The sequence below is a fragment of the Lissotriton vulgaris genome, chromosome 5, assembly GCF_964263255.1.
Source record: "Lissotriton vulgaris chromosome 5, aLisVul1.2, whole genome shotgun sequence".
NCBI lineage: Eukaryota > Metazoa > Chordata > Amphibia > Caudata > Salamandridae > Lissotriton > Lissotriton vulgaris.
Genome location: NC_141693.1, coordinates 1094360722 through 1095514154, shown reverse-complemented (window position 1 = coordinate 1095514154; position 1153433 = coordinate 1094360722). Strand labels below are relative to the sequence as shown.

The 1153433-nt window shown below is 45.5% G+C and overlaps 2 protein-coding genes across 2 annotated transcripts; one reads left to right on the top strand and one right to left on the bottom strand.

The window, feature by feature from the left end:
• Positions 1-401830: 401830 nt before the first annotated feature.
• Positions 401831-936508, top strand: XPNPEP1 (X-prolyl aminopeptidase 1). Its single transcript, XM_086922757.1, has 21 exons — positions 401831-401991; positions 508640-508741; positions 518504-518628; positions 564636-564699; positions 584669-584773; positions 634132-634224; positions 638685-638828; positions 679745-679840; positions 690688-690769; positions 691842-692052; positions 730813-730902; positions 748923-748973; positions 761952-762010; positions 807348-807425; positions 808353-808424; positions 830627-830687; positions 860391-860460; positions 877807-877980; positions 925234-925310; positions 932410-932508; positions 936009-936508. Exons 3-21 carry the CDS (start codon positions 518512-518514, stop codon positions 936135-936137), a joined length of 1872 nt encoding a protein of 623 aa, XP_086778883.1. The 5' UTR covers positions 401831-401991; positions 508640-508741; positions 518504-518511; the 3' UTR covers positions 936138-936508.
• Positions 936509-959202: 22694 nt separating this feature from the next.
• On the bottom strand, positions 959203-1093099 carry LOC147712045 (uncharacterized). The gene is made up of 3 exons (XM_086920284.1): positions 1092927-1093099; positions 1062188-1062284; positions 959203-959814 (listed from the first exon to the last, which is right to left on the bottom strand). Exons 1-3 carry the CDS (start codon positions 1093024-1093026, stop codon positions 959475-959477), a joined length of 537 nt encoding a protein of 178 aa, XP_086776410.1. The 5' UTR covers positions 1093027-1093099; the 3' UTR covers positions 959203-959474.
• Between the last annotated feature and the right edge of the window lie 60334 nt (positions 1093100-1153433).

Genomic DNA, 1153433 nt, shown 5'->3' with positions numbered 1-1153433 from the left:
AATGTGTTCAATAAGATCACCCTTAGAGGATCAAGCAAAAAGTGCACCTGGACATCAAAGAAGTCGTGCCAAAGCGAGGTCAACGTGGACCCGAAAGTAAAACATAAAGGTTGATGATTACGCGATAAAAAGTGATCACAAAAAATGAATGGTGATGCAGTTAAAAAGCTAAAGGTGGCTTGGTGTCGTAAACACAGATCATGCCATATGTCAAAAACTACAGAAAAGTCAAATAGCGTGGTACAGCTGTGTGTCGCAGGATGCAATCCAGAAATATGCCAATGCAAACATGAAAGTTAAAATGAGTGTGCTTGAGAAAGCTAAGAATAAATCACCGTGTGTCCAAGTCGGGTGCGTGTCAAACTGAAAAGAGAAAGGTCTCCAGAAACTGTGAAGATCTGTGATAGATGCATGCGATCGTGAAAACACTTGCGCATGCCATACGCTCAGTCTTAATAAACATGCTGAGGTAAGGGTGAGCACGGGTAACAGAGATAAAAAGGAAAGTTGGCCACGTGCGTGGGATAAACTTACTAGGATGGTGAAAACCTTCCAGCGCATCTGTAGCAAGGAGTTTTACCTACGCGCGGCATCTGGAGTGTTTAAATGGGTAAACCAAAAAAAACTGAAAAAGCACCAAAAGATGGTTGGTACAGTCTCAGAAAGGTGGGGGCCATTTTGTGACTGATATGAAACTTACAGATGTATGAAAAATGATAACAATATGCAGGTTCGGACCTGAAAACTATCCCCAGTGTATATGATTGCGAGATGCAACAAAAGAGTGAAAACTGAAGATTGAAAGGAAAATGGTGGAAATAAGACGTGTTGAAAACAGAAAATAAACAAGGGAAAAACGAGTCTAATCTAACAGAGGACAGAAGAGCAGAAAAAAACGCGGCAGCGAAATGAAATTAAATAAACGCGGACGCGAAATGAAATTAAAAGCGACCGGGAAATGCAAGCGGCCTGTGAAGCAGGGGGCGGGGGAGCGGATCCCTTTGAAGAGAAGCTCACGGCCTCGCGGCCGTGAAAGTGAAAGCATGGATGTAATTAGGGGGGAGGAGAAGTGAGGCCGAGCGCGCACTGCGCACGCTGGGGAAGCAACAGATGCCTGTGGGAGGGAGGCTGATGGCTTTGATGTGGACGCGCTTTCCGCTCGAGTAATCCGCACGAACTGTCCAAAATCCCTGATGGTTTAAGACCTTGGTCTGCCCACAATACTCTCGTCTATCTATTCCTTGTGGAATATAATAGTCGAGACCTAAAAAACAAGGGGGTTGGTCCAGCCCAGCCTCGCACAGTCTTGGACGGGCTCAGACGGGCCCGCCCTTGGCCCGGGCTTCACCCGGAGCTGCCCACGCACGTCCCGCAGGGAGGGAGTGCTATTGGGATTTTATGGGCCCTCCTGCGCTGCGGTGATGCGATCAGCGAGCGTCACCCAGCGCCTGCTTGGAATTGTAGTCTGCTGGCCGTTTCCCTCACGGCGTGGCCCGGTGTCAAGTGTCCTACTCGGCCGTTCCCCTCATGGCTGTCATTGGACACTACAGTAGATATAGCCAAGCTAGCTTACACTGCATGACTGTTTAAAGAATGTGAAGTATCAGAACACTTCGTTGTTGCGCTGGCGGCGGGTCGAGAGACACAGCGTCTAACTATGGGCATTGAAGAAGCAACTTTTTCAATACATTAAGTGTCACATATCAAAGTGAACACCAGTGATCTGAATTTGAAGGACGTCACACATTTTGAGGATTTTAAGTGTCCAGAGCAACTGTGGATTTTCTGCTTAAAGTGTGTGTTATACTGGGTCCTATTTGTGATAACTACTACTGGTACGGAGGAGAGATCATTTATCTGCGTAGAGCCCTGAGGAAGCCCCATTGGGGCGAAACGCGTTGGCTGTATTGTGGCTGTTTTGTTCGATCATCTTACGCCATGAATGATTCAAGGATTCATTAAAAAGATCATATTTCGCATCATTGAAGAAACTGGATACTGTTACCTATTGTGCATTTAAGCATTTTTGTAAAATGTATGTTGCCTCTCTGTGTGCTTTTTGAATATCTTATTTTTAATTGTTCTGCATGCGTTATATTCACTTGTGAAATTCTATTAAGGATTTCAGGTTGGTTGCCTGGCTATGGGATACAACCACTATGGTTGTGCTCTGTGTGTGCATGTTCCGGTGCTATTGAGAGAAAACTCTGCATCTTAATATGGAAAAAAGTGACATACCAGCAGCGCAAGGGGCTTGTAAATAAGTCCCTCAGAGACCAATCTTCACATCCCCAGTGTTTCTGCCTCTAAATGAATACAAAATAACAAAATAATACGGTGTGCTGGCTGAGAGGCCTGCCACGCGGGTCCTCAGACGCCTTTCCTGGCAGCATCTTTACCCAGCTTGCCTGTGCTCCACTTTGAGCGCCAAAGAAGAAGAAATGATTCGGAAATGAAACACAGTTGAATGGCCTGTTGATTAGGACAGAACGTGAGACACAAAATAAATGACGCATCCAATTCTTCTCCAAATAATGTCGACTTTCCCCAGCGGGATCGTTTATAATTTGTTCACTGCAGTCTTCCGCCCATAAAACCGAATACCGGCTGGGAGGCCTGTCTGTGTCCTAGTAATTCTACTGGGCTAATGCCAAGCCCAGGGCTCCAATTACAAGCTGGACACGACGTGCAGAAGACGAGCTAGCGAGATACAACCGTCCTGCCAAATTCTTCCATTCATCGGCCTGTCAGAACCGCTTTTGGGAAACTTCTGGTCAGGAGGTCGCAGTAGAAGACCGTGACTCTGAGTGGACTATAACATGCTCAGTGTGACCCTGGACACAGACACACTACACTGTCTAGCCATACGGGTTCTCAATGCAGCCGTCCGTACGAAATTCGCTCGTAGCTGTAGCAGCCAAATCAATGCTGTATCGACTTTGTGAAGCCCTCGAGCACGCGGCGCACCACGCGCTGTAACCCAAGAGACTCCACATTAAAAGTCATAATGAGTTTTTCCTTTGTACGGGCATTTTATTTGCAGCCCAGCGCATTCTTCTGTTAGAATAGAGCACATCTGAAATTCTGAATATTGTTTGGAGAAAGTATTTGATAATAACGTCCATCAACGAATGCATTTGTTTGTTTGTTTTGGGTCCAGATCCGAGCAGGCCTGGGGCAGTCCAAGATGGAGGCTTCCCACGGCCGCCCGACTGCGCTTAAGGGAATATGAATGATTGGATGACGCTTGGGCCGAGCTGCAATGCTTTATTAAGGTATGAATTACCAAATTAAAAGCTTAATGGATATTTAAACATTCGTTTCGTTGCTCAAATCTGTAAGTAAATGAACAAGCATTTATAATGTAATGGTTTCGCCTTTGGAAAAAGTTAGAGCTATTGGCATTGTAAATGACAAATCTGTAGAATAGGGGAGGGGCTCAAGGTGCAAAGAGCTTCACTTTGCACCTCTGCAGATGCACTGGGGTCTCCTGGGCGGGTGGGGCTTTTTAGGTGTCTTTTTTTTATTTAAATAAAACGGTATAAAAAGGAAGTAGCGCTCAAAGGACAGTTAAAGTTTGTGCATTAGCCAGTCCTGCCAGTGTATATTTCTCGTGTGCTCGGATTCTGCCACCTGGAATTTCACCTGCTGCGGCCGGTCCTGAGAGCACCTGCTGACAGCCTGGAGACCACCCTCACTGATGCCAGCTCTGCTGGCAGCCTGGAGGCCTTCCTCACCGGTGCCAGCTCTGCTAGCAGCCTGTAGACCACCCTTGCCGATGCCAGTCCGGAGAGAAGCTACCCTGCCACCCGCATGGCTATTATTTACAATGATGCCAGAGCAAAGGCCTCCTTCATTGCTACTGGAAACTGCTGCAGCCTGAGACCACTTCACTGCTGCCAGCACCTTCGGTGCTGCTAGTCTGGAAACCGCTGCACTGCTGCCAGCCTGACGACATTGCTGCCAGTCTTAAATCACCTGCGCTGCTGCCAGTCTGAGAACGCTGCACTGCTGCCAGCCTGACGACATTGCTGCCAGTCTTAAATCACCTGCAGGGTTGTTGACCTGTGTGCCACATTCAACGCTGACAGCCGGAGATCACACCTGCACCGCTGCCACGCCGAGTTAATCTCCAGTGCTCTGTGGTAGAGAACACTTTTACACCTGCCAGCCGGAGATCACCTGCTGTGCTGCCACTTTGGAGATCCCTCCCCTATCTGCACGGCCGAGACCGCCTGAACTGCTGCCAGTCTTAGATCACCCGCAGGGCTGCCAGGCTGAGGTCACCTGCACTGCTTCCATTTTACAGAACACCATCATCCCTGCCAGCCTGAGATCTTGCCTAGCTGAGATCACCCACCCGTGGTGCTGCCAGGCTGAGATCACCTGCATAGATACATGCCAGGCTGAGAACAGCCGCATACATGCAGCGCTGAGATCTTGCCAGGCTGAGATCAGCCATCTTGGGTTGCCTGGCCTTTTAATCCTGCCCACTGGGCTTCCGGCCTTCTAACCTGTCCCTTTCAACATGCCGAGCTTAGGTAACCCGACAGACCTCTAACCGTGCCCGTTTAGGCCTTTCGTGAACTTTCGATCCGTAGAGAAAGAAAGTGCAGTTTAGCGGGCTCCACCACCCCCACCATCACCCATGGCAGCTGCAGCACTCCCCAATGAGAGCATCTGGATTTCTAAACTCGAGCACGCGGAACACCTACCCCAGCAACATGCCCAGAAGAACGCTGTGCGAGTATCAATGTACTGTCTGTGTGGCCCCGAAGAAAAAGGATTGAGCTTCTTTTTAAAGTGCATAAATATAGTACATGAAGAGCTGTTTTAAATAGGGGTGGGAGGATGTATCCCTGCATATTTCAAGGTGGGGCAACATAAGTGCCCATTTTGGCATACCTGCCTGTGCTTTGACAATGAGGTGAAAGCTTAAGATTAAAGACTGTGCTAGTGGGTTGAGGAAGGTAGTCATGGGGCTACTAGTCTCGGATTGCTGTCTGAACCTACCGATTTTGTTTGCTGCTAGCGCCATGAGACCTCACGGTGAGTTGCGCTCTATACAAGAACGTTTGACATCATGACATTAATGTGTCTTATATATTTACTTCACCGGATGTGCATCTTTTTGTCTTGGTTGTAAAATGGTTATCCTGTTCTCAAAGTATCAATTAAGTTTCATTGTGGAAGGGCCACTGATGCCTATCTTCCACATGGTGGAATGGGATATTTCTATGTCTTTGTTCATTGGTCCACCTTAGTCTCCACGCTAATTGGTCAGCCTCCCCTTCACAGGCAGTGTAGATAAAAGTGTCTCACGGTCACCCATCCAAGCATCCGATCTTATTGGTCGGCTCAATGTCGCCTTGCTCATTGGTTCATTCCTGATAGACTGTTGGTCCAATCGGACTGGATGGTCACACGGGCCTAAAGGTGAAACCCGTTCGGTTTCTAAGTACGCCCTGTATCAAATATACAGGCCTGCTGTCCTTCCTGCACGAGCTGCTCCCATGTGTCCAATGTTTCATGAAACGCTCTCCCGCCACCAGGGCTGGCTAGCGCTAGCAGTCAACAGCCTAGTAGCCCCAGGGTGTAACTAGGTGTCTCCCAAGGCGCTAACCTAATCTTCAGACATTTGTAATTTACGCATAGTGCACATAGAGTCAGTTCTATTTTGGGAAATATATTGGCCCGGATTGTCGATGCTGATACTTATGTCCTCAAATGCTTTAAAAATACAATTTAAAATATGTGCTTGAATATTTAAGTGCTTTTTTGGAATATATTACACACAACGCTACCTTACCAAGTGCCCGTCTTTTGTAATCAATGGAGCGCACCGAGGCCCGGGCAGTTTGTGAATCACTTGCATGCGAGCAGCGCTGCAGGCTGTAAGAGGCGTCGGCTTTCAATAGCAAAGGATCCATCAGGCATGGGCGAACTGGCTCCATGCCTGGGAAGTCAACATAAGAAGGGGCGCATGGAGCTCGCTGCATGCAGGTCCCGCGGCGGTCTCCCTCCGTCCTGGCTCCAAAGTAACATTCAGTAGAAATGGAGCTAGGTGCAACCATACCCACATAATTAATAAATCCTCTTAGTAGTGATTTCACACCTGTGGCCTAATCACAGAGCAAACCTTTTAATGTACTCTTTGAACTGGTCCAGTTCGTTGGACCAACGCATACACACATACACCCATAGGCACCAATCACCATACCATTCGTGACTCACACCTATATGGACATGAGTCTTCACGCCAAAGGCGTAAAACACTAGACACACACACTGAGAAGCTAAGTACACTATGTACAGGCATCTGGGACTCCTATTCTATTAGAGAGTAGTATTTGTACAAATATAAAAAAGATGTACTTTGGAACCTTTCACATGGTGTGCATAGAACTATTTTGTTACTAAGGCTCAATTTGCTCACATTAGGAATTATCAGGGGATCCTGGGAAGGACTATCAAAGGAGGAGAGGTTTTGTGACCTCTGTAGGAATTGGGTTCAAGATTTAGATCACATGATTTCTGTATGTCCTCATCTTCATTTATTGAGGCACCAATTGCTAAGACCAATGTTTTAAAAGTACAATGTAACTACGATAGTGGAGGCTCAGAATTGTTTAAACATACCCCCATCAGAAATAGTTTGAGCAAAAATGTTCACATCTCTTACACAATTTTTGAATATTTTCTAGACTTGTTTGAATCTTCGTAAATGATTATAGTAAATGCCCTCGCTCATGAATTTGAGGAATTTAGTATTTAAGATTTCAAACACTTTTGCACAGCATAAAATAGATTTATTGTATTAATTCTCTGTTTATAATGATGGATGTAATGAGCAAATTAGAAGTACTCTGTTCGTGTTGTATTTTAAAGCATTGTGCATTCGTTTTTGGAGTCAAGCTATAAAGGCTGAAGAAGGCTGATAGCCAGAAACCAGTCCTTGGATGCTTGATTCCGGTCTAGGAAAGACATGGCTTGGTAGTTCGGGCTGGACTGTTCCCATGAGGCACAGGGTCAAGGCTGATTTGCATATAGCCAGTGTCTGACCTAGGGTGGTGTGGAGTGCAAGAAAACGATGGATTTAGGCCCAGATCTTTGTACTGGGGTGAATGTAAGACATTGTTCTGCATTCTGTCCATCAACTGTGTTTTTTGCGTATTTTGTAAGCCAGCTTAGTATTGGGCTGTAATGTAAATTAATTGCTTGCATATTTGCACTTTTTCTGTGTGAAGGGCTTCTTGTACTTACAGCCTAATGTACTGTATATTGTATATATTGTTTTAAAAAAACCTTTTATTGAATTTTGTGTAGACCTCTTCAAGTCTAAAATCATAATAAATAAATCTTGAATCTTGACTCCTATTCTACCTTTCTGACCCCAAAGACACCATGTTGCATAACATACTCCTCTTCAATCACTGCTTCCATGACTGCATCTAGCCACTCATGGAAACACCCAGGTCTTTGCCTAAACAATGATCACTATATGCTTTCACAGCCAGTTTAAGCTCTCAATTATGGAAACAAATCTAGGCTCACTATGCAACCCGCATAGCTGTCAACGTTTCAGGACAAACATGCAGGTGATATTTGCACAGCTCTGCAAGAGACATTAGTGGGTTGGAAAATTATTGGGGGATGGCGCTGGAGTGAAAGGTTTGGTATGTTTTTCAATTTTAAAGCACAATCAGTGGTGAAAATTGTATATGTTAGAAGACCACTTTACAAGGAGGTCTGGCCCAGGAATTGTTTTATAAATTCTTTATCATTCTAAAGAACGTTGACCAGCATCTTGACCAGAATCGTGTCTCTCAAGATAAACATCTAATTGCTGAGGGAAATGTCATTTTCATAGCTCTTAAGATTCTCAAGTCTCTTTGTAACTAGCTGCTCGCATTCGTGTTTTTTCTTTGTATTCTGAGACTTCTAGTTTTGTTTATTATTCTATAAACTCAGGACTAGGAGTCCCACGGTGCACAGAAGAAGCGTGGACTGGTGCACCTATCAACACTAGTCACGTAAGTACCTGGAAATTTTAGCCTTTACACAAAAATAACCCACATGCTGTATAAATAGCAACCACATGGTGATTAGCAACTTTACATAGATCATATATCTATTTATAATTCACAAAAGGAAGGGTAAGAGGAAGTTTCTCGCATTTGAGAAATTTTAAGCTATTGGCATTGTAAATGACAATGCCTTTTTATTTATCTGTTTTTAAAATCAACGCATAAATAAAAGCTTTTTTTTATTATTTCACCTTAATCCGGATTTTATTGTTTAGAGCTCGCATTTGCAAGAGATTAAGCTATTGATATTGTAAATGACAATGCCTTTTATTTATCTACAACACATAAATAAAAGACATTGTCATTTACAATACCAATAGCTCAAACTTTCGTAAATGCGAGACCTACTGCATTGCAAATGGTTGCTACTAAAAGTCATTAAGTGGTTTCTAAGAATTATATCTTTTGCTTTTTTGATTATTAAATTTCCCAATAAACGAATTTTAAAATAACACAAAATTCTACGATAGCTCTCAATTATTAGCAGGCTCAGAGTGCGTGTGATGTCACTTCCTGTATTGTCATCATTGGTCAAAGGCTATGTGCCATCACTTCCTCAGAGGTCCTCGTGATTTAATTGAAATGATGCTACTTGCAGCAGCATTTCCTGCCTGGCTAATGACCTGGACAAACAAACCGGTCTCAGAAAGTGATGGCGACTATTGAAAAATAAGCCAAAGTGTATCCTATGCGTCCTGCTGTCCTCGGGCTGCACTAATTACTCAGCTCAAAAGACCTAGTGTGCAAAATTTCACTCCCTTTCACGTTTTCCTTACTCCTGAGCAATTCAACAAGCAGTTTAGCTCATACATTTTTTTTAATGGATGGCTCTGGACCTGATAAACAACACGATGCAACAATTTGTTCCCGAGGCTTGGAGCATAGCGCCGATTCAATAGTGCCAGTTTTGTGAATTCGGGGCCCACCTGCGCAAACCCAGGCCCAGCTTTAGGGAGGATGGTGAAGGTTTGAAAAAGGTGTGCACGCGTGGGTCCGTCTAGCATCGACCCTTTCCAGAGGCCCCTGGAGCGTGGCTGCACCACTGGTACAACCAACTAGTCGTGGGGGACATTTTAATTACACCAACGAATTGCACAAGCCCCCCTTATTTCTAATTGCATAACATTCATGAAAGTACTGAAAAATAAACATTACACGGTTTGCTAGTTTTTTTTTATGTGAGCTCTGTGAGAACTCAAGCAATATACCAGTGTTCGCACATAAAATGTGTTGATTAGAGACATTCGTTACGCAAACCAATCTTGCCAGGGCCTCACGAGACTTTCTAGTTTTAATGCGCGGTGAATGCTCAGTTAAAAAAAAAAAGTGTTGCAATGTACTGGCAAATGACTTTTCGCTACAAAAGCTTCATTTTGCTGAAAAACAATTGCAATTTCACCCAGCCTACATCCAAACTGGATTGCTCCTAATGAAGTCTGTGGCTATCACCCGTTTAGTAGGTGGAAAGCCACTGAAGGTTTGAGCCACAAGCTACTCCGCCTGCTAGCCACACTCTACCATCATGAGCGAAGACTTAAAAACAAATAAGAAAACTTTGGTTTTAACCAGTGTCCGGGGCAGCTGTCACTACAGTCCTGTGTGCTCCAAAGCCAGGCCTCACCTTGGGGGCTTTCTATCCCTCTGTCCTCCTCGTGGTCTGCCCTCATAGGCAGGCTCCCTTACCAGACCGTTGGTCCCACGCAGGCCGTGTTGGTGCTCTCTATCTCCTGCAGGATCCGTTCGTGCTCGGTGATGGTCTCCAGGTTCTCGCTCTCCGCCGCGGCAAGGGCAATTTTCAACTGAAGGAGGGCAAAAATTGGCCGACATCACAGAAGAACACAACAAGCTGAAGAACTGAGTCGACATTGCGGGGCGCACTCCGGAAGTCAGGCAGCCTTCGTTTGGATGTGGGCGGGACCTTCCAAAGAAACAGGAAGGAACCGCAGGGGAGGAGGTCCGGAACCCTGCAGGCTCCATGCTGAAGTCCCGGCCCCATCAGAGGGATCGGGCGAAGAGCAGACTGCATGCACCAGAGGCAACACGGGGCTCCCGAGTGGTGAGGAGAGCCCCGCGGCATGTCAAGAGACGGGCAAGGAACCTGAACAACGAGCCGGTCAGTGAGAGCTAGGACATCCTGAGTTCAGCGCGCGTGCGCATAGAAAACAAAAGTGAAATTACAGGAGGCTTGCGAGGACGGAAGGGGGACAAGAGATGTGCACGGGCACGTTCACATTTCCAGTCCGTCTTGCGCGTGCCCATCTCCTGTCTTCATCGGAGGCAAGTCAGTAAAAATAGATCTCGCTGGCGGCAGCACTTTTGCGCTGCGGTCGCCAGGCGAGACTTAAAAACAGTAGGCTAAATGTAAGCAGTAGAAGGAACCTCAAAAAGTCTGGAGTAACCCCAAGGCTGACTAGCTGTACCGGGCATTGGGCGTTTCCCTGACAGACTGGAAGGATGGGGGCAGTTTTGTGTACTTGGGGCCAGTTTTGCAGCAGTGTTGCTATATTTCCCTCTGGGGGAAATAAATGGTCAGCATCAAGGACTAGCTTGCCTTTTCAGGATATCCTGTGTTAATCACCTAACTTTTTGGTATATGAGGAATATATGTATTGTAAATCATGGCACGATAAATTGTGGTGTGATTAGAGGATGAATGATTAACAAACGTTGTCTTGTTAATATATCAATACAGATTTTGCTTTTGGACATGCCTATAATGTCTTTTTTGCACAATGATAGCGTGACTCAATGAAAGAGAGTCTTAACTGCACTCTGATGTTGTATATGCAGACTTTCCATTTGGACATAAAACACTCATGTGTAAAAATGCCTAAGGGGTTTATTACGAGTCTGGCAGTCCATTAATCGCTAGACTCATGGGGGCGTGGCGGTGGCAGTCTTCTAACTGCCCTCTTAGGATCAAGACAATCGGTCCACCCTGGGACCACCACAACCGCCAGGGATTACAGATCCCTGGCAGTGGTGCAGCAGTCTTGAGGCCGCCAAGCATATTACAAGTTTCCTCACTGCTACAATTTTCATGGTTGGTGCTACCGCCATGAAAAATGTAGTAGTGAGGAACCAAAGGGGGCCCTACAGGGACCTCACGTCATGTTGATGCTCACAGGGGGGCACAACATGTGCCCCCCTGTGTGCATGCTCCCCAGTACCTGCACGGCATAGATTGCAGGGGCCCATGCCATGAAGGTGCTACCTTTGACATTCCAATTACGGTGCCTATTTCATAGGCAATCCCCTGGGAACACAAAAGTACCACACAGCAGATCAGGAGAAAACTGTGCGGGAGTAGGGTAGTCCTGCTCCTGCACTGCCAAACTCAGAATATGACCCTAATCATAAGTGGTTGTATAGCTTGGGGCCCTGTCATCATTTACTATGCTTTAAAAGCTAAAACAAACGAATTTATAATAAAAAGTTCACCTTTTTTGTAATTTATTCTCAAATTGTCTTGGAGGGAGAACCCCCGTACGGGGGCTGGTCTGACAAAATTTGCCAGGGATTATTTTTCTCCCAGTCCGGCCCTGTGTAGGCCACATTCAGGACGTGGAACCTCTACCCACCAAAGGAGGCATCAATGGATTCCCTCCTCGCCTTAACAAGCATCATATCTGTTTGAATGGGCTCCGAGCGATTGGAGCACTTAAAGAGATTTGATCTCAGCAAGGAGACTTTAAAGAAGAATGTAAATGGGATCCAGCTAATTATTAGAATTAAAAAAAAATACTTGAGGGGCAACCACACTGGCGTATTACATCCCACTAAGGTTAAAAACGGCAGAAAAAGGATGTTTCACCACACATTGGATGTATGGCTTGATATATTTCCCGGACATCCCTTTTCTTCTATTTTACACCTTTCCAGGGACAAGGACACAACACTGGTGGACTACGGGACGAGTGAAGTAGGCAGTGGATGGGAAGGGTATTGGGAGGGAAAAAAGGCAATTCTAATTACTAAAATCAAAACACTAAGACCATACTGTTTTCATCAAAATAAAGGTACAACTTGAAAAATGGAAGACACGCTTTGTAAAAACAAAAAAACAAAAAGCCTGTTACTAATGTTATTTTTTCTCATTGTCATTTCTGTAACACATTTATCGAATATGAGGTTTTTGTGGGGCATTCAGAGTCTTATAACATCCTTTGTGTACAGTTCTTTTTTGTGTTCAAAATATTTTTTATTACATTTTCAGAAAAGATGACATAAATAGACAACACAAAAAATTGTTAAGAAGAGCAATAATACCAATACAGTTGATGAATACAAATCAATATCAAAATCCAATAAGAAATAAAGTTCAATAATCAATGATCGATAAATAGGGGAAAAGAAAAATAGGAGAAGGGTAGGTAGGAGAAGGGTAGGGAGGAGAAGGGGGAGAGGAAGGGTACATACAATATCATCTCATATATAAATAAGAGTTACTGATAACATATAGATAATACAAAATTACGATGTCAAACAGAATAAGAAATAGAAAAAATACATTCATGTTAACAAATATGTATCTATAGGTAACCAAAAGGATTGATAAGAAAGAGAGTTATGATTAATCCCATGTAGGGATAATTGTGCACTTCTTCTTGTAAAAATGTTCCAAGACCACCAAGCATGAACAGACAGAGACGAGGCTTCTTTCCAATAAAAAGTGATTGATTTTAAAGCAGCTGAAATCAAGAAATTAAACAATCTCTCTTCTGAGTCACTGAGGTGATGCACAAGAGCAACAGATTTACAAATTAATAGCTTATATGAAAGGACATCTTAAATAGGTAATATCTTTTGCATCACATCCCAAACCTCAGACCAAAATTTTGAGATTAAGAAACAATCAAATAGCATATTTTGTAAGGATCCAGGATGTAATTTGCAGTGCTAACAAATATCCAACTGTATTAATTTAGCATGGAATAGTCGTAATGGGGTCCATAAGGCATTGAAGAGAATATAGGCATTTGTCTGGTAGAGAGACACAGGTAACCAACCAGAAATACTCTGAAGCCAAATGAGTTTCCAAGAGTCAATAGATAAAGAAAGGGGAAGTTCATTATTCCAAAATATGGAGATTATATTAAGAATGGTACCTATTGAAGTAGCTAATCTTGTATATAAAATAGAGACTACATTGGAAGATGCGGATGCAGCTTGAATATAAATTATCAAATCTGTTGTAGTAGTAGATGGGATACCCTGCGGGAATGAATCTAAAATTGAATTACATAAAGACTCATATTTAATAAAATCATTATTAGTTAACTGAAACTTTGATTTTAAAATGTCAAAAGGAATAAAGGCATTATCACAAAATAAATCTTTAAGACAAAAAATACCAGCCTTAATCCAGGAATTCCGACAATTCATATTTCTATTCAATTTTATAACAGAGCTATGCCATAATGATAAATCTGCAGTAGTATTTATAGGACTCATTAAATAATCGTTTTGAAGATTTGATAATAACCGAATGGTGTATAACTGTTGACTTATGAGACATAGTAAGCAAGGTGGGTAATGGAAACGGATTAACAAGAGCTTTCTCTATATTAAACCAAATAGGGGGCTTAACTATGGAAGAAGAATTAAACCATAGAGAACTTTGTTTCAATATGAATGCTTTATGATAGAAAAGAAAGTCAGGAAGGCCAAAACCTGCATTGCATTTGGGTATTTTTAATTTATTATAACAAATTCGAGGTGATTTATTATTCCAGAGAAATTTGGATAACATTTTATCAACATCTTTATAAAATTTTAATGGAAACTGAGTAGGGATCATAGCAAGGGAATGAAAGATTTTAGGAGCAATGTTCATTTTAACGGATTCGATTCTTCCCCACCAAGTTAGATGAAGTGAGGACCATTTAGATGTTTCATTTTTAATATAATCAAGAATAAAATTGAAATTCAATGTTAATGTAGCTTGGTTAGAGGACGAGAACAAAATACCAAGATGTTTTAATTTATTTTTTTGCCAAATAATATCGGCCATAGGTAACATATCAGGGGTACAAAAACCATTTAAGGGGAAAAATTCTGTTTTATTGATATTAAGTTTGTAACCTGAGACTGTGGAATATTTGTTAATAATTTCTAATAAGGATGGGATTGAGGAAATAGGATCACTTATAAATAACAATACATCATCAGCATAAGCTAAGGTTTTGATAGTAACGTGTTTTTATCGTTATACCTTTATTATCATCATATTTTCTTATATGGTTAAGAAAAGGTTCAATTCCCAGCAGAAATAAAAGAGGGGAAAGGGGAAAGGGGAAAGGGGACAGCCTTGCTGTGTTCCTCTAAAAAGGGAAAATTTAGGAGAAATTTGGCCATTGATAAATAACCGGGCAGTAGGAGAAGAATACAAGGCAGAAATCGTACGAACAAACAAGGGACCAAAATTAAATGATAATAAAGTCTGGAATAAAAATTGCCAATGGATTTTATCAAAGGCTGTTTCTGCATCTAAAGTCATAATTCCAGAGGGAGCACGTAAATTAAGGCTCTGTTTAATTACATGCAGTAAGGTTCTAGTATTGTTAGCAGAATATCTGTTCTTCATAAATCCTGATTGATCTGGGTGGATAATACAATGAAGTATAGGGGCTAATCTAGATGCAAGAATTTTAGTATAAAGTTTACAGTACTAATTAATTAATGATATAGGGTGATAATTGGATACAAGGGTAGGATCTTTATCTCTTTATCAGGCTTGGCAAGTATAACAATTAAAGCATCAGTAAATGATCCTGAGATAGACCTAGAAGAACCAAAAAAGTAAAAAGTTGAAATAAATATGGCAAAAGATAAGACTGGAATTCTTTATAAAATTCAGCTGGAATACCATCGGGGCCTGGGGACTTAGAGCCAGATGTAGGTAACCAAATACCGGTCAGTAATGGCCGAAAATACCGAATTTCGGCCGTTACCGACCGGTATTTGGTCTTTGAGATGTAGGGGGCCCAAATTTTTAACGATTCGGTAAAATATATATAAGAAGTTGGTTAAACTCAAGTATTTGAATCATGAGTATCCATGGAATGGTGCAATAGCTGATCTAAGAAGTGGCATAAATCATCAGGACGCTGAAAAGTTTTTGAAAAATTGTCTATCCAGATGCGCATGGTAGAAGGTCAAAAATACCGTACTTAAACCCAAGACTTCTCAATTGGGGACGCATAGCAGAAAATTCCTTGCGAATAGTCACAGTCTCTTTAGCAAAATCCTGGAAGGAATCTTTCTCGCAGCTTTGCGTATCAAAACAAGGTGGTGGTGACGCAGAACTATATAATTTGACGAGGTTTAGAAAGCTTAGGATTGCGATGTGAGGGAATCCTATGGGCCTTGTCAATCTCAAATTTTTCCGGAACTTTTATTTGTAAAAGGCCTGGAATCAAGTTTTCTAAATACAGTCTGCAGTTATCACCTTCAACCTTTTCCTGCAAATTGAAAATGCGCAAATTGTATTGCCTATTACGATTTTCCATGTCTAGAAATTGTTTAGACATAGGTTTTATTTTGGTAACAAGAGGGTGAACAGAGTTAAGCTTAGCCTTATTATCTTGTATCTTAATGGCATTATCAGAGATTTTCATTGATAAACTTGCCATATCTTTGCAAACATTTTTGATTTCTGACGCAATAGAGTCTATATTACTGCGAAGAGCTTGAATTTCTTCTAAAATCAGAGCTAATGAAGGTTCTGATGATTCAACCGCCTTAGATTTAATTGGAGGTGGTGAAGTTTGCTGCCTTCTTTTAGAAGGTATAGAATTTTTATTTTCCATTGTATTAAAACATTGAAAGTCAAAAAAATCCAGTGAGAAAATGAGTATTATATGTAGAAATATAAGGCCGCAATAAAAATTCCTCAGTAAAGCAGGTGCAGCAGCTAAAATGGGCTATGGGTGTGGCTAGGCCCAAGCCAGGCCCTTTCTTGAAGGATTGCTCCGCCCCCCTGACTGACTGACCTGGCTGATCTTGAGAGCAGAGCTGGCAGCAGGAGCAGGAACGAGGAAAAAAGCTGTTTTCTGGCACAGAAGTCGTCAAAAGGCACCCATTTCAAAAGGTAGGACCTTTAAAACATGAATAAGAACATTTGCACCGCTTTTTTGACAGGATTTCGGCGTAAAAATGCCAAAAATCGGGTGTGTCGCGCCGGAGCTTCTTAGGCAGCGGCCATTTTGTATCGCGCACTCGCGCGTCTCCTTTGTGTACAGTTCTGACATCTCTCATCGACCACTATGATGCTTATCAGGTCCCATTGTGTTAGGTCAGTAGATAAAAGTCAGTAGCACAAACTTATTAAATCTTAGATTTATTTTCATCTATACTAGTTAATTTTGGCATCTGGTGCACAATTATGGCAGCATTTATTTTACAGTTTCTTAGAAATTAGAAGTTGTACACAGATTACCAGAGGCAGCTGCCGCAAAATCAGAACTGAGGTATATTTCAGATTAAGTATCAGTGAACTACTAGCCATACCACAGAAGACAGTGCAGGTACTCAGCCTCAAAGTGTGCCAGCAGAGCTTTAAGTTACTGTGCTTTTCTTAGAACACCAAGGAGCATATTTTCAAAAACATGTTGGATCACGGTGCTTCGCCAAATTTGGCAACGCTGTGCTCCAATTTTTTTAAAATGCATTGATGAGCTGTATCCACAAGAATAATGCGTGTGTTAACCTGTGTTTAACCTAGTGCTGGTGCAAAAAAAGCTGCCTGGCGCCAGCGCAGACACCCTGCCACCATGTTGAAAGGGGACGATTGTTTATGTGCAGGAAGGAACACCTTACTGCACATAAACAATCAATGATGGCAATGTACTCTTTCTATGTGTGCTGCAGAATGCAGAATAGAAGGGGCAAAAAACGAGGAAAATGAGTATCTCCATGCTAAGACCAGGTATTCCTTGGTGTTCGTTTTTGCCATTGCCTCAGCCCTGTAAATCGTGGGCAGCGTCAAAAAGCAACGGGTGTTGCAGTGGAACACCCACTGCAACACCCATTACACGCCCCCTTGCCACTGAGGACTGTGGCGGAAAGGGGCATATTTACAAGGTAGTGTTAAGCCACGTTATGTGGCTTAGCTCACCTTGTAAATATGGGAAATGACGCTACGCCACCAGAGCGTCAAAAACATTGATGCTCCAGTGGTGAATGGGGCTTGTAAATATTCCCCAAAGGTTTGTGGACATTAGCAGATCATGTGTTTCTTGTTCTATCAGAAGAAGTGAAGAGGAAGCTGCAGGTCTATTTTGAGGTGTCTTGTCAGAACGTAATGTTGGCCAACAGTGGGACAACGAAGCCGCCATGGGCAATGATGTGAGGCATAGCCAAAACTGGACTTTGATCCCACTGCTGCAATATGTGGTCCCTTCAAGAGAGGAATGTCATATGTACTTCCTTTATATTACAATTGATAGTGTAGTTACTGCTGTTTCATAGCACTATAAATAACAAGTATGGTATAACCTAATTTAATAATATAAATGTATATTATACAAAAGTATTAAAGCCTTCTCATTATTCTAAACAATGCTATTAGTTAGTCTTACCACATTCCTCTCTCTATCTATTCATGCCAATCCAATTTGCTTTGTACTCCATCAGAATCCTTCACAGTACTCAGCTACATGCTCGGCTCCTACTTGACATTAACTGGGAGCATTCTCAATTTTTCAAGACACATGATAAGCACCCTTCAGCCCCATCTAAGAGTGAATGAGGTGGAAGAGTGTCACTAAGGGGTTCACAATAAAGCTGTGCCTTATTCAGATTTGTATCTGGGACACAGAAACAGTAGAGATGTCTATAGGTCAAACCTCTTCTGCTGGCTTCAGATTGCACCGCTCCCTTCAATAATCACCAGCCAGCAGAGTGACTGGGATTGTACTGAAGCAGGGGAAGGGCTCGACTGCTGCTGGAATCTCCTCAGAATAATGTGACCTCTGCTCCTCTCTCTGACAAGCCGTGCCACGAATCACACACAGTAACTGGAAGTACAGTTGTCCGCCCCAGACTTTAGTATCATAACTCTTTGAGCATTGCATTCCTTTGCCCATCATTGAGTTACATTGGGAGAAGATAAATGCTTCCTTATGGATTACACTGATAGCATGCCATATGCAGGTAAAAACCTGCTTTTGCGGGTGTTAAACCCAGAATGTGAATGACACCCATAAATTGTATGTGACTTGACTGGACTACATTCGCTCATGGATCCTCAGTCTAGAGCAGCATACCAACTCCAGGCCATATCTTCAAATATCACATGTGGAAATGTAAATAGGCCTTCCATCAGCAGGTTCAGCCCAAAGGGACTCTTAACATCCTCCAACCTATCCAGATGAATCACGCCAAAGTCCCATCCTATTTCACCAAAATTCCACTCTGTCCTGTCAACTACCAGATTGGTGGGATGGCATTTGTGGGACAAAAAAAGGGGACAGACAGACGTATATTAAAACATTTTCTGAAAGAAAAGAATGCTTTGCATTTACTTTTAAAATGTTCTTTTGTTTTTGGGTTGGGGCTCAATGAATCAGGCACCAGAACAAAGATTTTGTTTTCTGCCTCTCGCGTTGACCCTAACCGAGTCCTGATCAAGGGTCAGATCTGTGGTCTTGACAATTTAAATATGTCCAGCTAACAATAGGAAAACGGAGACACTCAAGTTAGACAGTGCTGGTCTGTGGGCGTGGGGGATAATATAGAAGGTACGTCATTGCTCACAGCTACGACAACAGTGGATGAGGCAATGGTGAATCCTAGTAGCTACCTACAGGAGTTTGGCTTACATAGCCAGGTGCTGTCGGGTTTCATTTTGATGGTGGGGAGGGTGGGGCGCAAGGGAGGGGGGTCAGAGACACGGTGGGGGAGGGGGGAGCACGGGGGCAGGGAGAGTCAGAGGGGGGCTCGCCGCTATTGATAGAGGAATCGGAGGAGGAGGTGGGGGAAGGTGAGGGGGGGTGCGGGTGGTTTGGATTGGGGGTCTTCAGCAGATGAGGACATGGTGGCTCCCAGTAGGACGGGTTCGCCGCGGGGCGCGGGGAGGGGCGTGGGACAGAGAGGGGGGGCGAGGGGTGGCGGCGGGGGGCGGAGCGGGGTGGTGGGGTTGCCATGGGGGTCAGGGGTGGACGGAGGATGGGGGAGGGGGAGGGGGGCGGCGGAGGAGACTTCGGGTTCGGGGGCGACGGGGGGTCGCGGAGGGGGGACAAGGGGATTTGGGGATTGTTGGGGGTCAGGGGGGGGGCGGGTGGGAGGGACGGGGGGAGGCGGGGGGCTGGGGGTGGGGGGAGGGGGGTTGGGGGGGCTTCCAGCGCGGCGAGGAGGACATTCGGCGGCAGGGGGGAGAGGTGGGGCAGGTGGGTGGGGTGGCGACGGAGTTGGTTTTGCCCCGGCATGCTGGACTTCCCCGTTTTTCTCTTGGCAGGAGCAGTTGGTAAGGGGCTCGGGTGAGCAGCATGCGGCTCCAACCCACCGAGAGGATGGGCCGGCTCTGCCTAGTACGGGCGGTCGCGCTCCACCGAGGGACCATGTGCGTGCGGACAGCGGATGGCAGGGTCATAGGTCTCCAACGCCCCCCTCCCGATGGGTCGCTCAGGCCGCCGGGGGACCGGGATGGAGCTGCAATCTGGCAGGCAATCCTGATTACCAAACTGGGGACAGGAGAATGGAGAGTGTGGATTTAGGGGCGTTGATGGCAGCGTGTAGGGACAAGGCAGGTCTGAACAGGATGTCAGCAGGAGGGGTCATGGGGGGCGGTGATGGAGAGATGGAGTCGGAAGAAGAAGGGGAACTTCGGGAGGGCGGGGGGGAAATCTGTAATGTTGTTGGCAGTGTTTTGCAGGTATGCCCCCGGCAAACGGTGCCGCGAGTGACGGCCCCCCCAGCAGACCTGGTTAGGCGGCGGGATCCGGTGAGGACGCAAGCCTTGACGCCAGGTAAGACCAGTACGGGGTCGGGGAGTGGCTTGGGCGGGCCTCATGGAGGCCAGGCATGTGGGGGTGCGGATGGCGGATGCCAGAGGTCAGTGGGGACGGATGCCGGCGGCGGAGACGAAGTGCGATTGGTGAAGGGCGGATACGTAGCGGATGCGGGGGTGGGTACGGAGGCGGCAGGGGGTGCAGCGTCGGGGAGTACGGCGACGGCGGAAGCGGCGAAGGCCGGCGGGTCGGTGGCATCCAGCGCCGGGGCGAAGGAGAGCTGTGAGGTGCCGGTCAAGAAGGTGCTGTACATGGGAGTGGCGAAGCCACTGGGGGCACATTTGTCGCTGGCCACCAAGGAAAAGATATGGAAGGGGGAGTATGTGGAGATCTTGAGGTTGCTTCACAGGGAGTTGATGGCCAAAGAAGGGTCCAAGGAGGAAGAGCAGGAATTAGCTAGGCGTCCGAAGGTGCCTGTTACTATTGAGAATTGGTCGGCAGCTTTCCTGATCTATGCCAGTGTGTACTGTGAGAAGTACCCGGACAGGGCGGTCGCGCTGTTCAAGTACATGGACGTGGTGCGGCGGGCACAGGTGACTTACGGAGGTAATGCTTGGTCGCATTACGATGAGGAGTTTCGGGCGCGCATGGCGTCGGATCCGGAGGCAAAGTGGGGGGAGTTGGATTCCGACCTCTACCAACAGATGATGAGTGGGGCAAAATTTGGCCGCACCATTTTCACGGCCAGTGGGTTGCCACTGGCGCCGCCCCCCTTTTCGGCCCGCCCCACCCGTGGAGGGGTGGGGGCGGGGGAGCTGGAAGTAGTCAGAGTGTCGGGACCTGCTGGGATTTCAACAGGGGTTCCTGTCTCCGGCAGGTGTGCCGTTTTCGGCACGAGTGCTCCGCATGTGGGAGACGACACCCGGAGGCGCGATGCTGGGGGCCTGGGGGAGGCCCAGCACAGGCCCAGTACCCGGCTCCCGGGCCCAGCAGGGGGAGGGGAGGAGGTAGGGGGGGTGAGTACCCTGGGAAAAGGCTTGTACACCGGTTAGGCCGGATCGACAGAGCCGTTGTTGGAGGCGTATCCACGGGCGGACGATGTGGCTGTGCTGCGTCGGGGCTTCAGGGAGGGTTTCCGGTTGGGGTACGAGGGTCCGCGGATCGCTCGGTGGGCGGAGAACCTGAAGTCCGTGAACGCGCACAAAGGTATCGTCCGGGAGAAGCTCTTTAAGGAAGTAATGGAGGGGAGGATGGTGGGGCCTTTTGAAGAGGTGCCGTTGCCAGATTTGATCATCTCACCCATTGGAGTGGTCCCGAAGAAAGAGCAGGGCCAATTCCGGCTGATTCAGCATCTCTTGTGGCCGGAGGGCGCGTCGGTGAACGACTTTATCTCGGCGGAGTTGGCGTCCGTGTCGTACTCGTCCGTGGACGTCGCGAGGAGGTTGGTGACGACGGCGGGTCCAGGGGCGCTCATGGCAAAATGCGATGTAAAATCGGCTTTTAGGTTGCTGCCGGTTCACCCAGCGGATCATCAGTTGCTGGGGATTCAGCTTGATGGGCTCATTTTTGTGGATAGAGCGCTTCCTATGGGGTGTTCCGTGTCGTGTGCCTTGTTTGAACGATTCAGCTCCTTTTTGCAGTGGGCTTTTTCCTGGTGCACAGGCTCTGAGGCGATAACGCATTACCTGGACGACTTCTTCCTGGTGGGTCGGCCCGGTTCGACGGACTGCCAGCAGAGTCTGGACAGTTTTATGGGCCTGATGGGTCACCTGGGGGTTCCATTGGCGCCAGAGAAGACCCAGCACGGTGCTGTCGTTCCTCGGGATAGAGCTCGACTCGGCGCCCATGGAAGCACGCCTGCCGGAGGAAAAGCGGGCGGTTATGGTGGACTTGGTGAAGAACATGTTGGCCAGGCGGAAGGTGTTGGTGAGCGAGGTGCAGGTGTTGCTGGGACATTTGAACTTCGCTTGCCGCGTGGTGCGCGCGGGGCGGACTTTCTGTCGGCGGCTGGGTTTGGCGTTGTCCGGTCTGACACTGCCTCATCATCATGTGGGGCTATCGGCGGGCTCGAGGGAGGATCTGAGCATGTGGTTGGCGTTTTTGGAGCGTTTCAATGGCGTGCCCATGGCACCCCCAGCAGACTGGGAGTGGGACGTGACGATGTTGTCAGATGCGGCGGGAGTCGGAGGCTTTGGACTCTACTGGACGGGCAGATGGTGCGCGGAGCAATGGCCGGAGCAGTGGCAGGCAGGGGGTAGGAGAATTGCGTTCTTGGAGCTGTTCCCGTTGGTGGTGGCTGTGACAGGGTGGGCGCAGGAGTTGGCGCACAGGCGGGTGTTGTTCAAGGTGGACAATATGTCAGTGGTGCAGGTGGTGAACCGGCAGTCCGCGAGGGAACCACAGGTGCTGAAGCTGATGCGCGTTTTCGTCTTGAGGTGTTTGGAACACGATATCTTGTTCCAGGCTCAGCATGTGCCGGGAGTGGACAATGACATTGCGGATGCTTTGTCTCGTTCTCAGTGGCAGAGGTTCCATGGGATAGCCACGGAGGCGGCGGCCGACAAGACGGAGGTGCCGAAGGAGCTGTGGTTGGTGGGAGAGCGCGGGTCATTCAGTTGGTGAAGTCGTCCCTGGCAGCGTCCACGTGGAAGAGTTACGAGCAGGCCTGGCTGGAGTTTCTGCGCTTTGGAGAGGTAAGGCAGCGGGGCAAGTGGCGTCGGGAGGAGCAGGTGGTGCGTTTCATGCTGGGGTTAATGGACAAAGGTTTGGCGAGAGTGACCATCGCGGGTAAATTGGCAGGAGTGGCTTTCATGGGCAAGCTGTGGTGGGGGTATGCCCCCTCGGCGGGAGAATTGGGGGGGGCGACTACTGGAGGGTTGGGAGAGGGAGAGAGGGGCTCGGGCGCGGAAGAGGCGGCCGATTACGGAGGTGCGGTTTTCCACATTGATGTCATGGTTGTATTTCGGAGCCTTTCGGGTGTCGGAGTTGGTGGGTTTGAAGGGAGGTACGGGGTTGACGTGGGGGGAGGTGGAGGTCGGAGGCCGGGAGGTTGCGGTGCGGCTTCGGCGGTCCAAGACTGATCAGCAGGGGAAAGGGTACTTGGGTGTTGTTGGGTCCTGGGGGAACGGAGGCGGTATGTCCGGCAGTTTGGGGGAGACGGCTGGCAGAAGGAGGGGTACAGGATGGTTCGGAGGTTTTTGGCAGAAGAGGAGGGGGACGTGTGACAGCGGCGCAGTTGTTGTGGGTCCTGCGGCACTCCCTGCGGTCTATGGGTGAGGACCCGGAGGAGTTCGGAACGCATTCATTTCGCATCGGTGCGGCGACGGAGGCAGCGCGGAAGGGCTGGGGAAGGAGGAGATCAAACGGCTGGGGCGCTGGAAATCAGACTGCTATAAGTCGTATGTTAGGTTGCGAGGGGTAGTGGTGGATTAGAATGGAAGTTTGGGCTCGCTGCTTACATATGTCTCTTTGCAGGTGCGGTGGCGCGGCCTACGGCGGCAGCAGTGTCCATATATGTGGTGGGCCATTCGTTTGTAAAAAGAGCGGAGAGGGCCGAGTGGGAAAAATGCAGGAACCTCAATCTGGAGCTGGATGAGCATTTGTTTAGGTGTCATTGGAGGGTCAAAGGGGGCATGTGTTGGCACGAGTTGGTGCCGGTTTTGAACAATGTTGTGCAGGGGGGGGTCTGCCCGGATGTGGTGGTCATTCACCAGGGGGAAAAGGACTTGGTGCAGTGCAAGGGGCTGGCACTGGTGAAACAAATGAGGAGGGATTTGCTGGAGATCAAGAGGCAGTGGGCAGGGTGTTATGTCATCTGGTCAGAATTCATACCCAGGAGGTGTTGGAGGGGAGCGGAGAGACCAGGTGCTATAGATAGGACTAGGAGGAAGATTAACAGGGAGATGCGGGCATTTTGTGACAAGGAAGGCGTGGGGAGGATGGAGCACCCGGAACTGAAGTATGGGGCGGTCTATTTTTTCATGGAGGATGGAGTACATTTGTCGAGATATGGGATGGAGCTATATATCGTACAACTGAAGGAGGCGTTAGACCGGGCAATAGGGGTGCGCAGGTATCCAAAGGTGCAGGGGTCCTAGGGGGGGTCGAAAGCCGTATGGGGCTTTCGAGTGGCGCTTTTTCCTAGTTAAACGGGGGGGTAGGATAGGAGGAAGGAGTTTTACTGGCTGAGGAGAGGGAGTGTACATATGGCTGATGTTGAAACAGTGAGACATGGTTTGGGTAATTGATAATGATGTTTATGTTGTTGGCGGGGAACTGTTTAGGGGAGGGGGTGGGGGGTTTTGGTCAGGTACATGTAAAATTAGTTAGGCCTAGTTTTGTACGGCAAAGGCCAAGGTTGGGGTATGTTTTCACAATGCACCTGTTTCCCAATAAAGCGGCCTTTATCACACCTACATCTGTGTCCGGTCGGTTCTTCCCCTCCCCGTCTCCCAATGGGCCCCAATGGGGCTTTGCGGGGGGTGGCCGACCGGAGGGAGGCTCTCCCCCCCGGGGAATTTTGGGGCCCCGGGAGTAAGGGAGGGGGGAAGAAATAGGACAGGACACAGGAAGGGACCTGGGCTTGGTTGGGCTAGTCAGTATGGTTTGGGCTCCTTTTGGGCTGGGGAGAATAAAACCGGCCATTTTGGGTCACTGTGCACCATTTCGTGGGACAGTGACCCAGCAGCCGGGGGGCATAGTTGGAGCGTTGTCCCACCCACCCTCCCTTAGGGCAGGTTTTCGGGGGGAGGAGGGGGAGTTGGCCCAGGGGTTGATGCCTTTCGGGATGCTCAGGGGATGTTGTGAAGCAGGTGCTTTCTGGGTTAGGATGTTTCGGGTAGTGTTGTCGCTGGGGGCAGGTGCTGGAAAGTTTATATCGGATGGCGCTTTTTCCTAGTTAAACGGGGGGTAGGATAGGAGGAAGGATAGGAGGGAGGAGTTTTACTGGCTGAGGAGAGGGAGTGTACATATGGCTGATGTTGAAACAGTGAGACAAGGTTTGGGTAATTGATAATGATGTTTATGTTGTTGGCGGGGAACTGTTTAGGGGAGGGGGTGGGGGGTTTTGGTCAGGTACATGTATAATTAGTTAGGCCTAGTTTTGTACGGCAAAGGCCAAGGTTGGGGTATGTTTTCAGGATGCACCTGTTTCCCAGTAAAGCGGCCTTTATCACACCTACATCTGTGTCCGGTCGGTTCTTCCCCTCCCCGTCTCCCGATGGGCCCCAATGCAGTAGCAAAGACTTCTCTGCGTGTCACCTGGCCCGGACTGGCTCAGTAGGGCACTGGGCATTTTCCCAGTGGACTGGCAGGTTGGCGCTGTGGAGGCCAGTGCTCTTGCTGGGTACTGGCAGGCCACGTTGCCTACCTGCAGCACCTAAAAAGTAAACATTGCACAACAATTGGCTTTATAGCAAACCATTTGTTTTTGCATTTAGTTGGTTCCGGTCTCCTGCAAGGTTGCCACAAACAGTCTTCACCTTAAGGGTTTCATGGGTGGGGAGTTGAGAGGTTCCTTGGCTCAGGGAGTCTAGGACATTTATGACAAAGACTATTCAAATGTGATCTTTCGGTGCATTTCAGTTTAGTATACTAAATTATATCATTATTTTTGAGTGGACGTTCTTAGAAGTCACAGGTTCTAACCATGAACTTAGAAACATTTGTGCCCCCACCACCACTTCCCTTATGATGATGCTATTAGTGAACCAAGAGGAAAGTCAGTACTCTCGCCTGCCCCTATATGTGGCTTAGAGTATTACTATAGATGGATTAATATAGTTGTAAGCTTGTGTGCAGACCACAGCCGAACTGATGCATGTCAGGGTGCTATCATATGATGATGAAGGAAAAGGAAATATTGTGAAGAACTATTTGTCTAGGTTCACATAATGTGGTCAAGCGGAAGCCATGATTGACACAAGGTTTCATGGTTTCATGTTCTGCAATACATGTTTATCACATTCTCTCTCCATTATTAGATCAAAGCTTAATGCTTTATGTTTAATTCTTTGATGTGCTAAATCAGTGCAATCTGTGTTATGTACTTCAAGGTTATGCATGTTTCATACGCATTGGTGATAGGAGTTATCCATTCCTGAATTAATTCATCCATGCACACTTCGCCCACTTATTCATTCATTGAGCCATACAGCCCTGTCTCCAATCCTCAACCATTCATGCACATATTGGACAAGGTTTTGAAATGCAAAATGTGTTGTAACACCATACTTGCTATTTAAAAAAAACAAATTGTGGCTGGACAACGCCCCCCACAAATTCCCCTTACATTGGCCAGGCTCTCTCACTAGTTACATGCATTACGGGGGCTGGTTTGACAAAGATTGCCAGAGCTGCTTTTAGTTCTCAGTTATACACAGTTTGATTTGTATTTGATCTGTCCACTGCAGTTCTTTTGGGTGTTGGTTTTGCAGGATTAATAACAGTACAGCACCCCAAGCTTCAGTTTTATAATTCACATTTTTGTTTCCATTGCAGGTGTGGACAATACCTCATTATTCAGCATAGAAGGGTTTTGTTGTCATTAGATAGCAAGTTATGGGAAGATGAAGTTGCATGGAGAAACGCGGTAATGAGCAAAGAGTCGAGTTCTCAATGAGCAGAAAAAGAATGACCAGGGTCGAATGTAGTTGCAACTTATCTTTTTTTTTTTTTTTTAAATATATTTTATTTTAAATTTCAAAAAGCACACATTTCAAAAGAATACAGAATTTTCCTCCTACATTTGTTCGTCTCACAATATAACCGGAAATTTTAAATCAAAACAATATAAACTCCCGAAAGGGAGGCCAAAACATCAAAATATCATATTATAACATTTTGAAAAACACAATCATAAGTCATCAACAAAATGGATCATCCTATTCCTGTTCTCCATTTCTCCAAAGGTCCCCATATTTTAATACCTCAAGCTCTCCCTATCCTACCCTTCCTTGCATATATATATATTTCTCTAAATTATGTATAGCAATAAGATTTGATAGCCATATTTGCATGGTTGGGGGATTCTTATCTAACCATACTCTGGCTAACATTAATCTAAAGACAGCAGCTGTCATAAACACAAACATTGCATCACCTGGATCCATTTGCACGTTTCCTGCGTCAACTCCCAACATAATTAAGCTTACTGTAAGGGTTATCTTTATCTTTAATGAGTTGACTAAAAATTGTTCAATATCCTTAATTAGTGTATATAATTGAGGACATGTGGCAAACATATGGACAATATCTGCCTCAGTAGAGTTGCATCTAGGGCAGGTAATACCCTCGGTACCCCCCCATTTCGCAATCCTGGCTGGAGTGTGATACAGCGAGAATAATGTTTTGTAGTGTTGGGATTGCAAGGGGGCAGAGCATAGCATGGACCGGCCTAATTCCAGTGATTCGTTAAATGATTCAGGGGTAGCCTCTATCCTATCCCCCCATTTAGCCCTATGCTTATCCAGATCATCTGGTCTATTTTTCGCCAGTGCAGCATATATTAGCCTAATGGAGTATTCCTCCCCCGTAGTTATCCCTTCCATCAGTTCATTTGGATGAAAGCCCAATGGCCCCCCTTGTTTATTTCTAAGAAAACTCCTAATCTGAAGGTATTTAAAGAAGTCCCTTCTGTTTATAGTATATATTTTAACCAAATCCTCAAATTGTACAATCCCCTCTGAATTTATTAGATCCCCAATTTGATGTATCCCTTTATCCTCCCAGTCCGCCATTACTGAATCAGCAAAAATTTCTTCAGGGAAGGATTTATTTTTATAAACTTTGGTATACCTATTAAATCTACCCATACCTGTCTTTTTCAAAAAGGTGCTCCAGATTTTAAGTGCCGCCCTGAGAGTCTTATATGTCTGCCTTCTAAGATAGCCCAGATCCGTAAAGTACAGGAAACAATTTACAGTATTTTGTCCTAGTACCACTGTATAAGCTTCGATTGACATATTAATGGTCTTTGAAGACCCCGCACCTCCTCCTATTATTCCCTGCATGTACTGGAGAGCAGCAGCCAAGTAGTATGCTCTAAAATCTGGTGCACCCCAGCCCCCTCTATCCCTTGGCAAAGTGATGAATTTATAAGCCCTACGAGTTTTTCCTCGTGCCCAGATAAATCTGTTAGCTACACTCTCCAGCCTGTTGAACCATTTGTTCTCAAAAATTAAGGGTATTGACCTGAATAAATACAAAAGTTTAGGCAGGACCATCATTTTCAACACATTCGTACATCCGACCAGAGAAAGGTGTAGATTATTTATCCTTTCCAGGTCATTTTTAACCTTCGCTAACAATGGTTCCATATTGCTAGCGACTAACTCCTCCAACTTTGCAGATATATCAATCCCTAGTTATATTGCACTATTGACCACCCTGCTATCCGAACTTGTTGCAAACCTATTCACGATAATCTGGGTTTTAGTTTTATTTAGACTATATCCTGAGATCATCCCAAAGTCATGCGCTTCTGCTTCTACTCCCAACATGGCTATATCCGGATTTGGAGTCAATATAGCCACGTTGTCAGCGTAGGCGAGAGTTTTCACAGTGCAACCATTTAGTAACATAGGCTGAATATCACGGTTTCCCTCTAGTTTGCGTAATAATGGCTCTATATACAAGGCAAACAACAGTGGAGAAGACGGGCAGCCCTGGCGAGTCCCCCTTTGTATATGCACTAGATCCGAGTGCCCTCCATTTACTCTAATTTTTACTACCGGATCTCTATATAAGGCTTGTATAGCTCGTATGTATCCTGGACCAATACCACACCACTTCATAACTTCCCATAGATATTCCCAGGCGACCCTATCAAAAGCCTTCTCGGCGTCTAAAAAGAGTGCTGAAATAGGGTCGCCTGAGACTTCTGCCGCGTCGATCATAGTGATCAATGTCCTAATATGCTGTGTAGTACCCTTCCCGGGTATGAAACCATGCTGCGATGGGCTCACCAAGTGTTCAATACAGCCTGCTAATCTCTTTGCCAACATCTTAGAATATACCTTGCTATCTGAATTCATCAATGTAATAGGTCTGTAAGATCCAGGAAGAGTTGCGGGCTTCCCTTTTTTAGCAATAACAATTATATCTGCCCCTCGCCATGAATCCGGTGACTGCCCCCCTTGTTGTACATATAACATAACCTCAAACATATAAATCAACAAACAATCACGAAATACTTTATAAAACTCAACCGGGATTTGATCAGGTCCGGTTGCCTTTCCTGATGGTAAACTATTAAGTGCATCGATAAATTCCTCCAGACCTAGGGTAGTCTCTAACATTTCTCCTTCTTCTTTTGTGACAGAAGATGGGCAAATATCTCTAAGATAGTTCCTAACTTCCACTATTCCCTCTGTGTCTTCCTGTGTATACAATTTTTCATAAAAACCTCTAAAGACATCTCTAATCTTATCTGAGCCTGTGACAGTGACACCCATTGGATCCAATATCTCTTTTATCTCTACAGCTGCCCTCTGTTGTCTAACTTTAACCTCAAGGATGTGGCCCAATTTCTCACTGCAATCATAGGACTCTTCTTTCTTAGCCAGGTATTTTTCAGCAAGCTTTTTCGAGAAACTTTCTACTGCGTCTGCCTTCAATGCTACTAGTGTTAATAATATATTTTCCAAACTAGATTTGGATTTTACTGCAGCAGCTAGTTTTCCTTCTTTGATAATCAACTTTTGACGAATAGCTTCAGTCTTTAACCTCTCTTTCTTGCGTCTAGTCAGCACATAGCTCAGTGTTTCTCCTCTAAAACCTGCTTTAAAACAATCCCAAGTTTGCCCTACAGAGGCGGTTCCATGATTAATCTCCCAGAAGGACCTAATCCACCCTTCTATGTGCTTCCTGTACTCGACGTCTTGAAGAAGACTCCTCTCAAAAGTCCATGTAGATCTCTTACTCTGTACTTGTGGGACCTTAACTGTCAATATTAATGGACTATGATCAGAAATAACCCTTGGTTGCTTTTCAATCTGTGTCTCAAACACCAAAGACCTTGAGACTAAAAAATAATCTAATCTCACCAACACCTGATGAGGTGCCGAAAAAAAGTACTACCATCTACCAGTGGATGTTGCATTATCCAGGGGTCTGGCAAAAGATTATTTGTAACCATATTGGCAATAGCCCTATTTACTTTTCTCTTTCTACCATTATACACCACTCCTGTATTCATAAATGAACTTGTAGGGGCATGCATATTAAAATCGCCGCAACATATTACTGGTTCGGGCCACTGTGCTAGTTCTATATCTAAAAATTGCCATATCTCCGAATCATCCTCAGTGGAACCATATATAGTTGCTAATGTTACATTGAGCCCTTTAACGCTTAATTCCGCCATAGCCCATCTCCCCCAGTGGTCCTCTTTCTTTCTTTTAACTATCACATCTCTTCTTCTCCCCAGGATAGCAACTCCTCTTGTCCTAGATCCTTGCCTGCTGGCTGCAAGTACATCAAAGCCCAGTTGATTCATTAAGTAAATCTGCTTTTCCTCTATATGCGTTTCTTGTAAGCATACTAAATCCACTTGTAAAGTTCTTATATAAGCTGCTACATTCGCCCTTTTCCTTGGATCATTCAGACCACATACATTTATAGAGACTATCTTACATGACATTGTGTTTTGTAAAAAAAGGCATTTCTTCCTATCCCAGCTGTTTCCATAATCCTCCTTCCCCCCCTTCCAAACTTTCTCCTTCCTTCTCTGCTCAAAAATATAGACAACAAACAAAATATATGATCAATGTGTGCTAACTGACATATCCAAACTATACATTTCAACTGTTTTTTGGCTTCCCCCTCCCCTCTCCCCCCCTCCCCTGTCTTTCCCTCCCTACCCCCTCCCTACAGGCAAATAGGTCAGCAATGACCTATGTGTGGACGCTTCCTGGTTGTGTTAGTCGCACCCCTCTCCCATCATCTCCAGTGTGCCCCCCCTTTCTACGGCATAGTACCTTTTTCCTTAATGACCCTCTTTTTTCGCCCTTTCCAGTTCCTGAATAAACTCCTGTGCTTTCACTTCCGACATAAACATCCTGACCTTGCCCTTTGTGACCACTTTCAACCTGGCTGGGAATAGCAGATACGCCTCTGATCCTAAAGCCTGAAACTCCGAGATCAGCTTCCTGAGCCTCCACCTCCTTTCAACTGTCACATGACAGAAGTCGGGTCTAGTAAAAAATGTTACACCCTCCACAGTTCTTTTACTGTCTGGTCTGGCTTTCTGGATAAGTTCCTCTCGGAGTAGAAAGTTTCCAACGTACACTAATATTGCTCTGGGGAGTGGTGCTTTAGAACCTCCTTCAGCTCCGTATGACTTTCGCTGGACAAAGGGGAACCTATGCGCCCTCTGTACCTCTGCCTCCCACTGCCACTGGGACTCAGGGAAAGCACCCCTTAGTAGTTTGACCACAAAAACCCTAGGATCTTGCCCTTCAAACCCTTCCGCCACTCCCAAAATGCGAACATTATTGCGTCGTTGGCGATTTTCGAAATCCTCCATCTTCCAGAGGAAATCATCCGCCTTCTTTTCCTGTTGTGTTTTAAATTCGCTAAAGCTGCGAAAGTCATCCTCCATCTTGCCTGTTCTCTCCTCCACCTCGGCCACTCTCCCTGCCAGACCTTCATATAGTTTGTTTGTCTTCCTAAGCGTCGTTTGGATCTTCTTAAAGTCCTGTCTTGTTTTACGACTTGTAGATCTCGCTTCGGTTTGTATTTGTTTCAGCATGCTAAATACTCTTCCTAATGCATCATCTTGATTTGGGCCTGTTTCTGGCTCTTCTTGGTACGTCTGCGATGTCGCCGAATAATCCCAGTCCAGTTTCCTCTCAGCACCCCTTATGGGCGATCTTTCGTGCCTACGGCGCCTTGTCTGTTTCTTTTTTAATGTAGACTCCTTATCTATATCAGTTTCAGAAGAGGTAGAGACCGTCCATGAATCATCCTCCTCTTCATCTTCATCCTCCTCCTTCTCCGCCTCTTCTTCCTCCTCTACATCTGATGTCTCTCCCTCCTGTTGAACAGAGTCGGAATCCTCATCTACTGAAAAGTAGCGCTCCCCATCCAATGGGCAAACATCTTCCTTCTCTCTGGGGTGGCCGGGTGCTGATTTTTCTGCCACCAAGCTTACCGAGCTTCCCCATGTGGGGTTAGGAGATTTAGCCATTAGTTCTGCTTCCACCTGCATGATTGCCTGCAACATATCAGCATTCTCTTGCCCTCTCAGCCCTCTTGGCACTCTTTGCTCCCCCTTACCGCTTTCCTTGCCCACGGTAATCCTTTCTTCAAACAACCCCCTCTGAGGCATCTCATTCGCTCCTTACTTTTCGGCGCCCATCACAGCCCTCTGTCCCGCATTCCCATCTGCTACCTCCTGCTTGCATCTGCTGGCGTCTTGCTCGAGGTTCGCAGAGAGCGGAGAAGTCAGCGCGACCGGTTGCTTGGTAACTGCTGCCTCGGCGTCTGTCACGTTCCCAGCTCCCGTTGCTGCCGCTGCGTCCTCGAGGACGCTCTGTTGACTAACTTCAGGTTCAGGTTCTGGTTCTGTAACGCCGGGGGCTCCTGGACTCCTGCTGGTAATTCCGCCGTCTGAGTTGCCTGGGCGGATGAACGATTCAGGTAGGGTGGGCTGCCTAAGAGGGGTCCCTTTACTTTTATTTTTAAGAATCGCTGGCTTTTCTGTTGCTTTGATGCGCTCTTTCGCCATGACACACTCCTCTCTGCCCAGCGGTTTTCCTTTTAGATCTGTTTTCTTTTTGATAAGAGGCTCAGTCACCTTCTTTATAGCGCCTGGATTCTTTGCCGGTAGCTGCGGTTTCAGCATGGCGGGTGTCTCCGGAACAGCAGTGATTGAATTACTCGTCTCACTACTGTCTTTAACTTTCTTCTTGTCGGCCTTTGCAGGCCTTGGCGGCATTTTCGTGCGGAGTGAAACGCTCCAATCTTTGATCCCTAAAGCTGTTATATTCACCGCTTGCTTAAGCAGGCTACCTGAAAAAACTCTCAGTTTCCTCGTCAGTTTCCTTGTCAGCCTGCCAAGTTCGGCCGCCACCCAGTCTCCAAGGTCTCCAAGGTGATTAGTAGTTGTCTGCGCCGTTGTTAGTGAGATACGCTTCCCAGCATCGCATCCTATTCTCATGCGAGCAAAGTCAAGAGCAAAGTCGAAAACCATCCGGGGGGGACCAGCGCTATCATTCTAGCACTCAGCTACCTCATGCTAGTATGTCCAGATAGGAGAGAGGTTTGGTGCGACTGTTCACCACAACCCACCCGCGGCCATCTTGCCTCTGCCGTCATGTAGATGTATCTCTTGTCCCTCACTAACTTACAGCAGATAACATCAATTGTATTCAGGGTAGACACTCTCACATGACTTTTGCTAGTACTTTTTCATGATTTCAGCACAACTGGATACTTGCACCACCTTTCCCACATTGATAAGATGTAGTTGCAACTTATCAATGTGGGAAAGGTGGTGCAAGTATCCAGTTGTGCTGAAATCATGAAAAAGTACTATCAAAAGTCATGTGAGAGTGTCTACCCTGAATACAATTGATGTTATCTGCTGTAAGTTAGTGAGGGACAAGAGATACATCTTAGGACTTCACAGGGAGCAGATCTATGCATCTGCTTGTGTGGCTTTATGCTACGTGACCCATGGTTGGAGTGCCTTTTACTGAAGACTCTGACAGCTGACACCTTTCCAATTTCACCTTTATTCCATGTTTCTTAGTTTAGGGTTGTCCCTTTAAGGCAGTGTAGGGAGAAATAGCTTGCTCATGTTTACCTTGGAGAATCATTTGATGCAGTTTAATACTCAATTATTTTTTGTGATTATTTGCAACATCATTATAGAGTTAGTTGTCTGCTTTGTGTTATATAGGGTGAATCTCTTTAGGAGATTTGGACTCGTGTTTGTTCATTATTTCTATATGATCATGTTGTGACTGGTCTATATTGATTTGTTTCTAAATTTATAATTAAATCCTACTAATCTTAGATTTAGTTATCAAGTGGATTATTGTGTGACCAAGTTGGTTTCACTGTATTGAAATTCGATTTACTCCCTCTTACCTCTCAAGCTCCTACCAAGACCATCTGATTGAAGGTAAATGTTTGAGTGGGCCCAAGCTCTCACAGTTGGTAGCAGAGTAGGATGGTTAGCTCTAGAAGTAGAGGGACATGAAATCTAGCCTAGAACAGTCTAGACCCTGACTCCAGTGGCCCCAATGTAGAATCCAGGATTGAGACGTGGAGAATAAATGGAGTTTCAATGACAGGCGTTGAAACGGCGGCTGCAGAGGAGTGAATATTAGTAGGGTTCCGTGTATGGGAATTATGCTTAGCTTGCGGTGCAATATTGATTGTGTGATGTTTGTCGGAGATGTTGTGGATGTGATGTTAAGTTGCTGAAGTTGAAGTTGTAATCGGCTCAACGTGACCTAAGATCCCGGGATATATAATAAAGGTTCAGAATACACTCTGTTGTAATTGTCTACTAATGTTTTGTGAGGTTTGTCGCAAGGCGTCTTCAACATCCCAATTGAGATAGGGAACTTTTGTGGGCAAGATAGAGTTGTTTTAGTGTGTTGGACCTTTTTGGCAGACAGAAAGCTCTACTGATTTAAGTGATTCCCCACTGGTCAAGGTTTTATGTGTGAATGCGTGTTCTTTTGGTGATTGAATTCTATTGATTCTTTTAGTGGAGCAGACAATTGTTATTTGTTGTTGTTTTTGTATAATCAAGAGTGAGCGAGAGAGATAAAGTGTGGGGGAAATTGTGAAGGAGTGTGAATTTCTGCCAGGAGTGAGAGTAATGTCACAGTGTGCTGCCCTGGTATAGGTTGGTTGGAGTAACGCCGCACTGTGATTGGTTGTGTATGCCATCTGGAGTTGCATTGTTATTGTTGGGTGCATTATTACAGAATTTGAAATGTATTGATTCTGGAATTGATTTTATTTGTTGAAGGTGCACAATTTTGTAAATGAGATGTTTTAAAGCAATAAGGGGCATGATACGAGGAGATGTAGATGGACCTACTAGAGTTGGTGAGGAAGCGCCACCGGATGGTACACCAGCTCAGTATATGGTGACAATTGTAGTGCTCCATACTATTATCTGGCTTAAGAATTGGCACAAGCTCACAGAGCAAGAGGGTGCATTAATGTTTCCATGCTATGATATGTTTAATTTGAGAATTGACCATTTGAGAGCAATATTGTTTGCAGTGAAACCATTACCTAGACCCACACAGTTTGAAGTGCTAATGAATGGGAACACGCAGCACATGTAAAACAAAGAGACAAATATCAAGGGAGGATGAAGAAAGTGGTACCTGCATACGTAGATGCTAGATGGGATGAACAGCAAAAGCAATGGGGACTAGACATGATTGAGGGAGCAAAATGATATCCTGCCTTAACAAGAGAGGGAAATCATGCTGAGAGAAGGAGAAAGGAAAAGAAAAAGGAGGGAGAGGGACAAGAGGACAGTGACAGTGATGCAAGTAACAGCCTTTTGGATGGACTGTTACCCGAACGTCCACCCCCATATAATCAAAACACACTTTGGAGGTGGGGGAATTATTACTGGTAGTTCAAGAAGTGCTTCAGCACCGGTTGCTTCTAGTCCTGGTGTTGTCGGGGTAATATCAATATGCACAACACAAAATATAGCAGGAGGAAATATGGGAGCATGTGCCCCAGGCTCTACAGGCAATTGTAACTCCAATTTGGCTTCAAAACTTTGGGATGCTCGTACAGTACCGGTTACTATTGGTCCAATAGCTCCTATGTACAATTCAAGTCCTGCTGGGAACGAAAGTCAGAGAGCGCCCGCTTATACAAAAGCAAAGATATCAGAAAGAGGAGCAGATAGCCAGAGAATGCAATTTGTATCATTTGTTCCCATGAATACAAGCTCACAGTGTGCATCGAGTGTAGATCCTTCTGCAGCACAGAATGGGTTCAGAACTATAAGGTCTTTTCTTAGATTAGAAGGTATGGATATATCTATATGGGAAACTCTCGCTAATGTACGTAATAGTAGACCCCAAGACAGCACTACTCAAAAAAGGACTTCTAAGAGCCAACATCTATTTGATGTCCAAGATTTAGAGCAATGGTTGAAAGAGCATAATAATAATAATTCAAATGAAAATCAGAGTGCAGAGGTGAGCCTTTGGACTATAAAATCAGTTGTAAAGGTAGATTAGATAGATGTGGTTAAATTGAAAACAGAGTTGAATGAAATGCTAAGTGGGAGTTTGGAGCTTAATCAAATAGATACCTACCTACAGAATGGAATGTTATTCATGAGTAAATATGTCATTAGGAGAGTGAGACAGGCTCATGAGAAATTATCTGAATTGGCTCAGAGATATGATGTTGATATAGGCTGAACAAAGGCTTTGCACAAAAATCATAGACTTCAATTTATGGATCAGGAAATAGAGAATCTGAGATTACCAGGATTTAAGGGCCAATCCGAGAATTAATTTGAAACATTCGGAAGCAAACACATCTCCTTCGATCGCACCACAGCTCTCCACTGGACGGACCACAGTTGTGTTCACTTCAGCTACAAAACCACCCTGACCCACAACCGCCCACAACCTATTCCTCGAAGAAACTGGAACAAAATCACCTCCGAACAACTCCTCACATCACTCAACCAAAACCCTCCCACCCTCTCATCGGACCCAAACCAAGCGGCCACCAATCTCAAGCAATGGATCACCCACAATGCTGACGAATTAGCTCCCCTGAAAAAGCACCAAATCAAATCAGCCAGCAAAAAGGCTCCCTGGTTCAATGATGACCTTAAAATATCCAAGAAACTATGCCGCACCCTGGAGAATACATGGAGAACAAACCCAGCCACCGACAACATGTCCACCCTCAAGGCAGCCACCCGTAAACACCACCAACTGATTCGATCCGCCAAGAAATCAGCATTCAAGGATCGTCTCGAAAACAACACCCATAACAGCAAGGAACTCTTCAATATCGTTAAAGAATTCACCAACCCCACCGCAGCATCCAACGACATCACTCCCTCCCAAGACCTCTGTGACGCGCTATCCTCCTTCTACAACAAAATTGCCGACATCCACAACAGCTTCAAGAACTCTCCCAGCGATCAACCCGCCCCACCTCCTCCAGATCCTACTCCTCCTACTAACAACCTCAATGCCTGGAACCCAATCACCACTGAAGACACCATTCGCCTCATGAACTCAATCCACTCTGGCTCGCCTACCGACCCCTGCCCCCACCACATCTTCAACAAAGCTGACTCCATCATCGCACCCCAACTCCGCGATGTCATCAACTGCTCTTTCAACTCTGCCACCTTTCCAGAAAGCTGGAAACACGCCGAACTCAGCGCCCTTCTGAAAAAACCCACAGCGGACCCATCAGAACTGAAAAACTACCGACCCATATCCCTCCTCCCATGCCCGGCCAAAGTCATCGAGAAAGCCGCCAACAACCAGCTCGCAGCCTTCCTTGAATCAAACAACTCCCTTGATCCATCTCAATCCGGGTTTCGAGCCAAACACAGCACCGAAACAGCCCTCATTGCAGCGACCAACGACATCCGATCACTCCTGGACAACGGTGAAACAGTGGCCCTCATCCTACTCGACCTTTCCGCCGCTTTCGACACAGTCTGCCACAGCACCCTTATACAACGCCTCAGCAACATCGGCATACAAGGAAAAGCCTTGGACTGGATCACCTCATTCCTCGCTGGGAGAACTCAAAGAGTCCGACTTCCCCCATTCTACTCAGAGGCCACCGAAGTCATCTGCGGCGTACCATAATGGATCCTCACTCACTCCCACCCTCTTCAACGTCTACATGAGTCCTCTCGCCTCCATCGCGCGTCAACACAACCTCAACATCATCTCTTACGCCGATGACACCCAGCTAATCCTTTCCCTCACCAAAGACCCCAACACAGCCAAAACCAATCTTCACGAAGGCATGAAAGAAGTAGCCGAATGGATGAAACAGAGCCGCCTAAAACTCAACTCAGACAAAACAGAGGTGCTCATCCTAGGATCCTCCCCCTCAGCTTGGGACGACTCTTGGTGGCCTTCCGCTCTAGGCTCAGCACCCACAGACCACGCACGCAACCTGGGCTTCATCCTGGACTCCTCTCTCTCGATGTCCAGACAAGTCAACGCTGTCTCGTCCTCCTGCTTCAACGTCCTTTGCATTCTCAAAAAGACCTTCCGCTGGATCCCCCTCGAGACAAGAAAGACTGTCACCCATGCTCTAGTCACGAGTCGACTGGACTATGGTAACACACTTTACGCCGGAATCACAACAAAATTACAGAAAAAACTCCAGCGCATCCAAAACGCGTCAGCGAGACTCATATTAGACCTCCTGCGCCAAGATCACATCTCCGGACATCTAAAAGACCTCGATTGGCTCCCCGTCAACAAAATAATTACTTTCCGCCTTCTCACCCACGCACACAAGGCCCTCTACAATCTAGGACCCGAATGCCTCAACACTCGACTGTCCTTCTACAAACCCACCCGCCAACTAAGATCGTCCAATCAAGCCCTCGCCGCAGTCCCACGCATCCGGAAATCCACCATGGGTGGCAGATCCTTCTCCTTCCTGGCTGCCAAGACCTGGAACTCACTCCCCACTCACCTCCGCCTTACTCAGAACCACATCTCCTTCAGAAAAGAACTGAAAACCTGGTTATTCGACAAATAATGAACCCCTTCCCCAAGCGCCTTGAGACCCTCTGGGTGAGCAGTGCGCTATACAAATGCCCGAACTTGAACTTGAACTTGGAGTACATTGGACATATGGGCAGAAAGAATGCCAAAAAGAAAGAATTCCAAAAGAGCAATGGGAGAATCTCCTCCTTTGGGGGAAACAGGAATGGGTGTCAAGGTTCTCCTCTTGCGGGAAGTACCAAGCAGAGGTTATGTGCTTGTACCTTGGAGTAGAGGCAACCTTCTGGTATTTACCAATGATTTCCCGAGGTTGAGAGAGAAGCCTGTAGAGTCGTACAAACAGGTTGATCAATTTGTGAAAATCTTGAAGGTGTTGCGGATCAATCTGAATACTTTATTCGAGATTGTAGTCCCCAGAGATTTATGGTCACCATGTAAAATGACTACAGAATGTCCCAAAGGGGAGCCTGAGAGAGATCCAGTGACACATGGTCTGTCACCAATAGTGATGAAGAAATATGAGCAGGTGATTACTTTGGTGAAAGCTAAAGTGCCACAGCAGGATATTGATTGGATAAAGATAGATAGGGTGACTTGAGAACCTAAGGCGATGATTCATGCGATTTACGAAAGGATGTTGTAGGCTTTCAAACAGTATAGTGTGATGAATACCCTAGATTCAATGGATTTGGGTCAGTTTGTGTCCCAATTTGTGACTGGGCTGAGACCTAAAATTAGCATGATACAATAACATTTGATTTGTTGACAGAATAAGTCAGTTAATGAAATTCTGCGATACGCTAAATATTGTTGTAATGAGATTGAGATGAAGCACAAGACATTAAAGGAAAAGTTGATGGTAGTGCAGATTAAGGCTGCTCAAAGGGGTCAGGGACAGCCTTATGTAGGGGATACTGCCCCTATGCAGGGAGTCTACCAGTCTGGGACTCTTATGCAACAAGGTGGAAAATGTCAGGGGCAAGGAAGGGTAAGAGGTATTCTTATAGATTCCAAGACTGGAGTTGATGTTGCCACAAGAAGTCAATCCCATGTCATTATTATAAAAAGTTGGGGTTATTGAAAGCACGAATGTCGATTTACTCCAGCAAATCAACAACAAAATAAAGAGTTTAATCAACCCGAGGGTAATTTTTTGCCACCCCAGAATGTGCCCAGATTGATATTTCAAAATGTATCTTGTTTCCAATGTCGGGTTGACGGCCTGATCCAAGTGTGGTTCCACGGGAGCGGAGATGCTGTTCCCAAAAGTTCAAGCCAACAGCACCTGGAGGAATATTTGGTAACTCACTCACAAGCAACTGTTCACTAAAAGTATGGGGAATAAATCATAGCGTGACCACCACTCTTCCCCAGAGGTAGACACTGGAAACGCTGTAGTAAGAAAAACGGATATGCAGAGGGCTGCAACAAAATACAAACTAATCTTACTAGTGATTATCAATAAACAAAATAACGTAGCATAGAGCATTGCAGGTCAAGTTCAGTTGTACACAGCCCACTTACTCAGAGGAACATCCCAGAAAATCTTAGAAGAAATAGTAGGCAGTAGTTGACGTCACTGGCCTGCCTAATGAAATGATTCTCTGTTGCTTGTTCTAAAAAATTGGGACCTTAAGGATTGACACTCGCATCCATTCACTCATACAAGGTTTGCTGGAGAATTATGGGTGGTGGAGTATAAGCCAAATGAGAGTGAAGGGGGATGAGCAGGGGTCTTTAGGTGAGCTTATGGGGTAAGGAGGGAACTTGGCTTGATGAACTGGGGAAACTGAAGAAAGTACCCTTAAATGCCGCGTGCTGGCCGGCTCAGGGAATGGGAATGAGTGGAGCAACAACGCGAGTGAGTGCAGGAGATAATCCCCCAAAGCGTAGTGATTGAAATTGAGCGGAGCAGCCACGCATACGCTACAAACAAAAATGTAGAACTTAGGTTGCAGAGTCTTAAACACAGCGTGCTGACCGGTTTAGAGATACTGGAGGAGCGGTGCAGCAAACACACGTGCAAGCGGACTCCAAGAACCAGGTAAAAAAGGCTGGGGGTGTCGTGTGCTGGCCGGCTTCGAGTCAACGGGAGCGGAGCAGCAACGCGAACCAAAGTGGGAGGGATATGCGCAAAAAGAATGAAGGTGCGATGCGCTGACCGGCTCCGAGGCAAGCGGAGCGGAGCTGCGACGTGCACGCCAGAAAGTTTGTACCTCAATCAGAAGGGAGACAAAGATGTCAGCAGGAGTCTGGGACCAAAGTCGGCTGATCCCAGCAACGTGAGGCGGGACAGGGAGATAAACAATACGCAGGATACTCACCAACCAGGAACTGAGACTAGGACGGAACAAGGGAGCGTGGTCTCGTTTCAGGAACAGTAAGCCAAGCAACGGCTTACAGAGGAGACGGCCTCTTACGTGAGTTAGGGGCGGTCTCAAAAGTACCCAAGTCAGTGGACTCACAAAACCTTGACCATGCCTTAATGTCCTACCTGTTTTAGTACTCTGGCGGCATTGCGCATAAACTGAGTCCTAACACCCAAGGGCCTATGATGCAAGTATCACAACGCCTGACTCCCTAGCAAGCTGTAAATAGTGCCTGATTTAATCAGAACGAAGACATGAATTGGAATCAGACTATGTCCCATCATAATGGCCCACACCAACAGTTCCCCATATCTGACGCTTCAAATGGGTTCTCTCAGATCAGTCCTTATGACGTGCCTGAGGTGAGAGGAAGACTGTACACTTGGTGCAGTCTTAGAAGTAGACCAGAGTGGACCCTATATTGATGCTGATGTAGATGTCCACAACATCACTTTCTTGATTGACACTGGTGCTACCCGCTTTACTGTGACAACAGCAGAGGTCCCAAACCTACCCATCTTGGAAAAACAGCCAAGTTGTAGGAGTTGTAAATAAAAGATTGTCAAACCCCCTTACTGAAGAAGTGTCTGTGAAGATAGGGACATTTGAAGAAAATCATCAATTTGTGGTGTGTGATTCAGTCCTGTGTGCCTGTTAGGACATGATTTGCTGTGGAAGTTAAATTGCAGCATCTATTGACATTGCCTTCAAACTGGCATACCAGAATTTGTGCATTTCATTGTTCTCCATGGTGACAGTAGAAGACTTACTTTTTTATCACAGAGATACATTGACAGACCTAGATTTGGATTTTTCTGGAAAGGACATCGGACTCATCCGAGTGTGGTAAATATTTAATTACCGTCCTAATTTCTATGCAGGTAAGTACTTATAAAAAAATAACTCAATCGGAAAGAAAGACGCAGAGTCCGTGGTGTTAGAGTTCTTAGGGGTTTTATTCCTTAAAAGGAATGGTTCTTGAACCGGATATCGGGTTCCTGACACCACTGGGGTTCAGGAAGGGATAGAGCATACTTTATTGACAATACATAACTTTTATACTTAAAGCACATAATGTTAACCAATACAGAAGGCGTAACAGCTGAGAGAAATGAGATAAGAGCACACACGTGTTAGCAATACGTAATCAGAAGGCGTGAACTAGGCGTGAACACAGAGGTGTGTGCTAGAAACGTCACAAAAAGGTGTCACAAGTGGGTGTGTACATAGCAGAAATCTTGCAATGTCAGCAGAAATCTGAGGTCTGGATGCGCGCGCAGCTGCATGACGTGTGATTGACGTGGAGCTGGAGGGTGCAGGGGACTTGACATTTACACTAGAGGAAAGAGACAGAAGTCTGGCATGTCAGATCAACTCGTTCCTATATCATATCTGATATCTGATGTTTGGGAACCATATTATCTAGAAGGAAAGGTCTCTTGGGCAGAGGCTGTCCTATACTGACTATGAATGCGTGCATATGTGCCTACGTGTCTGTGGGTAAAGCGAGGGGGCCATGGGCCTACCATGGTAACGGGAGCTATGAATTACCTGCATGGAGACAGAAAGGCCGGGCCCTTTGCTCTGCAGCTGAGGGGTTGTTTATCTATTCTGCTGGACTGGAATGTGTTTTCGGGAAGCTGAGCTTGGCTATGCTGATAACGTGAAGGTAAAATACTGTCTTTGGCAGGCAAGCAGGCCGAGCCAGGCCCCGCTCGCCTCGCAGGAAGTAGGACAGAGTTCACGGGGGGGCATCCCACGTTGCAGTTTCAGGAGACAGAGATGACTTTGAAAAGAGGCTCGATGACAGAAAACAGGGCCTAGCTCGCACAGAGCCAGGAATACGTGAAAGTGCACCATACAAAGACGGTGGCAAGGCATACTTAGGAACGGAATATCCGACCCATTCAGGGTGGATCTGAAAGAGGACATGTTAACGTTGAACGCAAATGTATTTGCGTTTTCATAGCTGGCACAGGAGGGAAGTTACATGCACTTTAAGCTCGTACATGGAGACGAAGGGGTACACGTTAGGGAACATTTCTTGACCATAAAATTTATATTTCCTCATTCCCTCCTTGTTCCCTACGGACCCTTCATGATATATCAATCTTCATTAATCCATTTATCTGTGTAGTGAGCATCATTTGCTCATCCTTTCTCAAACGGGTTTTTGTACGTTGACTTGAGTGAGGAGTGCAGGATGTGGCGCACAAGCCGCAAATCGCTGGCCCACATTGTAAACATAGACAGCAACTGAATACTATAAGTAGTATTGTTCCAAGGAGTGACAGTATTTTCCATCCCCAAGCTGATATAGTAGTCCAGAGCCAACCGGACCAAGTCCAAGTGCCTGGATTCTGATGTATCTGACTAGCTATCTTATGGAGACGTGTAATAGCCTTATATACGGACGGAGCATTATCTGGAATGTAAACACAGCAAGCTGACCCGAGGACCTTACAGGCTCCTCCTCGATCGGCTAATATGACGTCAATAACAAGACGATTTTGAAGAACGACAAGTCTCATAGCAGACTGTTCCTCAGTCAAGTTACCTAGGGCGGAAGTAGTCTCTTTCACTACTGCTTCGAGAGTTCTGGTCAAGTGACGGATAGACTTACTATTAAAGATAGCTCCTAAATAGGGAAAGAAACCTTTATTGAAATCTGTGTACTGTTCCCATGCTGTCTCAGTATAGTCGACAATTGGGAGATCTCTTTTGGGTCTGTGAACTAGGCGGGAATTTCTATGATAATCAGGTGGAGCTAGGAAAACAGGTGGCAGTAAGAATCCAATGTAACAGGTCCCATCCCAATCTAGAGGCAAACGTATGTATGCTGTCTGACCACAAATAAAATAGGAATGACGTGTAGCTTTGAATGTGGACTTGCCCTTATCACTAAATTCGACCACAGTAGTACATTTACTATGACCCAGGTGTACGGAACCATTCTTTCTGACACATAATTCACCTTTGACTGGTAGTACTGACATAGTGGGCAAGTCGGGCTCGGTTTCGGATTCGACATTCAGAATCATGAGGTTAAGTGTAAAATTTCCTAATCCATATACTTCATTTTCTAGATCAGTCCCTGTCCTTTTGGGAAGTCCCTCTTTGTCAGGATAACATATTCTATGCAAAACTGTGTTCAGGTTTCCCCATACCCAGTTACCCTGATAAACTACGGAATTTGAATCTAAGGAATTAATCAAACTAAACCAGGCGCCACATGAACCATTGTGTGTGAACGGGTACGGGAAGAGGAGCAGAACTCCCCTGTATTTCTGGTAGGGAGGGAGTCGGCCACATATCCAACAATTAGTAGCGTTGCTGGTCTGATGAGAGTGATGTAACATACTAATGAATGTATTGTTGCGCAGCGCAAGTCGGTAAGACAACTCGTGAGGGGGTAACTCACTAAAAGAATGCTCGGCAGTGTTATTAGAAGAAGAATGTGTACGTGTAGCAATAGGAAAATAGATATGCAAAATTACACTTGTGACAATAACCGTGAGACTTAAAGAAAACATAATCCATAAGGTAACAATACAGTAACTTTTGAGAGTTTTGCAATATCGTTGCTTCTTGATCTGTTTCTCTCTATCTCTCTCTCTATTGGGGTCTAGGGGATACATGTCAGAAACTATTTAACCGATTCACCTAGGGGAGGACTTAAACAATTAAACTGTCTGACTTGCTAGACCGCAACTTTAATTTATACTCCTCTTGCGGAGTTTTCTCTACCATGGGAAGTTTAGAGTCACTAGAATCTGGGCAGTCCTTTGAGGGGGTGGAAGAGTCAGTCTCTGGCAACAGTTCATTACATTTTTTAATATGACTCGTATGAATCCACCCCTTACGGCCCTCAACCTTGATTGCAGTCCTCGTGGTCAGAAGGACGAGCTTCGGCTCCTGCCAACGGGGCTCCAGCGGACTCCTCCTATCGAAATTGCGTATCAGGACAGTATCTCCGGGACGGACATCGTGTGGCTTCACATCAGTGTTGTCGGGAAAGGCTGCGGCAACCTGTGAACGACATGATTGGAGTGCAGACATCAAGGAGGCAAGGTAATCTGTCAGCATATTACAGTCAACATCGGTTGTTTTCTTAGGCATGGGCGTCCCCCACATATTTGGTGGCCGGCCAAAGACCACCTCATACGGGGATAGTCCTGATCTCGAATGTGGGACCATTCTCATATAGAATAGTGCAACTGGCAGGGCGACTATCCAGTCGACCCCTTTCTCTTTACATATTTTAGCAAGACGTGTTTTCAGTGTCTGATTGTGCCTCTCTACAAGGCCAGCTGCCTCAGGATGTCGGACGCAATGGAATTTCCACTGATATCCTAGCAGGAGTGAAACCTGCTTCATGAGCTCGGATGAGAATGGCTGTCCGTTATCTGAGTACACGATACGAGGCAAGCCGTACCGTGGGAAGAATTCTCGAACCAGCTGCTTGGCAGTGGTCGGGGCAGTGTAATCTGGGACTGGATATGCTTCGGTCCAACGGGAAAGTGCACAAACAACTACGAGGACGTACTTGAATCCTCGACAACGTTCCATCTGGATATAATCCATCTGGAGGACTTCAAAAGGGTGATCGGGAGGATGAAATCCACCTTGCTCTACAGGGAAGCTTTTACCTGGATTGAACTGACAACAGATCATGCAAGTACGCACTTTCTGTTTTGCTGCTGCTCGTAAATGTTTGTTGAACCAGAGATTCTGTAAACTGTCTAACATAGCTTTTTCTCCCAGATGTGCTGGACTATGTGCTGTATTAATTATGACTCGAACCATAGAGTCGGGGAGAAACCATGTAGATTTTCCCTTCGTCATCCATCCCTGATCTGTTTGGATCCCTCCTAGTTCAGTCCATTTCTTGATTTCATCTGGAGTAGCATGTGTCTGAATATCGATTACATCTAGTGTGGGATCCCTAACTGTCATACAATGTGTCGGTACTATTGTCTTTGTCACATCAGTTGTCTGGGTGTGAGTCAATGCTGTATGTTTTGCTGTTTGGTCTGCCAGGTCGTTACCCTGGGAAATAGAGTCTGTAACTTTAGTATGTGCTTTACACTTCATGATGGATATGCCTGAAGGCAGATGTATTGCTTCTAGCAGTGCTTGAATGAGGGGACCGTGTTGGATCTTGGCACCGTGAGAGGTCAAGAAACCTCGTTCTTGCCATAACACTCCGAAGTCGTGTACAACTCCGAAGGCATAACGTGAATCTGTGTATATGTTAACATTCCTGTTCTTGGCTAGTATACAGGCTCGGGTCAGAGCGATAAGCTCTGCTGCTTGAGCGGACAGTGTATCAATACGGTGTGTTTCTTTGACTTCAGTTTCAGTGGTCACTGCATATGCGGCCACTAATTCTCCTGTGCTTGTTCTCATACATGAACCATCCACGTAAAGTGTCATGTCTGGATTAGTCAGTGCAACATCTGTTAAGTCTCGTCGGGGCTTTGTTACTGCATTAATGATCTCTATACAATCATGCGGGGCTGAATCTGTCATAATCGAGGGTAACAATGTGGCAGGATTTAGAATGTTACAGCGTCTGATTTCTATGTGTGGCTGGAATAGCGTCAATTCATAACCTGTCAGTCGTGCTATAGTCAGGTGTTGTGTCTGTGTTCGATTTAGCAGGACTTCTACAGAATGTGGAACTTGTACTGTCAATGGATGTCCTAATACTATTGAGTCGCTTTGTCTGATTGCTAGGGCTGTCGCTGCAACTGATTTTAAGCACGCAGGCAGAGCCTGGGCCACTGGATCTAATGTACTTGAAAAAAAAGCGCAAGGCTTATGCGAAACTGCTTGATCTTGTGTGAGGACAGACAACGCTGTACCATCACGTTCTGTAACAAAAAGTGTAAAAGGTTTGCTGTAACATGGTGTCGCTAAAATTGGTGCTTGACATAAAGCTTTCTTTAATTCCTCAAAAGCCTGTGTATGTTCCTGAGTCCAAGGGAGGGCAGTCGAAGTCGCTGCCTCCTGTGTTGTCAACTGTATCAGTGGTTTAGCTAGAAATGCATACTGAGGAATCCATTGTCTGCAGTACGAGGTGAGGCCTATGAAGGCCCGCACTTCCTTTTGTGTCTTGGGTTGTGATAACTGTGCAATTAACTGAACTCGATCAGGTGTGAGCTGTCTTCCCCACTTGGACAGCAAGTGCCCAAGGTACACCACTTGCTGAACACAGAATTGCAGCTTCGAAGGAGACACCTTGTGTCCCTTGTCAGCCAGAAAATGTAAAACTGTCAGTGATGCTTGTTCACATTCGGGTTCACTTCGTGCGGTGATCAGCAGATCATCGACGTACTGTCGTAAGGCAGTGTTAACTGGCATTTGGATACAGTCAAGTTGTCTTTTCAGTGCTTGGCTATAGATGCTGGGGCTTTCTGTGAATCCTTGAGGTGCGCGTGAAAATTTGAAGCTTCGGCCATTTAAACTGAATCCGAAGAGATATTGGCTCTCTGGATCAATGGGTACACTGAAGAAGGCGTTCTTGAGGTCAATCACAGTAAAGAACGTCGCTTCTGAATCAATAGCAGTCAATAAGGATGAGATGTCGGGAACCACAGGATACTGTGGTACAATGCATTTATTCAGTTCTCGTAAATCAATCACCAGCCGATATACTGGCGGTGCATTGGGATCAGTACGTTTAAGAATCGGAATGATAGGGGAATTACAGATATTGGAGTCGGTTTCTACGACCACTCCTTGGGCAATGAGCTCTTCAATGATTTCCAGTAAAGCCACTACAGCATCGGGCGGTAACTTGTATTGTCTGATTCGGGGTAAAACAACTCCTGGTTTGAGTGTAACACGGTATGGTGTGATGTGCATACAACCTACATCGGTTGGGCCTTGTGCCCACAGGTGTTTAGGTACATTTTTCAATCTGACATCAAACTCTCGTAATACATAGTGACCCTTAAAGTCACGTAGGAAAAGTCTAACTCCCTCCGGAGAACAACATATCACTGCTCCTAGAGCCTTCAGCATCTTGATGCCTAGCAAGTTTTCTGGACATGATTTCGTGAGTAACAGGTCTGTAACACGTGATAATGGACCTACTGCTAGGGGAACAGGTTTCGATACTTCATTTACAATAGGCTGTCCGGAAAAACCAAGGGAAACATTTTGTGAGCCTGAGAGGGGTGCCCCTGGAACTTCGTCATGACTGATCGTTGTGCGACTTGCCCCTGTGTCAATTAAAAACTTTCTGTCTTTTCCTAATACTTGACTATGTACATAAGGACCTTCTTGATCTACAGGAATCTCAATAAGAGGCAAGCCAACCTCCCTCTCTAGGCTGTTTCATGTGTATCGCTGATAATCGGGATAATCAGATTGAGCATACTGGTACATCTGCTGTGAAACTTGCTGCGTCGCGGCAATAGGCTGTGGCTGTGATACCGCTACGGTCTGTACTGTATGTGGTGGAGCATGCATAGGCTGTATATTCTGTGAAGTCTGTTGCTGGACCTGGTCTTGTCTAGGCTGACGTGGTCTTTCTTTAGTTTTACCTGTTGATATATTGTGTTTCAGGACTGGACATTCGTTTACGTAGTGACCTGGTTGTTTGCAATAGTTGCATGTCCCTTTAACAGGAGCTGCTGAATTACTTGTCTGGGTCACACCCTTTTTCTGACCGTCGGCTGGAACCGACTGGGCCACTAACATTTTCATTTTCGTGTCTTTCATACGTCTCTGTTCGTGATCTTGTTCTTCTCTAATTCTGTTCTGGTGATATTGTAACATTTGTAACATCTGGGATGGCGTATTTGCTTGCCATGTACTTTCAACTTTATATACACGGTTCTTAACTTGTGTCAGGGAATTCTCGACTAATTTTGTTACAAAAAGGTGCGGGTATGACTCGCTACCTGGTTTCAGGCCACTATTAATAATGAAACATTTCTCAAATCTTGAATAGAAGTCACTAGTATCTTCATCGTGTTTCTGTTTACAGGCTGAGATTGCGTCCCAGTCTTCCTTTTTAGTTGTCAGTAATCTTGGCAAAACCTGTACTATTAAACCTGGTAATGCTTTAGCTTTGTCCCCAAGGCCTAGCCCTGGAGTACGACCTTTTTCCTCGTCCTCAATTTCAGTCCAAATAATCTTTTTATCTCCCACCTCCCATTCTTTTTCCTTGAGTTTCTCGTAAATGCCTGTGGGCAGCAGCACTTTTAACAATTTCATAATATCCGTATACGTGTAATCTCCCATGAGTAACATGTCTTTAATTTCTCGGTGAAAACCTGCAGGGTCTTTATCGTGACAGGGTACTAGTTTCTTCATTTCTAACAATTCCAACTTTGTTAAAGGTGTGTACACAAACACACGTCTTAGGGTATTATCGTCATTCATAACTGGGTGTACTTCTCGTAAAGGATTCTGCCTGTCAAAATGAAACATTTTTCTTTCTGGGGGCGGAGCTGAAACATATTGTGGGCCTAAGAAAGCGTTATATCTGTGCCGTTGTTCTAGAATTATTTGAAATAACTTGGTACTTAGGCCTCTCCATCTATTCATAAGTAGTGCTTCTAATGTATCAGGTAAGGGACCTGGATCAGAATGTTGATGTCTGTATAACGTGATGAGATGCTGAATCATGTACATACCAGCTAACTTCTGCTCGTCTGGGGAAAGGTTCAAAAATGTCTGTGCTACTGTATCATCATTATATGTGCTAGGATTGTCAGCCCATAGTACTGCTGACCGGGCTAGTTCTTGTTCATCCATAGAATTGAGTACATGGTACCCCATTCGTTCTTGAAGAATTTTATCGGTAACCTGAAACAGATATTCAGGAGAACTCGTTTTTGATACGCCAGAGAGAAAAACTCTCTTGCTTTCTGGACGAATGCCTTTCTTAAGGTAATTTCCCTTTCCCACATACGCTATCATTTCTTTAGCCGTGTCAGATTCCTCTGGTTCGTCCTCCTCGGAGGAGTCATTCCTGTCGCTATCTCCTTCCTTTTCTTGTTCCTTTCTTTCATGCATTTCTATTACTGCTTTTCTGATTCTTTTATACATACTTGCTATACAACTCTGTTTATCATGGTTTCCATCGGCTATATTCTGACCCCACTTGTTTAGTGCGTCCATCTCGTCCTTGTCTACTCCAGGCCTGTCTCGTTCTCTTATTAAACAATTTATGAAGAAACGTAATATACAACCTTGAGTGTCAGCTTTCTGGTGAGCCAGGGCCTCTTTAATACTGTCAGGATCTTCCCCAGTCTGGATAAAATGATATATTCTATCTAGGTGTTCAATCATTCCTGGAAATAACACTAAGTAATCTGTAACTTTTCGTAAGCGTAGAGATGCTAGCAACATTCTATCGTCTTTACCGGGTACTGGATCGTATCTGCAAATTGAAAGGGGTTCTTTAAGCATGTTGTAACTTGGTGTTCGGGGTGTGCGTTGCTTTATTACGTCCCTAAGGTTTAATCTGCGTGTTTGTGGCGGGGTCTGGTAACCTCCTGTCGCACCTCCCGAAGCGGAGGCTTGAGCATGGCTTGTCTGTGGAGTCTGTGTGTGTAACTGAACTTGTCTTCTACCAAGATCAGGCCCAAACGGATTCAGTGAATTAATCTTGGGTGTGGGAAGTGGTGGAGGAGCAGGTGGAGCAGGATGTCGAACAGGGGAACTTTGTTGCGGTACTGGCTGGGCATTGTCTGGGAGTGGGTTGCCACCTCCGTCACCGTCAGTAGGCGGTACGTGGGCACGTGGATTGGTGTAAGCGGGAGCTACATCGTCTAGATAGGAGGCAAGGAATATGTCTTTGGTGGTCCTGTGACTTACTTTAGTCGGAACCAATGGTGGCGGCAGATCTTTCGGTATTTCTGGAGTGGCCTTAGGCAAACCCTCGGCCACTAAATACATGCCATTGGCAAGAGTGTTTCGCATGCGGTCTACTTGTTCTGCTTTTACGCGGATACCTTCAGTAACTAATTCGTTTTCTCGGACCTCATCTGACTCTTCTCTATGTTTTTCTGCTTTTCGGAATGCTTTTTCGGCACGTTTATGCGATTCTTTACGCCACAATTCGATGGCATCTTTCTGGGATTGTCTGGCTTTCTTTTTCCATAGCGCTTCCTCTACTCTCATGATGCACTCGGCATCCCATGTCCCTGTAACAGGCCACCTGTGTCTCTCTTCTAGGTGCTTGGTATAATCAGCCCATAAATCTAGGTACAGTATGGCATCTAGGCCATGCTTGTGGTACATAAAATTTCCAGGAGTGTCCCTAGGCGGGACAGGAATTTCTTCCTCTAGTATCCCTTTCCTAGTTCCTATCTGTCTTAATTTATTGAAAAACGGCATCTTGTTACTTGGTACTGGACACTCGATACTTGTTACTTACTCTGAACACAGCTAGTTATACAAAAACACAGTAATGTACATCAAACAGTCACTCATACCACAACATTAATCACATGAAACATTTTGAACACATATGGACTACCCTTGAACTCCAGAAAACGAGAAAAAAAATCGAAATCTTGAATACTTTATATACTGCTAAACAGTACAGATACACTGCCAAGAACAGTGCAAGAACTTGAATGCCTGATGTACTGCTAAACAGTACAGATACACTGTCTAAAACAGCGCAGACCGTGTTTGTGTACCCAAACCCGTCTTTACCGGATACATAATAATGCACCCGTCTAGATGCGTCCCCAGCAACGGTACTCACCGGGAAGCACGGAAACAGAAGGCCTCGGAAAACTCGACTGGACTGGACCGGACTGGACTCGACTCGACTCGATACGTGAATACTTCGGAACTGGTGGGCCTCTTGACACCTCGGACCTTGCTTCTTTCGGCTAGGCTCTGGTCGGGATCCTCCGCACTCCTCACCGCCTCGTCTGGGTGCTGATCGCAGTCTCCGTCACCTCCGTAGGCCTGAGGGAGATACAGGAAATCCTGCGGGTACGCGTAGTTGTCCGTCTTGACTATGGCAGGGGGCAAAGGTTGCAACGCACCAACCGGCGCGTGGGGTGGGGGAGGGGTCCCTATTCGGGCGCCAGATTAATGTGGTAAATATTTAATTACCGTCCTAATTTCTATGCAGGTAAGTACTTATAAAAAAATAACTCAATCGGAAAGAAAGACGCAGAGTCCGTGGTGTTAGAGTTCTTAGGGGTTTTATTCCTTAAAAGGAATGGTTCTTGAACCGGATATCGGGTTCCTGACACCACTGGGGTTCAGGAAGGGATAGAGCATACTTTATTGACAATACATAACTTTTATACTTAAAGCACATAATGTTAACCAATACAGAAGGCGTAACAGCTGAGAGAAATGAGATAAGAGCACACACGTGTTAGCAATACGTAATCAGAAGGCGTGAACTAGGCGTGAACACAGAGGTGTGTGCTAGAAACGTCACAAAAAGGTGTCACAAGTGGGTGTGTACATAGCAGAAATCTTGCAATGTCAGCAGAAATCTGAGGTCTGGATGCGCGCGCAGCTGCATGACGTGTGATTGACGTGGAGCTGGAGGGTGCAGGGGACTTGACATTTACACTAGAGGAAAGAGACAGAAGTCTGGCATGTCAGATCAACTCGTTCCTATATCATATCTGATATCTGATGTTTGGGAACCATATTATCTAGAAGGAAAGGTCTCTTGGGCAGAGGCTGTCCTATACTGACTATGAATGCGTGCATATGTGCCTACGTGTCTGTGGGTAAAGCGAGGGGGCCATGGGCCTACCATGGTAACGGGAGCTATGAATTACTTGCATGGAGACAGAAAGGCCGGGCCCTTTGCTCTGCAGCTGAGGGGTTGTTTATCTATTCTGCTGGACTGGAATGTGTTTTCGGGAAGCTGAGCTTGGCTATGCTGATAACGTGAAGGTAAAATACTGTCTTTGGCAGGCAAGCAGGCCGAGCCAGGCCCCGCTCGCCTCGCAGGGAGTAGGACAGAGTTCACGGGGGGGGCATCCCACGTTGCAGTTTCAGGAGACAGAGATGACTTTGAAAAGAGGCTCGATGACAGAAAACAGGGCCTAGCTCGCACAGAGCCAGGAATACGTGAAAGTGCACCATACAAAGACGGTGAAAAGGCATACTTAGGAACGGAATATCCGACCCATTCAGGGTGGATCTGAAAGAGGACATGTTAACGTTGAACGCAAATGTATTTGCGTTTTCATAGCTGGCACAGGAGGGAAGTTACATGCACTTTAAGCTCATACATGGAGACGGTGGGGTACACGTTAGGGAACATTTCTTGACCATAAAATTTATATTTCCTCACGAGGTGTTGAGCCAGTCTATATCCAAGTTAAGCAAAATGCTGAATACCCGGAAACACCACAGTATAACCTGACATCTGAGACAGTTGCTAGAATTATACCTGTGATTGTTATGTTAATTTATTTTATTTTATTACACACTCAAATCACCCCCGAAGGGATATCTCGGCGCAAGACCAGGGCAGTACGGACAGGCTGCAAGTGAAACCTAAAATAGGTGGGTCTTAATCACCTTCCTAAAAAGGGAATGTTATGTTATGTTAAAAAGTTTTCTAAAGTGGACAGCTGCCCCAGCAAAGGGGCGTCCCTGTGCTATCGGATCTACCTACACAAAAAACAGCCAGGCACGGCACTGACAATCCTAGCTATAATCTATACTAACGCAAAACGGAAGGTTTTAATAGCTTTCCGAAATGCAAGCAAGTTCTCCATACCGCGGAAGGATATCGGTAGAGAATTCCATAGCTTGGCAGCCAGATGGTGAAATGAATGCCCGCCAGCCCTGCTACGTTTGAACCGCGGGACAGTCACCAATTGCTGACCCAATGAATGCAACTGTCGGGGAGGGACATACGGGATCAAAAGGTCACACAGAAGCGCTGGGTTACTTGTTTTTACAATCCTAAAAGATAGACAAAGGGCTTTAAACTGGATCCGTTTATAAATCGGAAGCCAGTGCAGCCCTTGAATTGTAGCCTAAGCCGGACAGTGGCGAGGTAGACCTACCAAAATTCTGGCTGCAGAATTTTGAACTTGTTGCAGCCGCCTTATCTCTGCTTTATTGGCCCCTAAAAGCAGAGAACTGGCATAATCTAAGCGAGTCAAAATGGTGGACTGCACAATTAGCTGACGTACTACCGGATCAACGAATTTCAGAAGGGGTTTAAGACCTCTCAATAATCCTATGCAGGTGGCAGCAACTCTCTTGGTATGGGTCTGGAAACTCAGCGTGTCATCCATCCAGACCCCAAGGTTCTTTACAACTGCCTTAGGCGTAGGCATAGGACCAAGGGGCGCTGGCCACCAGTTAAGCATGAGCGAATTTTGCGGATCTCGCGTTCGCGAATTTTGCGGATTTGCGGATTCGCAATCCGCAAAATCCGCGAATTCCCGCGAATTTGCGGATTTTTTTTTTTGTGTTCGCCCGTGTTTCTGCCAGTTCGCGAGGGTTTTGTACACTTTCGCAAATTGCGAACTTACCTGTCGGGTCGCAAGTTTCGCGAACTTGTTGTTTCTACGTGTCCAGCCTGTTTGGGACACTCTTCTTCATCACTGCCACTCTCTGTCACCACTGCCACTCTCTGACTACTCATGCCACCCTCTGGCCCACCCATGCCACCCTCTGTTTCATCACCACACCCTCTGGTTGTCCAGTGTACATTATTTTCGGCAAAGCAAAGCACACCTTCCCTGCCTCAAGTGACCTGAATTAATTTGGGGCTGATTAATGTGTCACAGAATATTTTTTTAGCTGGCACCTGCTTCCTTAGTGCGCCCTGATTAGTGATCTTTTGCACTTGCTAAGTGCTTTCATTGTTGCAAAATTAGTTACAACACCTGCCCTGCCCCAACTGACAATAATGAATTAGGGGCTGATTAATGGATTTTAACTTCCAGCCTGGCTCCTGCTTGTCTCCCTTAGCTGTAATTCAGGACCTTTGTGGCATATGTGTAACTATTCTGAGGTTCAGAGCAGGGTCACATAATAGTTTCAACTGGCAACTGAACTCTGGAGGGGCCCCTCAGGAAGCACTACAGGAAATGGCTACTAATGATGAGCCTGAACTTTTGAACCTGGTAAGTAGTTACTTTCAGCTTTGCTAAGATCGTATTTCTGCAATTTTGCACTTATTCGCGGGTTGCGAACTCACGCGAACTCACGCGAACAGTGCGAGCAGTGCGAGCAAAATCCGCTGCTTGCGGATTTGCGGATTTTGCGGGAGATTCGCAAATCTCGCGGATTGCGGATTTCCCGAAAATCCGCAAAATCCGCGAGCGGAACGGATTTTCCGCCCATGCCTACCACCAGTGTTCATTCCACAAGGCGGCCTTCTTTCCCACCAGCAAAACTTCAGTTTTGCTGGCGTTAAGTTGCAAGTGATTTTCTGTCATCCTCAGCTAAGGTGATAACAAGCTGGGTGTCGTCTGTGTAAGACACCAACGTAAGGTCCCAACTTTTCGTGAGAGCAGCCAGAGGCTGAACATAAAGGTTGAACAGCGCCGGGCTCAGAGCTGAGCCTTGTGGTACCCCCTTGCCAATAGAGTGGGATTGAGAAAGGAACGGCGGGGCCGACACACGGAAAGATCTCTCTGCTAATAAGGACCTAAACCAATCCGGGGCAGTGCCAATAACCCCTGCTGCCTCCAAACAATGGAGAAGGATACGATGTGAGACTGTGTCAAAGGCAGCGCTCAGATCTAACAAAATGAGCGCTGCACTTTGACCGGCGTCCAAGACGTTCCGAAGATGTTCTGCGGTGGCAAGCAGGGCCGTTTCCGTGCTATGGCCCGGCCGAAACCCGTTCTGTGACGGATCCAGAATGTTATAGGTACTCAAGAAATGTGGTAGGGTTTTATTAACGTGGGCTTCAGCAATCTTGGCCGCCCAAGGAAGAAGTGAGATAGGTCTGAAATTCTCAGGTTTTGAGGCATCTAACGTAGGCTTCTTAATAATAGGAGACACATAGGCCTCTTTCCAAGCGACAGAGACTATTGCCGTAGCGAAGGACCGATTCAATATATGGCATAGCGTCTGCCGAAGCAGCGAGAATGACTCCAACCTCGCGAACTGGATCAGCAACTGCGCAGACGACCTCGCCCCTCTGAAGACCCCGCCTAGCAGACCCGGTAGCAAGAAAGCCCCATGGTTCACCGACGAACTCAAGAGCTCCAAGAAGAACTGCCGAGCCCTCGAGAGAACCTGGCGCAGAGACCCAACACCGGACAACATGACTGCCCTCAAGCTCGCCACCCGCAAACACCACCAACTCATCCACGCCACCAAGAAAACCGCATTCAAGGAACGACTGGACAACAACGCACACAACAGCAAGGAACTCTTCAACATCGTCAAAGAGCTCTCCAACCCCAACGCCGGAAACAACAACATCACCCCTTCGCAAGACCTCTGCAACTCCCTGGCCTCCTACTTCCACAACAAGATCGCGGACATACACACCAGCTTCAGCACACAAACCGACGCACGCCACGACCGAACCACCGCCCCCCACCACCCTCCGCGCCTGGACCCCGATCAGCACCGAAGACACCGTCCGCACGATGAACTCCATCCACTCCGGATCTCCTACCGACCCCTGCCCTCCCCACGTCTTCAACAAGGCCGACGCTGTCATCGCACCCCACCTGCGGGACATCATCAACACCTCCTTCGACACCGCTACCTTCCCGGAGAGCTGGAAGCACGCCGAACTCAGCGCTCTACTAAAGAAGCCTTCAGCCGACCTCACCGACCTCAAGAACTACCGCCCCATCTCGCTGCTCCCGTTTCCTGCAAAAGTCATCGAGAAGACCTTCAACAAGCAGCTGGCCGCCTTCCTTGGGACAAACGGATCCCTCGACCTCTCGCAGTCTGGCTTCCGGGCCAACCACAGCACCGAGACCGCCCTGATCGCAGCCACCGATGACATCAGATCCCTGCTCGACAACGGAGAAACAGCGGCCCTCATCCTCCTAGACCTCTCCGCGGCCTTCGACACTGTCTGCCACCGTACACTAGTGCAGCGACTCAGCAACGTCGGAATCCAGGAGAAGGCACTGGAGTGGATCATCTCCTTCCTCGCCGGAAGGACAGAGAGAGTCCGTCTCCCCCCGTTCAGATCTGAAGCCAACGAAGTCATCTGCGGCGTTCATCAAGGCTCCTCGCTCAGTCCAACCCTCTTCAACGTCTACATGAGCCCCCTCGCAGACATCACACGCCAGCACAACCTCAACAACATCTCCTACGCCAACGACACCCAGCTGATTCTCTCCCTCACCAATGACCCCGCCACGGCCAGAGCCAACCTTCACGAAGGGATGAAAGAGGTAGCCGAATGGATGAAGAACAGCCGCCTGAAACTGAACTCGGACAAGACCGAAGTCCTCATTCTGGGACCCTCACCCTCCGCCTGGGACGACTCCTGGTGGCCCCCTGCCCTAGGCAGCGCACCCAAACCGACAGATCACGCACACAACCTGGGCTTCATCCTGGACTCCTCCCTCTCCATGACCAGACAAGTCAACGCCGTCTCCTCGTCGTGCTTCAACATCCTGCGCATGCTACGTAAGATCTTCCGGTGGATCCCCACCGAGACCAGGAAGACGGTCACCCAGGCCCTCGTCACCAGCCGTCTGGACTACGGCAACTCTCTCTACGCCGGAACCACCGCCAAACTCCAGAAGAGACTCCAGCGGATCCAGAACGCCTCAGCACAACTCATCCTGGACATCCCCCGTCACAGCCACATCTCCGGACACCTGAGAGACCTGCACTGGCTCCCGGTCAACAAGAGAATCACCTTCCGACTCCTCACCCACGCACACAAAGCCACAACCAAGGCCCAGGATACCTCAACAGCCGCCTCAACTTCTACGCTCCCAAACGCCAGCTTCGATTGACCGGCCACGCCCTCGCCGCCGTCCCCCGCATCCGAAGAGCCACCACAGGGGGACGGTCCTTCTCCTACCTCGCCGCCAAGACATGGAACTCCCTCCCGACCCACCTCCACCTGACCCAGGACCACCTCGCCTTCAGGAAGCAACTCAAGTCCTGGCTGTTCGAGCAGTAGCGGGCCCCCCTCCCCTAGCGCCTTGAGACCCTCTGGGTGAGTAGTGCGCTATATAAATGCTTTGATTGATTGATTGATTGACTCCAAAAATTGGGGTGGCCTGAGTGGGTCAGAAGGGGAGCCAGATTTGATTCTGCCCCCCAATCTATTGAGTTCCATCTCCGAAATCTCTGGTATAACTGATAACGTAGGGCAAGATTCCTCCCTCACAGGCGTATGAATGGTATAGGGGGCCACGTGTGGAAAGGATTGGTAAATCTTTTGCACTTTTTCCACGAAAAAAGTCGCAAGTTCTTCACAATTTTGTGCGGAAGTAACACACGATCAGGCCACTCTGTTGCTCCTGAGCTCTTTAAAGATTTTAAAAATACATGTGGTCGAATTGGGACTCTCCTTGATCTCCTTCGCATAGAAAGCCGCGCGTGAAGCACAAATAGCTTTATGATAAAGCTTGACTTTAGACATATAGATTATTTTCTCTCCATCAAGGTATTCCCTTCTCCAGACACGTTCCGCTTTCTTACAAGCTTTCCTGAGCGTTCTCATAGAATCATTGTTACAGGGGCTCGAGCTGGACGTACGCCCCTTGGTCCATTTTGCAGGAATCAAGGAGTCTAGGCCCTTTAGTATCCGGTCGCATAACTCGGTATACGCCTCCTCACGGTGTGTCCTCTCTCCTAAAGGATTAGCCATGAGGTAAGCATGGAAATCTTATGCCATGGGCGTCTCAGGGCCCTCTTATCAGTGTCAAGTCTAGAAGCATCTGGGATGGATAACCCTATTTCGATCAAGAAATGGTCAGTCCATCCCATGGGCTTCGGTACAGCAATGGTCAGGGCTGAAATATTAGAGAATACCGGATCTAATATATGACCAGCTATGTGTGTAGCCTCCGACACTAGTTGCTCCATCTGCAGCGCACCAAAGTCTACTAACAGGGTACCAATGACACTATCCTGCAACATGTCAAAATGGAGGTTAAGGTCCCCCAGAATTGTAAAGTTGGCGGAACCCACTACCAATTCACATGACGTATCCAACAATGCCTCTATGAACTTAGCAGCCGGTCCTGGTGGACGTTAAATATACAGTCCAGAGAGAGTGAAATGCGCACTTATGTCCACCCTAAATAGGGCGCATTCACAGTCTCTTATATTCTCCTTAGTAAAGGAACAAGAATACTGAAATTTATAGATTATCGCAATGCCCCCTCCCCTAGAGGCACTGTTTACTGTGCTGATCGAATATCCCACAGGAAGGGTAAGGTTTGGCTTAGCTATCATGTCGTCCTTAAGCCAAGTTTCGCATAGAAAGAGAAGATCCGGGAGCTCCTCAGAGATAAAATCATGAATTTCCATATGGTGCTTGACCAGAGACCTCACGTTAAGTTGATATATTTTAAGCTGTTCTAGGTGGGTTCTGTCCCCTGCTACACGGACCAGCTCAGGGGTGGGTGTGTTAAAATTGCACGTAAGGCATTTCAAGGAAGTTTCCCCCATATGTGAAGTGACCTTGCCACATTTCCCCGTACCTGGATTTAAAGATAAGAGAGTGTCTCGCCCATAGCCACGGAGGTCACCTGGTTTTTGTCCAGCGTTTCTGGCGAGAGGTGACGTCCTGGCGCGGACGGGCGCAGACGGGCTAGCCTTTGGTGCGCGGCACGCCCGCTACGCCCGCCCGCTGCGCTGACGGATGATAAGAGACATTTAAGGGGTGGGAAGGGGGTGGGAGTGTGGAACAACTAGTCCGCCACCCTGCACTCCTCCCCAAATGTCGGCTTCCCCCTGCCTCAGTCTCGCGGATCTGCAGCCTGCTCTGGCTTCTTAAACCTAAGGACTTTGAGCAAGGGTTTATCGAGGGATCTAAGAAGTCTCAGAGTAGTGTAGGGCAGAAGCCTGGATGCTAGGTAAGAAGGCCCTTGACCATGGAGAGCCCAGTGAGTTAGACAGCATATTTTAAAAATGATTCTCTTTCTCAGCGGAAGCCAGTGTAGAGACTGCAGAAGTGGGGCTGTGGCCGAACCTGGGGGAGGTTACATACAAGACGAGCGATGGTGTTCTGAGCAACCTGAAGTTTAGAGAGTGAATTCTCCTTAATGAGGGCCAAGAGTGAGTTTCCGTAATCAAGACAACTAATTACCAAGGCTTGAACAAAGGTTTTCCTTGAAGAGAGTGGTAAGAGAGGGAACAACTCTTTTCAACAGACGTAAAATATGAAAATAAGAACCAATGCTGGTCGATGTGTGTTCTTTCATGAAGAGGGATTGGCCCAAGCAGACTCAGAGGTGCTTTACCACCCATTTGGGTACAAGGCCAGGGCCCAGCTCAGCTGGCCACCAGCCAGGGGCCCAAAGAAGTTGGGCTTGTACAATTAAAATGATTTCTGATTTTGTAGGGTTGAGCTGCAGTCGGTTTTCCAACATCCAGGTATCTATGATTTCATGCTGGAGGAGAATAACGTTTTGGATTTGGTCAGATGAGTTCCATTCGAGAAAAGGAGCTGCGTGTCATCAGCATATGAGATAATTTCAAACCCAAAAACTAGTATAGCAGGGAGGGGGATTGAGGCAATAATTGAACAAGGCATTTTGAATGAGATCTTGTGGAGTTCATGTAACTCACCCATTATGGGCTTTCAGAACCAAGTGGTAAGTACTGCATAGTATAGGATCTTCGTAAAATTAACAACATAGTGATTCCTTGCTGTCCCGTGGTACCGAATCCATCTGTGATATTTTTCAAATTCCATGTGAGGCGGAAAGGTTCACTGTCATTATTCTTTGCTAGACCCTTTTCTCTGTTCCCCTCCATGAGGAATGCCAATTCTTATTCGCTTACTGACTGGGGAATCGTGTTTTGACATCATGTTTTGACATGGTGCAAGAGTATACGGAGAGCCCTTTCATCTTTAACCAGATCTTGAAATAAAATCTGGAGTCTCTGTTTATGCCTTGTAATTCTGTCCTAGTCCAGTATATTGATGACCTTTTGGTTACATCGAATACTCGAGAAGTGTGTAAAACTGACACAATTACCCTGCTGACTCATTTGGCTGAGAACAAACATAAAGTGTCCCCAAGTAGGTTACAGTACTGTATGACCTCTGCTTAGGACATCACAGTGTGAAAGGTGCAAGAAAGGTGTCACAAGAAAGAATCTCGGCGATCATGCATATGGATCTGCCTCGCACGCAAAAGGAAGTCATTATGTTTCTGAGAATGGTGGGCTACTGTCGCCAGTGGATATCCAACTTTTGCCTAGTGGCCAAAGCCCTGCAGAGGTTGCCCTGGGACAATGATCGTTTGAATGTATTTCTGGAGCTAAGAGAAAGCTTTTGTCACACTCCTGCATTAGGAAATGCCAGATTACAACAAAGTGTTTTCACTCTTCTGTAGTGAAAGAGAAGGTTGTGCTCTCTCAGTATTGACTCAGAATCATGGGAGTGCCCATAGACTAGTTGCATACGGCTCAGCCACTCTGGATCCAGAAGCATCATTGTTGCCCTGATGTCTCAAATCCATTGCTGAAACATGTGTCAGCATAGAGAGGTGTGAAAGCATTGTAATAGGTCACCCTTTGACTGTCTATGTACCCCATTCAGTTTCACTATTGTTGACTCGAACTCGTACTCAGCACTTAACCAATAGTGGGCTTATAAGGTATGAGCAGACTAGTTTGGCTGGTGAGAACGTCACCTTGAAAAGATATTCAGTTCTGAACCAGCTACTTTGCTTCCTTTACCTGATTATGATGCGGATGAGATCGAAGGAGAGTATAACTGTCTCGATGTCACTGAACTATGCACCAATCGCCTTCCCGACATTACTGACGAGCCATTGTATGAATCTGATTACACCATGTTTGTGGATGGCTTTTGTCTCAGGGACTATGAGGGAAACCTAAGTGCTACTTATGGTGTCTGTACTTCTGTGGGAGTGGTGGCATCTACCTGGCTTCAAGAGTATTCTCTGCGCAGGTGGCGGAACTATTTGATCTTACCAGATCATGTGGCATTTCGGAACAACTGAAAGTAACAACTTTTGCCGTTAGTGAGTGTGGGTTTTTGTATTGTTCACAATTTTGGACAGTAAAGGTCTTAAATGGGATTTATGATCTCATTAGGTTGCCCTATCCACAATGGAGAAAATGTGAGAAAACTGTTGGAAGCCCTACAAAAGCCACCCTAAGTTGCTGACATTAAATGTTCTGTCCATTGTAAAGGAAACAATTTGGTGACAATTGGAAACCGCTGTACAGGCCAAGTTGCACGTTATTGTGCATGAAATGTTTGCACTTTCAATAGTGAATATACAAATGAGGGAGCTGATGAAACCAATTTCAACCTTTTGATAATAATTGCTGATACATGGGAAGAAGTAAAGAGATTATAAGAGGAAGTTACTGAGGAGGAACAGCAAGGTTGAATGGCAGGATGTGTAAAACAAAGGTGAAGATATTTTCGTTTCAGAGAGATGGAAGACCAGTACTGCCTAATAGGTTGTTGCCATCGATTATTTGGTATTATCGTGGGTCGATGCATGTAGAATGAGATGTCTTGGTGAGGTTGTTTAGGCAGACTTGGTTTAACCCAAAGTTTTGAGTGATGACTGAGACATTGTGTTACAAATGTGTGATTTGCCAGCAAATGAATGTGGGAAAGTGAACTACTGTTACACTAGGTTACTAAGGGAGATCTGGAAGTCCTTTCAACAAAATGCAGCTGGATTTTGTTGAAATGTCGGTATGCAATTGATGGAGGTACATTCTAGTAGTGGTGTGCATTTTTTCTAGTTGGGTGGAAGCCTTCCGGACTAGGAGATATAACAGCCTCACTGTAGCTAAGCTGTTATTGAGAGAACTCATTCTGAGATTTGGATTTCCAACCTCATTAGAATCAGACAAAGGAACTCATTTTAATAATGAGGTTCTGAGAATGCTATGTGCAGCGATGCAGGTGGAGCAGAGATTACATAGAAGTTATCAAACAGAAGCTTCAGGTATTGTGAAACAGGTCCAACAGCACTCTGAAATCCAGGTTGGCTAAAGTGTGTGCTTCAACATCACTAAAATGGCTGATGCTTTGCCCCTTGTGCTCTGGAGTCTTTGCAGTGCCCCAGATCGAAGGACGGGATTTTTGCCCCATGAGATAACCTTGGGAAGAGCTATGCAGTTGCCTGCTGTGCATACAAATATGCTTGTGAACATCATAGACAATTTGGTGCATGATTACTGTAAAGGATTGGCTGACATGGCTTGTTCTGTGTCTCAATAGGTTGAAGTGGCGACAGTAGAGCCACAACAGGAGCAGTGCCATGACCTTAGTCAGGGTGACTGGGACATGGTAAATAAACATGTAAGAAAGAACTGCCTTGAGCCACATTGATGTGGCCTGTGCGAAGTCATTTTGTTCACTACAACTGCTGTGAAGTGCGGTGGTCTTCCTAATTGGGTGCAAACTTCCCACACTCGTAGAGTCCTGTGTCCCCTTGAAAAATTAACAGCACCTCTCCCAGAAGATATGCCAGCAATGGCCAAAATGCCACGGCAAGGGGTCAGCCAATCTGTAGGGGACCAGGTAGAGTCTGAAATCTAAGCCGAGAGGATGCCAGGGATGTTACTTTCCTAAATACACCCCATAGATAGGATTTTTTAACCCTGTCAGGAAAGGCCCATGAAAAATAGAGTATGGAGGGTGCCCTCTTTGTATCCTATTATTGCCTCTGCAAGTGGATCCCTAGTGCATTTTCAGAAATTATTTTAAAAAATATATTTTTTGCGCTCCAACCCTGTATGTTGGCCTGCAGCAGGGCCCTATGACGACGCATGCCTCTAACTAGTGGGTGAGGACAGTATTACCAAACCCATAGGGTTTACCACTCTCAGACTTCGATACAGATAATATAATATGCATCGCACGGATGCTTCCCCTTCTTTGTTTTTGTTTATGTAAAGTCTGAGACAGCACTAGAACAATGTAAGGAAGGGGGTCTCGATGAATCTGAATCTGAACTAGAAGTAGCTGATGCTGTGGTGGTGAACGAATCAGATTCTGACCCCATTTAAGGAATTAGCGCAGTGGGATGACCATTAGTGGTAGATGAAAGCTGGCGAAAGAGTAAAGAAAGGAGAAAGTTTAAGTTATCCTCTGAAAGAATTCTTGCACCCATAGCCAAGGCATCTGGTGAATCAGAACTGAGTAGAAATGAAGGTGAAGGATCAAATCTCAGAAGGAGTAAAAGAACAAGGGTGCCTTGTCAGAGAAACTCTTCTCCTGACTGGACTTATCCTGCTACTGATGACAATGAGAGCGACTTCTGGGTATTCTGGAAAAATTGTAGAGATTCAACTGAGACTTTTAGGACTTCATTTGAACTGTCTCTTTACATTTGCACTTCCTTACCCGACAAGACTGAGAGCCTTATTATGAGTTTGGCGGTCCTCCTGCGGCGCTGCCACCACACCGTCCACAGGTGATGCTCCAAAGCTGCTGAGTCTAACATGCAGCCCACCACTGTGAAAGTGATTGCAGCATGTTCACCACCGTGGTGGTGGACAGGCAACTCAGAATATGCTAGGCGGTGCCGCAGTGGCACTGCCAGCAAATTCCTGCTCCTGACTGCTATGCAACTGATGTGGGATCCTGGATCCCCAACAGACACAGCAGTCCTGTGGCAGTCCAACCGCCACACTCGTAATACTGCAGGTGGGCCTGCAGTTTGGCAGTGGTTGGATCGCCACACATGTATGGAGGTCCTATGGCCCGCCATACTCGTAATAAGGCCCTTCATGCTTTGGGAACTTTTGTGCTGAATGAGAATGAATTTACCTATCTAAATCCAGAAGAGTCTCCTGTTCTTGTTGATGGATTGAGAATAATGATTTTGGAGATGCTTATTAATGAACTTGGTCACCATATTATTAGAGATGATGAACTAACTTTATTGAGATGTCCAAAAGAAGAATACCTAGGTCCGAGTGGAAGAAGAATAAAATTAGGGTTGACATTTGGAAGAACCTAGAGTGGGACAGGAAAGCCTCACAAAGATTGTTCATATTTTGTAAATAAAGTGGAGTACAAATAAAGACTGTTTTGTTGTTGGCACAGGCAGAGACCGACAGAGAAGTTTCTGTGCTGCTATTTTCCTACCCTCCTGGTCTGAGTCTAAATAGAATGGAAACAAATAATGCTAGTTGTAGGCACATAATAGATACAATATTAATATTAGCAGTGTTAGGCTTGAGAATGCTGATTGTAGGATTAAATTTGGGTTCAACTAATGCCAAAGAAGAGAAACATACATCTGAGCAGAGACCACCACACAAAATAGATGGAGGTTTATACTCATTAGAAGGGCAGACTTTACATGCTGATTTATCTTGAGGAGATTACATATCAAATGCTTTTACTAACTATCTTTTATGAATATGTTAACACAGTGAAAGCAAGGGATTTCTATGTTTGCATGCAATTACCTGCTTCAGTAGCTGAGGGTATCACATACCATCACATTCCATTGACATATCGCATTACATGTAACTTACTGTTGACTGTTTGAGGTCATTTTTAGTATTATTATTATAATTATGATTATTTTTTTTAGAAGTCCTGCTATTCAAACATTTAAATCAACAGTCATATGCTCAGGTTGCTGAAACCGTTAGTAGATATGTTTCCTCGAATAAAATGTTAGATACTGCTTATACACATGGGTATAATTTGACCTGTGTTCTTACTGATATTGAAAGGAAATTCTTAGATCAAGTAGAAGATAGATGTAGAGAAGTAAAAACTAATGTAGCTGGAGCATTGACATTCATTTAGCAACACCAAGGAAAATTGTGCATACATAATGATGAGAAAGAATACATTACTGTTCCTGTAGGGGAAAGTGAGTGTGGTCATACCTTTGAGGTTCAAGGATCGTGGAAATTGTTCTTGGATGGAACTGACCCTGTGATTCCTGGAATTTATTTTATTTGTGCAAGAATGCTTATTTTAAGCTGCCGAACAAATAGTATGGAACATGTTACGTAAAAGTAGTGTTTCCAAACATTTATCATGTGGAAAACTTTGATCATCCTGTTTGCGAGGAGAAATGTAGGTCCAAAAAAGGTGCCAGTGCTGAAGAGATTGTGAGAGATATTTTTGGCTCAATAATTCCAAATGTAGCGGTGATATTGAATGACATTAAGATTTGAAAATGTTCCACAGCAGTTGATAAACTGTCTACTAATACAGCTGGAGCTTGATTGCTTGTAAATACTGAGATGGTTGCTATTAGGGCTATGGTATTGCAGAACCGTCTTGTGTTATACATTCTGCTCACAAAGACAGGCGGAGTCTGTCCAATGTTGACGGTTCAACAGTGTTGTACTTACATCTCATTTCCGTGGCAGGGAGGACGGCGGCAGCACTGGCACATAAGAGGAGAAACAAAGGGTTATGCCTCTCCTCCTTTCCCCGAAGGAGCGACAATTATCACCTTTATAGGTTATAGGCAAAGTCTGCGCGTATAAGACATGTCAGAGCCTGAGCGATTGAGCTCACTGACGAAGAGGGGTAAGTGAATCTGTGAGCAACCTGAAAGTATGCATATCTCACACCAGTCCTGAAGAAGGTCCCCTGATCGGTAAGTGCAAGCTAGGGCCGAAACATGTCGACCTACCACAACCAAATACCAGGTGCTGTGGATCACTAACACATCCACCAAAGCACCACTTACAATTTCAATATTACCCCTTTCCTGTCCAATAAAAGACTAGAAACAGGAACTGAGGTAATTTTAAACCCACTCACCTTTTTTTGACACTACTTACCTTTCATTCACAACTGTCCTGAAACCAGATGGTCTTCTTTCAGGTGGAGAAATGTAGATCACTTGGAGAACTGAAAACTCAGTTTATAAAGACCCAGTGATGATGCTATTCACCGAACTGGAATACAGGAGAACCAACATATACTGCACCCTGGTTAAACGTGAATGAGGGTCTCCAGAAAAGTAATCAAAAGACCCTGGAATATTAAGACAAGTAATTCATTCTCCTCTGATTATGACTGTACTTACATCTTAGACAAAAGTAAGGACTTACAGAAGTACATAAAGAATATTACTGATATACATAATGAGTTGAGTGGATTGGCAACAGAAGGTGTTTGCGATTCAGTAGGACATGGATTTAGTACTATAGGTGGTGGTATGCAGATTTTGTAAGTAGTGTAGTTGGTTCCATTGAGACTACTGTTGATTATTGCCGTTTGTGTAGACCAGCAATTTTCCCACCGCCACCTTCGGGATCCAGGAATTTGGTGGTGGACGCGGTCATGTGGAGGACTGGGGGCAGTCCGACCGTCAAACTTGTAATCGGGGGGTCAGACCGCCAAGGTTGCGGCAGTTGGACCGCACTGTGGGTATGCAGTGTTGAGACCGACATACTCGTAATAAGGCCCTAAGAGTGAAGGAAGCAGTTACTGCACTGTGTGAGGGTACGAAGGGTTTAGACATCAAAGTGTCTAAGTAACAATTCTGTTGATTCAGCGCTGGGCCAACCCTCTTACCGTTCTTATTCATTGAACCTTTTTCGTTGACTGAGAGGTAAAGGGAGTCACCATTCCATTGATCAATTTAATTAACACTGCAACTCATTTGACTACACAATAAGGACCAGGAAGCAGTGACTATCGTTAAGAAGGTTTATTTCAAGTTGGCAGCCAGGTTAAGGTAAACAAATCTCAATACCATGTTGTGCAGATACAAAATAACACCTGGATAACCCAACCTCGTAAAGAAGTTCAGACATACCAGCATAAGGCAGACAAGAAGTTCAGTCACAGAAATACAAAAGATCAATACAGAATTTGATGCTCAGAGAAAGAGTTTCTGACTCTCTCTTCTATACTTGAGTGCAGTTTAAAATCATCTAAATTAAAGACCAAACAAAGGAGGATGGTTTTAAACGTAAAAGGATCTAAAAAATAGAAAAGTACAGGAAGGTAGCAGCATTTCAGAAGCTCAGTCAAGAGTCTTTTAGGGAAAGGGAAAGGAGTGCCAGCCTAAGCCACCCTAAGAAAGAGTCCAAGGGGATAATAATAGAGGTCTAAATATCTCAAAGTCCAAAGTAAAGAGGCATATCCTCACACAGTGTAAAAAACAATTATTACCACGAAAGTCTCCAAGGCAACACCCCTTTTCCCAGGCAGGCTTAGCGTGGCCGCGCATGCACGACCATGACGTTTTATAATGCGCTGTCAGGACTTCCGCCCCAACTACTAGGTACACGGAGATAGGAGCGAGTCTGGGGGTAAGGTTTACCAGCTTTATTACTTCGTTTTGACTTTGGGTGCTCTGGCTGGCTCATTAACCAAATTAACACAGTCTTTAGGAGTTCAGTTGTACAGTCACTGAGGTATTCATTAAACAAACGAAAAGGAAAGTCAATGATAAAGTATACGTGTGCTCTGGCCAAGGTCTGGATTCTTGATCCCTTCTTCGGGTGTAGCTGGGCTTTACTGAGATGATGTGGACCGGCCTCCAGAATCCAGAAGGGGGAAGAAAGGAAAGAAACAAACACAAGCGTAAGGGTCTCTGGCTTTGCTCAATAAATGCAGGGAAGGGGATGTCTGCACCTTATACCAGTCCCTAACGGTGTAGTGCCTAAGTGGGGAAGTAATAGTGCTAGCAACGCAGTGAGGTGTTCAGGCGGCCTTTCCACCACCCTTTAAACCAACCCCCAGTCTTCCCGTCACTTGCCTGTGGCCACGGTCCCAGGTGACCATGGTATCGTGAGATCCCGCCGCCTCTGGTTCCGTCAGGGGGTCTGTCTCGCTCGCGTTCTCTGGGGTTCTTTCGTCGTCTTCGGTTTGGTCCCTCTGTCTCGGGGTGTCCTCCGTGTTCTCCTCGCTCTTGTCGGCGTCCTCTCCTTTGTCTCTCCTCCTCGGGGCGTCTTCGCGGATCTCCTCTCGTCCGTCCGTCTCCCGCTCCGACTCTTCCCTCTGTGGTTCTGTGGACACGCCCATTTGTATCCACAAAGCGGATGTATCGTGGTCTGAGTTGACGACTGGTACGCCGACCTGACTTCCGGTTGGGTCCAACCCCGCGGCTATCTTGGGTTGGGTCGAGGATCCCTCACATGCGCCTGAGCCAGTGCCAAATTACTTCCGCCAGAGTTGCTGCAGAGGGAGAAGTCTACATGTAAGGTGAGGTTAAAACTGGGCTATCTGCCACATTTCTTGATGTTGTTGTTTACTGTTGTTTTTTGCTCCTGAATACCGTGACCTGCCACCTCAAGTATGAGATACTCGGCAGTGGTACTTCAATCCGGTATGATTCTTAAATTAGTTTGACTCCTACTACAGTTTATTCATGAACTGACAGTATTCTCCTCGATATCCTAGGAGGTGTAGGTGTTTTTACTGTCCTTAAGCTGTCTCTTGATTTGGATACCATGACCTGCCGCCTCCAATATTAGATACTCAGCAGATATACCTCAGTCTGTTGCAACTCAACTTAACTCCTGCCACGGTCCATGTTTTGACCCTCTAGAACTCTCCCAGAGTTCTCATGAGGTTCACATTGACTAGATGCGTTACCGCAGAGCTTCCCTTTGGCTCGAATCATCTATTTTTATACTTATTTTTCTTTCATTCATCAATTTCATGAGAATTTGACATAACACGTTCAGCTGAACATTGTGCTTCTAGTTTTTCAGAATGTGTGTTTGCTTTCACTTTTGAATTGTGTTTGTTGAGCTCCAATAGAGAGCTCTACATGTGGAGAGACTGTAGACGGTAGAGTCGGACCATACATACTGCCTTTAGGTAAGGCTTTTATGTATATCCTTTGGGAATATTTACACACTTTGGTTGTGGTGGAGGTGTACATCGGTGTTCAACATTGATGCATATGTTTGATATGTGCCTTTTTACTATTTTCTTGTAGGGCCATCTGACCCACTCAACCACCCGTTGCCATTGAGCACTGTTGGTTAACAGTATAGGCCTGAGTATATTTGCAATTTCATATTGATATTATATTTGGAACACATTTTATGTAGAAGAGTGGCTGAATATTCTGATCCTGAAGAATGCCTGGAACATCCTAGTCACACATGCCAGAAACATGTTGACCTTACACAGGGTGAACATTCATAACCCTGTTTCACTATGCTTTTAATCGCTATCCCTTAGAATAAAATTGTTTGTCCCTTTCAAGATAGTTTTAATACATTATTTTCTTTTGCACTATGCCCCTTACTCCACCCCGGAGGTATTATCACATAGACCTGCTACCACAAAACACTCCTGCTCCTTTCCTGTTGGAAAGCCGTAGCCCACACTGGGTACCTTGGGGTCTCAGTGTGTGGAGGGACCCAATGAAGAAGCATGTCACCCTTAGGTAAGTGAGGGTTCTCGTCCAAACACTTGTAGTGCCCCACTGATTGCCCTTATTTCTTCCCTTTTCATTTCCTATTGTGCTACGCTACTCAATACACTGTGTGAGCTTAAAAAACACCCCTCTTTACACATCATCTGTGGCTCCATTGTTCCTTTCCATTCTCACGTTGTGAGCTGCAACATTCACTAAATATACCAGCCCAAACCTGGGAACAATATTGTTCTTAATTACATGTGAGCCCTTGCAACAATAATAGATGGAGAATTTCAGTTGAGGCTCCGGCTTTCCATGTTCCTTGTCATGGTCTTCTTCTCAGGCTCTCTCTCTATCACTAGTACAGTGTTACTTCCAGTTACATCTATGCTCAAACTAACAAACCATGAGAATGTGCCTGCAAGGAAATGACATGCAAGCAGAAAATGGAAAACAGCATTTCATGCAGAATAAAATATGGCCTAGTTATGACAAGTTAACGTTTTAAATCAATGGTGAACATTTGATATATGTTTGCATATTCAACCACAAATGAATACATCTGTCAGTACAGTAGATTCATTGTAAAATGTCATAAAGGTAAATAACCTTTGAGCATATGTTTCTAAATGTGACTAGGAACTACATTATGAACGCAAATATGAAGTATTAGTGCACGCATTGCATAAATCCTTTTTGTTTCTAAGGTAAATACATTTTAATAGTGTGAGGAATGTTTTACTCCATCACCTAAACAATAAATGTAATTTAATAGAGTTAAGACACTATGTATATATGAGTCTCTCACTAACCCTACAATGAATGCACTTTAATAGTGATGTCAAGGGCAACACTTCACATTAATATCGTTAGGAGACACAAAGTACATGTGCTAAGTGCACATATGTATTGTGTATTTACCACAAATAAGGATGGAGCCAAAATTACGCTGCTTCACAGTCTAAGGCAAGCCCCACACAAATTGAAAGAAAAAGTGATTGGTATAGTAAATAAATATGAATACAACAGGAAAACTATGCCATTAGTCAAAAATCAGGGAACACACTGCCTTCTCTAACCCAGGAAAATGAAGTGGTATAGAGGGTATTAATATTCAGAATTCTTAAATGATTATGATCGCATAAAAGAGCTGGGAATAACTAAGCACCTTCCACCATTCTATGGATCCTTTTATGTGGGAGGTAAGATGGCAATCAACAATATGCGTTATCATTTCTTTCTATTTAATTCAAATTCAAAGCTAACAAAAGAAAATAACGCTGAACTGGAAGGCAGAATACTCCTTGGAGGGATTAACTGTTATCAAATGTTAACAATGATATGAGGCAAGCGGCCTCTACTGCCAGATTACCCAGCGAACTGAAGTCTATGAATAAAGTACTGGCGAAACTCCATGAGGTCTACCTGACAGTAGAAAGGAAAACAGAGGCACTCTCAGAGCTTGACAAAGAATACTATTTTTAGTCTTTGTTCTTTATAAAGCCCCATGTTGTAGTAGTAGGTTCTTTATTAGAATGCATATTAGAACACGTGACGTTCTGAAGTTGTGTTCTAATATTCAACTACAAGTTAGGATGCTTGTACAATGAGAAGTTAGCTGATCTAACTTTGGATTGTTTATATTCAATGCTATTAGTCTTACTGTGTTATGCTTTAATGTAAGTTCCATGTTCTATGTGGTGTTCAAGGGCTGTTACCTTGCTACGCTCTAAGTGAATGAATACTTCCATAAAGTGCTTAATAAGCTTTACACTGTAGTGTAATTTTACTACACATGTTCTGTATTTGCACCTGGAATAGAATGTTGAGATTGCTCAGCCAATCAGGACGCATGGGTTTATTATTGTTGCCTGGTTTCTTTCTAGGTTTAGTATCAGAGACAAGAACAGAACAAAATGTTTTTAATTTTAATTTTTGTTTATGTTTGGTGAACTTAGAGTGCAGGTGATAATAGACCTGTTGCCCACATTCTGTCAGGCATTAGCAGTTATTAATTGCCCTTCTTTTCAACATGGCTCCTCATCTTAGGGTCATCAGGGTTACTGTTGCTTGGTTTCATTCTGTTTTGGCATCAGTGAGATTAAGCAGACAAATAAAGTTCATTTTAATTTTTGTCTATGTTTGTAATATTAGGGGGCAGTTGATAATAGACCTATTGCCCACATTCTATCAGGCCTTAGTGGTTGTTAATTGCCCTTCTTTTCACATGGCTCCGCATTTTAGGGTCGTAATTCCAGGACAATGACTTAACAATTGACAATGCCTTGAACAGTTGGAAATAATGCTTAATTAAACATGATTCAATGATATATGCCAGGGTTTCAGCCAAATGGCTGAATAAATTGTAAAATTAAACATTTTACATAGGGATCTACAGGGGGTTATGTCACGTGTACAAACAGGTAAACATACCGATGGTACATTTTTATAGCTATATATTTATAATGTGGCTGCATGGTCTACTAAATGAATGCATTAACTTGAAAGATTTGCTTTCTGCTCTACAACACGTTGAAAAGGCTCATTGGCCAATTCTACTGCAGTAAGAAGATATGTCTTCCATACATAACAGCATTATCTTTATTGAAACCAATACAGCCTTGGGTGTTCACAATTCCCCTTTATTTGGTTTGTGGCTAATAACATAAGGGTCAAACATGCCAATTGAAGCCCAGAGATTCATATGCCCTGCCATTAACATGTCATAATATGATTGTCAGGAGACAGGTCAATTACACATCAAACTTTTAGAATTAGGGGCACACAAAAACAGCCGAAAGCTCAAGTTGTTCAGCGACCACCACCCAAACAATACCAATAGAATGCTTGAATACTTATTGTTATGGGGCATTTCTTTTTGCACATTTATCTAGATGTTGTTTGGCTTGCAGCAACATTTCCCATGGAACTGCATGGATAACTAGCCATTGTGGAAAAGATGTGATAAGGGTAAGATGATATTTAGTGAACAAGATGATAATGTTAGAAAAAACATAATCACATAGTGCTGGAAATTGTAGCTTTAATAGCCTGATATTTGCAATAAAAAAATACCCACCTCCCCCCTCACAACAGGCAGTCTCGCTACAATAGGAAAGTCAACGCATTGTTCACTGGCATTTCTGAGTTAGATTGGGTAAAATCTGATCATTTTCTCCTCATTCACTTCTCCTGCCTTGACCCAACCTTTCCTCTTTAGATGCCTACTCTTCTACGGAAGTCAGTGGCATTCAGCTCTGCGGATGAGAAAATGTAGGGGGCAGGAGACAACAGAGAGAATGAGGTGTGGAGAAGTCGAAAGAGGTGAGCGATAGCCAAATGGAGAGAGGGACAGAGAGGTGAGGTAAAGAAAGATGAGGTTGACAGAGGATGAAGTAGGAGTAGCCAAGATACAGATAGGTGAAATGTGGTATAACTTGCTCTTTAAGTTCTTTGTTTTCTGTTAAGAATATTAACCACATCAGCTGCAGAACGTGTAAGCCGCAGTGAGTGGGTGTCAGTTGCGGTGTCTGCTTCTGATGTGGACTGTCCGGTGGGTGTACAATAAAGTTCATCTTAAAACTAATCGTGGAATCTCCGTTTTATTAAAATAGAAACAGAGCTGTGAGCGGCACAGAGGAATGAAATAGAAAGACATAGAAGATAGAAGGTGGCACAGAGATAGAAAGAAATTGAGAGGGATAGAGGTAAAGAGAGGGAGTGTGGAAGAAGAGGTGAGGTGAAAGAAGGAGAGAGATATGCGAAAGAAAGGCAGGTGAGACAGAGACAGTCGTAGAAGACGATAGAGAGAGATGGCAGACATAGTCAGAGAGAAGGGTAGAAGAGACGTGAGGAATAGAGAAGGGGGAATTTAGTGATTAGTGAGGTAGAGAAAGATAGATGAAGCAGAAAAGGGTGAGGTAGAGAGGGTAGAAGTACAAAGAGAAGCAGGGTAGATAGAGGGAGGCAATACTAAGTCAGAGGGAGGTAGGCATATGTAGAGTTATAGAGTGGTGATGGAGCAAGGTGTCGTACGTAAAGAAACTTGCTTGGATGCAATCCTCTCAAATAACGTGTAATAATGTAACCAACATGTTTGTAATTACTAATAATTTGCATTACACCTTTTACATTGATATTCGAGAGAAGCATGCCTATGTGTTATACTAATAAGTAACCGGAGTGTCTAAAGATGGCTGCCAAAAACTCGGGAATCTTCTGCGCATGAGTTTACTGCGTCTACGTAGCATGACGTCCTTTGCTTTGGAGGGAAATCTTTGCAGCTGCGCAGTAGCTATTAAGAAGACAAAATGTGCATGCATTGTATATGGTCTAATGTGAAATGCGGGTGGGAATATAGCTTGGGAAAGTAAATTTAAAAGGCGGTAATATTGAACAAAGAACTGAAAGAAAACCAATACATTAGTATGGTGTGATGACCTCCCCCCATCCCATTGTCCAATCAGAAGTAGGGGTTTTCACAAATATTGAAACATTGGGGGTGGTACATACACATAGAATAGTATAACTAAGGTAGGCAAAGTCAGTTAGATGTCAGACTTGTCACCGACCCATCATTTGAAGTAGACGACGGCGGATGCCACAGAAGTCAGAGACGCTGTTTGAGCACTCTGATAGAAAAATCGGGAGAGAAGAGACAGAGAGAGAGAAGAGTCGGAGAAAGTTCTGAAGAAGACAAACCTGTCCATCTAGAAGGGGGAACATCGAGGAGAGCAGTACCAGAGAGGGGTGCGACGCTCGCGTTACACTTAGAAGAGGTCACCTATCCTGTCCTGAACCTATCCTGATCTGTCGGCTCCTGACTACTCTGGAGTCCCCTTTCCAGCTCCTTGGCCAGGGGCTGGTCCTCACACCATTCTAGGTAAATATAATTCTGTGTAGTATGTCCTTGTACCATTCTCTGTTTCCTCCCTTTCCAGGTACCAACGTCATGAGATTTAACTAAGTCTTGGTGTTTTACTTTGATCGTTTCCTTTAAGAAATCGGTGTATGATATGTATCGGTATCTGACTCACAAAATGATTTTACTAGATAAAACTTTAAAAATCTCTCGAGTCTGTGGTCATTTAAATATATAAAGGTAAATGTCATTTCTACCTATTCTGCTGACAACCTGATCTATTGACCAGAGGAAACCAAGAACTAAGGTGATAAAGGTGGGTAAGAATTGGTGTAATGGTAAATTCATCACGAAGGAAAATATAGAATCCTGATTTCCAGCGGTGATTATTGGCTTATTTGTGAATGTTTATGGGCCCAGGTGAGTATGGTAAATTAGGAGTAACCCAAACTGGTAATCCCACTTCATCAGTGGTAAGAAGGGCAGGGAGAGATGATAAAATGAAAGTTGATGTAGAAAGAAAAGTAATGAGTGTTGAGGCAGGGACGCATAGACTGAGAGAGACAGCCTCAGAGACAGAGGTAGAGAGAGGAAGAGGTGCTGAGATACATACATAGTGTGGCTCGCTGGTTAGAGGAGGCAGACCTGGAAGCAGAGGTCAGCCCGGGATCAGGGTTCAAATCCTGGCTTGGCGGGGTCTTGAGTCCTAATATGTCCATGAACTTGACAATTCTCGCTCCGGTGCCTACTCGATTCATGGGTTCACACTCTGCAACTCTGGGCAATAGCTTGCTTAATCTCCACAATGGCCCCTCGCGGTGGGATGCCTGGCTTTCACCTTGCGGATACCCTGCCGGGGTTATCTCACAGGGGAATACCAGGACGGGTTCCCTAAGCAAGCGCTTAGAAACCAGTGATGATTTGCGCTACATAAATTCATTTACATTTACATATAATTGAGATAGATGGTGTCTCATTTACAACATTTTGATGCACGACAGTGCAGCAAGCCATCCTGATGTGCTTCTGTGCGTCAAAGGAAAAGGGCATGAATGCGCCCTATCTACAAGATACGGCGCATCCTGTCCTTTTCCCGTGCACTTGTGCATAATGGACTGCCTTGCACCAACGCAGGCACCTTGCGCCATGGTGCAAGGGATGTCTGCGCTGTAGGGGTGATTATTTTTGTGCAGGAAGGCACACCCTCCTGCACAAAAACAATCATGAGAGGTGTTTTCCTCTTTCTATGTGCGCTGCTGAATGCAGCACACATCAAAAAAGGAAAAAAACTAAGAGAAATAAAGGAATTTCTCCTCGTTGTGCCTCCCTTACACCTCCTCTGAGGAGTCGCAGGAATCCGATGCATTCCCAGGTTTACAAAACCTTGTAAATCTGAGAATGCGTCAGGTTCCATGGACACTGCATGGGAACCCCCACAGCAACACCCATGGCGACACTTCTTTCATGCAGAGTAATACGTAAAAGGGGCCCATAGTTACAAGGCCATGAAAAGCAATGCAGGGTGGCTTTACGTGGCCTTGTAAATATGGGCAGGCGCACAGTGCCACTGATGCGTCAAAAAAAGTGGCGCTTTGGTGGCACAATGGGCTTGTAAATAAGCCCCAAAGTCTTCTTACTGACCCAACCACTTTATGAGGGGGATTTCAGGAATAGGAGGCTGCTGGGAAAGAACCCATTTTGCCCCAGTCTTAAAACCTCTCTCAGTTCCTCGGGCTAGGCGAGGGCTCTCGTCCTTAGTGGCAGGTGTGCTGGTCTGGCCAGTGCCTAAACCATAAGAGAACAAATGCAAAGGTAGAAGGAATAGTATAGTATTTGTGTGGAAAGACGTCACAGGTGGCAGTGGCGCGACTGCGAGACAGCTTAATAACTACCACAGAGACAGGGACAAAAACCGAGCCTGCAGCATGTAATTGCCAAGTGCCGCGAGGGAGTGGTGCAACTTTATCCTAACAATTCGTGTTCTTTGGTTATGGATTAGCAGTACTGGCGCGAGGTTCTCACACGAGCCGTCAGGTGTGAACATTACCTCTGAGGTGGCCGTGGTTGCTTGCCTGTCTATTTGCATCCCTGCTGCTCTGTGGTTCCCGCCGCCTCTCCTGTTTGTTAACGCTGAAAGTGACGGGTATGGAAATAGCTCCGTCTTCGCGGAGAGATAGATCTCATTATGCAGTGGTTGAGTGTGTGGGCGAGCCCTGGAAACCCCGAGCTCTTCATGTTTGCTTTATGATGCCGACGGGTTTCTGAGCTCTCTGAACTGCGCTTCGAAGGTTAATTAAGAGCCCCGAGTGCGGATTACACGCAGCTGTTTCGGGAACAGCGTTTGATGTAATGTTGCCAAATAACAAGAGGGTTTGTAGTGAGTGCACTCAAAAGTGAGTGCTGTTGTACATCGAAATAAATCATTTCTCGGAGCCAGTCTCCCTGGTGGTGGGAACTCCAGGACACCAATAACAAATGATGTCAGCTGCAGGGGTTTAAGTGGGATGGAAAAACTGGGGGGTCTCTCAAAGGGGCGTGGCCGATGTCATTCGGGCGTGGCTTAAAACACATAAAGTAAAAATCTGTGGTGAGCATGGTGTGCTGTCCGATTAGTAAACTGCTTCTTCTGTTATTGCATCCAGATATATAATACAACAAGTAACATTACACCTACAACAAGAAAGGACTATTGGCTTTGTCAATGGTTGTTAGATGCTTAAGATAAATAAGCAACAACTGTGGCTTCGTTGAATAGAATATTAAAAATGCTTCAGTTCTGAAATGAGACTGTGAAAGACCTATAACGAGACGGCACATCAAATGCATTGAATGTGGGTACTGCTGCAGAGCTTTTTTTTTTTTACCCTGAGGGTGAGATCAAAAATGGAGAGCCCGATAGGGACCCGTCTCAGCCACTGCTTTTAAGAACTGCCGGTGCTGAGCGCTGGCAGGACCCAGCACACTTAAAGCCCTGGTCAGCTGGATCCAGTTGGTGGCACGTAGGTTTCTGTGCCTGAGTGCCTCAGGCCCCGGACTCCCCCGTCGTGTCTTCTGCTCTCTCTATGCTCACAGGAAGCAGAAGCAAGCAGCCTCCATCTCCTCCCCTAAGCCAATCACAACCCTGCAATGGCAGCGTTGTGATTGGCTAGGATGCCATCTGTACAGGCGTCTATGGGAAGGCAGTTTTCTCCATGCAGCCTACATGGAGAAAACAGAGAGTGCTCATGACTGGTTTGTTCGGCCCTGTGGCCGACCAAACAGTCAGTGTCCATAACATTGGGCTAGCCACTCCTACCGACCCGCCTTCCCCCAACCAGGCATACCCTTCTGCTTTCTCGTAGTGGAAGAAGCAGAAATGTATAATGGTATTTATACTATTTTAAGTTTCTGGTTCTCGCACTGCGAGAAAGCAGTGAGACAATGCTCCGACACCCATGTGGAGGAGCCGCCCCTACAGTGTAGCCGCTCTCCAGATACGGGGTCTGGAAACACCGATCCACAATTCACTCAGTAAAATAACCTGCCGTCTAATGGAGTCTGCAGAGACTAAACTGGGCCTCCACAAGAAACCCACTCATAACGAAAAAGGGAATGAAACCCAGACTATGAGACTGCCCTACCTCCCCACATGCCCCCATAAAGCGATTTGCAGTCCAACCCCGCCATCCCTCCACCGCTTACATGCTGAGAGCAGAACTAGTAAGAACCTCTGATTTTTGTTCCAGTAATTCTCAACAAATCTCTTGTGATTTTCACCGTTCGTTGATCGTTGAGTTTTCATATTGTCATAGCCACTATGCACTTTATCAAGGCAAACAAACTGTGTAGGAAATTATATTTACACTTTTTTCCTATTATCATATGAACATAGTCTCTGTAATGTGCCTTAAGTATTGATATTTGCACTTCGGAACAAATACGCGCTTTTTTGAACAACCTACATTCAGACTATCAGCTAGATTCATCAAAGTCCCGTTTTGCGAGTCTGTAATAGCGATTATTAAGGAATCGCTATTACAGACTCGCAAAACGGGAATCATGTACAAATCGCAATTTATTTTGCGATTCCTACAGCTTCCTTATTTGTGATTATCAATTAGCTAATCACGAATAAGGAATAACTCCCCATTCATTCCTATAGGCCTAAAGGCCCATAGGAATGAATGGGAAGACATATCAATGTGCGAATCGCTATTAGCGATTCGCATTTTGAGTTTGCGATTTCAAGGGTGCAGGGGTGTCCAAAGGACACCCAGTTGCACCCCTGAAATGAAATTGGACGCTGGTGTTACGCACACACATGTCCCAAGGACATGTGTGTGTGTAACATAGAACTTAGAAAAATGCACTTAAGTGCATTTTTCTAAGTTTCCGCTATTTACCACGAGGTTTGACTTCGCAGTAAATAGCGGCCCAAAATAGCGAATTCGCATTTTTTAAATGTTTCATGAATTGCAATTAAGGAATCTCAAATAGAGATTCCTTAAATGCAATTCCTCGCAAAAATGCGAATTCTATAATAGCGATTTTTGCATTTGGGATGATGAATCCCAAATGCAAAAATTGCGCTCGCAAAGGGCCAGATTCTCAGAATCTGGCCCTTTGTGAGCCGATTTTTCTTTGATGAATCTAGCTGTATGTTGTTTATCTGAACATTACACTTCATTATGATGAATTTTGCCTCACAACAGAGAGAGGAACACATCATGATGCCAGAAAATTGGCATAGAACAACCAAAATCCTTCAGATTGTAAATGAAAAATTGTTATTACCCAGTGATGGGGTAATCCTCAGAGGGAAAAGTATTGACACAGGAAAAAACTCTTTCCCTAAGCTCCTACAAATGACGGACATTTCAGGTGTAGGGTGGAAGTATCTGGAAGCATGTGAATTTAGGTCATTTGACTCCATAAGCTACCTTCTGGTCGTCATGTATGAATATTCTCATTTTCTACTGGTCATCCTACAGCAGCAAATGTTATTGCTACCTGCATGAGACTTAGGGCCTGGACCACCAGACTCGTGGTGGCAGTCCAGCCACCGCCGCACCGCCCTGGGACCGTCAACTTCACAAGGCAACCACCATTCCCTGGAGGTGGCGCGGCAGTCCAGAGTCCGCAACATGCTTGAAGGGATTGCTGTTGTCCCACTGAGCATATTATGAGTTTCATCTCGGCCAGGGTTTTCATAGCGGCTCCACCACCATTAAGACCTTGGCGGAGAGGAAACAAAGGGGGCCCTGCACGGCCCACTGTGCCTCCACCACATGTGAATGCACACAGGGGCATAATGTGTGCCCCCCTTTCTGCATGCACATAGATAGGTTCCTGCATGGCTTGGACTTTTGAGTCCACACCGTGTAGGAACCTTGATGTGCGGTCCCATTGTGGTGCCTTTTTTCAGAGGCAATGCTGCCTTTCAAAGAGGCACCACTGTGGAACTGGCACTCTGGCGGATGGGTGGCGCTGACTTCTGGTAGAGCGGTGGCACTGCGGTTTGCATCGCCGCACCACCACTCTGCCAAAAGTCATAAACTGTCCCTAAATATATGCAGTTTTGGGGATTCTGAATATTCTAGGGATAAGAATGGTCATTCTATAGCTGTCACACTTAACATACTTATCCGTCACTTTCAGACAGTTCCTCTTGGCAGTTCTCTAAAATAATCAAGAAAATCCCCACACAACTGTGTTACCACAGTGACAGTACACAATGGTACTGTGACAATACAGCAGGTTACCAGTTACTTCACGGTCTACTTCTCAACCTGTAGCGCTCTGACGAACTGAATTGTGTTTACCGAAACACAGTAGTCTCAGGAAACTGGGACCTCTTTTAGGATTCACCTAATCCTAAAACAGGCCCTTGGTAACTCTTTTAATCTCTGAGATTGAGAGACATTATGGGGTTATCTGTGTCCAGGAATTCTCAAGGTTACTTGCATGAAGGCTGCTGTCCTGACCTCCACCCCTTTGCTCAACTGAAGGGAGTGACGCACAGGTCACGTTCTCATGAGGAGCAGCGTCCTGGCGTGCATTTCCCTGGGACCGGCTTTGGGAATGAAAAAAAACCAAGGTCATTAACAGCTGGCGCTATGTAATAGTGTGTGGCAGTGTGGACAAAGTAGAAACATTAATGAGGGCAGTCTTGCACAATTTTGTGATCGGATGGATTTATATGAAAATGAGCACGGAGAAAAAAAAATAGTAAAAGGAGACAAGATATATTAGCCATTGACCTGCGTAAATCACTTCTCTATTCAGTTAAATTCGAATTAAACCTGGCTAAATGACCAATGACACCGATACTAAGTAATCACAACGTTTAACTAGGGGCCAGGCAAAGACATGGTCCTGTATATCAGGGTGACGAACAAAGCACTCTTCCACAGCGACCTTCCGGGTCACCTGTAGATAATTGTGGGTGGAAAACTATGGACAAGGTTTATGTGTTTACAATACAAAATCTATGATCCTAATAGTCACAAGTCCGGGAAAAGCTTCTCAAAACAGGATGCAGCCTGACTTTAGTTTCCAATGCCGTGCAGAATCATGTGGAAAAAAAGCTGGTTCTAAACTGCATATTTCACGTCAAAATACAAGTATGGAAATGCTCAAACTACAAAAATATGGCCCCTGAAACAGGACCCTGTGCCACGGATGTCTGTTGTACAGTGACACCTAAAGGAATAATGGATAACTGCACATGGCTGACATAAACTACACTGGTTTGATTGTGTCAGTAGAAATACCTTTTTTCCTACAATGATATTATAAAACCTTAACAACAGGCCATGATTTCACTGCTCTACACTCACATTTAGGCCAGTGGTAACCAGTGCGTGCAGGTACTCTGCGCCACAGTACCTGCTCGTTTCTGAGAAGTGTCGGTACTCTACAATTAAAAGTATAGCATTTCTCTTGAGAAGTGCCGGTACTTTCCCCCTCTCAAAATGAACAAGCATTTACAATGCAAATTGGTTTCGCATTTTTGAGAGTTAGAGGTGTTGGCGTTGTAAATGAGAATGTCTTTTATCCAAGTGTTTTGGATTGGAGTGGATGTATGTGGAGTGGAGTGGAATTACGTGGCGTGGAATTGTTCGTTTGGGAATTGTATGTGGTGGAATTGTGTGCTATGGATTTGTGTAGTGGAATTATGTGGCATGGTGTGTAATTGAAAATTGTGGATAGTAATTATGTGGTCTTAAATGTACTTGAATTATGTGGAGTTGGATTGTGTGTTACAGTGTAATTATGTGAAATGGCATTTGTGTGGTGGAGTGGTATGTTGTGGAGTTTAATTATGTGGTGTCTTCAATTATGTGGCATGATGTTGAATTCTGTGGTGTGGTTTGGAATTCTGTGGTGTGGTTTGGATGTATGTAGTTGTGTTGTTGAGTTACAATATGTGGTTTGTTGTCAAATTATGTGGTTTGGAATGAAAATGTGTAGAGTAAACTGTGTGGTGTGGAAGTGTGTGGCGTTGAGTGACATTTGTGTTAATACATTTTACGGAGGCTTGAACAATGCACATTTACAGGGGATATTCTTCCAGTAGGAAACATGTTGGCCTTAGTCTCAAACCAATAAGAAGAGAGTTTGAACTCCTCAGCCAGCAGCCAAGCACAGTGCCAGATGGTGCTAATGGATGGGAGGGAAAGGAATTAATAAAAACAGATGTGGCAAGTAAGGGTCTAGTTGGAAAAGGCCTTCCCCAATGCTATCCTACTGGGGTAAAAAGGGGAAGTGGTGAAAGATGGACATGTTTTGTCCTAGTTTGGGAGGCCTTAGAGCTTGTGCTTTTTGCCATAGCAGTATTTTCAAATCCTGGTCGGTATTATAAATGTACGCTTCCCCTAGTTTCTTAGCAGCTTTGGGTGCAACGAAGGGCACATGACTGTGTGCAAACCTAGGCTGCTTAGCATACAAAAAGTTAAAACTGGGGAAACTTCATCAAAAAGAAAGTAGGCTCATTTATTTTTACATGGAAGTTTAACCACATCCGTGCGGCACAGATTCTTCCCCGGTGCTGGACATTCCAGAACAGGGTGCGGTCGTGACGGAACCATTCCGTCATCAGCACAGCTCAACCGTGACTGATGACAGAATGGTTCCGTCACCAGCATCGAAGGGGTGAAACCCTTCTGACATGCCAAATTTAACAAATACATTTGTTTTTCTTATACCTTCAAATTTTAAATTATGCAGACCTTCCATGTTCTTTCCAAACTAATTTCCGTACATTTATCAAAATATAATTGATTGCTTCAGATAATTTATTGCAGACAAACCAGTAGTAGTTTGCGATAAGGTATATTAATTACAGAAAGTCTTTTTAAAACCATCTGCTCGTTTGACCTCTATATACAGATATGCCACTTTCGGTTTATGCTGTAATCATTGAAGGGAAGCATAGTAATTCTTGTTCAAAAGGAGAGAACGAAATACATATCCAATTGCCCTGGGAAGATCCTGCTAAAAATTAGCTTGCTTGAGTTAATTCACCTGTTATGGAAAGCAGGAAGAATGTTCCCGAAAATGGTCTGGAAAGAAAACACTTTTGTTACAAAAAAGCGGTAACTTTGTAATTAGGCTTTATTGTCCAACTTGGAAGCGTATTAGTAAACAAAAAACATCTTATGTCGTGTGAATGTGTGCTTTACAAATTCACGTTATGTTAGTTTCTTTCTTTTGAGGTTAACAAGGCATTGGTTCACCTGTGTGCTTGGCACGGTGCTTTGAGATACCAGATAGCCATCAACCCGAGATGGGATATAAAAGGCAATTCGCCCTCTAGGTCTCTCGTGTGGCTCAGGTCTGTTTTGTGAGCCAAGGGTCCTTCTTCCGGACAGCAGATACTTGAAGTGCTGCTGGGGCCTCGTGCCAGGTCCCAAGTGACAACGCCAACTGTGTAACTCCCAGCTGGGTTAGGCTTTGCTGGGAGCTGTCTTTGCGGAAGAATGAAGCGGTGCTTCTTAGGTAGAGGGTGTGTCTCATAGAACCATAATCTTATTTGCAGTACCTCCTGAACGCTAATCTCTGGCCATGTCCTGTGATCCTCTGAATGCCAATGCGTGTTTCATATTTGCTGGAATCAGAAGCTTGTCTGTCACTGTATTTCCAATGACATTACACTGTGAAAGGCATTTCCAAAACCTGCTGCCTGAGTGGGAAGAGTTCTGAACTGGCATTTGGCAATGCTTGTTTATTCGCATATTGTAACTGTGTCCTGCACGCAGTGGTTGAGCTAATACGTTCCTTTTGTTTCTTTCTTTTGAATTGATTTATCAGCATGAGTTTTAACAGTGATCACATTGGCCATATATAGCGCATAACTCAAATTAAAACGTTTCTGGGCGCTTAAGATAGTCACTAACCAAATGACTGGCGTCCATTTCATTGCCTTTTGGGCAGTGATGTGTAGATTCTGTGCATGCTGGATTTGAGCGTGTGACCTGTGCGGTGAGAGTGTTTGCATAAATAGTTTCACACTCGCTCTTCTCAGCCCACAGTGAACAGAAGGTTATCATGTACTTTACTGCTTTTGAGTAAACGGAAACAAATGAAGCCTACTGTTCCCTGAATGCGTCGACTGGTTAACTAAATTCCGAGGACTGGAAGCCCTGTGTCCCGCCGACGTTGTCTGTTTCCGTAGTAACACTTTGAGCAGTAGGCTGTATTTCGGAGAACTAATATTGCATATCTCCTACACGCAGCAAAGAAGGCATAACTGAGCGTACCATTTGCGAATCTATGTAAGTCAGTAAGTTCATATTTTAAAGAAATATTTAACAAAACCAGGACTCACATGCATCTTGTTCCGGCAGCCACACAACTCGTTCTGGTGTTGTGGGCTGCTAATCAGCAGCTGTAGGGGAGGAGGGAAGGGGGCAAGTTTGAGCCTGGCACAGCGGCTCATTACTAAAGTTGGAAGAGGCTTTTGCCGGTGAAGACGTAGGAGGAGCATCAAATGAGCAGCCTGTTTTTGGTGGCTGGAGGGGGAGCAGATGAAGCTGCAAATATAATTAAAGCAAATCACTTGTAATATCGGCGCTGCGCTGATGTAAATTTAAGCATTTAAAAAAAGGTTGGCGAGCAATTGTGAAAAAAGCGCAGCACCCGCAAATAAATTTAAAGCGCAGCGCTTTGAAGCTGCAAATAAAATTAAAGCGCTAATAAAACCAGCGCCACATTGTCTTAAATCGAAGCATTTTTAGGTCAAACATCGCTGGAAGGGAGGCATATGGCGGCTGTGTGCATGAAAGCAAGCACTAGGCCACCAAAAACCTTTAGCAGCACTTTGAAAACCCGGATACTAAATGTCTTCCGGTAGCGCATGCACTGGCTCAGCGAGACCTAAAAAGTGCTGGTACTCATTACCGGACAGTACCGGCTCATTTAAAGCACTGTACTGGTAACATTCAAGAAGGGGGAGCTGCTGTGAAGAAAACATTAGAATTTAACATGTAGAAAACAATTAAAAATAAAGACATTGGCTGTGCACGTAGCAGTACTACCAGGCTAATGACGTGGTTGAAAATGAACGTTTAGGGCTATTTGCCGCAACTGACTTTTACGCCCAGCACCGGCCTTCATGTTTATGTCATGTCATTGTTTCATGTGTATTTGTTAAAAAAAAGAAAACAGGATGCAAAAGGTTACATCTGTGCCGTAAGGTGATATCACATTTAAAAGGCCACTTGGCTACAAAAGCCCTCATTACCAGTTGGCAGGAGTGTAGTGCGAAGATCATGAGGAGCCAGCATACCCAGACCAAAATCCAGCTATTTTGAGTTTTCAATCTTTAATGAGGAATAACTGCAGGGACGGGAATACCATGTCCTTTACCGTTCATTTTTGCGCATTCCAGGGAATGAAGAGTTGCCATTGTCCACATGCTCTGTGCAGGCAGAGGTGTCAGAGGGAGGGCTGCCAGAAGTGGGTAGCTCAGGTGCGGTCCAGGGATTGAGAGCAGATTGAGAGCAGACCTCTCTCTGCCTGGCTGTGGAAGGGAGCATTTTCTGCTCACTTTTTGCTGTTGTATGGCTCCAGGGCTCTGCTGCTGCCCACAGCCCCTGAAGAAGTAAAGTGAGCTGCAGAAAGGGATCACGTTTGCAGCCCGATAATTCTAGGTAGTTTTCTTACGTAAAATAATTGTAGCATTTTTTTCTCACGTTGTTTTTTTTGCTGTACTGTGGCAAACTGGAATGTGACCTTTGCACTGTAGTAATAAATGAGTGAAAGTGCGTTTATTTGTTTTATTATTATTTGGTCTTAATAACACGTTATTGGCCACATCTGTTTTTACTGTAATGGCATAAAAGTAATCGTGTGAATGTTTTATGGTCATAGCATTACTTTTTACATATGGAGCAAACATCCGACCATTCCAAAAACACTTGGAGGTGACCGTGTGATGTTGCTGATAATTACCGTGTGTGTGTATGGATTCGCAATGATTGTGCCACGGAAAGATGCTACATACATGCGCTTTAGTTTAATTAAATGTTGAGAGCAATGAATCTGTGGCAACCGCCTCCATTTTGACCTCTTATACATAATTGGCTGTCTGAAGGATGGGGCCAAAATTGGCTTATGTGAGCAGATGGACATTAGCATTGGTAAGAAAACTTGAAGATACTTTTACTTCATATGGAAAAATGATTCAAACTTTGCACTGAAAAGCTATGAAAAAACATACTACGACGTGCGTCCCGAGATGCTTTGCTTTTGCGCTTAATAGTTGGAGAAAGTGGGACGCTTTCACAATACAGTCATAGCTATGGAGTTAATATTCTAGCGCTGATGCATGTCATCGTGTCTTTGTGCCTGTCTCGTCCACCTGTGGTCTGTCTCATGAATCTGTTTGTAATTTCTGTTGCTCTCTGTGTCTGATTATTTCTCTGTTTCAGTCATTTTCTCTTTACCGGGTGGGTTGGTTTTCACACTTGATTCCGGCAGTGTAAAATGTCATTAGCTTTGGCTTTGTGTGACAACTGAGAGCATAAAAAAGACCCCACCGGCCACTTCCAACAAACAACCACACCTTCTCCTTCACTCTCTTTCTCTTTTTGAAGGTGGGAAATGTATGTGTTTACCCCACAGATTTGGAAATTTCTTGTGGTATTACCCACGAGAAAATTTGGTTCCACAGGGTAATTTTCCTTTCGATGCGGTTTGACTACGAATTGTGCATTACTTTGTTTGGATTTACTGCACGGTCACTGTAATTTCATACGCAAATTTACCGTTTAGTAAATCCACCTCTGACCAGTGCAACTCGTAATTAGTGCCTAAGTGGCAAATTTGGATAGAGGAGACTGCATCAATAGAAAGAAGGAAGTGGACGAGCTGGGGGTGTTTTAGAAATCAAAGATGGAGGATGCAAGATCCAATGTAACTAAGGATTTGCAACAACAGTGTACGATAAAATATCTTGTAGAAAGAGGTAAATAGTTCAATTAAAGATGCATTTCATAGACATTATGTAAAAGGTGAAGGGAGAACGACTCAGCTGAGAATTATTGGTCACTTTGAGAGGAAGAGGAAATACGTGTACGGATGCTCATGATGCAAGGTGTCTAGAGAACACTAAACATTGAAAGTAATTAAATAAGGAGGCACTTTATCACTGTGGAGAGAGGGAAGATAGTCTCTGCACCACTGAAAAGAAAGGTGTCCTTAGCTGCACAAAGGAGTTGATATAGCATACTGAGAAGAAGGAGAAGTTTGACCAAGTTTCTAATGAGTGTGTTAAAGTTGTTATGCATTTATAAAAACTGTGCAATATTAACTACGGGCAAGAGTGGATTCTCATTTGATTTTACATAAGTACACGTATTTGATGGAATTGCCTTTGAAACACATTTATTAAGACATGTTAAAGTGCCTTTTCCATGGTTTTGGCGAACTAGGACTTAGTTGACCTTGACACAATCTTGTTCATAATGCATGTCTCCCCCCTGCATATTCACTCTCTGTTATTTCTGCAGCACACAGTCAAGCAGAGTTATGGTTGTTTATTTCCACTGATGTTTTTGCTGTTCTCAAAGAAAACCTTTCCAACATGAGTTCAGTAATGCTGCAATTCCTCAAGGCTTGGTTGATTGGTTAATAACTTTATTTGATCTTAATTGAGAAAGTCATAAAAGTATACAGCTCATACATTTTTCAAAGTATATAAAAAAGATACATCATACATCACAAGCAGTATAATTACAACATCACAAAGATGTACGAACAAAGAACCATTTAAAATAGTAATACTATTCATTGAATTATTCAGACTAACTTATCAGTAGCTCATAAAGTGCACAGTGCTTAAAGTGCTAACAATGACTTTGTAAACAATACCATTAAATTGATAAAAATACATTGCAATGGCGAATATATGACTTATAAATAAATTTGGATACTTATCAAATTATACTCCTCCCAATCAATTATTATAAAATGCTAATTAATGCTTTTTTAAGCAGTCTAATGACTCACTAACCTCCTTGTTGATAGAGCCGAACATAAATACGATGCCACACAGTAGTTGACCTATGGATTAGGGAGCATTTGGAGGAAAAACAGGGCAGGACGGCACTGGCTAAAATTATATTTTAGTAGTAAAAGACAAATATACTTTTTCCGAATACATGAATAAAAGTGACAAAAAAATAACAAATGTAAGTTATATTGTATAGATACAGTGTCACAGGGACAAACTGGAAGTTTGTCTTCTGAGTAGGTCCCTGATGGATAACCTAACATAGAGGGGATAAAATGTAATCTAAACCTCAGCAATATAATTCTATGTCGGGGATTTGTTACAGATGTCAAGTATGAATTAATTTCTCTTAAAATACACGGTAGGGTTAAGTATAGTACCACTGTAGGTTTAGCACAATTTAAATTCTTTCTTTCCTTTTCTCTAAATTCTTTAGAATGTGCTTTAATTACACCTTTGGGTGTACACCTGCAGGCAGATGGATCTAAAGACAGTGTCTCTGAACCCAACTTCAACAGTGTGGTTTAAACGTACAACAACCAGGGGACTCGGTTTACCTTATCAAGCAGTATACAATCTTGGATGATACCTTGGGTAAGTCCTATGGTATCCCTCATCCAAATTGAATGCCAAAGCAAAACTGGGAATAAAAAAGTTATATCAAATATAAAAGGTACTTGTAATTCCTGATACATAATATAATTAGAGTACCCTTTGGGGATAGCAAATAACTTTTTAAAAAACATATCTTCCTTTTTTGTAGTGTTTCAGTATTAGCTACACCCCATATGCCTGCGCCATATGTAGCAGAAGCTACAGCTCTGGCGCCATAGATTTTTTAAATTGGTTCTACCGGTTTAGTGCCCAATTTTCTTTGTAAAAGATCAAATGGCCATGGTATTTTTTTCTAAGGCATTCCATCTGTTCGCCACCATGTCTTTCCATCTCCCTTCACTATTAAAAAGTACCCCCAGATATACATTTTTTTTAGTTATTTCAACTTTTCGTGAGGCAATGTATAAAGCTGGTAATTTTCTGGCTGCTTCCCCACTACTAGAACAAATGTTTTAGTTTTGTTTACTTGTAAGTCTAGACCCGCCATATAAGATAAGATACGTGTTAGACCTGGGATTTCTGGTTGGCTAAGGTTTGCACCTAAGCCAGGCAGAAACCACCACTCCAGTCAGAATAGGGGAGTTACCGTCCTAAAATAACCCCTGCTCACCCCCTTGGTAGCTTGGCACGAGCAGTCAGGCTTATCTCAGAGGCAGCGTGTAAAGTATTTGCACATAACCAACAGTAATTCAGTGTATGCACTACAAACGGACACCACAGGAGTTTAGAAATATATACAATATTTTTGTATACTCAAACAAGACCAATTACGATAAATATTCACAGTACAGTACTTTAAAAATAGTTGGGTTGCAAAATTACTTTAAATTGCAATGTTACCTTGAAAACACAGTTCGTACGAGTTGGTAGCTCGGTCCGAGCCTACCGCGATGCTGAAAACAACAGAGTCTCAAAGTTCTAGCTGATGGCGTCGGTACGGGCCAGCAACAGCGGGACAGACTCGTTAACAGTACCTTTCTTAGTGTGACTCACATGGCGGTGCAAGTCACTTTGGCATCCGTCGTGGTTGCAATACAACGTGGCAGTGGTGAACGGTGCAGGGTCCCTTGATGCGGTGCGAGTAGCGGCTCGGTGACGATCGTCCAGACAGCTATGGTGAGACCAACGGCGGGCGGTGTAGGGTGAGACGGTGCTCGATGGGGTGCTGGCAAGTTGAGATGCAGGTGACAGAGCCGGTTGTGGAGTTTGGCGCGGATATGGTGCAAAGTGGAAGTTGTGCGTGGTGCGGTGTCCCTTGATGCGGTGCGAGCAGCGGCTCGGTGACAATTGTCCAGACGGTGTCGGTGAGACCAAGGCGGGCGGTGCAGGGCGAGACAGTGCTCGATGCAGTGCTGGCCAGTTGCAATGCAGTGACACAGTCGGTTGGCGGGAATTGGCGCTGGCCGAGCCGGAGAGCTGTACGTGACCAGGCGGTCACAGGTGTCGAGCCAGCAGTGACCGTGTCGGTGAGCCCAGGCCAGTGAAGTGAAGCGAGGTGATGCAGGATGCGGGGCCCCTCGATGCGGTGCGAGCAACGGCTCAGTGGCGATCGTCTAGGATGGCGTCGGTGAGATCGAGGCAGACGGTACAGGGCGAGATGGTGCTTCTTTGCGGTGCCTTCAGGACACAAGGTCAGTGTCGGAGTCGGATGACAGAGTCGGTCGAGGTTCCCTTTCCTCTGTGGCAACTGAAACATTGGTTCCAGAGGCGGTACCCAGAGGGTGGGGAAGTCTTTGCAGTCCCTGAGAGTTCTTAACAGGAGGCCCGCTCGTTTTCAGGCCCTTGGAGATACTCAGCACAAGTAGAGAAAGTTCAGCCCAGTCCTTTTACTGCCCAATGCAGAAGCAGCAGCTGCAGGCCAACCCAACAAAGCAAAAACACAGCAAAGGGGCAGTACTCCTCCTGGCAACTCTTCCAGCTCTTCTTGGCAGGTTCCTTGATTCCAGCGGGATCTAAAGTCTTGGGGTTTGGGTCCCAATATTTATACCAGCAAATCCTTTGCCCTCTGAAGGCAGAGGGGCCTGTACCTAGTGTGAACCAGTTCGGGGTGCATTCTGCCAGGGTGCACCTTCTTTCTTTGTCAGTGTGGGCCAGGGTCCTCAGACACACCACAGGAGTTGGAGCCAGCATTGTGGAAGGTGATCTCAGCCCTTTACAGACCTGGGCGCTACTCCTCCCATCCATCTACGTGTAGATGTGCCTATTCAGCCTGGCTGAATCACCCTGTCTCCCCCCAGCCCTGTCACTTTTACTAAATTGATTGTATTTTTTATGTATTGTGGTGTCTTGTCTCGGAACACATTTCCTTATGAGATTGAGGTTTCATATCATCCCAACTCAACCACTCGTGGGAGCATTGTTGAGGTGTAATTTAGGGGTGTAAGAATTCTGGGGTTCCCCACTCCCACAAAAGAGTGATCAAGAGGATGATGAATGCATACTAGATTCAAAAGAAAGTCGAGTTTTATACATCCTTTCTGGTGAAAAAGACAGTCAAAAGACAGAGCAGTGTGACAAATTTGAGAACATATGTCAGTCTATATACACTTCAAGATGAGAGGAATTCAGAGAGATCAAGTTAGATTCAAAGGATGCTTATTTCACTGTTGCATTTGCTCAGGAGAGCCAGGTATATACAATTCAGGTTAAAAAGACTGCGGTGTCAGCGTGTAAGTATGCCTTTTGGCCTGTCTTCAAAAGTGTGGTGTTTTAAGAAGTTCCTTCATCCCATGGTGGTTTATTTGAGAGACAGGGGAATCGGTTTAATTGTTCATTTGGGTGATATTCTAAAAAGTGTCAGAGTACAAAAATGAGCTAGAGGAAAACTTACAGTTGTTAAAGAGGATATTAGTTAATTATTTTTTGTACAGTCATTTATGGTTCCAGGAAGGGATTTAGAAGGTGATATTTTTAAGATAAAAAAGACTTTCAATGTTGAGAAAGGATATGCTAAATTTAAAAGCATTGATGAGAGTTATTGCTTTTTTTGTTTTAGCTTTTAGTTCCAGGCATTTAAGTTTTTAAAGACATAAGCATTGAGTATCGGCAGGAGAGATACAAAATTAGATTGTAAGTAGAGGCAAAAAATGAGTGAGTTGGTGGTAGGAGAATATGGATGCTTGAAACATGTTGGCAATTTTTGGTACATGTTGAATTTTATTTTGGAATCAGATACAAGTTACCAAGAATGGGAGTTGTGTGGAATACCAAGAGAGAGGGGGGAAATGGATAGCAGAGAGTGCTCAGCAAATAATTGATTTTGAAATGAAAACGTGTTTCTTTCCATTGAGACGTTTTCTATGATGTATAAAGAGGTGGATGGCTCTTTACATATGAAAAGTATGTCAGCAGTACAATATAGAAACTAATTGTAGGAAACAGATCAGAAAGGATTAAAGAAGGAAATATGTATTATTGTTTGGGGGAAAATGTATCTCAGAGCAGAGTATCTATCTGTCTATACAATTTGGTGGTGGAATAGGATTGACGATTTTTGACTGAATATAGAAATTTGATGTTGAACAAGTACTATTTCAGGAACAATCAGGAAAATTGGAGTGAATTAGAGATTAATCTTCTTGCACCAAGATTAACAGTTCAATTATAGATGTATTACAGGTTGAAATTGGACCAAGAGGCTCCTAAAGGGGATGGGAGGAGTAGGGAATCTGTTGGTAGATATTGGGATGCTGAACCTACCTATTTGGAGGATATCAGGAGATGCAGACAGTATCATTGCCTTTCAGAAGAAGCTAATACTTTGTTTGGAAGTCATGGCGGAGAAAGGAAGCAAGATGGCGGACTGAACACGCCACAGTGAGGACGCTTCTACGGGACCTCCCGACCTTCATGCTTGTTGTGCTGAACTGCACGGAGCTGGGAGAATAGAGTAGAGATTTACGCTGACGAACAGACGAGCAGATCGGGGTGACTGACGACGAGCTGCAACTTTGATTACCTCTATAGAGACGCGGTAGACCCATCGAAGATTGAAGACTCCCTAATCGCTTACCTGCTGTGCTTGATTGACGGAGGGAGAGGAGAACGCCGAACGATCATTACACGGAGCTGAGCCAGCGGCCGTGGAAACCTCGAGGCGGCAGCAGCTGCAGCTGCGAGAGAGAGGCGGGGGAAGGCGGAGTGAGCAGAGTGAGCGAGAGCGAGAGCAACTCGGCAAGTGAAGCTACGGTACAGCTGAGCCTCGGCAGAGCGGCAGAGCGACAGAACGGAGCGGAGCGGAGTGGAGGGGGGAAAAAGCGCCAGGTAGGAGCAAAAAGCCAGCAGTCTCCTAGTTAAGAGATCGGGCAGCAGAGAGGGGTTAAACAAAAGCCCCGCTGTGGCGAGGACCAGGAGCAAGAAGAGGCAGGAGAACGGTGCAGTGATGGCCCCTAAAAACGCACCCAAAAACCCCCCTCGCCTGAATAAATCACAGAAGGAGATTAACGAAAGTAAAGAGACCCTGGCGTCAGAGGCGGTGGTTAAGCATATAACAACAGTGCCAGTGCCAGTAGCAGCAACAGCAACAGCAACACCATTAACACCAAAAGCTGTTACCAAACCTGCCACTACCCTGAACACTCTCTCCACCAGCATGCAAGGTAGACAAGCTTGCAAACAAGTAGTAATCGGTCCATCAGTATTACTGGCCACAGGGGGCAAAGATACTGCATTATCTGTTGGAAAGAATGTAACTGCTACTGCTAGCAATAAGGGACTAGCTAATACTCTGGCTTCTTCTCCTACTTGCCCCATGGTTAATAAACAATCAGACACTGGAACTACTACCACTAATGACGCGCCTATTGTGCTAGATGACACTAATACAGCTCCTGTTAATGCTCCTGTTAATGCATGCCAGTTTGAGGCAGATACGGTGCAGCGCCCTGCTGAAAATTATCAAGGTCTTGAGGGAGCAAATAAGGGGGCACAGACCTCAGGATCTGATACGGGGAGCGCAAGGCTGATCATCGATGAAGTATCTAATGAGGTACCTAATCAACCTGACTCACCGGCCAACTCAGTTAGTGATACTGAGATTACCAATCACATAAACACAAACATAGTAAGTGCCTCTAATGAAACTACAACCGACTTCTCAGCAGCAGAATCCAACGAGGATGAGTATGAGGACTTAGGGGCTGGAGAGAGTCCCGAGGGTGAAGAGACTGAAGAGACTGAAGATGACGCCGTGATAATGATCAACGGTAAAAATACTGGTCTTCTAAAAAGGAAAGGGAAAGCTAAGACTAAGGTTAAGAAGGGCAGAGGCTTGAACCCTAACATTATGACATCGACATTGACATCTGCCATCGCCCGGGAAAAACTTTTGAAAGATCAGAGCCCACTGCGTAAGTGGATACAGGCAAAAGGAGGAGTAAAAACTATAGCCAAGCGCCTCTCTGGCAATAATAGCATAAATAACTTCAAGACTACAACCGACCGGTAAAAATATATCTCCAGATTCTCTGCAAGTAACCTATCAGAAAGTAGTAGGTAATTGCTCTAGTTCCACTACCATATTGGGTGAAAATGCCGACTCCTCATCTTCTCTACACGTTTGCAGCGAGCCTATTCAGGTTCCTATTACTGCATTAGATCCAGCACCGATTTCAACTTCTCCCCAACAACAACCACCTCAAGCTCCTATGGACTCCCCCATGGGAACTTCATTGGAATTAATTTTGAAAACACGATTAGAACATCGCCAAGAAGTTCAGCATAGCTTTTCCCAATTAAGAGAAGATAACTGTAAAATGCAGAGTTGTTTGCAGGAGGTTAGAGGTAAACTGCACAACGTTACTGAGGAGATTGTTGAAATCCAGCAGAGGGTTGTTACTGTTGAAGAAACTCTTGCTACTACTGTTATATCATCAGATTGCCAGGAAAGAGATATTTTGACACTTAAGAATAAGGTTGAGGATTTGGAAAATCGCCAAAGATGCCAGAATTTGCGCTTTTTTGGAATACCTGAGGGGTCTGAAGGGGCAGACGCCCGAGCATATATGGTTAAATTTCTGCATAAAGCCTTCCAAGATCTTTCCGATTGGGACTGGGACTCCCAAATACAAAGAGCTCACAGACTACCTATGTTTACGAAGAAAAAAGATGGCCGATTTCCTAGACCCATATTGATTTATCTGGGAAACTTTTTATTAAGACAGGCAATATCCATCAAAGCCAGGCCCAATACACCGGTGACGGTGGATGATATCACATTTTTCACGAAGTCTGATCTTAGTAAAACTACAATGGATAAACGATGGGAGCTACGAAAGTTGATAGACCCTTTTAAATCTAAGGGGGCAGTGGTCTATCTCCAGGAGCCCGCCAGGCTTAAAGTTATAAAAGCAGGCCACACCCACATATTTGATGACTTTAAAGAGGCTGAGCAATTTCTTGCTTCCTTGGTTCAATGATCATTAGCCTCCAAAAAGGGGAAAAAAACATTGATATCAGACAGATTATAGAGGGTTGGCTCTACTTTTCCTTTTTTTCTTTTTCTTTCAGGGGGCTTCTTCATACTTTACTATTTTTCTCTACTCTACTCTTTTTCTACTCTTTGAATAGGGTAATAAGATACTCACGTATGATTTAATACGAAGGGAGGGGGGTTCTTGTGGAGCTCCCACTGTCTGGCTGCCCATTCAACGGCAGCAGAAGATAGGGGTAGTCTTCCGGGTAGGTACAGGGTGTGGGGGGGGGACGCAGGCTGAGGCTAGGGGGAGTTTGGGGGAGGGGTGGGGGGGACTTAGGGGAAACTGAAAAAGGTGACACAAGCAGACATAATATGAGGTACAAATTTATAATTTCAGAAGTGTTTTTCTTCCTTGAAGCAGTTGTTCAAGATATATATGAATTAAGATATGTGTCAAGTTAGCTGCCTTGCTTGGAACGTTTCAGGGCTTAATAATAAAATCAAAAGACAACTTGTCTTTGAAGAACTAAAAATGTACAACCCTCACTTTGCACTATTAAATGAAACACATATTCGATATCAGGATAGGAAAATGCTGGAGCGGGGGGGTATGAGCTCATAATTTGTACACCATTGAATGCCCCTATCCGAGGGGTGGCTATACTCAAGAGAAAGCTATTTAAGGTTGAAGTTAATAGGGTTGCATCGGACAAAGCAGGAAGATGGGTAATTGCTCAAGTTACGCTGTCTAATCTCAAATACACCCTCTGTGCAGTGTATAGGTCTAATCATGATGATGCAGCAATTTTTGACCAATTAAATATTGAGCTACTAGGTTGGGAAGGGGAGTTATTACTTATGGGGGATTTTAATTGTGTTATTAATTACGCCAAAGACACGACCAAGGGCATTTCTTCACAAAGAATGCGTAAGACTAGGGCATCTATTCTAGAACTAGCCCGCATACATAAAATGAAAGATGTTTGGAGGCACCTACACCCTATGCTTGCAGGATACACTTACCACTCAATACCACATAAAATGTACTTGCGCATAGATATGGCTTGGGCAACGACCCATATTTTGGAGGGCTGTAAGATGGAGATCTGCCCAAAGGTAACATCTGATCACAACCCTATAGTGGTAATCTTCAAGATTGTACCTAAAAAGACAGAACCTAGGTTGTTCTCCTTTCCCAGACATCTGATGTCTAATGCTGTGTTTATTTCTCTTTTGAAAGAACACATAACATTTTTTTTAGAGTACAATATTGATACGGCTAAAGTTACCTCAGTTTGGGACTGTTGTAAAGCTAGCATCAGGGGTTTTGCCCAACAGTTTATTTTCCAACAGAATGCCAATCGTAAGGAAGAGATCCGCTGTATTACATTAAGGATAAGAGGGCTAGAAGAACATTTGGCTGAAATTACCAGAAAAGAAAGTGCGGGGGCTTCACTTAACCTAAATAAAGCTAAATTAGAGCTTAAGCTGATTACGTTACGCTGCAACACCAAGAAATATTTAAGAGATAAAGTTACGACCAAACTACATAAATATAAATTCTCGCAATACGAGAGCGGCGATAGAATAGGTAAAATTCTCGCATATAAAATTGCTGACGATAGATCTACTTCTTTAATTAAGAGCATAGAAGGCGCAAATGGTATTAATCATACTAGTCCAGAGCAGATATTGCAACAATTTGTAGAATATTATACTAAATTATATACCCCAGAGGGCGTCCCCCCTATGTTGATGGTGGAAAATTACATTAGAAACAATTGGCGGCTAGAGAAGGATATAGTAGATATGGAAGAACTGGAAGAAGATTTTACTAAGGAAGAACTAAAATCCGCTATCTTCTCTCTTCCCTCTGGGAAGGCTGCGGGGGATGACACATTGCCGATTGAAATTTATAAAATATGTTGCGAGGAATTACTTCCAATATTCTGCTCAGTTATTAATCATATAAGTACAACTGATAGGGCCCCGACCTCTTGGAATACTGCAAAAATTATTTTTTTTCTAAAAAAAAAACAAACCACCTACGGAATGCGGGTCTTACCGCCCAATCTCTTTGATTAATGCCGATGCCAAAGTATTCGCTAAACTAATCGCCACAAGACTTTCCCCCCTTATGCCTAAGTTGGTCAGCGAACATCAGCATGGCTTTGTAGTAGGCAGAGATACTACTCAACACGTAAACACTGCTATTACTCTGTTTGACATAGCAGCCACTAATCCCTCCCCACTCGGAATGATACTACTCGACGCTGAAAAAGCTTTCGACCGAGTGGGGTGGGATTATCTCTGGGTAATTCTTAAAGAAATTGGGTTCAAAACTAAATTTTTAACGAAAATCCAAGCATTTTATGACTGCCCTAATGCTGTAATTGGGTATGATTGTTTACTTTCTTCTAAATTTTCAATTTTGAGAGGGACCAGGCAGGGATGCCCGCTCTCTCCTCTATTATTTGCTCTTGCCATGGAACCTTTTATTAATGCTATACAAGAGCAGGTATTGATAAAACCATTCACATCTGGGATAAGATCGCTTAAAATTACTGCTTATGCGGATGATTTGGCAGTTTATACAACTGACGTGATGGAAGCTATGGCAGGAATCATCAAAGAAGCAGATACATTTGGTGAAGTATCAGGATATAAATTAAATCTAGACAAGACCCAAATTATAGCCAATTATAAATCTCAGATACCAGTAACGGGAATATGTCACGCCGCCACCTATCTAGGTATCAAGATAACATCTAACATCAAGGATATAATGGCATTGAACTATGATGTGCTACTTAAAGACACTCAGGCTCTTCTAAAAAAATGGCATAAGGTGCCTTTAAATCTCATAGGGCGAATTAACCTTATCAAAATAAATATTCTGCCAAAATTTTTATACTTATTCAGATGCATTCCTTTGAAGATAAATAAAATATTTTTTAGGAAACTCGACTGCATATTGGGCAGTTTTATATGGGGCTTTAAAAAGAATCGCAGAGCACTTTCCTCCCTGAAATTACCTTTCATTAAAGGAGGGCTTGACTTTCCGGATTTCAGAATGTACTACTTTGCATCGTTTTTGGGACGGTTACAGAGCTTGTTTAATTCTAATAATCCATATTTTTTCCACCAATTTATGTTAGGATCAGATTCCTTACAATTTTTGGCCAGAAATAATGACCCGAATTATTTTAAAAGAGTTAAGTTCAAGACTGCAAAAGATATAATCAGCATATGGAAGATGGTATTGACTCAGAATGAAGCAACATTCTATCATTCTCTTTTAACTCTTTGGAATAATCCGGGATTACCAAGTATTTTTAGTGATTCAGGATGTAAAATATGGGCAAAGCGAGGTATAGTAAGATTGAGAGACCTATATGGGTCAGCAGGTTTCTTGGACTTTGATACACTGAGGCTATTATATAAATTACCTGCAAATGCTTACTTTAAATATATACAAATACGAGACTTCCTTGTAGGGAAATTAAACCTTAAAGAGATTGTTGACTCAGACTTATGGTTGTGCATGTATAAAGGAGTAGGGAACAAGAAAAACATCATTAGTCAAGGATACAAATGCTTTATCGAAGGCAAGATAGATGATTGCCCCAAATTAGCACAGAAATGGACTCTAAGGTTTACGACCGATATCTGTTCAAATGATATTTCTTCTTTTTTAAACAAAATCGATATATTAGTCCACTCTTCAAGCTTAAAACTCCAAGCATATAAAACGATATGTCAACTTTACTATACTCCTTTACAAATAAGCAAATGGGCCCCCAACAACGATTTTAACGATCGTACCAAATGCCCAAAGTTTCATACTCAGGCTACTGATTTAGAACATATGCTGGTTCTCTGCCCTGTTCTTACTCCATTCTGGGACGGCATAGAAAATATTCTGAGATCAAAACAACTAATCGAGGTACCATTATCATCAGACATGATCCTTATAGGCTTACAACTTAATTCTTTTCCATTTCAAGACTTAATTTTTATTCTATTAGCATGTGCAAGGCTGGTCATAGCTCGAGCATGGATAGAGGAGCAATCACGTCATGTAAACGAATGGTGGTGCTTGGTGACAGAGATATATCATATGGAACTACTGTTAGCTAGGAAAAGAGGTGCTAAAGCACTGGCTAAAATAGATAGAATTTGGGGTTGTTTGTTTCCTACTTGTGAATTGAACTAATGTGAAATTGAGCCCTGTTTCTTTTCTTTTTACTATTCTGCAAACTCATTTACCTATTTTATTTTATTTTTTGCTTTCTTCTTTTACTGTTTCTTGTAATATTTACGCAGATTTTGGAATTTATGTTAAACGAAATAGTTTGTATGTGCTTAAAATGCTTGTGTCACCTTTAAATAAAAATGTTAAAAAAAAAAAAGGAAGTCATGGCCTCCAGAAACAAGGAGTAACTACACAGGACCATTCAATGTTTTAATACATTGGTGCATATAAAGGAGTGTGAATCTCTTGGAACCATCCGAAATATTGGTGGTACATTTTTGGATAGAATTATTTGAAAAAGGGTTAAGTTACAAAACAGTGAACTGATCATATCAGCAATAGAAGCAGATCATTCTATCAGTGAGAAAAAGTCAACTGATAGGAAATCTTTAAAGTGCAGATTTATGAACAGAACGAAATTATGTGACTACCCAAAGCAAGGTAAATTATCTATTTGGCATTTAGGCGGGATATTTCACTTATTTGAGGAGTGGACAGTTATTGCATTTTTAAGTTTAAGACAGCTGCATTGGACTTCGGGATCGTTATTATGTTTAATGTCTTTCAACGGGGTATCATGTATTTGTGCTGAGTACCACAGAATTTTAGTCTAGATCGTGTGCTCTTTGAAGTATACAGGAGAATTAAATCAGTGACTTAGACAATATGTTGTTCTCGGAGTACTATGTGTTATATGATACAATGGAGATGCACTGAAGATTATGAGAAGAGGATGCTGAGGTTCTTTCCAAATCAAGAGTCTCAGTTGTTGATTTATGTGAGTCCTGGCAGAGGGGTGTTATCAAGAACAAGAATAACTAGGTGGATGAGAGTAGTAATTCAGGAATCAGGAGTGGATTAAAGTGTTTTCAAAGTTCTAGGGGCAGGCCTATTAGCTGTTTATTTCAATAGGAAAAATGGAGACCATTTTGAGAGCAGCCGCTGGCAGAAACATTTGCAAAGTTTTACAAAAGACCAGAGGAGCATGCTGCAGGTATTTCATTGATGGTATTTGAACATGCATAATGCTAGCATTCGGTCTTGCCATAAAATGATGGTTCTTCACATTTAGTGACAGGAGAATTTAGATTATATCACAGACATAGAGGCTAGTATTATCCTACCCTCATTTCTGTACTGGTTATTAAAGTTAAATATGTTAAAAAAGTTTTAGAGGAAACAAGTGAAATCAAGGAAGATTTGGTTTGAATTATTGGTTTATTGTTCTCTTATGTATGCAGAAGGACAGTAGGTGCTAATTCAGAATGAAGACAAAGAAGGAGCTGTGAAATATATTAGGGGAGCATCCTGGGTGTCCGCGGGGGGGGGCAAGGAGAGGCGCTTACCCCCCCCCCCCCCCCGGAGCGACCCTCCTTGACCCCCCTGCGAACTCCCATGAAAACCGTGACTTCAAGACGGGGTTCTCACTCTCTTTCCTCTTCCTTTCTTTTATTTGCTTCCCTTTGAAATGGATCCAAAAAAGAAAGACGCTTTTGCTGGAAATGTCATATTTTTCTGACATTTTAATTCCAAAGTGCAGCATTGGGAATAAAAGGCTAAAAATATGAAAAATAGATAAATAACGAAATAAAGTAAGACAGAGTGGTAGCAAACTGGCCAATCTGATTTTATTCACACTGAAACACATTAGCGCCACTTTTACAGAGTTTGCCAGTGAAGCGCTATTTTTGTTTTCTTGTCTTTGTTTTCCCTGGACTTGGAACTAGTGCACCAATCCTGGAGGTACTGCAATGTGTGGATTGGAAATCAAAATGTGTACTGCGGCTCTGCGTCCAGGGATGTGGTCTTTTTACCATACTTCTTACCTTTTGTAAGGGTATTAGCAATGGATATTGAAATGGGTCCATTCAGGGCCCTGTAGTCGTGTCCTTAACTTTTCAGGCAAAAGCACTCACTGATTTCTGAATAGTGAGTGTAAAACCATTAAGGTAACCATGTTGTTCCTGCTTACATTTCCCATGGTTTGCTAAATTTTGCATTCCCTATAAGTGTTTGCTTTTTCCAGGATGTTGTAACTTTTTTTTTTGTAGGCCGCATATTGCTCTTGTCTAGTGCGTAATTTAAATTGAGCCGCATCCAGGTGTTTATAGCGGGCAACAATTGGGTTGTAGTTGAAGACAGTGGGAGTTTTTCTCAGTGGGGCAGTACGGTGTCCAGTGGGGGAGAGGATGTGGCACTATGGTCAGAGCTGCTGAATTGGGAACTGGGAACCCGGTTCAGCCTTAATAATCAGTCCACCAGACCTGCTCCTGCGAGAGCACAATCACATGCTAGACTTTAGAAGGCTTCGCAACACCTTAGAAGTCCTGGTGTCTTTGCACCAGCAGGTGGACCCTAGCATGACAAGTGTAGGTTAACCTTCAAGGCTTGTCCACCACTGTCCATACTGAAGTTCACCTCCAGTCTTGTGAGCAGGCCTATGAAGCAGCACGCCCTAGAACAACAGTCACTGAGGTCACAGGACCCTTGAGAAGGGCCAGCTCTAGGGCGGTGCAACCAGTGTGACCGCACCGGGTGCTTACTTTAGGTGGAGGCATCATATTTGCAAGTATATTATGGTTTTAAAAATTGCTGCTGCCTCCTTCCAGGCCTCCAGCAATTTTCCGCAACAATAAAAATGTCATGATGACTCTGGTGATTAATGTTCTTCCTAGAGAGAGATCAGAATTTTGTCTAGTGGAAGTTTTGACTCATGGAAAGGTAGCTCAGAGGGTTAATGTACCGGCTGCAAAGAACATGCGCCATGCAGATCACAAAGTGCACATAATGTAAATAGGTCAGTGGGCTACTGCTTTTGTAAGAGAGATACTTTCGGTACTTGCAGTTTATGAGTTAAAATCCTAACTTAGAACAGTGAGCTATTAACTGTCATCTAAGAGCTGCATACAAACTGCAAGGTAAAAATTACGACCTTGCCCCTAAGGCAGCTCCCCGGTCCTCGGCGGCACGGCAATCTGCACCGTGGTTTACGGAGGCGCTTCGTGTGGCTCGTAGCCAATGCAAGGTGGCCGAGAGGGCCTGGCGCCATCTATATGATGGGGAGGCTAAACTCGCCTATAAGGCGGTGGTGAAGGCCTACCATCGGGACATCCTGGGAGCCAAGAGGGACTATTTGGCTAGGAGGATTGAGGCATCTGCGAACTCCTGTAAGGAGATCTTCACTATCGTGAAGGAGTTTACGACCCCCAGCTCACACCTGCCCCCACCAGCTTCTTCGGATGCGTGGGCGTGTGATCTTGCCGGTTTTTTCACCAATAAGATCAAGGCGATCCAGGCCACCTTTGTGGAGGGACCGGAGGATGGAAGTGGCGTCATCGGGGCAGGTTGCGGACTGCCGCGTACACCTGCGGCGGTGTTGTCTGATTTCCCTGCTGTTTCCAGCGAGGTGTCCAGGTCGCTGCTGGCCAATCTCAAATCGGGTTCGCCACTTGACCCCTGCCCCGCCAAATTTTTGGCGGGGATGGCGACGGTGGTGAATCCACTGGTCAATCCCATCCTCAATGCCTCCTTGAGGGAGGGAAGGGTCCCCAGCTCTTGGAAAAGAGCGATGGTGATCCCCCTCCTAAAAAAGCCGGGGCTCGACGTTGAGGCGTTGGCCAATTATAGGCCAATCTCGCTTCTTCCGGCCCTAGCGAAGATCACGGAAAAACACGTCCATGGTGTCCTGTCGAGCTTTCTGGAAGCTAACAATCTGCTCCATACATCCCAATCCGGCTTCCGTCCTAATTTTAGTACGGAAACGGCTTTGGTGGAGGTCACCGAGATCATCAGGGAGACCTTGGATGTCGGCGGCAGGGCCATGTTGGTCATGTTAGACCTATCGGCGGCTTTCGACACCGTACCCCACAAGGCGCTTTTACTTAGGCTCTATGACATCGGCCTTAGGGGGACGGTGCTCAGGTGGTTCACATCTTTCCTTGAAGGCCGCCGCCAGACGGTCTGGGTTTCCCAGAGTTCTGCTGAGATGCCGCCATTGGGAGTCGGGGTTCCACAAGGTTCTGTGTTGAGCCCCACGTTGTTTAACATCTTCTTGTCCCCTTTGGCGGCCTTGGTGGAGGCATACGGGGCCCAGATCGTCTCCTACGCCGACGATACGCAACTCCTCTTCACCTGCGGGAAAAATCAAGAGTTTGACGGAGAGAGAATTCGGGACTGTCTTGCATTGGTCTTCAACTGGTTCCAGAAGAACAGTTTGAAGGCCAATTCAAGCAAATCTGAGGTTCTATTCTTTGGTTGCGTTGTCGATCCGGAGTGGCAGCAATGGTGGCCGTCCGACATGAGCCCTCCTGCACAGTACTCCGTGGTGGCCAAAAATCTGGGTGTCAAGCTTGACAACCAGCTGTCCCTGAGAACACATATTCTTGGTCTGGCTGGCACCTGTTACGGAATTTTGAAAATGCTCTGTAAATTTCTGCCCTTGCTGTCTGAGGAGCACAGGCGGATTACTGTGCAGGCTCTTGTAGGCTCAAGGTTAGATTACGCCAATGCCCTCTTTATTGGCCTCCCTGACTACCTGGTTCAGCGCCTACAGGTGGTACAGAACTCTGCTGCCCGGGCTATTTTTGGCCTGCGCAGACGAGCCCGAGCCTCCGGGCTGCTACAGGCGCTACACTGGCTGCCTATCCGGAAGCGGATTCAGTTCAAATCCCTTACTCTGATGCACAAAGCCCTGTTTGGATCAGGGGCTGGATATCTGCGGCGGAGACTGGCTTTCTATCGACCAGCCCGCTCTTTGCGTTCGGAATCCCTCTATAAAGCGGTGGTCCCGCGGGTAAGGAAGGCTCGCGTGGGTGGGCGTTCTTTTAGCTGCAGAGCTCCCCAGCTGTGGAATTCGCTTCCTCTTTCGCTTCGCAGCACTGTTAACTTGCTCCAGTTCAGGAAGAGCCTGAAGACCTGGCTTTTTAATCTTTAGTCTGTCTTTACTGGGTACTGTTCTTACTGTTTCTCTGTTTCTTTCTCATTTCCGTTGTGTTGTGTTATTTTTACTTGAGTTGCAGGTGGAAAGCGCCGGGACACTCCTTTGGAGTAGCCGTGCGCTATATAAAAGTCACATAACATAAACATAAACATAACATAACATAAATTAGAGCGTTATGTTCCACTCCCCCCCTAGCCCCCCCACCCCAGTCTTTGATTATCCTAATGTCCGAAAAAGTGTTCTTTTGGACAGAAATCAATTCTGATTATTAAGGAGAACCCCCAACCATGGTATTACGTTTTAAATTCCGGGTATTGTGTTTCTTCAGACCAATCACTATAAAACTATACGGGCTAAAAGTATGGTTGTCATGTGACTCCTACACCTTATAGTCCTTAGTCTTATGTAACATTTTCTATACAGTGATTTACACACATATTGATTGTCTCTGTGTAATGTGTGTGATGTAAAGTGCTCTGACACCCTACAATGGTATGAGTGGCGCTGTAAACCAAATTAAATGCTTCTGAGAGAGAGTAGTTATGGAAACTTGGGGGGCACAGTTAAAGAGTGGTAGTGAGGCAATCCATGGAAGAGGTGGTCATTGGAGAAGTGTGGCTCAGGGGTTAGAGGCGGCAGACCCGGAAGCTGAGATCGGCCCTGGACCAGGGATCAATTCCCCGCCTCGGCGGGTCTTGGGCTCAAAAATTCCATGGACTCGATAATTCTCGCTCCGGTGCCTTCTCGACTCACGGATTCACATTCTGCGACTCTGGGCAATAGCTTGCTTAATCTCCACAACGGCCCCTCGCGGCGGGATGCTTGGCTTTCACCTTGTGGATACCCTGCGGGGGTTATCTCACAGGGGAATACCAGGACGGGTTCCCTAAGCAGGCGCCGGGAAACCCACTGCGGGTAGCTGTGCGCTATACAAGCTCAAATAGATTTACATTTACATTTACATTGGGGGCACTAACAAACATTAATGCACAGGACACCACCAGTGATATGGCTTCCCCTGCCCTTGAGGCCAGTCTGCCTCACCCATAGGTAACTCCATTGGCCTTGTTTCAGCAGTAGTAGCTGCAACTCACCAGGGATTGGCAATGCAGGACTTGCACGCACACCAAACTAAGTTTGCAAACTTACAGTCACCCGGCTTCATTCACAAGCACTTTTAACATGTGTTGCCTGCTGTGGGGCCACTGGAATTAATTATGCAGCAAAGGATGACAACATTATGCCGTAGTGTTGACTAAATTATGCATTAAAAAAAAGGCTGCAGCGTAATGCAGTATATTTTCAGATATTTTTTTTATTTTGACGTGTGTACACATGATAACAGTCTCTGGACAGATTTTGCATTATTAGTACCAGTGTAACATACAAACGCAGCAGTGAGAAAGGTGACCAGTCAACCTTTACAATAGGCCATCCATCCACTCCACAGCAACACAAGTCACATTTTATATTAACTTTTGATATGTTTGAGTTATCATGAATTCTAGCACCAAGAAGCCAATATTGGTAAATATGTGTGCTACAAATAATCCCTAACATACACTGTGCATACAGTATATTCAATCTGGTGCTTTAATCATACGCTGTTTTAAAGTATTCTGATAAAAATCGAATCGTGCTGAAGACAGCCTTGATTGGTGTTGGATCGAGGACCCGGAAGCCTGCACACCTAGCAGACAGAGATAAAGCACCTTGTCAGAAAGTTTAGCGTTTTCCCTACAGGTGGTGTTTGTTGGCCTGTGGCAGGGTCAGTCACATGTCCTGGATTTCTGGCATTTAATTGAGTTTATCCCAGTTCTGCGCCCCAGTGTTTCTTGTGCCCCACCTGGCACAAATCATGTCGGAGCATGGAGACGATGTTATCATTTTGCCCCCCCCCCCCCCCTCCCCCCTGGAAAAATGTCTGCGGACGCCCATGGGGAGCATAGAAGATGGAGCACAAATGACGGACAATAATTTAAGTCTCAGAGCATTCAAAAAGGGTCAGTATTGGACAGCAGGGTTGGTTGCTTTGCACAGAAGAAGGATGATAATTCAATGGTTGCTGCGATGTTATATTTTGTTCTTTAAATTTCTGTGCAGTGGAATAGCAATAGAGTGTTATGCCTAATGCTAGCCTCCGTGAATGTAATAAAGTCTAGATGCTCCTATCACTAAACCTTGGAAAATCATAATTTTTGCCAGTAGAGGTAGAATGTAGAAGGGTGTAAAGGGAAATATCTTTGAATGAATGATGACAGGGATGGGGATGATGTTGAAAGCGGTGTGGGACCAGTATTCACTAGTGTCAGGGCTGAGTGGCATTGCAGGAAGTGAGGGGGGACGAATAATGACAATAAAACACAAATAAAAAATACCTTACCTGCTGCATTGCCACTCTTCTGCTCCTCAACAGCACAGGCTCCCAGAATCCTCTGCGGCCAATCCTGACGCTGTTCTCATGCTGCTACTGGCAGCATGAGAGCAGTGTCAGGCTTGGCCTGAGTCCCCTCAATTGGCTCTTCTACAGAGACTGTGAGGCTGTGCCTGATGTCTGCAAACTGACAACGCAGCTGGGGTTAGAGATAGCTTCCGTGTGCATGTCGGTTGGGCCGCCGTCAGATGGCCGCTCAAACCCACATGCGCACTGACAACAGTGCCCACCACTCCCCCTCCATGACTGCCTCTGCGATGGACCCGCTCCCAAGAGTCACCTGGCAGAGAAAAATAAAATAGCAATAACCCTGGTTTATTCACATTTTTTTGCAGCTGCTGGAACATTACAGTTGATTTTAAGGTAAAGGCACAGAGTTTACTATTAGAGTGAGAGGGAGGAGGTGGCAGTGGGTGCTACAGAGTGATCTGATGAAAGTTCTTTGAACTGTGTGGCTTGTAATTATACAAGATTAGTTTTAAGTTGTTGAGGGACATGAAGGGGATGGTGGCCAGCATGAGGTCAACGTTTACAAAGAAGAAATCTAGAGTGCAGGGTGGGTGAGAGGATAAATTACGATCATATTGAATTTTAAGGATACATCTCTATTAGTGCCAGTGTGTTAAAAGGAGAATGCCTGGAAATTAAAGATTTGTCAGTGAGGACACTACTGCCACTACCGTGGCATGCATATCTCTGGGCATGTGGTAAATGAGGACTGGCTTGTGAAGATATCAGTGTCACATTTTGGTAACAACTGGCCCTACAAATACATCAGCAAAGCAGATGTAAGTCTTTAGTCACACATTGGGCTGTCATCATATTTTACAACGACGTTATGCTCAGACGCAGTCCTAAATAACACCAAATGTACACAGATATGCTATAGCTGGCATCAAGTCTGAGTTCTTCATTATGACACACAAACAACGTGTGTCAAGTATCGATGATGAAATCATTTACATTGCCATCACTCCATGACAGAGAGGAAGTGTACTGCTATTTGTTTATTAACCAACCCACCAGTGGAAAGGCAACTTGCTCTGCAGTATCTATGAAACACGTCAAAGCATTGTTTTGACTTGCTAGTACCCCAGCAGATGACAGGATAACATGACACATGATTAACCAGAAACATAAATACTTGTGCTATTAGGAGGTACTGGCTGGGGGCAGGCTTGGTGTGGGAGGAGGAAATGATAGATCACTCCTGTTGAGCTACTAGGAATGAAAGTTCCACGATCTGCAGTAGGCCATAAAAGAGCCATCCTTGATGTATATCCAACCCCTGTCCATGACAATGTAGACTTTTATTGCAGTAAATGTCATGTGATACTCTACTTTAATTTCCCGTACGTGCTGTTTGATGATCTATGTTCAACTAAAAAGAGTTTTAACAAAAAAGAAATATAAATACTTTAGTGACTAATATTCTATTGTCATTTATAATTTGTATGCAATTTATGATAAGCAAACATCAACTGTAAAACATACTTTTTCATATACCATGGTCTTCATAATATGTAAGATATTGTAAATATACTAATCTACATTTAACATAATATAATACTTAATAACATTAAAAATATTGGAAAAAGCACAATCTGAAATGACATTTGAGGAATAATAGCAAGGATTCTAATAGATGATATATCCATAGGGAATACCAGCAAACAACATTTTCTTTGGTCAATTGCCAACAGGCAAAGCTGTTTTCAATGAGTTCTCGCCTGAGGTCAGTGACTTCCTCCTCATCAATGTCAACTTGCTGGCACATGTCAACAACATCTCCCTGGGATTGTCACTGGTAATCATGATGAGGAAGGAAAGGAATATCTTTTCAGGGCAATGGTGTGAAGCATACAACATATTTATAGAAATTGGCTTTGATATTGTTCAGTGTAGCATTATCCATTGGAAATTGGGTGTAGTCATTCAAACGTCAGAGCGTAATATCCATCACTTGGTTGAGGACAGCCAAAAAGTTGCATGAGACATCCCAGTGGAATCGCTAACTGCATACTGGCAAGAGCCAGTCACACAGAAATGTAACACTGTCATTATCGTTATAGTAGGTGGGACTGCAGTCTAAATTCTGATGGCCAGCAAAGGTTCAGATTGAAAGTGTTGCTCTAAAGCCTCAATGGGGTTATTGTTCAACCTATTCTTCTTCACGATGTGTCTTTCCAGCACGGTTTTTAGATTCAGATGTAGATTGTACCCACATTCTTTACTTTGACATATCCTTCTCGATCTTGCCAGTGGTAGTTGTTGAACATATCTGCAACAAAAAAGTGCAATAGGTGAATGCTATAGGTTCACAAACATTTATTGGACATATTTAAGAAATAATATAGTGAGGGCATTTCTAAATAACGACACATAGAAAATGGCAAGAAAGTGAATAATAAGTTAGTTATATACTTCGAACATTTTTAAAATATGTAAACATATATTTTAATTCATTTTCTCAAAACTTATCCAAAATTAAAAAAAGGTTTTTATTTACATGGCACATATTTGAAATGTATCAGTAGCATACATAATTTTCCAAAATATTATAATGCAAAGAACGTTAAATGTATATTTGATTTTTTTTCTCTATCATTTTTTTAAAAATCCGTCAAGACTGACATTGATTACACGTCGGACAGTGTATATCTATTGTTTGTAATGGAGATGTTGTAGGTGTTATTGATGGAAGCAATATTGAGGAGGTCCAATGTTTCCATCAGTAGCATTCTACTTGTCCACCATGTTGTCAGGGATACACTATGCTAACAATGTTGGATTTTGATAGTGGGCCAAACATGGCAGATGCTTGACATATCTGTCATGGATAATGTACTATAAAACTCAGCCTTTATCTACCTTTTCTGGCACCCATAGTCCCATATTGGTTATAATGGATGATAAGTGACAAGATTTGTTGTCTGTTGTGTAAGCATCCATTGACAGAAATTCCATCACGTTGGTATATATGTCTTTTTAGGGCCATTGGATCAGTTGGCACCTAACCACTGATCCTAAGGTATTAAATGTCACATCCACAATATATAAATTGTGGATGTGACATTTGTGTGGTCGACCAGGGCAACAGCAATCTGAGGGACAAATTGAATAACATACATGCTGTCGCAAAGCATGCCATTTTTTGCTTTAAATGCCTTATAATATCATAACAGATTTAGGATATGCCACTTTTTGAGCCAAGGGTGGCTCTGGCTGTGGACGTCACCTTTCCAATAAACAAGCGTATGGGGTACATTCATTTTATCAAATTACAGTGCACTTGACTCTAAAAATGACACCGATAATGTTATTTGTTGAGGATAGGGTACTCCCTAAGATTTGGAGTGAAGTGCCTGGTACATGAAACACAAAGGTCCTGATTTACTGTTTGTCAAAAGCTATACTCCATCACAATGCGACATAAAGCCCACACACATATTTACAAGTCTAATACTATGTAAAGCAACTTGTGATAAGGTGGATGTTCTACACGTCATGTTGTCATGGAGTCAGCAGTCGAAGTGCACTAAAAAGTATTGGAACTGTAATGCTGCATGCAGTATGGGCGGACTTATCAGTGAGTGTTAGGGCGGGATCAATGGTTTGGCTAAAATACCCAAATATTCTGTCCGTTTTTTTGGTCTTTCACCTTAAGGTCGCTACATATAAAATAATGCGCAGCTCAAATGAGAAATAATTTTTAAAAAGTTATGTTAATCAGTGGGAAATGCGCTATAGTACATTATGAAACCTCTATTAGTTAATGCACTGCTGAGGTTTGAATGTAACCAGAGAGCCACACAATTAAACCTTTGTTGGTGCAGTGGAGAATAGCGGCTTATGTATTTTAAGTGCTATAAGGTCCCAGCTTGTGACAGAAAGCCCTGTGAATATGTAAGTCATTTTAACATTGTAATATACACAGTATAAGAAAGACTACAAAATGCACAAAAAGGTTTAAGATAAAATAGTGCGTCTAACATATAGAATTTAGTAATACATAGACTGTACGTAATGCAATTTTATTTACATAACTCTCCCTTAAAAGTAAACACTTCACAGCTCAGCTGGTAACTCCCTTGCACTACCATTCCAAAAGAATGAATCTTTGTCAACACAAAGCCAGTACTGACTCCAAGTCACTGTTTACATTTGCAGATTAACCAGCTGCACACATTTGCATTTCTTTCAGGCAAACAGGCACCATGACAAGAAGGCTGGATTTGTATTTAGTTGTCTGTCTGCCTTTGGTTTCACAGCTCAGGAAACTCCCTCAATGACACTTTATTTGAAGCTCTTAAACTATTGGAATTACCCGTCCTGAGATGGGAATCTTTTCACAAAAAGTAAGGGAACGTTTTGTAATAAATTAAGAAATTATGGGCACGTCGTTCCCCTCCGATCCTGCCCACTTTGACCTCTGCACGTTGTAACTTGTCCAAAAATTAATAAATCAGCCCCCAAGTTTAGTCCTTAATGGCATCACAAAACACAGAGTTCTGGCCAAAGTAAAACATACATATAGATCTAACAACAAGGCTAAAACACAACAATGGTCATGTTGTTTGATATACTACTCCCACACATTGTAGCAGACATCCTGACCTCCTTATTACAACTTACATATTATATCATGATGACCTATAATGTGAGCAGCATATCCGTCTCATTTGTGACACACTAACATGGCAAACAAACTCACAATCAGGCCCAATGTATATTAAATAATATTCTGATTATATATGCATAACCTTTTCTTTTTTTAATTTGTGAAGTTTTCCATAACACGATTAATTATTTGTTCGTTTTCTTATCTCCGTCTGTGTAGGTTGGCAAAACATCTGGTAGACTATTGCTAGAGAAGTGCGTCAACAGGGGTCTTCAGGAGGCATCAATCCCCTCACTGCAAAATGACTCGCCATACTACAAAACACCACACGACGTGTGTTATGATACCCACATGTAATGGTATGTTGTTTGTCCTTTTTTATTGCTGTGCCTACCGCTGAGCCATGATTTGCCACATGTGGTCGTTATGTTTGTTTATGAAATTACAATCTTCAGGTCTTCAAGTTCCACAGCATCCACTGCAGGACGGGGAGCCGATATAGTGTGTGAGGCGGTTACTGACACCCATGAAGTAGTGCATTCTGGCTGTTGCATACCCGGACCTGGATGAGTAGCCGAAGGCAGTAGAGAATCAACAAGGAGAAAAGGCTATTTATATGAAAAATATGTATGTTGCTCTTAACCCTACTTTTCATTTTTCAGGTTGCAATATTATATCACAAACTTCACAGATATGCTAATGTTCTTATTAGCAGTGCCATAGAGTATAATAGACTTTGAGCCTGATTTAAATTTGAAGGATAGCTACTGCGTGACAAACGTGACCAATCTAACACATTATATTAAGTTAAGTTAGGTTTAGTGCCATTGATAGTTAAAATAGTGCATTTAAAATAATGTTAATAGTGGTGCTTACCTTCTTTTTTGTTGTGCATTGAGTTGCTGTTGCAGGATGAAGTTCCAGCACTTGGAGTAGCAGTGACATGTTGATAGAGTAGGTTTTGTGGTATGCTCTTTTTTCTCAAAAACAGCAATGGAGGATGAGCCGCCATATTTCTGTGGGCAGAAATTATACTCTGAATGCAGTAGACAGAGTGGTGACTTTTTGACACTCTCTCCATCCTGTGTAGGATGTAAAGCCGGTAATAAAGTAAGGAAAATGTGGTGGAGGCTGTTGATGGTCGAAACCCATCAAACTGCTGTCCTCTAAATAGCATGGACAGACTTCCATGGCAGCATAGGGGTAAACATTTGGATTTTGACAGCCTACTAGCACGTGACAAACTCTGAATCAGACCTTAAGTTTTTTCCAAAGGTTTATGGTACTGGAGGACAAACATAACGCTTTAGCACATATACACGTGAGTATACATCAATTATTGTGTCCTTGCACGTTTGTACTAAAGCATGGGCTTGATGCTTAAAGTCAGGAATCGAAGGGTTGGCTAGAAAATCACTTTTTGCCATTAGTGTTTCCTGCTAATTATTTTTCTGGATTTTTTTCCCATAATGTGCTGATGCGTTGCGGTCTCTATAAATAATTTCAACATCCTCATCAGGACAGAAACCAAGAACCTTGTAGGACCGGGCATTTTTTGACATGGTTTTCCCTGAGTTTTTGCCTTCTGACCTGTTTTGATTGTCTGCTGAACTTCGCTTTTGCTGACTTTATGACGTAATCCACTTTTCCCTGCTGACCAGTGCTTAAGTGCCTGTTCCATGTGTCTAAAATGTAATGGCTTTTGGTTTCTCCATGATTGACATATCTGATTTACTGATAAGCCCCTAGTACAGTAGGGCTGCGCCTGTCCCCACACACAAGAGTTGCATACTCACTGTAGTGTGTCTAGAACCAGGGCAGGATCTTGTGCACTACCAAGTGCTTTCTTTGAAGTCTCCCTACTTGAAAGGCTAAATGGGTATAAGTATGTGACCTCTGACACCATATACGCAGAACACTTCTAGAACTGAGGACATTCTATCAGGAAGAAGAGCTGTTGTGCTGCCAGGAGGGACTGCCTCTTTGCTGCTTGCTTTTCTGTGTTGGCCTGCTGCTTCATACCTGGAAGTGAGAAGACTGGACCTGACTCACTACATCCTTCATCTCTAAAGGTTCTCCAAGGGCTTGTTGGGATTGCCTCCTGTTTTTGAAGTATCAGGGATATCAAAGCCTTCACCTGCATCTTGCTACCAACACCTGGTCTCTACTGCTGTGAGCCCTTCTCTGCCTAGTGGTGCCAAATCCATTCCTGGGCCCATGGAAGTGAGTGAGTGGTTGGTGCTGCAACTCCAGAAACCAATGCATCAACACCAAAGCATTGTTTAGAACCAGTGCATTCCCTACGATATCGACACATGGCTGCTGCCTGCAACAAAGCCATGGACCCTGCCTGCCAAGTGCGCATCGCAACAACCTTGACTTATAACGCAGCCCGACTTTGCCGACGCAGCACCTCCGAATACCAGCTGCTGCATGAGTTTTGGACACCGCATTGCCAACGTCTGCGACGCACCGTCTCCGACTCTTAAGTATTCCCAGCATTGTGCGGCTTTGCACCAAAGCATCTCCTACAGCCTAGTGGTTTGAAATTGAAACTTCGGAACCGACGTATGGCACACTTGACATCGACGCATTCATGACGTTGCCCGTCTTCGAAACAAAAGCATTGCCTTTGATAGCGACGCATTCCCTCTGCTTTTCAATACATTGTCTCGAGCACAGATGCATTCAAGGTTCTGACAGCAGGTCTACATGACTCCTGTATCCGTCCAGTGCGACATCACGGTTGGACTGAACATTTGGATTTGCCCCGGTTAAGCACAACCAGATAGCCCTAGTTGGAACTATTGATTTATAAGCACTGCATTTTGATTTAATCTTGTAAAATTCATATCTTGACTTGTGTATGCTGTATTTTTATCGTTTTTGTCTTGTTTTACTCAGTTAAACATTGGGTATTTTTCTAAACTGGTGTGAAGTACTTTCGTGGTGTTTTCAATGTATTACAGCGTGTGTGTGCCCAAATACTTTACACATTGCCTGTTTAGTTTAGCCTGTTGGTTCTTTGCCAAGCTACCAGAGAGTGAGCACAGGTAAACTTTTAGTGAGCGCTACACATACTCTGACTAGAATTATGACTCCTGCTTGGACAGGGTGCATACCTCTGCCAACCAGAAACCCAATTTCTAGCCAACCTTTATTGAGACTATTTGAAGCAAACTATCCAATGTGCACAACACAGCAATATGTACCAATCATTATCACATATAAAATCATGTTTTCTAAGAATTCCATCAATAAATATGCATCCTTATGTCCAAATGTTTTAAACGAAATAAGTGCATTCAGTCGTAGCTGACATGTAGACAGGCCACTTCTGCCACAATATTTACCACTTCTTGAAGTAATTTGCATTCTATAACAATGAATAAGACTGATATCTAGGATAGCCCACCTGCATTTTTCATTTCAAAATAGTACTTCGTTCTTTGCATTGCACTCCTCAGATAAACCAATATCTTTTATTGTACATGATAAAGGAAATAGTTGTATATGTATATTTTTGTCCCAAAATACATGAACATATTACTCAAACATTGTGTTATAATAATACCATGTACCTAATGTGGATGGCACACAATACGTTTGACCCTCAATTACTAAGTACACCATAGGATGACCACTTGCAATGATAATTGCGCATTTACTTAAATTGTCCTCATTGTTCTGCAAGTGAAACCATAGTAAACATCATACCTAAGAAAAAATGATAACATCAAAACTAGGAAAAAATCCCATCCCTTAAGATAAGAATGATCAAAACGTGACGGTTTCCAAAGCGTGAAATAAACTGGAAAGATGTATGAGAGCATTTATAAGGACCACAAATCGCAGTTCTTAATGTTGGGAGTATTCAACTTCTCCAAAGAAAGGAGGGGCATTTGCCTTAACATAGTTTTGAGATCTGAGCATATCTTGGCAAGTACTCAGTCAGGACATGTGGAGTGGCAAAACAACCCATTGTTTGGGGGCCTTGTAATGCAACTCGGTGTCTTGTGCAGTCTGTTTTGACCGGCCCACCCGCCAGAGGAATATCAATCCACAGAGCCAAGCTCCAGCAGAAACCACTGTCTTGGATAGCTCGCAGCAAAAAGATTACAAAGATTGGATGCCACCATGGTTATATTACATGTGACCAGCTAAACTATTGAGTAGCAGACTATGTAACATATTTCCATAATGTCAACACATTGAAAGAACATGAACCAGTGTGTTGTGGAAGCAAATGCTAACGCGCGACTATATTCAATTGTGGAGCTAAATACATATAGCTGTAATGGCAGAAAACTCCAATGGGAGGGAAGCTAATTCATGTGATGATGAACGGCGGCCATATTACTAGGCGTCTCTGCCCATGCACACGTTGATGCATGGCTGGTAATCCTTCATTGTACCCCCACGATCTTTGATAACCACCTCATTTAGGAGATCAGAGTGTCAAGTTCAAGAAATATGGCAAGCTGGTTATGGCACTTACGAGTCACTGCCAGGTGGGTATTCAATCTTTGTTGTACATTTACGGTTAACCTGTCATGATTTTTTTAACGTAAACACATACTGAAGTGGAAAGCCCCGTACTTTATGTGTCTGAGATTCCTGTTAGAACTGAGCAACAACAATGAAGTCAGCTGATTGCATAAGGGAGTGAAACGAGAGGTAAAAACAGGAAAGTGATTTGTGGAAATGAAAAATGTCAGTTGGAAGATGGTAGGAAAAGAGGTTACAATGAACGTACCCGCCTTTTGTAAAGCCCGCAAGACTGGGTGACTATGATTGGCGGAGGTGCCGCTCGCTAGAGGTGTTTGCTGTTGCCGGAGTCCTGACCCTTGCTACAGGCGTAGCACCTTTGGATCCCTGATTGCCCTGTGGACTTTAACGGAGAGACTAATCCCGTGGCCGCAGAGGAGGTGAGAGGCGCGGCGCACGGGACTGCGAGGACCAGCATTCCTCTAAACACCTACAGCTGGTTCCTCTTCCCGGCCGAGCCACGCCCCCTCCCAGTGCCACGCCCCCTGCAATCTGTACTTTACCTCTCGCGGCCCCCGCTTCGCGGGAGCCGCTCGCTAGAGGTGTTTGCTGTTGCCGGAGTCCTGACCCTTGCTACAGGCGTAGCACCTTTGGATCCCTGTTTGCCCTGTGGACTTTAACGGAGAGACTAATCCCGTGGCCGCAAAGGAGGTGAGAGGCGCGGCGCACGGGACTGCGAGGACCAGCATTCCTCTAAACACCTACAGCTGGTTCCTCTTCCCGGCCGAGCCGCGCCCCCTCCCAGTGCCACGCCCCCTGCAATCTGTACTTTACCTCTCGAGGCCCCCGCTTCGCGGGAGCCGCTTGCTAGAGGTGTTTGCTGTTGCCGGAGTCCTGACCCTTGCTACAGGCGTAGCACCTTTGGATCCCTGATTGCCCTGTGGACTTTAACGGAGAGACTAATCCCGTGGCCGCAGAGGAGGTGAGAGGCGCGGCGCACGGGACTGCGAGGACCAGCATTCCTCTAAACACCTACAGCTGGTTCCTCTTCCCGGCCGAGCCGCGCCCCCTCCCAGTGCCACGCCCCCTGCAATCTGTACTTTACCTCTCGCGGCCCCCGCTTCGCGGGAGCCGCTCGCTAGAGGTGTTTGCTGTTGCCGGAGTCCTGACCCTTGCTACAGGCGTAGCACCTTTGGATCCCTGATTGCCCTGTGGACTTTAACGGAGAGACTAATCCCGTGGCCGCAGAGGAGGTGAGAGGCGCGTCGCACGGGACTGCGAGGACCAGCATTCCTCTAAACACCTACAGCTGGTTCCTCTTCCCGGCCGAGCCGCGCCCCCTCCCAGTGCCACGCCTCCCTCACTAACTTAAGCAGGAACAACGACGCGCATCGCGGGACGCGCGCGGGTCGAGGCCCGGGGCGAAGACCGGGCAAAGAGCGGGCCCTCTGTTGCCCTCAGAGGCCAGAAGAGGCCGGGCTGGGCCAGAATCCCTGTTCGAATATCGGTCCGTCTAAGACTATTGGAGTAAGTTCACGGGGGTGTAATTGTATTGGCTACTATGTCTATTGAAATCCTAACTCCGGAACTTGTTGGATCTGATAAGCCAGTGAGCCTGATCAATGGGAAATTAGACAATTATTTTAAGAAAACTGTTACGGACACTCCCAGTACTCCTACCCTGGCGGAACGTCGGGCTGAGCGTCGACGCTCGGTGGAAAGCCTGAAAAATAGACCATTAACTGATTCACCTGTTCTGATCATCTCTACTCCGGAGGGGACTTTAACTGAGAATGCTTGTTCTTTTTCCCAGGATAGCGTTCCATTAACATTTAGAGAGTGTGCGCCTACGAATGACACTGGTCCCCAGGATACTGTGAATGCCCCCATTAACCCTAATAATCCCAGCGTAACTAAGGCCACAATCATAACCGAGGCACTGATAACCCCTACCCCTAGGCAAAGTAGACCCGTAAGGAATAGGGCAAAAAAAGTTACGCCTACTAAAATTTATGGCCCACCACCTAATAAAAAAAGGCGAAAAAGGGCCGACTTATCAAAGCGGAAAATCAATCATGCTGATTTTGGGATTAAAGCCAATGCTAACACAGGGGGAGAGCGGGTACTAGCATTGGATCAGGGAACCTTGGCTACACCACTTATATATACAAGCTCTACGTCTAAAGTAGTGGAGGCCAGCTCTATATCTGATAATTCTTCCGCTGTTGTGACACCACAAGAATCCCCAAACCATGTCTTAATCGATAGTATAGAGTCCATAATAAGGACTTACACTCTTGCTATCGTAGAAAGACTTAACAAAATGGATGATAGGCTTGGGAAGATAGAGCGTGATATGGGTAGCAAGCTAGTAACCACTAAGGTACTATCTAAACCTGTTTTACAAACTACCATTATACCAACCCCAGCTATAACCCCTACATCTGCCCCCGCTCAGACTAAGGATATGTCACAAACATCACATACCCCCAGAGAAATTATACCGCAAGCTACTTCAGTATTGTCAAAAAGTAAACTCACATTGCCCCCTGTTGTAACTGCTAGTGGGCCGACGAAGAGCATAGGACAAGCCACTGGAGACCAGAAGAGGGATAGGGGGAGTGGGAGGCCTACACGGGGTAACTATAACAAGGGCCCCCTTCCAGAACTTCCACCGGAAGCAGTGCCTTTCGTGGTGGTTCTTACCGGCTAGATCCATACTCGTGGCACATCGAGGACAGCAATCACGCGCATCAGATGGCCCAGCGTATAGCATCGACGACCGGAGCCGAGAAGTAGCTAAACATTAGAGCCGGATATACGATGTTTTGCAGAGGAATCTTACGATCTGCATTATGTCCAAAATTACCTGTATCTTGAGCACAGACCCAAGCAATAGAATAACATAAAGATACCCTGAATCAAGACCGGCTATACCTATGAGGCAATTTTTTCGGCGAAATCTACAGTCACTCTGAAGGGAATATCGACTACTCCCTTAGAACCTAGTTGGAATACAGGAAGCTCTCGATGCTACACTGCACACGAGATTGACAGACAGAGAAAAACAACGCAAAATAAGCATTAGACAAGAACTGGGTCAACGCGGTCCCCGCATAGAAGTGAAAAAATAGATCCAATAGAAGCCTTGCTGCTCCTACAATTAAGCCACGTTTACTATAGTAAAGAACAAAGCAGATTTCCTGAGGAAGGCGAACGGCCGAAAGGCGTTGAAGGAATTAATTCTGCGTTTACATTAATTTTCAAATAGTGATTATGTGGTTTTTAAAAAAAACGGTTATTTATGTGAAAATTTCTTAATGTTTTGAATATGACAATGTCTTTGGTAACAAAAAAAAGTAAAAAAGTATATATATGAACAAAAGCAAAATAAGATAAAAAAGAAGCCAAAAAACGGAAACTAAAAATAATCTAAAGAACAAATAATAAATGACATCAATCGTAAATCTATGGGTGAAGAATGATTTTTTATAAATTGCATGTCTAAGTTACTCTCAGATTACCAGTACACTTAACCCGGTGTGCACATTCCCTTTTCCAAAAAACATTTTACCTTGCCAGGGTTCATCCTATTAGGCAGGGGCCCCATTTTTTCCAAAAAAGGTTCTTACCGGGGTGCCAGAGTTAGAGGCGAACAAACGCGAAGGTTTTGCCCAATTGAAAAACAAAATTATGCATTGGTTGAGCATGTTTAGACCCATTGCAAATAACATCAATGGCGAAATCGTCCATGTTCGTCGCCTCCCCTGGTTGGGGGAAAGACCCAAGGACATCGAGGGCGACGTAGTGGTTTAAAATTTCAGAGACCAGAATGCTGTTCATTTTATTCTTAACTGGTCCTATGATCATGATAGTAACCTTATCACTCCTCGCCCTCTCACATACTTCTATCCACGTTCAGTGGTGTTCCCGCCCCACCATCAATTCACGCCAGCCCCTCCACCACCTTTACCCAGGCAAATGTATCCAAACCCATACTGTCCACCCGGGTACAATAATGGATTTGAATGAATGAATGAATGAAAGTGAATTTATAACAGCGCGATTGCTGCCCTGAGGCATCCAAGCGCTAAAAAAAGGAACCAGTGAAGGATAAAGAGGTTGAGAACCAGAAAAAGAGGGAAAAAGCTGAATTAAATTAAACGGAATTGAATAGGCGTGTTTTTAATTGTTTACGAAAGGAAACGAGATCAGGATTGGATCTCAGGTGAGACGGGAGGGAGTTCCAGATCTTGGCGGCGTTGAAGGCGTACGTCCTTCCGCCAGATCTAGACCTTTTGACTCTGGGGACTGCTGCCATGAAGGCCTGACTAGAGCGCAGATTTCTACCTGGGTGATACTGGCTTACTAGATCACGGGTGATTGGAGGACCCGAATCCCAGAAAGCCTGGTGGGCAATACACATTGCTTTAAAAAAGACTCTCTTACGCACTGGGAGCCAGTGAAGATTGGTCAGAGCCGCCTTTACTGACAATCTACGAGGAATCTGCAGCAGAGTACGCGCGGCACAGTTTTGTACCAGCTGTAGTCTCTTTAAGGTGTACTCTGGTGCACCCAGATATAGGACGTTGTTGGAGTCCAGCCGTGATTGTATCAGGCCCTGTATGGCTATCTGCTTTGCCTCCATTGGGAGCAAAGGAAGAACTTTCTTCAGTGTCCTGAGTATTCCAAAACAGGTGGCTGAAAGCTTTGTGGCCTGGGTGTTGAGTGAAAGACTCCTGTCCAGCCATACCCCTAGGCTTTTGATGTTATCCTTCGGGGCCGGGGGGGGACCTAGACAGGGGGGCCACAATGAGTTGAAAAATGTGGGGTCGGCAGGGCCCAGGAGCATGAGCTCCGTTTTGTCACCATTAAGTTTTAATGGTGACTGAGTCATCCAGGTCTTCACCTCCTCCAGACATCCGGTAAGTCCCCCTGATCGTGATTGAAGAGCCTCATGCGCTAATGAGACCACCAGCTGGGTATCGTCCGCATAGGATATGATCTTGACTCCATACGGACGAACTACCTCAGCCAGTGGCCTCATATAGACGTTAAAAAGCGCAGGGCTTAATGAGGAGCCCTGCGGGACTCCGCACTTCAGGGGAATGCTAGAAGACACTGTCTGTCCATCAAACACTTGGAATGACCTGTTGCTCAAAAAAGATTTTAACCAGAGCCACGCCTTGTCCACAATGCCGACATCCGCTAGACGGTTCAGTAAGGTGGCATGACTGACCGTGTCGAATGCCGCACTGAGATCAAGGAGGATCACTGTCACTGATCCTCCCTGATCAAGGATTTTCCTGGACTCCTCGATGACCATTAGGAGGGCGGATTCTGTTCCATGCTTAGGCCTGAACCCTGTCTGGGTGGTGTCTAGCAGCTGGTTATTCTCAAGGAAGCTGACCAGCTGGAGATTGACATACCTCTCCACGATCTTACTCACCCAGGGAAGCAGGGAAATCGGACGATAGTTCCCAAAGTCCAATGGTTCCAGATTGGGCTTTTTTATCAGCGCTCGGACCATCGCCCGTTTCCAAGCAGAAGGGACAATGCCCGAGGCAATGGAGGCATTTAGCAGGTTCCTAATGATCGGTAGGACAGTCTGAAAGACCAGCATCATGGCTTCAGGGGGTGCCGGATCAGATGGAGATCCGGATTTTACTTTCCGAGCCATGGACTCCAATACTTCGAGATTCATGCAAGGAAAGTGACTGAGCAGAGGTGGAGGGGCTGGAGCGGAGTCTAAGGTCTTGATTTTATCCTGAATTAGCGGAGGGGTGGGAGTGAGAGTGCAGGGAAAGGAGGCATATATTTTATTTACTTTTGCAGAAAGAAAATTCAGCCAAGTCATTGCACTGGGAAACAGACTTTTCCTTCAAAACAATTGGAGACGGGAGTTTTGTAAGTTTTTGCAAGGTTTGAAAAATTTCTCTAGGTTTGGATTTTGCAGCTAAGATCTTGTCAGAGAAGTACACTGCTTGGGCGGCTTTTAGTTCCCTTTTATATGCTTTTATCTCCTCTCGATATCGAGTCTTTTCCTCCATGGAATAGTCTAAGCGCCATTTTCTTTCAATTTGCCGGCATTGGCGCTTTTTGTTCCTAAGTGCCTCCGAAAACCACGGTGCTGTTTTATGGAGGCGTTTTACCGTTGATTTCTTGAGGGGGAGGATGGATTCGAGAGAGTGCAGGATCCAGTTTTCATAGGCCTGGTTAGCCAAACATGGATCCTCGTTGTTAGGGGGAAGTTCTTTCATAAGTAAGTTTTTCCATTCCTCTGTAGGTATCCGTGCCCAGGATCTGGCAAGTCTTATCGATGGTTTTACCGGACTGGATTTCTGAGTAGACCAAGTAAAGGGCACCAAAAAGTGGTCAGTCCACGGGAGGGGGAGCGGAAACCCAACCACAAGGTCCTCGCAGTTACTGAACACTGGGTCTAACAGGTGACCCTTCACATGGGTCGATGCTTTTACTCGTTGGCTAAGTTGCAACGCAGCCAGGTCATCGGTTAACGTGATAGCCAGAGAATCCAGCGGTGAATCAAAATGAAAATTGAGGTCACCTAGCACGGTATAGTTGGCGGAAGTGCTAACGTGTGGCGCCATAATTACTGATAAGAGATTGTGAAATTGTTTAGGGGGACCAGGTGGGCGGTATATCAATGTGCCCGAAAAGCAATGGTTAGGGGAGAACTCCAGCGAGAAAGCAAGGCTCTCACAGTCTGGGATAGTTTCAGGGATGAGTCTGCAGTGATATTGTTCTTTGAATATAATTGCTAACCCTCCACCTCTACCCTCCGAACGATCTTGTCGGATGATTTGAAAGCCCGAGGGGAGGGAGGTTACAACAGCCGGGTCAGAGTCGGGTGTCAGCCATGTTTCAGATAGAAATACTGCGTCCGGCGAACGATCTTCTAGTAGAAACGAAATTTCCACCTTATGTTTTGGCAGAGATCTGCAGTTTAGTGAAAACATACGGTATTCCTGCTTCGGTGATTTGGTCTGCCACCGGGTAAAAGGGGCGTTGCAAAGTGGACAAACGGTTGGAAGGGACGTTACCTCGTAGCGATGCAGCTCACAGACCGTACCTGAGGACCTCATGCCATGGAGGACCTCTGCAGTGTAGGCTATGGGGTGTTTAGCATAGGATGTAGGGGAGGTGGCCCCTGGCCCGGACTCGGCGCGGACGAGCGCAGACGAGCTTGCCTTATGCGCGCCTTTTGTGCGCAATCGTCGCGCCCGCTGCGCTCGTCCGCTGCGCTTCCTGTATGAACACATGATTTATAGCTGGCAGGGGGGATGAGATATGGGCGTGGCCTGGCCGGGTGGGCAGGGAAACCAAAACAAACCCTCGCCAGAGGTAGCTTTTAACTCAGCTGTCAGAGGACTCGTGAAAGCGCGAGGTGCTCAGGGCAGGTGAGTGCAAGTTTTAAAAAGACAAAACAATTCCAATTTCCATTAATTGGTCATCATCCTGCAAGAATAGCCGACCCATACGGGTGGAATATTGTGGCTCCAAGATATAATTCCTCCTCCCACAGGAGAATGGACCATCTCAAGCCTTTCACGCCTCTAAAGACCACCAATAGGTTTGACCTATTTAGTGGCCTGGAGGATTGTGATTGAAGTCAGCTGGCCACGGGGGAGGTGGGTGAGGGAACACGTGGAGATGATAGGGGGGAAGTGGACAGAGGTATGGTGGAGAGAGGTTCTATTATGGATAATTTGTTTACTGGATATAATGCTGCCCGTACTACCAGCTGCAATGAAGATAGTATTGGGCACTCTCAATGTAACCCGGACCCTTTTACCCCGGCAGATGTCATTATAACCCCTATGGTCTCACCAACGAGTGGTATTATCCCCCGGTTATCTGATGACCCCCGGATCAGGGACGTATCCCCTTCCTACACGGGCCCTCCATCCAACGAGGCCGCAAGACCAACAGTGGGAGGGTATAAGCTGGGGAGTTGGAATATTGCCGGATGGAATAATAAGGCGGACCGTTTAGGGTGGCTAGAATTCTTAACCCAATTCGATATCTTATGTCTCCAGGAGACCTGGGCGACTGAAGATGTCCACCTTGATGGTTACGTTGCTTATAATTGTCCAGCCCAGCCCTCAAATATGGGTAGAGCTAGTGGAGGGTTGGTGATACTGCTGTCTGTTAGGCTGCCGGTGCGAGTGAAAACCCATCTGACTGTTGGCCTGCACTCGCAGTTGTTATGGTTGCAACATAGGGATGGGAGAAATGTCCTAGTAATAAATCATTATAACAATGTTTTTAACCATTCAAATACTGTTATAGTTGATGAACTTGATGTGGAGGTTGATAAGTTGTGTGGTCAAAATAGGGTGTCTTTTGAAATCCTGTGGGGAGGTGACTTTAACATCCATATGTGTCCCTTTGCCGGCATGAGGGTGTGTGGTTATGGTGGGGAGGATGGGGAAGATCAGGCCCATTTCTTACATTCGACCTATGGCGATTCTCTCAACACCCTCATGCTTAAACTGGATCTATGTATTATGTTACCTGGCGAAGACAAAGAGGGTAACCCGGTACCTACCTTTATAGGTAGGAACTGTGCGACGGTTATTGATTACCTCATCGTCTCCACCAGTATTACTACTCTGTGTACCACCCCCAAAATAGTAGACATAGCCCTTAGTGACCACAACTGCCTAACAATGTACCTATCCTTGTGGGGGGATAAGATAAAGGCGTCACACGGTACAGTGTCAGACGTAATTCCACACAGACCAAACGGCCCCAGAATCAAATGGGGTAGGCACAATGAGGAACGCTTATTAAGTACCATAGTGTCAGCCTGTTTAGTTGAGGTAGAGTGCTGTCTTGAACCTGATATAGGTAGTGCTGACATATTAGTTAGCTTTGAAACTATCAATACAAATATTGCAAAAATTTTAACTGGTACAAAACCTAAGGGCACCAGGGCCACCTGTGGGTGGTTCAATAAGGAATGTACCAAATCCTTACAAAAATTAAAAGCTGCTCTCAACTGTAAACCCAGGGATAGGGAAGCAGTCAGGGCCCTGAGGAGGAACTATATAACTCACCTGAAGGCTAGAAAACAGGAACTAAGGGAAGAAGCCTGGGACAACCTGACTAAGGCCGCGGATCTTAGGGATACTAAGTTATTCTGGTCCACGGTCAATAGTCCCTTTCTTCAGAAGGATGATTTCCCGGTACTGTCTGCCCAGGTGAGCGAGGAACAGTGGGTGGCTCATTTTTCTAGCATTTTCAACCCCGATGGATTAGATGTAGGGAGTGATAAGGATGCTGTGGGTGACACCCCCTACCCCTTAATATTACAGTCACCGAGGTGGACGTAGCCATTCGGTGTAGTAAGGGGGGGAAGGCACCGGGCCCCGATGGGGTACCCGTGGACCTTTATAAAGCTGATGTATCCCTTTGGAGCCCACTGCTGACCAAGGTGTTTAATGCCGCAGCAACGACTTCGGCCCCACAGGTTTGGGGGGAGTCCATCATTATCCCTATCTACAAAAAAGGAGCGAGAGGAGAGGCAAAAAACTATCGCCCCATCTCACTCCTTACCGCCTCCCTCAAAATCATGAGTAGGGTGTTATTGAGTCGTTTGGAGGACTGGGTTGAAGAAAATGGTGTCCTTGCGGACTCCCAGTTTGGATTCCGTAAGGGGTTAGGCACAATAGAACAGTGCATAAACCTGGACCTTATCATAGGCAAATATACACGCGCTAAGCAATGTTCACTGTTCCTTTGCTTTGCGGACCTCTCCAGTGCCTTTGACTTGGTCGACCATGGTCTTCTGTGGACAACTCTACTGGATATGGGCGCCCCACGGGAAATCATTTACTTTCTGGCACAACGGTATAGGAAGTTATCGGCAAAGATACGGTATGGGCAACAGGGTGAGTGTTTGGCTAATATCCCTGTAGGCTCTGGTATCAGGCAGGGATGTGTCCTTGCCCCTCTCCTTTTCTCCCTTTTTATCAACGCCATTGAGTCCGAACTACGTGCTGTCAGTGCTGATGCACCGACTGCTGACGGCATACCCATTCCGGTATTGCTTTATGCCGACGACACGGTCCTACTCTCCAGAACCCCTGTCGGGCTTCAGAAACTCATGGATAAATTTGTGGATTTTATCAATGGGAGAAAATTAAAAATTAACAATTCAAAAACTTTTATTATGGCCTGTGGTAAGAAAGTAAAAAATGTAAGACCTTTTACAGTTAGGGATCAAATAATACAAGTGGTTGACAAATTTTGCTACTTAGGTATCACTTTTAATAGTGGGGGCATATGGGCGTCCGAAGTGACTAATGTAAGAGCTAAAATGGGCAAGTGTGCCTTTGGCATTTTTAAGTTTGCATCCAAGCTAGGCTCCAGGCGGATATCCGACATGTTGTATTTATATTGCTATAAATGTGTTGCGTTGGCCCTCTATGGTTCAGGGGTATGGGGCCACTGTAATCATAATATGCTCCAGGTGGAGGAAAATAAATTTGTTAAAAAGCTTCTTTGCTTACCACCCTCTGCCTCAACCAAGCTGATCCACCTCGAGGTTGGTCTGGAACATCTTTCTGATTTGATAAGTCTTAGACCACTTTTAGTATGGAGATCTATTTGGGTCAAGGAGCAGACAGGGTTTACAAAGAAGATCATCCTAGATTGTCTCCACATGGACAAATGTTCCCGTATCCCCTGGCTCAATTACATTATTTGTGTATTTAAGGATGTCTTCAAATTGCATATTTGTGATAACCCACTTGGTGTTATAGACATCCCTGAGAAAGAACTTAAATATGTTTTTATGAGGGCTAGTATTCTAAAGCGTAATGCTGTTACTTCTCTGTACCCTACACATGTTTTTTATGATAAGTATAATATGTTGGGACCGGGTTTTGCAGGATACCTTAAAATGGTTATCATTCGTTCTCACCAATATGTATTGACAAGACTGAGGATGGGGACCGTCCATTTGCTTGTTGCGTGTCCGCATATTAAGACTCACACTATTGCCCCTTGCCCATGCGATGGGACATCAAAGCAAAGCTCGGAGCATTTTTTATTGATTTGCCCATTTTATCTTCATCTCCGTAAAACCTATTTGAAACCACTTTTTATAAAATATAATGTATCCACTATTGAATCTGCTATGAGGCTTTTATTTGGACTTGGATTCGCAGAACATTTGTGTTTTTACCGCTGTTTTTATTCTAAAGTCGGTGCACCTGAGGAAAAATATGTCCTTTGTTACATGAGTATTTATAAATTAGCCGCATTTTATATGTATTTTATTGTATCATGTATGTATGTACTTTTATGATTATTGTTAACCAATGATCGAATAAAGTTTTTGAATTGAATTGAATTGATTGGCGGAAAAAGCCCTATGGGTAGTGGGTGAGATAAACATGTTTCGATGGGCTACTTTATGATTGGCTGGATTAGGCTTAATTCAATACAGTGTTTAATTGGCTGTGTCTGAACATTGACTACATGTTGCCATCTGGTGGCAAGGAGTTCTGAAAGTGAACATATAAAGTATTCCAAAGGTGATGGGACCAACATTTGTCTGTAGAAGCAACTCAAGTATATGACTGCAGACAACAGGTTGATTGATGCAAAAGCCTGTTACTGCGTAGGTAGCAACTGCGCAAAAAGTACCACGATGCAATTATATACCCATTATCTTCACATGTTTGGGTAAGTATTAGTATGGCACAAAGTAAGCCATGGAGCAATGGAGAGCTATACAGCCAAAGGTGTCAGAAGATGATTTAAAATCAGCAAAATCAAGCAGGGAGAAGAAAGTTAGGGTTTCTTCTGGACAGTGAGGGTTATTATGTATGTTATATTATACTTCTTAGAGGTGAGATACTAGGAGCTCTCAAAGAGCTGCAACTTCAATTCTTTTATAAACTGAAGAATTAGAGGAGAGGGTTCCTCCAATATATATCAGTGAGGCAAAAGTGTTCAGATGCACCTAATTCCATTAATGTGTCACTCACTATTCTAGGGTTCTCCTAATAAAATGAGGTTCAGGGTGTAGTCCTGCCAGGGGTTCTGCTCTGATATGCCAGGGTTCATCTCAGTCTGCTGGTCGTTTAGTGGTGACTATTGGATTCTGAAATACCAATGCTTACTTATTGTGCCAGTGTGACTGCCCACTGTGACAGGCACTGTTGTGGGTACCTGGCTATTATTCTGGGTATTAAGACAGATTAAGTTTATTTATTTCAGGCCCAGTCTTCAGAAAACAGATATCCACCATCTAAAGACACTGCATGATGCCTTTGTCCACGTAACCCCAGCCTGTAAATGTCAGATTCCACACTGCCCCCGTGTGTACAAGTGCAGTTACTTCATATGCAGTGCCACAGAATGTTGTGCAACATTGTCATTCCAATGTCTTCTAATATCCTCTCCATGTCAGTAATCAACATGGCGCACACCTCACCGGGCTCTTTTATCAAAGTTCTATGTAAACAGCTGGTCTCAGTAGGCTTCCTTAAAGCACACTAGTTCGCCATCTTTCCTCTTTCAGTGGAAGAGGTCAACTGGAGATCAGAAACTCAGGGTGGAAAGGGCTGGAATGTGCAGATTATTCCAAGTAGAGACAGATACTGTTGTGAGAAGGACTCATTTTCCACAGCACCACAGTAAGCCATAGCAGGCTTGTAGCAAGAGCTGGTAGGTGAGCAAGCTTAGTACATCACATTTTGAGCGCATGCAGAGTAGGGCCCACCAACGGATGTATGTTGTTACAAAGCATGCTTTTTCCACGCATGCCTTTACAACGCAGGTTTTACAACGCAAGTCGCTGGATAGTGAATAGTTTAATTTACTATTCCAACTCCAGTCCCCGTGGATAGTAGGGAAGGTTTTGGCTAGTAAATTAAACTATTCCCTATCCTACAGCGCCCTCCGCAAGTTGTTGTAACGACTTGCGTTGTAATTCCTGCGTTGTAAAGGTACTGCGTGGAAAATTTTTCGTTGTAAAGGATGTTTCCCCCCACCAACATTTCAGAGTGGTACCAGTCTAAAAAAGCTAACCTTACTACAGGATCTCACTTTCGGGAATTGAGTGAGGTCAAGAGAATCCTACTCTCATTACCTCACCTGTGCACTACCATGAAAGCCACAAGCTACTAGTCGGATCATGTGTGGGGCTCATGGCGGGTATGACGCTGCCTGTGTTAATGGGCAGCCTCCGCTCTACAGAGAAGATTCAGAGCGGAACTAGTGTAGGCCTGACACTGTTTCTCTTTAACCATGGAAATAGTTAAGTGTACTGTTTCTAACTAACACTTTTAATTCTGACAGTAAGCATGTTCATAAACACGCTCAGTTCCTGCAACTAGGGGACCTGACTCCCCTTTTTCTTGCCACCGCCTTACTTGCTTCTCCCGCGCTCCTACTCTTCTTGTAACAAATCTTTGATGTAGAATATGTTTGGCAATAAGTACTATACAAGTACTATACAATCTTGGCATAACACTGAACCTGGACCCTGACTGATTGCTGTCAATACAGCAAAACACTATAGACGTGAAAGCTCCACAATCTTGCTTAATCAACATGATAGACATTTGCAAAGAGCAGTAATCAAAAACAGAACAGATGGCTATCTACCCCACTTCAAATCTCTGGTGGCTGGCACACCTTACCTAAAGCAATGGAACACACCATGGTACTGCTGAATACCACATAACTGGGTGCATTTGTAACAGCACTATACAACGCACTGTGTACCCCTCATCGCATATTCTAATCTGTACTATAAGCAACCTATTGCTTCAAGCAACTTGCAGCTCTACAGACCACACAGTATGCGATTCTGTGGGCGCAGCTTTTATTGCATAATTATGTATTACCCGCATTTCCCATGGTGTGCCTCATCCGCTGAGTTTGCACACCCGAATTTAACGGATGCAGGTGTACCAGGCCAGACTTATGTGTGCACTTTCGCCTCTCAGGAAAACACACATGCAGGTCGGCTGACATCTTCCATCATTGGGAATGGCCCCAGGTCGGGAGTCCACATGAAGTAACGGATCCAGTGATTCCGGGTTCACATGTTTCCATTTTGGCGCCTAATACTTGTAATACCAGATAATGAGGTGGAAGTAAAAACTGGAATTGTTAATTCCGCCACCGATCATTTCCAGACCTGAATTCCAGACAATTCTTGATACGGCCCAGTCTATTCCATATTCTGCTTTACGAATCAACATGCGGCGTTCAACTTTGGCACAGTAGCTGATTGCAGAGGAGGCATTCACGAAACATTGGCTGTTGCAGATGCGGCCACAAAGCTTAACATGTATCATGCCTTCGCTGTGTGCCTCTCTTTCATAAGCTTTATTGAGATTTCGAAATTTTAGGTCTCGTAGCGTTAACCGCACGAAAGCGCGGTCTCGCCAGAGACCTATTGTTAGCGACGCAGCTTTCCAGGAGACAGGACCTGGCCACGCGCATGGCGATAGGAGCGGGCCACGCGCGCGCGAATGCGCTCGCTGTGGCCATCTCCTGTCTCCTAGGAAGCTCCAACACACACGCATGCGCACACACAGAGACACACACACGAGCGCCCATGCACGCAAGCACACATACATACAGAGACACACACCCCCCGTCGCACACATACACACACGCACGCACACACACACGAGTGCACCGAGCCCCCCCGCCATCGCACACATACACACACTCGCGCACACACACACGAGTGCACCGAGCCCCCCCGCCGTCGCACACATACACACACGCGCCCACACACACACGAGTGCACCAAGACCCCCTCCTACCTCCTACAACTAAGGCCCACTTACTGCCACTCCAGACTTCAGCCGCCACCGCGGGGCTCCCCCTCGGGCATGGGAGCCCTGCATCACCACTGCTCGTCTCCTGGCTAGCCACTCCGTGGCGCGAGCTTCCAGCACGAAACGGAAGCCCCGCCCGACGGTAGTTTTCGTCACGCGCACGTCTTCGTTTTTTTTTCGTCTTGTTTAAGTGATGGTAGGAGTGAAAGTATCTGCACTGTTGCAGCTTTGCTTCCCTGACATTCTTTATGTTTTATATTTATTTTATTGGATTTTTTTTGTATAGAGAAAACAGTTCTGGCAACAAACATTAGCACATTCTCATTGATGTACTTCTGATTTTTTGACAAGTTGTGCATTGATTGAGATAGTCTTGACATGCGGGAAATATGTAGTGTAACTGAATACCAACTGTTCCTCAAATCCCCTCTCCCACAGTCTCCCCAACTCTCCAACCCCCTTAATTCGCTCAAACCTTAACATAAGTGATGGTGCTGCACATCCATTGTCCCGGGGAGGAGGCCGGGCCCCGGGGGTCTCAACGGCCGCCCACACCAGGGGCCCTCCAGTCTATATAAGGGGGGGGCAATGTCTCCAAGCCAGCACTCGGGGGCCACAGAGTGTGAAGCCGGGCTCATTTAAAAACTATCAGCTGTCTTATGGACACAAGGGCCCCACCCACCTCATCCTACCCCACAACCCCATCCTACCCAAGCTATGTTGTAGTGCACAAGGGCTATCTGTGTATTGTGAAGTCGACAGAACAACAGCTGTCAATAAATCAAGACATGGGTCCTGCTCGCTGATGGGACAAGGGAACAGGTGAAGAACGGGACGTGCGCTGAGCGGGTAATGCTGATAAAATGCTTGAAGAATCGGGGGCCTAGCAAAGACCGAGCAGGGCTGTGGCGGAAGGGAGAAGAAGTGTCAATTCCCGCAATATTAGCTGAGCAGCAAAGGCACAAGGGGCCTCTGAGGATGGGGGGACTGCTGGGGGGTCCTTGGTTTGCTGGCATGGGACGGTGGGGTCGAACAGGGGCTGGAAGTGGTTTGTGTTCGGGGCGGTATAGGTGCAAGGGGAGGTGGGAGGCATGCAAGGAATGCAGGGTCTGGCGGCGCTAGCTGAGGGCTGGATGTCTCTTGGCTCACTCGGGCAAAAGGACATCGCGTAGCTGACAATGGAGCAGATCCACTTCCGACTTTGCCCTGATGCAGGCGGGGACGGGGGCTAGCAATTAAGGGTAACAAAGGTTTCAGTAAAATAAGTATGGGATGATGTGGCGTCGGGCGGGACAGTGGCGCGCGTCAGAAGGGGGGCAGAGGTGCCACGGTGCTCAACGCAACATAAATAGCAGCGGAGGGGAGGCGGGGGCAATAAAAAGGAGATCAGGTGCAAAGGATGGGTTGGGCGGGCACACGGGAAGACTTTGGGTGCAGGGAGGGGTGCACGGGTAGTGTTGGCTGGTTGCAGAGGGTTGTGGGCTCAGCTGAGGGTTTGGATGCAGGGATGGGCCGGCAGCACAGGGTGTGGCTTTGCGGGACAGTGGAGGCGTGTCTTCCACGGGGCGGATGGGTGGCGCTCGGGGCACCTGAAGGAACCGGCTGCAGCACGCATGGTGGAGTGGCAAAGGAATAATGGGGGGGAGCAAGGACACGAAGTGGGTGGAGGGTACTGCTGGCCTGGTGGTGGCAGTTGTCAATTCGGGGTAGGCATGCTGGGCACGGGAAAAAGACGGGCTGGAGATGGGTGGAGAGGTGCGCAGCCTGCGGCAGTGGACAGGAAGTTTGTATAGAAGGCTTCTTGATATGTCCAGGCAAGATCGCACACTTATTTCTTTTTTTTTAAAGCTTTGACTAGTGCCAAAAACCCCGCTGGTAGTGGTCTCCAGAAGGCACCACGCTCCCAAAGTGAAATCCGTATCCCAATACGAGCATACAAGAGGATTTGATCCCAGCCCCGTGCCCCTAATCCCCCAGACCAACAAATCTGTAGCAGAATACACAAATATAGTCTGCCTATCCTCATTCAGGAATTAATGTATGCTAATCCTGAGCCAAGAGTACTTGTGTGAGAGGTACACTGTAGCCGTCAAGAGCGCTCAGGGGCACCACTCTGGGGCACCACCACATCACTTAGGGACACCACCACATCACTCCGGGACACCACCACTCATCACTCGGGGACTGTTGGAATATAAAATTATATAAACATGATTGTCCCACTATGTACCATATAACCCCATATACGTATTCATGATTGTGAATAAAACAATATTTTATGATAGCCTAATGATAGGTTATAAAGGTTCCTTTTGTCCTATTAATGTAGTTAGGACTACTTTTTTTTATCTCCTTTCCTTTATCATAAAATCTCAAGACGTTACATGGTATAACGTAGGATACGAAAACAGGTTAAGTTGCTTAGTCTGCTTCTCTTCCCATTCAAACATGGCTCAGGGAAACCCAAGGTCACACTTGCTCTTCTCGTAGGATGCATACATTATAGCAAGGTCCATTTCTGTACTCCACGAGTCCAAGATAGACAAGAAGGGCACCTCATTGACCTACCCTCGGAATAGCTTTTAGCTTAGCCATTGACAAATGAGTAAGAACCTTAAATGGGTATTCCTGTAGACTAAAGGACGACTTGTGTACTTCCTTTTTGGGTGTTAACCAGAATGTGTAAAACGTATATATACTTTGTATTATTTATGTGTATTTCGTTAGTCTCCTCTGCGCACCTCCATGGGTCGTGTAGACCGAGGCACCCCTGTCAGGGCTTGTATTTTGATTCAATAAACGATTTGACCTTCTCCATTGCCGACTGCCTTGTTATTCCTTGATCATAGATATATTGATATATATATATATCCTAGGACTATTGGTAAGTATAGTCCGGCCTTAAGAAATTTAGATCCTTCAGGACACCACCACTCATCACTCGGGGACACCACCACTCATCACTCGGGGACACCACCACATCACTCGGGGACACCACCACATCACTTGGGGACACCACCACATCACTCAGGGCCACCACCACATCACTCAGGGCCACCACCGCATCACTCAGGGGCACCACCACATCACTCAGGGGCACCACCACATCACTCAGGGGACCACCACATCACTCGGGGACACCACCACATCACTCGGGGACACCACCACATCACTCGGGGACACCACCGCATCACTAGGGGACACCAACGCATTACTCGGGGACACCATCGCATTATTCGGGGACACCACCGCATTACTCGGGGACACCACCGCATTACTCAGGAACACCACCACATCAGTTGGGGACACCACCACATCACTCGGGGACACCCCCACATCACTCGGGGACACCACCACATAAGTCTGGGACACCACAAATAAAACAATTACAGTTAATTGCGTTTGTGCCTGGGTGTTAATGGATTTTATTGTCTATAGCCTGGCAGCCCCATTCCTAGAAGGAGATGGTGAATGGTCTTTTCTTTTTGCACGTTATTTATGGTCTGGTGGACGTGGTACAGGTAGGCTTTTTTAAATTTATTTATTAGTGTTCACTTTTATATGGCACAAACTTTACCCGCAGGTATCAGAGTGCTTTAAATCAGCATGCTTATAACAAGCAAGACTAGCAATCTATATGGCTGCCAACATTGCTTAGAATAAGCAACAGCTAACCATTCACAAACAATGTTTATATACCAATTGCAAATTAAAGAAAAAAATGAATGCAAAGCATTGTCATTTACAATGCCAGTAACTCAAACTTTAATGCTGCGAGACCTATTGCATTGCAAATGCTTGTTTTAATTGAAGTTGCAGGTACCATAATATTTTTTTAGTCTCTTTAGATTTTATTTTGATGAAAGGTTGCCTGAAGTTACCGTCTTGCTGCAATCTGGTTATCGAGTTTAATATTGCATTACTTCTGCAATTCCATTGAGTTTGTTGAAAGGATGTTAGTGGGTGTGTATTATACTCACACATAACACGTTAAATAACCCAGGTGTTAGTGGGCTCTCTCTTCTATGCATACCTCTCCAATCACCCTTGTTTGGAGGGTGTCACCCTCCCTGGATCATCTTCACCCTCCATATGAGACAAATGGCTCCCATAATGCGAATTCCCCCCCCCCAGCCTTCCTCGCCCTCCCAAACATATGTTGTCCACATTGATAACAGTAGAATCGCCCCCAATGCTATTAAATCACACCCTCCTTGGGGGCTCAAAAGGTTTAGAGAAATTGAGTTATTTAAGCCTGGCGTCCAACCTGCCACTACCGGAGCCCGCCATCAACTCTGAGATGAGCCCCGGTGCCAGGCCGGCCACCCCGTGAGAGAACCATGGCAGCAGTGGAGCAACAGGGGGCCGCCACGCACTCCGAAATGACTCCCTGCTCTGGCCTGGCCGGCCACGGGTGCCCAGTGCTCTTCCTTCTGCTGCTCTTGGGGCTCCTTGGCGGGGGCTCCGCTCTCATCCGCTATGCCGTGCCTGAGGAGGCGCAGAAGCTTTCCCGAGTGGGGAACCTGGTGGCAGACCTGGGCCTGGAGCTCTGGGGGCTGGTACAGCGCCAGCTGCGGGTGGTGCCCGCCAGAGGGGGCCGGCGCTACCTGGAGGTGGACCTGGAAAGCGGTACGCTGTATGTGAACAAGAGGATGGACCGGGAGCGGCCGTGCCCTGCCTGCTCACCCTTGAGGTGGTGGCCGAGAACCCCCTGGAGCTGTACAGCGCTGTGGTGGCGGTGCAGGACATCAACGACAACGACCCCGCCTTCCTGGCTGGGGACATGCTGCTGGACATCAGCAAGTCCGTGGCCCCCGGGGAGCGCTTCCCGCTCGAGAGCGCACAGGACCCTGATGTGGGGGTCAACTCCGTGCAGACCTACAGGCTGAGCCCCAACGGGTACTTCACCCTCAGCGTCCATACGGGAGGAGAGGGCACCAAGTAGCCAAGTAACTGAGAGTGGCCTGTCCCGCCAAGGACTCTCCTGGACTTCTTTACTTTTTCGTTTGTCCTGGCCGCCATTTTGCTGCACTCTCGGCCGCTTTTCTCTGGACCCTGACCCACCCATTCCCTCGTCCTTTAACCCTCTTCCCTCGTTTCCCCCTTGACGATCCTCAAATGTTTCTTCCCTTTTCTGATTTGCCTTTTTCCCCATACCCGTACATCCCTCCCACCCTCCCTAGGTGCTGTGACTGCATCCCCCCTCCGACCCCACTTAATGGAACTCTGCTTTTCTGTGTATAGAGATAACTCTAATCACTAGTATATGCAGTAGGCCTTTGTACTCTCTACCATTCCTATGTGACTCTTAGACTATATTCATTTGTAGCCCTACCCTATGTATATAGAGATAACTCTAATCACTAGTCTCTTCTTTGTGTGACTTTACATCTTGTACATTTGCAATTTTTTCTGTTTGTATCTTTTATGTAACGCATGTAATCCTTAGTCCTTATGTTTTGCAACTGGTTCCTATGTAAAGCGTTCTGACACCTTCGAGTAAAGTTTGCGCTATATAAAAATAGCATGAAATAAAAAAAATTAAAAATAAAAGAAATACACACTTCCATCAAAGACCCCCTAGGCACCGTTTTATCCTAGGTACCGCTCCTATCTCTGCTTTTTGCTGCAAACTGAAGCTAACAAAAGTTATTGTCCTTCCCCAGTAACATTTTCCTTTCGAATCTGGTCTTCCTGGCCTATGCATGAGCTCTCGTCTTTTTGTAAAGCGCCGCTGTGAAGTAAAATGGCCCCCGCTGGCATACATTGTGGGTGGAATCCGTTTGGTTGGCCCGGGTATTATGCTTGGTCACCATGGCAACGAGATTTACAGGCACTGAACCAATCTTGAAGTTGTCAGCTCCTAACACACATCCAGACTCAACTCACATCAATGGTCAGCTCATGGGGTTGTCACGACAACCACCAACCGGGCTCTTAGCAATTTTAATAACTTTTATTGCATGTTTATTCAAGTCTGTAAGCAACTTTAAATGCCATTTTTAATCAAATGAAAAATAAAGAAAACGTGAGGATGAAATAATAAATAAAGGGGGTTTGAAAGCAGAAAGGAGGGTCAGGATTGTACCAAGTATGAAAGTGGAGCAGCACACAGCGAGGGCTCTGCTGTCTGACTCATGCACCACCTGGACCCCGCGAGCCTCCCTTCAAAGGCCTGCACGTGCAGTCAGCTTTGCAACTGACTTCAAGCTTTCAACAGTCTGAAAGCGAGTCAACGAAATTGAAAAAGTATGTTTGGAATATGTTGTGGTTCTCGTAACAGAATAACGCCGACTTCAAATGTAATGATGCAGCTTTTATTGTGGTGATACCTAGCGTCATGGAGAGACAGCTGAATAGGCAAAGCCCTTCCTACTCTGTCTCTTCACTTTCACTTCCAAGAAAAAGTGAAGGGTATTTCAGATGTGTGTGAACGGTGCTAGAAGATGGATCAGTAACTGATGCTGAGATGTAGGCCAGTCCTAGACCAACAGACCAACCCCATGGCTGCTTAGAACCTCCTCAGGAACAATACAGGGTCGGTACCAAGTGCAGAGATATTGCAAAAAGCCCCCCTGCTACACAGGGACCTCTAAGTGAAGTGTGTCTCTTTGTCTTTCACCTGTTCTGTGCTCCCATGTATATCTGCTGCTGGTGCATTGGTGACTAAAAGTCAGTGGGCCCCATTTATGAAAAGTGACGCATCGCTGCGTGAAAACAGCGATGCGTCACTTTTCACTGCGCCCTCCTTGCGACACCAATGATGCGTCATATTTACAGTATGACGCATCATGGCGCAAGGAGTTACAGATACGTCAGTATTTCTGACGTATCTGTATGGCGCAAAAGTGACGCATTGCTGGAGTGTGTCACAAAAGTGACGCAACTCCAGCAATGTGTCCTTTCACATGGGGCAAGCCCCGTGTGAAAGGGCTTGTGTCAGTCTTACGCCTGCTGTGAGGCAGGCGTAAGAAATTGAGGCATTTGTGTCCTAGAAGTGGCGCAGTGAAATCTTATAGATTTCACTGCGTCACTTCTATGACCCTTTCTTGCGACAGAACACCCCCTCTGAATACATTATACCTGGCGTAGGTATAATGTAGCGCAGGGGTTTACAAAGTGACGCATCTACTTAGATGCGTCACTTTGTAAATATGGTGCAACAAGGCACATTTTTTACGCTGCTGGTGAGTCAGAAAAAGTGACGCACTGGCGGCGTAAAAGTGATGCACTGCCTCATAAATGAGGCCCAGTGTATTTCACCCAAGGCGGGCTAATAAAGGTCAAGACAGCCTGTCCATTACCCTCCCTCCGCCACTGCCTGCGCCAGGCCAGCGCTGCTTGAAGCAGAATTGCTCTAGAAGCTGGTAGCAAGTCTGCTCCAGTGGTGTAAGGAAACTTCGGAGAGCCCTTGCAAGGAATGGTGAGGGGGCCCTCGTAATACCCATACGCCTGGGCCCCGAGCTGACAAGCTGAGGGGGACCCCCTAAATGTATGGAAGACTGCCACCCGGCCGCAGAGGCTGCAGGGGTGTCCGTTACACCCCTGGTCTGCGCCCATTCTCGTACAGGCATGTGCTAATGAGCTCTGTGTCCAAATCCACATCTAGATATCAAGTTATGAAATTACAAATGCTTGGAACCTGGATCTGAGACCTCAAACTGATTCGTGGTGCACTGAGGGCTTTCAATAACCACAAGGACCGTCTTAAACAAATGCACCTCCATGTACCATTTATACATACCTGTCAACTTACCTTGATTTGGAGGGTGTCACCCTGCTTGAACCCATCTTCACCCTCCAGAAAAGCGTAATGCCTCCCATCCACATCAGTGGGATTGACGTCCTGAAACTTTGCCTCACCCGCCATCAAAATTGTTCAACTTCAGTGATTTTATTGAGATCATCCTCCAAAAAGCACCCTTCATGGATGATCAAAAGTTTGAGATGTACGGTTTATATAAAATGGGGTATTTGCTACATAATTGGAACTAAAAATGTTAAGGGCTACTCTAGGGAGGCTGGTCAGTCGATGGCTGCTATTTGTTCAGTCATTAGTCTACCCGCAGAAAATTCCTGCTATCTGGGGAGGAACGCCAGATGGAGGTGAAAGATTCGATTTGATGTTTACTCTCATATGGCACTCGACTACCCTGAGGCGTCTTGGCGCTGCTGCCCTGCCACTGAAAAAAGGAGAGGTAATACAGACGAGGTTAAGTGACGCTTCCCTATCGATTAAAGAACCACGTCTTAATTAGTTTCTGAAATGCAAGAAGATCGGAGCATTTTCTAATGTTGACTGAGAGGACTTTCCACAACTTGGCGGTCCTCAAAATGAATCTCCTGCCTCCCCAAGTTGCTCGCCTAATCCTTGGAAGTGTTAGTAGCATTGCGTCTGGAAATCTGTGCGTCTTGCGAGGGGTATACCGGACAAATTTTGAATGAAAATAATAAGGTCCAATATTATGCAGTGCTTTAAATGCAATGCAAAGAGCCTTAAAATCCAAGTGTCTTGCTACTGGAAGCCAATGTAGTTTAATCAAGGCCTGTGACACTGATTGATACTTTGAGATTCCTGTTAGAAGTTGAGCAGACGCATTCTGCAGCATTTGATGTTTTGAAGGGATTTTTTCCGAATGCCAATGAAAAGGGCATTACCATAATCTATTTTAGCTAGAACTAAAGTGGAAACCACTATTTTTGAAGATCTTGAGGAAAATAGGGGCAGATTTTTCTATTTTCTAATTAAAAACACAGCTAGAACAAGAGCATTAACTTGAACTTCAAAGTAAAGTTTGTCATCAAAGATGATTCCTAAATTCCATCCTTTGCGTACTTGTATAGGTAAAGATCCTATGTACATCAACTAGGTGACCAAAAGGATTTATCTTTTCCAAAAAGAAGAACCTCTGTTTATCCTTCATTAAACTTTAGGCAATTTTCTCTCATTCATTGTTCTATCTGAGACATACAGTGTAGTGTAGTTCCCATATCCCTGATAGGCTCTGTGCATTGGAATAATATACACTATAGTTTTGACATAGGACTGAGGTCAGTATGTCTCTATCGAGTACATTAAACTTAATTACTTGTGTGTGCCAGCTAACTCAGAGGTCACTAGAAACTTTCTGGAATTAACAAGAATGGATTAGTTTCTGAAAACTGCATAAACATTAAAACTTTGTTTCCCTTAGAGTCGGAACAATATCTTCAGAGTCGTGGAAACAATTGATAACTGTTTCACTCAGTCAATCGTGAATGCTTCGTTTCTACAGAGTTGTTGCACAGAAATAGGGAGACAGTGTTTCAATAAAAAGGGTTTATTGAACAGTCTTCTTTCTCATGCAAGAGATATGAACTGCTACAATCGTAAGACAGAATGCGAAGTATAATGCGTACAGCGTTAACAGTAATATAAAATAATACTGTAATAGCATGGTATATAGCTATGACATATATAAAAATACATACATAAATAACACAGGCTAAAATACTCAACTGGTGTTTCTAAAATAATCCTACCCCAGTGTACCTAACCTAAGTCTAGTATGAGGGAAAAAAGTAGGTGCTGTTTTAGCTATAGTTTAGTTTAGTTTAGTTGTGCCAAGAGTTGGCAAAGTTTTCTCTAGGTTCTGATCAGCTCCATACCTTAGAATGAGAGAGGTTGGTATCTCTTTCCCGGGACTCGCTCTCCAACACCCCGCAAGGGGAGACTTAAACACTGGAGCTGGATTTTCGGCGAGGAGGATGACAGCGTCTGGTCAGTGCGTCAGTTGGGGAGTTGACTTCCTTCAGGACTTGCTGTGGCTAGCCGTGTCGTGCAAGGAGGTAGCCGAACAGCACGTGCCTTGCCATAGCAAGTGAAGGTATATTTATACCTTGAAGGTGTTTAGGAATGCCAGTAATGACGTAAAAGTTGGGCATAAGAACGTCATGAATGAACCCCTAAGGAATAAATGTTCATGCATAATAAATGAGTTCTTGGAGAAATCAATATTCAAGCAAGGGGAAGTCCTAAAGGCTTAAGAGTCTGGTTTTCCAGGTACTCGTTGTGACGTAGATGAACGAATGTAAGTAGCCATGCCTGTGTTTTTGGGTAGCATGGACTATGCCTAAATAAGGGCTGGATTTCTATGCCTAAATAAGGGTAATGTAAATTGTACCTATATAAGGGCATGAATCAGGAAATTCATACGGAATCTAAATCGATACACAACAGGAGTTAAGGGCTTAGCATATTGCTGTGATCTGAGTCTGCTCCTGTGATGGAGTGTGGGCACATTGGGCTCTGTGACTCTTCTCTTGGTCTCCTCACTTTTGGGCAAACCAGAGAGGCTGAGGCGTTTGGTGAGTGACGCGCCGTGTCAAGACACTGTCAACACCAGTTCCCAGGGGAGATCAACACATGCGGTGAGCGAGGGAGCTCAGCTCGCCTGTGACCTTGTTGCTACTAGTCATGACCAGAAAGCCACCACCTTGGCATCCCCTGGTCTTGAGTAGGTCAATTAGGGATAGGAGTAGATAGTGTCCAATTGCACAGTCTATAAGACATGGCATGATCATCAACCTACCCAAAATTATATCCATGTCTGCCACTGAAAGTAGTGTGCTCCCCAGATCAGCATCTTTCCCTGTTGCAAAGTTCAAGGTTTATAGTACATCTTAATCCCATTCTTGCTCTCCAAGGGGCTGCACTTCACAGGGTTCCTAACCATCTGCTATGTAAAATGTTGCTGTACAAGGCATTGACACTGTAGGTATGCATGCAGTTGTGGGATGGTAGGGTCAATGTTTTGTCCTTATTCTTGGGGTCTACTTTGGCCTCTCACACAGTTTGCAGCAAATTCAATTGGTTTCAGGGTACAGAAAAAGAACATGTATTTAATATGCTCCTATGCTGAATGAGTATTGTTTACGCTACTATAGTATAGTGCGAGCACCAGGCTGTTTCTTTTCCTGTCGGTTATTTGCCAGTGTGGTCCAATCCTATTGATAGCACCAGAATCTCTTAATAAACATGACACTCAGGACCCCATTAACACAATACACATTTCTGCGGAGGATCTTCACATCATACTCCTTCAGCTTAGTAGAACTCTCATGATGGCCTCACTCCCCCCACAAGACTCGTGTAGGAATTCAACCATTTTCATGTCCAAGCTCATCCAGATCCTGCCCACCATCTGCTACAGAAATCTAATTTCACATACTATTATGAGGGCTAAACTTACATTGGTAAGTCAAGATTAAGTAGATCATGTCCAAGAACTGGATCAGGCAAGGAGACTACCCAAACCTCCCAGCTCAAACCACCTACTCTTCCCCAGGATGGCAACCCTAACTTCCCTTCTACAACCGAACCCCCATAACTTTCCAGAACTCACCAATGTCGGTCCTACTGGGGAGTAACTCTGTGGACTGGTAATCTCTTTTTTTGCGGGTATTAACACTCTTATTTATCACATACTCTGAGCCATGGGTAAATGTGAGAAAGAGTAGGCTGGTGCGAGTCAAGGGTGGGAGGACAGTCGGGAGAGTTTGAGAGGGGAGGAAAGGACATTGCTTGGCATACTTACCCTGTGTCCTCAAAGGAGGTCAGGTGGTAGCCTGGAACGGGCCAGTTTGCATAAAATGTGGTGCATTGTTCCCACAACCTGTAAATCTGGATGCAGGAACAAGAGCACCCCCCTGATTCAACAGAACGAAAGTCTACTAAGGAATTCACCTCTACTCAAGTGGAAAACGGGGCTTAGGTGTGTCCTCATAAACATTTTGAGGAGTTAATTTTTTAATAAAAATATTTTTTGTTTTTTAAAGCATAAGTACAACCACAAGAGAAAGTACAATGACATGACATCACACCACCCATACCCAAGCTCTCCGGCAGGGAAAATGGATCCACCAACTACACAGGGTTGCGCCCCCAGACAGAATTGATAGACCATAGCAGTCCCCCCTTTCGCCCCATATCATAGTGAATTTGCGGGGGCAACCCCATGTGATATAAATCAGTTCTTCCTGCTTGGCACACCAGTCCATGCCAGCTCTCCATTCCGAAAGCGTTGGAGGATGTTGACATTTCTACGTGCGCCATTTCTATGTCCATTTTTATCAACTATTGTGGCGATGCCCATAAACATTCGGTCCCCTCGGACTCTCCCAACCCCACCCAGGAGACCCAATAGAGCAGTGGTGTTCAAACTTTATGATGTCGAGACCCCCTTGTCAAACCTTTTTAGACGTAAGGACCCCTCTGACAAAATTTTCTAGAAAATGGTTCTCCTCATCATCAGCATCTATCGTTAACCATAAATGCCCCTGTTAGACCTGGCATCCTTTGGCAGGTTTCCCGTGTTTTTTTCCTTTCTGACCTTCTTATGAAATACGGAGCATTCCAGTCCTTTTCCCTTCAGAAGTTGCTGCCTAGCACCAATGTAGCTTGGTTAAGCCAAGCACAATAGCCAAGGGTTGCTACTCCTCCTGTTTTCTGTGGCACTGTGCTGACTTGGGGATGGTGGTTCCAAACCCCTAAGGGAAAGAGGTGGCCTGTGGTCGCGTGGTCATGTAGAGCACGTCTGCAGACTCCTCAGAGGGAAGCCTAGCTTTGGCCTGGGTGACTGAGGGTGTAAGTGGTGCAGATGGAAGGGACCCTTGACTTGGGAATGAAGGGCCAGCCTATGGACGACTGGAACATGCAGAGCACATCTAAATGCCCCTCAGAGGGCAGCCTGGCATCGGGTGTGTGATTGAAGGTGGAAGTGGGACAGATGGAAGAGACCTTTGACTTGGGAATGAAGGGCCTATCAATGTCTGGTACATGCAGAGCATGGTTACAGACTCGTCAGAGCATATCTAGACACTCCTTGGAGGGCAGCCTGGCATGGGGCATGGGCTGTTGATGGTGGCAGTAGGGGGTAGGTGGTACTGTCACTGGAAGGGAAGGGACCCTTGACTTGTAATTGCATTGATGTAGTGCTTACTACCCTGACAAGGCGTCAAGGTGCTTTTGGGTGAGTACACGCTATTCTGGGACCAAAAAAGGATTAGTGGTGAATTAGTATAGGGAAATACTAAATTAATTTGAGCTGTGGGCGTGTGAGTCTGTTAGTTGGATTGAAAAGGATAGTGGAGGAATAGAAGAGGGAAGGGTCTAAAAAGTGTGTCTAGGAGGGATACATGAGGGAAGGTTGTAGAAAGGCTTGTATTTATGGAATTATGAGTATAGCAGAACTTAAAAATAAGCTCAGCACAACAGTACCAGGAGAGCTTGAAATACATTAGTTTTATTTTGTTGAAAGACACAGGCATGCTCCTAACAACTTTTACCCATGTAACTCATCTTGCAAATGTGCTAGCCTTAACTGGTCATATTTTGCCTCTACAAACTCCTGCAGCAAGAGCAAATTTTCTGCAAATAAGCGTAATTTCCCTAAATAGTACATGGCATCCTGTAATGGAGCGCAGGATTCGCAGTTGTCATTTAAAAATGGGACGCCCAAAAACAAACACAATAGAACGTCCAAAAAAGATTGGCAGCCACCTTTGGAAAGGATTAATATTACAATTTGAGAAAATGTTACCCTTCTAACAGTTACTTACAAACTGCTAATTTATCTCACACAAACCAGTACATCAACAGATTAAATAGAACAATGACAAGCAAAAGATTGGAACCACCGTAGTCAACCTTAAATTGTGGCAAAATTACAATTACTGTCTGGTCTGTACACGATTGAAGTGGCCATGCACTCTCACAAATGAGAAACGCAAATACTGTCCTGGGAAACACAAATTTTTAAAATTCCAAAACAGAAAGATGTATTTCCACGCCGATAAGTCATACGCAGGAAAGAGATAAACCACTTTCACTGGAAAAATTGTTATTTTGACCAAAGCCTTGCTTGCTCCTTACTAAAATCACGGAACACAACTCTCCCTCTTCTGCTCCAAAATCTCCCACCTAAATGTGTACCCATCCATCCTTAAGTCCCACAGCTTCATCTATAGTCGACCTACAGGTCTCAGCTAAAATGACTCGTAAAGTTACTAATACATTTTAGTGCTCGCTTTAGGTCTGTCCATATCAACCAATTCAAACTCAGTTGTATTGTCGACCTTCGAAGGATGAAAGAGTGAGTTGTAACAGCTCACAGTGGAATCTTGTCACATACAGACCTGTTTTCCTGTACTGGCTAAACCTGCGACCTGCTCACCCCCAATATACACATCAGATGTCAAGAGCAAGATCAGGCTGCCTCGATCTTAGAGGATGCAGTTCCAACTATACTCTGTTTTACACATTTACAGGGATGTTTGTGCCGTCTTTGAATACATGTTTTGTGTGCAGAAGAGAAGCTTTCTTGTATGCCATGCTTTGGATTGTTGGTGTGATGCTTCCTTTACACTTGCAGATTAACTGATAAGGCGCATTTGCCTTTCATTCAGGCAAGCAGCTGATAACGATCTCAATTAGTGATCCCAGCTGTCTTTTTGCAGGGACAAGTAAAGCTGGGGAATCTGCGACCCCCTTCCTAGAACTCCACGACCCCCCTGGGGGTCGGGCCCCACAGTTTGAAGACGTCTGCAATAGAGCCACCTTGGGTGTCAGCTCAATCAATCTATCTAGCACTCAGAATACAATTTGAGCTATACGCTTCCAATAGCATGCCACAGAAGAACACTGCCTTACCATGTCAAAAAAAGAAGAGTTTGGAAGTGAGCAGCAAAAGCAGTGAGGTTCAGAGAGAATGCCTGTGTGCCAGAGCAAGTGCAGCGTAAAGGTAAGTTGTGTTCAATTAACACAGTTGTATCAGTCACAGGCGCTTTGGAATAGCAATAACGCGGGAGGCCATGCAGGCCTCATGCCAATCAGTATCCTTCAGAAAAACAGAAAAAACATAACTTGATGCGGCGGAATTGATCAAAAATCATAAATTCTTCAAAAATGAAGGAAACCTTAATTAATCCCTCAAGTGAAAAACATTCTCTTCTATTTTTAGAAAGGCACTCACAATGGTCCGTGATCTGGATGTTTTGTCACTGTGTAAATATTTGTCAAAAAAACATAAAATATCTACATATACATGCACTAAAGTGGTACAAAAAATATTATATACATATACATTTAACAAACAAAAACAGTCATATAATATCTTCTGTCACACAAACAGAATCCTAATTGCCCTATTTTCTACGAACAAAACTATTTTTTGCCAACTATGGTTCGCAACCCATATGAAAAAGATAACCCTTGTGGCAACACCTATTGGGAGAATAATGAGTCTCAACCCCTTTCTATATTAGACGGTGCTGTCATTTTTCCTTTGCTAAAGAATCCCATTTATAAGGGCTTCTCTTGTCTATCTGGTCATCCTTCAGGCTGTCCATCCACTGCTCCCACTTGTGTTGAAGCGTCTCGAGAGCCTCTGGAGCATTACAGACCATTGAGCGGTAAATCTGAGAAATGCCACCACAGCACATGCGTCCCACGAGCAATTTCACCTCTAGCGGGCTGAACTCAGGTAGATCAATGAACTCTGAGCGTTGCATTGTGAGCACATGTCAAAGTTGTAAATATTCATGGAATGGGGAATGGAAGAGATTAAAGGCCGCCTGTAGATCCTAAAATGAGTGCATGTGCGACCCGCTCCAATCATCTCCTAATATTGTAACCCCAATCAAGCCCCAGACTCGGAAGCCCTCCAGTTGCGCCAGTGGCCTCTCCAGAGGGGTGTCTGTTGGATTAGCCTTTTGTCCTAGTCCGGGAACATATTGGCCACCTGCCAAACAAGAAAGACCGCCTCAGTGACTTCTACAGTGTGGGAGGGGATGGGCCGGCTGTAAAGGCTGTGTATTACGGTATCAAGACCGAAATGGGGCAGTTCAGCAGGGTGCGCCGGTCACTCCAGCCCTCAGTCAACCAGTCATTGATAACAAGAAGCTGGGATGACCAGTGGTACAAATTAATGTCTGTGGCCTTAGCCCCCCATCGTAAACTGACCTACGACACTTATTGAAGGCTGTACCAAGGAGTCGACCCTTCCAAAGAAAGGAGCGGAGGAGAGCAGCGACCTCATTGAACCAGCGGTTAGGGATGTGGAACAGGACATTTTGTAACACATACAGAAAGCCCAGGGGTATCATCATTTTGACGAGCACTACACATCCCAAAGTGTTTAGGGGGGGTTTATTCCAGGTAACTAAGGGGGCTTTAGTAGAAGTCAGTGGAGGATTGAGAAATGGGCTACGGTGAGTTCTGGCACTTTAGCAATGTGAACTCCTTGATATTTAAAGCTAACACAATGGATCAGGATGTCCAACTGCCATGAAAGTGTGACATGGTCACTACACATTGGTACGAGGAGTGATTTATGTCATTTTGTAAGGAGGCCAGAGACCTCTTCAAGCACTCCAAGGATGTCTGGTACCATTGTGCCGGATCCTTGGGTGTTCACAATAAAAAGGAGAACATTGTCTGCATACAACACTTTCCTATCCAACAATATATAATCCTGGCCAAAGGCTCTATGGCCAGAGCAAAGAGGATTGGGGAAGAGGGTACCACTACATAGTGCTGCGCCTAATCGAAAAGGTGCAAAACAGCACTCTAATAATGAGGGCTTGCGCTGAGGGCGGCTGATAGAGGAGCCTAACATACTTACGGGAAAAAGTAGGACCAAAACTCATACGGTGGAGGACTAGGTCTAAATAGGTCCAGTCAACTTAGTCAATGGCCTTTTTCGAAATCTATAGGCCGGAGCGCTGTGAAGTCAGGTATTTTTTGAACGTGCGCAAGTGGGATGTGAACGCGTCTGTTACAGTGCTGAGTACTACGGTGGGGCATAAAACCGAACTGATTTGGATGTACCAGGGAACCCGGAACCCATTGGAGCCTGGTGGCCAATGCCTTAGCAAAGATTTTTATATCAAAGTTAACCAGAGATATGGGACAATATGATGCACAGCAATCCGAAGGGAGTCCTGTCTTAGGGAGGATCACTATGGTGGATAAGTTCAGGTCGGCTGGGAAGGAGCCGACCCATGCTACTTCAATATAGAGATTAATCAGATGGGGAACGAGGATGTCTTGGAATTTAAAATAGTATTCAAGGAGGAACTCATCTGGGTCAAGGGTTTTCCTGGGATTCAGCGCATGGACTGCCGCCTGTATCTCTTCTTCAATGAGAGGGGATTCCAGCTCCTCTTGCTGAGATCCAGCGAGATGAGGAAGAGGAACATCATCTAGGAATGGATTAGCCAGTTTCTAAGCAGGCTGTGGTTGATGAGCATAGAGCCATTTGTAAAAGTCTGCTAAAGCTATCGGCTATCGTAACTGGAGTATGTCAAGGGTGACCCCAGGGTCCGTAATGGAAGGATCAATTTGTAGCTTGCACCTACCTCTAGTAGCAAGCTAATAGAGGAGCGTACTGCTCTTATCGACATGCTCATACATGCGGTGGATAGATTCTCTCCAACACTGTTGAACTTCATTGAAAGCCAGTTACCATAGGAATATCCAGTTGAACTGTCGAGGATTTGAACGTGTTAATGGCAGTTTTAATTTGCAGGAGCAATATGCAGGATTTAAGCTCTGAGATGTGGCGAAATTTGACCTGCTCTGATCCAGTATTGATCTCAAAGTAAGAGCGAAGTTCTCTTTCTATATGCTTCACAAACCAGTCATAAGCAAGAGAACAGGCATTTAAGCACCAGAAGTGTTGTATATAATGGCACAGGGGTCACTATTGTGTAGTTAATTTGCCACAAAACATTTAATTGTCAAATCCAGCACTTATATCACATTAGAGTAGTCCTTTAGAAAATGGGGAATTAAATAATCAAGTGTGAAAGGAGTTCTCCTAAATAGATTTCCAATGACGTGATACCACCCTATTTGCTTATATCCAGGGTAAACAGGAGTGCTGATTAGTGTTCATCAAAATTATATGCCATAGTTAATTTTTTTCATTTACAACTTCTATTGCATATATATGTTCACTATGATTAGATGGTGGCATGCATTCTTTTCTTTCTTTCTTTTTCTTTTTCTTCTTTTTTGTGGGTAGGTTTCCAATATTTTCTTTTCCCTTTCTTGCTTTTTGTGGCATAACTTTACCAAAACCAAATCTATTGCTAGCAGGGAAGTGAAACGTGTGAAAGGCAGTTATTGGTGCTATTTAAGCACACTAGTCCTCTGAAGCAGTCTTACCATTGAGTCTGAAGCCCCTTCAGAAATAGACCGTCATTCTAAAGGTTGACAAAGATCAGTGAGGGGGGGATTTGGACAAAAAAGTGCTCCAAAAAGAAGCGATGCTGATCCTGAAATTTAATACAGTCACTAAAGGCCTGAATGAAATGTCTGAATTACACAAATTTCAATAAGGTTTCGGGCCAAGACGCTATAGACACAATCTGCACTTTAAAACAACACTGAGTCCAATTTTGCCACCACCACTTGCATACCTTAAATGCAAGGGACCAACGCTTTATCTGAAAATATAAGGAATGTGCCATAACAAAAGAACCCGAGAATCACACCAGCCTTTGCTAACCCATTTATGAGTTCGTCCAACATGCGGCGATATGATCAAATCCACAACTGTGATAATCTGTAATTCAAACTTTCAAACATCATTTTTATGTGCCCACCATTCTTTTTTTAAAAAAACAATGTGCAATGAAGGCAGTTACGTGCTGTGGAGTTCCCCTCATGGCCCGTAATGCAAACGTTCTAGCATCTGACACAATCATATTTTTCCGAAACGCGTGCAACGGGGTGATTTATTTATAATTAGGATAATTCCCAGTTCAAACTTACAAGCATCAATTCCATTCAACCTTCGCCAAGTTATGAAATCAACTTCCAATGGAGGCTATTAAGTACCATGAAGTTTGTCTCACGGCCTTACATACACACGTTCTAGTGTCTCCAGCCTCGTTAGGACTACGTTTCCCAGACACGTGACCAATGCGGAAATAGATTTCAAATACCCTACTCGCTAGAACGCAAACACACACGGAGCGTGTCTAGCGTATTTCAATACAGAGGACCGGCTGCGGCTTATCGAAGGTACGTGCAGACCGCACCGAGACCCGGCCAGTTATATTTTGGTGCAAACGTCCTCCACTCCGCGGCACACAATTGATTAACAGGCCCCTTAACCTTCCTTCCACAGGCCCGCATCTCAACTGACCTGAGTACCGCCGAACCCTTTCTCCATAGAGAACTGACGACCAATTCATACAAGTAAGCAAAACCGCTGGCCAAGCTAATAAATGTTATATCCTGGCAAACCCCTCATGGTGGCTCATGCAATCTTCCTTTTACCCACAGATTATTTACCACGGCTCCAAGCGTTGTGCATGTGAGTAAGAAATGTGGTTGTTTCACTGAATACTCGCAGTGGAGTAATGCAATTTTGGATAGTAGGTTGATATATTGTTCCATTGACTTTGTTTTACAGTTGGCCAACGCCCGGGTGGCTTTTCCGAGCGTCATATCGCACACCAGGTAGGAAGCGTAAATGCGCTGAGGCGGTTAGAACCACCACACAGACCCAATCCCATTATTTGACCCAGCCCTCATTTTTTCTTTTCACAGCTATGAGGTCCTGATGAGAACCCCCCGAACCATTTAGGGTTCGAAACGCGTAGACCATTCTACCACACCATAAGACCACCAAATTCAAAACTAGTTTCGGTGGAAATTAAAAAAATACGTTGATTTGTTTTCCCAAAACGGTTGTCTATGGTGTTATATATTTTTCCCTCATTTGTATTCCAAGAATTAATTTGTGACATTATAATTGTATATATTGTTGTGAGTGTGTGCTGTGCATGAGAGAATGAATGTGGATTGTTGACCAACTTGGTATGTTAGTATGTGTTTTTATGAATTCTTTCACAAATTGTTTTGCTAGTAATGTCGAATTTAAGAATATGTCATTTTTATGAATAGTTGTCCCTGTTTTGTTTGTGTTTGCAATTGTGTTGAACATTTGGTAAATTTTGAACCAACTGATTCTTTTCAAATAATTGACTTATAAATAAAATAGATTTAATCTGTGAACTACGTCACTGTCCCACACTCAGTTTAATTCTTAGCGCGCAGGCAATCTCATTTAAAGAGAGATCTCAGTACTGGCTTTCTGGTTGTTTAGTTGCATTCAAGAGGCTTGGCCTTACTGTGGGAAGCCCACACCCAGTGTTGTGTTTTCACTAGTCTCCCCCTAGGCAGTATTGGCTCTGTATGTGTTCTTTCAGTGCAAAAATAGGTAGTCTGTGGATAGCCTGTAAGAGGTCCAGCAACATAGATTACTTTCTTGTACTTCATCATTAAGCCACACAGAGAGCAAATAAAAACATATATTATAATCCTAAAGAACAATATATAGACCCAACTTTTGAAGCAAGAGATCGTGCCAGAGAAAGGTACTAAATCGAAACTTAAGCTTTTGAAAGTTGAACCTCCTTCACCAGATTCACCCATTAAAGGAAAATACGATATAAACAGCATTATTGACATGGTCCTAAAAAACTGGCTAAGGTTCACAACTTAGCAAAGTCGACAAAATTCAATACAGATATGATGCAAAAAGAAATGACAGCCATAAGATCAGATATCAACTTCATCAACAAAAAAATAACTGAGGCTGAAATCCGGATTAGAGACAGTTGAGGATATGTCTGTGAAGACCAACAAGGACCTTAAAGTACTTCACTCAACAATAAAATTCCTACACAGGGACATTTCAGACCTGGAAGATAGGAACCGTAGAGGCAACCTGCATATATTTGGCATCTCTGAAGGTTCAGAAGAATCATCAGACTCTTGTATCTCCTTTTTTAGAAAACTGGATAAAGCAAATCACTGACCTGTCCTTTAACAAAGAATTTGAACTGGAACGCGAACACCGCGTCCTGTCGTTTAAACCTACAATCAAACATATTGCAAGGCAGAATGTGTGCAGGCCCCTGAACTACCAAAACACAGAACTGATCTTAAATTATGTATGCAAAAATAATCACATGCTCTGGATCAGCAAGGAAAATCTTTATTTCACAAGAATACTTGAAGATGACAATTGACACCAGAAAAGGCTTCCTGGTCCTCTGCCCTAGACTTAAAACATTAATCTTCAATATTCTTTTTCAGGCCCAGCAAAGTTCAAAGTTTTTGCGGAAGGAAAACATAATATTTTTGTTGACCACAAAGAGATCTCATCCTTTATAGATGGAAGGGAGGAGCAAGGAATGGAAACTCAACATACCAAATAGAACAAGAGGAAATTCTGAGCTCAGTTAATCATCCGGTAGATTTACTCCTAGCTCCCATTCACCTGTATCTGCATCCTGTTTTACTTTAGCTATACGCAGAAAAGTTGTCTCTACGGATACATACAATTTAACCACTCTACTTCCTAACAGAGATTTATCATGAACTAATATTACCATAATGTTATAATGTTTGCCCAAACTTACACTCGCCATACTCTACCATGTTTCTACTGTATTCATATTGCACTTTTTGAATACCTATCAAGCATTGATTATCTAGTCTCTTGAAATTATTCTGATTGCCTTAAAAGTTAAATGTTACTTGACTATGTTCTAACCTTATTTTGTTCTCTTTGAATAGTTACCTAACACACTTTACAAAATAGTTTATATGGGGTCACATACATCTCCATAAAGTCATTTACATAGTGCCTTTCTACTGCTCATGCATTGTGCATAATAATATGCTTCTTTTCCCAATCTCAAAGTACTCTGACCTCCCTGTTATATACTCTCCTATTGGCTCACATAGGCGCTGTATAGGGCTCATGTATGTATGTGTCTGTCACAGAGCGCGTGATACACGGGCTGAAATTGACCACTTACATGACTGGTGGTGCGTTCCTCACAGGCGACTGGTCCTGTTGTGTACCGTTTTAGGCTTCAAGTTAATTTTCCCAATTCATGCCCTTATATAGGTACAATTCACATTGCCCTAATATAGTCAAAGAAAACAAGCCCTTATTTAGAAATAGCCCATGCAGTCCAAATACAGGCATGGCTACTTCCACCCGTATGAAACGTCACAACGATTTCTAGGAAAATTGGCTTAAGCAGTTAGGGAACTTCCCCTTGCTTGAATATTGATTTGTCCAAGAAATCATGTACTTTGCAAAGAACTGCTATTCCCTAGGGGTTCTTTCCTGATGTTATCATGCCCGACTTTACGTCAAACCTGGCACCCTTAAGGTATAAATATGCCTTCACTTGCCCTAGCAAAGGATGAAGGTTTGGAGCAGTTCGACTATCTACTTGCCCGACGCAGCTCGCTACAACAAGTGCCGAAGGAAGCCGACCCTCCAGCTGATGCACTGATCGAGAAGCTGTCCTTTCTCTCGCTAAGAATCCAGCTCCAGTGTTTCCAAGCTCCCCTTGTCGGGTGTTGGGAAATCGAGTCCCGTGACAGAGATACCAGACCTCCTTCATTCTAACTAAGGTATGGAGCTGATTAGAACCAAAGAGAAATCGTGGATAGATTATTGGCAAAGAAAACTAAAGCTATGCTACACAATACTTACTTCCTCCCGCGTACTAGACTTAGGTTAGGTACATTGGGGTAGGCGTATTTTAGAAGCACCAGTTGAGTATTTTAGTCATTGTTATTTATGTATGTATTTTATGGCTGAGAAACGATACAATGCTTTTACAGTATTATTTTATAATATTGTTCTTGCTGTTCGCATTATACTTTGCAATCTGCATTACAATTGCAGCAGTTCATTTCTTTGGCATGAGAAAGAAGACTGTTCAATAAACCTCCTTTATTGAAAACGCCCATCTCTCTATTTCTCTGTAACTCTGTAGAAACGAAGCATGCACGATTGGCTATGTGAAATACTTATCTATTGTTTCCATGATTCTAGAGATATATTTCTTATTCTTGGGAAACAAAGTTGTCATGTTTATGCGGTTGTCAGAAACTAATACCTTCTTGTGTATTCAAGAAAGTTTCTAGTGACCTCTGAGTTAGCTGGCACACTCACTATTAGGTTTAATCTATTCGATAGAGACCTAGTCGACTTCAGTCGTACGTCTAATTTATAGGATATATTATTCCATTGCGCCGAGCCTATTGGGAATATAGGAACAACACTACATGGCGCCCAACGTTTGGTAAACTCATTTAACGCTAGATACTAAAGTAACTCAGTTGTGCTTTTCTCAGATACCCCTTTTTCCCGTAAATACTCCAATAGACATCTGGAGTGGGTAAAAGGATACAATATCCGCCATAAGTGAGTAGGACGAAATTCCAATGTATTAGTTTTTGGTTTTGTTCAACGTTGAAGGATACAGTGTTCCAAAATATCGTGCACCTTATCTTTGTTTCCTTGAAACTTGCTTTGCAACTTTCATTAAACAATGTTGAATAACGGCAACAACAACGCAACTGGTGGAGCTGCAGCAGCTACAGCCCAACCAGGTTTAGACGTTACAGGCTTTAATGAAGACGGCACGGATTCTATAATCATCCCGGAAAATTTAAGGAAAGCCATCACTATAAAGCTTATAACAAATGGCCTATCATCAATAGGTGGTAGGGTAATTTTTATGATAGAGGCACATGAATATCGGCAGATAGAGGTATTCTATTCATGGATTATCTCACCTGAAGCAAATCAAGTAACACATGTGTTTCACTTCTACAAGGAATAGGAACCTCCAACGGAATACACTCCCTTCGAGGATGTTGAAATTCCACTAACATACCAAGAGCATGCCCTCTGGTTTAAAGGTGCCCTACAACATCGAAATAACATTACCAGGCTCAGTCCACTAGGTAGACCAGGAGCAACATGGCCGATATTAGCCAGCTATACACTACATCCTGCCATTAAAGAAATGACAGGTGCAGAACTATTAGTTGAACTGAAGCAACAAATTAAAATCCATAGACAATTGGTTCAATATGTCATGAGGACTTTAACAGTCCAACCTCCTATAAGGATTCCACAACACTCCCCTTACCAGGGGAACACAAATAAAATTACACCACAGACTATACAATCAGTGATTGGTAAATTACCCTCAAAACGGGAACAAATTCCATTCTGGATAGCTCAAAAAATTACTCAAATAGAGGCAGTATTTCCTGATACTACCCCTCATGAGAAACCCAGAATTCTAACAGTCTGTTTACCAATGGGGATCGCACCACACCTGGAGGACTGCGATACTTGGGGTACAGTCTTTGCTGCAATCTACAGAAAAACACAAGGTGTTCCTGACGTCCTGAAACAGATTCAAAATGAATATGGGACATAGCCTGCTTTAAATCTAGGTATGAAATTACTGAAGGATTTCAAACAGGTCTCAACAATAATATTAGCTAATATTAAAGGTGAAGCAGTATCTGTGGCGATCCGCCAAAAGTTACGAGAATTTGATGTAACTGAGCAACCATATGAACTTGCCAGAATAATTGAAAAACCCTATGAAAACTAGGTAGAGATAGTTTGGGTGGGAAACCAGTTAAACCCCAACTTACTGAAAGTCCTGAAAAGGTCCTTATTAAAAACACTCTTATTTTTCCAAAAAAGAAGTGGGAGAACACTAAGCAAGCTCCTGAAGAGAAGCGTTCTCAATCCCTAGGTATGTCTCCTCAAAAGGAGCCCTCTGAAAAGAGGTATAACCTTAGGAATAGGGATAATTTGAGAAAACCTGATAGATATCAAGATACTTATACACATTCTTCCCGTACCTCACAGAAATCGGAAAGAAGAGGACGGTCAGAACAAAAAGAAGAACGCGTGAAATCCGAAGAGTATCAACACGTTCCAAAAAATAGGAAAACCCAATTTTCCAAAAAGAAGGTAGCAGGTCTTAAAATCAGACATGCCGAGGATCTTGAGGACACAACTCAAGAATGGGGAGTGGGCTCAGACAATGCTGGACAGTGCAGCAGAAGTCACCATAGCTCGCAAGATCTTGAAGGATCATCTGGAGACAGTGGACTTGAATGATTACATCCAAGTTGAAACTGCTGATACCATGGTTAGTGTACCCCATAAGTTATATGAAGTAACACTCCGGATGGAGGGGGATATAACTAGAAAAATAAGAGCACTCTTTTGGGAGAAGCTCTCTAAGGGTTATGACATTCTTCTAACTAAAAAAGACTGGCCACCTGAATTTGTCCGGGAGTGCTCACATGGCGAAGACATCATTATGCTAGCCTTCTCCAATAACATTCCAATTCATTTAAAGTATACATATGCCAGGAAATGGGCAGTTGCCCAAGCTCCAGCATTATAAAAAAATCATGTAGGATGGGATGAGGATTTTCCTCACCATAAAATCCAGCTAAGAAATCAACCAACCGCACAAAGGCAGTACCCAGTTAAGCAAGAAGCTAAAAAACAGGTCAGGGAGATCTTAGATCAACTTGAATACCAAGGGGTGATTGAAACATGCACCTCGTCAATGAACTATCCTTTGTTTCCTGTCTCCAAACCAGACAATACATATCGTCTAGTTTTGGATTACTGACATTTAAACTCTTGTTGCAAAACCTTTGCAGTACAAAATGCACACAGTGCGCCACTGATGAATAACATTGTGCGTAAAAAATATAAAACAACATTAGCTGTTTCTAACGGTTTCTTCTGTCAAAACATTGCACCAGGAAGTAGATATTTGCCCGCTTTCTCAATCATGGGGACCCAGGGTCAATTCTGTAGTCTCCCCCAGGGATTCAAGAATAGTCCAGGGTTATTTTCAGCCAGAGTAACAGAGTTACTGCAAACGTATGATGATGAGGCATTATCTTATGTTGATGACATCTATCTAACAGACAATGATTTGGATAGGCACTTGAACAGGGTGAACACCATCATACTTGGCTTAGCCTCTAAAGGGTATAAATTCAAATTCAAGAAATCAAGAATTGCCCACCTCAACATCCTGTTTTTAGGATATGTGTTATCAAGTGAAGGCAAAAGCCTGGCAGCCAACTTTTTAGAAAAGTGTGCACTGCTCCAACCTCCAAAAACGCTGAAAAACCTACAGTAAATTGTAGGTGCCCGATGTAGGTCACCAAATACCGGTCGGTAACGGGCGAATTCGGCCGTTACCGACCGGTATTTGGTGATAGAGATGTAGGGGCCCTAATTTTACAAAATCGGTAAATTTACCGAATCGGTAAATTTACCGATTCTGTCAAATACCGTATCAGTTTTTTTACCGATTCTGTAAATCCCAGATGTAGGTAGCACTGTTTACAATGCTACAGGCCTTCAGAATTCGGTATTTTATCACCCAATACAATTGAGTGGTAAAATACCGAATTCAGGTGTACATGCACATCTGTGCATGTACACCTGTGCCATGTGACACACAGACATGCCCTTAGGGCATGTATGTGTGCCACATGGCACACAAGCCTGGAATTGGGGTGCTACAGGGTGTCAAAGTGACACCCCGTTCACCCTTGCAGGATTCGGTATTTACCGATTCAGTAAATACCGAATCGGTATTTCCCATTGATTCCTATGGGCTTCAAGTCCCATAGGAATCAATAGGAAATACCGATTCGGTATTTACCGAATCGGTAAATACCGAATCTTACAGATTCGGTAATTCTAAAATAAGAATTACCTACATCTGCCCCCTTCCTATTTACCTACTCTTAAATACCGAATCGGTATGATTCGGTATTTAAGAGTAGGTAAATTGGAATTACCTACATCGGGCCCTAGGTTTCCTGAATTTCGGAAGAACTTACATTCTAAATTATGCAGAAAGGGTTAAACTTCTCTACAAATTAATTAAACCTGATTTCAAAACAGTTAATTGGACTCAAACACACAGAAAGTGTGCGTTCAGTGCAAACAGACATGTTAGCAATAAAACATTTACAAACACGCGTAAATATGAGCAATTTAGTAATCCGAATCATCCCAGGAAGATGCGGATTCACGTACTTAACCTTTAATGAAGGAGAAAAAGTACCAATAGCTCATAAATCACACTTGTACACACAAGCTGAAATGAAATTCATCTCAACAGAGAAAATTCTGACAGCGGTTCAAACTGCAGTAGCAAAAGAGAGAGCCCTCGCACAAGATAGACGCATAATGGTCGTTACTCCTGTATCTGCCTTAAAGGCAGTGACAAAAGCAAGCATTCCAAATGCAAAGGCATTACATCAGAGATGGATACAATGGGTTAACTCTCTTGCTGCAACAGAGGTTGATTACGTTTTTGACCCTTATTTGAAAACACAAGAATTTCTACAATATGAACAAGAATGTCCTCTACCCACTGAGATTCTGCCTCTGGAACAGTACGATTGTATAATTTATACAGATGGATCAGCACAGCCCGCAATTGGGGGTAAACAAGCTTATAGTGCTGTGTGCGCGATTGTTAAAGGTCGCTGGCGCAATAGTAAATTCCAACCTATGGTCACAAAAACACAATCTCTCTGAGATTGTACAGCTCAGCGAGCTGAACTACAAACATTCAAGATGGCGCTTGAAAATACTGATCACGAATTCCCCACACTCATAGTGTGCGATTCCTAATATTGCGTTCAATCTTATAATGAATACTTGCAGAATTAGATTCAAAACGGTTTCAAAGATGCAAAAGGTGGCACAAGCAAGCATAAATTGCTTTGAGAACAAGTAGTTCAGTTACGACGAGAACTACAAAAGACTCACGTGATACATACACTGAGTCATCAGCGTGATGGCATTCATGTTGCAGGGAAGTCATTGGCTGATGAAGCCGCAAAGGCAGCTGTGCAAACGGCTTCCATAGCTACAATTACTCGTTCAAAACGAAAATAGAAGGCGAAATAATTTTAGCTGTCAATGCTTCAAGCAAAGCCAGTGGTAAAACATTACCAAAAGGCTTTCCACTCAAATACTCATAAATAACTGATGCAAATAATGTTCCATTTGGTCGAATCCCTGGAGTGGGGGATAGAGTAATTTCAAACATGGAACAGGACTAATCTTAGCAGCACACGAAGGGCTCGCCTCTGCACACGCAGGTGTTTCACCTACAGTATCATTATTAAAACAGAGATACTGGTGGCCGCGCATGAGGAAACAAACCAGAAACTATGTTTTCAAATGTGAAATCTGCCAGAAGATGAAAGTCTCTACAGTGAAACGTCCTGCGCAGACGCCCCTATTAATTTCAGAAAAACCATTAGCTTGTATTTACCTGGACCACTGCGGTCCCTTACAGAGGGATGGTAACTACAAATATTTCATGGTCGCAGTGGATTCCTACTCAAAATTCATTTGGATGTGGCCTCAGCGCTCGGCTGACTCTCAAACTGTTACAAAAGATTTGCGAGTTTTTATCGGCACATACGCAATCGGCACGCTACATTCTGACCAGGGTCCGGCGTTTAGCTCTCGAGTTTACAAGGAGGCCATGGCCAGTTTGGGAGTTGCATTGCTGTATCCTAGTCCATTCCATCCTGAGGGAAATTCGGTTGTGGAGAGAGAAAAACGGGACATAAAGCAATCTATAACAGCTAGGGTATTAGGCGTGGGTGACGGGTGGGTCAAACTTCTAATAAGTGTCCAACGTAGTCTTAAAAATCTGCCACGAAGTTCTCTGGGTGGAATCACTTCATATGAAGTTCTTTTTGGAACTAGAATGATTGTCCAGGGCCTTGATTGTCACACTTCAGTGGTAGAACAAAAACCCTTTGATATCAAAGACCGTTTGGCTGTTTTGCAGGACATAAATGAAACAAGGAGAAGTCAAAGCAACACATTGCAGAAGGCAACGACCACTGAAAGAGAACCACCCGTCCCAGCAAGGCCTGCCTGGATTCCAAAGATTAGGGATCTAGTCAGAGAAAAGATCGCGGACAAGAAGGAATTTGGGCCTTCTTGCAGACAACCAGTACCTGTATTAGCAATCCACGGATCAAGAACAGTGTTACTGCCGCCCCTTGCTGGAAGAAAGGAGAACAGGTTTGTGCCCATGGACCTGGTAAAACCACATCATGTGGCTGATCATAAGTAGTAGGCCAAGTGGAATCTAAAGATGTAGCAGATGACCAAATCTGGCTACTATCCAAGAGGTTCAAACTGAGAGACTTATCACCTTTGAGGAAACTACAGTGCGAAAAGAAGGACTATGCAACAAAGCAATGGAATTTGTACCTCTTGAGACCCAAATAACAGTTCTTCAAGAAACACCTGTCTACAATGAAATAGCATCTGACTATACAAACATGACAAGTGATCAAGTAGTTCCAGCGATTTCACCAAATCCTGATGCAATCCCTACAATTGACAGAACTGCCTCTGGCTATTTCATCAACTTTGATACGTTTTCCGAGGATCCAAGCGAACCTGAAACGACGCCAACAAAAAGAACTTTCAAAGAACAAGCTACAGAACTTTTTCACCAACTGGAAAAGACTTATCTGGTTTCACCGTGGATTGAAATCTGGATTGTGTTGGGTGAACTTTTTCTTCTACTTTGGTTGACCCTTGTACTAACTTTGGGAATGCTGATAAATGGAAGATACAGTAGAAAGGACACAGTAAGTAAGAACATCAACTTACTCCTCAAAACACACAAATCATCCCATTGTGAACAGAGAGACTTGTCAACAGTGAACATCACAGCCCTTCCTATACCTGGTGGTATACCTTGGGACAGAACTGATTATGACATCTTTAGTCCTGCAGAGCTGTTGAAAATTCTACATCAATTCAAGGTTTCCTTGAGTGACTTTGTTTCATCTAGTACCTTTTCTGATGATTGGGACTTTGAGACTGTTAATAGTATGATGTCAGACTTAGAAATGCCTGCAAAATTTATAAATTATGAATACTTAGAAGGTTCATCAGATTATGAACAAATGTATTGTTATAATCATTATGGTCATCATTTCTTGCATAAATCAGAAAATCCTAGAAATGTACTGAAATATAATCAATGGGAACATTGTCCAACGCCACCAAAGGGTAGCTCAAAAACATTTTATGGCAAATTTCCATACTTTTCAGATTTTAATGTTTCAAATCCAGAATGATTTTACTTTAAAAATGTGAATAAGACAGGAATGAAAAATATGTTAACAAATACAAAGCACATTTATTCTGTGGTCTTTTATGCTCAGCTGTCTACATTAGGCTTTGACTTTTGGAAAGACAACATTGAGACAAAAACTGTCTTGGGCACTAAAGACTGGCAGGTGCAGGGATTAGAAGCTGTATTCAGAGCCTGCATCATCCCAGAGCAAATAATGTTTTTAAATTACACTGTCCAACAAACATACTGTCTTGGGCTAGCCGGGATTAAGGAGTTAAACAATCCATCAAAACCTACACCTATAACTGATAGCAAAAACACTTCATAGGGGGTGGTGGACGTAAAAACAATTTTACTACAAAACAGAACACATCCTGATTGGAAACAATGGTTTATCTGGCCCACAGACACAAACAACTGTCAAAATAGATTCCTGAATAAGACACAAGGGTTCACATTCACCAGGCCAGATCCAAGATATGTCCAGAGACAACATCCAGGGATAGTAACGACATACAGTGTAGGGAAACTGTGCCTTGAGTGGCTACAAAAATCCACACTAAAAGAAGTAAAACAACACTAATCTTTACTTAAAGATGGTATTGATTTAAGGGACTTCTTAAAAGGACCTGCAAAACCGCATCATAAACGTTTTATATACGCTGGTATATATGTCATTTATACTGAAGCTTGGAAAGCAACGCAAGCAGAGAATACAAGAAATTGATCTTATTAATTTAGAGAAATCTCTCTCTGTAGTTGGCAATGGGTTAACAACTCTGTCATCCAGATTTTATTCTTTGGACAGCATATTGTCATCTGCCATTGACATAATAGAGCAGGACTTGGTCCTGTTACAACATGGGCAGTCACAAATACGTTCTATAATGCTTTTAGGCTGGACATTACAAAACCTTTGTTCTGGCTCTGTGCCATGGCGTCTAATCAACACCACGCCATTGTTTTCTGAATTTAACCTTACATATAAACAAATCACTTTGGCACAAAAAGGAGCAGACTATACGGTGCTGAGCATTGAAAAACTGGAAAGATTACCATTAACTGCTTCTGAGAAACCAGCAACAGCATGGATAATACACAGAACAATTACTCTGCCTGTCACAATTTTCCATTTTCAATATTGTTTGGAACATATACCAGCAGGCATGTATGAAAGGTTGGGTAAAGAATACATCAAGTCAACCTGGGATTTACCATATACACAAAGTTGTTGGAGTGGGGGAAAAGAAGTATTTCTTAGTGGTACAAACTGTAAAATCTCACTAAGCGGTATACTTTTATGTCAGGGTATTAACTTACACGGGGCCTGCAATGGTTCTTCGACCAACTTATCCTGCCACCTGCAAGGTTCTCCAGCTGCAGTGATAGATCTAATTTTTAGACAGCTTTCTGATAGAAGCTATGTTATGTTGAATGATCACAGCTGCTGTGGCATGTTGCCAGGAATAGCCTATCTCATAACTGTGTCAGCCAGGGTCACTTGTTGTATGCAAGTATTGTTTCCTAAAACCAAAACAGATGGGGAGTCGCCGTTATGGCCTTCAATGAACATCTCTTCTATTCGAATTGATAATTTAAGCAGAATGAAAGCCATTCTTTTACAAAAACTGTGCCACTAACCTCATCCAAAGAGATGTATGAACTGCAAGTTGCAAGGACTTTTGCAGAGATAAATGCCCTTTTATCAACAAACTGCCCTATACATATCTGTATTTGAAGCAGTCCTCGGCATTTTTCCAAATTTCGTGCACTCTGTGTTCGGCGGCCTGCCTTTCATTTTGGGACTCATAGCAGGAATACTATTTTTGTTCCTCCTGCTCCGATATGGCAAGTCAAGTCACCATCGACACCCAGATTACCTTAGAGAACACTCTCCAGGCAATGAAGTGTTGTGAGCGCATGATACAGATTCTGGGCTTGGCTCGTTTGAGAGATCTGAATACCACATGGTTTCTATCATTCCGACCAATCTGGCAAGATTGCATCTTACCTGTTCTAAGATGCCTGCTATGTGGAGAAGAATGCATGCTAGACATCTGTCTGACACTCCCATCAGTCCTGACAACGGATGTCGATACTTTGCTTGGGCCTATCACAGCTCATGAACTGTGTTGTCCCCAGCGGCTACCAATCCTGATGATGGCATTTGTTGAGATCTCACAGACGCAACATGCTGACGGTGAGATAAGTGGAGCAACATGCACACAGGTACCATCTACTTTGAACATTGCTGATGCAACTAACGCTGACGGCGATGCTTCACATCTATGTGCAATTGATCTGCTTAACGAGGTAGTCCAACTTTCACCTACGATAGTAGACAAATTCTTTACCAGCCTAGTAGATTTTATGTTTTCTCCTAACAACGACACTGACTTTTGAAGTTAGCACACAGTGTTCTGAGGGACTCTTGAATTCGACCTTCGTTTTTCAAAACAAGATTCTAACTTTGGAACTCTATTTTTTCTATGATCAGACTTTTGTTTTTCCAAATTCATTTTTTGGCACAAAGTAATCTGCTTAAAGTAGAACTATTCTTAGAGAGCTAGAATTCTTTGAAAACTTCCAAGAGATAATATTTGACCTTGTCCAAACTGAAACTATTTATATACTCTGCCATGGAATGGTCTCGACTTTTTCTTCTGTATTTAAGAGCCATTTTATAAATGTATTTTCATAATTCATTCGGATAGCATTTTCAAATGTCATCTAGATGTTTTGAATGAAACATTGCTTTTAAATGCTTTTCAAATATGTACAGCACAAATGCTCTTTTCATGTACGAACCAGTACCAATGCATTTTTATGTATTTTGGGGTGGGTTTTTCGCACATCATGTTTTAGATATGTTTAATGTGTTTAGAACTTAGTAATGTCGTACATAATAAAGTGGAGTAGGTGTTGTGTACCATTTTAGGCTTCGAGTGAATTTTCCCGATTCATGCCCTTATATAGGTACAATTCACATTGCCCTAATATAGGCATAGAAATCAAGCCCTTATTTATACATAGCCCATGCAGTCCAAATACAGGCATGGCTACTTCCACCCGTACGAAACGTCACAACGATTTCTAGGAAAATCGGATTAAGCAGTTAGGGAACCTTGCTTGAATATTGACGTGTCCAAGAAATCATGTACTGTGCAAAGAACTGCTATTCCCTAGGGGTTCTTTCCTGACGTTATCATGCCTGACTTTATGTCAAACCTGGCACCTTCAAGGTAGGTATAAATATCCCTTCACTTGCCCTAGCAAGAGACGGTGGTTTGAGCAGTTCGACTATCTACTTGCCCGACACAGCTTGCTACAGCAAGTGCAGAGGAAGCCGACCCTTCAGCTGACGCACTGATCGAGAAGCTATCCTTTCTCTCGCTGAGAATCCAGCTCCAGTGTTTCCAAGATACCAGACCTCCTTCATTCTAACTAAGGTATGGAGCTGATTAGAACCTAAGAGAAATCTTGGATAGATTCTTGGCAAAGAAAACTAAACCTATGCTAGACAATACTTTCTACCTCCCACGTACTAGACTTAGGTTAGGTACATTGGGGTAGGCGTATTTTAGAAGCACCAGTTGAGTATTTTAGTCATTGTTATTTATGTATGTATTTTATGGCTTAGAAACCATACAATGCTTTTACAGTATTATTTTATAATATTGTTCTTACTGTACGCATTATACTTTGCAGCCGGCATTACAATTGTAGCAGGTCATTTCTTTGGCATGAGAAAGAAGACTGTTCAATAAACCTCTTTTATTGAAAACGCCAGTCTCTCTATTTCTCTGCAACTCTGTAGAAACGAAGCATGCACGATTGACTGAGTGAAATACTTATCTATTGTTTCCACGACTCTAGAGATATATTTCTTATTCTTGGGAAACAAAGTTGTCATGTTTATGCGGTTGTCAGAAACTAATCCCTTCTTGTGTATTCGAGAAAGTTTCTAGTGACCTCTGAGTTAGCTGGCACACTCAATATTAAGTTTAATCTATTCGATAGAGACCTAGTCGACCTCGGTCCTATGTCAAATCTATAGGATATATTATTCCAATGCACAGACCCTATTGGGAATATAGGAACTACACTACAGTCCGCCTGAGTGGACTGTGTCTCAGGTTTCTGGGACGGAGCTACATCCCTCCTTTTTCCCGCATGGCTCCTTTCAACTGGGAGTGCTTCTCGGATGACTCCGCCCCTGTATCCCTCGTCATGACAGATGGCCCTATGAAACAGGAGAACAACCCCATGTCAAGAGAAGGCGGTAAAGAAGAACCCGGTTGGAGTAGAGTATCCAAGGGCGTGGAAGCAGAAACTGACCGAGAGGTGACGGAGGCACCGGAAGAAAAACGTCCACTACTGACTCCAAAGACAAGGGAAGTAATTCCAAACAATACAGAGGTGCCAGGAGGCTAACAACACTACGCGGTGCCTCACCACATTCCTGGAGGAGTGTGGCTGACTCAGATACGTGCGAGGCTCTCAGGGTGGGCCGGGAAGGGGGAGAATGTCAGCGCTAGCGGGCAAACTCAATCAACCCCTGTGGCATCAACTACCCTCCCTTCACCAACACACATCCCTAGCCACTGGACCCCATCACCTGGTGACCTCCTTTTCCCTTGAGGAGAGAACTTCCAAGACCTATTACTCACAAATTGACCCTCCTCTCTTTACCAAGGACAAGAAAACCCTGAGGCCCTTGAGAAGAGAACGGGACGAAGACCCTGACCAGAAGGCAAACCGAAGCCTTTGCTAAGAAGTATTAACCAGACGGTGTCCTGGCAGTTCATTAACCTGTATTGGAAAACAAAAAAGACGCTGTAACCCCCTCAAGTGACTGGTTCGGTCCTTTGCAATGCTCACAGTGTCATACAACAACATCTCGGTTGGCCCTTTTCTTGCCTCCTCCATTTTCGATGTTTGGGTTTGGGTAAGGAATGGGTGGGACAGGGGTTCAGGGATGGGTTTATTAAGTTGGATTTTCTCTTATCTTAGATTTTCAATTTTCTACGTCCTTTTCTTTTCCTTCTCTATATCCCTTAGCAGTGAAGGCCAAATAACATGGTTTTGCTTTTCAATACTATCCCAGCAGGTCGCTTTTGCATTAAATCGTATATTTAGATATTGGGTGCATTCACAGTCGTCAGATCCAGTGATTTATACCACTCGGTCCCGATGACACATTTCTTACTCAGTACAAAACATGCCCTCCAGATACCCTCTCACTCATATAGCCAGGTTAGAAAAGATCAACAAAACTCTTTTTTGTTATATCAAAGCCCTCTCTTGTTGACAACGTAAAGGTGTTGTCGCTGAATGTGAAGGGGCTAAACCACCCCGTTAAATGTCAGAAATCTGCGGACTACTTATTCAAATCCAAAGCTGACATATATATTTTACAAGAAACCAAAATAGGCTCCAAAGAGGCACCTACCTTCAATATCAATTGGAGTAGTGAGGTAATATACTTGCCTGCAGTACACGAAAGAAATGGAGTGGTAACTCTGATTTCCAAAAAATCAGACCTGAAGATAGACTCTCATCCTGTAGACATAGAAGGTAGATGGATTATTACAAAACTTTGCAAAAATGAAAACTACAATCATGTTGTCAACATATACCATCTAAACACAGGTGACTCCACCTTCTGGAACTCCCTCTCTGACAAATTGAGTCAAATTCCAGGTGAAATTCTAGATTAACCTTATAGGTGGCAACTTTAACGAAGAAATTACACTTTTTTCTCTACCCCACATAATTATTTTTCCAGAATAGATTATCTCCTCATTTCTGGCTTATAACCCCACCTCATTGATCAAACTGATATACTTCCAAGACTGATTTTAGATCACTCCTGTATAACTAAGTCACCTATGGGAACAAACCCCAAACAAATTGGTAAATATGGCGTTTTAATGAAGACATTATCAAGAATGAAGATAACAGGAAAACCATAGAAAAAGCCATAATAAATTACATCAATGACAATAAATCACCTGAAAATTCACTAACCTACATTTTGGGACGCACTTAAAGCAACCTTGAGAGGCACTCTAATAAGCTTGAAATCAAAATTAAACACAAATCAAATACTAAAATCACAGATTTAGAACAAGAAATAAAAAAGATTCAGACACTTCACTTATCGAACCAAGTCAGCTCCACCTTCAACTTATTTACAAACAAAAATATGAATATTATAAAATAGTGAAAAGGCAGATGTTTGGATCAATCGATTCAAGCGTTTGAAACTCTGTGAAGCAAACAAAGCAGGTAAAATTACTGCATCATACTTAAAACATGAACAGAACCAAAAAGGTATTATCATGCTTAAAGATACAGCACACAGCATTCAAACAAATCCAGCAAAAACTGTAGACTTATTCAAAGAATTCTATGAATCCTTATACACAAATGACTCGCACACCTCTCTTGAGGACTGTAAAACATACCTGGATAAAATAGAACTTGCACAAATAAATGAGGACAATAGAACATCCCTGAACTCTCCATTCAGCAAAGATGAAATAATCATGGCTATTAAATCCCTGAAACTGAATAAAGCCCTGCGCCCAGATCACTTCACTGCCAATTTTTAGAAAACTTTCACCAACACACTCTCTCCCACTCTTGTAAATCTATCTAATCATTTTGCAGACTCTGGATTCATCTCTGACACCACAGGCAAAGCCATAATAACAGTTCTCCCAAAAGAAGGTAAAGATCCATTATTAGCAAAAAAATATAGAGCAATTTATCTGATTAATGTTGATGGTAAAATCTACACTAAAATACTAGCCAAAAGACTTGACCCTTACTTACCCCACTTAATAGGCTGCTCACCGGTCGGCTTCATGAAAAACTGCAGGTCCAGTGACAATACTTGCCTTCTATGCCATGCACTGGAAGAGCCAAAGCATCCAACTTAAAAAACAGTAGCAATAACTTTAGACACAGAGAAGGACTTCAATAAAGTTTCATGGATATTCCTTACAGAATCACACAAAAAATGTAATCCAGGAGATGGTTTTATTTAAATGATAATGGCACTATACAGAAACCCACTTGCAAGAGTGAGAGCAGAGAGGTTCATCTCAACTTCGTTCAGGCTTGAAAAAGGTAGGAAACAAGGGTGCCTACTTCCATTTTCATCTTTGCACTCGAACCCCTACTTCTAAACATCCAATCCAATGCCCACATATCTGGTTTAAACTTCAATAACACTATTGAAAAACTTTCAGCATATGCAGATGGCATTTTAATTGTCACTGAGAATGTTAGCTCATCTATAAAATCACTCATATATACAATTGACAACTATGCCTCCATATCAGGCAATAAACTGAAAAAAGATAAATAGGAAATCAAAGGCCTTAATGCATTAAGCTCCCAGGATCTCCTGGGAGATTCAGGTTTAGATTGGCAGCCTCACCACTTGAAATAATTTGCCATAGAATTCCGCTCAGATACGATAGCTACTGTTCAACAAAATGAAAAACGTTCACTAAAGAAAGTAACAAACCTATTAGATAGTTGGAATCCAAAATAAATCACCTGGTGGGGGTGGATAGAGACAATTAATATGATGGTAGCCCTTGTAGCCAACTACTTATTCAGAATGCTCCCCCTCACATTATCAGATGATTTCCATCAAACAATCTACAAGCTTATATCTAAATTTATTTGGCAAAACAAACAACCTATCAATCTAGGTAGCATTAATTTAGCTAACTTTAGAAATTATCAAACTGCCTTCCTGACCAAACAGGTGTTCCTCTGGTTTTCCTCACCAGGGGATTATACTCCCACCTGGCTTTCGGTTGAAAGATAAATCTTGGAGGAGTTAGACCCTATTATGCTATTAACTACCAATATCAATAATTCACAACCTACTAAAAGCATATTAAAAAATACTAAATATGCTAAGTTACAGACAGACATCCTTTTAGACATCCAGATAAAACATTCCACTTGACCTCAATTTGGAAGAATCCAAAATGTAAAATAAGTGGCTCTCCTCTATGCCAGAAATCTTGGACCACTAAAGGCATTCATTTGAAAAAATAACTTGCCACACAGACCTCACCGCTTACTTCAAATAACCTCCAGTACTAACACAAACTGGAAAATATTGAATTTTATGATTTTCTCAAACTCAAAACCTGTATTTCCAAAGCAAAAACGAAACCTCTGGGATTCAATGTTAACTTCTCTTATAAACTGTTTCAATAATTTTGGAATTCACAAAGGAGCCAAGAGAGAAATAAGGGTACCTACGGGATAGCCCTCCACTAACAGACGCCAATATCAAAAAATCCCTGTACCCTGGATATTAGCACTCATCTAATAGGCATTCAATTACTATTGTCTGGAAAAAACTATACTATTTAGATCCAGTCTTGCACCCTCTCTATATGTAGTTGGGTATATTCTATCTCTGCCTAGCTGTCCAAATCAAACCATTGTTTGTAGCTAAAAAGGGAGATTCTGAAAGGAATTCAACTCGACACATCCCCAGATGTCTGCTCAACTGAGACAGTACATCCACCCACACTTAAAAATAAATAGAGTGAAAAATGTGTAGTGAAAAAGAATGACACCTCACGGGGGAACAACCCTCGGGGCACTTGGCAGATGTTACCAGTTTACAGCCCCTATTTCATCATCGGTTGCCATTCCTTTTCAAAGTAATATGAAGGAAAAGAGTGTCCAAAACAAAACCATAAGCGTTGTGAAAAAGGACAGGTGCAAAAAAAGGGGCTCAAGGAATCGCTCCCTGATGTGACATCGAAAGTGATTAAAATCAGCAGACACACCAATAGTACACCTTTATTAATAGATCTGGTGTGTACTGATGAAATAAAAAGGCTGGTAGCACAACGTCGCATACCAATACCTGTAGCCAACAATTTTACTGCCTTATGCACTTTATGGCAGATTCATCAGGGCTCACCACTCAGTCACTGCACCAGTGTTGGACATCATCATTATGGGAACTGTCGAGTTGAAAACACAGCCTTATTTAACCCCTTCGCTGCGGGGCTAATTTCCCCACAGCGCGGGGGAGGGGGGGCGCGCACTGCGCCGCTGTGCTCATGACGAGCCCAGGCTCGTCATGCAGCACGGTGCTCGTGTGCTGGTAACGAGACTGGGCTCGTCATGACCATGCCCGCGCAATGGAACGCTCAGCACAGCGGGGAAATTAGCCCCGCGTGTGAGCGTTCCACGGCTCATGACGAGCCCAGGCTCGTCACCAGCACACGAGCACCGTGCTGCATGACGAGCCTGGGCTCGTCATCAGCACAGAAGGGGTTAAAACCACCTGAGGACTACACTCCTAGCACTCATCATATGCTTGCATACTAATCGTATAGAAAAAGACCAATTACCCTTGTACAGCAACGTCCTCTCGTACCAGCTGGCAAGGGATAGCTCTCTACCCTACTGTCGATCGTCGCATCAATCTAGAAGTAATAAACACGTTGTCACACATGTTGAGCGTTAATATACTGCAAACGCATTCACAGGACAACCCCTGTTGCTGCGTTGGTACTATTCATTGTAAAATAAACCATGTCTCTTTTACATGCTGGCTCATATTGCGTTATTCAGGAACCATGTTGATTGCCAGCCTAACAATAGTGAATGGACCAAACGCATGCCACACATTGCTCCCAGCAGCTTATGGTCTCATGCTGTAGCCTGTCTTTTACCCCTGTACCCAAAGGATGCACTCATCAGGGTTCCGACACGCAGCCGTTGTTGTTATTGATGCCGAGTTTAAAACGCGTGTCAGCCTCAGCACACCAAACACAAATCACGGAGCACACTATCATTCTTCATGCCCCCAACACCTCTCCATACGGGTACTGAACCAGGACCTTGAATCATCCCAGGAACGCTGAGGCTCCTGTCTGTCCGCTTTTTAAACAAACCAAGTTTCCCGGAACCAGGCTGCTCCCGGTCACGTGGTGGAGACATCATGTGACCATGGAGATTACTGCGGGCGCCATCTTTGAACGGAGTCAAAAACGTCCAAATCACTACACATTTTTCACTCTATTTATTTTTAAGTGTGGGTGGATGTACTGTCTCAGTTGAGCAGACATCTGGGGATGTGTCGAGTTGAATTCCTTTCGGAATCTCCCTTTTTAGCTACAAACAATGGTTTGATTTGAACAGCTAGGCAGAGATAGGATATACCCAACTACATATAGAGAGGGTGCAAGACTGGATCTAAATAATATATTGTTTTCCAGAAAATAGTAACTGGATGCCTATTAGATGAATGCTAATGTCCAGGGTACAGGGATTTTTTGATATTGACGTCAATAATTTTGGAAACCAGGTATCAAATATTATAAACTATTAGATCTAAAAACTACACATCTTAATTGTAAGATAATGAAGAAATGGGACAGAAATACCCCAATTTTGATTAAAGACTGGCATCTGATATGGAAATTGGAAGTCTCTCACCAAATCACTCCTGTTTTGTCTGAGACAAAAATGTTGGCACTTACACAGAACATATTGGACTCCAGTCTACATAAAATTGACTCTAAAAGATGATCCGATATGCTGGAACTGCAAAGAAGAAACCGGCGATCTAGCACATTTTTTATTATTTTGCCATGCAATTTCCCTTTTTCAAATTTATCTCAACTCTATTTAGCTTCCAGCCCAAGAGAGAATTCTCTTTCCTTATTAATGGATTCCTAGATCACCTATAGGATCTACTGATGATCATCCCCCATTAGATCTTCTCCTAACTGTGGCTTGTAAATCTGTGATTAGTAACTGGAAACATACCCCCATCAGCGCATGTAGAAAATGCTGAAAGCTTATTTGCCAATACAAACCTCACAAAATGATCCCAACTCTATAAACACTACAAGACTACACTATTTTAATCCTGCTCCTACCTACATTCACTCTAGCGACCTTTTCCAACCCCAACCATAAAATCATATATCCTACACACTCACTCCATTCTCTTCTCACTTCTCTTCACTATCTCCCATCCTCTCAAACTTGTTTTAGGAATGTAGATTGTATTATGCATTTCAACACTGTGATACAACTTTGATAGACAAATTGCTTCCTAGATCTTTCAACTTTTATGGATACTTGTTTCCTGGTTCTTTGCTTCACCACAAAATACTTGATGTACAACTGTTTTTTCTAATATAATGATAATCCTTCCTACTCTTACCTCTTATGTTTTTATTTTGTATATACATTTCTGCGATATCTCTTTGGGTTTCAACTTCCATGTAAAACCAATAAAAAAAATTGAGAAAAAAGTGGTTATAGTTCTTTACAGACTAGTACGCCTGATTCATAACCTTTGTTGTTTGATTTTTCTTTGTTTAGTCTTACTGGATCTTAAGGGAGTTGGCCTCTTTATGTAATGTGCCACAGTAATAGATCTGTGAACCCAACAGGATCAATATACCATGAGGTCCAGGCATATTTTTCTACCCAGGACTGGGGCAGGAAAAATAATCAATGGCCACCATGTGCAGGGAGAAAACTCCCTGCTTGTTAGGGCCAATGACTATTTATTCTGCAGAAAGAACACCCCCCCCCCCCTTATGTGGGTTGTTTCTGCAGAACAAAACAAATGCAGAGGGGTCCAACTAAACATTGCGGCCTGCCCGGTATTACATTTTTGACAAAAGTTCTCCCACCTGGTCGGCTGAGACCTCTAAATTAGATGGCACCAACCAAACATAATGTAAAGCCCTACCTGACAAAAATCGTACAAATTATTAATAAGCTTACTCTGAAAAGGTGAAAGGCTAAACTTGTTTACCTTCTCTTTCTCACCCTAACTTTCAATCTTCTCAGAGGCCACCCACAATGTAATGAAAATAGGATCAATGTGCTATGGTTTTAACAATGAACAATGCAGTAGGATCAACCCTCGGAACAAGAAAAGTATATGTGTAGGCACTTTGGGCTAGATGTAGGTAATTCTATTTTACCACTTCTAAAATACCGAATTTTACCGATTCGGTATTTAAGAAGTGGTAAAATAGAAGGGGGCACATGTAGGTATTTCAGAATCGGTAAATACCGTATCTGTAAGATTCAGTATTTACCGATTCGGTAAATACAGAATCGGTATCCCCCATTGATTCCTATGGGGCTTGAAGCCCATAGGAATCAATGGTGAATACCGAATCGGTATTTACCGATTCAGTAATTACTGATTCCTGCAAGGGTGCAGGGGTGTCACTTTGACACCCTCTAGCACCCCAAATACAGGCATGTGTGCCATGTGGCACACATACATGCCCTAAGGGCATGTCTGTCTGTCACATGGCATAGGTGTGCATGCACACATGTGCATGCACACCTGGATTCGGTATTTTACCACCCAATTGGATTGGGTGGTAAAATACCGAATCTGAAAGGCCTGCGGCACTCAAAGTTTCGGTAAAATACAGATTCTGTAAAGCATGCTCCTACATTAGAAAACCCTAATACCGGTCGGAAATGGCCGAAATCGGCCGTTTCCGACCGGTATTAGGGCTCCTACATCGGGCCCTTTGTGCCATACTGCAGTACCATGTAATATCTGCTCATGCTTGGCCTAAAGCGTCACTTTGCCCAAACTAAAAAGAGAGCTGGCAGAAGAGGTTCATCACATTTAATATATTTCCCTCAGGGATTTGAAGGAGCTCACAATAACGCACAGCTGATCCAGTGTGCAGCTCAAAGCTATCATTCTGTGCTTGCTGGGGATACAGGTGCTGATGTAATGACTTTAACCAATGCTTATTACTGTGGAAGGGTACTTGATTTCTAATGATTTATTTATTTAGCTGTTGAGGAAAGTTTGAGTGTACGATGGCCTTCATAGGTGATAATGGGTCCATAAAAATGTTTCATTAATAATTACATTTGAGCCAGTAGTGGTTTGTTGCTGATGGGTATGAATTAATCGCCCATGCACTAATGAGTTGAGTAGCTGATCTTAGGAAGGCACATTAGAATGCAGGTTTTATGCTTCGGTGAAGGATACCACGTTACATCATGTGTGCGATATCTGTGCAAGTTTACTAGGCTCAATAAAGGTATCTGCAATATTAAACACACCTTCTAAAACAAGGATTTATTTACTGAATTCAAATATATTTCAATTTTGAATGACAGGTCACATTGCCTCTTAATATCCCAATTAGTTAGTTAAGTATTTAGTGGACTAATTGTTTTCTATGACTGAAAATATAGTTTGGTTACATTATTACCAAACCGTGGTAAATACTAGAATGATGTCCTATTCTGTCAGTCTGGGTGTTCACATAACACACTAGGTAGGTTTTTAGCGTCCCATGTCAGGCCCTCAAGCTTCCTTAAAAAGTCACCTGTGTCTTGTACATAGGTTTAATCCATCACCGTTCTTTAGCCCACTCTGCCACCCCAGTTCAGACATGGCTATATGCAAATCAGTCTGACCCTGTGCCTCATGGGAACAGTCCAGCCCGAACGACCAAGCCATGTCTTCCCTGGACCGGAAACAAGCTTCCGAGGACCGGTTTCTGGCATTCCAGCCGTCTTCAGCCCGGTCCTCGGAAGCTTGTTTCCGGTCCAGGGAAGACATGGCTTGGCAGTTCGGGCTGGACTGTTCCCATGAGGCACAGGGTCAGACTGATTTGCATATAGCCATGTCTGAACTGGGGTGGCAGAGTGGGCTAAAGAACGGTGATGGATTAAACCCAGATCTTTTGACTGGGTGTGAGTTTTTGATTGATTCAGATGCTCCGTCCATCACCACCCCCTTTTGTACCGCTTTTGGCCGCCCAAGTGTGGCAGGGTATGCTCAGACGTGAGTCCCTTGCTCACTTTGCCACTGGATTCAAGCAAGCCGGGCTGAAGACGGCTGGAATGCCAGAAATCGGTCCTCGGAAGCTTGTTTCCGGTCCAGGGAAGACATGGCTTGGCAGTTCGGGCTGGACTGTTCCCATGAGGCACAGGGTCAGACTGATTTGCATATAGCCATGTGTGAACTGGGGTGGCAGAGTGGGCTAAAGAACGGTGATGGATTAAACCCAGATCTTTTGACTGGGTGTGAGTGTTTGATTGATTCAGATGCTCCGTACATCACCACCCCCTTTTGTACCGCTTTTGGCCGCCCAAGTGTGGCAGGGTATGCTCAGACGTGAGTCCCTTGCTCACTTTGCCACTGGATTCAAGCATGCCGGGCTGAAGACGGCTGGAATGCCAGAAACCGGTCCTCGGAAGCTTGTTTCCGGTCCAGGGAAGACATGGCTTGGCAGTTCGGGTTGGACTTGTCAGGATTCCCCCGGCCGCTGGTAAATCACTGACTGCTATGCGAATCTGTAAGGGTTTGAAAACTACGTTTCCCATGAGCCTTCGCGCGGCGCGCTAGGATGACGCTGTGCGACCGGAAAGGATATCATGGCGTTTTCCCTAGGAAGCGCTGCTGATTATTCCTGCTTGGCGAGTAGAGTTTCTGCTTGTGTTTCCTGAGATCTAGCTGGCGTTTTGTGGAGGTGGGCTGCGGTAAGCTTGTTATCGCTATACCGGATTTGTGGAGTATTTTGGTGGGGCTTAGGAAGCGCCCACAACGAGAACAAGTTACCGGTGTTCTCTGTACCTGGTTCATGGATTACTGAGGTGGGGCTTAGGAAGCGCCCGCATCGAGAACGGTTACCGGTGTTTCTGCACCTGGATTATGGATTACTGTGGTGGGGCTTAGGAAGCGCCCAAATCGAGAGCGGAGAACGCAGTATCAGGTTTCCCTAATATCGAGTGGTTTGCTTGTGTTTAAGTGCAATTCCTGTGGAGCCTGGTGTTCGATTAACTGCTCCAGATCTACCTACGGGGAGCGTGTTGCTCCTGTCATTGCAGGACACCTAGGCTTAGGTGCCGCTTGTTCATTCGATGAAAGTTACTTTACTGTTTGCGCTTGCAGAGAAGAATCTGTATAGACGCTGTGTTTTGCTTTAAGCTGGGCTTATTATTTGTCACTACTTTTATACCAGGAACTTACTTGGTGAACAAACAATCTAGGGGATGTATGCATCATATTGGGGTTGACTCTTTAGCTTCCTGCGCTACCCCTTTAACCTTCTACTCATACATTTCCTCGGAGGGGGGAATCCTTAACAGCTATTAGGAAGATACCGAAAAGGAGTGTTATTGACTGAGTTTTTGTCCTGGGCATTCTGGTTATCTTCATTCCCAATTCTGGGTAGGTGTACTACATCTTCTCTGTCCATAATTAGGTCACAGAAAAGGAGTGAAACTGGGGTTTTCTTATGCTATCTTGTTGTTGTGTTTTATAGTAGGAAAACCAGGGGATTTAGAAGAAGCCCTTTATATCACTCCTTCATTCCTGCACACCTGTAGGATATTGCAGGTGAGGTATACGTGTAGTGTATTGGGTAGCAAGTTTCCAAGCTGAGGGTTATCATTCCACTCATCCCTTGCTTTCTGTAACTACAGGTTTTCGGTTCCAGTTGCCCAGCTGTTCCCCTCCGGACCTACATTTTCCCCCGCTTGATCTCCTTAATAGTCTGTGATCTTGACAGCCAGACTTGGGATGATCTAGAGGTGGGCCCCTTTATAGCATCGATCCAATCCTGAGGAGCAACCACGAAAGACCTGACAGAATAATCGGCCCAAGAGTTCTGCTCCTCCCGGTTGGATTGATCCAAGGGATGGCCACCTTAGATGAGGTACTGGCCGCACTAGGCTTAGTGCAGGTGGAATTAGCCGCCTCCCGCCAGGAAACTGCTGCGTTGCAGGCACGGATGGATGCCTTAAAACGGAACCCTTTTGATGCAGGGAACCCTGCCCCTCCGCCTGCCTCAGTAGTGGTAGAGATGCCCTCCCCTGTTCCCTTAGCTCCCCCTGAAAGATTTCTGGGAGATAGAAAAAAGGTGCAGGTATTCATGACCCAGGTGATGTTACACTTCACCTGTAAGCCCAAGTGTTTTCTTACTAATCAATCCAGGGTTTCTTTTCTGATTTCCTATTTGGGTGGTGAGGCAGCTCAGTGGGTGGTCCCTATAGTCAAGAATAACGATGCGATCCTTTATGATTGGGATCTGTTTCGTACCGAATTTGAAAAGACGTTTGATAGGAGAGCAGAAACCTTTTCCGCTGATAAGGAGTTGCTTGTCCTTAAACAAGGCAATTCCGATTTAGTTACATATCTGAACCATTTTAGGAGATTAATTGCGGAAACTGATTGGCCTGAGGCCAAACAGATGGTTCTGTTCTACCAAGGACTCACAGACAACTTAAAGGATGTCATAGCCCAAGTTGAACCCCAGCCAACCACGTGTGCTGCCTTTATTGATCTGGCCTTGCGTTTGGACCACAGGTTAAGAGAGAGAAAAGGAGAGCTTGGAAGAAAAGACAGACTACTGTTGTTAGGGGACAAACCAACCAGTGGGGATAAGTCTGAGGGAAAAACGGAACCCATGGAAATTGGAGTAGTACGAGCGTCCCTCACATCGAGTGAAAGAGAACATCGCCGCAAATTCGGGCTCTGTCTTTACTGTGGGAAAAAAGGACACTTCCTGCGTGAATGTCCAGTGAAGCCGAAGGGAGGACGCTATCGTACAGGACAAGGAGCGGTATCCACAGTTGACAAGGGATCGGAAAACTCCACCGCTTGAGTTCAAAGGAAGGGAGGAACTCGAGCGCACACTTCATCCCTTCGGTAACAGAGGAGGACTTAGTGGGAAACCAGCTGTTCTTTTTGGACATAGAATTATGGATCGACCAAAACCCCAAGAATATCCGAGCCATGGTAGACTCAGGAGCGACAGGTTGCTTTATGGATTTGGCAGAAGCCCGGAAATTGGGGGTAACTCCTGTCGCTAAAGCCGTCCCTGAAGAAGTGTTTGCTGTAGACGGTCATGTGTTGGAATCCGGTCCTATCACCCAACATACACCGGAGTACGAGTTGTGGTATGGGGGTTACCACATGGAACATCTTTCATTCAACCTCATTCAGGCCCCTACCTATGGAGTGATATTGGGACTCCCTTGGCTGAAAAAAACATGAACCCTCCATTAAATGGAGCAGACTTTGGAATTCTCCTCCCCTTATTGCCAAAACCACTGCATTAGAGAGAATCTTCGACCCTCTAGGGTGCTGGCTGTTACCCACATGGTCTCTACAGCCGCTGAAAAGGAGGTGGTATTACCTAGTTGTTACCAGGAATAGGGGGAGGTTTTCAGTAAGGTGAAAGCAGAAGTGCTCCCTCCTCATAGGGAATACGACTGCTGTATCGACCTAACACCGGGGTCTGTTATTCCATGTGGCCGAATATATGCTTTGTCTCAACCCGAAACAAAACATCTCCGGGAATACTTGGATAATCTCCTTCCTTTGGGATTCATTAGGCCTTTTAGGTCTCCAGCAGCTTCCCCGCTTTTCTTCATTCCAAAGGCTAATGGGGAATTACGCTGCTGTATTGACTATAGGGCATTAAATGCCATAACCACAAAGAATCAGTACCCACTCCCATTGATACCGGTATTATTGGAGCAAGTGAGATCGGCCAAGATCTATACGAAACTGGACCTAAGAGGAGCATACCATTTGGTGCGGATGCGATCCGCCGATGAATGGAAAACCGCATTTAAGACGAGGTATGGGCTCTTTGAGTATCTGGTGATGCCCTTTGGGCTCTGCAACGCCCCTGCCTCCTTCCAATTCTTCCTCAATGAGGTGCTGAGAGACTTCCTAGATATCTTCGTAGTAGTCTATATAGACGATATCTTGATATATTCCAATGATGAACAAGAACATCAACAACATGTGTGTCAGGTGCTTGAGGCCTTAAAGCAAAACCAACTGTATTGCAAGCTCACAAAATGTGAGTTTCACGTTACTACTGTTGAATTCTTAGGAGTCATGCTCACACCATCAGGGCAAATAATGGCAGAAAGGAAGGTACGTGCCATTGTGGAGTGGCCTAGACCCAACAGTGTTAAAGACATCCAAAAACTCCTTGGGTTTGCAAACTTCTATCAGAGGTTCATCTCGCACTTTTCGGACATGGTAACCCCGCTCACAAAATTGACCCGGAAAAACACCCCCTTTGTGTGGGGCGTCGACGAACAAACTGCCTTTGATCGATTGAAAACCGCTTTCACGTCGGCACCGATTTTAATCCATGCTGATCCGAAACTCCCCTTCGTGGTAGAGGCTGACGCGTCAGAACTAGCAGTGGGGGCCGTTCTCTCGCAAAGGAGTGAGAGTACTGGTCATCTCCATCCCATCGCGTTCATGTCTCGCAAGCTAAACACTGCAGAACGCAACTATACAATTGCTGAGAAGGAACTGTTAGCAATCAAAGACGCCTTCACTGAATGGAGGCATTGGCTGATGGGCGCCTCTCAACAAATCACGGTATACACCGACCACCGAAACTTGCAGTTTATGCGAGCAGCTCGCCATCTCACCCCCAGACAACTTAGATGGATGCTTTTCTTTTCTGAATTTCATTTCGTGGTTACCTTTCGTCCGGGATGTGACAACCGGAAAGCGGATGCTCTCACACGCCAGGAAAGTCACCCAGCATTGATGGCATCACCTGAGACCAGCATCATTGAACCCCAAAAAGTGGTAGGAGTGATACACACAGAGGAGTTTCTCCACAAGGTTAAGAGAGGTGTTCAAACCTTCGCTTGGAAAACATGGATCCGTCTACATCCAGAATGGAGAGTCCGTCAGGGGTCGCCAAGAAAAGGGTCTCAGTGGCTTCTCCCCACACTAGCCTTGAGACAACAAGCCTTCAAATGGTGTCACGATCTACCATGTGCTGGACACACTGGAGGGAAGAAAACCTTGGAGAAACTGCTTCGCACCTATTGGTGGCCAACCATCCGGCCGGATGTGTTTGCTTGGGTTCAACGATGTGACATCTGTTCACAAGCTAAGAGCGATCATCGACCTGCACAATGGCTATTGCAAACCATGCCCACTCCTGTGAGTCCTTGGGAGAGCTTTTCGGTAGATTTCGTGGTGGGTCTCCCTAAAGACCACGGGATGACAGCTATAGTGGTAGTGGTGGATTACTTAACCAAGATGGGTCACTTTATAGCCTGTAAAGGGGTTCCCACAGCTAGCCAGCTCGCCCATTTCCAACTCCTTCATGTAATCAGGTTGCATGGACTTCCCAAGGTTATAGTTTCAGACAGGGGAGCACAATTCACCGCAAAATTTTGGAAGGTCTGGTGTGACCGGTTAGGCATCGCCTCTTCCTTGTCCACCAGCTTTCATCCCCAAACGGATGGGCAGACCGAAAGGTTAAACCAGACCCTCAAACAATACCTAAGGTGTTTTGTAGATACCACTACTGAGGCATGGGTGGACTGGTTGTGGTCGGCTGAGGTAGACTATAACGATGCAGTCCATTCCTCTACTTTATACACCCCATTCTTCTGTACTTATGGGTTTCATCCCAGATTTGCCCCCTTGAGTGTGCTAGTCGCTGAAACTCAGATTCCGCAGTTACAGTCCAGATTAGTGCAGTTGCGGAAAACAGTACTGCAAGCTAGAAGGAATCTTGAGAAAGCGAAGCGGAAGTACAAGACTCAGGCTGATAAACACCGTAGGAGCTGCCCTGTGTACAAGAAAGGGGATTGGGTGTGGTTATCCACTCGAAATATCAGTTTCCGACGGTATAGTGTCTTCAACCCTAGGTTTATAGGCCCTTACCAAGTGATTCGCCATGTCAACCCTGTGGCGGTGAAGTTGAGACTTCCATCGCATTTCCGGATACACCCAGTGTTCCATGTCTCGCTGCTCAAGCCTGCTTGGGGTCCTTGTTCTAAGGCCCCTGCGCCTGTGAGTGTACAGCAGGAGGTGGAGTACGAGGTACGGTGCATTTTGGACGCTCGTAGAGTGAGAGGTAAACTCCAGTACTTGGTATCTTGGAAGGGTTATGGCCCTGAGGAGGACTCTTGGGAGCCTGTTGGCGCTATACATGCTCCCAGACTGGTGCGGAGGTTCCATTTGTCTCATCCTGGTAAACCTGGTGGCAGTCAGTGAATGTTGTGAGAGGGGGTGTACTGTCAGGATTCCCCTGGCCGCTGGTAAATCACTGACTGCTATGCGAATCTGTAAGGGTTTGAAAACTACGTTTCCCATGAGCCTTCGCGCGGCGCGCTAGGATGACGCTGTGCGACCGGAAAGGATATCATGGCGTTTTCCCTAGGAAGCGCTGCCGATTATTCCTGCTTGGCGAGTAGAGTTTCTGCTTGTGTTTCCTGAGATCTAGCTGGCGTTTTGTGGAGGTGGGCTGCGGTAAGCTTGTTATCGCTATACCGGATTTGTGGAGTATTTTGGTGGGGCTTAGGAAGCGCCCACAACGAGAACGAGTTACCGGTGTTCTCTGTACCTGGTTCATGGATTACTGAGGTGGGGCTTAGGAAGCGCCCGCATCGAGAACGGTTACCGGTGTTTCTGCACCTGGATTATGGATTACTGTGGTGGGGCTTAGGAAGCGCCCAAATCGAGAGCGGAGAACGCAGTATCAGGTTTCCCTAACATCGAGTGGTTTGCTTGTGTTTAAGTGCAATTCCTGTGGAGCCTGGTGTTCGATTAACTGCTCCAGATCTACCTACGGGGAGCGTGTTGCTCCTGTCATTGCAGGACACCTAGGCTTAGGTTCCGCTTGTTCATTCGATGAAAGTTACTTTACTGTTTGCGCTTGCAGAGAAGAATCTGTATAGACGCTGTGTTTTGCTTTACGCTGGGCTTATTATTTGTCACTACTTTTATACCAGGAACTTACTTGGTGAACAAACAATCTAGGGGATGTATGCATCATATTGGGGTTGACTCTTTAGCTTCCTGCGCTACCCCTTTAACCTTCTACCCATACATTTCCTCGGAGGGGGGAATCCTTAACAGCTATTAGGAAGATACCGAAAAGGAGTGTTATTGACTGAGTTTTTGTCCTGGGCATTCTGGTTATCTTCATTCCCAATTCTGGGTAGGTGTACTACATCTTCTCTGTCCATAATTAGGTCACAGAAAAGGAGTGATACTGGGGTTTTCTTATGCTTTCTTGTTGTTGTGTTTTATAGTAGGAAAACCAGGAGATTTAGAAGAAGCCCTTTATATCACTCCTTCATTCCTGCACACCTGTAGGATATTGCAGGTGAGGTATACGTGTAGTGTATTGGGTAGCAAGTTTCCAAGCTGAGGGTTATCATTCCACTCATCCCTTGCTTTCTGTATCTACAGGTTTTCGGTTCCAGTTGCCCAGCTGTTCCCCTCCGGACCTACATTTTCCCCCGCTTGATCTCCTAATAGTCTGTGATCTTGACAGCCAGACTTGGGATGATCTAGAGGTGGGCCCCTTTATAGCATCGATCCAATCCTGAGGAGCAACCACGAAAGACCTGACAGGACTGTTCCCATGAGGTACAGGGTCAGACTGATTTGCATATAGCCATGTCTGAACTGTGGTGGCAGAGTGGGCTAAAGAACGGTGATGGATTAAACCCAGATCCTTTGACTGGGTGTGAGTTTTTGATTGATTCAGATGCTCCGTCCATCACCACCCCCTTTTGTACCGCTTTTCGCCGCCAAGTGTGGCAGGGTATGCTCAGACGTGAGTCCCTTGCTCACTTTGCCACTGGATTCAAGCAAGCCGGGCTGAAGACGGCTGGAATGCCAGAAACCGGTCCTCGGAAGCTTGTTTCCGGTCCAGGGAAGACATGGCTTGGCAGTTCGGGCTGGACTGTTCCCATGAGGCACAGGGTCAGACTGATTTGCATATAGCCATGTCTGAACTGGGGTGGCAGAGTGGGCTAAAGAACGGTGATGGATTAAACCCAGATCTTTTGACTGGGTGTGAGTGTTTGATTGATTCAGATGCTCCGTCCATCACCACCCCCTTTTGTACATAGGATGGCAAGGCCTTGACATGTTCCTGTAGAAAAGTGTCAATATACACAATATTATTCTCCAAAAGTCCATTGCGCGCATAGATGATGGGTCTGCCAGGTGGTTTTTCAGCATTTTTATGGACTTTGGGGATAAGGTAGAAAACGGAAGTTACTGGGTTCTCATTCTTAAAAAATTGAGTTCATCTTGACTCAATAACCCCAAGCTTCTCCAAGCCATCAGTTGTGAATAGAATTCCGTTTGTGCTTTTTTAACGGTGACCACATCACAGCGTTTGTAGCAGTGAGGATCATTCAACTGGTTGTAGGCTTCCTCCAAGTACAGTGATCGAGGCCACAATACTACGTTTCCCCATTTGTCTGATTGGAGGATTATGATGTTATCATCGGCCTGTAGCTTTTTGACAAGTTGGAAATAGCAGCTATTTTGTGCTGTGTCTTTACGCTATTCTCGTAGGGTAGTTGCGTAGAGTTTTTTGATTCCCGAGATGGAAAGTTCATCGAAAATGTCAATGTTACCGTGCAACATTAGAGGGGTGAAGGTGGATTTGGGTTTGAATTTGGTATTTCCAGGAATGTTTAAGACCAGATGTTCTTCCGATGTGCCAGAGTTTGCAATCTCATTGTGAAGCTGTTGTAGATCTTGCAGCAGATCTAAATCATTAGCACACAGTCCTTGTGGCATGTCTGTGGTTGGTACCGAGTTAGGCTTAGGATGGATCTTGTTGCACAGGAAAAATTTCTGTATCTTGAATTTACGTGTTTACTTAAAAAGATCAATCCTGGTCTTTGCATAATTAATGTTACTGGCTGGGCTGTAGGTTAAACCAAGCGAAAGGATTCGTAATTCAGCTTGGCTTAAAGCAGTGTTGGTAAGATTGAGAACAGATGGGTCAGAACTAGTTAAATCTTCGTCACAGTGGGAAAGATTTATTTTTTGTTGTTCCATCTTCTGTTGGTGTTGTTTCTTCTTTTGGGTTTGCCATTTGAGGCCAGCTTGTCGGCGCTTTGTACGCTTTTGGTTGTTTCTTTTGCGCTGTTCAAGTTTGGCCTTCTGGGACGCAGGGTTTCTCACCGGTCCTGGCGCAAGCAGTCCACCTCTTACGCCAGGGAATATTTGGTGTATATATATATAAAGTGTCCCTGTGGCCTACGCTACGTAGGTAGTACGAGGCCACAGGTGTACAAGCGTATACTCCAGCACCTAAGAGCCATTACCAACGGCGACACCGCGTACCCGGTAGCTAGGCACTTTGGCTTAGTACACAACAAAAAGGCCTCTGAAAAGCGCTATTTTGTAATAGACACTGTTCCCCCTCAGAGAAGGGGTGGCGACTGTGATCTATTACTGCGCAGGTTAGAAACACGACATATTATCCTACTAGACACAAAGAGTCCTAATGGATTAAATGCGGGAGAAGACTGCCACACTTATCTTTGAAAATTCCAATTTATAACAGTGCGGAACAAACCTGAAGGAACATAGTAGCTGCCTCAACCAAATATCACATTTTAAACTTACACTGATTTTCATATTATCACAGGGTTGCACGTAACAGCTCAGGAGCCAAATGTCAGTCAACCATTAGTCACCTAGAGGTTGAGTGGGCACATAAGTACATCTCATTAAGGGATTTATCCCTATGACATACGGTTACTTCATGTGTGAAGAATTCTAAACTATATGGGGAGCCCTATATGAATCATTAAATGGAATGATAACATAATTTCTTATGGTTGCATTTATGATGAACTTAGGATACAAGCATATTTGCATTTGTATGTACACATGTATATAACTTTTTATATATTTATATATTTATATATTTATACAAGCAATGCCTGGTGTTTACATTATGTATAGAGAGCTCCTCCCCGATGCACTTTAGTTCATCATATTGCGCAGCGTTGAAATAAGTTTTTAATTTTACTTGTTGCTGCTAGTGATGTAAATAGATGAATTTTAAAAGAGTATATATTTATATGTATTTATTTATTTATTTATAAACTCAGTGCACAATATGATCTGAACAAATATCGTAGTATATCCATATATCTTCAACTGAGTAACCATTGTGTTATAATCATGCCCACTGATGACAAAACTGTAATTATGCATTGATGCAGTTACTTTTCGTGACAGTATACTTTCTATATCTATGCAATTGGTAACTGGCCATTGGCTCTGAGCCCTTTAAATTGAGCACGCCTGCCTTGTATCGTTGTCATGTGATCAAGGTGCTGTTTGCACCGAAACGCGTCATGGCGGTATGGTGATGAGTAATTAAAAACCACTACTCACTACATCGGGTTTGCCTCGTCTGTTTTGCTGCTGCATGCTGCTGCTGGACGTTTCTATGCCGAATATATATATATATATATATTACCTACTGGCGGTCGCCAGTAGGTATATATAGTTAGGATTTTTTTCCTATGGGATTTCTGAAAATTCTATGTCAAATAACTTTGGCGTTTGTGGACGGAATTGGCTGAAATTTTCAGAAAAATGGCACATTTTGTTTCTGAGCAGTACCTGACGCGTAACGGAACTTTGCGAAGTGAAGCTGATTGGCTCTCAAGAGTCTGTCAACATTCTAAACAGTCGGAACGGCCGCCATCTTGTCTCTTGGTAGGATCGAGAGACAAGAGGTGGAGAAAAACGAAGGGGGCAATTAATGAAAGGGGGCAAGGTAGACCCCTCCTGACCCCCTAGGAATGATGTGGGGCCTATTTAAGGGTCACGTGGGGCAAAAAAAATAAATAAAAAAAAAATCGATTTTTCGCGGTAGAAGCGCTACCCGGTAGGCGAACCGGGTAGCTCACCGGTAGCGTAACGGGAGTTCGCCATTTTGTGTTTCGGTCGAATTTAATCACAAGATGGAGGAAAAACAATGTGGGAAATGGGTATAAGGGGGCACGGGAGACGTATCCTGACCCCCTAGGTTTTCTAAGGGTGGCTGAGTAGGCTCATATATGTCGAAAAAAGAAAAACATTTTTGAATTTTTCGCGCGGTTAGCTCCGGGACGCGAACCGGGTAGCGAACCGGGAAGCGAACATAAGTGAAAATTAGTAAAAAAAGGTATATTCGAAATTTTTAAAGTGTAATTATAGTTAAGGTAGCTCTGAAAAGAGCTTTTGGGTTCTGTGTAAGTTCTAGGTACTTATAAGTAGGTACCAATACACAGTCTTAAATTTTGCATGAAAACTCTGTTTCCCTCATCTGAGAAGTGCACACCATCTTCTCTGTAGATATCTTGCATGTAGTAACGCAAGTTATTGTTGTAGATGGAGCCCATTCCATGGTCTCTCATGTAAGCTGAAACAGACTTATTTACATGCTTCCTCGCTTTCTCAATTTGTGGACAAAATTGATTGAAAACAGAAAGTTAGGGTGCATGGATGTGCTCTTTGAAAGATGTAATTTTAATGGTTAAGAAAAAATGATTTTAAGAAACATTGCAGTGGATTAGCAGGTGTACTGAGAGTTCAGAGTTCATTTGAAACATTGTTGTGTGAACTTGTAAACATGAGAAGTGTATCAGGAGGTAGTTGCTATGGAAAAAGGGCAGAAAGGGCAGAAGGGGAAGGATTTTGATTTGAAAAAAGTGAGGGAAGAGTTTTGATTGGGTGACATGAGAGATATGTGTGATGAAATTCAGCATTTCTGTGCCTTTGTTGGTTGCAGCCTCTGGAGTGCATACCCTTTGCTCTGCTAAAGACAAATTGGTGTGCGTCTGAGACTGTTTTGAAATTCAAAAAGCATTTGCTAAGGTGAGAAAAGATTCCTTCAATTTAGAAAGAGACTAGTATAGTTTATGGAGAAAATAAGGAAGCCAGCTGTCCATTTAAAATGTTGTTTTGTGTCAAGTGTTTGCATTATGTTTTCTAAAAAGATTTTGCTTCTTTGACAAATTATAATTATAGATAATGTGAAGTATTAGTACTGACAGGGTGTGCTTGTACATAGGAGCTGTGCTGTGTTTTCAAATTATGACCAGAAAATCGTTTTTTTTTTTTAAAGAAATGCTTTTTACATTTATGAGAAGGACAAAATGGTGTCTGCTTCTTTAAATAAATATTTCACTTCCCACCATGAATATGGGAGAATAATTTGCTTGTTTGTTGGTTTAAAAACTCGTTTCTTGAAGTCATTTAGGTTTCACAATATGTTCTGCAAGAGTTACATAGTCAACATGGGGGTATATTTACAAGGCTTATGAGCCACATTCACATCATTTTCCCCACTTTAAAAGTGACTTTAAAGGTGGTGCAAGGTCCTTGTAAATATACCCTCATGAGTGCTTGGCAAATTTAAGTCATTTTCCCCTGGTGCATGTGCCTTGTAAATACGCCCCTATGTGTGCTAGACAATTTTAAGTCACTTCTCCCATGAATCCGGGAGACTAATTTGCTTACATGATGTGTTTAAAAATCATGCTAAGGTGAGAAAAGATTCCTTAAATTTAGAAAGAGACTAGTATGCTTTTTGGAGAAAATAAGGAAGCCAGCTGTGCATTTAAAATGTTGTTTTGTGTCAAGTGTTTGCATTATGTTTTCTAAAAAGATTTTGCTTCTTTGACAAATTATAATTATAGATAATGTGAAGTATTAGTACTGACAAGGTGTGCTTGTACATAGGAGCTGTGCTGTGGTTTCAAATTATGACCAGAAAATAGTTTTTAAGGAAAAGGAATGCTTTTTAAATTTATGAGAATTTATTTACTTGCGATGTGACTCCTGCAATGCGTCGCTTTTGCGGAACAGATGCATGACGCATCTGTGCCGTTTTTGCCCCATGGTGCTCCACATTGTAAATGTTAAAAGTGATGCCTAAGTGGTGCAAGGGCCTTGTAAATACACCCCCATGTGTGCTTGGCCATTTTAAGTCACTTCCCCCTGGTGCAAGGGCCTTCTAAATACGCCATCATGTGTGCTTGGCAATTTTAAGTCACTTCTCACTGGTGCAAGGTCCTTGTAAATACGCCGTCATGTGTGCTTGACCATTTCAAGTCACTTCCCCCTGGTGCAAGGGCCTTGTAAATACGCCCCCATGTGTGCTTGGCCATTTCAAGTCACTTCCCCCTGGTTCAAGGGCCTTGTAAATACTCCCCCATGTGTGCTTGGCCATTTCAAGTCACTTCCCCCTGGTTCAAGGGCTTTGTAAATACGCCCTCATGTGTGCTTGGCAATTTTAAGTCACTTCCCCCTGGTGCAAGGGCCTTGTAGGATGCGCATTGCGCTGATCTAGCGTAACGCACATGCGGGAGTGATCGCGTCTGTAGTACGCGCATGCGCAGTGCATTCGCTCACTCGATCAGGGCGGAATGCACAACACTTGTTCCTCGTTTACTTATCTATTAACCAATTAGAGAGACTACATAAGCGTCCCTCCCTCCCCCTGCCGTCACCTCCCAGATTGCTCGCAGTCTGGCCTGGAGCACCGACGGACAGGTAGGGAGGAGGGGGGTACTCTGCTAACCTTGCTAGTACTAAGTTTAGGGACAACTCAACCCTGCTTTTTCCAATTTAACCCCTGGCATGTTCAGGGTCACTAGTGGGGAACTGATTTACTATAATACACCCCCATGTGGGTGCTTGTGTGACCACATGGGGTAGGCTTACCTCCTTTGTGTTGAACCACAATACACCACAAGGTTAGATTAACAACTACTTCCCTCCACTGCGCACCAACCTGGCAGTTGCTTTTTAACTGAGTATTCATCAAAATCTGTATCACTTCCCCTGCATCTTGATGCCATTAGGAGCTGAGTGTTTTTTAGTCATGATCATAGTTTTTAATGGTAATCTTGATGTGAAGAATATAGACAGGGCAGTATCTACATGTAACTTTCCTGTCTTACTTTGCATATTTCCAGAGCGGGGCTTCCTCCTCCGAGCAATCAGCCGGGTGAGGTGAGGTCTTTCTCCCACACAAAGCTGGGTAAGTGTAAACCTTATATAAAATCACTAAGTCTTATCTAATATTGAACCACGATTTGGGTGCTACCGAGGGAGGGCATAATAGTATGTCATGACGAAATGATTGATTGCTTACGCTGCAAGGTGTAGAAATCCCATTCTAAGTTTGACCCCTTTTTGTTTGTATCTTCTAGGAAAGAAGAGGTAGCTCTTACCTACACACACGTACACTACGTGTCTGGTAGGGTGGCAACTGCCACAGACTTTCCTTTATCTATTCTTTGATTACACGTTTGTGCACCAACAGTGTTTTTTCCTGCAGTAGCCGCTTTTTAAATCAAGGTCCTGAAGAAAGCCGGGTCACTTGACCATTACGGCTGAAACATGTCGACCACATTAGCTCTAGCCAGGAGATAGTCAGTATAGTTCTTGTACTATCAGGCTGTTTTAATTATGACACTTGGACAATCCTGAATAAACATATTTTTTGCCAAGTAGCCATTTTTAATTTCTTTCACACACTTTAGCACTGCACTTCACTTGAGTCCACTTGGTTTGAACATCTACCTTGATGAGATGGCACAGGAGCATGGGGACAGGTACCCAGCAGGGCCTAGCAGCTCAGGGCTGTGGGCCTAGACCTAGTTCTCCTTGAGCTCCATATGACGATTCTCCGCCAGTAAGGGTGGGCCGATGGACTCTTTCCTCTACCCAGGTGATGGGCAAACTTCCTTTCCTGTAGTGGGTCTCTACACTGTAGCAGCATCTAGCATTTCTTTTCCCTCATTATTGACTGACCATCTCCATTTAGTTGTTGATACCTTGTAAATATGCCTTCATGTGTGCTTGGCAATTTTATTTCAATAACAATAACATCAACAATGTCTGTTGTGGAACAATCTCTAGATGTGGAACAATCTCTAGTTGAGGAACAATCTCTAGATGAGGAACAATCTCTAGATGTGGAATAATCTCTACATAAGGAACAATCTCTAGATGTTGAATTAAAATTATATAAAAGTTTTCAAAAACACCCTGTGTGAAGTGTCTTTAATATAACTGTGAAATAGAGTCTCGAAATTAGTTGAGATTAACATATAACAGAGCACAGGTCATATGTAGAAGCATTCCATTCCATTGCTACTATTTGAGAGTTTAAAATGTGTCTATGTTGTTAAATTACTGAAGGTAGAATTGACAACTAGTGTGTTAATTGTTTGCCTACTGTTATTGGTTTACTGTTTGGTAATAGTGGTTAATAACGATTTTTAAAAAAAATGTCCACAGATTCAACTGAAGATCTTTTGAAAAATTCAAAAATGCCCTCAAGGCAGAGGAGAAAAAAAGAAGCAAAGCGACTTACACTCCACCTTGGTAAAGATTTGCAGCAGTCCTCTACTATAAAATCGTTTCAAGTCGCCAAAAAAGCTCTGGGTAAGAAAATGAAATCATTTTTAAAAAGAATTTGTAGACCAAAAAATACCACTACAGAACATGTTTTAGTGCAGAAGAAGAGAGACAATTTAAAGGAAAAGGAAAGGCTCATCAAAAAAGTTTCTGCTAGAGCAGGAGATAACTCTGTGCATGGCAGTCGAAGGGAAAATCAGTTCAGGGACATTCGTAGACGAATGTTCCGCAACAGGATAATTGTCAATTTGTTAAAAAATACTAAAAAAGGTCAACAGAAAGTGGCATTTTATAAGAAAAAGAAAAATGTAGAGAAAATTATTGATCAGGCTTTCGAAATTAAGCGAAAGTTATTTATTTTGGTAATCAATAGAATTAGGAAACTAAACAAGGTAATTTATGATTTCAAATCAAATAGTAGATGGAAGAGATTAGTTAATCATAGTAATTTTTGTGAAGTTTTCTCAGGAGAATGGATGCATAGTTCAAGTTGTGAGGCATTTTTCAGAGGAGAGTTACTTCCAGGACAATGATTTGGTGCATGCAGTTGACACCAGTGGTCGTGCATATGAGGTGAAAGACGGTTGTCCGGTTGAAAAAGAAAAACTTGTGTCTGCAGATGCAGAAGAGGTGTTAGGTGATGAGGTTTTAGGAAGACGTCCTAAGGGTCCAGTGTTCACCTGGAAGTGTAGTAGTGTTTGCAGTGTGCGACAGGATTCCATCAATTTGCTTTGTGATTTTGTTCGTACATTTAATAAGAAAAGTTTAAAACAGAAAATGAAGTTGTTGCAAGAATTAGATCCTTGCAGAGTGAGAGAAGTAACAGGTTTGCATGGTCATTCACTGGCTTGTCTTTCCAGAAGAGTATGCCAGAGTGTTTTTCATCATTTCAGGATGCTAGCAGTGCATCATAATAAAGTGAGGAAATTAGTGAGAATGTTGTATTATGCTAAGAGTCCAGCAATTATGCTTAAACAATTAAGCAGTGCTCTTTTGCATGGTTCCGAACTACATGTGAAGAATATTTGTGAAGAAATTGAGTTCTGTTACTTTGCTAGTAAAGAGAACAATGTTGAAATTGACCCAGTAGAAGAAGGTAATGTGGAAGAGAGTGTACAGATTTCTAATATAGATAAGTTTCACAAGGAAATTTCCATCTTTCAGGTGAAATCAAGTGAGAGGCCTAATTTCACTTGTGTGTGTTGTCGACGGACTTATTATAAGAATCAGACTAAGTTAGTGGATTTATATGCAAAAAGTGAAATGGAAAACAATAGTGAATGGAAGGATTTTGCCACATACTTGATGGTAGACAATTGTTTTGATTTGGGATCGGACCAAAGTATGTGTACTTATTGTTTTAACAAATTAAACCAAAACCGGATGCCTGCTAGAGCGGTTCATAATAATCTGGAATTGGTTGACATTCCTTCTGAATTGAAGGATTTAAATACTTATGAATCTATTTTGATTCAAAGTGTGCATTCCTTTCAGGCTATTGTACGAATGGAGCCAAAGACAGGGAAATTGCCTCCATCAGATTTACAGAGAGGATTAAAGGGAAGAGTTGTTTATTTGCCTTTAGATTCGAAGAAAAACATTAATACAATTGGAGTAGAGAAAGTGGAAGAGGAACCTCTGGTTATCCTAGTTAATGGGGTTCCGACAAAGCGTAAGAAAATCTGGCAAGATTTAGTGGATGTTAGGAAAGTCAAAAAGGCAACATTGTATTTGATAAAAAAAACAATGAGTACTACAAGAATGTATGTGTTGCAGAAGAGGAAGTAAGTGAAGAAGAGGACAGCGATTTGTGTGCTGGACAAATTGAGAAAGTAGAAGCCTCTAAAAATGAAGAAATATATGAACATTATAGTGTTCATCCTTTGCATTCCAATGAAGTCATGGGGAATGCTATTGAGTTGTTTCAAATGAAACAAGCCAAAGGGAGTTCCATTAGTGTTTGGGAGGAAAGTTTGGAAGCTCTGTGTTTTCCACAGTTATTTCCGACAGGTCGAGGAGGACGATATGATGAGCGACCTGATCAAATTCCTGCTTCTGAATACCGGACTTTACGATTGTATGCAGAAGATCCTAGGTTTCGTCAATGCATTCCCTATTTGTTTCATCTACTGTTTGAAAGTGATCTGTCTGGACTGTCTTATGCAGTGAACCACATCCTGAAAAGTGGTGTACAACTGCGAAATATCTCGGCAAGGGACTTTATGGATAAAGTTAATGTGCAAGACAGTATTTTGGATTCTCACCTGATTAATCTCATGGCATGTCAGTGTGGTACTAATGAGTATTGGTACCGTCGTCATGGTGACTTAAAATGTATGCTGAGGAACTTAGGAACTCCCACATGGTTCCTCACTCTCAGCTGTGCTGAGTATGGCTGGGAAGACTTACTTGAATTTCTACGAGAGGCAAATGGAAATATTGAAAATATGGAATTCAAGACACCCGGAGAACTGTGCTGTTTGGATCCAGTGAATGTATGCAGGTACTTCAATCATAGATTTGAAGCTATGATGTCTTTCATCACGAACAAGAAAAATCCACCTCTTGGAGAGGTGTTGGATTTCTTCTGGAGAAAGGAGTATCAAGCAAGAGGTGCTCCTCATATACATATGCTGCTATGGATCAAAGATGCACCCAAATTTGGAACAGTACGGATGTCTTAGTGATGAGTTTCATAGAACAGTATTCTACATGTGCTGTTCCAAAGACAAAGGAAGACAAAAGTCTAAGAGAACAAGTTTTACGGTTTCAAAGCCATCGTTGTGGAAAGTACTGTCGTCGTAAATTCAGAAACAAGAACAAGTACTACACCAAATGTCGTTTTGGATTTCCACGATCGGTGATATCTAAAGGAAGAGTGAACAATTTGATGTCTTTGCTGCGACATAATGTGACGAGGAAATCACCCAAAAATACATACAATTTGAAAAGAAACGAAGAGTCCAAGTACATCAACGACTACAACCCAGTGATTTTGTCCATGTGGAATGCTAACATGGATATACAGTTTGTGACTGACAACTGTATGGCTGTGGCTCGGTATGTGACGTCTTACATCACAAAAAAAGAAAAGACAGAACTGAAGGATATGTGGGAGGACATTTCCCATGAAAAGAGCCTCAGTAAGAAGTTGTACAGTTTCAGTCTGAAGATGTTGTTGCATCGAGAAATTGGAGCTTACGAATGTTCTGACCGGTTATCTTCAGCAAGTCCCTATGCCAAATCTAGGAGTATCATTTGGGTGAGTCTTGGTCTTGCTGCAACGCGTAATCAAGTTCTGAAACCTGTAGGGGAAATTGAGTATTTGGCGGAGAAGGAGCCAAGCAGTACAGATATTTTGAAGACCAACATGTTGGATACATATTATCCAAATAGAAGCAGTCACCTGGAGAATGTTTGTCTGTATGAGGTTCTACAAAATTACATTTTCAAGAGGAACATCAAAGAAGATATTGATAAAGGAGTGTATGCTGTAATTGGAAGTGAGGGATGTCTGGTCAAGCAAAGAAAATGTCAATTTGTAAATCATCGAAAATTGAATTGCGAATCTCCAGAAAGAAAAGAGTTTTTCTATTTAGCTCTTTTGCAACTTTTCAAGCCTTGGCGTGCAGAAGAGGAACTGCTTGGAGATTTCCTCTGTTACGAAGACTCTTTTAATGCAGCCAAGGAGTCCATAGAATGTCCTGTTTTTCCACAATATCTTGAAATTTTGAATGCAGAAATCGAGCAGGAAGCAACAATTGCAGCCGAGATTGCTAGAGACAGTTCTCAGGACAGTCAGAGTTCTGTTTAATTGAGTCAGGATCCACTAGGAGGGCCAGTTATCGAAAATGAAGCTGCCACTGCCATGATTGAAGTGGAAAGAGCCATGGCACATGCTCAGGAGGATGCGGTTAACTTAGAAGATTTGGAAAGACAACTCAGCGTTGAGCAGAGGAAAATATATGACGAAGTTACCAACCAAATTGATCATGGATTAAGTCATGAGAAGAAAGAGTGCTCATGTACGTCGTTGAAGCCTGTCCAACTGTCCGTGAGTGGAGAAGCAGGAACTGGAAAAAGTTTCCTCATTAAAGCAATTTCATGTTATCTGCAGAAAAGGACTGAGTCATCGCTGTCTTGTGTTGTCACCGCTCCAACTGGACTGGCAGCACATAACATTAAAGGTATTACTTTGCATCGGCTACTGATGCTGCCAGTGGAGCATGATAACAAATTACAATACCACAAGTTATCTGGAGATGCTTGTTGGGAAGTATCTAGAGTCCTGAAGAAGATGAAACTTCTTATCATTGACGAAGTAAGCATGGTTTCCAATGTCATGCTTGCCTTTGTACATTTGAGAATGCAGGAAGTTCTTAAAACAGAGTATGATGTGTTATTTGGTGGCAAACACATCATTGTTTTCGGTGATCTTCTGCAGCTGACACCAGTGAAAGGACAACCAGTGTTTAAACTGCTTACGCATGAAGATACCAGGAAGTGCCTAGGGAGCATTGGCAACGTTAACATATGGTTAAACTTCAATTATGCTGAGCTGTGTGAAAATATGCGTCAGGCGAAGGATGAAGATTACAAGAATATTCTACAAGATGTTAGAATCGGGAAAGTGACCGAGCTTGGGAAAGAAGCTTTACATGCACGATTACTGTCAAATTTGTATCCAGAAGAAGACGTTCTGCCAGAGAATATTTTTCAGAAAATTACTGAGAAGAAATCTGGAATATGTTTGATGCCAACTCTTGCAGAATGTTCCATCTTCAACAACAAAATGTTTAATTTAGAAAACCAAGAGATTGTGAAACTGGAAGCTATTAACAGAATAGAGCATATGGGAGCAACAATTATTTTGTCTGAGAATTTGAAATCTAAATTGGATTCATTAGAGAAGACTATATCTAAAACTGCTGGTTTTGAAAAGACTCTGAATGTGTGCTTAAATTGCCATATCATTTTGAGAAGGAATTTACATGTTGAAAGAGGTCTGGTAAATGGATCAATGGGTAATGCTGTTGATTTAGAGAAATATAGAGATGGAATTGAATTTTTAAAAATTAAATTTGATGGCATTGAGGAAGTACAGCTAATTGGTCGTTGCACAGCTAGGTTTTTGCTTGTAAAAGACTTATATGTTCGCCGTAAGCAATTTCCTGTTTGCTTGGCATATGCGGTGACAATCCATAAATCACAAGGTTTAAGTGTAGCCAGTGCTTTGGTGAATATTGGCAGTTCTGTGTTCAAAGAGGGTATGGCTTATGTAGCATTGTTACGAGTCAGAACTTTATCGGGATTGTACTTGATTGAGTGTGATGTCACAAACATTTGTGCGGATATAGATTGTGTTAAGGAATACAATAGGTTAAGAAGAGAGTATGCGCCACATTTGCCTCAATATCCTTTGTTTGAGAAACGTGTGGTAGGCCCGGAAACGAAGAAATGTCACCAATAGTAGGGAGGTTGTAGCAAAAAGACCAAAAGTCGATGAACCCAAAATTGTAAGCAGAAAGAGAATGAATTCTGTTGAAGATGTTGTTGGTTTTCAATTTGAAAATAGTTCTGGTGTCAACTGCTATGCTAATGTAGTGGTTACTGTTGTCTTTTCTCTAGAAACTTTAAAAGAACAGATTGTGATCAATTCGGATCAAAGTTTTTGCTGTTTGTTGAATTCTGTGTTTAGGAAATATAGCGCTGATAGAACAAGAGTAGAAAGTGTGTCTGAAATTCGAAATCTGTTAGACAAATGTTCAGGTCAAACACAATTCTCTCAAAATATTCAGCAAGATTGTCAGGAGTTTTTAATGTATATGCTTAATGTAATGCAAGATGAAGGTGTAGATGTAGATCATCTGTTTGGCCTTTCTTATCAATGGCAGCATGACTGCGAGAATTGTAGGGTATCATGTACTACTAGTGTAGACTCAGAAAGATTTATATATTTAACTTTGCCAGACAGTAAATCAGTATCCTTTAATAAGCTAGTAAAAGGAGCTGATCAAAACATGGAGTGTAGCCAATGTAAGTCTGCAATGCTGTTCACATTATTAATACAAATATATGGCCAGTATGTCATTTTAATGTTCCAACGATGTAGGCCTGATGGAACAAAATTGACAACTTTAATTAAAGATTTTGTGGCTTCTCAGTTGTCAATATCAGGAAGGACTTTTCTAACTGCAGCAATTATATATCATGAGGGTCCTTCAACAACATCAGGACATTACACAACTTATTTGAAGTCTGGAAATGGCTGGTCATTCTGCAATGATTCTGTTTTAACTTTCAAAAAAAGATTGCCTTTTCACCTTAAAAATTCTTACCTGGTGTTCTTACAACCAACATTTTAGGGAAGGAATGTCGGGATTTGCTCTGAGGAATTTCAAGAGGTTCTAATGGCTCCTACACTATATAGCCTTGTGGATAAGTGTAGTAGAGAGCGAAAACTGTTTGTTTTAATAAGCTAATTCAAGCAGCAGATCAAAACAAGGAGTAGAGGTAATGTAAGTCTGCAATGCTGTCCACATTATTTATAGAAACTTATGGGTGAAATGTCATTTTACAATTCCAACTATATAAACCAGATGAAAATAAGTTGTCAAGTCTAATTAAAAATGTTTTGGCTACACAGTCGTCGATTTCAGGAAGAAAATTTGTAACTGCAGCTATTATATGACATGATGGTCCTTTGACAACATCAGGATATTACACAGCTTATTTGAAATGTAAAAAAAGCTGGTCTTTCGGCAATGATTACCATTTGACTATGAAGCAATGTTGCCTTTTGACTTGTTTTCATAAGTGAGAATTTAGGGTAGGTAACTGGGCTATAATGATTCTAGGTGTTGATATAATTTAGTGTGCTGTTTTAAATTGCTTTGTATGTCTGTATGTCACATTTTTGTTAAAACGATGGAGCTTTTCTTTCAGAAAGTGGCGGGCAGAAAATAATAACAGCACAACAGAGTATAAGCTGTTCATAGGACAACCTTTGACGTCATGGAAAGTAAGTTACTTTTGAGGAGTTCTGATTTCTGATTGGTTATATTATATGTTTTTTTTTAAACACAATCATTTTGATTGTGTTTTTTTCCCCGCTGTTATATGATGAATACCTTCAACTCACTGTTTTTAGTGAAATTTGATATATTCTGAGAACAGCAAAAATAAACCATTTAATATGTATAATTAATTTTGTACTTTGAATTGTGATTTTTAATATGTATTCATCTTGTCTCATGCTCACTCATCTTTTACTACCTTCTATCAATTTTTAAATTTTTGTTCTTTCTTTCACAGATTGAAAGTATAAAAATAACAAGTGACTAAGTTAACGACAATTATAAGGTAAGTGTTTAGTACTCTTTCCGTTACATCTCTATCACATTTAACTTTTATTAGTTCCACTGCTTCATTTCTTTAACCCTCAGTTTCCTGTCTTTGCTACTTCCCTCATTCCTTTTCTCTCTGTTTCCTTCCCTTATACTCACTCTTCCTTTTTTTTAATTTATTTTTTTGTTTCGCTTCTTGTTCGCGTACCGGTGCGCGAACCGGGAAGCGAATCAAAGAAAAAGAGGTTGCCAGAGTGCTAAACATTCTAGCAATTTTTTATAAATGGGAGGTAGTTCTGAAAAGAACTTTTTTTATTGGTTTTGTTGTTTTAAATTTTTTTTTATTTTTATGAACATTTTTTTACTTTTTTTGTATTTTAAGAACGGTTTCATATTTTTTTGGGGTTTTTTGGGGGGAGGAAACGAAAATCAGTCATTATAAAGGGCTCAACAGGAGCAACAAAAAAAAAGATAATTTACTTTCTGGGCCGTTTTGTACATTTATGATTTTCATAAGCTGTGTTGATGAGAGTTATACTTTTCTCCCCATAGGAAATTAATTTGCCGCAAAAAATACAGGTATGCTTCATGTCCCCGAAGTTCATCTGTATGTTTGGGACCATCTCCCTCGCCTCTGGTCCCGTCACTGCCTGTTCAGCTGATGTACTGGCCACAGGAGGGGGGTTTTCCTGTAGGTCACGTACCTGTGCAGCACTGTAATTAATAGGGTGCCACCTCTCCATGTGGCGATGCATGGTGTAATTCCCATAGCTGTACTTTTTATCTGTTCCTCGGGATAGTTCTTTGTCACAGATCAAACATGTGACATAACGGGCATTTACTTTTTTTTGTCCCCGGGGATACGTGAAGAATTGCCAGATGTAATTTACTTTCACATGGGACCTCCTTGGTACTTCCGGCAAAAACAGCCTGCTCACTTGCTCCTCTTCCTCTTCTTCCTCTTCTTCCTCCTCTTGATTAAGGAGGACCTTAGGAGGTGGTCCATCCTTTTTTGGTGGTGGTGGTGGTGGTGGAGTGGCTCCAGCAGCTGCATCTACAACACTTGCCATTTTTCAAAATTTTGAAAGTAGGTCTTTCTCTCATAAAAATGAAAGTCAGAGTGAGGAAAAAAGGGGTTTTCATCATTTGTGAAAAAAAATGTAATAAACCAATGAAAAGTGTTATTTTCAGGTCACATGACCTAGCCTTACATCATTAGGAAACCAAAAGTAAAATGAACCAATGAAAAGTTTTATGAACAAGTCACATGACCTGTTATGCTTACGTTACGCGTCCCGCTACGCACCCGGAGCGCTTCCGGGGTGCTGCGCTTCGCGCCTCGGTTCGCGCTCCGGAGCACTTCCGGGTGCGCTAACGCGGCGCGTCATAAAACGCATTACGCGGCAACGCGATACGTCGCGTTTACGTGACACGTCACAATGTTGTTTTCTTGCGCAGCAGTTGCGCTAATGGAACGTTTCCCAGTTCGCGGACCGGGTCGTGGCACCAAATTGAGCTAACGGGAAGCTACCCGGTGCGCGAACCGGTAGCGAAACAAAAAAAAATTATAAAAAAAAAGATATATAGAAAAAAATTATATTAAAAACATATAAAATATATTTTTTCCCTTAAAATAAGAATACATTTTACAGCTTTTGATATTTGCTATTAAAAAACCATTGAAATTCACTGAAAAAACCATAGGTTATAGACCATATATAGTTAGGAATTAGCATTTACAAAACCTTGAAAATTCACTGAAAAAACCATAGGTTATAGACCATATATAGTTAGGGATTAGCATTTACAAAACCTTATTTTACTCACACAAAACCATTGAAATTCGCATATATAGTTAGTTGCACTAACTATATATCGCGCACCCGCAATCCACTGCTGATGATGTCACATATTACATCATTCATGACATGGTCAGTGACATCACTGATGACATCACTGATGACATCATCCAGTGACTGTATGTTTCTGTAAAGTTAAAATATGTCTTATATATTGAGGAATGAGTGGATGTATAAGTGTCTGGATGAAGGATTTAGTAGGTGCATGACTGACTGTATGAGAGAGTGATTAAATGTGTCTCACTGAGTGCATGGGTTAGTGACTAAACTGTCTTAATTTGTGCATCATTAAATCTGTTGTTCTGAAAACTGCTGCATGTGTTGATCAGTAGCTATATGAGTAACTATATGGGTTATTGATTGGTTGCCCAAGTATTTGTATGGGAGAGTGAGTGTGTGTGTGTGGGTGTCTGGGAGGTGTGTGACTCTGTGCATAGATGTGTGAACAGTTGATTCACTAGATGTATGGGTTCAAAACTGCATGTGGAAACAGCTGTATGGGTGGTTGACTGTGTGCATGAGTGTATTGGTGAGTGAATGGATATCTCAGTGCTACATGTCAAAGTAAGTACATATGTAAAACACAGTACATGTGAGAGTTGACATATATAAATTACTGTGTATAAGAGCTAGTGAATGTGTGAGTGGCTGCATGGATCATTGAAAACTTGTATCAGTGATTGTATAAGAGAGTAAATATGTGTTAGAATATGTTTGAATAAGTAAGGTGTGTATAACTGTATAGTTGAGGAAATGGAGGTGTGATTGATTCTTTGCATGACTGACTAGGTGTATGAGTAACTCCATGGATGAGTGACAATCTGTGAGTGTCTGTTTACACTGAGTGTATCTAAGGTTATATTAGAGTCTGAAGAGGTTCATCGTATTATCACATGAATGATGTCATCAGTGATGTTGTCAGTGATGTCATTTGAGTTGTCATCAGTGATGTCATCAGTGATGTCACTGACCATGTCATGAATGATGTAATATGTGACATCATCAGCAGTGGATTGCGGGTGAGCGATATATAGTTAGTGCAACTAACTATATATGCGAATTTCAATGGTTTAGAGTAAAATAAGGTTTTGTAAATGCTAATCCCTAACTATACATGGTCTATAACCTATGGTTTTTTCAGTGAATATATATTACCTACTGGCGATAGCCAGTAGGTATATATAGTTAGGATTTTTTCTCTATGGAACTTTTGAAAATTCTATGCCTAATAACTTTGGCGTTTGTGGACGGAATTGGCTGAAATTTTCAGGAAAATGGCACATTTTGTTTCTGAGCAGCTCCTGGAAATTTGGGGGGGGTTCGTCAAGGGGGGGCCGAGAAAAAAGGGGGGTCCCAAAATGCGTTTTTCCCATGTTAATTTCCATAGGGCGGTTGGACTCACTTTTAGCCCGAACGGCTGAATGGATTTCCACGAAACTTGGCAAAATTGTAGGGACTGTTAGCCCGATGTGCCTTTGCTAGGTCTCAATATATGTGCTTCAGTGGATTTTGAGAAATTAACGTTTAAAACAAGATATATATCTGTAACAGCGCTCCGGGCAGCGCTCCGGTTCGCGTACTTTTCGCGTATCGTAACTTTGCGAAGCGAAGCTGATTGGCTCTCCGGTGTCTGTCAACATTCTAAACAGTCCGGTTCGGCCGCCATCTTGTCTCTCGGTAGGATCGAGAGACAAGAGGAGGCCAAAACAAAGGGGGAAATGAAGGAAAGAGGGCAAGGTAGACCCCTTCTGACCCCCTAGGATTGATGAGGGGATATTATAGAGCCACGCTGGGCCCAAAAAAAAAAAAAAAAAAATTCAGATTTTTTCGCCGTAGAGACGCGTCTTGGTACGCGAACCGGGCAGCTAACCGGGCAGCTAACCGGGAAGCTAACCGGCAGTGTAACGGGAGTCTGAGGAGAAGCTGATTGGCTGTTATCATTGTAAACAGTCTGGAGCGGCCGCCATCTTGTCTCTCTGTGGGATCGAGAGACAAGAGGTGGAAAAAAAAAGGTGTAAATGAATGAAAGGGGTAAGGCAAACCCCTCCTGAACCCCTAGGATTGATGAGGGGGCTATTAAAGTTCCCTGGGGGGTGAAAAAAAAATTGCGATTTTTCGCGGTAAAGGTGCTTCCTGGTACGTTAACCGGGCAGCTAACCGGCAGCGTAACGGGAGTCCGACATATTGTGTTTTTTGAACATTTGTGATATGTGCACGTGTGGATTTTGTCTAATTAAGGTTAAAAAAATATATATATATCTTTAAGCGTGTTCTGGCGCGCTTACGTTTTGGGTTTGGTTTGCGCTGCAGAGACAATACGTCACGGTTATGCGATGCATCATTAGGCGTCTCACGGGCTACGTGATACGTCACTTAATAAAGAATATATTTTACAGCTATAGATATTAGCTTTTAAAAAACCAATGAAATTCACAGAAAAAAACATAGGTTATAGACCATATATAATTAGGAATTTGCATTTACAAAACCTTGAAAATTCACTGAAAAAACCATAGGTTATAGACCATATATAGTTAGGGATTAGCATTTAAAAAACCTTATTTTATTTGCACAAAACCATTGAAATTCCATATATAGTTAGTTGCACTAACTATATATCGCGGACCCGCAATCCACTGCTAATGATGTCACATATTACATCATTCATGACATGGTCAGTGACATCACTGGTGACATCACTGATGACATCTCAAATGACATCACTGATGACATCACTGATGACATCTCAAATGACATCACTGATGACATCACTGACATCTCATTTGACATTACTGATGACATCACTGATGATATCATTTATGTGATAATACATCTTCAGACTCTAATATAACCTTAGATACACTCAGTGTAAACAGGCACTCACAGACTGTCACACATCCATGGAGTTACCCACACACCTAGTCAGTCATGCAAAGAATCAATCACACCTCCATTTCCTCAACTATACAGTTATACACACCTTACTTATTCAAACATATACTAACACATATTTACTCTCTTATACAATCCTTGATACAAGTTCACAATGATTCATACAGCCACTCTCACATTCACTGGCTCTTATGTTCAGTTATTTATATATGTCAACTCTCACATGGAGTGTGTTTTACATATGTACTTACTTTGATATGTAGCACTGAGATATCCATTCACTCACCAATACACTCATGCACACAGTCAACTGTCCATACAGCTGTTTCCACATGCACTTTTGAATCCATACATCTAGTGAATCAACTGCTCACACATCTATGCACAGAGTCATACACCTCCCAGCCACCCACACACATACTCAGTCTCCCATACAAATACTTGGGCAACCATTCAATAACCCATATAGTTACTGATATAGCTACTGATTTAAACATGCAGCAGTTTACAGAAGAACATAAATAATGATTGCCAAATTAAGACACTTTAATCACTAACCCATGCACTCAGTGAGACACATTTAATCACTCACTCATACAGTCAGTCATGCACCTACTAAATCCTTCATCCAGACACTTATACATCCACTCATTCTTCAATATGTAAGACATATTTTAACTTTACAGAAACATACAGTCACTGGGTGTTGTCATCAGTGATGTCATCAGTGATGTCATTTGAGATGTCATCAGTGATGTCATCAGTGATGTCACTGACCATGTCATGAATGATGTAATATGTGACATCATTAGCAGTGGATTGCGGGTCCGCGATATATAGTTAGTGCAACTAACTATATATGGAATTTCAATGGTTTTGTGCAAATAAAATAAGGTTTTTTAAATGCTAATCCCTAACTATATATGGTCTATAACCTATGGTTTTTTCAGTGAATTTTCAAGGTTTTGTAAATGCAAATTCCTAACTATATATGGTCTATAACCTATGGTTTTTTCTGTGAATATATATATATATATATATATATATATATATATATATATATATATATATATATATATATATATATATATATATATATATATATATATATATATATATATATATATATATATATATATATATATATATATATATATATATATATATATATATATATATTTCTTTTACACAGTGGTGGTCACCACTGTGTAGTTATACATGAATCAAAGTTACCAATTTAAGATGACAAGAGTGTTTTTTTATTTTCTCATAACATTGGTGCCGTTTAATAAATCTTCACAAAACTTTCCCAAAATAGTTTATCCACTGCAGTTCCTTCCTGGAAAGTTACGCAGTAATCCATCCGGTGGCCAAGAAAAAGGATGGTCCCAAAACACATTTTTCCCCATGTATTCCCATAGGAAAAATGCATGGGGAACAGGGTTACATAATGCAATGGAATTCCCCTTACTCCCTACTATGAGTACTTGTCAGAAAGACCTAGATTAATGAACAGGAGAGGAGAGCCGAGCGCTGCCAGGGGAGAAAGAGCGCAAACCACTCAATAGCCATCGTGGCATACTGGGGACGCGTAACTATAGTCCCTCAAAAATCTGGGGAACGATGATGAATGACCACCATGAATGGTATTTCTCTCTGGAGGGTTTGTGCAAGCCATGCGTTGCCCTCCCCTTTTCGTCTACCGAACCCCTCCTCTTCTGCACAAACTACTTTGTCAGACACTGGGAGTACCACACTGCCTCAGGGTTACCCTCTGCTCTGCGTTTTTTTATTGCGAAAGGCTAGTCAGAAGCTCTGTCTCATGAACAATAAGTGAGTCAAGCTGCAACTTGGTGGGGTTTAGTGTTTTCTTTATTCAGTGTGCATCAGTTTATACTTTACTGCTGGCACATTACTGAATGAGAGGGTAGGGGCGGGGAGGAGGAACTTCGAGGGAGGGAGAAGAATTCATCCACACCAGTAGAAATACTAGATGACTTCTTGTTAGAAATGACAGCTCAAACGCAATAGATTTCATTACTAGTTATCCCTGATAAGTGCTGTCAGCCACTCATGACAGCCCTACGAGGGTAGTCAATATGTTTGTTTTATAAAATGCTACATACACAGGTTAAAAAAAACAAGATTACAGAGAAAACGGCTGAACAGAATGACACCAAATTCTCATAAAGCTTGACCTTTACTCAAAAAGCGTGCTTTTGTGATTTGGTGAAAATCTGTTCAGTGTTGTTTGAGAAATTAAAGTTAAAAATGTATAGTTAATTTGACAGTTGATCCCACTTGACACTTGCGGGAGTCCTGCGGGACCACAAATTAAAACATTGAGTAATCAGATTGGTCACAAGTGCTTTTTCCCCCGTTGGCCATCTGAATGGCTGGCCACAAAATGAAAAAGAAAATGTTGTAGTTGCTACTAGAGGACATGGGGACTAGGTCCCCACTTCATGAAAATATTGAAAAATAAAATAGCACAGGGCAGGGCAGGGCAGGGTAGGGTAGGGGTACGCTGACCTCTTGTCGCTTATGTTATGAAGGGACCCCAGTGCCCCATAAAAATATAGAAGGGTAGGGGTCTGTGGCTGGATGGCTGAAGGCCATGTGCGGTGGGGGGTTGGCTGCCTGCAGGAGGTTGGACGCAGGGCCTGGCTGCTTAGGTTTGCAAAAGAATCCATTTAGTTCATGATGATCTAATTTCAAGGTGTTTGTTATATGTCATTTGTAAAAAGAGTGAACTATTTTTCTGATTCTTTTCAGTCTTTCTTCGGTTTTTCTGGAGTGTGTCTATATATGAATGAATTCCAGATGGCTTCTAATCATGAGCAAGTCTCCATGGGGGAGTCTAAGCATGTTGTTCCACTTTTGTGCCAAGAAAACCTTTCTTTATTGCACTGAAGCCTGAGTAAGTTTGTTCCAGGGAATCGACTCTGAAGATAACTGAATGTGGGGTATCTGACCCACACTAGACGTGCAATACCCTTCCAGGTCTGGGACAAGTTATGGATTGGAAGGATTGCAGATTTTTGCATGGTACCAGAGTTGCACCCGTCGTCCAACTTTTTGCACTACAGGAAGAGTGTCTGAATGCTCTTTCTGCATTTGCACACCATTCTGAGATGTATGCAAAGTACGGAAGTAACGGAGAACAATAACTAAACAAGCATTGGAAATTCAATAGGTCTCGCATTAGAAAAGTTGGAGCTATTGGTTTTGTAAATGACAAATATTTTATTTATTTGTTGGTTTTTAAAATAGCTAAATTGATAGCTTTGTCATTTACAACGCCAATAGTTATAACTTTTGCGAATGTGACACCTATAGCATTTGGAATGCAACATGTTTTGTATTTACGTGACTTATATGGCAGCTCTCGTCGTTATGCTTCATCTCTAGAGAGCAGGAGAGTGCAGCAGGGGAGAGAAGCACAGCAATGCAATATGTCTCGTATTAGGAAAGTTTAAGCTATTGGTATTGTAAAGGACACATTTTTTATGTATGTGCTTGTTTTTAAAATAGCGAAATAATAGCTTTGTTATTTACAATGCCAATCGTTTTATCTTTCGCAAATGTGACACCTATTGTAACACAATATGTGTTGTGAGGGTGAGTGAGGGTGAGGTGTTGAGGGTGAGGGGTTGAGGGTGAGGCGTTGAGGGTGAGTGAGGGTGAGTGAGGGTGAGTGAGGGTGAGGGGTGAGGGGTTAAGGGTGAGTGAGGGTGAGGGGGTGAGGGGTTGAGGGTGAGTGAGGGTGAGGGTGAGGGGTTGAGGGTGAGTGAGGGTGAGGTGTTGAGGGTGAGTGAGGGTGAGGGTGAGTGAGGGTGAGGTGTTGAGGGTGAGTGAGGGTGAGGGTGAGGCGTTGAGGGTGAGTGAGGGTGAGTGAGAGTGAGGGGTTGAGGGTGAGTGAGGGTGAGGGTGAGTGAGGGTGAGGCTGAGGTGTTGAGGGTGAGTGAGGGTGAGTGAGGGGTTGAGGATGAAGGGTTGAGGGTGTGAGGGTGAGGGTGAGGGGTTGAGGGTGAGTGAGGGTGAGGGGTTGAGGGTGAGTGAGGGTGAGGCATTGAGGGTGAGTGAGGGTGAGGGTGAGTGTGGGTGAGGGTGAGTGAGGGTGAGGGTGAGTGAGGGTGAGGGGTTGAGGGTGAGGGGTTGAGGGGTTGAGGGTGAGTGAGGGTGAGGTGTTGAGGGTGAGTGAGGGTGAGGTGTTGAGTGAGGGTGAGGGTGAGTGAGGGTGAGGGGTTGAGGGTGAGTGAGGGTGAGGGTAGGTGAGGGGTTGAGGGTGAGTGAGGGTGAGGGTGAGTGAGGGTGATGCTGAGGGGTTGAGGGTGAGTGAGGGTGAGTGAGAGTGAGGGTGAGTGAGGTGTTGAGGGTGAAGGGTTGAGGGTGAGTGAGGGTGAAGGGTTGAGGGTGAGTGAGGGTGAGGGTGAGGGGTTGAGGGTGAGGCGTTGAGGGTGAGGGTGAGTGTGGGTGAGGGTGAGTGAGGGTGAGGGTGAGGGTGAGTGAGGGTGAGTGAGGGTGAGGGTGAGTGAGGGTGAGTGAGGGTGAGGGTGAGTGAGGGTGAGTGAGGGTGAGTGAGGGTGAGGGGTTGAGGGTGAGTGAGGGTGAGGGGTTGAGGGTGAGTGAGGGTGAGGGTTTGAGGGTGAGTGAGGGTGAGGGTGAGTGAGGGTGAGGGTGAGGGGTTGAGGGTGGGTGAGGGTTATTGAGGGTGAGGGGGTGAGGGTGAGGGTGAGTGAGGGTGAGGGTGAGTGAGGGTGGGCGAGGGTGAGGGTGTGAGGCTTATTGAGAATGTGTGTGGGTGTGTGAGGATGTGTGAGAGTGTGTGAGGGCGGGTGTGTGTGAGGGTGGGGGTGTGTGAGGGTGGGGGCATGTGAGGGTGTGTGGTTGAGGTCATGAGGGTGAGTGAGGGTGTGTGAGGGTGTGAGGGTGAGTGAGGATGTGTGAGGTTGAGGGTGTGAAGGTGTGTGAGTGAGGGTGGTGGTGGGTGAGGGTGTGTGAGTGTGAGGGTGTGTGAGGGTGTGTGTGTGAGGGTTAGTGAGGGTTAGTGAGGGTGAGTGTGTTGTACGGGTGGGGGGGTGAGGGTGGGTGTGAGTGAGGGTGTGTGAGGGTGAGGGTGTGTGAGGGTGTTTGTGTGTTGTGTATTTGTGTGATTGTGGTGTGTGTGCTTGTGTGACTGTCCCATAATTATATTAAAGTATTTAAGTTATTGCGTTCTAGTTGTTATTTTGAATCCCGTACTATTTTGATTGACGTCCGTGTCAGCCAATGAGATTTCAAAATCCTCTCACGTTGCGTAACAATTTACTCGCGTCTAATTGGAAATCCCCATATTGTTGAAAGCGGGTCCCGTGTAAGGAGTGTTGGCTTCGTTGTCTGTTCCGTGCATCGTTCGACAGGTAAGTTGTTATTTGTTGTTTGTTTTGTGTGTGTATAGTGTTATGAATTATTCGATTTGTTGTTTCCTATTAGTTTTATTGGCATAGTAGTGTCTTTGTTTTGCAACGAAGGATGTTTATTTCGAATTGTCGGCTCTTTATGTATGTAATGCATTGTATCCTATTGTTCAGATCTAATTTTTAAAATGGTTGCTTTTGGTCAGTAGTTGTGTTAATAATTAGAGCAGTTTTTTTTTGTGTGTAATTGTGTAGTATGTTGTATATCTGCGTGAATAATTTATATTGTTTTATCTCTACGTTCTGTTATTTCAGTTATTATTTATTTATTTATTTATAACTTTATTTCGGCCGTTTTGGCCATAAAAGTCACATACATACATACAAAATCAACCATTAATATAACAGTATTTAAAAAAGTGTTGTACGGGCACGAAGTAGTTTTTACAATTCATTTTTACATGGAAAATCACGCATTATATTTCATTTCAAAAGATTTTTAAAAGTTATATTAAAAAATGTCACAAATGCAAGGGTTTAAGAAAACATATACACTTTCCAACTCAAAGACAATGACCTTGTTTTTTTCGGATTATGTAAACAGAGTATAGAAATTTACTTATACTAAATACAATAAACTGGGTTGAATTGCTTTTCATGATTCTAAAAGCTATTGGACAGGACCTAGTCCCCAGAAGGTTACACATTGGTTTCAACCATTTCTTTCTCGGTTTCGTATATGCACTACAAACAAAGAGCATGTGAACCTCATTCTCGGAACAGTCAATGGAGCACATAGGGCAGCACTTGGTTTTAACAGTCAAGGCTCCCAGTCTTTTTTGTGCCCATCTTTCAGTATTGTAATTCAGCATAAGTGTCCCGTACCTGAACTTTAGAAAAAGGGTTTTTGCAATGGGTGGCTCGATCTCGTCCAGGAATGGTTCGAAACAGAGCTCGTCCTTAAATAATAAAAAAGCCTGGACTGCTGAACCAGCACTAACTCCATCCACTAGCTCCCCGCTTATGTGGGTCCAGAAGGCTCGCTTGACAACTAGTTTGGAAAATGTAGGCATTTTGTCTGGAGTCTCCCACATTGAATATAGGCCCAAGATTGTAAGCCATTTTTTAATGTGCACTAGCCAATTGATGGAGTTAAAGGAATCAAGCATCATCAGTTCTTGCAGGCCATTTCTATAATCTATCAGCTCAGGGGTAGTCCAAAGCCTAACCCAGAATAATAATGGCCTTAAGATAGCTAGATGATCTGTTCTCCTAAAGTTTAAGTCAAGTTGGAGTGGTAAAAGGGGTGTACTAATAGGGACCCTCACAGAGGCCCGCATGAATTTATTGTCCATAATTTGGAAGCTATTCTTTGCCCATGGGCCCCATATCTCTGCTCCATATAGTACAGCAGACTGTATTTTAAATTTAAAAAGTTCTAAAACCGGGGTTACACTTTTGCTTGTACTAGAATTCATTTTGCATAAAATTGGTTTGACATTTTGGGCATATGTTATCTTGCTTTTCTCGATTTGGGGTTTCCAGCTTTGCTTGGAATCTAGTACTACACCCAAATATGAAAAGTTATCCACAGTATCTAGTTTTTGGCTGTTCAGGGTCAAAAAACCTTTGTCTGGCATACTGGGATTTAAGGACATGCATTTTGTTTTGTTTGCATTGATTTCCAAGCCCTTTGTCTGGCAGTAGCAGCTGAAGGAGTTAAGGAGTGCCTGGAGGCCCTTTTTTGTTTGGGATATGAGTATAGTATCGTCTGCAAAGAGCAACGCAGGCACCCTTACACCATTGAGCTGCGGTGAATCATTAACACAAGCATTTAAATAATCAGGGACATCATTAATAAACAGGGAGAATAGGGTAGGGGCCAGGACACATCCCTGGCGAACCCCACGTTCAATGGGAATGTTGCGAGTCAACTCGCCATTAGGGCCCCACCTGATGTTTGCGAAATTATCAGCATGCAGCTCAACTATTTGGGCTAGGAGGCATCCCGGCAACCCAATTTCTTGCAAGGTTTTCCAAAGTAGACTGCGTGGGACTAAATCGAATGCAGCCCTCAGGTCAACGAAGGCTACATACAGATGACCTTTTTTCAGCTGAACATATTTCCAAATCAAACAGCAAAATCGAAAAATTTGGTCTGTTGTGCTGGTCTTACTCCGGAAACCAGCTTGGAATTTGGAGATTATATTCGTAGCTTCAAGCCAATCGTTGATTCTGAATAGGAGGTGTTTGGCGTATAGTTTTTGGAGTGTGTCCATCAGACTAATTGGTCTGTAATTGGAGGGTGTCATTCTATCCCCCTTTTTAAATATTAGCACAACCTCCGCTGCCCGCCAGCTGTCTGGAAAGTTACAATTTGATGATAGGGCGTTAAACAGACGGTTCAAATAGGGGGCCCAGACATCAACTTCGTGTTTGTAGAGATCCCCCGGTATTCTGTCCGGACCAGGGGCTTTAGAATTTTTAAGTTCGTTGATCGCCCTTACCGTCTCTTCCAATGTGAAGTTAAGGGGTTCAGTAGGGGGAAGGGACCTTAAACTCCATTGGCTGTCACTATCGTATTGTTTGTAGAGGTTTGTAAAGTGAGTTACCCAGGTCATCTCATCCAGGAATACATCTTTCACGGCTCTCCCAGCATGCCCCCCATTGGCCACCAGTCTCCAGAAGCCAACATTGTCATTGGTTTTTGCAGCAAATAGCATTTCGGCCCAAATTGATTCCTCCCAGAGTTTTTTGGATGTTTCTAATATACATTTATATTCCACCCTTGCAGATTTTACTTCTTCTTTAGACTTGTTTTTAATGGCAAGCAATAGGTTTGTTTTGGCAGTTCTACACGAGTGATCATACCATAACTTTCCGTGGTTGGCCATTCTATGGTTTTGCTGCTTCTTTCTCGGCATTTTTGATAAGAGCATTTTTAGTTCAGAAAAGAAAACTCTGTGTAGATCAATAAAATGTTCAAAGTGTTCCGGTAGGAAGGCATAGTCAGCTATATGTGCAAATGTCTGTTCAAAAAGAGAGTAAACCAATGCTAAGGCATTACCATCCGCCAAAACACGTGGCCATCTTACTGCACGTCTGTTGTTGTTTATGTGGACGTCCTCACATAAGCTGACTTGGGTGGAATCAGTTGTAGTTAAAGTGGTGTCACTAACCATGTTCTTGTTGATGTAAAGTTCCAAGGGGTAGTGATCACTTTCCCCCCTACTTACTACTTTCAGATCTATCATAAAGTGCCAGATGCTAAGAGAAACAAGTACAAAATCTAAATTGCTTTTGGCTTTAGAGAAGGTTGGTTGTTTTTGCAGGTCCGATGGGAGTCGGCCATTGCCTGCTCTAAGGCCGTGGTCTGCGGAAAGTCTTAGTAGTTGGCTGGCCAATGTCGAATATTTAACAAATTTGGTGGTTTCAAGCTGGGGGATGTTATATGCTGAGTCCTCATCTTCGAACACTTCAGAAATGCCCAGAACAGGTTCAAAATTACAATTTAAGTCTCCTCCCAAGATGACCGGGATATCTCCAATTACATTTTTCAACAGGAGCTCCAGGGCCTCAAGTGTTATTGACACCTTGGAGTGACTGGACGGTCTGTTGTAGACATTGACGATGAACCATTCATTGCCACACGGTGGAGTGACCCTTAAGGCTAAAATATCTGGAGAACCTGTATCCACAATTTCAACCTGCATGGCCAAGGTGATTTTTAGCCAGATTAATAGACCCCCTGATGGTCTTCCTCTGTCAGACTGAGCTGCCTTAATGCCATAGGTTTTGTATCCTACCCGATGAGGAACTTCTATGGCCCAAGTTTCTTGTAGTAGACAAATGTCACAGGTGTCAATGTAATTTGCCCACTCAGGATCTTTTAGGTTCTTATGAACTCCTGCGATGTTCCACGATAGGATAAGTAAGCAAGGATCAGTACTCTGGTTGACAGGGGGGGGATTGACTACACACTGATTGGGCCGGTTGTCTACTTGCAGATTTATTATGTCTTTCTCTGCAACCTTTACTTTTCCTCTAGTTGCAGTAATTACTCTCCCATCCCGACCACCCTCAGCTGTGCGACAGTGTACATTTCCAGCCTTGTTAAGTAATTCCGTTTTCTGTGGAACTGGTTTAGTCCTGTGCGACATATTCCTATTAGACAGGTCATTATCAAGCAAGTATACGACATTTTTAGGTTTGAGATAGCCTTTAACCAATCTACAGAAGGCATCATATAATTCATAAACGAAGTCAGGCATATTTCTATTAGACAGGTCATCATCAAGCAAGTATACGACATTTTTACATTTGGGATAGCCTTTACCCAATCTACAGAAGGCATCATATAGTTCATAAATGCAGTAAGGCACAGTGGCAAGTCAATCCACAGCATCTAGGCAGCTAAATCTATTGAAGGTAGGAATGCCAGACCACATATTATAATCACCATGTCTGGCTATATTTGGAGCACCAGACCACATATTATAATCACCATGTCCAGCCAAGTTAGGAGCACTGCCATAATACTGGTTGATAGGGTTCCAATTGGGGCCGTGATGGATGGGTCTTGGTGGAGGGTAGAAAAATGATAAGGGTCTGGCTTCAATAGGGGGATTCACACCGTACGATTTCCAATTGCAGATTTGTTCAGCACTCTGGGGTTCTTCAAAGGATATGACAATACAATCACCCGTGATTGATTTTACAGTTGGCCCTACCCATGGTACCCTCCTAACCATAAGGATCTTACTTTTCATCTGGTTGGGAATGGGTTTATATATATTTTTTTTTTTATTTATTTTTTTTTATTTTTTTTATTTGCATCAAAGGGTCACATAAACAATAATAAACAATTCATTTTTCCAACATAAGAAAACAGAAGCAGAAATTAAAAGATAGCAATATTCCATAATTACCTTTAGATAAATATAAAAATAAACATAGCATTACTTGTACAGTGCAAAGCATACAATAAAGGATCAAAAAACTTGTATTTTTGAAAGACACCTACTAAGACATAAATAGGCCCCATATTCTGTCAATTTTTCGCCTGGCCTGCACTCCTCTTAAATCTGCAATAGCGGCTTCCATACTATAAGTTTCAGTTACTAACCTCCACCATTCTAGAACTGTTGGTGGGTTCTTTTCAATCCAAGCTCTAGCAACAATTAACCTTCCACAAGTAATTAGAACATTCAGCAGATCTTTAAACCTATCCCCCCCACTGATGCCTACGCAAACATCTGTATTTGAGAGTAAAAAAGGTTGCTCCAGTCTCTCAGTAATAACCTTAGTTATTCCTTCCCAATATTCCTTAAGGTGAGGGCAAGTAAGGAACATGTGAACAATATCAGCCCCCCTCAAATCACATTTAGGGCATTTCGTTTTATCTGAGTAAGTATTATTCGTTGACCATTTAAGTATCCTGTCAGGCGTGTAATATAGTTGACATATTGTTTTAAACATCTGCAGTTTTAAGCTGGAGGATAGCACTGTTGTGTTTAGGCTTATAAATGTTTTAACAATCAAATCTGTAGGGATATTTATGGCCAGTTTCCTATTCCATTTCTCGGTTAAAATGGTAGTATCACTGGTCTTGAGATCAGAAAAGAGCTTGTAGCCCAAACTTATGATAGATTTATCATCATCCCTATAAATGCAGTCCCATATCTCAGATTCTGGGATTGTGATAAGTTCTATTGTTTTCACCAGATAATCTCTGATCTGATAATACTTAAACCTAGCTATTTCTGGTAGGTTGAAGCATAGTTTCATTTTATCAAAAGCCATAAAACCAAGATTGTCATATAAATCCCCCAGAAATCTAATACCAGAGTTTAAAAACACTTGACAAGCTACATCATGAAAAATACTAGGAAATCCGGGGTTGCCCCAAACAGGTGTTTGGCAATGAAAAAGAGAGGTATTGCATTTAGCCATAATAGATCGCCAAATGCTCATAGTATCCTTAATGGTCTTGAATTTTACCCTTTTGAAATAATTGGGGTCGTTCATCCTATACACAAACATATTGACATCTAGTCCTAGTAAAAACTTGTGAAAATATGTGCATTTATCCAAAACAGCTAAGCTGCGGATCCGAGTCATAAATGCTGACCAATAGTATAATTTGAAGTCCGGAAGTAACAATCCTCCTTGACTAAAGGGAAGTTTAAGTAGTGATAGAGCACGCCGGGCCTTTTTGTACCCCCATATAAAGCTGCCAATTATACCTTCTAACCTGGAAAAGAAGGAGTTATTGACCCGCAGAGGGATTGTGCGAAACAGATACAGGAATTTAGGCAAAATTTTCATTTTTACTAAATTTATTCGACCAATGATGTTGATAGGGAGTTTATGCCATTTCTTAAGTTGCATAGCAGTTTCTTTTAATAAGGGCTCATAATTCAATCCTATTATGGAATCAATATCCGCACAAATTTTGACACCTAAGTAGGTGGCTATATTGCTAATTCCAAGGACAGGGGTAGTAGCTTGATAGTTCATGACGATTTGGGTTTTGGTGGTATTGAGTATGTAGCCAGAAACTGAGCCATAAATGCCAGCTTCTTTTAGTATACCCTCCATAGTCTTAGCGACGTCTGGGGTAAAAACAGCTATGTCGTCAGCATATACCGTGATATCTAATTTCTCTAATCCATTAAAAAGAGGGCAAATTAAAGTTTGATGTTGTAGAGCAATTAAAAAGGGCTCTATTGCAAGAGCAAAAAGTAATGGTGATAAAGGGCACCCTTGCCTTGTCCCTCTTTTAATAGGAAACAGAGAGGAGCATTTTCCCATATATGAAACCTTATCCATTGGATTATCATATAGAGATTGGATCCATCGTAATTGTTTTACTTTAATCCCGAATGCTTGTAGTGTGGCCCACAAAAAACCCCACCCCACCCGGTCAAATGCCTTTTCAGCGTCTAGTAAAATCATACCGAGTGGGGTGTGTTTAATCCGCGCCGCATCAAAGGCTGAAATAGCCATATTAATGTGTGCTGTGGTGTCCCGTTTAGGGATGAATCCATGTTGTTGGGGAGAGACAAGTTGGGACATATATGGAGCTAATCTAGTAGCCAGTATTTTAGCGAAGATTTTGGCATCACTGTTAATAAGGGAAATAGGCCTATAAGATCCCCTCTCTTGTGGTGCTTTACCTTTTTTCAAAAAGAAAATAATTTGGGTCAGATTCCACGATCTGGGTGCTTGTTGCCCATTACCAATAGCGCTGATCACATCAGCAAATAGTGGTAATAGTTCTTCAGTGCAATATTTATACATTTCCAAGGGGATAAGATCTTCCCCGACCGCTTTACCCATTGCCAGAGATTTAATTGCACCCCTCACTTCTAAAGGCGTGATCTCGGCCTCTAATTGAGCCGATTGGTCTGAATCTAAGTGCTTAACTTTATTAACATCAATATAATCCTTAATACATTCATCTAAAATAACATCTTCCGGTGTATAAAGAGTTTGATAAAAGGAGGCAAACTGTTGTAAAATTGATTTTGGATCAGAAAATAATTGATTATTGTCCCCTTTAATTTCTTTAACCATGTTAATGGAGCGATCTTCCGCCACTTTGTAAGCCAGCAATTTCCCAATTTTATCTCCACTTTCATACTGTTCCATATGATACTTTCTAAGTTTATTAATACTTTTATCCCTCAGAAGGTTTTTAATTGCTGCTTTAAGTTCGATTAATCTGAGGTTCAGATCTTCTATGTTTGAAGCATTGTTACATATGGCCTCAGATATCTGGAGTTCGATATCCCTTATTTCATTTAACCTTTGCTGATTAATATTTCGAAGTTCTTTATTTTGTCGCCATATGTATTGTTGGGTAAATCCCCGTACACTAGCTTTACATGCATCCCAGACTATCCATGGTAAGCTTGAATGTCTATTGATGTCAATGAATTCCTTTATATGCTCCCTAAGCTGATTTATAAACATAGTGTCAGAAAATAAATAGCGTGGAAAGGAGAAGGCTCGAGTGGTATTTTCCTCCGTTATAAGTGTAAATGTTATAGAGATCGGATTATGATCAGATGTCACCCTTGGATATATGTCCATTGAACATTTACATTTATCAAGAATCAAACCTGATGCCCAAATCATATCAATACGTGAGCACACCTTATGAGCCGCAGAATAAAAAGTATATCCACCTGTATCAGGATATAAAGATCTCCATACATCTTTTAGAAGATGAATTGCTGCCAAATCCAAAATTGCCGCCCTAGTTTTCCTCATCCTTTGAAAAGCATTTTTTCTTGTAATATCCAATTTATAATTCATTATACAATTGAAATCTCCTAGCACAATTATCTCACCCCTCCATCCCAATAATTCCATATTAATTTGGTCAAAGATTAAAGGTTCATCTTGATTAGAAGCATAAACTCCACATATTGCAAGTTTGAAATTTTCTAGCTTTATCTGCGCTATCGCCCATCTCCCCGCTTTATCGGTTAAAGTCTTAATTATTTCACATTTCAGCCCTTTATGCTTTAAAATTGCTACCCCCCTAATAGAAGCATTGAATTCCGTGCTAACTATAAGATCAAATCCTAGTTGTTTAATAAATGTTTTGTCTTTATAGGCGATATGTGTCTCAGTTAGGACTACTATTTGTGGACTATACATCCTGAGTTCCTCATAGACAAGCCGGCGTTTAATTTTGTTGTTTAATCCTGAAACATTCCAGGTTAAGCACTTTATTAAATGCATCCTAAATTATATATTTCCTTCCCTATGTAGCCTATGTAACCAAAAAAAATAACCACAATCAGTGTCTTGTAAAGTTTCTTAATTTTTTCTTTGTCATTTTTGTGCCCTTTGATGCAGTTTTTGCCCCCAACCATAACTACCCTTAACCCACCCCATATTCTGATATTACCTCCCCCCACCCCGTGTTTACCTGTGGATCCCCCCTTCCTGTTGACTGCCGTTCACTTGGCAGTAGGTGGGTGGAAAGGACGCTAATCGGGTCCAGGTATTATAGTTAATCCGTGCAATACAGTCCACCATATATTTCTCACTGACTCTCTTTTAGTTATTTCAATGTCATATAAGCATTAAATTCATGCCCTGCAAAACATTTATATATATAATGAAAAGCTAGAAGAAAGAGAAAAATTACATCAGTTTTTACTTCACATTAGTCTTAAATTCAATCAATCCAATCATCATTTCCCAGTTTTCCAGGAGGTAATTGCTTTTTCAACCTCAACTGCATCAAAGAAAAAATATGAGTGACCATTTTTGATCACTTTAAGCTTTGCAGGCTCTTGCAGATAAGCTTGAAATCCAAGTTCTTTAATCGGATCTATGAACTGTTTTAGCTTCCACCTTTTCTCCAATGATATCTTACTTAAATCCGATCTCACAAAAAAGGTGACTGACTCAATAGTGACTGGGGTATTAGGCCGTGCTTTCAAAGAGATGGCCTGTCGAAGCAGAAAATTGCCAATGTAAATCAAAATAGGTCTTGGAAATTTCCCGCTCTTATCTCTCTGGAATAAGGGTAAACGATGCGCCCGTTGGATCTGTGAATCCCAGTCCCAGTCAGAGAGGTCTGGAAAAGCCTTCTGAAACAGATGGGTAATGTATGCCCTTGGATCTGCCCCCTCCGCTCCTTCCGGAATACCAAAAACACGGAGATTCTGCCTTCTATTCCTATTTTCCAAATCCTCCAGTTTGGCCTGCATCTGGGTTATTTGTGAATCATGCCTATTCAGCTCTGCTTCAGAGTTTTGCGATCTCTCCTCCGTAGTGGTCACTCTTTGCTGCAGTTCTTCTATGTCCTGTGACACAGCTCCCAATTTACATGCCATCTCCTGTAAAGAGATTTGAGTTCTACTGTTATCATCTCTCATTTGCTGGTAATGAATTTTAGCCTCTTGTTTCTGTTCGTTTAAGAGGTGTAAGATTGTCTGAAAAGAAGCAGTCACTTCGCCCTGCGGTATCCATTCAGTAGCCCCGGAAGATGAGGCTGAAGCGTTGTCACCCATGCACCCAGCTGGAGTAGGTTCACCTAGCAGGGTCCTAGCAACCTCAGGAGTAGTAGCTTTCGGCGTATCACACATGTCACCACTTAGGCTATCACTATTGCTGATATTATTGCAATCCATTAACCCAGAGGCAGAAGTTGAAGCAATATTATCTTCAGTGGGTTTCAGGGTGGATACAAAAGACTGAGGCTGTGATTGAACCATGGTATTAACTTCAGTGCCAGCTCCAGTGCTGGCTTCCTTTGATTTCTTTGTAAGAGTAGACTGAATAGGGCTGGATGGAGCATCACCTTTTGTTTTATCGGTGGATACAATGCCTACATCATTGGGGCTGTTGCCAGATAGACGTAAAGCCATGGTTTTCACTCCACCTTTAGCCTGCACCCACTGTCTGATAGGGCTATTTTCAGCGATAGCCTTCAAGACATTTGACTTTGATTTGCCCGCCATTTTAGCCAGTTTATTCTTACTTTTCCCCTTGGGTTTTTTGGATACTATTTTGTTTTTGTCTTTCGTCAAACATGAATGTGTGCTACTCCACTGCTCGTTGACATCCACATATTCCTCATCTGTTTCACTTATGTCAGCGATAACATCATTCTCGATTCCTTCTGTTTCAGTAACCTCCCCAGTGCAGCTTTTATCGAGAGAAAGACTAGTAGTAACATTAGTAGTAGCTGTGGGAGTTATAACGTAAATGTCAGTGCAGTCAGTGCAGTCAGAAGACTGGAGTGCTTCAGGGTCGCTACGAAGGGCAAAAATACTGCTAATATATTCAGTAGAGGTAGCGGTAGTACTAGCGTTGGGATTTAAATCAGTACTATTTTCCATCACCATAATGTCTGTGCTCCGTATCCCAATATTGCCCTGTGCTGCAGGAGCTGTGATATCAACAGTAACTGTAATAGTATCATTTTGACAAGGCTTCACGGGGTCCTTTAAGTTATTCTGCTCTCTTTCCGCCCCATCTACAGCATTGCCTCCCTTCTGACCCTTATCCGTTTCATTACCTTGTGCCTTTTCACCATTGTTATCCGCTGCCACTGCCGCCGCTTCTGCCGTTGCTGTGCCTGTGCCTGTGCCTGCTACGTTCTGTATCACCTGCCCAGCGCTCTGAGCCAAGCTTTGCGCCGTGTCCGCGATGTTCTTCTTGCTTGCAAGGATCTCGTTTATAGCAGTCACTGACAAAGAAACTGCCGCTGCTCCTGCTCTCCCGCTCGCTGTAGTATTGCGCGTTGTCCGTGTGGGAGGTTTCGGCGCCATCCTGCTGACGCTCGCTCTCTCTGGTTGGGCTGCTGCCGGTGCTGTGGTGGAACGCAGACCTGGCCAGCGGATCGCTGCTGAGGCTGAAGTCGAACCCAGCCTAATCCACGCTAACAGGCTTCCCCAGCCTCGCCGAGACCTTGCAGTTACTTGCTGCTGCTGCTGCGGTAACTCGTTTCCTTTAGCAGGCTTTTTGGCAGCAGTGGTGAAAAATAGCTTTTGAAAGCAGTTCCGGACTTGCCGCAATTTCCACATCACTCGCTGCTCGCTGCTTGCTGTTCACGATATTGCCGAAGCCCTCAAGGTAGGATTCCTCCGTGCTCCGTGCTCTATGCTGCACGCTGTAATTTACAATTCATCGCTGTATACGCTGCATACTGTGTCGGGATGTAGCGCTCAATGCGCAATTGCCGCTTCAGACCTGGACCCGACTTCAGCGCTTCCACTCCTGGCGGTGTCAATCCGCCATCTTCAGGGTTTATATTTATTTAGCCAAAAAATCACTTTATTTTTTAGCGATTGAAAATTTTCTTCATATTGACTATCCAGTTCTGGCACCCCTGTGAGAACAGCTACAAATGTACTAGCGTCTGGTGGCAGATCTATGTACCCTCCTCTAAAATTATTGCGAGTGTGGTTAAACTGGTAGTTTGGCTTATGGGAGGCATTTGCAAAGGTTTTGTCAGGCATGGATTGGATGCCTGCAGAATTAATATAGGGGTAAGCAGGGGGGTTGGGTTGAGGTTTATTTGGGGCTAATGCGCTCTGATTGGAAGAGTTGGAAGAAGAAGGAATTTGTGATAGGGGAATATTAGTATGGGCCTGGTTTTTCTGCATGGGTTTGCTAGTAGTATTTACAGCTGTAGAAGTTGAGGGGGTTGGATTCAATTGGGTTTTGGTGCTAGTTGATTGAATAGTGTTTGTGTTATTTGCTACCCCCACCTTTTTTTGCTGCGCATCCAATGGACTAATATGTGAGATTTTTGATGTGACCGGGACGGGGACTGGAACTTGCTGGATGACTCTAGGCACTTCAGTACAGTTGAGACTTATGCTTGAAAGAGTAATAACACTTTTCTCAACCTCGAGAAGCTGGTTCTCAATTCCAGTTAACCTAATTTCCAGTGGTTTGAGTAACCTCTTAAGCGTCTCCCATACTATTTTTAAAAATTCTTCTCTTCCACCGTCTTGTTCTAGCATATCACAGGAAACTCTTTGCCCCTCACTACCTAAATGATCGGACATAGCAATGGAAGTTTGTTCATCTATGCTGTTGTTAGTATTGTCTGCATTTACTAGTGCTACATCGTGTACAGAGATCTCGGATGTTACAATAGAAGTGTTTAAAGTACCACCCTTGATGTTGTGACTAAGTGCTACTTTTGCTTTTTTCCTAGCGAAAGCGGTTAGGTGTTTGCGCTTTCTTTTGTGCTTTGATGGTACTTTGATGGGTGATTTGTTTTTGAGGGACTCTGCTTCAACTGTCAACCTACAGGTGGATGGTGGGCTTATGTTAGGTATCATCTCTTCTGGTGACTTACAGGGCGCCCCATCTGGAAGGACCTCAACACTCTCCTTTGAGAGTGTCAACTGTGATGGGCTTCCTGACTCGGCCCTAGCTGAAGGCCCATTTGGTTCGTGGAAAGTAGGAGGAATTGATTCCTCTACTATTGTGTGCACCTCGGCTAGGGCTATGATTGGTTTTGGACCAGAAATGCGTTCAGGAGTTTTAGAGGAAGCAATGCTGCCTAGGGAAGATTTTTTCCTAAGCGCAAGTTCGGTTGAAAGCCTCCTAGCACATTCAAGTTCGGTTGATACTCTGTGCTGGAGTTTAGTTATTTCATTATCAATGGAGAGGCTGGTCCTGGTGATAAAGTCATCTAGGGTGCCTGTCGCTTTTTTAGAGATCTTAGTTGCCTTGCTCCGAGTTTCACGAGATGACATTGTGGGGAAGGGATATTACAATAAATATGTAAAATAAAAACAAAACCAAGTATACTAGCTGCAGAGACTCAAAAGGATAAAACCAAGAGAGGTGGCCCGGTCCGGTCTTAAACGGTCTCTAACGGCCTAGAACGGCCCTGTCTTTGCCCAGTCTTAGCACGGGCTGCGTCCCGCGCTGCGGGAGTAGGCTGGTGTTATGAGGCCTCAGGAGGGCGGGGGGCGGGCCAGCAGGGAGAGCGGACCGGAAGCTCTCCGTCGGTCTAGCAGGGACTTCTGGGAATTGAAGTCCCTGCACGCTCGCAGCCCCACTGCAGCCACACGCCCGGTGCCGCTTACCTCCTTACCGCCTCAACGCTCCTCACAACCAGCAACAGGTGACTTTCCCTCCTCAGGCAGGCGAAGGGGCACCCGCGAAGCGGGTGCGCCGAGAGGTGGACTGGTGCCGAGTAGAGAAGAAGGTGAGCCGCTCTGTCTCGCTGATGGCGCTGAATTCCTCCGTTTGGCGTAAAAAACAATTGACAAGGGTGTCCCACTCACTTAGGCTGCAAACTGGTGTTATGAGGCCTCAGGAGGGCGGGGGGCGGGCCAGCAGGGAGAGCGGACCGGAAGCTCTCCGTCGGTCTAGCAGGGACTTCTGGGAATTGAAGTCCCTGCACGCTCGCAGCCCCACTGCAGCCACACGCCCGGTGCCGCTTACCTCCTTACCGCCTCAACGCTCCTCACAACCAGCAACTGGTGACTTTCCCTCCTCAGGCAGGCGAAGGGGCACCCGCGAAGCGGGTGCGCCGAGAGGTGGACTGGTGCCGAGTAGAGAAGAAGGTGAGCCGCTCTGTCTCGCTGATGGCGCTGAATTCCTCCGTTTGGCGTAAAAAACAATTGACAAGGGTGTCCCACTCACTTAGGCTGCAAACTGGTGTTATGAGGCCTCAGGAGGGCGGGGGGCGGGCCAGCAGGGAGAGCGGACCGGAAGCTCTCCGTCGGTCTAGCAGGGACTTCTGGGAATTGAAGTCCCTGCACGCTCGCAGCCCCACTGCAGCCACACGCCCGGTGCCGCTTACCTCCTTACCGCCTCAACGCTCCTCACAACCAGCAACAGGTGACTTTCCCTCCTCAGGCAGGCGAAGGGGCACCCGCGAAGCGGGTGCGCCGAGAGGTGGACTGGTGCCGACTAGAGAAGAAGGTGAGCCGCTCTGTCTCGCTGATGGCGCTGAATTCCTCCGTTTGGCGTAAAAAACAATTGACAAGGGTGTCCCACTCACTTAGGCTGCAAACTGGTGTTATGAGGCCTCAGGAGGGCGGGGGGCGGGCCAGCAGGGAGAGCGGACCGGAAGCTCTCCATCGGTCTAGCAGGGACTTCTGGGAATTGAAGTCCCTGCACGCTCGCAGCCCCACTGCAGCCACACGCCCGGTGCCGCTTACCTCCTTACCGCCTCAACGCTCCTCACAACCAGCAACAGGTGACTTTCCCTCCTCAGGCAGGCGAAGGGGCACCCGCGAAGCGGGTGCGCCGAGAGGTGGACTGGTGCCGAGTAGAGAAGAAGGTGAGCCGCTCTGTCTCGCTGATGGCGCTGAATTCCTCCGTTTGGCGTAAAAAACAATTGACAGTTATTATTAAATGTATGTTTGTATAGCTTTTTATTTTGATGTGTATTTAAATTTCGTGCTGTGGTTTGTGATACTTCCTCTTCTTTAATATTTAATGCAATGTCTCCGCTTTGTGTTACGATGTATTTTTAAAGCAATATTGTCTTGTTATATATGCTTTCTCCATGTTGCTATCAGAATTTTGACTTATGTCCACATTACTGTAGAGTAGGGAATTTTTTTTTTTTTATATTGGATGTAATTTCCTGTGAATAAATGCTCCTGTTATATGCGTACGGCTTTTTGTGTAACTCTTGACAATTGTGTTTAATCCGTCCCATTCCCCGGGTGAATAATGCTTATTTATTCTCCCAATAAAAAGTAGGCTGTTTCACATTTGTGTTTGTACATCCTCGTCCTCGCTTCCTGCCAGATATTTCTTCATTGTTTTGTTGGTGTTATCTTGTCCGAATAATTTTTGTTTTGTGGTGTAATATTGTACAAATGTTTTTTGCTTTTTGGCCTGAAGCCTGATCAACATCCTTGCATGCTGTAGCTCACTTTTGGGAAGTATATTTTGTGTGTAACGTATCTGATGCACTAATCCGTAGACCCCCTTTTTTTTCTGTCCTAAAAGTTGTTTATGTCTATGAAAATGGCATAACATTCATGAATGATGCAGAGTGGGTGAATGATGCAGAGTGGGTGAATGATGCAGAGTGGGTGACTGAAGCAGAGTGGGTGACTGAAGCTGAGTTTGTTCAATTAGGCATTAGAAATGTTAATTACTTTACTGTGTTAAGGTTTTATATTTTAATGGATGCATTTCTTTAACTTATTAAAATAAAAATTTGATAAGTAAACACACTTGAGCTTCACATTGTTTCGAAATTTACCCCCATGTATTTTCAAAATCTGAACTAATGATGTCGACACATGGTATTCATCCATCTCCAAGCTGCCCTCTGAATTAAATACATTTCAAGAACAAGAAAATAATTGACACGTCATCAACCCTAAATTAAACACTTGTATAGTTTCGCTACCAACTATAAAGCTCTTAATATGTTTAGAACAGATAGGGACACACATTGCTATATTTTTTATTCTTTGGTTTGGGCCTGGCATAATGATGGGTTGTTTGACTTTGGAAAGATAACATGTCGGAGGACGTCTCCACACAAAGAGTATAGTGCAGGCACACAATATAGACCCCATCAGATTTGGAACCACATGGCTTACTGCTTAAATCAAGGTCAATCATTGATCTGCTGTTGGTTGTTGGGTTGTGAGTGAGCCTATTAAAGACCATATTTTGCAGGTGCTTGAAGGAAGAAGAGGTTGTTGTTGGAGGCGGTGAAAGGGTAAACACATGTTGTTTTAGTACGAGTATAATAGTTTGATGAAGCAGAGGGAGCTGAAAGCCACCAGCATCCAATCCGAACCTGTCCATACAGCCTTCCACTTATCCTTCCATTCAGCTCTATCTTGCTGAATACCTACCGTACCACCTGCGTGTCTGTCTGTCTGTCTATCTATCTATCTATCTATCTATCTATCTATCTATCTATCTATCTATCTATCTATCTATCTATCTATCTATCTATCTATCTATTTGTATATATTTATTTATCTGTCTGTCCATCCTATGTGAAGTGGCTCATCGAATTATAGCTGGCATGTTTACTCTATTGCAACAGATTGAAACCTAACATCTTTAAATGCTGATTTAACACGTCAGCTGCACTTGCTGCTTAATCATCCTTGGCAGCGTTTCATTGCCTCTGAAATACCCATTCAGCTGACATCATTGCTTAATTGCTGTATAAAGACATTATCTGACATCAACGTACTGTTCCGGGACTGGATTTTCGAGTGATGAATTACTAAATTAATAGCTGTGTTCCTACTTCAAGTGAAGCTACAATGCTCAGCGATTATCCACACATGTAGTGTCAATGTTCATCAATATACATGGAGAAAATTATATTAGCAGGGAAATTGACTTTTAGAAAATGCAATAAGTCTCGCAATAGAAGAGTTTGACATTTTTCGTTTTGCAAATGGATGAGTGGCGTTGCGTGGATGAGTGGCGTTGCGTGGATGAGTGGCGTTGTGTGGATGAGTGGCGTTGCGTGGATGAGTGGCGTTGCGTGGATGAGTGGCGTTGCGTGGATGAGTGGCATGTGTGAGTGGCGTTGCGTGTGTGAGTGGTGTTGCGTGTGTGAGTGGCGTTGCATGTGTGAGTGGCGTTGCGTGTGTGAGTGGCGTTGCGTGTGCGAATGGCGTTGCATGTGTGAGTGGCGTTGCGTGTGTGAGTTGCGTTGCGTGTGTGAGTGGCGTTGCGTGTGTGAGTGGCGTTGCGTGGATGAGTGGGGTTGGAATGCAATAGGTCTCGCATTAGAAAAGTTGTAGTTATTGGTCTTGTAAAAGACATATTTTATTTATTTTTTCGTTGTTAAAATTGCTAAATTGATGGCTTTGTCATTTACAATGCCAATAGTTATAACTTTTGCGAATGTGACACCTATAGCATGTGGAATGCAACATGTTTTGTATGTACGTGACTTATATGGCAGCTCTGGTCGTTATGCTACATCTCTAGAGAGCAGGAGAGTGCAGCAGGGGAGAGAAGCACAGCAATGCAATATGTCTCGCATTAGGAAAGTTTGAGCTATTGGTATTGTAAAGGACACATTTTTTATGTATGTGCTTGTTTTTAAAATTGCGAATTAATAGCTTTGTTATTTACAATGCCAATAGTTTTATCTTTCGCAAATGTGACACCTATTGTAACACAATATGTGTTGTGAGGATGAGGGGTTGAGGGTGAGGGGTTGAGGGTGAGGGGTTGAGGGTGAGGCGTTGAGGGTGAGGGGTTGAGGGTGAGTGAGGGTGAGTGAGGGTGAGGTGTTGAGGGTGAGGGGTTGAGGGTGAGTGAGGGTGAGGTGTTGAGGGTGAGTGAGGGTGAGGTGTTGAGGGTGAGTGAGGGTGAGGGTGAGTGAGGGTGAGGCTGAGGGGTTGAGGGTGAGTGAGGGTGAGTGAGGGGTTGAGGGTGAAGGGTTGAGGGTGAGTGAGGGTGAGGGTGAGGGGTTGAGTGTGAGTGAGGGTGAGGGTGAGGGGTTGAGGGTGAGTGAGGGTGAGGCATTGAGGGTGAGTGAGGGTGAGGGTGAGTGTGGGTGAGGGTGAGTGAGGGTGAGTGAGGGTGAGGGTGAGTGAGGGTGAGTGAGGGTGAGGGTGAGTGAGGGTGAGTGAGGGTGAGTGAGTGTGAGTGAGGGTGAGTGAGGTTGAGGGTGAGTGAGGGTGAGGGGTTGAGGGTGAGTGTGGGTGAGGGTGGGTGAGGGTGAGTGAGGGTGAGGGTGAGTGAGGGTGAGTGAGGGTGAGGGTGAGCGAGGGTGAGTGAGGGTGAGGGTGAGGGTGAGTGAGTGTGAGTGAGGGTGAGGCGTTGAGGGTGAGTGAGGGTGAGGGGTTGAGGGTGAGTGAGGGTGAGGCGTTGAGGGTGAGTGAAGGTGAGTGAGGGTGAGGGTGAGGGTGATTGAGGGTGAGGGGTTGAGGGTGAGTGAGGGTGAGTGAAGCTGAGGGTGTGTGACGGTGTGTGAGGGTGTGTGCGGGTGGGTGAGGGGGTGTGAGGGTGAGGGTATGTGACGGTGAGTGAGGGTGTGTGAGGGTGAGTGAGGGTGTGTGAGGGTGAGTGAGGGTGTGTGAGGGTGAGTGAGGGTGTGTGAGGGTGAGTGAGGGTGTGTGAGGGGGTGAGGGTGTGGGTTAGGGGGTGTGAGGGTGAGGGTGTGAGGGTGACTGAGGGTGTGTGAGGGTGAGGGGGGTGAGGGTGTGTGAGGGTGAGGGTGAGTGAGGGTGTGTGAGGGTGAGGGTGTGGGACGGTGTGTGAGGGTGGAATGCAATAGGTCTCGCATTAGAAAAGTTGGAGCTATTTGGTCTTGTAAATGACAAATATTTTATTTATTTGTTATTTTTTAAAATAGCTAAATTGATATCTTTGTCATTTACAATGCCAATAGTTATAACTTTCGCGAATGTGACACCTATAGCATTTGGAATGCAACATGTTTTGTATTTACGTGACTTAGATGGCAGCTCTGGTCGTTAGGCCACATCTCTAGAGAGCAGGAGAGTGCAGCAGGGGAGAGAAGCACAGCAAGGGGTGTCGGAGGATAGGGGGGGCAGCTGGGGTTCTTGGTGCTGGCTTCACTGGCCCGGGACCGTGGGGGTCGGTCCTAGGCTAGCTTGTGGGTTGGTGATGGGCGGAGTAGGGGCAAGGGGTCTTGTGCTGCACGCAGGCAAGGACATCGCGGGGTGGCAAGTAATTGTGAAAGTTACAGTTTAAAGGGAAGGACGAGGCGGATATTACATGTGTAGCAACATCATATTGTTGGAGGTCACTGGTTGGTGAAGAGGCACGCAAGGTATACTGGAGGGATTAGGCATATATTTGTGAGTACCGAGCTGGTGGGGGGTCCCAGCAGAGGCGACCAGTAAATGGAGCGATTAAGGCATAGAATGTTATTAAGAGCGGTCCCAGTGAAATGTACGGGTGGTTGGGCTCGTTGTGATAGCAGGGTGCAAAAGAGAAACTGTGGTAGAAGGAAAGGGCGCCAAAGGGATTGGGGGGATGGGGCACCAACGCAGGCAGCCACAGAAGACCCGGCGTAAGGGGTAAGTGGTAGGAAAAAGGGGTCGGCAGAGTAAAGGAATTGGTAAGACAAGGAGAATAGGGAGGGCGCATCAGCTGCGGGGTGCGAAGGTTAGGGGCTCTGCTGGGAGGGAGGGGGGGCTCCGGGAGGGACGAAGGGGTGGGGGGGCAGGACAGGCAGCGATACGGAAGGAATGGAGGAAGCTCGGGCATAGAGGGGTCCAGCGGGCATAGAGGGGCCCAGCGAGGCTACCAAAGAGCAGAGGCATGCATGGCATACACAGGCCAGCAGAGAGTGACTGACGAGAGCACAAGCAGTGGGCCGGAAAGTGAAGGGTGCGGGGCGTCGGAGAACCTCGAGGAGGGAAGGCAGATAAGGGGAGGGGGGAGGAGAAATGCGACACGGCGGGCAGGGGAGGGGGCGAGGGGGGAGGAGAAATGCGACGTGCGTGTGAGGGAAATGGCTGATGACATGGGGGAGTGCGCTGAAACTTTCGAGAGGATCGAGTGCTCAGGCAGTTGTGTAGCATGGGAGGGGGCGAGGGGGGAGGAGAAATGCTACGTGCGTGTGAGGGAAATGGCTGATGACATGGGGGAGTGCGCTGAAACTTTCGAGAGGATCGAGTGCTCAGGCAGTTGTGAGCAAAAAGTACGGGAAGACGGAGGGCATTTCTGTGGGGAGGGGGGAGGAGAAATGCGACACGGCGGACAGGGGAGGGGGCGGAGCGGGGAGAGGGAACAGAGGAGGGAAGCCAGATAAGGGGAGGGGGGAGGAGAAATGCGACACGGCGGGCAGGGGAGGGGGCGGAGCGGGGGCCTGGAGTGCGAGGGGTTTTAACATATGGCTGGGGAGTTGCAAAGACCGTAAGACGGCGGGCAGGGGAGGGGGCGGAGCGGGGAGAGGGGAGAGGTGCGACACGGCAGGCAGGGGAGGAGAGTAGGAGGAGGAGGGGGGAGGAGAGTAGGGGAGGCACGGCCTAGCGGCCGTGCAATCAAGAAGTGAGGGGGCGGAGCTGGGGGAGGCAGTGAGAGAGAGAGTAGGCAAGGCAGGCGGCTGGGGGCATGTGCACGCGCTTTTAAGCTCAATGCGCATGCGTATTGAGCTTAAATTTCTCGTGCACTGCAAGGAATCGCCACGATTCCTTGAAAGTTGGTTAAAGAGTGGATAAGCCCCCATAGTCTCGCAAGCTCGATGCGCATGCGCATCGACAGGCGAGACCTAAAAAGGAGGTGCCTACCTATGTTGGCACAACAAGATGGAGCAAAGAACTGAACTGGAAGCATTCCTGTGTCGCTACTTGATCTACTATATAAGCAAAAGAGATACGAAATAAGACTGAGAAAAAACAGAGCCAGGAGGGGCAAAGGAAAATGGGAAAAGTGGTACCCATAAGGAGGAGAGTCCTCGACAAAACATATGCAGCATGGTAAACGCGGACCTGCCCGAATGAGCTCAGGAGTGGACACAGTGGGAAACAGTTGAAAGTGGTCAGGGTTGAGTGGCAATTGGAAGACCAGGAGAGTCCTTGAGAGGTGGGCGTCTCCCCTGGCACAGCATTTAAACCGAAAAGGATTGCCCATCCTGAAGGACTGGGTTATTTAGAACCCAGCGGTGCCAGGGCACAACACCTGAAACCTTCGTGGGTAACCTGCTCCGGCGTACGAATCACAGAGACACGGGACACTTCCTTCGGCGTCAAAGATTCAAGGTTTATTTGCTGCAGGGAAACACAGAAATCACTGAAGTACAACAAGTGTAGTTCAAAGTGTCTGCTTCAAATTGGTTCTGCGGATCGCTCCTTTTATACATGATTTTCCCATAGAGTTACATTGAACACAAAAGTTTATGACCCGGTTCCCACAATTATCCCCCAGAGGGGTCGCTTTGGTCACTTTGATACACACAAGGCCCGGAACATAAGTGCGGAAACATTTGGCGGTTCCCAACTGTAAAAACCCATCTTCCCAATATTAGTACATTCCAATCGGCAATAAAACAGATCAAAATAGGAACAAGGACAGGTGTAGAGGAAGACGGAGACAGTGGGGAGATCGGAAAGGGTGTAAAAAAGGGGAGGTATCGAGAGACACGAGATACAGGCATCAGAGGGACGTGCCTAATGAGATGCACGGCTGAGACAATAAACCGGCACGGCGAGATGAGCCTCGAGCGGGGCCATCTGCCTTACAGTATCATCCCCCTCATCATAAAGGCACTTACAAAGGACATGTGTCTTCCGCAAATATCTTGGGAGTCCCAGGGTCGCGAAGCGGACAGCGTCCGTTCGCTGGCTACTTGAGGGCAAGAGACAAAATGGATGCCGTATCTAAGATGGAACCCGTGGGTACAGATAGAAATACCCACGTAACAAACGAACGGTTTAGGTTAGCGCAGCGAAACTGCGTACACCCACTAAACTCGTCATTTGCGGTTCATAGATACCAGACTCGACCATATTCGTGCGAGTCGAAAACACCACTTACAATTGTCACGGAACCTCAGACGCTCCTTTTGCCCTCATGTAGGCAAGCACTAGTCGGAATCATACTCGATATTCATCAGACCATCTAGATGTTGCTGTAGCATAGCTCTGTCCAACCGAGTCCCCTTGGTAACAGGCGGCTGTCTCATACACGTTGTAGCACAGAGGCCACATAAGGCAGGACTGCACTGCACACAAAGGCAACACGTGAACAGGAACGCCACAACGACTCCGATGATCATCAGAATCTTCCAACCCCAAGTCGACATCAGGCCCCAAAACCACCCAAGTAACGTCCAATCCCCTATATCCACGTGTATGGATTCGGAGATCTTATGCAACTTTGAGATGGCTTGATAAACGGTCGGAGCATTATCAGGAATGAAAATACAGCAGCTCGAATGGATCACCTTACATACCCCACCACGATCTGCTAAGATCACGTCTAAAACCATACGGTTTTGTAACGTCATAAGTCTATCCGCCTGAAGTTCTGTGGTGATATTACCAAGGGCACTGGCAGTAATGTTAGCTGTCGATTCCACCACTCGAGTCAACTGTCTCAGGTTCCTACTATTAACCATAGGTCCCCAAAACGGGAGGAAACCCTTGAAAAAGTCTCCTGCCTCTTGACCGGCAGTGTCCTCTTCGCTAATTACGCCTCTCACAACTCTAGTCTTGTGATAATCTGCATCTACAGTAAACGTCGGAGGCAACAAATTTGCGATAAAACATGAGCCCATAAAGTCAGAGGGCAACCATGCATACGCACGATCATGGCAGATAAAGTATGTACCCTTGGCAGCCAGAAACACAGGGGACGAGACCATCGGCAGAATGTAATTTTCAGTGCAAGCACTCTCTCCAAGTCGGGCTTTCGATCTTCGGCCACGACCTATGAGACAAAAATTACCAATGTGGGGTACGACCCATATCGGAGGTGAGCTTTTGAGCTGTTTTTCACTAGTGAACACGCTATACTCGCCTCTACTCAGGACCCTGTAGGCTTGTACCTCTTCTTCAGGAATAAGCGAGGGATCATAGATATCACTATCTAAATCCTCTATTGCTATAGACAAAGGTTTTTGATACGAGGTAGGACCAGAGTAGGGGGAGCGTGGTTCTCGAATGGGGTGGAAACCTAGTGCGCTTCGAAACATTGTTTGAAATGCTCGAGCAGACCCTTGGGAACTATACGGCAACACCAGATATGGGATTCCCTTATCCGTAGTATGTGGCATCAACCCACACACCCAACAATTAGTAGTGTTAACCACTAACTGATGCTGATGGAGGAGCTGAATAAAGGAATTGTTGCGGAATTCTGCACGTCTAGCCTGCTCGTGTTCAGGTAAGATATGAAAAGAATGAGGAGAAGCAGTGGAGGTAAGTTTAGGGTCAGGGGTAGGAGTAGGTGTAACAGAAGGTAAGAAGTAAGACATTGTGTAATACACCCCACCCGCCATTAATGCAGAAACAGTCAAAAACAATACGAATATTTGAAACATAAAACATTTGGTACGACTAAGTTGCTGCAGCTTGAATCTTTGAGCTTGAGCTTCTTCCAAATCCATCAACTTCGAAAATGCCATTCCCTACGACCGTCCGCAACGTTTCTTGACGCACTTCGTTCTGTGTAGCAGTAGTCAATCCCTAGGAGTTCCCAGGAACCGACGGTCTTTAACCTAGCGTCAAGACCTGCTAACCAGAAGGAAGTACGCGCGCGGCCCTACGGCCTTTATTTCACAAATATATATATATATATGCGAAAACAATGTTTCTCAGCTGTGGAAGCAAAAGGTGTAAGGAACGAAACTGAATGAATATATACAAAAATAATCACAATAATACGAACGTTCAAACTGATCACGGAAAGCGGGATAACGCAGTTGTCAATGAATCAAAGCAGGATCTTTTATTAGTCTTTAGTGCTAGATCGCAAAAAGTATCGGGTTTTCCCAGGACGTGTCTGTTCGTCAAACAAAGGATCCTTTGAAGAGGCAACGTCCTGCTGATCAGTTGAGTGTTCTGGTCTTGAGTCTTTTGATGACAAATGTTCAACAGTGGCTTTCTGCTGCACTGAGGATTCCCCGACAGGTTGTGCGTCGCTAAAAGGTACAAACGCCGGCAATCCTTCGGTTTCAGTTGATGCAATGCCCCTCCTCACCCACGGGTCTGCCGGCAAAGGGATAGGGACTTTTTTGGTGTGGGTGGCGTGCACCCAGTTTTTCCGTCCCTCAAGACGAACAGCAGTCCTCGTGGCAAGGAGAACCTGGTAGGGTCCAGTGAACCTCGGATCCAAATTGTTCTTGCGCGAAAAGTTGCGCGTCACCACCCAATCTCCGGGCTGGAGCTGGTGGCCTGGACCCTCCGTCTGCGTCGGCAGTGCGTCGTGAACCTGTTGGTGAATTAACCTCAGTTTAGCAGTCAAGTCATGAAGATAATCGATCAACATTGGATACTCAAGATCACAGAACATACCTGGCCTAGGAACCCCCCAAACATTCGCAGGACGACCGAACACTATTTCATAGGGACTAAGCCCTACTCGGGAGTGTACAGTCGCCCTAGTTGACAGTAATGCTAAGGGTAAAGCGTCAGGCCACGAAAGACCAGTCGTAGCCTGAATCTTTGCTAGTTTCAGTTTAAGGGTGCCGTTATACCCTTCAACCAAACCAGCTGACTGGGGATGATTGGCACTATGGAATTTCTGATTAATTCCAAGGCCCTTACACACACTCTTCATCACGCTCCCCACAAACTCACTTCCGTTATCTGACCACACGACTCTAGGCATTCCGTACCGAGGAAAGTATTCCTTCAGTAGGATTTTCGCAGTAGACAAAGCAGTATTGTCTTTGAGAGGATAGGCCTCGATCCATCGGGAGAATGCGCAAACCACAACTAAAACGTATTTCAGGTTATTGCATCGCTCCATATGGATGAAGTCCAATTGAATCACCTCAAAGGGACATGAAGGGGGAGCAAAACTGCCAGGAGGAGTTTGGGTTCCCTTGCCAGGATTGTACAACATGCACACCATACAGTTCTTGACCAAACGTTCAGCACATTTCGTGATACCATCATTCTTCCACACAGGGGACAACAACTTACAAACACCTTTCGCGCTAATATGTGCTAACCCATGTGCCATTGTCACAACGGCCAGCACATACGCATCAGGCAACAACCATCTTTTCTGATCCGACAAATCAATCCAACAACCATTCGCATCCAACTTTCCCGTACTTTCTTTCCACTTCGTCTTTTCAGTCTCGGTGGCCTCTTTCTGAATTTCTTTCACACTCTCAATAGTGTCTTCGCACATACTCGACTCTATAGGCCACCTAATCGAACTCGTCACATACATTCGAGTGCTAAGGTTCCGGGCAGTCTCCTTAGCAATCTCATCCGCAAACGCATTACCACGACCAACATCATCCGTCACCTTACGATGCGCACTACATTTAACAATCGCTACCTGCTTAGGCAACGTAAGTGCATCCAAAAGATCATTCACAAGCTGGCCATGCTGAATCTTCGTACCATGCGATGTCAGAAAACCTCTCTCTCTCCACAACCGTCCAAAGCTATGGGCGACGCCAAAAGCATATTGGCTGTCGGTAAACACATTCACACGTTTTCCTTTTGCTAACACACACACTCTAGTGAGAGCGATCAGCTCTGCAGCTTGGGCAGAATTCTGATTCAATCTTGCAGTCTCAACAACAATATTCAACGTTACAACAGCATAAGCAGTAGTCACATCGCCATTTGGCAACTTGAAACATGAACCATCCACATACAGCGTTCCATCTGGGTCTTCCAATGGGGTGTTTTTAAGGTCCACTCGACCTTTTGTTTCCTCCTCTGTCCTCAAATAACAATCGTGTTCTGTTATTTCATCTGACTCTGAGCTAATCGGTAACAAAGTTGCCGGGTTCAGGACATTACAACGTTTTATTGGAATGTGGCTTGCCAACAGCGTCAACTCGTACCCAGACAACCTCGCACTCGTCAAGTGCTGAGTTTTCGTACGATTCAAAAGAGTGTCGACTGCATGCGGAACCATCACCGTAAGCATATTATCCATGACCAATCCTGCTGATTGTCGGATGGAGACCGCAGCTGCCGCTGTTGCTCTCAAGCAACTCGGCAATGCTCTAGCTACTGGGTCCAAGGTCGAGGAAAAATATGCACATGGACGTTGCTTACCACCAAAAGGTTGCGTTAAGACACTCTTCTCTCTCGTGAACATATAATGTAAACGGCTTGCTATAGTCAGGAGTACCTAACACAGGAGCCGAACACAATGAATCACGTAATTCAGAGAAACTTTTCTGACATTCCTCCGTCCATGGTAAAGGAGTCGAAACATCCTTGCACGTAAGAGCCACTAATGGTTTCGCTAGCAATGAAAAGTTAGGAATCCATTGCCTGCAGTACGACGTGATACCTAGAAAGGCACGCACATCTCTTTGGGTTTTTGGCACAGCCATTCGTGCAATTGCTGCAATTCTCTCTGGGGTCAACCGCCTTCCCTCCTTTGACAATAAGTGACCCAGATAGGTTACTTCTTGACAACAATATTGGAGTTTAGAAGGTGACACCTTGTGATTTAACTCGCAGAGATGTTGCAGCAACGACACCGTAGCAATTTTGCAAACGTCCTGAGTATCTGCAGCCACCAATAGGTCATCGACGTATTGGATTAAGGCCGCACCAGCCGGCAATGTAAATGCATCCAGCTGACCCTTCAAGGCTTGACTGTAAATCGATGGACTTTCACAGTAGCCCTGAGGAGCGCGTTTAAACCGGAAGCTACGTCCACCGAGAGAGAAACCAAAAAGGTCCCTGCTCTCCTCTGCAATCGGGATGCTGAAGAACGCATTCTTCAAGTCAATCACCGAAAACCACGATGCAGAAGCTGGAATCAGAGTCAGTAGCGCCGTGATGTCAGGCACAACGGGGAACTGAGGAATCACAATTTTATTTACTTCCCGCAAATCGATAACAAAACGATAAACAGGTGGCTTCGAAGGATCAGTACGTTTAAGAATGGGCAGTACAGGGCTGTTGCACACGTTTCCCCGAGTCTCTTCAATAACGTCTTTCTCGATCAAATCATAGATGATCGCTAACAATGCTCGTTCACCATCAAGAGAGATCCGATACTGGGGAATACGTGGCAATCGCACATTAGATTTCAACTGAACAACATAAGGGGAGATGTCAAGCAGGCCCACATCATTGGGACCCGTTGCCCACAAAGACACAGGAAAAGAACTCAATTCCGGTGGAAGCTTATCGAGAGACAAGTACATAGGAGAGACAACCCTCTCTCCTAACGTAAGCTTTACACCCGCAGGAGAACAATACAGAGCTGCATGCAAACGTTTAAGCAAATCCAGGCCCAAAAGATTTTCACCACAACCAGTAGTCAAAATCAACGGAGCCTTTAGCTCACGAAGCCCAATTGTAAGGGGCAAAGGGCGCGAAACTGGATTGCTAACGGGGGCGCCAGAGAATCCAACGGAAACATTTGTTAAGCCAGACAAAGGTGCGCCAGGGAGTTTCGAATGCTTAATGGAACTTTTCGCTGCACCAGTGTCCAACAGAAAAGGCTCAACGACGCCCGATGTAGCAACTGCGACGTAAGGCCCTCTCTGATCAACCGGAACTGATACCACTCCCTCTCCTTGTCTTTGGCTGTCCTAGTAATTACTGTCGTCAGTTCCCTGATCGACGTAATAATCGTCTACATTGTACTGCGCAGATCGCCCTTGCGATGACCCACGTTGATCAAAACAGTTGTTAGAATTAGATGAATTATCAGAACGATCATTCTGAGCACCACGACCTCTACCACGTGATGCCTGCTGTGAACCACCCCGACCTCCTCTAGAAGAATTACCACTATTACGATCGTTCAGAACAGGGCAATTGAATTTGATATGACCCTCCTGTCTACAATAGGCACATTGATTGTACCCTAACGACGATCTTTGGAAAGAGGAGTCATTACGGGATTGTGATCGGTTCGATTGCGACTGCGATGTATTTTGTTGCGAAGTATTCTGATTCGAACGTGGAGGATATGCTTGCTGAAGCAACACTTTAGTTTTAAGCTCTTTCGTCTTTTTATCAGTGCGGTCGTTCTCTTCTTTCTCTCTGTTCTCATAATATTGTGCCGTGGCCAATATCTGAGCTGAAGTAGAAACGGCCCACGCACTCTCTGAATTCTTTAATTTATTGCTCAAATCGGGCAATAAGTTGGAAACAAATTTATCCACGAACAACCTTTGACCACCCTCAGTGCTCATATCCTGACCACTATGATCAATGAATGCCTCCTCAAACCTCGTAAAGAAGTCGGAGACACTCTCGTCCTTCTTCTGTTTACAAGCTGATAATTTGTCCCAATTTACCCTCATAGCTGGCATAAGAGTTTTCATTAACGTTATTATTCTTTGAGGGAGAGCAGCAATCAACTGGTCGGGTTTAGCACCACCAGTTTGTAACCCATCAGCCGCTATAATGGCCGCCCAATCACCACCTAATTCATTCAGATGATTTTCCTGACAAATCTTAGCCCATACCGGTTGCGGTACAACATTGCCAAATAACATATCAATATCGGCAAGATTCATTATCGTAGCGTCTACGAGCTGCGATAATTCCTTGTAGTACCCTGCAGGATTTTTACGAGGGTCAGGCAGAGATTGCTTCACCTGTAACACTTCTGAGCGTTTCCATGGGAGATGTATCCACACTCTCTGGAAATGCGCCAATGTCGGAGGGTTAGCATTGGGATCAGCTGGCATCCATACCGGTGGAACTTCGCGCATAGGAAATTGACCAGATTCATCTGGCAGTCTTTCAACATCCTCAACAAACAAGGCTTGGGGTATAGGAGTGGGACGAAAAGATAGCAACCGCTCAACAGCACGTCGAACGTTGGTATCCACTATCAGTCCAGTTGAAAACTGAAGCTGTAGATCAGACAAAGCGGTCAGCACCTCGTCAGGTGCGTCGGCCGATATCTGATCGCGAAGGACCTTACACATTTCTTCGAACACAAATCTCTGGGTTGGTATATTGAATTGACAAAATGTGTCGAGTACGACACGTGGCGGATTCCGAAGAGGATGCATCATCCAACCCATCGCCATATTATATAGCGAAGCGCGTTCTCTGTTACCAGGAAGCTGACTACGTCTCTGAGGACCATCCGAACCAGCGGACCCAAAAACAGGTCCGAGCGAATGAAAGAAGCTAGCCGCAAGAGGAGAATTACGACTACGAGTAGAGGGAGAAGTATAGGACACAGGACTAACAAGTGAAGGAGTAGAAACAGAAGCAACAACAGGAGTTAATAGAGCAGGTGCAGTAGCGGGAGCAGGAGTATGTGGAAGCGGAGGAGCAGTAGGGATAGCGACAGGCAAAGGAGCAGGAACAGTCGGAAGAACGGGTGCAGGTTGAGGAACAGGCAAAGGAAGAATAGGTGCAGAAACAGGTACAGGGGGAAGCACAGGAGCTGTGGTACCCTGTACATACGGAGGTGGCGACTTCATAAGATAGGACATTAAAGGATCCTCAACTGGTTCTTCCTTCTTATCCGACTCCGTAGGCAAAGCAGGATAGCATTTATCTATGGACATACGCTGTAGCCTATCAAACACTTCCTTTTCCTTAACCTCCTTATCACGCTGAAACTGCTCTGCTTTCTTTACAATGGTAGCAACATTATCTCGCTGATTTCGTTTAGTCTGTCTGATTTCTTTCTGTTTGGCTTCTTTACGCCACAACCGAAAGGCATCAAACATGGCTGGCCTTGACTTTTTCGCAAATAATTTAGCCTCTAGGTTATCTAAAATCGGGGTTTCAAAGCTACCGTGAGGTGGCCAACTAAGGACACCGTCTTTCTTCGTATAGCGGATCCAGTAATCATTAAAAGTAATCGGGCCTAGCCCATGTTTACTGTATAATTCATAAGTCGGAGTTCCAACCGGAGGTATCGGACACGAGTCCTCCAGTCGGGAATCCACACCACAAGGTCTGAAACAACTAAACAAAGTACTGCGACTAGGCATCTTGCACACTAGCCGAGTTTCACAAACTTCAAGGGTTACGGGATTTACCAAGTCCCAGCAAAAAGCAAAAACCCTCGGTTTTTGGCGGCTGCAGTCGTCAAACAATACAACAAAGGACCAAGAACTACAAATGCAATGGAACCATGCAACCACTAAGCAACCACAACCAAGAACTCTGGGAGCGACCCACAAATACTTAACTCAAAGATCGATGGCGTCACCAGGAAGGCCCGTCAATCGTCTCGCTCTACCAAGGTCTACGCCAGGCGCCAAAACAGGTCTACAGTCAGGGCAGCGGTCCGTCGCAGCCGTCCGGAGGCGGGAATCTTCGCGGGAAAAGTCTTCGGGCCACTTATTTCGACAACAGGATCGATGAAGCGGAGTGCACCTTCCCTCGGAGATTTCACACGAAGTTCCTCACGATCGTCGGGCTTGGACCGGTACCACTGATGCAGCCCCACGTTGGGCGCCAACTGAAGGACTGGGTTATTTAGAACCCAGCGGTGCCAGGGCACAACACCTGAAACCTTCGTGGGTAACCTGCTCCGGCGTACGAATCACAGAGACACGGGACACTTCCTTGGACGTCAAAGATTCAAGGTTTATTTGCTGCAGGGAAACACAGAAATCACGGAAGTACAACAAGTGTAGTTCAAAGTGTCTGCTTCAAATTGGTTCTGCGGATCGCTCCTTTTATACATGATTTTCCCATAGAGTTACATTGAACACAAAAGTTTATGACCCGGTTCCCACAATTATCCCCCAGAGGGGTCGCTTTGGTCACTTTGATACACACAAGGCCCGGAACATAAGTGCGGAAACATTTGGCGGTTCCCAACTGTAAAAACCCATCTTCCCAACATTAGTACATTCCAATCGGCAATAAAACAGATCAAAATAGGAACAAGGACAGGTGTAGAGGAAGACGGAGACAGTGGGGAGATCGGAAAGGGTGTAAAAAAGGGGAGGTATCGAGAGACACGAGATACAGGCATCAGAGGGACGTGCCTAATGAGATGCACGGCTGAGACAATAAACCGGCACGGCGAGATGAGCCTCGAGCGGGGCCATCTGCCTTACAGTATCATCCCCCTCATCATAAAGGCACTTACAAAGGACATGTGTCTTCCGCAAATATCTTGGGAGTCCCAGGGTCGCGAAGCGGACAGCGTCCGTTCGCTGGCTACTTGAGGGCAAGAGACAAAATGGATGCCGTATCTAAGATGGAACCCGTGGGTACAGATAGAAATACCCACGTAACAAACGAACGGTTTAGGTTAGCGCAGCGAAACTGCGTACACCCACTAAACTCGTCATTTGCGGTTCATAGATACCAGACTCGACCATATTCGTGCGAGTCGAAAACACCACTTACAATTGTCACGGAACCTCAATCCAAATAAGAAGCGAATAAAAGAAAGAGAAAAAAAGAAATGAAGAAAAAAGGTGAGATACATTACATATGTTCTCCACACTTTTCTGTATGTTAAAGATAATCAGTGTATATATGAACTGAATGAGACAACAGAGGACACGCACAATTTGAATATAATAATGATTAAGAGCTAATGAATAAATGCGAATTGATGGGCTGGGGACAGACAGCAATTGAAGTTCTGCTGGTTACCAGGGAAACAGGTGCAAGTAATAAGAAAGGATCTTGGCAACATTTCAGCGGAGAAAAGAGTCTGAAGGACCGCAGATACGTCTGTTTTGTTTGATAATTTAAGTATGAAAGAACATGATGATGTCGGATATTGAAAAGAAGGAGGCCACCCCAAAAAATCTTTACATTGAAAATTGAGCCAATTAGAAAAGTTACAAAAACGTGAACTAAGCAAATTGTGGGATTCCACAACATTGCAAAAATATCTGGAAGTTGATAGAATCCTAAAAGGACTACATATATATATATATATATATATACGCAGTGTCTACCAAGACTCAGCCAAATGCACAAGTGACACAAGAATCGTCAACAAATTCAAACAAATGTTCAAAAGGGATGCTCAGAATTCTCATAAAGAGCACTTGGAAGGGGGGGGCATACTTAGATGGTGGCCACATAGGAAGCTTTCTAAATGAGCTCCGTGCTAGGCCCAAACAATATTCTGCCATAATCTGAGCCATCCCCCTCGCCATTGAGCCCGCTTGTAGAGGGATGATCGGAGCCCCTGTCACCATGCTATGGGGCCCCTAAATGAAGTATGGAACCATCCTGTGGAACGCTCCTGCTTTCCCTGCGGTGTGCGATGCAAGGAGTGACCAAGAAGGACACACTCACGCCAACACTGAGGACACCTAGGGTGCTGTGTCCCTACGGAACTGATGCGGATGGTAGCCCTCCAGGTATTTCCAGGGGTGTTTTAGGATGTGCGTCCCGCGGAAGCACCCTGTGATTGCCTGTGGCCCCTGGGCGCCCCCCTTATCTGCTCTTGCAGGGTGTGGTCCCCGCGGTGAGTTGGGCCTCTTAAAAACTAGTGCTTCACATCTGCTCCACGTGCACTGCCTGCAAACCAGTGACACCAGATTAATCCCACCAGCAGCTCTTTGCAGGAACACTTGGGCACGTGGCCCGGAATGCAGATTTATTAGTGCTCCCCCCTAACCCCCCCCCCACGTTCAGGCGAGCTGCATGCACATATGGGGACTGCACTGTGAATTCACACACCAGGGGGATGCGCCATCTCACATCTGAAAGGAGCCATTGGTGCGGCGACCTGCATTTACCCAAGGGCTGGACCTTACATGTACAACATTGCCTGTACACTGAGCCTTGCTGCTGGCTGCGGCGGCCTGCTCTGCTGCATGCTGCCTAATACAGTGGCACATGTTGACTGTTGACCTCTGAAGGGCACACCTTCTAGATCCTTGGCATATGTACGGCAAGTTGGGCCCTCTTTAGGTCTCGACCTACAGCATTGCTTTAGCAATGCATGTTTGTGTCGAGATTATAGTAAGCGGCCCGAAAAGTCTGCCTAGCTGCGGATTGCGTACAGTTCATGTGATCCAGGCGCGTGCACATCAAACACCACAAGCCTCGGCATCAGACTTCAAAGGGATCCGCTCCCCCGCCCCGCTTCAGACTTCAAAGGAATGCGCTCCCCGTCCCCGCCACAGCAATGGCGAAAGCTTGTTCTCCTTACCATGCACCCACGATTGTCCCTGTGCGCCTCTCAAAACTGCCCCTCCACCTCTCCCACCACAGAGCGCTTCTCAAGAGAGGAGGCCTTAAAAGTGTAACTCAGGAGAAAACTGTACTAACAAAGGCAGTGCAACGTGGTATTCTTCGGATTGTGTATCAAATACACCGCAGCAATAACTTAAGGCACATGTATCCATGAGTTCCCAACAAACTCGGTAGTACTTACTCACAAGAGTTTTTCTCATATACCCTAAAGACCCAGTAGACAGTGTACACTGACACTGTGACGAACAAAACAAACTCCATCGCAGAACTCCTGCTTTGCTTTTCACGTATACCAAAATTTGTCTACATAGACACAGTGCCGAACTAGACTCACTCCAGGGCAGAACTCCTGCTTTGCTTCACACGTATACCAAAATCACACTGTACTGCGACACATTGCCGAACAAAACACACTCCACCGCATAACTCCTGCTTTGCTTCACACGTATACCAAAATCACCTTCAGTACTGCAAGGGACGAGACGTGACCCATCTTTAGGTGAACTGTACCTCACACACGCCAGCACCTACTGAGAAGAACTAGTACTCTGTGCTAGCCCATACCACCTGCACCATTTTAAGAAGCAACCTCATCAGACAGTTTTGCAATTCTGGAACCACCTCATATGACACTGAACTCGCAACAGTAGCTCATATAGAGCTTTGAAGAGACCGTGTTCGAGGCAGTTACTTAACTAGCCAAGCAACACCTCGAAATACATTGTCCAGATGTACTTGTGACAGTGCATCACACATACTCCCATAAGCACCTCAGGAGGGGACAACTTAATCACAAATGTCACTCTGGAATCCTTGCTTCGCACGTGCCCCATTACCACTTCTGAGGACACTGCTTTGCACATACCAGCTTTCCCACCTCAGGAAACAATCTCAGTGCACATGCAACTCATAAAGCACTGTCTAACACGTACCCCTACCACTACCTCTGACTCTACCACTCTACCACCCTCACTCTACCACCCTCACTCTACCACTCTACTGCCCTCACTCTACCATTGTACTGCCCTCACTCTACTGCCCTCACTCTACCACTCTACTGCCCCCACTCTACCGCCCTCACTCTACCACTCTACCACTCTCCCGCCCTCACTCTACCGCCCTCACTCTACCACTCTACTGCACTCACTCTACCGCCCTCACTCTACCACTCTACCGCCCTCACTCTACCACTCTACCGCCTTCACTCTATCACCCTCACTATACCATTCTACTGCCCGCACTCTACCACTCCGCCGCCCTCACTCTACCACTCTACCGCCCTCACTCTACCACTCTACCGCCCTCACTCTACCACTCTACCACCCTCACTCTACCACTCTACCACCCTCACTCTACTGCCCTCACTCTACCACTCTATCGTCCTCACTCTACCGCTCTCACTCTACCACACTACCGCCCTCACTCTACCACTCTACCACCCTCACTCTACCACCCTCACTCTACCAGTCTACCGCCATCACTCTACCACTCTACCGCCCTCACTTTACCACTCTACTGCCCTCACTCTACTACCCTCAGTTTACCACTCTACTGCCCTCACTCTACTACTCTACCACCCTCACTTTACCACTCTACCACCCTCACTCTACTGCCCTCACTCTACCACTCTATCGTCCTCACTCTACCGCTCTCACTCTACCACTCTACCGCCCTCACTCTACCACCCTCACTCTACCACCCTCACTCTACCTCCATCACTCTACCACTCTACCGCCCTCTCTTTACCACTCTACTGCCCTCACTCTACCACTCTACTGCCCTCACTGTACCACTCTACTGCCCTCACACTACCCCCTCACTCTACCACTCTACCACCCTCACTCTACCACCCTCACTCTACCACTCTACCGCCCTCACTCTACCGCTGTCACTCTACCACTCTACCGCCCTCACTCTACCACTCTACCGCCCTCACTCTACCACCCTCACTCCACCACTCTACCACTCTACCGCCCTCTTTCTACCACTCTACCGCCCTCAGTCTACTGCCCTCACTCTACCACTCTACCGCCCTCACTCTACTGCCCTCACTCTACCAATCTACCGCCCTCACTCTACCACCCTCACTCTACCGCCCTCACTCTATCACTCTAACACCCTCACTCTACCACTCTAACTCCCTCACTCTACCACTCTACCGCCCTCACTCTACCACCCTCACTCTACCACTCTACCTCCCTCATGCTACCACTCTACCACCCTCACTCTACCACTCTACCGCCCTCACTCTACCACCCTCACTCTACCACTCTACCGCCCTCACTCTACCGCCCTCACTCTACCACTCTACCGACCTCACTCTACTACCCTCACTCTACTACCCTCACTCTACCACTCTACTGCCCTCACTCTACCGCCCTCACTCTACCACTCTACCGCCCACACTCTACCACCCTCACTCTACCACCCTCACTCTACCAGTCTACCGCCCTCACTCTACCACTCTACCACCCTTACTCTACCACCCTTACTCTACCACTCTACCGCTCTCACTCTACCGCCCTCACTCTACCACTCTACTGACCTCACTATACCGCCCTCACTCTACCACTCTACTGTCCCCACTCTACCGCCCTCACTCTACAGCTCTCACTCTACCACTCTACCACCCTCACTCTACCACTCTACCGCCCTCACTCTACCACTCTACCGCCCTCACTCCCTCACTCTATCTCCCTCACTCTACCACTCTACCGCCCTCACTCTACCGCCCTCACTCTACCACTCTACCACCCTCACTATACTGCCCTCACTCTACCACTCTACTGCCCTCACTCTACCGCCCTCACTCTACCACTCTACCACCCTCACTCTACCGCCCTCATGCCCTCACTCTACCACCCTCACTCTACCACTCTACCGCCCTCACTCTACCACTCTACCGCCCTCACACCCTCACTCTACTGCCCTCACTCTACCGCCCTCACGCCCTCACTCTACTGCCCTCACTCTACCACTCTACCACCCTCACTCTACTGCCCTCACTATACCGCCCTCACTCTACCACTCTACCGCCCTCACTCTACCGCCCTCACTCTACCACTCTACCGCCCTCACTCTACCTCTCTACTGCCCTCACTCTTTCTCTAACTCCCTGTTCTCTTCTCCTATGCTGATCTGCTGTTCTCTTCCACCTGCCTCCTTTTTAACTCCCTGTTCTCTTCTCCTGTGCTGATCTGCTGCTCTCTTCCACCCCACCTCCTTCTTTAACTACCTGTTCCCTTCTCCTGTGCTGAACTGCTGCTCTCTTCCACCCGCCTCCTTCTTTAACTCCATGTTCTCTTCTGCTGTGCTGTTATGCTGCTCTCTTCCACCCACATCCTTCTCCAACTCCCTGTTCTCATTTCTTCTCCTGAGCTGATCTGCTGCTCTCTTTCACCCGCCTTCTTCTCTAGCTCCCTGTTCTCTTCTCTTCTCCTGTGCTGATCTGCTGCTCTCTTCAACCCGCATCCTTCTTTAACTCCCTGTTCTATTTTGCTGTGCTGTTATTCTGCTCTCTTCCACGCACCTCCTTCTCCAACTCCCTGTTCTCTTCTCTTCTCCTGTGCTGAACTGCTGTTCTCTTCCACCGCCTCCTTCTTTAACTCCCTGTTATCTTCTCCTGTGCTGATCTGCTGCTCTCGTCCACCCCAACTCCTTCTTTAACTCCCTGTTCTCTTCTCCTGTGCTGATCTGCTGTTCTCTTTCACACTGCCTCCTTCTCTAACTCCCTGTTCTCTTCTCCTGTGCTAATATGTTGTTCTTTCCACCCCCTTCCTTCCTTAACTCCCTGTTCTCTTCACCTGTGCTGACCTGCTGCTCTCTTCCACCCCACCTCCTTCTTTAACTCTGTTATTTTTCTCCTGTGCTGATCTGCTGTTCCCTTCCACCACCTCCTTCTCTAACTCCCTGTTCTCTTCTCCAATGCTGATCTGCTGTTCTCTTCCTCCGGCCTCATTCTCTACTTCCCTCTTCTCTTCTCTTGTGATGATCTTTCTGATATCTTCCATCCGCCTCCTTCTCTATCTCCCTGTTCTCTTCTCTTCTCCTGTGCTGATCTGCTGTTCTCTTTCACCCCGCCTCCTTCTCTAACTCCCTTTTCTCTTCTCCTGTGCTGATCTGCTGTTCTCTTCCATCCCACCTCCTTCTTTAACTCCATGTTCTCTTCACCTGTGCTGATATGCTGCTCTCTTCTATCCCGCCTCCTTCTTGAACTCTGTTCTTTTCTCCTGTGCTGATCTGCTGTTCTCTTCCACCAGCCTCCTTCTTTAACTCCCTGTTCTCTTCTCCTGTGCTGATCTGCTGCTCTCTTCCACCCCACCTCCTTCTTTAACTCCCTGTTCTCTTCTCTTCTGTGCTGATCTGCTACTCTCTTCCACCCGCCTCCTTCTTTAACTCCCTGTCCTGTTCTCCCATGCTTATCTGCTGCTCTCTTCTACCCGCACCCTTCTCTAACTCCCTGTTCTCTTCACCTGTGCTGGTCTGCTCTTCTCTTCCACCCGCCTCATTCTCTAGCTCCTTGTTGCCTTCTCGTGTGATGATCTTTTTGCTCTCTTCCATCCGTCTCCTTCTCTAACTCCCTTTTCTCTTCTCCGGTGCTGATCTGCTGTTCTCTTTCACCCGCCTCCTTCTCTAAATTCCTGTTCTCTTCTCCTGTATTGATCTGCTGTTATTTTCCACAACCTCCTTCTGTATCTCCTGCTTCTCTTCTCCTGTGCCGATCTGCTGTTCTCTTCCACCCGCCTCCTTCTTTAACTCCCTGTTCTCTTCTCCTGTGCTGATCTGCTGCTCTCATCCACCTACCTCCTTCTTTAACTCCATGTTCTCTTCTCTCCTGCTGATCTGCTATTCTCTTCCACCCCACATCCTTCTCTACCTCCCTGTTCTCTTCTACTGTGCTGTTCTGCTGCTCTCTTCCCCCCACCTCCTTCTTTAACTCCCTGTTCGCTTCTGCTGCGCTAATCTGCTGCTCTCTTCCACCGCACCTCCTTTCTCTTCTCCTGTGCTGATCTGCTGCTCTCTTCCACCCGCCTCCTTCTCTAACTCCCTGTTCTCTTCTCTTCTCCTGTGCTGATCTGTTGCTCTCTTCCACCCCACCTCCTTCTTTAACTCCCTGTTCTCTTCTGCTGTGCTGATCTGTTCCTCTCTTCCACCCACCTCCTTCTCTAACTCCCTGTTCTCTTCTCTTGTGCTGATCTGCTGCTCTCTTCCACCTCACTTCCTTCTCTAACTCTCTGTTCTCTTCTCTTCTCCTGTGCTGATCTGTTGCTCTCTTCCACCCCACCTCCTTCTTTAACTCCCTGTTCTCTTCTGCTGTGCTGATCTGTTCCTCTCTTACACCCACCTCCTTCTCTAACTCCCTGTTCTCTTCTCTTCTCTCATGCTGATCTGCTGTTCTCTTCCACCCTGCCTCATCTAATTCCCTGTTCTCTTCTCTTCTCCTGTGCTGATCTGCTGCTCTCTTCCACCCACCTCCTTCTTTAACTACCTGTTCTCTTTTGCTGTGCTGATCTGCTGCTCTCTTCCACCACCTCGTTCTGTAACTCCCTGTTCTCTTCTCCTGTGCTAATCTGCTGTTCTCTTCCACCCGCCTCTTTCTCTAACTCCTTGTTCCCTTCTCCTGTGCCGATCTGCTGTTCTCTTCACCCGCCTCCTTCTTTAACTCCGTTCTCTTCTCCTGTGCTGATCTGCTGCTCTCTTCCACCCGCCTCCTTTTTTTTTAACTCCCTGTTCTCTTTTGCTGTGCTGATCTGCTGCTCTCTTCCACCCACCTCCTTCTCTAATTCCCTGTTTTCCTCTCTTCTCCCATACTGATCTGCTGCTCTCTGCCACCCGCCTCTTTCTCTAACTCCCTGTTCTCTTCTCCTGTGCCGATCTGCTGTTCTCTTCCACCTGCCTCCTTCTTTAACTCCCTGTTCTCTTCTCCTGTGCTGATCTGCTGCTCTCTTCCACCCCACCTCCTTCTTTAACTCCCTGTTCTTTTCTCCCATGCTGATCTGCTGCTGTCTTCCACCCAACCTCCTTCTTTAACTCCCTGTTCTTTTCTCCCATGCTGATCTGCTGTTCTCTTCCACCCGCTTCCTTCTTTAACTCCCTTTTCTCTTCTCTTCTCTAGTGCTGATCTGCTGCTCTCTTCCACCTGCCTCCTTCTTTACTCTCTGTTCTGTTCTCCCATGCTGATCTACTGCTCTCTTCCACCCGTCCCCTTCTCCAACTCCCTGTTCTCTTCTCCCGTGCTGATCCGCTGTTCCCTTCCACCGCCTCCTTCTCTAACTCCCTGTTCTCTTCCTGTGCTGATCTGCTGCTCTCTTCTACCTGCATCCTTTAACTCCCTGTTCTCTTCTGCTGTGCTGATCTGCTGCTCTCTTCCACATACATCCTTCTCTAACTGCACACACACACATACATACAACCACACACACACACACACATACAACCACACACACACACAACCACACAAACACACACAACCACACCACACACAATCTCACACACAACCACACACACAACCACACACACACACATAATCACACCCAACCACACACACAACCACACACACAACCCCACACACAAACACACACATCAACACACACACATACACAAAACCACACACACAATCACACACAACCACACACACAACCACACACACAACCACACACAACCACACATACAACCACACACACAACCACACACACAACCACACACACAACCACACACACAACCACACACACATACACACAACCACACACACAACCACACACAACCACACACACAACCACACACACAACCACATATACAACCACACACAAAACCACACACACAACCACACACACAACCACTCACAACCACACACACAACACACACACCCACAAACAACCACAACCACACACACAACCACACACAACCACACACCCAACCACAAACACAACCACACACCCAACCACACACACAACCACACCCAACCACACACACAACCACAACCACACACACAACCACACACACACACACACAACCATACACACACACAACCACACACAACCACACATGCACCCACACCCAACCACACACCCAACCACACCCAACCAAACACACAACCACACACAACCACACACACATACAGCCACACACAACCACACACAAACACACACATCACCACACACACATACACAAAACCACACACACAACCACACACAAAACCACACACACAACCAGACACACAACTACGCATACAACCACGCACAAAAACACACACACAACCACACACACATACACACAACCACACACACAACCACACACACAACCACACACACAACCACACATACAACCACACACAAAACCACACACACAACCACACACACAACCACTCACACACACAACACACACACAACCACACACACACACAAACAACCACAACCACACACACAAACACAACCACAACCACACACCCAACCACACACAGAACCACAACCACACACACAGCCACACATACAAACACATACACACACACACAACCACACCCAACCACACACGCAACCACACCCAACCACACACACAACCACACACAACCACACACACTTACAACTACACACAACCAAACACACACAACCACACACACACAACCACACACACACAACCACACACACACAAAACTACACACACACAACCACACACACACACAACCACACACATCTATCTATCGCCCTCACTCTATCTATCTGTCACTCTCACTCTATCTATCTATCTATTGCCCTCACTCAATCTATCTATCGCCCTCACTCTATCTATCTTTCGCCCTCTCTCTAGCTATCTATCGCCCTCACTCTATCTATCTTTCGCACCACCATAGTATCTCGCAGGGGCACCACAGCATCACTCAGGGGCACCACAACATCACTATGCGCTACCACTGCATCACTGAACGCCACAGCATCACTCGTCGCCACCACAACATCATTCAGCACCACCCCAGTATCAATCTGTGCAACCATTCAATAACAACTGGTTCAAATATGTTCTCTCAATGTTTCAAGCTTTATTACAAATGTCACAAAAAGATGTTAATATTTCACTTCTGTTCTTGGATTTTCGTCCCAATAAAATACACTGAAAATAATCTTCACAAAAGTTATTTACAAAAGTTTAAGCTATTGCCATTATAAATTACAATAACTGTTATTTAAGTATTAATTATTTAAGAAAATTAAAAGCCATTGTTATTTGTAATATCAATACATCTAAGTCACGTAAATACAAAACATGTTGCATTACAAATGCTATAGGTGTCACATTTGCAAAAGTTAAAAGTATTGGCATTGTAAATGACAAAGCTATTAATTTAGCTATTTTCAAAACCAACACATAAATAAAAAAAATGATTTAATTAGTGCTGGAGGTGCTCTCTCCGGTGGTGGCCTTGTTGACAATAAGAAATTGGATCTGTGTTGCCGGGCTATGTGGGTGCCCTCATCTCACTGTATGCTGTGCCATCCTATGCTGTGACACTTCGCCGAACCACTGCATGGGCGTCCGGCTGTACCCTTCTTCCTATTCATACCATTGACGGTAACATTACCCAGGACGCACCGCCTCAGTGAAGACACAGAAGAGCCAGGCGGAGAGACCCAAGAGCCTAATTGTGCACGACTGCCCCCACCAGGTCCAACCAAGGACCCAAAATATCAGCCCTGCCTCCTTGCTGCTCACCACACATGACAGGAAGACTGTGGTGTCATAGCGGCCCTGGCCTGCACACAACTAACGCAACCTGACAACTACCTACCGCCTTCTATATAACATGATGGGGGAAACCAGGATTGCTAAGAATCTAACTCCCAATCCCAGCATCTTAGTTCCACCCCAGCCTCCGCTGACCAAACCTTGAGGGCCCTGCACCATCTAGAATCTAACCTGGACAAGCACTCAACACAGTTCAAGAAAGTTCTCCATGCCATTCTGGATACTAAAACATCACTCTGGTGAAAATCGATGCTGTCTCCCTGGATGTGAACTTGTTGAGAACAGATCATAGCAAACTGGTGGATTAAGTGAATGAAAGGGAATGTGCATTGACCTCAATGGGCCCTACTGTGAAAGACCTACAGGCCAAGATGCTTACCATTCAAGAAGAAATTATCTCCTTGCATCGCCATGCAGAAGATGCCCAGGGGCGCTCACAGCGCAACAACATTTGCTTCCTGGACTTTCTGGAACGGGCCATGCATCCAAGCGCTGAACTCTTCCTGGAGGATTGGCTGATGAGCACCATGCTGGAAAACAAGGACCACAAGCAGTTATCAGTGGAGCGGGTGCCCAGTGTCCCAAGCTGCCCACCCTCGCCCAGAGCCCCGTCTCACCCACTCATTGTCTGTTTTCCTAACTATCGGGACCAAGACCTGATCTTGCAGCATTTTCACACAAAGGGGCTGTGGAGCTTGGAGAACACAGTCATCTCAGCATCCCCGGGTTTCACGATTGAGGTAGAACATCTCCAGGGTTCCTAGCTTAAGGTGACACTTGCTGTTGTCCACAAGGCTTAAACGATTAGATGGCCAATCCTCCTACATCTTCTCATCACCTGAGTATGTGTGGACCTGGCTCCATGCAAAAGGCCTAGCAGGCACAGCAGAGACTGATCGCATGGATGGTGTTACCCGGCAACCCAAAAGCAGAAGGCAAAGAGTGACTCGAACAAGACCTACCAAGGACCAGACAGCCGAGGAATAGGCCTGTGTGGTGGAGGTGGCTACCTTGCACAGCTAAAACCCTTTCACAGCCCTGTGATCCGAGCTGGTCTTGGATTCTGGCTCAGACACTGGTGCATCCACGCCCTCTGTCACGAGTGCCACGGGTGACCCCAATTTACACCATGTTTGGCCAACGACCTAATATGATTTTAGCCTTACGGGTGGGCCCCTCACCCCATGTGGAGATGTGCGCTCTGACCCTCCTACAGTGTGGGAGCTCCTGCTGGCATTGACGGGCTGGCAGCAGGGACTTTGCAACAGGCCCGGAAAACAGACACCAGTTCTAGCTGCCGCCTCACGCCCCACACATGCTCCAATGAGGACTTGTTTGCATGCTTTTTGTTAATGTTTTTGTTTCTATTCCACAGTTGGGGACTTTTGGAGAGGGACAAATGTGACCACTATCCTGGGGGGATGCAGTATTACATCTCACTGCTGTTCAGATGTGACTTATGGTTTTATTGGAGTTTGCTGAAGGGTCTGCTATTCACTCTCCCTGGCTCTGGATGGCCTCTGTAACATTGGGGCAACACAAGCATGGGGCGGGAAGGGTTGCCACATCCTCCCCCACATATACTACTAACAACTTACAAGATTGGGCCCACAACTGATATTCACAAACCCGTAAACCACATCCTTATATGGAATGTGCGTGGCATAGCCACCACGCTCAACGCTACTGCGCCTATGCATACCTTAAACATCGACACATGCACATTGCCATGCTACATGAAACAATCTTAAACCAGTGGAGCTACAAAAGATCCGTAAAAAATAGAGAGGGCAAGTATATGGCACATCCATGTCCGCTTATACAAGGATCTCACCAGGATCGCCCCTGGGGTCCTATTTGCTCTGAATGCACATAGAGTGAATGAAGGTCGACGCTATGTGATTCCGGAGGCCAACTTGATGGAGCGTCCTTCACACTGGTGTCACTATATGTCCCCAACACTAATCAGTTGGGTTTCGTAGACACGTTCACTCCTGTGCTTTTTTGGGACCTTGTACACCCGGGACTTTGAGGAGGTGACTTCCATTTCATACCGGATGTTGATCTTGACCGTTCCTTCCCTCCTGGGCACCCGATCCACCGGGAATACTTGGTTTATTCCCAGTGTCATGATATGCACACCAGGACCGACCTTTTGCTTTCCACAGAACAACTGGGCCCTCTGATAACCCATGCAGAGTACTTGGTGCATACCCTCTCAGACCACTGACTGTTACTGGTCATCCTCAGGTGGGACAGACAATGCCCCACCATACCCACATGGCGATTGCAAACAGAGGAGCTCTCTGACCTCCCATTCCATGAGGAGCAGGAACAGTGCATCACACAATACTTTGAACTTAACAAGGGTACTGCCTCGTCTCGGGCCTTAGAGTGGGATGCACACAAAGTTGTCGCACGTGGCCACTGCTTGGCATCAACTTGGGGAATACGACGTCGCTTGGTGCGCGAACTAACTGCCATCGAGTATGAGCTACGACCCCTGGAGGTGAGAGTAGCCAATTGCACTGCAACGGCTGAGCAACGCCAGCAGATGTGCAAGCAGCGAGCCAAAGCTGAAGCTCTCCTGTGTAAACATGACTACAAACGCTGCACAGCCCTGCTACATGTTGAGGGAGATCGATCGAGGAAGCTACTGGCATGGCTCAGGAAGGAGGATTCGCAAAATGCTCTGATTGGAGCGCTCCACCTGAATGATGACACAATAATCACCTCTCAACCAGCCATCAATGTTACCTTTCATGAATGGGAAACATCCTTTACAACAAAACTTTTACAACGCAGTGCTATTACAACGCAGGTTTTTCAACGAAAACCATTACAACGCATTGCGCTGGGGGGCACTCTAGGATAGGGAATAGATTTAATTTACTATCCAACACCTTCCCTAGTGTCCACGGGGACTGGAGTTGGAATAGTAAATTAAACTATTCACTATCCAGCACCCCAAAGCGCTATGCGTTGTAAAGGTTTGCGTTGTAAAACTGGCATTGTAACAGCATGCGTGGTAAAAGCATGCGTTGTAACGTCATACATCCTTCATGAATATTACCAGAGTTGTATGCAGCTCCAGATCCCTCAGCTCTGGAGAGCACACAGCTTTTTCTGCATCCTATCAATGGTCAGGTTGGACCTGTTGCAAGGGGCTGAATTGGAAGAGCTCCTGCAACTGGAAGAAATACGAGTCACTATCTTGCATATCATCCGCAACAAAACCCCGGGCACCAACTGGCTACCAGATGAATATAATGCAACCTTTCTCACTCAAACCACTCAACACCTGCTGAACATGTTCACTGAGCTAAAAGCGCTCTTTGGCGGGTAGCAATCTACTCCAGGACCCAAAAAGGATTAGTGGTGATTTGGTATAGGGAAATTTGAAATTAGTTTGAGCGTGGACATGTTAGTCTGTTATTTGGATTGAAAAAGGGTAGTGAAGAGATTGAAGAGGTAAGGGTTTGCATTTATATAGTGCTTGCTACCTCTGATGAGGTATCAGAGCGCATTTCAGCAAGCAGCACGCTGCTCCGGAACCCAAATCGGATTAGTGGGGAATTAGTATAGGGAAATATCAAATTCATTTGAGTTGTGGTAATATTAGTTTGTTATTTGGGTTGAATAGAATAGTGGAGGGATAGAAGAGAGAAGAATTTAGACATCTGTATTTATTTATTTATTTGTTTGGAGCTCATAGCAGTAGGAGGAGGTTTGGGATGAGTAAAGGGAAGGTGGCGAGGGAGAGTCAGAGGGAAGGGTTTAGAAAGGCTTGTTCTGGAGATCTGAATAGTAAAAGAGGTGTGAGATGATGCAAGGAGGGGTAGAGGAGGGAAAAGCCTAGAAAGGGTTATTTTGGGGATTGTAGTAGTAGAATAGGGTTTGGAATGAGTGAGAGGGTGGAGGTAGAGGATATATTGAAAGAGGTATAGGGTGAGAAATAGGTGAGAGTCTAGAAAGGGTTAGTTTGGGGGTCATAGTAGGAGAATGGGGTTTGGGATGAGCGAGAGAGTGGAGGTAGAGGATATATTGAGACAGGTATACGGTGAGAAATAGGGTAGTGCATTGAATGTGGTCAATTAGAAGCAAAGTAATAAATATAAAGATACATATGTCCATGGAAGGTATATATGTATAGGAAGATAACATATGTAGATTTAAAATGTATCTAGTAAACTCAGACTTTCAAGTGTTGCTGTATTTAAAGTCAATATTATTTGTTTTTTAATAATTTCAGTTTCTATATTGACGCAATTGTAGATGTTATGATATGATAAATGATTTATTTATTTATGCAGTCACCTATATACATGTTAAACATAGGATAATATAACCATAAGTTATAAGTATATTTATTAAGCAGAACTAACAAATATCTATATATTTAAAAACAAATTTATTATACATGTTTATACAAAGCAATACAAATATGTAGGTACGTATTGAAAGATGCTAAAAAGGCACACACACTATAATGCACATTTTTTAAACAATATGGCCAGCAATTTAATATTTTTCATGAATGCTCCTCATTTTTATTATAGCATTTGCCCAAATCAACCCCTACCCTTCTTTGGCCTACGCCAACATCCAATAAATTAAACAGGGTTTTCCTATTGCTTATTATAAGCAAAGTTTGGGCCTTGGGTCTGTCCTTTTCAATCATTGGCTTTCTTCTTCAACCAGCCTCTTTCAGCCATTGGCTTCATACTCAATCACATATTGGCTCGGTCCACTGGAGCATTAACCCTAATGCTCTTTGGGTGTATTATTTTGCCTTCCCATGAGTGTTTGAATTGAACTGCTTCAGGGCCTAATTTACAACTATACCCCCAATGTGTGCACTCCTGCTGGCTAGCTCTCATGTTTCTAGCTCTAAAAATGCATTAGCACATTAGACCTATTGGGTTTGCCATTGCTTTTTTTGTTTGAGCCCTACATCCCCTTTTTGCTGCTGCGGCTATTTTGGTTCAACTGGTAGGGCTACTTGAAACTAGTAAATTGACCTTGACAACATGGTGTAGATCCTACATAAGTTGAACTGAATGATAGAAAGTTTATGGCCAAACTGGAATTAGGCACAACTGAGCAATCTCAAAGGCAATGAGCATTGTTAGATTTTGGCTAGGAAAAATACTTTGTACAAAGTGGTCAATGCGCTTACACTGTTTATAAAACAGTGACACATTTTGAAAACTCTGAAATGTATTGCCGGAAAATACTATTTATTTTTTAATCATGGGATCAGTCATCCATAAGCTTTCATTTTTATGAATGTCAAATTCAGCGATTTTCTCCAAGAAGGATTCAAATGTGATGCAAAATATGGGGAACAAATTTGAGAACTGCTTCCCACCCGCTCAGGTGCTGGATGAACGAGACAGCATGTGTGCCAATGAACTGTGGGTCACTTAGCGCCGACCCCACCCATTCGATGAACGTGTTGGACGACCTGCTACTGTATCACATGATCCAGGAAGTTGAGTCAATTCTACAACTTGGGCATTGTGTGCAAGGAAATTTTAGTTCCAGACGATATGCTCTGAAAGTAAATGTTAAAACAACAGTTGATGGACAGAATGCAGAACAATGTCATACATTCACCCCAGTACAGAGATCTGGGCCTAAATCCATCGTTTTTTGCACTCCACACCACAAAGTAAATGTTATCATAGAATTTACCCGTTTTTGAACAGTTAATTTGCATGTTTCTGCTGAGGAGCAGGCTGATTGTGTCAGACTTCATATGTTAAGTATCACATTCCTGAATCCTGAGACTTCGTTTTAAGCTGACTATTACAAAGTGAAAGCAAATTGAGTGTGTAAATAGTGGGTGGGAGGTACTTTGCAGAATTTCGCTGAGTTTTTATGAAAGGACACGGAATTCCGTGGAGTAATACTCACCGATTTCCGCCCACCCCTAGCAGGCAGACGCCAACACTCTTAGGCTATTCCGCATGAGGGAGGACTACAAACAAGTGGTGAATTATGTGAAACCTTCTTGCTTCATGTTAAAGCCAAAAATGATAAGTCCCCCCGTGAGCCACGGCACCACACTACCTGCCTAAACTCACACTCATGCGATCACTGACTTACCTTTTGCCCAATGAGGTGCTGTTGCACCCTATCTCCTGCATGCAAACCATCTATCAACACACACGGCAAGATAAGGCTTCCACAGGAACCAGGCCTTCTGCCCCAAGCACACATCATCGTTACCAACTTGGTGCAACTCCCCTGGTGCTGACCACTCAGGCACAGCGCCCTATCACATTTCCACTCTATGCAGACTCCACAGTTGGCATAGTTTTAAATATCACGCTGATTTACAATACTGTTGTGTGACGACGGCTGCAATGCCATATTAAGCTGCTGTCCTACATGATTTGCTGGGATACACTGTTATGCTTATAATTATACCTGTTGCTGTTACCATACCATGTTTACAAAATCCAATGAAACACATACAAAAAATACACTTGGAAAGAACTTGAGACAACAGTAAGAGCAAACCTTCAAAACAGAGCTGACTAAGCAAATGCGCAGGAACAGGAAGCAATGTAAGTATAGAAACAGAAAATGGTACAACAACTGGACAAATTTTTGGCTGAAATAAAGATAGACAAGCAACAAAGGTTTGCTAGGGACAAGAGTAATTATGACAACGTTGAATACTGACATTTGTTAAATGTTTTGATACAATCAGAGATTCGATAAGAAAAGATGAAGTTATGAAACTACAAGACAGGGGTGTATCTGACTCAAGTTCAGAAATAAGTTCTGATACGGATATGGAGAATTCTATCGAAAATAGCTCAAGTACTGCAAATAGAGCTAGGAATTTTTAGAGATATGAGGTAGGATGGTTAACAGAATGAAAGACAATCGAGGCGAGCAAGGGAGGGAAAAGACAAAGAATGAGAAGGAAAAACAGGAAGAGGAAAAAGAGGAAGAAAAACACGGATGTGATAACATTTGTGAATTTATCAGATAGAGAATTGACTAACCAGGAAGAGCAAGTATTACGTTTAGGCTTATCGTTCTGCCCAAGTAGCAATTTCAATTATGCACAGTTTAAGATTGACCTTTTCCAGTTTGTTTGTTAACTGAAATTAATGAGAATACATGTACATAAACTGACTCATGACAATGCAGCATTCTGAAAAACAACTGAAAAAGACACATGGATAGTAAATGTTGTGGAAGGATTATGTGATATGCACATTCTAAATGTAATGAGCAAAATGGTGGATATGTATGATTTGTCTGAGGAAGAGGAATGAGATTGGTGAATTAAATTCTTAATGAGATACATTTTAGGACAAATGCCCCAGCCATAATGAATTTAAACCACAATTGTTCCCAGTCCCAAGCTTGGTGAGTGACAATTTGGAAATGTTCCATAAAATGGAAAATTTTAAACAATTAAGATGTCAACATTTCCAAAGGTGGAAAAAAATAGCGAATCCCCAAATAAGTGCCTAGAGAATCTGAATTTCATTAAAGACATGGAGGCTGTCATTATGTATAAATTATTTTAATGCTACTCCACGCAGCACTTTAAAGAACATTACATCATAAACATTGATAATCCAGAAGAGAACTTTCCCCAAATATAAATAGTCCATGCACAGAATCATCTTCCTCTTTAAAATGCAAAACATGTTCTTTCCTCACTCTGGCTGAACGTGCCTTTAAAATTGTCAACTTCTTACTTCCTTTTAAAATCTGACATGCACCATCCATTGACTTATTGAGTATTTCTGAAAAAACAAGGATTTTCTGTTAGAGGATCAATCCACGAGTAGGATAACCAAAGTAGAACATATAAGGTAAGCTGTATAAATGTACACAATTGTTTTTAATGTCATATCAAAATGTAATATTCCCATAAACCAGGGAAGGTTGGGAAGGATAATGCTAGCCTCTGTGTCTTTAATAAACTTTAGATACTCTACGCACTTTATTTGTAGAATTTGTTACAAGACCAGAGGCTATCATTTTGCATGTTGGTAGCCTTCTAATACTACATCTGATGTGTTCAATTGGTTTACAATAATGTTTATCAAAGATTGAAGCATTCAACCAATCAGCCACTCTCATAATATCTTCCAGTCTCCCACCTTTCCAAAAGGCTTGCCTAGCAATTTCACCTCTTATTGAATGTGCATGAAATATCTGCAAATCAACACGTGCTTGACGCACCCATCTTGCAAAAGGGGCTTTAGTTACTGCTGTAAATGGTTTCACAAAGGATATAATAAATTGACTTACTCCGTCAGGGCGAAACTCATCCATTCGATAATCATATTGTCTCATACAATCCTCTACACAGTTTTTCTTACAGGCCTCAAATATTGGGTAGAAATAGTGTCTGACATAGTTTTAGTTCTCTTTGTAATATCAAATGTTACTCCAAAGGAGTCATAAACCCTGGTACATACCTCCAATGCTTTGACCTCAGAAACTCTATGACAAGAAATTAGGCAAAACAATGAGGCTAGCTTCATAGTTAATCTTTTCAAATCTGAATATCTATTGCCTGCCTATGAAGAAAACAAAGACAAAACCAAATTTATGCCCCATAACACCTCATATCTTGGTTTAGCAGGTCTCCGTAATCTGATGCTCTTAAGAACTCTACAAACCAAAACATTTTTACGTACACTCCCACCATTAACATGACAGTGACCTACTAAGACTGCTGATCTGTAGCAGTTAATGGTTCTACAAATACTACGGCCCTTATCAAACTGTTCCACCAGAAAGTTACCTACCTCCATGGGATCCAAGCTCCTTTCCATGCACCAATGTACCCAAAATGTCCAAATTCCTCCAGGTACCCGGAGCCCAATATTCCTCGAGTAGTTTCTCTGCCTTTCCCAAAAGACCTGCCATGTCTGAAGATATCTGGATACTTTCCAGGCATGAAAGAAGTATCAAAATCCCTGTCTTAACTAGAGCATGTTCTTATACAACTATGTCACTCAACAGACCCTCCATAGCAGGAAGATAAAATTGACTTTTGCATGTGAGTTCTGAAAGCATTGGAAACCACGTGTGTGACACACAAATTGGAGTCACCATCACAGGAGAACTTTTCTCTCGTCTCACTTTCTGCAAGACCATTTGAATCCGAATGGATAGAATGCATCTACATCTAGAGCCTCTGCAACCAGTATCTAACTGTAATACTTTTTCAGTTGAAATCTCAGCCTGCTCGCAAAAAAGCCTACCTTCAAAGGATCCCAAAACTGATATAATTTCTTGAAACACTCCTGATTCAATTTCAAATTGCTGTAATCTCTTAAAAATCTTGAACTCCAATCCGCAGCTACATTCACCTTGCCAGGCAAAAACTGAAACTGATTTTGAGTTCTAAACAAAACAACCAAAGCTCTTTGGCTAAATCCGATAGACCAAGGACCTTGTGCCTCCAAATCAATTTGAATAGGCCACTGTAGAAACATTGTCCATTTTCAACAATACTGCTCTGCCTTGTAAACAACATCTGAAACTTATGAGGGCATAAAGACCTGCTGTCAACTCCAAATAATTTATATATTCTAATCTCTCTGTTTGACCACAATCCACCAGTCTCCTGTACACACAAGCATGTACCCTAGACAGTTAGACTCGCATCCAATTCCAAAATGAAATCTGGGGAGCAGCCAAAAATTCCTTTCCCATTCCAGGCCTCTAAATTCTCTAACCACCAAACCAATTTCATCTTCGCCTCCTGGTCTAGGTTCATCTTGTCTCCATACCATAGCATGTCCAGAGGGCTCTCGCCTTTACTCTTTGTGATGCACGATAGTGTAATGAACCAGGAACAATCACCTGAATTGAAAAGGATAATAGACCTAGTAGTCTTGCAAGCTCCCTTAAGGTGAAATACTCCCTTTTGAGTTCATAGCAAATGTATTTCCTCATCTTTTTGACCTTCTTTATTGACAATGGTAAAACCAGACTGATCGTGTCTGTCATGAAGCATAAAAAAATCCAGAGTGCGTGATGGGCTCAAAACAGAATTCTCCATGTTCACAATAAAACCTAGGCTCTCCAGTAGTGGTTTTCTCATATCCAAATCTTTCAGGATTTGAGTCTGACAATGGGACTTTACCAAACTGTTGTCTAGATTTTATGATCATACGAATACCCCTCTCTCTCGGTTCAGCTAATGTGCAAACATTTTCCAAAGGTGAAAAAGAATAAGACCTACTAATCATATGAAAACAATTAAACGAGGACCAGGAACTAGTGGTAAAACCATCGGATGAAAGTGGAAATGTAGTGGTGTGGTCTAGAAGAGAATATGTAAATGAAGTAATGTCCAATTGAACAATCAAGATTGCTATTGCAAAGTTAACAAAGGGTAACATAAAGAGATTGGTGTTGAGAATTATAGAGATGGTAAATTCATGGAGAGATGCGAAGAGAACGACATGATAATGACAGCAATTATGAATTCCCGCCAGGTTTAAAACTTTTATCATGGAATATTGCAGGAGCAAAGCAAGAACTTCAGCATAACGCGGCACCAGACGACTGGGAACATTTTGATTTAATCGCCCTTCAAGAAACCTGGCTGATCACACCAGTACAGGTAGCAGGCTACACCTTGCATCATGTAGAGGAAACAAGATATCAACGATATGGTAGGCCAAAGGGTGGCCTAGCCATTTACATATCTACTGCAATAAATAGTGCATTGGTGCAGTTGCCAGCAACAACATCTGACAAGCAGCTGATCAGCATTGGGTTGGGGCAGTGCAGTGTAGTAAGTACCATAATTCTTATAAATGGTAGACAGTCAAAATATCGAGTTGTTAATGTCGATGTACCATATTATCGAGTCCAAAATATCGATGGTAAGAAATATCGGAAACCAAAATATCGTAGTAGAAAATATCGATTTATGTGTGTGTCAAAAATATCGAAGACATTAATGTCGAAATCAGTAATATCGATGCCGAAAATATCGAATGTCAAAAATATCGATATGTAAAAGTGATGTTTTAAAGTATGTTAAGTAATGATATAGTTAAATGTTGTTTATATATAATGTAATTTTTACATATAATTTTATAATTATTAGTTAGAAGTGTAGGAGCGGGATGTAGAGTTTATAGGGGATAAGGGTGGGTAGTGTATTAAAAAAGTGTATTGTAAATATGTAATAATAAATTTCGCATTTTAAAAAAAATTTAAATTTGCGAAATTTAATTCAAATTATTTAAAATTTCGAATTTTAATATAAATTTATTGAGTATTGTTAAATTATTTGTACTTTGCTTTTGGATATATATTAATTAATTGTGTAAATATATCTAAATTTTTTAATTTTTACTAAATAATTGTATTTTAATGTTAGGAGCGGGATGTAGAGTTTATAGGGGATAAGGGTGGGTAGTGTTTTAAAAAAGTATATCGAAATTGTACACTTTAAAATTTCGAATTTCCTTTAAATTTCAAAATTTCGAAAAATTTTAACAATATTTGTAGTTGTCGACATTTTATCGAAATTAAGGGAGTATATTAAACATTATGATTAATTTTTCTGTATGTAGAAAAAAGTTTAAAAAATAATAAAATATTACATTATATTTTTTTAATATTTGTACTATAAATTTAGGAGCGGGATGTAGAGTTTATAGGGGATAAGGGTGGGTAGTTTTTTAAAAATATAAAGGGTAATTATATAAAAATAAATTTCGCCATTTCAGATAAATTTGCGAAATTTCTAAAATTAAAAATATTTGGAATCATGCGAAATGCTATCGATTGTTATCGAATATAGTACTTATTATTTTAGTTTGCTGTCGTGTATATACTAAAATAGATTTGAAATTATAATAATTTTAGATATTTTCTTAAAATATTTGTCTAATTATTTTATGAGTGGGATGTATAGTTTCAAGGGGATAAGGGTGGGTAGTGTATAAACAAAGTATACTCTAATCATAGAATGAAAAATTTTGTCTTTTATTTAAAATTTCTTTCTCTTAGAAATTTTATAAACATTTGCTTTAAATACGAAATTATGAACACTATTATGTTTGTGTTCTAAATTGAGGTATTTTGTGTATGTAGTAAAAAGTATAAAAATATATAAGTTAGTAGATATTTTAAAAATAAATGTATCATATTTTTTGGAGTGGGATGTCGAATTTATAGTGGATCAGGGTGGGTAGTTTTTTCAAAGGTACTTTTTGTGCTTTTAGGGTCTTTTTTTGTGTATGTGCGAAGGGGTATTTTAAGTGTTCAGGGTCAGTTTTTAGTTTGTGGGTGAAGGAGTTTTGTAAGGTTTAAGGCTCAGTTTTTAGTTTGTGGGTAAAGGGGTATTTTTAGGTTTCAGGGTCAGTGTTTAGTTTGTGGTTGAAGGTGTTTAGTAAGGTTTCAGGGTCAGTTTTTAGTTTGTGGGTAAAGGTGTTTTGTAAGCTTTCAGGGTCAGTTTTTAGTTTGTGGGTAAAGGGGTATTTTTATGTTTCTGGGTCAGTTTTTAGTTTGTGGGTAAAGGGGTATTTTTAGGTTTCAGGGTCAGTTTTTAGTTTGTGGGTAAAGGGGTATTTTTATGTTTCTGGGTCAGTTTTCAGTTTGTGGGTAAAGGGGTATTTTTAGGTTTCAGGGTCAGTTTTTAGTTTGTGGGTGAAGGAGTTTTGTAAGGTTTCTGGGTCAGTTTTTAGTTTGTGGGTAAAGGTGTTTTGTAAGGTTTCAGGGTCAGTTTTTAGTTTGTGGGTAAAGGGGTTTTGTGAGGTTTCAGAGTCAGTTTTCAGTTTGTGGGTAAACGGGTATTTTTAGGTTTCTGGGTCAGTTTTTAGTTTGTGGGTAAAGGGGTATTTTTAAGTTTCTGGGTCAGTTTTTAGTTTGTGGGAAAAAGGGGTATTTTTAGGTTTCATGGTCAGTGTTTAGTTTGTGGGTGAAGGTGTTTAGTAAGGTTTCAGGGTCAGTTTTTAGTTTGTGGGTAAAGGTGTTTTGTAAGCTTTCAGGGTCAGTTTTTAGTTTGTGGGTAAAGGGGTATTTTTATGTTTCTGGGTCAGTTTTTAGTTTGTGGGTAAAGGGGTATTTTTAGGTTTCAGGGTCAGTTTTTAGTTTGTGGGTAAAGGGGTATTTTTGTGTTTCTGGGTCAGTTTTCAGTTTGTGGGTAAAGGGGTATTTTTAGGTTTCAGGGTCAGTTTTTAGTTTGTGGGTGAAGGAGTTTTGTAAGGTTTCTGGGTCAGTTTTTAGTTTGTGGGTAAAGGTGTTTTGTAAGGTTTCAGGGTCAGTTTTTAGTTTGTGGGTAAAGGGGTTTTGTGAGGTTTCAGAGTCAGTTTTCAGTTTGTGGGTAAACGGGTATTTTTAGGTTTCTGGGTCAGTTTTTAGTTTGTGGGTAAAGGGGTATTTTTAAGTTTCTGGGTCAGTTTTTAGTTTGTGGGTAAAGGGGTATTTTTAGGTTTCAGGGTCAGTTTTTAGTTTGTGGGTGAAGGAGTTTTGTAAGGTTTCTGGGTCAGTTTTTAGTTTGTGGGTAAAGGTGTTTTGTAAGGTTTCTGGGTCAGTTTTTAGTTTGTGGGTAAAGGGGTTTTGTGAGGTTTCAGAGTCAGTTTTCAGTTTGTGGGTAAAGGGGTATTTTTAGGTTTCAGGGTCAGTTTTTAGTTTGTGGGTGAAGGGGTTTTGTAAGGTTTCTGGGTCAGTTTTTGGTTTGTGGGTAAAGGTGTTTTGTAAGGTTTCAGGGTCAGTTTTTAGTTTGTGGGTAAAGGGGTTTTGTGAGGTTTCAGAGTCAGTTTTCAGTTTGTGGGTAAAGGGGTATTTTTAGGTTTCTGGGTCAGTTTTTAGTTTGTGGGTGAAGGGGTATTTTTAGAGTTCAGGGTCAGTTTTTAGTTTGTGGGTCAAGGGGTATTTTTAGGTTTCAGGGTCAGTTTTTAGTTATAGGTGTTCAGGGAAAACATAAATTAAGATTCTATTTAAATTAAATGTAATTATATTACATTATTTATTTTTTTACATTTGATTTACTATAATAATTTATTATTATTTAATGTCCTGCAGTTACTTAAATTAATTGTTATTTGGAGTTGGAAGAGTAAATTTAATATGTTCTGTGTCCTGCACTTACTCTAATTAAATGGTGAATGCTGTTCTAATAGTAAATCAATCACGGTTTTTGAGAAGCAATTACCTAAAGTAAATGGTTATTGGAGTCGGAATATTAAAAAATGTAATTATGTGTCTTTCAAATATTGATATTATATGTATATGGGTGTATGATTAATAATTGTTATAACTTCAGTGTATAGTATGTTATTTCTTTATATGTGGTATATAGAAATAGATAGAACATTACAGTTATAATACATTTGCTAAAATACATAATAATGATTTTGTCATACGTAATACAAAATAATGACACCAGTTTTCTTTTTTGTATATTTTTTTATTCAACACTTGAAATATACGATCACATATACATTTTATCAAGCTATGTTTGGTATACATATAAACAAAAAAGGAGGATAATGTTCTTTGAAGAATCACATTTTTGAGTAATTTTCTTGACAAGTAAATTTAATTTGTAGAGAAAAAATTGTTAGTTCACATAATGCAATGTATGATATTATACATACATAATACAATTATTGTTTCTTAATAAAACATCAGACATGTGTAATGAAAAACATAAGTCACAATTTTTTTATACATATTGTGATATACTGATGATGATATTAACATATGAACACTTTCAAATGTTTAATAAAAGATAAATATCCTAATGAGAACATGTACATCATCATTAATGAATCTTTTAACATTACAATATTCTTATGTATGATTATTATTATTAAGAAATACGTTTTAATAATAACAATTTTCACATATTAGTCATATTGTAAACAATTAAATCTGATAAACAAATACAATATTACATATTTAGTTATATAATAATTTTAATAAATATTACATTAAATATTTATATATTTTCATACTTAATGTAATAAATATTAAAATTATGTAATATATAATTAATATACAGCCAAAAAGATTTTATATTTACAATATACTATACAATTTTTTTAAGAGTACACATAATTTCGAGCTATATATATAACAATAATGGACATTTATAGTAGTACTTTTCACAGTTACATATAATTTGGCTCGTTTATTTTGTAACCACTTTGTCTTTTTGCGTTATTTTGGTAAAGGGAAAGTCGCGGTTGGAAGCAGGTTCACTTTTGAGTAGGTACGATTCTACTTTTATATTTTTAAAGTAATGTAAATTACTAATAAAGGTTATATTTTGTTAATTTGGGGTTGGTAATTAAAGTATGACTATTTACATATAATGGAGTGGAATTAATACGTATTTTCGTTCACGACTTTTTGAGCCATTTAAAAAAATTGGAGTTAATGAGTATGTGGTATAATTTTATTAAAATAAAAATTAATAGGATTTATATATTATGGGATACTCGTTAGTGTTATGTCGGTGTGATTGTTTAGCTGTTTTTTTTTCTCGTATTTTGAAACAGCTATTTCCGTTTCCGAATTTTTTTTTGGGGGGAAAGGAAGTGTGTTTCAGTTGTTAGAACGGAGATGATTTACATTCTTCCTTTATATTTTCAGTTCTGTGAAATATTTTTCACACTTTAAGATAACAGTCGTTATTTTAAATGGCATTTAAATAGTCGTTTAATTTGGATGATGGAGAGTTTTAGCAGAGTTAAACAAACATAAATAATGATTTGTTGGATTAAGTCTGTGATTTACACATTGTATTGTCGGTAAAGGATTATCTTTATGATGTTTTATTTAAAGGTAAGTTATAAATTTATGTTATTTTATTTGGATGGAAGCAGTTTTTAAAAACAAATATTGTGATATAATAATATATTTATTTAGTCTTTTTTGAATAGTGTTAAAATATAAATTAGACTAAATAAATATTTTTATATTATATTAAAATATGTGTTTTATTAGATTAAGGATATTGTTTAATCTCTATTAATTAATTTAGTTATTGCAATTAGTTCAATGTTTTGGCTATCATTTTTAAATATTCCAGTCCTCTTGTTGTAGGATATAGTTGGACTTGCTGTTGAAGATATAAATACATTTGAGCAGTTTGTCTAGAGAGTTTTGGTTTCAGTTGTATGACAGATTGCTGCATACGTAGTTCCTGAAAGCTTTGCTCTTTTTGTATAGCTGTGACTAGCTTGTGTAATGTGGGTGTTGTACGTCCAGTAGAAGAGAGGAAGGCATTGTGCCAACCTTCAACAGCATTGTTCGTTTTTGCCTCTTGGTTGAGTGTTGGTAGATAGACATTCCACCAGGGAATTGCAAATTTTGGCTGGCGTCTGTTGCCTGACCTGTGTAGTCTTCCTACCCAGTTGTCCTCAAAGTAATCTAAAAGTGGGGCGAGTCTTTGCTCATTTTGGGTGTAGAAATGGCTTTCAAGTAACAAATTGTAATGTTCGGCAACATCAGTTACTGGTACATATGCCAGAGCAATGAGATGTTTGATTTGGCATGCAAAAGTTATATTTGTTGCATACTCAACACTAAGGGCAGATTTTTGTAAATGTCTCCTTGAATGGATGTGTGTGGGTAAGTTTTCAAAATTGAATTAATCATAGCTTGCTCGAAGTCTATGATGATTTTCATTGGGAAGTAATCAGAAGTTTGTTCCTTTATTTTTTGTAAGATTTCAGAGTAAGTTGTGGCTTGTTTGTTTGGTAATAAGCAATATATGAAGGGGATACAGGTATTATGATATTGCCCATGAATTGTGTATAACTGGTAGAAAGGTTTTGGGCATATAGAAAAAGTTCCATCCATCATCCAAGTAGTACTTTCAGTTAATTTTTTTATATTGTTATTAGTTGCAAACATTATAATTCTTTTATCCTTGCTATGATTATCATAAAAAATAAATGGCTCGTCATTATGAGTAATTACAAGCTCTGGTGGAATTATGACTTCTTCAAAAGTTTTAGGAGTTGGTATATTGGGTCTACTTGCTTTTTTTGTTCTTGCTATTGTTCTTTTAATGGAAGCAATAGATGGTAGCTGACTTCTTGCTTCTTTGGGAACTTTAGGTAGTAATTCTTTAAGAATTACGTTGGTAGGTAGTTCTGATCTGGTACTTAATTCCTTGATATTCTCAAGAGTGGATCTCACTTTTATTTCTGAGATGTTTGGTGGGTGATTATGTTCAGTGGTATTTATAACACTAGTTTCCCTTGTTGTAGCACGGCCATAGCATTTATTGGAGTAATATTTTGTACACTTCCAATTCACTTTAAGGTCTTTTTGTTTCTCCTGAGTATAAATGTAGCCCATATAGCATAACAAAAATGTGCCTTTCTGAGATGTAATAAATTTTGCATCATCAGTCATTCTTGAGTTCTGGTATCTAGAAAAGTTAATATACAAATATTAATATAATCAGAAATGTATAAAAGATTTTAAATAAAGCTAGTATTCTTCTAGTAATTTACTTACCAGCAGTAATGTTCTATTTATCGAAAGTAGATGCTTGTTCAGTTTGATGTTGTTCTTCTATTGGCACGGTCTGTACAGAAATAATTAAGTATGTTATAGGAAAAGTTACTATTTGTTTTTTGGTAACATTTGTTTTACTTTATAACGTCTCTAAAAATAGTTTAGTTTCTTTTGATTTAAACAGAGAAATTTCCAAGATTATACTAACAGATTGATAAAAAGAGTCATTTTTATTTGTAGCACATTCTATAGAGTTTATGAAGACTACTTATTTTTTATTTATCAACTTACCAAGATAATTATAGTAGTAGCAGAATGTTTGTTCTTTGATGTGAATTATCTCTTTTCTGTATCTTTGAGTTCTGTTTAAAGAGAAAGTTGATGACAATTACTAATGCGTTTATATGGTATATAAATAATATACATTTGTTCTAAAGCATTGTTACTTATTTGCAAAAAAGAACAGGGGATGATACATGTATTATGAGTTAAAGCACAAAAAAACATATTTAAGAACAGGAAGATTATAGTAACAGATGCATAAAAAGAGTCACTTTTATTTCTAGTACATTATATAGAGTTTATAAAGACTAGTTATGTTTTATTTATTAACTTACCAAGAGAATTATAGTAGTATCAGAATGTTTGTTCTTTGATGTGAATTTTCTGATTTCTGTACTTTTGAGTTCTGTTTAGAGAGAAAGTTGATGAAAATTACTAATGCGTTTATATGTTATATAAAGAATGCACATTTGTGATTAAGCATTGTTACTTATTTGCTAAAAAGAACCGAGGATGACAAATGTATTATGAGTAAAAGCACAGAAAAACATATTTAAGAACAGGAAGAAAACATTTTTTAAACAGCATTGTAACGTTTTTTCCTCAAAACATTCTGGCTTCACACTATGTATTAAGATTTACAGGCTAAGAAACACAGTATAGAGTTTTAAATTAGGCCAATAATTGGCAAATAACGTTAAGTAAATGTTAAACATATGTAGATACCTTTTTTAAATGTAAAGTGTCCTGTATCTTGAAGTTGAAGTATAACTTTATTTGTTTGTAGAGTCTGTTTAAAGGTAAAGTACATAAAGAAATAACAAATTAGTTTACACATTTTGGTCTATAAGTAATAGCAAAATAACATTAGAATTTAGTAACAGAGCTATATGATTACTTACTTGTAGTTTCTGGACGAATTTTCTTGCAGAGAAGACTAGAGATGGTGCTCCCAAAATTGGCAGTATGTGGTCACGAAGAATATTTCCTGCAACTTGTATGGCTGTTTGTGATTGGTTTATATAGTCTATGTGTAATTAAGTTTGCTATCTGATTGGTCAGATATGTAAAGACTAGTTACTATTGGTTAGTTTGAATTTTTTTTAAGTTAAATATTTAAGATATATCTTCTTAAATAGTTTATGTTGAAGAATTGAAATGATATATTTATGTTAAAAAATACTTATTAAATAAATAAAGATTATGTAAAATGAGTACTAAGTATTAAATAAGTATGTTTACAACGAGTTTATATAAAAATTTCGTTAGTTGGCGAAAATAAATTTTTGTACACTAATGTTACTTAATAATTTGAAAATACATTAGTGAAATCATTTGAAATGTGTGTATTACGTAGATAATAGATTTATTGGTGTTATATCTAAAAAAAGGAGTATTATTTAGCTATCGATATTTTGATATGTACGAAATTAGTGCTATCGAAATTTTAGTAATCGATATTATTGTAGTGTGTTATATGTAGTATTGAGTGTCGATATTATTGTATTCGAAAATAATGCTAACGATATTTCTGTAGACGATATTTTTGTGCATCGATATAGTTTGCTCGATATTATTGTAGTTTACATGTTAAGTATAGGGTGTCGATATTAGTGCTATCGATATTAGAGACTCGATGTTATAGTAGGTCGATTTTTTAGACATCGAAATTCTGTCAGTGATTCCTTATAAATATGTATGCACACCCAAGCAATAAGAGGAAAACGGAACTATTTAGCAAATTAGTTAGGGTAATAACTGAAATAAAGTTCAAGAAACCTACGTGGGAAATAATCATTACAGGTGATTTTAACTCTAACTTAATATTTACTCCATATACAGATGGTCATTTAGATGCGGAAAATGAAATCTGGGCTGTGAAAACACAAGCTGCAACATACCTTAGGGAATCGATCAGCAAAGGCAGAATCTAGTGACAAACTTAGAACACCTTGGTATGAGAGTAATTAATGGAAGAACTCAGAGTGATACTCCTCCAAACTTTACATATAATGGGGTGAAGGCATGGTCCACTATAGACTTTACGATACTTACCCATCCACTGCTCGCATTAGTAAAGGACTTTTCCATTAAAATACTGTTAAAAGTGATCATTCAAATCAGCGACTCAAATTATTAATTTCCCCACCAAGGCTTATGGAAGCCTTGCCGTCAGTTGGAGAAATATCAACAATTAACCTGAAGCACATACGATGGACGGCCAATACCCTCCCTGATATAGTTGTCAAAGCAAAGGAGCTGGTAATATCACACAATCCCAGGTAAGGGTCTCTGGTAGCACACTGGGAAGCTTTTCAAAGAAATTTATTAAAAGTTGCTCCTACAAGAAATTGTGGCAAGAAAGCGCGGCAGATGTCTCTTACATGTATGGGGAATTAAGCTTGGAACACAAGGAAAGAATTGAGAGCATTGGAAAAAAATCTACAGAGGCAAAAACTGTCTCTAACAGTACCTGGCAAAAAATAAAATCTCTTAAAAAACAGTATAAATAGGAAAACTGGGAGAACAGAAAGATACAAACAGACAATTTCTGTTCCAAGCTGCTTTTTAATGCAAAACAGTCAAATACAAAAGCATTATGGGAACAGGTTAATTGTCTCACGAGACCTAAAAAAATACTTAATGCTCCATGCCTCTCAGAGCAGGTTTGGATGCAACATTTAATAAGCAGAGAAAAGAAGCTGCAAACATCATCAAACATCTGCCAACAAAGGATGACTACGCAATCTTAGAGCTAATGCCAAGGGACACTATCCAATCAATTTTACATAGTCAAACTGCGCAGATTAAATCACCTTATATTGCTGGTAAGAAATCGGGAATATTCTATGATGTAAAAGCAACAGCAAACAGTATGATTGAAAACTCCATTTCGCAATTTACAAAAGATGACGTTCTTAAAACAATGAGGTTGGGTAGAATGGACGATGCTCCAGGTCCTAATGGCATCCCACAGGCAATTTTCAAATTGGACCCAGGTTTCTTGGCTACGCCTTTGATGCATTTATACAATGAGGTGAGCAGCTCTGGTATTTTACCTGAAAGCTGGAGGGGCACCATAATCAACCCTGTACATTAAGGAGGCAACTTGGAAGATCCAGCAAATTATAGATTGATTTCGCTAATGGAATGAGAAGCTAAATATTATGCCTCTCTAATTCTCGGTGATTTGGTACATTGGTCTGAAACAAATAACATAATCCCCAAAAATAAGTCTGGATTTCGTAAGAGTTTGGGCACAATTACAAACATTCTAGTGCTAGGCTTAATGGCAGATAAGATCATTCAACAGCGGAAAAGCATACATGGATGCTTTGTAGACTTCAAAGCTGCATTTGATAGTGTAGATAGAGGTATATTATGGAACAAATTGAGGCAGTGGGGGCTTCCAACGCACATCCTCCGAGCCGTAATGCAGTTGTACCCAAACACCTGGATGTAAGTTAAATTAGCAGATGGCTCTAGACTTACGAGGAAAATACAAGCAGAAAATGGCCTGAAACAAGGCTGCGTTTTAGCCCCTCACCTGTTTAATTTATTTATGACCGATCTTTCCCCCAAGCTGGATCAGGCGAATTTACATCCGCCACGCCTAGGCCACCTGCAACTAACGCATCTATCCTATGCGGATGTTATAGTTTTGTTAAGTCAAACAAAAGTAGAGCTTCAAAGAGGGATTGACATATTGAGCAATTTCGTAAAGGATAACTTACTAGAAATAAACATAGCGAAAACTAAGGTAATGACAATGAATCACCACTTGCAGGCACAACAACAATTCAAACTAGGCATATTGAACTTGGAGGGAGTCACAAATTATAAATACCTAGGCCTAATATTGACAGCAGATCTAACTTTAAAACACATAATGATGGTTCAATCAAGAAAGGAAATGGACTGATATATACTTTTTGCTCACGAGCAAAGAGTTTAAGCGTTCCACAGTTCAAACCATTATTGGCTGTTGCTAAAGCGAAGCTCTTGCCGACTTTAGCCTATGCTACTGAAGTTCAACATGGCAAGGAAGTAGCAGTTCTTGAGAGATTGCACATTAAGGCATATACAGCCAGATTCATCAAACTAAAATCGGCTCGCAAAGGGCCAGATTCTGAGAATCTGGCCCTTTGCGAGCTCTATTTTTGCATTTGGGATTCATCATCCCAAATGCAAAAATCGCAAATCTAGAAATCGCTAAATTGAGATTCATTGCATTTAAGGAATCTCAATTTGAGATTCCTTAAATGCAATTCATGAACCATTTTTAAATTGCGAGTTCGCAATCTGGGGCCGCTATTTACCGCGAAGTCTAACTACGTGGTGAATAGCAAAAACTTTTAAAAATGCACTAAAGAGGGGCGTGGCCAAGATGGCGGGCTGAGCGGTCGCACTCGCTGTGAGCTCCGCGGACCCGAGCCCTTAACCTACTAATTTAGCACTGGTCTTCCCCCCGGGACCCTGCATTTACCGAGATATAGCCGCTGGAGGTTGGTGTGGAGGCTGTGAAGGCCGAAATCGCCAGAATTGGAGGTTGAACGGTCCCGGAGTCCTTGCCGGGAACGGAGAAGGCCTTTGGCCCGGAGCGGAGGCGGAGCCGGGGCCTGGTTTGGGAGACCGCCCGCCTTGGTGACTGCTGAGGTGCCGCCACTGCTTCTCGTCGGGCTTCGACTTTCAACACGGCACCCTACCCTGAGGCGAACCCCGAGTAGCTGAGCGGCTTGGTGTCCGGAGGCGGGGCATCGACTGAAGGAGCCGCGGGGCTGGACATTGCGTGAGGCCATGGCTTTGGCCTATGCCCCCGGACGGCGACGGCGCCAGGAGGTGCGAGGCACTGCACTAGCCCGATAGCCCGTCAGAGGGACCCTCTGGGTCCGGGACTGCGTTCTCGGATCTGAAAGTATCGTGAAGGGGGTCGAGAGACTTTGTACTGCGGCCTAGGAGAAGCACGCACGTGGTGCTGAGACTGCGGCCTACCTCTCCGGAAGCCCCGAAGGCGCACTTGTGGAGGTTTTCAGCGGAGATTGGATACCGATACCCTCCCCGGAGGTGTCCCCTTGATCGACGCCGATTTATCGCCTTCGAGAGGCTGGAGAGGAGGGCGTTTGGTGTGTACTGCCCGGTACTGACTGGTAGCGAAGCGGTGGTACGTTGGAAATTAACGCGGCCCCCCGCGCTGTGGTGCCTGAGAAGAATTTGCCAGACAGAATCGAAGGGGGCCATCCGAGGAGTGGTCGGGGCTTTTGCCGGTGGCGTCGGCGGTGGAGGAGGAGGGAACAGGGCCGGGCTGGACGAGCCTGGAGACTCGGTGGGACGCCGGTCCCCGAGTTGAACGGATCGTGGGCCGCCCCATTGCTTGACGAACGAGACTAGCTGGCGGTGTGGACAGAGACCCCCGTGGCTATTGGAAGTGGGGCACACAGCGGTGGTGGCCTGGCCGGAGAATCGACTAGCGGCTTTGTCGAGGGCCCGCCGATCGTTCCGGAAGGCGCCCTAGTAGTCTCAATGGCGAACAACAAGGGGTCCAAGAAGGGGGATCGCACCCTGCCGGACATGTTGGGCAGGAATGCTGCGAGACAGGATAGGGGGCAGCCATCTCTGAGTCTTCCGGGTGGCTCCCAGGGAGCGACTGGAGGGGAGCCCCCGGTCACGAGATCCTTCCTTGAGTCCCTCTTCGGCACGCTGCGGGACGACTTCCAAACCCTCAAGCAGGAGGTGGCGGGTGAGGTCCGGGAGATACGACGAGAGGTGGATGGCCTTGGAGAGAGAGTGGCAACGGTGGAGGGCGCTGGCCGTGCCCGGGACGAGGAGATTACGCAGTTGCAGCAAGAGGTTATAAGGCTCTGGGACCAGAACCTTGATCTTCAGTCACATACCTAGGACCTTGAAAACCGTTCCAGGAGAAACAGCATCCGAGTCCGTGGAGTTCCGTCCCGAGAGGAGGGGGAGGATGTGGCTGCATACCTGTGGGACCTATTCAGAGAGGTGCTGGGGGAATCGGCTGATTTCCCTATTCGTATCGATAGGGCGCACAGAGTGGGCCTACAGCGTCGGGCATCGGCGCCTCCTCCGGACATCTTGGCCTTCCTTCCGGACTATCCCCTGAAAGAGCGAATACTCCGCGAGGCTCGGAAAAGGTCGTCCTTGGTCTTTAGGGGTCACCGTGTGGCACTCTACCAGGATCTCGCAGCATCCACCTTGCAGAAACGCAAGGCCTTTAAAATTGCGACTGATTTTCTTCGGGAGCATGGCACTCAATACTCCTGGGGGCACCCTTTCCGCCTTATTTTCCGGTGGAACGGGACTCTACACCAGCTACGATCCCTTCAGGATACATGCGGAGTGCTGGGTATCACTGCTACGGACGACGGAACATTCACACCTAGCCAGCGCCGTATCACCAGGGATGGCTGGCGGACGATCCCTGGCCGGCGGTCCTCGGCCCCCTCAACGAGACCGAGCTCACCTACTGCAGCTGCGGACCTGGATGATGCACCGCGAGCTGTGGCCACCGATGCAGCGACAAATGAAGTTGCGCTGACTGCTTGAATGAACTCCGGGGGGAGATTGACATCGCCATGACTGTAACGCAGGTTTGGGGGTTCGGGGGGCGGGGGGAAGGGGTAGTGCGTGGTGGCTGGACGTCCACTTTTTTGACTTTCCACAGGCTTGTCCACTGAGGACCGGACTTGGACAATGGTTTCTGATGGGTTGTTGGGGGATCTGGAGGGTGGGGTCGGGGTTGTTGGGACAGTCCCAGTTGCGGGTGGGGACTGGGGTCAGTTTGGAAGTTGGGAGGGGGGGTCACAGTTCTTGAGGGGACCGGAAGGGGGGGAGAGGCAGGCGAGGGGGAGGGATCCGGGTGTTGGCTGGGGTGGGGGAGGGTCATCCAGTGCACAATGGGGTTCCTTGTTATTCAGACAATGCACGTGCTTCTTGGTTTGCTTAGAATTGACTGCCGCAATCAAAGTTTTGACTTTCTATTTGATTTGCTGGAGAGAAGGGGGGGGGGGGGCGGGGTGGGTGGTCCAGTGATTGTTGTGGCCTATGGCTATCCGGACATTGGTTGGGCCTCTGGTTCTGATTGATCACTTCTGCTACACACATGCTAGTGCTCTACTCCCTATTGTGTCACCTATATCACTCGGCAGCATACATGCCCTTGTTACCCTGGTAATGTGGGGCCCCATAGCTTTCTGCTACACCCCTTTGAATGCCTCCTGACACTTGCAAGGTAGTGACTCTGAATGTCCGGGGGCTGAATAATCCAGTCAAGAGACGGGCTGTGCTCTCACTTCTAGAGAATACCCAGGCAGACATTTGTCTTCTCCAGGAGATGCACCTACTACCGCAAGACACGCACAGACTCCGTTCTCATAAGTTCCCCTTGCAGTTTTTCTCCTCTTGTACTACTAAAACGGCTGGGGTGGCAATACAAGTAGCCAGACACTTTAGGGGCAGGGCCGGCCCTAGGCATGTGCAAAGTGTGCACCTGCACAGGGCCGCCAAACCCCAGGGGCCGCCACGACGACGGACGAGGATCGGAAGGATCTGATAATCGTGGCAGTGGCGGCCCCTGGCAGGATTTGGCGGCCTCCAGCTCCGCCCCCGGCTAAGAAGGGCAGCGTTGTGTTCAATCTCTTGTTGTTACACTTTCACTTTGCCCAGGCAGCCAGCCAGCAGTTTGGGTCCCAGGGCCGTCAATCTTCCCTACTACCAATGACCGTATGACGTGACGGCCCTGGGACAGCCCCCGCGCGCTGTGCGCAGTGCGGAACTGCACACCTTCTGACGCATCACGGAGGGTCATGCTCCCGCCAGGGAGAGTGCGTGAGCGGTGGTGCCACTGACTGTGCGTTGTCACGTCATCCACGTGTCTGTGACAGTGACTGTGAGAATAAAGAACATGAGTTAGGCCCCCAAGAGCGGGGCAAAGGAGTGGTGCCAGTTATGTAACCAGGGGTGGACCCTCTTCGCGCCGGCAGTAAGCTTGAGCCATAATTCTGTATATCATTGACTCCTGTGTCATCCCTGCTGACCGGGCAGACTCGGCCGCTCATGTGTCGGTTGAAAGACAGCCGTCAGGAGCAGTCAGTGTCTTCATGGAGGCTGGTATGGAGGAAGCAGCTGCAGGCAAGGGTGAAGAAAGCGCAATGTCCGGTAGGATCTTTCCGTGTCACATGGCCGGTTCCGGGATGTTGATTTTACAACAAGTTCCTATTTTATCCCCCTCAGTCGCGCAGGACCAGGAGGGAGAAGCAACAAACAACTTCTTCAGGGAATCAGACACCAGGCACATGCAGCCAATACTCTTTTAGCAAACGTGGGAGGCATTGTGACGTCGTGGCAATGGACTAAAGTGGAAGGGTGACGTCACAGCTTAGCTCTAGTTTCGGATCATTCAAAATGACAGAGCAAAGCTAGGGCATTAGTCCACTGTGACGAGGCGGTAAACTTTTGAGGGTTAAAAGAAAAGTAACAATGTCACTTGTTTCACTCTGCCTTTCAGTGGCTCAGGCCAGGGGAAGGAAAGATGAGAGAGGAAGCATAGGCGCAGTGAACGGTAAAAGCACACGATACATGAATTGACAAACCCCATCTGAAACAGTCGAAACATGCCAAATAAAATCACCCTTACAGCACCCCTGTCATTATGCGCATTCATCACTGATATTACTATTACTAACGGCTGAAGGAAAAAACACACCTAATGCTGACTGCTCCGTGAAGCACAGCGCTCTCTTTTACACCCTTGGACTGAGTCATGCACCTCATCACCTCTTACACGTGCAAGATCCCGGAAACTGACCCTCCATTCATTAATGGCTCAACAGCCTGCACCAAGCGTCACAGGGATACTCCATTCTGACATGCTCAGTAATGTCCACCCTCACTTATCTCCTTCCAACTTGTTAGCACAGTCCCTTCCAAAATGGCTGCAGGTCCAGGCGTCCCTAGGTAAAGGTCACCTGAGGTCAGAAGAGCCTTTACATCTTCCAAATCCTGCTCTGGTTGGATTCATGAAATACCTCTGCACTGATTCCATTCAGAGAATCCCACCTTTGTAAAATGATTGCAAACCTTGTGCTGCCCCTCTAACTAATGCGGAGGGACCCCCTCTCAGGGATGTACGGCAGGCCTCTGGAGCACAATTACGCGGCCACCAACGATCATCAGAGAACACCTGTCCCGTGTCCGACTCCGAGTCTCCGGATTGCCAGGTAACTCAGTTTCATTGTTGAACATTAAAAGAAGGCGACTTCAGGCAGGATAGAATTGGTGCTCTGCAAGGTATACGTTTAGAAACAGTGCTTTTTGCTCAGTATTTCATTATTCAAATTTTTCCCAAAAGTGTTCCTTTAAAGACGCATTAGTAGTAATTGCTTTTATACACTGTTATTAGTTTAATTACTCGTGTAGATAATTCATCTAGCATTCAGACAGTGGATGTGAAGCTCTTACATTCAGGGATTGGAAAATTCAAAACCTGCCTTCAGTCATCTTTTAAGGACTTGTGTAACCTGCACACATGTCACTTTTTCCTCCTGTAATGCACCGTGTGCAACCTCATGTATTTTGTTTGCTCACCATTGTCACTTTTGCCAATTGTAACTTAACGTTTGCTTTTGTAATTTGTTCACTTGTAATTTTCTCCTCATGTTTCATTACTGTTCCTAGCAGCGCGCGTGCCATCATTTTCGCTTTTTTTCCAAACAGGAAGGTTTTTTTTCAAGGGCCAACAGCAATTACAAGAATGATTTGAGCGGAAAGCTAGGGCTTATGGCAAGTGTAACAATTTGTGTGAATTATATGAGTGCACAAACCCTAGATTGCTTAAAAACAACAAGAACATGGCGCCTGGTTAGAACACCGCTGCTGGCATAGTTCCTTCGCCAAAACACATAACATTTCAGAGCCAACTGGATTAGGTCCTTTTTTGGGGGGGGAGGCAGAGCAGATTTTTTGTAAGGACGAAAGGCTTCCTATCTTGGATCTCACTGGACGTGCTCCTTCTTGTTTTTGAAGCCCGCTGGGGTATTGGTACAGTGCCTCTCACCAGTCTAGGAGCAGCCGCAGGTACTGGTCATTCATCTAACAACTTTTCTGGACGTATTATTAAAACACCTTCCTGAGCACCGCCCCGTCCGGACCCCCTCTTCCGGGGCCCCCACCTACGCTCCCTGCACAGGGCCACCATGAGCCTAGAGCCGGCCCTGTTAGGGGAGAGGTCCTCCACAAGTTCACTGAACAAAAGGGCAGGCTCCTAGCATATCGGTTCAAGATAGGGGGCCTCCTGTTTACGATTGGATCCCTATATAGCCCAAATGAACGGCAGGACCGTTTCTTGCAGACCGCAATTGAGGATATCACTTCTTCCCAGGACCGTCATATTATACTTGGTGGTGATTTCAATATGGTCTTTAACTCTGCAATGGATAGATCGGCGCAACGCTCCCCGCAGGTAGGGGAATTCTCCGTGGACCGTAGGGCTCAGCTGGCGGAGGTTGACCTCCTTGATCTGTGGCGACACATGCACCCCACAGACAGGGACTACTCGTATTATTCCCATGCGCACAAGACGTACGCGAGATTGGACCATCTTTTGGTTACCTCCCCGGTGCAGGCGCTAACCTCGGGGTCGGAGATGGGTGTGATCTCCCTCTCGGACCACGCCCCAGTTGAGGCTACGTTATGTTTGCCACCGGCTGTTTCTCGGCCCAGAACATGGCGTCTACGTGACACGCTGTTACATAGGAAGGAAGTGGTGGCCCGTATTGAAGAGGCGATCCGGGACTATCAATCCCATAATGACAACGCCGACACTAGCCGGGCCACGCAATGGGCAGCGCTAAAGGCGGTGATTCGCGGGGAATTCTTGGCAATTTCCGCGGCTGACAACAAAGAACGGAAGGCCAAGAGAGATGAACTCACAGGTCGAGTTAAAGAACTTGAGCAGATTCATCGTAGGACTGGGGCTCCCCGGATTTGGAGGCAGCTTAAGGAAGCGAGGAAGCTTCTGGCAGCCTTAGATCTCGATCGGGCGGAGTATGCGGCACTCCGGCTGCGTCACACCTTCTATACTGGAGGAGACCGCTGTGGTAAATTGCTGGCACCCAAGCTCCGGGTGACACGTCAGAACCAACTAGTTAAGGAAATTTCTGATCAGGCTGGGAACGTGGAGACGGAGGACGCTAGGATCGCGGCCGTTTTCCGCAATTTTTACAAGGGCCTCTACACTGGAGAACCCCCGGACGAGGTAGCTACGGCTGCCTATTTGGATTCGGTTACGTTGCCGTCCCTGGATCCTTTGCAGGCGGAGTATTTGGATAGAGACATCCGGATAGAGGAGGTGATCTCTGCTATTGCCAGACTTAAACACGGCAAGGCGCCCGGCCCGGATGGCTTCACGGCCCTCTATTATAAGACTTTTTGCACGTCTCTAGCCCCCATGCTCACGCATCTCTTTAATTCCTTTGCTGCTTCCGGAGCTATAACACCTGATCTACTTCGGGCCTCTGTAACGGTTATCCCTAAGCCTGGGAAGGATCCGAAACACTGCGGACCGATTTCTCTCTTAAATATTGATTTGAAGCTGTACACTGGGATTTTAGCCGCACGCCTAGCTCTTCACTTACCCGGCCTCATCGACCCTGACCAGGTGGGTTTTGTCCCTGGGAGACAGACAGTGGACAATACGAAACGGATTGTCCACCTTTCAGAGAAGGCTTCCCGGATTCCGGGAGAACGAATGATGCTGGCGGTAGACGCCGAGAAGGCTTTTGACCGAGTCCACTGGCCCTTTCTAGAGCGTGTTTTAATGAAAGCGGGGATAGGGGATAAGTTCCGATCCATGATTCTTAACTGTTACAAGCAACCATCTGCGGTAGTCCGGGTTAACGGGTTTACATCTGCGACCTTTGACATCGAACGCGGTACCCGGCAGGGCTGCCCGCTCTCGCCCTTACTCTTTGCTCTTTATATGGAGCCGTTCGCTCAACAGGTGCGCGCTAACCCTGCGGTGACCGGAATCCGAATGGGGGGTTTCACGCACGCTATCTGCCTCTATGCAGATAATGTCATCCTGTCCATTGATGACCCCCGGACGGCCCTTCCGGCGTGCATAGAGGAACTGGACTCCTTTGGCATGGTAGCGGGGTTTAAAATGAATATGGGAAAGTCAGTGGCTTTAGACATCTCCCTCAAGCCGGCTACCAGGGCCTATCTGCAACACAGGTTTCCCATGCTTTGGTCTTCGGGCGCGGTGCCTTACCTGGGAATTCAGATCGCTCCCACTTTGCCGGCCATGGTGTCGGCCAATTATCAAGCCCTGGGAGCAAAACTTAGGGAGGAACTGGGGCGATGGAATCGCGGGACACTCTCTTGGTTGGGCAGGATAGCTGCTGTCAAAATGACGATTTTGCCACAAGTACTTTATCTTTTCCGGGCCTTGCCGCTCCAGCCGCCGGTTGGGTGGATACCGCAACTACAAGCAGATGTTTCACGCTTTGTTTGGCAGGGTAAGAAGCCTAGAATGCGTAGAACCCTCTCGCTGCTGGCCCCCGAAGCGGGCGGCTTGGGGATACCTGATTTCCGCAAACACTTCCAGGCTGCGCAGCTCCGTTATCTAGTGGAATGGAGTAGATGGGAGTCCGATAAACATTGGCTCTTCCAGGACCAAGCGGTGGCGGGGAGACCTTTGCAGGAGATTCCTTTCCTGCGTCGTCCCCATAGGCCCAAAAACCTCTACGCCTCCTTTATTACGAGGGTCCCCCTGCGGGTATGGGACGCTACTAACCTTCCACACGGCCTCACCACGTTCCCGTCCCCGCTCACACCGCTAGTGGACAATCCAGATTTCACACCGGGATTGGAGAAAGGGGCGTTCACGCATTGGAGGCTGGCGGGGTGTAGAGCCCTGTGCCATTTATATAGCCCTGAAGGGGTAGTCCCCTTCTCCCAACTCCGTCAGGAATTTTCGCTACCGGAGAGCAACCAACATCGCTACATGCAGGCTCGCCACTGGGCCCTCCAGCCGCAAGTGAGGGAGTCAGCCGATAGGCTTCTTCTTCCCTACGAAAAGTGGCTCTTGTCGCGCACCTCGGATGCCAAATTGATCACAGATCTCTACAAGCTTCTGCAACCGCCTGCAACACATAGTTACCACCCCGGGAGGGAGCGCTGGGAGAGGGAGTTGGGGAGGACACTGAGCCCTAAGGAATGGGAGCACATCTCTTATAGGGCAAGGCACTCCTCATACCACATGGGGCTCACTGATACTCTGACCAAGGTCTCCACCTACTGGTATTACATGCCTGAACGAGTTCACAAATTTGATCATAGCAAGGAGGACACATGTTGGCGGGGGTGCGGGCACCGGGGGACACTCACGCACATTCTATGGGACTGCCCGTTGTTGGAGCCTTACTGGAAGGAAGTGTTGGACGCTATTGATACACACTTCAACATTGAATTACCACGCTTTCCTGCTTACACCTTGCTAGGGCTGCCTAACGGATTGATGTACCCCCTTAGATCCCGTAGGGGCAGACAGATAGCGATAGCTCTGGGCTCTGCAGTCCAAAACATCCTAATACACTGGCACACTGCTACGATTCCCTCCACCACCGGTTGGCTCCATAGGCTGTGGCATGTGTTGGGGATGGAGAGAATGTCCCTCACGGTGTCAGGGGATGTGGAACAGTTCAGGGAGCTCTGGCAGCCATTTCACTTCCTATTGCTTACGGAATTTAGAGAACTCACTTGCCCTAGGTATCTCCGCCTTCTGCGGCTTCCGGGCCCGGTGGGGCCTGCCCAGTGATTTGTTACTGATCTTGGCTGCAGGTCCAGGCGTCCCTAGGTAAAGGTCACCTGAGGTCAGAAGAGCCTTTACATCTTCCAAATCCTGCTCTGGTTGGATTCATGAAATACCTCTGCACTGATTCCATTCAGAGAATCCCACCTTTGTAAAATGATTGCGAACCTTGTGCTGCCCCTCTAACTAATGCGGAGGGACCCCCTCTCAGGGATGTACGGCAGGCCTCTGGAGCACAATTACGCGGCCACCAACGATCATCAGAGAACACCTGTCCCGTGTCCGACTCCGAGTCTCCGGATTGCCAGGTAACTCAGTTTCATTGTTGAACATTAAAAGAAGGCGACTTCAGGCAGGATAGAATTGGTGCTCTGCAAGGTATACGTTTAGAAACAGTGCTTTTTGCTCAGTATTTCATTATTCAAATTTTTCCCAAAAGTGTTCCTTTAAAGACGCATTAGTAGTAATTGCTTTTATACACTGTTATTAGTTTAATTACTCGTGTAGATAATTCATCTAGCATTCAGACAGTGGATGTGAAGCTCTTACATTCAGGGATTGGAAAATTCAAAACCTGCCTTCAGTCATCTTTTAAGGACTTGTGTAACCTGCACACATGTCACTTTTTCCTCCTGTAATGCACCGTGTGCAACCTCATGTATTTTGTTTGCTCACCATTGTCACTTTTGCCAATTGTAACTTAACGTTTGCTTTTGTAATTTGTTCACTTGTAATTTTCTCCTCATGTTTCATTACTGTTCCTAGCAGCGCGCGTGCCATCATTTTCGCTTTTTTTTCCAAACAGGAAGGTTTTTTTTCAAGGGCCAACAGCAATTACAAGAATGATTTGAGCGGAAAGCTAGGGCTTATGGCAAGTGTAACAATGTGTGTGAATTATATGAGTGCACAAACCCTAGATTGCTTAAAAACAACAAGAACATGGCGCCTGGTTAGAACACCGCTGCTGGCATAGTTCCTTCGCCAAAACACATAATATTTCAGAGCCAACTGGATTAGGTCCTTTTTTGGGGGGGGAGGCAGAGCAGATTTTTTGTAAGGACGAAAGGCTTCCTATCTTGGATCTCACTGGACGTGCTCCTTCTTGTTTTTGAAGCCCGCTGGGGTATTGGTACAGTGCCTCTCACCAGTCTAGGAGCAGCCGCAGGTACTGGTCATTCATCTAACAACTTTTCTGGACGTATTATTAAAACACCTTCCTGAGCACCGCCCCGTCCGGACCCCCTCTTCCGGGGCCCCCACCTACGCTCCCTGCACAGGGCCACCATGAGCCTAGAGCCGGCCCTGTTAGGGGAGAGGTCCTCCACAAGTTCACTGAACAAAAGGGCAGGCTCCTAGCATATCGGTTCAAGATAGGGGGCCTCCTGTTTACGATTGGATCCCTATATAGCCCAAATGAACAGCAGGACCGTTTCTTGCAGACCGCAATTGAGGATATCACTTCTTCCCAGGACCGTCATATTATACTTGGTGGTGATTTCAATATGGTCTTTAACTCTGCAATGGATAGATCGGCGCAACGCTCCCCGCAGGTAGGGGAATTCTCCGTGGACCGTAGGGCTCAGCTGGCGGAGGTTGACCTCCTTGATCTGTGGCGACACATGCACCCCACAGACAGGGACTACTCGTATTATTCCCATGCGCACAAGACGTACGCGAGATTGGACCATCTTTTGGTTACCTCCCCGGTGCAGGCGCTAACCTCGGGGTCGGAGATGGGTGTGATCTCCCTCTCGGACCACGCCCCAGTTGAGGCTACGTTATGTTTGCCACCGGCTGTTTCTCGGCCCAGAACATGGCGTCTACGTGACACGCTGTTACATAGGAAGGAAGTGGTGGCCCGTATTGAAGAGGCGATCCGGGACTATCAATCCCATAATGACAACGCCGACACTAGCCGGGCCACGCAATGGGCAGCGCTAAAGGCGGTGATTCGCGGGGAATTCTTGGCAATTTCCGCGGCTGACAACAAAGAACGGAAGGCCAAGAGAGATGAACTCACAGGTCGAGTTAAAGAACTTGAGCAGATTCATCGTAGGACTGGGGCTCCCCGGATTTGGAGGCAGCTTAAGGAAGCGAGGAAGCTTCTGGCAGCCTTAGATCTCGATCGGGCGGAGTATGCGGCACTCCGGCTGCGTCACACCTTCTATACTGGAGGAGACCGCTGTGGTAAATTGCTGGCACCCAAGCTCCGGGTGACACGTCAGAACCAACTAGTTAAGGAAATTTCTGATCAGGCTGGGAACGTGGAGACGGAGGACGCTAGGATCGCGGCCGTTTTCCGCAATTTTTACAAGGGCCTCTACACTGGAGAACCCCCGGACGAGGTAGCTACGGCTGCCTATTTGGATTCGGTTACGTTGCCGTCCCTGGATCCTTTGCAGGCGGAGTATTTGGATAGAGACATCCGGATAGAGGAGGTGATCTCTGCTATTGCCAGACTTAAACACAGCAAGGCGCCCGGCCCGGATGGCTTCACGGCCCTCTATTATAAGACTTTTTGCACGTCTCTAGCCCCCATGCTCACGCATCTCTTTAATTCCTTTGCTGCTTCCGGAGCTATAACACCTGATCTACTTCGGGCCTCTGTAACGGTTATCCCTAAGCCTGGGAAGGATCCGAAACACTGCGGACCGATTTCTCTCTTAAATATTGATTTGAAGCTGTACACTGGGATTTTAGCCGCACGCCTAGCTCTTCACTTACCCGGCCTCATCGACCCTGACCAGGTGGGTTTTGTCCCTTGGAGACAGACAGTGGACAATACGAAACGGATTGTCCACCTTTCAGAGAAGGCTTCCCGGATTCCGGGAGAACGAATGATGCTGGCGGTAGACGCCGAGAAGGCTTTTGACCGAGTCCACTGGCCCTTTCTAGAGCGTGTTTTAATGAAAGCGGGGATAGGGGATAAGTTCCGATCCATGATTCTTAACTGTTACAAGCAACCATCTGCGGTAGTCCGGGTTAACGGGTTTACATCTGCGACCTTTGACATCGAACGCGGTACCCGGCAGGGCTGCCCGCTCTCGCCCTTACTCTTTGCTCTTTATATGGAGCCGTTCGCTCAACAGGTGCGCGCTAACCCTGCGGTGACCGGAATCCGAATGGGGGGTTTCACGCACGCTATCTGCCTCTATGCAGATAATGTCATCCTGTCCATTGATGACCCCCGGACGGCCCTTCCGGCGTGCATAGAGGAACTGGACTCCTTTGGCATGGTAGCGGGGTTTAAAATGAATATGGGAAAGTCAGTGGCTTTAGACATCTCCCTCAAGCCGGCTACCAGGGCCTATCTGCAACACAGGTTTCCCATGCTTTGGTCTTCGGGCGCGGTGCCTTACCTGGGAATTCAGATCGCTCCCACTTTGCCGGCCATGGTGTCGGCCAATTATCAAGCCCTGGGAGCAAAACTTAGGGAGGAACTGGGGCGATGGAATCGCGGGACACTCTCTTGGTTGGGCAGGATAGCTGCTGTCAAAATGACGATTTTGCCACAAGTACTTTATCTTTTCCGGGCCTTGCCGCTCCAGCCGCCGGTTGGGTGGATACCGCAACTACAAGCAGATGTTTCACGCTTTGTTTGGCAGGGTAAGAAGCCTAGAATGCGTAGAACCCTCTCGCTGCTGGCCCCCGAAGCGGGCGGCTTGGGGATACCTGATTTCCGCAAACACTTCCAGGCTGCGCAGCTCCGTTATCTAGTGGAATGGAGTAGATGGGAGTCCGATAAACATTGGCTCTTCCAGGACCAAGCGGTGGCGGGGAGACCTTTGCAGGAGATTCCTTTCCTGCGTCGTCCCCATAGGCCCAAAAACCTCTACGCCTCCTTTATTACGAGGGTCCCCCTGCGGGTATGGGACGCTACTAACCTTCCACACGGCCTCACCACGTTCCCGTCCCCGCTCACACCGCTAGTGGACAATCCAGATTTCACACCGGGATTGGAGAAAGGGGCGTTCACGCATTGGAGGCTGGCGGGGTGTAGAGCCCTGTGCCATTTATATAGCCCTGAAGGGGTAGTCCCCTTCTCCCAACTCCGTCAGGAATTTTCGCTACCGGAGAGCAACCAACATCGCTACATGCAGGCTCACCACTGGGCCCTCCAGCCGCAAGTGAGGGAGTCAGCCGATAGGCTTCTTCTTCCCTACGAAAAGTGGCTCTTGTCGCGCACCTCGGATGCCAAATTGATCACAGATCTCTACAAGCTTCTGCAACCGCCTGCAACACATAGTTACCACCCCGGGAGGGAGCGCTGGGAGAGGGAGTTGGGGAGGACACTGAGCCCTAAGGAATGGGAGCACATCTCTTATAGGGCAAGGCACTCCTCATACCACATGGGGCTCACTGATACTCTGACCAAGGTCTCCACCTACTGGTATTACATGCCTGAACGAGTTCACAAATTTGATCATAGCAAGGAGGACACATGTTGGCGGGGGTGCGGGCACCGGGGGACACTCACGCACATTCTATGGGACTGCCCGTTGTTGGAGCCTTACTGGAAGGAAGTGTTGGACGCTATTGATACACACTTCAACATTGAATTACCACGCTTTCCTGCTTACACCTTGCTAGGGCTGCCTAACGGATTGATGTACCCCCTTAGATCCCGTAGGGGCAGACAGATAGCGATAGCTCTGGGCTCTGCAGTCCAAAACATCCTAATACACTGGCACACTGCTACGATTCCCTCCACCACCGGTTGGCTCCATAGGCTGTGGCATGTGTTGGGGATGGAGAGAATGTCCCTCACGGTGTCAGGGGATGTGGAACAGTTCAGGGAGCTCTGGCAGCCATTTCACTTCCTATTGCTTACGGAATTTAGAGAACTCACTTGCCCTAGGTATCTCCGCCTTCTGCGGCTTCCGGGCCCGGTGGGGCCTGCCCAGTGATTTGTTACTGATCTTTTTCTCCAAATGAGGCATAGCTGCTGTTTTTTTTTTCTTCTGGTTAGGGACTGTGCACTGGACGGGGGGTGGGGATGGGGGGGAAGGGGGGTTGGGGGAAGGGAGTTGGGTAGTTGGGGTTCGGGGAGGGGTTGTGCAAGGAAAGTCATTTCATGCTGTGACGAACCATGATGTATAATTCTGTGGGGGCGTAACCCGTCAAGATACCTTGGCTGAGAGCGCACCTGAGCTTTGTGGGTTGTCCCCGGCTTGTCGTATTGCTGCTTACTGATATGTCTTGTCCCAACATGTTATGCCGAATAAAATACTTTAAACCTAAAAATGCACTAAAGTGCATTTTTCAAAGTTTCATGTTGCGCACACACATGCCCTAAGGGCATGTGTGTGCGCAACATATGTGCACACATCAATTTCAGGGGTGCAACAGGGTGTCCTTTGGACACCACTGCACCCTTGAAACTGTAATCTCAATTAGCGAATAGGCCCATAGGAATGAATGGGGAGATAACTTAATTGCGACTCACAATTTGCGAGTCCCAATTAAGGAATTATTAGAAATTGCTATTTTTTAAGTGATTTCTTGATGAAAAGCATTTTGCTATTTCTTAATAGCGAATCGGTATTTTTCGCTATTGAGGAATCACAAAATTTGTTCTTGATGAATCTGGGGGATAGAACAGTATTTGCTTTACCGAGAAATTCCTCTCCTGCGCAGATTCGCCTAGAGTTTGGTTTACTGCAGCAACGTCTAGCAAGAATGTATGCGACAATAAAATGTTGGTATAAAATCCGGTCAAGCTGCCAGAATTCACTTAATAGCGCAATTTGGGAAGCTCAAGAGAATAATTAACGATCAGCTTATCACAAATATTTACAGTTATCAATAAAGTTAAAAGGGTGTCAGAATTATGGAACTTGAATTTACCATTCACAACATTTCGACGACTAATAAATAAAGCAGCAAAAAGACACTCATTAACGGAGGACAAAATTATATTCAGCAAGCGCTCTCATGCCTGGATGGCACTGCAAACCTATACAATTTTACAACCAGCGGCCTATTTGAACATAACATATTCCATACATCTAAAAAGGAAATTGTTAGCAATACGTGTTGGAGCACTACCAACTAATGCTGATCAACCCCTCTGGAAATATAGTGGTCCGCCGTCATGTACATTATGTGGTGCTCCGAAGCAGGACTTTGTTCACCTGATCTGTATATGTCCTGCTTTAAAACTAAATCGCCTTTTATTGTTAAAAAATCCTTTTAAATATAGGGGCATAGGCACCTGCAGATCTGCTATATTAAAGTGCCTTGATCCATATGACCCGCAACTTAACTGTAGATTGGTGAACTTTTTACCCAGTATTGTAAATGGTATTTTACTAAAGAGATGAAACTTTTGATACATGGTTCAATTATTGTTTTATCCAATTGGAACTAGTTTATGCAGCGGACAACCAGTAAGTGTAATACGTATATACACTGGTGCTAATACAGTCTTGATATGATGTCATCAAAAGCTGTAAACTTTATTAATGGCAATCAATGGTTTTAATATGTACAGTATATGTTCCTCTGCAGACTGTTTAATTTTATTGGAATTTTTATGGTTTTAATTAACTTAAACAATAAAGATTCATTCATTCATTCTAGTTTCTGTTCATGGAGAGATGCATGTATACTAGAAAATGCTAAATATTTGACTTTTAAAAACTGATTGTCCAAAAATAGCCACAATGTATCTACTTCCAAATATCCATTAAAAAAACAAAAAAGCTACCAGGAAGGCCAATAGTTTCAGAGATTGGTAGCATTGTTGTGAAAACTTTCCTGGTGTGCCGCTTCTTAATTTCCTACCATCTGGTTGTGAATGAGAAATTCGTAGATATCCAAGTGGCTGCTGCTGCCACTGGCTGGCACCAACGTCGTAGGAAGTGAAACTGCTTTTGTAGCGATTAGGAAATTTAAAATAAATAAATAAATATATATATATATATATATATATATATATATATATATATATATATATATATATATATATATATATATATATATATATATATATATATATATATATATATATATATATATATATATATATATATACTCACTATTTTTTGTTCACGTTTGAGTCAAGAGCTGGTCTTCTAGGTGGCGCTGACAAAGGTTTCATCTCGTGAAGAAAAGGCCGTCTATCTCCAGAGGCAGGTATGGACGCAAGATTGAAACTAGAGTCTGACACTGCTCAAGGAAACAACCAGCAAGAAGAAAAAACTGGAAATCAGCATAAAAACCTTCGGGCTGGTCTAACAGGTAAAAAAGTAGTAGAAGAAGACTGGAAACAGCGGAGAGCCATGGAAACCAGCAGCGCACAATGCAAGCTAAGCAACTGGACACTCGATGGACCTGTTATATATAGTGGAGAAACAGGAAGTTACCTAATTTAAGAAAAGTGTCGGCCATCTTCGACTGGAAAACAATACAGTTACAGAAATTTCTACAATAAAAATAAAACATGAACAGGTTTACTATATGTGCAGTTATCTACCTACATATGGCGATTGTAGCAGTGAATGTATTAGTGCCTGGGACATTGCATGAGTACAAGTGTGCTTACAAATTCACCATGCACTCTCCTCGCAGCACTCTAATCATCCAGTTAGTACCCGTGTACTAATGCAATGGCCCAGGCACTAACTCATGCAGTGCTACAATCCCACGAGCACCACCCATGCACTCCAGCAATCCCCCTGTCACTCCCTGTGCACTCTTCATGCAATGGCCTAGGCACTAAAAGATTCACTGCTACAATCCTCAGAGCAGTACCTATGCACTCCAACATTCCCATTGTCACTCCATGAGCACTCTTCTAATCACCCTGTCAGAGCCGTATACCTATCTAATCACTGTGCCAATACTCAAGCACTTATAATTGCAGTCTCCTTGCAGCACTCTAATCATCCAGTCACTACGCATGTACTCATGCAATGGCCTAGGCTTTAACTCATGGCAAATACAGAGGAGGTCATGCTAATCACAGGGGTACCTCAACGCATAGTGTTCCCTAGTGTATGTAGGGGTTTTCACCATGTACTCTTCTTACTGAACAGTAATCATCCAGTCACTACCCATGTACTGATGCAATGGCCCAGACACTAACACATGCACTGCTACAATCCCCAGAGCACTTCCCATGCAGATCTCTAACCACCTACACACTACATATTCACTCCTCCAATTACCCAGGTAGTACCCATGCATTTCAGAAATCCGTCTGTCACTACCCATGCACTCCTCCAATCACCCAGCCAGCACTATGTACTTATCTAATCACTCTGCCAAAACCCAAGCAGTTATAAAATCACCATGCACTGTCCTTGCAGCACTCTAATCATCCAGTCACTACCCATGTACTCATGCAATGACTCAGTCACTAACACATGCACTGCTGCAGTCCCTTGAAGACCACCTGTGCAGAAAAGTAATCTCCCTGGTACTACCTATGCAGTCCTCCAATCACCCAGCCAGTCCTATGTCCTTATCCAATCACTGCGCCAAAACCCAAGCACTTATAAATTCACCATGCACTCTCCTCGCAATACTCTAATCATCCAGTCACTACCCATGTAGTCATGCAATGATCCAGGCACTAACACATGCACTGCAACAGTCCCTGTGTCCTACCCATGCAGTCCTCTAACCACCTGCACACATATTATTCGCTCCTTCAATTCCCCTGGTAGTACCCATGCAGTACAGCAATCACCCTGTCACTCCCTGTGCACTCCTCCAGTCACTCAGACACGACTATGTACTAATCCAAACACTCTGCCAATACCCAAGCACATATAAATTCACTCAGGCACTCTTCTCCTTGCAGTATTGTAATGTTTCAGTCAGTAACTATGTACTCATGCAATGATCCATGCACTAACTGATCACTGCTACAATCCCCTATGCACTACCCATACAGTCCTCTAACCACTTACACACTTCTTATTTGCTCCTTCAATTCCACAGGTAGTGCCCATGATGTCCCGCAATCACACTGTCACTCCCTGTGCACTCCTCCAGTCACCCAAATTTAATTTAATTTAATTGCGTGTTTATATAGCGCTAGGAATCGACTCCCGGAGGAGGGTCTCCACGCTTCGACCGCTGGGGATCCCGTCCTGGCTCACCCTGAGAGATGGTCCCTAATGGGTATCTCTAAGGTGCGACCAAGCATCCCCGGTGGTCTGGGGGGCCGTTGTGAAGATGAGGCAAGCTAATGCCCAGAGTTGCCGTGTGTGGTCCCTGACTGGAGTAGGCACCGAGGCGAGAATTATCGAGCCCGCTGACCATGGTCCACGACCCTGCCGCGTCGGGAATCGAACCCTGGTCCCGGGCCGTCCTCTGCTTACGGGTCTGCCACCTCTAACCAGTGAGCCAGCCACTACCATGTACTAATCCAAACACCTATAACCCCTATAGTGGTCAAAGACTGACATGATAATTGCTTGAGTTCATCTGTGGTCCTCAGGGTATTGTAGCACTACATATGTTAGTGCCTGGGTCATTCTATAAGTACATGGTTAGTAACTGGATGATTAGAGTACTGAAAAGAGAGTACATGGTGCATTTAGTGCTAGGGCAGTGGTTCCCAAACTTTTGACTCCTGAGGACCCCCATTGAGTCACCGCTCGAAGCCGGGGACCCCCAAGCAATTTGTATGAGCTACATTTCAAAATTAAAACAGTAATTTGAAAAAAATACAAACGTGTGCACACAAAACAAATACTCAAAGTACTAAGGATTTTGGGGCCAGATGTACGACCATTTCATTTAGCGCCTCGCAATTGGCGACACATTGCAAGTGGCAAATTGCGAGTCGCTAAATGAAGTGTACAACAGTGTGTTTAACACTGTTTGGGATTCCCAATGGGGTCGCAAATAGTGAGGTTCATTAATATTAATGAGCCTCTCGCAATTTGCGAGCCCATTGGGAATGCCAGCCCTCCCAGGGATGGTGGCCTGCTGGGCTCTGCAGGCCACCATGTCTCGGACTGCTTTTAAATAAATCAGTTTAAAAAAAAAATGCAGCCTGTTTACCATGCATTTAAAAAAAAAAAAAAAATGAAACGTTTTCGTTTCATTTTCTAAGGGCGGACAAAGGTCCCTGGGACCACTGCCTGCCCTTAAAAAATAATTTTGCATGCATTTGCAAAGGGGAAGGGGTCCCCTGGGGACCCCTTCCCATTTGCGAATGCATTACCATCTGCTTGAAGTAGGTGGTAATTGCGACTGTTTTGCAACCGCAAAACATTTGTACATGGTTTTGAGACTCCCTATTTGGAAGGGAATGCCCCTTCCAAATAGCAAGTTGCAAAACCTATTTAGCGAGTCCCAAACAAATTGTGACTCGCGAAATAGGCTATGTACATGGCTCAATAGGTTTTTGCATGCATAAACGGGTTCGCGAACCCGTTCGCGCATTTAAAAACAGATCGTACATCTGGCCCTTAGTATTTTATTTTGAAGTAATAGCCCCTCTGTCACATGTATTTTATTTGTTTGATAGCATCTCCCATACCATTGTAGGATGTCAGAGCACTTTACATCACACACATATAGAGACATTGAATCATACATGTAAATCAGTGTGTATATAAAATGTTTAAAGAGTGCTCGGTCTGGAAAAGCACAAACTCAGGATTCTGAACATAACACAGTGGCTAGCACTGACTTTAAATTTAAAAAGGTATTTCCACCCAAATAAATCTTTTTAGCAGCATCAGGATAATGAATAACTGGGTAAAAATATAAGTTACTAACTGGTACCATGCAGTTTGCAAGCAGCTCTTTGATGACAGTTTATAGGTCCCTCTGCTAGATTACAATTGCCACTTATGAATTGCACAGTATCCAAAGAATTGCTGTGACAAATGCATGATACACGTTCTTTGCAGTAAGCACATTAACCCTCTGTGCTACATTAGTTCAATCAAAGCTGCAACTGAACAAAACTCTCCTCAGCTCCAGCAGGTACATTAATCACTGGCATTCTCTTGACACGTTTGTTTTTGCTGGAAAGCCATTATACAAGAAACGTTTCTGTGCTTTTAAAACTGTTGCCTGCGGACCCCCTGGGAATGTGTCACGGACCCCTGGGGGTCCGCGGACCACAGTTTGGGAAACACTGTGCTAGGCTATTGGAGCAGTGATTGGATAAATACACCTTGCTGACAAGGTGATTGGAAGAGTGTTCACGGAGTGACAGGGGGAATGCTGGATTGCATAGGTACTGCTCTGGTGATTGTAGCAGTGAATGTATTAGTGTAAGGGTGTAAGGGTGAACATGTTGACTATATAAGGGTTTCCCACTAAAGGAACTACTCTTAGATACATGCGAAGTGTGTGTTTTTAATACACGGACGAGAACTCAACATAGAAAAGGGGCACGTGTGCTGTTTCCTTAGTTCTCAGCAGTGTCTAACTTTCGACAAAACTTTATTAGTATTATCAGGTCAAATGTCCAACTACGAACATATTGATGTGAATAACCTACCTTGGTTAAAATTATAATCCTTTATTTGGAGGAACTCTATTTTCTTATTTACAAATAAATTGTTATATATACGGTGGCCGATGTCATGAAGAAGAGAGCCATGGTTAAAAATAGATATATACGATGTTCCACTAGCGTCAGACACTAACTCATGCAGTGCTAAAATCTCCAGAGCACTACACATGTAGTCCAGCAATCCTATTGTCACTCCCTGTGCACTCTTTCAATCACTATGCCAGCACCATATACTTATCTAATCACTCTGCCAAAACCCCAGCACTTATAATTCACCGTGCAGTCTCCTTGCAGCACTCTAACCATCCAGTCACTACGCATGTACTCATGCAATGGCCCAGGCTTTAACTCATGGCAAAAACAGAGGAGGTCATGCTAATCACAGGGGTACCTCAACGCATAGTGTTCCCTAGTGTATGTAGGGGTTTTCATTGTATTCTAAGTGTCTTTTAGCATAGCACTGGCTCTAGACCTGGTTAGTCAGAGTCAGTTACCCCCAATACCCGTGAGCAAAATGTTGGGGGCACAGAAGGACTTTCTGCGCCTCTGTTGGTTCTTCCTGCACATCTCTTGCTTCTTCTCGCACTTTTCTTCGTCTTTCTGGACTTCTGTTGCCTCTTTCTGCATTTGTCTTGCTTCTTTCTACGCTTTTCTTCCTCTTTCTTCACATGTCCTACCTTTGTAGGCATAGTTAGAAATTAGCATTTAAAAAAAACCTTTGAAATTCACTGAAAAAACCATAGGTTTCAGAGACGTTATAGTTAGAAATTAGCATTTAAAAAACCTTAGAATTTCACTGAAAGAACTACAGGTTTCAGGGACATTATAGTTAGTTGGACTTTTCATTCGTACAAAACCAGAGGAATTCAGCCGTTATAATTAGTTCAGCTAACTATAACTCGCGCCCCCACAATGCACTGCTGATGATGTCACATATTACATCATTCATGACATGGTCAGTGACATCAATGATGTAAATGTAAATGTAAATGTACATGTATTTATATAGCGCAAATCGCCCACATCGCAGGCATCTATGCGCTTGCTTAGGGAACCCGTCCTGGTATTCCCCTGTGAGATACCCCAGCAGGGTATCCACAAGGTGAAAGCCAGGCATCCCGCCGCGAGGGGCCGTTGTGGAGATTAAGCAAGCTATTGCCCAGAGTCGCAGAGTGTGAACCCGTGAGTCGATTAGGCACCGGAGCGAGAATTATCGAGTCAGTGGAATTATTGAGCCCAACCCCCGTCGGGGCAGGGAATTGAACCCTGGTCCAGGGCCGATCTCAGCTTCCGGGTCTGCCGCCTCTAACCCCTGAGCCACACTTCTCCTCTGCTAATCACAGGGGTACCTCAAAGCATTGTGTTCCCTAGTGTATGTAGGGGTTTTCATTGTATTCTAAGTGTCTTTTAGCATAGCACTGGCTCTAGACCTGGTTAGTCAGAGTCAGTTACCCCCAATACCCGTCAGCAAAATGTTGGGGGCACAGAAGGACTTTCTGCGCTGATGACATCATCCATGTGATAATCTGATGCACCTCCTCATACCCTAATAAAACCTTTAATACACCCACTCTAAAATACAGACTACTATTTTTGAAACCATAGACACACCAATACCAGTTAGTGCATACCCACTCACAAATTTCTAGGTCTATACACACATCCACTCATTCACCCATACAGTCACTCATACATTCAGTCAACCATCAATACAGCATTATCATATGCACTCACATATCTACACAGACACTCACACACCGCCACTCATCCATAGAGTTACTCACACACCTAGTCACTCATGCAATCAATCACATTCCCATTTACTCACCTATATAGGTATACCCCCACCATCTCACTTGTTAAAACATATACAAACACATACTTACACTCTTATACAATAACTAATACAAGCACACACTGATCCATACAGCCACTCTCACAATCTCTCACTCTCACATATAGTCATTTATACACTCAAACACTCATATATACTGCCTTTCACATATGCAGTTATTCACACATGTACCACTGAGGCATCCATTCACTCACCAAGACACCCATACACACACTCACCCACCCATACAGCCCTTCAAGGATGTATTCTTGAACCCATATACCCAGTGAATCATCCACTCACATATCTATGTACAGAGTGACACCCCACCCACCCACACATACACTCAGGCACCCATACAGATACTCAGACAACCAATCAATAACCCATATAGATCCTCATTTAGCTACTCACCAACCCATGCAACCGCTTACATACCAACTGACAAACAAAACTGTGTGAATGTCTGTATCAGTCATTAACCCATGCATTCAGTAAGACACATTCAATCACTCAATTATACAGTCAGTCACGCACCTATTAAATCATCCATCAATTCACTTATACACCCACTTATTCTTCAATACACCTTGGCATATATATAAAACATATTTAAACTTTATAGAAACACTCAGTCACTGGGTGATTTCATCAGTGATGTCATTTGAGATGTCATCAGTGATGTCACTGACCATGTCATGAATGATGTAATATGTGACGTCATCAGCAGTGCATTGAGGGCGCGAGTTATAGTTAGCTGAAATAACTATAACAGCCTAATTTCTCTGGATTTGTACGAGTGAAATGTCCAACTAACTATAACGTCCCTGAAACCTGTGGTTTTTACAGTACAAAAAAAATATATATACATAGTCACCACGTTCAGCAATGAGGAGCACAAGATTAGAACTATCATGAAGAAAAATTGGCCCATAATCTTAACAGATATAGTTATTGGGTCAAAACTGCCTAGTTCCCCTCCAATCACTTTCAGAAGGGCTAAAAGTATGGGATCACTTTTAGATAAATCCAGTCCTGAAGTGAGTCTGAACTCTATGTGGTTACCGCCTGCATGTGGTTTTTACAAATGCTCCACATGCAGAGCTTGTAAATTTGGAGAAAATAAAACACATTATCAAACTCCATTTAGCTCTCAGGAAATTGCTATAGCTGGTAACTTCAACTGCAGGACTGATCATGCCGTGTATGTCTTGACATGCACCTGTGGCTTGAATTACATTGGAAGTACCAAGCTACAGGTGCATGTCAGGATTTTGCAGCATCTCAGAGCTATTTTGAATAACGATCAAGCATATCCAGTAGCACGCCATTTCAAGAGATTTCACGACAACAATTTGCCATGTTTAACTATGTGGTAGGGGCCATTACAAAATCACGAAGAGGTGGAAACAGAGAACGAAAACTATGGCAACTTGAAACCACCATGATTTTGGAGTTTGATAGTAAATGGCCCAACGGGTTGAATAATTCAGAGGATATGTATAATTTCTTATGAACACCATTTCCCCGTTTTTAATTCCATAGCAATTTCATACTAGGGTGCCCAATATTTTATATTGTCGTGATCTCTATTCTCTCTGTTAATTCAGGTATTTTTGCATTTTTGTATTTATGTGTAGTTGTATATCCATGCACATCTGTATTTTTGTACTTTTGTAAATTTTGTTTTTTTTATATTCTATTTATTAGCAACTTTGCACTCAGCATTTTTGCACATGGATCAGAATATGAAAATAATTTCGTGCTGTATACGCATTGTATGGTTCGTCTAAGAGATTTACTGGTATTTTCCAGTTAGGATATTTTGAAAGGCTCTCGTTCTAACTGCTGTGTTACTATTAGCTTTTCCTCTATGTATCCAGTAAAGTAGTGGAATATGAGTAATTTTCGAAAACATAGAGAATTAACTATTTCCTATGTTTTCTCCACTATTTTTCACTGCCTCTCTTTTTCCATTTTTTAGAGTTCTTTGCACTTTTTTAACTGTGATGATGATACTGTGTTATTTAAATGATTTTTAAAATTTAGTCAGATGTCATATCTGATGCTAATGTTATCTATAGACATATATGACATTCATAGCTCTCTATAGCACTTTTTGCACAATACTTCTTCCTATTTTGCACTTTTTTGCACAGTTTTGCACAATGACCATTCCTTGCTGCTAGCCTAAATAAGACATTTTATATCATATTCCCACAAGTAGTTTGCTATCAAGTTTCACTATCCATGATTTGTTATGACATTAATTGATTGTCTTTGATATAATGATACATGTAAATGTAAATGTACATGTATTTATATAGCGCAAATCGCCCACATCGCAGGCATCTATGCGCTTGCTTAGGGAACCCGTCCTGGTATTCCCCTGTGAGATACCCCGGCAGGGTATCCACAAGGTGAAAGCCAGGCATCCCACCGCGAGGGGCCGTTGTGGAGATTAAGCAAGCTATTGCCCGGAGTCGCAGATTGTGAACCCGTGAGTAGAGTAGGCACCGGAGTGAGAATTATCGAGTCTGTGGAATTATTGAGCCCAAGACCCGCCAAAGCGGGGAATTGAACCCTGGTCCAGGGCCGATCTCAGCTTCCGAGTCTGCCACCTCTAACCCCTGAGCCACACTTCTCCACTGTATTTATATGTATAGTGATTTTTAGGATTAATCCTTTGATTTAATGAAATTGTTCATTGTATTTATACAGTTATATAGTTTTATAATTTGCATTCATGCTTTTAAATGTTTGCTAATACTGCTGAAATCGTTTTTTATATCGGACTGCTTCAGCATGTTATATCACTTTGGCTTGATAGTGGTATTTATTCTGTGTCTAGTGATCATGTGATCGGCACTGAGATGTTGTGTGTGGGGTGGTACCTCTTTAAATACTCCAACTTGGCATTTGGTCAATGTTCTCCGCCTGTGAACAAGGGCTTTCGAGCCCGAAACGCGTCTTTGCTGAAATTAAAAAATAAAGAATCTTCACTTACCTGATCCTGTGATCTGTCTTCCTGCTTCGCCGTTCTACGGGATCGGAGGTTGCTGTTGAGCTGTCCCGTATATATATATATATATATATATATATATATATATATATATATATATATATATATATATATATATATATATATATATATATATTAGAGAGATTTGCATATGGCCATGTCTGAACTGGGGTGGCAGAGTGGGCTAAAGAATGGTGATGGATTAAACCCAGATCTGTTGACTGGGTGTGAGTGTTTGATTGGTTCAGATGCTCCGTCCATCCCCACCCCCTTTTGTACCGCTTTTTTCGCCATAAGTTGGCAGGGTATGCTCAGACGTGAGTCCTTTGCTCACTTTGCCACTGGATTCAAGCAAGCCTGTCTGAAGACAGCTGTAATGCCAGAATCCGGTCCTAGGAAGCTTAGCTTGTTTCCGGTCCTGGGAAGGCATGGTTTGGCAGTTTGGGATGGACTGTTCCCATGAGGCACAGAGTCAGACTGATTTGCATATGGCCCTGTCTGAACTGGGTTTGCATAGTGGGGTAAAGAACGGTAATGGATTAAACCCAGATCTGTTGCCTGGGTGTGAGTGTTTGATTGGTTCAGATGCTCTGTCCATCACCACCCCCTTTTGTACCGACCATGAGACAGGTCAGTCGTCGGAAACCCACGTCACACTCGACACTAAGACTCTAGATCTACCACCTTCCCACCCCCTAACGCCCCCCATTTACAGTGAGTCTGATAGTACCATCCCATAGCCACTGCCACCCTGCCCGCTAACATCTCCTTCCTATAGGGATTTCTAAACAACGCACTCCAGAGCGGTCAAACTAACTCAGAGTATCCACACCTCCATACTAGATCTTATGAACATCTTTCACCTCGCTGAACTCTCCCTCGCCAACATCAAAACCGAGTGGAACTCCACCCCCTCACACCACAGGGTTACCCATGCACCTTCTACCACTACCCTTGAGACACCTTCGCCCTCGCAAACACACCCCTAGTCCGCTTGACCTCACTGAAGAGGAAATCCTTGCCATCCTCAGCAGCTACAAACCGGACCCAACCACCCTTTGCCCGCTAGACATGAGAGCCGAACATGCTATCCTCACAGTCTCTATCAACACCATAAGATCGGCTACTTTCCGCAACAGAAGTGTGGTAAAGAGTAACCTTGCGCCTGTACACTTATCCACCCTGACTCCCGACACTCCTGCAGATTCCTCTCTGTCTGGCCTTTTAATTAACTGCTGATCGGCATTTAAGCACTCCGTTGACATTGCTGCACTCATCCTCAACAAAAACTTTGACTTAGCTATTCTAACAGAATCATGGCTCAACGATTCCTCATCTCCTTGCCTGGACCTCTTAGTCCCTCCCGGCTATAACATCTCCAGGCTGGACTGACAATCTAGCAAGAAAGGAGGGGGCATCGCCTGCATCTACCGCTCTAACCTCAGCGTCACAGAACGTCTGGCTGATTCCTCCGACTCTTGCGAATACCTCTCACTCTCCATTTGTAACAACTCTACCCTATTGTGCAACCTACACATCCCCCTGGCATGAACGACTCCTTCACTGATGACTTCATGGAACTTATTACTGCTAAGTTCTCCTCCAATTCCAAAGATATCTTCCTGGGTGATTTCAACCTGCATTGGAATGACCACAAGGACCCTCCTGTCAACGCCATCAAAGACCTCCTGTCCGATCAAGCCTTGGCCCAAGCCTGCTCTCTCCCAACACACTCAAAAGGGGCCATCCTTGACTGGATCATTTCCAAGGAATCAACAGTCAAGCTTATCTCCATAGACCTGTGCGACTGGTCTGACCACCACGCCATCGCATTCCTGCTTCCTGGCACCCACAAGATAAAGGCCCCTCAACCAGTGATTCCCAAACGCTGGATTAGAGATACTAGAAACCTGGACAACAATGAACTGGAGGCTCGCTGCAAATCTGATCCCCCCTCACATTGCTCAGCGGTCAATGACCTCAATAACCACTACTCCGCAACTATCTCGAACATTATGGATGACCTAGCCCCACTAAAGCTAAAAATAACCCAAACTAAAGATAGGAACCCCTGGTTCACTGGACCGCTCAACAATGAGAGGAGATGCCTCCAGCAATCCGAAAGAATCTGGAGACAGGACCCCTCCGCCGCTCATCTAAAACTTCTCTGTGAGGCCAGAAATGCCTATAACAAGAACGTCCTGAACTCAAAGAAATAATTTTTCAGATCCGAACTTGAGAGCGCCAAGAACGGACCTCGTATGCTCGTCAAACACCAATCCAATAAACTGATCAAATATCGAAAGAAGCTCCCAAGGCTTTAATATCATCTGAGGAATTCTCCTCCTTCTTCGCGGACAAAGTCGCAGCCTTAGAAGATGAACTTAGTGCCGCCACACACTCGCTATCCCTTCCTGGCCTGCCGCCTCCTCCTCCTGCGATGCCCCCACAATCTTTACCAAAAAATCAAGCACTCTGGACTGACTTCAACCTCTATGACGAAGACTCCGTTTCTAAAATCTTATCGTCCCTAAACCCGAATAACCATTTCAACGACCCGCTCTCCTCCAACTGCCTAGCGGCTGTCACCCAATCCATTATTCTTAGCTGGACCGCAATAATTAACGCTTCGCTCTAGCAGGGTTCCATTCCTGATTCCCTGAAAGTCGGCAAAGTCCTCCCCATTTTGAAAAAACCATTGCTGGATCCAGCCACCCCCGAAAATTTCAGACCTATCTCCAACATCCCCCCTCCTAGCCAAAGTGTTGGAGAAGTGTGTACAACAGCAACTAACAGCTAGATTCATGAAGCACAATTGCGATCGCAATTGCTGCGAATTAGCAATTGCAATCGCAATTTCAATGAAAGGAATTCATGACAGTGAAAACACAAAATTTGCGAATTCGCAAATCATAATTTGCGAGTTTGCAAATAAAATCGCAGAATCCTGGAACAAGCCCATTAGCGAATCGGAAATAGCGAGAAACCATGGAGTCTGCGAAATTATTTGCGAACTCGCAAAATAATCGCAATCGCCATTCATGAAATACCGCAGATTGCGAAAAACCCAAAAATCGCTATTTGCGACGCGCAATTTAAGGAGAACCTAAACCAGGTGGTAACCAGTAAGGAAAAAAAAATATTTTGAACAAAACTTTAGCAAACTACCAACAGGTGCAGGCCTGACCAAACACGCTTAAGGACATGCAGCTGGTGCCTGAAGACTCTCACCATGCCAGGACTCTACATGGTGGTCAGGCGGCGAAGGCTACAGCGAGCAGCATGGAACAGACGTCGGATCCAGGAGCGGATATTCTGTCAGCGGGTCACCCTTCTGGGCCAAACCAGGGAGCAAATTTACGCCAAGTACCGCCTAAATGGGGCAATGATCATCAAGCTGATCCGGGACCTAGACCCCCTCATGCAGCACCCAACAAGGAGGACCAATGCCGTTCCAACCCATGTGCAGGTATTGTGCAGCCTGCACCTACTGGCCTCCGGAAGCTTCCAGGGGATAGTCGCTGTTGCAGGGGGGATATCCCAGCCCACCATGTCCCGCTGCCTAAGGAGTTTCCTGGAGGCCATGCTGACCCGCCTACACCACTACATCTCATTCCCCACCAGCCAACAGGACTTGAATGAGACCAAGCTGCAATTTTACAATGTAGCACAATTCCCACATATAATAGGATGCATTGACTGTACCCACATCCACATCTGCCCACCAGCACAAACGGAATACATGTATCGCAACCGCAAGTCCTACCACTCCCTCAATATCCAGATGGTGTGCAATGCAAAGACAATCATCACGGACATAGTGGCACAGTACCCGGGGAGCACACATGACTCCTTCATATTCCGGCACAGTGGCATTCACACACGACTGGCCAGGGGAGACTTTAGTGAAGGACACCTACTGGGTGGGTACACATGCCTCACAATATTACACTGTGAAAATGTAGCTGCGCAGCACAGGCACTCACCCTCTGCTCCTATCATTCAGGTGACAGCGGCTACGCTCTCCGTGAGTACCTCCTCACACCATACCTCAACCCTGCTACACCACAGCAACGGCGTTACAATGCAGCACACATACGCACAAGAAATTGCATTGAGCGGACATTCGGCCTCCTGAAGAGCAGATTCCGCATACTGCACAAGACTGGTGGGGCCATCAAATACGAGCCAGAGGTCTGCTGCCGCATCGTGGCTGTGTGTGCAATCCTCCACAACATTGCTACCAAGCGCAGAATACCTGTAGACATCTCTGGCAGTGAGTCGGAAGGGGACAACCGACCACATGCACATGTGCGTCACGCACGTGGGGAGAATCCTGCAGAAGGACACAGGCGCCGCAACCAAATCTGCATGAACTATTTCTAGTGCACCCACTCCCCACACCCATTACTCAACTCATGCATGACAACATTAATAATGACATGAGTCCGATTAAGTTAGTCAGAATTTTTGTAATTGTTACAGCACAATAAAATGGGCATTCTGATAACTGGTACATGAATGACATATTGCGTCATATGTCTGTTTGTCAGGAGGGCATGCTTATAGCGGCAGCATGTACCCTCATGCTAATGTTCTACTGTTCAGTGCCGCCTCCGGGTAGTTGCTCCCAACTTCCTTTCAACGTCCTCCTCCTGAATCGGCCGTGAGGCAGCTGAGGGCCTGCTGCTGCGGCGGGGTGCTACCACCGTGGAATGGACTGGCTGCTATGGCTGGATGCAGCCTCACTGGTGTCGTCACCCCCCCCCGCCTGACCATGGCCGGTAGCCTGCATGCCCTGCACTGATGTTGACACCAGCTCCAGAGCTCACGCGACGTCCTGGCAGCACTGGACCATTTGGACCTGCATGGCCAAGGAGCGTCGCGAGAGCTGGGAGGTTGCGTTCCCAATGATGTAATTAGACCGCGTGTACGCTGACAGGCGGGTCAGCAGTTCGCGGTGTCTTCGGCGGTTGAGATTCTGCTGGCTAACCATGGCCTGTGTGTTGGCCTCCAAAGCAGCTGTCATCCGATCCATGCGGTCAGACATGTGTGCCATATTACGGGCGGTCTTATTCATTTGGAGGTGGATGGCGGCAAGAAGACGGGCCTGCGTTTAATGAACATGTAGCATTCTGCGCTCAATGGAGAGCCCACCTGGACGAACGTTTTGGTCCCTGCCAGCGCGGGTATTGTTGTTGCGCTGCTCCCTCACCAGTCCGCTTGTCTGGCTCCTCACAGCCGCAGGGCGGCGGGTTGGTTGGCGAACTGCTGCTGGTGTTGCAGGCCCCACTAGTGGTTGTCTGACGCGCAGTGGTACTGCAGTGCCTGTTGACACAGGGGTGGCACTGGCCACAGGTGCAGGTGGGGGGGATGACCGCTGGTGCAGCAGCTTGCCCTGATGGTCCGGGCTGTGGGGTTAGATTTGTGTCTCCCTCTGTGTCCTCCGTGATGTCCTCGATTACCAGGGCATTGCTGTCTGTGCTGGGGACATCAGCGCCACCTGTGATGTTAAGTGGACGTTGATTAGTGACATGTTTCTTACACATTTGGGCTTCCTACATGCATGCAGACTACCATTCCCTGACTCGCTGCTGGATTGACTCTCACTGAACATGTCTGGCTTAATGGGGCAGGATGGTAATTGTGGTCAGACTACATGTCCCACAATGCAATATCACTTTAGTGGTGTGCTTTGGCTGCATGACTGGGGTTTGATATGGGATGCTCTGGAGACATGGACATTGTTAGGGGACAGGGGGTCGCAGTCGCATGCCACTTACCTGGTGTGTCTTGGGTGAGTCGGGAGGAGTCCAGCTGGATCACACCCAAGCATGCCTGCGGATTTATGTTGCCCTCCACTCGGTCCTCCAGTGGTGTATTCGGTGGGACAGTGGGCTCCCCTCCACCTGTCACCACACGCTCCCCCAGCCTCTCCGCAATCTTCTCCTTTGAGCGCCCTCTGAGGTCATACCAGCGTTTTTTTAGCTCGTCCACGGAGCGCTGGGTCACCCCCACAGAGTTTACTTTAGCGCGGATGCGCAACCATAGCCGCCTCTTATCGGCCTCGGGCACCCTTCTGGAGTCTTTACCGAAGAGCCGATTGTAGTCCTTGCTGACTCCTTCAATTAAAAATTCTAGCTCTTGCTCTGAAAATTTTATTTTTCTCTTTCTCCCACTGGCAGATCCAGCTGCAGCTTCCTCTGACATGCTTGCCACTGGGATGTCTCCTAGTTTACTCCTGTAGGCACACTGGAGGGGACCTCTGATACTGCTGCTTCCAGTTCAAGCTCTCACTGCTGAATGAGGGTGGAACCTGCCTACTTCCTGGTTGTGATGTCATCACTGTGCTCAGGATGCGCTTACCCGTTTTTGCGATCTCACAGTTAGCGAGATCGCAATTTGCAATATCAGTAATTGCGAGATCGCAATTTCCACACGGGTATCGGCCGAATCTGCGATTTTTTAGCGATTTTGGGAAACTCGCAATCGGCGATTGCGGCCGATTGGGATTCGCTTTTTTTCTCGCAATATTTCTTGAATGCCATTCTGCGATTTCTAAATTGCGATTCGCTTTTTCTCGCAATTTAGAAATCGCAGATTTTGACATTGATGAATCTGGCCGTTAGTCACCACCTCAACAATTTCCACCTTCTTGATGATTTCCAATCTGGTTTCCGACCTGGGCACAGCACTGAAACGACCATGCTCCCCATCGTTGACGATGCCCTCCAAGCCCTGGGCCAATGTAAAACATGCCTTTTAATTCTCCTATATCTATCCTCGGCCTTCGACATGATCAACCACAAAAAACTAATCGAACGCCTCAAACTGAGGATGGGTTTGGATGACTATATTCTAGAATGGTTTAAATCCTTCCTCCAAAACCAATAGCAGCGATTCTTAATTAACGGCAAACTATCTGCTCCCTCTCTGGTCAATGTCGGAGTCCCTCAAGGATCAACCCTGTCCCCTACCCTCTTCAACCTTTATCTTGACCCACTTACCAAAGTACTACGCACAGCAAATATCTCCTACCATATGTATGCTGAAGACACTCAGCTCTACATCAAAGCCTCCTCTCTTGAGGATATTCTCTCCCTGAACGAGGCCCTGAAATCAACCGTCCACTGGCTCACCTCCAATCAACTTAAACTTAACGCCAAGAAGACAGAATTTCTCCTAATTTCCCCTCCAAAAACGAATCCTGAGATGCAGTGATGGGTCAAGGCTATCACAGCCTTAGATTGCCCACCGACCATTGTGAACTCAGCAAAATCTTTGGGAATAACCCTTGACTGCAATTTGAACATGCGAGACCACATCAACTCGATGGCCAAATCAGCCAGATTCCACCTGAGCTCCCTCTGGAAACTGAAACCCTTCCTTGACACTACCGACCTAAAAAGCGCAGTCCAAGCACTAGTAATCTCTAGACTGGAATTCGGCTGTTCCCGTCTCTCAGGCTTACCAAAGATCTCCCTAGCACCTCTAAAAGCCTGCCTTAATGGGGCCGCCAGACTTCTTACAAGCTCAAAAAAATTTGACCATATCTCTCCACACCTGAAAGCTTTGAACTGGCTCCCGCTCGAGGCCAGAATTCAACTCAAACTGGCTTGCATCACACACAAAGCTTTATACTCTAACTCCCCTGCCTACCTTGCACAGAAACTTGTGGTATCCGGCCGAAGCAGAAACTCCCGTTTCGCCAGAGACCTTTTACTCCAACATGCACGGTTCCAGAAGAAAAAAAACGTATAACCGGGCTTTCTCTGAATCCGCTCCAAGAATATGGAACTCTCTCCCACCCGCCATCAGAAGAATCCCTTCTCTAGCACGCTTCAAAAAAGAGGCCAAAACCTTCCTTATAGGTAAATTCCTCTCCTAAATGCTGCCTCCTGCCGATTCACAGACCTTGACCAATGCACAGTCCGTGACCAAATACGGCCTAGCGCCTCCCTTCGGAATACCGACCTACCTCTTCAAGAAATCTGGGGCCTTATCTGGCGTTAATTATATGTAAACAGTTTCATATGTGTCAGCTAAACTATTGTGATTCCTTGCCTATTGTACACTGCCATGTTCCCCTGTAAAGCGCTCTGATACCCTACGGGTCAAGTTCATACTCTATAAAACAATAAAATAAATAAATAAATAAAAATAAATTGAAGTAATTTGAACAAGCCGCTAAACTGTTTTCCATGATAGATAGCTGTTTAAATGAGAATGTGTCCCTCTTTGGGCAACAGAGGTACAGAAAATTATGAGAAACTTCAATGGGCACTGGCTTCCCCCTAAGCTAAGCAAACTTGTTCATGGGCTGGTGGGAGAGGCAGGTGCTTATAGAAGATCACTATCAGAATTCTTTACATGAGTTGCCATAGTTGTTACATTATAAAGATTATAAATTTATGGACAGGACAAGAACAGGAATTTACAGATTTCCTCCAGATGCTTAATGACAATGTGGTTAAAATAAAGATGACAAGGGAATATAGCCAGTTCCATGTATTTTTTCTAGACTTAAAAGTGGAGGTCAAAAATGGTTGAATTCAATTCTTGTCATATGCCAAATCCATGGCTAAAAACAACATTCTACAAGCTAAGAGTTTCCATCCATCTCACATAAAATATAATATACCTTGTGCTTGGATGGGTAGATAAAAATAAACTGTAGCACATTAATAAGATCAGATAATACTAAGACTGATCTGTTAACAAGATTCAGGGCAAGAGGATACCCAGCCAAGATTTTGAAAATAGCACAATTAAAAACTAAGAATTTAAAGGGAGAGGACCTGATCTAGTCATTGATCAAACAGTACAGTTCAGAGACACCATATAGTACCCAAACAGTTAGATTTATCACATCATCCTCATGTCAGTCTGAAAGGATACGTAAAATGCTGGTCAAACATTGGGTACATTACAGGATCACATAGTTTTAGGTACACATTTAGGGCCTACCTCTTCGAGACCTTATTGAAAACCTAAAACTATAAAGGATCTGAATGAAAGTATTCATTTTCAGGGATTTAAGAAGAAAGAAGGAAGGGGAGGTTGTTTTCTTGTACACATTGTAAGACCTGCAAGTACAGCAATAGAGTAATCAAATATGAAGTACTACACACAACAAGGAAAAGCTACATTATCAAGACAATCAATTGTAAATCAGACCATGTTGTGTACATTCTAACCTGCCCATGTAAGAGAAGACATGTAGGGAGCACCACATTTTCTGTGAAGAATAGGATCCTGGAACATTTTAGGCCTACAAAAAATAAGGACCCAAAATACACAGTAGCAAATCTTTACGAGATGCATCGCAATTCTGATTGGAGAACGGCAAAGTATTTTTGTGTATACAGGATCGCTGCAAGCAAAAGAGAGGGAAACACAAAGTACCCCTACGCAAACTTGAATCTATGTATATTATGGACCGAGAATCATGTGAAACAGATGGCTTGAACATGGGATACGCATGTACGCTTGTCAGACTAATTAAAATAATTCAAAGTTATTCATGGGTGTGTGATAGGATAGATGACTTCCCTTTGGACAGTGACTAGTTAAGTTCATCTTGCAGCAAAGTATATTTTGGATAGGGATGATAGAGAGGGCACCAGAATTTTACAAGACAGTTTTGTACAGTTTAAGAAGAAAAAAATGCTTTCAGGTTTGAGTATGATTGATTATCCTCCCCCCCTCGCCCCACCACACACTCTCGTGGGAAGAACATAGCATCGAATTAATGATTCTGTCTATCTAAGAAGAACAATAGAAGAAACTACAATTCATTTATAAGAACAATGTACCAACTTCGTCCTCAGTTACGATGACATAAAAATAGTGGTGTCAACTATGATCCAAACAATAAAGGCCACTGGGAGAGAGAACTAAAAGATAAGGAATGGGAACTGTCCCAGAAAAACTTGAATACATTATGTCTAACTAAAGGAATTCTTATATGTACTCAATTGAAAGCATTGATAAAAGTTGACAGAATTTGATCTGGAGAAGAGGAAAAATCCACAGGAGTGTGATAATAATATGGATGTTTGCAAAAAAGAGAGGAGCTTGAAATTCGGATCTAATTGTTGGACTGAAATTATTGGAACTAAAGACACTGAATAACCACTGAAAGAAGTGATTCAAATGGCGAAACAGTAAATTGACACGAGTAAATTGACAATATAATGATACAAGACTGATCCTGGAATTATGAAGAGGAGAACACGTTGCAACTTGGAGAGAAACTTGAGAGAAGGAACTTCATAACACGCGACCAAATAGCCAACCTGTTGTCTTAACGGGATTTGCAAAGTTGGGGTAGCAGAATTAATTTAGTTTATGACGATCAAATTTAAAGGTGTTTGTTATATGTTATTTGTAAAACGAGGCTTAGGGTGGGGCCTGGTAGAAAACAGGAGAAAGTTGTAGGGAGGGTGTCAGGAGACAGGGCAGGTTTTGGGTTGATGGGGGAATGTTCCAAGCTCATGCCTTACAGGGAAATCAGACAGGGACCTACAAGACAGGGGCAGGGATGGGCTGTGCTTGCAGCTCGTTTTTCATACGATTGTTAAAGGCTGATTTTTTTGCTGGTAAATTCGGGTCCAGGAACACTAGGTCAGTGGAATCGGGCAGAGCGGTATCCAATCTGAGTGAGAATTCCTTTCAGTGTGACTCGTATCACGCCATTACGTGGCCTGATTTCTTGGTAAAAGTCATCATACAGTGTTAACTGCATGACGTTTGCTAGTAAAGCAAAACACTTACAAAGCTAACAGGCGTTTTCACAGTACAGGCAAGAAAGTTGTTCTTTGCATGCACAGGTCTCTCGACCACATATGATTATTTTGGCAATCAATCGCGTTGGATTTTTTGGAGAGAGTTGAGTGCTGTCTTTTGGCTCTCTAAGTAATTTGACGTTAAAAAGTTATGAGCTTTAGTTTGAGAGCAGATTTAAGAATTGTTTGCTTATGAAACGATTGCGTCACTTTCCTTAAAGCAAGCTATGCATTAAAACCAGTGTTTTTGGTTTTCTTTTCAGAGCGTGGTGAATGACAAATGTTCATTTCTGAAAGGATGGCTGAATAAGCTTGTTGCGTAACTGGAGTGGGAATTCATCCAAATTTACTCGACTTTGGCACTGTAAATATGAATTCTGTTTCGCATTGAAACTGTTATTTTAGTGTTTTATCTTCTTTTAGGCTGTGGTAATCTCCTTTGAATCAATGTGGAGATACTGTGCGATTTTCGCAGTAAAGTCAAAACCATCCCCCATCGCTGTTTCTGCCTGGCTAGGTCTTTAATTTTTGAACTTCAGACAGAGCCCTCAACTTCCCACTCAACTCCCTAGATCCAAGGACAAATGTCTTTGGTTGTTCTCAGATTTAAGCGCTCTAACTCTTTACCTCGAAGTTAGGAAACACGGCGCCATTTCCTATTAATATGTGGGTAATTGAGAACCACTTTGTATTTTGGAAAGCTATGAACGCTTCTTTTCTGCTAACCCGACTCTGGCCTGCGAACCTCCCCTGCCACCTTTGTGCCAAGATACTTGTGGGTAACAGTACAACCTTATAAATAGAGATGGGCAAGCCTGAGACTTCATAGAAAGAGCCGAGATGGGGGTCCGGCTTGGCACTAAGAGCCAAAACACGAGCCAGGCTGGCATAAAAATAATCATATCAATACTCTCACTTTCTCTCCCACTCCCTCGATCTCACAATCTGCCTCGTCCTTCTTGTTTTCCACTTTTCTTTTTTCGCTCTTTCGTTCTTTCCCTCTCTCCATTTCTCTGGCACTCTCTTTATTTCTGTCTGCACTATTGTAGTGTCTTGTGTATTATAGAGCGTGGGACCCCTGTGGTCCCTTTCGGACTCCGTTATCTCCTGACGTAAGCGATTGGGTGTGCTTAGTGAAATTCATGATGCATTATGCTTCAGATAACAATTACACTTCAGAGAAAAAAATGTGTAATACCGAGCTCTGTGTGTGCCGTGATTCATTTGCATGCTTCGGTGCTGGGGATGATGCTACAACTGGCGACAAGTTACAGGATACTTAAACTCTGCTACCTGAAGAGTCGAGAGTGTTTACCCAGAGAGTTTGCCAAGGTACAGCAAACTGCTGGTGCGTGCCACGTGTGCCTCAGTCAAAGTGAAGAATCAATGGTGGGTGTATAAGGAGTCAAACAGCAACTCCAGCCGGTACAAGACCTGTGAAGAAAGGGAAGGCCCCACGGAAAGCTTCACTTATTGTCAGTCAGAAAGTTGCTAGTACAACTGTGATAAGAAGAGCGGCGACAACCTAAAACAGAGTTGTCATTCATACAGTGCGAAAACTTTGACCAAGTACAGAAAGTGCAATAAAAGGCAACAGCCAGGTGCAAGGGAACGTGGTGAGGGGAAGCGGAAAAAAGCAAAGAATCACTAAAGGCAGTGAAACCCAGGTACAATGCAGAAAGTTGAGAGCAGTGAAGAACTAGAGTGAGAGACAAAACCATTACTCACCGTCAAGGAAGAAGATATTGCCTTACCACCTCCGGTTGGACAGAACGGTCTGAACACTAGTCAGCGGACTGATGCCCACAGCTGTGACACCGGGTCAGAAGACGCTGAAGGTCAAGTGCATTCTGAACATAATCTGGGCAGCAGCTGCAGAAGACAGCACAAAGTATGATGTCGCTGTTTTCTTAAAATCACCGTCTTCATTAAATATTGCCAAAAAGCAGAGTCTTGCGCCACAATGGACTGCTTGGATCAAAACTTTTGATGATTTCATTGATGCACTAGAAAAAATAAAAGACAAAAAGATAAAATATCTTAAGAACATAGAAGGAGAAGGAGTGAAAGAAGTGATAAAGAAGAAGATACCACAGGTGGACAGAGTATTTTATCAGGATGTCAAGGTGGCCTTGAAAATCAAGTTCTATCCGATGCCGAGCGTTGACTATGAGAGGTATATTTTCAATCAGGAGAGACAGAGAGATGGTTAAACGATGGATGAATTTGTTGAAAGACTTGAAATGCTTATCAAACACTGTAAATTGAACAATTTCAATGATGAAGAAGCCATTCATCACAGAGTCATACATGATCGCCTTTCCGATTCCTTCCGAGGCCAAATGCTGAGGGAAATGCTCCGTCTGGAGCCTGTGCTCTTGGCGACCAGAGCAGAAAAATGAGCGACTAACAAACCGCTGACAAGGCGGCCGGAGGGGTCCAAAGTGAATTGGCATTAATGTGAAGAGCAAGAAAAAGCACAAGGCAGAAGGCTACAAAGTTATGTCTCTAAAGAAAAAAAAGTTGTGTTATCAATGTAGATTTTCCTTTCCGCATGAAGATAAATGTCCTGTCATGGGACAGATATATAAAGGCTGCAGGAAATAGAACCATTTTGTAACAGTTTGCAAGGTGAGAAAGAAAGTGAGTGTGTCACGTCAGGAAGACAAAATGGCTGCCAGTGCTTCATGCCGTAAAGCAAAATGGCTGCCAGAAAATTCCAAAAGCATTCCAGTCGCACCTACCACAGTAAAAGGCAACATCAGTTGAGACAAGTGGAAACTGAAAGAGGCCGAATGTCATCTAATTCTTTGCCGAGAGGTCCTTAGACTTCACTGTCAAGCAACAGTGAAGAAGATGGGTGTGCAATGTCAATGCTCACTACTGAAAGACATGCACATGTAGGTTTGGCTTCTTGCAAAGGAGAATGCAAGTCCGATAAGTAACAACAAGTGAACTCACGAAATTCATTCGTACATTGTCCCAAAAATAAAACTGAAGGTTAATGGTTGCTATATACCATTTGTCATAGAAAGGTGCATCAATAAATATGACAGTCAAAAAGTACCATGAACTGTCTCCAGTGCCCCATCTTAAACCACAGAAAACCACAGTATTTACGTGAGAAGCCTCAAAGCCATTAAGACGTCAAGGGTCATTCATGGCAACCAAGAAACACAAAAAGATGAATGTACAAGCCCCAATTCATGTCCATCAGGGTAATTCATCAAATGTATGCTTGCTCACCTTCAGCACTGCTGATGGCATGGGGCTAATTCCTGTGAATTATGATGTGAATGCTCATAATGACATAGTGAATCAGTTTCCGTTATTTGATTCATGGATTAGGAGAACTTAAGAAAATGAAAGTGCAGTCCCACACTAATGAGGACATCCATCCTGTTGCTCATTGACATAGTTGAATTGCATTCCATCTCTAAGAGACTGTTGACAAAGAAATTGAGATATTGCTAAAACATTATATCAATTACCGCTCAACTGGTACAACGCCATGGGTGTTGCCGATAGCGGATGTACCTATAAAGGACAGTGGAGCATCTGTACGAATCTGTGTTGACATGTATCAAGCAAACAAGGCTATCGAAAGGAAACAACACCCAGGTCCATGCATTGCTGATAGGATTACACGGCTGAATGGTGCAAAAGTCTTCTCACGCCTTGATCTAAACAAAAGATATCATCAGCTTGAACTGGAAGAAAATTGCAGGTACCTTACTACTTTTTCAACTCGTGTTGGTTTGTCCAGATACAAAAGATTGAGTATCTTCAGCTGCTAAACATTTCCAAGATGTAATTTGTCATATTATACAGCCTGTCCTGCAAGCTTTAATTGCAGTGATGATATACTAGTATTTGGGGCCACATAAAAGGAATATGATAGTACCTTTACACAAGTGTGCCATCTACTGGCTGATGCAGACCTTATGTTGAATGCTGAAAAGTGTGAATTTCACAAAACAAAACTAAAATTTGGGCACATTTTCTCAGAAGGAGGAATGACTACAGATCCAGCAAAGGTTCAGGCTTTGTCATCCACCTCCCCTCCACAAGGTATAACAATGCTTCGTTATTTTCTTGGTATGGCCAGCTACTGTTCTAGGTACATCCGTGGCTTTGTCACTGTGGGTGCCTCATTGAGAGAGTTAACAAAATGGGATGTTTCATTTCAGTGGTGGCAGGAATGTGAACATAGTTTCAAAATGATTAAGCATGCAAATGAAAATGCTACTGAAAGGGCCCACTTTGATATGAAGTTGCATACAGAGATTGTTGTGGATGCCAGCACCAGTGGGTGCAATTCTTGCTCAACATAGTGGATATGCACATGCATGAAGGTGTGTTGTGGCTTATGCTAGCCAAAGTTTGTCACAGACTGAATAAGCTTACTCGCAACCTGAAAGAGAGAGCCTAGCTATTTTGTGGGCTTGTGAACACTTTCATGTGTTACTGTATGGAAACCCTTTTACACTTTTTACTGATTATCAAGCACTGCTCACTATTTTTGGTAATCCAAACACCAAAATGCCCCCTGGCATTGAGAGGTGTTGACTGCGACTGCAGAAGTATGAATACACCAAGATCAAAACCCTGCAGACTACTTTTCTCAAGTGCCCTAACAGTGTCAAGGCATCCCATCTAAAGTGGCTAAGGTCTACGTTAACCCAGATCCAGCACTCCTGCAGCTGTGTCAGTGGAGCAAATAAGTGCTGCTACCAATGCACATAGGCTCATCCTCAAAGACATACATCAGTCCTGGAGAACACATACTCTGCCCCTTGATAATGACAATGAATAATAAAAATGTGCGTGACGAACTGTCAGTTTCCCATGAAGGATTATCTTGCCCTCCATTCAATGGTCGGGAATTCAAAGACGTTCTTATTCATTTGAATATAAAGCTTTAGAAAAGCACACCTCTATGGCCACAGGCTAATGGTGTCTTATGAGCACTCTTAACAAGGCTGTTCAGAGTGCTTCACCAGAGGGACTTGAGCTCAAGTCAATTCTTCATTCTACTCTTCATGCCTACAGATCTAACACTCATTCTCCAACCAATGAAAGCCCAGACACCCTGATATTTGGGATAGCCATGGGTACCAAGATGCTCCACTGGACCACGGAAGGAGCAATTGATGTGACAAAAATTCGACTCACTGATTCTTATCTCAAGTCCAGAATGAAGACTTATGCTGACAAGCGTAAATGTGCTTGGGGATTGTATTCTGGTCAGACAAAGGCGAAAATACTAATTTAATGCAACATTTGATGCCGATCTACTGGAAATTGTGACTAGTAAGGGACATATGGTGACAACTCACCATCCTGGAAAGTCAATTATTAGGGTTTCCTCACATTTCAAGCATTTGTCTCAGAGTTTCTTGGCTTCAGACACCCAGAGTGAGACTTTGCCATCAGAGGGCCAGGGGAGCCCTAGGACTGCCTCAGTGGCTAGCTCACCACCTGCTGTGGTTTTCTCACGTGTCTCATACTCATACCACAAGATCTGAAAGAGTGATTCAAGCACCTCAACGACTCATTGAAGAACTATAATGTGTATATGTGTTTAATTGTATTTGTATTTAACAAAGGGGGAAATGTAGTTTCTTGTGTATTATAGAGCACGGGACCCCTATGGCCCCTATTGGACTTCGTAGTCTAGTGAAGTAAGTAATCAATTGTGGTTATTAAAATTCATGACGCATTATGCTTCAGTTAATGGTTACATAATAAAGACGTGTAATACCGAGCTACGTGTGCGCTTTATTTATGCACATGCTACCGGGTTGGGAGGACCCAACTCTCTCGTCCTGCTCTCCCTATAACACTTTCTCTTCTATCCTATCTCATTTTCTTTCACTCTCACTGCCATGCTCCACTAGCTCTGTTTCTCTCAGTTTCACTTAGTTTACCTCTCTCTCATACAAACTTGGTTATCAACCTCCATGCACATAGGGTCAGATATGTTCGGCTTTTTTTAACGTTAGCAGAATCGGCCCATTTGCTAAAGCAAAAAAGCATTTTGGCATGTATGAAACCCAAACTGTAATTCAGTAACTAGCTACCAAATTGAAATTTAGGTTTGCGACCAAATTTCCAATTCGGTATTTGGAAGAGGCGTCCCTCCTAAATACTGAATTGGAATGGTATATATTAATGTTTTCCAACCACATTTTTCGTGCAAAACATTAATACATTACCGGCTGCAAACGTAGTGGTAACCCATTCCATATGGAAAGATCCCTTTGTGAATGAAAAAGAAATGTTTGTTTAAGAGGAGGCAGTAACACACGTCTTTTTAAACAAACAAAAAAAACAACTTGTTTTTAATTCATCCCCTTTTCTTTTATGACTAAATTCCTTTTTTGTTATAAAATGCATAATTTTGCACCATTTGTTTTCACATTTTCATGACGGGGACAATACTCATTAGCTGTCATGGAAAAGGTTGATCTCGCTCAATTTGCTCCATTATGTATTTTTTTTTTTAAATGTTATTGGTACGTAAACAATAATTTGTACATACAGAGAGCAATTATAGTGTGTCATAATTTCCATTTTAGATCGAAGTCCTATGTGTTATATGACTTGCTGCAATCTTACCTAACAGTAAAACATGCTACAGCATAGTGTCCATCCTACAGAGCTTGGTATGTCTGTCAGGCCCCCGAAATTGTTTCACCTTTCTTAGAGCACCCTCTACTCTTGTATGTCATTTGTTCCTCTTGCCAGCACCAATCTAGATCTATTTCCCACTCCTCCACAGTCGGAGTAGCAATCTCCCCCCACTTCCTTGCCACATTTCATTTTGCCACTACTGCAGCCAATGCCAACCATTTTCTTACATGTTTCAGCCAATCATCATTCCTGGCGGTTATCAGAAGGAACCACTTTGGTTCTAGCGGGAATTCCATGCCCACCACTTCTGTCAGTACCTCGACTATTTTCTGCCAGTACACCTGCAGGACTGGGCATTCCCAGAGTAAGTGATAGAAGTACCCCTCAGACTCACATCCTACATGACACAGCGTAGATTCGCTACGTCCCATTCGGTGGAACACTGACCTAGGGTAATATACTCTATGCAGCACTTTAGGCTGTATAAGTCGGAACCTTGCCCGTATTGCCACTTCTCTCAGGTCTTGGAGCACCTCTACCCATTCCTTGTCATCCAAAGAGCCCACATCCCGTTCCCAGGCCATCCAGAGAGTACTGAGAGAGCGCAATTTGAATAAAAAGTATATCTGTACCATATTCACAAGCACATAACGAAAACGTAGAATCTATAACGTGAAGTTAACACTTGTAGCGTAAAGTTAGCCGATGTAACCAATGTAATAGAAGATGTATTTGTATTCACTTTAGAATATGCTTTAGAAAGGCCCGTATACATAGTGGGCTAATATAGAAATGTGTAGTAATGCTTAAGAATAGAAGAATGTGCAAAACTGAATATACGTGTGTAATTATTGAACGGAGAAAGAAGATGAAATGTAAAGTAAAGAAATGTGTAGACGATGTAAGCACGAGAATATAAACGTTGTATTCTATGTAAAATGTATTCGCGTATAATCAAAGGATTTGCTAAATTCGATTATATATAAATGTGTGTTAAAGGTTATACTGTGTAGAAGAGTTGTAGGAATGTTAGAAAGGTTTGGTCATGTGTGATTTTAACCTAGCTGACCAAGAGTTCGCAGGAGTGTAGTCCGCTGTATGTAATTTAGTGGGCTCACAGGAGTCGTGGATAGCCTTGATCTGTACGTGCGAGACTAGAGTCAAAGGTCTTGCTAGATTTAAGGTGACAATGCTGGACGAAGTTTATGGCCTAAGTGAGATAAGAGACGTTTGGAATTTGGGTCTTGTTTTGAAATGACCGTTCACAGGACCAAACGAGGTTACGAATACAGTCGTAAAGAATGAAATTCTGTTGAGGTGATAGACTTTACTCCGCAAGTGTCAAAAGGAATGTCAATGAAGTCACCAGCAAGAAGACGAAGATGGTGCCTAAGAAGAAAGGTCAACTTAACGGACGACGCGAAGAGATGAAGTTATGGAAAGAGTCAGAAATGACATCATGTGAATGTGTACGTGGTGGGCGTCAAGGGGCGTTCCACCCATACTGTGATTGTGTATTTAGGGACAGCACCCCGGGGAGAAGATAGCGCAGATTACGAGAGCAGATGGCCTGAAAGAACAGAGCGCAAGAGAGCAGTAGGCCGAGGACCCTTAGAGAGCGGAGGGGTAGGCAGAGAGGGTACTGCTTCTCGACATAAGTTACCATTAGAGGCTAAGAGAGTTTGAACTTCTTTGGAAGTCAAACTGCTGACACCTTTTTTAGGTAAGGAATTTGCGAAGTAGGAATGTCACCTAGCCTAGAGTAGGGACAGATTTAACTTGTTTATTCTTTTTGTAGATGACGCAACGGAACCACTTTGTGTCTATGCTTTTTAATCTGCTGATTTTGGAATTGACTTTAATTGTATTCTTTTGTAGGCTGAGATTCTTTAGGGAATTTATGTTCCTTCTAGTTCCTGTATACTTGTTGAATCTTATCCTGAGAGGATTGTATATGCAACTTATTCTGATTTTATATTAAACTCTTAAAACTTCATCAGTCGTAAGTGGTTCTTCAGAGTTGCGTCAGTTTATGGGGTTGACTTAACCTATGCGGGGTTTGTCTTTTACTCAATGACAGAAAATAATCGATCCAAATAGATGAATGAGATAGGTATCTAAGTGATCAGAAAAGGTATCAAAATCTCATTCCCCGCAGTTGGTAGCAGAGAAAGATGGTTTTCTTCTTGAGGAAGACAACCTAGGTCAGGTCTAGATTACTTATAACAACAAAGAGTGTACAGGAGTCGCCGCTCAATGTTTATACTCTAGACCCATCAACCAGTGACTATACGAAGTAGACTGTGTGTACTCAGGTGTAAGAAACATTAAACTACTCATATATACGGCATGCAGCATGGGTAGGAATTTTCCCATCAGTTGCCGTTCTGTACCACCATTTTTACATCATGTGGGTTCTCCTTACCCAGGAGTTAGTATACAAGTTCAGTCACACTTTAACAGGTGTGAGTGTTGGGGAGACCAATGTAAAAAAGTTTGTGTGATGGTTTCGAAATATGGTGTTTTTCTAAGTAAAAAGTTATACACCTGAGGGAAAGCAGTGCAGTGAGTGTATAGTGATAAGTGAGTAAAATTGGGTGATACTGAGTAGAAAAGTGGTTTATTAGTATCTCTCAGACCCCAAGATTAAAAACAAGTGAAAGGTAGATTTGACAGAATATCTACCAGCAGGAGGTCAACATGTTTCTGCATACCATCGGAAGAGTTTCCTTATGCATTCGTCAGGACCTAGATGGTGCTACTGCTTACAAATTATTAAGTGAAATTAAAAAGGGAAAATTTCACCTGAGAATCTCCACCACAGTCTACAAAAGTCACATAGGAGACAAAGAAAAGAGAAAAACATTACAAATATTAAAGAATGCACTCAATACATCGTGCTATTCTAGTGGTCACGTATTAACATTTAGACAGACGTGATAACACTCACCCAAAACTTGTGGGGATGGCGCCTCACCTCACCTGGCAGCAGCTCAGGTAGAATGGGAGCACCGCTCTGTTTAGCAAAACATAATCACAGGGACACTCAACCAATTCCGTTAAAAACAAGGCAAAAGAACTATCATACGTGTCTCCGATAGCGTGAGAGACAGCTTGTGTGTTTTCAAAATGTCATCGGTATCGTACCGGAGTAGTTATATAAGTATGGACTTCTACCACTGTTAGGCTAGGTGCTCGTAGCGCACAGGGTTATCTAAACAGAGCGGTGCTCCCATTCTACCTGAGCTGCTGCCAGGTGAGGTGAGGCGCCATCCCCACAAGTTTTGGGTGAGTGTTATCACGTCTGTCTAAATGTTAATACGTGACCACTAGAATAGCACGATGTATTGAGTGCATTCTTTAATATTTGTAATGTTTTTCTCTTTTCTTTGTCTCCTATGTGACTTTTGTAGACTGTGGTGGAGATTCTCAGGTGAAATTTTCCCTTTTTAATTTCACTTAATAATTTGTAAGCAGTAGCACCATCTAGGTCCTGACGAATGCATAAGGAAACTCTTCCGATGGTATGCAGAAACATGTTGACCTCCTGCTGGTAGATATTCTGTCAAATCTACCTTTCACTTGTTTTTAATCTTGGGGTCTGAGAGATACTAATAAACCACTTTTCTACTCAGTATCACCCAATTTTACTCACTTATCACTATACACTCACTGCACTGCTTTCCCTCAGGTGTATAACTTTTTACTTAGAAAAACACCATATTTCGAAACCATCACACAAACTTTTTTACATTGGTCTCCCCAACACTCACACCTGTTAAAGTGTGACTGAACTTGTATACTAACTCCTGGGTAAGGAGAACCCACATGATGTAAAAATGGTGGTACAGAACGGCAACTGATGGGAAAATTCCTACCCATGCTGCATGCCGTATATATGAGTAGTTTAATGTTTCTTACACCTGAGTACACACAGTCTACTTCGTATAGTCACTGGTTGATGGGTCTAGAGTATAAACATTGAGCGGCGACTCCTGTACACTCTTTGTTGTTATAAGTTGTATAAGGGCATGTGTTCAGTCCTGAGTCGTTAAACCTGCCCTTATACCCTCCATTAGATAGTGTGTTTTGTGATTGAGTACAGCTCCGGCTGTGGGTCTTCCTAAAAAAACAGGCTTACATAGACCTGTGATTTAGCTCTGTTTTGACTCGTACTTCAGTCACTGGACGCTCCCTTTTTTGCGAGAAACTTGGCAGATCCACTAAGTGCTAAATATGGCATCAAACAGCGGTTTGGCGTTTGAAGAGGCAGAAATTCAGAATATCTTGGATGACAACCCTAGTCTATTGGGGAACACCCCGCCTGTAACTAATAACCCAGATGAGGGATGGAACAAGATATTGATTTTAAAAAAATCTCACTCCAGAACTTTAGTACACGGAACCATCATGGCTCAGTACTTGCATGGGAATTGTGCACCCTCAGGACTAATTGTGACCAACACACCGAGATTATTCTTGGATGATAAGGAATTCTTAAAGGATTGGTCACTAATCGCCTGGCGGTGCACAAGGGACTGGCTAGTCCTTATTATAAAAACAGCCAAACGTGTAGCTGATAAAATCCTAGTTGAAATTCAACTCCTGGAAGGTAAAATCAAAACCACTCTAAAGAACCCTGCGTACAAAACGGGGCAGGATGATGTCAACAAAAAGAATACCGAATTTAAAGAATCGATTCTCTTTACAAAAATGGAGAAATTTAAAAAAGACCTGGCTAAGTTCTCCAGCGAGAAGGTGTATCCGTATACCAGCGATTCATATGTAGCACCTACATTCAATCAGACTGGAGGTCGAAGGGGTTCTAGTTATGCGACCTCAAGTTCAGATGACAACTCCAGTGACTCGGACACATCACAACGAGGAAATGGACGACCATACAAAGGACGTGACAATAGAAGAGGCAACAGAGGCAACTTTAACAATTTTGGTCCTAATCAGTTCCAACCATTTTGGCAACCGGGCCCATGGATGTATGGGCCCAACTTCCCACAGATGGGACCCCCTTTCTTCCCTCCACAAATGCAGCAACCCCAAGGACAGGCGCCTTTTTTAGGGTATGGCCAGAGGACCAACAGAGGGAGAAGGAGACAGGGACAAGGATCCCAGGTGCGATGGACGACCCCGTTGCAGCAACCAACTATGGACCTGAGGAATGGGAAGAAGATCCCGCAGGACAGAGCGGGAACGAGCACAACCCCAGATCAACCAGCCTCGTAATCAACCTTAGTTCCTACAACCTGTCCGAAGATGAGGAACAACTCCTGAACCGTGGACTAGGTTTTGTGGCAACCAATCAAGGGGACCAATTCAACACTCAAATAGAGATCTCTAAACTGTTCCGAAAGGTCCGACTCCACTACCTCTTTGCCAAACAAAATCCTGGAGAGAAATCAGACTTGGTCGTCAATACTGGTCTGAAGAAACCATCGACCTTTAATCCGACAACAATTGGATTACCGAGTAGAGTTCAAACCTTCGAAGAAGCTGTGGAAACAGACATTGAACGTCTTTTCAAAACGCAGAAACCAAAGTCCTTTGTTAACATACCAAACAAAGAGAAACTAGCGCTACAGTCACTATCATCTAATGAATCGATCATTATAAAGCCTGCAGATAAGGGTGGTGGTATTGTGATCCTCGACAAGGAAACGTACAGACAGGAGTGTCTCAGGCAACTAAACGATCGCAAGTCTTATCTACCTCTGAAAGATGATCCCACTGAAAGGCTCAAAACCAAGATCAGCCATTTGGTGGAAGAAGCAACATCTCAAGGTTGGATTACCCCACAAGAGGGCCAATTTCTCTGTACTTCTCACCCGTCAATCCCCTACTTCTACTGCCTGCCTAAAGTGCACAAGCAGAAGAGACCACCACCAGGGAGGCCAATCATCTCTGGAATAGGATCAGTTTTAGAGCCGCTCTCTACATTTGTGGATCACTTCCTCAATCCTATTGTGAAAGAGATGCCGACCTATCTCAAGGACACAAAGGACATGTTACGCTTACTTCCAGACGTAGACTTTGACAGCTCCTTGGATCTACTTGTGTCCTTTGACGTAGAGTCTTTGTATACGTCAATTCCCCAAACAGAGACCTTGGAAGTGGTAGGCAATATCCTTCAGGAGAGGGACCTACAGACAACTACTCCAGTTTCTTTCATCATGGAACTAGCAGAAATGGCAATGAAAGACAATTACTTTAAATTTGAGGACACCATCTACCTCCAGACCTCTGGTACTAGCATGGGCAGTGTTTTTGCGCCTAGTCTGGCGAACCTCTATGTTCATGTACTAGAGGAAACTAAAATACTGCACCAAGATAACCCATACTATGTATCGCTTCGCTTGTGGAAGCGATACATAGATGACGTCTTTGTTATATGGAGAGGATCTGAGGCCAGTCTGTTGGAGTTCCACAATTGGCTTAACAACTGTAATGAATTTCTTAATTTCACCTTAGAGTTCAGTAGAAAGGAACTGCCTTTCTTAGATCTCTTGATAGTTGCCACAGAAGAGGGATTAAAAACGGAACTGTACAGGAAACCTATGGCACGCAACGCTCTTTTAAGCTATGAGAGTTGCCACCCTCGGGCTCTCAGAGATAACTTGCCCTTTGGGCAATTCCTGAGACTCAGGAGAAACTGTTCAACAAAAGAGTCATTTGAAAAACACTCTGAAACCCTCTCGGAATATCTACGAGAAAAGAAATACCCGGCTAAGATCATCCGACAGTCAAAGAAAAGGGCTGCTAACAACAACAGGGATGCCCTATTGGAAACTATTCCGAAAGAAAGATCCAACAGAATGACCTTTGTGAACACTTTTCACACAAGATCCAATGATGTGCGAAAAATAATAACAAAACATTGGTCCATTTTGAATTCCAGTGGAGAAACTTTACCACCACCACTTTTTGCCTTTAAAAGAGGACCTAACACAAAAGACCACCTAGTTCACACTCGTCCCAAAACAAAACAATCCAGACAAGTGGGAGCACTTTGGGACCTACCGCCGGTACAAGGACATCACCCGTGTGGCAGTTGTTCGGCGTGTCCACAAACTACCAAATCCACCAGTGTGGATATCGGAACTTTGCGCCCATGGCAACAGCGAAAGTTCACGAACTGCAACAGCGAGAATACAATTTACATGATCACTTGCCCGTGTGGAAAGAGATACGTGGGAATGACAACCCGTAAGACCAAAATACGGATTGGCGAGCATAAGAGCACAGTTCGCTGTCGGAAGCAAGCAACTCGCTTGACAGCCCACTTTCTTGAAAAAGGCCACGGTCCCAGTGAGTTCAAGTGGACTATACTCGAACAGCCGACAATACCCGAACATTGCCCTGATGTCGGTAAATTTCTGTTCAAAATAGAGCAGAAGTGGGTGTACAAATTAAACAGTGACAAGGATGGTCTGAACGAACCCATACCATGGATGTCACTATGAAACAATTGAGCCATTATCCACCTTTTCCAATTTTCTTTGTCACCAAAACTACGACTCCCAGAATGCACCACACAGGTTTCAGTCATATACCCGCCCTTTTCTCTTGTTCGGTGCCTCCCCAGAACAGCCCAGAGGGACGCTTGGAGACACCGACGGAGAGGTAAGAGTGTGGTTACGTAATCTGGTTAGATAACCCTGTGCGCTACGAGCACCTAGCCTAACAGTGGTAGAAGTCCATACTTATATAACTACTCCGGTACGATACCGATGACATTTTGAAAACACACAAGCTGTCTCTCACGCTATCGGAGACACGTATGATAGTTCTTTTGCCTTGTTTTTAACGGAATTGGTTGAGTGTCCCTGTGATTATGTTTTGCTAAACAGAGCGGTGCTCCCATTCTACCTGAGCTGCTGCCAGGTGAGGTGAGGCGCCATCCCCACAAGTTTTGGGTGAGTGTTATCACGTCTGTCTAAATGTTAATACGTGACCACTAGAATAGCACGATGTATTGAGTGCATTCTTTAATATTTGTAATGTTTTTCTCTTTTCTTTGTCTCCTATGTGACTTTTGTAGACTGTGGTGGAGATTCTCAGGTGAAATTTTCCCTTTTTAATTTCACTTAATAATTTGTAAGCAGTAGCACCATCTAGGTCCTGACGAATGCATAAGGAAACTCTTCCGATGGTATGCAGAAACATGTTGACCTCCTGCTGGTAGATATTCTGTCAAATCTACCTTTCACTTGTTTTTAATCTTGGGGTCTGAGAGATACTAATAAACCACTTTTCTACTCAGTATCACCCAATTTTACTCACTTATCACTATACACTCACTGCACTGCTTTCCCTCAGGTGTATAACTTTTTACTTAGAAAAACACCATATTTCGAAACCATCACACAAACTTTTTTACATTGGTCTCCCCAACACTCACACCTGTTAAAGTGTGACTGAACTTGTATACTAACTCCTGGGTAAGGAGAACCCACATGATGTAAAAATGGTGGTACAGAACGGCAACTGATGGGAAAATTCCTACCCATGCTGCATGCCGTATATATGAGTAGTTTAATGTTTCTTACACCTGAGTACACACAGTCTACTTCGTATAGTCACTGGTTGATGGGTCTAGAGTATAAACATTGAGCGGCGACTCCTGTACACTCTTTGTTGTTATAAGTTGTATAAGGGCATGTGTTCAGTCCTGAGTCGTTAAACCTGCCCTTAGACCCTCCATTAGATAGTGTGTTTCAGGTCTAGATTACCCCAAGGTCCCTAGTCATCGACGACCAGAAGAAGAATCCCTGCCGAAGAAGGTGCTGACGGTGCGTTGAGAGAAAAGCAGCAGAGTCGGTCGAGAGTGAGTATAAGGGTCATGCGTTGCCAGATTGCGGTGTTTTGTGTTGTACTTGTGTTGTAATGTCAAGCGGAGTTGAATGCCTGTAGTGTGATTGAGGGAAGGTTGTGAGCGCGCGCAACCAGATAAAATCTTAAGTTCAAGGAGAGCTTAAGTGGTTCGGGTGTATCGAACACCCAGAGTAATTGTCTACCATTGTAAAGGGGGTCATGAGGTACCATTGATCGCCCGAAGGACCGATGATAGGGGGAGCGTAAGAGTGAGTGTATGAGTAACGGACGCTGGTCGTACGTTTACTGTGTGTAAGTAACCTATCAGTTAAGGCGAGCGTCTGAACGTGAGAGGGAAGACGTCTCGTCAGTTGAGGTGACAATTACAGTTAGACTGTGGACGTACAGTCAGAGAAAAGTGATCACTTGGACGGAAGTAGTCATTTTTCGGCGTATGAATGAAAACGCATGCAAGACCGTGAGACGAGTTGAGAAAGAAGGGGAACTGCTGCAGAGGGGACGAGTGACGTCAGCGTAGAGCCGCGCTGAGATTGGTCGGTCAGTGTAGAACCGCGCTGGGATAGGCCGATTAGCGAGAGCCGCGTAGGGATTGGTTGGTTTGTCATCGGGACGTAAACAAGGAAGAGAACTAAAGAAAATCGTAGATTATCGAAGATGAAGTGTTTTAAGCGTTTAAGGGCAATCTTTAGGAGAGATAGAGGAAACTTGTATGCAGGAGAAGAAGCTCCACCAGAAGGCACACCAGCTTATCACATGGCAGTGAATGTAGGGTTACACTCGATACTATGGATCTCTGAGTGGAATAAGCTAACAGAAGGGAATAAGGAACTGACGTTTCCGAGATACGGGACGTTTAAGCTAGAAGTATTGAACCAACTGAAAGCGGTAATGCTAGCAACGAGACCTCTACCGAGGCCAACACAGTTCGAAGCACTTAGTGCATGGTTTAGAACGGCACACGAAAAGAGCTTGAATAGACGCCAAGAAAGAGTGAGACGATCGGTAAAAGCAGTGCAGGACTGTTCATTGCTTTCTTTCCTCCTTCCCTCCGCTCACTGAGGAGGCATTCCTTGCAACACTCCCCAAAATAAAATCTGGTTCCCCGGCGGATACCTGCCCTGCCTATATCCTCCAACAAATCTACTCGGTCTGCCCCAAACCACCTTTATCCCTTCTTAACAGCTCGCTGGCTCAGGGTGTAGTAATTCCAGCCTTGAAATCTGCCACCGTAGTCCCTATTCTTAAGAAGCCTGGGCTGGACCCTTCTATCCCAGCCAACTACCGCCCCATTTCCCTCCTGCCCTATCTGGGCAAGGTACTAGAGCGACACGTTACATCAGTCCTCAGTGCCCATGTGGAAGCAAATGGTGGCCTTGCGTCCAGCCAGGCGGGCTTTCGGCCTAGGCACTCCACCGAGTCCGTCGTGGTGTCGGTCCTGAACCATCTCAGGGAGGGCATGGACCATGACAACAACCAGGCCTTGGTGCTCCTCGACCTCTCCGCCGCCTTCGACACGGTTGACCATACCATCCTACTGTCCCGTGTCGGAGCGGCGGGGGTCGAGGGCCCAGCCCTGGTGTGGTTAGCGTCCTTCCTGAGGGACCGTACCCAGGCGGTTCGGCTGGGGGATTTCTCGGCCACTCAACTCCAACTCACTAGTGGTGTCCCTCAGGGCTCTTCTCTTTCTCCCCTCCTATTCAATCTCTATATCTATCCTTTGATTTTTGCCCTTCAACAGCTGGAGGTCACTGTGTTTAACTACGCAGATGACCTCCAGCTTATCTTCAACCTTTCCTCTTCTCCTCATTCTATCTCTAACTTTCAGTCTATTATGATTTTTATCAGGGACTGGATGAACCACAATCATCTGAAGTTGAATCCTGATAAAACAGAGTTGGTCCTTACAGGTGGTTCATCCAGTCCCTGGAACTCCCTCTTCTGGCCCTCCTCTTTGGGACCCCCTCCCACACCCTCTTCCTCAGTTAAAACCCTGGGTATCAAACTCAATAACCATCTCAACCTCCACTCACAAATCAGTTATGTTGTATCTTCTTGCTTTCTTGTTCTCCGCACCATCCGCTCTGTCTCCCGTTTCTTTTCTCCTTCTGCCCTCAGGTTAATCATGTCCGCCCTGGTTGTTTCCCAGCTGGACTACGCCAATGCCCTCTACAACGGCATCCAAGGCTTACAGTCTCCAGAAGCTCCAGCTGGTTCAAAACCAGGCGGCCAGATTGATCCACGGACTTTCTCGTTTCCATCATTCCACCCCCCTGCTGAAAGCACTGCACTGGCTGCCTGTAAAGGAGCGAACCTTATTTAAGACTGGCTGCATGGTCTTCCAGGCACGCCAAGGGACTGCTCCGGCCTTCATTTCTTCTTTACTCAAAGAATACACCCCTGTTCGCGAGTTGCGGTCATCTACCCAATCACTCCTACAAGTCCCCAGATACAGACGTAAGAAATGGGGTGGATCCAATTTTTCTGTTTTGGCACCCTCCTTTTGGAACTCCCTTCCTGACCATTTACGTTCGGCTACTCACTACCCTGCCTTCCGAAAAGAGCTCAAGACTTTTCTTTTTACCCAAGCTTTCCCAATGTAATTCCTTCCCCTCCCTGTCATCTCTAGTCTTGTTTGTGTCACTGCTAAAGTTTGCCTCCATAGCGCCAAGAAACCGCATGGTGAACGTTGCGCTCAACAAATACTTTTTAAATTAAATTAAATTAAATTTAAATTAAATTAAATTAAATTAAATTAAATTAAATTAAATGGGATGATGAAGCTAAAAAATGGAGGGTGCAGAAGATAGAAGCAGACAAACTGTTCACAATGCTAGAGACTACGGGAGAAAAGAAACCTCTAGAAGAAGATGAGGATAGCGAGCCGGATGAGGATCTGATAGAGAGGCTACTATTAGATAGACCACCTCCGTACAACAGAGAAGCCGAAAGTCCCGAACTACAGCAAGGGGACGGAGCTAGATGGGGGGAATATAAACCGCTCCCAGTAACAGAGTGGGATCCCAAGAAAGGTGAGGAAGTACCTCAAGCTAGTCCCGTACAGAGAGTAGTAGGAAGATTTGTGGTCCAGAAGGTGCCAGAAACGGAGCATGCAAGGTCGTATCAATTGCCAGATGCTCTACAAGTACCTGTTACCATAGGTCCTATAGTGTCAATCTACAACCCAGAGGGAGTCCAGCAGGAGGAACAGGCACGATGGGACAGGGAAAGGGCAGAGATGGAGAGTAGGAATAATACGATCAATTCCCAAAGGCAGTTGCTAGGACCAAGGAGTCGGAGTACCCCATTGGATTCAGCAACGGGTCCCTGGATAGAACAGGGGGGTCAAAGAGGACAGATGGATCTGAGGGGACCGAAACCGAAAACCTTTAAGGAATTAAGGGAGTATTTGAAAGAATGGGATGCTGCCGAAGAGACTCAGAATAAAAAGTTAGAAACAGAAGCAGAATGGAGAGATCAGGATAACAGGATCCTCTCTCACTGCGGAGCTGGCGAAAGCAGCCCAGAGTGGGAGAGAGGGAGTCAAGGAAGCAAGGGAGATACTTGCCATACCATCAGCGTCAGTAGACCAATGTGCGGTGACAGGAGCACAGGGTGTGGGGGAGTGCCTCGCGTCATCCTTAGTGAGGGAGAACGAAAGACGCAGGAGTACCGAGATAGTTTCAGGTGCACTCACCATGCCCCGGGCGAAAATGTGCGACATTGGAGTCATGAGAATATAGAGAGTCGCGAAAGGTCTCGCCATACATCCAGTGATCACGGACGGGATCGCGGGAACATGGAGGATCGTGAAGGACCCTTCCATTTATTAAGTGACACCAGACATCAAGGGAGTTGCAGTGATGTAGAACAGAACGGAGGATCCTATCTCGCATCTAGAGCGACCGAGCCGAAAAGACAGAACGTAGTGATGGGGAATAGAACATTGTTCCACCATACCCCAAGGGAGGATGGAAAAGCTTGGGATCTAGAGAGGTGGGAACAAAGAGAAACAAGAAGGACGCCTCATAACTCACCTGCACCGAGACGTAGGGCTCGTAGTGGGGGTGAGAGGGATGTAAACGAACAACCTAGGACTGAGGTACTGAGAGCTGAGATAAAAGCAAAACGGCTTGATGTAATGAGTTTGAAATCAGACTTGGAGGACATAATAGACGGCACTTTGCCAATGGAAAGAATAGAGCTGTATGAACCGGATGAAATACTGTATATGTCTAAGGATGTTACTCGGAAAGCGAGGTCAGTTCATGAAAATTTGTCTAATTTGGCAAACAGGTATATGATAGACCTATCACGAACTAAAGCGTTACAGGGTAACCATAGGCTACACTGCACGGATCAAGATCTAGATGAGCGTAGGACGATTGGGCTGAAAGTACACATAAAGGAACTGATCTCGAGTATCAGAGTATGGAGGGATTTGGATAAATGGGAGGAAAGATGGTCTAAGAGGGGATCTGTCAGAAGGAGTACACTTACGAGGTCCCCGGATGGAGAGCTAATGCGAATGGAAGCTTTCCCTTTGCGAGAAATCGCGAACGGAAGCTACGTGCATGTGCCCTGGAGTAGGGGGGATTTAGCGGCATTTACCAATTCCTTTCCAAAGCTCAGGGAGAACCCCGTCGAGTGGTATAAGCAGGTAGAGAGGTTTGTGAAGATCTTTAAGGTGCTGTGGATCGATTTGAACACTCTGTTCGATATCTTAGTACCCGGAGATTTGTGGACGGCATGCAAGCTTAGTATCGAACGGCCCACTTGTGAACCCGATAGGGATGTTCGGACGAATGGTCCATCAGAGAGAGTCATGGAAAAGTACGAAAGGGTAATAGCATGGCTAAAAGAGAAAGTGCCGGTGCAGGACATAGACTGGGTTAAGATAGATCGAACAACTCAGGAACCTAAAGAGACCGTTCACGAGTTCTATGAGAGATTGCTGAAAGCATTCAAACAGTACAGTGGGTTAGACGTAATGGACCCCAAAGACATAGGACAGTTTGTGTCGAAGTTTGTCCTAGGATTGAGGTCAGACATAAGCTTAATGATACAACAGCATTTGATTTGTTGGCAAAACAAACCTTTAGATGAGATTCTGAGGTATGCAAGGTACTGTAGCGATGAAATAGATTCAAAAGCAAAGAAACTTAAGGAAAAGCTGATGTTGGTGCAGATGCAATCAGCTGGAAAGGGTGGACAGCGGCAACAGAGAACAGGAACCCCAGGAAAGAAACAGAATAATCAAAGCAGAGATGAGGAAGAAAGACCGAGACCGAGGGTAGATATCGCAACACTGAAAAAGACAACGAGGTGCCATCAGTGTAACGAGGTGGGACAATGGAGACGCGAGTGTCCTTATAATGTCGAGACGGGGGAATTAGAACAGGAGGAGGATGAGGTTCAAACCAGCATGGTAAAGGGAACAGCAGTCCCGAAGGGAAAGTTTATCAAAGGGGGGACTCAGACTCCTCGAGCACCGTTCCCTCAACCGCCTCGCATTACAAATGGAGGAAAAACCTATAGACAGATGCCACTGTTCGTAGGAGGAGAAGAATGCTACTACGTTGATCCTCTTACAGGGCAACGAGTGAATAGGGAAGAAGACTGTACTTTAGGAGCAGCCCTGGAGGTAGACCAGAGAGGACCATACGTAGAGGCTGAAGTGGCTGGATGTCCTACGACCTTTTTGGTAGATACGGGGGCAACTCGATCCACTTTGAGATCGGCGGTAGTCCCAGGTTTGCCAATGTCAGGAGAGACGATTCAGGTGGTAGGAGTCGCAAACAGGAGAATGACGAATCCTCTGACTGAACCAGTGTCAGTGAAGATAGGAAACTACAGTGACGAACATCAGTTTGTGATTTGTGATTCTAGCCCTGTGTGTTTGCTAGGACGAGATCTGTTGTGTAAACTGAATTGCACCATATATTGCACACCTGAAGGAGTAGAAGTGCAGACTAACGATGATGATGCCGATTTTAAGGTTGTAAACTCGCAGGAATGCGTGGAACTATATCCTACCCTAACAGTGGAGGAGCTTCCACAGGACTTGAAGGAGACAGTGTCAGCTGAGGTGTGGGATTTTACTGGAGAAGAAATAGGACTGATCAAAGGGGTAGAACCGGTAAAGATCATGGTAAAACCCAATGCTGAGTATCCAAGAACACCACAATATAAGTTGACACCGGAGACAATTGCAGGAATAAAGCCTGTGATCGAATCCATGATTAAACAGGGAATACTGAAGGAGATTGTGGGAAGTCCATGTAACTCCCCGATTATGGGTTTGCAGAAGCCTAGTGGGAAATACAGAATAGTGCAGGATCTTCGGAAGATTAATAATATTGTTGTTTCATGTTGTCCAGTGGTACCGAATCCATCAGTGATATTGTTTCAGATACCGTTCCAAGCTGAATGGTTCACAGTGATAGACTTGTGCCAGGCTTTCTTTTCGATTCCTTTAGATGAGGAGAGCCAGTATCTTTTCGCTTTTAAGCTGGAAAATCGCGTTTTAACATGGTGTCGTATTCCCCAGGGGTATACAGAAAGCCCATCGATTTTTAACCAGCTGCTGAAGAAGAATCTTGAAAGTCTAGTACTGCCCAAGAACTCGGTTCTAGTCCAGTACATAGACGACCTCCTAGTGGCGTCAGAAACTGAGGAAGCTTGCAAGGTAGACACCATTACCTTACTAAATCACTTGGCCGAGAACGGGCACAAGGTGTCTCCAAGTAAATTACAGTACTGTCTGACCGAAGTGCAATACTTGGGCCACAGGATTGAAAAGGGAAAACGGAAGGTGTCTCCAGACAGAATAGAGGCGATCATGAAAATGAACGCGCCTAAAACTCAAAGAGAAGTCAGGATGTTTCTAGGCATGGTTGGTTATTGTCGGCAGTGGATAGCCAACTTTTCACTGAAGGCAAAACCGTTACTACAACTGACGCACAAAGGAGTAAGTGATCCGGTACCATGGGACAAGGATTGTTTGATGGCATTTTTGCAGCTGAGGGAGGACTTGTGTCGTGCCCCGGCTTTGGGAATGCCTGATTACGAAAAACCATTTTTGCTTTACTGCTGCGAAAGAGAAGGTTGCGCTTTAGCAGTTTTGGCCCAGATACACGGCAATGCGCGTAGGCCAGTTGCTTATTTTTCAGCTACATTAGACCCAGTAGCCGCAGCGTTGCCCGGATGTCTCAAATCCGTAGCTGCAACGGGTGTCAGCATTGAAAGATGTGAAAATGTGGTGATGGGACATCAGTTAGTGGTGTACGTCCCGCATTCTGTGGAATTGTTAATGACCAGGACTAAGACTCAGCATCTGACGAATAGTAGGCTCACACGCTACGAGCAAGTCATATTGGCTGCTGAGAATGTGACCCTAAAGAGATGCTCTGTCTTGAATCCTGCTACTTTGATGCCACTTCCAAATGAGATTGATGATGAAATTTGTACAGATCATGACTGCCTTGATGTGACTGAACTATGCACCAAACCGAGACCAGATATCGTAGATGAACCATTGACTGATCCCGATGAAATATTCTTTGTTGATGGTTCATGCGTAAGAGACGATATCGGTCAGCTGAGAGCAGCATATGCAGTTTGTACAATTACCAGAGTTGTGGAAGCCGCTTGCCTGGAAGGAGTACATTCCGCTCAGGTAGCTGAAATTATTGCTTTGACCCGCGCATGTTTAGCAGGTAACAAAATTCGAGTCACCATATACACCGATAGCCAGTATGGTTTCGGGATAGTTCACGATTATGGGCAGTTATGGTCTCAAAGAGGTTACATGACCTCCTCGGGTTCTCCTATTAGGAATGGAGAATTCGTGAGATTATTGTTAGACGCATTACAAGGTCCAACAGCCATAGCGGTTGTCAAATGTGCTGCGCACACAAAGAATGTAGATTTTGTGTCGCAAGGTAACCGTTATGCCGACGAAGTTGCACGTTATTGTGCAGAACAAGGTTATTCTCACACCAATGTAGAAGTGGGGGGAATACAGGAAAGAACTGAATTGAGTATGTTGTTAGACACAGTAGATACGTGGGACGAGCTGAAGTGTGTTCAGGAAAATGCACCAGATGATGAGAAAAAGGGCTGGGAGACAGCTGGATGTACTAAAAGTGAAATGAATTTTTGGATTTCTGCAGATGGGAGAGCAGTTTTACCAAACGAACTTGTTAGTCCAATGGCAAGGAAATTGCATGGATCAGCACACATAGGTAGAGACGCCATGGTGAGAGTATTCAGACAAACGTGGTTTAATCCGAAGTTTAGAGTAGCGGCAGAAGCAGTATGTCAGCGTTGTGCGATCTGTCAGCAACTAAACGTAGGAAAGAGAACACCAGTTACTTTGAGTCACATAGGGAGGTCTGGGGGGCCTTTCAATAGAATGCAGCTGGATTTTATTGAAATGCCCAAGTGCAATCGACTCAGATACGTTTTAGTGATTGTCTGTATATTTTCTAGATGGGTTGAGGCTTACCCGACACGTAGGTGCGATACACTTACAGTAGCAAAATTGTTGCTTAGAGAGTTGATACCGAGGTTCGGGGTGCCATCATCTTTGGAATCGGACAGAGGAACTCATTTTAACAGCGAAATAGTGAAGATGCTATGTTCAGCCTTGAGTATTGATCAAAAGCTCCATTGCAGTTATCGACCAGAAGCTTCAGGGATCGTAGAGCAAATCAACAGTACGATAAAATCCAGACTTGCTAAAGTTTGTTCATCGACATCCCTGAGTTGGCCTGATGCACTTCCATTGGTTCTTATGAGCATACGTAGCACACCAGATAGAAGAACAGGTCTCTCTCCACACGAGGTGCTAATGGGAAGAGCTATGAGATTGCCATCGGTTCCGACTGCAGCGTTGTTGAACATCACAGACGATTTGATCTTGGACTATTGCAAGGGACTATCTGATGCCATTCATTCTGTGTCCCTCCAGGTCCAGGCTGCAGAGGTTCCATCAGCACAAGACTTGTGCCATGACCTGTGTCCGGGGGACTGGGTCCTGGTGAAGAAGCATGTCAGGAAGAACTGTCTAGACGTGCGCTGGAGAGGACCGTTCCAAGTCATACTAGTTACGAACACTGCAGTAAAGTGTGGAGGCTTGCCCAACTGGATACACGCCTCACACACCCGAAGAGTGCCAACACCTCTGGAAGAAACAGCTCCTCTCTCGGATGAGAATCCAGCGGAAAGCGGAGAAGTCACAGAGGGGGAAAGCCAAGCTGTAGAGGTGATCGAAGAGGCTGAGCCTGTGTCGGAGCAGGCTACTGACGATCAGGACACCAGTGAGACCGAAGTCGTCTCAGAAGAAGAGAGTACCTGGGAGTTCGAGTCAGATAACGAACAAGCTGTAAGCGATCAAGAGACAAGTCCAAGAACAGGGAGCAGGAGGACAAGGAGTGACGAAGCTAGTTGGCCGGAGAGAAGGAGAAGGCCAAGCTTAAAAGCAAATCAAGAGAGAACCCTTGTCCCGATCTCTGAAGAGTCGGATCAAGAAGAAGAAACTACGGATTCAGGCTCTGAGAGTCCGAGAAGATCAAGAAGGGTACGTGTGCCCTGCAGAAGGTACGCCACCCCAGAGTGGACTTATCTAGCAGATGTCTTGGGGACAGAAATCTGGGAGAGTGAAAGAAGTGAAAGTGATCAATCTCGATTCATTTGTGGCAGTGGAGATATGGATGTTGACGCCTGGAATCGAGACTGAAGGGTTACTGACTTTCACACTTCCCATACCCCCTTACCTGAGTCAGATCAAAGATCTAGTGCTAAATCGATTAGAGTTTCCGACTTTTGGTCATCAAATACCAGAACAAGAAGAAAAAGTCATTCGTTTAGAACTATTGGAACATGTTATTAGAGCTGCAGGTGCGAGAATAATTGTAGATGCATAAAGACTTTTGTGTTTAAGCTATAAAGAAGAAGATAACCTAGAGCCGAGTGGAAAGAAGAATAAAATTAGGGATTACATTTAGAGGACGGAGAAGGGTTAGGGTTGTCTATTGCTGAAGAGAAAAAGACATTGTTGTGAAAAGAGACTTTTGTTGATTAAGAGCACTTTACAGACTGAAAAAGCAAATAAATTAAACAAAGACTGAAAAAGAAAACTTTTCCTCGAAAAAGAAGGAGCTACGCTGTTTGATAACATGGAGAATGGCAACCCAAACCGAAAAGCTAAATGCATAATAGGTACACTAATAGCAGTAGTAATTTTTCTTATTATTACCGTAGTTACCACATCGTACATGGTAGGACATGCAAGAGAAAAAGAGACAACAGATGTAAAGCCTGTAACGACTTTGAAACCTGCTCTTGTTGGGAAGAAGGAGGAGAGCAATGTCATCTGTGAAAAGACGTTATTGGCAGATGAAGCTCGTAGGTTACATGTAGACGAGTCACAGGGAAATTTTAGGTCAAACGCATATGCCGAGCTATTGTATGAGTATATTGATGCCATGGAGGCCAAGGATTGTTATGTATGCATGCAATTGCCGGCTTCCGTAGATGAAGGCATCAGATATCATCATCTCCCACTGACTTATGGGATAACATGTAGTTTACTGCTCAGTATATTCTATGGTAGAGAAGGGTTCGAGTACTACTTTTCAAATTATGATTCGGTACTGCCTGAAGTCCCGAATTATAAATAAATGAATAAGTGGGACTATTACAAAAAGGAAGATAGACTAACCAAATTCTTTCTTCCTTGGGATACACTAGATACTTCATATGCACGCAGAAATAATCTGACTTGCAAAGTGTCAGAGGTAGAGAAAAAGTTCATAGGACAAGTAGATGACCGGTACAGAAGGCAGAAGATTCTGAAAATGTCAGGACAGTGGAAAACAGACTGGACCGAAGAAGAAAAAGCACACAAGAAGAAGGGTAGCAATGGTCCAATAGCTTTGGATAGAACGCAGAAAGGAAAGTTATGTTTAACTCGAAGCAAGACATATTATGAGAGTGTATTTGTAGGTGAAGTAAATTGCGAACATGCTTTTAGGTTAGAGTACTATACGAAAGATTTTATGAAAGGGATGCAAGCGATTCCTAATGTATATTTTGTATGTGGAAGAAATGCCTATGTAAAACTGCCTGACAATTGGTATGGTTCGTGTTACTTGGCAATTGTCTTCCCCAAAATATATCATGCAAAGGATTTAGCGATCATAGAAGGAAAGGCTTCGACAAGAACGAAAAGGGAAATAGGAGATGCTGAAGTAGTTGGAGACATATTTGGAGCAATGTTTCCTATGTTAGGTTTAATACTTAACGATGTTAAGATCAGGAGACTAGCTACAGTTGTAGATAGATTATCTGCAAGTACTGCAAGGTCATTGATGCTAGTAGAAGGAGAGATGCAGTCGATTAGAGCAATGGTTCTTCAGAACCGTCTTGCTTTATATGTACTGCTAGCAAAAGAGGGCGGAGTCTGCAAGGCTTTGAAGGTCCAAGAATGTTGTACTTACATTCCAGATAATTCAAAACCACTTGAGAAAGTCATACAAAACATTACACAGATACATCAAGAAATCGAAGATTTAACAAAAGTAAATGTTTGGGAGAAAGTAGGTCATGGAGTAGGAAAGGTTGGAAGTTGGTTTGCCAATCTTGGTAAAAGCGTTATATGGTACATATTAAAACCTGTTTTAATAATATTGATTTGCATAATCACATTGTTAGGGTTAGTGAAATTGTACAAATGGTATAGGTCGAACCGGTTACAAAGGTCCATGAGAGAGCAAGAAAGGAGATTAGCTGCTCTACAAGATCAACAGTACAAAAGTTTAAGAGCTCTCGAAACGATAAAAAGAGGGAATATTGTAACTAGTTCTGTGTAGGGTGTTATTCAAATTGCAATTTAGTGATGACCCCTAAAGGTCATCAAAGGGGGGAACTGAGAGAGCGCAATTTGAATAAAAAGTATATCTGTACCATATTCACAAGCACATAACGAAAACGTAGAATCTATAACGTGAAGTTATCACTTGTAGCGTAAAGTTAGCCGATGTAACCAATGTAATAGAAGATGAATTTGTATTCACTTTAGAATATGCTTTAGAAAGGCCCGTATACATAGTGGGCTAATATAGAAATGTGTAGTAATGCTTAAGAATAGAAGAATGTGCAAAACTGAATATACGTGTGTAATTATTGAACGGAGAAAGAAGATGAAATGTAAAGTAAAGAAATGTGTAGACTATGTAAGCACGAGAATATAAACGTTGTATTCTATGTAAAATGTATTCGCGTATAATCAAAGGATTTGCTAAATTCGATTATATATAAATGTGTGTTAAAGGTTATACTGTGTAGAAGAGTTGTAGGAATGTTAGAAAGGTTTGGTCATGTGTGATTTTAACCTAGCTGACCAAGAGTTCGCAGGAGTGTAGTCCGCTGTATGTAATTTAGTGGGCTCACAGGAGTCGTGGATAGCCTTGATCTGTACGTGCGAGACAAGAGTCAAAGGTCTTGCTAGATTTAAGGTGACAATGCTGGACGAAGTTTATGGCCTAAGTGAGATAAGAGACGTTTGGAATTTGGGTCTTGTTTTGAAATGACCATTCACAGGACCAAACGAGGTTACGAATACAGTCGTAAAGAATGAAATTCTGTTGAGGTGATAGACTATACTCCGCAAGTGTCAAAAGGAATGTCAATGAAGTCACCAGCAAGAAGACGAAGATGGTGCCTAAGAAGAAAGGTCAACTTAACGGACGACGCAAAGAGATGAAGTTATGGAAAGAGTCAGAAATGACATCATGTGAATGTGTACGTGGTGGGCGTCAAGGGGCGTTCCACCCATACTGTGATTGTGTATTTAGGGACAGCACCCCGGGGAGAAGATAGCGCAGATTTTGAATCATGTAATCAACTGCGTATTCCCTCCTTGAGAAGCAGGCTGTGGAAAGTTCCATTTTTCATAGGTTAGGCCTTGCTTTGCTAATGAATACACTGTTCTTATTAAAGCATACCTTTCCCATAGATAGAGGCTTTCTCCCACTAGTCTAACGGTAGGCATGGACAGAACGACCTTGGCATAGAGAAAATGTGTGCCCGGCATCAGAGTCGAAACTCATCCTACTGTACTTCTTTGTTTTAGCTGCACCTGCTAGTAAAATTCAATCATGGGCGGGGCTTCCTTGGTTCAGACGTGTACATAATGTACCTCTATGTTTGCTGATGCCAGTCCCTCTGCAGCAATCCTAGGAGGCTGGTTAGACTGATCTCTGCTTGAGTGTACCTGAATAAATATACTTGGTTTGCATTCTCTACTGTCTGACCAACACTTCATTTGTATGAAAGGCTGAGAGGTAGTCGCGAGTGATCCGGGTGGCCCTAATAGGGGCACTTCCTTCACCAGCCTGTCAACCCTGTATGCTGGATCTGTCCTATCATCAAACATCCAGCCATTTACGTTCACTAGCTAGGCTGCCCAATAGTAACCACGAATGCCAGGTACCGCTAGGCCTTCATCATAGACCCCATGTTGGAGTTTACTCAGAGCTATACGTGGGGCCACCCCACACCACAGCAACGCCCAGAGTTATGAGTTCACTTATTGGAAAAAGGAGAAGGCCATCTAATATGGTGTGCTTTGCAATACATATAACAGACGCAAGAGAGCCATCATTTTGAACATAGCTTCCCAGCCCATCAACGTCAGGGGTAGCGAGCGTCAATGTTTTGCATCTGCTATAAGTCTATCCAGCTGAAGGCCCACGTTCTGTCGATGAAACTCTTGGGGATCCTGAGTTATGTGGATCCCGAGGTACTTAAAATGTTACTTTTGTTTGGGAAATACACATCTGGATGTCAGAGTGGGGCCTTCCCCAACTAGGGGATATAGCAGTGATTTATACTAATTGATTCTGTATCCCGAATATTCCCCATATAGGCGGAAAATCTGTAAGATGCGGTCAACTGAGTGCCTCCGCTTTCTCACGTATAGCAGAATATCTTCTGCGTAGAGCGATAATCGGTCTTCCCACTCTTCCCCTATCGGTATTCCCCAAATCAAAGGGTCCTATCTTACCCATGCCGCAAGTGGTTCAAGGGCTAGTGCGAACAAAATTGGAGACAATGGGCACCCCTGTCTAGTACCTCTCCGTAGGATGAACACACTGGATACAGTGGGGTTAACTCGTAACCTTGCTAATGGCTGTTCATATAGGAGCTTAACCCATCCGATAAATTTGGGACCCATGCAGAACCATTCTAAGACTACGAAGAGGTAGCTCCATTCCAGGCTATCGAATGCCATGCTAGCATCAAGGGACAGAAGGGCTGATTGCTCGTTTGGGCATTGCTCCATTATGTGGAGTATTCCAAACAACTTTAGAAGATTTAACCCTATGGGGCATAAACCCAGATTGGTCTGGGTGGATAAGGGCAGTAATCACTTTCCTTAAGGACTTGGACAGGAGCTTGGCGAGCACTTTCACCTCGTAGTTGAGTAGTGAGATTGGTCTATAAGACCCGCACTCGGTGGGCGGTTTACCCGGTCTTGGGATTACCGTTATCACCGCTGTCCTTTGGTCCGGCGCTAATATGCCCACCTGCTTTGGCTGGCTGAACATATTCAGCAGGTGTTCCATTGTTTCATTCAGCATGGACATTTCTCCTGGTAGGCCATTTGGTCCTGCTGCTTTATACGATTGCAGGTCACACGATGCTGATATTATTTCCTCAACCGTCAGGTCTCCCTCTAACAACTCCCTGTCCTCCTTAGTGAGTTGCGCAGTAAGATGTTCCGCAGGAGGTCTCCACAGTCCTCCTCTGTGTGTTCTGAGTGAGACGTATAGATCCCTCATAGTATTTGGAGAACTCCTCAGCTATTCCCGCCCCGGTTTCATACTTGCTCCTTTCGTATCTTGCAGTCCTGGAACTCAGCTTCCTTTCATGTGTCTCTAATCCAACCTGGCCAGCAGCCTATTGGCCTTATTCCCCTATGTCATAGAGTCTATGATGTGTGGCCCGTGCCTGTGCACTGGCACTGCCTTCCGATAAATCCCTGAGTTCTTTATGTCGTACCCATAGACTATGCCTATCTTTGACTGCTTGGAGATCGGTTCCTAGTGCACCGGCCTCCAAACGTAATATTTATTTTTCAAGGGCAAGTCTTTCAAGGTGTTATTCTTTCTTGATGGTGCCTATTCTTGCATGTGCTTGACCTCTGAGGACCATTTTGAATGCTTCCCAGAGGGTCACTGTGAATTCAACTGTTCCTATGGTGCCCTTGAAGTATTGCTCTGCCCCTCCTGCATGTATTCTGTCTTCGTTCTTAAGGTACCATGGGTCTACCTTCTGTGACAGTGTGTGATCTCTCATTGATCCTGCTAACTTTACTTTCACTGGGGAGTGGTCTGATATCCCTTGGGCCAGATGCGTGGCATTCCTAAATTCCTCAATTCCAGGTCCTTGTGTAATAAGATAGTCAAGCCTCAAGAGGCTTCCGGTCGCTGCCAACAAGTGTGTGAATTGCTTTGTGTTTGGGTGTTGGTATCTCCAGATGTCACCCAGGCCCATCTCCTCGAAGAATCCCTTCAATGCCCTCCCTGTCGCGCAGTGCCTGTCCCCGTGGGGCCCCCGCCGGCCACATCCAGTTCAGTGGACACTATATCATTCATCTCACCTCCCAGGACCAGCCTACCTTCTGATAGCTGCAGCAATAGTGAATCCAGTGTACCAAGCATGGCGGTCTGGAGACCTGGAGGGGAATACACTGAACATAGATTGAGTCTCTTCCCTGCCCATATGTCGCTCACAAACATGTATCTCTCGAGGGCATCCGTCCATACACCACTTTGGATAAAGGAAAATGCACACCTGGTCAGAATTCCTACTTCTCTGGAACCGGAGGTGTACCCTGCATGAGCCATCAGAGTGTATCCGTATATATCTAGTGGCTTGCAATAATTACCTCTAAGATGCGTCTCCTGCTAGAGAACCATGTCCGGGCCATGCCGCTTAATAAATTGCAACATTGTCGAACTTTTTAATTTGCCATTGAGGCTGGTAACATTCCAGGACCATATTGTCGCTGAGGGCTGAGTCTGTCTATGGGCAGCCATCTATGTATGTGTTCACTGTCAGTGCCCCTTCCCCTTGTCGGCACTCTTTTCATTTGCAGACTTAAGCTCGCTCCCTATATGTAGATCTATGGTATCGTACTTAACTACAAGTTCCCCCCCAAATCCCCCTGCCCCACCCGGATACCTTGCTTTTAATGTTATGGAAACCCCAACTCTCCAACCCCCAGAGCACCTGTCGCCCCTGAACTTGCATAATAGTTCTAACTAATAGATTGGGAGTGCTCGACCCAGCAGGACCCACGGTCAATGAGCTCTGCTCTACTCCCTTCTGTCCAAGACCATTCCCGGCTGGTAGCCTCTGTAAGTCTCAGTATAATGAGCTCTACTGGGTATCCCGGTCAGGCTGGTCCCAAAGACTTGTTACTTCTGTGTGTGTCTCTGGACTGCCCTCAGGAACAGAGTCAAATTGTTTCAGTCTTACCTCTGCCCCAGTCTCACCATTCACTATTCTTGTGCCACCTCTACACTGGGTGGGCTAGCGGATCGTGAGGGTGGGGTACGCCGGCCTCGGCCTGCTCCTTTCTCATCACCTTCTTTAGTGGTTCCGCTTGTCCGGTTGGAGTATTTGCTTTGTCCGCTGCCAACTGTGTGCCATCCTACTAGCCACTCTCGGGCTTCCTCTGGAGTAGTGAAGTGCCAGGTCTTCACCTCAGCTATCACCCACAGTTGATCCGGGAAGAGCATCATGTATTTTAGACCTCTGGGTCGTAGTTCCTGTTTCACCGGTTCAAAGCTTCTTCGCTGGCACTGTCCTGGAAAAGTGAAATCCAGAAAGAATCTAATCACTGTATTTTCATATGGTAAATCCCCTTTCACTCTGGCAGCCTGTAATATTGCATCTCTGTCTCGATGATTAAATATTCTGGTGATAATTGTTCATGGTGGGGCTCCATGTCTAGGGGGTGGTATCTGTGCCCTATGCGCCCTTTCAATAGAAAAGAACTTCGATAGGCTTGGGGGCTGCAACTTGTTGACCACAAGATCTTCTAGGAGCAGATCGATGCTTGGGCCCTCCCCACCTTTGGGCACCCCAACCACCCATATGTTGTTCCTTCACGCTCTCCCTTCTAGGTCCTCCAGCCGCGCAGCCATCTGTGTTGTCTGTTGTGTTAGGGTATGTACCTGTTGTTCAAGGCGCTTCATCTTTGACTGGAGCTGGGTAATGTAGTTATCGGCTGTAGACACTATTTGAGGTAATTTGGAGAGGTCCACCCTGATCAGGGTGACTTCTATGGACACTGAGTCTATCTTTGGTTCCAGGGTTCCCTTGACATCACGAATCGCCACCATTACCGTGGCCAGGGAAGGCTCTTCCGTCCCACTTTCCTTTTCTGAATTTGTTGCGGGCCTTGTGACTGCGTAGTAATCCATTTTGTTGGATTGGACTGGGCTTGCACCCCAGGTCTTCCCCATCTTCCCCTTATCCTCTGCTAGGATTTTGCCATAGCGCTTCGGTTTGGGGGGAGGCTCTCCTCATTTGCTCACTCCCTGATAGTGTTTTTTTTTTGCCCCTTCAGGGTGTTTCCTTACTGTGGTGTTGGTTATCTTTGCCCACAGGAAACCACGCCTAAACTTGTTCATGTTGATTATGAGGAGCTTTTGACCCTATGGATTTGGCCAAGGAACTATCCTTAACCCGGACATATGTCCAAAGATCTTCCTGTGGATCCTGTATATGTATGCGGCCTATGCATTGCGAATCCCAGTTGGGGATGTATGCCTTTACCCCGAGGTGTAAATTTGGAAATCCCCTTCAGAGCTGGGCCCACGTCTCCGTCCAATGTGAGCCACCACAGTTCCACTGTGGCTTCTCCTGCCTTCAGATTCAATTTTTGGATGTGTGTGAAATGGCTCCCGGTGCCTCAGCCCTCCTCCTCTGTTCTGTGTCTCAGCAGTCTTTGTTAATTAATGTTATGGTCCCTTGCAGCAGTCGTCTCACCCGAACACTCTGCCGGCCTTTTCACCTCTAGGTTTGCAAGCCATTGACACAGCAGCGCAGTCCACTTCCCCGGCGATGGGTCTTTGCCGGGGAAAGCTTTTGGGGTGGATCAGCGTAAAAGTGGCCCACACCGCCTCAAACCTCCGGATAGGCCGCAAGCCTTGCGGGGAGAGAAGGACCCTGGGCAATGATCCGGCACTCAGGCCTCGCTCCGCCACCTCTGGCTGGGCCTGGCGGATCCCAAGCGGCCCTTCCGCCCCAGGGCCTGGCTTTCAGGATGCAGGTTGATGAGTCACCCGGTACCGCTCCCTGCCAGCCCTGTGGGGTCCCTCACTCTCGGCTCGAGCAGCAGGCGTCAACGCTGCTTCCTGTCTAGTTGGTGTGTTAGGTGGCAGGCTCGGCCTTTCCACTCACCACACACTGAACTTCAGCCTCTGCCCACCTCGGCCACGGCTCGTTCTATGTCCCGGGATGAATCACCGGCCACACGGTCCCGGCGCTCCTACTGGAAGTCGAAGAAGCGCCAGCTCACTTTCCTTGGCCACCGCCCAAGGCAGAGACGGTCCGTGTGCCTTGATATCCCGGATTTGGGGGACAGTCGGGTCGCCAATTGCGGCGTTTGGAGGATGCCCTTCACCTGATGCTGGTCCCCGGTGAAAATGTTAACTTTGGAGGCAGGATAATTAAGGATTTTGGAGCTTGGACTGGTGCTCTGCTACTCTGCAGCCATCTTGGTCTGAGATCAGGCCATGCTCCAATTTGCTCAATTATTAAGTGCCATACAAAGTGGGGGGTATTCTATTTTCCTGGCTACTCATTTGCTGACATTTGCCAGTGCTGTCAATGGCAGTTGGTGGTGAAAGCTGTAGTAGCATCCTACAGCCTTGGTACATATCTTTTTCTTTATATCAAATTAAGCACTTCTCTGACTTGCCTACCTCTATTTATAAATTGGAGGCCTGCACCTATGCTCGTTTGAGATTTAAGCCTTCCATCCTACATCACTAGAAACCAAAATAATTGCCAGAAAATGTAGAATGATGGTAAATGATTTCGCTTATGCCCTAGTCTTATGCCTGTGACTCCTCTATATGCTAGAAAATCCACAGACACAGATATATGGAAAAAATTCTATGTGATGGCTTTCATTTCCACAGTCCTCTAAAAATGTTGGGTGTTCCTACACTTTTCCAAACTTTCAACACCACTTACGAGAAGGCCGTGGAGGCGCTTGTTTTGAAGCACCTTGATGCTCAGGGATGGCTTTGTGCGTGTTTGTGGAGAACCACAATGTAACAACAACAACAACAAAAAGATACACACTTACATATGCCACTACTAAGGTGCTCCCAAACCCATTTCCTCACCCATCAGCACACTTACAATTGCAAAACTATCCAACGCACTTGTGGGATTTTCAGTAATAAGAAATATCCGCATATGTGAAAATGAGCATAAAATGGTGAAAATTTTCTGTATTTTACAGACTGCGTTGGCAGTTTTTCCTTCCAGAAGTTATCCTTTGAAAATATTTTGTGACTCTGGCCCTTTGTGAGTACATTACACAAACTGTTAATGAGCTCCAGTCAGTGACAATAATGTCTCAAATTGTCTCAAAAAGTGCAATTCTCAAAGGTTTGTATTGAGACACCACATTTCAGGAGCTCAACAAACCCCCTGCAGCTACTATTTTGCAACAGAACCCATCATTCAGGTTCTGCCCAATTTGGCCTATACCTAACATCTGTATATCTGTGAAGTAACTTAAATAAGTGTATCTAAAGAGCCCTTCATCACATTTTGCAGGGTGTGCTTTTGTGTTATGCCACTGCCAATCTCTGTGTAGAATGTGGAAGTGGAACTGTGCCCTGGAATATTTTTGCTGAATTTTGGGCTAGGATTTGGAAATGGTGTTGCTAACTTGGCACAACTGTACACCTTATTCTCCTGCTTTACTTGCGGGTAAGGTAATCAAGCACAGAAAATAGACCCTTCTCTCTCTAAGCTTCTGTGCCCAACAGTAAAACGTGTTCATTGAACGGAACTATTATGGCGTCAGTATGCCTTGGCCCCATCCAATTAAAGGGCTCAATAATGCCTCAACCCAAGTAGCCTATTTATTTATTTATTTATTTATTGACATTTATTGAGCTCGGCGAATACCCGTAGGCGTCTCGGCGCTGACTTGAGGGATGGATCAGTGTTAAGAAGACCTTACAAAAGTAAAACTATTGGTCAAATAACCAGGTCTTAAGTTGTTTGCGAAATATGAAGAGGGAAGGGCTAGTCCTAATGTGAGGAGGGAGGGTGTTCCAGAGTTTGGGGCGGCAACCAGAAAGCGCCTGTCACCCCAAGTGACTGTTCTAGTACGAGGCACTGTTAGGTGATTGTGATGGGAGGAGCGAAGAGAACGGGTTGGGATGTAGTGATTAAGATTGTGTTTAAGGAAGTGGGGGCCTTGGTTATTGAGAATACACAATGATTTAAATTTGATACGGCTGCTTATCGGAAGCCAGTGAAGGTCCCTGGTAGTGTTTGAAACTGATGCAAACTTGGGGAGTCCCGCCAGCATCCGGGCGGCAGCATTTTGAATTGACTGCATCTTGTTAGTCACCCGGGATTGTGCATTTAGAAATAGAGCATTACAATAGTCCAGTGCGGACAGGACTAGTGAGCTGACCAGAGTTCTCCCAGCAGTGTCAGGTAGGTAAGGTAGTATTTTCCTGATCATTCTAAGTTTCATATGAGCAGTTGCAGCTGTCTTGTTGGCGTGTGCCATAAAATTTAGACCTGCATCAAAGATGATGCCCAGATTTCTGACTTTAAGAGCTGGGCTGGGAGGAGTTCCAATTGATGTTGGCCACCATACTGGTGACCAGCTCGGAGAAAGGTGACCGAATATGACCACTTCAGTTTTATCTGAATTAAGTTTGAGACAATTCGTGGCCATCCAGTCACCTATGGCCACCATTCCCCTGGTGAATAACTTGGCCACTTCTTCCCCATCCCCTTTGATGGCCAGTACCAATTGGGTGTCGTCGGCGTAGGAGGTCAGGCTCATCCCAAAAGCTTTGATGACACTAGCAAGGTCCGACACATAGATGTTGAAGAGTGTCGGACTTAGGGACGAGCCTTGGGGGACCCCACACGGCAAGGACACCTTAGAAGATTGGTATGGTCCAAGGGATACCGCCTGAGTTCTGTTAGCCAAAAATGATACCAGTAGGTCCAGCGCTGTTTCATGGACCCCTAATCGTTGGACACTGTCGGCCAAGATCTTGTGGTCGACCGTGTCGAAGGCCGCAGAGAGATCCAGCAGGACCAAGACTGCTGTCCCCCCCTGATCTCGTATGGCTCGGATATCGTCTGCCGCTTTTAGGAGGGCGGTCTCCGTGCCATGACATTTGCGAAAACCGAACTGAGTGTTGTCAAGCAACTGGTGCCGCTCAACAAACTCCGACAATTGTTGGTTCATACCTTTTTCTATGACCTTGGCCAGGAAGGGGAGACTAGCTATCGGCCGATAGTTTTTTAGTTCATCTTTGTTGAGATTGAATTTTTTTAGTAGGGGTTTAACCAACGTGTGTTTCAAGGAGTCAGGGAAAATGCCCGATCTGAACACAGCGTTACAGACCTGTGTAATGACCGGAATCAGCGTGTCCATAACTGGTGTAAGCACTTTAAGCGGACAAGGATCCAGTGCTGACCCTGTTTTAATCCTTGAGATGAGGCTCTGCATCTGGTCCATAGTAATGTCAGCGAAGCGTGTAATTATATTGTCACGCGGCGTAAGAGGAAGGGGATGAGGATCGATATTGGTGTTTAGGGAGAAAGCCTGGAAGATATCATTGACTTTCGTGAAGAAAATATCGGATAGGGCATCGCAAAGATGTTGTGAAGGAGGGGGTGTGAGATCCTGCGTAGCACCTGACAGACGCTTAGTTATATCAAATAGCTCCTTACATGAGTTTTTTGCCTTGTCTATTTGTTCGGCATAGTAAGCTTTTTTTGCCACTGCAATCATGTGTTTGTACCGAGTGAGTGACTCTTTATATAGTATTTTACTCTCAGGGTCATAGTGCTTTCGCCAGAGTCTTTCTCTTTGTTTGTTAGTTTGTTTCTGCTTTTTGAGTTCGTCAGAGAACCAGGGTGCGCTAGGGGAAGCTCGATTCTGGGAAACAGATTTTAGTGGCACTAACTCCTGTGTGGCCTGACTAAGCCAGTTATGAAACTGATCTGTGGCGACATTGGGATCATCGGACAACAGAGGCGGAGTTCTTACCAGGAGAGTATTAAGTGTCTCCGGGTTTACGTCTTTCCATGCCCTCACCTGTTTGGGGGCATGGTTAACCGCTCGCGTCTTGGGGGTATCGGGAATGGCTAACTTGCTTGATATGACATGGTGGTCGGTCCATGGCATAGGAAGGAGAGCTAAGATGTGTAATGTCTCCCAATTGGTAAATATGCCGTCAAGGGTGTGACCGGCCTCGTGGGTGGGGGCGGAAATAAGTTGTGCAACCCTAAGGTTTCCATGTCCGATAAGAGACTAGCTGTATCGGCGTCGCTGGCCTTTTCGAGGTGGAAATTGAAATCCCCTAGCACCATGCAATGATCATCAAGTGCTATGGATTCCAAAATTGACCCCAAGCTGGATAAGAAGGGGGCGCGTGCTCCTGGCGGGCGATATATCAGTACACCTTTGAGGTTAAAAAGGGGAGTAAGTTGAATACTGAACATTATCGCTTCACAGGTAGTAGAAGGTATAGATGTGGTCCTAATAGGGAGATTATCTCTAGCGATAATAGCAACCCCGCCTCCTCTCTGGCCTATTCTGTCCTGCCTATATATCGTGAAACCCCTGGGGACAGCTATGACTAAGTCAGGGTCTGATGCGCCGTCCAACCAGGTTTCAGTTATGAACAGCAGATCTAGGTGGAAGTCTAGTATAAGATCTGCGATTTCTTGCCTGTGTCTGCACATAGATCGCGCATTAATAAGTGCTAAGATGAAGGTGGCATTAGGAGAGGACGGATAGGTGGGAGCCTTAATCCCGGTGTTCGCAATATTCATAGAAAAGGTACAGTGTGAGCAATAGAGGGAATAAGGAACATTGGAGTAGGTACCTGGATCATGTCTGTGACAACATTTACTGCTAGGTGGCCGTAGTGCCGTAAGAAATGCCGGCGTGTAAGTCAGTCTAGATGTAGAGGCGGGGGGACTAGCACTCAGCACGGGCCAAGCGCGGACGGGCGCAGACGGGCTGGACTTAGGCGCGACTTTGGCGCGCTACCGGCGCGCCCGCTGCGCCAGCCCGCTGCGCCGTCTGGTGATAATGCACATTTATAGGCAGTGTAGGAGGTGGAGGAGGGTAGGAGGCAGCCAGCGACTTGAGCGCTGACCTGCCTACCTCCAAGATGGCGGCCATCAATCGCCCCAGCACCTAAATCGGCTATCTAGCGAGGACGTCGATTATCGGGTCAAGGTAGGCGTTATGAGCGCTACGGAGAAATGTGGATCACCTGTACAACAAAAAGTCAATTAAAATGAGCAAGTAACAAATTTTTAAAATCACGAGTAAACTGTGCTACAATTGCCTAGCGTCGAACGAAGATGGCCGCATAAGCTCTCGGCTCCATCGACCTCCGCCTGTTGCTTAAATATCCTGTCGATAATCCTGTTTTCACGCCCCATCCCCGCGCGGCTTAACTGTTGCTGATACCGGCGGTGTGTTCCCGGAAACTTTCCTACCCGGATTGGCGGAGCTGAGTCGTGCGGAAGTTCCTGGCCTGACACCGTCAGTGAGCCGGGACCTCGAGTGCTGGCCCTGCCAGGCTACAGCGTAACAACAGCGGCTGGGGGACCCAGACGCGGTCCGGACGATTGATGTGGAGAGTAACCTGTCCCTGAATTGGTGGATTACCCACGGTTCTAAACGTACTACCGAGGTGCATTAATACTAAAAGCGGCTGCGAGGTGGGGGGCCCCCTTCCCGGCGACTGCCCGACCGCCGGGTCGGAGCCCCCGCTCGTGAGGCCCCATCGTTGCTCTACGTTGCACCTCCTGTCCCCACCCGCCCTACTCGAACTTCGGTCCCCGAGTGCATCGTGTTCCGCGAAGGGCACGCAGATGTTTGGAGCTGCCCAAATGGAGGTGGTGCGGGATGGAGACGAGCTGTCTTTGAGAACCGTGATGGCCGCCATTAGGGACCTGCACTCCTGTATGGTTTCTCTGTTCCACGAGACAATGGCGTATACCATCGTAACAGACCGATCGTGTGCGGACCCTGGCCTGTCTGGTCCCCCTGAATTGGCTGCTTATCCTGAGCTACTCCCGGAACTAAGCGATCTAGACCCATCCTGTGTCGTAGCCTCGATGCCATCACCCGGATCGCTGGGTGAGGCCGGCCCTATTGTTTTGGAGCATCGCCCACCATCTTTGAAGTGTCCGTCGATGGTTGTGTTCGCATTCCTGTCCTCAACTGGAACTATTGATTTCAAGACCCGACGGTTCCGCCCAGTACTTTTCGATCGTGTGAGCTGTGGCTTGTTGGGGAACTTGGAAGGTTCGAACCTTTGTTTGACGGTGGCGAGTGTCATGGCGGCTGCTGGTTGTGGAGGACTGAGGGGTCTGGCCAGACTCGCTACACAGATTCGTGGGCTGGCTGGGACTTTGCACTGTCCGGGAGATGTGCTGGTGCAGGTTACGGAACTTTGTGTGCACGTTCGCAGGGGTCAAGGGTGAGGCTGTGGATTGTTTTGGACTTCTGGGGGGTGTGAAGGACTGGGGATCCGCCATTTTTTTGTTATCGGGTGGTGAGGCGGAGTCAGGCGTCCTCCCTGGGTACTGTCGTATTTAGAATTGTTTGTGTTTCGGCTGGATAAATCTCCGGGGCTGTACGTTGCAGGCGGGGGGTAGTGGGGCCGAGAGCATGTGTGTTTTCCCTCCTCCTCCACTTTTTTCTTCTTCTTTATTTTTTTCTTCTTATTATTATTCCCTTTTCTTCTATATTTCGGGTTTTGGAAGCTGGGCGATAGGCACGCTGCTAGGGGGGTAGGCCGTAGCCATCTGCAGGGGTGCAGGGTGGGGGTTGGGGAGTGGGGTATTATTGTTTTTCCGTTTTTCTGTTACTATGGCCCTTTTCTCTTCTTTTAGTTTAAAATGGACTATCTTTCCTTTCTCTCATTCCGGGTTCTGGGTTCTGGGCGACAGGTTATTGTTTGGAATTTCAATGTTGTGCTACGACTCATGCTGTTAAGCCTATCCTGTCACTGGAAGCATTGGGCGGGCGTTAGCTGGGTGTATTTTGTGCCAGAAGGCCCCCACAACTGATTGCTTGTTAATTGTTGTCATTTCTGAGGATGGTATTGCTACTTTGCCCGCCCATTGGGCAAACGTGATTTAGTCCCGGTCGTTGGCTCCCTACCATTTTCTGTTTCTATTTCTTCCCTTCTCCTTTTATTATACTGAAATTCACTGATTCGTTACGGTAATTATCCTGTATTATTTTTAAAAATTAAACCTCTCTTATCCGGTGTTATTATCCTGTGGGTGCCATACCTGTTTTGAGTTTCTAGTCTGCTGGCGTGCCTCCGGGATGTTCGGCTAAACAGCTGTGTGCACTCCTTCTGTCAAAGGTTTTCCAAAAATAAAAAAAAATAAAAATAATGCCTCAACCCTTTTGTTAAACAATCCTTTGGATGCAGCCAAACCAACTACTTTAACTGCCATGTTACGAAGGGAACAGCTGGGCTCCCACTTTGCCTTTTGTAACTTGATTACTTCCATGTATGATGATTCATCAAAAAGCCTGGGGAAGTGGCAGAGACATCACACACCCTTTGACCTTAATGCCATCAGGGGAAGTGACTTCATATGACATTTGAACGTGAATCTTCCCTGGACCATAACCCTGATGACATCATAAATAAATAAATAAACATCATATAACAAAACAACACAGGCCAATGCTTATTTTGTATACCACCTATATTAGGGGCTGCCATGCTCTTTGAAAGCGGATGATGCATTATACTTGCCCTAAATTGTAGCAAGCGAACAAGAGAAACAAATGAGCTACACCTCTTCCTGGGGAGTCAAATAGTGCATCTTAGCACAAATCTCACATACATTTTTGAAAAAGCTGTAGGCATTAAATATTGAAACCCTTTCACGGTGTGCCATGAAAGTGAGATCAAATATTCTCCAGGAATTTACCACAGTTTTTCAAAATGTGCTACAGCAGCTCCATATGTTAAATATTAACTTATTTGTGCCAGGGCAGCATTAGTCATGCATGTCTCCCATATGCCATTGCTGCCCTCTTAGGCCAAAAATGACAGGTCATTTGCTGGTCCCTGAATTTTCTCATTAGTGCTGTGGGTGTGCCATGGTTAACCCTTAAGCCAAAAAAATGGCACTAATATGTCAGGGGGTACATTTTGTAATGGTTGTCCCCCTCCCATATGCCTCAGTAGTCCTCCCTTGTGCCAGGAATTACCTCGAATGTGCTACAATCCAGCCCTGTGCTACATGTTTTACTAAGAAATTTCTTCAAGTATGTCAGCAAGAATTACCTTCAGTTTTTTAGCCTTTTACTGTGCATGTCCTGTATGCCAAATATTAATAATATGCCATTACTAATATTTTACCATGTGCCCATATGCCAAGAATTACTTTGAGTATGCTAGTGCAAGTGTTTTTTCCTGTCAGCTGTCATGCTATGAATTGCCTCAAGTGTACCAGCACACGTTTTTTCCAAGGGTGAATCTATAAGCGAGGGATTACCTTCAATGTGCATGGGTCAATGGCTGACTCACAAACATAACACCACATTCCCAATCGTTCTCACATACATTCACTTACACACACTCATTCTCAGTCACAAACACTCTCATTCATTATCACTCACAGAACTCATTCATTCTCAGTAACTGTAATACCCCGACTCTTACTCTTCAGTCACACATTGTCACTCAGTCACTCTCATTCTTACTCTGACACACTCATACTTTCTCACTCACACTCACTCATACTCCCGCATTTGGACTCACGTATTCAAATGCACTCATACTCTCACATACTGTCTCGCTCATTTATTCTCACTGATTCACTCATTCTCACTCACTGCAAACTTACTCACACTCACTTACACACAATCACACTCATTCATTCTCACTCACCCACTCTCACTTACTCGCAGTCGCTTTTACTCTGACTAGCTCATTCCCACTCACTCACACACTTACTGACACAGTCTCTCTCTCTAACCATCACTGACTTTCACTCACTCACACACTTGCTCACATACACACACATTCTCTCGTACAAGCGCACATACAATATACATTTAAAATGTTATTTACTTACTGCAGCTGCCTGTGAACGTCCAGTTCCAGCTCCTCATTCTCCAATTTTTATTACACAAATAATAATTGAGTATTATTAACTATTAGTATAAAGAAATGGGCCTAAAGCAAGGATGGAAGAGTCATTTCGTGGGGAGTTGCTCATGTGTCCTTGGCACTGGTTTTGCCACCTCTCAGGCTACAAGTCGCAAAGGCCGTGCAAGGGATCTCAAAGGGCAAACCAGGGGTTACAGCTGCAACCCATAAGTGACGTCCATTTGTTTACTGGCAGCCCAGATGCAATCCTTAATTGTCCCACTTTTTTGCTCCCAGACCTACACTCTTTCTCGCAGAATCCACCAGGCCTTCTTACGATCCCTCTTTAATATTTATGATGTTCCTCTTTCATCACGTATCTAGTCTGCTGGTTCACCATTCCTATGTCAATGACATTTAGAGCTTCCACGTTTTGGATTATGATCAGACTTTTATTTTAATCGCTGAAAGAGTAGTGACTGGGAGTAATGAATTAGGATTAGGGATGGGGTGCACTAACGCCGTATGGAACAGCACATCGTTTCACAGGACACAGTCTGCAGGGATGAGTACCACTGGAAGAAAGGGGATTTCTGTAACACACATAGGCAAATCTGCAAGTTAGTAAAATAGCTGGAAATAATACAGAGCAGAATCATGGAATCGTGCTTGGCCTACTGGTCAGTTTTCTGTACCAAGCTGCTTGCAAGTTAGGGAATGCTCACATTCCATTGCATGGGTCCAACTTTGCACCCACCCAATGGCTATAAATAAGGAGCAAACACTTGCAGCCCCTTCTGTAATACCAATACTCACAGGACAGAAACATTTCCACAAACGGCTTCTGTGCTCCTGGGACACTTTTTATAACACAACCTCAGTTGCTTTAATTTCTTCCCTAACCACTTGGGTGTTCACCTTTATCAATTTAGGTTTTGTGATAAGTTAGGCTTTCCATTGGCTGTGGCACTCACAGGCCCACATGTGCAATTGGTAGCTAGCTCCTGTTTATTATGAAACGATCTGGGTAAGGATGCCCAGATTTTGCGGCGCTCTGATAGTGCAGTACCCTGACACACTGCACATACAACATTCACTCTGAAAAGATCTGGGTAAAGCTGCCCAGATTCTTCGTCATGCTCCTAATGTAGTGCCCTAACAAGGGACACATACAACATTCACTATAGATTTTTGTTTTCGGTAGCATAGGTAAGGGTGCAGTACCTTATGTGCCAGATAGAGGTCCCTTTACATATCCACAGGGCCATCTAGTAACAGACTGTGGTACTGCACCCATTTCTTGCTTCGTGGATTTTATTTTATTACTTATGCTACTGCTGGGCTACTTTAAAACTAACCAACATTATAATTTGCAATGTCAATAGCTCAAACTTTCAGTAACGTGAGACCTATTGCACTGCAAATGCTTGTTATAAATTCGAATCTAATAAACATTATTATTTGCAACACCAGTAGCTCAAACTTCCAGTGATCCTAAGTTGTTTTACTTAATAAAATACAGGCATCTTTTACTAAAGAATGGTATATATCAACGTTAAAAAAGGTAAATACCCTATCACATATCTCTCGCTCCAAGTGGTTAGGAGTGCACGGGTCCTCTTGAGAGTCAGCACTGAGTAGGGTGACCAGATTTTGAAATCAAAACACCAGGACAGAAATAGAAGGACTAAATCAACTACCAGTAGCCAGTTTATTTACTCAGCATGTTTTTTTTTTAAATTTTGTATCGAGCTCTCAAAAAGACTACATTAGAATAAGCAGAATACAGTAAGTGGATATATAAATTAGAGAAACTTGGGATGCTATTCCCAGTATAAATAGTAAATACGAAATGTCACTGCAACATAAACATTTACAGGGATTTAGAGAGCTGACTGAATTGAAAGTCATAAATTGAAATGATGACAAAACCGAGTCCCGAGCAGAGCACTGGAAAGGCAGACCATCAGCACAGTGAAGGGTAAGCTTGTGACTCGGCTCCACCATTACAGGAAGAGCAGATGCCAAAAAAACAAGTAGTCCCAAAAGAAACACATGAACAACTACAGAGTAAGGAATGATGACAAAACCGAGTCTCGAGCAGAGCACTGGAAAGGCAGACCATCAGCGCAGTGAAGAGTAAGCTTGTGACTCGGCTCCACCATTACAGGAAGAGCAGCTGCCAAAAAAACAAGTAGTCCCAAAAGAAACACATGAACAACTACAGAGTAAGGAAACTGTAGCTAGCCGGTGCTCCCTAACTATAAAATAAAAGGAAGTGAAGTATCGGGAGCACCACCAATAAGGAGCAAGGAAATGCAAGTGATGCAGGAGTGAACCAATTTAAGCAGAAGGCAGGACTACACTCTGTAAACAGCGACTACAGCAGATCTTGCCTTCAGCGCATGAGAGCTGCCTAGGCCGACCTAAAAATAGAGTGAATTTAAATGAATTTCTAGAGATCTTAAACATCAGAATCTACAGGAGGGTTCCGGAGATACAGATTTTAGATGTTTTTATCTCTTTAAAATGCAACCGCAAACTAGCATTGGTCAACAAAAAGTTGGTAAACTTTTGAAAAGTTTTAAAGAGTTAGTGCAAGAACTCCAGCCTGGGTTGGGTGACCAAATCCGATAGGGAAAAGGTTTAGCGACCCAGAGAAGACACTTTGGACAATTACCTGGACACTAGACCATTTTTAAGGCAAGTTCCATGCTTTACAGGACAACCACCATAGACATCAATGGAGGATACAAAATGCTCAAAGGATACTCTGGTTAAGGTGCTGTAGACGCGGGGGTGTCTTTGCGGTGGTCTCTCGGTCTAGGGGTGATGAGGAGCAAGTTTGGTCACAGAGATCAAGGTCCCTCGAAGTAATCTATGTTGTAGTCGCGGGCCAGCCGATGCTGGGCTACTGGTCTCCATACATCGCAGCTGCCACAAAATCCTTATGTTGTGGCTGGTATCGCCACTTGCATACAATGAATCTGAATAGCACTCCCGGTTCCGGCAGTCAGAGGAGCAACTTTTCAATCTCAAATTTGTCAGTTTGGGCTTCTTCAGCTCTTGTGTTGCTGGAAGTTGTTGCAGGGGGTCAGCCAACTGATCCTTAGAGTCACTGCTGTAGGTTGGGGCTGGAAATCAACTCTTCGCTGAGCCAGGAGTCACAGGAACAATCCGAACTTTGCTCGCCCACAGTGCAGCAGGTGCAGTACTTTCAGCCTTGCTCTGTGCAGTTTCAAGGGCAGCCTGGCAGCCCTTCAGTCTTCTCTACAATTCCAGCATGATCTGAGGGGCAGGGGGACAGGGATGCCGCATTTATCCCAGGAAAGAGCACCAAGGGGACCACACAGTCACTAGCCAATAGACTAATGGGTCACCTCCTTCCTAGTGACGTGCTTCCTGCCATGTGTGGCATCTGGATATCCCAGTGTTCCCCATTCTTGCCCATTTCAAAATGGCACGATCCTTCCTTGGTCGTAAGGAAAGAGTTAGCCCACCCTTGAGGTGTGGTTACCAGTGGGCTACATACTGATGGGAAAACCGGTTTGGGGACCTGTTTTCGCTCTCTGGCTCCTATTTGTCTGCATGAACAAAAGGCATCCTGCAGGGGCGTTGTTCCTGTCAGCCATTCAAAAACTGTTTCCCCATTAAAGCTTCTAATATGGGCTAACACCCCCGAGTGGCCATCAAGGAGGAGGTCACACCTTGCTCTGTGGCAACTGCCCTTCTTCATGGGCCTGAGAGTCGTTCAGACACCTCCTCAGACAGGCAGAAAGCTGACTCTGTGCCAGGGCCTTTGAGAGGCTACTGGACTAGCTGAAGTGAAGTGCACAGTGGCAACCGCCTAAAAGTTCTTTAACTTTAATAGTGACATTAAATTCAACCTGAGCATCAGGTCGGCTTTAAGTCCACGGTTAATTTGAAACCTTATGTGACCCATTTAGGTAGTCTCATTCAGAGGTTTTCCAGGCTGGGGGCAAATGGGGCTACTAACCTTTCCACAGCAAAACTATAATTTGGAATTGTTGCTGTTAAGACATATGAAAAATGTATGTCCTACTTAATAATATATATCTCCCTGCCATTGGGCTCCATAGGTCTTCCTTAGGGAAGACTTACATATATCATTAATGGAAGTGAGAGTTTTGCCATTAGCTGTAATGGCAAAGTGGAACTAGCAGAATACGCACTGCCCTTTTAGTCTGCAGTGGCAGGCTAGGATCCATTTTATCCTTTGTCATACTCAGGGTGGCACTAACAGTGCTGCAGCCTTGGATGCACACACTGCTAGGTACCATATAGAAGGACTTACAGTTAAGTCAGTACTTGCCAATTGGTTATATCCAACTCAACAAATCTTGTGTATCGGGTTAGAACACTGTCACTGAGGTCTGGTTAGCAGGCTTATGTGCATTCTCAGAATCAAAAAAACAGCAGCATCAGTTCAAAATGTGGGGGAGAACCAGCAAAAAGAGCCATTTTCTTACAATGTTTACACAATAAAAAGCCTAAACGCAGAAGGGCAAGTGCTACCGAATATTGCATAGCAAGATAATCTAATTATCTCCATCCACCTCACCCTTTTCTCCGTGTGAAAGCTTTTAAAGAAATCCGTTAGAGCGCTTGTCACACTTTGAAACAATTAAAAGATAAAGGAAAATAAACTAAGATTTAGCCAAAAAACGAGGCTGGCTTGCGTGAATACTAAACCGTATCTGCAATCAAGCCCTGAAGCATCAGTTTGATTTGTAATTAGCATGGTATTCTCTGGCCTCACATGCACTTGAACCACACAGAATACAAAAACCTCAGCAGTGGAAGGATACATGCTCTACAATTGAAACACTGCACGACGAAAATGCTCCTTGCATGGGACAAATTCAAGAATAGGGAGGAAATCTATGCAATCAGATATAGGGAAGCCAGTGAGACGAGGAAGTGATCCAACTGCAAGTAAGGGGCTGATTTAAAGCTGAAAATGCGTTTAACAAACTGTGACAAATGCATACATTGGTAACAGACTGTTAAACCTCTCTGTATGTGAGAACTAATCAAGTATTGGCAAATGCAATTGGTCTCGCCTTTGGGATCTATTGGCTTTGCCGATGGTCTTTAGCTATGATGTTCAACAATTCTGATGCTGTGCAGCATGACCATAGAATTCAAGGAAAAAAGAACTTTTGAAGCAGCAGTTTATGTACAACATCTCTGATGCTGTGCAGCATGACCATAGAATTCAAGGAAAAAAGAACTTTTGAAGCAGCAGTTTATGTACAACATCTCTGATGCTGTGCAGCATGACCATAGAATTCAAGGAAAAAAGAACTTTTGAAGCAGCAGTTTATGTACAACATCTCTGATGCTGTGCAGCATGACCATAGAATTCAAGGAAAAAAGAACTTTTGAAGCAGCAGTTTATGTACAACATCTCTGATGCTGTGCAGCATGACCATAGAATTCAAAGAAAAAAGAACTTTTGAAGCAGCAGTTTTTTAAAAACTATTTTTAGTTACCAACGTGTATGGGACTGGAAACTAAAAAGAAAAAAACTTGTGAAAGTGTTTTTTAGCAGGTGGAAGGAAAGAACATGGAGGAACGGGGGGGGGGGGGTCAAAGCTACGGAGGACAATACGGTGAATGCGTGAAGCACACAGAGTGGAAGCAACACAAGCGTGTCAGGTGGAAGAAAAGAGGGGCGTAGGTGGGGAAAGCAACACCGAAGGCAATGTTCGGGAAGCAAATAAGTGACAGAGCAATGTGATGCCATCAGGGAAAATCACACGGGAAAGAAAGCAACTCTAAGGAGAAAACACACGAGGGACAGAGAAGGACATGGAGCACAGCGAAGTGAAGGAGAGAAGTACATGACAGAGACAATTGGAAAACGCACGCACTCCATTATGAAGGTCTTAAACAAGGAAAAAAACAGCGCTTCAAAAGCGGATAGTGGAAGGAAACAAGTAATGTGTCAATGCTACAGGGGGTTGGTACAAATGCATGAAGAAGGAAGAAAGTCCACATTATCTGGCGTATAAGGAAGCAAGCGAATGAGAGGGACAATAAAGACAAACAATGGCAAACAACGTGCGGGTTATAAGCTCACTGAAAGCTAACACAGGCTCAAAATAAAGAGCACATGCGCTGTCTAGTAGGCTTCGTCCTAAAAAGAGACGCACAACTGAAGCAGAAAACGAAATGTTTGAAGATGGCTCAGCACTGCCATCTGCAGGCTGAAATGAAATTAACATCAGCTGAAGCTAATTTAAATCATGCAATATGTTTTCTGGGAGCAGATTACTCCCCGAAATGTATTACCTTGAGCTTGATTCCTAATTCATGGCCCTTATATAAGCACATGGAACCCTCGTTAAACCTTACAGGGTCATGTGCTGCCATATTCCCACAGGATAATGTATGCCGCTGTGCCTGCAGCAACTGGAGCATCATTTGTATGCCGTGTTCTCATAGACCTAGGCAGGACAGCAAACTTCCATATATCCTGCGTAGGTGCCAAACTATAGTGTACAATCTCTGACATGACTGGAAGTGATGCCAAAGAATGTAATGTCATCGGAAAATATATGGCACTGAAGAAACAACTGGACAGATTGAAAAGGAGCTTTAAAGCCTTAAGGTAATATATAATTGTTCCTTCAACGCCAGTGTGCAAAAACATGACACCTTGAAGCTCTACGCTGCTTTCATTAATTCCCTTGGCTACAAAAAATATATTAGTTATTTGCAGTGAGCATTTCCTATAATAGACTTCTCACAGTTGGACATGTACACTACCCACGAATAGTGAAGTGAGAGAGGCATCTCCAATGCTGGGCAATCCTGCAAAAAACCGTATCGGTTGTCCACTGTAATTTTGAATGAGTAGGTGGGCCTAGTAATATTTGTTTTTAGCAACTTTTAAAGAAAATGCTAGATGGAAGCATTTCCATATACTTAGAATGATAACAGGCACAAATAACCAACAAATACAGAAAGGGAAAGCTAAAAAGGAATATTGTATTGAAATAGTTGTAATGAATGGGTTAAATCACTGAGGAAAAGCCGCCCGTTTGCAACCTCTCTAAATTGTTTTGAAACGTCTATGATTCAGTTTAAATAATCTGTCTGGTCCTGGTTTAAAGAAAGAATATTTTTAGCATTTGACTATTCCTTTGGAGTGCACAAAAGGCCATGCATAAATGAGCGTCATTGCCTGGCTGTAGTAAAATACTTTTCCCAATAACATGTTTATCTGCTCTTATGAGGTAGCCAAAACCACGCATTGTTGCAAGTAGTAGTCCTGGCAGTATATCTGAAATCATGTTGTATTTTGGTACAAGTAGTTGTGCTTTTGCCACATTAAGAATAGGCTCAAAACTCTAAGCATGCAAAATGCTACTGGCTTAAACACTAAGTTACGTACTTTCAGTAATGTAAGTACCTTTATCTTCTGATGAATACTTCTACCTCTAGATTTCTCATCTTTTAAATAAATTCCCCAAGCAACACCCAACTAGGTGATGGTTTTGAAAGGCTGAATAAACTAAAAAGTCACGAATAACTGAGTTTCCGAAAATACCTTCAGAAGAAGATAATCAAGCTACGGCTCAGAATTGGAATCCTGATGCGAGGGAGAGCGCCTTGGAGACCTACCGTTTGAGAAACAGAATTGTAACATCAATTCTTATGCTTTCTTAAGGGTGAATCTGATGACACTGGAGACTCTGGCAACTCTGTTTTGTCTTGACTTTTGCTTAGCTCAACAATCCTCTCGAGGCCGGGCCATGAACAGTTAAGCTTCTCTACAAGGCCTTGGACAGCATGCTTCTGCATGATTCACATGAATTTGTATCATGGTCCAACTGAAAAGCACCAGAGGCAGATATCATGTGGGACCGTGTTAGACACTTGTCCATCACAGTTCCTGTAGAGTTTAAAGACAGAATGTATGAACATTTAAATTTTGCTCAGTAAGACAAAATCGTCGTCTGGATTCAGTGAAGACAGCACATCTCCAGACTCATGTCAATGGTATGGAAAACAGGTAACTGATGTTACGACGGTTGGGCACTTTATGGCTCCAGGGACGTCAGAGTGGCATAGTTTCAAGTGCCCTCTACTGGCATGGAGAGTGTTAGACCTGATATCCTTGGTGTGTCACTGGATTCAAGCTAGCCGTGCTGATGAGGGGTGATGCCCCAAAACCGGTCCTAGGAAGCTTGTTTCCGGTCCAAAGAGGCATTGTTCAGCATTCCGTCCATCAATTGTTCCTTTTGCTTTTCTCACCCTAAATGGGAAGGGTATGCCAGATGTGGGTCCCGTGCTCACTGTGCCACTGGATTCAAGCTAGCCTGCCTGATGAGGGTAATGCCTTGAAACCGGTCCTAGGATGCTTGTTTCCGGTGCAGAGAGGACCTGGCTTGGCAGTTCGGGCTGGACTGTTCCCATGAGGGTCAAGACTGAGTTGCATATGACTGCGCCCAAACTGCGGTGGCATGGTGAGCAAAAGAACCATGGGGATTAAACCTAGATCTTTGTGAGTAGGGGTGGGTGAATATTTGTATTGTTCAGCATTCCATACATCAATTGTTCCTTTTACTTTTAGAAGGTTGGCATTTTCTTGTCTTAATCATTTGTGCCTTCTGCCAAAGTCCTAGATCACATGACTGAATAGAGCTGCTGTTGGGGTTTGTGTATTCCTTTCAGACAGTGACATAGAGGGGTCGTAGGTGCGGACAGGATGACTTGAGAGGAGCTGTAACCAGTTCCACTTCACACACACACACACTCACACACACCCATATCCCCAAACAACAGTATGGAACCTTGACAAGGGAATGGGAAGAACTTTCCAGAATAAGATGTGGGGTAGGACAGGGAGTCCCCCATACACAAAGACTTGCACCACGCATAAATATTAGACCTCCAGAGCCACAAATCAGAACACTCCTGGAACTGTGGAAGGTACAGAAGGGCTGACCTGCTGGTTGAAGACTGACTTGCTGTCTGAAAAAGAAGAGTGGACCTGCACACCTTTATCCCTTGCTAATTCAGAGTGACTCTAAGGGCCAGTTGTCTGACCTCTTGTGCTAGCTACAGGAATATAAGTAGCTCAATAGGTCTACCTGCAACTGCCCAGCTGACCTGTTACAACTGGACCTACCTGAGCCTTGTTGACCTCTGCTGGAGTGAGTCCTTGATCCCTAAGATGTGCCTCCCCAGGTCCTAGACCCTTAGAATGTGATTCTTCTCAAGAAAAGATGAACATTCTGACGTTTGAGCTCCTCGCGACTGCTAACGGGACAGTTCGCACCAAGACTCTTCCAAATACAATGACCGGCAATGCACAGCTCAGGGAAAACCAGCTCTTTGTACTACAGCAAATGTGAGAACCGTACTCCGTGCTACAACGACAGCCCATGGTCACTGCCAACATGGAGCGACAGCAACGACTGTCTGCGAGCCCAAAGGTCTCTTCGAGCTACAGCCCACGGCACCCAGCCTGCTGATTTTGCTATAGCAAGGACCATCTGCAACGCCCTACCCACTCCTCACGGCCTGCTCCACCACGAACAGAACTCTTACGGATGGACTTTGAAGGTAACTTTTCAGCGGGATGAACCTAGTCCCTGTATCAAAGCCGCCTACTCGTCTAGAGAGCTCATCATTTCATCTTTAACTGTATTATGTGCTGCCTCATGCCAATGACTAATAGGTATCAATTGATGCCATTTCCCTGCAGTACCAGCTGATCTTTCCCTGCTACTTCAATAACAAAATGTACTGACCATGTTCTGCTTTCACAAAGACATCATGCACAGCAGACTTACTGGAGCATCAAAGCATGCTGTATAACCTGCTTTACGCAGTTACTTGGCATGAGCTGCTACATGTCCCACAACCTAAAAGCAGCTATATCTTTTGGCCCTTTCATGCAGTTTAAGTGCCCCATATCTGCTAGTTTGCAATTTGGTTAATGTCATGTATGACACCTTTAGCCAGCCTTAGGTTTTGTGCCAGCAGCACAGAACCGATTTTTGTAGTTAAAAAGGAAGGACGTTGCTTTTCCACATTTATTGCAAGTTTGCAACACGAGTCACCCTCTGTCAATCTAGGAGTCTTTTTTTTTATATTTCTTTTTATTAACACAAGGCACTTCAATAAGTGTACAGTACAGATATTAAACTTTCCCACATATCACTACAACATATCAATAATGTTCCGAAAAATATAAAAAGAGAGGAGGGGGGGGGGGCACAATATTTTACATTCAAGGGTCACGGAGACGCAAGTACAACTGGAGGTGGATCAACTGGAGGCACACAGATCTCCCCCCTGTATCGATTCCACGAATCCCAAAAAGTCATCCATTTCCGGGGTCGGCCCCAGGCAAGATATACGGTTTTCTCCCGGAACATACACCAGTCCATACTTTCCTTCCAGTCCTCAAGTGTGGGCGGTTGTTTGGCTCCCCACTGCTGTGCTATATTTCGTTTTGTTATCATTGCCCCCAGAGTAGCCCACCTAGTCTGCGCCGTGTTCAGGTCTGTAGGTTCCCAAATATTAAGGAGGCATCTCCTCGCCTCCGGCGACACCGTGACCCCCAGTACCTCTCGCATAACATCATGTATCGAACTCCAATAATCCACCATATAGTGACACTCCCAGAGGATATGAAGAAATGTTCCCACCTACCCACACCCTCGCCTACACATACCCTCGTCAGATAACCCCATCCGGACCAAGCGTGGACCTGTGCCATATACCCTATGTAATATTTTCAACTGGACTAGCCGCAATCGAGCTGGGATTGCAACCTCCTTCGGGGAGGACACAGCCGACTGCCAGTCCTCTTCGTCTAGTTCAATACCGTCCCTCATCCATTTATCTCTTAGGTCAGACAGGAGATCTGCTCTATGATTGATCAACTTCTTATAAATGAGGGAAATAGTTTTCTCCGGCAAATGCCCGTCCAATATTCTGTCCTCCAATGGCGAGGCCTCAGGTATGTCCTCCTCCACAGGTACCGCCGAGCACAGCGCATGTCTGACCTGCGCAGAGCGGAAGTACTCCGCCCCATTTAACTCAAACTCGGCCTGTAATTCAGCGAATGTTTTGATCCTGTCCTTGACCCAGATATCACCGATCTTAGCAATCCCTATCAAATCCCACTTATCGAAACCTTTCGTGTTCCAAAGCTTGCCAAGTTTCTCCGAGTCAAACAGCAGAGTGGCAAACGTAAGGCGGCCTCTCTAGCCCAAAGAATTAGTGGCGTCATGCCATATCCTGACTGCTACACTAGTGGGTTCTGTCAAACTTCTCCCTGCTGACTTGGCATATAGAGCTCTATTGTAGTTACCACCTGGGAGTAACCATCTATCCATTGCGTATCCAGGGTCTAAACCAGACCCATACATACCTTGGTTTATGGCCGCCAATTGAGAGACCCAATAATATCTCTTGATTGTCTGGGAGGGCAATACCACCGTAATACCATGTAAACGTCAATTTAGCCAGAGCGATTCGTGATCTGCCTTCCCATAATAATCTACGTTGCACCCCTTCCACCTCTCGGAAATAACTGGCTGGGACTATATCTAATGTGTTCTGGAGGGCGTAAAGAAAGCGAGGTAGGGACATCATCTTAAAGAGTGCTGCCCTTCCCAACAGGGAAAGAGGCAGCTTCCTCCAGCTGTCCACGTCGCTCATCAATCTGACCAATGGGGGAAGCAGGTTCCTATCGTATCGAAGTTTAGGATCCAGTAAAAAAAAAATACCCAAATACTTAAATCCATCAGTAGCGACTTGAATCGGGCAATTACGTGGGGGAATCGGGGTGTTGCCACTTAGAACATATAAATAGGACTTCCCCCAATTTATAGTGATGCCCGAATTCCGACCGTACGAGGTCAGAACATCAAAGACGACATTTAAGGACTTTCTGGGTGATGCTAAATAGAGTAAAATGTCATCCCCATACAGAGAAATCCGGTCCTCCATCTGGGGGGACCACCGAATTCCCCGAATGGAAGGCTCCCAGCGGATCCAGGCTGCCAAAAGTTCGAGTGCCAGCGAGAACAAAAGGGGGAGAAAGAGGACATCCCTGTTGGGTGCCCCTTCCCAGACCAAACGCTGCAGAAACTCGGTAATTAACTACCACTTGTGCAAGAGGTTCAGTATATAACAGTTTTACCCAACTGATAAACTCCGGTCCAAATCCAAACTTAGTCAAGACCGCTTTCAAATAAGGCTATTCTATCATATCAAAGGCCATCGTCGCGTCCAGTGACGCTATTATAGCTTTTTCCCCCAGGGTATGAGCCCTGGCTAACACTCCGTGCAACCTACAAAGGTTCAAAGCCGTATTCCTATGGGGAATAAAACCAGACTGATCAGGATGTATCAGTCTACTAATAACCTTGACAAGTCGATTTGACAATAATTTAGCAAGAATCTTGGGTTCCGCGTTTAATAACGAAATAGGCCTATACGAGGCACACTCAGTTTTTGGTTTACCGTCCTTGTGGATAACCACTATAGATGCCACTCTCTGATCATACGGTAACATCCCCTGCTCTCGTGCTGCTACAAATATATCTCTGAGATAGGGAGCAATCCTATCGGGTCTAAGCTTATATAACTCAATCGGGAGTCCGTTAGGTCCCAGCGCCTTAACTGAGTGTAAGGGGCGCACTGCCAGAGCCACCTCATCGGCAGTGAGGGCACTGACAATAAAATCGCTGTATTCTTTAGTCAGGCCGGGTAGTTGGATATCCGCAACAACAAGTGCGAGTCCTCCTCTGGCCGCCCCGCAACCGAGGTGTACACTGTACGAAAATAGTCCGCAAAAGCGTCCGCTATACCCCGGGGGTCTGTGATTCTCGCTCCCTCTGCCGTCTCCAGTTCAGGAACCACCCGTTTCGCCCTGTCTTTTTTATCCAGCCAGGCAATAAGCTTCCCAGCCTTATCTCCGATATCATACAGCCGGCCCTGCTGCTCTCTACTTAAGGCCTTGGCGCTATCAGTGACTAACGCTTTATACTCTAGTTGCTTTAGATGCAGGACATGCAGTTTGGCCCGGGATACCTCCTGCTCCAAGTCCGCCTCAATCTTACTAATTTCAGATTCTATGTTCACCACTTCTGCATTCCGATCTGTCTTCTACCCTGCGATTAGCGACAAGGCCTGGCCTCTTATTATCACCTTAAAGGCCTACCACAGTGAAAGTGGAGACGATACTGATCCCTCATTTTCCTGAAAATAATGTTCTAATGCCTTCAGCAAGTCCCTACGGACCTTAGGATTGCGTATGTACCATGGATTAATGGGAGCCATACTGCTGCCCGAGTCCAGCCTGATGTCAAACCGGAGTCAGAGTGGCGAATTATCCGATATGCCTCTAGCCAGGTGCACAGCCTCGGTGCCGCCGTATGCCTGAGCTGCCGGCACTAAACAGTGATCTATACGGGAAAGACTACCATGCGCGCCAGAGTGGAAAGTGAACTGTCGCTGGCCCGGATGAAGCAATCTCCAACTATCGATCAAACCGAACGCTTCCATGAACTCGGGAAGCCATCTTTTCACCCGCCCCGTATCTCTGGGGGGATGCCTGTCCATAGTACCCGACACCACAGCATTAAAATCACCTCCCAAAATCAAGAGACCCCTCAGGAAATCCAGAAGGGTTTTCCCCAAATCTACAAATGTGGTTGCCTGCATACCTGGGGGAACGTATACCAACATCATGGATAGGATATGCCCCTCCCAACGGCCCGATATTCCTACATATCTGCCCCTGTCATCCACAGTAACCAAATCAATCACCATCGGGAGCGTTTTCTTAATCAGAATCCCCACCCCCCTGGACCCAGAAGTGAAACCTGCATGCGCAATCAATCGGAACCCCATTCTATGCATTGCCCTGCATGAGTTACCGACTAAATGCGTCTCCTGAAGCAGGTCCACATCCAGGGCGTGACGTCTAAGAAACTGAAGAACCACACCACGCTTAATTTTGTCTCCCAACCCATTAACATTCCAGCTTAACACCTTCAACCCCCTACCCCCCATCATAAAACATGAAATGGGTCAGTCTCCTCTCCAGTGCCTGTACCCTAAACATGCTACAATCCTGATTAAAGCCTTGAAATGTTATACGTGCAACAAACAATACCAAAAGAAAACAAAAAAGACCACCCCAAAACAAACCCCCTTCACCACCCCCCACCCTGCACCCCTGCTCACGGTATCCATCCGCCCCCAACTCGCAGTGTGGCTGTCGCCCCATAACCTATCTACTAAACTATCGAAGAGTAACTCTGAGGAGGAGTACGGCCCCCATTTACCCACTCAGCCCCAGCAATACTATCAGGACCATCTAAGCAATGCAGACAATCAGCTAATTTCCACAGTTACCAGCCCGCATCCTGCCCCAACCCAGCCCGACCACACCTGCAGCAATAGAAGTTTTTATTCTTTTTCTTGGGTGACCTCGTCTTCATCACCGCTCCGTCGCTGTCGCTCATCCCGAGGATAAACCGTATCCAACCAGTCCGCCGCCACCTCGGGAATGTCAAAGAAAAAAGCTCTCCCTGCCTGCTCAACTCTCAACTTTGCAGGATACAGCATGGCATACTTTAGTCCTTTGTCCCGGAGTCTCCTCTTGATGCCCATGCAGGTCTGCCGCTGTTTCTGAACTGCTTGTGTAAAGTCCGGGAAAAAACTGATAGCAGAGTTTTCATACTGACGAGGACCTCCATTCCTGGATGCTTGCAGGATAGCGTCTCTGTCCCTAAAATTAAGCACCCACGCAATCAACGGCCGGGGTGGGGCCCCAGGACGCGGTCTCCCACCCGGAACTCTGTGCGCTCTTTCCACCGTATAGAAATTCCCAAGGCCTCGGGGCTTCAAGTGGTTGAGAATGATGTCTTCAACAAAAAGGTCGGCGGCCTGCCCTTCAGCCTTTTCAGGCACACCAATAATACGCACGTTGTATCTACGGGCCCTCCCTTCGTATTCATCCAACTTGTGGCCCGCGAAATCACTAGCGGTTTTGAGATCACGAACTTCTTGCTGCAACAAGGCCACATCCTCCGTGAGACTAGTCGTTTTAATGTCCAGGGATTTCACCTTTTCGCTGGTTTTAGTGAGGCCTGCATGGATTGAGTTAACCTCTATCGCCACCGTGTCCAGTTTATGATCCAGGGACTCCATCTTCTTACCCACGGAGGTTTGCACCCCCTCAATCGCCGCCATCACATCCTTCAGCGTGGAATCACCTGTGGTAGTCAACGTCTCCACACCTACATCCTGGGACTTCCCGGTGCCAGATGGCGATCCCCTAGGTTGCGTGTAGCGGTCCAGCTTGTTGGTTTGGGTATACTTGGGTCCCCGGGGCGCCTTCGATTGTTGCTTTTCGGTCTCGGGCTTCGTCGCCATTTTGTCAACCGTGTAAATCAGTCCGAGCCTCCGCAGCGCTCCCACCACGGAAGACGCAATCCAGGAACGAAGCGCAATATAGGCACACCCTCGAGACCAATGCAACGAGGCAATCCGTGCCTGACTTAACAACTCGGAGCGGCAACGGTCATTCAGGCCCCATCGATCCCCACTCCTGCGGGCAGTCTATCATGCATCAAGTTCAATTTAATGCATGATGCCATCAGGTCTTTGCTAGCGCTCGCACCACCAACCTTCCTCCAAGGTCAGTCACGTACTCAATCGCTGCTCCCCTCCAGGGTGCGTCGCAGCAGTCAAGACAGGCACCTCCGAGCTTCAGGCGCCCAATAAACTAGCCACCTTAATGACTGTCCGCGAGGAGGGGAGGGTCAAAATGCCTTGTCCAGCAGGGGAAGCAGCACAGCAGCAGCTCCCAGCCCTATAGAAGAGGCAAATAATGACACGGGTCGGTTGCTACAGAGTCCTCCTGGCCCCAGCACTCTAAGGGCAAAGCCTGCCTGGGCCTCGGCGAGCCCAGCCCCCCAGCTGCTGTCCGAGAACAAGCACTGGAGAAGGAAGGGGGGGGGCCAGGCCCAACCGATGCGCGCTATTGCGCTAGCCCAACCACGGCTCCGCACCCTGCAAATAGTCCCGGGAAGGGGGGGGGGCGTCGGGAGTGCGGCAGAAACGTATATGGGACCGAGCTGGTGACTTCCGGTTTCGGTCCCGCTATTGATCAATTGCAGCCGGGGCTCAGCTCTCACTCGAGTCCCCGGGGCTTACAAACGTCTAGGCCGCAATCTTCCGAGGCCTCTTTCTCCCGCACCACACAGCCGATCGGAGCGCCGATCAAAGCGGTCAGCACCGCTTCATTGCCCGCATCGATGCCTGTAGCCAGAACACAGGATAGGCAACAGGATAGTCCCCGGGGCGCCGGGGGTCTCGGGAGTCTAGGACTCACGCGGCCATCACGGTCATGATCGTAGCTCCTCCTCCCAATCTAGGAGTCTTGAGGCAACTCCAACCCCAATCTGCTCCTCATCTCATTTAACCAGCAGGCTGGGAAAATAAATGTTTGCTGACTAAGACAGTAGACTAACAGGAGCTTGCATTGCTCTTCACACTTACCAAGAATGCTCCTTTGTTCATGTGCCTCGCCTCTCATTTAAGATACACCATGAGGGACATGAGTAGGGTCAAATAACCAGAAGATTCCTGGCTGGCTGACTGCCCCTGTACCGAAGAGTCAATTTTTAAGTTTCTATACATAAACACAGACATTATGTGGAGCAAGACCACTGACTCATTGTCAGTGAAATTGCTCTCCCACCCTCGCAGCTCCACCATTAAGTGAGGTGCCCCTGCACTCTTGAGTGTTAGTGATCGAGGCCCTCCACCACCCGAAGGTTTCCCTGCGCCTCATCCCTGGTGGTCCAGTGGACCTCTGTCTCCTTTCTCTCACTCTGCTCCTTCACTCGTTTTTCTACCCTTTCTATCTTTCCCCCTTCTGCACCTTTCTGCATCTCTGCTCTTTTGTGCCTTATTTCTGCCCATTTTCCCTTTCTCTCCCTCTGCTCCTTCACTCGTTTTCACTCGTTTTTCTACCCTTTCTATCTTTCACCTTTCTGCACCTCTGCTCTTTTTCTCTTATTTCTGCCCATTTTTCCTTTCTCTCCCTCTGCTCCTTCACTCGTTTTTCTACCCTTTCCATGTTTCACCTTTCTGCATCTCTCCTCTTTTGTGCCTTATTTCTGCTTATTTTCCCTTTTTTCTTTATCCCTTCTTTCCTCCCTTTACCTTTCCCCGTCGCTGCTGCCCCCGCGGCCCCTCCCCCCCCAGAGCGACCGGCCCAATCCAGCTCCTCTACCCGCTCCCGTTTCCCAGCTGTCCAGCCCTCCCTGACCCCTACTTAATGGTGGCTACTGCGCGGCCGCGCAGCGGCCACGGGCTGCGGGCGCGCCGCTGGTGCACCGAAGGCGCGTCAAAGGCAAGCACGTCTGCGCCCGTCCGCGACCAGCACCAGGAACCCTGGACCTCCGCCCCGCCAACCCTACGACCCAGCAGCACTCCACGCACTCAACCCAGGCTGCAACAACAACTGCAAGTTAGCATCACCAGGCGACACCCATGGACCCTTCAGCTGTCACCGCTGCCGGCACACCTGCAGCACCGCAAAGAACACGGATCCAGCACAACCCACACACAAGAACACAACCGAACCGAAGACCCTGCAATGCATCCTCCTCAACGTCCGATCCCTCCACAAACACGCCACAGAAATCTGGGACCTCCTCGACAGCACCACCCCGGACGTAGCATTCTTCACCGAAACCTAGACCAACGCTACCTCAGGACCGGACATCGCCATCGCCATCCCCCAAGGATACAAGATCTACAGGAAGGACCGCCCCACCCACCCAGGAGGAGGAATCGCCATCGTCCACAAATCCAGCCTCCGCCTGAGTACACTCCCTGACGAGTTCACAGAACTAATGGAACACCTTCACTTCAAGATACTGGCCAGCCCCACTGCCGCCCTCCGAGGAACCCTCATCTACCGACCCCCTGGACCCCGCGGACCCTTCGCCAACTCCATCACAGACATTATTTCCCCGCAGGCCATCGCATCCACCAACTACACCCTGCTGGGAGACCTCAACTTCCACCTCGACAATCAACTGGACCCCAACACCACATGCCTCCTGGACAACCTCCACAACATTGGACTCTGCCAGATCGTGACCGAGCCCACGCACTCAGCAGGACACACCCTTGACCCCCTCTTCACTACAGGAAACTCCATCACCTTCAGCCACACCACCGAACTCCCATGGACCGACCATCGTTGCGTCCACTTCACCTTCAGAACACCCACCATCCACAGACACCAGCACCTGCTTCCACAAAGAAACTGGACCAAAATCACCGACGACCAGCTCATCTCCTCACTCAACAACTCCACCCCAACCATCGCGGAAAACGACGACCCTAACACCGCAGCCCGAACCCTGCATAGATGGATCTCGGACAGCACCAACACCATAGCCCCCCTCAAGAAAAACAACAATACCCGTGCCAAGAAAGCCAGATGGTTTACCACCGAACTTCGAGAGTCCAGGCGCACATGCCGCCGCCTCGAAAAGGCCTGGAGAAACACCAAATCCACAGAAGCCCACAACAACTTCAGAGCACCCACCAACGCTCACCATCAACTCATCAGAGAAACGAGGAAAAAAGCGATTGAAGACAGAATCTCCACCCACGCATACAACAGCAAGGAACTCTTCAGCATCATCAAGGAGTTCGCCCAACCCACCAGCGAGTCTACCGACATCCCTCCCTCACAAGACCTCTGTGCCAAACTCAGCACCTTTTTCCACCACAAAATCAAGAGCATCTACGACAACTTCGACAAAGACAACCAACACACTGAACCCTCACCAACCACCCCGACACCCGGAAACCAGCGATTGATGACTGGACAGCCCTCACCACCAAAGACACACTGAAGACAATGAAGTCAATCCACTCAGGGGCCCCCACGGACCATTGCCCCCACCACATCTTCAACAGAGCCGCTGACACCATCGCACCCATGCTCTGCCACACCATCAACCGCTCCCTGGCGACCGCCTCGTTCCCCGACGACTGGAAACACGCCGAGGTCAACCCCCTCCTGAAGAAACCCTCAGCGGACCCCACCGACCTCAAACACTACAGACCCATCTTCCTGCTCCCTTTCCCAGCGAAAGTCATCGAGAAAGCCATCAACAGCCAACTCGCCACATTATTGAAGAACACAACATCCTCGACTCCTCCCAATCTGGCTTCAGAAAAAACCACAGTACGGAAACCGCCCTCCTCGCCGCAACAGACGACATCCGCACCCTACTGGACAAAGGAGAAACAGTAGCCTAATCCTCCTAGACCTATCAGCGGCGTTCGACACAGTCTCCCACCGCACCCTAATACGCAGACTCTATGACGCAGGAATCCAGGACAAGGCCCTCGACTGGATCTGCTCCTTCCTCTCCGGCAGGACGCAACGGGTCAGACTCCCCCCTTTCTTCTCAGACCCCACACCTACCACCTGCGGAGTCCCCCAGGGCTCCTCCCTCAGCCCGACGCTCTTCAACGTCTACATGGCTCCACTTGCCCCCATCGTCAGAACCTACGGACTCAACGTCGTGTCATACGCAGACTACACCCAGCTCATCCTCTCCCTATCCAACGAGCCCAACACCGCTAGACGCAACTTTTGAGAAGGCATGGAAGCCGTCGCCAAATGGATGAAAAACAGCTGCCTACAACTAAACACCAACAAAACAGAAGTACTCATCATGGGCCCAAACCCAGATGCCTGGAGTGACACCTGGTGGCCCACCGCCCTCGGAAACCCGCCAACCCCCACAGACCACGCACGCAACCTGGGAATCATCCTGGACTCCGAGCTCAAAATGGACCACCAGATCAACTCTGTCTCATCTTCCTGCTTCCACACCCTCTGCCTCCTTCGTAAGACCTTCAAATGGATCCCCCTCGAACACCGAAAGACAGTCACTCACGCCCTGGTCACCAGCGACTCGACTACGGCAACGCACTCTACGCCGGAATAAACAAAAACCTCATCCGCAAGCTACAGAACATCCAGAACGCCGCCGCAAGACTGGTCCTCAACCTGACAAAACACTGCCACATCTCCCAGCACCTGCGCACACTGCACTGGCTCCCCGTCGAGGCGAGAATCACCTTTAAGATGCTCATCCACGCACACAAGGCCCTCCACGGCACCGGACCAGCATACCTGAACAGCCGGCTCAAATTCCACGCACCCCAAAAGGCCCTACGATCAGCCCAGCTCTCCTTCGCCGAGGTCCCCTGCACCAGAAAGACCAGATCGGGAAGCCGCTCCTTCTCCTTCCTCGCGGCCAAAGCATGGAACGCCCTTCCGCTCCACCTCAGACAGATAACATCGCTCCCCATCTTCGCAAGAAACCTCAAAACCTGGCTCTTTGACAGACTCCCTCCTTGATGGACTGGAACCTGCACCCCCCCCACAACCCCCCCCCCCACCCCTAGCGCCTTGAGACCCTTACGGGTGAGTAGTTGCGCTTTAACAAACTCCTGATTGATTGATTGATTGATTAATAAATATCCATAAAAATGGAAAACAGAGAGCCTTAACTATAAAATATACATCTCAGTGTAGTTGTGTCAAATGTGATAGTTAGTCCTGGCCTTGTAGCCAACAGCATGTTGCATTAGGAGTCTTGTGCTTTCACTTAATAATTGAGACAATCAATTAAAAAAGCAGCTCCCAACAATGATTAGACAGCTGTACTAATATGTTATCCTTGAAATGGGGCTCCTCGTCAGTCAAGGGTATTTGGTCTAATACTGGCTCTGCATTCTGGTTTTGCAGGGAAGCTTTAATAGTAACCTATTTTATGTCACCCAGACGACTAGAATGTCCCACTCTCGCAATGTCTGTCTGAAGAACATTCCCTCTGACTTCTGAGATTTACCATATCTGCAGAAAGAGTCAAATGCAGCTGATATCAGATGCCGCTACATCTATGAAGAGGCTAATTGAGTTTAGAGCTCAGCTCCCTGCAAACAGGCTATTGGCTCATAAGTATACAACATGGGTCTCAAATCTGACAGTGGCAGAAGTCGCTGCAGTCTAGAGATTTAAACCTCTGTTATTGGTCCAACAGGTTAAGGGGCAGGGCATGGGCTTATCAGCAAGATCCATAGTCTGCAATCCTATCTTTCAGGTGAGCTACAATCAGATTTTCTTTACAAATCGTGGACTGTGATAGTAGCCAGTCAAGTGCAACACGTCTGGGTCAGACCTAAGCATTTCAGGGAGTGCCCTTGCATTAAAGCACTGAAAGGTTGGTTGTCAAACTTGACAGCTTTTGTGTGGTTCCCCTGACTTTTTGCCTCTACCTCCTGTATTTTTGATGCTGTACTTGATTTCGTTTTTGCTGCCTTAGGTGCTTTCGGCACTTTGCTACTGCTGATCAGTGTCAAAGTGCAAGGGCCCCCTGTGAAAATTGTTATTACAATTGGTTCTCCCAGATTGGCATATTTGATTTACTGGTAAGTCCCTTGCAAAGTGCACAGAGTGTGCCAGGGACTGTAAATCAAATGCTACTAGTGGGCCTGCAGCACTAATTGTGCCACCCACATGAGTAGCCCTGAAAAGGTATCTCAGACCTGCCAATGCAGTGTCTGTGAGCAGTTTTAAACTGCCAGGTCAACATGGCAAGTGGGTGCCCTAACCTTCCCTTTTCTTCCATGTAAGGCACCCCTATGGTAGGCTAAAGGTACCCCAATTGGCACAGTGCAGTGTGTGTGAAAGGTAGGACTTGTCCCGGCAGCGTGTAACATGTCCTGATACTGAAATACTGGCAATTTCATTTTCTTCTTTAACCATTCTATGTGCCTCTGACTGTTTGTGGATTGACTGTCTGGTTTTGGAGTAACAGGGGCTGGGGATGTGCATTCACTGTAGACAGCCGCTGGGGGGTTGAGGTGTGCCTGACCCTTCCTGGATGACGACTCAGAGCTGAGCTGAATAGACCTTGGCTTCATTTAGAGTAGTGAGAGGAGTTTTCCTTTCACCTGAATAGGGCCTGTACCCCTTGCACAATGCTATCTCCACCCCCTGTGGTCATACTGCACCAGTGAGGACAGAACTTGTTTGGACTGGGCTCAGAGACCATTGCACAAAAATAAAATGAGGCATAAGTAGTACTTAAACCCCACAATTTTAGATCACTTCTGGATTCAGGAGGTACCTTTGCCAAGGAGAAGAGCTGAAGAGCTGTGACGAGGAGTACTGCCCCTTTGCTGTGTGCTGTGTGGGTTGGCCTGCAGTTGGTGTTTCTGCCAAGGAAAGGACAAAGACTGGAACTTTGCTGTGAATCTGTTTGAAGGAGAATTTCCAAGGGCCTGTGTGTGCTGGGCTCCTGTTCTGAAGTCTCAAGGACACAAAGACTTTACCCTGGGCTCCACTGAACTCTGCTGCTGAGAGCTCTGACCTGCCAGGAGGTGCATATTCCAGTTCTTGGCCTCTGGAGGTTGTTCCTGCTGTTGGGAGCTAGACGAAACCTGAAGAACTGAGAAAATTGATGCATCGCCCTTCTTGCGGCTGTTTTCCCGACACAGCACCGCCATGTGAGAAGGATCTCCACGCATTGCTGCGCCGCTGCAGAGACGACGCAGCGCCTGTCGTGGCTGCCAGTGCCAGAACCGACGCATCGTGGGATCCTAGCCGAAGAAACCAGCACAGCGCCGCTTGCGGCACCGATAGCCAATTCATACCCGATTTCCACGCATTACACCTGAGTGACAAGTTTTCCGGGCGCATCACCCGCAGAGCAGAACCGTCTTGGAGTCGTACATCACTTCCCCCGACAGTCCAGATTCGACAAATCACTTCTCCTCTGTGCAGCAGAACTGTTGCATTGCCTCCCCAAGGACTCAGGAAGTGATGCATCTCTTTGTTTCTCAACGCATCCCTTCTCTGCGGCTGTTTGGCCTTGTGAATATTGACGCATCTAAATGTACTTTGTAGAATCACGCATCCATAGTTTTCTATGGACCAAGTTGCTTGAAACCTTTTTAAAGTCATACTCTTATTACATGTATGTTGTATTTTTGTCATTTTGGTCTTGTTGAGTTTAGCTGAAGATACTTTATTCTCCTAAACTGGTGTGGTGACCATTTATGGTATTATCACTGTATTACTGTGTTTTGAGTACAAATGCTTTACACATTGCCTTTGGGATGAGCCTATCTACTCGTGCCAAGCTACCCAGGGGGTGAGCAGGGGTTTCAAAGTGAGTATCACCCTTACCTTGACTAGAAGCAAGTGTCACTATTTGGACAAAGGTACCTACCTCTGCCAGAGACTACCATTTCTAACAATGGTCAAGCCAATTGGAGCACCTCTTGCCTTTTGGACTTGTAGATGAACTCTAAGGGTGCAGGTATGAAAACAAATGCTAGCACCACTAAACAGGATTGGGGAAGGTGACAGGAGAATGGTATAGCAAGCCCAGTACGTAGTTGCCAAGCATCTGTGTGTTTTGTGACCAACAACTTTTTCCAACCAACAACTTTGTCCAGCACTCGCTGATTAACTACTGCCCAAGGGCAAACTGGTCATTAAATTTACCAACTGAACACTCATTCAACTGGCTGTATTAAACGTTTTTAAAGCTGGTTGTGCATTATTACATCTACTGTACTGCAGCTTTGCCCTACTCTAACCCCTGTAAATAAATGCGATCAGAGTCAAAACTACACAGTTTATGAAGACACTTTGGAGGACTGCAAAAGGAATACACTTCCAAAGCCAGTTGAGGTATACAGATCCATGCTTGTCTTTACCATTATACGATAAATAAGGGGCATAAAACTCCCAAAACGCCACAAGATATTGTGGAACAAATGCAGCCTGGCTAGGAATGTTACATATGCAATGTGTCCGGTCTGCACCTTTGATGTACATATCATAATGTAATATGTGAATATATAAGAGTTTGTTTTACTATTCTGATACAGGCTGGAATTTCCCTTTGCTGTATGTCCCTGGTGGCTCAGATGTCAATTCACTAGTTATTTATACAGGAGTTCCCTACGACCTCTGGTGGTGGTTATCTCACTTTTCCTGTGATGCCCATCTCTCATGAATCAGATGTCAATTACTTGGAAACTGGCACAGGGGTCCAAGCTGTCTTTGGCAGTATTTTTTAGGCTCCCATTTGCTGTCATTTATGAATATTAAAGCTGAAAAGTAATGTTAGGACAGCAATGTCCCCTGCATTATGTATGTGTGTGCTCCCCTGCCGTGAGCGAAATTGGTATCCTGCCTTTTTGGTAGCCAGCAAACATGCACATATAATGTGTATGCTGAGGACTATGCCGGTGCTTCATACAGCCAAGGTCCAGAATACGTTTTGTGACATGGAGTGGCACACCAATTGTGTCTTCCTTTACAACATGAGTTCTTGGCATAACGCAGTGGTGGCAGCCTGTAGGTTTGTTACTGCTGATGTGCCGTTGTGAATAAGGGCATGGGGCTAACCACGTGCATAGGCCTGTACCTTGGTGGAATAATGACGTGACACAGACACAGGGAAGCTCTAGTTGGACAGGAAGTCACGAGCGACCTCCAACCATTTATTTATAGCCTTCAGGCCACGCCTGGCCTGAAGGTGCAACAATGTGTGCAAGTGGTTCCGGGGCTCAGCCGAGACCCTCGGACCACTAGAACGCTACATCCCTTCCCAAATTAGTTCTTGTTTCTTCGAGTTCAAATGTTGCTCATGAGTCATACTCAAAGTCTGCCAGCTTCTGGCTGGGCCGGGGGTTTGGCCTCAGATGGTACATGTTCCTTCCTCTCGCTGGGACTATTGGCGGTGGGGATTGCGCTGGTGGTGTAGCAACTACTGGGGTCTTCTCTCTTTCATGTTGTGTTGCTTGCTCATGAACTTCACTTTGGTCAGTGGGCATGATGTCCATGTAATTTTCGAGGCTTCCTTCATCTGCTGTTGATTTTGCAGGGATCCGCTTGAACCAGGATATGTTGCGGGTTACTTCCTCTCCATTTCTCTGGACGGTGATTGCAGTTCCTTTTGTGGTTTTGACGACCCAAGGGTCAGGTTCATATGGTGTTCTGAACTTGCCTCCCGGCCATCGGGTTCTTAACAACACTGTGTCACCTGGTGCTAGTGTCCGACTATGCGTTCTCCTCTTTTTGTTTGCTCTGTCATTGTTCACTCTTCTCCTCCTTTGGGTTTCTTCAGGTTTGTATTGCTCTGTTGTCCATCCTTCAGCCATCGGGAGGCTGTCTCGGTGGTTTCCTGCAAACATCAATGACCACGGTGTCCTTTGTGTTGTGCTGTGTGGTGTGCTTCTGTATTCGCCGAGGAAATGTTGCAGCGCCTTTTCTGGGTCACTCTCCTCTATTCCGGCTATTCTCAGCACCTTGTTAATTGTCCGCATAAATCTCTCGGCCTCACCATTCGCTTGGGGCCACTGCGGCGTTATGCGATGATGTTGGATTCCTAGGTTCTTCAAGAATTCATGGAACTCGCTTCCCTGAAACGGGGGCCCATTGTCCGTTTTGAGTATCTGGGGGCGTCCAAACATGGCAAATACTTTGTCTAATATGGGCTGGACGTTCTTGAAGCTGGTGGAGTCTGCTAACTCCACAATCGGACACTTGAAAAAGAGTCAATGAGCACGACTGTTGTACGCCCATCGGGGAAACTCCCAAAGTCCATGCTGACCCATGACCAGGGTGCTGGGGCATGTTCCTCAGTGATGATGGGTGCAGGAGTTTCATGGTTGCTGGTGAGTTGGCATGCTCGGCAGTTCTTTACTAAATTGTCAATGCTGGCGTCCATTTCTGGGAACCACACTTTTTCCCTCATTCGACCCTTCATCCGTCGTATACCTTGGTGTCCCGCGTGTGCCAGCGTGGTGGCGTGTTCTTGCAGACTTAGGGGTATTAGTATGCGGCGTCCTCTGAGGACTAGTCCATTTTCCGCCATGCTGAGCTCGTTGTGGATTTTCCAGATGTGTCCCAATCTAGTGCGATCGATTTCTGGCCAGTCATGGTTGTCTCTCAAAAATCCTTGCCACGTCCCAGACTGGATGGTATTTGTCACCTTCTGTAGCACTTTGTCTTGGCGGTAGTGTTCCAGTATCGAGGGGATTGACATGGCTTGGGGGCACGCACCTTGTGCTAAGAGGTTGATTTCCTCTTCAAACAGCGTCTCTTCTTCTCTTGATTCCATGGTTTCTGCTGCTGGATGACGGGATAGGAAATCTGCTGGGTTTTTTTCTCCTGGTCGGTAGACAAGGTCCATGTGGTACTGTTGTACCTGAATTGCCCACCTTTTGATTCTGGGAGGTGGATGCGGTGCGGTTCCTCTGAAAAGAGGTATCAGCGGCTGATGATCGGTGACCAGTCTGAAATGGCATCCGGCCACATATAGATGGAAGTGGTTGCAGGCCCACTTTACTGCCAGCGCCTCCCTCTCGATTTGTGAATAGCGAGCTTCGGTGGCCGTTAGTGCCTTGCTGGCAAATGCTAATGGTGTCCATACCCCTGGCTCTGCTTCTTGAGTGAGTAAGGCCCCAAGCCCTACTGGGCTGGCATCGACTAGGATCTCGGTTTTTCTGGCTGTATCAAAGTACGCAAGAGTCGTTGTATCCAACAGTGCTGTGTTGATTTTTGCAAAGGCTTGCTCCTCTTCGGAGCCCCATTTCCACAGTGCATCTTTCTTGGTTAAGGCACGGAGTGGCTCAGCGATCGTTGCGAGACCGGGAATGAACCGTGCACAGTATTGCGCCATCCCGAGGAAGCTCCTCACCTCTGACGCTGTCAATGGGGCTGGTGCGTGTTTGATGGCGTGTGACTTGCGTGGATCTACTTTCACTCCTTGGTTGTCAAAGATGTACCCAAAGAATTCTACAGTCTTTTGGAAGAATTTGCATTTCTCCCGGTGCAGTGTGACGCCGTGTTCTGAAAGCCATTTCAGTGTTGCACGTAGCCTCTGGTGGTGTTCCTCACTGGTTTTTGAGTGGATGAGGATGTCATCGCTGACATTTAGTACGCCTTGTAATCCGGATAGCACCTCCTTGATCGTGTTTTGAAAGATTTCGGCAGCTGACGAGATGCCAAAATTCAAACGTTTATACCTTCGCAGCCCAAGGTGCGTGGAGAATGTCGTTATGTATCTGCTCTGCCAACCGGAGTTGGTGATATCCGGCGTTAAGGTCGAGCTTAGAGAACCACTGGGCTCCGTTGAGGTCTGCTAAAATGTCATCTACTGTCTGTGTGAGGTGCCCTTCACGCTTGATGGCTTTATTGGGCATGCGCATGTCTATGCAGATGCGTATTTTTCCGGGTTGGCGGGGCTTTTCAGCAATCACCATCGGTGAGACCCTCGGGGTGGGGCCAGTGACTTTCTCAATCACATCTTGTTGTTCCAGCTTTTCTAGCTCGTCCTCTACTGCTGCTCTGAGGTGGAATGGTATTCTCCTGTGCAAGAGAGCGATGGGTTGTACTGTCTTATCGATGTGTAGTTTTATTGGCGGCCTCTTGATCATGCCTAAGCCTTGGAATAGGTTTGGGAACTGCAGTAGTAACTCGTCAACTTGAGTGCTCTTCACCGCGTTGGCGAACGCGATGAGCTGGAGGTCTTCTGCCGTGTGGCTGCCGACGAGGAGGTCTGCTTCTCTGTCCACCACATGGAATGTCGTGGTGACTTTGTGTTCTTCCGCCTTCACTTGGACCACCATTTTGCCTCGCAGCGGAAGCGGCTCTTTCCCGCCATATGTGAATATGCGGACTTTCGATGGAGTCAGTCTGGGCTTTGGGTGTAGATTCTTGTAATGCTGGATCCCCATGACATTAACTGTTGCGCCAGTGTCAATTACTCCAACAGCTGGGGAGCCGTCTATGAGGATGTTGCACTTGGGCTGTGGTCTTCGCCGCCTCTTTAGGTCGCTCGTGAATGAGACGAAGTAGCATTCGTCATCTTCATCTTCGGATGAGTCATCAAGTCTGTCGTACCGTCGGTATTGTGGCCTCATGTCTCGCGGCGATTGTCTCTCTTCTATTTCTAGTTGTCTGACTGCCCCAGCCAGAGACTTCTTGCTGGACGGCCCTCGTCCTCTGGCTCTTCCTCGGCACACGCTAGAGAAGTGATTCGGGATCCCGCAGTTTGAGCAGGTCTTCCCACGTGCTGGACAGCTTTCTGCGTCATGTGCTTCTCGTCCACAGTATCCACACGTTGTTTTTCTCGGCGTTCGGGCTGGCCATCGGCCTCTTCCGCCCTTCGAGGACGTTCTGATCGCGTCGACTCTTTCTGTCTTGATTGTCACTCCAGGGTTTGTGCTGGTGTTGAGTGCTGCCTCCATTGCCGATGATCGTACATCGGACAGTTCGTGAGATCTTGCCAGTAGTAGGATTTCTTCTAGCGTGATTTTGGGTTGTCGGAGGATCAGCGTCCTCAGTGGCTTGTTTCGGCATCCTTGAATCAGTTGGGCGGTGACTTCCTTGTTCTGATCGTCCTCGGTGCACGTGCTGACGAGCTCCCGAAGGCGAGCGTGGAATGCATCCATGGTCTCGCCTTCTCGTTGTCGAGACTGTCGAAACTTGAACCTTTCATAATGTGGGTTTAGTTGAGGATCGAAATGCGCGTTCAGAGCTTGGACTGCTGAGTCGTAGTCATCTGATTCCCCTGTGTCCGGGAGGTGCTTGAACACCTTGTATATCTCCTCACCCCCAAAGTGAATTAGCAGGGAGCGTTTCACTTCGTTGTCCTTCTCCCTTGTGGCTATGAAGTAGTTGTTTAATCTCCCCAGCCATGTAGCCCACCTGGGTGCGGCAGTTGAGGGGTCCGCTAGTCCACTGAAAGGTGGCAGCGCTTGTACCTGAGCGTGTTGCGCATGTTGCAGGGGTGGAGGCTGTGCTGTGTTGTTCTGTGGTTGCACAGCATTGTTGCCTGGTGCTGCGGCCTGCTGCGGCGCTGCATTGTTGTCTGGTACGTTGGACATTTGTTTGGCGGCGTATAGTGCTGCACGCTGTGTTGGGGTATCCTTTGTTTGGTTCGTTTTTGAGTTTCGCCAATGCTTGTTTGCTTGCTTGTGTTTTTTTTTTCTTCTTGCGTGACGGCGCTTGGTTTTGCCAATGCTTGTTTTTTTTCTTCTAGTTTCCTTTGTCTGCTGCTTTGGCCTGTCGGGTGTGCGCGACCTTCTCTCGCTTATCGGCGGCTCTGCCGATGTTTCCACTGTCTGCTGGGCCTGCGCGAGACTTCACACGCGGTCTCTGCGTGCTCCCGGCTCTTCGCGGTGCCGGCTCGCGTGTGCGCATGCGCGGGGCTCCGCGGCGGCCTCCGCAGCGCTCCTAGGCCTCGCGCTTGCTTGCTCTTTCCTCCCGGTGCCTGATGCAGCTCTGGCCCCTCGCCGCTTACCGGGTTTGGAGCGCCTGGTCGCCTGTGGCTCTGGACGGGGACAAGTTCGTCGTCGTCGTCGTCCTGGGGGAGGAGCCGCGCTCGGCTCGCTGCTCCGCTCTCGATTCTGCAGCAGGCATTTCAGGTAGGGACAGGGCTATCCCACCCTCGTCGCCAGTGTAGGTTTGTTACTGCTGATGTGCCGTTGTGAATAAGGGCATGGGGCTAACCACGTGCATAGGCCTGTACCTTGGTGGAATAATGACGTGACACAGACACAGGGAAGCTCTAGTTGGACAGGAAGTCACGAGCGACCTCCAACCATTTATTTATAGCCTTCAGGCCACGCCTGGCCTGAAGGTGCAACAATGTGTGCAAGTGGTTCCGGGGCTCAGCCGAGACCCTCGGACCACTAGAACGCTACACAGCCTACTGATTTTTCCTGCACTAAAAGTAAGGAGCAGACTTTTATTTCTGTTTTAGGTGGGAGTGTGCCCTACCAGCTGCACTCACTACATTGTGAAAATGCAGACAGTGAAGCGAGGGAGGGTGGAGACAGGGTTACCCATAGAAATTGCAGGATGTCCGTTTTGTCAGGGCTTCCTGATTAGTCCTTCCTGAGCACTGCTATTTGGAAGGTGGTAGGGTAGATAGAGCGAGACAGCAGATTCTGTTAAAGGTGAGGGAGTTTCTAGGCAAGCCCCGCCCTTTTGTCTCTTCCGGATTGCTACTTCAGGAAGGCTGCAATCTATATACACCTTTGTATACTAGTGCTTTGAGCCAGCAAAATCACGACATGCTTTAAGAGCCTACACAATGCACAAAAGCTGTATTTGCATTACAGCCACGACAATTGGAAAGGAACCATTCCAAACTGATTCCAGGACCTTACTCAGTAGATCAACAACACCTGTACAGAATAGAAGTATGAAAGTGGAATTCAGACCACCCCATTTGGCTCCTGTTCTAAGGAAATTTACTGCTAAAGTACTCTAAGAGCTGCTGAGGTTCCAGTTCCAAGCAACTTCACTGATCAAGTACTCTGAGAGCTGTTGTGAGATCAAGACTGTTGTCTGTATGACCGAACGTTTCTCAAAGGTGAAGAGACATCCCTTGAAGTCTGCACAACTTGCTGGAAAATGTGTGGGTTCGCCTTCCGCATAGAAACATTCCTGCTTAAAGAGGAAAGGAAAGTGTCTGGTTCTGCAGGAGCAGACTTTCCAGGAGAAGCCAAGCTATATTCCTTGTGTGTGGAGCACACAGACGTTACTTACGTTGGGAGTGTGACAGGTGCTGGCCAATATGCGAGTAGCCACCAGGTCTGCCTTTGCAGTTAATGTGGCAAACTACATGAAGAAAATTGCAAACTAGACTAGTTGCGTGCTGTTCGGCATGACAGCAATAGATCCAGAGGGACTTGTGCTACCACCGTCCAACTGTGGCATGCCCTTTAAAGACCGCTGTTGCCAACCATATCACGGAGCATGAACCAAAAGCCCAGCAGCCGTAAATGTAGAAAGCATTTACCCTCTGACAAGGCAAACTGCACTGTTTGTCCAAGTAACACGAAAAAGTGAGGCTGCTGTTTGTGATCACATGCTGCTCCTCGGCGTGGCCCGAGCAAACTCAACATGGGCACCATCTTGCCCTGCACCACGCTGCATACCCTTGGAACAGGTAACATAGGGCCTTACGTTTTGAGATTGCATATTGAACTGTAAAGATAAGCCTGCCATTGAAGAGATCAGGTTGTTATCATTAACTCTTTTTGCTCAAGATCAAACGAACTGACCCCTAATAAGGGTCTCGCTTAAGTGAGATTGCACCTGGGTCAGCTCTTTCTTGTGACCTGTTGTGCCCACTAGATAATACAGAATTGTAGAACGTGAAATGACATAAGACACTAGAGGTTATCATGACTTTGCATGCAGAACAAAAAACATCTTTTATCGCAATGAAGCAAGGCAAACAGCCACATCGTAGACCTTTAACATTGCTACAAACAAGTGTATAAAAAAGATAGAATATGTCTAACACCTTTGGATCCCATAAACAGATGGAAGGAAAATTTGACTTGCTAATAATGCTAATTTAATTTTCGGAGGTCCCGAGGAAGTGACTAGAAAAAGATTAAGAAGTCGTGAGACGTTTTGGCCTAAGTTAGAGAGTCTTCTTGTATTCAGACAAATAAACATTGAATTCTTCAATTTGAATACAAATGTTTAAACCTATATGGAATATAATTATCCAGATATTATCATTTGAAAGATTGAAATTCTTTGGCAATGCTCATATCATTCGGAATTAAACGATCTCAAAGTTTTTTCCTTTCAGAAGATATTGGCGGCTCCATTGGAACAGGGATGAGGACTTTAGAAGTAGTGTGACATGTAGCTACAACTGTAGGCAGGAACATTCCGTACTGTACCCCAATTAGCATATGTCACATGTTTTGCTGTGACAATATACTTCTCGTTTTAAAAAGACAAGCACTGGGATAGACAGTAAATAATGTTGTGTATTGTTAGACTTCTGAGTCTTTTGCCTCCCTTACCACATTATCCCCAAACCCATCGCTCACCCCCCATTCTCCAGAAATGCCTTTGACAGCTCACCCTCGCTACCCACAGGGTCAAGCAGAGAAAAAGTGTACCTGCTCGAATTTGTAAAGTCTTATACCCTAAACAGGGTGACACTTAAAACTTTGTTTTATTAAGCTGCAGTATAAATCTGCTAAAATATAACATTGTCTACAAAACACCTGTATACAAGTTAGAATGAGCTACAAAAGTCAACAGGACAGTTCTAATACAAATTTAAGAAAAGAAAAACGTTGCAAGAACCGTTGCATACACAATTTAGAAGCACTGTGCTGTTTCCCCAAATTTCTATACTATCATGTGACACAACATAGGCTATTTTCTAAAAATGTATTTCGATACATGGTATCATTTGGAGTGCCACACGTGAGGCTTTCAGATCACCTACATAAACGAACGGAAGACATGGAATGTCACAAATAAGCAATCTCAAGACTTTTCACCTATAATGACGCGGTCATTTAAATAAAAATGTGTTGATCTACAGGAGTGGCACTTGGTATGGCTGAGATAGCCCTATCCGCGGCCCATAGGAAATAGGCAACACTAATACTAAATATGGTATGTGTGCCTTTGAGAACTACCTACCCCTGATGCCTGGTGCAGTGCTGGGGGACACCAAGGAAGGTTGTCCCGCCTGGGGCACGTTGACTACAGCCTGGCTTGCTCCCCCTTATGTAGCACAAATGTAGAGACCGGACAAGCGGCTTGGGCCCTTGGATGTTGTTTGGACTTCCCTTTGAACGAACTAACCAGCCAAGACCATACTGTTATGTTATATTATATCCTTATGTTATGTCTATATTATTTGCGCTCACTTCCTGTCAATACTGGCAGATTATCTCTACACTCAGTTTTAATTGCACATTTTTTGTAAACACCATTATAACGTTTTCCTTTTGTCTTTTGCTCATGTATATGTTTTGTATCTTATATGTAATCCATGTATCCTGAATTCCTTATGTAATGTAACTGCTTCTATTGTAAAGCGTTCTGACATCTTCGGGTAAAGTACGTGCTGTATAAAAATGCATAAATAAATATCCTACATGATCCAGGCACTGCAGTATTACCTCACTGCGCGTACAACTGTGCATATGATTGCAGCAGCTGCTAGCCTGGCCCAGGGCTACCTAGAGTGCCGGACGCTTACTAGTTCAGAGTTATGGTTTTCAGTCCGAGGCCTGATCATGCCGAGTAACAGGCAGGGGTTGAGTGCCTCACTGTCCCGAGTGCTCTTCTCGGAACTTAGGGGCACATGCATCAACCTATTTAGGAAGTGCAAACAGTGCGAATCGGTAAATTCGGCCGTTTGCGCTTCCTAAATACGTTTTTGGGATGCATGAAACAATTTTTCAAAATTTGCTTTTTTTTTTGCATTTCCTTTTTTTTTTTATTTCAGTAATTTTTTATTGAAAATAAAGAGCATATTTACATGGTACAGGGTGAATCACATGAGGGAAAGGAAAGGAAAAAAGATAGGGAACAAGAAAAGGCGCACCTGGGGGGGCGGGGGGGGGCAAGCATTGTCTAGATTGGCTTATATTAGTTTGGCTCTTGACAGTCCATTCTCCAGTTTGCTTCATCTTCTTCTCGTCCGGCTTGCACATTTCCAGTTTTCCCCCGTGCCCCCTTGCAACCTGTCTGATTATCTTTTCGCACCCCTGGTGGTGTGAGGAGAGAGAAAAACAAAAGAAGAGAGGTGTAGGAGTATAGAGAGGCGAGAGAGAGACAGATAGGCGCCTTGTGTTGTATAGTAGGATGCGTGTGTAGTTTATGCAGTATTGTCTGGTCTGGGCGTTTAGGGTGGCTTATGAGAGGACAGGTAGTTGTCTAGTGACAGCCATATCTCGCTCTTTTTCCCTGAGTTCGGTTGGCTGTTGGTTGTTATGGTGTCGGCTCCTCTTAGGAAAATGACCCAGTTGAACCAAGCTTTAAAGGTGGCTTTTGCTGTGTCCTTCCAGTTGTCCAACACCGTTTTGACCGCCGCTGTGAGCAGGAGGTCAATCAGGTCTGTGTCATTTTCGGATGTTATGGATAGGTCGGTGTATCCCAGAATTAGGTGGTGAAAGTCCATTGATAGTGTGGCTCCTGTTACGTCATTGATTAGAGTGTTTATGGAGTTCCAGAACTTCTTTGTTTTGGCACAGTGGAAGAGGAGGTGTGCCAGGTCTCCCTTCTGCTTGTTGCAGTTCCAGCAGGAGTCGGTCTCTCTGATACCCATGGTGGCTAGACATGCTGGGGTCTAGTAGGCCCTGTGTACTAGTCAGAATTTTGTCTGATCTAGAGTCGTTGTCACCTTCCTCCTTGATGTGGAGGACCATAAATTTGCCCTTTCCTTCTCGCTTAGCTCTCTCCCTGCCGCTGCTTCCCATTGGCTTAAAGTTCTGTTATTTAGTTTGGTGGTTTTGGGGCTCATGGCTCTGTATATGTGCGCTATCTGGTGCCCTGTTATGTTCAGGCTGTTAGCGTATTGTGTTATTGATGGGGTGAGCATGTTTATGTTGGCTTTGGCTATAAGGAAGTTATAGAGCTCTATGGTGTCAAAATTGTACTGTTCTCTGAGTGTGTCAAAAGCAGTTCGAGTCCCTTTCTCCTGTAGCTGGCTCACCGTTGTTATGCCATGCCGGTACCAAGTGTGCATATCCAGTGATTTATCTCTATACTTAATTCTAGGGTTGTGCCAGAGCGACTCTAGCTGAGTTTGTCTGACGCTAGTGTCTAGTAATTTGTCTAATTTTAGTAGGGCCAGTCGTGTGTTCCTAAGGATTGCGTTCTGTTTGATCGCGGGGTGTTTCGTCGCTGTGAGTAGTGCCACGGGTTCCATTCCCCCTAGTAGTCTCCGCTCTAAGGAGAGCTAGGCCGGGGTGTAATCGCTCTTTGGTGATATCCAGTGCATACCCTGTGCTGCCATGCAGGCTGTTTGAAAGGTTCTAAAGTTTGTTATGTTCAGACCTCCTAGTGCCTTGGGGAGTCTGAGTTTCTGAAGGCTGATTCTAGGTTTCTTCCCTCTCCATAGAAATGTGTTCAGTAGTTTGTCCAGTTTTTTGTGAAATTCAGGTGTGTTGGTTAGTGGTAGCATGTTGAGCATGTAATTGACCAAAGGGGTGACCATCATTTTGATGGTCTCAACCCTTCCCCACCATGTAGTGAATCTTGGTGACCATCCCTCTAGTTTCTCCTTTATTTTGTGTAAGGTTGCTTGTTCATTCTGGTCTAATGTGGTCCGCAAGTCTCTCTCGAAAAGGAGGCCTAGGTACTTAATGGCTTTCTTTTGCCAAGTTAGACCTGAGGACCCCAGTACAGTCTTGTTGGTGTGGATGTTCAGTGGTTTACATTCAGATTTCTCTCTATTAAGTTTGTATCCTGACACCTGCGCAAACTGATCTATGGTGTCCATTAGTGCTTTAATAGATCAATCAGGGTCCTCTGTTACAATGAGGACATCGTCCGCATACGCTGCTAACTTGAAAGATTCTCCCTCTATAGGTATGCCTCTGATGTCTGGGTTTGAACGTATCATGCTGAGTAAGGGTTCGATAGCTAGTAGGAAGAGGCCCGGAGATAGCGGGCATCCCTGCCTCGTCCCTCTTTTGAGGTCTAGTAGATCTGATGTGCCTCCATTCACTACCACTCGGGCTTTGGGTTCATTGTACAGTACCATTACCATCTTCCTATAGTGTTGGCCTAGTCCGAATTTTTGCATACATTGGTCTAAGTAAGGCCATGACACTCTGTCAAATGCTTTTTCTGCATCAAGGGCGATCATGACCGCCGCGTTGTTGCTTTTGGTCGCGTGGTTGATTACGTGGCATAGCAATCTTTTATTGTCTTGGGACATCCTGTTCTTCAGGTATCCCACCTGCGCGCAGTGTATGAGGGATGGAAGGTATGTGTTGAGCCTGGTAGCGAGGATCTTGGCGTATATTTTGCAGTCAACATTGATAAGTGAGATGGGTCTGTAGTTTTTCGGATGTTGTGCATCTTTGCCTTCCTTTGGGATCACTATAATGTTGGCTTCGGCCATCGACGGCGTCATGCGGCCTTTATGTATACAGCTCGCGAAAACTGATGTCATCGCTGGCCTGGGTGTTGTGATGTAGTGTTTGTAGAACTTGGCTGTGAACCCGTCTGGCCCTGGGGCTTTTTTATCCTTCAGGCTTTTGACCGCTCTCTCTATCTCTTCTCCGGTTATTTCTGAGTCCAGTGTTTCCCTCTGTGTTTCTGTCAGTTTTGGAGTTGTGATGTTCCCCAGTAGCTCATTCCCCCCATCGGCACTTAGCGTTTCGTCTTTTTTGTAAAGCTGTGCGTAAAAGTCTCTGAAAGTGTCTAGTATTCCTTTGTTCGATATGTGTGATTTGTTCGTGCTGTCCCTGACTGCTGCTATTGTGTGCTGTCTCTGCTTGCCTTTGAGGTACGCCGCAAGTGCTTTACCTGCTCTGTTAGCCGAGCACAAGTTTATTGCTCTATATTTGTTAATCCAGGTTCCTGCTCTTTCACTAAGGATCTTGTTTAATTCGTACTTTTTCTTTGTTAGGGTTGTGAGGGTGTTCCTGTCCTCTAGGTTGGCTATGTGACCTGCTTCTAGTTTTTTGATTTCGCTCTCTAGGTCAGTTATCTTTTTGTTTCTTTCTTTGTTCTGTCTTCCCTTGATACTGATTATGGTCCCTCCTACAGTGGCTTTCAGTGCGTCCCATAATGTCCCTCTTTCTATGTCTGCGGTGTCATTGTTTGCGAGGTAGTCCTTAAGGGCTAGTTCTATTTCAGCACTGCTGCTAGTGTTTTTAAGAAGGTCATCGTCAAACCTCCATCTCCGTGTTGGGTGCTCGTTGTGTCTGCCCGTTAGAGGTAGGCAGATGTGAGAGTGGTCTGAGATCGCTCTTGGGCCTATCTCCGTGTGCTCTATGAGGTGTGTGTGAGTGTCTGAAATGAGTATATAGTCGATCCTGCTGTAGGAGTTGTGTGGGTTTGAGTAAAAGGTATATTCCCTCTCATCTGGGTTTTGTAGCCTCCATGGGTCTGCTAGCTTGAGTTTTGAGCAGAGGTTCCGTAGCGGGTTGCCCCTCTGTGTATTTTGGCTCTGTCTTTGTGGGTGCCTGTCTATGGCTGGGTCCAGTACTTGGTTCATAACTCCAGCTACTATTTGTAGCTCCCCTAAAGGTAGTGCTTCTAGTTCCTTGCCTGTCTGTTCCCAGAATGTCTTATCCTCCGTGTTGGGTCCATAGATGTTTGCCACATGTATAGGTTCCTCCCCCCTGAGCAGGCTAGTGATTAGTAATCTCCCCTCTTTGTCTTTCTTTGTTTTGGCCGGTGTTACTTTTGACTTTTTACTAAGTATTGTAATGACCCCGTTTTTTTTGTTCTTTGCTGGTGACCCTATTACGTGACCTATCCATCTTGCCTTTAGGCGGTCTATGTCCTCCTCACCTAGCCTAGTCTCCTGCAGGACATAAATATCACTTTTTAGTTTGGACAGATGTTCTAGGACTTTCCTCCTTTTAACTGGGTGGTTAAGGGCCTTCACATTCATTGATACTACTCTGATGTCCGTCTTGAGATTGTGGCTCGTGTTGTGTGTCATTTTCCGTTCTTGCCTGGCTGGCTTCCTGTTGGGCTCCTACTTATCTTAGTTCTGTGTTTTGGTTCCCTGTCTGCTCTCTCTAAGAAAAGAATAAGGGTGTAGAAAGATATGAAAAGAAAAGAAAATGGTATCAGCCCATGTGTGTGTACCCCGCACCCCCTCCCCCCTCCTCGCCCCCTCCCCTCCCTCCCCCCTCCCCCCCTTACTTGCATAGCGGGTGTGCGACAACAAAGTTCCTTTGCTCCGCAGCTCCCTGAGGTAGATTGGTTGCTGATTCCGTAGTCCTTCATCGTTCTGTTATTTAGTTCTGTTCATTCTCGCTGGGACGGCGTTCTACGCTGCCAGAGGTAGTGTCATTTAGAGTTCCTTCATTCGAGCTCTGAGGTAGCTATGAGGTAGATGTCGGTATAATGTTCCTTGACTTGGTCTCTTGAGATTAATGTTGGCGTCATAAGGTTGATCATGGTACTTGGTCTTGAGGTAGTTCCTTGCACTTGCTTCTATCTGGGGGGCTCAGTCCGATTTTTCTTCCTCGCCCGGTGATGCACTTCTTTTCGGGGCACTTTGGCTTTGGCCGCTCGCCTCCATCTCTTCGGTCGGTGGTCCTGTCATGTAGCGTCTGAGTTCTTCGGGATCCTCGAAAGTAACAGATCTCCAGTTGTCTGTGACTTTAAATCGGGCCGGACCAGTGAAGGAGTAGGTGAGGTTCCTTTTCCGCAGCGCTTCTCTCATGGCTAAGAAGCCTTTCCTGGCTTCTACCGCGGCTTTCGAGTAGTCTTGTGTGAGCACGATCTTGTTGCTCGCCCAGGTGAGGTTTTGGTTTTTTCTTGCAAAGGCGAAGATCAGGTCTGTGTGCTCCGCTCTTAGTGGGGAACAGATTATTGCTCTTGGAGGCCTCCCCGTGGCTGGTTTTCCTGCTGGTACTCTGTATGCCTTGTTGACTTCAAACTGCCTCTCAAAGTTCAGGCCAGTGAGTTTAGGGAGCATGTCTTCGAGCATTGCTGCGCAGGATTTCTCCTTTTCCTCCAGGCCTTCCGGGACTCCTAGGATTCTGATGTTGCCCCTTCTTGCTCTGTCGTCCTGCTCCGCCAGCTGTTTCTGTATTGTCTTGGCTATCTTTGCGTGTCCCTCCGTGGCCTTGATGTTCTTATTAGTTGCGTCTTCAACCTCACTCATCCTGCTCTCTAATTTCTCCAGTCTGGTATTTGTGTTGTGCTGGTCCGCTCGGATCGCCGCTAGCTCTAGTTGCATGTTATCTATCGTCTTTTTGGTTTCTCTCGCCACATCCTTAACTTCGTTAATTCTTTTCAACACTGTTTCTAGTGTTGCAGTCTCTGTTTTGAGCTTCCCCGGGGAATCCATGTTGTCTTTCCTTGGCTTCTTTAGGTCGTTTGTGCTCTTTCCCTCGGCCATCTTCCTTAGATGTGATCTGCTCCTGCTGCTGAAGGGACCTGTTGTCCTCGCACTAGCTCGTTGTGTGGCTTGTACTAGATCTGTTGCTTGCACTGCGCAATTATAGCGGAAGCGGCTCGGAACTTTGATCTGCCTGGTCTTTGTTTTTGTTCTTGCCCCCTCCAGCACTTGCTTTGTCTCGTTCGCCTCTGGTGGGGGGGTTATGTTTGACCCACTTCTGGTCTTGTCACTGCGCTGGCAGTGTGGCAGTGTAGTAGCGCGTCTGCCGGTCTTCGTCTGCCCTCTGACGCTAATTTTGGTTGGGAATAGCACCACCACACTCTCTGTCCCCTCTGCGTGTGCGTGTTTGTTGCTAATTGTGGGTCTCAGAGCCTGTGCCGTTCCCCTCCCTTGTTTGTCTGGTATACACCCTTTTAGGTCTCTCTTCCTTGACCGAGCCTCTTGCTGGCAGTGGACGCGGTGTTAACACTGCACATCAGATGTCCAGAGAGCCTGTCTCCTTTACCCCCGAGCTCGCTGACAAACGCTGCTGCTGCATGCTGTTGTTGCAACCTGTACTGCTCCTGTAATGTTCGGGCAAGCGGTGTTTGGACTCCCTCCTCTGTTTTGGCACTCCGAGTTGGAGCGTGTGAGGCATGCGCGCGCTTCTCGCCTACCTTCGGGGAGGGCAGGGCACTCTTGTCCGCTTCTAGCTCGCTCGCTTGCTTGGCAATGGCAAATGTCTGGATCGCGTGCCTCGTATGCCTAGGCAGGGGGCAGGCTGACCTGTCTGATCGTATCTCGCCTGCTGTATTCCTTCTTCAAGCCTGACTCCGCACCGTCGTTTCCGCTTCCTGCTCACCCGGTCATTCAGGTCATTTCCGCTTCCTCTCTCTTCGGCTGTGTGCTTCCGGTTCAGCTTTGTTCCTTCTCCTTCGGCCTTGTAAGGGCTGCCTCAGTCCGGTACTTCCGGTTTCAGTTTTGACCGAGTTCCGCAGTCCTTGTTGACCGAGTTTTCCTCCGGTGGGTAGTTGCGGTGTGTTCCTTGTAAATGGCTTCCCCAGCTCCCGCTTCTGTCTTCCAGCTTCCTTTCAGCTATTTTCCTCCGTTTCCTCACTCCGATTGAGCACCGGTACGTTGCAGCTTCTTCAGACCGCCCGTTATACCTCTCGCTCTGCTTGCGCTCTGCTTGTGCTCCGCTTGAGCTTCGTTTGAGCGCTTGACTCCAGGCTTGACTCGACCTCGGCTCGGCTTCTCCTCTCTCAGCACCGCCCTTTCGCCATCTTGCTTCTCATCCCTCTGTGGCTCCGAAAGTTAGTTTTGGCTATTTGGGCTTTTTGGGCTTATTCCGAGACTGCCGGCTCCTATCACCTTGTGGCCCTGCTCTTCGTGTTTCGTTGGCTCCTTTTTCAAGGTTAAAACCCTGTGTTTGGCTTCCTATAATCGCTTTAGTTTCCTCAGGGATCGCGGAGCCTTGGACCTAGACGACCATCTTCTTTGTCGTCCAAGCCACGCCCCCCTCATTTTTTCCTAAAAATGAGAATGCATTTAAGGAATCGCATTTGTGTGATTCCTTAAATGCAATGCATCCATTTTTTTAAAAATTCGATTTTTGAAATAGGAAGCACAAATTAACACGAGGTTGACCCTCGTGTTAATTTGCGAAATTGTTTCAAAAAGCACAAAAATGCATTTTAAAAAGTGTCATGTTACAGACACACATGTCCTTAGGACATGCGTGTGTGTGAAACATGCACTTTAAAATACATTTCAGGGGTGGAGGGGGGGGGGGGTCCTTTGGACCCCCCTCTGCACACTTGCAATGCATCAACAAATTGCGATTTCCTAAAAAAAGAAATGCAAAACGGCATTGATTCCTATGGGCCTCTAGGCCCATAGGAATCAAAGTAATGCCATTCCTTAATTGCGATTCGCAATTAAGGAATCGCAAATTCCGAAATTTAAGAAATCCCCAAAAATGTTAGGATTTCTTGATGCATAGGATTTTGCAATTCCTAAATAGCGATTCCTTAATTTTCGCTATTTAGGAAATGCAAAATCCTACAATGATGCATGTGCCCCCATGCTACATTAGTAAGGGACTGCTGTGGGACCCAGATGGGATAGGACGCAGACGGCAGGAGCCCCCATCGGGGCTCCCGCATCCGGTCCCCTCCGGAACAAAATAGCCATTCCTGCTGCCAGTCGGGCCCCTGGAGTTGATCACCATCACCTTGTGACTACCCTGTTTGGTGGAGGGGCGAAGTTAGGGCCTGTTTCTGCTTTGCTATGAGGCCCATCTTTGGCTCTGCCGCAAGTAGAAGACAAGATGGTGGCTACTGGGCTGACTCCCGGTGTAGCTGACACCCGGACTCTAAACCAAAGGAAGCTGTCGGGGCCTCGCCGGTTGGGGTGAGAAACATTCCCCCCTGCCCAGGGTCGGGCAATAGTCGGTCAAAGCGGGCGGGCTCTTCCGACTAGCATCCGCGCTGCGGCCTACTGAGCCTCGCATCTCCCTGGTGAGATTTTGAGAGTTGTGACCTGCGGGGAACGTGTCCTTAATGTAAGGAGGGGACAGATCCTGTCACCTACTGCCATTGTGGAGCCCCGGGGGATATTAATTGGAGCCTGCAAGGGGTGATCAGCAGCGCGGCCTCAATCGCGAGGCGCCGCAATATGGGCTGTGGCCCCGGCTCGCAGCAATGCTGCTTGGAGGAGGCCGGGCCCTCCCTTCGCTCGACCAAACGTGTAGCACACGAACAGAGGACCGAGGGAGACGAAGGGGCAGGGTCGACCTGCTGCCCCGACGCAGCTGCTTTGAGACTGACAGCCATTTTGTTGTGCTAGGGCCCAGCTGGTAAGCCGCCATCCCAACAAGCCTGGAGGATATCTGGACATCATCAGCTTGGGATCTCTCCAGGCCCAAGATCACAGCCCTTGAGTGTATCAACACCCTAAAGGCCTGACTGAATGAGTACTGGAAGAACCCCAGCAATAGCGAGAAGGTCATGCTGTCTAAATATATAATATATATTTTCCCAATCCAAATTGCTTCAACTTTTCTTAAAATGTAACCCTGAGTGAATTTGCAACTTGTATATATGTAACTCTAACCACTAGTATCTGTAATAGACTTATGTACTTACTATCATTCATATGTGAATTTAGAGTTTGCTTGTATCTTTTCCTTGAGTGAATTTGAAACGTGAATACACCCACAACAGACAGCTTGCCGCCTTCCTCAAGACGAACGGATCCCTCGACCCCTCGCAGTCTAGGTTCCAGGCCAACCACAGCACCGAGACCGCCCTCATCGCAGCCACCGATGACATCAGAACCCTGATCGACAACGGGGAAGCAGCGGCCCTCATCCTCCTGGTCCTCTCTGCGGCGTTCGACACTGTCTGCCACCGCACCCTAGTGAAGCGCCTCAGCAACATCAGAATCCGAGAGAAAGCACTGGAGTGGATCATCTCGTTCCTCGCCGGAAGAACCCACAGAGTCCGCCTCCCTCCGTTCAGATCCGAGGCCACCAAAGTCATCTGCGGCGTACCACAAGGATCTTCACTCAGTCCAACCCTCTTCAACGTCTACATGAGCCCCCTCGCAGCCATCGCACGCCAACACAACCTCAACATCATTTCCTACGCCGACGACACCCAGCTGATCCTCTCCCTCACCAACGACCTCACCACCGCCAGAGCCAACCTACACGAAGGGATGAAAGACGTCGCCGACTGGATGAGGAACAGCCACCTTAAACTGAACACAGACAAGACGGAAGTCCTCATCCTGGGATCATCACCCTCCGCCTGGGACGACTCCTGGTGGCCCACGGCCCTGGGCACAACTCCCAAACCAACGGACCACGCACGCAACCTGGGCTTCATCCTGGACTCCTCCCTGTCGATGACCAGACAAGTCAACGCCGTCTCATCTTCATGCTTCAACACCCTGCGCATGCTCCGCAAGATCTTCAGATGGATCCCCACTGAAACCAGGAAGGCCGTCACCCAGGCACTCGTCACAAGCCGTCTGGACTACGGGAACACCCTCTACGCCAGAACCACAGCCAAACTTCAAAAAAGACTCCAACGCATCCAGAACGCCTCCGCACGACTCATCCTGAACATCCCCAGACACAGCCACATCACCGGACACCTGAGAGACCTACACTGGCTCCCCGTCAGCAAGAGAATCACGTTCAGACTCCTCACCCACGCACACAAGGCTCTCCACGACTTGGGCGCCAAGTACCTCAACGACCGCATGACCTTCTACACGCCCACCCGCCAGCTACGATCGACCAGCCACGCCCTCGCCACCGTACCACGCATCCGCAGAGCCACCGCCGGAGGAAGATCCTTCTCCTACCTGGCAGCCAAGACTTGGAACTCCCTCCCCACCCACCTTTGGCGAACCCAAGACCATCTCTCCTTCAGGAAGCTTCTCAAGACCTGGCTGTTCGAGCAGTGATATACCCCCTCCCCCAGCGCCTTGAGACCCTCCCGGGTGAGTAGCGCGCTTTACAAATGCCGTGATTGATTGATTGATATATGTAACTCTAACCACTACTATCTGTAGTAGACTTGTGTACTTACTACCATTCTTATGTTAATTTAGAGTTTATCTTTTTGCAGGCGTACAACGCCAATAGGGCTAAAAGGGCTTCAGCGTCCCCCTCCCCACCCCGTTGTGTGTCTCAGCCCGGGCTGCTGCAGCTCGAGCTGCTGTGGAATCGGGTGGGCGTTGTGCCTGGCACAACCGAGATTTTTACAGGTCTTTAAAGACGATTTACATACCTTTGTAAACTGGTTACAGAGGCTTTGTTTTTTTTTAATGGCTCCAGTACCCCCTGGGCCCCCACTCTGCCTAATCCTTACATTTGTATTTTACATTTACTACTGTAGTGTGAGAACGCATTTCATGAAAAGGAATATAAAGTAGGGTTGCCAAAAGAAAAATACCAGCTATGTGTTGTTTAAAGAGCCTGCAAAGACCTTGTCTTGACACTGAATGGTGTTATAAATAAAAAATATGTATTCATTTGTAATGTGACTTTTCTGTCTTTTTTCCCTTTAATTATCAGTAATGGATCATTCAGGCAGCCCTAGAACACAGTGCTTTCTATTTATATTTGCTGCTTGAAGTATGCACAGAGTAGTGCAGCAAATATGGCTCTAGGTGACTTCTTATTTTTGTACCGTCTGGGACATCAAAATAATGAGCTGGTAACCCTAATCATAAGACTGAAGTTTGTTGCAGGATCAGCACACTATTGATTTCCTCCACCCTCAATCTCTGATTAGTGCCAAAATAGCAATAGTTTAACTTGTATAGGAAACCCTATGCCACTGTCAATAACATGCTGAGTTAGTTCAAGTGTCTACGAATGAATCTGCATTTAGACAACCCACTCCTCATTCTCGCCCTTCACTTTCACGCTCACCCTGCACTCACAGCGATCACAATGCACTCACACTGATCTTCATGCACTCACACCATTCACCGCTCACCCTACACTCACAATGCACCTGCGCTGTTCACCCTGCAGTCACATGGCACACTACTCACCCTGCACTCATGTGACACTTCACTCACCTGTCCCCCTTACTGCTCAATCTGCAATATCACTCAAACAAGCCAATCATTAACCATACATTCATTCGTCCCACTCTGCACTTACATCCGCACCCAAATTTTCTATGGTCACCTCCCTCACCCTGCAGTCACTCCTCTTACCCTACTCTCACACTGTCACATCGCTCACGGGGCACTCCTGCTAGCCACACAGTGCAGAGGGGTTAATGTGCCTGCTACAAAGAATGTGTACAATGCAGATCACAGAACTGACGGCATCATTTATGTGTTTTCGTCATAGGGCAGTAGCGGCAAAAAAACGTGTGGTGTATGTGCGCTTTATAAATATTTTAATAGCGCCAAGAAACCGCGTGGTGTATGTGCGCTTTATAAATATTTTAATTTCAATTTCAAGGGCAGGAATGCGCTTTATCTATGAGATACGCAGGCACCTTTTTACCATGGTGCCGGTATTGAGGGAATGATTATTTTTGTGCAGGAAGAAAAACCTTCCTGCACAAAAACCATAACAAGAGGCTTTTTCTATGTGTCTTGCATTCTGCTGCACACACAGAAAAAGAAAAAACAAGGAGAAATAAAAATATTTCTCGTCGTGGTTCCTTCGGCGCTGCCTCAGATTAACCGTTTCTCGTATACCTAAAGTAGTGTCAAAAAACCATGGATGTTGCTGGGAACGTCCCCAGCAACAGTAATGGAAAGCGTCCTTAACGGAGAAAACTGCATTAATTCTAAAGGGAACCATATTTATGAGGCAGCATTAAGCCAAAATAAGTGGTTAAGTGCTGCCTCGTAAATATGGCGCATGCTCCTGCGCCACAACCGTCACAAAAAGTGACATTGTGACAGCACAAGGGGCCTCATAAATGAGCTCGAGTGCGAGTAAACTATCATAAGCGCTAATAAAAAAAATGAAATGTTTGTCAGAAAGAGATGAGGGCATTGTTGGTGAGTGGTAGAGAGGGAATTTATGGAGGAGTTGGATATGGGGGAGGGCGGCACAAAAAAAAGACTGTTGCACCCTGGCGACCAGTGCTAGGGCCAGGCGCGCAACACCCATTGGGCTCACCGGGCTTCAGCCCCCCCCGTCGCCTCCTCTGCCCGGGCTAAGATTACACGCACTGAAATGGTGCAAGATAGCATCCGATCGGAGAATCATTTTTTTAAAGCTTTCTGAGAGGCCCAGCAGCCCGAGCCAGCCAGCCTCTGCTTCAGTGAGTGACCTCCTGCCCCCACCTCTTGTTTTCCTTTACTGGCGCCGCGAGGTGAAATCCTTGCCTGAAGGCAGGGATTTCACCTAAGCACTTGATCGCTTGTGAGCATGGGGTGTGAAGTGCACAGCAGGGGGAAAGGGCTGGCCAGTTAAGGTGATGCTTTTCCTTTGTAAAGGAATTTCTGCTGGCGTCATAGCCCATGGGGTGCTGTCTGTGCACTTGTATAGATGTGTATTTCATACAAGTGCGCAGACAGCAACCCCTGGGCTATGACGCCAGCAGGAATTAATTTACAAAGGAAAAGCTTCACCTGCACTGGCCATCCCTTTCCCCCTGTTGTCAGGCAGCAGTTTTTTGTGTAAGTTCCAGTAACTTTAATGCATTTTTCAGCACAGCATTACATACTGCCTACATATCTAGGGGCCATATGTATCAAGCCATTTAGCATTCGCAAAGGCCGAAATTCTGCGAATTTCGGCCTTTGCGAATGCTAAATACCTAAATGGTATGTATCAAACATTTTTGCATCAAAATAAGGAATCGCAAAAATTGCTATTCCTTATTTTGCGATTGCACTTAAGGAATCGCAAATTTTGTGATTCCTTAAATGCAATGTATCAGAGAAAAAAAAAGAAAAAATGCCATTAAGGAATCGCAAATTGCCACCAACTTCCAGTTGGTGGTAAGTTGCGAATTCTTTTAATAATGCTTTTTTCAAACAAACCAAAGGTGCCATATGACGCCCATACATGCCCTTAGGGCATGTATGTGCGCCATATGCCCCCAAATGTCTTTTTCAGGGGTGCAGCAGGGTGTTCTTGAGACACCCCTGCACCCTTGAAAAAATTCCTAATTTGCGATTAGCTAATTGCTAATCGCAAATTGCCCCTTCATTCCTATGGGCCTCCTGGCCCATAGAAATTAATGGGTAATTTGCAATTAGCAATTTGCTAATCGCAAATTAGGAATGGTAAGGAATCGCTATATAAAAGCGATTTTGTTCATACATACCATTTTGCATTTCCAAAATAGCGATTCCTTAAAATTCGCTATTTTGGAAATGCAAATTGGTTTGATGATACATATGGCCCAAATTGAGAATGTCTTCCCATTCATTCCTATAGGCCTCTAGGCCCATAGGAATGAATGGAGAGGGTTTCCGTAATTGTGAATCGCACTTTGCGATTCACAATTATGGAATATGTAGGATTCACAATTTTTTTTGCAAATCCTACATACATCTCGTTTTGCCATTCTCAAATAGCGATTCTCTAAAATTTGCTATTTGAGAATAGCAAAACCAAACTTTCATACATATGCCCCTTGGTTACTGTGAATGTTGTTCTTGACTTACATACATAGAAACGTCAAAGAGGACAGTCCCCTCCAAATATGCAAATGTAGTGTAAGTTTGTAGTGTTCATTTTTTTTTGGGGTGCTAGTGGGTAATTTTAGAGTTCAGGGTGGGTGTGGGTTTTAGGGTGCCAGGGAGTAATTTTATGGTTCAGGGTGGGTTACGGGTGGGTTACGGATGGGCGTGCCAGGGGGTAATTTTAGGGTTCTGAGCGGGTATGTGTTTTGGTGTGCCAGGGGTAATTTTAGGGTTCAGGGCAGGTGTGAGTTTTGGGGTGTCAGGGGGCAATTTTAGGGTTCAGGGTGGGTATGGGTTATGGGGTGCCAGGGGGGAATTTATGGTTCAGGGTGGGTATGGGTTATGGGGTGCCGGGGGGAATTTATGGTTCAGCATGGGTATGGGTTTTGGGGTGCCAGGGGTAATTTTAGGGTTTAGGGCAGGTGTGGGTTTTGGGATGTCAGGGGGCTATTTTAGGGTTCAGGGTGGGTATGGGGTGCCAGGGGACATTTTAGGGTTCAGCGTGGGTATGTGTTTTGGTGTGCAAGGGGTAATTTTAGGGTTCAGGGCAGGTGTGGGTTTTGGGATGTCAGGGGGCTATTTTAGGGTTTAGGGTGGGTATGGGGTGCCAGGGGACATTTTAGGGTTCAGCGTGGGTATGTGTTTTGGTGTGCCAGGGGTAATTTTAGGGTTCAGGGCAGGTGTGGGTTTTGGGGTGTCAGGGGGAAATTTATGGTTCAGGGTGGGTATAGGTTATGGGGTGCCGGGGGGAATTTATGGTTCAGCATGGGTATGGGTTTTGGGGTGCCAGGGGTAATTTTAAGGTTTAGGGCAGGTGTGGGTTTTGGGATGTCAGGGGGCTATTTTAGGGTTCAGGGTGGGTATGGGGTGCCAGGGGACATTTTAGGGTTCAGCGTGGGTATGTGTTTTGGTGTGAAAGGGGTAATTTTAGGGTCCAGGGCAGGTGTGGGTTTTGGGGTGTCAGGGGGCAATTTTAGGGTTCAGGGTGGGTATAGGTTATGGGGTGCCAGCGGGGAATTTATGGTTCAGGGTGGGTATGGGGTGCCAGGGGACATTTTAGGGTTCAGCGTGGGTATGTGTTTTGGTGTGCCAGGGGTAATTTTAGGGTTCATGGGTATGGGGTTTGGGGTGCCAGGGGTAATTGTAAGGTTCAGGGTGGGTGTGGGTTTTGAGGTGCATTGGGATTAATTTTAGGGTTCAGCGTGGGTATGTGTTTTATAGTGCCAGGGGTAATTTTAGGGTTTAGGGCAGGTGTGGGTTTGGGATGTCAGGGGGCTATTTTAGGGTTCATGGTGGGTATGGGTTATGGGGTGCTAGATGGGAATTTATGGTTCAGCATGGGTATGGGTTTTGGGGTGCCTGGGGTAATTTTAAGGTTCAGGGTGGGTTTGGATTTTGGGGGGCAAGGGGGAATTTATGGTTCAGCATGGGTATGGTTTCTGGGGTGCCAGGGGTAATTTAAGGTTCAGGGCGGGTATGGGTTTTGGGGCTCCAGGGGGGTGATTTTAGAGTTCAGGGTGGTATTGGGTTTTGGGGTGCCAGGGGGTAATTTTAGGGTGTGGGGTGGGTATGGGTTTTGGGGTGCCGGGGAGGGATAATTTTAGGGATAGGATGGGTATGGGTTTTGGGGTGCCAGGGGTAATTACAGATTTCAGGGCGGGTATGGGTTTTAGGGTGTGAAGGGGTTAATTTTAGGGTTCAGCGTGGGTATGTGTTTTGGTGTGCCAGGGGTAATTTTAAGATTCAGGGTGAGTATGGGTTTTGGGGGGCAATGCATCAAACTAACAAAAATGTGTGCTTTAATTGGTGTCCAGTTTCAAATGTAGAATTCACCACATTTTTTTCTCAGCTTGACCTGAGCATTAACCGATCCTGATTATCTGCCATTTTAGCTCCGCCCCATTGATTTACATTAACCACGCCCCTTCCTCTGCCATGTTAGCCCCCCCCCCCGAAATTAAGACCTAGTTGCGCCCCTGGCTAGGGCCAACCCTTGCTGGGAGTGTTAGCCCCACCGAAGTTGGAGTCTAGTCTAGTTGCGCCGCCATCTGTTTGTATCATTTTTGTAGTTCATGTACTCTGAAGCGCATAGGTAATGTAACTGGTTGTATTGTAAAACGCTCTGACACTTTTGGGCAAAAGTTCGCGCTATATTAAAGTGCATAAATAAATATTACCGATATCGTCCTGGCCGGAACCGCAAAAACGATGGCCAGGCCACGGTAGCCGTAAACCCACGCGCGTGCTATATGACCCTGTTGACCGTGGTCCGACTACGGCTCAATCTCAAAACCAGAAATCAGCCCTGTTCCGCACTGTCTGTCAACTAGTCAACCACATCCCACCCAGAACTGTCAGTGGCAGAAGCGGGATATGCTCGAGCTGCCATTCGCCGTGTTAGGTTGATGACCTGTTCTCCTAAAGCAGGCGCACAGGAAGACCAGCAAACTTCAAACTACTTTACACCAGCCGATTTGCATAATCTGACAGTGTTTACACAATGCAGAGACACGTGCAGATTCCACAGCCAATAAGCACCTCGAAGTTCAGTATAGCGCACTGTGATTGGCTGATGTGCCAACGATGCTATAATCGTATGTGCCTTTACACGTTACAAAAGCCTCCTACTAGATAACGTTTCACAGAATATGTGCAGCTTTATGATTGGTTATGTTGCGACCCGGAAGCTCCGTGATTTGGGGCAGATGCGGTCCAAAAAAAGATCAATAACGGACAACGGATATTGGCTGAGTTTACTGGTTGTCCGTGTAAAATACCCGGCAGGTGGTCACCTTAGTAACAAGTAGGTGACAACCCCAATTTTAATGTGTGTCCCTAATGTATGTTGTATATCTGGGCGTGTGCGCGTGTCCCCCTGCAATTTGAGACTATATGAATCACTGGTGCAACCAATGGGACATTTATTTTTCACCCTTTTGATGATTTTTTGTTATTTGGATTAGAACGAGTACTTTTTTTTGCCGCAGCCCTTATCACAGACGCACTTGTGTTGGAGAACAAAAACGGAGCGACAGAGTATAAAAACATTGTTAAGGTTAAAACTAAGTTACTAATTAATTGTAGATCGTTTAACGTATAGAATGTTTAACAATTAAAATAGAGCAGGTTAATTTTGCAGTGCTTTTACAACTTGCGGGATAGAAAATGACTGATTAAGCTTAAGGGAAGTCAAATCTTGCACATTGTGGTGGAACCGATGCATAGTATTCGCCTCACATCTCTGAAAACGTTCATGCATACGCCCTACATAGATATTGCTTTCTCACCTTGCAATCAGAAAATTGCGCAGTGGCTGGTTGTCCCAAGGATGCAGGCTCTCCTCTTGGGAAACGAGGGAGTATAAACTTTATGATCAAATTAGTGGAATAATTTAATATGCATAGCTTATTTTTGATAGAATGCATGTTGATGAGGAGTCTTGTGATTCCTTTTGACACAAGATCTGTCGTGAGGCGTCCTTCTAACCATTTGAGCATTTAGGCGCTTGCTTATATTCCTTACAGTTGTCTCCATTTATTAACCAGTCTCGTCAACGAAGCCCTACTGAGCATATCAATGTAATGAATCCTTACTATTTCCCATTTAATATCAGGTCACATATTTGTTAATGCAGGTAAACTCTCCTGTGTTACAATCAAAATTAGGTTACCCTTGAAACAATATTTTTCTAAGGGTCCTAAGTTGATATTGTGATCACCCCACTGGGTGTTTATCCGAAAACACTTTGGTCTTGTGTCTCCACTTATAAGTATGCACACAGGCTCCGAAAGGTATGTCATCCATCTTGGTATGCTCCGTGTCAGCATGCTGAAACTGCGCAGTTGTGTCATGATGACTGATGGCCATTTTTATGGTCTTGCTTGATAGCGCAGCCGTGGCCAGACAACTATGTGAGAACCTGGAGAGGGACATTTGGTCCGTCCACATGTTGGGCACCATGAGTACATGTTTTAATTGGGCAGTTGTATGCCTCCACAAAAAAAGTCCCTGCCTCCATGTACCTGATCAATTTGTTCATTTATCCAGCTGCCTTAGATTGAACTTTCAGGTACACACAGATGCCATTGAAATGCTATTAGAGTGTTCTAGATGACTAGATAATTTATGTTGTTTTTCTCCAGGAGCTGCACAGATGGGAGGAGGGCAGTCATTAACCTGCAAGGATTAGTATGTGTGGCGCAACTGTCACCTGTCCATTTAGACTCCACCAATATTATTCTATTTGCTTCCACACAAATGCACATCTATTCCCATGCTATTTACTTGTAATGCTTCACATTACATGTGGTTTTTAGGTCTCGCCTGTCGATGCGCATGCGCATCGAGCAAGCGAGACTATGGGGGCTTATCCACTCTTTATCCACTGCAAGGAATCGTGGCGATTCCTTGCAGTGCCCGTGACTTTTAAGCTCAATGCGCATGCGCATTGAGCTTAAAAGCGCGTGAACATCCGTCTTGTTTTACCCGCTCCGCCCCCTCCCCTTCCCGCCGTGTCGCATTTCTCCTCCCCCCTCCCCTCTTTTCCCTCCGTCTTGTTTGTTTATTTTACCCGCTCCGCCCCCTCCCCTTCCCGCCCCGCCGTGTCGCATTTCTCCTCCCCCTCCCCTCTCTTCCCTCCGTCTTGTTTGTTTATTTTACCCGCTCCGCCCCCTCCCCTGCCCGCCGTGTCGCATTTTTTTTTAAATCCCCACTTCCCCCCCTACCCCCCATCAATGCCAACACTGACGCCGTGCTCTGCTGCTTGTTTTTTTCTTCCTCACTTCTAGCTGCTGCAATTCCAGTCCAGCAGCCTGGGCGACGGAGGGAGGATTTGCAAGCAGAGCTGCTCCCATTTGCAATCAATTTCCGTAGAATTTGCCAATGATTTAAATGCTTACTTTTTTCCGCATTTTTGTTAGCACAGAGCTGTGGCATTATCGAACCGGCGTCGATCTCTTTCTGCTTACTGAATTTGCCAATGATTTAAATGCTTATTTTTTCCGCATTTTTGTTAGCACAGAGCTGTGGCATTATCGAACCGGCGTCGATCTCTTTCTGCTTACTCAACAAGGCGCACTGTTGACAAACACTGATGAGCCAACTGGTTTAACGAGGATAGCGATGTTGGCCACCCCTCACCCTCACTCTCACTCACCCTCAACCCCTCACCCTCACTCACCCTCAACCCCTCACCCTCACTCACCCTCACCCTCGACCCCTCCCCCTCAACACCTCACCCTCACCCTCACTCACCCTCACTCACCCTCAACCCCTCACCCTCACTCACCCTCAACCCCTCACCCTCAACCCCTCACCCTCAACCCCTCACCCTCGCTCACCCTCAACCCCTCACCCTCAACCCCTCACCCTCACCCTCACTCACCCTCACCCACCCTCAACCCCTCACCCTCACTCACCCTCAACCCCTCACCCTCACTCACCCTCACCCTCACTCACCCTCAACACCTCACCCTCACTCACCCTCAACCCCTCACCCTCAACCCCTCACTCACCCTCACTCACCCTCACCCTCACTCACCCTCAACCCCTCACCCTCACTCACCCTCAATCCCTCACCCTCACTCACCCTCAACCCCTCACTCACCCTCAACCCCTCACCCTCACTCACCCTCAACCCCTCACCCTCACTCACCCTCAACCCCTCTCCCTCACTCACCCTCAACCCCTCACCCTCCCTCACCCCCTCACCCTCAACCCCTCACCCTCACTCTCACCCTCACTCACCCTCAACCCCTCACCCTCACTCACCATCAACCCCTCACCCTCACTCACCCTCAACCCCTCACCCTCAACCCCTCACCCTCAACCCCTCACCCTCACTCACCCTCACTCACCCTCACTCACCCTCAACCCCCCACCCTCACTCACCCTCACTCACCCTCACCCACCCTCAACCCCTCACCCTCACCCTCACTCACCCTCAACCCCTCACTCTCACTCATCCTCACTCACCCTCAACCCATCACCCACCCTCACCCTCACCCACCCTCAACCCCTCACCCTCACTCACCCTCAACCCCTCACCCTCACTCACCCTCAACCCCTCACCCTCACCCACCCTCACTCACCCTCAACCCCTCACCCTCACTCACACTCACTCACCCTCACCCACCCTCAACCCCTCACCCTCAATCCCTCACCCTCACTCACCCTCACCCTCACTCACCCTCAACCCCTCACCCTCACCCTCACTCACCCTCACCCTCACTCACCCTCAACCCCTCACCCTCACCCACCCTCAACCTCATTCACCCTCAACCCCTCACCATCACTCACCATCACTCACCCTCACTCACCCTCACTCACCCTCACTCACCCTCACTCACCCTCACTCACCCTCACTCACCCTTACTCACCCTCACCCACCCTCACCCACCCTCACTCACCCTCAACCCCTCACTCACCCTCACCCTCATCACCCTCACCCTCACCCTCACTCACCCTCACCCTCACTCAGCACAGCATCTTAAACTAAATATATTTAATAAACTTTAAGCTATTGGCAATATAAAATAAAATCCATTTTATTTACGTATTAATTTTTTTTTAAAGCCATTGATTTTTTTTATTTCAATACATATAAGTCACATATAAGTCCTGTTAATACAAAACATGTTGCTTTACAAATGCTAGAGGTGTCACATTTACAAAAATTATAACTATTGGCTTTGTAAAGAAGAAAGCTATTAATTTCGCTATTTAGAAAAAACAACACATAAATAAAAAACAAAAAAATAAATAACACCTATAGCTCAAACTTTACTACTGCGAGACCTATTGCATTTCCAATGCTTGTTTTATTTTCAATTATGTAAACACAGCAATAGTATGTAATTATTTTTTTTTAGTTCTTAAGTGAAAAACTTTAATATTGATGTTACAGTAATTTATTCTGCTTTGTACGAGACAAGCATCACAAATGATGCAAACAGATTGCTCCTGATTTTTTTTCATCCTATAGAGTTTCTGTAATATGACCCTCTTAGTTCACCATTGTCTGGGGTCAGGTTTCAATAGTTCAACTAGTACTTTTTTATTTGCATTAAGTTGCGAGCAGTTTTGTTTTGTCCATGAGTGCGAAGCAATCCACCCAAGTAAATCCCATGCAAGTAGGAAGTGGCTCTAAGAAGGCGTGCTAAGGGGCAGATTTATGAGGCCCTTGCGCCACGTTTACGCCGCTGTTGCGTCACGCAAGGCGGCGTAGACGTGGCGCATCCCTACGAACAATTTACAACGTGAAGCATCTAGGCAGATGCGTCACGTTGTAAAGCCCTGCGCCGCTTGTGGGCGTTCCGGCGCAGGGTGGGCGATCCGGGGCAGGTGCGCCTCGCAAAAGTGGCTGAGTGAAATCTATGAGATTTCACTCAGTCACTTTTAAGCCAATGCTGTGTCAAAAGCCTGCGCCTGCTTGAAGCAGGCGTAGGTCTTCACGCAGCATTGTTAAAATGGGGCACCCCCGAGCCTTGCTGGAGCTGCGACGCAACTCCAGCAATGCGCCACATTTCTGGCACAGATGCGTCACGCATCTGTGCCGTTTTTGCACCATGGTGTGCCGCATTATAAATGCGGCGCCCCATGGCTGGCGGAGCTGTGGCGCACTGTGGCGCATGTTAACTGGCGCATCCCTGGGGATGCGCCAGTTAACATAAATCTGCATCTTAGTCTTTAAAATTGGCGAACACACACCTCTATTATATGTGCATTACAAGCTGAAATCAGACCCATTCCGGCCTGAGAAATTTCACTGGTTTGACAATCTTGCTTTTGAACTAGACTGGAAACTACCATGGCCCCAACAAAGACAGAAAGCAGCATGTTTGCTAAGCCAAAACATGGATGCTGCCCTTGGGTGCAAGGGAAAGATCAACTGCAACATGAAAACACATTGCCCAGGTTTATAATACGAACACAGTTGTAGCATTAGCAACATCTCTCTATGGAGCAAATTTCTGGGGATTTGATAGTATGTCTGACATACATGACATTAAGAATCACTTTCAAAGAGTCTTTCGTGACTGAGCCCAAGAAAACTACACATTTATTAAGTTTTGAGATGAGCTTGAACTTTACATAGGACAAGTTTTACTCTGCAGGTTTTATTGTTTTTTTTATTTTTGGTTTGGCTCCATGAGCTCCCTTGCACCTTTTGTCTGTGAAGGCTGCAGCAACTTGGTTTCTCCAGAGTCCAAGGCCTGAACCTGGCTGGAAAATACTCACAAGCTATATCCACTGTCTGTCAAAGTTTTCTTTGGTATAGTCCACAAATCATCTTCAATTTCCATTCCCGCTTATAGTGATGGACCAGTGTTTAGCATGCTGTGGGTGAACTGATGAGAATCCAGGAAACAATTGACACTTAACATTTCGCCACAATTCAAACACTTCTCCAATCCTAATGGAGGGAACATAATATGCTTTTTTCATTGCGTGTGAAGGGGCTAGTAGCAGCTGGTTAAGCTACGTTTATTCGCCAAACAGAAGCTAGACAGAAGCTAAACTCTGTCGGTCAAAGTCTTCCTGTTACTAGACTACACAAAAAGCAGGGTAACACAAAAGAGAGATGTGGAGCTTAGGTGCTGTGGCAAGTTTTTTTTAAAGCTAGGCAGTGCATCATCAAATCCTAAAACTCAGACATAACATGATTGTACTTATAAGAGGTGAAATGTCAGCTTTTTTCTAAGATAATGACAGACTTAATGAACTAAAAGCACGTACACTCTACTGAAGTGACTCATTGGGTTGTTTTTAGTTGTGGTGTTATCTAAGACCTTTTGATCTTACTAAACATCTGAGTTACGGCATTACACTATTTCACAAGAGGCACGGCCACCCACAAAGTAGTTGCCTCTATGTGGGAGGCTACTATTGCAACGTGTGCTTTTATTTCTAAAAAAACTTTTTTGTTTTTAGGGAAAGCTTCAGGTGAAGCTTCAGGTGCTGCAAAATGCAGCTGCCAGACTCCTTTCTGATACTATTGAATTTTGTTCTGTGAAGTCAGTAATCCAGGAACTTCATTGGTTACCGGTTAGAAACAGGATCAAGTTCAAATCCTTTTTTTTTATTTTTAGTTTTTATTGAAATTTATGGCAGCAGCAAAAGAAGAGCCAACAATGTTGCAGAAAAGTAAAATACATGAATGAGAGACAAAGCAAAAAAATGAACATCCAATCTGATTACTAAATATCTTAACAGTTCCAATATTGGCATTAATTTCCTATCCAGTTAGCGATTGGTCACCATAAACATATCCCAAAATTTTCTTTCTAATGCCCTTCTTTTTATATAGTGCACTTTCAAAATGATACATAGACAAGAGCTTAGTTTGCCACATAATAAAGTTAGTTGGTTCCTCATCAAGCCAGCAAGAGGTAATACATGAACGATATGCGGACATGCAAATAAAGATAAATCCTTCCTCTGCATCAGTGCCTTGATTATCCATGTTCTCTTGACAGCCCAAAAAACCCAGTGGTGCTGTTAATTTAATTAAAATGCATAAACTTTCAGAAAGAAAGCGCTCTACATCGGCAATAAATTGACCCAATTTCGGGCACAGAAAGAACATGTGGGCTGCATCCGCTGCATGATAACTACATCGATTACAGTTTGTCCCCCACCCTGGGCTCCATTTGGCCAATTTCCCTGGTGTATAATATAACTCAAAAACTGACATAAAATGCTGGCTTATCAAGGGCCCGTACAACAAAACTTTACCAGCAATTGCAATGCTTCTCTTCAAGTTAACATATTGAACATTCAGTTTACTCTGCCATTTAGCAGCTCTAGCCTCTAAATCATCTTCTACATTTTCCAAAAGTAACTGATATAAGGGCCCTATTTTGTGCCGATGTTTAATCGCTTCAAAAAGCGTAATTTTCCCCAAAACAATCATAGATTTTGATAATTTCTGGGCACCAAAACTTTGTATCTGAGATACTTAAAAAAAATCAGAGCGAGGTATATGATATGCATTCATTAGATATTCACATGTTACAAAGTCATTCCCCTGGAATAAGTCCCCAACCTTATTTATCCCTAAGTTAGACCACCTGAACATCACACCATCATGAAATGATTCTGGAAGAAGAGAGCAGTTCTGCAAGGGAATGTATATATTTAAGTTAGCACCTAGCCGGAATCTCTTTTTTATAGTTCTCCATATAACATAAGCTGTATCGATGAGTCTTAAATTTAGTTTTTTTTATAATAGCTAGGCTCGATGATCCGATTTAAACACTGTTTAGCCTCAGCGCCCAAAAGCATTTCATAGATGGATGGCATCAGGAAGTCCTCCGTGGAGTCTTCTAGCAATATTAAAACACCCATGTGCTGCAATATCGCCATCCAATGATAAAACTGAAAATTTGGGATACCCCATCCCCCTCTCTCTCGAGGCAGCACACATCTTTTTAATGCTCTCCTGATCCGATGGTATCCTCAGAGAAATCTAGAGCAGATTCTCTCTATACGAACAAAATACCCAGAAGGTATCAGAAAAGGAATAGCACGAAATATATACAAAAACTTTGGGAAAATAAGCATTTTTATTACGTTACTACGCCCTAAAAGTGAAAGCTTCAAATTGTTTATTCTTTCTAATATTTTGTTAAAAGATGCTATAACAGGGTCCAGATTAATAGGGATGATTTCTTCAGTATTAGCTGTAATTTTTATTCCAAATAGGTGGCCTCCTTTTCTAGCTTTATATTGTCTGGACGGCATGCTACTGAATGAATAAGCTGTGTTTTGTCGACATTCTGTTTGCATTCGGATAGTCGTCCGAATTCCTCCGCAGATTCCACAATGATAGGTAATGCCGTATTAATCTCAGCTGTCACTACTGCGATATCATCTGCATAAGCGCAGACTTTAAAATCCCAGTTATTTAACTGCACAGGTTTAATTGCAGAGTTTCTCTCTAGATTTCTGATAAATGGGTCAATATAGAGTGCGAACAGCAAGGGCGAGCAGGGACAACCCTGTCTCGTTCCCTTTGCTATCCGCACTACCCCAGACGTCGTCCCAGAGACACGGATAGCAGCGGTCGGCTGAGAGTACAACGTCTGTATTGCTTTAACAAATTCCATAGGGATCCCCTTTTTCCCTAAAACAGACCACAAGAAGGCCCATGTGACCCTGTCGAACGCTTTTTCGGCGTCCAACAGGGCCATACCAACCGGAGAGCAAGTCCCCTGTGACCAATCTAGCAGAGATATTATCTGTCTAATATGATCTGTGGTGCCTCTTCCCTGTATAAATCCGTGTTGTCTTATAGAGACGAGCCCCGGCATCAAATCGTTTAACCGATTGGCAATAAGCTTCAAATAAATGTTGCTGTCCCAATTCAGTAGTGAAATGGGCCAAACATCCACTAGTTCCTTTTTTAGCTTGTTTCTAAATATTCTATAGAACTCCAGCGGGATGTTATCTGGCCCCATAGCCTTACCCTGAGCCAACCCTAAAATTGCAATCTCAATTTCTCCCCAGTCTGGGGGTGCCAGTAGAATCGATCGCTGAGCTTCAGATAAAGTTACCGGCATCACATCCTTTAGATATTCACCCGGCTCAGTCGAATCCACCTCCTCACTATAGAGTTGTTGATAAAACTCTTGAAAGGCGGTTAATACCCCCTCTTTAGTCTCCTGCATAACCCCCTGCAGATCTTTGATTTTAGGGATATTATTGTACGCCTGTTTCTCTCTTGCCCTTTTTGCAAGCATTCTAACTGTTTTTTCCCCAAACTCATATGCCACTTCCTTATGTTGAATGTAATTGGCGGCAATTTGATCAGCAATATTAGTGTAAACATTAGCTTTTTTGATAGAGAGATCTTTTTGAGCCAGGTTGCATACTTCTACCTCTGCTCCTTGCCTTAAAACCTCTGCCAACTTCTCCTTCGCCCTCAGAACCTGGTCAAAGTCTTGACGTTGTTTAAGGAGAAGCTGTTTGCGCTTAAAGACAGAGAAACTTAAAGTCTCTCCTCGGACCACGGATTTAAACGCATCCCAAACTAACTCCTGGGTTGCCGTATCCTTGTTAATATCAAAAAATTCCTCAATTGTTTTGGACATAAACTGACAATACTGCTCATCCAATAACAATTTCCGCTCAAAATACCATCTTGGAAGTTCTATTTTGCCATCCATATCAAAAGCCAATTCTAATACAATAGGGTTGTGATCAGAAGCCAATTTAGGGTGGATTTGGATTTTAGCTTTGGTTAAAAAAGCGGATGTAGTAAAGAAGTAGTCCAGTCGCACAAATTTTGAGTGGGGGGCTGAAAAGAATGTAAATCCCAAATCATTCGGACTCTTTACCTGCCTGTAACGACCGGATTTTCGGACCAGATGGAATCAGCTCCTAGGAGCCCCTCTAACCCAGTCGGAACGTAATCACCTCCCTCCTTAGAACGTATTTACAATGGGTATAGATATATGTATGTACATCTCGTACCTAAGGATGGGGAAAATAGCAATAAACATGCATAGGTTTTCTACAATATCCTATTCATACCAACTAGTCTCACGGCCACTTAGGCCCAGACTAATCTACCCTGGGGCAGGTCTGATTATGTATCCTTACACACTGATCTCCCTCAGTGCTCACTCGACACGCAATCCGGCGTGTCTACACACGGGGCTGCAGTCCCAGTGCTCTCTCTCTCTTATCCGGTCCACAATCCGGCGGACCTACACACCGTGTCCGCCCGGTGCTCTCACTCACTTACAACATGATCCACAATCCGGCGGATCTACACACCGTGTCCCCCCCGGTGCTCTCATTAACGCCGCGTACCAACGACGATCACTTTCCTATGAGCACCTGTGGAAGAAATCTCTCATTGTCTACTCGGGATGATACTACGGTAATAGAAGTTAGTACGGCTTTCCAAATTGAAATATGTACCTTCTGCTCTTGGCATCAAACGTTCCCTCTCTCCCTCATTGCTCAGTCACTTCTTACCTGATCGGGATTCACATCCGTTCATGCAAACAATGTCTGACTAGAAGACCAGGTTATCCTGATTGAACAAGAATATAAGGCACATGTCGGTTCACTAAGAACTGGGGTATTTTATTACAATGATTATAAACACAATACTATACGATAGCATATATTCTGCAAAGAAAAGTGAAAGGTTAGAATGTGCACACTATAGGGGAAAGGGCGGATGTCACCTTATTAACGTGAAGTCGGGGTTCGGCAGTCATCTAGGTTCCCTTCTCGTCTGTGTCTTGGCTCGTCTCGGAATCACACCTTAGCAGTCACGAGTACACGTCTGCACCGCTATGCTCGGTCTCCTCTGCTTCCCTCCAAGTCACTGGAACCTCTCTCGTTATTAGCTGCTGTCTCTCTCTGTCTCTGATCGCTCTGCGCTACTTCTCCTTCTCCTTCAGTCTTTCTCAGAGAGTCTCAGTTTCATAATCTTTCTTAGACTTCAAAATGGCGACTGTCTGCCTGGAAATAATTAATGGCATAGATGCTAACGGCTAGCTGCCGCCTACGGACTGACTGACTCACTGCCTAACACTTTCGCTAATATGGAAGCCTGTCCCTTCATGGAAAGTTACGGCCAGTAACCTGCCGCCCACCAAATTCTTGTACCTCCCCGTACCAAGGACACTTTCCCAGCCGGCCGGCCTGAAGTTGTGTCTTCGGAGTGGAGAAAAATACAGTCTTTCGATAAGGGCCAGCCTGAGCCGGTTCTCTCCAAGCGAACAACACTTCGAAACTAAAACATTACACTTGACCTAGAAAGCCTCTCAAGCTGCCGGGCAGAAAGCAAGATGGAGTCTCTCCCGTTTGAGGCCTACAAGGCCCGAAATAAGCATAACTCCATAGAAGGTATACTAACACTCTTGCAAAAGGACGGATCATCACTAATACTAATGAATCTATCCCCTAACTTAAGTTTATAAGCCCTGATCTAAAGAAAAGGGTACGAAAATGCACTACTGTGCCTTATGGATAAGTCCTGTTTATAGTTCTAATCCCTGTACTAGAAGGGTAATAGGCTGGAGTCATCTTCCATCATTCTCCCTCCAAAGAGGGCCGAAAAAGTCGGTCAGAACACTGCCATACATCATAAAGGCCGTGATCCATAAGCAATCTTCGTAGGGACGTGTATACCAACTTCTTTCTCCCTATATATACTGGATTGGATCTGATATCCAAGCCTGCCCCAATATTAATATTGCAGTCCCCACCCATTAACACTGGAGTAGTTCATTGTGCCAATTCTAAATTAAGGAAGTTGAAGACTTCCGCGTCGTCCAAGTTTGGCCCATAAACATTGCAAAGTGTGAACCGTTGCTGCCCCAGCTTGAATTCAGCAATTACCCAGCGGCCCAACTTATCTGCAGCAGTCTTTACACAATCCAGCAGTCCCCTTTTTTTAGTATCGCCACCCCTCTTTTAACTCCAGTTTGCTTAGAGCAAACTACCAGCTCCATTCCGATATTCTTTAAATATTCTCTATTGGCCCAGGCGATATGGGTTTCCTGCAGGCAAAGTATATCTATACCCAGTATCTGAACAATCTTAGCTAAAATTTGACGTTTCCTGGGATCATTTAGGCCACAAATATTTAATGTACAGATCTTGATCTTCCTATCCATTATTGTTATTACATAGAACCAGTTCCTTGCAGAAATAACCAGTTTTAGTTACCTTACAGCTTTTACAACTTTGTCAATTTTTTATAGTGCTTATCTCGTTTCTTCGCCTCAACATGTGTTATACACTTAAAACACAAATATAAGTTACCAGCTGCTGCCGTTTTCGCCCCCCCACCACCAAAAGCCCGTACCCCACCCATGCCCCCCTCTTTCCTTCTACCTCCCCCCTCCCCCCCAACCCATCCTTCCCAACATATGAGGCCCAGGGACCATCAGTCCCTGCAGTGATAGGGTACCGTGTCCCCCTCTCCTCTATCCCCTAAGACCTAAACCTTGTTTTAAGAAAAACCTGAAAAAAAGATGAAACTGCCAAATCCAAGAAACATATACCACAACCCTGATCTAGGCTTACTAAACCCCTTTTCTTTCGGCATTATTCCAGACTGTTACCCACCCCCTACAAAGTTTCCAGAAATTCTTTAGCCTGGATTTCTGACAAAAAGAACCTAGTTTGGCCTTTCACCATAACTTTAAGTTTTGCCGGATTCTGCAAATACACCACATCCCCTTTCTTTTGAAAATCCAGTATAAGTTGCCGGGGATGCCATCTCTTAGAGACTGTGGCCTGACAGAAATCCGGTCTAACGAAAAAGTTGCAACCCTTGGCTGTTTCTTTCCTATCTGGTATTGCCAAATCATAAATGTCTTCACGGGCTAAGAAGTTATTGAAGCAGACTAATATCGCCCTAGGAAGGCTCTCTTCTCCTTGACGGGACTTTCTAACATTAAACGGAAACCTATGTGCACTTTGAATTACCCGAGTCCAATCCCAGGTTGTCAACTCCGGGAAGGCTTCTTTCAAAAGTTCGGCGATGAACTTACGGACATTTGAGCCTTCCAGACCCTCAGGGACCCCAAGTAAGCGCAAATTATTCCTTCGGGAATGGTGTTCAAGTTCAGATAGTTTATAACTCAGTCATCGCGATAGGCCTTGATACCTTCCAGGTCCTCTTTCTGTACAGCAGCATAGTCCTCGAGAGCAGATATTCGGGCCTCTGCTTCCGTAACTCTATCTGCAGTTTCAGCTCCTAATTTTATCGCCCGCCGCAATGCGTTTTTTACCTTGCTGCAGGTAACTTGTACATGAACAATTTCGGCTTTACTCTCGGCTCTGTGGCCCATCATAGTTTTGTATAAAGTTACCAGAGTAATTTCCTGTGGGGGTAGTGTTTCTGGTAGACTTGAGATCTCCTTCTCCCCAGCTCGAGCCTTACTTAGACCTTGCGTTTCCTTGGCAGTCTCGTTTATATCTGTACTGGATATTTGGGGGCAATCTAATATGAGCTGCTGCAACCCTTTTTTCTTTGTTTTCTTCTTTATAGTGGTGACGCTGCAATTAGGCGACGTTTTACTATCTCCTAACGCCTCGTCCAGGCTGCTGCCTTCACTATCGGCATCCACCCAGTCCTTGCTCAAATGTGAGTCCTCATCCGCTGATTCTTCCGATAGTGAGTAAACATTTTCACCAGATTCTGGCGCAGACAAAGCCTCTTGTGATCCCACCTCATGAGCCAATAAGTTAGACTGGATCGATAAGGTATCGTCTTTTTCCATAGCTCCATCTCCATCTCCCTGAGTGCAACTTTCAAGGCTAGTTCGCTCCACTTGTCCCACTTGAGGCGGCTCTGCGTTTGGATCTATAGCGGGCATTACAGGCATTACAGGCGTTGCCGGGACATCTATAGTTTCCATTACTGCTTCTTCCAAATGGACCAGGGAGCCTTAAATTAAAACAACAGTTGCTGCCCCTTTTTCTGATGGCTCAGCCAAGGATTCAACATTGCGGGCATTCTGCCTCTCAAACATGGCTGGCAGGGTCAAACTCTGGGTGCCTTGCTTCAGAGAGCGTAAACCCACGGCGCCCTTCCCCTTGCTTTCACTGTTCTTTTTCCGAGGCCCCTGAGTGCTAGTAGAAGTGTTATTTAAATCAGTAACAGTCGTGCCGTCATTATTAGCACCCCCGTTTACTTTACCACCCGTTCTTTCAGTATTTCCCCCCGTACCTGGCTCCTTGTTTTTTTCACTGCGGGTGATAACTTTCACGGTCTCATTCACCATCCCCGTGCCTTTAACCGGCATTTTTTTTTCGTGGCGCCTCCTCGGCCGCAAATTACCCTGCTTCGGTATCCACTCAGCAGGAGAAGGGGGAATCTCCAAAGTGGCGTTCTGCGCTGGAGCGTTATCAGTTCACCCAGCATCCGTGAATAAATCCAGGTAAGGCTGCTTTCTTCTCCGAAAATCCTGCAACAACTGGCGCTTTTTTTTTCCACCCAGGAGGAGCACTTTCAGCTGACTGACCACCGAACCGGGCTCCGAGTTCAGCCCGCCTCTCTGAACCGCCCCCAGCCGCCTGTACTGCAGCCGGAGCTTTTCCGAGCCCTCAGGTCGCCGCTCGGCGTTCTCCTTTCCAGCAAGGCTCCAACCAATTGGGCTTTCCAATCTAGCAACCCAGGTTAGTCTCTTATTTCTTCAAAATTCCTTCTTCTGTACGCACACTTCACTTCCGCTTCAGCTAGGACCAAAACACATAGCTCCAGCGTAGGTCCGGGGTCGGGAGAGAGGAGCTGAGCTGCCTACACAGCCCACGCCACGGACGCCATCTTGCACCTCATCAAGTTCAAATCCTTGTGTATTGCATACCAGGCTCTTCGCAACACTGACCCTGTTCATTTCAGACAGAAGTTCACGTGGTAAGTACCTAATAGAACCCTTTGGTCTTCAGGTGCAAGAACCTTGGTTGTCCCCAGTTTTAAAAAAGCTAACTGCGGTGGAAGAAGCTTCGTCATTGCACAGCCAAGGCATGGAATGAGTAACCCCCCTTCATTCATGTTGCCCCTAGCCTGCTTGCATTCAGGAAGGATTTGAAAACGTTGCTTTTTAGCAACTAGTCCCTTTTGGCAATGTTTCTGTCTTTTGGAGCTAGGGCCTGTAACGACCGGATTTTAGGACCAGATAAAATCAGCTCACCAAGACACCACCAATCCAGCCGTAACGTAACCACCTTCCTCCTCAGGACCTACTTACCAAGGCACCTGGGTACCTACCCGAGGATGGGGAATTAGCAATATACAAGCTCATATCATCAAAAACACCACTAAATCTATAGGATTACTAGAAATACTCACTGATTACTAAGGAATTCCATACTCTATACTACACTCATACCTTATAGTCTTGCGGTAACCTAGGCCCAGACTATGCTACCCTCCTACTCATAGTGAAGGGGGCAGTTCTGATTACTTACCATTACACACTGACCACAATCAGTGCTCACACAAGCCACAATCCTGTGGGTATACACATTGATCACAATCAATGCTCTCACTCTCTCACACAAGCCACAATCCTGTGGGTATACACACTGACCACAATTAGTGTTCTCACTAATGCCTCTCTCTCTAGCAGCAATCTCACTACAAACCGTGTACTTCCGGTGCTCTCACAAGTCACAATCCTGTGGGTATACACATTGATCGTAATCAATGCTCTCACTAATGCCACTCTCTCTAGCGGCAATCTCTGTCCTATGAATACCTTTAACTCTCTCTCTCTGTTGGGAAGTTTCTCTATATATCTAATATCTACTGGGGATGTAATATTATAGGTTATGTGATAGATAGACAGTTCAATCCTCTCACACAAGAATGGCCAAATTACAATATGCAAAGGTTATTCTCTAATTCAAGTGCCCCCTGCTCCGTTGCTCAGTTACCATTTACCCGGACGGGAGACGCATCCGTCCACATAACAGCATCTGACTAGAAGAAAGGTTAACTTTATTATAAGAAAACAACAGTTACACAATGGTTCACTAAGGACTGGGGTCCCTTTATTAAAAATAGCAAATTATAACATCACAATAACTAGCAATCTAGACATAGCCTGAAAAGTAAAGGGAAATAGACACATCCAAGGAATAAAACTTTATTACTAACACATCCACATATAGCTGACAGGAACTGTAGATAGCGAAAAAGGGAAATGGATTATAACAGACTGCACACCGCTGAAAGAAAAAGGATTAATCAGTGCAACAATACAGCAGGGAATCTAGCCTAGGAAATAAAAGGAAAGTGAATGATTAAGTGTAAAGCAAACTAGTTAAAAAATACCTCACCCTATAAGAAAGGAATGTTTCTCTCTCTCTGGTGGAATCAGGGCTCTCTCTCTCCCTCTGTCACCACAGCTTCACTTCACTGGCTCAACTGCTCCAACTGGCAGCTCCAACTCTTCCATCTGATTGGCAACTGCTTCAATACATTCTGACAAACTGGCAGCTCCAGCTGACCGTTCCAACTCCATTCCAAGATTCATCTGACTGCTCTCTCTCCAGCTCCAAAAATCATCTGACTGCTCTCTCCAGCTCCAGCAACCAACTGAACTCTACCATTCCAAAAATCAACTGAACACTCTGCCTTTCTGCACTTCGCTAATATGGAATGCTCTCCCCTAGTGGAAAGTTCCAGCCAGTAGCCTCCTCCCACCAAATCCATGTACCAGGCTCCCTGCTCCAGACGCTCTCACAGTGATCAGCTGCTTGTTTCGTCTGGAGACTTGAGCCCCAGGGACACTTCTTGAAGATTCAGCTCCGGCCGGTTCTCTCTAGTTTGCAAAGAGCGAACAACACCTCATAACTAAAACATCACACTTGACCTACATGCATCTCAGTCTGCAGAGGCAGAAAGCAAAATGGAGTCTCTCTGGTTCTGGGCCTTGTAGGCCCGAAAAGGATGAAATAGACACTTAGCTCTATAATATAGAGTCAGAACTACAGGATCCACCCTCTACTATAGGTAGAATGATGAAAGGGCACATAATTATGTCAAAGCCAATCGGCAATAGATGGATTAGAGTCAGGAATATGGGATCTATCATCATATAAAGCAGCTATCCTCTAGTTTATGCTTCTAGGTCTGAAAAGAGGCCTGAAAAGGACCAAAACAAGCTAAGAATAGGGATCTAGGATGGTAGCAAGCTTAAAGTCACCATCACTCAGAAATAGAACCAAAAACCCGGTCACTACAGAGCCACAACACCCCAGGGTAACCATGCACTTTATAAAAACACTTCACATTAACATCAACCCTCACCCAGCCTTTGTGCCTTTTCATCCACCCAGGTTCCAGTCTAGAATTGGGCTTCCTACTATTTACCAACATGAAGGGAGTCATACCTGTAGACTGGTGAGGCGTTAATCGATAAGCCTCTATTCGCCTCCACACTTCCTCTATCTAGCTCAACCCATTAGTTGTTGCCAGCTGAATGCCTTATTTGAGTGTTTTGTTACATTATTCTACTACCCTATTGGTTTCTGGGTGATATAGGGTGATAAGTCTGTGTGTTATTCCATAACATTGCTTAAATTCCTTCATTTCACGGGAGCAAAACTGAAAACGATTGTCAGTTTAAAGTGTATTGGATAGTCTCTCTCATTAGAAGACCCCTCCCAGGAAAGTTTGTAACTGAGGTCAAGTTGATGTCGGAGACAAATTCGATTTTTGGCCATCTTGAATACAAGTTGACTAAAACTAGACTGTGTGGGAAATTTCTGTCTCCCGTCAGGGACTCAATGATATCCATTGCTACATCTGTCCAAGGATCTTCAGGTAGGGTTTGACAATGCATGGTTGGAGTGTGCATTTTTGCTACCTTATCATTGGTCGAGCAGGCTATGCAATTCCTTCTCTCTCTTTCCACTAGTACATCCACCTCAGGCCACCAAAAGTCTAACCTCAATGTCTGCTTGGTTTTGGTCAGCCCCAGATGGACTTCATGTGCTATGTCAATCCGTTTTTGCCTTTAGTGTTTCAGGACTTATCAGTTGTGTGCCTCTGAAGAGGCATCCATCTACTTTTGGTAATTTGTCTCTGATCATCCGCAATAGTCTAAGCCACTCTTCATCCGTTTCTACCTCATCTCAACCCTGGATTAACAAATCTCATACTTTACTTAGAATGGGATCAGCTTTTAACTCCCCCCCCCCCAATTTCCCTTCACCACCATCCCTTTGGTGATCACACACACATTGTTTTGTGTGCAATTCTATATCCTCACTTTGGTTGTCACCTTTTTTCTCTTCCTTTTCCGTGTCATCAACAAATCTGCTGCAAAGTTACGTGTACCAAAGATATATTCTATGTCAAATGTGTATTCTTATAGATTAATGACCCATCTTTTAATTCTTCTGGAAATTGCCTCCAGCCCTTTTTTTGTAAACGCCTCCTTGAGTGACTTGTGGGCTGTCCTTAACTTGAACACAGTTCTCCATATAAAGTTCCTACATTTGTTTAGTGCCTAATACACTGACAATGCTTCTTTTTCTATTACAGAATAGTTAACCTCAAATTGTGTAAGTGCTCTTGAGGCAAAAGCAATGGTTTCCTCACTTTTTCCACTTTCTTGTATAAGTATAGCCTCTAGCGCTTTTGAACTGGCATCTGTTGTAATGATACATTTTTTTCCCTAGAACAAAAGCTTTCAAATCTGGTGCAGTGGTCAGATAATTCTTAACATCTTTAAATTCTCTCTCTCAATGCCCATTACCACACTCAAAGGTCACCCTAATTTTCAACAATTTGCACATATGGCATGTTCAGCTTGAAGGACTGGGTTTTTCTAAGACCCAGCGGTGCCAGGGATAACACCTGAAACCTTCGTGGGTTACCTGTTCCGGCGTACAAATTACAGAGACACGGGACACTTCCTTCGGCGTCAAAGATTCGAGGTTTATTTACTGCAGGGAACACAGAAGTCACAAGAAGTACATAGCATGTTTGTTCAGGGAGACTGCTTCGAATTGTATCTGTGGATCGCTCCTTTTATACAGTTTTTCGTCATAAGATAACATGGCAAACAAAAGGTTACAACCCGGTTCCCACAGTAAATTTCATAGGGGGTCGCTTTCATGTATTCAGGGCCCGGGACATAATTACAGTAGCATTGCCGGTTCCCAACTGTAAAAGTACATCTTCCCACCATTAGTGCATTCCGTTCGGCTGTAAATGAATCAAGGAAGAGTCAGAAACAGGTGCAGAGGAAGACGAGGATAGCGAACAGATTGAAAAGAGTGTAAGGGGGGTGGTATCAGTAAACACGATTGCAGGGATCAAAGGAGACGTGCCTAATGAATGCACAACTGAGACAATAGACCGGCACGGCAAGATGAGCCTCGAGCGGGGCCATCTGCCTTACAGTGTCATCCCCCTCGTCATAAAGACACCCTCAAAGGAACACGTGTCTTCCGCACGAGTTTAGGAATCCCAGGGTCACGAAGCGGACAGTGTCCGTTCGCTGGCTACTTGAGGGCAAGAAACAAAATGGATGCCGTATCTAAAATGAAACCCGTGGGTTCAGATAAAGAAACCCACGAAACAGACGAACGGTTTAGGTTAGCACAGCGAAACCGCGTACACCCACTAAACTCGTCATTTGCGGTTCATAGATACCAGACTCGACCATATTTGAGCGAGTCGAAAACACCACTTACAATTGTCACGGAACCTCAGACGCTCCTTTTGCCCTTATGTAGGCAAGCACTAGTCGTAATCGGAATCGATCTCTATATTCATTAGACCATCCAGATGTTGCTGCAACATTTTTCTATCCATCAGTGCTTCCTTGGTAACAGGTGGCCGTCTTATGCACGTCGTTGCACATAGGCCACATAAGGCAGGACCACACTGCACACAAAGACAACACGTGAACAGAAATGCTACAACAACCCCAATGATCATCAGAATTTTCCAACCCCAAGTCGACATCAGGCCCCAAAACCACCCTAGTAGCGTCCAATACCCTACGTCCACGTGTATGGACTCGGAGATCTTATGCAACTTCGAGATGGCTTGATAGACAGTTGGAGCGTTGTCAGGAATGAAAATGTAGCAACTCGAATGGATCACCTTACATACTCCATATGATTTTGTAACGTCATAAGCCTGTCAGCCTGAAGCTCTGCTGTAATGTTGCCAAGGGCGCTCGCAGTGATATTAGCGGTCGATTCCACCACTCGAGTCAACTGTCTCAGGTTCCTACTATTGATCATAGGCCCCCAAAACGGCAAGAAACCCTTAAAGAAGTCTCCTGCTTCTTGACCGGCAGTGTCCTCTTCGCTAATCACGCCTCTCACAACTCTGGTCTTGTGATAATCCGACCCAACAGTAAAGGTCGGCGGCAACAAATTCGCAATATAACATGTGCCTGTGAAGTCACGAGGCAACCATGTATATGCGCGGTCATAGCAAACAAAGTAAGTACCCTTGGCAGTCAGAAGAACAGGGGAAGAGAGCATCGGTAAAACATACGTTTCGGTACAGGCACTCCTCCCGAGCTGAGCTCGCGGGCTTCGGCCAAGGCCTTTCAGACAGAAATTACCGAGATGGGGTACGATCCAGATCGGAGACGAGCTTTTAAGCTGCCGATCACCCACTGACATGCTGTACTCAGCCTCACTCAGATCTCTGTATGCTTGCACCTCTTCCTCTGGGATAAGCGATGCGTCGAAGATATCCCTATCTAAATCGGCAATCGCTCTTGCCAAAGGCTTGTGGTACGGGCCAGGACCATGATCTGCAGTGCGTGGCTCTCGATGGGGGTAAGAATCTAGTGCGCTACGAAACATTGTTTGGAATGCTCGAGCTGAACCCTGGGAACTGTAAGGAAGGACCAAGCACGGAATTCCCCTATCGGTGGTATGTGGCATTAACCCACACACCCAACAGTTGGTAGTGTTCATCACCAACTGATGTTGATGAAGGAGCTGAACGAAGGAATTGTTCATGAATTCCGCACGTCTAACCTGCTCGTGTGGGGGTAAGATGTGAAAAGAATGAGGAGAAACAGTGGAAGTAGGTTTTGGTTCAGAGCAAGGGGTAGGTGAAGCAGAAGGCAATAGTGATTGTATCACATAGTACACTCCACCCACCAATAATGAGGAAACAGTTAGTAACAGTAGGAACACCTGAAACATAAAGCATTTGGTACGTACAATCCTATGCAGTTCGGATCTTTGCGCTTGAGTCTTCTCCACTTCCGACAACTTTGAGAATGCCATCCTCTAAAACCGCCCGCAACGTTCTTGACGCACTTCGTTCTGTGTAGCAATAGTCAATCCCCAGGAGTTCCTAGGAATCGACGGTCTCCAACCTAGTGTCAGGACCTACTAAACAGAAGGAAGTACCCGCACGGCCCTACGGTCCACCCGGATGTAAGGTTCTTTTAATTAAACAATATATACAAAATCTCCTAGCTCTGGAAAAAAACACACATATGTGGAAAAGAACTCAGAATACAAACAGAAACCACGATTATTCAAAATGTTCAAGATGATAATGGGGGTAACGTGGATTTCAAAAGGAAAAAGCAAAAATCATTTATTTGTCTCTGGTATTGGAATGAAGAAAATATCTGCTTCTTCCAGGACGAGTCTGCTCTTCAAACAATTAATCGGATGATGGAACAGAGTCCTGTCGGTCAGACGATAGTTCAGATCTTGAATTCTCCAATGACAAAGGTTCAACAGAGTTATCTGGCTGCACTGAAGAATCTCCCACAGGCTGAGCGTCACTGAACGGCACAAAGTTCGGCAAAGCTTCGGTTTCAGATGCGGCGATGCCAGTCCTCACCCACGAGTCCGCTGGTAAAGGTATTGGTACCTTTTTGGTGTGGGTGGCGTGCACCCAATGCTTGCGGCCCTCCAAACGAACAGCAGTTCTCGTGGCGAGGAGCACTTGGAAGGGTCCAATAAACCTCGGCTCGAGGTTTTGCTTTCGGCCAAAATTCCTGGTAACCACCCAGTCTCTGGGTTGGAGCTGGTGGCCTGGACCCTCCGTCTGCGCCGGCAGTGCTTCAAAGACCTGTTGATGAATTAACCTCAGTTTAGCAGTCAGATCATGAAGGTAATCAATTAGCATTGGATATTCAAGATTTGTGAATGCACTGGGTCTAGGAACCCCCCAAATATTTGCAGGACGGCCGAACACAATCTCATATGGGCTGAGCCCTACTCGAGAGTGTACAGTCGCCCTAGTTGACAGAAGAGCCAGAGGCAAAGCATCGGGCCACGACAGACCAGTCGTAGCCTGAATCTTTGCGAGTTTTAGTTTTAGAGTACCGTTGTACCCCTCAACCAAACCTGCTGACTGAGGATGATTGGCGCTGTGGAATTTTTGTCTAATTCCAAGGCCCTTACACACACTCTTCATCACACTCCCCACAAACTCACTTCCGTTATCAGACCATACAATCCGTGGCATTCCATACCGAGGAAAGTATTCCTTCAGTAGGACTTTCGCTGTGGACAGGGCAGTATTGTCTTTGAGAGGGTAAGCTTTGATCCATCGGGAGAATGCGCAAACCAGAACTAAAACGTATTTTAGGTTATTACATCGCTCCATATGGATGAAGTCCAACTGAATTACCTCAAAGGGACATGTAGGAGGAGCAAAATGGCCAGGGGGTGTAGGAGTGCCCTTGCCAGGATTGTACATCATACATATCATGCAATTCTTAACCAATCTCTCAGCACACTTAGCGATACCATCATTCTTCCATACGGGGGACAACAACTTGCAAATACCTTTCGCGCTAATATGTGACAAACCGTGTGCCATGGTCACAACAGCTAGCACATATGCATCCGGCAACATCCACCTTTGATTCTCCGACAAATCAATCCAACAGCCATTCGCATCCAACTTTCCTGTACTCTCCTTCCACTTGGTCTTTTCAGTTTCGGTGGCCTCATTCTGAATCGCTTTCACACTTGCAATAGTGTCCTCACACATACCAGTTTCTGCAGGCCACCTTACCGAACTCGTCACATACATTCTAGTTGTAAGATTTGGAACCCGTGGGTTCAGATAAAGAAACCCACGAAACAGACGAACGGTTTAGGTTAGCACAGCGAAAACGCGTACACCCACTAAACTCGTCATTTGCGGTTCATAGATACCAGACTCGACCATATTCGAGCGAGTCGAAAACACCACTTACAATTGTCACGGAACCTCAAGCTGGCAACGTTGCTGATGAGTGTACTATAACATTATATCATTCCTTAAAAGGATCCTAGCTAGTCATACATTTATCTTTCCTTACAGTAAGACCACACTATTTGAATCTGTCCATACCTTGTCTAAGTCTTTCATTACGTTGTGCCAGAGAGTTCACAAATATCAGTACATTGTCCTGATAACAGAACACCCCTGGGATTCCAGACAGTATGTTAGACATGGCTTTCGGAAAGATCGTCGCTGCCACCGTTACCAAACCGAACGGCATGCGCTTAAAGTTGTATGCCCCCATGGGCATGACGAAAGCAGTGAGCTCTTGAGTCTGGTGAAGGTGATGTGGTAACAGGCTTATGTATTATCTAATGTTGAACAGTTTTTCTCCAACTACAGTTATGACCATCTCTGTTATGTTTGGCAAAGGGAACTTGTTAACAGCTACCTCTTTGTTGCGGACCCTAAGGTCAACACACAGGCAAATCTTGCCAGGTGCTTTCTACCCACTATAATGGGTGCCAACTATTCTGTTGCTTCCACAGGTTCTATTACATTCAGCTTGCACAATTTTTCTAACTTCTCTGTGTGTGTTCGGTATGCTTAAGGGAAGACTACATACTTTAGCTGACACCAGAACTGCTTTCTCTTTCAATTTTATCTTGTGCACATATTGCTTGAGGCACCCTAACTTTTCTGTGACTCTTTCTGCATATTCTTTCTCAAAATCAGATCTTCTACATCCTTATTAACATTCTGGATTCAGATAAATTCCTATGTCTTTTTGTGCTGTTCATCCTAAAATGTTCTTGTTTACATGAAACAAACTTTGCATACTGTATATCTGCTTTTGTACTTGATCTTTCCTAAAAAGTATCCTATCATTTTTAGGTCGAGTTTTCAAGACCTCTTGTATATACTTTAGCATATACTTATTATATACTTATATGTGTATGTATTTTGTGGGCTCTGGAGATCACCCCTAGGACTTGTCTGCTTCGGCTTAGGGACTTTTGTTCTGTTCAGCTGCCTCTATTTAACTGTCTTGATAGAAAACGACCAGCAGAGGTCAGTAATATACCAGAATTGTATTCTGCAGAGACTCTCTTTTTTCTTATGGCAACTGCCTCTATTTAACTTTCTTGATAGAAAACAACCAGCAGATGTCAATAAAATACTAGAATCACTTTAGCATTCTCTAGATTCCAGTTCATAGAAATTGTCTTCCACGAGCACCCGTAGACAATAATATTTTTTTCAAATCTTGGATTTTAAGTGATATGACCATCGAAGGTCCTGATTTTATATTAAAAACAGAGCTTTGGACTATACTATTTCACGCTGAAAGGCAACATTTCTCTCCATGTGTACCCATACCTGGCGTGTCGCGCAGTTTGCTTACTTTCCCTCCATGTTAAAGAACAGTAGATATTTTAGCACCCAGGCTAATGTGCTGCATAGCTAAATACATATACAGTCCCAAAGGTGAGACCGATTTGCATTGCAAATGCCTGTTATAGATTGGTCACCATACCCTCCCGGGTGTTTATCCTTTTGTGTAGCTGCATCTGGTTCTTGAACAGTCTATTAAATACCTCCTCTGAGATTGTTATTCTAGAGCATGAATCAAACATGACCTCAACCTTAAGGACTTCTCTTCTTACCACATCTTTGAGGTTACTAGACCCTCCATCAGTAATCTAAAGTACAATTTCTTAGCACATGTCAGATGCTCCTTGTTTCTCTTGTTTCTTACTACCAGAGCTACTTCTGCAGCATGCCATAACATTCCTTTCCACCCACACTTATTACATACAGCTTTCCTTGCTGGGCATTCCTGTTTGCCACATGGACAACCCTCCAACATCTGTTGCATTTCACTTTGGAGGCACCAACACTCCTCCTGCCCTTTGCCATAGGAATGGCATTAACTTGTTGTACTCATTTTTCTCATCTCCATCCATTTGTACATTTTCTTTACAATTTGTCTCTTGCTTAATTTCTTTCACATATCTCATCATGTGCTCTACTGGGTTTTGCCACAATCCACACAGCCCCCAAGGAAGGATCATCTTTTTGCCGAAGTTTGTCCTGTCTCTTTTTAATTTTTCAATTCAACAGACATGAGACTGCCAATTTACACAACTTGGACACAAATTCTTCTACTCTTTTTCTTTCCTTTTGTGAGCGCTACCCAAATTGATAAAGCTCCATGGTGTACTGACCCTAGGAAGGATATGATAACCTAATTTGTTAATGTTTTTTCATATTTATTTAACCCCCTGGATTTATTAACACTCAGATCAGGTAGATGCTCTAAGATTTCTTATCCCTCTGCTCCTAAATAATGTTGCAATTGTACAATCTTCCTCTCTAGACCCAAATTGGGACCACAAACAATGGAATGAATGTGAAAGACTTTTTTAAATTTGTTCTACTTCATTGGTCGTTCACCAGGGGACGTTAAAAAGAGTGGGGGAGGAGTGACACTGCATACTTATTTCTTATTTCTGATCTCACATACTCCTTTATAATTTCTGATGTTGCATAAAATATCCCCATTTACTTTCACCAACCCCTCTACCGTCACAACAAAGTAGGGGTTAAGGTCTTGCAGTATATGGAAAAGCACAATTTATTCAGACACTGAGTTACTGTTCTCTTTTTATCGCTGCCAACACCAGTGTGGTGTCCTCAACTGCCTTCAGGAGGGGCTGGCTCTGTTTATACTGGAGAGGGCTGTGAAGCCTGGAATCAATGAGTGGAGTGCTCCTTGCAGGCTTACAACAAAATGTTGCAACCACCAGGCAGTAGATGGTCTACCACAGAAAGACTTCCCACGATTCCTCGCAGACATCAATCACACTCGCATCAGTTTGCAGCCGCTTGTGTGACTGATTCTCATGTTCGCTGAAGCGGGCAGGGAAACGGATCAAAATATTGCTCATGCCTGGAGTGAGCAGCATGAGTAGCTGCTTCTTCTGGGTGGGTGAAATGCCAGATTCAGCTGCATGTGGGGAGCCGGCTGGGGCCACGGGGCCTTGGGGCTGTATAACACGTATATAGTGGGTGCCCTGGATGAGCACCAGGGCCCTACCTTTCATAAATGTGGGCCCCAGGGGATGGGGTTCCGGGGGCCGATAGCTGCTCGGGAGGGGGCGGGGGTAGCGCAACTACCCCTCTTAAAAAATATAAACAAAATATAAACGAACAAAATACACGGCCATGGGGGATAGGGTCCCCTGGGCCTTTTTAAGGTTTGGGGAGGGGGACATGCGGCCACCTCTACTTAATAAAATACACATCCCTCGGGGATGGGGTTCCCAAGGCCTTATTCAGGCTCGGAGTGGGGGGGCACATGGCCGTCCTCTCCTCAATTTGAAGAAATGGCCTTGGTGGATGGGGTATCCAGGTTCTAACAAGGTGCGGGAGGGGGCGCTCAACCTCCCCCCCCCCCCCGCCCCCCCTTATTGAAATGAGTGCCCTACAGAATGGGGTCACCAGGGCCTAATAAGTCTTTGGGGGAAGGGGGGAGCCACGTGGCCATTCTCCCCTTTTAAAAAAATGGTGCTGGAGTCACCAGGATATAATGGGCTTGATTACAGCCGTGGCATGGCGGGGATTGGCTGTACATGTGGTAATAAAATATTAATTTATGTAAAAAAAAAACTACAAAAAATGAAAAAAAGCAAGGGTTAAAGTAAGGTTATCGTTGGGTGTGAGAAGATCTGTTTTGAATTATGCCAAAACCTTAGAAATTCGCTGAAAAAACCAAGGGAGAAATAATGTTCTAGCTCAAAACATTAATATTGCACTGCCAAATTTACCTATTAAAAAAAGAAACACTTTTATTTAGCAGTTATAGTTTAATTTGTGCCCCCGCCATGCACTTCTTATAACCTCACATATTACATCACTCATTTATGATGCTTTACATAGTGGCTGGTAGCTACCATATATTACCTTTTTACCTAATTTTGTACCACCTGTGTCCAGTTGATGGGTATAAGTGTTTACAGAACGCATGTGTCCCCAATGCATCATAGGTGTGTAGAGATATTGAACACGTTATAAAGGTTGCATTGAAGAGTAACCCTGTGTGCAGGTGACAGTTGACAACTTGTTTCCAGCATGTTCCACATGTTTTTAGGCTCTGCAGAAAACGTTTGCAACAGGGTAAATATTCTACATACAACATACTAAGTATTGTAAGCAGCCTTGGATTATTAGACAGAATCTTCTCAGCATGAAAATTTCAACGTAACTTTGAAGACTGTGCACCAGGTATTAAGCTATGTACACATGCTTGTTTTTCTTTAGAAGATGGGCTATCTGTAATGTTATCACCAATGCGTGAAAACTGCAGGTAGCATAATCTTTAGAACCTTAAAATGTTTCTTATTTTATGCAAATAGTGTCTTTTTGCCAAGTGTAGCATAGAGTGTGCACTGTTCTTAATAGATACTTTTTAGGTTGCAGTCTACCAGACAGTGCAGCTGCCTGGTTTGCTAAAGACCTCTTGGGGACATTCAGAAAGTTGACCTAGAAATGCATTCTGTACCTTGATTGCCATTGGCTTTGTAGTTTGTAACTCACGTTTTCTTGCTTTCCATTTGCTGGCTTTATTTGTTTTCGACTGTTCAGCTTGAGTTTGTACCTTCTCTTGCCCAAACCTTATTTACAATATCCTTCCAAGTGTTACCTTTCTGGAAACAGGCCTGTAAATCTTGTTCTTATCTCGTAACATTTGCTATGCATTCAAAGACTGAGGTCGAATGTCGGGCACTGTCTTCTGAGCTTGCGCGTTCACTTTTATTTCTCTGACTTCAAAGGGAGAGTATTTGGGTGACTGTGGGTAGTAAAAAAGTATTTTTTCCAAGGACATGACAACATTTAAATGAACTGCATAAATATTTCAGAATATATTGGAATTAGGAACAAAAATGAATCAAATTTTCTGGTATTTCTGAAGTGTTTGGAAACAAATACTTTAATATGATCAAAACAAATCATCCCACTATGTGATGCAATATCCACACATTTTCATATATGTGCTGTATAGTTTTATTAGTAAAACTGTACTGTGCAAATGTAAGGTTCATTTCAGTTGGGAATGTGTTGTCTGTAATGGCAGTGTCCTACCACACCATGAATACTCTACGCCACTCCACTCTACTCCACACCACTGCACTCTACTCTGCACCACTCCACGCCCTTCCATTTTGCACCACTGCACTCTACGCCTCTCTACTCTACTCTGTACTACTCTATGCCAATACTTTCTTTGCCAGCCTACTCAACACCACTGCTCTCTTTGCCACTTTACTGTACACCACACCAATCTACTCTGCACAGTTCCACTCTACACCACTGTACTCTACGCCACTGTGCAACACTGCACTGTATGCCATTACACGCTAAGCCAATGCACTTTACTCTGTAACACTCAACTCTATGCCCCTGCACTCTGTCAATCCACTGTACGCCACTCTAATCTACTCTGCACTCTATACCACTGCAAACTACACCTATTTTACTCTACGCTGTTACACTCTATGCCACTCTACCCTGCGCCACTCTACACCACTCTTCTCTGTAACTCTCAACTCGATGCCACTGCACTCTACACCACTCTACTCTTAACCACTGCACTCTACGCCAATGCACTTTACTTTGTGACACTCAACTCTGTGCCACTGCACTCTACGCCACTTTACTCTACACAATTCCACTGTTTGGTATTTCTATTATTATAGGTTGAACAGTCCATTGCTTTTTTATGCATCTGCTGGTTGTGTTTACTTACAAAAGAAAGAATATAGAATTTTCTGTAGTTCAAATGCTGCTGATATATCTGAACACCGATTGGTTCAGTTGCTTCTGGACTTTATGGCTTTATGTACATGAATGAGGTGCACTTAATAAAGAACCTGCTTGGATGAACTTCAACTTGAATTTATCTTTATTACACTGGAGGTGTGCGGAAGTGGCAATCATCACAACATTTCTGTCATCAACCTGTTTCTGAAGAATTTCGGAATCTGGATTTTATACTAGAAAAAAGAAAAGGAACTGGAATTTCTCGTATTTCTACTTCAAGGTTTATTTTTCTACTACGAAGAATTCGAACATTTGTTATTGTTCATACTCTTCGTTCATGGCCTCCTATATGTTCAAACACAGTTAACTGATTTTCTGCACTTAGGGCCTGATTACAAGTTTGACAGACTGGTTACTGCATCGCAAATGTGACTGACATCCCAACCGCCGTTTTGCGAGTTCAATTATATTCCATTGATTATAATGGAACTCGTATTACGGCGGCCGGGGCATCAGTCACGGTTGTGATGGAGTAACCCGTCTGCCAAACTGGTTATCAGGCCCTTAATGGAGTACATATCATGGAACTACTTCTACATATTTGGGTGACAATGGGCCCGATTCACAGAACTAACTTAAAACAAAATCCTAAACTTACTACCATTTTGGTATTCACAGAAGGCACTTACTCATTTTGGTATTCACAGAAGGCACTTACTCATTGATGAGTAAGTGCCTTCTGTGAATACCAAAATGAGTAACTTCCTCATTTTGAGTAACTTACTCATTTTGGTATTCAAAGAAGGCACTTACACATTGATGAGAAAGGGCCTTCTGTGAATAACAAAATGGTAGTAAGTTTAGGATTTTGTCTTAAGTTAGTTCTGTGAATCGGCCCAATTTTTCCTGGATTTATTTATTGATCTCTACCTTCTAAGTTTGCTGTATGGTGAAATCAAATTAATGCTGCATTTTTTAAATACTTCTAGCTTAAACTTCAAGTTCCAGTCTTGGGTTTTTTCCAGCACCACTCTGCTCGAGCCTCACCAACCTGAACTTATCTGCGGCATACCATCAGATTAGGCTCCATCCTTACTCAAAGGATTATACCACCTTAATAATAAGCATTATGGAACTTATCATTTTGTACGAATGCCCTTCGGATTAGTGTGTGCTGCAGCAGTTTTCCAGCATATAATGTACCCTTTATTTGGCAGGATGGTGGGTGTCAAGTGTTTTCAGAACTATATTTTAATTTATGGCGACACAAAGGAGGTGCATAGTATAAGTGTTAAAGATGTGTTGGAGATATTAAGAGACAATGGTCTCTCACTCAAACTAGCTAAATGCTACTTTAGGAAGGAAGAGATTGAGTAACTTGGTCACAGGGCGAATGCTGACAGTCTTTCCCCCCAAAAAAGATCTGATTGAAAATGTACTCCGTCTGCACAGTCCAGAATAAAAAGAGGATCTGTTGACATTTTTAGGGATGGTAGAATTTCATGCTAAGTTCCTACCTAACCTGGCTTTCCAAACACTCAATATGAGGAAGATACTGAAAAGTGTAGTTAACTTTGAGTGGGACGAGATTGTCTAAGGGAAATTTCACCCATCATGGAAGAATTAGCCAGCACTGATGTTCTGAGGTGTTTTACTCTGTCTGAGAACTGTGTCATCATGACTGATGCTAGCATGAAAGAGCTTGGTATAGTGTTACTGCAAAGGCGTAGCGAGGAACATGAACTTAAACCAATTGCCTATATTTTCAGGGCATTGCGAGGTGCAGAGGAAAAGTACTCTACGATAGAGAGGGATTTGTTAAGCATTTACTGATTGGTCAAGAAGTTTAAGAATTTTGTGTGGGGGAATGGAATTTGTAGTCTACACTGACCACAAACCATTGGTGAGGTTCTTTCCAAGAAAGGTTTGGAAATTATATCAATGAGGATTTGCAAATGGGTTGTAGGGCTTCAAGGGTATAATTATAGTGTACATTATGTTCCAGGACCGCAAAACAAAGTTGCTGATTGTCTTTAGAGGTTTAGTACAGTGATTGAAAAAGCGAGCCAGGTGGAAGATGAGAGTGTGAAGGTTTGTAGTATTACAGGAGGGTGTGTATCACAGGAAGCTTGGATCAGGGCTATTGCCAGTGATGCAGTTCTTCGACAAGTCGAGGAAACTCTCTGTAAAGGTTGCATCAATGAAATGAAGAATGATCACATGTTAGGAGGTTTCTAGAAAGTAAAAGAGGAGTTGTCAATTGATGATGGGGTGTTCTTAAGAGGTTTAGGACATGTTGTTCCTACGGACGTAGGAGAGAGAATTGTGACTTTAGGGCATGATGGACATCAAGGGATGAGCAAAACAAAGGCAAGAATTTGTCTCAATTATTGGTGGCCCGGAATAGATCTTATGATTAAGAGGATGTTCAGGGAATGTCCTTACTGTTGTTCCCTTGATAAGATCGATCGGTAAGGAACCCTCTATGTGCTATAGTGATTGTCTGTTAAAACCTTGGAATGTAGTTACAGTAGACCTAGTGGAACCATTGCACTTTAGAGGAGGAACTAACTATTTGCTAGTTCTGAATGATCAGTTCTTTCAGTTGGCCGAGAAAAGAATTGTTGGTAGCATTGAAACTGGGCCTGTTCATGAATGAGATTTGCAGTCGTGAAGGTTTACCCAATTGCATTTTGACTGAGAATGGGCCCTAGATTGTTTTTGCTGAGATGGATAGATACCTATGTGGAAGAGGGATCAATCGCAGGAGATGCTTGTGCTACCATCCTGAAGGGAATTGTACTGTGGAGAAATGTAATAGGAGCGTCAAGGAATGCATTCAGTTAGAGAGGAGTGCTAGAAGGAAGTGGACGGAAGGACTGTAAATGCTTTTACAAGCTCATAGATTCTCCCCACGTACTAGTACGGGAGAAGTTCCTATCGAGGTATTTAGAAGAAAGAAAGCAAATACCTTATTGTCTCCTTGATGGCTGCGGTGGGGTAAGGATGCGTGTATCATGGGCATCAAAAAAAGGTGAAAGTGAAAAGGAGAGGAACAGTATGTGTAAATTGCAAATTGTGCTATAATATCCACAAAGGTGTGAAGAGTTTTGATATATTTGTGGGTTGATAAAGTTCTGATAAAAAAGCTGTGCTGTCAAAAGATAGCCCCGAGTTTATAGGCTGTGAAATGGTGGAGAAGATGAGTAATATTCTTTTGTTTCTGTTCATGTTTGTATTTAATGATCACTATTTGTAGTCTATGAAAAGGGGGAAGGGGTGCAGGATTTCTATTATTATAGGTTTAACTTTTGAATGCTTCTTTAAACATTTTCTGATTGAGTTTACTTACAAAAGAAAGAATGTGGTGTAGTTCCAATGATGCTAATCTGTACTAATACCTATGGGTCAGTTGCCTCTGGACTTGATGGTTGTATGTACATGGATGTGGTGCTCTTCATAAAGAACCTACTTGGACGAACTTCAACTTTGATTTATCTTTATTACACACGCTACACAAGTGTACTCTACACAACTGCAGTCTACTCTACAACACTGTACTCTTCACCACTGTAGTTTATGCCACTGCACTCTACGGCACTATACTCTACGCTGCACCACTTTGTGCCAATTTACTCTGTCATTCGACTCTGCACTCTACACCACTGCACTCATTCTATGCCACTCAACTCTAGTCTGCGCCACTTCGCTCTGCACCACTGCCCACTACACTCTACGGCACTATGCTCTACGCTACACCACTCTATGGCACTTTACTCTGCCACTCGACTCTGCACTCTACGCCACTGCACTCTATGGCTTTCAACTCTAGTCTGCGCCACTGCTCTCTGCGCCACTGCTCTCTGCGCCACGGCTCTCTGCGCCATTGCCCTTTACACTCTGCACCACTCTAATCTAAGTCACTGCACTCTATGATGCTGTATTGTATGCTACTGAATTCAGTGCCACTGCACTCCTTGCCAAAGCACTCTATGGCACTATTCTCTGCAACACTCTACTCCAGTGTATGTCACTCTACGCCACTCCACACTCTGCCACTGCAGTACACAACGCTCTCTGCCACCCCACTCTACTCCACTCTTCGCCATTCCATGCCACTTTGTTCTACACCACTAACTTTTAGCCACACGGAACAGCAACCACACTGGTGTACAACATAGCTCATAGACATTGGCAGAGCCAATAGCTCTTGCCTAGGGGAGAGATTTTGGCTTTGCCAATGCTTGTTAATTCTCTGTTGTGTATTTCACATGAGAGTTTCACTATCTGCAAACCATGTGGTACAGGGTAAACTCTCTCCATAGTGTGAGTGCTGTTTGCAGTACCAACTTCTCTTCTCATATCAACTTAATTTCTCAATATAGGTTTGGTGACTGTTAGGGGTCTGATACAGACAAAAGCTGTCCGTATTACGAAATTCATTTTGAAACAGACGTTCAGTTTTTTAGGAACTTGGCTTTCTCTGAACAGTTGTATATAGATTGAACACTATATGCAATGAGGGTTTCCCATATATCTGTGGTTGATTGTTTTATTTTTTAAATTCTTTTTTATTAATTAAAAAAAACGAAACATAACAGTGGACAATAAGGTGCTACAGTGCATTTGTGCATTTACCATCATCAATTTGTCGCTGCCTTCGAACGTTTCCATTAGCCACATACCGTTAACTCTACATTGTGACTGCTAAACTTCAAGGAGTTCTGCATTCCTGCAGAGGGGGGATCAGTAAATGGTACACACACCATTCCTCTCTTTTTATTCCACTCCCTCCAAATCTTGGTCCATATTTTTGGGCATCCTCTCCCTTCGTATATCCCCTTTCCGTCTGCATACACCAGTCCATATCGGCCTTCTAGTCCCGGAGCCTCGGTACAGACTTGGAAGTATCAGAAAGTTTCCCTCGTATTTAGGTCATAGTCTTGTTGAAGGTCACTGAACGGGACCATTGTGCCTCCCGCCCACATATCTCTGACCGTCGAAAGCCCAATGAGGTAATCTTGATAAAATCCAGGACTGTGTGCCAGGAGCCCTAAGCGATCAGACTCGAAAAGGGGGTGGCCAGGATAATCTTGTTTTTCCAACCCAAGGCGGATGTTGCCGCGTGCCATATTGTAACCGTGGTTGCAGTTGGAGAATACATGGGGACATTTTTCCGTCCTCCATATAATGCCCATTGATAAGACCCATTGATAAGACCCTGCTTTCACATTGTTCCTATCCATTTTGTAAGCGGGTACGGTTACTGGCCAGTGTACCCTTTGGTTTGTGACAGCTAACTAGGATGCCCAGTAGTAACTTTTAAGTGCAGAAAGAGCAATTCCACCATTGTACCAGCCTTTCGTGAGCTTAGCCAATGAGATCCGGGGGATCCCATTGTTCCAGAGAATGGTCCTGACTACTGACTCTAAAGCTTGAAAAACATTTTTGTGGACAGGGAAGGGTGTATTTTGTAGGAGGTAATCGAATTGAAGCAGAGACATCATTTTGTATAATGCTGCTCTGCCCAGTAACGTGAGTTGCAAAGACTTCTAGTGCTGTATTTCGTTCCGTAAGCGACGGAGCGGAGGGGCCAAATAGTTATCATAAAATGTCACTGGATCCGTTGTGACACAGATCCCCAGGTAGCGAAAGCCTTCAGTTACAACTCTAGCTCCACAGTGTAGGGGCAACCTAGGATTCCTCCCAAAAAGTATGTAGGTAAGATAGTTATCCCAATTTACAGTTTAGTCAGATTTTTTTTGAAAGGGTGAATATGTGAAGTATTCTGTGAATATCAAAATACGGTATCTTCAAATAAAATAAAATATCTGCAGCTCACTTTCTTGGCTGGGGTTATCAATTATTCTTCAATTTCATATTCTGATTCAAACTCAAGGCCCTTTATCGAGCCTTTTTGTTGTAACTACTGTTGCAGGAATTCTGCTCCTACACAGAACTGTGCATAAAGACTTAGGACCTCAAGAATTACGGTGTACCAAAACCCACCTTAGTACCCAAACCCCCTACCAGACTAGCAATCAGTGACTCATTAGTTCTTCGTCCTATAGCAAGAACACCAATGACTAGTCAACCCAGAACATGCAACTTAGATTACCTCAAGTAAGATAGATAAAAAGAGCACTCTTTCGTTATAGTCTTACACCAGTCCAAAACCAGGAGTAAATAAAAACACGTGCAAGTTTGAAATGTTTATTTCTAACGCCCTAATCTCGTGCGCAGTACCTTAGATAATACTACCAAACATATTATCAGAAACAAAGTTGTCAGCATTGTTACTATTCCATAAAATACAAAGTGAGAAAGCATCTTATATTGCTAACGGGAAACCGGTTTAAAATATACCTACATTTCACCCTCCCTACCTACCAGGTTAGTTTTTAACTACAGAAGGTCTCATAGGATTACATGGACGGTCCCATAACTCTGGTACTCAGCAGTAGTGGATCACATTGAGTTCTGCACAAACGGTCAGGATACCAATGTTCTACAAGTGTGTCTAATTATGCCTCCACAATACATTATTAAACGTGCCAGTATCAGACGTGGCCACACCTGCATATGTGTTGTATGTCGAACGTGCGAGGATCATTCCGAATATCAGACACAGTATCCAAGATAACCTTGATGTTCCATGCTCCCACTATACACACTAAACAAGGGAGGCAGTCTAGAAATGTAGCATAACAAATTATTCTCATGTTAAACAAAATACTTTGCCTTCTCTAAACAATATCAAAATTGCGTGTTGTGTGCAAAGCAGAGCAGGAAAGCAAAAATTGCATTTAAGCTTCTAATGAACCCATGCTAACTTAACACAGTGTGATTGCATGGCTCAGCCCACGACACCCTCCCTCGATAGAACCACGTGATATAAACGTGGACAAACTAGGAACGCAAAGTCCAAGCCTGAAAAGCAGAGTCGAGTTCAAATTTGCATAAAAAATGATTCGCTGTTTGATAGAAAACAGTAAATAATAAAGAATAGTTAGAAAAATCAAAAAGTCTTCATCCAACAGCGTATAAGCACAGTATGTAGCAACAGCCTCCAAGAGGAAGTCCTTGTTCTCATCTGAAAACATTTCAGCCATCCAATTCAATAGCGGGAATGAACATACATGTTCCTCAACGACCAGAGCCTTTATCACCATCGGAGGAAAACTCTGGTCATCTTCAATGTAAATGCGTGCTAAGAAGTCATGCACTGCTGCAAAAACATTCCAACGTCCCATTATTCCATGTATTGCTGCTAAAGCCATAATCCCGCCGCCAGAACAGAGCAAGTCCTGAACCACTAAGGGGCTCATCAGCTGGTCATAATCTGCGTTGGGAGACACCGTAATGCAGAGACACAAATCCAGGGCCCAGTTGAAATCGCAGCTCAGGCAATGGAAGACCGGTTGAACGCATGTAAAAAAGGAGAATCAAAACGATAATCCATAAGCTGCACTCAATGTAGCCAGAGGCAGCGCTCCGTAATAACTAAGCATTCAGTTGCGGAGCAGCAACAGCCGAGAAATATTGTCGTGTGCTGGAGGATTTGCATCTATATTTAAGTAAACAAATTAATAAAAGCACACCGGCAACTACTGCGACTATTAAGAGGAATCCACCAAAGATGCTGGAAAAAATCGAATGAAAAAATGCAGAAAAAACACCAAATATAGTTTCAAAAGAACTCACAAGACCACTGCTTCTAACTTTAAAAAAGTAAGGTAACCCCAAAGTCAAGGACGCATTAAAGATACTCTGAATTAACCTCCCAAAATACAAAGGCACGTCTATATTTAATAAATCATACACTTCTGTGCGGGTGTTTACTACATGAAGGGCAAATGTTTCTATAGCAGATGTAAGAGCGACCTCTTTATGAGACAATAGCTCCCTTATACGGCTCACTTGGTTGACTCTTCTTTCAAGGTCAGAATCAACGGTCAGATTGAAACATCCAGCTTCCCATGCAGAGGAGTAAACACAACTTTTTTTTTAGCAAGCCACACACTCAGTTACCGTAATCATGTAACCGATGCCTGGTAACAATACACAACAATCTGCATTATTTCAAATTAAATAACTCTCGTTTCCAGTAAACTGAACGATGGTATGATAGCAGGTATCGCAGTGCCTTTCAAAACTCACAACAAATTAGGCGCATCTTGATTAAAAGAGCCATGCATGTGTCTACAAATTAAGGAGTAATGTGATGCTATTGTGCAATCCTCGCCATTCACATAGACTTCTTTTCCCTCCCTCAGACACCTATATGTAAATGATAATAACCAAGCTTAATGGAGATAAGCGCTGCCTAAACATCCATATCTGCCTATAGCATAGTATTACATGCAAACCTCAAACTTAAACAGGCTAAAAAGTAATGTTATGATACCGTGGATAAGCCACACAGCTGAATCGGATCTCCAATGAGTGACCACTTCTAACCATTCTCATAGCGCGCCCTGTGCTCTAATTTGACAGTGAGAGAGTGATTGCACCATAGTTTGTACTCCTAATTATTCTCAGCATACCCTACGAATACTCTTTCACGTTACGCGGCGCATCAAAACCTCTGTGTGACGTCATGCACAGCGCCCCATACGCAAAGACGCAAATGTTTTTAATTGTTTAAAAACATATATTTATGTATTTATTGAACATACTAACCGAACACATCATCTAGGATAATTATGAAAACATTTTTTTTAAAGTTCAAATCATCCTACATTACTTTTAAAAGCAATTAAACCAATCACGGTGAAAAGTCATGCGTACTCGCATCCTAAGAACACCGTAATAACAGCGCAACAGTACGCAAAGCCATGTGACTTTAATAGAAGAAATTTCATTGGTTCATAACACTTCCTATTACAACTGGTGAAACTTCCGCCCCATTTAAAAAATTCTACTTTGACTTTCTAAAAAGAAACATCTCTTCTGAGAATCTTGTCAAATAGAACGAAGTTTACCATATTAACAGCAATGGACTCATCTTCCAGCCATTCTTCAGAAGAATATTTCATTCCTAAAGAAACTCCAAAGAAGAGGAAAGAAGATCTATTTTGGTAGTTTTTTACTTTTCCAGAAGGGCAAAAAAGGTTAATGCTCCAAAAGTAACCTGTAAAATTTTCCAAACTCTTTCAAGGGGTGATCCATCTCAAAAATACTCCTTTAGCATAGCAAATATGGAGCGACACGTAAAGAACTCATACCCCAAGCTCGAGCTGCAACACAGAGGTTGAAGGACAACCCACCTGCTACTGCACCAAGCACATCAACTGCTGCACCAGCATTTTCAGCATACAGTCCAAGCACACACATTCATCCTGATTGTGCTCAAGTTAAAATTCTATACATTTATTGCAATAAACTTTTGTGTTATGGGAAACAGTCTATTGAACTGATAAAACCTAGGAAGCAGGAGCATCACTGTCCTCGACATTACTTTTTTTCCCTTCTTTTCTTCCTGTTGGACACTTCCAAGCCCCCCATTATAGAAAAAAATAGCCCCTGGGATTTGCCCCCCCCCCGGGAGCTAATTAGGAATAAAACGAACTTCTAGTTTTTTTTTCCACCGCGTACGAGTACAATACGCGTACAACAGGTTTTTTTTAATTTAAAAATGTGCGCCTAAACATCCATGTGAGACCCCCTGAGCAGGCCTAGAGGGTCACCATGTTTCTTCCCTAACCCCTTTCCTTATTTTTCAACTTTGTTTTACTGTTTTCTTGTGACTCAGTGCTACCGAGGCTCAAGATGGCTGCCTACACTTCCTGGTTTGGAGTGTTGACAGACCGTTGACATCCAATCAGCATGCAGCTCATAATTGTACGGATTTCCGTACGCGTGCTGTACTTCGTCCCTAGTTTTCGCTATGATTGTACTTTTGATTTTCTCAGGCACTACTGAACGGATTTACACCATTTAACAAAAAGCACAATCTGCGAACCGAACTCTACCTCTCTGCCAAATTTGGTTTAATTCAGTTGAGCCGCTTGGGCTGTAGCCATGGCTAAAGGTCCCTATGGAAAATTGCATGGGGAAAACACCTTTTGGGACCCCCCTTTTTTCTCGGCCCCCACTTGACGAATCACCCCCAAACTTTCAGGGAAGGAGCGGAGCAGGCCATTTCCTTGGAGAAATTCGCGAAGATTCGTCCACCGGCGCCAAAGTTATTCCAAATAGAATGTTGTGGATTTCCTATGGAAACTAGGTCCTAACTATACCTACCTACTGGCGACCACCAGTAGGTAATATATAGCCATCCTACTGGCAGGTGCCAGTAGATAGTTATAGTTGGAACCTAGTTTCCATAGGAAAAGCATTTTTTGATTTGATAATAACTTTGACGTCGTTTGACGAATCTTCCTTCAATTCTCCCCCCAAAAAGTCTATCCAGGTCAGCTCCTATCCTGAAAGCTTGGGGATGATTCGTCAAGCGGGGGCTGAGAAAAAAGGGGGGTCCCAAAAGTCGTTTTCTCCATAGGAAATTTTGCGACGAGCTACAGCTCGAACTGCTGAACGGAATTACCCCAAATTTGGCTGGAAGGTAGAGCTTGGTTCAGGAAGCGACCTTTTTTTTTTTTTAAATGGTGTAAATCTGATCAGTAGGTTTTGAGCAATTCAAAAAACAAGAGTGAAAAAATTATTTTCCCATAGGAAACTTTGTGCAAGGCTACAGCCGGAACTACTGAACGGAATTACTCAAAATTTGGCTGAAAGGTAGTGCTTGGGTCAGAAAGCGAGCTTTTTAAGAAAGGTGTAAATCCGTTCAGTAGTTGCTGTGAAATTAGAAAAATAAAAGTTTTGATATCTGGGCGGAGCCTAAGTCCTGTGCGTAAGCTTCACTGTTATTACTCCAAACCAGGAAGTGTTGGCAGCCATCTTGTGGGTCGGTAGAAGCGAGTCACCTGAAAACAGAGAAACCAAGGTATAAAACAAGAGAAGGGGGCAGGGTAGAAACAGCCTGAACCCTAGGCCTGCTCAGGGGGTCCCAGAAGGACCACAGGGTAAAAAAAGCATTAAAAAAAAAAATTGGCGCAGGGGTCGCGGGTTCCCGCGTTTTATTTTAATGAGGCCCCTGGGTGGGCTAGGTCTCGGGGGTATTTGTTAAAAAAATAATAGCGGGGGCTCGGTGGGGCCCCCACAGTCCCGTGGCTTCAGTTATGTTGGGAGGGGGGTTCAGTAGGCTGTGGAAATAGGTCCTGGGTGCGTTTGTTAAAGAAATAATAGCGGGGGCTTGCTGGGGCTGCCGTAGTCCCGGGGCTTCAGTTATGTTGGTAGGAGGGTTCAGTAGGCTGTGGAAGTAGGTCCCGGGGGTATTTGTTAAAAAAAATAATAGCGTGGACTCGCTGGGGCTGCTGCAGTCCCAGGGCTTCACTCCTGTTGGGAGGGGGGTGCAGTAGGCTGTGGAAATTATATCGGGAAAACAACAATGCGCCGTACTATGGCATTTCTTTAATAAAATTTTTATTTATTATGCAGTGTTCACTTTTGTTACGGATAGAGTCCGTTTCTTACATTAATATGTGGGAGGGCGTGTTCTGTATGTGTGCGCGAAACAAAATTACCGTTTAATTGGCTGAGGTGTTCCAACAACTAGCTGAATGTACATTAAGTGTGAACCATCGAAAGTAGAAGAGTTTTCTGCCATTCACTTCTCCGCAGAGTAGCAAGGGCATCTAATTGGCTCCCATGTTGTAAGGAGGACCTTTCTGAGCTTAATGTTGATTGGTTGCGAACTATTGAAAGTAGAAGTGTTGCTAGGTATTCCCTTCTCCGCGGAGTAGGAGGGATATCTGATTGGCTGACGTGCTCTAAGGAGGAGCTTCCACAGCTTAATGTTTATTGGTTGCGAACTATTGAAAGTAGAAGTGTTGGCAGACATTCACTTCCGCTTGGCGGAGTAGGAGGGACTTCTGATTGGCTGACGTGTTCCAAGGAGGATTTTCCCAAGCTTAATGTTGATTGGCTGTAAACCATTGAAAGTAGAAGTGTTGTCAGCAATTTCTTCCCTCTCCGCGGAGTATTAGGGACATTTCATTGGGTAACATGTTCCAAGCGGGACCTTCCGAAGCTTAATGTTCGTTGGCCTGGAAGCATTAAAGTAGAAGTGTTGGCAGCCATTCCCTCCTCCTCTGCAGAACAACATGGACATTTTATTGGCTAAAGTGTTCCGAGCACAAGTTTGCTCCTTATTGGGTGGGAACGGTTCACTGTTGTCAGTCATTTTGTGACGCACTTCCAAAGGAGTACGGGAAACAAAGTAGTAGAGGGGAGGGTAGGAACACTTTTAACTCTGTTCAGTGGTCACAAGGTGGTGGACTGGGATTGTGAAGGTAAAAGTTGTTTTTTATATGTTTTAAGGGCCATTTATATAATTGCAGTGGGGTGTACAAATCACGGCGGAAAAATGACAGCGTCTTGCAGTGTTTTTTATCAAGTTTGCGGGTGGGATACTTCCCTGGAGCACTATTTACTTATAATGTGGTGTTTACTTTTCTGACTGGGAGGTGTGATTGCGTAGCAAAAATTTCAGTCTAGGTTTGGGACAGTTTTTATTCAGCAATAACAAATAAACTTCTTCGGAAACGGACGCTGTATATATCAAAGGGGTGACAAATCAAAATGGAATTAATAAAATATCAGTTAAGCATTGTGACACCCTTCTTTTTCTGCTATAGTTTGTAAAAGTGTTGCCTCATATTCTTGATAAAATAAGAGGGCATCAGTTAGAATAGAAGTGCTACAACAAACACTCCACACTACATTATCTTAGGACATGGAACAAGTAAAAAACAGTTAAACACAAATTACTTCATATTAGATAGAAATGTATGCATTATCTTTTTTCAAATTTGTATTTTGTAGAATTCTGTAACATTCTGTCATAGTGCTTAGAGGTCGCACACTGTTCCGCAAACAAAAACATAGTACTATTACCAGGGGCGGTGCATCCATTAGGGCGCTTGGGCATTGCCCCACATTTGAATTGAGGCATGAGTCGAGTTACAAGCGTGCATGCGTACCTTTGCTGCCGTCACAGTCTCTAAGTCTCACTCACTCCCCGGGTCAGTTGGCTCAGAAGGGGGCGTGGCTGGGTAGCCGCAGCAGGAGTTCAGTGCAACTGCAAGTGCACTGATGAATGAATCAGGTGGTGGTCAGCGGAGCACAGCAAGAGTGCACATGTTCTGTTTAGGGCTTTAAGAATTTTACACCAGCCCGAACCTGCGCACTAGGCTGCTCAATAGAAGACCATGGGTTGTTCCATGCCGGTCTTCTAATGAGCAGCCTAGTGCGCATGTTCGGGCTGGCCGCAAAAATTCGCAGGCCCAAAACCGAATATGCGCACTACTACTCAAGCCAATCCTGGCGCTGCTGTTGGAGCAGCGTCTGGATTGGCTGAGACTAGCGTGACATCGGAGTGAACCTGCAGCATCGGCCGTGCGGGCACCATCGGGGACCCCTGGTCTGATTGCAGGGTAAGGTTTTTTTTTTTTTTTTTTCATTCCCCCCACCCCTCCCGTGAGCATGTCGGCCAAGGCTGCATGATACCACTACTGAGTGATTCTCGCTTGTATGTTAGTCTCCCTACATGAGTAACTGGACTCTGTGACCTGGCTCAGGTTTTGTGGGAAAAGGTGACTCTTTCTGTATAGTTGTCCTTCAAGGGCTGAATTAGTGAATATCTCCCAAAAGCCGACTCGTAAAGTATTCTATTCACAGGCTCAGTCTCCCTGGCAAATTAATGTAATTCGAATTTTTCTAGGAACGGGAATGAAACAGTGTGCTTCAACTTCAAACTGGGTAAGGGCAGAAAACAAAACAAATATCAACTAAATTAATACAAAGGAGCCATGCACTAGAAAAAAAAGCATTTGTGCTGTTCAGGATACAGCCACGGTAAATGTATGGAAAGCAGAACGCGTCAACGCGCTATTTATATGTTGTTAATGTGACTGAACGAAGCAATGCCAGTAGAAGCCATGTGTGGTTATCGAAGAGCTGTAATCAATGGTCTTGACAACGAAGCGACTCCCAGACTGGCCGTCAGCTGGCCAGTAGCGCTGACATGTTAAGTCCCAGCCTCGCTGCAGCATCTCAGGCTTTCTGCCCCGCCTTTATTTCAAAACGTATGTGAGGATAGCGGCAGCTTCGGTTCAGAGGGTGCTGCTGCCTCTGGAGTATTTTTGACACTTTTGGGACAGGGGATGCTGGGGGCGCCTTGTAATGCCACAAACCTCTGGGTACTGCAATGTATTCAAATGCTTACATTCTTCCTCGTTTTCTTTACCTCTTTGTTCTTGCACTTCTCCTCTTACTAAATGGTTACCATTTTCTTTACATTGTGGATTGTTTTTTTTGTGCTTTGTATTTGTGCCTTCCCTTCAGTCTTTGGCTCCCTGTGACTCTGTTCCTCTCCCCAGTTCTTGTGTGCTGCTCTGCTGTGTCTCCTTCCCCTGCCTCGTCTACCATGAGTACCTTCCAGTTTTCGTTTCTTTTTTCAGCTCCCAAGCTACGCAGTGACCTTCCCCTCCGATATTTACTCCTTTTTGGTGATTTTTAATGAAAATGGTGAAGGGGCATTTTGTTTTGTGGAGAAGTGTAGCTCAAGTAGTTGGAGCGGCAGACCCTGATGCAGATGTCTGGCCCGGACCAGGGTTCAATTCCCCGCCTCAGCGGGTCTTGGGCTCAAATTTACCCGGACCTGACAATTCTCGCCTCGGTGCCTATTCCAATCATGGAGTCCCACTCTGCAACACTGGGCAATAGCTTGCTTAATCTCCACGACGGCCCCTCGCAGCGGGATGCCTGGCTTTCACCTTGGGGATGCTCAGTAATGGGTTATCTAACGGGAATACCAGGACGGGTTCCCAAAGCAAGCGCTTAGAAACCGGTCGGTGATACAGCGCTATATAAATGAAACTACATTTACATTTACATTTACATCACACGCTAGTGTCACCTGTTTTAATTTCCAATGGAGTGTGTCTTTGTAGGGTTCACCAACGTAAAGCACTTTCATGTACTACATTTAACCTAAACACACAATATTAACTATATTATAGTGGGTGTGTTTACAGTAACAACACGCAACAAAGATGAAGGAAGCGTATTGGCCCGCTTCCCTCCATGTCCTCATGCTAAGTTTGTCTTCTTTGCTTGTGGTCACCCTCGATCACTAGATCACCGCGATGGATCATAGATCATGATACATTGATATACCAGTATGTATATGTAGTGTGCCGGTCACCCTAAGCAGTATTTGGCACTGCAATAAAAGCTGTTCTTGCTACCCTAATCAATGGTAATGATTTTACTGGCCTAAGCATGATGAAGGGCTTAGTAGACTTGTTAGAATTCCGATCTGTAACCATGTCAAACACAGATCCTTACTAGCAGTGGCGGTGCGTCCAGTGGGGCATAATATCGTCCAAATCAATCGGCGCTAAGATCACAGGTTTAATCCTGACAGGGCTGTTCAGACACAGTCCTTCTAAGGTCAAAAATGAGCAGAACTGACTTTGGTACTGTAATCAAAACTTTTATATTTCGTCAGTTTGTGTTCTGTAAAGGTGCACTAATCACTCCTTATTAGAGCATATTTTGCTGTTTAAGGTGTGTTGGACTGGCTGACTGACAAAACGGCATGGATTCTATAATATTATCACGGTAAAGGTCTTTGATATGCGCACAGTGCAACTGGAACTGAAAACCCCTTAGGTTGTTCGGGCTCGCTCGCTCCCTACGGTGCAGTATGCCAATCATTTTACGCCCACCACTTTCAAATGTTACCAGCCGCCCCTATTACAATATACAGTACTGGTCCTATATATTCTATAGGGAGAACGTGAATAGGAACCGCAACTGAGAACAATAGACATTACAAGATAACATTCAGAAATGTAGGGTTTATCAAATATTTAAAGTAACAAAGTATGTATGAAAGCAAAATTTTTTTATACTGCAATTTCGTAAAATATGCTCGCTGATAAAATAACTGATCAAGTACGTTCTAATGTTTCGTAAGCTGTATTACAGATGGCGCTGACAAATCTCCAATTCCTCTTCTGTAACAATAGGACAGTCTATTACAGTATAACAAATAACACCATGGTTACACAAAAAAGAAAAGGAAAATAAACAGAACAGAAGATTCATAACGAAGTACTTTCGAGCTGTAATTATTTTCGGAGCTTCTATTCTCCAGGACGTCAAAGTTTGATCTTTGTGGCGACGGAACATAAACTCCTCTGAGATCATTTTGACTGTTAAAATTATAATATACATATTCACAGTATATGATCAAAAGGGGGCAACAGACTAAAAACCAGAAGCTGGTAACGTTAGATATATATCTTTACTCTTTGTGCTGACGGGTCATGAACTCCACTGAGATCACCATGACTGTTCATATTATAATATACATATTAACAGTATATGATCCCTAGGGGAAAACAGACTAAGAACTGGAAGGTGGTGACGTTGATTGTAAATGTTTAGGGTTTGCGCCGACGGGTCACTAACACTTCTGAGGTCAAGTACAGTGCCAATATTATAATATACAAAGTCACGGTATATGAGCTCAAAGGAGCCAGAGAAGGAGCAAAGCTTTCTGTAATCAGTCTGTTTCTGAAAACAAGCTGATGACGTCACAGAAAAAAAAGTCAAAAACATGTAATAACACTTTTTTCTACATAAAAGTATTTAAATAATGACAAATAGGTACGTATTATAAATATCTACTATGCCATAATCAAACCACTTACAACTCCGGAATATGTTTTGTTGTCGCAAAACAAGAATCTGATGCTAGAAAAGAGAACCTGCATCACAGATTGGGCACGGAGAACTAACCCCCGAAAACTAAACTAACCGCACAACATGTGTGGTTTTAATAGTTTTTGGTTGTTGAGTAGTTTATGGATGGAAGATGCGGCTCCGTCTATTTAGATGTCACGTTTTACAGTTTACGCATGCTCATGCTTTAACTGTTTAACTTGTGCACGTGTTGGCAAAAGTTACAAACTGTGAAGCTGTAAAGGTTTCGATCTCCATCATAACACGTATAAGATGCTTAATATCTACATACGTTGGAGGGTTTAAAAAGTGTTACCCTGTAAACTGTGTCATTTGCATTCTCATGATTAAAAACCTCTAAATAGAAGACATCAAAAAATATGGTTTACAATAGAAGAAAACTACCCTCGGTAAGGTGTACGGACGCTCGGGGCGTTGGGAAGATTAAGAAAGGTGTTACAGTGAGGTAGTGGTGGGCTAAGATGCTGCTGGAGTCGGGAATCGAACTGTGAATGCTGTTGTTCGAAGTCTGGTATTATAGGTGCTGCGTCATACTTTTACCACACTTATATGTTAATTACTGCTAATTATGTTGAAAACATTGTTAAATTATAAGTAGGGCTCCTTGTTTTCCATTTTTACAGATAAATACAGACCGAAAAGTATTTAATTTTCTTTCTGTTTTTATTTTAAAATGTGGATAAAAACGGAAATTGGGTTATTTTTTTGACAATTCTAAATGCTGTCAATGATGAGTACCAGGTTAATAGGTCTGTCGTTCTAAAAGTAAAAGGGTAAAAACAATAAAAGCCTTTTACTAAAGAGCCTTAAAGAGCAATATATATGCTCGTATAAGAAAACATGCACATTTTAATATCAAGGTTGTGTATAGATTATCATCTAAGAGTGTTTATATGACTGAAAACGGCCAGTCCTTCAGCCATGAGTGCATATTTATCAGACCAAGAAATGCGGAAATATACACATTTCAGATAATTTTTTTCACAAAACCCAAAATATATATGGGTAAATACAGATACAATTATTTAAAGAAAATATGGATGAATACAGATGGAAATGCCCAAAAAATAAATACCATAAAAGCAGGAGCCATAACTATAAGTTATAAAAGACTACTGTTAATTTTGTTTTCACTATAAAAAGTATACGCGTGTTTCTTAAAATTTACTTAAAAACATAATAGGTTATAGGGATATTGTAGTTCGAAATTAGCATTTAAAAAAACCTTAGAAATTCACTGAAAAATACTAAAGGTTCCGGGGGCATTATAGTTAGATGGAAATTTCACTCGTAGAAAACCATAGAAATTCCACCGTTATAGTTAGTTCAGCTAACTATTACTCGCGCCCCCGCAATGCACTGCTCATGACGTCACATATTACATCATTCATGGCATGACCAGTGACATCACTCATGACATCTCAAATGACATCACTGATGACATCATCCACGTGATAATCTGATGTACCTCCTCACACCCTAATAATATAACCTTTAAAACACCCATTCTAAAATACAGACTACCGTTTTTAAAACCAGACGCACCAATACCAGTTACACACAGCCAGTGCTCAGGCAAAATCAAGAGAAGAAGAAGCTGGAACTATATCCAGTGATCAATATACGTCCAATAGTGAGGATGATTCTGAACTGAGAAGTGCGCCAACAACATCAACCGATACGACGCCATCGCCGGGGGAAGAGATGGAAATTTTAGCCGCTCAAAGAATGACAGCTTTGAGACCCATGACCCGCTCGCAAACACACGGAAGTGGGCAAACTATAAACGCAAACAAAGGCGGAATGCAGCAAAACACAGGCAAACAACCAAATCAACCCCGAAGGAAAAAGAATTACTGGAAAAGGAAACAAAACGAACAATAATCAACTTGTCAAAATTGAAACTAACACAAAAAGAGGAGAACACCTTGAGTCTGGGCCTATCATATTGTCCTCCAAATAACTTTGACTACCCCAACACCCGGATGGATTTATATAAAGGAGTGAGAAAGTTAAAGTTAAAAAAGTTATATGCCATGAAAAAATCTTCACATGAAACAGAGGAAAGCCATCAACCCATTACACAGCCTCAAGAAGTAGACATGGAACAAGAATTGGAGGATTTATGGAATGAAGTGAGCAGGCAAGAAAGTTCAGCACAACAAGGAACAATGACACCACTCAGTAAAGGAGCAGGTTTAACAAAATTTAAACCTAGATCAAAATACTGCCCAATAATGCTACATGACGCCATAGACACGTTCCATGATGTTGTATCACAAAAAATAAAAAAATTAAACAAAAAAATAGGCACCAGTACTGTCATGCAAAAACATCGGAATCAAGACCACAGATACTTCCAATTAATGAAAAAACTCTCCACAAATAAAGAGGTGATAATTCGCAACAGCGACAAAGGAGGAAATATAGTTTTATGGCCTCATGAGGAATACATGAAAGAGGCTATGCATCAGTTGAACGATAGACAATGTTATTCCAGAACTGATGTTGGCAAACTAAAGGATATGTACCAAACGTACTATAAAAAGTTATCGAGCTGGCGAAATAAAAATCTCATCAGTGATAATGAATATAAATATCTTAAAAATGATAACCCTACAGTGCCAACAATATACTTCATACCAAAAGTACATAAGGACTGCAACAAACCACCAGGTCGTCCGATCATCAGTGCAAAAAACAGCTTACTGGAAAATACATCAGTCTACGTGGATTATTTCCTCCAAGAATATGTCAAATCACTAAAGTCTTATGTAAGGGACACCAGTGACTTTTTAAATAAGATAAAGGACTTCCAATGGAATGGCGAATACATCATGATGGCAATAGATGTAACATCATTATACACCAGCATAAAGCACGAAGATGGGGTGCAAGCAGTAGAACACTACCTGAACAATAGGGCCCCCATATTTCACCAACACAATGAAATGCTGGTAGCTATGATTAGATTTGGTTTACATAACAATATTTTTATGTTTAATCATCTATTGTACTGCCAAACACAAGGAGTAGCCATGGGGGCCAGTTTTTCTCCAAGTTACTCATGCCTACACATGGGGAAATGGGAGGAACTGGTCCTGGGAGGAGAATATGCTGAAACCTTAAAGACAAAAGTGAAAATATGGCTAAGGTTTATAGATGATTTATTTGTAATCTGGCATGGAACAAAGGGGGAAGCAGAAATCTTTTTGGCAGAAATCAACAACAATCAACTAAATTTAAAATTCACGGCTGAGATCAGTGAAACAAGGGTGAGTTTCCTTGATACAGAAGTGTTTGTAATGAACAATACCTTGCAAACCAAACTGCATAGGAAGAGAACGGCAGGGAACTCCCTACTGCATGCCTCGAGTTCACATCCCCATCACTTAGTGAATAGCATTCCTTACGGGGAAATGTTAAGGATCAAGAGGATATGTAGCACCCAGGAAGAATTAAAGCTAGCCCAGCAAGAAAGCAAGGAGAGATTCCTAGTCAGGGGTTACTCCAACAAGACTATAAACCTTGCCATAGCGAAAACAAACCTAATGGAGAGGGAGACACTATTGGCTGGTAAAACTGTAAAAAATCCAGATCATATAACTGAAAGGTCTCAAGCTAGCCAAGGTGACCCTGAAGTGAATAATTTTCGTTTAGTTGTCGGATACAGCAGACAACACAAAACTATTCAAAAAATTATTCAAGACTCATGGCCCACTGTCTTAAGTGACCCAGTACTAGGACCCCTGCTACCGCAGAGGGTGTCCATTACTTTTAGCAGAGGCCCATCAATGAGAGACGCACTAGTGGTGTCTGATCCGGAGATAATAGGTAAACCCGACTGGTATCAGAACCTGAAGGGTTTCAAACGATGTCCAACCTGCAAAGCATGCACACATGGCGTAAATACAAAAACTTACCTAAGCCCCTTCAGAACAAAACCATATGCAATCAACAAAATGCTTAACTGCAAAAGCGAGTACATAGTATACGTATTGACCTGCCCATGTGGGTTGAACTACGTGGGGTCCAGCAAATTACAGGCTCATGTTCGTATATTGCAACATTTACGAGCCATAACTAATATGGATAACACGTACCCAGTTGCTAGGCATTTTAAAAAGCATCATGCATCGAATAATAAAGGGCTGAAATTTTATCTTATTGATGCGATAGCTCCCAACAGAAGGGGTGGGGATCGTGAAAATAAGTTACGCAAGCTGGAAACACGGTACATTCTTCTATTGGATTCAAAACACCCCAATGGATTGAATCTTACCGAAGATATGTACACGTGCTTAACCTAGAAAACCCATGTGAACAAAACAAATATGTGTATGTTCCACAGAAAAGAGGAAAAGATAAAGTTTTCGACAATCTGTTCTAAATAAGACCAAAGATGAATATATTAATGCATATGAAATATCCCCGATCACCACTTTTATTAGTATGTTGTAAATAGAATGTACATAGATGAATTTGATAGATTGCTGTAAATATTTTATAATTATTTTGTGAAATGTTTTTTAGCATGAAAGTTAAGGGGCCATCGCACTAAATTGTCAGAATTGGAACATGAGGACATACACATAAATGATAGAACAACAAATATGCAGGATAACATGTCAGTCTAAACATAAGAGCTGATAGAATGTGACAATAACATTAAGGGAACACTTATACTGGTAACGTTACACAATATACAAACACAAATTTGAAATGGTGCATGAAACAGCCACCGGAAAGTGAATAAATTTAAGAGAAGCAAAAAACGAAAACAAGATAGAAATCTTTTTTAACCAGGTGGAAACACCGAGAACACATAGCACTCAAATAATGTAAAATTCACACAAAAAACTATTTTTTCAATAGCCATTGAGAAATCTTGTATATGTGATATGAGAATATTAATGATACAATGGGGCAATGGACTTATGTATTTTACATGTATTCAACTCAGTCCTACAAATAGTATTTTACCATTTGATAAAATTTAACTTATAACTAATAGCTAAACAAAAATGTATTTTACCTATATGAAGTTAAATAAGTTACTGACCCACATTGTACAAAACGTATTTTACGATGACTGTATCAGAAAAGAACAAGTTTCTTCTATGTCTATGAATTTTGTAAATCACGTGATATTTGAATCACAACAGCACTGTCACTTTAAAAAGCCTTCGCGCTCAAATGCAAATGTCGAGTGAACAAGCGGCGTTCGCGCCGCGAAACGCGTCTCAGGCATCTGGCTGCAATAAATATTTGAAGCACCGAAAAGCAACTGGGTCCGTGTCCTGTTTTGATCCAGCGTGGAGCAAGCGTGGGTTCTGAATACAGGATTTGTGATATATATATATATATATATATAAATCATAATCTCCCGCTCCGCATTGCACCGTAGTTCGTGTCACTCTCAGATGGGTGCTTTTGCCGTGGTGGTGCCCCGCGTAATATCGACGCTCCAGACTCAAAAACCTTCTTTGTAAAGCACTCGCGGGGAAAGTTTCATGCTGTTTTGTTTATTGCCACAACAAACGCGTTTCGGAAATTCCTTCTTCAGTGTCTACTACCGGCACTGAGAGGAGCCATTTAAATTTCATTTCAGCATCATTTCATAGACCTAGAAAGGAAGTGACTTCTATCACAATCACACACACAGGTAATCCATGACCCCAATGCTAACTGTAGCCCAAACACTTAATTTAGTGTACATTTAATTAATAAGTTCATCTTAATTTAATACCTATGATCATTTCCCTAATTTGTTTGTTATAATTTAACGTAGCCAAACAGCAATCTTGACTGTATCTGTTAATCATTTTATATAGAATACAATTTTCATTGAATAATTTGCCATAGCCCTAAACATTTATAATTGTAAAATATATTACAATAAATATTTAGCCGTAACTCAATATTATTTAATCCATAATCCTTAATTGTAGTATACTTCCTCTTAATTAGGGTAAATTCTTTTGTACTTGGCTTTAACAAAGCTGGAGTTTCTTCGTAGTAGTCACATCGATGTACTGCCTTTGATGCAGTGGGATGTATCATGCCTGTTAGCTGTTGCATGTTATATACTTTCAAACAAAATGGATTGTAGAAGTGCAATTGTGAACTGAACCTACATTTATGGATTCTTGGGACTACTTACAGGAGATCTGAAGGCTTGAAGGGATGAATAAGGTTTACCCTGTTCTAAGGACATTCCTCAAACCTGTTCCACAATGGCATCTTAAAAACTGATTGGTTACTCCATGCTTCCCCAACTCTCACCCCCACCCATCTAGTCCTAATATCTCACATAACTAATAGAAAGTAATAGACACAGATATAAGCATTCCTATTAAGGAGGTCTATCCCTATGTCTGCAATTTCTTTACCCGAAGTTAGGATCCCAAGATAATTCACTTAATTTTGTTGAACCATTCAACCCCACTACTCCTTTACCTCTCCTCTTTCTAAAGAGGCACATTTATTTATTTTTATGTATTTATTTATTTAGTGTTTTCTATAGCGCGAACATGACCCTGCGTAGGTTATCAGAGTGCTTTCCAGTTGCATTTCCACAAACAAAACCTTATAAGCTACGAAGTCATCAGTTATTTAACCATGACTAGATCAAAACATTAAGCTTAAAGAAAAACATATACAGGCCCACACCGGGTTAATGAATGACTAGAGGAAGCAAGAAAACAGTCATCAGAAGTTTGTAGACAATCGCTATACTGTATAAAATTAAGGGAGATATTACCTCATATAAAACGATTTTGCTTCCTTTTTTAATGCCGCGATGGATGGGATTCTTCTAATGTTAGGGGGGAGAGCATTCCAGATTCTCGGAGCTGCCCCGGAGAACACTCGGTCATGAGTTCTTTTCTTACAAAAACGAGCCGGTTTCAGTAGTAGGTCTGTGTGGCTCCTGGAAACCCGGCACCCTCCTGATAGCGTGAGTTTATGGGGCTAGGTTACCTGGTGTTTTGTAGTGTATCGCTTTGTTAGTGATGCATGCCAACCTGAATTTAATTCTTGCTTCGAAGGGCAACCAGTTGAGTGCTTTCAAATGAAGGGAGATATGGTCTAATTTTTGGGATCCAAATATTATTCTTGTGGCAGCATTAAGACACGCTTTCAATGGAGCTGTTGAGATCTTGGGGAGCCCGGCCAGTTGTGCAACCATACTCTATCCTTGATATGACCAGTGCCCGAATTGCTGTTTTGAGATGTTTTATTTTAGAATGGTTTTAGTTTTCTCAGGTAGCCTAAATAGAAACGGGCATTTTTTTGCCATTGTGTTGATATGTGCGAACATGTTCAGATTTTTGTCTTGAGTAATTCCCAGAGATTTAGTAGAGTCAACAATATTCGGAGTACACTATAGAGCTGTGATTAGGTTGGTCCATTCTACTATATTTGATTTGCTTTTCTGTGGCGTAATCAGCAGGAATTCGGTTTTCTGAGGGTTTAACTTCAGGTGATTGATGGTTAGCCATTGGAGAGTTCTCGATAGTGCCTAGTTCATGATCTTTATCTCTTCTATCGATGTGACTTTGATTTACAGCTGTGTGTCATATGTGGAAAGAAATCTTTTCTTTTTGTAATATATCCGTGAGTGGTTCAACATATGCATTAAATAACGCCGGAGATAGTGTTGACCCTTGAGGAGCTCCGATTGTATTTCTGGTTGGGCCTGACAGAGCTTAGTTGACAATTGCTGTTTCTGTACTATGGTTTGGTCTGAATCCTGATTGGAAATCATTTAACATATTGAATTCCGAAATATGAAGACTCAATTGTTGTTGGACACATTTTTCCAGTACTTTGGCTAGCATGGTAATGTTTGTTACTTCTCTGAAGTTGTTGGGATCAGAGGGGTTCTCTGTTGTTATTTTTAAGAGTGGAATGACTTGATCAGTTTTTAGGCAGGCCGATATTTGGCCTTGTGTCAATGAAGTATTTATGACCTTTGTCCATGACTGGGGTAGCAGGTGGATTATAGAAGACCAACACTTTGCAGGTAAAGGATTATTCTAGTGATTGTTAGGTTTAGTGGTCAACATGATCTTTGCAATGTCTAGTTCACTGACCGGCTTAAATCCTGACCATCGAGCATTGTTTTTTTGTTTTTTCTAATTGTAGTTGAAACTGTTGATCATCTAAAGTACCCTTATCGCTTTCAATGTCTTCGGCTGCTTTTTTTAGCTCCACCCTCCAGTGAATTTCCTTTGTGAAGAAAGAGGAGACATCTTCACTATTTAAGATTGTTTTTGCAGAGGCTGGTGCCGATTTGGCAGATTTATTGGATTGTTCTTTTAGTAGATCGAATAATTTCCTTGGTCAGTTTACTGCATTATCCAGTTCTTTCCTGAAAAAGTCTTTTCGCAGGGGGTTATTAAAATGTTATCGATCGCTTTCTCTTTAGCTATGATCCAATCTAAAGTGGAACCTTTGGAGTGGGTAGGTAGATGACATCCTTGGACCAGCGAGTGCTCTTCCAGGAAGGCTTTGAAAAGGGTGATCTGACTGTCAGTATGATCCTCTCAGTGAAGATTGAGGTATCCTAACAAAATATCATTAGACTGCAGGTTAGCGTTGGCAGTGATGATTTCTATCATCTGGTCTATGAACTTGGTATTTTTACCCGTGGGTGGTAGAATGCGTGGAGTTTACAATTTTGGTTATCAGGCGATCTTGAAGACATGCCCAGATATTCACAAGACTCTAAAGGCTGGTATTTTTGTGATGGTAATGTCAGATCTGTGTATACAAGCAATGCCTCCTCTCATTCTTTCTCGTCTGTCTCTCAAAATCCAGTTATTCGGGGGGACTAACAGGTCTAGGCATGGGGAGGATGAGTCAGATAGCCATGTTTCTGTTAAAATGGTTACCTCAATTTCTTGTTTTCATATGAGGTTGGCTATGTCAGCAGCATGTTTTTTTGCTGATCGACAGTTGAGTAGTATGCAACAAATGAGTTTCTGTGGATTGATCATTGGCTAGACAATCTTGGCAGGAATTATTAACACATTCTTTAGGATGCTAAAATGTAGCCTTCTATTGTTAGGCTTAGCAGTTCTGCCAGCATTTGTTGGGACTGTTTGGATATTATTTTCACCTATCTTAGTGGGAATAGGTTCGTATAAAGACAGAATGGTTAGAATCTCACTGTCTATCAAATAGCTGAGTTGCTTATGGGGGCGGTAAATTCTGTTTGACGCCGCCATTGGGGTGGAACGAAGTTTAACTTGTGTTTCATGAATGGAATTCTGAAGAACCTCCTTTTTTGAAAGCCATTTTTCTGATAAGCACAACAAGTTCTTCATATCTCTAGTAGCGAAAAGCATGGCTTTGTAAATCTTGCTAGATTGCGAACTGAGATTATCAAATTCCCTATTAATTTGAGGGGTTCTTATCTTTTCAGATTCTATTCTAAGTTGAGTAATGGTGGGAAGTTGTGTGGGTGCCCCTGTTAGCTAGCTTTGTATCTCTCTGAGGGATGGGGACAACTTTTAATTTGTCTTATTCATGTTTTTATTTTTATTTATTTTTTATTATTTTCATTACCAGCGTTGACAAAGTTCAGGTGAATTACAGTCATATTATGACACATTAGTACACATTCCCATATCATTAATACAAACTTCATGTTCACATTCTTATTTAGATCTTCGACTCTACAATCAATCCCCTCACATAGACCATGTTACTATCTTTAATGTTCCTCCTCCGAACTGTCCTCATTTTGTTCCGGTGGCGGCTCACTAATGTCTCCCCTGAATTTATTCCACGCTCCCCACACCTTGCTCCACTTCTAGGGGCAGCCCTGATTAATAAACATTGTCCTTTCAGCCAACACAGCCAACATAGCCATGGCCATATCCTTGCACCACGCGGCCAAAGACGGCACCTCTGACGTCCCCCACTTTTGCGATATTGTGTTTAGCAACCATTAACTCCAGCGTGGTCCAGTTCTGCGCCGGATGAGTAAGGTCATTCGGTTCCCACATATTAAATAAGCACCTCTTTGGTTCCGGTACTAAGGACACCCCTTCAGGCAGTGATATTGTTCTCATTATTTTCTTCCAATAGTCAGCGATTTTCGGGCAGTGCCATATGGTATGATAAAAGGTACCTTCCTCCCCACAACTTCTGAGGCAATATGGATGTGATGTTTTTCCCATCTTGCATAGGGTGTGTCGAGTGTAGTAGGTGCGATGTAGGATTTTAAGCTGCACTAGTCTGAGTCGCGAGGGTATGCCCACCTCTCGCGACAAGGCCAACACCTCCTGTCATTCTATATCATCAAGGTCGCCCAAGTCACTGGTCCATTTGTCCCTGAGTGGTACCGTGGGGTCTGGGAGGTTATTAACTAACTTCCGGAAAGTGAATGGTGTAGCCCGCTTTTTGCATGCAGTCCGTCAGCAGTCTGTCCTCCAAGGGGGAAGCCTCAGGCACCTCGGTGCAGCGCGGTATGGCCGTGGTCAGTGCATGTAGCGAAACATTTAAGAGGGTGTCAGTTCATATATCTCTCTCTCTATATCTCTATATCTGTGTGTGTATATTACCTACTGGCGAAAGCCAGTAGGTATATATAGTTAGGACCTAGTTACCACAGGAAATTCCGAACCTTCTATTGGGAATAACTTTGGCGCCGATTGAGGGATCTGCCTGTAATTTTCCAGAATTTTGGCCAGCTCCGCTCCGCTCCTTCCCTGAAAGTTTCGGGGGGATTCGTCAAGCGGGAGCCGAAAGGGGTGTCCCAAAACGTGTTTTCCCCATGTTAATTTCAATAGGGACCTTTAGACACGGCTACAGCCCGAACGGCTGAATGGAATTACACCAAACTTGGCAAAATGGTAGGACCTGGTATGCAGATGTGCCTTTGCTACGTTTGGTGAAAATCCCTCCAGTAGTACCTGAGAAAATTGAATGTGAAATTTTTTCAAATGGTATTTTCTATAGGACCTTCAGACACGGCTACAGCCCGAACGGCTGAACGGAATTACACCAAACTTGGCAAAATGGTAGGGACAGGTATGCAGTAGTGCCTTTTCTATATTTGGTGAAAATCCCTATAGTAGTTGTTGAGAAAATTGAATTTGAGCAAATTATATATCTATATGCGCTCACCGTACGCGCACAGTGCGCGTACCGTACCGGCTGTCAACATTCCAAACTGTCCAAACCAGGAAGTGTTGGCCACCATCTTGTTTTTCAGGAGAACTGAGGCACAAGAGAGCCCAAAACAGGAGTGGAAAACACGAAAAGGGGGCAGAGTCGAGACCCCCCAACCCTCTAGCCCTTCTCAGGGGGTCCCAAAAGGACCCCCAAGGGCAAAAAAAAAAAAAGAAAATTCAAAATAATCGCAGGGTACGCGCAGCGTACGGTACGCTTTCCGTGCGCGTACCCCGCGATTTAAAAAAAAAAAAAGAATTATTTTTTTGCACTTGCTGGTCTTTCTGGGACCCCCTGAGAAGGGCTAGGGGGTCAGGGGGTCTCAACCCTGCCCCCTTTTCGCGTTTTCCACTCTTGTTTTGTGCTCTCTTGTGCCTCACTTCTCCTGAGAAACAAGATGGCTGCTCAGGTGGTCCCAGAAGGATAATAACATATATAAACGTTATCCGCTAATAGAATTAGCATTTACAAAACCTTTGAAATATATTGAAAAAAAATATAGGTTTCACGCCTGATATAGTTAGGAATTAGCATTTAAAAAACCTTGCTAATTCACTGAAAAAACCATAGGTTTCAAGGCTTATATAGTTAGGAATTAGCATTTAAAAAACCATTGAAATTGCTCCTATATAGTTAGTAGTACTAACTATATTTTGCGCACCCACAATCCACTGCTGATGATGTCACATATTACATCATTCATGACATGGTCAGTGACATCACTGATGACATCTCAAATGACATCACTGATGACATCACTGATGACATCTCATTTGACATCACTGATCACATCACTGATGATATCATTCATGTGATAATACGATGCACCTCCTCACACTCTAATATAACCTTTGATACACCCACTGTTAAATACAGACTACCATTCTTGAAACCATTGACACACCAATACCAGTTACTACATGCGCACTCACTGATTCCTAGGTCTACACACACATTCACTCATTCACCCATAGAATCACTCATACATACAGTCACTCATCAATACAACATAATCATATGCACTCATACACCTATACAGACACTCACACACTGCCACTCATCCATGGAGTTACTCACACACCTAGTCAGTCATGCAAAGAATCAATCACACTTCCATTTCCTCAACTATACAGTTATACACACAACACCTTACTTATTCAAACATATACTAACACATACTTACTCAATTATAAAATCACTGATACAAGTACACAATGATCCATACAGCCACTCGCACATTCACTGGCTCTCATGTATAGTCATTTATATATGCCAACTCTCACATGCACTTTGTTTTACATATGTACTTACTTGGATATGTAGCACTGAGATATCCATTCACTCACCAACACACCCATGCACACAGTCAACCGCCCATATAGCTGTTTCAACATGCACTCTTAAACTCAAACACCTAGTGAATCAACTGCTCACACATCTATTCACAGAGTCTATTCACTTATACATCCACTCATTCTTCAATATGTAAAACATATTTAAACTTTACAGAAACACACAGTCACTGGATGATGTCATCAGTGATGTGATCAGTGATGTCATTTGAGATGTCATCAGTGATGTCATCAGTGATGTCGCTGACCATGTCATGAATGATGTAATATGTGACATCATCCGCAGTGGATTGCGGGTGCGCGAAATATAGTTAGTACAACTAACTATATAGGAGCAATTTCAATGGTTTTTTAAATGGTAATTCCTAACGATATAAGGCCTGAAATCTATGGTTTTGTAAGTGAATATATATATATATGTCTGTGTGTGTATATATATATATGTGTGTGTGTGTGTATATGAGTGTGTGTATATATATATATATATATATATATATATATATACATATATATATATATATATATATATGTGTGTGTATGTATGCATGTATATATATATATTCACTGAAAAAACCATAGGTTTTAGGCCATATATAGTTAGGGATTAGCATTTACAAAACCTTAATTTACTCGCACAAAACCATTGAAATTCGCATATATAGTTAGATGCAATAACTATATATCGCGCACCCGCAATCCACTGCTGATAATGTCACATATTACATCATTCATGACATGGTCAGTGACATCACTGATGACATCACTGATGACATCATCCAGTGACTGTATGTTTCTGTAAAGTTAAAATATGTCTTACATATTGAAGAATGAGTGGATGTATAAGTGTCTGGATGAAGGATTTAGTAGGTGCATGACTGACTGTATGAGAGAGTGATTAAATGTGTCTCACTGAGTGCATGGCTTAGTGACTAAACTGTCTTAATTTGTGCATCATTATATCTGTTGTTCTATGAACTGCTGCATGTGTTGATCAGTAGCTATATGAGTAACTATATGGGTTATTGATTGGTTGCCCAAGTATTTGTATGGGAGAGTGAGTGTGTGTGTGGGGGTGGCTGGGAGGTGTGTGACTCTGTGCATACTTGTGTGAACAGTTGATTCACTAGATCTATGGGTTCAAAACTGCATGTGGAAACAGCTGTATGGGTGGTTGACTGTGTACGAGTGTATTGGTGAGTGAATGGATATCTCAGTGCTACATGTCAAAGTAAGTACATATATAAAACACAGTACATGTGAGAGTTCACATATATAAATTACTGTGTATAAGAGCCAGTGAATGCGTGAGTGGCTGAATGGATCATTGAAAACTTGTATCAGGAATTGTATAAGAGAGTAAATATGTGTTAGTATATGTTTGCATAAGTAAGGTGTGTATAACTGTATAGTTGATGAAATGGAGGTGTGATTGATTCAGTGCATGACTGACTAGGTGTGTGAGTAACTCCATGGATGAGTGACAGTCTGTGAGTGTCTGTTTACTCTGAGTGTATCTAAGGTTATATTAGAGTCTGAAGAGGTTGATCGTATTATCACATGATTGATGTCATCAGTGATGTTGTCAGTGATGTCATTTGAGTTGTCATCAGTGATGTCATCAGTGATGTCACTGACCATGTCATGAATGATGTAATATGTGACATCATCAGCAGTGGATTGCGGGTGCGCAATATATAGTTATTGCATCTAACTATATATGCGAATTTCAATGGTTTTGTGCGAGTAAATTAAGGTTTTGTAAATGCTAATCCCTAACTATATATGGCCTAAAACCTATGGTATTTTCAGTGAATTTCAATGGTTTTTTAATAGCAAATATCTATAGCTGTAACATATATTCTTATTCTAATTCACAAATATATTTTATATATATTTTTTTTTAAGCAAAGGACCCAGATGCATTTACAGTTTATCACTAACAATGTTCCAGGCTAATGTATTTTCACAGGAAATTAACAACTGTCCTGCAAGTAAAATATTCCTATTTCGTGAAAAAGGGCGTTTCTTCGTCCCATGAGGGAGCCGTTGAGCAAAAGAGAATCGGCCTGCTGTCTTAGTCACTGATAGGCCTGATTATCGGATTTTTATCGATCACTTTATGTTGCAACAGTGGAAAACAAAACAGCCCTTACCCATTTATTTTTACAGCATTCCTGCGTATTATACCCTCCACCAAACAGTATTTTGCCTGTTACCATAGTAGTAGTTTATGGAACACTTACGTCAGCACATAGGTTAAAATTTCACCACAATATGTTGCTAATGAGTGAGCTTCAGCATTATACTTCAAATTATAAATATCATTTCTATTGATTACTGCTACCCCAACAAAAAAACAGACGTATGTACTTTTTTAATTAAATTTTATTAAAACAATAACCGGAACTATAACTAAAAGATAACACTACAATAAATAACTAGAACTATAAGTAACAAAATAATATAATAAACAACATATAATATGGAGTCCAAAATAAGTATTGTAGTTAATCTGCAAAACAAAAAGAAAATTAGTGTTTAAAATTAGATTGAAGTGACTAAATGAGATCAAACATCACAAGTCAAAGTAAAACTTGACAATATTTATATTTTTTAAAATCTTCGCAGTGTGCCTGAAACATTGTAATCCATCATGCCTGTTTTTCTCCCCACTGATTGATTGATTGGCTGGACATTTATTGTTCAAGGAATAGTTCTTTCGAGGTATTCTCTGTTTACAAATAACGTGGAATAGAAATATTCTGTGTAGTCTTTGCAAGTAGTGAAGGGTGGGTAATGCGGACCTTTGTCCCCTATTGTAATCTGTCATGCCCATCTACTCCCCACTGATTGAGAAACTAGTTCGACCCGGACCATTTATTAGAGGTACATCATCTGGCTCAACCGGAGAGTACCCCTAATAAAGAAGACATATGTAAAATACAAAGTAATCACTATATCCTGTTAAACAGAAACTTTAGCATGAAACACACTTGGAAGGGAAAGAAATCGAACAAAATCAGTAGGCCACTGATGAGTTTTTGACTTCGCTAGAAATAAGAAACATGGAAGTGGTGAAAGAAGCCAAGCTTGACGTTACGGCAGCCATGAGGTAGCTAGGCTCAGCCACCCCCCCCCACTGCTCCAAGCATGTCTGTCCCACCGCCCGCCACGCCCAATAACGGTAACATGAAATAGATACAAATCAGCAGAAACCTACCCCCATTCCGGAAACTCCCGAAGTGCAACAGGTCCACGGTTACGCCCATCCGGAAGATGAGGCCTCGACACGTGCAGGGCGGGGCCCGACTAGCCGCCATCAGCCGGAGAAGTCGTGGGATGGTTGGCCCGGAATGTGCTGGTCTTCCGATTCCCTTCTTCTGCCGTCTTGCAGGCCGGGGGGGGGGGGGGATGTCTTGCCTCTGCCTCCGACCCCACCCCCCTTCTTATCGCCTGGTCCAGACATCACGGATATCAACGCCAGGTGTCGGCGTGGAGTGCGCTGGGAGGGAGAGGCGGCGCGAACGAGCCTCTCCCACCCCCCCCAGGTGGGGGCCCCTCAGCTGCACCCCCAACGCTCCACTCACCCAACAAAAGGGTCGTCACGTAAGGTGCACCAGGAGAGGAGCCGAGGCCGACGGGATCTTCTTCTTTCTTCAATTATGGCTGTAACAACACTGGGGGGGATGTCTTGCACTCGGTGGTCTGTACCCATGGTCCGGAGGCGCTGACTACCTCCACTGCTTTGGTGGCCCGCCTCCCTGCATCGTTGGTGCCGTTGGTGGTCCCAGGCTGGCTCTCCTTGAACCCTGCTGGGGCTGGATCGATACCGGAGAGTGCTGTGGCCCCGCCGGGCTGACAAAATGGCGGCCATCACCCTGTATCCTGGACTCGTTGTTGACGGGGACACTGGCCTACCGCACGGCGCGTTTGCTGAATACTGTAAAGGTCTTCCTACACTTGGCGATGTGCTCGCTGCCTTCAATCTGGCGTGAGTCCATGAACTTTCAGTCCGCCAGGCCGGAGGGTGTTCTTCTAGACGGGCTCGCTGAACCGCTTCCCATGTGTGCTTGATATGAGCTCCCCGTTCGGGCCTGAAGCGGCGCCCTGCAGGCCACGGGGGGGGGGATGTCTTGCCTCTGCCTCCGACCCCCCCCCTCTTATCGCCTGGTCCGGACATCACGGATATCAATGCCAGGTGTCGGCGTGGGGTGCGCTGGGAGGGAGAGGCGGCGCAAACGAGCCTCTCCCACCCCCCCAGGTGGGGGCCCCTCAGCTGCACCCCTAACGCTCCACTCACCCGACAAGGGTTTCTCCACTCTTGCGATGCAGCGGCGCTGCACTCACCCAACAAACGGTCTCGTCCACTATTGCGAGGCAATGATGCTCCGCTCACCCAGCGGGGGTCTCGTCCACTGTTGCGGTGCAACAACGCTTCTGAGTTCAACTATAAAATGAGTCCTGCGTCCAGAAACGTTCTCCTCAACTTTGAAGATTCTATAGGAGCCACGGGGGCCCCCGACCCCCGATGGGGAATGACTGCCATGATCACCCACGGAACGACCACGACGTAGCCGCGGGACGTCGGCGCGCTCATGCCGGCGCCGGCCTCAGTCTTGAAATGACCAAAATCCTGCAAGACTACCAACTTGATCAGTTCCGGTGGGACACCAGTATGACCCGGTAGGAGAGATTGTTGCCTCCCACCCCACTTTGACTGATGGTTCATGTCAGCAGTCCCCTCTGCTACCCTTCAACGAAAACTTTTGGACTGCCGAAAGAGGTCCCGGTCCAACCACGAGTTGGTAGAGACATTTTGACTATACTTGGACCTTCCTGACCTCACCCAAAATGGCGCCGGTACAAATGAAACTCTCAACTCCTTGTTGTGCCCGATTGCTCAGCCTTGATATCATGAGATATGTATGCAGTTTTTAGCACATGAATTGATATGGGATAAGACTGATTATATGTTCGGACAATGAATTGATCCGGGATGGGTATTGATTATACGTTCGAACAATGAATTGACATGGGACGGGGACTAATTACAAGTTCGAACAATGAATTGATATTAAGTTCTAATGCATCATTGATTACTGTATTTATTATTGAAGGTTCGAATTGTCGACACTTTTGGTACTTGCTCACAATGAATTATCGATATGATTTTGTTGCACTTGTCACACTTTTTACTATGAAATCAACCACCACTGACTCTCTGTTATGTTTTCCACAAATAAATACCCCCCCAACCCCTCCCCAACCCCATTTACAGTTCCAGCCTGCTCCGTGGCCGGCCCACGGGGTTGTAGGCCCGTATTTGGGCACCAACATTTTTATTAAAGGTTTTTGAAAAAGCAAACGTAGTTGTAACGCGTAGATTGGTAAGTTTCGAATAAAAGGCTACTGTTTTCTTTTTTTTTTTTTTTTTTTTTTTTTTTTTAAAGTAGGTGAAATGAAGCAGCTCAATTAGTTAAGGGTTAAAAAGTATAGTACGCAGAAACATTGAAAATATGAATGGTCCATGTTTGTTGTATGTGTTTTTCATTTTTGTACAGCATAAAGCAATCGATAAAGATCCTGGTATTTACCCTCTACTTTATATGCTACCTGTATCAGGGAAGTTGTTTTAAATGCCCCTAAGCCACCCCGAACGAATGTCACCTGGCCCCCCTAGTTCGAACGAAAACGACCCCGTACCACTAAAGGTTATCTCTCTTCCTCAAAAATGACGAAAATTACTTTCTAGGACGTTTTGGACATTGATGATTTTCATATGATCTATTTATTAAAGTAATACTCATCTCTCCGCATGAAATTAATTTTCCACATGCTACACAAGTCAATCTCATCTGCCCAAAGTTCTTTTGCAGATTTGGGACCGTTTCCCTTGCCTCTGACTCACTTATTGCTAAGTCATTGATGGATGTTTTTGCCGAAAGGGGATTATCCACCAAATCTCGAAGTTGTGCTTTAGAATAATTAAGAGGGTGCCACCTCTCCATGTGCCGATGCATGGTATGATTACCATAGCTATATTTTTTTTCAGTCCCTCTCTAGAGTTTTTTTTTTGCAGATGATTCAGGTAACGAACCTTGCATTAACTTTCTTTTCATGAGAAGGAAAAGAAAAAAATTGCCAGATAAAATTCACATTTTCACTTTCTTGGCATTTCTTTCAGAAACTTTTACATCACTGTGTCATTTCTTTGTCTATCCTGGTTAAAGCAATGTCATATAAATAGTTGTTTAAAAAGTTTTTTTTTAACATGTTTACTTTGTTGAAGCGTTGTATATATTTATAAGTTATTAAAGTGTTATAATCCTACTACTTTGTTGGAGTGCTATATATTTTTAATGTGACACATAATTGTGAAGACTTTGATGTACAAAAAGGCATCCCTGGAATCTTCCGCTTCAGGCTAGGTCCCACACACCCTTACAGTGAGAATCCCCTCCCCAATCACAATACAGGATCGTTATCAGATAGTAGGAACGCGTGTGGTGTGACGGATATCATGAGGTGGCGACCTTGATCTACTGTAACTCCTTTGAACAGGGGTGATTCTTTACAGTTGGGGCCATAAACTACATCCGCAGGGCTAGGTGATAGCCTGGGACCGGCCTGGACAATCAGACACAGAGGAAGAGGAGTGTCAGAGGGTGCGGTAGTGAATAGGGTGAAAGGGAGGTGTCGTGCGGGCACAGGGTGTGAAACTCAGGGAAGAACAGCGCAGATGGGGGGAAGTTTATGGCCCATGCATGAGAGAGAGAGCACGGGTGACCAGTGCGTGGGGGAGATGCTTGCAAGGGTGGGGAGCCATGCTGAGGATCTGCGGCGTACAGAGAGTGGGTCTGGTCAAGGCATCTAAAATGGCTGCCGTACACAACAAAAGTGTGGCATTGGAAAAAAAGCAAGATGGCGCAGACAATGTTTATCAATAAGGATTAATTTATATCAATTATTTTTAACAATATATTTACTCGCAGTGTCAAAATGGCGATCAACACTTCCTAATTTCCTTCGAATCGAACGTTAACAGAAGTCAAGCGGCAAAAAAAAAAAAAAGAAAAACGCTCACGCGCAACCGCTGGAAGACAAGTATCAACATATATGAGCCTCCTCAACCACCCTCAGAAAACATAGGGGGTCAGGATACGTCTCCCATACCCCCTTATACCCATTTCTCCATCTAGTAATTTAATTAAATCGAAACACAAAATGGCTAATTCACGTTTCGCTACCAGTTTGCGACCCGGTTCGCGAACCAAGAAGCGCTTCTACCGCGAAAAATCAATTTATTTTTATTTGCCCCACGGGACCCTTTAATAACCCCAACATCATTCCTAGGGGGTCAAGAGGGGTCTACCTTGCCCCCTTTCATTAAATTCCCCCTTCGTTTTTCTCCTCCTCTTGTCTCTCGATCCTACCGAGAGATAAGATGGCGGCCGCACCGGACTGTTTAGAATGTTGACAGACACCGGAGAGCCAATCAGCTTCGCTTTGCAAAGCTCCGTTACGCGAAAAGTACGCGATCTGGAGCGCTATCTGGGACGCTGTCACAGATATATCTGTTTTTTTAAACGTTAATTTCTCAAAATCCACTGGAGCACATATATTGAGACCCAGCAAAGGCACATCGGGCTAACAGTCCCTACAATTTTGCCAAGTTTCGTGTAAATCTATTCAGCCGTTCGAGCGAAAAGTGAGCCAAAGGCCCTATGGAAAAATGAATGGGAAAAACGCGTTTTGGGACCCCCCTTTTTTCTCGGCCCCCCCTTGACGGAACCCCCTCAAATTCTCAGGGGCTGCTCAGAAACAGATTCCGTCCACAAACGCCAAAGTTATTAGACATAGAATTTTCAAAAGTTCCATAGAGAAAAAATCCTAACTATATATACCTACTGGCTATCGCCAGTAGGTAATATATATATATATATATATATATATATATATATATATATATATATATATAGAGAACCAATGCTGACCTCTTTAGAAATCAGCGAGGCACATGCTCCGGGCTCAAATGAAGGATTTATTTGGCAAACATGCAGTCGCTTCCTGAAGTCTGTGAAACGCCATGGCAGACGCGTTTCTGGCCCCATTGGCCGTCATCAGTGCCAGTCCCACAAGAAAACAAAATTTCAAGCGCTCCAGAGACCACTTCACTATCAGCAGTCCCTTGGCTCCTCCTCCTCCAGGTGAGTGTAATAATAGCGTTGCACCTCCCAGGAGCACTGCCTGATGGAACTTGCAGTCCACGAGGTCCCGTATACCAATGTATGGGACAACAGACTCACTTTCGTGCCCCCAATTGCTTGGCGCTTCCTGCATTCCACCACAGGGGTCCTGGGCATATTATTCCGGCCATTACCTTCGAATGAGCCCTTGTCAGGCAGCGCAATGCCGCCTCCTCTCTCCCCTTCGCGCAGACACACACCAGCTGGTTAGTACCTCTGCTAGGGGGGGGCGCCGTGTTGTGCTTCTCACACTCCACCACAGTTTTTGCTGATCACACGGAGCTCCAGATCGAGAGGGCGTGCCCCTTGCCGGTATCAGCAGAGACCCGGCTACACATAGAGAACCAATGCTGACCTCTTTAGAAATCAGCGAGGCACATGCTCCGGGCTCAAATGAAGGATTTATTTGGCAAACATGCAGTCGCTTCCTGAAGTCTGTGAAACGCCATGGCAGACGCGTTTCTGGCCCCATTGGCCGTCATCAGTGCCAGTCCCACAAGAAAACAAAATTTCAAGCGCTCCAGAGACCACTTCACTATCAGCAGTCCCTTGGCTCCTCCTCCTCCAGGTGAGTGTAATAATAGCGTTGCACCTCCCAGGAGCACTGCCTGATGGAACTTGCAGTCCACGAGGTCCCGTATACCAATGTATGGGACAACAGACTCACTTTCGTGCCCCCAATTGCTTGGCGCTTCCTGCATTCCACCACAGGGGTCCTGGGCATATTATTCCGGCCATTACCTTCGAATGAGCCCTTGTCAGGCAGCGCAATGCCGCCTCCTCTCTCCCCTTCGCGCAGACACACACCAGCTGGTTAGTACCTCTGCTAGGGGGGGGCGCCGTGTTGTGCTTCTCACACTCCACCACAGTTTTTGCTGATCACACGGAGCTCCAGATCGAGAGGGCGTGCCCCTTGCCGGTATCAGCAGAGACCCGGCTACACATAGAGAACCAATGCTGACCTCTTTAGAAATCAGCGAGGCACATGCTCCGGGCTCAAATGAAGGATTTATTTGGCAAACATGCAGTCGCTTCCTGAAGTCTGTGAAACGCCATGGCAGACGCGTTTCTGGCCCCATTGGCCGTCATCAGTGCCAGTCCCACAAGAAAACAAAATTTCAAGCGCTCCAGAGACCACTTCACTATCAGCAGTCCCTTGGCTCCTCCTCCTCCAGGTGAGTGTAATAATAGCGTTGCACCTCCCAGGAGCACTGCCTGATGGAACTTGCAGTCCACGAGGTCCCGTATACCAATGTATGGGACAACAGACTCACTTTCGTGCCCCCAATTGCTTGGCGCTTCCTGCATTCCACCACAGGGGTCCTGGGCATATTATTCCGGCCATTACCTTCGAATGAGCCCTTGTCAGGCAGCGCAATGCCGCCTCCTCTCTCCCCTTCGCGCAGACACACACCAGCTGGTTAGTACCTCTGCTAGGGGGGGGCGCCGTGTTGTGCTTCTCACACTCCACCACAGTTTTTGCTGATCACACGGAGCTCCAGATCGAGAGGGCGTGCCCCTTGCCGGTATCAGCAGAGACCCGGCTACACATAGAGAACCAATGCTGACCTCTTTAGAAATCAGCGAGGCACATGCTCCGGGCTCAAATGAAGGATTTATTTGGCAAACATGCAGTCGCTTCCTGAAGTCTGTGAAACGCCATGGCAGACGCGTTTCTGGCCCCATTGGCCGTCATCAGTGCCAGTCCCACAAGAAAACAAAATTTCAAGCGCTCCAGAGACCACTTCACTATCAGCAGTCCCTTGGCTCCTCCTCCTCCAGGTGAGTGTAATAATAGCGTTGCACCTCCCAGGAGCACTGCCTGATGGAACTTGCAGTCCACGAGGTCCCGTATACCAATGTATGGGACAACAGACTCACTTTCGTGCCCCCAATTGCTTGGCGCTTCCTGCATTCCACCACAGGGGTCCTGGGCATATTATTCCGGCCATTACCTTCGAATGAGCCCTTGTCAGGCAGCGCAATGCCGCCTCCTCTCTCCCCTTCGCGCAGACACACACCAGCTGGTTAGTACCTCTGCTAGGGGGGGGCGCCGTGTTGTGCTTCTCACACTCCACCACAGTTTTTGCTGATCACACGGAGCTCCAGATCGAGAGGGCGTGCCCCTTGCCGGTATCAGCAGAGACCCGGCTACACATAGAGAACCAATGCTGACCTCTTTAGAAATCAGCGAGGCACATGCTCCGGGCTCAAATGAAGGATTTATTTGGCAAACATGCAGTCGCTTCCTGAAGTCTGTGAAACGCCATGGCAGACGCGTTTCTGGCCCCATTGGCCGTCATCAGTGCCAGTCCCACAAGAAAACAAAATTTCAAGCGCTCCAGAGACCACTTCACTATCAGCAGTCCCTTGGCTCCTCCTCCTCCAGGTGAGTGTAATAATAGCGTTGCACCTCCCAGGAGCACTGCCTGATGGAGCTTGCAGTCCACGAGGTCCCGTATACCAATGTATGGGACAACAGACTCACTTTCGTGCCCCCAATTGCTTGGCGCGTCCTGCATTCCACCACAGGGGTCCTGGGCATATTATTCCGGCCATTACCTTCGAATGAGCCCTTGTCAGGCAGCGCAATGCCGCCTCCTCTCTCCCCTTCGCGCAGACACACACCAGCTGGTTAGTACCTCTGCTAGGGGGGGGCGCCGTGTTGTGCTTCTCACACTCCACCACAGTTTTTGCTGATCACACGGAGCTCCAGATCGAGAGGGCGTGCCCCTTGCCGGTATCAGCAGAGACCCGGCTACACATAGAGAACCAATGCTGACCTCTTTAGAAATCAGCGAGGCACATGCTCCGGGCTCAAATGAAGGATTTATTTGGCAAACATGCAGTCGCTTCCTGAAGTCTGTGAAACGCCATGGCAGACGCGTTTCTGGCCCCATTGGCCGTCATCAGTGCCAGTCCCACAAGAAAACAAAATTTCAAGCGCTCCAGAGACCACTTCACTATCAGCAGTCCCTTGGCTCCTCCTCCTCCAGGTGAGTGTAATAATAGCGTTGCACCTCCCAGGAGCACTGCCTGATGGAACTTGCAGTCCACGAGGTCCCGTATATATATATATATATTCTCTTACACGAAAAGGAAAGCCAGCACTCCGCTTGTTGGATGCAATGAAGATTTATTCAAACACTGTTACTGTGTGTATGCATGTGTGTGTGTGTGTGTGTGTATATATATATATATATATGTGTGTATATATATATATGGTCCAGTGGAAGGCAGGAGCCGAAACGCGTAGACCGTCCTTTTTTTGATGCACGTTATATTTGCACTGGTGTGTAAATAATAAAAACGCTAAAAACCTACTGTTGCTGTGCCGTGTCCTTTGATCTACAAGAAGTGGAGAGAAGAAGCTGTGGATATATATATATATATATGTGTGTGTGTGTATATATATATATATATATGTGTGTGTGTATGCATGTGTGTGTGTATATATATATATATATCGGCAGCAGAAGGTAGATTCAGAATCACCAATGTATTTCAGCGATCACACACAGAAAGACCAACGAATCCCAAATGATGGCAAAAGGTAATTTATTTCCGAGAGAGCTACAGCAGCGTGGCAGACGACGCGTTTCGGGCGGTTGCCCTTGTTCACATCAGAAGTATTACCCATAATGCCCTCTTTTTAACTGAATTTGTGTGCACCATGTGACAAAATGAAAACAAACAAATACTCGTAGGTCTGAGTCACAACGAATTCATCCGGGGTTGTTACTTGCCATTTCTTTCTCAATAGTAAATCCATTGCTTACATTTATCTTAGATTGACAACAATTGTTTGATACCTGCATAAATGCATGTTTGTATAAATTGTTCTGGAATAGTATCTATAAATTGCGTTATGCTTGTGCAATTGCGCATGTGCAAACTACAAATAAATACATTGCAATTCCGAAGTAAAACCACATTGAATATACACATAAATATAAAAAATTCAATAAATATGTATATGAAAAGTCTCTCTACAAATCAGTTCATGGTTAAAAAGTAATCATATACATACTTAAAAACCCTCTATTCAAATATAAATATTATAAGATTTATTCATTTTGGCTATACCATTATTAAGGTGCAATGCAATAGTAATGTAAACTTCACTCTCAAATGTGCAACATAGCGCAAACAGATATTAAAGTGCTGTCCAGAACTCAATCTATCATTGTAGTCCAAGCATAGTGATATCCTATATTTACAGAATACCCAAAAAATGGGGACATCTATTTTAGAGGTCAAGCCCTACTACAATGACCAATATGACCTACATGTGGTGTATATTTAAAGTGTGACTAATATCACGCAGGAGAATCATCGATCCATCACTGCCTCAAATAATTAGAAAAAAGAGAACAAAAAAAAAGAGATCAATTCTGGGTGTCGGACTGAGACTGATAGTAAATTTAAAAAATAAATGGAAGGCTTAGATTGAAGCAATAAACCGAAATCTACCCAATGTCAGGAAGGTGTTAGCAAATTAACTAACTGCGGAGCCTATATTGATAAACAAATGATGGTTTTACAGAAAATACAGGTCTTCCGTAGTGTTATGCCCATTAGGTACCTTGGAATCTAGTTCTAATATCATTTTAGATTCCAATTGCCGCAAAATCCTATCCCGGTCTCCACCCCTTCTAGGTTTAGGCACTGATGTGAGGACATAGTAGCTTAGACACTGGAGATTGTTGCCATGTACACTTTTAAAGTGCCTAGCCACCGGGTAGGAGCTGTCATTGTTGACAATTGCCCGAATATGCTGCAATATCCTGGCATGCACCGGAAGCCTGGTACTACCCACGTATCTCAGGCCGCAGGTACATGCCAGGACATAAACAACATACTCTGTCTTGCAACCGTAGTTTCCTTTGATTGTCAATGGTACTGGGCTAAATGGAGTGTTATAATTTGCAGGCCCTGCAACTACTGCACTTATAAAACCCCAGCCGGGGTGGAAACCAAATTTTCTTTTTGGACAGTTCAGGGCAAGGATTAGAGATGTGTGTCCGTAACAGGGGTCCCCTCCGAAACGTAATATCTGGCAGGGCAGGTAAATGTTAACACCGCGTCAGTTTTTAATATAGGCCAACTTTTGCATAAAATGGACCGAATCTTCCTGTCCTGGCGTGATAAATCTAATGGTAGATTCAGCCGAATCTACTTTGGTGACTATATTTGATGTCACTGGTTTAAATAGAGTTTCTCTAGGTCTTATTTGCATTTTATTTACCGCTCTTTTTAATATATATGTGTGTGTGTGTGTGTGTGTGGGTGTGTGTGTGTGTGTCAAGGTACATAATTGACCTACAGACTAAAATGCCAATGGGTATGAACATACATGAGGAATTATCGTCTCATCTGGGAGAGTAATTTATTGGAGCAGAATAGCTGTGAGGCATATTTTGGGTACTGTCTGCCGCTTGTATTTTCAGCTACATTTGTATTCGAACTGCATGTGTACATGACTAGGTACCCGGGTGGGTCCTCGGTACGGATGATACGAACTGTTCATTTGATTTGCACTGATGGAAATTTGCTTTTGTTTCTTAACATTTTTACTTGGTCCTTTAGAATTTAGGTATGATTTGCGGCATATGAACTAAGTTTATGCCGTTCTACCGTCTTTATAGGAGCTTCACTTGGATAGACATCCCTGGTGCCTCATATGTCAGTTATTGATATTATGTTTCGTGATAGAAACCTTAGTAATTGTCTTTGCCCATTTATGAATTTACAGGAGTTAGGGTCCTCCTTGATTCTAGGGTGAATCATTTATGTACTGGCCCATCCAGGGCCCTATTGATAAAGTCCATCTATATTTAGATTTTGTTGGGGGAGCGTTTATGGAAAGCGGATGTATTTTAGCCGTTTGTACAATTGTATTTTGACTTGATTTATTTCTGTATTATCATGCAGTAACTATCTCTCATTTTATTTACACTGATGTGATAGACCGCATTGCCCATCCTGGGCTCAATCAGAACGTCGAGGTGTCATAAATGTACTGTTACACTTAGACTTTCAAAGATGGCGCTCACGCTTTTCTCCCCTGTCCATAGGTATGTCCTATGTTTATTTTCATGACCCCTTTTCTTTCTTGACCCTGATGTTTAAAATGAAGACGCCTCTGCCGGTTCGGTAAACTTCGAGAAAGGTTCCGACCGAAACGCGTCAGTTTGCTGTGGTAACTAAATAAACTGTGAGAACGTACCCCCGCGAGTGCTTCCTTCTTCCTGCGGGAGAATTTCGCTTTGGGAGGTGGAGCGGTACTGGACTTGCGAGTGCACCCTCGCAACGGGAGCACCCACCTGGGAGTGCGGCGCTTTGGTGTTTCTAGAGCTGATATATATATATATATATGTATATATATATATATATATATATATATATATATATCACTGAAAAAAACATGGGTTATAGACCATATATAGTTAGGAATTAGCATTTACAAAACCTTATTTTACTCACACAAAACCATTGAAATTTCATATATAGTTAGTTGCACTAACTATATATCGCGCACCCGCAATCCACTGCTGATCATGTCACATATTACATCATTCATGACATGATCAGTGACATCACTGATGACATCACTGATGACATCTCAAATGACATCACTGATGACATCACTGATGACATCACTGATGACATCTCATTTGACATTACTGATCACATCACTGATGACATCATTCATGTGATAATACGGTGAACCTCTTCAGACTCTAATATAATCTTAGATACACTCGGAGTAAATAGACACTCACAGACTGTCACTCATCCATGGAGTTACTCACACACCTAGTCAGTCATGCAAAGAATCAATCACACTTCCATTTCCTCAACTATACAGTTATACACACCTTACTTATTCAAACATATACTAACACATATTTACTCTCTTATACAATCCCTGATACAAGTTCACAATGATCCATACAGCCACTCACAAATTCACTGGCTCTTATGCACAGTTATTTATATATGTCAACTCTCACATGTACTGTGTTTTACATATGTACTTACTTTGACATGTAGCACTGAGATATCCATTCACTCACCAATACACTCATGCACACAGTCAACCACCCATACAGCTGTTTCCACATGCACTTTTGAACCCATACATCTAGTGAATCAACTGCTCACACATCTATGCACAGAGTCATACACCTCCCAGCCACCCACACACACACTCAGTCTCCCATACAAATACTTGGGCAACCAATCAATAACCCATTTACTTAATCATAAAGCTACTGATCAACACATGTAGCAGTTTACAGAACAACAGATATAATGATGCTCAAATTAAGACAGTTTAGTCACTAACCCATGGACTCAGTGAGACACATTTAATCACTCACTCATACAGTCAGTCATGCACCTACTAAATCCTTCATCCAGACACTTATACATCCACTCATTCTTCAATATGTAAGACATATTTTGACTTTTCAGAAACATACAGTCACTGGATGTTGTCATCAGTGATGTCATCAGTGATGTCACCAGTGATGTCACTGATCATGTCATGAATGATGTAATATGTGACATGATCAGCAGTGGATTGCGGGTGCGCGATATATAGTTAGTGCAACTAACTATATATGAAATTTCAATGGTTTTGTGTGAGTAAAATAAGGTTTTGTAAATGCTAATTCCTAACTATATATGGTCTATAACCCATGGTTTTTTCAGTGAATTTTCAAGGTTTTGTAAATGCTAATTCCTAACTATATATGGTCTATAACCAATGTTTTTTTCTGTGAATTTCAATGGTTTTTTATAGCAAATATCAAAAGCTTTAAAATGTCAAGTACGTGGTAGGTAAAAACATTTTCGTGTTTATGCACGCTGATGTGCTTTGAACGCTGCCCTCCTCTACCTCCTCTTTTCTTTTAGGAGTATTCCCTCTTTGCAGATAGTGAAGGGTAGGTAACGCAGGCATTTGCCCCCGTTGTAATCCGTCGTGCCTGCTTCCCTCTCCATTTGATTGATTGTTATCCTAGCATTTATTGTTTTGGAATTGGTTCTCTTTGGTTCATTCTCTATTTACAAACAAGCACAGAGTCGCAATACTCTGTTTAGTCTTTGCAGATAGTGAAAAATCGTAAAAAAAAAAAAAAGGAATCAAGCAAAATCAGTAGGCCACTAATGGGATCTCTTTTTGACCTCGCTAAAATAGAAACATTATGAACAACCCCTCATGAGAAATACGAAACTAGTGAGAGGAACTGAGCTCGACACCATGATGGCTGCAAGACAGCTCGGCTCCGCCGCCCACCCCACCCAAAATAACGACAAGCCCTATGCAAATATTATAAATATATACAACACACCAGCAAAGTAACAGGGTAAAACGTTTTATTAAATAACTATTTACATGGCAGCCTGCTGCAACATCGATCCAAACAAGCCTTTGTGGCTCAAAATCAACCATCAATAGTAAGATTTTCATAGGTGAGTGTAGGTTCATGGTTTTCCATCCACAGACTAAAAGCCTGGAGTGGGAGTGAAAGTACAATAACTAGGTAAGAAGGAAGGCAGAGGTTGTGGTAAGGACTCTGGATATGGTATGTTGCTTGGTCCCTGAGATGCTTCGATGTCACTGCCTTGCACAAATGGCATAAGTCCTGGATGTTGGGTGCCATAGTTGAGGATTCCGAGCAGCGCTTGTAACACTGTCTGAAGCTTATTTGCACCTGCTGCAGCTTCACTATTCTCAAAGTAAGTGGGGGCTGTTTGTGGACCTGACTGCATTGGAAAACAATGTGATGCGGTGCCTCCCTAAACCGCTTGACGGAGGCCCACGAGATAATTGTACCAGCTCCACACCTTGTCCCACAATCCGTTTGACCTGAAGACACGTCCTGCGGTGCCCTGGTCCGACCATCACATATACCTGCGCCAGGAGACGGCGTGGGGTGCACTAGAAGGGAGAGGCGGCGCGAACGAGCCTCCCTCACCTCCCCAGGTGGAGGTTTCTCAGCTACACCCCAGCGCTTCACTCGACCAGCTGACTTGCGCCCGCTCTTGCGACACAGTGCCTCGCTTGGCCAGCTGAATTGCGCCTGCTCTTGCTATTACAACGTCTCACCCGCCATCCAACGGAATTGCACCCAATCTTGCGGTACAGCGACAGGCGGCTGCTACGGAGCTCACAAAATGGCGGTCGGCTCCACAGACTTGGGCCTGGCCTGCAAAGATGGCTCTGGGCAACCGTGGAACTCGGACGCTTGACTGCTAGGGCATGGGCCCCATTCCCAAAAGAGTCCCCTCAGCCTTGAAGATTCTACAACAGTCACCGGGACCCCCGACTCCCGTAGACTTCCGGTGGGGAGCAACTGCCATGATAGCTCGCGGAATGGCCACGACGTAGCCACGAGATGGTGGTGCTCTCATGCTGACGCCAGCTTCAGTCTGAAACATCCAGAAACACTGTAGACTACCAATTCTATCAGTTCCGGTGGAGCCCCAACGTGACCCGGTAGAGAAGAACTTGCCCTTTCCTCTTTGACTGATGGTTCTTGTTGCCTGTCCCTTCTGTTGTCATTTAACAGAACTTTTTGGACTGCTGAAAGCAGTTGTGTTCCGACCGCTGGTTGGTGGAGACATTTTGACTATATTCTGGACCTGCGTTGTCGCGTAATGCGTCATATGACGCGGAGCGTTAGCGCACCCGGAAGTGCTCCGGTGCGCGAGGCGCAGCTTCCCGGAAGCGATCCAGGGCGCGGCGCGCAGCGCGTAACGTAAGCATAACAGGTCATGTGACTTGTTAAAACTTTTCATTGATTCATTTTACTTTTGTTTTTCTAATGATGGAAGGCTTGGTCATATGACCTAAAAATAACACTTTTAATTTCTTTCGAACATTTTTTTTTCCCAAATGATGAAAGCCCCACCTTTTTTTTCTCACTCTGACTTGTAAAGCAAAGGACCCAGATGCATTTACAGTTTATCACTAACAATGTTCCAGGCTAATGTATTTTCCCGGGAAATTTACAACTGTCCTGCAAGTAAAATATTCCTATTTCGAGAAAAAGGGCGTTTCTTCGTCCCATGAGGGAGCCGTTGAACAAAAGAGGCTCGACCTGCTGTCTTAGTCGCTGATAGGCATGAATATCGGATTCTTATCGATCACTTTATGTTGCAGGAGTGGAAAACACAACAGCCCTTGACCATTTATCTTTACTGCGTTCCTGCGTATTATACCTTTTAACCGTCATGTAATCGGGCTGCTTTATTTCACTTGCCTTTTACTGATTCGAAAACAGTGGCTATTATTCAAAACTTTACCAATCTAGGTACTTCTACCATGTTTTGTTTTAAAAACCTTTATTGTGAAAATGTCAGTATACAAATACGGGCCTATAACCACGTGGGCCGGCCACGGAGCAAACTGTAATCGTATATGATGAGGGGACATTTACACTGTAGAAGAACGTAACGGGCGGGCCATTAGGTTGCAAGAACTAAGGTGTCTAACCGTTGCGGAATCGGTGGACGTACATTTTATAAGTACGACAGGGCCAGTTACAATAAAATTATCTAGATATACATTTGCGGGCAAGTACCATAGGTGACGTTAATTCGAACTTTCAATAGTACAGTAATCAATAACACATCACAACTTAATATCAATAGGGATGTCCAAATGTTCAATCAGTACTCGTCCCCGCCCGCCATGTGCTTCCAAACTGCATACGTAGCTCGTGATATCAAGGTTGGGCAACCAGTACACAACAAGGAGTTACGAGTCCCATTTATACCGGCGCCATTTTGGGCGAGGCCGGGCAGGTCCAGGATATAGTCAAAATGTCTCCACCAACCAGCGGTCGGACCAGAACCCCTTTCGGCAGTCCAAAAAGGTTCCGTTAAATGACAACAGAAGAAATAGGCAACAAGAACAATCAGTCAAAAGAGGGGACGCTTTCGGGAATGGGGCCCATGCCCTAGCAGGCAAGCGTCCGAGTTCCAAGGTGTCCCAGGGCCATTTTAGTGGACCAGGCCCAAATCCAAAGAGTCGGCCGCCATTTTGAGAGTCCTGTTGCAGCCGCTTATCGCTGCACCGCAAGAGTGGGCGCAATTCAGCTGGATGGTGGGCGAGACGCTGTAGCCGCAAGAGCGGGCACAACTCAGCTGGATGGCGGGTGAGGCACTGTGCCGCAAGAGCGGGCGGGACTCGGTTGGACGGCGAGTGAAACGCTAAGAGGTGCCCCACTGCAGATGAGGTGCCTCCACCTGGGGAGGCGCGAGAGGCCCGTTTGCGCCGCATCCTCCCCCCCCCCGGGCACCCCACGCCGTCTTTCGGCGCAGCATTGTAGGTTGGCCACACCAGTGCGGCAACTTGCTGGACACCACCTCGGTGCCATCCGGATCTCGGCGCGTTGTGGTGCCTTCGGCCTATTCGCACATCGGTCCGCTACTGACGCCGCCTCTCAGGCCAACGGATCTTGTAGGCTTTTTATAGCCCAAAGCCGCATAACAGGCCATGTGTCTTGTTTATAAAACTTTTCATTGGTTCATTTTACTTTTGGTTTCCTAATGATGGAAGGCTTGATCATATGACCTAAAAATAACACTTTTCATTGGATTGAAACATTTTTTTTCCCCAAATGATGAAAGCCCCACCTTTTATTTTTTTTCTCACTCGGCAGTCCAAAAAGGTTCCGTTAGATGACAACAGAGGGGACAGGCAACAAGAACCATCAGTCAAAAGAGGGGAGGGCAAGTTCTTCCCTACCGGATCACGTTGGGGCTCCACCGGAAGACATCGAATTGGTAGTCTACAGTGTTTCTGGATGTTTCAGACTGAAGCTGGCGTCAGCATGAGAGCACCACCATCTCGTAGCTCCGTTGTGGCCATTCCGCAAGCAATCATGGCAGCCGCTCCCCACCGGAAGCCTGCGGGAGTCGGGGGCCCCGATGACTTTTGTAGAATCTTCAAGGCTGAGGGGACGCTTTCAGGAATGGGGCCCAAGCCCTAGCAGGCAAATGTCTGAGTTCAAATGTGTCCCAGGGCCATTTTAGTGGACCAGGCCCAAATCCGAAGAGCCGGCCGCCATTTTAAGAGTCCTGTGGCAGCCGCCTATCGCTGCACCGCAAGAGTGGGCACAATTCAACTGGATGGTGGGCGAGACTCTGTAGCCGCAAGAGCGGGAGCAACTCAGCTGAATGGCGGATGAGGCACAGTGCCGCAAAAGCGGGCAGTAAACAGCTGAATGGCGACTGAAACGCTAAAGGGGCGCCACACTGCAGCAGAGGAGCCTCCACCTGGGGAGGCGGGGGAGGCCCGTTCGCCCTGCCTCCCCCCCCCCGGGGCGCCCCACGCCGTTTTTCGGTTTTTCGGAGTGCGGCAACTTACTGGACACCTCCTGGGTGCCGTCCGGATCTCGGCGCGTTGTGCTGCCTTCGGCCTATTCGCACAACGAACCGCTACTGACGCCGCCTCACAGGCCGACGGATTTTGCTGACTAAAAGACAGACCAAAGCAGCCCATTGTTGCTTTGAGATGGATGTTGCAGCAGGCTGCCATGTAAATAGTTGTTTAAAAAATTTTTTTTTTTACGTGTTTACTTTGTTGGAGCGTTGTATATATTTATAAGTTATTAAAGTGTTATAATCCTACTACTTTGTTGGAGTGCTATATATTTTTAATGTGACACATAATTGTGAAGACTTTGATGTACAAAAAGGCATCCCTGGAATCTTCCGCTTCAGGCTCGGTCCCACACACCCTTACAGTGAGAATCCCCTCCCCAATCACAATACAGGATCGCTATCAGATAGTAGGAACGCGTGTGGTGTGACGGATCTCATGGTGTGGGGGCCTTGATCTACTGTAACTCCTTTGAAGAGGGGTGATTCTTTACAGTTGGGGCCATAAACTACATCCGCAGGGCTAGGTGATAGCCTGGGACCGGCCTGGACAATTAGACACAGAGGAAAAGGAGTGTTAGAGGGTGTGGTAGTGAATAGGGTGAAAGGGAGGTGTCGGGCGGGCACAGGGTGTGATTCTCAGGGAAGAGCAGCGCAGATGGGGGGAGGTTTATGGCCCATGCATGAGAGCGAGAGCGGGGGTGACCAGTGCGTGGGGGAGATGCTTGCGAGGGTAGGGAGCCATGCTGAGGATCGGCGGCGTGCAGAGAGTGGGTCTGGTCAAGGCATCTAAAATGGCTGCCGTGCACGACAAAAGTGTGGCATTGGAAAAAAGGCAAGATGGCGCAGACAATGTTTATCAATACGGATTAATTTATAACAATTATTTTTAACAATATATTTACTCGCCGTGACAAAATGGCGGTCAACACTTCCTGATTTCCTTCGAATCGAACGTTAACAGACGTCACGCAGCAAAAAAAAAAAAACGCTCACGCGCAGCCGCTGGAAGACATGTATCAACATATATGAGCATCCTCAGCCACCCTCAGAAAACATAGGGGGTCAGGATACGTCTCCCTTACCCCCTTATACCCATTTCTCACATTGTTTTTCCTCCATCTTGTAATTTAATTAAAACGAAACACAAAATGGCGAATTCCCGTTTCGCGAACCGGGAAGCGCTTCTACCGCGAAAAATCCAATTTTTTTTATTAGCCCCACGGGACCCTTTAATAACCCCACCATCATTCCTAGGGGGTCAAGAGGGTCTACCTTGCCCCCTTTCATTAAATTCCCCCTTCGTTTTTCTCCTCCTCTTGTCTCTCGATCCTACCGAGAGACAAGATGGCGGCCGTTCCAGACTGTTTAGAATGTTGACAGACACCGGAGAGCCAATCCGCTTCGCTTCGCAAAGTTCTGTTACGCGAAAAGTACGCGAACCGGCGCGCAAACCGGGACGCTGTCACAGATATATCTGTTTTTTAAAATGTTAATTTCTCAAAATCCACTGGAGCACATATATTGAGACCTAGCAAAGGCACATCGGGCTAACAGTCCCTACAATTTTGCCAAGTTTCGTGCAAATCCATTCAGCCGTTCGAGCTAAAAGTGAGGCCAAACGCCCTATGGAAAAATGAATGGGAAAAATGCGTTTTGGGACCCCCCTTTTTTATCGGCCCCCCCTTGACGAAACCCCCCCAAATTTTCAGGGGCTGCCCAGAAACAAAATGTGCCATTTTCTTGAAAATTTCCGCCGATTCCGTCCACAAACGCCAAAGTTATTAGACATAGAATTTTCAAAAGTCCCATAGAGAAAAAATGTTAACTATATATACCTACTGGCGACCGCCAGTAGGTAATATATATATATATATATATATATATATATATATATATATATATATATATATATATATATATATATATATATACCCTACATATCCTACTGGCGGTCGCCAGTAGGTAGTTATAGTTAGGATCTACTTTCCATAGGAAATCTGCAACATTCTATTGGGAATAACTTTGGTGCCGGTGGACGAATCTTCGCGAATTTCTCAAAGTTCGTGGCCCGCTCCGCTCCTTCCCTGAAAATGTGGGGGATTCGTCAAGCGGGGTTCGAGATAAAAGGGGGGTCCCAAAACGTGTTTTCTCCATGTTAATTTCCATAGGGCGGGCAAACTCACTTTTAGCCCGAACGGCTGAATGGATTTCCACCAAACTTGGCAAAATTGTTGGGACTGGTAGCCCGATGTGCCTTTGCTATGTCTCAAGATATGTGCTCCAGTGGATTTTGAGTAATTTAGGTTAAAAAAAATATATATATCTATGGCAGCGCACCGGGGAGCGCTCTGGGCGCGCCACGCGAGGTGCGCACGGAAAGCTGATTGGCTCTCGGGTGTCTGTAAACATTCAAAACAGTCCGGACCGGCCGCCATCTTGTGTCTCGGTAGAGACAGAAGAGGTGGAAAAAAAAGGGGAAAATGACCATAAGGGGGCAGGGTTGCTCCCCCCTGACCCCCTAGGTTTGATGTGGGGGCTATAAAAGGGCCCCGCGGAGCAAAATATATATATATATTTTTTTCATTTGCGAGGGGGGAGCGCCCGGTACGCGCACCGGGGAGCGGCCCATGGGGAAAGAAGAATGACAGAGTTTTAAAAAAATGTAGCCTTTTTTTATAAATTGGAGGTAGTTCTAAAAAGAACTGTTTTTTTTCTTCTTTTTGTTGTTTTATATTTTTTTTATTGTTTTTTTGAAAATGTTTAACTTTTTTTGGGTTTTCTGAACAGTTTTATATTTTTTTTGTATTTTTCATGGGGAGAAACGAAAAAACAGGGAATTGAAAATGGCTCAACTGGAGCCAAAGAAAAAATTAGGGTTTTTTGGGGCATTTGTGGTTTTATGGCACGACACGGAGGCCATATTATGCAAATCTCCTTTATTACCACAGCTCAGTAGCAACAATTGAAGAATATAGAACTTCAATAAACATTCTGAGTAAGAATAAAGTCTCTTAGAAACCATCTCTCAGCCTTCTTTGTTGCTGCTGCTCAGAAAGATAAGTAGCTCTTCCTTATCCTCATAATTACTTAATACCTTTCATTATATATTTACCTTATAAGGGTACTATTATATTGGGAATGTCCCCCTATAAGCTTTACTATATGTTTTACTAATTCTTATATACTTAAACTTATGTTTCTTTTGATATAACCTTCAATTTATGCGTATATATATGCCTACTACACTTTACCTCCCTTGGTAATCTCTTTTTCTCTTCACCCTGCACTATGCCCCCTCCGGTTCTATTTCGGACCGGTTTCATCCTCTACTGCTGCTTTTCAACCCCTGTTGTCGTTTAAACATACGCGCGCGCTGCTCGCCACACATAATTCGGAGTTAGACGAGCTCACCTCTCCGCTTCGGCACCTCTCCGCTTCGGCACCTCTCCGCTCGCATTCCGCCTCGGCTGCCCGCAATCCGCCTTGCTTTTTCGCTAATTTTCCGGCCCCCTCGATAACGTTACTCGAGAGGGGCCGGATTAGAGAAATTGCCCTTAAGAACGGCAGACGCACGCGTAAAGCGTGCGTGGCAGCCATTTTAAGACTTTGGGCAATCCCTAGTCTTTAATATTACGGAACCATTTTAAAACGTTGGATAACTTTCTATGTCAACCGAGTGACAGTTTATCTCCACACATAATGTGCCTTTCAAAGATTCAACAGCGTTTTCACTCAAAGAGACCCTATTATCGATCTGCCTGCTACTAATCCGATTACCGATCTACCTGATTTTTAAACTCCCAATTTTACTACTACCTACCTCGGGTAAACATGTCAGAACCCATCCCTAATATCGAGAGCCACTTAGAAAAATTGGTCAACAAGGCCTTTGAAAAGGTCCTTGACTCAATTGACGATAACATTAATAAAAGGCTTGAGGCCTTACATTCCCCCCTCCCATCTACCAGTGGTACTCAATCCGGAGCAAAAGGTAAGGCTCCCAAAAAAAGGGCATTAGGAGGTATAGATCACAAAGATCCGAAGAAGCATAAAGCAACCTCCGCCCCTTCACGCCCTCGGGGTGGTGACAAGAATGGTGCCTCGGGCACCCCATATGGGCAAAATGAAGGCCCAGAGCCCCCTACTAATATGGATATCGAGGATATCTCAGAACCTGAAATAGACCTGTCCTATTCATCCGAATTCGACACCGATGAAGATGAATACCAAAAAAGAGGAACAGGGAGCTCAGAAGGGACACCTAAGGTCCCAGAGAAAAACATAGCCCTACTAGACCCCTTCGGAGACCCTATGTTCGACCCACTCCTAATTAAACATCCTTTATCCCCCGAGTGGACCCCCTCCCAACACGTCGCTGATTACTTAACTTTCTGGCTTCGGAGGGAGATTCCACAAGAAGTCAGGGCAAGACTTCGATCTGAATGCCCTAGACCCTCCCTACCTAATAAAATAACCACAACCCCCGAACTTGACCCCAAAGTGGTGGCTTTTATCTCTAAAACCTCTCGAGACTCAAGAAAAGGACTAGATAAGGGCCTTAGATCTTGCCAGGATCGCCTACTAGATTCTATTGGTCCTATAACAAACATTTTTGAGATGGCAGAAACAGCTTATCTCGAGGACCGACAGGTCGACCCTAAGGAACTGAGGGAATGGGTCCAAAGGGCAATATGTTTAATTGGAAATGCCAATACCGCCTTATCTATCGAGAGAAAAAAGGGAGTCCTCTTCAAAATCGACCCTAAATTAATCGAACTAGCTAAGAACAATGGCGGTCAAACTACCCAAGGTTTCCTCTTTGGGGAGGAATTCATCAAAGATATGGCTAGATACGTAGAAGCCTTTAACTCCATTCAAAAATCTCAAAAAGATATAAAGAGAGTATTCCAAGATCGTGTTTTTACTCGGGCCGGGAGAATGCGGGGTCGTTTTCCCGGCCGAGGAAACTCAAACTCAAGACCCAGATTCAACTTTAACAACTCCAACAACTTTGGACAATTTTATCCCCAAAGACAAAGACCCCGTGGAAGAAACTTCAGAGGCGAGAGGAGACAACGCTCCTTTTCGACAGGTAAGAACCTTACCAGACCCTTCAGATACCCCTCCAAAGGTGGGAGGGAGACTACTCCAATTTGCTGGAAACTGGAAATTGGTGACAAAAGACCCGTGGGTACTCAATACAGTAAAGGGCTACAAAATAGATTTTATAGCTACTCCTTTTCAGAGAAATGCCCCAAGAGAAATAACATTCTCGGGCAAAGACAAAATGTTAGTCTCTCAGGAAGTCCAAGAACTCCTAAAAAAAGGCGCAATAGTCGAATCCTTTTCCCCAGGGTTCCTCAGCAATATATTTCTGGTAGAAAAGAAAAACAAAGAACAAAGACCAGTGATAAATCTGAAGGAACTAAATCAGTGGGTGATTTATCAACACTTCAAAATGGAGGGAATTCACCTCCTAAGGGACGTGTTAAGGAAAGGAGACTGGTTGACGAGACTCGACCTAAAAGACGCCTACTTAACGATACCTATTTGGGAACCTCATCAAAGGTTTCTACAATTCACATGGCAAGGCCACCTATACCAATTTTGCAGCCTACCTTTCGGCCTCTCGTCCTTCCCCTGGTGCTTCACCAAAGTACTCCGACCCATCGCATCCTGGTTGAGACAAAGGGGAATCAGGATGATCATTTATCTCGACGATATCCTTATAATGGCACAGTCAAGAAAGACTGTCTCCTCTCACACAGATCTCACGATAAGTCTTCTACAACATCTAGGTTTTATCATAAACCTAAAAAAGTCTTGTATAATTCCTTCTCAACAGACCCAATTCCTAGGGTTCTTGGTAGATACTGTAAAGACAGAACTCCGTCTCCCCAGCGACAAAGTGAGGAAAGTCAGAAAAGAACTGAGGAAAACACTTCTTATGAAAGTCTTTCCCCTGAGATACCTAGCCAAAATCCTGGGCCTTCTTTCCTCCACAATTCAAGCTATATTCCCAGGTCCCCTCCATTATCGGGCTCTACAGAGACTGAAAACGAGACACCTCAGAGCCAACGGCTCGTATTCCCAACTAATTTCATTAGATCAAGAATCCGAAACCGAGCTACTCTGGTGGCTCAAAAATTTAGAAGCTTGGAATGGCAGAGCCATTTTCGGAGATCTGCCAGATCTAATAATAGAATCCGATGCGAGTTTAGAAGGCTGGGGTGCAAGATGCGGGAACTTATCCACTGGGGGGCGCTGGACCCAACAAGAAAAAGAATTGCATATCAATTGCTTAGAGTTACTAGCAGGCTCGTTTGCGGTTCGCTGTTTTACTCAAGACTCAATGAAATGCTGCGTAACTTTACGAATGGACAATGTGTCTGCAGTTCGCTATGTCAGCAAACTGGGCGGCCCTCATTCCAAAGACCTGACAGACTTGGCGAAAGGCCTATGGAACTACTGTTTGAACAAAGGTATTTCAGTTGTAGCGGAACACATTCCCGGACTGAAAAACGAAGTTGCAGATTGGTGTTCCAGGAATTTCAAGGATTCCAGCAACTGGAAATTGAACAGAGATGTATTTCTGTCCATTCAATCGAAGTGGGGTCCATTCAAAACAGATCTATTTGCAGACCGTATAAACACCCAACTGAACCAATTCTTCAGTTGGAGGCCGGACCCTCAAGCCATGAAAGTAGACGCCTTCCTACAAGATTGGACAAACCTAGCACCTTATGCCTTCCCTCCTTTTTCAATGCTCCCTCGTCTCCTTCTCCACGCTCGACGGTACAGTCAGAGCATGGTAGTGATAACCCCTCTCTGGAGATCCCAAGCATGGTTTCCCATCATCCTGGAAATGAGTATAGATTTCCCAATTTTAATTCCTTCCTTCACGGAAATCCTTCTAGATCCAGAAAGTCATACACATCCCCTGATAGAGCAGGGCCTTCTAATTCTGACGGCATGGAAGATTTCAGGAGACAGTGGAATGTCCCTGGACTTTCGTCAAATGCTTTCAGACTCATTTCAGAGTCTTGGGCACCCAGAACAAGGAAAGCTTATAGACTGGCATGGAACAAATGGGTTCGCTGGTGCCTTCAACGACGTTAGGATCCCGTTTCAACTGATCTAGTCAATGTTATCAACTACCTTTCGGATCTTTTTACTTCAGGTCTTTCTTACAGAACTGTTAACGTTTATAGATCCGCAATTTCAGCCGGTCATTCTTTAATTAACGAAACATCAGTTGGACAAAATCTTCTTACTAAAAAGATAATGAGAAGCATGAGGGTTTTAAACCCTCCTGGCCCTAAATATACCACCCTGTGGGACGTCACTCTTGTTCTTAGGACTTTAGCGTCATGGGGAGATAACTCTTCTCTATCGCTCAAACGCATCTCTTTTAAAATTACTGTCTTATTGTGTCTGGTGTCTTTTCGTAGAACTTCTGACGTTAAGGCTTTAGACATTTCTAGTAGGGCCTTTCAACCCGAAGGAGTTTGTTTCTTCCTTAAGAAAAGAACGAAGACCTTATCCTCTTCAATTTTCTATCCCTTTTTCCCTGAAAATGATAGACTTTGTGTGGTTAAATGTTTAAAGGAATATGAAAAAAGAACTAAATATCTTAGAATGAATGAATCACAACTAATAATTTCTTATAGATCCCCTCATAAAGGAGTCTCTTCCCCTACTTTAGCCAGGTGGGTTAAGAATGTCATGCATGAAAGTGGTGTTGATATTTCTGTTTTTGGTGCTCATTCTTTAAGAGGCGCTTCAGCCTCTAAAGCCTTCTGTTTAGGAGGAGGATTACAAGACATCCTTAGGGCTGCAGATTGGTCTAATGATACTATGTTTAGAGCATGTTATTTCAAACCAATATCTAATGTGATTGATAATGTTCTTAATGCACTTTAAACTTGCATAATATGGCCTCCGTGTCGTGCCATAAAATTTAGATTTTTCACAGCCTGCTGGGCAGAAAATCTGGATTTTATTAAGGACACGGAGGCTAATATTATCCCACCTCTTTCTTCATACCCTCCCATTTGTATGAAATTACGATGTGTACCCTTTTTTCTTTCAGAATAACCTGATCCTGGATTTTATCTATGGAGTTTTGGATCTTCAAGTTTTGGATCCTCAAGTTTATCTCATGTTGATCTTTCTTCGCAGTTCTTGAACAAAGAAGGCTGAGAGATGGTTTCTAAGAGACTTTATTCTTACTCAGAATGTTTATTGAAGTTCTATATTCTTCAATTGTTGCTACTGAGCTGTGGTAATAAAGGAGATTTGCATAATATTAGCCTCCGTGTCCTTAATAAAATCCAGATTTTCTGCCCAGCAGGCTGTGAAAAATCTAAATTGTCCCCAGCAAGTACTATGAGCTTTATGCTCACTTCACCATAAGAGATGGTCTTCCCACAATGAATACAAGTAATTCGGAAATCCGCAAACCGTGGCTGAATGCAAGGGATTGTCTCCCTTGCCTCTGGTCCCGACGGAGTGGGTTGCTTTCTTTTGGAGGTGGTGCTTGTAGATTGGGGATGGTTACTGGCCAGTTCCCTCATCTCTGCAGCAGAATAGTTCATCGGATGCCTGCGCTGCATGTGTCTAATCATGGTGTTGTTTCCGAATGAATATTTTTTATTCGGGTTCCCCCTAGAAAGTTCCATGCCACAGATTAGGCAAGTCACCTTGGCCGCATTGACTTTTTTCTTCCCCTCTGGGATTGAAAAAAACTCCCATACAATGTGTGGTCTTGGCTGGTATGGGGTATTGTGTTCTTCAAGCCATCTTCTCCTCCTCTCCTCCTCCTCCTCTTCCTCCTCTTGTTGACCACCAATGTAATCTTGTGGTGGTCCTCTTGGTGGTTGTGGTGGTGGTGGTGGTGCAGATGCTCCAGCTGCTGATGCTACTGAAGCCATTTTATAGTTCAAAAAGGTACAGAGAGGTACAAACAGGTCTTCCTCAGTCAAAGGACAAAGTCAGAATAAGGAAAAAAGGTGGGGTCTTTCATCATTTGGAAAAAAAAAAACCTGAACCAATGAGAAGTGTTATTTTCAGGTCACAAGACCAGGGATTTCATCATTATGAAACCAAAACTGTTCTGCACCAATAAAAAGTGTTATTTTCAGGTCACATGACCGACGCGCTTATCCGACGCGCGCCCGGGGGCGCGCCCCGGGGCGCGTCGCGTAAGCGCGTCGGATGTTTACATTGCGCGATCGTATTTGCTCGAGTGCTTTCGGGTGCGCTTACGCCGTGCGTATCACGCGGATGCGGTTACGCGATACGTCACGATCATGTTTTCGTTCGCGACATTGGCGCTAACGGGACGCTTCCCAGTTCGCGCACCGGGGCGCTTCAAAAGACTACGCTTTCTGGCGCGCTCATCGGGGGGCGCCCCGGGAGCACTCCAGGGTCAAAAAAAACAAAACATTATTTAAATTCAAATAAAATATAGGATTCATTCATTTTAAAAAATATTACATTTCATATCTATAGACATTTGCTATTAACAACATTTTGAAATTCAAAGAAAAAAACATAGGTTCGGGGCCTTATATATAGTTAGGAATTAGCATTTAAAAAACCTATGAAACTCACTGAAAAAACCATAGGTTTCACATCAGTTATAGTTAGGAATTAGCATTTAAAAAACCTACGAAATTCACTGAAAAAACCATAGGTTTCACATCCGTCATAGTTAGGAATTAGCATTTAAAAACCTATTACATTCACTGAAAAAAACATAGGTTTCACACCAGTTATAGTTAACTGGAAATTTTACTGACATAAAACCATTGAAATTCCACATTATATGCACTGCTGATGACGTCACGTATTACATCACTCATGACCTGGTCAGTGACATCACTCATGACATCACTGATGACACCATCGATTGAATGTGTTTCTTTCTGAAAAATAAATGTTTTATATATGTATATGTAAAGGTCGATGGAAGAATAAATGTTTAAATAAGTGTGTAAATGGATGTTTATTTTTAATAAAATATTGATTGGTTAACTGGCTTATAAAGTGTATCTTAGTGAATACATATATTAGCGAGTAATTTTTAAATATTTTAAATATATGTATCAGTGTTTCACTTTGTGTATAAGTGGCTGCATGGGTTGGTGAGTAGCTACATGTGTGTGTATATGGGTTATTAGATTTTTTTTAGTATCAGTATGAGTGTCTGTATGGTTTGGTGGGGGTATTACTTAGCACATAGATGCATCAATGACTGACTCACTGTTGGTATGTGTTTTGAAGACAGCATATGTGCAGGAGTGTATGGGTGGATGAGTGTGTATATGTGTGTGTTAGTGAGTGAATGACTGTCTCACTAGTGTCTTTATCAGTAACGACATATGTTTTAATCTAGTATATGTGAGTATTGATGTATATAAGTGAGTATATGTGAGATTGTAAGAGTTCCTGTTTAAATAAGTATGTGTTTCTATAAGTGATTGTTTAAGAGAGTAAGTATGTGTAAGTTTCCTTAGAAGTAAGGTGGTAGTGTGTGTATAGTTGTATATGCAAATAAATGGATGTTCAATAGTTTATTTGCATGTGTGAGTAACTTTTGGATGACTGTCGGTGTGTAACAGGATGTATAGGTGTATCACTACATATGATGAGTGAGTATATGTATGAGTGACTATATAGAACTGTTGGTGAATGAGAGAATGTGTATATAGATGGTGGAATTACTGAATTGGTTGTTGTAACTGGTATGGATATCACCATTTTTTTTGAAAATGTTAATTTCTATTTTCGAATATGTGTTTTAAGGGTTACATTACACTGAAAGGAGGTCTGTCACTCTGTCACAAGGATGGTGTCATCAGTGATGTCATGAGTGATGTCACTGACCATGTCATGAGTGATGTAATATGTGACGTCATCAGCAGTGCATATAATGTGGAATTTCAATGGTTTTATGTCAGTAAAATTTCCAGTTAACTATAACTGGTGTGAAACCTATGGTTTTTTCAGTGAATGTAATAGGTTTTTAAATGCTAATTCCTAACTATGACGGATGTGAAACCTATGGTTTTTTCAGTGAATATATATATATATATATAAAATTTCGGCGACTGGCATGTAGTTTCTGCTAAATTCATACATATGAAATCTATTTTGATCATGTCGTTTATTGTATGGACAGCACATCTGTATAATGTATTTACACTTGACATCTAACATGAATTAAGGTAATTGAAAAAAGCAGTGATTTACTTTTATGCATGGTACAACCGTTGTGTTTGCTCACTGGAGCTTTATTTTTTGTAATGTTTTAAAGCGAGTGTGATATAGTAACACAGTTTGTAATTTTATAACCTAGAAGAAAATCGGTAACATGTTTACAAATCCGATAGATATTTAGGTTAAGCCCACATGGGCTATATTTTTCGAATTTCTAATTTTGAACTTGTGACAAGCGCTGACAAGGTGTTCATATCATGCACAAATACAGCGTAAGCATGTTAACGCGCGTCATTGTCAATAAAGTTTTCGAATGTGTTAAAATAACCTATAATCAACTCGCAAACAACACTTCATAATAATCACAAGGTTGTCCGTGTTAAGAATTCAAACGTAATCTTTATGCATTTTTGAACAAATGTATGCTAATCATGTTGAAGTAAATGTGTAAAATACCGTTCCATTAATGAATTGTTACAATTAAGTCTGTCTTTCTTGTCAGTTGACATGTGGTCAGTGACGTATATGATGATGAAAAGACTTTTTTTTCTTTAAAATGGCCGCGCGCTTTCCTAACCACAACCAGTGATCAAGACTACTGTGTAGTCGAAACGCGTTTGGCAGCGGCAGGAATAAAGAATTATTGAATCTCACATGGCGTGGTCGTTTGTGTAGAGGAGTGTAAGGGACTCAATCCAAGGAGTCTCACCGAGACGACGCAACTCTCGATCTGGCGGAGGCAGTCAATACTTGGATATTTTCAGGATATATATATATATATATATATATATATATATATATATATATATATATATATATATATATATATATATATATATATATATATATATATATATATATATATATATGTATATGTGTGTGTGTATGTATATGCATATATATATGCTGGAAGTGCGCACCCTTCTCATCTTATCATGAGTATCCCCTATGGGGAAATGTTACGCCTACGGAGACTGTGCAGCAATGAGCGTACTCAACATAAGGAGATACGTAGGGTGATTAATAAGAATTGGCCCATATTACTTAAAGATCCGGTGATTGGGCATCAGTTACCCAAGCGAGCCGCCATTACATATAGCAAAGCACCCAATATGAGGGACAGGCTGGTGGATACTGGCCCTGAAGTCCTTAATAAAATTTCTTGGCTGCACAACAGGGGCGGCTTTTATAAGTTCACATCTTGTAAAGCCTGTACGCATGGGGTCAATCACACCAGCTACAGGGACGGCTTTGGGAACAAGGCCCACCCAATCATGAAGACCCTAACATGTAAATCTGACTATGCAGTCTACGTCTTGGAATGCCCGTGTCCACTCCGGTACGTGGGCAGCAGCAAATTGCCGGTGCATAAGCGCATACTACAGCATCTTCGAGCCATTACATCGCAAGACAATACTTATCCTGTGGCCCGACATTTTAAACAATTTCATCAGAGTAACAACAGTGAGCTCAGATATTATGTTGTCGATGCTGTACAAGCCAGCAGACGCAGAGGCAACAGGGATACCAAGTTGCGCAAACTTGAAACTAGATACATCTTGCAGTTCAATAGCAAACAGCCAGGGGGACTCAATGTAACAGAAGACCTTTACACTTGCCTACATTAAACTAGCTTTGTAGAATCAATTGATCCCCCCCATATCTGTTGATGTGCAACATAGGCCTTTTTAACCAGACTATTTATTATAATTACTTTTTAACTAGTGTGGGGTGGGAACCATTATCATATTTCCCGCTCAGTTACCCATCTGCTAATCAATGTATTTATTCATCTAGGAATGTTTTTTAATCTTACGTTATGTTGCACTAATATTTCAGACTGATTTGAATTCATCATTTTGTGTTATCCTTCTAGTCAGTCCAAGAATTTGTATGATTTGGCTCAAATGTGCTGGAATTTGGTCATAACTGCTGCTATACCTATGATGGACAATGTAAATTACTGTGTGTGTTATGCTACACGTTTGGTTAACCCATGAATACTACAGTCTGTATTTAAATATGGCTGCTTAGATATTTCCTGATCTGTCTGTACATGCTGCACTATAAATCACTCATGATGTCTTTTCTTTAGGCTTTTTCATTAGGTTTTTTGAAATATTTTCCAATATGTTTCTCATAATGTTGTTCACAATGTCTTTTTAATAAGCATATGAAAGTCCTCCTATTTCTACTCTTGTTCCCAATAAGTCTGGGTTACTCCTGCAATCAAATAGATTTGTTTATACATAAATGGCTAGTAATGTATACATGTAGATTCGTTTAATTATTGTTGACTTCACTGAAGTTGATCCCGCCAATACCAGACTGGGCTCAGTCTTGTTGTTGGTGTGTGGGGACGTCGGACAATTGATTTTTGATACCTCAATATATTTGCACTTTTTGCACTATGCACTTTTTTCACATAGAATATAGGCTAGTGAGATGGGCCCCATTTGGATCCTTGATTCAAGGTGTGGGGATTTATCCCAAAATTATTTTAATGCCGTATGTTTAGTGACATTCACTTGTTGTGATATTTTTTCATGTGTATAGTCCTAAACATGTGTGAATATAGGAGTTATTGTAACATGATTAATGAAATGCTTGGTACTTCACCAGGATTGATTTTAGCATTATTGTGTTAATCTGCCCTTTTAGTAATAAGGATAATTGTATAACGTTATCAGTTTCTACTGGCAGTCCTTTTACCATGTTGATCAATGGTGGCCCAATCACAGGGCAGCACTAGCACTTTAAATATGCACCTCTCACCACAGCTCGCTGCCATGTGAGCAAGGCTCAAGGGAGCTGAAACGTCATGAGGCGACAAGCAAAATAAAACATTGAAGAAAAAACCGAATTCTGGTCTGTGCTCTATTTTCTGTTTGTGGCTGCTTTGGTATTGCAGTACGTACGAGGAATCGAGGTTAAAGGATATATATATATATATATTGTATTTTCATGATATACCAATAGCAAATAAGAAACGTTACCAGCGATAGTATTTCTTCACTATTTGTTATTAACACGTGATTTTGGTGAACACCACTAGGGGGTGGTGTTAGCATCACTACAAGTATAAAAAAGCAATATTATTTTAAACATGTTGCAGCGTGAACAAGGGCTTTTTGCTCGAAACGCGTCGCTGGTTCTGTTGAAAGGATAATAAAAAACATCTTTTTGCTGACTTTGATGGTCCGGTCCTCATTTCTGCTGGCGTGGAGGCGGTGTCTGCGAGCGCAGAGCGAAGCTGAGGAGGAACTTTTGTTTCATAAGTCGACTTTTGACTTTCCTTTCAGGTCAAAAACACACGAACAACTTCAAAGAAACGGTTTAATGCAGATTTTAGGCAATAAACTCCACGCGTTTCAGGAGCTCACCTCCCTTGATCATGAGTAACAGTGTTGTGATTACGATAGGTTTTTAAACAAACGTGTGATATTCAAGTGCATAATCATAGAAAGCAGACTAGCGCTGCAAAAATAACAGGTGTATAGATACTAATGGTAATATTTAGCCGAGTGAGGACCTGACAGCATCTTAAAGTTAGTCAATCTATTCAAGGCTTTCTGACCTATTAGAGCATATGCAATTACATATTTAATTTTCCACAATTACAAATGCAAAAATGTGTGTGTGTGTATATATATATAATATATATATATATATATATATATATATATATATATATATATATATATATATATATATATCCTTACTGATATAATAAAGAGAGAGCCCAAACCTTTGAGGCGGGTAATCTCAGGAACCACAGCACCAATCACAACACCCAATACAGCGTTGGAAAGGGCAGTTGCAGCACAAGGACATAGGCTATGCAGACGCCCACCATATACATTTAAAAGGTAAAAGAACCGTGCCAGCAAAGTAGTCCCTTGTGGGAGTGTCTGCGTTGTGCTGTGGGCGTTGTGCTGTGGGCGTGACAAATGCTGGGGGCGTGTGGTACATTCAGCCCTTCATGCCATGTCTCATATTGTGTGCTAATCCCACCCTTCTCCCTTTAAATACCCCTGCACCCCATAATCATAACCCACCCTTACTCCTTAAAAGACCCCAACACCCTTAAACACTAACCCATCTTAACCCTATAAATATACCCTGTACCCCAAAACCCAAACCTATCCCTAAACCCTAAAAATAGCCCTGTACCCCAAAACAGAAACCTAGCCCTGAACCCTATAAATACCACTGTACCTCAAAACCCAAACCTACCCTTGAACCTTAAAAATACCCCTATACCCCAAACCCCAAACCTAGCCCTGCACCCTAAAAATACCACTGTACCCCAAAACCCAAACCTACCCCTGAACCCTAAAATACCCCTGTACCCCAAAACCCAAACCTAGCCCTGAACCCTAAAAATAACTCTGTACCCCAAAACCCAAACCTACCCCTGAACCCTAAAATACCCCTGTACCTCTAAACTCAAACCGATCCCTGAACTCTAAAAATACCCCTGTACCCCAAAACCCAAACCTAGCCCTGAACCCTAAAAATAACCCTGTACCCCAAAACCCAAACCTACCCCTGAACCCTAAAAATACCACTGTACCCCAACACCCAAACCTACCCCTGAACCCTAAAAATACCACTGTACCCCAAAACCCAAACCTACCCCTGAACCCTAAAATACCCCTGTACCCCAAAACCCAAACCTAGCCCTGAACCCTAAAAATAACCCTGTACCCCAAAACCCAAACCGATCCCTGAACCCTAAAATACCCCTGTACCTCTAAACTCAAACCGATCCCTGAACTCTAAAAATACCTCTGTACCCCAAAACCCAAACCTAGCTCTGAACCCTTAAAATACCCCTGTAACCCAAAACCCAAACCTACCCCTGAACCCTAAAAATACCCCTGTACCCCAAAACCCAAACATAGCCCTGAACCCTATAAATACCCATGTACCTCAAAACCCAAACCTACCCCTGAACCTTAAAAATACCCCTGTATCCCAAAACCCAAACCTAGCCCTGAACTCTAAAAAAATATCACTGTACCCCAACACCCAAACCTACCCCTGAACCCTAAAATACCCCTGTACCCCAAAACCCAAACCTAGCCATGAACCCTTAAAATACCCCTGTACCCCAAAACCCAAACCTACCCCTGAACCCTAAAAATAACCCTGTACCCCAAAACCCAAACCTAGCCCTGAACCCTAAAAATAACCCTGTACCCCAAAACCCAAACCTAGCCCTGAACCCTAAAATACCCCTGTACCTCAAAACTCAAACCTATCCCTGAACTCTAAAAATATCCTGTACCCCAAAACCCAAACCTAGCCTTGAACCCTTAAAATACCCCTATACCCCAAAACCCAAACCTAGCCCTGAACCCTAAAAATACCCCTGTACCCCAAAACCCCTACCTATCCCTATACCCTAAAACTACCCCTGTACCCCATAACCCAAAACTATATCTGAACCCTTAATATACCCAAACACCCCAAGACATTTATTTATTTTATTTTATTTCGAGTTTTGTATAGCGCATAGTTACCCTAGAGAATCCCAGCGCTTGTTCCAGAACAACAGAAAGGTAGCAGTCAAGCGTACTCAAAGGTATCAGTTAGGAAAGAGGTATGTTTTAAGGAGTTTGCGGAATCGGAGAAGACAAGTCTCTGAACGCAGACTCAGGGGGAGTGAATTCCAAAGAGTCGCTATATTCACTGAGAATCTTCTCCCCCCCCGTACGTGCCTTTTTAACTTTAGGAGTTTTGAGCAGATGTTTCTGATCTGAGCGCAAGGCTCTATTAGACTTATAGGGTACAACTAGATTCTTCAGGATAGGAGGACCCTTACCCTGCAGAATTTTATGTGCGAGGCAGAGGGACTTAAATTTGACCCTTTCGCGCACCGGAAGCCAATGCAGTGCCTTCAATGCAGGTTTGGCTGACCACGACATTGGGATGTTCTTAAGAAGCCGACTGCAGCGTTTTGAATCTGTTGGAGTTTGTTAAACGTTGCTTCAGGGGCATCCAGAAAGATAGCATTGCTATAATCCAATCTTGATACAATCAGCCCCTGAATGAGCAGCTTCCTAGGCGGTGGGAGGAGGGGCAGAACTTTCCGCGCTGAGCGGAGAAGACCGAAACAGACTCCCGCCGTTTTTTTCCCCTGGGTCCTGAAGGAGTGGTCTTGTTCCAGCCAGACCCTGAGACTCTTAATCTCCTCCTTTGGACTCGGGAGTTCACCCAAACAGCTGGGCCAGATAGTCGAAGGGAGTGAGGAACCTTTATGCCTTAGAAGCATTATTTCGGTCTTTGAACCGTTCAGCTTCAGTGCTGATTCACACATCCAGGTGTAGACTTTGGACATGCAAGAATGCAGCGTGTCTGGACTTTCGGCAAGCTGGGATAAAGCGACCACCAGCTGAGTATCATCAGCGTAGCTCACGATTTTGATACGAAATGGGGCGACCACAGCCGCCAAGGGGGCCATATACACATTGAACAATGTGGGGCTTAAGGAAGAGCCTTGTGGCACACCACAGTGGAGGGGGATTGACGCTGATCGTGCGCTACCTTCCCACGCCTGGTAAGTCCGGTCGCTAAAAAATGACTTAAGCCAGTTCAATGCCGTTCCAGTCACCCCTACATCTGACAGTCGTTGAGTTAACACTTGATGATTACCAGTGTTGAAAGCCGCACTGAGATCCAGGAGGATCACTGCCACTGATCCTCCCGAATCCAAAATGCTTCCTGCTTCCTCAACGACTGCCAGTAGGGCGGTATCAGTGCCCTGTCCCGGCCGAAAGACTGTTTGCGAATTTCTCAGCAAACCATTGGACTCAAGAAAGTGTGATAGATGTAAATTCACCAATCTTTCCGCGATTTTACTGAGTCCAGGAAGCAGAGAAATAGGCCTGTAATTCGCTAGGTCTAGAGTGTCTAGATTGGGCTTTTTCAAGAGAGCTTTCACAACAGCTCCCTTCCAGCTCAATGGAACCAGACCACATGCCAAAGATGCATTGATTACGTCGGTCACAGGGTTAGCAATAATGGATCCTATCTGTTTCAAAATCCTCATAGGGACTGGATCACTAGGAGAGCCGCTCTTAATAGTGACCAGTACTTTAAGGACCTCGTCCACAGATACTGGTCCGAAGGCTTCCAAATGGACGGGGTCTCCAGCTGACTCACTGCTAGCCTCTACTCTCTGGTTCATCTGGGGCAGGGCACTTAAAATGGTCACTATTTTGGTATGGAAGTAGTTCGCTAAGTCCTTGCATGTATCTTCTAGGTTATCATGGGCTGGAGAGGGCTCGGGGACCCTCAATAGTTCCTTAACCACTCTGGAGGAGTACGAGGAGTTTTTGATTCTTTCATCAAAGAATTGTGCTTTAGTACAGCGAAGAGCAAGTTTATAGGCCCTTATCGCAGAGCGGTATTCAATTCTATTAGATTCATCCCAGTCCTTCCTCCAGACGCGTTCAAGCTTCTTACAGCCCTTTCTAAGGGTTCTTAGCTCGGGCGTATACCAAGGAGCAGAGCCCATTCTCTTCTCCCTTTTTGCGACTGTTCTTTTAGGGAGGATAGAATCGAGTGAGCTGGTCAACCAGATATTGAGGTTCGCATCTGCCAGTACTGGGTCCTGAGCAGGGGGGGGCGCGAACATTCAAGTTTAGAAATCCAATTCTCGACCGACAGCCTGGACCAGGCTCTTTCCTAGGTGTAAACACTAGGGAAGGATGTAGTCATGGCCTCGATTTGCCAAGTGAAAGGAATCAAGAAGTGGTCTGACCACGGGAGTGGAAAAGGAGACATGGCTCTCAAAAGAGACACGTTAGAAAAGATCGGGTCAAGCAGGTGGCCCTTGTTGTGAGTTGCTCCCGAATTAATCAGGCATACCTCATAAGCCTTAAGATCACATTGTAGGTCTGCCGGCAACAGATCTGCCGGGTCATTAAAATGGAAGTTAAAGTCTCCCAACATCATAAAATTGGTAGTAGTGGAAGCCGAGACCGTAACGATTTCCATCAAGGAGCTGACAAAATTTCCGATGCATCCTGGTGGGCGATACACCAGTAGACCTGCCACTGATACCGTAGGTGAAATCTGGAAAGAGAACTTACAGCTCTCGCAATCTAAGACTCCGCTATTCTGTGCCCTACACACAAAGGAATCCCTATATAGTATGGCAATACCACCTCCCCGACCTACTGGCCTATTCTGAGAGTAAATTAAAAAGCCTGGAGGGAGGGCTCGTACAATGTCCACCCCTGAGCATGATGTGAGCCACGTTTCTGTTAAAAACAGGATATCTAAGTTATGGTCCTGTGTGAAAAAAATTATTTCTAAGGAGTGCCTGGGGAGGGATCTGCAGTTCAACAAGGCCATTTGCAGGGAATTCTTTACCATAGATTGCCGGGACGGGCAGCATACCTTGCAATAAGAGAAAGGTTTTGCTCCTCTGTACATGTAGTTGCAGGTAGGTATTTTAGGGGGGCGTAATGATATAAGATCCTCGCGGGTATAAGTAATATTGGGCCCTGAAGGATTAAGCATGGGTTCTAGCCCTGGCCCGCCTGGGCCTGGACGGCTGGACTCCGGCGTGACTCCGGCGAGAATCCGACGAGCCTGCTGCGCGTGACCATGGCCGTAATAAATTAAGGTCTAGCGTCCTTATGACGACTAGACCGTCAGCCAAGATGGCGCCGCCAGGCGTCCTTCACTCCTCCAAGATGTCCGCCGAAGTGGAGATGCTCTACAAGGGACCCGCAGAAAAAGCGGTGAGTTTCCAATTATAGTGCAGGCAAGTGGGCCAAGTATTAAAACCAGGGGAGAAGGCAAAATAAACACTAAAATAAATACCAAAATGGGATTTTAAAAAACATCGCAACAAGCCTCGCAGAATAACGCAATTAAGCGCAGCACGCTCGTGATTACGTGCTCGTGCCACCAGTCAGTTCTATAGATATACCTCAGTACCCCAAAACATATACCCCTATACCCATACTTACCTTATCCAAGCATTAAAAAAAAACATGCTTTTACCATTCATGCATTGACAACCAATTTCGTTGTAAATGTATGCATGGTAAAAGCATATAAAATGTAATGCCATGCGTTATAATGGCATTGCGGAGTCATGGTACTTTCGTAATGAAAGTATGCGGAGTGTTGGTATGTGGAAAGAAAGTTGCGGAATAATGGGTGTTTACCCTCCACCGGTAAGTACATTGGTGGCACGGCGGCCCACATCTCCAGCAACATACTCATATTTTTTCACCACCCATTTGAAAAATGCACAGGTCTCTCTCATTGATGGCCAGCACCAACATACACTTTTAGACACACCTCCCGCCACAAGTTCTAGAATTGCGAACTTTAGAGCTGGGGAGCTACGTTCGAATCTCGGCATCAGCTCAATATCCTGTGATTCCAGGCAAATCGCTTTGTCTCCCCGTGCCTACCACAAATTAATGTGTTCTTCTGTAATGTAAATTGTGCTCATGCCATGTTGTCGAGTTCGCGCTATAGAATATTGCAAGGAAAAATAAAGTAGGTAAACTCGAGTTCACACACTACTGAACGCGCACTCTTAAGTGCATCAGCAGTGCACTGTGAAGCGGAGCCTTTCACAGGCCTGTCACCGCTTAGTGTTCCAAAGAGGAGTAAGTTCGGTTAAAACCCCTTGCCAGCCCAGTTTTGCCTGCGCCGCGTGCCATATGGTGACAGTGTGTTTTGTGGGCCTATTAACGCAGAGGTGAGTCCCTTATTGTAAAGTGCAGAGAGCATATTTCCTGGTCCCAATAGAAACCTGTCACTCTGTATGCGGGGTCTACCTGTGGGGCATGTATCCACTGGTTAATGACTTTTAATTGCGTCCCCCAGTAATACAGTTCTATATTTGGGAGTGCTATCCCACCATCATACCACCCATGGGTCAACTTATTCTGAGCTATACGTGCTGGTTTGTTACTCCATAACAGGTGGGATACTTGGGCTGCTATTTTTTTAAATATCCTAGGGGTACAGGAAACGCGTGTTCTGTAGCGCATATAGAAACCTGGCTAGCGCCATCATTTTGAAAAGTGTTGCCCAACCGTGTCAGCGGTAACGATTCCCAGTGTGTTGCATCGCTCTTAAGACGCTCCAACGGGGGCACCAGATTTCTTGAGAAGAAGCCATCTGGTTTGGCTGTAATGTATATACCTAGATATTTAAACGTGTTGTCCGTGACCTGGAGCGGGCAGTCAACAGGAAGTTGCGGTGGGGGGCCGTGTAAGACGTACAAGATTGATTTGGACCAATTTATAATGTACCCCGATGCCCTTCCGAAAATCTCACAGATATTGAGGAGAACCAGTATTGAGCGCATGGGGGAGGCCAAGTATAACAAGACATCATCCGCGTATGGGAGATGCGGTCTTCCCACCCATCTGTTCACCTGAGACCCCTTATCATTGGCTCCCATCTGATCCACGCCGCCAGCGGCTCCAGCACAAGGGCAAAGAGGAGCGGCGACAAGGGACAGCCCTGGCGCGTTCCTCTTGCAAGTGGAAAATCATCAGAAAGGTGCTCATTGGCCGCAACGTGTGCTACTGGTTTAGCGTAAAGGAGGCGAATCCAAGCGCAGAACCTGGGGCCAAAGCCCAAATGATGAAGCACTGCGAATAAGAAGGGCCACTCAACCATATCGAAAGCCATTCGTGCATCCAAGGAGAGCACAACAGCTGGCTCTTGAAGATATGGAATTGCGGCCATAACCCATGTAAGCGTCTCAGGTTTAGTGCCGTATTCCTGCCCGGCATAAACCCAGACTGGTCCGGGTGAATTAGGGTCATAAGATGCGGTGTTAGTCTAATCGCCAGTAATTTCGCAAGGATTTTAGCCTCCGCATTGATCAGCGATATCGGGCGATACGAGGTACATTCTGCAGCAGGTTTTCCTGGTTTAGGAATTGCCACTATGGTAGATAACAGCTGATCAAGCGGTAGTTCACCTACCTCCAGGCTATCGGAGTACATGTGTAGTAGGTGTGGGGCAATAGTTCCCGCCGTCTTCTTGTATAGCTCAATAGGCATACCATTCGGTCCTACAGCTTTGCCAGGTTGCAATGATCGGATCGCGACTTGTAGTTCTTCCACCGTGAGGTCCGCCTCAAGCTCAAGGGCCGCCTCCGTGGTGAGCCTAGGAATTGCTATGTCTTTAATATAGGTCAACGCATCCTCCATTGTCATCGTAGAGGATGATGTATATACTCCTTGAAAGTGCTGTGCAAGTTTGCGGACTATCGTCTGTGGGTCCGTCGTCATCTGTCCTTCCGCCGTCTGAATCTGTGCCATCCCTGTATTACCCCGCTCCCTCTTGTCAAGCCACGCCAGAAGCTTTCCTGCCTTGTCTCCGGTCTCGTATATTTTATGTTTAGTGGCCGTGAGCCTCGACATGGCCGCCACCCTAAGGTAGTCTCTGTACTGTTGCTGCCTAATGCCCAGCGTCTGGGATGAAGCTGGTGTGGGGTTAGTAGAGTGGTGCATCTCAGCCTCGTGCAACTCCAGCTCAATGTTGTGTAATTACTGCTGCTTCTCCCGCTTGTGTCCTGCAATGGAAACTATGGCCTGCCCTCTAATGACAGCTTTATAGGCCTCCCACAAGGTAGTCGGCGAGCTGACCGACATAGCGTTTGCTTTGATGTAGTGTTTCGTCGCTGTAACAACCGCTTTTTTGATCTTTGGGACCTGTAAATAGCCATGGGTAAATGAGGTAGATACGCCTCCGAGTCTTGTGGTGATATGAAAAAGTCAATAGTACCGAGAAGTGGTAGGAGATGCCCCAAGGTCTGATTTCTATACCATCAATGTTCCTAAGACTATCCACTGATGCCAGGAAGTAGTCTATTCTAGATAGGCTGTTATGTGCCCCCGAGTGGAAGGTGTGGTGTTGTGTCGTAGGGTGGTGCCGTCTCCACACATCAGTAAGTCTGAGTGCCTCCAGAAAACCCTGAAGGCGAGACATGTCAGGCACGTGCGCCCTCACAGGGTATCTGTCCAGATAACCATCTATAGTCACATTGAAGTCCCCTCCTATCAGAAGTTCCCTTCTGGAAGGTCACGTAAGAATTCGCTAAGGGCTGGGAGCGCTATCGCATGTAGTGCGGGAGGAATGTATACTGATACTATATTGACAGACCGTCCCTCCCACTGACCCAGTAGGGCCGCAAATCGGCCTTGATCATCTGTTTTTGTTTTATGCACTGTAAATGGGGATTGTTTTTTCACCAGAATGCCAACTCCTCTGGAACCAGAAGAAAACTCTGAGTGCACTATCATTTTATACCCCCACCTGTCCATCACTTTACATGCGGTACCAGTGAGGTGCGTTTCTTGCAGCCGGGCAACCATTGGGGCGCAGCGCTTCAAACTTTGTAGAACCAGGCCCCTCTTTATTTTGTCCCCCAGGCCGTGCACATTCCACATGAGCAATGACAGGGGGGTCACTTGGGTCTTGAGGTACGACTCTGAGTCGGGATCAGCTGGGGTTTGTGTTGCCATGCCTAGTAAAATGCTTGGGAGCAGATACGGAGGTACCTGTGCACTGTATACGTCGGTCAATGTGTGGGAATGCTACAATCCTGAAATCGCCGCTAAGAACCAAAACCAATAACGCACAGAACCATGTAAACTGTCCCATCCCCCCAAACCCCCTCCCTGCCTCCCTGCCAGATGGACTCAGAACTGCCCCCTCCCCAACTTTGCAGAGTGCTCAGTCCCAAACCCCGAAAAAGTACTTGCTTGTAGGAGGTGAGAGCTCCAAGGACGATCGTAGTCCTTCCCCACATAAAAGCCAGCTCAGATGTTTGTGCAGGTAAGTCCGTTAGTGTGCCCCCGCACTTCACCCACTCGCAGAGTCCAACGTTCTCGCTCAGTCTCACTCTTCGGTCTCACTCTGGTGCAGGTGTTCTTCCTCTTGCTGCTGGCCAAGGTCCCCGGGGTCTCCAGTCATCTTGCGACGTCGCCGGTTTCTCTCCGACCGCTTGGGTCCTCCCACCTGACGCCATCCCTCAGTCCAGTCGTGTGCCTCCTCTGGTGTGTCGAAAAAACATGTTTTCCCATATGCCACCACACGTAGTCTCGCCGGGAATAGCATCGATTATGGCAGTTCCTGTCTCTCAGTTCTTTCTTGACCTCCATGAAACCCCTGCGACGCTTGGAGACCGCCGCTGTATAGTCCGGGAAGAATGACACAACTGAATTCTGGATATGTAGCGGCAGAGCCACTCTTGCAGTTTGCAATATAGCGTCTCTATCCCTGAAATTGAAGATGCGGGCCAGTACAGGTCTAGGGGGGCCCCGGGTTTGGGCTAACCCCCCGGCACCCTGTGGGCCCTCTCAACTGAAAAAAAGGTTGATAGTCCCCTGGGTTGGAGTCTAGATTTTATGAGGTCCTCTACACACAAGTCCATGGCTGGGTTCCCTTCGCTTTCAGGAATTCCCATAATTCTGACATTGTTGCGCCGGGAACGCCCTTCTTGGTCATCCAGCTTTGATGCCATGAGTTTGTTCTCTGCCTCCACGTGGTTTACCGTTCGCATCAGAGCCGTAGTATCTTTCAACAGATATTTCATCACTTGCTCGACTTCCCTGACCCTGGCTGTCATTTTTTGAAAGTCCGCTCGTAGGAAGGAGACATCCGCTGATATCAATTCCACCGTCGATTGTACACTGGTGAGGGCGGTCATTATGTCTTCCAATGTTACCTTGTGAGCACCTTCCTCTCCAGGGTCCTTACTGTCAGGCAGCGGAGAAAATTCCTTTCCGTAGGTGAATTTGTCCAGTTTATAATAATAATCCACATTTTGTAAAGTGCACAATCACCCGTAAGGGTTTCTAGGCGCTGGGGGCCGCCGGGAGATTAAGCAAGCTATTGCCCAGAGTCACATGGTGCTGGGCTAATCTGCCGCTGGTGCCGGGGATCGAACCGTGATCCCCAGATTCCGGAGTCAGTCACCCTAGCCGCGGTGCCACCCAGTTTGGATTGGGTGGTCGTCCTGCGTGGACCCCTGCCCCCCATCCTCGCCCAGATGACTCCACACTATCCGGTTCTGGCCGTCGCTAGACCGCCTGCCCCGCACGGCCTGTCGGTTATCCCACTGCGCCACTGGATGCTGGTAGAAAGTCTGTAATTGGCAATGTAGGGCCAGGGGGGTCTCCCACGCAACACCCCTGTATCCTGCACTGCACGGATTCACCTTCCCAATTCGCGGGTGTCAACAGCCGGTGATTCTTGGTGTGTCTTCTCCTGCAGCTCCCCCTAATATTGTATAGTCCACGAGCTCCGCCTCTGCCGGTGCATGTATTTGGGCTCCACTGTTGCTGGGGCCCACAGGTCTCCTTATGCACCTGAGGGTGCCTGCCTGCCAAATGGCGGGGGTCTGTACCAGACGCCCCTCAGGCCGATGAGCCACCTGCTTCTGCCCCGCTCTCGGTCAGGTGTTACTGCACCATCAGGCGCCGCTCTCGGTCAGGTGTTACTGCACTATCAGGCACCGCACTCGGTCAGGTGTTACTGCACTATCTGGCGCCTTTCGCCCCAGTTCTCAATCCTGCTACCGGGCCTCACTGCAATCGAGGACTCTGCCTCACTTGCGTGTGTAGGCCGCACACCTCCCTCATGCTCCGCTGGGCCTCCGATGCGTCAGATGGGGTCCAGATCGGCCCGCCCATCCCAGCGGGCCGTCCATACCCCGCCGCAGGCACCGGACATGCCCGCGGCGCAGGATCTCTTCTGCTGCCGCCGTTTGTGGGGTGTGTTAGGCGCGTTGCAGCTCCGGAGGTCACCAAACTCAGACCCCAGGGGGAGGAGGGGCGGCGCACTCTACTCCGGCGCACCCGCGGGCGGAAGCAGGAACCAGCCTTCGCCGGCGACACAGTCTCCAGGGCCTCCTTGCTGCCGTCTTCTGCGATGTTCTCTGCGCTGCAGTCCCACCGGCGCGCTCACCGACAAATTGACTCCCCGGCTGCAGAAGAGCTGTCAGGCCGCTTTAGTCTTCGTTCCGCACAACGGATTAGCACCGGAGTCGGATCCCCAGGCTCCTCCTGCACTCCGACATCAGTGTCAGTCTTTAGGGTACAATCATTGTCCGGATTAAATGGCGGATTAATGCAGGAGTCTACCGTGCCCTCAGAGCTCTCCTAAGCAGCAGCCGTCTTGCTCGGCTGCAAGCCACGCCCTTGTGCATGTTTTTTTGAATATATGATGTTACCACGAATACAAGTTCCACGCATGGCAATACCACGCGAATTTTAGTTCGCAAGTGGCTTTACCACGCTGGAATTTGCAACGATGGATTACACCACGCATTTTAACTTCCATTAAACACAAATAATAAAGATTATTTTCTTACCTGACACCTTCCTGTCTTTCACCAGCAGCCCGTACTTCCATCCACCATCGAAACAAGCGTCAAAACACGTCTGCCAAAATTAAAAAAGGACTGCTATTTTGACGTAACGGCATGTCTTTGGGGGAGGCACTTTCCTTTTACCTCGTTGGTACTGAAGTGCGTTTTTTTTAATTTAATTAACCCGCTCCTTTGTTTATTTTTGGGGGGGAGACCCCCCCAGCCCCCCCAGCCCCTCCCCCAGCCGACCCCCGCCAACCCCCCAATCCCGAACGTATATGCGTGGCAAAGACTGGCGTTGAAGGCATACGCGTGGAAAAGACGTTTGCGAGGTAAGTGCCTCGTAGTAAACGTCACGCGTAGAAAAGCCTTCGTTGAAAATGATGTTTCCCTGTTTTTTTATGACTAGAAGCTGTTTCTCAAATCCCTGTGTCGGTCATTTGAGTGTCTCTGCAGTTAACCTGCTCAAATTGAGTTGTTTCCAACGTCCGAACTGTTCCTGGTAGTGGGTTGTGATCAGTGTTTGGGCTTGGATAGGAGCTAGAATCACTGTGGTAAGTGGTGGATGAAGAATCACTGTGGTAAGCGGTGGATGAAGTAACTATAGATAACTGGGGGCTGAAGCTCCTATCTTTTGAATTACTGGCTTCCTGATTCAACTGTTGGGGCTCGTCATTGGTGAAAGTGCTATATAACGTCATAGCATTAACAGCTGATTCCAAGAGATTATATTTAACGTACTCTACATTTCTAAGTTAAAACATTCCTCTAAAGGACATTCTGAAAGGATGCAAATTGTGGTCTTCAAGTACGTCAAGTATCCTTGTTATGTGTTAAGCATTCCAATCACCTTACCACAAAATGGCTGCACAAATTCTGTTTTTTTTTCACGTCTGTTTGCTTTTTTCTATTAATAACATACAAGGTTGTCTTTTAATTGCATGATCAAATTCACACAGGCTTATAGTAATCATTGTACTGTTTAAGTATGGGAAACAATCCTTGAAAAGGTATGATGCAAGGGAAATATTACGGTGTGCTTTTTAGAGGGCTCTGGAAAATATTTCCCATAATAAGATATCGTTTATTATAGATAAACATAATATGCATGGTGAAAACACCTTAAAAGAAAGGTAGAGGAAATGTATGTGCAAAGTCCACAGATTAGACCTTTGGAACAGCACGCTCTCGCCTTAGGGTAGGTAACCTGCCCTGCTCAGCATGCACGAATTGCAGTCGATAAAGCAGGAAAAGATTAATTGAAGTGTAAAGTCCAACCGCTTACCACTACTATCTCTCTCACTTGTTCGAAGATGCTGATGAATATGCTGTGAAGGGGTAAAGGGTAGAACGTGAATGTGCTCCTGCATTCAAGGATTGAAGACTCTGAGAACGTGCAGAAGAGGAAACAGACGGTGAGGCGCTACAAAAAGATATAAATACAGAAACAAATATTGATTTCTTACTTCTTGTGTTTTCTTGTAATTGTATCATAGCTTATTTTCAAAATAAGTGCAAATTCATTAGCAGAAGCTGCTTGCTTTCCCTATATACCAGGTTCTAAGGTGTTCTTCATTCGTTTATAGAGCCAGGCTGTGTATAATGAAGGCAAATTCATGTTTTTTTTTAATGTTTTATGCTGATATTGTTTTGTTTTTTTGGAAAGTGCCCTCTTGGTTGCTTTTTAACTACTCTGTTTTAAAGTGCATATCCAATGAGCGAAGAAAATGTAAAGTTATGATAGGAAGCCAACCTGTCTACCTCACACTGTGCCCCCAGTGGTGCTGCACATTTGCTGCACCACAGCATCCAAAAATGGCATATGTGACCGCTTCTTCGATTAGAATGATTGGCCATGAGACAGTTGACTGTAGTGTGATGGAGCAATTAGGTAACAGCCTCTTGCTTTCAAAGTTCCTCTGTTTTGCTGTACATAAAAACAGTACGATCTATTAATTTGAGAACATGATACGAATGACATTGAAAATCAAGAGTCCCTCCTCAACCAATCTGGGGAGATTCGTTGCGGCATGCTGATGTCCCCCCTTTCTGTTTAGCAAAATATGGAGCAAGCGCTCATCCAGTGCATCCAACACAGCAAAAGATGGAGTTACCCACTCCATAGTCTTTCTTTCTCCATAGCCGCACTTGGTCAGCGTCGCAAGACACAGTGGCACATCAAAGAAAAGATCCAGACTGACCAGCCCTTCCTGCTTGAATGTAAACGGGTAGGTTAGACGAGAGCAATTCTTTGCTTATATAGGAAAGATCCTAAAAGTTAAGACTGAGAGCCCCCCTTCAAACAGCCACCTGCGTACGGCCTTTTCACATACAAATCTACTCGTATTATTTTCCATTACCTGTTATTAAACCACCTAATTCCTTTGCCATGGGTCAAGACTACAAGAGGGAAAGGTTTTAATTGAGCTTACCCTATATAACATTACGAGTACACACACACATCATTATTGTGGAGGTGATGGTTCTGTTTTTCTGCTTAACGCCCAAGGTTGTGGTTTTCTTCCTTTCCGTTTTTCCAGATGTGCTCTTTTTTCCTCGCAACCACAATCATCTAAAGGGGTCCTGCCGTTACACGTGAGAACTACCGATAGGTGACTTGCTCACTACTCCTGCCAACACATTTGCAGATTAACTTGCATAGAATCGAGCTTTTTAAAAATTGAGAAACTGCTTTTAAGTTGAAACATTAATGATTAGATCTTTGTGTTACATTTTGTGGGAATTTGTTTGGGTGGGCGTTTTCGGAGCGGAAGGGGGAATCGAACCCTGACCCTCAGTACACCTTGACAGGCACCGCCATCTTGGGAGACGGTGCGGTCTACTTGTTTTCATTGCCCTCACGCCAGCATGCTGCCCTGCTTAATCGGGGACGTGGCGCGAGCGCGCTAGACCCAGAGAACTACCGCTAGGTGACTTGCTCACTACTCCTGCCAAAACATTTGCAGATTAACTTGCATAGAATCGAGCTTTTTAAAAATTGAGAAACTGCTTTTAAATTGAAACATTGATGATTAGATCTTTGCGTTACATTTTGTGGGAATTTGTTTGGGTGGGCGTTTTCGGAGCGGGTGGGGGAATCGAACCCTGACCCTCAATACACCTCGACTGGCACCGCCATCTTTGGAGACGGTGTGGTCTAGTTGTTTTCATTGCCCTCACGCCAGCACGCTGCCCTACTTAATCGGGGACGTGGCGCGAGCGCGCTAGACCCTACCACCCTCCAATAGTCTACCTGGTGAGATATTCTCCCCGCCCCGTGGGCAGTGTCAGAGGGGGGACTTGGGGCTTATAATTCAATACGGTAAGCGGGAGCACAGCGGACGGGCGCAACAGGCGCGCCGAAGGCAAGCCCGTCTGCGCCCGTCCGCACCCGGACGGAACCAGGGGCCGGTCATAATGCCCAGATTATCACCTACTCCACAGCATTTTTACAAAACCTGCATTCTATCGATTTGATTCCAACCAGGCATACACTGGATCTGCTGTCAAAAAATGACATTCTCATAAACAGAACCTGTTTTCCGGAACTATTAGACTATATAGTCCCTGGCGTTACTCTATCCACTCAAGTCAGGCCAGGAACTAGTCTGGACTTAAGGGTACACTATCTGAACACTCGATCGTTTGTCAAGCATCAGCTGGATATCTTCTCCTTATTAATATCAGACAGCCCCAGCCTTCTATTGCTGACCGAGACATGGCTCACGGAGGACTCTAGTCCGGACATGTTGGCAGCCATCCCCAATAATTATTACATTATACATGCAGATAGCTCCTCTAATAAGGTAGGGGGAGGTGTAGCAGCCATTATTTGCAGTGACTAGAGGTTTAGCTCCCTGCCTAGCCTCGCCCTTAAAGACACTGACAACCTAGTGATAAAACTTGAATCCCTTGTCTTTGTACTAATTTATAGGCCATCTGATAACACTCCCTTCTCCCTCCTTCCCCCTGGAACTTAGTGAACTGATAGCTAAACTGGCTATCGATCACGCCAGGGTATTGCTCTTGGGTGATTTTAACTACTGGTATCAAGACCCTGAGGAGGGCCCACACTCGGCCGAAATGACGGACCTGCTTATGAATTTGAACTTCACCCAGAAAGTACTGTCCCCTACCCCCCAAAAGGGACACATTTTAGATCATGTCTGGACGAATGGAGTGGAGATTTCCAGTCCTATCGTTTCCCCTTGTACCTGGTCAGATCACCATCTATTGAAATTCACCTTACGGCTCCCGTTAGCCGAGAAATCTAACTTCATGGTAGGTAGTTTTGCTAGAAGATGTAATTCCATTAATAAGGGTGATTTCCTCAGCTCGCTAGCTGACACACTCCCCCAGGCTGCACCTAATATAGTGACGATGGAAACAAACATCGCGAACTGGCTTCTGAATGCCAGCAATAAACATGCTCCTCTTAGCAGATTAAAAACCACCCGACATGCCGATGCAACCAGATGGTACTCTACTGAACTTAAAGATCAGAAGCTGCGGCTACATAAGTTGGAGAGATACTGGCGTGCGAAATATGGACAGGAAGAACGACTGATCTAGGTGAATGCTCTGAAAGAGTATAAAAAAAACATTCTGGCAGCTAAAGCCGCTTACTTTTCTAATCGCATTATCAATTCAAACAATAACTCAAAAGATCTTTAATATTGTCAATGAACTCTCTAATCCAGAGAGAATATTATTGAAGGCGGTTCCATCACAGGAATTATGTAATTCCCTCAATGATTATTTCATTGACAAAATTATCACTATTAAAAACAATATCCCCAAATGTTTGGTTGTACCTAGCTCTGATGATCAGTTCAAAATCACTCTTGTGATAAGTCAATTCCCCAATATCGACTTGGAAACTCTCCATAAGCTTCTACTGAAGGTAAAATCAGGAGCCCTATCTGACTTCTGCCCGCCACACATCCTTAATGACTGCTTTTTGGCTTTTCCTGGTTCCATACTGGCTCTAATGAATGAGTCTCTAACTATTGGTAAAGTTCCATCGGCATTCAAGAAGGCCATCGTTTTCCCCCTATTAAAGAAACCTGGGGCAGACTCTACACTATTATCCAATTACCGCCCTATTTCTTTGCTGCCTTTTGTGGCAAAGCTCTTGGAAACTCATGTAGCAAACTGTCTATCTGACTTTTTGGAGGAGTCTGGTTATCTTGACCCCCACCAGGCGGGTTTCCGGCCGGCCCATTCAAGGGAAGCAGCCATAGTGGCGGTAATGGATACTCTTAGAGAACATGTGGATAGGGGCTCCCCACGGGCACTGGTATTATTAGATCTCTCAGCCGTGTTCGACACGGTTGACCATAGAATTTTGGTCGACGTGTCGAACTGGCAGTTGTCCAGGGGGTGGCTGCCGGCTGGCTGTCGTCCTTTTTGAATGACAGGTCTCGGGCAGTCCGTCAGGGATCCCACCTTGCCTCCCCTCACCAAATCTCATGTGGGGTTCCTCAGGACTCAGCTTTGTCACCTCATTCATTTAACATCTATATTTCTCCTTTGATTCGATCTCTGAAGTTGAGAAATGTGACAGTTTTCAACTATGCAGACGACCTGCGGTTGTCCTAGAGATCGATGGCTCCGATCATTCGGTGGCGGAGTTCCATGAAACACTGCTGTTTATACAACAGTGGATGGATTGTAACCATTTGAAACTCAACCCGGGCAAGACAGAGCTTGTCTTGACCGGGGATAGTGGCAAATTCTGGGGTCCTCATTATTGGCCCACGGAGTGGGGTTCTTCTCCCTCCCCTTCTAGCTCAGCAAAAGCGTGGGGAGTCTCCTTTGATAAGGAACAAACATTGAAATCCCAGGTAGGCAGTGTGATCTCAAAATGCATCTTTCAGATGCGCATGATCAGGAAAATCCACCGGTTCTTTACTCAGGACGCCCTGGCCAGGATTTTAACGGCCACGGTTTTATCGCATTTGGACTATGCGAACTCTGTATACTTAGGGATTCCACAATATTTACTCAGGCGATTACAGCTGGCCCAAAACCAGGCAGCCATGCTGCTCATGCGTCAACCTAGATGACAACCAATCACCCCAGCGCTTCAGAAACTTCACTGGCTCCCAATTTTCCAGCGCTGTGCCTTTAAAACAGGTTGCACCGTGTTTAAGGCCCTATATGCTAAAAGCCCTGCTTTTATCACAAACTTGCTATCCAGATATGTGCCTAATCGGACCATCCGCTCAACTCATCTCTTCTTGCTTTCTGTACCCAAGTTCAAACGTGTGCGTCAGGGGGGCCGCCGCTTTGCGGTTTTGGCACCTAAACTATGGAATTTGTTTCCTCTGGAAATTCGATCCTGCACTGACATTATGCAGTTTAGGAGGCTCCTTAAGACATGGCTGTTTAGGCAAGCTTATAACCTGGGATAGTAGACAGCTGTAGTTTTGCTCAGTCCGCCTTTAGTCCCCTTTTTGTTCTTTGGTCAGCGCCATGAAGCCACCCGGTGTAAGTGCGCTTAACAAATATTCACTAACATTAACGTGTGGTGTTCTGAGCCAGGCACCTTTTGAGCATATGAATTTGCACATTTTCTCTATCCCTGAGAGTGTCTGCCACCCTTCATAACCCCCAAAAGGCAAAATCAAGCCAAATAACAGGATTGATCTCCTGTTAAGTATTTGCCATTTGCTGTCCATGAGGTCAGCAAACAATCAGTAGGAGGCCAGATTAAAAATGAAAAGTTTTGTTTTCCTGCAGCTTTGCTTCTGAGATAATGTTGCAGTGTATTCTATATCCTGACACCCTGGGTGTCTCCGTCCTGATATGTTCGTTTCTTTAAGGTCATTGGTGAACCTGGAGAAAGCTGACTCGGAAAATGTTACTGTTACTTTCTGATTAGGGGTTTAGTTTGGATAGATTGTATCTAAACCTCCTATATTTTATTTCCTTGCTCCCCAGATATTGCTTGGTTCTCCCCTCCATTGTCTATGGTCCTCTTTTAGCTCTTCTCCTCTATATCTTGCTTTCATTATATTGTATTTTTTTCTCTTTTCAATGGAAAGAGTCTGGCAAGGCATTTTAACTTGCACCTGAAGCTGGTTTCAGCTGTATTCGTTCTTGTCCTTCAGTAGAAACTTTTGGCATTCCAGGTGTGCATATACACACCAAGGGCAAGCCTGACTACAGTTCTTTCCCGGCTTCACCAAATTTCGCTGAGCGGATCCCACCCAGGTTGGACCATTGCTCAGCAATCTTAATAATTAATTTACCACTGATGTTTGATCAGAAATTATTATTATACGCTGAATCAATTAGGCCTGAAGAGTCTACTGTTGTGATGCTTGGTAGGCAGCCTACATAGCGCAGTTGCATCATTGTGAGTGTTGCACCACCAAAGTGAAATCTGACTGGCATAGAGGGAAGATCAAAGCTGAAAACCCTTCTTTGAATTGTTCAAGGGCATGTATAGCTTTCGTCTGCTGCCTCTACGAAGGTGACTCCTTATGAAAGCTCTACAGCAATAGTGTTTTCTTCCAAAGTAACAAAAACAATCTGATTTGTTTCTAACACTTGACCCCCCTAGCCTGGCTGCACCCTGTGCTATCCGAACCCCTTAGTTACTTATCTCTATCAAACTAGCTCTGCTTTTTCCTCAGAAATGGAGACTCATTTCACCTAAAACGCACTAACACACACATCTTGAATGAAGAATTCCTCCCTTTCAGTCAGCCATTTGCCACTAACCTTTAGAAAAGCTGTTGTTCCACTTCACCGAATTGTCTTGAACCGTCTAATCTTTAGATCCATCTCCCTCCTACTGGCTGTTGCCAAACTTGCAATGAAGTCTGTACTCAAGTGACCAAATGGCACCCCCTCTCCCTCATTAATCTTCTAGTTTTCTCGAACAACCCAAAAGGGCTCTAATTCAGTGCTAGTTGCTGCCTATTGTTACTTGATAATCAGGTGCCGTATCTGGTCTTGACCATTCACCTCTTGGCTCTGACTGGCATCCATAGCACTGCTCTCCATTGGTCTCATTTCGTTCTCTCTAATCACTCTAGAGTTTTATTGAATTGTAATTTAATGCAACATTTATAGAGCACTCACTACCGCTATGTGGGACATTGCCCGCATAAATAGCACGCTACATGTGTACGGTGTATGTTAGGAAGCATGTTGTTTTTTTGTTGTTGGTTTCTTTACTCCTATGTGTGAAATGTTTTCATATCGTGTGTGATGAATACCTGGGGTATAGTTATTGTGTTATGGGATGCAATGCACGGGAGTGAATTTGATGATGAAGTGTAAGAGACGGACGCATAGTTTTACGGTTTTCAGCACGCTGGTAGCTTTGAACAGCTCTGCAGGTCCCTTTGTAGTATTTCATATGTTATAGTATGCTTAGCTGGTTACTGCACTGTCCAATCTGAGATTTTGTGTACAATTGTGGTCCTTAGCTGGTATGGTTGGAGGGAGAAAGTAGTGGAGAGATCTGTTGGGATGGGCATTTTTATTATCATCCCATATCAGAGTGTCTTTGAGAGATGTAAAGAAGCGGTCTGATTTTAGAGATATTTGGGACCTGCTGTAAATGTCCAGTAATGTGGGGTAGTTCTTATCAGTTATTCATGCATTTTCAATTGGTGATGTTTGTTTTTTTGGCTGGACTGTGCTGGTGATGGACAACCCTCACAGCAGATATGTCTTATGTGAATTTGAGAAGTATACATTACAATTTGTTGCTGATGTTGCATATTATTATTATTTTTATTTTATTGTCTTACAGAGTTTTATATAGCGCAAACTTGACCCGAATCGGGTATCTGTGCAATTTACTTAGCACCAGTTGCATTACATAAGGACACGTTAATTTTTGTTTGGCACAAGGAGATTAAGTGATTTGCCCAGAATCACAGGTTGTTCAGCGTCATTGACTAGACTCGAACTCAGTTCCCCAGATTTGAGGTTGACCGCCCTAGCCGTTAGGCCAACTCCTCTCCCCATTATAGTTTTAATATCATTATGGGCCATAACTGTTCTATATGGAAGTGCATACTACATAATGCGTACCATAGTTCAGCCTGTTTTGCTTACCTTCATGAAGAAAGTAGTTTGCTGGGTGAGTTTAAGATTCATCAGATGTAAGCCGAGGATTACGCTTGAGTATGCAACAGTTTTCTGGGCTCTATTGCTGGATAGCAGGTGGAGCAATTATCAAGGAAATAGCCAAGTCTTCAACTGACTTCTGAAGTGTAAATGCTCCCAGGGGCTTCTAAAGCTGACTAGTAGCGAGTTCCACAGCTTGGTGCCTTGTACTGAGAAAGCAGTGCTTCCTATGGATTTTGTATGATAAGGTAGTATGATAAGTAGTGTAAGCCTGGATTGTAGTCTGATGTTTGGTTTGTATTGCTTTATTTTACCTTGTGGGTATAGTGGTCCTTCTCTTGGGAGGCTCTGTGGACCAGGCAGAGTGTCTTGATGAACATAGCCCTTCTAGCTATAGGTAGCCAGTAGAATGATTGCAGGACTAGAGTCCTGCTTTCTCTTACGTGAAGGTGAATAAGAAAACTTGCTTCAGCATTTTGAATGAGTTGTATTTAGCATATAATGAATGACTGTGCCAAGCAGTAGGCTGTTGGCATAGTTGAGCCTGGAGATTACAAGCATGGCTATCAGTTGGTATGCAAGGCCTGGGAAGATCCAATGTAGTGTTTTCAGTGCATAGAAGGCAACCTTTGTGACGTTGTTAGCATGTGGTATCAAGAATAGTTCAGAATCCATGGTAGCTCTTAAGTTTCTAACTTTTCTTGATGTTGACAGAGGGACTTGAAGTTCCTTGTGCCATATGATGGTAGGCTGGTAGTTTTGGCATTGTTTGTGAGCCTAGCATTCCCCATCTCCTCCCCTAACACCATGGTATTCAGGCACTATTTAAATCCCTTACAGTCTCAGTTTTTGCCCATGCAGCTGGGTGAAGCTTTCATTTTATGGAACACCTGCTGTTGGAATTTGGTACTGTAGGCCTGGGTTTCTGATTCATGCTCTAAACCTGGCAAATATGAGTGGCATAAAAGTAATTTTGGATGAGTATTTGATACTTCACTAACACGTGCCAGTGTTCAGATGTAGTAGTTGAACAGCAATGGAAGATTGATGGCCACTTTGGAGGGTCTCTGTCATAATTTACCCACCTAAAGTTGTGTGTCTTTCTTTCTTCCGCCTTAAGTAGTAAGAAGACATTCCATCTAGAAAGAATCTCATATTTCAGCATAAAGGTTTAGCTAGGTTCTTTCAATGGATTCAATAATTTTAAAACATAAGGAGATGAGTTCCTGATCTTCAACTTCCCCACATGTGCTATTACATTCAACTTTACCTTAAATTGATCCTTGCCATTTACAGGTCCTTGCTCAAAAAGGGCATATATGTTTTCAAGCTGCACAAACAGAGCTGTAGATTACTGAGAGGAAGTTTACCTTTTGCTTCCTATTAAGAGGTTTGTACAGTTACTATATAAAGCAGTAGAAACTATGCATAGTATCTTCATCGACTTCCGTTATACAGGAGGTGCGCTATACATCTAGCCAACGAGGTAGCACTTACTAATTAGCCAGTAGAAAGTACTCCAGTTGGGAAGAGGTGTTTTATAAAATGGTCGCGTCTTCTTGGATAAATACGCAGGGCAGGATTAATTCTGGCACAATGCTCATTTCACAGAAATGAAACCTCAATGGGAGGCGCTTGCAGATATAAAACAAAGCAGGTGCCCATGTTGAATACACACTTCTGTAAAGTACTATTCATCTTAACTTAATATGCATGTCCCTGGGAAAGCAAGTATGTTTTCTCTGCATTTCCACCGAATAGTTATCTGTAATCCATGATGGAGGTGTTTACATCCTTGCTTTTCTCGAGCGCAATGTCACACATAGTGTCTGTGATGAGTGGGTTCTTTCTTGTCATCTGCTGCTGAGACCATAGATTGTATTCTAAACTTTTAAATGCTAGAAGTATGTAAACTTGCCAAGAAACCCTGCCGATTTGGCCCTGCCCCATATACATTAGAGGTATGCACGTTCTTTGAGAGAATCCCAGTTGGGAGCAAGTCTGTGCTTCTGTAAGAGTGTTAGTGATTGTGTACATGAATATATTCCCATCTGTGAGGTACTGAGATGCATTTAATTTTGCAGGTATCAAAATGTCTCCAAAGGTTACTACAGAACTCCTCAGGAAGTTGAGGCAAGTGATGAAGAATTCTGGACTAGTCACTGAGCCAATCCAGGCTTACATTGTGCCATCTGGAGATGCCCACCAGGTATATCTTCCTTGTTTTTAACTTCTTCATGCGTATCCCCCAATCTTCCTTCCAATCCCTTCTCCTCGGCTCAACTCTGCTGTCCACTTCTTCAGTTCCTTAATGTACTGTGATAAAGAAAAGGTCTACATAAATTACTGAATTGTTTTAAAAGCACATAGATAACCTTGGTCATAGAGGTCACCTGTTAAATCATTATAAATTCCAACAGAATGTGGGATTTATCAATTTCCTCTGTACTTGTGCACAATAGGCATTAGTTCATTGCTCCGCCTTGATAGTGTTTTTAAAAGATGCTACCTCAGCAGATGGTGAGGGAGTGAAGGGCATAAACATGGAAAGTACATTGAGGTTTAGAAATATCTTCAGGGATTACAGATCGACTCAGCCCCATTAAGCTGTTAATTTGCTCAAAAGCAACCGCTTGAAATAACTTGCTTTCATCTTTTGGAATTTTTAATGTGACTAGTCGCTTCAGACCTGCTTGATAGACTTGGGTCTTTGTGCTACGATAAGGCTCTTGTGCGGGGGAGGGACATTCGAGAAGCATGGAGTGAAGGAGGGGGTTCCTTCAACATGAAAAGTATTACTGCTGTTGGTTTGGACAACTGATCTGTTCACCAAAATGCAACTGTATAACTCTTGGCACATTTTCATTGTTAAAGACCTAAATTTGATATATCTCAGAGCCTTTCACAACAGGCAAACGTATTGCATATGAGATTCAGTATAGTGTTTGTGTCCTCGGTCTGGGATATATACATATTCACCTCACACAAACCCCTGGGGTCTTCCTGTCCTCGCACAAAAAACGTCTAATGGTGGGCACTCTGCTGTGTGGTGGGTACTTGCAGGAGATGAGGTTGAGGATTCAGACTGGGAGAAATACAAATCTCGCACACCTACCATAGGGATTCCGTCTTCAATAGTCTGGTTGTAATGAGAAGGTTAAAAATATATAGGATGCGTAAGAGTTTTTATTGTTACCGCATCCAGTTGTTTAATGTGTTTTAGCCCTACTATTGACCTAGAGAGATCCAATGCTTTTATCAGGATTGGGATCCCTGCATTTACCTCGGATGAATCCTGGACTGCATTCACACACCTCAAGTATACACACATTCAATACCAGTGTAAAGTTTCTGCTGGTGAGCGATGATTTGCTTATCCTATAATAATCATGAGGTCCTGTCACACTTAAAATTGAAAAAAGACGCTTAGACACAAATGAATAATGGTAACAAACATAAGGGACATGAATGCAAACATAAGGAGGAACAATAGTCTCCTCTTATTGATAAGCTGTGCCAACTGTGTGTAGGCTACAAACGTGTATGTACACTGAAACTTGATAACAATAGGGGGCTTCACTGCACAGGGGATCATGTGTGTATGTGTGTACAAACCATGCATCTACATCCGCTCCTTTCCTTCAATTTGGGGACAATAAATCCTCATGGACGAGTAAACGAGGGGAGCCTTGTAGTCGCACACTGTAGAAAAAGGTGTGTGTAAATGAGGTAGTATGTGCGAGGAAAGCGAGCAATATAAAACCTTTTACTTTGTCAAAGGTCTCTTCCTGATTGCTAACCTATTCTGGTATGTTTCTCCTCTCGCCAGTCTCTAGATCCATCTGGCCTCAGCTTTTAACTTAAACCTGAAAGCTTGGTTGTACCGCGTCCTGGTTTAAAAAATGTTGTATTTGTTTTTATTGATTTTACAGAACAGTGAGCCAGACATTGTAAAGCGATATAAGGACATATAAGCACATGGCATAGTATGACAAGTTTGCAACCATCGAAGGATAATATACATTAACAATGTCTTTGAATGGCAACATACAGCGGACCAGCATCATTAAACTAAGTCTCGAACGACATGCCGATACAGATCATTCTCAGCATTCTCGCTTACATCACAAGTTTAGCGAAACTGATGGCAATTTGTTAAAGCTATCAGGATGCAATGTAGTTAACACATCTTAACAACAAAAAAAAACAGTTACCCTCCCTCCCCGCCTGCTCGGCCCTCATCATCCAACAATAGCATTTGTATATCGTCCATATCCATAGGTGTCTGCAACTTGGTTCCAAAGTATGTCGTAGTTGAACTGCACAGTCCTGTTAATTTACCCTAATTTACCCAGCATAACACACAGGTAATGAAAGGAGCCCAAGTGTCCTGTACCCACGGATCAGTCCCCCAAGTGACAGCCCCAACATATCATAGTAGGACAAAATATCTATCTCGGCGTATTCTTCTAGCATTGCATACCAGCTCAGCGAAATCGGTGTTTTCCTTAGGCCTCTATATTCCTCCCTTTTCAGTTCAGCCCTCTCTGCCGTACCCCATTTCAACATTTCTGTGTGCCTTTCCTGTAAGGATGGGGCTCTAGCGGCCTTCCATCTTGTGGTTATGGCTCTCTTGGCTAGAAGGAGCTCCGGGTTAGCAAAACGTGAGGCAGGGGTTCGAGGCATGTGGGCTGCTGAATTGATATCTGTGCATAGATCGCCGCCTAGTGTTGGGTCCGGATGATCGCACATTGTTGTCCTGGAAGAGTCTTCGAAGTATCACGAGATAGGTGGCTCCTCCCCTGGACTACAGTGCGCATGGGCATCGACTCCATCCTCAGATTGTTTTTTTCCGCCATTGTGTTCGGATGTATATTGGTTCACTCTAGTCGAAATCGATATAAAACTTTCTTAAGGCCAAAAGGCCTTTAGTTTTTCTCATCGGTATAGTTTTGTGTGCGGTGCCCGATTCTTCCAGCTCAGTTCCGAGCCGGATTCCAGAAAGCCGCGTGCTTTCGACGCTGAAGGCCCAGTCGACGCCAAAGACCTTATCGACGGACCATCATGGACCGGAGTCCATTCAAGAGATGTCCCGTGTGCAACTCCAAGTATTCCCACATCGATGTCCACCCGGTGTGCAACAAGTGTCTGTCGCCGGATCATGATGAAGCCAGCTGCATGGCTTGTTCACGATTTCGGTCCAAGAAGACTCTTGTGCATCGTCGCGCTGCGCGCCATGAGGCCCAGCAGACTGCACCGGCGCCTGTGAACATATTCGATGCTGGGGATGATGAGAGAGCTGACCGGGAAGTTAGTGAGAACCTGTCGAATCCCGCGTCGGAGGTCGACTACAACTACGACGCGGACGTTGAAATGCTCGAAGCTGAAGAAGTCGTCGACGAGGTAGGAGACGACGATGGGGCCTTTGGGGCCATGGAAGATAGCTCGAGCGAAGAGCTAACTCAAACTGACATTGGGGCCGAAACGCTTCAAAAGGCTCAGGTCGAGGGATCGCCACTAGGCCTTACCCAAGATCTTCCAGTGGGTTCTACGGCCCCGCCTTCGGGCTCGGCTACGGACATTGCTATTGAGCCGCACCCTGCGAAATCGAAACCGAAAGTGAAGACACCGGTCTCGCCGCAAGTGAAAGCACTGGTGCCCCCCTCGAAACCAAAAGTGCGTATTGCTTTGGCCGGATCAAAGCCCTTGGACCTGTCGGCACCGACGAAGCAAAAGGGCGTTGTGGATACAAAGAAACAGCTCAAGGGCGTCGAGACGAAGTCTGGCACGCCGAATACAAAGGTGAAGGCAGTCGAGCCGAGCAAATCGGCGCCAAAGACGGTCGACACGACAAAGGGCTCGGTGATCCGAAGGTTCTCGAGACTCCGCGTCGACAAGACAAGGCCAAGAGCAGCCAAACCCACGATTCCACGTCTAGTGGTGCCTCGAAGGATTCCGTCGACTCTACGCAGCCGTCCGCCGCTTTCTCCAAGCAAGTGGCGGACTCCCTGAAGTGCATCAAGGACAAGGCCTCAAGTGTCGGGCCAAAAGATCCTCCACCTTCGAAGCCTGTCGATAAACCTCAAAGCGTTGACGCCCATTCACTTCACGTTGCCGCCGGAAGTGGCACCAAAGGCTTTCACCCCTAGGATGGTCACCAACGTGCCCGAGAAGGTGTCCTCGGTGCCGAAGTCGATGACGGTGGTCCCGGCCGTAAAGCATCGACAATCTTCGTTGGAAGAACAGCAAGAACATTTTATCGATGCCGAAACATGCAGACTTTCCCTTCATAAGCGGAAAATTGCCCCGGAACAGCCAATGGAGGATTCCACTTCGACTCCTGTTCTTGTGGAACCAATTTCTCCACGTGGCCATGATGTCTCACCCACTTATTCAGATATGGACACTGGGGAAGGTGATGATGATGATGATGATAAGTACAGCTATCCTGTCTACACTGAGCCAGATGAAACCAATGAACCCTGGGCAGCTGGTGCTGACCCAGGTGATCCTCACTCTACCCCAGACACTCAGATGTATGCTGTAAAAACGTCGCCATTGAAGTGGACTTTCTTTTTGACACCTTTTCCGTCTCAGAGAGGACTGTCAAGAGTCTGGGGAGATCTTTAAAGAGCCTACGAGAGCCAGGGTGATAAACCCTAGAATTGAGAAGAAGTATAAACCGGCACCTAGTGACCCTACTTACATCAAGGGACAGTTGCCTTTGGACTCTCTTGTTGTTTCTAATGCCCGGAAGAGGGCTAATTCACAAACAACGGGTGATGCTCCTCCCCCGGATAAGGAATCTAAGGTGTTTGAGGCATCAGGGAAAAGGGTGGCAGCTCAAGCGGCGCATTTCAAATACACAAGCACTTCTAGCAAGGTATGACAGGGCACACTATGACACACTGGAGACCCTGTTGCAGCACCTGCCAGACAAATACAAAGAGGCAGCTGAGATGCTCATCCAAGAGGGGAAGCTGATATCCAATGCTTCTATTAAATGTGCACTGGACGCGGCTGACACCGCGACCAGAGCTATCAACACTAGTGTCATGCTGAGACGACATGCCTGGCTCAGAATCTCAGGATTTAAGCCGGAGATACAGACCACCATTCTTAATCAGACAGTAAACCCTCATCATCTATTTGGCCCAGAGGTGTACACCACCTTGGAGAAGATCAAAAAGGACACTGAAACTGCTAAGTCCATGGGGGCTCTGCAGTCCCAGCAGTTCAGGGGTGGTTCTTATCGTCGCTCAAGCACTAGAGGTGTTTCCAGAGGCCAGCTCTCCCAAACCACACAGTACTATAAAGGCAACACGCAGACCACATACACCAAACAAAGTCGAGGTGGATATCGTGGAAACAGCGCCAAAGGCAGAGGTCGTGGAAACAACAACTCCAGATCCTCCGCCACTAACAAACAGTGACGCCTTGTCACTGCCCCCCGACCACGCAACACCGGTCGGGGGGAGACTTCAACAGTTCCTGCCAGTCTGGAAGTCCATCACCACAGACAGGTGGGTCACACAGCTTATACAGTACGGTTATTGTCTGGAGTTAACATCCACTCCACCCAACATACCCCCAAGACACCGTCCTATGTCCACCGAGCATTTGCACTTATTGCAGCAGGAGGTCTTCGTCATGCTGCAAAAAGGGGCAATCGAGCTCGTGCCTGCGAAAGAAAGAGGCACAGGAGTTTACTCACTGTATTTCTTGATACCAAAAAAGGACGGGTCCCTCAGACCCATACTGGACCTCAGACCCCTCGATCAGTACATTCTGTTGGAGCACTTTCACATGCTAACACTGCAGCAAGTCCTACCGTTGCTCAGTCAGGGAGATTTTCTCTCAACTTTAGATCTGAAAGATGCGTATTTTCATATTCCGCTGCACCCGTCACACAAAAAATACCTCAGGTTCACCATCCAAAATCAACATTACCAGTTCAAGGTTCTACCTTTCGGAGTCACCACGGCACCCAGGGTGTTTACAAAGTGCCTGGCGACAGTGGCGGCACACCTACGGAGACAGAACATTCACGTCTACCCTTATCTGGACGACTGGCTAATCCAGGCAAAGTCGGCCCAGCAGTGTGCCGCCCACATGTCCCACACCATTCACCTTCTTCACGATCTGGGATTCTCACTGAATTACCCAAAGTCCCACCTGCAACCCGTCCACATACGGCAGTATCTGGGTGCGACGATAAACACTCTGGCAGCCACAGCGCAGCCAAATTCAGTGAGGGTCAGCAGCATTCAATCGCTGATACAAAAATTCAGACCTCAACACTCGCTTCCAGTGCGAGTGTCCATGCAGTTGATAGGCATGATGGCCTCCTGCATCTCCATAGTCCCGCACGCGAGACTACATATGCGTCCGCTTCAGGAGTGCTTAGCACGTCAGTGGACTCAGGCTCATGGACAGTTGAAAGACCTAGTGTTGGTGAGCGGTCGGGCATACAACTCTCTGCATTGGTGGAATCCACGAAACCTTTGCAAGGGACGACCGTTCCAAGAGCCTGTGCCACAGATCATCCTGACGACGGACGTTTCTCTCCAGGGATGGAGAGCTCATGTACTCCATTACACTGTGCAGGGACTATGGCCACCGCAGCAAAGGAACATGCACATCAATGTTCTAGAACTGATGGCGATCTTCATGGCACTAAAAGCCTTCAAAGTACATCTGTGCAACAAGGTCGTGTTGATCCCGACGGACAACATGACGGCCATGTACTACATTCAGAAGCAGGGAGGTAGACACTCTCCACAGTTGTCTCATCTGGCTCAGAGCATGTGGAAGTGGGCCATTCAGCGAAACATCTTCCTCATGGCAGAACACCTCCCGGGCAAGGACAATCAGATGGCGGACCTGCTCAGCAGGTACAGCCACCAAATGCACGAGTGGGAGATACATCCATCAGTACTCCACCCGTACTTCCAAAGGTGGGGTCATCCAGAGATAGACCTGTTCGCCACAAAGGAGAACGCAAAATGCCGAAGCTTTGCCGCCAGGTTTCCACACCCACAATCGCAAGGCAATGCGATATGGATGAACTGGTCAGGCAAATTTGCGTACGCTTTTCCCCCAGCACCTCAAATACTGCTGGTGGCACGCAAGCTGAAGCAGCACTCGATGACTCTCATCCTGGTTGCTCCGACGTGGGCTCGCCAACCATGGTACACCACGTCTCTGGAACTGTCCGTGGTACCGCATCAAAGGCTGCGCCTCACACCCAGGCTTTTGACGCAGAGCCATGGCGACATTCAGCATCCAGATCCGCAACAGCTCAACCTGCCGATCTGGCTCCTGAAGTCTTAGAGTTTGGCTACCTCAACTTACCTCCTGACTGTATGGACATCATCCGGGAGGCAAGAAAGCCCACCACCAGAGCATGCTATGCGGCGAAGTGGAAGCGGTTTGTCATTTATTGTGCAGACCACAACATTAACTCGCTGGATGCATCTATTCAAAACATCATTTGTTATCTCTTACATCTGTACAAATGTAATCTGGCCTATGCTTCCATTCGTATACATTTATCCGCAATGGCTGCTTATCTCCAAAACAGACAGCACCTCTCACTTTTCAGGGTGCCTGTCATTAAGGCCTTTCTGGAAGGACTCAAACGTGTCATTCCTCCACGGGCGCCACTAGCTCCAGAGTGGAACCTCAATGTGGTCCTCACCAGGCTGATGGATCCCCCTTTTGAACCACTGCATTCCTGCGAGATTCAATTCTTGACATGGAAAGTGGCTTTCCTTATAGCGATTACGTCGCTACGACGAGTTAGTGAACTCCAGGCACTAACTATCCAGGAGCCATTTATTCAAATTCATTCTAACAGGGTGGTGCTTCGCACTAACCCTAAATTCCTTCCTAAGGTAGTGTTTCAGTTCCATATCAACCAGACTATAGAACTACCGGTGTTCTTCCAAAATCCAGAGTCACTTGCGGAGAGAATGCTCCCTACACTTGACGTCAAAAGGGCCCTAATGTACTACATTGATAGGACCAAAGATTTCAGGAAGACTAAACAACTGTTTGTTGCCTTTGCGCCACAACACAAAGGTAACCCCATTTCCAAGGCTGGTATAGCCAGGTGGATCGTTAAATGTATTCAGATCTGCTATCAGAAAGCCAAGCGCACTCTCACCATTCCACCAAGGGCCCACTCCACCCGAAAGTTGGGGGCCTCCATGGCTTTCCTTGGAAATATTCCTTTGGAAGACATATGTAGAGCAGCCACATGGTCTACCACACAGACATTTACAAAACATTACTGTGTAGATGTGCACTCAAAACAGCAGGCAGCTGTAGGGCAGGCTGTTCTAAAAACACTTTTCCAAACTGCTGCAGCTGGCACGGGCGGCCGCCGTTAATGGAGGGACTGCTATGTATTCTATGCACAGATATGAATTCAGCAGCCACATGCCTCGAACCGAATATGCTACTTACCAGTATGCATCTGTTCTTGGCATGTAGGGCTGCTGACATTCATATCGCCCGACCTCCTCCCCGGCGCCTGTAGCGGCTGCAGCATTCACACATACTTCTAGCATGGTCATCATTCACTTAGTTTCACTCCATCTTGGCCACAATGGCTAAAAACAATCTGAGGATGGAGTCGATGCCCATGCGCACTGTAGTCCAGGGGAGGAGCCACCTATCTCGTGATACTTCGAAGACTCTTCGAGGACAACAATGTGCGATCATCCGGACCCAACACTAGGTGGCGATCTATGCACAGATATGAATGTCAGCAGCCCTACATGCCAAGAACAGATGCATACTGGTAAGTAGCATATTCGTTGCCCTCCTTTTCACGGGGTCCCAGACCCAGTATGCATTATTCCAAGGTGTCATTCTGGCACACCAGGGCCACCGCCGTCAATATTTTGCATACCGTCGCCCAGTAATGTCCCAGTCTAGGGCAAGCCATGTGTACCAACCCCGCGTTGGGTGCGAGGCAGCGTGGGCAGTCCTCATTCGCCCTGGGGAACATAGCGCTCATCCTGTGTGGGGTTAAGTACGCCCTGTGTAACAAAATCAATTGAATAAATTTAAATTTGGGGTTACAGGAGACCTTCTTGGGGAACCCCAATATAGGGTCCCATTCCTTAACCGTAAACTTGTTGCGCAGCGGCTGTAATGAGATCGCTCTCTCAGCTCGAATCTCGTGAGCTAGCCATTTTGTCAGTCGAGCCCCAATACCCACTAGGTATTGCATGGTAAGTTGTGTGTTCATGGGTGGTTGAGTATCTTCGGGCGACCATGTGATTGTAAATATCTGGAAATATGTGCGTGTAATAGGAACAACGTTTCAGGGGCACCATGTACGTGTACAAAGTTTCATGTGACATTAGTACACCCTCTGTAAAAAGGTCTCCTAGTGTAGTGATGCCCGCCTCAGTCCACGCCTGTAGGGCCCGGTTTGAGGTTAGTCCCGAACGTGAGGGGATACCCAGCAGCGGAATGGTGGGGGCATACGGTGCCATCCGTCAGTATACCTCACCGCACTCCGCCAATAAGTAGTAGCTAATTTCAATAATTGGGGTGTCAACGTCAGCAGGGGGGCTTGTGGTAGTAAGAGCCTGTGGATGTTTCCCTTATCCCTATCTCGTGATGACATATCCAGCTCGTGCAAATTTGCATCCTGCAAGCCAATATGCCAGCCACTGCAACTGGCTGGCTTAGCAATACGCACGCCGATCTGGCACCCCCATCCCTCGTTTCGCGTGAAGTTGCAATTTCTCCAGACTAACACGTCTACGCCCTGTACCCCATATTAGGTCTGTCACCAGAGAGTTCAATACTGTAAAGGACCTCGTGGGAACAAGTAACAGTAGGTTGGTGAAGAAGTAAAGGAGCCGTGGCAATAGTACCATTTTTGTGATGGCTACTCTGCCCGCCACCGACAGGGACAGCGAGACCCAGAACTGAATTTGGGATTTGAGAGCGGCAATCGTACGCCCCAGGTTGCCATCCAGAAGGTCAGAGTTATTGTGATATATTTGTATTCTGAGATATTTAAAGGTATCAGGTGCTATGTGGAAGGGCCAGGGACCGAACCGAAAGTGTCCGCTCTTCTCAGCGCTGTCAAAGAAATAAGAGTACGACTTGGCAGCATTGATAGCCAGGCCAGACACACCTTGGAATGACTCAAAAATGGAGGGCATTGGATGAAGATCAGCTCCCATATCCCTGATGTAAAGAATTAGATCATCCGCATACGCCGAAACAGTGTGGAACGTACAACCACGCGTTATACCCTGACAGACTGCGAAAGTTCAGGAGTGTGGATTAATTCTACCTTGGTTTTTCTATGTCCCCTTATGTGAACAACTGGTGGATTCATGAATAATAGATCTCTTGAATGGCCACACTAACGATGATTTAAATAAATCTTGGTCTTAAAACCGTACTTCACACTTTATAGATTATACTGATTAATTATAAATAGAAGAAAACATTAATGAAGGTTAACCCCTTAAGCGCTGCCGTCGGCCAACGGTCGTCACGAGCACTACCTTGCCAGTGCTGCGCACGACCGTTGGCCGACGGGCCAGCGCTCGTTATTCGAACGTTCAGCACTGGGTGCTGAACGTTCGACGCAGCTAAGGTGTTAAAAAGAATGTTGATCTTAACTTTACATTTTATAGACCCTAACTTGGTTATGTCATCACAAGATAGGGATAAGGGAAACGAATGATGTCACTGACCATGTCATGAGTGATGTAATATGTGACGTCATCAGCAGTGCATTGCAGGCGCGCAAGTTATAGTGAGTCCAACTAACTGTAACGTGGAATTTCAATGGTTTTATGTCAGTAAAATTTCCAGTTAACTATAACTGGTCTGAAACCTATGGTTTTTTCAGCGAATTTCATAGGTTTTTTAAATGCTAATTCCTAACTATATATAAGGCCCCAAACCTATGTTTTTTTCTTTGAATTTAAAAATTTTGTTAATAGCAAATGTCTATAGCTATGAAATGTAATATTTTTTTAAATGAATGAATCCTATATTTTATTTGTATTTAAAACAATGTTTTTTTTTTTTTTTGACCCTGGAGCGCTGGGGCGCGCCCCGGAGAGCGTCCCGTTAGCGCTATTGCCGCGAACAAAAACATGATCGCGACGTATCACGTATCCGCGTCCGCGTGATACGCACGGCGTAAGCGCACCCGGAAGCACTCGAGCTAATACGATCGCGCACCGTAAACATCCGATGCGCTTACGCGATCGACACGGGGCGCGCCCCGGGCGCGTCGCGTAAGCGTGTCGGTCATGTGACCTGAAAATAACACTTTTTATTGGTGCAGAACAGTTTCGGTTTCATAATGATGAAATCCCTGGACTTGTGAACCTAAATTACTCAAAAACCACTGGAGCACATATCTTGAGACATAGCAAAGGCACATCGGGCTACCCGTCCCTACAATTTTGCCAAGTTTGGTGGAAATCCATTCAGCCGTTCAGGCTTAAAGTGAGTTTGACCGCCCTATGGAAATTAACATGGAGAAAACACGTTTTGGGACCCCCCTTTTATCTCGGCCCCCGCTTGACGAATCCCCCCCACATTTTCAGGAAAGGAGCGGAGCGGGCCACGAACTTTGAGAAATTCGCGAAGATTCGTCCACCGGCGCCAAAGTTATTCCCAATAGAATGTTGCGTATTTCCTATGGAAAGTAGATCCTAACTATAACTACCTACTGGCGACCGCCAGTAGGTAATGTTCGAGGCATGTGGGCTGCTGAATTCATATCTGTGCATAGATCGCCGCCTAGTGTTGGGTCCGGATGATTGCACATTGTTGTCCTGGAAGAGTCTTCGAAGTATCATGAGATAGGTGGCTCCTCCCCTGGACTACAGTGCGCATGGGCATCGACTCCATCCCCAGATTGTTTTTTTCCGCCATTGGGTTCGGATGTCTTTGGTTCCCTCTTGTCGGAATCAATCAGTATTAACTTAACTTAACTTTGAGACCAAAAGGTCTTTAGGACTTGCGTCGGTATTGTCTCGCGTTCGGCTTCGCAACCTTCCTCGGCTCCGAGCCGAGCTCTGTACTTCCGCGTGCTTTCGGCATGGAGGGCCTAGTCGACGCTCCAGACTCATCGACCATCATGGAAAACCGAAGTCTATTCAAAAGATGTCCGGTGTGTTACTCGAAGTACCCACACATCGACGTCCAACAAGTGCCTGTCGCCGGACCACGACGAGGCCAAGTGTATGGCCTGTTCGAGATTCCGGTCCAAGAAGACACTCAAGCTCCGTCGAGCTGCGCGCCTGGAGGCCCAGAGATCTGCACCGGCGCCTACGGACATTTTCGATGCTGGGGAGGTCGAGGATGAAGATCTCCAGGACATCTCAGAATCTAACCCCGCGTCGGAGGTCGAGGACGACTACGACGCAGAGGCCGAAGATTTCGGTGAAGTCGTCGAGGAGGTAGGAGACGACGATGGGGCCCTTGGGGCCATGGAGGATAGCTCGGACGAAGAGCTTCCTCAATCTGACACTGGGGCCGTTCCGATCAATAAGGCCCAGGTCGAGGGATCGCCTTCGGGCCTTACCCAAGACCTTGATGCCAGTTTATCGGCCCCGCCTCATGGCCCAACCACGGACATTGGTACCGATTCACTCCCGGTGAAACAGAAACCGAAAGTGAAATCTACGGTCTCGACGCCAGAGATATCGAAACCGAAAGTGCGCATCGCATTGGTCGGATCGAAGACTTCGGAGGCCTTGGCGCCGAAGACATCTAAAATGGCCGTCGAGCCGAAGGGAGACGTCAAAATGGGCGACCCGAAGGCTACTACGTCGAAGCCGAAGGTGAAGGGGTCGGACACGGCCGCATCGGCGCCGAAGACTGTCGACGCCGGCAAGGGTCGACTCGATCGAAAGAAGACGGTCGACGACCCCAAGAGGTCTCTTACCGACCCGAAGAAGCGGACAGACGACCCGAAGGCCCTCTCTGCCCCGCTTCCACACGACAAGGCCAAATGGGCTGCGCAAAGTGTGTCGACTCCGAAGGGGACCTTGAAGGACTCCACTCCGAAACCGACCTCTAAGGACTCCGTCGAACCGGCACGTCCATCTGCCGCATTCACGAAAAAGGTCACGGAGTCCCTGCAGCGCATAAGGGGCGGCGCCACAGCAGTGGAACCGAAGGACCCTCCGCCGGCCAAGCCTCTGGAGAAACCGGTGAAGACGCCCACGCCGATCATTTTTACCTTGCCTCCTAAAACGGCGCCAAAGGCTTTCGCTGCTAAACCGGGGGCCGGCGTGCCCGGAAAGGTCTCTTCGACGCCGAAGGCATCGCTGGTGGTCCATGGCCCGCGGCCTCGGCAGCTTTCAGAAGAGGAGCGTCAAGAACATTTCATCGACGCCCAAACGGGTAGGCTTTCCCTCCTGAAGAGGAAAATCACCCGGAGCCCCAATTGGAGTCGTACAAGATCCCACTAAAGCGGAAGATGAACTCTGCTGGTACTCCAGCCTTGGTGGAGCCCATTTCACCACAGGCTCACGAGGTCTCGCCAACTCACTCCGATGTAGACGCTGGTGAGGGCGATGACGAAGATGAATATAGCTATCCAAACTACACAGATCCAGAGGATGTGACAGAGCCCTGGTCTGCTGGTGGTGAGCCAGTGGACCCACATTCTGGACAGGACCCTCAGCTCTTCTCCGCTAAGACTTCCCCCACTGAAGACTCTGCGGCTTTCAATGCCCTCATCGAGCGGGCAGCGGCCAATCACAACGTCCAGCTGCATGCTGACCCTGTGGACGTAGACTTCCTCTTTGACACCTTTTCTGTCTCTGAAAAGACTGTATAGACTCTGCCAATGCTGAAGGGTGTTTTAAAGCACGCTGCTGAGGTCTTCAAAGAGCCCACCAGAAGAGAGTCATCAACCCGAGGATCGACAAGAAGTATAAGGCAGCGCCCACAGATCCAACTTATATTAGGGGTCAGTTGCCTCTGGACTCCCTGGTTGTCTCCAATGCCCGGAAGAGGGCCAACTCGCAGACTACGGGTGATGCTCCTCCCCCAGACAAAGAATCGAAGGTCTTTGAAGCTTCAGGGAAGAGGGTAGCAGCGCAGGCAGCCAACATATGGCGCATCTCCAACACGCAGGCGCTCCTGGCGAGCTATGACAGGGCACACTACGATACCCTAGAGACCCTTTTGCAACACCTGCCCGATCAATATAAGGAAGGGGCTGAGATGCTAATACAGGAGGGTAAGCTGATCTCCAACGCTTCCATAAAGTGCGCTCTGGACGCGACTGACACCGCCGCACGCGCCATTAACACTAGCGTCATGCTTCGTAGACATGCCTGGCTAAGAATATCTGGGTTCAAGCCGGACATTCAAACCACCATCTTGAACCAAACGGTCAACCCAGATCACCTGTTTGGCCCTGAGGTTGATACCACCCTTGAGAAAATGAAGGACACCGACACTGCAAAATCCATGGGTGCCTTACAGTCCCAGCAGTTTCGGAGTGGGTCCTTTCGTCGCTCCAATACCAGGGGCACCTCAAGGGGTCAACTTTCGCAGTCCGCGCAGTTCTACAAAGGCAACACCCAGACTACTTATGCCAACAAGAGTCGAGGTGGATACCGCGGCAACAGCGCCAAAGGCAGAGGACGTGGCAACAACAGCTCCAGGTCCTCTACCGCCAACAAACAGTGACGCATTGTCACTGCCCCCCGACCACACAACACCGGTCGGGGGGAGACTCCAGCAGTTCCTGCCCGTGTGGAAGTCCATCACCACGGACAGGTGGGTCAGAAAGCTTATCCAGTTTGGTTATTGTCTGGAGTTAACATCCACTCCCCCCAACATACCCCCAAGGCACCGTCCTATGTCGGACGAGCACTTGCACTTATTGCAGCAGGAGGTCAACGTCATGCTGCAAAAAGGGGCAATAGAGCTCGTGCCCATACAGGAAAGAGGCTCAGGAGTTTACTCCCTGTACTTCCTGATTCCAAAGAAGGACGGGTCCCTCAGGCCCATCCTGGATCTCTGGCCCCTCAACCTCTACATCCTGTCTGAGCACTTCCACATGCTAACACTGCAGCAAGTGCTCCCGCTGCTCCAACAGGGGGACTTTCTCGCAACTTTGGACCTAAAGGATGCGTACTTTCACATTCCACTACATCCTTCACACAGAAAATACCTCAGGTTCACCATCCAAAACCAGCACTACCAATTCAGGGTTTTGCCTTTTGGGGGCACCACGGGTGTTCACGAAGTGCCTGGCGACGGTGGTGGCGCATCTGAGACGTCAAAACATCCAAGTCTACCCCTATCTGGACGACTGGCTCATTCAGGCGAAGTCGGCCCAGCAGTGCGCCGACCACGTGTCCCACACCATTCACCTCCTGCACGATCTGGGATTCTCACTGAATTACCCAAAATCCCATCTCCAGCCCGCCCACATACGGCAGTATCTGGGTGCGACCATAGACACTCTGGAGGCCACAGCACAGCCAAATTCAGTGAGAGTCAGCAGCATTCAATCGCTCATCCAAAAATTCAGACCTCAACACTCGCTTCCAGCAAGAGTGTTCATGCAGTCGACAGGCATGATGGCCTCCTGCATCTCCATAGTCCCGCACGCGAGACTACATATGCGTCCGCTTCAGGAGTGCTTGGCACGTCAGTGGACTCAGGCTCACAACCAGCTGAAAGACCTAGTGTTGGTGAGCGGTCGGGCATACAACTCTCTGCATTGGTTGAATCCACGAAACCTTTGCAAGGGCCGACCGTTCCAGGAGCCTGTGCACAGATTATCCTGACGACGGACGCTTCTCTCCAGGGATGGGGAGCTCATGTACTCCAATACACGGTGCAGGGACTATGGACGCAACAACAAGGGAAGATGCACATCAATGTTCTGGAACTGATGGCAATCTTCATGGCACTGAAAGCATTCAAAGTACATCTGTGCAACAAGGTTGTGTTGATCCGGACGGACAACATGACAGCAATGTACTACATTCGAAAGCAGGGAGGAACACACTCTCCGCAGCTGTCTCATCTGGCTCCGAGCATGTGGAAGTGGGCCATTCAGAGGAACATCTTCCTCATGGCAGAGCATCTCCCGGGCAAGGACAATCAGATGGCGGACCTGCTCAGCAGGCACAGCCACCAGATGCACGAGTGGGAGATAAATCCATCAGTACTCCAACCGTACTTCCAAAGGTGGGGTCATCCAGAGATAGACCTGTTCGCCACAAAGGAGAACGCAAAATGCCGAAGCTTCGCCGCCAGGTTCCCACACCCGCAGTCGCAGGGCAATGCGATATGGATGAACTGGTCAGGCAAATTTGCGTACGCTTTTCCCCCAGCACCTCTGATACCGCTGGTGGCACGCAAGCTCAGGCAGCACTCGATGACTCTCATCCTGGTTGCTCCAACGTGGGCTCGCCAACCATGGTACACCACGTTTCTAGAACTATCCGTGGTACCGCATCAGAGGCTACATCTCACACCCAGCCTTCTGACGCAGAGCCATGGCGACATTCAGCACCCAGATCCGCAACAGCTCAACCTGGCGATCTGGCTCCTGAAGTCCTAGAGTTTGGCTACCTGCACTTACCTCCCGACTGTATGGACATCATTCGGGAGGCGAGGAAGCCCACTACTAGAGTCTGCTATGCGGCAAAATGGAAGCGGTTTGTCATTTATTGTGCGGACCACAACATTAACCCGCTGGATGCTTCTATTCAGAACATCATCTGTTACCTTTTCCATCTGTACAAGTGTAATCTGGCCTGTGCTTCCATTCGCATTCATCTGTCTGCGATGGGCGCTTATCTCCAAAATAGGCAGCACCTCTCCCTCTTCAGGGTGCCTGCCATCAAAGCTTTTTTGGAAGGCCTCAAACGAGTCATTCCGCCACGGACTCCGCCAGCTCCTGAGTGGAACCTCAATGTGGTCCTTACCAGGCTGATGGGTCCTCTCTTTGAACCACTGCATTCCTGCGAGAGTCCGTTCTTGACATGGAAAGTGGCTTTCCTCATAGCAATTACATCGCTACGGAGGGTTAGTGAATTGCAAGCCCTCACAATCCAAGAGCCATTTATCCAAATTCATTCCAACAGGGTGGTGCTCCGCACTAACCCTAAGTTTCTACCCAAGGTTGTGTCTCAGTTCCACATCAACCAAACAATCGAATTACCTGTTTTCTTTCAAAATCCTGAGTCACTGGCGGAGCGGATGCTCCACACCCTTGACGTTAAACGGGCCCTAATGTATTACATTGATAGGACCAAGGATTTTAGGAAAACTAAACAACTCTTTGTCGCCTTTGCCCCACACCACAAAGGTAACCCTATTTCCAAGGCTGGTATTGCTAGGTGGATCGTTAAATGTATCCAGATCTGCTATGCAAAATGCAAAACACACTCTTACCATTCCACCAAGCGCCCACTCCACCAGAAAGTTGGGGGCCTCTATGGCATTCCTTGGAAACATTCCTATAGAGGACATATGTAGAGCAGCCACATGGTCTACCACACACACATTTACTAAGCATTACTGTGTTGATGTGCACTCCAAACAGCAGGCAGCTGTAGGGCAGGCTGTTCTCAAGACACTTTTCCAAACTGCTGCAGCTGGCACTGGCGGCCGCCGCTAATGGAGGGACTGCTATGTATTCTATGCACAGATATGAATTCCGCAGTCCACATGCCTCGAACCGAATATGCTACTTACCAGTGTGCATCTGTTCTTGGCATGTGGGGCTGCTGACATTCATATCACCCGCCCTCCTCCCCGGCGCCTGTGGCAGCTGCAGTATTCACATATATACTCATAGCATGGTCATAATTCACTGAGTTTCACTCCATCTTGGCCACAATGGCTAAAAACAATCTGGGGATGGAGTCGATGCCCATGCGCACTGTAGTCCAGGGGAGGAGCCACCTATCTAGCGATACTTCGAAGACTCTTCCAGGACAACAATGTGCAATCATCCGGACCCAACACTAGGCGGCGATCTATGCACAGATATGAATGTCAGCAGCCCGACATGCCAAGAACAGATGCATACTGGTAAGTAGCATATTCGATATGTATGTATATATATATGTATATATGTATGTGTTAGAAGCTATTAAAGCGAAACGCGTCTGCCTTGCGTTTCATGGTTGATGTACACAGAGCGCTGGTAATTAATAAAGTCAGTTGCAGTTTATCCCGGAGCTGTATCGCGCTTCTGTCCTTACCTGGAGAAAGACTGGCTGTTGTGTGTTGCCAGCTTGCAGGTGCTGGCTTTAGCGAGACGCCCTCTCGTTCTGGAGTTTCACAGGACACCTGCAACCCCTGGTTGAAGTAATATATATGTATATATATATATATACCGGAGAAGTCTGCGAGTATAAAATTGCATTTATTGAATTCCTCATATTTAAAAATGCACATCATTGCACTAGCATAGTATGATGCGTTTCGGCAACCAAGCCTTTATCAAATGCTTTTAGTGAAGGTATTTGATTGTTGATGGTTAAGTAGTCCATTTAACTCCTCCTGCAAAGCAAAGTGGCAATCAAAAGGGGACTAGAATTCCACTGCAGCCCTTTTCATGACACTTAGGGGCACATGCATCAAGCCCGCATTTTGCGATTTCTAAATAGCAAATTTTACTGATTCGCTATTTACAAAATGTAATGCATGAAGGATTGACAAAAAAAATGCGATTCCTTGAAAATCCTTAATTGCGAGTCGCAAATTGTGAGTTGCAATTAAGGAAGTGATTCCCATTTATTCCTATGAGCCTAGAGGCCCGTAGGAATCAATGGTAATTGCATGCGCAATTTGCGAGTACCCAATAGGTACTCGCAAATTGCTCAAGCAATTTCAAGGGTGCCAAAAGGACACCCTGTTGCACCCCTGAAATTATGTACACCCATGTTGTGCACACACATGCCCCAATGGAATGTGTGTGTGTAATATATAACTTTGAAAAATGCATTGTTATGCATTTTTCAAAGTATTCGCAAATTACCATCAAGTTAAAGTTGATGGTAATTTGCATTTCTCAATAGCAAAATCGCTATTTTTTGTTTTTTGATGCTTTGCATTTAGGGAATCGCAATTTGGGATTCCCTAAATGCAATTGCAATTTAGGAATCGCAAATTTTGTAATTACCTTAATAGCGATTTTTATGGCTCGGGCTATGTCACACTGCGTAGCAGTGTGGGCGGAGCCCAAGAGTCCTTTAGTTAGCATCTCCGAAAAGCTACCTAACAAATTCCTGGCTGCTCGTGATTTTTCGTACTTTTTTTTGCCAGCTGCATTCCGATTGGCCTTCTCGTGCGTGTGTTTTTGGAAGAGAGCACGCAATAGGCCATAGGCGACAGAGTAGCTCCGCCTATTGCATATTCCGTGCGGACACGCGCAGCAGAAGGGCATATTTCTTCAATTATCGCGGCTGTCGGGGGCCCGCGGTAATTGAAGACAGATGCTGGGCGCGCGTGCACCAGTCTCGATTTTATAGGGCTCGGGGCTACGGGCGCGCACCACTGCTCGTTTTTTTATATTCTGAAGCAAAATATGTTATAATATATGAGGACATCGTATTTTATTTTTCACTTAACTTAGAACTACCAAAATATCGTGACACATTTCGCAAATTAAAAATTATTATAAAACATTATGCAATGGAATCTCGAAGGGTAATTTTCAAGCGCATTTTTCTCTATGCATTTATTACATACAAAGCAAATATAAACATAGAACGCGCTCCGATCGAACGCGCCGACGATTCATTAGCAGGCCGCTCGCGCCCCCAGCAATACAGGCCCAAGTTTGTTGCCGATGGAGAGAAGCTGTCACGATCAGCCACTGCGAAGGCGGAGTGTAATTTATGACCAGTGAAGGAAGTTTTTCCATCTCTGGTTATTATTGCAGCCCAACACCTTTAATAAAGTCAAGGTGGCAGACCATGCAGGAATTCAGTTTAGTGCTCTAAGCAAACCCGACACCCCTGCTGAAAGACGCCTCATGGCGTCTGTGTGAGGGCGCAGCTGAATTCTGCCTGGCCGGGACCCTGTCTTCGGGGACATGGAGTTGTCAGAGGACAGTGGCAAACTACCTTTTTTATTTTAAGCCTGCTAAAACTGTAGGGCCGCCGATGCCGAAAGAGCATGGAGAGAATTTGGCGTTGGACTTAAAATATATTAACCTATGAAAGCAAAAGTGCTGGTTCGCTGCTCGGGAATACGCTGGATATGTGGTTTCATAAATTAGCGCTGGTAAAACATAACGACTTTGGGTGTGGAGGGGCTGCGGGCCGGGGTGAGGCAATCGGGAATGAAATAATTGCAGGTTTCACCGTTCACACTTCATCAAACAGCGAGTGGCCAAACATCGAAAATGCGCTTACAATAAATTCGGAGAGATTTGATCAGTTGGGTAGCAACAGAAAAATACGTACTAGCAAAATAATTCGATTTTTGGTTTGTGACATTCACATTTCCAGGTAGTAGACACAACAGCTGCAAAATTCGGTTTCTATTTAGTTTCCACAATTATTGGCTTTCATTGGTGATCCTGTTACATACATTTTCGAGAGTATCCTTATGTTTGAACATTTACTCTCATTACTATAGGGCCGGCATTTTCATTGCGTGCATGATTCTGTATACAGGAGGCTGGCACTTCCTTGCCTGTCTAAGACCTGTAGGTAAACATTGTAGCTCTCAACCTAGGTCCACAGAATAGTTGTTACTCCAGTATCATAAATTATTTATTGGCAACGACCATGCAATCGGTCATGTTTGGGGCTATGGCAGAGGGCACAGGCAGACAGAAAGGGACTAGAGTCAAGACAGCCGAGGTTCCTGTAAAGAAGCAAAACAATGAAACCCTCTCTCATAGTCCTTACTTCATGAGGGTGAATGAATGTTAAAGAAATAGCCAAAAACACGTGTTTTTTTAAAACTTCATAGAAAATTGCAGACTGTTACTTTGGCCTTAGAACACTCGTACCTGACTTCTCAGTCAGAATTTACTGTTTGTCTGTGTGAGAAAGTGGGATAATATTAGTTGGGAAGGATTTGGGTCCTTCACTACTAATAAGTTTGCAGTCTCATGTGAAATGGGAACTAGGGGCCTCATTTATGAAAAGTGAAGCATCGCTGCGTGAAAACAGCGATGCGTCACTTTTCACTGCGCCCTCCTTGCGACACCAATGATGCGTCATATATACAGTATGACGCATCATGGCACAAGGAGTCACTGCACACTTTCACCAGGCACAAACACCACCAGTCGTCAGTGCACGCTTTCACCGGGCACAAACACCATCAGCTGTCAGTGCAGGCTTCCACCAGGCACACAACACCAGACATCAGTGCACGCTTTAACCTGGCACACACACCTCCAGCCGTCTGTGCACGCTTTTACCAGGCACACACACCACCAGCCATCAGTTCACGCTTCCACCAAGCACACACGCCTCCAGCCAGCAGTGCAAGCTTCCACCAAGCACACACACCACCAGCCATCAGTGCACAATTTCTACAGGCACACACACCACCAGCCATCAGTGCACACATCAATTGTTAACGCATCCACAATTAACTATTGTAGCAATCGCAGTGTGGTGCACTTTACTTTTAAACATATTCATCTAAAGCGCAGCATGCCACCATTGCTACAATTCCAATCCAACCCACATAATTCCACTACACACCACATGCATACACTCCATAACACATGGCTAAAAGACATTGCCATTTACAATGCTATTAGCTATTGCGATCACAAAAAGCAATGATGCATGTGCCCCTTAGTCTCTAACATTGATTACAAGACACTGAATGATGGTGGTTAAAAAATCTGAAAAGGACTGGAGTGAAATTCTATTTCCCTTTTGATTGCCACTTTGCAGGAGGAGTTGAATGGACAATGAAGTTCACGCGGATAAATCATTGCTCAAAAAACACTGCAGGGCAATCAAGGGGCTCTCGATGATATATATATATGTTCAATGGAAGTCACTAATTTGACTGACTTCTGTGGTCTCATCTTGGTATAATAGTCAGCGGCAGGCGAGGGGTTTTGCAACTCACATCGCTATGGGAGCCTGAGTGTGGCTGAATGAACAATTGTTATCAAACAACGTGACAAGCTGTGCATATGAAGACTTTCTACTTGCCTATGGAGGTGAGCTCATTGTGGCAACTGATCCTTGATAACAGTAAGAAGCATATTCTATTTGACCAACACCAGTATGGTGACCAAATCATATCATGAAACTGGTGTGGGAGCACACTTCTTCACCTCCCAGCAGAGTCGCCCATAGGCATCATGGTAGATGCAGTTCAGTTCGCCAAGCGAGTACACTTGGAAAGTCTATTGAGTGTTTCATCAGGTGGGTTCAGATTAGTGCTGGCCATCTCTGTAAAATGTGTGCATATGTGTTTTACACCTCTTAAAAAAGCCGCGATCATTAAGGTTACCGAAGTCATCACGACTCTCGGCGTCATCGCAAAAACAGGACGTAGGTTTCAAACACCGTTTTTTAAAAGTTACTACAAATATGTAACACACAATGGTAACAGCTTTAAAGAGCGCACTGCACAAAGTCAAGGTATATGTAATCAATCAGACTATCACATTGGTGCTCAGGAAGAGGTGGGGGACTGGTTACCACAGTCTGCAAGACAAACCAATGGTCCAAACGATTAATTTGATCCTCCGAGCACTCAAATTATCAAAAAGTCTTGATATAGTTTTCACTATTTCTTTTAATATTCAGTCTTCTTTCAAATCCAATCCAAAGTCCATCAACCGATCTCTCGCAGCCAACACGCGTTTCGTCAAGTCCGTATAGGACCAATTGACTTCCTCAGGGCTGCAACCCAAATATTTACAGTCAAAACTTGGTTTATACAAGTTAAAACGCAACAAAAAACAATTATTACATTCATTACATTGAAAATCCCTTAGTATATCTTCTCAACCTTAACTCAGGTTTAGTGTCTATTAACAGTGTTTACACAATGATTTCTCAAAGAAGGAAAATATGTGCCAAAGTCATGATATCCACAATAATCCAACAAGCCATTTATAAATCAAAAAGCATTAGCAACTATGATTTCATACGAGTCATGTATAAAAGTAAAAGAGTCTAAGGTCATGGTCCCTAATAACACCCATGGCTCACAGGTCACTCATAAATAACTCACCTATTTGCTGTTAATTATCAGCATGCTAGTCGTCACTACGCAGTATAAGAATATGAATCAGACTCCGTATTATTTGATGTAATTCCACTCATATATGTCAACACCTAGAATAAAGTATGTATATGGTGCTGTCAGCGCTGTATACACCATATTGCTCAAATTATGTAAACGTCTGTACAAGTTGAAACTATCCAGTAGCATAATAATGGGACCGAAAAATCCACTCACCCGAAAAGTATTTAATTCCAAATCTATATATATGGCTTTCCAAAGGCTACTGTTCCCATCCAAATATCAGCGCATAATTCATATGATTACCTACAATAAATTAACAACTGTATCAGTGTTATCGGTCACACATGTGGCGGTTTAGACAGAGTATAAGACCCGACATCCGTTGTGTATATCTCACCTTCTGACATAATTGTCTGCTCGTACCCATAATATTTTATCCGTATCTCGTAATACTTCCCGTACTTATAAAGGTCACCAACACGTGTCCGTGTCTAAAAAGGAGAAAGTATACACTAGTAAGTTCAAAGCTACCCCGGTATTTGGATCCTAAAGTATTCATGACTTCAGCGTGCTTACCGTTAGTAAGTCTCAAGCATTCCAACTCGGGCGTTCAGAGTGGTTGCCATCTTGAAATGTCTATCTGTAATATTTTCTACGGTCGCCATCTTGTAATGTTTAAGTATAGTGGCAAAACCAGCAGATATGCACGAAGTCACGTTTGTGGTTGTTATAACCTAACAGTTACTATAATTGATTCGGGTTCTTTCTTCGCGTCATTATTACGCAGCCGCCAACTATATTGTCAAAAATTGTGCCCAATTTTTTACATATATATATATCGCACTTGCTATTGTGTACCCAATTAGTCAATCATCTTATCCTTGCGTCCTAATAGTGTTAGAATCCTGCAAGTATTATCTCAAATCCAATGTTAGAAAATGCACGCAAAGTATTTGTGCTGGTAAGTGGATAATTTGTCCCATTATTTTGTCAATTATTTTAATGTTAAACTTCTGCAAAGGTTGGAAAAGTAGTTCCATTCCTTATTCTCCTGACCTGTTTACCAATGGGGTCTTCAGGTTACCATCATCTTATCCCTATCAACGTCAACATTAACATTCATCAATCACATTAACGTATTTCAAAGCGTAAGACAAAACAGAGAGGTAGTGGGTTCGAAAACAAAACAAGTCATACAGTCTGATTAGTCTCTTGATAACAACAAAACACAAAAGTATATGCTCGCTACATATGTCAGCAACCCTTCCCATTCAATAGAGTTTACAGTATTGGGAGACATTCGTACAAACTCAATGTAGAGCAAAAATCTAAATGTAAAGGTACAAGAAACAGTGACACCTTTATTTTTATCTACATATTTCACTCCCCTGGTCATAATCTCTTCTTAATTACCAAGATAAAATTCATACTCATGGTCAGCATTAAGACCACACTCAACCGCTTTTAGTCTGATCAGCCAAAGTACCTCCCGCTTTCTCAGTGTCAGCAATCTATTGCCCCCTCGCGGGTCTGGTTTTATGTGGTCAACACCATGATACGAAAAGACATGTTGATCCTTGTTATCAAAGTTCTGAATTAAATGAGACGCAATCGGATAGCGTGTGTCTCCATTCTTCAATGCTCTAAAGTGTTCTGCGATTCTATCCCTGAGCCTTCTCTTGGTACTCCCTACATAAATTTTGCCACACGTACAAAGGATCACATATATCACATATGTTGTGTCACAATTTATGAACATGCCAATAGTGTATTTGCCAGAGTTATTGTATTCAAAGCATAGAACTTTCTTCATTGCCCATCTACATGATACACATCTTCCACATTTGTAGAAGCCCTTATAGCTATTCAGCCAGTCAGTTTTGTTCGGTTTGATCGGGTAACTGGGACTCAACATGTTCTTCAGAGTTGTCCCTCTCCTAAATGTTACACTGGGTCTATCGTAAATATATGGTTTCAAGTCATTGTCTATACAAAGTAGGTGCCAATGTTTGTTCAAAATGGTGAATACTTTCGAGCTGTCCATTCCATAATTAGTAATTAGTCTTATCTTTTGATCAGTCGTCCTACCATCCTTCTTCTCTCTTATCAATGTGGTTTCTCTTCTTACTTTCTTTGCTCTTGATACAGCTTTGGTAACCACATTTCGTCTATATCCTCTATTCAGAAATCTAGATGGCATATCTGCTATGTTGTCCTCAAATTCTTTGTCTATTGAGCAGTTCCGTCGAGCTCTGATTAGCTCCCCATATGGTATCGCTCTTTTTTGGTAACTAGGATGACAACTCTCAGCATGTAAGATTGAGTTACAACTTGTGGGTTTTTGATACATTCGACTGTGAATCTTTGCTCCCTCCACATACAACTCTACATCCAAGAAGGTGATCTTCTGTCTATCATAAGAGGTTGTGAATTTCAAATTATATATATTCTCATTCAGATAGTCAAAAAAACCTTTTAACTGTTCTACTGTGCCTGTCCATATCATCAGACAATCGTCAATAAAACGTCCCCAGTAGTGTATATATGGGGTCCATTCAGTTCCAGCAGGACCCCAGATTTGCTCCGCCTCGAACCAACCCATGAATAGATTAGCAAAAGACGGAGCAAATCTAGAACCCATCGCCGTCCCAAGGCGTTGTCTGTACCACTGACCATCAAAAAGAAATACATTATTTTCCAATACTAATCGAGTCATCTGTAATATCATTTGAGTGTGGTCAAACATCTCAGCCGGTCTCGCGCTGAGAAAATGGTCCAAGGCACGTATACCCATATCGTGATCAATAATGGTATAAAGGGATACCACATCCAATGTAACAAGTAGCATACCATCCTCCCATGCTATATCTTCAAGTAAATTCAATATATGCTTGGTGTCTTCAATAAAAGACGGTAAATTGTAAACATATTGTCTCAAATAACAATCAATGAACTCAGAAAGTCTTTCCGTTGGGCCACCAATACCGGATACAATAGGCCGCCCAGGCGGTTTGTCCCGGCATTTATGGACTTTTGGAAGGGTATATAAACACGGTGATCTAGGTGTGCTTAGCAACAGGTAAAGGTATTCGTCATAATCTAGCAATGTTTGTTCGTACCATAACTTAATATCAGCATTGATTTTGACAATAAGATCTGGAATAGGATTGTTAGTCAGCTTCTCGTAATATCGGGCTTCATTGAGTTGGGAGTAGATTTCGTTGTTGTAATCTATAGTATCCAGTACCACTATATTCCCACCCTTGTCAGCACTACGTATTGTTATTGCTTTATTGTTGATAAGTTCTTGTAAAGCCTCTCTCTCTCCGAATGTAAGATTGTCTCGACGTACTCTAGTACCTTTCAGTCTTGATATATCTACTGTCTTGTCTATATCTGTGCAAACCATCTTAAAGAAAGTATCAATGGTATTCCCTGGTATCAGTTGTGGGGTCCATTTTGACTTCACTCTCAATCCACTCCCTTCCCTTTGAAATCTCGATATTTCAAGATCTTCAATAAGTGTCTGCATTGTTACTGGATCATCTTCCCTTTCAGTAAGTGACAAAAGAAGCTGAGTATCCTTCAATTCTTGTATTGTGATCTCACTCAGAAGTGTATTAGAGGATTGTTTGTCTTTCAGTGGTACATTAGCAAAGTATTTCTTGATTTTAAGGTTTCTAACAAATTTGAAGAGATCTATTTTAATCATACACCAGTCTAAATTTGTTGCTGGACAAAAACCCAAACCTTTTTTTAGTACATTCACCATATTATCAGACAAATCACAGGAAGATAGATTAATCACTTCTATGTCACATGCGGTGGACTCATCATTCGTCGTCATTGTTTCCACGATCTCAGGCTCCTTATTCTCGCGCCTGGATCTCCTATCCCCTCTGCTACCTCTCCTTGTCTTTTTGCTTGTGTGTCTCGATTTCTCATCTCTAAGTCCCGATTCCCCTTCCTCAATCTCTGAACCTCCCCAAAAAAAGTAGTATTCTCAGTAGTCGGGACTATTTCTGGTGCATCTCCATTCTCACTACTAGATAACACTGAAGATGCATCAGTATCACTAACCACAGGGGTGCTGCCACTCGTTGTATTTGAGGTGACTTTACTAACCAGATAATCGAATCTTTTGGCAAAGGTATATACTCGTCCTGTATTATAATCTCTCTCATCTCTCTTAAGTTTGTGCGCTTTCCTTTTCTTAATCTCCATCTGTAAATCATTTAATTTCTCATCTAGTACCAAGTAATTTTTAACGGTAAGTTCAGGTAAATTCATCTCTTTTATCTCATCTTCTACTTTGCTGATCTCCACAAGTAATTTCACTATCTTCCTTTCTGCATTATCAATAAGAATCTGTATAAGATTACGCGAGCTATTATTTAGTTATTTTTCCCAAATATCATATAAATCTGGTTCCAAGTCCTCATATGTTGGTATTATGTGTGATCTTAAGCCGCGTGGAATCCTGTTCAATGTTAAGTACTGTTTTAGGGTGGCAGCATCCCACCACTTATTTAACTCCGTACGTTTTAATAGTTCTAACTTCACGAATTTGGCTCTCAGACCTTCTTTCTTGGTACCTGCTGGGGGGCCGATCGCTTTGTTGATAGTACCTCCTGCAGCTAAATTACCAAATAATGTTTCAGCCTCCTTATCTCTATTCATCGTTTAACCTCAGCGGCAGCTCTCTCACCAAATTTAATAACACACAATGGTAACGGCTTTAAAGAGCGCACTGCACAAAGTCAAGGTATATGTAATCAATCAGACTATCACATTGGTGCTCAGGAAGAGGTGGGGGACTGGTTACCACAGTCTCCAAGACAAACCAATGGTCCAAACGATTAATTTGATCCTCCGAGCACTCAAATTATCAAAAAGTCTTGATATAGTTTTCACTATTTCTTTTAATATTCAGTCTTCTTTCAAATCCAATCCAAAGTCCATCAACCGATCTCTCGCAGCCAACACGCGTTTCGTCAAGTCCGTATAGGACCAATTGACTTCCTCAGGGCTGCAACCCAAATATTTACAGTCAAAACTTGGTTTATACAAGTTAAAACGCAACAAAAAACAATTATTACATTCATTACATTGAAAATCCCTTAGTATATCTTCTCAACCTCAACTCAGGTTTAATGTCTATTAACAGTGTTTACACAATGATTTCTCAAAGAAGGAAAATATGTGCCAAAGTCATGATATCCACAATAATCCAACAAGCCATTTATAAATCAAAAAGCATTAGCAACTATGATTTCATACGAGTCATGTATAAAAGTAAAAGAGTCTAAGGTCATGGTCCCTAATAACACCCATGGCTCACAGGTCACTCATAAATAACTCACCTATTTGCTGTTAATTATCAGCATGCTAGTCGTCACTACGCAGTATAAGAATATGAATCAAACTCCGTATTATTTGCTGTAATTCCACTCATATATGTCAACACCTAGAATAAAGTACGTATATGGTGCTGTCAGCGCTGTATACACCATATTGCTCAAATTATGTAAACGTCTGTACAAGTTGAAACTATCCAGTAGCATAATAATGGGACCGAAAAATCCACTCACCCGAAAAGTATTTAATTCCAAATCTATATATATGGCTTTCCAAAGGCTACTGTTCCCATCCAAATATCAGCGCATAATTCATATGATTACCTACAATAAATTAACAACTGTATCAGTGTTATCGGTCACACATGTGGCGGTTTAGACAGAGTATAAGACCCGACATCCGTTGTGTATATCTCACCTTCTGACATAATTGTCTGCTCGTACCCATAATATTTTATCCGTATCTCGTAATACTTCCCGTACTTATAAAGGTCACCAACACGTGTCCGTGTCTAAAAAGGAGAAAGTATACACTAGTAAGTTCAAAGCTACCCCGGTATTTGGATCCTAAAGTATTCATGACTTCGGCGTGCTTACCGTTAGTAAGTCTCAAGCATTCCAACTCGGGCGTTCAGCGTGGTTGCCATCTTGAAATGTCTATTTGTAATATTTTCTACGGTCGCCATCTTGTAATGTTTAAGTATAGTGGCAAAACCAGCAGATATGCACGAAGTCACGTTTGTGGTTGTTATAACCTAACAGTTACTATAATTGATTCGGGTTCTTTCTTCGCGTCATTATTACGCAGCCGCCAACTATATTGTCAAAAATTGTGCCCAATATTTTATATATATATATCGCACTTGCTATTGTGTACCCAATTAGTCAATCATCTTATCCTTGCGTCCTAATAGTGTTAGAATCCTGCAAGTATTATCTCAAATCCAATGTTAGAAAATGCACGCAAAGTATTTGTGCTGGTAAGTGGATAATTTGTCCCATTATTTTGTCAATTATTTTAATGTTAAACTTCTGCAAAGGTTGGAAAAGTAGTTCCATTCCTTATTCTCCTGACCTGTTTACCAATGGGGTCTTCAGGTTACCATCATCTTATCCCTATCAACGTCAACATTAACATTCATCAATCACATTAACGTATTTCAAAGCGTAAGACAAAATAGAGAGGTAGTGGGTTCGAAAACAAAACAAGTCATACAGTCTGATTAGTCTCTTGATAACAACAAAACACAAAAGTATATGCTCGCTACATATGTCAGCAACCCTTCCCATTCAATAGAGTTTACAGTATTGGGAGACATTCGTACAAACTCAATGTAGAGCAAAAATCTAAATGTAAAGGTACAAGAAACAGTGACACCTTTATTTTTATCTACATATTTCACTCCCCTGGTCATAATCTCTTCTTAATTACCAAGATAAAATTCATACTCATGGTCAGCATTAAGACCACACTCAACCGCTTTTAGTCTGATCAGCCAAAGTACCTCCCGCTTTCTCAGTGTCAGCAATCTATTGCCCCCTCGCGGGTCTGGTTTTATGTGGTCAACACCATGATACGAAAAGACATGTTGATCCTTGTTATCAAAGTTCTCACCCTAAAACAGTACTTAACATTGAACAGGATTCCACGCGGCTTAAGATCGCACATAATACCAACATATGAGGACTTGGAACCAGATTTATATGATATTTGGGAAAAAGAACTAAATAATAGCTTGCGTAATGTTATACAGATTCTTATTGATAATGCAGAAAGGAAGATAGTGAAATTACTTGTGGAGATCAGCAAAGTAGAAGATGAGATAAAAGAGATGAATTTACCTGAACTTACCGTTAAAAATTACTTGGTACTAGATGAGAAATTAAATGATTTACAGATGGAGATTAAGAAAAGGAAAGCGCACAAATTTAAGAGAGATGAGAGAGATTATAATACAGGACGAGTATATACCTTTGCCAAAAGATTCGATTATCTGGTTAGTAAAGTCACCTCAAATACAACGAGTGGCAGCACCCCTGTGGTTAGTGATACTGATGCATCTTCAGTGTTATCTAGTAGTGAGAATGGAGATGCACCAGAAATAGTCCCGACTACTGAGAATACTACTTTTTTGGGGGAGGTTCAGAGATTGAGGAAGGGGAATCGGGACTTAGAGATGAGAAATCGAGACACACAAGCAAAAAGACAAGGAGAGGTAGCAGAGGGGGTAGGAGATCCAGGCGCGATAATAAGGAGCCTGAGATCGTGGAAACAATGACGACGAATGATGAGTCCACCGCATGTGACATAGACGTGATTAATCTATCTTCCTGTGATTTGTCTGATAATATGGTGAATGTACTAAAAAAAGGTTTGGGTTTTTGTCCAGCAACAAATTTAGACTGGTGTATGATTAAAATAGATCTCTTCAAATTTGTTAGAAACCTTAAAATCAAGAAATACTTTGCTAATGTACCACTGAAAGACAAACAATCCTCTAATAAACTTCTGAGTGAGATCACAATACAAGAATTGAAGGATACTCAGCTTCTTTTGTCACTTACTGAAAGGGAAGATGATCCAGTAGCAATGCAGTCACTTATTGAAGATCTTGAAATATCGAGATTTCAAAGGGAAGGGAGTGGATTGAGAGTGAAGTCAAAATGGACCCCACAACTGATACCAGGGAATACCATTGATACTTTCTTTAAGATGGTTTGCACAGATATAGACAAGAAAGTAGATATATCAAGACTGAAAGGTACTAGAGTACGTCGAGACAATCTTTCATTCGGAGAGAGAGAGGCTTTACAAGAACTTATCAACAATAAAGCAATAACAATACGTAGTGCTGACAAGGGTGCGAATATAGTGGTACTGGATACTATAGATTACAACAACGAAATCTACTCCCAACTCAATGAAGCCCGATATTACGAGAAGCTGACTAACAATCCTATTCCAGATCTTATTGTCAAAATCAATGCTGATATTAATTTATGGTACGAACAAACATTGCTAGATTATGACGAATACCTTTACCTGTTGCTAAGCACACCTAGATCACCGTGTTTATATACCCTTCCAAAAGTCCATAAATGCCGGGACAAACCGCCAGGGCGGCCTATTGTATCCGGTATTGGTGGCCCAACGGAAAGACTTTCTGAGTTCATTGATTGTTATTTGAGACAATATGTTTACAATTTACCGTCTTTTATTGAAGACACCAAGCATATATTGAATTTACTTGAAGATATAGCATGGGAGGATGGTATGCTACTTGTTACATTGGATGTGGTATCCCTTTATACCATTATTGATCACGATATGGGTATACGTGCCTTGGACCATTTTCTCAGCGCGAGACCGGCTGAGATGTTTGACCACACTCAAATGATATTACAGATGACTCGATTAGTATTGGAAAATAATGTATTTCTTTTTGATGGTCAGTGGTACAGACAACGCCTTGGGACGGCGATGGGTTCTAGATTTGCTCCGTCTTTTGCTAATCTATTCATGGGTTGGTTCGAGGCGGAGCAAATCTGGGGTCCTGCTGGAACTGAATGGACCCCATATATACACTACTGGGGACGTTTTATTGACGATTGTCTGATGATATGGACAGGCACAGTAGAACAGTTAAAAGTTTTTTTTGACTATCTGAATGAGAATATATATAATTTGAAATTCACAACCTCTTATGATAGACAGAAGATCACCTTCTTGGATGTAGAGTTGTATGTGGAGGGAGCAAAGATTCACAGTCGAATGTATCGTAAACCCACAAGTTGTAACTCAATCTTACATGCTGAGAGTTGGCATCCTAGTTACCAAAAAAGAGCGATACCATATGGGGAGCTAATCAGAGCTCGACGGAACTGCTCAATAGACAAAGAATTTGAGGACAACATAGCAGATATGACATCTAGATTTCTGAATAGAGGATATAGACGAAATGTGGTTACCAAAGCTGTATCAAGAGCAAAGAAAGTAAGAAGAGAAACCACATTGATAAGAGAGAAGAAGGATGGTAGGACGACTGATCAAAAGATAAGACTAATTACTAATTATGGAATGGACAGCTCGAAATTATTCACCATTTTGAACAAACATTGGCACCTACTTTGTATAGACAATGACTTGAAACCATATATTTACGATAGACCCAGTGTAACATTTAGGAGAGGGACAACTCTGAAGAACATGTTGAGTCCCAGTTACCCGATCAAACCGAACAAAACTGACTAGCTGAATAGCTATAAGGGCTTCTACAAATGTGGAAGATGTGTATCATGTAGATGGGCAATGAAGAAAGTTCTATGCTTTGAATACAATAACTCTGGCAAATACACTATTGGCATGTTCATAAATTGTGACACAACATATGTGATATATGTGATCCTTTGTACGTGTGGCAAAATTTATGTAGGGAGTACCAAGAGAAGGCTCAGGGATAGAATCGCAGAACACTTTAGAGCATTGAAGAATGGAGACACACGCTATCCGATTGCGTCTCATTTAATTCAGAACTTTGATAACAAGGATCAACATGTCTTTTCGTATCATGGTGTTGACCACATAAAACCAGACCCGCGAGGGGGCAATAGATTGCTGACACTGAGAAAGCGGGAGGTACTTTGGCTGATCAGACTAAAAGCGGTTGAGTGTGGTCTTAATGCTGACCATGAGTATGAATTTTATCTTGGTAATTAAGAAGAGATTATGACCAGGGGAGTGAAATATGTAGATAAAAATAAAGGTGTCACTGTTTCTTGTACCTTTACATTTAGATTTTTGCTCTACATTGAGTTTGTACGAATGTCTCCCAATACTGTAAACTCTATTGAATGGGAAGGGTTGCTGACATATGTAGCGAGCATATACTTTTGTGTTTTGTTGTTATCAAGAGACTAATCAGACTGTATGACTTGTTTTGTTTTCGAACCCACTACCTCTCTGTTTTGTCTTACGCTTTGAAATACGTTAATGTGATTGATGAATGTTAATGTTGACGTTGATAGGGATAAGATGATGGTAACCTGAAGACCCCATTGGTAAACAGGTCAGGAGAATAAGGAATGGAACTACTTTTCCAACCTTTGCAGAAGTTTAACATTAAAATAATTGACAAAATAATGGGACAAATTATCCACTTACCAGCACAAATACTTTGCGTGCATTTTCTAACATTGGATTTGAGATAATACTTGCAGGATTCTAACACTATTAGGACGCAAGGATAAGATGATTGACTAATTGGGTACACAATAGCAAGTGCGATATATATATATATAAAAAATTGGGCACAATTTTTGACAATATAGTTGGCGGCTGCGTAATAATGACGCGAAGAAAGAACCCGAATCAATTATAGTAACTGTTAGGTTATAACAACCACAAACGTGACTTCGTGCATATCTGCTGGTTTTGCCACTATACTTAAACATTACAAGATGGCGACCGTAGAAAATATTACAAATAGACATTTCAAGATGGCAACCACGCTGAACGCCCGAGTTGGAATGCTTGAGACTTACTAACGGTAAGCACGCCGAAGTCATGAATACTTTAGGATCCAAATACCGGGGTAGCTTTGAACTTACTAGTGTATACTTTCTCCTTTTTAGACACGGACACGTGTTGGTGACCTTTATAAGTACGGGAAGTATTACGAGATACGGATAAAATATTATGGGTACGAGCAGACAATTATGTCAGAAGGTGAGATATACACAACGGATGTCGGGTCTTATACTCTGTCTAAACCGCCACATGTGTGACCGATAACACTGATACAGTTGTTAATTTATTGTAGGTAATCATATGAATTATGCGCTGATATTTGGATGGGAACAGTAGCCTTTGGAAAGCCATATATATAGATTTGGAATTAAATACTTTTCGGGTGAGTGGATTTTTCGGTCCCATTATTATGCTACTGGATAGTTTCAACTTGTACAGACGTTTACATAATTTGAGCAATATGGTGTATACAGCGCTGACAGCACCATATACGTACTTTATTCTAGGTGTTGACATATATGAGTGGAATTACATCAAATAATACGGAGTCTGATTCATATTCTTATACTGCGTAGTGACGACTAGCATGCTGATAATTAACAGCAAATAGGTGAGTTATTTATGAGTGACCTGTGAGCCATGGGTGTTATTAGGGACCATGACCTTAGACTCTTTTACTTTTATACATGACTCGTATGAAATCATAGTTGCTAATGCTTTTTGATTTATAAATGGCTTGTTGGATTATTGTGGATATCATGACTTTGGCACATATTTTCCTTCTTTGAGAAATCATTGTGTAAACACTGTTAATAGACACTAAACCTGAGTTAAGGTTGAGAAGATATACTAAGGGATTTTCAATGTAATGAATGTAATAATTGTTTTTTGTTGCGTTTTAACTTGTATAAACCAAGTTTTGACTGTAAATATTTGGGTTGCAGCCCTGAGGAAGTCAATTGGTCCTATACGGACTTGACGAAACGCGTGTTGGCTGCGAGAGATCGGTTGATGGACTTTGGATTGGATTTGAAAGAAGACTGAATATTAAAAGAAATAGTGAAAACTATATCAAGACTTTTTGATAATTTGAGTGCTCGGAGGATCAAATTAATTACTACAAATATGTGTACAAACGTTCTTTAAGTTAGTAATGTGTGTATTGTAATAGTTAGAATACCTTTTTTTAAGTTATAATTTTTTATGTGGGGGTGGTTGTTGAATGTTTGCATTCGTTTTGCGATTTTGCAATATGATCGCAACGTTGCAGCGAATACAAAAAATGTAAAAGTAAAAAACTCCACTTATTAATCCACTGAAGGAAATACATCTAGGACAGGTGGCGCTCAGAGGCCTCTGGTCTCATGTGGAGACCATCTGGTCTCCATGTCAACAGAGCAGACAAACTTAGCCCCAGATGCCTTGCAGATCACGAATGGTGTCTCCATCAGGACGTGGTGCAAGGTCTCTTTCATCAGTAGGGAGAGCCTTAATCTTGATCTGCTCACCACCGCAGAGAATGTGAAATGTCAGCGGTTTTGCATGCTGGAGTTTTCAAGGCGACTCTAGCTCGGAGAACCTTTTTGTCTTGAGTGGAGCTCCGGCCTCCTATACCCTATACGCCTTTCTACTAATACCACCACTGCCCAGAGTTCTTAAGAAGATCAGGAATAAACTGGCTTAAGTCATTCTTGTGGCTTCGGATTGGGCATGGAGAGTCTGCTATCCCGAGCTGTTAAACATGACCATCGGTCTGCCAGCCAAGCTGCCTCTTCGAGAGGATCTTCTGTTGCAGCAACAGGGTAATGTTTTGCACCTGATCCTGCAAACCCTCCACCTTCATGCATGGATATTAATTGGTGACAGTTAACCTCTTTCAAACCTCCTCCAGAAGTCTATAATGCTATTCTGGCTGGCAGAAGTTTCTCCATAAAGTTGGTATACCCCTACCTTTGAGACACGTTTGTGTCATGGTGTGTATCCCACAATGTTGATTCCCTCTCTGCACCTTAATCAAATGTTATTTTGTTCCTATTGCCCTTGACTCAGCAGTGCTCTTCTCTGGGCACATTTACGGATAACCTTTCTGCCATCTTGACAATCTTGCTGTTGCCCGACCAACCTTCCCTCTTTATGCCACCTGTTGTTGTGAGGTTCCTTAAAGACCTGCAACATATGTTTCCACCTATGCCCGTTTTCATTCCTCTGTGGGACCATAAAATGGCTCTCACCTATCTTACTTGTGCACCATTCGATCCTCTGCACATTTGTCTTCTTGGGCTCCTGACTATAAAAACTTCCTTTTTAGTGACCTTAATATCGGGCAGGAGGGTCGGCGAACTGCAGTCGCTCTCTGTGCACCCTCCTAATACCACCTTTTATCCACAAGCTGGTTCTCAGGACTGTGCCTACATGCTTCCTAAGGTTGTGAGCCCTTTCCATGTAGGCCAGTAGTTTACACTGCCTACCTTCATTGCTCTGCCTCATCCCTCCAAAGAGAAGAAGATACTCCACCGTCTTGACCCAAAAAGAGTGTTGTTGTTCTACCTTGACCACACAAAAGAATTCCGGGTGGACAGTCAACTCCTTGTTGGCCATGTGGGAGCAGAAAAATGAAAGGCCGTACTGAAGAGGACCATCTTGTCCTATGCATAAAGAGGTGCTATGGGTTGGCCAAGAAGCAACCTCCTGAGTGCTTGAGGCCTCATTCCACTTGAGCCAAGGCGTCGACTGCTGTGTTTGCCTGTGGTGCCTGTGGTGTCAGGCAGCAATGTGGGTCTCGTTGCGCAGGTTCACAAAGCACTATTACCTGAACAGCCCGTGTTCGAAAAATCATTAAAAACAATTTAGACCTGCAAGTCTAGTAACTTTAGTAATCCACTTGACCTAACTGTAATGTGCTTGACCATTGAACTGGTCTCAAATTGTGTGATCCTAGGCAAATATTTTGTCTAATGGAGCCTCCTTTTTCTTTATTATCACATAAGAGAGCACTTTCAAATATGCAAGTTCACTATTTCTGCTGTACAAGAAAACCTCTTTTTCTTTATTAAACTAAATGTTTGCTCCGTTTAGAACAGGAATCGAAATTTGCCTAGCTTACGTAACGGTAAGTTTCAATTCTATTAAGGACACGGAGGCGAGGATTATGCTTTTCTTCCTTCGCTTTATTACAAATACACAAAACACAGCAGCCTTAGAAAAGCTCCAATCCATGTTTTAAACTGCATGAAAAACTGGGAAACAAAGATTTTCTTCAAAAGTCTGTAATCCAACGAAACTACAGCTCCCATGAGCCTTTCAACCTTAGTCCTTTCACTCTGTTCAGTGCCAGTATGATAGCCAGTCCCTTGTCGACCTTCCTCCTCTTTCTTCACGCTGGTTACGCACATTCCGCATTAGTCCTGTTTGGAACCGTCATTTCCTATCAGAAAAAACGACAGCGTAAGAGAAGCATCGACAACTCCACTGATCGCATGCAAACAGAGAACATCACAAGAACTGGCATTAGAGCATGTACAACGTATAGCTGGAAAACAGTTTACTTACTGAAATACGGGTGGGTTCGCACCTCCGAACGCCAGGGTGGGATAATCCTTGCCTCCGTGTCCTTAATAGAATTGAAACTTACCGTTACGTAAGCTAGGCAAATTTCGATTCTATGTCAGGACCGGAGGCTTCGGATTATGCTAGTTCAAAGCTTACTCACCACCAATTGGGCCAAATCCACCACCGGTTTAAAATAAAACCTTTTAAACGTGGAATCTGAGGACCAGTCCGCTGCTCGCATTAAATCCTCCAAACGAGCCCCCACCGAAAACGCCTTAGAAGCCATGGCTCCCCTGGCAGAGTGAACTCCAAAACGCTTGGTGTCAATGCCTGCCTCCTGCATGACCCAACGCACCCACATTGCAATGGTGGGGGAAGAGACTGCTCTGTGTGGTTTTCGCAAGGCAATTAGTAACTGTTTTTCGCCTGGAGGGCGAATATCCAGCGTCATGTCTTCATAAGCCTTCAAACATTGCACAACGCACAATTTGGGAGTGTCCACAAAGGCTGGGTACGAGATCGTGCGTGACGCAGACTTTGTGCGACGTCCCACTGAAAAAGTGACCCCGTCCGGGGAAAACACTTGCGCTGACATATCCAAGGCGCAGATATCCGACACACGTCGGCAAGAAACCAAACATAGCAACATAGCTAATTTAGCTGAAAGTTCCTTCAAAGACAAATAAGCGTTAGCCTGCCAGGACAGGAATAGGTTCAAGACCACATTGACGTCCCAAAGGACCGAATATCGGGGCTCCGGAGGTAAGGAGAGACTACCTCCCCGCAAGAGCCTGCAGACAAAAGGATGTTCCCCTACTGGAGAACCCTCCACAGGTTGATGACCCGCTGAGATTGCGAACGCATTGCGTTAATCGTCCTATAGGCGAGGCTCTTAGATGTCAATTCGGCTAGAAAGTTCAAGATCGGAACGAGTCCTACGACCACGGGATCCAGGTCCCTTCGAAGACACCAACGCATCCACTTAAGCCAAGTGGATTTGTAGCTCTTCGCCGTGCTATCAGCCCAGGCTTTGGAGAGCAGGCTCTCAGCCGATCCCGAAAGGCCCGGGAGTTACCAACGTTTCCGGAAAGCCTCCATGCCATGAGGCGGAGAGAGCCCCGCATGATGAGAGGGTGAGGTTCCCGATCTGGATTCAGCAAGAGGTGAGGAAACTGGGGGAGTAGGATTGGAAAATCCCAAGAAAGGTCCAGAAGAACTGGAAACCAGACTTGAGACCTCCAGAGTGGCGTAACCAACACCATCTCCACCTCCTGACGGCGCACCTGGGCCGCCGTCCGTACAATCATCGAGAACGGAGGAAATGCGTAAGGCCTCTCCTGGCTCCAATCCTGGAGGAACGCGTCCGTGGCCTCCGCGAGCGGATCCGGCCGCCAGCTGAAGAATCTCGTAAGCTGGTGGTCCAGCCGGGACGCAAACAGATCCACTGAAAACGGACCCCAGTGTGCGTTCAGCCACCGGAAGACCGAGATGTTCAACATCCACTGACTGGCATCCCTCAGGTGCCTTGAGTGCCAGACCGCCACCTGATTGGCCTGACCCGGTAGGTATTCCGCCGTCACCGATATGTGATGTGAAAGGCAATAGTCCCAGAACTCTTTCGCCAAGTCTGCTAGAGCCCTGGAGCGGGGGCCTCCTAGGTGGTTGACGTATCGAACCGCCGAGACATTGTCCATTTTCAAAAGAACGCAGGATTTCACTGAATCCTTAGTCCAACAGCGGACCGCTAAGGACCCTGCCAGAAGCTCCAAACAGTTTATATGCAACTGTTGTTCGTCGGATGACCAAGCGCCGCCGGTGGAGAACTCCCCGCAACGGGCACCCCATCCGGACCTGCTGGCATCGGACTCTATCACAAGATCCGGGACCGACCCGAAGATCGCCCGACCATTCCAGGCCTCCATGTGTGAGAGCCACCAGGACATCTCCTCCTTCACGTCTTCCGAGAGGGGTACCATCTGGTCGTAGGAAATGCCCCGTCGGAGGTGTTGGGCCTTGAGGCGCTGCAGCGCTCTGTAATGTAACGGCCCTGGGAAAATCGCCTGAATGGAGGATGACAGAAGTCCCACGACTCTGGCCACCTGGCGCAGAGAAGTCCAGTCTTTGGAGATCGTCTGGCATAACGTATGCCTGATCTTGGCTATCTTCTTCTAGGGAAGACTGAGGGAGGCTCCGACGGAGTCTATGACAAAACCCAGGAAGGTAATTTTCTGACATGGAACCAGAACCGACTTGGATTCGTTGATGACAAAACCCAGCCTCTGGAGAAGCTGGACTGCCTGCTGGAGCTGACCAGTTAAGGTCACCGGGCACTGGCCCATTAAAAGAATATCGTCCAGGTAGACGATCATCCGAATACCCTGAGCTCGCAGGAATTCCAACACCGGGTGCAGCACCTTCGTGAAACACCAAGGGGCCAAGGAAAGACCGAAGGGAAGGGAAGGGCGGTGAATTTGAACGCTCTGTCCTTCCAGCAGAATTGAAGGAAACGCCGATGGGGAGGATGGATGGGTACCACCAAATAAGCGTCCTTCAGATCCAACCTCACCATCCAGTCCCGCGGTAGGAGCACATCCCGGAGGAGGTGAATCCCCTCCATTTTGAAGTGACGGTAGACCAACCAACCGTTGAACTCCTTGAGGTTGATCACCGGACGTTTGCCCCCATCTGTCTTGTCTACCAGGAAGACTTTGCTGAGGGAACCAGCGGGATGTCTCGTTAATAGGCGAATGGCCCCTTTCTGGAGTAACTCTGAGACCTCTTCGTCTATCAAACGCGCGTCGGACTCTGAGAAAACGATCGGCCGCGGGGGCCACACCTGAACTGGACGGTCGTAAAAGTCTATGTGGAACCCCCGCACGGTTTGCAAAACCCAGGCGTCTGCAGTGAGCAGTGCCCACTCCTCGTAAAAGGCCGCTAACCTGCCCCCCATGAGAACCTGGTCCGAAGACTGTACACTTACCGTTGGCAGTATTGGGTCTGGGGTTCTTGCGGTAGCCTCGACCGCCAAAGCGTTGCCCCCTCGTGGGGTAAAAGTTGTTGAAGTTCGCGGAGGTCTGGTACTGGCCTCTGCCGGAGCCTTGCCCTCTACGGTTGGCTTGCTGCCCTGCGCGGGCGGTCGGGCGGCCCCTGCCCCGACCGGCCCCTTGGGAAAAACGCTGTTGGATACACGCTTAATGCTGGACTGCGCTTTGTCCAGCGAAGTGAACGTGGACACAAATTTGCCGAGCTCCTTGATGAAAGGCTCGCCAAAGAGGCCGCCCTGGGCGACCGCCCCTGCTTCCGAAGAAGCCAAATCACCTAACTTCGGGTCCAGCTTCAGCAGGGATCTCCGACGTTCGGTGGACATTGCGCAGTTGGCGTTCCCCCAAAAAATTATTACCCTCTGCGCCCAATTGGACAAGACCTCAGGGGAAATCACCGTGCCATTGGCTTTCGCCTCCTCCGCCACTTTGAGGATCTTCGTGGCGGGCCCCACAGCGTCCAACAATTTATCCTGGCATGACCGCCAGGAAAGGTCGATGCCCTTACGGGGGTCCTTCATAAATTTGGCGATGAAGGGGGCCATCTTTGCGTCTAATTCGGGCGTCAGGGCCACCTTACCCTCCAAAGTGGACCTCGTACATTCCCCTCGTAGGCAACCCCTTGCGTCTTTTTCCAAAGGCTTATGCAGGCGACCTGCCACGAACTTCGCCACCGTGTCCCCCGGCGTCCAGGCAGCGGACCGCGGATGCATAATCTCATCCGAGTCCAACATGCCGGAACTGTCCCGGGGCAACTCAGTGGCCGAGCCCGAGGAGTGCCAAGAGCGGACTGATTCCCCGTCGTCATCAGTATCGGGGGAGTCCAGCCCCGGAGACGGAGGCGCGGTCTCCGAAACCACAGAAGGGGCAGGGTCCGAAAGTGGTGCGGGGGGGCCAGCAGTCGCCTTGGCTAAGAAAGCGTCCCTGAGACGCTCAAAGGCGCCTCTGTCCACCCCTTGCCCCCCTTCCGGAGCCCCTTCCCTGCAGGGTTTCTTTGGCGCGGAGGGGCCCTCAGCTGAGGAGCCTGGGAGGCCAGTAGGCGCTCCCAAATGGGCTTGCGCCAGTTTGGCGCATTCTTCTACAATGCGCGCAGACAACCGGTCCTCCGTGGGACCCACCACCTCAGTCACACAGCGATAGATAGAGCTGTCGACCGTGTGGTAAAACTCCTCATCCTGTAGGTAGGAGTGGGGTTCCTCAAAATAATCCCCTCTCCATGGCTGCTAAGCCAGATAACGATCAACTGTTGGATAGTTGCACTAAGCACCAGACCCTCGCACACATAGGGCGTCAATGAAGTAACTGTGGGTAGACAAACTCGGACTGCAATTACTTTTTGGGCCAGGAGCACACTGGCAAGGTAGGCCGCACGTTAGAGCCCCCAACGCGCTGACCCTCCACACTGGGACCGGGCCGATCCACCCCTATTAGCGCGTTAACCACACAAAAAAAGTTTTCTAACGTGCAAGCGCCAGTCAGCGATTTACGCTGTCTCCGCCACTAATACAGACCCCACAGGGCGTCAATAAGGTCAAATCCCGGGCCAGATACAGACCCGGAGCACCGGGCGTCAAGAGGTGGAGAGGGCAAAGCTCCGTGGCAGGCCGGCTCCTCCGCGCGTCTCCTCAGAGTGAAGGGGAGCGCGCCGAGAAGCAGGCGAGATGAACGGCGCCCTCTGGCGGGCACTATCAACACCGCACCGCTTGCCGGACAAACGCAGCGAAAGGAGCGAGAATGCTCCCGTGGCAGGGGCTCTGCAGGAATAAAAAGGCACAGAAACAATACAGAGCCCCAATAACCATCCCCGTCCAATCCCCAGACGGGCAATTACATCAATTAACAAGAGAGAAAAATGTCACTAACTGACTGCTGCGTGAGCAGCGAAGAAAGAGGAGGAAGGTCGACAAGGGACTGGCTATCATACTGGGACTGAACGAAGTGAAAGGACTAAGGTTGAAAGGCTCATGGGAGCTGTAGTTTCGTTGGATTACAGACTTTTGAAGAAAATCTTTGTTTCCAAGTTTTTCATGCAGTTTAAAACATGGATTGGAGCTTTTCTAAGGCTGCTGTGTTTTGTATATTTGTAATAAAGCGAAGGAAGAAAAGCATAATTTCTAAAAGCCAGCAAATATGACAAGATAAGATGTAAATGCATTTTTGTTGCTCTTTCACTTTGTGAGCAATAAAGATGCCTTTAAATCTTGCTATCTTGCCCCATTTGCTCCGCTTTCAGAGACCGAGGTCAAAAGTCAGTTTGTCTACCTACTTTTACTTTGTGTTGTGTGTCTGAAGTTGGGGGATTTTCAGCTTGCCAGAAAGGGCGAGTAGTCCCTAAAAATAGCTTGTCCTGAAAAAATCTTTCCCAACAATGCGAGTGGATTTTTCTAACAATCCAGTCCATTGTGATGGGCACTTCGCCCATTCGGTCCTGCAGGACTTTCTGATCTAATTAGTTTCACAGCCCCACCTCCGGGAGGGGGGGGGGGTAGGGGGGGGGGGGGTTATTGATTGGGTATGTATTCTAGTAAGAGACCAGTGTCTAGAAATCTCTAACTGTTGAGCAAGTTACTTACCTTTGGTAACGCCTTCTCTTGTAGAGACTGTATCTAGCCACAGATTCCTTACTGACTCACCCATCCTTCCCACTCTGTGAACCAGTTGCAGTATAGGGAACATCCTCTTAAGCGCCTTAGTTTGTCACACCATTGGTTCTTGCTCATGGCGGCTCCACACTCCTAGTGTGGATAGTTGTGAAAGTAACTTACATCAGTGCGCCGAGGTGGTGACTATATAGGTACCGTGTACATCACTTCTGGCTTAGACAACGCCACGTGGAATCAAACGACGCCACCAACTGGCGCATAGGGGTACTCCTCTGTAATCTTCCGGATCCAGTCTGACGCCTGGGGATTATTCTATGGTAAGGAGTCTACAGATACTTCGAATTTCTACGGTGTTACCAAAGGTAGGTAACATGTTCTTCATGTGGTAGTCATAGAAAGTGAACAACCATAACATTAGGGGCTTACTTGAAAGGATTTCTTGATTGAAAAAATATATATATTTTGCACTGACTCCCCTTCCCCACACACACCTTGTGAAAGATCGGAGCAGAAGCATAGGTAGAAATATAAGACATGCATAGATATCAATGTGTTCTCCCTGGGGCTTTTGTGAATCCCCAGACAATCCGGAATTCATAGGATTTCTAAATTTCAAAAAAACGTTTACAAAATGGGCCCATTCATCTGAGCGCTTTTCTTTATTGCATGTTTCCTATTAACTAAACAGAGTGTATGTTTTCATTTTCATTTAACATTTACACTTGGTTACGACTTAGGGTGACCAACCGTCCGTAAATTTCACGGACAGTCCGTAATTTCGGCCGTCTGTCCGTTGTCCGTGAAGGATCCTTCAAAGGACGCCATTTGTCCGTAATTTTAACCGGGCACAGCTTCCACCCACCTCCCATCTTAACTCCGAGGCTGTTCCAAAGCTCAGATGCCCCGCAGCATTGGAGAGGCACAGCGGGATGGCCTCACACCTCCAGCCCTTGATGAGCTGTTAAGAGGTGCTCGAAGGTGACAGAGGGAGGGGCTGTGGCTTCAGGAGCAGGGGCTCCTATTCAGATGCAAACAGCCCTGAATGGGTCTCTGCAATTTAGAGGGGCCGCCGCCTCCCTTTCTGCCAGGGCCCCAAACATTGTAGAACCGGCCCTGATTGCAGCACTGGTTCTCTTCACAGAGTGGGTCTTCAAACATGCAGCCTATAATGTAATAAAGTAAAGAAATGGCACAATCGCACCCACACTGATTAACAAAGTATAGAGAGCAATCAGTTAAATCAGTTCTCTTGGAGTATCTCCTTTACGTACTGTACATCACAGTGGGGGCTGGCAAAACTAACATTTTGGACAGGGAGCCTGTCTTCTCGTTGTCTTGTCCAGGAGGCGGTGAGGAGCCCTACCCCACCCAGGAAGAGACCAAGATGATACTAGAATACTGCATGCCACCCCTGTTCCCCCTCCTGTGATCGCTCCTGCCCCCCCCCAGTGATGGCTCCTGTGCCCCCCATGTGATGGCTCCTATCCCCTCTCCCCCCCCCGCCTGTGGTGGCTCCTGTCCCCCCCTGTGGTGGATCCTGTCCCCCTCCTGTGGTGGCTCCTGTCCCCCCCTGTGGTGGATCCTGTCCCCCTCCTGTGGTGGATCCTGTCTCTGCCCTGGGTGACTTCTGTCTCACTCCTGGAAAGGCTCCTGCAGCGAGGGTGAAGTTTTTGATGGGCCTCCTCTCAGAAAGGCTCAGCTCAAAATTAATATGAAAAGGTGGGCGAGTGAGTAAGTGAAGGGATGGGTGGATAGCTGGATGAATTAGTGAAAGGGTGAGTGGATGAATGACAGATTGGATTGAAAGATAATGAGAGAGGATGGATGGATTGATGGAGTGGAAGGATGGAAGAGAGAAAAGGTAAATAGCTGGATGTACAGGTGGAAGGGTAGCTGGATGGGTAAAAGGGTGGATGGAATGAGTGAAAGCATGGATGATGAGTTAGTTGATGGATGAGTAAAATGATAGATGATTAATGAACTGATAAGTGCAAGGGTGAATGGATGGACAGATGAGCGAAAGGGTGGATGCAAGGACGGATGACTGAGTGAAAGGGAGGGTAGACGGACAAAAGGATGAATAGATGAGTTAAAGAGTGAAAGGATAAATGGATGAGAGAAAGGATGGATGCGTGATAGGGTTAATGGATGGATTCATGAGTGGATGAGTAGATGGGTGGGTGGATGGATGGAAGGAAGGATTCCTAAGTGAAAGGGTCGATAGAGAGAAAGGGAGGATGGATGGATGACTGAAAGGATGGATGGTTGGAATGATGAGTGACTGGGTGGATGGATAGTAAGTGAAAGGATGGCTGGATGGGTGAAAGGGTAAATGGCTGGATGGATGAGTGAATGAATGGATGGGTAGAAGAGAGGATGGATGAGTGCACAGATGGATAGGGTGAAAGGGTGGATGGATGGATGATGGATGAGTGAAAGGATGAATGAAGGGATGGATGAGTGAAATGATAGATGGATGGATACATGATGAATAGGTTTGCAAATGGTTGAATATGTTTGGATATGGCTGGGCTTACTTATATACTATTGCGCGACCTCTGATGTGTCTTTAAAACTTATCCAATTGTCCTGAAGTTTTGTCCTGAATTTTGACCTACTGTCCTGAATTTGTGTCCTGAATTTTGACCCTTTGTCCTGAATTTTTACAGTCACCGTCCTGAATTTGCACCCATAACAGTTGGTCACCCTATTACGACTAGGAATTAAAAAATTAGTCAACGCTTGTTTTCTCTGCAGCTATCCTATCTAGGACCTCTTAAAAACAACACTCGGGGCTATTCATTACAATTCAGCATGAAAATATTTTTTATATATATTTTATTTTATTTATGAATTTCTTGTGCTCCGTGTCTTTCATGTACTGCATGTAACCTTCTGTTTTGCAGAGTGAATACATTGCGCCCTGTGACTGCAGGCGTGAGTTCATATCTGGATTTGATGGCTCGGCTGGTAAGTCTCTACAGACTTTGTGCACAATTTCTTTATTTCGATGTGCCAACACTGTTGTGATAACACACGAACATTCGCGTTGGTAAACCAATTGCTTTGGCAGTTGCTGAATGCCGGGCTTTTTTCTAGTTTGTGATGTCACAGCTTTTCGATTACAGCCTACATCAAAATACTCCAATATGTTTCATACTTAAACACTTGTGCAGGTCGTTGAATTTCCAGAATAACTGCGTGGCACTCCTTGCTTAATCAGTACTTGGCGTGGGGTGGGATGAGGTGGGGGGCATACTGAGCTTTGATATCAAGAGCTTACAGTACTGAAGAAATGATATTGAAACGCCAAGAACCTACTGTGCACTGTGTGCGCTCGAGCCCTGCAAACCCATACTCCAGCAAAAGGGCCAGCGTGAGGTTGTTGCTTGTTCACGGACCTGCAATGTAACAGGTTAGTAGTGATGTAAGGATGGATGGTACGGTCCAATTTGGAATGAAAAGCTTACTTATTAACCTATCGAGGTAGAACATGTATCTTTCCTCACTAAAGGTACGTATCGTGGAAACCATTTTGGAAAGAGTTATCTTAATTACCAGCTGTGACACTAGCATGGATTGTTGTTGGCGGCTATCGCAGCAGTAACTCAGGGTACATAGTAGCGTTTATTGACAGTGCATGAAGGTTTAATTGGAAGAGCGCTAAGACGAAAGGGATAGCAAGCTAAAGTACTTTATTCAAAACAATCTTAACGTATCAAAAACATTCTCTCTGATCAAAAAATAACGATCACGTAGACATTCTTTGAATGTAATTGAGAAGGGTATTTGTTACCACTGAAAGACACAGAATTTAGTATTAGCTAGTGTGAAATCGAAGGTTATTGTTTTAAACTGTTCTTTTTTGACTGAGGTCTGTTGCTACTATTCTGTTTGTTATGTGGACATATTGAGATTGCATTTTACTGTGTCTCTTTCACATACGTGGGGTATTTGCTTATATTTTATGGTGAGGAAGAGCTCTCGGCAATGCAACCACAAAAGGCAGGCATCTTTCTATTCTCGGCTCTTCCTGTTTGTTTAGTTTTTATATTTTTAAGCACAAAGGCATTTCAATTCGAAACTGTTTGTTACCTAACTTTGGGCACTGTTTGCACTCTCTGGTCTGCTACTCGTTTCTGCGGAGGGAGTGTTTTTTAATTTCTGCCATTTATACTTCTAGGAGACATCCAGAGGCGCAATTTTCTGCAGGTGCGCACTCTAGTTGTTGTAGTAGTTTGTTTATAGATGTTTAAGCTAGAATGTAGATTGTCAAATGTTCCTTTTCAGTTAGTGTGTACATTCATCAGACAGTCTAACCTGATACTTTTATCATTTGAGGATATTGGTGCCACTGTATTTATCCTCAATGTACATTCTAAATTCCAAGGAGTGTCCTAGTTCAATTTTTCTGCTTTGCCCTACATGTATGGATGCCCCCAAAAAGCTCTTGCTTCATATAACTTGTGGGTTTATTAACTACCACATTTTGGCGACAATTCAGATTTAAGATCCCCGGGAGCACCCATGCAGGACTGTATATATGGATCTATAAGTTATTTAAGTTATTTGTACTAGTGGTAATCACGCAGTGAACTGAACCTCCCGCCATTGAAGGAGCTCAGCACAACAGTACTCCAATTCATGGCGGAGTAAGGAGAGTACTGGTGTTCACCCAATTTATGTGATATTGCTGAACCTACATGGGGTTGTGCTGAGGTACACAGGTACAGGTTGCAGTAGTGCTGTGAAGGACTGGTGGAAAGGTGTCCTTTGTGATATAGAAGAACGAACAACGGTGTGCGTAGAGGTGCGTGTAACTTTTCCTCTATTTTGCATCTGGAAAGGAGCAAGTGTAAGCGCAAAGGCAAGTGCAGAGCGAGCCAGGGCGCGAGGCTTCACCTGTCAAGTCTGCTGGTGGTGGGCCCATGCAGTATTGTACAGCGCGAGCAAGGGTGCAAGATTTATGCTGGCGTGACAGCTGTTGTACTCCTGCAGTGTCTTGAGACTTGCTCATGCCCAGTAAGAGCCACAAATAGATGATGGGAATTGTCCACACGCAGTGCTTGGCTAAAGTGTGTCAACAGGAGCCACAAGATTGGCTGTAGCGCACACTATTGGAGGGGAACGTGCCACGGGATTGGTTGGCGTGAGCAGTGACGCGCATACTTTGTCAGTATTAATTTCAGTAACGTGCTCTCTTCAGAGGAGAGTGCAAGTGGTGTGCATTGGGTGTCGTTACGCATTGCTGACACTTATACATTTGTATGTGTTTGATATCAAGATCATAGCGTTGTCAGGAATTATCTTTCATCTAATTGAAGAGAACAGGAAGGTTTGTGTTTATCCACAATGTACATTCTAAATTCTAAGCAGTGATCCTGTTCAGTTGCTCTGCTTTGCTCTTCCTGTATGGATGCTACAATAGAGCTCTTGCTTCATATTACTTGTGAGCTTATTGACTCCCACAGTTGTCCAGCATCTGGCTCCTCATGACCTATATAATACAGGTCGCTCCCCGGACGCACCAAAGGGTCTTCAAAGGCAAGCGCCTGTCAGTGCCTGTCTGCCTCCCTTCCACGTCCAGTGCCAGCTACATGTACTAATGTTTTATTTATATACAGAGCACCCACGTATTGAACTCAGCCTGCCCATCTGAGATCCTGGCAGCAACTGACATCCCAGTCACTGCCAGAGCCTTAGTAGACTCACATTCCACTTTGAATCCATTTACCTCATAATACTAGAACACCTTCCCCCTTACACAATTGAGACCAAAGTAATGTAAAGATGATAGAGAAAAAAAGAGAAAAGAATACAAAGACGATACAAAATAATTCCCTAAAATGTGGACACTCAGAATACTTTTGCTTGTTGCCAAATATGTGATATTGATCTCCGGGACAACAAGATAGATTGTACTAATCTTTTATTTAGATACAGAGCACCTACGACATGAATGCAACCTGCCCTCCTAGGATCCTGGCAGCAACTGACATACTGGTCACAGCCAGAACCCTAGTAGGCTCCCATACCAAATAGAATCTGTTAGACCTGGCACCAATGGTGTGGGTCTCCCTTCCATTTTTTGCTGTTGTCTCATGTATTTTTGCTGGTGTTAGATGCTTTGGGAACTGTGCCACTGCTATCCAGTGCCACAGTGCAAGCGCTCCCTATTGTAAATTGATGTATTAATCGGTGGTTTCATGTTTGGCTATTTGGTTTACTTGTCAGACCCTAGTCTAGTGCACTGAGTGTGCCCAGGGCGTGTAAATCCAAATGCTGCTGGCGGGCCTGCAGCACTGGTTGTGCCACCCACACAAGCAGCCTTGTAAAATGTGTCTAAGGTCTGCCATTGCAGAGCCTGCGTGCAGTCTGGTACTGTCATGCTGACTGGGCAAGTGCACCCACTTGCCAGTCCCTAAACCTTCCCTTTAATTCATACCAGTCACCCCTATGGTAGGCCCAAGGGCAGGGTGCACTGTAAGTATAAGGTAGGACAAGCCCTGGTGTGTGTGGCATGTCCTAAAAGTGAATTACAACCATTTTTGTTTTTCCCTATTGCAAGGCTACCTGTTCTCCATAGGCCAGAATGGGCTGTTAGAGTTATTACATTTTATAATCCTAACTGTCTCAGAGAACATGGTAGAAATTGAAGTTCAGTATGCCTGAACTCAGAATAATAAAATACATCTTTTAGTTAAATTGGTTTTAATATTCTGTGTTTGCAAATACCACTTTTAGAAAGTAGGTATTTGCTTGTCTAACCATTAAAACCTGCCTCTGCTAGGTTGTGTATTCCTGTGTCTGGTTTATCTAGATGGGAGGGAGGAGTTTCACCTGAACCTTGAATAGGGCTGTGCCTGCCTTCCACAATGCTGGCTCCACCCCCTGGGGAGCGGCTGATGTGCCTGCCCTGCACTGTGAAAGGAAAGGAGAAGTCTGGTAAATAGAGTGTTTCAGAACTGGTTTGGACTGGGCAAAGGTCCCTCTCCCCTCACAGAACAAAGGATTTTGGGATATACATATTGGGTCCCTGATCCCAGGAAATTAGATCACTTTGGACTACAAGAAGAAGCATTTACTTAGGAGAGGAACCTGAAGAAACTGATGAGAGACCATTCCCAAGCTGAAGTGCTGCTTGGGGGATTGGCCTGCAGTGGTTGCCTTACTGCCAAAGGAAGGAGAAAGGAACTTTGTGTACTTTGCTTTTCAACTTGTGATGGATCTCCAAGGGCTTGGAAAAGAGCTTGCCTCCTGCTGAAGTCTCAGGGGCAACAGACTTCACCCCGCAGAGTTCTTTGGAAGTGCCTGCTGCTGTTTTGGGCATTCTGAGAGACTGCGTGTCGCAAGGAGCTGGAAGCGAGACTCAATGAGAAGAAGTGTGTTGCCGTCGCTGTGCCTGCCGTGGCAACTCCGAAGGAGGGTGTCGCCGCTGGAACTGTTGCAGTGTACTGCATCGGAGAGAAGCGTGCCACACCGAAGAGGAAGCATGTCGCCGTCGCTGCTGCTGCCGTTGCAACTCCGAAGGAGGGTGTCGCCGCTGTAGTTGTCGCACTGCACCGCATCAGGAGAAGAATCTCGCAATGAGTTCGGAGCGTGTCGCCGTCGCAACGCCAAGGAGGGTGTCGCCGCTGGAACTGTCACACGGCACCGCATCGACCAAGAGCACCTCATATCCCCGAGAAGCGCGCTGCCGTCGGAGCTGCTGCCTTTTCATCTTGGATGTCGCCGCTGTGGTTGTCGCATTTAGTGGACGCTTCACTCATCGTGGGAGAAGAGCGTCGCCGCTGGAGCTGTTGTCATCGCATCGTAAGGGTGTCGCCTCTGCAGTCCACCCATCAAACCGAGAACTTCTCGCATCCCCGAGAAGCATGACGCATCTGGAAGATCTTCACATCTTTATTTCTTTGTATCTGAACTTTGCCGCATTTCCCATCGCTGCGACATTGCTTGTCGTGGAAGCGCAACGCAACTTAAGGTACATTAGTAATTACAGAGTGTCACATCTATGAACTGAACTAAGCTTAAATCTACCATCTTAAAGTAATCATATTGTGTATTTTTGTCGTGTATGGTCTTGTCGTAACTCTGTATAAAGTCTACTTATTTTTATATAAAATCTGTGTGGTATCCATTTGTAGTGTTGTCACTGGGTTCCTGTATGTGGTCACAACTGCTTAACTTACAACGTCTCTGAAGTAAAACCCTTCTGCTCGTGCCAAGCTACCAAGGGGGTGAGCAGGGGTTATTTTAGGAGTGTAATCCCCTTATCATGACTAGAGGAGAGGGTCCCTATGTGTCACAAGTACCTACCTGTGCCAACTAGAGACCCCCAAATCTAACAGAATCCATTTACCTCATAATACTACATCACTCTCTCGTTTACTCCTGTGTAACAATCCATTTTTATTCTAGTAATCATTAAAAGTGAACACCATGAAAATAGGGTGTGTGAGATTCTCCTGCGAAGCAGATCGCTTAATATGAATGTAATAGATGTAATTACTCTTTATTCCGGGACCGGTCCATTTGAACCAGGCTTTTTGGTCAAAACTTCGAAGGCGTTTAATCATTCTAAGACTTATATGGTGGAGGTCTTTTCAAGCCTGGCTTGTGAAAGTTCGCTCTCTTTCTAAACATGCATTACACATTTCTCAACTTCTCATTAACATGAACTTAGATGCCTAGTTTCTTACCAAAACATTGCTATGTCCTGAATCTAATCTGGATATTTGTCAAGCAGTCCCTCTTCAATCAATCAATCAATCAAAACATTTGTAAAGCGCACTACTCACCCGTGAGGGTCTCAAGGTGCTGAGGAGAGAGGTGCTGCTACTGCTCGAAAAGCCAGCTCTTGAGTAGTCTTCTGAAGGTGAGTAGGTCCTGGTTCTGCTGTAGGAGGATGTGGAGGGTGTCGGCGGCGAGGTGGGAGAAATCTCTGCCACCTTTGTTCGTTCTTCGGATGCGGGGGACGGTGGCGAGGTCGAGGTCGGCGGAGCGGAGCTGGTGGTTCGGGTGTAGAAGGTTAGTCGGCTGTTGAGGTATGTTGGTCTGGTGTTGTGGAGTGCTTTGTGGCGTGGATGAGCAGCTTGAAGGTGATCCTCTTGTTGACGGGAAGCCAGTGCAGGTATTTTAGGTGAGGTGTGATGTGGCTGCGACGAAGGATGTCGAGGATCAAGCGTGGGGAGGCGTTCTGTATGCGTTGTAGTCGTTTTAGGAGTTTTGCTGAGGCGCCTGCGTAGAGGGCATTGCCGTAGTCTAACCTGCTTTTGACGAGGGCCTGGGTAACCGTTCTTCTTGTTTCAGTGGGGATCCACCTGTAGATCTTGCGGAGCATGCGGAGGGTGTTGAAGCAGGAGGACGAGACGGCGTTTACCTGCTTGGTCATGGAGAGTGTTGAGTTGAGGATGAAACCTAGGGTGCGTGCGTGGCCGGTGTGTGTTGGTGCTGCTCCCAGTGTGGTTGGCCACCAGGAGTCTTCCCACACCGGGGGAGTGGACTGATCTTCATCCATTCTGCGACGGCTCTTATTCCTTCGTGAAGGATGGTTTTGGTGGTGAGGGGGTCCTTGGTGAGGGACAAGATCAGCTAGGTGTCGTCGGCGTTGGAGATGATGTTGAGGTTGTGTAGTCGGGCGACATGAGCGAGTGGTGCCATGTAGATGTTAAACAATGTCTGGCTGAGGGAAGATCCTTGGGGTACGCCGCAGATGATCTCGGTGGCTTCAGAACGGAAAGGAGGGAGGCGGATGCTCTGGGTTCTGCCGGAGAGGAAGGAGGTGGTCCAGTCCAGTGCTGTGTCTCGGATTCCAGCGTTGTAGAGGCGTGTGCATAGAGGGCGGAAGCAGACAGTGTTGAAGGCGGCTGACAGGTCGAGGAGGATGAGGACCGCGGTTTTGCCGTTGTCCAGTGTTAGAATTGGGGTTCTCTGGTTGGCACAGGTATGCACTTGTGACAAACCGGGACCCTCTCCTCTAGTCAGGGCAAGGGAACAACCCTTTAGGTTAAGTGGCACAAGCAGTCAAGGCTAATCCTCAGGGCTCTAAGTTAGTTAAGCATTTATGACCACATACAGTAAACACAATGACCCACCACAAATGGACACCAGGCGTAAGATTTGTATAAAAAATACTCAGGCTTTATGTAAAAATATAGGATACGATGCAGTTACTATCACAAGACCAATATAACATGTAAAAATGAGGCCACAAGATTTTAAAGAGGCAAGTGTTCTTTCAAAGTTCTTAAAGATGGTTTAAGCTGCTTCCACAAACTGTAAGGTACAAGCTCTGCTCTGTTTTAGCAGTGTTTCTCACTGCTGGGCACTTTGTAGCGCTCCTGTGCGCTGTATGAGGTGATCAAGACACATCCTTGCCAACCCTCACCCGCCTTGCGGACACGTTAGTCCGAGGCCTGGCTCTCGGAGCGAAGCGTACACCGCTATGGGCTTACCATGGGGTGCGCGTCGTTTCACTCCCTTGCGAGGCGTACCTCGCTAGCGTACACAAAGGGGGTTTCAACTTCTACGCCCCTTGCGTACGAGGCGTACAGCGCTGTGAAGGTCGAGGCGAACAGCGCTACGGGGAAAACAGAATGGTTCAGACCCGAGTCCGTTGTAGACTCGGCACTCACGTCCACGCGGCATACTGGGTGGGGATGAGTCGTACTCTCTCAGTACGTGCCGACGGACAAGCGTACCTTCGGATCTTTTGACGGCTGGCGGCTTCCGGCAGGCAGGCACGGCACAGGGCCTCCAGTTCTGTAAATCAGTCGTAAATGCAAATTAGAAAATCCTCACCGCTGCCACCAATGTTAAAATTGGTGGTCTCTGGTTGGCACAGGTATGCACTTGTGACAAACAGGGACCCTCTCCTCTAGTCAGGGCAAGGGAACTACCCCTTAAGAATAACCCCTGCTCACCCTTTAGGTTGCGCTGTGAAGGTCGAGGCGAACAGCGCTACGGGGAAAACAGAACGGTGCGGACCCAGAGTCCGTTGTAGATTCGCTGTTGAGTTTGTAAGTCACAGAACTTTGGTTAGGCGTCGCAGGTACGGCACTCACGTCCACGCGGCGTACCGGTTGAGGACGAGTCGCACTCTCTCAGTACATGCCGATGGACAAGCATAACTTCGGATCTTTTGACGGCCTGCGGATTCCGGCAGGCAGGCGCGGTACAGGGCCTCCAGTACGGACCCTTACTGGGGGTCGCTTCAGGGTGCGGCGCGGCCGATTTCAGGTGCTGGAGGGCAAAGCGGGGTGGCCGGGTACGTTTCAACGTACGGGCGGCCGTCCGAGGCGTAGGATCGCGCTCCAAGCTGAATTCTGGCGGGAGGGCCGAGGGAGCACACCATGCGCTCCAGTAGCAGGCGGGGTGACAGGGGAGCAGACGGCCCATCCCGACGGGGAGAGAGCGACTCAGCAAGAGCGGGGCTCTCAGCGGGCAAGGGCGGCCAGGCTCCTGAGTGCCACGGCCCTAGGAGGGGGCGAGGGTGCACAGGACTCAGCTCCGGCGGGAAGGAAGCACAAGGCTCGGTCAAAAGACGAGCGAAGGCACAATCAACCCACTATTCCTGGGGTTCAGTCCAGGGGGCAAGCTCAGACCAAGCCCTTGGAGATAGTTTCAAGCACAATGAAGGAAAGTCCTTTCTGGTCTTTTCCTCTTCTTCCTCAGCAAGGCACCACTGCAGGCCAGTCCTTTAGATCAGGGCCAGTCTTTTCTCCTTCAGCTTCGTCTTGGTCCTTCTAGTTAGGCAGAGGTTCTTCGTGGTAAAACAGGATCTGATTTCGGAGGAGCACGGCTCCTACATTTATACTGAAAATCCTTTGTTCTTGCAGGCCAGGGGGCCTGAGCCTGGTTCAGCCGTGTTTTGGAGCACTTTGTTTACAGGAAGCTGCCTTCTTCTTTCAGGGTGCACGGTAGGGACATCAGACGCTCCAGCATTGTGGTGGCAGAGCACAGCCCTATTCAGAGTCAAGGGGCACTCCTCCCACTCATCCTGGGGGTAATCTCTCTATTCACCACCTGGCAGCCCAGACTGTCCCCTGGAATTCACCAGCCCTGTCACTCTCAGAAACCAGACAGCAGATACACATCCTAGCAGAGGCGGGCTGAAATGGTCAGGCAAGCAAATACTAGCTTTTTAAAAGTTGCATTTGCAAACACAGGATATTAAAATAAACTTTACTAAAATAAGTATTTTATTATTCTGATTTCAGGCATACTAAACTTGACTTTCTACCATGTTCCCTGAATCTGCTGGGATTATAGAGTTAATTCCAGCAGCCCATTCTGGCCTATGAGAACAGGTGGCCTTACAATAGTGAAAAAAAACGAAAATGGCTGTAATTCACTATTAGGACATGTCACACACATCAGGGCTTGTCCTACCTTATGCTTACAATGCACCCTGCCCTAGGGCCTACCATAGGGGTGACTCACATGAAGTAAAGGGAAGGTTTAGAGGCTGGCAAGTGTGTGCACTTGCCCAGCCAGCATGACACCACCAGACTGCACGCAGGTTCTGCAATGGCAGACCTTAGACACATTTTACTAGGCCGCTTCTGTGGGTGGCACAACCAGTGCTGCAAGCCCACCAGCAGCATTTGTATTTACAAGCCCTGGCACTCCTGGTGCACTTTACTGGGGTCTGACAGTAAACCAAATAAGCCAAACATGGAATCCAATCACATATAGCAATTTTACCGTAGGTAGAGCATATGCACTTTAGCACTGTCAGCAGTGGTAAAGTGCCCAGAGTTATTAAACCAACAAAAACAGGTCAGAGAGAATATTGAAGGAAGGCAAAAAGTTCAGGGATGACCCTGCCAAGAGGGCCAAGTCCAACATCCAGTAGGATCCTGATGTCATCTGTTGCAACGATGAGGGCCGTTTCGGTGTTGTGGTTGCTGCGGAACCCGGACTGGGATGGATCCAGAATGCTGTTCTCCTCAAGGTAGCCGGTCAGTTGTCTGTTGACTGTCTTCTCGATGGTCTTTGGGGTCCGCCTTGGGTTTTTTGAGTAAGGTGTTGATTTTGGCATGCTGCCAGCTGTCCAGGAATGTCACAGTCTCAAAGGAGATATTGATGGCCTTGCGGAGATGGGATGCGATGGTGGAGCTGGCTTTGTTGAAGATGTTGTGTGGGCATGGGTCTGACGGAGAGCCGGTGTGGATGGTGTTCATGATTTTGATGGTGTAGTCGTCATTTATGTTGGTCTAGGCGAGCAGGGGGTTGGTGAGGGTGGCGGTCATGAGGTTGGAGGTATCGGTGATTATCGGGCGGTCAGGGTGTTGAAGCTGTTGTGGATGTCTGCGATCTTGCGATGGAAGAAGGTGGCGAGGGTGTCGCACAGGTCTTGCGAATTTGGGATGTCGTTGGTGGAGCTAGGGTTGGAGAGCTCCTTCATGATGTTGAAGAGCTCTTGGCTGTTGTGTGCATTGTTGTCTAGGTGGTCTTTGAAGGAGGCCCTCTTGGCAGATCTGATGAGGTGATGGTGTCATCGGATGGCATACTTGTGTGCTGCGTAGCTGTCCGGTGTCTGTTTGCGGTGCCATTTCTTCTCTAGTTGTCTGCAGGTTTGCTTGGATGCCTTGAGGTCCGTGGCTATATCCTCTCCAGACAGGATAGACTGGAAAAATTAGGTGTCGGTGTAGCTATTATAGTTCGTAGTAATTTTCCTTGCTCCACCTTTCACCTTCATCTAATGGGAGCAGAAAGGTTAGGCTCCCATTGAGTCAAAACACTCCTCCGCCTTTAACTGTAGGGAAGCAGACTCCTCTTGTTTGGCCTAACCATTTCTTGGTGCCAATTTTGTGTGACTATAGTGGTGGTGGGAGTAATGGTGATATAAAGAAGCAGGAGGGAACCACAGCATTGGATAAAGTTACTTTGTCTGATTTCTCAAACTACTTCGAGAACACTCTACCAAGTTTTCCAGGCAGTACTATCCAGGATGCTGAGGCATTTGACGCTTGGGTTCTTAATGCCAGTAAATCTCTGGCATCGCTCAATCTTGCCCTTCAAAAAGAAGAGGTCCCCTCAGCTCCATGGTTTACAACGGAGCTACTAATTATCAAGAAATGTGTTAAGCAGTTGGAGTGTAAATGGCATTCATATTATTGTCAGACGGATAAGGAAAATTATAGATCAGCTCTGAAAGACTATCGCAGGGTAATGAAGAAAGAGCAGCACATGTTCTATACTGTCCGAACCAAATCTTTAAAATTACCAAACGTTTCATGATCTCCAAGGCTATTACACTATGCATGCCAGCCTCAGCAGACCTCTGACCAAAATTTGGCACGCTTTTCGAAGATAAATCCTTAAGATTTAACCTTGCATGCTGCCGGATTGAAGTCAGGCTTGTTGCCCCTATGAGGCACGGCACTCAAACCCGCCGGGAGGCTTGAGTCAATTTGGATAAATGTAGTTCATTCTCTACTATCCAAACCAAACAATTTCTTAGAGTGAAAATCAGGCTCTCCTAGGGATCCTTGCCCCTCTGCTTTCCTGGCCCCTTTGGCTGAAGGTATTCTCCCTGTCCTCACTAACCTTGTTTGATAGCTCTGTTGACCCTGTGGTGCCTCCTAGATGGAAAAGAGAAAATACACTTCACCTTATTGAAAAAACATTCCACTGACCCCTCGATCTTATCAAATTTCCTACCTATCTCGCTTCACCCGGCCTGTGTTAAAATGCTGGAAGAATTGGCTAATGCGCAGCTATCCGGCTTTTTGGAAGAGAATCATTTATTACATCTTACCAATCGGGATTTTGTCCACGTCATAGCACAGAGACCGCTTTACTGAAGGTAGCTGAGGTAATAAAATTTACTGTGGATAAAGGTGCTGCTCTAATATTGCTTGATTCATCTGCAGCATTCAACGTTGTCTCCAATCCGATCCATCTTGAGCAGGTGGCTGAGCTGGGCATCACAGGGTGAGGCTGGAGGTGGAATAAATAATTTTTCGAGGAAAGAAAACAGGAAATTTGACTGGCGCCTTATAAGTTGACCAGCAAGCAGTTGAGGTTTTGGGTGCCTCAAAACGTGTTGCTCTGTCCCACAATATTTAATATCTATATGTCATCCCTTACCAAGGTTATTAAATTCTTTTGGGTGATTACTATCTGTTATGCAGATGATACCCTGCTGCTCTTGATGTTTGATCCCAATTTGGCAGGTATGAGCTCCACTGTTCATTATTGCCTGTAAATGTATTGATCTGGCTGCAAGAGAGCCATTTGCAATGCACTGCTGTTAAAACCGAAATTCTTCTCTTTGAGCAAGTAGGTAAACTGTGTATGACTTCTGGCTGAAGGATCTTCTGGCCCCACCACCACCTGCAGTAGCTAAGAATCTTGAAGTCAGGATTGAGAACAAGCTCTCTTTTCACTCTTAGATCCTTTCATTAGCTGGGACTTGTTTTGGCATGCTGTATTCAATTAGAATAATTTTAGAACTTCTTACTCGATCTGCCTGTACGACAGTTGTCCATGCACTATTAATTGGCATGTTGGATTACGGGAATATACTCTGTGGGCACCGCCTGCTATATGTGTTAAAACAGTACAAACTGCTTATTGCACGCCTGCTTCTGGACATGTGTAGACTGGTGTTGGTCCCTAGAGATCAATATAAATTACACAGGCTTCCGATTAAGAAAATGATTAACTTTTAGGCTTTGTTTTTTGTGCATCAGGCTTCTACAATTGTGGCCCCCACTATCTGAAAAATTGGATAACTCAATATCATTTATCCTGCCCTTTTAAAGTTAGAGTCCCACTCTTTTGGAGAGTCAGACCTGGTGGGCACTCTTTTTCTCTGCTGGCTTGTAAGGAATAGAATGTGTTGCTTCATGGCTTGAATAACAACTCCCATGAACTCCCATTCAGGAAGGCTCTTAAGGCCTATCTGTTTGCTTTGGCATAAGGTTTCATGTAGCAATGTAAACTTGGTTCTGTCACCCGGACACTCTTGTCAGAGTAGCGGAGTGTTTATAAATTACTTCATTCAGCTTGTTCTGGATTTTAGTTTTTTAATTGGTAGGTTAATTTTCTCTTTCGACATTATGACAGCAGCCAGTATGCTAAACACAACAGGGAAGAAGGGTCAGAGGGAAAATATTTAAAGACCTACCCAGGGTGAAGTCCCCCAACCAGTTAATGTAAGAAACAAAAAACACACACTGGGGGTCTAAAGCTGGGCCTAGTATGCTCCAGACGACAAAACGACAAAGATACACACCGCTAACCTAGAACGTTTGCCGATACTATGCAACATAAAGTTTACTCAAGGGGTGCCACAATCAGCGACCTATGCATTGGGATTCACTTCAAATATAGACTAGACCCATACAGAGAGAAGTTGGATGTCCATCAACCTCAGATGTAGATCATATATTCTCATTTGGTCATCCAAATAGGAATGGTCTGTCCCATGATCATTGGGACTGATCCATAACCTAGGTTTGTCTGGGTCTTATCTCCAGATGTAGTGAAGACCATGTGAGCAGAGGGATCGTGATAAAGTGTAGTGAGGTTAAAAAAGGATAGTAGATCAATACAAAACTTAAATATAACTTGATCACTCCCTTAATAAAAACAAGAACAGTGCAAAGATACAGTCTAAGCATATAACTGCATATATTCGGCCAACCTGTTTCAGCCTAAGGGGAACCAAATCCCACGGCTTTCTTCAGGGCCACAGTCCTTAATGTTTGCTACTGCGTATCAAAAATTGTGAAAAATAACTAAATCAAATAAAGGATACAACTGTGTCGTGATACGTATCTTTCAATCCTCTGTATCAACCAGTGTCGATTTTATCTGTATTGTACAGGGAGCAAACCTCACCTCTCCTGGAACCTTGCTCAGGACAATATGAGGCCCCGCTCTCTCCTTCGTTGCCTCGAAGCTTCCGACTGAGCTTGGAGGGAGGCCAGTATGCCACAACCTTTCTGTTTGCTTGGGTAGCAAGTGAATATTGATTACTGAGGAAACGAGCTATAAAAAAGCCAATCCGTCTTTTGTTTGCTGATAACCTTTTGGTTTTGTCCATGCTTTGGTTTTTTTCAATATGTGTTTGCTGTTTTGTTGCAAAAATGTTTTTGGGACCTGATGAACCCTCACTAATATTACAAAATGAGCAGTACTTTGTATGTTGATGCGCTCTTTGTGGAAGAGCAGAATGTGGTCACCCACAGTAAAGCTAGCCAGTGGCTGAAGTCAGCTGACCCACTGCTGCATGTTGTATGCTGTAGTGGACAGACGAAAAAAGTGAATGGCACAACACCAGATCATTGAATGAAGAGGACTGATCATTGCCAACTGGGAATGAGATTTTTTCTGCTGACATGAAGCAAGGCATGTTGCTCATATAACTTAGTTACCTAGAAATCCTAATATATGTAAATGTACATGTATTTATATAGCGCAAATCGCCCACATCGCAGGCATCTATGCGATTGCTTAGGGAACCCGTCCTGGTATTCCCCTGTGAGATACCCCGGCAGGGTATCCACAAGGTGAAAGCCAGGCATCCCGCCGCGAGGGGCCGTTGTGGAGATTAAGCAAGCTATTGCCCAGAGTCGCAGAGTGTGAACCCGTGAGTCGAGTAGGCACCGGAGCGAGAATTATCCAGTCCGTGGAATTATTGAGGCCAACCCCCGTCGGGGCGGGGAATTGAACCCTGGTCCAGGGCCGATCTCAGCTTCCGGGTCTGCCGCCTCTAACCCCTGAGCCACACTTCTCCACATAGGAATGCATTGATGATATAGCTTTGTGAAATGGTGATGGAGAGTCTAGAGATGTGTTTTGGATGTGAAAGAGATATTTTAAAACTCGTATAAATGTTTTTGTGGAAATGCACAGGTTTGTTACCATAATGAAAGATAAAATGGAAATGGTAGCAAACTATGTGACCAGTCTTAGGAATATGGCAATAATATGCGAGTTTAGAGAGTTGACAGCATAGCTCATAAGACAACATTCATTGCATTGCATGAATAACTACCAGTTAGAAGAGAAGCTCTTAGCAAGAAACCCTGATCTAATAGAAGCTGCGGTGATCATTGAAGGAATAGATGGGGAAATTTGGAGTAATGAAAATGAGGAGCATAAAAAAGTAGATCTTGCAGGCATAATAAGGGTATAATAGGGAGGTGTGCAACCGTAGTAAAGAATTGAAGACCTCTAGAAAATCTTTGAGTCTGTAATATAACAAAGTTAAGTGCTTTAGGTGGGGCATACTAGAAGAAGTAACATTTATTTCAAAGTAGTGCTGCCTGCATGAAATGTGGTACGTTGGGAACAGTATGCAGGGGTGTGCAAGGGTGCTAAAATTTAGCAGATTGAAGATAAGATGCAGAGGAAGAATGAAGAAAACAGTGCTACAAGTAAACAAAGTGGGTGAGGATGTGGTTATTATGTCTGAATGTGAGACTCAAATTGGGGGAAACGGTGAGAGTCTAACTTGCCTTACTTCTTTAATGGTGACACTAATTGGAAAATTGTCTGTAACAGGATGTGAAACATGACCTGGACCAAGGCTGTTAAGTGTAAGGTTTTTTTTTTAATTAACAAAACCACAAGGTCCGACTGTACGAGTGTTTAGTGGCTTCCATAGCTTCTATGGTAGTTTCTGTCATATGACGTGATTCATTCACGGTCTTGTGGTTGTCACCCTCTAGAATAATAAAAATGGAAAAGGCCTTAGTAATCAGGCTATATCAAGAAAAAAAAGGTTCCAACACCACACCTCAGTGCAAACCACTGTACAAGGCCCACCTGCCAATGGACAGTAACGTAACTTGTAGGTGCCAGATGTATTTTGTCAGGTAAAGTTTCTTCCCATGCAGCAAGGTCCCTGTGTTACATGTCACAAGTATCCCGGCTCTAAGATTCACCTGTGTGTTTCCCTAGCTTCCCTCAGCTCAACACCTTATACAACATAGGGGTGGTTCTGCTGGGAATCTCCTGCCATTGATTACAAGCCTATTAAATACCCCTTTGTGACTGGCCACCAAACACAGGTACGTGTGCCCTGCTATGTTACTTGCCTGAGGCTGAACCTCAGGTTTAGAGCTGGGGTGGCCTCGCCCATATCTCCTTTTTCTGGGGTACTCTGCTCGTTGCTCTCTTGAGCAAGTTCTCCGCCTCCTACTGTGGATGCTTGGGCATCCCTTGGCCTTCCAATGCTGAATCCGCATCCACGTTGTTGATAGGTCCTCTGCTGAAGAGCCGATCTCAGAGACATCCTTAGGGTCTCCGCTGCTGTCACCAACCTTTCCTCACTTCCTTCTGTCCTGCACTTCCACATTCTGCCCTCCTTTATCCTCCTAGGAAATGCCAACCCTGCTCGAGCTTCACACAAGCTCCACGCTTGACAGAGATCTAGTCTCGCCACACCGATCACAGCCGGATTGGTTCCAAGGATTTTGTCCTTACTGGGCCCCTTTGTGATGCGCGTTTGATCCGCAACCCCTGAAGACCTCGTCTCCTATACTTCCATGGACTTCGCCCCCACATCAGCAGCTTCCTCGCTGATACTGATCCTATGTTACAACTCATGACGTTCCGGACCACGGCGACTAATACCCACCAGCACTGCCTTCGACCCAACCCAGTCCTGATGATGATCCTGATTAATATGGATTGAAACGCCGTCGACCTTCCAGCGCGATCATAGGCGCGTCACACAAAGTGGTTCACGAACAGTACACTGAACCGAAGTAGAAACAAACTCCTGAAGTTACCTGGAACCACATTGTGCTAATTACTCACTGTTTATTTATGCACTAGTCACTTTGCGCCGCCCACGCTGATCACATTGTCACCTGCTTCGCTACCTTGGTTTTCACTCACACACCTCGAGCACACGTGCAATTTGGGTTGTTTTAAATTGTATTATTTGTATATTGCAGTGCTGTCACAACTGCTAATTGCCTTTCTTTGCCTCTTTCCCAAATGTTTATATAAATGATGCAATGAGCACATGCTATAATCATATAGAGTCTCCTTGCTTCCATGTGGATAATGTTGTACTCATATCCTCACTAATTGCCTTTAAATAATACCAGTTGGGATACTATATTTCCTTATCACATTATACCCCAATCCCAACACGGTTGACGGGTTTTTGCTCCTGATGTTGAAACAAAACTTCTTTATCCTGTGGCGCTGCTTCCTCCGCTTCTTCACCATGCGCGCCCCGGGAATTCACTTCTCGCCTTTCATAATGGGATTTGAACGTTCCAGAAACTTGTCGTGGTCGACAAATTGAATGGTAGGTAGCAATCTTCTCATGTCCCTGGGGTCCACACCAGATACATTCTGTGCTGCAGTCTTGCCCTCCTGGCCACAATGTCATTGGGGAGGGGAAAATAGATTTGGGGCCATCAACTATTCCCACTAGAGTCAAACATATTTTGGACTTGATTGGTTTCGAACGTAAGAAGATTGTTTTGAAGACAGTAGGAAGGGACTTTGTAATGAAAAGTGGTGGCTCTTCCATTAAAATCTACACAACTCTTCTCCTTGTGTTTGGAGTATTTACAGCACTCACATATTTTGTTTCCTTCATTTTTTCTAAGTTGAACCCTGTGAGAAAGTTCCTCTTATTGTGTGATCGCCCACATTTTGTTGTGTGGACTGATTCACCCAGACTTTTCTTTCAAGGACCCAATGTATTTTCTCTGACCTTAATTCATGACAGAATTGGTTATCTCCTAGTTGTCAAATGTGCTTTTCCAAAAAGGCCATATTATATGGTATTGGAAAATACGCCAATGGCATGGAAAAGTTAATTGTCACCTGTCGACTGCATCACATATTGTGCCACCAACTGATTACTGCAGATTTTAAACTTGTCAAAAAAAAATTGGGACAGGAAAGAACTCTACTTTGAATTAAGAAAGAAATCACCCCTTAGCAGGCCTTGAAGCCCAGACGGCAGTGTGCCTAATATTTAAAAGTGGTACATGCAATAATTTAGTGTTGATATGTACCTATGTAGCTATTTAAAACTTTATAAATAAATAAATAAACTAACTACAAAAACTACTTTGACTGAGGAAGGGCTGCAGATATCCTATCAGAAAAATTAACGCCAAGGTAAAATAATAATTCTGCTATCTTTGGTTTGGGATAAGTTACGGAAAAGATTAATACTTTTTTTAAATATTTGTCAAAAAATTGACAGGTGATGTCGGATTTTTCATAAATATTCAAGAAAAGTTACTTTTAAAATATATACTTTGCCTAATCCTCCAGTAGACTAAATAGTATTAGCCTGCCTGCTGCGTCCCTTGTCAGTGCTTCCCCTTAATGAGGTATGAAACTGCTCCGAGAGCAGAAACAATGGCTACGGCCTTTTGACAGGAAAGCCTAGGTGTGAGTTATGCGACTAGGCTCAGGCAGGGAGCTGGGGAGGGTTCAGGAACTTTATTAACTTGAAACCGACCAGGGTGGGGCCTATGAATTCATAGTTTGTGTACGGGGAGACCTGAGGAAGCCTTTGTTGCGCAGGCCTTAACTAATAATCCATATTCTTACAGACCTTGATAAATGGATATTAATTACACCCCGAGTCTCAATAGTACTTTGTATAGCAGGCACTGAAAGTTGCTCTTGATGTATGCCTTTTTGTTGTTACTAAGTGCTACGCACACTGACATTAGCTATTAAGTGTTTACCTTTGTTTTGTGTTCTATTTGCAGTCCATCATTGCAGCCCATGCATCCGATATCCCATCAATAACTGAGCCCTCAACATATGCCAGGCACTTCACCTACGCCTTTAAAACCAATATGGGAAACGGGCAATGTGGGTAATGCACAGCTGCAGGGACTGGGAGAAGTGTGCATTTTAACATGGTTTCGGTTAATGCACACCCAGAATTGCAGCTTTTGCATGAAAGGGAAGGGTGCTTAGTATAGTAAAAATGAATTACAGTCCCAGAGATTTACAAAAATAGTAGGTCAGTAGTGTAATTGATCATTTTGCCACATTGTTGAGTCGCAAAAACCTATACCTAGCATACCTGTTAGAGCTGCAGCACTTCACCCTACATATTTCTCTAGTTTGTTAGCACTAAATTAAAGGGCAAATTGCCCCTTAAAGCCTTGTTCCCAGTACCTAGCTCTAGACTTTCACAGTGGCGGCTCCTCCGCTAAAGCGGAGGATCATCGCCCCACTGCTATTTGAGCAGTTAAAAAAAAAAATGATAATCACAAGCCGTTTTTATCATTTTATTTTTCTGCGAGAGATTGGAGCTGGGATGGGGCTGAGCACAGTGAGGAGTCGTCTTGGTACTTCCAGAGTACGCATGATTGTTTGGCCGGCCCCTGAGTCCGGCCAAACAATCATGCGCCCTTAGCATGTTCTTCACCCTGCTGTGTTGCACTGCCATGTGGAGAACATGCCCAGGCTTCTGGTTCCGCCTGAGGGGCCAAGCAGGCCATTCAGACCAATGCATTGTCATGAGAGGCTGGGAGCCTGGGTGCTCCCAGCGCTGCAGAGTGAGGTCGGAGAAGAGGGTGCGGTGCCGGCAGCTGATCAGAAGGTACTTTGAAAAAAAAAATTTTTCATGCAATTCTGCCCCCCGTACTAAAACAGCCTCCCCTGGACTCTCAGCACTACTCGAATTGTTTATGAAGCATGAAATTTAGTGTGTCCACAGCCACTGAAAATTGGGAGGGAGATTTATTTCCAAGTCCGCTTTGGATGAAGGTAACTGCTTACTTTAAGGCGACAGCAACTGGCATACCTTTTCATAAAATATCACTTTTTTTCGGAGACTTACTCCCAATCCTGTTGCTATCAGAAATGCATTGCTCGAACTTAGTATGTTAGAAGAATTGGTAGGTAGGTCACCGTGCTTACATGGAAATCCATGTTTGCAACCCTTAAACAGGCGTCTTCCCCTTTTCTTCTTGAACAGGTACAGCTATTATAACAGAACAGAGTGCAGCACTATGGACAGATGGACGCTACTTTTTGCAGGCAGCACAACAAATAGACAGCAACTGGACACTCATGAAGATGGGTAAGTGACCCGTCTGCTGTTCTTGAAATGTGCCTTGCGCAATGATAATAGATTTCCCAGTTGTTATGGAATGAAACTGTTATTTGTATAACATAGCCTTACCTCAGTGAGGGTTCTATGCTATAATATAAAATGTAGTTTGTCATTCGATAGATCATTAGATAAAATACTGCAGTTAGCAAAACCATGAATATGCCCTGTAATTCGTCCCTGCTAATTCAGCTAGGTGTACATTAAATATATCTTTCTAGGACACGTTAAAAAGAGCAAGGGATGACATTTTAAAGGGAAGTTTATTCTGGTATCATTTAGAGCATTGCTAAGATATAATGCCAAACGTTAGTATATGTGTGTTTGTACTTCACTCTGTAGTTAAACCTACAGCTTTACTTCCTTAGGAAGAGGTAATTTTAGACAGCTTCTTACGTAGGCACCTGTGTGCAAACTGCACAATTACACGTTTTTTAAGATCGGAGAAGTAGTGAATGGCAACAAAGCTATAGAGAAGTTTCTTAAAGTGTGCGATTGTAGTTAAACCTCTGTACGCACCTCCTCTTTATTCCTAGCACAAGTAGAGCTGAATAGATCCCCCCCCCCCCTATTTTGGAACGAAGATTGCTTTTGACTTCATGTGGTTCTCTTAATTCAGTGGTTGAGTTCTGTTCAACGATTTTTTTTAACTTTCATCATAGATTAAGTTACACATTATATAAGGATCATTGGTGGTCCTGTACTAAAGTTAGATTTATGCAAACAACACATCACTGCAGCTCCTATGAAAGAAACTGACATAAATCGCTGCAAACCCTTGAAATTCTCTGAAAAAGCTGATATTCATATGCAGAATATTGGGCGAGGGTTGAACACAGAATCGTATTGTAAATATCTCAGTTTATCAACTAAATTAATTTTGAATCTTTGTTCTTATTTTAAAGCTATCCAAACATATTATAGTCTCTTTGTTATATCTCCTCCTCCCTGCCTCTTTCTAAAAGAATATGAGGTATTTAGTCTAAGTACGTTGACAATTATAAAGTTGTGAGGGGGTTGGCTGGGCTGGAAGGGGAGGACACCACATCAGAATGCATTCCTATCCTAGCAAGTGGCAGCACGCTTTTTCATATTGCCACCACATCCCAGTCAGTATATCCAAGATAAATCCGACACTATTGAACCTGCTCTGACAACGAGGACCAACAACAACAATGACATCTGTCTACTGGCTGGTGAGGCTGCTCCAGAATTAACCTCTAGTGAGCCTACATTTTACTTCAAATTTGCTCTACAGAAAGATACTCTATAAGGCGGTATAAATAAACAAAAGTCCAAATTGTTACTCTGCTGCTGACGGCAATCAAAATATTATTTTGCATGTACATGACCCACATACCCTTTCTCTGTTTCTGGATAAAGGTATAGATGGAACATACTGGTGATGTACCCAGAACACCCTGGGCTAGTCGTACCTGTTGGCGCATATGTGCCTTATGTTGGGTTTAGACAGGTACAGATACTGAATTACAGTGCGGATTGTATTGTTCTTTTAACATCTACAAATGATCGTGCCAAAGAGCACAGGTATTGGTGGGGCCTAGAGATTAAAATGTTCTTTCGCCTTGTAGAATTAATTTCGGTAAAAATAGGCCACAAGTCGAATGAAAGTTAGCATTGCTCATCTTTCTTGAGCTAAATATAAGTGGCCATGAAGCATGATTTTCTCTAGGATCAATTAAGCATCCATTCAATTGTCCGTCTGTCTGTCATCTAGCCCTTATCCTCTTTTGAAGTCACATATTAATTTATAGAAGAGCATAAGACAACTGCCAAGCCCTGTAGAGGTGATAGATGGTCCTCTACATATTGAAAGTGACAGCCGATAAGAACTGCTTGCCCTATCTAGTTTCCCAGGTTCACACCTGTACATGACACATGCTTATCCCACACGGTTTGCCTTTTCATGATGCACATTGTACGCATTACTCTGGTTTCACCTTAGCCTTTTTAGGTCTCGGCTAAAAGACGCGCGTAAGCGCGTCTCCGCCGAGATCTTATGTCAGCGAGTAGCAGTCCCAGGAGACAGTCCAGGTCACGCGCATCCTTCCAGGTGATTTGTAGCTGGAACGCGCGCTGTGGCCTGGCGCTGTCTCCTGGGAAGCGCAAGCACAACACACGCATGCGCATACACACACACACGCGCCCATGCACGCACGCACATACATACATACAGAGACACCACCCCTGACTCATACTCACACGCGCGCACACACACAAGTGCACCGAGGCCCCCCCTCCCCCTCCCCCGCCGTCACGCACATACATACACACACACACACGAGCATACACACACACAAGTGCACCAATCGCGCTCCAGAACTTACCTTACCTCAGCACGCGGCGCCCAACCTCCTGCTGGCGCGGCCCCGGGGCTCTACACCGCTCACAGGAGCCCCGGGCCGCGAGACGCTACGACTCCGCCTGCCTCCTCTTCCGGTGTGAACGTGGGCCCGCCCCCGTCACAGGCGACCGTGCCTGACTTCCGGGGCGGCGAGCTTGGTAACGAATCTGGTGCTATCTCTTGGTTTAGAAAACGTAATTGTGTCGTCCATTGTACCCCTTGAGACATGTGCACGATATTGGGATAGTTATGCCTCTCCAGTCAAGAAGGCATGCATTAAAAAATCTTTCAAGGGCTTTTGGAGACTCAGACAGACACCATGCCTCAGCTGTCGATCAATGAGAACACATGCTCCCACTGCAGGTAAGGAAGGACAACAGCCAGCTGAAGCACTGGAATGCAGAAGACCAGCCAGCAAGAAACACAACAAATATATGGTGTTAGGGTTCTCAAGTCCTCCTTTGCCCATTAGTTTCTATCTCACCCAAAGTTGCTTTGATCTTCTGTTTCTGCATTTCGAATAAACACAGAAAGGACTTCCCACTGCATGCAGAACACTGGCACCCAGCCTGGGCGATGGCTGTAAATAACTGCTCCCACGTGCCTCTAATTTCAACAATAATAATTACACTAAACAGCTTTATCCTGCCCATCTGCTTGCACGACATGGCAGCTTGGCATGGCACCCTGGCATTGCCATCCACTGAACTTGGATCCGCAGCTTGTCAGGCACCTCCGCATGTGCAGGCGCTTCAAGACTTTGAAGGGGACCATATTGCCCGCAGACCAGCAGTTGGCGAAGAGCTCGCATCATATTTTACTTCTATTAGAGTGATGGAGCAGACAGATGGTGAGTGCAGAGTGGTGAGTGCAGAGTGGTGAGTGCAGAGTGGTGAGTGCAGAGTGGTGAGTGCAGAGTGCAGAGTGGTGAGTGCAGAGTGGTGAGTGCAGAGTGGTGAGTGCAGAGTGGTGAGTGCAGAGTGGTGAGTGCAGAGTGGTGAGTGGTGAGTGCAGAGTGCAGAGTGGTGAGTGCAGAGTGGTGAGTGCAGAGTGGTGAGTGCAGAGTGGTGAGTGCAGAGTGGTGAGTGCAGAGTGGTGAGTGCAGAGTGGTGAGTGGTGAGTGCAGAGTGGTGAGTGCAGAGTGCAGAGTGCAGAGTGGTGAGTGCAGAGTGGTGAGTGCAGAGTGGTGAGTGCAGAGTGGTGAGTGCAGAGTGGTGAGTGCAGAGTGGTGAGTGCAGAGTGGTGAGTGCAGAGTGCAGAGTGCAGAGTGGTGAGTGCAGAGTGCAGAGTGGTGAGTGCAGAGTGGTGAGTGGTGAGTGCAGAGTGCAGAGTGGTGAGTGGTGAGTGGTGAGTGCAGAGTGGTGAGTGCAGAGTGGTGAGTGGGGAGTGCAGAGTGGTGAGTGCAGAGTGGTGAGTGCAGAGTGGTGAGTGCAGAGTGGTGAGTGCAGAGTGGTGAGTGCAGAGTGGTGAGTGCAGAGTGGTGAGTGGTGAGTGCAGAGTGCAGAGTGGTGAGTGCAGAGTGGTGAGTGCAGAGTGGTGAGTGCAGAGTGGTGAGTGCAGAGTGGTGAGTGCAGAGTGGTGAGTGGTGAGTGCAGAGTGGTGAGTGCAGAGTGGTGAGTGCAGAGTGGTGAGTGCAGAGTGGTGAGTGCAGAGTGGTGAGTGCAGAGTGGTGAGTGCAGAGTGGTGAGTGCAGAGTGGTGAGTGCAGAGTGCAGAGTGCAGAGTGGTGAGTGCAGAGTGCAGAGTGGTGAGTGCAGAGTGGTGAGTGGTGAGTGCAGAGTGCAGAGTGGTGAGTGGTGAGTGGTGAGTGCAGAGTGGTGAGTGCAGAGTGGTGAGTGGGGAGTGCAGAGTGGTGAGTGCAGAGTGGTGAGTGCAGAGTGGTGAGTGCAGAGTGGTGAGTGGTGAGTGGTGAGTGCAGAGTGGTGAGTGCAGAGTGGTGAGTGCAGAGTGGTGAGTGCAGAGTGGTGAGTGCAGAGTGGTGAGTGCAGAGTGGTGAGTGCAGAGTGCAGAGTGCAGAGTGGTGAGTGCAGAGTGCAGAGTGCAGAGTGGTGAGTGCAGAGTGGTGAGTGGTGAGTGCAGAGTGCAGAGTGCAGAGTGGTGAGTGGTGAGTGGTGAGTGCAGAGTGCAGAGTGCAGAGTGGTGAGTGCAGAGTGCAGAGTGCAGAGTGCAGAGTGCAGAGTGGTGAGTGCAGAGTGCAGAGTGCAGAGTGCAGAGTGCAGAGTGCAGAGTGCAGAGTGCAGAGTGGTGAGTGCAGAGTGCAGAGTGGTGAGTGGTGAGTGGTGAGTGCAGAGTGGTGAGTGCAGAGTGGTGAGTGGGGAGTGCAGAGTGGTGAGTGCAGAGTGGTGAGTGCAGAGTGGTGAGTGCAGAGTGGTGAGTGGTGAGTGGTGAGTGCAGAGTGGTGAGTGCAGAGTGGTGAGTGCAGAGTGGTGAGTGGTGAGTGCAGAGTGGTGAGTGCAGAGTGGTGAGTGCAGAGTGGTGAGTGCAGAGTGGTGAGTGCAGAGTGGTGAGTGCAGAGTGCAGAGTGCAGAGTGGTGAGTGCAGAGTGCAGAGTGCAGAGTGGTGAGTGCAGAGTGGTGAGTGGTGAGTGCAGAGTGCAGAGTGGTGAGTGGTGAGTGGTGAGTGCAGAGTGGTGAGTGCAGAGTGGTGAGTGCAGAGTGGTGAGTGCAGAGTGCAGAGTGGTGAGTGCAGAGTGGTGAGTGCAGAGTGGTGAGTGCAGAGTGGTGAGTGCAGAGTGGTGAGTGGTGAGTGGTGAGTGCAGAGTGCAGAGTGGTGAGTGCAGAGTGCAGAGTGCAGAGTGGTGAGAGGTGAGAGGTGAGAGGTGAGTGCAGAGTGGTGAGTGGTGAGAGTTGAGTGCAGAGTGGTGAGTGGTGAGTGGTGAGTGCAGAGTGGTGAGTGGTGAGTGCAGAGTGGTGAGTGGTGAGTGGTGAGTGCAGAGTGGTGACTGCAGAGTGGTGACTGCAGAGTGGTGAGTGGTGAGTGCAGAGTGGTGAGTGCAGAGTGGTGAGTGGTGAGTGCAGAGTGGTGAGTGCAGAGTGGTGAGTGCAGAGTGCAGAGTGCAGAGTGGTGAGTGCAGAGTGCAGAGTGCAGAGTGGTGAGTGCAGAGTGGTGAGTGGTGAGTGCAGAGTGCAGAGTGGTGAGTGGTGAGTGGTGAGTGCAGAGTGGTGAGTGCAGAGTGGTGAGTGCAGAGTGGTGAGTGCAGAGTGCAGAGTGGTGAGTGCAGAGTGGTGAGTGCAGAGTGGTGAGTGCAGAGTGGTGAGTGCAGAGTGGTGAGTGGTGAGTGGTGAGTGCAGAGTGCAGAGTGGTGAGTGCAGAGTGCAGAGTGCAGAGTGGTGAGAGGTGAGAGGTGAGAGGTGAGTGCAGAGTGGTGAGTGGTGAGAGTTGAGTGCAGAGTGGTGAGTGGTGAGTGGTGAGTGCAGAGTGGTGAGTGGTGAGTGCAGAGTGGTGAGTGGTGAGTGGTGAGTGCAGAGTGGTGACTGCAGAGTGGTGACTGCAGAGTGGTGAGTGGTGAGTGCAGAGTGGTGAGTGCAGAGTGGTGAGTGGTGAGTGGTGAGAGGTGAGTGCAGAGTGGTGAGTGCAGAGTGGTGAGTGGTGAGTGCAGAGTGGTGAGTGCAGAGTGGTGAGTGCAGAGTGGTGAGTGGTGAGTGCAGAGTGGTGAGTGGTGAGAGGTGAGTGCAGAGTGGTGAGTGCAGAGTGGTGAGTGGTGAGTGCAGAGTGCAGAGTGCAGAGTGGTGAGTGCAGAGTGGTGAGTGGTGAGTGGTGAGTGGTGAGTGGTGAGTGGTGAGTGCAGAGTGGTGAGTGGTGAGTGCAGAGTGCAGAGTGCAGAGTGCAGAGTGGTGAGAGGTGAGAGGTGAGTGCAGAGTGGTGAGTGCAGAGTGGTGAGTGCAGAGTGGTGAGTGGTGAGTGCAGAGTGCAGAGTGCAGAGTGGTGAGAGGTGAGAGGTGAGTGCAGAGTGGTGAGTGGTGAGAGGTGAGTGCAGAGTGGTGAGTGGTGAGTGGTGAGTGCAGAGTGCAGAGTGGTGAGTGGTGAGTGGTGAGTGCAGAGTGCAGAGTGGTGAGTGGTGAGTGCAGAGTGCAGAGTGCAGAGTGGTGAGAGGTGAGAGGTGAGTGCAGAGTGGTGAGTGGTGAGTGGTGAGTGCAGAGTGGTGAGTGGTGAGTGGTGAGTGCAGAGTGGTGAGTGGTGAGTGCAGAGTGGTGAGTGGTGAGTGCAGAGTGGTGACTGCAGAGTGGTGACTGCAGAGTGGTGAGTGCAGAGTGGTGAGTGGTGAGTGGTGAGTGCAGAGTGGTGAGTGCAGAGTGGTGAGTGGTGAGTGCAGAGTGGTGAGTGCAGAGTGCAGAGTGCAGAGTGGTGAGTGGTGAGTGGTGAGTGCAGAGTGCAGAGTGGTGAGAGGTGAGAGGTGAGTGCAGAGTGGTGAGTGGTGAGTGCAGAGTGGTGAGTGGTGAGTGGTGAGTGCAGAGTGGTGAGTGGTGAGTGCAGAGTGGTGAGTGGTGAGTGGTGAGTGCAGAGTGGTGACTGCAGAGTGGTGACTGCAGAGTGGTGAGTGCAGAGTGGTGAGTGGTGAGTGGTGAGTGCAGAGTGGTGAGTGCAGAGTGGTGAGTGCAGAGTGGTGAGTGGTGAGTGCAGAGTGGTGAGTGCAGAGTGGTGAGTGCAGAGTGGTGACTGCAGAGTGGTGACTGCAGAGTGGTGAGTGGTGAGTGGTGAGTGCAGAGTGGTGAGTGCAGAGTGGTGAGTGGTGAGTGCAGAGTGGTGAGTGCAGAGTGGTGAGTGCAGAGTGCAGAGTGGTGAGTGGTGAGTGGTGAGTGGTGAGTGGTGAGTGCAGAGTGGTGAGTGGTGAGTGCAGAGTGCAGAGTGGTGAGTGCAGAGTGGTGAGTGCAGAGTGGTGAGTGGTGAGTGCAGAGTGGTGAGTGCAGAGTGGTGAGTGGTGAGTGCAGAGTGGTGAGTGGTGAGAGGTGAGAGGTGAGTGCAGAGTGGTGAGAGGTGAGAGGTGAGTGCAGAGTGGTGAGTGGTGAGAGGTGAGTGCAGAGTGGTGAGTGGTGAGTGGTGAGTGGTGAGTGGTGAGTGCAGAGTGGTGAGTGGTGAGTGCAGAGTGGTGAGTGCAGAGTGGTGAGTGCAGAGTGCAGAGTGGTGAGTGGTGAGTGGTGAGTGCAGAGTGGTGAGTGGTGAGTGGTGAGTGCAGAGTGCAGAGTGGTGAGAGGTGAGAGGTGAGTGCAGAGTGGTGAGTGGTGAGTGGTGAGTGGTGAGTGGTGAGTGGTGAGTGGTGAGTGCAGAGTGGTGAGTGGTGAGTGCAGAGTGGTGAGTGGTGAGTGGTGAGTGCAGAGTGGTGACTGCAGAGTGGTGACTGCAGAGTGGTGAGTGCAGAGTGGTGAGTGGTGAGTGGTGAGTGCAGAGTGGTGAGTGCAGAGTGGTGAGTGCAGAGTGGTGAGTGGTGAGTGCAGAGTGGTGAGTGCAGAGTGGTGAGTGCAGAGTGGTGAGTGGTGAGTGCAGAGTGGTGAGTGCAGAGTGGTGAGTGCAGAGTGGTGAGTGGTGAGTGGTGAGTGGTGAGAGGTGAGAGGTGAGTGCAGAGTGGTGAGAGGTGAGAGGTGAGTGCAGAGTGGTGAGTGGTGAGAGGTGAGTGCAGAGTGGTGAGTGGTGAGTGGTGAGTGGTGAGTGGTGAGTGCAGAGTGGTGAGTGGTGAGTGCAGAGTGGTGAGTGCAGAGTGGTGAGTGCAGAGTGCAGAGTGGTGAGTGGTGAGTGGTGAGTGCAGAGTGGTGAGTGGTGAGTGCAGAGTGCAGAGTGGTGAGAGGTGAGAGGTGAGTGCAGAGTGGTGAGTGGTGAGTGGTGAGTGGTGAGTGGTGAGTGGTGAGTGCAGAGTGCAGAGTGCAGAGTGGTGAGTGGTGAGTGGTGAGTGGTGAGTGGTGAGTGCAGAGTGGTGAGTGGTGAGTGCAGAGTGGTGAGTGCAGAGTGGTGAGTGCAGAGTGCAGAGTGGTGAGTGGTGAGTGGTGAGTGGTGAGTGCAGAGTGGTGAGTGGTGAGTGCAGAGTGGTGAGTGCAGAGTGGTGAGTGCAGAGTGGTGAGTGCAGAGTGGTGAGTGCAGAGTGCAGAGTGGTGAGTGCAGAGTGGTGAGTGCAGAGTGGTGAGTGGTGAGTGCAGAGTGCAGAGTGCAGAGTGGTGAGAGGTGAGAGGTGAGTGCAGAGTGGTGAGTGGTGAGAGGTGAGTGCAGAGTGGTGAGTGCAGAGTGGTGAGTGGCGAGTGCAGAGTGCAGAGTGCAGAGTGGTGAGAGGTGAGAGGTGAGTGCAGAGTGGTGAGAGGTGAGAGGTGAGTGCAGAGTGGTGAGTGCAGAGTGGTGAGTGCAGAGTGGTGAGTGGTGAGTGGTGAGTGGTGAGTGGTGAGTGCAGAGTGGTGAGTGCAGAGTGGTGAGTGCAGAGTGCAGAGTGGTGAGTGGTGAGTGGTGAGTGCAGAGTGGTGAGTGGTGAGTGCAGAGTGCAGAGTGCAGAGTGGTGAGAGGTGAGAGGTGAGTGCAGAGTGGTGAGTGGTGAGAGGTGAGTGCAGAGTGGTGAGTGCAGAGTGGTGAGTGGCGAGTGCAGAGTGGTGAGTGCAGAGTGGTGAGAGGTGAGAGGTGAGTGCAGAGTGGTGAGAGGTGAGAGGTGAGTGCAGAGTGGTGAGTGGTGAGTGGTGAGTGCAGAGTGCAGAGTGGTGAGTGGTGAGTGGTGAGTGCAGAGTGGTGAGTGGTGAGTGCAGAGTGCAGAGTGGTGAGAGGTGAGAGGTGAGTGCAGAGTGGTGAGTGGTGAGAGGTGAGTGCAGAGTGGTGAGTGCAGAGTGGTGAGTGGCGAGTGCAGAGTGCAGAGTGCAGAGTGGTGAGTGGTGAGTGGTGAGTGCAGAGTGGTGAGTGGTGAGTGCAGAGTGGTGAGTGGTGAGTGCAGAGTGGTGAGTGCAGAGTGGTGAGTGGTGAGAGGTGAGTGCAGAGTGGTGAGTGCAGAGTGGTGAGTGCAGAGTGGTGAGTGCAGAGTGGTGAGTGCAGAGTGCAGAGTGGTGAGTGGTGAGTGGTGAGTGCAGAGTGGTGAGTGGTGAGTGCAGAGTGCAGAGTGCAGAGTGGTGAGAGGTGAGAGGTGAGTGCAGAGTGGTGAGTGGTGAGAGGTGAGTGCAGAGTGGTGAGTGCAGAGTGGTGAGTGGCGAGTGCAGAGTGCAGAGTGCAGAGTGGTGAGAGGTGAGAGGTGAGTGCAGAGTGGTGAGTGGTGAGAGGTGAGTGCAGAGTGGTGAGTGCAGAGTGGTGAGTGCAGAGTGCAGAGTGGTGAGTGGTGAGTGGTGAGTGCAGAGTGGTGAGTGCAGAGTGCAGAGTGGTGAGTGGTGAGTGCAGAGTGGTGAGTGGTGAGTGGTGAGTGCAGAGTGGAGAGTGCAGAGTGCAGAGTGCAGAGTGGTGAGAGGTGAGAGGTGAGTGGTGAGTGCAGAGTGGTGAGAGGTGAGAGGTGAGAGGTGAGTGGTGAGTGGTGAGTGGTGAGTGCAGAGTGGTGAGTGGTGAGTGCAGAGTGGTGAGTGGTGAGTGCAGAGTGCAGAGTGGTGAGTGCAGAGTGCAGAGTGGTGAGTGCAGAGTGCAGAGTGCAGAGTGGTGAGTGCAGAGTGGTGAGTGCAGAGTGGTGAGTGGTGAGTGGTGAGTGCAGAGTGGTGAGTGGTGAGTGCAGAGTGGTGAGTGGTGAGTGCAGAGTGCAGAGTGGTGAGTGCAGAGTGCAGAGTGCAGAGTGGTGAGTGCAGAGTGGTGAGTGCAGAGTGCAGAGTGCAGAGTGGTGAGAGGTGAGAGGTGAGTGGTGAGTGGTGAGTGGTGAGTGCAGAGTGGTGAGTGCAGAGTGGTGAGTGGCGAGTGCAGAGTGCAGAGTGCAGAGTGGTGAGTGGTGAGTGGTGAGTGCAGAGTGGTGAGTGGTGAGTGCAGAGTGGTGAGTGGTGAGTGCAGAGTGGTGAGTGCAGAGTGGTGAGTGGTGAGAGGTGAGTGCAGAGTGGTGAGTGCAGAGTGGTGAGTGCAGAGTGGTGAGTGCAGAGTGGTGAGTGCAGAGTGCAGAGTGGTGAGTGGTGAGTGGTGAGTGCAGAGTGGTGAGTGGTGAGTGCAGAGTGCAGAGTGCAGAGTGGTGAGAGGTGAGAGGTGAGTGCAGAGTGGTGAGTGGTGAGTGCAGAGTGGTGAGTGCAGAGTGGTGAGTGCAGAGTGCAGAGTGGTGAGTGCAGAGTGCAGAGTGCAGAGTGCAGAGTGGTGAGTGCAGAGTGGTGAGTGCAGAGTGGTGAGTGGTGAGTGGTGAGTGGTGAGTGCAGAGTGGTGAGTGGTGAGTGGTGAGTGCAGAGTGCAGAGTGGTGAGTGGTGAGTGCAGAGTGGTGAGTGGTGAGTGCAGAGTGGTGAGTGGTGAGTGCAGAGTGGTGAGTGCAGAGTGGTGAGTGGTGAGTGGTGAGTGCAGAGTGGTGAGTGGTGAGTGCAGAGTGGTGAGTGCAGAGTGCAGAGTGGTGAGTGGTGAGTGGTGAGTGCAGAGTGGTGAGTGCAGAGTGCAGAGTGGTGAGTGGTGAGTGCAGAGTGGTGAGTGGTGAGTGGTGAGTGCAGAGTGGAGAGTGGAGAGTGCAGAGTGCAGAGTGCAGAGTGGTGAGAGGTGAGAGGTGAGTGGTGAGTGCAGAGTGCAGAGTGCAGAGTGCAGAGTGGTGAGAGGTGAGAGGTGAGTGGTGAGTGGTGAGTGGTGAGTGCAGAGTGGTGAGTGGTGAGTGCAGAGTGGTGAGTGGTGAGTGCAGAGTGCAGAGTGGTGAGTGCAGAGTGCAGAGTGCAGAGTGCAGAGTGGTGAGTGCAGAGTGGTGAGTGCAGAGTGGTGAGTGGTGAGTGCAGAGTGGTGAGTGGTGAGTGGTGAGTGCAGAGTGGTGAGTGCAGAGTGGTGAGTGCAGAGTGGTGAGTGGTGAGTGCAGAGTGGTGAGTGCAGAGTGCAGAGTGCAGAGTGCAGAGTGGTGAGAGGTGAGAGGTGAGTGGTGAGAGGTGAGTGCAGAGTGGTGAGTGGTGAGTGCAGAGTGCAGAGTGCAGAGTGGTGAGAGGTGAGTGGTGAGAGGTGAGTGGTGAGTGCAGAGTGGTGAGTGCAGAGTGGTGAGTGCAGAGTGGTGAGTGCAGAGTGGTGAGTGCAGAGTGGTGAGTGCAGAGTGGTGAGTGCAGAGTGGTGAGTGCAGAGTGCAGAGTGCAGAGTGGTGAGTGCAGAGTGCAGAGTGCAGAGTGCAGAGTGGTGAGAGGTGAGAGGTGAGTGCAGAGTGGTGAGTGGTGAGAGGTGAGTGCAGAGTGGTGAGTGGTGAGTGGTGAGTGCAGAGTGGTGAGTGCAGAGTGCAGAGTGGTGAGTGGTGAGTGGTGAGTGGTGAGTGGTGAGTGCAGAGTGCAGAGTGCAGAGAGGTGAGAGGTGAGTGGTGAGTGCAGAGTGGTGAGTGCAGAGTGCAGAGTGCAGAGTGGTGAGAGGTGAGAGGTGAGTGGTGAGTGCAGAGTGCAGAGTGGTGAGTGGTGAGTGCAGAGTGCAGAGTGCAGAGAGGTGAGAGGTGAGTGGTGAGTGCAGAGTGGTGAGTGCAGAGTGCAGAGTGCAGAGTGGTGAGTGGTGAGTGCAGAGTGCAGAGTGCAGAGTGGTGAGAGGTGAGTGGTGAGTGGTGAGTGGTGAGTGTTGAGTGCAGAGTGCAGAGTGGTGAGTGCAGAGTGCAGAGTGCAGAGTGCAGAGTGGTGAGTGCAGAGTGCAGAGTGCAGAGTGGTGAGAGGTGAGTGCAGAGTGGTGAGTGGTGAGTGGTGAGTGCAGAGTGCAGAGTGCAGAGTGGTGAGTGCAGAGTGCAGAGTGCAGAGTGGTGAGAGGTGAGAGGTGAGTGCAGAGTGGTGAGTGGTGAGAGGTGAGTGCAGAGTGGTGAGTGGTGAGTGGTGAGTGGTGAGTGCAGAGTGCAGAGTGGTGAGTGGTGAGTGGTGAGTGCAGAGTGGTGAGTGCAGAGTGGTGAGTGCAGAGTGCAGAGTGCAGAGTGGTGAGAGGTGAGAGGTGAGTGGTGAGTGCAGAGTGCAGAGTGGTGAGTGGTGAGTGCAGAGTGCAGAGTGCAGAGTGGTGAGAGGTGAGAGGTGAGTGGTGAGTGCAGAGTGCAGAGTGGTGAGTGCAGAGTGGTGAGTGCAGAGTGGTGAGTGCAGAGTGGTGAGTGGTGAGTGGTGAGTGCAGAGTGGTGAGTGGTGAGTGCAGAGTGCAGAGTGCAGAGTGGTGAGTGGTGAGTGGTGAGTGGTGAGTGCAGAGTGGTGAGTGCAGAGTGCAGAGTGCAGAGTGCAGAGTGCAGAGTGGTGAGAGGTGAGAGGTGAGTGGTGAGTGCAGAGTGCAGAGTGCAGAGTGGTGAGTGGTGAGTGCAGAGTGCAGAGTGGTGAGAGGTGAGTGGTGAGTGGTGAGTGGTGAGTGCAGAGTGCAGAGTGCAGAGTGGTGAGAGGTGAGTGGTGAGTGGTGAGTGGTGAGTGGTGAGTGGTGAGTGCAGAGTGCAGAGTGGTGAGAGGTGAGAGGTGAGTGGTGAGTGCAGAGTGGTGAGTGGTGAGTGCAGAGTGCAGAGTGCAGAGTGCAGAGTGGTGAGTGGTGAGTGGTGAGTGGTGAGTGGTGAGTGGTGAGTGGTGAGTGCAGAGTGCAGAGTGCAGAGTGCAGAGTGGTGAGAGGTGAGAGGTGAGTGGTGAGTGCAGAGTGGTGAGTGGTGAGTGCAGAGTGCAGAGTGCAGAGTGGTGAGAGGTGAGTGGTGAGTGGTGAGTGGTGAGTGTTGAGTGCAGAGTGCAGAGTGGTGAGTGCAGAGTGCAGAGTGCAGAGTGCAGAGTGGTGAGTGCAGAGTGCAGAGTGCAGAGTGGTGAGAGGTGAGTGCAGAGTGGTGAGTGGTGAGTGGTGAGTGCAGAGTGCAGAGTGCAGAGTGGTGAGTGCAGAGTGCAGAGTGCAGAGTGGTGAGAGGTGAGAGGTGAGTGCAGAGTGGTGAGTGGTGAGAGGTGAGTGCAGAGTGGTGAGTGGTGAGTGGTGAGTGGTGAGTGCAGAGTGCAGAGTGGTGAGTGGTGAGTGGTGAGTGCAGAGTGGTGAGTGCAGAGTGGTGAGTGCAGAGTGGTGAGTGGTGAGTGGTGAGTGCAGAGTGGTGAGTGCAGAGTGGTGAGTGCAGAGTGGTGAGTGCAGAGTGGTGAGTGGTGAGTGCAGAGTGGTGAGTGCAGAGTGCAGAGTGCAGAGTGCAGAGTGCAGAGTGGTGAGAGGTGAGAGGTGAGTGCAGAGTGCAGAGTGGTGAGAGGTGAGTGGTGAGTGGTGAGTGCAGAGTGCAGAGTGGTGAGAGGTGAGAGGTGAGAGGTGAGTGGTGAGTGCAGAGTGGTGAGTGGTGAGTGCAGAGTGCAGAGTGGTGAGAGGTGAGTGGTGAGTGGTGAGTGCAGAGTGCAGAGTGGTGAGAGGTGAGAGGTGAGAGGTGAGTGGTGATTGCAGAGTGGTGAGTGGTGAGTGCAGAGTGCAGAGTGGTGAGAGGTGAGTGGTGAGAGGTGAGTGGTGAGTGCAGAGTGGTGAGTGCAGAGTGGTGAGTGCAGAGTGGTGAGTGGTGAGTGCAGAGTGGTGAGTGCAGAGTGCAGAGTGCAGAGTGCAGAGTGCAGAGTGGTGAGAGGTGAGAGGTGAGTGCAGAGTGCAGAGTGCAGAGTGGTGAGAGGTGAGTGGTGAGTGGTGAGTGCAGAGTGCAGAGTGGTGAGAGGTGAGAGGTGAGAGGTGAGTGGTGAGTGCAGAGTGGTGAGTGCAGAGTGCAGAGTGCAGAGTGGTGAGAGGTGAGAGGTGAGTGCAGAGTGGTGAGTGGTGAGAGGTGAGTGCAGAGTGGTGAGTGGTGAGTGGTGAGTGCAGAGTGCAGAGTGCAGAGTGGTGAGTGCAGAGTGCAGAGTGCAGAGTGGTGAGAGGTGAGAGGTGAGTGCAGAGTGCAGAGTGGTGAGTGCAGAGTGCAGAGTGCAGAGTGGTGAGAGGTGAGAGGTGAGTGCAGAGTGGTGAGTGGTGAGAGGTGAGTGCAGAGTGGTGAGTGGTGAGTGGTGAGTGCAGAGTGCAGAGTGCAGAGTGGTGAGTGCAGAGTGCAGAGTGCAGAGTGGTGAGAGGTGAGAGGTGAGTGCAGAGTGGTGAGTGGTGAGAGGTGAGTGCAGAGTGGTGAGTGGTGAGTGGTGAGTGCAGAGTGGTGAGTGGTGAGTGGTGAGTGGTGAGTGCAGAGTGGTGAGTGCAGAGTGGTGAGTGGTGAGTGGTGAGTGCAGAGTGGTGAGTGCAGAGTGGTGAGTGCAGAGTGGTGAGTGCAGAGTGGTGAGTGGTGAGTGCAGAGTGGTGAGTGGTGAGTGCAGAGTGCAGAGTGCAGAGTGCAGAGTGGTGAGTGGTGAGTGGTGAGTGGTGAGTGGTGAGTGGTGAGTGCAGAGTGCAGAGTGCAGAGTGCAGAGTGGTGAGAGGTGAGAGGTGAGTGGTGAGTGCAGAGTGGTGAGTGGTGAGTGCAGAGTGCAGAGTGCAGAGTGGTGAGAGGTGAGTGGTGAGTGGTGAGTGGTGAGTGTTGAGTGCAGAGTGCAGAGTGGTGAGTGCAGAGTGCAGAGTGCAGAGTGCAGAGTGGTGAGTGCAGAGTGCAGAGTGCAGAGTGGTGAGAGGTGAGTGCAGAGTGGTGAGTGGTGAGTGGTGAGTGCAGAGTGCAGAGTGGTGAGAGGTGAGAGGTGAGAGGTGAGTGGTGAGTGCAGAGTGGTGAGTGCAGAGTGCAGAGTGCAGAGTGGTGAGAGGTGAGAGGTGAGTGCAGAGTGGTGAGTGGTGAGAGGTGAGTGCAGAGTGGTGAGTGGTGAGTGGTGAGTGCAGAGTGCAGAGTGCAGAGTGGTGAGTGCAGAGTGCAGAGTGCAGAGTGGTGAGAGGTGAGAGGTGAGTGCAGAGTGCAGAGTGGTGAGTGCAGAGTGCAGAGTGCAGAGTGGTGAGAGGTGAGAGGTGAGTGCAGAGTGCAGAGTGGTGAGTGCAGAGTGCAGAGTGCAGAGTGGTGAGTGGTGAGTGCAGAGTGCAGAGTGTTGAGAGGTGAGTGGTGAGTGGTGAGTGCAGAGTGCAGAGTGGTGAGTGGTGAGAGGTGAGAGGTGAGTGGTGAGTGCAGAGTGGTGAGAGGTGAGAGGTGAGTGGTGAGTGCAGAGTGGTGAGTGGTGAGTGGTGAGTGCAGAGTGCAGAGTGCAGAGTGGTGAGAGGTGAGAGGTGAGTGGTGAGTGCAGAGTGGTGAGTGGTGAGTGGTGAGTGCAGAGTGGTGAGTGCAGAGTGCAGAGTGCAGAGTGCAGAGTGCAGAGTGCAGAGTGGTGAGAGGTGAGAGGTGAGTGCAGAGTGCAGAGTGCAGAGTGGTGAGAGGTGAGTGGTGAGTGGTGAGTGCAGAGTGCAGAGTGGTGAGTGGTGAGAGGTGAGAGGTGAGTGGTGAGTGCAGAGTGGTGAGTGGTGAGTGCAGAGTGCAGAGTGGTGAGAGGTGAGTGGTGAGAGGTGAGTGGTGAGTGCAGAGTGGTGAGTGCAGAGTGGTGAGTGCAGAGTGGTGAGTGCAGAGTGGTGAGTGCAGAGTGGTGAGTGCAGAGTGGTGAGTGCAGAGTGGTGAGTGCAGAGTGGTGAGTGCAGAGTGCAGAGTGGTGAGTGCAGAGTGCAGAGTGCAGAGTGGTGAGTGCAGAGTGGTGAGTGCAGAGTGCAGAGTGCAGAGTGCAGAGTGGTGAGAGGTGAGTGGTGAGTGCAGAGTGGTGAGTGGTGAGTGGTGAGTGGTGAGTGGTGAGTGCAGAGTGCAGAGTGGTGAGAGGTGAGAGGTGAGTGGTGAGTGCAGAGTGGTGAGTGGTGAGTGGTGAGTGCAGAGTGCAGAGTGCAGAGTGCAGAGTGGTGAGAGGTGAGTGGTGAGTGCAGAGTGGTGAGTGGTGAGTGCAGAGTGCAGAGTGCAGAGTGGTGAGTGCAGAGTGGTGAGTGCAGAGTGCAGAGTGCAGAGTGCAGAGTGGTGAGAGGTGAGAGGTGAGTGGTGAGTGCAGAGTGGTGAGTGGTGAGTGGTGAGTGCAGAGTGCAGAGTGGTGAGAGGTGAGTGGTGAGTGGTGAGTGGTGAGTGCAGAGTGCAGAGTGGTGAGAGGTGAGAGGTGAGAGGTGAGTGGTGAGTGCAGAGTGGTGAGTGGTGAGTGGTGAGTGCAGAGTGCAGAGTGGTGAGAGGTGAGAGGTGAGTGGTGAGTGGTGAGTGGTGAGTGCAGAGTGCAGAGTGGTGAGAGGTGAGAGGTGAGAGGTGAGTGGTGAGTGCAGAGTGGTGAGTGGTGAGTGCAGAGTGCAGAGTGGTGAGAGGTGAGAGGTGAGTGGTGAGTGCAGAGTGGTGAGTGGTGAGTGCAGAGTGCAGAGTGCAGAGTGGTGAGAGGTGAGAGGTGAGAGGTGAGTGGTGAGTGCAGAGTGGTGAGTGGTGAGTGCAGAGTGCAGAGTGGTGAGAGGTGAGTGGTGAGAGGTGAGTGGTGAGTGCAGAGTGGTGAGTGCAGAGTGGTGAGTGCAGAGTGGTGAGTGCAGAGTGGTGAGTGCAGAGTGGTGAGTGCAGAGTGCAGAGTGGTGAGTGCAGAGTGGTGAGTGCAGAGTGCAGAGTGCAGAGTGCAGAGTGCAGAGTGGTGAGAGGTGAGAGGTGAGTGGTGAGTGCAGAGTGGTGAGTGGTGAGTGGTGAGTGGTGAGTGCAGAGTGCAGAGTGCAGAGTGGTGAGAGGTGAGAGGTGAGTGGTGAGTGCAGAGTGGTGAGTGGTGAGTGGTGAGTGCAGAGTGCAGAGTGCAGAGTGGTGAGAGGTGAGAGGTGAGTGGTGAGTGCAGAGTGGTGAGTGGTGAGTGGTGAGTGCAGAGTGCAGAGTGCAGAGTGCAGAGTGCAGAGTGCAGAGTGCAGAGTGGTGAGAGGTGAGAGGTGAGTGGTGAGTGCAGAGTGGTGAGTGGTGAGTGCAGAGTGCAGAGTGCAGAGTGGTGAGAGGTGAGTGCAGAGTGCAGAGTGGTGAGTGCAGAGTGGTGAGTGCAGAGTGGTGAGAGGTGAGTGGTGAGTGGTGAGTGGTGAGTGGTGAGTGGTGAGTGGTGAGTGTTGAGTGCAGAGTGGTGAGTGGTGAGTGCAGAGTGGTGAGTGCAGAGTGGTGAGTGCAGAGTGGTGAGTGCAGAGTGGTGAGTGCAGAGTGGTGAGTGCAGAGTGCAGAGTGCAGAGTGGTGAGTGCAGAGTGGTGAGTGGTGAGTGGTGAGTGCAGAGTGCAGAGTGCAGAGTGGTGAGTGCAGAGTGCAGAGTGGTGAGAGGTGAGTGCAGAGTGCAGAGTGCAGAGTGGTGAGTGCAGAGTGCAGAGTGGTGAGAGGTGAGAGGTGAGAGGTGAGTGCAGAGTGGTGAGTGCAGAGTGCAGAGTGCAGAGTGGTGAGTGCAGAGTGGTGAGTGCAGAGTGGTGAGTGCAGAGTGCAGAGTGCAGAGTGGTGAGTGCAGAGTGGTGAGTGCAGAGTGGTGAGTGCAGAGTGGTGAGTGCAGAGTGGTGAGTGCAGAGTGGTGAGTGCAGAGTGCAGAGTGCAGAGTGGTGAGTGCAGAGTGCAGAGTGGTGAGAGGTGAGAGGTGAGTGCAGAGTGGTGAGTGGTGAGTGCAGAGTGGTGAGTGGTGAGTGGTGAGTGCAGAGTGCAGAGTGGTGAGTGGTGAGTGGTGAGTGCAGAGTGCAGAGTGGTGAGAGGTGAGTGCAGAGTGCAGAGTGCAGAGTGGTGAGTGCAGAGTGCAGAGTGGTGAGAGGTGAGAGGTGAGAGGTGAGTGCAGAGTGGTGAGTGCAGAGTGCAGAGTGCAGAGTGGTGAGTGCAGAGTGGTGAGTGCAGAGTGGTGAGTGCAGAGTGCAGAGTGCAGAGTGGTGAGTGCAGAGTGGTGAGTGGTGAGTGGTGAGTGCAGAGTGCAGAGTGCAGAGTGGTGAGTGCAGAGTGCAGAGTGGTGAGAGGTGAGAGGTGAGAGGTGAGTGCAGAGTGGTGAGTGGTGAGAGGTGAGTGCAGAGTGGTGAGTGGTGAGTGCAGAGTGGTGAGTGGTGAGTGCAGAGTGGTGAGTGGTGAGTGCAGAGTGGTGAGTGGTGAGTGCAGAGTGGTGAGTGGTGAGTGCAGAGTGCAGAGTGCAGAGTGGTGAGTGGTGAGTGGTGAGTGCAGAGTGGTGAGTGGTGAGTGGTGAGTGCAGAGTGCAGAGTGCAGAGTGGTGAGAGGTGAGTGCAGAGTGGTGAGTGGTGAGTGCAGAGTGCAGAGTGGTGAGAGGTGAGTGGTGAGTGGTGAGTGGTGAGTGCAGAGTGGTGAGTGCAGAGTGGTGAGTGGTGAGTGGTGAGTGCAGAGTGGTGAGAGGTGAGTGGTGAGTGGTGAGTGCAGAGTGGTGAGTGGTGAGTGCAGAGTGGTGAGTGGTGAGTGCAGAGTGGTGAGTGGTGAGTGGTGAGTGGTGAGTGGTGAGTGGTGAGTGGTGAGTGCAGAGTGCAGAGTGCAGAGTGGTGAGAGGTGAGAGGTGAGTGGTGAGTGCAGAGTGGTGAGTGGTGAGTGGTGAGTGCAGAGTGGTGAGTGCAGAGTGGTGAGTGGTGAGTGGTGAGTGCAGAGTGCAGAGTGCAGAGTGCAGAGTGCAGAGTGGTGAGAGGTGAGTGCAGAGTGGTGAGTGCAGAGTGCAGAGTGCAGAGTGGTGAGTGCAGAGTGGTGAGTGGTGAGTGGTGAGTGGTGAGTGGTGAGTGGTGAGTGCAGAGTGCAGAGTGGTGAGTGGTGAGTGGTGAGTGCAGAGTGCAGAGTGGTGAGTGGTGAGAGGTGAGTGCAGAGTGGTGAGTGCAGAGTGCAGAGTGGTGAGAGGTGAGAGGTGAGTGCAGAGTGGTGAGTGGTGAGTGCAGAGTGGTGAGTGGTGAGTGGTGAGTGCAGAGTGCAGAGTGGTGAGTGGTGAGTGGTGAGTGCAGAGTGCAGAGTGGTGAGAGGTGAGTGCAGAGTGCAGAGTGCAGAGTGGTGAGTGCAGAGTGCAGAGTGGTGAGAGGTGAGAGGTGAGAGGTGAGTGCAGAGTGGTGAGTGCAGAGTGCAGAGTGCAGAGTGGTGAGTGCAGAGTGGTGAGTGCAGAGTGGTGAGTGCAGAGTGCAGAGTGCAGAGTGGTGAGTGCAGAGTGGTGAGTGGTGAGTGGTGAGTGCAGAGTGCAGAGTGCAGAGTGGTGAGTGCAGAGTGCAGAGTGGTGAGAGGTGAGAGGTGAGAGGTGAGTGCAGAGTGGTGAGTGGTGAGAGGTGAGTGCAGAGTGGTGAGTGGTGAGTGCAGAGTGGTGAGTGGTGAGTGCAGAGTGGTGAGTGGTGAGTGCAGAGTGGTGAGTGGTGAGTGCAGAGTGGTGAGTGGTGAGTGCAGAGTGCAGAGTGCAGAGTGGTGAGTGGTGAGTGGTGAGTGCAGAGTGGTGAGTGGTGAGTGGTGAGTGCAGAGTGCAGAGTGCAGAGTGGTGAGAGGTGAGTGCAGAGTGGTGAGTGGTGAGTGCAGAGTGCAGAGTGGTGAGAGGTGAGTGGTGAGTGGTGAGTGGTGAGTGCAGAGTGGTGAGTGCAGAGTGGTGAGTGGTGAGTGGTGAGTGCAGAGTGGTGAGAGGTGAGTGGTGAGTGGTGAGTGCAGAGTGGTGAGTGGTGAGTGCAGAGTGGTGAGTGGTGAGTGCAGAGTGGTGAGTGGTGAGTGGTGAGTGGTGAGTGGTGAGTGGTGAGTGGTGAGTGCAGAGTGCAGAGTGCAGAGTGGTGAGAGGTGAGAGGTGAGTGGTGAGTGCAGAGTGGTGAGTGGTGAGTGGTGAGTGCAGAGTGGTGAGTGCAGAGTGGTGAGTGGTGAGTGGTGAGTGCAGAGTGCAGAGTGCAGAGTGCAGAGTGCAGAGTGGTGAGAGGTGAGTGCAGAGTGGTGAGTGCAGAGTGCAGAGTGCAGAGTGGTGAGTGCAGAGTGGTGAGTGGTGAGTGGTGAGTGGTGAGTGGTGAGTGGTGAGTGCAGAGTGCAGAGTGGTGAGTGGTGAGTGGTGAGTGCAGAGTGCAGAGTGGTGAGTGGTGAGAGGTGAGTGCAGAGTGGTGAGAGGTGAGTGCAGAGTGGTGAGTGGTGAGTGCAGAGTGGTGAGTGCAGAGTGGTGAGTGCAGAGTGGTGAGTGCAGAGTGCAGAGTGCAGAGTGGTGAGTGGTGAGTGGTGAGTGCAGAGTGCAGAGTGGTGAGAGGTGAGAGGTGAGTGCAGAGTGGTGAGTGGTGAGTGCAGAGTGGTGAGTGGTGAGTGGTGAGTGCAGAGTGCAGAGTGGTGAGTGGTGAGTGGTGAGTGCAGAGTGCAGAGTGGTGAGTGGTGAGTGGTGAGTGCAGAGTGGTGAGTGCAGAGTGGTGAGTGGTGAGTGGTGAGTGCAGAGTGGTGAGTGGTGAGTGCAGAGTGCAGAGTGCAGAGTGGTGAGAGGTGAGTGGTGAGTGCAGAGTGGTGAGTGCAGAGTGGTGAGTGGTGAGTGGTGAGTGCAGAGTGGTGAGTGGTGAGTGCAGAGTGCAGAGTGCAGAGTGGTGAGTGGTGAGTGGTGAGTGCAGAGTGCAGAGTGGTGAGAGGTGAGAGGTGAGTGCAGAGTGGTGAGTGGTGAGTGCAGAGTGGTGAGTGGTGAGTGGTGAGTGCAGAGTGCAGAGTGGTGAGTGGTGAGTGGTGAGTGCAGAGTGCAGAGTGGTGAGTGGTGAGTGGTGAGTGCAGAGTGGTGAGTGCAGAGTGGTGAGTGGTGAGTGGTGAGTGCAGAGTGGTGAGTGGTGAGTGCAGAGTGCAGAGTGCAGAGTGGTGAGAGGTGAGTGGTGAGTGCAGAGTGGTGAGTGCAGAGTGGTGAGTGGTGAGTGGTGAGTGCAGAGTGGTGAGTGGTGAGTGCAGAGTGCAGAGTGCAGAGTGGTGAGTGGTGAGTGGTGAGTGCAGAGTGCAGAGTGGTGAGTGGTGAGTGCAGAGTGGTGAGTGGTGAGTGCAGAGTGGTGAGTGGTGAGTGCAGAGTGGTGAGTGGTGAGAGGTGAGTGCAGAGTGGTGAGAGGTGAGTGCAGAGTGGTGAGTGGTGAGTGCAGAGTGGTGAGTGCAGAGTGGTGAGTGCAGAGTGGTGAGTGCAGAGTGGTGAGTGCAGAGTGGTGAGTGGTGAGTGGTGAGTGGTGAGTGGTGAGTGGTGAGTGCAGAGTGGTGAGTGCAGAGTGGTGAGTGGTGAGTGGTGAGTGGTGAGTGGTGAGTGCAGAGTGGTGAGTGCAGAGTGGTGAGTGGTGAGTGCAGAGTGGTGAGAGGTGAGAGGTGAGTGCAGAGTGGTGAGTGGTGAGTGCAGAGTGGTGAGTGGTGAGTGGTGAGTGGTGAGTGGTGAGTGGTGAGTGGTGAGTGGTGAGTGCAGAGTGGTGAGTGCAGAGTGGTGAGTGGTGAGTGGTGAGTGCAGAGTGGTGAGAGGTGAGAGGTGAGTGCAGAGTGGTGAGTGGTGAGTGGTGAGTGCAGAGTGCAGAGTGGTGAGTGGTGAGTGGTGAGTGCAGAGTGCAGAGTGGTGAGTGGTGAGTGGTGAGTGCAGAGTGGTGAGTGCAGAGTGGTGAGTGGTGAGTGGTGAGTGCAGAGTGGTGAGTGGTGAGTGCAGAGTGCAGAGTGCAGAGTGGTGAGAGGTGAGTGGTGAGTGCAGAGTGGTGAGTGCAGAGTGGTGAGTGGTGAGTGGTGAGTGCAGAGTGGTGAGTGGTGAGTGCAGAGTGCAGAGTGCAGAGTGGTGAGTGGTGAGTGGTGAGTGCAGAGTGCAGAGTGGTGAGTGGTGAGTGGTGAGTGCAGAGTGCAGAGTGGTGAGTGGTGAGTGCAGAGTGGTGAGTGGTGAGTGCAGAGTGGTGAGTGCAGAGTGGTGAGTGGTGAGTGGTGAGTGCAGAGTGGTGAGTGGTGAGTGCAGAGTGCAGAGTGCAGAGTGGTGAGTGGTGAGTGGTGAGTGCAGAGTGCAGAGTGGTGAGAGGTGAGAGGTGAGTGCAGAGTGGTGAGTGGTGAGTGCAGAGTGGTGAGTGGTGAGTGGTGAGTGCAGAGTGCAGAGTGGTGAGTGGTGAGTGGTGAGTGCAGAGTGCAGAGTGGTGAGTGGTGAGTGGTGAGTGCAGAGTGGTGAGTGCAGAGTGGTGAGTGGTGAGTGGTGAGTGCAGAGTGGTGAGTGGTGAGTGCAGAGTGCAGAGTGCAGAGTGGTGAGAGGTGAGTGGTGAGTGCAGAGTGGTGAGTGCAGAGTGGTGAGTGGTGAGTGGTGAGTGCAGAGTGGTGAGTGGTGAGTGCAGAGTGCAGAGTGCAGAGTGGTGAGAGGTGAGTGGTGAGTGCAGAGTGCAGAGTGGTGAGAGGTGAGAGGTGAGTGCAGAGTGGTGAGTGGTGAGTGCAGAGTGGTGAGTGGTGAGTGGTGAGTGCAGAGTGCAGAGTGGTGAGTGGTGAGTGGTGAGTGGTGAGTGCAGAGTGCAGAGTGGTGAGTGGTGAGTGGTGAGTGCAGAGTGGTGAGTGCAGAGTGGTGAGTGGTGAGTGGTGAGTGCAGAGTGGTGAGTGGTGAGTGCAGAGTGCAGAGTGCAGAGTGGTGAGAGGTGAGTGGTGAGTGCAGAGTGGTGAGTGCAGAGTGGTGAGTGGTGAGTGGTGAGTGCAGAGTGGTGAGTGGTGAGTGCAGAGTGCAGAGTGCAGAGTGGTGAGAGGTGAGTGGTGAGAGGTGAGTGGTGAGTGCAGAGTGGTGAGTGCAGAATGGTGAGTGCAGAGTGGTGAGTGCAGAGTGCAGAGTGCAGAGTGCAGAGTGCAGAGTGGTGAGAGGTGAGAGGTGAGTGCAGAGTGGTGAGTGCAGAGTGGTGAGTGCAGAGTGGTGAGTGCAGAGTGCAGAGTGCAGAGTGCAGAGTGGTGAGAGGTGAGAGGTGAGAGGTGAGAGGTGAGTGCAGAGTGCAGAGTGCAGAGTGCAGAGTGCAGAGTGCAGAGTGCAGAGTGCAGAGTGGTGAGAGGTGAGAGGTGAGTGGTGAGTGCAGAGTGGTGAGTGGTGAGTGCAGAGTGCAGAGTGCAGAGTGGTGAGAGGTGAGAGGTGAGTGCAGAGTGGTGAGTGCAGAGTGGTGAGTGCAGAGTGGTGAGTGCAGAGTGGTGAGTGCAGAGTGGTGAGTGCAGAGTGGTGAGTGCAGAGTGGTGAGTGCAGAGTGGTGAGTGCAGAGTGGTGAGTGGTGAGTGCAGAGTGGTGAGTGGTGAGTGCAGAGTGGTGAGTGCAGAGTGGTGAGTGCAGAGTGGTGAGTGCAGAGTGGTGAGTGCAGAGTGGTGAGTGCAGAGTGCAGAGTGCAGAGTGCAGAGTGGTGAGAGGTGAGTGGTGAGTGGTGAGTGGTGAGTGGTGAGTGGTGAGTGGTGAGTGCAGAGTGGTGAGTGGAGAGTGGTGAGTGGTGAGTGCAGAGTGGTGAGTGCAGAGTGGTGAGTGCAGAGTGGTGAGTGCAGAGTGGTGAGTGCAGAGTGCAGAGTGCAGAGTGGTGAGTGCAGAGTGGTGAGTGGTGAGTGGTGAGTGCAGAGTGCAGAGTGCAGAGTGGTGAGTGCAGAGTGCAGAGTGGTGAGAGGTGAGAGGTGAGAGGTGAGTGCAGAGTGGTGAGTGGTGAGAGGTGAGTGCAGAGTGGTGAGTGGTGAGTGCAGAGTGGTGAGTGGTGAGTGCAGAGTGGTGAGTGGTGAGTGCAGAGTGGTGAGTGGTGAGTGCAGAGTGGTGAGTGGTGAGTGCAGAGTGGTGAGTGCAGAGTGCAGAGTGGTGAGTGGTGAGTGGTGAGTGCAGAGTGGTGAGTGGTGAGTGGTGAGTGCAGAGTGCAGAGTGCAGAGTGCAGAGTGGTGAGAGGTGAGAGGTGAGTGGTGAGTGCAGAGTGGTGAGTGCAGAGTGCAGAGTGGTGAGAGGTGAGTGGTGAGTGGTGAGTGGTGAGTGCAGAGTGGTGAGTGCAGAGTGGTGAGTGGTGAGTGGTGAGTGCAGAGTGCAGAGTGGTGAGAGGTGAGAGGTGAGTGGTGAGTGCAGAGTGGTGAGTGGTGAGTGCAGAGTGGTGAGTGGTGAGTGGTGAGTGGTGAGTGGTGAGTGGTGAGTGCAGAGTGCAGAGTGCAGAGTGGTGAGAGGTGAGAGGTGAGTGGTGAGTGGTGAGTGGTGAGTGCAGAGTGGTGAGTGGTGAGTGCAGAGTGCAGAGTGCAGAGTGGTGAGAGGTGAGTGGTGAGTGCAGAGTGGTGAGTGCAGAGTGGTGAGTGGTGAGTGGTGAGTGCAGAGTGGTGAGTGGTGAGTGCAGAGTGCAGAGTGCAGAGTGGTGAGTGGTGAGTGCAGAGTGCAGAGTGGTGAGAGGTGAGAGGTGAGTGCAGAGTGGTGAGTGGTGAGTGCAGAGTGGTGAGTGGTGAGTGGTGAGTGCAGAGTGCAGAGTGGTGAGTGGTGAGTGGTGAGTGCAGAGTGCAGAGTGGTGAGTGGTGAGTGGTGAGTGCAGAGTGGTGAGTGCAGAGTGGTGAGTGGTGAGTGGTGAGTGCAGAGTGGTGAGTGGTGAGTGCAGAGTGCAGAGTGCAGAGTGGTGAGAGGTGAGTGGTGAGTGCAGAGTGGTGAGTGCAGAGTGGTGAGTGGTGAGTGGTGAGTGCAGAGTGGTGAGTGGTGAGTGCAGAGTGCAGAGTGCAGAGTGGTGAGAGGTGAGTGGTGAGTGCAGAGTGGTGAGTGCAGAGTGGTGAGTGGTGAGTGGTGAGTGCAGAGTGGTGAGTGGTGAGTGCAGAGTGCAGAGTGCAGAGTGCAGAGTGGTGAGAGGTGAGTGGTGAGAGGTGAGTGGTGAGTGGTGAGTGCAGAATGGTGAGTGCAGAGTGGTGAGTGCAGAGTGCAGAGTGCAGAGTGCAGAGTGCAGAGTGGTGAGAGGTGAGAGGTGAGTGCAGAGTGGTGAGTGCAGAGTGGTGAGTGCAGAGTGCAGAGTGGTGAGTGCAGAGTGCAGAGTGCAGAGTGGTGAGAGGTGAGAGGTGAGTGCAGAGTGGTGAGTGGTGAGTGGTGAGAGGTGAGTGCAGAGTGGTGAGTGCAGAGTGGTGAGTGGTGAGTGGTGAGTGGTGAGTGCAGAGTGGTGAGTGCAGAGTGGTGAGTGGTGAGTGGTGAGTGCAGAGTGGTGAGTGCAGAGTGGTGAGTGCAGAGTGGTGAGTGGTGAGTGCAGAGTGGTGAGTGGTGAGTGGTGAGTGGTGAGTGGTGAGTGGTGAGTGGTGAGTGGTGAGTGCAGAGTGGTGAGTGCAGAGTGGTGAGTGCAGAGTGGTGAGTGGTGAGTGCAGAGTGGTGAGTGCAGAGTGCAGAGTGGTGAGTGCAGAGTGGTGAGTGGTGAGTGGTGAGTGCAGAGTGCAGAGTGGTGAGAGGTGAGAGGTGAGTGGTGAGTGGTGAGTGCAGAGTGCAGAGTGCAGAGTGGTGAGTGGTGAGTGGTGAGTGCAGAGTGCAGAGTGCAGAGTGGTGAGAGGTGAGTGGTGAGTGCAGAGTGGTGAGTGGTGAGTGCAGAGTGCAGAGTGGTGAGTGGTGAGTGGTGAGTGCAGAGTGCAGAGTGGTGAGAGGTGAGAGGTGAGTGGTGAGTGGTGAGTGCAGAGTGCAGAGTGCAGAGTGGTGAGAGGTGAGTGGTGAGAGGTGAGTGCAGAGTGGTGAGTGCAGAGTGGTGAGTGCAGAGTGGTGAGTGCAGAGTGGTGAGTGCAGAGTGGTGAGTGCAGAGTGGTGAGAGGTGAGAGGTGAGTGGTGAGTGCAGAGTGGTGAGTGGTGAGTGGTGAGTGCAGAGTGCAGAGTGCAGAGTGGTGAGTGGTGAGTGGTGAGTGGTGAGTGCAGAGTGCAGAGTGCAGAGTGCAGAGTGGTGAGAGGTGAGTGGTGAGTGCAGAGTGGTGAGTGCAGAGTGCAGAGTGCAGAGTGCAGAGTGCAGAGAGGTGAGAGGTGAGTGGTGAGTGCAGAGTGGTGAGTGCAGAGTGCAGAGTGCAGAGTGCAGAGTGCAGAGAGGTGAGAGGTGAGTGGTGAGTGCAGAGTGGTGAGTGGTGAGTGCAGAGTGCAGAGTGCAGAGTGCAGAGTGGTGAGAGGTGAGTGGTGAGTGGTGAGTGCAGAGTGCAGAGTGCAGAGTGCAGAGTGGTGAGAGGTGAGTGGTGAGTGCACTCACCACTCACCACTCACCTCTCACCACTCTGCACTCTGCACTCACCAGAGTGCAGAGTGCAGAGTGCAGAGTGGTGAGAGGTGAGAGGTGAGTGGTGAGTGCAGAGTGCAGAGTGCAGAGTGGTGAGTGGTGAGTGCAGAGTGCAGAGTGCAGAGTGGTGAGAGGTGAGTGGTGAGTGGTGAGTGGTGAGTGCAGAGTGCAGAGTGCAGAGTGCAGAGTGGTGAGAGGTGAGAGGTGAGTGGTGAGTGCAGAGTGGTGAGTGGTGAGTGCAGAGTGCAGAGTGCAGAGTGCAGAGTGGTGAGAGGTGAGTGGTGAGTGCAGAGTGGTGAGTGGTGAGTGCAGAGTGGTGAGTGGTGAGTGGTGAGTGCAGAGTGCAGAGTGCAGAGTGCAGAGTGCAGAGTGGTGAGAGGTGAGTGGTGAGTGGTGAGTGGTGAGTGGTGAGTGCAGAGTGGTGAGAGGTGAGAGGTGAGAGGTGAGAGGTGAGTGCAGAGTGGTGAGTGGTGAGTGCAGAGTGCAGAGTGCAGAGTGGTGAGAGGTGAGTGGTGAGTGCAGAGTGGTGAGTGCAGAGTGGTGAGTGCAGAGTGGTGAGTGCAGAGTGGTGAGTGCAGAGTGGTGAGTGCAGAGTGGTGAGTGCAGAGTGGTGAGTGCAGAGTGGTGAGTGCAGAGTGGTGAGTGCAGAGTGGTGAGTGCAGAGTGGTGAGTGCAGAGTGCAGAGTGCAGAGTGCAGAGTGCAGAGTGCAGAGTGCAGAGTGCAGAGTGGTGAGTGCAGAGTGCAGAGTGGTGAGTGCAGAGTGGTGAGTGCAGAGTGGTGAGTGCAGAGTGGTGAGTGCAGAGTGGTGAGTGCAGAGTGGTGAGTGCAGAGTGGTGAGTGCAGAGTGCAGAGTGCAGAGTGGTGAGAGGTGAGTGGTGAGTGGTGAGTGGTGAGTGGTGAGTGGTGAGTGCAGAGTGCAGAGTGGTGAGTGGTGAGTGGTGAGTGGTGAGTGCAGAGTGGTGAGTGCAGAGTGGTGAGTGCAGAGTGGTGAGTGCAGAGTGGTGAGTGCAGAGTGGTGAGTGCAGAGTGGTGAGTGCAGAGTGCAGAGTGCAGAGTGCAGAGTGGTGAGTGCAGAGTGGTGAGTGGTGAGTGGTGAGTGCAGAGTGCAGAGTGCAGAGTGGTGAGTGCAGAGTGCAGAGTGGTGAGAGGTGAGAGGTGAGAGGTGAGTGCAGAGTGGTGAGTGGTGAGAGGTGAGTGCAGAGTGGTGAGTGGTGAGTGCAGAGTGGTGAGTGGTGAGTGCAGAGTGGTGAGTGGTGAGTGCAGAGTGGTGAGTGGTGAGTGCAGAGTGGTGAGTGGTGAGTGCAGAGTGGTGAGTGGTGAGTGCAGAGTGGTGAGTGGTGAGAGGTGAGTGCAGAGTGGTGAGTGGTGAGTGGTGAGTGGTGAGTGCAGAGTGGTGAGTGCAGAGTGGTGAGTGGTGAGTGCAGAGTGGTGAGTGGTGAGTGCAGAGTGGTGAGAGGTGAGAGGTGAGTGCAGAGTGCAGAGTGGTGAGTGCAGAGTGCAGAGTGCAGAGTGGTGAGTGGTGAGTGCAGAGTGCAGAGTGGTGAGAGGTGAGTGGTGAGTGGTGAGTGCAGAGTGCAGAGTGGTGAGTGGTGAGAGGTGAGAGGTGAGTGGTGAGTGCAGAGTGGTGAGTGGTGAGTGGTGAGTGCAGAGTGGTGAGTGCAGAGTGCAGAGTGGTGAGAGGTGAGAGGTGAGTGGTGAGTGCAGAGTGGTGAGTGCAGAGTGCAGAGTGCAGAGTGCAGAGTGCAGAGAGGTGAGAGGTGAGTGGTGAGTGCAGAGTGCAGAGTGCAGAGTGCAGAGTGCAGAGTGCAGAGTGCAGAGTGCAGAGTGGTGAGAGGTGAGAGGTGAGTGGTGAGTGCAGAGTGGTGAGTGGTGAGTGGTGAGTGCAGAGTGGTGAGTGCAGAGTGCAGAGTGGTGAGAGGTGAGAGGTGAGTGGTGAGTGCAGAGTGGTGAGTGCAGAGTGCAGAGTGCAGAGTGCAGAGTGGTGAGAGGTGAGAGGTGAGTGGTGAGTGCAGAGTGGTGAGTGCAGAGTGCAGAGTGGTGAGAGGTGAGTGGTGAGTGGTGAGAGGTGAGTGGTGAGTGCAGAGTGGTGAGTGCAGAGTGGTGAGTGCAGAGTGGTGAGTGCAGAGTGGTGAGTGCAGAGTGGTGAGTGCAGAGTGGTGAGTGCAGAGTGGTGAGTGCAGAGTGGTGAGTGGTGAGAGGTGAGAGGTGAGTGCAGAGTGGTGAGTGCAGAGTGGTGAGTGCAGAGTGGTGAGTGCAGAGTGGTGAGTGCAGAGTGGTGAGTGCAGAGTGGTGAGTGCAGAGTGCAGAGTGGTGAGTGCAGAGTGGTGAGTGCAGAGTGGTGAGTGCAGAGTGGTGAGTGCAGAGTGGTGAGTGCAGAGTGGTGAGTGCAGAGTGGTGAGTGCAGAGTGCAGAGTGCAGAGTGGTGAGAGGTGAGTGGTGAGTGGTGAGTGGTGAGTGGTGAGTGGTGAGTGCAGAGTGCAGAGTGGTGAGTGGTGAGTGGTGAGTGCAGAGTGGTGAGTGCAGAGTGGTGAGTGCAGAGTGGTGAGTGCAGAGTGGTGAGTGCAGAGTGGTGAGTGCAGAGTGGTGAGTGCAGAGTGCAGAGTGCAGAGTGCAGAGTGGTGAGTGCAGAGTGGTGAGTGGTGAGTGGTGAGTGCAGAGTGCAGAGTGCAGAGTGGTGAGTGCAGAGTGCAGAGTGGTGAGAGGTGAGAGGTGAGAGGTGAGTGCAGAGTGGTGAGTGGTGAGAGGTGAGTGCAGAGTGGTGAGTGGTGAGTGCAGAGTGGTGAGTGGTGAGTGCAGAGTGGTGAGTGGTGAGTGCAGAGTGGTGAGTGGTGAGTGCAGAGTGGTGAGTGGTGAGTGCAGAGTGGTGAGTGGTGAGTGCAGAGTGGTGAGTGGTGAGAGGTGAGTGCAGAGTGGTGAGTGGTGAGTGGTGAGTGGTGAGTGCAGAGTGGTGAGTGCAGAGTGGTGAGTGGTGAGTGCAGAGTGGTGAGTGGTGAGTGCAGAGTGGTGAGTGGTGAGAGGTGAGTGCAGAGTGGTGAGTGGTGAGTGGTGAGTGGTGAGTGGTGAGTGCAGAGTGGTGAGTGCAGAGTGGTGAGTGCAGAGTGCAGAGTGGTGAGAGGTGAGTGCAGAGTGGTGAGTGCAGAGTGGTGAGTGCAGAGTGGTGAGTGCAGAGTGGTGAGTGCAGAGTGGTGAGTGCAGAGTGGTGAGTGCAGAGTGGTGAGTGCAGAGTGGTGAGTGGTGAGTGGTGAGTGCAGAGTGGTGAGTGCAGAGTGCAGAGTGGTGAGAGGTGAGAGGTGAGAGGTGAGTGCAGAGTGGTGAGAGGTGAGTGCAGAGTGGTGAGTGGTGAGTGCAGAGTGGTGAGTGGTGAGTGCAGAGTGGTGAGTGGTGAGTGCAGAGTGGTGAGTGGTGAGTGCAGAGTGGTGAGTGGTGAGTGCAGAGTGGTGAGTGGTGAGTGCAGAGTGGTGAGTGGTGAGTGCAGAGTGCAGAGTGCAGAGTGGTGAGAGGTGAGTGCAGAGTGCAGAGTGGTGAGTGCAGAGTGCAGAGTGGTGAGTGCAGAGTGGTGAGTGGTGAGTGGTGAGTGGTGAGTGCAGAGTGCAGAGTGGTGAGTGGTGAGTGCAGAGTGCAGAGTGGTGAGTGCAGAGTGGTGAGTGGTGAGTGGTGAGTGCAGAGTGGTGAGTGGTGAGTGCAGAGTGGTGAGTGCAGAGTGGTGAGTGGTGAGTGGTGAGTGCAGAGTGGTGAGTGGTGAGTGCAGAGTGGTGAGTGGTGAGTGCAGAGTGGTGAGTGGTGAGTGGTGAGTGCAGAGTGCAGAGTGCAGAGTGGTGAGTGCAGAGTGCAGAGTGGTGAGTGCAGAGTGGTGAGTGGTGAGTGGTGAGTGCAGAGTGCAGAGTGGTGAGTGGTGAGTGCAGAGTGCAGAGTGGTGAGTGCAGAGTGGTGAGTGGTGAGTGGTGAGTGCAGAGTGCAGAGTGGTGAGTGGTGAGTGCAGAGTGCAGAGTGGTGAGTGCAGAGTGGTGAGTGGTGAGTGGTGAGTGCAGAGTGGTGAGTGCAGAGTGCAGAGTGCAGAGTGGTGAGTGGTGAGTGCAGAGTGCAGAGTGGTGAGTGCAGAGTGGTGAGTGGTGAGTGGTGAGTGCAGAGTGGTGAGTGGTGAGTGCAGAGTGGTGAGTGGTGAGAGGTGAGTGCAGAGTTGTGAGTGGTGAGTGCAGAGTGGTGAGTGCAGAGTGGTGAGTGCAGAGTGGTGAGTGCAGAGTGGTGAGTGGTGAGTGGTGAGTGCAGAGTGCAGAGTGCAGAGTGGTGAGAGGTGAGAGGTGAGTGCAGAGTGCAGAGTGCAGAGTGGTGAGTGCAGAGTGCAGAGTGCAGAGTGGTGAGAGGTGAGAGGTGAGAGGTGAGTGGTGAGTGCAGAGTGGTGAGTGCAGAGTGCAGAGTGCAGAGTGGTGAGAGGTGAGAGGTGAGTGCAGAGTGGTGAGTGGTGAGAGGTGAGTGCAGAGTGGTGAGTGGTGAGTGGTGAGTGCAGAGTGCAGAGTGCAGAGTGGTGAGTGCAGAGTGCAGAGTGCAGAGTGGTGAGAGGTGAGAGGTGAGTGCAGAGTGCAGAGTGGTGAGTGCAGAGTGCAGAGTGCAGAGTGGTGAGAGGTGAGAGGTGAGTGCAGAGTGGTGAGTGGTGAGAGGTGAGTGCAGAGTGGTGAGTGGTGAGTGGTGAGTGCAGAGTGCAGAGTGCAGAGTGGTGAGTGCAGAGTGCAGAGTGCAGAGTGGTGAGAGGTGAGAGGTGAGTGCAGAGTGGTGAGTGGTGAGAGGTGAGTGCAGAGTGGTGAGTGGTGAGTGGTGAGTGCAGAGTGGTGAGTGGTGAGTGGTGAGTGGTGAGTGCAGAGTGGTGAGTGCAGAGTGGTGAGTGGTGAGTGGTGAGTGCAGAGTGGTGAGTGCAGAGTGGTGAGTGCAGAGTGGTGAGTGCAGAGTGGTGAGTGGTGAGTGCAGAGTGGTGAGTGGTGAGTGCAGAGTGCAGAGTGCAGAGTGCAGAGTGGTGAGTGGTGAGTGGTGAGTGGTGAGTGGTGAGTGGTGAGTGCAGAGTGCAGAGTGCAGAGTGCAGAGTGGTGAGAGGTGAGAGGTGAGTGGTGAGTGCAGAGTGGTGAGTGGTGAGTGCAGAGTGGTGAGAGGTGAGTGGTGAGTGGTGAGTGTTGAGTGCAGAGTGCAGAGTGGTGAGTGCAGAGTGCAGAGTGCAGAGTGGTGAGTGCAGAGTGCAGAGTGCAGAGTGGTGAGAGGTGAGTGCAGAGTGGTGAGTGGTGAGTGGTGAGTGCAGAGTGCAGAGTGGTGAGAGGTGAGAGGTGAGAGGTGAGTGGTGAGTGCAGAGTGGTGAGTGCAGAGTGCAGAGTGCAGAGTGGTGAGAGGTGAGAGGTGAGTGCAGAGTGGTGAGTGGTGAGAGGTGAGTGCAGAGTGGTGAGTGGTGAGTGGTGAGTGCAGAGTGCAGAGTGCAGAGTGGTGAGTGCAGAGTGCAGAGTGCAGAGTGGTGAGAGGTGAGAGGTGAGTGCAGAGTGCAGAGTGGTGAGTGCAGAGTGCAGAGTGCAGAGTGGTGAGAGGTGAGAGGTGAGTGCAGAGTGCAGAGTGGTGAGTGCAGAGTGCAGAGTGCAGAGTGGTGAGTGGTGAGTGCAGAGTGCAGAGTGGTGAGAGGTGAGTGGTGAGTGGTGAGTGCAGAGTGCAGAGTGGTGAGTGGTGAGAGGTGAGAGGTGAGTGGTGAGTGCAGAGTGGTGAGAGGTGAGAGGTGAGTGGTGAGTGCAGAGTGGTGAGTGGTGAGTGGTGAGTGCAGAGTGCAGAGTGCAGAGTGGTGAGAGGTGAGAGGTGAGTGGTGAGTGCAGAGTGGTGAGTGGTGAGTGGTGAGTGCAGAGTGGTGAGTGCAGAGTGCAGAGTGCAGAGTGCAGAGTGCAGAGTGCAGAGTGGTGAGAGGTGAGAGGTGAGTGCAGAGTGCAGAGTGCAGAGTGGTGAGAGGTGAGTGGTGAGTGGTGAGTGCAGAGTGCAGAGTGGTGAGTGGTGAGAGGTGAGAGGTGAGTGGTGAGTGCAGAGTGGTGAGTGGTGAGTGCAGAGTGCAGAGTGGTGAGAGGTGAGTGGTGAGAGGTGAGTGGTGAGTGCAGAGTGGTGAGTGCAGAGTGGTGAGTGCAGAGTGGTGAGTGCAGAGTGGTGAGTGCAGAGTGGTGAGTGCAGAGTGGTGAGTGCAGAGTGGTGAGTGCAGAGTGGTGAGTGCAGAGTGGTGAGTGCAGAGTGCAGAGTGCAGAGTGGTGAGTGCAGAGTGGTGAGTGCAGAGTGGTGAGTGCAGAGTGCAGAGTGCAGAGTGGTGAGAGGTGAGTGGTGAGTGCAGAGTGGTGAGTGGTGAGTGGTGAGTGGTGAGTGGTGAGTGCAGAGTGCAGAGTGGTGAGTGGTGAGAGGTGAGAGGTGAGTGGTGAGTGCAGAGTGGTGAGTGGTGAGTGCAGAGTGCAGAGTGCAGAGTGCAGAGTGCAGAGTGGTGAGAGGTGAGTGGTGAGTGCAGAGTGGTGAGTGGTGAGTGCAGAGTGCAGAGTGCAGAGTGGTGAGTGCAGAGTGGTGAGTGCAGAGTGCAGAGTGCAGAGTGCAGAGTGGTGAGAGGTGAGAGGTGAGTGGTGAGTGCAGAGTGGTGAGTGGTGAGTGGTGAGTGGTGAGTGCAGAGTGCAGAGTGGTGAGAGGTGAGTGGTGAGTGGTGAGTGGTGAGTGCAGAGTGCAGAGTGGTGAGAGGTGAGAGGTGAGAGGTGAGTGGTGAGTGCAGAGTGGTGAGTGGTGAGTGGTGAGTGCAGAGTGCAGAGTGGTGAGAGGTGAGAGGTGAGTGGTGAGTGGTGAGTGGTGAGTGCAGAGTGCAGAGTGGTGAGAGGTGAGAGGTGAGAGGTGAGTGGTGAGTGCAGAGTGGTGAGTGGTGAGTGCAGAGTGCAGAGTGGTGAGAGGTGAGAGGTGAGTGGTGAGTGCAGAGTGGTGAGTGGTGAGTGCAGAGTGCAGAGTGCAGAGTGGTGAGAGGTGAGAGGTGAGAGGTGAGTGGTGAGTGCAGAGTGGTGAGTGGTGAGTGCAGAGTGCAGAGTGGTGAGAGGTGAGTGGTGAGAGGTGAGTGGTGAGTGCAGAGTGGTGAGTGCAGAGTGGTGAGTGCAGAGTGGTGAGTGCAGAGTGGTGAGTGCAGAGTGGTGAGTGCAGAGTGGTGAGTGCAGAGTGCAGAGTGGTGAGTGCAGAGTGGTGAGTGCAGAGTGCAGAGTGCAGAGTGCAGAGTGCAGAGTGGTGAGAGGTGAGAGGTGAGTGGTGAGTGCAGAGTGGTGAGTGGTGAGTGGTGAGTGCAGAGTGCAGAGTGCAGAGTGGTGAGAGGTGAGAGGTGAGTGGTGAGTGCAGAGTGGTGAGTGGTGAGTGGTGAGTGCAGAGTGCAGAGTGCAGAGTGGTGAGAGGTGAGAGGTGAGTGGTGAGTGCAGAGTGGTGAGTGGTGAGTGGTGAGTGCAGAGTGCAGAGTGCAGAGTGGTGAGAGGTGAGAGGTGAGTGGTGAGTGCAGAGTGGTGAGTGGTGAGTGGTGAGTGCAGAGTGCAGAGTGCAGAGTGCAGAGTGCAGAGTGCAGAGTGCAGAGTGCAGAGTGCAGAGTGCAGAGTGCAGAGTGGTGAGAGGTGAGAGGTGAGTGGTGAGTGCAGAGTGGTGAGTGCAGAGTGCAGAGTGCAGAGTGGTGAGAGGTGAGTGCAGAGTGCAGAGTGGTGAGTGCAGAGTGGTGAGTGCAGAGTGGTGAGAGGTGAGTGGTGAGTGGTGAGTGGTGAGTGGTGAGTGGTGAGTGTTGAGTGCAGAGTGGTGAGTGGTGAGTGCAGAGTGGTGAGTGCAGAGTGGTGAGTGCAGAGTGGTGAGTGCAGAGTGGTGAGTGCAGAGTGGTGAGTGCAGAGTGGTGAGTGCAGAGTGCAGAGTGCAGAGTGGTGAGTGCAGAGTGGTGAGTGGTGAGTGCAGAGTGCAGAGTGCAGAGTGGTGAGTGCAGAGTGCAGAGTGGTGAGAGGTGAGTGGTGAGTGGTGAGTGCAGAGTGCAGAGTGGTGAGAGGTGAGAGGTGAGAGGTGAGTGCAGAGTGGTGAGTGCAGAGTGCAGAGTGCAGAGTGGTGAGTGCAGAGTGGTGAGTGCAGAGTGGTGAGTGCAGAGTGCAGAGTGCAGAGTGGTGAGTGCAGAGTGGTGAGTGGTGAGTGGTGAGTGCAGAGTGGTGAGTGCAGAGTGGTGAGTGCAGAGTGGTGAGTGCAGAGTGCAGAGTGCAGAGTGGTGAGTGCAGAGTGCAGAGTGGTGAGAGGTGAGAGGTGAGTGCAGAGTGGTGAGTGGTGAGTGCAGAGTGGTGAGTGGTGAGTGGTGAGTGCAGAGTGCAGAGTGGTGAGTGGTGAGTGGTGAGTGCAGAGTGCAGAGTGGTGAGAGGTGAGTGCAGAGTGCAGAGTGCAGAGTGGTGAGTGCAGAGTGCAGAGTGGTGAGAGGTGAGAGGTGAGTGCAGAGTGGTGAGTGCAGAGTGCAGAGTGCAGAGTGGTGAGTGCAGAGTGGTGAGTGCAGAGTGGTGAGTGCAGAGTGCAGAGTGCAGAGTGGTGAGTGGTGAGTGGTGAGTGCAGAGTGGTGAGTGGTGAGTGGTGAGTGCAGAGTGCAGAGTGCAGAGTGGTGAGAGGTGAGTGCAGAGTGGTGAGTGGTGAGAGGTGAGTGCAGAGTGGTGAGTGGTGAGTGCAGAGTGGTGAGTGGTGAGTGCAGAGTGGTGAGTGGTGAGTGCAGAGTGGTGAGTGGTGAGTGCAGAGTGGTGAGTGGTGAGTGCAGAGTGCAGAGTGCAGAGTGGTGAGTGGTGAGTGGTGAGTGCAGAGTGGTGAGTGGTGAGTGGTGAGTGCAGAGTGCAGAGTGCAGAGTGGTGAGAGGTGAGTGCAGAGTGGTGAGTGGTGAGTGCAGAGTGCAGAGTGGTGAGTGGTGAGTGCAGAGTGCAGAGTGGTGAGAGGTGAGTGGTGAGTGGTGAGTGGTGAGTGCAGAGTGGTGAGTGCAGAGTGGTGAGTGGTGAGTGGTGAGTGCAGAGTGGTGAGAGGTGAGTGGTGAGTGGTGAGTGCAGAGTGGTGAGTGGTGAGTGCAGAGTGGTGAGTGGTGAGTGCAGAGTGGTGAGTGGTGAGTGGTGAGTGGTGAGTGGTGAGTGGTGAGTGGTGAGTGCAGAGTGCAGAGTGCAGAGTGGTGAGAGGTGAGAGGTGAGTGGTGAGTGCAGAGTGGTGAGTGGTGAGTGGTGAGTGCAGAGTGCAGAGTGCAGAGTGGTGAGAGGTGAGTGGTGAGTGGTGAGTGCAGAGTGGTGAGTGCAGAGTGCAGAGTGCAGAGTGCAGAGTGCAGAGTGGTGAGAGGTGAGTGCAGAGTGGTGAGTGCAGAGTGCAGAGTGCAGAGTGGTGAGTGCAGAGTGGTGAGTGGTGAGTGGTGAGTGGTGAGTGGTGAGTGGTGAGTGCAGAGTGCAGAGTGGTGAGTGGTGAGTGGTGAGTGCAGAGTGCAGAGTGGTGAGTGGTGAGAGGTGAGTGCAGAGTGGTGAGAGGTGAGTGCAGAGTGGTGAGTGGTGAGTGCAGAGTGGTGAGTGCAGAGTGGTGAGTGCAGAGTGCAGAGTGGTGAGTGCAGAGTGCAGAGTGCAGAGTGGTGAGTGGTGAGTGGTGAGTGCAGAGTGCAGAGTGGTGAGAGGTGAGAGGTGAGTGCAGAGTGGTGAGTGGTGAGTGCAGAGTGGTGAGTGGTGAGTGGTGAGTGCAGAGTGCAGAGTGGTGAGTGGTGAGTGGTGAGTGCAGAGTGCAGAGTGGTGAGTGGTGAGTGGTGAGTGCAGAGTGGTGAGTGCAGAGTGGTGAGTGGTGAGTGGTGAGTGCAGAGTGGTGAGTGGTGAGTGCAGAGTGCAGAGTGCAGAGTGGTGAGAGGTGAGTGGTGAGTGCAGAGTGGTGAGTGCAGAGTGGTGAGTGGTGAGTGGTGAGTGCAGAGTGGTGAGTGGTGAGTGCAGAGTGCAGAGTGCAGAGTGGTGAGTGGTGAGTGGTGAGTGCAGAGTGCAGAGTGGTGAGAGGTGAGAGGTGAGTGCAGAGTGGTGAGTGGTGAGTGCAGAGTGGTGAGTGGTGAGTGGTGAGTGCAGAGTGCAGAGTGGTGAGTGGTGAGTGGTGAGTGCAGAGTGCAGAGTGGTGAGTGGTGAGTGGTGAGTGCAGAGTGGTGAGTGCAGAGTGGTGAGTGGTGAGTGGTGAGTGCAGAGTGGTGAGTGGTGAGTGCAGAGTGCAGAGTGCAGAGTGGTGAGAGGTGAGTGGTGAGTGCAGAGTGGTGAGTGCAGAGTGGTGAGTGGTGAGTGGTGAGTGCAGAGTGGTGAGTGGTGAGTGCAGAGTGCAGAGTGCAGAGTGGTGAGTGGTGAGTGGTGAGTGCAGAGTGGTGAGTGGTGAGTGCAGAGTGGTGAGTGGTGAGTGCAGAGTGGTGAGTGGTGAGTGCAGAGTGGTGAGTGGTGAGAGGTGAGTGCAGAGTGGTGAGAGGTGAGTGCAGAGTGGTGAGTGGTGAGTGCAGAGTGGTGAGTGCAGAGTGGTGAGTGCAGAGTGGTGAGTGCAGAGTGGTGAGTGGTGAGTGGTGAGTGGTGAGTGGTGAGTGCAGAGTGGTGAGTGCAGAGTGGTGAGTGGTGAGTGGTGAGTGGTGAGTGGTGAGTGCAGAGTGGTGAGTGCAGAGTGGTGAGTGGTGAGTGGTGAGTGCAGAGTGGTGAGAGGTGAGAGGTGAGTGCAGAGTGGTGAGTGGTGAGTGCAGAGTGGTGAGTGGTGAGTGCAGAGTGGTGAGTGCAGAGTGGTGAGTGGTGAGTGGTGAGTGCAGAGTGGTGAGAGGTGAGAGGTGAGTGCAGAGTGGTGAGTGGTGAGTGCAGAGTGGTGAGTGGTGAGTGGTGAGTGGTGAGTGGTGAGTGGTGAGTGCAGAGTGGTGAGTGCAGAGTGGTGAGTGGTGAGTGGTGAGTGCAGAGTGGTGAGAGGTGAGTGGTGAGTGCAGAGTGGTGAGTGGTGAGTGCAGAGTGGTGAGTGGTGAGTGGTGAGTGCAGAGTGGTGAGTGGTGAGTGCAGAGTGGTGAGTGGTGAGTGGTGAGTGCAGAGTGCAGAGTGGTGAGTGGTGAGTGGTGAGTGCAGAGTGCAGAGTGGTGAGTGGTGAGTGGTGAGTGCAGAGTGGTGAGTGCAGAGTGGTGAGTGGTGAGTGGTGAGTGCAGAGTGGTGAGTGGTGAGTGCAGAGTGCAGAGTGCAGAGTGGTGAGTGGTGAGTGCAGAGTGGTGAGTGCAGAGTGGTGAGTGGTGAGTGGTGAGTGCAGAGTGGTGAGTGGTGAGTGCAGAGTGCAGAGTGGTGAGTGGTGAGTGGTGAGTGCAGAGTGCAGAGTGGTGAGAGGTGAGAGGTGAGTGCAGAGTGGTGAGTGGTGAGTGCAGAGTGGTGAGTGGTGAGTGGTGAGTGCAGAGTGCAGAGTGGTGAGTGGTGAGTGGTGAGTGCAGAGTGCAGAGTGGTGAGTGGTGAGTGGTGAGTGGTGAGTGCAGAGTGGTGAGTGCAGAGTGGTGAGTGGTGAGTGGTGAGTGCAGAGTGGTGAGTGGTGAGTGCAGAGTGCAGAGTGCAGAGTGGTGAGAGGTGAGTGGTGAGTGCAGAGTGGTGAGTGCAGAGTGGTGAGTGGTGAGTGGTGAGTGCAGAGTGGTGAGTGGTGAGTGGTGAGTGCAGAGTGCAGAGTGGTGAGTGGTGAGTGCAGAGTGCAGAGTGGTGAGTGGTGAGTGGTGAGTGCAGAGTGCAGAGTGGTGAGTGGTGAGTGGTGAGTGCAGAGTGGTGAGTGCAGAGTGGTGAGTGGTGAGTGGTGAGTGCAGAGTGGTGAGTGGTGAGTGCAGAGTGCAGAGTGCAGAGTGGTGAGTGGTGAGTGCAGAGTGGTGAGTGCAGAGTGGTGAGTGGTGAGTGGTGAGTGCAGAGTGGTGAGTGGTGAGTGCAGAGTGCAGAGTGGTGAGTGGTGAGTGGTGAGTGCAGAGTGCAGAGTGGTGAGAGGTGAGAGGTGAGTGCAGAGTGGTGAGTGGTGAGTGCAGAGTGGTGAGTGGTGAGTGGTGAGTGCAGAGTGCAGAGTGGTGAGTGGTGAGTGGTGAGTGCAGAGTGCAGAGTGGTGAGTGGTGAGTGGTGAGTGGTGAGTGCAGAGTGGTGAGTGCAGAGTGGTGAGTGGTGAGTGGTGAGTGCAGAGTGGTGAGTGGTGAGTGCAGAGTGCAGAGTGCAGAGTGGTGAGAGGTGAGTGGTGAGTGCAGAGTGGTGAGTGCAGAGTGGTGAGTGGTGAGTGGTGAGTGCAGAGTGGTGAGTGGTGAGTGCAGAGTGCAGAGTGCAGAGTGGTGAGAGGTGAGTGGTGAGTGCAGAGTGCAGAGTGGTGAGAGGTGAGAGGTGAGTGCAGAGTGGTGAGTGGTGAGTGCAGAGTGGTGAGTGGTGAGTGGTGAGTGCAGAGTGCAGAGTGGTGAGTGGTGAGTGGTGAGTGGTGAGTGCAGAGTGCAGAGTGGTGAGTGGTGAGTGGTGAGTGCAGAGTGGTGAGTGCAGAGTGGTGAGTGGTGAGTGGTGAGTGCAGAGTGGTGAGTGGTGAGTGCAGAGTGCAGAGTGCAGAGTGGTGAGAGGTGAGTGGTGAGTGCAGAGTGGTGAGTGCAGAGTGGTGAGTGGTGAGTGGTGAGTGCAGAGTGGTGAGTGGTGAGTGCAGAGTGCAGAGTGCAGAGTGGTGAGAGGTGAGTGGTGAGTGCAGAGTGCAGAGTGGTGAGTGGTGAGTGGTGAGTGGTGAGTGGTGAGTGCAGAGTGGTGAGTGGTGAGTGCAGAGTGCAGAGTGCAGAGTGGTGAGAGGTGAGTGGTGAGTGCAGAGTGGTGAGTGCAGAGTGGTGAGTGGTGAGTGGTGAGTGCAGAGTGGTGAGTGGTGAGTGCAGAGTGCAGAGTGCAGAGTGGTGAGTGGTGAGTGGTGAGTGCAGAGTGCAGAGTGGTGAGTGGTGAGTGGTGAGTGGTGAGTGCAGAGTGCAGAGTGGTGAGTGGTGAGTGGTGAGTGCAGAGTGGTGAGTGCAGAGTGGTGAGTGGTGAGTGGTGAGTGCAGAGTGGTGAGTGGTGAGTGCAGAGTGCAGAGTGCAGAGTGGTGAGAGGTGAGTGGTGAGTGCAGAGTGGTGAGTGCAGAGTGGTGAGTGGTGAGTGGTGAGTGCAGAGTGGTGAGTGGTGAGTGCAGAGTGCAGAGTGCAGAGTGGTGAGAGGTGAGTGGTGAGAGGTGAGTGGTGAGTGCAGAGTGGTGAGTGCAGAATGGTGAGTGCAGAGTGGTGAGTGCAGAGTGCAGAGTGCAGAGTGCAGAGTGCAGAGTGGTGAGAGGTGAGAGGTGAGTGCAGAGTGGTGAGTGCAGAGTGGTGAGTGCAGAGTGGTGAGTGCAGAGTGCAGAGTGCAGAGTGCAGAGTGGTGAGAGGTGAGAGGTGAGAGGTGAGAGGTGAGTGCAGAGTGCAGAGTGCAGAGTGCAGAGTGCAGAGTGCAGAGTGGTGAGAGGTGAGAGGTGAGTGGTGAGTGCAGAGTGGTGAGTGGTGAGTGCAGAGTGCAGAGTGCAGAGTGGTGAGAGGTGAGAGGTGAGTGCAGAGTGGTGAGTGCAGAGTGGTGAGTGCAGAGTGGTGAGTGCAGAGTGGTGAGTGCAGAGTGGTGAGTGCAGAGTGGTGAGTGCAGAGTGGTGAGTGCAGAGTGGTGAGTGCAGAGTGGTGAGTGGTGAGTGCAGAGTGGTGAGTGGTGAGTGCAGAGTGGTGAGTGCAGAGTGGTGAGTGCAGAGTGGTGAGTGCAGAGTGGTGAGTGCAGAGTGGTGAGTGCAGAGTGCAGAGTGCAGAGTGGTGAGAGGTGAGTGGTGAGTGGTGAGTGGTGAGTGGTGAGTGGTGAGTGTTGAGTGCAGAGTGGTGAGTGGTGAGTGCAGAGTGGTGAGTGCAGAGTGGTGAGTGCAGAGTGGTGAGTGCAGAGTGGTGAGTGCAGAGTGGTGAGTGCAGAGTGGTGAGTGCAGAGTGCAGAGTGCAGAGTGGTGAGTGCAGAGTGGTGAGTGGTGAGTGGTGAGTGCAGAGTGCAGAGTGCAGAGTGGTGAGTGCAGAGTGCAGAGTGGTGAGAGGTGAGAGGTGAGAGGTGAGTGCAGAGTGGTGAGTGGTGAGAGGTGAGTGCAGAGTGGTGAGTGGTGAGTGCAGAGTGGTGAGTGGTGAGTGCAGAGTGGTGAGTGGTGAGTGCAGAGTGGTGAGTGGTGAGTGCAGAGTGGTGAGTGGTGAGTGCAGAGTGGTGAGTGCAGAGTGCAGAGTGGTGAGTGGTGAGTGGTGAGTGCAGAGTGGTGAGTGGTGAGTGGTGAGTGCAGAGTGCAGAGTGCAGAGTGGTGAGAGGTGAGAGGTGAGTGGTGAGTGCAGAGTGGTGAGTGCAGAGTGCAGAGTGGTGAGAGGTGAGTGGTGAGTGGTGAGTGGTGAGTGCAGAGTGGTGAGTGCAGAGTGGTGAGTGGTGAGTGGTGAGTGCAGAGTGCAGAGTGGTGAGAGGTGAGAGGTGAGTGGTGAGTGCAGAGTGGTGAGTGGTGAGTGCAGAGTGGTGAGTGGTGAGTGCAGAGTGCAGAGTGCAGAGTGGTGAGTGGTGAGTGGTGAGTGCAGAGTGCAGAGTGGTGAGTGGTGAGTGGTGAGTGGTGAGTGCAGAGTGCAGAGTGGTGAGTGGTGAGTGGTGAGTGCAGAGTGGTGAGTGCAGAGTGGTGAGTGGTGAGTGGTGAGTGCAGAGTGGTGAGTGGTGAGTGGTGAGTGCAGAGTGGTGAGTGCAGAGTGGTGAGTGGTGAGTGGTGAGTGCAGAGTGCAGAGTGGTGAGAGGTGAGAGGTGAGTGGTGAGTGGTGAGTGCAGAGTGGTGAGTGGTGAGTGGTGAGTGGTGAGTGGTGAGTGGTGAGTGGTGAGTGCAGAGTGCAGAGTGCAGAGTGGTGAGAGGTGAGAGGTGAGTGGTGAGTGCAGAGTGGTGAGTGGTGAGTGGTGAGTGCAGAGTGCAGAGTGCAGAGTGGTGAGAGGTGAGTGGTGAGTGCAGAGTGGTGAGTGGTGAGTGCAGAGTGCAGAGTGCAGAGTGCAGAGTGCAGAGTGGTGAGAGGTGAGTGCAGAGTGGTGAGTGCAGAGTGCAGAGTGCAGAGTGGTGAGTGCAGAGTGGTGAGTGGTGAGTGCAGAGTGCAGAGTGCAGAGTGCAGAGTGCAGAGTGGTGAGAGGTGAGTGCAGAGTGGTGAGTGCAGAGTGCAGAGTGCAGAGTGGTGAGAGGTGAGTGGTGAGTGGTGAGTGGTGAGTGGTGAGTGCAGAGTGGTGAGTGGTGAGTGCAGAGTGCAGAGTGCAGAGTGGTGAGAGGTGAGTGGTGAGTGCAGAGTGGTGAGTGCAGAGTGGTGAGTGCAGAGTGGTGAGTGGTGAGTGCAGAGTGCAGAGTGCAGAGTGGTGAGTGGTGAGTGCAGAGTGCAGAGTGGTGAGAGGTGAGAGGTGAGTGCAGAGTGGTGAGTGGTGAGTGCAGAGTGGTGAGTGGTGAGTGGTGAGTGCAGAGTGCAGAGTGCAGAGTGGTGAGAGGTGAGTGGTGAGTGCAGAGTGGTGAGTGCAGAGTGGTGAGTGGTGAGTGGTGAGTGCAGAGTGGTGAGAGGTGAGAGGTGAGTGCAGAGTGGTGAGTGCAGAGTGGTGAGTGCAGAGTGCAGAGTGGTGAGTGCAGAGTGGTGAGTGCAGAGTGGTGAGTGCAGAGTGGTGAGTGCAGAGTGGTGAGTGCAGAGTGGTGAGTGCAGAGTGGTGAGTGCAGAGTGCAGAGTGCAGAGTGGTGAGAGGTGAGTGGTGAGTGGTGAGTGGTGAGTGGTGAGTGCAGAGTGCAGAGTGGTGAGTGGTGAGTGGGTGAGTGCAGAGTGCAGAGTGGTGAGTGGTGAGTGGTGAGTGCAGAGTGGTGAGTGCAGAGTGGTGAGTGCAGAGTGGTGAGTGGTGAGTGGTGAGTGCAGAGTGGTGAGTGGTGAGTGCAGAGTGCAGAGTGCAGAGTGGTGAGAGGTGAGTGGTGAGTGCAGAGTGGTGAGTGCAGAGTGGTGAGTGGTGAGTGGTGAGTGCAGAGTGGTGAGTGGTGAGTGCAGAGTGCAGAGTGCAGAGTGGTGAGAGGTGAGTGGTGAGTGCAGAGTGGTGAGTGCAGAGTGGTGAGTGGTGAGTGGTGAGTGCAGAGTGGTGAGTGGTGAGTGCAGAGTGCAGAGTGCAGAGTGCAGAGTGCAGAGTGGTGAGAGGTGAGTGGTGAGAGGTGAGTGGTGAGTGCAGAGTGGTGAGTGCAGAATGGTGAGTGCAGAGTGGTGAGTGCAGAGTGCAGAGTGCAGAGTGCAGAGTGCAGAGTGGTGAGAGGTGAGAGGTGAGTGCAGAGTGGTGAGTGCAGAGTGGTGAGTGCAGAGTGCAGAGTGGTGAGTGCAGAGTGCAGAGTGCAGAGTGGTGAGAGGTGAGAGGTGAGTGCAGAGTGGTGAGTGGTGAGTGGTGAGAGGTGAGTGCAGAGTGGTGAGTGCAGAGTGGTGAGTGGTGAGTGGTGAGTGGTGAGTGGTGAGTGGTGAGTGGTGAGTGCAGAGTGGTGAGTGCAGAGTGGTGAGTGGTGAGTGCAGAGTGGTGAGTGCAGAGTGGTGAGTGGTGAGTGCAGAGTGGTGAGTGGTGAGTGGTGAGTGGTGAGTGGTGAGTGCAGAGTGCAGAGTGCAGAGTGGTGAGAGGTGAGAGGTGAGAGGTGAGAGGTGAGTGGTGAGTGCAGAGTGGTGAGTGGTGAGTGCAGAGTGCAGAGTGGTGAGTGCAGAGTGGTGAGTGGTGAGTGGTGAGTGCAGAGTGCAGAGTGGTGAGTGGTGAGTGCAGAGTGCAGAGTGGTGAGAGGTGAGAGGTGAGTGGTGAGTGGTGAGTGCAGAGTGCAGAGTGCAGAGTGGTGAGTGGTGAGTGGTGAGTGCAGAGTGCAGAGTGCAGAGTGGTGAGTGCAGAGTGCAGAGTGGTGAGTGGTGAGTGGTGAGTGCAGAGTGCAGAGTGGTGAGAGGTGAGAGGTGAGTGGTGAGTGGTGAGTGCAGAGTGCAGAGTGCAGAGTGGTGAGAGGTGAGTGGTGAGAGGTGAGTGCAGAGTGGTGAGTGCAGAGTGGTGAGTGCAGAGTGGTGAGTGCAGAGTGGTGAGTGCAGAGTGGTGAGTGCAGAGTGGTGAGAGGTGAGAGGTGAGTGGTGAGTGCAGAGTGGTGAGTGGTGAGTGGTGAGTGCAGAGTGCAGAGTGCAGAGTGGTGAGTGGTGAGTGGTGAGTGGTGAGTGCAGAGTGCAGAGTGCAGAGTGCAGAGTGGTGAGAGGTGAGTGGTGAGTGCAGAGTGGTGAGTGCAGAGTGCAGAGTGCAGAGTGGTGAGAGGTGAGTGGTGAGTGCAGAGTGCAGAGTGCAGAGTGCAGAGTGGTGAGAGGTGAGTGGTGAGTGCACTCACCACTCACCACTCACCTCTCACCACTCTGCACTCTGCACTCACCAGAGTGCAGAGTGCAGAGTGCAGAGTGGTGAGAGGTGAGAGGTGAGTGGTGAGTGCAGAGTGCAGAGTGCAGAGTGGTGAGTGGTGAGTGCAGAGTGCAGAGTGCAGAGTGGTGAGAGGTGAGTGGTGAGTGGTGAGTGGTGAGTGGTGAGTGCAGAGTGCAGAGTGCAGAGTGCAGAGTGGTGAGAGGTGAGAGGTGAGTGGTGAGTGCAGAGTGGTGAGTGGTGAGTGCAGAGTGCAGAGTGCAGAGTGCAGAGTGGTGAGAGGTGAGTGGTGAGTGCAGAGTGGTGAGTGGTGAGTGCAGAGTGGTGAGTGGTGAGTGGTGAGTGCAGAGTGCAGAGTGCAGAGTGCAGAGTGCAGAGTGGTGAGAGGTGAGTGGTGAGTGGTGAGTGGTGAGTGGTGAGTGCAGAGTGGTGAGAGGTGAGAGGTGAGAGGTGAGAGGTGAGTGCAGAGTGGTGAGTGGTGAGTGCAGAGTGCAGAGTGCAGAGTGGTGAGAGGTGAGTGGTGAGTGCAGAGTGGTGAGTGCAGAGTGGTGAGTGCAGAGTGGTGAGTGCAGAGTGGTGAGTGCAGAGTGGTGAGTGCAGAGTGGTGAGTGCAGAGTGGTGAGTGCAGAGTGGTGAGTGCAGAGTGGTGAGTGCAGAGTGGTGAGTGCAGAGTGCAGAGTGCAGAGTGCAGAGTGCAGAGTGCAGAGTGCAGAGTGCAGAGTGGTGAGAGGTGAGAGGTGAGTGGTGAGTGCAGAGTGGTGAGTGCAGAGTGCAGAGTGGTGAGAGGTGAGTGGTGAGTGGTGAGAGGTGAGTGGTGAGTGCAGAGTGGTGAGTGCAGAGTGGTGAGTGCAGAGTGGTGAGTGCAGAGTGGTGAGTGCAGAGTGGTGAGTGCAGAGTGGTGAGTGCAGAGTGGTGAGTGCAGAGTGGTGAGTGCAGAGTGGTGAGTGGTGAGAGGTGAGAGGTGAGTGCAGAGTGGTGAGTGCAGAGTGGTGAGTGCAGAGTGGTGAGTGCAGAGTGGTGAGTGCAGAGTGGTGAGTGCAGAGTGGTGAGTGCAGAGTGCAGAGTGGTGAGTGCAGAGTGGTGAGTGCAGAGTGGTGAGTGCAGAGTGGTGAGTGCAGAGTGGTGAGTGCAGAGTGGTGAGTGCAGAGTGGTGAGTGCAGAGTGCAGAGTGCAGAGTGGTGAGAGGTGAGTGGTGAGTGGTGAGTGGTGAGTGGTGAGTGGTGAGTGCAGAGTGCAGAGTGGTGAGTGGTGAGTGGTGAGTGCAGAGTGGTGAGTGCAGAGTGGTGAGTGCAGAGTGGTGAGTGCAGAGTGGTGAGTGCAGAGTGGTGAGTGCAGAGTGGTGAGTGCAGAGTGGTGAGTGCAGAGTGCAGAGTGCAGAGTGGTGAGTGGTGAGTGCAGAGTGCAGAGTGGTGAGTGCAGAGTGGTGAGTGGTGAGTGGTGAGTGCAGAGTGCAGAGTGGTGAGTGGTGAGTGCAGAGTGCAGAGTGGTGAGTGCAGAGTGGTGAGTGGTGAGTGGTGAGTGCAGAGTGCAGAGTGGTGAGTGGTGAGTGCAGAGTGCAGAGTGGTGAGTGCAGAGTGGTGAGTGGTGAGTGGTGAGTGCAGAGTGGTGAGTGCAGAGTGCAGAGTGCAGAGTGGTGAGTGGTGAGTGCAGAGTGCAGAGTGGTGAGTGCAGAGTGGTGAGTGGTGAGTGGTGAGTGCAGAGTGGTGAGTGGTGAGTGCAGAGTGGTGAGTGGTGAGTGCAGAGTGCAGAGTGCAGAGTGGTGAGTGCAGAGTGCAGAGTGGTGAGAGGTGAGAGGTGAGAGGTGAGTGCAGAGTGGTGAGTGGTGAGAGGTGAGTGCAGAGTGGTGAGTGGTGAGTGCAGAGTGGTGAGTGGTGAGTGCAGAGTGGTGAGTGGTGAGTGCAGAGTGGTGAGTGGTGAGTGCAGAGTGGTGAGTGGTGAGTGCAGAGTGGTGAGTGGTGAGTGCAGAGTGGTGAGTGCAGAGTGGTGAGTGGTGAGTGCAGAGTGGTGAGTGGTGAGTGCAGAGTGGTGAGTGGTGAGAGGTGAGTGCAGAGTGGTGAGTGGTGAGTGGTGAGTGGTGAGTGGTGAGTGCAGAGTGGTGAGTGCAGAGTGGTGAGTGCAGAGTGCAGAGTGGTGAGAGGTGAGTGCAGAGTGGTGAGTGCAGAGTGGTGAGTGCAGAGTGGTGAGTGCAGAGTGGTGAGTGCAGAGTGGTGAGTGCAGAGTGGTGAGTGCAGAGTGGTGAGTGCAGAGTGGTGAGTGCAGAGTGGTGAGTGCAGAGTGGTGAGTGCAGAGTGGTGAGTGCAGAGTGGTGAGTGGTGAGTGGTGAGTGCAGAGTGGTGAGTGCAGAGTGCAGAGTGGTGAGAGGTGAGAGGTGAGAGGTGAGTGCAGAGTGGTGAGAGGTGAGTGCAGAGTGGTGAGTGGTGAGTGCAGAGTGGTGAGTGGTGAGTGCAGAGTGGTGAGTGGTGAGTGCAGAGTGGTGAGTGGTGAGTGCAGAGTGGTGAGTGGTGAGTGCAGAGTGGTGAGTGGTGAGTGCAGAGTGGTGAGTGGTGAGTGCAGAGTGCAGAGTGCAGAGTGGTGAGAGGTGAGTGCAGAGTGCAGAGTGGTGAGTGCAGAGTGCAGAGTGGTGAGTGCAGAGTGGTGAGTGGTGAGTGGTGAGTGGTGAGTGCAGAGTGCAGAGTGCAGAGTGGTGAGTGGTGAGTGCAGAGTGCAGAGTGGTGAGTGCAGAGTGGTGAGTGGTGAGTGGTGAGTGCAGAGTGGTGAGTGGTGAGTGCAGAGTGGTGAGTGGTGAGTGCAGAGTGGTGAGTGGTGAGTGGTGAGTGCAGAGTGCAGAGTGCAGAGTGGTGAGTGGTGAGTGCAGAGTGCAGAGTGGTGAGTGCAGAGTGGTGAGTGGTGAGTGGTGAGTGCAGAGTGCAGAGTGGTGAGTGGTGAGTGCAGAGTGCAGAGTGGTGAGTGCAGAGTGGTGAGTGGTGAGTGGTGAGTGCAGAGTGCAGAGTGGTGAGTGGTGAGTGCAGAGTGCAGAGTGGTGAGTGCAGAGTGGTGAGTGGTGAGTGGTGAGTGCAGAGTGGTGAGTGCAGAGTGCAGAGTGCAGAGTGGTGAGTGGTGAGTGCAGAGTGCAGAGTGGTGAGTGCAGAGTGGTGAGTGGTGAGTGGTGAGTGCAGAGTGGTGAGTGGTGAGTGCAGAGTGGTGAGTGGTGAGAGGTGAGTGCAGAGTTGTGAGTGGTGAGTGCAGAGTGGTGAGTGCAGAGTGGTGAGTGCAGAGTGGTGAGTGCAGAGTGGTGAGTGGTGAGTGGTGAGTGCAGAGTGCAGAGTGCAGAGTGGTGAGAGGTGAGAGGTGAGTGCAGAGTGCAGAGTGCAGAGTGGTGAGTGCAGAGTGCAGAGTGCAGAGTGCAGAGTGGTGAGAGGTGAGAGGTGAGTGGTGAGTGCAGAGTGGTGAGTGCAGAGTGGTGAGTGCAGAGTGGTGAGTGCAGAGTGCAGAGTGGTGAGTGCAGAGTGGTGAGTGGTGAGTGCAGAGTGGTGAGTGCAGAGTGCAGAGTGGTGAGTGCAGAGTGGTGAGTGCAGAGTGGTGAGTGCAGAGTGGTGAGTGCAGAGTGGTGAGTGCAGAGTGGTGAGTGCAGAGTGGTGAGTGCAGAGTGGTGAGTGGTGAGTGCAGAGTGGTGAGTGGTGAGTGCAGAGTGGTGAGTGGTGAGTGGTGAGTGCAGAGTGGTGAGTGGTGAGTGCAGAGTGGTGAGTGCAGAGTGGTGAGTGCAGAGTGCAGAGTGGTGAGTGCAGAGTGGTGAGTGCAGAGTGGTGAGTGCAGAGTGGTGAGTGCAGAGTGGTGAGTGCAGAGTGGTGAGTGCAGAGTGGTGAGTACAGAGTGGTGAGTGCAGAGTGGTGAGTGCAGAGTGGTGAGTGCAGAGTGGTGAGTGCAGAGTGGTGAGTGCAGAGTGGTGAGTACAGAGTGGTGAGTGCAGAGTGGTGAGTGCAGAGTGGTGAGTGCAGAGTGGTGAGTGCAGAGTGCAGAGTGGTGAGTGCAGAGTGGTGAGTGCAGAGTGGTGAGTGCAGAGTGCAGAGTGGTGAGTGCAGAGTGGTGAGTGGTGAGTGGTGAGTGCAGAGTGGTGAGTGCAGAGTGCAGAGTGCAGAGTGCAGAGTGGTGAGTGCAGAGTGGTGAGTGCAGAGTGGTGAGTGCAGAGTGGTGAGTGCAGAGTGGTGAGTGCAGAGTGGTGAGTGCAGAGTGGTGAGTGCAGAGTGGTGAGTGCAGAGTGGTGAGTGCAGAGTGGTGAGTGCAGAGTGGCGAGTGTGCAGAGTGGCGAGTGTGCAGAGTGGCGAGTGTGCAGAGTGGCGAGTGTGCAGAGTGGCGAGTGTGCAGAGCAGTGAGTGCAGAGTGAGTGTGCAGAGTGAGTGTGCAGAGTGAGTGTGCAGAGTGAGTGTGCAGAGTGAGTGTGCAGAGTGAGTGTGCAGAGTGAGTGTGCAGAGCAGTGAGTGCAGAGTGAGTGTGCAGAGCAGTGAGTGCAGAGTGAGTGTGCAGAGTGAGTGTGCAGAGTGAGTGTGCAGAGTGAGTGTGCAGAGCAGTGAGTGCAGAGCAAGTGTGCAGAGCATTGTGTGCTGTTGAGTGCAGAGTGCTGTGTATTGGCAATGTTAATGACAATGGCCATTTATTTTTGATTTAAAGAAAAAAAAAAGAAATGTCATGAGCAATGCCAATAGCTCTACCTTTAATGATGCCGAGACCATTGCATTGCAAATGCTTGTTATTACTAGTTGCCAATTCGAGTACTCATGAATACTTGCCCGCATGTGTTGCTCATCACTCAATCTCATATCTACAACCGATCACTTATCCAACTGTAGTAGTAATGATCAAATTTGCTACCATTGCTTGATAATGCTCAGATCGGGCAGTCATTTCTTTTTTTGCTCCCTTTTTCCTCTTCAACTACAGCGTGGGTATGGAGTCTGAAGTATTACATGACCCGCCACCCAATGAGAGGACAGCAATTCTATGAACCTTGACATTCCTCTATTTTCTCCAAACCAAATGTTGTATCCTCGCTAGAGTGTGGGATGGGAATTCAAAATGCACCATATTATTTTCTACATTTGTTTATTCCAAAGAGGGCAGAGATTGAATGGCTGAGGATTTCCATTACTCATTAGAAATTAGTTCTCCTCTGAAATGCAAATTATGAATGGAAATTGATTCTCCACTCTTTCTCCTCCTTGAATGCAATTTCCTTCACAGAGCAGCTAAGTATTAAGTGAGAATGCAGCCAGAATCTCCCCCAGAAGCAACTAAGCACTCACCCTTCTGTTTATCTACCCATAGCCATCCATATAAGCCAATTTGTAGTACATGTGGCTGCTTGTTTGTTTTGCAAAGCTGCATTTTGTCGTGTGTGAGATCGTTTGTGTTGGTGTGTGCCTGTGGACTGCATGTCTTAGGGACATTGTCATTAGGGCACCTGTATGTCCATAGAACGATGCGTGTGGATTTCTGTAGGTTTGTTGCTTTCTGTGTCTGGGTTTTGGATTTTATGTCTCTGCAAGCATAGGAATCGAAAAGCCACATTTTGTTTGTTATTGCTTGTTCTAATTTGTCGTAATGTCTTTACTTTTCTCCCTACAGGCTTGAAGGAAACCCCTAGTCAGGAGGACTGGCTCGTGAGCATTCTCCCAGAAGGTTCTAAAGTGGGGGTGGATCCTTTCATTATACCTGCAGGTTTGCATGGCAAGATTAATAATTTATGTTTTAATATTAGGGTTACAACCACACTTTTTCCTGTTCTGGGACTCTGTACCTAATAGGTGGCATTATAACTAGATCTCCCGGTTTTATGGTATTTATTTCTTGAATGTTTCCGTTTGTATTCATTTTTTGCCATTGTTATCTGTATGTATTCATATTTATTTTGAGTTATATGGATAAAGGAAGTTGAAACTAATATATTTCCACATTTATGTGACTGATAAATGTGCATATACACTTGAGCGCCTGCTAGGCTCCAGTGATGGGAACACCCACAGATGATAAATCAATGCACTTATATGAAAATATGAATTTTTTAGTGTCAAGGTTTTGCATATCTAATGGTGTGGTGTTTAAGCCACTTTCCTAAAAGTGTATTTTTTTGTTACCCTTCACCTGTCATTCCGGACATATATTATCTGGCAGTCATGACTGACCACATTTAAAATCTCTAAAAAAAAAAAAAAACACACACATTTCCGTTTTTACCCACATTTAAAAATCAATACAGGCAGGAAAATAAATAGTTTTCTGTCTGTATTTATCTGTAAAAATCAGGAAAAACGGAAAACAGAGAGCCTTGTTTTACCTTTAAAAAGTAAAAGGTCAAAGTGTTCCTGACAGAATTCGAACCTTTGACCCACCCGCACCGCACTTTCATTTACTAATCTATTTTGCTGGTGATCCTGCTTTCCATTAAATGCTTCAGTTTTAATTGCTTGACCACCTAATTTATGAATGGTGCAAACAGTCTTTTGAAATAGAATTACTATCCACTGCTTTCAAGTAGTAGTAGACAATAAGATACATTAAATGACTTGAACAAAACCAAGGCAATTCGAAATTAGGTAAACCCTACTTTCTTCTGATTGCTTTAACCTAGGCAAACCATTAACGATATTATTGTGACATGCAAAATCATCAAAACCTTTGTCAACTGTGTGTAAAGACGGATAAAAAACTTTAATCTCGATCCAAAATATGTAAAAGTGTATTAATATTCATTCCTATCTTGGATCGAGATTAAAGTTTTATATATAGCAGTAAGTACACTTTCAGGGTTAGAGTGCCACATAAACGATGCAAAAAAGAACCAGATAACTCTGGGTAGTTTCCAAGTTTAGATGGAGAGCAACTCCTGTATAGAGCACCCTTCAACACCATTGACATCCTTGATGTCCCATTAGGACATATCTGAAGGTAGCCTTCAATGTAAGACCTCTGTTCGTAGGCTTCCAAATCCTCTAAAGTCTTCAAAAGAACTTTGCTTTTTATAGGATGCCATAGAATGAGCCTTCCCAATTCATGCAGTATTTCTTGATTTTCTGGTAAATTGATGGTATGTTTTGCCAGTAATGCCCCTCTCGTGCAAGGTATGCAGTGGTCTTTCTCTTGAACACAGATGGAAAGGGAGAGAAGGAGTGAAAATACATTTATGGAGGTTAAACAGGAACCAGACAGACTTAATATCGAAATTGTCTCTCTCACCCTTGAGAGCCACTCAAACAAATTCCCGTGCCTATATATTTGCATCAGTCTCCATTTTCAGCAGCCTTTAATGCATAGGAAGTAAACTTTCAAACGTCAATAGAAAGAGATTATCCAGGCACTGGTAAATAAAAGTAAAGCTACCGTTTATGGTACCGTTTTGCTTCTTGCTTACATAGCTAGTCCATAACAGACATTACAGTAAGTCCCCACAACTTACCTTCAGCAATAATGTCTTTACAACTGAAATGATTTTTACTTGCCTCATCCCAATTCACTCTAAAACTAACCAAGCCTAGACTATAACCCTTACCCTAGCACCTACTATACCTAGGTCTGATCTTCTACCTCTAGCACTATCAATCTAAAACTTACTTAACTGTAAGCCACACTATACCCATCCCTAACTCTAAACCATATGCTTACCCTAAACCTATGCGTAACTAGAAACCCTAGCTTAGCGCTAACCCTGCCTTCTAAACTAAACTTTATCAACGTTGTTATTATATCTCATCTACAAAGAAGATAGCATATAAACTTCATTGCCTAATAAAAAAGCTAATTGTAAGAAATCATGTTAACTTTTCTTGAAAATTAACTTTCCTTTTGTAAGATTCTTTGTAATCGATCCCTCTATTCAGGATTTGATGTACTAACATAATCTCATTTTGGATAACCTTGTACAAACTGAGGACCTCTTTTCTTGAAGCAAAGGACCCTCACTGAGAGTCTTAAAATGCAGAGAAAATATATGTAGACGGGTTCTGCATTTGTTATTCAGTATGCTATGCCCCAATGTTGATATTTGTATGGAAAATTAACAAAATCACCTGCAATTGTGTGGAGAAAAATGATCAAAGTCAATAGGAAATAGCAAACTACTAGTACAGAAAAATCATAGGCCTGGCTGTGAGTTTGTGGAGTTTTTCTCTGTCCGCATAACATGCGGAGTTCCTAAAAAAACTCTGCACTGCGTAGTGGAGCAGAGTATTTTCCTCGCTCATATCAAAAAAGGAGGGAAGAGGATTAGAAGTCAATTCATTTCCCCTGGGTAAACGTTCTTGAGTCTGATGTTGCTCCTGTGTTCTCCTATGCGGAGTTTGACATATGCGACTCTGGTTCCCCTGTTGAAGTGCTCATCTTGCGCAAAACAGGTATTTACAACTTTATTCATCTAAAAGGGTTACACAAGTCACTATTCACGTCTCCTTTAAAAAAAAAAAAAATTACTCATCAAATAACTACCACCACCGACCATGCACTATTTTTCACTCAACAGACGATTGCGGGGCACTTAGATTACCAACTCCCCGTCCAAATAGATCAGCGATCAGACTCAATACCATTTGATCTACTGTGCATGTGATATACCTGTATGTTTTGTAATTGTTTGTTGCCTTGGCTATCACAGTCTTGGAATCGCCATTGTTGCACTTCCCTCTCAGACAAATTTGTTTTCCTTTTCTTCGTACTCACTGTGTTAATGCCACAATGTTGGCGCGCATTCTATATTTGGAGTAAAGCAATAGCGCTCCCCATAGAATCCTGCATGACTGTCTACTCACCTGAATAGAGTACCGACCTTAATAATAGTCTGTGTCGGTTTTTGTCTCCACAGCATGGGAACTTCCCATTCCTCAAACACTAAATCCCACACAAATTGTGTGAAGCTAATTTTTCTTTGTTTATTTGTATATACGTTTTTTGTCCTGACGAAAGCTCCATAGACCCGACCGGGCGGAGCGAGCTGAAACATGTTGACACGTCCCTCAAAAGATATGGTAGTCCAGTAACTTGACCACCTATATATCGCAATTCCTTTTTAACCTTAGTGCCTAAACTATCCAGAATAAACAACCTTTTTTGATTAGACACTATTTTTAGTCTATTCCCTCACATATATTCTTTTGATCTCTAGACACTTCTACTTGCACCAGAGGTAGCCTCAGGTGAGGCAGGCACCCAGCACGTCAATCGATCACCCGATGAATACGCCATGACTCCTGATGGGGAGGAGAAAAGATACACCGCAAACGACAATACCAGGATGTCTATGAGGGTTTTCGAATACAAACCAATGGTTTTGTAGAAACAAGTGTCCATTCTATTTTTGATTATTGAATATTTTCCTCGCTCGCCAACGTTAACTTGGCAAGCGCGAGCGAGGAAAATCTTACTCCAGATCACCTCCTGGCGTGAGGCAGGTGGTCGCGGATGGCCGCTACCACTCGCGTTGAGAAACCTTCTGTTCATGCTGAGGAAGGGGCTGCTCAAGTAGAACATCTATTCGAGCAGCAGAAAGAAGTAGTGCCCTCTTGCAATGCTCATGGTACAGTTAGCGCTGATTTTCCAGTGAAGGACAAACACCCAGCTCTAAAAATCAACTTGAACAGTGTGACGTAACATACTCCATTGCTTTCAAAACTCTGTGTAGCGCGGCTTACTTTTTTGGTCTCTTCGCGGAAAAATAACCTTACTTGCCTCCATTGAACAGCCATATAGTTGGTCAAGACCCATCACCCATCTATTCGTTAGATACAATCTAATATCCGGACTAGTAACTGTTACCTTTGCTTTTCTGGAAGTATTTAACGGAGCAGGGTTTCAGCACAACTAAAAATGTATGCCTTATGCATAGTTTTAATTCTGTCTTTAAATACATAATATTAGTTATATGTGCAAAAAGTAGGTCTTACTGGTAGCCAATGACATGGTGCTCAATTTACTTACGTTTGAGTTGGCTTTACAGAGATTTAAACTTGTGATCTGAAAATCACAGCAGATATTGTTATCAGAGCTTTAAATCGTTGAATCCTATTGTTGGCTTCGGCTAGAATAACAAGCTGTTGTAATTGGCCAGTGTGTACTTTGCGGCCAGAACATTTGTTAACTTAGAGACATTGTGCTAATTTAAAAAATCCACATTGTGTTTATTTTTCTGGCAGATCAGTGGAAAAGCATGTCGAACGCCCTGAAGAATGCTGGTCATTGTCTCGTACCGGTGCAGGGGAACCTCATTGATGCAATCTGGACAGATCGCCCTCAACGCACGTGTTTCTCCCTCATGACTCTTGGCTTGAAATACACAGGTAGGTAGAACTGAGACAGTACAGTGAAATACCCGCTACCTTCACTCTTTGTATCCTATGTAACCTCCTTCTGTCCTGTTTTATGGTGCTTTAATGAAGAAGACACAAATATTAAACCAAAATTGACTTCAAATTAATTTAGGAAACTGTTGTAGTTACATCTTAAAACGAGCATTGGCATAGCCAATAGGTCTAGCCTTTGGGAATGTGTAAGTTTTTAGCCGTGCTGCACATTATAGAGACAATAAACAAGACTGGCCATGTCTTAAAGGGTATTTACAATGAAATTGCATTGATGTAGCACTTGCGCTCCCTGGCGAGGTGTTGAGGTGCTTTAGCATGTTAATCCAGAACCTGAAATTACTGGGTAGTGCAGTAGTGAATGGTTATTGTTGTGCTGTCAAGGAAACCGCTCCTTGCTCTTACTCCAGTTACTTGGTTGTAACATTAATAATTTCGGTATGATAATTAGTTGGGGGTATGTGGGAAGTAAATCATGGATGGAGTGACTAAACATATTGTTAGGATGTAGGGATTTATTTTCAGAGCGAGAGATTAAGGCATGCAGTATACTGTGTACTCAAGAAGCATGCAGAAGGTGAAGGAGAGAGTCGTTGAAAAAAATAAAGGAAGGTTTAAGTCTAGGTCAGATTTTCACGGAGGTTGTCCGTACATTGCGGACTGTGGTTATTTAGACAGTATGTGATCTGTGGATGTATAAACAGAGTCCAATGTTTCCATCGTCCAGGTCGCATGGGCCTCTTTTAGAACAAGGCGGTGGAGGGAAAAAGCGAAAGTCAACAGAAAAAAGCCATTACACCAGTACCTAGTGTTCAAAATGGGGGCAAAAAGTAGGGGTATACCTGGAAAAAAGCCTGTTTCCTTACACCTACTAGGGGTGCTTTGCATGATTCAAAGTTCTACGAATCATTGCAACAACAAAAAACAGGAACCGAGGACAAAGTTTAAAATGTGATTGCCTAAGACCACGCAGTTTGGTCACATGATGAATCTAGAATTAGATAAGAAATCCACAAATATTAGGGCTAGAAGTTAGCACCTACCTACTCGACTGCATCTTGGAGGGAATGGGGTTGTAGTCGCTGCATTCCTGTGAATTGCCCACCTTGTTGGGTGTCCTGCCTGTGTGTTTTCATAGCACTCAATAACCTAATTGCATGTGTTTCCAAGCACGTCTAGTGCTTTTTGTCTGGGGCAGTAGGTGGTTCATGGACGGCAAGAGTAACATTCCACCAGACTTCATATTCAATCTCCAGTCATGGGATCTGTTTGCATTGTCGTTTGGGTAAAGGCTGTGACGTGTGCCAGGTGAGGGATTCCCTCCAGGAGCAAGGGGTCGCTGCCGTGAGACCACGGCCGAGCAGGTGCCTGCAGTCAGTCACACACCACTGCCGGTTTGGCGCCGCGGCCGTAGCTCCCACAACCCACAGAGCTCCTCTCAAGGCAGTTGCTACGCAGCAGTGTTTGTGCACCATGTGTGACACGGCAGCCTTTACGGCACAACAACCCGTCCTACCTGCGCTGCGTGTCACACTCACTCCCTTTCAGCACCAGGGAGATGCTTCTGGCAGCCGTGTAACGAGCTCCCTGGCCCGGGTCCAGGTGAAAGAGAGAGAGCTCAATGCCTGCAACCACCTATGCCGACCTCTAGGCTCTAGATAAACAATGCGACGCGGTGGCCACAGACAGAAGGGATTTTGTTGGGAAATAGTACCGCTGTTACTTTTCATTGTTATGATATCTCGAGATCGTGGTAGCAATTGCACAAAAAAGCAAGTATTACAATTTCAGACTTGTTTTTTCTGGCAAAATTATGGAACAGGGATAACATTAACTGGTTCTTACATTTTGAATACTCCAGGCTACCGGGATTGACATAGAACCTGCCTTGTGTCAGTGTTATCTGTTTGCTGTAGATTACTGAATTCATAAAAATGCCATTTGTCAAGTTTTCGTGTCAAGCCAAAGCGAAGATCAGATTAGAATGTTCAGTGCGTGAATGCGGGTCTCCACAACTGAGCTGGAAACTGTTTGTGTTACATTAAAATCACAGTTCATAGAAGAATGAACACAGTGCATGTTCTGCATATAAGTTTATTTATTGTGAGGTTTTTTTAAGCGCTACAGTTATACGTCAAGTCTTTGTTGCTTCGGTGCGCTCACTGACAGTGACCGGAAGAGTCCTTTCTGTGGTGCCCTGGCTGAGGGAACAAGCGCTGTTTACAGGAAACAGTCCCCTGCTGCGCGGACGCTGCTACAAAGTGAACGCGACCAAAGCGAAGATCAGATTAGATCGTTCAGTGCGTGAATGCTGGTCTCCGAAGCCGGGCTGGAAACTGTTTGCATTTCATTAGAATCAGAGTTCATAGATGAATGGACGCAGTGCATGTCCTACTTATAAGTTTATATCTTGTGAGGATTTTTTTAAGCTCTACAGTTATACGCCAAGTCTTTGTTGCTTCGTGCGCTTACTGATGGTGACCGGAAGAGTCCTTTCTGTGGTGCCCTGGCTGGGGGAACAAGCGATGTTTACAGGAAACAGAGCCCGGCCACGCAGACGCGGCCACAAACTGAATGCGACGCGAAGCCTTTGAACTACAACACCGAACAGATGGCACACCGCACGCCCGGTACCTGCGCTCTACTGCTGGCTCCCGAGAGCAAAACGATCTGGAAGTAAACCTTTGAAAAGAAGCTGGGACATCGACACACCTTTGGCCAATTGCGTACTGAAGCCAGACGCAAAGACTAATAGCGTTTGAGCACAACATGCACGCGCTTTAAAGAAAGCGGGAGTGATTCCAAGAGGTCGATTTCCTATGCAGCGCATGCGCGCTGCCATAGACTCGACCTAAAAATAGGAGAACTTGCAGTTGCTTGTTGAAGCAGTGTGCCCAGTAGTTATCTAATATTCTGTCACTGTTGTGGTTCACAATCAATATACAGTAAAAAATACTGATGCAATCAATAAGAGCCATCTATTTGGAAGGAAAAAAAAATAGGAGCCAAATGTGAAGATAGAGAACAGTAGACCATATTGTCTAAAACACTTGCCATAGAGTTGCATTTTTAGGGAAACAAACATTTCTTTCACCAAACACCACTTTGGAAAGTATCAGGAGCATGTGTAATGGGAATTTCCTCCTCCCGTAGGTCAGCAGGGGCCTGCGAGGGGGCTGCAGCATGTGTGCAGTTTGAAACTGCACAAGAGAAATCATTATTCCTTTAGTTTAGAGCATTTTGTTCCATGTTCCCCACCCTGAGCCTGTGGATGCTATTAGTAATACTGGAAAGCAGATGAACTGCGTTAAGACTACACCATTTTCAATATTAAACCACCAAGCACAAAGCCTACTCTGGAGAATGCTCTTTATTTCACCCGGAAAGAGAAAGAATATGCATTAGGCATGAACCTGAGACAGTCCAAGTAGTAATGCTCTTCAGTGTCCTCAGCTGCATCATTTCAGTCTCGGGTGTCGCAAGAGCTTTGGTCTCTGTTGGGGACTCTTAGTGAATGACATTTGCTCCCAAAGATGGTGGGCCAGATGATCATGCAAAGGAGATGCCATTCTTTTATTGGTGAAAGGTAAAATAAGCACATCATTTGAAATATGACCTGAACGGGAAGAACATGATTCTACCTCCAGGACGCCTTACTGGTGTGACCTGTTGTGCCTGCCACAACCTTCCCTCACTCATGTGCTTTGTGGCTAGGTCTATGCGAAATTGGATGTGCTGCTTACCCAACGTAGCAGGTGTGTTGGACAGGCCACATGAAGGGCCGCTCTCCCCGGCTCAACCAGGCCCGAGCCCGGTCACGCTAGTACCACACACCACCATTACACGTCCTCCGTCCCCTCAGGGACCCCTGCCCTCGAGCATGTCAACCTCGTGGGTCCGATCCACTGCCAGCCTACGCGCCCATCCTGGGGCGCCATCTTGGACACCCCACCACGTGGCCACCTGGCCCCCGGCCGAACTCAACCATGGGCCTGGCCAGGCCTCAGACATCCCGGCACCACCATCCACCCAGGAGGCGAGCGGGCTACTTGGCAAGTCAATAGGAGAAAGAGGTGTCAATGGCTCTCCCCCGCCAAGTGCCGCTCGCCCATCGCCTCCCCGGGCACTGGCTCCACCCCCCTGCTGGGTGTCTGGGCCCCCTCATCCCGGACCTCCCGACCTCCAAGTGCGAAGGTCCGGACATCAAAGCACTCCAGCCCTATAACTGGGGCAGCTCCAGAGCAGGAAGGCAGTTGTATCTTGGAGTCGAGAGACGTAAAGAGGAACTCATCCTGGACGGACTACTGGCGCTGCCGTAGCTCTGTCCTGTGCACCATCGTCCTGCCTGTTGGCGCTGCCACAGCCGTCGTAACCTTCATCCTTCATCGTCGTCGGGATCTGCTGGCGTGGCCGCGGACCGTTGTAACCGTCATCTTTCACCGGGACCTGCAGGCTCCGCCGCGGACCGTCATCCTTCCTTCGTCCATCTCGGGACCTGCTTGGCTCCTCCACGGCCCGATCATCTAGAACGCCGAGCTCGAGGATTGAGAGCTATTTTGTACTCATTTGTAACTAAAGACTGTCCCGCTACCCCTCTCCTCAACCAAAGACTAGAATCGAGGGGACCCCTGAGTCCAGACCTCCTTGTATCATACCAACGTAACCTAAGAATTGCATATAAAGTCTCGTTAACCTTCAGTCTTGTGTGGCGTCCGTCTGTGGGGGGGAAGTTACTTGTCTGTACAGTCGTTGGAGACGGCTCTCCCTGGAGACCTCTCCCCGTAATCTCGTCCGACCCTCCCGGTCCGTCTAACATTGGTGGCCAGCGGCGCGATCCGAATCACCGCATAACGTACAGAGAGTAGCTCACCCCACAACGAACCACAATGACAACTAAAGAAAGCGGATCAACTGAGAAGTTCCAAATGGAAAAACTAGAGGAGTACAGCCATCGTGAACTAAAGCAGTTCTGCATCGAACTAGGTATCGCTACCACCGGACTAAGCACCAAGGACGATTTTAAGCATGCCCTAGAATCTTGGGCAGAGACCGGGGATGCCGAAGCCCCTGAGCAAAGCACCACAAAAAAAACCAACACGGCCCCTGAAGAGCAAAGAACCGGTCTCTCGCAAGACGAGATCCAAGAAAGAGAAAAAACCCGACTACACGAACTAGAAATGGCCCGACTCAAAATGGACATAGAACTCAAGTTAGCCGAACAAAAAATCAACTTAGAGCACCTACGTCTCCGAGAAGAGAGAGAGGAGAAACAGAGACAAAGGGAGCTCGAGGAAAAGAAACTGGCGTACGAGCACGAACGGAACCTAGCCGAGATCAACCTGCGCAAGCAAAATAAAGAGTTAGGGGTGCCCGAGAGACCACACACCCCAGGGACCACGGAGAAAAAAGTACACATCCCCAAGGATGTTGTCCGAGAATATTTCCGAGAGGACGACATCCAGCAATGGTTTAAGGCCTATGAAATCGCTATGACTGCGCACCGGATCGATAGGAACGATTGGGGAGCCGGCCTATGGGGCAGATTCCTCAATGAGGGCCGCGATACCCTGTTACAGCTCCCAGACCACCAGATGACCTCCTACGACCATATGAAAGCGGCCCTCCTCACCCGCTATGGCCTCACGCCCGAGATGTACCGGCAGAGGTTCCGAGACTGCACACGCATCCCGGGTACCACTTGGGTGGACTATGTAACGTACTTTAGCCGAGCTTTCGAAGGCTGGATCAGAGGAAACAACGTCACGACCTACGAGCAGCTGTTCAATCTGATGGTGTGGGAGCATCTGTCCAACAATTGCTTCATTGAACTACGCCAACACCTCCTCGACAGCAAGTTAACCGATCCCCGGCAGCTCGCAGCCGAAGCTGACCGGTGGGAGATCACCAGAGTGGGCCGGAATGGGTCCTACGAGCAGAACAGGAACAACCATGGTCACCACCGACCCAGAGGAGGAGGAGGGGGCCAAGGACGAGGAAGAGACAACACTCCGGCCGCCCCCGCTACCAGCACCACCCCCCCGGCCAACCGGGGCAGCACCCCGGCGCGACCAGGGTACAGAGCCAATGTCACGTGTCACCGATGCCAACGGGTCGGCCACTATGCCAACGACCCAAGCTGCCCGCAGTATCAGAGTCCAAAACCCCGCCAAGTGGCCGCCGTGGCCCTAGGGGAAGAACAGATCTCCGAGGAACAAGAAACAGACGAGCCAGAGTATCAAGAGTGGGAGCCAGCCGCCATGACTCTCGCGTGCTTAGGGGGAAGAGACATGGTCCCGCGGGTCCCCCTACCCGCTAACACCCAGAAGTACAGCCAATGGGTGAGCATCAATGGACAACGGGCCGAAGCCCTTCGGGACACCGGGGCCAGTGTGACAGCCGTCCGCTGTCACCTAGTGACCCCAGAACAATATCTACCGAACATTCTCTGCCCTGTGCGATCAGCCGACAACTCGGAAAGTCTGTGTCGGATGGCCTGCGTCCCCTTTGAGTGGGGAGGGGTCTCCGGCATGTTGAAGGTGACGGTCCGAGACGACGCCCCCGTGGACTGTCTCCTCGGAAATGACCTGGAGAGCTCCCCGTGGGCAGCCGTGGAGCGCAAAGAACACTTGGGGATGTTGGGCGTCCCGGACTGGGCGTGCGTCACCACCCGGTCCATGGCCGCCCGTGCCAACCATCCCCCGGAAGAACCAGAATGGCCGGCGCCACCGCCTCCGGTCGCCCCAGCCGAGACCACCGACCATGACACCCCCCTCGAACCTGCTCAACCTTCCGACCTCGCTAACCTTGACCAGTGGGCCCAAGAGGGGGGGCCCACACAAGAACAATTTCGCCAGGAACAGAAGACCTGTCCCTCCCTCGAGGGACTCCGCCAGCAAGCGCTCGCCCAAAGCGCAGGAGATACCTCCGGAACTCATTGGGTCTACTGGGACAATGATCTGTTGTACAGCGAGCAAAGAATCGCCGAGCTGGGGGCCAACCGAGTACTAGTAGTGCCCCTCCGCTTTAGAGCCTTCCTGCTGAACCTGGCCCACGATGTTCCCCTGGCAGGACACCTGGGACAAGATAAAACCTACAGTCGCCTAGTGACCCACTTCTTCTGGCCCAAAATGAGAAACGATGTGCACCAGCATTGCCGATCTTGCCCCACGTGCCAAGCCAGTGGGAAGAGCGGCCGCAAACTAAAGGCCCCCTTGCAACCTTTTCCAGTAGTCACGACCCCATTTGAGAGGGTCGGAATAGACATTGTGGGCCCCCTGGACCCGCGTACAAAACAAGGCCATCGCTTCATTCTGGTGCTAGTGGACCACGCCACCCGCTACCCTGAGGCTGTTCCTCTCCGGACCGTGACAGCCCCAGTGGTCGGCCGGGCCCTGATGGGGATCTTCTCCCGTGTGGGGTTCCCCCGAGAGGTCGTCAGCGACCGAGGCACGAACTTTATCTCTAAATACATGAAATCCCTCTGGCAACAGTGTGGGGTCACCTACAGATTCACGACCCCCTATCACCCCCAAGGGAACGGACTTGTTGAGCGGTTCAACCGCACGCTAAAAGGGATGATCGGGGGATTGGAAGAGCCCCTCCGTCGCCAGTGGGATGTGCTGCTGCCGTGCCTCCTCTTCGCTTACCGAGAGGTCCCACAGAAATCCCTAGGCTTCAGCCCATTTGAACTGCTATACGGGCACCCAGTGCGGGGGCCGCTCAGCCTGATCAAAGAAGGCTGGGAGATGCCTCCGGCCAAGAACCCTCCAGATGTCTTCCGGTACCTCCTCACCCTCCGAAACCAGTCCCGGCGGTTCAGAGACCTAGCAAAAGCCAACCTAGAGGCCAGTCAAGAGGACATGAAAAAATGGTATGACCAGAACGCCTCATCCATCGAATTCGAACCAGGGCAACAAGTATGGGTAATGTCCCCCACGGAGCCATGCGCTCTCCAAGACAAATGGACAGGGCCCTTCAAGGTAATCGAGCGCAAGGGACCTGCCACCTATCTGATCGATATGGAGTCCTCCCGGAACCCACTCCGAGTCCTCCACACCAACAGACTGAAACCCCACTTTGCACGAACAGAGCTCAGCCTACTGATGGCCACAGACAATGGGGTTGAAGACGACTCCGAGCCTCTCCCCGACCTCCTGCGGACCCAGGAGCAAGACGGCTCCGTGGATGGGGTCCGACTCTCGGAGACCCTCACCAGAGAACAACGCCAAGAGTGCCAAGCCCTCCTGTCACAGTTCGCCAGTCTGTTCTCCCTCACCCCCGGTGTCACTTCCTGGTGTGTGCACGATGTGGACACCGGAGACAGCCCTCCCATCCGCCACCGGGCCTACCGCGTACCTGATCGGGTACGGGCCTGCATCCAGGCGGAGGTGGCCAAGATGCTCACGCTCGGGGTCATCGAGCCCTCAGACAGTCCATGGGCCAGCCCGGTCGTACTGGTCCCCAAAGCAGCCGCCCCCGGAACCACACCAGAACTACGGTTCTGCGTCGACTACCGGGGCCTGAATGAAGTCACCAGAACAGACGCACATCCCATCCCCCGGGCGGATGAACTGGTCGACCGAATGGGAGCTGCCCGCTACCTCAGCATCTTCGACCTGACAGCAGGTTATTGGCAGATCAGCCTCACACCCCGAGCACAAGAACGTTCTGCCTTCTCCACCCCCGATGGCCACTACCATTTTACGGTCATGCCCTTCGGCATGAAGAATGCCCCAGCGACTTTCCAACGGCTCGTCAATCAGGTCCTGGCAGGGCTCGAAGGGTTCAGCGCCGCCTACCTAGACGACATCGCTGTGTACAGTCACCATTGGACCGAGCACCTCCACCACCTCCGAGCAGTGCTGCAAGCCCTTCAGCGAGCTGGCCTCACGATCAAGGCCAGCAAGTGTCAAATTGGACAAGGATCTGTGACCTACCTCGGACACCAGGTGGGAAGCGGCCTAGTGGCCCCTCTACAGTTGAAAATTGCCGCCATCCAGAACTGGCAGCCCCCTATCACCCAAACCGAGGTACGAGCCTTCCTGGGCCTCACGGGCTATTACCGAAGGTTCGTGAAAGACTATGGTACCATAGCGGGGCCTCTCACAGAACTCACGTCAAAGAATCAGCCCAAGAAAGTGAACTGGACCCCAGAGTGTCAAACGGCATTCGAACAGTTGAAGGCCGCCATGTGTTCCGCTCCTGTGCTCCAGGCTCCAGACTACAGCCGGGAGTTCGTCGTCCAGACGGACGCCTCCGACCAGGGCATTGGGGCGGTCCTGTCACAAGTGAACACCGAAGGCCTTGATCAACCGGTGGCCTTCATCAGCCGGAGACTCCTACCACGGGAGCAACGCTGGAGCACCATAGAGAGGGAAGCCTTCGCTGTGGTATGGGCCCTCAAGAAGCTCCGGCCCTACCTTTTTGGCACCCACTTTCGGGTGCAGACCGACCACCGACCCCTGCAGTGGCTGATGCATATGCGGGGGGAAAACCCAAAGTTGCTACGCTGGTCCATCTCCTTGCAAGGTATGGACTTCACAGTCGAACACCGGCCTGGGCCAGATCACGCCAACGCGGATGGCCTGTCCCGGTTTTTCCGCCTCGACGAGGAGAGTCCCCAAGAGGATGGGTAACTCTCCCCGCCTTCAGCTGGGGGGGACGCATGTTGGACAGGCCACATGAAGGGCCGCTCTCCCCGGCTCAACCAGGCCCGAGCCCGGTCACGCTAGTACCACACACCACCATTACACGTCCTCCGTCCCCTCAGGGACCCCTGCCCTCGAGCATGTCAACCTCGTGGGTCCGATCCACTGCCAGCCTACGCGCCCATCCTGGGGCGCCATCTTGGACACCCCACCACGTGGCCACCTGGCCCCCGGCCGAACTCAACCATGGGCCTGGCCAGGCCTCAGACATCCCGGCACCACCATCCACCCAGGAGGCGAGCGGGCTACTTGGCAAGTCAATAGGAGAAAGAGGTGTCAATGGCTCTCCCCCGCCAAGTGCCGCTCGCCCATCGCCTCCCCGGGCACTGGCTCCACCCCCCTGCTGGGTGTCTGGGCCCCCTCATCCCGGACCTCCCGACCTCCAAGTGCGAAGGTCCGGACATCAAAGCACTCCAGCCCTATAACTGGGGCAGCTCCAGAGCAGGAAGGCAGTTGTATCTTGGAGTCGAGAGACGTAAAGAGGAACTCATCCTGGACGGACTACTGGCGCTGCCGTAGCTCTGTCCTGTGCACCATCGTCCTGCCTGTTGGCGCTGCCACAGCCGTCGTAACCTTCATCCTTCATCGTCGTCGGGATCTGCTGGCGTGGCCGCGGACCGTTGTAACCGTCATCTTTCACCGGGACCTGCAGGCTCCGCCGCGGACCGTCATCCTTCCTTCGTCCATCTCGGGACCTGCTTGGCTCCTCCACGGCCCGATCATCTAGAACGCCGAGCTCGAGGATTGAGAGCTATTTTGTACTCATTTGTAACTAAAGACTGTCCCGCTACCCCTCTCCTCAACCAAAGACTAGAATCGAGGGGACCCCTGAGTCCAGACCTCCTTGTATCATACCAACGTAACCTAAGAATTGCATATAAAGTCTCGTTAACCTTCAGTCTTGTGTGGCGTCCGTCTGTGGGGGGGAAGTTACTTGTCTGTACAGTCGTTGGAGACGGCTCTCCCTGGAGACCTCTCCCCGTAATCTCGGCCGACCCTCCCGGTCCGTCTAACAAGGTGGATGAGTGCAAGCTTGTTTTAGAGTAGACTGCTTCAATTTCTCCCAAACAGTAATGTAGAGGAGGACAATTTTACTTGTTTTTTTGTTGTCAGCAAGAATGCACCATTATATACACTGGGTCTTGCAGGGGGACATCTGAAGGTAGGAATGTAGCCATCTTTGGCTTAAGTCTTCTTGAGCTTGCATCTTCTGCAACAGCAGCTTGGATAACTCTCTCTGCCCGGCTGAATCTTTAAGCGAGAGACCATATTCCCAGAGGCTTGTATTTTTTCTGCCCTCGAAAGAGAACTCTGACACAAAGGGTGATGGGAGGAATGCTTGCAATTTGTCTAGCAACTGGCAATCACTCAGTATAGCATTCAAACTCATCGTTCTTTTGCTGACCGTGCCACCTTAATTTGGACCCAAACATATGCAAATCAGTCTTTACCGTGGTCCAATAGGAACTGTAGCTCGAATTGCCATGCAAAGTCCTACACTAGAACAAAAGCAACCCAAGGCTGCTTTCATCTTTATTGGGGCTCTTCAGTCAGGTGTAGCGTGTTTCCAGAGGCATAATGACCATGGGACCCACGTCTGGGCATACCCTTGCCACTTAGGGTGGTACAACACATACACAAAGGGTGATGGGAGAAATGCTTACAGTAAGTGTAACCACTGGCAATGGCTTGTGTAAGCATTCCAACATATTGTTCTTTTGTCCACAAAGCCACCACAGTTTGGACCAAGCCATATGCAAATCAGTCTTGACCCGGCTCCGATAGGAACAATCCAGCACAATCTGCCAGGCCAGGTCCTCGAACCAGGGCACAAGCAACCCCAAACCAGTTTCACCCTGATTGGGTCTCTTCAGTTGGGGGTAGCTTGGTTCTAGTGGCAGAGTGAGTAGGGGACCCATTTTGGGGCATAATCTTGCCACTCAGGGCGGTACATCAAGTACACAAACTTCGGGCTGGACTGTTCTATTGGAGCAGGGCCAAAACTGATTTGCATATGGCAGGTCTCTGTCTAGAATGGCATAGTGGGTAAACAATGATGGCCTGGAATGCAGCCCACGTGGTCGCCATTGGCAGAGATTAAATCAAGCATTCCTTCCATCACCTTGTTGTTGTTACAGTATACGCCCTAAGTACAACAGGTATGCCTAGACAGGGTTTCCCATGCTCTCTATGCCATAGGACTCGAGCTATACCTCACTGATGATACATAAGTAGGTTGAAACCAGCGTAGGATTGCTTGTGTTCCCATCTGGAGGGGCCTGGTGGGGCAGTTCGGGCTGGACTGTTCTATTGTCGCTGGAACAAGTCTGATTTGCATAAGGCAGCACTCTGTCTAGAATAGCACAGTGAGTGAAAAAAGATGGTTGGAATGCCCAGAGCTATTGGCAGTGGATTATTTCAAGCATTCCTTCCATCACCTTGTTTTTGTAGCATCCTTCTCAAGGGATAACTGGCAGTGATTAAGCCAATCCTCAAAGGAATGTTCAGACAATGTCTAGTAAGGAATAGAGCTTGCCAGCTGTCACCACCTTCCAAACTCCCTGATGACTACACTAGCCTATCGTAGCTCACAGACCAATGAGAGACAAGCATTCCGTCCCTAGTTTCCATGTCCAGTCACTTTCTGATTCGGATGCCTAGCTGCCCATGGGACCTCCATAATGTTGGGAGCTCAATTTGTGCTGTATGCTACGCAGGGAGCAACCGTGCAAGAGTAGGTGCTCTAGATTCCAGTCTATAATCTGGAGCTGTAATGAATCCCAGGATAATCCTCGGCACTAATGATCAGCACTAGAGACTCCGCACAGCCCTACTCTCAGGGTTGGAATACAGAAGACAAATGTAATTTTGAGGTTGCTGCCAAACCCCTCTGATGTACTCATCGAGAGGTTTCTAAAGCAGTTAACATACATGCTTGCAACCAAGACTATGCACACTTTGCAGACTATAAAAAGATTGTGTTCTTTATTCATTCAACACATATATTTCTCCAGCATTGGATCTTCCATAGATTCACATGAGTTATTATTCAGTATTGTTGTGGTCCCCAGTAGTTGTAATTATCAGTAAACATCAATAATATTGCCACATGCCTCTGAACCGTGTTTGGTTAGTAGCACATTCACATCATTGAAAACACCCAATCTTCAGGCAATCCGGTGAATACGCCAGCATTCTTACTCCCAGTAGAGGCCACCATAACTGGACAGGGCTGTGCTCTGTTGTCTTGGATTACCTCAAAACATCTTAGGCAGTGGCGTAACGAACCTTCAGGGGGACCCCCTGCAGGGTACGTGAAGGGGCCCCCTCCGGACTCAATCAAGAGCTCCCTAACAGAAGTGCGGTGCTGACAGGGTCCCCTGGAGGGTGAGCCCCCCCCCCCCCCCCGCACCGTGGGGGCTGCAGAGGCCTGTGTTACGCCCCTGATCTTAGGATTTAGTTTTTATATCTCGTGCACGCCATCTGAGGCCCAGTTTCATCTGCTTTAACACAGTGAATTGTACCTGGATCTCTTTATTCTGGGCCCGGCAATAGGATTTTTATCACAATTCCAGCTTCTCCATAGAAAGCAAAAGAAATCTCTCTTAAGTGTCATCTTAATAAGTTGTTTGGTGATGAACTGTATCACAAGTGTATTTATTGCCTTTGCCCAAAGGTTAAAAGATTCCTAATGTGACATTTTTAAATCCTTCTCATCAAAAACCCTCCATGGCAGAGGCCGGTGTCTGACTTTATACTTACAGGAGCACAAGAGAGACTTCTCATCAGGGGGTGATTCTTCATGAAGTGCTCAGTCCGTGCCGGATGCAAAATGGAAAGCATGTGCCTTCTCTTGAGGTGATCTGGAATGATACACCTGTATATTTATCACCTGCTCTCAAGACTTAGTTCACCTCTTGATGTATCTGCCACTTACCTGGTAAAACAATGACAAAATTGTATGCATACAAACATCTTCAAAAGTGATAAGAAAAGTCTTGTCAGCTGACAGGCAATCATCAACCATTACATAGTCAACCGGTCTCTCCTCATTAACTGCATCTTCAACGGATACCCCTTCCTTATGTATTGGTACCTCTTCATCATCAGTAGCATTGTTGGTGTTCATCTCGTCCTCAGTCGTCTCCTCATCTACCGAAATCTTCTTGTTGGCCTTAGTCTTTGCATCGTTGACGCAGCCAGCTCATGCTCCACCCATGATGCCATTTGCCTCTAGCACAGATTTTGCAGATATTCCAATTCCACCATCACTGGAAGTACCCTTAAGCTTTCACAAGCACACTTCTATTAAAATAATGTAACACTTTCCCATCCTTACTTTGGATTTTTAGGAAGATGACGGCAAAGTGGAGGAAATGTTGCCAACATGAAGCAGTCTAGGCGGCTTACTGTCCATGCCATTTAAATCAACAGTACTTACCTGTATTGAGGCCAATCTTTCAGAAGGTTGTTCTAGGGAGGACCGCTATGGTAGCCAGTTTCAGCACAAGACGTCTGGGCACTACAGTAGCTAGGAGAGAGGTGCTACCACAGAATCCACAAATGGTGCATGTTCCTGTGGACGTCTTCAAATCTTTTCAGCAGCTGGTGGAAACGTCTGCTGCAGGCTTAACTAACATGCCCTGTCCCCCTCCCCCGTCATCACAGCCAACCACACTTAGGGTACCCAACTTTATGTTTGAAAACCTTCTCCACAGCCCTCTCTTCCCTCTTTTGTCTTCTAGAGTTAGGGGCCCACAAAAGGACATGGCTGGAGACAGTGATCAGGATGGTGAGGGGAATGGCATGATGAGGATGTGCCGGTGGAAGGAGACACTGACTAAGAGAGCAGGGAAGAAGGTGAATATAACAATACACCTATCAGCAAGGAGTCCGTACCAGACAATGATCATGAGACACCGCTGCCATCTATTTAATTAGCTGACATCTGTAAATAGAGTGGCAAATAAATTTGCCCTGCCACTTGCATCAGCAGTATTGAGTATTAATGGGGCTACCCACAAAAAGCTACCGGACCTGGGTCACAATTGCAGTACTGTAAATAAATGGTCGCAATAGCAAGACTTACAAACGAACAAAGAATATTAGCATTCACAAAGCCTTGTTTGCATGGATTGCACAAATGCAATTTATTGTAAGTCATTAGCATCTAATGCGATTATAATATCTACATACCTACATCACAAGCTCTGATGTCAGAATTCTCATTAGTTGATGTCCTTCAGGGTTATATGTACTTATGAGTTCAAGTGACCTGATTTAGGCTGGAAAGGTTATATCCTGTATAATTGATGTATATATGTCACAGTACCTCTTCCCTGTCCACCACCTTTACTTACTCACTTGACCCCCAACCCACGTACCTCCCTCTTCCCACACGTAGAGCACTGTAAATACAAATCACACAGTCGTATGTATGAGCAACTGCATTGCCTTAAATGATCAATGCTTTGACTTCTAATCGCATTTGATGCGAATGACTTTTACTATAAATTGCATTTGTGCAATTCATGCAAACAAGACTTTCATCAGCAGAGCAGCCTATTAAGTCTATGTTCATCCTAGACTTTCTCTGGCAGGAGGGCACGCAGTTATTGAAAATACTGGCCAGTATTACAACTGTGTTCCTCCTTCTGAACAAAAACAAACAAAGGAGTTTTTGCCTATCAGGTCATCCTACCCACAAGTTAGTGATAGCAGTGGTGGCGCAATGAAGATCATGTAATCCCATCACAGTCACCTCTACTCCTCCAGATCAGGACTGCAGAAGACTGGATGCACCAGGAACAAGTGTAAGCTTCATAGAAGCAAAAGTAATAACCATGTCAAACATTTCTGCCATTCTAGGTTGCTATGGCTGCCATATATGGAGCGACATTGCTTCATTGTTGGGTTTACTCCCTGAAGACAAATGCGATACTATAAAGGTTGGAGCGAATGCATCGGCTATCATTATCAATGCAGTGATGGATGTCTTCAATGTGTAATTCTGTCAGTTTCCTGCAGCAGCAGTTCTTTGGGGACCAGGATGACTCCATTTGAAGTTCAGGGAAAAGTAACTGACATGCCGATGATGGGCAGACACTCTTCGGCAACCCTGTAAACCAGGCACTTTGAGCATATAGAAACAGATGCTGACCTAGCAAGATCCCTTGTGGGCTTTAATTTCACAAGTCCCCAGGATTGTGAGTCCATAGCCAGGCTCAGTCCTACAGAGGGCGTTTTTTGCAATATGGTGCCCAGAATAAGCAAAACAAACCAAATCTTCACTCCTGTACTTGTTCAGAGTTACTCAAGATCACAAAAGCAGTCCTACAAAAAGAAGCCAGCAAAACCTATGCAGAAGGTTGCATTTCTGTGGCCACAGTGCATACACGAGAACCTCACACATTTAGGTTGCCGGTTCAACCTTTTTAGGTTGAAGCCTCCATTGCAGGGCATGGCCCTGCTGGAGGCAAAGACTTATTGTGAACAGGAGAATTTCAGTACTGCGTGAAACCACGCCCCCTTTTTCCATTGGCAGGCCTCTCGAAACGGAGGCCTGCCATTGGAAAAAAGCTCCTGTTTAGCAGATTTGTCTGCTCTGGATCCCGCCTCTCGAGGACTCCATGACCTGCCTTACGGTAGCACGACAATATTTTCCGAAATATTGCCTTGGCAACCATGACCTGCCTTACGGTAGCACGACAATATTTTCAGAAATATTGCCTTGGCAACCATGAGGCAGGGCAGGGAGTCCTGGAGGGGCGGGATTCAGTATCCTGTTCCCCTGTATGTGCCGTCATCCCTGTGAATACCCAGGCGGTGGAGGAGGTAGGAGAGTGGTGGTGCTGGTTATGTTTGTTGCAGGATGCCTTTTTAGGTCTCGCCTGGACATCGCATCCAAAGGATGCGTCCAGGCTGGAGACTTATAGCTGTCTGACACGGGGGAATGAGGGACACGAAACTATCACGAGCTTATCCTTGGCTGGATTGAGCTGCGTGCACGAGCTTTCTGCCTTCAGCCTTCAGTTTCTTTTACAATGTTTCTTTTTTTCTTTGTGTGAGCTTGCCTTAACCGACAATGTTTCTTTCTTGGTGTGATCGTTGTTTCACTTTCGTTTCCCGTGTTAGACCGTTTTGTTTCTCGTCTCAGACTAGAGTGTGTTTGTTCTGAACACGAAATATGGGGCACAAGGCATACATTCACTTGACACGCAGCAATCAAGCCAGGCTCCTGAAACAGAAGCAAGCTCCACATGCACAAGTAGCGCATTAAAGCACTTTAGCACCATGTGAACCTGCCATCCCGGGGTGGCTTGTTGTACATGCAGATCTTGGAGGATTATTTATTTTAAAGTCCTTAAACTGTAAGTTGATTCCACCTGTCATTCATCGGATGCGAGACTTGCTACACACTCACAGAGCACATTTTAAATATAGAATATCATGTGTCTTTAACGCATGCCTGCCTGCCTCAGGGATCACGCCAGCAACTCCCCGGGCGGCGGCGCCACACCTCCAACTCCCGGCGCAGCCCAGGCAGCAAAGCAACAGAGGCTGTCCCGGTGTGTGCATGAATGGCGGTGGCAGTCTTCAGGGCGTCGGGGCAGCTCCTAGACCAAGCCTGCCTCAGCTCGAGCCGCCCGTCTCAGGGTTCCTGCCTCAGGGGAAGGTCCGGTCCGGGAAGGTGCTGTGTCGACGGGAGTCGCAGCACACGCGCCCCAGCGCCTGCTCGCACATCCGGCCATCGACACTCAAAACAGGGGGGGTGATCCTCCGCAATGTTCGACCACCCTAACCCACACACCAGGCGATCACTCCGCTACCCCAGCCAGGGCCATCCTCACCGCTATTTCGCCATCAGCCGGGATCCTGTCTCCGCAATCTCTCGGCGGGGCAGGGCGCCCCCGGGTGCGCAGCCCTCACGCCGCGAGTCCGCTCACCAGCGCAGGCAGGATTGTAGGAACACCCAGGTCTGACCGGCGACTTCCGGTCTCGGCTTCCGGCACCAGTGATGATCTCGTGCTTGCCCTCTGCCTCCCGCTACTATCTCTGCTGCCACTCCTGATACCGTGATCCTCAGAGCCCCAGGGATTTTCTGCGATGCCTCTTGCAGTACGCGGTTAGTGGGTGAGCTCCGTACCTCAGGTTCCTTGGTAGCAGCTCGCGGCCGCCTCTCGCCTCTCACCGCTGCCGCATGCATGCACACGCATTTACACTTACACGCAGGCACCCAGACAGGCAACCCCCCACAGTCACACACACACACACACGCATACACACAGACTCCAAGACACAGACACACGCACGCTCACACACATGCACAGCCCGTCGCCGCACGCGCGCGCGCACACACACACGCCCCCCCCAACAAGGCGAAGCCCAACTCACCGGCTTCCTCGGCTCTCACCGGCAGCAGGACTCTTCCTTCCTTCTTCGGCACCGGGGCGCAGGGTAGGCTCCTGCCTGCTCCGGTGCTCAAAACAATCGCGGGCTTCCTCGGCTCTCACCGGCAGCAGGACTCTTCCTTCCTTCTTCGGCACCGGGGCGCAGGGTAGGCTCCTGCCTGCTCCGGTGCTCAAAACAATCGCGGCTCTTCCGTGGGAGGCGTGGTAGGCTCCCGCCCTCCTACTTCCTGTTTCCGGTTGTCCCGCCCGGCCTGCCTGACTTCCTGGTCGCAGGCCGGCGGCGGACTGCAGCACGCGCCATGCTTGTTCCAAGGAGAGGCCGGCGGCTTGAGCAGGGGGATGGGCAGTTTGGTGTTTGCGTGGTATAGGGAGGTGAGAGCCCAGCAGGAGGACGACAACTTGGAGTTTGTTCTCATTTCATTATATTTAATTAGTGTTCTGTGTATTTGTCAGCCTTTTTAAGACTTTCCAGTGCGGACTTCCAGCGCTGTTACGATTCATTGGATGATGAACTTGAACGTTCTCCGCCTTAGTTCCTGAAAACGCCAGGGGCACGTTTTACTTTTCCTTTCACCTTGTTGAAGGTATTAGTTACAGAACGCATCCATCCATTCAGCAGGCAGGATGGTCTTTAGGGGAACCTCCAGCGCCCTTTATATAGAACAAAACTAGAAATTCCCGTTGGTGTATTTGGCTCATCTTTCGTCCCTCTTTTATCAGTGCCCGTCTCACTCGCCTTCTCTTTTCTAGCGCCAGCCAGACAGCAGATGTCCGCCTGCTCGAGGTTTTTTTTTGTTGCTGATTGTATCGCACGCTAATCTTTGAAAAGAAGTATGGTGACTCCTTGCAGCAGACAAATGCAGAGTGCAGAGTGACAGTGAGTGCAGAGTGACAGTGAGTGCAGAGTGACAGTGAGTGCAGAGTGAGTGCAGAGTGCAGGGTGAGTGCAGAGTGACAGTGAGTGCAGAGTGACAGTGAGTGCAGAGTGACAGTGAGTGCAGAGTGACAGTGAGTGCGGAGTGACAGTGAGTGCGGAGTGACAGTGAGTGCGGAGTGACAGTGAGTGCGGAGTGACAGTGAGTGCAGAGTGACAGTGAGTGCAGAGTGACAGTGAGTGCAGAGTGACAGTGAGTGCAGAGTGCGTGCAGAAACAGTGAGTGCAGAGTGCGTGCAGAGTGACAGTGAGTGCAGAGTGCGTGCAGAGTGACAGTGAGTGCAGAGTGACAGTGAGTGCAGAGTGACAGTGAGTGCAGAGTGACAGTGAGTGCAGAGTGTGTGCAGAGTGACAGTGAGTGCACAGTGCCTGCAGAGTGACAGTGCGTGCAGAGTGACAGTGAGTGCAGAGTGTGTGCAGAGTGACAGTGAGTGCAGAGTGTGTGCAGAGTGACAGTGAGTGCAGAGTGACAGTGAGTGCAGAGTGACAGTGAGTGCAGAGTGTGTGCAGAGTGACAGTGAGCGCACAGTGCGTGCAGAGTGACAGTGAGTGCAGAGTGACAGTGAGTGCAGAGTGTGTGCAGAGTGACAGTGAGTGCAGAGTGTGTGCAGAGTGACAGTGAGTGCACAGTGCGTGCAGAGTGACAGTGCGTGCAGAGTGACAGTGCGTGCAGAGTGACAGTGAGTGCAGAGTGTGTGCAGAGTGACAGTGCGTGCAGAGTGACAGTGCGTGCAGAGTGACAGTGCGTGCAGAGTGACAGTGCGTGCAGAGTGACAGTGAGTGCAGAGTGAGTGCAGAGTGACAGTGAGTGCAGAGTGACCAGAGTGCGTGCAGAGTGACAGTGAGTGCAGAGTGCGTGCAGAGTGACAGTGAGTGCAGAGTGACAGTGAGTGCAGAGTGACAGTGCGTGCAGAGTGACAGTGCGTGCAGAGTGACAGTGCGTGCAGAGTGACAGTGCGTGCAGAGTGACAGTGAGTGCAGAGTGACAGTGAGTGCAGAGTGCGTGCAGAGTGATAGTGAGTGCAGAGTGACAGTGAGTGCAGAGTCACAGTGAGTGCAGAGTGAGTGCAGAGTGACAGTGAGTGCAGAGTGAGTGCAGAGTGACAGTGAGTGCAGAGTGACAGTGAGTGCAGAGTGACAGTGAGTGCAGAGTGACAGTGAGTGCAGAGTGTGTGCAGAGTGACAGTGAGTGCAGAGTGCGTGCAGAGTGACAGTGCGTGCAGAGTGACAGTGAGTGCAGAGTGACAGTGAGTGCAGAGTGACAGTGAGTGCAGAGTGACAGTGAGTGCAGAGTGACAGTGAGTGCAGAGTGACAGTGCGTGCAGAGTGACAGTGAGTGCAGAGTGACAGTGAGTGCAGAGTGACAGTGAGTGCAGAGTGCGTGCAGAGTGACAGTGAGTGCAGAGTGACAGTGAGTACAGTCACTCAGCACCACCACATTATCACTCAGAACCACCACAGCACCACTCAGAACCACCACAGCACCACTCAGCACCACCACAGCATCACTCAGCATCACTCAGCATCACTCAGCACCACCACAGCACCACCACAGCACCACCATAGCACCACTCAGCACCACCACAGCATCACTCAGCATCACCACAGCCCCATTCAGCACCACCACAGCATCACTCAGCACCACCACAGCACAAATATGTTCTCTCAATGTTTCGAGCTTTATTACAAATGTCACAAAAAGATGTTAATATTTCACTTCTGTTCTTGGATTTCGTTACAATAAAATACACTGAACATAATCTTCACAAAAGTTATTTACAAAAGTTTAAGCTATTGCCATTATAAATTACAATCACTTTTATTAAGTATTAAAAAAAATTAAAAGCCATTGTTATTTGTAATATCAATACATCTAAGTCACGTAAATACAAATGTTGCATTACAAATGCTATAGGTGTCACATTTGCGAAAGTTATAACTATTGGCATTGTAAATGACAAAGCTATTAATTTAGCTATTTTCAAAACCAACACATAAATGAACATTTGGTGAATTACCATTAACATATTTGACTTTTTTACTAAGATATTATTGTACTCTTTTATGCAAACAAAATTTAGATACTGCATAAATAAGTTTAATAAAACATATTTTATATGTAGCTTTTTATGTAAAAAAAAACTATAGCACAAAGCAAAAAACAATTGCCATTTACAATGCTAATAGCTCAAATTTAAATAATGCGAGACCTATTGCATTGCAAATGCTTGTTTTTAATATGCAGAGGATCCTTTCACGGCCGTGCAGCTTTACTGCTGCACGGCCAATGCTTGTTTCTACAGATCCCGTAAGGTCTTCCAAAAATTGCAACACTAGATCATCAGAGCCCCACCAAGTGCACTGAATCAGCGAATATGCAAAGTGCACGACAATCATAGAACAGTGTGGTATATTTTAATACGCATTGCAGTGTTAGTGCGTTTTATATTAAGGGGTCAGTAGTCTAACTGAACTTCATCGAGAACAGCTGCACACATAAAAATCACGCCGCTTGTTAATTTTCCTCCTAAAAAATGATAAGTTTAAATGTGTAGTAAACATGCAAGCAAAGGATTCTGGGTATACAAATATCTGGTAGAAAGAGTACACACAGCAGCCGGTAATAGTGCGGGAGCAGCTCGTGCCAAACAGAATACCCACAATCCATTGCATAATGACATCATACCAATACTGCTGTGCAGACTCGCAGCAGATCAGCGTCCGGGCAAAATGCACCCGCTACACCCGGGGTGATTCTCGAGATCAGTTCTTGCCACAAGTCTCGTAAATCACATATAGTTAGACTGTGCGGGTGATGCCCCGAAAGCTTTTTTACCGGTAAAAAGTATTTGGATTGAAAGAGGAAAAACATCCAACAAATAACTTGCTCGGCTATCAACATTCTAGTATGGATGAGCATGCCTGGATGCAGTTATTTGGTTAATGTGTGCGCTTCCACATGATCTCTTTAGGCGTAAAGTTGCAGTAGCGTCAAATTTATATTCATGGGATTCCAGACACTGTATCATTGTTAAACCGATTCGTTCAATTTGTGGACCAGCATTCGAAGTGCAATAAACAAGCATTGGCATAGTGTTAGGCCCAGGGATGATGAGATCTGGTCTTGTAGATGATATAAAGATGGGTTTATTCCAAATACAAGAGTACAGCACCAAGGGGCCTCCCCAAAGCGTCTCTCTTCCCCAGCCTCCAGCATATAACTGCTTAACTGGAGCTTACAAGATGATAACATTCTGAAGTGCTAGGCAACAGTACAATTGAAAGATACACAATAAGTTACATGCATAAAATGTGAGGGAGAAGAACAAAACACACCTTCCCCCCTAAAAAAAAACAAGCATTGGCATAACCAATAGGGCTCGCTTTTGGGACCTTATAAATATTTAGTTATGCAGCACATTATCCTCGGTGCAACAGCATTAACTTTTGCGTGGCTAAACGCTTATAAGGGCCCAAAGGCGAGACCTATTGGCTATGCCAATGCTTGTTTTATTTTGTGGTAGGAAACTTTTCAGACCGGCACAATATCACTAAACACAGATGATCACACCCTGCAGTGTATTCAAAAGCGTCCCAGTATCACTATAGGTCATACACTTGTGTAAATCAATAAACCGGAAATGTTACATAAGGCAATGAGCATTATAACGTGTCGGAATCACAGATTATCCATACTTGTCGGTATTACATGTTAAGAATGAATGGTCAGGAGTAACACAAATTCAGGCTATAAAACATAACGCAGTGACTGTGTTTTTTGGTACTGACAAGACTTTTTACTTCCTAAAGGAACCCTTCTTTGTAATCTTAGAATAACAATAGATTCAGAAACAATAAGGATCTAAACCCATGCCTTACAGTATGTATACTTAAGCCAATAAATAGATCATTGTGTTATATTAGAAGGCTTGAAATGTATGAACCGGAAGTAACAAAATGATCTCCGTGTCAAAAGAAGTAGCCCACTTACCTTTCTAAATAAAATACAAATCTGTGATCTACATGTTATACGATGTGCTTTGCAGCAGCCACATCAACCCTTGATGCTACTTTGAGACAAAACTGTGATTGGAAAAAAACACCGAACTCGCCCAGAACTTTGTTCATCTCTAGAGTCATTTTAGCGCAAATATAACCTCCTCAGGATTGCTGGGCGCACAGTGATCTGTGCAGCAGGTGCCTTATCCTTGTAAGATATTTTAAAATGCAGCCTCTTTGTGGTCAATTGAGCGAACTAGAACAGATTTTCTGCCACACATAATCCTTGTTGCTAATTTCTGTGCAGCAGATTTTTTTTTAAACAAATGCATAAATCGACTGTCTCTCTGCTTTGCAAGCTCTACCCCGCGTGACTCCACCCACTGTCCTCTGTCCCCCAATGTATGGGTTCCCGGAGCACATTTGTTCCAGTTCCAGCAATGGCTCTGACTGAAGGGGTGGCATAATACTTTCCTTTCTGGGTCACTGCGGCCACTCAAAGCATTCATGGAAGCTTCACGTTGGTCCCATACATCGTTTAAATGAGCTAACACGCTCATATATACATACTTAAATGTGTATCCAGCAACGCAGTAGGAACAAGGACTACATTCCAGGCACTCTTTATGAATTTTGGAATCTGTTTGTGGTGCTTTGTGATTCGTCTTTGGCACTTCATAGTCGAGATCTCCTAAAGAGAACACCTTTGTAGCTATTTAAAATAGATAATTTCGGAATAGCTTTCACAATTCTAACTACAATAAGTGCACTGTTCACTTACAAAGGATAAACAATGCAGGGCTGTTTTGCGTTTGCAAAGAATGTTTGTGTGTGTCACGCAACCTTTGCACCTGGGCCCTAGTGCATGCATTTATTTTACGAACAATTGCAATTGAAAACTGCATAGGTAAGCACTCAATCCCACCGCCCCTTGTGGCTGTGCGTTCCCAGATTTGTTTTACTCGAAAAAGCCGTTTATTACAGTGTATTTCACTGCTAAAGATGATCTTCTCCCAGTGAGCAGGTTTGTCAGAACCCGTTGTGCCCGTCACTTTGGAGCTGGGCTGCAATTCTTCGTGGTGTGAGCACAAGAGGTAGTACGGAGGCACAGAGGTTCCCCATACTCCTGAGGCGGTCAGGTCTTCTTTCTCAGACTGTGCCTTCCTAATATGTGCAAATCTCTAAAGGGACAGGGGGATAATCCAGGAGGGTTGCTGCCTGCTGAGTGGGACTTTAGTTGAAGGTATCGGTGAAATCTGGTGAATTTGGTCTAAAGTCTTTTCATACACTTTTCTGTGGTTTCCCCTGATCCAGAGTGATTTCTGCAAGGTGAATAAGAAAATATGCAAAATGATGTTGATAGCTCCAGCATGGGCAGGTTACTGGTACACTAAATTAGCACAACTCTCAAGCATGTCACATTTGACCCTCAAGCTCCGCCTAGCGACCCGCCATCACGATCTAAAATCCTTGAACACCATTACTTAGATCTCAGACATCTAGATATTCAAGACTGCAAAGACGAGCACTATCAACTTCTAAATCACATTGGAAGACATTCTGTATCTGATTCATGGGTAAGGGCCTAAACCCCCTGTTGGATCAGTCCCTTCTGCCTTACCTACTGTGTTTTGATAATCTGGTCTCAAGCATGCCTCAGAGATTATCTAACAGTGTTGTGAACACTGTAACAAGTCCTGTTTAGACCTCTTCTGTTTTCATTATGAGCCTGCTTACAGATTCTTGTATCTCTTTTTGAGGAATGTGTGAAATTTTAGACAATCACAGAAGTGTTAGCATCATGTCTGCCTCCTATCTATTCTGACATATTTTTTATTGTTTTGTTATGGACGCTGCCTTAACATCATGGACGCTTACTCTGGAAGCAAGCTGCCATGTTTTTATTGTTTTAGTTAAAGGAGCATATTATCTACATGTAAATCAAAATGACACATTAATCACAATATTTGTTTAGGCTAATTGAGGTTTTAGTATCTGCAAGTGCTGTTTTATTTTCTAAATATGAGTTAAATTGACAGCTATCTGACCATAAGGGGGATGGGCTTTGCACTAGGATTATTACACTAAAGGCCACAGCGGTTTGCAGCGATAACCAGCCTAGGTTGGAGGCAGTTCTGAGAGTTTTACAGGGAAAGGACCTTCAGCCTTGCACTGTTTATCATACCTGTTAGAACTGGCATCTTCTGGCGTGGTCTCATCTAACCTTTTTGGCTGCCAACCTCCTGTGTGGACCTTGTTTTGCTGGCTTAAGGCTTTGAGCATGTTTGGCTTCCATTCAATGCCAAAGCGATGTGCTTGTCATATACATGATTGGCTGATTCGAGCTAGCTGTAAGTCCCTTTTAAAGGGGTAAGACATATACTCAGGGCATGTATCCCGAATGCTCCTCTGTGGGCCTGCAGTACTGTTTGTGCTTCCACTGAGGTAGCTCATCAATTGTGCCACAGGTTTGCCCTGGTGGGGCCTGTGTGCACAGGTTACTGTTACTTGAGTTGCCATTTACAAAGCTATGTGCCAAGGTTCTGCATATCTCTTGCTCTATCGGAGTTCTCCCTGGGGACAGGTTGCAGTGTTGGGAGAGGTAGGGCATGTGTGACTGTGCGTTACATGCATGGGTCGTGAATGGCACTGGGTGATGTGTTTGGTACGACGGGGCCTGCTTGTCGCATTGGATTAGCATGAGGGACTTTAGGGAAAGCTATTGAGCAGTATTTCCTATGGGAAGAGTAGTAGTTGTATCATGTTGATATTGATGAGTTTTTAATGGCATATCCGCTCAGGTAGTGCGAGTGGATCCGACATTACGTGGGCAGAAATGTCACTTTTGCGAAAGTGGGTATTTCGATGCTCATGGCTAGGTGTGCCTGTCGGCCTGTCTCCAGTTCACATTTGGGTGCTACTGGGCAGCTCCATATGTGAATTTTTGATTGTAGGCCCTAGTCTTGTGGCTCAAGGGAAACGGTGCCCTGGGTATATGACTCTGGGGGGCTTTCTTGGATGGTTACGTGGGGGTGGAATTAGCACCTGCATTCCAAGCGGCAGGGTCTTGGCTAAAGATAGTGATCTTACCTCCTGAAGTAGGATGGCAGACAGGACAACATTTATAAGGGCCTATGCATTTCAGAGGCAGCCTCTTGAACTGATTGCATCTTAAAAGGCCATCGTGGTTATAACTACTAGAGCTCTGGCCTCAGCAGTTAGAGATGCTTTTGCATTTGGAACTATAATATGCAGGTTTGACTCTGAGACATTGACACAAGGGATCTTTAGTGCATGAGGGACTGCAACTTGTGATGGCCTGGGGCTGGTCATGCTCCAGGAAGGGGACTATCACTGGCTAGATTTTGCCTTGACATTGTGCTCGAGTGCAGTGGTTAAAAGGGGCTCAATACTCCCAGTCACTTCCACTTAAAGTTTAATCACAGGAGTATTGGTCAATATTAAAATAGTGTCGGATATGTGAAGGATATTCATTTAATCCTACTTATCCTCTGCCTAAACTTGAGAACTACCCCGCGTTCTCTGCTTCTCTTCTTCTCTTTTTATGTATAGATAGATAGATAGATAGATAGATAGATAGATAGATCGATAGATATCTCTTAATGGCAGTGCCAGCAGGTAGTTATAATTAAGAACAAGTTTCCATAGGAAAAACGTTTTTTTGACTTACCTATTTCTTTTGCGCTGTTTGACGAATCTTCATGAAATGTTTCCCAAAAAGTTTCAGGTTGGGTCTTGCTGTGCATGGATTGTTTCGAGGTAATCTGTCAAGCGGGGGCTGAGAAAAAGGGGTGGGGGTGTAAAAAAAAGTGTGTTTTCCATGGTAATTCTCATAGAGATTCTGAACACGACTACAGCCCGAACCACTGGACGAAATTACACCAACTTTGGCAGATAGGTAGTAGTACTTTGGTAGGTACTTAATTAGTCACTATGCACATTAAATTAAGTTTTCTTCTTGCCTCTCTACACTGTATTTAAATTTCCCATTTGGGTAAAGGGTGGTGATTCTGAGGCAGTGGCTTTGTCCTGGTGCATTATAAGCCAAGGGAGGAGTCACTAGATATCTTGAGACTTTAAATTTGTGCAAGGAGAAACAACTTTCAAACTTCCATTCCCAACACTAAATGGCATCATTTTGCATATCATGTACATCTACTACACTGCAAGCTACAAAATGATGGTTGTAGGATAACCTTTTCCTTCTCCAGCATTGCTATCTTTCATAGATTCACAAGCGACCGACCCTCCACCCCGGTCAAGTGCTCAGTGTTTGCTACCCTTCCACATGTGCGTTGACATATGAGCATTGGGGACATAGATGGGGAATGAGAGTGCTGGTGCATTCACAAGATTGACTGAGGCTTGGGTGTTTTTCAATGATTTGAAGGTGCTAATAAGCATGCACTGTTCTTAGGACAATGGCTATTTTAACCATCCTAATGCTCTTTGAAACTGCTTTGGACTCCACGATGATGACGGATAGTAATTCCAGCTTCTGAAGCCATGAAAGATGCCCATACTGGAGAACTAGTTATATGTAACTAGCTTGTCTCATATAGAGGTCCCAAAACAAGGAATAACATTGATTAATTGAATAAAGCATTATTTACCAGCGTGCCTGAAGAGGTTGGATTTGTGACTTGATAATGCCTCCAACACAGAGATATAAGAGAGCATTCTGTTGTAGAGCTTACCAATGTCAGGAGGTAAAAGAACGGCAAATGAATAATCTCACTCGAAAACTGGTTAGCATTCACCCTATGCTTTCTGTCCTGAAATAAGAACAGTTGAGCTAATACGTGCAGAAACTTCTTAGTTTGTGCAGTTCGTAATATGTGTTTTTAAACTTTTCTTTTTTTGGGATTAATGAAATTCTGCACCCCTTATTTATATCCATGTTAGGGGTGTCTTTTTTTCCATTTCACTTTTTTTAGATTTGTCTTTGACCTACAAATTAAAACACCACCAATAATATAGAAAGGTGTTGGCAAGTTCGATAAAACTCTCTCGTAGCGTCATATTCTACGTTGTTGGTTTCTATGAAAACAATCTATGATTAGCCCCCTTTTTGATCCAGTACAAAACATTTTGAGGAGCTTATCGTCCTTGGTTTTTCTCATCCTGGCTATTTGATCTCTCAAGATGGTGGAGGATAAAAAAAAGAAGTTGGTTTAGACCCATAAGATGTAATTCTATGTCAGGACCAGAGGTGTGGATTATGAAATTCTTTCTTCACTTTATCAAGAGCAGCCATTTCCCAAGCTTTAGCAAACAAACTACCATTCCCATGAAACTTTGGGAATGAGATAAAGAAAACAGTAGCATCCAATTGGAGAACAGTCCCAAGTATCAACTAATCAGCTAGTCACAATCCATAACATAGCCCATCATCTGTGTCCCTTGACCTCTTTCTTCGCTGCTCGCAGCCGAGATAAGTGCTGTTTTTCTCTCCTCTCTGACAAGTGGTAAATGCATTGTGTACTGTTTCTAGTATAATGAATTGGCTAATGTGAGCGTTTATTGCCGATACTTGTGAATGTGAGCATATATTGACGATATTTGTTTTCTGACCGCAGGAATTCTTTGCGCTCCTTTGCTGCCGATTTTTGGTGCAGCTTTGCTGTGTGGTCCTCCCACCGTTTGGTGGCATTTGTTGTTGTGACTGTCAGGCTACGGCATGCCCCCCGAATTCCCTTCACCGAAGGATAGGAGCTGCGCGCCGACTGTCCACCGAAACCTTGCCGTCTGGAGAGCTGACTCCCTCAGTGGGGTCTGTATTGCCGTTCAGGCCATGCAATTATGTTTGCTGACGCCCTCAAGTGCAGGGTCTGTATTTGCATGAGAGTGCTGCACTCCCATGGGGGTTCATATTCATAGTACAGGTGATTCTGACCTGTGGGGACATTCTCCCAGGCATAGGCAACCCCAAGAAAGATTGCACGAGGGGTGAGGTGTCCCCAGGCCTGGACCCACCTGCAGTGAGACTTTGCCCACAAGAGTTTGGCTGACACCCAGCCTCCCACTATATCAGCGCTTTACCTGCACTTACCTGGGTCCTCATTCATAGCGCTGGGCCACAACAATATTTAGTGCGCTTATCCCCGATTGTATTGTATTGCAGTGCTCTCTGCCTGCCCATAATCCCTGTACCTCTGAGGCAGGCGCTTGGAGCGCCATTTTGTTGTGCTTAGTTAGCTGAACTGTACTCCTCTCTTCAAATGGAATTTGTGAATGATGATCAGAGGGAACAGGATCCCCTTGCTTCACTCCCTTGGGATGATGAATTTTAGGATGCCGTGGATGCATCTATTTACAGCGCCCTGTTCGGGGCTATTTCTCCTTTACTGGAGATCTGGTTTGGGGTGGGGGGGAGGTTAGGGGTGCACCGGGTCTCCTGGGAGCAAGAAATTACCCTAGGGGCAAGTGACTTTGATAATATGCCTTCAATTTGTACTAGGCGATCAATAATGGGATGCAATTTCGAATCCTGTAGGTCGCCTATGCATCTACAAAGTGGATTCCAGGTATTTTCAAGAGCAGCTGGTGTTGGCGCGAACAAGACCTCATTACAGGGCCTATTTTGGGGTGCCATTTTACCCTTTACTGCAGGATATTTGTTTTTTGTAGTTTTAACGATTTTCCTCCTGCGTTTGGGTTTTGAACCACTTTCTGAATCAGCGTCCCGATGTTGGTCACTTCCCATCATACCAGAAGTGCTATACTCAACACCCTTTCCTGACTGATAAATGTGACTCAACCCCCAGACAGGCGATCATGTCATTGGTAGTTTGGCCTCTCTTCCCTGGATGATCATAGCTGATTAATCCAGCAAATGAACTTGAAACCGTGGCACTGGATGTACTCCTCAGAGGTGGCTCAAATGGGCTTTGATTATTAGACTGGAGCAGGGGTGCAGCTAGAGCATGTTCCTCTGAAGTGAGGGAAAGGCGTCGCTCTACCAGTCTTATTTCATTAGTGACCATATGCACAGCCTGGGTTAAATAAGTATCAGTTGTAGAGCGAGTACGAGGTGGTGGTAGTGCGCTAAGGACGCCAGGAATTTCCTTTCTTTTACCCATACTCGAGTACTACAGTAAAACTGATCAGAGTAAAAGGGACAACAGGAATCCTCAGGCCTCAAAACAGACAGTTAACCAAAAAGAAAAAACACAGTACCTCTGATGGGAGAAATATTCTATGTGTCCTTGTTCCGATCATTCCAAAGCAGATCTTCAGGGCAGATCTCAGAGGGGTGGCCCAGCCTAGCCTCTTCCGGGCTATGACAGGCTAAGAAGGGCCTGTTTTGGCCCGGTCTTGGCGTGGGCATGCCCATGCTCGGTTGGTTTTATGGCGCTCCGGCACCTATCCGGCACATCACTGCCCCTCCTCTGGGCCGAGAAGAAGAAAAACTGGTGTGATGATACTGGAGCATCCCGCTCTGCGGGACGCCTTAGTTGGTTCTATGGCCCTCCGGCGCCTATCGGGCATGTCCCGGACCCTCCTCCGGGTTGGGAAGGAGAAAGAAACTGAGGCAGCGATACTGGAGGCTCGCAGGTGTTAACCCTAATCTTGGTGTCTTGCTAAAATTACCCTCTCCGTTGTAGGCATGGAGATGGGTAAACAGGACGTGTGAGGACGATGCAATGGCTGGACTCGCGCGACAAAAGAGGCCAAGGGGACACAGATGATGGACTATGTTAAGGATTGTGACTTGCTGATTGGTTGATTCTTGGGACTGTTCTCCCATTGGATCTTGCTGTTTTCTTTATTGCATTCCCAAGGTTTCATTGGAATGGTAGTTTGTTTACTAAAGCTTGTGACATGGCTGCTGTTGATTTTAAAGTGAAGGAACAATGGTATAAACCTCCCCTCCGAGGCCTTAATAGAATTGAAACTTTCTTTACGCTAGCGAGGACGTTTTTCATGCAGCTGTTCTTAACCTGTGGTCTCCGGACCCCTGGGGGTCTGCAACACCTACTCAAGGGATTTGTGACTTCTTAGAAAATGTAATAATATTGACATACTAATTTTTAAAAAAATATACCTTTATTGGTCTTTTCATATTTTTCAATTTTCTTACATTACATGACAAAGCAAGGATGTGAAAGCACAGTTGAAATCCGCATGTAGCAGCATCATAATAATATTATAATAGAACAGCTGTTCCTACTACAGCAGCGTGATTTCTCATGTATTATCACACATCAGCTTATCGCTGACAACTAGTCTTGCATACATTTCTGTGATTGCCTGCCCGCTGCATATCCCCACAGTTTCTAGGTGCCTATACAAGAATAAGAAAAGACATGTTGCTGGCATCATGTGCTAATATTGTCCACATCATTTAAGTAATTGGTGTCAAACTGTCATGACATTAGTAGGCGCTGGAAACCTACACATGTGGCCTGTTCAATAATGCAATGAGGGGGGCTTTGCCAAAGAAGAAAAGGAATGATGAATAATTATAATAGACATGTCAATAAAGCATACATTATCTAAATAACAATAACAACATAGCTAAAGGGCTGCCATCTGGAATTAAGGATGATACCCAGTTCATTACTGAGTGTGGGACCGTATATTGCATGAACAACTACTTGTAGATTCACCGGGCGTGACTTGGACTCATGTGGGTGTTGGGGGCTAGTGTCACAGTACTAGGCGTCGGAGCAGGAAGGAGCAAGGTCCCTATTACATCAGGCCTCCTCCATGAGGTGTCATCTGTTGAAATGCGATTGTCATCCTCCATCACCACTCTCCCCGCCGACGAGGATCCTTGATTTGTATATTATGCAGTCGCTTGCTGGGTGTCATCGCTCTCCCATAATATGAACATACTAATAACGTGTATATAAATAAAGAAGCAAAATGTAACTTGACAATTTTAAAACATTCAGTAAATATGAAGGAATTGGAAATCGAAGGCTAAAAATGAACTTGGTATCCTCAGATTGATTTGTGGGAACAGTGTGTAAATGCAGTAAACAGAATAAGTACAGACAATAGGTGGCCTCAATTGATGTTTAGTAAAGTTCCAACCTTCCTATTTAATTGAAAATGTTAATCTTTAAAAAAAAAATTGTGAATTAAGATATTTTATTGTTTGCTTATTTGTTTGATGAATCCTTGTTGCAGTAGTTTTCTGTATTGTTTTGCTTTTCAAATAATTGACATTTTTTAGACCAGGGCCTGCAGCTTCCAGTAATGATAATTTTGGGATCCCCAAATTCTAATAATAATAATAATACAGAGTTTTATAAAGCGCGAACAGCTACCTCACGAGGAGGTGTCCCGGCGCTATAGCAACAGTGTTGTGTCCGTTTAGGTAGAAGAGCTGGAGTCTAACGTGGTGCCTAGCGTGGTTGGGCAAACAGCCAGGTTTTCAGTAATCGCTTAAAACAGCCTTCGGATGGAGCCTGTTGGAGAGCAGGGGGTAGTACCGCCACATTGGCCGAGAAGGTGCGTCCACCTAACCTGGCTCTTTTTGCTCTAGGGCAGTGGTTCCCAAACTTTTTTGACCCGTGGCTCCCTTGACCTAATTGGCAGTTGGCCGTGGCTCCCCACCATTTTTTTTACCGGTGGGCGGGGGGGGGGGGGGGGGGGGGGGGGATCACCGGGGTGCAGCAATCACCGGGGTGCAGCACACACTTTGGTAACCACTGGTCTATATCATCCCATACATACAAAGGCAACTGCTCTAGTGATGGACTGAAGGCAACGTCCCGGCAATCAACTGGCATCCCACTATGTTTATCTGTTTTGAGGTAAGAGCAAACAGATGTTCGAATTGAAGCTTTTTTAATGGGCAGGTCCTGTCTGATACCGGTTACCTGCAATGTTTTTGCTTTAGTAGGGAGATTTCTGGCACTTCTCAGCACCTTTGTAACAAGGGAATTTCATGATTTCCATGCACTGGTACATATGAGAAAAGTCAGGAAATCATTTCTGCACAGGGAAAGGGAAAGCAGCTTTCAAATGTGCACACGGAAGAATGTAATATCGAAACATTTTCAACAAAGTTGGTTTATTAGGGAAATGTGCATCCTAGAGGTGAAGAACAGCATGTCTGAGATGCTGATTATTTTATGGCAGTAATTTTCAACCGGCCTCATTTTTTTCCCAGCTCGGCATTTCTCTACCTCCCTAATCAAAGGTTGAACATTACACTATTTTCTTGGATCGGCTGAGGATTTTGTAGTAGCAACATCTTTTGCTTTTATTATAAAAATTGTAGTACCCGCAAAAAAATGCTTGCAAAGTGTTTACATCTTGTCTGCTATTGCCATCTCAAAAGCAGTTTGTCACTTGATTCTCTTCAGAGAATGGCGATGGTGGGGCAGGGGAGTCGCACCTTCAGGAGGAAAAATACAACACCTATTCATTAGCAGGCCATCAAGAGCACTTCTCCTGTCAGCAGGAGGTTCCTTTATTTTGTGAACTCCTTAAGGCCCCCTGTGCGGTGATAATTACACTGTGGCTGCCGCCCAGGCGCGCAGATTAGGAGGACCATAGCTAACCCAAACAGGTCATCTGCTTTGCTTTGTCAGGCTGTTTTGCATTTCTTTTATCTTGAACTATAGCCTAATCAAGACGCTCGGGTGCACCATACGCCACACTTCACAGGGAAGGGATGGAACATTTCTCAGGCGGCAGTTTTCACTACCCACATCCAGCGCCGCGGCGCCCCTGGCTTCTCATCACGGCGCACAGGGGCGCCGCTGCGCACACTTTGGGAACCAATCAATCAATCAATCAGTGACACTTGTAAAGCGCGCTACATACCCGTAGGGTCTCAAGGCGCTTGGGGGGGGGGGGGGTGCCGCTACTGCTCGAACAGCCAGGACTTCAGCTTCTTCCTGAAGGAGAGGTGGTCTTGGGTCAGGCGTAGGTCGGACGGGAGGGAGTTCCAGGTCTTGGCGGCCAGGTAGGAGAAGGACCTTCCTCCTGTAGTTGCTCTTCGGATGCGGGGGACGGCGGCGAGGGCGTGGTTGGCTGATCGGAGGTGGCGTTTGGGAGCGTAGAAGTTGACTCGGCTGTTGAGGTAGCTCGGGCCTTGGTCGTGTAGGGCTTTGTGTGCGTGGGTGAGGAGGCGGAAGGTGATTCTCTTGTTGATGGGGAGCCAGTGAAGGTCTCTCAGATGTCCGGATATGTGGCTGGATCGTGGGATGTCGAGGATGAGTCTGGCTGAGGCGTTTTGGATCCGCTGGAGTCTCTTCTGGAGCTTGGCGGTGGTCCCGGCGTAGAGGGCGTTGCCGTAGTCCAGTCGGCTGGTGACGAGGGCCTGGGTGACGGTCTTCCTGGTCTCTGTGGGGATCCACCAGAAGATCTTTCGTAGCATGCGTAGGATGTTGAAGCACGCTGAGGAGACGCTGTTGACTTGCCTGGTCATGGAGAGGGAGGAGTCCAGGATGAAGCCCAGGTTTCGTGCATGGTCTGTCGGTTTGGGTGCGGTGCCCAGGGCGGGAGGCCACCAGGAGTCGTCCCAGGCGGAGGGTGAGGAGCCCAGGATGAGGACCTCCGTCTTGTCCGAGTTCAGTTTCAGGCGGCTGGTCGTCATCCACTCGGCTACCTCTCTCATCCCTTCGTGCAGGTTGGCTCTGGCGGCGGCGGGGTCGTTGGTCAGGGAGAGGATCAGCTGGGTGTCGTCGGCGTAGGAGATGATGCTGAGGTGGTGTTTGCGTACGATGGCCGCGAGGGGGCTCATGTAGACGTTGAAGAGGGTTGGGCTCAGGGATGATCCTTGGGGGACGCCGCAGATGACTTCGGAGGCCTCTGACTTGTACGGTGGTAGGCGGACTCGCTGTGTTCTTCCGTCGAGGAAGGAGATGATCCATTCCAGCGCCTTGTCCTGGATTCCGATGTTGCTGAGGCGCTGTATTAGGGTGCGGTGGCAGACCGTGTCGAATGCCGCGGAGAGGTCTAGGAGGATGAGGGCCGCTGTTTCTCCCTTGTCCATCAGGGCTCGGATGTCATCGGTGGCGGCGATGAGGGCGGTCTCGGTGCTGTGTTTGGCTCGGAAGCCGGACTGTGAGGGGTCGAGGGATCCGTTCGTCTCGAGGAAGGCGGCCATCTGCTTGTTGACGGTCTTCTCGATGACTTTGGCTGGAAACGGGAGAAGCGAGATGGGGCGGTAATTCTTGAGGTCGGTGGGGTCCGCTGTTGGTTTCTTGAGTAGAGCGCTGAGTTCGGCGTGTTTCCAGCTTTCGGGGAAGATGGCGGTGTCGAAGGATGTGTTGATGATTTCTCGCAGGTGGGGTGCGATGACAGTGTCGGCCTTGTTGAAGACGTGGTGAGGGCAGGGGTCGGTCGGTGATCCGGAGTGGATGGAGTTCATCGTGCGGATGGTGTCTTCGGTGCTGATCGGGGTCCAGGCGTGGAGGGTGGTGGTGGGGGGGGGTGGCTGGTCGGTCGTGGTGTGCGTTGGTTGGTTGTTGAAACTGCTGTGTATGTCCGTGATCTTGTTGTGGAAGTATGAGGCGAGGGAGTTGCAGAGGTCTTGCGATGGGGTGATGTCGTTGTTTCCTGCGCTGGGGTTGGAGAGCTCTTTCACGATGTTGAAGAGTTCCTTGCTGTTGTGTGTGTTGTTGTCCAACCGGTCCTTGTATGCTGTTCTCTTGGCGGCGCGGATCAGCTGGTGGTGTTTCCGGGTGGCAAGTTTGTAGGAGGTCCTGTTGTCCGGTGTCGGTTCCCTTTTCCAGACTTTCTCGAGGGCTCGGCAGTTCTTCTTGGAGCTCTTGAGTTCGTCGGTGAACCATGGGGCCTTCTTGCTGCCGGGTCTGCTAGGCGGGGTCCTCAGCGGGGCGAGTTCGTCCGCGCAGTTGCTGATCCACTTCGTGATGTTCTCGGCGGCCTGGCTGGGGTTCGCTGAGCTGGCAGGAGGGTGCTGGCTCAGGGAGGTGGCGAGCTGGTCTGCTGTGATCTTGTTCCAGCTTCTGCGGGCGGTGTGTTGCTGGTGTTGGTGGGTCGTCGTTCTCTTGAAGGTGAAGTGGACGCAGCTGTGGTCCGTCCATTGAAGCTCTGTGGCGTGGCTGAAGTCGATGTCTGTGCTGGATGAGAAGACGGCGTCGAGTGTGTGTCCGGCGAGGTGGGTGGGGGTGGACACCAGTTGCTTGAGTCCCAGGTTGGCGAGGTTGTCGAGCAGGGTGCTGGTGCTGTGGTCGTTGTTGTTCTCCAGATGGAAGTTGAGGTCTCCCAGGAGGATGTAGTCAGCGGAGGGGAGGGCATGCGGGCTGATGAAGTCGGCGATGTCCTCGCTGAATTGTGTGCGTGGTCCAGGTGGTCGGTAGATCAGGGTGCCTCTGAGGGTGGTGTTCGGGTTGGTGTGGATCTGGAAATGCAGGTGTTCGGCGCTGGTCAGGGTGTTGTCGGTGCTGGTCGTGAGACGGATGGTGTTCCTGTGGATGATGGCGATGCCTCCTCCCATCTGGTTGGCGTTGCGGTCCCTCCGGACGATCTTGTAGCCCTCTGGGATGGCGATGGCGATGTCGGGAGCTGAAGAGGCGTTCATCCAGGTCTCCGTGAGGAAGGCAACGTCAGGGGCTGTGGTGTCTAGAAGGTTCCAGAGTTCGATGGCGTGTCTGTGGACGGAGCGGGTGTTGAGCAGGATGCACTTGAGGTGGGTGCTGCTGGAGTTCGCCTTGGCGGGTGCTGGTGCGGGGCTGGTCCGGATGCAGGAGAACTTGCAGGCGTGGCAGCTGAACGGGCCTTGGGTGCGTCTTGGAGTGGCTTGATGGCATTCTGGGAGTCGGCCGGTGTTGAGTGCGGTGAGGGTGGCGGCTGAGTACGTCAGGCGGGTCGGTCGGGGTCTTCGTGGGCCAGGGGTCCTGGCGCTGGTCGCGATCCGGTCGCGGACGGGCGCAGACGGGCTTACCTTTGGCGCGCCTTCGGCGCACAACGGCGCACCCGCTGCGCGTGACCGCTGCGCGTTCGCACGGTCGCCATTTAAGGCGAAGTGCGCGGGTGGGCGGGGCAGCTGGGAGGCGGGAGCAGAAGGGAAAGGGGGCGTGGTCAGCGGTGGTGGCGGGAAGCGGGGAGCGGGGAGGGAAGGCGGAGGGCGGCGAGGTAGGCGGGCAGACAGGAAGGAGAACGATAAAAACGGGCAAAAGTGCCTAAAACAGCAGGCACAAATGCTCAAACAAGACGCTAACACAGGAAGTCAAATATAGTAAAAAACAAGCACAAATGTTGTACAGAGGCAAAACAAAAACAAAACAGACGGCAGCGGCGTCAGCCGGCAACGAGGCAAAGGAACAAGCACAAATGATTTTCAAAACAAGACAGACTGCAGCGGCGTCAGCCGGCAACGAGGCGGGCAGCGAGGCAGAGGGCAAAGCGGAGTGGCACACGCAGCAGCTGGTGGCCGTGCGGCGCGGGGGTGTCCCACTGCTCTAGGGGCTGTAATGCGAACACTGTTGTTGGATCTAAGGGACCGGGCTTGGGTGTATCTTGGTAGTCTAGCTTTCAGGTAATTTGGTCAGTTGCCGAACCGAGATCTAAAAGCCAGGGTGAGTGCTTTAAATTTTATTCTGCTTGCCACTGGTAACCAGTGAAGGGAAAGGAGATGCGGAGAGATAGAGTGTTTGTAAGGAATCCTCATTAAATGTCTCGCAGCCGCATTTTGGACCATTTGGAGTTGTCGTATAAGATACTTTGGTAAGCCCAGATACAAGCCATTGGCGTAATCCAGCCTTGAAGTAACTATGGCATGGATTACAGTTTTTCGGCAGCTAGTTGGTAAAAGTCGGAGAATCTTGCGAAGATTTCTCAATTTGCTCATGCAGCAACCTGTCACTTGCTGGATGTGTGAAGCAAAGGACAGCTTGTCGTCCCACCGGACTCCAAGGTTTCTTGCTGAGTGGCTGGGAGAGGGGGCGTGTCCCATCTCTGCCGGCCACCATAGTTCAGATGGTAGAGGGGGGCTTTTTCCGAAAAAGATCACCTCTGTCTTGGTGGCATTGAGTTTTAGTTTATTGGTGTTCATCCAGCAGGCCACGTCTTGTAGGCACCCCTTCAGACTCAGAAAGGATGTCTCTGACACCTCTGAATATGGAAACACCAGCTGGGTGTCATCGGCGTATGAAATTGCCTTGATCCCCCAGTTGGCAATTAGCGTGAAGAGTGGAGCAAGGTAAACATTAAATAGGAGTGGGCTCAGGGCCGAACCCTGGGGGACACCACAGCAGAGGGCTTTTGGAGAAGAGGAGACATTCTTTAGAGCTACCTTCTGAGTCCTTTGGGTCAGGTATGATTGTATCCACTCCAAAGCCTGGCTCTGGATGCCTAGCTTCGCCAGTCGCAACAGCAGAATATTGTGGTCGACCGTATCAAAGGGGGCCGACAGATCCAGGAGCACCAATATAGCTGAGTCTCCCGAATCCATCGACCACCTCACTGACTCGGCCACCTCAATTAGTGCTGTTTCAGTGCTAAAACCGGGTCTAAAGCCTGAGTGTGTCTCGTGTAATATATTGTTTTGCTCAATAAATTGATTCAATTGGCGCTGGATAATTTTCTCAAGCATTTTGCCTGGCGCTGCCAGGAGGGAGATCGGGCGGAGATTGTTGAGGTCCTTGGGGTCCCCATTTGGTTTTTTCTTTAGAGGGAGTAAAGTAGCATGTTTCCAGATATTCGGGAATGTCCCCGAAGAGATGGATGAATTCCATATATGCTGAATAGTGGGGGCCATGAAGTCGGCTATGCGACTCCAAAGTTTGGGAGGGCATGGGTCGTCCGGCGAGCCCGATTTGCATCGGCTGAGTTCTAGCTTAACTGTACTCAGGTCTATCGGAGCAAATTGTGTCAAGATAACGCGGTCCGATGAAGTGCCAGCTAGATCTTTTTTTTCCGTGATCTTCTCTGGGCCAAAGGACTCATAGACTTTCTTTATTTTAGAATCAAAGAAGTCAGAGATGCTGTTACAGAATGAGACCAATGGGAGGACATCCCTCTCAACACTCATAGGTTTAAAGAAAGACTGTACTATTTTGAAAGTTTCCCTACTTGGGTGTTCAGCTTGCTGAATAGAGTTCGCATAGAACTGTTTTTTTGCTTTTCTAATAGCTCTATGCAATTTTTTGGATGCTTCCTTATAGTAAGTCTTCTGTGGAGGTTCGTAGTTTTTCCTCCATAAGCGTTCCAGTTTTTTGCAATCTGATTTTTGTAGTCTAAGCTCCTGAGAGAATCAGGGAGCAGATGGAGAGTCTCGTTTAGATATAGCGGCCGTCGCCGGGGCAATATCTGTTACCATATTGCCAATCCAGTCATTGAGTAGTCGGGCATCCGTCTCCACATTGGAGGTGAGGGTCGGACGGTTCTGGGCAAGAACTGGACCCATGATATCGGGGACTAGTTTGCTCTACTGTCTTTTCATAAAAGAGCACTTGCTTTGCGCCGTTTATCAACTGTTACTTTGATTAGGAATGGTATCAGAAAATGATCTGACCAAATTAGGGGTAGCGGTATATTTGCCGACACGTTTGGAATGTTGGTTATTATTAGGTCAAGCGTGTGGCCCGCTCTGTGTGTGGGGGCCTTATTAACGAGTCTGAGGTTAGCTGAGATCAATGTAGATCTCAATAAATTTGCTGAAGGACAATCTGCCCTGTCCATGTGAACGTTGAAGTCACCGACAACAAGAAACTGAGGGTGAAGGAGGGAGCTTTGTATGATCATATCCATCAGAGTAGTGAGGTTGGATTCTTTCCCCCCGGAGGCCTGTAGATAGCTAGTCCTGCTAGGGATAGCTGAGATCCCACCTGGAAGCAGAAATGTAGTCCCTCTAGACCCTGGGTGTATATGGGGGCGGAGGAGGTGAGTGTGAGCTGTTCTTTAAATATAACTGCCACTCCCCCTCCTCTTTTATCACCTGGTCGATTGGAGAAACAAATTTTATATCCAGAGGGGATAGTCAGTGCAATGGCAGTCATGTTATCATCGTTAAGCCAGGTTTCTGTTAGAAACAATATGTCCCATTGGTGACCTTCCAACAGCAGCCATATATCATCTGCATGCTTTGCAAGGGATCTACAGTTCACAAGTCCCGCGCTAAGGTTTTTACTAATTGGTGGCTTGGATTTAGTAGATCCTCCACCATTAGTACTAGCCGGTAGGCCTAGTTGTAGCCCACATGTCCTACAGGTATAAGGGAGAATGGAGGACCCAAGATCGATGCTGTGTGCACAGGTTTCCGCCAAAGTATTGAGAGACCATAGGTTATTCCTCGACCAGACAATTCTATCTATTTGAGCGCTCTCACCGTCAGCGTGTCCGGCCCTGGCCGCGTTCTGGACGCGGACGGGCGCAGACGGGCTTGCCTTAGGCGCGCCCGCTGCGCGACTGAGATATGCACATAATTTGTACCGTTGCAGGTGGGGGAGGGGTCGGCTTGGGGGCGTGGCCTAAGCAAGGGGCGTGGCCTCCGCTCGCGGCGAGGGCGCGAGGGAGCGCTGCTACGCTGTGACTGCTTGCTAGCAACAAGTGAGTGAAATTTTAAAAACTACACAAGTGTTCTGTGACAGTTCTAATTCTATTAATTCTAATAATGATTCAGTGGGTGCCCCCAATTCAGAATGATTAAGTAAGGCTCCACAAGGTCAAAAGTCTAAGAAACACTGATGTAATTCATTGGTATCCCTAGTAGACTTGTTCACTGGATTGGGGTGAGAAATATATTTAATTCAAACACGGGGATAATGTGAAATGTCTTGGCAGATTCCACTAATCACTTATTGTGCAGTAAGTAACCAAAATATATATATATTGAAGCCCAAAAACCATGGCTCTGTCTGCTGTAGTAAATTTGTCCCACATTCTTAATTATAGGTTTATCATGGAAGGAGAAGATTACGGCCTTGCGTACAAAAATGTCAGAAAGAAAAGTTCCTTGGCTTGTAGTCACGGCCCTGGATGAAGTTGCCTGTAAGTACCTAATTTTTTCTGTTTTCTAGTCTGAGATTCCCTTCTTTCCATTTATTAACACATTATTATCAGCCACAATTTCCTATACTTCTCACACCCTTTGTTTGTTAATGTCCCCTCCTTTCATAGGTACTTTGGCATTCTGTTTGACCGTTTGTTTATTTTGTTTTACTTTAAATTGCACATATTTGCTTACAGCTGCTCAAAATTCATCCGATTTGTCACTCCTCACTTTTGACCCTGCCATCTACCAAGAATCCGCTGACGCCTCACCTCGTTATTTTAACTTTGTCCAGGTTCCCTCCTTAAGGGGTAATGTCCCATGTTTTCACGCTGATTCAAAACTGGGTCCACCACACTGGTGTGGAGTCAGTGGACAGCGACTTGCAGCACAAACTCTTGAAACTCAATTGTGTTTAGACAAAATCACAACCACAGCCACTGTTTTTTGATTGTTTACACAGTTGTGCTGTTTGTGGAACTAGCTCTGTGTTTAGTTGGACATAAGGAGCGCAGAGTTCATGGCCAGAAAGAGGAAACTCTGCAAGGATCTCTTTACCCTTTGTCTCTACCCTACAGCAGGGAGCATGGGCATTGCCTGGAATGGTACCATTGTAATGAGGAGAGTGGCCAACATCACTAATTAGAAACTGCAAATGCTTTGCCGCAAATTACATAAAGAAAGTATTCTCTCTGTTCTTTATTGTTTACTTATTTGTCAGTCCAACATTAACGGAGCCAAGGAGGCAGCCTAGCACTTAATCAAGAACAGTGGGAAACAATCAGGGAGGATTAAAACCACTTGTTCTTAACCTTTTCACTTCTGTGGACTCCCACTTAGGGCCTGATTATGTTTCAGTTTCAGTTTCAAAAATGCTTTATTCGGTTTGTACAAGTACAACCATATAGCAACATTCATAAATGCAGTTGAGATCACATTTGTAAAAAGAGAAAGAATAATGAAACTTTTTCTAAAAACAATTACATCAATATCCAAGCCAATCAAGTTAAAACCTGCAATATATATCGCATTTGTACACAGTAAAAATTGATCACTATATGTAGCAGCAATTTAAAAGTTTGGTGCAAAACATGCCAAGTGGAATAGCACTAAACAAAAAAGGCCTATGCTGGGCATGAAGTGCAATAGTATGTGCAAAATATGCAAAAATTGAACATTGTACTTAGCAGCAATTTAGAAATTTAGTGCAAAACATGCCGAGTGAGGTAGTACAAATCAGAGAAAGGCCTACGCTGGGCATAAAGTGCAATAGTATGTGCAAAATATGCAAGGATATGACTAAAGTGCAATGTCTTTATAGTCTCTTACGTATTTTAGCAGCAGTTTGTATACGAGAAATTTTAAAAAGGCGTTAGTGCAAAAGGGTACAAAGCCGGGGGACAATCATTACCAAGATACACGACAAGTATGAAGTACAGAATAACCAAAATTCATATATAAGAGAAATGCATGTGGTTTAACAGTAGCTCACAGTTGGTCAATAGGTGTCTTTACCAACGAGGATCATATAATGATTGATTTCCTGTGCCCGATGCATTTAAGAACATAGATGGCTACACGGTAACACACATTCGGGGACGACAGGTCAAACAACAATTGCATTGCAGCTCTTATATTACGCGTACTGTATTCTAAAAATAATTGCTTTAAATAAAACTTTCTAAAACCAGTATAAAAATTACAAAATAGTAAAAAGTGGCAGATACTCTGTTTAGATTTCCCATCGCATGGGCACGGACATGACCCGGGCTTTTTTACAGTAGGGAAAGCCACCAAATGGTGAACTATGCCCAGCCTCAGGCCTGCCAGAACGAAGCGATGGGAGTTAATATTGACAAATGTAAGATATGATGGGAATCCTGTGCTTAAATTATATTCCAGGTACAATTTGAATGTACTTTGTATAGCATACCCCTTCATTCTAATCCCTTTTGCATGATCCATATAGGTGGTTTTGAGGTCACGCTTCGTTAAAACTAATTCTGTTGGGATATCTTTAAAAATAACCTGACCAAAAAGGGTCTTGTACCAATGGAAAATGTGTTTTAGCCAAGGGATTTTTGAGTGCTGATCCAATTTAATACAGTCTAAAATTACTTCCTGAGTAAACTTGGTTTCATCTTTAGCCCAAATGGATCGCCAGAGGGAAAGGGGACGTAGTGCAATCAAGTCTGTGGCATGATATATGCCCAGCTCCCTATGGGTGATCTCGTTTGACGCTGAAGCAGGGAGACATAATAAGCGTTTAAGGTACTTGTTTTCCTCCTGCTGAATGGATAGGGCAATCTGCGAGTTATATCCCCATATCCCTGCTCCGTATAGAGCAGAGGACATGCACCTGGAGTTATAGATGGAGATCATCTCTCTTATTCTGCGCCCCCCCAGTTTGGAAGCGAATCTGAAAATACAGTTTGTATTTCTAGTCATCTTCATGCCTACACAGGATTGCTCGTTTACCCATCTCCCATCCCCTGAAAAAGTAATGCCTAAATAACAGAAGTGTTGCACAGACTCAAGTTTATCCCCATCAAGGAAGAATGACTTACTTTTCTTTAATTTCTTTCCACAGGTCATGGTCATAGTCTTACCCTTGTTAATTTTAAGCTTTCTGCCCTTGATAAAAATGTTAAATTTATCAATTAGCTTTTGGAGCCCATTCGCGGTCCTAGAAATCAGGACCGCGTCGTCCGCATATAAGAGGACGGGTATTTGTTTACCATTGATCATGGGGGCATCAGCAAAAGATTCTGTAGGGACTGGTCGACCTGGTTTATAAAAAGGGAGAATAACAAGGGGGCAAGAACACACCCTTGCCTAATTCCTCTGCCAATTTTAAAAAAGGGGGTGCATTCTCCATTCGGTCCGAATCTAACTTTACTTGATAAGCTACTATACATTCTGGCCAGCAAATGAATAATTTCAGGGGGTGCGCCCATAGCAAGTAATGTTGGCCAGAGCAGTGTGTGTTCCACTAGATCGAACGCTGAGCTTAGATCGGCAAAGCACATGAACAAATTCCCTTCCTTGGCTTTTGTGTACTTGCCGATAATAAGCTCAAGGTTCACACACTGCTCCATGGTTCCTATGCCCCTTCGGAACCCATACTGAATTGGTGACAGGACATTTTTGTCCTCGACCCAGGACTCTAATCTTACCAGAAGCACGCGACTCAGTATCTTTAGTGACGAGTCCAAAAGGGAAATTGGGCGATAGTTTCGTGCTTCAGCCCTTGAACCTTTTTTAAAAAGTGGCACCAAAATAGATTGACCCCATGAGGTAGGTAACTCGTCCTCAATAGCAGCATTAAAGTAGCGTGTTAAAATAGGGGCCCATAAATCAATCTTGGATTTAAAAAAGTCCACAGGGACCCCATCTGGGCCCGGGGCTTTCCCCCCCTTGCTTTTCTCAATTGCGTCCCGCACCTCATTTAAAGATACCGAAAACAATAATTTCTCCCTTTTAAAACAGGTTGGCATTACAGTTAAAACATTAAGATTTGAAACCGAAATAGAATCAAAGGTACAATCAGAGTTAAAAATCCCAGTAAAGTGTACAATCCAGGCTTGGCAACTGACATGCAAGGTTAGTTCGGGAATGTTGTCGTTCTTTAAGAACGGGCTATTTACAGTGTCCCAGAAAAGTTTATGATCTTTTGTTTCTGCAGCCTGATCTAATTTAGCCCATGCCTCGTCCTGTAGTTCTCTCTTCCGAGTGGCTAGTGCAATTTTGTAGTTATAACGCTCTTCCCTGATCTTACAAGGGTCTCTTGGTTTGGCATCAAGCGAAATTTTTAACCTTTTTAATGACTGGGCACAATTGTCATCAAACCACGCTGTCTTGACTTTTCTTGGCTCCCGTGTTTTGCGTGTCAATGATTTCTCGATGGCTTGCGTAATAATTAGAAATTTAGATAGCAAGGTTCCTGGGCATGGTGTTGGGGATAGACAGTACTCCACCTCTCCATAGCAGTTTGTGATTACATTAGTGACAATTTTAGCGGGGTCGGTTTTTGTCCATTTCACCCTTGTCCCATTCGGCCTTCCTACGGAGATGTCCTGAATGGGTTGACCATAGGAGTTCCTTTTTGACCCCCAGCCCAGTAATTCGACAGATACACTATTGTGGTCACTGACCGTTTGTTCAATTACCCAAACATTAATATAGGTTACAGAACAGGATACGATGATATGGTCAATAAAGGATTGGCTATTCCTTCCATGGAATGTTGGACATCTAGCATTGTTTGCATTCATATTGCATTCGAGAAGTTCCAGATCATATTTGGCCAATAAGTTATTCAAAGCGCTGCCAAGGATGTTGTGCGGGAAATGATTGTATACACATGTTGTTTCCCTTCCAGAGTATTCCTCCCTGTGGCCGCATGCCCCCTTAAGTGCATAAGTGCATGTTTTGATGTTAAAGTCTCCGGCCCACAAAATTGCAGCTGGTTTGGATGTACTTGATAACATTACATCGATGGCCTGCTCGATATCAGAAATGAACATCCCCTGTCTGTGCCCGGCAATGTTGTTGTAAAAATTCACTATTATTAAGTCTCTGTATCCACTGTGGGCCACACGCAGAACGGAAGCATAATCTCCTAAGACTGCCTGGTCACTGACCCAAAACTCAGTCAATGTTGTAGATAACAGGGTCACTAACCCCCCCTTGGCTCGACCAGCCTGGGAAGCCACAGCCAGCACGTTGAAAGAGGTATATCCCTCGACATATACTTCAGCCCTATCCCAGGTTTCTTGTAGGCATATGATATCGTAGCCCTGTTTGAGAAAGTCATCCCATGCGGGTGTGTTTACCTTGGAAGCTAGCCCCGCTATGTTCCACGTAATAACCCTCAATGACTCTTCCCTGGATACTTGAGGTGGAACAGTAACTGTTGTGGCTGACGGTAGTATTTGGTTGCCCAGATGATTTTCAACAGTACAAGTGATGTTATCTATCATAGTCAGATAGTTTAGGCTGATTACAGGGATATCTATGTGAGGTTCACTTGCAGGAAGAATTTCAACAGTACAAGTGCAAGTGGTGTTGTCTATCATGGTTAGATTGTTTAAGCTTGTTGCAGAAGTGTCTGTGTAAGGTTCACTTTCTTCGACAAGTGTATTCACGAGTCAATCGTTTTCGTCTAGGGAATTAAATATCTGGAATCTATTTGATGTTGGGACTGTAAATTGACCATAGATGTTGTTTCCAGGCCCGGTGGCATTGTGGTAATTAAGGTAATTGGGGTTAAGCATTCTGTACAATTCCATAGGTGGTTGTGGGACATGCTGATTACTAAAGTCGTGAAGGGTCGAGGGATACCCGGCTGATTGTACTGGTGCCTGCTGTACAAGTGGGTAAGGTGTGTTAATTGCTCTGGGATGTTTAAAATTCTGCACCGGAATCTTGAACCCCACCAGATTTCTATAAAAGTAGTCCAATGGGAACAGGGTTGTATTGTAATCATTGTCTGAAGGGATGGGCGCGTTCAGGATGGAATCTCTGGCCCATTCAGTGGTTTTGTAGTTTATGATTACACAGTCCCCATTTATTTCCTTTTTGCTAGGGCCCACCCACCCTACCCTTTGGGTTGAAATGATCTGGCCTGCGCCACTTAAGGGGAAACCACAATTATGGACAAGCCAGTGTAAAATTTTGTTTTTAAGTGTTTCACTATTTTCAAATTGGGAGGGTTTAAGTTTTGGTACATTGGCAAGGATTGCCACGAAAGGCCTGCTTTCTGGTGGGAGATTGATTACGGCGGGAATAATATTATTGTAGTAGCTACGCGCCGGTGGGTTCCTGCTTACTGAAGTGTAGTCCATGGGCACCTCCCCAGTTGCTCTGTGGGAAGAGGATGTAGAAGGGCCATTGGTGGCGTTACTTGGTATATTGGTATGTGAATTTGCAGTTTTACCGGTAACTGCTGAGGGATTCGTATTTCTGGCTGGTGGAGCCTGTGGTTTAGATGTAGTATGGGCAGTCATATTGGCCTTATTCACGGTCGGTACATTTAAGATGGATTGGGTAGTTTGTGGGCCTAGATGTTCAAGAATGTTTAATTTGGCTAAGCCCAGTTTTTCCAGGTTTTCCACCTTTTTACCTATTTGCTCAAGTTTGTCGTTTAGGGGGGAAATGAGGAGCTTCATAGCTTCCATGATTTGAACCATTATAGACTCCATATTAACTGCGAGTCCTAGATTTGGCAATGGTGGTTCGCTTCCGTTAGATTGTTCTGTGGGAGGTGATGGTGAAGTTACCTTCTTTCTTCTACCCCTTTGTTTCACGCATCCCCTAAAAGGAGCTGGTAATTTTCTATTATGGGTACGTCTAGATCTGCGATGGGCAGTGCCATGGTTGGTCGTGCTATTGACGCTGCTATTATTGGGTGGGTCTATTGTATGAGTGGTATCTTCGTTGTCGCAAGATATTTGTGATATTTGTGGGGTATTTATAGAGCGCGACGTTCGCTCCGAAGGGAGCATCTTGGCGCTGGTGAATTTAGGAGAGCCGGTCCAGGAGGAATTAGATGGAAGCCTTAGAGTGGTCATCCGGGAGTTTGAAAATCCATGTTTTCAGGAGCTTTCTGAAGGGTTTTTCCTGGGTTTGTTGTCTGAGGGTTTTGGGTAGTTTGTTCCAAGCTATCAATATTGCGCTAGGCGCATTACTAGGGCCCAGTTCCTCAGATGGTGTTGCATTAATCTGCAGATTAGGAGTTAGGGACAGGCGACTGTCCCTGTCTTGAAATATTGTTGGAAGTGTAGGAGGGTCTTCTATGGGAGGTGGCACGGTCCCAGGAAGGCCTGTGTAAGATTGCATCAGAATGGAGTCATTCGATAATGCAGTCATATTTATGTTATGTACAGTACTGTCAACAGGTTGTGGTGTGCGGTGAATTAGACAAGCGCTGGGTGGTAGAGACAATCGTCTCTCGGTGTTTTCAATGGCATTTGCTACCACTACGATTGTCTGTTGAAGCATACGGTCAATAGCAGTTAGCGTTGGTAACGGTGTTTTAGTTTGGGCGGTGATCCTTGCAACAGAACGTGTGTTAATGGGCGTTTTTTTGACCATGTTTTTAGTGGTGGATTTGGATACAGTAGGAGCCATTTGCAATGTGCTTTAAATCACAATTTTAATGCCTTGTTGGTCAGTACAGATTTGGCCAGGGGGTAGTGCCCAGCCCAGACTCCTCGGGCCTCTGAGGGCTTAGCCCCGGGCACGACCCCGCGACGCGGGAAGGCCAGCCCCTTAAGCAGCGCCTCCGGGCGCCAAGCCTCTACGCGACTTCCGCTCGTGTCGCGGAGGCTGCTGGGTGTTGAAGTCTCTACTCCCCCTGCTCAGCTGCAGACCCAGTGGTGGAGGGCTGCAGCGGGGGGAGGAGACAGCAGGCAGCAGGCGCGGTAATGGAGGCACTGGATCCCTGTCCCGTGAGGCTGATGAAAGACCTGGGTCCCTGGAGGCTGACAAGCAGGCTGATGGGCGGACCGGCGAGCAGGTAGGCTCGCGTGCTGTTGCGCTGTAACCGACACCCGCTCCCCAGCAAGGCCAGCCCCTTAAGCAGCGCCTCCGGGTGCCAAGCCTCTACGCGACTTCCGCTCGTGTCGCGGAGGCTGCTGGGTGTTGAAGTCTCTACTCCCCCTGCTCAGCTGCAGACCCGGTGGTGGAGGGCTGCAGCGGGGGGAGGAGACAGCAGGCAGCAGGCGCGGTAATGGAGGCACTGGATCCCTGTCCCGTGAGGCTGATGAAAGACCTGGGTCCCTGGACGCTGACAAGCAGGCTGATGGGCGGACCGGCGAGCAGGTAGGCTCGCGTGCTGTTGCGCTGTAACCGACCGACCAACGTGTCTTTCCTGCAGCAGAAGACAGGACGAGCGTAGCCACCAGGCAGGGGCTGGTACTAGTAGTACTCTAGTACAATTATCCTGGCACAGCGCGGCTGCACCCTTCTCAGGAGTTATGATTTTGGCATGTGAGAATGGGGCTGCCATGCCACCGCCCCGCTCCCACATGGCCAAAGTCCACCGCCGCAGATTACGAGTTTTCGTGTAGTCTGGCGTGTAATCCTTTTTGCAGTGCGGTGTCTTTGAAAAAGGCATTATTACAATGGAAGTGCCAAAGCCTGTTCCAGGACAGCATTGACTCTGCAGTCCATGCCGTGCAGGAAAGGGGATGCATGCACACAGGGGTGCACAACATATTCCCTCTGCATCCCCATGGCTTGAGGCACCAGGGTTCCCTCACCACCAGCCTTTTAATGGCGGGCTTCCTGTCATAAAAAGGCTGGCAGTGAGGAAACTCTTAATATGATTCCGGCACCGCCAGCATATTACTGCCTCCCACCGCTGCAGGTTGGATTGGGATTAAAAATCGGCCCGGGCACGATAGAAAAAAATGGCCCACATTTGTGTATTCCGTCAAATGGGAACCTCTGGACTGACCTATCTAATTTCAACAAGTTGGTATAACTCAAAACATTTTCTTACAAGGACACAGCAAAGCTATATCAATATATGCGACAGACAGTATATGGGCTTTGTTTAATTCCGAAGACACCGTTAGTGGAAGGAAGCTGTAGCAGCATGAGGTATTGACTCACTTTTGGAAAAGTTAAAACTTGTGAAATATATAAAAAGAAATACCGTTTTGACTTCTAGCAAGAGGATCTTCTACCTCGAGCAACAGTTTAAACCCACAAAAACTTCCTTAATTATTTATACAGAAGAAGAAAATAGATGTGCCTGATATTCTGAAGATATAGGCACCTGTTAAACGGAATTAAATACTGCAACTTTGAGTACAGCAGTTAAAAATATGTATCTAGCTTGGACACCTAAATATTAACAGGTGACATAAACCTTTACGTACTTTTATTGTAATCTGCAACATTATAGTTACTTCGGTATAAATAGACTGAAGATAGTCCTACCTCCAAGAACAATGTATATTTATTGGCCTTGATGAAGGTGGCATATATGTTTATGTCTGCACCGAAACGTACGTTGGCCACTTACAGACAATGGAAAATCCAACTGAGAAGGATTCCCAAAAAGAATAACAAATGATTTTTTTTTTAATTCTGGGTCTGACATTTGTGTATCACATCTAAATAATATCCCCTGTTTGGGGGCTCTTGTAAATTCAGTTGATTGTCTGATCTTTCTATGATATTTTGTGTATTGCATGCAAGAAGCAGCATGTATGAATAGTATGATTGGTGAGATTGATGTGGATGAATGAATATAGCAGTTCTTTTTTAGCTTTACTTCTGTATATTAGAATGTTTAGGTGGGGGCACTAATTGGAATTTTGTATTGTGTTTTGACTGTAAAATTACTCTTTTTTTCTAAAAATATAGGAATGATCATATTTATGTATTTTTACTTGTGTAAAAAAATCCTTTAGAAAAATACTACCAAATAAATGGCTTTTGAAATGAAATATAAACTAAAAGAAATAAAACGATAAAGCCCATATACTGTCTGTCGCATAGATTGATATAGCTTTGCTGTGTCCCTGTAAGAACATGTTTTGAATTATACCAACTTGTTGAAATTAGATAGGTCAGTCCAGAGGTTCCTATTTGATGTATTTTCCAGGTTTCTCCCCCTCCTCTAGACCTAAAAGAAATTTATATTGGGGGTACCCTTAGCTACTACCACATTTGCATATTGCCATTGCAAAACACTGCTTCGGCAAAATTTTATGAAAAAAAAAGGGGGCGGGGGAGGGAAAAAAATGCACGGATTAGCTTGCACTGGTGAAACACATGAATACAAGTGAGGCCACTTTTGCCTCCGCTCATGTAAATGGGTCGGCCCCAGCGAGAGAAAGGGAGTGACACCTCTGACCTTTGATAAAAGGGAGGTAATGGTCGCCCATCTACATCCAGAAAGGCCACTCAGGCACCTGCTGGGCCGCTGGCAGCATCAGAACAATGCAGAAACCGCCAAATCACCCCCCAGACTGCCTAAAAAAAAGCATCCCACAGCTGGGATTGGACACCGGCCCCTCGGGCATTGCCCGAGTGCCCTCGTTACCAATCCGACGCTGGCTCCAACAGTTTCAGGGAACTGCGGTTCCCCGGCTGTTGCAGCGAAGGTGTGGACGTCAAACTTATAATAGGGCAGTCGGTCCGCCGGTGCAGCCACCGCAGGTTTGGTGGTCCCGTAATCACCCCTTAATCGACTCAATATGGGGTCCCTGGACCACTGATTAAGAACCACTACATTAAACAGTTTATATGGTTTATGTTCTTTCCGTTCTTTTGTGAAAATACCTATGTAAACTGCGTTAATGCAGTATTTACTTCCCTTGATGTAAGGCACTCGCACTCCCGTTGGGTCTTGTTTACGCTGTATAAAACTGCCCACTCCCTGTCTGCGACCCACCTGTCTCACTGCCTGATTCTCCCTAGCAGATTTTTGAAGGGATGCCATGAAGTTCAAAATTTGGTGAAGAGATGGGCCATAAGATTACATTATCTGAGATGAAGTTCTAAATAAAAGAACAAAGCATTCTGAAACATGAGAAAAGCCGAAGCATTTCCATATCTGTTAAATGTTGCCCTAGCCTAGCTTTTGGTGCCATCGTGTGATTGAATAGATGTACTGCAAGTGAACGATGTACCTTTGACGTGTTCATTTGGACAAATAAATTGCATTTCTTTCATTCTGATTTATGACTCTCACAGTCCCCATTCCCTATATGTTTCTGTAAAATAGTTTTTTTCCCTTTCATGCAACTACTCTTTCATTCACTCAAATTTCCATATTCTGCTATAATAATTTTGAAAACCTCAACAAAGCTTTTTGTTTTTTATCTAGGGCTGTTCAACCTCCGCGGATCCGACATAGAGTACAACCCCTTGTTTTTTGCCTATTCCATCATAGGAACCGACACAATCAGGTATATATTTTCTCTCCACAATATAATGTCTAGCCTAGAGAAAAGTGCAAGTGGCTATCGTAGATGCATTGCTCGTATCTCTGTAAACGTTGCTGGCATGTAGGTTCAAAACAAGAAGTCAAGAATCGAGCTTGGGGCACTGTGAGGTTTAGATAAATCACTTTTATATCCCTCATTATTGTATTGTGGATTGAGTGACACTGGAAAACACTTATTTCTTGCACATAGTGTGGCGTATGAGGTTATGTTTTTTTATTCTGCGTGTGCTGTTCGCTGCGTAATGCTTGGTGGCATTGCACAAGAAATTGCTCTTTAGTAACTCATTAATCGTTGAAACTTTCCCGCCTCAAGGATGAGCACTTTTCGATATTTTCAAAGCACGGGGATAGTGGAAAGTGAAAAGAATGCGATTGGTAGGAGTACTCAGAGAGATAACACAATATTTTCTAAAATAGCAACTATTTTTGAGGACTTTTAAAGCAGAGTGTGAGAGAATGTGTGTGCGTTTTTGTTGTGTATATATAAATATTCTTGCTGAAATCCTACTGACATCGCACACAACCCAACTGAAGGCGCCTGTACCCAACTATTTATCAGAAAATACATTAGGGGGGTGTGAAAATCCCCAACACCCCCCTACCCCAAGCTACGCCCATGCTGGTTCCAAGAAGTTCTTGGTGAAGTAGCCTGTGCCATGCCAAGTGTCATTTAAAATACCATGGTCTCTTAAGTTGCTTAGGGCATAGTGCTTAATGTATAGTGCCCATGTGAGAGCATAATATATTGCACATACCTTTTCACTTTTTAGCTGAGGGTTTCTCTAATGTTAAGGGCAGATGCATATTCATCTCCCTAGACCGGTATCCAACGTCCCTCAGACCAAGTTATCTCCAGTTGAGTTCACTTCTGTCACCACCTATCTAAACCAGTCACCGGGAAGGCATCCCAGCAGTCTCATTGGAACAATTCATCAGGGTTTGATTAGGAGCCTTAAATAAAGGCGGATGTTTCTTTTCTGGATGCAACTTTAGATGATGTTTTGTTAACAAATATATTTCAATACTTCTTCAAGGCTGTTTATCAATGGTGAGCGCATGAATGACTCTGCAGTTAGAGAGCATCTACTCCTCGACTCACCGCCGGCTGCTGAGTTCAAGGTCCAGGTGTTGCCATACGAGTCTGTTCTGCAGGTTCTGCAAGCTATCTGTGCCAACCTGGCAGCAAAGGAAAAAGTGTGGATTAGTGACAAAGCCAGCTACGCCTTAACTGAGGCCATCCCCAAGGTTGGTATGATTTTGTTTATTTGATAAAGAAACTGCTGATGCTGTTGCGAGTGTTGTGCCATTTCTCCATTTTATTAAAATGTGTTCTCTGAGGGGTATTTTTTCTATTACGTTACAAGTTGCAAAGAGCAGGGGAGTGAAGTGTGCATACAATTCCATACCCTAGACGTGCTTGCATGTAAGTAAAGAAAGGATTTTATTTTGCATGGTTATCCCTCTGTTTTTGAACTGATGCTGCTGGTGTTTCGAGTCTAAGTGCACCGGACCATGCTGACTAGGCCCCAGTGCATGCGCTCTGACCCTAAAAGTGAAATGTGTAATTGGCTACTACTAGATTGACATATTTAACTTTCATATAAGCAGTGCCTTATTTGAGCCAGTGGTTTCAGGTGTTTGGCTCCAGCACTTGTGACAGCCTTCCGCAAGGTGGCGCTGTCTGGCTAATTTGAGCTGCCGCCCAAACCCTTCTTAAGGCTTTGGGGCCAGAAATAGTCTTCATTGTTTCACTTGTAGGAATTTGAACATTAGTAGTTGTGTTGATACTATCATTACATCATGGCACAGGCAATGTGAGGTCAAGTGGCAGTGATCTCCTGGCGGGAGCCCTGGCACTTATATTTTTTACAAACTAAGCACTGCCTAGAAGTCCTTATAAGGTACCAGGTGTACCCAGGGCTAGTAAGTTAAAGCCACCAGAGGACTGCAGCACTGATTAAGTCCCAACTGCAGTGGCAAAGTGAAAATGTCACTCTAGGTTTTTCATTGCGCCTAGTCAAGCAGCTTTTAAGTTGCCGACCTGACCTGATAAAATAAATCCTTTTGCTAGGTCAAAACCTTCTTTTTAAATATTTATAATTCACCCCAGGCAATGGCCTTTCAAGTCTACAAGGCTGAGAGCTAAGTATTTAAAACAGACATGTTGAATTTAAACATTACATGTCCTGACCGTAAAAACTCAAAATTGTTGTCTTCACTGTTGTAAGGCAAGTACTCCAATTGGCTAACACAGGGTGTCATCTTTCACTAGCCCTCGCGCTAGGTGCTAACTTTCATTTGGGACCACAAGTATATAGTACTTCAAGGTATCAAATTAATAAAAACCCTTTATTGGATTCTTTCAAAAAAGATCGCTGCCAAAACAAACCTCAAGTCGCTATGGCCATTCAAAGCTGTAAAATTGACCTTGATGTAATTGATTATTGGCGTGTCTCCAATCCCCTCAAACGAGAATATTCATGCTATTCAGCTAAATATAACTCTGCATCTAGATTAGATTTCTTTTTAACTTCCCATGTTTTAGAACCACACTACTATCTCCAACTACCAAATGTTTTCTCAGACCACGTGGCACTCTACATGGAGGTACAATTGGGATTACAAGAAGCAAGGCCCTTAAGAAGATGTTTTTTTAATAAATCGAACCTTCTGGACCAACAATGGTGTATAGATGTTGAAGAAAATATAGAGCAGTTTTTTGTGCAGAATAGAGGTACTGCCCCATTAAACACGACCTGGGACTCATTTAAGGCTACCTTGCGAGGGATAATTACATCTAAAGAAATACCGATGCAGAGGCGAGAAAGGAAGAGAAAGCCAATTTACAAATCAAACTCACTGAGGCAACCCAAGAACATTATAGGGTTAGATCAACGCTCACTGGGCGAAACTTGACTGAGGCAAAGTCCAAGATAAGGGATTTTTATTATAATTTAGGTGAAACTACTAGCAATTTCTATGCCCAAAGGATATATGAGGAGAGTGAATACACAGGGAAGCTCTTGGCTTGGCAAGCTAAAGAAAAGCAGGTCCGAAATAGGATAGATCAACTAACTGACCTATCACTAAATTACATGCTAAGACCACCACCTCCATTGGTGAGCTGTTTTTGAAACATTATGAGAGTGTTTACCAATCAACTGAAGGAGCTACATCTGATTCCATTGGGGAGTTCCTTGAGACACTTGCAATACCTAAATTAGACTATGGGAGTAAGAAATTCCTCATAGAGGACTTCACAATGCTAGAAGTAGATGAGGTGATAGCCTCCCTCCCCAATGGTAAGGCTAATGGTAAGGATGGTCTTCCTATTGAATTTTAAAAAAAATTTGGAGGAACCCTTCGTAAAGAATTATTTTTTTTAGTTAACCATTTACTTAAAGGAGGGTCCCCTCCAGACTCTTTTCATTCAGCTGTGGTGGTCAGCATTAAAAAAAAGGAAAAGACAAGGAAAATATAAATTCTTATAGACCCATAAGTCTTTTGAATACGGATTACAAAATGTTTACAAATTTTTAGAGAACCGATTGAACAAAATAATAGGATCTCTAGTTGCTCATGATCAGTGTGGTTTTATTGCAGGCAGGCATCTTGATTCAAATACTAAATTTTTATTGGAGGCACTAGATTTTTTAAAACCAACAAGGTGAAGGCTCAAATTTGGCTTTTAGATGCAGAAAAAGCTTTCGACCTAGTGTCATGGGATTGCCTTTTCGCTATTCTGCATAGTTTTAATTTCCCGATTGTTTTTATTTCTCTTTTAAAACAACTTTATATAAATTCTAGGGCAAACATTATTATTAATAATACTAGCATTGGGACGTGTCGGGTCACTAGAGGCACCCGTCAAGGATGCCCCCTGTCGCCAATTTTATTTGCGCTATTTATTGAACCGTTGGCAATCGCGATCAGGGACATGAAATCCGACACAGCCCCAATAGCTGGTATGACAAGTATAAAATTATACGCAGATGATATCGCACTTTTTTTAGATTCTAAACCCGCAAGTCAATTGAAAATGTTAAAAATTTACTCTGATTTCCAAAGATTAGGGGGCTACAAGATTAATGTTAACAAAACGGAATTTTTTTTAGTCAATTGCACTATAGACACTTTAATTCCAGAATTTAGGCAGATATATAACACATCCCCAAAGAGATACCTGGGAATATTCATATCGGACAATTTGGAAGATCTGTATTTGCTGAATTATTTACCTTTGTTAAAGAAGGTGGGGTCCCTTTTAGATCGCTGGAATTTATTGCCCTTGTCTTTAATGGGACCGGCAGCCCTAGTACGTATGTCGGTCCTGCCTCTTTTTAATTTTCTCTTTAGCGACGCACCCTGTGCTATTCAGGTCTCTTTTTTTAAAACAGTAGACGCTTTGATCTCCTCTTTCCTTTGGGCAAAAAAATCTCCCAGGCTTGCACTTAGCACTTTATATCTTTCATTTGCGCAAGGAGGGCTATCTCTTCCGAATATCAGAGAATATTACTTTGCGTCTTTCGCGCACCACAGTTTTAGGTTTTTCTTTTCAGAAACCCACGAGGCAGATACTATTTTTATGAAGAGGATGTTGTTCGAATCAAAAATTATCGACCCAGTTAGAATCACGAAAGATCCAAAGAAAGTCCGATATAAATACCTTCAGTAGATTTTTAAACAGAAATCTCAGTTTCTGAAATGTTACTGTATCCCTATAATAGGGAATACAACGGATTTAATCAACTTTAGCTTAGGAGAAGAGGGCTGCATGGATAATAATACATTAAACCTCTGGAAGGAGAATGGTTTCGTGAAAATCGAAGACTTCCTTATGGGAAACAGGTGGAAGTCTTGGGATGAAATCTATAGTCAGTTACAACACTCCCACAGAATTCTAAACTGGTCTTTTTTATGCTTATTTCAAAACTTAGAGAGCTTGATATAGGGAATCTATTTCAAAAACAAAATGTCTCCACAGCTTTGAATACTCAAATACAGAAGAGGTTGAGCAGCTGGATTATAGTCCTAAAAGAAAATAATGGACAGGAAATCTCCAGCAAGATCATTGAGAGGTGGAAAAAGAGGGAAGAAATTGAAATTACCCCGCAGTTATGGGATAAGATAAACAAATTTAATAAAACCATTTTCCGCGGTGCCAATTTTAAACGTATGCAATTTTATAATAAATGGCTAATTTATAGAACCCCCTCGTTCCTCCACAATATCTTTCCCCAAATTGCGAATAAATGCTTTCGATGTGAAGAAAAAGGTACTTGGAAGCATATTGTCTGGGAGTGTTCAAAAATTAAGCCACTGTGGAAGGAAATTGAAAAAGACCTCTCTATTAAGCTCAAAGACTTTATAATATTCGATGACTTAATTCCTGTCTTAGGTTGTTCCTCAATGCACACCTGATACGACAAGCCCCTCTTCATAGCTTCCCTAATAGCCAAATCCCTTATTTTGCAGACCTGGAAAACAGCTAGTACCAACATTTCAGGCATGGATGGCGAAATTATTACGAATCCAGGGTAGGGAAAGAAAATATGCACTGAGATCAGGGGCTCTTAAGAAATATGAGAAATTCTGGAGTGTATTCGAATCCTAGTTGGTTTTCTGACAATATCCAATCTCATTCACATTTTCTTAATATTAGTCTGCCAGATTGGTTTTACTTATGCACATTGCACTTTAAAATTATAATCTGAACTGATGAAATTTGAATATGCTGCTGTATTTATGTGTCCAGTACTGTATGATATTTTTTTATCACTGTGTTTTGAAATGTTGATTCTGTCTTCATGAACTCTCAATAAAAATATATTTTTTAAAAGGTATCAAATTAATTGGTGCTTTAAACCTGACTAATTGCGGAAGTCTGATTTAAAATAACTATTAATGCAAAGGTGAATTTAGAAAGTCCCCACTTTCTTGCCCCTAAGTTCTAGTAGCCATTTCTGATTAACTACTGCAGTTGTCACCCTTCTGCCAAGAGCTGTGAAGCTCTCAGGAAGGAAAACAAAAGGACTATTTGTGGGAAGATGTGAGCACTCCTCCAGCAGGATGGCCAGTGGGTTCTGGTCACAGATGCCCCAGCTTGAAAGGGGCTGTCACATTGAGGGGTAATATGAGTCACACTACAGCCGACTCCTCCGTTTGTGTAAGTTGACAAGAGGGAGAAACCTGTTGCAGAACTGGTTTTCCAGGAGGGGTGGCTAATTATATTGAACATCCCTCTAGTGTGCCCATAGCTCTGACCCATGGCAGAAGTCCTGTCATCTTGGATTTGGGCAGAGAGCTACACTGTGGATTGTTTAGTGCCATCCTCACAGGAATGATATAAACATGATTATGATTGCCCCATTGGCTAGTGGGTCCTCCTAACCCAAAAACAATACATTAGCTAAACGTGACACCCCTGGCTTCCAGCCTTAGAACACCTCTGGATTCGGAAAGAAAAGAAGGTTTGCACCTTATGAACCTGTGAACCTCCTAAAAAAAGCTCCTGCACCTAGATAGGATTTTAGAAAGAGAAGGGCTACTCCTCCTGTCAGCCCATGGAGCGAGTACCCAAGAGCTGGACATTCTCCAACTGGTAATAAGGACCAGTGAGTGTACTGCAAGGGTTAGTTGGCTATCCCACTTTTATGCTTCAGGGACACAAAGACAAAAGAAGCCCTGCACATGCAAAGTGCCTAGCTGGCCAGGTTGCCCAGGACTTGCTCTTGACTCTGCTGGTGTACTAGAAAGATCAAGTCTTAGCCCCCAAGAGGTGCCTCTCAGGTCATGGACCTTTCACTAGTGCTAGGGGGACCTCTTTCTCACCAAAAAACTGCAACACATTGCAAACATTCTTTAAACACCTAGTCCAAGACCCAGACTACAGCTTGTTACTGGTTTGTTGATAGCCTTGAACATCGTTGATAGCCAAGGTGTCCCTGTACTACGCAGATCTGTCGAATCACAAGGAGAACTTAAGCTTCAGAAGACTCTGTTGACGTCACCGTCAATGAGAAAAAGAACCATTAAAAAAGTTAAAGTGCAAAGGTAAAGTCTTGATCGGGCGAACCCACATCAATTCCTAACTTACATCATAGTCAGCCTGAAACTTTCAGTTTACCCCAGACCCTCACATTCGAGGCACATAGACTGCTGCTAAGAGGGAAAAGCAGTGATTTACTAACTTTTTAAAACTTTTCCAAACTTTTTGGAGCAAAAGGTAGTAACTTATGGAAACCTTACAAGAAATTTTAATGGTTCCCGTCATCTGATTTTTGTTGTTTTGGTGTCTATTTAAAGATAAAAATACATCTGTCTTCAGAACTTAGAGTGGGGATTTCATTGAGTTGTGTCTCCTATTTATTGACTGTTTAGGTACTGGCAAAATCTTTACACTTGTTTTCCTTTGAGTTAAGCCTGACTGTTCTATGCCACAGCTACCCATGTGTGAGCTTTGGTTTGATTTAAAGACACCTAACGGGACCTGCTACAGATAAGTGACATTATTACTTAGTGAGGCCTCACAACCACCCCAAGTAATAATCCACTTTTTTCACAATATACATTTAGTGTATGTGTGCGTGTGTGTGTATGTATGTATATATATATGTATGTATGTATGTATGTATATATATATATATATATATATATATCCAAAACGGGTCCTCACCAAGGCACTCAGAGCAACGTTCAGCCACGCTACCTTGAAGAAAAACAGCAGGACCAGGTATTCCGTGAGTTGGTATTTTTTATTTGGCAACAAACAGCAGCATAACGTTTCGGCCTCTCACAGGCCTTATATATATATGTATATGTATTTTCCCTTAAATGTCTGCTTGTTTCTAGCATATGTTTCAGGGAACATTTCCCATTGGTGTGTTACTGCAGCACTACAGACCTTGGGCGCCAGGCTGTGCCACCGAGCAGCTGCACTCCTCAAATTTGTTAAAATATATTTTTCTGGGTGCCTTTCAAGCCTCTCCTGCAAATGTGTTAATTCAGTAAAGTGCTTTGATGGAGAAGTGTGGTTCAATGATTAGAGCGGCACACCCTGATGCAGAGGTCTAGCCTGGGACCAGGGTTCAATTCCCCGCCTCGGTGGGTCTTGGGCTCAAAAATTCCACGGACCTGATAATTCTCGCCTCAGTGCCTATTCCAATCATGGAGTCCCACTCTGCAACTCTGGGCAATAGCTTGCTTAATCTCCACAACGGCCCCTACAACGCTAAGGATGCCTGGCCTCCACCTTGGGGGTGCCCAGGAGTGGACGCTCACAGGGAAAGCCAGGATGGGTTCCACAGCGGTATTCGTACAAGCGCCTTGAGACCCTTGCGGGTGAGTAGTGCGCTATACAAGTATCAATTTACATTTCATATACTTCCTTATGATGAGTTAGTGATGGTGAATGGGACAGCACAACTCAGTATTGAGCACAGTTAAAATCAAGTTTTTTGTACTAGATGCTACTTCTTGCAAATCTCTCACCTTTGGCTGTACTCCAGCCTCCAGCTTGGATCCAGAAACTTTATTCCTAACAATTGCTCTTCATTGGTGCCAGGTGACACGTTTGCGGCTGTCGATGTGTTGACACTGAACCTTATAAGACACCACCCCCTACTTCCATTTAATTCTTTTTTCCACGTTCTTCAGATGCACGTACAGAATTTCCTTTATTATCTTTTAAAGTTTTCGGAATTGTTTTTCTGACATGTACTACAGCTTCTTGCCAAAATTTCCTAGCTATTTATTGAGGATATGTCACCACTGCAGATTTCAGGCTTGAAGCTTTGGGCATTTTGAGAGAGGCAGATGTTTTTTCAGACCAACAAAGAACCGGCATGTTGTGGATTAAAATTTGTCTGAGGTCTGACAAATCTGCACTGATGGACACAAGAACATTTAGAAAGAGGCAGGCCAAGTAATTGTTTTGGGCTAAAGTCAGCTGTGGAGTGGCCTCATGTACAAGTTCCCCATTAAAAAATAGGCCACCCTCTAAAAGGGTACACTCTTCTGAGAGGACTTATCACCACAAGAAACAAAAAGCCCTAGAAGGAGCGATCTTCCTTCTCGGTGTCAAAAAGGTTGATTCAGAAGACTGTAAATGGACCTTTTTATTTTTACATGTGCTCATACTTTCTGAGAAATGGCTGAACCTGCTCGTTATCAGACTTCTGGGCCACATGAAAAATCAATGTCCAAGAATAATTAAGGCTGGATTGGATGCAGCTAGGCCAGCCTTCTCAACGAGTAGCTTGTGAGCTACTGGTAGCTCTCCAGCTACCTGCAAGTAGCTCTCCGGTCTACATCCTGGCCTCCTAGATTAGAAGCATTTGCTTGGTTATATTGATAAAGGTATACCAAAATTGATTGTGTATTCAAGATGTAAATCTTTTTTCAGAACTTCTAAACTGATGTATGAAGAAAAGTAGCTTAGTTTTCAATATATATATAAAGCTCATATTTGAGTGATCAATCAAGTTTTGTTGGACAGACTTATTATTATTGTTGGCTTTTGTAGAGCACATAGCTACCCGAGTGTGTACCAGGGCTCGCATCTAGACAGAGGTTGCAGCAAGGTTTATGAAGTTAATTGCTGAAAAAGCCTGGTCTTGAAGAGTTTCCGGAAGGGCAGATGACGGGATTCAGCATGAAGGTGTGGGGGCATTGTGTTCCAGAGTCTGGCCACCTTATAAGCGATTATTACTACTATCATAAAGTTGATGCCAAGGCCATAAAAACCCTGCTGATGTGTGGACGCTTCTTTAGGAAACTTCTGTTGCTCTAAGCTCTCTCCATTCTAGGCTGCTAAATTTGTTATTTTTACCTCATTTTTTAAAATTGCTTTAAAAAATGTACTTCTGAAGCTATCTTTTTTTTCTGTACTCTATAATAAGAGTCCTTGCTGCTAATCAGAAATTTGATTGTTGCACTTTATTCAAATTGGATTATGAGAGGGGAGAGTTGTGGTACGGGGGATCATGCGGCTGAACATTGTTAGAGGGCTGGTTTTTCCTCTACCTGTGGTCATTTTGGTTTGCCACAGAGGTGTGCAGGTCAGAGCTCTGGTGCTCATTACTTCAATGTGCCTTATCAGCCATAAAAAACGTCAGATTGCGAGACGGCACCGGGAATGCTACCGGTTTTGACATCATCTGCAAAGAGAGGATTCGGATATGATAATCTTGGTCAGAGTTACTTAAGTGGCATCCAAAAGGTAAGAATGAGGGTTGTGGTACCCTTAACTTAGAGAACAATTCAATTAATTGCTGCACACATTGCACTTGGAATACTGACTTGACCAACGACCGTGTATTGCCTACATCCACTATTAGAGAAGGGGTAAAGGTTCGGAAGAGGGAATCGTATATACAGGAGATCACCTGTGCTCTAAATAATGCACGCTTTGGGATTAAACATAAGATGGAAGTCTGTGATTTGATTCAGTTCTCTGTTGTTTATTATGGAAACCTGGGCTAAGGAGGACTCGGGCCAGTTCTGGTGGCAGCGGTCCCTCCATGCTAAGTCATTGCAAGGCTTGACCGTTCATTACCCATGAGTTGGGTGCTTGCCATTATATCCAGAAATTCGGTTAATTGCACCTTAGAACCTGGGCTCGCAAGACACCTGCAAGGTTGGGCTGTTTAGATTGAAAGCTAATATGAAAAACACTCTTCCTATGCTCTTAATCTACCACCGTCTGAATCTCTAACACATTTTCTCAAGGCCTGGGGTCAAGTCTTTGAAACTTTTATTTCTAATTCCAACATGATATTGGGTGATATTAACTTTCCCCTGGAAGATAATTCTTGTAATGATTCTAACATTCTTATCGAACTTATGACAAATTTTGACTTTCTGAGATGGTTAAATCACCCACTCATATTGCCTACCACACTCTGGATGCTATTTTTACTAACCATCTGGGCCTGGTGGCTGGGGATATTCTCCCATTAAGTTGGGCTGATTATCGGGCAGTGACTTTTAGAAATGCAATGCAATGAAGGCGGAAAAGGCACAGCAAAAATGAGTATTTTAGAGAAATTGGAGTAAAAGTTCTTTAGATTATATGGATTCTGCTCTTAAATAGTCCCTAGTGGGAAACAGCTATTTGCAGGGACTGACTGCAGAAGATTTTGTAGATTGGATGAAGGCCGCGACAGATCAGGTTGCTCCAGTGAAAGCTAAGGTTTGTACCAGAACCAAAGCATCCGTTTCCTGGTTCTCAGACAAACTTAAAGACCTTAGACAGATGTGTCTGAGGCAAGCACAGAAATGGAGGGCGAATTTTGCCTCCGAAGATAAAGTAAAGCATATAAGTTTGTTACTCATTTGCAAATCATTGGAGGCATTTGTGGTGCCTTTGACTTTGTTTCTCTACATTTGGATTGAATTACATAAATCGGAGCAAAGACTTTTGAGTTCTGTGGCCACTGCTGCTGTGGACTGTCACAGTCAACTTGATGGATTTAAGCTGCACAAGGATCACGTACAGTGTAGTTTACTCCATAGTGGTAGGAGAGGCTTGTGTTGGCCGAATACTGCCCTCTAAAAAAATGCAGTACGGGTAGCAATATAAAAGGAAGAGCACAGGAGATTAGGTGGTAGCTGGTGAGTCTGGGAAACATGGTCTGCACTGGAGTGAGCTGTGGTAGGGCTAATATGTCGATGCCCAAAAGTGGATCCTGCATCAGGAACTTGGGTCTATTGGAATCCCTTAATCAGTGGCAGCTCTTCTGCTAAGGTGGAAGAACATCGCCCCAGTGACTTCAATAGGAAAAATAAAATGATGATAACGTATAGTTATTATTATTTTATTTTTCCTATTTAAGTGAGTGGCTCTCAGGCGGGGTGGGGCTGGCCAGAGCAGTGACAGGAGCCGTTTGCACTTCTTATGTACGGAAGACTGCTTGGCTGGCCCTCCCGGGCCTGCCGAACAGTCCTATGCACTTTGCATCTTCCCCACCAGGCTGCATTACACAACCTGGTGAGGAACATGCAAAGCCTCCCAGTCGCTTGGACCAATCACCACATTGAATTCCAGTTTTGTGATTGGCTATGTGTAGCCTGGGAGCCCAGTTGCTTCCTGTTACTTCCTGCAGCAGGTGGAGACTGGAAGAAGAGGACGGAGAAGGTCAGCGGCCTGCCAGTCGGCCCAGGTAAATGAATATATTTTTTTATTTTGTTCCCTCCCGCGAGCCCCGCCCCCCATCCCCCCATCCCCCCATCCCCCCATCCCCCAACCCCCCAGCCCTACTACTCATGATCAGTAGCAGCCGCTACTGTGTTTAATTGCGTCCAGATGACACAGGACAGTTCCCAGGGACATCTGTCCTAAAACAAGATGGCCGCTAGGACACATGGGAGGCTCTGTCGAGGTGGTCCCGCAGCAACTAATAGCAGCAGTGTGGGGGTGTGCAGGTGGCTTGCCGGAGGCAGCCCTACTGCCGGCAGCTCCTGGTAGCCCCCACAGAGACAGACCTCGCGTTATCACTGAAGAGCAGAAGGATTGACCGCACTGCAAAGCAGTGCCATAGGACCGTCTGCAAGCAGCCCCGGTCATCAATAGCGCAGGTTCTGTGAAAACAGCAGAGGGCACTTGGCATTTCCCAGGCAGCAGGGAAGGCCAAGAGCCGTAATAACTCAGAGAAAAGTAGTCGGTGCACCCTGATTTAGCTGAGTTGTGATCGGGTGTAGTGGAGCTGATCTACAAAGCCACCATCTCATACAGGGCTTGGCACCACCCCCCTCCGGTAGGGCTTTCTGACTGCAATACTTGATTTCAACCAGACCCTAACAGTAGTGCCACAGCCTCCAGTGCTGCTTTATTAATATTGCATCATGTAGGGCCATGAGCAGTGCACTGTAGGTAGTTATATTTGTGTTGCCCACCAAAACTAGTGTATTTTAGGATCTTTAGGTTTTGCGTCATAATTGTAACACCGTTTAACTATTTCTTTTAGGTAGATTTCAGTTCTGTTTGTAAAACATTATTTTGTCTTCTCTGTAAAGAAGCAGATTTTGTCCTTAACTATTATCTGTTTGTGTTTTTTAATGACCTAGTTTGGCCCAATGTCCAAATAGGAATTCATTTTGAAGAGCTTTTGGCATTGCATGTCTCACCAGGCTTCCTGAAGAGCTATGCTTAGCAATTGTCCATTTTCAGTGGGGTCTTAGAATGGAACTTTGCCATTGACCATTCCCTGCACTCAGTCCCCATATATGCAAGGTGTGCTGCTGATTGGTCTTAGCCATGCACAGCAAGCTCTTATCACAGTATTCAGCCTGCGGGCATGCTCTGGGCACAGAGTGTGGCCTTTGGTCATGTATCCATCCTTTCACCTGGCCTCTAGATCTGGGTGTGTATTGTTTTGGACAGCGGTCAATAGTGGTCTTCATCCACATTCTGCTGCAAGAGCCTGTGCAAGGGAGAAACACTAGCCCCAGGGCACTTGAATGATGACCTCTACCTAACCTGTTGATACTTTATCCCTATGGCACAGTTCAGGAATGTGTGATGTTGCCTAGAGCAAAATAATAAAGCTGAAAAGTAGCAATATTTGAATACTACTGAAACCATTCAAGAACTGAATAATAACGGAAAACAGGCCCTCTGTCATTATGATTTGTTCCGCATTTCAAAAGCAGTTCTTAAACTGAATTTTTTTAATCTGTCTGTAAAAATGTACTAAAGATCTGATAGAGACTACTAGCCGCAGATTCCTTCACGTGGATTTATCCCCAGGCGTGAGACTGCATCCGGATTTTTTTTTTGCCCAGCATCCCTGTGCGCCGAGGGGGCGGTATCACGCAACTCCGCCCAGGCGTTGTCCACGTACGTGACGTCAGCGAGGTCACAAGTCCTACCCCGGTGCGCCTACATCATTTTTTTCCTTTTCCTCGTGCAGCGCTTATCCTGATCGTGCTCTGGGCCTGATTAGGCCTTTCCCTTTCGCTATTGCGTGTGTGTGGGAACAGTGTGCGGATGCCTTCGGGTTTTAAGATGTGCTCGTCTTGTGGACGCCTGATGTCGGTGACTGACCCTCACCCATCTGCATGTGGTGTTTGGGGGAACACCACGACTCCGCGGATTGTGAGGCGTGCCAGCAGATGAAGCTGAAGTTCCGACGGGAGCGCCGGATGAAACTTCTCTCGGATCGCATGTCCAGGTCAGTGTCGTCATCTTGCCCGGCCCCTGCAGAGGGTTCTCGAACCCGCTGCCTCCCTCGGCGACAGCGTCCTTCTACCAGGTCGCAAGAGTGCCGCTCACCTGTCGGTAAGTGTCGCAGTTTGTCCCCGAGGGTCGGTTTCTGGCCTGTCAGGGGCGTGGGCTCTCCGCAGGTGGTACGGCCCCGCGTGCGTCCCCTTGTCCGCCGTTTCCCGGTGTGAGTGCGACTAGAGCCCAGATGTAGACATATGCAGTGGCTTTGCAAGCCCCGCTGGCTTCTCCCCCTTCCAATCCTGGGACGTCAGCGGATCCCTTGCTGTGTGCGGGGCCCTCCGTGGCGTCGCCGGCGCCGACTGGCTCGGATCCAGGTTTGAAGGATATGGTGCCGTTGGGGTACGGCCCTTCGGGGTTCCCTCCTTCGGTCTACGGCATCTCTGCTTCGCTGCAAACTACTGCGTGAGTCCCTGTGGTGTCGCGGGAGGTCGCAGGGGCTCGGAACGCAGCCCCGAGCCCCTCTTGCAGCTCTGGACAGACGGCAGTCTTGGCCAAGGTGACGCCCTTTCGGCGCTGGCTGCTGCTGGCACTGGTGGCACCACAGGGGTCGGCGGACGGCCCCTTCCACCCCGTCAGGTGTCAGGGCTGGCGGGCGACTCCTCGTCTCTCCCCGGGTCCCTCTCGTCCCTCCACGCAGGAGGCTTCCTCGTCGGAGGTCAGGTCGGCGCCTTTCCTGCGCCGCTCCTTTGCCGCCCCGGGTCCGGCCCAGCCCCGGTCTCCTGCACGTGAGCTGTGTCGGAGGCCACCCCTGCGTTTCTCCCGGCGCTGGACGACGACTCTGTCGTGCCTCAGATTGTGGACTCGATGGCGCCAGGCCGACGTTGGGTCATTGACTCTTCTTCAGACGCGGCCTCTGCTCCAGAGGTTCGGCGTTTACTGGTGTCATCCTTGCCGGAGACGGGCCACCACGTCGTGGCTTTTTCACCGATGTTGTCTAAGGGCGGCTTCTCGCCTTCTCCGCGGCCGTGGTCTACGTCCGAGAAGCCGCAGGTTCCCCACTCCTCGGTCTCTCTTTCTTCTTTCCGGACCTGGGCCATCCCTCCTCCGGTTGGCTTGGGGGATGGCCACCTTAGCTTGCAGCCGTCACCTAATGAGGAGCTGCTTTCGCCCTCTCGGGGCCCTACGGAGGCGGGTGCGGATTTCGCTTGCGCTGTTTCCACGGCTGTGGGAATTTTGCGCATGGGTGAACCATCTACCCATTTACCCGCGAATCATCTGGAGATTCTCCATCTAGCTTCTGGTGGCAGCGAGCTGTTGCTTCCCTTCGAGGGTCCACTCCATTCTTCTCTCTTGGGGACTTGGGGCTGTCCTGCCACGGGAATCCCGGTGCCTTAACACTTTCTGCACCGCCATCATCCGGCGCCGCGTGATCCGGTGTGTCTTTCCCTTCACCCCTCTACCATAGGCCCTCTTTTTTGCAGACTGCCTTTCCTTCTCTGCCTCCGCTGTTGTCTCCCCCGTCACGGGAGGTGCGCTGGCTGGACTCCTGGGAGTGCAATATGTTCGCCTCGACCGGTGCGACTCTGCGGGCACTTAACACGATGTGTGTTTTGGCTCGGGCCACTTCTTGTTTGTGGGACTTGGCCGAGTCCCTTATGTCTACTGCTTCACAGGAGGGTGTCTTTGTTATTTGAGACACCATGTGTTGGATGGCCTGGAAATGGCAGCGTTTATTCTTTGCTCCGCTTTGGACATCTCGGATGTGCTAGGTCGTGCCATGGCTTCTTTGGTTGCCCTTCGTCGCCATGCCTGGCTTCTGGACAGTGTGTTCCCGGAGAACGTTCGAGAACGGTTGGTGGACCTTCCCTTCAATGGTGCTCTTTTGTTCCATGCCCCTGCGGACTCGGCCATCCAGAGGTTTTTGGCGGGGCTTTGTCCTCCTCCTCCTCCTCCCTCAGTGACCTGCAAGTTGATCTGGTTCTTGAGGTGTTCTTCCATTGGGGCGGGTCGCCCCAGTTGTCTGTTCTGTGTGCTTCATGGACACTCGAGTCCTCCTTGTTTGGACTGTGGTTCTGTTGGCTGCTGGCCAGCCCTTCTTGACTGTTTGTTTTTGCTTTGAGTTTTTCTACACCATGCTGGCCCTGAGACTGGGCCTTCTGTGTTTTTCCTCTCTGGCTGCTTGATAAACCTTCTGCAGGGTTTTGCCGCATGTCTTTTATGTTGTCCTCTGCTGCAGAAGTTTTTTCCTAGGAGGTACCCAAGTCTTGGGACTTGACCTGCCCTATGTGGAGTAATGGTGGCTGTTATATAGCCTTGTTATGTGCTGGGGAGCTGTGGTCGCCTGCAGGCTTCTGCTCTTCATGGCCTTATAGTATATTGCAGATGCAATCTTCTTGCTGATGCCTTGAACTAGCTTGAGTTCCGCCCCAGGGTGTTCTTCTTTGGCGTCGCTGCGCTATTTTTCCTGGTCTAGCCTGCAGTCCGTGGCCTGACTTTGTGGTCCTGTCCGGTCCCACTTCTTTTTGGGGCGTGTGTGCGGTCTCCTCCCTGGGGCGTGTTCGGACTCTTCTTCTCCTTCCTGTTCTTTGTCTTCGGCTGTTCTTAGTGCTTTTTTCTGTGGTGTCCTCGGCCTCTGGCGGATCTTGCCGGTGCCGACCTATTGTTTTCTCTGCATCGTTGTGCCTTCTTGGGGCTTTAGTGGGACTGTCATCCTGCCATGTCCGCTTCTTCCAGTGGGCCTTGCACCCGGTTCTACCTCTTCTCCCTGTGGGAGGAGTTGGTCCCTGACGTCTTTTCCCTTTTGCGGGCACAGTCCATCCCTGCGGGCTGTGCAACGGTTCTTCCTGGTTGACCTTGAGTTACCCTTTTTGGCTTCCACCTGTTTATTGCTGGCGGCGCCGTTCTGTCTGGAATTGCCTTTGCTCTGGCTCTTTTCCTTGGAGTCTCTAGGTTACTCTTCTCCTTCGGTGCTTTTCTTCCTGGCATTGGCTTTGGGCGGAGGTTTGTTGCCTTGTATGGGCGTGGGGTGCTTGGCCTCCTTTCGTCTTGCCTTAGTTCCTCTGCTGCGTGAAGAACAAGCTACCTCTTCTTTCTTTCTTTCCGCATCCCCTTTGGGGTTTGATGGTCTTCTGCTGGCGGGTGTTCCTCTTGCCTGGGGGACGGAGCTCCTGGTCCTGTCTTGGGTCTTGGCCCCTGTGGAACCCACTATTATGACCTGGGGGTGGGGTCCTCTCGCAGACCCTCCTTCCCCTTGGGTATGGCTAGGGTATCTATTCTACATGAAGGAATCTGTGGCTAGTAGTCTCTATCAGCTGTACGAGCTACTTACCTGCGGTAAATATATATCTGGTAGAGACGATTCTAGCCGCAGATTCGTTCACGGCCCGCCCTTCCTCCCCGTTTTGCAAGGAATTTTGGCTTGGTCTTTTGCACTTGCCTCCCTGTGGGTGGCTGTGTGTACGTTCTTTCTCTTTCTGACCGGATGTTGTTCCTGTTTAATTGTTCCTTTCCTTCCCTTTTGGCACATTGGAGGATAGTTTTGTGGGTGCTTCTTTGCCCTTATGCTCTGGTTGCTCCAGGTTAGGGCCTACCTTCCACCCCTCCCCTCCCTCCCTTCCCCCTTTATTACTAGGATTCTGGGCCCTCTGCTATCCTCTAGGTTGGGGTCTTTTGGCTGTGCCTCTGCCCTTTGTTCCTTGTGGGGGTTGTCACACTCTGTGATGAGGCTGTCTTGGAGTTTTGTCGTTCCTTGTCTGCCTTGGACTGGTTCCCCTACGTTGTTCTTGGTTGGGGTTGTATTCCTGCCACATGAAATTTTTACATATGTCCTTTGTCTCCGGGGGTGGGGGGGGCTAGCTCTCTACTGGCAGGGTTGCTGCTCAGGGCTGGGCTCTGTTCTTTATTCGTCCCTGCCTTTGGGTACTGCAGTGCCTGGCACTGTTCTTCATGGTGTTGTTCCTCACCGTTCCTTTTTCTATTCTTTCGCACACTGTTCCTATACTCTCACAGTTTTGTCTGATGGCTCCGCGTTGTGGCGCGGAAAAGTTCTCCGAAGAAAACTGACGTAGGAGCGCAATGGTGGAACTTATGTGACCTCGCTGACGTCACGTACGTGGACAACGCCTGGGCGAAGTCGCGTGATGCCATGCCCCCGGCGCGCAGGGATGCTGGGCAAACATTTTTCTGGATCCAGTCTCACGCCTGGGGATAGTTCTACTTATAGGAATCTGCAGCTAGAATTGTCTCTACCAGATACAATGTTACCGAAGGTAATACGTTAACCCTTTAAAACCAACCCGACAACTTTCTGTAGCTCCAATTTTTTACAATCTAACGGATTCTAGTTTGAGCCTGGAAATTACCAGCCCTATCACTGCTCGATAGAACTTGTAAAGCATGGCAAAGTACTACTCGACCACCAACATGATGGGATCGGACAAAAGAAAATCTTAGCAAATATCCAAAATGGCTTCATAAAAGTGATTGATCATGAGGCTTTACCCGCTAAATATAAAGACGTAAACCTGAAGAAAACCCCACTTTACCTTACTCACATCGATCTTAATTCTGCATTGGAGACAGTAAACCATTCTCTCCTATTAGTGCTGTAAAGTGAAGGAATGCCTGGTGATCTTCTCACAGCACTGAAGAGCCTACATCTCCAGACCATGGCCTGAGTGAGGTATGGCACAGGCGGGTAATGCACCACCATATTTCCAACAAAGTAGGTGGATGACAAGATGGGCTAAAACCTAATCCCTCTGCTGTTCTATCACTATACAAATGGTGTGGGCACCTTCCTATATATGACCTAAAACTGGATGTCTGTACCCTTGTAAAGGGATTTTACCTATCTTTTTCTGCAGACAATGGTTTTCATTCATCTCATTCATAATTGCCATGCATTACCCTTTAGAAGGCTTTGAGACATTTTGCTCCTTGGAAAAAGTGCACATCAGTGCAAGCAAAACCACATTTACTATCATAGATACCAGAAGTAATTTGAAAAGAATCTTCTGGATTAGTGGAACTAGATTAGAACATATCCACAAGCTTTAAGTATATGGGCATACTCCTGAAACATAAAGTAACATGGAGGAATCAACTGGAGAAAAATAAAATGACAACTAAAATGTTGTAGCTATATTGGGGTGCAAGGTGAAAATTGGGGGCACCTCCGTGACCCTGGTTGACTACAGAATGTAAGTGTTTTCATACGGTTCAGATTTATATGGCAAGAGAAGGGTCAAGGAACTCCGAAATACTTAAAATGTCGTCTTGAGTTAATCACTCCATCTTGGCTAAAGCACCCTTATGCAAGCCATGTAGCGTGAGCGGGTCCTAAAAAGTATATTGCGCGGACTCCAACTAAAATCTGTGCTAATCTGGCTCCGCTTCTGGTCACACAATGCAATGGCTGAAACAACATTAAAGGCTAGCGTTCACAAAGAAATGGCCTATAAATAAGGGCCTATCAGAGATATGTGATAGTGATTTTGGTGGCCCAGAAACATTAAGCCATTTATTTCAGCACCAAAAGGAAGTGAATGTGCAATCTCTTGTTTAGGCGGTAAGAGGTATGTAAGGCAGTGCAAAATGAATGGCCATTGAACAGATTTACGTCCCTGTAACGTCCTATAGTTAACTCTTTTGGTACCTTACCTTACTATTGCAGCTACACCCATTAGCGCAACGCTGCAATAGTCACGTCACAAACACTGAACCACAGTTCATAGTTTAACATTGCATGCGAACAAACAGCCGCACAGGGAGCGCTCACCACCGCACTACCACATAAAAACTGGAAGTAACTGATCTCACCTACACACACTCTTATGACAAAGACACCACCTGCATGTCAATTAAAAGGCACTCAGTCCGATAATTATTGATCTTCATAGATCTTGAAGCCAAGCGACGCATTCATGCCTAAACAATCGGCGCATGATATTGCATACAACACAAATGTATGAAAACACATTTTGGTTAAATGAAATTAATCTAACTACAATGCCCACAATGCAATGTGTGTCATATGTGTATATAATGAGAAAGTGAAAAGGGACTCGCTGTCTGAAAATTTGCCGTGATCAAGAACGCTACGTTCGAAACGCGTAGGCGATCACAGTTGTGAAATAAAACTCTGTTAACAACTTCCCCGAGTGGAGTGCCATCAATTTTGGAACTTGTGTTGGGATATATATATATATATATATATATATATATATATATATATATATATATATATATATATATATATATATATATATATCCCCCCAAGAGCCGCAGGAAGATCAGACGCAGCGTGATGTCTCCAGCATGCAACGATAAGCAGACATGAGCCCAAATTGAGTGGAAAAGTAGCGTTTATTCTTCTTAGTCGGCCATTACGCGTTTCACCACCGGAGTGGCTTGATCACATGACAACGTACAAGCATTGAATGGACCATTAAAACAGCTAGCACCCTAGGCACGTGACTGTGATAGACATAGAAAAAAGTGAAATGCAACTTTTTCCCTTCCACTGATAAAAGCATTGCTATGCAAGAAATAAAGCAATGTTAAAGCGACGCATCTGCCATCTGGTTTGAAATTCAAAGTAACTCAGTAAATTAAACATGTAAATGACAAAAGTTAATAACCATTGTTTTTGCGAAAAAGATACTCAAGGCTTAAATGCATAAATAACAGTATAAATACATATTCAATTGCATATTATTCAATTCAGAAAATGTAAGTATATGCATATAAAAATATATAAATATATATCCATAAAATTTCGTACAAAAATATATAAATTCAGCATAAAAAAATCATTTCATGTATTTACACAAGGATTTTGACCCGATGGTTGAAACCTATAAGTCATCACATAATTGTTGCATAAATGCTTAGTCATAATGTACCTGAGTATACAATATATTACAAAAACCTCTTGGGTATTTAAAAAGCCCATGGTCAACACAGATGGTTATGGAGGGGAAATACAAGTTAATATGCCATTGGTGCTAAAGTGTAGGTAAAGTACAAATGTTAAAAACGAACCCCTGGTGAGGGCTTTGGTTTTGGAGAAGGGAATGGCAGCCACAGGGGAAGAAAAACCAATGAAAGTGTATTTTCAGTGTTAATACATACTGCCTGACAGGCTGGTCTGACAAGAATGTCGGGTCTGTAAGCTAATTCACAACACCCATACTGATTAGTCACAAAGAAAGCAAAAAGGAGAAGGACGCAAGGGGCAGGTTACCAAAAGAGGGGGAGAGGAAAGAAAGTTACAACTCATGGGAAGGCTCAGTAATGTAATTATAAACATGTATGTAGGTCTTCAGTAATGTTTAAACCTCCAGGGCTTTTGCTGTTGAAGTTTAAGATGTACCTTTTCTCCAACTTGCGCATTTTTTGTTCTCGATCACCACCCTGTTTAGTTTTCGGGAACGTGTTGATGACGTAATATTTGAGATTCATTAAGTTATTATTATTATGGACCTCCCGAAAGTGTCTCGCCACGGGGTAAGTAGGGTCAGAGTTGGTGAAAACCCTAATATGCTGCAATACCCTTACACTTGCTGGTAGTTTGGTACTTCCCACGTACCGCAAGGGACACGTACATTCCAGGATGTAAATGGCGTACTCGGTTTTGCAGTGGAGGGATTTGGAGATTTTGATATCTTTTTGACTGAAGGCTGTACGGTAACTGGTTTTATTAATACCATAGGTACATGCTTTGCAGGAGTGGCATTTGATGAAACCCCGTGAGGATTTCAGCCAATCCTTGGAGGGTGCAATCTCGGGGCAGTTGGATACCAGGCTGTTGTGTAAGGAAGTGGCTCTCTTGTATGTAATACTGGGCTTGGCTGGCATATTGCGGCCTATAACCGGGTCAGAACGGATAAGGGCCCAAATTTGATTAATAATTTTACTAATCGCACCTTTTTGGGTGCTGTAGGGCACGATAAGTCTGACGGTACTGGAATCTTGCGATTTGGTAGATTCAGATTCAGGTAGGATTTTGAATTTGGGGACAAGGAGAAGGGTTCTGTCCAGTTCCGCAGTTTTGTTGATGGCTGTTTGGATGATATGGATAGGATATCCTCTGGCGAGGAACTTTTCCTTACATTCATTTTGTGCCATCGCCAATTCGGTGGAATTGCTGCAAATCCTTTTTATTCGCAGCATTTCCCCATAGGGAATGCTGCGAATAAGATGTTTAGGGTGGAAGCTGGTATAATGTAAAATAGAATTACCCGCTGTCTCCTTTCTGTAGAGCTTGGTTTCCAAGGTGTTATCAAGAATGTATAATTCTATGTCAAGGAAATGAATATTAGTGTGGCTCATAGTACTGGTGAATTCCAAGTTGATGTTATTGGTATTCAAGAGGTTAACCCACTCCTGGGCCTCCTCTCTAGTGCCACTGCAGACAAAGATAAGGTCATCTATGTACCTGTAATACATTTTGACATGTTTGTGATACCAATCACCAAGAGTACCTTTGAGGACCAGCTCCTCCCACCAGCCTATAAAAATACAGGCGTAGCTGGGGGAGAAGCTGGCCCCCATCGCCACCCCCCCCCCTCATTTGCTGGTAGAAAGTTTGGTTAAAGGTGAACATGTTATGATGTAAACAAAAAGTCACCATATCTAGCAGTATGTTACTGTGTTCAGGGGAAGTTGGTCTGTTCTTGGTGAGAAAATAATCCAAGGCTCTTAGACCGTCCTTGTGGTCTATACAGGTGTAAAGAGATGATACATTCAAAGTAAGTAAAAGAAACCTAGGATCCCAAACAAAATCCTTAATTTTGCCAAATAAAATCACTAGTATCTCTGAGATAGGAAGCCAATCCAGTCACACAGTCCTGTAAAAAAAAGTCAATATAATTTGAGGTATGTTCCAACTAACTGTTCCTGCCGGAAATGATGGGGCTTCCCGGCGGATGCAATGAGTCTTTGTGGACTTTAGGTATGAAATAAATGCTAGGGATAGTAGGATAATCAGTTCTCATATACAAATATTCTTTCTTGGTAATTAAGCCAGCACTTTTCCAAGCCAAAAGTTTCAAATAAAAGGAATTAGAAGCTTCTTTAACCGCTGAAGCACTGCTGATTTTGTAGCATTTGCGATCGTTGAGTTGGGACATGGCTTCAGTCATGTATTGGTCTTTGTCCCATAGAACTACGTTACCTCCTTTGTCCGAATTTCGGATGACAATCTGATTATTTTGCTGTATTTTGGCCACCAGGTTATCATACGTTCTGTTGTGCCTAGATGTTTTGTTTTTCATGGCACCTATTTTGTAGTTCAGTTTTTTAAGTTCATTAGTTACATGTTCATTGTAAATATCAATTCCATCTCGTGGCATGATGGGGTTGAACTTAGATTTATTCTTGAAAGGAGTGGCAACGATCGCTTTAGAGGTTTGGCTAGGAATTTGACTGTTTGAAGATAGTTGTGAAAACTCAGTGCGATTTTGTGCATGAAGATCCGTTAATATAGTAAATATAGTAAGCAATGTTGATGGTAACCCTGTAGGTGGAGGAGTCCCAGAAGGGACCTGGCTTTCCATTTGAGCAACATTATCATTATCAGATTTTTTCAATTGATTTATGGTATGGAATTTACGCAATTTAAGTTTGCGAATAAATTGGTACACATCCATACGAGTGGTGGCATAGTCAAAATTGGATTTTATATATATATATATATCTTACCAGCACAGTGTCCTATACTTAAGGTAACCTTATGTAAATGTTGTGCTTAGTTACTGCCCAAAGCCCCACTGGTCGCAAAGAAGTGGTTTGTAATGTTGAAATGTCCCTTTTTACATATGCCAGATTGAAGAAACTTAAAATTAGGTAATTTTAGGCATCTAAAATGTCCACAATGTAATCTAAACACCCACATGACTTGTGTGTTTCAGAAAAAAGGAAAATACTACTTTCGCAAATTACCATGGCATGGTGTGAAAATGCATTATAAACCTTCACAGTGTCTCATCTTTAACATATTGTGCATGCATAAAGCGTTTAATTTTCTACTTTGTGAATTTTGCAGATGATGGTCACAGATGTTTTTCTTAATTGGTGAGATTCAGCCTCTAGTTAAAGATTTAGATTTGTTCTTTAGAAGGACAGCCACCCCAGCTCTAATAATATCCATTCTTTTATCCCAGGATTACAGTCTTTAGCCACCAGTGTTTTGCATGTCGTCTTAGCCCCTCATCTTTCACAATAGCTTACTTCATGTCAGTCAAATGGTAATGATTGCATATTACAAAGTTATTAAATAAACAATATCATTAAGTGCAAAATTAAAAACAAATCATATATTAGTTTCTTTGAAGTGTATAGTTTTTTTTTTAAACACCTTTATTGCATTTTGTTAGGTGAACATGACACATTAAAGAAGCATTTGGACATATATTATATATCATAAAAAGGGCGAATTGATAATTACAGCGTGACTTAGATGTTCCAAGGCCTGCAACATGTTGAACACAGTACGATATTTGGATCTCCTAGAAACATATTTGCGGGTTTGTGTATCTCACATATTGGATGGTTACATTATTTGAACACATTGATAACAACAAATAGAACCAACAGAAGAGAAACAAGGAACCCCTGATTGAACCCCCAAACACCTATCCTCAACCCTAAGCTGTTTTCTCTGCATTTTGCCTCTAGGATCTAAGTTGTGTTTAAGTGGAAAATTTGTGAGTAAGTACATCCTGTTCATGATTCTGTGATGGTTACATTACTTTGTATTAGATTGTATTACAGATGTGCATCCCAAAGTAGGTAACGTGTGGTAGAGAAATACAATGGATGTCCGAGGTTGTCATGGGGCCACCAACACGTGGGTGTGCCTCAACTGAAGAGACAGGACGGACCCGAGTGATATTCTCCCAAACAGGGGAAAAATTGCTTGGATTGAGATATGGAAAACATTCTCCATGAGGGATTTCAACGTTTTGAGCATATAGTCACATATCATGGCAATGGGGTAGTTACGCAGACTGCGGTATTCCTCCCTGCACAATGTGCCGCTCTTCGCCGTACCCAAACAATACTACCTAAACCCGCCTCTGAAACAAGAGGTGCGAGGAGGACTTCCAGCGTCTTATGAGGTGCTTCACTAATAAGAGCGCCAGATCGGGAAACCGCGCCACAACCCTAAAACCTTTAGGTCGAGGATATAAACTGAACAGGCAGTGCTTGACGCTTTCCCAGTGGGGGATCCCTTGTGTGTGGTTAGTGCGGACCGTGTGCCTGTGCCGTATGAGGTCAACAAGGCAAGCCCATAACATGTGCAGTAGATCTCTGTATCTGAAAGAGACACGTTAGTGATAGATTCCTTACCTTAGAATATCCCCAGGCGTCAGACTGGATCCGGAAATGTTTGCATAGCAGTACCCTTGCATGTCGGTAGGCGTCGTCTGCGGCTCCGCATCCGTCGTCGGCGCCGTGATGACGTCGTCTGAGTACTTAGACGCCGCCTCCGCGTGCTGACATCAGTAATATTTTTTTCCGCACCAACAAGCGCAGATCTGGAAAAAGCAGTACTTTAGTCACTTTTTGACTAGACTTTTTGATCCCTTTTGATTTTTCTTGAGTCTTGCGACTCCGGACAATGTCGATAGGGATGCCAGGTTTCAAGCCTTGTGAGGATTGCGACCGACTGATGTCGGTCACCGACCCTCACCGTCGGTGTCTACACTGTCTCAGCGTCGACCACAACAACAAGACCTGCCACCGACTGCCGGGCCCTGACTTCGAAAGCTAGGCGGGAGCTGTCCCGCAAGCGACTCGAACTCCGACAGTCGGATCCGCGCCGCGAGAGGTCCCGGTCCCACCGGAGGTCGAGGGACAGGTCGCGCGGGGTAGGAGCCATCACAGCTCCGAGAGTCGGCATCACTCCTCCGGGTCGAAGTCGTCGTCAGGTAAGCACAAGAAGTCGAAGAGACGTCATCGCTCTTCTGACTCCCCCCAACGCTCATGCGAGGCGGCCGGTGGTTCGGGTGACACCGCCCACGCGGCTCCGTCAGAGTCGCAGACGTCGCGGCCTGCTCCACAACCTCCGGTCCCTGGGAAAAACGCGACACCGGAGGAGATCGAGCGATTCCTCATGGCCATGAGGTCCCTCTCTTCCCCGACGGGCTCCGCGGTGCCATCAGGCTCAGTGGACCCGTCTGGGGCCCCTAGCGGGTCGGGGGCTTCAGCCCTGACACCGTCGGGTGTATCGGCGCCATCGGGCCCGGCGCCGCAGGGCCCCACTGGATCCGCTTCGGGATCCGGGTCGTCGCCGGTTGACCTAATGACCTCACCGGCGCCGTCCCCGATGCCTCCTCGCTCCGGTTCTGGCGTCGGAACGGCGCCACTGGGCGCCGCTTTCGACGCCGCTTGGGGAGTTTACTTTCTATGAACCGGCCCCATCGTTTGACAACCCTGATTATCAGGGGATGGGTGATGAGGAGTATTGAGAGGGGTCTGAGGACCCTCTGACACGAGAGTGTCACTCTCAAGCCGACTGGACAGGTGGACTTGGGGATGCCTGTGGTCTGGACACCTCACCATACACTGGCTTTGTCTCGCCTCCTACCGTGGCTACGAAGGAGGGGGCAACCTACAGTGTGGTGTTGATGAGTGCGGCCAAGGCTTTGGGCCTTGAGCTCCCCGTCGTGGCCGTGAGGACTAACCTCACTGAGGCCCTTAAACCGCAGTCAAGCTCGGCCGAGCCTCTGCTGCCGTTTAATGAGGCCTTGACCGACGTTCTTTTGGGCACTTGGTCCAGGCCCCCTACGGGTTCGCCCGTAGATAGAAACGTGGCCAGACGCCACCACCCGGCCCCGGGCGACCCATGTTTCCTGTCCACCCACCCCACCCCGAGAGTCTGGTCATCCAGGCTTCAAATTCCCAGACCGCATTCCCGTCGGCTCCGCCGGACAGGGAATCCAAGAGGTATGAGTAGTACGGCAAAAAGGTATTCTCATCCCTTAGTCTGGGACTGCGGTCTTCCAACACCGCATGCCTCTTGGGCCGCTACACCCACTCTCTGTGGGACAAGGTCGCGGAATTGCTGCCAGAATGTCCGTTGGAGGTATGGGCCAAACTCGGCCAAGCCCTTGTGGAAGGCCGGGATGCAGCAAAATATTGTATCCGGTGTGGGCTGGATACCACCGACTCACTGGGCAGAGCGATGGCAACGACGGTGGCGATTCGTCGCCACGCCCGGTTGAGGCCCGCCAACATTTCGGCCGATGTCCAGAATACACTAATGGTCATGCCGTTTGATGGCCATCGCCTTTTTGGCGACAAGGTAGACCATGCGCTTGAGCGCTTTAAGGACTCCGGGGCTACAGCCAAGTCCTTGGGCCTCTCGGCCCCGCGCCAGCAAACGGGTGCCTTTCGCTCCTTTCGTGGCCAAGAAAGGGGCGCCCCCACACGTGCTGCCAGCCACGCACCACAGACTAACATCCAACGCGGTGGCGGCCGTGGAAACCGCCGTGGAGGCAGTCTGGGACAACAGCGAGGCCAGTCCACACCCTCCCCCGCAGCATCCGCCTCAAAACCCTCCTAGTCCATGCTTTTCAGCCCATTTGACGCAAGTGGTGGGCAGGGTTTACCATCACCACTTCCACTGGCGCACTGTCACATCGGACAGATGGGTGCTGCAAATCGTCCGAAGGGGCTACTCCCTCCCCTTCGAGACGACCCCTCAAGCCATGCCACCGCAACACCACCGCGTATCGGGGATCATTTGCGGCTTCTGCAGGAGGAAGTTTCGGCCCTCTTGGCCAAGGGGGCCATCGAGCGCGTTGCTGGGCCAGAAGTAGGATGTGGTTGCTACTCCCACTGCTTTCTGGTACCCAAGAAGGTCAAATGGGGCCTACGCCCTATCTTGGACCTACGGAACTTCAAGTGCTTCCTCCGGAAGGAGACTTTCAAAATGCTGACTCTGGCTCAGGTCTTAGCTGCCCTGGACCCAGGAGACTGGATGGTAGCGTTGGATTTGCAGGACGCTTATTTCCACATCCCCGTCCTGCCGTCCCACCAGCGGTACCTGTGGTTCATGGTAGGCCACGAGCACTTTCAGTTTACCGTGCTTCCCTTCGGCCTTACAAGCGCCCCACGGGTGTTCACGAAAGTGATGGCCGTGGTGGCAGCTCATCTGCGAAGGTTAGGGGTTTCAGTCTTCCCCTACCTAGACGACTGGTTGTTAAAGGCAGGCTCGCCCCAGACAGTCGTCAGCCACCTCCAGACGACGTCAGACCTCTTGCACCAGCTGGGGTTCTCCATCAATGTGCCGAAGTCACACCTGTGCCCCTCTCAGAAGCTCCTTTTCATCGAAGCGGTTCTCGACTCGGCGCAGTTTCGGGTTTACCCACCCGAACAGCGGGTTCGGGATATACAGGCTCTGTTTCCGATCTTTCAGCCTTTATCCCGAGTCTCAGTCAGGTTGACGCTGCGGCTTCTGGGGCTGATGGCTTCCTGCATCCTTCTGGTGCATCACGCCCGTTGGCGGATGCGGGCTCTGCACTGGGACCTGAAGTTTCAGTGGGCCCAGCATCAGTGCAACCTGTCCGACCATGTCCTGATCTTGGAGGGCACTGCGAGACAGCTGCAGTGGTGGCTCACGGACTGCGTTTGGGTCAGCGGCAGATCCCTCTCCCTCCCCCAACCGGAGCACGTAGTTGTGACGGACGCGTCCCTCCAGGGCTGGGGAGGCCACATGGGAGAGGCGGAGATCAGAGGCCTCTGGTCTCTGGCGGAGTCCCGTCTCCATATTAACCTTTTGGAGCTGCGGGCGATTCGTCTAGCACTGAAGGCATTCCTCCCCTCTGTCCGGGGTAGTGTAGTGCAGGTGTTCACGGACAACACCACCGCCATGTGGTACTGCAACAAACAGGGCGGGGTGGGGTTGTGGACCCTCTGCCAGGAGGCTCTGCGCCTTTGGCAGTGGCTGGAACATCAGGGTGTGACCCTGGTGGATCAACACCTGGCAGGTTCTCTGAACGCCAGGGCGGACAAACTCAGCCGCCGGTGCATGATGGATCACGAATGGCGTCTGAACTCGGACGTGGCGCAAGGCCTCTTTCAGCAGTGGGGAGAGCATTGGTTAGATCTATTCGCAACCGAAGAGAACGCACAATGTCATCAGTTCTGCGCTTTGGAATTTCCAAAGCGGCACTCGCTCGGAGACGCTTTTCGTCGTGAGTGGAGTTGCGGTCTGTTGTACGCCTTTCCGCCTATACCACTTCTGCCCAGAGTGCTGAAGAAGATCAAGCGCGACCGGGCACAAGTCATCCTTGTGGCTCCGGACTGGGCACGAAGGTACTGGTATCCCGAGCTGCTCAGTATGTCAGTCGTTCCCCTGGTTCGTCTGCCTCTTCAGGAGAACCTTCTGTCGCAGCAGCAGGGGACGGTCCTCCACCCAAACCTGTCCTGTCTCCACCTCCATGCTTGGAGATTGAGCGGCGATAGTTGAGACCATTTGACTTGCCTCCTGAAGTCTGTAACATCATTCTGGCAGCCAGGCGTCCCTCCACAAAGTCGGTATACGCCTGCAGGTGGAACAGATTTGTGGCATGGTGCACAGCAAAGGCTGTGAATCCTTTCTCTGCCCCTCTCTCTGAGGTTCTTCTCTTCCTTCTTTCTCTTGCCCAGCAGGGCTCTGCTCTGGGCACTATCAAGGGCTCTTTCTGCCCTTTCAGCCTTCCTAAGACTGCCTGATCAACCATCTTTGTTCAAGTCCCCTATTGTAAATCGATTCCTGAAAGGCATCACACACACGTTTCCACCTCTTCCCTTCGTGATGCCTCAGTGGGACTTGAACCTGGTTCTTACTTTCCTGATGTGCGCTCCCTTTGAGCCACTTCACAACTGTCCTATCCGCCTTCTTACTCTGAAGACTGCTTTCCTGGTTGCCATCACCTCTGCCAGGAGAGTGAGTGAGCTCCAGGCTCTATCCTCTAAACCTCCTTTCCTTTCTATCCATCCGGACAAGGTTGTGTTGCGGACAAAATCCTCTTTCCTGCCCAAGGTAGTCACAGCCTTCTCCAGTATTCAATCTTTCATAGATTCACATGCTTGTATCTTCTCCGTCGTCATGGTGGGAGTCTCCCTGTAAATAATAACCATAGCAGTAGAGAAAAACTGCCTGAAACCATAGAGTAGTGAAACCAGAGGGTAACCTCTCCTCCTCATTATGTGGCCCAAACTACAGCCAATCAGCAGCCATCCCCAGCCTACACCATTCCCAGCAGAGCCACCATAACTCAGATTTCCAACCGCCTTCGTGTGAGAAGGAGTCTCCCTGAGCTCTGCTCAGTTTTTTCTCTCTTCACTGAACTTTTGACCTTCACTCTTGAGAGTCAGGTATTGTGTTTGTTCTTATCAGTATTTATAATCTCAGAATGGCTGAAAGCTCCAAGAAGAACCTTTTCAGAGCTTGCAGGTCCTGTGGAAAGGCCAGGCTATTTTCTGAGGACCCTCACAAGGAGTGCTTGTACTGTCTTGTACCCTAAGCATATTCCTAAGGACTGCAAGTATTGTCGGACCTTCTCTGCCAAAACTCTAAAGGATAGAGCAGCGCCTTTTATTATGGCTTCAGAAAAGGAAAGCTCCAGACTCGGAGTCTGACGGGGAAGCCAAAGGACACACCTCTAAAAAACAGAAGAGAGGGTCCTCTGAGGAAAAGGGAGATGGGAAGAAACCTAAAGCAAGAAAATCTAAGGATGGTGAATCCTCTACTTCTCTCCCTCCAACTCCTCTCATGCCTTCCTCAGGAAAGAAGGCTCCGTTGTCGCTTCCGTTGACGAAAACTGTGGAAATTCCAGTCAGATCGCCGACGAGACCGTCGACGGCCTCGACGACGACCACTTCGTCGACGACGACGACAATCTCGACGACGACTCCGTCGACGGTGAGTTCCAGACCTTCGTCGACGGCAAGATCCTCGTCGACGAGCGTACCGTCGACGATGCCGACGATTGTTCCGTCGACGGCTCCGTCGATGACGGCCCCGTCGACGACCCCGTAGACGATGAAAAAATCGTCGACGATGGTATCGCCTACAAGGATTACTTCTACTTATATTTCTATTAAGAGGATGACTCCGTCGACGGGACCGTTGACAAGCAAAAGAGGAGAGTTTTCTACGCCAAAGATTTCACCTCTGCTGCCCTCTACTATTCTGGATTGCCAGGAATCTGAGGAGGAAGGATCCTATGGTGTTGCGTACAGTCCGTCGCAGCTCCATATTAAGCATCAGGATAATGATGAGGAAGGCCAACAAGAGGAACAGGAGCATTTCTCTTTTAGAGATCGGCCGGTCAAGGGCCAGATGAGATACGAGTCATTTCATCAGGCTTACCATTATGACGACGAAGAGGAAGTAGATACGCCCGCGAGGGAAGAGGCTATGTCAGTGCCTGTCTCTCTTATATCAGATCTGAGAAGCATGATTGACAGTTATTACCGTCGATTTCCGGAGGATAATGCGCCCGTCTCTTCCGCGGCCGCTGGGAATGTTTCACAACCAGCAAAGAAACACCCCTGATTCACCCTCCTACTCCTCCTCCACCTCCTCGGAAGGAGGTACAAAAGGTTATCACGATTCGTGATGATCTACATGATGCTGATCAGGATGATCAAGAAGAGGAAGGAGAAATCACCCAAGATGAAGTGGTTGGGGATGAATGGGACCAATATATAGTTCCACCGTCTCCGGTGTCTCCATTGCCCCAATCAAGCTCTCTGCCAGAAGACATAGCCAGTTTTCATGATTTAATGGAAAAGGCAGCTAAGAGATTTCAGCTTGAAATGCCAGCCAAGGCTAGTGAATGTTTCCTCTATGACTTCAAGGAGTCATCCAGGAAATCCGTGAGAGCTATACCGATTATTGATCATGTCTGGGCTGAAGGTCTCAAGCTGATGAAGAATCCAGCCTCAGTTCCAGCTTCTATACCCAGGCTGGATAAAAAGTATCGCGCTATAGAGACGGCTCCAGCATGCCTCATTGGCCATCCTCGACAGGATTCGGTGGTGACCCAAGCAGCGCAGAAGCGCTCCAAGAACCCAATGGCAACATGCGTGGCACCTCCTGATAAAGAGGGCAAAAAGATGGATGGCATAGGTAAACATTGCGCAGTCATGGCAGCAGCTTCAATCAACCCAACTAATGCTATGGCGCTTCTGAGCCGGTTTAATAGGCAGATGTGGTCGGACATCGCACCAATTCTGTCGCACCTTCCGGAGGACAAAAAAGAGGAGGCAACTACCATTTTACAGGATGGAGCCAGGGCAGCATCAGAATCCATAGATGTGGCAATGGATATAGCTTCCGTAGCTTTCCGTCAGATGGCTGGGGCGGTAGCTCTACGGAGGCAAGGATGGCTCAAAGCCACATCCTTCCGTCCAGAGGTTCAATCTAAAATCTTGGACATGCCTTTTGATGGCGAAAGCCTCTTTGAAAAACACATTGACGAGGCGTTGCAGGGAATAAAAGCAGATACGGACACTGCAAAATCCTTGGGTTCACTACAGCAGAACCGTTTTCAGTCCTTTCGTGGCCGAGGCTCCAGGGGACTTTTTCAACAACAACGATCCTCTTTCCAATCAAATCGGTATCAACCTTACAACCAGCAGGGATACCGTCAGTACTCCTCCAACCAGCAATATCGGGCTCCAAACACTTTCCATCAACAGGGAAGAAGAAGGTCCGCCGCCAGAGGGAAGCAAGACTCTGGTCGCAGACAGTGATGTTCTTCAGGCGCCTCCAATACCACTTCAGACCGACCAGTTCCACTACCTCTCTCAGTTTCTCCCGCATTGGCAGTTGATAACATCGGACAGATGGGTATTAGACATCGTTGCACAGGGTCATACCCTGGAATTCTCTCAAAGACCTCCAAACCGTCCACCTCTGTTCAGAGTTCATCAACATCTGTCAGCTCTCAAAACAGAGATGTTATCTCTTCTACTGAAAGGGGCGATAGAAGAGGTTCCATCAGACCAGCGGGAAAAATGTTTTTATTCGCACTTCTTCCTTATAAGGAAAAAACAATCATCAAAATGGAGACCGGTGCTGGATCTCAGAGATCTGAACAATTACATTAAGAAAATTTCTTTCCGTATGCTGTCCTTGCAGGAAATTCTTCTGTTGCTTCGCAAGGGAGACTACATGGTCTCTCTAGACCTGTTGGATGCATACTTCCACATTCCGATACACAAGAAGTATCTGCGATTCATGGTGGCGGGGCGCCATTACCAGTTCAAAGTTTTGCCTTTCGGCCTGAAGTCTACCCCCAGAGTATTTACAAAATGCATGGCTCCAATAGCGGCACAATTAAGACAGCAAGGTCTCCAAATTTTTCCCTATTTGGACGACTGGTTAATAAAGGGACCATCGTTCCAAACAACACAGAGATCTCTGAGGATGTGCATAGATCTCTTCCAAAGTTTAGGTCTTCGGATAAACAGAGAGAAATCGTTTTTTCATCCGACTCGCTCTCTACAATTTCTAGGAGCAATCCTGAAAACACAGGAACTAAAAGCATTCCCGTCAGAAGATCTAGTAACAAAAATCTTGAATCTGATTGCAACTCTGACATAAAAAAAGTTCACTTCCATCAGAATATTCAAGTCAATTCTGGGGATGATGTCCTCCTGTATTCCATTGATCCCAAACTGCCATTTGCAGATGAGACCGCTGCAAGATGCCTTGGACAAGCAATGGGTCCAAGCCCTGGGATCATTCAGCGACAAGCTGATCCTAACCTGTCAGATCAAACGAGCAATGTCATGGAGGAGTATCAGGAGCAACCTTACGAAGAGGCTGTTATTCGAACCTCAGTCACCGAGTTACCTGATGACATCAGATGCTTCATTGAGAGGTTGGGGAGCACACCTGCAAGACCTAGAGATTCAGAGCCTTTGGTCTCCTCAAGAGGCAAAACTTCACATCCATCTCTTAGAATTGAAAGCTGTCTTTCTGGGCCTTCAGGCTTTCCTTCCCAGAATACAGGGTTCATCGGTCTTAGTGAGAACAGACAGCACAACAACAATGTTTTATCTGCGCAAGCAGGGTGGCACGAGATCGAAATCTCTATCGATTCAAGCACAGAGAATCTGGAACTGGCTATTGCGTCAGAACATAACGCTGCAAGTGGAACACGTTCCAGGAATAGACAACGCAAGGGCGGATCTGTTAAGCAGGTCATCAGACATTTGTTACGAGTGGGAACTATGCCAAGTCCTGCTAGATCGGATTTCCAGCACGTGAGGCAGACCGAGCCTGGATCTGTTTGCAACTCAAAGCAACAAAAAGGGCAGACATTACGCCAGCAGGTTCCCTCAGCAAGGTTCGAGAGGGAATGCTCTTCACCTCCGATGGACAGGGTTATTCGCCTATGCCTTCCCTTCTTTTCCCCTAATTTCCAGATTACTGAGGAAAATGAGAGCAGAACCTTGCCAGATAATTCTAATAGCCCCAGCCTGGCCAAGGCAGTTTTGGTATACGGAGCTTCTACAAATGTCGGTGGAACCAAAGATACAGCTCCCAATAACCAAGGATCTGATTTCCATGAACGGGGGCCAAGTTCTTCATCCACAATTGACCTCTCTAAAATTGTCGGCTTGGAACCTTTTGAGCACGAATTCCAGTCAGTAGTTATTCCTCCGGAATGCCGTGAAATATTGCAGAGTGCCACAGCGATGTCTACCAACAAAACATATACTGCAAAATGGTAGCGATTTTGTAATTGGTGCGTTGCTAACGCAGTGCAGGACTTGCGCACTCATCTATTAACCACATGGCTGCTGGGCGTTTTCCCCCCCTTTGCTGGAAAATGCCATTTTAGTGGCACCATGACGAGCTCAGCTCGTCATCAGCACACGACACCTTTTGGTGATGACGAGCTGAGCTCGTCATCAGCATCGAAAGGGTTAAGGTCCATCTAGCAGCAATTTCCAGATACAAAAGATCTCCAGGATGTCCATCTTTGTGGTCTAACAGACTAATCAAAGAGTTCTTAAAAGGGCTGTTCAGAAAGTTTCCTCCTGTTAAGCGTCCTCCACCTTCATGGCAGCTTAACACAGTCTTGTCACAACTTATAAAAGCTCCGTTCGAGCCCATCCACAAATCGGAACTACAATTCTTGTCATGGAAGGTAGCATTACTGCTGGCGCTCACATCAGCCAGAAGAGTGAGCGAGATCCAAGCCTTTTCTATTTTGGACCCCTTTATACAGTTCAGGTCAGATAGAGTGATGCTAAGAACTAACCCAAAATTTGTGCCTAAAATACCTTCTTTTTTTCATCTAAATGAACCTGTAATCCTGCCTACATATTTTAAAATTCCTTCCACAGCGGCTGAAAAAGCTCTGCATACTTTGGATATTGGCAGATGCCTAAAATTCTACATTGAGAAGACAAAAGATTTTCGCAAATCAAACTAACTGTTTGTCGCTTACTCTGGGCCCAGAAAAGGTCTGGCCCTGTCACGTTCCTCCATTTCCAGATGGATTGCATCTGCTATTGCCTTTTGTCATGAGAAAGCAGGAAGGCCTCTCGACATGAAAGTCCGTGCCCATGATACACGGAAAATGGCGACGTCTTCAGCATTGCTAGCAGGAGTATCCCTTCCAGACATATGTAGAGCAGCAACCTGGTCGACTGCTCATACATTCACTAAGCATTACTGTCTGGACACGGAATGGAAAGCAGACGCAGCAGTGGGACAGGCAGTTCTGCGACATCTTTTTAAATAAAGTACATGTTTATGAATTGTATTCTACAAATTTTTTCTATATGATATGTTTTTCTCTTTACCCTAATAATTATAATGGCAAAGTTTGATTGTTTATTCCTTTGGATTTGTAATACGTTGTTTTTTAATAGAAGCAATTTATGGCACACAGCCCTGGGAAAGGAAAGGGGGTCTAGCCTAGAAACGCTCTAACTACAAGGACTGCTATCTAATCTGATACAAGCATGTGAATCTATGAAAGATTGAATATTGCAGAAAGAACTAGTTACTTACCTGTACACTATGGTTCTCCAGTATTATCTTTCATAGATTCACATGCGCCCGCCAGCCTCCCCGTTTCCATTAGGTAGACCACCTTTTATTTCTGGTTTCCTGCATAGCTCACCCTTGGGCGGTAGGAAATCTGAGGTATGGTGGCTCTGCTGGGAATGGTGTAGGCTGGGGCTGACTGCTGATTGGCTGTAGTTTGGGCCACAAAATGAGGAGGAGAGGTTACCCTCTGGTTTCACTACTCTATGGTTTCAGGCAGTTTTTCTTTTACTGCTATGGTTATTATTTACCGTGAGACTCCCACCATGACGATGGGGAAGATACAAGCATGTGAATCTATGAAAGATAATACTGGAGAACCATAGTGTACAGGTAAATAACTAGTTCTTTCCGCATCGGGCAGACTATCACCTTGCCCACCTTCTTTCCGCCTCCGCATCCCTCAAAGGAGGAAGAGCAGCTCCACCGTCTGGACCCAAAACGTGCGCTTTCATTCTATTTAAATCGCACACGCCAGTTCCGGGTGGATGACCAACTCTTTGTTGGTTACGTGGGCAATAAGAAAGGACGGGCGGTGCACAAATGGACCATCTCTTGGTGGATCGTGTTGTGCATCCAAGCGTGCTACTCTTTGGCTAAAAAGGAACCTCCTGTTGGGCTGAGGGCCCATTCCACTCGGGCCACGGCGACTACTTCTGCCCTGGGCTAAGGAGTCCGCTTGCAGGACATATATCAGGCAGCTTCGTGGGCCTCGCTGCACACGTTCACAAGACACTACTGCCTGGATAGCCAAGTCCGGAGGGATGGCTTCTTTGGCCGTTCCGTCCTCCAGGACTTTCTGGTGTGATTATTGATTCACAGACTCACCACCGGGGTTGCTATTGCTGGGGTATCTATTCTAAGGTAAGGAATCTATCACTAACGTGTCTCTTTCAGATGCACAAGTTACTACTTGTGTAACGATATATCTGTAAGAGACATTAGTTAGTGATAGATTCCCTACCGACCCACCCATTCTGCGAACCGATATCTAGGGTTAAGGTCATCCCCTTTCAGGGCCCTAGTTTCAATGGCACCAGTGTTGGTTTTTTAAGCATGGCTCTGCGTTTCTGGAGCGGAAAAGCTGTGTCTGAGAACTGACGTCAGCACGCGGAGGCAGCGTCTAAGTACTCCGACTACGTCATCACGGCGCCGACGACTGACCCAGAGCCGCAGACGACGCCTACCGACGCGCAAGGGTACTGCTACGCAAAAATTTCCGGATTTAGTCTGACGCCTGGGGATATTCTAAGGTAAGGAATCTATCACTAACTAATGTCTCTTACAGATATATTGTTACACAAGTAGTAACTTGTGCGTCACAACGACGTAAGCTGGGGGATGAAGCCGGGAATATTGAGTTAATTTTCCTCTGTGTGATGTATGCTCTATATAGAATTGAAAATTGTATAAATTTGAAGCGAGAATTACGAGAGATCCTGCTTAGGTATTCAAGAATAAAGCACCAACTCCTTATAGTGTGAAGCCCTGTTGTATGCTACTCCGGAACCCATAAAGGAATAGTGGTGAATAAGTATAGTGAAATATGAAAGTACTTTGAGCGGTGGATATGTTAGGTAGTTATTTGAATTGAGAAGGATAGTGGAGGGATAGAAAAGGGAAAAAAGGTTTGCTTTTATATAGCGCTTACTACCCCTGATAAGGTGTTGAAGCACATTTTGGGCGAGTAGCACGCTGCTCCAGAACCCATAACAGATTAGTGGTGAATTAGTATACTGAAATATGAGAGTAATTTGAGTGGGGGACACCCCATGTATTACTACTTTAAATGTTTCCCATTCTACCAGTTGGGATGATGCAGTGTTGGCGTTGTCTGCAAAATATGTATTAATCGTTGTAGCTAAAGTGTCTTTAAAGACAATGGCCTCCAATAACTGCATTGCATGTGCCAAGTCGAGATGGGAGCAGGAACCCAGGCCCCAAGTCTTGGTAAGTTCTATATGGGTGTGGTCTGTCTGTGTCTTACCTAAATATGTGGCATGTGTGATATCCGCCTGCAGTGAGGCAGGATACTGTCACTCAAGTGAGAGCTGCAGTGATTACAGACAAACGTCCTCATTGTTTAAAATCCATAGGTACAGTGTAGGCTGGGGATATCACTAGACTTTACCTGCCCAGGCAGGTAAGTTTCTCTGCCTATGTAATAAGAGGTGCTGGCTCAGTAGTGATTATATGTGGTATACATTAGGCTGCTGTAGCTTAATTCAGGCCTAAGCCTCGGGGCCACCTCCAGACGAGGCATGCAAGACCACAGCAGCACCCAAGGGGCACAAGGGCCTCAGGGTAAGTAGCTGCCAGCAGCGGAGAGTGCACCATCCACTGAAGAGAGTTGTCAATTTGTGAACAGCCACAACCATACCCCATCAGCAGCAGGGTACTCACAACAGGAAGCTCCGAAATGGCCCCAGCCTCTTCACACTGCACTGCAACTTCCCCTCGGTGGCCGGCCAGTGTGCATACAGCTGTCCAGTCCAACAAATCCACTCTGTTCGGTGAGTCGCTTTCCTGCAGGTCGTGTAGACTTATGTTCAATTGGGGGGGGAGGGATCTCCACACCTCTGGTGTCGTCTGCGGCATCAACGCAGTTGGCGTCATGCCTTGCAGCACTGGGCTGATTTGTCGAGGGGGGCTTCCCCACCAACAGCAGATCCAGTAGTCAGCCAGCGCCCAAAGAACAGGACCCTACTGCCTTGCAGCAGCCAGCCAGTTCCTTCATGGATGTGTTGGGAGGGAGGTTGGGGTAGGGGAGCCAGGACGACACTGCTTGGCCTTTCCAAAAATGGTACCCTTACTGCCGGGTGCACAGTACTTGTAAGCTGCGATTTACCTGCCTCAGCCAGCGGACATTAGGATCAGGCGACGAGGGCCCCAGAGAGTGCAGGGGTTAATGCTCAGCTGGGTTAACCCATCAGGTTCTCCATTAGGCTTTAGATATTGGTGGATGAAGGCTGATTCTAGAGTTCGGCAATAGAAGGATTAGAGAAGTCCGTCAGTTATCTTCAGCAGTTAGCCACACCCCTTGTGTAAAGTATATAGTTGTTGTAGTCTGATGTATCAATGTTTTAGATCAAAGTGCCTCCTTTACTTAATAGACCTGCCTATACATTGAAGTTCTTTTTGTTAAAGGATCATTTGTATTTAATTACATTTGACTCTGATATTTCAGATTTGTATTGGTAAGGTTTGAGTCTTCATTTTGTTTGTTCATCTAGTTTTGGTTTTCCTGGGTATATTAATTATTGTTGTAAATTATTGTTATATATATGTGTGTGTATATATGTATATGTGTATATATATATATATATATATATATATATATATATATATATATATATATATATATATATATATATATATATATATATATATACAATTAAAAAAATTCCAATGGAACCTAATGAGGCAAAAGAATGATTGTTTATAGTTTGTCCAGTAGACTATATAATAGTTCATTTATTGGAATCAAATAAAGATATGTATATGCTAAGAGAGAGGTATCATAGTCTGTATTTGTTGAGTACTGAACCTAGATACTATTCTTAAAAAGCTAATTTTTTTTATAAAGACTGTGAGTCAGCCCAGAATTTAAAACTCAGTTGAATAAATGTAAAATGAACCTTTCCATTGATAATATGTGTCTGTTTTCAGTATCTGACTTTCAAATACTTATGCTTCATTTTTTTAGGGGATTCGAGATTTTTTTTACCGTCTTTTTCATTTGTGTAATGTTTTTATCTTTTTGCAACAGATGCATCGATATATAACAGCATATACTCCCATCTGCATTGCAAAAGCAGTGAAAAATGCAACCGAGATAGAAGGAATGCGAAGAGCTCATGTGAGTCTAGTTTTTGGGTCGACAATATCTACTGATTACACTGAAGTGGCTTTCTATAGCTTTGTCTTCTGTTTTTCTAATACATGGTTCACTCAAGGCCCAAAAGCTGCATTGTCATAGGTAACATCAGTAACATGTTTTTTTTAAAGAATAAAGACTAGCTAGTCCAGAAATGAAACCCCTTCTGATTGATACTTCTAACTGCAGATTCCTCACCTAGTGAATAATCCTTAGGCGTCGGACTGTATCTGGAAACTTTTTGAGCAGTTCTCCTGCGCGCTGCTGGGTAGCGTTATGCAGCTTGGCACTGACTTCATTCTGCACTGGAAGTGATGAGCGGAGCCGCATATACCCGCCACCTATACATGCTGATATCAGTTCCTTTCTTTCCACTCTTTCAGGAATGGATCTGGAGTTTCATCCTGATTTTAACCAGAGTTTTTGTCAGACTTTATCCAGTGTGCAAGGAAAACGTCACCCACCCTAAAACCACATGGTTCGACCCATACATGATTGTCGCAAACAAATGTCTCTGCCAGACTCTCAGAAAGTCTGCCTGTGATGCCTAGGGTCAGACCACAACTCTGAGACCTGTGGTGCCTGTGTGTAGATTAACTCGAAGGCCATGCAGGAATGTGAAGCTAAACTTTAGTTGCCAAGCACAAGAAGTCTCTGCTCTGTGACAGGTCAAGCTAAAAAAGAAGGTCCTATTCCCGAAGCCATTCCCGCAACAGATCTTCGTTGTGGTCAAAGTTTTAAGTAAGTCAAAGAACAATAACACAAATGAAATCCAAGCAGGAAATGAACCCTTCCTGCCTTTATCGAACTCCGTAGAGGGTGAAAGGGTGTCAGTGGGCCTCCCGTTCTCGCCCCTGATCGCCATCAGAGTGAATTCCGGCTCTGGTCCAGATGCATCCTGAGTTTCCTTTCCATCTGTGCCCCTTTGGTTTGGCATCGAAACCTTGTGCCTGTTTTGACTCCTCCAGCACCACATGCACTGGCCCCTTTTGCATCAATACCAATGCCAACAGTCTATGCTGGATGAGGATATACAGCATATGGTGCTATCCAACTCTAAATTGAACCCACCACTACCTTGACCGAAGTTGTACTCTGTGACGGCGGGTGCACAACTGCTTGGCGTAACCCCCTTTGATTTTGATACCTTGACTTTACCACATGGTTGGACACAGTCTCTATAAAATATTTTTAGCACAGATTCTGAAAGTGATAACTATGATGAAAGGGACTATTGTCCCTAATATGATGAACACAATTGGTATGAAGAGCGTCATACCACCAGTGCTCTTGACACTTCCAAATATACAGACATAATGTCTCACCAAGGTCCTTCTACAGAGGAAAGTGCCTCTTTTGCTGTAGTAATGCGAAGTATTTACAACAAGGGGTGGTGAGGGACAGAGTCTCTGAATTAAACAGAATACTCTCACCCAGTCAAGAGATCAGGGCTAGATCCAACACCGTTTTTTAGCTCACTGCACCATCCCAGTTTCAGAACCTGGCTGTATGCAAATTAGTCTGTTCCTGTCCCAGTGCATGATGGGAACAGGGCAAACCAAACTACAAAAGCCAATTCTTACACTGGGAAGGAAACAAGCTACCGGGGACCGGTTTCTGGCATTTCAGCCTCTTCGGCCCGGCTTGCTTGAATCCTGATGGTGCAATGAGCAAGGGACTCACATCTGAGTATACCCTTCCACGCTTAGGGTGGACAAAAATATTTACAACAAGGGGTGGTGAGGGACAGAGTCTCTGAATTAAACAGAATACTCTCACCCAGTCAAGAGATCAGGGCTAGATCCAACACCGTTTTATAGCTCACTGCACCATCCCAGTTTCAGAACCTGGCTGTATGCAAATTAGTCTGTTCCTGTCCCAGTGCATGATGGGAACAGGGCAAACCAAACTACAAAAGCCAATTCTTACACTGGGAAGGAAACAAGCTACCGGGGACCGGTTTCTGGCATTTCAGCCTCTTCGGCCCGGCTTGCTTGAATCCTGATGGTGCAATGAGCAAGGGACTCACATCTGAGTATACCCTTCCACGCTTAGGGTGGACAAAAATATTTACAACAAGGGGTGGTGAGGGACAGAGTCTCTGAATTAAACAGAATACTCTCACCCAGTCAAGAGATCAGGGCTAGATCCAACACCGTTTTTTAGCTCACTGCACCATCCCAGTTTCAGAACCTGGCTGTATGCAAATTAGTCTGTTCCTGTCCCAGTGCATGATGGGAACAGGGCAAACCAAACTACAAAAGCCAATTCTTACACTGGGAAGGAAACAAGCTACCGGGGACCGGTTTCTGGCATTTCAGCCTCTTCGGCCCGGCTTGCTTGAATCCTGATGGTGCAATGAGCAAGGGACTCACATCTGAGTATACCCTTCCACGCTTAGGGTGGACAAAAATATTTACAACAAGGGGTGGTGAGGGACAGAGTCTCTGAATTAAACAGAATACTCTCACCCAGTCAAGAGATCAGGGCTAGATCCAACACCGTTTTTTAGCTCACTGCACCATCCCTTTTGCATCAATACCAATGCCAACAGTCTATGCTGGATGAGGATATACAGCATATGGTGCTATCCAACTCTAAATTGAACCCACCACTACCTTGACCGAAGTTGTACTCTGTGACGGCGGGTGCACAACTGCTTGGCGTAACCCCCTTTGATTTTGATACCTTGACTTTACCACATGGTTGGACACAGTCTCTATAAAATATTTTTAGCACAGATTCTGAAAGTGATAACTATGATGAAAGGGACTATTGTCCCTAATATGATGAACACAATTGGTATGAAGAGCGTCATACCACCAGTGCTCTTGACACTTCCAAATATACAGACATAATGTCTCACCAAGGTCCTTCTACAGAGGAAAGTGCCTCTTTTGCTGTAGTAATGCGAAGGGCAGCTGAGGTGCTGGATTTATAATTACCAACCATGGAAGTAAAAATTAACGTGTTAACGGAGGTGCTACAGCTTGGGCAGGCTCCAACTGAGCCTCTGTTTCCATTTAGCAAGGCACTTTCTGACACCCTTCTAGGCACCTATGCTGTGCCCAGTTTGGGGCCAACTGTTAGTAGACCAAGTTGCCCATCATCACTGGCTTGTACCTTGCAACCCAGCCTTCCTAACACATCATCCCTCTCCAGAAAGTCTGGTGGACGATGTTTCCACCAGCAGGGTCAACCAAATGGTTTCCTGACCAATCCTCTTAACCGCGAGTCCAAAATAATAGAGACTTTTGGCAAGATAGTTTTCTCCTCCACGAGCCTTGCTCGGAGATCGTTCAACGCCGAATGTCTAATTGGCCATTATTCCCAACGGCTTTTGGATATGATTGCCCAAATTTTACTAGATGTTCCAAACGACGTATGAGGCACACGGGCTATTCAGGGCAACCATGATGCGTCGAGATTCGGGATACCTTCAAGACTGGACACAACTGATTGTCTAGGACATGCCAGGCGTACCAGTGTGGCTCTCTGACCCCATGCCTGCATTGGGTTCGCAGGTTTCTCTGGGGACGTAAGGCACCTTTAACGGGTTTTGCCTTTTTGGGAAGAATGCAGATTCAGCTTTAGAATGTTTCAAGGAGAGCGGAGGCCCAGCACATTCCCTGGGTCTTTCTGCTCCCGCAAGGCAATTTCACCAGTAATTTCGACCTCTGTGGCCTGTGGAAGAGGTTTTCCCACTGTCAACATGAGACCCTTCCCAGTCAGGGTTCCGCAGCAACCACAGCACAGAGACCGCCCTCATCACCCCCACCGACGACATCAGGACTCTGCTAGACAACGGGTAGACTGCAGCACTCATCCTTCTAGACCTCTGCCTTCGACACCGTCTGCCACCGCACATTACTCGCATGCCTCCACGCCGCAGGGATCCGAGACAAGGCACTGGAATGGACCACCTCCTTTCTCTCCGGCAGAACCCAGAGCGTCCGCCTCCCCCCGTTCCGAAGCCTCCGAGATAATCTGCGGCGTACCCCAAGGATCCTCCCTCCGCCCGACACTGTTCAACATTTACTTGGCCCGCTCGCACACGTCACCCGACAGCATGACCTCAACATAATCTCCTACGCCAACGACACTCAACTGATCCTCTCCCTCACCAAAGACCCCATCACCGCCAAAGCCTACCTCCTTGAAGGAATGAAGGCCGTCGCCGACTGGATGAAGATCAGCCGTCTGAAGCTGAACTCTGACAAGACTGAGGTCCTTATCCTCGGCTCCAACCTGTCAGCCTGGGACGACTCCTGGTGGCCAACGGCACCGGGGGCAGCCACGACCCCCACTGACCACACACGTAACCTGGGAATCATCCTCGACTCAACGCTTTCAATGACCAAGCAAGTCAACGCCGTCTCCTCCTCCTGCTTCAACACCCTCCGCAAGATCTATAGATGGATCCCAACAGATACAAGAAAGACAGTCACCAAGGCCCTCATCAGTAGCAGACTCTACTACGGAAACGCCCTATACGCAGGAGCCCCGACCAAGCTCATCAATCGACTACAACGCATCCAAAACGCCTCAGCACGACTGATCCTCGATGTACCACGACATGGCCACATCACGGCCCACCTGAGAAATCTGCACTGGCTCCCCGTCAACAAGAGGATATCCTTCAAACTCCTCATCCGCACACAAGGCACTCCACAAGACTGGCCCAGCCTACCTCAACAGACGGCTCTCCTTCTACACTCCAACCGCCAGCTATGCTTGTCGAATACTCCGCGAACTGCTGCGTAGCGTAGTTCTCGCGAGCTCAATAGCATTTTCGCGTGCGCGAGGATGCTTGTCGGGAAGATCGAGTTGCCGAACACGCAGAAACTGCAATCTGGCACAGAATAACTCGCGAACACGTTAGTAGTGACCAGAAATAAGGGGACGCAAGCGGGCGGGACAAACCTCATGGGTAACTTCGCGCGCTACACATCCCGAGCATGCAGGCAATCAATCAATCAATCAATCAGGATATTTGTATAGCGCGCTACTCACCCAGAGGGTCTCAAGGCACTTGGGGGAGGGGGGTCCACTACTGCTCGAACAGCCATGTCTTGAGTTGCTTCCTGAAGCAGAGGTGGTCTTGGGTCAGGCGGAGGTGGATGGGGAGGGAGTTCCAAGTCTTGGCTGCCAGGTAGGAGAAGGATCTTCCTCCCATGGTGGATCTTCAGATGCGTGGCACGGCGGCGAGGGCGTGGCTGTTCGATCGTAGCTGGCGGGTGGGAGTGTAGAAGGTCAGGTGGTTGTTGAGGTACCTGGGGCCCAGGTCGTGGAGGGCCTTGTGTGCGTGGGTGAGGAGTTGGAACATGATTCTCTTGCTGACGGGGAGCCAGTGAAGGTCTCTCAGGTGTCCAGAGATGTGGCTGTATCGGGGGATGTCCAAGATGAGTCGTGCGGAGGCGCTCTGGATGTGTTAGTCTTTTCTGGAGTTTGGCTGTGGTTCCGGTATAGAGGGTGTTTCCGTAGTCCAGTTGGCTGGTGACGAGTGCCTGTGTGACCGTCTTCCTGGTTTCGGTGGCGAGCCATCGGAAGATCTTTCGGAGCATGCGTAGGATGTTGAAGCATGATGATGAGACGGCGTTGACTTGTCTGGTCATCGAGAGGGAGGAGTCCAGGATGAAGCCCAGGTTGCGTGCATGGTTCGTTGGTTTGGGTGCGCTGCCCAGGGTAGGGGGCCACCAGGAGTCGTCCCAGGCGGAGGGTGATGATCCAAGGATGAGGACTTCCGTCTTGTCTGAGTTCAGTTTCAGGCGGCTGTTCCTCATCCACTCGACTACGTCTTTCATCCCTTCGTGTAGGTTGGTTCTGGTGGTTCCTGGGTCGTTGATGAGGGAGAGGATCAGCTGGGTGTCGTCGGCGTAGGAGATGATGTTGAGGTTGTGTTGGCGTACGATGGCTGCGAGGGGGCTCATGTAGACGTTGAAGAGGGTGGGGCTGAGTGATGATCCTTGTGGTACGCCGCATATGACTTCGGTGGCCTTGGATCTGTACGGGGGAGGCGGACTCTCTGGGTTCTTCCGGTGAGGAATGAGATGATCCACTCCAGTGCCTTCTCTTGGATTCCGATGTTGCTGAGGCGCTGCACTAGGGTGCGGTGGCAGACCGTATCGAATGCTGCGGAGAGGTCCAGGAGGATGAGGGCCGCTGTTTCACAGTTGTCGAGCAGGGCTCGGATGTCGTCAGTGGCTGCGATGAGGGCGGTCTCGGTGCTGTAGTTGGCGCGGAAGCCGGACTGCGAGTGGTCGAGGCTGGTTGGGCGAGCGCAATTGGTGATCCACTGTGTGAGGTTGTTGGCTGCTTGGTTGGGGTCCGTTGAGCTGGCGGGAGGGTTCTGGCTCAGTGAAGTGGTGAGCTGGTCGGTGGTGATCTTGTTCCAGTTCCTGCAGGGAACCTGTTGCGGGTGGTGGTGAGTCATGGTCTTTCTGAAGCTGAAGTGGACGCAGCTGTGGTCTGTCCAGTGGAGTCCGGTGGAGTGGCTGAAGGAGATGTACTTGCTGGAGGAGAAGACTGGGTCAAGCGTGTGTCCGGCATAGTGGGTGGGGGTGTTCACCAGTTGCATGAGTCCGAGGTTGGCGAGGTTGTCCAGCAGGGTGGTGGTGGTGTTGTCGTTGTTGTTCTCCAGGTGGAAGTTGAGGTCCCCTAGGAGGATGTAGTCAGCGGAGGCGAGGGCATGCGGGCTGATGAAGTCTGCGATGTCTTCGCTGAATTGTGTGCGAGGTCCTGGGGGTCTGTAGATGAGGGTGCCTCTGAGTGTGGTCTTGGGGTCGGTGTGTATCTGGAAGTGAAGACGTTAAGCGGCTGTGAGGGTGTCGTCTGATTGGTCGTGATGCGGATGGTGTTCTTGTGGACGATGGCGATGCCTCCTCCTGTCTCGTTGACGCGGTCTCTCCGGGTGATCTTGTATCCGTCCGGGATGGCGACGGCGATGTCAGGCGCTGAGGAGGCGTTCATCCATGTTTCCGTGACGAAGGCGACGTCTGGAGATGTGGTATCGAGCAGGTTCCAGAGTTCCACGGCGCTCCCGAAGACGAAAAATGGCTCGCGAACGGGTCAAGCAAGCTACTACGCATGCTCGCGGAGCTATGCGTAGTTTGCGGAGTGCAAGTGCATCTTCGCGTAGCTCGCGGAGTGCGGCTACGCGAACTACGCCCAGGCTTAGTTTTTAGTCTGCATGGATTAGGAGGTCGGGGAACTATGGAAAGCTTTAGATTTTCCCTGAAAGTGGGTATTTCTAATTGCTATTTGAGTTTGTGTATGTGTTTTGTCTGTCATCAGAGACCTTCAGGGCTGAACCAGAGCTCTTTTGAGTCATCCCATGCACAGTTAGTGGGTTGTTTAGGGCCTCTGTATGTTTCAATGTGAAGAAAATATTCATTGCCAGTCTTTCTCTTTGTGTGCTGAGGATTAGTAAATAGGCTAAACTGAAAAGATGAACTCATTAAATACGTTTATTTGTTTAAACCAATCAGGCATGGAGTAAAGGACTAACAAAATACCAGCTTCCCTTCCACCACCGAACTCTGCTCACCCAGTAATATTATACCTTTTTACTTTGGAGAAGCCTCCATCACATCACCCAGTATCCTCCAGTTATGTACATCAAACTCTGACTACAATCCAGAAAACGTATGCCCTGATGTCAGACTGGGATCCCCAGTAACTTTAAATAACAGTAAACACTGTTATATTGAGGCCTATAGTCATTTTAAGTGTTTGTGTAGTAGCCAGTCAGTCAGTACCACTTTATTTCGGCAGGTTACAGCCATAAAAGTACTTAATACAATATAATATTAATACATCTGCTTCATCATAAAAAAACAATTAAGAAATTGCAAAGTTAGAGAAATTAAAAGAACATTATAAAAAGACTAGGGAATAGTGATATTTCAGTTATCAAGTACTATCCTCGCTCTCAAACAAATGGAGCAGCAACAAACACCCGGGCAAGAGTAGAGCATGGAGCCTTTGTACATACATTGGTATTACGCTTTCGGGCATCATTAGCATCAATTTAATTGTCAAATTCATTGAAAATAGCCTATATTAAAGAATAAATTGATTACACTAAGAAATTTAGAAAGGATCGGAGGCTGCTAAGGGCATTGTAAATCCGAATAAATGATCCTGTCATGTTTAAGGAGCGTCAAAGTTCTCCATTCAGCCTAACAGTATGCCTACGTTTACACCACATTGCAAATAAAAACTTGGCGATTGTTACAGAAAAAACTGGGCAGGTGTCATATTTAAATATCCTGTAGGCCACAATATGGCTTCTAATACCCAGATTCCTACAAAGTGGGAGGATCCATTTGGCCCTGGCCATCCTATATGCAGGGCAAAAAAAGATCACATGGATCTCTGTTTCTTCTACAGTTTTGCAACCGGGGCATAGCAACTTTTTTCCCTCCACCCACCTGTTTGTAAAGACATAGAGTGGAAGCGTCCCGTGCCTGAATTGGAGGAACAGTTTCTTGGCTGCTATGGGCTGAATGATGTCAAGGCGGGCTCCAAGCTATAGCACTGTTTAACTTCCAGAAATCTAGCAGTAGACAGGAGGAGCCTATAGACTGGATTAGACGCTTCATTCTATATCCAGTCCAGGCCAGAGTTAGGGATTGTTTGGAGGTAACTAAGCAGGCCTGTTTGGGTTCCGTCCATAAATCGTTTCGCCCTATGTTACGAAGTGAATACCGGATGAAAGTCAGCCAAGGGATCTCCCTGCCCCCCTAATTAACATGACTGATTTTAACTCCTCTTAAAAGTTTTCCAGTTCTGGCGTGCTCCAAAGCTGTCGCCAGTACTGTAGTGGGCGGAGAGCGATCAGATCGGCTATGGGGGTATTACCCAAGTCAAGCCTTAATGTTGTTAATGGGGTGCTTTGGGGGAGGCCAGAATGTTGCCTTAGAAATTTGTGTTCCGTCACTGTCAAGGATTTACTAGGGCAGTGACCCCAGAGTTCCGCACAGTGGCCCCCCTTGCTTGGACATTATACATTTCCACCGGAGGACCAATGACTTTTACAGCGCAGCGTCTATGGACTTTTAGGATGCCCCCACCAGCTTGGGTAAGTTTCAGATTTACCTTAGTAATCTGCGGCCCCCATTCCATTTTGTCATTCATAGTGAGCCCCAGGCAGTCGAATTCCGGGACCCTCTCTAGGGGCTTAGAGTCCAAGTTGGGGGGGGGGGGGGACAATTAGTAGAGTCAGCGTGGAAGACCATGTATTTTGTTTTTTTTATATTAACCTCCAGATTTCTTTTCTTGCAAAACAAGCTAAATGCTGCAAGGACACGCTGCATCCCGATAGGTGTTTTAGAGAGGAGCAGCTTGTCATCCGCAAACATCAGCGCGGGGATTTTGCGATTAGCGAGTTTTGAGAAATCTATGTCCCTTACAGCTAACAAATCCTCGGTTAAACAATTGGGAAAGAGGGAGAAGAGTGTGGGTGCAAGTACACAGCCTTGTCTCACCTTCTTCTCAACCGGAAAAAGGCGCTGTGAGTTTACCACCTTTTCCAGATCTTACCCTGGCAAAAGAGCCATCGTGGAGTCGTTTGAGCTGTTGGCAGAGGTAAATTGGTACTCCCATCTCAAGCAATAAGGTCCATAGCTGCGGATTTGAGGTCCACGAACCTAAGGTAGAAGGAGCCGCCTTCCAATATAGTGTTTTTCCAAAAGATCAGCTGAAGTCTGAACAGCTGATCAGTTGTTGAGATTTTGGTCCTAAAACCTGCCTGTAGCGGAGTTATAATGTTGTGGTCATCCATCCAGGTCTGGAGTCTTCCCAATAGAGCACGGGCGAAGATCTTTTGGGTTACGTCTATAAGGCTAATGGGCTATAATTGCCCGGTTCCAGGGGAGACCCCTTTTTAAAAATGGGGATGATCTCCGCCCCTGCCCAAGTTGGGGGGTGATTCATGCCACACAGGACTGCGTCAAAGAGGGACTGCAGATACGGGGTCCAGATGGTCGGTTCAGATCTAAACAAGTCTCCTGGAACCCGGTCCAAGCCTGGGGCCTTGTTCTGCAAAACTTTGGCCAAAGCTGCTGTTACCTCCACCAGCGTGCAAGGTGGTATATCAACAGAGATAACCTCTGTTAGACCTATGACTGGGGAGCTCATCTCCGAATTTTCTGATCGATTCTTCGAATATTAAAGTTTAAAGTGGGAACGTCAGACCTCTTCCCTGAGGTTCGGTTCGATGGTTTGTGTAGTAGCACTTCGACCTAGTTTGAAACCACCTGAATTTCAGCCAGTGAGGTGGAAGTGCTGAACTCGCCTACTCCCCCCTAGAGGCTACCAGAGCTTATATTTTGAATAGCACATTGTGTGTATACTGGACACTTTTTAATCTATATTATATTCTTCTGGATTTCTGTCAGCTTATCTTCAGCTTTCAACAAACTGAGTTGTTTAAGTTAAGTTTTGAAATTTTCACCTAAAGACTATCCAGGAAGGACTCTCATCTGCTGCCACTACAGACATTGTAAGTGCAGTGAAGCCATATGGAGTACATGGGCTGGGAGTTTGTCATTACGAATTCCACAGCTCCATCTCCAGGATGGCATTACTGAATGCTAAGATGTTTGGTGTCAAACTTCTCCGCACAATAAGCCCACACTGATGCCAGTGTTGGATTTATTGTAAAATGCACTCATATGGCATCTTAGAGATGCTCCCTGGAAAACTACCAACTCCCCAGAGTGCAGCTGACTGGTCTGCACCAGCCTGCCACTAACAGACCTGTTTTTTTACCCCCTGAGGTGAGAGCCCTTGTGCTCTCGTGGGTCAGAAACCAAGCCTGCTTTGGGTGGAGGTGCATCTCACGCCCCCCCAAGCAGTAACAGCAATTAGAGTGACGAGCCTCAAAGGCTTCCTGCCCTTTGATATGCTAGTCCCGGCCTCTCCAGCTAGTGCCTACTCTCCGGTACAAGTCCCACTTTCGGTGGCAAGGTTGGCGTGAAAATTAGTAGTCTGAGAGGTGTCCCCTCTCAGCCAGAACCATCCCTAAGGTGTCCTTAGCTGAAGTGAACCCCTCCCTAGAACATTCTCCATGTTGGATTGAAGGATTTTAGCCAGTCAGGTCAGTGGATGCACATACAAAGGGTGTAGTCACCCTAAAGGTAAGTAGCCCTACTACCTGTAACACCCAATAATTCAATTTTTAGGAGTACCCTTGAACGTTGATCCTCCGATCTGCGACGACCTAAGAAGGCATCCCTGAAGCCGACCCTGCAGAGAAGCCTGAAGACGACGCCTGCCTTGGCACCAGCCCTACCGGCCTGTCTCCAGCTTTGAAGAGCCTGCAGCAAAAAAGGTGACCTGTCTTTCAGCCAGTGACCTGGAAACTCTGGGAAGACTACTGCCTTCGAAAAAGACTCCAATCTCCTTTGGACAGCTGGCCTATCCAGAAGAAATCAACTCCAAGGACTCCTGTGCCATCTGGAACTGCAAGTCCTGCCCACTCTGCAGCTGACGCCCACAGCCCGAGTCTGAGTGGATCACCTGTCCAGTGAAGTCTCCCGAGCGATCCCCACCTCGAATGCAGCATTGCCTCACCTCTCCTGATCTCCACAATGTCGCCTGCAGTGTGAATCCGAAGGGTCCCCACAACCGCGACCTACCCACTAAGAAGAAATCTGACGTCTCAAGGCACTCTTGCACCTGGGCTATGGAGAGCTTTACCAACAGTGCTCCTTTGACCCCCAACATCCTAACTTGCCTGTTCTGTCGCTGTTTTTCTGCCTGCACATTCCGGTTTGACGCCTGCAGCCTGTTCCCAAAAAGAAGAATCTCCATAGAATTGCATTGGATGCCCAACGCTGTGTCTACACCCTACTCTCGGCTGCCCCTGTGCCACGTATGGTGTAGCTTTGATGCTACCTTGCGCCCCCATGCTTGTCTAAATCCATGGGGCCTACTCCTTGAAACCATGGGTGCTTACCTGCAAATAGCACCTCTCGTGGGATCCCCCTGTCTCCATTGACTAACATTGGACCCAATGACCTCAGCACCTGCCTGCCCTAGTGCCGTTGGTGGTGCAGTACCTACCTTGATCTGACCCATGCCCAGTGCTGGTCTAAACCACCGAAGACTGGATGTGTAAGTCAAGTACTTACCTTTAAATGTACATAAGTGTTTTCCTCCTATAGGATTGCATTGCATTTCGTCCTATTTGCACTAAGTGTCTTATCTTTTACATTACTAAGTTACTACTACTGTAGATTTGACACCACAAAGCCCACTGGACTGTGCACACGTTACCTTACTTTGGTATAGTATATACAAAGCCAGCTTCCTACTCTATCCCTCAAAGACTCTTATAAATAGATAGCGGATGTTGGCTCTTTATTTACTCAAAGGGAAGAGAATTCTCCCTTCCAAAGCGGATGCCTCCTCCTCTGCCATAGATTCAGTGAACATTGCCCAGCAACCACCTCAACAAGAGCAGTGCATAAAAGTAAAAATGTGGTCCTTCCTTAGCTAGAATTTACATCAGTGGTGTCCATAGCCAACTACTCCAATCATCAGATGAAGCTTCCTCAGGTAAAGTAATAAAAATGGAGGGGAACATCCTGCACTAAACATTGTACAAAAATCACACTATTCTGATATCCAGTCAGACTTGACCACCCAAGTTGTCGACGAACGCAGATCCACTAAGGATGAGAAAGGCGACGATTAGCATCCTTTCGATAGGTACTTCACTGTTATTGACCAGCAAGAAGCACTGTTGATGACAGGACCAGCCAATGGTGACAGCACTGTGGACAAACATGCCAACGGTAACAGTGCAGCCACCGTTGATAACAGTTGCCAACTTGTTGACAATGGTGACCCCACCGAAAACTTTGTAGAAAAGAATTAAAGTTACATACAGACTTTAACTTTCCTTCTGTCACCGGTGAAAATTTCTGCTCACCCTTCTGTGCAGATACTGGATTCAGAACAGGGGGTTGAACATCCAGAAGCAAGCTTCAGACACAGCCTGCAGGTCCACTCAATTCTATGTGCCTGAATTATGAAGAGGAGCCTAAGGAGGAGGGAAATCAGTGCAAGTAGTATATCAACCTCAAACCTTTGTAATAGACTTCCTACAGGGATTCACCGATGATGCAGGTTCCCCTGACATTCATGAATATTTTCTTAGAGATGCTTGACAAATCTCAAAGGTTTCTTCCACAATTTCCACGACACCTCGTCTTCTGATGCCAACGCCCGTACTTCCGCCTCCTCAACAGAAGATATCTTCCTCTCTCTGGCCACTTGTCCCACCGACTTCAAGGGACATGGGGGAAGACAACACGCTGACCATATGTCATATGGGGAACGAGAAAGTCAACTTCTTGAGAAATAATAGGATGATGGTAATCCTCATAATGAGTAATGTAAGGACTACATTCTCCCTAGAGATCGCGATAAATCACTGGTCTGGTTCACCTCCAAATGACATTGCTCGTTTTCTTGCTTTCTTGGAAAAAGCAGTGAAAAATCTTGATCTCGCCATGACCTCTGTGTAACAGTAGATAATTTTAAGAACATTGCATAATTACTAAGTCTATCCCTATTATGAATCACTTCTGGTTGGAAGGTCTCAAGTGGATTAATATGCCAGCCACACTTAAGGTAGTTGTGCCTCACCTGGAGTAGAAACTCAGAATGCCAGAGTCTGCACTGGCATGCTTGGCAGTGCATCCCAAAGCTCATTTGGTCATTTTGACAACCTCACAATTTAGATCAAACAATCCTGGCACCTCAATGTCAAGCCCTCTAGACCGAGATGGCAGACGCATGGACATCTTGGACCACAGTGTCTGTTTGATGGCTGCAAGCTCCATCAAAGTAACAAATGTCCTGGCCATTCTGGGACAATATGATCTCCAGCTTTGGCTCTGAATTTTGCCTTTCGTCAATCTCATCCCAGAAGACAGAAGAGGAGAAGCTAAGGCTATTATAAGAGAAGGTGCAAATTCATCTTCCTCAAATACAGACGCAGCTATGGATGTTTCCAACACCTGTTTCTGTTATCTCACAGGAACAGCTTTTCTATTCAGGCAGTGGTGGCTTTGGCCAATTTCCTTCTCTTCAGATGTCTAGGCAAAGATTTTACCCATACCTTTTGATTGTCAAATTTTATTTTAAATTCATGCTGATGATGCCCTGCAAGATTGACACTGTCATGGCACACTTCCAAGGAGCTTTACAGTTCAGACATCCTATTTCCTCTTCCTCTTGTCGCTTTTTAGATCCCAAGCGTATTGGCAAGATGTCTCCCATTATAGAGGCCAACGAAAACTATACTACCCTCCAAGACAATCTGGAGCACTCAAGGCTACTCTTCAAACAGGCCAGTGCTGACTCTACTGCAAACACTTGTGAGGATAATGAAAATAGAGCATCACTTTTAACAACCTCCCCACCCCTTCAACCTCGCTACTTCTGGTCAAGTGAAGAATCTCTGTATTTGGCCCCACTTGCGTTCAATCACTATAAATCGCTATGTGCTTCAAATTGTGCATTCTGGTCACACTCTGGAGTTTCTTTTTTTTACAGAAACCACACAGCCATCTACCCAAAAAACATCATCTGCCTTGTGGGTGCTACAGAAAGAGATTGTACACCCATGAACAGCCATAGAGAAGGTTCCAATCAAACAGCAAGACGGATGATTCTTTTCTAGATTCTTTCTGGATAAGACAAAATTGGGCCAGTGGGCATCAATACTGGACTTTCAGAAGTTGAAAAAGCTATTGAGGAAACAATCTTTCTAGATAGTAACCTTCCAAGGAGTTCTTCTGATGCTTCAGGAAAGTGAGTACCTTACCTCCCATGATCTTCAGGATGCATATTTTCACTTCCCAATACTTTGAAGACTCGGACAGTACCTGCAATGCTCTATGGTGAAGCAGCATCTTCAATTCAAGGTGCTTCCATACAGGCTAAAATCTTTTACAAAGAGCTTAACACCTGTCACTTCTTTCCTTCAAAGATAAGGTTACCAAGTATATTCAAACTAGGCTACTTGCTTGTCAATGCTTCATCAAAGGAAGAGGCTTGTGCATCTACAACTGCAACTGACTATTTCTGGAACTCGGACTGGCTCTGAATGCTAAGAAAGCTTCCATCCATCCTGTTCCAAGATTGAAGTTCTTAGGGGCATTCCTGGATTCTCAGCTGGGAAAAGGTTTCAGCTCAGAGGAAAAATTGACTAAACTTAAAGCCAAGTCAAAGCCCTATTGCTCCAACTGATAGTGCATGTCAGGACGTACAGATCCATCTTAAATCGCATGTCATCTTGCATTGACCTGATTCCCTTTTGCAGACTCCAGATGACTCAGGCAAGCTTTTTGTGGTGGAGGTTCCCTTTGAAACTCAGAATAGGTCTTCCATTGCAGCCATCCACAAGCAGAATAATCATGGCAGCTGCACCAAATGGAAGGTTGGGAAGCCCACGTGTAAGAGCTGTCCACAAGAGGCCTATGGTCAACGTCTGAAAGCAACTCCACAAAAACCATCAGGCTGGATTTTCAATCATGCTTTCAGGGTTAGCAAAACAAACTGTGTTGATCAGAACAGACAACAGAACCTGAATGTATTGCATTGCAGAACAAGGTCCCTTTGACTGTCATAAGAGGCACAGACGCTATGCGACTAGGTAATTTCCACAGAAGTGCACATCACAGTGGAGCATCGTCCAAGATGACAGACCGACTAGGCAGACACACTCAGCCTCATGAATGGGAACTCCATTAGGACCAAGTAGAATAAACTTTTCAAACATGGGGCAGTCAACTATAGACCTGTTTGCCACCCTGGAGAGCAGTAAATGCCAGTATTACTCCAGAAATTTCAGTCTACTTGGACAGGAGCCCAATGCCATTTTGATTGCATCACAGAATGCACCCACTTAGTCCATTCTCCCATTACCCTCATTCCTGATTGCCCCATCAATGCCTCGTCCGTTTTGGTACAGTGAACTCATGAGGCTGTCAGTGTACCTAACTATTCCCTTTGAAGAACCATCTGAGGCTCCTCACCAGAAACAGCAGAGAGATACTCCACCAGGACCGCCAGTCTTTACACCTGATGGCATGGTTCCTGATAACTTTGAGTATGCCCATCTGGATATTTCTTCAGACTATAGACATTTTTGTGCAGGCATGTGTGCTATCCACAGTGAAGACCTACAATACTTAGTGGAAGAGAATCTGTTTGTGGTGGAAAGAAAAGGACCATACCCTAACCTCCATGCGACCCCCCCATCAAGTTTTACTGTACTCGCTTGAGCTCCCCTGTACTGTATGTCAGTCAGGGAGTACTTCATCAGAATGTCCAAATTCTGGAAGGACAGAAGACTTTTCTTCATCCTCATTCTTGCAGAGGATTCCAAAGCAGCTTATGAAAGGAATTTACAGGCATTTAACATAAAAGAGGCGTATCTCCTCTTCTCCACAGACAAAGTGAGTCTTCGAACAATATTTATGACTAAAAACTCTATAGACTTTCACCTTAATGAGACTGTTATCCTGCAGACCTTCTTCCCTAATACATCTGCTGGCATGGAGGGATCCTCACACTTATTGCATGTCTGCCGGTGCATCCGGATACAAATGGACAAAATGAATGACTTATAGCATCCAGATCCATTATTTACCTCTTACATCCATCCACGTAAAGGCTGTTTACTATCCAGGCAAGGCCTCGTATGTTGGCTGTCTGCCTGTATCACTTTCTGGCACTGTAAGGCTAAACCTGTCCTCCAGAGCAGAGTGAGGGCACACCCCCACTTAACCAGAAGCATGGCTATGCCCTGACAGTACCACTTTATAGTGGAATGTTTTTGCAGGATATTTGCCATACAGCCATGTGGAAAATCAGGCTTGTCTCTACCAAGAATTACTGCCTAGATGTGAATGTGTCCACCGAATCTGCAGTGAGACAAGCAGTTCTATGCAAACTGTTTCAATAAAGTGAGACTGCTTCCCACTTTATTCAAAAGTTATGTACTGCCGGCTGTTCTGATTTGAACATATGAATATATGAAAGATGTAACACTGGAGAAGAAATGAGTCAAATACCTATGACTCCAGGTCCCCAAAGTTGGTCTCTTTCATATATTCACATGTGACCCTCCTACCTCCCCGGTCAGAGGTTCAGTTCTGTCATAACTGCTGTTCTCACCTGTGTTGCAAACCTCTGGGCTAAGACTGCATCAAGTGGGAGTCTGAGAGTGCAGCCCTTTCCCTCATTGACTGAAGTTCAAGTTTTTGAAATGAGGTGGATGTGCTACTATACAAACACTGTTATTGAAGTCTGTTGCCATTCTAACACTGGTTTCTTCTGTTTAAAGTTACTGGGGAGTCCCGTGCTGACGACGGGGAGGTATTCAAGCATGTGAATACATGAAAGATACCAGTGTGGAGTTACAAGTGAATACCAAATTTCTCTCTCATCGTTGCATTAAATAGACAGGCTATGTAGGACACTAAGGTCACATAATCATCTCTTAAACTTAAACTGTTAAATAACATTTATTATTACCTTCCTTTATGCTTGCTAAATTGTATATCAAGAGTGGAGTAGGAATAAAAAGTACTCGCCGTCAAAGAGGCAATTTCCCCAGGTTTTTATAACTTCTGCATGAATCCTTTGGATGCTAGGGCCCCTATAATGAATCATGCCCTAAATCTATTGTATTTGGATCCTGACTGTTTCACTTCAAGAACTGGGCTTTGTCCGTGTGAAGATTTAATTCTGCTCCACCCTTTCTGTAGTAAACGATCTGTGGTCAGATCCAAGCTTATGTCTCCAAGACCCATTTGCAGGAAAACAAACAGATATGTTGTCAATTTTCCAGATCAGTCTACGGACTGTGCCATTTTTGCTAATCTGATTTGCCAAAACTGATGAGCAATATGCCTGTACAATGTTGATTTTAAATGATTCATTAATTGTTTGCTTTGTGATTTTACTTCCTAATGTAGGTTAAAGATGCTGCTGCTCTCTGTGAATTGTTCAATTGGTTGGAGAAGGAGGTAATGTATTCATTGACCTTGTGCTTTAATGTGTGGATTTATATTGCACTATAAATAATATGAAAACATTTGTGCCAACTAGTAACTTTCCCCTAGATCATATTATATAATAGGCCACTATCAAAGTTTAAATCTTCAGTGTGCAGTGTAACGGGTGAAGCGCAAGGACTTACCAGGGGGGAAACGCAAGGACTTACCTGAGAGACGCCGCTACACTCCACAGCTTGCCAGGAGTCTCAGCCCACGCCGCCACCGCCGAGAGTCACCTTACCTGCAGTTTGCTCGCGCCGCCGCTCCGGGACTACGAATCCCGGCAGCCTACGCGGCGGCGCGCGGCGGCGCACGTCAGTGACACCGCGAGGGCGCCAGGGGAGGCGCACATAAGCGCCGCAGGACCGGCGGAGCTCGGGGAAACGCAAGGACTTACCTGAGAGACGCCGCTACACTCCACAGCTTGCCAGGAGTCTCAGCCCACGCCGCCACCGCCGAGAGTCACCTTACCTGCAGTTTGCTCGCGCCGCCGCTCCGGGACTACGAATCCCGGCAGCCTACGCGGCGGCGCGCGTCAGTGACACCGCGAGGGCGCCAGGGGAGGCGCACATAAGCGCCGCAGGACCGGCGGAGCTCGGGGAAACGCAAGGACTTACCTGAGAGACGCCGCTACACTCCACAGCTTGCCAGGAGTCTCAGCCCACGCCGCCACCGCCGAGAGTCACCTTACCTGCAGTTTGCTCGCGCGCCGCTCCGGGACTACGAATCCCGGCAGCCTACGCGGCGGCGCGCGTCAGTGACACCGCGAGGGCGCCAGGGGAGGCGCACATAAGCGCCGCAGGACCGGCGGAGCTCGGGGAAACGCAAGGACTTACCTGAGAGACGCCGCTACACTCCACAGCTTGCCAGGAGTCTCAGCCCACGCCACCACCGCCGAGAGTCGCCTTACCTGCAGTTTGCTCGCGCCGCCGCTCCGGGACTACGAATCCCGGCAGCCTACGCGGCGGCGCGCGTCAGTGACACCGCGAGGGCGCCAGGGGAGGCGCACATAAGCGCCGCAGGACCAGCTTCGCGGGACGCGAGCGGGACGCCCGGGGCGAAGCCCGGGCAAAGGGCGGGCCGTCTGAGGCCGTCCGAGGTCGGACAAGGTTGGGTTGGGCCAGGAACTCTGCCCAAATATCTACAGGCCTACAGACGTTCATTGAGCTGCAAACTTATCGTCTGTCAGGTAATTCGCTTCTTTATATACCAATATTACGTTCTGTTACCTAACCATCTGCACAAATGCCTGGTTTGCCTGGTAAAAAGTCAACGCCTGCAACTAACACTATGGAGAACTATTTAGTCCAGGTAGTGGCGAAAATAAACAGTGATAGAAGGTCCTCTCTGGGTTTGGATTCATCCACACAATCCCCACTAGTAGATATAGAAACAGAGGATCCTTTTAACCTGACAAACACTGGCCTCTCTGGAGTGGCACAAGCTCCCTCACAGGATACTGTCACCATTCAACCAAGTGGCATAGTGGCCAGCACCGAAGATATCAATGACATTGACGTAGTGCCTCTGAGTCCTATGATCTGTGAGCTTATTACCCCTCCCATTGTTCCAATTCCAGCACCAAGGATTACAGGGGTTAAAAGAAAAGCTATACAAAAACGACCGGGGTTAAGGTCAGCTAAAAACAAAACTGCAACACCACCAAGGAAAACCTCTTGTGTGGAGGAGGATGATCCCTTGGGGGAAACATATGCAACCTTCTCTAATATTCTACTTCAGAAATTTTGCAGTCTGATGGACATAAAAATCAAAGGTATAGTCAAACCTCTGATAAGCAAAATTGATAAGCTATCCGCTGAAGTGACTAAACTGGAAGGTCTCCTTGGTAAAACGCTGGGTGAAGTAGGGAAACTCCCTGAAGTCATTACGTCCAATGTACAACCTCTGGTTAATGACATTTTAGCAAATAAATTGCCACCCACTGTTATTCCAAACCCCCCAGTGGCTCCTCTGATAAACCTACCGGAAATTAGCTCTGGTGTTGCACCCCCCGCCCATTCTATTGTTGAACCTAATACCTCGAAAGGGTCATTTGAGCTGGTGGTGGAAGCCTCGCCATTAGTTCTTGTTTTAGCAAATGTACCCCCTCTGGCTTCTGGTGAAGCTGAATCAACAGCATCGCTTGTAAATAAATCTTTATCTTGGCTAACCAACAACATGGCCATATCTTCGTGGGGGAAACAGCAACTGGCCGAGGAACTGGTAAATGCAAGAAGAGTGGAGTGGATTGGGAACAGAGAAAAAAAGTTCAAGGGCGATTGCGTTGTGCTTAATCTCTCACACCCTGATGCATTACCAAACATACTACCTAATATTTTTCCGCCACAGAGACGCTCCACTTCTATCGTACCACTGACCCTTGACTTCTTTTATCCTCGAAAAGGCAGAGGCCCCAATCCAAGCACCTTAAGAACAAAATGGAACGTTGTAACCAAAAGGGCTAGTAATAATTTTGGTTCCGTTGAGTGGGGACTAGGTTTAGAAAACAGATTCTCTGCTCTTTCCAATCTAGATGCTTGTGATTGACAAATAACTAATTGTATGCCTCAGCTGCAAATACCCTCATCCTTGTGTGCAACAGGGGGGCATAATCGAGCCATTGGCTCTTCAAACGAGTTATGTACTGCAGATGTTTTAGTAGGATTAACAAATCTAATAGTAGAAGGTAATGTCAATGTGGATGTAAATACGAACAGGCCTGTTCTCAGTTCTGATTTGTGTGGGGAGCATGCCTCTGGGAACCTACTATCTTGGAATATAGCTGGGCTATGTTCCAAAATGGACTGTGGAGAGTGGTTTGAATTGGTCAGCAAGTATGACGTCTGCATTTTCCAAGAAACTTGGGCCTGTGATCCTGTTTATGCATTGGGATATCTGAATTATTATGTACCGGCCACCAAAGGTCCCAAGGGGAGACCAATGGGAGGCCTCACTATATGGGTCCGTCAGTCCCTGAAGATCCTAGTAAAAAATATAGAGCTAAATCACAAAGACATCCAGCTCATTAGACTAGAGAGGGACTCCTCTACTCCCATTGACATCTATAACTTATATGTTAGAGGGGAAAATGCTGGTAAATCTACGGTCTTATCGTCACTGTACAGTTACCTAGACACTCACTCTTCTGGGAATAACATCATACTGGCAGGAGACCTAAACCGTACTTTTGAACCCCTTGATACTGGTGAGGCTTTTTTAGGTGCGGAGGAAGATAATCTGTGGGAAATCCCTGCACTTGATTTAACCCCAATAACTCGCTGGACCGAGGATATCTTAAGCCTGAATGCTATGTGCCTTGAATATGGGCTAAGGGCTCTGAATGGTCGTACCAAGTCAGACAGAGTATCAGCCATGACCTTTGATAATGGAAGATCCAAGAGTCGTATTGACTATGTCATATGCTGTATGGCCCTATGGTCATCCATTATTGACATGGAGCTTAAGGAAAGGCTTGAGAGTGACCATAATCCTCTTTGCGTCCTCCACAAATGGTGGCTGTCTGATGTGATTGCCCCCAGTGTTTCTATCGATCCCTTACCCCCGTTGATTGTACCTACAAACGATTTACGTAGGCTGAGGTGGACTAGTGTTAAAACTGATGAGCTGGTTATGGAAAAAATAAACATGGCAACTGACAAGGCTATCATGGCCCTTGAGGGTGAAACTGGGCTTCTTTCTAGTATAAATAATGCCACTAAGGTCCATGAAGCTCTCTTTGATGAAATTAGAGGCCATTTCCTGAAATCGGCAAACAAAAAGACGCATGCCCACAGACCTGCACGTTGGTACAATCACAAATGTAAGCTGGCAAGAACCTCCTTGGGTGATGCTATTAAGAACAAGAACCTAGAGGCAATTAGATCTGCCAGGAAGCATTACAAACAATGTATAATAAGAGCGAAAAAAGATTGGGATGAGGCACATTGGAACAACCTGAAAAATGCTAGCGACCGTAAGGACTCCAGGTTATTTTGGCACATAGTTAAATGGGGACATGATAGGATAGAAGAAGCAAGCACTAATAATGTCCCCCAGGATGCTTGGGTAAAGTTCTTTAGCGAGCAGTATGCTTCTAGAGATCAGGCAGCGGATAGAAGGTGCACGAACGGTTTACCTACTGGGGATGACATCTTCACTAAGAATGAAATACTCGCTGCTTTAAAAACTGTTCGTAGTGGGCGGGCTCCTGGTATTGACGGGGTGCCGGCAGATGTTTTCCTGAATGACACTGATAGATGGTGCAGATACATTCTTTTGTTGATAAATTTGATTGCCAGGGGGGCAGATATCCCAGTGACTTGGAGGGGTGCTGAAATCATCCCTATATACAAAAAAGGAGATCGGGCACAGCCCGGTAACTACCGCCCCATTAGTTTAATAGATACCATCCAGAAAATAGTGGGCCGAGTAGTTGTCAACAGGTTGCTGGATTGGGTTGATGAACACAACATCTTATCCCCCTTTCAGGCCGGATTTCGCAGGGCAACCAGCACTGTGGATCAAGTCTTCCGTTTTCAACTAATACAGTGGAAGACCGTGGTGCTGGGGGGAGGCAGCCTGTATGCAGCATTTGTTGATTTGCGGGCTGCCTTCGACCTAGTACCGAGGGCGAAACTGTGGGAAGTGCTTGAGACACTAGGGGTCCCTGGGGATCTGCTGATTTTAATTACGCGACTGCATGAGGGCAACTATGCCAAAATAAGATGGGGAGGATACGGGAACAACACTGCCGAATTTCCTGTTGAGCGCGGGGTTCGGCAGGGATGTTCAATGGCTCCTACTCTGTTTACCCTCTTTATTAATGGTGTTGTTTCCCGCATGCAATCTCAGGCTGTGGATGCCCCTTCTCTCGCTGGGGAGAAGGTCCCCATTTTAATGTTCGCCGATGACACTTTAATTTTATCAAAAACCCCCAGTGGCTTACAAAAAGCATTGGCAATATTTGACGGGTTCTGTACTGACCACGGACTTGAGGTGAATGCGACCAAGACAAAACTCATGGCTTTTAACCCACATAGAAATTTTAAATCGAATATTACCATGAGTGGCCGCATTCTCGAAGTTGTAAAATCCTTCACCTATTTGGGGATCTTGATCTCCAATGACAATAAGTGGCAGCAACACCTTAATATCGCTACACTAAGGCACAAGCAGCTATCTGGGGCTATAATTAAGGAGCATAGGAAGTCAATGACTAAACCAATTAAACCACCACTGATAATATACGAGACAAAAGCAATTGGGTCTGCCTTGTATGGTGCGGAGCTATGGGGGTATGAAAACCTCCATGAACTCCAACTATCCGAAATAAATTCTTGAGGTCATTGACGGGTACTCCACAGAGTAGCCCACTATTACCCCTGCGCTACGAGTTAGGTAGAAGAGAGCTTACGGAAAAGGCTAAACTGCGCCCGATATTATTCTGGCGCAGACTTTGGACCACACCAGAACTCTCTCATTATGCGGAGGGGTTCTCTGATGTCATTAAAGCTGATCATTACAATAAAATCAGGTGGTTTAAAACATTAAAGATTGTACTGTTCAATCTAGGACTTCATGCCTTATGGGCAGATCCTGCTGGGGCTTTATTTCCCTCTAAGACTGTGTTAAAAGACATATTTTGGGAACACGTAGCTAATAGTAGCTTACTTAACACCAACAGTGGGACTATGACCACTGGCTACTTAGAAACTAAAATGTTCCCCATTTATGAAAAGTACTGGGACTACATAATGAACCCCCTGGACAGGAAATTGTTATTTCAAATGAGGGTAGGTTCGCTCCCACTCTGTAACTTAACAGCCAAATAGAAAACAGGGGGGCAGTACTATGTCCAGCCTGTGGGGTAGGAAAAGAAACCCTAGGTCATTTTCTGTTTTGTTGCCCAGTATATGCTGCCCCAAGGCAAGCCTGGTTGGCTCCTATGTGTAGGAATTTAGGTACAAAAAGTAGCACTGCGTATAGTAAAATCTACCACCGAAGAATGGATCAATATTGCAATCGCAAAGTACCTGGGATGGGCGTGGGTTTTAAGGATGAGACTGCTGGCAAGTTAAATACTGCTATCAAGTCGCTCAGAGACTGCTAGACATTTGTCTATTCTCTGTAACTGCTTAGTAAATAGCCAGAGACTGCTAAACTAACGTTTATTCTCTGTAAATCTTAACTGACCAGAGACTGCTATGCACTCGTCTATTCTCTGTTTATGTAATCTGTCATCGGCTTAATATTGATTTTTTAATGCAATGAATTCTTTTTTAATGTATGATCTCCTGGGGATAATTATATTGTTATTATGATCATTCCCCTCTGGTCTCTATTTGTCGACGATAATGATTTTTGCACCTGTACATATGATGTGTCATTGTTTTTAAATTGTCAAAATACGTATGTGCTTGTTTGATTGATCATGTAAATTTAATTGCTTTTTAATTGTATGTATGTTTGTCTGCTTTTATGAGTAATACTCGAATAAAGCACTTTTTGAATTTGAATTTGTAACGGGTGAAGCTCTTGTGTGCCAGCCTATTTCTCATGATTTCTAGTACATTCTTTTTTATACCTCTCCCTCACCAACTTCCTGCTTTCCATTTCTGATAGATACATCTGCCAATGGATTCCTCACCTTGTGAATATCCCTTTGCGTCCGCAACATTCAGAAATTCTTTTTGTAGCTTCGCGCCGACGTGGACGACTACACAGAGGCACGGCATCCCGCGCGACTCCGCTGACGTCACCGACACCATAATAGGCCCTTGCTGGCGTGACGACATCAGTTCCCTTTTTTCCGCGTCGTCGACGCTAACGGTTTCAGGGAATCTCTGTGGCTGTTGGTAACTTTGTTACTGTTTTCTCAGTTTTCCTGCTTCTTTGTATCTCTAACGATGTTGACTAAGAAGACTGGATTCAAGCCTTGTGGGGAGTGCGGCAAAATGATGTCAATCACGGACCCACACGAGGATTGTATCTGGTGCCTGAGTTCGGACCATGATGTCGACGGCTGTTCTTCGTGACGAAAGATGAACCCGAAGGCGCTTCGTGAGAGGGAGACCAAGCTTCTGATGGCGAAGTTGAGAGGTAGAAAAGAAAAGAAGACTTTGAGATCTCGTTTGAGAAAGGCGAGGTCGAGATCAAGATCCCGTACGGCGTCGCCTTCGAAGTCTTCATTCGATCATGCTTCGAAGTCGAAGAAGAAACATAAGACGCGAAGGCATGAATCTCGACGTCACTCCGGTAAGGATTTGGACTCGAGACCAAAGTCGCCCAAGAGGAAGCATGGAAAGGATGGTGTGTCTCCATCTGCAGAGGTCTTGAATCCAGAAGGTGAGGCTTCGCCTTTGGAGTCGCGGGCTCAATCACCGACTCCGGTTCCGAATCCATCTCTGGCGCCGTCTCTGGCTCGAGAGGATGAAGAGGTCCCTTTGAATGAAGGTTCAGTACCTGTGAAGGAAGAGGCAAATCCTGAACCTCTAAAGGGTCAGTCTGAGGGATCTTACCCTCCTTTCCCAGCTCCAGGTCAAGACCCTACAGCATCTTTAAATGCTATGTATGGTGTCTATTCCAGAGCATGGTACCCCTCTGGTGCACCTTCGGGTCCTATGGGTCCTCTGGCTTTTAATGTAGGAGTTCCCCACTCCTATGCTCCAGCACCCTTTATGCCTTTTATGCCGGCTCCGACACCGCCTTGGCATTACTCTGCGCCTCCAAGGTATTGGACGCCGATGCCGACGTCGCCTGCTCAGAGTCGACCTCGAGAACAGCGCCCTGGGCCTTCGGATTCGATCTCGACGTCGATACTGGCTCCGTCGGAGTCGTTCACGGATCCAACGGCTCTGAAGTTGAAAGAGCGGTCCAGAAGGGATGCTCAGCGCCTCATAGAGGAGCAAAGATATAGAGAGGGGGAGGCTGAGATGGAAAAAATGGAAAAAGGTGAGCTTCAGTAGGATTTTTTCGAGGATCTAGGAGAAGCTAGTGGTTTGGATGTTTCTCCTGAATGGGAGCTGCCATCTGTGTCTGATGCTTCTTCAAAGGATGCTAAGCCATACCACATGTTCATGAAGAAGGCTGCTGAACGTTTAAATTTAACTCTGCCTACAGTGGAGTATAAGTCTAATCTCTTGACTGAGGTTCTCCATTCCCCAAGTTCTGCAATTGAACCGTTGCTTTCCTTTAATGAGGCGTTAACTGAGCCTATTTTGGAGGTTTGGAGCAAGCCTCTTACAGCTCCTGCAGTGTCTAAAAGTGTTGCAAGGAGGTATAGAGTTGCACCTGGGGACCCTGAATTTTTAACCTCGCATCCTTCGCCTGAAAGTCTGGTTATTCAAGCAGTCTGTTCAAAAAAGACTGTGGGTGCATTCCCTCAAGTGCCTGGGGATAAGGAAGCTACAAAAAACAGGATCAGACTGCGAAGAAGTCCTTTTCTTCAGCAAGTATGGCTTTAAAATCTACTAATGCCACTTGCCTTATGGGGGAGATACATTCACGCCCTTATGGATTCGTTGCGTCTGTTGGCTCCTAAAATTCCAGATGACAACAGGAAGGATTTTGAGGAGGTGTTGTCTGATACACAGGCGGCTGCACGCCAAGTGATCCAGAGTGGGCTAGATACTGCGGATTCAGTTGCTCGCATCATGGGAACTTCTGTTGCCTCTAGAAGGGCTGCCTGGCTGAAGTCATCTGACTTTTCGGCGGACGTTCGGGCTGCATTATTGGATTTGCCCTTTGACGGTGTTGGGCTTTTTGGAAAAAAAAACTGATGCAGCTTTAGAAAGATTTAAGGACAGTAGGGCTACTGCCAAATCTTTGGGGCTGCAGACCAGAGGTTCATCTACCAAAAGGTATAGAGGTTTTGGACGTTTTTCTCTTAGTCCCTACCGGCAAGGCCAACAGCAGCACCAGCAGCAAAATCCCCTGTATAGGTCTTACAGGGGTATGCAAAGAGCTCGTCTTAGAGGACGTCAAGCCTCCTCCTCCTCCTCCTCTTCCAACCTCCCAGCCACAGAAAAGCAGCCCTAGATCCGCCATTCCGGATCATGCGGGTCCTGTAGGGGGTCGGCTTACCTATTTTCTACGGGATTGGGAATCGGTTACATCAGATTTTTGGGTTCTCAATCTCGTAGAAAATGGGTATGCTCTTCCCTTCCGGGAATTCCCTCCAAATTACCCTCCTTGCCAAGGTTTTTGCACGGATGAACACTTGTTACTCCTGCGGGAGTAAGTGCAGACACTGTTAAGAAAGGGTGCAATAGAGTTGGTTCCAGAGCAGGAAAGGGGTCAGGGATGCTACTCCTGGTTTTTCCTGATACCCAAGAAGGATGGCAGGCTTCGTCCAATCCTGGATCTCAGGATCTTGAACCTTTACCTAAAACAGGAGAAGTTCAAGATGCTCACCCTTGCACAGGTTCTTCAGGTGCTGCAGGAAGAAGACTGGATGGTGTTGATCGATTTGCAGGATGCATATTTTTACATTCCTATCCTGCAGTCGCATAGGAAGTATCTCCGTTTTACGGTGGGATCACAGCATTACCAGGTTGCGGTCCTTCCGTTTGGTCTTACTACTGCGCCTCGAGTCTTCACCAAGGTGATGGCTGTGTTGGCAGCATATCTCAGAAGATCGGGGATACCGGTATTCCCGTATCTGGACGATTGGCTGATCAAAGCGGAATCTCCAGAGAAAGTGCTCCATCATCTGCAAGACACAACTCAGTTGTTGTACAGGTTGGGTTTTTCGATAAATGTACCCAAATCTCACCTGGTTCCCTCCCAGCGCAACCTGTTCATAGGTGCGGTACTGGATACAACTGTATGTCGGGCATTCCCTCCACCTCAAAGAATTTGCAGCATACAGGAAATGATTCCTTTATTCTTCAATGAAGCGGTTGTTCCAGGCCTGAAGGCCCTTCGCCTGCTCGGTCTGATGGCTTCCTGCACTCTGTTGGTCAACCATGCAGGCTGGCACATGAGGGCACTCCAGTGGTGCCTCCGCAGGCAGTGGTATCACCACAACGGAGATCTCAGGGAGTCTGTCAGGATCTCCAGAGAAGCTGCAGCGGATCTGACTTGGTGGGGAGTGGAAGGCAACCTGTCTCAAGGAAAGCCCTTTCAACGGCCTCCATCCGTGGCCACAGTGATATTGGATGCATCCACTCTAGGGTGGGGTGCTCATCTGAGGGATCTGGAGGTCAAGGGTCTTTGGTCTCCAGAGGAAAGGTTGCTTCACATCAACCTTCTAGAATTGAGGGCGATACGTCTGGCTCTCAAGGCCTTCCTTCCTTCCCTTCGCGGTCGGTCGGTTCAAGTCCTGACGGACAGCACCACCGCGATGTGGTATGTCAACAAGCAGGGAGGAGTAGGGTCACATTGTCTCTGCAAAGAGGCCCTGCGTCTCTGGTCCTGGGTTCAGGACCATCAGATTTGTCTAATGGCAAATCATCTGGCCCGAGTTCTGAACGTTCGAGCAGACAGTCTCAGTCGGCAGTTCTCAGCCGACCACGAGTGGAGGCTCCATCCAGAGGTAGCTTGTTACGTCTTTCGGACGTGGGGGACTCCTCAGGTGGACCTGTTCGACACTCGCGAGAATGCTCACTGCCCTTCATTCTGCAACCTCCAGTATCCGATGCAGGGAGCGTTGGGGTCACATTTCAGTTGGGTTGGGATTCGCGACTCCTTTACGCGTTTCCCCCCATATCCTTGATTCCTCGGGTTCTGAGGAAGATTCGCCAAGACCGGGCCCAAGTCATATTGATTGCCCTGGATTGGCCAAGAAGGGTGTGGTACACAGATCTTCTCCACCTCTCCTCCTGCCCGCCGCTCCGTCTCCCTTTCAGGGCAGATCTCCTCTCTCAGATGGAGGGGCAGGTTCTACACCCCCACCTCCAGACCTTACACCTTCATGCCTGGAGATTGAACGGGGCAACCTGAATTCCTTTTCTCTTCCACATGATGTGGTGGATGTCATCTTATCTGCCAGGCGTGAATCCACCAAATCTATCTATTCGTACAGATGGTCTAAATTTGTCACTTGGTGTGGAGAGAAATCTGTTGACCCATTGAAGGCTCCGTTATCAGATATATTACAGTTTGCTCTTTCTTTAGTGCAGCAAGGGTTTGCTGTTGCCACAGTCAAGGGTTATCTTTCGGCTATGTCGACATTTCTCTGTTTACCAGATCAGCCGTCATTGTTCAAATCTCCTGTGGTTTTAAGATTTTTGAAGGGCCTTACAAATAAATTTCCTCCTACTGCTTTCATTGTGCCCCAATAGGACTTAAATCTGGTGCCTACTTTCTTGATGGGTTCTCCTTTCGAACCCTTGCACAAGTGTCCCTTGAGACTTTTGTCTTTTAAGACGTCTTCCTGGTTGTAATTACCTCGGCAAGGAGGGTAAGTGAGCTTCAAGCTCTTAGTTCTAAGCCCCTGTTCTTGACCATTCATGCTGAACGAATGGTTCTCAGGACCAGGGCTGCTTTTCTGCCTAAGGTGGTAACTCCTTTCCATCTAGGACAGTCCATTACCCTTCCTACCTTCTATCCTCCCCCCTCACCCTTCCAAGGAGGAGGAGAGACTTCACCGCTTGGGCCCTAAGAGGGCGGTGAGCTTCTACTTGGACAGAACAAGAGAGTTCAGGGTGGATGACAAGCTGTTTGTTGGATTTGCTGGCTGCAAGAAAGGAAGAACTGTGCACATGCGCACACTTTCAAGATGGATCATACTATGCATCAAGATCTGCTACTCCCTGGCCGGTAAGGAACCTCCAGAGGGTATAAGGGCTCATTCTACTAGAGCAAAGTCTTAAACATCTGCTTTGTCTAGGGGTGTACCTGTAGAGGATATTTGTAGAGCGGCAACTTTGGCCTACCTCCACACTTTCGCGAAGCATTACTGCTTGGATTCCGAGGTGAGGAGGAACGGCCACTTCGCGCGCTCTGTCCTCCAGGATTTTCTGGTATAGGAGAGTGGACACCCTTCTCCGGGAGTGAGGACTGCTGTGGGACTCTATTCACAAGGTGAGGAATCCACTGGCGGATGTATCATCAGAAGAAACAAGTTACTTACCTTCGGTAACGCTTTTTCTGGTAGATACAGTATCTGCCTGGGGATTCCTCACATGCCCACCCGCCTCCCCGTTGTCCACTCTTCTATACCTTAGATAATGACAATGTTGAATATATATATATGTTATTCTACTTGAATTACTGCATTGTCTTTATACTGTGTGTGTTATCTTGACTATTGTATACTGTGTATATATCTACTGTTGTCAGTCCGTCCGTGTGCCTTTGAAGGCACGGAAAAAAGGGCGGAACTGATGTCATCACGCCGGCGTGGGTCTATTATTGTGTCGGTGACGTCAGCGGAGTCGCACGCGAGGCCGTGCCTCTGTGACGTCGTCGCAAAGCTACAAAAAGAATTTCCGAATGTTGCTGACGCAAGGGGATATTCACAAGGTGAGGAATCTACAGGCAGATACTGTATCTACCAGAAAAAGCGTTACCGAAGGTAAGTAACTTGTTCTTTTCACTCAGTATGGTACTTTGAAACTGGCAAAGGCTGGAGGCGTCTATTATTCCCCCAAAAAGATAGCAGAGGCTGACAGACCTGGTGCTTCTGAAAGGTTCTTAAGCCTATGACGCTTTTATACCCAGGTCAGACATCCATACTCCCTGGGTGCAATCAGCTTTGTGTGGACGGCCTGTACAATGACGTCCAGGATCTTGGAAGTTCTGTTGGCCATTTTTAGGATATCATCTCTGTAGAAATGCTTTGATTAAGGTTATTACACTTAAAAACATTTTTTTACAGGAGGGCATATAATAATGTCCCTGTCATCTTGGAATTCATTTAGTTCAAATTGTATATTGATCTGTAGTGCACAGTTTGTGATACTGCTGTTGTCCTGACCATCTTTGCTTGTATTCTTATTATTCTAGGTTCCCAAAGGAACAGTTACAGAAATCTCTGCCTCTGACCAAGCAGAAAAGTTTCGTAGGTAAGCTACTTGAGAAGGTGCACAGCTCAGTGGACATCGGAGGAAGTGGCATAGGCTTTAACTTGGAAGCATTAACATTTAGTGACCTGCACCTATTTCGCAGATTTTCAGCATGAAATGTAGCAGTGTTAAGTGACACTTTGGTTGTTTACTGAGAACACAAGTGAGTAGGTAGCCTATTGATTTGTGTTTTCATCTGACCATACAATATTCTAAATCAACATCCATCCTTTTGTGGGTAAATAACTTGTGGGAAATCCCAAACTAATCTACCTATGCTCCCATGTGGCTGACGGTTGTTCTCTTTCACTTTCGACCGCTGCATTACAATGCAAGCGGTCAAAAGTGAAACCGGCTGGAATCCAACAGGCTCAACGAGCCCGACCTTCAGTCGCAGGAATCACTGTTGTCCATTGGATAGTGCTTCCGCCATCGGGATTACATTGTCTGTTTCCTACAGGCTTTCCATGTTGCGCTTTCCGAATGGAAAGCCTGTCAAAAAGCGACTTTTGGTGCCCCTTGCTGCGCCCCCCTTCATCCTGCGGCCTCCGGTTGGGGGCACAGGGAGCACCTATGATGCCCCCCTGTTAATCCCTGCACCAGTATGGCAGGCATCTTGAGGTGCCTGCCACGCGATGCAGAGATGAACAGATTCTCGCATTTCTTTACAGGAGCTTGTGCTGCGTCCAGTTTATGGCTGCATCACAAGCTTCCATAGAAGAATGGGAGAATGTGACTGTACCATATGTGTTCGCATTGTAATACTGTTGTCGGGACCACCGACCGGAGGTTGGTCGGTTTCACTTCCGCAATTACATCGTAATAAGGCCCTTAATACATGTGTGGGCCTTTTCATTTAGCCAGCTCCACTCTATGAATTAAAATTCTCTTTCTGGAAGTGTGAAGTCTTTTTTAGAGTTAGATACTGTGTGTAATTGTGATATCTGGTGGTTCAGTCCAAAATGTAAGATAGGAAAAAACCTTTCTAACTTTAGGTGTGTATCAACATATGCAGACCTTGATCGTCACATCAACCATAAGCTGACAATCTGACCTACATTTTAGATTCTTGTTTCTGCCGTTTAGTTTGGGGGTATATTGACAAAATTCTTAAGTAAGCTGACGAACAATTCGTCAAAGAAATTTGAAGTAATGATGCTAAGGGTACCTAGTCTTAATGCTGAATCAGAATTTTTAGGGATATTGTTAATGGAAACGTTGACATAGTAGTAGAGTGATAGTTGCGCAGTGTACAGTCCATTGAAGTCATGTATGCCATTTTGTATTTTGAGCACCCTCCTCAAATTCTGCCCTAACTGTAATAGGTAGTTCTGTAGTAGGGGATCTCTGTGTATAGTCCTAATCTAGTGAATAGTCCCGCCCATGTGCGGGGACCGCGGAGCAATCAAAAATAGTCTCTTAAGCTGTCTTTTTGTGCAGTACTGCATAGACACTTAAGAGAGAATCTAAAGACCGATAATGCAGCCAAGGCTACACTGTCCAGTACTTCAACTAGATATTCCACCAAATTTAACATCAGTACAGCCTGCCAAGTTTCTTACACAGAAAAAACTTCCCCTTTTACCAAGAAAGCCTCTGGAATGATAGAGAGGAAGGGGTGGACAGACAAGCCCCATAGGCTGCCATTATGTGGCTCAAAAAAGGAATACTGTGCCTTTAAGGAAACTTTCTAGAACTCTCAGTATCCCAGAATGCACAGCAGGTCCCCTCCACTTTCAGTTCTTTTTTCCGACTCCTGCTAGCAGGACCCTGGGAACTCTCCCTTTTTAGGATTTATTTCAATTTATCTGAAAGAGACATGTTAGTGATAGATTCCTTACCTTAGAATATCCCCAGGCGTCAGACTAGATCCAGAAAATTTTGCGTAGCGATACCCCTGCGCGCCGGCAGGCGTCGTCCGCAGCATCGCGTCCGTCGTCCGCGTCCTTAGCGCCGGAATGACGTTGTCGGAGTACTTAGACGCCGCCCATGCGCGCTGACGTCAGTTCTTCTTTTTTCCGCGCCAGCTAGCGCAGATCCGGAGAAGCTCTACCCCTTAGTCTTTTTTGTCTAAACTTTTTGATCTTTTTGATCATTTCTCTACTCGAGCCGGTAGGGATGCCCGGGTTTAAACCCTGCTCCAGGTGCGACCGACTGATGTCAGTTACCGACCCCCATCGCCGGTGCCTCAAGTGTTTAGGCCTCGACCATGACGACCGCATCTGCTCCGACTGCCGGGCCCTGACGTCTAAAGCTAGGCGGGAGCAGTCCCGCAAGCGACTGGAACTCCGGCAGTCGGCCCAGCGCCGCTCCAGGTCCCGGTCCCACGGGTGGTTGAGGGACCGGTCGCGGGGTCGGAGCCCTCGCAGCTCCGGGAGTGGACATCGGTCATCATGATTCAAGTCCTCAGGTAAAAGGCATAAGAGGTCGGAGAGACATCATCGTTCCTCCGACCCACCCCGACGCTCGCACGATGCGGCCGGGGGTTCGAGTGATACCACCCGCGCGGCTCCGACGGAGTCGCAGTCGTCGTCGTCGTCGCCGCCTGCCCCACACCTTTGGGTCCCTGGGCAAGACGCGGAGCCGGAGGAGATTGAGCGGTACCTCATGGCCTTGAGGTTCCTCCCTCCTCAGCCGGGTTCCATGGAGCCTCGGGCCCAACGGCCCTGGCGGGTGGGCCTATCGGGCCGGGTGCTTCGGCCCCGGCGCCGCCGGCGACTTCGGTCCCGGCGCTGCAGGACCTCTCTGGATCCGCTTCCGGATCCGGGTCGTCCTCGCCGACGCCGGCCCTATGGGTGTCGCCCCCGGGGCCTGCTATGGGCGCCGTCCCTGATCCTACCCCCGGTCCAGTTCTGGCACCGGAGCGGCGCCGATGGGCGCCGCTTCCGACGGCCTTTGGAGATTTTTATTTCCATTAACAGGACCCTTCTGTTGAACCTGTACTACAAGAGATGAGTGACGAGGGTGATTGAGAGGGGTCTGATGACCCTCTGGCACGGGAGTGCCAGACACCAAAGGACTGGACATATGAGCTTGGGGAGGCCAGAGGCATTGACACTTCGCCAGACACTGGATTTGTCTCCCCTTCCACCATGGCTACGGAGGAGGGGGCTGCTTATAGTGTAGTGGTGACACGGGCGGCCAAGGCCTTAAACCTTGAGCTCCCTGTCACGTCCGTGAGGACTAACCTCCTCACTGAGGTCCTTAAACCGCAGGCAAGCTCCAGTGAGCCTCTGCTGCCATTTAATGAGGCCTTGTGTGACGTTCTTGTGGGCACTTGGTCCAAGCCCGCCACAGGTCCGCCTGTGGATAGGAACGTGGCCAGACGCTACCTCCCGGCCCTGGGCGACCCTTGCTTTTTGTCCACCCACCCCACCTCCGAGAGCCTGGTCATCCAGGCCTCCACTTCCCAGACCGCATTCCCGACGGCTCTGCCCGATCGGGAATCCAAGAGGTATGAGCAGTTCGGGAAGAAGGTGTTTTCGTCCCTGAGTTTGGGACTGCAGTCAGTTAATACTGCATGCCTCTTGGGCCGCTACACCCACACCCTGTGGGACGCGGTCGCGAACGTGCTGCCACAATGTCCGGAAGAGGTTCGGGCAAAACTCACCCAAACCCTTTCGGAGGGTCGAGATGCAGCGCGGTATTCCATCCGGTGTGGGCTGGATACCACGGACTCACTGGGCAGGGCCATGGCAGCAACAGTGGCGGTTCGACACCACGCCTGGCTGAGGTCCTCCAACTTTTCGGCCGATGTCCAGGCCACTCTTCTGGACATGCCGTTTGATGGCTGTCGCCTCTTTGGCGACAAGGCAGACCATGCGCTTGAGCGATTTAAGAACTCCAGGGCTACGGCCAAGTCCTTGGGCCTCTCGGCCCCTCGCCAGCAAACGGGTGCCTTTCGCTCCTTTCATGGCCAAGGAAGAGGCGCCCCACACGTGCTGCCAGCCACGCGCCGCAGAATGTCCAACAGCGCGGTGGCGGCAATGGAAACCGCCGTGGCGGCGGTCGGGGACAACGGCGCAGCCAGTCCACACCTTCCCCCGCAGCACCTGCCTCAAAACCCTCCTAGTCCGTGCTTTCAGGCTCATGTGACGCCAGTGGGGGGCAGGGTTCGCCATCACCTCATCCACTGGCGCAACGTCACGTCGGACAGGTGGGTCCTGCAAATCGTCCGAAGGGGCTACTCCCTCCCTTCGAGGCCACCCCTCCAGCCATGCCACCGCAATTCAACCGCGTGTCGGGGGATCGCTTGCAATTTCTGCAAGAGGAAGTCACAGCCCTCTTGGCCAAGGGGGCCATTGAGCGCGTTCCTGGGCCAGAAGTAGGGTGTGGTTGCTACTCCCACTACTTTCTGGTACCCAAGAAGGGCAAAGGGGGCCTACGCCCTATCTTGGACCTACGGAATGTCAACGGCTTCCTCCGGAAGGAGAAGTTCAAGATGCTGACTCTGGCTCAGGTCTTAGCTGCCCTGGACGCAGGAGACTGGATGGTAGCGTTGGACTTGCAGGACGTCTATTTTCATATCCCCGTCCTGCCGGCCCACCGGCGTTACCTCAGGTTCATGGTAGGCCACGAGCACTTTCAATTTACCGTGCTCCCCTTCGGCCTTACCAGCGCCCCACGGGTGTTCACCAAAGTGATGGCGGTGGTCGCAGCCCATCTGCGCAGGTTAGGGGTTTCAGTCTTCCCCTACCTCGACGACTGGTTGTTGAAGGCGGGCTCGCCCCAGACAGTCGTCAGCCACCTCCAGACTACGGCCGATCTCCTGCATCTGCTGGGGTTCTCCATCAACATGCAGAAGTCGCACCTGTGTCCCTCTCAGAAGCTCCTCTTCATCGGAGCAGTTCTGGCGCAGTTTCAGGTTTATCCACCCGAACAGCGGGTTCGGGATATTCAGGCTCTGATTCCAATCTTTCGGCCTTTATCCCGGGTCTCGGTCAGGTTGACGCAGCGGCTTCTGGGCGGATGGCCTCCTGCATCCTTCTGGTGCATCACGCCCGGTGGCGGATGCGGGCTCTGCAGTGGGACCTGAAGTTTCAGTGGGCCCAGCATCAAGGCAACTTGTCCGACCATGTCTTGATCTCGGAGGGCACTGCAAAACAGCTGCAGTGGTGGCTCACAGACCGCGATTGGTTCAGTGGAAGATCCCTCTCCCTACCCCACCCGGAGCACGTAGTTGTGACGGACTTGTCGTTCCTGGGTTGGTGGGGCCACATGGGAGAGGTGAAGATCAGGGGTCTCTGGTCTCCGGCGGAGTCCCAGCTCCACATCAACCTTCTGGAGCTGCGAGTGATTTGCACTGAAGGCATTCCTCCCCTTTGTCCAGGGGAGTGTAGTGCAGGTGTTCACGGACAACACCACCGCCATGTGGTACTGCAACAAACAGGGCGGGGTGGGGTCGTGGACCCTATGCCAGGAGGCTCTGCGCCTCTGGCAATGGCTGGAACATCAGGGCGTGACCCTGGTGGTTCAACACCTGGCAGGTTCCCTGAACGCCAGGGCGGACAAACTCAGCCGTCGGTGCATGATGGATCACGAATGGCGTCTTAACTCGGACGTGGCACAAGGCCTCTTTCTGCAGTGGGGAGAGCCTTGGTTAGATCTATTCGCCACAGAAGAGAACGCACAATGTCATCAGTTCTGCGCGTTGGAGTTTCCAAGGCGGCACTCGCTCGGAGACGCTTTTCGCCGCGAGTGGAGTTGCGGTCTATTGTACGCCTTCCTGCCTATACCACTTCTGCCCAGAGTGCTGAAGAAGATCAGGCTCGACCGGGCCCAGGTTATCCTTGTGGCTCTGGACTGGGCACGAAGATACTGGTATCCCGAGCTACTCAGCATGTCAGTTGATCCCCCGATTCGTCTGCCTCTTCGGGAGGACCTTCTGTCGCAGCAAGCAGGGGACAGTCCTCCACCCGAACCTGTCCAGCCTCCACCTACAAGCTTGGAGATTGAGCGGCGACAGTTGAGGCCATTTGACTTGCCTCCCGAAGTCTGTAATGTCAGTCTGGCAGCCAGGCGTCCCTCCACAAAGTCGGTATACGCCTGGAGGTGGAACAGATTTGTGGCATGGTGCACAGCAAAGGCTGTGGATCCACTCTCTGCACCCCTTTCTGAGGTGCTCCTCTTCCTTCTTTCTCTTGCCCAGCAGGGCTCTGCTCTGGGCACTATCAAGGGCTACCTTTCTGCCCTTTTCGCCTTCTTAAGGATTCCTGATCAGCCTTCCTTGTTAAAGTCCCCGATTGTAAATAGGTTTTTGAAGGGCATCACACACATGCTCCGTCCTGTTCCTTTCGTGATGCCCCAGTGGGACTTGAATCTTGTACTTGCCTACCTAATGTGTGCTCCCTTTGAGCCGCTCCATAACTGTCAGGAGAGTGAGTGAGCTCCAGGCTCTTTCTTCTACACCTCCTTTCCTCTCTGTTCATCCGGACAAGGTTGTGTTGCGGACGAGACCTTCGTTCCTGCCCAAGGTTGTCAAGGCCTTTCACATCGGGCAGTCCATTACCTTGCCCACCTTCTTTCCGCCTCCGCATTCCTCGAAAGAGGAAGAGAGGCTCCACCGTCTGGACCCAAAACGTGTGCTCTCTTACTATCTGGATCGCACACGCCAGTTCCGGGTGGATGACCAACTCTTTAGTGGTTACGTGGGCGCTAAGAAGGGAAAGGCGGTGCACAAGCGGACCATCTCACAGTGGATCATCTTGTGTATCCAGGCGTGTTACTCCTTGGCAAAGAAGGAACCCCCTGTGGGACTACGGGCTCATTCTACCCGGGCCACGGCGACTACCACTGCCTTGGGCTGGGGAGTTCCCTTGCAGGATATTTGCCAGGCAGCTACGTGGGCCTCTCTGCACACGTTTGCAAGACATTATTGCTTGGACAGCCAAGTCCGGAGGGATGGCTTCTTTGGCCGTTCTGTCCTCCAGGACTTTCTGGTGTGATTATTGGTTCGCAGACCCTCCACCGGGGTTGGTATTGCTGGGGTATCTATTCTAAGGTAAGGCATCTATCACTAACGTGTCTCTTTCAGATGCACAAGTTACTACTTGTGTAACGATATATCTGTAAGAGACATTAGTTAGTGATAGATTCCTTACCTACCCACCCATCCTCCCTGTTCTGCGAACCGATATCTAGGGTTAAGGTCATCCCCTTCCAGGGCCCTAATTTCATGGCACCAGTGTTGGTTCTATCCTGGCTCTGCGTATCTGGCGCAGAAAAGCTGTGTATCAGAACTGACGTCAGCGCGCATGGGCGGCGTCAAAGTACTCCGACGACATCATTCCGGCGCTAACAACGCCGACGACGGACGCGGAGCCGCGGACAACGCGCAGGGGTATTGCTACGCAAAATTTTCCGGATCCAGTCTGATGCCTGGGGATATTCTAAGGTAAGGAATCTATCACTAACTAATGTCTCTTCCTGATATATCGTTACACAAGTAGTAACTTGTGCTTTGCACTTTTAAAGTGTGAGAGTGTGTTCACTCGATGTGTTTTTGTGCCTTCTGTTATTACTGGGGTTCTTCTAGTAATTCTGAGCCCTCATTTATCAAATATGCCTGCCTTATTTAATAGATGCCCCGAGTGCTCAAGGAGGAAGGCCAAATCTGATCCACACAGGGTGTGTATCCTATGTCTTCCTTCTAGCCATGTTCCTGAGGAGTGTGAGATCTGCCAAACTTTCTCCTCCAGGACCCTGAAGGACAGACAGAAGATCAGGCTCCAAGAACTGGAGCAAAGTAAGCAGCAAGGTGGGTCTGGGCATGCTGGAACTACTTCATCTGCTTGCTGAGGCCTCTGGGGGGCTCCCCAGTGAAAAGAAGGCCAGAAAATGCCACCGGTCTCAGTCGACGTCGATAGCCTCGACGTCAGCGTCGAGAGTGATGACCACGGTCTGTTCCCCGTCTCCCCAGGGCTCTGGGTCAAAGCGACGTCGATGTTCGACGTAGAGGGGACTGACGTCGAAACCTCCGCCGACGTCGGCGTCGAGGACAGTGTCATCGTCGTCGTCGAGCCTTCGACGACGCGAGAGATGGCGCCGGCGCTCGCCGTCGAGGCAACACCGCCGTTCGCCTTCGATTGTCGACTCGGCGTTCGACGTCGAAGTCGACGACGTCGAAAAGATCCTCGACGTCGAGAAAAAGGCGAAGAACTTCGATGTCAAGACGGCGATCATCGACGTCAAGGAGAAGGACTTCGACGTCGAGACATAGATCATAGACGTCAAGACGAGAAGGCGTTCTTCAACACCGAAGAGGTGTTCGGAGCCTAAGAGGAAGGCATCCTCCTCCAGGAGGCGTTCTGGCGACAGAAGCTCCTCCAGATCATCGGGGGCACGTCGGCGACGTCGCTCACCGACAGGGGGCACGGCCTCTCGGTCTCCCCAGTCAGGTCAGGCAGGAAGAAGAAGAGGGTAGAGTCTCCGGGCTCGGGGTAGTCTGTGGTATACTCGCCACCCAAACCGAGGTCGCCTTCACCACCGCCTCCATTGCCGAAGGATCTGCCCCCTCGGATTCCGACACCACCTCCACCACCTCCTCATCATCCTCCGCCTCCTCCACCTCATGGGCTGCCTCCGACTCCGCCTCCACCGCCTCATGGGCTTCCACCTGCACCACCGAGGTCGGTCTCGCTGCTGCACTTCCCGACTCCGCCTACAGGGCTGCCTCTTCTGAGGATCCCAGTCAGGCCACCGCAACTTCGGCCGCAAAAACCTGCGGAACGCCCAAGACCTAGGAGGTCTCGATCTCGCTGCACGGAGAGGGAGATCAAGGAGTCGCCGTCGTTCATAGACAAGATCTAGACGGCGCCACAGGAGGGACAGGTCTAGGTCCCGTACGGACTCGTCCAGGGACTACTCGCCGACCCTGTCAGAGTCCCCTCGGACGAGGGTGTCGCCTGTGGACGATATCATATCCTTTCAGGATGTGCTGCTGAGAGGGCCAAACAAGCTGGGCATCACACTGACGGCGCCAACGCCTACGACCTCAGTCATCTTTGAGAAGCTTTACAAAAAGCAATTGTCTCGGCCTCTGTTACCGTTAGTGCCGGGATTGGTGGAGCCCGCCATGGAACTGTTCCTCGCTCCGGCGACTACCAAATCAGCCCCCTCCAGGCTACAAAAGAAATGCAGGGCTCCTTACTCGGACCCGGCATTTCTGAGGGTGGATCCTGTCCTGGATTCAGTGATAGTGCCGGCGGCACGAAAACATGCCGCCACCCCGTCATCTACAGTGCCTCCAGACAAGGAGAGCCGCTGGATGGACTCGGCAGGCAGGAAGGTCTGCGGAACGGCCGCCACCTCTATGAAGGCCGCAAGTGCCTCGGCGTTGTTGGGGAGGCGCTCTGGGAGTCCCTCCAACAGTTCGCTGACCTTCTTCCCAAGGAAAAGAAGGAGGATTTCATGGAAATCTTGAATGAGGGGCTGCTGGTCTCTAACCAACTGATCAGCGCAGCAGCGGATTCGTCACTCCTGGCAGCCCACGGGTCTTGCCTGGCTGAGGCTTATGTAATTGAAGCCGGAGGCTCAACAGAGGGTGGCCAACTTACCATTTTCGGGCGAGACCCTCTTTGGTAAGCACGCCGACGATGAGATGGCCCGGACGAAAGCTGAGGCTGAAACCCTGGCGGCTGTCGGGTTGGAGAAGCCCAAGGACCAGAAAAAGACCTACCTGCCGTTCCAGAGACGGTACGGTTCCAGAGGAGGCCCTTCCAAAAACGTCAGAGGGGCCGGGGTGGACAACAATCTGCCACCGCGACCAAAGGCCCGGCCAGGTCTAGGCCCGAGCTGTTACTTTCCCGTCATCCGTTACCCAATCGTTGGGGGGAAACGTTCAATATTTTCTGGCAGAGTGGAGAAAAATTACTCCGGACAAGTGGGTGCTGAATATTGTTTGCAATGGATACAATCTTCGGTTCATCAGTCCGCCTCCAGCAATTCCACCGGTTTGCTCGCAGTTTCAGCTGCACGAGCTCCAAGCGGAGGACGATACCCTGTTAAGAAAAAGGGCGAAAGAAGACGTCCCTATGTCTCAAAGGGGAAGAGGTCTGTACTCAAGGTTCTTTCTGGTACGAAAGAAAGACAAGAACGAGTTCAGGCCCATTCTGGTCGTGCAACAGGCAAACAAATGGATTCGCAGGGAAAAATTTTGCATGCTGTTTTTGCACCAGATTTACCCTCAACTGCTAAGGAGAGACTGGCTGTGCGCGATAGACCTACAGGATGCATACTTCCATGTGCCCATTGCACAGAAACACCGGAAGTTCCTCCGATTCCAAGTCGGCGCCAATCACTATCAATACACAGTATTACCGTTCGGGCTGAAGTCTGCACCCAGGACCTTTTCCAAATGCATAGCAGTGGTAGCGGCACACCTGAGACAAAACAAGGTGTTTGTCTACCCGTACCTGGACGATTGGTTGATCAAGGCAACCTCCTTCTCGGAAGCTCAAGCGCACTTTCAGAAGACGTCCATTCTCTTGAACAAGCTGGGGTTGCACATCAACATGTCCAAGTCTGTCCCGACTCCGGTCCAATGCCTACAGTACTTGGGAGCCTCCATCAATACGCTGTCAGCAAGCGTGTCTCCTTCGGAGGAAAGACGTTTATCACTCCTTCGGAAGGCTCAGGCTCTTATGACCGCTCCATCTACAACAGTGAGGACGGTGTCTTCTCTACTAGGGTTGATTGCCTCTTGTATCTTCCTCACGCCACACGCACAGCTGCACATGAGACCGCTGCAGGAGTGTCTGGAGGATCAATGGGACCAGAGGCGAGGGAACTGAGACGACAAGATATGGCTGTCTCTGCATGCTCTACAATCTCTGAAATGGTGGTGTTCAGCGAAGAATCTCCTCAAGGGGGTTCCCTTCCACAAGGACATTCCCACTCAGACTATTGTGACGGATGCTTCTCTCCACTGCTGGGGAGCACATTCCGGAGAGTTACAGATACAAGGAACGTGATCCCTGACGGAGTCCACCTATCATATCCATTTCCTGGAACTCAGAGCTGTTCACTTGGCGTTGAAGGCCTTTCATCCGTCCTTTCAGACCAACTCTCTGCTTGTACAGACGGACAATATGACCATGATGTATTACCTCAACAAGCAGGGGGGGCTCGAGATCACGCACTCTGTCACAGGAGGCGCAGGCGATCTGGCACTGGCTTCTAGCCAGAGGACTGACGATAACGGCTACCCATCTACCAGGTGTGCAGAATGTTCAGGCGGACGCACTGAGCAGACTGATTCAGGAAAACCACGAATGGGCCATAAACGATGAAGTACTCGGAGACGTCTTCGCCAGGTGGGGCACTCCAGACATGGATCTGTTTGCCAGCGCCGAAAACAGCAAATGCCGAGACTTCGCATCCAGGTACTACCAGCAAGGGACGCTGGGGAATGCGCTATGGATCAACTGGTCGAACAGCTTTCTGTACGCTTTTCCACCCATTCCCCTGATTCTGGCGGTGCTCATCAAGCTGTCCCAGTCCAGGGCACGGATGATCCTTATTGCCCCGGAATGGCCCAGACAGTGGTGGTTCACGGACCTGCTTCACCGGTCTCTTCTTCCTCACATATGGCTGCCGTGCAGGCCGGACCTTCTCACGAAGTTCGGGGGGCAGATGGTACACCCCAACCTCTCGTCTTTGAGTTTAAAGGCATGGCTCCTGAGATAGTGCAATATGGCCATTTGAATCTCCCTGCAGATTATATGGACATACTGAAGGAAGCCAAGAGACCTTCCACTAGGACTTCATATGCTTACAAGTGGAAGAGATTCTGTATCTGGTGCAAGTCCAAGGGCTATGATCCGACGACATGTAAGGAAGATGTCATCCTTCCATACGGTTTGCATTTGGCGCAGTCTGGCCTTAACTTTCAGTCCATTAAGGTTCATCTAGCTGCTCTGACTGTATATATATATATATATATATATATAATATATATGTATGTATATATATGCGTGTATATATATAAGTATATATATATATTACCTACTGGCGGTCGCCAGTAGGTAGTTATAGTTAGGATTTTTTTCAATGCAAAATCTCAAAATTCTATTGTGAATAACTTTGGCGCCGGTTGACGAATCTGCCTGAAAATTTCCTCAAATTTGCCTCGCGGAGCTCCGGTCCTTCCTTGAAAGTTTGGGGGGGATTCCTCAAGCGGGGTCCGAGATAAAAGGGGGGTCCCAAAACGTGTTTTCTCCATGTTAATTTCCATAGGGCGGTCAAACTCACTTTTAGCCCGAACGGCTGAATGGATGTCCACCAAACTTGGCAAAATTGTAGGGACTGGTAGCCCGATGTACCTTTGCTATGTCTCAAGATATGTGCTCCAGTGGATTTTGAGTAATTTAGGTTCAAAAAAATATATATATCTATGGCCGCGCCCCGGTACTCGCACCGGGGAGCGCAGCGGGCGCGACACGCGAGGTGTGCACGGAAAGCTGATTGGCTCTCGGGTGTCTGTAAACATTCGAAACAGTCCGGACCGGACGCCATCTTGTGTCTCGGTAGGATAGAGACACAAGATGTGAAAAAATTAGGGTTTTTTGGGGCATTTATGGTTGTCCCCAGCAAGGACGATGAGCTTTATGCTCAATTCACCATAGGAGATGGTCTTACCACAATGAATACATGTTATTCGGAAATCCGCAAACCGTGGCTGAATGCAAGGGATGGTCTCCCTTGCCTCTGGTCCCGATGGAGTGGGTTGCTTTCTTTTGGAGGTGGTGCTTGAAGATTGGGGAGGGTTACTGGCCAGTTCCCTCATCTCTGCAGCAGAATAGTTGACTGGATGCCTGCGGTGCATGTGGCGAATCATGGTGTTTCCAAAAGAGTATTTTTTATTAGGGTTCCCCCTTGAAAGTTCCATGCAACAGATTAGGCAAGTCACCTTGGCCGCATTGACTTTTTTCTTGCCCTCTGGGATCGAAAAAAACTCCCATACAGTGTGTGGTCTTGGCTGGTATGGGGTATTGTGTTCTTGAAGCCACCTTCTCCTCCCCCTCCTCCTCCTCCTCCTCCTCCTCCTCCTCCTCCTCCTCCTCCTCTTGTTGACCACCAATGTAATCTTGTGGTGGTCCTCTTGGTGGTTGTGGTGGTGGTGGTGGTGCAGATGCTCCAGCTGCTGCTGCTACTGTAGCCATTTCAAAGTACAAAATATACCTCAAAGATTGCAAAACAGGTCTTCCTAAGTCAAAGGACAAAGTCAGAATAAGGAAAAAAGGTGGGGTCTTTCATCATTTGGAAAAAAAAAAGGCCTGAACCAATGAAGTGTTATTTTCAGGTCACAAGACCAGGGATTTCATCATTATGAAACCAAAACTGTTCTGCACCAATAAAAAGTGTTATTTTCAGGTCACATGACCGACGCGCTTACGCGGCGCGCCCCAGGTCGCGTCGCATAAGCTCGTCGGATGTTTACGTTGCGCGATTGTATTCGCTCGAGTGCTTCCGTGTGCGCTTATGCCGTGCGTATCACGTGGGCGCGGCTACGCGATACGTCACGATGATGTTTTCGTTAGCGGCAAAAGCGCTAATGGGACGCTCTCCGGAGCGCGCCCTGGGGTGCTTCAAAAGCCTACGCTTTCCCGGGCGCTCACCGGGGCGCGCCCCGGGAGCGCTCCAGGGTAAAAAAAATAAAAATAAAAAAATATATATATACATTAAAAAAAATTTTTTAAATACAAATAAAATATAGGATTCATTCATTTTCAAAAATATTACATTTCATAGCTATAGCCATTTGCTATTAACAAAATTTTGAAATTCAAAGAAAAAAACAGGTTTGGGGCCTTATATATAGTTAGGAATTAGCATTAAAAAAAAACCTATGAAATTCACTGAAAAAACCATAGGTTTCACACCAGTTATAGTTAGGAATTAGCATTTAAAAAACCTATGAAATTCACTGAAAAAACCATAGGTTTCACATCCGTTATAGTTAGGAATTAGTATTTAAAAAACCTATTAAATTTACTGAAAAAACCATAGGTTTCACACCAGTTATAGTTAGCTGGAAATTTTACTGACATAAAACCATTGAAATTCCCACGTTATAGTTAGTTGTACTCACTATAACTTGCGCGCCTGCAATGCACTGCTGATGACGTCACATATTACATCAATCATGACATGGTCAGTGACATCACTCATGACATCACTGATGACACCATCCTTGTGAGAAAGTGACAGACATCCTTTCAGTGTAATGTAACCCTTGAAACACATATTCAAAAATAGAAACTAACATTTTCATAAAAATGGAGATACCCATACCAGTTACAACAACCAATTCAGTAATTCCACCATCTAGATACACATCCACTCATTCACCAACAGTTTTATATAGTCACTCATGCATATACTCACTCATCATATGTAGTGATACACCTATACATCCTGTTACACACCGACAGTCATCCAAAGTTACTCACACACATAATCACACATGCAAATAAACTATTGAACATCCATTTATTTGCATATACAGCTATACACACACTACCACCTTACTTCTAAGGAAACTTACACATACTTACTCTCTTAAACACTCACTTATAGAAACACATACTTATTTAAACAGGAGCTCTTACAATCTCTCACTCATACTCACTTATATACATCAATACTCACATATACTAGATTAAAACATATGTAGTTACTGATAAAGACACTAGTGAGAAACGCGATTCCGTCCACAAACGCCAAAGTTATTAGACATAGAATTTTCAAAAGTTCCATAGAGAAAAAATCCTAACTATATATACCTACTGGCTAATATATATATTATATATCTATATTATATATATATATATATATATATATATATATATATATATATATATATATATATATCTATCCAAGCTACCAAGTACCCAAACGTACAAGGAGCACCCGGACCTCAGCTGCACACAAGGAGCCTTAAATGGTAAGCACGCCTCCAGCACAATGATTCCTTTCACTGTTCAAACTGCCCTGGATGCCTGACGCGTTTAGAAGTGTCCCCACTTCTCTTCAGAGGCTTTGGCAATTTCGAAAGAGAGCTTGAGGCACCACCCCCTTAATTGCATTGATGCACACCCTGGATGGGAATTATGGGACTTGTAGTGCCTCACGTCGCGCAAATGTTCAGCTGGCAATCTTTCAAAGCCACAGATGGGCCTCGCTGTGAGGGATTCGTGCAAGATCCATACGCTGCTGCCCGACGATATCGGCCCATTAGTCAACAGCCCGCATGGCCCCCGGTTCTTTCGGGTTGGTGCTCCTTACGCGACCGGGTCACCGCGTTAATATCCAAGCTACCAAGTACCCAAATGTACAAGGAGCACCCAGACCTCATCTGCACACAAGGAGCCTTAAATGGTAAGCATGCCTCCAGCACAACGATTCCTTTCCCTGTTCAAACTGCCCTGGATGCCTGACGCGTTTTGAAGTGTCCCCCAACACATTTGGGTACTTGGTAGCTTTGAGATATATATATATATATATATATATATATATATATATATATATATATATATATATATATATATATATATTAAGAGAGAGAGAGATAAGAGAGAGAGATATGAGAGAGATATATATATATAAGAGAGAGAGAGATATATATATATAAGAGAGAGAGAGAGAGTGATATAAGAGAGAGAGAGAGTGATATAAGAGAGAGAGAGATAGAATAGATATATAAAAGATATAGATATATAATACATATGTAATAGATATTCTAACAGAGAGGGGCTAAGTGAATATCCCTATGGCTTCCACTAAGATGCAGAGGTGACCTTAGATGCGTAGAGCTGGGATCTACACAATGCTGTAAAGCCAATTCAAATACCTCCCAAATAGGTACGCTCACCAACAGTCGGAGGGTATGGAGTAGGTTATGTAGAATTTGCCAGAAGGGTATGTAAAAAGCACAAAGGCAGTTGTGGAGGATGGAAGGAAACATTGGCAGCTCATGCTTGCAGTCTTCTGCCATAGATGAGGCTGAAACGGCTTGCAGACAGATGGCCACTGGTACAATGATGAGAATACACGCATGACTGCATATTTCGGGTTTCAGACCATAGGTACAAGCCAGTGCAGTGGATATGTTCCTTACAGGTAATCATTTCTCCAGCCCTCAGGTAGACCAAAAAGGCCAATGAGACGTCTAAAGCTGCAGATGCTCTTCACCAATATCAACCCCTCCTAATAAGAGTGGGAGGCAGACAGAAAGAGCCAGGTAGGACATCATATTCCCTATACTTAAAGGCAGGTGACACAAACCCATCGCACACACCCTTGGTTGGGACTGCAATCAAAGATGTTTTTTGAGAGGGGGCGTGGCTAGCAGCCAACCATGGCGGCAGCATAGCGTGAGAGCTCCTGAGGGCACTGTGATATAATCATTAATCCGGCACATTAATCCGCAGCATTGCTCACCTGAAGCGGCAGCAATCGGGTCCGGGTTCGAAGCGGCACCACCCGATCCGGTTTTGAGGCGCAGCGGAGACTGAAACCTGCCTGAAACAACACTGGCGCACTTGGGCCTGTGCCCAGAGGGGAAGCATCGGACTGGCGTAATCTCTCGGCCCCGGCGGAAGCGCGACCGGTCCGGCCAGCTTGGGGAGGCTCCTCCCGGCACCCAGCCTACAGCAAGCAGCCATCAGCTGGAGGGACTGGCACAGTAAGAAAACCATCTGGGGCGCCAACCGGGAGAGCGACGGCCAGAAACGCCGGCCGGCATCGGCTGCAGACATCCGGAGGGAGGCGGCGGTTACAGAGGCAGACAGAGGACGGAGAGGCCGGCGGCACACTGCGGATCTGCGAGGCGCCCCTGGGGGGCGGCGCTCTGCACGGAGCGGCGGTGGGCAGAGCGCGGCCCTTTCGGCTGGGAGGACTGCATTCGCCACCTGAGGAGGTGCGGCTGCAAGTGCTTGGACCCGACCGGTGGCGGTAAACACTGATGCCCCCGGGGGCCCGGCAGGCGCAACATAAACCGGGAAAGAAACACCGGGCGGACTAACAGCATCTCTCCTGCAGTATTGTGGGCGGCGGTCCGGCCAGAGTGAGGATTCAGAGGCTGGACACAAAGGCTGGACACTAAGTGGCTAAGACCCAGGTGGGGCCCCGAACAACCTAGTGACATTAATAAAACGCATGGCCTGTCAATAGAGCCATACACGCCCAGCTAGACGCCCCGCCTGGTGATGCAGCATTTACCCTGATTAGACCTGGTGAGCCCTACAAAAAGAGTCGTAAGACACTCCCTACTTGAGGCACTCTCAGAGATGGGCAGCGGTGGGACGAACGGACAGCTAAGCTTGGCAGGGTGGTGGCCAGCATTCAACGCGACCACTTTGGCGGCACAACTGATGGACAGGCCCGGGAACTACCTATCGCCAGTGCATAGCAAGACTGAAAAAGGGCGAATGACACAGCAATAAGCGATTGGGAGGAAAGCTCCCCACGGATACTCGACCTCAAGGGCCATACTCTGATCCACTGTTCCCCGACCCGCATACACCGGACAAAGGGCCTCACGAGAACGGGCCGTGACGCAGGGAGGAACTGAACCGGTCTCCGCAGGCTCAGAAACATGGCGGGCAAAGGTACTAGAAGTGGGTCCACGCAGGCCAAGTTGGAAAAGTTTGCCTACAGCCAGCACGCACAATCGCAGACAGGTGGGCGAAACTCCACGGGTGCCTCCCACGAAACGGAGGGGACCAAGAAAGTCACATTAGAAGACATTCTGAGAACCCTCTCGGAAGTCAAATCTACAGTAGGCTCCATCTCCTCTGAAGTCACGCTGCTGCGAGCGGATTTTCAAAAAATGACTGAAAGAGTGTCCCAGGTGGAGGTAGTCACGAAATCTCTTGTGGAGGACACATCTGAACTACAAATAGCCATGGAGCGTATGGAGAAAGTCACTAAACTTTTGCAGGACAAGCTGGACGACCAAGAGGGGCGTTCTCGAAGGAACAATGTACGCATCCTCGGACTTCCGGAGACAGGGGGGAAGGGAGCGATGGACATCTACATTGAGGATCTCATAAAATCCAAACTGCAAACAAAAGGACTGTCCCACTTCTTTTCCGAAGAAAGAGCGCACAGGGTCCCGGGCGCTGTGCCCAAACCGGGAGCCGCGCCGTGGCCTATGCTGGCTAGACTCTTCAATTTCAGAGACAGGGATGCAATCCTGCAAGCGGCGAGAGTCTCTCCACCTGTTAAGATTCAAAATGTGACTCTGGCCTTCTTCCCGGACTACACGGCGGAGGTAGCCAGACGCCGCAAGTCGTTCACAGAGGTGAAAAAAGCGCTGCGAGACAGGGAATTGCCGTACTCAATGCTGTTCCCTGCCAAGTTACGGATTGTCGCCGATGGGAAAGCGTGGTTTTTCGATAAACCGGAAGTGGCGCAAGACTGGCTGGATGGTTGGAGACAGGTGGGGCAACAACACCGTCCGCGCAAGGATCGGCCCAACCAACGGAACGGCAAACAACTGGGCAGCCAAGCCAGCCGATCGGCATGTCCAGATGGTACGGAAGAAACTGAGTCGGACATTGCACAAGATCTGCTTGACTCTGGACAACCAGCTCCGGTCTGACGATTGGCTATCTGGGAGAGAAACTGAGTGTGACGCAATGGACCTTGGACCTGATGCAGCTGAGTAGGGTGGACACAGTTAGTGCCTGTAAGGGATTTACCAACCCCACGAGCAAGTAAGATAGTTGGGGAAGGACTAAAGCACTCTGCAATGTTGGGGACACGGGCGGGGTTTGTCCGTGGAGCCGGGGAGCAGGGAGGGGGGTAGGGATAAAGTTTTGTTGTTCACGTTTCTGTTTTTAGTCATCACTCAGTCCACACGCTACGCTACCACTCCAGGTATAGGCACGCTCCTATGCGCCTTCATGGCGCGCAACGTCGGCATTGAACATGGCGACACACTACAGGTGACACTACCACACCGATCTAATGGCCCGTCTACATCATGATACACCCGACGAGACTAACCCTATGACTATAGAAGTGCCCCCTCTGCGCCTGTTAACCTGGAACGTCAGAGGCTTAGGGGACAAAATTAAAAGGGGATTGGTCCTGCAAGCCATTAAGCGTCAAAGCCCAGATTTAGTGCTACTCCAAGAAACGCACCTAGCAGGGACAACGTGTAAAGCGCTTGACAGGCGCGGCTATGTAATGGCGATACATGCGGACTTTACCACCTGTTCCAGGGGGACAGGGATCCTAATGAAAAATTCCTCCTCCTTTATCATTACACACTGCGCAGTGGACGATCAGGGTCGTTTTGCAGCTATACATGGCCAGTGGGAGGGTAAGCCACTAACTGTAGTCTCCGTATACATACCCCGGCACTTCACTCTATAGCGTTGCCTGCCCTAGGTAAATTCCTCCTAGACCTCCCTGAAGGAGATACGATAATAGGGGGTGACCTGAATGCAATAATAGACCCAGCGATGGATGCCTTTCCCGCTAGAGACCGTTTAAGAGGGAACGCCTCACTACCTGACTTTTTAGAAGCCTTGGGCATCACTGATGTGTGGCGACACCTACACCCAGCGGCAACGCAATACACTTTTTACTCCGCAGTACATAACAGCCTCTCACGTATAGACTACTTCTTGTTTCTGGGGGTCGGGCTGGGGTCTGTGGACAAAATAGATATCCTGCCAGGGGTATTTCTGACCACTCACCAATCACTATATCTCTCACCACCAGAGAAAGAAAATGCGCTAGGGTATACCCACTATACCCGTAAATAGAACAAGAGAAGGCACCCTGCCTAGGGATATAATGGCCCTTGCTAGAGGGTCCCAAAATTATATAAGAAGGGGTGATTAACCTGGGAGCTGACACTGCACACAACAAACACAAGGTCAAACCAATTGGACTCAACAGAGCATATTCAGAATATATATTTTTTTATTTCCTTTGAATATATTTTTTTCTTTTTAGAATAAAGATATCAAAAAAGTATAAAAAGTGAACAATACTTTCATTCTACATGATACAGTAGGAACATAAAAAAGACAGACACTGATATGGGGACAACAGAGAAAAAGGAGAATTATGCTACATTCAAACCTACCCAGTACCTGCCATACTTCAGACACACTATCAGACTAACTTATATACATTCTCTCACTCTACCTTGTATTCTATCATTCAGCTTTCATTCTTCCATTCATTCTTTCAATCCTGGCGTATGCAACACATAGATGATCAATATGTTGCAAAGATCGGGGTGTTGTTCCAGGCAGATGACTTTTACTACGGGTCATGATGTAATTAGGACAAAGAACCGTATTCCTGGAGACACAAGCCGACGCGCGTTTCGGTGACAGGCCAATGAGGCCACACCTTCGTCAGGGCTAGGGGCAGTACACTGGGAGGGACACAAATATAAAATCTGGAAGATAGAAAGCAAACAGGTCTCAATTTTCTGTTCTATATACATGTAATTCCAATCAAACAAAATATACATTTCCAACAAATACATTTCATTTTTCATTGTTCAAGTTCATCTTAACATTTTGAACACACATTTAAAAATCTGGACAAGATATACATGATGTTGACCTTTTGTAGCGGTGCAATGTCAAACTACCTATAGACACTCCCTGAGATAGATTCCCTGTTTCGTGGAATCTATAGAAGGCATGGTGATAGCCTAGACTGAATGAACCTGTAGAGCTTATTTCGTAACACAGATCATCCATACATATTTCTTAAGCTATAAACACACTTTCACTCTTGCACATACATGACCAATTTATTAAAATAAGGCCCAAACCTCTAAAGAACAGTTTGTGGTATTTCTCAGCTATAAACCGGATACTAAGTTCCTAGTTATATACAGAGAGAAATGGAGAATGGTTTGGCTTGTTTTGCTAAACACATATAATGATATTTACCTGTATATTATTTTGTTACGAGAAACCATAGGTATATGGAAGAGTATGCTGTGCTGGAAGGCTAATGCCTCCAACTTTCATTGATTGGAGTCCAGAGCTATAGATCCTACAGTGGGAGTAAATTAGAACCTCATTGTATACATTATATATCATAACAATGGTAGAGTTAAATATCAAATCTGGCAGTTTCAGTACCCGAATTACTTAAAAGTCCCCAAGGTCCGGAAGAAGCTTAAACTAGCAACAATGCATTACTTCACAGAAAACGTTGGCACGGTGTCCTCGCCATCAGTCCTATGGGAAGCATATAAAACGGTTCTTAGAGGCGCTGCAATAGCAGCGATAACTGGGCACAAACGGGATTCCCGACGGGCACTCACAGAGATAGAACTGACGCTCAACGCCGCGAACACTGCTCACATGGCAAATCCCGCCACGGCACATACATTGCAATTACGGCAACAACAATACCAGGCCCAGCTCAAAACGACAGTTCAGGGATACATTGCAAACACTGCGGCGTGGTTGGATAGGAGAAAGGGGGGTGCGAGGGGTATTCAGAGGCTCCACACTAATGACGGCCAGGTGCTCACGCACCCGGAGGATATTGTGCACACCTTAGCGAGTCACTTCCAAGATATTTACACACTGGACAAGGCCGTCACTACTCAGATGGCATCGGTATCGCTAGCTGCAGTTGACATCCCCAGTATATCACACGAGGCGAGGCAAGACCTAGAGGCAGACCCGACAGAGGATGAAATTCAGTTGTCGATTCAGGCGTTGCAGTCAGGCAAGGCGCTGGGTCCCAATGGACTACCCGTGGAATGGTACAAAGCAGTGGCCTCAGAGCTCAGTAGACCTTTCCTGGACATGTATATTGAGAGTCTGGAAAGGGCAGAACTGCTGCTTGATCAACGCACGGCCACAATAATAGCCATACCTAAGCCGGGGAAACCCCGACTGACTGTGCCTCCTATCGTCCGATATCCCTGCTTAATGTAGAGGCCAAGGTGCTGGCCAAACTACTGGCCACCCGTTTGATGCCACACCTGCACACCCTGATCCACCCTGATCAGTCGGGCTTTATGCCCCACAGGAGTACAGCGTTGAATCTCCGGACAGTTCATGGGGTATTGGCTTGTTCGCACCTCTTCTCGGAGCAGGCGGTAATTCTCTCACTCGATGCCAAAATGGCCTTTGACCTAGTCGACTGGGAATACCTCTTTGTCGTGCTTGCACGTATGGGCTTTGGGCCGAAATACATAGCCTGGATACGACTACTCTACACAAAGCCGGTTGCACAGGTGGTGGCCAACGGCCACATCTCGCTGACATTCCCGTTGGGCAGGGGGACTAGGCAGGGATGTCCCCTGTCACCCCTACTCTTTGCGTTGGTACTCGAACCCTTGGCAATCCTGCTCAGGACAACGCCCTTATTCAGAGGGATTCAATGGGTGGAAGGCTGGGAGGATAAAGTATCACTATATGCGGACGACATGCTAGTTTACATGGTCGACCCGGATGTCGGAATTCCAGCCCTACTGGACCTCTGCAACACGCACGGGAGGTCTTCAGGCTATACCCTGAACTGGTCGAAATCGGTGGTGTACACACTGAAAGGCCCGGCACCGCAGCTAAAGGCAGATTGCCCATTGGCAACGGCGACAACCTCCTTTAAATACCTAGGCATTGTCGTCACGCAGGATGCAGCAGCCTTCTTTGCTACTAACTTGACACCACCTATGGAACGCCGACGTGCAGACGTTAAGCACTGGGCGACTCTGCCCCTGACCCTCCTAGTGAGGCCAGCCTTATACAAAATGATGGCTCTCCCCAGGTTCCTCTATGTGTTGGAAAATACCCCTCATCTCGTCCCACCGCGATACTTCAAACAGATTGCGGCGATGGTCTCCAGCCTGCTCTGGAATAATGGCCCGGCACGGATAGCATACGACAAACTGGTAAAAAGTTGGTATGAGGGGGGATTGCGCTGCCCAACATTCAGCTATATTACTGGGCGGCCCAACTTAAAGTAATCAACCACTGGCTCCATGCCTCGAGAGACGACCCAGCATTTCGGGCAGACTGGTCACAGCTGGGAACGAACTGTATGCTCTCAGTGCTATATAATAAACCACAACTTAATCATCTGATCGGTCCAACGCGGCACACGGCGGCTCTGTGGCACTTCGCGCAGGCACGACTGGGCTGGAAAGGGAAAATCACTAAAATGACACCTCTGTGGGATACAAAGGCGCTGGGGACCCTTAGAATGTGTAAAGGATTTGCGCAAAGGGATCAAATAGGCATTTCCATGGTAGGGGACCTTTGGGACAGGGACACAGTAATAGCGTTTCCACAGCTCCAGCAACAATATGGCCTTAGGTCCACTGAGACATATAGGTACGTACAGATCAGGCACGCATTACTTAGGGCGATTCCAGCGGGCACTGACACACCGGAATCCTCACCACTGGAGGATAGACTACTGACGGACTTTATGCAACATAAAGCAACCTCCCTCACATACAAAAAACTAATCAACAACTTGGAAGACCCCACACTGAAACTCAAGGGAAAATGGGAAGGGGAGATAGGAGAGGCGGACGAATCGGAATGGAATGAGGCATTAGCCTCCCCAAGAGAGGTGGGAATTTCGGCGAAGTTCCGGTTGGTGCAACTCAAGATTTTTCACCGAATCTACTATACTAGAACGCTGCTCCGCAAAATACATAGAACGCCGCATCCCTTCTGCTTACGGGGCTGCGGGGAAGAGGGAACACTATTTCACACATTATGGGACTGCTCGCGAATACAGGAATTCTGGAGGCAAATAATGCGTACAATCTCCCAAGCCCTTAAGATCTCAGTTTGGCCTGAACCACGCAAATGCCTCCTCAACATTTGGGATTCCAACGACCTAGGCAGACATGAACTGATCTGGACTACATTGGCCATGACAGTGGCTAAGCAAGACATCGCGCAGAAGTGGGGGGCTCCGGAACTACCTACTGTAAGCAGGTGGGCTAAAAATATGGATATACTGATGGTTACGGAGAGGGTGGTGTATGTCCTTCGGGCTTCCCCCCGTAAGTGGAACAAGGTATGGGCGGCATGGAATGTCTATAGAGGAGAAATATGTGAACCGTTGCCGGAGGGGGAGGACCTGGACTCCGAGGGGGATGAGGAGTGAGGGATGGACATGGGAGTGTCTGTCTGAGCGGGCTAAATGTAATGGCGTTCCAAAATGCAGCTGAGCGGTGCGGGAGGGGCGTGGAGGCTTGCGGGTGGGGAGAATAGTGTGGCAACATGTTTGAAGAAGATGACTTATGTTTTGGGGGGGGGGGGGAATTTTCTTCGGTTCATTAACAGGAGGGCTCATGTTAAGCAACCTACTGAGGGTGCCGCTTGGGTGAACTCCGATGATTGATCTCTAGACACACACAATGAGTACGCTGGATTTAGAATGGGTAGGTAAGGACACTGATGGAACTTGTCTGATATAACATGTATAATTCGGTGATATTACAATGTACAAGCGAAATTTGATTGAATGTAACAAGATAAATGCTTAATATGCCTTCATGTTAATAAAGATTTTTAAAAAAAAAGATGTTTTTTGAGGCACCCCTAAATGTGTGTAAATGTATAGGCATTTATATAGCGCACTACTTACCCGTAGGGTCCCAAGGTGCTTCGACCGCTGCGAAACCCTTCCTGGCTTCCCTGAGAGATGGTCCCTTAATGGGTATCTCCAGGGTGAGACCAGGCATCCCCGGCAGTCTGGTGGGGCCGTTAGTGAGGATGAGGCAAGCTAATGCCCAGAGTTGCCGAGTGTGATCGCTGATCAGAGTGGGCACCGAGGCGAGAGAATTATCGAGTCCGCTGACCCTGGTCCAGAAACCTGCCGCGCCGGGAATCGAACCCTGGTCCCGGGCCGTCCTCTGCTCTCGGGTCTGCCGCCTCTAACCAGTGAGCCACACTACCTCACTCTAGAGGCACTTCCCCACAAACCCCAAAGAGACTCAGTGCAGTTCCCCACACATACAACACATGTAGAGGGGCAAAGCCATCAGACATGAGTGTGCTAAATCTTGTAAGGCGCTGGTATTGCATAGAATTCATAAAGACACCTCCTGCAGTACTCCTAACACAATAATACAAAAAAGAATAGAAGCAAATACTCCTACAAGAGGTTCAGGAACGACTGCAAAATAAGTAAATGGAGACAATGCCTCTACAACAAACACACACCGTGTTATTCTCTTCATCCTTCCGAGTACCCAAACAGGACTTGACTTTGCAGCCTAACCTTTAGCTGTGGTTTGTGAACACATTTGTCAACACCCAGAGTTTAACGATGACAACACTACAGAATGTCATTCCCCCTGCTTGAAAGAAAGGTTTATCTAGCGACAATAGGCCTACATCACTCCTACTTCTACTTCCCAGCACACCCTTCTTACAGAAAATACTTCAAGTGTTCAATAGGGGCTGGGGTGGTGTATATTCAGTTCAAGGTGTTACCTTTTGGTATAAAAGCTGCAGTGGAAGTCTATACCAAGACTCTGCCATGAGCCCACCTTACGTGACAATCTATTCATGCGTGACCTTACCTGGATGACTGGCTGGTAAGGGTGAAAACATTTGATCAATGCAGGACAAATATTCTGTAAGTGGTGAAACTGCGTGATAAACTAGGTTTCACTGTGAATTGAGAAAATACTCTCGAAATGAAGAAGACTTTCATGGAAGCTATAATAAATATAGTGCATTTAATGGCATACATGACTGATTTCTGGCAGTGATGAAACTGCTGAGTATGATGGCCTATTGTATCAATCTAATACCAAACACAAAACTTTACATGAGACCTTGTCAGGAGTAGCTGAAACAACAATGGTGGTAAACACCAGGGAAGTGGGAAGATCTAGAGGTTGTAGCAGACAGAGTTAGCAATGAAATAAAATGATGGAGCAAAAAGAACATGCTGAAGGTGTAGAAGTTTCATCATTCCCTTTCATCAAACTATTATAGCAAAAGATGCATCATATGTGGGCTGGGGGTCACACATGGCAATGCTGAAAATAGGCACTCTGTGAACAGGCACATCAATAACTAACGCTCCCTGCTCCCCATTGAAGAAGTTAAGTGGAGGTAAAAAAGAAGAATCTAAAATGGTGGTCTTGGGCATTGTAGGCTCCATTTGGGGATTGTAGGTTCAAGCTTGCTGTCACTATCAGGCCATGCCTTTGTCAACATCCACCTTCAAAGAAGACCCAACCACTAGATGGTGGGTTTATGCACAACATGCGAATATCGAAAATCGCCAAGCACAAAGCCATATTTATGGGTAAGTAACTGGCTCGTCCCGCATAGTAAGAATTTACCACTAAGCAGTCCTTTTCCTATCTTTTGTTGACTGATTAAAATGACACAAATTTCAGTTACAACCCAAAAAATTATTGTTCATGAGTAGCAAGTTACACCTGTTGTAGCACAGCATATTCCCTGCTCGCATCTTCATTTGGCTCTGGGATGCCTATGCTCATTATAATACTAAAGATAAATTGCACTCCAATCCCAAAGAAGGTTATCTTACCTTAGAGGGAAAATGGAATCTGCATCAGGGGCATTTTTCACCTGCCTGCCATAAGTATCTTTTCTCCTGAAGTGATACAAACCAGCTCCAATCTCTAGTTTTGTGTTTATGTATGATGTTCCATCTAGACACTGTCTTTCTCCTAGAACTGATATCAAGCCACAACACCCACTGTGCCAGATTTAGGAGTAGCGACAGCACCATAGTGCTTCTGCAAAAGGTCCTAGGCTTTAAGCTATCACTTACCAGAAGCAGTTTTTCATTTGACCATTTACAGTGGTAAACATACTCTTGTTAAACATTGCACATTCTGGCAAAGGGGATGTAAATCCAATGGCATGGATGTTGTTGAATGAACTAAATATTTACAGAAAGAAGAGGGGTCTCAACCAAAATAAATAAGTTATTTAACATTTTGTATTTCACTGTAGTTCTTTAAATTATATCGCTACATTGAGTGATGTTTATTAAAACAAAATAGTTTATAAACTTTCAGGGAACCTAATCTATGCCTCAAGGATGATACTGTTAGTAAACCAATTCACAATTTACTTTTCATGTGCAAGGTATATATTGTTAGAATGTAGCAACATTTTAGTCTATTAAAACCTATGAGTGGAGTTATTCTGTTCAAGATGCATGCGCAATTAAGTAAAGTGATTTATTTGATTGATGCAAGGTCCTGATTATACATTGTAAGGATTAACCACTGGATTGGTATATGCTCCTCTCTCTCATTTAGCACCAAGTTATAATATTATATGTTTACACGTTTCAGGAGCTAAATTAGTGCACTATGCCCAGTCAATACAAATGTCACAAATTACATTAATCTGACACTAAAAGACTTTGTAGAACAAATAAAAAGTGTAAGCGAAGGTGGGATAACTTTTGTGTTATTCGCTGTCTTTCCCGACTTAAGAAAAAGAATAATTTCAGTTGAGGTCCTTCACCTCAATGAAGGGTAATACATTGCTTCAAGTACAAGCTTTCATTTGGGGGGCACATAACAAGTGAAGCTCCCTGCAGACGTTTATGTACATGTTGTGCATTTGAACTCGAGAAGAAAGTTTAAACAAGCACCCTTTGAGATTTTATAATGTATCTGCTTAGCTTTGTTAAGCATTTCCTTTTCTTTTTTTTGCTGAAGAATAGATGCTGACCTCTCTACTGGAAGGAGAGTGAAATATGAGGAAGGGGTAGAGAAGCTTAGCATAAGGAAAGGCGGAGGACTGAGAGAAAAGCTCAGTAGGATATTGAAATACTAGATTCAGGAAGAAGAAATAAGTACTCCACAGGAGACTGAAAGGCTACATACAGAGGAAGGAGAGGAGCACAAGAGGTGGACCCTTTTCCGGGAGGTGGCGAAGCGAAGCAGCAGTAGGACAGAGAAGGGAAATTTACAGCTTATGAGAAAATAATTCCAGTATGTGGCTGTGCCCACTATATGGAGAGCAAGTCAACTGAGGACCTACAACTTAGCACTGTGACTTTACAAATCATTCTGTATGCTGCATCGCTTCATGATCCATATTTGTAGCTAAAAGAAAATTGTTCTTGCTTTCCCATATCTTTGTGTGGCGGGATGCAAGTGCAGCATAGGCCTGATCCTCCCAGGCATTTGTGCAGCATACACTTGGGGGAACTACAGGGTTACCCATACACGAGGTTATCACCTGACGAAGTATTTGATCTCGGATACTTTCAAGGGACGCAGTGTCCCCCTAGGGCCAGTGCTCTATCTGTTGGGCTGGTACTTCCAATGAACAAGTCAAGTAAGCACAAAGTACTGCACTACTAAAATAGTGAGGCCTGTTATCTCAAGGGCAGCCGGGCCTCTGCAGTGAACTGACTGATGCTAGAAATTCAGTTGAGCATGCCAAGACCTCCATTGGGTAGCCAAATATGTGCCGTGTTACAAAGGTTCCACAATGTCAATCTCACTGAGTAACTGAAACCCAGAGAGTCCATCCTGTAAAGGTAAAAGCACAAACTTAGGCAACATTTGTGACATTGCTGTCGCATGCCTCGAAAGGTGATGTGCCTATCTGACCCAGGTGCCTGTTATGTCCTATAATTGCCTATCCACACCACTGGCCGCTACATTAGATATGCTCCACACTTCTGGGGCTGGGCTTGGTGCGGAGGGACGAGTGGAAGGACTTTGAACTGTTGTGGCAGTTGATACAGCACTCTTGAGTTAATAATTCTGTGAGTTCTGAACAAGACCAATTGTTGGATGGTACCTTGCGGATGGTGGCACAATTGTTATTGTTATTGTTAGTGAGGTTTTATATCGCGCCTAATCACCTGCAGGTCTCTAAGCGCCTGGAAAGATGGTACAGACAATAACTTAGCAAGATGGAAGCTGAGGTCATAGCTGGATTATACTGTGCTCATGCTTTTGCTGAACAGAAATGTTTTTAGGCTCTTCCTGAACCGTAGTAGATTCCCTTCCCGGCGCAGCACCTCCGGCAGCCTGTTCCATAGCTGAGGAACTAGCACTGAAAAGGCTCTCCCTCCCTTGGTCACTAACCTGTAGCGAGGACAGACCAGTAATTGGGAGTCTGAAGATCGAAGTGTTCTCATAGGGCAATAAAGTTGCAGACGATCTTTGATGTAGGTTGGGGCTTTGCCACAGATTGCCCTATGGGCCGTGCATAAGTTCTTAAATTCGACTCTTTCTTTAATGGGGAGCCAGTGCAAACTTTGTAGTAGGGGAGTGGCTTCAGATCTCCTCGGTAGCCTGAAGATCAACCGGGCAGCGTCCTTCATTATGACCTGAAGTCTACTGGTCAGAGTTTTAGGTAAGCCAAGGTAAAGGGCATTACCGTAATCAATTCTGGAGATGATGGTGGCCGCTACTATTGATCGCATCATGGATTGTGAGAGGACAGGAATTAACTTCCGCAGTTGCCGAATGATGTTTGTGCAACTTCCCACAACCGCAGAGATCTGAGGGGCCATTGACAGATCATCATCCAGCTTGATCCCCAGGCTCTTTACAAATGGGCTTGGTTTTGGAGCAGGGCCTAACTCTGTGGGCCAATAGAGATCACACCAAGGTGAGGCAGTGGATGGAATCACTAGTACCTCGGTCTTGTCAGGGTTAATTTTTAGCAGGTTATCCGTCATCCATTGCACAGTGAACCGCAAGATGTTCTGAGCTTGGAGTTGTGCGGCCATAGTGTCATCGACACTTAACAGCAATTGCGTGTCGTCCGCGTAGTTAAAGACTTTACAGCCCATGGTGGCCAAAGAAGCAATCAACGGTTGCAGGTAGAGATTAAATAGAAGCGGGGACAGGGCGGACCCCTGTGGCACCCCGCACTCTAAAATCCCTATCTCAGATGTTTCGTCCCCCAGTTGTATCTTTTGGGTCCTTCCTGTAAGGAATGATTGCAACCATTGAAAGGCCAGGCCCTTAATCCCAAAGTCCTTGAGTCTTTCCAGAAGCAAGGCATGGCTGACAGTATTGAACGCCGCTGGTAAGTCCAGCAAAATCAGGGCGCTCGGTTTCTTGCAGTCAGCCATGCCTCTTAGTTCATCCAACACCGAGAGCATCACCAACTCGGTGCTGTGATGAGCTCGGAAACCTGCCTGTCGCTCATGGAGTAGATGATGAGTTTCCAGATAGAGGGACAGGGACTTTAATACATGCTGCTCAAGAACTTTTGAGAGAAAAGGCAGCTGGGAGATAGGTCTGTAATTCTTTAACACCGCAGGATCTGATCCAGAATTTTTCAGTAAAGGTCTTACACGCGCCTCCTTAAGCTCAGCCGGTAGGTACCCCATATCTAATGATCTATTGAGGAGGGAGATGATACATTCCTCCAACAAGGGGCGCGCAACATGGAAGATCTCAGGTGGGCATGGATCAGCTGGGGAGCCAGATTTAATTTTACTCATCAGCTGTTCTAGGATCAATACATCCATCTCTGGAAACATTTCAAGGGAGCAGACGGTCAAGATCTCAGGTGCTGATGTTATAGCAGTCCCCAATACCACCCCGCTCTTTATCTCCTGGATGATGATCTTCACCTTCTCTAAAAAGTAAGCCTGAAAGGTGTTACAGTCAATAGGGGCCTTGGAGTTATCTGTTTTTTTGCTCAACTCTGCCAGTATTTTAAAGGTCTCTTTCTGAATATTCGCTGCCTTACTTAGGCGGGACTCAAAGTGGTCCGCTTTAGCTTGGGTCATAAGGTTTTTATATTGTTGAAGGGAGGCTTTATAGAGTTTCCTGTCAGTGTCCTGTTTGGTTTTCCTCCACACTCTTTCCAGAGCTCTAAGCTTTCTTTTTGTTTCCCTTAAGGCTGGCGTAAACCAGGGAGCCCCTTTACCGGATCGCTTTATTTGCTGCGTTCTCACCGGCGCTATTTGATCAATGGCCCGGGTCATGCTCCTGGTTAGATCAGAATATTCATGCTCCAGGCTGCGTCCCAGATCAGCGACCTGGGATGTTACCGGGAGCACCTTAGTCAGGGATGCTAGATCAACCTCGGCCCATTTCCGGGTTTTCCTGATACCAGGCGGACATCTGGTAGTACAGCCTTTAATGCGGGCCTCACAGGATATCAGGTGGTGATCAGACCAGATGCAAGGGGCTACGTCTTTAAGGGTTAGACTGGCATCTGTGCTCCACACAAGGTCAAGAGTGTGGCCTTTTTCGTGTGTGGGGACATCCACAATTTGTTTAAAACCCACCGCAGACATTAAGGTGTCCAGCTGGCGCGTGGGCAGGTCCCAGTTGGGTTTATCCCAATGTAAATTAAAATCTTCAGTTACCAGGATTTTCTTATATTGTATTGTATTGTAAGGGGAACTTGTAAAGCGCGCTGACACCATGGGTTTCCTGGCGCTGGTTGGAAGCAGAAAGACCAGGGGGACTTAGCTGGATTGAGGGAAAAGCCATGTTTTTAGGGATTTACGGAAAAGAGTGAGAGAATTAGAGGTTTTGAGAGAGAGGGGAAAGGAGTTCCAAAGTTTTGGGGCCAGGAATGCAAATCGCCGGCCTCCAGATCTGCAGAGTTTGATAGGGGGGATAGACAGGAAGTGAAGGTGGGAAGATCTCAGGTTCCGTGAAGGGCAATAGGGCTTGATGAGGGATTTCAGAAAGACGGGACAGGAGCCAGATAAAGATTTAAAGGTAAGGCAGCCGATCTTAAAGGCTGCCCTCGAAATGACAGGGAGCCAGTGCAGTTTGGAAAGAAGGGGTTTGGCGGATTGCCATTTCGGAATCCCCAGGACCAGTCTCGCCGCTTGATTCTGAACAGATTGCAGTCCGGAAAGAGATGTTTTAGGCAGACCGTGGTAAATAGAGTTCGAAAAATCTAAGCGGGAGAGGACGAGGGCCATGATGACTTGCAGAAGGGCTTCAGGAGTGAGGAGATAGGCCACCTTCCTGATCCTGCGCAGCTGGAACATGCAGGAGGAGACCACCGTCCCCACTTGGGGCCCGAGAGAAAGGCCGGAGTCAATAGTGACCCCGAGACTCTTTACCGAGGTCACGGGGGTGGGGGGGATGCCAAGTTCTGCCGGCCAAAAGTGCGGACCCCAGTAGGTAGAGCTCCTGCCCGGAAGAAGGAGCTCCGTCTTTCCGGGTTCAGTTTGAGCTGGTTTTGACACATCCACTGAAGGATGTGGGGCATAGCTGCCTGGAAATTAGGGATAGCGGAGGGGGAGTTGAGAGGAAAGATGAGTTGCAGGTCGTCCGCGTAGTTAAATACGGTGACGTCGCACTGCCTCAGAGAAAAAAGAAGGGGTCGAAGATAGAGATTAAAGAGAAGAGGGGACAAAGAGGAGCCCTGGGGGACCCCACAGGGCGAGTGCTCCCTGGGAGCTCTGAAAGTGCCCAGGCTGAGGGTCTGAGACCTCCCGGTCAGGAAGGATTTGACCCATGCCAGCGCCAGGCCCTGGATGCCAGCCTGCTCGACACGGTGGAGAAGGATGTTGTGGTCCACCGTATATCTGGAACATAAGTCAGATATAATAGGGCAAAATAAATCATAGAGTGGAGTTGAATTGTGTGGACGGTAGACTGACAAGATCACCCAGCACACATTGTGCACAGTGACCTTTATCCCAAGCAAATCAGTCAGGTCAATTGTCTCTGATAGCAACTTCTCAACTAACAGGGTCTTCCTATAGAAGATAGCTACCCCTCCTCCCCGTGAGCCACCTGGGCGGTTGTGCCACATTACATCATATCCGCTTGGGAAAGCGGCGATGATATCCGGCATCGAATTCTCACCCGTCCAGGTCTCCGAAAGAGTCAGGACATAGATGTTGTTGTCCTGAAGCATGCTGTAGACCTCCAAATGATGGGGATGGAGCGAACGAGTGTTAAGGCTGACTATCTTTAATATAGGGTACTGAACCGGCGGGGGCGTGACCTTATCGGGATGCAGTATTGCGTATTTCTTAAGCGTCAGTAGGACTGCCTGATCTACAAGTGGCTCACCTCTATTCAGGGTGTATAGCTCCTCCAAGGAGTAAATACGCCGCTGGCCAGTAGTCCCGGCCCCTGCGCCCGTTCGTGCGCAGACTGGCGCAGACGGGCTGGACTCTGGCGTGACTCCGGCGATGCTCCGGCGAGCCCGCCGCGCGTCAGCATGGCAGCTTTATATAACGGTCTAGCGTCCTTGTGACGACTAGACCGCACCAATCCCCAGCCCCCACCCAAGATGTCCGCCGCTCTGGTGGCACAGTACAGCCCCGAAGGGGAAAGGGATCCGCTCCAAACGCGGTGCTCTAAACAATTATGTGCAGGTATGCGGCCGTTAACAGAACATTTAAAACAGTTACATCAAAATATAATGTGCTCGAAGAATTATCAGTGAGCAGGTAAAAAACGAATACGTTGTTTTTTTAAAAGCTATAATGCTCCTGATGAGCACGCTGCGCTCCACAAGCTAGCAGAGCCTCTCAATGTCGCTAAAATCGCCAAAGTACTTTCCAAGTGTTTGGCCGCCTAATTTGCCTGCTTTAAATACCGGTCTAGCGTCCTTGTGACGACTAGACCGCTCCAATCCCCAGCCCCCACCCAAGATGTCCGCCGCTCTGGTGGCATAGTACAGCCCCGAAGGGGAAAGGGATCCGCTCCAAACGTGGTGCTCTAAACAATTATGTGCAGGTATGCGGCCGTTAACAGAACATTTAAAACAGTTACATCAAAATATAATGTCCGCGAAGAATTATCAGTGAGCAGGTAAAAAACTAATAAGTTGTTTTTTTAAAAGCTATAATGCTCCTGATGAGCACGCTGCGCTCCACAAGCTAGCAGAGCCTCTCAATGTCGCTAAGATCGCCAAAGTATTTTCCAAGTGTTTGGCCGCCTAATTTGCCTGCTTTAAATACCGGTCTAGCGTCCTTGTGACGACTAGACCGCTCCAATCCCCAGCTCCCACCCAAGATGTCCGCCGCTCTGGTGGCACAGTACAGCCCCGAAGGGGAAAGGGATCCGCTCCAAACGCGGTGCTCTAAACAATTATGTGCAGGTATGCGGCCGTTAACAGAACATTTAAAACAGTTACATCAAAATATAATGTGCGCAAAGAATTATCAGTGAGCAGGTAAAAAACAAATACGTTGTTTTTTTAAAAGCTATAATGCTCCTGATGAGCACGCTGCGCTCCACAAGCTAGCAGAGCCTCTCAATGTCGCTAAAATCGCCAAAGTACAGGCTGGTAGATGGGGGCAAAGGACAGAGCACCTCCTTAAGGAGTTAAGGGTAGAGCAAGTCAAATAGCAGGGAGTGGACAAAGGACAAACATAAGAGCAAAGAGAGCCATACCCGTAATACAATGCCTATCATGTTTGAATATGGTTTAGGATGGAAAAGCACAGGCTTGATCATCTTCACTATTTATCTTCATACCATTGGCCCGACAGCAATTAGTTAGACAGAAAAATGCACATGTAGTGCTGACAGAGGACCACCATCCTCTTTGATGTCTAAGAGATGTTATTACTTTAAGGCATCAAGCTAGTGCTGCCCCAAGATATTACATATAATGGGGTGACCCTGTAACCCTCAGAACCTGGGTGGGTAATAGACAAAATAATAATGGTTATGTCGGACAGAAATACACACTGCTTTAGTATTTCAATGTTTCCTTTTGCGTGTCTCGTTCCTAACCAGGATACCAAGATAGGTGTACTAATACATTTACAAACAAACACACTGACCAAAAAGTAAAAAATGAAAGCAAATTTTTACTCATACACTTTCAAATATGAAAACTAATTACTTCAATAGCTGTCCCTAACGAATATTTTTAAAACACACCTGGCACGTAAAGTTTGTGCTAAAGCATAATACACACTAAAAACAAGTAAAATTGTTACTTCATATACTTATTGGAATTGACAACTATATATATACAATAATCCTGTAGGTACATCAATTCAATCTTGGATCCTACAAGGTTTTGAATAGTTTGTTCATGCCAGAAAAGGGATTGCGTCGACGTTTCGACCCTGGGGGGCGATGCAGTGTTTTCACGCATCAAGGGTGGGTCTTCATCAGGACTGTATATATATGTAGGACAGCCTCTTGCAGACCTAGCTCCGCATGGAGTCCTGGTCTCTTTCTGAATCGTAGTCACGGTCCGTATTAATCAGGCCGGCTAGATGTTTAATGCACCTCTGTATTGATTAGTATATACAGATGGTTGTAAAGTTGCTCCTTTGTATTTCTAACTCGCGTAGTTAGCGTCCTTCACCTTCCGTTTGTACTGGTAGATATTATTATAATAAGATATTAAGCAGTTGTAAGAGTTGCAAAGCAAAAGACTATTATAGATTGTAGGACCATTGCACAAAACACATAGGGGTATCGTATCTGAAATGTACCTCATTAAAACCAGTGTGATATTGCATTACCATTGATTTTAATAATGGGGGGACCTGTCTTTTTTTTTTTTATCTTAAACAAACTGTAGTGAAAATCTCAGACAACAACCTATTAATAAAGAGTTATTTTCAACAAACACACATAAACAACTATCAAAACAGATAAAACATGTGAAGACTTGCTGTCTAATGGAGATTTCTGGCCGCAGATTCCTTACCTTGGAATTATCCCCAGGATCTGGAAATTGTTTTGTGAGTAGTACCCTTGCACACAGGTAAATGGCGTTGTTCAGTGACATCTGCAGTGCCTTTATAGGCGCCACCTAGGCTCACGGACGTCAGTTGTTTTCTTTCTGTGCTAGTCAGCGCAGATACAGGATTTGCTACCCTTTAGTTACTTTGTTGACAAAGCTTTCTTTAAAAAAAAAAGTCAATGCCTTTTTTTGAGGTCTTACTTTCTGGTATGGCAGAAATGTCGGGGATGAACCTGCTCCTTGTTTCCCTCTCGTGCCTTCATCAAGACCATGACTCGAAAGCTTGTCCCAACTTCCGCCTCATGCATCTAAAGACCCTGAGGGAGCGATCCCTTAAGCTCCTGGCAGCTTGACCCGTGACGCTCAAAGTCCGGATCGAGAGGAAGGTCACAGGACCGGTAACTGAGTCCGAGGTCGTCGTCGCATTCCAAGTCGTCGAGCCATATGGGTAAGTCTCTGTCCCACAAAAAGAAGTCTTATTCGAAGCATGCTTTGATTTCACCTCGTTTGTCAGCCGATGAGATGAGGGAGCGTCACTCGAGCCCTGGCTTTGCCCCTCCCTGTGTTTCTGGGAGCTGTAGCGACCTCCGATCAGCCTCAAGAGTTTCATGAGGCCATGCGCTTATTTGAGTGGCCGCTCCTTCTGGCGTATCTTTGGGCCCCATGGGTTTTGGAGGGGCTCCTGCTGGATCTACTCTGGCACCAGTCAGGCCCCAGGGGCTTGAAGGCGGTTCCAGATCTGCACTTGTAGAGCCATGTCGAACTTCCCTGGCGCTGGTCCTGAGGCCAACACTCCCGGGGCCCTTAGGCGACGCCATTCCCATTTACTTCCCTGACTCCGAGACAGAGCTGGGAATGTAAATGTGGCGCTTACAGGAGCCACGCCTTTCAGGCCGGAACCTGAGCCCTATTTCCATGGGCTTGGACTAGGGGAAGAAGGCGAGAGGTTGCTTGACACTAAAGAATACCAGCCTTATGTATCCTTGTACTAGTGTAAGGATCTGGGTGAAGCCAGTGGGCTGGAGACTTTTCCAGATATTTGCATGCTTTCTCTCCCTACCGTGACTACAGAGGAGGAAGCTTCATTCGCTGTGGTGGTAAGGAAGGCAGCCGAGATCCTGGATCTTAGTTAGCACTCGATGGCAGTAAAACCTAATGTCTTAACGGAAGTGCTTCAACTGGGAGTGTCCCGTGCCGAACCCCTTCTCCCATTCAACAAAGCACTTACTGATGTCCTTCATGGGACCTGGTCCAGGCCCTACACACAAGCTCCTGTAAACAAAAGTAAGTTACCCGCCTCCACCGCCACGTTCCAGGAGACCCCAAATTCCTCACTGAACGTCCTGCCACGTAGAGCTTGGTTGTCCAATTCTCCATTTCACATGTAAATCCTGGAGCTTTCCCAACCACTCCGTCAGATCGGAAATCCAGGAGGCTGGACAATTTAAGCAAGAAAATGTTTTCTTCCACCAGCCAGGCATTGCTGTCAGTGAACACTGCATACCTTTTGGGCCACTATTCCCATACCCGGTGGGATAATGTTGCGCAGGTGCTGCCAACGGTCCTAGTAGAGGCCCTGGCAGTGCTCTCCCAGGCTGTTGCTGACAGGAGGGATGCGGCTAAGTTCACCATTAGATGTGGAATAGACACCAACCCACTCACTAGGCAGAGTGGTATTATCAAAAGTGACTCTACAGCACCAGGCCTGGTTGAGGACTAATGTCTTTTCTGGACAGCAGGGTGGCAGGCAGGTCTTTTGGTCTTTCCTTGGCCTCTCTTCACCCTCAATCTGCCTTTTTCTCCTTCATGGCCATGAAAGGGGCATACAGTCTCATCCTTACCCCCACCACTTCGGCACAGAGGCTTTTTTTCTCTGTGTGACCGTGGATGCAGTACCTACCGCCCCTGTGGGTCGGGTGGCCAGTGGTCGGGTCAGTCAACCACCCCCGGCACCACTGGTAGTCCGTAACATTGGACAGGTGGATTTTGTAGATTGTCTAAAGGGACCACTCCCTTCAAGACTACCCCTCCATCTATGCCACATACTTACAAAAGGCTGACAGAGGACCACCTATTTCTTCTCCGCCAGGAAGTGATGGCTCTTTTGACCAAAGGAGCCATAGAGAGAGTGCAGATGCCAGAAGTGTCTTGTGATTGATATTCCTGCTACTTTCTGGTGCCCAGGAATGACGGAGACCATTGTCCTGTCCTAGATCTAGGCTCTCTTGACTTTTTCCTCAAGAAGGAGTTTAAAATGCTCAATCTTGCTCTGGTCCGATCTGCCCTGGACCCAGGAAACTGAATGGTGGACTTGCGGGACGCATATTTACATATTCATGTCCTGCCTACCCACCAGCGTTACCTGCGGTCCACGGTGGGCTGCAAGCACTTTCATTTTGCTGTTCTTCCCTTTGGCCTCACCAGTGCCCCTCGGGTATTCACCAAGGTGATGGCAGTGGGTGCAGCTCATCTGCAGACATCAGGGGTGCCAGTCTTCGCCTATCTTGACGACTGGCTCGCCCAATTTGTCGTCTCCCACCTCCTGACTATGGCGGACTCCTGCTTTCGCTGGAGCTCACTATCAACGTGCTGAAGTCACACCTGACACCCTCTCAGATGCTCTATTTCATTTGAGCTGTTCTGGGCACAGTGCAGTTTCGGGCCTATCTTTCCAAACGGTGAGGCCAGGATGTTCAAGCTATATCGATGTTTCAACCTCTCTCCTCTACTTCGGTGAGACAGACTCTAAGGCAGCTGAGCCTCGTGGCCTCCTGCATCCTGCTGGTGACAGGTGGGCTCTGCAGTGGGACCTGAAGTTCCAGTGTGTGCAGCATCTGTGGAATCTCTCCTATGTGGTCCAGATCTCAGAGGGAACTGCGAAAGATCTGCAGAAGTGGTTAACAAACCCCAATTGGTTCAGCGGCATACCCCTCTTTATTCCTCAACCAGATCCCACAGTAGTGACAAATGCATCACTCCTGGAATGGAGCTGCCATCTGGGAGAGGTAGCGATCCTAGGACTCTGGTCTCCGGCGGAACTGGACTGCACATTAACCTGTTGGAGCTCTGAGTAAACCGATTGACTTTAAAAGCCTTTTTACCCTCCATGAAAGGAAGGATGGTGCAAGTGTTCATGGACAACACCTCTGCCATGTGGTGCTGCTACAAACTGGGCGGTTTAGGGTTGTGGACCATTTGTATAGAGGCCCTGCGTCTCTGGACATGACTGGAACAGCAAGTCATATCCCTGGTGGTTCAACATCTGGCGGTTTCCCTGAATAGCACAGCAGATGAACTCAGTCGAAGATGCCTTGCAGATCACAAATGGCGTTTCCATCCGGAGATTGTGCAAGTTCTCTTTCAGCAGTGGTGAGAGCCTTGGTTAGATCTGTTTGACACTGAGGAGACTGACTGTTCTGTGTGCTGGAATTTCCAAGACCGCTTTTGCCTGAGACACTTTTCGCCTCTAGTGAAGCTCAGGCATCCTGTACGCCTTTCTGGCCATACCACTCCTGCTCAGAGTTCTCAAGAAGATCAGGAACGACCGTACCCAAGTCATAGTTGTGGCTCCAAATTGGGCTCAGAGAGTCTGGTATCCTGAGCTGTTGAGCATGACCATCGGTCCACCAATCAGGCTGCCCCTTTGAAAGGATTTTCTGTCGGAGTAGCAGGGGAGGGTTCTCCACCTGAAACTGTCAACGCTCCGCCTTCGTGCGTGGAGATTGAGGAGCGACAGATGACAACTTGCGACCGTCCTCCCAAAGTCTGTGACATTATCTTGGCAGCCAGGTGTCACTCCACCAAGATGGTTTACGCCTGCCTTTGGGCAAAATTTATGACATGGTGTACAGAATGACGCATTGCTGCCATTTCTGCCCTGAGTAAGAAAAACATCTCCTATAAATCTAATTTTAACAGACAAAAACACATGGCCTTAAAAAGCCTGGCGAATAATCCCTTAACGGTAATAAAACCTGCCGACAAGGCAGGGGGAATTGTCCTATGGGACAGTAATGATTATGATAACGAGGTCCTAAAAGAATTGGGTAATCTCACACACTATCGTAAAATTATAGATAGTCCCGCAGTTATGCTGAAAGCTAAGATCTTGTATTTAACCACACAGGCCCTTGACTGTGGATACCTATGCAAAAAAGAATATGATTACTTGAACTTTACGATGCAAAAAGTTCCTAGTTTGTATGTACTTACGAAAGTACACAACAACGCTAAAAAACCACCCGGACGTCCGATTATTGCTGCATGCGGTTCTTTGCTTGAACCCTTAGATAAATATATTGGCACCTTCCTTAAGCCATTTGTGAGTGCCACACAAGCATATGTGAGGGATACTATGGACTTTATCCATAAGATTGAACACTCGATGTTTGATGGAGACCACCAGTTGTTGGTCTCCTTCGACATCGAGAGCTTGTACACGAATATTCCCTAGGACGAGGCCTTGCTTGTGATGGAAATGGTCCTTGAACAAAGGGTTAGGCCCCACCAGGTAGATCTAGCAAGAATTTGTTTAAAAAACAGCTTTTTTGCTTTTACAGGTGAGCTGCTCTTGCAAATACAAGGTGCGAATCCGTAAAAATTGCCCAAAGGGCAGGTTTTCTTTGAGACTCCTTGGGTGTCCACTCGTAAATTCCAAGAGCGTGTTCCTATCGGTTGGTTTAGTGTAAAGACTAACCTCTAAATGACCATTGTTATTAAAAATCCAAAGGTCCAAAAAGTTAATTTTGACATTGCTATAAGTTTTTGTGAACTTCAAATCTGGGGTACAAGCATTAAGCCACGCATGAAACTGCTCAAGTTCTACTTCATTGCCATTCCATATTAGAAATATATAATTAATGAAGCGTACCCACCTCGACAAATGCTGCCGAAATGGGGTCGCCTCATCGAAGATATATCGCTTTTCAAATTGGTCCATTACAAGGTTGGCTATCTCCGTAATTGCTCAAATAAGGTCGATTACTTTGACAAAGCAGAAATCCTGTTAAAAAAGCCCTGTGTGAGAGGTTACCTGAAAAAATTGGTAAGGGCCCCGCTGAAAAGAGTGTGGTATACACCACATGAAACCATGCTCACCCCTAAAGTTAAAAAGGATGTAGCTCAAATGACATGTGTTTTGACCTTTAACCCAAAATCAAAAAAGTCAAACTGATTATTACCAAAAACTGGAGACTGATAGAACATCTTAATATCCCGAAGCCACTGTTTGCGTTTAGGAAAGGGAGGAATTTAAAACAACATCTTGTTCGAGCCAGTAGGGACTCTTCTCTGGGTAAAAAGAATACCAGGAGCATGTGGGGTTTACCGGCAGTGGTTGGACACTTTTGGTGTTCCAACTGTACGGCTTGTGCAAGCACGATTGATTCCAAATCTATCTCAATCAATAATAAGACTCGTACAATGCGGTAATTCTCTAACTGTAACACCAAAAATGTGGTGTATGTGGTGATTTGCCCGTGTGGGCAAGCCTACACTGGTCAGACTACACAAGCAGTTAAAATGCGCATTTGCCAACATAAGCCACGCATTAGACGTTGGACGCCAGGCGCACCTTTGGTTCATCATTACAAAGAGTGTGAACATAGCGAAGATGATTTAGTCTGGGCTGTACTGGTGGTCATCAAAGCCAACAACGAGAGAATTAGAGATCAAGTTGAACCCTACAGAAGCGCGGCTAATGGAAAAATACCACACTGCGACAGAAGGTCTGAACGACCGAGATGAAATATGGGCACTGATTTAAATACTTACTTTGTCTGGGAATAGGTACAGTTAGGCACAGATAAGTGATCCCCGCATTTTCAATGGATTGGAGGGCTTGGTTACAGGCTTTGAGAAGTACACCACTATCTGTCATTTCCAAGTGTATACTATATTGATGCTCACGCTTCACATAAATTGTTGAGATGTTGAGATAACATTGTTTGTATATACTATGAATTAATGTCTATTGGATATGTCTTTATGTAGGCCATTATTTCATCATAATTTTTTTGTACTGTGGGGAATATCTGATAGGCTCTCTTGGGAATACCCCATAGAATTAGACTGTTAACCCGGATGTGATAATGCAGTGCTATGGAATTCCAAGTTGATTCTTTTATTGCTGAGAATTTAGCCTTTGTGCCCCCTTCAGTGTGGGATGTGCAAGTACATAACCAGGATAGGTACGCTTGGATTGATTGGGCCGTATTTAGAGGGCTGGAGTTATTTTTGAGTGATGTCAAATAAATTTGGATGACTTCGTAATCTCTAATGGACCCTCCCAGTCTGGATATAGAGTGATGTTGGTCACATTGTTTTTGATTCAGTTATCTGTGAGTGCCATGACTTTGTCTGGTAGTGAGGTGACCGCGTATGCACTATTCCATTACTTATTTATCCTTTTGCACCATCCTGACTTTTGATGTACACAGGGGGGTGGTCTCTCCTGATTGTTTACATTACTTCCTGTTTGGTTCTGTGCAGGGTGTGGAGAGGCTCGTTATCTTCCTGTTTCAGGTCCACAGGTGGAATGTTGTGGAGTTCGGGCCGCGTTACGCTTGATCCCCCCCTTTTTTTGAATGACAGAATTTGTACTTTAGTAATTGTCAGCGAACCGGAGTCCTTCACTTGTGTTGCTAACGTGCCGGTCGTCACGTAAGCACGTGTACGCCTTGAATACGGTGACGGGTTGGCCTCTCAGTTTGGATACGTGCGGTTCAAACTCTTCCTGATTTGGTGTTCTTGACGGGGAATCCTTGTTATAGGTATTTGAATTGGGAAGGTCTTACGACAATTTTGGAATAGTTGGCGCGTTGTGCATCGCGCATTGTGAGGGAGTTTGTGAAAGGGGTTTTTAACTCTCCTCTTTTCACTTCGTTCTTTGTTATGAATTGACTCCCTGCTTGTTGGAAAACGTGACAAGTGGTCTGTTGATTTTTCCCTTGAGCCATTGAACACAACGTGTTAAAGGTAGGATTGAGGCCTTATGCTCGAAGCCACATCATTGACGACAGTGTGTTGCTGTCTTTTACAGGTGTGTTTTGTTGTTCTTTTTGCCTCAGGATTTTTAGGGGCCACATTAGCTGGGTGGCTGCGGGATTTTTCCTGCTAGCCTTGTGGTTGGAGAGAGCCTCCATTCAGTCAAGGTATTTATGTGAACACAACGTGTAGTATTCTCCACCCGCACTTTGGTGATGGCTTGGCTGTGATTGACACAGTGTAGAGTATGTTTGACACTGCATGAGGTTGTTTGTGTGAGTTTGAGCTTGGTGGTGTGCTTTATCTAGATTTTTCCCCCTCGACCTGAGTCACTTGACCTTTCTGGCACTGCATGGATATATTGTTATAATTGTCGAGATACCGATACCCCTGTCCTGATGAAGCCGAAAGGAATTATTGGCTGAAACGTGACAGCGCCTGCGTCGACATTCTCAGAGGAGTCCCATCATTTTGAGTTGTCTTGAATTAAGGAAAGCGCCCTACTAATATTCTTGAGGTGTTATCCCTCAGGCGCAATAGGGACTACCTTACAGTGTATTACGCTGAATTAAGAGTGTGTTCTCAGTAGGGGAATTACTTTTTCTGTGGATTATATTTGTATGTTTTATATATGTTGTATAGATGTAGTGTATCATATATATGAATGTGATTCAAATGTATGTGTAATGATTGTATATATCTTGTGCATATGAGGTTTATATATGTATTTTTGTTTTGATTTAATTGTGCTCTGCCCTGTCATTTGACACGTATATAAGTTTGAATAGTGGAAATTAATTTGCTGTAAATAAGAATTGGGATAATCCGGGTAATTAATTGTACTCTGAATGAAAATAAATATTTGGTTGGTCCCTCTATACCTTCTTTCTTTGGATATACATCGATAATGTTTTTTTTGCTCAGGTATATGAGGGTGATTTGGGCAAAACCCCTATCTTGTATGTGCCTGTTACGCCTGCCTTTGGGCAAAATTTATGACATGGTGTACAGAATGACAAATTGATGCCATTTCTGCCCTCTTTCTCAGTTACTTGGTTCATCTTTTCCCTTGCCCAGCAGGGCCCTTCACTAGGCACTCTCTGCCATTCTGCTTTTCTGCAGTTGACTGATCAGCCATCCCTCTTCAAATCCCCAATTGTTAATGGGGTTATGAAAGATTTATATTTGTTTCTGCCTTCTCCTTTTATTATGCCCTAGTGAGATTTTATGACATCTTCACTTTTCCTGTTGCTCTGCACAATTGTCCACTCGGGCTCCTTACCATCAAGACGGCATTCCTAGTGGCAATAACATCTGCCAAGAGGGTCAGTGAGCTTCAGGCCTGGTCATCTAAGCCTCCTTATGTTAACATATACCCAGACAAACTGATGGTTCGTACGAGAGTTTCCTTTCTTACGAAAGTGATCACTCCATTTCACATTTCCCCAGCTGGACCCGAAAGGAGTGTTACGGTTCTACCTTGATCACACACAAGAGTTCCGGGTGGATGACCAACGCTTTGTGGGGTACGTCAGAGTGAAAAAGGGACAGGCTTTACAGAAAAGGACCATCTCGCAATGGATCTTACTCTCTATCCAAATCTGCTATGCATTGGCTAAAAATCAACCCCCTGAGGGTTTGTGTGCTCATTCCACCAGAGCTATAGCTGCAACAATTGCAGTAGCTTGAGGGTTTACAGTCCTGGGCATCTGCCATGGAGCAACGTGGGCCTCCCTGCACATGTTTACCAAACTCTACTGTCTGGTAGTGGTAGGCACTTTATCTGTTCAGTCCTGCAGAACTTCCTCATGTGAAATTGGTTTGCAGACCTTCCTCCGAGGAGGTATTGCTTGAGTATCTATTCTATGGAAAGGAATCTGCTGATAGAAATCTCTATCAGATGAACAAATTACATACCTTCGGTAGATCCTTATCTCGTGGGGACTATCTTGCTGCAGATTCCTTACTGACCCACTCATCCTCCCAGCTCTGCAAACAGATTTCTGGAGGCAGGGCTTTCCCCTTTCAGGTCCCTAGTTTTCCACACCAGTGAGTAGTGTGCTTCTTTGTCTGCGCTTTTGGTGTGGAAAGTAACTCACATCCGCACGCCTAGATTGCACCTTTATAGGCACCAGGAATGTCACTTCTGGCGCAGACGATGCCAACAATGGCATGCAGAGCCAAACTATGCCACCTACCAGTGCCCAGGGGTACCGCTCACAAAAAAAGTTCCAGATACAGTCGGACGCCTGGGGATAATTCTAAACTAAGTTAATCTGCAACTAGAAAGTCTTCCCAGATAAGGCAATACCGAAGCTTAGTAACGTGTGCTTTAATAATCTGGGTAACATTGTTGAGTAACAGGGATTGAAAACTAGCCCACAAGTTCGCAACGTAGCATAAATTGGTTATGATTGCTGTACCAAGCAATCCCTAAATCGCACTGCTACTTAAATTGGTTTTCATTTTCTATTCTAAATCGAAATTTTTAAACCATAAGTTGATCTAGATTGTCAATGCAGTTTTTCTGAGAAATAGTAGTTTGCAATTTTTAGCAAAACGTTGAATATATTCACCTACTAATCTCCATGCCTGAGATTGAGATATTGGGGTGGATGGAAAGCTATGCATAAGAAATGTATGTTGTTTAAAAAACAAAATGCTATTAATTTGTTCCACAAATCCAGATTTTTAACTAGAAGTTTTTTCAGCCAACAGGAGGACTTTGTTGAATTGAGTTTTCCAACTATTTCGAGCACCGGACCCAATGGTGCAATCATTCATTACCAGTAAGGAAAAAATATTTATTTGGTAAATTTTACTTTAAACAACAAAAACGCTTTCATCCCCAAAATGTTATGTGTGTCTTAATTATCACTAACTAACATGCTTGCTTTCCTTCCATTGATACTGTTTTTTTTAAACCATCCTATGCAGTTGGATGTCTTTAAACCGCTGCCCAAACCCAGGGTTGCATATAGTATCCTGTGTTTTCTGATTAGCCCCATATAACTGTATAGATTAAGAGATTTTTGGCAATATTACAGATTTACATTTCATGCATGCCTGTTGATTCACTGATGCATACGCAATACAGGTAGAAATTACTATGCTTGATAAATCATGTGCCCATCAGTAAACATGACAAATACAGGTTCCTCTATTGTTGCAGGTATGTTAGGTGTTGTGTTGTTTTGTCTTGTCTTCTTGGGTGCTCCAGGGTGAACACCTTTCAGTTCTTGCAGGATATGGTTATAGCTGCAACATTTATGTTTCTGAAATGTTAGGATGTACCTACTATATTTTAAATACATTGGGTAAATTGTACTTTGATTTTCTCCCTGTGTTGTAAACAACCCAGTTTTCTAAAGGCACAAACCTTCTCACAGAACATTAATGGCACACTGGTCCTGCTTTAGTGTAGTCTATATTGGTTTTCCTTCCCACTCAAGTGTGAAATTTGTTACAGCTGTCGGCAGGCGAAAGGTGTGTGTGCAGTGTAGCAGACGAGAACAATTTCCCGCAGACTTATTTAGGTCCTCTCTCCTGCCTCCTCATCCCTGATAAGCATTTTGTGCAAAAAGCCTCAAGCAAACATAGAATTAATAGCTGCAGCTCGTTGCAGTGTGTCTTTGTTGTTTGGAATTGGCCAAACCTTTTGCTGGAACCAAATACCTCTTGACCACACTGTAATTTTTCGTGTGTTTCATTTATAGACCAGTTCCTGAAACAAACAGGCCACTGTCGGTTAATGAAATTTTCCTTCTGGATTCTGGAGCACAGTACAAGTAAGTGTGCCTTGATGGAAAACACGAGTGACACTTTAAATGTTTTCATTTATTTTACGTGATATCCCCATCACAACATTCCTAATGGTTAATTTTGATCAAGCAGCATTGCCACTGCATGCATGTTTTCATCCTCTGCTGTCCACCATGAGATCTTTCCTGTATTCTCCTGCGGTCTGTGAAAAAATATCAGCTTACTCTTGCGAACATGTTGCCTGTCTGTCACCGGAGTACGGGAACATAGAATATCACCGCACGTTTGTGGGATCAACATTTAAAAAAACATTTTTACAATGAAATATATGCTTAAAACAGTCACATTTTGTAGTACCTACATATATATATATATATATATATATATATATATATATATATATATATATATATATATATATATATATATATATATATATATATATATATATATATATATATATATATTTTTTTTTTTTTAAACATGAATCCTGTTAGCTAAATTAAAATGGTAATGTATTTTGCTGGAAACACCACTGCATTAAACCTTTTATAAAATAGAAAACTAAAGTGAAAATGTAGTCTCAAATAACCTCAGCACACACCCTGCTAACTGAAACTGCACCTTCAAGAATTCCAAGGCTTCCCATGGTGAAGTGCAGGGTCAGTGAGGCTGTTAATTTTTCAGGTTCTCTAGAAAAAAATTCCTTAAACACTGCTGCCTCGTGGCTTTTAGGCTGTAAATCGTGTGTGTGTGTGTTTGTAGGGTGTTAACGTCACTTAGTGTTTTCTAATGTCTGCTTCAGTAAGTGCTTTTTATTTTTTGTCTTTCTTCACCTTTCTCTCATGAGCCACCATGTTGACTCACTTTGAGAAGTGCCTTTAATGTCCTGGAGGGATAAACCTGATGTGTACGTTTGGCTTTCAATTTCTCATTCTATCATGAGGTGCAAAATATGTCTGGTGCCATACAGGTAGTTTAGCGAGGGGGGTGGAGTTTGTCTGGGAGATGGGTGGGGGGGAAGGGGGTTCGGGACAGTGAGAATTAGGCCGTTCATCCTGGAAAGCCACTGGCTACAGAGGGGCAAGAGAGTGGTCATTCTCCTTTTCTGCCCCTTGTGGGACCATAGCTGCCCATCTCCCCAGAAGGGGCGTTAGAGCTGTTCTTCCAGCTGTTCATGTTTCTACTCGACATTGAAAAAACAGATTTCGAGATGGATTGAGGGTGCCAGGAATCTCTCCTTTGGCTTCTGCTGCTTCATCACTCTTGGGGTCCCTCTGGGTCGAGGTAATTTGAGTCTCCAAGAGTTCCCCTGTCAGCTCTATGTCGAAAGGCCACCTGACAACGTCTTGTAGGAAAGTCAAATCCTGGAGGTATGGATGTCTCTTTCTCTTCCTTAACCCACCACAAGGAGTTCCTTTCTAGTTTGGTAGCAGAGTATCTAATACTGCTACCCAGAGGTCAAGAGGGTCTTCCTCCTTTCACAGTGCCTTTTCCAAATATTCTAACACAAAGCCTTTGCCATCACCAATCCAGAGAAGAAACAGAAAGAAAAGATAAAAAAGCTTTACTACTCATGTTACTCCAAGTAAGAGAGTATTCTAGATCTCAATGTTTGTTTGCTCACTCCTCCCAAAAGAGAATCTTGCTCCTCATCAAACACGAGGGCAGTCATATCACCTGAATCACCACCTCTTTGGGTTTCACCAGTGGATGATGTAGTCTCTCTTCATGAGGTTACTAATAGAGCTGGAAGTAGGCTGATCATCGAGGCATCCACTTTGTGTATATAACTTGTCATACTTTAGACTTTGCTCACAAAACCACCGGCTAGATTGATCATAGCTCCGATTCTAGTTTTTTGGCAACTACTATCTGTACCTTCCTAACTCCGGCATCCATCAAGCCTTTAAACTGATGAATGGAGAAGAAATACAGACTTCAGACTCTGATCCATTCTTTTTTTAGAGAAATTGTGCCTCTGGATTTCCATTGTTGTGTCTGAGACTACCTAGTAAACACTATAATACCGCTAGTCCTGCCTCATCTGCTACCCTGATGAAAGGAAGCAAATGCCCGGATCCAGTGGCTAACAAAGTCTGCAGGATTTCCGCTCAGCTTTGAGAGTGGCAGATCCCACAACCCTGCTTGACTGATGCAATAGCCTGCTTTGGGATTATCTAGAACGTTTCAGTGATTGACTAAGAAATGAAGGAGAGGATTTGAAAGAAATTGTAAAGGAGTAGATGGCTGTGTGAGTCCAGAGAGTTTGCAGATTTTACAGCCCAAAACATATGCGGTGGTCCATCAATGAAAATATTTTGTAAACAAGGTTTCACTAGAGACTCATTCAAAATTGTAACTGATAAGTATTGATATTAAAGGACAAACACAATTGTTGATTGCATTCAATAAAACATATTCAAAACAGCAGAAGAAGACTAGAAAGAAATCAAACAATTATTTAATGATATCAATAAGATTCAAGCAGTATATTAGCCCTTAGTGTACCTCCGGTTCACACAACAAAACATATAAAGGTAACATGCTTTTTTTTAGAGTTACTGACAATGTATATCAAGGATATATCTGGAAACGCCAAATGAATTTGACAGAGAAACTATATGCATACAGCAGGAGCATGTCGTTTCACACATGTATGACGTTAAGAGCAAGGACAAGCAATAACTAAGCTGGATAGAATCATGGCAAGAAATAGCTGAGTCTGAGTAGACTGTTCAGTCAGAACTGTTGAGGTTTGGCACATCACCGTCACTGTCCAGCACAATCCGCATGGTTTAGACGAACATCCTTATTGCCCTTTGCTCAGCTAAAGATCTTAGACATGTTCCCTTTTCGGGCAATATGCAGATGAAGATTCAATAGGAGCAGACCAAAGCCGAAGCCCTGAAATAGTAGACTTAGAGAAAAGGAAGACATTTCCTAAAGTCTAGTTTAAAGGGTTTGGTTTAGTGTAAGAGGACACATTTCCTCCAGAGAAGTCGCATCAACAGCAGTAGAAACAGTTTTTTTTCTCAGAAGAAACCGCCTTCTGCAGCTCAAGGGAGTTCTCCATTGACTAGACAATGAGTCCTCTCTCCGTTGACACCACACAGCATCCCAGTGGGTGGAAAAATTTGCAACCATTTTCCCTGCTGGTAGTTCATTGCAAGAGACATTATTTTTTTATTGGTTATCATTATGGACACAGTTCAACACCATGGCATTTGCGTACAATGTTACAGACAAATGGATGATATAGACAAGATTGACCAAAGTCTTCTAACTGTCAATATTACAAAGCTTCATCCTCTTTCCCAATCAGTTTGCGCCAGAGTCCCAGTTCCGATGTCCTACTAACAACCCCAGCGATATAGCCAGGGGGGAACAAGGGGAAGAAAGGGGTGGGCTTGGGAGAAGAGGACAGTGCTGGCCTGCTTAGGAAGTGTTCTTGAAAGCTTATTTAAACGTGCTCTACCAGTGTACAAGTAGATTCGTAGGGGAGTCTCTTCTTGATCTTGTGGGTGGAAGTTAAGCTAATTCTGTAAAGGTTCCCAGATATCCCTAAAGCGAGCCTGTGCAGGCATTAGTTCCCAATAATCAGACAGCTGTCCATGACAGAATGCCGCTTCCTTAAGCCAGTCAGCGGCATGAGGACTCCTACGGCAGCCCCAGCACTTCGCTATCCGCCGCTTGGCTAGCAGCAGAGTCATTACCACTAATATTCACGGGGGAGTGCTCTATCTGGTATTCACACATCTTGTCCAACACAGCAAAAATGTTTTCCCAGTATCGTGCAATTTCTGGGCTGGTCCAGGCCAGGTACATTAAAGTCGCGTCCTGGCCCTGGCATCACACCCATCTCACATCCTCACTCAAGCCAGCTTTGAGTAGCCATTTGGGTGTCCTATATATTCTATGGATAAACTTGAACTGAATTAACCTCAGCCTGTAGTTAGGGGACAGCTTCCTGGCTTACGCGCAGCAGTACGCCCACTGCTCGTCCTCTGGGGAAATCCAGTATCTCTTTCTATCCCTTCTGCATCGTTGGGACGCACGCTGACCCATCACGCTGCATACCTGTGTTTAAACGAGTGATAAGTTTACATGGTGATAGGTTGGTTAAGAAATCTTCCAGAGCTTGGAATGTAGGGGGCACCATCGGGAAAGAGGCAAAGCAGGTGCACAGCTAGTAATATGTCATTCTGTCGAGCAACCACGTGTTTTCCCTTACAAGCTCACTGTCGGACAGTATAGAGTTATCTTCGGGGAACAATTGTATGTCTCCACAACGCATGCCTTCAGAACGCGGTTGTAACAACGCAAGTGTTCTTACAACGCGTTACCATTACGACGCAAACTTTAACCACTCATATACCTTTACAACGCATGCCTTTTTGTTTTATATGTTCCACACACAATGATATCTGTTGAAATATATAAAACCATATATATAAATCAAACCACCCCTACCCTCCCTAAAATTACCCATGCCAACCCAAAATGTATACCCACCCTAAACCCTAATACTACCCTTGCCACACCAAAACCCATTCCCACCCTAAACCCTCCAATTACCCCGCCACTCCAAAACCCATAGCCACCCTAAACCCCAAAATTACCCTTGCCACCCCAAAAGCCATAGCCACCCTAAATCCTAAAATTACCCATGCCATCCCAAATCCCAATGCCACCCTATACCCTAAAAGTACCCATGCCACCCCAAAACCCATACCCACCCTAATCTCTAAAATTACCAATGCCACCCCACAACCCCTACCCAAGCTAAAAGCACCTATGCCACCCCTAAACCCTATAATTTCCCATGCCACCTCTAAACGCATACCCACCCTAAACCCTAAAATTATCTTTGCCACCCCAAAACCCCTACCCACTCTAAACCCTAAAATTGCCCTTGCCACCCCAAAACCCCTACCAACCCTAAACCCTAAAATTACCATACCATCTCAAAACCTCTCCCCACCCTAAACCCTAAAATTACCCTTGCCACACCAAAACCCATGCCCACCCTGAACCCTACAATTAACCCTGCCACTCCGAATCCCATACCCACCCTAAAATTACCCTTACGTCCCCAAAACCTTAGAATTACCCATGCTACCCCAAAAGCCATACCCACCCTAAGCACTAAAATTACCCTTGACACCCCAAAACCCATAGCCATCCTAAACGCTAAAATTATCCTTGCCACCCCAAAGCCCCTACCAACTCTAAACCCTAAAATTTCCCATGCCACCCCAAAACCCTTACCAACCCTAAAATTACCCATACCATCCCAAAACCTCTACCCACCCTAAAATTACCCTTGCCACACCAAAACCGATGCCCACCCTGAACCCCACAACTAACCCTGCCACTCCGAATCCCATACCCACCCTAAACCCTAAAATTACCCTTACATCCCCAAAACCCACACCCACCCTAAACCTTAGAATTACCCATGCTACCCCAAAAGCCATACCCACCCTAAACTCTAAAATTACCCTTGACACCCCAAAACCTATAGCCATCCTAAACGCTAAAATTATCCTTGCCACCCCAAAGCCCCTACCAACCCTAAACCCTAAAATTACCCATACCACCCCAAAACCTCTACCCACCCTAAACCCTAAAATTACCCAAGCCTCCGCAATACCCATAGCCACCCTAAAATTACCCTTGGCACCCCAAAACCCATAGCCACCATACACCCTAAAATTACCCTTGCCACCCTAAACCCTAAAATTACCCATGCCACCCCAAAACCCATACCTACCCTAACGCCTAAAATTATCCATGCCATCCTAAACCCTAAAGTTACCAATGACACCCCAAAACCCCTATCCACCCTAAAACCACCTATGCCTCCCCTAAACCCTCTAATTTCCCATGCCACCTCTAAACCCATACCACCCCTAAAATTACCCTTTCCACTCCAAAACCCCTACCCACCCTAAAACTAGCCTTACCACCCCAAAACCCATACTTACGAGATGCTTATATTTGAAAAGCATATCTATTTACAATTCATGCCTTTCAACGAAATTTGGCCACGCTTCTGGAACCGCGTAGATGTGACCTCCCTGGCCACCTCTCTCTCTTATTCCTGCCCGGATCTCCATGGGCTCTCTTCCCTTGAGCAAGCAGACTCAATCAATTCCTGGCTTTGCTCGGGTTGTGACTCAGTAGCCCCCCTCAGGCGTGTATCCTCAAAACACACTAGTGAAGCTAACCGCTGGTTTAATCAGGATCTTAAAGATCTAAAACTCAACCTCCGGCGAGCGGAACGTGCCTGGAGGCAAGCCTACTGCCTGACCCTAAGGAAACAGTATATCTCTCTCCTGGCCCTGTACAAAAAATCCATCGTAGCAACCAAGACAGCTTATTTTTCTTCTAAAATTTTAGCCGCAGAGAATCAGTCTAAAGAAATTTTCACCATTGTGCACGATCTTGCTTACTCCGATAGGGCTTCCTTGAAACCTTCCCCCTCCCAGCACCTATGCAACTCCCTTAACACTTTTTTTCTCGACAAAATTTCCATCATTAAAGCCAATATTCCTCCGCCCTCCCCCTCCTTTGTAATTCCCCTATGCCCCCCCAATTCAGCTCGTCTTGATTCATTTCCACCCCTTACAGAAAAATATTTTCTTTCCATTCTTCCGATGATCAAGTCCGGCTCTCCCCTTGATCCTTGCCCTGCACCCATTCTGAAACAGATCTACTCGGTCTGCACTTCACCCCCCCTCACCCTTCTGAACAGTTCGCTATGTCAAGGCACTGTAATCCCCTCCCTCAAAACAGCCGTCATCTTACCCATTCTAAAAAAACCCGGAGCGGACCCCACCACACTTGTCAACTACCGTCCCATCTCCCTCCTTCCATTTCTAGCGAAAGTCCTAGAGCGCCATGTTACCAAGACGCTCAGCACATTTGTGGAGGAGAATAAGATCTTGGCCCCTAGGCAGGCAGGATTCCGTCCATCGCACTCAACCGAGTCTGTGGTCCTTTCGGTTCTGGACACCCTGAGAGAGGGTATGGACAACAATCATCCCCAGGCCCTGGTTCTCCTCGATCTCTCCGCCGCCTTTGACACAGTTGATCACTCTATCTCATTATCCCGTGTCAAGGCGGCGGGTGTCGGAGGCGTCGCCCTGGTCTTGCTGTCCTCCTTTCTGAGCGGCCGCTCCCAAGCTGTGCACCTGGGAGATTTTGCAGCGGACTTCCAGGCGGTCAAATCCGGGGTCCCCCAGGGCTCCTCTTTGTCCCTGTTATTATTTAACCTGTACAACGCCCCCCTCATTTTTGCTCTCCAACAGCTGGAGGTCTCTGTCTTTAACTACGCGGATGACCTCCAGCTGATCTTCTCCCTTTCTGCTTCCCCTCAGTCTATTTCCAATTTTCAATCTACTATGATTTTCATCCGGGACTGGATGAACCGCAACCACCTGAAGCTCAACCCCGATAAAACGGAGTTGGTGCTGACAGGTGGTTGTTCCAGTCCCTGGACCCCCTCCTTCTGGCCTCCTTCATTGGGTTCTCCGCCCACCCCCTCTTCCTCTGTAAAAACCCTTGGATTTAAACTAGATCACCAACTCTCCCTTCATTCCCAGGTCAGTTCGGTGGTGTCCTCATCTTTCCACTCCCTTCGCACCATCCGTAAAGTCTCCCGGTTTTTCTCCTATCCAGCTCTCAAACTTATAGTTCTTGCTATGGTGATCTCCCGCCTGGACTACGGCAATGCCCTTTATTGTGGCATGCCCGCGTACAGTTTGCGACGCCTTCAATTAGTACAAAACCAGGCGGCCGACTGGTTTTTAACCTACCCAAGTCCCACCATGTCACTCCACTCCTTAAGACTCTACACTGGCTCCCCATCCGTGAACGTGCCCAGTTCAAACAAGGTTGTATCACCTTCAACGCCCGGGCTGGATCAGCCCCTGCCTTCATTACTTCCGAAATTCATCTCTACGTTCCCCTCAGGGAGCTACGTTCCTCTACCCAACAACTCCTCCTAGTCCCCCGTTTCAATCGCAAAAAGTGGGGTGGATCCAAATTTTCTGCACTTGCCCCCACTTTTTGGAACTCCCTCCCGGGTCACCTGAGATCTTGCCCTCAATACTCCCTTTTTCGCAAGGCTTTAGAGACTTTCCTTTTTACTCAGGCTTTTCCCTCCTAATCCCCCCTTCTTTCCTCCCGTCTCTGAAGCCTCAGGGGTTCAGTTTTATCAGCGCCATGAAACCGCTCGGTGTACGTGCGCTTAATAAATATTTTAAACTCAAACTCAAAGGCATGCGTTGTAAAGGCCTATGCATTGTCAAAAATTGCATTGTGATGGTCATGCATTGTAACAACGCATGCGTTGTAATGGCATGCGGAGTAACAGCCGCGATGTAATGGCTGTTCCCCTCGGGGAATGCATCACCCATATATGCGGAGACTGAGTCTCTGGCATGCGCCTGTATCTTCCAAAAATGGCAGTGCCGGGTATAGTGACAGAGGTACCGAGGGGGCATACATCACCACCAATTACGCCCTACGTCTCACCTATCACCAGGTCAACATTGGGAACCCAAATGTCTCCACTGCAGAGTGCGGCCTAGTCTGTGGTCTGTAGAGGACCATATGCAGCGGTGTCGGTCTGCTTGGTCATGTTCCGGTGGCGTATGCTCCATAAATTGAGTCGGAAAGAGCCAATAAAATCCTAACTGGGCTTGGGCACAATTGTAGTAGACCTCCATGTCTGGGGCACGCAGGCCTCCCTGTTCAAAGGGCAGTGTCAGGGTCTCCCAAGGGACCCTGGCTATTTACCGGTCCAAGCAAGGAATATCAAGTTTGAGCGCTGTCTGCGCCTGAAGATTGAGTTAAGAGGAAGCAGGAGGTTGACAAACACATAAAGAAACTTGAGAAGAACTATTATTTTTGCTCTTGCTAACCGTCCCGCCAGGGACAGTGGCAATGTGACCCATCGCCCCAACTGGCTCTCGAACCTGCCAATGAGTCTCCCATAGTTATATTGCCAGAGCTCCTCAGTATTGCAGCTTAACCAGATACCCAGATATTTCACTGGGCCCCTCCGCCCAGCTGAGGGGCTATTCCGACTGAAACCATTCAGTGACAGTCGTCGACGGTGAGATAATCAATTTCCCCCAATTGATGTTTATACCAGAGAGGCCCCAGAATCGTGTAATTTCCCTAATTAAGGGGTCAAAGTTTTCAGCTGGGCGATTAACAAACAAGGTCACGTCATCAGCATGCAGAGATACCAGAACTACCCTTGGGACAAATGCCAGGCCACAATGTGCATGATGCTGTCTCAGTCGGGCAGCCAAAGGATCAATTGCTAAGGCAAAAAGAAGGGGGATAACTGGCATACTTGTCTGGTGCCACGGGACACAGAGAAAGGGGAGAGACCATCCCATTAATCCGAAGTCTTTCCATCGGAGAGGAATACAGGAGGGCAATTTGTTTTAGAAATTTTGGGCGAACACCCAGGCGAGCTAAGGGGACAAACAAATACAGCCACTCCAAGGTATCAAATGCTTTGGTGGCATCCAAAAATGTTGCGGCCGCTTGAATAATTGCGAAAAAGGTGCTTACGTTGTGAGGAGTGGCTCTGCCAGGGACAAAGCCACACTGGTCGCGATGCAGCACAAGAGGCAAGAGCGGGAGAGGTCGCGCAGCAATGAGTTTAGTGGGAATTTTATTGTCCAGGTTAATCATTGATAACTGCCTATAAGAATCAGATAGCAGGGCTTCTTTGTCTGCTTTTAAAATAGGGATAATAAGCGCTTCCCGGAGCAAGGGGGGAGTTTCCCTTGCCCCAGTGAATCATTGTACATGTTTATGATATTTGGCACCAGCAGCACTGCAAATTCTTTGTGAAAAGCGGCCATCTGACCGTCCAGTCCCGGGGCCTTATCTCCAGGCAAGGCTCGGATTACCCCAATCTCCTCTTCTTCTGAAAACAACTTATCTAAATAACTGCGATGGCCTCCCTCAAGCCAAAGCAGCGGTATAGAGTCAAAATAGGTGCCCAGGTCCGGGTGGATGGTATTTTGCCTAGCTGCTTAAAGTGAAGAATAGAAGGACATAATTTCTGCCTTGACTGCAGCCTGGCCGATCGCCATCTCATTGTGCGCTGTGCGTATCTCGCTAATGTAATCTTTAGCCCATGTTTTTTTAAGTAGGCCAGCTAGTGTTTTGCCTGCTCGGTCTCCCTCTCCATACCTCCAGGCACGCGCCTTCCTCCCTAGATATTGTGTCTCCCTTATGGCAGCCTCCTCGAACTCAGCAATCTTACCCCTAATATCCTCGAGGGTCTCATTCTTATTAGTGGCAAAGAATTCACTCTCCAGGTCCCTATCTCCCCTTCGAAGCACCGTAGATCTCCTCGCAACAAACTCAATAATCCTTCCTGCTTCGCAATACACTCCCTCCTGATAACCAACTTGAATGCCTCCCAGAGTGTGGATGGGGATTTTACGTACCCTCATTCAGTGCAAAGTATTCTACTATTGCAGTTCGAATGGTATCTCGAAAACACCTGGTTGCGCTAAGTGCCTGATGGGCATTTCCGGCCTAAAGCTCTGCTGGGGAGCATGGCCAGGCCAATTCAAGAAGTACCGGGGAATGATCGGATAGGGTTCTGGCTGGGTGGGTAATCTTGGAGATCCTTGCAGATACATCTTTCGAAGGCAGCCAGAAATCTATTCCTGACCACATGGAGCCGGCAGAGGCTACATACGTGCCTTCCTCATGATGTGCATGTATGTAACGCCATATATCAATTAGACTTTAATCCGCCATAATAGTCTGCAACTGAGTCGCTGCCCTGTGGTGGAAGCACTGAGCGTCGCCCGATCTGTCCCTGTCCGGGTCTAAAATGATGTCCCCTCCCCATAAAACTGCACCTGGGCCAAGGGTGTCAACTAACCTCCAAACCTCCCCAAAAAAGTCTGGGTCATTGACATTAGGCCCTTATACCTAGATCAGCCTGAGCTGGTGTCTCCTCAGCGTGCTCGCCAGCATTACATTTCTCCTATGCGGGTTGCATAAATGAATATGCGTGCGCCAAGGCAGCTCTTTTCTGATTAGAATCGCAACCCCTCTTGCATAGTTAAAATAGCATGCAACATGTTTCTCACCGATCCACCCTGCACGCAGGCGCGTACAATTGTTCCCCATCAGGTGCAATTCTTGCAACAAGCAGATGTCCGCCCCATGACAGTTGAGATACGCAGCTACTAGCCTCGCTTTTAGTGTGGTCGCATTCACCTCAGGTGCTCCCATGATCCCCACAACCGTATGTCTTGCATTCAGCAGGATCACGCCAGAAACATATGGCGGGAGGAGGCCAGCAAAGGAGAGGAAGGAAAGAGATGGGAGGCAGAGAAGGAACAGCAACATAGTAGTGAACTAACAAACCCCCATTAACACCCCCTCCCACCCACTTCAGCCACCCAACCTGGCTGAATTGCAACCCCCTCCCCCATTACGGCCACCAATGGCCAATTAAGAAAAACAGAATAGGAATCATCCCTGAGGGGGAACCATAGGGGCCCGGCGTTTCCCAGCTGGTGGAAGTGGCTGGCTGGACGCTGTTGACTCATCTGGGTGGACCCCCAGCTTCCCGTGAGGCAGACATAACTGTTCAGCACATATCAAGCAAGTATGGAAAACCCAGAGAGGGTGAATCAAAATCTTTGTGGGTGGGGACACCCGGCCAGTCCAGTCAGAAACCAGATTTCCTTGGGTCAGCAACCTCGATCGGTCAGTCGTTTTCACTGACAGTCCTCCCCTCTCGTGGTCAACTCCGATCGCTGGGTCAGTTTCAGCGGTCGAAGATCCTGTGCAAATTTGGCAGCCAGCTTAGGGTCAGTAAAGTACGAAGTTTTGCCCGCATGGAAAATGGGTAATTTTGCTTGATAGAGCGGAGAGTACTAGACTTCCTGTTTCTGGAGCATCCGTTTAACTGGCACAAACACTCTCCTTGCTGCCTATATGGCGAGGGTGAAGTCCTGTTGGAGCGAGACGGCGTTGCCTTGATAAACTGTTTCTTGTTGGTCTCTGGCTCTACGTAACACAGTGTCTCTATCGTTGTAATTTAGCAAGTGGGTGATTATTGGCCTGGCCGGGACCCCTGGTGGAGGCCATTGGGCTGTGTGCCCTGTGGACCCTCTCTACTATGCTGAGTCATAATATAAGGACTGAAGCATTTCGTCCACATAGTCCTCTACTCTCGTCATGGCTGTGGATTCCGGTATTCCCACGATCCACAAATTGTTTCTTCTATATCGAGTCTCTAAGGCCTCGTTCTTATTCCTAATCACTTCCAGGACTTTTGCCATGCTGTGCATCATTACACCCTCCTCTTCCAGCTTTGATGTGCGCTGCTCGATCCGACCGATGCGTTTGTCGTGACTGGATATCTTACCGTTTAACCTGTCCAGCATGTCAGCCACAGAATCAATTTTCAGATCAATAGCAAAGAGATTTTGTTTAAGATCCTTGAACATTTCGCCGATATCTGGCTCTTTTGTAGAAGCAGCGCTCCTGCTCGGATCTGACTGTTCATCTTCCAGTGGGCCAATGCTCTTGGGAAGTATGCATTTCTGGAAGGTCAGCTTAGATTGGTGGGAGTTTCACTTCCCCATGTCAGTCCTGCACCGCTGTGTGCATCCCGGGGCACTTGTCAGTCATCCAGCAATTGGTTGGCCCAGCCGCCCTCTCCCTGAGGTTACCAGGGCCTCCAAGTGTGCAGGCCTCCCCTGATCTTTACAGCACAGCATAGGGTCCCAGCAGCCTCGCTCTTGCACTCAAGTTCTCCAGTCATAGGGCATGTGTCTCTCCAGACTCGGTCCCAGTCCCTAATGCAGTTGGGGGGTGGGGGGGTTGCCTTCGTTCACCGAGCGTCAGCGGATGAGTGCCTTCCTCAGCTAGGCTCTCCGACAGAAGAAAAAGGGGGGCTACCCCACAGGTCGTCTAGGTCATCCCAGGGCTGTCACCAGGGGGGCCTGGCATCAGTGCGGCCGACCTCACTCTGCTTTCTATTGCGCTTCCTTCTACTTGTTAGGGGACCCTCTCTTTGCTCCTCTTATCTGTCGCCCCTTTGCTGGGCCTTCTCAACTTTCAGACCCACCCCCTTTTACTGTTTAGGCCGGTACGCAGGTCGCCCGTGGGGCACTCAAAGGACCAGAGCGGGAGATATACACTACTGTCAGTAGCTCTACGATCCTCAACTACTCTGGCCTGTCTTTGCGGGGGCCATGCGTAGCACACTATCAGGCGATCCCCCCACACCCTCCCTGTCTTTCTTCTTACCTGCTGCGCTCTGGTCCCGCCCGCAGTGGCGGCCTCCCGCAGGGCTCATAGCTGCATCGACCAGGCCGCTTTTTGTGTACAAAAACTGAAGACTCGGCCAGCCTACTGCCCCGCTCCAAGGCACAGCAGCAGTGGGTCTATCTGCTCGCAGCCGGTTCGCTCCTCTCCCCTTTCCGGGCACCTTAGCGCCTCCACATTCCGCACCCAGTTAGCGTGGCCACTTGGTTGATCTCGGCCCAGCGCCGGGGCGGCAGCGCTACTTCCCTCGCACACCTGACTATCTGGCAGCCACTCCTCTGGTTTTCCTACTGTCCAGTTTCCGCGTCCCTGCAAGTATCTGCAGTTGTGGCCCAGACCACCGCTGCTGGCTCCATATCCCTGCATATTACCACGATCCCCCTGACCTACCTCTGATCGGGGGGAGCAGCGTCTTGTGTCTCGTAGTGCCGAGGGCTCCTGCCGCTTCTTTCTGCCACCTTCCCCAGGTGTCCTGTTCGGCATGCCACTCCCGGTGTCTCTCGGGCCACCATTTTTGTTTCAGCCTCCGCCTTCAGCGCGATTCGGCCTGTTGTATTGATGCACACTGCATCCAGGGTCAACCTGTGTGTGCCTCAATGGTCGTGAGGCAATCACCCTCCTCTTTTTAGCCTTGATGCCTGCTCATTCTGCCGGATTATTGATGGATTGCCTGCCAAGTCTGCAGAGCCTCAAAGTGTGGCGGTCATCTTGCAGCCGGGCTAACCAGCGCCACCCTTTGCAAGAGACATTTAGTTGCTTAATATTGTAAAATCTAGGTAGAAAATGAAATTATATTCTTCCCCACCTTCCATTTCTCTTCAGGTGTCAAAACCATTTCATGTAAAAAGGCATACTCTGAAGAACAACTGTTCTCCACAAGGCTATTGCAAAAGCCCCAACATTGCTGAGCTACAAGTGATAACTCCCACTTCTTTTTGGCTTTAGAAAAAGATTCAAAGTCTGGTGTTGCACCCCATTCTTGATCTAAAATGTGTCCAAGAACGGGTCAGTATTGCGTTCTTTTAATTGGGTTGAAGTTGGTTCTGTGAGACTTCTCTAAATGCACGGCTGTAGCATTGGTACTACAGGAAAGATGTATATGGCCATACCATCCGCTTTGGGAAAGCCAGGTCTATGGCAGTCCTCCTACTAAGACTTGTACCTTTTGGGAGGCACAACATCATGTGACTTTCTAGATCGGAGTTCTGATTAGATAGGTGCCTACTTCAAGAATGTCCGGAAGACAGAAAAGGTGCCAGAAAATTGATACCAGAAACTGGAGACTGGGAAGAGAAGTTTGACGGACTGTGCTACTCTGCTAGTCAGACAAACTAGTTTATACTGGTGCAAGAAAGGGAGCGTGTTGAGGGGAGACGTATTTCAGAAACTTCCCTCTACTGTCAGTTGACACAGATGCCTCATTGGAAGATAGAGAGCCTACATGGGTGGCCTTTCTTTCACCAGTTGAGAAATCATATGGTGTCAATAGGCTACAGTCTTTCCACTCTGTAATCTGTCTTCTGTCAATTTTAGCAACAACACTGTGCTACAAATAGACAACACAACAACCATGCACTATGTCAACAAAATAAGGCCGTGGGGCAAGTTTAGTAATCCTTCCGAGGGAAGCATTGTCTGTTTTGAACAGGGTTCTGGTGAGAATAAATTTCCTAATGGTGGTCCTTCTTTATGGTTTATAGAAGGGGAAAGCAGTCCTCTTCTAGAAAAGCACAAGTGGGTGCTAAATGACAGTGTATTGCAACGTCATGTGTGGCAGGGCTTTCCTAGTAAATCATACATGTTTTATGAAAGCTAGGCCTGATTGTATGTAACATGAAGGGCACTGACGCTTTACAGTGTATATGTGTAAGACTTGGGGCTTAAAGAACTAATATTCTAAATATTGATACTAGCTAACAGTGTGTGCGAGATCGCCATATAATTTCAGCTGGAGGTTGACATTAGTCGTGCTAACACCAATGGCCCAAACCCAGCAGAAAGGAATGTTCCATTCTCAACTCTAGAGGATATGTGTAGTGATTAGAACTATAACACCAATTGAATACAGTTGTTTGCTGTTCGAGCACATCTCTAACATAAGCATTGTTAGTATTCTGAAGTGCAGATATAGAAAAGATTGTGTAGGAGCTACCCGTTACCTCTCCATTGAGAGTCATTGAGGGAAAAGGTATAAGGAGACCTGCTTATAGGAAAAGTCCCCTCTCATACCTCTTTTGTTCTCAATCCCAATCATTATTTTTTCTTTATAGGGTCTGAAGAATGTGTCTCCACAGTCCGAAAACAATCTCCCCTTCGGGACCTTAATATTTATTTTTCAAACATATGGGGAAATGCACATTTCAGATCTTCAGCACCTTTTATGTAAAGTGGGTATTCTTGCAGCAGTAACATCAGCTAGAAGGTTGCATGAACTTAAAGCTTTCTATTTGGTGGAACCCTATTTCGTTTTTACCGTAACAAGGATTCCTAAAGATTTTATCCTTATTTTCTATGCCCAGTATTTTAGGATTTTCACATCAGTCAAATAGTTTTGTTCCAAACATCTTTCCAAATGTTTAATCTCTGGCAGAAAAATTGATCCATACCATGAGTGTGAAAAAAGCCCTAAATTCTTCTTGGACAGAACCAAATCTATTAGAAAGTCCTTTAAAGAAACCATAGCTAGATTAATAGTTTCATGTACCATTTCTTAATACCAAAACGCTAATAGACCCGTTCTGGTTAAGCCTTACGCATATTTTCCGTTTGCCTTGATGCGAAGTGTCACGATCCTCTGTGTTTGCAGATTGGCAACTTGGAGCTCTGTGCATACGTTTGACAGACATTACTCTATTCACTTCGACTGTAAATGATCAGGTAGGATGGGTTTCCTTGTGCAATTTATTTGTGTAAAAGTTATTGTATTATTTCTGCCTTTGGAACACTCCGCCTGGATAATTGAGCATAATGTAGCTTGCTATTCTATTCACCTTTCTGATAGAAACTATTAGGTACAGATTCGTCACCTTTTGAACATTCCCCTGGTGTCAGACTAGATCTAGAAACTTTTTAACAGTGCCTCTGCATGCCCATAGGCGGCACCATGTGGTGCCACACTGACTGTTCCGCTACCATTCTTGCTGGCTTGGTAGACCATAACATTGTATAGCTGGCTCTTGTAAATTGTGTGGCAGGGATTATGACCTATCATTCTCTCGCTGCCACACCTTCCACTATCTCTCCAAGCAACTGATGGAGGACAATTTCTCCATTTTGCGTCAGGGTGAACTGATAGAGACATCCACTGGAAGGAGAAAGTCAAAAAGCTCACACTGACACATGTCTTGTCTGCCCTCAACCTTGGAGATTGGATTGTGGTGTTTGACTTGCATTTCCATATATCTGTCCTGTGGGCACTACCTGTGGTGCATGGTAAGACAGGACCATTTCAGTTGACTGTGCTCCCCATTGGTCTCCTGGTGGTAGGATTGTTGAATGCCAGGGCGGGCTAGCTCTGCCTTCTGTGCCTATTGGATCATTAGTAGCAATGAAACCCGAAGGTGGCGCATGGTGTCTTCCACGAATGGGGAGAACCTTGGCTGGATGTGGCTTCCACTGTCAAAAACACGCTATGTCAGTAATTCTTTGTGTTGGAGTTTTCAAGGTGTTTCTTGCTCAGATAAGCGTTCTGCTTCGATTGGACCTCGGGGCTCGTATGACTTTCGGCTGATGTCACTCCAGCCCCAAATTCTCAAGATCAGCTCAAGTCATCCTAGTGGCCCCAGATTGGCTATAGAGAGTATGGTATCAAACACCCCTGGACTTAAGCATGTCTTTTGACCCGGCTACCCCTCTGGGAGGATCTGCTGTTGTAGCACCAATCAGGGTTCTGTAAGCAGGCCTTTGCAATCTCCACCGTCATGCTTGGAGATTGAGCGGTGGCAGGTGACCACCTTCAACCTTCCTCCGGAGGTGGTTGATGTCATTTAGGCAGCTGTTATAAATCTGTCATTTGGACAAATATGGGCTTTGCACTGTACTCGGCTGGTAGACTTCTCCTGAGTATGAACTCTCATCTCCAATGGCTGGGGTATTGCAGGATGTTGCTCCTTATCATGTCGTAATAATGAAGGCACCTGAGTTGCTTGATCTGCAGTTACCTACAGCGGAGTTAAAATCTAACATCCTGACAGAGGTTCTAAACACATCTTCTGCAGTTTCTGACCCTCTTCTACCCTTCAATGAGGCTTTAACAGAGCCTATTTTAGAAGTCTTGCAAAAACCCTTGCCTGTTCCTGCAGTTTCCCAGTCCATTGCAAGAAGGTACAGACCTGCTCCTGGGTATCCAGCGTTTCTGTCTTCTCATCCGTCACCTGAAAGCTTGATGGTCCTGGCTTCTTGCTCGAAGCAATCTTCTGAATCATTTCCTACTATACCAAGTGATGGGGATTCTAAAAAAATTAGAGCAAGTGGCAAAGAAGGTATTTTCTTCTGCGAGTATGGCACTAAAGTCCACTAATGCTACCTGTCTACTTGTGAGGTATATCTAAGCTCTGATGGACTCAGTAAAGCAATTAGCTCCAAAGTTGCTTTTAGATGACAGGAATAATTTCCTGGAGGTCCTTTCTGATTCTCAGGCTGCGGCCCGTCAAGTGATACATTCGGGTCTGGACACTGCTAACTCTGTGGCTCGTGTAATGGGGTCTTCTGTAGCTACAAGAAGACAAGCTTGGCTCAGGTCGTCTGGATTTTCTCCTGATGTTCAGGCAACTCTGCTGGATTTTCCCTTTGATGGGTCGAGACGGGTCGAGACTGTTTGGCACTAAAGCGGACTCTGCCTTGCAATGCTTTAAGGATAGCTGAGCGACTGCATGATCTGGGCCTTAAAACGCAGTCTAGAGGATACAGCTATAAGCGGTATCAGGGATTTGGAAGGACTGTTTCCTTTCGGGGCCGTCAACAGTCTCAACAGAGCTAAGAGCAGAATTCTTTGTACAAATCGTACAGGGGTAAAATAGAGGACATCCTAGGGGAACCACCATGCAGCAGTCCTCCTCTCCTCTTCTCCACCCCGCCACCGTTGGTGCCTCAGATAAGCAGTTCTAGATCCCCCATCTTAGAACATGTTGATCCAGTAGAGGTCGGGTGTCCCATTTTCTACATAGGTTGGAAATCGATTACTTCAGACCATTGGGTTTTAAATCTTGTAGAGAATGGGTACGCCTTCCCATTTTTAGAGTTCCCTCCTCCTTACCCTCCTCGCCAGGGTTGGTGCTAAGAGGACCACTTACTGCTTTTGCAGCAAGAGGTTCTTACCTTGTTACAGAAAGGTGCGATAGAGGTGGTTCCAGCGCAGGAGAGGGGTCAGGGGTGCTACTCCCGGTATTTCCTGATCCGCAAAAAGGACGGTCGATTGAGGCTGATCTTGGACCTCAGAAAGTTTGAATCTTTACCTCAGGCAGGAAAAGTAAAAAATGTTGACCTTAGCTTAGGTTCTTTTTGCGCTGCAAAAGGGAGACTGGATGGTGTCCGTCGATATGCAGGATGCAAATTTTCATCTTCCCATCCTGAAGTAGCATCAGAAGTATCTCCGGTTCACGGTGGGGTCGCAACACTACCAGTTTGCGGTTCTTCCGTTTGGTTTGACTTCTGCACCACGGGTCTGTACAAAGGTGATGGCGGTGGTAGCGGCACATCTCAGAAGGTATTGGGTTCCTGTTTTCCCCTATTTCTGTAGTTCCCAAACTGTGTGCCGCAGCACCCCGGTGCGCCGTTAGGAGTAGCCAGGGGCGCCTCACACGATTTGGGAAAGACAGCGTGTGCTCAGGAAGCTTGAGCTGCTAATTATGTAGTTGTGAGAATGTGAACAATTAACTACATCTCAGCCTGAAGGCAGCAAGTGAAGCTCATTTAAATTGCACTCCGCTGCAGCTCATCACACGGGGGAGTTACAAATGCTACCTTTCTAATCCGGAATCATGATGTTGCCCAAGAGGGCACGTCCGCTCTACACGCGTAGGACGGGTTTTCTCGTAGGCTCCGCATATGCAGCAGCCAACAGACAGTCGAGCTCGAGTTCAGCTGTGCCTCTGAGGACCCTTTTCCTAACTTACAAGTAGGGTGTTTGCATACTAGAATACTTCTTGCTTTAAGGTTAACTGGACAGAAGGGGGACATGAAAAAACTCTTGACCCCCAAGCCGGTGTGTTTATTTTGGCTGCTGTTCCTGCACATTGTTCTGTGAAGAAACATCGTGCCGGGATTTATTAGGTTGAAAATCCATTGGGCAAACTCTCTGTGGAACTAGGCCTCCTTGCAGCCTGGATTAGTTTTCCGCCCTTAGTCTGACCCTCAGCCAAGGCCAGGCAGGACGAATGTAATAAAGAACCTGTTTCTTCCTCAGGCTCAGTGAAAGCAGTTCCTCCTTCTTCCCTCATTATATTTCGAGTGACAAGACACTTTTGTCCGATTCAGAAAAGATTCCTTTGAACTCGGGATAAAGATTTTGGAGCTCATTCTGAGCTGTCTGATATGGTTATTTCTGCTTTACTTTGGGTTAATTACTGCTGCACAATTAGCATCTTTACTGATTGTGGAGTTCAAAACAATCAAACAAAGTGTGTTTCTGCTCACATTTTCACTTGGGAAATATAAACGGAGAAGTACCTGCAATTCATGGATTACACGCTGTTAAATCACCCCAGACTGGGCCACCTATGTTTTAGATCTGGGAATAGGAGTGCGGCAGAGTGATGACAGAAATGCAGAAATAAGTGACACCAAGACTTTCAGTCTGAGAAAACAAGAGCAAGCAGTAGGTGGAAGAAGGAATACCTGAGGGTAAAACAATGTGTGAAAGAATCAAAGGGGAAGAGAAGGAAAGCAGGGCATAAAGGCAGAGAGCGGGGCGAAATACAATGTATGAAGAGGAAAGGCAGCAACAAGAGGTGGAGAAAAGAACAGGATTAGGGAATAGAAGACGCTTTAGCTTTTTCATAATTGAAAGTTTAACAAAGCATCATTACCTGACCATATACAGATACAGCAAGGTTTGCAACAATGCAAGCTTCCTTTAATGCAAAGAACAGGCACGCCTATAGCTGCTCTTTGGCTCTATTTTAGTGTTTAGTAGTGCATTCTAGGGCTTGTAGTTTGTCTTTGTTACAATATGAGTATCATCTCACAACTCATGGCAAGCAAGAGTTAATAGGTGACTCTGAGTCTGAGAGTATTAGGGTGGGCAGCGGGGCAGTGCATGTGCAGGGAGGCCAGGAAGTGCCAAAAAGCCAAGTGTTGCAGCCCACATTTTAATTCATGTGCCATTATAGAGTAAGCATCATTGATAATTAGGTGGCTGCTTGGCTCTGACGGCTCAGAGTGAGCTTTAAAATTCGGCTGCAAAACTTGGCTTTGGCAATCGCTGGCCTCGCTGCACATGCCCAGGATTTGCTTCTTCACTGGCAGCAGCATTTTGCATGACAGTGCTTACTTCATTTATTACTGAGGTGACATGGTGGTGAAAAAAACGATGGATTGGGATGCGGCCTGAGTAATTGCCAGTAGTTGAGATTAAATCAAGCATTCCAACCATCACCTTGTTCTTTGTACTTCACTTATTTGGAATACTCATCGCCTTCATCCCAATTAATTTCAGAGCTAAAATGGGAAGTACTTCTGAGGTCGGGCTTACATCCCCCCATCGGTTAAAAAAAGTGACATGATGGGGAGCCATGGCCAACTGCCAATTTGGTCAAGGGAGCCACAGGTCGAAAAAGTTTGGGAACCACTGCCCTATTTGGACGACTGGCTGTTGAAAGCCAAGTCTCCGGAGATGGTGTTGCACCACTTGCAAGCGACAACTGATCTGTTGTTTAAATTGGGTTTCTTGATAAATGTACCCAAATCTCACCTTGTGCCTTCTCAGTGCAGCCTGTTCATAGGGGCAAAACTGGACTCTACTGTGTGTCGGGCATTTCCGCCTCCACAGAGGATTCTCGACATTAAGGAGATGATTCCATTATTTCACAATGGAGCCGTTGTTCCAGTCCTGAAGGTTCTAAATCTGCTTGGTCTGTTCGCTTCCTGCATACTGTTGGTCAGTAATGTACGCTGGCATATGAGGGCACTCCAGTATTGCCTCCGCAGTCAGTGGTATCAACACAACAGAGATCTCGGGGAGAAGGTCAGAATCTCCAGATGCTGCCGCGGATCTGACTTGGTGGAGTGTGCAAGGCAACCTGTCTCCAGGAAAGCCCTTTCAGCCTCCTCCGCCAGTGGCCACAGTGATCACGGATGCTTCCACTCTAGGGTGGGGTGGCTCATCTGGGGGATCTGAAGGTCAAAGGACTTTGGTCTTGAAAGGAAAGGTTGCTTCACTTCAACCTTCTGGAATTGCGGTCGATACGTTTGGCAATAAAGGCTTTCCTTCCTTCCCTTCGTGATCAGTCGGTTCCGGTCCTGGCGGGTAACACTACCACAATGTGGTACATAAACAAACAGGGAGGAGTGGGGTCGTATCGTCTCTGTCGAGAGGCTCTGCGTCTCTGGTCCTGGACTCCGGTCCATCAGATTTGTGTGTTTGCAAATCTAGCCGGTGTGCTGAATGTTCGTGCGGACATTCTAAGTCGGCATTACTCCGCTGATCAGGAGTGGCGGCTTTATCCGGAGGTGGTCCATCACATCTTCGAGATGTGGGGATCTCCTCGGTTGGACCTATTTGCCACTCACGAGAACGCGCAGTTCCCGTTGTTCAGCAGTCTCCAGTATCTGATGCAAGGAGCTCTGGGGGATGCGTTTCAGTTGTATGAGAAATTGTAACTTCTAACAAGAATAAGAGACGATTAAGTTTGTGTGCATCTTATAATTCAAATCTTGTTTTCTCTTTTGAAAGGGATGGAACCACAGATGTGACACGAACCATGCACTTTGGCACACCTACAGCTTTTGAAAAGGTAATATCTTCTATTTATATTGGAATAGACAAAAGAGTAATGAAGAGAATGGAACTGGTTACTGATTGCTAATGTTGAAAAATTAGCTTAAAGGAGAACTATGGTGAACCTTTATTGCCAAATGTATGTAATGTGGTTTAGGCTCAAGTAAGCCTTATAAGGGTGATTTGATTTCAGTATGTTTTAGCAACATTCAGTGTGTTTGTATCTGAGCAAGAGAGAATTATGGCCGGCATCAGTTAAGGTGATCTCCTTATTTTTTGTTGACTTGAAGACTCATGCCACTTGATTTTGTAATAGGTGACCTGTAGACTTTGACATTGGTTACATTTAAATTTGGATTTCTGTTCTCCCATCCAAATTAAGCTGATCACGTGTTGATAAAGTGGACTCCCACAAGCGAGAGTCAAAAACTGAATGCACCACTTGTTTGCAGATATCCGTTTACAGTGTACATGCCTTAACTTGTTTACATTTTTCTATACGATCTTTTTTTGTGAAACGGTTCGTATGTAATCAGCCTATAGGCACTGTGTAACTGTTCTTATGTAAAGTCCTCTGACACCCATTGGGTCTTTTTCATAGTATTTAAAAAGCCAGCGAAGTTAGTTAAAGATGCACACAATTCCAAATATTCTTGAATAGGTGACATATGTTTGAACATAACTTCATTCAAGATTTGTGAGGTCACCTGTAGTCTTTATTGCCTAGTAATTAGTTGATGCAGAGATTGCATACATGTGGTGTTCCCTGTGGGGGATTTGTCCCGTTGCTGAGACAGGTGTGTCTAAATACCAGTTTTATTCTCTGGCTTATTGTGTGTTAGAGTTTTGATGTAGCTTAACCTTTCACCCATTTCAATGGCACTCTGGCCCTGTTTGAAGTCTAATGTAGGGATGGAGAGTGCGCCTGTCTGTGGTTAAATCATAGGACACCTAGGCTCATCTCGTGGCTTTGTGTTTGTACTGCTATTTTAATTGTGCGGTTTAATCCCCAAAATGTGTCCAATATTTAAATTTCTTACTCCTATTGCTAGAGTGGTCATGTGTTCTCAATCTTGTTCAGCATGTGCTCCCCCATGCTCCTACTTGCTATTTTGTAATTGTGAGTCATCCCAAATACTGGCAACCTTTGCTAATATGCAGTGGAGAACCTTGTATCCTGAGCCGTTCACACTCGTTGGGATGCGTCCTTGTCGAAGTATTGGTCTGTTGTTTTAACTTTGCCCATGAAGGCTACAAAGACTGAGTTTAGGATTGAAGGAAAAGTCGGAAGAAGGGCTGTCTGGGACGGATTGTGAAGGACAAGGAAGGGATGGAATATTCGGCTGTGTGTGTTGGTCAAAATTCTTTTGAATTGAGATGTCGCCTGCCATCTGGGAAGCAGGGTAGTGGAAGGGTGGTTTAGCATAGATCTGAAAAAGACTGATGGTAGGCGAAGTCATGAAAGGTCTTATGAGGAAATGTGGGACGAGTGAGCTTCAAAGGATTGGAGGGAGCTAGGATGACTGTGAACGAGGCAAGGAGAGACGGCAGGGATGGATGAGAATTATGAGGGAGGATGAAAGTGGGGACAAATTGGAAGTGAGTAGGAGTTGATAACCCTAGAGGGAGGCATGATGATGGGGTATAAGGATGGAACAGAAGTGAGCGATAGAGAGTGTGTGAAAAACATACCGTGTGAGTGAGGGGAAGAATGAGGGAGCGAGAGCCGGATAAAGAGTGAATGAATGTAATAGTGCCAGGAATGACTGAGGGAGAAACAAGTATTAAGAAAGGAGTAGGAATTGATGGATGGATGGATGGAGCGAGCAACAGGGTGAAATTGTTTGTGATGTAGAGACGAATAGGGATTTTATAACTAGCTAGGTGTGGCAGGTAGGAAATGAGTGAGACTGATAGGGAGTGAGGAAGGAGTAGAGTTTGAGGGAGATTACGCAGGAGTGAGGAAAGGGTTGGAGGTGAGAGTGATTAAGGGCTAGGACCGAGGAAGCGTTAGGGTGTGAATAATGTGGACTTGAGTAGCAAGGGAGTGATTGTGAATGTTTCAGGAAGGCATCGAGCGTGAGGATGGAGGGAGAAAAATGTGAGCGGGAGAGGCATAGCCTTCCTGTTAATGCGCTTACATCCACTAACTTTATGGTTCGCGCCCTTAATCTTCAAGTTGTTACTATTAAACTCTTGCACATGTAATATATAAATTAATTATAGGCCTCATGTAAAGTCTGGCGGCTAGCCCGCCAGTTTGGCAGGTCATCAGGCCACCAGTCCCACAATGGAAGATTGCCTGTTAGATTTAGAAATCCCCTCCTACATGGTGGGATCTCAGTGGAGCTACAACTTTGGCAGCTCTATTGAAGGAACTGATTCTTTGCCATGTTTGATATGCAATTTTGGCAAAATACTTTGTCCTCCAAATACGTTCTCCCAAAGTTAGAGTTTGTACTTGAAAAACACATTTTTTGCAATACGCATCAGGCCCTTATGTGATTCTTTTCCATACCTGCCACTCTGTGTTTTTCTTGCTTGGTACCCCATGTCTCACTTGACGATCCTGGATAGAGAATGAGTGATAATTGTGCCACCCTAAATAGGGTGTGGGGACTGCAACTATGACTCAACGATTCTGTGTTTGGTAGACCACCAGGCCAAAGATTTCTGTCAACAGAGCCAGCAGCCAAGGCTTCCTCTGCCGAAACCCAGCTGTTCTCGCAGTTCAGAATGGGGCGGAATGACCCCGAGTTTGGTGGAATAGTGCATCCCTGTTTGGTAGATCCACCATTCCAACAAACTGTAAATAGCCTGCATGACTTCCTCAAAAGCATTTTTTTTGCGTGAAAAAGATTCTGCCTGGTAGAAATGTGCCCTTTGATTCTCGAATGAAACTGAGGCATAAGTAAAAATAATTTACCTTGAGTTACTCAAGAATTAATTTTAATTCGTTCTAATTCTGACATCAAGAAATCACATGCCAGTTCATCTTCACCCTTTACCAGTTCGTTCTGAAAGTTGCTCAGTGCATGCGCAGTAAGTATGCAGGTGCCTCTCAAATACGCTGTAAAACACCCCCCCACTCCTCATTGTCATTGTTGTGAACATACACATTTGCAAGTCATAAGATATTTTGCCGTCTTTTGAAGCTACAGCTTTAAGTGTCACTGGAACAACGCTCGTACTTCCTTTCACTTCTAATTCATTTTGTCTGAGAATATCCACCGCAGTGCATTCTACCGTGGCAACCCTGTGAAGCCTCTAATCATTGCTAATGTGTCGGTTCCCACTCCTGTGGCCTTTCTTATTATGCCCGTTGCCAATTACTAACTGACAATTCATTTCTTCCTTTTTATAGTTATTCAGGTAATATGTTTTACTGCAAAATTAAATGACTGAAGTGAACACTTAGTTAAAAAAAAAAAAAACAACACCAAATCTGCCACTGAAGAAAATCTATGTACGTGGCCTTCTTAACAGAAAAAGGTTTATAGAAATACATAACATTTACTAGACTAATCAAATATGATTAATTTAACACGAGGGCCTGTGTTACAGAAGTGCGCCAGGGGCGCACCAGGCGTTCACTTTGTGTGCCCCCGGGGCACAGAAGCTTGTGCGGTCCCTTCTGTAATACATATAACGTTGGCACACGTTTTGCACCAGCGCTGTTTTAAGAGGGAGTTCTCTCATTTGCATGGGGTCATGGCCACATACAAATGAGGGAATCGCTTTACCTGGATGTGGTCACAGAGGTAAAGAAGCTGTCAGGAGGCGCCACAAAAATGTGGTGCACTGTCAGTGCTTCCCCCTGATGGCAATCCTCTGGAGGGGGTCAAGGACTCCCCCCCAGACTTTACCTTGCAGATGAGTTCAGTCACTCACTGCCCCCGCCTGCAAGGGGATCTCTCTCCCCTCTAAAAAGTGCAGGCGGGTGCTACGTGAACTGTGAACCAGAGGGGCTTTAAAGCAGCCGCTCCGTATTTCAATTGAATGCATTGTTTCTAGAGTGAGTAGGATGTGTTTCTGGGCAGAAGGATTAGCTCTCATACACACACATTCTTGTTAAATCTTGTTTTAGGAATTAGATACCCACCTAAACCTCCAGGGAGAAAATGATGAGCGTTGAGTGTGATTCTGGGGATTATTTCTGTCAAGAAGTGCTCCAACACGTATCTGGCTTAAGTCATTTATCGCATTCACCTCAAGCCAACACGGTACGCAGCCTCCAGGTCGAAATCTCCTCTTGAACTGCTGCATCAGGAATCTCTGATACTCCGGATTCTATGTATTACCCTTTGCGCTTAAAGAGACAGCAAGCTCCCTGCTGGAGTACTGTTGTTACAGATAAGTACATTTTACTTCTCCCATGGCCATTCTCCCAAGTTCATAACTTGAGTGTTTTGTACTTCACTACCTACCACCAGGTGGGCATTTCAACATTTATTTACTCGAATGAGGTATGAGGTAGTGGCCTGAATATCCATTTTCGTGTCTGAGTCCAAACTACTGTGGGCTTAAAAAGTATGAATAGGTCTCAGTGTAGTAGCTTTGCATATGTCTAGGAGAGGAACATATCTAAAAAGGGCCACTGTTCCTATCTTATCACTGATGGAATGGGGGGCAGAATGTTCTTGAAGAGGCCTATGTTCCTTCACCTTTAGTACTTGGCTCTGTGGATCCTACTTTCCACACAACAGCGCCGTAGAACAATCTTATTTGACAGAGGTACACCTAAAGGTCTTCATGATATGTTTACATGCTCTGTGCTCCAGCATAAGGTACAGGTATTTCTTCACAGCTATGCTCTGCAGCATGGTGTCTCTGTTCCCCAGGCAGAAAAACCTGAAACCTGCCCATAAATACTTAAAATGTGCCAAACCAGAATTGTCAAAAATAATCTATATTTCAAAAATATCATACTCAATAAATTATTCTCTTTCAGGTACAGTGTACCTGTGTTTTAAGTGGATATGTACATGGTAAAGCGTATAAATAGCTTCAGCCAGATGATTTATTCTTCTCAGTGCTTTCCTCCGAGGGCGTGAACAGAGGGGAAGTTACTCCCATGTCCTTTGTCCAGTTTCGCGCCAACAGCTCCCAGGACGGGGTTAAACTGTACTATGCATATGGACACCAAATGTGCCCCACGTGCAGACTGAGTGGCACTGGCAGGCGCACCCACTCTGTCCCAATACCCTAAATCCTGTTTGGGAGGTGGTAACACCTCCCTGTGACAGGATGCTTATTGTTCTGCCTTCCCCTGCACAAGCTTGGCTCAGCAGCAGGAGGGCAGAATTGTCTCTCTAGTCGGCAGCAACCATTTTATGCTGTCCGGGTCTGGAATCCTGGTACTAGGGACATGGGTCGCTCTTCCAGAGCTTTGAATCATACCTCCTACACCATTTACGGTGTGGGGGTATGATTCCAACATGTTTAATACCAAACATTACAGGATTCGTTGCAGCCAGTTTCGAGATGGTCTTAGCGTAATGTGGTGCCCCTCTCTATAGTATATGGCTGCTTCACTGACAACCCGGTAGAATGGGCTCCGTAGGCTGTAGGGGTGTCCTGCTCATGCAGGGGCACCCTTTCACTTAGTACCAAGCACCCTGCCTTCAGGATTGCAAAGGCCTGCTATAGGGGTGACTCATAGATTTTAAGTGCAGTGACCCTAGATATAGTAACCCTATATCTTTAGTAAGTGGTGCTAGCTCCAACTTACACAGGCTGCAATGGACCTGAATGGTCTCTCATGGGTGGCATAATGCATGCTTCAGCCCATGGGAGACCTCTGGGGCACCTATGTACTTGGGTACCTTAGTACCATATACTAGGGACTTATAAGGGTACCCTGGTATCCAATCTGGGATGTACCCAAGTACTGAACACAACAATTTAGGGAGAAAGCAGATAGACTAGGGTCCTGATTAGCAGGATCCCAGTCAGACTAGACAGTAACAGCTAAGCACCAGGCAAAAAGTGGGGGTAACCATAGAAGCAGAGTCTACCTTTCAACACACGGCCATTCCGTACTTGGGAATTACAGTGGAGAGAAAACTAGAGGTAGTTGAAACAACCTGCCTACCCCTTTTACTTTCTAAAGGGCAATCATCAAAGTGTCATCTGACAAGATTAATATACCAAGGGGTAGCTAGTCCCAGTCCATTCTAAACACAGCCAAGGGTAAACTTGTGATCTGCAAATTAAATGCACATGACCTCCTTGGAAATGCCATCTCAGAAACAAAAGTCCGTGGGGGAGCTGTTCCTAAAAGGCAGATGACTCAAAATGAATTTTCTCTACAGTTGAGTCAAATTTACTATATTCAACAAAGATACTGAAGACATTTGCTCCCTGGTACTTATAAATAAATCCTTGCTCAGTCATTGTGAGATGTCCTTTATGGCATGTTGCGGTTAAAGGGATTGTTGAACTTTTCAAGGCCTGGAAGAGAAATGAGTAAAATGCCTGCACACTCTGCCAATCCAGCAGAAGAAAGAGTTAATAGTCTGCTTGTAGTTTTTTTTCAGAAATAACACATAGAAGTTAATTCTGTAGGTAACTCCAAGGGCTTGCTGGCTTACGTCTCTTCTAGGGTCAATGGCCTTCTGTATCTTCCTTGTTCCTAATGCCAGACTGCACATGAGACCGTTACAACATAATCTGGTAGATGAGTGGAACCAATTCACAGATCATTAGGACAACAAACTCACCCTTTCTAAGGCTGCAAAAGGATCCCTACTATGGTGGTCTCATAGCCAAATCTACTGATTGGTGTTTCTTTCCACCAGAGCACTTTAATCAGACGCTCATAAGGGATGCCTCGTTCCAGGTATGGGGTGCTCATTGCAGACGCAGGGCCTGTGGTCGACCAATAAGCAAAAATATAATCTCATCATGCTGGAGCTGCGGGCAGTCCATCTAGCCCTCAAGTCTTTTTAACCATCCATTCAAATTAGCTTGTTCCTAGTACAAACGGACAACATGACATCAATGCATATTTGAACAAACAAGGGGGAACTCGCTCCCACCCTTTATCCCTGGAAGCGCAAGTAATATGGCACTGGCTCGTAGCGAGGGCTTAACGATCTCCGCGATACACCTGCCAGTAGTCCAGAACACACAAGCAGACTTTCTAAGCTGGCACTTCACAGAACCACATGACTGAATTCTGCACAACGACATCGAAAAAGAAATTTTCAGAGAGTGGGGGCATCTGCAGATAGACCTGTTTGCAGATGAAAACAACAAAAAATGCCCAGACTTCGTATCCAGTTTTTACCGGGTAGTAACAAAGGGGAATGGCCTTTTGATCAACTTTTCATGGACCTTTCTATAAGAGTTTCCTCCAATTCTCCTGATTCCAACGACCATCAATAAACTGTACCGAGCCAAGGCATTATGATTCTAATCACTCCTGAATGGCCTCGCCAGTGCTGGTACCTGGATCTCCTCCACCTGTTCGAAAGACACACAAGAGGCTTCCATGCAGACCGGGTCTCCTCTACAAGCTAGGTGGGAAGATCTTCAGACCCCCCTTACCTCGCTGACCTTGACTTCATGGCTCCTGAATTTCTGCCACATGGACACTTACGCCTTTCAGAGGAGTGCATGGACATTCTTAGAGAATTCAAAGGCCTTCTCCTAGACACTCCTACGCTTTCAAGTGGAAGAAGTTTCACATGTGGTGTAATCCGAATGATTTTCATCCCATTCTGGGGCAAGACAACGTTTTATTAACTTATCTTCTACATTTAGCAAAATCAGGCCTGCAATTCCCATCTATTAGGGTACAACTTGCAGCCATTACTGCTTACAGAAAGTCCACTTAACAAAGATCATTCTTCCAATTTTCTGTGGTGAAGGATTTCTTAGAGAGATTAAAGAAGGTGTTCCCGCTTGTACATTTTCTCTCTCCTCCTTGGGAACAGAATGTGTTTTTTTCGAAACTCATGGGCCCCCCATTTGAGCCAATACATGAGGCATCCTTACCACATCTTACCTGGAAAGCTGCTTTTCTGGTGTCTATCACTTTGGCATGTAGGGTCAGTAAGATTCAGTCTCTCTGTGACAAAGAGCCTTACACAGTGTGCCGTAATATCAGGGTGGTGATGAGAACTCCTCCATGTTTCCCCCCACCAAGGTAGTGTCTGATTTCCACATCATCCAGATGATTTCTCTCCCTACCTTCTTTCCAAATCCTTCCACACCAACGGAAAGAGCTTTATACTCTTTACACCATGAGGGTTTTGAAATTTTATTTAGACAAATCCTAATTCATCAAACAATCTGACTGGCTATTTGTTAATTATGCTCCTATAACGGCAGGTTTCGCCTCCTCAAAACAGCCCATTTCTAGATGGATAGTTTCTTGTATCCTGTTAACCTACTAGCTGGCCAACAAACAATTACCTGCCAGACCTAAATCTTACTCTACAAGGGGCAAGGCGACAACAGCAGCCCTACTTGGAAATGTCCCCATCTCCGAAATTCCCAAAGCGGCTACTTGGAGATCAGTTCATATTTTCATGAGGCATTACTGTCTAGATTCAGACACTAAGACAGAAACCCAAGAGGTTTATTAGATGAGAACTCAAAGTAATTTGAGCTTTTGTAGCCCTTAGTATAAGCTGCATATATATCTATATTAGCATCTGTAATGGCGGACGCGCTGGCACGAAATTAAATAAACTCACTTTCTGCACCAGCAACCCCTGGGTCTACTCTTCGTCATTTGGACGTCTGACAGCCTATGCTGGCAGTGTGGCGATTTCTTGGATATATATATATATATCTATATATATATCCTTCCTTCCTTCCTTCCTTCCTTTCTTCCTTTCTTCCTTTCTTCCTTTCTTCCTTTCTTCCTTTCTTCCTTTCTTCCTTTCTTCCTTCCTTCCTTCCTTCCTTCCTTCCTTCCTTCCTTCCTTCCTTCCTTCCCTCCTTCCTTCCTTCCTTCCTTCCTTCCCCAGTAGGTATATATAGTTAGGATTTCTTTGAATAGGGATTTCTGAAAATTCTATGTTGAATAACTTTGGCGTTGAAGGATGGAATTGGCTTAAATTTTTAGGAAAATGGCACAATTTGTTTCTGAGCGTCCCCTGAAAGTTTGGGGGGGTTTCTTGAAGTGGGGGCCGAGATAAAAGGGGGTCCCAAAACGTGTTTTTAACATTGAGTTTTCCATAGGGCGGTTGGACTCACTTTTAGCTCGAACGGCTGAATGGATTTCTATGAAACTTGGCAAAATTGTAGGGACTGGTAGTCCGATGTGCCTTTGCTAGGTTTCAAGATATGTGCTCAAGTGGATTTTGAGTATTTTAGGTTCAAAAAAATATATATATCTGTGACAGCGTCCCGGTAAGCGCCCCGGTTCGCGTACCAGACGCGTAACGGAACTTTGCGAGGAGAAGCGGATTGGCTCTCGGGTGTCTGTAAACATTCTAAGCATCCCGGAGCGGCCGCCATCTTGTGTCTCGCTAGGATCGAGACACAAAGAGGTGGCCAAAACAAAGGGGGAAATGGACCATAAGGGGGCATAGTAGATCCTCCCTGACCCCCTAGGTTTGATGTGGGGGCTTTAAAAGGGCCCCGCGGGGCAAAAAAAAAAATGTTTTTTTTGCGTGGGGAGCGCCCGGTACGCGCACCGGGAAGCGGTCCGGGGAGCGTACTATGGGGAAAAAAGAATGAAAGACTTTTCAAATATTGTATGTTTATTGATCTTTTTTTTTATTTTTTTTTATTTAAGTAGCAACATGTAGGTACCAATGCAGAGTCAAAAAATTTATATACACCGTCTCCTTTGTAGATATCTTGCATGTTGTTTCAGAAGTTATTGTGGTATATGGAATTCATACCAAAGTGTGTCAGGAAAGCAGAAACAATATGGAGACAGGAGATGATAAAGAGATGTTAAATACACATTGGAGATAATATAGTTGGAGAGAGGAAATAACTATGAGCAAACTTACTATGTAACACAAAAAAGTTGCACAGTATATTTTAGGTCTCACTTTATATTATATCTTTTGGGGTACTTTTTCAGCATTTTCAAATAAAAAAGAATAATGTCTCAAACAATTTTAACTTATAAAATTTAAATTTATTCAGATTTTTCAAAATCTAAAAGAATTAGCAACATTAATTCATCTGGTATGTCTTCCTTTTCATTCCATGATTCACATTCATCAACACATTTAATTAATTCTTCGTCTACAGTGTCATCCAAAAAGTCTATTTCTTCTTTTTCTTCGTTAGGATTGTTTTCAATCTTAATTTGAAATGAAATTTTATTTTCATTCTGTTGTGCTTCCATTTTCTTGCTGTAAATTGCATAAAAAATAAATATATCAGTAGAGATAGGGCACTGTTTAGTTTAAGTTCAGACAGGTACTTGTGAGTTTATAACAGAGAAGTTATCTTTGGGCACTGTATGGTTTCAGGCAGGAAGTAGAACTATTAAAAAGTGCCTGTGAAGAAGCCTAAGTAAATTCATACTTATACCACAGAAGCCTAAATCAATCCATAATTATAATAGTCAAGCCTATCTCAATGTTTAACTCTTACAGAGGGACAGTATATAACTATCTGAAAACGTTTTCCCAAATTAATTTAAAGTGCATAACATAGTTCTCCTTTCAAATTAACAACTTACCTTCTTCAAAGTAGTTGAAGTTTTCTGTCAAATTCTTTTGCAAATGTACCTTAGGTAGTGTTAGTCAAAATGGCTGTGTTTCCCTCTCATTTTTTATATATATTCTTGTACTTAACCAATCAAATGTCAGCACATAAAAGTACAAAATGTAAGTAACATTTTAATTGGTTAAAAATTCAAACAGTTTCATGTGTTTTTGTCATGTAATTTACCTCAGGATATTTAGACAGGGCTACAGCCCAAATGGCTCAATGGAATACCACCAAATTTGGGTAAATGGTAGGGACTGCTATGTAGTAGGGCCTATTCTATATTTGATGAAAGTGTCTCCAGTGGTTTTTCTGTAAATTACTTTCCCACCTTTTTTTATCGAGCGCTTACCGGTGCGCGCCCCGGTACGCGTACCGGTAGCGTTACGGGAGTCCTCCATTTTGTGTTTCGGTAGAATTGAGACACAAGATGGAGGACAAAAAACGTTGGGAATGGGTAGAAGGGGGCACAGTAGACACTTCCTAACCCTCTAGGTTTTCTGAGGGGGGCTTAGGACGCTCATATAGGCCAAAAATAAAAAATAAAAAATTAAACAATCGCAGGGGGAGCGCCCGGTACGCGAACCGGGCAGTGCTCCGGGAAGCGCAACAAAGAGAAAAAAAGAAAGACAGGGTGTAAAAATTTTAGCAATTTTTATATAAATGGAAGGTAGTTCTGAAAATAACAGTTTTTTTATTCTTTTTCTTGTTTTTTATTTTTTTTATTAATTTTCAGAACAATTTTTTGATTTTTTTAGGATTTTTGGAAACTATTTTGTGTTTTTTTAGGGGAAATAACAAAAAAGCAGGGTTAGAACATGTCTCAACAGGAGCAAAAAAAAATAAAAAGGAATCAATGTTTTGTCTTCTTGTTGCATTTATGATTTTCTCCAGCTCGGATAATCAAAGTAATACTCTTTTCTCCAAAACTGATAGTTCCTCCACAATATATACAAACTATTTTGTAGCTTTCAAAAGGAGTTTGAAAATTGTAGACCATTTCTCGGCCTTCTGGTCCGGCGAATGAGCTTTGTCCACTGGAGGTGCTGGGGATGACATTTGGGGGGTTGGCAGCAAGATCCCTTACTTGTGCTTGGGAATGGCTCTGCAATGGTGTTTCTGTCAGGAACTGCTTTACTTGCTCTTCCTCCTCCTCCTCTTCATCCTCATTATCTTCCTCTACACCAAAGCCCAGTGTTGGAGGTGGTCCTTTTGGTGGTGGTGGTGGTGGTAGTGGTTGCTGAGAAGCACCAGCTGCAGCTAAAATAGAAGCCATTCTAAAAAACAGGTCTTGCTCTCTGGAAGTAGAAAGTAAAAATGAGGTAAAAAGGTGGGTGCTTTCATCATTTTGAAAAAAAAAAAGGTTCAGAACCAATAAAAAGTGTTATTTTCAGGTCACATGACCTGTTACACTTACGTTACGCACCCCGGAGCGCTTCCGGGGCGCTGCGCGTCGCGCTCCGGAGCGCTTCCGGGTGCGCTAACGCAGCGCGTCATAAGACGCATCATGCGGCAACGCGATATGTCGCGCTTACGCGATGCTTCACGATGTTGTTTTCTAATGCGGCAGTTGCGCTAATGGAACGTTTACCGGTTCGCGGACCGGGTCGCGGCACCAAATTGAGCTAACGGGAAGCTACCCGGTGCGCGACCGGTAGCGAAACAAAAAAAATAATTAAAAAATATATATATATACAAAAAAAATTATATTAAAAACATATAAAAATATTTTTCGATTAAAAGAATACATTTTACAGCTTTTGATATTTGCTATTAAAAAAACATTGAAATTCACTGAAAAAACCATAGGTTATAGACCATATATAGTTAGGAATTAGCATTTACAAAACCTTGAAAATTCACTGAAAAAACCATAGGTTATAGACCATATATAGTTAGGGATTAGCATTTACAAAACCTTATTTTACTCACACAAAACCATTGAAATTCGCATATATAGTTAGTTTCAATAACTATGTATCGCGCACCCGCAATCCACTGCTGATGATGTCACATATTACATCATTCATGACATGGTCAGTGACATCACTGATGACATCACTGATGACAACTCAAATGACATCACTGACAACATCACTGATGACATCATTCATGTGATAATACGATCAACCTCTTCAGACTCTAATAAACCTTAGATACACTCAGAGTAAACAGACACTCACAGATTGTCACTCATCCATGGAGTTACTCATACACCTAGTCAGTCATGCAAAGAATCAATCACACCTCCATTTCCTCAACTATACAGTTATACACACCTTACTAATTCAAACATATTCTAACATATATTTACTCTCTTATACAATCACTGATACAAGTTTTCAATGATCCTTGCAGCCACTCACACATTCACTAGCTCTTATACACAGTAATTTATATATGTCAACTCTCACATGTACTGTGTTTTACATATGTACTTACTTTGACATGTAGCACTGAGATATCCATTCACTCACCAATACACTCATGCACACAGTCAACCACCCATACAGCTGTTTCCACATGCAGTTTTGAACCCTAACATCTAGTGAATCAACTGTTCACACATCTATGCACAGTCACACACCTCCCAGACACCCACACACACACACACTCACTCGCCCATACAAATACTTGGGCAACCAATCAATAACCCATATAGTTACTCATATAGCTACTGATCTACACGTGCAGCAGTTTACAGAACAACAGATATAATGATGCACAAATTAAGACCGTTTACTCACTAACCCATGCACTCAGTGAGACACATTTAATCACTCACTCATACAGTCAGTCATGCACCTACTAAATCCTTCATCCAGACACTTCTACATCCACTCATTCTTCAATATGTAAGACATATTTTAACTTTACAGAAGCATACAGTCACTGGATGTTGTCATCAGTGAAGTCATTTGAGATGTCATCAGTGATGTCACTGACCATGTCATGAATGATGTAATATGTGACATCATCAGCAGTGGATTGCGGGTGTGCGATATATAGTTAGTGATATTATTGCTATACTGTACGAGTATATTGCAGTTCTTGGTCGAACCAATGGATGTGATTCTAAAAATGAAGGATCGTTTCTTGGAATTATGAACATTTATATATGTATGCGATATAATTTATGAAAGATATTTTAATGAAATACGGGTCTATGAAGAAAAACTTATTTACGTTAAATTTGACTTATGACAGAGATGTTTCAGAAATAACTACTATGCTTTCAAGTTGCTTGTACTGAACTTTAACTTCCTTTTTTTCTCAATCACCCCTCTTTCTTGGTGTATAGTACCAGTTCATGGGACATGCTACATGTGGTCAAGAAAGGAGCACCTGGGTTATAGGTACACTAGCCAGGAACGTTAAAGAATAGACATAAACATAGCCGAGAGGGTTGTGTGGAGACAGTAAGTTTTGAGATTCAGAGTTCGAGATAGCAGTCAATACGAATTATGATAGCTCTTTTATTTATATCTTTTAGAGGAATAGATCCTCTTATATATAATTGGTATGGTTTGAATTTACTTCTTAATATTCAAGTTCAAACGTAATAAATAATGTTGTGGCACCATTTAGGAATTTACTCTGACAACACGTATTAATGGGTGTATCAAAATAGACAAAGGACTGTTCCACCTTTCCACGATAGTTGGTCGTACTTGAGATATCAAAGTATATCTATATATCTATCGTCATATTACAGACTTTCAATAAATGCCTACTTATTGGAGTATACATCTAGTCAATATTAGGCATTTATCAACTAAAATTAATACATCGATAAAATGTCGGACCTCCTGCCACTTTCTTATAAATACACGCAACATAATTAGTTATGGTTATTGTTTCGTATTTTACACGGTGCATTGTACAATATAATCACTGCTACTTAGTAGTTTTTGACATTTAATCAGGCAATAGATATTCTAATATGGCGCCCGCAAACATGTCGTACGGGCACTTCTTTAAAATGGCGCACAAACAGGACGCTAACGCGAATGAACTGATTGAGAGAGTTCCGAAGATATGTGCAGGTGAGGACCGTTACCGAGGGGGAAAGGGACGCGCGTGAGCGGGACAGAGACTCAAACCCAGTTTCGGTATTTTTCAGGTACATGTACACGTGTATCCTGGATTCCAGATTTATCGTTACAAAGTGAAGTTTACGTATAAAGACAACTACAAGGTCTTAGATGTGGGATTAATGAGGTAAGGTCTCCTACCTCACGGAATATGTACGGATATGTCTTTTAGAATATACGGATATGAGAGATTGATGCAGACTTGTAATTATTAGTCACGGAGCTGCTCTTTAAGGTTAGGTGTGACAGTATTACCTTTTGTCTAACAATATATGGAGGTTATCAAATTATAGAATTTTGGATACATGACGTTAAATAAATAGCGTCATGGTTTGTTATTAGTTTATAGACAATTTAATTTGACATATTGACCAGGATTGACTAGGTTGGTGTACCTCTATTCCAGGCATGTTCCATACTTGTCTCAAAGTTTGAGTTGTATGAATAAGTCCAGGGAAGGACGGAATTACATTTAAGGTACTTCTTTTTTCTTTTTTGTAATTGGTTTTCACGGTGGATGGGACTATTCCACACCTTGTTTACTTCAGCACGGAATATTGGGACTATTTGCACTTTGTGTATATTAACACGTTTTTTAGAGACTGTGGTGTATATATCATCACATTGGTGACTTCACTAATGATTTATACTAGTAGTCAACTGAGCATTATTTTTATTTTTATTCCTACTACTCTGGTGAAGGATACTGAATAAATTGGTGTTAGATGAATTTACTTATACAATGTTTAATTTATTGGGTTGCAGCCGTGATGAAGTCATTAGATGCATGTATATAGCATCTGACGAAACACGTGTTGGCTGTGGCTGTTTATGGATTGAACTGAAGGCTGTTTATGGATTGATCTGAAGAAACTTGTAAAAGACTGTAAAAAGATTGATTTGAAGAAGCTTGTGAAACGAGAAACGAACATCAAAGTGTATTGGAGAATCACAATATTTGATTTGCTCACTTCAACGGATATATTATCAAGAACAAAAAGACATTACTTCTGCACTAGAGTGGAACTGTCCTTCTTACCTTTTTGCAGAAATTGCATTATTGTTTAATTTTGTAGAGCTCAGGGAGTAACTTGTGTGAGATTGTGACAAACTCTGGATTGCTATTCAGGGTTTTCTGGGGATTGCTGGTAACCGGTCCCCATCTCTCTTGGAGTTCACTTCAATTACAGTTCAATTTGGTATAATTTACCCCATGCAGTGCGCCTGACTTACGACCTGGTTACCAATTCCTCAATAGTAACTATATATGCGAATTTCAATGGTTTTGTGTGAGTAAATTAAGGTTTTGTAAATGCTAATCCCTAACTATATATGGTCTATAACCTATGGTTTTTTCAGTGAATTTTCAAGGTTTTGTAAATGCTAATTCCTAACTATATATGGTCTATAACCTATGGTTTTTTCAGTGAATATATATATATATATTCACTGAAAAAAATCATAGGTTTCAGGCCTTATATAGTTAGGAATTAGCTTTTTAAAAACCTTTGAAATTCACAAAAAAAACTATAAGTTTTAGGGGTGTTATAGTTAGCTGGATATTTCACTCATACAAAACCATTGAAATTGCTCCTATATAGTTGGTTGTACTAACTATATTTCGCGCACCCGCAATCCACTGCTGATGATGTCACATATTACATCATTCATGACCCGGTCAGTGACATCACTGATGACATCTCAAATGATCGTTATTTAAATATGCATTATATATATAGCAATTTGCATTGAAGTATGAGTGGATATATAAAAATAAATATTTGGATGGAGGACTTTAACAATGTATAGTGTTTCACTAAATATAGTGGATAGTGACTAAACTGTGTGAATATCTGTATCACTTTGTCAGTTGTTGCGGAAACTGGTTCTCCAGTTGGTTACTAGCTATGTGAAAGTCTATATTAGTTATTGATTAGTTAATTGAGTATTTGTATGGGAGAGTGAATGTGTGTGTGGTTCGGTGGAGGGTGTGTGACTGCCCAAAGATGTGTGAATAGTTGTTTCAGTAGATATATGAAGTTAAAACTACATGTTCTGACAGTTGTTTGGGTGAGTGAATAGCTTTATGGGTGTGGTGATGAGCAAACATATTTCTCAATTGGTACATGTCCAACAAACTAGAAAAATAAAAGGTAGTGTATGTGTCAGTTGTATATAAATAAGTATACATAAGACTCAATGATTGTGTGAGTGACTTTATGGATAACTGTATACTTGTTATAATGAAGTATGATCCATTTCATGCATAAGTGAGTAGGATAACTTCATATGTGAATAGGTTGTGTGCTGGTGTGTAATGTCGATATAGGTGTATAAGTATTTTTGATAGTGTTCTATTGTTCATTGACAGCATGTATGAGTGAATCTACAGGTAAGTGATTAGATGTGTGTGTATACATCTAGGAATCAATGAGTGGGTTTTTAAATACTTGTATTGCTGTGTCAATGGATTGAAATATGATACTCTGTATTTTACAGAGTGATGAAAGATTTTACTAGTGTATGAAAAGGTGTATGTGATTGTCACGTGGATGATGTCATCAGTGATGTCATTTGAGATGTCATCAGTGATGTCACTGACCATGTCATGATGTAATATGTGACATCATCAGCAGTGGATTGCGGGTGCGCGAAATATAGTTAGCACAACTAACTATATAGGAGCAATTTCAATGGTTTTGTATGAGTGAAATGTTCAGCTAACTATAACACCCCTAAAACTTAGTTTTTTGAGTGAATTTCAAAGGTTTTTTAAAAGCTATATAAGGCCTGAAACCTGTGGTTTTTTCAGTGAATTTGCAAGGTTTTTTAAATGCTAATTCCTAACTATATAAGGCCTGAAACCTATGTTTTTTTCAGTGAATTTGCAAGGTTTTTTAAATGCTAATTCCTAACTATATAAGGCCTGAAACCTATGGTTTTTTCAGTGAATTTGCAAGGTTTTTTAAATGCTAATTCCTAACTATATAAGGCCGCAAACCTATGGTTTTCTAATTGAATTTTCAAGGTTTTTTAAATGCTAATTCCTAACTATATAAGGCCTGAAACCTATGGTTTGTTCATTGAATTTCGACGGCTTTTTAAATGACAATTTTTTAAATGTATTTTTTTTTTATACTGATTTACTACATTTTGCATGCAGGTGTTCAGAGGGCACGCCCCCTTTTTACAACACTCTGCAGCGCAACCCCTGGCACGTTTGCAGAGAAGGAACTAATTCCCCTTCCATACTGGGGGTCCCTGGGGGGCAACTAGCCCACCAGGAGCCTCCAGTATACACCAAGGGCCTGCGTTGCTTTGCCCCGAGTGGGGATTGTGGACCCCCCACACTAATTTATCACTATGCCCCCGCGATTTGGTCCCCCCCAGGGGGTAATTTTTTTTAAAAAACAGACCAGGTTTAAAGAAAAAAAATGTGGTCCTTTTTTGTCCACCTGGGCAGGCCTAGGGTGTCGGGGTGTATTTACCCTGCCCCCTTTTTGTGTTCTTCACGTTTGTTTTTTTGCTTTCTTTTGCCTTTGTCTATCGAGCACAAGATGGATGCCAACACTTCCTGGTTAGGATTGTTGACAGCCAATGAGCATGCAGCTTTCTCGGGAAGGCATGCAGATTGGATGCCACTGTCTGTCAACACTCCAAACCAGGAAGTGTTGGCAGCCATCTTGTGCCTCGGTAGAACCAAGGCACAAGAAAGCAGTGAAACAAAGGTGCAAAACACGCAAAGGGAGCAGGGTAGAAGCACCCTGACCCCCTAGGCTTGCTCAGGGGGTCCCACAAGGATCCCCCAGGCCCCAAAAATGTTGTTTACATTTCTCAGATGAGGGGAACAGTCTTTCTCTTGAATTTTAGACTCTGCATCGGTACCTATTTGTAGGTACTTAAATCACCCACATAACACAACAGCTCTTTTTAGAGCTACCCTACCTCTAAGCACTCCAAATTCTTATTTTACATTATTTTCTTTCACTGTTTTTCCCTTTGATACACTCAGGGTACGCGTACCTGGAAGCGTACATGGGAACGCACCCAGCGCTTACCCCGCGAAAATTTCAAAAAGAAAAATTTGTTTTTTTGCCCTTCAGGGTCCTTCTAGGCCCCCCTCAGAAAACCTAGGGGGTGTCTACCCTGCCCCCTTTAAATAATTTCCCCCTTTTATTTTCACCTTTTGTGTCTCGATTCTACCGAGACACAAGATGGCGGACTCTCCGGACTGTTTGGAATGTTGACAGACACCCGTGAGCCAATCAGCTTTATGCTCGCGCACTTCCGTGGTGCGCTTACCGGTACGCGTACCCTAAGCGCGCATATAGATATATACATTTTTTTAAAGTTAATTTTCGTAAAAACCACTGGAGCAATTTTCACCACATATAGAAAAGTCACTTCTGCGTACCAGTCCCTACAATTTTGCAAAGTTTGGTGTAATTCCATTCAGCGGTTCAGGCTGTAGCCGTGTCTGAACGTCCTATGGAAATTAACATGGGGAAAACACGTTTTGGGACCTCCTTTTTTCTCGGCCCCCGCTTGACAAATCCCCCCGACACTTTCAGGGAAGGAGCAGAGCGGAGCTTGCCTAAATTATGGAAAATTACACGCAAATTCCTCAACCGGCGCCAAAGTTATTCCCAATAGAATGTTGCGGATTTCCTATGGAAACTAGGTCCTAACCATATATACCTACTGGCGACCGCCAGTAGGTAATATGTGTGTATGTATGTGTGTATATATATATATATATATATATATATATATATATATATATATATATATATATATATATATATATATATATATATATATATATATATATATATATATATATATATATATATATATATATATTACATTACATTACCTACTGGCTATCGCCAGTAGGTATATATAGTTAGGATTATTTGTCTATGGAACTTTTGAAAATTCTATGTCTAATAACTTTGGCGTTTGTGGACGGAATCGGCTGAAATTTTCAGGAAAATGGCACATTTTGTTTCTGAGCAGCCCTTTTGGGGGGGTTTACTCAAGGGGGGGGCGAGAAAAAAGGGGGGTCCCAAAACGCGTTTTTCCCATGTTAATTTCCATAGGGCGGTTGGACTCACTTTTAGCTCGAACGGCTGAATGGATTTGCACGAAACTTGGCAAAATTGTAGGGACTGTTAGCCCGATGTGCCTTTGCTAGGTCTCAATATATGTGCTCCAGTAGTTTTTGAGAAATTAACGTTCAAAACAAGATATATATCTGTAACAGCGCTCCGGGCTGCGCTCCGGTTCGCTTACTTTTCGCGAAACGGAACTTTGCGCGCAGAAAGCTGATTGGCTCCCCGGTGTCTGTCAACATTCTAAACAGTCCGGAGCGGCCGCCATCGTATCTCTCGGTAGGATCGAGAGAGAAGAAGAGGTGAAAAACGAAGGGGGAATTTAATGAAAGGGGGCAAGGTATACCCCTCTTGACCCCCTAGGAATGTTGTTGGGGTTATTAAAGGGTCCCGTGAGGAAAATAAAAAAAAAAGATTTTTCACGGTAGAAGCGCTTCACGGGCCGCGAACTGGGCCGCAAACTGGTAGCGAAACGGGAATTCGCCATTTTGTGCTTCGTTTTAATTAAATTACTAGGTATAAGGGGGTGCGGGAGACGTATCCTAATCCCCTATGTTTCATGAGGGTGGCTGAGGAGGCTCATATATGTTGATACATCTCTTCCAGCGGCTGTGCGTGAGCTTTTTATTTTTTTTGCTGCGTGACGTCTGTTAACGTTCGATTCGATGGAAATCAGGAAGTGTTGACCGCCAATTTGTCACTGCGATAAAATATTTTGTTATAAATGAATCCTTATTGATAAACATTGTCTGCGCCATCTTGCCTTTTTTCCAATGCCACAATTTTGTCGTGCACGGCAGCCATTTTAGATGCCAGGCTGGTCCCAGGCTATCACCTACCCCTGCGGATGTAGTTTATGGCCCCAGCTGTAGAGAATCCAGACATGCCAACCCTCCCGATTCAGGCGTGAGACTACTGATTTCAGTGCTAGTCTCCCGCCTCCCGATTTCTGCAAGCAAAAACCCGGGGGCATATTACCAACAACTAGCGATAATTTTTGTCTCTAACTTGTTTAGAGACAAAAATTATCGCCGCACATCGGCGATTTTTATCGCAGATAAACCTTGCTATTAGCAAGGTTTATCGCAAATGCGATAAAAAACGGCCGCAATGCATGAATATCGCTGAAAAGTCAGCGATATTCATGTATTATCGAGCAAATGCTCTTAGCCATGTTATCCACCTCCCATTGGATAACATGGCTAAGAACTGCTCAGGGCACTATCACTGACATGCAAAGCGGGGCCCACGATGGTCGCTATCTCCTTTTAGCTGTCACGAACTGGTGTTAGCGACAGCTTGGTAATAGGGAGATAATTTTATCTCCGCTTTCTTGGCTTTTAAAGCCAAAAAAGCGGAGATAAACCCCCTTGATAATATGCCCCATGATTCCTCGGGGGTTTCAGCTGACAGGGCTTGGTATTGTGTTACGTGGTAATTCTTCCAGGAAACGTCAGAGGGTCGATGCAGGGGTTCTAGAAGGGGTGATAAACCATTTAAGCCTCATAAACAAGCGCATGGTCTTTTAAAGATCTGTGAAGTACTCGGGGCGGCGGTGTGTGTGTGTCCTCTTTCAGGAGCGGGCGGGGGGGGGGAGGGAGGAATGCCAGCAACTTCCAGGCTAGGCAGTGTTCAACACTTGCATCACCCTTTCTCTGCCTGCTATTGCGCTCCATGCTTCGGAAAGGTAAGAAAAAGAACGTGCATTTGAGTTTGAAATGTCCGATCCTGTAGCAGTACACTTGCAAAGCCCACACATGACAATAACCCGATTCAAGGCCCCGTTCACCCGTTTTTAAAAAAATATATAACACTCCAACAAAGTAACATTATAAAACTTTATTAACTTTTAAATATAATGAACGGAACAAAAACTGTAAAAACATTTAAACATTTTTCACCAAAAAAAGCAACAATTGTCAGAAGCTGTCTTTTGTGCGAATAGTCCCAAGGCAGCACAACGTGCTGAGTTTTGGACGGCACCCAGGTGATGTCGCCTGGGTGCCGCACTGGTTTTGGTATCCTACAATGCTGCTCCGAAAATTGGCGTGGGGCGTCCCGGGTGGTGCGGGGGGAGGCCTCGTCAGTAGCGGTCTGTTGTGCGAATAGTCCCAAGGCAGCAGAACGCGCTGAGATGTTGATGGCACCCAGGTGATGTCCAGTAAACTGCCGCACTGGTTTTGGTATCCTACAATGCTGCTCCGAAAATTGGCGTGGGGGGGGGCGTGGGGGAGGCGGCGTGAACGGGCCTCCCCAGGTGGCGGCCATCCAGCTGAGTTGCGCCCGCTCTTGCGGCTACAGCGTCTCGCTCACCATGTTGTTGAGTTGCTCCCACTCTTGCAGTGCAGCGATAGGCGGCTGCCACGTGACTCTTAAAATGGCGGACGGCTCTTCGGTTTTGGGCCTGGTCCACTAAAATGGCCCTGGGACACCTTGGAACTCGGACGCTTGCCTGCTAGGGCTTGGGCTCCATTCTCGAAAAGCGTCCCCTCAGCCGTGAAGATTCTACAAAAGTCTTGGGGGCCCTCGACTCCCGCAGGCTTCCGGTGGGGAGCGGCTGCCATGATTGCTCGCGGAATGACCACGACGGAGCCACGAGATGGTGGTGCTCTCATGCTGACGCCAGCTTCAGTCTGAAACATCCAGAAACAAGGTGGGGCTTTCATCGTTTGGGAAAAAAAAATGTTCTAAACCAATGAAAAGTGTTATTTTTAGGTCACATGACCAAGCCTTCCATCTTTAGGAAACCAAAAGTAAAATGAACCAATGAAAAGTTTTATAAACAAGTCACATGACCTGTTATGCGGCATAGGGCTACAAAAAGCGTAGAAAATCCGTTGGCACGTGAGGCGGCGTCAGTAGCGGACCGATGTGCGAATAGGCCGAAGGCAGCACAACGCGCCGAGATCCGGATGGCACCGAGGTGGTGTCCAGTAAATTGCCGCACTGGTGTGCCCATCCTACAATGCTGCGCCGAAAGACGGCGTGTCCAGCTGAGTTCCGGTCACTCTTGCGGTACAGTGACTCGAACGCGCCGAGATCCGGATGGCACCGAGGTTGTGTCCAGCAAGTTGCCGCACTGGTGTGGCCATCCTACAATGCTGTGCCGAAAGTCGGCGTGGGGTGCCCCGTTGGCTTATGAGGTGATGTCAGTAGTGGACCGATGTGTGAATAGGTCGGAACCAGCACAAGGCGCCAAGATCCGAATGGCAAGTCCTGGATGTTGAGTGCCATAGTTGAGAGTTCTGAGCAGTGCTTGTAAGACTATCTGAAGCTTATTATAAGAATCAGACTAAGTTGAAGACTGTCTGAAGCTTATTTGCACCTTTTGCAGCTTCACTATTGCCCAAGGTGGTGTCCAGCAAATTGCTGCACTGGTGTGGCCATCCTACAATGCTGCGCCGAAAGACGGCGTGTTCAGCTGAGTTCCGGTCACTCTTGCGGTACAGTGACTCGAACGCGCCGAGATCCGGATGGCACCGAGGTGGTGTCCAGCAAGTTGCTGCACTGGTATGGCCATCCTACAATGCTGCGCCGAAAGACGGCGTGACCAGCTGAGTTCCGGTCACTCTTGCGGTACAGTGACTCGAACGCGCCGAGATCCGGATGGCACCGAGGTGGTGTCCAGCAAGTTGCCGCACTGGTGTGGCCATCCTACAATGCTGCGCCGAAAGTCAGTGTGGGGTGCCCCGTTGGCTTATGAGGTGATGTCAGTAGTGGACCGATGTGTGAATAGGTCGGAACCAGCACAAGGCGCCCTGCACTGTTGAGCTTTTTTCAATGCCTGTTTTTTGTCTGAAGCTTATTATAAGAATCAGACTAAGTTGAAGACTGTCTGAAGCTTATTTGCACCTTTTGCAGCTTCACTATTGCCCAAGGTGGTGTCCAGCAAATTGCTGCACTGGTGTGGCCATCCTACAATGCTGCGCCGAAAGACGGCGTGTTCAGCTGAGTTCCGGTCACTCTTGCGGTACAGTGACTCGAACGCGCCGAGATCCGGATGGCACCGAGGTGGTGTCCAGCAAGTTGCTGCACTGGTATTGCCATCCTACAATGCTGCGCCGAAAGACGGCGTGACCAGCTGAGTTCCGGTCACTCTTGCGGTACAGTGACTCGAACGCGCCGAGATCCGGATGGCACCGAGGTGGTGTCCAGCAAGTTGCCGCACTGGTGTGGCCATCCTACAATGCTGCGCCGAAAGTCAGTGTGGGGTGCCCCGTTGGCTTATGAGGTGATGTCAGTAGTGGACCGATGTGTGAATAGGTCGGAACCAGCACAAGGCGCCCTGCACTGTTGAGCTTTTTTCAATGCCTGTTTTTTGTTGTTTCCCCTCCATCAAAAACAAAAAAAATATATAAAACTGTGCAAAAATACAAAAAAATGTTTAGAAAAGCAGTGCTTGTAAGACTGTCTGAAGCTCTTTTGCACCTGCTGCAGCTTCACTATTGCCCTGGTGTGGCCAAAGATCGCCCATGACATAGGCGGCCGGCTCCCGAGGTCCGGCGGAACTTTTTTCCTTTTCCTTTCTGCTTGTCCCACAATCCGTTTCACCTGAAGACACGACCAGGTTCCTGAATGTGTGCAGGGGGACGCTATTGATTGAATGAAAATGGCGGCTTGACACAAAGCTGACTCAAGCGTTGCTGTTGATGCTATACAGACAAAAATTGGTTTTCAGTTTGTACATTCTTCAGGATTTTTTTTTCCATCCAAGGCTGATTGAGAGTTTGTAGAAAAATGGCTTCAGATTTTCCACATATTACTCTTCAACATTCTTCCTAAATGTAACAATGTGAGACTCACTAGGAGAACGGCTGTTTAATTTTCCTTTCAAAATGCTGCCAACAATATTTTCTGAATGGAAGACACCATCTTGTAGCATAAAGGGCCGAAAGGGGTTCTGGTCTGGCCGATTGTTGGTGGAGACATTTTGACTATATCTTGGACCTGCCCGGCCTCGCCCAAAATGGCACCGGTATAAATGGGACTCGTAACTCCTTGCCCGCAAATGTATATCTAGAAAATTTTATTGTAAGTTCCTCTACAGTGTAAATGTCTCCTCATCATATACGATTTCAGTTTGCTCCGTGGCCGGCCCATGTGGTTATAGGCCCGTATTTGTATACTGACATTTTCACAATAAAGGTTATTAAAACAAAACATGGTAGTAGTATTTACATTGGTAAAGTTTTTAATTTTAGTCACTGTTTTCGAATCAGTAAAAGGCAAGTGAAATAAAGCAGTCCAATTACATGACGGATAAAAGGTATAATATGTAGGAACGCAGTAAAGATAAATGGTCAAGGGCAGTTGTGTTTTCCACTCCTGCAACATAAAGTGATCGATAAGAATCTGATAATCAGGCGTATCGGCGACTAAGACAGCAGGCCGAGTGTCTTTTACTCAACGGCCCCGTCATGGGACGAAGAAACGCCCTTTTTCTCGAAAAAGGAATATATTTTACTTGCAGGACAGTTGTAAATTTTCCGGGAAAGTACATTAGCCTGGAATATTATAACATATATGTTTAAAAAAAAATAATGTTCGAAAACAATAAAAAGCGTAATTTTTAGGTCATATGACCAAGCTTTTCATCATTAAAATAACAAAAGTAAAATGAACCAATGAAAAGTTTTATTAACAAGTCACATGACCTGTTATGCTTACGTTACGCGCTGCGCGCCGCGCCCCGGATCACTTCCGGGTGCGCTAACGCGGCGTGTCATATAACGCATTACGTGACAACGTAGGTCAAGAATATAGTCAAAATGTCTCCACCAACCAGCGTTCGGAACACAACCCCTTTCAGCAGTCCAAAAAGTTCTGTTAAATGACAACAGAGGGGACAGGCAACAAGAACCATCAGTCAAAGAGGGGAGGGCAAGTTCTTCTCTTCCGGGTCATGTTGGGGCGCTACCGGAACTGATCGAATTGGTAGTCTACAGTGTTTCTGGATGTTTCAGACTAAAGCTGGCGTCAGCATGAGAGCACTACCATCTCGTAGCTCCGTCGTGGCCATTCCACGAGCAGACATGGCAGCCGCTCCCCACCAGAAGCCTGCGGGAGTCGGGGGCCCCCAAGACTTTTGTAGAATCTTCAAGGCTGTGGGGACGCTTTCGAGAATGGGACCCAAGCCCTATCAGGGAAGCGTCCGAGTTCCAAGGTGTCCCAGGGCCATTTTAGTGGACCAGGCCTAAAACCGAAGAGCCTGCCGCCATTTTGAGAGTCCTGTGGCAGCCGCCTATCGTTGCATCGCAAGAGCGGGATCAACTCAACTACATGGTGAGCGAGACGCTGTAGTCGCAAGAGCGGGCGGTAAACAGCTGAATGGCGGAAGAGGCACAGTGTAGCGAAAGCGAGCGGAATGGCAACTAAAACGGTAAAGGGGCGCCCCACTACAGCGTGTCTTCAGGTCAAACGGATTGTGGGACAAAGTCCAGAATAGAAGAGTCATCAAAAGGCAAAAAGTTCCGCCGGACCCCGGGAGCCGGCCGCCTATGTCAGGGGCGATCTCAGGCTACACCAGTGCTATAAGACTTGGGGAGGGGGTCGGAGCCAAGCGTCTTCTCCGAGTCCGTGCCATCACACCGCCCCTCGGGGGCCTCCGTCAAGCGGTTTAGGGAGGTACCATATAACATTGTTTTCAAATGCAGTCAGGTCCACAAACGACCCTCACTTACTTTGAGAATAGTGAAGCTGCAGTAGGTGGAAATAAGCTTCAGACAGTCTTACAAGCACTGCTTTTGTAAACATTTTTTGATTTTTTTGTATTTTTGCACAGTTTTATATTTTTTTTAGTTTTTGATGGAGGGGAAACAACAAAGCACAGGCATTGAAAAAGGCTCAAACTCAGAACTCTGAACTATGGCACCCAACATCCAGGACTTTCCATCCGGATCTTGGCGCCTTGTGCTACTTCCGACCTATTCACACATCGGTCCACTACTGACATCATCTTATAAACCAACGTTATGTAAATAGTTATTTAATAAAATGTTTTACCCTGTTTCTTTGCTGGTGTGTTGTCTATATTTTTAATATTTGCATAGGGTTTGTCGTTATTTTGGGCGGGATGGGTGACGGAGCCGAGCTGTCTTGCAGCCCTCATGGTGTGGAGCTCAGTTCATCTCACTAGTTTCGTATTTCTCATGAGGGGTTGTGGTTAATGTTTCTATTTTAGCGAGGTCAAAAAGAGATCCCATTAGTGGCCTACTGATTTTGCTCGATTCCATTTGTTTTTTTAAACGATTTTTCACTATCTGCAAAGACTAAACAGAGTATTGCGACTCTGTGCTTGTTTGTAAATAGAGAATGAACCAAAGAGAACCAATTCTAAAACAGTAAATGCTTGGATAACAATCAATCAAATGGAGAGAGAAGCAGGCACTACGGATTACAACGGGGCAAAGGCCTGCGTTAACTACCCTTCACTATCTACAAAGAGAGAGTACTCCTAAGAGAAAAGAGAGGGGAAGGGGGGTGCAGCGTTCAAAGCACATCAGCGTGCATAAATACGAAAATGTTTTTATCTATCACGTACTTGACATTTTAAAGCTTTTCATATTTGCTATTAAAAAACCATTGAAATTCACTGAAAAAACCATAGGTTATAGTCGATATATAGTTAGGAATTTGCATTTACAAAACCTTGAAAATTCAATGAAAAAACCATTGGTTTTAGGCCATATATAGTTAGGGATTTGCATTTACAAAACCTTATTTTACTCGCATAAAACCATTGAAATTCCATATATAGTTAGATGCGCTAACTATATATCGCGCACCCGCAATCCACTGCTGATGATGTCACATATTACATCATTCATGACATGGTCAGTGACATCACTGATGACATCACTGATATATATTAGAGGACACTGTGACGTGAACAAGGGCTTACGGGCTTGAAACGCGTTGTGTTTGGGTCACTTGCAATAAAATCATCTTGCCCACTTGAAATACCTCGGAGGTCTGTGTCTCTTTCCTCGCCTGTCTGCTGTGGCGGAAATCATGTTTGCGTGTGTGTCTCCATTATAGTATTATAGTACTACGTAATATTTTATACTATCGCACATCGCAGACCGCAATTTGCACCTCTAACCAGAAGTGACACAAGGCGTCTTCGAGCAGTATGAAGAGCCCTGGTTAGAAATATTTGTGCTATCGCATCGTGTCAGAGTTTACCTGATCAGCTCCCTCTTCAAATCGCCTGTGATGATGCAGTCTTTGAAGGGTCTACAAAAAACGTTTCCCCCAAAGCCATTTCTGATGCCTCAGTGGGATCTTAACATGGTCCTGACCTTTTTAATATGTATTCCATTTGAACCTTGTGCAGCTGTCCTCCTACTGATCGAAACTCTTTCTTATCGCTATCACTTTGCAGAGCCGCATGGTTTAACTGCAATTACTTTCTGTACAATCTTTATATACGATCTTCTTTTTAGATAAATTGGTTCAGAGAACTCAGGCATCCTTCCTGCCCAGGGTGTTGTAGCCTTTACATGTTAATATGTTACTCTGCCTGAGTCCTTTGCCCTTCTGCACCACTCCAAAAAGGAGCACTAGTTATCTTATATTGATTCCAAGTGAGTGCTGAGCTTTTACATTGATCATACAAAGAACTATTGGATGGACAATCAGCTCTTTCCAGGAACTCACCGAGGCAATAAAATGGCTAAGCTGCACACTAGAGGACACTGTCAAGGTGACTAGTCCTCTCCATTAAGATCTACCACGCATGGCCGGGAAGGATCCTCCAGAGGGCTAGTGGGCTCATTCCACTAGAGCCAAGACAGCTACGGAGGAGTAGGCACGGATCAGTCCGTTTTGGACATCTGCCGGCTGTTACTTGGGTTTTAGTACACACATTAACAAAACACTGCTGCCTTGAAAGCTAGGTATGGTGGGAGGCTCACTTTGCCTGTTCACTCCTGCAGGACAGCTTCCCTATATAAGTCCACTTCTCAAATCCTTCACCTTTGGGAGGTATTGCTTTCCCATCTGTTCTAAGCTGAGGACTTTGCAGTTAGAAGTATCCATAAAAGAAACACGTTATTTACCTTTAGTAAAGCTCTTTCTGGTAGATACATTAACTGCTGATTCCTCACTTCTGATCTCGCAGTTTTGTGAAGTAGAAGCAATACCCTCTTAATAATGGGGAGAGGATTAATGGGGAGAGGATGTGGTCTTGTGGCTAGAGCGGCCGACCTCGATGCTGGGAAACCAGGTTCGAGTCTCGACTGGAACGCTGAACATCCTGTGATTCTGGGCAAATCACATAATCTCCCCATGCCTAACGAAAATGAATGTGTCCTTGTGTAACGCAACTGGTGCTCATGTAAAGTGCTCTGATAACCGAAACCTTCGGGTCAAGTTTGTGCTTTATAAAACTCTGTAAAATAAAATTAAAAAAAAATAAGGTGCCAAGTTAGATTTGGCGCATTTGTCACCTGCAAATAGTTTGTAATGCTCTGTGTCTTAGAGCACGGTAGGAGAAAGATTAAGAAACCAATGTCAGCACGGATGACTTTTATATGTTGCTCTGCTTCGTCCATGGAGCCATAGAGCCACAGTGTACCAGCTACTGGGAGCATTGCTGGACATTTTTCTCCATCCAATGTGGGTCCTGGGGATAATTCTAAAGTGAAGAATCTGCAGCTAGAGAAGACTACTATCCAACAAAATGAGCTTTAATGAAGTTAAGTAACTAGTTCTTGTTGTTCTAATGTTCTTTATGGTCTTCTACTGAAGCAATGAAATGTCTTGTACACAGCATTTTCTCCTCTCCTTGTATGATTACTTTTTCCACTTTTACCCTTTTAGGAGTGCTTCACTTATGTCCTTAAAGGACACATCGCTGTGAGTGCAGCTGTATTCCCAAATGGCACCAAAGGTATGTGTTGCTCGCTTGTTTCCTTTTCTCTTTATCTTCCTAACACATAATTATTCACATAACCTATATCACATCATCATGAGTTTACCTCTAGCTTCTGTGTACCAAAAATGGCCTTGTATTTTGTCCCTTTATGTTACTTCCTATCCAAGCTTATACTGATAGGCAGGTATTGTGTCTCCCTTTTAAAGACACCAAAGAAGCAAAAAGTAAAATGTGCAAAGACTGTTTACAATGGATCGTAACAAGATGTGTCTTTGTTACCCGTACTTTGAATCATTCCAGCTTTGATAATAAGTATTTTCACGCTGTTAGTAGATTTTGATCTTTTGAATAATGAAATACAAATGGTTCCATGTCCATCAGTTCCTTTATTGGTTGAAACTTACCAGACAGCACAGCTGTCTGGTTGCAAGGACGTATTGGGGCATGCTGAAAGCTTACCTAGGCATGCATCCTGCCCATTGCTTTCCATTAGCCGTGTGTTTTGCAACTTCCTTTTGCTGTTTTTGTTTTAGGTATTCCAGGTCCTGTAGTTGTACCTTACCTTGAATGTCCCTTCTTTACCACCTCTCTGACTTTCTCCATGAATTCTTACATGAGTGCTCGCTTTCTGGGAACACTTTTTTATGAGGCACTCTGTTGTACCCTGTGACACAAGTAGATGCTGGTAGCCAAGTAGAGTTCATAAGTACCTTTATTCACTAGCTGGTCCAAGTACATCCAGATGGTATACAAGTACATCAGATAAGTAGTCCAGGTAAACAGGTGAAGTAGATGTAGGTTAGCATGTAGTCAACCCTTAGTTCCATGTAACAGCAAACCCCACCAGGAGCAGCCTGCCTGCCTTCTGCTCAGCCCATCTATAACTGTCATTTCTCACTCACACAAATATCCAACATTCCATTCATCACATAATTCCCAACATTCTACAGTACACATGCACACTGGCTGATCAGGAGGAATATACACTACAAGATATAAGTAAACCATGCAGGGCATAACACATCCGCCTCCTTTTAAAATTAAAAAACGAAAATTGCAAATACAGGTAAAGATAAAGAGAAAACCCATACACAAGAAAAATTACAAATGCAATAAACAGTTCAAAACCCAGGGATGTGCAATTATGTAAACATCACAAGAGGGTCAGCCATTTGATACTGAAAGAATGGATAGCTTACATACAATAAATTGAGTAAAATAACCCATCCTCTCCCAATACAATAAAGTGAAAAAACTTTGTTGCGAATGGCAAAGGGCAAACAACACACCCCGCCACTCCTATCCTCTACTGCAAGGGAAAAAAATGAATAGACAAGATTCCTCACGTAAGGAAACTTATATACGCTGTAAAGATGGAGCTAAAAACCAATCTTTCACCCCTCATATGAGATACAAACACTAGGGATTGTGACCCATATAGTCCACCCACCTGTAAGGGTCAAAGACTTCAACCATGTATATGGGACCATAAGCCATGAAAACACACCCTGTGTAGAGGAACTGTACCCTTGTACCAAAACCAAGCCAGGGTAAGGTTTGCATGTAATGTTAATTGGAGAAATCCCCATAAACATACCCAGCGCAAGGGTTACCAATCGAAGAACTGTTAATGTGAATCATACCCATGAACCAAAACCAAACCGGTGTAAGGGTTAAATGTAATGTTAATTGGTTGAGACCCAATAAACATGCCCCGTGTCAGGGTTACCAAATAGAACAAATCGAACAACTGTAAATGGCAACCATACCCATGAATTCACCCCTGAGTAGGGGCTGCGTGTAACGCTTAATGAGAAAGCAACTCCTATTAACCCACCCCTGTGTAGGGGCCGCGCATAACTCTGTATGAGAGAGGGACTCGTTCCAAAACCCATGCCTATCCCTATTGTAAGGCAGAATGTAGTGCAGCTACCCACTAAAATAAACTAGATAAGGACGTCCTTTGGGCAAGAAAATCTTAACTGTGGAAGCTGGCAGATGTGAACTGTATACTTAAATCCCTCAAGCATGGTTACAAAACAAACACTTTGTACTAACAATGAAAAACCATTACTGTAGGAAAAAGTAAAATCAATAACTACGCCGGTGAGCGACTACTCACCCGAGCTGTGTGTACACTCCCAACTTGTGTACACCACAATACAAAAACAAGTCTTGTCTGAGAAAGACACTGGAAGACAGTCAAATAACGTGCACCTGTGAGCAAATGAAATTTAACTCAAAGCAGATCCAAGTGTTGGAAATGTACCTTATAAGTGCTGCAGAGCGTCCGGTCAAGAATGACTCCACAAAGATTCAGAATATCGCTCCTCAACTCTTGCAGCAGACCGTTGTACTTTGAGTATGCCAGGCACACAATACTCACTACACTATAAGAGACAGACTCAGAAAGGTCACAGCCAAAACAAAATCTTCAGCAATGGCTGCATGTGAATGGACGAAAAACGCGGCATAGAGTCTAGGCAGGAACTGCTGTTGCCACCATATTCTGCACAAGCGTTCCGACGAAGATTAAAGCAAAGGAAGAAAAGTACCTGGAAAAATCTTCTGCCTGCAGGCACACAAACAAGAAGCAAAGAAGCATCGGGCTCATTCCTTAACGCGACGTTCTTGTCATCCTTCAGCTTCAAGATACTTTGAGTACAATGCACATGTGAAAAACGTGGTTGGCAAATTGACGCTCAGAGAACCAACAATTCACATGATAGATTGCCAACCCCAAGATGGTGCCATGCTGTCTCACGCTATGCCGGGTGGCTCACGGCACGCTCTATGTGCAAAGCGTCCATTAGCAGGCAGCGAAGACTCCGGAGGACATCACACAAGGCTCCACGCGACACCAAGGACCAGGTAAGGTGTGCATTTGAATATGAAAGTGGCGGTTGCAGAGATCAGGTCTCAACGTAGACCAAAAATCAAAACCAAGAAAGAAGAAAAAGTAATTAACTCTCACCGGACTATCACCAGGTGCTAAAAAAAAAAAAAAACTTCATCTGTGTGGCATCAAACATGCTCCGCCACCCGGTACCACTCTGTCAGCTAAAGACAGTGAGAGCACAACTTTCAGCAAGATTTAAGTCTCTGTGCAATGACCACAGCTCACCCTCGTGTGAAGTGTCAGCGTTGAGATCGTCCACAGCTGACAGTAGAGAGCTCTGCTCTAATTTAGATCTATGTAGCACATGAAATAGTTATGTAGGGACCTCCAAAGTTGCGCCCACATCAGGCAGCAGACAGAGTTTGCGCAATACAGATCTTGATAGTGCTTCATCCAAACTCGGTTTGTACATGTTGAAAGCCATTGCCAAGGAACAATCTTTCCTTGATTGCGCAGATCTTGTGGCAAAAGCACAGTACAGCATGCTTTCGTTGGGGCTGTCCGATGTACAGGACACTGGTGGGGTTGCAGAGAATTCTGTACCAGTTTCATTTGTACCATTTTCTTTTGTACCATCTTGAGTTACGATGATTTCTCGTGTGTTGCCTCTTGTATGCTTGATGTAGCGTAGTTTTGTAGTTCTCTGCGCTAATTAGACTTGTGGCTCCTTCTCACCTTCAGGACTGGTTAAAGATGTCATCTTCTGCTTCCTTGACCCAACTTTGGAGATCAGTAGGCAAGTGGGAAAGTCTCCAACTCTTGCTCATTGCTAAAATATGTTGTACGCTGTGACACAGGTAGATGCTGGTAGCCAAGTAGAGTTCATAAGTACCTTTATTCACTAGCCGGTCTAAGTACATCCAGGTGATATACAAGTACATCAGGTAGGTAGTCCAGGTAAACGGGTGAATTAGATGTAGGTTAGCCTGTAGTCAACCCTTAGTTCCATATAACCACAAACCCCACCAGGAGCAGTCTGCCTGCTGCTCAGCCCATCTCTAACTGTCATTTCTCACTCACACAAACACCCAACATTCCATGCATCACAGAATTCCCAACATTCTACAGTACACATCCACACTGGCTGATCAGCAAGAAGATAGATAAACTACAAAATATAATTTAACTATGCAGGGCATAACCCACTCCTTGAGAGTGTTTGTCTTTTCAGCTGTTTACATTATATGCAGTTTTGCATACTGTATTTATTTGAAAAGATTACATTTATCTCTGGCACTACGAGTTCATCAATTACGCATGTCTGTGACCATGTTGGAGTTCAGCAGGCGAATGAGCAATAAAAAGTCCTTTATATTTAGTTTTCGTTTTTCACTTGGCACATTTTGTACTTTATAGACAAAGGTCAAATGTCAGGCTATGTCTTATGATAAATTGCTGTTTTTCTTTTAAAAGGGGGGTTGGTATTAACTTTTCTTTCACTGACTGCAAAGTGAGAGGATTTTGTGAAATGAACTATGCTACAGAGTTGCTGGGCACAGGGAGCGTGAAAGGAAGGGCTGCAGGAAAGCTAGATATTTATCCAGAAAACATGATTTTGTGATTAGATGTAAATCTGTTCAGTCGTTTTAGAGAAATTAAGCTTCAAAATGTATAGACCTCTATTGCTGTGGGACTCTCACGCGAGTCCTACAGGAAAAAAAGTCAAAATGTGCGCTTTGACTGGCGGAACCGAGCGATGTGATTGACGGCTGCAAACATAAACACCTGTATGCTAATACAGGACTCGTGGACAGAGTTGGGATACCCTGCCTCCCTAGCCGAAATCTAAAACAAATCATTTTAAAATGGCGTCTCGGTCCCGCAGGATTCAGTGCAGCCCCAGTGTGGTCTCTCTTGAGTCCAGTGGGACTGGGAGACCCTAAATATAAATCAACTAATAAGTAAAGCACAGCTTTCAAGCTTTGCTAAGCTCATTACAGAGAGTTAATGAAGCCCACTTATATGGGCAAGCCCCTGCTATGCACAGTCTGCGCTCAGTGCACAGACTGGGCATAGAGCCCACACCCTCCAGAGAACTAAGCTCCATTAATTGGGCAAGCCGCTACTATGCAAAGCCTGTGCCACTTCGGGCAAAGGGGACTCCATCACCTGGGACCTTTGTTTATTCATTAAGGGACGAGGGCTTGCAGACACCCTCCCTGAGCCACTTCGGGCTCTGGGGACCCCATCCCGCAGGGCATGTCTAAATAATTAAAGGTGAGGGGCTGCACGTCCCCTCTCCCTGAAGACCCCATCCCCCATGGCCATTATTTCTTGATAATGGGAGGGGACATGCGGCCCCATTTTCCTCAACGTATTTGGGCCCGGAGACCCTCTATTCAGGGACCTTACGTGGGTGACCCTGTGCCTACCCGGGGCGCACACTGTTGGGGGCTGAAGGGGGGGCCACCGGCTCCCCGCATACATCCATCCTGTGGTATTTTTCACTGCCTTCGCCGAGTAGGAGCAGTCTGAGTTTCTCTGCCGGCAAGAACACGGACATTGAAACTTATGTCTGCTCCCACTTGGAAGAAGCATTTTTAAAGCCCCCATTGAGTGGGAGCAGACATGCCTTCCCTGCCCATGCTTCTGCTTTCGGGCAAACTACTGTGTCCTGGAAGTGGGCTTCCCGAGGAAAGAGTTAATGATTCCAGCCCCAGGGTATGGGGTTCCTGGGGCTTCTTCAGGCTCGGAAAGGGGGGCCGTGCTCCCCCTACCTTTTAATTCAAACTTGACCCCGGGTGACGGGGTCCCCGGAGCCTAATGAGGTTTCGGTGCGGGACTGCACACCCCCTCCCCTGTATTTTAAATGATCCCCAGGGAATTGGGTTGCACGCTCCTCTTCCCATTAATTGAAGTTTGACCCCTGGAGAATGGGGTCCTGGGCCTCTTATAGACTCGGGGAGGAGGGCCATGGACCCCTTTCCCTAATTGAGGAAAAGAGATATTTTTTCTTTGATGCACAGTAGTCTGTGTCTTTTCTTTTTAATTTTGCCACTTATCCACCGCAATTTTGTGGCAATATCAGGAATGAAAAACATTTTTGATCCCTACTCTGCCCCTTATATCTATTTTTCAAGTTTTTTTCTAGGACTTTGAACTGAGTCTCGAGTCCTACGATGGCTGTCGCCACATCCTTGTTGATATAGTGGTAGCCAATCAGATCTACTCTCAAAATCTATTTGCCCCAGGGATCCTCCACGGCATGAAATATACCTTTTTTACCCTTAGTTACTCAAACTAGTGAACAGATTTACACCAAATCACAAAAAGCATGCTTTCTGCTAAATTTGATGTAAATCCGTTTTTGCGATATCACTGTTCAATTTTCTTATAGAAAAATGAATGGGGAAATCTTATTTTGGGACTCCCCCCTATTTCTAGGCCCCAGCTTGACGGATCACCTTAAAACTCTCCAGGAAGGAGCTGAGGGCAGATGAGACTTTTTGTGTAACATTTCATGAAGATTTGTCAAAGGGCCCCAAAGTTATTAGAAAAAATATATGATTTTCCTGTTGAAATGCAGGCCTAACTATAACTGCCTATGGATAGTATATATATATATATATAATCTGTTTGTTAACTCAACCTTAAAGTGTCAAGTGTGCAAAGAAAGTAATTTGATTATTGAATAATGGCGGGTTCCAAGGGTTTAGCCCCCAACTATATCTTTTCACTTCTACTGTGAAGTTGCTTCTGTTTGTGCGCACCCTCAATCAACTTTATCTTTGGTGTCAGAGTAGCCTTCAAGGGTTCCAATTTCCAATGCTTCAGCTCAGTCCCAATGTTCCCCCATGGTGTTATCTAATGGTTCTTCACCTAGCTGTCCTTCAACTTCTTATACACCTTCTCCATTTCAACAACTTGTGCTACGTCGGTTTCCTTGGGTTCTCCTCGTGACTGGAGAGCTCAATGTCCTTCAGCAATGTTTTTTGCAACTGCGCCATGACGAGATAAGCTCCACCTCTGCTTCTCCTTCGTCTTCAGAGTCTTGGGTCAAAACTCTGCACAAGTGTCACACCCATCCGTATTGTTGTCCTTTGAAAGACAAAGTTTACAAATCTCATGGTTGTCCTTATGTGCTAACTTGTATGCTCCAACCTGACATACATTCTCCAGTCCTTGTGGAAAATATTTTTCTGACGGTAAGTTCTTTAAAAAACAGGTGGAAAACGTCTTCCCTTGCGATCAGCTTAAACCCTTAGTTTTCTTTCAAGATTCTCTGTGTTTGGGCGATAATCTCTCAATTTATCCAGTATTGGGGTATCTTTCATAGATTCACATGCCTGAATCATTCCCCGTCGTCGAGGCGGGAGTCCCACGGTAAATTATATATATATAGCAGTGCCTAAAAACCATTAGTAGTAGGCTAGAAAAGGATATAGGCCCAACTAGGCCCAAAACTTAGCAGCCTATCTACCTCATTATGTAAAAAGAACTGAAAATGTAGCCTCAGCCAATCAGCTAACCTCACCCTCTAGAACCTTCCCAGCCCAGGCAGTTCTCCTCAGATTTTCACCGCACTTCGTGTGTAAGGGAGTCTCCCTAGTGCCTACTCGGATTTTTCTTCAATTTCTTTCAAAAATGTCTGAAAGGAAGGCTTTATTCAAGGCCTGTGCTTCATGTTTCAAGAAGAGAGTTCACGTGGACGACGAGCACTCGGACTGTATTTATTGTTTGCATCCTTCACATGTTGTGAAGGATTGCAGGATATGTCGAACCTTCCCTCCTAAGACCAAAAGGGATAGAGAGGCGAGAGTTCTTTTGTGGCTGAAGTCGTCTGTCAAAGATGACGAGGACAGAGCCTCTACTTCAAGTAAGAGAGCCAGTTCCAAAGAGAGGTGTTCCCCTGAGAGATTGAAAAAAGCTAAGTTCTCTCATAAACCCTCTGGATCCACAAGGAGTGCTGCGTCAACAGAGTCTTCAACTGTGAGTACAGTCCGCACTAAAGCTGTCACCTTAGTGTCTTCTCTCACTGTTACCACCTATTCTACGTCCTCTACTTCTTCAAGTACTGTTACCACCTCAGCAATTACTTCTCCTGTGATGTCCGTCATGGCTTCTTCTTCTGAGACAAGATCGTCAAAGAAAAGCGCGTCGTCGACGAGTCTGCCGTCGACGACCAAATCACCATCTTCGAAGCGTTCATCATCGCTTCCGTCGACGCTCTCGTCGACGACTCTCCCGTCGACGAAGACTTCCACTATCCCGTCGACGAAGACCCCGTCGACGAAGATCCCGTCGACGAAGATCCCGTCGACGAAGATCCCGTCGACGAAGATCCCGTCGACGGAGGGCCCGTCGACGAAGGACCCGTCGACGAAGGACCCGTCGACGACAGGCTCGTCGACGAAGACTCCGTCGACGACAGGCCCGTCGACGACAAACACGTCCACGAAGATTTCAGCTCCGTCGACGACTAGTTCGACGACGAGGAGTCCGCCGACGGATCCGCCTACTAGGACGCCTTCCAAGAAGTCTTCATCCATGGTTCCAATGCCTATGACGATACCGTCGACGACACTATCGGCAACTAACACTTCTGTCTCACTTTTGCCATCGGCAGCAGCGCTGGCATCTTTGAATGTGCCATCCACGCATTTATTGCCTACATCTCCGGTTAGGGTGCAGTATACCCATTTTCAGATGAAGTCATTTCAGAGACAGAGTTACTCTCATTTGTCTCCCCTCTTGCCTTCGCATATCTTGGAAAACTACGTGGAGGCGGATTCGGATAATGAAGAGAATGATGATGATGATGATCCTTTTGGTGTGGCCCATCACCCTTCCCAGTTGCACATAAAATATCAAGAGGATGAGGATGACGATGAGGTTCATTACTATCAGGAAAATTTAGCTACTCCTTATCATCAGGAGCAACAACACACAGAAGACACGACTCATCTTCCGTCTGTTCTGGTGAAGGATTTACAGGCCATGCTGGCCGATTATCGTCAGAGGTTTCCACCAACTCTGCCTGCTCCTAATCCTGTGCCAGAGGACATGCCAGTAACTCCACCGCCACATCCTTCACACTCTCCAAGGCAGGATGTTGACCCCGAAACTGGAGGTCAGGATGTTGACATCTCCTCCCCAGATGAGGATGAAAGAGAGGATGGGGAACTTCCGGATTCCACGCCTACGGAACCATGGAATGATTACATCATTCCTATGCCCTCTCCTAATCTGCCACAACCTTCAGATTCTCCGCCAGAAGACATAGGAGGTTTTCACAACATCATGCACCGGGCGGCTGCTCGATTCGCAATCACAGTTTCGGTTGAACAAACCGACTGCTTCCTTCATGATTTTAAGGAAGGGTATAGAAGGGTGTCCAGATCTATCCCTATCATCGACTATATCTGGAAAGAAGGGATTGATATTATGAAGACGCCAGCTTCCATCCCGGCGGTTCTTCCAAGAGTCGACAAGAAGTACCGAGCACCACCGGATACTCCTTCATGTTTGATTGGTCATCCGCGTCCTGACTCAGTGATTACACAAGCGGCTCAACAGCGATCCAAGAATCCGGTTGCACCACTTTCTACGCCTCCAGACAAAGAGGGCAGGAGATTGGATGCAATTGGGAAGAAATTCTCAGCTAGTGCCGCTGCTACTGTCAAGATTGCTAACTCTTTGGCAATTTTAGCACGGTACGACAGACAAATGTGGTCAGATCTGTCAGAGTTCATCAATTTGGTTCCCGATGACCGTGTTGAAGAGGTCAGGAAGGTTGTCTTGGAAGGCGAGCGGGCAGCTTCTGAGATTATCGATTGCGCCCTCGATGTATCTAATACAGCCTTTAGACAATTGGCCGGAGCGGCAGTTCTCAGACGGCAAGGATGGCTCAAGGCGACTTCCTTCAGACCTGAGGTCCAGACCAAAATCCTTGATATGGCCTATAATGGCGAGTTATTGTTTGGCAAGCACATAGATGACGCATTGCTTGCGATAAAAACGGATACTGATACGGCCAAATCGCTTGGTGCACTACAGTATAAGCGAGGTTTTTTCAGAGGGGCAAGAGGCCGTGGTTTTTCATCAAGAGGACATTATCAAAATCAACAAAATCGCCAGTATCAACCTCAAAATAAGCCGTACTACCAGCAGTCCTATCGGCAGTCATCGTCAGCGGGTTTCTCTCGTCAAGGAGGGAAACGACGTTCTAACTACCAGGGACGTGATTCAAATAAACGCCAGTGAGTTTTGCCGGACACCATCCTCCCTTCCCTCCCTCCCCGTGGGCGCCAAGATCTCCGCCTTTTATCAACAGTGGCGGAAAATAACTTCAGATCAGTGGGTTCTGGACATAGTCAAACACGGACACACTCTGGAGTTCTTGCAGAAACCCCCAACATTACCGCCCAGGGGTCCCTCCCCTCCTCGTCTTCATTTGTTATACATGGAAGCCATGAAAATGCTGCACAAAAATGCGATAGAGAAAGTCCCAACATCCCAGAAAAATCAGGGGTTTTATTCTCGCTTCTTCCTTGTGGAAAAGGTTTCAGGAGAGTGGCGTCCAATTTTGGATCTACGAAACTTAAACAAATATCTGAAAAAGCAGAGTTTCCGCATGGTGACACTCACGGATGTCCTCAATTGCCTCATGGAGGGAGATTTCATGGCTTCCCTGGATATGGAAGACGCCTACTTTCACATTCCAATTCATCCAAAGCACCGCAAGTATCTGAGATTCACAGTGGCTGGTGTCCATTTTCAATTCAAGGTGCTACCTTTCGGCCTGAAGTCTGCACCAAGAATTTTTACCAAGACTCTAGTCCCAGTTGCAGCTGCGTTGAGGTCACAGGGAATCCAAGTGTTCCCGTACCTCGACGATTGGTTAATAAAGAGCCCGACAAGGACTTCAACAAGACAATCGGTCAAGAGTGCTCTGTCAATGTTCTCGAATCTGGGTTTAACCCTCAACGTCAAAAAATCTCAACTTCAACCCAAACAAATTCTGACGTTCCTGGGAGCAATACTAGACACTTCTCAGTGCAAGGCCTTCTTAACCCAAATTCGTCGAGACAAAATCACAAAGCTGGCAAGTCAAATACGGTCAAAAAAGTCTCTTTCGGTCCGACAGTTTGTTTCCCTGCTAGGGATGTGTTCCTCCGCACTCCATCTAGTTCCACTGGCTCGACTCAGAATGAGGCCTCTCCAGGAGGAATTGCATCGACAGTGGCGGCAGGTAGATGGGTCTTTCGAGGACCGTATCAAGGTCACGCCCAAGATGAAACAAGCTCTTCTATGGTGGGCGACAAAGAACAATTTGTCTCCGGGTCTCACTTTTCTTCAGACCCTACCGGAATTTACTCTAACGACAGATGCCTCCATGGAAGGTTGGGGAGGTCATCTCCAGGACCTTCAAGTGCAGGGACGGTGGTCCCATCAGTACAAGCACAAACACATCAACTGCCTCGAGTTGAGGGCAATTTTCCTGTCCTTGCGAGCCTTCCTGCCAAGAATTGCAGGCTCTGCAGTACTGGTGCGCACGGACAACACCACCAGCATGTTTTACGTAAACAAGCAAGGGGGCACAAAATCTCTGGCCCTGTCTCTTCAAGCGCAGGAAATGTGGGAATGGTTACTCCACCACAAGATTTCCCTCAGAGCGGAGCATGTTCAGGGAATTCAGAATTCTCTGGCCGACGATCTCAGCAGATCATTCACAGGATGTCACGAGTGGGAACTCGAACAACGCCAAGTGGAAACAATTTTCCAGCTCTGGGGCACACCAACGTTGGACCTGTTTGCCACGCAACAGAACAGCAAATGCCTTTACTTTGCCAGCAGGTTCCACCAGCAAGGATCGAGGGGAAATGCCCTGTTGATGAGGTGGACCGGAATCTTTGCATATGCCTTCCCACCGATTCCTCTCATCCCAAAAGTTCTACAGAAAATGAAGAGAGAGCGTTGCTCTCTAATCCTAATTGCTCCTCGCTGGCCGAGGCAGTATTGGTTCCAGGAGCTTCTGATGCTCTCCCATCAACCTCCACTGCGCCTCAAACCGACGTTTGCAATGCTAACAAGAGAGGAAGGACAAATACTTCATCCAGATCCTCAGTCGCTACACTTGCACGCCTGGCTCCTGATTTCTTAGAGTTTAAGGACCTGGAGATTTCTCCAGACTGTAGAGCTGTTCTATCTCAGGCTCGTGCACAGTCTACCATCAGAACCTATCGCTTCAAATGGAAGAGATTCTGTTTATGGTGCGGAGAGCATGACGTCCATCCACTACAGGCTCCTCCAGAGAAAATTCTGCCTTATCTACTGTCTCTAGCCAGATCAGGTCTCGCTTTTTCTTCTATCAAAGTTCACCTTGCTGCCATATCCAGATTCAGGAAGAGTTACAACAAACCATCCTTGTGCTCTTCTTCCTTGATTAAACAGTTCCTTAAAGGATTGTTTCGAGTTTTCCCTCCAGTGCGGCCTCCTCCTCCTGAGTGGGATCTCAATATTGTGTTATCTCAATTGCTGAAAAGACCTTTTGAACCAATTCATAAATCGGAACTTAAATTCTTGACTTGGAAAGTGGCTATTCTGTTAGCTCTCACTTCAACCCGGAGAGTAAGTGAGATACAGGCGTTCACTATATCAGAACCTTTCCTACATTTTTCAAAAGATTATGTGACACTTAGAACTCATCCTAAATTTATTCCCAAAGTTCCGACTCAGTTTCACATCAACCAACCGGTGAAACTAAAAACTTTCTTTCCAGACCCCAAGACTCCAGCTGAAAGGATGCTGCATTCCTTGGATGTCCAAAGATGCCTCAAATTCTATTTGCAAAAGACAAAAGATTTACGCAAATCTACCCAACTGTTTGTGGCTTATGGACAGGCTACACGTGGTCAGGCAGTGACGAAGGCAACTATAGCCAGATGGCTTTCCTCTGTCATCGTCTTCTGTCATGAGAAAGCGAACAAGCCCCTGACAAGAACGGTTAAGGCGCATTCCACCAGGATGATGTCAGCGTCTACAGCCCTATTTGCAGGGGTGTCCCTGGAAAACATCTGCCGTGCTGCTACATGGAAAAGTGTGCATACTTTTACGAAGCACTATTGCCTGCAGCCGGTACTACATGGAGATACGTCAGTGGGAGAAGCAGTGTTGCAGCATCTTCTTCACTGAGGTCAGACTGTTATGGTTTTCTTTTTCTCTATTGCTAAATGTTTAATAATATACTGTTTTAACGTTCTATATATAGATACATATTGTATGAAGGTATTGTCATGATTTTGCATATATATTGAGATATGTCATTGCTCTAGTACCTTCCAGGTTGTGTGGGGATATATGGTTTGGATTGTCTCCCACCTTCCTCTACCGACAGTTATGGTTGTTACTGCTTGCTATTCTGATTCAGGCATGTGAATCTATGAAAGATACCCCAATACTGGATAAGAAAACAAGTTACTTACCTGTAACTACAGTTATCCAGTATTGGTATCTTTCATAGATTCACATGCACCCACCCTCCTCCCCGACTGGGCAGTTCTTATATAGGATACTACTTCTCACTTGTGCTGGGAAAATCTGAGGAGAACTGCCTGGGCTGGGAAGGTTCTAGAGGGTGAGGTTAGCTGATTGGCTGAGGCTACATTTTCAGTTCTTTTTACATAATGAGGTAGATAGGCTGCTAAGTTTTGGGCCTAGTTGGGCCTATATCCTTTTCTAGCCTACTACTAATGGTTTTTAGGCACTGCTATATATATATAATTTACCGTGGGACTCCCGCCTCGACGACGGGGAATGATTCAGGCATGTGAATCTATGAAAGATACCAATACTGGATAACTGTAGTTACAGGTAAGTAACTTGTTTTCAATCTCTCTATAAAACCTTGATTTTTCCTTCAGCGTTTTTGCTCTGCTTCCAGACACAACAGTGGAAAAAAGAATCTTAATACGGCAATCATTCAAAGTGGCTTCTAGATCAGGAATCTAACATCACAGAGAGATGGAGAAGTGTGGCTCACTGGTTAGAGGAGGCAGACCTGGAAGCAGAGGTCAGCCCGGGACCAGGGTTCAATTTCCGGCTCGGCAGGGTCTTGAGTCCTAAAATGTCCATGGACCCGACAATTCTCGCTCCGGTGCCTACTCGATTCACGGGTTCACACTCTGCGACTCTGGGCAATAGCTTGCTTAATCTCCACAACGGCCCCTCGCGGTGGGATGCCTGGCTTTCACCTTGTGGATACCCTGCCGGGGTTATCTCACACGGGAATACCAGGACGGGTTCCCTAAGCAAGCGCTTAGATACCGGGTCGGTAATTTGCGCTATATAAATACATGTACATGTACATGGACAACTAGTTGACGACACACAGAAAAAAAGACTGCAAAGGCTATTGCAGCCTCAACCACTAGACTGTGGAATAATACCCAGCATGCGAATCCAGAAAATATTCATACTACAAAATTGTTTCTTCTTTTCTTTATGCTCTGCTCGCTGCACTGTAACCAGTTTTTAAATTTTCATTGATGATCCTGAAGGTTTGACCTCTGCCTTCTGATCCAGTTGCAGAAAAAAAAATGGAAGATGGCTTCCACACAGATTGGCTTCCTGGGGGGCATGTCAGATTTCACGAGGGGGCAGGCATACCACCAAATAGTGGTTGACGCCGCCTATGGGTTAAAAAAAATCCAGACTCAACAATTAGATGGCAAAATAATGCACAGCATGCGCATCTAGAAAAACTCTAGACACTGCAAACTGAAATAATAGGGCAGACATACTTGTGGTGATTACCACCAACTTAGCCACTTGATCCAATGAAAAGAATGCCTTTCCTTGAAGTTTGAGCCCTACTCCAAGAAAGGAAAGGGTAGTTGCTGGAAAGGCAGAAGATGTGGCCTCCTTTTTAGGAAGTCCTAGGCAATAGTAGTGCCAACTAGGCATTAGTTGAGTCTTCTGCTTCTTTAATTCGTGATTCTTTTCTATGCAATCCTCCGACTTGCAGAAGAAAGGCGTGACTTGTGCTAAGCATTTGTGAAGACTCTCTGGGCTAATTTAAAGCCAACTGAAAGAGCCATAATCTGATAATGCCGAACAATACCAAATTACTTGGATATTATGGTTCAAATAGAAAGAGATGTGAAAATACCTGCTCTGAAGGTTTGGGTCGTCAGGAATTCCCCTTCTTGCAGTATAGTGGGGGCCTACTCAAGTGTGACCATCCTAAAGGGCTGAGACTTCAGGAACTTATTCTGATTCGAAGGTATAAAGTGGGTCTCCAATCACCCATCTTTTATTCTACTAGAATGAAACTGGGGTAGAAATCCTGATGGCTCTGTGATTTGTGACCTTTCTCAATGGCTCAATTGAGGATAAGGTTAAAACCCTCACATTACAGCTCTTTAAGTTGATGTTGCTAGCAGGTTGGCAGCCAGCATTGCAGCTTTTGCTAAAGCTCCAGGGTGTGGCAGTTCCAACTGTCTGTTCCCCAATTATCAGACACAATATTTTTCCATTCTTAGGCCAGGTATGTGCTCTTTGTGAACTAATCGTCTACTTATAGCTCCTTTATTACTCATCCTCTATTTCAGGCGCTCTCTCTTAGCTTCTACAGAGCTCACCATGTTCCTCTAAGTAGGAGGAATCTGTGGCTAAGGGTCCGTGGGCAGTTTGGGGCAGAGATTGCCATAGCATTGGTGGATGTGTCTGCAGAAGCGTGTGCATAGCCAGTCACCTAGGCTGAGTGGCAGACACCATAAATTGCCATTGGGGCAGAATTAAATTCACCAATTCACTCTCTTTTCCATTATAGGTTTGACAGAATTGAGTATATTGGAACCTGTTAAATTTGTGGTTCCCTGGGGTATAGTCTTTTCCTGGGAGGATCATAATTCTTGGGGTTGTCATTTCATAAGTATCTTCCTCAGTGAGCCTTACTAATACTTTGGTATGCGCGCATGCCTCAGTTTTCATGAACTGCGTGCAGTTTTAGATTGATCCTTGTCTTGGAGGATTTCCTCCAATTCTTCCTCTTCTTCTGTATGCAAACCATGGGTAGTGAGCTAATCTGATACTTAATGGTCTAAGGAGGCTGTGCGAAACTCAGCCGTCCCTCCATAGAGTGCAATTTTGTGATATCAGCAAAATCTAATATTCATGTTGCAATCAACAACGTAGAGGGCAGAGGATGCATAGACGAGAAAAAAGCCCTCTGGCGCAAAGGAGGTCGTTGTTAAAGCTGTGCCTCTCAAAGGTAACTTCAATGACCAGGCTGTTGTCTAGGATGGTTTGTGCGCTGAGAGGTGACTGTTTTTTAGTAGTAGATTTTTCAGGTCCATCCTTGGAGATTATCTCAAGCACATCCAAATGTTTACATTTTTGTGTAGTTTGTAGAGGAGCACTGCAGGCAGAATCAGGAGTGGCATCTCCAGTGTTGAGGGCATTTCTGTAGTAAAAAGAAAGCCAGGCACCTTAGCGCGTCACAAAGGTTCTTGAAGAAAATCTTACAGATCTCACATAAGGATTTCTAATGCATGTAAGTTGCAAATATAGACTAACAATGAATTGACTCCACAAGTGTAAAAGGCCTTGGAGAGGTTGTTCTTCTCCCTCCTAAGAACAGATGCATTTTGACAGACGTTGTGCCAAACAACAACAAAAAAGGTCACAAACACACTCACTGTGCTGTAGTGGGTGAAGGTGGGTCTTTTTTGGATGATACTCATTACTTCTCCTGAGACAGACAAATTCTTTCTTATTTCCTGCGTCTCCTCAATATAAATTCTATGATCGCTCAGCTTGCCTGGCATGACTGGCTGTTTTAATGCCCCAAGATTGGCCTGGCCGGGGCAGCCTTTACTCTTGTCACTGCTATTGTACAGATCTTTTTTCCATATGTCTTGCTTTGGCTTGGAGTACAGAGCAAGATGAAGCCAGGGGCTTTCCCGGTGCTGAAGAACATTAGACACTCAGATACTGACAAAATTATGTTGCATGCACATTATAGCTGCTGTTGCTTACATGACACAGGAGGTTTGTGGTTTGTTAAAATTTCATACGAATAAACTTTCCCAAGACAATAATCGAGAATTAATGAAACGTCTGAGATCACTGTTAACATATGTTTTAATTAAGTTTTTCAAATGTTAACATTATTGTACTCCAAAGACATTGAATATTTCTGAGTTATTCAAAAGTCTAGATGAATTGCTATATATATTTTGGATATTCGTGATTGCTTTCCTAGTTTTTGTCCACCATGCTTTATACTGTGATTCACAATTACAGAAGTCAACTTTTTAAAGGTTAGTGCCAGCCACAGTACTAAAGTATTGATTTATTAACTTGCTTTGGTGTTTATTAATATCTCAGCGTATGCCATAGAGTTTGTATGATTAACACAAAGTCAGTCATGAGAATTGCTTAAAAATTAATTACATTTTAAGGTATTAAAAATCATGGTGCTTTTACATTATTTGAATATTTTCTATTTAAATTGGCAGGTCATCTACTGGATTCCTTTGCTCGCTCAGCTCTGTGGGAAGCCGGACTGGACTACTTGCATGGCACAGGTCACGGGGTTGGCTCCTTTCTAAATGTCCATGAAGGACCCTGTGGTATCAGCTACAAAACGTTTGCAGATGAGCCACTGGAAGCTGGCATGATTGTTTCTGATGGTAAAACGTTGTTTGAAATAAGATGTGTGCATTTTGATACATATTATAAGAACCCATTGCACCCCTCCTATGTAAGTTTTGTGGCTAGTCATTTTGAGTTGTAAAGTCTTTGAGTGGTTTTCGAGTACCAATGGGGAATGAGTGGATATGCAAACTGGTGGGATAGCTTCTTGGATTACTGTTACATGAAAGTAATGTTATGGAAGTCATTTGTCAGTGTTCAAGAGACAGTAGTGAGCTATGGTAGACCTGTGTAGAGAATTCCCTTGTTTGTCTTGTCTCAAATAATGTTCTGAACTTTGAAGAGTCCTGGTTTGCTAAAGTTGAGATGCGTGATGGATTAGATAATCCTTTGTCTGCTATTTTGTCAAGGGAGGATTCATGTGTTGCTTCAGAAAAGAAATCAAGTCTAGCCACTTTTCACTGATTGACTCATCTATTTTTCTGCCTACTGATCCATTAAAAGGATGGAGTCTAGTAGAAAGTAGAATTGCTACTCTGTTGCACTAATATCAGGGACACTTTCTATAGGTGTAAGATTAAATGTGACCATCGTGAATATCTAAAATGTGTTTCGGTTTTAAGTTTAACATGGTCCTTTGTGTTATATATCTGTAATAAGCTCAAAACGTATTGAATTTTAATGCTGTAAAACAACTTCTCTGATTAGATGCTGCATGTAACAAGTTATAATGGACGCATCTGGTATATTGCATTGTGTGTCCTCTTGTATTGGATCTAGTAGGATCACAACATTCTCTAAAGTCACTTTAATGAACCTTTAACAGAGGACATTCCTGTGGTAGTTCCAGATGTTCAGGACTGCATCTGAAAGAGACACGTTAGTGATAGATTCCTTACCTTAGAATATCCCCAGGCGTCTGACTGGATCCGGAAACTTTTTGCGTAGCAATACCCCTGCGCGTCGGTAGGCGTCGTCTTCGGCTCCGCGTCCGTCGTCGGCGTCGTGAGCGCCGGAATGACGTCGCCGGAGTACTTAGACGCCGCCCATGCGCGCTGACGTCAGTTCTTCTTTTTTCCGCGCCAGCTAGCGCAGATCCGGAAGAAGCTCTACCCCCAGTCAATTTTTGACTGAACTTTTTGATCTTTTTGATCTCTCTCTTTTTGTCGAGTCTTCGACTCTATCGGTGCCAGGGATGCCCGGGTTCAAGCCTTGCTCAAAGTGCGATCGACTCATGTCGGTCACGGACCCCCATCGCCGGTGCCTGAAGTGCTTAGGCCTCGACCATGATGATCGGACCTGCTCCGACTGCCGGGCCCTGACATCGAAGGCAAGGCGGGAGCGGTCCCGCAAGCGACTCGAGCTGAGGCAGTCGGCCCGCGCCGCTCCAGGTCCCGGTCCCGGTCCCACGGGAGGTCGAGGGACAGGTCGCGAGGTCGGAGTCATCGAAGCTCCGGAAGTGGACACCGATCGTCTGGTTCCAAGTCCTCCGGTAAGAGGCATGAGAGGTCGGAGCGACGTCATCGATCCTCCGACCCACCCCGACGCTCGCTCAATGCGGCCGGGGGCTCGGGCGACACCGCCCACGCGGCTCCGCGGGAGTCGCAAGCGTCGCCGCCTGCCCCACACCTTCGGGTCCCTGGGCACGGCACGACGCCGGAGGAGATCGAGCGGTACCTCATGGCCATGAGGACCCTCCCTCCTCAGTCGGTTCCCATGGCGCCTTCGGGCCCAACGGTTCCGTCTGGAGGTCCTTCCGGGTCGGGCGCTTTGGCCCGACGCCGTCGGGTGCTACGGCTCCGACGCCGCCGGCGACTTCGGTCTCGGCGCCGCAGGACCTCGCCGGATCAGGCTCCGGATCTGGGACGTCGCCGGTCGACCTTACGACCTCGCCGGCGCCATCCGAAAGGGTGTCGCCCCCGGCACCCACTGTGGTTGCCGCCCCCAATGACCCTCTGGCATTAGATTGCCAGTCTCAACAGGACTGGACATATGAGCTTGGGGAGGCCAGTGGTCTTGACGCTTCGCCAGACACTGGATTTAACTCACCTCCGACTCTGGCTTCGGAGGCGGGTTCTACTTATAGTGTAGTGTTGACGAAGGCAGCTAAGGCCTTAAACCTTAAGCTCCCCGTCGCGGCCGTGAGGACTAACCTCCTCACAGAGGTCCTCAAACCGCAGTCAAGCTCCAGTGAGCCCCTGCTGCCGTTCAATGAGGCCTTGTGGGACGTTCTTGTGGGCACTTGGTCCAAGCCCGCCACAGGTCCGCCTGTGGATAGGAACGTGGCCAGACGCTACCGCCCGGCCCCATGCTTTTTGTCCACCCATCCCACCCCGAGAGTCTGGTCATCCAGGCCTCAAACTCCCAGACCGCATTCCCGTCGGCCCCGCCCAACAGGGAATCCAAGAGATATGAACAGTTCGGGAAGAAGGTTTTCTCGTCTGTTAGCTTAGGGCTGCTTAGGGCTGCGGTCTGTGAATACCGCCTGTCTCTTGGGCCGCTACATCCACACTCTGTGGGACACGGTTGCGGAGGTGCTGCCACAATGCCCGGAGGAGGTCCAGGCTAAACTCGGCCAAGCCCTTGTGGAAGGCCGAGATGCAGCACGCTTTTCCATCCGGTGTGGGCTGGATACAACGGACTCACTGGGCAGGGCGATGGCAACGACAGTGGCGGTTCAACGCCACGCCTGGTTGAGGTCCGCCAACTTCTCGGCCACACTCCTGGACATGCCGTTTGATGGCCGTCGCCTCTTTGGCGACAAGGCAGACCATGCGCTGGAACGTTTCAAGGACTCCAGGGCTACGGCCAAGCAATCGGGTGCCTTTCGCTCCTTTCGTGGCCACGGAAGGGGCGCCCCACCACGTACTGTCAGCCACGCGCCGCAGAATGTCCAACAGAGCGGTGGCGGACGTGGAAACCGCAGTGGCGGCGGTCGGGGACCACGGCGAGGCCAGTCCACACCTCCCTCAGCAGCACCTGCCTCAAAACCTTCCGAGTTTTCAGGCCCATGTGACGCCTGTGGGAGGCAGGGTTCGCCATCACCTCTCCCACTGGCACACAGTCACTTCGGACAGGTGGGTGCTGCAAATCGTCCGAAGGGGCTACTCCCTCCCCTTCGAGGCGACCCCGCCACCCATGCCACCGCAATGCCACCGCGTATCGGGGGATCACTTGCAACTTCTGCAAGAGGAAGTCACGGCCCTCTTGGCCAAGAGGGCCATCGAGCGCGTTCCTGGGCCAGAAGTAGGGTGTGGATGTTACTCCCACTACTTTCTGGTGCCCAAGAAGGGCAAAAAGGGCCTGCGCCCTATCTTGGACCTACAGAACGTCAACGGCTTCCTCCGGAAGGAGAAGTAAAGATGCTGACTTTGGTTCAGGTCCTGGCTGCCCTGGACCCGGAAGACTGGTTGGTAGCAACGGACCTGCAGGATGCTTATTTCCACATCCCCGTCCTGCCGGCCCACCAGCGTTACCTGCGGTTCACGGTAGGCCAAGAGCACTTTCAGTTCACCGTGCTCCCCTTTGGCCTTACCAGCGCCCCACGGGTGTTCACGAAGGTGATGGCGATGGTCGCAGCTCATCTGCGCAGGCAGGGTGTATCAGTCTTCCCCTACCTCGACGACTGGCTGTTGAAGGCAGGCTCGCCCCAGGTAGTCGTCAACCACCTTCAGACTACGGCCGACCTCCTGCATTTGCTGGGGTTCTCCATCAATGTGCCGAAGTCGCACCTGTGTCCCTCTCAGAAGCTCCTCTTCATCGGAGCGGTTCTCGACTCGGCGCAGTTTCGGGTTTACCCACCCGAACAGCGGGTTCGGGATATTCAGGCTCTGATTCCCATCTTCCAGCCGTTATCCCGAGTCTCGGTCAGGTTGACGCTGCGGCTTCTGGGGCTGAGGGCCTCCTGCATCCTTCTGGTGCATCACGCCAGGTGGCGGATGCGGGCTCTGCAGTGGGACCTGAAGTTTCAGTGGGCCCAGCATCAGGGCAACCTATCCGATCATGTCTTGATCTCGGAGGGCACTGCGAGACAACTGCAGTGGTGGCTCACGGACCGCGATTGGGTCAGTGGCAGATCCCTCTCCCTACCCCACCCGGAGCACGTAGTTGTGACGGACGCGTCTCTCCAGGGCTGGGGAGGCCATATGGGAGAGGCGGAGATCAGAGGCCTCTGGTCTCCGGCGGAGTCCTGGCTCCAAATCAACATGATGGAGCTGCAGGCGATTCGTCTAGCACTGAAGGCATTCCTCCCCTCTGTTCGGGGGAGTGTAGTGCAAGTGTTCACCGACAACACCACCGCCATGTGGTACTGCAACAAACAAGGCGGAGTGGGGTCGTGGGCCCTGTGCCAGGAGGCTCTGCGTCTCTGGCAATGGCTGGAACATCAGGGCGTGACCCTGGTGGTTCAACACCTGGCAGGCTCTCTGAATGCCAGGGCGGACAAACTCAGCCGTCGGTGCATGATGGATCACGAATGGCGTCTGAACTCGGACGTGGCGCAAGGTCTCTTTCAGCAATGGGGAGAGCCTTGGTTAGATCTATTCGCCACAGAAGAGAACGCGCAATGTCATCGGTTCTGCGCGTTGGAATTTCCAAGGCGGCACTCGCTCGGAGACGCTTTTCGTCGCGAGTGGAGCTGCGGTCTATTGTACGCCTTTCCGCCTATACCACTTCTGCCCAGAGTGCTGAAGAAGATCAGGCGCGACCGGGCCCAGGTTATCCATGTGGCTCCGGACTGGGCACGAAGATACTGGTATCCCGAGCTACTCAGCATGTCAGTTGATCCCCCGATTCGTCTGCCTCTTCTGGAGGACCTTCTGTCGCAGCAGCAGGGGACGGTGCTGCACCCGAACCTGTCCAGTCTCCACCTACAAGCTTGGAGATTGAGCGGCGACAGTTGAGGCCATTTCACTTGCCTCCTGAAGTCTGTGATATCATTCTGGCAGCCAGGCGTCCCTCCACAAAGTCGGTATACGCCTGCAGGTGGAACAGATTTGTGGCATGGTGCACAGCAAAGGCTGTGGATCCTCTCTCTGCACCCCTCTCGGAGGTGCTGCTCTTTCTTCTTTCCCTTGCCCAGCAGGGCTCTGCTCTGGGCACTCTTAAAGGGTACCTTTCTGCTCTTTCCGCCTTCTTAAGGCTACCTGATCAGCCTTCTTTATTCAAGTCCCCCATTGTAAATAGATTTCTGAAGGGGATCACACATATGTTTCCTCCTGTTCCCTTTGTGATGCCCGAGTGGGACTTGAATCTTGTTCTCACTTATCTGATGTGTGCTCCCTTTGAGCTGCTACATAACTGTCCTCTCCGTCTTCTCACTTTGAAGACCGCTTTCCTGGTCGCAATCACCTCTGCCAGGAGGGTGAGTGAGCTCCAGGCTCTTTCTTCTACCCCACCTTTCCTGTCTGTTCATCCTGACAAGGTGGTGTTGTGTACACGACCTTCCTTTCTGCCCAAGGTTGTCACGGCCTTCCACATCGGGCAGTCCATTACTTTGCCCACCTTCTTTCCGCCTCCGCATCCCTCGAAAGAGGAAGAGAGGCTCCACCGTCTGGATCCAAAACGTGCGCTCTCCTATTACCTACATCGCACACGCCAATTCCGGGTGGATGACCAACTCTTTGTTGGTTACATGGGCGGGAAGAAGGGAAAGGCGGTACACAAGAGGACCATTTCGCGGTGGATCATCTTGTGTATTCAGGCATGTTACTCCATGGCGAAAAAGGAGCCCCCTGCTGGATTGCGGGCTCATTCCACTCGTGCCACGGCAACAACAACTGCCCTGAGCCGAGGAGTCCCCTTACAGGACATTTGCCAGGCAGCGACGTGGGCCTCGCTGCACACGTTCGCAAGACACTACTGCCTGGACAGTCCAGTCCGGAGGGATGGCTTCTTTGACCGTTCCGTCCTCCAGGACTTTCTGGTGTGATATTGGTTCGCAGACCCACCACCGGGGTTGGTATTGCTGGGGTATCTATTCTAAGGTAAGGAATCTATCTCTAACGTGTCTCTTTCAGATGCACAAGTTACTACTTGTGTTACGATATATCTGTGAGAGACATTAGTTAGTGATAGATTCCTTACCGGCCCACCCATCCTCCCCGTTCTGCGAACCGATATCTAGGGTTAAGGTCATCCCCTTTCAGGGCCCTAGTTTCATGGCACCAGTGTTTGTTCTATCATGGCTCTGCGTATCTGGCGCGGAAAAGCTGTGTATCAGAACTGACGTCAGCGCGCATGGGCGGCGTCTAAGTACTCAGGCGACGTCATTCCGGCGCTCACGACGCCGACGACGGACGCGGAGCCGCAGACGACGCCTACCGACGCGCAGGGGTATTGCTACGCAAAAAGTTTCCGGATCCAGTCTAACGCCTGGGGATATTCTAAGGTAAGGAATCTATCACTAACTAATGTCTCTCACAGATATATCGTTACACAAGTAGTAACTTGTGCTTTAGTTACAACTGCATAAAGCATTGGGGAAGAACTGAAGGATGTGGTATTGGAACCTGATGGTGAGAAAGACAGATTTGACATCCGAATTTGTGTGAAGCAGCAATCTGAGTGACTCATCGGTTTTGGAGCCAGCCTACAGCGATTACTAATCATGCGTGGAAAGTAATCAGAGCCTGTTCCTTTTATAAATGTTTTTGATGTTCTTCGAATGACTATTACTAGATAAATAAATTAATTTTTGAATGCGAAATGCCACCTGATTGGTGTACAGTCATGTTTCTCTACCTTGAGTGCTCGACTGCATGGATCTGGTTTCCTTGATTTTGTTCCCTAGCCTCACACTAATCTGGTGTGTGTGCCTGTCCAGTGCCCTGATTATACTTGCAGTGGAATACTGCCCCTGCCATTGACTTTGTACGTTTATGGTGGCAGTATACAATGTTTTGTGAATCCATAGTAGTGTCTAGACTATCTTAAAAAGACTATTAGTTATGGATTCCTTACCTTAGAATTACCTCCAGGCGTCAGAGTGGGTCCGGAGACTTTTTCTTCAGCAGTACCCCTGCGCGTCAGTAGGTGGTGTCGGTCGACTCCACGTTCGTCGTTGGTGTTGTGATCGGCAGAATGACATTGCGGTCTCTACTTAGATACCGCCCCTGTGCACTGACGTCAGTTCTTTCTTTTTACGCGACAGCCAGCGCAGATCCGGAGAGAGCAGTACCTCTAGTCACTTTGTGACTTATTTTTTTACTTTTTCGAGTCGTTCGACTCCTGGTGCACAGGAATGTCACAACAGCGGACCGGCTTCAAACCTTTTGGTTCTTGTCACAAGTTAATGTCGGTTACAGGTCTGCACCTTTTTTGCCTTCAGTGCTGGGAGCGCGACCACGACACGAAGTTGTGCTCCGACTGTCAGGCCATGAATCCGAAGACTTTGCGGGAGCAGTACCGAAAACTTCTGGAGTCCCGGCAGTCGGCTCCGTGCCGCTCGAGGTCCCGGTCGAGAGGGAGGTCGCGGGACCAGTCGCAGAGTCACCCCCATCACTCCTCTTCGAAGTCTTCGACTTCAGGTAAGTCGAAGTACAAAAAGAAGACGAAGAAGCACCGTCACTCCTAGCAGTCTCCCCATTCTTCGGCCAACGCTACGCGGGATGCGGAAGGTAGTTGTCCGGCTCTGCCCTGCGGAGCCTGCTGGGTCGGCTCCGAGCTTCCCGGGTCGGCTCCGAGCTTCCCTTCCTTCTCGGGGGCCTGAGAGACCCGTGCCCAACTTTGTAGTTTTTACAAAGCCTTCCACTCCATCTTTGGGCAGACTGACTCCACGGCGTGCCTTTCAAGTCTCGCGGATTCAGCTGGGGGTTCTAGGCCTTCGATTCCGGTGGCTTCGGCCCCAGCACCGCAGGGCTCCCAGGGATCCAGGCCTGGATCCAGATCGGTGCAGGTCGACCTTAAGGCACCTCCTTAGGCGCCAAATCCATTGGCAGCACCTCCGCCCCCTCCGACGCCGGTTGTGTCCCCAACTGATGCCGACCCCAGTTTCCCCCTCGATATGGACACTGAGCCGTACCGGCGTCGACCAATGCTGGTCCTGGTGCAGACTGGTACTTTTGTACCTCTGTTCTACCTTGTGTTCTCTATCGCCCTGAGTGGCAACCAGAGGAGGGTGAGTAGGACTGGGAAGGGTCTGTGTACCCTCTGGCAGACCAGTTGTAAGAACCAGACTGGAGAGAGGAGTTGGGGGAGGCCAGTGGTCTGGACACTTCTCCAGACCATTGCATGCTTTCTCTCCCTAGCCTCTTATGCTGTGGTGTTGCTTAGGGCAGCTGAGGCCTTGAACCTGAGCTTCCTACGGTCACGGTCAGGACTTACCTCCTGACCGAGGTGCTTCAACCCGCAGTGGCTTCTTCTGAGCCCCTGCTGCCCGTTCAATGAGGCCCTCACGGACATCCTTCTGGGCACTTGGTCCAAGCCCAGCACAGGGGCCCCTGTGGATGTTATGTTATGTTTGTTGTTATGTTATTTTAGTTTCCCTTTTATAGCGCACAACTCACCCGGGGGCATCTCGGCGCTGTTAGAGAAACCTGACTGAGAAAAAAATAATAGGAAATTAAAACGGGTAAGCTTTTAGTTGTTTCCTGAAAATACTGTAGGTAGGAATTTTGCGAACAGCAATAGGTAGTTTATTCCAGTATCTTGGAGCAAGGTAAGAAAAAGCTTTGCCCCCTGTACGATTAAGACTTATTTGGGGCTCCTGTAGAAGAGCTAGTGTACTAGATCTGAGATTTCGGCAAGGTACATGTATTGTGAGTTTCCTTTGCAGATAGCGGGGACCTTTTGCCTTTCAGGGCATTGTATGTAAGACAGCATATTTTGGAATATGACCGCTTCCTCACTGGTAACCAGTGTAATTCTCTCAACAGAGGGCCAGAAGGAGAGCCTGTCGTGCGATTCAGAGTTTTTCTTGCCACGGTGTTCTGACCTGTAGCTTAGCAAGCAAGGGCTCTCCTACTTCGGCCAGTAGAGGGTTCCCGTAGTCTAATCTGCTAATCACCATGGCTTGAAGCAGAGTTCGGCGACAATTAATGGGCAGATAAGGAGAGATCCTGCACAAAAGACGCAGGCTGTAATAGCAAGAGCTAGTTGTGACAGCAATTGGATCTTTCATAGTCTATGTCCGATCAAGTTTTATCCCTACGTTTTTTACACTTTGTTTGGGCACAGGAACTGCTCCCAACTGATGGGGCCTCCACTCATCCGACCAGATGGTTGTGGCTTTCCCCATTAGCATGATTTCCTTTTTTCCCGGGTTTAGGATAGGATGATTACCCAAAGCCACCGCCCAGCCCCGGGCGACCCCATTTTCCTCTCCCAACACCATTACCCCCAAGAGCTTGATGGTCCGAGCCTCAACTTCCAAGGCAGCGTTCCCTACTGCTCAACCTGATTGGAAATCCAAGAAGCTGGATCACCTTGGGAAGAAGACGTTTTCTTCCGCCAGCTTAGGACTGCGGACGTGAACACCACATGTCTCTTAGGCTGTTACACCCACTCTGTGTGGGACGCGGTCGCGCAGGTGCTGCCACAGTACCCAGAGGAGGCCCCGGCCATGCTCTCACGTGCAGTTGCTGAGGGTAGAGATGCAGCGAAGTTCCCCATACAATGTGGGCTGGACACCACCGACTCGCTAGGCAGGATGATTCCAACGTCAGTAGCTCTGAGGCGCTACACCTGGCTTAGATCCACTGGCTTTTCAGGTGATGTCCAGTCAACTAATTTGAACATGCCCCTTGATGGCCGTCGCTTGTTTGGCGACAAAGCCGACAACGTGCTCAAGCGCTTTAAGGATTCTAGGGCTACAACCAGATCCTGGGGCTTCGTTACCACCTCCCGCCCAATGCAGTCTGCTTTTTGCCCTATCATGGCTACGGAAGGGACGCTGCACTACGTCTTATCCAGAGCCACAGGCCGGCGCAAGCTGCCCAGCCTCTGCGCGGCTGGGGACGTGGGACCCAGTGTCCTGGTTCTGGGGGCCCGCAGACAGGCCTGTCCACCAGTGCCCCCTCTGCAGCATCCTCCAAGTCTTCCTAGTCTGACTTTTCAGGGCCACCAGTTACCATCACCTTCCCCACTGGCACAACATCACGCCGGACAAGGTGGGTTTTGCAGATACTTCATAAGGGGCTACTCCCACCCCTTTGAGACTACCCTTCCCTCCATGGCACCTACATTCTATCACATGTTGGAGGATCACTTGGCCCTTCTCCGTCAGAAAGTTACGGCTCTCTTGGCCAAGGGAGCTATCGAGCGAGTCCCTGTGCCAGAAGTAGGTTGTGGTTCTTAGTCCCACTACTTTCGAGGTGGCGTTCTTCGACTCGAAAGAAGCGCAGAAGGAGTTCTGGCGCCAGGAGTTCCTCTGGGTCCGCTGGAACTCGCCGGCGGCGTGCGCCGACAGGCTCTGCCTCACCCTCGCCGCCGCCCAAGAAGAAAAGGGAGTCACAGGGCTCTGTGTACTCCGAGGTATATACACCTTCAAAACAGAGGACGCCTACTCCTCCTCCTCCATTGCCCAGGGGCCCTCCCCGCGGACTCCCACCCCGACTCCACTTTCTTCGCCTAGGACGGCTTCACTGCCTCGGTACCCGACGCCTCCGAAGGTGACTCCTCAACCGCGGCGCCCGGTCAGGCCACAGTCGCCTGCTCCTGTGAGGCCTGTGGAACGTCCGAAGTCGCCCGCTCCGGTGAGGCCTGTGGAGCGTCCGAGGCCAAGAAGATCCCGTTCTCGCTCCGACAGGAGGGGCAGATCGCAGAGTCGCCAACGGTCGTCGACAAGATCACGACGACGCCACAGGAGACGCAGATCAAGATCCCGCACGCACTCTTCTGGGACTAGGGAATACTCGCCGACCTTGTCGGAATCCCCGTGGACGAGAGTGTCGCCGGTAGACGACATCGTCTCCTTTCAGGATGATCTACTGAGGGGTGCGGCTAAGTTGGGCATTACAGTGACGGTGCCTATGCGCACGACGTCAGTGATTTTCGAGACGCTGCATAAAAAGCACCTGTCTCGGCCTTTGCTGCCTCTAGTGCCAGGATTGGTGGAACCCGCCGAGAAGTTGTTTCTCACTCCGGCGGTTACGAAGGCGGCCCCCTCCAGGCTTCTCAACAAATACCGGGCTCCGGAGGCTGACCCGGTTTTTCTTAGGATGGATCCTACACCGGACTCTGTCGTAGTGACAGCGGCTAGGAAGCAGCACGCCACCACCCCGTCCTCTACGGTGCCTCCTGATAAGGAAAGTCGCTGGATAGACTCGGCTGGTAGGAAGGTCTGTGGGACAGCTTCTACCACAATGAAGGTGGTCAGTGCCGGGGCTTTGCTAGGGAGATATGATCGAGCCCTATGGGAGTCCCTCCAGCAATTTGTGGAGCTCCTTCCTCGAGAGAAGAGAGAGGACTTTCAGGAGATCCTGAATGAGGGGATGTTGGTGTGTCTCTTCTGGCGGCGCATGGGTACTGCCATGGTATCAACCAACGGCTCAACACTTGGCTTCACCGTACATCCCTCAAGCCAGAGGCTCAACAGCGGGTAGACAACCTGCCTTTCTCAGGGGAAACCCGGTTTGGCAAGCATGCAGATGACGAAATGGCCCGCATGAAAGCGAAGGCCGAGACCCTGACGGCTGTCGGGTTGGAGAAGCCCAAGGAGAAGAAGACCTACCGTCCGTTCCAGAGACGGTTCGGGGCGCAGGGCACTGGGCGAGGACAGGCTTCGGGACATCAGCAACACCAGCAGCAGCAGTTCCGGAGGCCCTTCCAGAAGTGCCAGAAGGGCAGAGGCAGCCAGCAGTCCGCAACGGCGAACAAAGGCCCGGCCGGGTCTAGGCCCTGAGCGGTTACTTCCCCTGCATCCGTTACCCACTCCGGTGGGGGGGAAACGTTCAATTTTTTCTGGCAGAGTGGAGAAAAATTACTCAGGACAAGTGGGTGCTGAATATTGTTTGTAATGGATACAGTCTTCGGTTCACCAGCCCGCCTCAATCGATTCCACCGGTCAGCTCACAGTTTCAACTGCGCGGGCTGCAGGCGGAGGCCAATACCCTGTTAAGGAAAGGGCGATAGAAGACGTACCTCTGTCTCAAAGAGGAAGAGGTCTGTACTCACGGTTCTTTCTGGTTCGCAAGAAGGACAAGAACGAGTTCAGGCCCATTCTGGATTTGCGACAAGTAAACAAGTGGATTCGCAGAGAGAAATTTTGCATGCTGTTGTTGCATCAGGTTTATCCTCAGCTGCAACCGGGAGACTGGCTGTGCACTATAGACCTACAGGATGCTTACTTCCATGTGCCCATTGCACACAAACACAGGAAGTTCCTGCGATTCCAAGTCGGCGCCAATCATTATCAGTACACAGTACTGCCATTCGGGCTGAAGTCTGTGCCCAGAACGTTCTCGAAGTGCATGGCAGTGGTAGCTGCACACCTGAGGAAGAACAAGGTGTTTGTCTACCCGTACCTGGACGATTGGTTGATCAAGGCCTCCTCCTTCTCGGAAGCTCAAGCGTTCTTCCAGAAGACGTGCGTTCTCTTGAACAAGCTGGGGTTACACATCAATATGTCCAAGTCTGTCCCGACTCCGGTCCAGTGCATACAGTACCTGGGAGCCTCCATCAATACGCTGTCAGCAAGCGTGTCTCCTTCGGAGGAGAGACGGTTGTCACTCCTTTGGAAGGCTCAGGCTCTTATGACCACTCCATCTACAACATTGAGGACGGTGCCTTCTCTACTGGGGTCGATGGCCTCTTGTATCTTCCTCACGCCACACGCTCGGCTGCACATGAGACTATTGCAGGAGTGTTTGGAGGATCACTGGGATCAGAGGAAAGGATCTTGGGACGACGAGATACTACTGTCTCTGCATGTTCTTCAGTCTCTGAAGTGGTGGTGTTCAGCGGAGAATCTCCTCAGAGGGGTTCCCTTCCACAAGGACATTCCGGACACTTACAGTTACACGGAACGTGGTCCCCGACGGAGTCCACGTACCACATCAATTTCCTGGAACTCAGAGCTGTTCACTTGGCGCTGAAGGCCTTTCATCCGTCCTTCCAGACCAACTCTCTGCTTGTACAGATGGACAATACGACCACGATGTATTACCTCAACAAGCAGGGGGGCTCGAGATCGCGCACTCTGTCGCAGGAGGCACAGGCGATCTGGCACTGGCTTCTAGCCAGAGGACTGACGATAACGGCTACCCATCTACCAGGTGTGCAGAATGTTCAGGCGGACGCACTGAGCAGACTGATTCAGGAAAACCACGAATGGGTCATAAACGACGAAGTACTAGGAGAAGTCTTCGCAAGGTGGGGGACTCCAGACGTAGATCTGTTCACCACCGCCGAAAACAGCAAATGCCGAGACTTCGCCTCCAGGTACTACCAGCAGGGGACGCTGGGGATTGCGCTAGGGATCAACTGGTCGAACAGCTTTCTGTACGCTTTCCCACCCATTCCCATGATTCCGGCGGTGCTCATCAAGCTGTCCCAGTCCAGGGCACAGATGATCCTGATTGCCCCGGAATGGCCCAGGCCGTGGTGGTTCACGGACCTGCTTCACCGGTCCCTCCTTCCTCACATACGGCTGCCGTGCCGGCCGGACCTTCTCACGAAGTTCGGGGGGCAGATGGTGCACCCCAACCTCTCGTCTTTGAGTTTGGCGGCATGGCTCCTGAGATAGTGCAATATGGCCATTTGAATCTACCGGAAGATTGCATGGACATACTGAAGGAGGCGAAGCGACCTTCCACTAGGACTTCCTATGCTTACAAGTGGAAGAGATTCTGCATATGGTGCAAGTCCAAGAACTATGATCCAACGACATGTAAGGAAGATGTCATCCTTCTGTATCTTCTACATTTGGCGCAGTCAGGCCTTAATTTCCATTCCATTAAGGTTCATCTCGCTGCGCTGACTGCTTACAGGAAATGCCCTTCACAGACTTCCTTCTTCCAGATCCCTGTGATCAAGGATTTTTTGGAAGGCTTGAAGAAAGTGTTCCCTTCTGTCCGGCTTCCTTCGCCTTCATGGGAATTGAATGTGGTGCTGTCCAGATTGATGAAGGAACCTTTTGAACCTATTCATGAGGCTTCGTTGCAGCACCTGTCCTGGAAGGCGGCGTTCATCGTGGCCATCACATCGGCCCGCAGGGTGAGTGAAATTCAGGCGTTGTGTTGCCAAGAACCTTATACTGTATTTCATGCTGCTAAGGTTGGTATGCGTACTCACCCTAAATTACTTCCATAGGTTATCTCTGAATTTCATGTTAATCAGACCATAACTTTACCTACGTTTTTTCAGAATCCTTCATCTCCAGCGGAAAGGTCTCTGCATTCCCTGGATGTGAGGAGGGCGTTGAAATTTTAGCTGGATAAAACCAAGGATATTCGTAGGTCAGACCAATTGTTTATCAATTCTGGATCAGTCAGGACCGGTCTTGCTACCTCAAAACAGTCCATCTCTAGGTGTATTGTGTCCTTTATACAATTGTGTCACCAAAAGGCTAATAAGACCTTAGGGGGTAAACCTAAGGCTCATTCCACCAGGGGCAAAGCTGCTACAACTGCTTTGCTGCGTAATGTTCCAATTGCAGAAATCTGCAAGGCGGCCACTTGGAAGTCGGTCCATACCTTTGCTAAGCATTACTGTTTGGACACTGATGCCAGGACAGACGCTCAGGTTGGGCAGGCTTCTCTGTGAAATCTGTTCGCACAGTAGTGGTGTTAATTTTCTTCTCTCCACCGCCGCTTTGGTGTGGGGATGGGCTTGCCATTCTATTCACTAGATTATGACTATACACAGAGATCCCCTACTACAGAAGGAGTAGTTTCTGTCCTGTAACTCCAGTTCTGTAGTAGGGGTATCTCTGTTATAGTCCTAAGCGCCCGCCCTCCTCCCCAGTGGAGAAAGATATTCATGAAAGGAATGCTACAGGTCTGGCGTGTTACACCTTCAAAAAGAAGTAAAAGGGACCTGCTGTGCATTCTGGGATACTGAGAGTTCAGGAAAGTTCTCTTAAAGGCACAGTATCCTGTTCTGAGCCAATGGCCGCCTATGGGGCTTGTCTGTCCACCACTTTCTCTATCATTCCAGAGGCTTCTGCTGGTAGGGGAAGGATTTTCTCTGTGGAACACACTGGACAGGCTGTGCTGTTTGGGGGTTTTTGGTGGAATTTCTAGTTGAAGTACTGGACAGTGTAGCCGGTGGATATAGGCTGCATTATCGGTCTTTAAATTCTCTCTTAAGTGTCTGTGCAGGTATGCATTTTTTGACAACTTAAGAGATTATTTTTGATTGCTCTGGGGTCCACGCACATGGGTGGGACTATTCACTAGATTATGACTATAACAGAGATACCCCTACTACAGAACTGGAGTTACAGGACAGAAACTACTCCATCTTTCTGATTGCATCCAGATCTCAGAGAGCACTGCACACCAATTTCAGTGGTGGTTAACGAACCAGTATTAGGTCCACGGCAGATCCTTCTCCCTTCCTGTTAGACCTGTCAGCCCTTTGGGTGGTCCCTCCTGTTTATTTATTTATTTTTGTGCCCTTTCTGCCCCTCATTTCCCTTCATTTTTGTTGTCCTCTTGAATTTTTAAGGTGTTGACCTGGGGGTTAGGTACTCCTTGACCCCATGGTTCCTCATAGGCCTAGGAAATCCCTCCTTTTCTGAGGGCAAGTTCAGTCACACAAAATGGTGGCCAATAACTACCATACTCTTTTTACCTCAGGACTAATGGCCATAGGAACCCATGGAGAGGTTCTAGAACCTTCTGGCCAGTTCTGGTAGCCAGAACCCAGACTATATAAAAGCCAGAACCAGGGCGGCCATTTTAGATGAAGGAGTGACCTTAGAATCAGTGAGAATGCAGGCTGTGGCGCTAGGGGGCTAGGCCTCTCAGAGGGTTGACATCCTTCCCTAGGGATTGCTGCCTTACTGCTGACACCGACCCGCAAACCATAGATCTGGCCCCTTTTTGGATTATACTCGGTTGTTGGGACGCAAAGCCCCCACGAGTTAATAGGACCTATCTCCTGACGCTGAGGTGGAATCGTCAGATTGCTGGCGAACTGGGCAGGAACTCCTGAAGGGTCCCGTTATCAACACGTGCCCCAGGAACTAAAAGGGGAGGTTGTAGCCTTCAACAAATCCAAGGCCTTCTGATTCGAATACCCCCGTAGTGCTCACCTCTCTCCTGTGTTGAGAAGCGCTGCCCCGTCATTGACTGCCCCTCCCTGAGGTTTTGGGTGTAGAGCGGGAGTTGGTGGCCGTGACAGCGGGACAAGCAAAGGGGCTCTAGAATAGTGGCCCGCAATTGCGCAGGTCCCGAGGTGAGGGAGACACTACTCTCTGTGAGGAGGCGGAGCGACAGCCCGGAATAGCTGTTGGCAGGCTGGTCCGGAGGAGGGCCTGTCTGCCGTTTGAGGAGAAAGGCGGCACTGCAGAAGAAGGACACTAATCTACTGCGCAGAATCGGCCGCGCAGACCTACAACAGGCCGGTAGCCGCGCCTCGGTGAAGACCGGGGATCGAGGTTCATCCAGCACGCCGACAGCGGGTGTGACCTTTCCCCCCTTTTCTCCTGCAGTCGTCGAGGTCGTGCAGTTTGGCCTGTGAGGGGAGAGGATTCAGGGCTTCGGCGCTGGTAGAGGAACCGTGAACTGTAGGAAATCGCCGCCCTGAATGCAAGTAAGCAGGGAACGGTGGGGGCTGACAAGGGACGTGGAATCAGAAATCTGCGCCACGGTCCCTGGTGATTAGTTAAGGAGGAAGAGCTCTGTGGAACTGTGTGTAAGCCAGCGCAAGTTGAGCTGGCGGGACTACCGATAGACTTAAGGCTTCAGACTCAATCATTTTAGGGTTAAACCTGGCAAGTTAATAACGAGGTCCAGGGAAACCAGGGACAGAGGAAATTTCACACGAAGTTGGACAGTATTCACCCCGATTTCCTGAGTAGGGATTAAGAAGGGGGAGAAGCATAAGGGTGAATTCAGGCAACTGTTTAGGAAACATATTGGGAAACCTAGCTGAGTGGCTTCTCCTTGGTCACCAAATGGGTCTAATGTATACCTCTGCTTAACTGAATAAATGAGAAATGGTGTTTCAGTGAACCCCAACCAAACAAACTGAGTATAGACGAATTGAAGGTGATAAGTATAATTGATAAGTCATTAAAATTAGGCTCTCCATGATCTGCTGAGTTGGACCTAAAAGTAATACTTCATTGAATGTTCTAGAGTGTCAATTTAGATTAAGTAATTATCCCATGTCAGAGTTGAAGAAAACTGATCCACAACCCAGCAACAGAGTGTTGAATAAATACTGTACCTGTAAATGTGTATATGCTAATAACCCTGTGCGGAGCCATTTAGTGAACAGAAACTGAGGACTGCAAGGGTACATAGAGAAACTGCAAAGAGATTTTATTAAGTGGAACGTATTTTTCTAAGACTGGTGTAGTGTCTTTCTTTTCTAGTGGATGGGCGTTATGTTACTGAAGGGTGTGACGTAAACTTAACACATGTACCTTTGGGATAGGCCTTCCTACTTTGTGCCAAGCTACCCTATGTAGACTGGTAACCCCAGGTCCAACACTTCCCCAACCAGAGTTCACAGTGGTGACAGATGCATCATTTCTGGGGTGGGGCGGCCACATGGGGGAGGCGGAGATCGGCAGAGTCCGGGCTCCAAATCAACCTTCTGGAGCTCTGGGTGATTCTTCTTGCAATGAAGGCATTCCTTCCTTCTGTCAAAGGGAGAGTAGTGCATGTGTTCACGGACAATACCACCGCCATGCTGTACTGCAACAAATTGGGCGGGTGGGGTTGTGGACCCTATGTCAGGAGGCCCTTAACCTCTGGACATGGCTGGATCATCAGGGCATGTCTCTGGTGGTTCAGCACCTGGCAGGTTCACTGAACGCCAGGGCGGACATACACAGCCTCTGGTGCTTGATGGATCACGAGTGGCGTTTTCACTCGGAGGTGGTGTAAGGTCTCTTTCAGCAGTGGGGAGGACCTTGGTTAGATCTATTCACCACTGACAAGAACACACAATGTCAGCAGTTCTGCGTGTTGGAATTTCCAAGGCGGCACTCGCTCAGCGATGCTTTTCGTGCTGAATAAGATCAAGCACGACCGACCCAAGTCATTCTTGTGGCTCCAGATTTGGCACGAAAAGTCGGGTATCCCGAGCTCTTGAACATAGCCATTGATCTTCCAATCAGACTGCCTCTTCGGGAGGATCTTATGTCGCAGCAGCAGGTGACGGACCTCTTCCCGAACCTGTCCAGCCTCCACCTCCTTGCGTAGAGACTGAGTGGTGACAGTTGACCGCTTTCAACCTTCCTCCCGAAGTTTGTAATGTAATCTTGGCAGCCAGGCGTCCCTCCACTAAAATGGTATATGCCTGTAGATGGAACAAATTTGAGGTATGGTGAATAAGCATAGGTTGTGGATCCCCTTTCTACCCTCCTTTCAGAGGTTCTCCTCTTCATTCTTTCTTTGGCCCAGCAGGGCTCTGCTCTGGGCACCCTTAAAAGCTATATTTCGGCTTTTCTTCGGCTTCCTGATCAGTCTTCTCTTTTCAAGTCCCCTATTGTAAATTGTTTCCTTAAAGGCATTACTCACTTGTTTCCTCCTATTTCTTTCGTAATGCCCCAGTGTGACTTGAACCTTGTTCTGACTTACCTTATGTGCACTCCCTTTGAGCCGCTACATAATTGTCAAACAAATTGGAATTATAAATAGAAGGTGACAGCTGTGAATGTGGTGAATGAATCTTAGAGTGTCTGAAAAGTTTGAATGAATGATCGAAGGGGAGAGCTAGGAATATGTACATGTGAATTTTTTTATGTGATAACTGTTTTCAGTCGTGATGTCAAAAATTTAAATGTTGTGAAAATTTTGAAATTTTGATACAGAAAATAATTAAAAAGAAAAGATTTACTCAAGACAGAACTAGAAGTCCATGGCACATGTTGTATGGTTTCTCAATATGTTTGTGCAAATGAGGATATAAATAAAATAACAGTATTGCCATTTGTTTAGTTAAATACAGGTCAGTGGCTTGGCCTTACTGTTGGGAGCCCAAACCCAGTGTTTGTATTAGTTCTCAGCTCAGGGCATATCAGTTCCCTCAAACAACTTAACATACATTGCCCTCAAGTCTTCCTTCCCCTCATTGAGTCGTACTCTGCCACCTCATTCATCTCATGGCAGAATGCTTTCCAGATGTGGACAACAACCTGGCTGACCTATTGAACATAGCATTTCAACAATACCACAAGTGCCAACTCCAGCTGCTAGTCCTGAACCGTTAACTTTCAGTTTTGGGGCACTCCAAATGTAGACGTATTCGCCAACCTCAAAAACATAAAGTGCCCAAACTTCGCTTTCGCCTCCAGGTACCCACACACCCTGCAATCTAGTGTTGGGTTCGTCCAATTGCCACTTGTTTTTCTTAGAAGAAGTCTTTCGAGTGACAGGGTATAGTTACTCATCCTTTAGTTGGCAATGAGCCTGGGCATTAGCTCCATTGTTAGATTGGGGTTTTTTTCAGCATCGGGATGGAAATAGCCTTTACAATGTAGGCATTGCCAAGAAATGCCATTACCATGCATCATCTACCACAAATTGCCTTTGCCATACATATGCCTTTACAATGCTTGCCTTTAAAACACAAGCTAAGTGTGTTTAAGGTAAGTATGTATGTGTGTATATTTGTGTGTTTATTTAAAAGTAGGTTTTAGGGGTGGGCAAGGGTTTAGGGTGGTAACGGAATTTTAGGGTTTAGGGGTAGGTAGGGGTATACCTTGGTAAGGGTATTGTTAGGGTTATGGGGTGGGTAGGGTATAGGGTAGTAAAGGTATTTTAGAGTTTGGGATTGACAGGGTATATGGTGGTAAAGGTGTGTTTAGGTCTTTTGGGTGGGGGTGGGTATGGGTATTAGGCGATAACTGTGTTTTTAGGGTTATGGGATTGGTAGGGGTATTGGGTGGTAAGGGCATTTTTAGTGTTATGGGGTAGGTATTGGGTGGTAAAAGTGTTTTTATGGTAATGGGGTAGGTATAGCGTAGTTAGTATTTTTAGGGTTTAGCAGTGGTAAGAGGCATTGGGTGGTGAGGGTCTTTTTATGGGTAGGTGAGGGTATAGGATAGTAAGGTTGTGTAGGGTTACAGAGTATATATGTGGGTGAGAGGTGTGGTGCCGCGGCCATGGTGACTGACTCCGGAATCTGGGAATCACAGTTAGATCCCCTGGGCCGGCAGCAGATTAGCCCAGCACCATGTGACTCTGGGCAATGGCTTGCTTAATCTTCCCGACGGCCCTCAGCGCCTAGAGACCCTAACCGGTGATGGTTCGCGCTTCACAAATGTGGTAAGAGTGTTTTTAGGGTTTAGGGGTGGGTAAGAGTATTGGGTGGAAAGAGTGTGTTTAGGGTAGGTAAGGATATAGAGTGGTAGGGGCATTTTAGGGTTTAGGGGTGGATAGTAGGATTGTTTGTCAAGTTGTTGTTAGGCTCTAGGGGTGGGTAAGGTTATAGTGTGGTAAAGTCAAACAAAAAAAAAAAGGAGGGAGATAAAATAATTTGTGGTGTAAAGGCATTGTATGTTAAATGATGCATGGTAAAGACGTGTTGTATTGTTATACAACCAGTTCGACAATGTACCAATCCGATTCTGGGTTATCGCTTCACTAGGCTTTTTTGACCCTTCCATTTCCGGTGTCCTTGACCAATCTTCATGGATCTTTTCTCACACTTAATTAATGTTCTATTATCATCAAATCAGGTGCTCCATTCGGCATCCTCTGGCACCAATTAGGCCCCCTACCGGGACCTTCCGTCCCTGGTCTCCAGTTCCTTATAATTGAGAATGCAAGCACAGCGATGTAAAGGATTACTTTCCAATACTATCCCCAGTGTCACTCCAAATACCCATGGACTGACTGCCATCAAGTCTGAAACCTCTGCCTCTTGTTCGAGCACAACAAGACTACGTGCAATGCAAAGCCTGCCTCGCCTTTCGATCGAATAAGACTCTTCATTACTGATGCAAATAGAGGTGGGCTCATCGAAGAATGCAGAGGAGAAACAAAGATGACACCACAAACATCATCTGGGCATGACACGTCGAGGCGAAGGACGAAGCTGGCTCTTCTGGGGCCCAGCTGCAGCAGTCCATCCTGGAGGTGAGCGCACCCTTCAAATCCAATGGAGAGCCCCAAAAAGATCCACAGGAAACATAAGGACAGGGGTGATTGCCCCCTTCCACCTCCTCCCTCACTGCTGCCACCATAAGTGCCACCTTCCACAGCTTCACTAGTTAGATCACAGCACTCGTCCTATGGCGAGGGCAGTCCAGATTATCCAAAGGAATCCTATGATGGTATTTATGTTCAAGAACCGAGGAATGGCCCGTGGGACGACTATGATGTTGATTCCCTAGGCAATACAGATCCTTATCTGTACCCAGGAAAACCTTCCTAACCTGATGGCACCACCTCGTACAATGATGTTATACAGAGGGCAGCTACTCTCCATAAAGTAAACATGCATATTGTCCAGGAGGAATGGAAACTCTCAAACACAGTACATCCTACAGTCCCACCCCATGTTCACGGGGATCTTCAAAACCGTTCCCTAATCCTTCCAAGTTCCATTCCAGACTAGGGTCATCACACCAAGGGTTGATAAAAATTATAAAACCGTCACCTAACAACTCTTCCCCTCTTATATCATTTGCCATGTTCCACTGGGCTCCCTAGTGGTCCTTATGGCACGAAAAACACGCCAGTACCCAGGTCACAGCGGGATGTACCACCTCCTACCTACCAGCTCGTCCAACACCTTCCTGACCAATAGAAACAGTGTGGACATGAGCTGGTGGCCAAAGGCAAAACCATCTCTAACGCCACCATCCTCTGTGCTCTTGAAACAGCCGGCACCGCGGCCAGGGTCGTTAACACCATCATTCTGGTAAGGCGTCATGCTTGGCTCCATGTCTCTGGCTTTAAGCCGGAGGACCAACATCTGCTGAACCTGCGGTTTTACTGGGAACATCTGTTTCAACCACAAGTTGATCGGATGCTTAAAAATAAAAAATAAAAAAAATGTACGCAGACACAGTAAAGGAGATGGGTGCTCTTCAAACTTATCCTACCTGGGGGTCCTTTCGCAGCTCACAGTATAGGGGAGGCAGACAAACCACTTACCCAGGCTATTCTGCCCCCTACCAGAGTCAAATGCAACACTACCAGCAACAGCAAGCATGCGTAACTCACTGGGGGTTACAGAATTTTAAATACCAGAGGAATGGCCAAAGGTGGCAAGGCTAAACGAGTAATCTCCTTTAAATAACTACTTTCTTGCATTTTCCCCCAGTCACACTTTGCCCATGTTGGGAATAGATTATCTCTGACAAGTGGTTATTGTCTGGATTGCATTGGAACCCCAACAAACACACACTATTCAAGCACGCCCTGCCCGCAGAACACCTGCACCTTCTTCAAGAAGAGGTTCAGGCGCTTATCTTCAAAGGAGCAGTACTAACAGTATCATTGCAACTTTGAGGCAAAGGGGTGTACTCCCTGTACTTTCTCATCTCCAAGAAAGATGGGTCTCTAAGTCTAGTACTCTTCAGGCTCCTCAACAGATGAATGCTCTCAGAGCAATTCTACATAGTCACTCTGCAGGATGTCATCCTCTGTTGAATCAAGATTACTTAATAACTTTAACATACCCATCCATCCTTCCCCTCACTTGTGCCTGCACTTTGTAGTAAGTGTTAAGCATGATCAATTCAGTGTTGCCATTCAGGGTCGCCATTGCCCCCAGAGTATTCACAAAATGTCATGCCATGATTGATGCTCATCTCAGTATGAACTGGATTCACGTAGTTGGACAATTTGCTGATCAAGAATGCAAGCAAACAGCAATGCCTCCATCACACTCAGACCACCCTTGCACTCCTCCACAGTGCAGCCTCACAATAAATATATATTTTTTTTATATTTCTTTTTATTGAAAAAACAAGCAAGGCAAGTACAAAACATAGGAATGTGAGGACTTTACGAGGGTTGATCATCAAACATTATAATAAACAATGTATTGACGAGGGAAGAGGGGGAGGAGAAGAGAACACAGAAATCCTACGAAAACTATCAGTAACAATAAGGGGTCAGGGGGAAAGCGGGACATCAAGGACAGCAGCCACAGGGGGTACGCAGATGTCCCCTCTATATCGAGCCCAAGGACCCCACACTTTATGCCATTTCCCGGGGTGACCCCGAGCCAAGTACACCGTTTTCTCACGGAACATGCACCAATCCATGCTTTCTACCCACAGCTCAAGAGTGGGAGGCCTCTGGGACCCCCACAACTGTGCAATGTTCCTTTTGGCAATCATGGCCCCTAGAGTCACCCATTGAGTCTGTGCCACATTATGATCAGTGGGCTCCCAAACATTCAACAAATAGTGTCTAGCCTCCGGTGAGAGAGCCACACCCCTAACCTCCTGCATCACCTCATGGACCCTACTCCAATAGTCAAACACTTCCCGACATTCCCAGATAATATGGAGGAACGTCCCCGCTGACACAGACCCTCCTCAGAAAAACCCATCCTGACCAGACGGGGACCCGTGACATAGACCCTATGTAGTATTTTGAGCTGAACTAGTCTCAATCATGCTGGAATCGCAACCTCCTTTGTTGAGGAGATCGCGGTCTGCCAGTCTTCATCGTCAAGCTCAAGGCCGTCATGGGTCCCTTGATCCCGCAGTTGCAATAGAAGGTATGCCCTGTGATTGGTCAGTTTCTTGTACACCAGGGAAATGGTACTATCAGGCATATGCAAGAAAAGATGTAGGCACGGCGCACAACCTAGCTGATAATGGAAGTTATAAGTAGAACCCTTTTTGGTTCGGAAAATTTTCAGGTGCACGAGCAGGTGACGTAACTGTCCGGGTACGCCAAGTAATTAATGAGGGGGTTAGTGCATTACCTCAAGTGTAAATGCATCCCTGCATGTGGGCACTCTGTAATGGTTCGTTTGTCAAAAGACAATCAATTCCAATGGATATTAATTCAAAGTTCATAAAATCCACAGTTTATTTAACATATTCTTCAAACTGATGTATTCTCAGTGATTCAGTAATCGTATTAGTTTTCCAATTTCACCATCAATGGTAACATCCAAGTTAGACATACGAGCTCCGATGCATTTCGAGCCGATTAGCTCTTTGTCAAGGAGCACTATAAAGAAAAAGCAAAATAACGTACTCATCAGCGTATGCTACATCATGTCTGTAAATAACATCATGTCTGTAGATTACATGAAATCATAGGGGGACCTTAGGGTTTCATGCTAGTCCCGGGGTGTTCTGTGCCATGCTTGGGACATCCGTGGTGAAAGGGTGTTGACAGTGTGCGCTTGATGAAACTGAAAAAAGCGGGGTGAAAACTGATGTTTGTCGGCATGCATTAAACCGAGTCAGGACACGTGTATCAGAATAATGCTGTAAAGGACAAGTGAAAGAGTCCAAAAGGAAACGTTTCATTCACGAATCAGTGTGCAAAGAATTAAGTTGACGTGCTCATACAAAGATGCCCAGGTGCAGCTCAAGGCTTACGGTTAGCTTTCACGGTGCATTCCTCCGATCGGATGATCTGGAATGACAAGTGGGAGCACGAACGTTAAGAAACGAGGTGCCGACGTGGGGGCATTAATTCAAGGAAAAATGGGGTGAGAGAAAGACTTACTGGGTGGTTAGAAGACGTCGTGGGTAGGGCTGCTGGAGTTGCGGAGTCCGCTTTTTCTTTATAGTGCTCCTTGACAAAGAGCTAATCGGCTCGAAATGCATCGGAGCTCGTATGTCTAACTTGGATGTTACCATTGATGGTGAAATTGGAAAACTAATATGATTACTGAATCACTGAGAATACATCAGTTTGAAGAATATGTTAAATAAACTGTGGATTTTTTTAACTTTGAATTAATATCCATTGGAATTGATTGTCTTTTGACAAACGAACCATTACAGAGTGCCCACATACAGGGATGCATTTACACTTGAGGTACGCACAGAGCACTGAAGCACTTTCCTACCTTCAGCGGCACTTCCTTGGACTCCAGCCACTACTCGCCGCACCCGCTCCGCGGGTGCCGCTTCGACCCTTGGACATTGGGTTGCACCGAGGTGTTCCAGAGGCTTGCCGGGTGAGTGTGGTCAGCGGGGCTGCGAGCGTGCAGGAGACTCCATTGCCCAGGAGTCCCTGCGAGACCGTCTTCCAACTTCCGGTCCGCTCTCCCCGCTGCCGCCCCCGCCTCTCTGAGCACTGAAAAAGCCCTACCGCCTTGCCTCCGTGGGACGCACAGAGCACTGAAGCACTTTCCTACCTTCAGCGGCACTTCCTTGGACTCCAGCCACTACTCGCCGCACCCGCTCCGCGGGTGCCGCTTCGACCCTTGGACATTGGGTTGCACCGAGGTGTTCCAGAGGCTTGCCGGGTGAGTGTGGTCAGCGGGGCTGCGAGCGTGCAGGTGACTCCATTGCCCAGGAGTCCCTGCGAGACCGTCTTCCAACTTCCGGTCCGCTCTCCCCGCTGCCGCCCCCCGCCTCTCTGAGCACTGAAAAAGCCCTACCGCCTTGCCTCCGTGGGACGCACAGAGCACTGAAGCACTTTCCTACCTTCAGCGGCACTTCCTTGGACTCCAGCCACTACTCGCCGCACCCGCTCCGCGGGTGCCGCTTCGACCCTTGGACATTGGGTTGCACCGAGGTGTTCCAGAGGCTTGCCGGGTGAGTGTGGTCAGCGGGGCTGCGAGCGTGCAGGGGACTCCATTGCCCAGGAGTCCCTGCGAGACCGTCTTCCAACTTCCGGTCCGCTCTCCCCGCTGCCGCCCCCCGCCTCTCTGAGCACTGAAAAAGCCCTACCGCCTTGCCTCCGTGGGACGCACAGAGCACTGAAGCACTTTCCTACCTTCAGCGGCACTTCCTTGGACTCCAGCCACTACTCGCCGCACCCGCTCCACGGGTGCCGCTTCGACCCTTGGACATTGGGTTGCACCGAGGTGTTCCAGAGGCTTGCCGGGTGAGTGTGGTCAGCGGGGCTGCGAGCGTGCAGGGGACTCCATTGCCCAGGAGTCCCTGCGAGACCGTCTTCCAACTTCCGGTCCGCTCTCCCCGCTGCCGCACCCCCTTGTACGATCCGGCCAACTACTTATCTGCCCAGCACTCCCGCAGCACGGGGACGCAGCGCCGGGGCTAAGACCGGGCAAAGAGCGGGCCGTTTGAGGCCGTTCGAGGTCTGAGCGGTCTGGTCTGGGCCCCTTCTTTTTCATTCTTGTTTTGCTTCCTGGGTATTGAGCTTGCCTATTTTTGTTGTCTGGGTTGCTAGCCTTAGGTAGCCCTCATGTGTACTCGTGTTACACGTAATAGGGCAGCTAAGGGAGGGGTGGCACCTAATGGGCCTATGGACGATTTTATCACGAGGACAAGCAAGGCGATTGATCACGAAATTGACAAACTGCAAACTAGAGTGTCCCTTGACTTGGAAGCGGCTAGGAAGCTTTCACTCGAATTTGCTTCCCATAAAAAATCTTCCCTTGGCCATATAGCTACTGCTGTTTCCCCCAATCACATTCCTATAGAGGAGGGTGCTATAGCGCTGGTTGTTGTTCATGATATACCTACTGTACCTATCCCCTCTCCACTCCTAGGTCTACCCGCATCGACTGACGTTTCGCCCTTTGCAGAGGGTAGCCCCCCTGCTCCTTCTATTTCTTCTTCACAATCCCCTGACGTATCCTTGGCCTCCACTTCATATGGCGGCCTCGATAATATTTTAGAGAATCCTAACAAGAGAAAACGCTCCCCTAGTCTAAACTCCCAACGGAAAAAAATACTAGTACAGGGGGCCAACACGTCCACCATTGATAAAACTATAGACGATGCTAGTTCGGTCACGTCCCTTTCCTCCCAAATGATCATCCGTGCCGATAATAGCGTGGGGCAAGTCCCTGTAGATCCTGGAAGCACGCTATTACCTGAGAGAATAGATCCGGCCTGGACTAACCAAGAAGGGAGGGAGAGGGAATTTATAGGAGTGGTATGGGAGTCCCTAAAAAATCTTCTATCCCCCCTGGATTTAAGGCTTTCTCGCATAGAGAATAATCTCCTCGAGATGGAGAAAAGTATCATCGCCTTGGCCACTCTTGGCCTGAGAGGCCTCGAACGCCAGGGGTTGATTGATAGTAACATGACTCCTCAGGACCCTATCCTACCCCCTGCATCTATCCCTGGTCTGCCCCCCAATCCCACTGTCTCCCGTCCGACTCACCCCATCCCCAAACCCCGTACCAGGAGTTGTATTGCCGCAAATCCGCCCCTTCAGGCCAGGGCTACCACTTCAAACGCATCGAGAGCCCAGAATGCAGCTAGCTCTAGCTCCCGCCCCGACCAGGCCTTCCGGAATGACACTACACCATCATCGAGAGCCCAGAACGTAGTTAGTCCTAGCTCTCGCCCTGTCCAGGCCTTTCGGAATAATAATCCACCAGCACCAAGAGCCCAGAGCTCAGCTGGCACTGGTTCTCGCCCTGCTAAGGCCCCCCGGAACAAACCCCCTACCCATCCTGTTGGGGGCTCTCAAACCAGGAGTAATTTTCGAGGAGGCTATATCGACCTTCCTCCAGAAGCAAATGATTATATGGTGGTCCTAACGGGTGTCCCGGAATTAGAGAATGGCCAGTATGAGGACCAGTACTCCTTACGCAATAAAGTTATGCACTGGCTCAACACCCATAGACCTATCCCCAATGGCAGGAGGAGTAGAGTTTTAACAACACGAAGAGTCCCATGGGTGGGCACCACGAGGAAAATGACCCCCGGTGACTGTATAGTCGTAACTTTCGATGATGTGCATACGGCCAAACATATTTGGTCTCCCGGGAACCAAGACTGGGGTTCTTCCATTGCTCCTAGGCCTTTGTCATTTTTCTATCCCCCCCGTGCAGTATGTCCGCAGGGGGGTCATTGGCCTACAGTTCCCCAACAGCCTAGCTGGGGATATCCTCCCATGGTGTTCAACCCAAACAGTGGCTGGTTTGGAACTGTAGACCCAAATAGGTTTGGCAGCCTGGAGGATGTTGACTGACTCCTAACGCCCCCACCAATAGTACTACTTAAAAATCCCAATAGCATTATATCAGAGTCAGGGAGACCGACTTCGGTGACTATTGCGGGTGTGACGAGTGCTTCTCCTCTGTCCCAGCCCTCAACCCAGACCCCTTCTTTACAGGACTTGGTGTACCCCTCCTCAGCTGCTTGTTCCCCTACTATCCCTTTAGCTTTAAAACTGACCCCATGTGATGCTTTGCTACCTTCAGCCCCTCTGCAATCTCCCAGGGCCAATGACTTCCATGCCATATCTCAAGTTCCCGAGCCCCAGTTGGGCAAAACCCTGGCAGGTGCTTCCCAGCTTAAAATTCTGAGCTGGAACGTGGCAGGGCTTGCCCGGAATTTTGACAAACCTGATTGGATCTCCTTTATGGAGCCTTTTGGGATCTGCCTCCTACAAGAAACTTGGTGCCTGGAGCCAGTGCATAGGGTTGGCTTCACCACCTACATAGTGCCGGCCTCCAAGCCCAAAGGCAGCAAAGGCCGTCCTTCTGGCGGCCTTCTTATTTGGCTTAGTATTTCGTTGGGGCTCACAGTAAAACACATAAATTCTCCATCCCCAGATCTCTTGAGACTCACTATTCAATGTCCGGGAGGTAAAACTCTGGAGCTTTTTAACCTGTATTTAAGGGGGGCTAGGGCGGGGAACTCTAGCCCTTTGTCCATGACTGGCGTTGAAGAGGAGCTAACTGGCTGTAACATCGATTCCTTCATAATTCTGGCTGGGGATCTCAATTGTTGTTTCGAGCCTCTGGCCAGTGATGACATCTTGGACACATGGGAAGACGATGTCAAGAGAGGCATTCCCCTGCTTACCCTTGACCCTATCAAGAAATGGACACAGAATGCCATTGACATTAATGCACTTTGCCTTGAACACGCCCTTAGAGCTACCAATGGTCGCTGCAAGTCAGATACAGGGGGTGCGCATACTTTTAACAGGACTGGACATACCTCCAGAATCGACTATGTGCTGTTAAATTGCAATCTGTGGGAATATGTTCTTGATATGGTTGTTGAACAAACCACGGACAGTGATCACAATCCTTTGGTCCTCTCGCTTGCTCTCCTGTGGGACCTAGGGGCCATAGCACCATCCCGGCTAACCGGGAAAACATCCCACGAAGTCATTCCATCCAATTGTGGGAGGCGACTGAAGTGGGCTAAGGTCGCTTCTGATGCTAAAAGAATGGCTCAAGCTAAGACCATATTAAAGGAAGCTAAGTGTATTGTCGACACGCTGGACTCCGACACTCCTATCCTCGTGCCTTTTGTAGAAACCATTGCATCTCTTAGCAATCTTTTCATGGTTCCTGAGGGGAAGGGAGGGTCCAAGCGGAAAAAAGAAACTAGGGGTAGAGACCAATGGTATTCCCAGGACTGCCGTCTAGCAAAAAGCGAGTTAATCTTGGCGGTTAGTGCCAAGGACCCTGCCTTGATTGCAGTAGCAAGGAAAAAGTACAAGAAGACACAGGCCGTGGCAAAGGCCACGCACGAAACCAATTTTTGGAGTGACTTAATGGAGGCTGGCTCCAGAAAGGACTCAAGGGCTTTCTGGGCCTTGATTAGAGGCAGGGACAGGCCTGTTGATTCCCTGTTAACGTGTAATATTACAGGGGAAGTTTGGTTAGTCCACTTCTCCAAACTCTACTCCAACTCCAATCCCTTGGGGGTCTTGGGTCCAAGCAGGGTATTTGGCCATATAGTGTCAGCTAATAGCTCTCTTCCTGGCCCCACTTTTTCTTCTAGGGAAGTGGAAAGAGCAATTAGGTCTATAGTCCCCAACAAGGCGGCAGGCCCAGATGGAGTCCCCGGTGACTTGCTTCGCAACAATGCTGAGGTCTGGAGCCCACTTATTGCTAAGCTCCTGAATGAGGCAATGGCGGGTGGCGATTTCCCGGATTCCTGGAGGGGCGCGGAAGTCGTCCCCATCTTTAAAAAGGGCTGTAGGGATGATCCTGCCAATTACCGACCCATAAGCCTGCTTGATTCCACCCAGAAGGCAGCAGGGAAGGTGGTTCTGGGCAGGATCCTGCAGTGGGCTGAGGAGATGCAGGTTCTGTCTGACTTTCAGGCCGGTTTCAGATCTGGAACCGGCACGATTGAACAGACATTCCGTTTCCTAATGCTCTATTGGAAAGTGGTCACATTGGGCAAGGGCAGTCTGTACCTCGCCTTTATCGATTTACGGACTGCCTTTGACCTCGTCCCACGCAACCATCTGTGGGCTGTACTGGAGGGCATGGGTATGCCCGCATACTTGCTGTCCCTAACCATGAAATTCCACGAAAACAACTTCGCCCAAATTAGATGGGGTCAGCAGGGCCAAAAAACACCTCGGATACCTGTTGACAGGGGCGTCCGCCAGGGGTGTGTGCTAGCTCCCACTCTGTTTTCCTTATATCTAAACGGAGTGGTTGAGCATCTTCTCCAACTACCAGCAGATGCCCCCTCCCTGGCGGGCAGAAAGATACCAACGCTCCTGTTCGCAGATGATACCCTGCTGATTTCAAAATCCCCGAAGGGCCTCCAAACCCTGCTAACAAGGTTCCAGGGCTTTTGTGACACAAGGGGCTTGGCTATTAACATCAGCAAAACCAAGTTCCTTGTGCTGAATCCCCCCAGGAAAACAGTCCACCCTCCATCTATAGATGCTGTACCCCTAGAAAGGGTCAGGGAATTCGATTATCTAGGAATCAGGCTTTGCGATTCCATGAGTTGGAAGGCGCACCGTCAGAAAATCATCTTGACACATAGGAGGGTTACAGGCGCCCTCCTAAAAGAACACCGCGCCGCACCCCTCAAACCAATCGGGGTGTTACTTGACATCTATAAGGCAAAGGCTGTGAGTGCGGCATTGTATGGGGCCGAGTTGTGGGGCACTCAGAAATTTGACACTCTATCTCATCTGGAGAATAAGTTCCACAAAGACTTAATGCGGCTCCCCTACAGCACTCCCACCCTACCCCTATTATTAGATACAGGAACACGAGCCATAGACGATCAGGCTAAGTTACGTCCCCTCCTCTTGTGGGCCCGCATATGGAATGTTCCTGAACTCTCAAGCTATGCGGATGCGCTAAATGAACTTCTCTCAACCCCTGGCTGGAATAAGATTGGCTGGCTCCTTGGAGTAAAACGCCTTTTGTGCGTTCTAGGCCTGGAGGACGCTTGGGCTAATAGATCATCACCCCCTAAACAGCTGCTGAAGAAAATATTTTGGGCATGGGTGGATAGCGAGAGAGTGTCCCAACCAAATCTGTGCCGATCAGCAGAGGAGTTCTTGACCATCAAATGCCGTCCCTGCAGAGAACCCTACCTTGATGTGATTCTGAACACAATAGACAGGGCGCTGTATTTTAAATTCAGGGCAGGGGTTTTGCCCGTAGGCACAAGGACAGCCAAATGGAAACCACCATGGCAAACCATAGCAAATTGCCCTTTCTGCCCAACCAGGGACGAATCCATTCCCCATTTATTGTTCGAGTGCCCAGCCTATGCTGCTCCTCGTCGCAGATGGCTGAAACCGCTCTGCGTGAGGCTGGGCACTCGGTCACATTTGGAGGCCTTACAGCTTCTAAGAGCAGATTCCCATCCACTGCTTGCATGTGGCCTGGCCAAATTCCTGGGGTGGGCATGGAGGATAAGAACTGTGAGGAGAATGGTCCTCCAGTAAGGATCCCAATCGGTATTCTAGTAGTCTGGCCCTCCCCTGTATGTGTCCCCTTCTCATTATACACATTTAAAGCTGCTAACTATGTATTTGCACCAATGTTTTTAGAATAACTGTTGTAACTAAGTGGCATATTTTAAGCATCTCTTTTGTGATTTTGTCAGCTTGTCGTATAACTGTTTTATGCTTGCATTTATTTTCTCTGTAATGCTTTTATGAAATGAAATATTTCGAAATAAAGCTATACAACAACTTGAGGTAATGCACTCACCCCCTCACTATCAGGCATATGGCCATCCAAGATACGATCCTCTAACGGGGTAGACTCCGGTATAACCTCCCCTTCCGAAAAAACAGACATTAGCACGTGCCGGACCTGAGCATAACGGAAGTATTCCGTCCCTCCCAATTTAAACTCTGTCTGTAAGGTTGCGCACGATTTCACCTGTCCCTTCACCCATAGGTCACCCACCTTGGAGATGCCAATGAGATCCCACTTGTCAAACCCCTTAGTGTTCCACAGTTTACCAAACTTGTCAGAGCCGAAAAGCGGGGTAGCCAAAGTCAGACGGTCCTTTCACCCTAACGAAATTGTAGCGTCACGCCAGATCCACACAGCCGTTTTGGTTGGCCCGTCAAAGTCCTCTCCACAGATTTAGTGTACAACGCTCTATAATAATTTTCCCCAGGAAGTAGCCACCTATCCATGGCGAAACCAGGGTTTTACTCAGGGTCGTGCATACCGTGATTGATGGCTCCCAACTGTGAAGCTCAATAATATCTCCTAATATCAGGGAGAGCAATGCCCCCATCATACCAAGGGAGCGTTAATTTAGCGAGTGCAATCCGCGGTCTTCTGCCCCACAACAGTTTCCTTTGTAGGCCCTCCACCACACAAAAATAACTAGCTGGGACTATATCAAGCGTGTGGGCATGCAGAAAACGAGGAAGCGACATCATTTTAAAAAGGGCCGCCCGCCCAAGCATCGACAACGGGAGTTTCCGCCAGCCCGCCACATCTCAGCCGAGTCAAAGGAGGGAGAAGATTCCTTTCGTATCGAACCATGGGGTCCATCGAGACATAAATTCCGAGATACTTAAACCCCTCCCGTGGTATTTGAATGGGACAGTTACGCGGTAGGATCGGTATCTCACCACTAAGAACATAAAGATAGGATTTCGCCCAGTTAATGACCAAGCCAGAGTTTCTACCGAAGGAGGTCAGAACATCACAAAGCACTACCAAAGATTTCCTGGGGGAGGTCAAATACAGCAAGATGTAGTCCGCATATAAGGAAATACGATCTTCAAACTGTGGAGACCATTTAATACCCTTCATCGAGGGCTCCCAATGGATCCAAGCCGCGAGAGGCTCGAGGGCCAACGCGAATAAAAGAGGAGACAGCGGGCAACCCTGGCGAGTACCCGGCCAAGACAAAATGGCTCCGAGACGCGACCATTAACCACCATCTGGGCAAGCGGGTCTGTATAGAGAAGACTCACCCAGCTGATGAAATCTGAACCGAAACCAAATTTAGCTAGCACCGCCCACAGATACGGCCATTCAATAGTATCAAACGCCATCGTAGCATCTAATGACGCCAAAATGGCCGATTCACGCAGCGTTGAGGCCCTCGCAAGAGCCCTGTGCAGGCGTCTAAGGTTCAACGCCGTATTCCTGTGCGGGATCAAGCCAGATTGATCCGGGTGAACCAAATCACTAATAACCTTGATTAATCTATTAGCCAACAACTTAGCAAGAATCTTATGTTCAGAATTTAATAATGAGATCAGCTGATACGGAGCTCACCTATTCCTCGGTTTCCCCTCCTTATGAATTACCACAATCAATGCCAATCTCTGATCTCGGGGGAGGAGACCACGATCACGGGATTCCAGGAACATGTCTCTCAAATATGGAGCAATCCTATCCGGGTGAAGCTTGTAAAGCTCAATCGGGAGACCGTTGGGACCCATCGCCTTACCAGAGTTCAGGGAGCGCATTGCTAACGCTACCTCATCTGTAGTGATCTTACCATCCATAAGGTCTCGGTCCGCCTCAGACAGGTACGGGAGCGCAATATCTCGCAACAACAAGCATGAGTCCTCCTCCGGTCTATCCGACACGAAAGAGTACACCGAGCGAAAGTGATCAGCGAAGCATGCCACTATCTCCTGCGGGTCAGTGACCAGGACCCCACTCTGTCTCAATTTCTGGCACAACACGACCAGCTCTATCTTTCCTGTCCAACCATGCTATTAATTTGCCGGCCTTGTCCCCAACGTCATATAGACGCCCCTGTTGTTCCCGACTAAGGGCCTTCGCACTATCCGTTACCAACGTTCGATATTCCAGCTGCTTCAATTGCAGGACATGCAATCTAGAGCGGGTAATCTCTTGCTTCAGTTCTAATTCCAAATCAGCTATCTCTGTCTCTATCCTCACCACGTCCTCTTCCTTTTGTTTTTTTAATACCAGCAATTAAAGAGAGAGCTTGACCCCTAAGTCCTGTCTTGAAAGCCTCCCATAGCGATATCGAGGAAGAAACAGAACCCTCATTTTCCCGGAAATAATGTTCCAAAGCCTTTACAAGTGCACTGCGAGTCTTGGGATTACGAAGATACCAAGGGTTAATAGGAGCTATCCTTTCCTCAGAGCCCGGCGCCAGTTCAAACCGAAGCCAAAGCGGGGAGTGATCGGAAATACCCCGGGCCATATGTCTGACCTCCGCAACATAGGACGCCTGTGCAGCCGGCACTAAGACATAATCTATCCTGGAGAAACTACCGTGGGCGCCCGAAAGAAAGGTATACTGCTGCTGAGTGGTGTGGAGCAATCTCCAGCAGTCCACCATTCCCATCGTATCAATGAAGTCAGGCAGCCAGCAACGAGCCCTCCCGAGATCTCTAGGTGGATGCCTATCCAACACACCAGACACCACTGCATTAAAATCGCCACGCAGTATCAGAAACCCCCCAGGGAGATCGAGTAAAACCCGTCCCTGGTCAGCAAAGGTAGTAGACTGCAGGCCAGGAGGACCATAAACAGACACCAGGGAAAGCGTGCGACCCTCCCACTGTCCTGATACAGCCACATAGCGCCCTCTCTCATCGTGGACCGTTGACTCCACCAAGAACAGAAGTGAATTCTTAATGAGGATTCCAACCCCCCAGGACTCAGATGAGAACCCAGCATGAACCACCAAACGATATCCCCTTCTATTCATGGCATGGCATGTATTACCAACTAAGTGGGTTTCTTGAAGTAAAACCACATCCGGAGAGTGCCGTTTCAGGAGTTGCAACACCACCCCACGTTTAATCTTATCCCCCAAACCATTAACATTCCAACTCATCAACCTCAACCCCCTACCCCCCATCATGAAACAGAGAAGACCCACCCACCATCCGAGTCCAGCACATCAATACAAGTGTCTTGCAATATAAGGCCTTGCTGAAAAACGAAACTGAAAACCAACCCCCCCCACCCAAACAGCCCGTTACAACTCCCCCCACCCTGCACCCCTGCTTCCGACTATAGGTCCACCCCAACTCGCAGTGTGCCTGTCGCCCCCACATCTAAACAAAACTACAAAAAGTTAGGCTGAGGAGGAGAGAGATCCCTTGATGGCCCAGTAACCCCCCCCCCCCATACCATCTGCGTGAAAATGCAGACTAGAACCACCGCAATATGAAATACCCTAGCATCCCCAGGAGCCAGACAAATTATGATCATTCCTATTCCACAATCCCTCCCTCAGTCTCATCAGAATGTCTCTCCGGACCTTGCTGGGCCGGCAAAGTATCCAACCAATCGGCCACCACTTCAGGCTTATCAAAGAAATAGGTCCGCTCATCATATTCGATCCTCAACTTGGCCGGTAAAAGCATGGCATATTTAAGACCCAGGTCACAAAGTCTCCTCTTCACCCCCAGAAAACTGAGTTAAGTCCGGATAAAAGCTCATAGTTGAGTTCTCGAACTTCAAGAGCCCACCCGCTTGAGAGGCCTGGAGGACAACGTCTCTGTCTCGAAAGTTAAAGATACGCGCTATAAGAGGTCTCGGCGGGGCGCCCACTTTCGGTCTTCCACCAGGGATCCTGTGGGCGCGCTCCACAGTAAAAAACTTACTCAGTCCCTTGGGCTTTAGCTGATTGATGATAAGGTCTTCCACAAAAAGGTCAGCCGCTTGATCCTCTGCCTTTTCCTGAACTCCAATTATACGGACATTATTCCTTCGGGCCCTTCCTTCAAAATCCTCAAGGTGACGGCCACAGTGTCATTCGAGGCCCTCAGGTTTCGGACCTCGGTCTGCAACTCCACGACGTCATCCATTAAACTCGATGTCCTTATGTCTAGCGATTTGACCTTCTTATTTGTCTTTGTAAGGTCTGTGCGAATCAGATTCACATCAATGGCCACAGTGTCTAACTTGTGTGCCACATTTGCTTCCCAAGGGATGACCTAAAGCCGTCAATGGCGGTCATAACGTCCTGCAATGTCAGTTCGGTCGCCGGGGCCGAAGAATCCTTCGCCTCTTCCAGCGACCTACCCGGTCTACTGGGCGACCCTTTAACTTGGGTATAACGATCCATGACATTGGATTGGGTATATCCACCCCTTCTGGTGGCTTTCAACTTCTGCTTGTCCCCTTCCGATTTGCTCGCCATTTCAGGACAATCTCACGTCGATGCCCAGCTCAGGAGAAGGCGGAACAAGTCTCTGGTCTAGCAAGCAATAGATGGTATCTATCTTCCAGGATATTCGCCCAATGTCTCTTGTCCGCTCCAAAGTAGAAAGGCGCAAGCATGAAAAGGCCCCACACACTTGAATTAGCCCACACAAAGGACGGGTTGTCCCCAGGCTAAAGTCCGACACATCGTATATTGTCTGAAACGCTCAGGCACCAACAGGAATACGAGCTGCCTCAGTGAGGTGTCTCCCGACGCAAAACCAGTCCAAGTGCCAAAACCGAAAGTGAAAGTGGGACCGGACCGGTCGCCCCCGCGGACCTGTGCCGATGTTGTTCGATTACACCGCGGGCACCATGCCAACACAAGCGCTGGGCATCCAGGAGGCGTAGGCCGCAGTCTTCTCCACACCACAACTCCGGCCCCCAGGGTCCGATCGGGACGCAGTTTTCAGCTTTCACTTCTCCCGTGGTTCATCTACTCGGACACTCAACCGCAAACAGGGTCATTGACAGAATATATGCATGGAGGGTACAAGGGTCTCGGGAGCCCTTATCTCACGAGGCCATCTTGGATGCGCGCAAAGCTCCTCCTCCTCACAATAAATATTCCTGAATCAAATCTTCAGCCCCATCTGGTTCAGTCCATTCTCTGAACTGCTTTCAACATGGTCATTGCCAAGGCTTACCCCTGTCAGGCAAGAGTGCAGGCATTTCACCAGCTGCTGCCTCTTTCAAGCAAATTGTCACTTAGTGGTCAGAACAGTTATGCACCTTCTTGGAATCATGGCTTTATGCACAGCCATTGATTCCGACTCCAGCCTTCACATGTGTCTGTTGCAGCAATGCATTTTAACACACAGGTGTTACGCGTAGGAACACTCTGATGATCTAGTGTTGCTGTGGGCCAGCACCCATCACTCTCTGCAGTGGTGAAACAGCAACAGCCTTTTGTAGGGCTGGCTGTTCATGGACACAGTTCTGCAGGTGACCAACACTGTGGAAGCCTCACTCTCGGGATGGGGAGCGCCTTCATCAGCAGACTGTTCAGGCATGTAGTCATCCCAGCAGTGGGGCGTCCACTCCAGACTATCCATCTAAATGTCAAGGCCTTCTTTCACCAGGTTCAGCACAAAGCTGTATTGATAAAAACAGGCAGCATAACTGCCATGTATTATCTCCAAAAGAAAGGCTGCACTCACTCACCACAATCATCCAAATTGGACAAAGCATTTGGCATTAGGCACTTCACCAGTTGTAAAAATGCACAGCACCCTGGATGGCAGTTGACATCTGCTCAACTGCCTGGCTTTGGAACTATAAAATGGAAATACCCTGCCCAAACATTAGTTTTGACGGGGGGCCTGTGTGGGCTTTGCTGCTAAAAGTTTATTCCAGATTGTTCCCCCTCTTCCTGGCTAGGACCAAGTCTGCTGGCCTTTCTGAAACTCTGCTGGCCTGCATTGCTTCTGATGACCTTGTCCTGCTTAAGAGCCTAAAGTCTACCCAATGAGATATAATGACATGAACAAGAGCCTGAGGCTACTTGGCTCTGGTACACGAGGTAGCGGTGGACTGTTAAAGAATCCACCTCTGACAGCCAGTGTTTGCGAACATTTGCTGGACTCCTCAAAACGTGTATTAGTGATGGAGGCAGGCATTTTGAGAGATGGTTGACTGCTGCCACATGCAGATTAGATTTTGCTCAGAGCACAGTGGTCCAGCACCAGTTGGGGATTCTAGTAGCTGGATGCAGAGACCTATTGGGCTGTTGTAAGCTATGTGTGCTCCAGAGGTGGTGCACCTACATGTCCCATGATGCTGCGATGCCCACATACCACCATCTCTCATACACATGGGAATTCCGAGATCCTGTCTTATTGCTTGCAGATGGCATTAATACTGTAGTTACTAATTGTGTTTTCTCTTGATTTGTGTTATTCGTGTGTTTCCTGACATCTGTGTTTATGGGCATTACATACTGAAGAGATACAACATATCCCATGTTGCTCGAAAGAGTCTGTTCAGTAGATTAACAGTAGTGTCTGGGGAAAGTTGGCAAACATTTGTTGTTTGCTGAGCTTTTGTGTCCATATATGTTCTGCACTACATTGGCTCCTTGTCAGTTCTGTTACAGGTGTTTGCCAATCTTCGCAAACATTAGAACTTCACAAACTTTCAATGATTCAACGCATTTATGGTGTGTTTAGCCAGGAGCCCTGATTTCATTACTAGATAGTGTTGTTACCCTCTGCTCTTTGTGATTATTATGCCTTCTGCTCTGTGATTACTGGTGTCTCATTGAAGTTGACCAGTTTATTATGTAATTGCTGTATTACATTTGGTATTGTGTTTCATATTGTTTTCATTATTTCCATTGTTTTGATTACTGTTTGTTCTGTACGTGTGTTTTATGTATTCATGATTTGTTAGTGGTGTGTTATCACAGATCTTGCTATTCATTCAGCCTTTGTTGCTTTTGATAACTGTTGTCCTGTACTTAGCTTTATCTCAAAAACATTTATTTTGTTGAGCCTTGGCTACTCACACACATCTATCCAGTGTTAAGGAGGCTTTAGTGAGGCTTTCATTCTGTTGTGGATTTAGTATCTTGAGCGCTGATTGCAGGGGACCACAAGTGTACTCTCTTTTTAATAACCCCATTGCCCTTATACTTACCCATTCCGGAGAACTCGGACTAACATAGTTTTGTCACCTAGTGTAAAGCCATGCTGTTAATACATGTATGAACACTTTTGACACTGAACTATGACTATTTCTTCATGTAACACTGCAGAAGATTTCACTGCAGAGTCAGGTGGCATCTGATAATTATGTTCCTGCTTCTAAGTTGGTGAACAATAAACAAGAGCTACTTTCAAAAGGTGTAATAAATTGAAGTACTAGTGAAGGGACGAGGACCCACTTCAAATAGTAATCACAATCCTTCTCAGGGTGAACTACTGAAGTCACTAAATAAACGTGCTTAGCTCTCTGGCAGCTTGGCACAAAGCAGTCCGGCTTAGATAAGAGGCAATGTGAAAAGTGTTTCCGCAGCACTCAAACAGTAGCATTGTGAAAACATAACACAAGGAAAATCCCAAATCAATTGAGAATAGTAGAGAAAATTCAATACATATAACTGGAGATATGATTTTTTTTAAAGTTTTGATTAAAAATAGCCCTATAAAGTGGCACCTGAGACTATCTAGTCGATTTAGACTGAGCCAAAGTAAAACGTTAAGGTTGACCTTGATGGATCCCCTGTGGGATACAGGGATGAGGTCTGTTCCTGTGGAAAGTTTTCCTTATGTCCTAGAAACTTTTGTAGAGAAAAAGTGGTTGTCGAAGAGTCGCTGGCAGGGCTAGCTCCAATCTGGAGCCAAAGTGGGGCTCGAATATGACCTGTTGCAGGAGAGCATGTCCCCGTGTGGGCAACCACGAAGGCAGAAAATCTCGGAGTGGGTGAAGTCCCTATCCAGGAAGACATCAAAGACGATCGGATGCTGCTTGGCATCGGTCCCAAAGAAGCCTTCTACCTGGGGACTTAGAAGCTTTTCTGGCAGTTGGATCTCCTTCAGTGGGGCAAACCAGCAAGTTGAGGCTGACTGGCAGTTTACAGTCAACAGCAACCCGGTTCTCCATTGGTTCTCCAGGCAGAATGTTTGTGAGGTGAAGCCCCACTTCTTGCGGGTTGGTGCTAAGAGAAGTACACTTTAATATCATCCAAGAGTCCAGACATGGGGGCACCAGTTGCAATTTAGGATTCACTCTAGCAGAGGCCAACAGCAGGGTCCTGTACAGGTCCAGTTAGAACAGGTCACCTGGATAGGTGCAGGAAAGAGAGCCCCTGAATGCTTGTTGTGCCCCTTTAGCTGAAACAGGGGGACAACTTACTTACCCTTAAAGTCACTCCTGGGGTCCAGAGTTAAAGGCAGGCAGGTAGTCTTCCTTCAGGTTCATTTGATAACAGTCTAGTCCTTCTGTTTCTGAATGTTCTGATTAGAGGTCTGTAGGTTCCACATGTATGCCCAGTGCCAACTTGTGGTTGGAGGGAAATCCTTTGTTCCCCCTTAAACCAGTTTTGATCAATCCCTCAACTGGACCTGGAACCAGCCTGGCTAGAGAGACAAAAGGGAGCCTAGGTGTGTGCTTCATCTGCCAGTGACATGGTAGGCATTCATAGAAGTTTAGGAAGGAGCTGGGCACTGCCCCCGGACAATCCTGTCATGGGAGAAGACCCTCTCCCCAAACCCAGAGCTCTTTGTCCACTGTCTGGGAGCAATAGACATCTTATCACAGGGGAGCTGTCAGGTGACAGCTGGACACTGTCAGGAAAGCTTTTTGGTTTTATTAAGGAAAATTACAGCTTTTCTAAAAGCTCAATTTCCAAAATAGTAATATGAAATCAGACTTGATAATTAAGTTGGATTTTAAATAACTATTAAAATGTGTCCTTGAAATATTTCTATAGCTATTCCCAAATTGAATGTGGTTATTATTAAATGTAATAATGTACATAAGTGTTAACCTATAAGCCAGACAGCCTAGTCACAGTGGAAAACAACTTTGGGGGATTTTCATTGCCAGAACATGATCTGTTTTTAAGTACCTTGTACCCTGCCCACTCTGCTTTTAAGGCCTACTTTAAGGGAGGCTTATAAATATTATTAAAAAGGAAAGATTAGGTCTGGCAAAAGGTTTGGCCAGGTTGAAGTTTAAAACTGCACAACCTGGATGAAGTAGCCAACCTGGAGACACGTTCTAAGGAGTTACTTTAGCGGGTGGCAGGAATACTGCGGCTCACCAGTAGCATTTAATTTACATGCCCTAGGTATAGGTAGTACCATCTACTAGGGCTTGACAAGTGCCAATTAGGCATATGCATATTTCTGATGGATGCTTCTGCCTGCAGATTCTTCTCCTGCAGAACAACCCCAGGCATCAGACTTGATCCAGAAACTTCAAAGCTTGGTGGTCACCAGTTGTTCAGATGTCAGATGAAGTCACTGAGCCCATATAGTGCCCGTCCTAGCGTAGCGATGTTAGTTCTCTTTTTTCTGTGCCTTTGACGCAGATTCTAGGGAAATCTTTCTTCAATTGTTTTTCTGTCAGAAATAACTCAGTACCTTCTCAGAATGTCTCCCCTGAAGAAGCCAGAATTTAAACTATGCACGGACTGTTGAGGAACAAATGTCCACTATTTGTTTATGGTGCCTTGGATCTGATCATAACACGAAGTTGTGTTCTTCATATCTTAGCATGAATCCTAAGGCGATTAAAGAACAAGAAGCCAAACTCTTAATGTCTCGAGCCAGGGACAATAGGTAGCACAGAGAATGGTCTTACCGTCTCCAGTCTTTGTCCACGCCATGTGGGAAGAGGCAGCGCAAACACAAGAAGAAGGGCAAGAAGTGGCCTTGAGGTTGGTTTACTCAATGTTCTTTCTCTCCAACAGGACCTTCGCCCTCGGAGCCGGAGATGCCGCTATAACTTCAGAGGATCCTCCACACAGCCCTGCTTCCCCTGCACAAACTGTTCTGGACCGACCTCATGTCCTGACGCCAGCGACGTCTTCCGTGCCGACCATGGCACTCTTTGACTTCCTGGCACTGGGTGTGAAACCCAGGTCTTTCCTAAATGCATTGTATACCATCTTTGCAAAGGTGTTGATACCCCTGTCGCTCCTTTGGGACCATTGGAGCCATAACATTTTCCACTCTATATGTCCTTCGTGCTGTTCCTGCAGAGCCAACATTAGCACCATACTTCTTCGACCCGTCACTCCATTTCACGATGCATTAACCAGTGCTGTTAATTCCCCGATTCCACCCTGCCCCCAAATTCAAAACCACTAACACTGCACCTGAAGTCGAACCATGGCTACGTTCATGTTGTGAAGCGCTGAGGTTCTGAAAGAAGAGGAGTTCCAGACCTTCCTCCATGAACTGTTTGGCTCAGACTCAGACCCGACGGAGCAGTATCCTGAGGATCCTACTTTTCCAAAACCCCTAGTATTTTATGGACTGCCCTTTACCAGTGGGCTGGACACCTCCCCAAAACGTACTATTGAGTTCCCATTAGGACCTCCTATGCCGGAAGTGGCCTCACTCCACAAAGTAATGTTGACTGCTGAGGTGCTGGACCTAAAAGGGCCTGCCAAAAAGGTGACATCTACAGTCATCGTAGAGGTTCTCTTTCCTTCAGTGGTTCCAGCTGAATTCAGCGAGGCTCTGCTAGATCCTATTCTGTCTGCCTGGGAAAAACCTTCCTGATTGCCAGCTGTGAATCGCCTAGTGGCCCGCAAATATCATTCCACTCCTGCTGACCCTCTCCTTTTTGTTATCTCACCTTTCCTGGAAAACCTAGTTATTCTGTCTTATTGTTCAAGGACACAATCTAGAGGCACTTGTACAAAGGGCCCCTCTGGCAGGTAATCAAAAAGGATGGAAGCTTGGGGAAATAAAATCTTCTCAGCAGGAAAAATGTCACTCAATTCTCTTAATGACAATTGTCTGCTTGCACGATATACTCATGCTTTATGGGTCATGGTGTAAATGTTCTTATATAATTTTCTGCCCAACATCAAAGAACACTTTCAAGAGGTCACAGTAGATAGAATGCTTTGCGGCTCATCATCAAATCTGGATTGGATGCCACAGATTCAGTCGTCAGGAAGATGGGGACCTCCATCTCAGTTAGACGGCATACTTGGCTTTGCACTCCAATTTTTCATCTGATGCCCAAGCAAATCTTGTGGACCTCCTTTCCGATGGAGTGTGCCTTTTTGGAGCCAAGGCCGACTCTGTGCTGGAAAGGTTTAAAACATGCAAAGGCACTGCACGTTCTTCACAATTACAACCCTCGCCGACTAAAGATTATAGGAGTTTCTGTTGCTTTTGAGGCTTTGGTCGAAGATGCTCCTTCTGTCCCATTTAATGTTTGTCGCCACTCCAACAGTAATAGTTGTAGCAAAACCTGCTTGTCAAGCAACACAGAGGCCGTAGATGGGCAAGGGTCGAGGATCTACTTTTTCCTCAACCATCCTCCTCTTTCCCAGCGGCCCCAGTAAAGCAGGCCTATTTCTTTCTCAAGGAATGCTTCTCTCAGAGAAAGGGTGTCCCATTGTATACCTGCCTGGAAGGCCATCCCTTCCGACCAATGGGCCCTCCAGATGGTAGAAAAGGGTTATTCCCTCCCCTTCCTACAGGTTCGGCCTCCTATTCCAGAACCTCTGTCTTGTCCCCCATCCCGAATATCTGGCGATTCTGCAGCAGGAGGTGGCAACTCTCCTCCTCTAAGGGGCTGTGGAGTTAGTGCCCAAGAAGGAAAGGATGCTAGTGTTTTTCTAAATGTTACTTGTTACTTCCTGATGCCCAAGAAGAACACTGGTCACTGGCCCTTACTGCATTTCAGGAGATTGAACTTCCTCAAAAAGGAGAAGTTGAAGATACTGACCCTAGCTCAAGTTCTACTTGATTTGGAGCATGGAGCCCGAATGATGCCCCTGGACTTTCAGGATTCGTACATCCACATTCCTATCTTGCACTCTTATCAGAAGTACTTGAGATTTGTCTTGGGCTCCGTACTCTACCAATTTGCAATACTTGTCTTTGGACTGACATTGACACCTTGAGTGTTCACAAAAGTGATTGCAGTGGTGGCGGCCCAACTCAAACTGTGTATAATCCCTATCGCTTCTTACCTGGACTACTGGCTTTTCAAAGACAGACTTTGTGTTATGCCATCAGAAGCCAACCTGGGCTTTCAAATCATTGATTCCAAATCTCACCAGTGGCCCTCCCAATGAATCCAGTTCATAGGGTCTGTACTGGACACCAATCTTCTGCACGCCTTCACAGAGTCGAAGACATCCTGGAAACTTCTTTCAACCAGGCGCCAGAATTCCAGACCTGAGAGTCCTGATGTACCTAGGTCTACTGGCTTCCTGCATTCTCCTGGTTACACATGCACGTAGGCACAAGAGGTCCCTGCAGTGGTGCTTCCACAGGCAGCACAGTGGAGATCTGTAAGACTCTATTGTGATCTCCATCAGCTCTGCGGCGAAAGTGGCTTGGTAGGAAAACAAGTCGAACCTGACGTTCATGATGGCCTTCACTCTGCCTCCATCTGTGTCTGCATTAGTGACAGATGCCTCCACCCTGTAGTGGTGCGCTCATCTGGAGGACTAGGGGCCTCTGTAAGAGCAGGTGCCTCACATCAACCTGCTGGAACTGCAGGCAATTCGGCTGGCGCTCAAGGTCTTCCTCCTCTCCAGATTTTGCCGAACAACATGACGGCCATGTGGTATTTCAACCAGCAAAAGGGTAGTAGGGTCTTACCTTCTTTGTCTCGAAGCGTTGAGACTTATTTTTTGGGCCCACCACCAAGGGATCTGGCTCACTGCCAATCACCTAGCGGGGTCTCTGAATGGCAGAGCCTACAGTCTGAGCCGGTATGATCTTGCCAGTCACGAGTGGCATCGCCTGCTGGAGGCAGTCCAGAACATCTTCTCCCAGTGGGGCACTGCACAGGTGGACTTATTCACTACCTCAGGAAAATGTTCAATGCCCACAATTCTGCGTCCTTAAGTATCGGTTGAGGGAAGTCTTTGGGGGACACGTTTCAGTTGAAATGGAAGTTTCCCCTTCACTGCGCGTTTACCCATATACTTTTAACCCCTTGGCTGCTGGCCCGTTTCCTCCGCTGTGCGGTAAACAAATGAACAGGGCGGGGCTGTGACGAACCCCAGCCGTCATCAGCACACAAGCACCACGGAGCGTGACGGCTGGGGTTCGTCACCAGCATGCAAGGGGTTAATTCCTTAGGTTCTGAGGACGATTTGACAAGACTGTAACCTAGTCATTCTCATTGTGGTTCCACAATGGGACTGGAAATTAGTTCTTACATTTTTTGATGGGGGCTCCGTTTCAGCTGCTTCATAGTTGAACTCTTCGATTGTTAACTATCAAAACTGTATTTTAGGTTGCAATATCTTCTGCTAGGAGAGTGAGTGGGCTACAAGCCTTTAGCTGTCACCCTCCTTTCACAACATTTTTTCCAGACAATTTGGTGTTGCGGACCAGGGCTGCTTTCCTTCCAAAGGTGATCACCCCCTTCCATCTTGCCCAATCCATCACTCTTTCCACTTCTTACCCGCCCCTCATCCCACAAAGGAGGAGGAGCAGTTGCATTGGCTAGAACCCATGAGAGCAGTCAATTACTACCTTGAATGCATCAAGTAACATTTATTTAATGATCAGCTTGTTATTGCCAAAAAGGAGTAGACGGTCCAGGAGAAATCTTTATCCTGTTGGATAATTCTATGCAGTAAGACATACTATGCCTCGGCCAAGAAAGACCCGCCAGAAGGGATCCATGCTCATTCCACTAGACCAAATCTACCACTTCTGCTCTTGCCCTGGGGGTTCAGATTGTGGATATTTGCACAGCAGCAACCTAGGTCTCCATGCACACATTGGCTAAACCCTATTGTTTCAACTGCGACGTGAGAAGGGATGGTCACTTCGTCAGGTCAGTTCTACAGGACTTCCTGGTGTAATCCTCCATCAGCCCTCCTCCTACTGGGATGTTGCTTTGGAATCTGTTCTACAGATGAAGAATCTGTGAGTAAAAGTATACATCAGAAGAAAAAGTTATTTACTTGCTATAACGACCTTTCTGTTGGATACTCTATCGTCCTGCAGATTTCTCACCGACCCACCCACCTCCCTGTTAAATGGAGGATTCTACAAACTCATGAGATCCGTTTATGCATTCTTTTAGTTCTGCAAAATATTTTCCTGTTGTCATTCTACCCTTTCACGTTGAAGGCTTATAAAAAAAACAGAGGGTAACTAACGTCTGTATGCCATGGGGGGCGCTATATGAGCGGGTGTCGTCATCTGACATCACTTCCGGCACCGACTGAATCCGGTGCCCTCTACTGGTGACCTCCAAGCTTTGAAGTTTCCGGATCCAGTCTGATGCCTCAGGTTGTCCTACAGGTGAGGAGTCTGCATGTAGATAGAGTATCCATCAGAAAGATTCCTACCGCAGGTAATGACTTTTTCTTTATGACATTTAAAAGGGATACACAAAAAAGCACTTTACCTCTGGTTAGCAGGGGTAAAGTACACAGAATTCTACAGCCAGCAAAAATAGGGTGCAGTAAATGACAAAACAAATCCCGGGTGACCCTGCATAAAGGGCAAATTTCCAACTAGAGGGAAACATTGTAAAATGCTGTATTAAATTCCCAAGTCGTAAAATGTTCTTTTTAAGAGTTTATTGGTGAAATAGGAAAGGGCAATAGCATCAGCAGACATTTCTACCCCTGGCACTTTAGGCCTATTAAGATGTGTGCAAAAGCATATGTGAAGACCCTTCAGACAGTGTCATTTTAGGTTTAACAATTTTCACCATGTTATAGTTTAAACATGAGTGATTTGGAATTCATTTGGGGATGACCTAAGTTGTAAGCCAATGTGGTCTTGTGGCTTCAATGTCCACAATGGAACCAAGAGATTTAAATTGTGTGATCCGTTGAAACTCCTGTTATCACTTGCTGCCTCAATTCCATCATCTTCCAAAGATGTAGAGCACATAGAAATAGTCTACTACCTAAACTGTTGAACATTTGCATTCAGTTACAAATATGATAGTTATGCTTCTTTTTAATGAAACCATTGCCCTGTACAAATGTAATATCTGCAACATTGCTTTGATATCTGCCTTCACAGAGCCTGGGTACTACGAGGATGGCTCATTTGGAATCCGGATAGAAAACGTAGTCCTGGTGATTCCCGTCAAAACCAAGGTGAGTCTGACATTCTACTGTATCTTCATTTTGCTTTCCTGAGACATTGGTTTTGTGTGAGCAGGGTGCCCATGCATGAACAGGGCCCCTCTGCAGCCTTCGGAATGTATCTTCCGGGGTTGTTCTGTGATCCAGCCATACCATATGCTCTTAAGTGCATTATAACTTCACGGTAAATGCTATCTTTGAGATGGCTGCAAGGAAACATGTCGTGTTTGGTGTCAAAAACCTTGGAATCATACCTCTCCGCCAGTCCTGGCAGGGGAGGTATGATTCCACCCTCCCAGAGGGAGAAATATGACTATACCGGTACACCCGGTACCAGCTTAACAGAAACCTTGCACCACAAAATGGATGCTGCCAGCCACAGACACGCATCGGCCCTCCTGCTGCTGGACGAAACTCTGGCAGGGGAGGCTGGACAATAGGTTTCCTTTCACACGGAGGTGTAACCACCACCTAGACAGGCTTTAGTGTATTGGGGCTGGGTGGGTGCACTTCTAGAGTGCTTTGATGTCTGCACTGGGGGCACATTTGGTGTCCCTGTGTATAGTCCAGCTCAAACCGGTTGTAGGGGCTACCAGTCCCTGCACTGGAGAGAAATATGACAAAGGACATGGGTGTAACCACCCCTCTGTCCTGACACCAGAGTTTGTCCCACCCTTCCTTGGGTACAAAGTAGGACCCCATGAATACAGGACTTTAGATTTACCTGGATGAAACTCTGCTACAGAATCCCAGAACTTCAACTATCTACACTTTGTTGGATGGCTGAAGAATCTCCCTTGGAGTAAAGGAGTTACTCCCCTGCAAGGCAGGCACCAAAGACGCATCTGTCCGGTTTGCAACTATGCAGCTCCTGAGGGACTACGAAGACTTTGCAACACAGGAGGTGGGTTTCCAAGCTTCCCCGAGGCCGATCCGTGCTCTTAGCAACCATGAGATCCAAAGCCCTTGTGAGGACCGTGCAACCCGAACACCTGGACACCGTGACCATTTTCAGCAGCATATGCTACTTGCCGATCCCTGAGGCTGTGCTTTGGGATACCTGCAGTCCAGACCCCGAGCAGTGATTCCACCGAAGATTACTGGCCAGCACTCCACAAGTGACCCGTGGGCTGGTATTTAGTGGTTCCTATCGAGGTCCCTTTGCAATCCCTTGTCTGTCTACTTGTGGGTCCCTGAGAAGGGTACTGTAACTTTGAACGGGCTTACCTGATTGCTCCAGACGTGCCCTAACTCTCCATCGCTTGGGGAGTCACCAGGACCTTGCTGGTCCATCCCGAAGCCTTTTTACTCTCACCGCCTGGGTTGCTGTTTCCTGGGCTTGTTGGTCTCCGATCCGGACACCGACCCCTCAGCGCTCCACATCCTTCGTGGGACAGCTCACCTGCAGACTCTGGTCATCGTTGACGTCTCCTGTCCCCTGTAGCAGCAGAGTCCAGCTTCACCTCATCGCACCTGAAACACCCAACATTGGTGGGCATTGGTCTATCGTGCCCCTGGTCGCCCAGAAGTGACCCATACTCTATACCCTCTGCTTTCAAGTTCTTCGCATCTCTGATCTAGGTTTGGATTGTACCAGACACTTTTCCTTTCCGCAGCAGCAGCACTTTGCTGCAACTCGCCATTGAAAACAGCAACGATTCCCGACACCATTTGGCACCTATGCACCCGGCTTCCCTGGGTAAGGTAACACAAGTACTCCGGTGCTCACATGGGTGCTGGCCTTGGAACCTTCTAAGTCTAAAAGGGTTTGCTCCAAGTTCTCTCCTAAGTGTCCCTAATCTTCCAAATTCTAACCGCGACTTTCCCATAGGATGGTACGGAGCTCCCAGCTGTGTTCTCACACTGCACGCGTCCCCCGCGGGTCCCCTGTGTCACTACCTTGGGTGGTTCCTTGGGGTCCTAGCGATTCTACGTGCTCTAGGCACAGTGTCTAGTCAAGTCGTTGTTCTTATACCACTTTCTTAATATATGGTTTGGTCTACCCCTGGGGCCCATTGTATATTGTGCTATTTACTTACGTTCTTGTGTGTTGATATTGTGTATCTTGTTCTTTAATCTCTTGAAGGTGAGTAGAGAGTGTTTAGTAATAATTGCATATATTTTATATATACCTGGCGTGGTTCACCTTTCATTTCGTCATTTCGTCATTAAAGAGGTTCTATCTTGTAAACTAAGCTGCTTTACACTCCTTCAAGACTTAGCCTGAAGGCTGCTCTCCATAGATACCACTCAATCAATCAATCAATCAATCAATCAATCATTGTATTTGTATAGCGCACTACTTACCCAGGGGGTCTCAAGGCGCTGGGGGGCGGGGGATCTGCTACTGCTCGAACAGCCAGGTCTTGAGTTGCTTCCTGAAGGCGAGGTGGTCCTGGGTCAGGCGGAGGTGGGTGGGGAGGGAGTTCCATGTCTTGGCGGCGAGGTAGGAGAAGGACCGTCCCCCTGTGGTGGCTCTGCGGATGCGGGGGACGGCGGCGAGGGCGTGGCTGGTCGAACGGAACTGGCGTTTGGGAGCGTAGAAGTTGAGGCGGCTGTTGAGGTATCCTGGGCCTTGGCTGTGTAGGGCTTTGTGTGCGTGGGTGAGGAGACGGAAGGTGATTCTCTTGTTGACCGGGAGCCAATGCAGATCTCTCAGGTGTCCGGAGATGTGGCTGCGACGGGGGATGTCCAGGATGAGTCGTGCTGAGGCGTTCTGGATCCGCTGGAGTCTCCTCTGGAGTTTGGCGGTGGTTCCGGCGTAGAGGGTGTTGCCGTAGTCCAGAAGGCTGGTGACGAGGGCCTGGGTGACCGTCTTCCTGGTCTCAGTGGGGATCCACTGGAAGATCTTACGTAGCATGCGCAGGATATTGAAGCACGACGAGGAGACGGCGTTGACTTGTCTGGTCATGGAGAGGGAGGAGTCCAGGATGAAGCCCAGGTTGCGTGCGTGGTCTGTTGGTTTGGGTGCGCTGCCTAGGGCGGGGGGCCACCAGGAGTCGTCCCAGGCGGAGGGTGAGGATCCCAGGATGAGGACTTCCGTCTTGTCCGAGTTCAGTTTCAGGCGACTGTTCTTCATCCATTCGGCTACCTCTTTCATCCCTTCGTGAAGGTTGGCTCTGGCGGTGGCGGGGTCGTAAGTAAGGGAGAGGATCAGCTGGGTGTCGTCAGCGTAGGAGATGATGTTGAGGTTGTGCTGGCATGCGATGTCTGCGAGGGGGCTCATGTAGATATTGAAGAGGGTTGGACTGAGCGAGGAGCCTTGAGGGACGCCGCAGATGACTTCGGTGGCTTCAGATCTGAACGGGGGGAGGCGGACTCTCTGTGTTCTTCCGGCGAGGAAGGAGATGATCCACTCCAGTGCCTTCTCCTGGACTCCGACGTTGCTGAGGCGTTGTACTAGGGTACGATGGCAGACCGTGTCGAAGGCCGCGGAGAGGTCGAGGAGGATGAGGGCCGCTGTTTCTCCGTTGTCGAGCAGCGTTCGGATGTCATCGGTGACTGCGATCAGGGCGGTCTCGGTGCTGTGGTTGGCCCGGAAGCCAGACTGCGTGGGGTCGAGGGATCCGTTCGTCTCGAGGAAGGCGGCCAGCGGCTTGTTGACGGTCTTCTCGATGACTTTTGCAGGAAACTGGAGCAGCGAGATGGGGCGGTAGTTCTTGAGGTCGGTGGGGTCAGCCGATGGCTTCTTGAGTAGCGCGCTGAGTTCGGCGTGCTTCCAGCTCTCCGGGAAGGTAGCGGTGTCGAAGGAGGTGTTGATGATGTCCCGTAGGTGGGGTGCGATGATAGCGTCGGCCTTGTTGAAGACGTGGTGAGGGCAGGGGTCGGTCGGAGATCCGGAGTGGATGGAGTTCATCGTGCGGACGGTGTCTTCGGTGCTGATCGGAGTCCAGGCGCGGAGGGTGGAGGTGGGGGGCGGTGGTTCGGTCGTGGTGATAGTCGGTTGGGTGCTGAGGCTGTTGTGTATGTCCGCGATCTTGTTGTAGCTTTCAATAAAGGTTGTCTTTAACCTATCGTCAATAAGGTTGTTTGGACTGGTGCAAGATGCCCACTATAACTAGTGGACAGCATATACCAGGCCAACTTCTCACAGAGGGTAAGAGCCTTAGCTGTGTTAGGTGCCATCATCTGGAACAAATTACTGATGTAAGCAACCAGATGCATCATCTGACGTCTTGGAAATGGCATGAAGCCAGATGGTTTATGTTTTTATGTTTGAAGCAAATGTTTACATTCCTGATGGCACAAGATGACATTTCACTTGAGAATGTTGTGCTCCTAAAATGCTAATTAATATCACGAGCATTTCTTCAATCTGTTTCAAATTTATTCTTTTTACATCGGAGATATTGTAATCTTTGTTTTAAATATCTTTTTATTGTAATAAAGCCAATAAATAACATAGTGATACATTTATAAAAGTACATGATCATATCTCTTCTCACAAAGTCCAGTAGGTTACACCCTTTTTCAGATACATGACTTGGTAAGGCTACACCTCCATTCCTATTCCTGTTTCGTGTTCCGAGGTGGCTGCTCTAAGTGCAGGGATGTCCCCTATACTCATTCCATTTGTTCCATATTCTCCCCCACTTCTGTGAACATCCTCTGCTAACATAGACTGCTTTCTCTACCACCAGACACCAATCCATTCTCTTAGAGTCAGCAGTTCTACTGATCCCCATCTGTGAACAATGTTACGTTTCGCTACCATCATGCCCAGTGTGACCCAGGTCCGGTCAGATTATCCCAGATCGGAGTCTTCCCACATATTTAATATACACCCCTTTGGAGCCAATGTTAGTTCCATTCCCATAATTTCTGCCATACAGGAGACCGTGGCTTCCCAGTAGTTTTGGATTCCTTGGTATTCCCACAGAATATGAAAGAATGACCCTTCTTCACATCCTCTGAGAGAGTGTCGGTTTCCCTACCCATTTTTTGTAGTGTTACAAGAGATGTATGATTTATGAAGGATTTTGAGTTGTACCAGTCTGAAGCGGCCCCGGATGGCCACTTCTTTAGGGGATGCCAGAACTTCTGGCCAGTCTTTTTCGTGTAGGTCACTAATGTCTTGTCCCCAGTGGTCTATATAGTTTGTCAAAGTGTCAAGCATGTTATTAATACGTTTCTGGTACGTCAAGGATATCACCTTCAGAGTTAGATGTTCTTCCAGGAGTCGACACTCCAACGGCAAGGATTCAGGTATTGACTCTCCCCGAGGAACTACCACTCTTATGGCGTGTCGAATTTGCAGGTATCGGAGGAACTCATTAGGATCCAGTTTATTTGATTTTTGCAGTTGTTTGAACAATTTCATGTCTACTCCTGTTGGAAGGTCACACAACCTCGAGATCCTGATTAGGTCCCACTTATCGAACCCCGCCTTCAACCTCATTGTGGCAAATTTCTGTAAATGCCATAGGGGTGTTTCTTTAGTGATTTTGTTTTTGCACCTTAGTTTAGCCAGGGTTCAATGCCAGACTTTGACTGTCAACGCTGTGGGGCCTTCCACCGGGAGACACAGCATGTCTGTATATTGCGCTCACAGATAACCTCTCGGAGATTCAGTCGGTCCACTCTAAAGGCTGGTTCCGAGGGTGGCTGATGGACCCACTGATTTATTAGTTACGAGCTGGTCTACCCTGTAGTAGTACTGTATACGTGGCAATGCAATTCCCAGTCACACCAGCTATGTGTATTTAATTAGGGCGATCCTGTGGGGCTGCCTATCCCACAGAAGCGCTCGGATTGCACTATCTATCAAGTTAAAATATGACTCGGGGACCGGGAAAGGAGTATTATGTAACATATAGAGAAATCTCAGCAGCGACATCATTTTGATAAGGGCTGCCCTGCCCAAGAGGGACAGGGGGGAGGGCCCGCCAGTGCTGGACATCATTTTGAAGTCTAGTCAAGGGGCCCAGCAAATTCCAGACATAAAACCGGACTGGGTCTTTAGTGTGTATTCGTTTTTAGATGTATTTGGTACGTTGACTTGTCTTTCCAGATGTGCCATCTGCTTCTAGGCCTTTCAGTTATTTGGGTTTAGTAGTTTATGCTTTATAAGCAATTAAACATATCTGTTTACCAGTAAAGGCCCCGATCCACCTGGGGTTGCTGTTTTCTCACCAGTCTTTAAGTCACTGGTGAACGGGATTATTTATATTGCCCTCGGAATGGAGGAGTTCTATTCTTATCAGTTGGCTTTTATGCGGTCTACTGGATAGGTGTAATTGTGTGGGCAGACAAAAGCTTCATCCTGTAAGATTTGCGCTAACTAAAAGCTTCCTAACACACACTTGTCCACTGGTGGCAAGTGCCTGCCCGTTGCTTGTCCTTCTCACTGGTTCTGCAGACGGTGACATCAGGCGAACGTCCGCTATCAAAGGGCCAGGGCTTCATTTGCATGGCGAAATGTAAGATGGCAACTGGACCAAAGGCTTCCCTGCGTTTAGCGTTCATAAGATTTCATAGAAGTTGCGTTGCAAGTGAAAAGAAATGGGAGGCTCACACGTTTGCAATTGGAGTGAGACTAATTATTAGCTTTTTATTAATTTTTGTTGATAATAATGATGCCAAATGTATTTAGTTTAAATCCTGTGCATGTGTGGGTAGAAGCCTCTGGGTGACAAATACTGGATGAGGAGAGTAAATAAAGGGTTACCTTGTTACCATAGCTTCTGAATGTGCAACGCTGATGTTTGCTGTATTTTGAACTTTATATGCACTCAAATGCCTGCACGAGAAGAGAATGTTCTTGTTAGGTAAACAGCAGGTTTATCCAGACCCAAAGGTAAACTATGCAAAAAGTAATTGTTTTAGCGGGTGCTATTGTGTGGGTTGTGTATATTAACTTGAATTTTTTATTTTACACTCTTGCTTGTACCATGCACTATTACAATAACTGTTAGTTCTTGAACTAATACATTCGCACGAGAGTTGACCTTTTGGGTTGAGTGCCTTTATCATACAAAGCCCAACATGTCGCACTGATAAATATATTATTGTCACAGAGTCTTGAGCCCAGTGATATTTTCGATGCTTTTTCGCTTGATTCCTCAGACCGAAAATTGATGTTAATTGTTTTGTTTGTTACATTGTGTTTCAGCATAACTTCAGAGACAGAGGCAGCCTGACCTTCGAGCCACTTACACTGGTACCAGTGCAGACGAAAATGATCGACGTTCACTTGCTAACTCAAAAGGAGGTTAGGACTTTGTGGCGCAACTCTAGTTTATGCTCAGTCTATCTATCTTACACCTGTTACTGATAACTCTGCTAGGGTCTTCATAACGGATACTCCCTTAAGCCAGTGGTTCCCAAACTTTTTCAACCCACGGCTCCCTTGACCTATTAGCCGTTGGCCGTAGCTCCCCACTAGGTTACATTTTTTTTTAAGGGTGAGGGATGTGAGCCCGGCCTCAGGAGTACTTCCATTTTACTCCCCGAAAATAATTGGAATGATGCCAATGAAGGTATTATAATCATATGACTAGACCATCACAATTTAATTCAGCTCAAACCGTGAGTATGAGTCAAAGTATTTCCCTTGCACAGAGGATATTGGTCCCCTTGCCCACACCCAACTTGGTCAGTTTTGTACGATGCAGTCTAACGTTTTAGAAATCCTAGAAAAGCATGGAGAGAGTAAACGCTATTGTTCATCTTCCTCCTAAGCATTTGCGTCCCGTGTTTGCAGTGTTTATATGTTTGTATAATGTTTAGTCTACGATAAAATATCCATCACATACAATGCTATAAAGTAACAGCCCTTCACAGAATCTGAAAAGGTAGCTCACTATTTACTGCAGGCGTGCTCCTCCCCAGAACGTCACAGACCAACGCTCAACAAGTTTGTGATATCTGCAACTCATGTGTCCTTAACGCTGTTTCGATTATATCAGTAAAGTGCTCTGATACCCCCGGGTCTTGCCAACACTTTATAAAACTCTTTAAAATAAATAAAAATGTATACCACCAAAAGGTTCCTATCAATACACAGTCCCACGAAAACCATTGGTACATACACAATTAGTCAATTGTGTGAAACTATAGAGAAGAAAAATCGCCCAAAGTGGGAAATCGTGAAAATGTGGTTCGGCACCAAGTATGGAATGTTACATAATATCAAAACAATACTGTGCTTAAATCTACCAATGCATGCACTTCTTAAAGTCTTGTGTACACTCTCACACAAGCACTTCTGGTGCCACCATGTTACGTTGGATAGACCAGGGGGCAAACTCTGCATTCATTGGAACTCGGGCGAGTATAATGCAAAGGTTCAGTGTTCTTTTCAGCTTCATTTGAGAGCACTCTTAATTTTAGGAGCCAGCGCAGAGTCCCTCATATGAATGAATGAAAGACATTTGCCAAAATTGACATATGCATGTACTGTGGACAACAAAATGAACTAACATGCATTTTGGGCAATAGGTGCTTCTGGTGCTGACACACTCCATGTGAAATAGGGAAGAAATATGAAAAGTACACAAGAAATTATATACAATAAGCAATGGTGACATGGACTAAGTTAATGCAAAGCCTGGACATATATAATTTCAGGGGTATAATGTCCATCATTCATTGAGTGACAAAGGAAATATTCTGTCGACATTTTGACACACTATTGCTTTACATGGATCTTCTTCAGCACAATTGACGGGTGGTAGTAACCTGTAGGACTATTTATGTTGTTTGTCTAATGATCATTCCAGCTAATCTCATCTACCCCTTGTTTTGAGGTAAGTGATAAGTCTCTTGATACCGTGTGTCGGCTGACTCTTCAGAACAAAGAAGTGGCCACTACATATTTCTTCATTATTTCACGTATCTTCACCAGGAGCACCTGTTACCAAAATTGCATGTTGGCGTATCTTTGTTGTCCATAATGCATGGATATTTTAGTGTTGGGATGTGCCTTTCATTCAGGATAAGATGAATTTCTACATTGCTACTAAGGCTCTTAAAATTGCTTTTGAATGAATTTCCAAGGAATACTCTGCACCTTTGCATTTACCACTTACCATTTTACATTAGTTAGTTTATATGACTGATAAAATGAGGTATCTGACGCTAAATATGCTTACTTTATTTTACCTCACTTTAATTTGTCGTTTCTTCTACATCATCCCATGTTCCTTTGCAGAACTTTTTCTAAGGTTAACCCAACTGTATGTGTGCACAACCACTCAGTGTTGTGGAAACTTGTTGTTATTCTCCAGTTAGCGACCAGATATATGAATGTATCATCTCTGGTAACTATTAGTACTTTTCCTTTTCTTAACCCCATAACAATGCTGCACCTGCAAGGTTCATTCCAGGGGTTAAATGTCTCGATCCAGCCAATGTAAATTAGTGTATAGAGTATTCTAATTTGCTTTTGGCTGCTTTTTTCATTTGTGGACCGCTTGTTGTATTAAAGATTCAGACGTATAGCTAGTGGTTATTTGGACTCCCCTGCCAACGCTAGCCGATGCTGCCCACACACTCTTGAATCTATAAACAACTTTTAATTGGCTATTCGTATTTAGTCATTAAGTAAACGAAGAAGACCCCAAGGGCCTCATTACGAGTCTGGTGGTCCATGAACTTCCAGACTTGCGGGGACCCCGTGGTGACGGTCTTCCGGCCACCCTATTACGACCAGGCCGGTCGGGCTGTGCTGGACCCACCACAACTGCCAGGGATTAGAGATCCCTGGCAATAGTGCGGCGGTCTTGAGGCCACACTGTGCTTGGCGGGATCTCAGCGGTCTCACCAAGCAGATTACAAGTCTCCTCTCCGGGGTTTTCATGGCGGTGACCCCGCTATGAAAATTGTGGCAGAGAGGAAAAAAAGGGGGCTGTTACCTCAGGGCCATGGGGTGGATGCAGGGGCACACATGTTGTGCCCCCCTGTGTGCATGCACCCCAGTACCTGCACGGAATTGATTGCAGGTACTGATTTTGATGTTCCCATTGTGGTGCCTGTTTCATAGGCACCACAATGGGATTGCCAAAGAACCGCCCACCAGACATGAGAAAACTGTTAATCTGACTGGCAGTTCAACCACGGGTTTGGCTGTGCGGGGTGGTCCCGCTCCCGAAAACTCCAAACTCGAAATGAGGCCCCGAGACTCTGTTTATCAGTCAACTGCAAGCTAGGTTTTTGATAGCACTATCGAAAATTATAACTGATTGTTTGATATTTCACATAGCACCCTCAATACATTTCACAAACAACACTGAGAGGCAAATTTCATGTTGCACGTTTATTTGAAATAATAATATATTACCTACATTTAAACAATAATGTAATTATGTCATTAAACTCTAATAAGCACGAGAAAGAGTTACTGTCTAAATAGACAACAAAGGTTATTTATTGAAAATATCTGTTCTTTATTCTCACTCTGCTCAATATAGTGAATGACTGTTATTTATAGAAGTACATTGAATGGGATCTAGAATATGAACGATCAGTGCCTTCGTATAGAATTCGTATCAAGCTCGATCCAAAGGAATTTTGCTTCCAGTCATGGGCTGGGGCAGAAGGATGCGGTCTTCACTTGACCCTTTACTTGTTTTGGAATCAAAAGAGATTGATTTGGGATAAGGGCATCAAGTGTTTGTTTCTCATCTTGTCAACATTAGCCGCATTTAAAAGCATACGTATTCATTTAAGGCCATGAATCAACAATAAGGCATCCTTTTGTGTTTTTTTCAGGTGGACTGGGTCAACGGTTACCACAAAAAATGCAGAGAAGTGACAGGAGCAGAGCTGGAGAGGCAAGGGCGGTCGGAGGCCCTCCAGTGGCTAATCAGGGAAACACAGCCTATCAGCAAACAGAACTAGAGACATCTTCGGGAAACTCAACCTTCATCCTCATGATCAGCAATCATTAACTGTCTGGTTTCAAAAATGTTAGATAAACACCTTTTTGATACCAGTTTGGAAAAACAGTTTCGACTTTTTCTTGAATTTTGATAATAAATCAAAACAAGCAAAATGATAATTAATTTTTTAAAACAAGGAAGTTTTGAGGAATACATTTTACATCAATGCCTCAATTGAAATTGTTTACAACAGCACTTTTGATTACAATGGAAATTCTTGTATATTTTGCTTATACTTGGCTGGTTAATGGTCCGAAATTTGTCCACTTCAGCAACACTTACTGTAACCATTTGTATTTATGTTCATTGAATAAAAGTTTTAAAACTTAAGTGTTTTGTTGTCTTTATTCTTACTGGTATGAATCACTTTGCCCAGTACCGTGAGACACGTTCATTGACTCCAACCAAGGAAATATCATTGGATGTTAAGTCCTTTGTTTTAAGGGGTTTGGAAATTTTACTCTGAATGTAAAGACAGTTCTTTTGTGACATTTAAAAACCGTATTTGATCAAAATGAGGATATTAGCTGTTGTTTTTAGTGAAATTAGGTTCCTCCATTTTCCATTTTAGATCTCGGGTTTATCACTGGTAGTAAACTCTTACTTCCCAGGAACACGTTTTGGTAATAAACTGATTTTACTGTGCAGCTGAATACACTGTAAGCTAATACTATACATTTTTAAAGAGGGTTTACTTTAAAAGAGTTTAAAAAAGCATCCTACTGTTTGTTCTTATTTGTAACGTTTGGATTTCTTATCACTGAAAAAAAGTATTTTTGTTACCCTACAATTTGTAACTATCACAAAGAACAAGATGGGATGGAGGGCCATGTTTCCTTTTTTTCAGGCCTTATGAGACCAGTATCGTACAATAGAAGTAAGCTTTCTTAGAACCTTTGCAGAGAGAATCTATTTTAGATTGATGTCATTGGGGTGAGAAACCCCATTTAAAGTCAGCCTCTTTTGCAAATAGAGTATGCAAAATCTGTGATTTTAAAAAGTTGCGTAGGTTCTGTTAATGTTAGGTCTAAGGGGGTAATGCGGTAATAAAGGACCAATGTATGCAACATGGTTATCTCAATTATGGGATCCACTTGCATCAAAAAAGAATAGTTTTTTGTTGTGATCTGTAAATCATGCAGCAAAATTATGTGGCAAGTACTTTAAATACATAATTACATAGTGCCACTGGTCCTGGCAGCAAAATATGTAGCAAAATTATGTGGCAAGTACTTAAAATACATAATTACATAGTGCCACTGGTCCTGGCCATTGATCACTGTCTTATCAACAATCTCTTCTTGAAAGGTAAATAAAACCTACACATTCAAATTTCATTCTGTGTCAATTGTTCGCTGCACCTTGAATACAACTTCAACAATCTCTTCCTTCTACAGGCGAAAATATTAAATAAAGCAATGGTGTGTTTTTTTAATCTACATTCTTAACTGCATAATTTATTGTATGTTGTTACTGTGTTTACAAAAGCACCTTTATAAAGTTAACCATAAGTGCGTTTAATGCACAAACCGTAGAGGTATTAAAGCCCATCTATCACCAAACCTGTTAAAAATGAATAAGGACTGCCCCATACCACTGTGCTCAAGCTTGACTGTTTTTCATTGTTTAAGCACCATTCTGAAAGGTTAACAAAACGTGAGCATTCTAATTCCAATCTGTGATTAATATTGGCTGCTCTTCTGCGGTTTCTCCCTTCTATTCATAATGTTTCTTTTTAACAGAGGAAATTATTTTTCTCGTCTTTTTTCAACAGACGATTAAGAAGTATGTCACGGTTCCACTTTTTGTGAAATATTTCAATGTTTGAAAATAACTCCTCTTTTTCAAGCTAACTCTGCTAATGTAAATTTATATTTTTCTATATACAATAAAGAATTTCAGAAATAAAAAAAAAATAAAATCATGAAATGTAAAATAGATCTACTGAGTTCATATGCAATATCGTAGTATCGACTTTCATATAATAATGACACGTTACATTCAAGACCGGTCGGATTCCATAGTGGAGAATATGTGGACTAGCTGTAGGGCTTGAAGCATGGCCTAGAAAAGCTCTCTTAGACTTCATCACTGTAGTCCAAGTCTCCGGATGAGGTGCATGAACAACGCTTTCGATCTAAGCCCCACTCACACATGTAGGTGCAGAGGGTCTGGTAACGCTCTGTGTTTCTCAGAATTTCCCGGAGCAACCCTCACCCAGTTAATGGAATCCTGTGAGGCCATGCACCTAATATTTGGATGGGCTTATCCTTCTGGAGCACCTTTGGGGCCCAGCGTTCGGAATGTGCCTCCACTTGATTCCTGCTGACAGGTCCGCCCTAAATGCAAGTCAGGCCCTTTGCATCCATTCCTGGATCTTGATTGGTTCCGGTTGCAAGACCACGACCCGCCCCAGAGCCCATTCCAGTGGAATAGTTCCAGGCACTGCTGACACCCCATGGAGGCGCCCATCTCATTGTCATACCCTACTCCGATCCGGAACTAGACTTGTATTGCTCGACCTTCCGTCAAAATGTGATATAGAGTCTGAGTCTTTGAAATTTTATGTTGAGGTTCTACTTCTTTTGAAGTGTACATTTCTCTTTTTCTTTTTTCCTCCTTCAGGCAAGACTCTGAAGCTGATTGACCCACAACATAATTCATGGGAATGAAAAGAGTTTACCCCTGAATGTTAGCCACAGTGATATGTGCATCAAAATGCTAATCCCAGGCACCCAACCCTAATCTTTGATTCCCTTATCAGCCCAGTCTCTTTTCCCAACATGTCTTGGCCCCTTCCTTGTGATTTATCACCAAACCAAAAAGCATTTATGCCGAGATGTTGGTAGTTGAGTATTCTAAGTGTACCCAACATGTTGCGATCAGGTCTCTAAACCGTTGCTTGACACTTATGAGATAACTCTGTTTTAATTTACTAGTGCTGCACAGCACACACATATTTGTGTGAAAGTGAGCACATGCAGCCTATCAGATTTCTCTCTGCCTCTGGCTGCTCTAATAACTGTTCCCAAGGCGCATGTTAAGGGAGAGCACAATGTAACCAGGATCCTGGGGCTCTAGAGAGCGGGCTGCAAGCTCTATAATGGTGCACAGTGATCACGGGGGACCACAAGCTTCCTGCTCAAATCTCCGATGGAGTCAGCATAATTAATCAGATAGAAGACAATAAAACACTGCAATTTCCTTACATGATTCTTTATAGATAGAAACGATCATGCACAATGTAAATTCAAGGTGTATTACTCAGTTAACCTTTTCTCTTTATTAACACGGATTGATTTAATTTGTTAATGTGTTCCATAGAGCATCTATTGAGTCGAGGCCTATCAGTCTGGGAAACCTCATGCATTCTGTTAATGCAGCATTATCAAATGTGCTGTGTGTGCTTACCACCAGTGTTGTGGAAAACATCAAAAGGTAGTAACAGCTGGCACAATATGGAATTTGTAGTGTGTGTTTACTTGAGAATTATGGAAATTAGGTATTTAAGAAAATAGCAAAGTCTGCTATCTGGGGAAATATGGAAATTTGCAATATGCTTAAAAGAGCCATTTTAAAAGTGCTTCCTACGCAAATACAATACAGCGCTCTACCTTGGGCGCTAGGGAGTGTGGCAATAGGGCTTACTCGGAGCATTATGGAAGCATTCAAGATGGTGTATGCTAACAAATGTCTCGTGAAAATGTGTGACTTAAAAGTTGGACCAGCATTGGGTAACTGGCCCAAGAATTCCAACAATTTAGAAGTATACTTAGCCTAGTTGCGCAATGCTGGGTTACATATGCTCAAACAGAAATGTACCAACTCTATACAGGGAATCCAATATTATTGTTAACCTTAGAGACCTGTTGTCAGGGCTTTGCACTATTGATCCGCTGCTGACTTTGTTTTCAATGTTTATATTGGTGGTATATATCTTTTTCCGCATCCCCTTCTTGCCACAGTAGTCCACCTTTATGCCTTAGGTGCTGAATTTGGAATCTGGAGACTGGGTTTAAACTCCAACCGGAGTGTTTAGAAGTTGTGTGATACTGGGACAATCACTCACTCTCATTTTGCCTAAAATATTAACTATATCCAAAATGTAACTCAATAAAAAAGTATGATGTACCATCATTTGAAATTCAAAGGCACTTTGTTTCTAATCATCTACGTTTGCACTTAAGAAATAACCAGTACATACATGACATTCTCTTATTTGCAGCAAAAGTGCACCATTTTCTATAACATTTTCCAAACAATTATTGGAGGAGAAGCCTAAACTTTCCACTCTTGCAAGTTTTAACAATCTTAATGAGAAAATGCTCATTGGTTGCTAAATTTTCTAAAGAAAGCTTTGGGGGAATGTCACTACCCCAATTTAATCAGTGCGTTTTAAATATATATATTTTTTGCAACGTTACTGATGTAAAGGGCTTCAAAAACCCATTGTGGCACAAAGTTTCCTAGAAGTAATTGGGAGGAGAACCCCACATCTTCCAAGCCTAACAGATTTTGCACTGTTTTTGCTGATTACACACGCCTTACAACGTTCAAATTGCCAATATGTTTCAAATGCCTCCTTGAAAATAACATTTAGCCCTTTGTAGACTGGTCTTAACTGGAAATTTCGGCCGCTGCTTCTAGCCTGTGGAGTAGTTTAAAAAGCATTTCGTCATTTTTTTAAAATCCTTTTACCAACACATCTGTGTCGGTAAGTGTTGTAGTGTTTCAGATGTTGCACATAATTTCATTTCATACTCAAATGCTGCTCATTGCCCACCAAAGTTTAGGGGCTCTTAAATTTTTTACATTTTCAGGACTTAAAAGAACAATTTTTCCTGGAATGTTCAGACAGAAATGTGTATTGAGTCGTTATGAAAGACCTTTGAAACAGAAGACAGCAGGAAAGGTCTTGTGCGTGGTCGAATCGTTAAGGGCCTCAACTAGCTTCTGTACTATGTTTACAGACGGATGTAGGTTACTCAGAAACAAGATTTCACTATCCCCTCTTTACATTCACAGCCATCATATCCTCCATCATCTACATCTCCTATATATGACTGTTAGGGTGGTGCAAAACGGAAGGCTGAAAGATATTTTCTTTCTTTTTTAACTTAATGACAAGTTCAGCATGGGTCATGTATTTGACACCTTGTTACATATATATTCAGTTACTCCACAACTTCTTGTCATTCCAGCCTACAATTTTGCAACTGCACTGATAACACATTGATTTTTTTTTTTAATTCTTAACGAGATTTGAGGAAAACAAAATGTACTGTAATAATATTTTTGCACAGCCTAAAACAAGAGGGTTAAATAGTTGGTCATTTCTGAATAAGACCACAACGATATTTCTACTTTTTGACCCCCAACAAACTCTCCTCTCTGAGAGATTTCAAATAGCTCACTTAGCTCGACTCATGTCTGATCACAGTGGAAAAAACTTTGATCTCTGGGTAAGAAACATGTTGCTGGCAGCCATTACGTGACTCGGGAACTTAGACCTCTGCCCTGAAGTGAAAGTAAAATGATGTAAGGGGCAGGGTAGGGATGTTCTCGCTCCCCTGGGCTCCAAACAGCAGTGTTTTTTTGCAGCGACCCCATGAGATCGCAGCAAAAAAAGAAATGGCTGCCACCATTTTGATATTAACATATAGTTATATATATATATATATATATATAATATTTGTTTATTTTTTCTCCAAAGTGACCCGTTTACACGAAGTCCGCGACCCATGGACAGATGGCGAGAAAAGGTCGAGCAGGTCTCTCAGCAGTTAATATATCCACAGCAGTTTTCTTCAAAGAAAATACTCGCGCTCACGATATGCCACAGTTTATTAAGCAAAGGGTATGCGTTTCGACAGCAAAAGCTGTCTCGATCACACCTTGAGCAAGCATAGCTGGGGGAAAAGCAAGCCCCCATTGCCACGCCCCTCATCTGTTGGAAAACTTGACTCTGGAAGAGAAAATAGTTATTGTTGAGACAGGTCTGAATCATGTCAATGATCATTCTATTGTGTTTCAACATGTGAGCAGGTTTAGTTCTCAAGAAATGTTCTACTGCACGTACACCATCAAGATGGTTGATACTTGTGTACAATGCTGTTACATCCAGTGTGATCAGCAGGAATTCTTGCTGCCAATCTATCCTTTGGATCTTCCTCAGAAAATCCCCAGTTTCCTGCAAGTATGATGGCAAGCCTTTGACGTGCTCTTGGAGGAAGTAATCTATATACTGAGAGGTATTTTTCAAAAATACTTTTTTTTGGCTGAGATAATCAGTCTGCCTGGTGGTTTAGCAGGGTCCATGTGCACTTTAGGGATTAAATAAAAAACTGGAATCACTGGATAGTTGGTTTTCAAAAATTTAAACTCATCACCACTGATCAGACCCGCACTTTTCCAAGACAACTATCTAGAATTGAAATTGTTCCAAGCTGTTTTGACTGTTGGCCAGTCACTACGTCTGTAGCATTGGCGGTCGCTAAGATGTTGCATAGCCTCCTCCATATACATAGCCCTCGGCCATAGAACAATATTCCCACCTTTATCAGATTGTCTTATTATCACGTTGATGTTACTTTGTAACTTGTGCATTAAGCTCCCATACGCGTTGTTTTGCCTGCGTTTCTTGCTTTCATTTGATAAGGGGACAGTATCTAAATCCTTCACTTGTGTGTTCACCAATTCATTAAATACATCAATGTTATCATGCATAAGCACAGGGTTCAAGGTGGATTTAGGTCTAAATGTAGTTAATCCTGGTGCATTTAGTTTGGTTTGTACAGTGGTATCAGAGCTTGTCCCATCTGTGCTTCCTTCTCTGTGCAACTCTTGTAAATCACAAAGCAGAACATATTCACCTGCTGAAATACTAGGTGAACCAGGGTTATATGTGATAGTGGGCTCTGGTGTGTTCCGGGTCTTATTCTTATTGAGAAGATGAAACTTCCTCAACTTTAATTTGCGGGTATATTTAAAAAGGTCCATACGTGTGTGGGCATAATTAAAGTTACTGGGAGGACAGTATGTTAAGCCTAGAGATAATGTTCATATACATACACTCACTCACACATAGGGACTGAGATGTCAGTAGGGCCCCGCTCCTCAACCCATTTACGGTCCCATGGAACACATCCCCCTCAGGCTGGGTATATTTAAGGAGAGGAAGGCGTGCAACTCCCCCCCCACACCCCCACCCCCCCACTCCCTGAGCCGTTTTTGGCCCATGGCACAATCCTCTGGGCCCTAAGTAATTTTTAAGGGGAGGGGGTCTGGGTGGCCCCTCCCCTTTTCTTGAAAAGGTCCTGTGGACGGCCCTCTTGCTGTGTCTCTGGGAGCCCACCCCTGTCTGGCTGGAGCATTTTCAAATCTCCCGCCAATTGGGAGCAAACTGAAAATTGAATGCCACTGCAGAACTGCTTGTGCCACCCACAGAAGTAGCCTTTCAAACCTGTCTCAGGCCTGCCACTGCAGAGCCTGCTTGCACTTTGACTTGGAATTTAAAACCACTTGCCAAGAATGCAATCCTGAACAGGTTTTTATGGCAGGGTGGGGCGATTCGGGTCGCACTCTACACTTGCACACAATCAACTTTTTGCGGAGACATTGCGGCGGCTGATATATATTTATGCATATTATTCCGTATCTCATCTCCTAGTTATCAACGAGTGGTGGTATGGGTCTCAGTCTGGATGGGCTGGATGTGGAGACTGACACAAACAAACCCCCTATGGCAGGGCACAAACTTACGTTCTGTCTCTGCCTTGGCAGGCTTTCGCAAATGGAATCTTATTGGAATTTCCACCTTAGGCAACATTATGCATTGCTGTATTCTTAAACCTTCCAGCAATTACATACAGAGTTCCATTTACACAAATCTCAGTTCCACCAGTACCTACAACTGCGACATGCTCTCAACAATCATATCCGTCATTTTTAGACCCTACCAGAGTTCCACCCACTAGAAGGTCGTTTATTAATGGGGGACCTAGGGGCGCACAAGATTAAACAAATGTATCAGACATTAACTTCTCACACACGCAACACACTACACAAGTCCAGAGCAGCTTGGGAAGTCGATGTGCTGACTTTGACAGATGACGACTGGACTGAGGTCCTTGCTAGACCCTGACACTCCGCGGTCTCCTCGAGATACTGCCTCATACAATTTGAGTATCTCCACCATGTATATTACACTAGATCCCGGTTGTGGAGGATGGGAGTTATCCAGTCCCCCAGTGCCTTCGCTGTACAAAAGATGAGGGCTCTTTTCTGCACAGTCTCTTGATCCACTTCCGATCCCTCTCAGAAGCATTCCTTCATACCAGTCAATCACTCACTACCAAGCCCGAGCCTGGCAATACTGCCTGGCAACACAATGACGTCGGGGGCCAGGTTAGGAGAGGGCACTTGGTCCTCCACACTGAGGGACAAAAAGGGAACAATTGATTAAGGATGCATGGGAGCCTCTCTGAAGAAAGAGGTATCCCGTCAGATGCACATTGATTAGTCACACCCAAGCAATCTGGGCACAATATCTGGTGCACTGTGATAAGCCATACCAGGCCATTCTGACTTCCCACAATGAAGAGTTGCACTCTCAGTACCTCCCTCGTAAAGAAGCATAATGCCTGGTGTGCATTGATACAGGTCATACCAGACCATTTTGGTCGCACATACCTCCCTCTAAATTAAGGCACAACGTTTGTTGTGCGTTGATATGGGTCGCCCAGACAATCCAGTTCACACACAACGAACAGTCTTAAAGTCCATACCTCTATGGAAATAATACCGAACCCCTGGTGCATGTTGATACTGGTCACACCAGGCAATTCCGGTCACACACACAGGTGCAAGTTTAGCAATGCCACACAAGGTAGAATAAGACACTACTACAGTTACACCCCAACCTTGGGTTGCAACCTGTGAAGTGGACACACACACAACCTGGCCCAACCACTCTCACCTGCACCGGCCGCTCCTGTACGGTAATCCGGTCTCCAGGCACAAGTCTTAGTTCCACGCTCACACTGCGCTACCAGTTGAGATCCAGCTGATGATGCTGGCAGTTAAGAGGGCACTGCTCTCAAGGGGTCACAATTAGATGGTGTGGGGACCTTGTAGGTGATCTTTGATGTTCCCAACACCTCCCAAAGAACTGGGGAAAAGCCAGCAAGCCCTTAGAGAGCACACCTCAGGGTGCCACACAACAGCAGGTAGTCAACCCAGGCCAGCCACTATTCAGGAAGCGCACACTGTCCCTTCCAATGGCAGTAATTCTCCTTTTCCACAACAGATTCCTCTGGCAGTGTGCACCATGTAGTTCCAGGTTCTCTGGTCCCTATAAGTGTATCTCTGCCCTGCTGAAGTTTGACAGCAGTAGTTATACTGTAGTGTTCCTTTGAAGTGGGGGTGGTTCAGAGAGTCTCCCTTTGAACCACAGATGTCTCCCCTGCCATGAGGCTGCAAAATGCAGATTGTAATATTTAGTGGAGCCATGATCTGGCTCCCAGAGACCAAGTGTCAAAACCTCTTCATCCAATCTATCCCGCGAGGCCTCAAATGGTAGAGGTCTGTTGTTCCAGTTGCAATGCCCAGATGTGCCCCCAAGCCTCCTGTGTGGGATGGAGTCAAACTAAAAGGCACACAAATTGTTTTAGAGCAAAGAAATGCCCACTTTCTAGAAGTGGCGTTTCTAGGCTATTAATGACAAAGCCACTTTTACCACAGGATAGGGGTTGCCATAGTGAATCCAAAGCTAGGAAACATGAGGCTGCTCCACTGCAATCCACTATTGCAGCCTGAAGTACTTTCCCCAATTTCCCCATGTTAGCCTATGGAAAGAGCATCCTCACAGGTAGTGAAAACACACATGGGTATTGCTCACTACCTGGGCAGGGAACCTTACCGGCCTTTAACCTACCAATCGCTTCACCCCCTTAAGATTTATCCTAGAGGTGCTCTAGTGGTAGTGAAAGATCCTCTCAGGATTAGCTAGTGATTTTAGAAGAGCCAGCCTAAGCACAAGCGCAATTGCGCACACACAAACTGCAATTGCAGGCTGAACAAATGTTTAAGGTAGAAGTGTGCACACCGTCCTGCAATGGCAGGCTTCTGACATGTTTCAAAACATCAGGTAAGCACCACTTCCTAACGTGCAGGAAGGGCGTGCACACTTTCACGCTGCATTTACTATGGGAAAGTGCCCAAAGCCCTATAAATCAGCAGAACCCAGGATAAAGGAAAAACGATATCAGATCTAACAGCAGGACATTTTCCTTAGTGTGGAAAGGAAAATCCACACCTGGAGCACAATTTCTATTTTTTCTGCAGAATTCACACTGCATCCTTGGCCTCATGCTTTGACTCACTTTTCAAATTCACGACTGATTCTCTCAGGGCACCCCCGGCCTCCATGCCATCAGCTTGTCATTCAGCACACTGAATTTTTGTAAGGCTAAATTCTAAAGGGTTTTTACTCAATTTTGTGCACTTATTGTCTTACTGTTCTTTTTTTATTCTGCCTACCTGTTCCACTCTCTGATCAGCCGCGGGGGCTCCTGATTGAGCGGAGAGAGTGCTACACTGATTATGCTGTGACAGCCGCCATCTTAGTCGGTGGTAGTTGGCGGTCCAGCTTACTCAGTACTTATAGGGGGCAACATATTTAATCCATGGGAAACCGGACCCGAGTTCATGTAAGGCGCCACTTTTTCTTTTTAATACTGAATTTTTAAGGCTAAATTTTAAACAGTGTTTACTCTATTTTGTGCACTTATTGTCTTACTATTCTTTTTAATTCTGCCTACCTGTACTAAGTTCTTCCACTCTCTGGTCCACCAGGGGTACTCCAGATTGAGCGGAGAGAGTGCTATGCTGATTTTGATGTGGCGCCCGCCATCTTAGTTGGTGGTATTTAATCCATGGGAAACCAGGCGCGCAGCTGTCGTGCCAAAGGTGTGCCTAAGTCAAGCCCGTCTTCGCCCGTCCGCCCTGAGCGCCAGGGATGCTGCCCATTTTACTATCTACCCAATGGAACGCCAGCTATACTCTGGTAAGGACTTGCACAAGTTAAATACTTCTCTTGCAAATAGACCCAAAGATTGCGTCTGCCTAGACTTTAGCAGTTGGGCATTAACGACAGCAGAGGCCTGTTCTAACTGTGGCTTCCTGCTACAACTGGACCTGGCACCCCATACATCCTTCTCCAATTTGCCACCAAGATTAAAAGTCATTAGTGCAACACGCTGTGCTCTCATTAACTCCCGGTCTCTGCCTAAACATAGGCTAGACATCGCAGAGCTGATTGAGGCTCAGCAATTAGACATGCTCTTTATTACCAAAACCCGGGGTGATAAGACAGCAGGACCGGATTTCTGCTTGGCTGTTCCTCAAGGTTTCACGGTATTTAGGCATAATAGAACTGAGAAAAAAGGAGGTGGAATTGCATTAATTTATCGCGACACCTTTAAAGTGGCCTTCAAGCCCATTCCCTGCCTAGAATGTGAAGCTTTTCTTTTTAACCTGAAAATAGCTAACTGCCTTGCATTTAAAGGGGTTTTACTCTATCGTCCGCCATTGGGAAAAACAGGAATCCTTAACTCAAATAACTCGCTGCGTGTGTCGGACGGCCCCGGGCCGTCCAACGTCACAGTGGGCGTGTGCAAGGACGGCCAGGGGCCGTCCGAAACATGCCCACTCATTAATTGCCCAGCACCGTGGCGTAATTTGCGCAGTGGTCAAGGGGTTAAAACCCTACTTGAAAACTGTGCTACTGAGATTTCAATCCATTTTTAGGGTGATTTAAATTTTCATGTCGAAGACAGCTCCGATTCAAATACTGTTTCCCTAATCGATCTCATGACTATGGCTGGTCTAAATCAAATAGTTACAGGCCCTACCCATCAGGCTGGCCACACCCTTGAAGGCATTTTTACTAATAGAGAACTTACTGTGATCAAGGATATCTTGCCTCTAATTTGGACGGATCACTCCGCTATCAAAGCTGAAGAGGACATTTCTTTAAAGAATCCTAGCTGACCAGTTGCAACTGAACTTGGACCGGACTTTACTGTTGCACTCTGCCTTACACCGTGAGAGTCTCTAAGTGCTCCAGATTAGGTTCTGGGGCCTTAGAAGTGTATTCTTTGGTTGTTTGGGCACTAAAAGAAATTTATGAACATTTTCAAAACTTTTGCTGCACAGCTTCAAGGGGACTGACTGGGAAAAGTATGTGACGTCCAGTTCCACGGCATTGGATTGAATTTCAGATTGGGACATAAAAGCTTTTTCACATTTCTCTACTTCCAGGACCTAGCAGGGCCATTGTACTTGGTGGTTGACCCACTCTCCATCACGGTCAGTCTACCACAACCATTGGCTTTGACCTTTTAGCTGTTATTTCCATTTGAAGTTTAAAACAAATTATATCTTTTAATTAAGGTTCACGTTGCACTTTGTAATCTGTATTTTGCTATCGCACTGGGGAGAGATACCAGGAATGTGAGTTTCTATCTGCACTGCTGCGTGTTGCAGGGTGCAGTAGACCCTTCCCTGCTCTCTCTTCCTCCCCCCGCTCACTCCCTCCTACCTGCAATTTCACAGAGGTGAAGGCATCCTCCTGACACTAGCATCGACCTCACCTTGCAGCTGCCATTTTCCCACCCCCGAGTGGGACATCTACTGACGCCATCTTGGGTTGGCGGTCTAGCTCTACCGCCTGACCTCAAGATTCCTCATATAATGTGAGCTACACAGCGGACGCTCGCAGCGGGCGTGCCAAAGGCAAGCCCGTCCGCGTCCTGATGGTGGCCAGCACCAGCCATGCTGCCCGTCCCAGCCCCCCAGCCATAATTGCCTGGTCTAGGGAGCAATTATACGATTTGAACTCAGTAGGCTGCCCTGGGCCCGCCTGCTTCAATCTCTGCGCGCTGGAACAAGAGGGACAAGGCCAGGAGCTGTTTTGAAAGTAATGCTCCTTCGCGCTTGATAGGGGGTTGATTAAGGGGAGTGGATGCAAGGGCACTCCCACTGTAGCATCCTCAGCCTACAGGTCTAACATTAGGGCCTGTTTAATGAATTACAGATCCCTTTCCAAACATGCAGATGATATTTGGCTCAAGCTAGAGTTCACTTCTTGGGATCCTATGTTCCTTACCGAAACGTGGCTAAGAGAGAGCACCAACCCTGACATTTTACTGCCTATTCCAGAAGGCTATAGGATAACTACGGTCAACCGGACTGGCAACAGATTGGGGGGGGGGGGGCTTGCTGTGATCCTGAGACATGGCTGGGAGATCTCGCATAAGAGAATTGAGCGCAATGGACTGATTGAGGCACTGTCCTTTAGTATAAAAATTTCCCCTGCCTTCTCTGTTGCCAGATTGCTGGTCTACAGACCCCGGGACTCTGTGTCTACTCAACTGGTGGAGCTATGCGACATGATCGCAGATCTCTCACCGAGGCATGTCACCTTTATAGTCCTTGGCGATTTTAATGTCCATATGGACAATGATAGCTGTCCCCTGGCCTTTCAGCTGGCCAATACTCTCAAGGGGTTAAACCTTATTCAAAATGTTTCTATGCCCACTCATACGGCTGGCCATATGCTGGATCTAATTATTACCAATGTTCACACTCTAAAATTAAAAGATCCTATTCCTCTAACCTGGTCGGACCACAACCACAGTTTAGTACCTTCATCTGACCATTACCAGTTGCAACAGTCCATTGAGATCAGCATACGAAGATAGGAGAAACTGGTTGAAGGTATCCCCCGAGTCTGTGGATCCAGCGCTACTAAATACCCCTCTTCTGCTCACGGGAGAACCCAGCTGTGATGCCTCCACCTTCAACTGTTGGGTTACTTCAGCCCTTGACAGAATAACCCATATTAAGACCATGAAACTGGCTAGGAATAAACCCTCTGCCCATTGGTTCACAACTGAACTCCGCTTGGAGAAACACCTCTGCAAGAAGCTTGAGTGTGCGCTTACAGAGCTGCACTAAAAAAATTCCATGGGCTAAAGCGCAATACTATAAGGGACTATGTTGCTATTCAAATTAAATCTTCTGATAAGTCTCCTAAGAAGTTTTTAAGATTGTTCAGGGCTTTATTAAGCCAGTGGCCTTGAAGAGCACCATAGCCCCTTCAGCCCCCCGTGTGAAGATAGCCTGAACTTTCTCCTGGAAGAAGATAGAACTATCTACTCTTTGTTTTCCTTGACAGGGCCATTAACTACGCTATTACCTATCTCCCGCCACTCAGGTGTGCGGTCTGAATTTGGCCTTTTTCGCCCTGAAGCGTCCTTCATTGAGTAGAATAACACCAAATCCGGATCTCCGGTTGACTCCTACCCAGCCAGATTTTTCAAACTGCTGACCCCTTTATTGTTATGTTATCAATTTCTTATAAAGCGCACGTACACCACAAGGTTTCATGGCGCTGGCTCTAGGGTGGGACTGGACCGATGGACGGAGTTAAGCATGGACCTGCGTAAACAACCATGTCTTGAGCATTTTCTTGAAGCTCAGAAGGTTGGTACATGATCGAATCTCTTGTGGAAAGGAGTTCCACATTCTGGGAGCCAAGGCTACGAACCTACAGCCTCCCTGACGTTTTAGCTTGAAGACTGGGGTGGTCAGAAGTTGGAGGTGGGGGGACCGGAGGTTGCCGGAGGGAGTGCACCGGTACATACAGGCCCACCCTTGTCAATCACATCGATTGTGGACAGGGCAGCAAGTCATACGGCTCCCCGGCAACATTGAAGCAGTTTTCGTGGACCTTCGAGATTTATTCCGGGCCACGTTTCCCTACTTTCATGATAAGGATACTACATACTTATTTATCAACCCGATGCTTTCGAAATGTAATACTTAAGAATAATAAATGTGTGACATATAGTTATGAAACATTACTAAGATTTCCCATAGTAATAATGATTTATATGATGAATTCAAATGTAGAATGCTTGACACCATTTCTCTCGTCACTTTGAAGCACACTCACTATTGGACTTTGAAAAGTTTGTGCGCTTCCACCATGCTTGATAAGATGATGGCTAAAAATGTTCCTTATGTAGGAGTGATCTCAGATTTCCTAAAACAATATTGCTTTATTAATGTATACATATAGATTACATGTATAGATGTTGTCAACATTTTGTAATAAGTCATGCATATCATTGAACATTGACATGCAACAATTCCTGATATTAAGTGCTCTGAATAATGCACAAATGAAGTTACACCTGCTCCTGTAACTGTATATTCATTTTTTAATCATGCCATGATATTTTAAATGCATTTTACTTGACATTAATTCTAGTTGGAATAATTCGTTAATATGCATCTGAGCTATAGAGAATATAATAGGAAAAGCTCACGGATCGGAGTTCAATATTTATACATCAAATGAACACAATGCAACAAACCAACACCTCATTCAACAAGCAATTTATTATACTTGAATTCTGGTGAAGGATCAATTGAATAAATAGTACCACGACAAGCATGAGGGAGGTTGCTCCAAAGGGGGACGTGCAATTGAGAAAAGTGCTCAGTGTAGGTCAGTGAAAAGGAGGGAAATATGGTGTCATAGAAGGAAATAAAGAACTTAATATGATTTAAATACAGTAGGTACGGTTGTGAATCAACGTCCTATCGGCGTAGCCACATTTATAATACATATCATCCATTAAAATGGTTTGTACAGATACAGAATTAAATTCCTTTTTGCACGGTAAGGGACACATAAAGGTGAGTCTAGGCCTATCCAGTGGCGTCGACTTTTCGACCCGACTTAAGGCTCAAGGGTGAGCAAAACCTCAGCCGTGCGGGTCTTCTTCAGGACTCGGGCGAAAGGTGGAAGGGCAATCTGATAAACTGGAGGCTAAATCGCCTATGAGGTAAAGAAGGGGGAGGTCCAGGTCAGGTTTGTTTCATGTAAGCATAATTAAACAAGGTGTGAGAATGAAGCAAGGCTTACCCTCCGCGAGTTGCGTGATGGGGAGCCTGATAAGGGCGTGTGTCTGGTCCACACCCGGGGTGAGGTAGTATGGGAAGACTCTGCCGGTGTGTTCACTCGGGCACTGAGAAGGGAGAAATTGAAAAGTAAATCCCCCTAAAGTATAAGGCAATGATTTAAGATACATGAGCCCCCTACTATTGGTTGAAGATGGCAAAACATACCTCTGTGTAGGTAATTAAACAGAGTTTAGAAGGGAAAAGCCGTCGTGTCCGCTCTTGAATCAATCAAGGTGCATCGATCGGCAGTCTAAAATACAAAAGGAGAGTTACGGGAGTCACTCTCTATGTGTAAACAATGAGCGGATAAAAGGAGTTAGTGGACCGCATCTCATGAGTGCACAGCTTAAATTACCTGGAGCAGCAGTTGTCTGCATCCGCTTCTGGTCTCAATGTCAGCATTCTGTGCAGGCTTTTAGTCTGTCAGTTACATAAAGATCGGGGCCGCGTGAACGTGCTAAGCCGGCGCTTGAGGGCCAGAGTAAAAAGACTCACGGGGCAATTGATCCCGGAGCGGGGATGGATTTAGAAGAGGGATTGTACTGTGGGCCACATTGAAATGAGCAACAGTTGTAGTATAGGCGACAATGTCATCATCATTACAGTGAATGATGTGCAGTAAAGGATTAAATGGAAGAAGGAGATTGGCAACAATAACCGTAATTTCAATAATATCATCCGAATACCATAGGCCGGTGAATAATTTATACAGTGAATAATTAAAACAAACAAACAATATATACAGTGAATTACTGATACATTCAAAAGGCATGAAGGCAGTATATACAGTGGACAATCTATACCATATCATGTACCCAATGAACCCTAGCTATACAGTATTAGAGGGTACCAGGTTATGTACTCCGCAAGATCAATAGTGATATTTGTATTCCATACAATACCAGGTGTAGTTCAAAGGCACATGATGGGATGTGGTGCTTTTCATGCGTTAGAGAGGTCAATGATTACACTAGAGCCCTAGTGTAAAGGCCTGTATGGTTGCCTGTGATGATTGAAGGGACTAGAGTGGAATTAACTGTAGTTTAACACATATACCGGTCTACTAATTTCTTCAGATTCGTTCAGGCCACGTGTGATGGTATCCAAAGAATATATCCATCTATATTCCCATTTGCAAAGTACACTGGAAAAATCACCGCCCCTGGGGTTGGGTCTAACTTTTTCTATCACCCATCATCTGACGTTATCCGTTGTGTGTTCAAAAGAGGAAAAATGGTCAACTAAAGGTGCACCCTGTACTTTACACCTAATGCAGCTGCAGTGCTGGAGTATGCAGCATTTTATTTTTTGTATGGTTTGTCCTACACTCCTTGTTGAATTATGTTTACATGCAACAAACCTGAACTTAACCCCCCCTTCTTTACCTCATAGGTGACTTAGCCTCCAGTCTATCAGGTTGCCCTTCCACCTTTCGCCCCAGTCCTGAAGAAGACCCGCATGGCCGAGGTTTTACTCACCCTTGAGCCCTAAGTCGGGTCGAAACGTCAACGCCCCTGGATAGGCCTAGACTCACCTTTACGTGTATTACCATGCAAAAAGGAATTTAGTTCTGTGTCTGTACAAACCATTTTAACGGATGATATGTATTATAAATGTGGCTGGGCCGGTAGGACGGTGATTCACAAGCGTACCTACTGTATTTAAATCATATTAAGTTCTTTATTTCCTTCTATGACACTGAATTTCTCTCCTTTTCACTGACCTACATTGAGCACTTTTCTCAATTGCACGTTCCCCTTTGAAGCAGTCAGTCAGAGCAACCTCCCTCCTGCTTGTCATGGTGCTATTTATTCAATTGATCCTTCACCATAACTCAAGTATAATAAATTGCTTGTTGAATGAGGTGTTGGTATGTTGCATTGTGTTCATTTGATGTATAAATATTGAACTCAGATCCGTGAGCTTTTCCAATTATTTTCTCTATAGCTCAGATGTGTATTAACGAATTATACCAATTAGGTTAATTGATTCATTGCTCATAATAAACCAGGTTCTAGGATCACTGTCTTTTGCGCCACAAAATACCCAGGTCAAGGACTACCTTTGGGTAAGCCCCATTTTTTGAAATGGTGACCTTAATTCTAGGCCTGTTCTTTCTCATGACATCCATACAACGAAATGTCTTGGTAGACTTGTTCATGTAATGTTCCTGTATCTTCTCACGAGAAAATAGAAGAAGTTGGAATATCTTGTATCTGACTTATTAATATTTACTTAAGAACTGAATTTTTGCAACTGCTGGTATAGAAAGTTTCAGAAATTAATAGCCTTTTGTGGCTCAACCTGTGTACATTGTAATGGATGCTTGTCCTCATGACTCATATGTGAAAATATTGCAATGTTTCTTTCTGAAGATTTTGTGAGTGGAAATTTGCCTCATGAACATCTTACGTGACTCAGTGGGTGTTACATCTGGATTAATTAACTATATTATTGAAATGCACTGACGAGAAGGGACCTTAGCTTCTTTGCCTTTACCCATTAGCGGTGTGCCTTGACTTCTTTCTGGTTGGCTGACTGTCTCGCTCTCTTGCCTCGTTTTCCCCTTTACTGATTTTGAGCTGGTTGGCTTGCTGGCTGACTCGCTCAAAACTGCTGAGAACAGATGGACTCTTTCTGCCCATGGAAAGTCAGGAACCTCCTGCCTTGCGGACTTCCTTTGTACTCCTGGCTGAACCATATCCCAAAAATGCCCTTTTATCCAGAATTCCATTTTGAACTTGCTAATTTAGAGACTCTTGCTTGATCTATCCATGACTATGGACTTTGAGAACTTTACCTTTACTTTCTGAAGTAATGTGTAGTATTATTCAACACCTGTAATTGATTTATTTGAATTCATCAACTAATTTCCCAATGATTGTTTGATGCATTTATGAGATTTACTAAAACTATAAATTTAAACTGAAAATCTTTAAATGTCTGAGTCGCTTGAGCTTCCTAACTGTTCTTTCCACAGGGATTGTGCTAGAGATACAGGTTTCTGAATGCACAGCAGAGATAGTCATAAATTGTTTACATAACTTCAGATTATATTATTGTTCTGTGTTGCAGCAGCCGAGCATTTAGTATGATTATCTTTGCTCAATTATTTTCTTTAGGAGATTAGGAGGGAAGGATTCCAAATGTGGTGAAGACTTTCTTCAGATTAAAGTACGTACACAGTACAGATGCCTACCACAACTAAAGGAACACAGAGTACAGGTCCTTCACATATATTTTACAAGGCTAATTGTTCCCACTGTCTAGAATACACAGTCTCACTAGAGGTCAGTGTTACTTCTCCATTGCAACAGTGGCCTGTGGACAGCCCCAGACCTGTAACGATCAGCGGCACTGATTGATGTTTGGGTGCCACCTTGCTGCAGCCCCCACCCAGGGTTCCAATTAATTCCTGATTACTTGTTGTCTTCCCAGGCTCTGTAGGCGTATACTAGATAGTCATATAATGGGGCATCACCAGTCCCATCTCCGCTGTTTTTGCCCTACAAACAGATAAAATGGGCAGATAAGTTACTTTGCCATGTATGTGTCGCCCTGTATCACAATACCTACTGGGTCTACTCGGCTTCCACACTACAAGTTCATGGATGGTAACTTGGGTGCTGCCACTTATGAATCCATGCATATGCCGATGAGTAGTTGCAGGCAGCCCGGTCTCTCAACAGTTGTGAACTCCACAACGCCCTCACTACACCATAGAAAACCCTCAACCAGCATCGACCATAGAGCACTAGTAAGAGTGGGCATCTTGGTCGAAACCAGGCTCCAGCTCCCGGGCACAGTTTCCTGTCTTGGGCATATCATTTCAGGAGAAGGCATCCAGTCTAACTTGTACTTAGTGGAAATGACTGTGTGGGGCTCCTGATCCCAAAGAAAAAGAATGAAAAAGAACAAGTCAGGTCATTGTGATGCCTTTAGGAATATTATTCTAGATTTCTTCAGACTTTTGCTAGTGTAGTTCGTCCACTGGAATAATGAAAAGAAGGAAAATTCTAATTGAATGGAGGAGTGTCAAGAAACTTTTGACAGGATAACAAGTCATATTTAAAGAATGGCAACACTTTGAAGCACTGGGATGTCCTTAAAAACACAACGTTAACTTTGGATGGCCAGGGTTGAGAGAGTTGGGTGCAGTACTTACTCAATTAGTGGAAAGGTAATTATATTTATATAGCACTTACTACCCATGACAAGGCATTGAAGCACTTTTTGGTGAGTATCAAACTAGAAATGGTGAGGAGAATGTAGTTTCATTCGCCTCTCACTACTTGATGGGTGCAGAGGGCATTTACTAGATAATTGAGAGGGAGTCATTAGCATCTGGAGGAGGGTGATGAGTCACTTCGGATTTTTGACTAAGATTTTATGGTCAAAATCAGAACATTGAACTTCAATGCAAATATTTTACAGCAAGGAGTTGCAACGTGCCACGCTGTAGATTTGCATCAGGTTATAAGTGCTGCAGGTTTTAAATTCCACTGTCGAATATTTGCCCAAATTGAGAAACAAAGCTGCGATTGTTTAACAAGGATGCCACTGAGGTTGTTAAAGAGACGGAGGAGGGGATTAAGAAAGATAAGCAAAGATCTGCAAGGTGGACAGAGGAAATGGCACTGGGAGAAGAAGAGTGGAAAAAAGGAAATGATGCTGTTTTGGTAGTAGTCAAGAGATATGTGGTCATGGGATGGTCGGAGTTCGAAGGAGTGTCAGGTTCCATGAAGCGCTTCTGTGACACTAAGGAGGAGCTGTGCATACATGAGAGTAAAGTGAGAAGGGACAGAGATAGATCCCTCAAGAAGTCTAAGAGATAATATTGCTTACCTGCCATGATGGGCATCTAGGAAGAAATCTCACCAAAGCCAAGGTTAGGGAATCGTATTTGTGGCAGGGAGTGGTGGCTTAGAGGCAAGGTTTCTGAGGGATCTGTGTACAGAGCTCTGGTAGCAACAAGATGATAAACATGAGGCAGATACTGCTTTCTCAGGTTGAAGTTCTGGAATTGTTCCAGAGTTAGTTGCCTTTTAAGATAATAGGGCTGTTGGAGTTGTCTCTGCCCATGAATAGATGTATTTTGCTTTAAGTAAATTATACGCCAAAGTGGATTGCCTACAAATATGTTAGTGATGTGAGTATTAGGATTGTGCTACAGATGTTGGGGTATTAGTTATATTGGATTCCAGCTTATGTTGAATGAAATGAAGGGCTTTTGAAGAATGGAAAAGTGGAACAGCTCAAGTCTGCACTGTACTTACTGCAGGCCAGGGGCTTAGCTGAGAGGGCGCAAAGGCTGACGAAAGCTTGATTGCAAGGAGCAGCTGGGATAAGAGTTTCTTTAAAAGATGTGCTGTGGAAGAGAACATTGGCTCATCATATAATTAGTGCTACAAGAACTTTACCTTTTGCATGTTCGACAAACAGAGTTCTGCGACATAAGGAGGGCCATAATAACTGGCACGAAAATCGACACAGAACCAATGCAATAGCATGGAAGGTTGGTATTATTGTTTATATGAAAAAATCTTGTTTGTTAAATAACGACATTTCATGTACTCTGGTCCTTTCTCAAATAAGAGTGTGAAAAAAATGCAGATGAGTTGAGTTTGAGGGAGATTAGCGTCAGTGGTTGAGGCCGGCGTTCTGCAGCTGGCTGAGATAGAAGCAGGACATGAGCTAGTTCAGGGATTTAAGTGGGATGAAAAAGCTGGGGGGGGTTCTCAAATGTGCGTGGCTGGTGTAATTAAGGGTGTGGCTTTAAATACATCAGCTAAAAATCTGTGCTTCGCATACCACGCCTCGCGGCTGGTATTTAGCTGCCTCTGTCATTGCAACGAGATACATAACGCAAATAACATTGCACCTACAACAAGCTAGGACTATTGGCTTTATCAATGGTTGTTATTTGCATAAGACAAATAAGCAACAACTACGGTTTTGTTGTCTAGAACACTGAAAATGATTCAGTTCTGAAATGGTGAGACTGGAAGTACTATAACGAGTTTCTCTGAAGTTACACCAAAGGCAGGGCAATCCCCCGGTGCGCTGCACGGGTGGGGGCGGTTTGGGGGCCCTGGGGGCTGTTTTTGTTACAGCGCCGTTTTTGCAGCATAGCTGCAAAATCGGCCCTGTAACAAAATGGGCCGAAAACAGGCCCTGGCAAAGAGCTCGGCAGCACCCACAACCCCCCCACGAGGGGTGGGGGAGGGGAGGGAGGCGGCCGAGCACTTTGCCAGGGGTGGTTTTGGTTCCCAGTCCAAGTGGTGATGCTGCTGCAGATTATTTTTTCACCATGAGGGTAAAAATGGAGAGTCGATAGGGACCCGTCTCAAGACATGCTCTTTAGAATTGACGGTGCTGAGCACCGGCAGGACCCGGCTCACTTAAAACCCTGAGCTAGTTGGTGGTGATGAGCGAGAGAAGGGTAGTGCAGTGAGAGAGCAGGTTGGAGGCATGATTGTTTTTGCTGTCGTTTGTATATATTTCTCTTTTCATTGTGCTATGACCTTTTTTCGAGCTAGCCTTCATGTGTTTGCTTTTCTAAATGTAATATATGTTAAACCAATGTATATGAAGGTGTATCTTCAGCTGTTACCTCATGTCTTCTGTGCTAATTTGACGGCTTGCAGTTCTCCTGTTCTGTTAGTTCGGTGGGTGTGGCTCTTTCTTTTCACATTTGTGGTACAATGGGGGATGTGCTGCGGTTGGTCTTAGAAACTGTTGTAATGTGATGTTAACAGATTGCTACTTCTCGAAGGGTAGAATGTAACTCGGTTCAGCTGCTGGAGCTGAGTTGCAGAAGGATACTGGTGCAGTTTAGATCATTAAAAGCGATTTCTACAGGCATCTGTCCAACCTCTTTACTGTATTTGCTTTACATGACTGGTTTGTTCTCAGAACCCCTCCGTCCACCTTCACACGGTGTACTTTTTTATTACTTTTTTCAATTTTTTAACACATTATACAGCAGCACATTTCTTTACTAAAAGAAAGAAGACAAAAAAAAGAAAATATTTGAAAAAGAAAAAATGGAATAAACGTTCAAAGTAATAAAAACACTAGAATTAACGAAAACAATTTATAACAACATAGGGAACATTTGAAATGGTATACCTTTCACAATCTAAACAAACTCTTCCTTCATAAATACGGTTGCCTTTACCTTCTGGAAAATACAGATTGACGAACTGAAAGTAAAGTATCAAGAACTTTATGTTATGCAATACTGAATAAATATTTTTGTTCAGAGTCGTATATAAAAGACTCGTGGATCTACAATGACGTCAGCAGGTTTGCCATCACTGCGGCAGCTGTCTTTCTTCATGGCGGTGTCTGCTCTGATATTCTGATCAGCCTCTGGTAAATGCTTCTGCTCTCCATCACTGCCTTCATCTTGTGTTGTCATCATCGGGTTATCGTAGATGAAGAAGATGGGACAGCTGTGCCCCCTGTTTCTCTCTTCTTCAATTAACGTTAGAGGGTCTTGAGCACTTTGCATTCTCTTCACACCCTTGACGTCAATGGCGTTCACTGGAGCATTGCATTTGACAGCAGCCTCATACAAGCAGGCCTGCTGGCGCTGTCTGCAAAAAAGAGCGAAAAGAAAACATGAATATTGAAATCTCTTATTTACATGTAAAGGTTATAATAATCTAACCATGTTTGCGATCTATACAAATACTGTTGGCACAACAGAACCTATCATAACATTACTAGTGGCCCTGATTTTAAGGCATTTCATTTTCCTCATGTATGTAAACAATACATGTTTACTCATACTTGAATATCAGACGGGATTTAATGCTATAAGTACCCATGGATAATACATCAATAAATGAGTGTTGCTATACAAATCACCAAAACTGTGCTACACAAAAGTGCCCGTCTCTCTTTCTTGCTATCTGCACAACCAGTCATTCTGTGCAACTATTGGCCGGAAGTCATAACTGACACCAACGAGAATAACTCCAAAAAACTATTTTCCGTTTTCATTCATAGTTAAAAAATAAATGCAGACAGGTAATGGTTGTTTTTGTGTTTGTATTCAACTGGAAACATCAGTAAAACGGAACACTGGGAGACATAAACAAAATACAAGTTTATTCCTGACTTGTTCTATGCTGCCTATAGTTTTGTTTGGAGATCAGTGTTGCAGTCCTTCTACTCGACTAGACAGCTGGACCTTTTCTCGTGTTTGCTTTCTACATTGTTCTCATTCTTATCAGCTGTGCCTCATCTCCTAAATGCAACACTTTTGATGATGGTTTGAAAGCAATGACAAAGGTTCCATTTACTGGCTGTACACTATGACCATGGCCACTGGAAATATGAGACAATGAGATACCAAATAATGCGGCAAAAAAGACATTATGTGGCATCAGGAAGCAAATTATCTGGCAGTAATATTTCTCTACTTTTGATTTATAACCAATATCGCGACAAATGTTACATGCCATTCGGGACAATCTAACACTTGAACACAGCACTCAGCAATTGAAAGCCGAACAATTAACTTTTGTGGAGGGTCAGCTGCTACTCATCATCATGCATGGCACTGTTTAGCGATTTCTTATCCATTTGCGCTAGTAACACAATTATCTTATGTTGAAAATATGAAATCATGCAGAATATGGTCGACTGTGTTGCAAGAGTAGTAAATCCAAATATATGGTGAGAACTCCACATGTGCAGCATCACATAATTCCAATCGCTCTGACTATGACCTTTCTTTTAGGACTGGGCAAAATGTGTTTTTTAATTTTACAGTATTTAAGAACTTCGACTTAATACCTCGAAATTTCGACACATTGGGCCTCATTTATGAAAAGTGACGCATTGCTGCGTGAAAACAGCGATGCGTCACTTTTCACTGCGCACTCCTTGCGACACCAATGATGCGTCATATTTAATGTATGACGCATCATGTCGCAAGGACTTACAGATACGTCAGTATTTCTGACGCATCTGTAAGCGCAAAAGTGACGCATTGCTGGAGTGTGTCACAAAAGTGACGCATCTCCAGCAATGCGTCCTTTCACATGGGGAAAGCCCCATGTGAAAGGGCTTGCGTCAGTCTTACGCTTGCTGTGAGGCAGGCGCAAGATTTTGACGCAACAGCATCCTAAAAGTGACGCAGTGAAATCTCATAGATTTCACTGCGTCACTATTACGAGGCTTTTTGCGGGGGAACGCCCCCTCTGCATACATTATACCTGACGCAGGTATAATGTGGCGCAGGGGTTTAAAAAGTGACGCATCTACCTAGATGCGTCACTTTTTAAATATGGCGCAACAAGGCGCATGTTTTACGCTGCAGATGCGTCACAAAAAGTGACGCATCCGCAGCGCAAAACTGACGCAAGGCCTCATAAATGAGGCCCATTGTTTTTGCCAACTGCAGAAGAAAAACAAGCAAACAGCATCAGGGCATCCTGCCTTCGAACCACAAATTGTCCAGTATTTGGACCGTTAGTGTGTGGTCTACCCCAGCAAAATGAAGTCCCGGGAAAACAAACATCCATACAAACTTGGGAGAACCACATGAAGTGCATAACCCTCTTAAAACGACCAAAATGTACACATATCTGGGGTTTGCTGCAGAGAGAATTAGGTTGTTTTGTAAAGTCGGGAACTTTACTTAGACATTATTGAAAAACCATTTGATAGGTCCCTTTATTTCAAATTTAGAACTGGAACTCTTCCTCTGCACACCTTTACATCTCGTTGGAAACCCCCTGCTCAGACCACAGAGTTCTGCCCTTGTCCCTTGCTCATTGCACCATCAGGATTCAAGCAAGCCGGGCCGACGACGGCCGAAATGCCAGAAACCGGTCCCCGGAAGCTTGTTTCCTTCCCAGTGTAAGAATTGGCTTGGTAATTTGGTTTGCCCTGTTCCCATCATGCACTGGGACAGGAACAGACTAATTTGATATAGCCAGGTTCTGAACTGGGATGGTGCAGTGAGCAAACGGTGTTGGATCTAGCCCTGATCTCGTGACTGGGTGAGAGTATTCTGCTTAATTCAGAAACTCTGTCCATCACCACCCCTTGTTGTTAAATATTTTGTCCACCCTAAGCGTGGAAGGGTATACTCAGATGTGAGTCCCTTGCTCATTGCACCATCAGGATTCAAGCAAGCAAGGCCGACGACGGCTGAAATGCCAGAAACCGGTCCCCGGAAGCTTGTTTCCTTCCTAGTGTAAGAATTGGCTTGGTAGTTTGGTTTGCCCTGTTCCCATCATGCACTGGGACAGGAACAGACTAATTTGCATATAGCCAGGTTCTGAACTGGGATGGTGCAGTGAGCTAAAAAACGGTGTTGGATCTAGCCCTGATCTCTTGACTGGGTCACAGTATTCTGCTTAATTCAGAAACTCTGTCCATCACCACCCCTTGTTGTTAAATATTTTGTCCACCCTAAGCGTGGAAGGGTATACTCAGATGTGAGTCCCTTGCTCATTGCACCATCAGGATTCAAGCAAGCCGGGACGGCGACGCCTGAAATGCCAGAAACCGGTCCCCGGAAGCTTGTTTCCTTCCCAGTGTAAGAATTGGCTTGGTAGTTTGGTTTGCCCTGTTCCCATCATGCACTGGGACAGGAACAGACTAATTTGCATATAGCCAGGTTCTGAACTGGGATGGTGCAGTGAGCTACAAAACGGTGTTGGATCTAGCCCTGATCTCTTGACTGGGTGAGAGTATTCTGCTTAATTCAGAAACTCTGTCCATCACCACCCCTTGTTGTTAAATATTTTGTCCACCGTAAGCGTGGAAGGGTATACTCAGGTGTGAGTCCCTTGCTCATTGCACCATCAGGATTCAAGCAAGCCGGGCCGACGACGGCTGAAATGCCAGAAACCGGTCCCCGGAAGCTTGTTTCCTTCCCAGTGTAAGAATTGGCTTGGTAGTTTGGTTTGCCCTGTTCCCATCATGCACTGGGACAGGAACGGACTAATTTGCATATAGCCAGGTTCTGAACTGGGATGGTGCAGTGAGCTAAAAAACGACGGTGGATCTAGCCCTGATCTCTTAACTGGGTGAGAGTATTCTGCTTAATTCAGAAACTCTGTCCATCACCACCCCTTGTTGTTAAATATTTTGTCCACCCTAAGCGTGGAAGGGTATACTCAGATGTGAGTCCCTTGCTCATTTCACCATCAGGATTCAAGCAAGCCGGGCCGACGACGGCTGAAATGCCAGAAACCGGTCCCCGGAAGCTTGTTTCCTTCCCAGTGTAAGAATTGGCTTGGTAGTTTGGTTTGCCCTGTTCCCATCATGCACTGGGACAGGAACAGACTAATTTGCATATAGCCAGGTTCTGAACTGGGATGGTGCAGTGAGCTAAAAAACGGTGTTGGATCTAGCCCTGATCTCTTGACTGGATGAGAGTATTCAGCTTAATTCAGAAACTCTGTCCATCACCACCCCTTGTTGTTAAATATCTTGTGCCCACTCAAACAGGAGTCAGTGGCACATTTTATGTTTGAGTGTCAGGAGTACGCCCAACCAAGAAGAAAATGGCTCAAGCAACTGTGCCGCTCGCTGGGCACTAGGCACCATGTTGAGGCACTGCGCATTTTAATGTCAGACCCACGTCCACTGTATGCTTGCACCCTCTCAAAATTTTTATCGTGTGCCTGGCGCATTAGAAGCAAAAGTCTTAAAGAAACTGTTTAATTCTTTTTTAATCTAATTTTTATGTTATGCTTCTTTTATTGAAAAAGCAAGGTATTTTTAAAGCCCAATACAATCAATTTGTTGTATCTTTCCTTTTAACCAAATTAATTTGTGTACTGTTTTTACTGTGAAGCTTTTATGATTATATTTTATCGAAATAAAGCCTTTTGACTTGACTTGAATTAGGTTGTTTCAGTACTCTGATTTTCCTGAACCGGCAAATTGAAAAAGGCCGCTTTCACTTGTTGCAATTTGCAAAATACTTTGGTGCACCCCAGCTTCCTTTGACAGTGATGTGACCAGCAAACAAATCATGAAGACCGATAATAACAACACCAAAGTGATGTTCCCATCAAAAATAAACGTTGCCAATATTTTTTATTTTACATATTTTGATTTCTTACAATAGTCCAAATTGAACCAGCACAGTATTCAATGTAGGCCACAGATGTGGCTCCCTGGAAAACCTACCAACAGACGACCCCAGGTACAAAATCAGGCAGTCAAAATGTGCCTCATCATGCAGAAGCCAGACCATGCCACCTCACTTAGGAAAACACTCCACTGGCGGCTCAGGATAAAACCTGAGATAGTCTGCACCATCTACAAGGATTCCGAAGCATTAGATCCACATGCCTCCAAAATGTGGCTTCCTGTTATCCCTCTCTCAGCCAGAAGTCTTAGTTTAGCCAACTTGCACCTTATCTGACCTCCTCATTCAAACAACTGCAACGTGGGGGTAGATTATAGGGCCTCAAATTTTGGAATTCTTTAAGCTCACTTTGACAGAAGAACCCAACCACCTCAAGTTCAGAAAGCTTCTGAAAACTGAACTCTTGAAGACAGTCTTTGACCAAAGACATGCTATAATTTTTTTGCAGCAAGCGATACAACCACTTAATCACAAGGTTACAGAGTAATACTGGATGATGGTCAAACCTCCATTGAGTTGGACTCCTGCTATCCTAAAATTCCTCTGTGTGAATAATATAGCAGTTTGTAACAGCTGCATGAGGCATTTAGCTCTATACAAAACTCTTAAATAAATAAATGCATAAATAAATCATTAAATAACACTCATTCTGCACTGTGCTTAGAGAGTATGCATAAATACATTCAGGAGGCATGGGAAAGCAGGCGAGGTGGCGATGCTGATAGACTTGATAGTTCATTGGCTTCTCTTATGGAAAGCAGGTGAAATAGCAGAGTTGTGGTTGTGTGGTACTGGGTGCTGGGTTTAGCTTGAATCGAAAGAGAATGAGGTCACTGGCTACTTGTGATAGTAAGTGTGCCACAAGGTGTTTTTTTTAGAGCTGTAGAAATCCCGAGAGCCGCAGGTATGATTATGAAGAGTTTTTTGGTAAGACAATTTGCATCCGAGATGAGTTGTAAGTAAGAAGTTCTGTCAGCCTTCTTAAAGCTGCTTTATATGTTATGCACTTTTGCTGAAGCTTGTTTCCAGCTTTTCATTCTGTGCCTTTCTCCAATACATTTCAAGGTTCATAGGTACATTTTCTGTAATTTTACATCCACTTTGAACCAGACATACCTCTGGTAGTTTTCTTGGTGAGTGCCATGGCTTTCCACAGGTGCTCGCCTCCACTCTCATCCACCTCAGGTCCTGGTCATCATTAGAGTGTGCGAAATTCACATAATTTGCTTTTGGGTAATTATGCAAAATTTGGACAAATTATGAGAAACTATGCATATTTATTTGACATGCAAATTCATCATTTAGGACTATATTTTAGTGGAAGCTATATCCTCAGGTACATTTTGGTCACAAGGAGGCATTTCGCGCTAACCAAAGTGGAAAAAAACAAAAGCACTGCAATCAACAATGTTTTTTTCAGTGCAATCGTTGTCAACTTTTACTGCAAATGGTGCATTCTCTGTACATTTTTACCGTGACTGGCGTGTCATTATGCAAAGTGGCATCATAGTGTGAGTTGGGGGATTTCACTTAACAAGCGTAACTTGAAATTGGTGAAATTACACGAATTAAACCAGTGTAATTTAATTTTCACCCCTTTCCCCCATTGCTCATGGCATTACCAGTCAGGGTGTTGTCCATGTTGCCATGACAGGAGTTATGGAACCCAGGACTGCCATATGTGGGCTGATATGTTGGGACCCACTCATTCAGCTGCACAGCCAATCCTGTCCCCACGCAGTCATCCCAAAATGTGCAACTGTAAGCCCCATCTGAGTGACAGGGTAGAGCAGGTGAGGATCTTCTCCATGAGTAGAAGATCCTGCAATCTATAAAAGCCACACCCCGGATATGACTTTCCTTCCTGTTGATTGGGCTCTACTCTTCACCTGCGTTTCTCTGCTTGAGGCTCTGCTATTCACCTGTGTTCCTGGCTTTCCAGCCAGGTCACTCTTTAAGCCGAATGCTGAGTTCATCTTCTCAGATGATTTCTGCTAGTGGCACCTCTTGGAACTTTTGCAGCATCACTTCAAAGATCTTTTCCTTGGGCCTTGGGCCTTTTCTTCCAGCTCAGTTTCAGAGGCTTCAGGTTATTGATTGACTTGTCGTATTTTGACGATGGCTGGGTTAGCGCTTAGCTTTGCTACACGTTTCCCGCTTAAATTAGCTATACGTAGAAACGCCATTTTGTATGTGTTGGCGGCCATCTTAAATCATGAGCGGCCTCGTGGCCGGCGTGCCCTTTAGTCCTTTGTCCGTTCCATTGACCACTCGAGTCTGCCCAGCAACAGGCTATTATTAGTATTGGTCAAGCCCACACATGCGCAGTTCACACTGACCAGTCACTCCTTAGGAATGTGCCTCAAACTGACCAGTGGGTTTGAAACCCTCCAATGAGCTGGCAGTATTCCAAAACATGCCCTTATATGTACATAATGTTCTGTAACTTTGTGCCGCGCGTTCGTTTTATTACCTGTAGAATCATATAAAAGAAAGGGTCACACCGATGTTCGGTGTGATACCTCTTGCATTACCGAAGGGTGCTGTATGAGTGTACCACCACCCCATGGGGTCTTAATAAACTTGTTCTTTGACTTTTACAGTTTCCGTGCCAACAGTTCTTGAATGTAAGTGGGTTATCTTCGGAGCATGTAGGCCTTGGGAACCCTGATTACTACAAATTGGCGACCACGAAGGGACTCATCGGCGACTCGGATGCCCGAAGGAGAGGTCGTGACGAAGGCTTGGAAACTCGCCATGGACGCGCGCTGCCACGAGTGACCCGAGTCTTGGCTGCCACGGTGTTTCTTCCTTTCCTTCCGATCTGACCTTCCAGGTGGCGCCGGTCTCCGACTGAGTTTTCGAGTGTCTGCGTTGCTGAGAAAGTGCCGTTTGGCTGATTTGGCTTACAAGACCTTGGCAGTTGGAATCTGGACCTTTGAGATTTTGGGTAAGATTTGTGATCGGTAAGGTAGTCTGCGGACGCTTACTGGAGTTCTATGATTTGTGATCGGTAAGGTAGTCCTTGGACGCTTGCCGAATTATGACCTATGACTTTGATTTGAGTTAGCTAACATTTGTGAATTTGTGAATTTGTGAACTTTGAACTTATATGTGTAGTGCACTTCACATAGGCAGGCATGTAGAGATGTTTCTCTAACTTTGTTTTTTCCCTTTGAGCGGCACATTTGTGTGAAGTACTGTAAGTGCCTTTTTATACGGTGTCACGCTTTCGTGATACTTTTTGAACATGCCTGTTTTTAGCACGCTTCGAGGGATGTGTTGTCTTGGAAATGGTACCACAATTAGGTTAGCGGAATCACAGCCGGCTCCCCCAGAGGGAACACCAAATCGCGAAATGTATATTAAACATGGCCTTCCCCCTATTATGTACAGCAAATTATGGCATAAGTACACAAAGGCCGATCCTGAATTGCAATGGCCTCTACATGGGTCGTTCGATTTACGTAAAGTACAGTTTGTAGAGCAATGTTTGTTTCAACGCAGGTCTAGACAAAATATGTTTGATTGTGTGCGAATGTGGGAGAAAGCGGTGCGTGAGCGAATGAAACGTGAAGTTGCCTTGGCGGACAAAGAGCAGCGCAAGGCTGCTCGGGATAAGGCTTTACAGCTTGAGGAAAAAGAGGCTCAGGAGAAAAGAGAGAGGGAGGAACGGGAACATAAATTACAAACGACGGGTCAATTCCCTATTCGTCGACCGCTTTATCCTGTCCTTAATAATGAAATTGATGATTTTTCTTTGTTAGATCGGTCACCGCCTCCGTACGTTTCGCCGACGGCTCCAGCTGCGGATTCAGAGGACGATGGACAGGATAAGTCGGACCAGAAGGGTGTATCCGCTCTCAGGTTTACTGCGGAGAGGTCCGCTCATTTACGTAGTTGGGCTCGTAAAGTGAATAAGAAATGTGTTTCTCAGGATCAGTTGCTTGTGGAGAAGAGGGCGTGGTCGGATCTTGAATTAATGTATTTTCTGTCTAGTTTGGCGGATGAAGTGGTTGCCGCGTATCGTGAACTTTCAGACACGTTAGAACCTAAATCGTTGTCAGTGTATCGTGAGAATTTGGTTAAAGGTGTATTTGATCTTGCAGATGTTGACGACCTATTCAAGCAACTGATCCAGCTGCGAGACGAGACAACCGGATTGCGGGAGGAGCGGAAAAGGAGGCAAAAGGAGTCCGAATCGGAAAATAATGGGCAGATTAAGGAGTGTTCTCTCCGGGGTCCAGATAAGAGTTTTGCATTACATGTTATGCCTATGCGTGAAGCCGCGCCTTTGTATGTTCCACCTAAAGGGGAAGGTACAGATGATGATAAATCGTCAAAGGATGCGAAAGGGTATTTTGTATATAACTGGGTATATACGCCTTGGAATAGAGCAGATGTTATGGCATTGAAAAACTCTTTACCTGACCTTCGGAAAAACCCGGCGGCATTTTATGAAGGGGTGGAAGGGGCTATTTCGTCTTGTGTGATGACTCTTGTGGATATAGATTTGTTCTTTGGGCTAATTCTACCACCTGATATGTGGAGGCAAATTCGTAAAAATAATGATGAAACGATATTGGGGGGCACATGGAAAGAAATTAATGCTGCAGATTTAGACAGGGAACCAGCATGTAAGCCTTGTCAGTTAATTCTAGATCTCCCGGCAGCTATCTTGATTAAATTAAAGACGCTTGTTCCCTCTAAAAAGATTGATTGGACTATGCTGACGTCGTGCAAACAGAAACCCGATGAAACGGTCTCAGATTTCTTTACACGCTTTGAGGAGGCATTTCATGATTACAGTGGTCAATCTTTGACAGACGATACGGGTCGGCATTTGTTTGTAGATAAGTATGTGGCTAATCTCCTACCGGAGATTGCAAAAAGATTGAAGTCGAGTGAAAGTTCCTGGGCCACGGCGACCCCAGCGTCTTTGTTAACTATGGCTCAGTACTATGAGCGGCAGGAATTGGAGGCTAAAGAAAGTGTAGAGAAAAAGGCGAAGGAATTGAAAACGAAGGTGATGTTGGCGCAGGTTCGGGGGACACAGGGTAGAGGGAATGATAGAGGTAGACGGGGTGGAAGAAATACATCGTATGGTCGTACGGACATAGCGGAGGATCAGTGTGCTTATTGTAAGGAGTTTGGGCCGAAGATTGTCCGGTACTTCGTGAGCAGCGTAGTCAGCGTGGTCGAGGAGGCGGAAGGTCAAGAGGAGGTTATACGGGAGCGAGAGGTGGCGGAAGTGATCGTGGAAAGGTTGAGGAGAGGGGCCGTGGCCAGGATGAACGAAATATGTTTGATAGGCGGAATCAATATCAGATTTCGGAGGGAGAGAATGTGGAACACCAGGATTATGTGCATGCATAGGACTGCGTAGGATGGGGTAAGGAATCAGTTGAAGTGCCGGTAGATCAGCAAGGTCCATATGTAACAGCGGGTATTCTGGGTTCTACTGATCAATTTCTAGTTGACACAGGAGCTACACGTAGCGCTTTGTTGAAAAACTTGGTTCCGAGGGCTCCCCTGTCTGGCGAAATGATTACATGTGTAAGGTTTGATGGCACACCCTCCCTCAGCCCATTGTCCAAGCCCCTTGCACTATGTCTTGACAAATATTTTAGTTTTGGTCAATTCTTGTTATCACCCCATACCCCAGATAATATCCTGGGTATTGACTTGCTTAAATATTTTCGAGCAACAATACGTTGCGCTCCTGAGGGAGTGCGGGTTATCCTGAATGACAATTATCCTGACCCCGACCGGTTTTACGCCATCTCAGATATTTCAGCTTTAGCCTCTCTGCCGCATACGTTATGGGCGACCTCAGATACGGATGTGGGAGAGATGCGTATTCCACCGATACATATTACTGTTAAGGAGGGGGCCCCTCTACCACGAGTGCCACAATATAAGATTTCGAGAGAAGGTGAAATTGCATTGACACATATTGTTCAGGATTTGATTTCTGCAGGGGTGGTGGAGGAGGTCCCTTATAATGTTTGCAACAGCCCTATTCTTCCGATCCTTAAGAGAGATACTGACGGCAAAGTCTATCGCTTTATTATTGATTTGCGAGAGATCAACAAAATTGTCATTCCCCAATACCCGGTGGTGTCCGATATTACGACCTTGCTTACCTTGGTTCCACCAACGGCCACCACGTTTAGTGTAATTGATTTAAAGAATGCGTTCTTTTCCATCCCTGTTCATCCTGATAGCAGATACCTGTTTGACTTTACGCTAAATAATAAATCGTATAGATTTTGTCGTGTTCCCCAAGGATATACTGAAAGCCCTAGCATCTACAGCCAGGCTTTGAAAAGGCAGTTGGATTCCTTTAAATTGCAGTCTGGCGTTGCTCTCATCCAGTACGTGGATGACCTTCTGCTTGCTGCTGACTCTTATGCACACTGTGAACAGAGTACACTTGCGTTGCTTTCCTTTTTGGCGCAGAACAATCATAAGGTTTCGAAGAAAAAGCTCCAATACTGTAGACCTCAGGTGACCTACCTCGGTCATCTGTTGTCTAAGGAGGGGCGTGCATTAACATCTGATCGAATTCAAGCAATTTTAGACACACCAGCTCCCCGCACACAAAGAGATGTACGTGCTTTCATAGGGTTGACGTCCTTCTGCAGACAATGGATTATGGGGTTTTCACATATTATAAAACCGTTGTTAGCATTACTGTCCAAAGCCACACCAATGCCCCTTGAGTGGACAGATGAATGTCAGAAGGCTTTTGAACAGTTGAGGCAGGCCCTTTGTTCCGCACCCGTGTTAGGCACACCAGACTACACGAAGCTTTTCACATTGTACGTGCATGAGAATGATGGGTGCGCGTTGTCAGTGTTAGTGCAATTACACGGGGATAAGCAGAGACTATGTGCATACTTCTCTTCCATTTTGGATCCTGTAGCACGAGGGTTGCCTGTGTGTTTTCGAGCGGTAGCAGCAACAGCAGTGGCCATACGACAGAGTGAGGGAATAGTGTTATCACACAAACTGTTGGTGTTAGTTCCTCACGCAGTAGATGCCCTGCTAAACCAAACAAAGACCCAATACCTCACGAGTGCACGGCTAACAGGATATGAGCTGACACTTTTGGCGCCACATATTACACTGAAAAGATGCGCTACTTTGAACCCTGCCACTTTATTGCCCTATCCGGCCGAGGAGGGTCAGGAAGAAAAACATCACGATTGTGTTTTCCTGACCGAGGAACAGACAAAGGGTCGTGTTGACTTACAGGATGTCCCACTTCCAGATGTGGATGGGGAACTGTGGGTTGATGGATCGTGTTTAAGGCTACCAGATGGTACGACTTCCGCAGCCTATGCAATAACGACACTTAAGACAGTGGTAGAAACAGCTAGGATACCACAGAAGTCGGCTCAGGCAGCAGAGCTGATAGCCTTAACAAGAGCCTGCGAACTGAGTGCTGGTTTATGTGTGAACATATACACGGACAGCCGGTACGCCTTCGGAGTGGCACATGACTTCGGGCTACTCTGGAGAGAACGTGGGTTTTTGACATCTCACGGAGAGCACATTATGCACGGAGAACTAGTGCGTGATCTCCTAAATGCGCTGCTAGGCCCAAAGAAAGTAGCGATAGTAAAATGCAGTGCCCACAAAAAGATTACGGATAAAGTGGGTCAAGGAAATGCCTTTGCAGACAGTATAGCGAGACAAACGGCTATGTCCCGAACTAGCTCCCCCATGTACGTAATACATTCGCAGGCTGAGCGATGGAGTGATGCTAGAGCAGAAATATTGGATATTCAAAAATCAGCTACTGAATCTGAACTTGCGGCATGGGCAGCAGATGGGGTACTAGATGACGAGGGTTGTTGGAGAAGCAAAGACATGGAGAAGTGGAAATTGCCTGCGGCTTACTTGCGGGCGATGGTCCAGATGACACATGGACTGGCGCATGTCGGAGCTCTTGCAATCACTCGGCTCCTAACACGAGTTTGGGAACATCCCGAGATTGCTAATACTGCGAAGAGAGTAGTGCAGACCTGCCTGGTTTGTTTACAACACAATCCTGGAAAGGGGACCCATACTCCGAAAGGAGGGTTCGTTCCACCTTCTGCGCCATTCGAGGTACTCCAAATGGATTACATCCAACTCGAGCGCTGCAACAACCTGAAGTACGTCCTAGTGGTGGTATGTGCCTTTAGCAAATGGGTTGAGGCCTTCCCCACGAAAGACAATACGGCTTTGACAACAGCTAAGGTGTTGCTTAAGGAATTCTTTCCTCGCTTTGGAGTTTGTAAATTTCTGTGGAGCGATAATGGGCCTCATTTTGTTGGGAAGATTGTGGAATATGTACTGAAGGGGTTAGGGATTCAGCAGAAGTTCCACGCTGTATTCCACCCTCAGTCAGCAGGTCTGGTCGAGCGGTACAATGCTACGTTGAAACTTAAACTGGCCAAAATTGTGGCGTCTACATCGTTGAAGTGGCCAGATGCTTTGCCGCTAGCGCTACTCTCTCTTAGATCAGTACCCCATTCACGAACTGGCCTTACGCCTTATGAGGTGGTGTTTGGGCGCCCCATGAACATTTGGGGGGTGCCTAAGCCGCGACTAATACATGATGTGCCTTGTGTTATGATGAATGATTATTTGACACGATTAACAAATGATTTACTTTCTATTCATCAACAGGTTCGAGAAGCGCTCCCTGACAATTCTACTGGAGAGGGCCATGATCTCCGTCCTGGGGACCACGTCATGATTCGGTCATTTGAGAGAGCAAGCAGTTTGGAGCCCAGGTGGAAGGGTCCCGAACAGGTCCTCCTTGCAACCCGAACCGCTGTACGAGTGACCAACAGGAAGCGGTGGGTGCATTCGACACACTGCCGCCGTGTCTCTCCGGATCTGGTGACTCCTGCTGTGCTGCCCGACTACAAAGAGATCTTGGAGAAAGAAAAGAGCCCAGCTGTGACGTCGGCCGAAGTTGAGGGAGCCTTCCCGGACCAAGCTGTTGCCGGACGAGAACGCTACCACTTGTGTCCTCGATAAGAAGATTTTTGTATTTTTAATGACTGGTTGGTTACCGCTCCAGGTTTGTGAAACGGAAACCGGGAATTCCAAGGGGGGGGATCAGTTCTGCCAGTGTAGCGACACCCGTCTTGGCCCGGAGAAGAAAACGATGGCTACCTCGGAGTTCAGCACCATATTTTCTTTTTTTTTTAGGTATACACGCATGTGTATGTGAAACTTTGTGACCAATTCGAACTATTAAGACTCTGCAAAGGTTTTCATAACTATGGCATTATCAGCAGCACGAGATAAGAGACTCTTGGGTGCCATTCTCTTTGTCCTAACCATTGTGGTGATTGCGGTAATAGCCTGGGTAGTTGAACTTGTGGTACCTGCACGTGAACATTTGCTGCCGACTACCCCGGCTCCATCTGAACATTTCCATTTCACCCTGCCTTATCATGAAGAACGGCACCGACAGACTTATCTGAACAATAGTTTCATTCAGATCCTACATCATACACACAATATGACAAATACTTCAAATTGCTGGGTGTGTGGGATGTTGCCTGGGCATCAGAAGAAAGGGGGTACTCCACTCATCCCTCTCCCGTTTTCACATAATGGATCCTGTAATGCATTTTATACTCTCCTCTTTACTTTGAGATGGCCCACAAAAGGGGGAGTGCTTTTTCGTTTGAATAAATTGTGTCATCATGATCGGGATGGGTATCCACAAGCGGAGGGTACTCGATTTGAATATGAGGAGTACCGCCCTGACAATGTGTCTGCTTCACGAATATATAGCAACCAGCGAAATGTCAATGTATCGAATGCACATGTTATTAATGTTATCGCTACTAAAGCAGACCTATGTATACGTAATAAAGGTGTAATTTCTGTTGGGAAAAGTGAATGTAACACCACACTCACGTTTGAAAGTCCTACTGGTATATCGTTTGTAACCTCCCGAAATACCTACTTCATCTGTGGAACGAAGGGTTATCATCAGCTTCCTTTGGGATGGTCAGGCACTTGCTATGTGTCTTTTGTATTGCCGCCTGTATTCATTGCCCCACCAATGTATCATAACAATTATATCCTCTATCACGACTTTGTTTTAAACCGTGATAAACGTTCCCTTGTTCTGGACGATGTTGATCAAACGGACACTACTTGGCAACAGTATGTGGACTTTAATTTGGGTTTGTTCTCTTTCGTTGGGGCAGCTTTGAACAGTCGAAAGATCCGACGACTAACTCGTGTTGTTGAGGCTGTGGCTAATGATACCGCAATTGCACTTGGAAATATCACTGAAGAAGTACAGATTTCTAGAATTGTTGCGCTTCAGAACCGGATGGTTTTGGATGTAGTGTTAGCTGACCGTGGGGGGGCATGTAGAATCATCGGAAGTAGCTGTTGCGTCTACATACCTGACAATTCACCATCTGTATATGATGCTATCACTAAACTACATAAGATAGCGGCTGAAATACATTTAGATAATGGTACTTGGACTCTGTCAGGATGGTTCTGGTCAATACTCACCACGTGGGGATGGAAACTGTTAACGATTCTATGTGTCATTGTGGGAATTCTGTTTTTCATTTGCCTATGTATCCAATGTGGCCCAGTTTTTTGTTCTATGTGCTTGTCAGTTTGTGTACCATCGAGCGGGCTCTTGCTCATGACAAAATGGTGCTTCATAAAGAAGTAACACAAATAATGCTAATTGATATAGAAGATGAACACCCTGATTATGTCCACTATGAGGTAGCTTCAGCTAAACGCTAAAAGGGTCGTCTGTCGTATTTTGACGATGGCTGGGTTAGCGCTTAGCTTTGCTACACGTTTCCCGCTTAAATTAGCTATACGTAGAAACGCCATTTTGTATGTGTTGGCGGCCATCTTAAATCATGAGCGGCCTCGTGGCCGGCGTGCCCTTTAGTCCTTTGTCCGTTCCATTGACCACTCGAGTCTGCCCAGCAACAGGCTATTATTAGTATTGGTCAAGCCCACACATGCGCAGTTCACACTGACCAGTCACTCCTTAGGAATGTGCCTCAAACTGACCAGTGGGTTTGAAACCCTCCAATGAGCTGGCAGTATTCCAAAACATGCCCTTATATGTACATAATGTTCTGTAACTTTGTGCCGCGCGTTCGTTTTATTACCTGTAGAATCATATAAAAGAAAGGGTCACACCGATGTTCGGTGTGATACCTCTTGCATTACCGAAGGGTGCTGTATGAGTGTACCACCACCCCATGGGGTCTTAATAAACTTGTTCTTTGACTTTTACAGTTTCCGTGCCAACAGTTCTTGAATGTAAGTGGGTTATCTTCGGAGCATGTAGGCCTTGGGAACCCTGATTACTTCAGACTAGGGAGAGTTAGATTTAAATGTATTTATGGATTGTAAAATTGCTGTTAGATTGTTTAATGGCCCCTTGTAACTACATACTGGAACTCAGCCTGGCTTTCGAAGTTGGGCTGTAACAACTGTTTCTTAGGTTATTTACAAATCCCGGTTGAACCTTAGTTTCGGTTTGGTGCCTTAAATTGTGCAGCTTAATTCCCAGTGTATAGGACAATGGAGCAGAGCCAGACTTACAAGACCACGCTGTGTGCTTACTATAATGCTCTTGTTTCCAGCGGCCGCTGTTAACTCAGAAGAGTGGGGGAGCAGGCAAATGGGTGGTGGGTGCATGCAAGCAAAGTGAGTGGTGAGTTCAAATGCATCACGTCTGACGTCTCCTCCTTACTTCGGTCTGATTCTGTCTCCTCCAGCCAAGTCCCAACCCAATCCTGGTTCTGCTCTCATGCTGGTAACCAGCATGAGAGACGAACCAGGATTGGAGGGAGCGATCTCTCTCAGCACTCTAAAGAGCAATGGAGGCCTGTGCTTTCTCTAACCCAGCTGTCTAGACAGCTTGGTAGGAGAGGTTTCAAATGCACATGTCTGGTCGGCCGTTGGAAGACGGCCAGCCAAAGATACATGAGTACTTTAAAACAAAAGTGCACAGCCAGCCCACCCCTCCCTGTTGCAGTAATGGCCTCTGGCTTGTCTGCTACTTGGTTTGGGATGGGTTGATGACAAGTAAAGTAGTAATCAATAAACTTTATTACTATTTTATTTTTCATCTCTGGGGCTTTTCTGGGGCCATTTTCTTCAGTGGGTTATGCTCCTCCACTCTAATGGAGTAGCCTCTCCTGCCTGTTAGTAGCTTGAAGATGACTTAACCACTGCAACAATGGTATGGCGACATGGAGTACTATCTAGAAAGTAACAAGCTACAGTGGACAGCAGTGAAGGGGTGCAAATCAAACATGTGAGGAACACATTAAGGTCCCATTGTGGCATGAAGAAAAGAGAGATGAAAGAAACAGATATTGTAAACCTTTAAAATAAATGCCTACCAACCGATGATTTAAACAACTGGGTTGATCCGGCAACTGTAGAAAAGGCCAAATGAGTTGAAAGGCCCTCTTTAAATGTGCCCAAAGCAAAGCCCTGCCACGTGAAAGTCCAAACAGCAGAACATCAGATAACTTGGCCTGGAGGAGGTTCATCTTCATCAACTGTATTTCGCACCTCAAGCATGCATAAAAGTACACATAATAAAAAGCATTTCATTGCATTTGATAAACTGATCGTGAGATGAGTACAATGCAGATTACAAACAGAATCAAATAGCACCAATCATGAATTAAAAAACAAGTGCAACCAATTAAAATGATAGTCCTTAAGATTTGATAAGTAATATACTAAAAACCTTGCAAGTTCTGACAGTGGCCAATAAAAAGGAAGCAAGTGCATAGCAAACCAGTGGGGTTTTTAATTGGTAAAATAAGGAAAGGGCTAAGACTGGATTAAGCAAGGAAAATTGATTTAAAAGTGGGATAATAAAAATCTTCTTCTCTGATTTATTCACAGAGCAGAAGAATAGTAACTGTGAAGTTGATTGGATCACCCTATTGTTACACGGGCTAAGCGGTAAGTGACATAGAAAATGAATCATATGGATGGTTTAACATTAACGGAATAAAATTCAATTGAAATCTGGTCAGGATAAAACGATGCTGGTTGTTCTCGACAGACCAAATACAAATGAGAATGACTGGGCATCTGCAGTATGCTTTCAAAAAACTTTACAGATTGGTTCTCTCTTTGGCTATCCACCTATCATGAATAACTTGTGTTAAGTAAAAAGCCTTCAATTTAGATTTAGGAAAGTGTTCGCAAGCGGTAGGAGTGTCATATAGGAAATCAAGACCCAATGAAGTTAAGTTTTTTCTGACATACAAAAACCATGGGATTGTGTGGACATGAGCCATATTCAGGATATCTTTCAAGATTTTCTGGTTCAATCCCACAGTGCCCCTTTTCCATACTGATAATCAAAGGGAGAGTTGGGCTAATTTAATAGCATCGGTAATAAATGGCATGCTGACTTCAGTGTGTGCAACAAGGTTATTACCTTATTGTGGGACTGACAGCAATCTTTTGATAAATGTATCTTCTAAAACATGGAGTGCTATCACGTCTGTTATCCCACAGATTGCAGCATCATATGTGGCTATTGGTAATGTTTTAGCCAAGTAGATTGTAGACATTTCTAAAACTGTCTTACAGCCTAATTTTTGAGAAAATTCGGAATATCGCAGCGATACTGTGGACCATTAATTTTGCTCGATTTTGCAACAGTTATTTCCAGTTTTGTTTAAAATCAAAAACAATAAATATAAAAATAATTTAAAATGTTGTACTTGCTCAATTTTACCCCCTCTAGATGGTAACTCACTGTCTTCTTTTTAACACCACCCATTGCCATAATATAGGTTTTGTCTTTATTTACATGTAAGACCAGATCACAGATAAATGCTGTGTAGTGTGTGATAAGATTTTGAAGTGCCAGAGTGGTCCTTGCCAGTAAAACTGCGTCGTCCGTGTATAGAAGGATAGGTAGAGGGGACTTCGAGACTACTGGAGTATCTTTTGCGATATTGATCAGGGTGTCATTTAATTTGTTGGTATATAGGGTAAACAAGAAAGGAGCCAAAATGCATCCTTGTCTGATTCCCCTTTCAATTTTGAATACATTTTTACATTCACCTAAACTCCCATAGAGCACCATGGCGGTGGCATCCCTATAAATGGCTCTGCACGACTGATCCTCGACGTACCACGCCACGGCCACATCACCCCTCACCTGAGAAACTTGCACTGGCTCCCCATCAACAAGAGGATATCTTTCAAGCTCCTCACCCACGCACACAAGGCACTCCACAAGACCGGTCCAGCTATGCTCTGCCGACCTCTCACTCGCCGAGCATCCGAAGAACAACCACCGATGGGAGATCCTTCTCCCACCTCGCCGCCAAGACATGGAACACCCTCCCGCTGATCCTATGACAGACCCAAGACCTGCTGACCTCAGGAGGATACTCAAGACCTGGCCGTTCGATCAGTAGCGCCCCGCGCCTTGAGACCCTTGCGGGTATGTAGTGCGCTTTACAAATGATTGATTGATTGATAGTTATAATATTTATAATGGTGTTGTCCACTTCCATATCCTTTCAAATTAACCAGAGTTTGTTATGTGCCACGCAATCGAAAGCCTTTGACAAGTCCGTAAAAGCCATATATATTTGGGCCTCTTTTACTGTGGTGTACTTTCCTAAAATCACTGTTAAAGTGAGAGACTGGTCTATAGTGCCCGACCCTGCCTGAACCCATACTGCACTTCCGTGAGAATTGTATTTACCTCTGCCAAAATTTCCAAGTTATTTAACAGTAACCTGCCCATAAGTTTAGCAGTGCTATCAAGACACGAAATAGGGCGATTGTTGGCAGGCATAGAAGCGTTCCCTTTATTTATATATCAGGATTATGACCATTCTTCGCTATGGCATTAAAAACCACAGTTAAAAGGGGGGACCAAAAATAAATATCTGTAAGAAAAATGTCCATAGGGACCCCATTGGGCCCTGGTGCTTTCCTAGATGGAGATTGTATCAGAGCAAGTTCAACTTACTCAATATCGAATGAGAGGTAGGTAAAGGCCTCTATAGTGGGGCATGCATCTACACTAAGAGTAACCCCTGTTTTTGAAAGATTTACTGGAAATACCTTACCCAAGTGTCTTTGTCAATGTGTACCTCTAAGGAGGGTCCGCCACTATCTTTCAAGAAAGTCGCGTTAATTACCTTCCAAAAGACTGTGCTATCGCGGAGGGCTGAGGCCTGCTTTACTTTATCCCAGGCTTCCAATTCAAGCTGCCTCAATCTGCTTTCTCTTACTTGTTTCTAGATTTTCCTCAGTTCACAAACATGCTCTTTATCTCTGGGTAATGTTTTGAGGGCCTTACGCGAGTTTGCAGAAGCCAGGCAGCAAGTCTGATCGAACCATCTGTGCGGAGTATTATCTCTAGCATGTGTAGGGCGAATCAGCTGTAGTTTTAGGTAATTTATTAGCTTACTAAACGCATTTGTTACCTCGACTTTATTTGCTGAAGGAGCCAGGCAGGTTTTAATGTCCTCCTAGTTTACCAAAATAAAACTTGTAAAAAGAGTGGCCACATTGAACATATCCCACGTTAAAGTGAAACCATTCTTTCTAGCAAGAGTTGGTTTTGATCCTTTAGTACCATTGCGTTTTATCGAATCCTGCCATAATAAGGCACAAGAAAGAATGGCGTGGTCGCTATATTCAGTGAAATATGTCTGAAGATTGGTTGACCTTAAACTATGGGTGTCAGAGGAGATAATGTAACCTATTGTGGATGAGTATTCAGCTCTATAAAAAGTGGGGGGGGGGGGGATTTCTCTTTCTGTGGATCCTTGTGCTAGCATACCGAGCACTACACCTAACAGGCCCAACCTACTTGAGAAAAAGATTCTCTCTTTATGCCCCCAACCGCCCTCTCAGATCAAGCAATCTTCATCAAATGACTGTACCAAAGTTCAAATATAACAGGCTTGGTGGACAATCCATTTCTGTTAGAGCAGCGAGAGCTTGGAACACTCTGCCTCTGCAACTGAGAACAGCCCCTTCCATCATGGCATTCAGGAAAGGCTTAAAAATCTACCTCTTTAACACCAATGCCTAATGGCTGTCCCTCTTTTGCATTTACTGTGATCTGTCCCCTTCTTTCTTTCTCCGCGCCAGGATACTATACTATTTAGTAGCAGAGCGCGTTATAAAAGCCTCTATAATAATAATAATAATAGTTCATTGAGTATTTTGAGTTGAAACTTCATTAAGATACTATTTAAAACATTTCCCTGAACGTCGCAGTAAAAATTGGGAATATGGACACCTCTTTGGTCTATGATCCCACATAGATCCTCAGAGTTCCGGGAACATATCTTTATATTAAAATCGCCCATCCAGATGAGTTGTACAGGTTTAGGGTGGGACTCTGCTAGGTCCTCAATTAAGGTATCTAAGAGCAGGCGTGCCGTCTCAGAGTGTTGAAAGTTGATATTGTAGTAATTCACTAGTAATAGGTCTCATAGTTCGTTCCCTTTAAGAACTAGGATATGAAAGTAAGGTGAAGTATTTATAAATCTTAAAACCTTGAAAGCGACCACATTAGAAATCAATGTAAGTAAACCTCCCTTAGGCCTGCCCCCTAAGGAGGGCAAGGCAACAGTTTGGAAAGACCATTATCCATTGATAAAAATAGGTGCAATCTCCCAGGTTTCTTGTATACTAATAATTTGAAAATCGGCCAGGGCAGTAAGCCACTCCTCATTGTTCCGCTTGCTATTACAGCCTGCTGTGTTCCATGTCAGAAGGCAGTAAACTAAGATGTGTGTTCCCAATGTATAGACATGTGTGACCTCAATGGAAGGGCCTAGGATGTGTGGGTCCACACAGCTCAGATGTTCTGTTTCCCCCTTTGATGACCGTATATCACTGTTTGTCTCAACCCCTTCACTCACTATTCCAGATAACATCAGGGGACTCTGATTTATAACCTCATGTCAGTCGCAAGAATCCAACCCTGAGAGTGGAGCGAACCTGTTAGATGTACCCAGATACATGTGGTTGTTCAGTGAAGGCATGATAATATTTGTGTCAGGATTTGGTGCTGTAACTAGAGCTTTTTCGTGGTGAATGATCTGCACTTTGTAGAAAAAACTCAAGGGTACAGGAAAGATCTTTGTCGCGAATTTAGGGAATGATATGGGCTGAGAAAGTAAGTCACTTACAAGCTGTGGAGCTGAACTGTGGATACACTTTGGGAAGGACTGAGTACTGGAGCATTTATCAAAACAAAGACAAATGGATAGGCCACAGGTGGCAGGTTAAGGGTTTGGTGCTTAAATTCCGTGTAGTTCTGCGTGGGTACGCTGTGAGTGTGTTTCATGTGGTTAGTGTGAAAACAAGTGATGTCGCTACAATCCTCCATTGGCTTGATGGGAACTAGTCTATTGTCAGGTAGAGGACCTGATAGTGTTTGTGGCAGTACGACCCCATCTGGCTGTATAATAGGAGACAAGACGAGGGCTAACTACCACTGGGGAACTACCAATCTGAGGATGAGAAAAACAGACAATGAGGGGGTCATTTGTAGTTAACAAGAGATGGTTAATAGACGAGATTGGCTGAGAAGGAGCTCTGTGAGAGTTTACTAACTCTTGGAGTTTCAGTTCGATATTGTCCAAATGAAGCAGAATATGTTTTGACATTTTAGATAATCTCGCGCAAATGTCCTCATGAAGGGTTTGCGTCTGCGACAGATCAAAGTTGTCCACACCAACCTCAGTGCTGGTTTAAAATGGTTTTTATTTCCTTGGTTTCTTTGGTTTAGAAGAAGGAGTTTTGGTATTAAGTCCTTTCTTCCTCTTGCCCTTAGTGGTCGATGGAAAGGTAGACTTCACTGCACTCGGGTGGTCAACAGGCAAAGGGGTGTCATTTACGAGTGCCGGTGCAATTGGGAACATGGTATGGCACCCACTAATGCCTTGGCTAGCAATGTTAACAATGGGCTCATTAGCTGTATCGGTAAGCAAGCCTTCGTACCCAACCTGAGCAAAATCCTCCAAAGAAAGTCTATGCTCGCTATAGTGATCTCCTTAGAAATAACATTGGACGCTTTGGTTAAGAACAAGTCAAAGATGGCTATAGATAACCCTGGGGTAGATATAGAAATATGTTTCTTCTTACCCATGGTAATGCCGGTATCAGGCTACACCGTGCAGACCAGATGTCAAAAGTTAGTGGGTTGGCCTAGCCTGTTCCAGGGCTCTGACGGCTGTGGACAGGCCTGTCCTAGTTGGGGCTTGGCCCAGGCACGTGTCACGCGCCACGGGTCCACGACGCGCTTTTAAGTATGAATCCAGGAAACAGGAAGCAGTGGCAGGGGGAGATGGGATTTGAAGTCTTATCCCCAGCGGTGCTTGATGGAGGTGCACGGCTCCCCCCCCCCCCCCCCCCCCCCCCAGCAGTCAGGCAGGCAAATACAAAAGAATTTGTGTCTGCAACGAGCTTTTAAGCACAAATCCAGGACACAGGAAGCAGTGGCAGGGGGGTTGGGATTTGAAGTCCTATCCCCAGCGGTGCTTGATGCACGGCCCTCCTCCTACCAGTCAAGCAGGCAAATACAAAAAATGCAGGTCCGCAATACACTTTTAAGTGCGAATCCAGGAAGCAGTGGCAGGCGCAGATGGAATTTGAAGCCCTGTCCCCAGCGGTGCTTGATGGAAGTGCACAGCTCCCCCCCACCAGACATGCAGGCAAATACAAAAGAATGCGGGTCCGCAAAGCACCTTTAAGTGTGAATCCAGGAAACAGGAAGCAGTGGCAGAGGGAGATGGGATTTGAAGTCCTGTCCCCAGTGGTGCTTGATGGTAGTGCACAGCTCTCCCCCCAGCAGTCATGCAGGCAAATACAAAATAATGCGGGCTCGCGATGTGCTTTTAAGCGCGAGTCCAGGAAAAAGGAAGCAGTAGCAGGGGGATATGAATTTGAAGTCCCATTCCCAGCGGTGCTTGATGGAAGTGCACGGCTCTCCCCCCAGCAGTCAGGCAGGCAAATACCATGGAGGAGGTTAATCTGGTGTATGCCGCACCAAATCACAGATTTGTCCCAATGACAGGTGTATACAGTTGTTGTCGAGGGACGTCTGGCTACCAAGATGACATCAATTATCTCCAAAGGAAAGTTAAAGATGTTCAGCAGTTGGTGCTCAATCTCCATGCATGAAGGTGGAGATTGCGATGGTCCGGGTGCAGAGCCCTGCCCTGTTACTGCTGCAGCCCTGGAGCTCTGGATACTAAATCATCCTTGCCCAATCTGGGGCCACTAGGATGTTTGTGCCCAGTCAGTCGTGATCTTCTTCGGACCAGGAAGGCACGCAGGACTCCCGACATCACCTCAAGGCAGAATGTGTCTCCTAGCCAGAGATGCCTTGGATGCTCCAATGTACTAAATTGCAGACACTGTATGTTCTGGACGTTGGTAAATAGTTTGAGCCAAAGTCCTCCCCCTTTACATAAGAGACTTTGAACCACCCATGGATGTAACTATCACTCGTGATCAGCTAGGAGTCACTGACTAAACTCGTGCACCCTGGCATTCAAAGATCCTGCAGGTGGTTCACGACCACGAAAATTCCTTGATGGTCCAGTGATTTCCAGAGAGGTATTGCATACCTGCACAGAGCCAAAAACACCACTGTACCCAGTTTATTGCAATAGCACATGGTGGTGGTGTTGTCCATAAGCATCTCTACCAACCTCTCTTTGATGGATGGAAGGACGGCTTTCATTGCCAAGCGGATGGCCCGGAGCTCAAGAAGGAGGATATGGAGCAGAGCCTCCACTGTAGTCCAGAGACCTCTCATCTCTCTCTCTCTCTCTTTTTTACACCTATATTTATATGTCAGAGACTGCTGATCTCTACCTCTCCCAGATGGCTGCCCCAACCCAGAAGTGATTCATCAGTCACCACTGTCAGCTCTTGGTAGGGTAGGAAGAGGGGTCTGCCAATTGCATTCCTGCAACAACCACTGCAAATCTTTCACAGTCTCCTCCGAAATCTGGAAGTGGTTGGAAAAATCCCAATTCAGATCCCACTACAGAGCCTACAAAGCCAACCTTGGCCAGCAGGATGCAGGAGGCCATCAGTCCAAGCAGACTCAGGGTCGACCTCATGTAAATCCAGGACATAGGCTGAAAGATCGGGATCATATCATGAATGCCCTAGAATCTTTTTTTGGGGGGTGGAGGGGGGCGAGAGGCAAGAAACTAAACCATTTCCAGAATGGCTCTGTTGAAGGGGAGCATATGAGAAAGAGTAACAACGTTGATAATGAACACCAAAGATGGTTGGAAGAGGAAGACTGGGACCTCTGACCTCCGAAAGTGCGCTGCTACCACTGCCATCACTTTTGTGAACACCTAAGGGGCGCTTGTGAAACCAAACCGGGGCACAATGAGCTGAAAATAGTCCTATCCCACCTTGAACCGCAGGTAAAGCTGATCTACATGCAGGAGGAGTATATGAAAATAAGTGTCCTGCAGGTCATACGCCACCATCAAGTCTTCAAGGTTGAGGGCGAACAAGACTGTGGCCAGAGTGAGCATTTTGAATTTCTCCTTCCAGAGGGAGGCATTAAGAGGGTGCAGGTCTAAAATAGGACAAAGACTATCAACCTTCTTTGGAAACAAAAAGTAGCTGCAATAATAAGAACGTCCTGATTCTGGCACGTGCAACAGCCCGTTTGGCCTAAATGGTTTGTCCTTCCTAGTGTAAGATGGACAGATTGTCCTCTGTCTAGTGTTCCAGAGATGGTGGATGTCTAGTGTTCTGGAGATGGTGGTAGGTGTGCTGTAGTATCAATGAATAGACAAGGTGTACATATTTTAAACAAACTGCAGGTCCCACTGGCCCAAAGTCATGGTCTGTTAACCCAGCAAAGAACAATTGGATCCTGCCTCCACCTGTTTGGCTGTGTGCCATTAAGGGGATGCTAAAGGGGTTTGGTTGGTGGGGCTGTGGGGGTGGACAGTTGACTGAGTGGCCCGCTGACATTGACATAGGGGGCAGTGGGTACCTTTTTGAGGCAGCGTTAGCTATGGGATAACTCTGTTGAAGCGTCGCAAGGAACGGAAGGGCTGATGCGGCTGGCGAGGTGGAGCAGATAAGCCCAGGAAGCATGCTGTGTCTCTGCTCTCTTTGAACTGCTACAGAGCAGAATCTGCTTTGATGTTAAACAGGGGAGACCCGTAAAAGGGTATGCCCATGAGGTATGATTGGACATCGTCTGTAAAATCCTGGGACCTCAGCCAGGCGTCACGGCAAATAGCTAAGCTATTTTTAATGGCTCCCCCCTGGAATAAGTAGTATCCAAGCCGCAACGAATTGTGAACTTGGCTACATAATGACCATCCTGTATGACAGGTTGGGGATCTTCTGAGACACCTGGGAGGGCTTGAGCCACCGAATGACAAAGAGCGTGGGAATAGCGGGCCAGCAGGCAACTGGAATTCATGGACTTGAGTTACAAGCTGGTGAAAGAAAATACCCTCTTCCTGATGATATTCATTAATTTGGGCTCCCTATCGGGGTATAGTAGTAGTTGAAAAGGTATTCAGGTTCATCTGCCTGATCCTCCAAGCTCTGAGGAGAAGGGTGGTGAGACAAAAATGAGCTGTCACCTGGGGCACAGTGTCTTGTAATGTGATGATTGACTGGGGGGCCAGGGCAAGGTTTGGCGCAGGCCCTTAAGAGAAAATCTGTAAGTGCTTCATTGAGGGGCTTTGTAGATGTTTGCCCCAGATGGAGCACTTCCATCAAGACCTTAGTTTTGACCTTAAAGGTGGGAGGCTGGTGGTCAAGAACTTCCTCTGTCTTACGAATGGCCATTGCAAAAGATGCACTCTCCTCAGTGGCAGGCCCTGGAGGTGAGAGGGGTCCTGCCTCAGGGGAAGTTTTAAGGCCGCTGGCCTCTTGACGGTAAGCATACCATTTTTCGTCATGGTGTGGTTGCCTTTTCACATCACACGCATCATAACCATTGTCCAAATCAGTACTAAATAAGAAATGAAGCATATGTGCTGTGCCTTGTGGAGGTGGTAAGTCAAGCAGGGGAGGTTGTGCTGTGAAAGAAATTGAGCGCAGTCTCATTTTGGGTCCTAGCGCTGCCAAATCTGAGTTGGAGAGCACAATGAGCACCTCTTCCTCTGACATCAATGGAGTCAGCAATGGTGTCAAGGCTCCAGTGTGGAGTGTAGATCCGGAGGTAGAGTTGGTGCAGGAGCCGAGAGAGGTCAAGTGGTAGACTTGTCGGATTAAACTAGCACCGGTGCGAACACACTTGTGGGTAGCATAAGGAGGGCCTCTCAGTTCCTTGGGACCCATAGACACCATAGATAGAATCGGTAAAGATCCAAAGACTTGGAGGATGGCCTTGTGGAACTCTTCAATCTGCCTCATTGTTGCAGGGACAAGTTTTGAGATGGGTTCCGATTTCAGTCAAGTTTAGGAGCGAGATCAAGAGGCATGGGTACACCCTTACATCTTTTCAGGAGTATGTGAGTAGCAGAAAAGTGCAGAGTCGGGTTTAAGTTTTTAAAATGTTTTTTTCTTCAACTTTTTCGAAGACTTGGAACGTGATCACAACTAACTTTAGGAATGACTACTGTGACTTCTGGACTGGGAATGGGACTGACCCTTTGACCTGGACCGGTCTTGCTGTGGAGTTTTCTGGTGCTCAGCAACATAGAGGTTCACCTCGCGGTCTCGTATGTCCTTTGGATTCATCATTGTGCAGGCACTGCAGGCCTTAGCATAGAGCATGTTGCTCCAATTTTGACCCAAGAAGAACATTAGTTCAACCAGAGAGGAACGTTTTTTCCCGAAAAGCTACATTTTAGAGGTTTCAGAATTCAAGTCTGCTTTTTTTAAAAGGGGCCCGGCATATAAACCTTGCTGCGTCCTCCCCACATATATTCATACATTGCAAACGATTTTAAAAGATTTTATTTTATTATATAACCCTGAAAGAGAAGTACCTTCCATCAGCCTATCCGGAACTGACGTCCTCCTTAAAATAAATGCGAGAAGCTCTCCCATACCCTGGAGACCTCAGTCACTAAAAGATTTAGACATCGCACCTTTAATTCTAAAAGTATAATTGTGGCTATTCCTGACGAAGGCGCTCACAGCGCCGAAACGCACGTCGAAGATCATAATTTTGCCACTGACTGTTTTAATAATATGATGTAATTTTTCAATGAATTGTAATAAGGATCAACCATTGTCATTATTTTTTATTTTTGTGTTTTAAAATTTCAAATGTTTTTATAATTAAAAATTGACTCTTTGATATATATAGATCATTTCTGAGAACTCATTTTTCTATTTGTATCTGCTTTAATGTGATTGTATATTGCCTAGAAACAATATTTTCCATTGTGGCCTTAGCATTGTGGCCTGACCATGGTACCACAGGCAAACCTGATTAGGATCTGTAGGAAATTAACCGTTCTGCAGAGTCACCCAAAAACGTTTAGTTGGTTTCCTCCTCCATTTTTTTAACGACTTTGTTTTGGTTGACATTTGGGCTCTGGGCACTTTAGCACTGCTGACCAGTGCTAAACCAGTGTTAAAGTGCATGTGCTCTATAATTTAAACATAATAACATTGGCTTATCCACAATTGGAAAATTGAATTTACTTATGGGTCCCTAGTAAAGTAAATGTAAATTTGAATGTACATGTATTTATATAGCGCAAATCGCCCACATCGCAGGCATCTATGTGCTTGCTTAGGGAACCCGTCCTGGTATTCCCCTGTGAGATACCCCGGCAGGGTATCCACAAGGTGAAAGCCAGGCATCCCGCCGCGAGGGGCCGTTGTGGAGATTAAGCAAGCTATTGCCCAGAGTAGCAGAGTGTGAACCCGTGAGTCGAGTAGGCACCGGAGTGAGAATTATCGAGTCCGTGGAATTAATGAGCCCAACCCCCGTCGGGGCGGGGAATTGAACCCTGGTCCAGGGCCGATCTCAGCTTCCGGGTCTGCCGCCTCTAACCCCTGAGCCACTGCAGTGCCCAGGCCCTGGGCACTGCATGTGCCCAGGGCCTGAAAAATAAATGCTACTAGTGGGTCGGCAGCACGGATTGTGCCACCCACTTCAGTAGCCCTTCAAACATTGCGGAAGCCTGCCACTGCAGAGCCTGTGTGTGCAGTTCTAAACTGTCATGTCGACCTGGCAAAGTAAGCCTCTTGCCAAGAACAAACCATCATTTTTAAAACATATAATGCACACCTAAGGTATGCCCTGGACACCCCAAATGGCAGGATGCAATGTATTTAAAAGGTTGGACATGCACTTGTTAGTTTAACATGTCCTGGTAGTCAAAACCTGTTACATTCGTTTTTTACTACTATAAGGCCTATCTCTCCCATAGGTTAACATTGGGATTAGCCTATTACATTTCATAAGTGTAATTTCCAATGGGGATTGTGTGGTATCTCATGTCTATGCCATGCATTTTCTCCTTAGTTATATGTCCCCTGCTGCTCAGGAAGTGGGTGTGAGGTAATAGAATGCTGATGTGTGCATGATTTGAATGAGTGTCAGTTGGAATGCATGGGCTGAGCAGCAAAGATGATGCTCCCAGTGGAGCCTTCCTGTTTCTTTACTACCATCTTTACCTGTAACCTGAGACTCCTACCTTGAGTATAAACCTTATGCTGTTTCCCCAATACTACTGGCTATCTTGCATCTTCATTTACCACAATGGCGACAAGGATGGGATCCTAACCCACGCATGCATGTGTCGGGGTATTTTTATTTGCACCCTAACGTTACATTGTAATGGGTTGGCAAGTTGCTACCCAAACAATATTACATTACAACTTCTTACTGGTAATAGGGCCATTTTTTTGTGCCCACACCTTTTGTTTTGTACATTTGTGTTGCATTCGTAGTGGCATATATTTGCACATTTTTAAAAATCTTCTTGTGTGGTTGTTTGATTTGGCACATGTATGGAGCCCACTAGGGCACACGTATTGCACTTTTGTGCTATGTTGTAGTGTTGGTGACTTTAGTGTGAGGTGTCACTGTTGTTGCTTTTCTATATTTTATTGTCTGCTGTGGGGGGAGAATGTGGGTGTTTTATCCCGAGTGACACATGTATGTGTCATTCTTGACCTTGTATCATTATTACCTTCCTTACCTGTTTATTTTATGTATTGTATGATTGGATTTTTACTTACACCATATGTCTTCTTTTTATGAAGTAGAGTATTACCATTTTCTGTATTAAAATTGAACTCCTATGTTTTGTGCTCATCCCATGGGTGTTATGTATTACTGTCTTACCTGGATTCCTATTTTCTATTTTTCCATGAAGAACGGAGGTGGGTGGAATCTTCATGTCTATGTCATATAGGTCCCCTGCTGCTCTCCAGTGTGAGTCTGAGGTAATATAATGCTTGCTGATGTGTGCATGGTTTGAGTGAGTGTCAGTTGGAATGCATGAGCTGAGCAGCAAGGATGCTGCTCCCTGTGGCCCCTTCCTGTTTCCTTACTACCATCTTTACCTATAACCCGAGACTCCTACTTTGAGAAAAAAACACATCCTGTTTCACCTATTCTACTGGCTATCTTGCATAAGTTTTAACGAATCTCTTGGCCCTGGCGTGACAACGAAACTTGGATAAAATAATGGAAATAAACATGGATAAACGTTGGAAAAACTTTGGTGAAAGTGAATTATTTGGGATACTACGTACATACAGCTGTGCAACTCGTGATGAACTGCAAGGTGCGGGACATCTATTTTCATGACTTTTAGAAAGTTGACATTTTTTTACTTTAACCATTCTTTGCCTCTGCCTGTCTCTGAATATATTGCTGGGCTAGGTGACAGCAGGGCTTTTATTGCATTCCCTCTAGACAGCCACACACAAGAGGGATTGGGTGTGCCTGATGGGACATCCACATACTGATGTGCCATTAACATTCTGATGGATAATTCTCAGCAAGATTGGAGGGAGGAGCGGACATTTGCACCTGAATGGGCTGTGTGTCCCCCCGCACATCGATTTCCTACCCCCTGTAGTTAGTCTGGAGCCAGGGCAGGGACTTTGTGTATTTCAAAGTCCTCTCTTTGAAGTCTCCCCAACTTCGTAGGCACAACAATGTATAAGTACTGGACCCCTGACACTACCAATTCAGTACACTTCTGGACCTAAGAACACTATGCCAGGTAGCAGGACTGCTATGCTGCTAAAAGGACTGCTACTCTGCTGGACTGATGCTTTGCTGTACCTGCCCTGCTTCCTGCTGCCTGCTGCCCTTCTTTCCTGGGAGTGAGAATGAATGGACCTGCATTTCTACATCCCCAGAACCATAATGTGACTCCAAGGGCTTGCTGACTTGCCTCATGTTCTGAAGTCTTAGGGACATCAAAGACTTCCAGCAACTTGTTTAAAGTCTCTGGACTCTGCCAACGGTGAGTCCTACCCTATCTACTGGTGCCAGACAGTCTTGGGCCCTCGGAAGTGGGTTTTCTCACTGTTTTCCTCCACAATCTAGGCAGACGAGGTTGATACATTCAAGGTACTGTTCAGTGAGCCAGCGCATGTTTCTGTATCCAACCCTCGCTACATTGCGGCCAGCCTGAACTTTTAGATTTGACCCGGTCAGGCTCGACCAGTTAGCCCCGGTTGGCACTAAATGCTTTTAAGCACTACAAAACAGTTTATTCTTTAAAAATTCATGTCTTGACTTCTACACATAGGATTTTGTTGTTTTGGTTTTGTTTTACTCCTAAAAATATAATCTATTTTTCTAACTTGGTGTGAAGTCTTGTTGTGGTATTTTCATTGTGTTAGTGTTTTAAGTGTTGCACAAATACTTTATACATTGCCTCTTAAGTTAAGCCTGATTGCTCTGTGCCAAGCTACCAAAGGGTGAGCACAGATTAATGTAGGGTGTGAATCTGACCTACTCTGCCTATGATTGTGGTACCTACTTGGGCAGGGTGCATACCTATGCCAACTAGAGACCTTATTTCTAACAGGATCTGTCACAGACATTTGTCTGTGACAATCCTAACCTTAAACCTAGTTTTGAGAGGTGATATTTCCCTTGCAAATGGAAACCTTTTGAAGTAAATTGTCTCAAAGAAACAAGAGGTAGCTCCAGATCTGTGCATGGTGGTGCAGAAATAAACAAACTGACATCACCACACAGTAGTGACACCTATATAGGCTCCTGACGTCATTGCCAGAGCAGAAAGGCGTCAATAGGGGACTGCACGACACCACCTACTGGTGTTCAGATTTACTGCTGAAAAAGTTTCCAGATCCATTCTAACACCTGGGAAATATACTCAGGGTAAGGAATCTACAGTTAGAAGTCTCTATCAGGCGCGCTGTTGCTCAATAGAGACTTCAGAACAGCTGAGAGCCTCCATTTGACTAGATAATCTGTGTGACTACAACATAATGATGTCCACTATGTGTGTACTGAGCATAGTCTTTGGACGTGTTTGGTACTACCGATTGGGAAGGATTTTGGTGGGCTCTATGTCATTCCTTGTAGCAGCATTCTAATCTACAGGTAAGAGATAAGTTGAGTCTGACATTAGGGCTTTGAGGGAAACCTAATTTCTTCATGGCCTGGTAAGAAATACCGTGTTAGAGGCAGTTGGTTTGGAAGACACGATTGGGAGGTTAGAGCTGTTTTAAACTCCAAGTGACCGAATAATTTCCTTTAAACGAGATACTTTATGTTGGAGGAAAATTGCCTCAAGAGAATAGGCTTTAGAGCGTGCGGGCCTAGTGACTACTTGGTGAAAGTCAAGTGCTTCAAAGTTATTGGATGAGATCTGTTGTAGATCGAGTTTGTTGAAACAGGTATTCAGGTCTCCCAAGATGCATAGATTTAGGGATTAATAGTACTTTCCAAGAGTGAGTACAAGAGAGCATCTCAAAGGCTGAGTTGTATGATAGATGAATAGGAATGAGGCAGAGAAAGTCAGGTGGGATGAGCAACTAATAAGTAAACCTCGCTTGCATGTGCTGAGAAGTCTGATGCAAGAGATCAAAGAGAAGTTTTGCAGCCCCACTGCAATTCTTATTTAGGCAGCTTCTGGACAGGGTCGTATACCTCTTAGGTATAGCCAAAAGTAATACAGATGAAGCTTCTTGTTTTAGCCAAGGTGTTATGATAAAGAGTAGGTCTAAACTGGAATCAGATAGTAGGCCGTAGACGGGAATTTGGTTCTGCTCATGAATTTTGTGTTGCTTATAGTGCAAGATAGGTAGTAGTGGGATTAACTGTTAAATTGGGTATAACAGAAATGGATTAGGGGGCATTTCTGCTTACTCCTGCCAGTGAGATAGCAAAGGGTGAGGAAATGGAACTGCAATGGTCCGAGGATCTGATTTCCTAGATGGCCAGGGGTTGTTTGACCAATTGCTCAGGAGATTGCTCACACCAGTATGGCAGCACAGTGTGTGGGCAGAGAATCACAAGACAAAATTAACAATGGCTATTTGTAGAAGGTCAACAGAGGATGAGAGGATGGGACTGCGGTAGGTGAAACTGGAGTCAGCTCTGGCTGGAAAGAACGTAGGGACAGGCTTGGGTCAAATAGATTCATAAAGGTAAGACAATGGTTGACCAGTGATCTAAAGCATGTTTAGATGATTGCTATGGTTGTATGGCTGCACAGTCTATCAATGAAGTGAGCCTCTAGGGTTGTCAAGCAGATACTAGTGGCATAGTATGGATTTCAGTAGATTAGTGGGCCATGAGAAGAATTGTGGAGAGTACTTAAGGGGCGTTATGGATGTTCGATTAATAGTTAAGTTTGGAGGTGTGGTGGCATTGGCAGTCTTTAGTGACAGTTGCAAAAATTACAGAGGTAGATATGGGGTGAATAATTCAATAGGATAGTTTACAGCAGAGTTAGGTTTCAGTGGAAGAATCTAGATAGTTATTTGAGGATGTCCTGTGTCTTTATGGTGGAAATTGTAGAAAGGGAAATGAGTGAAGGGTGTAGGAGATAACTTGTAAGAAATGTATTAGTGGTGATATGTAGTGTTAAATGGTAGTTATAACTGAACATGAAGATACCGAGAGGTGGTTGGTAGGTAAATGTGGAGAGCTTGAAAGTATGAGGAGTAAAACTGGAATTGTGGGTGAGTTAGATAGATGTGGGTTGAACTAAATCACAGGAAAATACTCTGGTAGCCTGTATACATGTAGTCTGTCATCCTTGAAGTAAGATGGATGGCAGAGACATGCGGACCAACAATAAACCAAACAGACAGCACAGCTCAGTAAAGTTGGTCAGAGACAGAGAAGGGCAGAGGGTCTAGTCTTTTGCCAATCCACGCTCTAATAGGACCAAACAGAGAAGACGTCAGAGGAAGATGTCCTTACCCCTCGCTACGTTTTACCTGGACACTAGAGTTGGACATCCGTGTATGACATTTTAAATAAGGATATCGAAAACCAATCACCAGAAGGAGTGGGAGGGATAGAGGTAAAGGGTAGACTTCTATGGTTAAGTGCTCCATTAGGGAGAGCCCAGGCCTTCCTCATTTTTCTGTGCTGAAGTAGTCCACACAATCAGTATTTGAAATGCCCTCAGGCATAATCGGTAATGCTGAAGCTGTGTTTCAAAACTTATAACAGTAAGTAATCTCATATCAGTGCAATTATTGTCTCCGCACTCAAGTGTCTGGCTCTCACTTCAGCAACTTTGCAGATACAAATTGGAGGCCCAAGGATGTGTCTTGCCAGCATCATCTTTCCAGAGAATGATTCACATTGGATGCATTTTATGATGGCTATAGTGGGCCGACCTATGTACTAGCTAGTTAACATAATTTTCAGTCATGTTGGTGTATTGTACTTTTTCATACCTGATATGCTTTCTGCAGTGTTCTGGAAAGTCTCATACAGGTTGCTTTGTTCACGAACGGGGAATGTTCAGCACGAGTTCAAAATTTCCATTTCTACGTGGGACATTTTCACATTCCAGGCAAAGGAAATTGGAGGCTGGCAAACTTTGTGGAATATCATAGTGCAGTAATTGAAGACTGAATAAATATTTTATTTATAGAATGTACACTATAAATTGAGTTGCCTTCATGAACTAGCTAAATCACAGATTCAAAGTGTGTCAACGTATTTTCAGGAGTCCTAGGACAGACCGGGTAACTGGGCTGTGAATGTGATGATCAGAGGACTGATGCGGTGGGGTTTAACCTTATCATTGCGTTCAAACGTGAGCACCAACTATAACCCTTCAGCACTTGATCCTCATGGAAAGAAAGTTTAGCAATCGGGGCCTCATTTATGAGGCCTTGCGTCGGTTTTGCACTTCCGATGCATCTTTTTTTGTGACGCATCGGTGGCGTAAAACATGCCCCCTGTTGCGCACTATTTACAAAGTGATTCATCTAAGCAGATGCGTCACTTTGTAAACCTCTGCGCTACATTATACCTACGTCAGGTATAATGTATGCAGGGGGGGGGCGTTCCCCCGCAAAAAGCCTCGTAGAAGTGACGCACTGAAATCTATGAGATTTCACTGCGTCACTTCTAGGACGCCGTTGCGTCAAAATCTTGTGCCTGCCTCACAGCAGGCATAAGGCTGATGCAGGCCCTTTCACATGGAGCTTCCCCCATGTGAAAGGACTGATTGCTGGAGTTGCGTAACTTTCGTGACACACTCCAGCAATGCGTCACTTTTGCGCTTACAGATACGTCAGAAATACTGAAGTATCTGTAACTCCTTGCGACATGAAAACCCAGCAGACCATCCAACATCAATCAATAAATGAAAGTCCAGCCAGTACTTTTGCTTATAGTAAGGAGAAGTACTTTTCCACACAACACAATACTGGACTTAGAACTCAGAGGGCAATTCACGTTACACTGAACTAAAACATATGGAACATGGTGCAGTGGGGGAACAGTTGCTGCTGTTCCACTAGAACATCATTTAATTAGCAACTGCGCAACTGGATTCTGTTCCCTTCCTGAGATAATTCCTTTGGGGACTGTACCTGTGATATTGCCCTCCCTTGATCTGGCTGACACCCACGACCAGTTCCGATGATAACCTCACAGCCGCCGAACACCTTCACTTCCAGATCCACACCGACCCCAAGACCACACTCAGAGGCACCCTCATCTACAGGCCACCGGGACCCCGCACACAATTCAGCGAAGACATCACCGACTTCATCAGCCCACATGCCCTCCCCTCCGAGGACTACATTCTACTGGGAGACCTCAACTTCCACCTGTTAAAGAACAACAACAGCAATACCACCACCCTTCTGGACAACCTCGCCAATCTCGGACTCAAACAACTAGTTGACACCCCCACCCACTATGCCGGGCACACGCTAGACCCAATCTTCACCTTCAGCAAGCACATCTCCTTCAATCACACCACAGCTCTCCATTGGACGGACCACAGCTGCGTTCACTTCAACTACAAAAAGACTACGACCCACAACCACCCACAACCAATTCCCCTCAGAAACTGGAACAAAATTACCACCGATCAGCTCTTCACATCGCTTCACCAAAACCCTCCTGCCAAATCATCTAACCCAAACCAAGCAGCCACCAACCTCACTCAATGGATTACCCACAGCGCAGACGAATTAGCACCCTTGAAGAACCATCAAATCAAGCGAGGTAGCAAAAAAGCCCCCTGGTTCAATGATGACCTTAGGAAATCCAAGAAGATCTGTCGCACCCTCGAGAAAGCCTGGAGAAAAAACCCAACCACTGACAACCTGACCACCTTCAAGAACGCCACCCGCAAACACCACCAACTGATCCGATCCACCAAGAAATCAGCATTCAAGGATCGACTCGACAACAACGCCCATGACAGCAAGGAACTATTCAACATCGTCAAAGAATTTACCAACCCCTCCGCCGGCACCAACGACATCACTCACTCCCAAGACCTCTGCGACTCTCTAGCCTCGTTCTTCCACAACAAAATTGCTGACATACATAACAGCTTTGGAGACCAGTCCACCCCACCCACCTCCGAAGTAAAACCCCCCTCCAACATCCTCTGCGCCTGGAACCCAATCACCACCGAAGACACCATCCGCCTGATGAACTCCATCCACTCAGGATCGCCAACCGACCCATGTCCCCACCACATTTTCAACAAAGCAGACTCCATTATCGCTCCCCATCTCCGAGACGTCATCAACTGCTCCCTCAATGCCGCGTCCTTCCTGGAAAGCTGGAAACATGCCGAACTCAGCGCCCTCCTGAAGAAACCCACAGCAGACCCCACTGAACTTAAGAACTACCGCCCCATCTCGCTCCTCCCATTTCCTGCCAAAGTCATTGAGAAAGCCGTCAACAGTCAGCTCGCCGCCTTCCACGAATCCAACAAATCCCTTGACCCTTCACAGTCCGGCTTCCGAGCCAAACACAGCACCGAAACCGCCCTCATCGCAGCCACAGACGACATTCGAACTCTACTGGACAACGGAGAAACAGCTGCCCTCATCCTACTTGACCTCTCCGCAGCCTTCGACACAGTTTGTCATAGCACCCTTATACAACGCCTCAGCAACGTCGGGATACAAGGAAAAGCATTGGACTGGATCATCTCGTTCCTCGCCGGAAGAACCCAGAGAGTCCGCCTCCCCCCTTTTAGATCAGAGGCCACCGAAGTCATCTGCAGAGTACCACAAGGATCATCACTCAGTCCCACCCTCTTCAATGTATACATGAGTCCCCTCACATCCATCGCGCGCCAACACAACCTCAACATCATCTCCTACGCAGACGACACTGAGCTGATCCTCTCCCTCACCAAAGACCCAAACACCGCCAAAACCAACCTACACGAAGGGATGAAAGAAGTAGCCGAGTGGATGAAGAACAGCCGTTTAAAACTGAACTCGGACAAAACGGAAGTCTTCATCTTAGGATCATCCCCCTCCGCCTGGGACGACTCGTGGTGGCCACCGGCCTTGGGAAACGCTCCCATACCAACGAACCACGCACGTAACCTGGGCTTCATCCTGGACTCCTCCTTCTCGATGACCAGACAAGTCAACGCCGTCTCATCATCATGCTTCAACATCCTACGTATGCTCAAAAAAATCTTCCTTTGCATCCCCACCGAAACAAGAAAGACGGTCACCCATGCACTGGTCACAAGCCGACTGGACTACGGTAACACCCTTTACGCCGGAACCACAGCCAAACTACAGAAAAAACTCCAACACATACAAAACGCCTCAGCCAGACTCATCATAGACATCCCCCGCCAAGCTCACATTTCCGGTCACCTGAAAGACCTCCACTGGCTCCCCGTCAACAAGAGAATAACGTTCCGTCTCCTCACCCACGCACACGAAGCCCTCTACGACCTAGGACCCGAATACCTCAACACGCACCTGTCCTTTTACACCCCCACCCGCCAACTACGATCGTCCAACCAAGCCCTCGCCGCAATTCCACGAATCCAAAGATCCACCATGGGGGGAAGATCCTTCTCCTACTTAGCAGCCAAGACCTGGAATTCTCTCCCCACCTACCTCCGCCTTACACTGAACCACCTCTCCTTCAGAAAACAACTAAAAACTTGGGTATTTGATAAGTAGAGTACCCCCCCCCCCCCCCCCCCTCCCTCAAGCATCTTGAGACCCTCTGGGTGAGTAGTGCGCTATACAAATTCTAAACTTGAACTTTTTTTCCTACTCCATACACGAACGGTGGCAGGGTATATCTTACTGCACAAACTACCTGTGTTTCTTATCAATAGATCAAAGAATATTCAATGTAATTAATAACACTCAATGCCCACCTCCCAAAACCAGCCACCTATTGTGGTTTCAGATACAGCATGAATTTATGTGCTTTCAAGATAAGGGCTTCCCCATTTCGGAGTTTCAGTCGCAAAGTACCTTTTTAGGTTTCATCTTTTACAGTGCTTGCGCTGTGCTTCTGAAATCCCTGCTGAAATCCCTTGTATTTATTATAACTTAAAAGGGGGCTCTTATCAGTTCCCATTGCTGAATTACTATGTTCATTCGCTTTTGTGTGGAAATGTTTTTTTTAACGTCCCCTGGCTGCAACGCATTTACGATACTTCTGCTAAAGTTGTTCACACTGTTTAAGCCCCGTTCTCTGTCACAATAAGATCTCTTCACACGGAAATGGCTGACAGCTTCTAGCAGTATGTTGAAATTTTACTTTTTATTACTTAGTTGTGTTAAACAGATGATTTAGCCTATGAATGTTAGTGGCATTTCCGATTCATGCATCAGTACCTTTCTTTCACTTTGTAGGCATTATCAGATTAATTTGTTCAACTTAATCTATTTGCTCATTATGATCAAATTCTAAATGTTGTAATAAACATTGTGCATTAAAAAAAGTTAATATTCAAGAACTATGCTATATTGTACTACTAAACAGGCAGCCACAAGTGCAGTTACCTTTCAGACAACAGGGACATGATTTGAATGGTGCAGCAGGTGCAGTAGCACCAGGGCCAAAAGCCCTAGAGGCCCCACTAAACCCAGATTATTGCTAAAACTTACATCTAAACAGGCAGTTTATGTTTATGTTTGGTAAAGAGCATGGCTACCCAAAGGCTTCCCGTGCTGGTGAGTACTGTCCTGAGAGTTGGGCCTCTGGTACATTAACGGAGAAATAGCAATGTCTTACGTTTTTTCCTGAAGGAAAGTTAGTTAATTTTCCAGTGCTCTGAGACTGGGTGGAAGATCGTTCCACAACTTCGGTACTATGTGTGCAAATGATATTCCTCCCCATTTCATCCTTTTTACCCTGGTTGTGCTGAGGAAATGAAGATTCGAGTATCTCTGGTGTCTAACTGGAACATAAATAGTTACCAACTCTCTGAGCTTTACTGGGTCATGATTTGAATGGTTCAGCAGGTGCAGTGGCCTGGGCCCAAAAGTTGACGGAACTCCTCTAAACACCTAATATTGCTACTGTGTACAGGCAGACACAATTGCAGTTATCTTGCACTTAAAATGGGATTCATTTGAATGGTGCAGCAGGTGCAGTGGCACTGGGGCAAAAGCCCTAGGGACCCCACTAAACGCAGAATATTGATACATTTTACTACTAAACAGGCAGTCACAAATACAGTTATCTAGCAGGCACTAGGGCCGTGATTTGAATGGTACAGCAGATGCAGTGGCACCGGGGCCAAAAGTTGTCAGAAATCCTTTAAACATCAAATATTGCTATATTTAACTACTAAATAAGCAGTCATGAGTGGAGTTACCCTGCAGGCACTAGAGTTATGGTTTCAATGGTGCTGCCCGTGCAGTGACACCAAGTCCCAAAGCTCAAGGAACCCCTCTAAATGCCAAATATTGCAATATTTTACTACTATCGGGTGGTCACAAGTGCAATTACCTTACAGCCAAAAGGGTCATGATTTGAATGGTGAAGCAGATGCAGTGGCACCAGGGCAAAAAGTTACATAACTCCTCTAAACACCCAATATTGCTATATTTTACTACTAAACAGGCAGTCACAAATGTAGTTATCTTGCAGGCACTAGGGGCATGATTTGAATGGTGCAATAGGTGAAGTGGCACTGAGCTCAAAAGTTGTCAGAACTCCTCTAAACTCATAATATTGCTATTACACCAATTAATTCTATTATTATTTCCCTCTTTTATTTCATTCTTTTAAAAATTGCTATTACTTTCCTTCACTGTACCACTACTCACAGCACAATATATTGCCTTTTTGTACATAAACAAGTCATAACACTTTACCAGACTTTCTATAACTTATATTGTACAACTACTCATCAAGCTACAACTTACTACAAAGAGAGCTTATTAATAATCACATAGGTGAAACCTAATATATTTACCAATGCTTGTTTGCCCTTGGACATGTGCAAGCCGGGCCTACCCTTGTCAGCGGCCAGTGGGGCAGTGCTGTTCAAGGTGGAATGCTCCCGTGCTTGGTCCACAGAAAAAGGAGTATGTGCTCTGTGCCTCGCACCATGTGATATTGTTACGGTCTGCGGAGTATGCACAGTTACACCTCCAGTTAGGTGAGTTTTGGCAATGCCAGCACTGGCAGTAAAGCAGCTGTGCTCAGCAGTTGCGGCCCATGGAGAGAGTTCCGTGGGGCGGAAAGGCGGGGCGGGGGAGGAGCAGGGTGGGGGTAGTAAACTCTGGAATATGGATAATTGCAGGTAAGTAAACAATTAAATGAATAAAAACGAATTTCGTAGCGCGCCCTGCATCGCATTTTGCAATGCAGGGCGCACAACGAAATTCATTTTATTAATTTAATTGTTTACTTACCTGCAATTATCCATACTCCGGTGTTTACTACCACCCCACCCTGCCCCTCTCTCACCCCGCCTTTTCACCCCACAGAACTTCCTCCACGGGCCGCAACTGGTGCTCAGGTCATCCTGCTCGTGGTTTTACCAGCCCACACACAAGCCTCGACCTAACCAAATCTAGAAGCTCGCACTTGGTTGCTGAGGTGGTCTTCAGGCATCGATTGATGGTGTCTCGGATGAGAGGAATGTCTTCTTCTTTGGCATAGGTCTGTTGGACTAAACCACTTGATCCGGTTGTGGTCCGATCATCTCCTCGTACTTCTAGACGCTACCTTCTCTCACTGTCATAGCCTTGAAGGAATGCTGATAGTCCTCATGATCAAGGGCACTGCCAAGCTAAAATGTGCATAAAGCATGCCTGTGACACCCAATCCTCACTCTTTGGTGTGAACAGTGCAAGTTTCCCAGAGTCACAGCGGCGCCTCAGTTCATCGCTGCTTCAGTTCCTTCACTGTCCCTCTCTCTTCTAGCTAGCATCTTCTTTGTACAAGGGCACATCCATTGTCCCTCCTTCGCAGTCAGCCAGCTCATTCCTTCAAGGTGGGCACCAATGCAGCTTCTCCTGACAGGCTGTAGCAATTCCCAAGACCCAAACCTGGCAAAAGAAAGTTGGCAGTCAAGAGTTCAACTCGGGTCATAATAGATGGGGATCCCATATTTTGATAAAGAAATGTTGTCCTCTTTCCTGGCAGGAAGTTTTTGTCCCGTCTTTGTACTGAACTTGTACAGTTTAACAGTCAGCTTTTGTGCATTCCTACCAGACTGATCCAGACTTAATTCCTTGACCTCAGGTGCCAGCAATAATGTGGGTGGAGTTGGGAGTGTCTTGTCGGGGAATTCTCAAAACAAGGGCACAATTAGGGTGGAGCTGCCCCCCTTCACTACCTGTTGACATATGTGGGAGGGGCAATGCAGTGGATAGCCCTTCCAGTGACCAACAGAGCAGGAAAAGGTAGGGAAATTTCCCTAAGCTACAAAAGGACCCTCTGTCCCCTCTTCTGTACACCCTAGAGTCTCTCACCTCTAAAAAGAATCTTTGGAATGCCAGAGAGAAGTGCATCAATTCAACTTTCTGACTGGGGCTCTCTCCACCCTCCATCATTGGTACAACTTGGGTTCAGGAGACCACAATTCATTCCTGTGAAGCCACACTTCACACATAACGTTTATACGAATCACTGACAAAATATTCACCTAGAAAATATCGACCTACAGGAATATTGATGCAGAAATATCGTAGGCAAGAATATCGACATCCTATCTACAACATGGTAAGTACAAAAATATCGATAAAAAAATATAGATGTTAAAAATATCGATGTTAAAAATTTCGTCTTTTTTTCTGTAAAAATATAAATGTAAAATAAAGTAAATAACACTAATAAATAAAATAAGCATAATTAAAAATATCTAATAATGTTTAAAATTAATAAATAATACATATATAATAATACATTAATTAAACATATACAGAAAATATATAATATATACATACTTAACAATAAGTTGTAATCATTATTTTAATAATTTATAAATTAATAAAAAATATTATAAATTACAAATACATTTACAAACATAAAACAAAAACATAAATAAAAAGTAACGAATTACGTTTAATAAATTAAAAAAATTAAACATACCTTTAATATTTTTTTAATTAATTATATACTAAATTATCTAAATTTATACAAAAAAAATTAAATAGCTAAATAAATAAAAATACTATTCAAAATCCATAAGTAAAAAAATACAGTAATAAAAATGTTGGATAGCATAGAACTTAAAATTACCATTACCACTCCAGAGAGCGCAACAGTAGAGAAACCGTTGTATAGCGTACAGGTAAAAATTACTATTCCAACTCCAGGGAGTGCAGCAGTAGGGAAAGCGTTGGATGGCGTAGGGGTAAAAATGACTATTCCCACTCCAGAGAGTGCACAGTAGGGAAAGCGTTGGATAGCGTAGGGGTAAAAATTACTATTCCAACTCCAGAGAGTGCAACAGTAGGGAAAACGTTGGATAGCGTAGGGGTAAAAATTACTATTCCAACTCCAGAGAGTGCAACAGTAGGGAAAGTGTTGGATACTGTAGGGGTAAAAATTACTATTCCAACTCCAGAGGGTGCAACAGTAGGGAAAGCGTTGGATAGCGTAGGGGTAAAAATGACTATTCCAACTCCAGAGAGTGCAACAGTAGGGAAAGCGTTGGATAGCGAAGGGGTAAAAATGACTATTCCAACTCCAGAGAGTGAAACAGTAGGGAAAATGTTGGATAGTGTAGGGGTAAAAATTACTATTCCAACTCCAAAAAGTGCAACAGTAGGGAAAGCGTTGGATAGCGTAGGGGTAAAAATTACTATTCCCACTCCAGAGAGTGAAACAGTAGGGAAAGCATTGGATAGCGTAGGAGTTAAATATAACATACTTATAAATAATTGTTGTAAATAAAATAATAAAAAATTTAATTTTTAAATAACTGTACATCATTTTCAAATACCCATTATTAATTCCTAAAAACATAATTAAAATTGAATAATTAATTCACAATAAATTAATAAATACCAATACATATGAATTAATAAATATAAATTACCAAAGAATAAATATTGAACACTAAAATATTATTCAAAACAAAAAACATATTGATATTTAAAAATTGATTAACAATTAAAAAATGGTAAACAATAAATGTATTTTTAAATAAAAAAAATTATGAAAACTTAATAAAATAAATTTCCAATTAATAAAAAGTATTTAACAATTAAAAATATCAATTACCAATCGTAAAAAATTAATTAATAATAAAAAAATGCCAATTAAAAAATGTATTTTCCAATTAAAAACCTTAATTACCCCCAAAAAAATAATTGCCAATTACAAAATGTAATTACCAATTACAAACCTTAATTACCAATTAAAAAATTAATTATCAATTAAAATATTTAATTACCAATTAATAATTAATTGGAAATGAACAAATTATAAATACCAATAAAAAATAAATAATTACCTAATTACAATTAAATTATTTACCACTCAATTCCCCACAACCCGCTACAGAACTTAAACTCAAAAATGTATTAAAATTAAATTACAATTACTAAAAATTAATAATTAATTTACTATAAGTAAATTACTTCCCATCCTATTCCCCTATAAACCCACAACCTACTTCAGTACTAAAACATAAAACTAAATTAAAAATAACATTTTTAATATACAAAAAATAGTACACATATAATTTAAAACAAAACATATAAAAAACATATAACACATACATATAAAATACATAACAAACAAATATCGATATTACTAATGTCGATATTACTTACATCGATATAAAAAAATCGATTTTCCGTACCTTAGGGTCGATATTCTGTCAAACGATATTCTTGACCTCGATATTCTTCACCTTCGATATTTTAAACTCGATATTAATGTAGGTCGATAATTAGGAATCGATATTTTGACTGTGCACCGTTTATACACAGAAGTATGACATACAAACTCTACATCCATGTCGCACATGATGGAGCAAAAGATCCAGATGCAGAGGACTTGGTGACCAATTTAAAAATAAAAGCGAAGCTGACACCACCAGACCACCAGACAGAACACAGGTAAAAAGGCCTGTCCTAACAAATAGTAAAACGAGTAATCCTTTTATTACAAAGGGGACAACAACAATCACAAACTCCTCTCTGTACTGTGTTCTTAAAGCCCGATAAGGGTATAGTCTCACAATATTACTCATAGTAGTAGTGAACCCCAAAAAATGTAACTGAAGAAGCAATGTACACATGTATCACCAATATTGTTTGCTGTGTATCCTTCCACTTGCACACATATCTCCCACATAAGATATACATTTTAAATATATATTTAATCACTATATGTTAAATATACAATGTATCAAACAAATAAATACATATTTTTTATAAAAAAAACTTAAAATATTGTAGCAATTCAGCGGGCTGAAATTCATACAAATTCTTAATTTTAACTACTGCACATATCCATTCATTCATTTATACAATCTTTCTCTCTATGCTTTTGGTTTGTGTCAATGTAGATAATGTGTGTGCTTGCTCATCAATATTCTGTTCACTGTTGCAACAGTGGTGATTGTACCCAAGTCGAAAGCGCCTCCCCCACGCATGCCCAAGATGCTAATGCCCCAGGACTTACTCCATCATTGGAGAAGCCCTATCACAGTGGATTAGGAAAACTGGTAGAAAAGTAATTCGGACTACAATATGTCTCTTAACATTGATCGTTCAATGATGCTGCCATGTCATCTTGCAACATGCTGTCCGGCAGAGTTTTGCAAAGTAATTGGGGAAATGGAGTGTAGCCATTGAAGTGTCTACCAATCCTCCAAGAGAACTGACCCTTTAAGCAGGCTTTGGCCGCTCTAGCCAAAAGTACTATTCCACTGGGACACATGTGCCTCGTGTACAAATATATAACACCCTCTCATTAAACACCTCTGCAAGCAAACTGATGTTAATGGGATTGGAAACTCTGAGTGTGATAAGCACATTATTTGAGGTATTCTCCATTAACACATGCAGAATAGCTTTGAGACAGAATTCCAATGTTTATTGAACATCAATTTGATTGTGTCGGAACTGATTTGGTAGCCTTTCACATGGAAATGTTTTGTAATTTACAATACCACATTGTCAGCATTTTAATTTGTCTCACTGCTTTACGATCAGGAGGGCGTGATGAAGAAAGTAAATCAACGAGGGGAGATGCGAACGAACGGACTAACCCCAAGAAGACTGAACCCCCCCCCCCTCCCCGGGCATTTTCTTTCTTCTTCCCATGTATATGTAATGCTCCATGTAAATATAATTTTCAATAAAAAATTACGGAATTTAAAAAAAGAGACCATCTAATCCCTAGGATTTCAGCATATTTTCATTCTCAAACGAGCGGTCAGTTCTGACAATATCCCATTGATGGGTTTATGGAGGTTTCATCTTTTACCAGCATCCGGATGTTTTAAGCGACAGTTAAAATGGGGTGACATGTTTTTTGTGTGGCGCTTCCAATGATACTCTTGCTTTCTCCATCCCTAGAATTTGGGCCAGGCCGATTGAGCAATCTGGTTGTTCTAATCAGCTTTTTGTTAGCCTTCAAATGAATGGGTGCTCTGGATTCCTTAGTTGCTTCCAGACAATTAGTTTGCCACTGGATTTCAGAAACTCTGTGTTCACGCTATGGTTCTTCAACATGTCTTTCTCATCGTGGCAATGCCAAGTTCTCCAGCATTGCAATGGTGTTGATCGTGGTGAAACTGGATGGATTGAAACTTGCATATCAGTGTTTTTCAGTGGCAGCTAGGTGGAACATGACTTCTTCTGAGGCCCAGAAAGTGATCGACTCATATGTGTCAGATGGTCCTAGCTGCTATCCACGCCCCTTCCCTTTAAGAGGGTATGACAATGAGGTGGGAGCAGAGTTGCCATTTTCTTCAGTAAGAAATGCCAGCCAATTGTTTATATTTTGATAACAGTTAGTGAAAAATACATGTTTTTACATTTTAAGTTTCTTTCCTAACATGGTAATTATCCCTCTCTTTGCTCTAACAGTTAGTTGTTCTAAAATAATTTAGGTGACTCAAATAATGTTTAAATGTTTTCATGTGTTTGCTGTTTTAGGTTTATTTATCAAATTTCAAAAATATTAGATTTCTCAGAATTTTTTCTGGCCTGGATATGAGTAAAATCTGCCAGGCACACAACACCGTAAATTGGAATAATGTGAAAAATGAGCTGGTGCTGTCAGTGCTGGGCTGATGAGCCACGGTCAAAGACCCCCAACATTGACAAGTTGCTTGAATTGGACTGCCTGGCTTCCGTAGGTGGCACAAGAAGTACTCCCTGGGATTCTGCGCCTGCGCAATGCCAGGAGAGTTTGGACAGAATGTGCAGGGCCCGCAGCAGCTTTTCATGGGCGCACGCATACAGAAACAAAATAACTATGTTTTCCTGTTGTTTGTCTCTGATCTGTGCTCAGAGTGAGCTCTCTGGCACTTCAGCTCCATCATGGAAGGTGGTACTGGTTGCGTTGTTGAAAAATTGCTTCCGTGAAGATTTTGGTAGCCAGGAAAACTTTTCTTCAACTTTCAGGCGAACACGTTGTATCCCCTCCTTAGCCGTCGACTGAAGCTGGCTCCTGATGTGCCTTGAAAGCTTGTCATTTGATAATAGCAGGCTCTGTCTCCGCTTTTAGCATCTCTGCCGAGCCGTCTGTGATGGCCCAGTGTTTGCCGGCACTGAGCGCAGGGGGTCAGAACTCATCCGCCGTAATGGCTGCTGTTGGTAGTTTTCGCGCTTTTAGAAACATCATGCCCGAGGGCGCATTTTTACAGCTTTTGGATTTTAACATCAGCAGCCACAAAACCGGTCCCTTGTTTGAGTTACGCTTTTGAATCGCTATATGTAAGCAATATTGCTGATATACAAAGAACTGTGCAGGCATTTATCGCTTGGTTGGACATATAAAACTGTAACAATAATACCACAAACTCTTTTCGAAGATAATCGTGTTAATATACTACAAATGTGGTAACAAGGTATAGATTTGGGCGCTCTAGTGTCTATTCTGGGCTCGTATAAAGTCTCTAAAGTAAATGAGTGCTTCCAAAGGGTGGAGGGATCGGTTACCAGACAATCCCACAAGCCCCCACACAGTGGGCACAACCTAAACAATATAACACTTCCTCCCTGAGCACTATGAATTGCAGTAAGTCAAACATCACAGTAAACAATAATATTATTACACTACAATATTAATCCAATGTGCAAGTCATCAATATATAATCGGTTCAATGTCCCAATGTAAATATCTAGTTTAATTGTCTAACAGGATGTCCTTATTCATGTCCATTAATCTCCAATCCATCGATTAATCACAAGTCCAAATATTCATCCAATTACAACACAAATCTTCTTCTTGTAAATTTCTGTACAAATCCAAGGTGTAAACTTCAGAAGCGCAGCACACACGTGTTTCGTAATGCAATTTCTAATGCATCATAACTTCATCAGGGCTTTACTGCCATTATTTTATGGTAATCCTATAACCATCAGTCAAAGTATTCACTCAATTAAGACATCTAGTAATGTACGGTACCATAAATGTTTTCTCTTTGTCTCTTAAGTATCAGCGGGAATCCTCAGTATAAACATTCCTTAGTAATATGAAGTTCTTTAAACTGTTGTCTATAGCTAACCACGGGATCCACGAGTACGTGACCGATTCCCGACTGGTACGTCTCTGTAACAAATACAAGTCTCACTCTGCGTACTACTCAAGGCGCTTGAGCATTAGAAATTGCATGACGAAACACGTGTGTGCTGCGCTTCTGAAGTTTACACCTTGGTTTTGTACAGAAATTTACAATAAGTAGATGTGTGTTGTAATTGGATGAATATTTGAACTTGTGATTAACCGATGGATTTGAGATTAATGGACATGAATAAGGATATACTGTTTGACAATTAAACTAGATATTTACATTGGGACATTGAACCGATTATATATTGATGACCTGCACCTTGGATTAATATTGTAGTGTGATAATATTATTGTTTACTTTAATGTTGGACTTACTGCAATTCATAGTGCTCAGGGAGGAAGTGTTATATAATCATAATAATGTTTAGGCAGGAGATGTGAAACGGGGCCTAAGACAGACAGTGACCACGTATGAATTGAGTCTTAAGCCTATTTTGCTTAATTTACATTAAAAAACACACAAACGGTGATGGGAGGAATGCTTGCAAACAGTCTAACAACTGCCAGTCAGTTGAGGTAGCATTCCAGTCTATATATCTTATTTGCCCACCACGCCTCCTCAGATTAGATGCGAATCAGTTTTGGTCATGCTCCAATAAAAACAGTCCCGACTGAACTACTAAGCCTGGTTCCCTTTGGAATGGAACACAAGCAACTTCAGACCGGTTTCAGCCTTTTTGTGCCTCTTCAGTGGGTGCAGATTGGTTCTAGTGGACCAGTGAGCACAGGACTAAAGTGTGGCTATACCCTTGGCCACACAAAAGGTGATGGCTAAGTCTGCACATTGATTGTTTGTGTTACACAGTTTCTCCACCACTGCCCATCTCTCAATATCTCTGTTATTTTGCAGATTCCCAAATGGCTTTCATGCTCACAGTTCCCCTATAGTGTTTCTAAATCCCTCGAGAGCAGGAGGCTCCAACCTTTTCTATTATAAGAGCTACTTATGTTAAATGAAACTCATCAAGAGCTACTAATATTATTGGTGATGCAAAAGTAACCACATCATATATGATTACATTAGTGACCACCATATGCACGATTACTACCAGCGATCGCCTCAGTTAATCAGGTACAGTTGCCAGCAGTAATGTATAAACAGCTTTGTCAATATGGAATACCTCTACATGGGAAATACATAACAGCAATAACTCAATGCCTCTGGCACCAATGTAATAACACTTGTAAGACGTTTTTCCAATGCTACATTAATTATTATTCAAATATCAGCCTTAAATATATTTTGGAAACTCACCCATTTTTCTCCAAATATCAGCTAATGCGTTCTGAAAATAAGAACATTGTCATCTCAACTATATACTCTAATTTTGGTATACATATATTAATTCAACTAATTAAAAGCCTTTAATATAGTAGTCTGGGCTGCAAACAGTTGAGCTACTTACATATACCTGGAGAGGTACCAGTAGCTTGTGAGCTACTCGTTGGAGAAGGCTGCTCTGGAGGGACCAGCCTTATTCCTTGTAAAACCAACCTCTTCTTTTCTTAAAGCGCATCTTTGCCCCCCTACAATGTTTTACAATCCTCTGGGCAGGACTCCTTTTCTGTCTATCCTCCTCTTATCATCTTTTTTAACCTTTTGCAGAATCTCATCCTTTTTTGCCTTCTTCATCCACGTCTTCCTGTATTACACCTACGTTGTCCTCACACACTATGTAAAAGTCTTCCATATTGTTACTTTCGTCTTCATCTAGTTTAGCCTCTTTGCCTATGCCACTGACCGCCAACCTCGATAAGCAATCCACAACCCAGTTCTTTGGTCCTGGGATGTACACTACCTCCAAGTCAAATTCCTTAAGAGCCACCACCCACTTGTGGATCCAACTTGACTTGGTTTCAATACCCTAGTTTGAAAAACCTCCTTCAAATGTTGTGGTCAGTTTAAGCCTTGAATGCATTTCACCACACAAATCTTCTTCACTTTGTGAACACCTGACAGACTGCCAGTGTCTCCATTTCTGTAACTGAATAATTGATCTTCCTGAACCTTATGCTTCTCCAAATGAACAGTTTGTTTTCTCAGTCTTGCTCTCTCCTTGCAGCAACACAGCTCCTAAACCTTTTGTAATCACACATTTTCCACTGTTTCAAAGTTCTGTAACCTGGGAGCAGCTGATAACTATTGGAAATTGGGTTACTGGTTGAGGAGGATGAAACCCTACTCAAGCAGCAACCACAATTCATGTCAAGGTAAAGTCACAAGCGCCCTCTAATTTAGCCTGTGCTTAACCCTCTGTTAGCTTGGAACAAAGCAGTCAGGCTTAACTTAGAGGCAATGTGTAAAGTATTTATGCTGCACTTCAAACAGTAACAGCATGAAAACGCAACTCAAGAAAAATCACACACCAAAGTAAAATCGAACACGTTATTTGACAGCAAAAGGACAAAAGTCCAATCAGTAAAAGTGGTGATATGCAATTTCAAAGATTTAAGGTGAGTATAGCGACTAAAAGGACAAAGCTCCACTCATGGTATCTGGTAGAGTGTGACCGAATAAAAGTCACAAGTTCAAGCTGTCCTCGATGGAGCATGGGTCAGATACAGGGACCAGGTTAGTCCCGCTGAAAAAGTTGCCTTATAAAGTCCAGCGTGAAGAGTTGCATTTGTAGTGATTGAGGCAGCGAGGAGCAAAGAGAGAGTTGAGTACAGTCGTCACTATCTTGGCTGGCGTCGCGGATGCTCCATGCCGGAGATTCATATTGGTGGTCATCGTAGGCTGTCGATGCTGTAGTGTGAAGTGCAGACCTCATGTTTGCGGTCATTGCTGGGGGTAGCTGTAGCACAAAGAGTCAGGTTCTCCGGAATATCGCATTGGTGTTAAGTGCAGGCGCCAAGAACTTGGTTGAAACTGGTCCGTTTGCAGTCACAAACAGCCTAGAGCTCCAAATTTCCTCTTTTGTTCAAGCAGGAGTTAAAATGATGCAACACAAAGGGTCCAGGACCTGAGGGGTGCCTCCTGGGGATCAGTAACTCCCTCCAGTTGAGGCCATCAGGCAGGTCCAGTTGCAGGTCCAGACACTTCCAGTGCAGCATGTCAGCTGGCCAGTTGCAGGGAGACCTCTGTAGCTGTTTATTTCCCTGTAGCTCAGAACGGGAGGTCAGTCAGCTGACCCTTGTGGGACCATACATGTGATACTGAGCAACTGTTCTTTCATGTTGTGTCTTAGCAGTGATTTCATGAGCCATGCAGCTATACAAACGCTGGATTCTGCACACAGACCAGATGAGGGGCGGGTAAAATCCAAGAACTGTTTATGCTTGCTAGCTTCCCCTTTGTTTTCAAGAACTGAAGGAACACTTAGATAAGAGAGAACAATAACAGTAGATGTTGAGACTGTATCTGTCCCCACACCTTGAGAATGTAATCATGCTTTGCCATCATTCCTGCTTACCCCAGAGTTTATATTTGATTATTCCACATCGGAACAGGTTTTTCCTGCTGGAAGGAATAAATGAGCTGGATTGACCATCCTTGGGCCCAGATGAGGTGTCTGCCACCCCAAGAGGCTGGCATTGCGATCTCCCACTGGTTCTATGAACACAGATGACTCAATCACCAACGTACTCTCTTGGAACCTTGCCTGCTTGGTGTCTAAGCTGTTGTGCCAAGACTCGTGTCAATTTATAGACTTCTTTTATTGCGTTTTTTCCAGGAGACATGGGCTTTGACTCCACAGTTTCACCCAAAGTGTGTTTGCTTTGAGTTAACTGCATTAACCTCCGAGAAAGGGTGGCCATCCGGGGAATTGGCAACCTGGATCAAATTCGCCCTTCAATGTGTGTCCAAAGCTATTGACTTAAGTTTGCATGATGTCCTGTATGTCTTTTTTCAATTATTGATCTAATTAATGCCCACCTGGTAACCCTTCCTGTAGGTTGTTTTAAAATAGTGGAGGGTGACTGCAACTGCAACTTTGAGAAGTTGGGCATTGAGTCTGGGCACCTGACTGGGGAGGAGGATATAATTTGGTTGGTCCCAACACTGATACTTCTACCTATTCAGAAGTAGTAAGCAACAGTACTTCAGTTAAATTCTTCACATTTAACAATGGTATTGGAGCATGCAATCAAAGATCATTATTTCACAAGGAGTGGAGGCATACATTTTGACCACCAGCATAGGACCAGTTTTATAGACTACATCCTGCTTGATCTTAGATTGTGGCCTTTGAGGATTGACATGACCATGGCATTTCGTAATGATAGTGATCACAATGTTCTGAGCCTTACCTTGATACCACCTAGACCGAGTGGAACCTCTCGACAGAAGGCTCATAGTTTCCAACAATCGCCATAGCTTAAAATGGAGCTCTGTGGCTAACTCCCAAGCGATTTTAAGTCAGGTCCTTGAGGTGGCTGCCTCCAGTTTAGAGGTGGTCCAGGCAGAGGTCAGAATATGCTGCATACAGACACCTTGGGGAACATTTGTGTTATTCATAATGCTATGTTTTCTTCCCTCAGGAATCTGTTCTTGGCTGTATTTCGGCCTTTGCCCAAGAGAGAGTCCCCCTGGTATTCCAAATCTTGCAGATCTGCGAGGTGAGCCCTCTCCGCTGCTATTAAAGGTGGGAGCAGGAGCTCAATACAAGCAGCCAGGTCTAGTTATTAAGCAATTATAAATTAGATCAAGTAGAACTGGGTGTTTGCCAACTGGGAGCCCAAGTTAAATGCTGTTAATAATGCATTCCATTTGGAGAATATTAGCAAACAGTCAATCGATACTAGCACATTTACTGATAGCAACATATCTCCATCGGCATGGGAAGACCATTTTTCCAAACTTTACTCTACTAACACTAGTATCGATTCCCTTTGTGTGAGGTTAGTGGTACACTTTTGGCTAATGATCTCATCCGTACTGTTTTTTTTTTAAATATCTGTTTTATTGGCATTTGTGTGATTAACAAGATTACACTCAACACAATTACATATCAATAGTAAGAGTGCCCAACAGCATACTGTACTCATCAGTTTCCTTTTTATATTACATGATTTATGCATCTCTTGAGACAAAACATTTGTTGACTTCACAGTCTCATTTCCAGAACTACTTGTCTCCAGAGTGATCGTCCCCTCTGGTTTCATCTCAGTAGAAAGATAATCTCTCACTATGGTAACACACTTGATAGGGAGTTATCGGGCCTACTATCAACACTATCCACCTTAGATGAGTACATATTAAGAATGCATGAGTCTGCCATATAAAAAATAACGCAGAAATTGCATAGGAGAAAGTAAAAACCATACAAAGAAAAGGGAAAAACAAAGGAAAACAAACTCTGTGTCATCACAAATGAACACACCACTACAACTAGCGTTAAACTACCAGGGGTCCTCAGTCAGCACAGACGACTGCAACAGATTGAACAATGCTAGGGGTCGGGGGGACCCGGGGGGGGGGGGGGGAGGGGAATGTATGAAAGGGAGAAAAGGCCAAGAAGGCTCCAAACCAACAATGGCAACACCCAGTACCCAACCTGACCAAGTGTACATCTTAATTGTGACAACAGAGGACCAGTCCCACCCGCTCCCCGAGAAATCCGCTCTATCTACCCATTCTGCAACAGTCCTCCATCCATTAAATTGTGTGCGCCTCTCCCATACCCTCAGAGTCAGTTGAATTTGTGTGTGAGGTCCGATCAAGAGTGTTTCATGTGTCCCATGTTCTCACAATGTCTGCCCAGGGCTCTGCCAATGGCTTACTCCTCTTTGTAATCTTATCTTCCTTAATCAAAGCCTTTTCCTCTGCTCAAGCCCAGCAGGAAACATCATCTTCCCAGTATACTACTAAAGGATTCTGCGTCGCCCTCCATCTGAAGGCTATTCTCCTCTTAGCTAACAGGAAAGCCAGGTCTATACATCTATGACCCATTCTTTTGGATTTGGGTCTCGGTAATAGGCCTAGAAGGCAAACCTTTGGAGAGCATGCCAAATTGCGAGAAAACCCCTGTTGACCATGTCTACAATTTTAGTCCAATAATCTTTAAGTCCGGGACAGGACCAAACCATGTGGTCGAAATCAGCATCCCTCTGCGAACATCTGGCACAGTCCTGGTCATCACTCTCATATATCCCGTTCAGCGGGTATGGGGTAAGATAGGTTCTTTGGAGCATGTTGAACTGTATATGCTTGAAAGCAGCATTTCTGGACACCTTTTTTGGACTTCCCAAAACGTTTTTCCACTCCTTCCCGGGCAACTGCCTATTTAGGGTGCCATTCCGTCTCTCTTGTAATCGAGGAAATGGTCGATGTGTTATTTCCATTATTGCCAGGTAAAGCCACCGCACCAGATGTCCTGCCAAGCCCAGAGTCACCATTGCCTGAAGAACTGCATGGGTGACCAGCTCTTTCACATCTCTTCCCCATAGTTCCACCAGTGCCCCCGTACCCTATGGTAGCTCAAAATCTGTCCCGGTGGCAGCTTGTGGTATTCCAGGAATGCATCCCGTGGGAAGTAGTTCACCATATCTGTAGCAATCTCCAACCGTCGGCACTCCCTCATCATCCCAACCCTGCAGCTGCCACTGCGTAAGGGGGGGTCCCATTCCTGCTTGCGGGAACACAACAAAGGGGAATACTTGGTGCATAGAGCGGCGCATCTTTAGATTGTGCCGTGCATCTATCCCAGCACGTCACCGCCACAGAGAGTAATGTCCCCATATGTTTGATCCTCTGGCGCCGGTTGAGCATCTGAAGAAGCAAGACCACTTGTGTGGTGCCAGCTGCAGTGATAATGTATCTAACCCTCTCACATTGAGCCACCTGGCCATCCACTGGAGCTGTGTCGCCAGGTAGTAAGCTTCAAAATCGGGGGCCCCCAATCCTCCTCCTGTGAGCGGAAGCGACAAAGTCTGTAGAGATACTCTATTATGTTCGCCATCCCACACTAAGTCCCTCAATAGAGCGTCCAAGGTCTTAAACCAACTCTTTGGTATCACCACTGGTAAATTAACAAAATAGTATAGGAGTCGTGGCAATACCACCATTTTAGAGAAGTTTGACGGCATAGATTGGACTAGAATTACCGATACAGGAGACAAAGGAAAGCCTGATGGTCAAATCGGTGCAGAGCGGGAATATCGTCGTAAAAATATCGACTAACCTAATATAGCCGCCGAAATATCTACAAGAAAAAATATCGATGTCAAAAATATAGTTTGACCAGAATATCGACAGACAGGTAAGTAATATCATTAACATTAATATAGTTGTAATAAATATCGTTACCAAAAACATAGTTTACAAAAATATCGTTTTTTAAATAATTATAAGTAATTTAGTGTTTTTAATGAGTATTGGTTGTCAAAGTAGTATTTTTTGTAGTATTTTATTAGTTAATAATGTATTTTATGTTGAATTTAGTGTTAATAGTTCCGTAGCGGGTTGTGGGTTTATAGGGGAGTAGGGTGGGAAGTAATTTAAATATAATAAAATAATTGATTAATTAATGTGTTAATTGAATATAAATAGTGTAATAAATAATAGTTAATTAATTTCAATCAGTTAATTGATTAATAATTATGTAAATTAATTATGTTAATTGTTTAATTAATTTTAGGTGTGTGTAGTGGAATTTTTAAGTGAAAATGTAGTGAATTAATTACATTTTAATTGAATAATTATTTAATTAATGATTAATTAAATTAAAATAAAGATTTGTTAATTTTTAAATGAGTAAATACATTTAGTAATTTTTACCCCTACACTATCCAACACTTTCCCTACTGTTGCACCCTCTGGAGTGGTAATAGTAATTTTTACTCCTACGCTATCCAACGCTTTCCCTACTGTTGCACCCTCTGGAGTGGGAATAGTAATTTTTACCCCTACGCTATCCAACGCTTTCCCTACTGTTGCACCCTCTGGAGTGGTAATAGTAATTTTTACTCCTACGCTATCCAACGCTTTCCCTACTGTTGCACCCTCTGGAGTTTGAATAGTAATTTTTACCCCTACGCTATCCAACGCTTTCCCTACTGTTGCACCCTTTGGAGTGGGAATAGTAATTTTTACCCCTACGCTATCCAACGCTTTCCCTACTGTTTCACCCTCTGGAGTGGGAATAGTAATTGTTACCCCTACGCTATCCAACGCTTTCCCTACTGTTGCACCCTCTGGAGTGGGAATAGTAATTTTTACCCCTACGCTATCCAACGCTTTCCCTACTGTTGCACCCTTTGGAGTGGGAATAGTAATTTTTACCCCTACGCTATCCAACGCTTTCCCTACTGTTGCACCCTCTGGAGTGGGAATAGTAATTTTTACCCCTACGCTATCCAACGCTTTCCCTACTGTAGCACCCTCTGGAGTGGGAATAGTAATTTTTACCCCTACGCTATCCAACGCTTTCCCTACTGTTGCACCCTCTGGAGTGGGAATAGTAATTTTTACCCCTTCGCTATCAAATGTTTTAACTAATAATATATTTTATATTTTAATTATATGTATGTATTATTGTTGTGATATAAAGTAATGTGTTAAATATATGTATATGTACACATTTATTAAGTTTATAATGAAAAAGTGTAGTTAATTTGTTTTAAATAGTCAAAAAATAAAAGTAATGTAATGTATTTTGTTAATAGTACTTATATTTCTTTATTTAATGTAATTTTAATTAATCTAAAAAGTCGATATTTTTTACATCTATATTTATTACAACGATATTTTTGAGTAGATATTTATGTACTTACCTGTTTAGGTATAGGGTGCCGATATTTTTGTAAACGATATTTTTACAACTATATTTTTGTAAACTATATTTTTGTAATCGAAATTTCAACACCCTACCGGTCAAATCTATACTACTAGTATAAAGAGAGAACAGAAACATTTTGGCAAGGTAAACTCGGGAACCACAGCACCAATCCACACACCCAATACATTGTTGGAATCCTCAGGGTGTGTAGATGGACATAGGCGACATGAAATAAAAATAAAACGTAAATTAAAAAATTAAAATTTACCAACAAAGTAGTCCCTTAAAACTAGCGCCGGCCGCGACGTAGCGCTGACCGCGACCTACACGTGCGTGATGACGACAGGCGGGGAGGAGCGGTGACGAGCGGCAAGGAGTGGCGGTGAAGTGCAGAGCTCGGGGAGGCGCGGCGGCTCAGGGAAGGCGAGGCGGGAGGCGGGAGGCGGTCTGGGCAATGTCGGGGCAGGCGTGGGCCCGGGAGTGGCGGTGAAGTCCGGAGCGCGGCTCAGGTAAGGCAGAGGCGGGAGGTGGGCGGGAAGCGGGAGGCGGTCTAGGCAATGTCGGGGCGGGGGCCCGGCCGTGACTGCACAAAAGCCCAACGCGGGGGAGGGCTGCTAGTAACTGATAAAATAGCAGCCTTGCCAGGCAAATTGATGACTAGATTGCAAGAATTAGTGCCCCGCAAAATATTAGACTGGACTCAGTTAAATAATTGTAAACAAGAAAAGGATGAAAATGTGGCAGTTTTGTTCTCCCTGATAAAAAGGACATAGTAGGATCGATGCTGCTGATGATAGAGCTCTGCAAACTCTGTCCAGTTGTTTTGCAAATGGTCTTCAGGAACCTCTAAGTTAAATAATTGTAAACAAGAAAAGGATGAACATGTGGCAGTTTTCTTCTCCCTGATAAAAAGGACATAGTAGGATCGATGCTGCTGATGACAGAGCTCTGCAAACTCTGTCCAGTTGTTTTGCAAATGGTCTTCAGGAACCTCTAAAATTATCCATCCATACTTATGAGCCAACATAGGGAGTAAAGCTACTAACAGAAATATTGGCCATTGCCCAATAGTACCCTGAGAGACAGGCACAGGAAGAACAGAATAAGCTCAAGAAACACACATAGTTAAAGAGTAAAGGAAGCTGGAGGAACTACAGCAAGGGAGAGGCAAGTCCATGTTCCAGGAACAATGGGGATAGTCTGCACCAACGTACAGACGTCAGAATGGCCGAGTAGATCATGATGCCACAATTGTAAGGACCCAAATCACTGGATAAGAGAATGCCCATTACTACAGAAAGCTAAAAGATGGTGCTGCATGTCATGAGGAAATGCCTAGCAGGGAATATCAACAATGTAATGAAATGCTCAATAGTGGTCCTAATGCTGAGTCTTATACTGACATGACTGGCAATAACCAACGGGGACACCAACAGAATTACTTTGATAGATATGCCAATGAATCCCAGATGGTAACAGTCAAGTTCAGTTCAGTTCAATAAGCTTTATTCGATTATTAAAAAAACAATCATCAAAGCACATAAAAATATTTGACACATACAGTACATGATATAGTTTGATCGTGATATAATTCGGTTGTTAAAAGCAATAATAAAAACACTCGTAGAAACACAATGAGATGGTTAAGGCAAATACAGTACATGATGTGATATAGCAGCAATTGAGGCGATAAATGTTAAAAAAAATGTTTTAAAAAACATGCTTTTTCTAGCAGCCATTGATTTCAAAATGTACGTTGCCGTAAAGAAACATATATCTGACTCATTTAGCGAAATAGTAAACTCATAGCAGATTTTACAGTAAGGCAGCATGTTTTTTAAACGGGGGTTTAAGATAGGCAATGCGAAAATGCAAATATAGTGTCGCAAATGAGTAAAAAGTGCGTAGTGCTCTGTTTGGTAACCCCATCGCAAGGGTATGAAGCAGTGGGGTATTTTTTAATACAAGGAAATGCCACCAGGTGGTGTACAATACCTAGTCCATTCTTGCAAAAACGAACCGTTGAGATGTTCCAGTAACTGTGGTTAGATATTTTTGGAAGCCATTAGTAACCGCATGGGAGAAATAAAACTGGGAAGTTGGTAGCTGCCTATTAGTACCTTGGCGGGCTTGGGCTTTCTTCCTCAGGTAGATATATTTGATTAAATTCTTGGGAATATCGGTCACCCTACTTGGGCTCTCCATGAAATTTACATTAAATATATCCCTAAAGGTTGTCACTATATATTTAAGCCATGGGATCAATAGGCATTTGAACCGGCGAAGGCAGTCTTTAATAATTTCTTCCTTCAGCCATAAGGATCTCCATACCATCAGTAGTCTTAACCCTATTAGGTCTGTCAGAAATTCCGTCCCTACCTCATTATGTAATAGTTCGGTGGAAGCTGACATAGGTAGGCAGAGTAATTTTTCCTCTGTTTGTAAATCTCCATGACGGCAATAGCCCCAGACACCAGCTTCATAAAGTGCTATCGATACGCATCTATTTCGATATATATGCAGCATATCAAAGACACAGCGATCCCCAAGTTTACTGGCAAATTTAAAAACTCCAAATGCACTTTTGGCCATTTTGGTCCTAACATTTGATACCTCCTGCGACCACATACCATTGCTAGTAAAAATTATACCCAAATAACAACATTTTTCCACTACTAAAATCTTTTGGTCTTCAATATAAAAAGGTTTCATTTTCCTCATTTTATGACCACAAGACAAGATAAATGTTTTGGTATTATTAATCTTCAGTTTTCTTCCCTTGATGAAATCTGAAAATCTGTCCATTAGTCTCTGCAAGCCAAGGGGACTTCTTGATAGGAGTACTGCATCGTCTGCATAAAGCAGCAAAGGTATATCTTGACCCTCTGCTTGTGGCGCATCACATTTGACCAATTTAAGCTCCGCATCAATGGCATTAATAAAAAGGGAAAAAAGAAGGGGCGCAAGGACACAGCCTTGCCTTATGCCTAGATTAACCTTGATTTTGCCAGTGCATTCTCCTGCGTGTCCATAGCGTATGCAAGCTGATAATTTAGTGTAGAGTCTAGCCAAAAAATACATAATTGCCTCTGGAGCGCCTATGCCCAATAGTGTTGACCATAATAGGGTATGATCAACTAAATCGAATGCGCTGCTTAGGTCTGCAAAGCAAAGAAAGAGTGAACCCTGCTTTGCAAGCGTGTATTTCCCTATTAAAAGGTCCAGGTTAATACATTGTTCCAGGGTCCCAAGACCTTTCCTAAACCCATATTGCGACTGAGCCAGAATCCTGTTGTCCTCGGCCCACTCTTCTAATCTGAACAGCAAAACCCTACTCATGGTTTTCAGAGATGAGTCTAAAAGGGAAATAGGTCGGTAATTTTTTGCTTCTGACCTATTTCCCTTTTTGAATATGGGGATAATTATAGACTCGCCCCAAGCAGGTGGTGCACTTTCCATTACAGCCACGTTAAAGACTTTGGTCAGGACAGGGCCCTAGAGTAACATGTCGGCTTTATATAGGTCAATTGGCACCCCGTCTGGTCCCGGAGCTTTCCATCCCTTGCTGCGCCTAATGGCAATTTCTACCTCCGGAAAGGTAATGTCGAGAAGGAGAATTGGCCAGGGATCATCAACCCTGCTGGTAGTATTAATTACATCCGCAGGGTCAAAGATACTGGTGAAGTGAGAGACCCAGCTTTCCATACTAACATGAGATGTTATGACCGGTGTATCGTCTCTTCTGAGGAAAGGGCAATTAACTGTGTCCCAGAAGAGCTTGCTATTAGATGACTTCACTGCCATAGTCAATTTACCCCAGGCTTCTTCCTGGAGCTCTCGCTTCCTGCGCTTCAGCTGTTCTTTATATGCTAGCCTAAGAGTTAGAATAGTTGACCTATTCCTGGGACTGCATGAAAGGGCTTTCTTTAACTTCTGTAAGTACTCAGTACAGGCATTGTCAAACCCCCCTATTTTCTGCTTCTGTCTGTTCACCCTGGTAGTAGTCAAGATGTTATTAATTAAATCGTTAATCTTTCTAAAAACAACAGGTGATGGACCGAATGAGGATCAATGTCACACATTCAACCCAGTCAAAAGATCTGGGTCCTAATCCATCGTTTTTTTGCACTCCACACCACCCTGGGTTAGACAATGGCGATATGCAAATCAGCTCTGACCCTGTGCCCCATGGGAACAGTCCAGTCCGAACTACAAAAGCCATGTCCTTCCCAGAACGGAATCAAGCATCCGAGGACCGGACCGGTTTCGAGGTAACACCTCTCATCAGCCCGGCTAGCTTGACTCCAGTGGTGTGGAGTGCCTGGGACCCACGTCTGGGCATCCCCAGTACACTTATAGCGAGTTTGCAAAAACAACAGGTGATGGACCGAATGAGGATCAATGTCACACATTCAACCCAGTCAAAAGATCTGGGTCCTAATCCATCGTTTTTTTGCACTCCACACCACCCTGGGTTAGACAATGGCGATATGCAAATCAGCTCTGACCCTGTGCCCCATGGGAACAGTCCAGTCCGAACTACAAAAGCCATGTCCTTCCCAGAACGGAATCAAGCATCCGAGGACCGGACCGGTTTCGAGGTAACACCTCTCATCAGCCCGGCTAGCTTGACTCCAGTGGTGTGGAGTGCCTGGGACCCACGTCTGGGCATCCCCAGTACACTTATAGCGAGTTTGCAAAAACAACAGGTGATGGACCGAATGAGGATCAATGTCACACATTCAACCCAGTCAAAAGATCTGGGTCCTAATCCATCATTTTTTTGCACTCCACACCACCCTGGGTTAGACAATGGCAATATGCAAATCAGCTCTGACCCTGTGCCCCATGGGAACAGTCCAGTCCGAACTACAAAAGCCATGTCCTTCCCAGAACGGAATCAAGCATCCGAGGACCGGACCGGTTTCGAGGTAACACCTCTCATCAGCCCGGCTAGCTTGACTCCAGTGGTGTGGAGTGCCTGGGACCCACGTCTGGGCATCCCCAGTACACTTATAGCGAGTTTGCAAAAACAACAGGTGATGGACCGAATGAGGATCAATGTCACACATTCAACCCAGTCAAAAGATCTGGGTCCTAATCCATCGTTTTTTTGCACTCCACACCACCCTGGGTTAGACAATGGCGATATGCAAATCAGCTCTGACCCTGTGCCCCATGGGAACAGTCCAGTCCGAACTACAAAAGCCATGTCCTTCCCAGAACGGAATCAAGCATCCGAGGACCGGACCGGTTTCGAGGTAACACTTCTCATCAGCCCGGCTAGCTTGACTCCAGTGGTGTGGAGTGCCTGGGACCCACGTCTGGGCATCCCCAGTACACTTATAGCGAGTTTGCAAAAACAACAGGTGATGGACCGAATGAGGATCAATGTCACACATTCAACCCAGTCAAAAGATCTGGGTCCTAACCATCGTTTTTTTGCACTCCACACCACCCTGGGTTAGACAATGGCGATATGCAAATCAGCTCTGACCCTGTGCCCCATGGGAACAGTCCAGTCCGAACTACAAAAGCCATGTCCTTCCCAGAACGGAATCAAGCATCCGAGGACCGGACCGGTTTCGAGGTAACACCTCTCATCAGCCCGGCTAGCTTGACTCCATTGGTGTGGAGTGCCTGGGACCCACGTCTGGGCATCCCCAGTACACTTATAGCGAGTTTGCAAAAACAACAGGTGATGGACCGAATGAGGATCAATGTCACACATTCAACCCAGTCAAAAGATCTGGGTCCTAATCCATCGTTTTTTTGCACTCCACACCACCCTGGGTTAGACAATGGTGATATGCAAATCAGCTCTGACCCTGTGCCCCATGGGAACAGTCCAGTCCGAACTACAAAAGCCATGTCCTTCCCAGAACGGAATCAAGCATCCGAGGACCGGACCGGTTTCGAGGTAACACCTCTCATCAGCCCGGCTAGCTTGACTCCAGTGGTGGGGAGTGCCTGGGACCCACGTCTGGGCATCCCCAGTACACTTATAGCGAGTTTGCCAAAACAACAGGTGATGGACCGAATGAGGATCAATGTCACACATTCAACCCAGTCAAAAGATCTGGGTCCTAATCCATCGTTTTTTTGCACTCCACACCACCCTGGGTTAGACAATGGCGATATGCAAATCAGCTCTGACCCTGTGCCCCATGGGAACAGTCCAGTCCGAACTACAAAAGCCATGTCCTTCCCAGAACGGAATCAAGCATCCGAGGACCGGACCGGTTTCGAGGTAACACCTCTCATCAGCCCGGCTAGTTCCCATGGGGCACAGGGTCAGAGCTGATTTGCATATCGCCATTGTCTAACCCAGGGTGGTGTGGAGTGCAAAAAAACGATGGATTAGGACCCAGATCTTTTGACTGGGTTGAATGTGTGACATTGATCCTCATTCGGTCCATCACCTGTTGTTTTTGCAAACTCGCTATAAGTGTACTGGGGATGCCCAGACGTGGGTCCCAGGCACTCCACACCACTGGAGTCAAGCTAGCCGGGCTGATGAGAGGTGTTACCTCGAAACCGGTCCGGTCCTCGGATGCTTGATTCCGTTCTGGGAAGGACATGGCTTTTGTAGTTCGGACTGGACTGTTCCCATGGGGCACAGGGTCAGAGCTGATTTGCATATCGCCATTGTCTAACCCAGGGTGGTGTGGAGTGCAAAAAAACGATGGATTAGGACCCAGATCTTTTGACTGGGTTGAATGTGTGACATTGATCCTCATTCGGTCCATCACCTGTTGTTTTTGCAAACTCGCTATAAGTGTACTGGGGATGCCCAGACGTGGGTCCCAGGCACTCCACACCACTGGAGTCAAGCTAGCCGGGCTGATTAGAGGTGTTACCTCGAAACCGGTCCGGTCCTCGGATGCTTGATTCCGTTCTGGGAAGGACATGGCTTTTGTAGTTCGGACTGGACTGTTCCCATGGGGCACAGGGTCAGAGCTGATTTGCATATCGCCATTGTCTAACCCAGGGTGGTGTGGAGTGCAAAAAAAACGATGGATTAGGACCCAGATCTTTTGACTGGGTTGAATGTGTGACATTGATCCTCATTCGGTCCATCACCTGTTGTTTTTGCAAACTCGCTATAAGTGTACTGGGGATGCCCAGACGTGGGTCCCAGGAACTCCACACCACTGGAGTCAAGCTAGCCGGGCTGATGAGAGGTGTTACCTCGAAACCGGTCCGGTCCTCGGATGCTTGATTCCGTTCTGGGAAGGACATGGCTTTTGTAGTTCGGACTGGACTGTTCCCATGGGGCACAGGGTCAGAGCTGATTTGCATATCGCCATTGTCTAACCCAGGGTGGTGTGGAGTGCAAAAAAACGATGGATTAGGACCCAGATCTTTTGACTGGGTTGAATGTGTGACATTGATCCTCATTCGGTCCATCACCTGTTGTTTTTGCAAACTCGCTATAAGTGTACTGGGGATGCCCAGACGTGGGTCCCAGGCACTCCACACCACTGGAGTCAAGCTAGCCGGGCTGATGAGAGGTGTTACCTCGAAACCGGTCCGGTCCTCGGATGCTTGATTCCGTTCTGGGAAGGACATGGCTTTTGTAGTTCGGACTGGACTGTTCCCATGGGGCACAGGGTCAGAGCTGATTTGCATATCGCCATTGTCTAACCCAGGGTGGTGTGGAGTGCAAAAAAACGATGGATTAGGACCCAGATCTTTTGACTGGGTTGAATGTGTGACATTGATCCTCATTCGGTCCATCACCTGTTGTTTTTGCAAACTCGCTATAAGTGTACTGGGGATGCCCAGACGTGGGTCCCAGGCACTCCACACCACTGGAGTCAAGCTAGCCGGGCTGATGAGAGGTGTTACCTCAAAACCGGTCCGGTCCTCGGATGCTTGATTCCGTTCTGGGAAGGACATGGCTTTTGTAGTTCGGACTGGACTGTTCCCATGGGGCACAGGGTCAGAGCTGATTTGCATATCGCCATTGTCTAACCCAGGGTGGTGTGGAGTGCAAAAAAACGATGGATTAGGACCCAGATCTTTTGACTGGGTTGAATGTGTGACATTGATCCTCATTCGGTCCATCACCTGTTGTTTTTGTTAATCTTTCTAAAGCACAATAGGATGCGCAGGGGGTCAGCGTATTCATCCAGACAATCATTTAGCTCTTGTAGGCAGGCCGCGACAATTCTTATCAAGAACCTTTCCGAGTTTTCCCCTTTCCACCTAATCCTGTAACCGTTGGGTCTGCATGAGTCAATATCATTTACAAGGGTTTGGGTAATCTGATCCTTGTAATCCCAGATGAATAGTGTAAAGGCGATATAGGTGTGGTCGCTAACAGATAGATCCAGTATTACCGGGGTATCACAGAATACACTAATATCCGCTGAAATCAACAGGTGATCAATAACAGTGCTGGCATTTCTGCCGATAAAGGTTGGAATGAAGTTACTCTCCCCATCTTTTGCGCTCTGCAATGCTTCCAGATCAAATTTAACCATGACGGAATTCAACAGCTCTCCGTAGGTGCTGTGTAGAAAATGGATGCATTCGTCACCTCTGTCATCATTAAACCCACATGCCTTGGTTAATGAGAGGGGGCACATAAAAATATTGAAATCACCCCCCCGATGAAATTGAAATTAACACAGTTATCCAAACATAATTTATCAAGTGCGTTCTGTAGTTCACGGACCACATTAGAACGTGTAGAATCAAACAGATTATGATAATAATTGATTAACAAAACATTATGATCATTCTTGTGTTATAGGCATAGCACTTGGGAGTGACAACCAATCATTTCATATGTTATAACATTTACTGGTAGTTTAACAGAGAGTAATATAAGGAGACCGCCTTTGGCTCTACCCATGGCAGATCCCTGAGCTGGTAGATTAAAAGAGACATATCCATCGTAGTTAATGTGCTCTCTACACCATGTCTCTTGTAAGCATAGTATGTCATTGTTGTTAACAAAGTCCCTCCATCCAAGTGAATCTTTCTTACTATGCCACCCAGCAATATTCCAAGTGGCCAGGTTATATCCCTTACCATGGGCTCCTACTCTGGGTCCAGTTACTTTATGGGATAAGGATGGTACTACATCTAGACTCTTTACTGCCACTTCATTGGTGGTCGTAATAATCTAATTCAGCATATTTGATGACTTTAAATCATGTATACCATTTGCAACTTGGTCAGTTGTTTGAATATCGGACTGGTTAACGGCCCCTGGGAGGTCCACGTTTTCTTGTGCCACCAGAACGATGCTATGGTGGTGGAGGTTATGTCAGTCTAACTCTTCTAATGAGGTTAGAGGCGCAAATCTGTTAGATGTAGGGACATTGAAGTATTTGACTGCTGGGTTCTGCAAGAGGGGTCTCTTCTGATTCCAGTATTGAGCCATGGGGCTTTTGTCTCTTAAATATCTATAGAAAAACCCTAACGGTAGTAGGGAAATACTATCGTCTTTCAGGGAATGAAAGGGGCCATTTTCTGAAAGCGTCCGAGCATAGTGAGGGTTTTTAAAATTAACAATTATACAATCCCCCCTAAAGACCTTTTCTGATTGGCCGATCCAGTTAACTCTCCTTGTTGTGAGGATTTGGTCTACACAGGCTATTGGGAAGCCGCAATTACGTTGAGCCGAATCAAGCACTTTATTTTTAAGTGAATCGGGTGGCTCTATGACATTTGCGGCAAGGGGGGGACATTTGCCAGTACTGCAACGTGTGGACAGCATGCTGGGGGTAAATCTATGTACTTAGATTTTTTAACTTCCGGTTGATCAATGTCTGGGCTAGTTATATCTACCTGAGGCGTATCTTTATTTCTACATGGGAGAGTACTCTCTCGTACTCCTTCACCACCTCCAGGTATAATATTAGTACTTTTCGAGTTCTGTAGACCTGGATTCAAACCATTTAACTGCCCTTTCCCCCTTATCAGAGCACTGGTGCTTCCTAACCTTTTAGTAGGTAAGAGGCCTTGGATACAATCTGTAGTCCCAGTTAAACTCCCATGATCACTTTTCCCCAGCGCTGTAATTACATCATTCAATCTGCATATTTCTCCTTTAAGGCCCTTTATTTCATCATCGAGAAGCTTAATATGTGGTACCAGGGAGATTGTTACTTGTGCAATGATCAGGCTAATCTGTTCGTTACTAAGGAGGCCTGTTTAAGTTTGTGCTTTAACTAGGGGTACATAGGTGGGTGCTTGAATGGTTTTTCTTTTAACAGGACCTTGCTTCGACACTGTGGGCTGGGCTCTCCTACAATTCCGCTTTCTTTTTGGTGAGGGGGGGGCTATATATATGAATATTGGGGGATCCGTTTAACTCATGGTTGTTAGTGACATCTATGTTGGATGGGATAGTGTCTTGATTGTCTACAAAGGATAGCTCGATAGGTGTATTGATCTCGAGTACGGGCTTAATCCCAGCGAAAGTCTACGTTCGGCCTTGTCTATCTCCTGGTTAATAGCACCAACTGCCTTAGTCAGGTAGCAATCTATCGTTAATCCTGGTAACTCGGGCATAGCCTTATTTAATTTGCGTTTGCCATATTCAGACAATTACGCCCGTTACCATAGGTTTACTATAGATCAGTGATAGAATAATTTAAAAATTTGAAATCAAATATCACGATAAGTTTAAAACAGAATACAGAATTTCAGCGATCATATGTCACTAAACTAGAACATGCGAAATAAGGCTATAACTGTATACGATACGTTTTAAAAATGCAGTAGAAATCCTTAAAAAATGAAAGAATAATACAAATATTACATATATGGCAGTACCGGTATTGCAAGTCCATGAAACTCAAGTCTTCCTGCTTTGTCCTACAGTAAGGACCATAGGGGATTGCCCAGCCCAGCCCTGGTCGGCCCCGGACGGCCACAGACGGTCCCGCCCTTGTCCCGGGGTTGTCCCGCATGCATCGTCGCGGGACGAGGGTCAATACTGAGCTTTATGCGCCTCCTGGCGCAGATTGATGAGCGGGGCAGCAGCGTCGCCTGGAACAGGACTGCGGGGCTGCTGGGAATGGTAGTTCCGGGCCGGCGGAGCTAAGCCCGGCCGGTGCAGAGGTCAAGGAGGGATAAGCGATAGTGTGTTCTCAGCAGGGCGAAGCCCGGCCGAACACAGATTCCCCCACAACAGCAACACCAGGTCCTCGGTCCACACTGAGCTTTATGCGCCTCCTGGCGTGGAATGATGAGCGGGGCAGCAGCGTCGCCTGGAGCAGGACTGCAGGGCTGCTGGAAACGGAGCTAAGCCCGGCCGGTGCAGAGGTCAAGGAGGGATAAGCGATAGCGTGTTCTCAGCAGGGTGAAGCACGGCCGAACACAGATTCCCCCACAACTGGTAACAGTCCCTTTGCCTGACTATGACTTTGCACAGTAGGGAATCCCAGAATGGAGAGAGGTTCAGGTGGAGATTCCAGTAAATCTGAGTTGACTGCATATTGAAGTGGTAGTACAAGGACAAAGGGTGTAGTTCATCTTGGACACCGGTGCCACCAATTCCTCCATTTCTCGAAAAAAATTCCACATGTCACCCTCTTGGCAAAATACAACACATCTGTAGGTTTTTCTAATGTTTCTATACATAGCCCTGTCTGTGCACCACACTGACCATTGTATTAATAACTGACAAGTATTGTTTTGTACTAACAGACAAATGTGCACTTAACTAGCTGGGCATAGACTTGCTAAAAAAATGTGCAAATACAAAATCACATTGAATGTAAAATACAGACAAATAAAATGTACAATTTGGAAATTTCAAACAGTTCCTTTTCCAATCAATCAAATACATTCCATGAATGGAATTTGTTCTGCTAACTCCTCCTATGCTAGCAGATTTAATTGTAGCATCAATGCCAATAGTGCCTTAAACGAGTCTTCATAATTTTCCCAATGAACTTATCCCTGTGCCTAAATAAAATGAAATAGTGCTCAACCATTGAGTGATAAGTATACTCATATATTTAAAATAATCAGAGTTTGTCAGCAAGGCGACATTTAATCATGTAACACTGTATATTGTGGAAGTAAAGTGCATGGTGTTGATGGGGCAGTTACTTCAGCCCATAAATATTCATAGTTGCCAGGACCAATCCTTAATTAAAACCATCATAAATATCAGAAGTATCAAAAATTAGACATACTTTCTATATAATGATTAAAAAAGAATATACAGTCCATAATCCTTATAAATATATAAACCATTACCACATCATCTCCACAAAATTATACACTTCATTTCATATGTATACACACATATTTACATTTGGTGAATGATATCAACATCTTTCTGCACTATCCCATGTCCCTTTTCCATATTCTCATGACACTTTATAGTAAAGATATATGTTCTGTGATGTGTTATCCTACAAGTTCTTTTGCCCAAGTGATCATAAGAAAGTGTAAATGTCCTCACTGGTATTGAGGCCATTGGGGTGCATTGAGTCGAGTCTGAGTATATATGATGTTTCTAACCTTCTCAGTCTGCTCTCCCTATCACCCCCTCTTCCTTGAGGCGTAATAGTGTCTATTGCAAAATATTTCAAATATTTTGGGTCACTGTTATGGCTCTGCTGAAAATGTTGTGCTCCCGGGTAGCTATCATCTTTATTGCAAATTGCCCGAATGTGCTGTAGTACTCTTCTATGCACGGGCAATTTCGTGCTCCCTACATACCGCAGGTGATATGTTGGTCTATTCTGCAGGCCGGGTAACCAAAGGCCGGGGGATAACTGGTGGTATTGATCCCATGCTGACATGCTTTGCATACAGCGCACTTGTAAAAGCCCGTTCTTGCCGCCAACCATGGTGCTTTTCTTTTTGACTGGAAATTACTTCTTACCAGAGAAGAGCCCATATTACAATTTCTCCTAAAGGTTATTGACGGCATTCTGGGCATGGATCCTCCTATTACCGCATCACCTTTGATAATAGGCCAGTTTTTACGGACTATTTCCCTGATTTGTTTCTGTTGTTTAGAAAACCCGAGGATAAGCCTAAGTGGTTCCTGTTCCGTCCCTGTAGCCTTGTGTTTGTTTCTATATTGCAAAAGATCTTCCATAGCTATTACCTTTGTTTTCTCAATTGCCTCCTGGATCACCTCCAAACTGCACCCTCTATCAAGGAACCTGTCTCTACATTCACTTTGTTTCTCCTCACAGTCTGCCTCATCACTGCATATCCACCTGATAGGGAGCATCTCCCCATACGGGATGCTCCTTAACAGATGTGGGGGGTGGGCACTGGAGGCGTGTAGGAGTGTGTTACCCGATGTAGGTTTTCGGTACAGAGTGGAACTGATCCCATTTGCTGTCACTTGTACTCTCACGTCCAAAAAGGTTACTGTTTCCCTACTCATCTCTGCTGTGAAATGAAGGTTAACATAATTGTGATTCAATTGTTGTATAAACTCATTGGCACTTTCATTGCTACCATTCCAGACTATAAACAAATCGTCAATATAGCGCAACCATACTACTATATTGTTGTCGCACGCTACTTCATATTCTCGCCTGAGGACCAGCTCCTCCCACCAGTCCATAAATAGACAGGCGTAACTGGGGAGAAGCTGGCCTCCATAGCTACACCCTGTATTTGTTGATACATTTTACCGTCAAAAAGGAACAAATTGTTCTCCAAGCAAAAAGTTATCATTTTCAACAACATATTCGAGTGCTGGGAATATATAATTGGTCTGCTTTTGAGGAAGTATTCGATGGCTCGCAGGCCATCACAATTTCTAATGCATGTGTAAAGGCTGGACACATTGAGAGCTATCAACAGGTAAGATGACCTCCATTCTAAATTTGTGATTTTTCTAAGGAAATCACTGGTGTCCTGTACGTAAGATCTCAAGTTCCTCACCATACCTTGTAGGAAGGAGTCAATGTACCTTGAGAGATTTTCCAGTATGAAATCACATGCCGAAATAATAGGGCGACCCGGTGGTTTATTCATATCTTTATGGATTTTTGGTATGAAATAAATCACCGGGATGGTGGGATGCTCCTTTTTCAAATATATATGTACCACTAACATAAAATCTAATTGAAAAAAAAATCTATTATAAATAAAACATTTATCTATTTAAAAATCTTCAAACTTAACTGTCCCACTCCATTCAGTGCAACAGTAGGGAAAGTGTTAGATAGCAGAGGTGTAAAAATTACAATTCCCACTCCAGTGAGTGCAACAGTAGGGAAAGTGTTGGATAGCGAAGGGGTAAAAAGTGAATATTGTCACTCCAGTCAGTGCAATAGTAGGGAAAGTGTTGGATAGTTGAGGGGTAACAATTACTATTCCCACTCCAATAATTGTAACAGTTGGGAAAGTGTTGGATAGAGGGGGGTAAATATTAATATTCCCACTCGAATGAGTGAAACAGTAGAGAAATTGTCAGATTGCAGAGGGGTGACAATTAATATTCTCACTCCAGTCAGTTCAAAATTAAAACAAAATATTAAAAACAACAAAATATTTTTAAAAACAAAATAAATTACATTTATAAACATGTTAAAAATTAAAATACAAATATTTTTAATATAAAAAATAAAACACACATTATAATGTTAAATAGATATGACAATTACCTACAAATATTATATTAAATAAAATAAAAAATTATTTCCAAACAAATAATATTTTTTTATTAGAAATTATTTAGAAACAAAAACATTAATTATTACATAGATTTACTTTTTTTATTTCTTAACCTATAACACCACACAATTCACAACCCACATCTAATTTTTTTTATAAATGTACTTCCTTAATTAACATAATTAATTACCAATTAAGGAAATATTATTAATTAAAAACAAATTAAAACTCATAAAAATTAATTGACTTCCCACACTTTACCCCTATAATCCCCACAACCCACAGCTAAAATTAAACTGTAAAAAAAATACTTACACAATTCAAACTTATTTTCACTTAAAAAACTAATAGTATTTAACAACTAATTATAAAGTACGTAACATTAATTTACTCCCCACACTGTACCTCTATAACAGTAAAATCCACACAAAGAAAAATATAAACAAATACCCTAATTAGATATCAATTAATTAATTAATATTACTGATCAACTAATTATTAATTAATTAAACATAAATTACTTCCCACCCTTTACCTCATAAACCCCACAACCCACACCTAAAATTAATTACACAATTTCCATAGTTAATTTACAATAAATTAATTAATATACATGTACAACTAATTATTAATTAATTAAAGATAAATTACTTGCCACCATTTACCCCTATAAACACAAACCAGCACCAAAAATTCATTACATCATTTTCATGAGTAATTTTCAATCAATTAATGCCTATAAAGTAACAACTAATTCTTAATTAATCAAAAATGACTTCCCACCCTTTACCCCAAAACCCCACAACCCGCACCTAAACCAAATTACACAATTACATAATTCATTAGCAATCTGTTAATTAACATTAATTAACAACTAATTAATAATTAATTACAAATAAATTACTTTCCATCCTTTAACTCCATAAACCCAACAGCCCTCACCTAAAACAAATTACACAATTACCATAATTAATTACCAGTTAATTAATTATTTTAATTAACAACCAATATAAAATTAATTACAAATAAATCACGTCCCACAATTAACACTATAAAGTCACAATTAAATAAATAAAAAATAATCAATAAATTATTATAATATTTTTCCCCTATAAACCCATATCCCGCTACGCAACTAAAAAAATGACTTAAAATAATATTGATAGCTACTAAAAATTTAACACATATATTAAACAACATAAACAATACCTATGCAAAAAAATGCATCACATACATTTAAAATATAAACTAAAATACATAACACTAATTAAAAAATCTATATTTTGAACAACTATATTTTTGCAAATGATATTAATGACTTCTATATTTTTGAAAACAATATTTCTTGTTGCGTGTTTATCTAGGTTCCTGATCGATACTGTGACCTTATGCCCCTATTCGGCTATAAAGCCATTTATTCCCTATATTGGCATAACCGTTCAAGTGCGATTTTCTGAAAAGTCATCTCTGGCCTCACACGAACAGAGCCACATTCCAGCATGACTCTCTGCCACTTCCTGTGCGACCAATTAGTGCAATGACAGAGCAGTAGTCACTATCTGATATTCCTAGATAACACTCCGAGTTCTTCAACAAGATAAAAACTCAGCAAACCTGGAAATCCCCGCTTGCTGTGTTTTGATTAGTAATGGAACTCTAATGAGCAACTGATAACTATCACTTCCTAGTGACATCTTTAATTGACGTCTTATGTCCAGCAAACTTGCGTCAAACCCGGCACCTGTCAGGTATAAATATTACCAACGTTGCCTTAAGCAATCCCCGGTTAGGAGCTGTTGTGAGCTGCGAGCTACTGATGCTGGCTGCCTGCATGACCCTGTGTTGGTAAATCTAGCACTCTGTCGCTGCAGCCTGCTATCCTGTGGTGGTGAAGCTGCTGATACCATTATCGCCGCCAAAGCGCGACCTATGGTGCAGTACGCTTAAGGAGCTGAACAGCCGTCCCTCTGCGAAGACATCCAGCAGATTCCAGCTGCCCGCGGACGCTGTCCCCCCTCCTTCCTCGACGCGCTGAAGAGAAGCCGCTGCCTTTCTCGTGCAGAGAAATCCAGTCCCGGCGCTTCCGGTTTACCCTCGCGGGTGACTGGGATATCGAGAGAGACCCCTGAAGGAGATACCAATCCTCCATCATTCTATTCAGAGGTATGGTGTTGACTAAACCCTTAGACGAGAATTCTTGAAACAAACCTTGGCAAAACCAACTTAACTTAAGCTACTTACTTACTCCCCTTTTCACGTGTTAGGCTTAGGTCAGGCACACTGGGGTAGGCTTAGTTAGAAGCACCAGTTGAGTATGTTAGCCTAATGTATATATGACTGTATATATGTTTTATTACTTTTAACCATTGTATGGCTAAGAAACCATATCAATGCTTTTACAGTTCTATTTCGCAATACTTATCTTACTGTACGTACTTTTTATAATAACAATTATTGCAATTGTGGCAATACATTTCTCTTGTACGAGAAGAAAGACTGTTCAATAAATGTTAACCCTTTATTGACAAACGCCCGTCTCTCTATTCTCTACATCTCGTGAAAGTAAACTGCACTAGACTGACTGAGTGAAATACATGTCTATTGTTTCACACGACCCTAGAGATTGACTCTTGATCTGAGGAGCAAAGTTGTCATGTTGCACGGTTGTTGGAAAACTGAATCCCTTCTTGTCTGTGCCAGGGAAGCTGATCACTTCCTATGCAGAGAAGAAAGTTTCCAGTGACCTCTGAGCTAGTTGGTAACACAACCCAATTAAGTTTAGCATAGTCAGTGGAGGCCTGGAATATCCGCAGTTCCACGTCGATACTACTGTTTATGTTATTCCAATGCGCAGGGCCTAGTGGGAAACTAGGAACTACACTACATTCTTACCTTAAATGTAATATTCATGACCACAATGACCACTGTTGATATTTCTGTGTCATGATATTTCCAACTCGACATTTGTATAAGGCGACACTTCCAACTTGATATCCTGTCTGAATACCAGCTAACTGACTATAACCAAGATGGAAGGCCCCCATACAAGTTCTGCAGGCAACACAAACAGGCATCAAGTGTACAGGATAGAGGAACTGGATTTATGCCTCACATGTGAAAAAAGCTCCCGTGCCTCAGACTTTGTCACAGGCTTCAGTACACAGGATTCCCCCAATGACTCTGCTACCTCAGCCCATGAAGGACACTGGTTCTGGATGCAAACTGCACCCATTTCCTACAGTATGTCCATCTACTTGACCCAACCAACAATAGTTTACTATCGGGTCCAGAGTCGCGAAGTACTGGTAACATCTTAAGGCCTAGTGATGGTAAGGAATAAAGAACAAAGGGGCCTAACTGCTCAGTTGTGACAAACAGGATAGAAAGGAACCATTCTGACAAATACATTTTGCATACCATTTGTCCTGATCATCTTTGCTATATTGACAGCTGTCATCATCTATTTGTATGACCTATACATCCCAAAACTACTGGGGCCAAACAACACCATGCTTACTGAATGCTGCACGATTATCCCCAGCAATGCCCTGAATATTTACAAGGTCATGGGAATTTACATGACATATGGATACAAGTGAATAATGTTGCTGAACAAACGTTGTGGGATGATATTACATCCCTATTTGGAGTCTTGGGCTGGCCAATATATGTATGATAATAATAGTTATAGTTATTGCAATATCAGCTGTTTGTTTATGTGTGAATATGTTGCCTGTTTCCTGCCAGGCATGTATCAAATTGTGTGTTCCCTCACCAAGTAATGTTCTTGTTTCAAGCGTCATGATACAGTGGGAAGACGTGGCCACACTATTGTCAATAAATATCAAAAAGCAAATTTATAAAAACATGTTGAACAATTGTTTTAAGATGAGTTTGTGGGAGCATAAATGTAAAAGTGAGTAACTGTTCTTCCATGTTGATCGTCGCCTTGATTTCACGAGCCATGCATCTGTACAAATCCTCGCACGTTGGCTGGACGAGGTGTTGGTAAGGTCGGAGAACTGTTTATGCTTATTAGCTTCCACTTTGCTTTTGAGAACTGAAGGAACACGTAGATATGAAAGAAAGATAACAGCATATTTGGAAACTGCAGCCGTATTCATGCTTTCCAAAGATTCCTGTTGTGATCGTGTAAAGCTCAGCTTACCAAACCGGCGGTCTGCACACATGTCTGACTCAGCTATTTCAATATATGCCAATGTAGTTTAAGCAATATATGAATATTGCGCATTCTGTGTTTGGCAGAGCGTACTTGAAAGCTGGCTGTTTCTAATATCTGAAGCTCAAGCTTAAATTCAACATACCTCCACAACAGTGTTTGATTGCTGTCTCTCATTTCAGACAAGTGTACCTGATTTGCACATTCACATCCTTGGAGTCACTTTAGCTTGGGGTGCAGGTCCAGTCTTTCTTCTCAGCAGGCAGGGTAGGTCTCAAACAGCAGTGTAGCAGGGCATCCTTCTTCTGTAGTATCAGCAAGTCCAGGAGTATACTCAATAGTTGGGTTTGAGGGTCTAATATTTGAACTTGATACCAGCTTTGAAGAAGGAGAGGAGAAGGTTTCCACCTTCAGAGGTGTTTGGAAATTCCTGCATCCTTGCTCTGGCCTAGCTTGTCTGGGGACACAAAAGACTAGTGGAAAACCCTTTGTGAGCATGCTGAGGCAGAGCCTTTGTGATGTGGAAGTGTGGTAAGTGACAGCTCCCCCCATTAAGTCAGGGATGGCCCACATCCTGCCAACACCTATTCCTCCTTCTACCAATGTCTAGGAATAATACACAAAGACCAACTGCCAGCTACCTCTACTCATCTTGGCCCAGGATACAGGCAGCAGGCATCAAGTGGTTGGGACAGCAAAATGCCATTTTTCTAAAAGTGCCATTTTCAGAATTGTGATTTAAAATCCAAGTTTACCATTAAAGAGGATTTTAAATTACAATTCTTTAGACACCGAACTCAACATTCCTACTAGCTCCCAATTGAAAGTTATTACATATTAAACATAAAAAGGCAACCCAATGCTATTCTATGGAAGAGGTAGGCAGTTTAGTGGTGAAAAATTAATTTAAAAGTTTTTCACAACCAAATAAAATTTTAAATTAAATTTCCTACTTTTTAAATACATTGCACCCTGCTCTAGGGGCTGCTTAGGGCCTACCCTAGGGGTGACTTATATGCATTAAAAAGGAAGGTTTAGGCCTGCAAAAGGTTTAGTTTGCCAGGATGAAATGGCAGTTTAAAACTAAAGGGGCTGAAACATGTCGACCACTTTTTTATCACTTACTTTTGAGTGCGTTAGAATCCATTATACATTCGCTGAACGCACAACTTTTTTAACACCCATTGACAGGCTACCCGAACCAGACCGAATAAAGTGCAATATCTGGCTGTCCGGGTATTTTAATCCATCTGAGCACAGTCCAAATCACTCGATCACTACTGTTTTAACCATGGGTAAAAACCTCCTGGTGGAGGCTGCATAACCTAACTGACCCACGTGAATGAAGAGCGGAGAATCCACATATACCGCTACCACGTCTTTCCCATCATGTGCATGATGGTTTTTTATTGTGTGAAAACCCACATAGCTCCTGTATACCCTGGTTGTACAGGACAAGTGATCCTTCCCCTATGATTAATTGATATTTAATAACAGGAAACTAAATGGATCAGAACTTCCTCCTCCCCCATATGATTGACAGAGTTTAAAACTAAACACACAGGCTGCAATGGGACATGTTTAAAGATTTACTTTTGAGTGGCACAATCAGTGCCGCCGTCCCACTAGTAGCTTTTAATTTACAGGCCCTGGCTACAGGTAGAATCACTTTACCATGGACTTATAAGTAAGTTAAATGTGGCGGGCAAAAGGTTTATTTTGCCAGGATGAAATGCCAGTTTAAAACTAAACACAGAGGCTGCAATGGGACATGTTTAAAGAGTTACTTAAGTGGGTGGCACGATCAGTGCTCAGTCCCACTAGTAGCTTTTAATTTACAGACCCTGTCTATTTTACTAAGGACTTACAAGTAAATTATATGCAGCAATTGAGTGCGGGCCAATTTTTCCATGTTTAAAAAGAGAAAGCATAAGCACTTTAGCACTGTTTAGCAGGGATAAAGTGTGCAGAGTGCTACGGCCAACAAAAACAAATGCAGCAAAAAAATGGAGGTGTAAGGCAAACCATTTGGGGTAAGACCACCCTAACGCTGACAGGTCTAACACTAATATACATTTTACTGCTGCAAAATCCTCATCATACTCTTGATTCCATTTGGCCTCCTTTTTTATTAACTCCTGTAAACTCTTGGTAATCTCTGTGAAATTGAGACACATTTATTGTAGACTTCATCATCCCCAAACATCTAGCTAGGTCATCCATATTAACAGTATGTATTTATCATATTGCACACAATACCTTATTTTGCGCAATGCCCCCAGCTGTCCTATATATTCAATTTCACTTGAACTGAATATACATTTCTCTACTTTCCATGTCAATCCACTCTCTCTTAACATTTTTAGTACAGTTTGCAATCTCTGATAATGCTATCCTTCATTATAAATCTGGTAACGTATCCATTCACTCACTCATCTATCCATGAAATCCATGCATTCAGACAATCACCAAATTCTTAGTCCATGCACTGACTGAGCCAACAATCTTCCACTGATGGACCCTGATGGACCCTTTTTTGTTTTGCATCTATCCACTCACCAAGAAGCGCTTTTAATGATACAAAGTCAGGCTTGTTGTCTTTGCTAATGGACCACATGAATGAAGATTGGACACTTTCAGGTACAAAACAGACTTGCCTCATTGTCTTTTTGCTTTTTGCTACTGATGCTGGAGGAATATATATATATATATATATATATATATATATATATATATATATATATATATATATATATATATATATATATATATATATATATATATATATTCCATCAAGCCAGGAAGCACAAATTAAGGAAGACCGCAGTCAGCTTGACATGAGTTTTATTCAATGAAATCGAACACTTGCCAGCAGTCTTTAAATCCTCAAAGCAGGCATCTTTGTTAATTTCATCAGCCAGACGCGTTTCTGGAATTCAGCATTCCGTCATCAGTGGCAGTTAGTAGAAGGTGAAAGCATCGCTTTACAAAGTACGTTCATTTAATACACCTGCCCATATGGGCGTGGCACTCCCACTGCCTTCTGGTGCTTGTAGTCTTATAACCCCTAGTGGGGGCGATGTAACCTCTTTCCTTTCCACAAAAAATGTACTTTTCCGAATGGAATGATGCTCTGTATCTGGGGCCAAGACCACCCCGCTTTACAGTGCTCGATGGCAAACTCCGCGCACAATGCAGTCCTGAATTGCATTGTGCGTCGCTGTCTCTGATAGTTCATGGCTTCCGACGAAGCCGTGTCAGACCCGCATGATCGCGGTGAGTCTTCCTTGTCAGGCGTGCAAGCCCCAAAAATTCCTGCTGGCAAGTGTTCGATTTCGTTGAATAAAACTCATGTCAAGCTGACTGCGGTCTTCCTTAATTTGTGCTTCCTGGCTTGATGGAATATATATATATATATATATATATATATATATATATATATATATATATATATATATATATATATATATATATATATATATATATATATATATATATATATATATATATATATATATATATATATATATATATTCACTGAAAAAACCATAGGTTATAGACCATATATAGTTAGGGATTAGCATTTAAAAAACCTTATTTTATTTGCACAAAACCATTGAAATTCCATATATAGTTAGTTGCACTAACTATATATCGCGGACCCGCAATCCACTGCTAATGATGTCACATATTACATCATTCATGACATGGTCAGTGACATCACTGATGACATCACTGATGACATCTCAAATGACATCACTGATGACATCACTGACATCTCATTTGACATTACTGATTACATCACTGATGATATCATTTATGTGATAATACATCTTCAGACTCTAATATAACCTTTGATACACTCAGTGTAAACAGGCACTCACAGACTGTCACACATCCATGGAGTTACTCACACACCTATTCAGTCATGCAAAGAATCAATCACATCTCCATTTCCTTAACTATACAGTTATACACACCTTACTTATTCAAACTTATACTAACACATATTTACTCTCTTATACAATCCTTGATACAAGTTCACAATGATTCATACAGCCACTCTCACATTCACTGACTCTTATGTTCCGTTATTTATATATGTCAACTCTCACATGGAGTGTGTTTTACATATGTACTTACTTTGACATGTCGAACTGAGATATCCATTCACTCACCAATATACTCATGCACACAGTCAACTGTCCATACAGCTGTTTCTACATGCACTTTTGAACCCATACACCTAGGGAATCAACCGCTCACACATCTATGCACAGAGTTATACACCTCCCAGCCACCCACACACACACTCAGTCTCCCATACAAATACTTGGGCAACCATTCAATAACCCATATAGTAACTGATATAGCTACTGATTTAAACATGCAGCAGTTTACAGAAGAACATAAATATTGATTGCCAAATTAAGACACTTTAATCACTAACCCATGCACTCAGTGAGACACATTTAATCATTCTCTCATACAGTCAGTCATGCACCTACTAAATCCTTCATCCAGACACTTATACATCCACTCATTCTTCAATATGTAAGACATATTTTAACTTTACAGAAACATACAGTCACTGGGTGTTGTCATCAGTGATGTCATCAGTGATGTCATTTGAGATGTCATCAGTGATGTCATCAGTGATGTCACTGACCATGTCATGAATGATGTAATATGTGACATCATTAGCAGTGGATTGCGGGTCCGCGATATATAGTTAGTGCAACTAACTATATATGGAATTTCAATGGTTTTGTGCAAATAAAATAAGGTTTTTTAAATGCTAATCCCTAACTATATATGGTCTATAACCTATGGTTTTTTCAGTGAATTTTCAAGGTTTTGTAAATGCAAATTCCTAACTATATATGGTCTATAACCTATGGTTTTTTCTGTGAATTTCATTGGTTTTTTAAAAGCTAATATCTATAGCTGTAAAATATATTCTTTATTAAGTGACGTATCACGTAGCCCGTGAGACGCCTCATGATGCATCGCATAACCGTGACGTATCGTCTCTGCAGCGCAAACCAAACCCAAAACGTAAGCGCGCCAGAACACGCTTAAAGATATATATATTTTTTTAACCTTAATTAGACAAAATCCACACGTGCACATATCACAAACGTTCAAAAAACACAATATGTCGGACTCCCGTTACGCTGCCGGTTAGCTGCCCGGTTAACGTACCAGGAAGCACCTTTACCGCGAAAAATCGCAATTTTTTTTTTTTCACCCCCCAGGGAACTTTAATAGCCCCCTCATCAATCCTAGGGGTTCAGGAGGGGTCTGCCTTACCCCTTTCATTCATTTACACCTTTTTTTTTTCCACCTCTTGTCTCTCGATCCCACAGAGAGACAAGATGGCGGCCGCTCCAGACTGTTTACAATGATAACAGCCAATCAGCTTCTCCTCAGACTCCCGTTACACTGCCGATTAGCTTCCCGGTAGCTGCCCGGTTAGCTGCCCAGTTCGCGTACCAAGACGCGTCTCTACGGCGAAAAAATCGGATTTTTTTGTTTGTTTTTTTTTGGCCCCACGTGGCTTTATAATATCCCCCTCATAAATCCTAGGGGGTCAGAAGGGGTCTACCTTGCCCTCTTTCCTTCATTTCCCCCTTTGTTTTGGCCTCCTCTTGTCTCTCGATCCTACCGAGAGACAAGATGGCGGCCGCTCCGGACTGTTTACAATATTGACAGCCAATCAGCTACTCCTCAGACTCCCGTTACACTGCCGGTTAGCTTCCCGGTTAGCTGCCCGGTTAGCTGCCCGGTTCGCGTACCAAGACGCGTCTCTACGGCGAAAAAATCGGATTTTTTTTTTTTTTTGGGTTACACTGCCGGTTAGCTTCCCGGTTAGCTGCCCGGTTAGCTGCCCGGTTCGCGAACCAAGACGCGTCTCTACGGCGAAAAAATCGGATTTTTTTTTTTTTTGGGTTACACTGACGGTTAGCTTCCCGGTTAGCTGCCCGGTTAGCTGCCCGGTTCGCGAACCAAGACGCGTCTCTACGGCGAAAAAATCGGATTTTTTTTTTTTTTTTGGGTTACACTGACGGTTAGCTTCCCGGTTAGCTGCCCGGTTAGCTGCCCGGTTCGCGAACCAAGACGCGTCTCTACGGCGAAAAAATCGGATTTTTTCTTTTTTTTTTTTGGGCCCGGCGTGGCTCTATAATATCCCCCTCATCAATCCTAGGGGGTCAGAAGGGGTCTACCTTGCCCCCTTTCCTTCATTTCCCCCTTTGTTTTGGCCTCCTCTTGTCTCTCGATCCTACCGAGAGACAAGATGGCGGCCGCACCGGACTGTTTAGAATGTTGACAGACACCGGAGAGCCAATCAGCTTCGCTTCGCAAAGTTCCGATACGCGAAAAGTTCGCGAACCGGAGCGCTGCCCGGAGCGCTGTTACAGATATATATCTTGATTTAAACGTTAATTTCTCAAAATCCACTGAAGCACATATATTGAGACCTAGCAAAGGCACATCGGGCTAACAGTCCCTACAATTTTGCCAAGTTTCGTGGAAATCCATTCAGCCGTTCGGGCTAAAAGTGAGTCCAACCGCCCTATGGAAATTAACATGGGAAAAACGCGTTTTGGGACCCCCCTTTTTTCTCGGCCCCCCCTTGACGAACCCCCCCCAAATTTTCAGGAGCTGCTCAGAAACAAAATGTGCCATTTTCCTGAAAATTTCAGCCGATTCCGTCCACAAACGCCAAAGTTATTAGACATAGAATTTTCAAAAGTCCCATAGGAAAAAAATCCTAACTATATATACCTACTGGCTATCGCCAGTAGGTAATATATATATATATATATATATATATATATACATATATATATATATATATATATATATATATATATATACATATATATATACATACACACACACACACACACACACACACACACACACACACACACACACACACACACACACACACACACACTCTCTCTCTACTGGCAGTTGCCAGTAGGTAGTTTTACTTAGGACCTAGTTTCCATAGGAAAAGCAATTTTTGACTTGCCTATAACTTTGGCGTCGCTTAACCAATCTTCATGAAATGTTTCAAAGAAAGTGTCAAAGTAGGTTCTATGTGTCATGCAAAGTCTGGGGGTGATCTGTGCATTGGGGAGCAAGGAATAGGGGTGTGAAATAAGGGTGCATTTGTAATGTTAATTCCAATAGGAACACGTTGTCGAATGTGCAGCCCGAACCACTGGACAGAATTACACCAAATTTGTCAGAAAGCTAGATGTTGTTACGCAGATTGTGCTTTTCCTATTTGGTACAAATCAGTTCAGTAGTTTCTGATCAATCAAAACTGAACAATATAATGATGTCTCTGGTTGTGAATATTTTGCTGCTGTTTCGCGTTGATCATAGTTAAATCGCAATGATTTCAAGGAAAATCATGAATGCGCGTGCCAACAGGAATGCTCTGATTGGCTGGACACAACCTGAACAGAAGGTTGCGGCCACCATTTTATCGATCGGGAATGATTTCTGGGGCTGAAAATTTGTGACAAGGCTAATATAAGGGTTCTGGGTGGAGATACTCTGACCCCATGTTTGAGAAATGGGAGTATTAGTGACACAAGTTATATGACCCAATTCTTTTTAATCGTGTGCAATATTCTCGACAATGCCGCAACTGCCAGCATGGCCATCCCGTTTACCATCGCTAGGACGTTGCGACTATCACCGCAACATTGCAAATATTGGTCAAAAATAATAAAAATTATATATATTTGTACACACTTGCTGGTCACTGTCATAAACACATTTACACACTCACAAACTCACTCAGGCAGTTATACACCCATTCACATACATACTCACACACTTATACATCCAGTCACATACCCACTCAGATACTCATTCCCCTACTCACATACCCATTCAGGTAATCATGCACCCACTTACAGACTCACTCAGAGAGTGGACACACCCATGTACAGATCCAATCAGCGACTCATGCACCTACTTAGAGACCTACTCATAGATTTATGGGCACAGTTTCACACCCACTCAGAGACTCTTACACCTTCTTAGAGACCTACCTCAGCACTCATACACCCACTTGCAGACCTACTCAGATAACCATGCACACACTTACAGACTCACTTGGAGAGTCACACACCCATGTACAGTTTCATTCAGAGATCCATGCACCCATGTACAGACCAACTCACTTACACATATGTACAGAACCTCTGAGCCACTCACCTACCCACCCACTGAAGGGCCCACAGACACTCATAAACCCATTCAGATGAACTCAGACACTCATGTACCCGCTCACACACCTATACAGTCAGTGACACACTCAATCACAGGCCATCTCAGAGACCTATGCACTCTTTCATATACTCAGAGACTCACACATCCACTCACAGACTCACTTACATATACATGCACCCACTCAATGACTTGTGCTCTCACTCACAGACCCATTGAGACACCCATTCACATATCCACTCAGGCACTAATACAACCACTCATGAACTCATTCAGATACTCTCACACCCATAGAACCACTCACACGCCCACTCCTAGACTCACTCAGAGACGTATGCACCCAATTACTGACACAGTCAGAGACTCATGCACCCTCTCACAGTCCCACTCAGAGACCCAGGGGCCCACTCACAGACCCACTCAGACACTCACACTACCAGTCATTGACCCACTAAGATACTCATGCATTTACAGGCCCAGAAGACAGGAAAACACCCACTCACCCTCTCATGTATCCACTCACAGATCCAGTCAGACAGTCATATACTTACTTACAAATGTTCAAAGACACTCATTCACATACTCACAGATTGACTGGTAGACTCATACAACCAATCACAAAGCCATAGAGACACTGATGCACCCTGTCATAGATGCACTGAAACAGTCAGGCAGTTTGTTACAGAACCATTGCTAGACTGATGCACCGTCTCACAGATCCACTGAAATACTTATACAGTAAATGAGAGGCCTGCTGATACAGTGATGCATGCAGTTTCATATTCCAATGAAAGAGTTATACACTGTGTTACAGAGATTTTAAGGGAGTTATACATGCTATTATGGAGACTTTTAGATAGTAATGTGTTTAGTGTGTTGGTTATAATCTATTTTGCAGGTATAAGTTTTGTATGTGGTGGTTGCTATTGAATGTCTGCTTCGCAATGTATTCTAGGTGATCGTGGCCACCGATATCATTGTGGCTCCCGGCATCATTGCAAAAACGGAAAATAGGTTTTAAATATGGTTTTTATACAAACTCCCTACAAAAATATGACTTAAAACAGTGCAGTAATAAACCATTAAAGTCTAAAATACTGTAAAATGTTTGAAAACATGTGTTTTACACCCCTTAAAAAAATTTGCTATTGGCGAGGTTACCAAAGTCCTCTCGGCTAATTTGCATATGGCTGGGTCCAAACTGGGGTGGTGTGGTGAGCAAAAGAATGATGGATTAAACCCAGATCCTTGTGACTCATGGTGAATGTTTGCATTGTCCAGCATTCCTTCCATCAATAGTTTTTTTTGCATATGTCGCCCTAAATGGGAAGGGTATGCCCCGATGTGGGTCCCGTGCTCACTACACCACTGGATTCAAGCTAGCCTGGCTGATGAAGGGTGATGCCTTGAAACCTGTCCTATGATGCTTGTTTCCGGTCCAGGGAGGCCCTGGCTTGGCAGTTTGGGCTGGACTGTTTAACAACAATAGGCACCAGAGGGTCTCAAGAAAAAGCGCCCATGAGTGTAAAGAAATTACCCAAGACACCCACACCACTATATCAATGCAACACAGGAATTTCTCAAAGGATGAGGAAATTACCCATCAGTCACCATTCGGATCCGCCCTTCATCATTTGGGATTTTATCCGAACCACCCGTCTGAGAAAAATAGTGCCACAATCAGAGGTCAACCCGGTGTTAAGGGGGTCCCTCAGATGCTATGGACACTAACAGTGTGGTCTACCACTCGATGATACTGAGTGGACAAAGATATATGGGACTGGGGTGTGCAGTGCAAGAAAAAGTGAGTGAGGAAAGAAACCAAGACAAAAGAGTGTGTTAAAATTGGTTTAGAAAAGGCACAAGATAATATTTATTCTATGCGTGCCTTATACACCAAGATTAAAAATATGTGCGGCCTTAAGCAGTCTGATTATGTAGACTGCCTGAGGTAGAGGTGGTCGACATGTTTCTGAAATCTGGGGACTATTACGTCCTTGCATTCATCAGGACCAAGACTAAACAATTAGAGCTACTGCACAGTGTAAAAATAATAGTAAGTAAAGTGAAAAAAGGTGACACAAGGAAATGTAAAATAAGTGCTGAAAGTCACCTGAATAATCCGAGTGCCCTTACAGTCAGTATAGATCACTGTGGCTCCTCTGGATCGCCTCACCTTTGTTCATACTTTTGGGAATCTCTCCAACAGTATTCAAAGTATGGTCAAGAAACATTGGCCAATACTAAATTCAGGACGACTTACTCTTCCTCGCCCCTTGGTCTCATTTAAGAGGGGCCCTAATCTTAGAGACAGACTGGTGCACACCAGACCACGTGAAGACCCTCCAAGAGCCATAGGTTCACTGTGGAATCTCTCTCCTGTTCAGGGACACCACCCTTGTGGCAATTGTCAGGTGTGCGCGCAAACTACTAAATCATTGGAGATCGATATTGGCACTTCTAGACCCTGGAAACAGTTAAAATTTACAAACTGCAACAGCGATCACGTGATCTATCTTATTACCTGCCCGTGTGGCCAAAAGTACGTGGGCATGACGTAAGGTCCGTATACGGATATCGGAACATATGAGTACTATCCATTGCGCTAGACAAGCCACAAAACGAACTGCTCATTTCTTAGAGGCAAAACATCTAGCCACTGAATTTCAGTGGACTGTCTTGGAACAACCTTTTATTCCCACTCATACAGCAGATGTGGCCAAGTACCTAATGAAAAAAGAGCAAAGATGGGTACTAAAACTTAAGACACATAAAGAGGGCTTAAACGATGATATCCCTTGGTCCACACTTTAGTCTTTCTCCTGTTACCCATAGGCCGCTATACATCCTGTTACTATGCTGGATCTACTGCCACTGATATAACAAAACTAGCAGTAAGATATAGACTCCTGTCCTTCTCCATAGATTAACACACTGGCCCATTTAATTATACCTTCAATGGCATGTTTATTTTACTGGAGGTGACACCCTTACCCGATACGTGTGGTTCTACATCCTGTTACTATGCTGGATCTACTGCCACTGATATAACAAAACTAGCAGTAAGATATAGACTCCTGTCCTTCTCCATAGATTAACACACTGGCCCATTTAATTATACCTTCAATGGCATGTTTACTTTACTGGAGCTGACACCCTTACCCGATACGTGTGGTTCTACTGCCACGGATATAACAACACTAGCAGGAAGACACACACTTTTGCCCCCCTCCATTGATCATCACACTGGCCCCACACACTATACCTTCAGTGGCTTGTCCATTACATGACACTCCCACTGGTAACGGCCACTTGGATCTTTCCATGTTAGCATTTCAATCCTTAGTCATTACAGCTGGAATTGATTAGTAACTAGTAGTTTGGAGATACACCTCCCATAAGGTTTTTTCATCCGCCCACCTACATTGTTGACGCACTTTGCAGATAATTTTTCTTTTGCTAGGGCGTTGGTTTTGTGTGTGTACACCACAAATGGTGGTCTTCTCCATTATATTTGTGACTACCGTGTACTCAGCAGTGTGGGATGAACCGCCCCCCATCTACCAGTTTTTCCTCACTCTACCTCGCTCGGTGTGCGCTCGTTTTGTTATTGTTTACTTCCTTTCCCCCTCGTGGTCGGTCAATGACCTATCAGTGTCCGAAAGGCGATTAGCCAATGAGCGCGCATTTTGTATTTCCTAGATCACTTCAACCAATGAGATCGCGCGTGCAGACGCCCCACGTGACTACGTGTCCTATGGCAGCGCACGTTATAACCAGCCTCGCGCCTTACGTCCGGTACCTCTCCAGTCGGCCAGGACGCCGGCCCCGGAGTACCGACGGAAAGGTAAGACGAGCCCTTTCGTTTTTTCGTTAAGCAGTCCCTCCGTTTCCCGCTACACTATTACACACTGGCACGAGTGCATTGGATGCGGGGGAGACCTTTCTCGTTTACTTTAGGAAAAGGCACCTTCATTTAGAGAAGCGAGTTCCATCTGATAACCGGCCATCGACTCAAGAGGTGTTCTGTTTTCTCTGTGCATACTGTAACTGACATGTGGTTTACATGTTTTTTAGAGCGGTGCTTCATCTTCCCCTAAGCCGCTGCCAGGTGGGGTGAGGCCAGTCCACCTTACAGATCAAGGTAAGGACTGCACGACATTGGGCAAATGAAGTCTCTTCCCAATTGATTAAAAAACTGGCTCTTTTTTCAAGAGCGCTTAGATCAACTCCTATGGTGTGATTTTAAGATTGATCCATAGATTATGGACTTACTACATAGCCTATGAGTGTTTGATAGCCTTACCCATACCCCTTATCCCCTTTGTCTTTCCACAGTGATCTATACTGACTGTAAGGGCACTCGGATTATTCAGGTGACTTTCAGCACTTGTTTTACATTTCCTTGTGTCACCTTTTTTCACTTCACTTACTATTATTTTTACACTGTGCAGTAGCTCTAATTGTTTAGTCTTGGTCCTGATGAATGCAAGGACGTAATAGTCCCCAGATTGCAGAAACATGTCGACCACCTCTACCTCAGGCAGTCTACATAATCAGACTGCTTAAGGCCGCACATATTTTTAATCTTGGTGTATAAGGCACGCATAGAATAAATATTATCTTGTGCCTTTTCTAAACCAATTTTAACACACTCTTTTGTCTTGGTTTCTTTCCTCACTCACTTTTTCTTGCACTGCACACCCCAGTCCCATATATCTTTGTCCACTCAGTATCATCGAGTGGTAGACCACACTGTTAGTGTTCATTGCCTCTGAGGGACCCCCTTACCACCGGGTTGACCTCTGATTGAGGCACTATTTTTCTCAGACGGGTGGTTCGGATAAAATCCCAAATGATGAAGGTCGGATCCGAATGGTGACTGATGGGTAATTTCCTCATCCTTTGAGAAATTCCTGTGTTGCATTGATATAGTGGTGAGGGTGTCTTGTGTAATTTCTTTACACTCATGGGCGCTTTTTCTTGAGACCCTCTGGTACCTATAAGTTCTCTGGGGATTGTATCCAGAGCGTGGTCTATAAACCTCCCCTAGGTCCTTCTCCACCGTAGTGTTTTTGGTGGTGGGCTGGACTGTTCCCACAAGAAACAGGGTCAAGACTGATTCACATATGGCTGGGTCCAAACTGGGGTGGTGTGGTGAGAAAAGGAATGATGGATTAAACCCAGATCCTTGTGACCAGGGGTGAATGTTTGCATTGTCCAGCATTTCGTCCATCAAATGTTTCTTTTACTCACGACTATCGCATCATCGTAAAGACGGAAAGTAGGATTCAAAAAGTTAATTTTTAAACTTACTTCAAAACTATGTTTGCAAACGTTTTTTAAGAAGTGATAAAGTTAGTAATGTGTGTACTGTAATACTTAGAATTAATTTTTTAAGTTAAATTTTTTAAATGTGGTGGTAGTTGAATATCAAAAGTTCTAAAAATATATTATTTAACATGAAAATGAACAAAGTTTTGGGCTCTGACAAGAGCCTTTCTTTTGAGAGTGTGCATAAGACAGCTACAGATAAGACTGTATGCAGAGTTTCAGGTTTCTAAGAAACATCCTGTTCCCTTTGTCTGTAAAGTGAACACCATCACTTCTATAGATTCCATGCATGTTAAAATGCAGGTTCTTGTTGTAGATAGAGCCCATTTTTTAAAATATCTTGAAATAAGAATATTAAAGTACTTGATGAATAAATAGGTCATAAATACAAGTGGTTTCACAATGCATATGTCGGTGGCCGTCGCTTTTCGGTCAATACGGGGAAAAAATGGAACACACTCCCCCTGAGCCTCAGAACAGAACCAAACCTTCTAAGGTTTAGGAAGGCCCTCAAAACCCTACTTTTTCCCTGAGCCATCCCTCCCACTCCCGACTATCTTCCACTGGTGGTAATAGGTTCAGCGCTGGGATACCCTCTGGGTGACTACGCGCTTTAGAAATCTTTAAATAAATAAATAAATAAATTTATAGAAAAATAAAAAACGATGTTATAGTTATGAAATAGGATAAAAAAACATAGAAATTCACTGAAAAAAACAAAGGTCACAGGGAATTTATAGATAGGAAATAGATTTTGAAAAACCATAGAAATTCACTGAAAAAAAAACAAAAGATAAAGGGACGTTACAGTTAGGAAATAGAATCTGAAAAAACTTTGAAGGTCACTGAAAAAATCCAAAGGTCCCAGGGACGTTATAGTTCGGCTGACATTTCACTGGCTCAAAACCAGAAAAATGTAGCAGTTAAAGTTCACACAACCAGTCACTTACCCATACGTTCACTAAAGACAGAATTCACTGACTTATACAGTCAGTCACGCACCCACTGAATCATCCATACAGTCGCTCATTACACACACTAATTCACCAATACACATTCATTTATATATTTAACACACATAAACTTTTTCAAAACACCCACAATAACTGGATGATGCCATCAGTGATGTCATTTGAGATGTCATCAGTGGTTTCGTCAGTGATATCACTAACCATGTCATGAGTGATGTAATATGTGAGGTCATAAGCAGAGCATTGTGGGGGTGTGAGTTATAATTAGCTCAGCTAACTTTGTACGAGTAAAATGTCAGCCTAACTATAACATCCCTGTAACCTTTGTTTTTTTCAGTGAAAAATATATATATACATAGACAATATTGTCGTCTTGTGGAGGGGGGATGAACAGCAAGCCCTTACATTTGTGGAGGACATCAACCAGGATTCCCTAAACCTACATTTTACATCCCATATTAACAAGAGCAAAATTTAATTTCTGGATGTTGAAATATATGTGGAGAATGAGATGATCAAGTCAACCTTACACCGTAAATCCACCACAGGGAATGCTATTTTGCATGCGTCTAGTATGCATCCTAGACATCTTATATCTAGCATTCCCTACGGTGAGATACTACGCTTGAAAAGAATCTGTAGCACACCCCATGACTTTGAAAAATGCCTTGCTGATATGATCAAACGTTTCAGAGCGCGGGGCTACACAGAAGATATTCTGCAAAAATCTATTCAGAAAGCTAATACAAGACCTAGAGAGAGCCTATTGAAAATAACTGACATGAGAGAGGATGAAATAGAACCTGTTACCACAACACATGGAGTAAGAGGAAAAACAGAAAATGTAAATATCTGTCCATGGTTAATTACGACCTTTAGCAGTGATGACAGAAAACTGCGAACTATTATTAATAAGAACTGGTCGATTGTATTAACTGACCCAGTTCTCTCCGACCAACTTCCAGTTACTCCTAACATTACCTTTAGACGGGCCAGTAATATGAGGTCTGCCTTGGATAAGGCAGCACCAGAAACAAAACAGAAACAGTCCTGGCTACATCCCAATAAAGGTTTTAAGAAATGCACCAGTTGCCGTGCATGTAAATTTGGTATAAACAAAGCTAGCTATTCCACTCCCTTTAGCACAAATGAAGTACCCATTAGAGGCAATTTTAATTGCAAAACAGACTTTGCAGTCTATGTTCTCACGTGCACCTGTGGTTGAAATTATGTGGGAAGCACAAAACTACGGGTGCACTTGAGAATCCTGCAACATCTAAGGGCTATACTCCATAGTGACCCATCCTACCGGTGGCCCGCCACTTTAAAGATGTTCACAATAAAGATCTAAATTGTCTTAGATACTATGTGGTGGGGGCCATCCCGATACTCAAAAGAGGAGGCAACCACATGCGCTTACTACGACAATTGGAAACAAAAATGATCTTAGAACTCGACAGTAAGTGGCCGAATGGGTTAAATAATATTGAGGAAATGCACAGCTTTGTTTAGTCTCTTACATATTCCTATTTATTCCTATCTATATATGTCATAATATCTAGTCTTACATCACCCAGTCCCAGTATATAGGTTCCCTAATTCTGAGGACTTAGACTTTGAGGAATATTGGCTAACAACATCTGGTCTTGCTTTTCATATAACATTTACCTGAATATGTAAAAATGCAAAAATGAATTTATATTGATCTACTATAACTACACTATTTATTGATATGTTTTACATTAATTACTGTAAGTATAGAGTTTGAATGTTAACAATAATATAAAAATGTGTGTATATATATATGTAGTATTTATCTCTCTCACCTTAACATGTGTAATATTTTATGAAATCTCTCTCCTTTTGTACAGGAATTTAATGAAATATTTTATCATGTTTTGGATAAGTGTATATATTTCTACTTTATAGCATAGGTCATTTTATGTAATTTTCTAATTTTCAAAATTTTCATCTTCTTATAACTTAGATGTTACTATGTTTGACTTTGTATAGTATCACTTTTTTACTGTTTTGATGACTTTTAGAGGGTAATTTATATGGTTTTAACTAAATTATTGCAGGGCTCTGCAATGGTTGATAGTTACAATATTGATACGCCTCATATATCAAACAGTCATATGCACTTTATATTTATATCAAATGTTGTCTTCTTTGCACTTCCAAATAATGTGCACATCTGTTTGCACTTTATCAATATTTGCTGCTTTGCACATATTTTTACATCCATAGTCGTTTTCTTTATGACTCATATATTGGATTACCAAGATTTAGCATATATGACACTCAAGAATTGAGCTTTTATTCACTTTGTGATGTATTTATACAGACAATTGCTCAATGTCAAATAGCTAATAGTGGTTTTATCCAGTGATATTATGATTTTACAAAGGTTTTAAAAGAAATGTAATGGCATTCATGCTGTTAAAGGGTCTGTCTTTCGCTCTTGTCTAAATATATGATCAAGAATGTTGTATGTCTATGACCATGTGATGGATGATGTCACTGTCAGGGGCGAGTACACTCTCTCTACATCAACATAAAAGCAACAAAAAACTTTATCGACTTACAGCGTGAACAAGGGCTCGTGGAAGCCTGAAACGCGTAGCTGTTCTGTGCAAAATAAAATTACTGCACCTGATTCTGTGGTCCGTCTCCTTCTCTCACTGGCGTTGCAGGATTGCTTGCTGGAAGTGGTGTGGAGTTTTTCAAAATGTATATATATATATATATTCAATGAAAAAAACATAGGTTTCACACCAGTTATAGTTAGCTGGAAATTTTACTGATATAAAACCATTGAAATTCCCACGTTATAGTTAGATGGACTCACTATAACTTGCGCGTGCAATGCACTGCTGATGACGTCACATATTACATCACTCATGACATGGTCAGTGACATCACTCATGACATCACTGATGACACCATCCAGTGAATGTATGTCTTTCTGAAAAATAAATTTGTTTTATATATGTATTTGTAAAGGTCGATGGGAGAATAAATGTTTAAATAAGTGTGTAAATGGATGTTTTTTTAAAAAAAAAATTTTGGTTGTTTAACTGGCTTATTAAGTGTATCTTAGTGAATACATATATTAGCGAGTATTGTTTAAATATTTAAATGTTTGTATCAGTGTTTCTCTTTGTGTATAAGTGGCTGCAGGGGTTGGTGACTGACTCACTGTTTGTATGTGTTTTGAAGACAGCATATGTGCAGGACTGTATGGGTGGATGAGTGTGTATATGTGTGTGTTAGTGAGTGAATGACTGTCTCACTAGTGTCTTCATTAGTAACAACATATGTTTTAATCTAGAATATGTGAGTATTGATGTATATAAGTGAGTATAGTATATATAGTGAGAGATTGTAGGAGTTCCTGTTTGAATAAGTATGTGTTTCTATAAGTGATTGTTTAAGAGAGTAAGTATGTGTAAGTTTCCTTAGAAGTAAGGTGGTAGTGTGTGTATAAATGTATATGCAAATAAATGGATGTTCAATAGTTTATTTGCATGTGTGAGTATGTGTGTGAGTAACTTTTGGATGACAGCTGATGTGTAACAGGATGTATAGGTGTATCACTACATATGATGAGTGACTATATATATGAGTGACTATATAGAACTGTTGGTGAATGAGTGGATGTGTATATAGATGGTGGAATTACTGAATTGGTTGTTGTTATTGGTTTGGGTATCTCCATTTTTTTGAAAATGTTTGTTTCTATTTTTGAATATGTGTTTCAAGCGTTACATTACACTGAAATTAGGTCTGTCACTCTGTCACAAGGATGGTGTCATCAGTGATGTCATGAGTGATGTCACTGACCATGTCATGAGTGATGTAATATGTGACGTCATCAGCAGTGCATTGCACGCGCAAGTTATAGTGAGTCCATCTAACTATAACGTGGGAATTTCAATGGTTTTATATCAGTAAAATTTCCAGCTAACTATAACTGGTGTGAAACCTATGTTGTTTTTTTCATTGAATTTAATAGGTTTTTTAAATGCTAATTCCTAACTATAACTGGTGTGAAACCTATGGTTTTTTCAGTGAATTTCATAGGTTTTTTAAATGCTAATTCCTTTGTATATCGAGTTTCTAACCTTTTTTTTTTTTTTACAATTTGCTGTTTTTTTTAAAGTATTCATTTTTTTTATATAATTTTTTTCTTTTGCGCTCTGGGTGCGCGCTCCGGGAAGCTTTCAGATAACCTCTCCGGTAAGCTTTTCCGTGAGCTCATCTGAAAGCGCACCCAGAGCGCTACTGTCGTTCGTGAAAAAAAATATGAATGAAAAGTTAATAATAATGCAAAACATTTCGTACCATACAAATAAAATTAGTTTTTTTTAATAAGGAAAATGATTATGCATTTCTGTAAAAGTTTGATGACGTCACTTCGGCGCGCAACGTAAGTGCCCTCGGAAGCGCCTACGTTCGCGGCGCGTAAACGCACGCAAAAGCGCCTACGATCGCGCCACGTTTGCGCCCCGGAAGCGCCTACGATCGCGCTGCGTAAACGCACCGGAAGTGCTCCGGAGCGCGTAGCGTAAACGCGTCGGGTCATGTGACCCTAAAATAACACTTTTCATTGGTTGCTAACAGTTTTTTTTTACAATGAATGAAATCCCCACCCATTTCCTTCACTTCTTCTTTCACTTTTGTGACTGAAAGACCTGCCTTTTTGCTCTTGCATATTTCTTGGATAATCATGGCTGCCAGACCATCCAGCAGTGAAGATGAGCCTGAATTCATTGATGAAGAGCCTCCTCAGCTGAAGGTCAAAGAGCATTTCATCTGGAAATTTTTTAAGTTTCCAGCAGACCAGAAAAAGGTGAATGCACCAAAAGTGGAGTGCAGGATCTGCAAACAGGTCCTGTCACGGGGTAACCCCCAAAAAAAGTACTCTTTTGGCAACTTTACCATGATTCGCCATGTGGAGAGGAGGCACCCCCAGAATTTTGCCCGGGAAAGTGTCAGGGCTCTGGCACAAGAGGTTCCCAGAGATGGGGCCTCTACATCAACCGGAGGAGCAACTTCTTCTGGGAGAGAGCAATCGCAGGAGCAGGTGGCAAACATACAACCTGCATTTAACCATGGGGTCCTCAGATGCAGATACTGCAATCAACTCCTCACCTATGGGGAGCAAAGTGTCCTGCTCATGGTTCGAGCATTGGAGAACCATCGCTGCCCTTCCCACCCCTAATTTTTTTGTTTTCTTTTTGCTCCTGTTGAGCAGTTTCCATTCCCTGTTTTTGTTCCTGTTCAGTTAAAAGAAGAAAACCAAAAGTTCTTTTCAGAACTACCTCCAATTCTCATCAAAGAGCTATATTCTTAAAAAAATGAAGAGTAAGTGAAATATAGTGCATTGATAATTGAAAGGAGAATGAGTAAGAAAGAACAGAAAGGTATGAGAGGTGAAAGGAAGTGAAGTAGGAGGAATGAAAGAAGGTGAGTGTTAGAAAAGAAAGTTATGACACAGTGAATAAACTGGAGGCCTCATTTCTGAAAAGTGACGCATCGCTACGTGAAAACAGCAATGCTTCACTTTTTTGGACGCACTCCTTATGACATTCCAGATATGTCATATTTAATATATGACTAATCAATTCGCAAGGAGTTACAGATATGTCAGTATTTCTGATGTATCTGTAAACACAAAAGTAACGCATTGCTGGAGTGCGTCACAAAAGTGACGCAACTCCAGTAATGTGTCCTTTCACATGGAAAAAGCACCATGTGAAAGGTTTGCTGTGAAGCAGGCGCAAGATTTTGACGCAACAGCATCCTAAAAGTGACGCACTGCGTCATTATTACCAAGCTTTTTGCAGGGGAACACCCCCTCTGCATGCATTATACCTGACGCTACTTTTAAAAAGTGACGCATCTAGGTACATGGGTCACTTTTTAAAACTCTGCGCCACATTATATCTGCATCAGGTATAATGTATGCAGAGGGGGCATTCCCCCGCAAAAAGCTTCGTAATAACGACGTACTGAAATCTATGAGATTTCTCTGCGTCACTTTTAGGATGCTGTTGCGTCAAAATCTTGCGCCTGCCTCGCGTCACTTTCATGTTTACAGATATGTCAGAAATACTGACGTATCTGTAACTCCTTGCAACATGATTCATCATACATTAAATATGACACATCTGGAATGTCATAAGGAGTGCGCACAGAAAAGTGACGCATCGCACCAGCAGTGTAAAAAAATGTGCCTCGTTGCACTATATTTAAAAAGTGACGCATCTAGATAGATGCGTCACTTTTTAAATATTGCGTAAGAATGCGCATTTTTTTACACCGCTGGTGCGTCACAAAAATTGACGCACAGGAAGCGCAAAACTGGCAGCGCAAAGCCTTCATAAATATGGTCCTGGATTTTCCCCGTGCTTCGCCGGTGCGCGTACCATGCGCTTCCCCCGCGCAAAACGAAAAAAAAAAAAAATGTAATGCCCCGCAGGACCCTATTTTAGCCCCTACATCAAACCTAGGGGGTCAGAGGGGGTCTACTCTTCCCCCTTATGGTCATTTGCCCCTTTTTTTTTTGCGTAACAATGCGCATTTTTTTACACCGCTGGTGCGACACAAAAATTGACGCACAGGAAGCGCAAAACTGGCAGCGCAAGGCCTTCATAAATATGGTCCTGGATTTTCCCCGTGCTTCGCCGTGCGCGTACCATGCGCTTCCCCCGCGCAAAACGAAAAAAAAATAAAAAATGTAATGCCCCGCAGGACCCTATTTTAGCCCCTACATCAAACCTAGGGGGTCAGAGGGGATCTACTCTTCTCCCTCATGGTCATTTGCCCCTTTTTTTTTCAAACCCCTTGTGTCTCGATTTTACCGAGACACAAGATGGCGGCCGCTCCAGACTGTTTAGAATGTTTACAGACACCCAAGAGCCAATCAGCTTTCTGCGCACAAGTCGCGTGTCGCGCCTGGAGCGCTCTCCGGTGCGCGCACCGGAGAGCGCCTATAGATATATATATTTTTTTGAACCTAAATTAATCAAAATCCACTGGAGCAAATATCTTGAGACATAGCAAAGGCACATCGGGCTACCAGTCCCTTCAATTTTGCCAAGTTTGCTGGAAATCCATTCAGCCGTTCGGGCTAAAAGTGAAATCGACCGCCCTATGTAAATTTACATGGGGAAAACGCGTTTTGGGACCCCCCTTTTATCTCGGCCCCCGCTTGACGTATCCCCCCCAAACTTTCAAGGAAGGACCGGAGCTCGACGAGGCCATTTTCTGGAAATTTTCAGGCAGATTCGTCATTCGGTGCCAAAGTTATTCCAAATAGAATTTTGAGATTTAACATTGAAAAAAATCCTAACTATAACTACCTACTGGCGACCGCCAGTAGGTAATATATATATATATATATATATATATATATATATATATATATATATATATATATATATATATATATATATATATATATATATATATATATATATATACACTAAAAAAAACATAGGTTTCACACCAGTTATAGTTAGGAATTAGTATTTAAAAAACCTATTAAATTCAAAAAAACATAGGTTTCACACCAGTTATAGTTAGCTGGAAATTTTACTGACATAAAACCATTGAAATTCCAACGTTATAGTTAGTTGGACTCACTATAACAAGCGCGCCTGCAATGCACTGCTGATGACGTCACATATTACATCACTCATGACATCGTCAGTGACATCACTGATGACATCACTGATGACACCAGCCAGTGAATGTGTGTCTTTCTGAAAAATTAATTTGTTTTATATATGTATTTGTAAAGGTTGATGGAAGAATAAATGGTTAAATAAGTGTGTAAATGGATGTTTTTAAAAAAAAAAAATGATTGGTTAACTGCCTTATTAAGTGTATTTTATTGAATACATATATTTGCGAGTAACTTTTAAATATTGAAATATATGTATCAGTGTTACACTTTGTGTATAAGTAGCTGCATGGGTTGGTGACTGACTCACTGTTTGTATGTGTTTTGAAAACAGTATATGTGCAGGACTGTATGGGTGGATGAGTGTGTATATGTGTGTGTTAGTGAGTGAATGACTGTCTCACTATTGTCTTTATTAGTAACGACATCTATTTTAATCTAGTGTATGTGAGTTTTGATGTATATAAGTGAGTAAATGTGAGAGTAAGAGATTGTAAGAGTTTCTGTTTAAATAAGTATGTGTTTCGATAAGTGATTGTTTAAGAGAGTAAGTATGTGTAAGTTTCCTTAGAAGTAAGGAGGTAGAGTGTGTATAGTTGTATATGCAAATAAATGGATATTCAATAGTTTATTTGCATGTGTGAGTATGTGTGTGAGTAACTTTTTGTTGACTGTCTGTGTATATCAGGATGTATAGATGTATCACTACATATGATGAGTGAGTATATGTATGAGTGACTATATATAACTGTTGGTGAATGAGTGGATGTGTATATAGGTGGTGGAATTACTGAATTGGTTGCTGTAACTGGTATGGGTATCTATATTTTTTTGAAAATGTTAGTTTCTATTTTTGAATATGTGTTTCAAGGGTTACATTACACTAAAAGGAGGTCTGTCACTCTGTCACAAGGATGGTGTCATAAGTGATGTCATGAGTGATGTCACTGACGATGTCATGAGTGATGTAATATGTGACGTCATCAGCAGTGCATTGCAGGCACGCTTGTTATAGTGAGTCCAACTAACTATGACTTTGGAATTTCAATGTTTTTATGTCAGTTAAATCTCCAGCTAACTATAACTGGGGTGAAACCTATGGTTTTTTCAGTGAATTTAATAGGTTTTTTAAATACTAATTCCTAACTATAACTGGTGTGAAACCTATGTTTTTTTTAGTGAATTTCATAGGTTTTTTTAAATGCTAATTCCTAACTATATATAGGGCCTCAAACCTATGAAATGTAATATTTTTTATAATGAATCCTATATTGTATATTTATATAATACTATTTTTTTTTTGCCCTGGAGCGCTCCCGGTGCGTGCCCCGGTGAGCGCACCGGAAAGCGCAGTTTTCCGGCGCGCCCCGGGGCGCGCACCGGTGAGTGTCCCGTTAGCGCTATTGCCGCAAACAAAAACATCATTGTGACGTATCGCATAGCCGCATCCGCGTGATACGCACGGCGTAAGCGCACCCGGAAGCACTCAAGCGAAGACGATCGTGCAACGTAAGCATCCGACGCGCTTACGCGACACGCCCGGGGGTGCGTAGCGTAAGCGCGTCGGGTCATGTGACCTGAAAATAACACTTTTTATTGGTGCAGAACAGTTTTGGTTTCCAAATGATGAAAGCCCGGGTCATATGACCTGAAAATAACACTTTTCATTGGTTCAGGACAGTTTTTTTTCCAAATGATGAAAGCCCCCACCTTTTTTCCTTATTCTGACTTTGTCCTTTGACTGAGGAAGACCTATTTGGAGATCTGTGACTAATATTTTGTACTTTAAAATGGCTACAGTAGCAGCAGCAGCTGGAGCATCTGCACCACCACCACAACCACCAAGAGGACCACCACAACACCGCAGTGGTGGAGATGAAGAAGAGGAGGAGGAGGAGGAGGAGGGGAGTAGGACATTCCTACCAGAAGACAATACCCATATAGGCCAAAGCAACACATTGTATGGGAGTTTTTTTCATCCCAGAGGGCAAAAAGAAAGTGAATGCGCCAAAGGTGACTTGCCAAATCTGTGGCATTGAACTTTCAAGGGGGAACCCTAATAAAAAATACTCATTTGGCAATAACACCATGATTCGGCACATGCAGCGCAAGCATCCCAACAACTATGCTGCGGCAGAGGTGAGAGAACTGGCCAGCAACCCTCCCCAATCTTCACCCAGCACCTCCAAACGAAAGCAACCCACTCCATCGGGACCAGAGACAAGGGAGATGGTCCCAAACATACAGCCACAGTTGGGGAATACAAGATCTCTTGTATATTTCGTGGTAAGACCATCACCTATGGTGAGCAAAGCATAAAGCTCATCAACCGTGCTGGTGACAACCACAATTGCCCCCCAAAAAATCATTTTTTCCTGATGTATTTTTGCTCCAGTTGAGCCGTTTACAATTCCCTGTATTTTGTTTCTCCCCATAAAAATAACAAAAAAATATAAAATAGTTCATAAAAGCCAAAAAATGTACACAATGTTCAAAAAAACATTAAAAAAATATAAAACAACAAAAAGAAGAAAAAACAGTTCTTTTTAGAACTACCTCCCATTTATAAAAAAGCAACATATTTTAAAAACTCTGTCATTCTTTTTTCCCCATGGTACGCTCCCCGGTGAGCACCCCGGTGCGCGTACCGGGCGCTCCCCCGGCGCAAATCGGAAAAAAAAGCCCCCACATCAAACCTAGGGGGTCGGGGGGTCTACTCTGCCCCCTTATGGTCATTTCCTCCTTTGTTTTTACCACCTCTTGTGTCTCGATCCTACCGAGACACAAGATGGCGGCTGCTTCGGACTGTTTGGAATGTTGAAAGACACCCGAGAGCCAATCAGCTTTCCGCGCGCGAACTCGCGTAGTGTGCTGGTTAGCGCCCCGGTGCGCGTACCAGGGCGCGCTTATAGATATATATATTTTTTAGAACCTAAATTACTCAAAATCCACTGGAGCACATATCTTGAGACATAGCAAAGGCACATCGGGCTACCAGTCCCTACAATTTTGCCAAGTTTCGTGGAAATCCATTCAGCCGTTCGGGCTAAAAGTGAGGTCGACCGCCCTATAGAAATTAACATGGGGAAAACACGTTTTGGGACCCCCCTTTTTTCTCGGCCCCCGCTTGACAAATCCCCCCCAAACTTTCAGGGAAGGACCGGAGCGCCGCGAGGCAAATTTGAGGAAATTTTCAGGCAGATTCCTTAACCGGCGCCAAAGTTGTTCACAATAGAATGTTGCGATTTCCCTATTGAAAATAATCCTAACTATAACTACCTACTGGCGACCGCCAGTAAGTAATATATATATATATATATATATATATATATATATATATATATATATATATATATATATATATATATATATATATATATATATATATATATATATATATATATATATATATATATATATATATATATATATATATATATATCTATATATATATCTATATATATATATCTATATATATATATATATATATATATCTATATATATATATATATATATATATATATATATATGAATTAAATTTCCCAACTGAGATGAGAGACTTACTGCTAAACATTGGTCTTCTGTGGAGAAGATCCCACAGACAACCTGTAATTAGCCTGACATCACAAAGGAAGATTTAACACAGGAGATCACAGATATCTTTGTCGATTCATGGGCACTAAAAATATCTTTAATTTGCAAGTTGAGTAAGACAGATATATGGAGACCCTAGATTGTTTTTTTGTGGCCTAACTTATTCTGATATAAGTTTGAAATTGGTCCCTAGACTTGGCCAGTCAGTTCCACCCTCTTAGAATAGTAAGCGCTAAGCTTGTTGGGACATGTGGCAAGAACGCGGCGAGGGCTCGACATAGCTTGGTCATGTTTATGAGCTTTCTGAAGAAAAGCTTGGACTAGCATTACCTACTGTGTTTAGTATGAAGCACAAGTGTATCTATAAGTGACTGGGTAATCCAAATGTATAAAGTCTAAAGGTCAGAAAGGGCAGTATGACTTGGGAAACAGGAAGTCCAAAGCAGCACATTAGGCGCATTCAAGACTTCCATTAAATACAGCATTTAAAGCTGCACTTTAAGTGCTTCTATATGTTGAGAAGTGAACAAAAATAGATTGACACTATGGGCTTTTCTAATGTTGTTCCCTATGAACCTATGGGAGACTTATGAATTCTATGTTCAATGGAGACAATCTGGATGCATTTTGAAAGTGGACCATGTTCCTGATTACTGAAATGCTTCTGGAGAAAAGGCACCTTCACATTTTTTTTTAGCATGGCTACACGCGAATATTAGCAAGCAACTCTTTGGTATGCCTTGTCAAGAGAAGAATTAGTTAGCACAGGAAACAGACTCACCTTCTGCGTCGGTAGTGGGAGATGCAGCAGGCTAGGCTTGTGACCACCAAAATGACAACAGCCAACGAGATAACAGTCAAGTTAAAACTCTGAAATTCTGAGTAAAAAGGAAAAAGAACACAATTTAGTAGGCCTGAGAGGGTTATGTAGGACACTGATACTGCAAAAACCTCGCCCTGAAAGCAAAGGTGAAACTATTAGGCAACTCTTTTGGGTTTTAAGCACGTTAGCTGGCAATGTAGACCCCGCGCCAAAGTTCCTCTGGTTTGATTACTGACATTGAGGGTTGGCTCCTTAATATATGAAAATTTGACCCAGATAGTGAAAACTGTCACGTAATACAGCACAGCCCCCAAAGAGGTTGGGCAGCATTGCCTGACAGGGAAAGAGTAGGAGAGCACCAAATTCACAGAGAGATGCCTCTCTCCTTCCCTCTCCCTAGTGCCAGTGCTGATTTCAGCTGCATGCGGCAGGCACACACCTTAGCGCCATTGTGCTAGGGTGCGTGCCTGAGTCTATTTAGGTTTCCTACAGGAAGGATACCCTTCCTATCCAAAGTACTATGCCTAGACACACTTCAAAGCTTTTCCTACTTTGTATGTGTGCTGTACAGTGCAGAATGCATGAAAAGTCGGAAAATAAAGGAGAAATTAAAACATTTCTCCATTTACCACATAGTTTACAGCAGCATTCATTTTTGGCGGTAAACCCTGTCAACTAACGTTGGTAGATAGGGTTTAGTGCCAACAAGCATATGTTATTATCTGGGAAATCCCATGTACCACCCATGTAACTCCTCATTGATGCAAAGTGATGCAAAGCAGTGTGTTACACTCCTACACAAGCCAACGCTAATAACAATTAGTTTTGGTTTGTAAATCCTCAAATAGATTTTGCGTCAGATTAGCATTACAAAAGTAACCCTAACCCGACACTAAACCTTTGTGAATCTGGGTCTTTGTGTAGCAATTAAGAAGATGCCTGTAGCCGGCTTGTCGATCTGAGGTCATTCAAGGAAAATGAACACATCCACACATAGAAATGGCCAATGGCTATAAATAGCAAATGAAGATTGCTCCCTGCAAGCCCCCTCCCCTGGATACCCCTAATGAATGATTCTGTAGGAGGAACGATTGGCAAGTCATAAGATAATAACTCTATACTTTTGGGAAACAAGAGGAACACAAGGAGACACTTGTGGAGTTTAAAATGTAATCTTGTGTCTGTTCATCATTAACTCTAGCCATGTTTAGGAGTAGCTGTTCCTAAATTAACTATACTCATCTCTCTTGTTGAGCTGCAGATAGTTAGAGCCCAACATAGGCTCAACATTGACTGACCGCAATGGTCACAGATTGCTAGACAGGTGTGCTTCCTGCATGCATAAAAAGCATCTCATCCATTCTCTCACACCATCAACCAACAAGTAGGTGGAGGATGGAAAACTCTAGGCGGGATATCAAACCTTACTTGTACTAGTTTAATTCCCTTGTGGACATTTTAGCCAAGTTATATAAAAAACAATATAAATAGATTAGTGTCAAACATAATACAAAGACAGAGGTTTTAGAATTTTTTTGTGTTTTGTGATTTGGCATACATCTGTTGAGCAGTTTTTGAGAACTTTCGAAAAATTGGGTATGGGACTGTGTATTGGTATCTTGGCAGTTTAGGTTAGAAGATCTTTGCAGACACCTAAATGCAGCTTTGAACTGGGAATGTCATTGGAAGTGTAGAGCCTATCATTTTGCTACACTCACTGATTTGTGTCCAAAAATCAGAAATTCCGCCCAAAGATGCCAATTCTGAGTGCAGACTCAAACATGGGCTTTGTTGAACAATTGAAGCTAATGCACATATTGCAGGATGCCCTTTTTAGTTCTTGACTAGCGTCAGACTGCGCACATGCGCAGTCTCGCTGGCGAGACTTAATGACTTAGAGTGGGTTTCACCAGTGAGGTTAAGCCATGCACCTCTTTTCCATTGGCTGGCGTCACCGTTCCTGCTAAACGGTGGCCAGCCATTGGAAAAGAGGTCCCAGTGGCGGACTTCTTTCTCTTTCAGCCCCTTCCCTTTCAGACTGGATTACTTGACTTACGTTTGTGGTAAAAGGTTTTTTTATCTCCTTTATGGGGCCATCAGTTTCGCCCCATAAAGAAGATAAGAAGTTTTTTACCACAAACGTAAGGCTGTGCTTGTTTTCTGTTGGGACCGAGCATTCTACATGTATACGTCTAGGTATATTCTGCTTTTCAATATATTATATTTTATTTCTATGCTACATGTTCATGTATGCTATTGTATAATACGGGTAACGCCATTTTGGTATGCCTAACAGAAACCTCAGCGTCATGGCACCCAGAGGCGTGAACCAGACTGTCCTCTCTCGTTGTCTCTGAGAGCAAACACCACCAATTGCTGTGAGCAAAGACATGACCTCCTACTACTTTTTCTCCAACCACTGGGCACTTACTTCCTGCAGGTCCTCTGCACGGGGTGCGCCATCTTTGCGGGGCCTGCCCCGGGGTCTTTTGTCTGACACAGCTGCTACAGGGGGCAGGGAGGGGAGTCCGCACTCCAGGCTGCTTGTATCAGCCTCCAAGGACATCCTGTGCAGGGGGAAGCAGCAGCATCTACCTGCAGCCCGGCACCGCCGCTCACTGCCGGGGGGGGATGGAGGGGCTTCTTGCGGGGTCCCCCGGGGGCGCCCTTTGTCCCCGGCCTGTCACTCTCAGTACAAGCCTTTCTCTTTACACACTGTCGCAATGGCTCTTGCCGGGAAACTCCGTGCGACACATACACACTACCCCCCCCCCCCCAAAAAGCACGGTCATACTGCGCACGCATGCCCGCAGCTCACAACACCACCCGGTGACCGCGCTGTGGCTACGTCATGCAGTTCGGGCCTGGAGAGCAGGAGGGAACTAGAGAAAAACCCGGAACACAAAGTCCTACAGATCCGTACGGGGGCTACTTGTCAGCGGAAGACCAATTACAGGAGGCAGAGAGCCTTAGAGGTAGAAAGAGGACGATGAAGGAAAGGTGTGTGTGCACGTGGGAGATGGGGATGGACCCGCCTGGGGGCGAAGGGGGGGTAGGGGGGTGTTCAACATTCCATAAAAGCAGGTGTAACAGTCAGCAACTTGCAATAACAGAGTTGTGTGCTAGACCCTAGAGTGTGCATACGAGTTAATGGGTATCCAGCTATATGGTACTTGCTCACACCTTACAAATAGGCAAGTTGAAAATATACATATTAGGTACTTCTCCGAACACGCGAAACATGATTTATTCATTTCTGTGTTAAACTATCGCAGTGAACTACAGCTGTTCATAGTGTCATCATGTTGAACTCATTGACCATTTTTCCCACCAATTGAACCTACTTCACGTGAAAACAGTAGATGAGTACTGATATTGTTAGACATTATTTTTGCGGAAAATAAATATTTTCGGTTAAAAATACTTATTTCATACGTACGTAGAAATACGTTGGTGTAATAAACAAAGCCTTTTTGTGAGAGGGGACTGGGGGCCCCAGTGGGTGGTAGGGAGAGGTCTAGAGGGAATTTAGCTAGCTCCCTGTTTACTCATCCTCTCTCCAGTGGAAGGAGGAGCTGGTGGATGGGGGAACGGGGAGGGCATGAACGAAAGCCAACTGGTACTAGACAAGAGACTCGATTCGCAATCATGTACACCTGGGACAGTTAACATTTTGGCCATCTTGAAATGGTACGTTTGTATAAACCCTATGCGGTCAACTCATTATTTAGGACATAGTACTTACCCTGAAATAAGGGATATTGAGCACTCGAAGCAGCGTAACTGGATTATGTCAACTTCTACTAGTGCTAAATTTTCAGTCTCATTAAAGTGACCTGCAGTGAATTACAATATACATATTTTTAAATGTTTATTTTAAAAAAGGAGGAGTTTTGTTGTATGACCCCTATGCGGTCAACTCATTATTTAGACATAGTACTTACCCTGAAATCAGGGATAGTGAGCACTCAAAGCAGCGTAACTGAGTTGACTGCATAGGGTTTATACAACAAAACTCGTGTTCTATTTTGTGTTTCCTTGTAGTGATATATTTTTAAAAAATACGGTGACCCTCCTCCGGTCCAATCCTCACTATAGAGTTCCTAAATTTACAGGTAACAACACATGGGATAGTCAGTCAAAAACGTAGGCCGTACAGAATAAAGTAAAAAGCTGCAATAAAAATTTCGGCCATATTATGAATAGCTGTTTTTTTCATTTCCTGTCCTTTTCAGAAAGGAAGCCCGCATATTAATTGTCAGAACAGAGCCTTTATCCCTTGAGGCATCACGAACAAACAACCTCCAATTAAAACGAGAGGCAGAATTAATTGTCGTAGGTATGCATAATGGTTTATCTCTAACAAGCTACCTTCCAGTGACTCAAGTCACTTGTTTCTGAGCCCTTATGTATAGCCCCTTGTAACTCAACTACCATGGTCACGAACAGTAGGAATGTACTTTTGTGTAGAATATAAAATGTGAGAATGTAAGAAAATACGACTGTGCCTTAGAAAATTGTAAAAGAAATGTTTTTAAAAAAATCAATGTGTTTGTGTGTCTAATTGTATGTTCTCTCTGAATAGAATCTTTGTCCTGATGAAGGTGATATCGCAATAACACCGAAACGCTGCGTCGACAACTTTGAGATTTGTAATTTTAAATGTTCTTCATGTGTTTTGGCACATTTTTTTTAATTGATTTTAAATGTATGGCACTGTACTGATGTTATTGAACATCTATTTGAATGGTTTGTAATAAATTGTTAAATTTTTTGAAAAAAACACTAAACACTGTTTTTTTGTACATTCATTGTTTTTATTGTATGCTTTAAATTGTATATCTTTTTTTGTGGTTGGCATTTTTGAGTTATGAGGGGCATATACAAGAGGTTTTTTCAAGAGTTGATTACGGGGACTTGTTAAGTTCTTTATTGCTACCGTCCTTGTCCCGAAGTGGATCAATAAGGAGACCTCCCTTCTTCTGTTATTTATTTTTATTAAACTGCTGCATGTGGTTTAAGAATGTATTCACAACCTTGAATCTTGTCTTTTTTGGTAACTTTGCAGTGCGCAGGAATGCTGGTAGCTTAATTTCACTCTTCATTATCATAAGATCAAGTAGAAAATTATCAAAATTCGAAATAGGGGCCAATAGCTGAGTTGTTAAGCTAAGTAACACAGCTTGATAATAAGTAGCTAAATGGGGTAATGTATCCAAGAGTAAAATAGATAGCTTAACCCGAGGTTTTTTCTCAGCCTAGATAAACTCCCGGATTACCTTTTTCAACTTTATTAAAATACAAGATTTGAATCTTTTGAGGAAGATTTAAGAATAGAAATATCAACAAGGGGAGGACCGACATCTTTATCACAGAGACTCGTCCTATTATCGACAAGGGTAAAAGTGCCCATCTTTCTAGCAGACTTTTTATTTTATCAAGTGTTCTACCATAATTCAGATGTAAAAGTTCAAGGAAGTCCACTGTCAAGCACAGGCCCAGATATCTAATAGGTTTATGAGGCAGAAATGTTAACCCTTCCGGCAGCTCTATTCCTGGTGCATTAAATAGGAGAAATTCAGTTGTAGACTGATTAACCCTGTAACCCCCCAGTTCTGTAAACGCATGGATTTCTCCCATTGCTCTCTTGATGTTTGATTTCTCTGGGTTCAGGTACAGGATCAAATCGTCGGCAAATAAATTGATTTTTACTGTTCCTACTAGGGGAGATTGAATTAATACACTAGAACAAACTTTTATCGCTAGTGGCTCGATAAAGAGTGAAAATAAAAGGGGGGAAATAGGGCTTCCCTGCCTAGTACCCTGTCTTATCAGCACTTCTCCCGCCTCCTCAGAATTTATAATTATTTTTGCTGTGGCTCCCCTATAAATTCTCTCTAGCATCTCGATCAGATGGCATGGAAAGCCAAACTCACCCAAGATAAAGAAGAGGGCCTGCCAATCCATCCTTTCTAGCAGAAAAGTGGCTGATGGCCTGGTTCAGATAAAAAGTGTTCGCAGCCGAGTGTTCGCTCCTAGGCAGAAACCCTGTTTGATCTGCGTGTACAAGATATTGCGCACAGCCCGTGATTCTATTTGCAAAGATTTTTTTAAAAAGCTTGTAGTCTACATTTAGTAAACTTATTGGGCGATAAGAACTTGGGTCTTTGGAGTCCTTATCCTTCTTTAAAATTGAGATCACGACTGACTCCTTAAATCTATCTGAAACCGCTGTTCCAGCAATAGTTTGATTCTATAATGATACCAAGAATGGGGCAAGTTTGTCTAAAAACAATTTATACACTTCAGCAGGGATCCCATCGCTGCCACTTGCCTTCTCATTTATCATTTTTTTTAATGATTTTGCTTAATTCTGCAATTGTGATCAGTTCACTGAAAAGCATACTGTCCTCCTTGCAGATCGTAAGTAGCTGGAGTGTCATAAAATAATCTGCAAGAACTCAAGGGTTAACTATCTGTACTTCTCCATATATCTTATTGAAATGAGACAAAAAATCTCGACAATATTGTCTTTATCATTCACCAGGCATCTAGTACTGGGATCTCTAATTTGTGGAACAGACTGCTTGCTCTGATGCGTTTTTGTGGACCAGGTTAAAGATTTGCTGATGTGCTGGCTCTGTTCATAAACCTTTTGTCGAAAAGCTTTGCTTCCAACAATTTCCTCGAGCATAAAAAAACTTTTCAGCTCCTCCTTTGCCTTTGATCATTTCTGCTGAATTGCCTCATCCTCCGGTTCCCCAGTTGACCTACCCCAGAGTTATCTCCTAGCCCGTTCTACTGCCTCTTGGAATCCAGCAATGTTGAGTTTCCTTAATTTGTGAAGATTGGCCCTGTATGCCACCACCGTCCCCTAAATGTGGCCTTGAAAGTTTCCCACATCATAAAACCTGGTGCAGTATTCAAATACCGGGTTTCGTCAATCCATTTTTGATCCAATAGCAATGTTTTATCAAAGTGCCACCTGTTATTTTTTCTCTTGGGAGCGGGCAAGTACCTTATCAAGGAGACCAGAGAATGATCTGAGAATGGGGTAGAAAGAATCAAGGATTCCCCCCTTACAAGATGATTGTTTATCAAAAATAATCCAGACAGGATGCTGTTTTAAATCTCCCTGAATCTCGGTGCCTTCTGGGTGTTCTACAATCCATGGGTCTAATAAGGCAAAATCCTTTTTTATAATTTTTGAAAGTCTATCTGTTTTAGGTTTTAATTGTTTTTTTCCCTTATTAGAAGTATCCAGGTCTAGATCTTGTATTAAGTTAAAATCTCCTTCCATGATTATAGACCCATGTGCATTCACCAGCAGATCATACACCTGTTTCAGGGCCGCACAGCCATCCCCAATTGGTCCATAATAGTTAAGCAGGACGACAGCTACACCATTATCTAAGACTTCTATCCATATCCACGTAGCTCCCTCGTCCGAGATCACCATACCCATCTCCCAATCTAGCTTGTAGATAACAGAATACCCACTCCACCCACTGCCACTTAGGCATTGTTCTTTGAGAGAGTAAAGTTGGGGGAGTTAGATTTAAGATGTGTCTCCTGCAATAAAATCACCAGAGGGGAGAAAGATTATAGCCATTTTAACGTTGCTCCTCTTTTTTGTGCGTTCAAAATACCGTTCACTTTACATTAAATTACTTTCAGTAGTTGTGTCATTCTTCAATCAAATTTTACCTCTTTAAAAAAAGTCTGCTATATTCTTTCATTGTCTATTATCCAGCTCATTGTACCAGCTCTTTTAATACAATCACATATAACCCCTTAATGACAGAGACACTGCCAATTTCAACTTGGCCTCCGAATTTAACCATGTTACCATCAGCCCGTATCCCAAATGTGTCCGCTATCTATATTCACATCTCATCAAAATGGCTAAAAGCTGTTACCCTGTCACCCCATCTCTGAAGGAAGGGCAATGGCTCCCTCTCCAATGCTGCATCATCTTCAAGGCCTCTAGAAATGGCGCTCCTGTATACCTGGCTGAGAATTTAACCACATTGTGTGGAAGCACCACAACAGAAGACAGGACGTTGCCAGACAGAATAAAAACTGCAAATAAGAAAAACGCAGAATACATGCCTTCTTCATCTGCACTTCCAGCACCCACAACCATATCTCCGTCAGCATCAGAACTGCCGCCTTGGAATACCCTCTTCCCATTCCTGAGTGGTGTTTATGAGTGCAGATTTCTCTGGCCTTGTAGCAGAGAAATTCACACTTGTAAGGACATTTACACCTGCCAGGAATGCCTTTGTGAGTTCACCAATAACGAAACAGGGTTTGGCTCTAATCAGTAAGGCTGAGCCCGCTTAAATAAAAAAACAAAAATAATGCCAATACTGATACCTTATTCAAAAAAATCAAAATCTGACAAAAATGCGTAGACAACTGTTCAATGCATTTGATGCTATTTAATAGCTGTTTTATTTATCAAAATATTTTTCAAATTATTCAGAATTCAAGAACATTTAAGACAAAATATACAAACAATGTAAATGGACACAAGAAAAAATGCACAGCATTCACTTACTTACTGACATTCAAACTACTTCAGTCGTTTCACAAACACTCCTCATACATTCAAACAACACATTCCTATTACACACAGGGAGTAATGAGGGTAGTGTACTGCACAGGGGCTGACTTAAGGCCACTCCCTGTGCTCAGTTGTTGCTGCTTGGAAACAGTGAAAACCTATGACGAGTGGATTTGAGTGAGGGGTGGAGTACTGAAGGCCATGCTCAGCGCCCTCAGTCAAGGGATACTATATATCATTACAAAATAAAAATAAAAATGCTGAAAAAACATTGTTAAGTTGAATTTATGGTGGACTACACATTTTACGAATACAGAGATTATTGAATTATCTATCATTAAAACATCTCTTAAAGAGATGTTATGGTTTTGGCATGTGTACTTAAAGAACATCAGGAAATTTCAGCCGATGGTTGGTAGGCAGTTTCACATTTTATTTCCAACATGCAATGGCTAGATAAAAGTACCCTTGCTCCCTTCCTTTGCATGTATCTGTGCTCCTACTGGCATCATGTGAAGCCTGCTTCTGTCATCTCTTGCTTCATTTGATCGATGTACTGCCCAGGGCCATGACGAAGCAGGAAAATGTGGAATGGGAAGGGATGTCCGGCCTGGTCATGCACCATTTCCTGGATCTATAATGTCCCTGAGCGAGACATAATTGAAATGAAAGCAGAAACTGACAGTCACTTGCTGCATGCATTCAGTTGCTCACAGGACACAGCTGGCAGGTGCTGTAGATAGCAAGACAGAAGGACAATCTGGGGGACCAGTCCTTTTTGTGTGTGAGGGGCAGACATAAATGCAGCATCAAGGTTGGTTGATAGGGTGCAGGCTAGCTCATCTAGCAGTCCCGACAGGGCTAATGATGTGCTGTACTAGACAGAGGGTGGATGTTGATGGTCGAATGGGTGGGATGCAGTGGTTGGTGACAGAATCTCCTCATTCCTTCCTACATAGTGATTTCACGAATTGTTTTTAAGTCACGAATAGCTGTACGTTTTGCAAAGCTATCAGTTGTTTTAAAGAATTTTATAAGAAATGATGCATAAGAAAACTATGCAGAGTTGCGAACCGTGAGGCTTTGCATCTATATAACCTATGTAAAGTCATGCAGTTACTAATACTGGCAATGAAGCCTTACATCTCCACATTGAATATCCGTGGGAGAATTAATTACTTCAGAGTTTAACTTTAGCCTTTTTTTCTCTAATAAATGTGAGGGGGTCTAGCTGTGGGCAGTGGTACTACATGTCTTCATTTACATTTAATCTTATTTTGATAACTATATTTCGGTCGTAGACCATAAAAGTGCAGATAAAATACATACAAAGCACAATAATAAAATCCATAAATATAAACAGTTGGAATATACAGTAAAAAGTTATTACACAGTAAGTTATCTAAAGGGACACAGGTTATAAAATGGTATATTAAAAAGAAACAAGGAGGAAGGGGTGCAGTTAATTCAAGTCATTTCCATTCGACCTTCAATAAAGCCTTTCCTTCTGCGCACACATACCATATAAGAAACGGAAAACAGCAAAGACAATGAGGGGGGAGGTATAATATGTTAAAACCCTACACACCTGCACACATTGCCTAAGTACCAAGGGGCATATTACCAACAACTAGCGATAATTTTTGTCTCTAACTTGTTTAGAGACAAAAATTATCGCCGCACATCGGCGATTTTTATCGCAGATAAACCTTGCTATTAGCAAGGTTTATCGCAAATGCGATAAAAAACGGCCGCAATGCATGAATATCGCTGAAAAGTCAGCGATATTCATGCATTATCGAGCAAATGCTCTTAGCCATGTTATCCACATCCCATTGGATAACATGGCTAAGAACTGCTCAGGGCAGGTGTTAGCTTTTGGAGATATTCGCGCTTAGCGCGAATATCTCCAAAAGTTGGTAATAGGAGATAGCGATGTTAGGGACTGTTTCCAGTCGCTAACATCTTGGCACGCCCACTTTGCATGTCATTAGTGATAAATATCACTGACATGCAAAGCGGGGCCCAAGATGGTCGCTATCTCCTATTAGCTGTCACTAACTGGTGTTAGCGACAGCTTGGTAATAGGGAGATAATTTTATCTCCGCTTTCTTGGCTTTTAAAGCCCAAAAAGCGGAGATAAACCCCCTTGATAATATGCCCCCAAGTTTCTACATAGGGGGGATCAGCCAACATTTTGTATTTTACTGTACGCCGGGCAAAAAAACATGACATGTACAACATCTTCTCGGGTACAGTTACAAGCTGGGCAGGTTCCCTCATCAGTAATGGCCCATTTAGCAGTAAACACCCTAATGGGTAGGCAGCCGTGTCTCAGTTGGGTGTATAATTTCCTTGCGAGGGGGGGGGGTTGCACTAGATCTAGAAATTCCTCCCTCTGAGAATCAACTTTTACCAACAGAAATGCAGTAGAAAGCCTGCCCAGGGTTGTCGAGCACTCTAGTTCATGGGTGTTTTGATATCTCACATAGGCCAGCAACTCTGATCTAAGTAACCTCGGGCAGCTCTGCTCGGGGTCTCCCATAGCTGGGGCAAACCTACGTAATGGGAAAGAGCCTTGATGTGGGATAACCAGGGAATATTTTTGTTCTTTATTTGTCCCCAAACCTCAAGAAATTCCGCTCTATAGGCTAAGAGATCGGGTACAGACTAGAGCCTTCTCCAGTAGAGCAGAAGTCGTGCGGCTACCAATTCCCTAATTGACTCCAGATCCAGTCGCAGGGGTGCAAGCGGTGTACTCTGAGGGAGACTCACCAAATTTCTCATAAAGGACTGTTCCACCTTTAAGAGGCTCAGTGTATTCTTGTGTCCCCAGAGTTCTGCGCCATATATGGCTGCTGTCCTGGCCTGGAGTCTATATATCTCAAGGACAGGAGCAACAGGTTTGAAATCCGATGATTTGTGAAGTTTACCAATACCCCCTATAATCTGAGAGAGTGTCAGGGCAGATTTAGATATTTTGTGGCCCCAATCAAAGTCCTCTGTCAACGTAACACCAAGGTAAACAAAGGTTTTCACCCATTCAAGGGGGGTGCTGTTCAGAACAGGGTTAGGGCGGGTATGCCTCGGGGATTGAAGATCATAAAATTTGTTTTCTCCAAGTTTACCTCCAGTCCCCGCAAGGCACAGAAAGTTACAAACCCGTCCAATACCTGCTGGATGCCCGTTGACGTTCGGGATAGCAGCAGAGTGTCATCCGCGAACATCAGAGCGGGCACCCGACCAGTAGCTAACCAGGGAGCGTTGTTATCCTTGACACCATTTAAGGCAGCCACCAAGCCATTGATGTAGAGGCTTAATAGAATTGGAGCCAGGGCGCAGCCCTGACGAACGCCCCTAGATACAGGGAAACGGGACGAAAGGCCCCCATTTCTTCCACACCTAACCTGGGCGTAGTTCCCTGCATGGAATCTAATCAAGATGTCGAGTAGATACGACGGGAGGCCCAATTATTCCAACACCTTCCACAATCTTCCCCTGGGCACAAGATCAAATGCGGCCCGCAGGTCCACAAAAACAAGGTAGAGGCTGCCACCCTCTACTCTTGCAGTTTTCCAGAATAGGATCTGGAGTCTAAAAATTTGGTCCAGGGTCGAGATGCCAGATCTAAATCCGGCCTGGAGAGTAGTCAGTATTTCATGTTCCTCCATCCATCCCTGTATCATGTCCCAACCAGGTGTCCGATAGGTCAGACCCCTAAGGACCGCATTGAACAGGATTACAAGGTAGGGTGCCCAGATTTTAGGCTGGGAGCGAAACAAGTCACCTGGCAATCTATCAAGGCCTGGGGCTTTGTTTGGGAGAAGTCTTTCAATTGCAGATTCCACTTCCTTAAGGGAAATACCCTCTCTGATTTCAGTGGGTATATCCTCCCGCTTATCCAGGTGGTCCAACCGTAATCCCGCGCCCACGACCCCCAGTGGTCGAGACTCATATGAGAGGTCTAGGGAATGGGAATGACGGGAGGGCCGTGGCCCCATCTAACATCTGATTCAGACCAAGGGTAACATGATCGACACACTCAAGACTTGTGTAGAGTTCTCCAAAGTGTGCCTCTCACACTGAGGGAGCAATATTCGGGGAAATAGCCTCACCTCCCCCTCTTATACCTGAGTTAACTATGGCCCAAAATGACTTGGCATCCTTTAGGAGGAGCACGGTACTCAGCTCTTCCCACCTTGTTTCCTCCCACTCTCTCTTACCCCTAATGATTACCTTTTTGTAGAGCAGTCTGGATCACCTCATTTTTACCCTGTCTTTGGATTTAACTGCTATGAAGAGATCCCTTTTTGCCTTCTTGCAGGTATCATCAAACCAGGGGTGTGTCTTATCCCCACACCGTTTATTTCCACCCACTGGGTAAAACACCCCCCCAAGTGCCATGGCTAACTGCCTATGTATTTCAACGGCTTGTTGGTTTAAGGCCGAATCACCCATCTCGATGTTTCGAGGAACACCGATCTGGTATATTTTAGCAAGCCTACTAGGGGAATCCAGGAAATAGGGCCATTTAACCCTTCACCTGTTGTTCGTTAGCATAAGAGGTGTGGCCACAGTATTAGAATTAGGCTCGGGGTTTGTTAGTCCGAAGGACCCGTGCTTGAGAGTTAGGACTAAGGCATTGTGATCACTATCTTGCCTCAGTATGACCCTAAATTCTTTCAATCTGCCCCAGTGTTTTGTTTCCATCATAACGTAGTCAATGGTGGCAGTTTGGTCTGTCCTATTGAATGTAGCTGCCCCTGGACGATCAGGGTCCAACCTCCCGTTGCACGCCTGCAGAGACGTTGCAAGGGAGAAAGACTTTATTTGAAGGACCAACAGGGTCCATGCCCTGACCGGAGGGATCTTGGGGTCGGGAATGTGCCAGAACAAATCTTCTTCATCCTGTTCCCACACCTCAGCACTACCCAAAGGCTCGAATTGGCAATTAAAATCACCTCCGAGGATTATCGCGGTTGAGGGGTCTAGTGCCTGAATGAAGATGTCCAGTGCTTTGATTGTACTTGATTCCTGCCCATTCTTAACTGGCCTCAAGTAAATGTTGATTATGGCCACCTTAGGCTTATTTTGTGGCGATAGTAGCACACATTGGACATCTGGGGAATTTGTTTGTATTTGAGTGGCCTGGGTGCCCAAATGAGTGCCTTTTCATATCGATAGACCACCCAATGGGCGGCCTCTGCCCCTAGATGTTGATAGGATATCGAAAGTTGCATAGCCGGGATTCACACTTCCCTCAAGCGCCCAAGTCTCCTGCATCATGCAGATATCATGTGCTGACATAAAGGAGACCCACTCTGGCGTGAGCAGTTTATTTTTTAACCCGGCTATATTCCAAGAAAGGATTTTTAGACATCCTTCCACTGCCTCAGCGGTTCCTTGTGGTTCCCCTAGTCCATTTGCAGGGGGGCTAACGCTAATGGGGGTCTTTGGCCGGGTATTTTCATCCCTTTTTTCCAGGCTGGATACATTTGCATGTGTCTTTACTGACTACCTCTGGAGGGAGAGACCGGGCCCCCTGTTGGTACTCCAATTCCCCCGTTTCTCCACTTCCCTCCCTCATTGCAGTGTAAGGTATTGTGCCTTCTCCAGGGAAGGTAGTAGGATCACATTCCTTCCACAGTTCCTTTGGTAAACTCTCCATTAGCAAATTGTAGTGGTGAGTTACCATTCAATAGGAGTCAATCCACTTCCTCCAACACGCTAAACCTGTTCCTATGAGCTAACATTGGGTGTGCGAAATTATATAAATGTGTGCCCTCCCCTGTTGTTCGCCACTGCTGCATTCTGTTTGTTGGATCCCTATAGCCCCCGCTGTGATGAATACTTTTAGAATAGGGTAATCTCAGGTGTTGAACAGGGTAGAAGTGGGACAGATGTAGTGGGTGGATTTGGCTATTTGTTCTACCTGGAGGCATGTTGCAAATCTAATCCACAGCAAAGGTGTCCCTAAAGTTAATTACTACAGTATCTCCTACCTTTGTCTTAGGACCCCTCCCGATCCATGCTATTCTTCTAACAGCAAGTATTTCCCCAGAAACGTTTGGAGGTAATGGGCTATTTACATTTAGCCATTGGATACACTTGTTTTTTAGATCAGTGTGGTCTTCTCTTTTCCCCTCACTTAAAGGTGGAACTCCTGTGAGTACTACAACGTAGGGTAGGGATTCCGGGGGTACGTTTATAATTGGCAATTCAACTTGGGTGACTTTAGGTGGTATATTTCTGTTCCTTAACCCGCTATTTTTACTCCCAATTATACCCTCCTTATGGTTAGATCTAGATTTATCAGAGTTAGGAATAGAGTTTCCAACAACCTGACTGCCTTGGCCATGTGCGTTATTAATGGGAGGGGGGGGTCGGGGCGCGTGCAGGCTCAGTGATAGTTGGTGAAACTCTTGCATTTTTGTTCTGCGCAGAACAGTTTTCTGGTGACACTGCCCTATCACTAAGTGTATTTTGGGGGATACCACCGAGCTCGGGAGGAGCAAGGTTCCCATAGGAATTTACGGGTTTAGCTGCCCCTACACCCATATTGTTAAGAATTAAGGCCAATCTATCTAGCTTAGATACCAAAGGCTTGATATGGGTGGCAATAGTCTGCTCCAAACAGGCCTGTAAATCAGCCACCAAATTAGTTACCCAGCACGGTACTCCTAGAGTCAATTGCTGGGTGTTAAGAGTTGGTGTTACGAGGTTGTGATTAGCCAAATTCTTTTTACCCATTTTTTTTGGTAATCTTTCCTTTTTGTTTCTGGGGCACGGTTTATTTACTGCAGGGATTTCCAAGGGAGGGGGGCAATTCAAAGGAGGGGAGTTAGCCTCAATATCTATGGCGGCCTCTATAGGAGCCTGGGCACAGGGCAGCTCCGTGAAAGAAGAGGATAGGTAGGAGCTTGAATCGGGGGCATTGATTTCAATAGTTGAGTAGTCCCCTCCTTGGTGGGGAAGACATATCGTAGTAATGATTGATAATCTTCTTTTTGTGTTTTCAATTGCAGTAGCTACAACACCAATAGTTTTTTGCAACATCTTATCAATTGCCGTTAAACTAGGTAGAGGTTTGGTGTGGCCGCCTGCATACCTACATTTAATCTCTTTGCGAATATCTACGTCAAATGAGCAGAACTGCAGCTACCTTGCTGCACTATGTAGTATTTGCAAAGTCTTCTAGGTTCTGCCCATCGGACTAATGCCTTACAAAGGCATTTAAAGCATCTGATGATATTTAAATGTGAGTGGAATTGAAGCAGGCCTTCTTCTCTTTATAACCTTTACAAGGACATCGGTGGCCATATTAAATAATGCAATTTGAACTAGTGTGAAGAAACAGGACATACTATATTCATCATTTTACTGCTGCTGAAATAGAAAATGAAATAAAAACTACTCACCCAAGGACTTTCATAGTGTTCACAGATTTTGCACTGTTTGTCTGTGTTTACATAAGAAGTCCAGAAAATATATATTACTCCACTTTTTAAAATTGAAATGTTGTGTTATGAGTTGCTACCACTTTTCTCCTTCATTTATAACTTAAGTAGCAAACAGTGCAACATATGTTTACTCTACTTAGTTTAAAAAAAATTTTTAAACTGGGACTGAGATTTATTTGTTAATCTCAAATATTCAATTAAAAACAACTGTACACAATGGACAGGTTAAATGTTGTTTCAACATCTGGATTCTACATTGCTGTCCTGGTGCAGATCTCTGTTTTCTTCATTCATTATAAAACAACCAACCAAACAAAACCTGTGCTATTGTTTTTGCTGTATTTGCATCCACAAAAGATGTCTGTAAGATTTCTCATTCCCTGCCTGTGGTACCTAAGGCTTCGGAAGATGTGCAAAAGTGATGTGAAATCTTTTTTATTTTACAAGCATAGTCTTGCATAGTTGCTGAGTATTGACCTACGCGTAGCTTATGGAGCTTCACACTTTTCCAATCCAATGTCCTCCCAAAGTTTTTTCCTACAAGTGTTAATGACACCAATAACTTGCATGAATTTTATGCGACTGCATAACTAGCTTATTTTTTTATTGCAGGTACTAGTTACCAGTAACTTGTGGGCACTTTTCATGTAAGTGCATGTTTGCTTAGTTTTTTCTTGTCAGTACCCAGAGCAGGCAACTGGTGAACAGTTTGTACACAATGTTTAAAAAAAAAAATGTATCATGGAGTGGCAAATGTGGGGTTAAGGAACTGTTGAAAACATCAAAACGTACTTATGCTAAGAGAAGTCATAGTGCTAGCAAAGACTGAACTGAAGACATTATATACTGTGTCCTGCTGCAGCAGTCAGGAGCATGGGAAGATGAAGGGCCAGATGTAGGAAGCCAAATACCGGTCGGTAACGGCCTAAAATCGGTAAAATCGGCCGTTACCGACCGGTATAGCGAGAAAGAGATGTAGGTGACAAAAAATACCGAATCGGTAAATATGAATCGGAAAAATACCGACTCCGTATTTACCGAGTACATAATTACCGATTTGTAATTTACCGATACGTAATTTGCCGAGTCCTTATTCACCGAATCGGCAAATAGGAAATCGGAAAACATGGCCATTGAGATGTAGGAAAGGCCAAAAATACCGAATTCATTGAAATTCGGTATTTAAGAGTCAGTATTTACCATGTACTGAAAGCTGGTGGTAACCATGTGCATGCTATAAAAAAGGGCCCAAAATGCAACAGTGTTGTCAAAATGGCGGCACTCTATGTGATTGCGAGGAGGCGAAGGCTACAGGCTGCATGTCTGAGGGTATGGCAAAGGGAGGAGCAGGTGTACAGGCAGAGGATCACTCTGTTCCAATTGACTGAGCCTGAGATACTCCAGAGGTACCGGCTGCACCCCACTACCATCATGGACCTAATATGGGACCTCCACCCATACCTGGATCATCCAACACCCAGGGCCCACGTCATCCCACCCCATGTCCAGGTGCTGTGTAGCATACACCTGCTTGCCTCTGGGAGCTACCAGAGTGTGATAGCTGCAGTAGGAGGTGTATCCCAGAGCTGTCTGTCCCGTTTCTTCAGGAAGTTCCTGAGTGTCATGACTCAGAGAATGGGACATTACATACAGTTCCCTGACACACCTGCGGAACTTGCCAAAACTAAAACAGACTTCTATGGACTGGCACACTTCCCGCATGTGATAGGCTGCATTGATGGCACCCACATTCCCCTATGCCCACCTGCAGCCACCGAACACATATACAGAAACCATAAGTGTACGCACTCCATCAACGTGCAGGTAATATGCAATGTAGGGAACATCATCACCGACATAGTTGCCAAATTCCCAGGGAGCACGCACGACTCCTACATATTCCAGAACAACGGAATATACACACGGCTACTGAATGGAGATTTTGGAGACGGATATCTGCTAGGTAAAAAAGTTGTACACACCCTGAAATGGATCTCAGCTAAATGTGCAATGTGAATGTAACTCATGTACCTCTCGTTCTCTCCCAGGTGACAGTGCATATGCCCTGAGTTCCTTTGTGCTGACACCGTACCTTAACCCAAAAAACAGAGCAGAAAGGCGATACAATGTGGCACACAGGTCCACCCGCAACTTAGTGGAGAGAACCTTTGGACTCCTGAAGAGCAGGTTCCGTTGCCTTCACAAAAGTGGAGGTGCGCGACAGAACACCCCCATCCTGTGTTGGAAAACAATAGTGACCTGTGCCATTTTGCACAATCTTGCTACCAAGGAAGGCACAGAGGTGGAGTTGACACAACATGAGAACATAGATGATGACAAAGAACATGCAGAGCCCCAGGCAACAGGACCAGCCGCACTAGATGGTAGATTGAGACGCCAGAAATAACACGACGATATTTCTAGGTAAAGTATGACACATGCACAGGTATACTCCATGACATGAGTAGTTTAATAAGCACTACATCATCATTGTCACATCTGAAGAGGATCCATGAATGTACGTCAATGTCACTGGCTGCACCTTCTCAGTTTCCGTCACTGTGTGCAGTTGAGTCAATCTCCGGCATAGGTCAGTGCTTGCGTCCTCGCACTACATTGCGGGATTTTGGTGCCTGTCCTTCAGATTCCCTGCTGGTGCCTGACTCAGCATGGCTGTGCCTGCCGCTCCTGCGCACCTCCGGTACAGGTGTACTGGAGCCACTCCTGCTGGTTGACCCCTCAGTCTCCTCCACACCCGTGTCACCAGCATTGCCTGTGTTGGAGTTCAACATCTGCTCCTTCGCAGAGGTCACTCTACCCCTGCCCCGTGTTAAGTCTGTGCAGCAGTGCACTATTGCTTCCTGCATTGAAATAGAGCGTCTGCAGAGGAGTGCTGTATTGGTTGTAAACCTATTCATGGCCTTTGTCTGTTGGCGCATGTACTGTCGTTCCCTGGCACGCTGGAGATGATCCCTGTCCAACTTGTCGGACAGAACTCCCATGTATGTTGAGAGGTCTGTGATCCCTTGTGCAATGTGCTCCAGGCTAGATGCCATTTGGCCTATGCCCTTGTCCATGTTGGACATTTTGGTGTTCATACAGCGAACCTGCCTATGCATGGCTTGCAGGGATTAGGCCTGATGGTGCTGTACTTTCACCATTGTGCCCTCCAGGCCACAGAAGACGCTTTCCCCTTCCTGGCCCTCCCCACCCTCACGTGCCCTCCTGCCAAGGACAATAGTGCGCGCTGCGCCTGCTGCAATCGGTGGTCTTGGCCAGTCAGCCACTGGTGCACTCTTTTGGGGGACATCTTCCTCATCCTCTGATTCAGAGGTCTGCAGGATCCTCTGCTGGGGCTCCGCATGGCTACTTTCCCCTCCCAGCATGGACCCTCTGGACATTGCTCTGGGTGTGTTTGTGAGGTCCGGAGATCCAAACAACAGAGGGGACATTGGAACAGGTGTAATGGGTGGGTCTGGAGATGAGGGCTCCTGGGAGGGATCGTTTCCTCCTTCACCTGCGCTGTGACAACTTTTCCTCTTTTCTTTCTCCCCTCTTTTATTTGGTGCTGCCCTCTCCTCTCTCAGCGGTGCTGAACTGCCTGACGACTCTCCTGTGGAATCAAATTGACATAGGGTCAATGTTGTTGTTTGTCTGTGTGTGGTTCTTAAATAAATAGTCTGCACACCTTTGCACAGTGCACATTGCTTGTTTGGTGATGTGTGTGGCATGCCTTGCTTAGTTATGTGTGGTGTACTTTGCATCTATGTATACATGACTACGTCTACCATGATGCATTGCTGCCACAAAGTCTGAGCTCTTCTGCAGTGTGTTGTGCGTACACAGTGGGGTACGGGGTTGGGCTGTTGGGGGGTGGATGTGGGTACATGCCTCTTACCTTGTTTCTTGGTTGCTTTCGCTGTGCTATCCAGGTCTCCTATCCCATGGATGCATTCTGGCTCCATGGTGGTTTCAACTAGCTCCTCTATCGGTGTCAGTTTTGGTGCTTTGCTCCTGCCACCTCCAGTCACACCAGCATCCTTTTTCTGGGCAGCAATTTTCTTCTTCGTCACGATGCGTAGGTCATACCACCTCTTTTTAATGTCCTCAATCTCCCGGTGGGTGACACCAATTGCATTGACTTTGGCCTGAATAGCTATCCAAATGTTCCTCTTCATAGTCTCTGCAACATGCAGAGACTGTCTCCCAAAGATTTGGCTGTAGTGGCTTACTATTTCATCCACAGCCACCTGTAGTTCCTCTGGGCTGAACTTTATCTTCCTTTTCCTCTCACCACCATTCTTTTGGCCTTCCTGTGCCTTCATTCTGTCACTCTGCTTGCCTGTGGATGCTCTGCTCCTCTCTCCTCTGAAGAATTGTTTGTTCTGTTGGTTTCCACCTGCATGGGTATGGCCACTCCCAGGTACTGTAGTGGGGTGCTTCACTCTCATTGGTTGGATTCACAGGGCCTTGGTTGTGGGGTGTGTAGGCTGTCCCTGATTGGTTGGCAGGCTCACATGGCGTGTTTCAAACTCCCGAATCGGTAATTACCGAATCGGTAATTAACAAATCGGTAATTGCCGAATCGGTTTTCTCCGAGTCGGTGTATCCCATTCATTCCTATGGGCCATGTGGCCCATAGGGATGCTTGCGTTTCTCCGACTCTGTATTTACCGACTCTGATTTTTCCGAATCGGTATTTACCGATTTGGGTTACCTACTCATACCGATTCGGTATCTTTTACCGACTTTTTACCTACATACCATTTACCGATTCACGAATACCGTTTCGGTATGAGTCGGTATTTATAAATCGGTAAATGGAAATTACCCACATCTGGCCCGAAGTGTCTATTTCATCAGCAGACGCTGCTGGGAAAAAAGGTTAGTGAGTGAAGTGCCCACTTCAGAGGCCTGCATATTGTAATAGTTTAGCTGCCCTGTTCTCTTGACAGAGACCGATTGTAAATCCAGGACAACCTCTGGCCAGGTGTGGAAGGAGGGGTTTAAAAAAAGGGAGTGGAACGCTTGGGTCACTGTTAGACCTGGCACCATTGGCGTGGGTCTCCCTTCCATTTTTTGCTGTTGCCTCATGTATTTTTGCTGGTATTAGATGCTTTGGGCACGAGCCACTGCTATTCAGTGCCGCAGTGCAAGTGCTCCCTATTGTAAATTGATGTATTAATCAGTGGTTCCATGTTTAGCTATTTGGTTTACTTGTCAGACCCTAGTCTAGTGCACTGAGTGTGCCCAGGGCGTGTAAATCCAAATGCTGCTGGTGGGCCTGCAGCACTGGGTGTGCCACCCACAGAAGCAGCCTTGTAAAATGTGTCTAAGGTCTGTGATTGCAGAGCTTGTGTGCAGTCTGGCACTGCCATGCGGACTGGGCAAGTGCACCCACTTGCCAGTCCAGAAACCTTCCCCTTTCTTCATATCAGTCACCCCTATGGTAGGCATAAGGGCAGGGTGCATTGTAAGTATAAGGTGGGACAAACTCTGATGTGTGTGGCATGTCCTAATAGTGAATTTCAGCCATTTTCGTTTTTCACTATTGCAAGGCTACCTGTTCTCCATAGGCCAGAATGGGCTGTTAGATTATTACATGTTTATAATCCCAACTGTCTCAGAGAACATGGTAGAAATTCGAGTTTAGTATGCCTGAACTCAGAATGATAAAATACATCTTTTAGTGAAGTTGGTTTTAACATTCTGTGTTTGCAAATACCACTTTTAGAAAGTAGATATTTGCTTGTCTAACCATTCAAACCTGCCTCTGCTAGGTTGTTTATTCCTTTGTCAGGTTTTCTGAGTGACAGGGCTGGGTGATTCCAAGAGACAGGCTGAGTCACCCAGTGGTGAATAAAGGGATCTGCATCTAGATCGGAGGGAGGAGTTGCACCTGAATCTTGAATAGGGCTGTGCCTGCCTTCCACAATGCTGGCTCCACCTCCTGGGGAGCGGCTGACGTCTCTTCCCTGCACACTGAAAGAAGAGAAGGAGTCCTGTAAACAAAGTGCTCCAGGACTGTACTTGCCTTCCACAATGCTGGTTCCACCTCCTGTGGGGTGTCTTATGTGCCTGCCTTGCACTATGAAAGGAAAGGAGAAGTCTGGTAAACAGAGTGCTTCAGAACTTGTTTTGACTGGGCAAAGGCCCCTCTCCCCTCAGAGAACAAAGGATTTTGGGGTATAAATATTTGGACCCTGATACCATGAAATTAGATCACTTTGGACTACAAGAATAAACCTTTACTGAGGAGAGGAACCTGAAGAAACTGAAGAGAGACTATTCCCAAGCTGAAGTGCTGCTTGGGGGATTGGCCTGCAGTGGTTGCATTACTGCCAAAGAAAGGAGAAATGAACTTTGTGTACTTTGCTTTCAACTTGTGAAGGATCTCCAAGGGCTTGGAAAAGAGCTTGCCTCCTGCTGAAGCCGCAGGGACAACAGACTTAAACCCCCCAGCTCCCCAGAGTTCTTTGGAAGTGCCTGCTGCTGATTTGGGCCATCTGAGGAACTGCGTGTCGCAAGGAGCTGGAAGCACGACTCAAGGAGAAGAAGCTTGTCGCCATCGCTGTGCCTGCCGTCGCAACTCTGAAGGAGGGTGTCGCCGCTGGAACTGTTGCACTGCACCGCATCGGAGAGAAGCGTGCCGCAATGAAGAGGAAGCGCGTCACTGTCGCTGCTGCTGCCATCGCAACTCCAAAGGAGGGTGTCGCCGCTGTAGCTGTCGCATTGTACCACATCAAAAGAAGAATCTCGCAACAAGGTCGGAGCGTGTTGCAGTCGCTGAGCCTGCCGTCGCAACTCTGAAGGAGGGTGTCACCGCTGGAACTGTCTCACTGCACCGCATCGAAGAAGAGCACCTCGCATCCCTGAGAAGCGTGCCGCAGTCGGAGCTTCTGCCGTCGCATCGTGGATGTCGCCGCTGTAATTGTCGCATCGTGCAGAAGCTTCACGCATCGTGGGAGAAGAGTGCCACCACTGGAGCTGCTGCCGTCACATCGCAAGGGTGTCGCCGCTGCAGTCCACGCATCGCACTGAGAACTTCTTGCATCCCTGAGATGCTTCTGCATCTGGAAGATCTTCACATCTTGCTTGATTCCGGTCCAGGGAAGACATTGTTTACAGTTCGGGCTGGACTGTTCCTATGAGGGACAGGGTCAAGGCTGATTTGCATGTGGCATTTCTGAACTGGGGTGGTGTGGAGTGCAAAAAAACGATGGATTTAGTCCCAGATCTCTGTACTGGGGTGAATGTATGACATTGTTCTGCATTCTGTCCATCAGCTGTTATTTTTGCCTGTTCCAACTGCGGCATCAACAATCATTTTGCATCAGTTTGCAGGAGAAAGATCCAGAGCAAATGGACCCAAAGACAATACATCGCTAACGAAGAGAGAGCACCAGCTGCCACTCATGAACCTAGCGCACCTAGATGTCTCCAGATGGTCAGGGAAACAGAATTGTCACCTCGAAGACTCCTCCCCATAAGAAGACGAAGAGCAGACTTTTCTTATCTCTTTCACCAGGGAACTGAAACGCTGCAGAAGGCCAAAACTGACATGTGTCATCTGAGTAGCAGGATCGGAAGTGAAAGCCATTATCAAAACCGGTGCCTCAGTCAACGTTATGAGAGTCCAACAGTACAACTGCCTTCAACCTAAACCCCAACTGGAGCCGTCTCAAACCAAAATATTTGCATTCAGGAGTCACTTCCCTTTACCCCTTGGAGAGCGGATGTCAGTACCCATACAGTCTGATGACTGAGAAGTCATGAAACCATTTCATGTTCTTGACCAGGAACCCGACACGTTAATTGGCAGCCACACGGCAGAAGTCCTTGGCCTGGTATCCTTCGCCTAGAGCGTGCAGTAGAACCAAATCGACGAATTGCTAGAACAATTTCCTGAGTTATTCAAAGGGATGTCTCAAATACACCTCACGGAGACTCCACTTCGACCCTGCTGTCGTACCAGTGATACTAATACATCACCACATCCCATTCCATCTCCGATCATTGGTGGAGAAGGAACTTGAGAGGCTTAAGCAACAAGGCATGACAGAGAAGGTATTCGGGCCAACCTCATGGGTCTTCCCAATGGCCAAAGTAGAAAAGCCCAAACAACCTGGAAAAATCCGCTTAAGTATGCGACTCCCATCATGCCCACCATGGACGATATCATTGCGGACGTCAACGGTTCTCAATGGTACTCAAGGCTGGACCTCAACGCCGGATAGCACGAGTTGCTACTGGCAGAGGAAAGCCGATACATCACCACTTTCAGCACCCACCTAGGGCTGCACTGATACAAACGCCTGAATTTCAGAATCTCATCGGCTGCCAAAGTATTTCAAAATACCATACGCGATACCATGCCTGGGCTACCCAGCGTCCTGAATATCAGCAATTGCATATTCATCCATTCACCTACTGCCGCGGAGCACCACAAACACCTGAAAACCACTCTCAAACACCTCAAAGAACATGGAGGGACGCTACACAGAGACAAATGTTCATTGTTTCACCCATCCATTGAGTTCTTTGGGTACGTCTTCAACCAAGATGGAATACAAGTAGACCCCCGCAAGTCACAAACAATCAAATGAGCGCCGACCCCAACACACCTTCAAAAGTGAGGAGCTTCCTGGGGATGGCCATGTACTGTGGGATGTTCATTCCCAACCTTGCAACTCTTGCCGCACCATTGAGGGCCCTCACAAAAACTGGCACCCGATGAAACTGGGGCTGTTTTAAAGAAGATGCATTCCAAAGAAATTAAGATGCCCTCCTCAACAATGCCACGCTCATATACTTCACCCTGACAAGCACACAGAACTGTTGGTAGATGCCAGTCCTGTTGGGCTTGGAGCAGTACTAGCTCAGGAACAAGAGCCAGGGCGGTGGGCAGCACTGGCCTTCGTGAGCAAAGCATTCACACCAGCCAAAGCTCGCTACATGCAAATCGAGCGAGAGGGCCTGGCGATCAAGTGGGCCTGCAGGCATTTCCTCCTGTACTTAAGCGGACAACCCTTCAAAATTGTCACTGAGCACCAGCCTTTGGTCCTTCTCTTTCGAGGGTTGGCTCCCCACCCACGGATCGAGAGGTGGGCAATCCAATTGCAACATTACCAGATGTAAGTAATCTACAGGCACGGAGAGAAAAACCCTGCTGATTTCCTATTGCACCACCCCACACCTTCAGAGGCTCACGACGACCCTGACGGAGCAGAAGACTACATTAACATGATCTCAAGTGCTGCCTGCCCCCAAGCACTCAGCCTGGAAGATATCAAGGAAGCTGCTGAGGTGGACCCTGCTATCCTCTGTGTATGCAATTCTGTGCAGAGCGCCACATGGAAAGACTTCCTCTGGGAATCGAATGATTGGACACACAAAGGCAAGGAGAGTTTGATGAAGATGTGGAGGAGGGCCAGACTAATTCATTACCACCCAGGATGGGATACTACTGTGAGGATCTCGCATCGTGGTCCCAAAGACCCTGAGACACCTTGTCACGCAGCTAGCGCACTGAGGACACCAAGGCACCATGAAAATGAAGTCAAAGAAGCGAGAAAAGGTGTCGTTCCCTGGACTAGAAGAAATGGTTGAAGCCCTTGTGTGTAAGTGTCACACATGCCAATTAATAGGGGCGCAAGAAAGGCCAGCATTGGTAATCACCGAAGAACCATGTACAAACCCATGGTCCAACCAAAGCCTGGATTTTGGGAGCTTGCCCTTCAGGTGTACCACTCTTGTCCTAGTAGACGCCTACTTTAAGTATAACATTGAGGAAGTAATTGACACCCCAGCATTCATCCACGCGGCTCTCGTCTTTGAGAAGGTGTTTGCCACTTTTGACCTACCAGTGGAGATCAAAAGTGACAACAGACTGCGGTTCCGTGGCGCAGAGTTTGCTGATTTCCTCAAACAGCGAGGGATATGTCACAGTCATATCACTCCCTAGTGGCCCCAGGCCAAAGGCGAGGTCGAGAAGTTCATGCACACGCTGAACCAAATGCTTTGCATCGCCACAACTGAACAAGCTGACCCAGAACATCACCTACAATAATTTCTTAGAGAATATAGGAGCACTCCTCACTGCACAACTCAGCAGGCCCCTTGGGCCCTGATGTTCAATGGGCCACAGTGGGATTGCTATCCCGCCGCCTCATGTTGTTCAAAAAACCCAAGTATGCCGCGAGTGGCGAAACATTAGAGCCTGTCAACACCGAATGGGCGAATACAAAATTACTTCTTCCAGGCTATTCTGTCATCATCAAAGATTGCCGACCTGGATGGAAATTCAGAACACCATATGAGCCCGGGATCTGTACCATCATCAGAAGTGATGGAACTATGGGGATGGCCAAGAAAAGGCAATATCTAATAGCAAGAAATGTTTCATGTTTCAAGAAGGTTACAACTCCATCTCCACCTTTTGTCTTGGATCACACTGAGGAAGTTGCCAGCTGGCCGGAATGTGAGGGAAAGAGAAACCGGCAAGAAGATGTGCCTGGTGATCCTCCTGCCTGTGACCTGCCAATTTGCAGTCAATCTCATTGATACTGCCTCCGGCCCAATCCACCACCCAGCCAGTGACTCAAGGACTTTGTATGTCGAGTGAAATGAACTCTGATCTTCAAAACCAAGTTGGGGAGTGTTAGATTTGGGGGTCTCTAGTTGGAAGAGGTAGGTACCTTTGACCAAAGAGGGACCCTTGCGTCTAGTCAGGGTAAGGAGGTACACTCCTAAAATAACCCCTGCTCACCCCCTTGGTAGCTTGGCAGAAGCAGACAGGCTTATCTCAGAGGCAGTGTGAAAAGCATTTGTGAACGCATACAGTAACTCAGTTACAACACTACAGATGGACACCCCACAAGTTGTATAAAAAGAAGTATTTTTATATAGACTTAACACAAGACCACAAATGACAAAAATTCACAATACATTTAAAAATGGTAGAAATAGCTTAGTTCTCTTTAGATGTAAAATGCGACAGTTTGAGTTCAATGTACCTTTGGATGCGTAACACTATACAATGAAAGTGTTGCAGGGAAGGTGATGCGTCTGGTCCTTACACGCAAGAACAGTGATGCTTTGGGTCCCTACTGCTGTGTAGGGGATGCGTCGGTTCTTCGCCGCGTGGGGAGGTGATGCGTCGGTTTCTTACTGCACTTCCGTGGCGATGCAACCAGCAGCAGATGCGATGAAGATTGGTGCAACGAAACAAAATTGTGTCTTCTTCTTGATGCGACAATGATGCATGCACGCCCGACGGCCGCTCAGCAACTCAGCGATTCTTCTGAGCCACAACAAGCCCCGCGACATGTATCTCCGGTGATGCAACGGCATCTGCTGCGACGACGACACTCTTCTCCGGTGATGCGAGGCGCTTCGGGTGATGTGATGGCGACAGCGGCAGTGGCTGCACGCTTCTCTGGTGATGCGACGGCGACACTCTTCTCCTGTGATGCGACGACAACGGCTGTGGCGGCAACATGCTTTATCGTCTTGAGTTGAGCTCCCAGCGGCACACAGTCTCTCAGGAGGCCCAGCTCAACAGCAGGGACTTCAATTCCCAGCAAGGGAAGGCAGGGGAGCTGGTTGGTGAAGTCTGTTGTCCCTGAGACTTCAGCAGAAGGCAAGCTCTATCTTAAGCCCTTGGAGATCCTTTACAAGTTGATTTGAAAGTAGCACAAAGTCCTTTCTCCTTTCTTTGATAGTCAGGCAACCACTGCAGGCAAAATCCCCCAAACAGCACTCAGCTTAGGGATAGTCTCCTGCTCAATTTCTGTGGTTCCTCTCCTCAGCAAAGGTTCTTCTTGTTTCCCAAAAGTGACCTAAAGTTCTTGGGTCTGCGTCTCAACATTAATACTAGCAAATCCGTTGTCCTCTGAAGGCAGAGAGGCCTTTGCCTAGTCCAAAACAGTTCTGGTCAGTCCTGGAGCACTCTGCTTACATGACTCCTTCTTTCCTTTTACAGTGTAGGCCAGGGACATCAGACACACCACAGGAGGTGGAGCTAGCATGGTGGAGGGAAGTCACAGCCCAATTCAGGTGCAAATCCTCCCACCACTCTACATGTAGATCTCTCTATTCAGCCTTGTGCTGACTCACCTTGTCTCCTGGAATCCCCCAGCCCTTGTCATTCAAACTCCAGACAAGGAATACACAACCTAGCAGAGGCAGGCTTGGATAGTTAGGCAAGAAAATACCTACTTTCTAAAAGTGGTATATTCAAACACAGAATGTTAAAACCAACTTCACTAAAAGGTGTATTTTATCATTCTGACTTCTGGCATACTAAACTCGAATTTCTACCTAGTTCCCTGAGTCAGTTAGGAGTATAACATGTTATAATCAAACTGCCCATTCTGGTCTATGGGGAACAGGTAATCTTGCAATAGTGAAACACGAAAATGGCTGTAATTCACTATCAGGACATACCACACACATCAGGGTATGTCCTACCTTTTACCTACAATGCACCCAGCCCTAGGGCCTACCATTGGGGTGACTAATATGCAGAAAAGGGATGGTTGAGAGAGTGGCAAGTGGGTGCACCTGCCCAGTCAGCATGGCAGTACCAGACTGCACACAGGCTCTTCAACGGCAGAGACACACTTCTACAGGCTGCTTCTGTGGGTGGCACAACTAGTGCTGCCAGCCCACCAGCAGCATTTTATTTACAAGCCCTGGCCACACTCAGTGCACTGTACTAGCGTCTGACAAGTAAACCAAACCAGCCAATCATGGAGTCACTTATCCATACATCAATTTATTATAGGGCGAGCATATCCACGTTAGCACTGATCAGCAGTGGTAAAGTGCCCAGAGCCATAAAACTAAAAAAAAAACAGATCAGACAAAATACAGGAGGAAGGCACAAAGTTCAGGGATGACCCTGCAAAAAGGGCCAAGTCCAACAGGGAGGGATGTAACAAGATAGCGGTTCTGTTCTCTTGATGGAGATCAGGTGTAAATCCAGGACCTTGGCGTGACCGGAGGGGTATAATAAAAAGAAGTTGATCGCTCGGAGTCACACTCCGGCATAGTAGCACGGTGTGCAAGTGTGTTTGAAAAGATCGCCGAAGCTGGGCAGAGAGAATGTGAGGGCGCCCCATAGATCTGCACACACACACCACACATGTAACCTGCAGACTTGCAAATTTCATTCTCCAGAACTGAGAAGATCAAAAGATCATTGAATTGGGTTAAAAAAACACCTATTATTTTAAAGGCCACCTTTGCTTGTGACGCAAGCAATCTAAGAGGCTATTATTATTTTGATTGGACCCACAGGCATTTCATTCTATGGTTTTCGATTTAGCTGGCCACTCTTTTGCTATTGCAGAATTTGACCAATTAAACCACATATGATGTACGAGTACACGGTGTGGACAGTTTGAAGGGATCATCGGAATTTAGCTCTGAAGACAGAAAAAGAGGAATCATCAAATCCGCATGAACCATCTATGCTGGGGGAGGGGGTGTGAGCTGGAACAGGCCTCGGGTACAATGGGCCGTAACACTGCAGGGAGCTCATTAGGAGTCAAATCACATGCATGCACGGAGATGCCAACTTCCAAGAATGGGCCTTTTCTTTGTAACAGAACAGCGCTCCGTTTCACAACAATGTAATGTTTTTCGAAAAAAGCATCATGTTCCGAAACCAGGAGGAGTTTCGTAATCATGGGCCCCCGCGGCAAGTAATAATGAACTGGGCCACATTAAAGGATCTTTGCACTGCTCCTAGATAAAGAGGGCACATCCATTCGCACCATGTGCACTAGTGTTTTAGGGACCAGAGCAAGCTTTTTTCTCCAAACTTTTATACGATGTCAAAAGATACAGCAAATAGTATTTTTTCATGATAACAAACGGAGAATATATATTTTCTCCTATTTTTAAATCTGAAGGGGCAAACATCGGGTTATTCCATTTTTATCATATAAGTAATAAACATTTATTTTGCTCTTTTTAATTTTTTCCCTAAAAATAGCCGAATTGTCTTTGCGCAATGCCTTAGTAAAGACATGCAATGATTTTCTATACAAGACAATTGGTATTCAGTATTATCGCAATCTAATTAGGCAACTTAAAATATTGCAACATCTGCCAGCGAAGTGTCATCGGAAGTCGGGCATCTGGAATAGTCCAAAAAGCCATGATTACTGTTTCATATAATAAATTAACCATATGAAATATGAAAAGGTTTGCACACACGAAAGCCACATAGACTAAGAAACTCTGACATTTTGCCAAAATTTAATTTTCATTAACTATTTTTACACTTACACGTTTAAGATGTGATAGGTTACACACATAACTGCATAGTTAAGCAAACATTTGAAGTGGCCGGGGATGCGTTAATCCTCCTATGCCACAGGCAGCTACCCCTCTGCGAACCCACTTTCTAAGACCACTGCCCTATCGTGCTCCATAGGGGTGCACTAAAAAAGTAAGCTAGATAACCTCAAATGACAATTGTTGCCAATGTTTCTTGAAGTAAATGGAAACACGCACCACTGCAATGCTGTCTCACGGTAGGCGAGCGGATACATTCTTTTAAAGAGAAGAGGGACCAGGCTTGTAAAAAGTTTGCAGCCCACTCCTGTGGCGACCCGAGCTACCTCTATGAGAGAGCGTCTTGGCGGGAAATGCTCACCTCGCAAAGCGTCCCGCAGGTCCTGGTTCACGTGCCTTCCAATTGTTGTCCTCCCTCGAGGGACCAGCCCTGCAGCGCTGTCAGTGCAGTTCAGACTCATTCTGCCATGTAGACAGCCCCCTCCAGAAAGACGGCGCGCGGACGTGTGACTTCACCGGCCAGCATCTGTTACCCTTGGCAACAGAGAGCGGCGCTCCTTCCATTTGCTGGTTTGAATTGATTCGTTAGAAAGTGTACTGGCTGTGCAAGCGGTAGAAATACGGCGTGTGGCTGTGCAATGATGCACACTCCTCAAAAGTGCCCCACCATAACAACTAACCAGCGGATCTTCGGAGGTAAATGTGATCCGAGGTCTTACGGCATACACTGTTCGGCCTTTTTTAAATTCCCATAGTTGGCTTGCGTTATGACATGTTTTTAAGTTCTGATTTTCCTACTATAGCAGGGTCTCTAACCTATGTTTGAGAACGCCGGATTCATGATCTTTAACAAATCCTTACAAGGGATACACAGTGAATGTACATTGACTTTTTACATTATTGGTGGTTTGGTTAAAAATATGTAATGGATACACCACTCCTGACCTGCGTTGGACAGTTGCTTATGGGTCTTGTAATTTTAACATGAAAAAAGCGCTTTTGGTCAAAAAGCAAAGAACGGCAAAAGGTGTCACTCATGACAAGGGATCACCAGGCAACTATACAATTTATTACACGATAGGAGGCTCTACAATATACATCTCCATATCTTTAATAAACTCAGGACTCTTCTTCACCAACTAGCTATGAGAATCTACAGTTTGCCCTATTGGTTAGGCCAGTTTCCAGGTATTTTGGGATCAAATGCAAGGAAAACACTTTGCACCCTCCCTTTTTACATAAGCAACGCTTGCAGTAATCTCTCCATCACTGAAATTGTATTTTTTCATTCCTCATGAAAAATGCTTACACTCTGGCAAAAACTACGAATATCAGGCAAAGTATTCACATTTCTACAAAAGGGATACCTCCACTTCAAAATTGGGACTTTCACAGGAGGATTTTTACACCCATTTCATTTGTCTAGAGCCACTCACGAGGAGAAGCTATACAAAAACATGCACTTGTTTAAAAAATGCTTGCAAGTAGGACAACTTTGGAGTATGCGTGATTGTCAAAAAACTAAGCAAGGAACACATGCATTGCAAAATGGTTGTGATACAGAGATAGTTCACAGTCTCTCTCAGAAAGAGAGGACAACGCAGGTGCATAAAGCAGGGGAATCTCAAAGCAATCGGCTGGCAAGTAATCAGCTACTGCACAGATCTACACTTGCATATAACAATTTCGCGTAACTGATTTCTAGGTTATGCATCTGCCAGATCCCATCACTGGGATGCTAAACTCCCATACGGTTAGCTAGCCAACCACCACAAGACTTCAGTACCATAAAATGGCATGGTATAGCAATTTTAAAGTTAAAAATAATTATATAATAGATGTGGCAACTGTTGACTTCTGTCCTCTTCAGGCCTTTGCACTATGCAAACCACAGTGATATCATAACATTTGTTACATGAAAACATTTCCAGGGATTCTTTGTTAGAAATTGGGTTTCTGGTTTGCAGAGATATGCCTCCTGTCCAAGCAGACACCGCAAACCTAGTCAGGGTAAGTCAGATGCACACCCTAAATTAACCTGTGCTCACCTTCTGGTAGCTTGGTACAGAACAGTCAGGTTTAACTTAAGAGGCAATCTGGAAAGTATTTGTGCAACACTTCAAATAGTAACACAGTAAAAACACCACAAAAGGACTCCGCACCATGTTATAAAAATAAATTATATTTCTATGAACAAGACCAAAATGCCAAAAATCCATGAAGTGGAAGTTGAGTTATCAATTTTTAAAGAATAAACTGTTTTGTAGTGCATAGAAGTTAATAGCGCCAGCGAGGGCTGTCTGGTCATGCTAGGCTGGTCCAAAATCAAAAGTTCAGTTCAACTGTGATGGAGCGCAGGTGAGATACAGGGACAAGCTGTGGCCTGCTGAACAGTTCCTGAGATGCATCGACTTCGAAGACGATGCATTGTCATTGATCGTACCTATGTACGCAATGAGTATGTGCCAAGCTACACATTGTTGAGGATGCATCGAGGGTTGAGATACTAGGAGCACCGAGGTCGTGCATTGTCGAACCGCTGGCCTGGAGGCAATCCATTCAGCACAAAGCGATGCATCGGTGCTGAGCCACGCAAAACTCAGAGATGCGTTGGAATCTGGAGATGATGCATCTCGCAGTCGGGAAGGCGATGTCCGCAGTCCAAGCAGCAGCGGCAATGCGTCGCTGTCCAGGGAGATGTTACGGTTCTGTTTGGCTCAATGACACGAAGCGTGGATTTTAGCTGTTGCAGCACTTTATACCCACTTCCAAGGCCCCAGGACTGGATTGGCACCACTTGGCAGGACAAAACTTACAGCAAGCCAAGTCCAGGTGCTGTTGCAGGTGATGAAAAGTCTTTGATGTCCCTGAGACTTAGAACAGGGGGCAAGGCTTCATGCCTTTGGAGTCACTCTGGTTTTAAGTGAGATGGGTCCAGTCATTTCCTCTGGAGCGGAGACAGTAGCAGGCAGCAGGGTAGCACATCAGAGAAGAAAAGCAGCTCTTCCAGATCAGCAGTCCAACAGAGTGACAGACGTTGTAGCACCACAGCAGGACGTCTTCCTGGCAGAGTTCTTCACAGATCAAGTAGTGCCTGATTTGGTGGGGACAGAGACCCAGCACTTATACCCAGTTGTGCCTTTAAAGTGAAGGTGACTTCAAAGAGGGGCTTTGAAGAGCACCCAAGTCCTACCTCTCAGCTCTGGCTCCAACCTTTCTAAAGGGGATATGCAACCCTTTGTGTGGTGACAGGACACTGCTTATGCATGTGTAAATGTGAGTTCCTCCCATCCTCACATGATGTGGATGGCCACTCAGTCACATCTAAGCTTCCTTTGTGTGTGGCTCTCTAAAGGGAATGCACAAAGTCTAGTTGTCACAAACCCCAGACGTGTATTGGAGGCAGGCTGCATGCACACAGGCTAAGAAGAGAGAAATGCATCTTTCTTGAAGTGGCATTTCTAAAATAGTAGTGATAAATTCGACTTTGCCAGCAAACAGTATTTATTATTACCATTCCAATGATGTGAAACATAACAGAACTACTCCTTCTCAAATAGGAATTACAGTCTTAGATGAGTTATAAGGAATCCCAATGTTAACTTATGAGAGGGGTAGACCTCACAGTAGTGAACAACATATCTGGGCGCTTTTCACTAAGAGGACATGTACAACTTAAAAGTACATGTCATACCTTTTGAATACATAGCAGCCTTCCCTATGGAATACCTAGGGCCTACATTAGTGTTGACCTATATGTAATAAAAGGGGAGTTTAAGACATGGAAAGGGGTTTTAAATGGCAAGTCGACATGGCAGTGTAAACTGCGCACATAGGCTCTGCAGTGGCAGTCCTGAGGCATGTTCAAAGTGCTATTTGTGTGAGTGGCACAAACAGTGCTGCAGGCCCACTAGTAGCATTTCATTTTCAGGCCCTGGGTACAAGTAGTGCACTCTACTAGGGACCTATAAGTAAATGAAATATGCTAGTTGTGCATATGTTAGCCAAACCATGTTTTAGGGCAAAAGCACATGCACCTTTGCACTAGTTAGCAGTGGTAAAGTGCTCAGAGTCCTGAGGTCAACAAAAAGAAAACAGCAAAATTTGAAGGTAAGCAGGCAAAATGTTTTCGGAAAGACCAACCTAAACATGCTGCCAGGTCTAACAGTTACTTTTCACATAAATGCCCAGTTTTATAAGTTTCATCAAACACTGCGGTCAGCTTATTTGTATGTACCCACATTTTTGCCTATACTTCCAAGCAACCACTACAATGGAAGTCACAATACCATAAACCCAAAAGCCCAAGTCTCAATCATACAAGAGCATCACCATGTTACACGAAAGAGCTTATTCCTGTGTAAAGAGTTGAGTGGGTCATGATGAGACTCTGATTGCCATCAATATGGCCACACTGCATGTCTTGAGCCTGTTTCCACCAAGGTGCTTGGTCGGACTGAGCTGACGATCTGTCACAGTATGGCTACACCATCCCCATTACATTCCCTCCCACCAAGTAGCGGCCCGTGGTGGGAGTGCTGCTGGGCGCTGACGTGGGATGGGGGAGGGAAGGGTGGGGGTAGTAAACTATGGATTATGGCAGATTGGAGGTAAGTAAACATATAAATAAATTAAACAAATGTTGTTGCGCGCGCTGCATCGCATTTGGCGATGCAGCGGGCCCAATGAAATTTGTTTTATTTATTTATATGTTTACTTGCCTCTAATCGGCCTTAATCTGTAGTTTACTACCCCCCACCCTGCCCCTCCCTCACCCCACGTCATCGCCCAGCAGCACTCCCACCACGGGCCTCTACTGCTCCTACCACTAATAGCCAAAGGTCTAAAAAAAATGTGAAGTTTGTGAATAGAAGACCAGCCCTGAAATGCTGCTTCATTATTTGAAAATGCAATATACCAGGTTGAATATGAAATGTTTTATTTCCAATAATTTTTCTTATAGAAATACAAAATTCTAAAATTCACTTTAAAATCATACCAAGTCATACGTATTACCTAAAATCAGATCAATAATTAAGATTACAATAGATTTGTTCAGCAACTTGCAATATCTAAAATCGTCATGATTAAAATGAATATGTCAATAATTCTGTACTCCTTTTGCCACTCATGAGGAGATATAAAACATTCTTCTAAACTGAATTATTAATAAATATTGCAATACTAATTTCTTTGTAATTAGACCTATGCTATTATTCAACATGAAACGATTTCTACTATATGGGGTAAATACATTTTGCAATAGCAACTGCTATCTCAAAAGTGTTCACAGAAAATAAAGTGATTAGTGCTTTCCTACGAGATGTTATACAGTAATTTTTAAAAACTGGCTGAAGTATTTTTAACTTTCTTCCAAAAAGAGTGCAACGTTTATAAGAATGTGGGTTATACTACATTTGACCCCCAATTCACATATAACACACGAAAGATACCAAGGGTCTTTTCTTACTTTGTCAGTGTTCGGTACCTATTTTTGGTATCCAAAATCACACATACCAAAAGGTTGTTTAAGAGATTACAAGGGAGAGGGAAGAAGAGCAAGAGTTCATAGATGAAGGAAAAATGTACCCATCAGCCCACATAATAGCGGAACTTCATCATCTGGGTTGTTGTGGAGAGTTGGTGTCCGATGAGCACTTCCACAGGAAAATTCCTGAGGATAGCTAATGTCGGATCCACAGGTTGGACCATCAACCAAAAGATGAGAGTTTTGAGGCTGTGAGGGCAAGTTGCAGTGCTCAGAAAGTGTGAAAAGTGTAAACAGATATGGTGGTGATCTAAAAATGCCTGTCTTGATGTCTCAGAAAACTTTATTAGAAGCGACCATCAAAACGGCATAATTAAAAGCAGAGTGGAAATAGTATGTAAAGAATTACTATTCACCAAGAATGGTAGTTGGTCAACATGTTTCAGCCCCCACGGGCTTTCATCAGGACCTATGATGTTCACTACTGCAACACTTACCACGTGACGTGATAAATAATCTCGATTATGTAGACATACCAATTGTGAAGTAGTCTCATATCTTTGTTTTTCAAATATTTGTTTTTCAAACCTCTCCCAGAATTGTAGGGAGGAACAGCCTCACCTCGCCTGGCACTCACTCAGGACAAAGAGGCCACGCACTTTCCGTCGTTACCTCGGTCTGGCATCTTCTTGGTGAATAGTAATTCTTTACATACTATTTCCACTCTGCTATTTCCACTCTGCCCTCACAGCCTCAAAACTCTCATCTTTTGGTTGATGGTCCAACCTGTGGATCCGACATTAGCTATCCTCAGGAATCTTCCTGTGGAAGTGCTCATCGGACACCAACTCTCCACAACAACCCAGATGATGAAGCTCCGCTATTATGTGGGCTGATGGGTACATTTTTCCTTCATCTTTGAACTCTCGCTCTTCTTCCCTCTCCCTTGTAATCTCTTAAACAACCTTTTGGTATGTGTGATTTTGGATACCAAAAATAGGTACAGAACACTGACAAAATAAGAAAAGACCCTTGGTATCTTTTGTGTGTTATATTGTTCAGTTGGGGGACATGATACAAGCAGGTCTATAAACACAGATTCCCCTAGGGCCCTCCCTCATATTTTGTTTTTTGCTCCCCAATTCAAATATACATAAATCCTAGATTTAACAGATTCTAGCTTTCAGACCACAAATTCTCTAGGATCAATTCCTATGTTGTTTAATGAAATTCTGCTCCACATACCCTTATCAGGAATTTTAATTAGAAATGGAAAAACCCTTTCATCAACCAAGAATTCAAGAAAGTATGTCACTGATTTTTTCACAGTTAGATACTTTCTATCCCTTAATTTTGCCATACTCTGTAACCCTTTGATTAAAAAAGTAGACCCTTTATCCGGGGCGCGGAGAGCTGATTGTCTATTTTAGTTATAGGAATACCTAGGATAGAATTAGGCATAACATTTGAAACAGAGCAAGACAATGTCTCAGAACTTTTCACAATATCCCTTAATAGTTATATTGAAAGTTTGTTTTTATCCACACCCTTTCTTGGAGAGAAGAGAAAGCTTAGGATCGTGGAGTAGTGTGGCTCACTGGTTAGAGGCAGCAGACCCAGAAGCAGAGGTCGGCCCGGGACCAGGGTTCAATTCCCGACGCGGCAGGGTGTTGGGCCAATGTCAACGGGCTCGATAAATCTCGCCTCGGTGCCACTCTAACCATGGGTCCCACTCAGCAACTCTGGGCAATAGCTTGCTTAATCTCCACAAACGGCCCCATCAACGCCAGGGATGCCTGGCTTCACCTTGGGGGTGCCCAGTAGGGACCATCTCACAGGGAAAGCCAGGAAGGGTTCCCCAGCGTTATACAGCACCAGGAAACCTACGGGTAGCAGTGCGCTTTACAAGCTCAAATACATTACATCCAAGATTGCACTATCAAATCCCAAGAGTCCAACTTTGGACATCAATATGCCATGATGCAAGGGATTGCGGGCGTGACATCATCCCAATGGTGAGCTGCCAATCATATCAAAGGAAGTGACATGGCAGGAAGTGACATTGCATGACCTTTTGACTCTGATGCTATCAGAAAAAGTGTGGTCACCAAACCTTTCAAATAATGGCACCACTGAACTCAAAATACAATAGACAAAAGAGAAAACTTCAAATGCAATATTAATAAAATAATGCAGAGGTTTATAACGCAGTTACAAATCTTTTTTTGTATCAGACATATATATTATTTCACGTAATGCCTGGCAAGTCGAGTTTGGTGGTCTGCTACAATGAAGCTGCCATGGATAGCTCTACAGCCTCCAGCACCTTTATGCCTGTAGATTATACCCACACAACAACAGGCTAAGGGAATCCCTAAGGATCGCTGAAATACTAGTAAATGAGTCCATGACTTACTGGTAATTATCATTACCCCGTTCTGTAGTCTCTCCTCGTACCATTCCTAACAGAATGAGGAAGCAATGCCTCATTCTGTTAGGAGTTGGACGAGGAGGACAGAGATGAGGGAGTAATGGTGAATAAGCAACCAGTCTGCGCGTCAATGCTTAGCATGAGGGAAATCCTCTGGTTTGACCTAAGCGTAAAGGTGACAAGCTGACTGTGGAGTGAGAAGGGGTTGAAGATGGATATCTATGGTTCTCCATACAGTTCTGTGATATTGGATAAACTTACTTGCTCCCATTGGCCTGTGTGTATCCAGAGTGGTAAGTCCCAGGCATTTGCAAAAGCCTGGGGGGGGGGAGAATTAGGTGATAGACAGCTCTGAGCTGGTGGGTGCAGTGCCCTTAATCACCAGCCTCCCATTGTCACATTGGTAAGGATTTGTTAAAATGAACTGTTGCCTGATTCAATATGGCACACTTGTAGCAGTTGTGCAGATTCTACCAATACGTGTTAATGACATTCCAGCCCTGGACTGCTTCTAAATCAGGCGATCAATGGGTAGGATATGGCTTTTGCCTTCTCTTGCCATGCTTTTTATCAGTATTTGCACAGAACGTAAGAGACACACATGCATGTAGAAAATGACTGGGATTAATAGAAGCAACAGAAATGGTTTAAAGGGATAAAACTACAAATAACACATGGCAAACAAGTGGTTAATTAACACCTTTTGTGAGAATGGAAACACAGAGTGAGAGCATCACTACATTATCCCACATAGAGGAAGCACAGCTTCACAATGAGATAAATCATCATCTCAGATTGAGGACTATTGCACACCAAAGTCCGCGCAGCTCTGGCGATCTTGTAAATGAAGATGCATCTACATATCCAGATGGTCGAACTGATCATACCCAAATTGTAAAAAATTAATTACCCACAAGGGGGGTCAGCAGGGTTACCATTGACATGCACTCAATAAATGGAAGTGTCTACTGTGAATTAACTCGGGTAGGACCTAATGAAATATCTATTGTAAAATAGCAACAGATATAAAACCAGAAAACAAACACCTGGGACCATATTACAATAAGAGCCCCGGGAGCACAACAGGCATTTGTACCCACTTTGCGTACCCCCGGGGCACTTTGGTATTAAAAAAGGGGGTGCAGACACTTGTGCGTCCCCTTCAGTAATACCGATAGCGCTGGCTCTACCATCAGGGGACATTCCCTCATTGCCCTAACCAAATGAGGGAATTCCTTTACCTCTGCGCCCGGGCCTTATTACAGATGCAGGCGCAGAGGCAAAGAAGCTCTCAGGGGGCAAACTCACTGAGAGCAGCCCTCTGGAGGGGAGAAAGGGGATCCTATGAACCCGCTAGATATCCCCTTTCAGATATATCTCAGGGGTTCAGCCCCTGAGGTATATCCTGAGAAATTGAAGCTGCATGTACTGTTTGCCTTCTGATACTGTGCCAAAGTCATAGAATCACTTCATAATTTGCGCCTTGGAGGTCAATCTGGCTTTATCTTGCTCTATAAAACCTTCAAAATAAATAAATAAAATCATATAGAGACCAAAATCCTGTGTTATACAATAATGCTTCCTTATAAAAAGAAGTTAACCAAATTGCCTTGTCTTTTACTCCAATACAGGGGTCAATAAAAGGGCCTTGGCGCAGATATCTCATGAGCTTACTTTAACAAATTCCTCTGTGACTCTTTGGCTCTAGCAACCTCTTGTGGGCCTAAGTTCAGAGTCTAAGGACCCCTTATGTCGGTTACCAGCTTGAACAACCCTGGGTCTTAGCCCTGTTTTTAGACTCTGATTTTATTCGTCAACCATCAAGGTGGCACAATCCCTTTTTGGCTTGCAAAAATCTGTGAGGGGGCAGGGGGGCGTAGGGGAAAGGAGGCAGGTAGGTAGCTACTTTTTCCTGAGCTGCCTTCATCGTCCACTTGGCTGTCTTTTGGAATGGCTGGTGGACCTCCAAAGTCCTTGAAATAAAGCACCCCTGTGGAGTAACTGGTGGTGAAATGAGTGATTCTACGTGAAAGTGAAACAAGTTTACAGGGAATGAGAGTGAGGGGGAAATAAACAGTCCTCTTAGAAACTTTGGAGTGGGCAAGATGACATGGTATGGAGGAAGCTTCTAATGATTGCACCCTACTTGTGTGCAGACATCAGAGTTCAGATGCAATGCTGTTTACTATAGCAAGTGGAAGAGTACTCTCTAGATGTTCTCTGTGGAGTACAGTTCTTCTGAGGCATGTGCATGACATTAAGGCTGTTGCAATCGCAGCTAGAGAGGAAGAGTAGGGCTGGGGCATCTTTCTAAGGAACCTAGCCATGAAATCACAGTGGCTCTGCCCCAGCATTGGTTATGATAGGTGAAGGTAGGTTCAGGTAGAAGAAAGAGAATTTCTTCCCAGCTCATGTACATGAAAATAAAGGAAGCAGAAGAGTTGGCTAGCATGTGGGAACTGCAGCTAATGAGGTGAAGTGGCAGAAATAAATGGTGGACGCATTGGAAATTACTGTGAAAAAGTTGGATAATGTGGAGAAAAGTGTTATTGCAATGGGCTCACACTGGAAATATGTGTAGAGGAGCACAGGAAGGCACGAATAAGGTATCTAATGGCACCCACTTCAAAACACTTCTGGAGAACAGAAAAGGACTGGACCTTCTGTTTCTGACCTGAAGGTAGCACTGAAAGACTTCACCCGTTTAATCTTTTACCCACGGCACAGAAGTGGAGGCCAAGGATGTTAAGGCTGACCTCTTGTTCATGCTACAGAGTTACAGGAAGCTAGAAAAGGCCTTTCCTGCAACTGCCCAGCTGACCAGTGGCAACTGGCCCTGAATTGGACCTTGCTGTTGACCTCTGCCCCAATGCCCTTTGAGTCTTTAAGTGCTACCCCTGAGGTTCCTGGGGGCTTTAGAAGTGTACTCCTGTGGTGGATTGGGACATAAAGGACTATGGGCCTGATTTCGATTTTGGCAGGATTCTTCTCGTCCCTTAATGACGGCATTTACAAGTACTTCACGAAGGAGATGGAATCACGCCCGCCCTATTTAGATGCAGTCTGGCTGATCCTCCATCTGCGTTGACAGAGTGTTTTCCTTTGCGCAAGCGCTTCGCCTCAATCAACACAGTGCATTCCTCTGTTGGATAACATTACTTCGTTACTGTCAGGGTGGCAGGATTTTGCAGAGCCTATTTATATTTCCCAGGTGTGCTTGCGCTGTCTTAGCTGTGGATTCCTGATGGAGGGATTCAGTTGCAGGACGCATTCAACATTATATTTTGCATGTGGTTTTATGGTGGATGCTAGCATAACACACCTGATGCGTTTTGGCTAATTGTTTTCACCTGCATACCTCACCATAAAACATACTCCATTACATACCATGATCTGTTGCCATTCCACTACAGCAGAACATTGTTCATGAGAATGTTTCTAGTGAAGTCAGGTATGTAGGCAGGTGGAATCTGACTGCATGGTTACCTCCACTTTTTATGAGTGTTTTGCTGGTTTTCGACTAGTCTGACAGAGATCCTGCTAACCAGGATGACAGTTTATCTGCGTTCTCTCTAAATTGATTGCATGTTCATTAGGTACACTCCACATTGGATTCGGGGGACCCTTATCAGCCCCTAGTATATGGTATACTATGTACCCAGGGCATAGGTACCCCAGAGGCCTCCCAGGGGCTGCAGCATGTATTGTGCCACCCCTGAGAGACCACTCAAACTGACACTACAGGTTTGCTACTGTAACCTGTCTAAGGTGGTGCATGCACCCCTTACTTAGATATAGGTTCACTATATCTACCTTATATCACTACACATATAAAGCTATCAGTCACCCCTATGGCAGGCCTTATAAATCCCGAAGGCAGGGTTCTGGGTTTTGTGTGAGAGGGTGCCCATGCATGAGCAGAGCAGAAGGAATCTCTTCTCCGGGGTTGTTAGTGATGCAGCCAAACCATATATACTTAAGTGAATTATAACCTTGCAGTAAACATCAACTTTAAAACGGCTGCACAGAAACATGTTGTGTTTGGTGTCAAACACCTTGGAATCATACCTTCACACCAGTAACTGGTGTGGGAGGTATGATTCCTCCCTTGTAGAACCACTAATACGGGGCACCGGACTACCCGGTACCACCTTTCTCGACCTGGGCATCACAAAATGGATGCTGCCAGCCAAAGACATGAATCTGCCCTCCTGCTGCTGAGTGGTGCTCGAACAGGGGAAGGCTTGACAATAGCCTTCCTGTCACAGGGAGGTGTAACCACCTCCCAGACAGGCTTTAGTGTATTAGGACTGGGTGGTGCCTTGATGTCTGCATGTATTAGGACCTGGTGAGAGTGCCTTGATGTCTGCACTGTGGGCACATTTGGTGTCCCTGTGTATAGTCCAGTTCAAACCGGTTTCAGGGGCCATTGGCTCGTGCTCTGGTGCAAAACTGGACAAAGGACATGGGTGTAACCACCCCTCTGTCCTGTCCCTCCCCTAGGAGGGTCCCCACAGTTTTTCCCACCCCTTCCTTGGGTATAAAGTAGGAACCCCTGACTACAGGACTTTAGATTTTACCTGGATTAAACTCTGCTACAGAAACTAAGTACTTAAACGATCTACACTACGCTGGATGACTGAAGAATCTCCCTTGAGTAAAGGAGTTACTCCCCTGCAAGGCAGGCACCTAAACGCATCTGACCGGTCTGTATCTCCCCGAGCTCCAGAGGACTCAGAAGATTTCTGCAACGCAGGAGGTGGGTTCCCAAAGTCCCTGAGGTTGGTCTGTGCTCTCAGCAATTCTGAGGCCCGTATCCCTTGTGGGGACCGTGCAACCCGAACCCCTGTGTACCGTGTACATTTCCTGCAGCGTATGCTTTCTGGCGACCCCTGAAGCTGTGCTTTGGGCTAAGTGTAGTCCTGACCCGAGCAGTGTTTCCACTGAAGATTTCTGGTCTACACTCCACAAGTGTTTCGTGGGCTGGTATTTTGTGATTCCTCTCGAGGTCCCTTTGTGATCCCTGGTCTGTTGGCTTGTGGGTCCCTGTGAAGGCAACGTTAACTTGGGTTGCAGTTGCCAAGGCTTGTGTTCCATCTGGACATCTGTTCCATTTGTTCGCCATAAGTTTGCAGGGTATGCTCAGACGTGAGTCCCTTGCTCACTTTGCCAGTGGATTCAAGCAAGCCTGGCTGAAGACGGCTGTAATGCCAGAAACCGGTCCTAGGAAGCTTGTTTCCGGTCCAGGGAAGGCATGGCTTGGCAGTTCGGGCTGGACTGTTCCCATGAGACACAGGGTCGGACTGATTTCCATATGGCCATGTCTGAACTGGGGTGGCAGAGTGGGCTAAAGAACGGTGATGGATTAATCCCAAATCTGTTCACTGGGTGTGAGTGTTTGATTGGTTCAGATGCTCTGTCCATCACCACCTCCTTTTGTACCATTATCATTAGTGGTCAGCATATTCCAGGCCAACTTCTCACAAGGTATTCTTTTGATTTCTCTGTTTCTTGTGATTTTTTTTTCTTTTCTTTCTTGTGGGTTATCAAATTTATGTAAGTATATTATTTGATAATGGCAGGGGGGAGAAATCACAAGAGATGCCCCTTCCTGAGGAAGTTATCATTTGGACTATGTTTAGGAAGCAAGCTATGGGCAACAACGTCACAAGGTGTTGTGGAAAACTCACTTTTTCATTTTTTTATTGCAAAAAAGTTCATTAGAGAATTATCTCAATTATAAATAAAAAAGTTAAATTTTCCAAAGTTTGTTCTAACATTATTATTCATTTCAAATTAATTGATTATAAAGAATGTTCAGGATGAAAATGTGAAATACATTTTTTTACATACAGAAAATACAGATTATATTTTAATGACATATCTTCAAAGTCCAAACATTAAAAAAAAAGATGCAACAGACATTAACATTTTGGTGCAAGTATTCATCATGATAATGGACAGTTGCCGCAAAAAAAACAATTGCCATTTTTATTTTTAATTTTTAACTTGTGAAAGTGAAGTGAAAAAATAAACACAGATGCAATACATCTTAAAAATGTAATAAATTACCGAAAATGCACTAGACTAGAGAATATGTTACATAAATAAATAAGAAATATGATTTTAGTTTAGAACTAACATTGATTTTACATTTATTTAAAAATAAGTTTTACCTCATTGTAGCGGGGTCTGAAGGAATGCGCAGAAAGCTACGTCGGGGTAAAGACGGTTTTATTTTCAAGTAGTTAAGTCTTTTGCGGGTTGCCAGTTTGGCATCACAAGCAACAGAGAATTGGGTAGAAAGGAAATGAGAAACAAAAACAGGTAAATAACGAAGAGTCCTCCTCTTCTTCCGGGTAGTAGCAGTCCTCTCCTAATCGCCAGGCCGAGGCATGGAATGGGCTCCGGAGTTCCCAAAAGAAATCAAAAACAAATATACGGGTCAGTAACCCGTCCTGAGGATATGAGCACACGAGGAAAGGGGGTAAGAGGAAGCACACTGGTGCACAGGTGATCAAGGCAACAAGAGCGCAAGGCTGTGAGGAGTGGTAGTGAGGGGATGGGTTATTTACACAATTTACAAGAGGAGGCGGTGAGCGGCAACAATGTCAACCTTCCGGCTTCTCCCGCCTCCCAACCCAGCCAGTGAATCTTGCCCGTACCTGGGTCAGCCACGCTCCTCCAGGGGTGTGGCTTGGCGATGCGTGGTCCCAGTGGCCTCCTAGCTTCAGCTCCCAGTCTCCTCAACTGTACTCTTCCTCCGGGCTGGATGGCTGCTCCGGTCGTCTGGGGATCTCCTCGGCGTCTCTGCTCCACGATCCTTCGTCTTCCATGTTCTCGAATCTCGCGATGGTGTCCGCACACACCTCATTCTGCTTTCTGGGGCTTCTTATTGGGCGCCAGCCCATGACGTCCTTTGAGGGGGCAGTGCCTTCCCAGTTAAAGGGACCACCATCGATATCGGACAGATCCGTATGAGATGACGGCCACATATCCTCCTGGTGAGAAGAAAGGATAGGGGTTGAAAGTTCCCAGGCTTCCCACCAGTCACCCCATTGGCCTGTTGTTTCCCTGCTAACCTCATGACACTCATCTAGTGCAAATACTGAATTAAGTTAAATTTAAATTATTCAAAAAATGTGTAAAGCAAGTGCTTATAATTTGATAGTTTACGAAAAATAATTAAGCACACCTGTATGAACACATTATGAATTTTTGATTAATGTCAAATTTTGTGTTAGTGCCCACTATCATGGTGGAAGTACAATTCCAATGTGCAGGAGGGGCACTGGGGAGACTTTATGGCAAAAAGATTAGAAGGGAAAATCCTTACACACAGACCGCAGCAGCCAAACTGGAACATGAACTAAATACTAAACACAAAATTGGCAAAACGGTCTCAGTAACAGCAAAACACCGAAAAAGAAACCATCTCATGTATAAATTCTCATATCAATGGACATAATTAAGAGATGAAGAAGTAATGGGGCCCCAGGTCCAACAAGCCATATTTAAGAAAGACATAACATTCTGGGGCACACATCTCTCAATGTTGTGTAATGAAATAGAAACACTGGTCAGTGTTCCCCCAAGTTGGTACGGGTCCATATTAAAACCAATTCGCAAGGGGAGAGGCCAAACAAACCAGGCAAACTATTGACTAATCGCACTACTTGACGTTGAGGCAAAATATTTCGCCTCCATGATCCTGGCCAACTTAACAGAGTGGTTGGAGAAGCAGAACCTGATCCCAGTCAATCAAACCGAATTCAAGAAAGAAACTGGAACCATCCTGAACATACTATCGGTATCTCAGATCGCCGATAAATGCAAACGGGACAAGAAAAGATTACATCTCTGCTCCGTTGACCTAAAGGCAGCCTTCGACTGCGTGGATCACCATAGATTATGGAAAAAGCAAAAGATTTGGAAAATCCCTGGAAACATACTTCGAGGAATAATTCAACTAAATACCAACACCTGGGTAAGAGTCAAAATAGGCGACGGCTTCGGGTCTCAAGGAAAATCTTAACAAACAGGGTCCTGAAGCAAGGATGTGTTTTGGCCCCCCACCTTTTTAACCTGTTCATGCGTAACCTAGTGCAGAGGCTGGACCAAGCCAATACCCACCCGCCACGATTAGGGCCTTTACCCTTGTCACACTTATCTTATGCCGATGATGTTGTGCTAATGAATCTTACGCAAGTAGGTCTCCAGAGGACGCTGTCAGAAATGCAGTACCATGCAACAATAAACACACTGGAAATCAATATAAACAAGATGAAAACCATGCTGATACAAAATAGATCTAGTAGTAAACTGCAGATCTGGCTGAATGGCAAGACGTTAGAAGAAATCCCAAACTACAAATATCTGGGAGTCTACCAAGATAATAGATTCAATCAACAAGACCAAAGGAATTATATGCAAAAAAGGGCAGGTGCATTATCATTCGCATTCAGCACTCAAGCAAAAAACTTGGCGTGTCCAACGTTCATGCCATTACTAGCTGTGATGGCAGCAAGGTTCCTGCTAATGCTAACTTATGGCAGCATAACTCAATACGGAACAGAAGCAACATTATTAAATACATTGCAGGTATCTACCTATAAACGGACATTCCAGCTACCAAAAAGTGCATCACCAGCTTAGGTGAGGCTGGAATTTGGCTTAATAAACTAAAACATAGAAAGGATGAATACAACCATAAAAAGTTGGTACAAAATAAAACTGAACCGAGAACATTGCAAACTTAGCAAAGTTCTATTGATGGAAATTGAGAAAGATAAAGAATCATCATAAAAAAACTTCCTTCACAAAGCCCTCATAAACACCAAGACAGAAGACCTGTGGAAAAACGGTCTGACCTTTTCAGAATGTAGACTCATTGCCAACAAAACGGCAAGACTCCAATCACTATTAGAAGATAAAACAACACGCAGCAGAGGAACACATACATGGATGGTAATTAATAACTATGATTCATTAAAACAAGCACCCTACCTAAGTCTTCCACATGAAACGACTGATGACACTCCGGTTTTGTGGCCTACCAACAACAGCAGATCTACCGAGCTGGAAATACAAAGGTCCCATACCATGTAGATTTTGTGGACAAACAAAGCAGGACTTTATTCATCTGATCTGCATTTGCCCATATTTTTATTCAGCACTAGTCAATTTACTGCAGTCTGACTTTAGCAAAAGGAAAATCAGGTCAGGTAGGGCCTCCAAAACTCAATGTGCTAATCCATTAGACACTCAATTAAATTGTAAACTGCTAAACTTCGTAATTTATTATGAATTAGCCTTAAAAAGTGCACCAGTTGAAAATGACAATATAATCACACTTTTGCACTATATTGAAAAGAAATTTTAGGCACATCTGCCTACTGTATTTTATTGTGTTTTAAAAGAATATTTTTATGTAACATTGTTTCAGTTTTAATTAACCAAACAATAAGAGAGTTTCATTCAACCATGATAGAAGGTTGCACCAATTTTGAAAAAAAAACGAAAATGTAATACAGGTGTGTTTCTTTAAAAATTTTACACACATATCCATTACATATTAGAAAAAAATGCTTGTAAGAGAAATTTTAAAATACACGAGTCCCCAGCAAATGTAAACAGACAATTCAAAAGAAAACAAGTAAAAAGTATGCTTACCACCTTTGATTCCAGTAATAATGGGGTTGATTTGCTTCATGGTCAAATAGCAGCAGCAAAGGAAAGACTTAGACAATTGATTCATAATGGAAAGGGACGTGGAAAAAAAAATGCTACTTTCTATCTGATATCCCTTCAAAACCGCCAACTCAGGTGTGAAGGTTTTCCTGCCACGGTTAAGTCGACGAAAAGGCACATCATGATAGGTCTGACGGTAATATTGGCTGAACTCCCTTTGACAGCCACTTTTGCCCTTTGATGCCGTCGATGTGGGTAGAAAATTCTGGCGGCGATGGTGAGACTTGGACGGACTATTGTTCATAGACCCGCCAGCATCTAAATTGAGTAGGCGGACCGCCTTGTAGGCGGCTGGATTAACCAATGAAAAAGTGACGGGGGACCAGATCCCCAAGATCTAAAGCAGGCTCTAAGTCAGAAGGTACATTTTTTTACGAGTACTAACTTGGATGGTGTATCCGGCCTCTACACCATTGCGGTCATCGCCAATTTGCGCCTCGGCTCCAGTCTACCACGAACATTGACTTAATTGCACTTTGTGCTTCTTGGCTTTATTCCTGCTTAAAACTTTCTAAATTCACATCTACGGTTCCCATTATTGGATTTTTGTCATATTGGTATCATTTTGTTTATTAACTTTGCCTCTATTTTTTCAATTTGTTCAATTTGGTTTGGGATTTTTATTGGTTTTTATTTCAACTTTATTTGGTTTTGTTGCTGCTAAATTGAGCCTGTCTGCTCAATTCCATAGCTGTCAAGGGGTGAGCTCAGGTCAACTGAGTGACTTTGAGAGTTCACCCTGACAAGGGTTGTGATTGTTCTTTGAAGTGGGTAGTCACCCACCCAAAATAATAATCCAATTTCTTACACCTATGTTCAGGGTGGTATGCCAATGAGATGACCCAGGATGGACCGGTGTACTCCATCCTGCTAGGAATCCTTACTCCAACCAGCTAGGAACCCTTCGAATGTAAGACTTTGTGTTACCATTGGGAGAAGCCAAAAATCTCAGATTCATAGAAGATCTCAGACTAAATCAAGTATATTAGGCAAAGTATTCCACTTTTGATAGAATATAAATTGCTATTTATACTTACAAAATATTCTACATCACGAGACGATAGCAAATATAGCCACACAGCAACTAAATGGCTGATCAAATGAATAACATGTTCTTATTCATGAAATCACATAATGAATAATGAAATTGCAACAAATCAAATCAACACATTTTCGCAGTCCCGCCGCTACTTCAAATGCCCCAAAGAAATCTGTGCACCTCAATAGCCACATAAGGAAAAATCATGTGACCAATTTAAAGATTTTGTATAGCAAGAAAGCACAACTAAATAATATTCACATCACCCATATTGTGTTTAAAGGTAAATCTCATAACCAGCAACATCTAAATCATCACAGGTTTAAAGTTTAATAGGTTGTGGTTGACATACTGGGTAAGACCCTCCTTCCCTTGAGGAAAAAACTGAAGACCTTCCTCTTTATAGAGGCCTGGAAATAACGCAGTTCTTGACCGGAGTCTAACATTCACTCATGTGGGGTGGGCTAGGGCTATTCTCTCTCAGCTCTTAGAGACCTGCCAGTATTAGGTGCTTTATAAATCGCAGTTAACATAACATAACACAAGGCAGAAACATAATTCAGCATATATTATATACTACATTATCTCATGTTATTGTAATACTGACAGGGGCTAGCACTGCTTGTTATATTCAATATTAGCCAGCAGTGGTATTATTTATTGCTACCCCTTAAGAAATTAGGACCTATAAATATGTGAAAGGCTGCTGAGAGTGTGGATGAGGAGATTTGTGACAGAGGGAAGTGCAGGGACAAAACACTTAAAGAGGTCAATGGTTATGAGTAACCATGGATGGAGTGGGGCAGAGGAATGTTACAGAGGGACCGAATTCCATCCAGCAGAGGGTATTAAGAACAGAGAGAAATGGATGGGGGGTTTAGTCATTGATAGCGGAAAGTAACTGTAAACAAATTAAGATGTTCAGACAACATGATGACGATAGAGATGTTGTTATGTTATTGGGATGTGACTGGCAGAGGGCATTATAGAGGGTTTGGAAGAGAATAAGCAGGGACAACACTAAAAGGGGTCACAAGAAAGAGTCAATGGGCAGCTGTAGAAGAGAAATGAAAAGAGAGTTGGGTAGAAATTAATGATGGATGAGTGGGGTTTAGTTGAAAATAAGACATTAAAGAAAGAAGATGCCAGGAAAGTATAGGGGACTTTGGGGACTGGTTCCAGAGGAGAGATTCCAGCGAAAGAAAATGATCTTCTGTGGATTTGCATCCCTCTCTGGGGGCTTTGCAAGATGTTTGGATCAAAGACAACACCAATACCCTCCGCCCCAGCAATGGAACTCCAGTCTTTTTCGAGGTGGGGTCAAGAAGCCAGCGACAAAGTCCAGGCCATCAGGGGCAGTGTACTGCTCAGTCCCCAACCCTCCATCTTCAGCCCTTTGAGGCACATGACCACCCTGTAGGAGGCAGGATAAGTTGTTACTTCCAAGGGTGGCAGAGCATTTCAAATAGTGGAACAGCGTTATGTCCTGCCATTCCTGTCCTACCCAGTGCATATTCCACACACACACATCAGAGCGGCTTTCGGAAGACCATTTTTTCAAACAGTGGCAAAAAGACTAGGCTCATTTGGCCAAAAGAGCTGTGGAGAGGGCTACAGCATAAGAAGAAGGGACTTGATGCTACTCCTCTTATTTCCTATTGCTGAAGGATGGAGGCATTTGTCCTATTTTACATCTTTGCCCACTCAACCTCTTTCTGCAGAAGAAACAAATTAAAGATGCTCAAATTGACGCAGGTTCTTTCAACCCTAGAACTTGGAAACTGGATGGTAGCCCCGGACCTGCAAGATAATTTTTTTTTATTTTTCTGTACCTCAGTCCCAAAGGCTCTACCTGTGTTTCAAAGGATGCTAGGAGCATCTTCATCTTTCTATGATCCCCTCGGGGGTTCAGGAAAGTAATGACAAAGTCGCAGCACATCTTTGGTGGTCGGTATACCAGTCTTCCCCTGCCTTGATGATTGGATGCTGAAGACAGGCTTGCACAATCAGTCCCATATCACCTCCAGATGTTGGGGCAAACCTCCTAAGATCTTGGGGTTCCAAATTAATATGCTGCAGTCATATATGACTCCTTTGCAGAGGCTCCTGTTCATCTTAATCACTGTAGATACTATGCTGCTGTGCGCTTTCCCTCCAGTTGAATGAAGCCAGGCGATTTCAACTATGAAACCAATGTTTCACACATGCTCTGGGTTCCAAGTGAGAGTGACTTTGAGACTTTTTGATTCCTTCATCCTGCTTGTTGGCTATACCAGACGGCACGTGTGCGCTCTGGAGTGGGGATCTCAACTCTCCGTGGCCTCAGCAGCAAAAGAACCTGTCTAATTCAATCCAGGTGTTGGAAGAGACTGTAAATGATCAGCAGTGGCGGCTTCTTGACTGCAATTTGCACAGTGACCTACCCCACCAACTTCTGACAGTGGTGACAGATGTTGGGGAGATCATCTGGGAGAGGTGGAGATCAGAGGACTTTGGTCTCTGGTGGAGACCCAGCTCTACATCAACTTGTCGGTGTTGCGGGCCATTCATTTGGTATCAAAGGCCTTCTTACTATCCATCAAAGGGAGGCTAGTTCAGGTCTTTACAGACACCAATCATTTGTGATACTGCAAAAAGCAGGTCAAGCCAAATAGCTGGAACTAGCAGAGCTGTCTTGGCATCTTTATGATTGTGGACCACCCGTAGAGCTCTTTAAATGCCAGGGCAGATGAACTCAGCCTGTGATGCTTAGTGGATCACACATGGCAGTTAGAATCTAAGGTGGCACAGGGCATCTTACAGTGATGGCGAGAACCCTGACTATAGCTCTTTGCCACTGCAGAGCATGCGCAGTATCCACACTTTTGCATGCTGCAGTTTCCATAAGGGCTGCCGACTGAAACAGAATGAAATTCTCTTGGATGCTGATGGCAGCTACCTGTCTCTGAGACCGGCAATCAGGCTTGGTCTTGTTGACTGCTGACGCAGCATGCCACATTCAGGAGGGTTCAGTGACACAATATCGATGCACACAATACCGATATACAAAAATATCAGAAATTGAATATTGTTAACAAAAATATCACCTTCCTATACTTAACTAATAAAACCACAAATATCAAGAACACAAACTTTGCATCGAAAACAAAAATATCACAACCAGAATTATTGTTACCTTTAAATAAACTTATGATTGTTCAAAAATATCACCTCACACAATATTGACTACAATAATGTCACCAACATAATTAAATTATCATTAACATAAAATTAACAATTTCAGATGATAAAAAGCATTAAAATAAATATTAAACTAATTATAGACAAGTTTTGCAAAAATATGTATATATTATATCAATAAAAATAATAAATCACCCAAAAGAAAAATGTAAACCAATACATAACAGTAGTTAAAAAAATATGCACAAAAAATACACAAATGTATACAACAATGTAAGTATTAATAAACATATATACATAAATAAAATTCAAGAGTATCAAACTACATAATAAACATAATAAATAAAACAGAAATTCGAATTTACCATAGAAGGACATAACTGATAAAAAAAATCTAATAAAAATAAAACTTACCAATAAGCAAACTTAAACATAAAATCAGACAAGCAATCAATTCAATATTATAAAAGGCACGCACATTTAATTAACTTAATACTCTGAAAATAACAAAAAGTTCCAAAAAGAGAAAACTCTGCCAGATTCTCTCACCAAAACCTGAAATTATTTTGCGAAGTGAGTAAAACTTATATTTAAGCTAAAACTTACTTTAATCAAAACTTAAATTGTAAAATAAGTAATTAACAAAAAACACTCTACAACTTCTTTCTACTTACATGTACTTACTAAAGGAAAAATACCACAACATCAAGAACGTGTTAAGCTACTAAAACACTACACAGACACAAACCAGAAAAAGATATAAAAGAGTACGTAAATGTAAATTATTATAAAACAGAAACTCACCTTAAAACTGAAAACAAAAGCTAACAACCCTAACCTCTATAAACTACCAAGAAATAATCATTAATATGAAACAAATACTCTTTTTTCTACCAACAGGAAAGAAAGCACCTGCACCACATTACAACACCCAGAAAGAAAAATCTGCTAAAAAGTGTGAAACATCTAAGAAGAACATACATGTAAGTATAATTAAGAGAAATAGTTGCATAATGTATGTAAATCACAATCATATAAACAATTTAGAATTGAGATTCTTTATACAATGACACTATTTTCAGACATAATGACTGAAAGAGCAAGACATATAATAATACAGAAAGGAAAACAATTATTAAGTCCTATGGGTTACACCTCCAAACAAGATAGTACATTGATGGAAACCATGAATTGGAAACGTACTAAATATTACTCTAATGCATGCTATGGGATGGCCACACGTGGAAATGAATGTAAGTAAACACAACCACCCAAAAAAATGAATCAAAATACAAGTAAATATCACAACTCAAATACCCATTTTATATATGCCCTACTACCAAATAAAGTTGAACCTACTACAAACTCTTAAACTACATTAAACGTAAAACAAAAAACTATTACCCACAAAAAATAATCATAGAATTTGAAAGAAGCCATGATTCAAACCATTTTAAAGGTTTCCCCACAAAGCCATACAAGGCTGTTACTATCATTTCAATCAAAGCATATGAAGACATCTCCAACAATCTGCACTAACAGGCAGATTCATCATTATTTTATGCATCTCAATGCATCAAGCAACCTTGCTGTGCTGTGTAAAAGGGAAAAGGGCAGGAATGTGCCCTATTTAATTTTATATGGCACATTCCTCCCCTTTCCTAGAGCTGGTGCACTTTTGGCTGCACAGTGCCAATGTAGGCATCTGTGCTTCATGTTGCAATTGAACATTGTAGGCATGACTGGTTTTATGCAGGTATGCACACCTTCTTGCACAAACATAATCCTGAGAGGCACGTTCCTCTTTCTACGTGTGCTGCAGAATGAAGCACATGAAGAAAGAGGAGAAAACAAGGCAACATAAAGTTATTTCTCATTATGCCTCACCTAGGAAGGTATATAATAGAAACAAGTATTCCAAAGTGTGCCAACCAGGTTTCAAATCAGTGATCTTCTTGTCAGTTCAGTGGTTACTCTGAGTCCCCTTGGGGCATTTTAACATTATTTTCCCTATTCCCAACTCTAAGAAAATGACATACCTACTAAACAGCAGATGTCCAACCTTTCCTGTCATAAGAGCTACTTTTGTTTAATAAAAATTATCTTGATCTGCTATTATTAGTGTTGCAATAGTGAGCACATCAGGCAAGATTTCAAGATTATAAGCAGCGATAACCTCTGTGCATCAGGAGGGTTGTCATGGTTCCCAGTAGTAATCTAAAAAAGGCTTTGTCAGTTTAGAATGCATTTACATGGGTAATATATAACAGCCAAAGCTGCAATGCTCCAGCAATTAAACCATTAATATTAGTAATATGCCTCCCCACCACCACATGATTTATCACTCAACTCTCAGCTATAACTACATTTTGGAAATTGAGCAATTTTTGTACCAAGGTAATACTAAAGTTAAATGAGTGTAGTGTGTACTACTAAAGAGTGATACTATTTGTAACACATATTATGTGAGTGGCTGCTTGATTGTGTGTCTCCATGTGTGAGTAGGTGTATGAGTGGCTCTATGAGTTTGTGAGTGGTTGTATGGGTGAGGGAGTGGCTGTGTATGTGGCTGTGTGCATCGCTGTAAGGGTGAGTATGTGACTGTGTGGCTGTATGGATAAATGACTGGGAGTGTCAGTGGTATATGGGTGAGTGAGTAGGTATGTGAGAAGCTGTATAGGCGAGTAATGGGGTGTTGATGTGGCTGTATGGGTGAGTTAGTGGGTGCATACGTGGTGTATGGGTGCACAGGCGTATTATATTTACTGTATGGGTGAGTAAGTGAATGTGAGAGTGGCTATATGGGGGAGTGTGTGCTTGTGTCAGTGACTGTATTAGTTAGTGAGTACTTGTGTTAGTATGTGAGTGGCTGTGCGAGTAACTGGATGGGTGAGTGACTGACTGATTGACTATATGGGTGAGTGAGAAGTTATGTGAGTAACTGTATGGGTGACTGACTCAGTATGTAAGTGACTGTAAGGGTATATCAATGGGTGTGTCTGACTGGATATGTGGGTGGCTGTATTGGTGAGTGAATGGGTTCATGAGTGGCTGTGTGAGTGTTAGTGCTTGTGTAAGCGGCGTTATGATTTACTAGATGTGTGAGTGGCTCTATGAATCAGTTGGTATGTGAATACTTGTTTGAGTCTGTGAATGGTTTTGGGAGTGGGTGTATGTGAGTGGGAGTGAGTATATGTGAAGTTGTATAGGGATGCGAGTGGTTCAGTGGAAGATATCATCAGTGATGTCATTTGACATTATCATCAGTGATGTCATGAGTAATGACACTGAAAATGTCATGAGTGTGCAATATGTGAGGACATAAGCAGTGCATTGCGAGGGCATAGGTTATAGTTGGCTCAGCTAACTATAACTGTTGAATTTCTATGGTTTTGTATGAGTGAAATCTGAGCTTAACTATAATGTACCTTTAACCTTTGTTTTTTTCAGTGAAGTTTTACCATTTTTAATGTTATTTGTTAACTGTAACCTGTAACCTTTGAGAGTGAATGTGTGAGTGAGTACATGAGTGTCTCAGTAGTTGTGTGAGTGTCTCACTGTGTGTGTGAGGGGGTAAATAAGTGTCTGAGTGGGTCTGTGATTGGGTGAGTGAGTGTCTGAGTGGGTGTCTGAGTCAGTGTGTGAGTGTCTGAGCTGTTCTGTGAGAGGGTGCACGAGTGCCTGAATGAGTTCTGCTCATTTTCTGTTTATAGTCTATCTTTCTTCTGCTCACTTAACACCTTTATTTTGCCTCTTTTAGCTCTTTTCTGAACTTTATTTGTCCTCTTTCTGCTAGGACTGGGCAGACCTTGCTACCCCACCCCTAATTAAATCCCCTTGGATGCTGAGAGTAGTTAGTGGCCAAAAAACCCTACTTTTGCCTCCAGTAAGTCCCAACAGTGGGATTGCTAAGACCTCATCAGAGGCCCACACTCTTTCTTAACCACTCTGCAAATGCACCTCCTGGTGCACTACGGGCTGGGGGCTGAAGTCCCCTTGCCTGCTTGGGGTCCTTGGGGGCCAAGAACCTCCATTGTCCCACCAGTAAGTTCCCCACAGTGGGATTGCTGAGACCTCGTCGGAAGCCCTGCTTCTCTCTGAACCTCTCTGCAAATGCACCTAATGGTGAACTACTTGCTGGGGGATGAAGTCCCCTTGGCTGCTGAGGGTCGCTGGAGGCCTCTTTCTGCACATATCTGATCTCTAATTGGCCTCTTTCCGTAGTTTCAGACTTTTATTTTGTCTCTTTCTGCTCGTTTCTCATCTTTATCATGCCTATTTTTGCTGGGGGCCTCTTTCTGCACACATCTGATCTTTATTTTGCCTCTTTCTGCTTGTTTCTGACCATAATTCTGTCTCTTTCAGCTAATTTCTCATCTTTATCTTGCCTTTTTTTGCTTGTTGCTGACCTTCATTTTGCCACTTTCTGCTCATTTATGACCTTTATTCTGCCTCTTGCGGCTTGTTTCCGACCTCTATTTTGCCTTTTCTGCTCATTTCTGACCTTTATTCAGTCTCTTTCTTCTCATTTCTCACCTTTTTTGCCTCTTTCTGCTTGTGGCTGACCTTTTTTCCTCTTTCTGTTTGTTTCTCACCTTTATTTTGTATCTCTCTGTTTGATTCTGACTTTTATTCACCTTCTTTCTGCTGGTTTCTCACTTTCTTTGCTTCTTTCGGCTTGTTGCTGATTTTAGTTTGCCTCTTCCTGCTAGTTTCTCACCCTTATTTTGCCTCTTTCTACTTGTTTCTCACCTTTATTCTGTCTCTTGCTGCTAGTTTCTGACCTCTGTTTTGCTTCTTTTGGCTCGTTTTTTTAACTTTTATTTTGCCTCTTTTTGCTCGTTGCCGATCGTTATTGTCCCTCTTTCTGCTCGTTTCTCATCTTTATTTTGCCTCTTTCTGCTAGTTGCTCACCATTTTTCTTCTTCTTTTTACTAGTTTCTGACTTTTATTCTGCTTCTTTCATCTCGTTTATCACCTTTGTCTTGCCTCTTTCTGCTTGTTGCTGACCTTTATTCTGCATCTTGCTGCTTTCTGACCTATATTCTGCCTCTTGCTGCTTTTTTCCGATCTCTATATTGTCTCTCTCTGCTCATTGCTGACCTTTTTTCTGACTCTTTCTGCTCATTTCCAACCTTTATCTTGCCTCATTCTGCTCTTTGCTGACCTTTATTCTGCCTCTTTCTGCTCCTTTATCACCTTTATCTTGCTTCTTTTGGCTTGTTGCTGACCTTTCATTCTGCCTCTTCCTGCTTTTTTCTCACCTTTATTTAGCCTCTTTTTCCTCTTTTCCCCTGGGACCGCAGGGGGAGCCTCAAGGCTCCTGAATGTCCCTGCCCGCTGCCCGCCTCCTGCGGGAGCTGCCATTGGTCTCACAGAAAGGAAACTGCTAAACATGCAGCTCCCTGTCTGAGAGCAATCGTTGTGTCTGTTTACTTGCTCGCTTGGCAGCGGGCAGGCAAACAGATGAATCCTCCGCTTTTAGCAAGTGAGAGTATTTTGACAGCTCCCCCTTGCAGGAAGCAGAGTTTTTGTTCTGACTTGTCGGGAGCAAGTCAGAGCAAACAGCTATGTCCCGGGGGTGGGCACCCCAGGACATAGTAAGCGCTATCCCTAGAGGCATTATTGGCTCCAGGAAGGGTATCACATGACCCCGGTCCATTCCCTTTCACAGGCCTGCCCAGGAAAGGTGGTGGTCCCTGGGGCAGAAAATGCCGCCCTTCTTTACATAAAAGGAAGCATAGGGAGGAGCTGGTCCCCAGGGTGCAAGGGGGGTCCATGTTGCCCTCTTGCTCCATATTTAAGTGAGCCTTGAGGAAGTGGTGATCCCCAGGGCATGAGGTGGGTCTGTGCAGCCCCCACTCCATATTTAAGTGAGCCCTGGGATAGTGGTGGTCTCCAGAGTTTGGGGGGTCTGTGCAGCCCCCCAAGCATTTTATTTTACTTCCTGGGGATGTGGTAGCCCTGGGGTTCTGTGCGGCTCCCCAAGCATTTACTATGTTATCCCGGGAGGTGGTGGTCCCTGGGCCCTGGGAGGGTGATCCGCCGGGCAGTCTCCCCGCCTCTTAACAAAATTAGTTCCAGGGAGGTGGTGATCCCCAGTGGTCATTTAAGCCTATAGGGTGGGGCCCGCACAGACTGCATCCAAAATGTATATAAAGCCCAGTCAGATGGTGGTCCCTGGTGCTTAAAGAGACTCAAGAGGGGACCTTGTTCATCCCCTCCTTTTTTTATAAAATGCCCGAGGACCTGGTCCACCTACAGTCCCTTTTCAAAACTATGGGGGAGGCAGCACATACAGAGCATGAATGTTATTGAGAGGACTGGTATATAGAGTCAGTCCAACTGTGGAACTATGATGTAAAACTGGCTTGTTGTATCATCACCCATAGTGGGTTTCACATTGACTGAATCATAGAAGGTCACGGGGATAAATCAATTTAGCTGGTAGGGTAATATATCGAACACTGCAACATTACACCCAAGATGGCAGCCAAAATATGGTATAGTACCAAGACAGTGCAGGTCTCACTTTGCCTCCCTCTCACCCCACAATAGGAGCATCCCTTGGATATTTTAAATGCATTATCCAACCATGTTTGTCATATTTTCTTTTGCAGCAATTGATAAAGGCAATGAAGCAGAAACACATCTTGCTAAAATATACAATGGATTTCGAATTGAGAAACATGCCTCAGTGTTCCCCTTCAGTTTCCTTATCCCAGGGAGAGTTGGCGATGCAGCAAGCACAAGGAAAATAGTTGTATTTACTTATTTACTTCCTTTACTCGTGGACGTCGTATGTCTGACTCCACAACGCCCTACTCTGCCCCTCCCCTCCCCCACCCCGCCTCACCGCCCCGCAGCACTCCCACTGTGAGCCGCCACTTTGTGGAGCAGAATAGCATTGCAGTGTTATTATAAGGATGCTTATAATGATATTCATAAGTCTGTGAAAATTTCCCCTTGGTGTGCATTTGCCTCTTTATGTGATGCTAATTTATTTCTAGTCTGTGGATACTTTGGCGGAGAGGCGGCCCAGCTGGATAGTGGGCTTACATATTTAAGGAGAGTACTGGGCCAAGTCACTTACATACATAATGGCTTTGCTTATTGCTGATTTTAGTGAACACCATTTGATGGATGCCCCCTTCCTTTTAATTTTATCCTTTTGTAAGGTGTAATGGTATTGAATGCAGTTTATGGAGAAGAGGTAGATACTTAGGGTCCTATTCACAAAGAGCATCTGCACTTGTGGCAGAGGCACCAGAGTTGTGGTGGGGGCTCGGAATCAGAAACCGCAATGCGGAGGTCGCGCAACGAGTGCAGGCCCCCTTGCACAAGTGAGGGGCTTCACCATGAGTGCGGGGGCCTTTTTTGATTCAGGTCCACTGTGTTCTTAAATGTCAAGATATAACTTATCTTGTTTTTCGTTTTCATGACACTTTGGCTTAAGTTGTGGGGAGTTCTTTGTGCTGTTACGAGTAGGTTTTGTATTTCATTTCAGATGGACCATAAATACAACAGTTTCAAAAGGGTCCAAGGGATATGAGGTTTATAGACCCACACCTGGTTTTATCCCCAGCTCCAACTCAATGTACAACATAAGAAAAACAGGGGGTCTGCCAGCTAACTATTGAAGCTACACTGTCAATACTGAGTCGACTAGATCTCAGAGTGTATACATCACGAAAACAGTGTATTTGTGAAGAAAATTAAGAGGGATGGACTCAACATGCATAAAAGAGACCGATGCATTACAGAGTGTTCATGAATGGCTAACCAGTCCAAAACCAATCATATAGGGTTTCCATCAAAAGAGACTTAATGATCAGTCATATCATCTGGCCAAACCCTGGTGTGAAAGGCTGGTCCCCTGATCATAGGGACTGAACCGCACATTGTTGATGTTTTGACATCATTAAGCAGATACAGGATCTGGTTGAAGAGGCACTTTCTGAGGGTTGGATTACTCAGAGTGAGGCAACATACTTGGTCTCTAAACATCCCATAACACCCTATTTTTACCTACTGCCAAACATACACAAGCCACAGAGGCCACCGCCCGGTAGGCCCATCATATCAGGCATAGGGTCAGCATTGGAGCCGCTGTCAACTTTTGTTGACCACTTTTTGCGGCCGATAGTACAACAAATGCCTACATACTTGCAGGACACGAAAGATGTGTTACGTGTCTTACCACAAATAGACTTTGACATCGAAAGAGACCTGTTGGTCTCTTTTGATGTAAATCTTTGTACACCTCTATCCCTCAGGATGAGACTCTAGAAGTGGTTACATCCATCCTGAGGGATAGTATAGGGGACACCATTACACCAGTACCTTTCATAATGGCTTTAGCTACTCTGGCCATGAAAAGGAATTTTTTCAAACATGAAGACAAGTTGTTTCTCCAGATCTCTGGAACAAGTATGGGTAGCGTTTTTGCGCCGAGCCTGGCGAACCTATACGTGCACCAGTTCGAACAACAACACGTGTTAAGCCCCACCAACCCCTTCCACACCTCCATTAGGTTGTGGAAGCGTTATATTGATGACGTGTTGGTGGTGTGGAGGGGCACGTTGGACTCAGCTAATGAATTCCACCAGTGGCTAAATAGCAAAAAACAGTTCCTTAAATTCACCATGGAAGCCAATAGAGACAGTATTGCTTTCCTGGACCTGTCGATCTATGTCACTCCTGCAGGCCTGCATTGTGAACTCTACAGGAAACCAATGGCACGAAATTCACTTCTCCTGTATGAGAGTTACCATCCAAAGTCCCTGCGCCAAAATTTACCGTACGGACAATTTCTACGTGTCCGTAGAAATTGTTCCAACAGAGAGGACTTTAATGTACATGCGAATAACCTGAGTGCACAACTGAGGGATAGACATTATCCCAAGCCGCTCATCAAAAAATCAATGAAAAGAGCTCTTAATAATAACAGAGACGCTCTCCTCGAAGCTCCAATTGTTAAACCACCACTGGAAAGACTCACTTTTGTGAGCACTTTTAACACCAGAAGCAATGTTATCCAAAAGATTGTGAAAAGACACTGGCGCCTTTTGAACCATGGGAAAGAAAAAATTGCACAACCCTTGTTTGCATTCAAAAGGGCGATTAGCATCCGAGATCGACTGGTTCACACACGCCCAAGAGCGACTCCTAAGAAACTAGGGGAAACCCTATGGGACCTCCCACCCGTAATTGGGCATCATCCGTGTGGTACGTGCTCTGTATGTCCACAGACCAAACATACAAGGGTGATTGACATAGGGACCAATAGACCTTGGTCGCAGAATAACTTCAGTAACTGTAATAGCACCAACTTGATTTACATGCTGACATGCCCTTGTTCCATACGGTATGTAGGAATGACCACTCGGCGTGTGCGGACAAGAATGCTGGAACATAAGAGCTCATTCCGCTGCAAAAAAAGCCACACTAGACTCACCAGACATTTCTTGGAACGGGCACATCATGAAACGGATTTTCAATGGACTGTGTTGGAAAAGCCGTACATACCCAGCCACATTAGCGATGTGTCCGGTTACCTTTTCAGAAAGGAACAACAATGGATTTACAAGCTTCAGTCGGACAAAAGGGGATTAAATGACGAGATTCCTTGGGCCCTGTTATAATTAACTATCCTCATATAACAGTGGTTATCACTACTCAGCACTACTAGAATAGGCATATGAAAATGATGAGATTCGATGGACCGGACTATATGGTTCCATCTCCACACAATAGTGTTTCCATCCCCACACAGTAGTGGTTACAAGCAGCCCTATCTGATCCAATATGGGCTAATTTACATACACCAAGCTATTTATATTGAGAAGTTCGGAAGGAACACTGTGCCAACACATGAGACACAACGCATTGCACTAATGTAGCCTTTGAGGTGACTCTGCTACCTTCTTTGTCCAAATAAAAATGCCTGAGGTAACACTGGTTTTCTGAATGACCTATACCATCTCTTAACTTTGAATTACTATATTTACGATATCTTTTATTTTGTATTATTTACTCCTCATAGGGATGGAGGTTTTTTGCCAGCATTGTACATTGTAATTTGGTGGTATATAATTCACTAGCCGATGAGTCATTCGCTCTATTTAAGCCATAGATCACTCCATTTTTTAGCCAGAGATTTTGCAATCATTGCGGTAGGATCGCAATGTTAATGGACTACTAATATGGCCGAAGTGTTGTCATCCAGTAGTTCTTTAGCGCGAGATCTCGCGATACCTCGCGAGACCTCGCTAACATGGGAGCTTTACCGGCCGGAGTCTGTGTTCCACAACTCTAACGTCTACCTGATAGTGGCGAGAACCGGAGAGCCAGGACATTGTACACTTATGGGGGTCCTTTACCTTACCTGTCTATGTAAACCAACACCCGGGCATACTCTTTCACCGGCGATTATGACCAAACTACTAAAATGGCCGCGATGACGCTGTTTTGTAGTTTTAGACGCGGTTTACGTGTTGTTTCGAGCATAAAGTAGTGCGCCAGACACTTGAAGAAATACATGAGATTACAAGTTTTTTTTACACTACTACATCAAGAAACTTGCTGTCCTACACATTGTGGTAACGTTTAAGTAAGTTCATGACATTACATAATGTATTTAATATTTAGCAAGCAGTAGAATTGTTAGGCGGAGGGTTATTACACAACATACCTTTACAGCCTATTTATACTCAGTCCACACACTGATCGGTGCCTCCCCAAGCCTCAGATGGAAGCTTGAGGCACCGACGGATAGGTGAGTGAACATGAGAGCACTGACTGCCAGTACACTAGATGGTTGTTTTTGAGATGAGTATATACCATCAAAACTATCTCTCAATGAGAGCACTTCTGGTATATATACCAGTTTGTGTCAGAGTCAAATATTTGGGGTTACCAGGGTTCTTGGTTCACTGGGTCTGAAACTGACTCACTACAGTGTGAGATTCTGGGAAATAGGGTACTTTATATAGAAATGAGTTGATGCATAGTGATAGGCTAAGAGTACTTAGTTTTATTATGCTACATCCCTCTTTTCTTCCCTATACCAGTGCGGGCCTCCTATACCTGAGCAGAGTCCAGGTGAGGTGAGGCAGCTTCACCCATCATTCAGGGTGAGCATTGAATATGTAATTCTTACATACTTTGTTGGTTTATGTGGATGGATACATGTTACTGGAGACTGATATATTTAATACAATGCTAATTATGTCATGCTTTCCTTCGCAGGATTCACTGTAGCGTAAGTGAGTCGGAGGGTGACAGTTCATGGTTATTACAGGTTGTACCGTATTTAACCATTCCATTTTAGTTATATATATTTTTCTTGTGGTGAAGGTGGTGATCCTTTTATCTCACTACTAAGAGTGCAACTAGTATAAGAGCAGAGGCCCTGATGAATGCCGAGGGATTGAACTCCCACTAGGCAGAAACATGTTTGCCCATTTATAGGCAGATATTTGTTACTGTCTTCTTGCACTGTTCTGTTTTTAATTAGGAGGCATGTCATGTCCATAGAATAAAGTTGTTAAAAGGAGGGCATTCCATCCTATTTTAAGTCACTTTTTGTTTTGTTGCACCTCTCTTTTCTACCATCAAAGATCAGTCATTATGGATGTTTCATTTATGTTGGTGGACCAAACCCCAAAACATCAACAATGTGCGGTTGGGTCCCTATGATCAGGGGACCAGCCTTTCACACCAGGGTTTGGCCAGATGATATGACTGATCATTAAGTCTCTTTTGATGGAAACCCTATATGATTGGTTTTGGACTGGTTAGCCATTCATGAACACTCTGTAATGTATCGGTCTCTTTTATGCATGTTGAGTCCATCCCTCTTAATTTTCTTCACAAATACACTGTTTTCGTGATGTATACCCTCTGAGATCTAGTCGACTCAGTATTGACAGTGTAGCTTCAATAGTTAGCTGGCAGACCCCCTGTGTTTCTTATGTTGTACATTTCAGATGGACCATCACACACACACTTACCACCAGCAGGTTGGATTACGGCAAAACTCCCTATGCTGGAATCTCCAAGCAACTCCTACATTGCCTACAACCATTTAGAACACTACTGCAAGACTCATACTCGACCTTGTACGATGCACCAACATCACAATGCACCTCAAAAATCTTCACTAGCTCCCCATTCAAACTTCTCACTGACACAAACAAAGCCCTATGCAACACAGTACCAGAACTTCCACTGGTACAACCCCAATGATCAGAACACCACATCCCTTCTGAGAACCTCACCAACATCTGACTCAAGCTGCTAGTCATCTCTCCGACATATGCAACAGGACACACGCTTGATGCCATCTTCTCCGCCAGCTAAAACATCACCTACATCCACACCTCTGAATTTCTCTGGACCGACCACCATTGCGTTCATTTCACCCTCACCAAACCTAGTGTACACCACTGCACCCACCGCCCCCTCACGTAACTGGAACAAGGTCACAGAACAACATCTCACTGCCTCCCTACGTACCCACACCACCAACATCCACAGATTCCAATACCTCAGCATGTAACCTCCGCCGATGGATCTAAAACTTTCCAACATGCTGTCACCTCTCAAGAAAGCTCCCGGCAAGCAACACTCCAAGAAAGCCAGTTGGTTCACTGCCGCCCTCCATAAGTCCAGGTGCACCTGTAGACAGCTCGAGAAGAGATGGACGCTCACGCATTCTTCAAAGCCGCTATCACCACACACCACCTCCTCCTCAAACCTACAAAGAAAATGGCCCTTCAAGACAGAATCAACACCAATGCACACAACAGCAAAAAACTCTTCGCCAACGTCAAGGAGTTTGCCAAACCCAACAGAGACAGCAGAAGTCCCACCCTCCCAAGACCTCTGCAGCAAACTTGGCACCTACATCTACCACAACGTCAAGCAGCTCTATAACAGTTTCAACACCCAAGACCCGCCCCTGCCAAACCCTCGCATGGAGCCACCACCCCCAATAGATCCTGCTCAACTGGACGCCACACATTATGGTGTGACACTCTCAAGACCATAAAGAGCATTCACTCCGGAGCCCCCTCTGACCCCTCTCTGCACCATATCTTCCACAGACTCGCCACCTCCATTGCCCCCGGAGTACGCCACACCAGCAACTGCTCCATCGAGACCGCAATCACCCCTGACTACTGGAAACATGCTGAGATCAACCCCCTGCTGAAGAAACTGTCCGCCGACCTGACAGACATAAAGAATATCAGAATGATCTCCCTGCTCCCCTTCACACCCAAGGTCATCGAAGCCAACCACATCCTGTACTCCTCTCAATACGGCTTCTGAAACAACCACATCACTGAGACAACCCTCCTTGCTGCCACTGATGAGCTCCACTCCCTCCTCGACTGGTGAGAAACATCAGCCCTCATTCTCCTGCCTCTCAGCCGCCTTCAACACCATCTACCACCACCCCTGAACACCAAGTCGAACCCGTAGACCCCCCGCCCCAGTGCGCTGAGTCTGACACAGAAACTGCATCAGATATAGATGATCTGGCAGAGGATTCAGACATTGACTATTCTGTACAAACATAATTTTTTGATGAGGAATCTACTTCAAGCGCAGATGTGTGGTTCACCTACAGCAAATGTCTTCAATTGGTATTCAGCATGAAGAAGGGGTTATATGATTATACCACGACTTCAGTTACCACGCATGGCTTTACCACGCGAATTTTACCTCGCAAGTGGCTTTACCACGCTGGTATTTACAACGTTGCATTTGTCTACGAGTAGAAACGTCTTACCTGCACGTCTTTCTCCTCGAGCCCTTACTTCCATCCTCCTTTGAAACAAACGTCAAAACACGTACACCGAAATAAAAAAAGGACTTTTTTTGACGTATACGGCACGTCTTTGGGGGAGGCTCTTTCCTCTTTCTTTTAATTTTTTTTCCGTTTTTTTTGTTAAACTAATCTGCTTGTTTTTTTTGGGGGGGGAGACCCCCCCCAGCCCCCCCAAGCTCCCCTCCGAGCCCCCCCCCTCCCTCTGCCCCCTCATGCCCACGCTGATCGACTTCAAGGAATACCACGTCTCCCCCCTAGCCCGTGGTAAAGACGTCGTGGAAGGTACCCTGCGTGGAAGGCACCCTGCGTGGTAAGTGTCACGTGGTAAACGTGAGTAGTGGTAATGCCTTCGTGGTAAATGATGTTTCCCGAAGAAGGTGCCTCAATGCCAACTGGTCAGGGTGTGGATCAGCTAGTAGGTACCTGGCTCTGTGGGATTACCACTCACAGGGGCAGATGACGGTTGGTTTGGCCCCTTTATGTTCCAGCCTGCCCTGCCACAGTGTACTGGTGCTACAGGATGCACAGTGAACACAAACAGTTTTTTGCCAGAACTATTTTTGTGCTGTACCTGGATGATCCTTTTCTGGACACAAATAGTTCTGCAGAACAATTTGTATGCTGAACAATTTTTGATGTACCACAGTGCAATGCTCAGGCCCCACTCCCAAGCTCTTCAATGGACTCCAACCAATCTTGGTTAAATGAACAACTTTTGGGATCTCACTTAGCAGAAGGGCGTGGTGAAGAAGCCTCTTCTGGCATATTATTGGTAAAGTAATCTCAAGATAGTAACACCTTATTTTTCGAGCATTATGTTTCAAGACTGTTTTCTGTTCTTATAGTGAATGCTGAATTTTACTGAAAATACTGCAGCATTGCCCAGAGACCACTGATGCGCATTATTGGCCCTTTAAAATAAATGTATTTTACGCTGACTATCCTCAAGATGGTTTGAAAAGTAGGCAGCTTTGTTGTTTTTAACATGGTTTGAAAGGCAAATTGAAGAGATGCAGTTTTCGGCTTCAGCTAGTTGAGATATACTAAATGACCTCCTTTATCATCCAGCCAGCATCCAATGTATTTATATTTGTTGGATTGAGTCAAATGGTGTTTGTCCTTGGGCCAGCCACCCTTTTTCTTTCTTTTTCTTCCAAACACTACGATGTTCCCTTTTCTAAATGTACTTTCATTACATTTGAATTACTATGTCTATGCAGTGCGCTAATCAATCTTTGTAGCCCCATGGCTGTTTGACTGAGGAGGACTACATCGTCCGCATAGAGCAGTGCAGTTATGGAGCGGTTTGCGAGTTTTGGAGCGTGGCTGCCAACGGAGTTCGATTCAGGCACTAGATCGCAGACATACAAATCAAAAAGCGCTGGGGCCATCATGCACCCTTGTTTAACACCCTGATGGTCTTGATTTTACTAGAATTTGTGTTAATATTTCCCAAATTCACTCTGACCCGGTGTTGGAGTAAAGCAATTGAATACCATGCAGTAATGGAGATAGAATAATATCTCATCTGGAGATTTACAAGGTCAAAAGCTTTACTGTAGTCTATGAAATAGCAATAGAGTTGCTCTTCCTTGCTTATTTGTTTTGCTGCAAGCATCATGATAGCCACCAGATTGTTGATGGTGCTCAGGAAAGGTCTGAAGCTGGTTTGATTAAATGTAATTCGATTTCTAGACTAAGCACAGGCGTCAAGATTTTTCAAAAGAAGAGAGACAAAGTATTTGGCCTCCACATCCAAAAGCTCAATAAGGCGGTAGCTGTGGGTGGGCTGCCACTGAACCTTGCCTGGTATTGTTTATTTTCTAGTCAGAGGCTGTACCCCACAGCATTGTAATATTGAGAACAACCTTGAATGGTAGTTGAATTTCCTTTGACCCACAGTTAAGTGAGCAATGTGACTTCAGCTACACTCTTGGGGCCTCATTTATGAGGCCTTGCATCAGTTTTGCGCTGCGGATGCGTCACTTTTTGTGACGCATCGGCGGCGTAAAACATGCGCCTTGTTGCGCCATATTTAAAAAGTGACGCATCTAGGTAGATGCGTCACTTTTTAAACCCCTGCGCCACATTATGCCTGCGTCAGGTATAATGTATGCAAAGGGGGCGTTCCCCCGCAAAAAGCCTCGTAATAGTGACGCAGTGAAATCTATGAGATTTCACTGCGTCACTTTTAGGATGCGGTTGCGTCAATATCTTGCGCCTGCCTCACAGCAGGCGTAAGACTGACGCAAGCCCTTTCACATGGGGCTTTCCCCATGTGAAAGGACGCATTGCTGGAGTTGCGTCACTTTTGTGACACACTCCAGCAATGCGTCACTTTTGCGCTTACAGATGCGTCAGAAATACTGACGTATCTGTAAGTCCTTGCGACATGATGCGTCATACATTAAATATGACGCATCATTGGTGTCGCAAGGAGTGCGCAGTGAAAAGTGACGCATCGCTGTTTTCACGCAGCGATGCGTCACTTTTCATAAATGAGGCCCTTAAGATTTAGAAGCTGACAGAATGCCCGTCTTTTTTGAATGTGTGACTTAAGCTGTAGGGAGAAGTAACACAGATGTTGTTGCTGTGTGACTGTTAATAATGGTATTAAGTCTTGCTATTAGTTGATAATGGGTGTGAAGAAACAGCCATGTGTCACCCAAGAGGGCTGTGGACAATGAGCATAGATGTGCGATTCAAGATGTAAAGAGAAGAGGCATAGTTGTTGTTGCTGTGTAACTGAAAATTAAGGTATGACATTTTTTTGAGTTTTGATGCAGATGGAAAATGATTGCAGAATGGTAGTTGATAGTCAACAGATGTTCGAATGTTTTAAAGTGAGCATGTAAAAAAGGTGAATGTCAGGTGCCTTATATTGTGGGTTTAAAGTTTGGAAAGTTCTAGTTATGCCTGGCCACAGTTGTGTAATTGACTGTGAAGATGTGTCATGATTGGCTGCAACGTATAAGTTTATGTCTGCAGACACAAGTAATGAATGTGTGTAGAAGGCAACGGCGAATGATTTTAGATATGGTGTTATTGGCCTGCATAAAAAAATACTTGTGTACATACATCTGTGACAAGTGAGTTTTACTGTGAGCTGCAAGTGATTGTGATGTGAGAGGCTTGTAAGTGTTGTTGAAATATAAGGTTGTGGAGTGCGTAGATAGTGAAATGGGTGGTGTCCATGGCTTCACTGCTCACATTGACACACTGCTCACATTGACACACTGCTCAATGAGTACATTTTGGAATCCTATTTTGTTATTTGTAGATTTTACTTTTTGACTGAATCCAAATGAGTTCCTTCATTTCTTTTTTATTTATATTTTTGGCCTTTTTGTATTTGAGATTAAAATGTCCAGCAGCACTTTATACTATCATATTTTCCTTTGGGGTATCTTGTGCTTTATGAATATATTTTTTTTAACTCTGACAGTAACTCTCTAGTTAGTTGCCATTGCCTTTGTTAACATTCTTGGCACAATTATTAGGTCGAGCATTCAAGACCTCTTGCATATACTTTAGTATTTACTTATTATATACTTATATGTGTATGTACTTGGTGGTCTCTGGAGATCAGCCCTAGGACTTGTCTGCTTCCATGCAGGGACTTTCTTTTTCTGTTTAACTGCCTCTATTTAACTGTCTTGATAGAAAACGACCAGCAGAGGTCAGTAACATACCAGAATTGCTTTCTGCTAGGAGACTTTCTTTTTTTAAAAGATTTTCTGGCAACTGCCTCTATTTAACTTTCTTGATAGAAAACGACCAGCAGAGGTCAGTAAAATACCAGAATCACTTTAGCATTCTCTGGATTCCAGTCCATAGAAATTGTCTTCCACGAGCACCTGTAGACAATAATATTTTTTTCAAATCTTGTATTTTCAGTGATATGACAACCGAAGGCCCTGATTTAATATTAAAAACAGAGTTTGGACTACACCATTTCCAGCTGAAAGGCAACATTTCTCCCCATGTGTAACCATACCTGGTGTGTCAAGTAATTTGGTGCTTACTTTCCCTCCATGTTATAGAACAGTAGATGTTTAAGCACCCAGCCTAATGTCCTGCATAACTAAATACATATAAGGTCCCAAAGGCGAGACCGATTGCATTGCGAATGCTTGTTTTGGAAAGCATTCCTTATATTTCTTTGCCAGCCTACATCATCTATTGTATCAGTGCTTTGGTTGAATTCATTTTGGTCACTTGGAATTAATGCATGCATATTTTGGACCCAATGCTATTCATTGTGTAAAACCAACCTTCATGGATGTATTTGTAGCTGTCAGTTTGTATATGACTTTTTTGGGCCTATTGAGTATATCAAAATTTTTCATACAAGTTCGTTCTGCAAATATTAGATCTATGTTTTAAATATATATTTTTCTTACTGACCATGTGAAATATCTGTAATAGTTGAGCCCAGTGTTGCCCTGTATGCAAGGAACTCTACCAATTCCAGTGTTTGTGAAATCAAGAGGCCCTGTGGAATCTATTGAGTTATGGCTTATGGTTATTCCACCACGAATTCCTTCCCATTATGTCTTCCAAACATCAAAGAATGTGTTTAAAAAAAGAAGTGTTACAATTTTTTACAAAATTGCAAACTACTGGTTAGCAGCAAATATCTTACCATACTGGATTCCCAGGCATTACTCCAAAACAATAGGTCTCTATTTGTAAAGGTAGTCCTGTCGCAAATACAGACTTCATTGTTAATCTAACAGCTTCACACATTTGTAAATTTGGACTGTCTTTCGATGGTATACGTCCAGGCACACAAGTGGGGTACTGTTTTTATCAATAGAAATGTGGGAAGACAGGGTGGTAGGATTTTTTTGGTAAACATTCATAATATCGATTCCAAAATATAGAATGGACATAATATCGAAGTAAAAATATAGAATGGAAAAAATATCGAATGGACACAATATAGTGGTTAAAAATATCGAATTTAAGGTAAGTAATATCGATTTTCAAAATATAGAAGTCAAAATATCGAAGTATACAATATAGGCATTAAATATATCGATTTTTTAATAATATCAATTGTTTTAAAGTGTTTTGTATGTTAGTATATGTGTGAAAAGTGTATATTCATTTTTGTAATGTATGTTTAATGTATTTTAAGTAATGAATTTTTTTGTTATTTAATTTTTGCGTAATTTAATTCTGTAGCGGGTTGTGGGTTTATAGGGGAATAGGGTGGGAAGTAATTTAATTGTAATTAATTAAATATTTGTATTTATTTATTGGTATTCATTTTGAATTTACTGTTATTTTTTAATTGGTAATTAATTTGTATTAATTTGTATTAATTGATTAATTGTTAATTATGTTAATTTTCTAAATTTATTTTCTGTAGCGGGTTGTGGATTTATAGGGGAATAGGGTGGGAAGTAATTTAATTGTAATTAAGTAAATAATTGTTTTCATTTATTGGTATTGATATTAAATTTATTGTTAATTCATTTTTAATTGGTAATTAATTTCTATTAATTGGTAATTATTTTGTATTAATTAAATATTTGATAATTATGATAATTGTATTAATGCATTTTCTGTAGTGGGATGTGGGTTTATAGGGGAATAGGGTGGGAAGTAATGTAATTGTAATTAATTACATATTAAAAATACTTTTTGTGTATTGATAATTAATTTACTGTTAATTTGTAATTGGTATTAATTTTTATTATTATTTAGTTTTTGTTATTGAAAATTAATTAGTTGTTAAATAATTATGAATAGGTTATTAATTTTTAATAAATAATATGTAGTTGTATTTCTAATTAATTATTACATAATATTAGATTAGTTATTAATTTCAATTAATGTTTTATTGGTATTGATATTCAATTTATTTTTAATAATACATTAAATCATTACTTTCCTTACTGTTAAACTCACTGGAGTGGGAATAGGAATTTTCACCCTCCCGCTATCCAACGCTTTCCCTACTGTTGCACTCACTGGAGTGGGAATAGTATTTTTTACCCCTACGCTATCCAACGCTTTCCCTACTGTTGCACTCTCTGGAGTGGGAATAGTAATTTTTACCCCTACGCTATCCAAAGCTTTCCCTACTGTTGCACTATCTGGAGTGGGAATAGTATTTTTCACACTCCCGCTATCCAACGCTTTCCCTACTGTTGCACTCTCTGGCGTGGGAATAGTATTTTTTACCCCTACGCTATCCAACGCTTTCCCTACTGTTGCACTCTCTGGAGTGGGAATAGTAATTTTTACCCCTACGCTATCCAATGCTTTCCCTACTGTTGTACTCTCTGGAGTGGAAATAGTAATTTCTACCCTTCCAATATCCAACGCTTTCCCTACTGTTGCACTCTCTGGAGTGGGAATAGTAATTCTTACCCCTACGCTATCCAACGCTTTCCCTACTGTTGCACGCTCTGGAGTTGGAATAGTAATTTTTATCCTCCCGCTATCCAACGCTTTCCCTACTGTTGCACTCTCTGGAGTGGGAATAGTAATTTTTACCCTTATGCTATCCAACGCTTTCCCTACTGCTGCACTCTCTGGAGTGGGAATAGTAATTTTTACCCCTATGCTATCCAACGCTTTCCCTACTGTTGCACTCTCTGGAGTGGGAATAGTATTTTTTACCCCTACGCTATCCAACGCTTTCCCTACTGTTGCACTCACTGGAGTGGGAATAGTATTTTTTACCCTCCCGCTATCCAATGCTTTCCCTACTCTTGCACTCTCTGGAGTGGGAATAGTAATTTTTACCCCTACGCTATCCAACGCTTTCCCTACTGTTGCACTCTGGAGTGGGAATAGTATTTTTTACCCCTACGCTATCCAACGCTTTCCCTACTGTTGCACTCACTGGAGTGGGAATAGTATTTTTTACCCCTACGCTATCCAACGCTTTCCCTACTGTTGCACTCACTGGAGTGGTAATATTAAATGTTACCCTCCTGCTATCCTACGGTAAAATATTGTACATTTTTTATTAATAACTTAAATTAATTATATCTTAATTTTAAGGTTATTTGAGTATTTTTAAGTATGTTTTAGCTAATTATATTTATTATTTCATTAATTTTAAATCACTTTTAAGACATTTAAAAAAATTCGATATTTTGACTGACTATATTTTTTACAGACTATATTTTGGATTCGATATTTTTGTACTTACCTGTTTGTAGATAGGAATTCGATATTTTGGCATTCTATATTTTGGTGACTATATTTTGGTAAGTCTATATTTTGTCATTCTATATTATGTCAGTGATCCAATTTTTTTGGATCCCTGCAGATTTCGGAACTTTCTTGCATAGAAATTCAGCCAAACACAAAATTCACCTATCTGTTTTGGCATTTTCTTGGTTCCCTCCAAGGAAATCCATAAACATGGGTACCTTTAGGATTCCCAGGATGTGGAACAAACGGATGCAAATTTGACCTGGATACATTTTGTAAAAAAAAGTTATGAAGGCTTAAGCAAGAACTACCTCAAATGTCAAAATGGGCTTAGCACTCCAGAGGGAAAAGGTTTAGGAGCCAATGGGTTAATAAATAGAACATAGCGAGCTTGATTGTGAAACATGGTAATGCACCGATATTATCTCAGGATGATATATGTGGACAATTTCATAGTCTAACATTCATCATAGACGAGACGCTGTTTAACTACAATAATGTAGTAACCAATTCAAGAGAATATGAGTAATAGAATGCACTCCTACAGCAAACAAAGTTTACAATTTTTTACAACAATGATAATCAATGTTTGTGGTGTGCAGCCTTGGTGTGTGCTCTGTCCGGAACACACAAACAAATCTAGAGTCAATTGCTGGTGACCAAAGGATTAGCCAAACCGAAGACGCACTCACTTCATGCCCACAGGCTTCAAAGCAAACAAAATAAACGACTGCTTATCAAAATGAAACAAATATGTCCATATTCTTCAATTGTTTTCCTTTATTAAGTCTTGATTTTATCAATCTTTGATATTCAAATGTAATGCTGTTCAAAATATATCCAGAGCAAATTTCAATTCGGGATCACAGTAGAAATGGTATCCTACTTCATCGTAGATCCAATGCGTTTCGGGTAAAACCCCTCATCATAGGTAACTGTAGTATAAGGCTTGAAAATGCTATCAGAATTTCATGGGTACATATCACATCAAACATGAATGTGTGGCTAAAACCTGTACTGATAAATGCTGCCCATGTAACAATATTAGCAGCTCAAACGTGCAATTGTGATACTTCTCCAAGAGAAAATCAATGAACCAGTGCAAAATAAAACAATCAATTATAACAAATTTGCAACAATTTGCTGTGAAGCATGATTTAAAGCTAAGATAAACTAACGCATTTCCAGTGGCCGACTTAGTCCTATGTGAATGTGCAAACATAAAATGAATGCGCCCAAATCATGAAAAACTACCTAACCAGTAGGATATGATGGAAAAATAATTGCAAAAAATTCAGATTACTCCCACATTTGAAAAATGTTTATAAGACAAGCATGTATGTATGCAATAGCATGCAAAGTTATGATCTCGAAACCTGATGTGCCGAAATACACTCACATGCAAGATTGTGACATTATCTTAGCCAGTGCTTTAAATGGGCCGGTATTCACAGGTACTGAGTACTGGCACTTCTTATTTTTTACCACTCTGAGTACCGGCACTTCTCTACTGCCAAGGAGAGTACCGGTGCTTATGAAAGAGTAGAAACATTGGCTGCTAGTGGTGATTGCCTAACTCTTTGGCAGGCAAAGTACTTCTGTAGTGCTGACCCCCAACTGAACTATTCTAAGTGGGTTCAATTGTATGATAACCTGGGTGTTCGCCCTCACACTGTTGCACGCTATCCAGGCAGCCTAGTGACAGCACAATGAAGAAAGCCATGGGAGGTAAGGAGGCTAAAATGGCTTTAATCCCACCTGATTCTTTTGTGTGTGTGTCTTCTTATGTTTGTCTGTTTACCTGCTTGCCTGTGCGTGTTTTGTGTGAGAGAAAAGTGAGAGAAATATTACAACTCATGGAATGTTAAAATATCACTGTGTCTTGCTTTCATTTTGTGTAACGAATTAACCTATTTTGGTTGTAGAACGGAATTTCTCATGTGCTTGGTATGAGCTGCAACTAGTATAGAAGTCAATAAGCATTAATATGTCTTGCCTTTAGCCCCGCCCCTAGTCCCGCCCACTCGCCCCATTTTATTGAGTACCTGCACTATATTCCCCCCCACATAAAGCACTGATCTTAGCTAAATATGCATACGAGTGTTTTAAAAGACGAACGTCCGTATGTGGTGACATGCAAAATTGTGACCTCGATACCCGATGTTTCCGATTGCAATCTCATGCAAAACTGTGACATAATCACAGCTAAATGTGCATAAGGATAACGAAAATACACGCCAACCTTGTTATGGTTAAAGGTATATTAAAGTTGAAGGCGTGTTAAAACGCTATATCACATTGATTGAAACAGACATGCTTAAAAAATAATAGCAAAAATATAAAGTGAAGAAATCGCCACAATAAAAAATACTTACTGCAGCATTATAAAGAACCCTGATTACTTTGAAGAAAAACAGTTGGCTCCTGCAACGTGGTGACTACATGCGCATGCTTGTCAAAACAAATCCTTTGTGAAAAAATATGCAAAGCAGAAGCAAAGATGTCAAAGATATTTGTCGGTAGCTTGGCCATTAAACCCACAATTTTTCACAGTAATAATTATAATTGTTGTTTACAAAAAATAATGATCATGACAAAGATAGATAAAGAAACCATGGAAACCATGGAATATCAATGTCTGAAACCAACAGAATAATTTAAGAATTTGGCAATCCCACACCTGCAGACCCTGATCTTTGTTGTGCCGCACCCTCCGGGAACCTGAACAGGCCGTAGTTCAGGAGTGATGTCTATATATAAGCCCATAAAGTATGTAGAATGGGCATTCCCAGGGCTTTAAGTGGGATGAAAAAAGGTGGGGTCTCCCAAACGGGCGTGGCCAATGTAATTAGGGGCGCAGCTTAAAACACTTAAAATAAAAATCTGTGCTTAGCATAGTGTGCCGCCCGACTTGTATTTTGCTGTTTCTGTCATTGCCTCTGGATATATAATACAAGTAACATCAGACCTACACCAAGTCAGGACTATTGGCGTTTGTCAATGGTTGTTAGTTGCATAAGATAAATAAGCAACAACTATGGCTTGTATATAAAATTTAAAAAGCTTCCACTTAAAGCCCTGGTGACACCAGGTCAATGTTGCTGCTCCTGAGTTTCAAAAAGAGAAGGGAAATCCAGAACAAAAATGACTCTCTTTAAAGTATTTCGCTTCCCCTACAACGCTCACCTGGCATGAGGTCATGACCTAACTTCACCACCACTGAGAAGTGAGCAGTGTGAGCACGCATCATGTGCCTGCTGTCACTGCAGTCCGGAATAAAATGACCGCCTGTGACAGGGCACAAAACAGAGCCCGATAGAGACCCGTTTTGAGGCCCCCTTTAAAAAATTGCCGGTGCTCAGCACTGGTGAGACCCAGCCCACTTAAAGCCCTGGGCACACCGATTGTTTGAACTGTTTGAAGTACTCAGGGAACAATGACAATGATCAGTGTGCCACGCCTTCTGGTTAATGCCTGGCACGCAATGTATGTGGAGGAAGGCCAAGTTGCATCATGCGACTTGGGCAAGCCATGCACAACTGTAGACAATATATTAGCCATGCAAAAATATTTCAAGCAATAATGATTACAATCAATCACATTTATTATGACGTGCAATAAAATGGCAATCCATGTCCATATGCACGAGATATTCATATGCCCATACCTTATGGAAAGACGCTGATACCGATTGCCATGTTATTGCACGTCAGTCACCTCGTGGATCTTCTTTTACAGACAAACTTATCGTCACAGACTTTCCATCTCGGTCAGTAAACAAACAACCATGTGTTCATTGTGAGTATTAAGTGTCTCTGATTCACCTGGGCACTATTGGCATGCGTTTGATTGGTTTCTCGCTGGTTTGTCCTGGTTCTTGAAGACAAATGATCACGGTAGTCGGTAAGTGACATTGGATCGAATTTGGTGTAGACCAATCTTAATTAGCAATGGGAATAGGAGTTCACCACAGGGTTGTCACTTTTTACATGACAGTGTGTTTGAATTCATACACTACACCTTTTAACATCTGGAAGTAGTATTCTACTGCCTGCATGAATACATATAGATCCACAGCACAATCATTTTTGAACACACAAAGGATTATAAAGAACTTTAAGACAGAAACTGACATTTGAGTTATTGTGTTATCTGCAAAGCGACCACTCTGGTACATTGGAAAATGTAATTTTCTTTTCATTACAGATTTTCCCCTGAAGAATGGACCCCAGTCCCAAAAATGGATTGGACATATATTCTGAAGTTTTTTAAAAAAATCCATGGAATGTTATGATATTGTTTATTGCATCGAATGCATACATATTATCAAATATGAGCAGTGTTCATTGTTGGAGAATTCTATATACAAGCAATTTGTGAATCACTGGTGATAATACATGTGATTGATTGTAATCATCATTGCTTGAAATATGGTGACAGCGCTAATATATTGTCTAAAGTTGTGCATGCCTTGCCGCAAGATGCAACTTGGCCTTCCTCCATATATATAAGCCCAGTCACATGGCAATGCTGTGCAACATGCAACAGGCTACCACTATCTTGCACACAACTTCTGGGAAGTACAGCAGCATTTCCTGCTATGGTCAAGCCATCTGAAGCACGACTTAAGGGTACCAATAATGAATTAAATGATGGCTCCTGTACCTATGTGCACCCCACTGTACCTCTGTTGAGACTGTGTGGTTGGACATCAGAATAGTGTGAGGAGATGGGAAAGAGAGTATACCCGGCATCATATGCAAAAAAGACATGTAAGTTTTCTTAAGATGTGGTTCTATTCTAAATAGCTCGCTCATACAAACACATGTGGTGGCTGTTAGGTTAATATGCAATCAATGGCACCTAATACATGAGGGGAGTGGGCAAAGGCATCCTATTCCCTTCCCACCTTTTGTCTTTTCACCAGGGACTGTGGCATGGGAGTAAAACTTGTGCATCTCAGTACCTGATTCAAGCATCAAGACTGGCTTGCCTGTGAGTACTATCATTGCCAGAAATGACCCTCTGCAAAAATCAGTGGCCATGAAATGCAGAGAGTGTTTTGTCATGAATAGATTGACAGCAGCCTGTAGGTGAGTCACGCTATGCTGCAGTCTGCAATAATGTCAAGAATCACTTCAAGTGAGAAGCAGGATCTGACAATGACAGCTTCCCTCGGATAGCCAAAGATATGGATCCTTTGCCAGTAAACTCTCCTTCCCTTCTTCACATAATTGTTTCTAAAAATAAGGGAAAAAGCTACATAGACAATCTATGACATAGTGAGTCCAAAAATAGTAGGGTGTGAGTTCACTTTATGTGATCATCCTGTGTGGAATTGATTACTGTTGTAGTGAATTACACCTGTAGATAGCTAGTGGAGTCCTGGGGTCACCACACCCTACCCCCTTGCATTAGGAGGTTTCTACTATATTAAAGATATGTTTTAAGCTTAAAAATGTAAACATATTTAGAAGTTGAATACATTACAGTATATTTAAAAAAGATAAAACTATAAAAATGTTTTCCTTCAATGTTCCTATTTTCTTTAGTGTTATTTACTTCCTCCATTGTTGTCTGTTGAAGGAGGTTGCAGTACCAGTGACTGGCCAATCATGGGGGCATATGCATCAACAATCGGTAATACATGTCGGTAATAGCAAAAAATAACGAATCGCTATTAAGGACATGCAAACCGCGATGCATCAAACTAATCGGTAAAAATTACCGATTCGGTAAAAATCGCTATTAAATTGCGAAAGTACGACCACAAGAGTAGCAAATACCGAGTTAGCTAATACCGAATCGGTATTAGTGAATCCGGTATTTGCGACTTCGGTAATAGCGAAAACGGGAAAATTACGCGACGCTTCGGAAGCAGGCCGATGACATCACAACCAGGAAGTAGGACAGCCACGCTGCATTCTGTGGTCGGAGTAGCACTGAGGAGGAGGCAGAGCACAGGAGCTGAGGACCCAGACAGAACCAGTAGCAACCAGGACAAGGCAAGCAGGACAAGATGGAGAAGGAGGCCCCCCAGCAGGGAAAGGACACACACCGAAAGCGAAAACGCAAGTTTTCTGATAAGGAGCTGGAAATCCTAATCGAGTGTGTGACCAGCAACAATGACGGACTGTTTGGGAAGTTGTCGCTGAAGGTGCCAGAGGCATAAAAACGAAAGATGTGGCTGCGCATCAAGGACAAGGTAAATGCCTGCGGAGTCACCCACCGCAGCATCGACGACTTAAAAAAACGCTGGTATGACCTGCGTAAGAGGGCCAAGGAGAAGATTGCGCAGAGGATCAAGGATGCTGCTGGCACAGGAGGGGGCACATCCAATGTGACGCCGAACACAGCCCTGGAGGATCTAGTGGAGTCCACCATAGAACCCAAAGCTGTTGTGGGGGTCACACGTCTGGACACCTCTGGTGCTGCGGAAGGAGGTCAAGGTAAGAAGCATGGCAGCGTAACAATGCAGCGTGTACTAAGTCCCTGCCCAATCCCCCATGCCAGACCCAGTCCCCATGTAGCGTTGCCCTAAACACAAACCCTCACCACTGTGTTGCACCATGGGAGTTGTAGTCAATACATTAATGGGTGCATGCCAGAGCCCAGAGATGAATACAGCAGCAAAGGGCCAAATGTCAGACAGAAAAAGTTATTTATTGTGAGATGCCACAGCTATTTTCACATACTCTACCATGATAATAACTATGCACTGTTTCACACACAGATGCATCCCCCATCGATTCTGACGATAGTGCCCGCCTCGTCATCTCTGAGACGCCAGTGTTGTCAGAAGCAGAGTGCTCACAGGGAGCTGAAGCCATGTCCTCCCCTTCACCACCACGGCGAACAACACCTCCACCATCCCTGTGGTCCAAGACACCACCACCACCACCATCCTTGCGGTTCAAGACACCACCACCACCACCACCATCCTCGCGGTCCAAGACACCACCACCACCCCCACCACCACCAGTGCGGGCCACTCCGCAGAGCCGCAGAGCCGCAGAGCAGATGTTCCCTCCCTGCCCGTGATGGAGTCGGATCACAGTTCAGCACCCCCAAATGTTCCACGCCAGGCTGTCGTCACTCCAACCAGCCAAACTGCAGCACGACAGCGCATCATGAGGTTCCGTGACAATTGTAAGTGGTGTTTTCGACTCGTACGAATATGGTCGAGTCTGGTATCTATGAACCGCAAATGACGAGTTTAGTAAGTGTGCGCAGTTTCGCTGTGCTAACCTAAACCGTTCGTTTGTTTCGTGGGTTTCTTCTTCCGAGCCCACGGGTTCCATCTTAGATACGGCATCCATTTTGTCCCTTGCCCTCAAGTAGCCAGCGAACGGACGGTGTCCGCTTCGCGACCCTGGGATTCCCAAGACGTTTGCGGAAGACACATGTTCTTTTGAAAGTGTCTTTATGATGAGGGGGATGATACTGTAAGGCAGATGGCTCCGCTCGAGGCTCATCTTGCCGTGCCGGTCTATTGTCTTAGTCGTGCATCTCATTAGGCGCGTCCCTTTGATGCCTGTAGCTCGTGTTTCCCGAGACCACCCCTTTTACACCCTTTCCGATCTCCCCACTGTCCTGTCTTCCTCTGCACCTGTCCTTGTTCCCTCTTCGATCTGTTTATTACTGATTGGAATGTACTAATGTTGAGAAGATGGGTTTTTACAGTTGGGAACCACCAAATGTTTCCGTACTTATGTTCCGGACCCTGAATACATCAAAGCGACCCCTCTCGGGGATAATGTTGGGAACCAAGTTGTAAACCTTTGTGTACCATGTTAACGTATGACAGAAATGTGTATAAAAGGAGCAACCTACAGTAGCAATTTGAAGCAGTCTCCTAGAACATACACACGCTGTACTTCCTGTGATTTCTGTGTTCCCTGCAGTAAATAAACCTCGAATCTTTGACGCCGAAGGAAGTGTCCCGTGTCTCTGTCACTTGTACGCCGGAACAGGTTACCCACGAAGGTTTTAGGTGTTGTCCCCTGGCACCGCTGGGTCTTAGAAAAACCCAGTCCTTCAGTTGGTGCCCAACGTGGGGCTGCATCAGCGATACCGGTCCAAGCCCGACGGTCGTGAGGAACTTCGTGTGAAATCTCCGAGGGAAGGTGCACCCCGCTTCATCGATCCTGTTGTCGAAATAAGTGGCCCGACGACTTTTCCCGCGAAGATTAACGCCTCCTGACGGCTGCGACGGACTGCTGCCCTGACTGTAGACCTGTTTTGGCGCCTGGCGTAGACCTTTGTACAGCGAGACGATTGACGGGCCTTCCTGGTGACGCCATCGATCTTTGAGTTAAGTATTTGTGGGTCGCTCCCAGAGTCCTTAGTTGTGGTTGCTTAGTTGTTGCATGGTTCCATTGCATTTGTGGTTCTTAGTATTTGGTTCTTTGTCGTAATATTTGACGCCTGCAGACGCCAAAAACTGAGGGTTTTGTTAATTGCTGGGACTTGGTAAATCCCGTAACTCTTGAAGTTTGTGAAACTCAGCTAGTGTGCGAGATGCCTAGCCGTAGTACTTTGTTCAGTTGTTTTCACCGTTATGGTACGGATTCCCGACTGGAGGATTCATGTCCGATACCTCCGGTTGGAACTCCCACTTATGAGCTCTACAGCAAGCACGGACTAGGTCCGATTACTTTTAATGAATATTGGATCCGCTACACCAAAAAAGATGGTGTCCTTAGTTGGCCACCTCATGGTAGTTTCGAGACCCCGATCTTAGATAATCTCGAGACTAAATTGTTTAAGAAGAAATCAAGGCCGGCCATGTTTGATGCCTTTCGGTTGTGGCGTAAAGAAGCCAAACAGAGAGAAATCAGACTGTTAAAACGTAGTCAGAGAGACGGTGTTGCTACCATTGTAAAGAAAGCAGAGCGGTTTCAGCGTGATAAGGAGGAAAAGGAAAAGGAAGTCTTTGATAGATTACAACGTATGTCTGTCGATAAGTGCTATCCTGCATTACCGGCGGATACGGACAAAAAGGAGGATGGTACCGAGGACCCCTTAATGTCTTATCTTATGAAATCACCACCTCCGTACGCACAGGATACCGCAGTTCCGGTGGTTCCTCCTGTACCTCTTCCTCAACCGGCTTCTGTCCCTGCACTTCCCGCTGCTCCTGTTCCTCTACCTGCTCCTGTCCCTACTGCTCCTCCACTTGTACTTCCTCATACTCCTGCTCCCGCTGTTTCTACTGTTCTGGTTTCTCCTGCCGTTCCTTCTGTCCCTGGTACTTCTCTTGTTACCCCTCTGGGCTATTCTTTGTCTCCGTCTGTTCGACGTCGTACTCCTTCTGTAGCTGCTAACTTCTTTCATTCTCTTGGTCCTATTCTTGAGTCCGCTGGTTCGGACGGTCCTCAAAGACGTAGTCAGCTTCCTGGTGGTAGGGAGCGCGACTCATTGTGTAATATGGCTATGGGTTGGGTGAGATGTCCTGCTAGGAATGCTCCGCGTGCGGTATTGAAAACGTTTGAGCAATTCAATATACCAACACAAAGATTTGTTTTTGAAGAAATGTGCAAAGCTTTACGTGACCTAATATCGTCTGACGCATCCGATGATGTAATGACTGCCTTGACTAATCTGCAGCTTCAGTTCTCAAGCGGAATGGTCATAGGTACCAATGTTCGACGTGCAGTCGAGCAATTACTGTCCTTTCGTCCTACTATGATGCCTCGAGCGTTGTTTGTTGAAGACATTGAGGGACCATTAGAGGTACCTGGTCAGTATCCCATGCGTGAGGTTCCTCCAGTGTGGATGCCAGGAGACGCTGCTGCCGTTCCTATCATCCCGCCGCACTTTCAGAGAGTGTGGATCCATCTCCCATGGAAACGATCAGAAGTTTTACAGGTAAAGCAATCTTTGCCTGACCCTCGCAAAAATCCTGCAGGGTACTATAAAGAATTATCGCAGCTTGTAGACGCTACGATAATGAACCTTGCCGATATCGATATGCTGTTTGGCAAAGTCGTACCGCAACCGGTATGGGCAAAGATTCGTCAAGAAAACCATGCGGTAGAATTAGGTGGTGATTGGGCTGCTCTTATCGCGGCAGACGCACGACAAGTTGGTGGGGCTAAACCCGAACAGCTCATTACCGATCTCCCTCAGATAATAATTACCCTAATGAAAACGCTTATGCCAGCTATGAGGGTAAATTGGGACACACTGTCCGCTTGCAAGCAAAAGAAGGATGAGAGTGTCTCGGATTTCTTCACGAGATTCGAGGAGGCTTTCATCGACCACAGCGGTCAAGATATGGGTACCGAAGGTGGTCAGAGGTTGTTTGTGGACAAATTTGTTTCCAATTTATTGCCTGACTTGAGTAACAAATTTAAAAATTCCGAAAGTGCGTGGGCTGTTTCTACTTCCGCTCAGATATTGGCTACGGCTCAATATTATGAGAATAGGGAGAAAGAGGAGAACGATCGTGCTGACAAAAAGACGAAAGAACTCAAAACTAAAGTGTTGTTGCAACAGGCGTATCCTCCGCGTTCGAATCAGAATGATTCACAGCAACGTAATAGATCGCAGTCTCAATCAAATAGGTCACAACCACGAAATGATTCCTCCTCACAAAGATCGTCGCTAGGGTACAATCAGTGCGCCTATTGTAGACAGGAGGGTCATATAAAATTCAACTGTCCCGTTTTGAATGAGCGTTATGGTGGTAACACATCTAGAGGAGGTCGTGGTGGTTCTCAACAGACATCACGTGGTAGGGGTCGTGGTGCTCAGAACGATCGTTCCACTAACACTTCTGACTCCAATAATTGTTTTGATCAGCGTGGATCGTCGCAAGGGCGATCTGCTCAGTACAATGTGGATGATTATTACGTCGATCAGGGAACTGACGACGGTAACTACTAGGACAGCCTTAGACAAGGAGAGGGAGTGGTATCAGTTCCGGTTGATCAGAGAGGGCCTTACGTCGCAGTTGCCACCTCGGGCGTCGTTGAGCCTTTTCTGTTGGACACTGGTGCAGCGAAAAGTTCCATCATGCATTCGAAACTCCCTGGCGCACCTTTGTCTGGCTTAACAAATGTTTCCGTTGGATTCTCTGGCGCCCCTGTTAGCAATCCAGTTTCACGCCCTTTGCCTCTTACAATTGGGCCACGTGAGCTCGAAGCTCCGTTGATTTTAACCCCTGTTGTGGTGAAAATCTTTTGGGCCTGGATTTGCTAAAACGTCTGTATGCGACTTTGTATTGTTCTCCTGCGGGAGTGAAGCTTACTTTGGGTGAGAGAGTTATCTCTCCAATGTACTTGTCTCTCGATAAGCTTCCACCGGAATTGAGTTCTCTTCCTGCATCTTTGTGGGCAACAGGTCCCAATGACGTGGGCCTGCTTGACATCTCCCCTTATGTTGTCCATTTGAAGTCTAATGTGCGGTTGCCACGTATTCCCCAGTATCGTATCTCTCTTGATGGTGAACGAGCATTGTTGGCGATCATCTATGATTTGATCGAGAAAGACGTTATTGAGGAGACTCGGGGAAACGTGTGCAACAGTCCTGTGTTGCCTATTCTGAAACGAACTGATCCTTCGAAACCACCTGTCTATCGTTTTGTTATCGATTTACGGGAGGTAAATAAAATTGTGATTCCTCAGTTCCCTGTTGTGCCCGACATCACGGCGCTACTGACTCTAATTCCAGCATCGGCATCTTGGTTTTCGGTGATCGATCTGAAGAATGCGTTCTTCAGTATTCCGATTGCTGAGGAGAGCAGAGACCTTTTCGGTTTCTCTCTTGGCGGACGCAGCTTCCGGTTCAAGCGTGCTCCTCAGGGCTACTGTGAAAGTCCATCGATATACAGTCAAGCCTTAAAAGGCCAGCTAGATGCGTTTATGTTGCCGGCTGGTGCAACCTTGATCCAATATGTTGACGACTTATTGGTTGCTGCAGACACTCAGGACATTTGTAAAATTGCTACGGTGTCGTTATTGCAACATCTCTGTGACTTACATCATAAGGTGTCTCCTTCTAAACTTCAATATTGTTGTCAAGAAGTAACCTATCTAGGTCACTTATTGTCAAAGGAGGGAAGAAGATTGACCCCAGAGAGAATTGCTGCGATTGCCCGGATGACTGTGCCAACAACTCAGAGAGATGTGCGTGCCTTTTTGGGCCTCACGTCATACTGCAGACAGTGGATCCCGAATTTTTCACTGTTAGCGAAACCATTGGTGGCTCTTACGTGTAAGGACGTTCCAATTCCTTTACCATGGACGGAAGAATGTCAGAAAAGTTTTTCTGAATTACGTGACGCGTTGTGTTCGCGCCCTGTGTTAGGTACCCCTGACTACAGTAAGCCGTTCACGTTATACGTGCACGAGAGAAAAGGTTGTGCGTTGAGTGTCTTGACGCAACCTTTTGGCGATAAGCAACGTCCATGTGCATATTTTTCCTCGACCTTGGACCCGGTAGCTAGAGCATTGCCGAGTTGTTTGAGAGCAACAGCGGCAGCTGCGGCGTCCATCCGACAATCAGCAGGATTGGTCATGGATAATATGCTTACGGTGATGGTTCCGCATGCAATTGACACTCTCCTAAATCGTACGAAAACTCAGCACTTGACGAGTGCAAGATTGTCTGGGTACGAATTGACGCTTTTGGCAAGTCACATCCAGATAAAACGCTGTAATGCCCTAAACCCGGCGACTTTATTGCCAATCAGTACAGAGTCAGATGAAGTAACAGCTCATGACTGTTATTTAAGGACTGAGGAAGAAACAAAAGGTCGCGTGGACCTTAAAAACACTCCTTTGGATGATCCCGATGGGACTTTGTATGTGGATGGTTCATGTTTTAAATTACTGAATGGTGATGTCACGACTGCGTATGCTGTGGTAACTTTGAACACTGTTGTGGAGGCTGCGAGATTGAATCAGAATTCTGCTCAGGCTGCGGAGCTGATAGCTCTGACTAGAGCGTGTGTGTTGTCGAAAGGGAAGCGGGTGAATGTGTTTACTGATAGTCAATACGCATTTGGCGTTGCGCATAGCTTTGGACGATTGTGGCGAGAGAGAGGTTTTATGACGTCGCATGGTACGAAGATTCAGCATGGACAACTTGTGAATGATCTTTTGGATGCACTTACTTTGCCTAAGCAGGTAGCGATTGTTAAATGTAGTGCGCATCGTAAGGTAACGGATGATGTTGGTCGTGGTAATGCGTTTGCGGATGAGACTGCTAAGGAGACTGCCCGGAACCTTAGCACTAGAATGTATGTGACGAGTTCGGTAAGGTGGCCTACAGAAACGAGTATGTGTGAGGATACTATCGAGAGTGTGAAAGCGATACAGAATGAGGCCACCGAGACTGAAAAGGCGAAGTGGAAAGAAAGTACGGGAAAGCTGGATGCGAATGGTTGTTGGATTGATTTGTCGGAGCACAAGAGGTGGATGTTGCCAGACGCATATGTGCTAGCTGTTGTGACAATGGCGCATGGGTTAGCACATATTAGTGCGAAAGGTATTTGTAAGTTGTTGTCCCCCGTGTGGAAGAATATTGGTATTACGAAGTGTGCTGAAAGATTGGTGAAGAATTGTATGATATGTATGATGTACAACCCTGGTAAGGGAACCCCTACACCTGCTGGCCATTTTGCACCCCCTTCATGTCCCTTTGAAGTGATTCAGCTAGACTTCATCCATATGGAGCGATGCAATAACCTGAAGTACGTTTTAGTTGTGGTTTGCGCATTCTCCCGCTGGATTGAAGCCTACCCTCTTAAGGACAACACTGCTATGTCCACTGCGAAAATCCTACTGAAGGAATACTTTCCTCGGTATGGAATGCCGCGAATTGTATGGTCGGATAACGGAAGTGAGTTTGTAGGAAGTGTAATGAAGAGTGTGTGTAAGGGCCTTGGAATTACTCAGAAGTTCCATAGTGCCAATCATCCCCAGTCAGCAGGTTTGGTTGAAGGGTATAATGGCACCCTTAAACTCAAACTAGCGAAGATTCAGGCCACGACTGGTCTTTCTTGGCCTGACGCTTTGCCTTTAGCTTTGTTGTCAACAAGGGCGACTGTACACTCCCGAGTAGGGCTTAGTCCCTATGAAATAGTGTTCGGTCGACCTGCGAATGTTTGGGGGGTCCCTAGACCAAGTGTGTTTTCTAATCTTGAGTACCCGATGTTGATTGATTATCTTTATGATCTGACTGCTAAACTGAGGTTAATTCATCAACAGGTCTTTGAAGCATTGCCGACACAGACGGAGGGTCCAGGCCACCAGCTCCAACCGGGAGACTGGGTGGTTACCAGAAACTTCGCTCGCAGGAAGAATCTGGAACCTCGCTTCACTGGACCCTTCCAGGTCCTCCTTGCCACGAGAACTGCTGTCTGCTTGGAGGGACGCAAACACTGGGTGCATGCCACCCACACCAAGAAGGTACCTATACCTTTACCGGCGGACTCGTGGGTGAGGAAGGGCATTGCTTCATCTGAAACCGAAGGACTGCGGACCTTTGTACCTTTTAGTGACGCACAGCCTGTTGGAGAATCCTCAGTGCAGCAGAAAGACATTGTTGAACATTCATCATCACACGACTCAAGATCGGAACAATCGACTGATCAACAGAACTCTGTTCCCTCATCGGATCCCTTGTTTGATGAACAGACACGTCCTGGAAAGAGGCGATACTTTTTGCGATCCAATCCTAAAGACTAATAAAAAGATTCGTTTCTATCCTTTTGATATCTACGTAACCCCTTTGCCACGATCAGTCCAAACATACATACTATTGTGATTTTTGTAAATATTAAGTTTTTCCACGTGTTTTTGCTTCCACAGCTGAGAGATTTTTGTACATACTTGTATATAAAATACCTTGCATCCAGGTGTACCGTAGGGCCGCGCGTGTACTTCCTTCTGGTTAGTAGGTCTTGACACTAGGTCAAAGGCCGTCGGTTCCTAGGAACTCCTAGGGATTGACTACTGCTACACAGAACAAAGTGCGTCAAGAAACGTTGCGGACGGTTTCAGGGGATGGCGTTCTCAAAAATTGTGGATCTGGAAAAAGCTCAGGCGCAAAGATTCAAATTGCAACAAATTACCCGTACCAAATGCTTTATGTTTCAGGTGTTCCTCCTGTTTCTAATTGTTTCTTTGTTATTGGCGGGTGGGGTGTATTATATGATGTCGTACTTCTTATCTTCTGCCATACCTACTCCTACTTCTGAACCTAAACCTACCTCCACTATATCCCCTCATTCCTTCCATATCTTACCCGAACACGAACAGGCTAGACGTGCAGAATTCCGAAATAATTCCTTTATTCAGCTCCTTCATCAGCACCAGTTAGTGGTTAACACTACTAATTGTTGGGTGTGTGGGTTAATGCCACATACAACGGATAAGGGAATTCCGTATCTGGTCCTTCCTTATAGTTCCCAGGGTTCAGCTCCAGCATTTCAAACAATGTTTCGAAGTGCACTAGATTCCTACCCCAATCGAGAGCCACGTTCTTCCTACCTCCGTCCTGGCTCGTATCACAAGGCTTTGGCTACAGCGATAGAGGATTTAGATAGGGATATCTATGACCCGTCGCTCATCCCAGAGGAAGAGGTACAAGCCTATAGGGTCCTGAGTAAGGTTGAGTATAGTGCGCTCGTGAGTGAAAAACAGCTTAGAAGCTCGCCCCCGATATGGGTCGTACCCCACCTTGGTAATCTTTGCTTAATGGGTCGTGGCCGAAGAGCGAGAGCTCGACTCGGAGAGAGCGCTTGCTCCGAGTTTTATATTCTGCCGATGTCCTCTTCCCCTGTGTTTCTGGCTGCCAAGGGTACATATTTTGTCTGCCATGATCGTGCATATACATGGTTGCCTTCTGACTTTGTGGGCTCATGTTATATTGCAAATTTGTTGCCTCCGACGTTCACTGTTGATGCAGACTATCACAAGACTAGAGTTGTGAGAGGCGTGATTAGCGAAGAGGACACTGCCGGTCAAGAGGCTGGAGACTTTTTCAAGGGTTTCTTTCCGTTTTGGGGACCTATGGTTAATAGTAGGAACCTGAGACAATTGACTCGAGTGGTGGAATCGACAGCTAACATCACCGCCAGTGCCCTTGGTAATATCACCACAGAACTTCAGGCGGATAGGCTTATGACGTTACAAAACCGTATGGTTTTAGACGTTGTTTTAGCAGATCGAGGTGGAGTATGTAAAGTGATCCATTCGAGCTGCTGTATTTTCATTCCAGATAACGCTCCGACTGTCTATCAAGCCATCTCAAAGTTGCATAAGATCTCTGAGTCCATACACGTGGACGTAGGGGATTGGACGCTACTTGGGTGGTTTTGGGGCCTGATGTCGACTTGGGGTTGGAAGATTCTGATGATCATCGGAGTTGTTGCAGCGTTTCTGTTCACGTGTTGTCTTTGTGTGCAGTGTGGTCCTGCCTTATGTGGCCTCTGTGCTACGACGTGTATAAGACAGCCGCCTGTTACCAAAGCTTCTCAGTTGGATAGAATTATGTTGCAGCAACATCTAGACGGTCTGATGAATATCGAATATGATTCCGACTAGTGCTTGCCTACATGAGGGCAAAAGGAGCGTCTGAGGTTCCGTGACAATTGTAAGTGGTGTTTTCGACTCGTACGAATATGGTCGAGTCTGGTATCTATGAACCGCAAATGACGAGTTTAGTAAGTGTGCGCAGTTTCGCTGTGCTAACCTAAACCGTTCGTTTGTTTCGTGGGTTTCTTCTTCCGAGCCCACGGGTTCCATCTTAGATACGGCATCCATTTTGTCCCTTGCCCTCAAGTAGCCAGCGAACGGACGGTGTCCGCTTCGCGACCCTGGGATTCCCAAGACGTTTGCGGAAGACACATGTTCTTTTGAAAGTGTCTTTATGATGAGGGGGATGATACTGTAAGGCAGATGGCTCCGCTCGAGGCTCATCTTGCCGTGCCGGTCTATTGTCTTAGTCGTGCATCTCATTAGGCGCGTCCCTTTGATGCCTGTAGCTCGTGTTTCCCGAGACCACCCCTTTTACACCCTTCCGATCTCCCCACTGTCCTGTCTTCCTCTGCACCTGTCCTTATTCCCTCTTCGATCTGTTTATTACTGATTGGAATGTACTAATGGTGAGAAGATGGGTTTTTATAGTTGGGAACCACCAAATGTTTCCGTACTTATGTTCCGGACCCTGAATACATCAAAGCGACCCCTCTCGGGGATAATGTTGGGAACCAAGTTGTAAACCTTTGTGTACCATGTTAATGTATGACAGAAATGTGTATAAAAGGAGCGACCTACAGTAGCAATTTGAAGCAGTCTCCTCGAACATACACACGCTGTACTTCCTGTGATTTCTGTGTTCCCTGCAGTAAATAAACCTCGAATCTTTGACGCCGAAGGAAGTGTCCCGTGTCTCTGTCACTTGTACGCCGGAACAGGTTACCCACGAAGGTTTTAGGTGTTGTCCCCTGGCACTGCTGGGTCTTAGAAAAACCCAGTCCTTCAATCAGGCAGAGGGCTGTGCCCCCGGGTCGGGCTGCTGCAAGACCAGTCGATCTGTCCGAAGGGTACGGAGTTGTGGAGACCTGGATGCTGCGTGTCCAGCACCTGCAGGGGAGACACATGGGTGCCATGAAACTCTCCATGACCAAACTTTGCAACAAACTTGGCAACATGACTGACGCTGTGCGTGAGCACACCACTGCCGTAGCTGCCGGCAACAATGAAATAAAGCTTTGCCTGCAAGAACTGACACGTGCCGTAGTGGCAGGCCAACAGAGTGAGCGCCGGCGTCACAGGCAGATCATGCTGGCAGTGAATTCAACTAACAAGGCCATTAATGAGCTGTGCAACAGCACGGCTGTGCTGTCCCGCAGGTCAGTATCCCTGCAAGTGGACCTTGGTCATTATTGCGGGGATGTGGCAAAGGCCCTTGAGAGGGTGACCACTGCAGTGGAGCAACTGCAGCCTGGGT

Bases quoted from the DNA above. Each gene is read 5' to 3' on its own strand.
- LOC147712045 (XM_086920284.1), bottom strand. From the start codon at position 1,093,026: ATGAGTCTGAACTGCACTGACAGCGCTGCAGGGCTGGTCCCTCGAGGG. The intron at 1,062,285-1,092,926 runs GTGAGCATTTCC...CTTTTTACTCAG, and splicing joins CCTGCGGGACGCTTTGCGAG to AATTTCAGAGTTTTAACTTG. The intron at 959,815-1,062,187 runs GTGAGTCTGTTT...TCTTTTTTGCAG, and splicing joins TCCCACTACCGACGCAGAAG to ACAGCGCCAGCAGGCCTGCT.
- XPNPEP1 (XM_086922757.1), top strand. From the start codon at position 518,512: ATGTCTCCAAAGGTTACTACAGAACTCCTCAGGAAGTTGAGGCAAGTG. The intron at 690,770-691,841 runs GTATATATTTTC...TACTTCTTCAAG, and splicing joins ATAGGAACCGACACAATCAG to GCTGTTTATCAATGGTGAGC. The intron at 807,426-808,352 runs GTAAGGAAAAAA...TTTCATTTATAG, and splicing joins GGTGCAATCATTCATTACCA to ACCAGTTCCTGAAACAAACA.